A 1153433-nucleotide genomic window follows, 5' to 3' on the forward strand; every position below is an offset into this window, starting at 1 on the left:
AATGAGTCAAAGAGTTTTTCCAGAGTTACATGCATGCGTTGAGAGCGTTTTGTTTTCGTGAATATTCTATTCGTTGCAGTCTAGACGGTTCACGAGCTGCTGATAATCGAGAGCAAGCGAAAATAATGAAATTATAAATTTCTTGATAAGATAATGCGAAACTTCAGCAAAAACAAACAAATAATCATTCCTATCGTCACACATAATATATGGCCTTAATTGAATTGTAAGAACGAAATGCGATGTACACAAGTTTTCTCCACTTCTGCGAACTTCCCGAGGGAATATTCGTTGTTCCGCGGAACAAGGTTCATCTATGCATGATTTTAATAAATGTGTCTATTTTGGTTCAACAACATTTTACGCTGCTTTTGAAATAATTTAAAGCAGCGCGTGGAAAGTGTAAAGTTTATTGTTTCGAACAAGGGAAAGCATGGCGTGTGGGGTCATTGACAAAGTCATGCATTTAAGTCAGTTCAAGTTATTTTCTGATACAAGAATCTAAAATTCAGTAGAATTATTGGATAGGAAAATGATCAATGGCTTGTAATACTGCTATGGAAACCAAGTAATTACAACCAACAAATGAAGTCAAAGATGGCGTTTGAAGAGAGAAGGAGAAGCCAAAACCAACACCTACCAGGCTAAGAAAAAACTACCCCAAAAGAAAAACAGCAAATTATTAAAAAGTAGCATCCATAAAACATCTAAAAGTAGAGCATCTTCCCGGTACATACATTACTTGACACAATTCCATTTCTTATCGTATCTGACCTACTAGATGCTAGGCAAATTATTGCCTTACGAAGTTAGCTTCGTATCAGGCTTTTGCCCCGTAGTAATATCAAACGGTTTATTTTTTGAGAAAAAAGACAGATATTTAGATGAAATTATGCATATTCTCATAACGTTAAAGTTTTAGAAAATGATTTATGAAATTTTCCAAGCTGGTTTTTGTTTGCTACAATTTTTTTAATAAAATGTCAAAAATTGACGTCTTGGGTGATTTCCGGTCATTGAGACTTGAAAGCCGCTATTTGCGTTTCAAGTGGTTATTAGTAATGCCACTTGAATTAGTTCCGCAGCTTACATTCATAAAAATTGAATTTAATATAGGAAGGTGCATGCACAAGTTGCATAAACTTGAAGATTATGTGCAATGACGTGATTTTGTGCACAGAAAATCAACTTGCGTGCATATTTTACGTTATGAAAATCATACAATTAAATGTCATTAAGAGTGCACATACCTGCCGCTTGTTTTTATTGCATAACATTAATTTTTGGGCCTTTCTTCTACATAGAAAATAACAAAAATTGATCAAATCTTAAATCTAGACAAGTCGGAATTTCGGAAGCTGGCGCTTCGGGTATAAAGGTTTTGTGTTTTTCTTATGTGAGAAATTTTCTACGCACATTTTTCCATTTGTATTTGTCTAAAAACCCCAAAATGTTCCTTCATATTTTTTTTTCAAACTACAAGAAATACGCACATATTACAGATGTAGATATTATGCTCACACTAAACAAACAAACACTGCCTATTACCAAATACTGTATTTTATATGCATCTTCTTTTTCTTCAGCCTTTGTCCCTTTCACAACCGGGGTCGGCTCGTCGTGATTGGTTTCGCCATTTGGCTCTATCGAATGCGAATGATCTGGATGCAATCTCGACGCTTTTAAATCCCCATCCAGCGTATCAAGCCACTGTTGTTGAGGCCTGCCTTTTGGTTGTTTACCACCGACTTCGATGTTCAGACCAATCTTGGCAAGTGAATTGCCGTTAGCGCCAATTGCACGACCATACCATCGAAGACACACCTCTCTTGCAACTTTTCCACGATCGGTGCAACCCCATAACGATCGCGGATATCTTCATTTCGGATGTGATCAAAACGTGTCACACCACTAGTCCAACGTAACATCTTCGTCTCCATTACCCCAAGACGTCGTTCATTGTCTTTTATAGTTGACCAACACTCAGAACCATAGAGAACGACAGGACGGATGACATTGCGGTAAATTTTAAATTTGAGATTTCGTTGATTCATCCACGTTCATCCACGTTGCGTTAATGCGTGAAGCAATTTCATAACGCAGTTCTCCATTAGCTGATAGCGTTGACCTGAGGTATTTAAATCGCTCAGTTTTGGGTAGATCACTGCCGCTGACAGTGATTGTGCCTGTTTCATGGGGATCGGTCGTCAAAAATTCATTCCATTTTTCGACAAGTTGCTAGAGATCATTTTTGCTATGAGATGCTAGGAAAACATCCTCTGCATAAAGCAGTGTGCAAGGCGCTGGACGTTGGATATCCCCCGTGGCGGTGTCCATAACAAGAAGAAAGAGGAGTAATGAGAGGGCGCTTCCTTGATGAATACTAACAGAGACACGAAGCGGTTTTGATACACCCGACATACATCGAACTTTACTTTTTGAATCGTGGTAGAGCAATTAAACCCAGCGCACGAGTTCTTCTGGCACGAAGTGTTGTCGTAAAGCATACCAGATGAGTTCGTGTGGTACACGGTCAAACGCTTTCTCTAGATCCAGAAAGGCAATGTAAAGAGGGCGATGCTTCTCACGGTGTTTCTCCATGAGTAACCGCACAGCGTGTATTGCGTCAGTAGTTCCGCAGTTCTTGACAAATCCGGCTTGATTCACGGTTATTTCAACGATTTCGCGAATACGGTTGTCAAGAATGCGTTCAAAAATCTTCATGGTATGGGAAAGTAACCGGATCGGACGGTAATTTGAACATTCTGCTGGGCTACCTTTCTTTTTCCATATTGGAACGGTGGTACTTTCTTGCCAGTCAGATGGTGTTCTTCCTTCCTGAATAACCCGGTTACAGAATTCACTGAGTCACAGTGTTGGGTCCCAGCTCTTCGCTTTCCAGAGCTCAGATGCGATGTCGTCAGGTCCTGTTGCTTTCCCCGATTTCATTTGTTTTATTGCCGCCTCGATTTCAGTTGCGCTGACTGGTGGAACTGCTCCAAATGTCGGCAATGATTGTGGAAGTGGAGGATGAGCAAATTCTTCAGTTGAAATCTGCTCGAAGTATTGTCGCCATCTATCCGTTGCGGCTCGACGGTTGGTAAGCAAAGTACCGTTCTTGTCATTAACACAACAGAAGTGTTCGATATCCTGTGTGCGTTCATCACGGCTTTTAGCAAGTCGATACAGATCTCTCTCGTCATCCCGAGTGTCCAGTTTATCGTAAAGATTTTTGAAATGGTTCGCTCGGGTGACAGCGACCGCTTTCTTTGCTTCCCGGTTGGCATTCTTATAAATCTGCCAATTAGCAGGCGTTTTATCGTCGAGAAATTTGTGGTAGAGGCGTTCATTTCAACATCATCATTCCAAAGCCAAGTATCTCGGTTGATATACCACTTACCCGGCTTGGTGACCCCGAGGGTTGCAGAGGCCGCTTTGTGGATCGTGTCTTTCATTTGGTTCCATGATTCTTCCACATTCGTAAGGGTTGGCAATCGTATGAGTGAGACCGTTTCTTCTTTCTTCTCACCAAATCGCCACCATTTAAAGCGCGGCGGGCCAGTGCGTTCCTCACGCTGTTTTATCGGTGGCTTAATTCGCAGGACGGCAATCAACGGCCGATGTTGAGGTGCGATGGTCTCATAGGGAACGACTTTGCAATCAGTGACAGTGGTAAAATGTTGGCGTCTTATGAGAATATAGTCGATTTGCGTTTTACTGTTCCCACTATAAAATGTGGGAAGATGAGACAATCGTTTGATGAAATGTGGGAAGATGAGACAATCGTTTGATGTAGATTTTCTCGTTATGTAGGCTACGAAATCGTCCATCCTCATGTAGGGGGCCAAAAATTCCTGGGAGGATTCTTCTCTCGAACGCGGCCAAGAGTTCAGAAAAGAAGTAATAGCGTTTTTTAATTCGCTTACGTCTTCAAATTGCTTTCTGAGGAATACATGAGGACTGGCAAGATCATAGTCTCGTACAGTAAGAGCTTTGACCCTATGGTGAGACGTTTCGAATGGAACAGTTTTTGTAAGCTGAAATAGGCTCTATTGGGTGCCAACAACCGTGCGTGGATTTCATCATCGTAGCTGTTATCGGTTGTGATTTTCGACCCTAGGTAGGAGAAATTATCAACGGTTTCGAAGTTGTAGTCTTCTATCCTTATTGTCGTCGATATCGTCAGCATAGGCCAGTAGTTGGGTGGACTTAAAGAGGGTTGTACTCGTTGCATTTACCTCCGCATCACGGATCACTTTCTCCAGGGCGAGGTTAAAGAGGACGTATGATAGGGCATCCCATTGTCGTAGACCGTTGTTGATGTCGAATGGTCTTGAGAGGGATCCTGCTGCTTTTATCCGGCCTCGCACATTGCTCAGGGTCAGCCTAGTCAGTCTTATTAATTTCGTCGGTATACCGGATTCTCTCATGGCCGTGTACAGTTTTACCATGGCTATGCTATCATAGGCGGTTTTAAAGTCGATGAATAGATGGTCCAACTGTTGTCCATATTCCAACAGTTTTTTCATCGCTTTCCCCAGAAAGAAAATCTGATCTGTTGCTGATTTGCCTGGAGTGAAGCCTCCTTGGCATGGGCAATGATGTTGTGGGCGTATGGGGCTATCCGGCCTAGCAAGATAGCGGAGAATATCTTATAGATGGTATTCAGCAACGTGATACCTCTATAATTGCTGCACTGTGTCTCCCTTTTTAAGTATGACACAGATAATACCTCCTTGGCAGTCGTCAGGCATTGATTCCGTGTCCCACACCTTGAGCACAAGTTGATGAACCACTTGGTGCAATTGGTCACTTCTATGTTTAACCAGTTCGGCTGTAATTCCAACTGCTTCTGGCGACTTATGATTTTTAAGGCGATGAATTGCACGGACTGTTTCTCCTATACTTGGTGGTGGCAGTATTTGTCCGCCGTCTTCAGTTGGCGGGACCTCAAACTCGCCGATGTTCTGGTTGTTCAGTAGTTCATCAATGCACACAACCCATCGCTCCAATATGCCTATTTTGTCGGAAATCAGATTTCCCTCTTTGACTCGGCAGGATGAACACCGAGGTGTGTAAGGCTTGATCCTGCTAACTTGTTGGTAAAACTTGCGCGCCTGCTGCGGTTGCTCTCTGTACTTTTTAAGTTCACAGACCTGTTGATTCTCCGAGGCTTCCTTTTTCCGTCTGTGAAGTCGCTTCACCGCTCGTCGGAGTTCGTGATAAGTCTCCGCGCGTGCCCGCGTCCTTTGAGAATGTAGCATTACTCGGTATGCCTCATTCTTCCGTTCAGTTGCTAGCTTACATTCATCATCAAACCAGCCATTCCGACTCCTTTTGCGGCTGGTGCCAAGTATGTTTGTGGCCGTATTTATGATAACATTCTTCAGGTGATTGTGAAGATCATTTGTTGATGCTTCATCTATAGAGTCTCTGTTGACTGCGGTTATTGCGGTATCCATTTCCTTCTTATAAGTGTTGCGGAGGGCTGTGTTGTGGATGGCTTCGGTGTTAACTCTCATCTGGTTGTCAGAGGGGATTCTGGGTGGTGTGGTTATTCTAGCTTGGAGCACCATGCCAACGAGATAGTGATCCGGGTCTATATTGGCCCCCCTATATGTTCTGACATTCATCAAGGCTAAGAGGTGGCGGTGTTGTCAATTTGGTTGAAAGTGGTCCCGTCTGGAGAGGCCCACGTATATTTGTGGACCGCTTTCCGCGAAAACTAGGTACTTTCAACAACCATTTCGTGTGACACTACTAATTGAATAATCCGCGGTCCATTATTATTTGTATTTTGATGTAAGTTATAGGAGCCAACGTATCGCCTGAATACGGGCTCCTTCCCTACCTGGCTGTTAATATCCCCAAGTATGATTGTGATACCATATCTGGGGTAGGCTTCGAGGGTTCATTCTACTGCCTCGTATAAGGTATCCTTCTCCGAATCTGCAGTCTCCTCTGTAGTGGCGTGAATGTTAATAAGGCTTACATTTCTAAATTTGCCTTGCAAGCGCAGAGTAGCTTTTTTGGCTGACTAAGAAACCTGCTCCGAGCACATGTTTACTGGATGGCCACTATAATATATGGTGTAGCAACTCTTCTCCAGGAAAGCGATCCCTGTCCAACGCATCTCCTGTAACGCTGTTACATCAGCCCTATATTGCTGCTCAGCAGCTTCATGTCTGTACAGAGAGCGCACGTTTTATGAGAAAACGCGTAAATCGTTATTCCTTTGTCGTTGTCGGGTTCGTGGTTGTGTTATCCGTTCAGTCCGAGGCTCCTGTTGTGGCTTCGCAACAAGTTGTTTTCCGTGTAGGGTTAGCAGCCTTACCCAACCCCCAACCTGGAGGACCAGTTGATACAATTTGTCCCGTTTTAGGCGAGGGAGATTCGCCTTCATCCTTCTCCGTCTGCAGCTTTTCGTTAAGAAAGAGCTCCCAGCGATCACCACGTGGAGGTGGAATTAGGGGTTTGGTAGTAGGGCTGTTGGTGTTGGTTCAGCAGGCGTTTCCCAGGTTTTATGTTCCATCGTGGGTACCAATCCACGTTTCGCTCTGGGACCTATACTACCCTTTGACCGCCTCTGCTGGCAATGCTCTTAATTTTTTTAACGTTTACTAGGCGATGAAGGCGATCCATTGCATTCAAGAAGAATCTAATTGTCCCTAGCTCTTTTTTAAATTTGATGTAGGTTAAATTCTTGGCATTTGCTAATAATATTAAACTCAGAGTGTGAAGCGTATGAGGTTGACTATTATCAATACAGGGCTTTCCATCAAATGATTTACTTATTTATTTAAATCGCTTTCTAGAAACTAGAGGGTAATGGAATTTTTTTTTTTGGTCGGCTTTTTGGTTGCTTACCATTGACTTCGATGTTCAGACCAATATTGGTAAGTGAATTCTCGTTAGCGTGAATTACGTGACCACACCATCGAAAACGCCTCACTCGCAGTTTTTCGACGATCGGTGCAACCCCATATCGATCGCGGATATTCTCATTTCGGATGTGATCAAAACGTGTCACGGTACCAGTGCAATGCAACATCTTCGTCTCCATTTCCGCGAAACGCCGTTCATTGTCTTTTATAGTCGACCAACACTCAGAACTATAGAAAGTGGCAGACGGACGACATTGCAGTAAATTTTAGATTTGAGCCGTGCGCTTATACGTCGATCACAAAGAACACCAGTTGTGGGATGCCACTACATCCAGGTTGCGTTATTAACGGGTATAAGGAATTTATTATGCCTGTGCATATTTGAATTTTAACTTGCTGTGATGTTCCCAATACAGTCGGTTGTGAAACATTAGTCCTAAATATTTGGTGCTTGTTTTCCATTCGATTTGTTGATTGTTGATTTTGATGTTTGCCGGTTTCTGGTTTCTTTTCCTGGTGATGAAGAGTCTTCTCTGGGTTGATTTTTATTTTCCATTTCTTGATATAGTTGATAGTTATGTTGGTCGCTTTCTAAAGATTGTCGGTGATGAAGTGAGTTTGCTTCGAGGTGTGGAATATACACATGTCGTCCAACAACAAAGAGATCCCTGTTAGGCGGTTGAATTTTCTTGGTATGTCCGCCGTGTATAATGTGTATAGCAGGAGAAAGGGGTGATCCTTGTGGTACTCTTGCTTCTATCCTTTTTTTCGTTTGATAGGTGCTGCTCGATTTTGATCCTAAAGCTCCGTTCTGTAAGAAAAGATTTGATTAGATTAAGATTAAGATCAGTAGTAGCTAAGCACTGAAAAAGGAATATGGAGCTCCCGAAATAAGTACTTATTTTATCAATAAAATCTGCTAGGAAAAAGGAAAAGCTGTGGGTTTAAGTTCTACCGTGTTAAACTCACATTGAACCTCCAGGACCTTCATCACATGCCGCAGAGAAAATCTGATCTGCTGCTTCCTGGCGTCAAGCCTCTTTTCTTATGTCCGATGATATTCTGCACGTAAGGGTCTGTTGGCTTAGCAAGACAGCGGAAAATCTTATAGATGGTACTTAGCAGCCTTTTTATATAGCAAATAATGTTTTTTTGGTTCGCTGCCCCAGACCTTGAGTATAAGTTGGTGAACCACTTGGTGAAGTTGGTCGCTTCCATATAGAACCAGTTCGGTTATAATTCCATCGGCTCCTAGCCTGGGAGTGCTCCCAAAACTCTGAAAAGAGCAAACTTATACTGTGTAGCGCCTAAACGTAGCTACAAGGGAATAATGTGATGCCAAGAAAGGTTCAATCCTTGCTCAGCACTCAGAAGGCTCCTGATTCCAACCTTAGTACGGGAAAAATCTTCTAACAACTGCCAAAATATGCTATAATCCAACTGATACATTTATTCAATAGTGTCTTATGATGTTGCTATTTTGCAAATGCTGAAAATTGTCGCAAATAACAATGATCCCAAAGGAAAATAAACATCTAACGCCTTCCACATCCTGTAGACCGATAAGCCTGCTCCTTCCTCTATTAAAGTTAATCGAGAAAGTGCTGCTATTTAAATTGCGAATGGCAAAACCAAAATTATTACTTTTAATCAGTTCTGGCTCAATATAAAATATGGAACTGACGAAGAAGTTCATCGACTAAATTCCGGCATATAAGGATCTTAGCGATCAAGGAAGGATTAGTTACAAATGGTAATTCTTGGCTTTTATACAAACCCTAGTTCTGGTCACTTCTGGTTGTTTTTAAGCAAATATGCATGTGAAATGAATTTGCTATTTATCGTTGAAACAAAGCAAAACAAGAAATGTGCCTTGTTCCATGGGCAATATTAGTCAAATATTATTATAAATTGTTTCATTTATTTTACATTTAAACAATTTGTCAGTAATTCAACGAATATCAAATGCAACACGTGTGCTGAAAGCAGATAATTAGGTCATTCAACATGCGGAGAATGGGTCCGAAGTTTTCACAGAAGTTAAATAGGAAATTTCGTATGGTTCACGAAACAAATCAACTAACTTAGTAAATAAATCTTATTCCAAACAGGAAAATATTTCTAGCAGCTTTTAATATTTTGTAATGTCGAAATCAAAAGAAAAATGATACCAAAAGTCAGTGGATGAGAACGATAGTTATGGGGAAGCAATAGGAACCCTCTTTATTTGGACCGGATTTACGTGGTAAATGAGGTCATGTAAAGTTACCATTTTCCATGACACGTATAGCCAACATATTAAAAAATAACTTCAATACCAATATTTCAATACTGTTTTAATAATTATTTAATAAAACTATTAAAAACTTCCGATTACAACTAAGGAAACAATAACAGCAGAGTTGCGGTTTGAAATACCTCATAATCATGAATAGAAATTTATTTGAATTGTAATGAAATCTATGGGGAAATTTCTCTTAAATCTAATTTTAGTGGATGAAATAATATCAGGGTGGAAGTTAATTATTAAATGGTAAAAACTTTTGAGTAACTCCAATAATTATTCAATAATTATATGGAATGAAAATCTAAATGTCGACTGCCCTTCTTCGCGATTCTCATGAGTTGATGCTCTTTTGGTAGATTTAAGCTACCAGACATTGTCAAACTGCCTAATTTGTGCTTACGTTTTGAGAGTTTATCTAGTATTCGAACCTATTCGCTATGGCAGAAGAATCAGCACCAGTCGCCGCTGCAGCCGCAGCCAGCCCGAAGAAAGGAAAGAAAGCAGCAGGTGGACCGAAGAAGCCGAAGTCAAAACCGACTCATCCCCCAACTTCTTCAATGGTAAACGCCGCTATCAAGTCTTTGAAAGAACGTGGAGGTTCATCCCTTCCTGCCATCAAGAAATACTTGGCCGCCAATTACAAAGTTGATGTCCAGAAACTGGCTCCTTTCATCAAGAAGTACCTGAAGAGCGCTGTTACCTCTGGAAAATTGGTGCAAACTAAGGGAAGTGGTGCCTCAGGTTCATTCAAACTCCCAGCTAAGGAGAAGACGGAAAAGGCGGCTAAACCAAAGAAGGCAGCAACAAAGAAACCTAAAGCCGCCGCTAAACCGAAGAAGGCGGGAGAGAAGAAAGCAGCTAAACCGAAGAAGCCAGCCGCAGCTAAGAAAGCAGCATCTGGTGCCGCAAAAGCAGCAAAGAAATCTGGAACTGTAAAGGCCAAGGCACCAAAAGAAAAGAAAGCGAGAGCCCCAAAAGTAGCTAAAAAGGCACCAAAGCCCAAGAAGGCAGCAGGAGCAACAAAGAAAGCCGCTCCCAAAAAGGCAGCAGCCAAGAAGTAAATTGTGAATAGAGTTGATTTCTATTTCATTGAGGATTCTTCACAAACCACAACAGTCCTTTTCAGGGCTACCATAAATTTATACAAAGAGTGAAATTCCACATCTGCTTTGATTCCATTGTTATAAAGAAGCAAATTCGCGCCCTATTTGCTCGGGTGATGATTTTTTTTTCGCTGCTCAAATCGTGAGTAGATGCAACTCCCAACTACTGTAGATCGCACGAGTTTCCTACTGAGGAAAAAAAGTAAACGAAGACGACTGACTAAATGAAATTGAAATGCCATTAAGCAACAGCGAAGTGATCAATAGTTTGGCTCTCCCGACATGATTTTCATCCTCCTCTAGCCCTCCAGCGTCTCATAGGGCAGGGAGCGGTTTTTAGATAATCCTCCAATATCCGCAAGAGATAGCTTGCCATGTGAAATGAATTTTCTAATGTACCTAGCATCTATCCACCTTACGGAATTGAAGACATTTCTGACATCAAGCATTATGAGGAGCATTATCCGTCGAGATCGGCGGCTGTATGCCTCGGCTCGATGAACCGCATCCACGACCTCCATAACAGCATCTACTGTGGATCTTCCTGTTCTGAACCCGAACTGCCTTGCGGATAAGTCCCCGGCAGCGCGGATCGCTTCAGCAAGTCTACTCCTGAAGAGCTTCTCGAGCACTTTCCCGGCCGTGTCAAGCATACACAGCGGTCAGTATGCAGACGGGAACTCCGGGTCTCCTTTAATCTTGCTGATCAGTGTGAGTCTGGCCACTTTCCAGCGACAAGGGAAAATGTCCTTCAAGCAAGCATTGAACGCTTCCAGCAGCAATTTAGTTTGTAAACTTCCGCCGGGATGACATCAGGACCTGGCGCTTTCCCATTTTTCATAGTGAGGATCGCTTCTTTGAAGTCTCTCATTGTGAAAAGGGGCTATCCTCGACGCTTTCCGCGCTATTGACATCAACTCGTACAGGATGTCTGAGGAACAATGCAGTCCATCTGGTCGATACTTATTATGCAGGCCGCGAGCTTTACTTTTGTTTATAGCGCTGTGGAGTTTCCTTTTTGTTGATCTGTACTGTGCTTCTATAGCGCATGCCTCCTCGTTGGCGTGTAAATGTTGTTCCAAAAGGACGGAGCTTATGACATTTCCTCCGTAGGTCGGCAATTTCTGCCGTCCACCAGTACATAGATGGCTTGTCGCTTTTCCGGGGCCCCTCTGGGGCATGGAAGCCTCACACGCCGTCGTTATCAGGTTCATCTTTGAATTTACGACGGTGTGACACTATCACCCAACGACGAACTTCCTGATATTCACCCTCGCGACATTCCACAGGCAGGGGGAGCGTCGCTTTGGTGCTCGCCGGCAAGGAGCGTCAACTACTTCGAACGCGCTCTACTGGTCGTCACTTGCCGAGAAGTCTTCAAGGACTCACCAACCGTCCGCCGTGGATGACAGAAATTCCGACGCAAAAGTGACGTCAGGAATGCTTCCTTCACAGCCTGGGCGCCGAAACGTTGGCGTGGAACCCATGTTTAAAACTACGAGCACGGCTTTCGCCGCCATTTGCAAAATTCGTTTCCCTCTGGAGTCTGGCTGAGGCATGCCCCATTGAAGTGCCCTCGCATTAAAACCACTGTCTACCAGGATTCGTTCCTCCGTGCTCAAAACGGCGTAATCCAGAGCATCAAGCCGCCGTCGAAATTCCGGGAAGTCTCATTTGGCGTCAGGTAAACGCTAAAAAAAACTTTATCCCTAAACACCGAATCCAGACAAACTTATTCCCTCGGCCTTGGACAAGAACACGGAGTCTAATGTCGTCCCGAACCCAGATAGCGGCGGTGCCCGATAAGTCGAGATGCCATGAAGCTGGGCCCCTGTTTCGGTATTGCTCGCTTATTGGTACTAGATTAGCATTTACCTTCGCAGCGAACTGTGCTAGCAATTGGTGAGCGGTTGCACTCCGGTGCAAGTTAATTTGTAAAATGTGGATCATGTCATTCGCGCCCTAGCCCTTTCCAGTACCGCTATAAAAAAGATTGACCGTCCCGAACCAGCAGTGTTAATAACATCCCCACCCCCGCCTGCCTCCTAGACATTCAGAAGGCCTTCGATTCCGTATGGCACGAAGTCCTTGTTTTCAAACTTTCTTTTATGTTCAAATTTCATCCCCACCTTTGTCGACTTATACTTAGCTTCCTCTCCAACCGCCATTCCCAAGTTAGAGTCCTCGACTCCTTATCCGATTTCTACAGTCCCCCCGCAGGCATCCCACAAGGCTCGGTCCTCTCGGCAACCCTCTTCTCTCTCTACACTGCAGCTATCCCTCTTCATCATTCCACCACATCTCCCTACACAGTTAAAGCTCTTCAATATGCCGATGACCTAATTCTCTATACCCTATCCAGAAATATCGGTGCTGCCCAATCCCGTGTAAACCACTCCATCCAATCCCTCAACTCCTACCTCATCTCCTGGAAACTCCTACTCAATCCGTCCAAATGCCATGCCATCGTCTTCCGAGGCAGGATAAAACTCACCTTCAAGATGCGCTGCGATATTTCCGATCTCCTCCGCCAAGATCCAATCCTCACCGCCACCTCCACAAAATACCTCGGCATCCATTTAAATTCCCGTCTTTCTCCCATTCCTCACGTTAATTCGATCCTCACCAACACTTCAACCGGTCTTAAATCCTTATGGCCCATCCTCAACTACAAGTCCCCCGTCCGTCCTGACGTTAAGCTCTACTGCTACAAGCTGCTAATACGTCCATTAATGACGTACGGCTTTGTAGCCTGGTGCGATCTAACCTCCCACCAAATGGAGCGCCTACGAGCTAACGAAAGGAAGTTCCTCCGAATATCCCTAGGCTCTTCCCATCCCCGTTCCAACCAAGCCGTCTACAACCGGACCAACTCCACCCCTTTAGACGTGTTTCTCATCAAATCCTTAATAAAATTCCTTTACCAAGCCCTAAACCATGACAATAACCTAGTCCGAGATTCCGTCTTCTCACACATCAGTCCTACTGATCGCCCATTTCGATCCCATGTCCCTCCTTCTGACATCCTTAACCTACATTCCCTAGGCCGCGATTTCCGCAACGGCAGGTTACTATATTACCATCGATCATATAACGAACATCGCACTGACACTGTTTACTCCATATCCCAATAGTTTTAATCCTCCCCTTACGCATCCTTCTCCCATCCTTTTACCGGTAATTTATATTTCTCATACAATCTTTATTTTATGGGGGGTTTTTCCTGACTTTCCCTCCACTAGCTTGTAAGCTTAGGTTAAGTGAATCTGTAAATTACTTTTATTATTAAGCTTTAGGTTAATTTCTAGGTAAGACTAATGTCGTTAGAAATAAGTTCTAGTGTTAAGAAATAGCCTTAAGCTCAACATTGTAAATATTAAGTTAAATAAAATGAATGTGTCAAAAAGAACCCGCAGTGTTTGCGATGCTCTCAGCAGACGCACCACGATCCCTGCAAAGAACGCAACTTTCGCTTTCATTGCAGGTCTTCGCTTGGTGATCTACCTGGCCGCATCTCCGGCATGCTGTTCTCCTGTCCGGTTCTTTGTAAGCTGCTGATGTGGTCCATAGTCCAAAAATCTGTAGCACTTGGTGGGGACTAACCGCATTCATACTCTCCATACTATCCATCAAATTTTGATTTTGCCGCAGTTTCCCCGCATATTGCTCGGGGATTTTCATCACGTCGAGTTTTTGGCCTCGAGAATTTACATAGGTGATACCGGACACTGGATACCTCTGGACATTCACGCTTTATCGCCTCCACTTCGACCTTTTCTGGGAGGCAGCCAAGATCCCGGAAGTTTAGAGAGCACATGGGCTCTAGGCTAGAAACAAGAGCCTTCTCCCCCTATAATCCCTTGACCGCTTCGCAGAACGTACTCTTGCTAGTCATCTTCGGGCCCAGTTCGATGGGGACTCCGCCACTCCTCGTTTTTCGTATCGAAGATACCTCTGCTCTGTTGTTTTCGGGTTTCATCCTGTGGTGCATTTCACTAAGGACTTCCGTCGGCTTAATGAGCAGAGCCGACGGTCTAGTCCTTCTTTGTTTCCTAATATTTTCTGGCTTTTGGTTTGCAGCCGCCTTGTCTTTGGACAGACGGGTCTCTGGCGGTGTAGTCAGTTGTTTCCGTTTATCCTTATTCGCCTTCTTTTCTGGGCCCTGGAAACTACTTTCATAAAGTCTTCTTCAGGTACGTCGTCCTCTTTCCGTTTTTTCCCCAGTTCGGTTTGAAGTGGACTATCTGCGGCTTGTTTGGCGCCTGTGGTGTTCTCGGCAGGGAGTGCGGCTGTTTCTGATTTCCAATCGTCTTCCGCTGCTCTCACCGTTCGCCTGAAGAAGGAGATGCGATCCAATAGTTCTTCCAATTCCATCAGCCCGTTTTTGATGTCTTTGCTGACGTTACTCTGGAGGAACGTTGCCGATCGCATACACTTCACCACTGCCGCACATTTCCTGATGAGCGCCTCCTTTCGGGCTCTAGCTAGGAAGATCGACGGCACTTCCACTTGGTTCATGTCCGAATCCACTTGCTCAGTACTAGCGATTCTGACTGAGCTTTTTTCGAGAACAGGGGCACTGCAGGGTATTGAAGTTGCTGTCCCCGCACCGTCGGTTGCGCCACTTGGTAAGGCTTCCTCTTTATTTGGGCGTACCGTTGTCACGTCGGGTATGTCAGTCCCCCCTGTCTCTTTCGCTTATCGCTGCGGTGAACGACACATTTTTGTGCTCCGCCCAAACGCACTTAGCTCTTCCTCCTTGCTTGATATTTCGTAATTTTTTTTTCTTGGTTTTGGTTTATTCTCCATGGAAAACTCACCAGCACATTGTATGAAAGGGAGCGGGGTGCAGTAGTCAGGAACAGGTGTACCCCCGGGGACACAGCTCCTACCCCAGTTCCCTGGGACCTGACCTACGCTTAGCTGATCCCGGAATTCACGGACGAATCAACGCTCGCTCGGGGTAACGCAGTCTACTAAGTCCGGTTCAATGCACATTACTTGACCAGGGTCCCGAAGGGGCTGGCCCCTGATACACGTTCGCTATTGACGTACTACCAGGCTAAAGAGCAGGGAGTGGAGACGCTTTCCTTATTTTGGTCCTGATTCATTGAAAACTATGTTTCAGTTCATTTTTTTTCCACTTTGCCATCATTATTTCTTGTTGCGGTTTCTAGCAAACGAACTAGATCTTTCGAATTTTGTTTGACATTGAAAGCGTGTGAAGACTTACAGTGGATAAGGACGGATTAGTTACAAATGGTCATTTTTAGTTTTTTTAAAGTCCTAGCTCTGGTCATCTCTCACTGTCCTCATCTAAATATGTGATATGAATTTGTAATTCATTGTTGGAAACAAAGCAAAACAATGTACACAAAAAGATAAATGCGACCATGGGACAAGTTAGCCGGAGGTCCTTATAACAAAAAAAATTTCATCGATATCTACATTTAATGATTTTGAAGATAATTCAATGCACCAAATGTAGTGAATGCAAACCATTTGGTCTTTCAAGGAAGGAATTTTTTATACAACTAACTTAGTAAATAAATCTTATTCTAAAAATGTAAATATTTCTAATAAATTTTGATAGTTCAAAATGTTTAAATCAAAAACTAACTCATGTCGAATGTTGGCAGATGCAAACAATAATAGTGGGGACACGATAGGAACCCTCCACATTTGAAAGGAATTTACGTTTTAAAGTAAGTACATAAGGTCGCCATTTTCTGTAATGCGTAAAGCTAACATATTAAATAATAACTTGAATACCAATATTTCATTGTTGTTTTAATAATAAAAAATAGTGTCCGGATAGCTGAGTGGTTAGAGCACAAGGCTGTCGTACGGAAGGTCGCGGTTCAAATCTCGCTGGTGGCAGAGGGATTTGTATCGTGATTTGACGTCGGATACCAGTCGACTCAGCTGTGAATGAGTACCTGAGTCAAATCAGGGTAATAATCTCGGGCGAGCGCAATGCTGACCACATTGTCTCCTACAGTCTACTGTAGTGTACCGTTACGGTCTTGAATGAAGTACTCTAACACACTTCAAGGCCCTGATCCAATATGGATTGTTGTGCCAACGATTATTATTATTATTTAATAATTATTTAATAAAACCCTTAAAAACTTCGGACTACAACCAAGGAAAGCAGAGAAGCAGAGTTGCCGTTTGAAATACCTGATAATCATATACAGAAATTGATTTGAATTGCCATAAAATCTACGGAGAAATTACTGTCAAATGTAATTTTAGTGGATGAAATAATATCAGGGTGGAAGTTAATTATTAAATGGTAAAAACTTTTGAGTAACTCCAATAATGATTCAATAATTATATGGAATGAAAATCTAAATGTCGACTACCGCTCTTCGCGGTTCTCATGAGTTGATGCTCGTTTGGTAGTTTTGGTTATCAGACATTGTCAAACTGTGAAGTTTGAGTTTACATTTTGAGAGTTTATCCAGTATTCGAACCTATTCGCTATGGCAGAAGAATCAGCACCAGTCGCCGCCCAAGTCGCAGGTAGCCCGAAGAAAGGAAAGAAAGCAGCAGGTGGACCAAAGAAGCCGAAGTCAAAACCAACTCATCCCCCAACTTCTTCGATGGTGAACGCCGCTATCAAGTCTTTGAAAGAACGTGGAGGTTCATCCCTGCCTGCCATCAAGAAGTACTTGGCAGCCAACTACAAAGTTGATGTCCAGAAACTGGCTCCTTTCATCAAGAAGTACCTGAAGAGCGCTGTTACCTCTGGAAAATTGGTGCAAACTAAGGGAAGTGGTGCCTCTGGTTCATTCAAACTCCCAGCTAAGGAGAAGAAAGAAAAGGCGGCTAAACCAAAGAAGGCAGCAGTGAAGAAACCTAAAGCCGCCGCTAAACCAAAGAAGGCGGGTGAGAAGAAAGCAGCTAAACCGAAGAAGCCTGCCGTGGCTAAGAAAGCAGCATCTGGTGCCGCTAAAGCAGCAAAGAAATCCGGAAGTGTAAAATCCAAGGCACCAAAGGAGAAAAAGGCGAAAGCCCCAAAAGTAGCTAAAAAGGCACCAAAGCCCAAGAAGGCAGCAGGAGCAACGAAGAAAGCGGCTCCCAAAAAGGCAGCAGCCAAGAAGTAAATTGTGAATAGAGTTGATTTCTATTTCATTGAGGATTCCTCATAAAACCCAAAAGTCCTTTTCAGGGCTACCATATATCTTTACAAAGAGTAAAACCCCACATCTGCACGAACAAATTCGAGCCCTATTTGCCTGCACGGTAATTTTCAAACTCTGCGGCCTGTTGCAGTAGGGACATGCAAGTATCAAATGAGTCCGAGGCCGTAAGCCGTGTTTTTTTGTGACGCACGTTAAGATAATAAATCTACTGTAGATGGCGAGCTCAGGACTATTCTATCCCGAAATAAAAATTGTGGGTATCTAAGCTGGAATCAACCAAGTGTGCGAATTTGACGGCTTAGATGAATTTAATTTATACCATTGGCAAGATACAAAGGAGCAAGGGAGCCTCTGATGAAATCGCCCAGCCAAAAAACTTCTTCATACCCCCCATTGTCACTTTAATCAGTAGGTTTTCGACTTGTTTTTTCGTTTTAAAATCATTTATTGAAAGAAACACAGAAGACTTACATTTAATACATAGCGTTTGTTTCTTATTTCTAGCCTAAATGTAGCTTAGGTATCATAATTAAATATTAACAAGTCCAGAAACCCAAAGCTGGGCGTTTCAGGTATGAAAGGTTTTGTTGGCTTCCTCTGTGAGTATATTTGAGGGTAGAACTATCCCATTTGTACGTAGCCCGTTATGTATATGCATTTAGCATATCTGATTACTCACTTTAGTGTGGTATTGATATTCAGTTGCAGTAAATTTACACGGTAAAGTCAACTTTAAGCTACTAATTTGAACGGATATCGATATGGAGAGTACTTTGAGGCCTGGGCACCATATAGAGGCAGCTCCATGATTTTTTTCAGATTTTTTGGTTGGGTAGTTTCTGAGAATGGGTTCCTTAAAGAAATCATCACTGTCCATCCCTCCCACTCTTCGCCTTTCTAGCAGATCTCAAAACCAAGACTGGCTTCGAAAAGTACTAATCGAGACCTTTCATTTGATACCCTTCATGACTATATTCGGTGAAAAAAATTGTACACCCCCTTTTACATGAACTCTCGAAGAAGTTTAACTTTTGCTCGCCTGTACACTTCGGCTTTGCGGCCGCACTTCTTGGTTTTCCGCAGTTGGTGTCGTTCCGGATAATGTTATAACCGGTAAAATTAACATTGTGCCTGTTTATAATCGTGTCTTTAAAACACAGTAGAAGTCCACTTTTAGAGAATCTACCAGCTCTTGTGCGGTGTCACGGTGGGCATGTGAGACCAAGGACGTGGAGTTAAATGTGATAATTTTTAATTCCATAGACTCATTATCAGTTGGATAGCAGCGAATTGTCGCTGTTCGTTAGTTTGGGCCAAAGCGAGCGTTTCGACCAAATTTCTGAAGGTCAACTAGTTATAGGAAGAATATTCCTAGCTGCTTGACCGAAAGATGCGCTTGGCTGGGCCAAGTTTTGCGAAGCTCGGGGGGCTGCAGCTCTAGGAAGAGTATTCCTGGCTGTTTAAGCGTAAGATACGCATGGTTGGGCCAAGCTTTGTGACATCTGAGTTACCACCTGTTTGGCTATCATAGCATCAGCTTTTTTTCGCTCTGCCAGTTTCTCTTCTGGCCATCATGTCTTTGTATGCCGGGCATCCGGGGTAGTTGATGGGATGTCCAGTTTGGCCGCCAATGCAGCAGGTCGGTGTGTCTGCCGCGGGTCTTTGGCATTCCCCTTCCATATGGGTTTTTGTGCACTTCACGCAGCTCACGATCGAGCAATTGAGGATCGCCCCAAGTTTCGGCAGTTCTAGCACTGCACTTCCTGGATGGGCTTGATTTTCTCAAGCGAATTTTTTTGGTGGTGTATATACTTCACCTTGAATGCTTTATTGAGCTCTTGAGCAGGCTTGAAGGTAGCCATGAACAGCTCCTATTGCGACTTCAACGGGAGCATTGAGTTCTGGTTATGGAGGAGCTTATCGGTTCGGATGAGGTCCGACACGTTTTTGACCTTCAAGTGCAGATACTTTTCATTGAGCTCTCGCGTTATTTCGCGTGTCTGTCTCTCTGTGAACACCGCGGATTACTAAGGACTGGGTCTTCGCAGAACACAAAGGAGCAAAGGACCCCCCCGCACACATATTCCCCAGCCTGACTAGCACAGTCGCGTGCAAGAAGGTGTCAACCGACCACTTCGATGGAGTTTCAGTATTTGCGGGTCGATCTTTACGGTCAATTTCGCCAACTTTTTAGGTTTCTGGGATAGCTTTTCCCTCTAGGTTGTCTTCGGCCACTCAGGATGGTCGTTTGATCATCCTATTTCCCCTAAGTTCGTTACAAACGCTTATTGACTTTTCTAAGAGCGTGAAGATTTTGCATGATTGAAGCTTGTGGAATGTCGAGTCTAGCGGAAAATCTACAAGTGCTGGTTGAGGAATTTGTTGCAATGGCTTCACGGATTGCTTCAAAATTCACAGTCGACGGTCGGCCTGAGCGTGTTTTGTCTCCGAGGTCAGTTTCGCACAGTACGATTCGAGACCACGTTTTCACTTTCACCTTCGCATAACTTTTTTGTTGCTGCGCTGCATGAAGCCTTGCTTTCATTAATGGCGAAAAAAGATTTGAATTGCAGATTTTTTCATTACTTTTCAATGAATTAAAAAAAAATAATTATGAATGAATTAAAAAAACAATTATGAATATTACTGTACACTATGATGGAGCAGTTCAAGACCTTTACAATAGTATATAACAGATGAATATCTTTTGTTTAGTAAAAAACAATAAGACAAAAAGACGTAACAAAGTGGAAAAAATTTTGGTTCACCCCTGTAGTACCATAGAACCGGGATGACCCTTCATATGCTGTAGGGAATTCCTGTCTATTCTCAGCCCGATTATTTGCGGTTAGCTCCATTGTGGGAGTTATATCGCGCTCCTTGTGAGCTATAAACCGACAAGCCGGCGCCTTTTGCTACCGAAGTTATTAGAGAAACTGTTGTTATTTAAGTTACAGGATCACTTTTCCGAAAAAAAATATTCCCTTCATCAATTCGGGTTCAAGATAAAATATCGAACTAACGAACAAGCTCATCTATTGGCGAACTTAGTGTGACCAAGCAAGGACTAGTTAGAAGTGGTAATTCCTAGTTTTTTTAAAAGCCTTAGCTCTGGTCACCTTTGGCTCTCCACGTAAAATAAAGTTGCAATTTAGACAAAGCAAAACAAAGTAAACAAAACAATATGTTACCATGAAATATGTCAGTCGAGGATTATTATAAATTATTCAATTTATAATTGCATTTAATCAATTTGTTAACATTTCAACAATTATCAAATGCAACATTGCACATGCAGCAAATAATTGGGTCATTCAACATGAGAAGAATGTGTCGGACGTTTCCATAGAAGTTAAATTGCTTTCGTATTCGTATACATAGATACAAATGACGAGAATAAACTTATTTGATTGATACATAAATCTTGTACTAAAGATCTAAATATTTTTGGAAAATTTTGGTAGTTTGAAATTTGTAAATCAAAAAATAATGCACACTGAAAGTGACCGGATCCCAGAAATAGCTTTGGAAAAATGATACCCTCGGAACGGAACCCTCTATGTTTGGAATAGATTTACGTGGTGAAGTAAGTTACATAAAGTTTCCATTTTCCGTGAAGCATAAAGCCGATATATTAAAATATTGCTTGAATACCAACATTTCACTGCTATTTTTATAATTATTCAATAAAACATTTAAAAACTTCGGACTACAATTAAGGACAGCATTGAAGCAGAGTTACAGTTTGAAATACCTAATAATCATGAATAGTGAGCTATTTGAATTGCCATAAAATAAATGGAGCAATTTCTCTCAAATCTAATTTTAGTGGATTAAATAATATTAGGGCAGGAGATAATTGTTAAATGTTAAAAACTTTTGAGTAACTCCAATAATTATTCAATAATTTTATGGAATGAAATCCAAAATGTCAACTGCCCTTCTTCGCGATTCTCATAAGTTGATGCCTTTCTGGTAAATTTCAAACACCAGACATTGTCAAACTGTTAAGCTTGTGTCTACATTTTGAAGATTTGTCTAGTACTCAAACCTATTCGCTATGGCAGAAGAATCAGCACCAGTCGCCGCTGCAGCCGCAGCCAGCCCGAAGAAAGGAAAGAAAGCAGCAGGTGGACCAAAGAAGCCCAAGTCAAAACCAACTCATCCCCCAACTTCTTCGATGGTGAACGCTGCTATCAAGTCTTTGAAAGAACGTGGAGGTTCATCGCTTCCAGCCATCAAGAAGTATTTGGCCGCCAACTACAAAGTTGATGTCCAGAAACTGGCTCCTTTCATCAAGAAGTACCTGAAGAGCGCTGTTACCTCTGGAAAATTGGTGCAAACTAAGGGAAGTGGTGCCTCTGGTTCATTCAAACTCCCAGCTAAGGAGAAGAAAGAAAAGGCGACTAAGCCAAAGAAGGCAGCAGCGAAGAAACCTAAAGCCGCCGCTAAACCAAAGAAGGCAGGTGAGAAGAAAGCAGCTAAACCCAAGAAACCTGCAGCAGCCAAAAAGGCAGCATCTGGTGCCGCTAAAGCAGCAAAGAAATCTGGAAGTGTAAAGGCCAAGGCACCAAAAGAAAAGAAAGCGAAAGCCCCAAAAGTAGCTAAAAAGGCACCAAAACCCAAGAAGGCAGCAGGAGCAACAAAGAAAGCCGCTCCCAAAAAAGCAGCAGCCAAGAAGTAAATTGTGAATAGAGTCGATCTCTATTTCATTGAGGATTCCTCACAAACTACAACAGTCCTTTTTAGGACTACCATAAATCTTTACAAAGAGTATAAATGCATATCTGCTTTGCTTACATTGTTGGGAGCAAGCAAATTCAAGCCGTATTTGTCAGGGCGATAATTTCCACGCTCTCTGTTCTCTCTTAACCCTATTCTCGTTATATGTTGGGAATGTTAAACGGTCTATAATGTGTGTAAATACGTTATTCCGGGAGCAACTGCCCCCTTCTTCAGTGTTGTATCTTCTGAAAATTTAGCCTTTTTTCAGGGGGAATTGACTCGCAGGAGTCTAGTTTCCTAACGTCGTTCACTTTCTCCAAAATGTTGGCATTGCCCAACACAAATGATGTCCCTGCTCTATTATATGCCTAGCAACCGCCGACTTTATGCGTGGGTTATTCTTATTTTTAGCGGATTCAGCCTCCGTTATACGTTCTAACACCCTGGTGTGGACTAACCGTTTTGCTTGCCCTATGTAAATCTCGTCGCAGTCTGGGCAGGAAATCTCATAAATGCCGCTTTTTTCCGTAGACTTTTGTCGTTGACTGATTGTATCCCGGTCCTAAGTAGGTATCGTCTGCTGGACAAAGTGAAACGAAATCCACGTTTGTGTACCCGCCTTTTGATGTTCTGTGTCCGACCTGAGTATGTTAAGGTTATTCATTGCCTAGGTTCTGTATTTACCGTCTTCACGCCTGGCGTATTTTCTTTTTAATCCAATTTTCGATGAGGTTCCTGTTGTATCCGTTTTTCTTGGCTGTTTCCAGGATGTAGTTCATTTCTTTATTTCTTCCCTCCCCATTGCGCGGTGTTGTGACCATACTGTGCATCATAAAGTTGCATGCCGTCATCTTATGATGGAAATCGGGGTTTGAGGTGTATGTGATGGTTCGTTGTGTCTGGGTCGATTTCCTGTAGATGTCGAATTCAAAATCCCCTCTTTCCCGGATTATTTTTAAGTCTAGAAACGGTATTTCCCCTTCCTTTTCGATCTCCATGGTGAATTCGATCTTCCTGTATGCCCGGTTAAGTTTCTCGAGGATTGCTCCTGCTTTTTCTCTTTTCATGATTGCTAATACATCGTGCACGTATCTTATCCAGAATCTCGGGAGTGCCCCAGCATCCTCGAGTTCATTCTCCAGGTTCTTCATAAATGCCTCGCATAGTACCGGTGAGAGAGGTTTACCCATTGTTACCCCGGAGGTTGTTTCATAAAATTTATACCTGAATTTGAAATAAAATTCACTCATGGACGTGAAGGCCAGTTTCTTGTACAGTTGAACCTTCTTCCTCCATTCGGATGAGTTTTCATGTGTCGTGATCCATTCTTCGAACAAGTATAGGGCTTCCTTCATCGGTACGCTTGGGAACATCGCTTGTATGTCGAAGGATACTAGAATTTCATCACTTTGTATCCCCCCGACCTTTTGACTTCTTCCAAGAGCCACTTCACAATATTTTGGGTCGGTGAATTCGTTGCAGCTATTATTTCTCTGGCCTCGTTGCCTTTTTTATGTAATATAAAAATAGTAGCTAAAAAGGCACCAAAGCCCGAGAAGGCGGCTGGAGTAGCAAAGAAAGCGGTTTTCAAAAAGCAGCAGCCAAGAAGTAAATTGAGAATAGAGTCAATCTCTATTTGAATGGGGATTCGCCACGAAACCCAAAAGTCCTTTTCAGGACTACCATAAATCTTTACAAAGAGTAAAATTCCATATCTGCTTTGATTACATTGTTGTGAGCAAGCAAATTCGAGCCCTATTTGCCCCGGGCGTTAATTTCCACGCTCTGTTGTTCCCCTGCGGACAGATGCAATAGGTAATTCCTAAATCTACTGCAGATCGCATGAGTTTCCAAATGACGAAGAAAAATGCAAACGAAAATGAATTAAATTTTGTAAAATTACTACGAATATCATTTATGAATAGACCATAATTCATTTTCGTACATTTCATAATGTTTGACACCATTTCATTTTCCTGAGGCGGATTAAATATCTGAATCCGAATGACCAATTAAACATGGACGGATCATACAAGAACGGAGAAAAAAGGAGTTTTAGTTTATAAAACTAAGAATGGCAGTTGATTTAAAGAAAATAATCGCTTCGTCGCCTGTAATGCTGGTAAAACTGCGCTCACCGGGTGGAAACTTAAACTTCTTTAAAGGCCGTGATGAAGTGGAGGGAACCAACTTGAATCTTTCCCTAGCCGAACGGAGTGAAATTGGATGAATTTGCTGCCCAAATTTCCTAGAAACGCTCGAAAACAAATTAAAACACTTAATATAGACATATTGTTTTATTAAAAAAAAAATATCGAAGGCTGAGTGTTGGACATCACCCCACAAAAAGTGTTGCACATTAGCCCAATGATACTATTTTGCGCGGTTCGGCGTCACGCTAACACTGTGTGAGATAATTACAAACCCTCTTTGGATTTTATATTGTAATATAAACTTATTTACCTATCAGATAAGTGGAAAGAACTCAAAAAATAACAAAAAACGTGACACACAATAAAAACTTTTAACTTGGAAAAATTTACTTGATTCACTTCATTGAAACAGGCTGCGTCTTATCGAGTGTGTTTTCTATTAAAAACAAGGTACTGCCAACAGAAACAGAAAGCAGCATGCGGCTCTGTTAAATTTCAATGTACATACCAGATATCAACAGTGTTACACATCATCCCACTTTACCCTAATCAGCTAGCTCACTGGCATGCTAGTGGGGCCATGAAATGAAACCCGGTACAGATCGGGAAGAATTGCCCGAAGAATATTTTTTATTTTTAAATTTTTTCTAAATTTTTTAATTTTTCCTTTTACAAAGAGTAAAATTCCGTATTTCAAACTATACAGAATAATTATCAACGAGGTATGCATTTTCGGGCGAGAAAACATTTTGGAATTAGATATTACAACCATCACATTTGCAAAGTCACAAAAAATTCATGTGACCAGACTGAACTAGATATTAGAGAAGATTAGGCAGATGGTGGTTAAGCTTATCTATTCTATTCTAAGTAGTATGAAGGCATTTTCCTTCCACTTAAAGGATAATTTCACTTGTTTTCCAGGTATTTACTTCTATGACGCGACCTCCACAGTATATAGACTATAGAATCGTTCATCTTCATGTAGGGGCCGATTCTTTTCTTGAACACGGTTAACAGTCCTTAATTGTTCTTGCTCAAACTGAAGTCTCCGAGGAATAAAAGAAGACTGCCTAGCACAGAGCTTCGACCAAGGATTTATGGGTGGTCCTACTGTTTTTATCTAGTCTCGCACATTGGCCAGAGCCAGTCTAACTGAAGACTGCCTGCCAATTTGGTCGTGTACAGATTTACCCCTATTATAGGCGGTTTTGAAGTTGATGACAAGGTGGTGCGACTGATGGCCATATTCCAAAAGTTTTGACATCGCTTGCCCCAGTTAAGCTGCCGGGGAGTGTCATCCCCATCCACTCCAGGAGCGCAATCAGAAGCGAGTCGCAATGAAACTCATCTGAAGTGGTTCTTGCCATGAAACCTCATCGTAGGTTGGGTGAAACAAAAAATTTTTCCGGTTTTTTATTAAAAATTTAAACAAAATCTCACAACAAACGAAAAAGACTTAAATTTCTAAGTAAAGATCATGGCTCGAATCCATCTATCAGCAAGTTGTTCAATCCTACTGCGGAACCATTCGTTGTTTTTAGAGGCGAAAAACTCCCGGCATCCGCTGTCGACGTCATCCAGATTGTTGAAATTGCGGCCACCAACAAAGTGCGCCATGGAACGAAAAAGGTGATATTCAGATGTCACAAGGGCCGAATTCGAGTTAATTTTTTTTTAATTCGAGGACTTCCTCTCTTTCTCTTCCTGTTGATCCTGAAAAACCTTATTAGGGACATCCTCAAAATAATGGACTGAGGATGGCAAAGATGGGAAGGAACGTCAGGGGCCACGCCTCAATAACCATCTGAGGCAGAGGAGCAACGATCGGGACTATGATCCTTCCCGCTCGATCGCGGGACTCGGCTCCGGAGATTTACGGCTACATGCGCGCGGTTGGGCCGTTTTTTTATTTTATCTCACGTTCTGGCTTATTCGTTAGCCCTTCGCGGATTTCTTTATTCGTCGTCTCATTTTTAAATCCGGTTCGACCCACCCATCGGTATAGACACGTTAATTTTGTACCAATGGCACGTGAGGGATCAAAGCGCTCAAAGGGCCCCCACATTTCCGAGCCTGGTTAGCACAGAGGCGTGCAAGAACGTGTCAACCGAGCACTTTGATGAAGCTTCAGTATTTGCGGGCGGACCTTTACGGTCAATTTCGCCAACTTTCTAGGTTTCTGGGATAGCTCTTTCCTCTAGGTCATCTTCGACCACTCAGGATGGTCGTTTGATCATCTTATTTCCCCTATGTTCGTTAAAAACGCTTATTTACTTTTCCAAGAGCGTGAAGATGCCGCACGATCGAAGCTTGTGAAATGTCCAGTCTAGTGGACAATCTACAAGTGCTGGCGGATGGTTTTGTTGCAATGGCTTCTCGGATTGCTTCAAAATTCACAGTTGAAGGTCAGCCTGAACGTGTCTTGTCTCCGAGGTCAGTGTCGCCGTCGCTGAACTTTCTGAACCAGGTTCGCATAGTACGATCCGAGACCACGTTCTCACCTTCGCTTCGCATAACTTTTTTGATGCTGCCGCTGCATGAAGCCTTGCTTTCAGTAATGGCGAAAAAAGATTTGAATTGCAGATTTGTTCATTATTTTTCAATGAATTAAAAAAATCAACGATCAATTATGAATATTACTGTACACTATGATGGAGCAGTTCAAGACCTTTACAATAGTATATAACAGATGAATATCTTTTGTTTAGTAAAAAACAATGAGACAAAAAGACGTAACAAAGTGGAAAAAATTTTGGTTCACCCCTGTAGTACCATAGAACCGGGATGACCCTTCATATGCTGCAGGGAATTCCTGTCTATTCTCAGCCCGATTATTTGCGGTTAGCTCCATTGTGGGAGTTATACCGCGCTCCTTGTGAGCTATAAACCGACAAGCCGGCTCCTTTTGCTATCGAAGTTACCAGAGAAACTGTTGTTATTTAAGCTACAGGATCACTTTTCCGAAAAAAATATTCCCTTCATCAATTCGGGTTCAAGATAAAATATCGAATTAACGATCAAGCTCATCGATTGGCGAACTTATTGTGACCAAGCAAGGATTAGTTAGAAGTGGTAATTCCTAGTTTTTTTAAAAGCCTTAGCTCTGGTCACCTTTGGCTCTCCACGTAAAATAAAGTTGCAATTTAGACAAAGCAAAACAAAGTAAACAAAACAATATGTTACCATGAAATATGTCAGTCGAGGATTATTATAAATTATTCAATTTATAATTGCATTTAATCAATTTGTTAACTTTTCAACAATTATCAAATGCAACATTGCACATGCAGTAAATAATTGGATCATTCAATATGAGAAGAATGTGTCCGACATTTCCATAGAAGTTAATTTGCAAATTTCGTATTCGTATTTTGTATCTATAACGAGAATAAACTTATTTGAGTGATAAATAAATCTTGTGCTAAACATGTAAATATTTTTAGAAGATTTTGGTAGTTTGAAACGTCTAAATAAAAAAATAATTCATACCGAAAGAAACCAAATGCCAGCAATAGCTTTGCGAAAACGTTAGGAACCCTCTATGTTTGGAATGGATTTACGTGGTAAAGTAAGTTACATAAAGTTTCCATTTTCCGTGAAGCGTAAAGCCGATATATTAAAATATTGCTTGAATACCAACATTTCACTGCTATTTTTATAATTATTCAATAAAACATTTAAAAACTTCGGACTTAAATTAAGGACAGCATTGAAGTAGAGCTACAGTTTGAAATACCTGATAATCATGAATAGTGAGTTATTTGAATTGCCATAAAATAAATGGAGAAATTTCTCTCAAATCTAATTTTAGTGGATTAAGTAATATTAGGACAGGAGATAATTGTTAAATGTTAAAAACTTTTGAGTAACTCCAATAATTATTCAATAATTTGATGAAATGAAAATCTAAATGTCGACTACCGCTCTTCGCGGTTCTCATGAGTTGATGCTCTTTTGGTAGTTTTGGTTATCAGACATTGTCAAACTGTGAAGTTTGTGTTTACATTTTGAGAGTTTATCCAGCATTCGAACATTCGGTATGGCAGAAGAATCAGCACCAGTCGCCGCTGCAGCCGCAGCCAGCCCGAAGAAAGGAAAGAAAGCAGCAGGTGGACCGAAGAAACCCAAGTCAAAACCAACTCATCCCCCAACTTCTTCGATGGTGAACGCCGCTATCAAGTCTTTGAAAGAACGTGGAGGTTCATCCCTTCCTGCCATCAAGAAATACTTGGCAGCCAACTACAAAGTTGATGTCACCAAATTGGCTCCTTTCATCAAGAAGTATGTGAAGAGCGCTGTTGCCTCTGGAAAATTGGTGCAAACCAAGGGAAGTGGTGCCTCAGGTTCATTCAAACTCCCAGCTAAGGAGAAGACGGAAAAGGCGGCTAAACCGAAGAAGGCAGCAGCAAAGAAACCTAAAACCGCTGCTAAACCCAAAAAGGCGGGAGAAAAGAAAGCAGCTAAACCGAAGAAACCTGCAGCAGCGAAAAAGGCAGCATCAGGTGCCGCTAAAGCAGCAAAGAAATCTGGAACTGTAAAGGCCAAGGCACCAAAGGAGAAGAAAGCGAAAGCCCCAAAAGTAGCTAAAAAGGCACCAAAACCAAAGAAGGCATCTGGAGCAACAAAGAAAGCGGCTCCCAAAAAGACAGCCGCCAAGAAGTAGAGTTGATTTCTATTTCATTGAGGATTCTTCACAAACCACAACAGTCCTTTTCAGGGCTACCATAAATTTTTACAAAGAGTAAAATTCCATAATCGCTTTGATTACATTGTTGTGAACAAGCAAATTCAGGTCCTATTTGCCCGGGCGGTATTTCCCACGCTTTGTGCCCTCGCAGTAGAGCGTGTGCCAGGTGATGCCTTTCGAGGCCGATGTAGACCGCTTTTCTCGTTACACACGCTCCTAAATCTATTGCAGATAGCACGAGTTCCCAACTGATAAAAAAAAGCAAAACAAAATAGATTAAATTCTGTAAAATGGCTGACTACGAGTTACGAATACCTCGTTGATACGTCCACAACCAACCACAATGTCTTACCAGCCTCGGAACCTGCCCCTTGTCTTTATGCAAATATATACTAATGACAATGGACTACGGATTATCCAACAAGTGGTGTTGCACGAAATGGTTGTTGGAATTACCTAGTTTACGCTAAAGCAGCAAAGAAATGCGGAAGTGTAAAATCCAAGGCACCAAAGGAGAAGCTCCAAAAGTAGCTAAAAGGCAGCTGAAGCGACAAAGAAAGCGGCTCCCAAATAGGCAGCAGCCAAGAAGTAAATTGTCGATCTCTATTTGAGTGGGAATTCCTCACAAAACCCAAAAGTCCTTTTCAGGACCTACCATACCACTTTACAAAGAATAAAATTCCATATCCGCTTTGATTACATTGTGAGCAGGGAAATTCGAGCCCTATTTGCCCGGGCGGTCATTTCGACGCCGTTGTTCCCCTGCAGGCAGATGCCGTAGGTAATTCCTAAATCTACAGATCGCACACAATGGCAAAGAAAAATGCAAACGAAAATGAATTAAATTTTGTAAAATTACTTAACTACATTCCCCTATTCTCTCTATATTCTAGGAATAAATATTAAAAACTGGACCATTCACTCTACTTAAATTTCATTGAATTCTCCTTTGCAAGCATGGCTCCTTCTTATTTTTATAAACCATTTATTTACTCAGTGATTAACGTTGAATACAGAGCATTTTTTTCTTATTTCTAGGAAAAATGGTTCTTATCTATCTTTAAATTATTTATTAAAAAAGGGTGGCTATTTCAAATGTTTGGCCTGCCCAACGTTCTCTACCTGACTTTTTATGGTGTATTTACTTTACACATTGATCTTGTCAATTTTTGTCTAATGCTTATATCTAATGTTTAAAACAGCTCTTACAATTCTGCACTTAACCTCTATCCACCCCTATCAGGCAAGGAGTGTTAAAGAGGGAGACAATGGCAGTTTTAATTCTGTGCTCACAATTTGGAAAGGCCTTAAGAATGTGGCCAATGGGGTGGAGTTACCCTCCAGATAAAGTTGGCTCATGAGTAGATAGGGATGATTCTCCGTTCTTTCGAATAATCTTTCTATCAGGTTGAGAGTGAACTCTTGAAGAGGTTTGACTTTTGCTCGGCTGTAAACTTCGGCGTTGCGGCCGCATTTCTTTGTTTTCCAATTGTACCACAAACCGGCGTAGTGTCTTAAAATTCTGCGCTCGAAGGACTCACATTTCTTCATAGCTCTGATCGAGCAAGTGATCCATGTAGGGGCTCCGTAACAAAGAATGGGTCTTATAAGGAGTTTAGATAGAGTCAGCTTAGTTTCAGTGCAAAATCTTACTTTTTACGAAGAAAAGAGTAGATACTACTTAATGCACCGTGTGCTTTGGTGAAAGCAAGCTTAATGGGGGATCCAATCTTAAGTGTTCATGAAATAGCATTCCCAAGTATTTCATTTTTTGCGAACTGTTCATTACAGTATTCCCGATGCGTAGTTTTAAGCGTTTAGCTTTTCTGTGGATAGATCTAGATCCCAAGTATCTGGATTTTCTCCGAAGAAAGATGGCCTGTGTTTTTGCCTCATTGATTTTTTTGCCCCAGCTCTGGTAGGACATGCAGAGATCTGATAAATACTTCTCTATAGGATTAGCTGCCTTATCGGGTCGGAGACGCGACGAGAAGATGAACATGTCGTCAGTAAACTGTAACAGTTCTGTATCGCTCTCTGGGATTGGAGCGTGGGCCGTGAAAACCTTACAGAGTGTAGGTCCTGAAATGGATCCTAGCGGTACTCCGAAAGTGGCCGGTAAGAGATCGGAATAGTCATTTCTTACGCTGATGTAAAAATGCCTATCTTCTAAGAAACTTATTATAAGTCTGATCACCGGGATAGGGAATTCAAGATTGATTAATTTGAAAATGAGTCCGTTAACCCACACGATATCAAAAGCCTTTTCAAGATCTAACGCACACACTATTGTGGGTTTGTTGTTGACGTTAAGTCTGCTGCTCACTGTGCCGTGAAGGTAGCTTATTGTTGAGTCCCGTGCCTGGCCCGGAACCCAAACTGGTGGTTCGGAATAATGGTTTTCTGATCGCAGTGTTGGACTAACCCCGTTGTTAATGTTTTCTGGAAAAACTTGCTCTAGTTAGAAAGGAGAGAGACGGGCCTGAAGTTTTGTGGTTCATGAGAGCCGCCTTTTTTTGTTAATGGCAATTACCTTCACTACTTTCAAAGTAGTGGGAAAATAACCATTATTGATGAAGTTGTTGAAGACTCTAAGAAGAAACTTCATGGATGCCCTGGGGAGGTTTTTAATGAGGATATTTGCTGTCATCTGGCACGGTTGATGTTTTGCCATTGAGATTTTTGTGATAGCTGCTAAGTGTCATAAGCTCAAAACGATTTAAGGTTCCTTGATTTGCAGGATAAGTTGGAGGCGGAGAAGGTGGTCAATTCAAGTGAATGCTCATGAAGGAAGTCTTTGATTACCGAGTCTACAATGGAAGTGTCCGCGAGTACTTGAGCCTTCCTAGCGTCGCTGCAGATGTTTTTGATGTTCTTGGTGAGAACGAATTTTCTAGATCTGTTACGACCTGTCAACTAATTTATGTGTCCAAACATATTAGGTCTGGGCTTCATATTTGCTAGCTTGCGGGTGAGTTATGTGTTACGGAATAGTTCCACCATTTGACGGATTAATGTGCTAAGGCAGTTAATCCGAGAAATGAACTCTTTATATTCGATGTTAGTTCTGTTGCCATTTTTATGGAAGTTTCGCTTGAGATTTCTGCGCCAAATCTGCCTGACTTTCAGATGTTTTATTATTTCGTGCCGCAGTTTATTAAACTGAATCTCATCGACGTTGTGGAGCTTTATGTTTCTGGGTGTTGCAGAGTTGATGACATCAGTAACGAAGGAGATGGTCTCATCGGTTTCTGTGTCCGTTAGATCTTGAGAGATCGTGATTTTTTTTTTCAGGTTGTGCTGTGGTGCTAATTCTGCCTTGAACTTATCCCAGCTAGTGTGGGCGAAGGATCTAATTTTGTTGGGTACTTGATTCTGCAGTTGAGAGCTGAAGGAAAGTTTGAGCTCAACTACAAGGTAATATGAGTGCAGCTTCTGCGGACATTAGGAAATAGTCAGGTAAAGATTGACTTGTAGGCCTTGTGGGTGTGTCGGGCAAGATAATCTCAAGCTGGTTCAATGTGCCTCGGTTGTGGATCCATTTTTCGAGGGTAACCCCATTTCGACTTTTCACCAAATCACCCCAGAAAGTGCGCCTCGAGCCGAAGTCGTCAACAAAAATTAGATACTTAGGTCGTGACTGGAGATCGCTCAGGATTTGTAAGTCTTGGCCCAGTTGCTCAGATCGTGAGTTGCATTTGATATAGACTGCAACTATTAAGACGCGTCTACTGTCGGTGGTTTTAACTAAAGCTGCTGCCGCGGAACAGGTTTGCAGGTTTCTGATGGTAACTTCCTTAAATTCATAGTTTTTTTGACTACCAGGGCGGTACAGCAGTTGGTGTCGTTCCGGATAATGTTATAATCGGTAAAATTTACATTGTGCCTGCCTGTGTCTCTGAAGAACAGTAGAAGTTCGCTTTCTGAGAATCTACCAACTCTTGTGCGGTGTCACGTTGGGCGTGTGAGACCAAGGACGCGGAGTTAAATGTGATAATTTTTCACTCCACAGACTCATTATCAGTTGGATAGCAGCAAATTGTCGCTGTTCGTTAGTTTCGGCCAAAGCGAGCGTTTCGACCAAATTTCTGAAGGTCAGCTAGTTCTAGGAAGAGTATTCCTGGCTGTTTGAGCATAAGATATGCTTGGTTGAGCCAAGCTTTGTGACATCTGAGTTACCACCTGTTTGGCTCTCATAAAATCAATTTTTCGTTGCTATGCCAGCTTCCCTTCTGGCTACCATGTCCTTTTATGCCGGGCATCCGCGGTAGTTGATGGGATGTCCGATCTGGCCGCCATTGCAGCAGGTTGTTGCGTCTGCCGCGGGTCTTTGGCATTCCCCCTCGATATGGGTTTTTGTGCGCTTCACGCACCACAATAGAGCAATTGAGGATCGCGCGAAGTTTCGGCAGTTGTAGCACTGCACTTCCTGGATGGGCTTGATTTTCTCAAGCGAAATATTTTGGTGGAGTATATTCTCCACCTTGAATGCTTTATTGAGCTCTTGAGGGGGCTCGAAGGTAACCATGAACAGCCTCGATTGCGACTTCAGCGGGAGAGTTGGGTTCTAGCTATGGAGAAGCTTATCGGCTCGGGTGATCAGGTCTGACACCATTTTGACCTTCAAGTGCAGATACTCTCCATTGAGCTCTTGCGTTACGTCGGCGGGTCTGTCTCTCTCTCGATACCGAGGATTACTAAGGACTGACTCTTCGCAGAACACAAACGAGCAAAGGACACATTTGCATTTAATCAATTTGTCACCATTTCAACAATTATCAAATGCAACATTGCACATGCAGCAAATAGTTGGGTCATTCAACATGAGAAGAATGTGTCGGACGTTTCCATAGAAGTTAAATTGCAAATTTCGTATTCGTATCTTTTATCTATGGGAATAAACTTAGTTGATTGATAAATATATCTCGTGCTAAACATGTAAATATTTTTAGATGATTTTGGTAGTTTGAAACGTCTAAATCAAAAAATAATTCATACCGAAAGTAATCGAATGCCAGCTATAGCTTTGGAAAAACGATAGGGACCCTATATGTTTGGAGTGGATTTACGTGGTAAAGTAAGTCACATAAACTTCCCATTTTCCGTGAAGTATATAGTTGACATATTAAAATATTGATTGAATATCAACATTTTTCTGCTATTTTTATAATTATTCAATAAATCTCTTAAAAACTTCGGACTGCAACTAGGGAAAGCATAGGTGCAGAGTTGGGGTTTGAAATATCTCGCAATCATGAATAGAAAATTACTTGAATTACCCTGAAATCTATGGAGAAATTTCTCTCAAATTCAATTTTAGTAGATAAAATAATATCAGGGCAGAAGATAATTATTAAATGATAAAAACTTTCAAGTAACTCCAACTATTATTCATTAAATATCTGAAATGAAAACCAAAATGTTGACTGCCCTTCTTCCCGGTTCTCATGAGTTGATGCGCCTTTGGTAGATTTCCGTTATCAGACATTGTCAAACTGCTAAGTTTGTGTTTACATTTTGAGGATTTATCTAGTATTCCAACCTATTCGCTATGGCAGAAGGATCAGCACCAGTCGCCGCCCCAGCCGCAGCCAGCCCGAAGAAAGGAAAGAAAGCAGCAGGTGGACCGAAGAAACCGAAGTCAAAGCCAACTCATCCCCCAACTTCTTCAATGGTGAACGCCGCTATCAAGTCTCTGAAGGAACGTGGAGGCTCATCGCTACCTGCCATCAAAAAATACTTGGCAGCCAACTACAAAGTTGATGTCCAGAAACTGGCTCCTTTCATCAAGAAGTACCTGAAGAGCGCTGTTACTTCTGGAAAATTGGTGCAAACTAAGGGAAGTGGTGCCTCAGGTTCATTCAAACTCCCAGCTAAGGAGAAGACTGAAAAGGCGGCTAAACCAAAGAAGGCAGCAGCAAAGAAACCTAAAGCTGCCGCTAAACCAAAGAAGACTGGAGAAAAGAAAGCTGTTAAACCCAAGAAGCCTGCAGCAGCCAAAAAGGCAGCATCTGGTGCCGCTAAAGCAGCAAAGAAATCCGGAAGTGTAAAATCCAAGGCACCAAAGGAGAAGAAGGCGAAAGCCCCAAAGGTAGCTAAAAAGGCACCAAAACCTAAGAAGGCAGCAGGAGCAACAAAGAAAGCAGCTCCCAAAAAGACAGCAGCCAAGAAGTAAATTGAGAATAGAGTCGATCTCTATTTAAGCGAGGATTCCTCACAAAACCCAAAAGTCCTTTTCAGGGCTGCCATACATTTTCACAAAGAGTAAAATTCCATATCTGCAGAAGCAAATTCGAGCCCTGCTTGCCTGGACGGTAATTTTCAAATTCCTCTGTTCCCCTGCGGACACGCAACGACTATCAAATGATAAGTTGGAGACCGTAAGCCGCTTCTTCTAAATCTGCGGCAGATCGCTGAACGCAAGCTGACAACTGAGGGAAGAAGAGCAAGCGAAAGTTGATTTAATAACATTCTGTAAAAACCACTTTTTTCTGGGGAAGTGTTCAATATTATGGGTGATCGATTTCGATGCACTGTAGAGGTGATCTCACTAGACCTGTGGATTGGCGTGACCGAACGCGGCTACGGATCTCTAATTCTAGCACAGCAACGAAGAAGTAAGTTGCTCTCCAGGCAGTACGGTTCGTTATTAAGTGGATGGCGGCCTCAGGACTACTCTATCCCGAAATAAAAATTTTGGGTATCTAACCTAGAACCAACCAAAGTTACAGATCTGACGGCTTTCATGAAAATATCCTTGTCAAGAGATAAAGGAGCGAGGTAGCCTCTAGTGAAACTGCCAAGCCAATGCTTACTCTATTTTAGCAATTGCGGTTGAAAGCTGTTCTTTTATGTCCCCCATTGATGAGTAAGGATCCTAGGTAGACGAATTTGTCTATCCCCTCGAAATTATATTTGTTCATTGTGATTCTCTCTCGTCGGGGTAGCTTTTCGCGCTTGGGTTATGGATTTAGTTTTCGACTTATTGACCCGGAGTCCTACTTCTGCTAACTCCGAGTCACGAATAGTTTCTTGATGCGCCCATCACCATTTTACAAGCAGCGTACATTTGGTGTCCACTGAGTTCTTAATCCAGACGATGCACTACCAGGCTAAAGAACAGGGGGTTGAGACTACATCCTTATTTGGGTCCTAATGCATTGAAAAACCTCGTGTTAGTTGATTTTGAATTTTATTTCCATTGTTACCTGATTATTTCTTCTTGTGACTTCACCAAATGAAAGATTTACAGTGGATAAGGATTAGGTCCAAGTGGTAATTCCTAGTTTTTTTTTAGAAGCTCTAGCTCTGGTCATTTGTGGTTTTCTTTATGCAAATATATACCAATGACAGCGGACTGCGTATTATCCAACAAGCAGTGCTGCACGACATGGTTGTTGGAAGTACCTGGTTTTGCACGGAAAGTGGTCCACGAAGCCAATATAGACTCAAACCACTATCCCGTTGGTATGGTGGTCTGAGCTCGAATAATAATAATTGTTGGCGAATGAAGAGAATGAAGTCTGTTGGAGCACTTTATTCAAGACCGTAACGGTACACTACAGTACACCGTAAGATCTAGGCTCGCCCGAGATTATTACCCTGATTTGACTCAGGTCCTTCCGGACGATAGCCCAGCGTTCTAACACAAATAATATGATAATACCATTCAGAATCCCCTCTTTCAATCAGATGAAAGTGAACATGAAGTCATCCATAACACCTATAAGGGAGAAATGAATGCCCCAATAACTGCAGCTAGCAGAGGCCCTGGAAATGAAGTATCAACAAACGATTAAACCAAATGATCAGTTGCCAAAAAGGTCAGGACAAAAAGGGAAATCTGATTTCTGTACCGATGGGTTGAGCAGTTTGATGACCAATGTACCAGGCCAGATAAAATCAGCGGGATCATTCTTGAGGCCATTCAACATCAACAACACTCTACTCTAACGGGGATGCCCTATCTGCCTTCTCTCTAACTTGACCCTGGAAAAAGTGATTCATGATGCAGACGCAAATGCGAGAGGCACCATCCTCTTTAAGTCCATTCAATTACTGGCCTATGCTGACGATATCGGCATCATGGGGAGAACCACTCGACACGTACAAACTGCCTTCATTCAGATCGAGCAGGCGGCAATTGGTGCGAGATCTTGGACTGCACATCAATGAAAGCAAGACAAAACATATGGTGGCAACGTCATCACCGAAAATCAACCAACCAACAACATCAAGCTGCACTTCTCCCATCTAAAGTCGAAAATCACAACCGATTACAGCTATGACGATGAAATCCGCGCACGGTTGTTGGCAGCCAACAAAAACTATTTCAACTTACAAAAACTGCTCCGCTCGAAACCATAGGGCCAAACATCTTACTGTACAAGACAATGATCTTGCCACTCCTCATGTATTCCTTGGAGACTTGGGTTCTTAGCAAAAAAAAACTGCGAATACTTGGCCGGGTTCGAGAGAAGAGTCCTCCAAAGAATTTTTGGTAGATTTTTGGACAGATTTTGGGGATATCAAATTGGTGGCCTCGGCGCAAAACCGCGATGTCTGGAGTTCCTTACGTTGCGTTGTTGCGCCGTTGATGATGATGAAAAGTCGATGGAGCCAGGGGCGGTCGCATCAACAGAACCACGCCACACTACTGGCAACAGTTTTAGTACTCATAAAAGCACCATTCTTCACTGTCGGGGTGGTGTCAGCTCTGGGATTTGGAACGAATTCATAGAAGCTTGTATAGACCAGCCTATCGTGGAAATGATCCCCTGTATCTTTTAGCGGATGAGGCGTATTATTTCTTCCAGAGAAGGGGAGTGAATTCGTCTGAAATGGTGCGAACTTCCGCAGAACGACTAGGAAGAAACTCCATAGGAATTCGAAAGGGTCGTTGGACTCATACATTGATCCTGTGTGTTGAGAAATGGCCCGATCTAGGGCATGATGAATTGTCACCTGATGCATTTCTTTACTTGGTACGGTAATTATAGGAAGCATTTGCATTGCTTCCGATTGGTAGAGTCGAATGTGCCAGTTCATGTAGTAGAAAAAAAGGTCGAATCATGCCCTCAACGTAGAAATCGGACTCGACAACTTTGTAGAGAAGACACTGAGGTTAAAGATGAATAGGATCGCAGTAAAGGCCTCGACTGCCAATCTAAAAGACACTCACAGAACTGAAAGGAGTCGAAAAAGCGTGACAGACGCATAAAATTAACATGTTGGTGTATTCTATAGTTCCCGCTTCGAAATAAACAGAATTCAGCTGAAGATAAACACCAACAAAACCGATGCTGTCAGCTGGTCTACCCACTCGAAATCATATTTGTCCATCATAATTTTGTCTCATGGGGGCTAGTGTTTCGCGTTTTGTGTCATGTATATAGTTAGTTTTCGACTTGTTATTCATGAGTCCAAGTTCAATTTCCGCTGACTATGTAAATGTGCAAATATTCCGAGCGCCATACATATTCTATTAAGGGAAAGTTGCGTCCTTAAAGAACTATTGTGGCCGAGCCCCATACATATGGTTTCCACGGAGTTTACCATCCTGAGGAGGTACTACTCGGCTGAAGAGCATTTTAAACTGACTTGGCTCTCATTACTTTGTATTATGGTTTTTACCAAGCGAAGTAGACCTTTCTAATTTCCTCTTACTTTGAAGTTGGCTGAGGATTTGCAGTGGCCAAGGAAGGATTAGTTTCAAATGTTTTTTAGAAGCTTTAGCTCTGGTCACCACATTGTCTCAGTCGCCTTCACGTAAATATGTAAATATATAATATGAAATTGTAATTCATTATTGAAAACAAATCAAAAGAATGTAAACACATTAATAAAGGTGGTCATGAGACAAGTTAATCAGAGATACTTATAACAGCAAATTATTCTATTTATAATCACAGTTTATCAATTTGTCAGCAATTCAATGATAATCAAATGCTCTATGTTCTGAATGCAAATCATTCAGTCGTTCAACTATGCCGTTTTCATAAAAGCTATCTGGGAAAATTCGTCTGGTTCAGGAAGGAAATGTACATACTTGATTCATATATAAATCTTACTTCTAAAAGAAATTGGTAATTTGAAATGTCAAAATCAAGAAACAATTCGCATGGAAAGTAAGCCGATACCAAAAATACCTTCGGGGGACGATGGGAACCCTTTACATTTGGGCGGGATTTGCATGATAAAGTAACTCAGATAATGTTGTCATTTTCCGTGATTCATAGAGTCAACATATTACCAGATAGCTTGAATATCAACATTCCATTACTGTTTTAATAATTATTTAATAAAACTTTTAAAAACTTCGGACTACAACTAAGGAAACCATAGCAGCAGAATTGCGGTTTGAAATACCTGATAATCATGAATAGAGAGTTATTTGAATTCCCATAAAATAAATGGAGAAATTTCTCTCAAATCTAATTTTAGTGGATTAAACAATATTAGGGCAGAAGATAATTATTAAATGATGAAAACTGTTGAGTAACTCCAATAATTCTTCAATAATTATGTGGAATGAAAACCGAAATGTCGATTGCCCTTCTTCGCGGTTCTCATGAGTTGATGCCCTTTTGGTAGATTTCGGTTATCAGACATTGTCAAACTGTGAAGTTTGTGTTTATACTTTGAGGATTTATCTTGTACTCGAACCTATTCGCTATGGCAGAAGGATCAGCACCAGTCGCCGCCCCAGCCGCAGCCAGCCCGAAGAAAGGAAAGAAAGCAGCAGGTGGACCAAAGAAGCCGAAGTCAAAGCCAACTCATCCCCCAACTTCTTCAATGGTGAACGCTGCTATTAAGTCTCTGAAGGAACGTGGAGGTTCATCGCTTCCAGCCATCAAGAAGTACTTGGCCGCCAACTACAAAGTCGATGTCCAGAAACTGGCTCCTTTCATCAAGAAGTACCTGAAGAGCGCTGTTGCCTCTGGAAAATTGGTGCAAACTAAGGGAAGTGGTGCCTCCGGTTCATTCAAGCTCCCAGCGAAGGAAAAGACTGAAAAGGCGGCTAAACCGAAGAAGGCAGCAGCAAAGAAACCTAAAGCCGCAGCTAAACCAAAGAAGACTGGAGAGAAGAAAGCAGCTAAACCCAAGAAGCCTGCCGCAGCTAAGAAAGCAGCATCTGGTGCCGCTAAAGCAGCCAAGAAATCTGGAACTGTAAAATCCAAGGCACCAAAGGAGAAGAAGGCGAAAGCCCCAAAAGTAGCTAAAAAGGCACCAAAGCCAAAGAAGGCAGCAGGAGCAACAAAGAAAGCGGCTCCGAAAAAGGCAGCAGCGAAGAAGTAAATTGTGAATAGAATCGATTTCTATTTCATTGAGGATTCCTCACAAAACCCAAAAGTCCTTTTCAGGACTACCATAAATCTTCCCAAAGAGTAAAATTCCATTTCTGCTTCAGTTATACTGTTGTAATACGGAAGCGACTATCAAATGATGACATCCACGCCGATGTAAGCCGCTTTTTTGGTTATGCACATTCAGAAGAGAATTCCTAAATTTATTGCACGAGTTCTCAACTGAAGAAAAAAAAACGAAACTGCATTAAATTTTGCAAAATGGCTTACTTGAAATTGGAATGCCATTAAGCAACATTTTCTGGAAGATTTTCTTTTGCAATGAACTTTACGTTGCAAGAATATTATGTTGCAATACAGATTCTATTCGGGGCTAAGGTGAATAACGTCCCTTCTTACCTTTCTGATCAGGACTTCTTATCAAATCTGAAGCAAATGTTGGCCAAATGTATCGCCTTACTTAATGGTGGGACCACTCTCTTCCCTGGGAAAGAGTCCAATACTTTGGCAGATTGATTTCGATCACACGGCAGTGGCAATCTCACCAGACACCCTGCCCGCCTGCTCTGCGGATCATCATCACTGAAAGCGGTTACGGATCTTGTCGCAATACAGCGAAGGAGTAAGTTGGTTCTCAAATCAGTCCGGTTCGCCTTCAAGTAGATGACGAGCTCAAGACCACTTTATCCTAAACTAAAAATTGTGGGTATCTAAGCTGGAACTAAGATTGCAAATCTGGGTTTTATTGAATATAATTCATACCCTTACTAAGAGACAAAGGAGCGCGGCAACCTCTGATGAAACCGTTCAGCCAAACAATGTTTTTGAGATGCTTACTTTGTTTTAGCATTGCCTGATTTTTTTTGGAACCCCGAGCTCTGGTCACCTTTGATTGTCTTTATGCAATGACAACGGGCTGCGGATTATCCAACTGGCAGTATCGGACGAAATGTTGGAGGATGGAGGAGCTTTGAGGGACCAAGGTCAGTTAGAACTAAAAATTAGCAGATTGTAGGAAGATATCTGTGCTCTATTGCAAGAACAATCAGACCCTAGTCATATAGGATAAAGTGTCATAAAAAGGTTTAGCAAGACCAACGGTGGGACACAGGCTGCGCAATGCGGACCATACCGTAATTCGTGGGGCATGTGGAACAAGTGATGCAAGAAACAATGAACAATGAAACAATTAATCTTGAGCTACCACGTCCCAGCTGGTACCACAATAGCACAGTACGGCGAGATGTTAGCCAGTATTCAGTTGAACGCTCGAGATTATAGCTCTAACATAGTTTCCGGCGATCTCAATGCGGGGGGAAGCTGAATGACGACGGGTAATATTTTCATCTAAAGCTTTGAAACTAACGGGCCATTTTTATTGTCATTGAAAAAGAAGGAAGTGAAGCGAAATCTATTTTTTTCATTGGCTTAAAAAATACTACTGAAGAATATGAGGCAATAAGTGAAATTAAAAAAAAACAACATTTTTTCGATCGAAGTTCGATTTTTTGTGGGATCAATTGTATCTAGATATAGTATAGAATATATTTGTAAAGTGATCTTTTGATATTCGGAAATTATACTGTTAAACACGTAATAAGTCACATACCAGATTTATGACGATCGTCCTAACAAATCGCGTATTTATCGGTCCGAATGACGTGCGAATGGCTTTGCTAAAAGGACAAGAAATGAAGCCAAGGCTGTACATGTATTTATTGAAGAAACTTAAAGTTTATGGCCTAGGTATAGCAGATTAGTTAAGATTTTATGGCTAAAAATCACATTCTACTTTTTAAATGCGTTTTTCTCGAAACTAATAATAATAATCGTTGGCGCAACAATCCGTATTGGATCAGGGCCTTGAAGTGTGTTAGAGCACTTCATTCAAGACCGTAACGGTACACTACAATACACTGTAGGAGGCAATGTGGTCAGCATTGCGCTCGCCTAAGATTATTACCCCGATTTGGCTCAGGTACTCATTCACAGCTGAGTCGACTGGTATCCGACGTTAAATCACGATACAAATTCCACTGCCACCAGTGAGATTTGAATCGCGACCTCCCGTACGACAGCCTTGTGCTCTAACCACCCAGCTATCCGGACATAACTGCATATTGAAAATCTGCTGCCACCATAGCCAAAAATCCATCCAACGAAATTCTTTGAAATGTTCACAACTTATTCAGAACATATTTGTACGGTCCGCAAACTAGGATAATTCGGATCCATTCGGTAATTTTTTTAGTCATTCAAGAAGCCCTAAAAAAATACCAAAATTAAAAAAAAAAGCTTAACACGACATCAAAAATTTAGTTTTTAATATTTTTTAATAATCCTAGTTTGCTTCTTTAAGATTTTCGCAGCACCCTCTAGCGCGGAAGCAGAAAAAAATTGAAATAATAAAAACTTGTTGTTTCTTTTTCGTTGGTGTGGGTATTTATTCTTGCAAATACCGATATTTCGGGAACCACTTGTTCCCTTCATCAGTGCAAACAAATGCTCTGTATTTCAATAATGGGCTGGGAAAATTATTACGCATGCTCAAGATATTAATAAATATATGGAGAAAAATTCGTATATTCCCATAACTGCGAAGGGGGGGAGCGAAATTGCTTTTTTTCATGGAAAATGGTCATTGGGGTACCAAGTGAAACATGGGGGAAATAGAACTCAAAATGTCTGCCCCAAAAAGTAAATGAGCGAGTCACTGACGTTAGACATACTTTACGAGAAAATCATTGCAATGCACAAATCCAGATAGGAATTTGCCCTTGGCCAGGTTAGACCCTCTGACCTATTCGCATTTATACTCTATCTGGTATTGCTCTATCCAAGATTTGACGAATACCCCTCTGGGATTGTTTGTGGCGTTTAGCCACGAGGTATGCTTAGCATTTGTAGTTGTACCTGGTTAGGTAAAGCCACACATCACTTTGAGCGTCTTCATTCGAAATAAATTTCGAATGTTGTTGACCCCGCTGCGCCACACATTCAAGTCGGCAGCTAAAATATAATAATTATGCAGCTTGTTCAGTTCGAGTACCGTAAACAGAGAATGGAATTCCTTCTTGAACTTGCCTCGATTATTTTCCACTGCAGAGACTGACAGAATGTATAAATTCCCTCCTCTAGGTAGTGAAAACAGAATACAAGAGACTTCGATCCATTCAAAGGTTTCAAATTCAGGCCTATTGATATGCCTGAAACGATAATGGCGACCCACAAGTATTCCTGTACTACCTCCCCCATCATAATTTCATCTATCGTTCCTCACGAATTCAAAATCCTTGAATGTTATCGAATGCCTCGGACTGAGGTGGGTTTCTGAAATTAAGACAATGTCAGGCTGTTGTCTGGCGGCGAAATCGAGGAGCTCCGTTTTTCGGTGGATTCCTACAATGGAATTCACATTAATCGCGAAGATTCGGAGACCATCCAGTGGTACCGCTGTGACTGCAGACCTAGCAACGGGCATACTGTTTGTGTAAATATTCTGTTATACTGTTTATTTTTGTATTGTGTACCTGTAGCGTATGTTACATTTTTTTACATATGGTTAATATTTGATTGAGGATGGTGTTTATCCCGCCACTTGCTTCTTGTAGGGGCTTCTTAGCTCCCACTTGTCGAACTACTTCTGCAAACTGGATCCCCAAGACGATTGGTGTCGAGGGGACGGTACCGTTCAACGCCGCAGACACCTTCGTCCTTTAGGCCGATCTTGACGCCTGCTGTCTAGTGACCTTAACATTGCGGTATGCGGGACATCCACGGTATGAAGCTGGATGCCCTCGGCTTTCGCAGTTGACGCAGAAGGTTTTTTCCTTGCCGTCTGCTTCAGTCAGCGAACATTCGGCTGCGGTGTGGCCGTTCCCGCACTTTACACATCGCAAGGTCATCTGACAATTTACTGCCGAGTGACCATAGCGCTGGTATCTTCGACACTGGGCTATTTCGCCCCTCAGCAGGAGCTCAAAAGGAATGGCCTGGTAATTAAGCGACCTGATGCCGATCAGATCGCTTCCCCGGCTCTCCGGACTTATCTGGTCCGCCACCCGTCGGTCTTTTTATTAATAATATTAATTTGTAGACAAGTCCGTTCTTTACAAATGCCAGCCTACTTCTTACTAGCACACACAGCAGCTGGGTTTAAAGATCGATGGTAAATTGAGTTTCAAAAGTGTTAGGATTATACGCGATATGAAGCTAGATTATCTGCAGTGATGATGATGCCTGATATCGGAATTACAAGATAGCACATAGATGAGCTAGTTTTTGCTATCTTGGAAATGATCCCCTGTATTTTTTAGCGTATAAGGCGTACTATCTCTTCCAGAGAAAAAGGGTCAATCCAACCGAAGTGGTTGCGAACTTCCGAAGAGCCACTAGGAAGAAACTGCACAGGAAATCGCGGTAACAAAAGGATGATTCCGGAAAGGGCATACACTGACCCCGTGTATTGGAAAAGGCATGTGGAGTAGAATTACCACTCGACACATTTCTTTACTTGGCACGATAATTATAGGAAGTATTTGCATTGCTTCCGATTCGTCGAGTTGAATGTGCCGGTTCATGTAGGAGAGAAAAAGGCTGAATGATGCTCTCACCGTGTAAATCCATAACTTTGTGTAGAGGTCAAAGAAATGAAAGGAATCCAAAAAGCTTGACACAGGCATAAAATTAACATGTTGGTGCAGTTTAGAGCCCCTCGCGAAATTAGCAGGACTAGACTGAAAATAAAAACGAATCCTTCGGACCTTCAACTATGTCAAGGGTGAGTCAAGGAAGTTAACTGGGAAATTTCCTCTCGTTTCCCAGGGAAATAAAATTAATTGATAAATATATAAATCATAGGCCAAACATCTAAATATTCCTAAAATATGTTGATTGTTTGAAATGTCAAAATCAAAAAAATAATTCATACCGAAAGTAAGCAGATACCAAAAATACTTGTGGGGGATCGGTAGGAACTCTCTACACTTGGGATGGATTTGCATGGTAAAGTAAGTCAGATAATGTTGCCATTTTTCGTGATTCACAAAGCCAAGATATTAAAAGATAGCTTGAATATTAACATTCCATTACACTTCTGATAGTTATTTGATAAAACTCTTAAAAACTTCGGACTACAACTAAGGAAATCATAGAAGTAGAGTGGCGATTTGAAATACCTGATAATCATGAATAGAAAGTTATTTGAATTATCATAAAATAAATGTAGAAATTTCTCTCAAATCTAATTTTAGGGGATTAAATAATATCAGGGCAACAGATAATTGTTGAATCTTAAAAATTTTTGAGGAACTCCAATAATTATTCAATAATTTTGTAGAATGAAAACCAAAATGTCGACTACCCTTCTTCGTGATTCTCATGAGTTGGTGCTCTCTTGGTAGATTTCGGTAATCAGCCATTGTCAAACTGTTAAGTTTGTGTTTACATTTGGAGGATTTATCTAGTATTCGAACCTATTCGCTATGGCAGAAGGATCAGCACCAGTCGCCGCCCCAGCCGCAGCCAGCCCGAAGAAAGGAAAGAAAGCAGCAGGTGGACCGAAGAAGCCGAAGTCAAAACCGACTCATCCCCCAACTTCTTCAATGGTGAACGCCGCTATCAAGGCTCTGAAGGAACGTGGAGGCTCATCGCTGCCTGCCATCAAGAAATACTTGGCTGCCAACTACAAAGTTGATGTCACCAAATTGGCTCCTTTCATCAAGAAGTATCTGAAGAGCGCGGTTACCTCTGGAAAATTGGTTCAAACTAAGGGAAGTGGTGCCTCCGGTTCATTCAAGCTCCCAGCTAAGGAGAAGACGGAAAAGGCGGCTAAACCAAAGAAGGCAGCAGCAAAGAAACCTAAAGCTGCCGCTAAACCAAAGAAGACGGGTGAGAAGAAAGCAGCTAAACCAAAGAAGCCTGCCGCAGCTAAGAAAGCAGCATCTGGTGCCGCTAAAGCAGCAAAGAAATCTGGAACTGTAAAATCCAAGGCACCAAAAGAGAAGAAAGCGAAAGCCCCAAAAGTAGCTAAAAAGGCACCAAAACCCAAGAAGGCAGCAGGAGCGACAAAGAAAGCGGCTCCCAAAAAGGCACCAGCGAAGAAGTAAATTGTGAATAGAGTCGATCTCAATTTCATTGAGGATTCCTCACACAACCCAAAAGTCCTTTTCAGGGCTACCATACATCTTTCCAAAGAGTAAAATTCCATATCCGCTTTGATTACATTGTTGCGAACAAGCAAATTCAGGTCCTATTTGCTCGGACGATAATTTCTTTACCCTGTGTGATGGTAGTCCCTTTCGGGGTCGCTGGAAGCCGCTTTTTTTGTTACGCACATTCAATTTGATAGAAATTGAAATGCCATTGAGTAACAGCGAAGTGGCCAATACTTTGACTGATCGATTTCAATCGCACGCTATCGCTATCCCGTGTGTCTGTCCTGCGGATGAGCGTGACCGAACGCGGTTACGGATTTTGCTTATTCGAGCGCTACAACGAAAGAGTAAGTTGATCCTCAAATCAGTGCGGCCACCATTAAGTAGATGGCGAGGCCAGGACTACTCTATTCTGAAATAAAAATTGTGGGTATCTAAGCTGAAATCAACCAAGGTTGCAAATCTGACGATGATGAATATAATTCATAAGAAGGGAGGCAGTCTCTGATGAAACCATTCAGCCGAACAATGTTTTTGAAAAGCTTATACTTTCTTAGCAACAGCGGTTTAAAGTTGTTTTTTATGCCTCTCATTGCCACCTTAATGAGTAGGGATTCTTGCTAAGCCACTTGAAAATATATACGTTCGCTTTCCGACTTGTCGACGCGTACTTCCGTCGTACGTGGTACTTCCGCTAACTCCGAGTTTCGAATACCTCCTTTGATGCGTTCACAATCATTTTATGGGCAGCGTACATTTGGTGTCCACTGAGTTGATAATCCAGAAAATGTCCTACCAGGCTCCTACCTGCCCTCATTGTTTCTTTTTGTGATTTTACTAAACGAACTGGATCTTTCAAAGTTTCTTTAACATTGAAGGTGTGTAGAGATTTAGAGTGGATAAAGAAGGATTAGTTACAATTGGTAATTCATTGCTTTTTAAAAAGCCCTACTTCTGGCCACCTCTGGTTGTCTTTATGCAAATATATATAAATGACAACGGACTACGGATTAATCAACAAGCGGTGTTGCACGAAACGGTTGTTGGAAGTACCTATTTTGCGCAGAAATTGGTCCACAAACGTATAGGGAGGCCAATATAGACTCAAACCACTATCTCGTTGGCATGGTGGTCCACGCTTGAATAATAATACCATCCAAAATCCCCTCTGACAATCAAGTGGAAGTTAGCATTGAAGTCATCCGTAACACCTGTCAACGACAAATAGAATTGCTACAAGAGGTCTTGAAGAAGAACTATCAACAAACGATCAAATCAAATGATCAGTCGCAAAAGAAGTGGGGACGACGAACGGGCAAATACTGCATAGCGGGGAATGCTGCACGTTTAAAGAACGCTGGCATGCATAGAGACCTACCAGGAGCTTAATAAAGTGGAGAAACGACCTCGCAAACAGAAGAAGGAAGTCTGGGAGAACGAACAGATCTGTGAACTGGAAAAGTACAGGTAACAACCGCACCAGAGGCTTTACCAATAAGTCAGCAGAATGAAGCTTTATACACCTCCATGCCCACTCTACCGAGACAAAGAGGGATATCTGATTTCTGGAGCGATGGATTGAGTAGTTTGATGAACTACTCAACAACCAAAATATCGGCGCGTCGGAGCTCCCGCCAACCGAAGACGATGAAGAAATGCTGCCACCACCAAACATGGAAGAAACAGGCCGTGCAATTAAAAACCATAAATCGCCAGGAGCCGATGGAATAACACCCGAATCGAATAAATATGGAGGGAACCAACTATATCAAGCGGTTCATCAACGTACACTCAAGATGTGGGACAGTGAATCAATGCCTGACGGCAGGAAACATCCCATACTTCAAAAAGGAGGATATCACGCAGTGCAACAATTATAGAGGTATCACGGTGCTGAGTACTATCTATAGGATATTCTCCTCTATCTTATTAGACCGGATGGTCCCATACACCCAGAACATCATAGGCCCTTATCAAAGAGGCTTCACTCCAAGCAAATCAGCAACAGATTAGATTTCCACTTGACGACAAGCGACAGAAAACTGTTAGAATATGGCCGTCAGTTGCAGAATCTATTCATCGACTTCAAGGTCGGTAAAACAGTATACGGCCATGAAGGAATTCGGTATTCCGACGAAATTAATAAGACTGACGGGCTGACTCTGACCAATGTGTGAGGAAAGATAAAATCAGCAGGATGACTCATCAACAACGGTCTGAAACAAGGGGATGCTCTATCTGCCTCCTCTTTAACCTGGCCCTGAAAAAGTGATTCGTGATATAAATGCAAGAGGCACCATCCTCTTTAAGTTCACCCAACTACTGGCCTATGCTGACGATATTGACATCATGGGAAGAACAACCCGAGATGTAGTCTAGTTTCATCCAGATCGATTAGGTGGCGCGAGATCTTGGCCTGCATATTAATGAAGGCAAGACGAGGTACATGATGGCAACGTCAGTTCCAAAAACCAAAGAATGAACAACATCGAATCGCACTGGTCAAACGAAAACAATAAAGATAGGATACTATTGCTTTGAGACCTTTGACAACTTCTCCTATCTAGGGTCGAGAATCACAACCGATAACAGCTACGATGATGAAATTCGTGTACAATTATTGACAACCTATTTCAGCTTATAAAAACTGTTTCGTTCGAAACGTCTCACTGTAGGGTCAAAGCTCTTACTGTACAAGACAATAATCTTGTCAGTCGTGATGTATTCCTCGGAGACTAAGTTCTTAGCAAGAAAAAGTGCCAATTCTTGGCCGCGTTCGAGAGAAAAAAAAACTCCAATGAATATTTAGCCCCCAAAATGAGAATGGAAGATCCGTATTCTACATAACGACGAAATCTATGATAAATACACGATCGTCAGGTTGCGCTAGGCACCCATGTCACTTAATCGGTATGCATGAGGATGATCCAACCCGAAAAGCCCATAAGGGCAATATCTATGGTAGAAAAAGAAGACGAAGCAGACCCTGCCTGAGATGGAGCGATGGTGTAGATTAGGACGCCAAATAGCTTTCAGGGATATATATATATTTTTTTTTTTATATGGATGGAGGTGGAAATCTTAGACAGACGCTGCTGCGCCAGGTTGCAGCAGTGTGTGGGATTCACACCCACTAAAGCCACCCCCACTCTTCCGCCCCTCCCCGCGGGACCACCGTGAAGTATTACTTCGCGGGGGAGGCTCTGGTTCGCTATACCAGCTCGTCCATGTCACGTCTCCGTCGCGCCGCCTTCCGAGCTCGATCCAACTCCAGGAGTTTTGTCTGCACCACGGCTACTGCCTCATTTACCGCCATCCAGTTTTCCTCCGACTTCAACATCTCTTCCACCAGGTTGGAGGGCTCGATGTCCGCCCCTAAGATGCTGTTCAACCTCCTTTTCTGCTGCAGAAATCTGGGACAATAGAACATAACGTGCTCCGGGTCCTCGAGTGTAGCACCGCATTCAGGACAGTTGGGAGACTCGTCCAACTCGAAGCGATGCAAGTACTTCCTATAGCCACCGTGTCCCGTAAGGAACTGTGTCAGGTGGTAATTCAATTCTCCGTGCTTTCGGTTGACCCATTTCTCGATGCACGGGATCAATGTATGGGTCCACCTGCCCTTGTCAGAGTTATCCCATCGTTGTTGCCACTTGCCACACAACTCTCTCCTGATGGCTTTTCGGAAATCCGCATTCACCTCGGCTGGATTTGCCTTCCGTTTTTCGTAGAGCCAGTGTGCCTCGCTCGCTAGAAGATCTATAGGGATCATTCCTGCGATAACACACACTGCCTCCGTCGACGCCGTCCTAAATGCGCTGCACACCCTTAGCGCAATTGGCCGGTATGCCGAACATATCTTCCTCCGGTTGACAGCGTGGTTCAACGCTCCCGCCCAGACAGCGGCCGCAGGATCGACCTCACCACTCCCGCGATGAAGCTTTTAGGGATATGGAATTGATACAACACTGGAATGTCTGGAGTTCCTTACTAAGGCAGGCCTAGACTGGATACCGGTTGTTGCACTGTCGATGATGATGAATTAATAATATGATAAATAACCAAACACTAAAGTAGAAACTTCCTGTCATATCCAGTCGACTACGAAGGTATGGTGAAAGTCATTCCAGACGTGTTCAGAATGCTAGGATCCAGCGGAGTCTCTATGAGCCATTATCGTACAGTGAGGATCCTCAGAGGGAGTGTTTGGTATCGAAGTGAAAGTGAATGAATAGCGGTTTGTTCGGCATAAAGATGTGAATGCAACGGGATAATTAATAATAAACAAAAAAATTAATTAAATTGTAAAGCGGACTTAAGAGGGAAATCGGTGAAACGTTAGGCTAGTGTTGTGATCGGGCATACAATGCAAATGCGTTTGAAAATAGAACAGAAAATGTCTTAATTAAGGCTAGTTGTAGCGAAGGAAAGGATCTATTTAAATACATTTTTCATATTTGTATATGAAATCGTTTACTTTCTTAAAAACATCTGAGTTGTTTGCATCTCAATCGTTCATAAGATGTGAAGATCTTGTCGTGTCGAGCTGAACCATCATTCAGCTGTATTTTAAACGAAAGATCCTGAGCATCAGTTCAAATCATTGATATGAGTAACATTTTGAGGAGTTGCAGTAGCGGTGAGGAAGACTATTGAAATAATGGCCTGAGAATGTCAAGGAAGGCTGGGAACCCAGAGGCCGTACCTCACAGAATATCTGTGCCAGAAGGAACATTGATCGAGGTGGTGATCCGTCGCGGATCCTCCCTTTCGCTCGCGGCATTCGGGTCAGGAGTTTTACGGCTCCACGCGCGCGGTCGGGCCGTCTTTTTTAAAATTTTTATTTGCAGGTTTAGCTCGCGTGTGTTATTTCGTTAGGTGCACACGACCCCCCGCTTTTGTTTAAGTACTTTTTCGAATTCGGTGGGGACCCACGCACCGGCATGGACACGTGAAATTTTGTATAATAACATGTGCGGGATCGAAGTGTTCGAAGGACCTCCCTTCACATTCCCGAGCCTGATTAGCAGAGAGGCGTGCAAACACGTGTCGACGCACCACTTCAATGGAGCATCAAAATTGCGGGTGGACCTTTACGGTCAATTTAGTCAATTTTTTTAAGATTTTTGGGGTAGCTCTTCCCTCTAGGTGGTCTCCTCTACTAAGAATGGCCCTTTCACCATCGTCAACTGTTTGAATCATTACAGTTACGAAACGAATGTAGGGCCGAAAGAGTGTATTGTGATATCAGATGCATCTCCAGGTTCCTTATGGGGAGCGATACACGATGAAGTGCTAGGTCTTTGCGTACCAGATGAGGCAAGGTTGATTAATTTTTCAGACGATGTAGCGCTGATTGTGATTCTGAAGCATTCCGAGGACCTGAAACCGTTCCTGCGATCAAATCGTGGTTGCGGATGGGAAAACTGTACTTGACGGAAGGAAAGGCGGAGCCGGTCTTCCAATAGCAGGAAAGACGATACTATTAACACCCGAGTTGGTGATCGACGGGGAGGTCGTTTCAAAATTGATTATCAAATACCTGGGGTTAAGGATCGTTCCCAAATTGACTTTCAAAGGTATTAGGACTATACTGGATATAGAGCCAGATCATTAGCAGTGATGAAGAAGACTAATATCGGAACTGCAGGATAGCACATAGATGAGGTAGCGTTTGTTATCTCCGAAATGATCCTCTTTATCTTCGAGCGGTCTTCCGGAGAAGGAGGGTGAATTCGTCCGAAGTGATTGAGAATTTTCAAAAAGCCACTAGGAAGCAACTGCATAGGAAATCGTGGTAACAAAGAGATAATTCCGGAAAGGGTCGTTGGACATTGAGAAATGGGCCGAGCTAAGGCATGGAGAGTTGGATTAGAACCTGACACATTTCTTTACTTGGCACGATAATTAAAGGCAGTATTTGCATCGCTTTCAATTGACCAAGTCGAATGTGCTGGGTCGTGTAGAAGAGAAAAAGGTTGATTGATGCCTTCTATGTAGAAATTCACAACTTTGTAAAAGACACTCCCAGAACTAGATGGGAGTTCAAAAAGCGTGATAGACGAATGAAATAAACATGTTGGTGCCGTGTAGAGCAGCGGATGCGAAATAAACAGAATTGGTATGAAGATAAATAACAACAAAACGAAGGTTGGCACACAACAAACAAAACAATGTAAAGACAACACCAAAAGTGGCCATGAGACAATTTGTCAGCAATTCAATGATTATCAAATGCTCTGAATTTATTATCAATGTTCTGAAAGCAAATCATTCAGTCGTTCAACTATGCCATGGATGGGTCGGACGTTTTCATAAAAGCTATCTGGGAGAATTCGTCTGGTTTAGGACGGAAATGTACATACTTGATTCATATATAAATCTTCGGCTAAACATCTAAATATTTCTAAAAGAAATTGGTAATTTGAAATGACAAAATCAAGAAACAATTCATATCGAAAGTAAGCCGATACCACAAATACCTGCCGGGGACGCAGGGAACTCTCTACATTTAGGCAGGATTTGCATGGTAAAGTAAGTCAGATTATGTTGCCATTTTCCGTGATTCATAAAGCCAACATATTAGAAAATAGCTTAAATATCAACATTCCATTAATGTTTTAATAATTATTTAATAAAACTATTAAAAACTTCGGACTACAACTAAGTAAAGTATAAATGCGGAGTTGCGGTTTGAAGTATCTGTTAATCATGAATAGAAAGTTATTTGAGTTGCTATAAAATAAATGGATAAATTTCTCTCAAATCTAATTTTAGTAGATTAAATAATATCAGGGCAGGAGAAAATCGTTAAATATTAAAAACTTTTGAGTAACTCCAATAATTATTCAAAAATTTTCTAGAATGAAAACCAAAATGTCGACTACCGCCCTTCGCGGTTCTCATGAGTTGATGCTCTTTCAGCAGATTTCGGTTTTCAGACATTGTCAAACTGTTAAGTTTGTGTTTATATTTCGGGAATTTATCTAGTATTCCAGCCTATTCGCTATGGCAGAAGGATCAGCACCAGTCGCCGCCCCAGCCGCAGCCAGCCCGAAGAAAGGAAAGAAAGCAGCAGGTGCACCGAAGAAGCCGAAGTCCAAACCAACTCATCCCCCAACTTCTTCGATGGTAAACGCCGCTATCAAATCTCTGAAGGAACGTGGAGGCTCATCGCTGCCTGCTATCAAGAAATACTTGGCCGCCAACTACAAAGTGGATGTTGTCAAATTGGCTCCTTTCATCAAGAAGTACCTGAAGAGCGCTGTTACCTCTGGAAAATTGGTGCAAACTAAAGGAAGTGGTGCCTCCGGTTCATTCAAGCTCCCAGCGAAGGAGAAGACGGAAAAGGCGGCTAAACCGAAGAAGGCAGCAGCAAAGAAACCTAAAGCCGCCGCTAAACCAAAGAAGGCGGGTGAGAAGAAAACAGCTAAACCGAAGAAGCCAGCCGCAGCTAAGAAAGCAGCATCTGGTGCCGCTAAAGCAGCCAAGAAATCTGGAACTGTAAAGGCCAAGGCACCAAAGGAGAAAAAAGCGAAAGCCCCAAAAGTAGCTAAAAAGGCACCAAAGCCTAAGAAGGCAGGAGGAGCAACAAAGAAAGCGGCTCCCAAAAAGGCAGCAGCCAAGAAGTAAATTGTGAATAGAGTCGATCTCTATTTATGTGAGGATTCCTCACAAAACCCAAAAGTCCTTTTCAGGGCTGCCATACATTTTTACAAAGAGTAAAATTCCATTTCTGCTTTAATTATACTGTTGTACCGCTTTTCGCCCGCGATAATTCCCAGGCTTTTCCACTACGGGCAGATGAAGTAGGGACTCGGAAGCGACTATCAAATGATGACTTCCAGGTCGACGTGAGCCGCTTTTTTGGTTACGCACATTCAGAAGAGTATTCCTAAATCTATTGCAGGTGAGGCAGATATTCACGTTGAACTCGCAGGACCTTGAAACCTTATTACTGCCTCGTTGATTTACTGTCCTAGACCTTGAGCATTCGTTGGTGTAACTAGCCTGTAGCTTCCATATTTAGTTTGGCTGTAATTCCATCGGCTGCTGGCATGGGTTGTTTCTTCCGTCTTTGGTAGCGGCAGTCACGGTTGGTGCGATAGTCCAGAGGGTACAGCTTCAGCCTCTACATTTCGTTGCACTGAGTTCGAATCCCAGTCGTCAAGGATGTCCGTGCTTGTCTTGCATATGTCTCGTTACTGTGTACTTATCACCTGCACAGCATGAATTGCGATGCTAATGAAACTGAAGCATGTTCAGAGTCTTTGTGGATGCCCTACATTCCCCTGAGGAGCTAACAGAAATTGCTACGAGAATTTGTGCGTCGTTGTCAGGTGTCGAGATCTATAGTTCGCCCCTATACTGGTTGCAGAGCAGTTAATATTTAACTCGTCGATCTAATATGCCCATACGGTTGGAAATCAGATTTCCCTCTTTGCCTCGGCAGGATGAGTATCGCTTTTTTCAGCCGACTTGTTGGTAATACTTCTACAGCTAGTGCGGTTGCTCCGTGTAGTTTACTGACTTGATGGTTCTCTCAGGCTTCCTATTTCTGTCTGTGAAGTTGCCTCCATACTCGGCCGATTTCTTGATAGGTCACTCCGCGTGCCAAGGTTCTTTGAGTTTACCGCATTGGCAGGTATGTGAAATCTTCCGTTCCGTTGCTAGTTTGAATTCATTTTCCAATTATCATTAATGATAACGCTCTTGAGGTAGTTGTCAAGATAATTTTTCGCTCCTTCATCTCTAGGACGTCTGTTAGCTACTGGTATTGCACTTCGCCTTATAGGTGTTACGGAGGACTGTGCTATTGATTGCTTGAGTATTCAGTGTCGCCTAATTGTCGAAGGGGATTCTCGGTGGTCTTGCTATTTGGGCTCGGAACTTCATGCCAACGAGGGTGATTAGAGTTTATATTGCCCCCCCCCCATATGTTGTGACATTAATCAAGGTTGAGAGGTATTGGCTATCAATTAACACGGAGTTAATTTGGTTGACAGTGGTCCCGTCATTTGAAACCATGTTTGTTTGTAGACTTCTTTCCACGCAAACCGGTTACTTTCCACAACCATTTCATGCGAAACTGCTAGTTGAATAATCCGCAATCCTCCTCACTCGGCAGCCAAAAGCATGATTTTGTCGTTGGGTCGGGTCGTCTGGTAGCGTAGACCCCTTCATATTTGTATCGCAAGCGCAGATTACATAGCCGCTTGCTTATGTTTGCAAAGTTGATAACAACCGGTTTCATTTTTGGCTGACTGCGAAATTTTCTGTCACCCAGTTCATAGTGAACGGTTTTGATTCTTTCAATGGCTCTCGTTTCTTACATTTCATATAGGAAATCCACGTAACTTGGTATATACTGCATTAGACACTTGACCCAAAGTTATTAAGCTTTAGGTTAATTTCTGGATAAGACTAAGTCGTTGGAGATAAGTTCTAGTATTAGGTTACATAGGGTTAATAAATTAAATGTGTCAAAACAGCATTCTTGTCTTTATAAATCAAAATCTATTGTCCAGTTTGACATTGTGCTGTCGTGTTTGAAGAACAGCTTACCCAGTACATCTCTGATCTGAAATTTTCTAGGTAAAGATGGCAATCCGTAACTCATCTCCTGAACTTTTCTTGCTTGCAGGATATGCCTCTGAACTTATGACGTGAGGAGAGCAAGCTTATACTTTAAACATGCGGCTGGCCCGTTTCCTGCAAGGTTGGTGTGTACTGGCTCAAAAGTACGTTAAAAGCCACGGACTTACACTGCACACCGTTGTCAGATATTATTGGCTCAGGGATTCTAAATAAATGAAAGATTCTTTTCTTTAAATATTCTACTTAAAAATGTGGTAACTACGAAATGAGTACTCGTTCTTCCCAACTACCAACCAGAAAACCCGTAATAGACTTTTGAAACCCAACAACTGTTTCTAACGCTCAGGACAGGCTTGTGCCTACTAAAATTCACTCAACTTTGTCGGTGAAATTCAAATAGCTCGAATTAACACAGCGTGCTGAACCCACAAGTTATTTAGACTCTATACTCTATTTAGACTCTCTGTAATCCGATTATCATGCCGCAGTTGCGAGGTGTGATGCCGTGAAGGGTTCAATCCTTGCGCGGGACTAAAAAGGCTCTTGGTTTTGACCTTATCGCGGACAAAATGATCCAAGAACTACCAATGTGTACCATCATCAACTGACACTCTGACATTCACTAGCTCAAAAGACACCAAAACCCAAGAAGGCAGCATGAGCAACAAAGAAAGCGGCTCCGCAAAAGGCAGCAGCCAAGAAGTAAATTGTGAATGGAGTTGATTTCTATTTCATTGAGGAATCCTCACAAAGCACAAAAGTCCTTTTCAGGACTGCCATACAGTGTTACAAAGAGTAAAATTTCATATATGCTTTGTTTACATTGTTGGGAACAAACAAATTCGAACCCTATTTGCCCGAGCGATAATTTTCAATCTTTCTTGTTCCCCTGCGGACAGATCCAGTATGGACACGCAAGCGATTATCAAATGATGAGTTCGAGGCTATAAGCCGCTTCTTTTGTGACGCACATTAAGATAATTCCTAAATCTACTGCAGATCACTGAGTGCAAGTACCCAACTGAGAAAAAAAACAAGCGAAGGTAGATTGACATACATTATGTAAAAGCCACTGTCTTTCCTGGGAAAGAGCCCAATACTATGGCTGATCGATTTCAATGCACGGTAGAGCTGGTCTCACCAGACGCTACCTTGCGGATCAGCGTGACCTAAAGCGGCTACGGATCTTGCTTATTCGAGCACTACAACGAAGGAGTAAGTTGCTCTCCCGTCATTAAGTAGATGCGGGCTCAGAGCTACTCTATCCTGAAATAAAAATTTTGGGTATCTAAACTGGAACCAACCAAGGTTGCAAATCTGACGGCTTTGATGAAAATAATTCATACCCTCGCCAACAGGCAAAGGAGCAAGGTAGCTTCTGATGAAACCGTTCAGCCAAACAATGTTTTTAAGGTGCTTACTCTGTTTAAGCAACTGCAGTTTAAAGTTGTTTTTCATGTCCCCCATTGTCATCTTAATGAGGTAGGCGAGCTTGTCGACCCATTCGAAATGATATCCGTTCATTGTGATTCTCTCTCATTGAGGTAGCTTTTCGCGTTTGGGTTATGTATTTAGTTTTCGACTTGTTGACCCAGAGTCTAAGACAAGGGGATGCTCTATCTGCCTCCTCTTTAACCTGGTCCTGGAAAAAGTGATTCGTGATGCTGAGATGAATGCGGGAGGCGCCATCCTCTTTAAGTCCACCCAAATACTGGTCTATATTGACGATATTGACATCATGGGAAGAACAACCCGAAATGTACAGTCTACTTTCATCCAGATCGAGCAGGCGGCGCGAGTTCTTGGGCTGTATATTAATGAAAGTAAGACGAAGTACAGTATGGTGACAGCGTCAACTCCAAAAATCAAAGAACGAACAACATCGAATCGCACTGGTCAAACGAAAACAATATAGACAGGATGCTACAACTTTGAGCCCGGTGACAGCTTCTCCTATCTAGAGTTGAAAATCACAACCGATAACAACTACGACGATGAAATTCGCGCACGGCTATTAGCAGCCAAGTAGACTCTCTTGTTAGCAGCCAAGAGAGTCTATTTTAGCTTACAAAAACTGTTTCGGATCGAACCTCTTACTGTATAAGACTACCACTTCTCATTTGTTTCTCCGAGACTTGAGTTCTTAGCAGGAAAAACTGCGAATTCTTGGCCGCGTTTGAGAGAAGAATCTCCCAAAGAATTTTTGGACCCCTACATGAGAATGAACGATTCCGTAGCCTACATAACGACGACACGTGGTCGTCTGGTTGGGGATAAAAACCGGCTCAATAGGTTGCGGTGGGTGGGTCACTTAATGCGTATGAACGAGGATGATCCAACCCGGAAAGTCTATAAGGGCCATATCTATGGTCGAGAAAGAAGATGGGACTGACCCTGCCTGAGATGGAGCGATGACGTAGGCCAGACAGATTTTTGGAATTTCGAATTGGTGGACTTCGGCGCAAAATCGGGATGTCTATCAAAACCAATTTAAAAGACTCCCGGAACTGGGAGGAGTCTGAAAAGCGTGACAGACGCATAAAATTAACATGTTGGGTGTTGGTATAGTCTAGATCCAGCGCTGCGTAATAAGCAGAATTGGGCTGAACATAAACATAAACAAAACCGATGTTGGCAACTTGTCTATCCGCTCGAAATATTATTTTTCCATCATAATTCTGCCTCATGGGAACTAGTGTTTCGCGTTTGCGACATGAATGTAGTCAGTTTTCGACTTGTTGACCATGAGTCTCAGCTCAGTTTCCATTGATTATATAGATGTGTAGATATTGCGAGGTCATACATATGGTGCCCACTGAGTTTGCAATCCTCACGACGTACTGCTGGGTTGAATTATTTCGCATTGTGGTTTTTACCAAATGAAGTAGACCTTTCTGATTTCCTCCTACGTTATAGATGTCTGACGATTTGGAGTGGCCAAGGAAGAATTAGTTTCAAGTGTTCTTTAGAAGCTTCGGTCGTTCAACTATGCCAAGGATGAGTTGGACGTTTTCTTAGAAGTTAATTGGGAAATTTCGTATCGTTTGCGAGGTTTACGATTAATTTATAAAGCATACTCCAAACATCTAAATATTTCTAAAATATTTCGATTATTTGAGATGTCAAAATCAAAAGATAATTCATATCGAAAGTGAGCCAATGCCAAAAATAATGTGGACAGACGGTAGAAACTATCTACATTTGGGAGGGATTTGCATACTAAAGTAAGTCACATGAAGTTGCCATTTTCCGTAATTCGTAAAGTCAACATATTAAAAGATAGCTTGAATATCAACATTCCATTAATGTTTTAATAATTATTTAATAAAACTATTAAAAACTTCGGACTACAACTAAGTAAAGTATAGATGCGGAGTTGCGGTTTGAAATATCTGTTAATCATGAATAGAAAGTTATTTGAGTTGCTATAAAATAAATGGAGAAATTTCTCTCAAATCTAATTTTAGTGGATTAAATAATATCAGGTTAGGAGATAATTGTTAAATGATAAAAACTCTTGAGTTACTCCAATAATTATTCAATAATTTTGTGAAATGAAAACCAAAATGTCAACTATCGCTCTTCGCGGTTCTCATGAGTTGATGCTCTTTCAGCAGATTTCGGTTATCAGACATTGTCAAACTGTTAAGTTTGTGTTTACATTTCGAGAATTTACCTAGTATTCCAACCTATTCGCTATGGCAGAAGGATCAGCACCAGTCGTCGCCCCAGCCGCAGCCAGCCCGAAGAAAGGAAAGAAAGCAGCAGGTGGACCGAAGAAGCCGAAGTCAAAACCAACTCATCCCCCAACTTCTTCAATGGTGAACGCCGCTATCAAGGCTTTGAAGGAACGTGGAGGTTCATCGCTGCCTGCCATCAAGAAGTACTTGGCCGCCAACTACAAAGTTGATGTCCAGAAACTGGCTCCTTTCATCAAGAAGTACCTGAAGAGCGCTGTTACCGCCGGAAAATTGGTGCAAACTAAGGGAAGTGGCGCCTCAGGTTCATTCAAACTCCCAGCTAAGGAGAAGACGGAAAAGGCGGCTAAACCAAAGAAGGCAGCGGCAAAGAAACCTAAAGCCGCCGCTAAACCAAAGAAGGCGGGTGAGAAGAAAACAGCTAAACCGAAAAAGCCTGCAGCAGCCAAAAAGGCAGCCACTGGTGCCGCTAAAGCAGCAAAGAAATCTGGAACTGTAAAATCCAAGGCACCAAAGGAGAAGAAGGCGAAAGCCCCAAAAGTAGCTAAAAAGGCACCAAAGCCAAAGAAGGCAGCAGGTGCAACAAAGAAAGCGGCTCCCAAAAAGGCAGCTGCGAAGAAGTAAATTGTGAATAGAATCGATTTCTATTTCATTGAGGATTCCTCACAAACTAAAACAGTCCTTTTCAGGACTACCATAAACCTTTACAAAGAGTAAAATTCGATTTCTGCTTCAATTACAGTGTTGTGCCGCTTTTCGTCCTCGCTGTTTCCCTACGGACAGTAGGGACCCGGAAGCGACTATCAAATGAGTTTGAGGCGGATGTGAGCCGCTTTTTTGGTTACGAACATTCAGAAGAGAATTCCTAAATCTATTACAGATCGAACGAGTTCTCAACTGAGGAAAAAAATCAAACGAAATTAAATTAAATTTTGTAAAATGGCTTACTTGAAATTGAAATGCCATTAAGCAACATATTCTGGGCGATTTTGTTTTGCAATGAACTTTACGTTGTAAAAATATCATGCTGCAACACAGATTCTATTCTAGGCTAAGGCGAGTCAACCCCTTCCCTACCTCCATCAGGACTTCTTAAATGCTTAAATCTGAAGCTAATGCTGGTCAAATGTCCCACCATTCAGTGGGACCACTCTCCTTCCTGGGACATTGCAAAATTCTTATGCTGATCGATTTCGATCACAGGGTAGAGGCAATCTCACCAAACACCCGGCCCGGCTTCTCTGCGGATCATAATGACCCAAAGCGATTACGGATCTTGTCGCCCTACAACGAAGGAGTTGGTTCTTAATTCAGTCCGGTTCGCCATCAAGTAGATAGAGCTCAAGAACACTATCCTAAAATAAAAATCGTGGGTATCTAAGCAAGAACCAACCGAGGTTGCAAATCTGACGAAAAACAATAATTTTCGAAAAACAATTTTTATTACACCTATAACAATACAAGTCTAAATTAACCTAACTTATGGCTTAAACTAACTTATCACTAAAGAATAAATTTGGAAATTCATGAAATTTTATCTGGAGGAAAAGTCAAAAAAAACCTCCACTCGTTAAATTTTTTTATAAAAGCAGGCGGGCGGGGAAGGAACTAGGATGTGGGTTGGGATCGGGGGGTTGCAAATCAGACGGCTTTGATGAATATAATTCATACCCTTGCCAAGAGGCAAAGAAGGAAGGCAGTCTCTGATGAAACCATTCAGCCAAACAATGTTTTTGAAAAGCTTACACTTTCTTAGCAACTGCGATTTAAAGTTGTTTTTTGTGCTCTCCATTGTCACTTTAATGAGTAGGGATTCTTGGTAAACCGGAAACTCATTCGTTCGTTCATTGTGATTTTCTCTATTTTATTTAGTTTTCAACTTGTTGACCCGGAGTCCCACTGCTGCTAACTTGTACCTCCTGGATACAAAGTACTAGCCGGATCATTACATCCATGTTGTTTGCGTCCACCACAATTTCAAGTGCTATCAGGGGGTTGAGACTATCTCATTAGTTGTGTCAGTTCATTCTGGGTGTTCTTTCGACTTTGCCTTCATTACTTATTTTTGTGGTTTTACCAAACGAACTAGACCTTTCGAATTTGCTTTGATATTGAAAACATGTAGAAACTTACAGTGGATAAGGAAGCATTAGTTGCAAGTGGTAGTTGTCGATTTTTTTAGAAGCCCTACCTTTGGTCACTTCAGATTGCCTTTATGCAAATATTTACCAATGACAACGGACTACAGATTATCCAACCAGCAGTGTCGCACGAAATTGTTGTTGGAAGTACCCGGTTTGCGGTGAAAGTGGTCCGCAAACATATAGGGAGGTCAATATAGACTCAAACTCGTTGGCACAATCAGGTGCAAGTGAATATTGAAGTCCTCCGTAACACCAATAAGGGATGGCATAATAGCCGCAGCTAGTAACGAAATGGACAAATGCTTCGTACCTGGTAATGCTGCACTTTCAAAGAACGCGGGCACGCGCGGAGACCTATCACAAACTCCACGAAGTGGAGAAACAACTTCACAGACAGAAAAAGGAAGCCTGGGAGATCCAAAACGTCTTTGAACATCAAAAATATAGGGAGCAACCACATCAGGGGCAAAATTTTTACCAACAAGTTGGTAAGACGAATCCTTGTACACCTCGATGCTCATCCTGCCGAGATAAAAAGGGAAATTTGGTTTTCGACTTTTGGGCATATTGGAGCGACGGATTGAGTACTTTGATCAACTGCTCATTCACCAAAATATCCAAATAGGTTGGAGCCCGCTATATAAAGACGACGGACATAAGTCGCTAAGGAACCGAACTGGTTAAAAATGGTGGCGACGAAATACATCAAGCGGTTCATCAGCTGATGCTCAAGGTGTGGGATATCGAATCGTTATATGTCTCATATATAAAACAGGAGATATCACGCGGTGTAGCAATTATAGAGGTAACACTTTGGTGAGTACCATTTATAAGATATTCCCCGCTATCTTGCTAGACGGCATAACCCCATAGGAGGGGAGGCGGGGGGGGGGGGGGGTTCTCTATTCTTTCGAAGAACTTTGCCAGTCGACTAATTATGTCGGGATTTTATTAGAGCCTTGAACAGAGTCATTTTGGTTTTGGTGTTGAGACCTACTGTCTTGCGAAGAAGAAACTAACTGCATGGCGTGCCTTGCTGGTGCAGGGTCTGATTTGAATTTGTCCCAGTCAGTGTTGGCGAAGGCCCTTACGGTGGTCATCACTCGCTTTTGCAGATGGGAGGGCGAGGAAAGTTTAAGTTGTACCGCAAAATGATCAGACATGCCTAGTAGCAAGATATTACTTGAAAGTTCGGGAAAGTTTCCTCCGTTAGATGGAAGTAGTCAATTGCAGATTTCGAGATTTGCATTTGATGTAGACGGAAACTGTCAAAATCAGCCTACCATCAGTGGTTTTTACTATTGACGCCGCGATGGATGAGGTCAGCAGAAAAAAAAATTTTTTTTAAGAATCGAGAGATTCCACGTTATGATTGCTATTGGAGTGAGTTTTCGAAATCCTGTCTGCTTGCACGTGGCACGTTGGGCATGTGAGATCAGTTACGTGGTGGAGGCTGACGTGAGGGATTACACCAATTTGTGGAAAATGTTTGGAGGGGAGATGGGAGCAGGGGGGCTGTCACGCTTGGCAGGGAGTTTTTGGCAGTTTGTGGTATTATACGCTAGAACTGGTCCAGGTTTGTGACAGTTGCGTCACTGATAGCTCGGAAGATTTCGATCACTATCCTCAATTTGGCCGCTTCCTTCTTAGCTACCATTTTTTTGTAAGCTCGGCACCTATGATAAGTCGCTGGGTGGCGAGCTTGGCTGTAGTTCCAGCACAGCGCCCCTCGGTTGACGGTCCCGCGCATTCTCCGCGGGGATGGGTTTTTCTGCACCTGAGACACTTGTACACAAGCCAAAATTTTGCCAGTTAAAACACTGCACTTCTTCAAAACTTCTAACTTTTTTCAAGGTTATCTTTTTATGAAAGATGTATTTTACCTTCATCATCTCGCTGAGCTCTTGAGATATGATTATATGGACCAAATGTAGTCCAAATCATTTCGTCGTTTAACTATGCCAAGCATTTCTTTTGCATTAACAAATAAACTTACTTAATTAGTAGTAGATAAACCTTACCCCAAACATGTAAATATTTCTAAAAGATTTGGATACTTGAAAATGTTAAAATAAAAAAATAACTGCGAAGATAAGCAAATGCAAGCAATAATGGTGGGGTCAGACAGAAACCCTTTACATTTGTTAGCTATTTACGCGGTAAAGTAAGTCACACGCGGTTGAGATTTTCAATGATACCTAAAGTCAACATATTGAAAGATAGCTTGAGAATCAACATTTCATTATTGCTTTTATAATTATTTGATAAAACTCTTAAAAACTTCGGACTAGAAGTAAGGAAAGCATAGCTGCAGAGTTACGACTCGATATATCTGATAGTCATGAATAAAAGCTGTTTGAATTGCCATAAAATACAGGGGGGAATTTCTCTCCAATCTAATTCAAGTGGATGAAACAATAATAATAAATAAGATAATTGTTAGATGATAAAAACTTTTGAGTTACTCCAATAATTATTCAATAGTTATATTGAATGAAAACAAAAATTTCGACTGCCCTTCTTCGCGATTCTCATGAGTTGATGCTCATTTTGTAGGTTTCGATGGTCAGACATTGTCAAACTGTGAAGTTTGTGTTTATATCTTGACGATTTATCTAGTACTCGAACCGATTTGCCATGGCAGAAGAATCAGCAGCAGTCGCCGCTCAAGCCGCAGCTAGCCCGAAGAAAGGAAAGAAAACAGCAGGTGGACCAAAGAAGCCCAAGTCAAAACCAACTCATCCCCCAACTTCTTCGATGGTGAACGCCGCCATCAAGTCTCTGAAGGAACGTGGAGGTTCATCCCTGCCTGCTATCAAGAAATACTTGGCCGCCAACTACAAAGTTGATGTCACCAAATTGGCTCCTTTCATCAAGAAGTACTTGAAGAGCGCTGTTGTCTCTGGGAAATTGGTGCAAACTAAAGGAAGTGGTGCCTCCGGTTCATTCAAGCTCCCAGCGAAGGAGAAGAAGGAAGCAGCGGCTAAACCAAAGAAAGCAGCAGCAGCAAAGAAACCTAAAGCCGCCGCTAAGCCAAAGAAGACTGGAGAGAAGAAAGCAGCTAAACCGAAGAAGCCAGCCGCGGCTAAGAAAGCAGCATCTGGTGCCGCAAAAGCAGCAAAGAAATCTGGAAGTGTGAAATCAAAGGCACCCAAAGAGAAGAAAGCAAAAGCTCCAAAAGTAGCTAAAAAGACAGCTGGAACAGCGAAGAAAGCAGCCCCAAAAAAGGCGGCAGCCAAGAAGTAAAGTAGAGTTGACCTCTATTTTCCTGGTGAATTTCTCACAAAGCACAACAGTCCTTTTCAGGACTACCATGAATCTTTATAAAGAGTAAAATTTCATTATTGTAAACAAGGAACCAGAAGTGGTATTTCACAGGGAGTGAATTCACAAGCTCTAGGGTCACTCAAGACTCAGATACGGTTTCCAAGCCGGTATGAACTAAGGAAACTTAGAGCAAAGGCATGACTGATTCCATTACAGTTGTGCATTCAATTGTATTGAAATGGAAGTGCTTTTTAAACAAGACCGAATGGCATAAGTTAAAAAAATATCGCCTTGCAATGAGCTTTAGGTTGCAAAAATATTGTGTTGCTACACATTAGGCTATATTCCAACCTCTCATCAGGTCCGCCCACATTTGATCAAATCTATGTTTTTGGGTGATCAGTCTCGATCGCTCTGCGGATCAGTGTGCCCGAAAGCAGCCATGGATCATGTTCGCGCACTGAAACGAAAGAGTAAGTTGCTACTCAAATCAGCAGTCTCAGGACCACTTTATCCCAAAACAAATTTTGAGATGCTTACTTTGTTTTGATGTTGACCCTTTAATGACAGTGGGAAAGTACCTTGCGGTTTAAGGTTATCTTTTATGTCTCTCATTGCTACTTTAATGAGTAGGGATCTTGGGTAGGCGAACTAGTCTACCTATTTGAAATTATATAAACTCATTGTGAATTTCTCTCAGCGGGGTAGCTTTGTGCGTTTGAGCCATACTTACTACTTTTGCTAACTTCCATTTCACGAATTCCTACTTGATACGAAGTAGTCACTGAATCATTACACCCATGTCGTTTGCCTGGACCACCATTTCATGAAAAAGTAGATTTGGTTTTCACTGAGTTCGTAATCCAGAACATGTTCTACCAGGCTATCTCATTAGTTTGGTCTGGATCAATTGCAATACTTTGTGTCAGTTCATTTTGAACTTTCTTTCTTCTTTGTCTTCATTATTTCCCGTCGTGGTTTTACCAAATGAACTGAACCTTTCGAATTTTCTTTGACTTTGAAAGTGTGTAGAGACTTACCGTGGATAAGGAAGGATTATTTACTGGCGCTCTTCAAGCGGTAATTGGTTTTCTGGTGTTTTCCAAACGCGGTGTATTTTGGAACCAAACTCATATCCAGACTACCACCATTTTTCGCAAACTTCAGCACGTTTATAATCCTACAATCCAACAGTCTACATTTCTCTTTCTTCCGCGTACCTTTCCACATTTTTAACAAATTAATAATAACAATAAGTGAAGGTGTTCGGAATTTGCGCTTGGACTACTCAAATTGTCTTCAATTTACACTTAGAGTCTAACAATGGCTTAAATAAGATATTCCTATTTAGTGGATCTCGAATAACTTAAATATATTTTGCTTCGCCTTGAAACATAAAAATAAAACAATGAACCAAATTTAACTTAAAAGGATATAAGGAGCTGTGAAACCTTCACGCGTGTAAGAGATAAGGTGTATAATATTGGGTTGGGGAAAAAGAAATGTTGTATTTTGTCAATAGATGGGGACACTTAAACATATCTTGTGTTGTACTTATCGCATCGGGTCATACTATACGACAATCTGTGCTACAAGTGTGTCTTTGACAGTGTTGTGATCGTACGTTTCAGTCTCAAGTTATAGCGCGTCAAAGATAGAGTCCATCAAGCAAGAAATTCGTCATATTTTACGTTTTTACTACCTGAGAGGTAAACATGCAACGAAGGCGGCTGAAAAAAATTGTGAAGTTTATGGGCACGATACTGTAACGATTTGCACAGCACAGCGTTGGTTCGATCGATTTCGTTCTGGTGTAGTGGATGTCGGAGGAACACCCCGTACTAGTAGGCCAATCGTCGTAGAAACCGATAAAATCGTCGAAATCATCCAAGTAGATCGGCATGTGAGCATTCGCTCGATTGGCCGGGAACTGAGTATAGACCATAAAACCGTTTGGAACCATTTGCAGAAGATTGGATGTTTGGGTGCCACACGAGTTGACGCAAAAAGATCCCTTGAACCGAACCAACGCCTGTGATGCACTGCTGAAATGGAACGAGTTTGACCGATTTTCGAAGCGGATGGTGACTGGTGGATCACGTACGACAACCTCAAGCGAAAAAGATCGTGGTCGAAGCGCGACGAGACGGCCCAAACCATCGCCAAGCCCGGATTGACGGCCAGGAAGGTTTTGCTGTGTGTTTGGTGGGATTGGAAGGGGATCATCAACTCAACTATAGCCAGACCCTCAATTCGGTCCTTTACTGTGAGCAACTCGAACGTTTGAAGCAGGCGATTGAGCAGAAGTGGCCAGAATGGTGTTGTGTTCCACCAGGACAACACTCGGCGTCACACATCTTTGATGATCCGCCAGAAGTTACGGGGGCTCGGATGGGATGTCCTATCGCACTCACCGTATAGTCCGGACCCGGCACCAAGTGATTACCATCTTTTCCGGTCCATTCAAAACGCTCTTGGTGCTACTAAGTTGGCCTCAAAAAAGGCTGGCGAAAACTGGCTGCCTGACTTTCTTGCAAATAAGGGGGGACAATGAAGCTGCCTTCTAACTGGCAACAAGTTTGCGAACAAAACGGCGCATATTTGACTTAAATCGGATAATTGTAAGTATAAATAAAGCGTCAAATTTCGATCACAAATATGATATTTCTTTTCCCCCAACCCAATATTAACTAACAAATCATTTCATCATCAAACATTTTTTTCAAAAAGACCTGATCTATGCCCCAAAGAGAACAAAATTAATAATAACGATAAGGTGTGTGATATTTTCGAATATTAAAAGACAAAAAAAAAATAGACGAGAATAGCGAATTGAATCGCATGAATTGAGTGAAATCTGAAGGTAGAATTTTCCCTACTACTAAATTGTATTTCCCGAGGGAAAAAATCTTGAAAATGTTTTTAGACAATTTCTAAGAAATTGAATACGGAATTCCTTTTAGTATTTATTTGGACTAATTTGTGAATTAAGTTTCAAAATTAGATCTGTGTGAATACCGATACCTTTGGAGTGAATTTCTAGAGATCATTTGCTGAAAAAAAGATAGATTGGATGAATTGTATACAATCTTAATTATTAATTTTCAGCTTTAGCGTATATAGTAATAAGAACCCTATTTGTTAAGTTTAAGGCCGCGGTTGCCAAATAATCGTTCGTTTTCTAGGTTGCTGCTGCCAATGTTGAAAGGTGGTCGCGCTCGTTGAACTTCTGATGCGTCGGCTCTACGAGTGGTTCTGGATACGTGGCAAATGATGGGTTCGCTGCCGCGAGTCAGAATTGCAACAACGGGGGCGGAGTCTTCTGACAGCCGACACTTTCAATTTTCGCATTCGCCACTTGTTGAGCGGCCTCAGTCGCTGCAAACGAATTGCTCTCAGTTACACAAGTAATGGGATATGAGAATTATGTTTTCCTTCATGGACAAATTCTTGCATAGCAACTAATGTGAATTTCTTTTCCTGGATCAATCCAGAGAATGTCAACATAATCCAACTAGGAGTCACAAAACAGTCAAACAACATCGAATTCTCGGCAATGGTTTTTTGAATTTTTAGATTCGTTACTCAAACTTTTTGTTACGGGTCACCAATTTAACTAAAACAAATTAAAATTCAATTAAAACAAATTACAACAATGATTCGCGGCTGCGGCGGCGATGGTGACGACAACTGCGGTGTTGATGGTGAAGGCGGCGGCGGCGTCGATGCTGGAGACGGCGAGCGTGGCTACGGCGGCGTCTCTGGTGGCTGCGGCGGCGTCTCTGGTGGAAGAAATTTTCTCTCCGCTCGAGAACGCGGTACGGGCCCTCATATGGAGGCTGCAGTGGCTTCCGGACGGCATCCGTCCTGACCAGAACGTGCGAGCACGTGTCCAGTTCCTTGGGCGAACAGGCAGGTGTGGACGAGTGTCGGGTGGGTGGCGTGGGTTTTATGCGTCGAAGATTGTCCTTCAGCAGACGCACCCCGATTCTGTGAGACCCGATCTCTTGTCGAAGACCGGATCACTTGGAAGTCTCGGGTTCTTCCCGTATACCAGCTCCGCGGGGCCGGCAGCAAATTCCTCCCGCATAAACACATACGGGTATAGGTAAGTGGACATGAGTCTTGGCTTGCGTAGGACGTTTACGTGGCGTTTCATCCTGGCGGATGTCAGCTTCCCCATATTAGGCGCAGACTTCTCGTGTCACTATGGGTTGCTGGTGGACTTGCAAAATAAGTCCCTTATAGACCCTACGACCAACCTTAATTCGTCGGGACAAATGGTATCTCACCCAGGCAATAATCTTTCCGTTCTTTTAGAAGACATTACAGACTCTCGTGTTCGGGCACTTCTCCAAAAGTTCAGCCAGATTACTACCGAGTGTAGTCTCTCCAAACCAGTGAAGCACAATGTTCAGCACCACATTATTATTACTGGTTCCCCGATCTTCTCGAAGGTGCGTCCTCTACCATCCCAGAAACTGGCTATTGCACGGAAAGAGTTTGAACAACTCGGTATCTGCAGGCCCTCAAACAGCTGTTGGTCTTCCCCACTGCATATGGTCACTAAGCCAAACGGCGAATGGCGCCCATGTGGGGACTACAGAAGGCTAAATGCACAGACTGTTCCTGACCGATATCCAATTCCACTCATCCACGACTTTGCGCATCACCTCACGAATTGCCGCATCTTTTCGACCTTGGACTTAATCAAGGCTTATCACCAAATCCCAGTAGCTCCTGGAGACATTCCAAAGACGGCAATATGCACACCCTTTGGACTCTTCGAGTTCACCCGGATGACTTTCGGATTGTGCAATGCGGCGCAAACCTTTCATAGGTTCATCCACTCGGTCCTGCGAAACCTCGACTTCTGTTTCGTATATTTGGATGATGTTTTGGTCGCTTCTTCCACTGAGTCTGAGCACTTAGCCTATCTCGAGTGCATTTTTCAACGTCTCCTTGAGGCCGGTTTAGTCCTAAACGTTGAGAAATGCAAATTTCTCCAAAAACAGGTGAGATTCCTCGGCCATTTCATTTCCCCTGAAGGAATACAGCCCGACCCAGACAAGGTGTGATAACAAGCTTCCCGCGTCCAAAGACAGTGAAGGAGTTGAGGAGGTGCTTGGGCATGCTAAACTTCTACCGTCGTTTTCTGCCCAAGGCCGCCCATCACCAGTCCATTTTGAACGCGTACTTGTCTGGCACCAAAACTAAGGACACACGATAGATCGCGTGGTCTGAAGAGGCTATCCGCGCGTTTGAAAAATCACGTCGGCGTCACCAATTTAACTAAAATAGTCCATTTCTTGCAAACTACAATTTTTAGGTACGCCGGAGCATAAACTAACAGTTTTTACAATCAATACTCGATAGATGTAATAATTAGACTTTATTAATTTTATTGAATGAGTTTAAATTAATTAAAAACTGCACCGCGTGATAACCGACTATTTAAACGTTAGAGGCAGAAGAGAATCATCTCCCTTCATGTGTTTCTTTCTGCCCCTAACTCATGGCACACTTTCCTCGCTAGTCCTCTACTCCCGTGGCGAGCTCTACAAAGTGAAAAGTTCCGCGCCATCTATTTGTTCGCATTCGCAACAGTCGAAATAAATGCTGCGAATCCTGCTGCGCCACAAGTTTTTTGAAGAAGTGTAATTAATTACTCAATAATTACTCTTCGACCTCCCATATGTGTACGGTTTCCTCCATTATGCTTGAAGCGGCAGGGGTGAACAATTAGGATGAATTGGGCCGCCGTAGGGCCACCATGTCATCGGGCCCCCATGCAAAGGAAATGGAAACGGCGGCCACTCGTCGCGAGGGTGAATGATTGAACTCAAGGTTAATCTCTTCTCGTCGTTCAATCTGCGCGTTATTTTTCTTTTATTTAGTCCCCTCCATTGTGAGGCCTTTAAGGAGTCTCCTTTGGGAAGACATTTTCGGTGGCTTCAACCCACCTCAAGGATCTACGTCTCCAGTAGAGTAGCTTACCTCGGGTAGTTTGAGAAAATTTCTGTAAGGAGATAATATTATTCGACCAAGAACCCTGAGCTTTATCTCGCCGTACTGGTAGCATTCGGGTTAGCTCTAGCACATGCCATCCGATTCAAAATAAGATCTCGCGCAGTCAGTGTTCACGACTGACAAACCTGTTAGGGGAGTTTAGTTGGTTATCAGCCTTGATGACCGTGTTGGTGCTAAGGTGTGCAACAGTCGTACTCTCATCTTAATGGATTCTGGTCAATGTGAAATGTGCTGATGAAAGTACGAGAGGGACCATATTCTTCAAGTCCAACCAACTACTAATCAATGCTGACAATATTGGCATTACGGGAAGAACAAACCGGGATGATCAATTGTTGTGAGGTCTTGAGCTGCACATTGATAATGGCAAGACGAAGTACATGGTGGCGACGTCAGCACTAATAAACAAAGAACCAACAACATATAATATAATAATCGTTGGCGCAACAATCCATATTGGATCTAGGCCTTGAAGTGTGTTAGAGCACTTCATTCAAGACCATAACGGTACACTACAGTAGACTGTAGGAGGCAATGTGGTCAGCATTGCGCTCGCCCGAGATTATTACCCTGATTTGACTCAGGTACTCATTCACAGCTGAGTCGACTGGTATCCGACGTCAAATCACGATACAAATTCCACTGTCACCAGTGAGATTTGAACCGCGACCTTCCGTACGGTAGCCTAGTGCTCTAACCACTCAGCTACCCGGACACACAACATATAGGAGACTATAATGTAAATATAAAAAATCAATATGGGTGCGGATGTTCTAGCCCGGAAAGTGGCAGACTCTACTTCAGATGGAGCGATGGCATAGGGCAGGATACCAGACAGCTCTTAGGGATATGGAACTGGTGGATTCAAAACCGGAATTGCTGGAGTTCCTTACTAAGGCAGGCCTACACCAGATACCAGGTGTTGCGCCGTTGATGATTATGATGATGATAGGACAAGTCAGCTGCAGATATTTATAACAGCAAACTATTTCATTTAGAATTACATTTAATAAATTTGTCAATAATTCAATGATTATATGCAGCAAATGTTGAGCATATCATTCGGTCGTTCAACTGTGACAAGAATTTTTAATGGAAGACAAAGGGGAAATTTCGTACCTTTTACGAAACAAAAGAACTTACTTCATTAGCAATAAATCTTATTCGAAACATGTAAATGCTAAAAGATTTTACTAGTTCGAAATAAATAAAAAAATAGGTCATGCCGAATGTATGTTAAGCAAATGGCAGCAATAATAGTGGGGACACGAGAGGAACCCTCTGTATTTGGAAGCTGTTTGGGTTGCAAAGTAAACCACATAAGGTTGCCATTTTTTATGATGCATAAAGCCAACATATTACCAGATAGCTTGGATATCAACATTCCATTACTATTTTAATAATTATTTAATAAAACTCTTAAAAACTTCGGACTACATCTAAGGAAAACGTAGCAGTAATGTTGCGGTTTGAAATATCTCATAATCTTCAATACAAATTTATTTGAATTGTCATAAAGTATATGGAGAAATTTCTCTCAAATCTGATTTTAACGCAGCAAATAATATCAGTGGAGGGTATAATTATTAAATGATAAAAACTTTTGAGTAACTCCAACTATTATTCAATAATTGTTTGAAATGAAATAGAAAATGTCGACAGCCGTTCATCGCGATTCTCATGAGTTGAAGCCTTTGGTTAAATTTGGGTTACCAGACATTGTCAAACTGTGAAGTTTGTGTTTATACCCTCAGGATCTATCTAGTACTCAAACCGATTTGCCATGGCAGAAGAATCAGCAACAGTCGCCGCCCCAGCCGCAGCCAGCCCGAAGAAAGGAAAGAAAGCAGCAGGTGGACCGAAGAAGCCGAAATCAAAACCAACTCATCCCCCAACTTCTTCGATGGTGAACGCCGCTATCAAGTCTCTGAAGGAACGTGGAGGTTCATCGCTACCTGCCATCAAGAAATACTTGGCCGCCAACTACAAAGTTGATGTACAGAAACTGGCTCCTTTCATCAAGAAGTACCTGAAGAGCGCTGTTGCCTCTGGAAAATTGGTGCAAACTAAGGGAAGTGGTGCCTCCGGTTCATTCAAACTCCCAGCTAAGGAGAAGACGGAAAAGGCGGCTAAGCCAAAGAAGGCAGCAGCAAAGAAACCTAAAGCCGCCGCTAAACCAAAGAAGGCGGGTGAGAAGAAAGCAGCTAAACCCAAGAAACCTGCAGCAGCGAAAAAGGCAGCATCTGGTGCCGCTAAAGCAGCCAAGAAATCTGGAACTGTAAAGGCCAAGGCACCAAAAGAGAAGAAAGCGAAAGCCCCTAAAGTAGCTAAAAAGGCACCAAAGCCCAAGAAGGCAGCAGGAGCACCAAAGAAAGCGGCTCCGAAAAAGGCGGCAGCCAAGAAGTAAATTGTGAATAGGGTCGATCTCTATTTCATTGAGGATTCCTCACAAAACCCAAAGGTCCTTTTCAGGACTACCATACATCTTTCCAAAGAGTAAAATTTCATAGCCAGTTTTCCTCTATGAGTCGATAGTCAATCGACAAAGATCAATTTTGAAAGGGGAGAGCAATGGAATTGTAGCTTCTGTGAAATAGTTATCCAGGGTACGTGCAATTTTTGGCAAATACGATATCCTTTAATGGGGAGGTAGTCCAACAATTCTTTCTCCGTTAAATGATTCGTTGCGGCTGTTGATTGATCGTCTTCTTTCAGTTCTGAACAGGAATTTGTTTTATTGTCTTTAATCGCTTCTTTTTGGAGTGGATGTCTGTCTGATAAGGTCAACTTAGAAAGTTTACCACATAAATATCTTTCTTCAAGCCTTCTCTTTCGAATTAATATTTGCCTAATTTCAATAGCCAGCGTTGTGTTGCGATACGTCTTTCCCTCGATATTTGACGTGTGCAAATTTAATTGGTTATTGATCTGTATAGATCCTAAAGTTGTTGCCATAGAGGTAACTTCTAAAATAACAGATTGCTCACATTATGGGAAGGATAATGTGGGGTGCCGTATCCCTTGGTTCAGGGAGACTTTTTAGATGGACCTCGCATCCTCATACCAATCGATGTGAGCCTGCAATATGTATAAAGCAATACCGTCGCGGAGGAACTCTGTAGTCCCTCCCTCACGCCCTCTCCCCTCGACTACCCCCCGCCCCGCTGGTCGTCCTATCACGAACCCAGCCTTCATCCGTCCGTCCGTGTCCTTCGCCGACGCCGCACGAAGCGGAACCTCTCCCCGGGCACCCAACAACGTTGCCCAACCCACCACCATCTCCAACCCAGACTTCCTTGAGTTCGCCAGGAAATCGCAAGAATTCTTGCAAATGTTCAACTCAATGGTCGGTATCTTGACATCCATTAATGGACGTTAAGATACTTGAGTTGAACATCAACTCAATCATCGGCCGTGCCCGCAGACATGAGTTCGAGCTGTTCCTTGGCGAGCACAAACCCGATACACAACTATAGATACAATCCTTCCTTTCCCAACTTCAACCTCTTCCGGACTGACCGTCCTCAGTCCAACCCTCAAGGCCGCGACACCTGTGGCGGAACTGCCGTCCTTATTTCCGACAAATTCCTGGTCACCCAAATCCACCCACTTCTCAACAACTTCAAATCCATCGAAATCTCGCTGGGCTCCTTCGAATCCCAATCAACCCCGGTCTTCGTAGCCTCTGTATACTGCCCCAACCAATCCCTCGACACCCAAGACTTTCTCCGCATCAAATCCTTCTGCGCGTCCCAATACCGCTCTCCCGGTAAACAATTTTCCCTGATTATAGGTGAAGACCTCAACGTCAGACACCCGTCCTGGTTCGATGCACGGTCGAACCACAACGGGGATCAGCTCCACCTGTTCCTCACAACCTCAAATCCCAACATCAACCTAGCCCATTTCAGTCCGGCACTCCCGACCTTCAACAAACCACACTACCATTCCTACCTAGACCACTTCCTGATCAGCAGTAACCTGACTGTCATTCCCAACCCGAACACCTTCCCCTTCCTCGAAACGGTCCCCGGCATCAGCGATCACGATGCCGTTATCCTCAACATAAGACTCCCGGACAGAGTCGTTCGGTCCACCCCACCCTCAGTTCCCGACTTCCAGCGTGCAAACTGGAAACATATCAACCTTGCCCTCAAAACCAAACTTCAGCCTCTCCTACTCCCATCCAACCGTACAGTTCCTAACGAATCCATCGACCTCACAGTTCGTCAATACACCGAAGCATTTCGGCAAGTATGCGACGAATTGATCCCTTCTCGTCCCCTAAATTACCGCAACCTAATCACCCTTCCCGACGATATCCTATCCGACATCCAATACAAAAAGACCCTCAGGCGGAGATTATTTAGGAATAGATACTCTCCGCAATCCTCTCACCTCCTCACTGAAATCCGCGAACTGGACAAGTCCATTCGCAAAAAAACAACAATTTCGCAAAAACAACAGGACTGGGATAGGATGGGTGAGGTGCGGGGGAGGGATGGTAATTAAAAGCTGGGAGCGGTGCTAGTGATGGGAAGGTTTAAAAAATTGGGAGTCGGAGAAGTTGCCGGTGTAGAAGACTACTCTGCCTAGGGAATCGAACAGACGGTTCTGTGACTGGCGGGAAAGGAGGATCTGGGGAAACAGATGAGTCCGGAGAAGGTTATCTTCCACGATCTCAATCTGCATGGCATTGGCGACAAGAGGATTGGGATGGGATTGGCACTTGGTCAGGAAGTTGAGGGCAAGACGGGCAAGGAAGGCATCGATGCGTGGGGTTTGGCAGGATTCATAGAGGATCTGGTTGGAAATGTACTTGGAGCGGTCCTCGTTCTTGAAGATGTTGGCGCAGTGGCGAAAGATCCTGCGCTCTCTGAGGCGGAGTCGCTCCATTTGGGATGGGGAGCAATCGGACCAGAAGATGAAGCCGAAGATGAGGAGTGGGCGGATGAGCTGTTTATAGCAAAACAGCTTAACCTTTTTGGGAGTTGGGATGTTGTATTTAAGGATAGGATACATGGACCGGAGGGCACCAGTTGCACGGCCTAGTGCCCTGGTTATTTGTGGTACGTGGGAGAGGCGGGAGTTCATTGTCACCCCGAGGTAGGTGACTACTTTAACAGTGGGAATGGGCTCGTCGTGGATTGTGAGTGACAGTGATTTGGTGTCACTCCACATCTTCGGCGTCATCCTCATGTCTCCATGGAAGACGATGATCTCACACTTGTCGGGATTTAGGGAAAGTTAGTAGTAAAGTTCGTCCAAATAAGCATTCAGACGCGCTTCACCACGGGAGATGTCTTTGGACGTGGATGTGGATGGACACGGGTGTGGAGGTGGTTTGGGGATGTCTGCGGTGAACAGAGAGAAAAGGGTTGCAGACAGGAACCCTGAACCCTGAGGAATGCCGGCGGAGCAAGTATAGGACGAGGAAAGGTGTTGCTGGATGTTGACTGAGGATTTCCGCCCATCTAGAAAGCTAAGAATTAGCTTACAGAGGTGCGGATGGAAATTGAGGATTTCGGAAAGCTTGCACGTGAGTCCGTATTGCCATACGGAGTCGAAAGCTTTCCTTAGGTCAAGGAGACAGGCTATGGTGGGTGTCCTCCGATTGATGCCCAGGAGGATATAAGTCTTGAGGACAAGCAGTGTGTGCTCAACCGAGTGTTTAGTTCGGTTGGCGAATTGGAACTCGGGTAGAGTATTGTTGGAAATGCAATGCTCGTCTATGAGGGATTTGATAATCCGCTCGAAGATTTTGGTGGAGGAAGAAAGGATGGAGATAGGCCTGTAACTATCAGGATTTAGTGGGTTAAGGTTCTTTTTTGGGACGGGGACTATGCGAGCATTTTTGGAGAGTGTGGTGGAAATGTTGGGGGCGCACTTTTTTAAAACTATGGAAGGGATTTTGTTGAAACCCACTGATTTTTTGTTCTTGGAGGCTGCAATTGCAGCTTCCACTGAACTTGGGCTGACAAAGTGGATGGGAGAAACATCATTATGTTCATCGGAATGGGTAAGGGGTTGAGAGAAAAGGTTTAGGTTGGGACTGGGTAGGTAAAAAGTTGGTGTGGATTGGAGTTTTTCGATTGTTTCGCTCACAACACTTTCGAAGTCTTGATCGCGAATGTGGAGGGTGTAATGGTGCGCTTGGAGGAAGTGGTTGGCTAGGGTGTTCACCTTTTCGGGAGTTGAGATATTCTGTGGGAGGATGGTGGTTTGTTGGGAGGACTTGCCTAGACGAGGACAAGTTCTTCTGAGTTCCCTGAAGGTATCAGGGTTCAGCTCTATATTGGAGAGACGTTTGTGGAGGTGGTTGGTGTAGAGGTTTAAAATTCTATTGCGGATTGACCTGTCAAGGGAAAGGATTTCGTTACGGAGAGGAAAGGATTGCGGAGAGTATCTATTCCTAAATAGCTTCCGCCTTAGGGTACGCTTGTATTTGATATCCACGAGGATATCGTCTGGGAGAGACATAAGGTTGCGGTAGTTAACGGACCGAGAAGGTATCAGTTCGTCACATACTTGCTGAATTGCTTCAGTGTACTGACGAACTGTCCAATCTATAGTGTCGTTGGAAACTGTTTCGTTGGTAGGGAGGAGGAGAGGTTCAAGTCTGGATTTAAGGGTGCGGTTGATAAGTTTCCAGTTCGCCTTCTGGAAATCAGGGACTAACATTTGAGACATCATGTTTTCAAACATGGACTGAAATTGTGTTTGCATTTCAGTCATAATGTTCTCCATTTTAATGGGTGGAGATTTTGCAGAAGGTTGAGTGGGTGGTGGTGTGGATACCGTTTGAGTTTTCGCAACTTGAGCGAAAGATTTTTTTAAATTCTTCGGGTTGTGTGAACAACCTCCATAGTTACCCGGGTGTTCCCCTCCACAGTTAGAGCATTTCGCTTTTTCCTCCGGCTTTTTGTGACATTGGGAGAAGTGGTGATTACCTTCGCATTTCACACATTTAGGGTGTGCGAAAAAATTGTTGGACGCGTGTCCGAATTGCTGGCAGTTATGACACTGCGCTTTATTTGTTTTAGGTTTTTGGCTCTCTATTTTGACCAAAAGATGGCATACTGCCTTCAAATTGTATATTTCGGTTTCGGTTTTCGGAACCTGCACCTTCAATAGATTTGAAAATCCATTTCTGGATTTCAAGAAAAAACACTCTATCGGGTGGAATCCTTGGTCTTCCAAGTCTTCCTTGATATAGTTAGGATCAATTCCGTGGAGGCCTTTAATTATAATATTCAGGTTCTTTTCTTCTGGAAGAAGAAAAGTGTGGAATTCGATATTTCTATCCTTCAAGAATTTTGTTAATCTCCGGTGATCAGCCGGTTCTTCTGGTGTGATTCGGATTCCTAAGTGGATCCTTCTCGCCTCTGAAATTTTTATTTTCAGTTTTTTCAACTCCCTTTTCACTTGGGGCCAGATCTCAGGTTGCCTCAAAATTACTGGGACTGTGCAGTCCTTTTTCTTCTCCGCGTTGGGGACTACTTTAGAAATAACTGGGTGTACCTTTGTTGTTGGTTTGGGGGGCGGTGGAAGCTGCACCACTGGTTTCGGCGGTGGCAATGGCGGAAAGTCGTCAGTCTTGTCGTCTTGTACGTCTGTTTCGTCTTCGTCTATTGAAGACGCCTCTTCGGAGTGGCTGTCCGCAAAAGGCTCTTCTTCAGCCGGTGACTCGTTGTCGTCTTCGCTAGCCGACGGGATCTCCAGTCGAATCCTCTTGTTGTTTTCCGTTTTTACTGGCATCTCTTTCTCTTCCAGCCTCTTCTTCAAGTTGTCAATAAGCGCCGAAAGTTTTTCGTTCAGAGCACGCGCTGCGCGAAGCTCTGCCATTACTTCTGTCAAAGTGTGCTCCAACTTGGCAATCTTAATCTGATCGGCAGTCATCTGCTCGTATTCATTTTCCTCACTTGTTTTCACTAGCACGTTTGTGTTAACTCCGTTTTTGTATATTGAAACTTCACTCTTTTTGTTTTGTCTGTTGATCATACTACTCTTGGCGCCGCTGGGGGAGAGTGTCTCTTGGCCGCTTGTATTTTAACTGCGTTTGGCTATCTGCCTCCTTTAGGACGCTTCTTTTTAAACTTTTTAGCACTTCACTGTTCTCAAATTATCTCATCACTCCACTTCATTATTCTCGATTATTCTCGATGTTTACGCGTTCACTGTCAGCACTCGACTCTGTGTCCTGTCTGTTCTCGGAGTAAACTGTGATTTTGGTGTCCATTGGGTACCTAATCGAAACCGTATGGCACCCAATACTTGCCCGACACGAATAGGTTTTATCAGTTTTGAGTACGATTCGAATGTGTGTACAGCGAACAAAAAGCAATGAAGGCGCACACGAACCGTTCAGTTTCGACTTTGAGCTCACAGCGAGTGGATCTTAACGATGAGTTGTTAAAAGTTGTCGGATTTTTGTTTTGTTTTTTTTTTTTGGGTAAAATGAACTGTTTACCGGATATCGATGTGGATCGGCTGATTTGTGCTGTGAAATCTAAACCGGTGCTATGGGACAGAACATGTGAAAAGTACAAGGATAAATTGAAGACGCAAGAAGCGTGGAAAGACGTTTGTATTGAAATTGTGGCCAATTTTGTCGAATTTGACGATATTAAAAAAACCGAAGTGGGTGAGTATTTGAAAAAGTATTTTTGCCAAACATTTTTTATTAATAAATATGGACATCACAATTTGAAAAAGAGTTAACGTCACTGGAACCTTAATAGCAAACGTAATCCAATGTTAAAACTATTAAACTAATCCTAATAAAATTTCATTATATTGTCGATGGTAGGTAGATGAGTACCTGGAGGAAAGTTAATAAAAACCTTCAATCTTTACTGCCGACAATTTTTGGAATTTAGGCAGAGATGGGAGGAAAAGGATCGACAAGGGATTAGGAAGGCATCGTGGGTTATGTACGTTGTGAGTTGTTTTGTTTAGGTGGAGCAAGGTATTGGGCTTGGGAGTGGCGACCTGTGTAGAGGACTGCTCTACCTTTCCTATCAAAAAGGCAGTTACCCTTGTTGTAAGTAGTAGTAAGTAGTAGTACAATGGCGGACGAATTGCTTTTTCTTCAGACCCAGCCTCCTCATTTGATAAGGAGAAGGAGAAATGAAGCCGAAAGTGATTAGGAGTTCGGATTATAGCAGAACATTTTCACTTTTAGCAAAGTGGAATATGGGGTATCGTATAATGATCTGAAGGCGATATTTACACAGTTTAAAACCCTTTTGATATCAGGAATGTTAGATAGGACCCCAAGGTATATGACTTGGTTCACTTTGAGGACGGGTTTTTAAGGACTTCAATACAATTGTTTGGCATTTCTGTAGGTTGGTGGATGCAGCTTTCGGGGTATCAGCAATAAAGAGTGAGAAAAGGATTGCGCAGAAGGCTGAGTCTTATGAGGTTCCAGCTGGATTGGAGTAAAGAGATGATAGTTCCTGCTGAACTTTTACCTGGCATTACCACCCTTCGAGAAAGCTTACAGTTTACTTTACAGAGGTGCGGATGGAAGTGCAGTATATTGTTCAGCTTATAAATGAGTCCATATTGCCATACGGTTTCCAGAGCAAGGAGGGCATCTTCAACCGGATGATGATGAAGTCGGGAGTCGACTTCATCATCGTCGGGGAATAGACTTATTTCTATCGCAATGTTTATCTATCATTAACTTGATAGTCCGCTTGAATAATTTCGCGGAGGTTGAAAGGATAGAGATAGGTCTGTAGCTAACCGGGAGGAGAAAATTTTCGTTTTTCTTTGGGATGGGTGTGATCTGAGCACGCTTCCAGCCCGAAGGGAAATTAGCCTTCAGTAAGCAATGGTTGAATAATGTTGACAGGAAAGGGTTGACGGAGACAGAGCGTTTTTAAGGAGTATGGAAGGAATTTTGTCAAACCCAGTTGACCTATGAGCTCTGTCTCATGAACATTGCGACTATCTTGAGCTTAATGAAGTTGATACGCAAGATTGAACCAGTAAGTGTGCTTGGGAAGAGTGCATATTGGAATAGTCCGGCCTGGTTTATCTACTGTTTGCGTGTTGGACTGTGAGGATTGAAAGGAGTTATCCGGTGCTTCTAAGCTTTAGCGAAGCATGTAAAGAGAAGAGATTTCGCTTTCACGAAATGGTTAGCAAGGACATTTGCTTTTTCGGGAGGAGATATGTTGTTACGGCAGGCAGTTTTGCAAAGTGGCGGAGAGATCTGCCTGAGCTCCCTGTACGTGTTTGAATTTACCTCAATATTAGAAAGGCGGTTGTGGAGGTAGTTAGTATCCAGGGTGAAGATGCTTTCACGGATTGAGGTTTCGAGATCATGGATCTCGTTCTTATGGAAGGAGTGGTTGCTGCAAATATCTAGTTTTAAATAATCTCCGTCCTAGGTTTTTTTGTAGTGGAGGCCTTGAAAGGTGTCATCCGGGAGGGAGGTAGGGTTACAGATGTTGAGGGAGCGTGTTGTTACGAATTCGTCACATAAGGTCTGAACTATTTCAGTATATTGACGAATCGCACTGTCAATGGTATCGTTAGGAATTTTCTGATTCAGAGGGAGTTGGAATTGGTAGAGCCGGGCTTTCAGGGATTGGTTTATGAGCCACCAGTTGGCGTTATTGACTTCCGGATTTGTTAGCGCGGTGGGCGATTGAAGCGATTGGAAAATTGGACATAGAGGGTGATGATATCGTGGGAAAATCCAATTTTATCAAATAAAAGAGCAGCAATCAATAAAACCAAAATTTTTGAATCAATACCACAACATTTCGTTTGAAGAATGTATTTCAAAATAATTTCTCGAATCAAAAGGAAAAACAAAATTGGTTCTTTTTTTAAAATTAAATCACTGAAACAATCTTCTCGGAATGAAACAACTTCTGAAGTCTAATCCAAAAGTTCTTCTAGGTCAAGTTTAAATAATCCTTTGCGCGCCTGGATTCGTATTCCCCATATGCACCCTAGACTTTTTCATCTCTGGTAGGTTTGCCCAGTATAGTTTCCTCAGACGTTCCTCTTCATTTCTTAATGTCATAACCGCGAACCTGTTTCCGATTCCACAGAGGTGACGAATGTTTCCATCTGGAATATTTTAGTGCGCTTACCCCAGCATTTCGTACAGAAATGAAATCTTAGTATCAGTAGCAGCAATTCGATTTACCGTCTAGAAAGAGGAACAATTTTTCTTCCACATAGGTACCCTCTGTTTCTCGTTTCACCGCTATGCCCTATAACCAAGTGGCTTTCACATATTTTCTCCTGCATATTAATACCATCTCGTCAGCGCAACCCTGGACTTGCATTCCAGAATTCGTTAGCTCTCCTAGGAGTTCATCCGCTACCATACTTCATATAAGCGGTGATATTATCTGGCTCTGGTGGCAACCTTGAATAGTATTCATGACAAGAACACTCTGCTCATCCAGAAAGTTAAGGTGTTGCCACTCCCTTGCGGATCAGGGTATCTCGTATCGATGCCATGTGTTGTTGAATCCTTCTTCGATGTCCAAAAGCGCACTCAGCACCTTCCTTCCTTCTTCAGGCAGACAGAAAATATGAACTGGCTTTGGCTGTACCCTTGTAAAGCATGGTTGCTTCTGTTCTTCGTTCGATCATTGAAGTTGTTTTGCTTCCCTGATAGCGTTGTGTTGTTATTCCATGAAGGTACATCCTTTGATAACTTAACTGTCTCAGCTGTGTCAACGACCACTTAGTTGAGGTCTTCCACAACTATTGCCAAATCCAGTTCGCTCGTGATATCACGTCCCAATCGGTTCTCCTGAAATTCCTTATTGTTTCTTTTTTATTTCGGAGTTGCGCTCAATGTCGAATCTGATTATCCTGTGATCCAATATAGATGGCTCATCCAACATCCTTCAATTCTTGACCAACCTGTTCATCAGAGCATTCCTTAGAGTTACAAGAAGTGAGTCTGGTGTCATGAATGTCGGAGTGTTCCCTATATTATATATTTCTAACTTATTACTAAGAATAAGGTATTACCTCTTCGATTAGTGTCGCTGCCTGGTAGCGCCCTCTTCCCACAAATCTTTACCAGTTTAGCGACTAGTTCTGGTGGGATCCGGATGTTGTCTCCTGGGAAGTAGCCCGATGCTACAACTGCCTCTCAAGTTCTCCCGACGGGCTTCAAGTGTGACTTGGACAGCCATAAGGTCTCCGCTCAGCAAACTCTGAGAGGCATATGTATGTATTTTAAAAAATCTTTAAGAATGATGCAAGCTCTTGGTTTTCCGCAAGTAGAGTCTCAAATTACCTGCATAATTCTTCCTTGCAGACCACGAATCTGTCCCCGGTACACCAAAAGTGATTGAGCTAGCACTCTTCCAATGTTGTCATTGGAGATTGCTCTTGAAACGGCTCTTGCGTGGTGGAGGTTTACCTGAGCTATCTTAGTGCTGAGCTGCTTAGTGCTCCGTTAGTGTTTAGAGCTCTTCTCCATTGTCGGATCATTATCGTCCTTCGACATGGCGCATTCCTGCAAGTCGCTACTCACCCTAAACACTAGAAAATGCAGGTCTAGGTCGACTAGCTCCTCCTCCTCACTGGGCAACAGGTCTACTCCGTTGCCTGATCTGGGCCTCCGAGATTTCTTCGAGGACCTTAGTAGGTATTCCACTCGGTATTTCTTCAAAAGTATCTTTTCTTGGTTTTTTCCTTTTGGGCGTGCATACATATATTACCGAATTTATAATTGATAAGGTTTGATTGCCCCCAGACGGTAGTCATCTACCCCGATCGTGAGGAGTCTACCTTTGTCCTCCACCTTCCTCCTAAGGATTCTCCATAATCGCGTATAGAGATCATTATTCTGAGCAATTAGGAGGTCCGTAATATCCTCCGTCTCCAGCAATATGGCTTGAGAAAGCAACACCGTCAGCCTGTGTACCCCTGTTGTATCATCCCCAGCACATGTTGAAGATTCAGCTCCTTCCCAGCTTGGCAATTTAGGGACTGTAGTCCTAAACAATTCCATAGTGCCCTTCGCCGCATAGTCCACCGATAGATGACCTGCTCGAAGGTGTATCCCGGTGAACACAAGCTTTGCACTCCATCCCTTGAACATCCACTTGATGACAAGGTTTTCGATAATTTTCTGTTCCCTACGAGTAGGTATTTCCTTCAGAAGCATTTTCGGCGGTATGGCTAGTCGAATGCCCTTGGCCGCACTAGCATAGCTAATGGCTGACTCCTGCTTTCATCCCTGACCTACCCGGCTTTCCGCCCTCTTGAGTTCAGGTTTGGATTTTTGGAAGCCTTCCCCTCACCGCTCCTAGCTTTTTGGCTCCGATAATGATGGCTTAGGTTTGTCTTGAGTCTGGGGGTACCCTCAAGTTTTAAGTCTTCCTTTAGATCACGCACGTACTACTACTACATGCTATTTGACACCTGTGCGTCCCTCCTGATTATATACTGATCTCAAACGTGCTTTTATTTACTACTGCTTTTTGAGGTAGTGGCTGTTGGTGGCAGTAGGCCAATGTTGACTTTGGCCCCACTGCTTGACGCCCCCTTTATGAGTGGAATCACTCGGCTCTCAGTGTTTAGGAGATCTGCCTCCGTCTGATGAGCCAATTTGTGTGCGGTACGGGGTCCCGGTTGTTTGCTTTCAATTTTCTTAATATTCAGTGGGGTATTTCATTGGTTCTCACGAGTATGGGGGTAGGAAGTCCGCCGTTTCATAGCCCCACGATCAGTGTGAAGTTCGAAAAATCAGAGAAATTAATGAAATAAATCTTTTCTTTTAGGTAAACACGTTCTGAAGAAGTGGACGCAAGTGCGGCATTCATACCAAAAGTCGATTGCTAAAAGTAAGGTAAAATCAGGAGGAAGAGCATCAAAAGCGAAAGCCTACATTTATGCATCTCAGTTGCAGTTCCTGGACAAGATATTTGAAGAAAGAGAAACAGAGGAAACTCCCTCAGAAAATTTTGATGATGTGGAACATGTTACTGTTAAAAATGAGAACATACAGTCATTTCCAAACATACCACATTATGCTACAGCAGCCAAAAATCCTGAATCATCCCTCAACAAACCTGCATCAAAAAGAAATAAAATGGATCCTCTTGAATTAGAAATCATAGCAGCTCTGAAGGAAAAACCAAATAGGCACCTTTCATTTTTCAAAGGATTACTCCCTTCTCTTGAAGATTTCGACGAGTGTGATACACTTGATTTTCAAATGGAGGTGCTGAAAATAGTGAAAAGAATCAGGCAGCGGAAGCATCCTCCACCTTCTGTATCGGATATACCAGATGCCCCTCCATCCAGTACTCTACCAACGGACTCTCCATCTGCTACTCCATCATTGGTCGCTAATCGGTAAACGCACATTCCTTCCCTGAATTCTCACCACAGTTCTTCCAATGAGAGCTCAGAAAATCCGTTTCATATTTTGTAGAATAATATTTGTTTTCATTTTGCTTACCACTTACTCTTCATTATAATTTGTTTAACTAAATCTATTTAATAAAGAGACTCTTTTAAAAAATTGTGTTGATTATATTGTCTCACCTCAAAGTTACGGCCAATATCTGGATCGAGGGGGGATGTATTCAGTGTCATCAAATAATTTCGTTGGCTAAATTTCTAAAATATGCTAATATACTATTATTAACTTTATTTGCTCAGATATCGGAATGGGATGTACTTTGAGGGCTAGATTTCGTTAAGATACATCTCGTGATATTTTTCAGATTTTTCGGTTGGATAAGCTCTGAGAAAGAAACCTTGTTGGAGGTCCTGGGCGGCTGAAAAATTTTTGAGATTTCGATGAATCTTGGGAAAAACTTTAAACGCTTATATCTCCGTTAATATTGAGAATTTTGCACAAAGGATCTTGACTATTTTCTTGTGGGATGCCGGCCGGACTTAAGTGGGGAGAGGAAAGGTGTTGTTGGAGTTGAGCTTAGGAATTCCGCCCGTCAATAACGCTAAGAATTATGATAGCTTGCAAATTTGCGGATAGAAAAGAAGACTTTCGGGAAGCTTCTAAATGAGTCCGTATTGCCATAGGGAGTCTAAAGCTTTCTTTATGTCGAAAAGGCAGGCTATGGTCGTCATCTTCCGGGTGGAGCCCAGTAGAACGTCCGATTTGATCACGAGGGGTGCATGCTCAACCGAGTGTTTAGGATGGTCGGTGAAGTGAAAGTCGAGTCACAGTGCTCGTCAATGATTGCATTTATAATCTGCTCAAAGATCTTGGCGGAAGATGATAAGACCGAGATAGGATTGTAACTATCCGGATTTAGAGGATTCTGGTTCTTTTTTGGCATGGGAACTGTCCAAGCACTCTTCCAATCTGTTGCGAAGTGGGCGAAGATAAGGCAGTGGTTGATCATTGAGGACATGATGGGAGCAATGGTAGGAGCGCATTTCTTTAGGATGATGGAGGGGATTTTGTCAAGTCCAATCGATTATTATAATTTTGGTGGTGGCGATGGACGCCATGATGGACTCTGGACTGAGAAAGTGGATAGAGAAGGTGTTTTCACACTGGCTTGGGTCGGCGAGTGTTTGGTTAAACGAATTTCGGGTAAGTTGAGAGAAGGGAAGGAAACAAAGAGAATGAAGTTGGGAGATGTTTCCATTAACTTCGTTGTCAAAACTTGATTCGCGGAAGTGGAAGGTGCAGTGGTGTGCTTTAACGAAGTGTGAGGCAGGTTCTCCTGAGTTTCCTGTATGTAGGAAGGTTCAGCTCAGTATTGGAAAGGCGGTTGTGGACGTATTTGGTGTAGAGGGTCAGGACTCTTTCGTGGATCGAGTTGTCCGATTCACCAATTTCGGCAAGAAGATGATGGGATTGCGGAGAGTATCTATTTTGAAATAGTCGCCGCCTGAACTAGTAGGGGAAAGTTAGAAAAAAGACCCCATATAATGAAGACTGCTTGAGAAAATTAGACGGGTGAAGGGATGGAAGGTGGCTGCACAAGGGGAGGATAAAAGTTACTGAGAGGTAGAGAAAACAAGGTCTGGGCGATGTTCATTGTATGGATGATGGTAATGCAGTAGTCTTCCGTTACGGCCTTGGGAGTGTAGGTTTAGGTTTAGGTTCTAAATGGGAGGTCGGATGAGCTAATGTGGAATGAAATGGATTCTCGTATAAGGCTATTGTCATGGTTCAGGGATTGTGAAAGGAACTTTATGAGGGATTTGGTGAGGAATACGCCTAAACGAATCATGCTGGCTTCGTTGTAGGCGGCTTGGTTGGAGCGAGGATGGTATGAGGCTAAGAATATTCAGAGGAATTTCCTTCCGTTAGCTCGTAGGCGCTACAAATTACATCAACGGGCAGATGAGTTGTATACAACAATAGAGTTTCAGGTTAGGACGAACTGAGAAGTTGGATTTTAGAATGGGCCATAGAGATTTGAGTCCAATTAATGTATTGTTGAGAATGGAATTAACAGGGGGAAAATTTACTACTTTTAGGATGAACTTAAGGGGTGCTTTTCAGTCAATTTCCAAAAGTTGGCAATATACTATTAGTAAGTTTATTTGAGCAGATATTGGAATGGGACATCTCTCGAGGCTTAGATTTCACATAAGTTTTTTACACAAAACCTAAAAAAGGACTGAGGAGAAGTAGATTGTTCATAAATGCGACTTCAATATTTCACGCGCCAGAATGGCTAATGATGACGTCAGCATCTTGTTTATATGGCTTTGGAAGCAGTAAATTCCCGCGAAGTTGCCAAGTTTGACCCGCTTTAACTTTGGCGTTAATGGCCAGATTTCTTTAAAATTTTACATGTGTATGCGAAATGTGGTCCTCTATGAATTTGGTAGTTCTTGGATGAATTTAAGGGGGCTTTTTCAGTAAATTTCTAAAAATTGGTAATATTTTTTATTTTATTTATTTGAGCAGATATCGGAACGGGACATATTTTGAGACCTAGATTTTATCTAAGCGATTTTTTTCGAATTTTTGGGTTTGGTCGTTTCCAAAAATGAGTCCTATCTCACTTTAAGTGCGTGCATTTTGACTCTTTACTCACGTACTTTGCAATTCACGCCAAAACTAATGCCAGTTTCGGAAAGTACAAATTGAGACTCTTCAGCAACGTGATACCTCTATAATTGCTGCACTGTGTGATATCTCCCTTTTTATCTATGAGAGAAATAATGCCTTTTTGCCAGTCGCCTGGCATTGATTCGTTGTTCCATACCTTGAGCACAAGTTGATGAACCATATTTAACCAATTCGACTGTAATTCCATCGGCTCCTGGCGACTCATGATTTTTGAGCCGATAAATTCCACCGATTGTTTCTCCTACACTTGGTGGTGGCAGTATTTTTCCGTCGTCTTCAGTGGGCAGGACCTCCAGCTCGCCGATATTCTGGTTGTTCAGTAGTTCATTAAAGTACTCAACCCATTGCTCCAATATGCCCATTCTGTCGGAAATGAGATTTCCTTCTTTGTCTCGGCGGGATGAGCATCGAAGTATGTAAGGCTTCATCCTGCTGACTTGTTGGTAAAACTTGCGCGACTGGTGCGGTTTCCCCCTGTACTTCTCGAGTTCACAGACCTATTGGTTCTCCCAGCCTTCATTTTTCCGTCCGTCGCTTCTCCGCTCGACGGAGTTCATGATAAGTCTGCGCGCGGGTCCGCGCCCTTTGAGAATGCAACATTACTCGGTATGCAGCCTTCTTCCGTTCCGTTATTAGCTTACATTTATCGTCAAACGAGCAGTTCCAATTTTTTTTGCGGCTGGGGCCAAGTATGTTTGTGGCCGTATTTCTGATAACGTTTTTCAGGTGATCGTGAAGATCATTGGTTGATGCTTCATCTCCAGGATCTCTGTTGACTGCGTTTATTGCGGCATCGATTTCCCTCTTATCGGAGCCCCATGCCAGTGATCCGAGTCTATGTTGGCCCCCCTATATATTCTGGCATTCATCAAGGCTGAGAGGTGGCGGTGTTCGATCAACACGTGGTCAATTTGGTTGAAAGTGGTTCCATCTGGAGAGGCCCACGTATGTTTGTGGACCGCTTTCCGCGCAGACCAGGTACTTCCAACAACCATTTCATGTGACACTGCTAATTGAATTGCGATTATCCGTTATCATTTGATGTAAGCTACGGGAGCCAACGTATCACCTGAATACGGGCTCCGTCCCTGCTTGACTGTTAAAATCCTCAAGTATGATTTTCATATCATATCCGGGACGGACTTCGAGGGTTCTTCTCCGAATCTGCAGTCTTCTCTGTAGCCGCGTGAACGTTAATGAGGCTTATAGTTCTAAATTTGCCTCGCAAGCGCAGAGTGACTAAGAAACCTATTACGAGCACATGGTTAACTGGATGACCGCTATAATATATAGTGTAGCAACTCTTCTCCAGGAAACTGGTCCTTGTCCAACGCATCTCCTGTAACGATGTTATATCAGCATTATATTGGGACAGGGTATCGGCTAGCTGCTTGGCATCTCCATCTCTGTACACGAAGCGACGTTCCATGGGAGAATGCGCAAATCGTTATTCCTTTGTCGTTGCCGAGTTCGTCGTTGTATTATCCGTCCAATCCGAGGCTCCTGTTGTGGCTTCGTAACTTCGGTTTTCCGTGTAGGGTTGTCAACCTCAACCTGGAGGACCAGTTGATTCAATTTGTACCGTTTTCAGCCGTGGGAGACTCGCCTTCATCCTTTTCCAACTGCAGCTTTTCGTGAAGAAAGAGAGCTCCCAGTAGTCATGACGGGGAGTTGGAGACAGGGTTAGGCATTAGAGCTGTTGGTGTTGGTTCAGCAGGCGTTTCCCAGGTTTTATGCTCCATCGTGGATACCAATCCACGTTTCGCCCTAAGACCCATACTACCCTTTGACCGCATGTCGCGTAGGCATAATCGCGCGCTCCTGTTCAGATACGGAATGATTTGGAGACCACAATCGAAATCCCGTCGAGATTGGCACAGCGGTACTGATTTACACCGAGTGCATGAACTGCCTATTTAATACCTCTGGCGGAACTTCGAAACGGAACGTCGGCGGAACGTCGAACATTGTGCAGTTATTAAATTCTTTCTAAAAAAAATTTTAGGTCCATTTTTTACCGAAATGATAAATGTGTTAGATGAATCTGATCTTTCGAAAGCAATGGTTTACAACAAGATTGAGAATTTGAAAGCTGTTCCACAAGCATTAAAGACGATACGCTTGTAGGCCGCGTAAAAAGTGCTTCAAAAAATATAAAACAATACAGGTTTCGGAAAATCGTTGAGTGAGACAGGAAGTGGTTCATCAACTTGTGCTCAAGGTGTGGGACAACGGATCAATGCCTGACGACTGGCTAAGAGGCATTATCTGTCTCATACATAAAAGGGGAGATATCACACAGTACAGCAATTATAGAGGTATCACGTTGCTGAGTACCATCTATATGACATTCTCCGCTATCTTGCTAGGCCGGATAGCCCCATACGCCCAGGCAAATCAGCAACAAATCAGATTTTCTCTGTGCGGCAGGCGAGCGATGGAAACTGGAAACTGTTGGAATGTGGCCATCAGTTGCACCACCTCTTCATCGACTTTAAAGCCGCCTATGATAGCATAGCCAGGGTAAAACTGTACACGGCCATGAGAGAATTCGATATGCCGACGAAATTGATAAGATTGACTAGGCTGACCCTGACCAATGTGCAAGGCCAGATAAAAGCAGCAGGATCACTCTCAAGACCATTCGACATCAACAACGGTCTACGACAAAGGGCTACCCTATCATTCGTCCTCTTTAACCTGGCCCTCGAGAAAGTGATCCGTGATGCTGAGGTAAATGCAAGAGGTAAGATCCTCTTTAAGTCCACTCAACTACTGGCCTATGCTGACGATATCGACATCATGGGAAGAACGACCTGAGACATACAAACTGGCTTCATCCAGATCGAGCAGGCGGCACGAGATCTTGGGCTGCACATCAATGAAGACAAGACAAAATATATGGTGGCAACGTCAGCACCGAAAACCAACCAACCAACAACATCAAACCGCACTGGTCAAACGGGAAGAATAAAGATAGCAGACTACAACTTTGAGACCGTTGATAATTTCTCTTATCTAGAGTCAAAAATTATAACCGATAACAGCTACGATGATGAAATCCGCGTACGGTTGTTGGCTCCCAACAGGGCCTCTTTCAGCTTACAAAAACTGTTCCGCTCGAAACGTCTCACCATAGGGTCAAAGCTCTTATTGTACAAGACAATGATCTTACCAGTCCTCATATATTCCTCGGAAACTTGGGTTCTCAGCAAGAAAAATTGCAAACTGTTGGCCGCGTTCGAGAGAAGAGTCCTCCGAAGAACTTTTGGCCCCCTACATGAGGATGGACGATTCCGTAGACTACATAACGACGAAATCTATGAGCGATACCATGACCGTCAGGTTGTGGATAAAATCCGGCTCAATAGATTATGGTGGGCGGGTCATTTAATCCGTATGGATGAGGACAGTCCAGCCCGGAAAGTCTATAAGGGCAATATCTACGGTAGAAAAAGAAGACGGGGCAGGCAGGGCTTGAGATGGAGCGATGGCGATGGCGAATTGGTGGACCTCGGCGCAATACCGGTATATCTGGAGTTCCTTATTAAGACAGACCTAAACCGGATACCGGTTATTGCACCGTTGATGACGATGATGAGACAGGAAGAATTAGTGGAGGCCATAGACATCCCAGCGAACAGTGCAAGCAATATCTTAAGTGAAATTTTGAGTTTCTGAAAATTGTGCGAATTTCTTAACAATGGAGCAAAAACGCTTCCGAATGTGACTTTCTCAACAACATTTGGAGCGTATAAGGGAAAATAAAAAAGATTTTGTGCGTCCATTCATCACTATGGATGAGACTTGAATGCGTCATCATGATCCTGAATTGAAAGCTGAATTGAAAGCTGAGGACTGCTGCTCTTTTGAATCTTCGGCATCGAAACGGGCTCATGCGCAGAAAAAGGTGTAGGGTTAGTGCTTTGGGTTGGTAAGGGAACTTTTTTAGTGGATTACCTCCAAACTGGTTAAACAATAAACCAAGACTATTACTGCAACCTTTTGGACTAGCTGCATATCAAAACTGTGCAAAAGACTGGTTTGCAGAAGAGAAATGTGATGTTGCAACAACACAAAGCATGTGCAGCTCATAAAACCATAGCTAAAATCATGGAATTAACAATTGTTGCAACATCCACCCTATTCGCCAGATTCACCTTCCTCTTGCTTCTGCCTGTTCTCACACCTAAAGAAACTTATTATTTCATCAAATGAAGAGGTAATAGCTGCCGCAAACGAGGTATTTTGCAATTTTCCAGAAAACCACAACAGGGATGGGGTCCCTGAATTAGAGAAAAATAAAGTAATTTTTACAATTATAAATCTGCTTTTTCATTTCCATTCCGCGAACTTTCTAATATATTTAGTTAAACTAATAGATCATATCTAATTTAGTTTGACTGTTAATGTAGTCAGCAAGTGAGTTGTAAGTTTAATGTTATGATCAAATGAAAAATGTTGGTTCTGGAAAAAATGTTAACATACTAAGCGAAAGTCATGGATAAAAGTCATTGGAAGATCAGATTGCAACATTGCATTAATTTATCTAGAAATAGAGTAAAGAAGCGGATGGAACCGATGAAGCATGTTGGCGATATACAGGGTATGGCAGCATAACTTCCTTTTTTCAAAACTCAATCAAAACTATTGTATGCATCGGAAAATATTTATTTATTTTTTATAATGTAGGTACATGTCTAAAGTTTTTATTTACATTGTTTTGAAGATCAAATCTGTTAGGTGACGTCCCCCATTCTCCATACATTGCGTAAACCGATTTCTGGCGTTTGTCATGACTCTTGTTAGCATAGCAGGTGTTATGTTGGCAATTTCTTCTTGGATGTTGGTCTTCAAATCTTGTAGGGCTCTTGGACGGTTCATATAAACACGGGATTTCAAAAAAACCCCATAGAAAAAAATCACAAGGGGACAGATCGGGAGAGCGTGCCGGCCATTCCAAATCGCCTCTATTTGAGATAGGGCGCTCTGGAAAATGTTCCCTCAAAACAGTCATCGATGCTCTTGAAGTGTGTGCTGTTGCACCGTCTTGTTGGAACTAAGTGTCCCCCAAAATCCAAATTTTCTAGCCGTGGGAAAAAAAAAATCTGTAGCATGTTTACATACCGGTCCGAATTCACTGTCACTGTAACCTCATTTTCCTCAAAAAAACCAGGGACCAATAATTCCAGCTGAGGAAATTGCACACCACACTGTGACTTTGGGTGAATGCAAAGGCTTTTGATGCAATTCTCGAGGGTTGGTGTCAGCCCAGTAGCGCATGTTTTGTTTGTTAACCGACCCACACAAATGAAAATGGGCTTCATCGCTAAAAAAAAAACAATAGCACTCTCGGGAACGACATCAAGAAGAAGCTCACACGCGTCCATCCGAGAATTGAAATCACGTTCTGAAAGTTCCTGCACTATCGCCATCTTATAGGGATGAAAATCAAGATCATCACGAAGAATTCTTCTCACAGAACGATCGGATAGTCCAAGGGCAGATGCGTGTTTGCGCGCAGAACGCCGTGGCGATCGCAACATTGACGCTCTCACTGCTTCAATGTTCTCAGGTGATCTAACGGGCCGAGGGACTCCAGTTGTTCCTTTGGTCGCACTTGTAGTTGGTCTGAATGTAGTGACCCATGTAACAATTGATTTGCGGTCTGGGACGGGAACCAACGGGGCTAAATTAAAGCGATTCCGAAATGCACGCTGTGTTGCAATAACCGATCATCCGCTTGAAAAGTAAACCTCAACGGCAAAGGCACGCTCCTCACTATTCCAACGCGTGATGGCGACTGAACCGTGTCGAGACAAAACTTTACAGTATCCCCTCTTGAACGAGCCCACTAGCGCTCCGCTATGACATCAACTAACTGAGTGGCGCGCATTTTAAAAAAGGAAGTTATGCTGCCGCGCCCTGTATTTCCAATTTTACTAAAAGGTACTTCGGAAGAACCGACGATTATTCAATCCCATTATTAGACGAACGTACCAGCAGAATAAAATATCTCAATTGACAGCTTTCCTTAGATCCTACCAAATAGTGCAAATAAGCTCCAAACCTTATTCTCTCCTTTTGGTAGATAGTTTCTGGCGCAGTTGCTTTTACATCACGTATCCATTTGCATGTGTCGTGAAATACATTCCTACGAAACCATTCCCAGCGAGTGGAAGGAATAATATATATTTGTCAGAATTAAGGCCTGAAAACTATTTGGAGCTCCCTATATCCATGAAGCATTAAATAAGATTTAATATTAAATAAAAAGATCTCCCTTTAATATCGCTTGCAACCTATCTTTATTATTCTTCCGCAGGTAATTTTCGTTCATTTCGTTTGTGAATTTGCTTACCAATTTCATCCTTCAATAAGTACAAAACTAGAGAACAAGGATCGACACTATTATAATCCTTTAAATTCGGTAATTTGTAATAAAACACAGAAATACAGCAGGATCAGCGCAACCTCGATATATCTAACTTTGCTTCCGGAAAGGCGTTTTGCGTACATATGCAGGTCGCACGAAAATTTCTGAATAGAAAATGGTGAATCGAAGCTCTTTTGTGGGGGGATGGGTTTTTGGGCTGGTTTGGATATAACACTTTATATTTTGTCAAAAATTATAGATAATTTGGTATTTTGAAATGAAATAAAGTGGAGGAAACTAGCGAAGAAACTGAACGGAGTGAGAGTCAGTTCGTAGTGATCTGCCGACGATGTATTGAGAACATGCAATATTTCATTGCGCTTCGCGCGAACACGTGGTCGTTTCATATTTGTAACTATCATGCTAAGTGTAGCTAAGGTGCAGTAGAATACTCCAGATTTACTCATTTCAGGGAGAGATCTTTAATTAATCAAATAAACTTTAAAAAACATGACCCTTCAAGTTGCGAACGCCAGATAACCGACATAATGCATACAATATCTCAAAGCCATTAATGAAAGATTAATTGAAAATGGTCAAACTAGAAAACGCAATTTATCTAGACTTTAATTTTATTTACTCTAGTGCCATTAGTAATGCAGCCAATGGATAATTTGCGGAATGTTGGAAGCAAGTCTAAATATTTTTCAATATGAACTTGAAATAGAAAATTCGCAAATTCGGTGCCGCTCTTCCAGATTCTCATGAAATGAGGCAACTTCTACACAGTGGGCACGCAGTTATTGTCAAACTGTGAGTTTGTGTTTTCATTTCGAGGTTTAATCGTACGTTCGGTAGTTTTCGCTATGGCAGAAGAATCAGCACCAGTCGCCGCTCCAGCAGCAGCAGCTAGCCCGAAGAAGGGAAAGAAAGCGGCAGGTGGACCAAAGAAGCCGAAGTCCAAGCCAACGCATCCCCCAACTTCTTCAATGGTGAACGCTGCAATTAAATCGTTGAAAGAACGTGGAGGCTCGTCGCTCCCGGCCATCAAAAAGTACTTGGCATCCAACTACAAAGTCGATGTCGACAAGTTGGCACCTTTCATTAAGAAGTACCTGAAGGGCGCTGTTGCCTCCGGGAAATTAGTGCAAACCAAGGGCACAGGTGCCTCTGGTTCATTCAAACTTCCAGCTAAGGAAAAGAAAGAAAAGTCGGCGAAACCAAAGAAGGCAGCGGCAAAGAAACCTAAAGCTGCTGCGAAACCAAAGAAGGCGGGGGAGAAGAAAGCAGCGAAGCCCAAGAAGCCTGCAGCAGCTAAAAAGGCAGCATCGGGCGCCGCGAAAGCAGCAAAGAAGTCCGGAAGTGTAAAAGCCAAGGCGCCAAAGGAGAAGAAACCGAAAGCTCCTAAAGTAGCGAAGAAGGCACCAAAACCAAAGGCGGCCGGAGCAGCAAAAAAAGCCGCTCCTAAGAAGGCAGCAGCCAAGAAGTAAATTGGAAGTGGCGCAGGCCTATGCATCCATGGCATTTCCCTACAAAACCCAACAGTCCTTTTCAGGACTACCAACTATTGTACAGAGAGTAAAATTCCATATAGGTTTAGGATCCTAGTTTGCTGAGTGGTCCCGTCTTCTGCTTCCTTTTTTTTGAGCAGCACCGTGCCCTGAAGGGAGTGCAATTGAATTTGAGGAAGAATTAGGAGAGTGTGTCTTAGAGCTTCCAAATGTGGCTTGTTCCTTTTGGAACAAGAGAGACGACCCAATGGTTTCGTCGATATTTTATTGCATGAGTGGTCCATTGCGTCACTAATAAACACGAGAAAACTTAAGCTACGCTCGATGCAGGCGGTCGGTTCGGTTCGACTCATCGAATTTTTTTCGTCCCCATTTCAGCCACTCATTGCGTAGCTGTACTAACATCTTTGTAGAAGTTGGCTAAATGAGTTTTCCTTACAGAAATATAGTATCCTAAATAACACGGGGAGATCCACACAGGTCTCTCAACAAACCTCTGTTACGTGTTGCTAGCATAAAAGTTGGTCAAAGTTAGGAAGACTCTCCATCACGAAACATCCAAACATACGGAGGAACTAACAAAACGTCGGTAAATTAGTCTTGCTGAAAATGGGGACAATAAAGCGCAATTCCACGAGTTCCGCCTCATACAACAGGAAAATTGATGTGCTAATCTGAACGGGTTTTGGTGGCAGCTGAAGTTCCTGCAAATTTTGTGCGGTGCGTGGTATCTGGGAAATGAGTGAGGATTGGATGTCATATTTCTGTAAGGAAAACTTTTATTTAGCCAATCTCTAGAAGATGGATGTTCGTGAAGCTATTTAATAATTAGGCTACAGAAGTGGGGACGACAGTAATTTGATCGAACTGAGTCGATCGCCCCGCAGCGCCTGCCTGAGGCATCGGCACCGCATCAAATGTAACTTAATCGATCAGTCATGATTTTCAGTAATCGCAATATCTGAACGGGCCACTAATAGAACAAAATATAGACGAAACCGCTGGGTCGCCTCAACGCGCTATCAATGAACCCGAGCGCGTCACTAGGTACCATAAGGAACAGCCGCATTTGGAAGTGGCTCTAGCGAGGGGCACTGCACAGACATTTGCATTCTGCTGTACTCGAAAAAGCAAGCAGAGGCCAGAAGCCCTCAGCAAACTAAGGACGCTAGCTAAACGTATATGAAGCCCCACTCTTTGTATAATTATATTTATTAAGCTTTTCAATCGGTCGAATGTGAAAGAGGTTCCACCTCATTTATGCAAATCACGAAATCCAGTTTCCATCTTCATTCTTAAGAGGCTCTAGGGATACAAAATGCTCCCATTATTAAGTTGCATTTTCAATACACTTTCTTCTGGGCACCGCATAGGCATTGGGACCATGCTGTACTCAGAAAACCAGAACCACCTAACTTAATTAGCTGAAGTGGGGATGAAACAAATTTGATCAATCGAATAGAGTCGCGTGCATTGACCAAAGCTTAGGCCTTCTCGTGTTTATCAGTAACGCAATGGACCACTCATTCAATAAAGTATCGATGAAACCATTGGATCGTCTCATGGCGAAACCAATAAACCGAGCGCGACACTAGGTTCCAAAAGAAACAAGCCTCATTTGGAAGCTCTAGAGCACAGCAGAAAGTTATTCTCATTAATTCTTCTTCAAATTCAATTGCACTCCCTTCAGGGCACGGTGCTGCTCAAAAAAAAGGAAGCAGAAGACGGGACCACTCAGCAAACTAGGTTCCTAAACCTATATGGAATTTTACTCTCTGTACAATAGTTGGTAGTCCTGAAAAGGACTGTTGGGTTTTGTAGGGAAATGCTATGGATGCATAGGCCTGCGCCACTTCCAATTTACTTCTTGGCTGCTGCCTTCTTAGGAGCGGCTTTTTTTGCTGCTCCGGCCGCCTTTGGTTTTGGTGCCTTCTTCGCTACTTTAGGAGCTTTCGGTTTCTTCTCCTTTGGCGCCTTGGCTTTTACACTTCCGGACTTCTTTGCTGCTTTCGCGGCGCCCGATGCTGCCTTTTTAGCTGCTGCAGGCTTCTTGGGCTTCGCTGCTTTCTTCTCCCCCGCCTTCTTTGGTTTCGCAGCAGCTTTAGGTTTCTTTGCCGCTGCCTTCTTTGGTTTCGCCGACTTTTCTTTCTTTTCCTTAGCTGGAAGTTTGAATGAACCAGAGGCACCTGTGCCCTTGGTTTGCACTAATTTCCCGGAGGCAACAGCGCCCTTCAGGTACTTCTTAATGAAAGGTGCCAACTTGTCGACATCGACTTTGTAGTTGGATGCCAAGTACTTTTTGATGGCCGGGAGCGACGAGCCTCCACGTTCTTTCAACGATTTAATTGCAGCGTTCACCATTGAAGAAGTTGGGGGATGCGTTGGCTTGGACTTCGGCTTCTTTGGTCCACCTGCCGCTTTCTTTCCCTTCTTCGGGCTAGCTGCTGCTGCTGGAGCGGCGACTGGTGCTGATTCTTCTGCCATAGCGAAAACTACCGAACGTACGATTAAACCTCGAAATGAAAACACAAACTCACAGTTTGACAATAACTGCGTGCCCACTGTGTAGAAGTTGCCTCATTTCATGAGAATCTGGAAGAGCGGCACCGAATTTGCGAATTTTCTATTTCAAGTTCATATTGAAAAATATTTAGACTTGCTTCCAACATTCCGCAAATTATCCATTGGCTGCATTACTAATGGCACTAGAGTAAATAAAATTAAAGTCTAGATAAATTGCGTTTTCTAGTTTGACCATTTTCAATTAATCTTTCATTAATGGCTTTGAGATATTGTATGCATTATGTCGGTTATCTGGCGTTCGCAACTTGAAGGGTCATGTTTTTTAAAGTTTATTTGATTAATTAAAGATCTCTCCCTGAAATGAGTAAATCTGGAGTATTCTACTGCACCTTAGCTACACTTAGCATGATAGTTACAAATATGAAACGACCACGTGTTCGCGCGAAGCGCAATGAAATATTGCATGTTCTCAATACATCGTCGGCAGATCACTACGAACTGACTCTCACTCCGTTCAGTTTCTTCGCTAGTTTCCTCCACTTTATTTCATTTCAAAATACCAAATTATCTATAATTTTTGACAAAATATAAAGTGTTATATCCAAACCAGCCCAAAAACCCATCCCCCCACAAAAGAGCTTCGATTCACCATTTTCTATTCAGAAATTTTCGTGCGACCTGCATATGTACGCAAAACGCCTTTCCGGAAGCAAAGTTAGATATATCGAGGTTGCGCTGATCCTGCTGTATTTCTGTGTTTTATTACAAATTACCGAATTTAAAGGGATTATAATAGTTTGGATCCTTGTTCTGTAGTTTCGTACTTATTGAAGGATGAAAGTGGAAAGCAAATTCACAAACGAAATGAACGAAAATGACCTGCGGAAGAATAATAAAGATAGGTTGCAAGCGATATTAAAGGGAGATCTTTTTATTTAATATTAAATCTTATTTAATGCTTCATGGATATAGGGAGCTCCAAATAGTTTTCAGGCCTTAATTCTGACAAATATATATTATTCCTTCCACTCGCTGGGAATGGTTTCGTAGGAATGCATTTGACGACACATGCAAATGGATACGTAGGATCTAAGGAAAGTTGTCAATTGAGATATTTTATTCTGCTGGTACGTTCGTCTAATAATGGGATTGAATAATCGTCGGTTCTTCCGAAGTAGCTTTTAGTAAAATTCGAATGGATTTAACTTTTGTTCGCCAACATGCTTCATCGGTTCCACCCGCTTCTTTACTCCACTTCTAGATAAATTAATGCAATGTTGCAATCTGATCTTCCAATGACTTTTATCCATGATTTTCGCTTAGTATGTTATGCTACATTTTTTCGAGAATCAACATTTTTCATTTTATATCATGTCGTAACATTAAACTTACAACTCACTTGCTGACTACATTGACAGTCAAACTAAATTAGATATGATCTATTAGTTTAACTAAATATATTAGAAAGTTCGCGGAATGGTAATGAAAAAGCAGATTTATAGTTGTAAAAATTACTTTATTTTTCTCTAATTTAGGGACCCCATCCCTGTAGTGGTTTTCTGGAAAATTGCAAAATACCTCGTTTGCGGCAGCTATTACCTCTTCATTTGATGAAATAATAAGTTTTTCTAGGTGTGAGAGCAGACAGAAGCAAGAGGAAGGTGAATCTGGCGAATAGGGTGCATGTTGCAACAATTGTTAATTCCATGATTTTAGCTATGGTTTTATGAGCTGCACATGCTTTGTCTTGTTGCAACATCACATTTTTCTTCTGCAAATCAGTCTTTTGCACATGAGTTTTGATATGCAGCTAGTCCAAAAGGTTGCAGTAATAGTCTTGGTTTATTGTTTAACCAGTTTGGAGGTAATCCACTAAAATAATTCCCTTACCAACCCAAAGCACTGACCCTACACCTTTTTCTGCGCATGAGCCCGCTTCGATGCCGAAGATTCAAAAGAGCAGCAGTCCTCAGCTTCTCGTTTCAATTCAGGATCATGATGACGCATTCAAGTCTCATCCATAGTGATGAATGGACGCACAAAATCTTTTTTATTTTTCCTTATACGCTCCAAATGTTGTTGAGAAAGTCACATTCGGAAGCGTTTTTGCTCCATTGTTAAGAAATGGGCACAGTTTTCAGAAACTCAAAATTTCACTTAAGATATTGCTTGCACTGTTCGCTGGGATGTCTATGGCCTCCACTAATTCTTCCTGTCTCATCATCGTCATTAACGGTGCAACAACCGGTATCCGGTTTAGGCCTGTCTTAATAAGGAACTCCAGATATACCGGTTTTGCGCCGAGGTCCACCAATTCGCCATCGCCATCGCTCCATCTCAAGCCCTGCCTGCCCCGTCCATAGATATTGTCCTTATAGACTTTCCGGACTGGACTGTCCTCATCCATACGGATTAAATGACCCGCCCACCGTAACCTATTGAGCCGGATTTTATCCACAACCTGACGGTCATGGTATCGCTAATAGATTCCGTCGTTATGTAGTCTACGGAATCGTCCATCCTCATGTAGGGGGCCAAAAGTTCTTCGGAGGATTCTTCTCTCGAACGCGGCCAACAGTTTGCAATTTTTCTTGCTGAGAACCCAAGTTTCCGAGGAATACGTGAGGACTGGTAAGATCATTGTCTTGTACAATAAGAGCTTTGACCCTATGGTGAGACGTTTCGAGCTGAACAGTTTTTGTAAGCTGAAAGAGGCCCTGTTGGGAGCCAACAACCGTACGCGGATTTCATCATCGTAGCTGTTATCGGTTATGATTTTCGATTCTAGATAGGAGAAATTATCAGCGGTCTCAAAGTTGTAGTCTGCTATCTTTATTCTTCCCGTTTGACCAGTGCGGTTTGATGTTGTTGGTTGGTTGGTTTTCGGTGCTGACGTTGCCACCATATATTTTGTCTTGTCTTCATTGATGTGCAGTCCAAGATCTCGTGCCGCCTGCTCGATCTGGATGAAGCCAGTTTGTACGTCTCAGGTCGTTCTTCCCATGATGTCGATATCGTCAGCATAGGCCAGTAGTTGAGTGGACTTAAAGAGGATCTTACCTCTTGCATTTACCTCAGCATCAGGGATCACTTTCTCGAGGGCCAGGTTAAAGAGGACGCATGATAGGGTATCCCTTTGTCGTAGACCGTTGTTGATGTCGAATGGTCTTCAGAGTGATCCTGCTGCTTTTATCTGGCCTTGCACATTGGTCAGGGTCAGCCTAGTCAATCTTATCAATTTCGTCGGCATATCGAATTCTCTCATGGCCGTGTACAGTTTTACCCTGGCTTTGCTATCATAGGCGGCTTTAAAGTCGATGAAGAGGTGGTGCAACTGATGGCCATATTCCAACAGTTTCCAGTTTCCATCGCTCGCTTGCCGCACAGAGAAAATCTGATCTGTTGCTGATTTGCCTGGGCGTATGGGGCTATCCGGCCTAGCAAGATAGCGGAGAATGTTTTATAGATGGTACTCAGCAAAGCGATACCTCTATAATTGCTGTACTGTGTGATATCTCCCTTTTTATGTATGAGACAGATAATGCCTCTTTGCCAGTCGTCAGGCATTGATTCGTTGTCCCACACCTTGAGCACAAGTTGATGAACCACTTCCTGTCTCACTCAACGATTTTCCGAAACCTGTATTGTTTTATATTTTCTGAAGCACTTTTTGCGCGGCCTGCAAGCGTATCGTCCTCAATGCTTGTGGGACAGCTTTTAAATTCTCAATCTTGTTGTAAACCATTGCTTTCGAAAGATCAGATTTATCATTTCGGTAAAAAATGGACCTCAAATTTTTTTTAGAAACGATTTAATAATTGCACAATGTTCGACGTTTTCCATTGTTGCAAAATGCACTGACATGCCAACTTAGAATGGCACAATGATAGACGTAATGTTAAAATGTGATCTAAACTCTAGTTCTAAAATCGATGGACAGATAGCGTTCCGCGAACTTTTTGATATACCTAGTAATTATTAACAAAAATATACAGAAAAGAAGATATAGACACGTATCATTTTGGAGATGTCGAAAACACCTCTATCCATTGAAGACAAAGGATAGAAAAATAATCGGGAGTAGGATGGGTTGCGTCAGATAGAAGGCGGAATCGGAAGATAAGGGAGTACTAATCATAGGAAGGTTCAAAAATTGGCAATGAGGGCAACTGTCGCTGTAGAAGGTCACTTTACTTTGGGCATCAGGTAAACAATTTAGGGGGGGGGATTGAAATGTGACTGACACTTAATCAAAAAAGCATGAAAGGCAAGAATGACGTCTATCCACGAGACTTGGAGACGATTGCAAATATATTTGGAACTGCCTTCGTTTTGAAACGGGAAGTGATCGGACTAGAAAATAAAAACGAAAATGAGGAATATTTCGGGATATCTGCTTCAAAATATAGGGTATGTGGAAAGACGAGTGTTTATTGTCACTTCGAGGTAGTGGACTCGACATTTTTGACATTCTTATTTTCATTTTCCCTATATCTAGAAGGCAGGTCATGATGGGTTTTCTCCAATTGATACTCAGAAGTCTTGAGGGCAAGAAGTGCTGAACTGAGTATTTAGCTTAGCCACTGAATTAAAATTCGGGAAGAGTACTATTGGAGTCACACTGCTCGTCGATAAGGGATTTATTGGCGGAGGAATATACAATAGAAATAGGCCTCCAGCTGTCCAGGTTAAGTGGATTCAGGTTCTTGTTTGAAATAGAAGTTATGCTAGCACTCTTCCAATCGATAAGTGGGCATTGGGGGAGAAGAGATTTTTTCTCTATGGTTGAAAGGTTTAGATGTTGGGTGAAAAGGATGTGACTGAACTGTGGGTCAAATTCAAGTTAGATTATAGATTCCCCGACTTCCTTTGAAGATGCGGTATTGTGTGTTACCAAGAATGTTCACCTTTTCTGGAAGCGAGGTGGTTTGTGGCATTATTGTGGGTGTTGTGTATTTTTACCTAGATGAGGCAGAGTTTTATTGATTTCCCTAAATGTGTCAAGGTTTAGTTCATTATGATAGAGGCGTATAGGGCGGTGGTTGGTATTAGGGGTTTCAGTTCTACGGAGAGTATCTATTTCTAAATAGCTTTCGCCCTATGAAGGAGGAAGCTAGGGTGAATCGAGTTTGGATTTGAGGATTCCATTAGTTATTTTCCAGTTTACCTTTTGGAGTTTAGGGATTATGGGTGGATATTGAAAATCATAACATTAAAGTCACTGATGCCTGAGATTGTTTCTTTGAGCGGATAAACAAAAGCATTACGTTTGACAGTTATATTGCTGCCGATGAGAAGAGCCACTGAAGTGCAATAATTTGATGCTGACATGAGAGCTGGTGAGTGTTTTCAGTTTTTGTTCGCGCATCAAACCACGACGGATGCCCGTCGTTAAGGGAAGAGACCACATTAGGAGGTTTTCAAAATCGACTTTTTTTATCGCTTAGATCGTTGGCTCAACTGTCGATTTCAAAGCGAAACTTTAGATTTACTGGGCGTAGAAACGAGTGAATATCGGATACATTTTGTTTGTAATTAGGAGTGAGAAATGTCTTCATATTCTAGAGGCCGTTTTTAAAATAATTTTTTTACTGCGTTTTTCTCAGATGACGTTTTTCACACTTGCTGGAATTCTAACTCAAAAACTAATAAACAGATCATTACCAAATAATAAATTATTCAAACAAATTTTAAAAAAATGATTAAAATATGACTAATATGTTATAATGTCTAAATTTGAATGAACTGCAATTAATCCTTCTCACTAAAAAAAACCCAAAAAAGTACGTGGAAATAAGTCTTCTAATGTGGTTACCTTCCTTACGTGAATTCTGGTTCTTTTTGTAAACGGTAGGATAGTGGGAATTAAGGAGGCAGTGGTTAATAATTGAAGCTCGAGGGTTTTCTCATTTCCTTAGCACCAGTAGCCGCCGAAAATGATAGAAGTCCAATTATTGTCAACGGCTTCAACTAGCAAAACAGCAGGTTTCCAATGACGACTTTCCCAATGTTATAGGATATTCTGGCTTAAAGTTTGGCGCCTGTGTCGGAGTCATTCAAGATAGTGAAGGGGGTTGGAAGGAGCATTCTCCCGGGCCTGGAAATTTCTCGGTGGCGCGGAATAAAAAACTGTAACGTTCAAGTTCTCGCCGTATTTTACTGAGGGCACAAAATTTCTTACAACATTTGAATACTCTCTGAGAGAAAACTTGTTAGTCCTGAAAAGGACTATTGATTGCAGGAGTTAAATTGTAGTTTTCTCATTTTTCTAGAGTTCGGTCTTTGCATTGGGGTTGCTTTTGGAGAATTTTGCGTCCTCCTGGGGGACTGTTTAGATGAATTAGAGGTATCCTTCTTCCTGGCTTGTATCGGCTTTTTTATCTTCAGCATTTTTACAGCCCGTTGCATACTGCCATATGATAAACCCGCTTCTTGCCTTACTCTGTCAATTGGTTCATTAGGCGTGGTTTGTAATAAAGTTGAAACCTCTTTGACTTTTTCCTCTGTAAGTACCGTGCGTCGCCGATTATGTGGCTGATTTGCTACACTTCCTGTTGATTTGAATTTTGCATACAATCTCGATATAGCGCTTTTATTCGGAGGATTTACGCCTGGATTTTCCTCTTTGAATATAGTCTGAACCTGTTCGTATGATTTGGTTTTAATATAAGTCTCTAAAATTAAAACTCGCTGGCTTTGACTAAATGGCATATTGGGAGAAGTATAGATATTATCAAGCAGTAGCTATCTTTTATCTTCTATTTATATTACTTATTTGATAAACTCGTTAATTACCAGTGAAAAAAATTAAACTTTAACAGAAAATAGACACGTTCAAACAACTTAGAGCAACGACTTCGCATTCGTCAATCTGATTCATGAGAAACTGAAAGAGTGACACATCCTCCTTCTACGTCAATGCGCGATAACCAGTTTTAAAAAAATCGATTGTGAGTCCAGATGGAGTGAGTGAGATCCGATTCCGATTAACTCCTCAATGTTGCTAATGCGCTAATGGGGTAACCACTATCTTAGCAAATACAATTGGCTTCTTTTTGTATTTAGTTCTCTGCGAAACTTCGATGTACGTCAGCGTGAGGGGTTAGATATCTAGGAAGAGCGGATCTGGACACATTAGATTAACCAAACATTAGGGCATGGAAATTCCTAAATAAGATTGGAGGGAAGCACAATCAGCAGATCGTAATAGAAGTAAACAATTTTGCATACAAGGAGGGTTTAGATATAATCGTCATATCTTTATGAGATATCAGTAGCTTCTTATCTCTATATTTTTATTGGAGCCGCCACTGGCAAAGAGGTTTTTTATCATGAGAGTCCTGAATACTTTAAGCTTAAAGGATGATGGACCCTTCAGAACAGCAGAAGTGAAGAGATGGGGTAAGCACTACCTTTGGAAGAATGGGTTAGGAGCAGTGTGCACCGTTTTGCTTTGGTAGTTAAACGCCTTAGATATAGGGGAGGTGACCAATATACTCCTCTCTATGGAAAATGCAATTATCCCTGCTTCTTATAAGGAGGTATAGGGAAACTGACTTAAGTGGAGGAAGTTCTCCTCTCTGATCTTATTTCAGGGTATCTAGCTAAGAACTTCGCAGGATTTGGTTGGATTAGTACCTCGTATTCTTGATTATACCGGAAAAATTCTTGATTATCTGTTTTCCTTCGAGGCGCAATCTTTTCACTTATTGTGGCAAGGCATCGTTCGAAGATGAAGCTAACAGACATATCATAGTGGAAAACCTAATCAGCGCCGTGACTTTAGCATGCAGTGATTAAAGTTGTCCCCTTAATGGCGTTGTATAGAATAGTCTAGATAGAAAAATCATCACGACGCTAGTATGGCCTGGTTAGAGTTCCTCGTTAATTGTTTTGCCTAATAACTAAACATTTCAATTGAAATAGTTGCTCTGGTTTCGAACCCGATAGTAATAGAAAATCGGAGCCGGGGTGAGAGTCATACAGGCCGGGATGTTGTTCTAGGACGCCTCTCTCGTCAGCCATCCTAACATAGTGGATTCTCGCAATAGAGTTATTGTCCTTCTTTAATTTTTGACCCACTGTTACTTCCGTTTCCAGATCAACACATCCACGGCCCACCAAGTTCCTTGTTCAGAACGTCCGTCAAGTTTTTGTTAGTTATTGTCTTGAGTCAAAATACTCCGATAGCACAAGGCAGACACGAACTGACGAAAGCTTGGAGCTTTTGAGTAAGAGTGGTGGTCACTTTCTATGTGCTACCCCTGTCTCCTCCTACTGTCTCCTTTTCCAAACAAAGAGCGATTTGGTCAATGTCTATGACTCGGTTAGAGAGCAAACAGATGCCATCATCGTGGTCGAGGTGTCATCATATCGGATCTTGTCTGTGACTTCAAATTCCTCAGAGATTTTATCCCGATGCAGCGCGTGATATTTAGGACCATCATATGTCGCTCTGATTGTAACTATTAGTTTCTCAGAATGCCCCGTCCACTGAACGACAGTCGAATCGCGGAGACAATTTCGGGATCAGATCCAATAGCCCCACGCAGGCGAAAGTAAAGGACCATCGTTTAATTTCGAAGCTAATGTCAGCACCTTTTTTGTTACAAATTTTCAGAAAACAACTCTCGACCGTACCAAGCTGAACAACTTGCTGACAGGTTTAAGACTTGACGACTGCACACCCACCCGGCTGCCTCGGGAAATGAAGTAACTGGGTGAGGACAAGATCGGTGCGGAACTCCTAAAGTCCTTGTGGCTTCAGTGACTATTGGAGGACACATAAGCCATGTTAGCGTGCGCAGACGACGACTCTCTTGGGGTGTTGACCGCGACTGCGGATAAGATACAGGAGGTGCACGCGCGCCCAGTGATTGCGGAGGTGTCCCGCGAATCCGCCGTGACGGCAGAGGCAATTGGCCGCGCTTGCGAACAATGTAGCTGCCGTGGATGCTTTGCGTTCGAGAGAGCAATCTCGAACCCTTTCAACGGCCGCCTCGAGAAATGGGCATTTGGGTAGCCGCGCGACGCGTTGGACATCGAGCTCCGGCATGCACTGGTATAAACATAAGATTGTGGATTAAGATATGAAATATACCACCCCTTACAATTTTAACGATACTCCAAAAAACCTCCTCTACCATTTAGCACATCTCGAGTGAATTTTTCAACACTTCGTTCCCAACGATGACAAATGCAAATTTCTCCAGCAGCATCTGAAATTTCTTGGCCCTAACCGCAGTCAACATGCAGGCGGTCGAGAGCTTTCCACTGTCAAAGACCTAAGAAGGTTCTTGGGGATAGTAAACTTCTATCATCGTTTCCTACTCAAAGCCGCTCCCCCCCAGATATTACTTAACGGCTTCCTGTCTGGCCCTAAGATTAAGGATTTGCGAGTTGTTGTGTGGTTTCCAGAAACCGTTTAAGCAGCAGCTGGTAGACGCTACTCTTTTGGAATTTCCTCAATGAAGTGCACCTCTAGCCGTGTTCGTCGATGCCTCAGGCATAGCAGTGGGTGCTGCTCTTCAGTAAAGGTCGAATCAAAGCTAGCAGTAGTTGGGTTTCTTCTCAAAACAGTTGAATCCCACTCAATGGAATTACAGCGCCTATGATCATAAATTATTAACCGCGTATCTAAGTATTAAGCACTTCCGGTATTCCCTAGAAGACCTCCCGTTCACTTTTTTTACGGTTGAATTGCTGGTCGTCTGATTTTCTTGATTCGGCTACTTCGTTATCGAATCCTAGTCCTGCTAATGTTTCCTCTCACCAGATGGCGATTTCGGAGGGCGATATGGGCGATGTGACACTCGAGATCGCTTCAGCTGCGCGCTTTGAATTTCACGCGTTTCTGTGGTACTTCTCCCTTCACAAACAAACTATGGAAGTCCGCCGCTGCTGCCGGCAACGAAACGAAATCAATTGAGCCGGCAAGACGTACTTCACACGACAACGATTACTTCGTGTGAAGTAGTCACCCGTTTCCAATCGGCCTAGTGATAGGCTGTGCCCTCTCCCGGTGCCCCCGGTATCACTCCGCCACAATCTTTTCCTGCCCAAGGCCGACCACTGTCAATCGATACTTAACGCCTACTTGCCTGGTCTGAAGACTAAAGACTCTCACCTGATTGCCTGGTCCTCAGAGACTGTCCAGGCATTTGAGACCACAAGCAATAGCTGGTGGATGTTACGCTTCTGGCATTCCCTCAGCAAGATGTCGTACCCGTTGACGCTTTAGACATAGTCGTAGGTGCTGCTCTTCACCAAAAAGTAAACCGAATCTGGCAGTCCTTGAGCTCCTTTCCATCGTGAGATATTGGCCGCGTACCTCCCATTGAAATGCTCCTAGTATGAATTCTATGTTTGTCGGAAAATAATTGCTGATATATGATTATAAAATCACCGACCAGGGAAGGCAGTTCGAGTCCTCCTTTTTCTCGGAGTTAGGTAAACTGTAATGAAACTAGGGGAAATAGGATGATCAATTTATCATCCTGAGTGGCCGAAGACGTCCTAGAGGCTATCCGGGAAACAAAAAAAATGGTGAAATTGACCGTGAAGCTCCATCAAAGTGCTCGGTTGACACGTTCTTCCACGCCCCTGTACTAGCCAGGCTCGGGAATGTGGGGGGTCCTTTGAGCACTTTGCTCCCTCACGTGTCATTAGTACAAATTTAACGTGTCTATACCGATGCGTGGATTCGCACCGGATCTCAAAATAGACAGCAAACAAAGAAATTCGCGACGGGCTAACGAAAAAAAAACCAGAACGTGAGCTAAACCTGGAAAATAGAAAAAACAGCTCGACCGCGCGTATGGAGCCGTAAGTCTCCGGATCCGAGTGCCTCGATCGAGAGGGGAGATCCACGACGGATCACAGTCCCCATCATTGCGTCTTCTGCCTCAGATAGTTATTAAAGCGTGGCCCCTGAGATTCCCTCCAATCCTTGACATTAGGCCATTGCTTAGAGGATGTCCCTACTAAGGTTTTGCGGGGTCAAAAAGGAAGAGAGAGGAAGGAAGGCCTCAAATAAAAAAAAATTAGCTCAAATTCATGGTATATTCATGGGAAATGCAATCAAATAAAAATATAAAAGAAAAATCAAATCAAATCAAAGCAAAAAAAAATATATAAAAGAAAAATGAAATTAAAGCAAAAAAAACTTACACGTTGATTACACTCCGAGGTTGGTGTGGCGTGTATCTGATGTTGTTTTGCTTTTTTCTGTTTAATACGGAAATTGTTTGACACAAAAGAAGGAAGTAAAAACTTATGTATACGGAAATACTACTGAATTTAATGCAAAAAAATATATCGAAGGTCTTTGAGATTTTCTTTTCTTAATTTTCTTTCCAGAAGTCCTCCCAGCGACGGCACGCGAAGAGGAAAATGTGCGCACACTCAGACCAGAAATTCTTAGAGGCGATCTTCTATGAATGTCGCACACTCAATGGGGAAGGTGTCCCGCAGCCCGAAACTGAAACTTCAGCACAAAGTCACTACACGATTGTGCCCGCGATAAACTGAGGAAATTCACATTACCGGCCGTAAAGCAAGCTCCTCATTGGTAACCGTTTTGTCGTTCGTTAATTACGTTCTCTTGGCAGACTATGTTTTCTGTGGCTTTTTATCCTGCCGCCTCACGCCCATGCACAAATTTAACAAAACTTAACGTCGTTATAGCATCCAGAACTTTCCACCGCTGTCTCAGAAAACCAATTCCCTGACCATCGGACTACGCCTCCACGACAATGATTCCTTTTGTCCGCTCACTTTGTTTCTCATTCCCAGCGTTATCCAATTCTCGTCTTATATAAATTACCTATAACGAGAATGAAATCATTCCTCAAGGCAGTATATTACCTCTTCGAATTTTGAAGAAGGAAATTTACCTTCCTTCTTGCCCAAAACTGAAATTCAGCAGATCACTAAATTACCTCTAACTCTACTCTATACGGCTCCGGCCGTTAATCAGCTGTCTACTCACGAACCGGTCTCCATGCCGCTACGCTCGCCCTGAACTCCAAGAGTTCATGTTGCAGCAACATGCGCGTGCGCCTACGGATGAGGCAAATGTTTCCCCTCTGCCATGATCAATTCGCCTGAATGCATTCAATAATGTGCAATTTGCAACTTTAGGGTAATTGCATGTTATAGAATGCATTATTTGAACAAATTAATTCAGCAAAAGGGGAATCAGATTCCGCGCTCGTCGCGAAGCTGCGGTCACTACAAAACTCTACGGCTTCAAACGCCACCAGAATGGGATGCTTGAAATTGGGCACAGGACGCTGAAAGCGGCTGTAATAGTTCTTCTTGATAGTAAATTTCGGGATTCGTCCTACTTGGACTCCGGGCAACAATTCGCGAGGAGTCCCGTAGAGCTGGTATACGGGGGAGACTCGAAGACGCAGTGCGGAAGCTGAAGTCGCCACCACCCGCCAACCACGCAAAAAATGTGACTTAATTGCTTAGAGATCTCGACGTCTAACTCGAAAATATAAAGTAACATTTGCATAATGAGAATAACTGCCGTTTGTTATAGTTTTCCTCCTGAAAGTGCTTGAAAATTGCAAAATATAAGATTAGCGCCACCCAACATCAATATTAATTTATGGGACAACTTTTTCTGAGGTTTGGGTTTGTGTCTTAACTCATAGCTTGTCCCTTGTACATTCACTATGAAAAGTACAAACTTTCTGTATACGATAGAACCTACTCAAAACATGTTACAGTTTGGGAGCCACTCTACTAGTGCTTCTACGATCCTATGCGTTCTCCCGGTAATCGCAGCTTTTGTTTACATTTTGCAATGTAAATTTTTTTCTTTCTTAATTAAAAGCTCCTAATTTTGATACCCTGGTACATTAGTAACTGTTGATGATTTTAGACATATTTTAAGCCAACATTTCTTGAGCAGAATGAAAGAGTGTAAATGACGTCATAATATTTTGTAAGAAGAAAATCCATCACTTAATAGTGACGTAATTAGCCGGAAACGGTGAAAGATTACATAAAAGATGATACTTTCTCCGAAAACCAAGAATTTTCTTTGCATTATTCCTGTAATAAACTAAAAACTGAAATTGTAAATCAATAACTATTCATTGAGAACGAATGAAGGTCAAGGCCATATTGCACTCAATGTTGTTTGTAAGCTTTGGATGGAATTAATTTTTCATATTTGTCGACCAATATGGGAATATCTTCCGAAACTAATTCATACTGATTGTTATAAGTTATAAGATAAGTTTATCTTAAGAGAAAGTAGAATAAAATCGACCTTATTCCTGCGGCCATGAAAAACATTTGGATACTTGGATAACTGCAGCTCTATGCCTAGCTTGGTATATTTACTAATGACAGTAGATACGATTTTTTATTATAAGCTTGTTAATAATTCTAGGATTGGATTGAATTATTAAATTTCATATAAAATTGCAGAATCTTTACCAAAATATCTTGTCCTCTCATCTGCTCCTTGAATTGCGACGAATTGTTTCCCTTTGAATGTAGTGCTGGTGCCCCTAATTGCTGATGCTAATTTTATTATAGAAAATTATGATGAAAATGCCAATTTCTGCTTGTAAAATGTAAATTTCGGACTATTTATGTCAGTTTAAATCATTATTTTACTTAGATGAATAAAAGTAACAAGATTATTTGGGTGGAGGTATTACCGAGTTAGATGCCGTGTTGAATCAACTTTGACAAATTATTACCAATTACTGTGATCAATAAGTAACAAGGTTTATACCTCATGCGAAAGCTAACAAACTCAAGTTTCAGTAACAATAAGATTTTAATTCTTTTTGTCTTGCGAATAAGTATTATTTACAGTTAAATACAGAAGACAGCACTTCATGATACTGAACCTGTGAATTTCATCCTATTTATTTTGTACACTAAACATAATAACTAGTACTCCTTTCGAGAAAAGTATAGTCTGGTTTCCATATATCTTGGAAATATCAATAACTTTTTAAATTACTCTTTAGTTCAAGCTAAAAAATGGAAAATAGCTAGGAAAGTCAAATATTAAATCAATGGAGAAAAGTAAATGAAATCTTTCTACCGGGAAAGCCGTTCTTTCAGCTTCTCATAATTTGCGGTTCCCCTGTGTTACAAGCGAGCATTTCGTATCAAAGTGATATATCGAAGTTAGTTGTGAGACGTTAATTTCTCAGTGAATAATTTTGTTCTTCAAGATCAGTGATTTATTGAAAGTGTTTTAAAATGGCAGATTCAGTTCAAGTTGCTCCTGCACCAACAACCCCGAAGAAAGCAGCCAAGAAGGTCGCTGGAGGTCCGAAAAAACCAAAGGCTAAACCGACTCATCCACCAACCTCATCAATGGTTAATGCCGCTATCAAGTCTTTGAAGGAACGTGGAGGATCTTCACTCCCAGCCATCAAGAAGTACTTGGCATCTAACTACAAGGTTGATGTAGAGAAGCTGGCCCCATTCATCAGGAAGTACCTCAAAAGTGCTGTTGCTGGTGGAAAATTAATTCAAACCAAAGGCAAAGGTGCGTCCGGTTCGTTCAAGCTCGCTGCAAAGGATAAGACCAAATCTGACAAACCCAAGGCGGCTGCCAAGAAATCTAAGACTACCAAACCTAAGAAAGCAGCTGGAGAAAAAGTTGCTAAAAAGAAGGCGGCTTCCGGTGCCGCAAAGGCTGCGAAGAAATCTGGCAGTGTGAAGACGAAGGCGCCGAAGGAGAAGAAAGCAAAGACGTCTAAAGTCATCAAGACGAAAGCACCCAAACCAAAGAAGGCTGCCAAGTCTGCTTAAATTGGAAGATTGTGTGAAGTAGAAGGCGCGAGGAAGTCGATACTTAACATCAGCCCTTTTCAGGGCTACCACGAGTTTTAACAAAGAGTAAAAGTTCACATTTTCAGGTTTTTTTAGGATGATGGCTGAGCCCTTGTTTGCGATTTTCTGACGTTCCAAATGGAGTACTTTTTGGTTGATTTCTCTTCCCTTTGTGAAGACCATTTTAGGATTTATCTTTAGTTTAGGCTTGTTTGGTGATCGACCATCTTAATTCATGTAACTTAAATGATGCTCAAGGGTTTCGTTTCTTTTCATCATTCGGTAAACAGTAAGGAAGTGTAAGTCAAACCGCCAAAGGAGAAGAAACTGAAATCCCCGACGTCGAAACCACGGAAGGCCCCGGGAGCAATAAAAGTGCCTTTCAGAAAGACCATAGAAAACGAAGTGCAATTGGTTTGTATATACCTGGGAGATTTTTCCCACAAGTCCTTTTCAGGACTATCAGATATATATTCTGAAAGATAGGTAGGTAGTTAGAAGTGACCCCTCCAAGGAGCCCAATTAGCGCTGCGGTGCGCTGTCTTAAGACTGTGACTGCTGTTATGAGAGCAAGAAGCCAGAATCCATCCGGTTCAGACCTTCAAAACCAGCCCCTAACATTGACGAAGGAAAGCAGCTCCAGTCAGAAATCTCTCTGAGGTCCTCAAAGTGAGGTTTACCTAGTGTCGGTAGCCTGACTCTAGCTATCGCAAAGTAAGCGCCTAAGGGTTTCGCAGTCTTCTCCCCAACTCTGGCAATGCGAACTGTGGGGTATGCCAAGTCTGACGGTATGGTCGCCCGCAGGTCAGTAGCCCGCGTAGACTGCCATACTCTTGTATGCATTTGCATGCGTCTGGTGCTAGGGCGCTCTTGATCGAGCTCGGTTATAAGCGGGCAAAATCCTCTATGACTTGGCGGTGCGCATTCGCCACAGAAAAACATTTTTCGAAAAAAATTTTTTTTATTCATCATCATCAACGGCGCAACAACCTGTATCCGGCCTAGGCCTGCCTTAATAAGGAACTCCAGACATCCCGGTTTTGCGCCCCTAAAGCTGTCTGGCGTCCTGACCTACGTCATCGCTCCATCTTAGGCAGGGTCTGCCTCGTCTTCATTTTCTACCGTAGACATTGACCTTATAGACTTTCCGGGCTGGAACCTATTGAGCCGGATTTTATCCACAACCGGACGGTGATGGTATCGATCATAGATTTCGTCGTTATGCAGGCTACGGAATCGTTCATCCTCATGTAGGGGGCCAAAACTTCTTCGGAGGATTCTTCTCTCGAGCGCGGCCAAGAGTTCGCAATACTTCTTGCTAAGAACCCAAGTCTCCGAGGAATACATGAGGACTTATTACTCCTATAAAACTACATAGCTAAATTAACCTAACTTATGGACTACCTTAACAGCCTATGGTCCGGATAGCTGAGTGGTTAGAGCGCAAAGCTGTCGTACGGAAGGTCGCGGTTCAAATCTCACTGGTGGCAGTGGAATTTGTATCGTGATTTGACGTCGGATACCAGTTGACTCAGCTGTGAATGAGTACCTGAGTCAAATAATCTCGGGCGAGCGCAATGCTGACCACATTGCCTCCTAGTGTACCGTTACGGTCTTGAATGAAGTGCTCTAACACACTTCAAGGCCCTGATCCAACATGGATTGTTGCGCCAACGATTATTATTATTATTATTAACAGCCTAGCTTAATCTAAGGTAAAAACTATGGCTTAAACTAACTTATCACTAGAGAAAAAATTAGAAAAAATTGTTAAAGTGATCTGGAGGAAAAGTCGAAAAAAACCTCCACTCGTTAATGTGGGTTGGGATGGGGGCATGCGGGAGGGGTTTGGGAAAGCTAGGAGTGGCGCTAAGGATGGGTGGGTTTTGAAAACTGGGATGAGGACTAAATGCCGTTGTAGAAGATTACTCTACCGCCGGGGTCGAAAAGGAAGTTACGGGACTAGAGAGATAGGAGGATTTGAGGGAACAGATGAATTCGTTGAAGATTCTCTTCGACGATCTCGATCTCCATGGCCTGGGAGATAAGTGGATTTGGATGGAATATGCATCTGTCGAGGAATTTGAGGGCATGAAGGGCTAGGACGGCGTCGACAGGAGTCGTAGAGGATCTGGTTGGAGATGTATTAGGAGCGGTCTTCGTTCTTGTAGATATTGAAACAGTAACGTAGGATTCTGCGCTCTTTCAGACGGAGTCGTTCGATTTGGTGGGGGGAAGTGTCGGACCAGAAGATGAAGCCGAAAATAAGGAGGGGAGATAAGCTGTTTGTAGCAAAACAGCTTGACTTTCTGAGGCGTTGGGCTTCTGTATTTTAGGATTGGATAAAGGGATTTGAAGGCACCAGTTGCACGGTTCAGTGCCTTCGTGATATGTAGAAGGTGTGATAGCTGGAAATTCATTGTCACCCCAAGGTAGGTGACTTCCTCAACGATTGGGATGGTGTTATTGTGTATCTTCAGGAATAGGGTTTATATGTCGTTCCTCATTTTCGGCGCCATTTTAGCGGTTCCGCAGAATACGATGGTCTCGCATTTTTGTGGGTTTAGGGATAGTTTCCAGCGGGTGAAATACCGGCAGAGCTCGTCCAAATAGGAATTCAGGTGGGCTTCACATGCTGGGATGTTTCTGGTGGAAGTGTAGAGGATGAGATCATCCGCGTATTGGAGAATTCGGATTGGATTTGGGTGTAGCGTTGGTTTGGGAAGGTATGTGGTGAACAGGGAGAAGAGGGTAGCGGAGAGGACTGATCCTTGAGGGATTTCAGCTGGGCTAGAATATGGGGAAGAGAGGTGTTCACGGAGTTGAACTTGGGATTTCCGCCCATCAAGAAAGCTAAGAAATAGCTTGCAGAGGTGCGGATGGAACTGGAGGACTTCTGAAAGCTTGTATGCGAGTCCGTATTGTCATACGGAGTCGAAAGCCTTCTTTATGTCGAGGAGACAGGCTATGGTCGGAGCGTTCTGGTTGAGACCGAGGAGGACGTCCGATTTGAGCACGAGCAGCGGATGCTCAACTGAGTGTTTGGGACGGTTGGCGAATTGAAATTGTGGGATTGAATGATTGGAGTCACTCTTCCAATCTGTTGGGAAGTGGGCGTTGATAAAGCAGTGCTTGATGATGGTGGACATAATTGGGGCGATGCTTGGGGCGCATTTCTTGAGGACGATGGAGCGGATTTTGTCAAGTCCAACCGATTTTTTGTTTTTGGAGGCGGCAATGGCCGCCCTGACGGAGTCTGGGCTGACAAAGTGAATGGGGAGGATATTTTCTCGCTGACTTGGGATGACGAGGGCATGGGTGAAGGGATTTTGTGCGGGTTGGGGAATGAGGTAGGAAGGGTGGGCTAGGAGTCGGCAGATCTTTCCGCTTACCTCATTATCGAAACTTGGTTCACGGAAGTGGAGTGTGCAGTAGTGGGCTTGTAGGAAGTGGTGAGCGAGGACTTTCACTTTTTCTGTGGGTGGGATGTTTTGGGGTAGGATCGCGTTTTGTTTGACTGATTTGCCTAAACGCGGGCAGGTTTTCCTGAGTTCCCTCTATGTACCAGGGTTCAGTTCGGTGTTGGAGAGGCGGTTGTGGAGATATTGGGTGTACAGGGTGAGGAACTTGTCCAGTTCGTGGATTTCGGCGAGAAGGTGAGAGGATTGCGGATAGTATCTATTCCTAAATAATCTCCGCCTGAGGGTCTCTTTATATTGGATATCGGTTAGGATGTCGTCGGGAAGGGTAATTAGGTTGCGGTTGTTCAAGAGACGGGATGGCATCAGTTCGTCTCATACTTGCCGAACTGCTTCGGTGTATTGACGAACTGTCAGGTCAATGGAGTCGTTGGGAACTGTACAGTTGGATGGGAATAGGCGAGGTTGAAGTTTGGTTTTGAGGGCCAGGTTGATGTGTTTCCAGTTTGCATGCTGGAAGTCGAGAACTGAAGGTGGGGTGGACCGAACGACTCTGTCCGGGAGTTTTATGCTGAGGATTATGGCGTCATGATCGCTAATGCCGGGGACCGTTTCGAGGAAGGAGAATAATGGTCAGGTTACTGGTAATCAGGAAGTGGTCTAGGTAGGAATGGTAGTGTGATCTGTTGTAGGTCGGAAGGGCCGGATTGAAATGGGCTAGGTTGATGGTGGGATTTGAGGTTGTGGGGAACAGGTGGAGCTGATCCCCGTACTGGTTCGACCGTGCATCGAACCAGGACGGGTGTCTGGCATTGAGATCTCCACCGATAATCAGGGACCATTGTTTACCGGGAGAGGGGTATTGGGATGCGCAGAGGGACTTGATACGGAGGAAGTCTTGGGTGTAGAGGGATTGGTTGGGGCAGTAGACAGAGGCAACGAAGACCGAGGTTGATTGGGATTCGAAGGAGATTAGGGTGGTAGCCTTCGCCACCTGCCGTCCGCGGCTATTAAGTAGTGCGAGAAGATTCTATTCTTGACAGTCGCCAGCGGGACACAGACTGCACCCGCCGAAGGAACGCCGAAAGCAGTACCCTCCTGGCTAGTCCGTAGGAAATGCCCAGATTTCACGAGGTACTTCGTCTAGGATGTTTCCATGGGCGTAGCACTTCGCTGTACAGCATCCGGACTCAAGTACTCTGATGGCACTCCATGCTATACAGACCTCCTTAACCCGCATTTTGTAGGCTCAATCTCCAATTTAGCTTCGGATCCAATGTTGCAATCTTTGTCAATTCAGCCGCGGTAGGTAGAATGTGGGTACCCTAGTCATCTTGGAGAATAGCATCAGTTCCATTTTGGTTGGGTTTATCCGAAGGCAGTAGATCATCATACCGTAGGCTGCCATTTTATGCTGGCAACTATGGAACGAAGTGATCGGGATTGTTCACTGGGTGCTGGTGGGTTTTATGTAAATAGAAAAAGAAAGTTCGCCGCCGATTTCTTTATCTGACAAGTTACCGGTGGCTGTGAGTTCCTTCAAGTTCAGCGTTGGTGCTAAGTTTGACTTGATTTTATCCCAGTTTGTCTGGGCGAGACATCTAACAGTTGTCATAACTCGCTTTTGCAGTGTAGAGGTCGAGGGCAGTTTGAGTTGCACTGCATAGTGGTCGGGCATATCTGATAGAGTTTTACAGGAGACTACTTGAAAGTGTTGTTCTGTTTACTCAGACAGCAGGAAATACTCAAGGGAGGATTGACTAGAATCGTAATCGTACCGTTTCAGCCGATGTATCCGAAGTTCTGGTAGTTAAAGCACTGCACTTGTTTAACTGGCTCTATCTTTTCAAAAGCCACCTTATGACCAAGGATGTATCTAATTTCTTTTAGCTTCAATCAGCTTTTCAGGGAGCTCGAAGGTGGCCACGAACAGCCCCGATTGGGATTTAATCTGGACCATAAAGCTCTCCAAGTGGAGAGTTTTATCCCCTCTGGTCACAAGGTTTACAACCGAACGTATTTTAAGCTGAGGATATTCAGCTTTGATATCCGACAGAGTATCGGCTGGGTCTATTTCCCGGTGGGGGCTTCGAATAATTAAGGACTGTGTCCTTAATGAAGAAGGGGCTACTTGTGGCGTTCAGCCGTAGCTCTTTAAGAAGAGTGGAAATCTTTCCATGGTCCTCGACGGAGTTTTATCTGCCGTCGTGATTTTGAGGGTTACTTTTAATCCCTTTTCGTTCAAAACCGGAAACAGTTGCGATAGACTCAAATTATACCCGATGATGGGAGGGATCTTTTTTTTTTGTTTTTTGTTTTTCAGGACAGTGGGCTATTTCGAATTGGATTGGGAGGGAATGCGTGTGGAGAACTTATATGCTTAGCACTAATATACTTATTAATTCTCTTTCTGAGAACTGCTACAAAGTTCAATGGGTCTTCATTCGTTGTTTCATCCTCGTCTACGACTTCTTCCAGGGATTGCTTCCGTTGCTGCTTTTTCTATGTTGATGTTAGATGACGATGCTTGCTGCTAATACTGCTGTCGTTCTGGTCACTGATGCTCTTCATGTTGATGGCCCTGTTGCTGTCGTTGAACCCCCTCTTCTGTGATGATTCCAACTGTTCTGTGTGTCCGAAATCTCCTCCTTGGACGATGACGTCCCCAGGGGCTTCATTTTTTGTCTCTGGGCAAACATCCTGTCCGCAAGCCCGTTTGAGGTGTTACCAGATAGCCGCTAACTCCTTGTAGTCTATGACTATAATTTATCTTGAAACTATAAACAAATTTTTAGGAAAGAAAATTGCTTTTTCTCAAAATACAGTGTTGCAATAATTTTTAGGCGCTTTGTGAAACAGAGTTGGAACGATATTTCTTTCTGTGATGTTTCCATTTTACTTTTCACTTTTTTTCACTTCCACTTAGAATTTTTCTTTGAGACGTAGTGGATTGCTCCATACGTTGTTCAATGTGATTTATATCAATCAACACAATTATGCTCGCTTCGACTGCTCGGAGCGAACTGCTTTGAGAAGTAAAAGCGAAGAGAAAGCCGAAAAATTGAAAAGGACAGTTAAGTGGGAAACATTATGGTGTGCAGAGAAATTAGGTATTGTCAAATATTTAAGATATACCGAGACAGTAATCCGAAAAATAAAGCGTTAAAAATACGCATGCGGTAGTGTCTAATTGAACGAAGCTTTTTTGTTGAGGTTGAACGAAGCTACTCAAAAACTTTCCACAATCCTCGGACTGCACTATTATTGAGAGCTTCGGGATCATGTCGACGATAGGCTTCGCGAAGAATCCATTTCGAGAAAAAAATTGTTGATGGAATGTCCATCAATGGAATGTCCTCCAATAATGGAGACAAATTCCAGCCGAATATGTCCAACGTTTGGTCGAAACCATGCCACTGGCCAGTGAAGGATGTATAGATGGTAAAAGTCTCCATACAGAAAAGTAACTATTTTTTTTCGAGATTTTAATGTCAATTTTTCGATTTTTCTGTCGTTTGTCCGAATTTTCATTTTTCCTACGTAAATAGAGTTTCATTTGTAATTCGCTCTCAGTAATGGTTCATTTATCCCTTTTCGTTCTTGCAAGAAAAAAACACATGCAAATTCCTTTTACCCCCTTTCTGAACGCTTATGTATTTTGTACGTCGGCGTCCGAATTTCAATTTTGCTCACTGTATGTATTTTGTTCAATTCTCGCAGCTACAAACACACGTTTTGTTAGGCTCGTTTGACACGGATACGGTTCTATTGGACAAGTGTGAAACGATGTTTCGATTTCATTTCGGCGTCTGTTCGGCCACCTAATTGAAACCGTATGGTACCGAATACTTACACGACACGACTCGGTTTTATCAGGTTTCAATACGATTCGAATTCGTGTGCAGCGAACGAAAAGCACTGAAGGCACACACGCACGGTTCAGTTTCGACTTTGAGCTCACAGCGAGTGGATGTTAACGATAAGTTGTTAAAAGTTGTTGGTTTTTTTTTTGGGTAAAATGAACTGTTTACCGGATATCGATGTGGACCGGCTGATCTGTGCTGTGCAATCTAAACCGGTACTGTGGGACAGAACGTGTGAAAAGTACAAAGACAAATTCAAGACGCAAGAAGCGTGGAAAGACGTTTGTATTGAAATTGTGACCAATTTTGTCGAATTTGACGACATTAAAAAAGCCGAAATGGGTGAGCATAGAAAAACTCATATTTGTGGAAAAACATTTTCATTAATAAATTTGGACCCCACAATTTAAAAAATACTTAACCTAACAACCTTAGAAGCTAAGCTAATCTAGGGTTAAAACGATGGAACTTTACCTAATAAAAGTCCATTATATTGTTGATTGTAGATAAATGGATACCCGGAAGAAAGTTAACAAAAACCTTCAGTTGTTATTGCCGGTAATTCCAAAATAGGGATAAGGATGAAAAAGGGATTAGGAAGGGAAGGTGGGCAATGAGCGGTGTAAGCCGTTTTGTTTGGATGGAGGAACGTATCGCTGAAAGTTTCCTTATGTCAAGGAGACAGGCTACTGCAGGTGTTTTGTGACTAATCCCAAGCAAGGCGTCGGTTTTCAGGACAAGAAGGACATGTTCAACTGAATGATCTATGTGGCTGGTGAACTGGAAGTCCGTATTAAAGTAGTTTTTATCGCAATCCTCTATCATTAACTTAATAGTCCGCTCGAAGATTTTGGCAGAGGTTGAAAGGACAGAGATAGGTCTGTAGTTATGTGGGAGGAGATAACTTTCGTTTTTTTTGGGATGGATGAGAACTGAGCACACTTCCAGCTCGAGGGGAAATTAGCATTCAGTAAGCAATGGTCGAATAATGTTGGAGGGGGGGGGGGTTGATAGAGACAGAGCATTTTTTCAAGCTTATGGAAGGGGTTTTATTAAACTCGGTCGACCTTTCTTTGCTCTGCTTTATGAACATTGTTATCATCTTGGGCTTAATGACGTTCATAGGTGGGATTCAACCAGCAAGTGGATATTGGAATAGTCCAGCCTGGTTTACTCTTTGAGTATAGGGATGATAGGGGATGATGGTACCCTGGAAAATCTATTTTTGTCAAATATAAGAGTCCGTTGGCACCAAAACGACAAAACAAAATCAAAAACAAAAGTACTTTCGATACAAATACAACAAGTATTGGAAAAAATCAACTCCTCCAAAAACATTTCGTTTGGAGAACTTATCTGCATAACGCATAACGCAAAATATTTTCCCAAATCGAAAGGTAAAAGAAAATCAGCCCTGTTTTAAGAAATCAAATCATTGAAACATTATCCTCGGAATGAAACGTCTTTAGAGCAGTTGATCCTAAAAGGAAGCTTGCCGAATTTATATAGAAAGAGCTTTAAGACGCCTCAAGAAATAGAACATTATATGTATTATTCTATTAAGGGAAAGAATGATTGTGTCCCTTTTACTGGTTATAGTCTACTTACTAACTATAGTATGTCAAACTGTGGTATCCGGTGTGTCCGGATAGCTGAGTGGTTAGAGCACAAGCCCTTCATATGCAAGGTGGCGGTGGAATTTGTATCGTGATTTGACGTCGGATACCTGCCGACTCAGCTGTGAATGAGTACCTGAGTTAAATCAGGGTAATAATCTCGAACGAGTGCAATGCTGACCACATTGCCTTCTATAGGGTACTGTAATCCTGTGGTATACCGTTACGGTCTTGAATGAAGTGCTCTAACACACAAGACCTTGATCCAATTGGATTGTTGTGCTAACGATTATTATTATGCCAAGCAACCCTATAACCGACAGGGATTTTAATATATAGTCCCTACTTCCAAGTATTTCAACTTACGATCAAGTATTAAGTATTCACCCAGGTGCCTCGACCTACTTTACACAAGTGCCGGACACTATCCCAGAAGGCGTAAGGAGGTTTTGTCACCCTCCTCACAAAAAAAAAAACCTGCAGGCAGTGTCCGTAGGTATTCCCAGCTTCGCCAGGTGATAGTTTAGGCGGTAGTGACTAGTGAGTATTCCCATTGTAATCTGGAGGTTAGGCCTGAGTTCGTATTCCCTCATAAACACTCTGGACTGCTCCATTCCTGATAGGTTCGTCTAACATATTTCCCTCAGACGCTTCTCTTCATTTTTTAATGTCATAGCCACAAACCCGATTTTGATTCTATAGAAGGGTTCTGATCCGTTGCCTCATTGCATTCCTACCCAACATGACTTGGAATCCAGAGCATCCAGACCTTATTGTAGGAACTGGTCGTGTTCAATTTCACAAGACAGTTCCACACCTGAGTTCACCTAGTTGAACCTTTGCGCCTTGATCGCCGATTGGCTGTCTGTCAGAATAGCGATGATCTGCCCCTTATAGTTCCTTCCGTTGTGAGGGATCCGTCAGTGTAAGAGTATATCACAGCCCTGAACTCTACCAGTTTGCTCTGCTACTCCAACGTGTTGAGATTCTTTATTATTCTTTTTATTTCGGAGTTCTCGAATCTGATTATACTGTGATCTGACATTGATGGCTCATCTGGCACCCTCCAATTTTTGATCAACCCGTTCGTCGGAGAATTCCTTAAAGTTATGTCTGTCACTTCTTGTCTGGTGTTACAAATGTCGGGGTGTTCAATATATTTTATACTTCGAACCTATTGCTAAGAATAAATTCAAGAAGATACTACCTCTTCGATTAGTGTCGCTGGGTCCCCAGACTTCGTGGTGGGCGTTGGCATCGCGGCGAAGGAAAAGCGGTAGCGCCCTCCTCTCACAGAACTTCACCAATCTGACGACTAGTTCTTGTTGAATCCGGATATCGTCTCCTGGGAATTAGCCCGATGCCATAACTGCCTCTCGAGTTCTCCATCTGGCTTCAAGTGGGACTTGCACAGCCATAAGGTCTCCGATCAAGAACTCTGAAAGATATATGTGTGTATTTCAAATTACGTTTAAGACTTACGCAAGCTCTTGGTTTTTCACAAGAGGAGTTCCAAATTACCTGCATAATTCTTCCTTGCAGACCACGAATCTACTCCCGGTGCACCAAGGATCATTGAGCCAGACTACTCCAATTCGGTCCTTGAGGGATTGCTCTTGAAACTGCTCTTTCATGGTGGAATTTTACATGAGCTACCTTATCTATCTGTTTGTAGATCTTCTACACTGTCGGAGTATCACTATCTTCCTCCGACATGGCGCATTCATGCAAGTCGGTGTGCACTCTAAACACTAGAAGAATCAGGTCCACCTCGATCAGCTTCTCCTCCTCACTGGGCAGCATGCCTACTTCCTTGCTTGATCGTGTCTTTTCAGCCTCTATGACCTCCGAGATCCCTTCGAGGTCCTCAGTAGGTTTTTCACGCGATATTTCTTCTGAAGTATCTTTTCTTTGCTTTTTCCTGTGGACGTGCATGTATATGATAAAGCAATCTTGGCATTTGATTGCCTCCAGGCATTGGTCATCTACCACGATCGTGAGGAGTCTACCCTTCCCTCCACCTTGCTTCTGAAGACTCTCCATAATCGCGTATGGTTGTCCTCACTCTGAGCGATTAGGAGGTCCTTGAGATCTTTCGTTTCTATTGTTGCGCTTTCGGGAGAAACACCGTCACCATGTGTGCTCCTGGTATATAATCCCCAGCACATGTTGACAGTTCTGCTCCTTCCCAGCCTGGCAATTTAGGAACTATGGTGCCAAGCCACTCTGCAGTGTCTTCTGTCGCATAGTCCACCAGTACGTGACCTGGTCGGAAGCGTATCCCGGTGAATACAAGCTTCGCATTCCATCCCTTGTACATCTACTTGACGACAAGGTCTTCGATAGCTTCCTGCTCCTCACAAGTGAGTATTTGCTCGGGAAACGTTGGCTAGTAGTATGGCCAGTCGAATGCCCTTGGCGGCGCCTGCATAGCTAATGGTGGACTTCCTGAGCTCTGCCTTCATCTACCTGGGATCTCCCCTCTCGTCGGTTCAGACTTGGGTTTTTGGGTGCATTCACCTCATTGGGTTAATTTCCGCAGCTTCTCGCTTTTGGCTTCGTTAATGATGGCCTAGGTTTGTCTTGAGTCTCCTTAAGGGCATCTTATGGTTTCAGGTCTTCCTTCAGATCACGCAGGTACTATTTGGCATGTCCACCGTAGGGTTTGATGTGATGATTATGGAAACCATCTCCTATGGATAGAAAGCTATTTTGGGGTTCTGTGTTTCTGAAAGGCACTTATCTTCAGGTATACCCGATTATGCTAGCTCCACAATTGACAGTTTTGCAGCTCTGTCATAAGAACTGTAGACGAATATCCTTTATAGTTGATGTGCATCGAGTTGAAGGATGGACGATCCTTATAGGTTTTCCGCCAAAACAATTTAGAAAATTTGCGATACTTTCGCTCTGATCGCAACACCGTCCAAAATTACATAACAAACGTCTCGGTCAATCTTACTTATAGTCGAAATCCCGATATAAGTGCAACGCAAAACCTGAGAAATTACAAGCATTTGCCAAATAGAGATAGTATAAATATCTATATTAGAAGGAGTTTCAAATTTAAAATAGTTGATAGATATTTTGTATAACGAAATAATTTTTTTTCAGGTAAACAGGTTCTAAAGAAATGGACGCAAGTGAGGGATTCATATCGAAAATCAATTGCTAAAACTAAGGCAAAATCAGGAGCAAGGGCATCAAAAGCGAAAGCCTACATTTATGCATCTCAGTTGCAGTTCCTGGACAAGATATTTGAAGAAAGAGAAACAGAGGAAACTCTCTCTGAAAATTTCGATGATAATAGTGCTGGTGTTGCGCATATTACTGTTAAAAATGAGAATATACAGTCATTTCCAAACATACTACATTATGCTGATGCAACCAACAATCCTGAATCATCCTTCAAGAAGCCTACATCAAAAAGAAAGAAGATGGATCCTGTTGAATTAGAAATCATTGCAGCTCTGAAGGAAAAACCAAATAGGCACCTTTTATTTTTCAAAGGATTGCTCCCTTCTCTTGAAGATTTCGACGAGGGTGATACACTTGATTTTCAAATGGAAGTGCTAAAAATCGTGAAAAAAATCAGGCAGCGGAAGCATTCTCTTCCTTTTGTGTCGGATATACCAGACGCTCCACCAACAGATGCTTCATCTGCTACTCCACCGATGGTCGCTAATCGGCACACGCACAATCCTCACCTGAATGCTCCCCACAGTTCTTCTTCCAATGAGAGCTCCGAAAATCCGTTTCATATTTTATAGAATAATATTTATTTTCAATTTTCCTGACTACTTTCTGTTAATTATAATTTGTTTAATTAAATATATTTAATAAATAGACTCTTTCAAAAAATTGTATTGATTATATTGCCTTAGAAAGTTACGCTAACATTTGGATCTATTGAATATATTCCTTAATGTATGTAGTTTGACGTTGAAAATGGTTCTTTAGCTTCATCAAATTTTGTTGCCGAGTGCGCCCAATTTGAATTTTATTTCGTTCTACCGGTCACTGAATATAGTAGTGACTACCCGGAGTAACATTTTCCATCTGTGATTAAGTGTATTCATTCTCATATCCCTTATGGCGATTTCTTCGCCTATCGATGGCATACTCTGTGCTATTTGCAAGGGGCCGGAATCGATTTGCTCAAAATTTCTGGACTGCGGTGGGTACTGTGGTATGCCTGTGAACACCAAATGTCTGGAGATTTTCTCTGCTTTCCTAGACATCCGAGCAACATTTTCTTCGAACATTTCTTAGCCATGTAGCGCTTGCGGTAGTACCACTTTATCTGATGCTATTTAACTGCTGCATCAACACACGGCGACTTTAGCGTCGATTCAAAATGCAGTTTCAAAGATACCATCTAATTTGGTTCGATAACTTGCTGTTTCTGAGACGCTTCTGCCTAGTTCTACATATAGCCTGCCGTCGACTGGGGCCATCAATACTGGTGCTATACCTAAGTTGAGACTATCCCCCCCTCCACCTCTTCTTTGTCTGCACGCACTATTCCAGTGTCTTCTATACGAGGAACGCGTTCGGAATCGGCTGCGCTACGCAGCCTTGATGATCGTCCTACTGTCGCTGCATTGGCGCCTTCGTGTACTCCCTCCTGCGCCCCGTCGACCACCGCTGAACCACAGGCCTTACCTACTGTTATCCCGAATATCGCTCCTCCGACCCACTGCTGAACGTTGCCTCGCCACCGAAACAATTATCCTTGACGAGGCTAGCATACTCCACCACTTCCGATGATATACTTGCCTACATCAAACTGAGTGATAGCATCTTTTAAAGTGACATATTTCCATGACTTCGATGTTATCGCCCATTCTTCTTTTTGGCTGCGAGCCTTATCAGAGGACTAAGCTACGAGAAGATTTTCAGCCCGTTCACCTTTCTCGCCGAATTTGAATGAGTTTCATAATTTTAGACTTTTTTATCAAAATGTTAGGGGCTTATGGATCAAGCTGTTGGATTTTAAGTTATGTGCCCTAGGATTCCAACAACACGTCATATGTATTACTAAACCCTGGTTAGATGGCAGGATTTTAGATTCCGTGCTTCTTGAAGGTTACTCTGTCTTACGTTGTAACAGAGACTGTGGTGCTCTTGGCAAGATAACCGGCGGAGGAGTCCTAATAGCTGTTAAATCCTCTCTTCGCGGCGAAACCATCTTTCCTTTCCGCCTCTATCTATGATTCTGTCACGGAATGTATATTTTCCCTGCCTCAGCCCTCTTTCTCTTTACGAAAATTTCTTCAAGAGATATCTAAAATCCTAACCGGTTTGCTCTTGTTTTCTCCAACCTTCCTGTGCGTTGCCTTTCCCAATCCCCTCATATCCCCTCTCACGTTGCACCTGATGCCAATCATTCAGCCCCTTGAGTTTGATGTTCAGATCCCCCGACTCCCTGTCATGCTCAAGCCTGCCAAGTTTAACTTTGGTAAGGCAAACTTGGTGGTCAAAGGGTAGTAGAACTGTTTGCGCATTTTCTCATATGTCGTGCGTTCCGTGTACACAGAAACAGCTAACCGATACCCTATCCCTATATACGGCTGATATAGCAGCGTTGCAGGAGATGCGCTGGACATGGGCCGGCTTCCTGGAGAAGAGTCACTACCAGTCAATCAGGTGTTCGGAGTAAATTTTTAGTCAGCCAAAAAATGAAACCTGCTATTATCGGCTTTGTAAACAGAAGTGAACGGCTATGCACTCTGAGTTTGCGAGGCGAATTTAGAAATATATTATAAACCTCATTATCGTTCTCGCCCCTACAGAGGAGACTGCAGAGTCGAAGAAGGATACCTTCTACGAGGCAGTAGAACGAACCCTCGAAGCCTGCCCCCGGTATGTAATGAAATTCATACTTGGGGACTTTAACAGTCAAGTAGGGACGGAGCCCGTATTCAGGCGATAGGTTAGTTCCCATAGCTTACATCAAAATACAAATGATAACGTACTGCGGATTATTCAATTAGCAGTGTACCATGAAATGGTTGTTGGAAGTACCTGGTTTACACAGAAAGCGGACCACAAACATACGTGGGCCTCTCCAGACGGGACCACTTTCAACTAAATTGACCAAGTGGTGATCGAACGCCTTCACAATCCAGCCTTGATGAATGTCAGAGCATATAGGGTGGCCAATATAGACTCGGATCATTATCTCGTTGGCATGGTGCTCCACAACATAGCCTTCTACAACACCTAGAAGAGATCCTGGAGATGAAGCATAAATAAATGATCTTCACAATCACCTGAAGAACGTTATCGTAAATACGGCTACAAACATACTTGGCCCCAGCCGCAAAAAGAGTCGAAACAGCTGGTTTGACGATGAATGTAAAGCTAGTAATGGAACGAAAGAAAGCGGCACCCCGAGTAATGTTGCATTCTCAAACAACGCGGGCCCGCGCGGAGACTTATCATGAACTCCATCGAGCGGAGAAGCGACTTCACAGACAGGAAGCCTGGGAGTACCACCAGGTTTAATGAACAAGTCAGCAGGAAGCGGTCTATCGAAGATTGTTTACTTGACTTGTGACGTCACATACTAGGATACGGGTTTTTCGGCTCATTTGAACTTAATTGAAATTTAAAATGCTGAAAACTTGGCAAAAAAAAGCGAGTGTTTTTTCAAAAGCGTTTCCTTAGATTGCACTATAGAAATGATTTTCGTCATAAGCGAAAATAAGGCAGGGAGTCTATTGGTCACAGATAGCACGATTATATTGAAAATCACCTTTAATAAGTAGAGTGTCCGGATAGCTGAGTGGTTAGAGCGTTTCAAATCTCACTGGTGGCAGTGGGATTTGACGTCGGATACCAGTCGGTTCAGTTGTAAATGAGTACCTGAGGCAAATCAGGGTAATAACCTCCGGCGAGCGCAATGCTGAACGCATTGCTTCCTATAGGGTATTGTAATGCACTAGTGAACCGTTATGGTCTTGAATGAAGTGCTTCCTCTGATCCTGATCCAATATGTTGCGCCAACGATTATTATTATTATTATTTAAGAAGTAGCACTGCTCAATTGTGATCCTCGTTAATCTGGATCAGGATCGTGCCGGCTCCCGAATTAGGAGATTGAGAGTGTACTTTGCCATGCATTGCCTGTATTTAATTAGAAAAAGGACATATAAAAATTGATTATAAATCATAGGAAAGAAGGTCAACTTCGCTCCTTTAGGCCATGAAAACAATTTGAAGGTATCAACTCATAGAACACATAGCCCTCGAAAGAATTGAAGTCAATTGGATGGCGTATTCTGGATGAAAGGATCACACTACACGATGTATCCTCCCCCTTTATCCTTCAGTGCCAAATGTAAATTTGTTACTTGAACTGAAGTTTTCAAATTTTAAGTTGTTTTATTTTTTCTTGTATTTGAATAAAGGACGATGCTGACGCCAGCCCCATATGATGTCCTTGCGTCTGTTGAGAGGGTCATACAAAGCATAGGACTCACTTTGAAGTTCAAATATTTGCTTGCGTTTATTTTCTTCAAATATTACATTTTCAATTCGCAGAAAAATTTGCTACGTAGGAACGAAGGGTAAGAAGGGCACATAAAGAATGTCCCAGAAAAACTTCAAAATTTTTCCAAGTAGTCCAATGGATCTATTTTTTTCTAGTGAATTTTGCTGGATAATTCTATAAAACAGGATTAAATTTGTAAATGCATCCGAAAGAGAACATATGGAAGTTGATATAATGATATGCGATCAGCAGAAATTTTAGTTAATAGTATTAATTAATGGGATGCAAACTTAAGGTTCGAGTGCATCAGATTGGAGGTTGGTGAATATGCGTGGATTAAAGGTGTTCATGAATAGAGACAGTCTTAACAATGAGAAGGGCTTTCCATCGATATGTATAGAGCTATACGGATTAAAGTCTATAGTAATGTGATTGATGAATAAATTGAAATTAAGGAAAATTTCAAATAAACTCCGAAATAAATTCTTCATCTAGTGGAAAGAGAAACTGAAATTTTCAACTACCGCTCTACCAGGTTCTCACAACTTGCAATATCAATGGAAAATTCTGCTTACAGATATTGTCAAACTTTCTGGCTTGTTATTTTGTGCCCAATAGTTTGTGAAGGATATTGAATTGATTCGAGATGGCAGAAGAATCCGCTCCAGTCGCCGCTCCCCCAGCAACCAGCCCGAAGAAAGGAAAGAAAGCAGCAGGTGGGCCGAAGAAACCCAAGTCGAAACCAACTCATCCACCGACGTCCTTGATGGTGAACGCTGCTATCAAGTCTTTGAAGGAACGTGGAGGCTCTTCACTTCTTGCGATCAAGAAGTACTTGGCAGCTAACTACAAGGTGGATGCCAACAAGTTAGCTCCCTTCATCAAGAAGTATCTGAAGAGCGCTGTTGCCTCTGGAAAGTTGGTCCAAGCTAAAGGTACAGGTGCTTCTGGTTCATTCAAACTTCCAGCTAAGGAGAAGAAGGAAAAGGCTGCTAAACCGAAAACGGCGGCAGCAAAGAAACTCAAAGCGGCTGCGAAACCAAAGAAGACGGGAGAGAAGAAAGCGGCGAAGGCCAAGAAGCCTGGAGCAGCTAAGAAGGCAGCATCTGGGACCGCTAAAGCCGCAAAGAAATCCGGGAGTGTGAAAGCTAAAGCACCCAAGGAGAAAAAACCAAAAGCTGCTAAAGTAGCAAAGAAGGCCCCTAAACCGAAGGCTACAGGAGGAGCGAAAAAAGCAGCACCGAAAAAGGCAGCAGCTAAGAAGTAAACATCGCCAAAAGGATCTTGACCTGTGAAGATCAACAAATTTAACCCAACAGTCCTTGTCAGGACTACCACGTTTATTTTCGAAGAGTAGAAATTTAGAATATGCTTCTGAAGATTTGGTTGAAGTAGTTCCGGGATTCAGGAATTGGGAGTGGGTGGGATCATCCATGGGGTTTTCAAAGATTGTGAATGCTAATTGTTGGTTTAGGCAAGATGAATTTGAAGCATGTCAACAAAATTTGGGAAATCAATTTGATCTCCAGTTAATGATGAGAAGGTTTTAAAAATTGGAAATAATTGTCGGTGTAGAGAACTAAACTGGTAAAACAGCTTTTCTGAGAGTGCTTAAAATATGCTTCCGAAGATTTGATTAAAGAAGTAATTGGGGTTTCAGAAATTGGAGTGGGTGGTACCACCAATGGGATTTTCCAAGGTTGGGAATACTCATCTTGTTCAAGAGAGTTGCTGTTTAGTGTTTAGTGGTTTATATCTAGGCAATGCTTATTTGAACAATCGGTGGAACTCTAAAGAGAGCTAGAACTAATCTAAAAGTGAGTGGCTATTATATTATTATACTTTGGCCAGCACGGCTTGTCATTTACTCGCTGGTATATTTCGGCGTCCCGGCTGCACTTTCTGGCCTTGCAATTGTAAAACAGTGCAATGTTTTTATATCCGGCATTCGAATGCTATACATTTTCATGTGGTGGGTTATAATTAAACGAAGATAATAATACACGATTTATTTAGAAGAACTAATTATGCGACCACACTTCCTTTTTTTAGGTTACACAGCCAAGTAGGAAGTGGCAACAAAATTAGTAGTAGACTAGTTAAAAAATTGTACTGTAAAAAAATATTTAGAACTGTTTGGTTTACAATGAAGACCTTACATTATTATAATACATGGCTTTATACAGAGTCAGTTTGGTTTTGGGGCTGAGACCCTACAGCGAATTATGAACACTGCTGATTTCAATGGAACTATGAAATTTAGTGCAAGTACTTTTATGATATGTTTATTGTTTTAATACGCATCAGCTTCTTATTATTTGCTAACCCTGGTACTCTCTGCTGACACTAAAAAAAGTACCGTTGTGTTTTGCTTTGCGGTGAAATTTACTGCTGAATAGAAACGTAATAGAGCATCGTTGCGTGTCGTTGTTTGTAGTACTCGTATTATCATATATTGGCCAAACAGGCTGTTTGGTATTATTGCAAAACGTTTGATATCCTTAATTTGTAACAGTTTTAAAGATAAAGGGCTTAAAAAATGTGCGTTTCATTGAAGTTGTAGTAAAGTCGTGTAATTGACAATATAGACAGAAAAGCTAATATTATAGCAATGAAAAAGGAAGCCATTTTTGCTTTCGATGTTAATTTTTGTTTGTCTCCTGGGACCCGGCAGGCTAAAAGTTCAAAAAAGGAACCTAATACCACCCGCGAAGACACCAACAGGACTAAAGGCTGGTACTTAGCCTATGTTGTCAGAAACACACTATCGTTCTTGGCCAAGGCCAAACACGTATTTATTATGTTCGATTTTTTATTATCAAATCGACAAATTTACAAACACTTTAGTGTCAGAGCCAATCCGAACAGGGTGGGCAAGTGTTGTAAGACAAATTTTTGTCGTTAATATTTTAGGTTCTGAAGGTTAAGTCGTTATTGAGTTGGTGACCTCCCTTCCCATTTTGTGACTGTTTCGGTTAATTTTCCTCCGTGTTGGAGGTACTGGGACGGTTGTTGGGAGGCTCACGACTTTTTGTGAAAAATATAACAATGCTGTTATCGCGACTTGGGTAACTACCTCAGCAATAGATATCTAGAGGCTGCGATCTACAATTCCTTATTTATCATCCTTAATAATGGTATGCCCACTTTTAACAACTCACGGTCAATGTCAAACCAATTGGGCTCGGTTCTGGACACTGCTCTTGCTCTGCCAGAATGTTGGCATTGGAATCCGATTACTGAAAATATATCGAATAGCCACCATACTTCCATCTGCATCTCTACGCAGATGCTCAACCTCTCTCCTAAATTCAAGATTGAATTGAGTTGGTTAAAGGCGCGGGTCAGCAACCTAGCGCCACAGGATATTTCCACTCTAACGAACCTTTTGGAAACGGAAATTACTGATAAAACTAGGCTTTGCACTAACCACACTGGCCAGTCAAAGATGTTGTGGTTCTAGAGATTAAGTTCTATTTGAAAAGAAAGTTAATAGCGTGTAGGCGATTTAGGACTAAGTCCAACACTACAAATGTTCTCCTTTTTGAGGAGGCCAAACGGCGGTGGAGGATATTAGTTGTGAACGCGAAGCAGAAGCATTGACCTGAAATTTGGCCTGATTTATCTGAGACAAAAGATGTTATGCCCTTCTGGAAATCCATGAAAGGAGTGACAGGCCCCCAACTTGTGATCCTAGGAAGACTTTAGAATATCTTGATTATCTAGCTGGGCAGTACAGCCCTCCCTCTCCCCCTCTTCTTGATGTCCTCAAATATCCTAAAGTGTCTCTGCCTTTCTGTCAAGAAGAGCTTACTGCCGTTTTGCTTAAGCACAACATCATTTATCAGTATGTACGCTGGTTGGTGCCTGAAGTCCTTTCCGCTTGTGGTGGTACCCATCCCTAAAGCTCTTAAAGGCCCTGAAGTTTTGACGAGTTACCACTCTATCCCGCTCATTAATGTGTTTGCCAAACTATTAAATTTGATGGTTAAGGTTCATATCAATAATTTCATTGGAATACAAAATCCTGTCGGCAACTATTACGCCTGATCTCCAGGTAAGTCTACGTCTGCTTGCATTAATGATGTTCTGTTGTACATCTCGATAACTAAGGGAAGGGGTCAGCAGATTTTGGCTGTGGTGCTAGATGTAAAGAATACCTACGAGAAGGTGGATCTTCCGACTCTGTGTGACATAAAGTCACGTTTCCGTTTTCTTTCTGAAATCGTTCTGTGGGTGTCAAGGGTAATATCCAATCGACGCCATCAACTAGGGCTGGACAGCATTTAAGCTGGCAATGGTCTCCCCGAAGGATGCGTTTTAGGTCCGATGTTGTTCAACCTTTATGCGGCATTCCTACCCAATAAATGTTCTGATAGTATTGAAATCTTCCTATATATGGACGTCTGGGGATGACCAGCCGTTCCGTTTCAGAACGCCCCTCTTGGTGGCCAAAGAACTTCTTAAACTCAAGGAAAAAATTCGAAAACCTATAATTTGGTGGTACAAAACCCGGATGGTAACAATGGTCTGTCCTCAATCTGTAGATCGTTCCGGAACCTGTTTCACATTGTAGTTCCCAATGAAGTTCCCGTGATTTCAAATAAGGTTCAGGTCATGTTATCTTATGATTTGGGAGGAACCTGTGGGCGGGTCCACGTGGCGGCTGCTTATGGTAGGTTAACCGATGGCCTTAAATCTAGGTGTTTTCTAGTTCTGGCGTCAGATGCTGCCATCAGATGTGATGGTTTGGTCTGTGCGATGATTGGTCCCGACGGGTCTTCCATGAAAACATGAGAATGGCCCCGAAAAGTTGGAGTGCCATCAGAACGATGTCACTCAAAATCCACGATGATCCTATCCCCTATCCCCGGTGAAAGAAGTCACACACCTCGGAGTGACAATGAGTTCCCGCCCTCATATAACGGAGGTACTAGGCCGTGCAACTGGTGCCTTCAGCTCCTTGTATACTATCTTAAAATACAATATCCCGACTTCCAAAAGGATTAAGCTGTTTCATTACATTGAAGATATTATTTCCCGTGCCCTCCCTGACAATTACCTGATTAAAAATCAGATTAGGTACTAGCACTGAGGAAGGAGGCACGAGGTCTCTTAAACAATTGTATGCGGTGGAAAAAATGAAAATATTTACAGGATAAGGAAAACATCTTAGTTCTTTTCTCAACTTAATTCTCATCAAATTCTAACAAAGACGCCTGAAGATTACTCTACGTCTAAAAAATCCTGGTGGAAAACAAGAACAAGTTCTCCACCTATATCCTCCCCTCCGAGAAAACAACAAGCATAATCCTCAGAGGCCTTGACGCTTCCTTCTCACCTGCTGAGATCATAGAAGAATTGAAGGCACCAAGAATCTCCAGCGTGATCAGCGTCAAACGTTTCGTCACAACTTGGGCGAAGACCATGAACATCCAGCTAGATCTATGGCCGGTCACCTTTGACTTCTCGTTCCCCGAAGAGCATATTTCAGGCATCAAGGCTATATAACAAACCTTGGTGCGATTCGAAATAATTCGGAAAAAACAGGTGTTGCAGTGTAGAAACCTTTCTTACCGCTGCGTGAAGTTTCACCAGAGTCATGATCCGGGAGAATGCTCCAAAACACCTGAGCAATAATGGACGTTAAGATCATTGAGTTGAACATCAACTCGATCATCGGCCGAACCCGTAGGCACGAGCTCGAGCTATTTCTTGGTGAGAATAATCGTTACATAGTGACCCTGTGTGAAACCAGGCTGCACTATCAGCATAGGCCCATTTTCCCAAATTTCAACCTTTCCAGAACCAATCCCCAAGACCGAAACAACTGTGGTGGAACGGCCATCCTTATTTCCTTGCCAAATAATTGTTCCCTCCACCCAATAACTTTAAATCGGCTGAGGTTACCCTTGTTTCCTTAGAAACCCAATTGTCCCTGACCTTCGTTGCTGCTCTCTACTGTCGGGATCAATCCTTTGATACCCATGACATCCGTTATATCCTATCCTACTACGCCACTCAATCGAGGGCAGACAAATCCTGGTTCGCAATTATAGGTGGAGATCTCAATGCCAGGCATCCTGGTTCGATGTACGGTCGAACAAGAACAGGGAAACTCTCCAGAATTTCCTAACCAGCTCTCATACTAATATCAACCTATCCCACTTCAGCCCTGCCCTTCTCACATTTAAGGTTACTACCATTCCTACCTCGACCACTAATCAGCAGTAATCTAACCCTCAGACCCAATTCTAATACTTATTCCTATCTAGAAACAGTCCCCGGTATCAATGACCACGATTCCGTGATCTTAGAAATTTCACTCCCCAAGAGAGCAATCGGGCCCTCTCCAACCTTAGTCCCTGACTTCTAGAAGGAGAATTGGAAACTCATCAATCGATCCCTCAAATTCAAACTTAAACCGCTCTTCCTCCCTTCCAACGAAACAGTTTCCAACGATACCATAGATTGGACGATTTGTCAATACATTGAAGTAATTGAGCAAGTATGTGACGAACTGATACCAATTCGTTCGCTAACCAACCGCAACCAAATTTCTCTCCCAAGCGATATCCTCGAAGATATCAAATATAAACCTACCTTAAGGCGGAAGTTATTCAGAAATAGATACTCTCTACAATTCTCTCGATATCTTTTCCCTTGGCAAATCAATTCGAGCTAAAATTTTAACCCTTTATACCAATATTATACCTCCCAAACGCCTCTTCAACATAGAACTGAACCCTGATACTTTCAGCGAACTCAGGTAAACTTGCAAATCCACCCAACAAACCACGATCCTTCCACAAAATATTTCCACTCCCGAAAAAGGTTCTAGTGAACCACTTCTTTCAAGCGCACCATTGCCCCCTCCACGTTCGGGATCAACACTTCGAAAGTGTTGTGAGCGAATGTATAGACCAACTCCAATCCTTACCAACGTTTTACCGCCCTAATCCTAGTCTTAACCTTTTCTCCCAACCTCTTATCCATTCCGATGAACATGATGATGATCCTTCCATCCACTTTGTTAGCCCAAGTTCAGTAGAAGCTGTAATTGCAACCTCCAAGAACAAAAAATCAGTGGATCTCGACAAAAACCCTTCCTGTTTTGAAAAAATGCGTTCCCAACATTTCCACCACACTTTCCTCTATAGTAAATCACTGCCTCCTCAATGTCCACTTCCCCACCGATTGGAAAAGTACTTGCGTTGTCCCCATTTTAAAAAATAACCTTAACCCACTTAATCCTGATAGCTGCAGGCCTATCTCAATCCTATCTTCCTCCATCAAAATTTTCGAGTGGACCATTAAATCCCTCATAGACGAGCACTATGATTCCAACAACTCTCTATCCGAGTTCCAAATCGCCAAACGAACTATACACTCGGCTGAGCACGCATTTCTTGTCCTCAAGACTGATATCCTTCTAGGTACCAATTGGAGGACACCCACCATAGCCTGTCTCCTTCACCCAAGTAAATCCTTCGACGCCGGCGTGTATAAGCTTTCCGAGATCCTCAATTTACATCCGCACCTCTTTAAGCTAATTTATAGTTTTCTAGGTGGGTGAAAACCCTTAGTCAACATTCAACAGCACCTTTCCTCGTCTAATACTTGCCCCGCCGATATTCCTCAGGGTTCAGTTCTTTTTGTAACCCTTTCCTTCCTGCTCACCGCAGGCATCCCAAAACCAACTCCACACCCGTGTCCTATCCGAATCCTTCAATAAGAGGATGACCTAATCCTTTACACTTCCACCAAAGGCATCTCCCACGCTGAAGCTCGTCTGAACTCTTATTTTTTTTATATATTTCTTATTTATTTCACCCGTTGGAAACATTCCTCAAATCCCGACATATGCGAGACCATCGTCTGCCATCGAAACATGAGAATGGCCTCGAAAATGTGAAGTAACATCAGAACGTTGTCACTCAAAATTCACGACGATCCTTTCCCTACTGTGAAAGAAGTCACATACCTCGGAGTGACAATGAATTCCCGCCTCTCCCACGTCCCTCATCTAACAAAAGCACTATCCTTGTATACTATCCTAAAATACAACGTCCCTACTTCCGAAAGGGTTAAGTTGTTTCGTTATAAGCAGCTTATCCGATCACTCCTCATTGTCGGCTTCATTTGCTGGTCCGGTTCCTCATCATCCCAAATGGAACGACTCCGCCTTAAAGAGAGCAGAGTCTTTCGCCACTGCGCCAACATTTTTAAAAACGAGGACCGCTCCAAACACATTTCCAGACTGATCCTCTAAGAGCCCTACCAAACCCCACGTATCGACGTCTTCCTTGCTCGTCATGCCCTTAACCTCCTGGTCAAATGTCAACGCCATTCCAGTCCTTTTGTTTCCAAGGCCGTGCAGATTGATGCTCAACGAGTGGAGGTTTTTTCGACTTTTCCTCCAAAATGACCTGTACATATTTTAGTGATAAGTTAGACTAGACTTTATGATAGAGCTTAGATTAAGTTTAACTGTTAAGGTAGTCCCTAAGTTGGCTATAAGTTAATATCAATTTATCTAGAGAATAAAAAAATGGTTGTTTTTCGCAGCCCGAAATTATGTCCTTGCGTCCATTAAAACTGTCACACAAAACTTAGAACTCGCTTTGAAGTTCAAATATTTATTTGCATTTATTTTCTTCAAATATTTCATTTTCAATTCGCAAAAAATTTGCTACGTAGGAACGTAGTGTAAGAAGGACACATAAAGAATGTCGCAGTAAAAATTCAAAATTTTTCCAAGTGGTCCAATGGATCTATTTCTTTCTAGTGGATTTTGCTGGATAATTCTATAAAACAGGATTAAATTTGTAAATGGATCCCAAAGAGAACATATGGAAGTTTATATAATGATATGCGATCAGCAGAAATTTTAGTTAATAGTATTAATTAATGGGATGCAAACTGAAGGTTCGAGTGTATCAGATCGGAGGTTGGTGAATATGCCTGGATTAGAAGGTGTTCATGAACAGAGACAGTTTCAACAATGAGACGGACTTTCAATTGATATGTATAGAGCTGTATGGATTAAAGTCTATGGTAATGTGATTGATGAATAAATTGAAATTAAGGAAATTTTCAAATAAACTCCTAAACAAATTCTTGACCGAATGGAAAGAGAAACTGAAATTTTCAACTACCGTTCTACCAGCTTCTCATAACTTGCAATATCAATGGAAAATTCTCCTTATAGATATTGTCAAACTTTCTGGCTTGTTATTTTGTGCCCAATAGTTTGTGAAGGATATTGAATTGATTCGAGATGGCAGAAGAATCCGCTCCAGTCGCCGCTCCCCCAGCAACCAGCCCGAAGAAAGGAAAGAAAGCAGCAGGTGGGCCGAAGAAACCCAAGTCGAAACCAACTCATCCACCGACGTCCTTGATGGTGAACGCTGCTATCAAGTCTTTGAAGGAACGTGGAGGCTCTTCACTTCTTGCGATCAAGAAGTACTTGGCAGCTAACTACAAGGTGGATGCCAACAAGTTAGCTCCCTTCATCAAGAAGTATCTGAAGAGCGCTGTTGCCTCTGGAAAGTTGGTCCAAGCTAAAGGTACAGGTGCTTCTGGTTCATTCAAACTTCCAGCCAAGGAGAAGAAGGAAAAGGCTGCTAAACCGAAAACGGCGGCGGCAGCAAAGAAACCCAAAGCGGCTGCGAAACCAAAGAAAACGGGAGAGAAGAAAGCAGCGAAGGCCAAGAAGCCTGCAGCAGCTAAGAAGGCAGCATCTGGGACCGCTAAAGCTGCAAAGAAATCCGGGAGTGTGAAGGCCAAAGCACCAAAGGAGAAAAAACCAAAAGCTGCTAAAGTAGCAAAGAAGGCACCTAAACCGAAAGCTACAGGAGGAGCGAAGAAAGCCGCACCCAAAAAGGCAGCTGCTAAGAAGTAAACATCGCCAAAAGGATCTACACCTACGTAGGTCAATATATTTAACCCAACAGTCCTTGTCAGGACTACCATGTTTATTTCCAAAGAGTAGAAATTACTATGCTTCTGAAGATTTGATTGAAAGAGTAGTTGGGGGTTTTAGAAATTGGGAGTGAGTGATACCACCAATGGGGTTTTCGAAGAGTGAATGGTAACCGCGGGTTTAGGCAAACAAAATTTGAAGCGAATCAGCAAAATTAAGGAAATCAATATGATCCCGAGCTAATGGTGAGGTTTTAAAAATTGGGAATAATTTTCGGTGTAGAAAACTACCTTGTGTCAAAACAGCTTAATTTTCTGAGAGTTGAGATTATTTATGTTTGAGGACATGAATCAGGGGATTGAAGGCATAGTTTGCAAAGTTTGGCCCCTTCGAAATATGGGTTATGTGGGAAGTGAAGGAGTGTATTGTCAATTGAAGTGACTTCTTTAACTTTTGGGATAGAAGTGTGGTTTTCAAGTGACAGGGTCCTAACATTTTCAGTGTCATTTCCATGTCTCCCTGGAATATGGGTTCATATTTATATTGGTTTTGTGAAAATGCAGTAATAGAATTCAGACAACAGTTGGCTTCTGGTGTATTAAAGGATTTGGATGAGACCAGGATGAAAAGCTGATTTGCGAATGTCAGCGGTGAACAGGGAGAATAACCCTCTTCTAAAAAGAATTGAACGTTGAGGAATATCAACCGGGTATGCATAGGAAGCTAAAAGGTGTTGTTGAATACTCACTAGGGATTTACGGTCGTCCAGAAAGCTAAAAATTTACTTACTGGAAGACTGACTGTGAGGGTGTCTTCCGATTGATACCAAGAACGACACTAGTCTTGAGGACAAGAAGTGCGTGCTCAACCGAGTGTTTAACACCTTTCGTGAATTAAATCTCAGGAAGTTTCGATGGAGTCACAATGTCGATGAGCTATTTAATGGTCTACTAAAGATAGATAAGGTAGGACTGAAGTTTAAGTGGATTCGATTGACCTGTTAAGGAAATGGATTTCATTACGGAGGAGAGCATCTATTTTTAAATAGTCTTCGGCTTGTGGTTGTACTTGACATAAAAGATATCATTGTGAAGTGAAATTAGTTTGCCAAAGTGAAGGGAACGTAGCTGGATCAGTTCGTCGCATACTTGTTGAATTGCTTCAGGGTATGGACGAACTATCGGGCCTATGGTATTGTCGTAAACTGCATTATTGGAAGGGAGAAGGATTGGCTCAATTTTTGATTGTTAGGGAGTGAATAGGGTAGATATTACGATTAGATTTGACATTTAAATTGATGCTGATTAGAAATTATCAAGGTAGGAGTGATAGAATGTTTTATTAAATATGGGATGGACAATATTGAATTGGGAATTATTCCGTTAAGAGTGTTTCCCCGTTCTTCCGGACTTGAGTAAGGATGGGTATTTGGCCTAGTGTTATTATACTAGGCTTAACCATGCGCTCTTGATTAAGATGCGTAGAATGAGAAGATTTATGGAGGTCAACAGTATCAAACCATTGTTCAGGAGAGTCAACTACAATAACGAAGTCCAAGGGTAGGGATTGGCTGGTGGGCGGCTTTGGAACGAGATAAAGGTGTCTTCTAGGCTTGGACGTTTCGAGTGGTGGGAACAGTTGGTTGAATAAAAATTTGTCAGAAATGTTTATGGCCTCAGTGCCATAGGTGGCATGACCTGGAGGATTGGACTGTAGTTGGTCAGTTCGAACTAAGGTTGTAGTTTGGACAATTGGGTTTACGTTTATAGTGCAGTCTGGTTTCGACTACGCGTACTGTGTCAAGCTCGAATTCGTATCTGTGGGCTCGGTTTATGATGGATTGCAATTGTCATCCCTCTTTAAAGTGTGACCTATCCACTGCCACTTCAATCTTCGCGTACGATTGCCAGGCCTGGGCGCCGACCAAGTTCTTTGTCTGAGATAGTGTCAGGCCAGCGCACTCGGATGATACGATGCAGACAGGTATTGACGTAAGTTTGGAGTTTTTGGGTAACAGTGGAGATTGTTTCGATATAGTAACACGGAAAAAACACTCCGACAGAACAGTCTCAACTTATGAAGATAACTGCATTTTCAGATTTTAGACAGGGCTGCGAAAGTGGAACTAATACTGTTACTACTCGGGCAGCATCCAGTTCGATGCCACCGTCGGCAGAAACCACGCTTATATCTAATAAGCGTAGTTTCTGATCGACGCTTTCGATGCTTTGGCCATTGATGCAGATATCGAGGGCAATTACCCATCAGACTGAGAACCTTGGTTTTGTTGGTGTTTATCTTCAGTCCAATTCGACTTGCCTCTCCTTCCAAATCTAGAGCCATCTACCTAACTCTTTTTTGTTGAGGATGCCGGGAGTCCTGAGTCCGTATCCGATTACGGAACGGACCACTTGGAAAGCAACTTACTTCCTCCCTTATGGTCCACGAACTCCTCTTTTTCGGCTAAAAGCCCAAATTCAAAAAGAAGAACTGACGATTTCGTTCAGAGCAGAAGCAACTCATCAGACGCTGTCTCACCTTCGCCCTCTGTCTTGGGAGCAGCATGGCCCACGGACTCCCAGCATCCTCAACAAAAAAAATTACTTCGGCCTGGTGTAGGTTTGAACTTGGGACGGATTTTCATGTCGTGTTTGCGATTATATATAAATGGAACGATTACCACCTCTCGCCACTTTCGGTCACGCTGCTCCCAGGACGGAGGTAAGGCAGCCTTTGATGAGTTGCCTCTGCCTTGGACAAAACGCTCGGTTAAGATTTTTTTCTTCATCTAGCTAACGTTTCTGACTTGGTGATAGTCCATTGATCGTCATCCTATGTCCCTCTGATAATGGCTACCAGTTTCTCTGGAATGCTCCTCCTGCGTAGAGTTCTCCCGGTGCACTGCTTGTTCATGTTATCGAGAGCTTTCTCGAAATCGATGAGGAGATCTAAACTCCGGGCACTGTTCCAAAATGATACGTAGGGTGTTGATGTGATCAATGCACTTCACGATAATTCCTTTCTTCCTTTCTCTGGAAAAGGTCTCGGATTCCAAGATTTTCATACGAGTAAAAGTAGTAAATGTACAGTAACTTGGGGTGCAGCGATAGGTAACGCCGTGAAACCGTCGAGCCCAGCAACTTTACTTCATTTGAGTGCATTGATAGTTGGAATGATTTCTTTCCTGCTTGGAAGAACAGTCCGTATGTGCATTCTACGACACAATAAGAGGAGGAATCTCACCGAATGCGATACGGTTAAGATCCGTGGTGAGTGTTTTTTTTTTCTTCCTCTTCAATTCGTCGTGGATGAGACACAGCGCACACTACGGTGAACTTCTCGGGATTTCAATCGGTATCGGAGTTCGAGCGCGTCAAGCTCGCATCGCTAGTAGCGGTCAGTAGAGCTTTCAACCCTTTCCTTTCATCCATCTACTTCCAGTATCGATATTCTCAGGCGGATTATGCAGTATATTTGTTGTGCGTTCAGCAAGATAGCTCTCCCACTGCCAAGCGGGTTCCACGCTCGAACAATGTGCCACCAATGACGAGCATCAGTTTGGTTTTCGTTCGCCAAGACCATGTTTCCCCATCACATGTCCGAGCAAGGTGTTTTTAGATCCCACCTTGGCATTTAAATCACCTACCTTAATGATATTGCCACCTTTAGGAAGCCTGAACTGCGGGCGTTTGCTTGTAGAAAGCACACTCCACTATAACAGAAGTCTCCATTGGTGCATAGCATTGGACAATTATGGTGTTCCTTAACCTGGACCAGAATCTTGCAGTCAAAAGTCTGTCAGACCAAGGCTCCTTGCTCAAGAGATCGCGTTTTGCAGTAGCCTTTAGAAAAAAAACCCGACACCTGCTTTGCGTCTGCTTCCACTCAGTACTACTCGGCTTTTCACAGTACATTACCTTAGGTGTGGTAAGAGGAAGAAGAGTACTTTGCAGAGTCTCACAATCTTACTTCGCTTAGAACCAGAATGTTAAGCTTATATTGATGGAATTCCCGCGCGGGTTTTTCTCGTATACTCTTCGGCAACACCCAATGCCAGAAGAATTCGTGCGCTGGGTAAAATTGCTGTACCATAATCCTAAAAGTAAAGTTCAAAGTGTTGTGGGCATATTAAAGACGCTTCGGGTCACTGCCGGTGTTCATCAGGGAAGAGTCGCGCAACTTGTCCAAAAGTGAAATGATCGCCTCATGCAACACGGTCGGGAACTGAACCTGAATAAATGAATAAATGATTTTGTGAAGTGTTCAATTCAATCGAGATGGCAGAAGAATCCGCTCCAGTTGCCGCTTCTGCAGCAGCCAGCCCCAAGAAAGGAAAGAAAGCAGCAGGTGGCCCGAAGAAGCCGAAGTCGAAACCAACTCATCCGCCGACGTCCTCAATGGTGAACGCTGCTATCAAATCTTTGAAGGAACGTGGCGGCTCTTCACTTCCGGCCATCAAGAAATACCTGGCAGCCAACTACAAGGTGGATGCTGGCAAGCTAGCTCCCTTCATTAAGAAGTATTTGAAGAGCGCCGTTGCCTCTGGAAAGTTGGTCCAAACTAAAGGTACAGGCGCTTCTGGCTCGTTCAAACTTCCAGCAAAGGAGAAGAAGGAAAAAGCCACTAAACCAAAGGCGGCTGCAGCAAAGAAACCTAAAGCGGCTGCGAAACCAAAGAAGGCTGGAGAGAAGAAAGCAGCCAAGCCAAAGAAGCCTGCAGCGGCTAAGAAAGCAGCATCAGGAACCGCTAAAGCAGCAAAGAAATCCGGGAGTGTGAAAGCTAAAGCACCAAAGGAAAAGAAGCCGAAAGCTGCGAAAGTAGCCAAGAAAGCACCTAAACCGAAGGCTGCAGGAGCAAAAAAAGCTGCTCCCAAGAAGGCAGCAGCGAAGAAGTAAATGTCTTCATTGAGTTTTATTATCAAATCCAACAGTCCTTTTCAGGACTACCATGTTAATTGACAAAGAGTTAAAATATTTGGTCGCGAGGATCGCAGATATTGGATAAATTTCGGGGGCAGGTCTCGTTACATTGACATTGAGGATACGTGAAAGAAAGGAGCGCTTGCTTCAATGTCAGGAGGGAAATCAAATGGTCAGTGATACTGACGGGGAAGGACAAAAATATCCGCTTGTGAGACAAGTATGGAAATGATTGAGTTCCGAAAAGTTTTAAGGGAGGCAGTTACTGTTTCAATGAAATATTATATTCTAATATTTTTTTAATCCTTTCTAACTTGTTAGCTCTTCAATTGGGATATCATTTGGCGGAGAGGCAGGTGGATGGACATATTGGGCATCGGAGTTGCGACCTGTGTAGAGGATTGCTCTACCTTTCCTGTCGGAATAGGTGATCGTGAAGTTTTCCCTGCCGATTTCAGTCCCCATAGACTCGGCTATTAAGGGATTGGGGTATGACGGAGATATTTCTAGGAATTCCACAGCGTATCTATGGTAGCATCCATGCGCAGCCTTTGGGCGGAATCATAGAAGATCTGGTTGGATACTATCGGCGACCCAGCATCTTGATTGTTGTTAAGAGTGGGCGTAGGGATGTTCCGCGTAAATGAAAAAAAGGTCGCGGAAAGGATAGAGCCTTGTAGGGTACCAGCAACACTTTATTATGATGAGATTGCCGCACTTTTAGGGAGCTAATTGCTAGTTTACAGAAGTGCGGGTGAAAATCAAAAATTTTTTTATTTGTAAGTGAGCTTGTATTAACATACGGAATCGAAATTTTCCTCGGATCGAGGAGACAGACTATTTTTGGTGCGGTTAACTCTAAATAAGACATCGGTTTTAAAGATAAGGGCGAGCCAACGGTTGGCCAACTTGAAGTCTGTGAAGAGGCGGGGTTGAAGGGATGGAGGTAGTCCTCGGGGCGGGGAGGGTTTCCATTCGCTTTTGCTCAACATTGCGTTCCTCAACCAAACCCACATATACCAGAGGAAGAATTATCACTTTCGATTCTCAAAGGTGCACGCCAACCGATTCATTTCAAAGTTTCCGAAGTCTTCAGATTCTCGCAAGACCACATTAATCTAAAAAAGGCTCCTGGTTTCGACCTTATTGCGGGCAAAATGATTCAAGAACTGCCGAGATTTGCATTCACTCAACTGACACACATATTTGATGGTGTCATACACATTGGCTACTTTCCGAAATTCTGAAAATTGTCACAAATAACGATGATCCCGAAGGAAGGTAAAGATGCTATGCTCGTCACGTCATATAGACCGATAAGCCTGTTTCACTCACTATCGGAGCTACTCGAGAAATTTCTACTATCTAAGCAGCAATGACAGTTTTACGAAAAAGGGGTTATTCCTTCTCACCAGTTCGGATTCAGAATGAAAGATAGAACTGTTGAACAAGTTCATCGACTAGCCTCGGAAATAAGCTGTGCTTTGGAAGTTAGAAAGTACTGCTCGGACGTATTTCTTGGAGTTGCACAAGCATTTGACAAGGTCTACTATGAGGGTCTTATCTTCAAAATCAAGGAAAAGCTACCTACGAATACCCATAAAATTCTCGAGTCCTGACTCCTGACTGGCAGGAGATGTGTTATTAAACAAAAAGCTTTCACATCACGGGAATATAACATCAAAGGGGGAGTACCCCAAGCTAGTGTCCTTAGCCCGAGTGAAACATATTTTTTATTTTCGTAGTAAACCTTGTACAATAGTTGATTATGTCTAACAGGGGAATCTTAACAGTAAGTTACTTAATTTAAGGTAAAGCAAGTAATTACGATGATGTTGCGCTGGATGTTTGAAACTGGAGGAAAACATGCAAAGAAAACGTAAACTTTATGATGGTTGTAGATGGGGAGACGGGGGAAGAGGTGGAGAAAACAATTAGAAAAAATAAAGGGGAGATAGAGAGAAAAGGTGCCAGAAAGTGGGAACAGGTGACAAAGGAGGAGGGGAAGGGGTATGTTATTGACGTATATTGGTTGTTGCGGGTTTCACATATTGTGAAGGGGAGTAAAGGCCTGTGTAGAGGGTGACTCTGCCTTCTTCATCGAAGACATCGCCGCGTTCAAGGAGATGGAGGATAATTTATGGGAAGTTGCTGTGGGTTAGGAGATTTGTTTTGAACGCAGCTTTTGTTCATGGTGCATTTATTAAGGGGTTCGGGTGATCTCTGCAATTGCGGAGGAATTTAATAGCCTGATTAGTGAGGATAGCGTTGATGCGTGCGATTTCGCACTCGCAGAGAGTGGTATTTGAAATCTATTTGGAGTGGTCTTCATTGCCGTAGATTCGGGTAGCATGCCGGAGGTATTTTCTCCCCCTGTGGCACAGTCCTCGCGTCCAGGATGAGTTGCACCAAAAAATGGAGCAGTAGGTGATGATTGATCTTATGAGCTGTTTGTATCATATAAGTTTCATTATGCTTGGGTTTGGGCTCCTGAAGAGTAGGATTGAGCGAAGAGCGTAGAATGCCGAGTTGGCTTTGGATAGGGCTTCTGTGATGTTTGGAACATTGGAGAGCCTCGAGTTCATGATGATACCAAGATATGTTACATTGTTAGTGTTTGGGACTGTAGAGTGGTTTATCTGGAGTGATAAATTCTTGATATTTTGCAGTATGTGTTTGGATAGTTGGAGGTGGCCTCCGTTTTTCAGTTGGAGATTTTGCATGGAGTTTCATCGTGATCGACTTTCACCAGTGTCAGTCTCGAACTAGATGACTGTGATTGTTGGTGTCCTTATCACTCTGCTTTATTTGATATATACTGAAAATTTGCCCATAAGCTTGCGCCTATTTGCTTTTACTTACGCTGACGATACGGCGATACTCTGCACGCAATCCAATCCTAGTCTTGCATCGCGGGACCTCAAGAGTCACATGAAAGAGGTTGAGCGATGGTTGACCCGCTGGAGAATCAAAGTAAATGAAACAAAATGTAGTCATGTCCCTTTCACATTGTAGACACGAACATGTCTCCAGTTAAGTTTAACGGCGTCTCCATTCTTCAGTCTAAGGAGGTAAAATACCTAGGAATACACCCAGACAGAAAGCTTACTTGAAAAAAAAAACATGTTGAGGTCAAAAAACTCAGGTCAACCTAAGATTTCTAACAAAGAAAAACGTGTACACATCCCGCGGGTCGAGGCAGAAGAGAGCCGGTCGATTTTTTTAGAGACCCGTTTCTACAAACCAACAGAACTTTCAGCGCTGGCCTTCCCCTCTTGTGGCGAGTTCGAATAAGTCACGGAGAGCGCCGGCGACGATATCTATCCGCTCGCATGAACAACAACGAAATAAATCTCGAATGTTGTTAACCCTGCTGCGCCACAGACTCACTTGGTATGCTTTTGTTCCGTATAATAGTGGGGTCGGCTTCTCTAAATCGAATCAAGCCATCTTTGCTACGCTTGGAATTTTATTCGTTTCCTATCGACTTGGATTTTGACAAGTTGTTCAAGATCAGCATTACTATGAGCCGATATGCAGATATTATCTGCATAGAGTAGTGTGTAGGGCACTGGATGGTGGATGCTTCGCGTCCCGCATATGTACAGTCTATTATTGCATTACGTGCTGTAATCGACTTATAAGCCCGGACTGTACCAGGGGCGAATGATAAGTTCGCAACCTAAAGTAATTAACGATGGCTAATCATCTTGGTACTGATAAGACTAACTCAGACTCATTATCAGTATCACCCTTTTTTTATTTCGTTCACAACCGTTTATCCCTGAGACAAACAAAAATATTTTGTCAATGGAAACTGGAAAATTAGAAAAATTTGGAACACGGCACTATAATGAAGTTCCTTGTTAAAATAGAAAATATTTGATGAAATGGTATCATGTACTATTGTATAAGCGGTAGAAAAGTGGGTTCGATTGTTTCAACAAGGAACAGAGACTAGTGAATACGACCTCTGCCAGAGGCGTCCAGTGACGGTAATGACCGAAGAAAATCTTCACCAAGTTAAAACATTGGTATTGGCCACTACAGATGCGTGAATATAGAATTGGGGAGATTTTAACTGAACAGGAGAAATGAATCTCTCACTCCTGAATATAGAGTATCCACACGGCCGTGTTGCGATAGATGCCATAAAAGCTGTGTGATTCACAGAAATTAGCCGAGCATCCTAAAACCCGAACCTGGTTACCATTATCTTTCTCCTTTTCTTCTTTTGGTTTTTAAACCAGTTAGATTGAGAATTTTAATTTCGTTGGTGTTCAGTTGGAGTCTGCTTGCCTCTATCTTCAAATCTGGTCATAATTCGTTGAGAGAGCAAGTAGCAGCGTACTCGAGGTATTTGGGAAGAGATGATATCGTACCGAGGCAGCTTGGAGCCTCCGATACGGAGAATATTGTTTTGCGCCGTCATATGTCTTGCTGATAATAGCTATTAGTTGCTCCGGAATCTCCCCTGGGTAGAGCATTCCAGATACAATGCTTGGTAACACTATCAAAAGTCTTCTCGAAATTTAGTAAAAGCAGGTGGAGTGGGAATCTAAATCCTGAACACTGTTCCACAAAAATCCGAAGCGAATTAATGTAATCGGGGCAGTAGGATCCAAAGCGAAACACATCCTGTCGATCACACTTTCGAAGTATTCTTTCCTTTTAGAGGAATCTTGACATTCATCCCCTTTTTCCATTCAATGAGAAGTAATAACTTTGCAGAGACCGCAGGAGCTGCATTGAACAGTTCCGCGGGGAGACCATCAAGGTCAGCTTACATCGATTGAGTACATTTAAAGTGAAGATACAATATATTCACTTCTATTTGGGAGAGCAATCCGCATCCGCCTATTACGATGGGCTGGAATTTCATTCACAAGAGGTGGAATTTCATCGGATGTTATACGATTAATAATTCCGGTGAAGTGCTTCTTCTACCTCTTCAGTTGCAGGGAAGCCTCGCGCACACGCCTCATGAAATACATCCACCTGCAAGTTATTTCGTGATGCAGTATATGTTTGCGAACTTGTTATTATTTCTGGCAATTCTTACTTCCCTCACCTATGCAATGATGGAATTCCTGTTCCCCATTCAATTCAATTCAATTTTATTCAATAGTGACTTATAACTAGACAATGGTTACTTAATGCTAGCTTAAATAATGGCTAATTGATCTTAACTCTATCAAACGGATGACTATTACATTGTTTGGCCAACCCGACCTTCTCTGTAATTTACTTTACTTAGTATATTATTCTTTATATACATGGATCTTGACAATTGTAGTTTAATCTTGACTTTTCAGGGCCTTAAGAATGTGGCCAATGGGGAGGTTCTACCCTGTTGGTAGAGATGCCGAATTAATGGATTGGGGTGGTCCTCCGTTCTTTCGAAGAACCTTTCCATTAGTGTGAGAACGTATTCTCGAACTGGTTTGACTTTGGCTCGCCTATACACTTTGGCGTTTTTGCCGATCTTTTTAGTTTTCCACTTGTATGACAAGCCTGTGCAGTGTCTGACGATTCGGCGTTCGAATGACTTGCATTTTGCCATGGCATGGTTGGAGCATGAGATTCAAGTTGGTGCTCCGTAACAGATAACGGGTCTAATCAGGGTCTTATACAGTGTCAGTTTGGTTTTGGTGCTGAGACCTACTGTCTCGCGAAGAAGAGAGTAGATGCCACTGACTGCACCGCGTGCCTTGCTGATAGCGAGCTGGAGGTGGGGTTTGAACTTGAAGAGTTCATGCAGTGTTACTCCCAAGTATTTGATCGAACTAAATCTGCTCACTGTGGTGTTCCCGATTCTCATTTTCAAACGTTTAGCTTTCCTATGGATGCCTCTAAAACCTAAGTATCTAGATTTTCTCCTAAAAGTGCAGATTTGCGTTTTTCCCTCGTTTAACTTGATTCCCCAACTGCGGTAGTATCTGCAGAGGACTACAATGTAGTTCTCAACCGCTTTGGTTGCCCGGTTGGGGTGCAGGTTTGAAGCGAAGATAAGCGTATCATCGGCGAATTGGATGAGGTCAACGCCATCATCGGGGATCGGAATGTCAGCCGTGAAGATGTTATAGAAGGTTGGCCCAGAAATGGATCCTTGCGGTACACTCGACGTTACCGGCAAGAGATCGGAGAATTCATTCCCCACGCTGACATAAAAGTGCCTATTTTCGAAAAAACTTAACGCAAGTCTAATTATCGGGACTTTATCTATTAATTTGCATATGAGTCCGTTTACCCACACGGAGTAGAAGGCCTTTTGTAAATCTAATGCACATGCTACTGTGGGTTTGCTGTTGACGTTAAATCTTGAGACAACAGTGTCGTGAAGGTAGCTCAGTGCGTGCTGGGTTCCGTGTTTGGAGCGGAATCCGAACTGATGGTCAGGGATAATTTTGTTGAGGTTGCAGTGCTGGACTAGCCCAATTGCCCACGCTTTCTCAAACAGTTTGCCAAGGTTGGATAATACAGAAATGGGCCTGAACCTTTTCTCATCTCCGCCCGCACCATCAACAGAACAATTAGAAAAGTATTGTGGGGGACATGACTGTCTATTTCATCCGTGTCAGGGGGGGGGGGGCGAAATTATATTCCACTACGAGTAGAGTAGTAGCGACACTCAAGTGAAGGCAAACGACTATCAGAGGATAATCCGTTCCAAGGGCGATGTAAGCAAAGCTTTCGTTACGCACATTCAGAAGACAACTAGATCTGCCGATGATCGTTATGTGGTCGATTTGATTAGACATACATTGTCGGTGAGTCTAGACCCAAGTGAATTTGAGGTAAGCCCTACTTTAGAACATTATGCCAGTAATACCTAGGCGGTGAAAGTTGTGGAATATGCACCAAAATCACGTCTGACCATCACATGCCCATGAGACGCACTGCCAGAGCTCACCTAGGTATCCAGATTATCCATTACTATCGCAATGTCACTTTTATGAAGTCTCTCCTGAGCTGCGTATAATACGTGCTTATAAAAAGCTTCTTTTTCTCCTAGATCGGAAATCGCAAATGCGTAAATCTTATTGTAAACCGTTCGATAGCCAAAGATGGTAGTCGTGACGGTGTTGACATTTCCAGGACCTTAACTCACGTATTTCTGCTCCTTATGTAAAGAAAAAGGAAATTAAAATTAATTAATTAAAAATTAGGTAAAAGTAATTAAGTACTGATGAAATTCAAAAAGAAAAACTAAAAAGTAACACCGCTATGAAATAAGATTGGTGATAAATAGCCTTTGGGGAGAAAACCACGCTCGTATTTTGTTAATCAATCATATTTACGTAGCATGCGAATATCAAACAAGATCCTCACAGAAATACTAATATTTCTCAGAAGTAAGATACTTTTTATGAATAAAAGATAGATGCATATATGGAATAAATTGAGGGGAGAAAGTGGAAAATTTCCTTGAATTACCCGAAACTACACCTACTTTCCATGCTCCTAAAGTAAACTAACCGTGGTTGGACTATTTAATTCTTATTCTGTGGAGAAAGAACATATTAGTGAAAATGCTGGCTATAATTATTTAATTGATACTTATTTTTTAATATAAATAAATCAAAAATAAAAATTGAGGTTGAGCTATAGAAGATGGTACTGCAACATTCGTTACAAATGCTCTACAAATATGAAACGGAGAGTAGTGAAAGTGTTGATAGGAACATTTTAGATTTTATGTAGAATTCGGTTCAATTCATTATGACAAAATTAACAAAGCAGACGAAGAATAATAAACAGAATTATTTGGCCATCTCCTATTGCAATTCAATATTATCTATAAATGAAAAAAGGAAATATCTACGGCCGTTCTTCCAAATTCTCATCATTTGTGGCGATACTTGCCGAATTGATGTTCAGACATTGTCAAACTGTCGAGTTTGCGTTCAAGTTTTCGTTGATCGCATAGTTGGAGAAGTATTTGCCATGGCAGTTGAATCAGCCCCAATCGCCGCAGCGGGTAGCCCGAAGAAAGCGAAAAAAGGAGCAGGTGGACCAAAGAAGCCAAAGTCGAAGCCCACTCATCCGCCAACCTCTTCTATGGTGGATGCTGCAATCAAGGCTTTAAAGGAGCGTGGAGGTTCGTCGCTCCCTGCTATTAAGAAGTACTTGGCAGTCAACTACATGGTAGATGTTGAAAAATTGGCTCCTTTCATCAAAAAGTACCTGAAGGGTGCGGTTGCCAGCGGGAAATTAATCCAACCAAAAGGCACGGGTGCTTCCGGTTCATTCAAATTGCCCGCGAAAGAAAAGAAAGAAAAATCAACTAAAAAACCAGCAGCAAAGAAACCTAAAGCTGCGGCTAAGCCAAAGAAGACAGGCGAAAAGGAAGCAGCAAAACCTAAGAAGATTGCATCACCCAAGAAGAAGGCAGTTGGCGCCGCGAAAGCAGCGAAAAAATCTGGAAGTGTGAAAGCGAAGGCACCCAAGGAGAAAAAACCAAAGGCTGCGAAAGTAGCAAAGAAGGCACCAAAGCCAAAGACGGCAGCAAAGAAAGCCGCTCCCAAGAAGACAGCGGCTAAGAAGTAAATTTTTCAAAGCTTGGCCTACGCATGTGGAGATCAATAATTTAACCCAACAGTCCTTATCAGGACTACCAACTTGGTTTTCAAAGAGTGAAGTTATTAGGATATCTTAACCCTAGCTTAGTTTTCTGTAGTCGTCAGCTGACTTCAACTTCTATCCTACGGGGATTTGTTGCCCATCTTTATTTTCTAAACGATATTGAGTCATAAAATCAATGTTGATCCGAGCCGAGTCGAAACTCGAGCAGATTTGACTTACTGTGGTTTTATTGGTTCAATTTCGGTTGAAATTCTGGAAGGTCCTGCAGTTGCCGTAGTTTGCAGGATGCTCAATTGATGTAGCTTGGCTTTCTTTCAATGGGTTTAGCGCATTTACCGGGTGCATGTGTGCCGAAGCGATTGAATGCAGCGTGGCACTGCATTGTACCCTTGTTGCGTCTCGGTGGAAAAGATACCAACAAGAGGCTCAATTTCCTGTTTTTCTCCAAGTGAGCCGAAGTAATCTCCGGGATGTCTTTCCTCCTCCATGATGATGATCGGAGGGACCGGTGTTAACGCGACGATGTCCGCCGTGTTTACTCTCCATCTGCTCGATTTTCCTCCTAAGTTTGATGATTGTCAGATTTTGCTGATTTGTTATACTGTTGAGGTTGGCTATCCGGTTCGCAGAATTATTCCGCCGGCGGTTATAAACTCTTCCTCAGCTGCTGAGTGGAACGAGGACTCCGATAGAACCTCGTCATCCGGCTATGGTGAAGGTGGAGATCTAGTAGGCGCCTGTGGAGATAAAATAAATTTAAAGATTGTGTTATGTAGGCAACAGGCGTTGGGCTTAATTTTAGTTTTGTGAAAAGTCCTCAGACCGAGGGGACAATGCCGATCGATATGACCGGTCAGCGTAGGTGTAGAAAGAGGGAGATTTACGTCTGGTTATTACGAAAACAACAATTTTGCGAAAAACAACAATTTTTATTACACCTATAAAATTACAAGTCTAAATTAACCTAACTTATGTACTACCTTAACAGCATAGCTTAATCTAAGGTACAAACTATGGCTTAAACTAACTTATCACTAAAGAATAAATTTTACAATACATGAAATTTTATCTGGAGGAAAAGTTGACAAAAACCTCCACTCGTTAAATGTTGGTACAGTGGCGGCGGATTCTGCGTTCTTTACAGAGGATTCGCTTGATTTGGTGAGGGGAAGCGTCGGACCAGAAGATGAAGCCGAAAACGAGGAGGGGACCGATAAGCTGTTTGTAGCAAAACAGCTTGACTTTCTGAGGTGTTGGGCTAGTGTATTTCAGGATTGGGTAGAGTGATTTGAAGGTCCCTGTTGCACGGTTCAGTGCCTTCGTGATATGTGTGACGTGGGACAGGCGGGAATTGATTGTCACCCCAAGGACTTCTTTGACGGTTGGGATGGTGTCGTTGTGGATCTTCAGGGATAGGGTTGAAATGTCGTTCCTCATTTTCGGCGTCATCTTAGCGGTACCACGGAATACGATGGTTTTGCTTTTTTTGTGGATTTAGGGACAGTTTCAAGCGGGTGAAATACCGGTAGAGCTCGTCCAAATAGGAATTCAGGCGGGCTTCACCGGCAGGGATGTTTGTGGTGGAGGTGTAGAGGATGAGATCATCCGCGTATTGAAGGATTCGGATTGGATTTGGGTGTGGAGTTGGTTTAGGAAGGTCTGCGGTAAACAGGGAAAAGAGGGTAGCGGAGAGGACTGACCCTGAGGGATGCCAGCCGGGCTAGAATATGGGGAGGAGAGGTGTTCACGGAGTTGGATTTGCGATTTCCGCCCATCAAGAAAGCTAAGAATTAGCTTGCAGAAGTGCGGATGGAACTGGGGGACTTCAGAAAGCTTGTATGCGAGTCCGTATTGCCATACGGTGTCGAAAGCCTTCTTTATGTCGAGGAGACAGGCTATGGTCGGAGCGTTCCGGTTGAGGCCGAGGAGGACGTCCGATTTGAGCACGAGTAGTGCATGTTCGACTGAGTGTTTGGGGCGGTTGGCGAATTGGAATTGTGGGATTGAATAATTGGAGTCACAGTGCCCGTAGATAGTGACTTTGATGATCCGCTCGAAAATCTTGGCGGAGGATGAGAGGATTGAGATAGGCCTGTAGCTATCGGGATTTAGTGGGTTTTGGTTTTTCTTGGGGATAGGAACAATTCGAGCACTCTTCCAATCTGTTGGGAAGTGGGCGTTGATAAGGCAGTGGTTGATGATGGAGGACATAATGGGGGCAATGCTTGGGGCGCATTTCTTAAGGACGATGGAGGGGATTTTGTCAAGCCCAACCGATTTCTTGTTTTTGAAGGCGGCGGTGGCCGCTCTGACGGAGTCTGGACTGACAAAGTGGATGGGGAGGATATTCTCTCGCTGACTTGGGTCGGCGAGGGCATGGGTGAAGGGATTTTGTGCGGGTTGGCGAATGAGGTAGGAAGGGTGGGTTAGAAGTTGGGAGATCTTTCCGTTTACCTCGTTATCGAAACTTGGTTCACGGAAGTGGAGGGTGCAGTGGTAAGCTTGCAGGAAGTGGTCAGCGAGAACTTTTACTTTTTCTGTGGGTGGGATGTTTTGGGGAAGGAACGCGTTTTGTTGGACTGATTTGCCCAAACGCGGGCAGGTCTTTCTGAGTTCCCTGTATTTACCAGGGTTCAGCTCAGTGTTGGAGAGGTGGTTGTGGAGATATTGGGTGTATAGGGTGAGGATTCTTTCGCGGATGGACTTGTCCAGTTCGCGGATTTCGGTAAGGAGGTGGGAGGATTGCGGAGAGTATCTATTCCTAAATAATCTCCGCCTGAGGGTCTTTTTATATTGGATGTCGGATAGGATATCGTCGGGAAGGGTGATTAGGTTGCGGTAATTTAAGGGACGGGAAGGATCAATTCGTCGCATACTTGCCGAACTGCTTCGGTGTATTGACGAACTGTCAGGTCGATGGACTCGTTAGGAACTGTACGGTTGGATGGGAGTAGGAGAGGTTGAAGTTTGGTTTTGAGGGCCAGGTTGATGTTTTTCCAGTTTGCACGCTGGAAGTCGGAAACTGAGGGTGGGGTGGACCGAACGACTCTGTCCGGGAGTTTTATGTTGAGGATTACGGCATCGTGATCGCTGATGCCGGGGACCGTTTCGAGGAAGGGGAAGGTGTTAGGGTTGGAAATGACAGCCAGGTTGCTGCTAATCAGGAAGTGGTCTAGGTAGGAGTGGTAGTGTGGTTTGTTGAAGGTCGGGAGTGCCGGACTGAAATGGGCTAGGTTGATGTTGGGATTTGAGGTTGTGAGGAACAGGTGGAGCTGATTCTTGTTGTGGTTCGACCGTGCATCGAACCAGGACGGGTGTCTGGGGTTGAGGTCCCCTTGACCTATGATCAGGGAAAATTGTTTACCGGGAGAGCGGTGTAGGGACGCGCAGAAGGATTTGATGCGGAGAAAGTCTTGGGTGTCGAGGGATTGGTTGGGGCAGTATACAGAGGCAACGAAGACCGAGGTTGATTGGGATTCAAAAGAGATCAGTGATATTTCGATGGATTTGAAGGTGTTCAGAGGTGGGTGGATTTGGCTGATTAGGAATTTGTCGGAGATAAGGACGACTCCCTGAACTTTCAATTCATCGACGATCTCCTGAGGGGAGAACGTCGAATCGAGGTCTCGTAGGATGAGGCTGGTCGTCTTATCCGAGGGAAGGGTGTACGTGAAGAACTTATTATTGTTCTCCACGAGGACCTTCTTGGCGGTAGCGTAATCCTCCGGTGTTTTGGTGAGGATTTGGTGGGAACTACCTGATTTTCTTTGATGTTTTTAAAGGCAGCCGAGTTTTCGACTACCACAAGCGGAGGAATCTTTCGACTTACCTCCTTTTTTCCGGGGGCTGCAGTGGCTAGCCTTGGTTGTTGTTGCTGCTGTTGCGGCTTAGGTGGTGGCTGTTTCGTTCCGACGGCGGGCTGCCGCTTCTTCGTCTCGCCGAGGGTCGGGAAGGCTTCCGGGCGTGACCCGGATGGTAGGGCGAGTGATGCCGGTGTTGCTTCCTCGGTGTGGACGGTGGTGTCCATCACTTCGTTAGACGCTGTTGGTACAGTAGGCGCCGGAGGGGGGTTGGGTGTCCCGAAGGTTCGGGCGATGGTCGCTTCGAGCGACTTGATGACGGTCGCAAGATGCCGGTTCTCTTCCTGAGCTTGCCGTAGTTGCCTCAGCAGCAGCTTATTCTGCTTGCGCAGAGCTTCGCGGATCGCGCCGACGGAAACAGAGCTCTTAACCGTCCCGTCTGAGCTTGTCTGCGAGTCGGACTCGCAGTCGCTGGAGAGCGTTACCTCTGACGCAGTCTCCATTCCGTCGTCAGAGTTTGCGTTTTTCGGCTCGCCAGTCGGGCGCCTTCTTGCGCTTCTTCCGGGTCACCTTCGTGAACCCGGTTGCGTCCGTCTCACTCATTGTCTTTTCCACTTTTCTTGTTTATCACTGGTAGTCATTTTCTTCACTAACTTGATAGTTTTTCCACACTTGAATTTTAGTTTTTGAATGTCACACACTGACGCACTTACTAACACCGCGATAGAAACTGCTTGTTCCGTACACTCGACCGTCTCGGTTGATGGTTGGCAGTGAACTTGTCTGGTTATTACGATTCACGTTCGTGCGCTTTTATAGCTCAACAGACTGTATTTCATTACCAAAAAATAATTTAACGTCTATAATTTAGGTACCTCAACAGTCAAATTTAACCTAAAGCATAATCTAAGGACATAATGGACACACTATTGATAATTTTAGGATGTATGTATACAGCAGGATCCCGATAATTCGTATAGTTAAGGGTCTGATGTTTGGGTACGAATTAGGTTGGATGAACTTACAACCACTTGTCACCGCGTTTCTCAATTGGTTCTCCTTATGGAGAGGCCAACTTTTTTCAGAGAGATAGTAATGTGTCAACGGTAAATCGTAGAAAGGAAGAGAATTTTCTTTTTCAATTTCTACAGATATTACCTAACTTCCTAAAAAAATACCTTGTAACCTTCACTGTCTTCTCTCTTCCTCTTGAAACAGTATGAATTAAAGGGACTTTTGAGCTGGAAATACGAATTATAAGACGTTTTAAGTGACCTCGAATAAAAAATTAATATGGATTACCGAGGAGTCGGAATATATTACTTTCATACCACTTATTGGGTTTTTTTCTGGGGACCCTAAAAATTTCTGCAGATTAGCAGAAATTACGAATAATACGCCAAAATATTTGCACGCGCCAAACTGCGCTGAATGACCATCTTACAAACTGCCGGAATTGCCCAAGTTTCGTTGGAGCCGCGGCAAGAAGAAACACTTACAAGCGAGCAGCGCCTGTCCCACTCCACCCAAGCTTCAGGCTGTTCTCATCAGAAATCCAGTTTTCACATGGCTATCCTTCTCTTTTGTTGACCCGATACTGAGCGGCACCACACCATCTGTGCAGGCCCACCCAGCAAACCAATTTCAATTCCAATTTCCTCGAATTCGCTTAGATATTGGAAGATTTTTTTCAGATATTCAATGCGATGGTTAGTATCCTGACTTCCATTCATGCATAATAGAATCAAAGAGTTGATCATTAACTCTATCAGATACGACGATATCTACGATTTCTAACGGATTAACTTCTTCCATGCCCCAACGAAGAGCCTAGTACTTGGTCCCCACCTTCAATAAAGGTTATTATCACCCCTTCATCATGAGCAGTAGTATTATTGCTAACACTTGGTGGGGTATAACGCGATTACCTGAAATGCCCTGTAGCTTTCCCCACGACTTCACGAAACGCCCGCACTTCTCTCCACTTTTCTGCACCAAGTGCCCTTGGGACGACCCATTCGTCGGCCATCTTGGGAGAGTGAATTCTACTGCATGATGTGGTCCGCAATGCAATTGTCACCCCTTCTTAATGTGTGACCACTTCCGACTTCCGATCACATTGCGTACGAGTGCAAGGTCTATGCGCCGATCAAGTTTTTCCTTTGTAATAGTATTAAGGCAACGTATCCCGATGATACGTGGTAGACAACTTGATCTTGGTGTTGAGATAACTACCTTTCTAGATTTTAGACAAGACAACGAAAGGGGATCTAGCTCTGTTAATGCGTCGGGTAACATTCAGTTCGGTTCCACTATCAGCAGAAACCACGCTTCCTAGATATACAAATTGATCGACCACCTTCAATGCTCTGCTCATTAATATAGATGCGGAGACTGTGTTGACCCGTCGGACTGAGAACCTCCGTTTTGTTGGTGTTTATCTTCATCTTCTATCTACTTGCCTCTTTTTTCAAATTCAGAGCCATTTGACCAAAGTCCATGGTCCGGTAAGAGAGCAAAAAGATGTCATCAGCGTAGTCGAGGTGATGTCATGGTCCATTGAACTCTTCCATTTACTGGGAACAAGGTAGCATGAAAGATGTCGCCGATAACAAACAGAAATAATATCATTAACAAGATGCAGCCCTGGTGGACTCAGCTTTGGATCTCCCGAAATTTACGTATGAATAGAGGTAGCAGTTCTACAGGTACAGCGATAAATTATCTGTAGGGAAACCGTCAAATCCGGCGGTGTTACTCCGTTTGAATGCATTGAATGGCGAAATGATTTCTCTTCTGCTCGGAGAAACAGTCTGTATCCGCATGTTACGGTCAGTTACTTCATTCATAAGAGGGGAAACCTCACCGAATGTGATACGGTTAAGAATTTTGGTGAAATGCTCTTTCCACCTCTTCACTTGCTTGACGTCGTGGATGAGAACTCGACTGTTAAAGTCCTTCATCAAACTATAGAAAGATTTGTGTCTTTCGTGCTGCGGTATACACTCCTCAAATTATTACGCTCTGCGCCATCTTCCGCTTACCTAGCCACTGGGGGACTAGACTCCTAATTATTATTATTATTAAGCCGGCGGAAAGCAAGCCCAGGAAAATCTGCTATAGGATCAAGGCCGGATCAGAAATGTTTTCCATTCGGAAGATGAAGGGCGATGGAGTCCTCGTCGAATTATGCCCGAAGAAATTAACAAAGATATGTTTCGTGAAGCGTGAAGACGCTACTGGGAGAGAAGGCTTTGGTTTCTAGCCTAGAATCCGCATTATCTTTGGAGATCAGAGATCTTGACTGCCTTACAGAAAATAACGAAGAGCCCATCTAACGCGATTGTTCGGATTGTACTCACCTCTCCCAACTTTCGATTCCAAAAACTTGCAGTGGTGGAAGATGCAAAGCAATATGCGATGAAATTTCTTAACAGCGGGAAAATTAGAATTGGCTGGGTAATATCTTGGATAAAAATTCAGGCCGAACCCATCAAATATTTAGGTTATGGCACACGTCTGAAACGTGTCTCCAATGACGGCAACATTCCGCAGATACATCCACGTTGACCATGAAGTGAACACTTGCAATGAAAAGAGAATTGTGTTCCATGCAGTAATTGTGGCGGGTCTGATGAGAGCATCGAACATACGCGGGTTTGGTGCGGTGTCCAGTCTTCAGAAGAGAAGAGCAAGAACGTGTCAAATGACAGACCACTTGAATGGAGCATACCTTACTTAGACTGAAGAGGGAAATGAATTTTCCAAGTGGCAACAAGAAAAAGGCCCAAAGTACAGTAAGTTCCGGCGCCCAGGCTGCGAAGGAAGCATTCCCGGCATAATCTTGAGTCGGAATCATTGGTGTCGCTGGGTGGAGCTTTGGAAGACTTCTCGACAGGCAACTTATCAATACATCTGGGCGCTCTTCTTGTGCGTGAAACGTGACGAAGATGAACACCGGGGATTTGCCGAGTCTCTTGAAGCAGATGGTTCTGCGTGTGAGGGCACTTCGCGGGCTGATGGCGCTGCAGCTGACACTACCGTAATTCAATTATGAGCCTGATAATGACAGCCTGCTGAGCTTGAATGCCCTGCAGGGCACCGAGGCATCGACCTTCTTAGTATTGGTATACTGCAGAAATTGCAGAGATTCGGAAGGAGGGTCATAAACTCCACCGCTTGACAAAACGCCTAAACTACAGAGAGGAGGCAAGTAACACAACGGCAGAGTACAGGTCAGCCAAAAGGAGACTTCATGACACTATAAATAGAAGCTCGCTGCTGGCAGGACCTAGTCGACGCGGTGAATTGGGATCCGTAGGGAGTCGGTTATAAGCTGATAACACGGGCTCTGCGGAAACCCTGTTCACTTAAGATTAAGCAGAAAGACTGTATTGTGTGAGCACTATTTCCTGTATATCCCTTACGAGTTGATGACAGTTTCGTAGAAGGCGCCCAGGATTGCGCCAGGACCCGATGATATCCCGGCAGAAGCATACAAATTGGTGTTCCAACATCGACCAGACTTACTGCTTGGCGCATTCAACGCTTGCGTGAAAAAGGACATTTTCCCTACATGTGCTGATCAGCAAAGGGAAAAGCGAGCCTAAGTTACCATCTGCAAATCGACCACTTTCTATACCTGACACGGCCGAGAAAGTACTCGAAAAGTTAATAATAAACAGAATCGCTGAGGCGATACGTGCTGGCGGAGACTTACCCCCACGGCTGTTCAGTTTTAGATCGAGACAATCCACAGTAGATGCTGTCATGCAAGTTACGGATGCACTCCAGCAAGCGAAGGCAGACAGCCGTCGAGCTGGATGGGTGGTGTTTCTCGTAACGTTTGATGTTAGAAATGGCTTTAATTCCGTAAAATAGAAAGACATTCTAGGCACACTAGACAATATTCCATGTATTGAGCTGTCTCTTACGGATATTGAGGGATTATTTGAAAAATGAGGACGGCGGTCACTTCGAGGTTAGCGCAGGTATCCATCATACGCCCGGCCCTTTGGAACGCTTTTTACGATGGTCTGCCAAGACTCGATATGCCAGAAGAGTCGAGCCTGGACGGATATGTACATACATTTATTTCCGGATGCACCGTTGAACAGGTAACTTGGTATATTGATGGGTGAATTGACGGGTGAACGCCTTACGCTGGAAAAAAACCGAAGTAGTCATCCTAACTAAAAATAGAATCCCGACCCTGCGTCCCATATCGAACAGCGAATCGGTAATCGAGTCAAAATTTAGAGATGAGCTAGTTCGAGCAAATCAAATCAGCTGCGGGCAAGGTTGCGGATGGAGTTTTGGCCTTAAGTCTAATGATAAATAATGGGGGTCCTACATCTAGTAGGCGACGTCTTCTAATACAAAGTAGTTTATTCAGCTCTACGGCGCGGTTGTATGGGCTGATGATCTGGCCAGAGAGGTATATGGTAAGCGCTTTATGTAAGTACAGAGATAGATAGCTTTGCGGGCGGCGTTTGCCTGTTGCCCTTTTTGTTAAGGAATGTAAAGCCATGCACAAGCACAAGGGTGGTTTGCTCGTGTAGAACGGTAACGTACACTAAATGGGTGGCAACTCACTTGGTAAAACAAGACAATAGGCAGATGGACTGCGCGGCTCATTGGCAACTTAGGTTCATTTTGAGACCGACTATTTCCTTACACACGGAGCTTTTTAGTCTTACCTGCAAGATTAGGAGGAAACGATCTCCTTGTTTTGTAATGGGGTTGGGGACGAAGCCTATCACAACTTTTTTTTCTTGTGGAAGGTGGGATTGTATCGTCAACAGTTTTATTTAAATACAACGGAGTTCTCCCCAGACAATATTGGTGGCAGATGCGGAGTACCGCTGACAGGTGCAACCGTGTTGTGCATTACGTTTGGGTTCTTGTTGTTGCAAAGTAAGTAGAGCTCGACCGGTGGAGGGTCTGTCGCCTGCGGTTCGGAGACATATCTTAAGAAAAGGCATATTGTCCAATTCTCCAAATATAATGCCATTCGGAATGACAACAGTACCGATACTGCCTTTTAAGTCAGAAAAGGCTGTCAGCATGGTCCATTTTGATTCTATTTCTTCGACGGTCGTCGACCTCATCTTCAGCCATAACGCATAGATTTTGGATTTGGAAAGAGTGGTAGGGAGGTTCGGACTCAAAACATATATCAAAAAACTTGGAAGTACTCAGTACACTCTTTTATCAGAAATAATACATTGGTAGCATTTTTTTCCAATGACAGCAGGATTATTAGCTTCTTCATGTCATCGGTCTCAATCAGATCGGTCGGCAAGCTATACCTTATTAGGATTGTCTTCAACCTATTTCTTTTCCCTTCCCTAAGTTCCACCTAGTTCAAATAGTGTCAGACTTATCTGATTCAAACTGAAAAGGGAGATAGCCACACTATAAACTATAATTTCTCGCAATTAATATTACATTTTATGGAGACACGTGTTTCTGCTTTGAAAGTTTAACCCTAAGCACTTGGTAATGTTCTACCACTTTGCGAAAATCATGTTCCTAATAACAAGTTATATTTTCCGCTCTTGTCCACTTAAATGATATAGGATGCTTCCCCCTTGGAAGGGAGTCGAATGTTGCTATTTGCTGTGTGATCTCAATCTTGTCCATCAAACGTAAATTACTATTTACGCTACTTTCCTGCTCTTTTGCATTCGATTCGCACAAGGATTAAGCCACTTTCGTGCTAAGCTGCAATTTGTAAAAATTACTGACATTGAAAGTTAACGTTAAGGGCTCGAGGACATCAGACAGTCTACAAATGGACAGCAATAGAATTTCTGGAGTATCCTTTAATCCTATTCCAGTGTTCCAGTAAATTGAAGTTGATAATGAATAGCGTTACAAAACCAAAACGGCTTTATGGGTTCACTATTACAGGTCGGAATAACGACAGGATACGAGGTAGAAACAGATGTAGTTAGGAAAGTATTTTGATTGTGTTTTAATTGCATTTCAATCACCTTAGAGGTCAAGCCTTCTTCTTTAGCCGAGACCCGAGAAAAAGCATCTTCTGCAGAAATTTTTAAACGACAAACTACCAGGTTGAAGGATATATGTCTGAAATTCCTTCGGACCACCTCCTTGCACGCACTCAAATTTATTGCAGATAACGAAATAACGAGTGGTGAAAAGTGAGTTCTGAACTTTGAAGGTCTCAAGTTCACAGGCTTAGCGATAAGATTGAATTCCGAGTCTCAGTGCGCGTAGCAAGTATCACATCTTTTTCAGATACTTCTTTTCAATCGCGTTTCTACTCGCTGTGGTCACGTCGTCTTACTATATAACAGCTATTTACTACAACTGGATGGAATCTCCTATAATAACTGCTACAAGTTCCATGCCATCATCTATCTCTACTATTCCGTTTCCTGCAATTACCATATGCAATTTAAATCAGGCAAGGAAAAGTGTTGTAAAAGGATTTAAGAAGTAAGTATTTCAGTTAACGTTTTTTTGAATCAAAATTCTGAAAATATCAGTCTCTACCCTTTTTGAAATGTTGGGTTAAATTGTTAATTGAAGCAGTATTGTATAATTTCCAAGAGTTCTTAGCTTTTTTGAGAATAGAGTTCGGCTTGTTTTTACATACATGGCTTACATGGCCTTTCCATGATCTGCCAGAGGCATGGCAGGTAATTATTAAGCATCTAGACTGATTTTTAACACCGGTTAGAAATTAGCCATTTACAATTTGTAACTTGGTGGTATATCCTGTAATGCCTGGAATGCGTGTGTACTTTTTGATCAGGGCGTTGAAAAAGCGAAGAATGCTTGGGTCGCTAGTTAATTTGAAGGCTGCAACACTAATCTTCATCATAAGCAAGATACGGCTCTAGAGAACAATTTCTTTTTTGAATGGTACTATGCTTTCGTCCGTGGCTAACTCTCCATTGTTCGGTCGGTTTTTGGGTTGTTTGATGTTCTAGGTCTACCTCAGCTGTGTGCAATTCAAATGGGTATTGAGAATTACGTCTAAGGATTCCGATTATGAAAGTCTCGGGGTTCCGTGTATAAGGGGCTTTGGAAGTCTCAGATTCTTACAGAACTATGACCAGTTCAAGTACGAAAGTCTCATCGTTCATGTAAAAAATGTATCCTTTATGAACTGATCTATGAATCAATCCAACCCTTTTAGGAGAAGATCAGGCTGGTCGGTAAGTAACTTTTTACATCTTATAGTATTCGTGGCTCTGTAGTATGCAGACAGATCATTTCCTTCGCCTTTGTCCTACGACGAATTGACGCGCAGATCCATTTGTTTGCATGTTGCACTTTTTTTTATCCGATCCACCAAGCATTCTTTAATGCTTCACTCGCCTCCCCCGTTTAACGGAATATTCCGGATTCGTTAACGTATCGCAGGATTTCCGTTAGTGGATGTGATGCTACCCGTCGCAATTGGAGGACATCGGCACCAAAGATCTGATGCCTGATGCGTCCATAGGCGGGGCATTCACATAGGAAATGCTCCGTGGATTCCGCTTCCTCATTACAGGAGGGACACGTATCATCTTCGGTAATTCCTATTCTGAACATATGCCCAGCTAATGAATTATGGCCTGTCAGAATGCCCACAATACACCCGCAAGTCCTCCTGCTTTTCGACAGGATAAACTTTGCGGTACGTATGTTGGGTTCTGGCAGGAAAAGTTTGGTGTGTCGAGCAGCATTTAAGCTCTGCCACCTGTCGTTATGGGAAACTTGTTCCCAGTTTTTGAAAACAGATTTAGCCAATGCTTCTGATACCCCAATTGCTGGCTCCGGTCCCGGCATAGGGGAGATTGACTCCTTTTTCGCTAAAGCGTCCGAGATTTCATTTCCCTCTATGCCACAGTGACCAGGTACCCAGAGTAGTTCCACCGTATTGAATCTAGACATAGAGTTCAAACGGTTTCTGCATTCCTGAACGATTTTCGAGGTGATCAAAGGACTGCTCAATGCCCTCAGTGCAGCTTGACTGTCACTGCAGATTGCGATGCGCCTGCCCTTCAACCGCTCGTCAATCACCCAGTTTGCCACCCTTAGGATCGCATAAACTTCGGCTTGAAAGACCGTTGCATATTGTCCCAAAGGAAAAGCCCGCTTCTCGTTTTTATTCGAGAGGTAGACTCCGGCTCCAAAACCCTCTTCTGTTTTTGAGCCATCGGTGTAGAAGACTTCCGTATATCCCGCCACGCATTCCTCTGGGTCTTCCCAGTCCTCTCTACGCTCCAGGGTAACTACATATCTTCTACCAAACAGATGTATGGGGACACGAGAATCGGAAGGCATTGTAAGAACTGGATTTAGTCCTCCCAGTAACTCTTCCAATGCTCTGTGCCCCCACATCCGTTGTTTTCGCATAGATCTAATCGAATTAGCCTATGAGCTGCTCTCATTGCAGTGCTTTGAATAAATATATCCAGGGACTGCAAATTGAGTAGTGCATTCAGAGCTGCGCCGGATGTCGTGCTCATGGCACCAGTGATACCCAGACAAACAGTTCTTTGCAGTGCATCTAGTTTACGGTGAAAACCTTTTTGTCTCACCTTAACCCACCATACTACGGATGCATATACGAACATCGGCCTAATGATGGCAACGTATATCCGCATTACCACATGAGGCCTGAGTCCCCATGTCGAGGCAAAGGTCCGTCTGCACAGCCCATAAGCTGTGAGAGCTCGTTTCATCTTTACCTCTACATGTTTGTTCCAAAGAAGTTTTTTTATCTAGAGTGACCCCCAGATATTTCACTTCTTCGGAGAGTTGAAGGGTAGTACCCCTCATCTCAGGGAGACAAAGTTCATCCAGTTTTCTCCTTTTTGTGAATAAAACCATTGTGGTTTTATTTGGATTAACTGGCAGACCATGTCTAAGGCACCAGCTGTCTATCAAATCAACGGCACGTTGCATATTCCTACACACCGTTCCAAGATCCCGATCAACAGCAAGTACAGCCACGTCATCAGCATAAGCTTGAGCGTGTATTGGCAAATTTTGCAGTTCGCATAGCAGTGAGTCGATCAGCATATTCCACAGAAGCGGCGAAAGCACACCTCCTTGGGGGCAGCCCTTCGTCGCTTCCGTAGTCAGGTAGCGATCGACCCCTACCTCAGCGCACAATAATCTTTGCTTTAGCATAGCATGGATCCACTTAATTAAAGCATCATCAACACCATGCGCTCTGGCGGCATCACAAAGTTTTTGAAAAGGCGCACAGTCAAAAGCCCCTTCAATGTCCACGAACACCCGCATCGCGTACTCACCATTCAAAGTTGCATCCTCTATCTTTGTGACCAGAGAATGAAGAGCAGACTCACAGGACTTTCCACGTTGGTAAGCATGTTGGTTTTCACTAAGTGGGTGTGACCTAAGTGCGTTTCCACGAATGTGACGCTCCACCAGTCTCTCCAAACCTTTCAGCAAGAATGAAGTCAAGCTGATCTGTCTGAAGTTCTTTGGATTAGAATAGTCATCTTTCCCAGGTTTCGGTATGAAAACTACCTTGACCTGTTGCCAAGAAGAAGGCGCGCAGCCCAGAGCAAGATATCCTCGAAAAATATTTCTTAGAGGTCGCTCTAAATGCTCCATACCCTCCTTTAGCATTGCCGGATAGATGCCATCCATGCCAGGTGCTTTGAAATGTTCAAAGGACAGTATGGCAGCTCGCCCCTTTTCATGGGTAACAACCGCTTTCGCAGTGTTCCAGTTCCCCTTGCAACGCTTGCGTGTTGAAGGGGTTGCAAGAACCGTTAACTCTCCCCCTACCAATTCTCTCACCCGTTCTCCCGGGTGGTGTACTTCCAGGAGCGTCTGCACTGAGTCCAGTCTGGAGCTCGTGAAAGTACCGTCGGGTTTTCTAAGAGAATCCAACTTGGCCGACTCATCCCTTTTGAGGTGTACTTCCAGGAGCGTCTGCACTGAGTCCAGTCTGGAGCTCGTGAAAGTACCGTCGGGTTTTCTAAGAGAATCCAACTTGGCCGACTCATCCCTTTTGAGGACTCTGCACAGCCTTGAAGTCTCCCTTTCGCCTTCCAGTTCCTCACAGTACGCTCTAAAGGAGTCTCGTTTCGAGCACTTCACGAGCCTCTTATATTCACGTTGTGAGTTCCTGAAAATTAACCAGTCTTCGTCCTTGTTACTTTTGCAAGCACGATTTAGAAGTCGCCTGGTTGATTTCCTGAGTTTTTGCAGTTCTCGGTTCCACCAAGGAAGCCCCGGTAAGCTACTAATCAACCTGACGGGATCAATGGTTGATTTGGTTTAACGGAGTTGACACTGACCTCTTTTACTCTCAACAATCGGTAGATTATTATAGATGACCCTCTCTAGCATTTTTCCATAGTGTCTGGAAGACATATGGACCTATAGGAAGATGACGTTTACCTACCTTAGGCAAGAGTACCAACTTCTGCTGCTTCTACGTTGTAGGGAATATCCCTTTGTATTGTGTCATTTGCAGAGTTTTTTTCGGTTGCATCGCCACTCTTAGTTTCCTTACCATGTGGCTGTATTCATAGCTCAAAAATAATTGCATATTGATCGCTGTGGGTGCAGTCCTCGCTAACGTGCCAGGACATACAAAACATCAGTGCAGGGCTAACAAAGGCTAGGATCTACGATTCGAACGGATCCTCCCTCCAAAAGGTATTTACGTTACCTTCGTTGGCCAGAACTATATCTAACTGGGCAAAACCTTTAGTAGACTTCGGCCCCTTTTATTACTTTGCCTATTTCCCTATTCGAGGTTCCACCCATTAAAACCACTAGTAATTACCTTCAGACTTCATCCTCTCGAGACTTGAAGAATGTTGTCCAACATGTCTTCAAACTCGGAAAATTTCAGACTAGGTGGGGCGTAGCAGCTGCATACGTACATTCCGCTTATTTTTGCCCACACAAAGTTACTAGCTGACTGACCCGGTGCATTGAATAGCTCACCTACTGTAAGCCCATATCGCCCCCCACCCGTTCAATCGTTACCTATACACGCTCGGGGTGGTTCCTGTCTGGTTTAGTTACAAATGGCAACATCCATTTCAGATTCGTTGGTGGCCTACTTAAGTAAATTTTAAGCGTCCCTGCAATGATTGAGGTCTACTTGAACAAACCCCAATTATTAAAGAAATACACAAAACCTTTCATACCTGAAGCGCCCAGAATTCGTCATTCCAACTTGTTTTTCTTTAAAGAGCGAAACTGCTGTTCCAGCACTTTTTAAACCTTTGACAGGGTAATTATAATATCTTCTCTACAATGGAAGGGAGCCGCAAGCCGGCCAATAATATTCAACGATAGCAGTGCCTGAGTAGTGGGAATCTTGGCAAGTGTGGCTTCGAAAGGTTACAAACGCGCAGAAGGAACCAGACCAGGTTCAACCGGTGGATCCGTCAAAAAGAAGTTCGATTTTTAGTAGATGCACCCCTATACATATAAAAAACCTTCTATTAAAAGTGCTTCTCCTAGTGGAGAAAGTACAGCGCAAGGAAACCGTAGAACTTTCTGACGTTTGACCACCCGAGTGAATTAAGATGCAACGACTAACTGGGAGTATCAGACGATTCCAGAATGAAGATCTTATATTGAAACTCAAAAAATTCAAAGTTGTAACCGCGAAGAAATTGTTGAATCAAATTGAAAAGGGCTAGCAGAACAGTGCTAAACGGTAAAGAGGAGGATCGGGAGGCCTTGGAGAAGGAATTCGACCTTATTATCAGTCAAACACAGGAGGTAGTATTGAAACTATTATTAGCTGAGAGAGTAAAAATAGGCTGGATTATGAGTCGGCTTAGGAAGCAGGTACTCCTAAAGATGTCTTGACTTCGATAATATAGAGAAGGTGCGAATGATAGGTCCAAGCAATGCAGACTATCCGCGGAATTATGCTTGCCGAAATTGGGTTAAAGACCAAACGGTCCAAGAAGCACAATGGGCTTGCGGAGATCAGGCGGTTCAGGACAGAATGTTTGCCTCTTAACCGACTATAAAATACCTGGCAGTGATGATTGAAACTAATCCCTAGGGGTCCCATAGTGTACGCGTGCCAAAAGACAGACGGTACCTAGAGATTGCTTCCAACTGGAGTGGCGCTCGACATATTCTGCTATACGTGTTGCCTGCGAGGGCTACTTATTTTTAGTTCAATTTTATCTGAAAAAGTATAATTGAACAAATGTCCAAGTCTCCTTCGACTTGGCTTAGACTTAACCTCGTAATTGTAAAAATATAGGACAACCTGTTGTAGGTACTAGGAACGAATAAAGAGTTAGAGTCATGAGGGCTTCCTGGGGGGTCGGTACTGGGTAGACCGGAGATGGATGCGAATTACATATCCTCCGCTTCGAAGCGGCGGCTGCACTGCCACAGACTTGTGTTTTTAAGACTATTACACCTTTGTGGACGAACAAGAAAAATACTCTCATTTAGAGCGAACATTCACGACCGGTGTTGAATATTCCAACAAGTCTTCACATGGCACCTGAAGGTAATTACAATCCGGGATTGGGGTCATACTGATTTTTTTGTCGAATTTTAATCTGATGGGTTATAGGTTATGGATGATTTTTAGAAGTAGACAAAGCGGTTAAGTTCCTAAAAGGTCGGGATTGCCAAAGCAATCATGGCCATAGAAGTGAGTTGATTGGCGCAATAAGGACTATAGTTCATTGTAAAATTTTGTTATTTATCTGGTGTTTAGTAAACTCCTATTTGAAAGTCCCATTGGCAATTGGCATACCTTGATTGAACTGTCATCATGATCTTTAACTGATCCAGCAAAAACGAGATTTCATATTTGCATATGTTATTTTTATTGGAATCATAGAAACAGCTTGAACTATTGGCGCTTGCAAAGTTTATGTAAGACTAGTATTGGTGAAGCTCCACCTCAAATTCTAGAAATAAATGACGAAGGTACAGAATATCGGGACTTCATACTCAATGTACGTAATATATTCGAGTTCGCCAACGCGATAGTTTTTCTTACGAATTTCTTGCTTATATTTTTGAATGAAGGTCTCCCAACCTTGTGACGACATGCTAATATCATGTAAGTTTGGATCGGAAATACAAAGGTGTAAGTCTCTTTTTCAATCAGTGCTTACCGATGAAGGACAATGTTGTACATTCAACGCGGTTGATGTTAAGTATATGTTTTTTCGAGGAAGGTACTTGTATATTCAGAAGATTCTATAAATATCGAAGGCGCTCTGTTTTGCAAAACTTATCATTTCAGCGATGAAATCACTTTGTCCAACTGGACGGCCGAGGGTGAAGCTGTTGATTGGACGCCCGAGAAGGGGTACGGACAGAAAAAATCTTTTCAAGACTATGCGAAAAAGGTATTTCCAAGGCCAGCGCTAGGTACGTATGAACAATTTGAAAGTGGGAGGAAAATATCATAAACCTCCTATGGTGTTGAATCTCTTTCAATAGGAACTGGTGCTCATTTGGGTCTATCTTTGGTCCTTAATGCTTCGTTGGAAGAATATTTTTGCTCTTCAGGAAGTAGTGCTGGTTTTAAGGTAGTCATCGATTTTTCAGATTCGCATTGCCAGAGAAACTACACATTTTGATACTCTTAGGGAGCTAACGTAACTTGAAATTTATTTTTCTCCATGTAGATGATGATGCATAGTCCAATCGAAACTCCGAAAATCACCAACTATGGGTACCTCCTCTCAGCTGGTATGGAAAGCCGTATTGCAATAAATCTCGAAGTTCAATCAGCGGAGCCGTCCATTCGTTCTGTCGAAATGAAATACCGGAATTGCTTGTTCGCCAGCGAATCTCAATTGAAATTTTATCGCACCTACTCCAAATCTAATTGTGAGCTGGAATGTGAATTGCAGCGGGTTTTGGCAATTTGCGGATGCATCCCATATTATTTGCCAAGGATGTCTGACAATGTGACAATTTGTGGTTTGAAGGATCTAAATTGCACCAAAAATGTCCAGATTGCAAGCGACAATCTCATGAATATGGACGTGAAATGTAGTTTATGCCCTCAAGCATGTTGCTCAGTGAATTACTTACCAGTGGTTACGACCAATCCTTTGATATATGGTAATTCTTATTTGGAGGATGGGGTGCATGTGCAGCAGAGATCGGAATTAGAAGAGTTGGCCGTTGTGCATTTCTTTTTTGAGGTGAACTCTTTCCGGGCGAAAACCAAAGAGGAATTGTCCACTTTCACCGATTTTTTAGGTCAGTATGATGCATTGCTAGTGACTATGTTATAGCCTCCCCAAATGGTACCCAAATTTGACTGTATATAGTGTTTTGGAAATTTTAATCCTTTGATTAATGACTTTCACTTCAACTTGTTAAATGTTTCTTTTCTAAAGTAGCAAACAGTGGCGGCATTTTGGGGTTGTTTATGGGGTTTAGCATTTTAGCGGTTATTGAATTTTTATACTTCGTGTTTCTGGCCCCATATTGTGCTCTCAAGAAACTTATCATGTACCGGCTTGAAGTGAGGATGGTTAAGGCAAATAAGGTAATTTAAAGGAGTATGGAACATATTCAATTGGATAACGAACATTCACCATTCCAGGCTCCCCAGGAAAAGGAAGAAAATGTAAGAGCCATTATACGTCCCAGCCATTTCACATACTCTGATAACAATGTGGACTACGCAATTGCACGGAAGAATTTGAAATCTCGTCCATTATATTCATATTACGAATAATTGGTTACCATGGTTAGTCTTGCAATTTAATATCTTTTAAAATCAAAGTTTTGTGGCTCATTGAATTTGTGTGGAAATATAAATATATTGAAATTTATAAAAGCCTATCATTTTGCGGTGGAACCTGGAACCTGGAAAGTAGGTTTCGAAAGTTTCTATTTCCCTAAAAAAAGATAGAGAGTCATGTGCCGAAAGTTGCCTATCTTACACGAGTCGCGTACATATTAGGGAAATCAGAGGCGAGAGGGAATTCAGGATGGACAGGTTGCTTATTGTAAAATTCACTAAAACAAATGGTGGCATACAGAAGGCAACCATAGGGATACTAGTAGGAAAATAGAATGAAATATAGAAAAAAAGTATGAATCCGATTGGATGGGTCAATAGTGTTAAAGAGCAGACCACTTCGAAGAGAAGCATCAAGTGGAATTCATATTGTTAAGAATCCAACAAAGAATCGAATGACATGCTATACAATGGAAAGAATGGTCTGAATAGGAGACACTCTGTCGGACCGGCAAGTTTCCTGGAATCAAGCAGGCGTTATTTTCGAACCAAAATTATTCAAAATAGTGCTAACTCGGAACCGGTTGACACAGGTCAGGTCAGTGTAGGAGGAAAATCTCTAGTCTCTCCTCCCCTTGTTGACAAGCTCTTTGCAGTAAATTCAGTCGGACGATTTCGCTTTCTATATGTGTATCCGCAGAGGTTAGGATCAGATAATCACCTCATCGTGCTTTCAACTGAACCATGGCTGAATGCTTTTTATGGGATGCGCGGTCATGCGTTGAGAGTGCAGGTCCTTTCTTCATAAGCGGCGGCTACCTTATTTCCCTCTCCTTTTCTGAGGTACGTAGACCACCGCCCTCCAGCAACGAGAGCGATCACAGTAACTTCTGCTATCACTACTGTTGATTCTGAGAAGGTGCGATTGGCGGACCAAATTAGCAAAGCCCTTCGTTTTCTGAATAAGGTATTTTCGATATTGACCATTTGCCAGAAAATTACATACTCCGGCTGTAGCCTTGCCTGTGCTGTTGCGAATCTGCTCGAAGAGCTCATCTTCATGTCAATCATGGTGCCTGAGTATTTCATCATGACTTCTTCAACCTGAAAATGGAGGACTATGGGAACCATCTTCTTGGTCAGGGTGATCACATCGATTTTCTCTAGACCTAAAGAGAGTCCATGCTCAGCCAGTCATCTGGTGCCTCGCCGCAGTACCATTCTCAGTGTGCGTCGAGCTTGTTCGACAGTACGCGTCCAACACCATCCGCGTATCTGACTAGATGTAATTCACCATCGTATAAGGTGTTCCAACGGTCGCGACCAACGATCAATCACTGAATCGCTGTAGAGCATGACGCGGAACTTTAAATGGTCCCTCAATATCTGCAAAATGTAGCCTGGAATATGGAAACAATTTTCCAGCCTTTTGAGCATGTCGGACTTCGCAGATTTCAAGCCGTTTCTACACATTTAGTGTCACAAGAAACACAACTTACCGACAGTGGCAAATGCTGCTTAATGGCATCACTTGTTGATCTCTCCTCTCTAAAACCATATTATTTTGGCGAAAAGTCTCTTCAGTGTGCATTGCTTCAGTCAGAGTTGGGTTGAGGAGCTCCTCAAGAAGATTTCCCGATGTGTCCAACAAACTGATAGAACGGCACACTAACGTGCTTCGGGCCAGTGAGAGCGAAAAATACCGGCTGCGTGAATGCATTGAATGCACTCCGCTGGGAATAGCACCTGGTCAAGGTGCTTATCTACAGCGTCAACTCGGATGGAGTGGACAGGAAAAGTGCTTACGCGATTCCTTCTTCTGTTTCAATGGAACAGAGTGTTTGATGGACATCGAGTTTTTTGGTAACCACCTTATACCCGAGGTTCTATAGCGCCTTGCTAATGCCGCTGACTAGCTTCTGGAGCAGTAGGTTTTTCCTGTTGATTTCGTAGTGGACTCCCTTTTTCGCTGTCTTGAATTCTGCGGATCTAAACATTATTTCATCATCATCTTCCCATTGCAGAGTCTCCCTTGAGGGCCGATGTATCACAAACTGGCGTGATAAGGTTCATTAATGGGTTCATAAACGATTCAGCCAGAATTCTTTTATTCGTGTCCGAGTTTTGTGGCTCATTTACTCTTCTTCAGAAAGCTTCGCCAAATTTGTCAACATCGTAGGTATCTGCGGTAAGCCAAAACATTTGGCTTAGTCGTTTTTCATTCTGAAGGAAATGGATTGGTGATCGCTGGCCGTGAAATCTTTCGTCTGCAACAGATGTATCGGCATCCCACGATACTGAACTCCTATCATGGTACGGCTCGTTGAGGAGCTACAAGTCAGGAACCAGAAACATGAGCCACGCCTTCTTTCTGCAAAGAACACAGCATTTTTCAACGCTCAAGTCTTCGCTTTCTGTCCGATTTCGACACATTCTAACACAGACTGCCTCTGTCCTGCCCTTTGCTATGCGTCTAGCGCTCAAACCAGGAAATGGTCCTTGTCCTTATCATGCAAATGATCCATTTTATCTAGCAGCCAAACAGCTTTCCAGGACATCAAATTGGTAGACCTCGGTACAAAATTGGGATGTCTGGAGCTTTTTCCTAAGGCAGGCCTAAACCGATTGTTGCACCGTTTTATGATGATGAAGAAATGGGGTCACAGTAGTTAAAATATGGCTACGAAGGACGAATTTCAGGTACAAGCTTCCACGTTTTCGCTGTTAACTTAAATGTCGAAAGTTCTTTTGTTCTTGTTGTTCTTTTGTTGTCAAGGCTAGGGATGGGTCTTATATGATGAAGTTATGGTAATAATACAGGGCTATGAAAGCAGCCAAATGGAAAATTAATTTTATCTCTAAAGCCTGCGTCATTACCAAATATTAATCCTTGCTCAAAGTCGTAAGATATTATAGCTTTCCTTTGCTGGGGAGGCCATAAGCGAGTGATAAGTGGCTTTGAGAGTACTGCTACATATGAAGGTTGCATTATTCTACCATGTTCCTTGGTTACTATGGCACATAACTTCTAGGATCAGTTTTTTTACAGACGGTTTACTTATTAATGGGAAATCGGTTGGGGTCGATCTGTTTTTAAGGTTTTGTGTAAAGCTAAAACTTATTAAAATGGGTTCAAAGAAAGAAGGTGGAAATCTTGAAAAAACACTGATCTAGAAACGCCAATTTGTGGAATTTTTACGCCGTGGAATCACCTTTAGGTATAACATCACGAGGCGGAGTTAGCTTACTTTAGCTAGGTCTACCTACTTTGGATTGTTGATCGTCGGTCATGGAGTTGATCGTATCGCAATCCTTCTGGCAAGCTACCATTTTCATGACAAAATTTTCCGGTGATAGCATTTCACCTAGATTTTTCTCTAAGTTCCTCCTTTCTTTCACGAGCCTCGAGCATTGGAAGAGGGCGTGCGCTGGGTCTTCCGGGACCACATCGCAATTTCGACAGTCAGGTAAAGGGTTCAATTTAAATCTATATTAAACTTTATACTCCATGGCTGGTGAGAAACTGGATGAGATTATAATTGATTTCCCTATTTTTTTCTCCAGCCACTCCCTAACGTTAGTGTTTTTTGAGTGGTTGGTATCGCCATCTAGTTCTAGATCTCTCCCTTTTGGTTTCCGATAAAGGAGAGATGGGCTCGATGTTATTTACGCATATGTTTGTCATCTCATCTGCCAAGATGTCAATTGGCACCATTCTTCTGTAGACGGCACTCAGTTTATGTGCGCTAGATAAGATATGCAGCGCTAGTCTCCAAACTGAGACTGCCTACTGCAAAATGGGCTTAGTAAGTCCTGGATGATTTTAAATAGTTGAGTAGGACACGTGATCTGAGAAAATAACCGGCCTCTCAATCATCCCATTATGATTTTATAGACGCTCCCCCACGGGTTTACATCCGCCTTAGAGCAGAGCTCCTAAAAATATTCCCTTTTGCTCCGCTAGGTGCTTAATTTGAGATTTTGGTCCGGAGACACATTCACAAAGGGCTGCGCATTTAGCGTTTTTGTGGACCAGCCTGATTTCTTTCTCGACATTGGGTATGTTATTTGCCAACCTTAGTTCGAAGATAATTGCCTGGCGATCGCTGTGTGTATAGTCCTCATAGTCACTGCAAGATAACAAAAGTCAGGTCTACAATTGAAGCAGGCCCTCCTTTCCGAAAGGTACTTACATTATCTTCGCTGGCTAGAACAACATCTAACTGGACATCTTCGAAGTGTGGATTTCACTGCATGGCGGCACCTGTAATGCAATTGTTACCCCTTCTTAATGTGTAACCTATCCACTACCACTTCCGTTTTCCGATCACAGTGCGTAGGAGTGGCGCCGAACAAGTTTTCATTTAAGATAGTGTCATACCAGCGCACTCCGATTATACGGTGCAGGCAGGTATTGGTGAAACCCTGGAGATTTTGAGTAACAATGGAGTCCGCTTTCCATGTGCTACTCCCATATAGTAGCACGGAAAGAACACTAGCATAGGACTATTTCAACTTGATATTGGGGTTGATTAACAGCACAGGGCTAAAATCCAGTTCAGTGTCACTATAGGCAGAAACTACGCTTCCGTGATATACAAACTGATCGATGCTTTCGATGCTCTGCCCATTAACACAAATAGGAGAATGCTATTACCCGTCAGATTGAGAACCTTGGTTTTGTTGGTGTTTATCTTCAGTCCAACTCTACTTGCCTCTCTTTCCAAATCCAGAGCCATTTGGCCAAGGAGGTCCATGAGTCGGTGAGAGAGCTAACAGATGTCATCAGGGTGGTCGATGTATTTGAAGAAAAATGTCATCCTCTATTGAACTCCTCTACGTCCTCCAGACAAGGCAGCGTGAAGAATATCATCGATAACAAGAAGAAATAATATCGGTTATAAGATGCAGCCTGGAGGACTGCGCATTGGAATTCAAAATTCTCTGAAATTCAAACTCGGTGCAACATGTAACAGTTTCCGCCGTTATATGTCGCTCTGATAGTGCATATACTACTATTCCACATACTCTCCCTGTTCACCCTATCGGAAGCTTTCTCGAAATCGATGAAGAGCAGGTGCAGCAAAGATCTTAACTCTGCGCACTGTTCGAAAATGATCCGTGGGGTGTTGATGTGACGAATGCAGGAGGATCCGGAGCTGAAGCCAGCCTGCTTTCTGTCAATCAAGCTTTCGAGATGTTCTTTGATACGTTCTAGGGTTGTTTTAGCTATTATCTCTGCGACAGTAGGGAGCACCCCTCTAATTGTCACACCTAAAACTTAAAACTTTCTAATCTGGACGATCATCCCCTTCTTCCACTCTCGGATGCCCAAGATTTCCGTACGGCTGGAAGTAGCATCTTTGTATTAACTGCAGGGGTAGTGACAAATAACTCTGCGGTGAAATCGTCAAGTCCAGTGGCTTTACTTCGTTTGAGTACATTGATGGCCGAAATGATTTCTCTTCTGCTTGGAAGACTAGTCCGTTGGTGGTTCCTTCCGCCGATGAAGGAAATCGGTGATCACGATGTGATCGATTTGATTGCTCGTACGGCGTCGGGCAGTTGAAGTCTAACTGACCCTATTGCAAGCTTTGTGCTGGAACAATGTGCCACCAATGACGAGTGGGTGAAAGCTGCAGAAATCCAAGAACCTTCCATCATTACGCCACGGTCGCCAAGACCGTGTCTCCCTTCCACATGCCCGAGCAAGGTATTGTCAGAGTTCACCTTCACATTCAGATTACAGTGATGATCACAATGACATCTCTACGAAGCCTCTCCTGAATTGTGTGTAATTGCTTGCAGAAAGCATACTCCACTCCACTCCCATACTCCACTAGTTCCAATATAGTAACTACCATTTTGATGCTCCTTAACCTGGGCCGCTAAACTTGCGGTCAGAAGTCTGCCAGGAACCGGCTCCCAGGTTAAGCTTGTGGTAGCCGTCAGCAGTAACCCGATACCGGATTCGCGTCTACTACGACTTGGCTTTCTAGAGTATAAAAATATATTGCCCCGAGTGTGACAAGAGAGAGAGGAGTACTCCACAGAGTCCGGCCATCTTATAGGCCCAGAATGTCCACTCCATATCGTAAGAATTCACACGCAAATTGGAGAAAGCGGGCATTCCGGGAACCCTTTGCTACCGTTTTCGAGGAGCATCCGCACATTAAGTGTTTCGCTCGAAACGTCTCACCATGGGGTCAAAGCTTTTACTGTTCAAGACTACGATCTTGCCTTATGTATTCCTCGGAGACCTGTGTTCTTAGCAATAAAAACTGTGAACTCTTGGCCGCGTTCGAGAGAAGAATCCTCAGAAGAACTTTTGACCCCCTACATGAGGACAAACGACTCAGTAGCCATAACATACAAGTACATAACGACGAAATCTATGAGTGATACCACGGATAAAATCTGGTTGTGCTGGCGGATCACCTAATCCGCATAGATGAGGATGATCCAGTCCGGAAAGTCTATATGGGCAATATCTCTGGTAGGAAAGGAAGACGTGGCAGACGCCGCCCGAGATGCAGTGGTGGCGTAGGTCAGAGCAGGATATCGAATTGGTGGACCTCGGCGGAAAACTGGGGTGTTTGGAGTTCCTTATTAAAGCGGGTCTAGAACGGATTCCAGTTTTTTTGGTTGAGGGTGCTGGGAGTCCTGAGTCCGCGCCCACTTAGTGACGGACTGGACCACTTGGGAGCAGCTTACTTCCTCTTTTGTATTCCACGGACTCCTCTTTTTTAAGTTAAACACCTAAGTTTCCAAAAAAGAACGAAAAAGTTGATTGACGGTTTCGTCCAGGGAGTGGTTGATGATGGTTTGTTAGGATTTCCGCGAGTGGCTTGGGCATACGATACGCCCGCGCTGATCCGGGCCGAGTTGAAGCTTGGACGGGACTGGTCCTGTGCTGATTTCGGAGAATTTCTGTTGAAATTCTGAAAGGTCCTACAGTTGCGGTAGTTTGCAGGATGTTCGTTCGAACCGCAGTTGATGCAACTAGGCTTGTCTTCGATGTTTTTGGCACATTTACCGGTTGCATGTGTTTCTACACATTTTACACACCGGTATGGCATGAAGCAATTGGCTGCAGCGGGGCTGAGGCGCTGGCAGTTTTTACACTGCATTGTACGCTTGTTGCGTACTGCTTCAAAACGTACTACTGTGTTCAGTAGGGTTTTGGTTTTCGCGAGTTTCGCGGTGTTAAACCCGGGTTGAAATGACTCCAGCCAGAGGTTGAGATTCCTATTCTTCTGGTGGGTTCTGAGAGGCCTGCTTGGGCGAGGGCGGTCATCACCTCCGTCCTCGAGTGGAAGCTGTGAAGACCACGGAGGATCATGTTCACTGGCTTCTCGCACTTCGGCGTATACGAATACAATTTCCTGGCGTTCGCCGACAAGAAATGCTTGGTGTCGTCGAACTCTTTGATAGAGTTAACGAGAACTTTGGTACACTTTGCACCCTTTTTCATAGTGAATTTGTTGGGCAGCTTCTCCAGGTGCGCCGAGATGATTTCCGGGTTGGCCGAATCTTCCTCCATGATAATTATTGGAGGGATCTTTCACTGGTGCGTTTGTGACGTCGTTCGGTGCGCTTTGTGACGTTAAAGGGTGCGTCGCTGGTGTTGAGGCGACGGGCGGTTGTTGAGTTGCGGCTTGCTCGTCCCCATCCGCTGGATCTTTCTTCTGAGTTCGAGGATCGTGATGTTCTGCCGGTGAATAATATTATTCAAACTGGCAATCTTGTCGGCTGGGTTGTTCCGGCGGAGCTCTGTAGCGATTTCTTCCTCTTCTGCAGCGGAGTCAAATGACGACTCGGACAGCGTTTCGTCAGGTAATGGAGCGGGTGCTGCGCCGCGCTTCTGGCGTTTGACTTTCACCCATTCGACCATGGTGAAACTGAGGATATCGAGGTGCCCGTGGAAACAGAATTAAAAATTAGTAGCGAAAGTTTGGCCAAGGCCGTGGTCCAGATTATTCGTTCAGCGAAAAGTCTCCAGGCCGAGGAGACAAGGGAAGTGCTAGCTAAGTGAACGCCGACCGAGATAACCAGCCGGCGTAGATGTGGCAGGAAGCAGGTTTCACGTCTTTCGGCTTTAAATAATTCACGTCTGGTCGTGACTGGACCGTGGCACTGACTAAAAGTAACGACAGATGGTAATTGTGCCACTTAAATATAATCGCAACAACGTAATGAGTACGAATTATATTCTAGTGAAATCCGTCGTAAGTCCAGACCTAAACCAGGCTGAAGTAAATATTTTTTTGTTGAGGATGCTAGGAGTCAGTCTTCACCCACTTAGTGACGGACTGGACCACTTGGGAAGCAACTTACTTCCTCTTTTGTAGTCCACGGACTCCTCTTTTTCGAGTTAAACACCCAAGTTTTCAAAAAAGAACGAGAAAGTTGACTGACGGTTTCGGATTCCAGTTGTTGCGCCGTTGATGATGATGATGCGCACATTATAGAAATTAATGATAGTCCATTTTGTGGCGTTGTTGACGCTCGGTAGCAGTAGAGTTTCAGGATATGCAAGTTGCTGGCCCACAAATTTCTTGGCCTTTAGTCGCTTTTTACGATAAGTAGGGAAGACTTTGAGTGTGTTCTTAAGCTCCAACTCAGAGGACACACGGGTATGCATATTATACAATATATTGTCTAAGGCATACGACTGGTTTATGGAAGGAAAGTAGTAATCTTATTTGTTACAGACGTGGATCCCCATAATTTTCGGGAATTTTATAATGCTTAGTTCAATTGTTTCTGAGTAAATGCATGAAATGAATAGGTTGATAAGGGGTCAACTTTAAAGCAATAACAGTTCGAGAAATAGAAGTTCTCTTAATCTCACAAATAATTATGCACTTTACTGGAAATCCTTCAATATTATTTTCGCTTTCTATCTCTCCATTTCAACCTATTATTTCTATCCAGGATAAATGATTAGAGATACAAAGTTTCAAGCTGATAAACATTTCCTTTAGTAAGCATGTGAAAGTAAATATTCGTGTCCAAATGATGGCACGTGTTAGCCGCGATTAGCAACTGCAGCCGTAATGAATGGTTTAGTTTTAATTGAAGTCTTGGCGAAGGGTTTTTACATATTTGGCTAGCCAAAGGGTTCGTTGTGAAGTTATTCAGAAGGATACGGTAGACCTTGTGACTTCAGTGTCGGTGAAATTTAAAAAAAAATGGAAGGCGCATCTAAAGGTGACTTATCTACATTTTAAACAAATCGTAATTTTCCAAAAATATTACTGGCAGTTTGCCATTTAGGGTGTTTATTCAGTTCTTAGAATAATCCTTAGTTGTTCTGGAGGTACTGCTTTTAAAAGATTTAATTTTTAAAATTATAGGATCCAACGAAATCGTAACAGATAGTAAACATCTGGATCTCACCTTCAAATCATTTTCTAACAAGTTCTTGAAAACGACATCCCTGCATGTACTGGACAATATTTGCTCCAATAGTTCACCTAAGGTTGGTCGGTAGGTTATCTATCAGATTTAAAGTGGTAGAACCGCCGTCCTTACTATTGTACATTTCCATTTCTAGATTCGTCTATTTGATCATTTTGATCCTACTCATATTATTATCCTCGTACTACACCGCAGAAATCTACACGAAATGGTGTAACTCTCCAGTCTTACTTGCAGAGAGCACTGTAGGAATACCTATAACTGCAGTCGCTTTTCCGGCAATCACTATATGTAACCTGAACCAGGCTAAGCGGAGTGTTGCGGAGAAAATTGAGAGGTAAGTGGCCGGAATTTAGTATACAAGCGACAATCTTTTATTTTTCATAATTAACTCCTAGACACACCTGGGATTATATTCGTTTGAAAGTTCTATGCAAATTCAACACTGATGTCAGTTTTCTGAACGAAACCAAAGCAACCCAATGGACAGCTTTTCGTGAATTCATCCTGAATACCATACAGACTTGCGAAGAGATGATTCTGGTCTGCCGTTATGGCTCTGTCTCGTTAAACTGCAATGATATCTTCGAAATGATTCTTACCGATCAAGGAGTTTGCTGCAGCTTTAACGCACTTCATCCTGATTTTGTTTATACAGGAAATAGGTAGGATGGGTGAATGAAAATTATAGATACAATCAAAATAATTACAACATTTATCTTATTTTCTGGTCTATCGTAGTATGGAAAAGGTACTAGATAAGGACAAAAATTATAGTATTCGAACTCCTGTTCGCTTCACGGCCGAACACGGATATCAGCCTAACTTGCCGGAAGAGTTCTATCCGAGAAGGATCCTTGGTGAGTGTATTCTGAAATTGTTTACTTCAGGAATTATGGGAAATATTCCTATCTCCGCTCCAATAAGAGTAAGACAGTTACATCAATAATCGAAATCTGTCTCTTTTCTCGCTTCTGAAAATATTGTTCTTAACAGGCACAGGCGTTGCAATGGGGTTTAGTGTAGTCATAAATGCATCCTTAAATGAGTATTATTGTTCTTCTTCACGGAATTCGGGTTTCAAGGTGAGTTTATTCGAAAATTTATCGCCCTTCAAATAGATACATCTTACATTTTCAAGATCCTTTTACACGCTTCATCGGAAGTTCCGCGCGTAGCTGACTATGCACTTTTAATACCCACGAAATACGAAAGCAGAGTTGAAATCAAACCTGTATATCGCACCACAGCAGAAGATGTCCGTAAACTGCCAGTAAGGGATCGTAATTGCCTCTACAATTCAGAATCCAATCTGAAGTATTTCCAAGTGTATTCATCGGTTAATTGTGAACTGGAATGCACCGCGAATATCATGGAGGAAGAGTGTGGATGCGTCCAAATTTATTTGCCGAAAAGGTCAAACGAAACGCTAATATGTGGATTGAGAGATATTCAATGTGCACAAAGAGTCGAGAGGGAAGTCATCAATCTTGTCAAGCCAAAAGGGAAGTGCGCCGAGTGCCGTTGGAGTTGCTCATATTTTGACTTTCCGGGAAGTGCATCGCGAAGTAGACTCCTTCCAAAGGATCCAATGCTTGATGAGCTGTTCCCCGCAGGATACAATATAAATGAATTGTCCGTAGTTCATTTTTATCATAGTCACAGGAGGATGAGCGTTACAAGAATGGAAGCCTATTTGGGATTTCTTAACTTTTTCTGTAAGTATTGAAATGGGGTATTCTGATGATGTCTTCGGTTTAACTTTATGATATGTAGGCGGTTTGATTGGGATACCCTAAAACAGAGCATCACACCTCTGTTGTGGTTCTTGGTTTTGTTAGTGATGTAGGAGTATTTGCATGTGAATATGCAGCACGATTGTTGCGATGATTGATTGTTCTGTAGATTTGAATCTTGGTTTCGTCATGGATATTGGTATTGGTCATTGTGCTTAGCGTCTTGCTGTAGGCTTATCACTTAAATGTGATGATCTCTTATTTAAAATGAAATAAAGTCCTGGAAAATAGCAATAAGGAAGAAAAGATTGTAAGATTCTCTATTCTTTATGTATTTTTTTGTGGTAAGAAGGTGCAAAAATCCAGAAAGATATATTTAAGTATTATTTAGTTAGTTGGGCTTGCCATTAGGATCTCATGATTCGGCCTTTTTCAGCTCGGATCCGTCTTGGCTAGTTCATCCTGAATTTTTATTATAGTGGCGGTAGCTGCAAGCCAGTTTCCTTTTGACTTCAGTAGCTTACCAGCTAAATTTCCAAGGTATATGTTTACCGTTAGTACATCAATCAGCCTCCCTTGCTCAGTGTTGCTTCTGGGACAATGAAAGACCTTATTCATTCCGGTATTGTAGAAATCCTGTGTCCTGAAGAGGATGAAGTTTTTCGGAGACAATATAGCCTGTCGCATTTTTTTGCACGAAAATGCGGGATATTTAAAAAATGATAGTCAATAGGCGAAGGTTCTGTTGGGTATTATGGATGAGTGAGAATTCCGTAGCTCAACTTGAATCAATGATCAATGCCGGACACGTATGATGAAGTTATTGATGTAATAGGTTAATCTGCTGGCAATGATCGTAATAATTTCGTCAGGATTCAAGAAGTTGTAACGGCCGTTAGCAGACCACCAAACTGTCAATTTAAGGAACTCTTTTATTTGTCGAGCTTCTTTGGTTTTAGCAAATATACTATAAGCACCCTTTTTATACTCTGACTCACACAAGAGTCTTCCCCGAAAAGTTTTTGCGTTTCGTTTATTCCGACAAGCTCGTCCACCTTCGCGGGTGCTTTGAAAAGGAAATATTTCTTGACATTCATCTATAGCCTCCTTTATTAAACCCCTAATTTCTCATATTTATTGGTTGTGGTGAAGTAAATGTAAATTCCTCATTTTCACCCTTAGGAATCCAGCTTAAGGATGTTTTACGATTTACTAAAAGATATTTTCTCCGTATATCCATAACGCCGTGCGACCTGTTTAGGCCAATCCACTACGTTGGGATATGGTTTGTTCAGTATGGCCACATCTATGTTTTTTGTGATGATCTGCCAGAGCAGGTCTTGTTCACCCAAGCAGTGATTAAGATTGATCTGTATCAATCTCAGCTTAATAATATGGCTGATTACCCACACCCCCTTGTCATTTGCATAGCCTGCAATTTGGTGCAATCATCTCTATTATGACCATTAACTTTGCTTTTCTTACACCCCTTGGATCTATCGTTTGCACTTTGCACGTTGCGGAACTTATTTTCATTCTCTCTGTCGCTACCAGTTTGATTCGTTCTTTCGCTAGTAAGCTGATGTGGTGTGGATTCTCGGCAGGTGCCGGATTTTACCTAACATTGGCACTAGCATTTAGGCGCGGACGATCCTCATTACTAAAAAGATAAAGGCGCTGGTGGTGGTGGCCGGAGGTAGGTCAGTGAGAGAATCCGTCGAGAACTTCTCGTAACATCGAGCACGTATGCAGAATGGTGCACTTCTGCATGGTTCGAATCAGACTGTGTGAGAGTCCCAGGATATCAAGGCCAGTCGCGAGGGATTTAGGTACTCATAGTTCGCTTTCTTCTCTACATATTTCCGATCAATGTTACTATTATGGGAGATAGCAACATCAATAATATACAGCACGTCAGGCTTGTTATGCAATACATGCTGTAAGAAGAACTATCAACTACTACTTCCAGCTCATACCGGTAAACCGGACATGTTCCCGTGATAAGCCCATGCTTGTATGGAAGGTTTTGATGAATTACCTTACATACAGCATTATGGCTGTTTGGGCGTTGCACCGTTGTCAGTACAGTACAGCCTTGAGATGGTCCAACGTCTCTAACGCTGACCCATACATTCCGCACATGCAGTTCTCCACCCGGTTTTTCATTATGAGCTTTTTATACGCTCGGGTAGCGGCCTCAGCAAAAAGCTTCCCACCACGCAGCCACATGTTCGACAAATGCAAATCAACAAATGGCTGCCAAAGACAATTCACGTGTTTACCGTGCATTGCTTTCGACTTCCATTCATCGATTCGCTCTTGGCCTGGCTTCAACCTACTCAGTTATGTGGAGTCAGACCACAGTCTTACAAAGAACCGAATGCAAGGGACTCGCTTGCTCTTTGCTGCAGTGAGTCGACTTGGCGGTAATGTTGCGCCGCACCGTCAGCCACACCCCTGCCTCCGATGTAACGAGCTGCTCCACGGCAGAGTTTAGGTGATGCATTCGAAATTTGAACATAGTAGTCCCTATCCGCCGCTGGACGTTTTCCAATATAATAAATATTCCGAATGCATAAGCCAGTGAAGGGATGACGAATATGTTCAGTGCGCCTATTATTTTATTCTTCCCCGAGAGATGCGATTTCAGTACCAGCTTTACACGCCGTAGGAATTCGCACAACAAAACATCCTTCAGATCCCCAACTCGAGCAAGGGTTCCTTGCAGAATTCCTAAGTATTTGTAGAAGTCTATCTCGGTAATAGCTTCGATGTGGAGGTCCCCAATGCTATGTCCGATATGGAGCCCTTCCATGACAGTTATTAGTTTGCGATCAATGCGATGCAGACGTAGGACATTGATTAGTCAGGTATGCGGGACGCTGTCGAAAGCCTTGGCATTATCGATATAGCAACTGAAGAGGTTCCTTAGGCCTCTAGTTGCTTGTCCTACAACTACCGAGCTGATAATGAGTTGCTCTTTGATCTAACTCGGCAGCCCTTCTGCTCTTCGGACAGAGTGTTGTTGGTCTCGAGGTGTGTATTGATCTTTCCACTAATAATGGACGTTATGCATTTATTAAGGGTTGCTAAGCAAGTAATCGGTCTTGAGTCCGCGGGGTCCTGGGATCTTCAAACTGTTTATGGCTCGTCGAATCTCCTCTTCGGTAACATCCGAAAAATTCATGCTAGGCGCCGAACCGCCCCACGATTAACGGTTGCGACGCTGTTCTGTTCGTTACAGGAGCCCCACCTAGTTACCAAGTCAGACGACTCCCGCTGGTTATCCCGTATCCTTCCGGCTACGACGGAGTTTATTGTTCTTATAACTTTTTAATTTTATTGTTCTTATAATTCTTACATCTGATCGAATTGTTTTTTCTATTTTTATATTTTAACGATCTTATCGAAGATCCAATCGAGGCTTCGATGGCCTAAGGCAGGTCTATTTTTTTATAACGGCATTGAAGGGTAACATAGTAGTGTGAGCAACTTCGTCCATTTTGCTAAGGTAATGTGTTGTGACAGAGATTTCCTTCGAGCAGCATTTTGGTGCTAAAAAGTAACAAGTAGTTTACGTAATGTAGGGAATAGTTTCGCTTTTATGGTTGATAGGTATTAAATCTTGGAAATTGTCTGACCCTCTATGCTTCTAGATCGTTACACATTGTGAAACCAAGTCTACAATTATATCGGCAAGTGAAGATCTTTGTGAAAGAACCCGAGTCGCTAGGACGTCGTTTTCATTGCCCGTGAAGAAAAAAGTTACGAAAACCCGATTAGGGTTTTCGACGAGGCATTGCTCCCAAAAATTTTAAACTAAAAATCTGCGAATTCTCTTCTTGGGGAGATGTTTCGAAATTCGTAAAAACTTCGAGCAGCATAGGGAGAGAGTGCCTATTTTCAAGGTTGAACACAGGACGTCTTAGTGCATGGAGTTTAACTTCCTACGCTAGGTTAACGTAACTGTTTCTGTAGAAAATGGAATTATGATACAACTTGAAAAACCAAAACAATATACAAATTTATTCGAATAGTCAGCAATATCTTAGTTACCAATCTAATAATAAGTCACATACAAGGTGCTACAAGGAGTAATTTAAGTCTCTATAAAGATGTTTCTTAATCCCCCTTGAATAAATTCAATTTTCGATTATTTCTTTTAGCAAACAGTGGAGGAATTTACAGTTTATTCTTGGGATTCAGCATACTCTCGCTCATTGAACTTGGATATTTTGCAGTGCTATTATTGGTGAAAGTTATCAAATGGCAACGAGAAAGAAAGCAAACTGAAACCGCTATGAAGTCACTGCCCAAAATTATTTACTGCGTTACTCAAGAAGATATTCTTGCACAAAAGGTTATCAATGGACACACTGCAAGCAAATATATGCATTTATAAGAGTAAAAACAAGCACGAGAAACATTTTTCATTAAATTTTGGGTGCTTCATATGTATATACATAGTTTTAAATAAATATACTAACATCCAATGGATACCATTCTTTTTATGGGTGGAGGTGAAAATCCTTAAAAGACGCTACTGCGCCAGGTTACGGCAGTGTGTGGGCTTCTCTCCCGCTAAAACCACCCCAACTTCTTCGCCTATATCTCCGCGGGACACCGTAAAGTATTATTACTACACGACTAAGTCACGCGTCCATCACACTTTCCGGGCTCGATCCAGTTCCTGTCACTATTACATTTATCGCACTCAAATTTGCTTGGGTCCGATAATTATGTCGAAGGTGTCGTTTAGTCTCCCCCCTTTCAATCGAGAATCTCGGATAATGGAACATAACATGTTCCACGTCGTTTGGTGAAATGGCGCATTCGGGACAGTCTGGGGACTCATCGAATCCAAAGCGATGCAAGACTTCCTTTATCCACCATGTCTTGTAAGGAACTGTGTTAGGTCATAATTTAATTCTTCGTGTTTTCGCTCGACCCATCCTCAATACATGGGATCAGCATATGTCCAGCGCCCTTTTTCGGAAATATCCCACCGTTACTGGCATCTCCTCTGCAGCTCCTTTGTAGTGGCTTTTCGGAAGCCCGCAGTCGCTTCGGCCGGATTCACTCTCCTTGTCCGATAGAGACAGTGAACCTCATTAGTTAGAAGTGGCAAGTGAATGATCCCCGCGATAACACACGCTGCCTCACCGGATACTGTGCTATATGCACTGCACACCCTCAGCGCGATTAGGCGGTATATCGAACTCACCCTTCTCTGGTTCATCATGCTGTTCAGTGCTCCCGCGCAGACAGGAGTCACGTATAGCAGGATGGATTTCACTACTCTTCCGATGAGCAGCCGGCGACTAGATTTTTCAACATTAGGCATCATCCTTGCTAGAGATGAATTAGCCTTTACTGCCATTTCGCGCGTATAGTCCACGTGCCCCTTGAAATTCAACTTGGCACAACCGATTTTGAAACGATCTCGTGATTACCAACCAAATTTTGATAGTATTGTTTTTTCCCGCGAATGGTAATAAAGATTACATCCGTCTTGTCGTCCGCCAGGTTCAGTTTCACCATTTATCATGAATGGTTTCACTTCCATACAGTTCCACGTCTTCGGGGTTTTCGCAACTACTACCACGGCCAGGTTGTCTGTAAAACCAATCAACGTTTCCCCCTTTGCCACACGAAGGCCCAGTACTCCGTCATACATTACATTATGACTTCAATATGGAGCCTTGGGGAACACCTGTTGCCACAACATATTCCTTCGGCCCGTCGTCCGAAGTTTCTCCGAAGGGTAACTTTTGATTATCCGAGTTAAGTTACCAGGACGTCTGGATAACTCAGTGGTAAGCGCACTTGGCTGTCATACGGAAAGTGGTGGTTCAAATCTCGCTGGTGGCTGTGGGAGTTGTATCGTGACTGGATGTCGAATGCCAGTTAACTCAGCTGTGAATGAGTACCTGAATCAAATCAGAGTAATAATCACGGGCTGACTACATTGCCTCCTACAGCGTGTTATAATCTAGTCTACTGTTACGATCTTGGTAGAAATGCTCTAACACACTTCAAGGCCCTGATCCAACTGGATTGTTGGATTAAGTAACTAGCACACCCAGTTTAGCCAGGATGTTTTTAATCCAACCCCAGTTGGCCGAGTTAAAGGCATTGCAGACATCCAGCGTCACCACCGCACGGCACTTACTACTAGTCCTGAGCCAGGTCCACGTCCATTGCTATTGCATCGACCGTAGACCACGCTCTCCGAGACCCATACTATCGTTCCGATAGACTACCGGCTTGCTCGACGAATAGAAGCAGTCTGTGGTATATCACCCTCTCCACCATCTTCGTCATAGTTTCCAGAAGACAAATAGGATGATATGAAGAAGGAGCGTCAGCTGGTTTTTGGGGCTTCGGTAGCAGAACCAATCTTTGCCTTTTCCACTGGGTTCGAAAAACTCCTTCCACCATGCATGATTCAAATGTATTTAGGAACATGCGGGCCTGATTTTAGCAGGCAATATCAGGGGTTTGTTCTGAAACCGTTACAAATTCCGGAGCCTTATTATCTTTACTTCGTCCACAGATCTTTCGGAGTTTCTCTTCGGTCTATCCGGGGATTGCGAAGACAACCTGTTGAACCGTTGGCTGAGTCCACTTTCTTCAAGGGCTGCGGGTACCTCACTTGGGGGGATTTTTGGTCTGGATCTTGTTTACTGGAACCTTGTAAGCTGCGCCCTACGGACTCGTATTTGCTTCAAGGCACAACTGCTTGTAGCAATTTCGCTTACTTTCCCATATAGCTTTGTTAAGGCTACTTCGAAGATCGTGGTATTCTTTTTCCGACGACCGATGTTCTGGCTTTCCTCTTTTCCTGCCTCCTCGCTCGCAGGCTGGAGGATTTTAACAGCGAAATTTCCTGGTTTCACCAGTAGTGTAGTTTCCTACTGTCGTTGAGCTTCCGTCGCAAGTATCTAGATTGTCTCTTGAAAGTACATAATTGGGTTTTTGCTTCATTTTTTTTATGCCCCAGTAGCGGAAGTATTTGCAGAGAAGTACCAGGCATTTTTCTATTGCTTTGACGACCTTGTTGGGGCGGAGGTTTCACGCGAAGATAAGGGTGTCATCGGCATACTGGATAATGTCAGTGTCGGTCTCAGGAGTAGGAACGTCAGTTGTGAAAACGTTATATAAGCTGAGCCATGAAATGGATTTTTGCGGTACTCCAGATGTTACTGGAAAGAGATCGGAAAATTCGTTTCGCACATTGACATAGAACTGACTATCTTCGAAAAAGCTGATGGCAATTCTGATAATCGGAATAGGGAAGTTGTTTTGGATTAATTTGTATATGAGTCCCATACGAAGTCAAAGACCTTTCCTTATCCACTACACAAAATACGGTTGAATTATTGTTGATGTTGATGTTGAGCAAGTCATGGCCCTGTTGCTCAGTTTCTGAATTAGATTTGATGTAGGTGGAGGAGGAGGAGGTAATTTTAACTATTGCCGCCGCAATAGTCATTTCGGACTAGAAGGGTAGTGCCTGAATTGTTATCGTTCCGAATGTAATATCCGGAGAAGTTTACGTTATGCATGCTTTTAAGGTGAGTCTCCGAAATGTAGGGGAAATCTGCCTTCAGAATGTCGATTGACAATTAGCCGGCGGCACGTTGGGCGCGTGAGATCAGGGACTCGGAGTTGAATGTAATAATGCTCAATTGCATAAGTTAAGGATAAGTTTAATCGCAGTGCATTGATGCTGCTTGTTGCTGGGCGTAGAAGCGAGAGCTTCAACCAATTCTCGGAAACCCTTGTTTGGTAGCTTGACGTTTGCTTGATTCGCTGCTTTGGGAAGAGATGTATTAGTAGCTTGCTCGTATAATACGCCTGGGTTGGTCAAATTCTGTAAAAATTGAGTCAACCTTTGGTTGACTGAAGATTTCTCAGTTGCTTTCTGGGGTTTGGCAGCTTTCCGTCTAGCTACCATTTCTTTATAAGCTGGAGACCCACGATAGCTTGCAGGATGCCCAGTTTGGCCGCAGCTGCAACAGTGCAGAGCTTTCGTCGTGGGTCTTGAGCATTCCCCACGCGGATGGCTCTTTGGACATTTAACGCATCTGCGCACTATCGAGCAATTTTAGGCGATATGGCCGAAGTTTCGGCAGATGTACTGCACTTCCTGCACTGGTTTGACTTTTTCAAAGGTACTGTTTTGATAAAGCATGTGCTTTACTTTGAAAACTTTACTTAGCTTTTGGGAGGGCTGAAAGTTTGCTATAAAAAGACCAGGTTGAGATTTGAAAGGGAGCGAAGGAGTCTCCCTGTGGCTTTGGTCACAAAATCTGCAACCAAGCGAATTTTCTGAAGTGGGTACTCTGAAGTGAGTTCGGCAATAATTTGTTCAGTGTCAGTTTCCCTGTGGAGACCGCAGATAATTATGGATTGAGTTCCAAAGGATGTTGGGGTTCTCGTGGTGGCACTAAGCCCTTGCTCTTTAATGAGTTTTGGCATGGTTCCATGTCGACTCCGCAAAAATGAGGAATCTATTTCCTCTCGTGTTTTTCAGTGTCGCCTTTAGACCTTTGCCCTCTAGTGATTTCGGTAGCTGCGAGATATTAATAATAATAATATTAGCCGTAATTGGAGGAATTTTCTCCTTTTTGAGCTTTAAGGTACTAGCAGATAGTTGGCAATTGGGGAGCACTTACACTTTTTGCACCCACCGGTTGCTTTCTGAGTTTTTCTGCCGACAGACGAAGTTGGGGAGGTCTTCTTATCGCTTCTTGTCGATGACTTCAAGGCACATATTTTCTGGTTCGGGTTTGTGTTGCCCGCGTTGGACAGACTGACGAAGTCGCTGCTTGACTTGGCTCGCGCGATGGAGGATAGTCAACTAATACTTCTGTTGGCTTGATCAGGGCAACAGATTGGTGGCAGTCCACTTTCTTTGAGCCAGGAAAACAAGCATTTGCTGTCCACTGCAGTCAGATGAAGAGTGATCCTGTCGCTACCAGTGCCTCGCCTTACAAAGGAGGCGTGGCTCTCAATATACAATACACACAAAACTCACTACCCTTTCTAAGTGTGGATTTGGAGGATTTGTAAACCATATTTAACACATTAATGTTAAGTACATTAAATATCACAGTGTAAACTTCTATTCGTGAAGAAAATCTTTATTTAAATAATTAGTAGCAATTCAACTAAAAGTTAACCAAAAATTAACTGAACTGAACCTAAATTGCTTAATTAAGCAGAAAGTTGATGCAATTGCAATAACTGGCTTAGTTTTTTCGATGTCATTACCTTATCTTACCCAATCTACGTCCGAGTTGGAAGCTGTTCTTAACTCACGAAATAAATGTTCGACGTCTCCAGCTCGGTTATTGTATTAGCCTCTGTTTGCCTCTTCTTACTGGAGTATTTTATAACTTTCGACAGAAGTAAGACTATAAAGTAGCAAAGTTCAATAAGTGACAGAAAGCTGAGTCCTAAGAATAAGCTATAGATTCCACCGCTGTTCGCTGTTAAGTTTCAAAGGTATATGAATACAACTTCTAAGAACGTATTCCAAAATACTCACAGAAGAAGTTAATAAAGCCTAAATAAGCCTCCATTCTGGTTACACGTATTCTCCTTTGATTATGGTAGAAATGGACTATGGCCAATTCACTTACGTTATATCCGGCCGGAAGGATTTCATCGAGTTGAGGATCCTTTGCCAGAAGACGGCTTCGAGTGACAGTCACTTTATATTCAATATATTCGCAACTACTGAAGCAGTTATTACATTTACCGCCTGGCTTCAGCCGACTATCGACTTCATTCTCTACTCGATTCGCACAAAGAATGTCACCCATGCCGCAAATCTGAGAGTCATTTCTCCGGGGCAGATAAATTTGAATGCATCCGCACTCTCTCTCCATGATGTCCGCAATACACTCTAATCGACAGTTCCCTGATGTATACAATCGGAAATTCTTCAAAGTTGATTCTGAATTATAGAGGCATTTTCGATCCTTAATGGGAAGTGAACGAACGTTTTTGGCCGTATTCCGGAATGAAGGGTTGATTTGGATTCTTGTTTCGTACTTTGTTGGTACAAGGGTTGCAGAGTTAGCTATGCGTGGAAGTTCCGATGCATCGTGTACAAGGATCTTAAAAATTAGAAGTATACTAAGCTGAGGGGGACGAATTTCTACAAACAATATACCTTAAAGCCTGCATTCCGTGAAGAGGAGCAAAAGTATTCATTTAAAGATGCATTCAAGACAACAGTAAACCCCATTTTGACGCCCGTGCCTGTCGAGGGATTAATTTTTGTAAATGAGAGATAATTAAGATAATATCCTATTAAGTTATATTTTGAAAGGGTGAAATGAAGCCCAATTCTCACCTAGAACTCTCCTAGGATAAAAATCATCCGGTAAGCCTTCTGGGTACCCACTTTCTACGGAATATCTGATTGGAGTTCGAAAATTGTAATTTCTTTCTTTGTCAAGAATCCTTTCCTTACTGTAATAAAAACAAAGAAATTATCATTGTTAGCTGACGCATAAACTTGCTTTTTTGTGGAAAACCTACCTGTCTCCCGTGTAAATGAAATCAGGGTGCATCATATTAAAACTGCAACAAGCTCCTTGATCGGTGGCAAGCGCTTGGAAAATATCGCTACAGTTTTCCAAAACAAAACCGTACTGACAAATTAACAGCATTTCATGACATGGTTGAATTGTGTTGAAAATAAATTGACGAAATGCTGGCCATTGAGTAGCATTGGTTGTATTGAGCCATCCAAAGTCATTCATCTTGCATAAGGTTTCCAAACGGATGAAATCCCAGGAGTAACTAGGATCCATTGTTATATTCATAGCTAATATTTCTGCTTTTTGGAAAGTGAATTTACCGATCTATTTTCTCTGCCACACTACGCTTGGCCTGGTTCAGGTTGCAGATAGTAATTGCTGGGAAGGCGAATGTTGCGATGGATACCCCTTCAGAACCATCTGTCAGAAGTACTGGAGAATTGCACCATTTTGTGTACATCTCCACGGTGTAATATGAGGATAATGCGATTAGTAAAATGTAAATAATTAAGTAGAATAATCTGGGAATATTTAAGGACATGGATTAGAATCATGGAAATAAGTTGAAGTATTTTTTATGGCTTACCGTCCAGCTTTCGCCGTGTCAGTGGAGCAAATATAGTCAAGCACTTGAATCGATGTAGTTTTTAGGAATTTACTCGAAAACGACCTGAATGTGTTTTCTAGGTCTGCTCCTTTTTCTGCCTTTTGACCTGTATCTTCTGTATACAAATAAGTTAATGATATATTGTAAAAAATGTTGGTGGTTTCGATACGTATATCTTTACCTCTGCCTATCGTTCTCATTTTATAGAATTCACTGCATGAATTTCACCATATGACAAGATGCGTAATTAAGGAATATTTCAAACTTGGTTGAATTTAATTCTGCAGCGGCTGGCTTACTGAAAGTTAGATACCTTCTCCTAAGGGCTTTAAATGCATACACGCAAACCACTCATTATGTTGTTCAAAGGAAGTAATAACGTGTCAACGATTTACCACGAATGTTTGCTTTTATTTGAATATGAACAAAGTATCTATTAGTTGTTCTTAGCAGTGCGTTGTGTGGAATCATTTGTTCCGGAAACTAACATTGCAGGAATATGTTGCTGCAAAGAGGCTTGCATAAAAATTTAGAATGTATATATCTCTATGCATAAACTATACATATTTCTAGAATTGTCCCTCTTCTTCGGACCTGAGGAGATTTCAGCAGGGATCACTGCGCATGCTTCCTACTGCCTTGGTGAAGATGGTCCTAATAAAATTAAAACTTTGCTTTGCAATGTAATACATAAGTTTCATGTGTAAAATTTTCTTTGAAGAGGCTTTCAAGGCCGTGATTATAAATATTGATTCAGGATAATACGACATCCTTCGTATAAGATCAACGTAATATTATATTAACCGCTCAAAGTTCGTAAAATGGTTAATGTCATAACAGACCCGAATCGACTATTGATGTAAAGAAGCAAAAAAGGCGCACAGGCTGTAAAGAACAGTACAGAAGATGGAGAAAGATGCTTCACAGTCTGGGCATTCTTCACCTCATAGTGAGGTGGTCCTGACCGAGATATCTCATAGGAATTAGTGCCTGACCCATTTAGGAGAAGTTCGACGATCCTGCGGACTTGCCCCAAGTCAACACTCTGAAGGATGGAAGCTCCCGGAAAGCTTATACGTATGGAAGTGTCTAAGGGAAGAACCAATCAGACAGTGTCCGAATATGGACGAATTATCGGTCGCCTTACTCAGAAGGAAAGTAAAAGAAGAACTCGTGCACTGGGTTCAATTGCTCTACCACGATCCGAAAAGTAAAGTTCGAAGTATGGCGGATGAATTAAAACCGCTTCGTGTCTCTGTTGGTGTTCATCAAGGAAGTGCCCTCTCACCACTCCTCTTTGTTCTTGTTATGGACACCGTCACAGGGGGCATCCAACGTCCTGCGCCCTATACACTGCTTTATGCAGATGATGTTTTCCTAGCATCTGATAGCAAAAATGATCTCGAGCAACTTGTCCAAAAATGGAATGATCACCTCATGCAACACGGTCCCTGATTGAATCTAAACAAAACTGAATTTTTGACGACCGATCCCCATGAAACAGGCACAATCACTAACAGCGGCAGTGATCTGCCCAGAACTGAGCGATTTAAATACTTCGGGTCAACGCTATCAGGCAATGGAGAACTGCTTTATGATATTACTTCACGCATTAATGCAACCTGGATGAAGTGGCGTTCCAACTGGTGTTCTTTGTGATCGACGTATCAACGAACGTCTCAAATCTAAAATTTCCTGCAATGTCGTCCGTCCTGTCGTTTTCTATGGTTCTGAGTGTTGGCCGACTATAAAGACAATGAACGACGTCTTGCGGTAATGGAGACGAAGATGTTGCGTTGGACTAGTGGCGTGACAGGGTGTGATCACATCCGAAATGAGTATATCCGCGATCGTTATGGGGTTGCACCGATTGTGGAAAAATTGCAAGAGAGGCACCTTCGATGGTATGGTCATCTAGTTCGTACTAACGAGAATTCGCTTGCCAAGATTGGTCTGAACATCGAAGTCAATGGTAAACGACCAAAAGGCAGGCTGAAACAATGATAGCTGGATACGCAGGCATTCGATAGAGCTAAATGGCGAAACCCATCACGACGAGCCGACCCCGCTTGTGAACGGAACAAAGGCTGAAGAAAAAGAAGAACATTAAGGATGCAATATGCGCCGGTCTATTAAAAACGAGGCCAGAGCCAATCGTGTTATGTATAATAGTACCATGAACGATAAAAATGGTTCAAAGAAAGCAATAATCACTCAGGAAACATAAGGGACGGCCTCAAAATCAAAGGGCGGCAAACTTGAATAAAGGAGTAAAGAAAGAGCGAATAATTCTTTTGAATCCTCGCAGGACGCGAAAAGGCAACCGATTTGCCGAAAAAAGAAAAGGCCAAAAAGGTGACCAAAATCGTGGAAACAGCGGCGCCGATGAATTATCCTAACAAAGGTAAAGCTCCAAAAAGGAACCGGGAAAGCATGGACCAACCTTGACGGAAAGAGGGAGCAAAGCCCGACAGCAAAAGATGAATACGGCCCAACTGATCATTACCTCTAAAGAAGTCGGGAAACCGGAAGATGGAAGTTTCAGGTACGAAAGGTTTTGAGTATTTCTTAGTACGTAGCGAGTAATATATGCATATATTATATGAGAGTATCCACTTTCGGGTGATATTGACATTCATAGTCTTGAATTTGCAAAGAAGCAACAACATTGATCTATTATAACTTTGTTAGTAATAGGACGATTTTCACCAAACTTGGTAAGATCATGCTCTATATTAGCCTACATCACTGCGAAATTTCGTAGTGGTGGTGAGGATGAACTTAAGGAGGGTTTTGCAGCCAATTACTAAAAAATATAGTAATATACTACTATTAACTTTATTTGAACTGATACCGGTATGGAAGGTATTTCACCATATAGTGGCAGCCTCCGGATTTTTTTCAGATTTTTCGGTTGGGTAATTTCTGAAAATGGCCTCCTTAAAAAAAAAGATCACTTTCAACCCCTCGCATTCCCCACCTACCCAACAAATATCAAAACTAAGACCGGTTTCGAAAAATACTAACCGAGAGCTTTAATTTGATACCCCACATGACTACGTTTGATGAAAATGACGCTCTCCTTTTGTATGTATGGGGACCCTCTTAAATTCGACGTAAAAGGATGTAACACACTGTATGCGTGTGCGTTCACAGTTCCCACCTTTCTACCAAATTTGGTGTCAATCGCTATAACCGTCTCCGAGAAAAATGCGTGTGATGGACAGACAGACAGTTAAGTCCTTGAGGGTTTAATGTGAGAACCTGTCTGGACGACTTAATCCCACGGTCTTCTTAAGACACAGATTGATTTTGTGACCACAATCAGAGCCCCGTTGAGACAAGCAATAACGGGACGAGTCTATACTAAGTGCATGGCTTAGCATTCATACTCGTGGATGCAAGAGATACCTAAATCTTTACCGAACTAAGGAGTACAGCACCCGTCTTGAAATGCAACACCACGCCGAGGGTCTCTTTTTGCTTGAGCATAACCACAACCAGCATGAAACTCCTCCTAGGAGGCCAATCGCAAACAACCGAACTGTACTCACATACAACCCGAAGTCTGACAGTCCAGGGGCTATCCCGGTTCCCATGGCACCAGTATACCCCTGGTAAGGTTTCGTGACCAAATGGCCACTTCAGATGAGTCCCCGTGCAGACTCGGGTCTGATCGCCTTGATTAGGCCTTTGGAGCATTCGCCTACTGCATCACGGTCGGCAAGCGAAAGTGAGTACAGCGTCTCCTGGTGCCACCACTATGGAGGTTCTCCTCGGCCACTTGGTTTTGGTTTGGCCGACAGGATTCCTGCCCCGTCTTCCTTACGACCAACTCTGAGACAGAGAGTAAACCGATTTTAATAAGGTTTTGTTTTATACTGAAAATTTCATCGACGAGGTGGAAAAGTCTTTAGGGGAAGAGGCACAAGTATAGGCTAAAATCAGAAGATTGTGATACAATGTAAAGAGATCGATGAACTCGCTATCAAGGAGGACAGCCGGGAGGTGCTCGAAAAACAGCTCGAAACACTCGATTTGCAAGAGTTCGCAATCAGGGGACTTAGAAAGGCATACGCAAACGGTGGCATTAGAACTGCTGGCGGCTGATGAAGTAAAAATAGGTTGGGTCGTTTGCTGATTTAGAGAGTAGGTGTCCCTCAAACACTACTTTATATGCCTTGGATTTGACTATATAGTAGCGAAATGCATTGGTGACTGCGATAGGTCCAAAAGGTGCAGAAAATTTGGAGGACAGGGTCAAGAAGTACTAAGCTGACCCTGAATACTTTGCAAGGGGAAAGGGGTTCGCAGACAGCAGTAGATAATGATAATCGTTGGCGCAATAATCCATATTGGATCAGGGCATTGAAATATATTAGAGCACTTCATTCAATATAGTAACGGTACACTACAGGATAGCCTGCACGAGGCAATGGAGTCAGCATTGCTCATTCACAGCTGAGTCGACTGGTATCCTTGGATGCAGGGAAGAAATAAGGGTGATACCAATGCGAGCCAGCGTAATACCTACTCTCGCAGACCTTAGAAGAAGGGGGACGAAGTGGCCATAATTGGCAAGTCTTGTCGAAACAATAAGAGTTGTGCCTGTGCTACAAATGTAATCGTCATGGCGGCAATATTAGCACTTGAAAATCAAGCCATCCCAGAAATGATGGAGTGTTGGAAAGTTGGATTCGTCAGGGCAAAAATAGCTGATATTTACATACATAGTTGCTGTGCCCCACTAAGCGTGATTATCATACAACACCAGGAAATCATAAGGATGCTAGTTTCGAATGCAAGTAGTCGAAACCTCAAAATTATAGCTGGTTATTTCAGTGCGTGGGTTATGGATTGGAGCAGTCGAATTACGAAAACCACGGGCCGTATTTTGCTCTAGGCTTTGGTGCTTCCAAACACAGTTGCGAAGATTTGCCAAAAAGTCAGTTATAATGAACTTCTAGTTTGGGTGCTATTCCCAATAAAGCCCTTAAATTCGCTGTTAAAACCAGACTCGATTAGTTGAACAGCGTATTTGAAACATGCCTGGTAGAAGGAGTTTTCCACGCTCGGTGGAAGAGGCAAAAATAAGTTTTGCTTTCGAAGCCCAATAAGCAACCGGAACATTCATTATCGTACCGCCCGATTTGCCTTATAAACACGATAGGAAATATGCTAGAAAGGGTCATCTGCAATAGACTCATCAGTATCATAGAATATAGGGATAGCCTATTGGAGAGGCTGTTTGATTTTAGTCAGGTAAATTTAATGATCGACGCTGTAGACATGGTTTTGAAGCTCGAGGCGCGATAGCCTCCAATAAATATTGCGCCGTGATAACATTAGACGTCAAAAAAATACGTCCAGTTCAACTGGAACTGGATAAAAGCTCATTGGTTAAAACGGGTGTTCTAAATTATTTGCACAGTACACCATCAAAATTGGAGTACCACAAGGCTCAGTGTTGGGACATGATGTAGAACGGGGTTCTTGTCTATCCCAAGCCAAAGGAGGGCACGATAATCGGTTTTGCGGATGATCTAGCCATGTTGTAGTTGCGAAACAACCTGAAGATATGAAAATTTACGATACCGAAACCATTAATGGTATGAAAGCGTATCTGGAGATGCCTCAGTTTGTGGAACAAAAGACTGAGGTAGTTTTGATTGCGAATCGTAGGAGAAGGAAAACGATTAGTACTGGTGTTGGGGGTTACATCATCACTTCAGAGCCGCTCATCAAATACCTGGTGGTGATGACTGACGTGGCGATCAAGGGGACACCTGGACTATGCCTGTCAGAAATCGTATCGTTAGCATGGATGACGGATAACATTGCAAATATAGCCGCAAATTACTTGTGGCCGGACTGGTTCGTTCTGCCTTGTTATACGGTGCATTGATTTAGTAGCACTATTGTGTGAGAGCAATCGGAGGAAGGTAAATACGACTTACCGCTGAGATACGCTGTCTGTATATGAGAAGGGGAATGAATCTACCTGAAAAGGATACAAAATACCGAAATACAGCAAGGGGGAGTCGCTTGAAAACTGGCAACAACGGTGTGTCAAAAGTATCCGTACTAATTCAGGTTGAATGATTCTCCCTTTTGACCGAATGTACTTGCATACCTGAGGACCCTGAGAGCTGGAGCCCTGGAGAACTTTCTGCAAATCAATATAATATAAACTATCGAAAGTTTCTTGGGGAAATGCTGAAGTGGGAGGCAAACTAGTGCGCGGTGAATTTCGCAATCAAAAGGATACAGGCGAAACTTGTAGAAGTGGAGCGCGACTTTTTTCAACGCCTCCCTGTTTTTCTAATAAGCTGTTTTTTGGCAATATCTTAGTGTCGATTAGTTAGATGACTAGATATTTCTGCCCATAACAGCTAGTAGGTTAGTATGATTTGTCCAGTAGCGGTGTCAATAGAGAGAGGAGTTCGGAAGCCAGCTAGGATATCAAAAAGGATTCGAAGTGAAAAGCCTCTAAAATATGTACTATATTTATTAGTTGTGATTAATACTTTTTACTTAGGCTTGGCAAATTCCACTCTGCTCCCTCTTATTCTGCATCTGCATTGCTTATAAAGTAGGCCCCAATTTTCCTCCGAATGATCGATTCTTCTCTATTCATGGAATAAATGCTGGCACATTTTGGCGCGGCCTTTACTGTACGTTGTGCCTTTGTTCGTATGTATTTGATAGCTTTCGGCAGAAACAATACCGTGAAGTAACACAGCTCAATAAGTGATAGGAAACTGAACCCCAAGAATAAACTGTAGATACCACCGCTGTTCGCTGCAAAATTTCGTAGGAATATGAAAGTATGTAGGTTCAAGGCGCATATTTTGTGAAATGTTCGGAAATACTTACAAAAGAAATTAAGAAAGCCCAAATAAGCTTCCATTCTGGTTACACGGATTCTCCTTTGATTATGATAAAAGTGGACTACGGCCAACTCATTGACATCATACCCGGACTGAAGAATTGCATCCAGTTGAGGATCTTTCGCCAGAAGACGACTGCGCGTTACAGTCACTTTATATTCGATATAATCACAACTGCAAGGACAGCTATTACACTTGCCGTTCGGATTCAATAAATTATTGACCTCCCTTTCAACTTGATTCGCACAACGAATGTCACTCAATCCGCAAATTAGGGTGTCATTTGATCGTCGGGGCAGATAAATTTGGATGCATCCACACTCTCTCTCCATAATGTCTGCAGTACATTCCATTCGACAATTTCCTGACGTATATATTCGGAAACTCTTCAAAGTTAATTCAGAATTGTAGAGGCACTTTCGATCCTTAATAGGAAGCGAACGAACATTCTTGGCTGTATCCCGATATGAAGGGTTGATTTGGATTCTTGTCTCATATTTTGTTGGTACAAGAGTTGCTGAATCCGCTATGCGGGGAACTTCAGATGAACCATGGACAAGGATCTTAAAAATTAGAAGTATACTAAGCTGAGGGGGACGAATTTCTACAAACATTATACCTTAAAGCCTGCATTCCGTGAAGAGGAGCAAAAGTATTCATTTAAAGATGCATTCAAGACAACAGTAAATCCCATTTTTACGCCTGTACCTGCAGAAGGATTGATTCTTGTAAATGGGAGATAGTTTCAACTGTTGTTTATTAAATTATATAATTGACTGTCCAGGTTGAAAAGTTTACCATAACTAGCAATGAAAATTCGAGTTTACTACGTAGTTCAACTAACCGAGAACTCTTCTAGGATAAAAATCTTCTGGCAGGTCTTCCGGGTACCCACTTTCAGTGGAATAATTAATAGGAGTTCGATAATTATAATTTTTTCCTCTATCCAGTATCTTTTCTTTACTGTAATAAAGAAAAATGAATATCACGTCAGTTTATTTCTTAATCATTTTTTCCATAAACTCCACCTTTCTCCAGTGTAAATGAAATCAGGATGCAAAACATTGAAACTGCAGCAAGCTCCTTGATCTGTTGCAATTGTTTCGAAGATATTACTGCATTTTTCCAGAACAGAACCATATTGACAAATCAATAGCATTTCATTACATGGTTGAATTGTGTTTAGTATAAAATCACGATAACCTGACCATTTGGTAGCGTTGGTTGCAACCAGTCTTTCAACTCCTTGCATTTTGCACAAGGTTTCCAGCCGGATGAAATCCCATGAATAACTAAGATACATTTTTAATTAATACCTAATTTTATTACGACGTTTTGCACAGATGATTTACCGATCGATTTTCTCCGCAATACTGCGTTTGGCTTGGTTCAGATTACATATAGTAATGGCCGGGAAAGCGAACGCTGTAATAGAGATCCCTTCAGAACCATCCGTTAAAAGGACTGGAGAATTGCGCCATTTAGTATACATCTCCAAGGTATAATATGAGGATAATGCAATTAACAGAATGAAAACAATTAAGTAGAAAAATCTGGGAATATGAAAGGACATGGATTAGAATCGCTGAAATAATGTAAAGTATTTTAAAATGGCGTACCGACTAGCCCTTGGGGATTCGGTGGAACAAATATTATCAAGCACTTGAATTGACGTAGTTTTTAAAAATTTCGTCGAAAATTTCCTTACAGTGTTTTCTAGAGTTGTCTCTTCCACTGAAGATTGTCTGTCATCTATTATTTTAAAATAAGTTCACAATAAATTGATATTTGAGATTTCCACTTTAATGAGATATCTTTACCTTTACAGATGGTCCTCATTGTGTGGAAACGACTGTTACCTCACCACAAACGTTTGATACAAATTGAAACCGCTCTAGCAGTCAATGATTCATTACTGAAGTGTTTAACTCCTGGACATTAAAAAAATTTACCCTATCTGTTTCAAACAAGCCTAACCCATTCATTACACGTATGTCTGCCATTGTTAAACGCAAACAACACGTGTCAACGTGGACGTTTGTTATTATTTGGTCATGAACAAAGTATCTGTAAGAATTCCTTTAATTTAGACAGTGTAGGGATGTGTGTAGGGATATATGCAATATATGATATAAATGTTTATATTGCAGTTTTAGTCATTTAATATTTTAAAAGTAGCAATGGCTGCTGTGTATCGATTTCAACCGCAAGTTTTTTTTTAGTTATGGATAAATTCTGGTCGGGCTTCCATGGTAAGTTTACGAGGTCTCTTATTCTTCGGAGTTCGCCAGTTAAGCCGGACGCATTGCATAGTCGTAAAGCCGGGGACCGTCCTCACTGTACTATGCAAAGTGGTGATACATACACCGGGGGTTTTATGACCAAGGGGAAGCTTAATCTCTAATACTCGGACTCTGAATTTCTTGGGCACCGCCGGTTTGAATCAATATCCTTACCCTTGTAGCCGGCTAGCTAGAATAGACATTTTTTCCTTATTCCTCGTAGGACCGAGACATTAACTGAAATTTTAAAGAACGGACAGCGGCAGAAGGGAAGGCAAGCAATTGTTGCAGATGGTGACAAAGCAATAGCCAACGTACAGGCTACATAGCTATTCAGTGATGTAGCCATGAGTCACTTACGGCTAGGGCTGGCGGTTGGCGAATGCGCCAGCGGGAGAGGTGTACTGGAAGTGTGGGTCAGCCTTAAGCCCCAGTTATCTGAGCTGGTTACTGAGCATCTTCTGGGCACCAAAGCGGAGAGGGGCGTTATGCCCCTCTGGACCTGAGCTTCAGTGTCCTAATGGTGGTTAAATTCGAGCAGACATGCTGGTCGCAAGTCCAGCAAGTCGTACTTTCTAGCATTTTCAGTAAAACAAACATAAACTGCTGAGATCATGGAAAGTCATAAATGAAGTATAGTTGGAGTTATGCCACTGTGGCGCGGCAGGATTCGCAGCATTTGAAATTTATTTCGAATGTTGCGAGTGCGAGCGAATAGATGGCGCGGATCTATCCACTTTGCGTAGCACGCCACGGGAGTGGAAGATCGGAGTAAAGTGTGCCATGAGTTTGAAAAAAACGAATTAAAAAAATATTCCTGATGTCAATTAAGAAATTTTGTGAAGAGAGTTGAAAAATAGAATTAGAAAGTTTTGTTATAAATAAATAAAATGAAAAGTTAAAATGTAATAACCAAAATATAAATGTTGTTGAAACTATAAGTTAAATATACTAATTTTGAACAACTAAAAATAATAAAACTAATCCAGTTTTGTCAACTTAATTGGTGACCCCGATATGTAAAAAAACGACAAATTATCCGCCATCGCCGCCATTAGTGAAGTTCTATTGACGACAAAATTCGTCCGAGCAACACGGCAGTAATAGAACTTCCAAACACCGAGAAGTCTATCAAGAACATCAGTAGACCGTACGGCAAGTGATTTTCACGCGTTCGCATCTACAGTTGAGTGTGGAGTGCCGTTGTAAACATCACGAAAACGTGTCGCATCTCCACATCCCGAGTCGGAGCAGAGGCAAGAAAAAACGCGAGAAAACCTTCTCTACACAGTGTACTGTGCGACACACGTCGGACCCTCTCCAGAAGTAGATTTTCACGCGACTTCCCGTACGCACGCCCTCCTGCACAACACCTTTCACGCACCGGACTAGTCATCATTGTCACAACGATCAACAACAGCAGCAAACGGCTGTCCCCGTCGCCGCCACCGCTGCCGTCCACAGTCGCCGCAACCAGCATCACCGCTATCAGGCAGACACCGAAGACCCCGCCACCGTCGCTGCAGCAGAAGCCGCCACCACCGCCGCCGCCTTCACATCAACGCCGTCTTCAACAAACGAACGGCCCCGGCACCGCCAACGCCGCAGCTATAACCGACAAACTCGACCAGCACCGCCGTCGAGGAAGTGAAATTATTATTCATTTATATATAATATTTATTTATTTATTCAGTTAAAAAAAAAAATAGTAATAAAAAAAAAAAAATTGAAAGCGCTGCAAGAGACGGCGTGCAGGTGTTTACCATCGCGAGTCCTCCATTCTTATTGGTGGTGTTTTTGGTCTGCGCTGGATAGCGTCCGCTTCGTTTTTTCTCGTTTCGTGCGTGCATTTGTGGGTGCGGCCTGCTGTGTCGGTGTAAAGTTCACCGCGTTTCAGTATAAACTCACCGCGTTTGCATCTCAATCTCGTACTTTTCGTGAAACAAGATGTCTTTTGACAATAAAGACACGGCAGGCCCATCGGACCCGCAAGTGACCGCCCTCGCCGTACGCGTTCCTCCGTTTTGGCGGCGGAACCCCGAACTGTGGTTCGTGCATTTGGAAGCACAGTTCCAAATGTCCGGCATCACATCGGACGCTACCCGTTTCAACTACGCGGTGGTCGGCCTGGACGAAGAGTCCATACTTCTGGTGTCCGACGTGGTGAAGTCGACATCGTATGTGCAGCTCAAGAGCGAGTTGATCAGGCGCCTGTCGGCAAGCGAGTCGGCAAAATTAGACCACTTGCTGGCAGGTTTAACCTTAGGTGATCGAACTCCCAGCCAATTGCTTCGTGAAATGAGGCAATTGGGTGGGAGTAAGATCGGCGAAGACCTGATCAAGTCGCTCTGGCTGCGTCGGCTCCCGGAGGGCACCCAGGCGATCCTCGCTTGCGTCTCCGGTTCCTTGGAGGAACTGGCAGCGACGGCCGACCAGGTTCAGGAGGTGTACGTACGCCCAACCTTGGCGGCCGTTCAACCACCGTCGGATGAGGTGGGTGAATTGAGGCGCGAGATTGCTGCATTAACAGCCAGTATGGCCGAGATGCGGGCGACGTTGGACGCTCAGCGTTCGGGCGCCAGATCGCGAGCACGCTCGCGGTCTGCCATCCGAAAAGGGCGATCAGGTAGCAGGTCGTCAAGACAGTCCACGGACCCAGGGATTTGCTGGTACCACCGCAGATTCGGGGATAAAGCGACAAGATGTACGCTACCGTGTAGATTCTCTCCTACCGCAAAAAACTAGGTCCGCGGGGGGTCTTGGCGGCGGCCACCCAGAACGCAGCACCACGTCGCCTAACTATTTTCGACCCCCTCAGCAGGCGCAACTACCTCGTCGACACGGGTGCGGAGGTTTCGGTTCTTCCCGTACCCCAGCATCATCAACTTTTCCCTCAACCGCTCAAACTTGCGGCAGCAAATTCCTCCCGCATCAATACTTACGGATATAGGCAAGTGGACGTGAGTCTTGGCTTGCGTAGGACGTTTTCGTGGCGTTTCATCCTGGCGGATGTCAGCTTCCCCATACTAGGCGCAGACTTCCTGTGTCACTATGGATTGCTGGTGGACTTGCAAAACAAGTCTCTTATAGATTCCACGACCAACCTTAATACGTCGGGACATATGGTATCTCACCCAGGCAATAATCTTTCCGTTCTTTTAGAAGACATTACCGACTCTCGTGTTCGGGCACTTCTCCAAAAGTTCAGCCAGATTACTACCAACTGTAGTCTCTCCAAACCAGTGAAGCACAATGTGCAGCACCACATTATCACTACTGGTTCCCCGATCTTCTCGAAGGTGCGTCCTCTTCCTTCTCAGAAACTGGCAATTGCACGGAAAGAGTTTGAACAACTCGTTCAACAGGGTATCTGCAGGCCCTCAAACAGCTGTTGGTCTTCCCCACTGCATATGGTCCCTAAGCCAAACGGCGAATGGCGCCCATGTGGGGATTACAGAAGGCTAAATGCACAGACTGTTCCTGACCGATATCCAATTCCACTCATCCACGACTTTGCGCATCACCTCGCAAATTGCCGCATCTTTTCGACCTTGGACTTAACCAAGGCTTATCACCAAATTCCAGTAGCTCCTGAAGACATTCCAAAGACGGCAATATGCACACCCTTTGGACTCTTCGAGTTCACCCGAATGACTTTCGGATTGTGCAATGCGGCGCAAACCTTTCAAAGGTTCATTCACTCAGTCCTGCGAAACCTCGAATTCTGTTTCGTATATTTGGATGATGTTTTGGTCGCTTCTTCCACTGAGTCTGAGCACTTAGCCCATCTCGAGTGCATTTTTCAACGTCTCCTTGAGGCCGGTTTAGTCCTAAACGTTGAGAAATGCAAATTCCTTCAACAACAGGTGAGATTCCTCGGCCATTTTATTTCCCCTGAAGGAATACAGCCCGACCCAGACAAGGTGCAAGCGATAACTAGCTTCCCGCGTCCAAAGACAGTGAGGGAGTTGAGGAGGTTCTTGGGCATGCTAAACTTCTACCGTCGTTTCCTGCCCAAGGCCGCCCATTTCCAGTCCATTTTGAACGCGTACTTGTCTGGCCCCAAAACTAAGGACACACGAGAGATCGTGTGGTCTGAAGAGGCTATCTGCGCGTTTGACAAATCTCGTCAACAACTGGCTGACGCTACACTCTTGGCATTCCCTCTGCAAGATGCACCCCTAGCCGTTTTTGTTGATGCCTCTGACATCGCAGTAGGTGCTGCCCTTCACCAAAAGGTGGACCAAGTTTGGCAGCCGTTGAGCTTCTTCTCGAAGCAGTTGAATCCCGCTCAACGGAACTACAGCACCTACGATCGCGAACTGCTCGCCGCATACCTGTCCATCAAATACTTCCGTTTCTCCCTAGAAGGCAGGCCATTCACAGTGTTCACGGACCATAAGCCTCTCACGTTCGCTTTGAAACAGAAGCCCGACAAAGCGTCCCCTCGTCAGCTTCGACACCTGAGCTTCATAAGCCAGTTTACGTCGGACATCCAGCACGTGTCCGGGAAGGACAACATTGTTGCTGACGCTTTGTCTCGTGTCTCCGAAGTTAACATCCCCGCCTCACTCGATTTCTCGGCTATTGCCAAGGCGCAAGTGGATGACGCAGCACTTCAGAGCCTCATGTCCAACTCCAAATACAAATTTCGGGAGTTGCCCATCTTCGGCTCAAACCTCTCGCTCTGCTGCGAAGACTCGGAAAAGGGACCTCGGCCATACATTCCGGCCACATTTCGCAAGGAAGTGTTCCACGCAGTTCACGACTTGGCGCACCCCGGCATCAGGACAACAAACCGGTTAGTCACCGGAAAATACTTCTGGCCCTCCATGAACAAGGATATTAATTCCTGGGCCAGAGAGTGCATCGCATGCCAAAAGTGTAAAGTCTCCAGGCATGTTAGGAAAGAAGTGGGCTCATTCCCCCGCACTACCAAGCGTTTCCACACCATACACCTCGACATAATAGGGCCTTTGCGAGACTCGCACAGTTATAAGTATTGCCTCACAATCATCGACAGGTTCACGCGGTGGCCTGAGGCAATACCTCTGAAAGACATCACGGCGCAATCATGTGCTGAAGCCCTCTGTCGAGAGTGGATACCTCGCTTTGGAGTCCCTGCAGTGGTCATCACTGACCAGGGAATGCAATTTGAGTCCACCCTTTTCTCCGAGTTAGGCAAACTCCTTGGTTTTAAACGCCAGCGGACTACGGCATACCACCCACAATCCAATGGGATGTTGGAACGTTGGCACCGGACGCTGAAAGCCGCCATTATGGCACGCGACGACCCGTCCTGGACGCAAGTCTTGCCTCTCGTCCTACTCGGCCTTCGTACAACCCGCCGAGAGGAATTTGCTGCCAGCCCCGCGGAGCTGGTTTACGGGGAGAACCCAAGACTCCCAAGCGATCCGGTCTTCGACAAGAGATCGGGTCTCACGGAGTCGGGGTTGGTGCGTCTGCTGAGGGACAATCTCCGGCGCATCAAGGCGCCACCACCCACTCGACACTCGTCCATACCTGCTTGTTCGCCCAAGGAACTGGACACATGCACGCATGTGCTGATCAGAACGGATGCCGTCCGGAAGCCGCTGCAGCCTCCATATGAGGGCCCGTACCGCGTTCTCGAGCGGGGAGAACATTTCTTCCAGCTCGAGATCGGTGGTCACAAAAAGGCGGTCTCTTTGTCCAGGCTGAAACCCGCGTGCGCCCCGAAGCAACGTCGTGTCCGCTTTGCAGATTAACGGCGAACGAAGTTCGGGGATCAGTCGCTGAAACCCCTAGGTTTCATCTGGGGGCGGAGTGATGTGGCGCGGCAGGATTCGCAGCATTTGAAATTTATTTCGAATGTTGCGAGTGCGAGCGAATAGATGGCGCGGATCTATCCACTTTGCGTAGCACGCCACGGGAGTGGAAGATCGGAGTAAAGTGTGCCATGAGTTTGAAAAAAACGAATTAAAAAAATATTCCTGATGTCAATTAAGAAATTTTGTGAAGAGAGTTGAAAAATAGAATTAGAAAGTTTTGTTATAAATAAATAAAATGAAAAGTTAAAATGTAATAACCAAAATATAAATGTTGTTGAAACTATAAGTTAAATATACTAATTTTGAACAACTAAAAATAATAAAACTAATCCAGTTTTGTCAACTTAACCACCATACTAAATCCTACCTAATCTCTTTTGGTGACAGGTCCCGCGACAGGCTGACCAAGAAAATGAATCCAATGTCGTTAAAAACAAAATGATCGGATTGAGTAGCAGGTTTCGGAGAAATGCTAGGGTGTCAACGCTGCAAGACGGGCCTCGGTTTTGTCGAAAAACAGGGAAGAGTTCTTGACGCATGGACGGCGTCAGGACGTAAGTAAGTTGGTCCGAGCAAAATAAATACGTATCACTAAATATTGGCACCTTGACTGGAAAAACCGATGAGCTCGTAAGAGCTCTTCGGAAAGGTGCCAAAAGCTGCGACACAGAAAGCGAACGTGGTAAAAATGGATACAAACTTCTCTATTTTGGTTACCCACCACTTTCACACTTCAGGACCGCAGAGGAAAACAGAGTGAATGACATTCATTAGCAAACGGAGCCTACCCGATGCGGCATATCTCACACTAACTCCCACTATTCTAGTCGTAAGCGATCCAGCTGCGGTGTTTCAAATCAAAGAAGCTCATCATTGAACCATTTTAATTCATTTCTCTGCATGGAAGGACTATGTCCTCTTTTTGGTCAAGACAATCATTATGGTTTCTTCCAGAGCGCGGATGAATTCTTGCTCAATCATCCGTCTTCTGACTCAGGCCATTTCCTGTGTGTATTGGATCTATTTGACCGGGCGTGCGAGGATTAGTACGCAACGGCATCCGTGCATCTGACCAAGAGGGATTTACCGGGTACCGCGAATCCTTGCAGATCATTATATAAAATATTCCAAAAATTCTGACTTTCATTTCATTCTGGTAGAGTAGAGACCGGTCTTTAGATAGTCACTCCCCATTCGTAAGAGGTCGGCTGGAGCGTGAAAATTATTTTCCAACGTTTCAATCTTGGCAGTCTTTTAACCGAAGTCAAAAATCAGTGCCCGTCAACAGCGAAGGCTGTATACCTCAGCTTGTCTTATCATTTCGACCACTGCCTCAATTGTAGGTCGTTCCGTTTTAAAACTACACTCTTTTAGCGATAGGTTTTTAGTGGCATGCGTGAGTTAGCCACCCTTGGCTTGATGAGCTTCTCAAGCATTTTCTTTTGCTGTTTCTAAAATGCTTAGAGAAGGGTACATTTGTAGCAATTTGGAGTCTCCTTTAACTTTGCTTATTACCACGAGTCTCCAAACTTTCCAGTGGAAGGGAAAGACATCAGCTGGCAAATATGCATTGAACGTTCTGAGTAGCAATACAAGTGCTTAAACAGGCGGCGTTCTCGATACTTTTTTAAAGTTTTGTTTGCAAAACAAAACCTTATTCGGTTCAACGTCTGTCCGCCTGTCTATCTATCACATGCACTTTTCTCAGAAACGGCTGTACCGATTGGCACGAAATTTGGTGAGACGGTGGAAACTGTAAACTCCCAGACATGTAGTGAGTGATATCCTTCTACGTTGAGATTAAGGGGGGGGTCCCACACATGCAGAAGGGGGGTGTGAATTTTTTTTCACTGAATATATGATAGTCATGTTGAATATCAAATTGAGACCTTAATTAGTACTTTTTGATGCCGCTCTTAATTTTAACATTTGTTAGAAAGGCGGGGACTAGGAGGGGCGGAAAGTGATGATTTTTTTAACGGATCCATTCTCAGAAACTACTCAACCCAAAAATCTGAAAAAAATCATGAAGCAATGAAGAAGATATGGTATCCAGGCCTCAAAATTCTCTCCATATCGATATCTGATCAAATTAAGTTAATGATAGTATATCACCATATTTTTGGGGAAAGTAAGTGAAAACCCCCTTTAAGTTCATCCTAGAGTTATAAAAGTTTGTAATAGTATAGATCATAATATGAACCATATTATCCCCAAGTTTGATCAAAATCATACTATTACTAAAAAAGTTATAGTAGCTCAAAATTGACTTTACCGTGTACATTTACTGCAACTTAATATCAATATCAATAAAATGAGTAGGCTGACATGCTAAATGCATATACATAACGCACTACGTACAAATGGGATAGTTCCGCACTCAAATATACTTACAGAAGAAGCAAGTAAAACCTTTCATTCCTGAAGCGCCGAGCATCCGGTTTCCCGACTTGTTTAAAGCTTTATGTGAATCAAAACCTCATTAGAGTCGATTCAATGTCTGCCTTTCCGTCTGTCTATCTTTTATTTTCCGGAGGTGGAAAATTTCCAGTGGTACACAAGTGTCTGCGTGTGGAATTTTTGTTCACTAAAACCACTCCCTGACTTCTGTCCTCTTTCCCGTGGATTCACAGCAAAGTACTATATTTCGTCGTGGGAAATGCCTCTAGACTCTCCCTTCTCTCATCGATTCCATTAACGACCGCGTCTTTCCCGCCTCCTCTGTCTTTCTCAACCTGCACTGAATCCGCCCTACCATGTCGTTCACTGCATTCCAGTTCTCCTGAACTCAAGCATTTTCCCAATTATATTTTTCGGTGCTACTGTTCCTTCCCATGTCTCTTCGAGACTTTTCCTTTCATCTACGAATCTAGAACAATAGTAGAAAACATGCTCCGGGCCCTCCGGAATACCGTCGCAGCGGGGACATTTGAGTGAGCTGTCCAGTTTAAGTGGGAATCAATCTGTGGGTCCATCGGCACTTTGCCGCTCGTTCCTACCGTTGTTGCCACCTCCTCCTTTTCGGCATTTTTCACGGGCCGATCAGAGAACGAAATGGGTCCAACATAGATGTGCACCACCTCATCGTCCAAAATCTCGATTGTCATTATTCCGGCCACAGCCTAGGCTGCTTCATCTGAGATGGTTCTAAAATCGCAGCACACCCTTAAGGCGGTCGTGCTATAAATCGCGCTCATATTTTGATCATTGCGTGTGGTATGCAATGCAGTTGCCTACATTGGTGCTGCAGCACTAGATAGCTAACCACTCCAACTATAAGCAGTCTACGAGTGTATCGCGGGCCCCCAATATTTGGCATCATCCTGCCAAGAGCCATGTTGAACGCCTTGGTGCAAGTCTGCTGTAGGTGCTGCTTAAAATTCAGCCTCACATCTATTGAAGATCATCACTCCAATATGTTTAATTGCTGATTTTGAAGTGATGATATGCTTCCTCATTCTGATATGGGCAGTGGTTTCCTTATGCGGCTTCGTGATAAGCACCGCCTCTGTTCTATACTTCGCGAAGATTTGCATTAAGTAGCCGTTTCTTTATAGCAATGTTTGCTTCGTATGAATACAATTTCACATCCGCAGATTTTTTGCAAGACCAATCACTGCCGTAAGCCACTATTGTGGCCTCGCTAGCAACTGGGATGTTGAGGACATCATTATACATGATGTTCCACAATAGCGATCGCACAATGGAATACCCGCGGAGATAGTGTATTCTTTAGTTTCATTGTCTGTGTCATACCAGAGCCCTCTATCTGTTAAACAGCTGTCGACTAGCGCAGTTAAGTAACTCGCTACACCATTGACCTCCTTATAAGGTTCCAACTGGCCGAATTGAACGTATTTTAAATCCTCTAAATCCCAATAGTTACAGGCCTATATCGATTTTATCATCCTCCGCCAAGATATTCGAGCGGATCATAAAAGTCATTAGCGACGAGCACTGTGACTCCAATTTTTCACTCCCACAATTTCAATTCGCCAACCGACACAAATATTCGGTTGAGCATGCACTCATCGTGCTCAACTTCGGCGTTCTCGTCGGCCTCAACCAGAACGCGCGACCATAGCCTGTCTTCTCGGCATAAAGAAGGTTTTCGACTCCGTATGGCAATACGGACTCGCATATAAGCTTTCCGAAGACTCCATTTCAATCCGCACTTCTGCAAGCTAATTCTTAGCTTTCTTGACGGGCGGAAATCCCAAGTTCAATTCCATGAACACCTCTCTTCTCCATATTCTAGTCCGGCTGGCGTCCCTCAGGGAGCAGTCATCCCCGCTATCCTCTTCTCCCTGTTCACCGCAGATCTACCCAAACCAATTCCACACCCAAATCCAATCCGAACCCTCCAAAACGCGGATAACCTCATCCTCTACACCTCCACTAGAAACATCCGGTGAAGCCCACCTGAATTATTATTTGGACGAGCTCTACTGGTATTTCACCCGCTGGAAACTATCCCTAAATCCGCAAAAGTGCGAGACCATCATATTCTGCGATAAGGCTAAGATGATGCCGAAAATAAGAAACGACATATAAACCATATCCCTGAAAATCCACAATGCCGCAATCTTAACTGTAAAGGAAGTCCTCTACCTCGGGGTGACAATGAATCGACGTCTATTCCACCTCCCACATATCACGAAGGCACTAAACCGTGCAACTGGTGCCTTTAAATCCCTTTATCCAATCCTGAAATACAGCAGCCCAACACCTCAGAAAATCAAGCTGTTTTGCTACAAGCAGCTTATCCGTCCGCTCCTCATTTTCGGCTTCATCTTCTAGTGCGACACTTCCCCTTACCAAATCGACTCCGTCTCAAAGAGCGCAAAATCCTAGGCCACTGTTCCAACATCTATAAAAACGAAGATCACTCCAAATATATCTCCAACCAGATCCTCTATGACTCCTGCCAAACGCCCTGTATCAACGCCGTCCTAGCCCGTCATGCCCTCAACTTTCTCAATAAATTCCTATCCTACCCTAATCCCCTTATCTCCCTGGCAGAAAGAAAGAAAATTTTCTACGAACTCATCTGTTCCCCCACATCCTCTCATCTCTCCAGACCCGAAACCTCCTTTTCGATCCCGACGGTAGAGTAATCTTCTACTCCTCATCCCGATTTTCAAAACCCACTCGTCTTCAGCGCCACTCCTAGTTCCTTTCCCAAACCCCTCCCGCATGCTCCCCATCTCATCCCACATTCTAGCTCCTTCCCCGCCCGCCCATTTTTATATAAAATTAACGTGGAGGTTTTTTTCGACTTTTTCTCCAAAATATATTATCAAATTCTTCAAGGAAGGAAGGGGTGGCACTACCCCTTCCTCGCATTGCATTTTCAGCTAAGTTCCACCAGTTTGATGGTGTTGGAGGTTAATCTGACCGTACGAAAGCCGAATTGTCGGTCTGATAAACCTCCGAAACTCTCTACATTCGGGAGCAATCTGTTGTAGATTATTCACCCCAACATTTTTTCCATAGTGTTAAATCAAACTTTAATAGACCAGTACATGAGACTTTCTTTATTTATACATTTTTGAAATAACATTATCAACGATGGTCTCCATTTATATTAATGTTTCCTTAATAAGAATGAATTGACTTTCTCCCAGTGATTTCATTCCGACTGGTACAGTAAATTATTTTCGGTAAGTTGCTCATATTATACTCCATTTTCCTATTTTGACGCCGCCATCTTATTATCTTCATCACGAAAAGGGTTGCAAAGTAAAATAGCTCTATAAGGGAAAGTATGCTGAATCCTAGAAATAAGCTGTAGATTCCTCCACTGTTTGCTGTACATTGTAAATAATACAATCAAGCGATAGATTGTTGGCATCTTGAAACTTAGTCCGTTTAGTAATTAAATAGATATTTTTTTATATAAAAAAGGAAATAAATGATAGAAGAATAAATAATAAAAGAAAACTATACTTAACGGCTCAGTAACCAAATATTTTCCAACCATACTTACAGAAAAAGTCCAGAAATCCTAAATATGCTTCCATTCGCGTTACTCTCATTGTTTTACGATTATAATAAAAGTGTACCACCGCCAGTTCACTTACATTATACCCTCCGGGAAGGACTTCATTCAGCATAGGAGCATTTTCCATAAGACGACTCCGTGAAATAGTTTCATCGAAGTCAATGAAAGAACAACTCCATAAACAATCTTTACATTTCCGCCGCGGATTGACTAAACCGCTGAGTTCCTTTTCAACCCTCTGTGAACAAATGAAATCCTTCAGGCCGCAGGTGATCGTTTTATTTGAGCTTCGAGGTAAATAGGTTTGCACGCATCCGCATTCCTCTTCCATTATCTTTGAAGTGCATTCTAATTCGCAGTTGTTCGATGAGTATATTTGAAAGTATTCCAAATCTGATTCGGAGTTGTATAGACAATTCCGGGCGGTGACAGGAAGAGAACGAACGGCCTGTGCTGTGTCCCGATAAGATGGTGTGATAAGAACTCTGGTTTCGTATTTTGTCGGTATCAGCTTTGCATAGTCAGCAACTCGTGGTGTATCGGATGGAATATGTAGTCTTATCTGAAGTTAATAAATTTGTTGTTTTAAAGAAATATTAGAACTTTAAGGCACGTTTACCTTGAAACCGAAACTGCGGGATGATGAGCAATAATATTCGTTTAAGGATGCATTTAGAACAAGTGTCAACCCCATGGGAACGCCCATACCTGTTAATAAATTAAAGGACTCTGAAATTTCAGTTTTTTGCTAGATTCAGATACGAAACTGCTATTAACCAAAAACGAAAACAAAATACTACTGAATTAAGTATTTACAAATTTAAGTACTAATTTATTTATTTATTTATTCAGGGTAATTAGTGCAGGTGAGATTATTTTTGAAATTTAGAAATTGAGTGGATTTCTTTCGAACTAATTCAATTTCGAGGCACTCGCAGTCCAGAATTTTACAGGCGAAGGAATTATATATAAATGTAGACTGAATCAAAGTTTGCTATCAAACTTTACAGCAAGATTCTTATACAGGGTGCGGCAGCATAACTTCCTTTTTTAAAATGCGCGCCACTCAGTTAGTTGATGTCATAGCGGAGCGCTAGTGGTCTCGTTCAAGAGGGGATACTGTAAAGTTTTGTCCCGACACGGTTCAGTCGCCATTATGCGTTGGAATAGTGAGGAGCGTGCCTTTGCCGTTGAGGTTTACTTTTCAAGCGGATGTTCGGTTATTGCAACACAGCGTGCATTTCGGAATCGCTTTAATTTAGCCCCGTTGGCTCCCGTCCCAGACCGCAAATCAATTGTTACATGGGTCACTGCATTCAGACAAACTGCAAGTGCGTCAAAAGGAAGAACTGGAGTCCCTCGGCCCGTTAGATCACCTGAGAACATTGAAGCAGTGAGAGCGTCAATGTTGCGATCGCCACGGCGTTCTGCGCGCAAACACGCATCTGCCCTTGGACTATCCGATCGTTCTGTGAGAAGAATTCTTTGTGATGATCTTCATTTTCATCCCTATAAGATGGCGATAGTGCAGGAACTTTCAGAACGTGACTTCAATTCTCGGATGAACGCGTGTGAGCTTCTTATTGATGTCGTTCCCGAGGGTGCTATTGTTTTTTAGCGATGAAGCCCATTTTCATTTGTGTGGGTCGGTTAACAAACACAACATGCGCTACTGGGCTGACACCAACCCTCGAGAATTGCATCAAAAGCCTTTGCATTCACCCAAAGTCACAGTGTGGTGTGCAATTTCCTCAGCTGGAATTATTGGTCTCTGGTTTTTTGAGGAAAATGAGGTTACAGTGACAGTGAATTCGGACCGGTATGTAAACATGCTACAGAATTTTTTTTTCCCACGGCTAGAAAATTTGGATTTGGGGGACACTTGGTTCCAACAAGACGGTGCAACAGCACACACTTCAAGAGAATCGATGGCTGTTTTGAGGGAACACTTTCCAGAGCGCCTTATCTCAATTAGAGGCGATTTCGAATGGCCGGCACGCTCTCCCGATCTGTCCCCTCGTGATTTTTTTCTATGGGGTTTTTTGAAATCCCGTGTTTATGTGAACCGTCCAAGAACCCTACAAGATTTGAAGACCAACATCCAAGAAGATATTGCCAACATAACACCTGCTATGCTAACAAGAGTCATGACAAATGCCAGAAATCGGTTTACGCAATGTATGGAGAATGGGGGACGTCACCTAACAGATTTGATCTTCAAAACAATGTAAATAAAAACTTTAGACATGTACCTACATTATAAAAAATAAATAAATATTTTCCGATGCACACAATAGTTTTTATTGAGTTTTGAAAAAAGGAAGTTATGCTGCCGCACCCTGTATGAGCTAATCTGAACTAATTTAACCGATTATCCAAGCTAATAGTTGACTATAACGATGCTAGGTATCTTGACATCAAAAAATGGACATTAGGATTATCGAGTTGAATATTGATTCCATCATAGGGTGATTTTCTTGATAAACACAAACCATACATAGTCCTTCTGGGTAATCAAGGGTGTAATAAAAATATAGTCAAGTTTTCCCTACTTTTAACCTCTTCCAAAATAATCACAGACCAGTCTTTAGTTGAAACGGTACGAATTTTCCGCCACCAATAGTTTTAAGTCAACTGAAGTTCAAAAGGGGGACGAAGACGGTTTCGTACCTAGGATGGCGGTTGGGGTGGGGAGCATGCGGGATGGGTGGGTTTTGAAAATTGGGATGAGGAGTGGTTGCCGGTGTAGAAAATCACTCTGCCGTCGGGGTCGAAAAGGAGGTTTCGGGTCTGGAGAGATGAGAGGATTTGGGGGAACAGATAAGTTCGTAGAAGATTTTCTTTCTTTCTGCCTGGGAGATAAGGGGATTAGGGTGGGGTAGACATTTATTGAGGAAGTTGAGGGCATGACGGGCTAGGACGGCGTTGATGCAGGGCGTTTGGCAGGAATCGTAGAGAACCTGGTTGGAGATGTATTTGGAACGGTCTTCATTTTTATAGGTATTGGAACAGTGGCGTAGGATTCTCCGCTCTTTGAGTTGGAGTCGTTCGATTTGGGGAGCTGTCGGATCAGAAGATGAAGCCAAAAATGACAAGGGGACGGATAAGCTGTTTTCTGCCTACCTCGTTGTCGAAATCTGGTTCCCGGAAGTGGATGGTGCAGTGGTGTGCTTGGAGGAAGTGGCCACCGAGGATGTTCACCTTTTCTCTGTGGGGGGGGGGGGGGGGATGTTTTGCGGTAAGATCTCGTTTCGCTGGACAGATTTGCCTAAACGCAGGCAGGTTTTCCTGAGTTCCCTGTATGTACCAGGGTTCAGTTCGGTGTTGGAGAGACAGTTGTAGAGATATTGGGCGTTGAGGGTGAGGACTCTTACGCGGATGGACCTGTCTAGTTCACGGATTTCGGAAAGAAGGGGAGAGGATTGCGGAGAGTATCCATTTCTAAATAGTCTCCTCCTGAGGATCTTTTTGTATTGGATATCGTTTTGGACATCATCAGGGAGGGAAATGAAGTTGCGGCAGATTAAGGGACGGGATAGAATCAGTTCATCACAAACCTTCCGAATTGCTTCGATGCATCTGTTTTGCCGATAGTGTCGTTGGAAACTGTATAACTGGAGTAGGAGGGTTTAAAATTTACTTTTGAGGGCCAGGTTGATGTATTTCCATTTAGCGCACTGGAAGTCGGGAACTGTGGGCGGGGTGGAATGAATGACTCTGTTTAAGAGCTTGATGTTTAGGAGTATGGCATCATGGTCACTTATGCCAGGGACTGTTTCGAGGAAAGGAAAGGTGTTTGGGTTAGGAGTAACAGTTAGGTTACTGCTAGTGGCTAGGTTGATGGCGGGATTACCGATTGTGAGGAAACGGTGGAGTTGCTCCCCCGTTCTGGTTCGCGACACGATCGCGGTAGTCAGTTCTTTGATCTGATCTTCTTGCGTCGGTTGTTCTCGAGGACTTCCTCGAGTTTTTTTCATTAGCTTTTTATTTTCCTTTCGAAGACGCGCCGATGTCGAGTTTCTGACCATGTGGTCAGATTCGGACTACGAATCGGACTCACAGCCGCTTGAGAGCGTCTTCTCGGACGACGTTTCTCCGCCGTCGTCTGGATGAAGTTCAGCGGTTGGGCTGTCAATCGCCTTGCGATGCTTTTTCCGTGTCACTTTCGTGAACCTGTAGGGCTGTAGAGTGCTCATTCTGCTCTAAATTTCACAAATTTCACTTCTTTATAAAAATGTTTTATTTCGTTCTATCGCTTTAAAAATAAACTTGCTTCAAAAATAAATTTTCGCACTAAAAATCGTCGATGAATTGCACGGGGTGTTTCTTCCATGCTTGGTGGTGGTAGCATTTGTCCATTGTCTTCAGTTGGTGGGATCATCAGCTCGCCGAGATTTTGGTTGTTGAAGTATTGATTTAAATACTCAACCCATCGGTCCAATATGTCCATTCTACTGGAAATTAGATTTCTCTCTTTGTCTCGGCAGGATGAGTATCGAGGTGTGTAAGGCTTCATTCTGCTGACTTATTGGTAAAACTTCCGCACCTAGTGCGGTTGCTCCCTGCACTTTTGGAGTTCATAGACCTGTTGGTTCTCCCAAGCTTCTTTCTTCCATCCAGCCGCTTCTCTGCTTGACAGAGTTCTCAATAGGTCTGCGCGCGTGCCTGCGTTCTTTGAGAGTGCAGCATTGCTCGGTATGCAGCATTCTTCCCTTCTGTTGCTAACTTTCATTCATCATCAAATCAGTCTTTTTTTGCGCTGCTGAATCCAAGGATGCTTGCGGCCTTATCAATGAAAACGTCCTTCAAGTGGTTGTGAAGATCATTTGTTGATGCTTTATCTCCAGGTCCTCTGTTGATTGCGGTTATTGCGGCATCCATTTACCCTTATAGGTATTGCGGAGGGCTTTGTTGTGAATGGCTTCACTATTTAGTCTCACCTGATTGTCAGAGTCGATTCTACGCCGTGTTTTGATTCGAGCCCGGAACATTATGCCAATGAGATAGTAATCCGGGCCTATATTGGTCTCCCATATTTTCTGACATTAATCAATGCTGAGAGGAGGCGGCGGTAAATCAAAATGTGGTCAATTTGGTTGAAAGTAGGTTTTTTAGGCGCTTGACGTATCGCTTCATCCTCCTCCGTCTCCAGTTTTTCATTATGAGGTTGAGATAGGGTTTGGTGGTAGAACTGTTGGTGTTGGTTCAGTAGGCGTTTCCCGGGTTTTATGTTCCAACATGGGTACTAATACACGTGATTGCATGCTACATAATTTTCCACTTTGTTCGCATAACCTACAGTGAATGCAGATGTTGGGGATGACTAGGTTAACAATCCGGGTTGTCTGGGGTTAATCACGACGACAGAACTATTCGAAAATCAAATTCGGAAAGAAGCAAAAGTTGAGGTTACAGCAACTAAATGCTGCTTTGCTGAAGTGTTCCGTTGAAACATGCTTGCACATCTCTATGCTTGCTAGGTTCGACATGGTGGGGAGGAACCTTATGCAATTTTCAGTCTCTTTCACGTCTTGTACAAAAATTACTGGTTTGAGGGTCTGGTGTGTGGGGTTCGCACCAGGATGAACCCAGAATATTAAAGTGCAGGGGGAAATCACAAATAAATCTACGGTTGGATCATGAGCGGAGAGCCGGACACTCGTGGACCTAGTGCTGAAAACAAAAGAGGGAAACCCATGGCGGATTGTATCCTCTACCTTATGCCTTTGAAGGTCTCAGGTGTGTATGAGGCGCAGCTTACGGGGCTTTTCTCCAACTTTGACACCCTCCTCTGCCGCAATACGATGAAATGCCCTAATGATAAATACAAGAAACAAAACCGGAAAACGTGGAAAGTCTTTATTTACGGATCCTCTCGTCTCCAGACTTCAATATGTAAATTCGCCCTTCAGTTCTTGATTGCTGCTCCGTTTTCTTTGCCGTGTGGTGTATCTGTATTTCCGATGTGAGTTTTTTATTTGTCGCTAGGGAATTTTGCTCCTCCAGCACTTTTATGAACGTAAATTTGATGCCGTTTACCACGGAAGTTTTCTTAAATGTTCTTCGTGTTATTTATGAAATCATAGTTCATTCCCAAGCACGAAAAACACGGTCCCTGTGTAGTCCCTCCTTCCTGTGACCCGCTGAGTGGATTAGTGTTTGTTCGAGGGCTATTTTTGGAACCAGTTTCGTTCGGCTGAAAGCACCACCCTCATGGATAGAGACGTTATAAGCCGGGAGTCGGTTCATGGTTGTCAAATCTCTCATTGAGCGCTTCCGCTGGCGCAGATTTTTTGCGGTGTATGATTTCGAAATCCAAGTAACAGCAGTTTTCGGCAGAGGAGAAGACTGACTGACTGACTGTGACTATTGCATCTAGTGCTATAAGAAATATTTTCGAAACGGAAGTTAGATCTATCTACATGGGTTTCTTTTTGGAGGATCACAGTTGAGATAAGCCTCGGAATTCGGAAAAAAACATGGATAGATATTTTGTGCAAATCGCGACTGTAGAAGGGAGCCAATCGGAACAGTGCTCTTTCACTTGAGGAACGAATAAATGGTTTGTGTGAGCTCATCAAGGAGATTGACATCATACGTTCCAACGAGACTGTCTCTACGCTTCTCGTTTGGTTTTCGTAAAGGGTGTTAAATTAACTTACGTTAGGACACTGAAGTAAAAAAACGCTTAAGCATTTGTTAGGAACATCACGTGGAGCCACTCAAAATAGTGACCCCTGAGGACCTACCTCTCGATTCACTTTCCTAAGAATGCTACCATGCGCAGAGAGTTCGGACTTTTTCTTCACAAGCGACAGCTTCTTTATTTCCCTCGCCTTTTCTGAGGTTTATAAGTCTTCGCTCGGCAGCATGGTGAGCGGTCTAAATAATTTCCGCTATCATCATTATTGCCGGGTCCGAGACCGTACAATAGGCGGACAAAACTCGCAGAGCCTCTCGTCAATGTACTTGCGTTAGGAGTTTGCGGTACATTTCATTACTGGGGGAATCAGCCCATAACATACTTCGAAACCGTAAAGGAGGGCAGACTGAACCGCACTCACCAGCAAGCGACATCTGCTAGATAAGGGATCTCCAACATTGGACATCAGCCGGCCAATCGCAAACATTCTAGCGCCTTGCCAGCTTCGACAAGAATATGGTTTCACTAATCTGAATAGGGAGGACAGTGGGAACCCTCTTCTTGGTTAGCACAACGACTTCGGTTTTGTCCAAACATAAGGTGAATGCATGTTCAGTCACCCATTTGCTTACTCGTGCATCACTATTCCCAATGTGCGTTGAGTTTGCTCAACCGTGCGTGTGGTAACCATTTCCGCAACATCATCTACGTATCCGACCAGATGCGATTCATCAGGCATCTCGGGTTATATAGTAGAAGACTATAAGACGTTCCACAGGTCCGGACCAAGGATGGATTCCTGAGCTGCCTTCAATGCTACCTTCATTCTGCGCGGCCCTTCCTGGGCCTCGTAGAGTAGGGCACAGTTCTTTAAATAGTCCCTCAACATCCGCAATAGGTAGCCTGGAGTATGAAAACGATTTTCATGTGGCTGCATCTCGCAGAATTAAAGGCGCTTCTTGCGCCTAGAGTCACAAGGAGCACCACTCGCCGACATTGACGATTGTATTTACATATGAGTTTCAACACTTCGTTTAGAATACCATCCGGTCCTGGTGCTTTTTTGCCCTTCATGGACAGGACTGGTTCCCCCCATTTCCTTTACAGTGAAGAGTGAGCATTCCTTAATACTCACTCCTTCATCGACAGCTTCAGTTGGGATGGGGTGGAGAGGAAAAAGGGCCTTTACGATTTCTTTCCTCTTTGCTGCTTGCATAGAACAGGGTGATCGATGGGCACCGAGTTTATTGGTAATCACCTGCTATTGCTTTGGTTTCAGCTAGTTAGTAGTAACATGCATCAGCCACCATGATGGGTTGAAAAACGTGCAGAACATGCTTAGAGATGGTTTACCTCACCTAGGATTGTTCTGGAAACCAACGGTATATGAAGTCCAAGGGGAAAGGGCATGTCCAGGACTAGCACATTGAAGATGATGGCTGATGTCCATCATATAGGAACGATCTGCACTGCACACTTGAAGGAGATTGACACTAATCAATTTTAACTACTGTGATGCAGCGTAGGGCTTTTTCTCAAAAACCAGGTAGACTTGACATTAATTTATACATAGGCGAGGGATACACACTCAATATAGGGAGATATTAGACAGGTTGCTTTTGGTTGCTAGAAATCACAGCTCTAAAATAATTGCTTGCGGTTTCTAAGCGTGGGCCTCAGAGCGCGGAAGCCAGGTGCGGACGCTAGTTGAAACCCCTGTGGATCTAGAAATTATACAAGCCTTTTTGAATTTGTGCCGATTTTCCGAAGCAAAGGATTAACCCTCGATTTCGCATACGTTAATTGCTAGTTAGTCCTAGAATAATGGTCTGGGCGATGAGTAAGCACTACAGGAGGTCAGTCTTGACGTTGAAAACTCTGAAGGCAGAAAAACTTCTAACTTCCTGTTGGCTTTAGAAGGAGTTAACGGCTCAAAAGAGTGATGAAAGTGGTGGGCCAGCTGTGTCAATGCGTAACTGAGTCATGCGATGCTGCGCTGCGACGGCATTTGTATTACAGCAGAAAATCGAACTACTGGTTAAGCCAGGAAATCTCGAGTAAAAAAGCACAAGCTTGAAAAATAACACTCGGATTTCCGCAATAGCCATAAAAACGACCTTACAAAAAAGCAGATTTCTACAGGAAGGCTTCGAACTATTATATTAGGAACACATGGGACACTGCTAACAAACTTCCGACCAGTGGAAGAGTCAGGTTTTACTGAGCCCCAGCTAAGAACCAGGATAATCCAGTCAGACCTTGCTCGGACTTATGATGGAGAAACACGGTTTTGACGACCGCAACGAAAATTTTGGGGGGTTTGTGGATTTCTGTAGCTTCCAGCGCCTTGTCATTGGTGGCACATTGTTGGAGCACAGAGCTTGCCATAAGGTCAGTTAGGTGTTAACTGGCCGACACCGTACAAGCAATCAGGTAGACCATTGTGCGATCAAAAGAAGATTTAGGAGTTATCTTATGAATGCGCTTAACAAGGGAGGCGCTGATATTGGTCTCGAAAGGGATCACCATCTGATGGTCGTCCGTCATTTTTCGCAGTGTTGGAGTGCTGCGATCCCCAAAGTTCCACGTCGACTACTTACTTGATCCAACTATCACTCGACAGTGGTGATACCCTGAGTCACCAACCCTAGAATATCGATTAGCATTGGGCCGCCATTAATAATATTATTTTCTCGCGTGCTACGCAGGTCACCCCGTTCTGAAAAGGCGTCACAATTCCACGATGACCTCTACGTTGCCCCATGTGATGCTATGTCTCTTCTCAATGATGTACTGTGCTATCATTGATATCAGCATTGTGCCCTTCTTCGATTACATCGCGACAGGGGCAACGTACAATCGAAGCTTCTGAGAGAGGGGGAAAATGAGACACCAGGCACCGTTAGTAACACCGCGAGGCCAATTAAGTTATCTATTATAGGAATTAAAAGACCCCCATGTTAAATTTAATATTTATAGACCAGAATGGACAGAATGTCTTAGCTGATCAGACAATGAGAAAGGGCAGAACTTACGCCCGAAATACGTATATGTTTTTTATTTGGAATCTATTAAAAAGCATGGACAGAAGCAACAAAATTGAAATTGATGCTAAAATAATCCTCGTCGAGATAGTTGAGGTCGAGCCACGGTTTCATTACCTCAGGTTCGGTGTTTGCGAATCGCCCACGATTCTTGGGAAGTTTGATTTCAGCGGACCGTTCACGGTGGCGTGTAGGGGTGATTGGCGGGCTATGCCCATTAAGAGGTAAATGGCGACCATATATATAGTTGCCGCTTCTGTCGCGATGAGGTCTTTGATGATATAGTTCTCTTTTGCGCGCAGATAGATGATAAGCTACTTCAGAAACCAAACTCTCGATATTATCATACAAAGAATCGCCGATATCGATTATTTGGTATAGCCGGTTATGGGCTATCCACTCGGGAACCTTGCTTATTGTACTTTGAAGATAGCTATTTCTATATGATATTGGTACCTAGCTTTAGAATCAGCACAGTCTTTTGTATGCCCTCTTTGGGGGAAAAACCGCTTCTTTGCAGACATAATTGGTACTATCAGAGACTTAATCAATACCGGGGGCTGCGTTATCTCTTTGGCTAATGGAAGGATTCCCGTGGCACTTATTGCTACCTTTGAAGTTGCTTCCTGATGTTGGGGAAACAATGTAACTATTTCTAGCAGCAATCTAAGGCACCCGATAGGCGGAGACATTTTTCTATTTATAGTCGACATTACCGGCTTTTGCGCTTTTCCCCTTTGGTCGGAGTTTATTTCTTCACAATGCCGCACGAGGTTTCTATTTTCAAATTTTGAATAAAACAGCGAAATTGGATGCAGAGCTGAGCTGTGGAGCGACATTAAGTTCGGTGGCAGTGTCGGCAGAAATGACACTTCCTTAATATGCAAATTGGCCGGAGCCCTCGATAGATCTGTCCATTAAATCATCCGTTCGGGAGTTCCGTCCTCACGTACTCGAGAAGGGCCATCAGACCCGAGTCTGCAAGGGACTCATCTGAAGTAGCTTTGGCCACGAAGCCTCACCGGAGGTTATCTGTTACAATGGGAACCGGGACGGCCCTCTGAGAGCATATGCTCCAAGAGGTTGGCCCCCTAGTGGGAGTTTCATGGTGGTTGTGGTTATGCCTACATAGCGGGCAGAGCTCCTCGGAACTCAAGCGTGGAGTTGAGCTGTACAACTCGGGTGCCGTACCCCTTAGTTGGAGCAGAGGTGTTAGATAGGCCTCGCATCCACTGGTATGAATGCTGAGCCTGCACTCAGTATAAACCAGTAACGCTGTGCCAGTCATGGGGGGCTCTGATTGTGGTCATAAAATCAATCCGTGTCCGAAGAGGACCGTGAAATTATGCCTACACGGCAGGTACTCACGTTAAGCCCCCAGGGCTTTCATGTTCATTAAATCAAATAGATGTACCTCTGGCGGATATCGCTTAAAACTTCGAATTTCTCAGAGGTTTCTTCGGAATCTTAACGTTCATCCACTTCCTTTATTTATTGAAAAACATCTCAATTCTGCATTCACGAATGAGTGGAAGTAACAAGCCTCAGGATCTACATGAAAAAGTTGTGCAGGGAGACCGTCGAGACCGGCGGCTTTATTTCATTTGCGTTCATTAATGGTAAAGATAATTTCGTGCTGTATAGGAGTTCGATACTTTTTCACGGTAACGGAGCTCTAACGCGTCGTGCTCATCCCCGCCTCCAGATGTCGACAGAGCTGCTAGTTTCTTGCGTTTATCTTGCTATCGATCTATGTCTCCGCAGCCAACCAAGCCTTGTAACGCCTTTTTAGACATGGCCGCAACAGAGATAAGGCGCTTTTGATAGGGGTTCAGTGACCATTTATATTCTCGTGCGGGTTGTTTGAAGTTTGGCTCAAATCCGCAGTCAAAAAGTCTTTCCATCGCTAGTCGATGGCTCGTATCAAATTTGTGTTGCGACACGTAAGAGAATGTAAGCGACAATCAGATGATGATTCCTTTTGAAGCCGATGTCAGCACCTTTTGTATTACACATGTTCGTAAGACAACTCTACTGTTGACCGCGATGTGGTCAATTTAATTAGATGCTAGAAACCGAACTGAGCTTGTGGCTTGTATTAGGCCGTATGCTCAGGCAGAGTAGCGTCGGAAACTACGGGGTGAAAAATGCAGAAGTCTGTACACATTTCAAAGTTGGTGTTACGGCTATCAAGCCGATGCGACTCTATAACATGCCCAACATGGTATTATTAGAGCCAACTTTGACATTCAGGTCACCTATCAACAAAAATGTTGCCTTTAATAATCCTCTCCTGAACTTGTAAGTATCCTTCCTCACTATATTGAATATCTCTATTGGTGCGTAGGATGCTGTGATCTCTTCATATACATATGTCTTTCCGACTCTATGGGTAGTTTTATATGCCGTATATAAGCTGGGGTTGGAGGCACATATTCAATAAACTAGTACAAGATCTGTTACAACTAAAATAATCAGTGCTTCCCCTAATGTCTCCCTCAAGAAAACCAGTATTCACTCCACACATGTGCTCGTCTCGAACCAAACGGAGTTCGAAACCACGAAAGCACTACTGAAAGAAGGGAATCATCCCTTCTTCACTTTCACACCAGCACATCAAAAGCCGGTAAATCTAGTTCTCCGGGGACTAGATTTCACCTACACATCTGATGAAGTTCTCGGCGAACTCCACCGGCTCGGTGTTTCAGACGCAGTTAGTGTTCGACCGTATGAGACGAGCTCATCGAGGCGAAACAGCAAATCCCTCCACCTTTTCCTGGTTTCATTCAAACCAGGCTTCCAACAATCCGTCTTATCCAAGGCCAGGGCGATGTTCCATTGCCTTGTTAATTTTGAACCCGTTCAATTCCACGAAATAGCCCAATGTCGCAATTGTCAGAGACTTGGACACGCCGCATCTAACTGCAATCTACCTTACCGTTGCGTTAAATGCAACACTCCCCACGGTCCCCGACAATGCCCCAAGACCCCCAATCAAAATCCTATGTGTATAAATTGCGGCTCCAATACGCATCCGGCGAGTTATCGCAACTGCCCGATGTTCGTACAAGCCCGTGCACGCCAAAACACACCCCCTCAACCAAACAAGCCCTCTCCAACCCCTGCTTCCAAGACTTCTTCCTTGCACAACCCTAGTCAGTTTACCAATTCTCTCCCACTACAAAACCAGCCACTCTCCTATGCTTCCATAGCCAGAAACGCCGCTCATCCTAGCAACTCCTTCAATTTGGATAGTGAAATCCTCTCACTATTCAATATGCCGACTCCGCAACTCGCCTCCCAACTCAACTCCTTCATTCCCACTTACCATTCCCTTTCCTCCCCTATGGAAAAACGCCTCGCCCTACTTTCCTTCTTGTGCCAAGTCTCTCCCAGCAATGTCCACTAAAGTGGTATTGCTCAACCCAAATTCCATTGTGAGCAGGCAAAAGAGACATGAACTCCTTAACTTCCATAACACCCATAATCCACACTTCCTCCTCCTCACCGAAACAAGGCTTAACTCGACCCACAGACTCTCCTTTCCCAACATCACTTCCTTCCGAACCGATCGCATAAACCGCCCGGGCGGAGGTACAGCTATCCTAGTGTCCAATCACATAGACTCCATCCATATTTTTGTCCCATCATCCATCATTCCTTCCCTTGAGACTACGGTTATCGCGGTCATTTCCCGTTCCTCTATCACTTTTCTCGGCAGCCTCTACTGCCCAAAACAGATCCTTGACCCAGCTGACCTCACCCGACTCATACATTTCCTCAGAGGCCTCCCAGAATCCCAAAATAAACAAGTCTTCCTCATACTAGGCGGCGACCTGAATGCCAAACACAGTATGTGGTTCAATTCCATTCCCAACCCTAATGGCAACAGGCTAGCCAACTGGTATACCCAGAATTCTCTCCCCCTACAGTTAACCCTTCTCCCACCCAATCAACCTACCCACCACTCATCCAATTCCCATTCTTATCTTGACCTGTTCCTCATTAGTAATAATCTCCTCACCCAATCCCACTTCCCTATGGTTCCCTCCGATCTCCCAACTGTTCCCGGCCTAAGTGACCATGACGGTGTAGTCCTAGAACTCTACATTAACGACCAACTCCCTAGAACCCAACCTAAATTCCTTCCCGATTATTCCAAAGCCAACTGGAATCTAGTCAACTACAGACTTGCTGACAGACTTTCAGCCATCTCTCTTCCACCTTCTCCTTCTCCGGAGATACTAGACAATTCAATAGCCCAGATTTCCGAAATCACCCAAGAGGTGTGCAACCAAACCATCCCTCTTCGTCCCTTAAACTATAACAACTTAATCACACTCCCCACCCACATCCTTAACCTAATAAAACTCAAAACCACTCTCCGCCGCCAACTCCACCGAAACAGATATAATCCACTTTTCAACTCCCTTAAAATCCGCATCGACTCCCTAACTCGATCCATTCGATCCGAAATCCAATCCCTCTACGCCGAACACCACACCGTCAAACTCTCAGGCATCTCAATAAACAACCAAACCTGTAACCAACTCCGCCACACTTGTCCCCACCTCGCCAAATCCAAAACTCCCACCATCCTTCCCCACAACACGTCACCTAAAGATCATGCTGACCAATTGGCAAAAGCGTTTCTCGCAGCTCATCACACCACCCTTCACCTTTCAGACCCTGCTACCGAATCTTCGGTTTCTCAACACCTCTCCGACCTTACGTCCAACTTCCCAGTTTACACCAGCCTACCAATTCCACCCCCAGGTCCCGCTCCCCATTTTTGCACCCCAATCCCATCCCTTTCCCAAGAATCCATCGAATCCATAATCCTTTCCCGTAAAAACAAAAAATCCACAGGTCCTGACAAAATCCCTACCATTATCCTTAAGAGGTGCGCCAAAACCTTAAGTCCTCTCCTTTCACAACTCCTAAATCACTGCTTCATCCTAGCACATTTCCCCACGCCGTGGAAACAAGCGCACATCGTCCCCATTCGGAAAAAACAAGAACCCGCATCCAATCCCAATAGCTACCGCCCAATCTCCTTACTCAACTCCCTTTCCAAGATTTTTGAAGTTGCCATCCATGACCTTTTATTTTCCCACATCTCCGACCACGATACCATCCCTAGCTTCCAGTTCGCCAACAAGAAAGGACATGGCACATCACACGCCCTCCTCGTCCTCAAATCCGACCTTTACAAAAACCTAAACAACAACATCCCCACCACCGCCTGCCTCCTAGATATTCAGAAGGCCTTCGATTCCGTATGGCACGAAGGCCTTATTTTCAAACTTTCCTTCATTTTTAAATTTCATCCCCACCTTTGTCGACTTATCCTTAGCTTCCTCTCCAACCGCTATTCCCAAGTTAGAGTCCTCGACTCCTTATCCGATTCCTACAGTCCCCCCGCAGGCATCCCACAAGGCTCGGTCCTCTCGGCAACCCTCTTCTCACTCTACACTGCAGATATCCCTCTTCACCATTCCACCACAACTCCCTACACAGTTAAAACCCTTCAATATGCCGATGACCTAATTCTCTATACCCCATCCAGAAATATCCGTGCCGCCCAATCTCGTATAAACCACTCCATCCGATCCCTCAACTCCTACCTCATCTCCTGGAAACTCCTACTCAATCCGTCCAAATGTCATGCCATCGTCTTTCGAGGCAGAATCAAAATCACCTTCAAGATGCGCTGCGACATTTCCGATCTCCTTATTAAAATTGGCCAAGACCCAATCCTCACCGTCACATCCACAAAATACCTAGGCATCCATCTAAACTCCCGTCTCTCTCCCATTCCTCACGTTAATTCGATCCTCTCCAACACTACAAGTGGTCTGAAACCCTTATGGCCCATCCTCAACTACAAGTCCTCTGTCCGTCCTAACGTTAAGCTCTACTGCTACAAGCTGCTAATACGTCCATTAATGACGTCCATTAATGACGTACGGCTTCGTAGCATGGTGCGATCTAACCTCACACCAAATGGAGCGCCTAAGAGCTAACGAAAGGAAGTTCCTCCGAATATCCCTAGGCCCTTCCCATCCCCGTTCCAACCAAGCCGTCTACAACCGAGTCAACTCGACCCGCTTAGACGTGTTCCTCATCAAATCCCTAATAAAGTTCCTCTACCAAGCCCTGAATCATGACAATAGCCTAGTCCGAGAGTCCATCTGTTCATACATCAGTCCTATAGACCGCCCATTTAGAACCCATGTCCTCCCCTCCGACATCCTAAACCTTCATTCCTTAGGTCGCGTTTTTCGCAACGGTAGATTAATGTATTACCATCGGCCCTACAATGTACATCGCTCTGACACTGTCTACTCCATCTCCCAATAGTTTTAACCCTCCCCTTACGCATCCTTCTCCCATCCCTTTAACGGTTCCGTTTTTTTTCTCAAACACTCTCTATTTTATGGGGGGTTTTTCCTGACTTTCCCCCCACTAGCTTGTAAGCTTAGGTTAAGTTGTACTGTAAATTACCTTTATTATTAAGCTGTAGGTTAATTTCTAGATAAGACTAATGTCGTTAGAAATAAGTTCTAGTATTAAGTAATAGCCTTAAGCTGATCTTTTTAAATATGAAATGAATAAATTGAATGTGTTAAAAAAAAAAAAACATATTCAATAAAAAGATAAGATAGATACAACCAGCTACGTATTAGATAACACATTCACAAAGAATTGAAAAGGGGTTTCTGTAGTAAATCTGACTTGCAATTGCAATTTACCTGATTTCCTATTGTATATGGTGGCCAGAGGCCTTAATCAGTTCTGGAAAACGAACGACGGTATCGCAAAAAACTTCAAAACTCAAATTATAAAAAAAATCCTTAGGTAATAGGTGGCCAATGCAAGCTATTATTGCTTAGAAATGTGTAAACATGCAGAATTTCGCAAAGTATAATATTGCTCCACGTTACCTTGTACTTTTCTTGGGTAGTAATCTTCGGGAAGGATGTCTTCATAGCCAGTCTCAGGTATAAAACGCACGGGAGTGTGTAAGGATAAGTTCCTATACGTTATTTGATCACTCCTGTAATATAATAATGATACTAGGAAAAGCGCAGACATAGCCTCTTCGCACCACTTACCGGTTATTTTGAAAAATGAAATCAGGATGAAGACTATTGAACTTGCAGCATACCCCCTGATCGGTGATGACAGTTTCAAAGATCTCACTGCAGTTTTGAAAAGTCGAACCATAACGACAAGTCAATATCATCTCGTCACAGGGTTGTGTTACTCGATTGATAAATTCGCGGAAAGCCTCCCATTCAGTAGCATTTGTTGCGTTTGCCCAGCTCAGATCGATTTGCTCCTTGCAAATGGTTTTCAAACGGACAAAATCCCAGGTATATCTAGTACAAAGGACTCGTGAGGTATGAAAAGGCAACGATATAAAACAACTTCATACCGTTCTATTTTTTCTGCTATGCTTCGTTTTGCAAGGTTGAGGTTGCAGATAGTAACCGCTGGGAAAGGTAGGGATGTTATGGACATTTCCTTAGAGCTGTCTGTAAGTAGTATCGGCCTGTTGGTCCATTTGGTGTAAAGTTCAACCGTGTAATACGAGGACAGCGAAATCAACAAAACCAGGACCAATAAATAAAAAACCCTGAGATTGACGAAAGGACGTTTAAAACCTGATATTGTTCTCAACTCGGATCTAAAACCACATACCGACTAGCTCCTCGAGAATCCTTGGAGCAAATATTGTCAAGAAACTGAATTGATGTTTTCTTTAAAAATCTATTGGAAAATGTTCTGAATGTGCTTTCCAAGCTTGTGCTATTTTGCTTTGTTGGTGGACCAAGTTGCAAGGCTGGAAATTGAGAGCATAAATAATGGTATTTAATTTTCAGGAATTAATTGTAGAGAATAATGATGATATACTAAAATATGCCTTCCGGATTTACTTACACGCCATTTTTATCCTACAAATGTTCTTAAGTGTTTTCCTAAACTTCCTTAAAAACAATTGAAAAACTTGAAACTTCTTTAAAAATTCCAAAGAGCCTAAGTTAACCACAATTGAAGCGTATCCTCTCAAGAATCATTTTATACTAGAGTGTTGGGTCGTTGCATCCGTAAGCATCCCCCCAAGAGGGTAACAAGTAGACCTGGACAACGAACGCGTGCTTCAGTTGAAAGCAAACCATTCATTATGTTGATGGTCGGTTATAGCAAATAGCACGTGTCAACGGCCAGGCACGAATATTTGTTTAACATACTATTACTATGTGTTTGCATGCTAATTCTGAAATTAGAAAATCAAAAAGGACATTTATGTGCGCTGTGTTTTTTTGCGTAACTTCCAAGTTGGAGTACTATACTGTTTGTGCTCTGAGTTGTAAGGGACAAAGTTATGAATGGAGCTTCCAGACCGCATAGGATATCAGTAATAGAAAATGGATGACTCGGGATAGTTTGAATCGGCTGGATGGAAGTAAAGGAGGATTTCATGTTTATGTGCCATCATTCATGCTCCAACTCTTTCCAGGACTCGAGAACTTCTAGAGGTGCCTATTTGTCAGGGTTAGAAAGTAGTTTGTAATTCGATTTTATTTTTGTCATTGGCTGGCATTCTGCTTCCTAATGATCCCCTTTACAGGTTATTTATTTTAATACCGACGTTATTCTCAATTTGAATTTGTGTTGGGCTAGGGCGATGACGTGAGGAATAGACGAAAGCTTCAAGCTTTCTGCAATTTTGGGATGGTTTGGGAGTCAGTAGTTTAAGTGATGAATTCAAGAAGATGTTCCTATTTTGCAAACACCGTATTTCGGGAATCAGCTGCTCCCTTCCTTAGTATTTCCTCCTAACCTTACCCACCCACCGCGGCCTGTTGAGACTGATATTATCTATGGATATGCAGTCATGATCGCCAAAAGATTCCGTCGTTATACAGATCCCAGAATCATCCGTACTAAGAGGTAGAGTCTGGAAGATGTATAACCTGGCCAAATAATATCAGTGAGATGTCGAACTCGGACGAAAATTGGTGGGTAGTGAGTTCTGTAACAGCGAGGATTCAACCTTTTGCAGAGAAAGGAAAAGGTTGAGAGTGGTTTTCATCATCATCATCAACGGCGCAACAACCGCTATCCGGTTTAGGCCTGCCTTAATAAGGAACTCCAGACATACTGATTTTGCGTCGAGGTCCACCAATTCGATATCCCTAAAAGTTGCCTGGCGTCCTGGCCTACGCCATCGCTCCATCTTAGGCAGGGTCTGCCTCGTCTTCTTTTTCTACTATAGATATTGCCCTTATAGACTTTTCGGGCTGGATTCATCCATACGGATTAAGTGACCTGCCCACCGTAACCTATTGAGCCGAATTTTATCTACAACCTGATGGTCATGGTATCGCTCATAAATTTCGTCGTTATGTACGCTACGGAATCGTCCATCCTCATGTAGGGGGCCAAAAATTCTTCGGAGGATTTTCTGTCGAATGCGGCCAAGAGTTCGCAATTCTTCTTGCTAAGAACCCAAGTCTCCGAGGAATACATGAGGATTGGTAAGATCATTGTATAAGAGCTTTGACCCTATGGTGAGACGCTTCGAGCGGAACAGTTTTTGTAAGCTGAAATAGGCTCTGTTGGCAGCTAACAACCGTGCTGTTCTCGGTTGTGATTTTCGATCCCTAGATAGGAGAAATTTTCAACGGTCTCAAAGTTTCCTATCTTTATTCTTCCTGTTCGACCAGTGCGGTTTGATGTTGTTGGTTGTTTGATTTTTGGTGCTGACGTTGCCACCACATACTTTGTCTTGCCTTCATTGATGTGCAGCCTAAGATCTCGTGCCGCCTGCTCGATCTGGATGAAAGCAGTTTGTACGTCTCGGGTGGTTCTTGCCATGATGTCGATATCGTCAGCATAGGCCAGTAGTTGGGTGGACTTAAAGAGGAGCGTACCTCTTGCATTTACCTCAGCATCACGGATCACTTTCTGGAGGGCCAGGTTAAAGAGGACGCATGATAGGGCATCCCCTTGTCGTAGACCGTTGTTGATGTTAAATGGTCTTGAGAGTGATCTTGCTGCTTTTATCTGGCCTCGCACATTGGTCAGGGTCAGCCTAGTCAGCCTTATTAATTTCGTCGAGATACCGAATTCTCTCATGGCCGTGTAGAGTTTTACCCTGGCTATACTATTATAGGTGGCTTTAAAGTCGATGAATAGATGGTGCAACTGGTGTCCATATTCCAGATGGTGCAACTAGTGTCCATATTCCAGAGAGTGGTTTTGGTGGGTGCGAATCCACACAATGCTGCGATCTAGCGCATTAGGTTTCCTTAAGATTTCCAGCTTCAGCTATAATAAAAATATATATTGACGAATTTTCCTTACCATCTGGTATATTTCTGTAACATAATCTGAGTTAATGCTTTCCAAAGATTGAAGGTTAAATTAGTTATTTATTCAGAACAAGCTACTCAGTAAATCAATATCTCCTATAATAATTGAATAGTAAATTTCTCAATGAAAGAAGATTCATCTTTGTGCGAATGCATTGGGTGCTAGGAAGACCACGTCTACTCATGAGTATAAAACAACAGTTTGAATTGAAAATCTTTAAAAAATCTATAAAATTTTGACGATTTGATTCAAATGTAAATATCAGTTTCTTTTCTCGCTGTGCCCCAATTCTCACCCGAATTTACTAGGATGTCTCATCGAGCATTATTAGGTGGGCTTTCCTAGATGATTTCTGATAATTCATTCTATTTTTGTTAAATAAAAAATGCAATCTTCTCAAATTTTTTCATATGTACGTAGGTAGGGAGGTATCGGTGCCTCCGAGTAGCCCAATTAGCGCTGTGGTGCGTTGTTCGACGCCACAAATTCCTAAGTCTATGACTGCTGTGGTTAGAGCCAGGAAAGGCAAAGACAGCAGCTCTTCCATCTTGCAACTAGAGAGGCTGTTTGCAGTCCTCAAAGAATAGGCGTAGCAACTCATCTACAGTACCGGAGCTTGCATCGTTCTTAAACATGATTTAAAATACATTTGTCTCTCAGAATTCCGGACCTTGTGGCTGTACAAGTCAAGAAATAGTCGTGGCACTGGACTACTTCCCAGGAGACGGCATCCGGATCCCACCGGAGCTAGTCGCTAGACTGGTGAAATTCTGCGAGAGAAGGGAGTTATCACTTCTCCTCGGCTGCGATGCTAACGCCCATCGCGAAGTCGGGGGAAGCAGCGACACTAGTCGAAGAGGTGACTACGTTTTTGAATTTATTTATTTATTTGCGAGTTAGAGATATATAAATTAGGGAATACTCCAACATTCGTGATTAGCGCCAGACAAGAGGTACTAGACGTAACTTTAGGGTATACTCTGATGGACGCGCTGGTCAGAAATTAGACAGGGTCAGATGGGCACTCCACCTCAGATCAAAGAATAATCAGAGTCGGCAATGATAGCAACTCCGAAAGAAAAAGAATAATAAGGAATCTCAGGAGAACGGATTGGGGCTCCTATGCAACGCACATGAGCAATATCACGACTCACCTATAAAGAGGCGGTGATATCAGGAGCGAACTCAAAGTGGAGGCAATGGTGGAAGCCCTAAACAAAGTCGTCATTGACGCATATGAGACCAGCTGTCCAACTATGACAGTTAAGTCATCAAGGGATCGACCCTGGTGGAACAGGAACCTAGTCAGAATAAGAACTGAGGTGCGAAAACTCTTCAACCGAGCAAAATGAACAGGATTCTGGCCGAGGTACAAAAATGCACTGACCGCGTATAGCAATGCGATCAGTGAAGGAAAACGGAACAGCTTCAGGAAATTCTGTGAAGAGATCGAACAAACCACAACAGTAACCAAACTATTCAAAACTATAGGCAAAAACAGGGCAACATCTTCAGTCTGTCTGAAGAAGGAACATGGGACATTTACCGAGAATGAGGAGGACAGGATACATTTGCTTCTCAGAACTCATTTTCCGCGGTCCTACTACACGGCAGAAGGCGACTACATTTTGCCCAACAAGCCAACAACTAGCAAAGAGGGATGAAAGGAGAACTGGAAACAAGCAAAAGAGGTATGCTCGGAAACTGGGCAGTGGGAACTTTTAAACCAGTGAAATCATCCGGAATAGTGGCATCTTCCCTGCACTATTCCAGAAAAGCCCTAGAAGTCATCTTAAAGCCTCTTCTAAGAGTGACAAGGGGCAGCATAGCCTTGGGATTTATACCAAGGGCATAGAGGCGGCAAAAAGTGGTCTTTATTCTGAAAGCGGATAAAAACGATCCTTTTCACCACAAATTTGTCAAACCAATTTCCTTTACATCATTCGTACTGAAAACGATGCACGATTATAGACAACTATATTAGAACTAATGTTCTAATGCTTAATCCGCTAAATCGGTGTCAACACGCTTACCGGACAGAACGGTCAACTGAAATTGCTCTGTTGCCATAGAAGCAGAAGAAATTGCACTACTTACGTTTTTGGATATCGAAAGACCATTCGATAACACATCATACACAGAGATACAAGATGTCCTAATCCGCAATGGCGTGGGAAACACTCTTGCTTTCTGGAGAATGTTAGAAAGTAGACAAATAGAAGTACCGACAGGCGCAAATTCGATTTCTATGAATACTACTGAAGGTTGCACAGAGAGCGGGGTACTGTAGAGGTCAAACACAGGTCAATTATTTGGGATTTACACTAGCCCAAAAATTACTCAGGAAGACGCATGTTGGAAACACTTGTCGGAAAGCTGACTTGATGACTTCCAGGTCCATATCAAGAAAAAATGGAGTTGCAACACGAAGATACTACTTTGGATATACACTGCAATATTAAGGCCTATAATTACCTATGGGGCGGTAATCTGGGTAGAAAGAACTGAGCTCACCACCCCAGCTAGGGAATTATAAAACTCACAAGACAGGCTTGTGTGTGTGACGCCATGAGGATATGCCCAACGGCATGCCTGGTCCTTCTAGGATTGGACAGGAGCTCCAACTGCATATACAGATGCAGGCAAGGAGGGCGATCTTCGCGGGGGAAAGCTACCTCCCTTGCGGTATCCCAACCGGCGTGCGTTACCAAGGGATAACATGACAACGAGGTTTCATTTCGATAAGAAGTTTAAAACATGTTGGCGTAACAGGGCAAACTGGGAGAGCGTGGCTGTGAGTACAGTTTACACTCACGGATCCCTCAGAGCATAGGCAGCGGCTGTCGGGGTCATTGGTCCAACGAAAAACTATTTCGAACCAATGTGTAAGCACAGTTGCATATTTCAAGTGGAAATATATGCCATAGACAGATGTGCTTCCTTCAACGTCCAAAGGAACTTTAGAGGCCGAACATTACTATTCTGATGGACAGCGATGGATCAACGCACTTAGCTTCAAGCAGAGAAACTCCAAACTGGTATTGGAATGCGTTGAGAGACTGAACACGCTCAGATTATATTGGGAATATTCATTGGTCGCTGCCGACTAAACTATCACCTCGGGAAGCTAGGCATATCTACAGACACTGTCTGTAGGTTATGTGCGGAGTGCAATGAAACCTCTATACACGTTCTGGGACAGTGTCTGGCATTTGTGCAAAGTAGGTCCAGGCACCTGGCACTTATCCTAAACAATTAACCTGGGAGAATACTTAATACTAGATACCAAGTTGAAATACTTAGAAGTGGGGAATATATTAAAATTCCTGACGGTTATAAGCTTGCTTCACATACTATAGGTAATAGGTACACTATAACTAATAAAACAGGCATTATAGTTCTTTTCGGATGCAGTGAAACTGAAGCAGAATAATAATAATATCTGACAAGCTCGAATAAATATTGGTTTGGAGAGCTGCACCACCCAATAGATAGTACCAATGCTAAAAGCCATGATGAATGTGACGATGTTGAGGAATTGTCGGCTAATTAAAAAAGTCAGCAGAGTAATGCCTAAAGGCGAAACCAGAAATTGGCAGTGTACACTAATGCAAAAACATCTTCCCATAGAGCTGGATATAAACCCTAACTGAACAAAAAAAAAAACACTGAACTGTAGATCAAGGAAGTTTATAATGCCTGCAAAACTACTTTCAAAAGAAAAGGGAGGCTGCCATCCAAGAGGGTTCTCTTGAAGTACACAGCCATAGTATATCTCGCAACCATTATTAACTCTGTTGTGTAGTGGCCTACGCTGAGAAGCGCCTATAAGCTTGACAGAGTGTAGAGAGCAGCATTTGCCGGCATTCGAAGTAGGGGTTTATTTAGTCGTTTAACTTCTAACTGATGTCAGCGTTTCTCAGAAAAAGCTGTTAGTAATATGGGAAGTGCCTCAGTTGTCAAAACAGTCAGTTGTTGACTGTAAATTGCTAAACCAGCCAAACCTCCAACAAAATGTAGGTGGTTATAAAATCACTCGCTAAATTTCATTACGCCATCATCTGAAATTTTGTCCTGGTGTTGCACTGCCAGGCCTAGGCCAGCAATGATTGAGCCGAGGAGTTATCGTGCTTTTTTTCACTTTATACCAACAGGTTTGGCTATCTGCATACCCCAAGAAAGGAAGGTTATCTTACCACTTATCAAAAAAAACGAAAGATTTGCTGCACCTAATACGAAAGGATGTATTAGCCCTATCTCTAACAAGATTCAAACAATCGACAAGATCTTAGAATCCTTAGCTTATTTGAAAGCCAGAGCCATGATGAAAAAAGGGAGTGCATATCGAGTCATCACATGGTGCTATACATAGCTGTATAATGTTTTTACAGGTGTCGCCGCTCAAGCCAACTCACCTGCTAAGGCCACTCTGCCCAAAGAAGAAGTTCAAAATCTTTCTTCATCTTTCTTAAATTCTAAGAAATTCAATTGTTTAAATCCATATTCGAGCGCTGACCATGATTAGATAAAGAACTGCGAACTTGGTAGGCAACTGACTGTAATTTTCATAATTGCAAGTGTGAATTCAAACATTGGTTCCTAAGCCACTTCTAAAGACCAATTTTCAAAAATAACAAAAGATAAAATTACCGCTCAGTCATTTTATTCAATTTATAACAAAAATACAAAATCGATTTCTGATATTCACAGATCCGAATTTTTCTTAAAAGCTATATTGCACGTTCCCTCACACAGGATTGGAAGTTTAGTTTATATCATCCCTTTCCACTTCATTTTGATCAAGCATCTAGCGCATTTCCATAGTCTTGTTCATATTTGTTCTTTTATTTTTACCGTGTCGAGACTATGCTTCAATTCTAATTCCTTATTTTGTATTTAACGCTAAGCACGTGAAAGGATAACAGTGGTTTGTAATGGTTAATTTTTATGAAATACTTTTCCAACATTTGTAGATATTTTGATTGATTTACGAATTATGTGTCATTAGCACCACACGTCTGACCATTCTATAATATTAAAATGCTCCTTTCTAAACTTCCATTCTATTTCCGTGTAGATCTCAACAAAACGTTACAATGAAATTCTCAACATTTGATCACGAAATCAGGGCAAAATAATAATTGATGTGCTTTGGCATCACAGTAGATATAATTGTCGTAGTTTTCCGTGTTTATCATCTGCGATATTCAACAATTCAACGAGTTTCTCTAATTTCCTCTACAAATTCGTACAAAATATATTGATCACACACATTGACACTATGCACGCTAGTCCTGTTTGTTTTCAACAACAAAACGCACTCTGCTAGTCGTCTTAAGTACAATTTCTCGATAAAATTACAATAAACAAAGTGAAAAATCAATCAAACTCTTAGTCAACTAGTTTTCAAGGCGCGTAAACCTACAACAACGTAATTATGGTACAAAAATTAGATCTCAAAGGGACAATAGGTTACAGTTTAATACGTGTAAAAACTTAACTCTAAAATCGATGATAATTGTTCGATATTGTTGGCTTATTGACGAAGGGTGCGATCAACGCTCGCAATCACAAAAAGGGCTGTTAGGTTCGAGGCGACTACCAGTCGTCATCAACCCATTCCGATAGTTCGATCCGGAAGTTGACTTTGGCATTCTTCAATCGCATGTAACATGATCGGGTGAGAGGATTGTTGCGCATGTCCACTACTTCTAAGCTGTTTGATGTGATCATTTGATCTGTATCGATTTCTGGAAAATAAAATAAAATGGAAGTTAACAAAAGCTCTATAATGTTAAGCTTAAAAAATTAGACGATATTTTCTTTTTGCAATTTAGACAAATTTTTGCTTTGAAATATACCCGATTTGGCAGGGAGAGTTCGCCAGAGCAATGTACAAAAGAGAGAGGTATCAGAATTGATCCTTCTGATTTGGGGGGATCGACCAAGGTGTCACGTTGGAGAGGGAATATATATGTGTTTATCATGGTGTATGATTCTAATAGTCATTGTGATGTTTTTGATCCATAAGGACCAATTCAATACGAGGGGGATACAGGTCGAGAAACAAGTAGGCCATAATCTGAAATGCTTAGGGACAGAAACACTGAATTGGAGCTTCGTTCTAAACTATGGGTGAAATTCTGTGAAAGCATTTGGGCGGAACTTATATATAGTGTGGTATATCTTCGAAGCAGAGTGACGAATAAGCACGACTCCAAGAAGAATCCTTGTGTGAGAGACTTTGGAGAGATAGGTTGTGATGCTCTTGTTCACATGCCGGAGCTGAAATGCTATTTCAGAATAAATCCTAGAGCAGAAAAGCGGAGTTTATTGTTCATGCTCTGCACGGATGTGGATAGAGTCTGGTTGTCAGAGGCACACGTTCAAGAACCAAGAGATGGTGCTATCCAATAAAAGTCCTTTAGTGAAAGCCTGAATCAGGCGAGCTTGTCGAAGAGTAATTCAAAAATATCTGATGATGGCATTGATAGCCTCGTTGTTGATAAAGAGGAATTTGAATTGCAGTAATCGAGATACCACTAGATTAGAAGGTTCAGTTTATGTAAGACTGGAGAATACAATTTTTTGGTGAAGCATAGTTCTTTGGACTTGATAGAATAACCATTTGGTGTAAAACCAATAAAGTAGAAGTACAAAGGTACTGAAGAAGCTGAGCGATCTAACGCAATCTAGGGATCAGTGTCTAATTTCAAGACAATGAGACAGCTTGTAACTGCGGGAGTTGAAAGGGTTGTTTAATGTGAAGAGTGCTTCCTTCACATCGGTTTAAACAAAGAGATAACATTGAGTGCTTGGAGCCTTCGTATCGGAAGGAAAAGGAAATCTATTTGTCAGATTATGAGGTTTAGAATAAAGTGGGAGATATTAGAGGAAGTAATTAAATGAAATTCTTTCATGGATTTCCTATAAAGTAAAGTAAATACATGTGTCTACCAATTAATCAAAAACAAGGAAAAGTTATCCTGATTGCATATGCGGACGGTATAGGTACTATAGTAGGAAACAAAAAGAAAATTAATCAATCGTTTAGTCGGTTGATCGCATTTGAATTAACAAAGAATTCGAAAGTTGTCTAGGATCTTCAAGACAACAGCAATTTCTGACGCAGATTGGGCGACTCCTTGAACGAAAAAGTATCAACGGTAACGTGGTGATTTTAGCCGACCCCGTCTATTTTGGAGAAGTATGAAGCAGAGGTCCTGCACAACTGCATTAGTTGAATGTACAAAAGTAGCGTGGATGAAAGAATTGCTGAAATTAATAGATCTTATTTATGATCCAAAACTGATTTGGTAATCAAGCTGCTATCGCACATGCTAGTAATGGCTCAGCACCACGCAATTAAACCACTATAGTCGAGGTTTATGGAACTATTTAATTGTAGTAACTTACAACGTGTGAGATCTAGCAAAACCACTTGAAAAGAAATTAAAAAGTAGCTGATAGTTTCGTACAAAGGTAGAGGCAACTCTTTACATGCTGCATCACCTCTGCCCTGAGGGGGAGCGTCACCGAAAGGGGCTAGAATTGGTATTTGATTCGATTGTACTGATTCATAAACACAACTTAAGTATAATGCTCTTCCAGTTCCTAAGGATAAACAATGCATCTTTCATATTTTTGCTTCCATGGAGGGCTTTATCATTTTAGTCGTTCTCTACTGTTTGTTTTTCTCTCTATTATCGTCGATGCTTTGAGTTCCTGTTCATGTGTGTACTGGTTCAAATTTTAGAAGTTCGATCCAACCGCTTTCGCACTTTCATTTTTAAATTTTAGATGAAATAGTCTTGTTGAAGATACATTTATTGTCATGGACGTGCCCTTAAACACTGGGCATTTTAGAAGTTGTTCTCGATTTGGGGCAGGTATGAATTAAGATGTGAGTGCCATCCTGACAGAAGCTTGGCAACAGTAGCTCTTGATAATTATGGAAGAGTTTTTTCATCTGGCGATATTGGTTAGATGTTATTCCTTTAAGAACTGATCAAGACAAAGTATCCATAATTCATTTTAAAAACTTTTCAATGTATAGCTGAGCAATGGTATGTTTGTGGGCTATACCACCGAGAGTTTCCTTCTTGAATTTTTGGATATCCCTTTCAAGGTCTTTCGTGTTGCGTCAGATCTTACGGGGAAATGTTGTTTTGTTTAGGTGGTGGTTATTTCGTTATAATCCTAGCTAATTCTGTTTAGTGAGCAGGCTATTGCGGTTTATCAGAGGCAGGGTTATGTTCTCCTAGTTCAGGCGGTGTTGAGAGGATATCCGGAGGCGGGCTAACACTGTGTAAAAGACGGTATTCTGATTGGTCTAAGTTTTTGCCTATTAGGTATCAGTTAGTCAGAGAACGATAGCTTCAAATGGTTACTATCCTTACCTATGATTTCATTATTATTTGCTCGTAACTCCTCAAGTTTTGGCATTTTGAATACAACGGGTGGTAAAACGATGAACGAATTATGTGAAATGTCGAGGCGTTTCAGAGATCCCAGGTCAGCTAATTCGTCGGGCAGTTTGGACATTTGATTGTGTGACAAGTTCAAGTCTGAAATGAAACGTTAATTGGTAAAGTGTCCCGTGAAAATCTGCTAAGAAATTTTGAGGTCGTAGCCGACAACTCACCTGTGATTAAACTAAACTTAACGGCGAATTTTGGTGGAATCTTTTTGATAACGTTTGAGCTGAGATCACAGGTTTTCAGTTCTGTGTGTCGCATTAAATGATAGACAGCATCTGGAATTTGCATTAGTTCGCATTCCGAAAGATCTGAAATGAGAGGAAAAATGGTTGATGGTTAGATAAGATTTTCAGAAACTTAATTTTGGAAATTAGATAGTAGATGTGAGCTTTTATGTGAGTTGAAGAGGCGAGTTGATGTATATTTTTTTTAAAAAGAGATAAAATCCACTATAGCCTCAGAGATTTCGAATCCACACGCGACTCTGAGAAATCAGGTCGTGGTTGAGGCACGGATTTTGGAGGCCTCACCTAATTCATGTTCTCCCACGGAGAAATCTGTGAAATACTGGCTCTCCACTTCAGTGGAAAACGTACACCCGGTGTTTACGGCGCGGTCAGCCAAAAAGGAAAGTACAGTAACTCCCTTAATGAGAGGAGCTGGAGATCTGACTACGGCCTGCCGGTGACACCCCTACCTAACTTTTCTAAAATACGGGGAACGCTCGGCAGAAGAAAAGTTTAGCCGCAAATTAGAAGGGACTACAAGCTCGCCTGTCAGAACCTTCTCCTCCGTCTGTACCCAGAAAAACGGAAGAAATGGAAGCTGGTAATGTGGATGTAACTGGTCTAACGCCGGTATTTGAAAAGAGATCCATGCAGCCCGGACTCCGTGAACCTGGGAGGGCTTCTAGCCGACGCCAACGGAAGGCACTGCAAAAGAAGGCGAAGTTTCTTGGGAATGAGGTCATAGGCGTTGCTACACAACCAAGTGTGGCGATATCCAGAGAAATCGGACGCAAGAAACCAGAACTTTCGGCGGTCGGTGAGGACAAGCTGGTAACCCCGGTGAGATTCATACTGAACGCAGCAGAATACAAAGACGAAATCCGAGGAAAACGGATTGGACGAAGTTTAATGAACTTCTTGGCAACAAAGTTGAGCTTCCTAGGCGACTAAAGACTCCTTCGGCGATAGAAGACCAATTGAAAACTCTGAATCGCACACTTTTAGAGCGCTTTGAAGAGGATTATCCTATTTCCTGAGGCCAACGTGGTAAAACGGTTCCATAGTGGAACCGAGAAATGGAGAGACTCAGACGACTTCTAAATCGTGCTTGCAAAAGCAATAAAGATGAAAACTGGCTAAACTTCCGGAACTCACAACGTGAATATAAGAGGCTCGTAAAATGTTCGAAACGAGACTCTTTTTTTTGAGCATACTGTGCCGAACTGGATGGTGAAAGGGAAACTTCCAGGTTGTGCAGAGTCCTTAATAAGGATGAGTCGGCCAATTTGGACTCTCTTAAAAAACCGAACTAGAGAGTTGACTCTATATAGACTCTCTTAGAAGTTCACCACCCGGGAGAACAGGTCTCAGAAGTGAGAAGAAGTAAATTGGCGGTTTCTGCAAACCTTTCAACACGAAGGTGTTGCAAGGGGAATTGGGACACTGCGAGAGCGGTTGTTACCAATGAAAAGGCGAGAGCTACTATACTATCATTTGGACACTTCAAAGCACCTGGCATGGATAGCATGCGATGCTAAAGGAGGGTATAGAGCACTTAGAGCAACTTCTAAGAAATATTTTTCACGGATGTCTTGCTCTGGGCTACGTTCCTTCCTCTTGGGAGAAGGTGAAGGTAGTCTTCATACTAAAGACTGGGAAAGATGACTATTCAAATCCAAAGAATTCCAGGCAAATCAGCCTAACATCATTTTCGCTGAAATGTCTAGAGAGACTAGTTGAGCGTCACATTCGCAAGAAGGCGCTAAAGTTGCCCTCCCTAAATGAAAACCGAAATGTTTACCAACGTGGAAAGTCCCGTGAGTCTACTCTTCATTCTTTGGTTTTAAAGATAGAGGATGGAACTCTGAAGGGTGAATACGCGATGGGGTTGTTCGTGGACATCGAAGAGGCTTTTGACTGTGCGCCGTTCCAAAAGCTCTGTGATGCCGCCAGGGAGCATGGTGTTGACGAAACTCTAATAAACTGGATCTACGCTATGCTAACGCAGAGATTGTTGTATGCTGAAGTGGGTGTTGATTGCTATGGAAGCGACGAAAGGCTGCCCTCAAGAAGGTGTGCTATCGCCACTTCTGTGGAGTATGCTGATCAATTCACTACTATGCGAACTGCAAAATCTGCCAATACATGTTCAAGCTTATGCGGATGACGTGGCTGTGCTAGCTGTTGGTCGAGATCTTGGAAGGGTGTGTAGAAATACACGACGTGCCGTTGATTTGACAGACAGTTGGTGTCTCAGGCATGGACTTTCAGTAAATCTAAATAAGACCACAATGGTATTATTTACAAAAGGAGGAAACTGAATGGTCTTTGGCTTCCAGAGATGAGGGGTACAACCCTTCAACTCTCCGAAGAAGTGAATTATCTGGGAGTTATTCTGGACAAGAAACTTCTTTGGAACAAACATGTAGAGGTAAAGATGAAACGAGCTCTCACAGCTTATGGGCTGTGTAGGCGGACATTTGCCTCGACATGGGGACTTAGGCCTCAAGTAGCAAATATAGATATAGGTTGCTATCATTAGGCCGATGTTCGCTTAAGCATCCGTAGTGTGGTGGGTTAAGGTGAAACAGAAGAATTTTCACTATAAACTAGCCACATTGCAAAGAACTGTGTGTCTGGGTATCACCAGTGCCATGAGCACCACATCCGGCGCAGCTCTGAATGCATTTCCTAATTTGCAGTCCTTCGATTTGTTTATTCACAGCACTGCAATGAGAGCAGCTCATAGACTAATTCGATTAGATCTATGGGAAAATAATGCACTTGGGAGCACAGAGCATTGGAAGAACTGGATCTAGTTTTCGCAATGCTTTCCGATTCTCAGATCCCCATACATCTGTTGGGTAGAAGACATGATGTTATCTTAAAGCGGAGAGAAAACTAGGACGAACCAGAAGAATGCGTGTCAGGGTATACTGATGTCTTCTACACCGATAACTCAAAGACAGAAAATTGTCCTGGAGCAGGAGTCTACCTCTGGAATAAAAACGAGAAGTGGGTTTTTCCTTTGGGACAATACACAACGGTCTTTCAGGCTGAAGTGTATGCGATCCTAAGGGCGGCAACCTGGATGATTGACGAGCGGTTGAAGGGCAGGCGCATTGCAATCTGTAGCGATAGTCAAGCTGCATGATAGTGTTGAGTAGTACTTTGATCCCTTCAAAAATCGTTCAGGAATGTAGAAATTGATTGAATTCTGTTTCTAGATTCAAAACGGTGAATTTACTCTGGGTACTTGGTCATTGTGGTGTAGAGGGAAATGAGATGTCGGATGCCTTGGCAAAAGAAGCCTCAACTTTCCCCATGCCCGGACCGGCACCAGCAATTGGGGTGTGGGTAGCATTGATTGATGCTGCTATCGAAAACTGGGAACAAGCTTCTCATAGTGACAGGTGGTGAAGCCTTAATGCTGCTAGACAGACTGCACTCTTCCTGTCAGAACCAAACACACATACTGCAAAGTTTATCCTGTCAAAAAGTAGGAAGATTTGCAGAAGTATTTTGGGCATTCTGACTGGCCATAATTCACTAGCTGGGCATATGTTCAGAATAGGAATTATCCAAGATGAACAGGTAAGAAAGGCATTAGTAGAGAAATTTTCATTGGGGCCTATGGAAGAACACGGCCGGTGTAAGATTCTCGCAAATTGTACCAACTGTTGGTTAATGCTATTCAAATAATTTTCTGTGCTGATCGCGGATATCAAAGGACGTCTCTAAAGGCATGCATACTTCTCATCGAAGGCTTTTCCGACGTATTTTCGTCTTAAATTCGAGAAGGCCGGACAGCTGCATATTAAAAGCAGGGCAGACTCCCATATTTTACTCAAAGTTTGCCCGGTCTATAGTGTGGAATGAGTCATAGACCGGTGGGAGCTCAATTCGAGGGCACCTGAGCTCTGTACATTCTTTATAGCAATACCTTAGTCATCACAGAGCAGTCGTGGCAGTCTTAAAAATGAATTTTGAGCTGGTTTACTAAAGAACAATTGAAGCAGAGTGATCTCCACGTTTTGACCTTCGTGCGAATTATTTTTGGCATAGATTTATACCCGATCAACTAGAAAAATACACAAATTCTCACCTAAATGCTGGGTTTCTGCTGCTTCATCGCAACGACCAATTACTCGAACGACTTCATGCGCCATTCCCTTCACAAGTTCACCGAAGGCTGTTGCAAACATCCAGAAAGATCAAAGGAACACAAAGTACTTCGCAGGTTGTTCTTAATATTACGCAAATTTTCCACACTTCACTAGGATCGCTCCCACTCAGAATACTCGAACTGAAACCAATTCCCTGATCGCAGTAGGCGCAAAAATAGCAACATGAGCTGATGTTTACGTACAATTGGCAAAACGTCAAGGCGCACAGCAACAGTTGTGTCTGGCGTTGCTTATCAACATGTTGCTTGTATAGCAGCATGGCGCTCGGGGACGCATCTGTTGGAAATGACTATGATCAGAAAGCCTCAGTTGGAAAATCCCCAAATTGCATCGCAAGAAGTTTGGCTTGCGGAGATCGGAGGCGTCTCGGAAAAACAATTCATTTTTGTAGTAAATTAACATCGTTCGCTCAGTTTCCCGGATTGAATAAATGCTTCGAGTGCATTGCAACAGATGCCGATTTGCACATAAGTTTCTTGTTTTTCGGAAATGATTTAACGAATATGTTTAATTACGGTAACCACCAAGCTTATTTCGTGTGAAGCAACTGCCATGGCAATAATCTGGAAGCTGGTAAGTTTTTTTCGAGTCCAATTAATGTAGGATTTGTTAAATTTATTCGAATTTATGAACATTTATTTGTTTTTTTGTTCCTATTTAATTTTGAAAAGACGCAAAATTGTGATATTTTGCAACATGAAAACAATATAAAATTGGCTTCCGCATATTTCACAGGATCTCTGATTCAGAGAAAATAATTTCTCTAACTCGGTTTGATGAAATTACGGTGCGCATCTGTAGGAAGCAATCTATCGTCTAACTCCAGCTAAGTTTTCTATATATATACTTAGTCACAGGCGTAACTATCTCACTTGGTTGGCTTTCGGGAAAGCATCTTTGTTTGCACACCAAAGGCCAAAGTGGCCGAAAGAGTACCTTCTTGTGGTTTGACCGGAAAGCACTTTTTCAGGCGGTATCCTGGGCAGGACTAGTAGTTGAGAACTTTGGGATAGGGTTGAATATTTGAGTTCCATCCTCGGAGAGGGTGCACATTTTATGGAGGGAGAATGGAAGGTGTTCCCTCTTAAAACAATAAAAATTCGTGGTGGTCATGCTTTTTTTTATATCATGGCAATGTTTGAATGTTTAACCCTAACTCTAGAGAGGATGGGGGAGATATGTAGAAGAAAGAGGAAGTTGCTCCTCTTTTAGTCTCATTAAAGAATGGCCTCTCAAAATGTAGCTATTTTCATGTAACAATGGGAAGGTTTTAACTTTTAACCCAATCCCTTTATGGGTGCAGGAAGGCACATAGGGATTATCGGGTGATCCTCTCTATCAACTCCCTTTGAAAAATCGCAGTGGCCACTTCCCCTTAAACAGTTAAGACGCCGAAAATGGGGATTTTTTAGAAATCATCATGGTAAAGTTCGATTTGCCAAACCCACCCTCGGAGGGAGAGGGAGTAAAGCGAGTCTGTAGGAAGAAGAAAGAGCTCTAGCTTTCTGTCCCCGCCAAAATAGCGGTTACTACTCCTTAAAAAGTTATGGTGCCTTGAAAAGGGGATTATTACAGAGAGGCGTTACCCCCTTGCACCTCCATACACTCCGCGTCCAAGTTGGTGCAGGGGGGTTTCCCATGCACATTGGGACGGTGACTCCCTTATCAATAAACTGTGACACGAAAATAGTTCCTCTTCGGGGCGCCATAGCTTTTTAGCGGTGGAATCTTTACCAATCCTTCAACGGTCCTAGGAAGGGGGTCACTATCCGCAAATATCGTTAGCATATCCATATACGCACACATGCCTGTCTCCAGTAATGGATACAGATATTCAAATAACTAAAAAAAAGCTAAAAAAGAAAAGCGAAAGTATCTCCAGGGACCCGGCCAGTCATATAAGTTCACTTTATACATATGATGATGACGTCATACATGCCCTAGAATGCAATAAATTTACGTGAAATGCAATACTTTGACTTTCAATAACTTTGTTAACAATAGTTAGGTTGCGCTCAAACTTCCCAGAGTTATGTGCTATATTATCGCCTGCTGCTACCAAATTTTGTATTCCTAGGACAAACCCGAAAACCAAAGGGAGTTTTCCAAAATATGGTTATATACTAGTATTAACTTTATTTATAGAGATATCGGAACGGGATGTATTTTGATGCCTAGATTTTGTAGAGATGCATCGCTGTGATTTTTTTTACAGATTTTTCGGTTGGGTAGGTTCTGAGAACGAGACCTATTTCCGTTTTTGGGGCACACATTTTGAGCGCTCACTTCCTTATGTTTCATCCAATGTCAGAAAGGCGATCTGTTTCAAAAAGTACTGAATCGAGCCCTTTTATTTGATAACTCACATGACCATATTCTGTGAAAAAAAAAATTGCATCCCTCTTTCGGATGTATGAGGAGCCCCCTTTGAACTCAGCAAAAAATGGTGCCACTCACTGCATGTAAAGGGACAAACAGACGACATGTCTTCACCAAGTTTCGTAACAATCGGTCGAGCAGTTTCAGAGTAAATCAGGTGTGACAGACAGACAGACGGACAAACAGACTTAATGTCGATTTTAGTAAGGTTTTGTTTCACACAAAATTTGAAGCGTCGCGATTCTTCTTCGAGTATCTTTTCCTTTCCCCTCTACACCCTTAGGATGGGATTCAAGCCCAAACCCTACCATTTAGATATGAAAATAGTCTGATTTTGAGGCGCCATAATTTTATTAAGACTAGATGGCTGCCGCAAATTTCAAGACAAGAGTGAGGGGACTTTCTCCTGTATACCTTTTTCATCATCTCTCTTTAATGAAGTAAGAGGCCATAACTTTTAAATTTTCATCGGGGTTGAAAAGGGAGCCCTCACTATCCCTCTCCATAAACTGATCATTCCCTCCGGGGATAGGATTGAAAATTTAACCTTTACCACTTTGGGTTGTAAGCCCACCACAGAACTGCCGCCTTCATTTTGGAATGCTGCATTATGCTAAGCATAGTATTGACACTATATACATTGCGTATGATTTCAGATTTTAAAAAAAATGAATGATAACCGTTACGGGCAAGTTCTACATTGATATGCAGCGCAGGTTTCAGTAAATTCTTAACACACCAGAGTAATATTCACGTTCCTGAACCGGTGGGCCATGAGACTCTAGCGTGTAGGAACAACTCTTATCTAGTTGAAGCCGTGACCTTAACGAGAGAGGATAAATACAACCATGGTTTATCAGGAGTTTCGACGTCGAGGGTGTGGCTGGTATGTAAGCGAACAAATGGGCGTTGTTATCATAACGTGGCTTGACGTTTAGATAAGCTTCGGTCCGTTGGGGCGAGGATCTTTGTCTCAAAAAATGATGACTATCTGGTCAAATGTCCTGTATCTGTGTCTATGCACTTTTTACTAAAATTAATGAAATTTTCAGGGAATTATTTTATGTGTATGTATCATGTTTGTCGGTTTTAGACTATGAACTTAAATTCCGGTTTAGATATTTCCTTGCTTGATCTACACCATGAGCTTTCTGGACTATCTATTTCTCCGAATCGATATGGAAATAGAGAGTTTCATTGCAAAATACAGTCAGAAGTCGAACTATCGCCCTTTCTTTATGTGTGGCTGCTATTTGATCCGCGTTTTGATTGATGTACATGATTGTATCGAACGAGGTTTTAATGTTTCGGCCTAGGTTTTAGCTAATCGCAGCAAAAGCCTCCGTCAGGTTTCTTTTCTTTATTCTTGAATTGTTCTTTCTTCTCCCAGAGACTCAAAAGTACATTCGCTTGAAGCATACAGTGAGAAGGTTTTGTTTTCCGTTTCTGTTCATTTCTTCTGTGAAGGCTCGGGGAGTTACTTTCTTATCTTTACTCCTTTTCATAAAAACGGAAACCATACTTGTGCTTCTCTTCTTCCAAAATTATTTAAAGATACACATGGCGTCGTCGCTCCATCTCTTCTTTTTCTACCATAGATATTGCCCTTATAGACTTTCCGGGCTGGATCATCCTCATCCATATGGATTAAGTGACCCGCCCACCATAACCTATTGAGCCGGATTTTATCCACAACCTGACGGTCATGGTATCCCTCATAGATTTCGTCGTTATGTAGGCTATGGAATCGTCCATCTTCATGTAGGGGGCCAAAAATTCTTCGGAGGATTCTTCTCTCAAACGCAGCCAAGAGTTCGCAATTCTTCCTGCTAAGAATCCAAGTCTTTGAGGAATACATGAGGACTGGCAAGATCATTGTCTTGTACAGTAAGAGCTTTGACCCTATAGTGAGGCTCTGTTGGCTGACAACAACCGTGCGCAGATTTCATCATCGTAGCTGTTATCAGTTGTGATTTTCGACCCTAGATAGGAGAAATTAACAACGGTCCCAAAGTTGTAGTCTCCTGTCTTTATTCTCCCCGTTCGACCAGTGCGGTTTGATGTTGTTGGTTGGTTGGTTTTTGGTGCTGACGTTGCCATCATATACTATGTCTTGCCTTCATTGATGTGTAGCCCAAGATCTCGCACCAATCGCCGCCTGCTCGATCTGGATGAAGGCAGTTTGTACGTCTCGGGTCGTTTTTCCCATGATGTCGATATAGGCCAGTAGTTGGGTGAACTTGAATAGGAACGTACTTTTTGCATTTACCTCAGCATCACAGATCACTTTTTCCAGGGTCAGGATAAAGAGGACACATGATAGGGCATTCCCTTGTCGTAGACCGTTGTTGATGTCGAATGGTCTTGAGAGTGATACTACTGCTTTTGTCTGCCCTGGCACACTGGTCAGGATCAGCCTAGTCAGTCTTACCAATTTCGACGGGATACCGAATTATCTCATGGCAGTATACAGTTTTACCCTGGTTATGCTATCATAGGTGGCTTTAAAGTCGATGAAAAGATGATGCAACTGATGAGAGAAAATCTGATCTGTTGCTGGTTTGCGTGGAGTGAAGCCTCTTTGGTGTATATTTAATATTTTTCCCATAATACTTTAAAATTATATGGGGTCGTAAGGGGGTGACTTATCTGAAGCCTTTGACGCCAGTACTGGCTTCTATAGCTTTCATTTTTGATGTGCAAGCTCCGAATAGGTCAGCATCTCAGTCTAAGGGCTGTTGTCTAAACAACGAGCTTTGATTCTAATGCAAATTTCAACTTTACCACCATGTCTAGACGCTACGGTGGATCAAATAGTTGGAAGTGATGATAGACGCAAAGTTCAGTTTTATGCAGCACGAATGCAGTTTTAGCAAGAATGATGCTGAATTTAAGAGGACTGTAGGCTGCTTATAGCCACTCAGATAAATTGAGTACAAAAATGATATTAAGGATGTGTTCCGACTTTAGGATCGTCTTGCTACATCTGAGACGCCATCTTCGGAATGATGCCATGGGGGGATAAATTATAATCAGTTTCTCATGAGGCATTGAGGATGCTACCAGTATCTCTACAGGTTTAAATTGGACGCTTAATTTTCCAAATTGGGTGGAGTTGTGAAAGGTCTGGCGCACATATTCTTGCATTCTTCGATATTCCAAGAGGGACAACCTAAAGCAAATTCTAGGTAAAATGCTGGTACTGGAAAATTTGGTGGGGAGACTGCTAGCATGCCAAGAGGATTGGTATATGATCAACTTCATGATCCTACATAAATTGAGATAGGCAGAGCAAATCAGAAGATAGCATTTGACAACGCTGCTTACAAGAGAAGGGAGATGTACTTAGACTGAGCTAACTCCGCTCGATAATGTAATACCTTATTGTATAAGGTGATACCTCCTTGAATACAATAAATAGGTGCTCTGGGGCTACATCCCTTCTATGCTGTGAGAATTAATCCTGAATGATATCCAATAGTACTTAGTAGTGTAGCTATACATGAAACACCGCAACGGTGCGTTAGGAGGCGGTATGGTTAGCATTACCTTCGCCTGGAATTATTATTAGCCGGGTCAACTGGGCCACCTTTACTTTTAAATCATCCCTAATAAATGCATTCATCATAGGGTCTAACATCTAATTTATTTTCAATGGTTGGTGCACCGTAAATTCTTTTTTTTCAGCCCCAAAATCATTTTGAACTGTTTCAATGTCGTAGGGCTTAACAGGAATTATGTGTGTTCCAGATGCACTTTTTTTAAATAAAGTAAGTGCAGTAAAATTCCCCAGAAATGTTCTTTTCTTGGCATGAAATTTGACACATTCAATTAAAATCGCATGCAAGATCTTTTCAGTTCAGTGCTACAGCATACACTGAATGTCAATGTTCTAGTATTTCCCTAAAGATGCGTTAACACCTTTAAATTTCTTCTTGAAATCAGCAGTATGTAACTAGTATTCCAGATTTTGATGTAAATAATATTTTTTTAAGAAATAAATTTTAATGTTTCTGAAGAATACACATATTTCCATGTACAACCCCACAGGTGGAATATACCACATTAATTTTGCTTAATAACTTCCTCATTTCGTAGTGGGTGTTATTCCCATTTTTCCTTTCACCATGAAAATTCAGAGTTCGCAATATACTTGAAGAAATGCGCAGCAAAAAGTTGAGTAGCCTCATTCCGCCGCATGTAGCTTTTGGCAGAAAAACAGCATCCAAATTTGAAATCCCAGTCATTATTTAGATACACTCTACATACATATATCCTATACACTCCCGGGTGGATATTTTTCAGAATATGGCTCTACCCGACTGAACATGAATCTGCAAATTCGTGTTCAAAACATTTCCAGTGAAAATTTGCGTTTTAAAATTCATCCCAGATAATCATCATCGCCCAGGAGCTGTCGTAGGAAAAATGTTCTTTGTGTCGAAATTCAGCTTGCAATTTTCACCAAGGAAAATTAGGCGTTTTGTTTGTATTTAGGAAAAAGTAGTGATTTTCCGGTCGAATTTTGGCAAGCAAGGCCGGTTTTGAATCTATATATTTACGTACATATGTAAATTCAGATACATATACTTGATGTTTGTTGGAATACTATATATAAATGAGAAGTTCTCGATGAACCAAACAGATTTTCCGGGAGCAACCGGGTGAACTTATTTTCAAAAGAAAAGCGTGCCGTCAGCTCTTCTTCCTTGGCCAGAGTCCAAACATGTGATGATATTCGTCGCTGCTTTTAGCCTATTAACTCAAACGTGTGCTTTGTGCGATTTCTTGGGTAAATAAATAAATTAATAAGTGTTTTTCCCAGTCGGTCATTACCTGCATTATATCTGTAGACGGATTTTAGTTTGTATATAAGTATATCTGTTCGTCTGTTTGTATCATGGAACATTTTTAATGGCAGTGATGACCCTTGAAAGTAAGTAAAGCTGGGAAAAGCTCTTCCTTCTTTCTGCGTTCAAGTTGGAAAATTTTACGTAGAATGAAAAACGGAAGACGCAATGGGGTCAGTGTCGCTGATGATGGAGAAAAATGTATCACACACGGGTGGAAGCAACGTGTTTGTCGACGATAAAGTTTATTTGATTTGTGAAAAAAAGATAAAGTTCTTTGTTCGTCTAGAGGAGACAAGTACATAATTTTTTTATTTGAATCGATGACATTGAACAGATTGGGTGATAATTGCAGGAAATGGGGGTGAGACTGGAATGACTATTTATTTTCATAAACGATTTGTTATATATATGGGCTTATGTAATTTTGTCAGCCTTCTCCATCAGTATTGATTTCACAGAATTTCATATAATCTATGACAGAATATATTGCACTGTACAAAACTGCAGCCGGATTGCCCTCACTTCAATTCTATTTAAGATATCACTACCATGGATAGTTAATCCAATGATATATAATGAAATATCTGCAGGAACACCACCTCATCAGTGATTCTTTGGGGCTTTCTAGTCCCACCGCCTTTAGATATTGGATGTAGGCATTTTAGAATTCAAAAAAAGCAGAGACTAATCTTCCCTAGAAATGTTGATAGCGACTAAAAAGCCGTAAGAAAGTCGCGAAATTTCATCAGGGTATATAGTGCAGAATGATCGGCTCTTACTTCGGCCAAGATGACCTTTACTTCCAATTAACTTTGAATGATATTTTGAAATTAACAAAATATATGATGGCATTCCATATGCTCTCTTTCTCTGTGGTATTGCGAATAGCAGGACTGTAGCAAAGCAATCGACGAATCGCGTTTGATTTATACAATTAGCGGAATATATAATATTACAAGAACATTTTTACGATTGTGGGTGATATTTACTGAGAACCAGCACGAATGGTGATCAAATCTGAGTCTGCTAGAATTCATCTGAAGTGGCTCTTGCCACGAAGTACCACGGGAGGTTATTTGATACTATGGGAACTGGGAGGACCTTTTGAGAACATATGCGCTAGGAGAATTCCTGAAGGATGTGCTCTCGGCTCTGTTATTTGCGGTTGGCCTCCTTGTGGAAGTTTCATGGTGGTTATGATTGCACCCATATCGCGGGCAGAGCACCTTGTGGACTCAAACGTGAAGTTGCACCATACAATTCGAGCGTTGGACTTTTTAGTTACGACAAAGGTGTTAGATACGCCTTGTATCTACTAGCGTGAATACTGAATCTGCACTCTGTATTTATCAGTACTGCGGGGCTTGAGAGATCGAATTTCGTCCCAAGAATACGGACAGAGAAGCCTTCGGATTCCCCGATTGATACAGAGAAATCGAAGGTATTATAAAGGGAATTCCAATTCAATACAAAAGAGGCTATGCAACTTGCATTCGATCATAGATGACCAAGGGTTGTTAAGAATAGGGGGTACACTGTGAAATGCTGATGTCACAAATTACCACAAGCACTTGGATCTGTTGCCTCGAAATCATCACGTCACATTCAGGATAATGCGATACCCGCGTAAGAATACTTTGCATGGGGGCGTAACGACTGTCCGGAATTATTTTAGGATGCGTTATTAGATCCTGAACTATCAAAAGGTAATTCGGAGTGAACTTCATCGTTGTTTGACATGTGTTCGATATGCAAACCGATGAATTCAACAACGGATGTGGGATATTTCTGCGGTTCGCGTTATCCCCAACCCACGGTTTTTACATTGCTGCGGTCTACTGCCGTCCTAAAGGGATATGTTTGTGTAGTCATATGCATGGTGACCAAGGCTATGCATTTGGAATTAGTAAGCGACTTGTCGACTGAAACATTGCTGGTAGCTTTCAAAGGATTTAATGCAAGAAGAGGCCTTTGATCTACAGCGACTACGGAGCTCATTTCGTGGGAGCAAGCGACCAGTTAGACAAGGAAATGCAGCAAGCGATGGAAGTGGCATCAAAGAAGGTTGCAGCTATATCCGGACGGTATCACTTGGAAATTTGTTCTGGTGGCTACGCCAGCTAAGCAACATCTAAAGTGTTTTTTTGGTACAACGACCATTAATAGCGGTTCCTGAGGTTGATAGGACTTAACGAAGTCTGTACGAGCGGTAGCAGCAATTGAAAGCGATATATCAGACGTTTTGGCAGAGGTGGACCCGTGAATATCTACATCATTTGCAGATGAGAACAAAATGGATTGACGATGCTCCGAATGTAAAGATTAGACAGCTGATTCTTCTCCGAGAACGCGATACTCCGCCGACAAATTGTCTTTGGCACGAATCTTGAAGATCCGTCCAGGACTTGTAAATCTCTGTCCCTTGCCGATCGAGCTTGCAAATGACCCGGAGATCATTCTGCCATCGAAGGGAACGGGTCATCTGAAACGGAAAAGGCGATTGCCGGTGCCGACAAACAAAAGAAAACTCATCATGAAAGAACTTGCAGATGGTCGTAAATCCGTTGATACTCATGACGATTTAGTTTCTCCTCTGGTGGATGAAATTACTAGCCATCGAACGAACTGCTCCTCCAAATAGAAGTAAAATCATCTTTGGCATAAATGCGCTGAAACGGAGTCACTTCGCTTGGTTTGATGGTCTCTCCGCGGAGCTATTTTTCGTAGCCCCTGCAGGGCTGTTACCTTCATTTATCCGGAAATCCTGGGAATTTGGGATCTTTCTTAGGGAGTCGAAGATTGAATGAATTGTTTATTTACATGGAGACGGCTATTTGATGAGTCCCCTCTATCGAGTCTTTGCTGTCAATAAGCCATTGCCTGGAACTATGTATTTCAATTCGTCTAGTAGCTGAGTCTTTTCTAACATCAGTTAATTTTAGGACCGTTAAAACTCTTAATTAATCATCTGTTTCAGAAATCCTTCATAGTGAATACTATGTAAGTGATAAGCACAGAGACGAACAAAAAGATTCATAACACAGCCAGAATTCGAACCTGGTGCCTGGTGAACCGCGACTATAGTACCCATAATGTCAAAATGCCATGTATACGGCATATTCAATTCACTTTAGTTACTTTTTGCTTCGTTTGTTATTCTTTAAGATAGATCGAATTAATAAGATTTAAAAATAAAATCAATTATTTGAAAATAGTTTTTTTCGAAGTTGTCTGTTTACCTTCAAATTACTTTTTTTTAACTTTTGTACACAACTGTATCTTGAAAACTTTACATAGTAGGTTATTGCCCATTATATATTTTCCAATCTAAATACGTAAAATGGTTGTCAAATTTTGTTTATATGTTCATTCACATAAGTTGCATTTAGATAGGGGCCTTATCTCGGCGGCAGATAGTAGATAGTGGCTCACATGTTTATTACCAGCTGATTCCATGTGCTATCAATGTTTTGTTTATACTTTCTTTTTGCGCATTTACTATGTCTTTGTCCATCCCAGTCGATCAAGTGCTTGCGCATGTCATATAGATATTACTAGGAACAACTAATGCAATTCTTTCATCGGATAAATTTATTGTGTTGTTTATAGTTTTGTCTATTGTTGTTCGTTGGGAATAGAATGTTTTTATGAACGAGTACTGAGTCTATATCAATTTTATGCCCGACCGTACAAATCAAGGAGAAGGAGCATTTTTCGGTTTTGGTATTTGAACTCCTCATTTGGGCAAAAGGTTTCTTATACAAGACGCACGTAACTTATCAAATGCCGCCTCACCTTGGTCCTGAGAGCAGTGTTATCAACAATGGTAACTACGTTGTTTCCAGAGTTGAGGCAGCAACTGCAAAATTGCCACTACCTTGAACGACAGCGTAGCACTTTTTTTTTTTCGAAAAAAAGAATAAATTGGAAAGTGATATAAAAATTTAGGGATTCGAGTCTTCAAATAATCATAACCAATAATATTTGGGAAGATAATTGCGTTGTAACGTTTTATGTAAAATGGTGTTTCCATATATCTATTCGTATGTCGGTCCACTGATGGTCTGTTTGTTTGCCTATAGGTTTGGCTGCTAATTGTAATTTATTCGAAGGGTTGTAGTTAGCGCAACGAAATTTTGTAAGAACACTGAAACTGTAAACTTCCACGTATGCAACGAATGGGACCATTTCACCTGGAAGGGTGGATTACTTTTTCGTTAAATATGATATAATCATGAGGGGTATCAAATGAAAGGTCTCGATTAGCATTTTGTTGACAATTTTTTTCGATATATGCTACAAAAACACAGAACGATATTGAAAAGTTTGATGGAATTCCAACCAATATTAACAAAGTTACTGCAGGTCAATTATGTTATCTTTTGTATGAATTGTTGCACCCTGCCTGCCCACACAGTTTTCTGAAGGACAGTTGAACCTATTGGCACGAAATCTTATAAAGATATGGAAACCTATGTATACAATGAATGGCACAATTTGATGTCGTATACAAGGGGGGGGGTGGTTTCAAATATGGCCATATGGGATATCAAGTGCAAGGCTCTGATGAGTACTTTCTGCGAAAGGTTTTAGTTTTGATATTGATTGGAAAGTAGTTGAGTGGAGGCCTAAAATGAGGCAGGACTTACATTCAGAAATTGCCTAACTAAGGTTGAAACTGCATAATTGAACGGTCTGGTTTGTCCGAACATTGTAATTTCGCGGACCGTTTACTACGTTGATGATCGAAAGGTAATTGAAAAGGTTGGAATATCTAATTTTCATTTTCCTTCAGCTCTTGTGAACGGTATGTTAGGAAAAACCTTCTAAATCGCCTGTCGGTCCGAGTGTCTGTCTATTAAAGGCACTTTTTTCAGGAAGGCTGCACACAATTTAGTTTAATTTTGGAGGGAGGGGAAGGGGGCTAGTTTGCACAGAGGCGTGCAAGTGCTGGTCGACGTGTAGTCTAGCTGCATATATGCACTTAGCTACTTTTCTTGTGATATTTCTGTCCTCGTGATTGGCCATAGTCAATCCGGATGGACACCCTTACTTCAGCGATTATTACACGATAACTTTGGCAATTTTTTTCAAGCTTTTTAAACAGATTCATCTATAAGAGAATAGATAGAAGTAAACATTTTAAAATAATAAAGCAGCTGAAACTCAATTTATATTTTCGAGATTTCGAGTAAAATGCCGAGAAATGAGCAAAGGATATTGACGCATGGACGGCGTGAGGACCCAAGTAAATTAATACGGGCAAAACAAATACGTGTCTCCACGCTAAATGCTGGTGCCTTCACTGGACAGACGGAGGAATTCGCAAGTGCCCTTCGGAAAAGGCGTATTTGCGTTCTACAAGAAGCTTGATGGTCTAGTGCCAAAAGCTACGACAATGGCTATCAACTTCTCTATTGTGACAGCCCACACATTCAATATGGTGTTGGGATTGCCATTTCTGAGGGTTGTCGTGATGCCATTAAGGAAGTTAAGGGATTTGATGACCGGTTAATGAAGCTCACCATTATATCAGCTGATTCACTTTTTCACCGCATACGCATCACAGACAGGTCGGCCTCAGAAGGATGCCTTCTGGCAACTTCTTAATGTTTGCGGTGAGATCATTATTGTGGGTAACCTTAATGGTCACGTGACAGACGGCAACAGACGGAAAAGGATTTGGTGTACCAAATGAGGGTGGTAAGTGTATATTTGATTTTGTACGCAAAACCTACCTTGTACTTGTGAATATATGGTCCATCAAACGATTGTCTTATCTCCATACGAAACATTTTCCAGAGGGAATAGTAAACCAAAAATCGACTATATCCTCATAAGACGCCGACTGCAAATGATAATTGCACCTCGACATTGGCTGTTGATTGCTATGTCGCGAATCAAGTTACAGATAAAACTGCGTGAGGAATTCACTGGCCCGCCGTGTCTTAAATGGTGGAGATTTCGTTAGAAGAAATGATTTCACTTACACGATTACCAACCATTACGAATGTGGAACAGTCGTGGTATCACGTTAAAGACGCGAACCACAAAGCGACCTATGGAAGCCTCGGGGCCCAAGCCAGATAAGTGGTTTATCAACCGAGATATTTGGCTTCGGAATGACGAAATCTAAATGAAGGTCGGTGAAAAGAAAAGTCCCTTTCCATAAGTTTCTCGACGTAAAGCACTGGCAAGTTTACAAGAATGCCAATCGGGAGCAAAGAAGCAGATCCATTATAAAGATCTGGACGATAAAATGGACACTCGGGATATATGTATCGACTTGTCAAAAGCCAACGCCAGCGTATATAGGATATCGAACACTTCTGTTGCGTTAATGTCAAGAACGGTATTTTGCTTACTAATCGACGAACTACGAAGAATGGAGGGCGGGAATATTTCGAAGAAATTTAAACACATCCACAAGCACTGTTGATTTTTGCAGTAATTCCATTCATCAGTGCGATCACAATGATGGAAGCAGTAAAACGAATGAAATCGGGAAAAACAACAGGACCTGACGACATCCATCTGATCTCTGGAAAGCGAAAAGCCGGGGTCCAACACTGGTTTATTGAGCTCTTCAATCGAGTTATTAAAGAAGGCAGAACACCATCTGACTGGTAAGAACGCACTACCGTTTCAATGTGGAAAAAGCAATGTATGATAGTTCTGTAGAATGTTCAAATTACCGTCCGATCCAGTTGCTGTCCCATACCATGAAGACTTTTGAACGCATTCTTCACAAGCGTATTCACGATATCTTTTAAAGAACCGTGAACCAAGCGGGGTTTGTGGAACTACTGACGCAATACATGCTGTTCACTTACTCATGAAGTGGCAGCGTGAGAGACATCGCCCACTTTAAATTTCATTTTGCTAGAGAAGGTGTTTGATCATGTACCACATCAATCTGGTCTGGGACAACACTTAGTACCAGTAGAACTTGTGCGCTCCGTTAAATTGCTCTACCATGGACCCAAAAGTATGGTTCGAAAGCGGGCATGTCAAACCCGTTTCGCGTCACTGTCGGGGTTCATCAAGGAAGCATCCTCTCACTACTCTTCTTTGTTCTTGTCACAGGCGATATCCAACGGCTAGCCCCCTATTCATTGCTTTATGCAGGTGATATTCTCACGGCGCCTCATATTCAAGCTGATCTCGAGCAACTTTTCAAAAATGCATTTTCCCGATCTCAAGGCCTGCCCAGAACTGAGCGATTTAAATTTCTCGGATAAGCACTACTAGTCAATGGTGAACTGCGTTGTGACATTACTTCACGCATTAGCGCAAGTGGATGAAGGGTCGTGCCACAACTGGTATTCTTTATGACCGACGTATCAACGAACGTTTCAAATATAAAATTTACGGAAGTATCGTCCGACATGCCGCCTATGGTTTTGTGTGTTGGTCCACTATAAAACACAATGAACGGCGCCTCGTTGTAATGGAGACGAAACATTTTGCGTTGGACTAGTGGCGTAACGCGCCATGATTACATTCGAAATGAGGAAATCCGCGGACGATATGGGATTGCACCGATCGTGGAAAAATTACGAGAGAAGCGTCTTCGATGGTATGGTCTTGTAATTCACGCTAAGGAAAATTCACTTGCCAAGATTGGTGTCAATATTGAAGAGGATGGGAAACGATCAGAACGCCGACCGAAGCAACGGTGGCTTAATACTTTGGATGGTGATTTGACAGAGCAAAATAGCGCAATTGTTTCTAATCAATAAACAAGTCGGAATACCGGAAGCTCGCGCTTCGAGTATAAAGGTTTTGTGTTCATCTTATGTGAGAAACTTCAACGCACATTTTTCTGTCCGTATATAGCTACAAATCTAACATAGTCCGTCATATTTTTCCAAACTACAAGACATACGTACCCTAAACAAACAAACTGCCTATTACCGAATACTGTACACATATATGCACGTATATAAATTGATCGTACCCATATTTCCAATTTACTTCTTATATCTATTTGAATTAGGCACTACCCGCAAAGTTCATTAGCACGCATATATTATATACCTACATACGCACATGTCTGGTTGACAAATAACTAAAAAACTAAAACAAAATAATTCTCTGGGACCCAATTCATAAGAACTCATTTCGTTGTGGTATTGAATTGATATGTCATGATGACGTCATGCAGGTTAAAGAGTACACGAAATTCACAAAAAATTGTGAAGTTTCAACCCCTATAACTTTGTTAATAATAATTGGATTTTCTTCAAACTTGACCAAACTGTGCATTATGTTCTTCATTACACGCATGGCCAATTTTGTACTTCTGGGATGAACATAAGGGGGGTACCAGGTAAATTTCTAAAATGTGGAAATATACTATTATTAACTTTATTTGTGCAGATATCTGAACCGGATATATTTTGAGGCCTAGATTTCGTAGAGATGCATCACTGTGATTTTTTTCAGATTTTTCGGTTGGATAGGTTCTGAGAACGAGACCTGTTACACTTTTTGATGGTCATATTTGGAGCCCTCACTCCCCTATATTTCACCCAATATCATATATTGAACCAGTTTCGAAAAGTACTAATTGAGACCTTTCATTTGATACCCCACATGGCTACATTCTGTGAAAAAAAATTTTGCAGCCTCCTTTCACATGTATGGGGAGCCCTCCCTTAAACTTAACACAAAATGGCGCAAATTGCTGCATGTAAAGGGAACGGCAGATCACATACTCCTACCAATTTTCGTGACAATCGGTCTAGCCGTTTTCGAATAAATCGGCTGTGACAGACAGACAGACAGACAGACAGACAGACAGACGGACAGACAGACAGACAGACAGACAGACAGACAGACAGACAGACAGACAGACAGACAGACAGACAGACAGACGGACAGACAGACATCGAATCGATTCTAATAAGGTTTTGTTTCACACAAAACCTTAAAAAAGTATACAAAATGATGATTTTAAATTTCAATCACATCTCGATGAGCTCCAATCAATTAAATTTATATTAAATGCATAGTCCGCCTCAATTGTATTTATAAATAAAACAAATGTTAGTGGAAGATTTGGATAAACTCTAAGACATCAGCTACGCTGAGGGTTATCGTCAACAATTTCTATGAAAATATGTATCCATAACAAAGAAATATTATCAAAAGAAAATTTTAAATTTAAATATTAACAAAATCGTCACAAAAAGTGGTGGAATTCTGTGCAAATATTTACATATTACACATAAATAACCCGAAGGCCACTCAACTAGTGCCACCGGCTTGACTTTTGGATAAATATTATTCTTAGGTTTTTCTTTAAATATTTCCGTTTCCATCACATGTGAGTACTTATCAATCTTTTAAATTGGATGTGTTTTATCTAAACAATTTTGAAAAAATGCTTTCAGGGTCATGCAGACGTGATAAGTGGTCGAAAAAGAGGTGTTTTAAAGTGGAATATGTTTTTATATTTTGCAATGGAAGTAAACGTGGGTGTCTGTCGGATTGTTGAACACTTCCAGGTCTTAAGTTTTGCAAAATTTTAATCTTAAATGTTATGAAATTGCGTAGAATAATGGGAAGCGTGTAGTATACGTCGTTTATTCCACTACCGGTAACAAAGTTTAGGATTTCGGATGATGTGAGACAGACAGTAAAAATTATTTAATTTTTCATCATCTTTAAAACCAAAACTTAGGATTGGTCTTTCTATCGATCTACCAAATCGATCTATCTTTCAAATGACAGTTGCCGATGAAAATTGTATCTATTCAAATTATATTAGAGGTTGGAGTCAGTTCCATCAATGCCAAAGTAAATCTAAATCTAAAAGAATAGATCCTACTACGACCTGCATTTGGCAGAACTCAAAGAGATGGTTTTGTGATTGCGGAATTGGTCGACCGACAGCCTGTCAACCAGTCGTTGAAGTATCTTTCGAGGATTTTGGAGCAAGAGGAGAGAAGGGAAATGGGGCGGTAGTTCACAGGGAGAGAAGGGTCTCCGCTCTTGAGGATAGGGATGATAAGGGCCTCTTTCCAGAGACGGAGAATGTAGCATCCATCTAGACTTTTGTTGTAGATTATACTCAAGGGGAGGGAAATGTGTTTTCTACAGGAGGAAGAGGTTAGGGAGTGCATCGGCGCCAGGTCCGACATTGAGGTCAAGAACCCAGCCAATGAGGAACTCAACCAAAGAAGACGTAAGGAGAGGAATGTTCAGAGATTCGGAGCAATCTGCAGTTATAAGAGGTGTAGAGGGTAGAGGGCTCGATGGAGAGAACACTGAAGAGAAGTAGGTGCAGAGAAGGTCGCAGGATTGTTGTGGGGAGTTGGCAGTGGAGTCGGCGAAACTAATAGAAGAAGGGAGAGATTCGAGTGGGATTACGAGAATTGCAAGCGTGAGACCAAAAGAGTTTTAAGTTACCGCGGGCAAGGGCGGCTTCGACGTTCAATAAGTACCTTTTATGTGCTTTTCTGACCATTGACTTCACAGTAGAGCGTATAGCCTTGAGGTCAGCAATTTCGGCATCATTCTTAGAAGCTCGAAACTTCTTCCGCAGTGTATGTTTCAAGGGGATGTTAATAAAAATTTCCGTTGTGAACCAAGTTGGGTACGAAGGTAGGCAGGGAGGGGATATATGTACCCAGTTGAAAGACGATAAAGCTGAGTTCAAACCGTCAAAACTGGCTTTGAGGAAGTTGAACTTAGTGGATTTACGCTTGGTTTTGGGTTTTGAACGAGGTAGCCCCGCTTCAAATTCAACCGTGGGGTGGTGAACGTCAGTTTTGGAACAGAAGAAGATCAAAATTTGAATGATAGATGAATGCAGTGCATCACACGTACTAAGGCATTGCATCGCTTCTTAATTCTATTTTTGCAAACAACCAAATCATTTGATGTTATCGTGAAAACATAACCGCTTTGAATACCCTTCATTTGATGATGATTTTCAGTCCATTTTTAAGATTTTGTGTAAAACAAAATCTTATTAAAATTGATTCAATGTTTGTCTGTCTGTATGTCACACGCATTTTTCTCCAAAACGGCTAAACCGATCCGAACGAAATTTGGTGGACAGATGGGAACTATGAAATCCCACGCATACAGCGAGTGGCATAAATTTAGGTGGAGTTCGAAGGCCAAATGGGGGATTCAAAAATTTTTTTCACCGGATATAGTCGTGTAGGGTATCAGATGAAAGGTGTACTTTTCGAAACTGACATTAGTTTTGGCATGAATTGCAAAGTGCGTGAGTAAGGAGTCAAAATGTACGCACTTAAAGTGAGACAGGACTCATTTTCGGAAACTACCCAACCTAAAAATCCGAAAAAAATCAGGTGTTCATCCTAGGTGTACTAAATTTTGCACCGACATAGAGGACAGTCTCGTGCATACACATGCCCAGTTCCATGAAAATCCAACTATTAGTGTCAAAGTTATAGAAGTACTGGTTATTGAATTCTCGTTAGCGTGAATTACGTGACCACACCATCGAAAACGCCTCTCTCGCAGTTTTTCTACGATCGGTGCAAACCCATATCGATCGCGGATATTCTCATTTCAGACGTGATCAAAACGTGTCACGCCGCCAGTGCAATGCAACATCTTCGTCCCCATTACCGCAAAACGTCGTTCATTGTCCTTTATAAGCGGCCAACACTTAGAACTATAGAGAGCGGCAGACGGACGACATTGCAGTAAATTTTAGATTTGGAACGTGCGCTGATACGTCGATCACAAAGAAATGTAAATTTTGGTGTTGTTTCATCATCATCATCAACGGCGCAACAACCGGTATCCGGTCTAGGCCTGCCTTAATAGGGAACTCCAGACATCCCGATTTTGCGCCGAGGTCCACCAATTCGATATCCCTAAAAGCTGTCTGGCGTCCTGACCTACGCCATCGCTCCACCTTAGTCAGTGTCTGCCTCGTCTTCTCTTTCTACCATAGATATTGCCCTTATAGACTTTTCGGGTGGGATCATCCTCATCCATACAGATTAAGTGACTCGCCCACCGTAACCTATTGAGCTGGATTTTATTCACAACCGGTCATGGTATCGCTCATAGATTTCGTCATTGTGTAGGCTACGGAATCGTCCATCCTCATGTAGGGGGCCAAAAATTCTTCGGAGGATTCTTCTCTCGAACGCGGCCAAGAGTTCGCAATTTTTTTTGTTAAGAACCCAAGTTTCCGAGGAATACATAAGGACTGGCAAGATCATAGTCTTGTATAGTAAGAGCTTTGATTCTATGGTGAGACGTTTCGAGCGGAACAGTCTTTGTAAGCTGAAATAGGCTCTGTTGGCTAACAACAACCGTGCGTGGATTTCATCATCATAGCTGTTATCGGTTGTGATTTTCGACCCTAGATAGGAGAAATTGTCAACGGTCTCAAAGTTGTATTCTCCTATCTTTATTCTTCCTGTTTGACCAGTGCGGTTTGATGTTGTTTGTTGATTCGTCTTCGATGCTGACGTTGTGTTGTTTCAAGGCTCCTTTAATGAATAAAAAAAAACTACAGAATGGATCGCAATTATTCTGGTTTGCGGACCGTAGAAATATGTTCTGAATAAGTCGTGAAAATTTCAAAAAATTTTGTTGGATATATGGTGGCAGCAGACTATCAACTTGCAGGTTCGGGAAAAACGCATTTAAAAAGTAGAATGCAATCTGCTATACCTAGTCCATAAACCTTAGGTTTCTTGAAGAAACACATATAAGGCCTTGACTTTAATTCTTACGATTTTAGTGAAGTCATTCGAACGTCATTCGGACCGATAAATACGGGCTTTATTGCGGCGATCGATGTAAACCTGGCATGCAACATTTTACCTGTTTAACGCTCTAATTTCCGAACGACTCCGAATATCAACAAACCATTCTACACTATATCTAGATACAATTGATGCCAAAAAAATTAGATCCCTCCGAACCGTCACACGGGATGACCCCCTTAAAAAACTAAAAATTAGGATTGGTCTTTCTATCAATCTACTAAATCGATCTATCTATCAAATGGCAGTTGCCGATGAAAATTGTATCTATTCAAATTACATTCAAGGTTGGAACCACTTTCATCAGTGCCAAAGTAAATTATTCTTTTAGATACTACTACGTCCTGCATTTGGAGAACCTCAAGAAAATGATTTTGTTATTACTGAATTGGTCGACCTAAACCCTTTCAATCACATGATCAGGGTTGAATTCCTGTTACAGAACAACATAATTTGAATCATAATTGAATGGAGCGTGTCACACGTACTCAGTTATTGCAAGTTTGTTTCTTAATACAATTCTTGCAAACAAACTTCATAAATTATTTAATTATTTGATCCTCAAAACATAATGGTGTTGAATATACTTCATTTGATGAAGATTTTCAATCCATTTTTGATAATTGAAGAATATTGAATCTAAGGAGCTAGTATAAGGTGCTCTGCAAGAGTCATCCAACAATTTTAATTACAATCTGCTTCTTTGGTGATAACTACTTCCCAGAAATACATTTCCATGTGAACTACTCGAAGATATCACCTCAACTTTTCAACGTTCGATGACTTTTGAAAATCTACATAAAAAGATTAATTTCCACACAAAACATGTCCGGAAAAACAAGCTCAACAAGTACGCAATCAGTCAAGGTCGACTTCAGATAAAACTATTCCATCTTAAATTAATTGCATTACATAAATTTATCATCATTTTACACAACTCATCCGAAACTGGACCAAAAGTGAGCAAGACACCCCATAAATTTTATAACCAAAAATTAACCGCATAATTCAAACGTAAATTGAAAGAGTGTTTAATGGCTTGCATCTCTTCCAAACTAATAATTACTCAATAATTTATTCAGAAGCTATTAAGCCATTGCAAAATGGAGAATTGATTTTTTGTTCCCCTGGAGACGCTCAAACAATGAACCTTAACCATGAATCAATTCATTCCATTCAAATGCGGTTATAGAGTGAATTCGTGGCGAAAAACACGTTTTGGGGAAGGCATTGGGTCCGCACGGGAGTGCTATTTCAAAAAATTCAGACGCGAAAAAAAGCAGAAATAACAGATCTGACTCTAAGATTGTTTCGACTTTGGCTAGTTGATATCGGGGCTACTATTATTAAACATTTATACATACATTAACGCGGTCATGTGGGAACTTTTTAAGCCATTGATTGTGAAGTAGGTGAGCAATTTGTATGTGGAACAGATACTTCATGCAAGTCATTTTAGATGAATCTTATTTCTAATTCGCGGAAATTTGAAGGAAATTTTAATTTTTGGTTTGGAACTGCTTTTGCGCAACGGACGAACCTAAGCTCTGAAGATGATCGAATCAAGCTACTATTAAGGAGGGAATAAATATTCTGCACACAAATTTCAGTCCTTAAACGTTTATGTTCTTTATTCTTCGAAAAGTTCCATAAAAATTGATAATATATTCGTACTAGCAGTTGCATACGCATATCAAGTGAATTGGAGCCATCAGTCGTCTTTATGCAGTTGAAATCAAGGCAATGTGATAGGCGGCCTATGTGTTAATAAGCAAATTTTTTGAAAAAGTTTGGTTTTCATTTTGGAGGGAAGGGAGGGGGAATTTGATTCATCACAAAATGTAATCATTGCGTGACGGAGTGAGTATATTGAGGCAAAGTCTACACTGGTGTTATTATTTTGATTATTGTACTCGTAAGAGTGGTTAACCTTTGTGATAACATTACCGCCGGTTGTGCTATTATAATTTGATTAATGTTGTTGGAGATGTAGTATTATGTTCCAACTTACTGTATTGACCCACTTTTGGTTATGTTTGATTTTCATACGTTAGTGACTAACGCTCATGCTTATATGAAGTTAGATATACACATGTGAATGTGAATTAGTTGAAAATATAATCGAAATTTCTGTTGCAATACGTTAGTAGGAGCAGTTTTGATAATTTAATTTTCTTTAATGCAATGCAATTATTCCCAAGCATTGGGTAATGTTCTCTCATGGAATATGTACCCGCTTTTATGAAACCAAGTAATGTAGTATTGTGGCACCTACTAAAGTGGAAGATTGTCTACTCGCCCTTCATTAAAGGCGTTCTCTTGCTACTACGATATGAATGGGTTCAATTTCTTCCATGGCAGTATAGGAACCAGCAATAGTAGGATTATCAAATGTTGCTACAAAAAAACTGGGAACAGGCTATCTGACTTTCTTATGAAAAGGTACCGAAGTATACTGTCTCAGTAACAAAAATGGCAAGAAATAGAGGAACTGGAAGTGAGAAAGATAATAGCACTATTGAAAGTAATATATCTAGCAGCCAAAGATGAGAGACACAATTGGAGCGGAGATTAGAGATCATGAAGCTGTCAACCAGTTGACGGCGCAGGTCATTCTACTGGAGAGGATGACTGTCACCCGGAAGACGAGAGCATAGAAAGTGAGGTTGCTCACTATTTCTTAAAGAAAACGATGTATACAACTATCGTTCAGCGAAAAAATTTCACTATGAACGCTAAAAATGGAATAAATTTCACTATGAACGTTAAAAATGGAATAGTATAGATGGACCCATCCTGAACCTAGGAAGCCGGAGCTGCAGAAAAACAAGCCGCCAGTGCAGCCCTTTTTCTGCGCTAAATGCATCGCCCTCAGCCCGCCGTAGACGAAAAGGATAATTGATTTACGAATACGAAGAGAGGCGAAGAGGATCTGCTGTTAATAATCGAGCAACAACGTAAGCTAGATAATGACTGTAATGATTTCATCATAGCAAAAGTTGAAACTGCATCAATGAAAAGAGAATCGGCAAAAACATCAAGCCAAACGATGGGAGATCTATCTATCTTTCGAGAAATAAGCGACAGCACAACGTCAGAATGCCCTTCAAATTTACCTGGCGGACTTGAATTGGCGGTGTTTTGCCGAACTTGGGTCGAGGATTTCCAAGAGTATGCGCTTAACCAAGCGATGCAGAACATCCTGTTTATCAAAGCCTCGAACTCACGTCTTACCTTAAAATAAGGGCTCTGGATTGCTTTGTGGACAAGGAAGAGATAGAGGAAGCGGTGCGTCACATTTGTCAACTACGAAGGAAAAACTAATCGTTGTCGATATTTTCGACAAGATAGGGAAGCGACTTCTTGATACATGGAAAATTAAGATTAGATGGATCATTTGCAGGATACAAAGAAGCGCGGTTCTGTGCTGCCCTTCAAGTCATGGATAAATGGACAATTTACTGGGGTGTGCAAAAGGCAGGACCGACGCACTTTGTGTTACAAGTGTGATGAGCTGGGACATAATGTCAAGACTAGTGCGTCGTAAGAATAATGTTTCCTCTGCAAGAACCGCAGTATGCGAAAGGAAGATAAGCTGTAGAAAGTATTAGATAATAAGATTCATATCCCAGAAGCGAATATGAAAAAAGTGCAATTGATTTCAAACTGGCGAGGCATGATACAAGCAGTAATATCTGAATTGCTGCTCCTCAGCGAGCAGGACTATGAAAAGACCTCAGCATCATGGTATTCCCAAATAATCTGCTGCCGTTGGCATTTGGTTTTAAGATCCTGTGAACTTGATAGTGCAAGTGAAGACTAGATAGATGATAGGCTATTAACATTTTCTAGCATTTGTTTTGCTCCGAAGCTATGTCCGCTTTTCGGGAGAAGCTTTTCTTGTGGGTAAGATACGAAATGCGGATAGGAAAGCTTCACTTGGAGGAGATTATAATTCCAGAACCCTGAATTGAAACACTGCACGACTCAATTTTCGGAGAATGCGACTTTTAGATTTGGTTGTTAGGACGAGACCCATTGTCCTAACAATGTGTAGCATTCCGTTATCCTGACGTCCCCCCTTGACTTTTGCTACGGTGTCCTTAGCACCAGCAATACAACGATAGAGAATACTGGTAAATTGTATGTCCAATGATCACCAACATATTTCGCTCAAAATGATAAATAGTACCTCTCAATTTTTTGCCATCCGTCGAATATCTACGTTACTAAAATTCCTTTGTATTTATAGATAGATGAAATTATCAGTTTACAAAAGACCTTTCTCACATTTTGGCAAGCTGTATAGTGCTTAAGAGATCATGAAACGGTTGCTCTTAGATTCGCAGAGTACAAAATTGCGAAGAAAGAACTCACTGGATTCAAGGCGTGTATTTACGTGGTCAATGTCGCCATTGGAAAGGGGTTTGTATCACAGAACTGTCCTTTCAGTATTTTGGACACAGTTCGTCAAACAAAGATTGGCTGGCGCGTTACGATCTGTGTGGGTCCTGCTACCAAAATGCGTTTAGAGAAGCTGCACTTCAACACACAGTCGTCATTAAGGAAGAGTGGAGCTTCTTGTAACGCTGGACGCCAGTAACGTTTTCAATTTAGCGAGACAAGCCGACATAGTTGAAATACTGGAAAGTCGTTTTTACATTTCAGAAAACCTTAGAACATGAAGCTCTTCGAGCAGAAGGCTATAATTGGAATGTATGTCGTTTATTCAGCGCCAAATTGGGGGGACCGCATCTGGTAGGAGTTATTGCGATTGTTCTACATGTTACGGAATGGAAGTCTCCAGAAAAAATGTAGAAAAAAAAATGGGCGCTTTTGTGAGAAGTGTGATCGTTGTTCAGTTGAAGGTACGGCATCGCGATTCTACTCGTAAATATTTAGATGGGATAGTTCATTAACGGCATGCTCCTTACCGATTAGCTTACAAGGCGAAAGGAGCATTTCTTCACAGTTGGCAACAGAAATGACATAAAGGAGCTAGTGTTAGTCAAAAAACTACCTTAAATGGCCGGAGACGACCAAGAGGGGAAAGCTATCCCGAAACTCTGAAAAGAAGGCGAAATTGACAATGAAGGGCAGCCGGCAAATATTGAAGCTACATCCGAGGGAACTCCCTACATTGCCCAGCCTGGTTAGCATACAGGCAAACAAAACAAAAGCATAGATCGGAACGAGATTTGGGCTATAAGGTGGGTGAGCCAAAACTTCCAAACCTATTTCCCAGGAAGTTTTTAACCCAAACAGCAATATGAAGCCGAGTTTTATCAGGGTGAAATATTATGGCCTCGTGTCTGGTTATATATTTTGGACGTCTTTTGGTTATAGCTTCCATTAAATGGATCAAATGTTGCTGCTCCTCGTGATGGTTTGACAACGCTTTAGAAGTTCATATGTTAGTAGGTCACACCCTTTTGATCCCACCAAATACAGAGCATTACATTGGTATTATGGATATTCAGTTTTGGCGTTGATGTTCCCGGTTGGGCGGATTTACATACGACTTCTAGCATTTCGGGTTGTCTTTCCGGAACAATTTTTCGCCTCCGCTTATGATTCAGTGTAGAAATGATTTTCTGTGTTACAGTTGAAGCAAAATTTTTGACATGCAAAATCGTCGTTTGATGTCTCTCGGGTTCAATTCGTGCGGTACCCAACTTCCCTGCTCTTGAATGTATCCCGCGGCTTTGAGCGTGTTTTGAAACTGATTGTTGAGTAATTTTCAAGGTTTTTATGAGTTATTTTTGGGTTCGGTAAAAATCTTGGTCGAGTAATGTTTCTACTTCTTCGTCTTCGCACTTTTTAAATTGGCTCGGACACTCGTGGCCTTTCGCTTAAAACTACCACTTTTGAATCGTCGAAACGATTCCCTGTAAGATTCATCCGACGTTGCAGATTTACTATAAATTTCCACAAGCATTCGATCCGATTCAGCTGCACTTTTCTTCCAATTGAAACAGAAAATCGAAACTTTCCGCAAATGGTGCTTATTTGGAGACTCGATATATTCAATGCAATAAAAAATAAACTTATTGTATAAAAATCAAAGGTTTCTAATCGATATTTGGTTGACAGATGTTGATATTTTACGATACAATGGAAGTCAGCTATCGCCGTTATCTATAGTTCTAGTTCTTCTAGAACCATCGTTTGGAAACGAATTAAGTACACCCAATAACACGAACAGATCTTATCGGAGCGACCTATGACGGCACGAAATTCCACGATCAATTTGCAGTCGGATGCGGAGTTCTTTGGGACTGAGAATACAATCGTTTCTTATTTTCGAAAACGTTCTTTTTCTACGTTACCTTTTCCAGAAAATCAGATCCTTAAATTCCTTGAACATTTCGACTAAGTTCGTGGCACTTACTTCCTTTCACATAGGCTTTGGATTTGGGGAAGAAGACCATGAAAGTTTTCCGATGTGGGAGCAGCACATGGAAACTCCTGCTCAGTACATTTTTTCTCCGCCCTAATACTCTAGCTCAACATCCTATGTCTGCTGTGAGCTGTATATCCGTATATATTTTGATTAGAAGATTGAAGTGGCAGTAAATAGGTCACATTAAATATTCCCGAATTGCCAACTAGCTGGTCATCCTTGAAATAGTTTACGATTAGGGTCGTAGGGTAGAAAATTGGGATTGCATGGTTGATTGAATTTTATTAAAGTTTGTATATCCTAGGCCTTCGGGGGAACTCTTAGCCAAGGGAGAATCTTCCCTTCCTGCTTACCTCTAAACGGAGTTGCTTATAATTAAAGATAAAGGATTTGTCGGGTAGTCCTGAAAGAAGTTAAACCCTGCCAGAAAGTGAAAGTGACAAATACAGGGTTGCCGCGCTATGCTCCACATAGAGGTTAATACCAACTGTACATTCCTTAAAGCCGAGTTCTAGAATCTCTTACACTAATTATCATCTTTTTCCTTTATCCTTCTTGGTTCACTTGGTTGGTTCTCATCTCCCTAAGGTACAAAGGAATAACGCACGGATCACCTTTTATTCTAATTCAAGTAAAATCTGCTTGCATTAATAAGGGTATTTCCGGGTTGGGTAGCAATATACTTTCGCTTAACATCCGTCAATTGCCTTAATTAAATGAAGATGAGCAAACAGCTCAATTACTAAATTCCAAAATCATTTCCTATAAAATATAATAAAAAATGCAACTACGAAATGCGGATAATGCAACAAATGCATGTCCGAGGAAAAAACCAATGTGCGTCATTGTTAAGCCATTACTAGTCCAAAAAACGGAATAATCAGTCACGAAAACCAGTTGGTGTGTCTGATGGAAACAAACCCAGTTTGCTTCTGGCCCACTAGTTTTTCTTATATATTTCTATTAAAGAATCATTCATTTCACTTTTTAATCATTCCAAATTAAATTCTCCGATTAGCTCCGCTCTAAATAACGATAGTCGCAATGGAGTTAAACAAGACTCGCTTTTGTTTCCTGCACATACTTAACTACTTCCCCAAAGCCATTAATAACAAATTGCACAAATGAAATGCTCATAATATTAACTGCATTAATAAAATCCAACGTGATTCATCTAATGCGTAAAATTGCAATTCGGTTCCAGTGCATTTCGTAACGATCAATCAATTGCAAATCAGTGGCCATATTTGTCGGACAAGCGAAGTGATTAGAAGGATAATGGAGACCTACTAACCTTCCATTATTGCCCATATTTAGTCTACAGGCAGCATGTGATTTATGGGGATATGTTGATTGCCAGGCACAATAGCATGATCATAAACTTATAAACTTTCCTCGCCGCACAAATTGAGAAAAGTCAGGAAGTAAAGTATCTTAAGATAACGTCATGCTTTCGATGACGATGACTTGAACAAAACGGTCATATCTCTACTTTGTACCGAGCAGATTGTTCACTTTCTTGTTACTGAATGTAGCCCGGTTGCAAGATCAGGTAAATAACGGGTGAGCATTTGTTTTTGACGTAATTTCGTACGTACAGGTACAGTATCTAGGAAGTCAACAGGTAATCCAGTATATTATGTATCTACTCGTACCAGAGCTAGCTAAACACTTGTATCTTTGTTTGTTATGTCTCTGCTGGTATTTAGTGCTGTGCTGGAGTATGAGGAAGGGATGCAGTAATAGAAATGTTCACATGAACGAAGCAGTTTTTAAGCGGATCAGTGGGATTTTGAAATACGGGCTTAAACTTGCTGCTATTTTCACGCACCTCAAATAATATTTGTATCTTACTCCCTGCAGAGTAAATTGGATACTTTCCTCCAAGCCTAATTCACGGCTAACTCGAAAATAACAGCTCGTTTTTCTCTGCTGGAATCTAGCCGGGCTGAATGGCAGACGTACTAGGCTTTGATGGGCAATAAGTTCAATTCGTAGACCTCCAGTATAATTGCGTCTTGCAAGTGCGAGTGTTATTACCGTTGAAAGTGAAAATTTTCTTTTCTTTTGTTATGACTGCGATAATGTTGCTTGCTCTCTATTTACAAACACTGATGGTTGGTTTGGCGGCGGAACAATGAAAAATGATTATACGAGCATCCAAGTCTGCATGCAAGAGTGGAGTGTGTAGAATGAGCATAATCTGTTTAAGCTTACATTGAACAAATGCTCTTCAATCTTATTACAATGATTCAAAATTGGTGATTACAGACAAGGAACTGCTTGGGAAATTTCAAGGGAAGGTTTACCAAATTGGCAATACTTCTTTGATGGTCACCTTCGGGATTCACAGGGTATGCATAAGGATGCTTATCTATAGAAAATAATGTTTGGGTTGAACCATTCCACCTAAACTCCAAAGGTCCACCTAAATAAGCAAAACATCCCGAAACAACACAGTATCCCAAGGTAGAATGCAACGTGCGGTGGCTGATAGCTTTTGAACAGATTGGGCTTACAAGGAGCAAAAGGGTTTCACCTCATGACCTACAGTAACTGAAGCGGAATAAAACTTGACTTATCAGGTAAAAAGCCCGGCAAGGAGGTAAAATATGATGAATGAAAGGTATGTATAAACAGGAAACTGCGACTGATGCTTTCCTCCAGGGCAGAACTAATTTGCTAGACACTGCCTCGCCTCTATCTTGGCGACAGAATCACGCAAAGTGGTTGTCAAGCATTAGGTTCTTCTGTATATTCATTGTCAAACACGAAATGAGCAGCCGAATCTATTAGAATGATTGAAAAGCATCTTTTTCCTAGATCTGGGGTATGGGCCATGGACGTTTTCTTTCGTTCGTAATCCTTTCTATCACCAAGAGGACAGGAACCCATCAATTCCAAACAAAGAATGAAACCTTTGAAACCGCTAGTCGCTTATTTCAGTAAATCGGTTGCTAACTTAAAACTGTGGCGTACGTAGACCGTTATGAAGTGGACTCAGGACTCTTTTAATTTCTAAATAAAATGTTAACTAGATCTTCTCCAAATATGAAAATGGTTTGAACTATAATACTTTGTAAAGAATCAACTCAGACGGATGGGTAAATAACTTATGGAGAATCGGGTTATGTGCCCCTAAATTGTAGCCCATTGCCTTATAGTATATCCTACCAAAGTTCGTTCAAGTGAATTGTCCTGTCTTTCTCGCAGGCTCATGATATATTTGACAAGGTGCACATGGTGCAGCCCGATTTTAGAGTGTGTTATAATAATAATAATCATTTGGCGTGACGATCCAATTAGAGCACTTCACTCAAGACCGTAACGGTACACTACAGGATAGCCCGAGATTATTATTCTGATTTGACTCAAGTACTCATTCACAGCTGACTCGACTGGTATTCGACGTCAAATCACGATGCAAATACCACTGCCGCCAGTGAGATTTGAACCGTGACTTTCTGTACGACAGCCTTGTGGTCTCACCACTCAGCTATCCGGACATAGTGTATTATCCTCAGGTGTTAACCTCTTCCTCGCAACCGTGGGACAATCTAATATGATATGAGAAGTCATCTCACCCACCTCATTTAAGGATTAGCACGTTGGGTTTCAAGTATAGGCATCTGTGACGCGCACATGCTTCTCTAGAGGACAATGTAATGACTTTGACAAAGTAGAATGGGCAGTGGTCAAAAGTTTGCCCTGCTTTGCCGGAGTCGATTTAGAGGGAAGAGCTATCCCAATTTGACGAAATTGATGATCTGTCCGAAAATATTGATATGTTCCATTGTCACGTGCCTCTTTGTTGGCCAGGCTCGGGGCTCCCCTCTAGATCGACTTCGATAAACCGAGATGTTATTTTAACCCTATCCCAGTTTCTCAAAGTCATCATAAATAGCACTAACTTATTAGATTGTTGGGATAGCTCTTCCTTTCTAATTCCAAGTGCAGGTTCTGGTTCTATAAATGCTGATTAGTATCGCTTTCTTGCAAGTGCATCCACTTTTTCATTGCCGTTATAAGCACGGTCATGCTTCTCTTCTGGGCGAAACCGTCAGTCGCTTCAATGCAAGACTTGGTGTGCACTACTTAAAATGAGGGTCCGTAGACTTAAAAGGTTCAGAGAAAATAAAATAATATCAGAAAACTAGAATCAAAATAAAAAATTATTCCTAAAACGGAATATGTTAATTTTATTCGTAAATACGGCCACAAGTTGTGCCCTTTTTCAGTACCTGATCTACTAAGTTGGTTACGGTTTGGCCTTTTTCCTCATGAGACTTTCACTAATCGATTTTACAATTTTTAAAAGTGAGGGGCACGGTAAACAACCTGCGGATTATTGCATGGAAAGAGGCCATTTTCTGTGAATGGGAGTGGTTCACATTTTCCGGAATTCTCTCTAATGATCCTTAAATCTAGAAATGGGAGTTCTCCATTGTGAGTCTTAAGTTTTGATGTACCTTCAGGACCTCCAGCATCTCTTTCGCTTTGCTTTTATGGACAGTGGTGAAAATATCATCTGCCTTGTTCAGATTTTTGGGAACAGGCCTTTGGAATGTAGATCATTCTCAATCTTGCCTTTGAATATGTCACTCAAATAGGGGAATAAGGGGCTCCCTCTTAATGTCAGGTAGCTTTCCGTCATGCATATCCTCGCAAGTTTCATGAGCATCCCTGATCCTCCTTATCACGCCAAGAATGTGTAATTTTTACTTAGTAGTCACCCTCGGAATTGCTTTCAAGGTTTGTGGATCTTAGGTAAACCCTTTACTCTTGGTTGTGAGGGGTTGGTCATCCTGAGTTTGGCTGGATTTTCGATTATGTAGCGGCATTTTCTTAATAATTTTTCTACTCGTTTGATAGAATCCAGCAAATGGTCTTTCCTCAATTCAAAATCTCCTCCTGCGCGAAGTTTTTCCAACAACGCTATTCTATCTGGGGAAGGGAGTCGCTATATATGTAGAGAGGGAGGACACACTTTTTTGCAGCGAATATAGTCTTGTGCGCGTATCACAAGACTCGGTTGGTACTTTTCCCTGCAGATTTTAGTTTTGACATTGGTGGTTAACTCTTAAATCGAACACCGATTCTTAGAAACTGTTTAACCGCAAAATAAAAATAACGAAAAGACAATAAAGCTGCCTCGATTTGATATCTAGGCGTTAAAATGTCCGTATTAATATCTGAGTGGAATTTTTTTTATCACAAAATTTCAATAATATAGGTCATGACATTGAAAAATTTGGTGGAAATGCGACTATTGTTGACAAAGTTGTAAGTAGATCAGAATTGTCTCCTTCAGGTAATTTTACTGTTCTCCAAGAAATAGGAGTGTGATACACTAAAGTGACGTATTTACGATACAATTAGAATGGTCGTACACCGAAACATGGTATTTTTACATATGTAAGAAATATACAAAACCTATCATAAAGGAAGCGACGAGCTTCCAGTTTTCAATTCGTTTCTTAAATCAAATTCTCCTATTCAACAATGGTTTGAATGGAGATGGCTGTTGCGAGTTCCAAAATATATCTATATATCCAAGAACCTTGTAGAATTCTTTCCATTCGTTTTACGACCTGTGTGGCATAGATGATTGGAAGATAATGGTCTGGCTAGTCCCCTCATAATATCTTTCGAAATACTGGCAAACGCGGATGCTTTATTTAATATAGCGGGTACCCTGGCTTGGCTGGCGTCATAAAATTCAGCATAACTCACTGTGAGTGTTATGAAGGCCAAGTTATAACCCATATTCAGTTTTTGTTTTCCGGGATGGGAGGGAAGAAAATGAATTACTCGTCCCGTTGCAGATACTTCTGTAACCGATTTAGTTCCATGGTTTCGCGGCACCGCATTGTAAGTGTGTCTAAATATGCAAGTTTGTGATTGGGTTCGGCTTCTAACGGGGGCTACACCTTTTTGTGGTACGCATTGTATTTTGGAGAGTATTGTTCATTCTCACCAAGGTTCAGGAACAGATCGCCGACCTATTTACCAGGCTTTTTGGATGACATTTAGTCGTCTAAGATATTTTTCCAGTAGGTCTTCAACTACCACTTTTCGGTGATGGTTTTTTAGTAGCGGCTTGATGAAAAAATACTATGGTCCCTTAATTGTCATTTTTTATTCACTCTCAAAATTTACCGGAGGTCGTGATGCTTGCTATGAGTTTTCAAAGTCAGCATGCGAGACTGTTCTATGCTCGATGCAATTGGCCTTATCGGAGAGTCTGTCTTATGAACCTCCGGAAGTCCGTGACAGCTCTATATGATGTAAACTTCACTCTGTCACACTCTTCTATATCTCATAATATCTCAAATTTTATTGAGCCGATTTATTTGAAATTTTGCACATAGCTTATTGTATATTTGAAGTAAGTTTAACGAGCGGTTTTTTGAAATATTTTGCTTACTTCTTTCAAAGGATCCTCATAACTAGAAAAACATGGGGAAATAAATGACTGCTTTTTTAACCTGGCTGCGATTTTTAATTTTTTTTAAAATCCCTAGCGTCAAACGAAAATGGCATTCTTACTCATTAAGAATTCACCAAATTTTTTTGTTTTAGATCCCTGGAAAGATTGGAATCATTCTTCTTGAGTCTCTACTTCAGCTGACACTACCTTCTTCAATTTTGGAAATTTAGGTGTGAGTGCAAATGACCTCTAAAAGCTGGCTGACTTTTCGGCCATCCTGGAGTAGTGGGTTCCATTGGAATAAGCCGCAAGTCATTTTCCTTGTCATGGTCGGAGCAGCCTTAATTTGGTGTTCGTCTTGAGATCGCGAAAGCGGATTGAGTGCTGTTTATATGTCCAGTGACATCAAGTTTAGTGTCACCGTCGCCAGAGACAAATATCTAGATAGGAAGAATGTAATAATCAGTCACCCGCGAACTTTGCTTTTGTTGGTATTTTATTCCCACTCTGTTTGCTCCCTCTTCAAATCCAGAGTCAGTTGGTCATGGTCCATGAAGGAAATAGAAACCAAGCCAGGCTCAAATGTGCATTTGTGGGGATGTGCATGAGGTATGGGCGCGATTACAGCTTATCTATTCACGCCATCCAGTCCTGCAAGCAAGGGTTATCTGCTATGGGACGTGAATTTATCCCCTTTCTTCTTGCAAATGACAAATACGTATTTCATAAACCGAAGCGTTTGATTTTCATCAATATTTGGCGAAGAAATAGGTGACCAGAATTTCATAAATAATGACATGAATTAATCAATGGTACGCAACACCTTCATGCGCCGCTTGTTGCACGTCTGAATATATCTTTTCAAAATTAGCTTTAATTGAGAATCTACCACGTAATTTCATTCAATTGGAGTCCTGCCAACAGGGAAACGTACTAGCGGACACTGCCACATCTGTTAGAATTTAATGTTCAATTAAAACAAGAAAAATAGCACATTCAGTACTATTTCTGATCTGGGCAACTTTCGGCATAACTTTGGTACATACCCAACGTGTTCACAGCGTGATTAGAATAATTGATAATATCATTAATATATTTAAAACCACACTTCCTATTGATATTGCTGCTGTACGTTTAGATGCAAATATGCGTGCGAACCTTTTATAACAAATTATGCGTTACGATAATTTGTTATTTATACAAATTATCATTTTCACAAATTATTGCGCGTAGTATTTTATTTTGATTCTTATTGTTGATACGCAATTAGGAGTATTATAAGATACAAAATTTTGTTAACGTAACACGGCGTTGTCTATATATTTGGGTTGGAAAAAGTTTTGCGTTCTAATTTTTATGTACAAGCATTTGCACGGAATGCCATTTCAGCTATGGCTTGTGAAATTTCGGTATGAATTTGCTTATATAATTGTAATTATTATGAACGTGATATGAATTTGTTTCTAAAGTTTTATGAGCATGAAATTTATGTCTATCCATATGTGCTTTGTGTAAGAAAGCTCATCGTGTTAAATTTTTATGAAATGTTTCACTAGTGAACAATAATGGTTAGTATGTAAGGCGCCACTGATACGTCCTAAAAAATTCGAAGATAATATCTTTAGGGTTCCGGACCGGATATATAAGTATATATGTAAAGAATTCTAAATGGCTGAACTTAGATCCACATTGGGCGCCATTTGCAATGAGCTTGATCGTCTGGTCACCCCAACAACTTCATTACACGATCTCCAGCAACAAATATAGGACATAATCTATTCTTTTTAACAGAAGTATTTGAAAGAAAAGTTAGTTGAGAATAAAAGGTGAACTCAATTGGGCCACATATTAAAATAGAGCAGATGATTTCTTTTCTTTCATTGACTCAAATGCTGGGATATCTAATATGGAAGCAATGAGTGGTTAGAAAAAGCAGAGTTGCCTGAATCTCTGTCCGGAAATAGTGTGCTAGGTGGAGGATACTAATGCTATGGTTTCTTCTTAGTGAGCTAGAAGAGAGATACTCATGAAGCCATGGAGTTGTAAATGGAGTTATACAGCATACAGCCCATAAACTTCATTCTGGCGATCTTTAAAATACACTGCGTCAACATGGAAATGAAAGGCATGAGGACATGGATATGAACTATAGGTAGGCAGGTATCCCAGAAAAAGTTAAACATTTGTAAAAGGATGAACCTCAGAATAATAACAAAGCAAACTTAAAGGGAGGTACCAAGTATGAGTTCTTATAGTTTCTGAATTGCAATAAGCTGGTCATATCCAAAAAATGCACTAGTGCTTCAATACCCAAAGAGTATTTGATAATAAAATCAAACGAGAGACCCATGGTGGTTAGAATTGACTAGAGGGGATAGTCGAAGGATTCAGAATCATATTGAAGGAAAGAGGCTTTCAGTTGTAAATTTCAAGATAAATTATGGTACCACAGGGCGGCAGAGACGACATTAATAATGAATTTAAACCCTTTAACTATTTCTCAGATATTCACCGTCACATGGAACATCCAACGTCCAGCGCCCTACACATTGCTTTATGCAGATGATGTTTTCCTAGCATCTGACAGCAAAAATGATCTCGAACAACTTGTCCAAAAATGGAATGATCACCTCATGCAACACGGTCCCAGATTGAATCTAAACAAAACTGAATTTTTGACGACCGATCCCCATGAAACAGGCACAATTACTGTCAGCGACAGTGGTCTGCCCAGAACAGCGATTTAAATTCCTCGGGTCAACGCTATCAGCCAAGGGAGAACTGCGTTATGAAATTGCTTCACGCATTAACACAACCTGAATGAAGTGGCGTTCCACAACTGGTGTTCTTTGTGATCGACGTATCAACGAACGTCTCAAATCTAAAATTTCCCGCAATGTCGTTCGTCCCGTCGCCCTCTATGGTTCTGAGTGTTGGCCAACTATAAAAGACAATGAATGGCGTCTTCCGGTAATGGAGACGAAGATGTTGCATTGGACTAGTGGCGTGACATGTTTTGATCACATCCGAAATGAGAATATCCGCGATCGTTATGGGGTTGCACCGATCGTGGAAAAATTGCGAGAGAGGCGTCTTCAATGGTATAGTCACGAAATTCGTGCTAACGAGAATTCACTTGCCAAGATTGGTCTGAACATCGAAGTCGATAGCAAACGACCAAAAGGCAGGCCAAAACAATGGTGGCCTGATACGCTGGCTGGGGATTTAAAAACCTCGAGATTGCATCGTGACGAGCCGATCCCGTTTGTGAACGGGACAAAGGCTGTAGAAAAAGAAGAAGATGAACTATTTCTCAGATACTGATTTTTTTCGGTAATGCTCGTTTAAGTATTCAATAACAAATATTGCTACAAATGACATCCACAATTGGCAAACTCAATTTTTGTTTCCCAAGAGTCAGTTGAAGACATAAGAACACGAAATTTCTGAAACGCAAGTGACAAGAAAAAGTAAAATATGAGCGAAGCCCTTGGAACAGTTATGGGAGAAACGCTGAAGAGGGATCGTGAGGTAAAACAGATAAAATGAAGAATTGTATGCAGGGTCGTAGGGAGAGAAAACTGGGCCTGTGAAAATTATGCGGCCTCACTGACCGAAATTGCATAACTGAAAACTATGGGCCTGGAAGGAATCCTCTTCTCTCGACGCACTTGATTGTGCGAAGTATTTGAGTCAAAGGTTTTTAAGGTGCGATGATTGCAATTGTAATTGATTGATAATATACAATTGGTGGGCTAGTCCTATAAGACCATTTAGAAGGAAATTCAAAAGGCTAATTGCTCCTCAAATTTACAGACGGGAAAATGCCAATTCAAAAGTTGACACTATTGAAGACAACGTAAGGGATTTACATTAGCTGCGAAGTCTAAGCAGAGTCCATTATTGAAGATCTCCCCTTAGATAGTTTAAAGATGGCAAAATTGTTTTAGCTTTCTTCTCTTCCTTTCACAGATTGGAATGTTTTTTCGAATGAAGAACTCGCTGCTGCTGTTTTATTGATAGACCGAGTCGTAATTAAAGGGTAAGTTAATCTGGTTTCTTCTACTATTATAGTTTACATGATACTGAGCATGCTCCCTTCAGCGAAAGTTGAGTAAGTGATAGTGAATGGGATAAATTTCTGCTATTCAACATTTATGTAATATGGTAGAACTTTTTTGAAATATCTTTCCTTTTATCCGAAAATAAAACCTAAAAAGCGTGGGTATCAACCAGCCTTATCGACTGAATCTTTTTAAAAAATTTTACTAAATAAGAATTTGGAAGGAAACTAGTTTTAAACATTTCGGAAAACCAGTAGTTGGACGCTTCAGGTATGAGAGCTTTTATGTATTTTTTACTTAAAAACGTTTTAGTGGACATTTCTTCCATTAGTATATGCATGTATTATGTCAGAATATTCATTTTTGCGTGTTATCGACATTCAAAGCTTTCGAATTTGCACTGAAGCAACAACTTTGACCTATTATAACTTTGCCTGTAATAGTTCGATTTCCATCAATTTTGCCGGAATAATGCTTTATATTATAACCTATAATATTGCAATTCATAATTCTAGGATAAACTTAAGGGGGGATTTAACTTTATTTGAACAGATATTGGTATAGAGGGTATTTCGGAGTCTAGGCACCATATAGTGGCAGCTTCGCAAATTTTTTGAGATTTTTCGGTTGGGTAGATTCTGAGAATGGGTTCGTGAAATAAATGGCCATTTTTCAGCCCCCACCCTATCTCATCGTGCATTAAATGTCAGAACTGAGACCAGCTTTGAAAATTACTATTACTGTCGTACAAATGGTAATTCCACGTTTGGTAATGTAACTCACTGTACGCGTGGGCGTACCACCAAATTTGTTGTCAATCGGTATAACCGTTTCTGAAAAAAGTGCGTTTGACAGACTGACGGGCAGACAGTAAACCGATTTTAATAAGCTTTTGTTTTACAAAAAATCAGAGAAGCAGAAAAAGACCCATACAAAACTCATATAGTTTGTACAAAAATATTAAAGATTAGGCTAAGACAATAGAAAATTGGGGTAGTTAGAAAATTCGAGGGTTGACAAATTAGAATCTGTCGGAAATCGATTTTATATTTATGTGCATGGCTCTTTGCAAAAATACTTAGTAATCACTTAGTGGATTGTAAGATGAGCAAAAGACTACTCGGATTGGCTGAAGTCAATTAAGACAGCGGCACTAGTCTTAAAATCTAGAGATATGTCAATATTGACCGTGAAGGTCCCCCTGAAAATAATGCAATTTCACTTAAGGCTAGTTATGCTCGGGACTGTGTTGGAATTTTGGAAAATAATCAATTAGAAGTTCGAAATTTTCGGTCGTATTTAGCTTGTTCTATCGACTGCGTTCTTGTTGTTTTTGACGTTGACTGTAACACTGTACAAAAGCAACAGTCACTTTTTAAGGAAAAAACATGACGAGCGTCACATATGCATCGTTGGAATCTTCGAATGGAAGGCGTATTATACATTCCACTAGAATGGAAATTATCCTCGTTCAAAGATTGTTAAAAGCTCGAATGCAGTTTAATGAATAAGAGGAGGTCGGACGAGCCATTCTTGTTTGGTGTGGAAATTATTAAAACAGTGTCGAACTATGTTTTTGCATATTATCGTGTTTTCTGGTGATCGTAATGTGAACTACAAGCAATCAATCTGACCAATTCGAGGCAGTACCGGATCGGAAAGGTCCTGAGTACCTTGATCCTATTGTTGGAGCTCCAATTATATCCTACCTTTTCGTTCAGTGCCTGAATCGTTAAAATTCGGACGGTTCCAGCTCGCCTGTACGAAACAACAACACAATCCAAGCTTGATGGACCCAGTAGGACTGGGTATCTTCCACTTAGATAGTCCTAGAGATGCCAGGTAGGAAGACAGTCTGTAGTGTCCGTTCGGCTCACTCATCATGGAAGATTCACTGATCCATTTGCTTTCTTCAGAATAGACCAGAAAATCATCTCTCGGAGGTAGACTGAGGGTATTATTGGCATTTTTGGTCAGAAAAAAGCCCAAGTTTTTGGACAAAGTTGGGCGAATGAATTGAGAAGAATGATTTTTGGTGGAGTGTTTTTCATCTGTAGTAAGAAATCTGTTGTTTTGACTTTGGTAGTAATTTGCACACTATTTCAGCTAAGTTTAGTTTAGTCTAGAGCAAGGCAAAACATGTTTTCTTTTCTTGGCAAATTTGTAATTTGGAGCCGAGGCGGAATTTTCAAAACTAATTTCTGGTCTCTTGCTGTCAGGGTCGTACGGGGAAATTCGCGTCCGGCAGGGAAAGGTGAGGGGGGGGGGGGGGGGCGGTGGTTAAATTATGCGGAGCCCGCTGCTACCCCTTTAGATATTTCGTTGTGGCTCTGAATAAATTCCACGACTGAGGTAAATTGCCCACTACTTCCCTCGATTCCTCAGTCCTAAATCACCTATAAATATATCTCACATCTCCAGCGTTCGACATCATCTCCTCCTGGGTCATACTATCGAATGTTTTGCAACGAGTAGAGCCGCTGGAAATTCACATGAGTACAATTCGACATCCTTAAAACGTTTCGTCTCCATGCAGCTTGTTAATAAGTCGAATAAGTTGACGTATATGATATTTCGTAATTCATAATACTGGGGGATACTCGCGGAGATAATATACTCTTTAGGCTCTTCATCAGTGCACGTGAGCTAGTGGGTAGTTGGCGACAAAAGCCACGAAATAAATTGAAGTGTCCGCTGTCGCTGGCTCCAATAGCCTGGATTGAATGCGTTCCCCACATTAGCACATTTTCAGTCAAGCAGGTAACCAATAGTGAGATCGTTTCAGCTTTCAGGTATTCAGTTTTCCATAACAGCCATTACACCAGCCCAGGAGGAATCACCTCTTTTCGACAGCTCACTGTCTTATATGAGGACGCAATCTTTGGTGGATGTCCTCCCTCAACCGATGCATTTAGGCCAACGAGTGTACACCTTATGTAATCGGTTGAGTTGTAGATTTAATTTCTAACTCCATATCCATGGATAGTAGATTCATTTTGATGTAAACCTAAAATGTACCGCATATAGAGACATGTGATTTTGTATACGATATGTGGGGGATAACATGGAATCACAGTCCCAAATCCTGGTTACCGAAGAGGTAAACAATTAAGAATGGATTTGAACTTAAGTGCTGATGGGGTGTATGATTTCTTTTTTTGATTGGAGGAGGCCTCTCATAGGCCACCTCTAAATCTACTAAGCCTCAAGGCTGTAAACATTTGACTAAATACTTCATTGCGTTGAGTAAACAAGTTTCACTCTCCTCAAGTGTATTTCCGAGTCTATTGTCTCCCAAGTTATTTAATTAATTATTCGTGCATTTATTAAATATACAACGTTTAGTAAAAACCAGCCTCCTATGTGATCCTGGGGGTGGTTGCTTAATTTCCGTGTTTAAAGAGTTTCAAAGAAGCGCCGCTGTAGCACAGTACAGTTTGCATTTAAGGTATTAAGAAGGTATCAAGTTATCATATTTGCATTTAAGATATTAAGAAGGTATCAAACGAAACGTCTTGTTTTTTCCCTGTTTGATTGCGTTATCTTTGCTGCGAATAACTCAGTTTCACTCCGGGGGACCAGCTGGTTATGTTTTTCTATTTCTTTCGTAGTTTTACCGAAGATAATTTCGCCGTAGTTCTGCGTTTTAAAGTCGATCCAGTGCCGATTCAATATACATCTGAATTTTTGTTGCAATAACGGTGACGGGTAGGAGTATCAAAGGCCCCACTAAGTTGAGATGGCGGCATTAAACCACGCGCAGAGGATATTTCTACGAAATTGCGTTTAAGTGTGAGCGAACCAGGATGGTTTCTATTTTCCAATTCCTGCAGTGAAATTTAACTCCACTCTCTTAGGTTCATGACAGTGTGGAAAATTAGTACAGCAAACTGTTCGATACTAAGGCCTTTCGTTTAGCTATTGTTACTAGTGAGTGATCGGACGCTTGCTCCTTCTAGAAGTAGGAAATTTTGCGATAATACATAACACATGATACCGGAAAGTTTAGTGGAAATCTTACTACCATTGGCACAGTTATAATAGGTCAAAGTAAATTTGAAAATCAAGGCATCTTAGAATCCCAGAATCAAACCAAAATGAATAGTCCAATATATTAAATACAAGTACATTGCTAGTTTTGGATAAATGGAACAGTCGTGGACTTCAAATATTATTACATAAGAAATGCACAGAACCTTTCACACCTGAAGCACCGACTTGTTGTTTCCTAAATATTTGTTTTATGTCTGTGCTTCCTGCATGGAAAATATTTTAAGACTATGGTTTCCTCCACTCTTCAGGTCGTATTTTGATCATATGAGACAAGTTTATCATTTCTGTTAATATTCACAGTGGAAAATCCCACTTAATATATCTTAAGTTTTTAATTACATACCGAGATTATTATTTTCTTTGGCATCCTCACAGCGACCAACTACTCGAATAACTCCATTGCCTGCAATCCTTGATATAAGCAAGGTTCCACCCATTCTGGCAATATGTGGTGGAATACCATTTGAATCGTCTCCATTCCCGTTGTTATTGTTATTATTATTGGCATTATTATCATTGGCTCTGTTGGTAATATCATTACCGAATGATGAATGTGGTGGCCTCATTTTGATTTCACTATGTTACGTAGCTTCAGTATCTAGATCTATTTATGTTGTAGTATCTTTTTATTTTATTCACTTAGAGTTCACGTTTACGATAATTGCAATGTACGGGACACAAAGCAATTTTCTTTGTTATCCAGAATTGTTTGTTCTCACTCACTTTTAAAAGTGTTAAACACAGAAATCTCTTTGTTAACAAAGGCACTATCTGACGCACTTTGATTAACAGTTATCAGGTTTTTATATTTCAACTTTTAAAACTTTTCGTGCAATTTCTTGTGTTATTTTCTTGAAAACCAACAATATTTCACTATCCGTGTATAAAATCAACTAGGACCCGCGATTGTTGCTTGAACAAGCAGAAACGCAGGGTTACGTTCAAGCTACTTTTCAGCCCCGACTTAGTCAAACAAATGTTTTAAAACGATCGAAAACAGCTGATTTTATACCAGGAGCTAAGAAAGAGACGCAACGAAAACAAAAACAATCTTTTTCTGTAAATAAGATACATTAAACTTTAAGTTGTTGACCACGAGCGCAAGACCTAGTGAATGTATTCAGTTACGAGTAATAACAGATATACTCCGCTATATACTCAATGAGAGGCTTTTACATAGCGGAACTCAGTGGTGTTAGTAAGCTTGAACGGATACTCTCTGTCTACTAGACTTACAGTTAGAAAAACAAGTTCCTCAAGCAGCTGATCAGCCAACAGCTGTTTAAATTACGCACATGGATGAAACCGCGGAAAATCTCCCGATAAAGCTTTTCGACTACTTGCATGCACTTTGCTATCTATTATACATGAAAACCAGTTCCATGTGCAATAAAATGTTCATGTGCTTGCTCCTATGTACATTTTATATTCAATCCACAAGGTAAAGACTTAGTTCTCTTAAAATGTTAAAACATAAAATTACTCATTCCCCTTTCGTATATAATATTTTAGTCCAGATTTGTCTGCGCATTTACGTTTCTCTATTTTAAATGCGTTGAAATTGAAGAGCTGCCAGGCGAGATCACTGCTAAACTTAGTGTAAAATCAACGCAAAAGATACTCTAAAATCAGGATATAAAGATTTATATTGATATTAATTTTGTGCGCACGAACTTACACATAATCTTTACAGAAGAAGCAAAATCGAGACGTATTTGTTATTAATAACTTAAGTTTTACATATACAGATATCCAAATATTCATTCCGTGGAACCTTCTTTATCTCGTCAAAATAAAAAGATTTAGTGGAAATCTTTTTGCAAGTTTCAATGTCCCGATTGCGGAAATATTGACCCTATTTTGAGGATTATTTTTAGATTGGTAAACTTGGATAAATAAATTGGTTCGCTGTTATAATATTTGTCTTGTTTAAACAATTTCTTTGTACTCCATATTCACTGTATCTTCTGTAGACGTTCTAAGTATGTATATAATGTTATGTTACTTCAATTAAAAATTTTAGAATGTAAAATTCATCCATTTGGAAGTTTTCTGTTAACAATGAAAAATAAAACACTAAATTTGTAAATCATTTCCTGAAAAACATTCCGATCCAGAGAGAGTATTCAGGTTTCCTTGGACGGCACGCATGACCCTTGTGTATGAATCATGACATTTCTTAGCATTTATATAAGAAGAATCACTTCTTTTCTGCTCATCTGTATGAATCAGATTTAAATAAAAAGTAAAAAAGTTTGTTTCAGAGAAATGAATATCTGAAACCGGTCAATGCTAGGTACCCAGTCTTTTACCTTTCTTTGTTTTCAAATTCTATGAGAACTATTTTCAGTGGCTTCAGAATTAGAAATGTGTATTTTTTTAAATCTTTTGACCTCATTACGCGTTGGATAATCCCAACTTTGAAAGTGCACAACTTTCGAATGTTTTCTGTTCTATCTTTTGTGAAATGTGAGGGTAAAAAATCTGTGAATTTGCGAATGCGGGTGAATGTCCCTCTGTGGAAGGTTCATTGCTTGTACGCTGAAAACACTGAAAGCTAAGGGTAAACATGATAAAAAGACGGTGGAACTATTTTCGTTGTAAGAATAATCTGGCGCCCAACGTGGGAGGAGGTGTTTTGTAAATTGAGACTATCCGGAACATACGTATTCTGGTGTGATTCTTTTCTGATGTTGTTGAGAGGTTTATTATGATGGCAGAATATAATCTTCATTGGAGGGAGGCTTTGGGAGTACTATAGTGCTCACAAAATCCCTTGTCTTTTTTGGTCATATAGTTAAGAATCAGCAAAAAAAATCGGTAAGGCTTTCGAGAAATTCAACATCTCACCAAGCATGTGCCAGGAATTGCTTGGTCACGGTCTTGTCTTTACCTCAATTGCTTTGAGTTTCGTTCATTAGATATGTTTTTAAGATATAGATAGGTCGGTAGGTAGGTATCAGTGGCCGCTCAGAGTAGCGCAATTGGCGCTGTGGTGCGCCGTTTTGATGCCACATACGTCTAAGACCATGAATAAATAATGGTTTACAGTGTCCGTAGCCTGATTCTAGCTAGAGCTGGGCAATCGCAGAGAAAGCGCCTGAGGATTCCCCCCTTCGCTTCGGCAATGAGAATTGTAGAGTAGGCGCAGCTTGGCGGCATGGTCCCCTATGGGCCAGTGCCCCTTGCAAACGGCCGTAATCTCGAATGCATTTTCACGCGTCTGGCACAAGAGCTCTAATGATCGGGCTATGTTATAAGCGGGCTAAATTCTCCTTGACTTGGCATAGGTGGTAAGCCTTCACTATCTAAAGCCCGCGGCTGCTAAGTGGTGCGAGTAGATTTCACCCTTCAAAGTCGCCAGCGAGACACCAATTGCACCCGTCGAGGGACAGCCAAGAGCAGAGCTCCACCTGGCTAATCTGTCAGCCCGCTCATTCTCCTGTATGTTCCTATGCCCGGGGACCCAGAGGAGGGTGACCGTGAGCGTGCCGCCCAGATCAGCGCGTTTCTATACTGCCTGGAGGATGTCGTCGCTGAGTATAAGGCCTTAATGGCTGCTTGACTGTCGGTCAGAATGGCTATGCTACGCTTGGGGCTCGGATCATGCTCCAGTCATCGACTGACTTACTGTGTCGCTAGTGCTTCTACTTGGAATACAGTGGCGAAACCTGGGAGACCATACGACTTGGATACATTGTGTGTATTCGAGAACACCCCTGCACCGACTCCACAGACCATTGGTGAAGAATACTATGTCATAACCTTGCAACACGCCGCCGGTCTTCCATTCTGCCCTGGTTGGAAAGTCCACAGCAAAGTTTCTTGTGAAATTCAGCTTGCGTGTGGCATAGTCCGTGGGGAATGCCCAGATTTAAGAATGCCTGTATAGCCTTCAGTTTTATGATCAATCTCCAATTTAATTTTGGATTCAGCATTACGCCCAGACACTTTACATTGGAGAAAAGAACCAATCTTTGTTCATTCAGCCGTGGTAGGTGGAATTCAAGTACTCCTGTCTTGGTGGTCAATAGCATCAGTTCCGTTTTGGTTGGGTTTATGCCGAGTCCGCATCTTTAGCAACGCTCATTCCATGATGTCACTCACAATGGAGGGAAACATTCCTGACACTAATATCACAAAATCGTCGAAATACGCCACCACCTTCACTCTGCTCGTGTCCAACATTCGTAAAATTTCGTCCCTACTATTAACCAGAGCACCGGAGAGATGGCGCCCCTTTGAACGTATCTCTGTTCACAGCTCTGGTCAAGTGTTTGCCTCCCAGATTCGACTGGATGATTCTGGTACTTAGGACGGCTATAATCTAATGCGTAAAATACCCCTACAATCCAATATTGGTCAAGGCTTCCTTGATGGCTTTGGTACTAACGTTGTTGAATGCTCCCTCTATATCCAAGAAGGCAGGTAGGGTATACTACTTGTACTGCAGTGACCGCTCAACCGTGCCAATTACCTCGTGGAGAGCGGTTTCTGTGGATTTTTCTTTAAGGTAGGAATGGTGGGGTTTAGAGAATGGCATTCTCTCCATAATCGTCCTTAAGTGGATGTCCCGGACGCGCTCTAGGGTCTCCAACTCGAAAGAGGTGAGACTGATTGGTCGAAAGTCCTTCGCGAACTATTGACCGCACCTGCCCGCTTTCGGTATGAAAACCACTCGTGTGCGTCTCCAGGACTATGGTACATATCCTAATGAAATACAGCTCAGGTAAATCTCAACAAGTTATAGGACCCACACCTCCTTCACATTTATGATTAAATGTAAAGTTATTTTATTCGCTGTAATCTTGGGAGGTCATATTTCTCACGTTTTGCATATGTTATAAGTTGATGTCCGTAGGTCCAACGGTTTTCAAATAACTTTTCTTTACTAGTCGAAGGAGCATACTGTTTGGGAAATAAAGGTTTTGTTTTATATGCACCGATTACGCTCAACGTATCGCCGTGCCAGTCGTATAAGGTGATACGAGGAAATAAAAATTTGTGGGCTGGTAACCTGTAAATCTTGAAAGTATTTCGCTACCCAAAAGTCAATTGCGGTTCGGGTGGGAATCGACTTCATGGCTATGACCTGTAACTATTGAAAACGGTTTGATGGTTTCTGGAATGTTTATGAGCTCTTTGCCAACGCTATGGATGGCGCCTGGAATGTTTCCTTTCAACGAATAAAGCTAGTATTCCGGCAATATCCGCAGGACGTTTTACGACTAAGGGTGAGTTTAGAGTCTGGAGAGTACTTCTATGGTTAACTAACCAATTGAATTTAATATATTCATCAATTAAAATTAGTTAAACATATGATAATTGAATTTCAAATATATATATTTTATATATATATATCTCATTCTGATACCGACAAGTAGGCGCTCCAGGCTCGAGTTGCTCAGTTGTGGCGAGTTGTGCTGCGATTTTGGTGTGGAGCTCGGGTGAATCTCTTCTAAACCGCTCCCATTCTGCTGCGCCTCGACACTACCCCAATTCCAGCTGATACTGGGTTTCAGCGACAAAACCCGACTTCAGTCTCACCAGTTCTAGTGGCGCAAATCACGCGCTATGCATCTCTCTTCCCCGAGACCTCCGGCCCGGGGTCACAAGGCTTCAGTCTGGACACCGGGACGTTCTTGGGCCTGCCGTCGACCTTAAGCCTAAAGAAGTGCTCGCTTTTGTTTAAAACTTCACATGGGCCCTCATATGGTGGTTGCGGCGGGTTCCGAGATGCATCCATGCGCACCAAGACGTGTGTGCAGACGTTCGGGTCCTCGGGGAGATTAGCCTTCGTCGATGAATGACAAGATTGCGGGGGTGATTTTAGCTGGGCCACGGAGTGCCGGGCCAAGCGCAAACGACCAGTGGTGGAAAGGGCTGACCCAGTACCAAGCATAGGGTTGCTAGGGAGTCTCAAATTTTTTCCGTATACAGTTCGGCGAAACTATTGTCAAACTCTTCATGGTGGGCTGTTGCAGGCCAAGTAGGACAAAGGCAGGACTTGCGACCACGAAGAATTATCATGTGTCATTATAACGGCCTTCATCGACCTACGCCAGCGCTCCAGCATTCCATTGGATTGTAGGTGGTATGCATTCGTTTGATGGCGTTTGAAGCCTTGGAGTTTGCCGAGGTACAGACTCGAACTGCATTCACTGATTAGTAATTATTTCGGCTGGAACTGCAAAGCGTGGTATCAATTCCCGACAAAGGGCCACTGTATGTACATCGTTGTGCGGAAATGTCGGTCAGAGCTATTGCCTCAGGCCCCCGCGTGAACTATTGATGATTGTGAGGGAACAGTTGAAGCCATATGAGTCTCACAAGAAGCCAATAATGCCGATGTGGATCGTATGAAAATTCTTGGTAGGCCGAGGCAATAAGCCTACTTTTTTCTATATGGGTTGGTGACTTTATACTTCTAGCACGTGATGTACTTTCTGGCTAAGGAGGTTAACATCCTTATTCATTGAGGGCCAGAAATATTTGCTTGTGATCAGGCGATTCGTTGTCTGGGTGTTCTAGATCGTGTATTGCATGGAATATTTCCTTGTGAAATCTCGTGGAAATATATGGTCTAGATCCTTTTTCAGAGGTCTCGCAGAGTATTTCGGAGGTTGAGTCGAAGAGGGGAAACTGCCGAAAATTGTATTTGGGGTTATCTCTGAGGCTCTGAAAGTCTAAGTCATCTTTCTGTACCTTGGCGATTGCCGAAAAATCAACCGTGGCAGGGATTTCGATTTCTGGAACGGGTGGCCAAGTGTCTGCAACTACATTGTCCTTGTTGGACACGTGTTTGATCTCTGAAGTAAACTGGCTCATGAAACTTAGGTGCCAGAGTTGGCGAGGGGCTGCTTTGTCGGGCTTTTGCTTAACAGCGAAGGTAACAGACTTGTAGTCCGTGAACACTGGAATATTCTATGCTGTAGTGAATCCCACTTCACTGTTTTGTGCAAAATTTTGAACTGCTGATATCTGAATTCCAAGCGTTAGTTGAGATGGTTCGTTCCAATTTTGCTCTCTTACTGCATACACATGTACATTCAGTATAATGAGACGTTTCGAGCGAAATAGTTTTTGTAAGCTGAAATAGGCGCTGTTAGCAGCCAGCAACCGTACGCAGATTTCATCATCATAACTATTATCTGTTGTGATTTTCAACCCTAGATAAGAAAAATTGTTTGTTGTTCTCGGTTGACTATAGACGATTTGATGTTGGTTCTTTCGTTTCCGGCGCTGACGTTGCCGCCAGGTATTTTGTCTTGCCTTCATTAATATGTAGCCCAAGATCTCGCGTCGGTTCCTCAATCTGGATGAAGGTAGACTGTACATCGCGGGTTGTTCTTCCTATGACGTGAACATCGTCAGCATAGGCCAGTAGTTGGGTGGACTTGAAGATGATGGTGCATCTCGCATTAACCTCTGCATCGCGGATCACTTTTTCCAGGGTCGCATGATAGGGCATCCTCTTGTTTTATACCGCTGTTGATGTTGAATGGTCTCGAGAGTAATCCAGCTACTTTTATTTGGCCTCGCACATTGGTCAAGGTCAGGGAAGTCAATCGGGATACTAAATTTTCTCTGGCGGTGCACAGTTTTACCTGGCTATGCTATCATAGGCGGCCTTGAAGTCGATGAAACGATCATGCAACAGTTTTGTTGTTCAAATATTTATGTCGTCATATCACCGTGCTTGACGAACGGTCCAAAAAACAGTAGTGAGGACTGACCAGGAGGCTGAAAAAGGTGACTACCTCACAAAGAAGCTAGTTGCAACGTACAGCAAAAGTACCTTCAGATAACTCTTTCCTGCAGCGAATATATATACGAGTATATATATATAAAGTTGGCTGTCAGGAGGTACTTCCAGATGCTCTTGAGGCGGTAGGAATACCTGCAGTAATGAAAAAACTGTTGGTGATTTATTGCTCGATCTGAAACAACAAAACACCGAGCTTCGACCGTATAATCAGTGCAATCCCTAACTTGATTGTAAAGTCGAGACTGGACATGCTTTTGAAGTTACTTGAGGTATGTCTAGAGAAGGTTATCCTCTTCGTCATAGAAATGTCAGAAGCTAGTGCTTTTCGCAAAAATTGAAAATCACATGGTGAATCATCATCTTACAGATCCCATATGTCTTCTGGACCCTGTGTGGAGAACGCTGGAGCATGTGGTTTATATTGTTTACAACCTGTTAGGCTTATCAGATCGATATTTTGGCCTTCACTGAACTAGATCAATCATTGATATCATCAAATTGGTTTGACCGAAAATGCAACGTGAAAAGTGATCAACTATTATCCGTCTTCTTGGTGTAAAATGAATTTAATGATTTCCTTCGGCGATCGGTGTACCCAGCTACATCAACACGAACGACAGATCCAAGAAGAGTGTTATCTCCACGGAGGCCCGCGGATCCTGTGTCCATAAAGTGTTGAGGAGGGTCCGGGATTGGGTTACAATGATAAAATAGCAGTGATTGTAGGTAGGTATCGGTGGCTGTTCCGAAGAGTCCAATTAGCGATATGATGCACCATTTTGATGTCACAAACTGCTAAGACCATGACTGCTGTGTACAGAGCCCTGCCGGCTCAGATCATACAGCCAAAAGCCTGAGGTTTAAGGGGAGTTGGAGGAGTACATTGAGAGTAGTTGCCGCGCAAGGTTGCAGAACCTCGGTAGCACTTGCACACGCGGTGCTTTGGAGCCTATTAAGTTCCGTTCTATTGTACTTTTTATTCAGCGCCTGTCACTACAGAATAGAATCGTACGTTAGGATGGGACATACCACGGTTATGTACATGCAAAGAACCATCCTCGGTCGGAGACCCCATTTCCTTGCAAAGGTCTTCTTGCAGGCATAGAAGGCTATACAAGCCTTCTTAACACCTAGTTCTATGTAATCTCTAATTTAGCTTTAGATCCAGGATATCAGATGTTTTACATTGGAGGAACAATGTACATTTAGCGCCGGGAGGTAGAATTCAGGTTGGATTTATGCCGAGGCCGCATTTCCCATCTTTCCCAACGCTTCTTCCATGATGTCACTCATAATGGACGGAAACATCCCTGACAACAATATTATCAAGTCGTCGGCATACACCATTATTTTCACTCCGCTCTTGTTCAATATCCGTAGAATTATCTGTCACTATCAAACAGAGCACCGGAGAGATGGCTCCACCCTGAGGCGTACTTCTACTCATACTGGTCAAATGACTACCTGTCAGATCCGATTCGATTATCCTACTTTTTGGGATGGAAATTATCCAATGTGTAAGATAACCCTCCAATACGATACTGATTAAGGCTTTCTTGATGGGTTTGGTAATAACGTTGTAGAATGCTCCATCTATGTATATCCGGGAAGGCAGGTAGACTGTACTGCCTGTACTACAGTGATCGCTCAACCGTGCAAATTATCTCGTGGAGAGCGGTTTCTGTGCAATTGCTTTTGAGGGAGGCGTGCTGGGACTTAGAAAAAGGCGTTCTTTCCATAATCGTCCAGGACGCGCTCTGGAGATTTCAACACGAAAGAGGCCGAAGATCCTTCGCGGACTCACAGCCGCGCCTGACCGCGTTTGTCTCCAAGAGTGTGGTCCAAACATATGCAGTTGTGGTAAATCTTGACAAGCTACGGCACAACCCGTTCTTGCTGCTTCTGTAGCATGACAGATATTATGCCATCTGTACCCGGAGATTTATATGCGATGATCGGCAGTTTGGTTCATTGGCCTCCCCCAGCTGCGAAGGAAGACCCGGAGCGCTTTTTTCCATTCCGCTAGGTTTGTAAACGAAACGAGAGATCTGGAAGAGGAATTAGGTAGGGCAGTAATACTGGAAGACCTATTTGGAGAGATGGTTACATGCCAGGAAAGCTGGGATGCAATTTACCACATGGTAGAGCACAACAAAGGTATATGGAGGAAGGCAGAAGAGACGATGGAGGTGCGGTTGCGGGGAGAGCTACCTTCGAGGTTTTCACTTCCGGAAAAAAATGACAGGCATAAAAACAGACTGACAAACAGAGACTCATCCCATTTCAGTAAGGTTTTGTTTCCACCAAATGTTAATAGGCCATCTCCCGTGATTCTCTTTGGCTAGTGGGGTCAGCTCGTCTGTTGTTTTAAGACCCAGCAAACAAAAGTTACATTTCGATTATGGAAATGAGAGTAAACTTTTTTGCCAATATATTACGATTGTGTATTTTGTGTTAGAGATCCTGAAAATTAGTCGCATCAACTAGTGGACGCAGAAAGGTCTCCAGAGTTCTTTATTGATGTTTCTGCATTCGCTAATACGAGTAATTGCCTTTGTACATATTTCCTTGTTTTGGAAAAGTTGTGTGAGTACACATAGTGCAAAACATCCTTGGTTGACTAGGTTGGCATGTTCGTTCACTTACAATAGAATCCTTTCTTTGATGTTTATTGAAACTGTTGGTCAGACAACAAATGTTCCAAGGAAAAGAAAGCAGACGGCACTTAAAGTGTGTTCATACAAATACAAAGTTCAATGCATTCCCGACGTTTTCTTTCATTCTTCCCAAATTGAAATCGACGTCAATTTCCCTGTTCCACATGCGAAATCTGGCTAGTTTCCAACATTGCAGCAGATTTTCAGCAGCGCTAGTTTGCGCACGACGCATACATTCACCTTCAATCCACATACTTTGCTAATTGCCCATGTGAGCACACTTCAAACTACACATGGACGAATAAATCTTTCTGCGAAAAAGTCGTAAATATATGGTCAAATTTTGCTAAAGCTCAACGAGAAAACCATGTGACTTAATATTATTATTTCTTTCTTTGTTCAATGCATGTCCGTTGTGTTTTCCTGAGGCGTAATTACCTTGAGCAGGAACAAAGAATCGATTCGAAAAGTGAAAAACCTGACGAGAATGTGGGGGATTTTTTCAATACAGAAGATACATAAGTGACGTGTCTGATTCAAGGTTCAAAAACCTAATCACATTTTTTTCTCTCGGGAAAACGCATATAATCCAGACGTAGTAGTTCAAAAACACCGTTCTTAATCGTTTGAAATACCGGATCAGTGGAAATTTTATAAAACAGTTATACTTCTTAGATACAAACTCCACCGGAAAACGCAAAATTTGTCAAAATTTTACGTAATTGCAAAACAGCTAGAATATTTTTGGGGAACATATTTTCAAAACAAAATATTCGAGGAAAACACGATTGGAACGTATTATTCCAAAATCTGCGTTTTGGCAGCTAGACCGCACGGCACGTTTTGATTTTTTGGGAAAATCCTAGTATACGATGTCCATTATATGGGCACGCTTCTAGCTGTCGCCATAATGAACGGGAAAACGCAATAGAGGAAACAGAATTCCATTACAAAAGCCCGAGATATCGAAAAATATTTTTAAAAATATTCAGATGAACATGCGTCTATTATTTCGATTATAAACATTATAAAAATAAAAACAACTATTTTAAGTGGGACTTTCCAATACATTGGAAATATACCGGGATTTATTTCGAAAACTGTTTTTTCTTTACTCCGTTTTAATTCAAAATCTGATGACTTCACTGTCATAAATAAAAGATTCATAAGTGGGATTTATATGCGTCTTGGTAGAGTGCCAACTGAGTGTGCATTTACTATGTCATTTCCATTCAGATTTTTCGTTCAGGATACTTAATTTGAATGTAGTCTTTGGCTTCTGTAATATTGACGTGCAATAGTCATGTTGAAACTTTATTAGACTTCTGGAGGTGACGTGGCTATTACTTTATCGTTCAGATCTGCACGTTAAGATCTTATCAAAGATTCTCCTTAAGATTTGCTTGAGTACTCAAGGTCACATGGCTCACACAGCTGTTGTTTAGCTGATTCCGAGTACAGTCTTCGGTCTCATAAATACATAGTGTTTGAGATCCTTTTCTTGCAAGTTCATTCGTCTTCTCATTGTCATCAATAACTGTGTGCGCCGTCCATATTATCCATTAAATTATCCGTAAAATTATTTTTAGTCGGCAGGGCTCACTCTGGTTCGAGATGATGTGATAGCCTTTAATGCTGATGATTTCAGCGTGTTCGTAATTCCTTCGCAGATTCTCCCCATACACAGAATTATCGAATACACCTCGGTTTGAAAAACGGTGTTATGATTGCTTAGGGGTTGACATGTCGCGGTTATGATTACTTCATGATTTTGTTATGCTCGTATGCCACAGGCATGCCTATCAGTTGCAGTCTATACGCTGCAAACCTCTCCTCAGCCTCTATACCATACCCATTGGTGGCAGTTACAGCAGTGTCTACAGGGAAACAATAGGCTCTTCATGGCACTCAAACGGCGAAAACGGGCGAATCTTTGAAAAGGGGACAGTTTCTTGATAACTTGCCTCTGCGAAAGGATGTGCACCGTACAGAGCCTCTCCACATAGAAGTGATTGAATCAGGAACGATTGTCAACATATAATATATTGCTTTCTATACCGTGCTTCGTGGGCTAATACCGCCCGCTATATTCATCAAAAGTACGGTGCTGTGGTCTCAATCTTCGATACCAGTTGATGTAGTGCCATTTTCAATTTTCCTGGTTTGTAACCATGCATATTGCGATGGAAGTTAGAGGATGCTAGCACAATATTAGGAGATGTTAGACAGTCTGGTGTTGGACGCTAGAGACCGCAGCCCTAAAATCATTGCGGGCGATTTCAACGCGTGGAGTGGGGAAGCCGATCGACGAACACCAGAGGTCAAATTCTGTTGGAGTCATTTGCGGAGCTGGACATCGTGCTGGCCAACGTTGGATGCGTGCCCACCTTTCGAGGAAGAGGGTCGGGTTCGATCGTTGACCTGACATTTGTTAGCACTTCACTGGTGAGGGAGATGGCTTGGCAAGTGAGTGAGCACTACACCCACAGTGACCACCAGGCCATCTTCTTCCGGGAACCAGTCAACGACGCTCGGGAGGTGGAAAGGCTAAGGCGGTTGGCTGGTCTATCGGAGCTTTCGACGAGGAGACATTCCTGGCCGCATTGGAGGGAGCCCATGATCCGAATGGAACAGCGGTGGAAAGGGTCACACAGCTGTCTCAGTGTGTAACCGAAGCATGCGACGCTACGATTCCACGACGACGTTTGCACCATGGCAAGAGGCCAAACTACTGGTGGAACATGGAGATCGCTGCCTTGAGATCCTCTTGTCTCCGAGCGAGAAGACTTTCCCACAGGACAAGCGGAAGGCCGGAGCATCAGGAGCGTGACGAGGAATACAGGGATCTGCGAAGCAACCTTAAGAAGGCCATTCGGAGAAGCAAGCGGGAATGCTACCAGAAGCTCTGCATGGAGGCTAATACGAATCCGTGGGGTACAGCCTACCAAGTTGTAATGAAGAAATCCGCGGGCGAAAATCACCTCAAGTGACATGCCCACGGCTCTTGTTCCAAATAATTACAACTCTTTTCCCGCAGCAGGAGCAGGACGAAAGAGAACCCCAACTGGCAGCTCAGCAGGACGTTTTCTATTGGGGACAGTAAGGCTCCGGGATTTAACGGAATTCCGAACAAGGCTCTGAAGGTGGCGGTCAAGGCCAGACCAAGGTGGTTCGCAAGCACATTCGAATCGTGCATGGCGGAAGGAGTGTTTCCCGCCCAGTGGAAGAGGCAGAAGCTGGTGTTGCTAGCGAAGCCCCGAAAACCACCCGGCGTGCCCTCTTCATATCGCCCTATTTGTCTCTTAGACACCATGGGGAAGATGTTGGAGGGGGTGATATACAACAGGCTGCACCCGTTCATCGAGCTTGCGGGTGGTCTTTCGGAGCGGCAATATGTGGTCCGGATAGCTGAGTGGTTAGAGCGCAAGGCTATCGTATGGAAGGTCGCGGTTCAAATCTCACTGGTCGCAGTGGAATTTGTATCGTGATTTGACGTCGGATGCCAGTCGACTCAGCTGTGAATGAGTACCTGAGTCAAATCAGGGTAATAATCTCGGGCGAGCGCAATGCTGACCACATTGCCTCCTAGTGTACCGTTACGGTCTTGAATGAAGTGCTCTAACACACTTCAAGGCCCTGATCCAACATGGATTGTTGCGCCAACGATTATTATTATATCATAATATGGGTTTCGGCGAGCCCGACCTACGGTCGAGGCAGTAGCAAAGGTCGTGGAATTGGCTCGAAATGCAATGGTCATGGGCAAATGCTGTGCTCTGGTGACGCTGGACGTCAAAAATGCTTTTAACTCAGCCAACTGGGGCTGGATTAAGGGCGCTTTGGCCAAACTGGGTGTTCCTAGCTACTTGGCTCGGCTCATCGAGAGTTACTTTTCGGACAGACTTCTCTGGTACGAGACGGACGACGGGCCGAAGGAGTACATTGTGACAGCAGGTGTGCCTCAAGGTTCTGTATTGGGACCGCTGCTGTGGAACATAATGTACGACGGAGTGCTTGGCCTTCGCGTGCCGGAGGAGACAACGCTGATTGGTTTTGTGGACGACCTGGCGGTAGTTGCAATTGCAAAGTATCCCGAGGACGTGGAGCTTTATGCAAATGAAGCCATTCACACCGTCAAGTCATGGTTACGAATGGCCAAGCTGGACCTGGCGGACGAAAAGACGGAGGCGGTCCTCATTAGCAACCGTAGGAAGAACAACACGGTTACCATCCAGGTTGGTAATCGTGAGGTCGTCTCAAAATCGATTGTCAAATACCTGGGCGTGATGATCGATGCCAAGCTGAGTTTCAAGGGACACTTGGATTATGCGCGAGAGAAGGCAGCAAATGCCAGCTCATCCCTTGCAAGGATGATGCCTAACGTGGGAGGGCCGAAGTATAGTCGCAGGTTACTCATCGCGGGAGTGGTGAGGTCGATCCTGCTATACGCGGCCCCTGTCTGGGCGGGAGCGTTGATCCACGCTGTCAACCGGAGGAAGATAAGTTCGGCATACCGGCCAATTACGCTAAGGGTGTGCAGCGCATTTAGGACGGCGTCGACGGAGGCAGTGTGTGTCATCGCAGGAATGATCCCTATAGATCTTCTAGCGGGTGAGGGACACTGGCTCTACGAAAAACGGAAGGCAAATCCAGCCGAGGTGAATGGGGATTTCCGAAAAGCCATCAGGAGAGAGTTGTGTGGCAAGTGGCAACAACGATGGGATAACTCCGACAAGGGCCGGTGGACCCATACATTGATCCCGTGTATCGAGAAATGGGTCAACCGAAAGCACGGAGAATTGAATTACCACCTGACACAGTTTCTTACGGGACACGGTGGCTATAGGAAGTCCTTGCATCGCTTCGAGTTGGACGAGTCTCCCAACTGTCCTGAATGCGGTGCTACACCCGAGGACCCGGAGCATGTTATGTTCCATTGTCCCAGATTTCTGCAGCAGAAAAGAAGGTTGATTAGCATCTTAGGGGCGGACATCGAGCCCTCGAACCTGGTGGAAGAGATGCTGAAGTCGGAGGAAAACTGGATGGCGGTAAATGAGGCAGTAGCCGTGGTGCAGACAAAACTCCTGGAGTTGGATCAAGCTCGGAAGGCGGCGCGACGGAGACGTGACATGGACGAGCTGGTATAGCGAACCAGAGCCTCCCCCGCGAAGTAATACTTCACGGTGGTCCCGCGGGGAGGGGCGGAAGAGGGAGGGTGGTTTTAGTGGGTGCGAATCCCACACACTGCTGCAACCTGGCGCAGCAGCGTCTTTCTAAGATTTCCACCTCCATCCATAAAAAAAAAAACAAAAAAAAAAGAGGGTGCTAGTCTCTCCCTGCATCTCTCAACTAGCTTTTCAAGTGTATTGAAAAAGAGGAAAGTTCGACATAGTTGGGTTTGTGCTTTATTTTAGGTTTGGACTGATCTTGGTTTTGCCACCCAAATCTGTATTCATGCTGTCGGTATACAGCCCAGTGTAACACTGGCTCTATAGGTTTCGATGATTGATTGCATCATTATCGACTTTTTTAGCGATAGGTTTCTGTGCTGCATCCCACAAAATTCCGTCCTCGACTCATTCTTGTGGGTAATTAGTTTAGCAGAGGACTGACGCTAGATCCCTCGCTGGTGTGACTACCATTGGTTTCGCAGATGACATTGGGATGATAGTTGCTGCACGATTCCTTGAAAGATCGAAATTTACGCCAATGAAGCCATTTACTATATTAAGTTTTGGTTGGAGAACGGTTGTCTATCGCTCGCAGAACCTAGGACAGATCTAGTAAATACTACGTTAAATGGAGGAAGCAAACACAAGCCATAAATGATGCTCGATCAGGGGCTAAACTTCAAATTACATGCTAAATATGCAATGCAATGCAATCAACTTGTATGATCCACGACGGATCGTAGCCTCAATCCTTGTTTCCTCTGCCTCAGATTTTCAAAGAGGCGCGGCCCCTGAGATTCCCTCCCTTCCTCGACATCCTTAGGCCATTATTTGGAGGATGACCCTAATGTGTTCGAGTTTGGAGGAAGTCCTCAAATTAAAGAAATTACCTAAAATGTATGCTATATATATGTATGCAACCACTGATAATGCAGATAAAATATTATATATATATAAATTCAGAGAAGCAACAAGTAGAGAAAACTGGAAAACTCGCCAATTTTTAAAAGGATAAAGAAAAAATTAAAAGAATAAATGAATTTAAATAATAAACTTAAAAATGTATAATAACTAATAATTTAAAAATGATAACTTAAAAAGGAATAATAAATAATAAAATTGAAAGAATAAATAAACTAAAATATGAAAATTAAAAACGTCCGAAATCTGAGCTAAAAAATGATCTCCTCTGCCCATCAGCGCCTCTCGATCAGCCGGTCCCGCTAAACTTAGCCTTGAACATCTCGAGTTCATGTTGCCAGCAACATGCGCAGCAGCGTTGGCGGATGCAGCAGATCATTCCCCTCTATCACGATCAATTCGCCCCAATGCATTCAATAATGTGCATTATGCGGCGATATTTAAGGTAATAGCACACTATAGAATGCATTATTGGATCAAGTTAATCCCGAAAAAGGCGAATAAAATGCCGCTCCCGTCGTGAAGCCGCGACTACTACAACCATTCAAATCAGTTTAATGTGCATTTCATATTATTTAAGGTTACAATCAAGCTTGCGACTTTCAAATCGTGTTTACTCTTGCTTTGCTTCTTCCAAGTGAACCTCACCACCCATTCTTATTTCAGAAGTTGGAAAGTGGGTTTCTAGAAGAATTTTTAGGGTATTATTTTCAGTTTTTGCGGCGCCACCAGGTTCCTTCACTGCCCCTTCTGGTACTTTAACTTTGTACCTTGGTTGGATATTTGGTTACATTCCTCTCTCAGGACTATTCTTTTTGCTGCTGAATATTCGGGGTGTCATTTGCCGTAGTTTTGCAGGACTGTGATTCCACCGACTACAGGTTGTGTGCTGGTGTTTCTTTGTAAGCCCACAGCTATTCTTATAGGAAGTGGTTATTTAATTAACTCATCTACGGCCACCTCGATGCCGTATATTGTTTTGACCACCTTCTATCTCCATTGCCACATTTCGCTTATGGTGTCCTCAGCTTGTGCCATGTGGGTTGCGATATAAATATTCTGAATTATCAACATTATAGATGTGATATACATGTATCTGCATGCAACTAACAATTATATATCCTTATTGTCTTGTGATGAAGGTCGGTTCCTTTTATGTACTATCTGACTATTGTGGGCGAACAGTCTGCAGTACAAAGACGGAACCCTAGGAAAACGGATTGGGCAAAGTTCAATGAACTTCTTGGCAATAAAGTATAGTTCCCTAGGCGACTAAGGACTCCTTTGGTGCTGGAAGATGAATTGAAAACTCTGAACTGCACACTTTTAGAGTGCTATGAAGAGGCTTGTCCTATTTTCCAAGGCCAAAGCGGTAAAACGGTTCCTTGGTGGAACCGAGAACTGCAAAAACTCAGGAAATTAACCAGGCGACTTCTAAATCGTGCTTGTAAAAGTAACAAGAACGAAGACTGGTTAAATTTCAGGAACTCACAACGTGAATATAAGAGGCTCGTTAGGGGTTCGAAACGAGACTCCTTTAGAGCGTACTGTGAGGAACTGGAAGACGAAAGAGAGACTTCAAAGCTGTGCAGAGTCCTCAAAAGGTATGAGTCAGCCAAGTTAGATTCTCTTAGAAAACCCGACGGTACTTTCACGAGCTCCAGACTGGACTCAGTACAGACCCTCCTGGAAGTACACCACCCGGGAGAACGGGTGAGAGAAATGGTAGGGGGAGAGTCGACGGTTCTTGCAACCCCTTCAACACGCAAGCGTTGCAAGGGGAACTGGAGCACTGCGAAAGCAGTTGCTACCCATGAAAAAGTGAGAGCTGTCATATTGTCCTTTGAACATTTCAAAGCACCTGGCATGGATGGCATCTATCCGGCAATGCTAAAGGAGGGTATGGAGCATTTAGAGCGATCTCTAAGAAATATTTTTCGAGGATGTCTTGCTCTGGGCTACGTGCCTTCTTCTTGGCAACAGGTTAAGGTAGTTTTCATACCGAAACCTGGGAAAGATGACTATTCTAATCCAAAGAACTTCAGACAGATCAGCTTGACTTCATTCTTGCTGAAAGGTTTGGAGAGACTGGTGGAGCATCACATTCGTGAAAACGCACTTAGGTCACACCCATTTAGTGAAAACCAACATGCTTACCAACGTGGAAAGTCCTGTGAGTCTGCTCTTCATTCTTTGGTCACAAAGATAGAGGATGCAACTTTGAATGGTGAGTACGCGATGGGGGTGTTCGTGGACATTGAAAGGGCTGCTGACTGTGCGCCTTTTCAAAAACTTTGTGATGCCGCCAGAGGGCATGGTGTTGATGATGCTTTAATTAAGTGGATCCATGCTATGCTAACGCAAAGATTGCTGTGCGCTGAGGTGGGGGTCGATCGCTACCTGACTACGGAAGCAACGAAGGGCTGCCCCCAAGGAGGTGTGCTTTCGCCACTTCTGTGGAGTATGCTGATCTACTCACTGCTATGTCAACTGCAAAATTTGCCAAAACACGCTCAAGCTTATGCTGATGACGTGGCCGTACTTGCTGTTGATCGGGATCTTGGAACGGTGTGTAGGAATATGCAACGTGCCGTTGATTTGATAGACAGCTGGTGCCTTAGACATGGTCTGCCGGTTAATCCAAATAAAACCACAATGGTTTTATTCACAAAAAGGAGAAAACTGGATGGACTTTGCCTCCTTGAAATGAGGGGTACTACCCTTCAACTCTCCGAAGAAGTAAAATATCTGGGAGTCACTTTAGATAAAAAACTTCTTTGGAACAAACATGTAGATGAACAAGATGTAGATGAAACGAGCTCTCACAGCTTATGGGCTGTGCAGACGGACCTTTGCCTCGACATGGGGACTCAGGCCTCATGTGGTAATGTGGGTATACGTTGCCATCATTAGGCCGATGTTCGCATATGCATCCGTAGTGTGGTGGATTAAGGTGAGACAAAAAAGTTTTCACCGTAAACTAGCCGCACTGCAAAGAACTGTTTGTCTGGGTATCACTGGTGCCATGAGCACGACATCCGGCGCAGCTCTGAATGCACTACTTAATTTGCAGCCCCTGGATATATTTATTCAAAGCACTGTAATGAGAGCAGCTCATAGGCTAATTCGATTAGATCTATGGGAAAACAACGGATGTGGGGGACACAGAGCATTGGAAGAGTTACTGGGAGGACTGAATCCAGTTCTTACAATGCCTTCCGATTCTCGTGTTCCCATACATCTGTATGGTAGAAGATATGAAGTTACCCTGAAGCGTAGAGAGGACTGGGAAGACCCAGAGGAATGCGTGGCGGGATATATGGAAGTCTTCTACACCGATGGCTCAAAAACAGAAGAGGGTTCTGGAGCCGGAGTCTACCTCTCGAATAAAAACGAGAAGTGGGCTTTTCCTTTGGGACAATATGCAACGGTTTTTCAAGCCGAAGTTTATGCGATCCTAAGGGTGGCAAACTGGGTGATTGACGAGGGCAGGCGCATCGCAATCTGCAGTGACAGTCAAACTGCGCTGAGGGCATTGAGCAGTCCTTTGATCACCTCGAAAATCGTTCAGGAATGCAGAAACCGTTTGAACTCTATGTCTAGATTCAATACGGTGGAACTACTCTGGGTACCTGGTCACTGTGGCATAGGGGGAAATGAAATCTCGGATGCTTTAGCGAAAGGGGTGTCAATCTCCCCTATGCCGGGACCGGAGCCAGCAATTGGAGTATCAGTAGCATTGGCTAAATTTGTTTTCAAATACTGGGAACAAGTTTCCCATAATGACAGGTGGCAGAGCCTAAATACTGCTCGACACACCAAACTTTTCCTGCCAGAACCGAACATACGTACCGCAAAGTTAATGCTGTCGAAAAGCAGGAGGAATTGTAGGTGTATTGTGGGCATTCTGACAGGCCATAATTCACTAGCTGGGCATATGTTCAGAATAGGAATTACTCAAGATCATACGTGTCCCTTCTGTAATGAGGAGGCGGAATCCACGGAGCATTTCCTATGTGAGCCTATGGACGCATCAGGCATCAGATCTTTGGTGCTGTTGTTCTCCAATTGCGACGGGTAGCATCATATCCACTAACGGAAATCCTGCGATACGTTAACGACTCCGGAATATTCCGTTAGACAGGGGAGGCGAGTACAATGGGCCAACACGGTCTGAGTGCTCAGAAGCTCTAGCTTCTCCCCCACCATATACATACATACATGTACTATTAAATTGGATTTTATAATATACTCATTAATGTACTCACCAAGTTTCATGGTGCGCATTTTCCTCGGTATCAGCAATTACCTGAGATTCACTACCTGCCATTAGTTGACCAGGTCTTTCAATTTCTTTGCGGGCGATGCTACTTAGGGGGGGGGGGGCGAAGCTACTAAGAATGTAGTCCTGTCCATTCCTATCTTCCCGTGTTGTTTTGATATATGTTGCCGCTAACCCATTGGAGATAAAATTATTTAGGTCTCGGTCTCGGGCTTGCAAGAGGGCATGTCATACATCAGCTTGTACATTCGCTAGTCCGGCCATTCTTCCATTTGCTAAGCAGAATTTATAGACGATACTAAAATGTGATGGCAACTTTTAGCCCTGTGATTTGCGCACTGCAGCTTAGACAGAATATCACTTTACATCGTCTTGCGCTCAGCTTTTCTTTTGAATACCTATTTTCTATTACCACGGCCATTTTCAGAGAGGCTATCGCTTTTCTATACGCACCACCATTTACCCCGGTGTTATCCACCAATTAGATGGAACGCAAAACACCTTAGCTTGGAGTTTTCAATTACCGCTTGGTTAGCTCCTGTTTTCTCCATATTCTAATGGATATGATGTATTAAGGATTATTAAAAAATTACTTCTAAAATATCACCCAATGTGGGAGTAGAAAACTTATTACATCATTATTAACAGCGCGATAAAAGTTTTCCTATCTGGGCCTGTTGCAATTGAAAGTTACAGACTCCTCGGTATCGCATCATGGAATTTGAGTTCATTATTCCCAATGAATTCTCGACTTACAGGCATATGCCATTGTTTCATCGTTGTCTTTTATCACATATACTGCCCTTATAGAGGCCATTTGCACCAACCGTGATGCACCATCATGCGCCGTTTAAACATATACTGACGAAGTTTTGGAATCGAAAATTCAGACCCTTATATTTTGCCTTCCGCACTGGGATTATCATTGCAGTTTTGATAGCGTTTGTTTGGGATTATGATAATGTATCCAAACGGTTAATCATCAATTAAACAAAGATCATGTAACGCAGCCCACTTGACTTGAGAGTTGAAACCAGTTAAGCCTTGAAGGCCGAAAACTTTTGAGTTGCGATTGTGATAGAGGTGTCAAAAAATGCCTCACTGCTTTTGCTTCACAGCTTTGAGGTACCTTCCATTTGCTGTCATCTGTACTTAATATTGCTTAATATTGAAGATGTCCCTTTCGCATCAACTCTAGGGGAATCCGAAAAAGTTGTTTTTGAACAAATTTCTGGACTTCATCCTGATATAAAAACGTTTTTCAATAAGAAACCTCATCTTGTCCTGGCAAAGCGCAGTTTGGCCTAAACCGACTAGCTTTCCATGGTAACGAAAAAAAATTGATGATGAATCGCCGAGGGAGGAACAATCTTTAGCTCAACGGTCAAGATTTCAGTCAAGATATCACCATTTGGGTGTCGTTAACAGCAGGCTAGGAGAAGCAGTTGATGAAGTGAAAGCTTTTCTGACTATGGCTGTTCCTCAGCTGCTCGTAAGGAAAGGTTGTGGATAACCAAGTTGTCAGTTTTTTTCGAGTTGGGGATCGTCACGTCAGGGGAATGCGAACCCACTATCGGCCTTCTGTAGTATAGTAATTCTCCTCACAGAGTGGCGGTTATCGAACTATGTTACACTAGGCATGGAACCAATTCCAGCGGGTAAAATTAGGTGCTGGAATCGAGAAATTACTTAGACAATTAATAACAACACGAGAGAAGCTTCCAATGAAAACTGCCTTCCCAGTACGTAAAAGAAGCAGAGGATACTACTATTGACCCCGGATTTGGCAAAATAGAGTGTATGACAAAAGCATTCCTCAATTGAACTCTGAAGACTACGTTAACCGGAGATTGGATTTGGCACATGGGGGCTCACGGAACTTCCAAGAAGAGCGTAAGGTTAGACAAACAACCATCGTGAAGACGCTTGTTTCGAACTGATTGACTTCAAGAAGCTTCCTAGGTAAAGGGGATTCTTGTCAAAAACGGCGAGTAACAGTGCAACTTGCGTTTAGGAAGTATGAGTGAAGTGATAAAAAAATGGCAAACTATCTATGCGAATTGTAGCTTTGAGGTAGAAAAAGGAGCTAGAGTCCCCTTCTCCCTGGACAACGGACTTTTATATGGAGCCAAAATTGTGATGGTTGTGAATTGGGTTTCCAACTTTTCAAAGATTAATCTTGCTCGGGAATGCAGGAATTTTTGGATAATAGTGGGGTAGTGGCTGCCGTAGAAGCGCTTTTTCAAGAATGAGGCAGTATTTTCAAGTTTGCACTGTGCTCCAAATTTTCTCCATGTCTAAGATTTTTGGGATTATTTTTCAATCTTTAGTGCACCGTTTAATGCCCATTGCAGCACTTCTCATTCTTTCGGCTGGCCATCCTAAAAATCCCAAAAATTCATCGCTCTGCGAAGCACCCAGCGGAGAAAATATTAAGGGTTGAAACATTTTACGCGACTCCAACGTGTCTGCGGTCAAATACAAAAAAAAAGTCTCGAAAAGTGATACGGATAATGGTGCGGAAGAGGAGACTCTAGCACTCTGCAGTTTTCTTACTCCGGAAAGAAGTCCAGAGAAGATTGTTGAAACTAGATAGATAGCTTTTCGTTTAGGCTGTGTGGGACCCCGTGAACTGCCAGTCTGACCTTTTTCTGCGGGAGATTCATCGGAGTTCATGGAACAACCAGAGCTACACTAGAGGATACTTCGGGCGGTGGAGGGATTCAACCGGACACTGTCGTCAAGTGAGTTAAGAATATGATAACGGCGGCAGGAGAGTACCAGGCCAGACCAGCCTTCTATTTATTGGTGGACGATCAAAATTGCCCAACAACAGTAGTGTGAAATGACCGGTTGGAGGCATGCACAAAGAATGACTAAATACAGATTAGATAAAAGGAGACTTCAGTGCGATGAACAAAAGCAAATCTCTGCTGGCAACAGTTAGTCAACGAGCTGTATGGCATTCCTTGGGGGCTTGGTTATTAACTAGTCACCAGAAAAATCACTGTTTTACGGATACCCAATTCACTTACTGCCGAATTGATGAGCTGCGTTGTATAGGCATTATTTCCTGCGCATCCCATTCATGTTGAGGTAAACAGTTTGGAGGGCACTGATGATTGCTCACTTTTTACCATGAAAGAGCTGGAAGGGGCAACATTCTCTATGAAAAATGAATTTCGACACCATTCTGGCAGGGTTACACAAATCAGTGTTTCACCATCGTCCAAACCGACTGCTCAGCGCATTCAACGAAGGATGGTATTTTTGTCATTGGAAGACGCCGCGCCAGTAAAGCCATTTGCATACCAACCACTCTGTATGTTTGTCACAGTCGGGAAGGTGGAGTGGTTTTGTCCCTAAGGCAGTTCAGTTTTACAGGGGTGAAATCCGCTGATTGTATTTTGGTAGAAGAGGTGGATGCGAATCACCTTTTAGCAATGAGGTGCATTCTAACGTCTTATGCAAGCGCAAAACTCCGGAATTTGCGGATAGCGCTTACCTACTATATTATCCATACGCCCTTTTTGTTAAGAAGCGCAAGAGAGGTGATTGCTTATGAAGAATGGCGACATTCACTGAATGAGCAGCTCTTTTGGGAAAATGAGTCAAGAGGCAAATTTTTGCAGGTGGGACGGGAATCGTTACCAAATCTATGCATGTTCTTCAGGTAACACTGTTAGAGAGATGCTGACGGCGCTGACAAATGGAGCCATATTGCACATTAAGTTCGGATTTTTTTTTCTTGCAAAGAAGATTGAGCTTGACAGATGGGAGGATCGGTTGAACTAACAATTTCCTTTCCTCAGTTCGCTCTCATTGGTGAAAGGGATTTACTGACTTGAAGGTACCTTGCGGTGAGAGAGTGGAATGACTAGCCCGAAGTCATATGATAATCGGTTCCAGGGTAGTTCTTTGATGACAGGAGTTTGTTTAGTTGGCAGTTTAATGGTTTACCGTTGTGGGAGTTCAACACTTAGTGCGTAAACTACCTGACCAAAAAAAATGTCCACTTTCAAGTAATATTTATATTCATAGTCTTGAATTTGCAGAGAAGCGACAGTTTTGACCTAGTATAACTTTGTTAGTAATAGTGTGATTTTCACTAAATTTGGTAGAATCATGCTCTATACTGTGGCCTACATTGCTGCAATTCGTGATTCTAGAGTGAACTTAAGGGGGTTTTCCTGTCAATTACTAAAAAATCTAGTAATGCACTATTATTAACTTTATTTTAACAGGTATCGGTATGGAGGGTATTTCGGAGCCTAGGCACCATATAGTGGTAGACCCCTGATTTTTTTCAGATTTTTCGGTTGAGTAGTTTCTGAGAATGGGTTCGTTTAAAAAATAACCACTTTCAACCCCCCGCACTCCCCACCTTTTCAACAAATGTCAAAACTAAGACCGGCTTCGAAAAGTACTAACCGAGACCTTTAATTTGATACCCCTATATTTGACTATATTTGATGAAAAAAAATTTACACCCCCCTTTTGAATGTATGGGGACCCCCCCCCCCTTAAATTCGACGTAAACGGATGTAACTCACTATATCCGTGAGCGTTCACAGTTCCCACCTTTCAACCAAATTTGGTGCCAATCGCTTTAACCGTCTCCGAGAAAAATGCGTGTGACGGACAGACAGACAGTAAACCGATTTTAATAAGGTTTTGTGCTTACACAAAACCTTAAAAAACAGTGCAGCGGCTTATGATGCTGTCATTTAGTTGAAATTTGATTAGTTTTTCAGTAGAAGGATGATTAGGTGTTCGTGTTCGATAATATTTTCTGCTAGCTAAGAATATACTATATACCTTGAATGCTAATAAAAAAATTGTCAGTATATTCTCTGATTTTGTATATTTTGTCTTCTGTCTCATAATAATATTATATCTTATTATGGAATGGAACATTCAGTACTTCTTCACATTATGCTTTATTTAAATATTTTAAAATTTTCTTTGTATTTAAAATTTCATTGTATCATTTTCTTTATGCTTTTTTTGTGAATTGAAATTCAAACTATCTGAATTACTAAAATAGTTATATAATCGGCACAAATAATTGATATGAAAAGGCAACATTTTATCAAACAATTACATATCTTTTCATTTAGATAAAAATTTCCCATGTATTATAGTAGTTAAAATGTGATATTCTCTCTAAAATTTCAAATGTCCGTTACAAGTGGAACGTTATATCTTTTTCCTTTTGGTGTTTGCCATTCAAAACAAAACGTAGATAGTTCTATTGGAAAAATAGATAGAAAGATCTGTTTGTCTTTAAGTTAAGGTGCGAGGCCATGAAAATATCTACCTCAAGCGAAAAATTTAGATTTGCGTGATTATGAAACTGATCAGTTTTGTAACGGAGAATCACTAGACTACTGCTTCCTTAGGATAAAATACGATTAGACTCACTTTCTCGAAGAATATGTAGTTGTAACCTATCAGTTTTAGTGAAGGAATTACCATTTTGTCGTTAAATAACTTTAAATTTTTCTATCAATTCCGATACGTGCTTCTGAAACATCTTACTGGCTTGCTACACCTTGCGCGTGCTGTAATCCGGTGCACAGATACAGCATGATTACGCTCAAAGCATGAACGCGCTCCTCAGATTGTGCGATGAGAATAGCTCGACGTGCCATCTCGTGTTCAACTTCTTTTAGGCTTTTCTTCCGGTTTGGATCTTCGTCTTGTGTTGAATTTGCCGATGGTGGTGGCTTGGTCTGTAGAAAGATATTCACTTCACTCGACGTTTTAGGTGCTTCATTCCTGGGTGACGATGTTTCAGTGGTTTTCGATGTGCTGCTGATTTCTGGCCCAGCTACAAGATTTGAGTGGGCATGCGTTTCACTATCTAGTGCTAGACGGAGTTTAGTAAGCTGTGGAATGAATTTAGTAAATTTAGAAACATATTGGATGAAATTACTTTTTGGTTTATCTTCGGTTGGAACAAAGGAAATTATTAAATTGTTTTATAATAATATTAATTATCGTTGGCGCAACAATCTAATTGGATCAGGGCCTTAAAGTATGTTAGAGCACTTCATTGAAAACCACAACGGTGCACTGCAGGGTTACAGTACCTTATAGGAGGCAATATGGTCAGCATTGCCTTCGCCCAAGCTTATTACCCTGATTTGACTCAGGTACTCATTCCCAGCTGAGTCGACTGGTATCCGACGTCAAATCACGATACAAATTCCAATGCCACCAATGAGATTTGAACCGCGACATTTTGTACGACAGCCTTGTGTTCTAACCACTTAGCTATTTGGACACAGACAAATTGTTTTGGTCAGATCAAAGTGATTTAGTGTGGACAAATTTATGAAACGATTTTTCTAAGGAATCAGAAGGCCCTATGAGGTTAACTTTTGTTAAACACGAGAGCAGAGTTTTATCTCCTAGCCTGCGAACTTTTCAGCCCATCTGGTAAGTAACTTTTTTTGCCATAAGTACTGCATCCTGTTTGGAAAGATTATCCTAACCTAACAGAAGTTTCTTGCATTTTTGTGTCAATCAAACTGTGGAAGCTAGACTCCATAGTGCTACCTAGGGAAAGGCTAAAGGATACTATGCATAAGTAAGGCAAGGAGGGTATTGGTTGCGTCGGGAGAATCATGATTCAAAGGCATATTTATTTGTCAAAATCGAGCACGGAGCGTCAGCCACACCCATGTACCTTCATTACCGCTTCCTGGGCAATGTGCTTCAACTACCTCCACTATTTTTCGAGAAAATGGCTCCTAAATTTACTTGAAAAGCTTTGAGGAACCATTACGTTGTTAATGATAGTAAGATTCTCATCAAACTTTCCAGTATTGTGCTCTATGTTATAGCTAATATTACCGGAGATCTAGAGTATTAGAATTAACATAAGGGAGGTTTTCTAGCAAAATTGCAGGTTTAGGAAAATGCGATTATTAAATTTTCACAGAATGTATAGCTCAGTACTTTCTGAGAATTAGTAGTAGATGCATACTTTTCCGCTATCACTTACTTCCTTGTGACGATTGTCAAAACTAACGTTTGCAATGGAAGGTCTGGTCGAGTCCTTTCATATATCATCAGGCTCTCAGTTTCAAACCTGGAGACTGATGACATTCAACAGTTCAAAGGGTTGCACTTTTGTGAGACTTGCCAGACGACTTTTTATAAATGATCCCTTATAGTTGTTGTATTTGTGTGTACAAGGAAATGCGGTTCAATCGCACAGGTGGAGTTGAACATATCAAATTTTAAGTTGCCAGATGCCAAAGAAAATGCCTAAGACTACGCCTAGATTTCAACTTATTCTCTTTTATTCAGTTTCATGTGTTCGGTCAAGTGATGTTTTTTTTTTTGGTTTTCGAAACTAGTTGACAACTTTTCTGGGTTACGGAGCAGGAAGATTTGAACGATCGACAATATCTATCTATTTTTGCCACGAGGCTAGGTTATTTAAAAGCCAACTCGGGATTATAGTGTCATTCCCCTCTAAAAAATATATCTAGTATAACACGTGTTCATTTATCGCTTAGTCAATACTCATTGATTTGGGGTAGCGGGAGCGCTAACATTTTAAAAAGACACATTCGCTCTAGTTTAGCTGCCACAATTTAGATATTAATTCGCTGAGAGAGTTTAGTTTTAGCTCCGTTTGCTTTTGCCCTCCTCAGCTTCCCCCCTTCTTGCTTCTTCTATTTTTACAATAACGAAGACAATTGTAAGTTATTTCTTGTTGTGAATCTCGATGTGTACTTTCTTCCAAATATATTTTCCGTGCTCATGGTCATCTTCAGCGCTTCGTCTAGGTTCCTCCTGTGAGAAGCTTGGTAATGTGCTTTTTCCGATGAAGCGATTCACCGGTGTCTGCCGACCATTCGAGGACTCGCCCCTTTTTGCGTTGCTAGAGCTCCACGTTGTTACATTCCTGCTTTCTGCGCAAAGATCTATACCTAGCACAGCATATTCATTTGTTGCGTCACAATGTTGATTGGGGTTATGTCCATCAACATTGGCGTTATCTTATCGGATGTGATTCTAAAAGCGCCGCAGGTTCTTAGAGCTATCAGATGGTAAATCAAGCTTACTTCCTTTGGTTTCTGTTGCACTCTAGCTATAAGCAATCTCGCGGTGTATTTTGGCCAAGCAACATTCTTGGACTAGGTGCGCATGTATTTGAAAGTCGGCGTTAGGATTGGCTATTGCTGTTTTCGACAATCGGTAGCGATTTGTTGTAGATGACTCGCTCTACCATTATACCCATTGCATCACATTGGGTGATGTGATGCCCAATCTCCTGATGGGTTTTCGGGTTTAGGGAGCAACTCCAATTTTTCTTCTTTCCACTGGACAGAGAATTCTACCCCCTTTAGGCATCCCTCGTAAGTATTAGTGAATAGGCCGGGACTAGATGTCATCCAAACCTGGGACCCTATTGCATATTTCCCCAAAGTTCTTTTATAATTAAAGGATATGGAACGCAGAAATATATCGGATTTGAGCGTCACGTGAAACATGTAAAACCCTTCGTCGTTTACCCGAAAAGTCCAGCGTACATCTTGAGAGAATTCCCTTACGAGCTCGATTTTCCTTTGAGTTTTATTCAGATCGTCTGGTGGCCGCAGTGTACTTACCAACATGCCAAAATAATAAAAATGTCAGCTCGAAGGTGCGCGTGGAGCCGTGGAACTCAAGACGTTAGCGCGGTGATTAAGAGGGAAGATTCACGATGCATTTTTTGCCTCAGATAATAATGAGGCACTGCCTCTGCATTTTCATCTCCAATCCAGATTCAGTAGAGTAGTCATACAATTGGTTAGAGTGCCTGCTCGAGAGAGACGCTTCTCTAAATCTTCGCTTGTCTTGGCCGAAAACTAGAGACCCTGTCGTTGAATGTTGGCTTTTCACGATGTAGCGACACTATCAACGCCTTTTTTAATTAAGGATTTTTTTAGCTGATCAATTAGTGAACTCACAACTTTAAAGTAGCTGTTGAAATCTTTGCGTGTACCTTGAGTACGGCCTCACATCGGTTTGAGGATATCCCAGAACTGCCGGTGAAAAAACGCACGAAAAAAGGTCCACTCGATTTGTCTGATAAACTGATGGTAATCCCGATAACTATCTGCTTCTCTACCAATGAACAGGATGTGAACATGTACACAACAGGTAGGGTAGAGTTGAGTAAGTCGGTGCTGCGATGTCGAACAGAAACGGGTTAATGGGCAAAGATATCGATGTGCCATCAAAAGCCAGATCTCATGATGCGATAATAGTGCAGACATGAGGTAGTATTAAATGGTGGAGACTGACATCATAGAAACAAGTTATCATCGTTATATTTGGTCAGGTCCACATCTGTCCTTAAGTCCGTACAAATGATCAGATCTGAACCTATCGCTAAGTCCCTAAAAGTTACAAGTACTATGTCCATCGTCATGTCTGTCTGCTACAGGCGCGGCGCGATAAAAGGGAAAACCATGTATAATCCTGATTTGAGGACAGAAAACGGGTAAAGCTTGCGGACTATTCTTTTCGTATTTTTCTTTTTAATTCCACAAACAATCCGCGAAACTCACAGACGGCCAAAATGCTATTTCAACCTATAAATTTGTTAATAACCTGTGCACAGCAAAAACTCCCCCACATAGGTTATTATTAGTCGGGAAAAAACATCAACCGAGTTGCAACTGGCAACTGGCCTGGAGGGGGCTACCTTACATTGGTTCACTTATCCGGAACCTTACGAACGTAGCGCTCCACGTTTTGCACCATTAGTAATAACACGGAGACGTGGAAGCACATGTCAACGGAACACTTCAATGGAGTTTCAATAAGGTAAGTTTTGGAATTTTTTTAGGATTTTGAGATAGATCTCCCTTTGAGGTCAACTCCACCAACTGGGATACTGTCATGACAGAGTGCATGGCTATTCAAACACAGAACGTGGTGGTCAGGTCTACTAGTAACCCGTTGTGGACTAAGCGAAACCCCCATTACCCGCTTCTTTGCTAGCTTCGTAAAGGAGGGTCCAGTTTTTGATATTTTTTTCCCTCACATGTTATTTCCAAAAGCATGCATCTTCCGTACGGATCATCTGGGTTTTCACTGGGAGGGTCTTAAAACTTGTACAATGAGGGGGGAAAATCTTTGATGGATTGCCTCCTCATCTGATACTGGTGTATGGGTACTTCCTCTAAATGCATTATTCAAATTGGAACCCCTGAATACATTTATTCAAAGCGCTGCAATGAAAGCAGCTCATAGACAATTCGATTAGATCTATTGGGAAACAGCGGACGTGGGGGGGGGGGGGGGGGCATAGAACATTTGAAGAGTTACTGGGAGTACTGAATCTAGTTCTTACAATGCCTTCTAATCCTCGGGTACCTTGAAACGTATAGAGAGCTGGGAAGTCCCAGAGGAATGCGTCGCGCCTTATACGGAAGTCTACACCGATGGATCAAAAACAAAACAGGGCTCTGGAGTCGGAGTCTACCCCTCGAATAAAAACGAGAAGTGGGCTTTTCCTTTGGGAAAATATGCCTAAGGGCGGCAAACTAGATGATTGACTGTTGAAAGGCTGTCTTCAAATACTGGGAACAAGTTTCTCGCAATGACAGGTGGCAGAGCTAAATGCTGCTAGACACACAAAACTTTTCCTGTCAGAACCAAACATGCATACCGCAAAAGCAGGAGGACTTGCAGGAGTATTGTAGGCATTCTGACAGACCATAAAACACCAGTCGTAGACCGTGTCCCTCCTGTAATGAGGAAGCGGAATCCACGGAGCATTTTCTATGTGAATGCCCCCATGGACACATCAGACATCAGATCTTCGGTGCCGATGTGCTCAAGTTACAACGAGTAGTATCATATCCACTAACAGAAATACTGCGATACATTAACGAATCGGATATTCCGTTAGATGGAGGCGTCGAGTACAATGGGCCACCACGGCCGGAGTGCTAAGAAGCTATAGCTATAAGATGCCAATACTATGAACTCCTAAAATGTGATGCAATAGAGCTCACTAGTCGAATTTGTAGACAGTATAGAGAATAGTGATCGAAGGAAGAATTCTAGCAAAACTACCCCGGTATGAGAAATCACTATGGAGAACAATGAGAACTAAGTGAAAGTCCAAAATAAATTGACACAAAATGCCCCCGAATGAAATCAGAAATCAAACACGAAAGTAGTCTTGCTCCCACGATTTTCAATCTGGTGCTTGATTTCGTCATGGGGAAGGTACCCCATTTGATTGCGGGTCAGATTGCAAAATTGGTGGGGTACGTAGACCATCTGAATATTATGGTCTTATCAGAACCCCGGAGAAAAGGAAAATGGAAAGTTGGAGAGTCAATATTTATTGGACAAAAAGTCCAAAAAGAAATGAATGAGGCAGAACGGAGCAATGGGCAAACACAATTTCGAAGAAGTAGGCCGCTTTACCTATCCACGCAATAGAAACACTGACTGAGGAGGGCAATGAGCATTATGAAGTCAATGACGAATCACGGCTATCGTCCCTGTACTAAAGTCAAGGAAGGTCCAAAGAGAAAAAAAGCTGAGCATCTATCATATACTAATACGGACTGTACTTTTATATATGCGGATGTGAAATCAGGACATTGACGCAGATGTCGAAAGAAAAGATTCATATCTTCCTTGAAAATCTACTATTGGGGAAAGGTATGGAAAAGGTGGGAGTATTTAATTGTCGATGGGCAAGGTTGCCAGATTAAGATAGCTGGAGGAGAGATAACAGGAAGGTTAAGGATCGATCTGACTTGTCATCATCAATATACCGTCTTAGGTCTAAGAAGTCCAGGAACTGCACATTAAATGTAGGACCGTGTCTGCCCTTCATGCATTCTATTACCTACCGAGAGCGAGCCTATCGATCCGATTTTTTCACCATAGTTTAGGAAGCAATGGTTAGCAACTCTACTTGGAGTCTCTTGTCTATTTTATTGAAAGGCAGTAAGAATTCCACGGCCTTATATTTTCTTGTACAGGTTTGCGTTTACCAGGAGAAGGTCAATTTGTCTCCTTAAGTTGCATAAATCTTTCCGATTTCGTCATTCTGATGGGTCAAACGCAGGCTTTGGTTCTCCGTTCTAAAACTTTGCCCAACTAATTTATCGGTCTCTTCATTTTCAATGATGCTCGGATAACCTGGCACTCATATTAGGATCGTACATTAATCACCACATTATGTGTGTGTAGAGAAAAGGATATCATATTGGCTTTTCCTCGTTTTCTATGAATTTCTGTGGACTACTATCGAATTCCCATTTTCTACAGAAGGTATGACCGTCTTTTCGAGAGATAAGGTAGAGTAGTCCTCCACACAGGTAGTCACTCTCTTATCTAGTGGGTCCTTTCAATTGAGCCAAGCGGCCAATGCCATTTTTAACCGCCCTTCAAATTTCTAATACGTGTCTCAACCTCTCAAGATATGTATTATAGCTTTATTAATTAATAAAAATTAAAGAAAAAATTAAACTTACCAATTTGTTTATCCTTTCGACTCGTTCGTTTGGCTCCAAATCGGCATACAATCCTTTACTCGAACTCTTCGCTAAGCTCATCATATCCTCCGCCTTTGAATATTCAATTAAGGATTCCGTTATGCTAGCTATTTGCTCCTTTGTTAGATCCAACACGTCGTCTGGTATCATTTCTAATCTTTGCGTAACCGTCACAAAGGGGTTCGTGCTTTGATTAACAAGAGATTGTTTTCTAATTTCGCACGGAATCCAATTTAAGGTCATATTTTTTTTTTTTTTTGATTTTTCGATACATTTCGACAACGAGCGAACGAATCAACGAACGAGCAATAATCGAACGAATGAATAAGCCAAAAGAAAAAACAATTTTTGGATACAATTCAATGTAAGTAATTCGTTTACGTATAGAAAAGAATTCTTGAAAAGAAAGTTTAATTAGAATAACTGGAAAGCATGTGCGTGTTCTTATGTTGACGCTAAATAAAATGAATTCAAGCACGGAAATAAATTTTTGCGCAACTGTTAAAAAGCAGTTCAGTTACTTTATATTATGTGGAATAGAAAGCATGGCCTTTACCTGGGGGTGTGTTGTGGACTGGGTGGCAGGCTGCGACTGTTTTGACTCAGCGACGAGACTATCCCTGGAATAGCTAAGTTGTTGGCAGAATTAACTCGCTTCAGACCTTGTGCTAGGAGATCACTAAAGCTTTGTCGATGTCCTTCCAGTTTCGGTTGCACCTTTCAAAATATTTGTAAAATAATGGTCTTAATCGGAACGGAACTAGAAAGGTACCTCATCTCCATCTTCAGATTCTGCATCGTCACTGTGAGGCGCCTGGGTCACTCGGAACTCTGGCTGAGAAGTGGATATTGTGGATCCAGTACCTGAACCTGATGATGTATTGCTGGAACAATCAACAGGGCCACAGACGGTAGAATTTTGGCATTTTGTTATGCATTTTTTGTGACAGCACATCGAACAGTCTCGACACTGAACAGCGTCCTTTAGCCAAATCTTCTTTCCACAATAGTCGCATTGGGTGGTTCGGTGAAAGTGGGTTCGAATAAAATTATGCGATTTAGGACCGCTTGGCTCAGCACGATCTGATTCTTCGAGTTTGTCAGTTGAACTTCTGAAAAGGTGAAATTGTAGAGTTGTAACCATGTTATACCTTAAGATTGCAAGTATTTACGATATTTTTTGACATTTGATGTACCAGAAGGAGAGGACCTACTTACGTCGATAATATCTATAATAATATTCAGCAATTAGGAATCACTAGCTTACAGAAAAATCAGAAGCCATCATCAGCCTACCAGTGGAGAACGCACTCAAACTGTTAGCAGCAGGGAGAGTGAGAATAGGCTGGGTTATGTGTCGCCTTAGGGAACAGATGGCGTTAAAACGGTGTTTTAGATGCCTTGGCTTTGGTCACATTGCGAAGTCATGCACTAACCCAAATGACAGGTCAAAGCAATGCAGGAGATGTGGAGTGGAAGGCCATATCAGCAAGGACTGCGGAGCTGACCCAAATTGTCTACTGTGCAAAGGAAAGGAGGGTGTGGACCATCGGCACATTGCGGGCAGCAGCAGGTGCCCGGAATACAGGAGAGCCCTTAGCACAAATCGCAGATGAGGTTGATACAAATCAACCTCAACCACTGCGAGGCGGCGCAGGATCTACTCGCGCAAACCATCCGCGAGAAAAACATCGATGTGGCCATACTAAGTGAACCATACCGAAACCGCGGTGGTAGCGTTTGGGTCAAAGACCAAATGGGCCAAGCAGCGTTGTGGACTTGTGGAGAACAAGCCTTCCAGGAAATAATGGAGCACCCGGAGGAGGGCTCCATCAGAGCGAAGGTGAAGGGTATCCACATCTACAGCTGCTATGCTCCACCCAGCGCTACACTCGTCGAGTATGAGCGGATGCTTGCTGCTCTTGTTTTGGATGCAAGAGGACGTTAGCCGATCATAATAGGAGGCGATTTCAATGCGTGGGCGCTTGAATGGGGCAGCTGGATAACTAATGTCAGGGGACGTGTCCTCCTCGAAGCATTCGCGGAGCTGGACGTGGTACTGGCGAATGTTGGGTCTCCGTACATTTTCCGGGGAAGGGGCCTGGGGTCTATAGTGGACCTGACATACGTGAGTGCCACTTTAGCCAGTAGAATCGCTTGGCATGTCAGTGAGGACTATACTCACAGCGACCATCAGGCAATCTGCATAGAGATCAAGGGCGGATCGAGCTCGAAAAATAGATTTCGCAGAATGCCGGGTAGTACGCTTGGCTGGACAGTGAAAGCTTTCGAGGGGGACACGTTTTCCGCGGTGCTCAAATCCGACATATCCCTGAATGGTACGGCTGGAGAGAAAGCCACCCAGATCACTCGATGGGTGACGGAAGCATGCGATGCTACTATGCCCAGAAGGCGATTGCTCCCCAGTAGGCAACCCAACTACTGGTGGAACAACGAAATCGCAAGTTTGCGAGCCGCATGTTTTCGGGCAAGGGGGCTTTGCCAGAGGCTCAGGGGAAAACCCGGTGGCGACGGTCGCCTAAAGGAAGCCATTCGGAGAAGCAAAAAGAACTGCTTCAAACAGCTGTGCGACCATGCCGACATAAACCCTTGGGGCGAGGCTTACAGAGTGGTGATGAAAAGGCTGCGGAAATCACCCTAGGTGACCTGTCCGCGCCTCCTGAAACAGATTGTTACCACTCTGTTCCCTCACCACGAAAATAGGGGAAGGCAAATTTTTGTCCAGCTAAATGACGGCATAATACCGCCTGTAACTGTGGAGGAGCTGCGGGAAATATGTGGTATGTTCGGTGACAACAAGGCCCCAGGTTTGGATGACATCCCCAACCGAGCTTTGAAACTGGCAGTGAGGACTAGGCCCGAACTTTTTGCCAACACCTTCGAGGCGTGCTTAAAAGAAGGAATATTCCCTGCCCAGTGGAAAAAGCAAAAGTCTGTGTTGCTTCCGAAGCCTGGCAAGCCACCTGGAAACCCAGCGTCTTATCGTCCTATCTGCCTGTTGGATACAATGGGGAAGATGATGGAGAGAGTCATCTACAACAGACTCCTGCCCATCGTCGAAGCCAGTAATGGTTTGTCGGAACGCCAGTTTGGTTTCCGACGCGCCCACTCTACGGTGGACGCAATTGGCATGGTGGTAAACCTGGCAAAAGGTGCACTGATTTCTGGCGGTTGTTGTGCCGTGGTGGCGTTGGATGTCAAAAACGCATTCAACTCGGCCAACTGGAATAGAATTAAAGCGGCATTGGCTGACATAGGTGTCCCCGGATACTTATGGAATTTGATGGAAAACTACCTCTCAGAGAGGACTCTCTGGTATGGGACCGATGAGGGCCCCAAAGAGTACATTGTCACAGCCGGGGTACCACAAGGATCGGTACTTGGTCCTCTGTTGTGGAATATCATGGGGTGCTTGCTCTTCCCGTCCCAGAGGGGACTACGATTGTCGGCTTTGCTGATGACCTAGCTGTCGTTGTTGCAGCAAAACACGCAAAAGATGTGGAGGTTTACGCAACAGAAACAGTGAGAGCGGTAAAGTCCTGGCTAGAAAAGACCAGGCTGATCTTGGCGGACGCGACAACGGAAGCGGTCTTAATAACGAAACGCAGGAAAAATAACACTGTAAAAGTGGAGGTCGGTGGACATACGGTCGTATCAAAGCCGGCTATCAAATACCTGGGGGTAATAATTGACACCAAATTGAATTTTAGGGAACACCTAGAGTATGCATGCCAAAAGGCAGCCACTGCCACCACGGCACTTGCAAAAATGTTGCCAAATATTGGTGGGCCGAAACATTGACAGAGGTTGGTGCTAGCCGGAGTGGTGGGCTCCATCCTGCTCTACTCGTCGTCTGTGTGGGCAGAGGCGCTTGCAAACTCTCAGAGACGGAAGCAGGTGAACTCGGTTTACCGGCGGATGGCTTTGAGGGTTATGAGACATAATCTCTCCATGCAATTAGTAATTTAATTGTAGAATGCTGTATTATGCAAAGTATAGTGTTAACATTACCCTAGAGTAAGAGCAATGGTGCACCTTCAGACTAGTTTTCTAGCTAATCTGCACCTGGGGCGATATGAAGTTTTACGCAGTGTCTGCACGCTCACTGTTGGCATTCTAATTGGAAAGACCAAGGAACTCGCAAGAATCCTTCGGAAAAGGCGCTTTGGTGTCTGCGCACTGCAAGAAACCTGATGGTCTGGTGCCAAAAACTGCGACATAGAACGCGAACGCGGTAAAAATGGCTATAAATTTCTCTATTTTGGTAGCCCACACACTCAATACGGTGTTGGCATTGCCATCTCAGAGGGTGCCGCTGATGCCATTAAAGAAGTCGAACAATTTGATGATCGGGTGATGAAGCTCACCATTGTATCAGCTGATCGCACTATTCACAGACAGGTCGACCTGATTCCGAGAAAGATGCCTTCTGGCCACTTCTCGATGAAAAGACTTGTAACGTGCCTGCTGATGACTATATCATTATTGCGGGCGACCTTAATAGTCATGTGGGTGAAAAGGCAGATGGTAATAAGTGCCATGGGGGCAAAGGATTTGGATAGCGACTTTCCCTTAACAGAGGGTGACGAGCGTATAATCGATTTTGCAGACACCCATGACCTTGTATGGAAAAAGCGAAAAGAGTGAAATACCGCCGAGGCAGGATATGTACTTATTGGTTTTTAGGGGAAAGAGGTTAGGAAGAGCATTCGGATGGGAGATACTCAACTGAAAAGAAATAAGGAGGGTTGCTGCCTAAGTTAAGGGGAAATTGCAAAGAGACGGGGACAGAGGAAGATAGGAAGAGGATGTATTGCCCGAGAAAAGTTATTATAGAGTATGCTATGGCAACGAGCTTTCAAGCTAAAGTGAAGCCACCAAAAAAAATAACGATGAGCTGGGTAACTAACAAATTCGATGAAGAAATGTTCAAGGAGGTACTTCTAGATGACACATTATTATCGGGAAGCGCACAAGAAAAAGCTTTACAGGTCGCGGAAAAATTGCAGCAGGCATGCGATGCCTCTATGCCACGGCGAAGCGCTTTACGAAAACGAAATCCCAATTTCTGGTGGAATTCAGAAATTGAGGAATGTCGGAAAAACTGCCTCAGAGCTAGGAGATGCTCCCAGCGCAGGAGAAATCAACCTGAATTCGTTGAGCTACACATGCAATACAAGAACGCGAGGAAAAAATTGCAAGTAGCTATCACGAAGAGCAAATCCGAACATTTCAAGCGGATGTGTACCGAAGCTGATTCTGATCCATGGGGTGGCGCCTACAGGTCTGTAATGTCATCACTGAAAGGCAAGCGCTCCCCACCGATTACCTGTCCAAAATTACTACAAAACATAGTGGACGCTCTCTTCCCAGAGGATGTGAACTACACAAATCTGCCTCAAGTTCATGTAAACCCCGACGAAATTCCTGAAGTGGTAGAAGAGGAAATTTTTGATGCAGCAAGGAAGTTCGCTGAAAATAAGACTCCAGGGCCAGATGGAATCCCGAATATCGCCCTGAAAGTGGCAGCCAGGTCAGCACCAGGTATGTTTGCCAAAGTTTTTACGGCATGCCTTAGAGAAGGAGAATTCCCCGAGAAATGGAAGCTGCAAAAGTTGATACTTATTTCGAAGCCAGGTAAACCATTGGGAGACCCCTCCTCATATCGACCGATATGTTTGGTCAATACCATGGATAAACTATTTGAACGAGTATTATACAACAGGTTGCTCGCTGTTGCGGAAAAGGAAGGAGGCCTATCTGATAAGCAATTCGGGTTTCGTAAGGGGAGATCAACCATCGATGCAATCAACATGGTGACTGGCCTGGCACGCGCTGTAATACCAGATGACAAATGCTGCGCAGTGGTGACATTCGATGTAAAAAATGCATTCAACACTGCAAAGTGGACGAAAATCGTAGAGGCTCTTACCAAACTACAGGCTCCAAAGTACATTGTACGCATCGTTGTTGCATTTCTTCGTGGAAGAAGATTATATTGCGACTCGGACGATGGAGAGAAATTATTCCCAATGACGTGCGGCGTATCACAGGGGTCTGTCTTAGGTCCCTTGCTGTGGTTAATTATGTACAATGGAGTGCTGACGCTACGCCTTCCTAACGGCATGACAACTATTGGCTTTGCGGACGATATCGGGGTAACAATAGTGGCAAAACGTTTAGACGAGATCGAAATCTATGCAAATGAAGCGATATGGGAGATCAATTCCTGGTTGAAAAAGTCCGGTCTATCATTTGCTGAACATAAAACGGAACTAGTGCTAATTAGCAAAAGAAGGAAAGACACGATCGTGAAAATTAAAGTTGATGAAAAAACAATTTACTCCCAAGAGTCGCTTAAATATTTGGGAGTAATGATTGACAAAAGACTCAACTTTAAAAAACACATTGAGTGCGCTGCAACTAAAGCATCTTCCATCGCTGTAACGATCTCGAGGATACTACCGAACATTGGTGGACCAAGACAAAGTCGACGTCGTCTTATTTCAAGGGTAGTTAGTTCCGTGCTACTCTACGCAGCTCCAGTTTGGGCAACCGTTCTGGAAAACAAATCAAACTGCGGAAAACTAGGAATGGCGTATCGACTAAGTGCACTCCGGGTATGCAGTGCTTATCGAACCACATCAGGAGAAGCAGCATATGTACTGGCAGGGACAATCCCCATAGACATCTTGGCGGATGAAGGTCGGTGTCTCTACGACAAAATGTATGCAATCGGGGAGTCCATTGTACTTCGGCGGCAACTAGCACGGCGGGAATCCATCGCAAACTGGCAAAAGAGATGGAATGAGGCACAAACTGGCCGTTGGACCTATCGTATCATTCCACACATTCGAAGATGGATGGAAAGGAATCACGGGGAACTAAGCTACGAGCTAACACAGTTTTTAAGTGGATATGGAGGTTATCGGGCTTATCTTTATCGATTTGGACACGACGAGTCACCATGGTGCCCAAGATGTGGTAACGTGGCTGAGAATGCGGAGCATGTTGTATTTGAGTGCCCAAGGTTTACAGCATCCCGAACTAGGCTGGAGGCGATCGCAGACAGGCGCTTGACACCTGGAAATATAGCGGAGTTTATGTTGGAATCAACGGAGGCTTGGAATCAAGTGGTAATTGAGCTGAAAATGATTCATGAACAGCTAAGGCATGAAGAACTGCGAAGAAAGCAAGAAAGGGAGCGAACAATAATGCGCCGCAGTTAAGAACTGATCCAGCCCCAAGATGCAATGCTTATAGCAGTCCCGTGGGGAGAGTGGAAGAAGAAGGAGGTGGTTTTAGTGAGTAGAAATCTCACATAACTGTATGGCAGGAGCCAGCAGTAGGTTTTGAACCTTTCCACCTTCCAACGATAAAAAAAAAGAAGCTAAAGTGTATGGGATCTTGAGGGTGACAGCCTAGGTGATTGTCGGGCGGTTGAAAAGTAGGCGCATCGCAAGTTGCGCAGAGGACTTTGAGTAGTTCATTGATTACCTTTTTACTCGTCCAGGAAAGTAGAAACCGATTTTACCCTATTGCTAGATTCAATATGGTGGAACTAGTCTGGTTACCTAGCTACTATGGTGTAGAGGGAAATGCTTTAGCCTCCGCAATGCCGAAACCGGAACCAGTAATTGGAGTGTCAGTAGCGTTGGCTAATGCTAAAATTGCGAATAAGCTTTCCATTATGACAGCTGGCAAAGCTAAATTGTTCCTGCGAGAACCAAACAAACATACTGGAAAGTTTATCCTGTCAAAAACCAGGAGCACTTGCAGAAGAATTGATGGCATTTTGACTGACCGTAATTCACTAGCAGGGCAAACGTTCAGAAAAAGAATTTCACAAGATCATACATGTCCATCAGATATCAGATCTGCATTGCTGATGTGCTCTAGTTGCATTAACGAAAATCCTGCGATGCGAAGGCGGATGAGTTGAATACAATGGCGAAGAATCCATAAAGGAGCCTGGGAAATTCAAAAGGTGTGACTGGTTTGGCATGAATTACACGTGAGATCATAGGAATTTAAAGACATGACAAGGGAGCAGGTTGATGAGTGAAGATAGTAGCCAACTTAAAGGTCGACAGGGTTGCGTGCAGATTGAATTGACTTTTCAAAAGTTGAATTTAGTTTTCTTGTGCGCAGCATGGAATAAGGGACGACCGATTTTAGCAGCGAATTGAAAAGCAGGACCGGAATGGAATGACGTAAGAAAGACTATGTAAAAATTGAGTAAAGCAACGCTTAGGGGATACGGTGGAAAGTGCAGTTTTAATGATTCCTGGTGAGGTTTAACTAAAAGCGACATAGAACACTTTTGTCACTTTTTAGTTTAACTTCCCACCAAGATGCATAAAACAAGAGAATGAGGCAGGAAAAGGTCAGGTGAACATTGGATACCACGAACAATAAAAGGAAGAGGTGGGAAATCGCACAAATGAGAGAGGCTAACATAGGGGAATGTAGACAGAATATACTACCTGTATAAATAAAAGGACTCCAATTGTGTAGATAAATACAATAATCGTCTATGAACGAGAAGAAGAGAAACGACATCAATCGTTTATGAAAGAGGTTCAGTATAGAAGCGAGATCAGCCTAAAACTGTATGTCCATTCTGATCCTGCGAAAGACAGAGCGCAAAATTCAAAATTTGTCATCAAGCCAGATTTTAGAAATGCAGATGAAGTGGTATTGGAAAACCAGGGACATAGAGTGAAGTCAATAGTTTGATTTTTGGACCTGTCACATTCTGGTAAGAATTAGTGAAAGATGGAGAATGTAGGTCTGCGAGGTACCTGGATTGCGCGAAAATTTGTCTACAGATTGTTTATTTGGTAACCTGTAATAAAAGCCCCTGTATACCCAAAAGGAAGGTTGGTCCACAGCGTCATGGGAATAAGTCACGATAGTGGGCTATTTGGAGTGCGCTGAGCACATGACGCCGTCGACATGTGAACAATGGTCATTCTCCTACAATCTCGTTCTCTTTTCCCTAGATGTGCACGATGGTTCTGGAAAATTGTGAGATGAAGTATAGTTGCCGAGCTTATGTAGGTAACGTTTTGTCCAACTCTTGGAAGGGAGCGTGAATAAAGGGCTTCTGTACTCACTTCCTTGTTTTTAAGCAAGTGGGAAGAATTTCAAGAAGTTCGTGGTTATACTCGTAGTTTGCTACAATTTGCCTTGATTCGATATGAGAGCGACAGGTGCCTTGGGATAAATATGACTTGTTATCGTTTATGAAGCCAATTGCTTTCTGCAATGCCCGAGTTTCTTGCGTACAATTTGTTGTTCTTCCTTGGGCTTCTTAGATATTCATCGAGCAGTGCTTGTTTCTAGCCAGCGTTTCTAATACATGAGCGATAGTAGTTTATCTTGCTTAGGAATCGTTTGACTCTTGATTTCCGGCGCCATTTATTCGGAAATGACCCCAATTCTTTGGAGACTTGGTCTATGCCCTGTCTCATTTACAATGTAGTTTCGGAAAGTCATCTCGGATTTAATGGTTGCGCATTTGGTAGGGATAGGTAGCCAAACCATTTTGTTGGAGCCTTTCAAATAGCGAGTGGAAACGTTGGTTGTGGTCATTTTCTGCCCGTTGCATTACCAGAAAGTAATTTGGAAACAAAAAGGCAAATCAAGATCATGACAAGTTGCTTCCATGAGTTTTTTTTTTGTCGCCTTCAGAGAGGCCAGTTAGAATCATTCTAAATTTAAACAAGCTAAAAGGCGTCTTGCGTTTTTTGATATTTCCTATTTTTCCATTACATGACGAAAAGATGCTGGGATTTTTTCATCGAACTTGGAAATAACCTCTGGGCTGAGGGTGCTTGATACTGGTGTGGTACTGCACAGGCATTACCCTTGTGTGTGTGTGTGTGGGGAGGGGGGGGGGGGAGAGAAGCTATAGTCTTTAAGCACATAGACCGTGGGTGCCGTCTAACGGAATATCCTGAATTCGTTTCTGTATCGGAGTGTTTCCGTTAATGGATGTGAACCGGAGCACATCAGATAGGAAATGCTCCGTGGTTTTCGCGGACACGGATCATCTGGAATAATTTCTATTCTGAATATATGTCCTGCCTGCATTTTGACAGGATAAACTTTGCGCATTTTTGGTTCTGACAGGAAAAGTTTGGTGTGTCCAGCAGTATTAACGCTCTTCCAACTGTCATTAAGGGAAGGGTGTTCCCAGTTTATGAAGACAGCCTTAGCCAATACTACTGAAATTCCAATTGCTGGTTCCGGGTCCGGCTTGGGGGGGACTGAATCTACTTTTGTCAAGGCATTCGAGATTTATTTTCCTCTACACCACAGTGACCAGGTACCCAGGGTAAGTCCACCGCATTGAATCTATTTTATATTTCTCCTTTTTAAGGTGACCAAAGGACTAATCAATGCTCTCAATGCAGCCTGGATATCACTGCAAATTACAATGCGGATGCCCTTCAACCGCTCGTCAATTACCCAGTTTGCCGCCCGACCGTATTCTCTGTCACCTCCCCCCCTCCCTAGTTTGCCCTACGTTTCAGGGTAACTTCATGTCTTCTATCAAATAGTGTTTGGGGACCCTAGAATCACAAGGCATTGTAAGAACTGGATTCAGTTCTGCCAGTAACTCTTGCAATGTTCTGCGCCATCAAGTCCGTTGTTTCCCCATCGATCTAAGCGAATTAGTCTATGAGCTGCTCTCATTGTAGTGCATTGAATAAATATATCCAGTGGTTGCAAATTGAGTAATGGATTTAAAACTGCGCGGCATGTCGTGTTCATGGAACTGGTAATACCCAGAAACACAGTTCAGTTGCAACGCGGCTAGTTTACGGTGAACACTTTCTTGTCTCACTTTAACCCACCACACTACGGGTGCATAAGCGAGCAACAGCCTTATGATAGCTGCGAATATCGGCATTACCGCATGAGGCCTGAGTCCCCATGACGAGGCAAAGGTCCGTCTGCACAGCCTACAAGTTGGGGGAGCATGTTTCAACTTTTCCTCTACATGTTTGTTCCAAAGAAGCTCTTTGTCTAAAGTGACTCCCAGATATGTCAAGTTGTAAACCGATGACATGCTGTATATTTCTACACACCGGTCCGATATCCCGACCGATAGCAAGCCACGTTATCAGCACAAGCTTCAGTGTGTATTGGAAATATGGCATTTCGCATAGTAGTGAGTCGACCAGCATACTCCACAGAAATGACGATAGCACACTTCCTTGAGGACAGCCTTTCGTTGCTTCTGCTGTTAGGTAATGATCTACATGCACACATAATACAGCAATCTCTGCGTTATAGTATAGTATAAATCCACTTAATTCAAGTATCAACACCATGCGTTCTGGCCGCATCACAAAGTTTTTGGAAAGGCGCACAATGAAACGCCCCTTCATGTCCACGAACACTGATATCGCGTACTCACCCTCCAGAGTTTCTTCCGCTATCCTTGAAACCAAAGAATGGAGAACACACTCACAGGATTTTTTTCGCTGGTAAGCGTGTTGGTTTTCATTTAGTGGGTGCGACCTAAGCGCCTTTCCACGAATGTCACGCTCAAGCAGTCTCTCCAAACCGCTCCAAGAATGATATCAAGCTCTTTGAATTAGAATAGTCATCTTCCCCAGGCTTCGCAATGAAGACTACCTTAATCCACTGCCAAGAGAAAAATTACATTACCCTTTCTGTAGTCTGCGAAACTAACAGTGTGGAATAGATTAGGTCTCTGCTTCTTAGAGAGTCTGAGAATGCCTTGATCGAACCTAGCTGGAGTCTCGAGTTTGATCTTCCTAGTTTGTCCCAAACTACTTTATGAGGAATGTGAGGGTTCGTCTTCGGCCAGGTTTCCCATCCATTGGTGTAAATGCTAAACCTGCACCCAGGATGAACCAGTAATGCTGTGCTACTTACGGAGGGGCTTTGATGCAGTATCTGAACTAATTCGTGTTCAAACGGAACCGTAAGATTATGCATACATGGCAGGCATTCGTGTCAAACTCCTAGGCCATTGAGACCCATACTGTTAACGAGCCCCATGATAATGTTACAACATTCTGCCTGTTCGTGTAAGAGTACATATATATTTCTTAATCAAGAACTCACCTCATTGATTTGCTCCTTTTTGGTACCGTCTCACTTGGGTTAACCATCACAGTTGGATTCCCATTCCATACGAATGAAAGTAAAATATCGCCATAGCATAAAGTGGGGTCGAAACCAGATTGTGCCGAGAGGATGTGATTTTGCCTGTAAAGGAATTTCTCACTGTTTTTCCAGGAAAGAAATAGTTTTCTCTGAATCAACTTACAAATCCGGAGTCGTTGGTGGGGTGAATGAATATGACTTGACGTAATGTCCTAAGCTAGTCTCACTGCATTCTGCTATGATATTCCGAACAGGTATATTCACATAACCCAGAAGCTCGTTGAAATCCTTGGATCTTCCATAGACACACAAGTTAATATAGTTTGAGGTCTCACTCAAATTGAACGTGCATAAATCTCCGACTTTCACATAGCTCCCGACTGGGAAGTCGATTGTGGAATGTTGTTGTATTACTTCTATTTCGTTGGGTACTTCGTTCGGTGTTTGATTAGTTTTGCGATTCCCTGCAGCGCTTTGACGACTGAGCGATCCTTGCTCGTCAGGTGCCGCACTTTCACTATTTTCTCGGCTCAAACTTACTGAGGATGATTTTATGTTTCCTTTTGACTTGCGTGGTGAGTTGGTTGGCGTATTGGCTACGCTGGATTCACTAGAGGTTCCACCGCGATCTGTGGAGTTTTTTCGGGTTTGCTTCGTTCCGATAAGTTGCACTGATTCCGTTGATCGTGAGAAACTCACATTTGAATTACCCAAGTCTTCATATGCTTCGTTGTCTTCATATATAGCGTCATTTTTTATGACCCCTGAAAGGACGCGTTCGATTCTGAGAGTTAGGACGGGTCTGTTGAGACTTTTTACAATTTTTGCTACTTGATTGATATTGTTCACGCGCTTCCCTTCGATGGAAATCAGGACGTCTCCTCTTCTCAGTCCTGCTTTTAGAGCCGGGGTATTTGGCAAAACGGCCTCAATCGAAACGATGTTATCGGCCTGCTTGAAAACAATTCCAATCTGTTGGTTCTTAGCCTTGTGGATTTCTTTGTCGGTTGATATGATAACGTTTTTGTCGTCTCGTTGTCTGGCTTCAACCCATGGCAATGAGGATAGCGTTAAGGTGCAATAAAGGAGTTCAGTGTTTGATGGAATCATAAGACGCGACAGTTGAGAAACGTTCACCTCTAGTTTTCCATTGGGAATAAACTCACAATCAACATCGTCCTCTGTCTTATGGAAAAATGGTTTATAGCGCAATTTGTAGTTTGGAAGGGTATGTTTTCGACGAACAGCTTTACGAATTTGATTCATAATTAGGTTTGTAACATTCGATTGCATTTGCCTGCCCTGAAATTGAGATTCGATTCCAAGCTCCAATTGTGGATCTCCCAAGAAACTTAGTGACCAGTGCGTGTAGGGTTTGCGAGTAAACTGTAGACGAGCAAGGCCCGATAGATACTTCACTGAAATAAAATTTTCATTGGAAGTAATTTATGAAACGGAAGGACGGGAAATGATTTTTGTACCTTTTAGTGTTAGTGAACCTTTTTTACCGAGCACCATGTCTGCATCGATGGATAGTCGAAAATTGCCGCGATATTGTAAATCTAAAAGTAGATCTAAATTTTCAATATGACCTTCTGTGTCATGTAGATCAGCGTTGTGAACTCGAAGGTTTTTTATTTCAGGAAATTGACCTCCCAAATCTAAATCACGAATCTGTAATGGAGAAGGTACTACTGATGTAAAATTACTGAATAATATTATATTTTAGATGAGGAGAAGATTTGAATTTCTATTACCGGTTGATTTGATCCCTCAGGATTGTACCAGGCATTTCGCAAATACTGGTCAATCAGCTTTAGAAACAGTTTAAGAATTCAACTCGAATTTATTGCTGTGATACTGTTAAGATAAAGGTAGTTTGGAGATAACTCAAAAATTTAATAGATAAACTTATCTAGATAGCAGGCAGCAAGAAAAGTTTCATTGTTTTAGGACTTATGGCTATAAATTGTTGTACTATACTAACCATATTGGCCCCTTCCTAGATTTAGGTCTGACATTTAGAACAAGTTGGTGTTGTTAACAAGGGAAATCAGAATAGAGCCCTTAAACTGGTAAAAATAATGATATAAATACCTGCTGCGATTGAATACAAATATCATCGTTTATTACAGGATGAAATGGAGGCATCCGATTTCAAAAAGAAGAAGAAAAAATCTTGACTGACGGTTTCGTCCAGGGTAGAGGCAACTTGTCAGATGCTGCCTCATCTTTGCCTTGGGAGCAGCGTGACCGCAAGTCAAGATTTTTTCTCCTTCTTTTTGAACTTGGGTGTTTAACCTAAAAAGAAGAATCCCTGGACCACAAGAGAGGAAGTAAGCTGCTTCCCAAGTGGTCCGGTCCGTCATCAAATGGATGCGGACTCAGCACTCCCAGCATTCTCAACAAAAAAATTCACTTCGGCGTGGTCTAGGTTTGAACTTGGGAAGAATTTCACTTAACAATAATAATAATCCACACTCATGTCGTGTTTGCGATTTTATATAATGAAGCGATTACCATCTGTCTCCACTTGCGGTCATGCTGTTCCCAGGGCAGAGGTGAGGCAGCGTTTGATGAGTTGCCTCTGCCCTGCACGAAATCGTCAGTCAAGATTTTTTCTTCTTCTTTTTTTAGCTAGGGTCTTTCGGTCAAAAATACCTTGAACCTGCTCCTTGAAAATGAGAGCTATGGGCATTGCCGCATGGACGTAAGAAAGCGGGAGATTTCGGCGTAGAGTTGGAATAAGCTGGTAAACCCTATGAGATCCACACTGAACGAAGCCGACTTTTCAGTTAGTGCCGGTTTTTCATCATATATAACGGTGAAATTATGATTAAAACATAAATATTGGTCAAATTACCTTAAAGCATGACGAAGCCTCTTTTTTCTACTGGCAGCAAGGCTAGTAAACTTATAAACCTATAAGGGCAGGTTTGACATATCCTACCTGAGATGGAGTGATTGCGTAGGCCAGGACAGCTTTTAGGGATATCGAATTGGTGGAATTCGGCGCAATACTGGTACGTCTGGAGTTACTTCTTAAGGAAGGCCTAGACTGCATGGAGTGAATATATGAGACTTTTAAGAAATTCGGAATTCTTTGGATCATACTATGGGGAACGAAAGACAAAAGAGAGTTTAATGCTATGTATAGCCTTTAGACATGATGAGTCGCTCAAGCTACGCTCTCCTAGTAATTTTACAGTTTTCAGATTTGAGCCAGTTTAGACTACTCTCTTTGAAGTATGTCATTCAGAGTAATTGAACTGGGCGGGAGAGAATTAGAGGTTTCTTCAAAGTGTTCAAATAGGAAAGTGTTGCTATCGCCACATCTATGACTGTGAAATCTGTTGATCGAAATTTAGGAACCGTGTCTAGAAATATACAAGGCGGCGTTGGTTTGTCTGACAGTTTGTGCCTCATACAGGGGTTTTAAGTAAATCCAAGTAAAACCACGATGGTATTATTTACAAAACGAGGAAAATGAGCAGTCTTTTCCTTTGAAGGATAAGGGAAATGCTCCTTGAACTTTGCGAAGAATAGCTGGGAGTTACTTCGGATAAGAAACGTCAGGTATAGGCAAAGATGAAACGAACTCTTGCAGCCTGTGGACTATGCAGGCTAACCATTGCCCCGACATGAGTTGAACCGCATATGCATTCGTAGTTTAGTGAGTTAATTTGCAGCTTTAGATGTAATGTTTAATTCGATGCCTTTGGATTCATATGTATATTCACAGTGCTGCTATGAGAAAGAGAGGACGTAATTGGCGTAGAGCATTGGCGAAGATATTGGAAGAACTGAATCCAAAAACAAAACCTAGAACTAGGATAAAAACGAAAAGTGAGTTATTTTTGTTGCAATATATCATACAACGTTCTATTAAGGTGAAGCAACCCACTTGGATAGCTAGAATCACCTCAAAAACTGTTCGGATGAATTCGTTTGAATTCTATAACTAAATTCAATTTGATGCAACTACTCTGGGTACCTGGACACAGTGGAGTATGTAGAAATGAGTTTTCTCATGCCCCAGCCAAAGAGGGTTAAATTTAACAGTGTATCCTTTGGCCATTGAAGGTGTATTATGTAGACGAAAGTAACATTCTCTGGATCACAGGGGGATAATGGAAGGGTTATGCCGACAATAACTGAATTTTTTTATGATTCCCGAAACAGAGTTTATTGTCTTTTTTTAGATTCATGTACATCTTATTTTCGCACATAAATTCTTCGGTATAAATTTATCAGGGCAGATAATCTTGTCCTCGGGAGCTTATGAAGTTTGGCCGCTTTGCTATATCTATATGTCCTTTGTGTATCCTTGACGTGAGTTCTAAGGAAGGTACTATTATATTTCCTGCTACCTTGATGTGCAACATCCAATATGATATTCAGTATCTCTTTGCAAATCCCATTCTAAATTTTTATCTGGCGGAGGTACTTTGTGATGAAGTAGCCACTTGCAGGATACCTTCCTTTCATCGGAAAATCTTGTTTCCACTTGAAAGGAATTTGTTCTTGCATTGATTGGTATGAACGCTTTGATATTGTTCGCGAAATTGTTATGAACGACAAAAGTTATATTGCTTTTCAGGTACTTATGTTTTACAGATTTACATTGCCTAATAATTCCATTTTCTGAATTGCCTAGGCTTTGACATTTTCGATCAATGATTCCTTTCAAAGCTGCCATCGAGATTGGTTCCGTGATTTTCTTCAATCAAAGGCTTGATCTGGATGTAGTCGCGAGGCTTTCAGATCCCATCCAACGTATCAGGCCACCTTTGTTTCGGCCGGCCTTTTGGTCGCTTACCATCGACTTCGATGTTCAGACCAATCTTGACAAGCGAATTCGCTTTAGCGCGAATTACATGATGATTCGTGCAATCCAATATCGATCGCGGATATTTTTATTTCGGATCACGTGGCAATTTTGCTTTAATAATAATCGTTGGCGCAACAATCCAATTGGATCAGGGCCCTGAAGTGTGTTAGAGCACTTTATTCAAGACCGTAACGACACACTATAGGACTATAGTACCATATAGGAGGCAATGTGGTCAGCATTGCACTCGCCCGAGATTATTACCCTGATTGCATCACTAATTTTTATTTATTGCAGATATGCATATTTCAGAAACTATTTGCCGCCTTCAGTGCTTGGGTTCGCACACGGCCTAGTGTTGGAGTATATTGACGGCAATGGTGATTTCGTTTCTGTTTGGTGGAGCGCTTCTTATCTGCATATTGCGTTGACTAACCATTTCAACAAGAGGAGCTGGATCTTCGGATGTTATGGTTGGTTGAGAATGGTAGTGAAATGTTCCTTCTACCTATTATGGTGCTGGCGATTGTGGATGAGGAGTCGAGGAATCTAGCTTTAACATTCCTGACCAGACTCTCTGCAAATGTTTTCCTGATGGGGCATACCGTAGCGAGGTTGTTGCTCTTTGTGGCAATATCTGCCTCCATCGTCAGTCCAAATCTAAATTTCTTATTGTTATGGCCTTTGCTATGCTGCTCCTCCATTCATTACTTGCATTACGTGTGGTCTCAAAGCTGCTACAAAAGTCCTTAGATCGTTACGCTTCTAAGTTTCCTAGATATTATGGCGCCTTTTCAGGACGTGATCAACAACTTGACTTGCACCAGAGGAAAAAGTACTTGTGACTCCGGTCCAATACTTAACAATATTCTATGGTAAGCTGGTCTAGATTCCTGCGGGAAAATCTTTTTCCAATACGGAAAGAGAGTCGGGTTCGGAAGCTGGATCATGTTGAGCTTCGGGGATCAAAGGTCTTCTCCTCCGCTTGAGCTTCACAATACGAAAGCGAAAGTAAGCGGCTATCAAATTATGGGCAATGTCAGCGTCTATCTTGTATCATACATCCAAAAACCAACTTATAAATCTACTGATAATTACGGTGTGGTCAATTTGGTTTGGTCTGGTGAAATCTAATTGACGTTATAGTATTATAGATTGTGCTTGAATAGCGGGTTGCCAATGATGAGGCGGTGTAAGTTTTGTAAGTGGTAGAATGTACCTCATTATTGATCGGAACCTCTCTGTTAACGATTCTTATGTCTGACACTGGTTCCCAGGACTTGAGAAGATGCAGGCCTAATAGAATACAAAATCTTAATACTCGCTAATAAATTCAATTCGATTGAACGTTGAAGGACCTTGTCAGTGTATTGCTAAATATCAAAGGATTTTCCTTTCACAGAGAGTGGAAGAAGAGGATGATCGTTAAGATTCTCGTTTGAGTGTGATAGTTGCAAAGGTATCTGCATCTCTCCTGCCGTTGTAAAGATAATAGCTAAAATAATTCTTGAGCGTACCAAAGAACATCACGAAAGCTTGATCGACAGAGGGCAGGCTGGTTTTCACTTTGGATCCTCCCGTATCCCCCACATCTACACCTTACGGATCATTCAGGAATAGTGCGAGGAGTTTACATCTTCGGTTTACCTATTTCCCATCGATTTCGAGAAAACTTTCGATAGTGTGAACTGGGAATATATCCGGCATTTTCTACGCATTCTGGAAATAGCTATTCTGAGAGCGACATCTGATGGGGCAAAATGTCACGTGCTGAAACAAGGTAAAATTTCAGAGGAACTTGAAGCCCAAAACGATGTCCTCCAGGGTTGAATCTTGCCACCGACGTTATTTATTTCTTTTGTTGAAGACATTCTTCATACTGCTTTGCCCGGTGGGCGTGGCGGAGTTCAATGGACTATGGCATCTTTTCTCAAACACCTCTACCACGCTGATAACATGTGTTTGTTCTCTCACCGGGTCATTTATCTTGTGGTACTGAAGATAAAAAAAACAAAACCAAGGTTCTCAGCGTGACGAGTCATCGTACTCTCCTTATTTGCATTAACGGAGAAAGCATCGAAAGTGTTGATCAATTTATATATCTAGCGCGGTTTTTGTCGACGGTGGCATTGAATTCGATGTTGCTCTACGCATTAACAGCACTAAATCCGCTTTGGTTGTCTTGTCTAAAATCTGGAATTCAGTTATCTCAACACCAAGATGAAGTTGAGGCTGTTCTGTGCTAGCATCCTTTCTGTCTGCCTCTGAGAGTAGCACATGGAAAGTGATTGCCACTGTTACTCAAAAACTCCAATCCTTCGTCAACACCTGTGTGCGTTGTATAATATAATCGGAGTACGCTAGCCTTATACTATTATAAACGAAGAACTTGGTCGGCGCACCGGCCTGGCATCCGTGGATACGTCCTACAATTGCTTTGCTGGCTACTCTATGCAGTGGAAACCACTCTCCCAAGATGGCCGACGGTCATCCCCCGATGGCTGCCCCAAGGGCACTTGGCGCAAAACAGTAGAGGAGGAGTGCAGGCGTCTCGGCAAATCCTGGTGGAGCTGAAGCGCATTTCAGATAACTTCGAACAATGGGGCGTAGGTGTGGTTGATGCGCTATACCCCACGATAAGAGACCATTAGAACTATTTGGAAGAAGCAAAGTAAATAAGAAAAAAGATCTCTCAGATTGTACTTTGTAAAATAATTTAAAGGCACCTCTCGAAGCTATATTATCCTTATTTAGCAGTGACTGAGATAATTCAAATAAAAGTTGCAGGGAAACAGCAAAGTAGCACAAACAAAACCACTGACTATTCACAGCTTCGTCCAGATACCCTATACCAGCTACAGTTTTTCTCTGCCTGTGTTTTGTATGAAAAATGATATAGAAAAGCCATTAGTTTTGATACCCCTTGCACTCTCCTTTCCTCCTTTAATGTATTTTTTTCACATAATAAAAGTATCTTACTAAAGGCATCTTTTGATTGAATGCCTTGGAAAGAAATTTGTGCAACAATTGATGTAGATAGTCAAAGGCAGGTCCCAATAGCACAAGTTTTTATAGGACAATGCCCAGGGTGGAGTGCAACTTTTCGCAAAGAACTTCGGTTTCAGTACACATAAATGCAAATGAAGCACAAATTGCTGCAATTCAATAAATGTAATTATGAATCTACAGACAAGCATTTTCCAAAGGAGTTTATCAACGAAATAAATAAAAGTTAGAGACTCTGTAATATGTCTAGTACGTAACTCTGCCAGTGACTCGTTTTAGGTTCTTATACACATGTATATACATATTCTCACAAAAAAGGATAATCATATGTTAGCAGCGATTGGGCGAAAAGTTTTCCCCAAATGTAGCGTGCTTGGAATATGGATGAGAGACGCAAATCAATAAATTACGCTTCGTCATTTTTGTGAATGATTAATTTGATTAAACCTTCGCATATTGAATAATCGATCTGTACCTACCTTATGAGCCTATTGTTAAGGTTTTGTGTGAAATAAAAATCGATTCAATGTCTGTCTGTCTGCCTGTCTATCTGTCTGCCACATCAGATTTACTTGGAAATGGTTAAAGCTATTGCCACGACAACATGTGGTCTGCTAGTCCCTTTACATCCAACGAGGGACAGTATTTTGCGTTCGGTTTATGGGAAGATTGCCTATACATGCGAAAGGGGGGCGGGGTGTACATTTTTTTTCACAGAATATGGTCACCTGTGGTGTCAAATGAAAGGTCTCGCTTAGTACTTTTCGAAACCGACTTTATTTTTGGCAGTGGGTGAAACAGGGGAGTGAGGGTTTAAAATGTGGGTCCCGGAAAATGTAGCAGATTTCGTTCTCAGAATCTATCCAATCGAAAAATTTGAAAAAATCGCAAAGGGTAGGGGAAATCTAGGTATCAAAATGAATCACATTCAAATATTTCCTTAAATAAAGTTAACAATAGCGTATTACCGTATTTTAGAAATTTTCCGAAAAACCCAATTGTGGAAAATTTGAAGGAAATCCAACTATTATTAACAAAGTTATAGCAAAAATTTATATGACGCCAACATCATATAAAGTGAATTTATATAAGCGACCGAGTTGAAGTTTGGAACACATATATCAAGGAATATTTTGAACTTGTACGAATGGAAAAACGTGCATGGGAAATTTCTAACACAAGATGAATACAAAACCCTGATGCCCAAAGCGTGCAGCTTCTGGTATTCCGTCTTGTTAAAATAATTGAATATGTATAGCAACATAAAAAACTGAGTCGAAGGAGGACCTATATGTATACATATGTACATGTGTTATATACTATTTTCGCAAAAAATGTTTGTGAAATTCAACTCCTACAGTTGTTCCTAATTGCTAAATACACATGCGAGCATGTTACTATCGAATCAAGATGGAATTTATCTCATGGGACTAACATTTAAACTTGGAAATGCCCAACATGTTGTTCCTTTATTAACTCGTGCCAAGAATCCCTTTTTATTCTGCTTTTCAAGAATGTTTGGATAGCACTTTTGACGATGAAAACAAAGATTGCAATCTAAGAATAGTCTCAAGGATTCTCAAGGATTGAAATCTATTGACTTGAATGACTTGCTTCAGTAGTTTCAGATTGAGCGGGAGGAAATTTTAATCAATAAATACAAACAACCTTGACTTCTGAAGGAGGTATTATATATTCTTCTTCTTCTTATCTTCGATTTATAGTAAGAATAGCTTGGGAAGTATGATAACGACTATAATGCGGTTGAATGGGTAATTGTCACTTAGTCCTTGATGTGTGGAGAGTCCTCTTAGTGTCGTCTAACTAGTGCCTTTAATATAGTTTTAACTGTATGTCAAGCTATTACGTCAACCTTTTTTAGATAACATAAATGACATTTGGAATATGGTATATATCGGTATTTTTTTTTCACAATTAACAAAAGTTTAAACATGACTCAATCGATTTTCGTCTTTGAGCAAAATAAATCCATTATTAACCAGTGAAGTTCTTCTTCTTGTGAATGAAGTGGCTATTCGCCGGGGAATATGTGTATATGTCGGCCATGAATGCTCACACATCAATCGACTCAAAGTCAATATCAAACCAATATATTTCCGTCTACCCAGACGGACTGGCGATCAAGCTAAGGACGGCTGAAAGGAGAGATATCTTGATCTTAAAAAGAAGACAGTGAGTGTGAGAACCAAGACTAGAGCTCACTAGGTTAGACTGTTATCGGACAGGATTCTTCCTATTGTGGCACAGATTGTAAGGATGACCGCCTTCTGCACCTCCACGTATAGTCCGGCCCTAAAATCGAGCGTTTATGTATAATCTTTTCTGGCTGACCGTACGGCAGATATTAAGTGCTGGTTTTTTCCCCGAAATAGAGAGTATGTCATCCACAGATTTCATCAACACGAAGCTGATGACCGTCACTAATTTTAAAGTCGTCTTCTTCTCTCAATATCGGCGTTGCTTGCCGTCCTCCGAATCAAGTCAACAATAAAACAGCGTGAAAAACGCATTGGTCCGTCGGGCGCAAAGCTGCCTCTGCAATCCTCGGGGTCACCAACCCAGGTAAACAGCACATCGACCGAGTTACCTGGGTTTGGAATGAGCATGTCCAAATGAAGATCCGTGAAAAGAAATGCCTTTACCACTAGTTTGCCGGCGATAAAACGCTCGCAAATTGGCAAATTTATAAGAATACCAATCGAGAAGCAAAAACCGAAATGAAAGCACACAGAATATCAACCACTTCTGTTGTTTTAATGACAAAAACGGTACTTTGCTTACCTACCGTCGAGCCGCGACGGGTAGATGGCGAGAGTATTTCGAGCAGATTTAAACTGAAGAATTTGTTCATCTTCCACTTCCACAATCATTGCCGACATTTGGAGCAGTTCCACCTGTCAGTGCAGCTGGTGCTCAGAGGTCGCGGCGAGGAAAACGAGGCGGCCACCCTGTCGGCCGAACCAAAACCAATGGCCGAGGAGAACCTCCATAGTGGTGGCACCGGGAGACACTGTATTAAATTGTTTGCCGGCCGCGATGCAGTAGGCGAATGCTCCAAAGGCCTAATTATGGCATTCAGACCCGAGTCTGCACGGGGACTGATCTGAAATGGTAATAGTCACAAAACCTTACCGGGGGTATATTGGTACCATGGGAATCGGGATAGCCGCTGAATTCACATATTTCAGGTGAACTCCTGCTCTATGCGCGTTCAGCTTGATTGGCCCCCTAGTGGGAGCTTCATGGAGGTTGTGCTTTCGTTCAAGGAAGCAGAGACCTCCGCGTCTCAGCGAGGTGTATCGTTTTAACACGGGTGCCGTACTCCTTAGTTCGGTAGAGATTTAGGTAGGTCTTGCATCCACCAGTATGAATGCTGAGCCATGCACTGGGTATAGACTGGTACCGTCGTAGTTTGTTGCGGCGGGGCTCTGATTGTGGTCATAAAATCAATCAGTGTCTTAAGAAGACCGTGGGATTAAGTCTGCGAGACAGGTGTTCACGTTAAGCCCGGTGACGTAACTGTCAGCGCAACAGAAGTCGAGAAGGCAATAAAACCAATGAAATCGGGGAAAGCATCCGAACTCTGGAAAGCGAAGAGCTGGGACCTAACACTGTGGCTCAGTGAATTCTTTAATCGGTTTTTTCAGGAAGGTAGAACACCATCTGACTGGCAGAAAGTACAATATGGAAAAAGAAAGGTAGTCCAGCAGAATGTTCAAATTACCGTCCGATCCGGTTACTTTCTCATACCATTAACATTTTTGAATGCATTCTTGACATCCGTATTTGCGAAATCGTTAAAATAACCGTGATTCAAGCCGACTCTGTCAAGAATTGCGGAACTATTGACGCAATACATGCTGCGCGGTTACTCATGGAGAAACACTGTGAGAAACATCGCTCTTTTTACGTTGCATTTCTGGATCTAGAGAAAGGGTTTGAACGTGTGCCGCACGAACTCATTTGGTTTGCTCAACGACAACCAGAAGAACTAGTGCACTGAGTTTAATTGCTCTACCACAATCCGAAAAATAAAGTTCAAAGTGTGGTGGGTGTATCAAAATCGCTACATGTCTTTGTTGCTGTTCATCAAGGTAGCGCCCCCTCACCACTCTTCTTTGTTCTTGTTATGGACACTCTCAAACGGGACATCCAACGTCCAACGCTCTATACACTACTCTATGCAGGTGATGTTTTCCTAGCTATTAGATCCAAAACGATCTCAGGCAACTTGACAACTTGGCAACTGAAATGATCGCCTCATGAAATACGGTCTCAGATTGAATCTGAATAAAACCGAGCACAATCACTATCAGCGGCGGTGACCTGCCCAGATCAAAGCTATCAGCTAATGGAGAACTGCGTTATGAAATTGCTTTACGTTCTATCGCTCTCTATGGTTGAAGCGGAACTCCCTCGTTCAAAACCCAAAACCAAGCATAAATTCACTAAGTTCAACTTCTGCAAAGCCAATTTCGACGGTCTGAACTCAGCTTTAGTGTCTTTCAACTGGGTACATATATTAAGCAACTCATCGTGTGATCAAGCTCTAGGCACCTTTTACAATATCCTGTCCGATCTCCTTCTCTCCCTGCCTACGTTCGTACCCAACTTCGTTCACAACGGAAATTCTTATTAACATTCGCTTGAAACATAGACTGCGGAAGAAGTTTCGGGCTTCTAAGAATGACGCCGACCTTGCTGACTTTAAGGTTATATGCTCTACTGGGAAGTCAATGGTTAGAAAAGCGCGTAAAAGGTGCTTATTGAGCATCGTAGCCGCCCTTGGCCGCGGTACCTTAAAACTCTTTTGGTCTCACACTCGCAATTCTCGCAATCCCACTCAATCTCTCCTTACTTCTATCAGTTTCGCTGACTTAGCTGCCAACTCCCCACAACAATCCTGCGACCTCCTCTGCACCTACCTCTCTTCAGTGTTTTCTCCCTCGAGCCCTCCACCCTCTACACCTCTCATAACTGCAGACTGCCACGAATCTCTGGCAATTCCTCTCCTTACGCCTTCTTTGGTTGAGTTCCTCATTGGTAATCTTGACCTCAATGTCGGACCTGGCCCCAATGCGCTTCCTAGCCTCTTCCTCCTTAACTGTAGAAAACAGATTTCCTTCCCCCTGAGTATAATCTAAAACAAAAGTCTAGATGAATGCTACTCTCCCCTTCGCTGGAAAGAGGCCCTTATCATCCCTATCTCCAAGAGCGGTGACCCTTCTCTTGCTGTGAACTACCGCCCCATTTCTGTTCTCTCCTTTTGCTCCAAAATCCTGAAAGATACGTCAACGTCAACCTTCTGGTCTTTACCAAATTTGTTGCTAAATCTTTGAATTCACGACAGGAGGTACATGCTATTTATACCGATTTCTCCAAAGCCTTTGATACCGTTGACCATAACATTCTCCTTTCTAAACTTTCATTACTAGACTTCCCTCCCTCAGTCATCTCCTGACTTTCCTACTATCTCTCATACCGTTCCTGCAAAGTTTCTTTGCATGGTTACTTACCTCATTCCTTTTCTCCTTCCTCTGGTGTTCCCCAAGGCTCTATACTTGGCCCTCTACTCTTCCTGTTTTTTATCCAGTTCAGTCGTAGCAGCGGCCGCGTGCAAACGTGGCTCTCCGATCCTGAGAGTTGAATTATCAAGGACTGAACACTGAGGAACTAGAGCCGACTCCGGTCGGCAGGAAGCCGCAAGCAACATTTGGACTTCTACGGAGTCCATCATTATCGGCCGACGTTAGTCGCACAGGTAACTATTCGCTAATTATTTTTTTCCCCAGGATGTCGACCTGGGTGAAGGTGAAGCGGAAGAAGCGCGCTACCACGCCGCTCGAAGACGACGCCACGGAGGACATCGACACCGTGGAGAACGAAAAACAAACAACAGCAACCTCTACGGACCGGAATGACCCAGCAGTGAGGATACAGTTCCTGATGGCGCACATTCAGCGCCTGAATATGACGATCCTTGAACTTCGGAAAAAGGTGAACGAGGCGGAGTGTGCACGGACTACTCCATCCACTTCTCAGCCCGTCTCCAACGAACCGTGCACTTCGAAGGCTATGTCAGCGAGCACCGCCGCCGCGAGTACCGCCGACATCAGCACCGCCACTTCGAAGCCAGCAACAGGAAAGTGCGAATTCCGCCGATCATCCTATGCGAGGACGAGGCAGCACTGCCCACCATCATTTCGGAGCACCTCGAATCGCTCCCAGACAAGTACACTTTAAAAAAGAATGGCGGTAAAACCAAAGTGCTCTTGAATTCACTGAGTGACTTCAACGAGACACGGGATTACCTTGCAAGGAAGGAGAAGAGCTTCTTCTCCTACACCCCGAAGAATTTGAAACCGGTTAACATGGTTATCCGGGGCTTGCATCGGTTCCATCCGAGAACCGACGTCGTGACCGCCGTCGCGCAGGCCGGCTTATCTGAGGCCACAGACGTTAGGGAGTATACGACGAGACGCTCCTACGAGACCTCTGGCTCATAACTTTCTCGCCAGGGTTCAACACGGCGAAGCTCGCCGGTGTGAAAACGCTTCTTAACACGTTCGTTAAATTCGAGCCTGTTAGGAACAAAGAGGTAATGCAGTGTAAAAACTGCCAGCGGATCGGCAACGCTGCGATCAATTGCAGCATGCCCTGCAGGTGTGTGAATTGCGTCACTTCGCAAATGCCTTAAAGCGCAGGAGGAGAAACCCGCCTGCATCAATTGTGGTTCGACCATCAATCCGCTAAAATAAGCTCTGGCGTCTCCTACGCCCAGGCTATCCAAGGCATCCCGTTGAGGAAAAGCCAGCAGACACCTGCTCAGACACCAGCGTCTAATGCACATGAGGTCATTAGCAGCAAGGCGCAGGAGCTGTTTAAATGCCGCCTGCCGGAACTAAGTCGCCAACTAAAGGCTTTTTTACCAGCCCTGCACAGTTCCAAGGACATCTGGGAACAAAGGCTCCAAATGATTGCTTTTGTGGCGTCAATCTGCAAAGATTGAAGCTCCATTAGCAGTCCACTGACGGCTCCTGAAATGGAATTTTATTGCCTGGCCTTACCCTGGTAAGTCCAGCAAGTAGTTTTTAAGTACTTTTAGTCGTAAGAGGTTTTTAATTATCTTTCCTCTTTTTTCTTTCCTTTCATGTTTTAGGTAATATGTTCGCTTAATTAGTTAGTGTAGTCTGTAAACTTTTCTTCTTTAGGTTATGATTTAGATAAGAGTTAGCTCGTTAAGTCTTTTTCATGTTTTAGTTAATCACCCTCTGTGTCTGTAATTTCTGTTAGGCTAAGGTTTATATAAATAAAAAATTGTGTTTCTGCAAATTGTGTTTTTCCTGTTTTTTATCAATGACCTCGCCTCAAGCGTATTTGCTTTACGCAGACGACCTTAAATTGTTTTCCTCTGTTTCGTCTCCGTTGAGCTATGCTCTCTTACAGTCCAACCTTAATAATTTAGTCCCCCCCCCAATATATTCGACAACGAACTTCGTTTCAATTCCCACTTTGTTGACATTCATCAATAGAGCTTCCAAAATGTCTGGTCTTATCCTACGTTCCTCCTCCGACATTACCTCAATTCAGCTCTCCTTAACACTCTTCAATTCCCTTGTCAGAAACATCCTTGAATATTGCTGTGTAATCTAGTCCCCCTTTCGCATTCGGGATTGCCGCGCTCTTGAAGTTATACAACACAAATTCTCCGGGACCCTCTTTTACAAAAAGAACCTTCCACGGATTGATTATCCGTCACGACTCCGCACCCTCAATTTCCCCTCCCTACAGCAACGCGGTATCTTCCTTGATATGTGTACTCTTTTCAAACTCTGCAATTGTCTGATGGACTGCTCCGTCAATTCGGATATTACTTTCAGTATCGTCTCGTTTCATAACACACGTAGTGCGGACATTTTTGATATATCCTTCGCGGAGCTCGAGATTTACTTCCACTCTCCGGTCCCGAGGCTATGCCGGTCCTACAACGCCCTACTGCTTGGGTCCTTTGACTCTATTTCCTTTTCTAGTTTTAAACATGAAATAAGCCATTCACTGCTCCTCCCTCTGAGGACAATATGTAATAAGGAATTTGTTTTCTGTGTATTGTCCTCATTAAATAAATAAATAAATAAGTGTTGGCCGACTATAAAAGACAATGAACCGCGTCTTGCGGTAATGGAGACGAAGATGTTGCCTTGAATTAGTGGTGTGACACGTTTTGATCACATCCGGAATGAGGATATCCGCGATCGATATGATGTTGCACCGATTGTGGAAAAACTGCGAAAGGGGCGTCTTCGATCGTATGGCCACTTAATTCGCGCTAACGAGTATTCATTTGTCAAGGTCTGAACGTCGAAGTCGATGGTAAACGATCATACAGCTGCCGAAGCAACGGTGGCTTCTTACGTTGGATGGGAATTTAAAAGCCTCTGCGACTTTAAATATCCATCTACCTATTTAGTTGTTCTTGGTCTAGGAGATGTAGACGAAGACCGTTATGTATGTGCTTATGAAGGATAGTATTGAGGATTTTTAACAGACAAAAAGTACAGCCGTTGGTGATTTAGATAGTAACTAATTTTCATTGTAATGCGTAAATACTGCGAGCCTTTTTTCTCAATGTTTAACTAATCAAGCGGGAACATGTTATATTTAGGTCATACTCACGGTTAGTTTATCAAACAACTTCCCAGTTGTTGTTTTTGAAATCAGTTCGTCCAACTCCAATGACAGCTTCCGATAAAACCATTTCCGCACTTTATTCGAGTTCTTCAACTCATGAAAGAGAAACTGCATAACCAGGTTGATGGCCACAATAGGTGACTTACTCTCCGTTTCCGTTGATTTTATGTTGTTTAGTATATTCTGTAAAAATCGATCTCGATTGATAACAATCCATCTCCAATATAGTGATTGATTCGCTTACGTCCGGTAGGCTGTATCTTTCATTAATATCCCGCTGTTCCATAGACTCCTCCGGTAGGTTACCATATTTGATGAAGAAGTAGTATTGGAGCAGGATCATGAGAACGGCTCCAATAACAAGCGACATCAGCCCGAACAATAGAAATGTTGTGAGATTCATTTTACGATATTATGTTACGAATAATGCAACGCACAATCGAATCGCCTCAGACACTGCACATGTAAATACTATGCCAACGGTTGACTGAACAGACACTAACCACCCACTGACCGCACACCACACTGCACTAGTTCCAGCTTCTATGCCATTATCTAATTATTGTGGTTTACACTTTCACTATTCACTCTTTGCGGTAATTTAATGCTAATCCCAATTTATTTCAATCAATTAGAAGAGGATTTCACTCCCTGACCGGCAGGAGCTACCTTTGTCGTGTCAACCATTGAAAGTTTGCAGAGTTTTTCCGCGGACTGGAAATTCTATGTCTTGAAATCAAGAACCAGCCTTCAATCTAAGGCGGGTCGGCCTTCCACAGGGTTGAGTGGGTGGGAATAGGTATCAAAGGTTGAGTTTGATGAGGCCTTTTACCGTAAGCCCTACATAACATTGAAAAGGGATGGGCTTCGTTATTAATTATCTGTTGTAATCGTCGCATCTTTTCTTTCATTTGGATTTAACAAAGTTCTTAAGAGATAAGTATCTGTGCCTTTAAGCTAAATACTTTTTTGACACCATCATCAAACTTAGCAAACAGTTCACTATTAGTGTCTTTTATCTAATTGCTTCACGTTAAATGGTATCGCAAGTTCCAACCCTGCCATCGAACTTAGTCGTTGGAAAATCGATGGAAATTTTCACACATGCGCCGCTCTCAAGTCTGCCATTGACTGGGAGAAGCAAATTGACAAACATTAAGGTTTAAGATTGTTTAGCCGGCAACGGAGCTGGTGCTGGAAACACACTGACCGTCATTAGCCTGGCCGACTCCTTGCTTTCTATCTCACTATATAACCCTCGCATCCTCACGGGGTTGCTCAAAGACAAGGGACGGAAGTCATTTGGTGTTGGAAATTACTGCATCCGGGGCAGTGCAGCTTTCGAATGATTGTTCGTTAATAACAAGATGAAATATTGTCATGGGTGCCGCTGGGGTGTTCGAAGCGTTTAATTACGATTAAAGGGCTTCGGAGCTGCAGAAATTATTGATAAAATAGAAATATATGAGCTCTGAGCTTGTGCCTATTAGAGTGATTAGTTACGAAGGGTCGAAAGCTTGGCAATATTACGACACGAATAATGATGAATTGTGAGAATAATAACTTTAAATGGGAAAGTAGGAAAAGATGGATATGCAAGTGGAACATCTAAAGGAGTGAATAAATTCCATTATGTTCATTAAAAGATATGTTAAGAAATTTGGTTGAAAGTAGTTTAAAGCAAAAAATTAATCTGAATATTTAACATCCCCAACAAAAGGGGTAAATTAAATTGAACCTAAAACTTTTACCTGGAAGGCTTCGGTGAACGCAACAAAGCCACTCGTAGGCATTCTAATTGCTGCGTGGCGCTAATAAATAAATAATTGGGAAAAGTTTTGTGAATGGATTACATTGAAGAGGGTTCTGATATTATTCATGGTAATGAATCACGTCGAAAAGCGACAATACAGAATAAGAGTAGGGTCGGCCCTTTTAGTGAAATTCACTAAAATTCTTGGTTCTGATTAATGGTTTTTCCTAAGCACAAATTATCTTGAAATGACAAATTGCGGCACAATATTTTGCTTTAGTTTTTTTATGTGAAAAAATCGTTTGGGTAATAGCTTTTGATGGAAATGTTGTAATTCTATTATCTTCCTCTTTTTCTTCAGTCAGTGTACCGTTCACAGGTGGTCGGCTCGGTTTTAATTCTATTATAAACTAGTTCGACGTTTACGTGCGTAATCTCTTTTTTCAGTTTTTATTTTTAAGAATTAGCTAACAATAATATATAGATTGGAAAAATGAACAAAAAAAAAACAATCTTTTAAAATAACAAAAATAACTTAAATTGAATGGCCACTGAAGGCTTTCAAAATTTTTGAATAACGATTTACAGACCGAGAAGAGAAATAGTAAGAAATAAAATCTAATTTTCCAATAAGTTGTCGGGAAATGGTCAAAAACCCCACAGAATTCACTTGGCCTTAGTGGCAAATAAAGAAATATAAAAGTAATAATAAATGTTTAATCGCTTCAAAAGATACTTTCAACTTAAATTATTGTACTTAAAACTATCATAATTAACAAGTCGGGAAACCGGAAGCTGGGCGCGTATGAAAGGTTTTGTTTGCTTCTTCTGTAAGTATATTTGAGTGTAGAACTAGCCCATTCGTACGTAGCCCGTTTATGTATATGCATTTAGCATGTCGGAATTAGTACTTCGGGTTGTAAATTAACACGATAAAAACAACTTTGAGCTACTGTAACTTTGTTACTAAAAGTATGATTTTGATCAAACTTGGGGATAATATGCTGCTTATATGTTATACTACTACCAAGTTCTATAACTCTGGGATAAACCTAAGCCTCCTTAGGTCAATTTTCGCAAAAATATGGTAATATACTATTATTAATTTAATTTGAACAGATATCGATATGGAGAGTACACTCCCCGCCTTTCTAACAAATCTCAAAACTAAGACCGGCTTCGACAAGTACTATTCGAGACCTTTCATTTGATACCCCACATGACTACATTCGGTGAAAAAATTTTTTACACCCCTCTTCTACATGTATGGGGACCTACATGGAGGCCAATAAATCTTGCGCGGTTATTACTCTCGACATGAAGAATGGCAAAATGGAGTAAAATAATTGCGGCTTTAGCCAAATTAGGCGCTCCTAAATATCTGGTGCACATAGTCATGGAATTTCTCCGGGAGATAATATTGTTTTATGATTCGGACGATGGACCTAAGACGTATACAATAACCTGTGGGGTTCCACAAGGATCAGTCCTCGTTCCTCTCCTGTGGATAATAATGTATGACGGAATTTTATTGTTGCAACTACCCAAAGGAGTGACAATCATTGGCTTCGCAGACGATATCGGAGCAACTATCGTGGCAGAAGACATTGATGAGATCGAGGTACTCACAAACGAGGCAATTTTTAAAATCAGGTTTTGGTTAGAGGTAGCTGGTGTGACACTCGCGGAGCATGAAACCGAGGTAGTCTTGATTACCAAGCGAAGGAAGCAGACGTCGATAAAGATCAGTATTGGTGAACACATTATACAATCGCAGCCAACGCTTAAATAACTAGGAGTCATGGTTGACTAAAGACTGAAATTCAAGTCCCATCTAAGTGGCTACATTCTTGGCAAGAATGTTACCAAATATAGGTAGTCGTAGGCAAAGCCGTCAGCTCCTGGTCTCGAGTGTTGTTAGTTCCATCTGGCTTTATGCAGCTCCAATCTGAGCCCCGTCTTTGAAGGTGGAAGCAAACTGAAGAAAAATCGCAGCCCCATACCGATTGAGTGCATTACGAACGTCATACGCTTACCGTACAACTTCAGATGAAGCAGCTTGTGTGATAGCAGACATGATCCCCGTTCGACATCTTGGCGAACGAGGGTCGACGCCTCTATGACTCATCATATGCAATCGGCGAGTCTTATACCAATCGTCGGCAATTGGCACGAAGCGAATCTATTTTGGAATGGCAAAAAAGATGGGATAACTCACCTAAAGGACGCTGGACACACAGGATTATTCTAGATGTCTCTAAATGGATCAAGCGAAGGCACGATGAGGTTAGTTACCACCTAACTCAATTCCTAAGTGGACACGGAGGGTACCGTGTATACCTTGATTGCTTCGGGCGTGATGACTATTGCTGGACACGCGTAATCATTCCGGAGGATGCGGAGCATTTTGTTTTTAACTGCCCGCGGTTCGTCGCACACAGGGTGGATGCGGAAATTGACGCCGAGGCACGGTTGACACCCGAGAATATCGTGGACCTCTGAAACATCTTGGAGGGCGGTGGAAAAATTAATGAAGGCGATCCACAATCTGCTGAGTAGGGAGAAGCTTCGGAGGAAAGTTACAAATAACGACAGAAGCCGCAGTTCATAACTCATCCTGCCTCGCGTTGTAATATCGAAATGGCAGTCCCGCGGGGAAGGCGAAGGGAGGTGGTTTTAGTGAAAAAAAGTCGCACAAAACCGTATGGCAGGAGCCAGCGGTAGGTTTTGAACTTTTTCACCTTCCAACGTATAAAAAAAGAAAGAAAAAAACAGACAGACAGACATTGAACCGATTTTAATAAGGTTTTGTTTTGCAAAAATAATAAAGTAAAAAATAACAAAAGTAATAATAACAGTTATAATATTTACAAAGAAACAAAGAATAATAACATATGTCTGTATAAGTTACAACTAATCGGCATCCCGCAGCTACCAGTACCAAGATTTCTCTTTTTCATCCCGCTTAATATCAATTACTCTGGCTCCGGAGTATCTTCAGTTGAATTCCGGAGCCCCACAGTCAAGTTCGGGGGATATTCTATCCTTTTGTCCGTGACCCGCCTATGTATATGGTACCTAACCGGATCACCGGCAGAATCAAGAATTAGACCATTCCTTTCAAGATACACGAACGCTTCGGGAGGAATGAAGCCTGTCGTGAGAGTTTTCTCAAAATACCCATCTAGATCGCACTATATGATTCCGAATCAATCTGATGATAATTTTGTCGATTCTCGGCACAGCAGCAGCTGAATACATCACTTCGTTAGTTACATAGTGCTCATAGTTTAACGACGCAGTCTTATTAAGCCCCGTGCAAGGACGCAGACATTTCCTTTCAAAAATCCTTATTTTCTCCATTTAGCTAGCACTCAAATTAAACCAGATAGGATACCCGTAGGTGAGCATCGATATAACCAAACTAAGATAGCAAGGCTAAGGTGTGGAGCATAAAAGAGTCTACACCCAGGTATCTAACGCACTTCTTATGAGGAATGCGCTCAGAACTATCTTCGTTTGCGACAATGTGGAAATCCCTCCAATTCCTTTTCAAGTTCCTACTGGCGTACGCCAAGGAATTTCAAAACAGAATCATTTCACACTTTTGCGCATTGATTTTCATCCGCCAGCTGTTCGTGAAGAACTTAATATTATTGAACATTTTCTCAAGTTCACCTACTTTCACCTCAGTTAGCTTCTTGTGTGCCGTGTAAGCTATCAGATCGTCAGCAAAGGCAACCAACGACCTTTTAGAAGATTTATTAAACTCAAACGAGTTGAGTAACTCGCCAGCAAATACTGCGAAAAGTGTAGGCGCAGTCACTGTTCCTTGCTGTAATGTAGTGAGATTTCCGTCCGTAATGACAAAGCACTTGCCATACAGTATATTACACATCATCGCTGCGAGGTGGCTGGGAAACTCGTTCTTCAGGAGCCTGAAAATCAGCCCATCCAACCAGAGGGTATCAAAGGCCTTTTCCATGGCTATAATGCAAGCGCCCACGCACTCACCATTGTTAATCCGCCAGCAAATATCAGACGTTACCTTCGTTATTGCATATATTGTCGAATGTCCAAATCGAAATCCGAATTGCGCATTCGACAATAATTCGTTCCTCTTGATATGCCCGTTCAAGGCTTTCAATCCAAAACCTCAAACACCTTGCTGATGTTAGGCAGCAAACTGATTGGGGGGTAGCTCTTAGTACTGGATGAATCCTTTCCTCTCTTTTAGATCGGGGACACTCGGGCTTTCTTCAATTGTCCTGGGAAGAAAGAATTGTTTAATAAATTATTGAACAAGATGCAATACTTACGAATGGCAATGTCTGGTAAATGCCTGAGGACCACGTTGGGAATGCCATCCATACCGGATGATCTCTTATTGTTTACCCTTCTAAATATGGAAGTTAACTCCACACATGAGACAAAGTAATCAAGCAGATTATCACTCGGTATGGGATCGACCGCAATGCAGAACTAAGCTGTTCAGGCCATATTTGAAATTATGGACATCTCGTTCTACAATTTCTTTGGTGCTGCATGTTTTCACACATGGTTAATATTTTATTGAGGATGGTGTTCATCCCGTCACTTGCATCTTGTTGGGGCTTCTTAGCTTCCCCTTGTCGGACTGCTTCTGCACACGGGACCCCCGGGACGATTGGTGCCGAAGGGACGGTACCGTTCGATGCCGCTGACACCTTCGTCCCTTGGGTCGATTTTGATGCCTGCTGCCTTGTGACTTTAACATTGCGGTATGCAGGACATCCACGATCCGAAGCCGGATGCCCTCCGCTTCCGCAGTTGACACAGAAGGTTTTTTCCTTGCCCTCTGTTCAGTCAGCGAACATTCGGCTGTGGTATGGCCTTTCCCGCACTTTACACATCGTAAGGTCATTTGACAGTTCACTGCCGAGTGACCATAGCGCTGGAATCTTCGGTACTGGACTATTTCGCCCATAAGCAGGCGCTCAAAACGAATCGCTTGGCAATTAAGCGACCTGATGCCGATCAGATCACTTCTCCGGCTCTCAGGGCTTATCTGCACGAGGAAGTGCGGCAGGATTCGTTTTTCCAAAACGGATCGCCTCGTACTAAAGCGTGATACTGAGAGGAACTTGACCTCGGTTCCCGTCTCCCAGAGCATTTTGAGCACCTCATCGGGCTCTTCCTCCGCATCTAAGCCTTTGAGAAGGAAGGTTTGCACCTTCTCTTCCTTTGGAGTGTAGGTAAAGTGAGGAGCCTTGACTCGCTCGCGGAGCCTCCGTGCTTGTAATTCGCTATTTTTTTTTACATTTGGACTCTTTTTATTTGGACTCTCTCGGCTCCCGTCTTTTGATGATAAAATTTGAAAGCCCCGCGCTCCCATTAAGTAGAGCGGCTAAATCTCTATCCACCCAATTCATACACATTAATGGAGACACCCTTTCCCCCTTTTCTTTATTTCGGATGCTACTTGTGGCCCCGGTCAGACCATTTTTTAAATTTTCAATCCTACTTATGTTATTTTTAACATCAGTTGACATTTTTTCTTCATTTTTGTTTTTGTTTTTTAATTTTTTTGAAATATAGAGCAAAAACTCACCCAGTTTTCCCTCTTCAGGACTATCATTGCCGCACTTATCACCGCTATAACTAGCCTGACATTTGGCTCGGAATGAAGTATTCCTTCATTTAGTAGCTAGCTTCCAACCATCATTAAACTTTTTCCTGTTCGGACTCTCGGTTATTATTCCGATTGGTGCCAAGGTGTTCATATTGTACGAGTGAAAGATGATTTTATGGTCTTTGTTTCCTGTAGTTTTAGCACTATGGCAATTTGCTGTATTTAATATGTTAACGTTGCACTTTTTCTATGGTTTTACGTTCATGAGATTTAAGAGGTGGTGGACTTCGTTAAACACATGGTGAGTTCGATTCGGAATGATCCAATCGGGAGATTCCAGGTAGTCTTGTAGATATTCGTGAGTGCTATTTGTCGCGAAACTATTAATTGGGTATGCCAATACCACTTTCTGGGCGTTTCAGTTTCTGAACGAGTTACGACTTCTTCGTAAGATCATCTTGGATGTTTCCATCACTCAGTTCGAACAAATTTTCCTCGGTGGGAAAATATTCAGGTGTTAAAGCGTTTAGGTGGTTCGGACAGTACTTAGAGGAGCCACCATCTTAAGTTTAAGTAGACCTCGATCTGGGCCAATAAAATGTATATTTCCTCAACATTGAGTAGGTGTGATTCGATTACTTTCGCCAAATGTTGTTTTGTAGATTTAATAGCAGACTCCCAGATCTTCTTTGTTATTAAAAGCAAGCGTTGCATGTGTCTACCCCCTTTTTTGCGGTAGAGGTGTTAGATAGTCCACACATCCACTTGCATGATTGCTGAACCTGCACTTAGTGGAAACTCGTACCGGTGTGCTAGTCAAAGCGGCTATTTGATTATGGACACCAAATCACACCGTGACCGAAGAAGGCCGTGAGTTTATGCCTCCTCACCAGGTATTCATGATAAATCCTGGATCTTCTACGCTCCTGTTTTTTTTACTTTCATCGAGAGTAAACCTAAGGACAGCGCGCGCCTCAAACTTACTTCTTATCAACTTATTTCACGCAAATGGACACTATGAGGAAAGGCAAGGTCCTAAAAGCAAACCAAACGAGGAGATAGTGGTAGTGAGCTGATTGTGTTTATTCGCAGTACGAAAATGCGCCGTTCGTCCCACCGCCCAGCGAAGGATGCAACAAGGGCTGAAATACCCGACTAGACATCGTGACGCGCAGATGGAGAGAAGGACTCGCAAAGTGATGCTTCACCTGCAACGGTGTCAGGAACCCAGACCATACCACGCAGTGCTATAATTGTGGAAGGAGGCATAGTGGAAACTGCCGAAACTAATCCAATGGTCCAATGCGATCTGCGACGTTCCTCCAGAAAAACGTCGACAATGGGGTGAAAAACGGGCTAATGGAACTGGAGGAGCTCCTGGACAGGATTTCATACTATAGGCGAACATGAAAAGTAAGAGAAAATCTTCAGGAAGCAGAAATAATCGCGCTTCCCGACGAGAACACTATGAGTACCAAACGGATCGCAGACAGCCAATTGCAGAATGAAGTGGGGAAAAAACGAAAGGAGGAAGGGACATCTGAAGGAGACTTCGTTCAGGTACTCTCCAGGGCTCAAAAGAAGAAGTCGAAGAAGAACAAAAGACAACAACACGTCGCGCCGTCAGAAAAACCTCTGCCTAAAATCAAGGCGGACACGAAGAACTGAGCACCAAAAGAAAACGTGGGGAGGCGAAGGAGGACTACACGGCCAGCTTTTCTTATTAAGCCGACGAAAGGCAAGACTTGCGGAAGCTCTCAGCGAAATCCGTTGCAAGATTAAATCCGAAGATAACGGAGCGGAAGTGTCTTCCATTCATAAAACGAACGGTGGTGGAGTTCTAGTCGAACTAGTCCCGAAGACAATAAATAAAGCTACGTTCTGTGATGCAGAAAAAGCTTTGGTTTCCAGCCTGGAACCCACGTGTTTTTTGGAAATCTGAGGCCTTCACTGTCTCACAGAAAAGGTAGGAGAGGCCATCAAACGCGAATGTCCGGAGGTAAGCAATGTCCGGATTGGTATCACTTCTACGAACTCCCGAGGCCAAAAATTCGCTGTGGTGGAAGTTGTCGAGCAATCCGCGAGGAAGCAGAACAGCGGGAAAATAAGAATTAGTTGCGTAGTGTGTAGGATACGAATCCGGGCCACCCCTACCAAATGTTATAGATGTTTGGATTATGGGTACACATCTGCAAACTGTCGGGGACCTGACAGAAGGGCAACATGCCGTAAATGCGGTCAGGCAGGCCATGAAGCGAACACCTGCAATGAAAACGAAAGCTGCATCCTATGCAGGGACCGTGACGTGACTGATGAGAACGTTGCGTACCCTGCGTCCTTGGGACGGTGTCCAGTTTTCAGAGCAGAATTGGAAAGAGCTAGGACACGGTTAACATGATTAGCATCCTATAAATCAATATGCACCGGAGTACAACCGCTCACGAGTTGCTAGTGCAGTTCGCTGCGGAGACCAAAGCTGATTAAGTGCTGATCAGTGAGCAGTATCAAAACAAGGGCCCAATTTCAATGCACCCTTACATATCAGGTACCGCTGTCATCTGGGTTCGGGACGGCGCTCTCCTTAGGGTTCTTACCCAACGCCGAGGGGACGGTTTTGTCTGGATTCGGTGTTCAGGGATAACGTTTCTTACGCCGAATGAGACGATGTCGGACTTTCGACTAAGGCTTGATGCTTTGGAGGACACTATCTTAGGCACAGATGGGCCGATCCTGGTCGGGGGTGATTTCAATGCCAGTGTACTTGAATGGGGCATGCCTCGCACAAACTCCAGAGGGAAGCGAATTCTGGAAATGGCGGCGAGAACAGGACTTGTAGTTCTAAACACCGGATCCACCCTAACGTTCCGGCGCGCGGGCTGCGAAGGAAGCATTCCAGACGTTACTTTTTCGTCGGAATCACTGGTGCCGCTGGTGGACGGATGGCGAGTTCTGGAAGACTTCCCGGTAAGCGACCACCAAGACAATGACTTCGAAGTGGTGGACACAAACCCTCGGTGTGTACTACCTCGGCGATCTTTCTGTGCATGGAACGTCGCGAAGGTGACCAACGGGAAATTTGTCGAATCTCTTGGAACAGGTGGGGCCGCGCTAGAAGTTATTCCTTGGAGTGGTGGCGCTGCAGCCAACACTGTCGTAAATTCTGTTATGAACCTGATAATGACGGCCTGTGGAGCCTCCATGCTCAGGAGGGCATCGAGGCGTGGTAAACCTTCCAACCAGTGGAAATCGCAGGGCTCCGAAAGGAGTGTCACAGGCTCCACCGCTTAACACAACGTCTAAGCGATCGGGAGGAGGCGTGTGCCATAATGACGGAGTACAAATCAGCCAAAAGGAGCGCAGCGCAATAAACAAAAGGAAAGCTCGCTGCTGGCAAAATCTGATTGAGGAGGTGAATGGGGACCCGGGGGTCTCGGTTATAAACTGGTAACCCGAAAAATCGGGTCTCTGCGGAAACCCTGTTTACTTAAGGCCGAGGAGATGGACCGCATTGTGAGGGCACTCTTCCCTGCACACCCCGTATGGGATGGTGACGTCGGCGCGGAGAACGCAGAGGACTGTCCACTTTTCTCTGTAAGAGTTGGAACAGGCAGTCCTCTCTATGAAAAGCAAGAAGGCGCCAGGCCTCGATGATATTCCAGCTGAAGTATACAAACTTGTATTCCAACACCAACCAGACCTACTGCTCGGTGCATTCAACGCTTGCTTGAAAGAAGGCACTTTCCCTACTCGTTGGTAGGTAACGAGGCTTGCGCTAATCCATAAAGGGAAAGGCGACCCTGAGTTGCCGTCTTCATGCCGCCCAGTATGTATGCTTGGCGCTGCTGGGAAAGTGCTCGAAAAGTTCATCAGAAGTAGACTCGCTGAAGCGATACGCGCTGCCGGAGATTTATCTCCCCGGCAGTTTGGTTTTAGAGTAGGGAGATCCACAATTGATGCTGTCACGCAAGTCGTGGACGCCGTTCGACGAGCGTAGGCACATAGCCGCCTAACTCGACGAGTGGTGCTTCTCGTAACGCTTGACGTCAGAAACGCCTTTAATTCCGTAAGATGGAAAGACATTCTAGGTACACTAGACAATACTTTCAACGTGCCGAACTATCTTTTATGGATATTGAGGGATTATCTGAGGAACCGCTCCCTGCTTTATGAAACACTAGAGTGTCAAAGGAGGATGGAGGTCACGTTGGGGGTAGCAAAGGGATCCATCCTAGGCCCGAACCTATGATAGTCTACTTAAATTCGACATGCAGAAGATTCGCGCCTGGTCGGCTACGCAGATGATGTCGTGTTGCTGCAGTGTCGAATAGGTGCAGAGCAGACTTGGGATATTAATGCGACGGGTAAGCGGATGGATGACTACTCATTGTTTGAACCTTGCACTGGAAAAAACCGAAGTAGTTATGCCACTAGACGAGTTTCAGCTCTCTTGGCAAAATGAAACTAGAGGCAGAGGGACTGCGCTGCTCATCGGAAGTATGGTGAGACTGACTATTTCCTTAATAATAATAATAATCGTTGGCGCAACAATCCATATTGGATCAGGGCCTTGAAGTGTGTTAGAGCACTTCATTCAAGACCGTAACGGTACACTACAGTAGACTGTAGGAGACAATGTGGTCAGCATTGCGCTCGCCCGAGATTATTACCCTGATTTGACTCAGGTACTCATTCACAGCTGAGTCGACTGGTATCCGACGTCAAATCACGATACAAATCCCTCTGCCACCAGCGAGATTTGAACCGCGACCTTCCGTACGACAGCCTTGTGCTCTAACCACTCAGCTATCCGGACTATTTCCTTACCCAATTTTTAAGTGGGCATGGAAGTTTCAAGTCTTACCTGCACAAGATTGGAAAGGCGCGAATTCCGGATTGTGTGTTTTGCAATGGAATTGTGGACGACGCCCACAACACTTTTTTTCTTGTGGAAGGTGGGATGGGGTTCGTCAACAGTTCTATGTAAACACGGGGGATCTCTCTCCAGGCAACATTGCCGAAGAAATGCTGAGGAGTGCTGATAGGTGGAGCCATGTTGCCCATTACGTTCGGGTCCTTTTCGTTGCTAAGAAGATAGAACTCGACCGGTGGAGGAGTCGGATGGCAGGGGGTTCCTTGAACTGACGGTTCCCTTCCTCTTCTCCCCTCTCGTTGGTGAAAGGAATTCCATGATTTCAAGGCTCCGCAAGGCGGGAGGGTTCGGGGATTAGCCCGAAGTAATGTGACAAACGGTTTCAGGCTAGCTCTCTGACGATGGGGAGGTGTTTAGTTGGTAGTCCGACGACGTACCGAACCGAGAGTCCAACACTGTGTGCGCAACTGCATTCACCAACCTTACCCCCCAAAAAAAGGTCCTGTCTGAGCTTAGAGCAAGCCGCACTACTACACAGTGTTGCCATTCTTCAGAAAAATTCTCTCATCAAGAGAGGGTAACTTGTGCTCTTACTTTCAGGACGTACTTCATATTATTCAATTCAGTTTCTGTTCTGATGCTTCACCAATGACAGGCGCGATGGATCTGGAAATATGGGAGACATGATTAATTGAATTAAACGAAAACATTTTATTTTTTTTTCGATTTTATATTATGAATTCAATATTTTGAAAATTTTTCCACATTTTTTTCATGTTTGAAAAAAATTAATATAAACAATGATTAAAAATTATTATTTCAAAGCACAAAACGAATGTTTGTATTTGTTTTTTTTCTTTTCATTTTTTCTTTGTTTCTTCGGAGTTGGTTGTTTTGTATGTTGTGTTATTTTTTTCCTATCTTTTTTTTCCATTTCATTACTTTTCTACTTCACATACTTCGGCTTATCTTTTTTTAGTATCGATATTTCATGTTCTTTCTTCTGTTGGATTTTTCAGATTCAAATGTTTTACTTTTCCATTGTTTATGCAAGGTTTTATGCCTGCCTTTGTTTTTATTCCAGTTTCAACACTGATTTACACAAATGTGAGCTTCCTTTAACTTGTCTATGATTTAATCATATGCTTTAGTCTTTTTTGTTTTTCCTTTTCTTGGATTGTAGGAGAGAAGCGGGCAAACTGGCATGTTGCCCGGCTTCTTTCTCTTGTGTTCTGTTTTGTTTAATGTTATATAGAGGATTGGCTTGTAGTGTTTTTGATGTAGGTATAGCTAAGTTGCACGCAGTTTTGTTCAATCTGTCTCAGTTTTCGTATCGTTTTGCTTTATATTGATTAGTAACGAATTAAATGATTGACATGAACGAAATTTTCTTGTTTATTCTTAATACCGGCGTTTTTATTAGTTTTATTATATGAAAAACTGTTTTATTTATAGTATTTTGTGAATATTACTTCTGCATTGGTTTTAAATATTGTTTGGGTTTTTGTAGATTTTTATTAATTTATCATATTTTATTTATATATATATAAGTTCTTTATTTCAAATCTTTATTTACTTTATTCTTTTATACATATTATAATATTCATATCACAGAAAAATGTATTTACATTTTCGCTAAATGTGTATGTGTCATCTTTTTAGTTGTTATTTAAATTTTTACTTGTTTAATGCTTTTATTTGTGTGTATTTTGTCGGTTGATTTTTGTAGGGAATAATCAAAGTTTTGTTATTTCTGGCTTGGTTCGGTAAATTAGATGTATTTGATTCAGATTTTGAGAAAAAACTATGAATATGCTCTTCATTGGATGAAAACCAAAGTGATTGCCTATCTTATGGCTGATTGGCCAGGGGATTTCTCAGTATTACTGATCTCTCAACGAGAGGAATTACGCTTGAACTTTTGGAATATAACTCAACAGAAAATATTTAGAATATTGTTTGTGATGTTCCAGAGTTGGCCCAGATTTAATTTAATTGTTCAATGTCGTCCTATTTAGATTGAATTACGTGAACCAAGTTTACAAATGGTTTGGTTTCAATACGGCTTTGATTACGGGTTTACCAAATAACTAATGGGGTTCCTAATATCATTTTATAATCGATGGTCTCCTTCAAACTAGCTTGAAAATCTTATAACGTTTATGCGAAAGAATGGAAATCAGAGATCTAAAGGATTTATAAATTTATCATCCTAAATTGGTTTCAATGGGTATTAATAGCTATTATTTCTTTATTTTTTATCTATCGAAATATATTACAGCTTGGAATACAAATTTTTAAGGTTTGCTTTAAATTTAGGTGTTTTTTTTTGTTAATTTTTTATCATTATTTTTTTTCATCTGAATAAAAAAATCGTAGACTGGCAGTTATATATTTTATCTGTTCTCCATTTTCCCTTCTTATATTTGAATATGCTCATCATTTCTCATGCTTCACCAATACAAAGACAAAACTATTAAATGTATGTATATGAAAAAAACTTGGAAATTTTACTTTGGGTAAATAATTAATTGTATAAAATCGTATTCACGCTTGCTTTGAAGTATGAAATCTGAATTCAAACTTCAAGTAAGTTTCGATTTGTGCAACGACAGAATACTCGTCGAATGTAAGGATTCGAGAACGAAAGCAAAGTTATTTATGTTTGTTCGTTTATTTACATCTGTAATATGTATGTGTGTGATCTTAGAGTGATGGCGTAGGTTCACCTGCGAAATCTGTTATCTATCTTTGCACAAATTTCAAGAATTCATGCCGGCACTGAGTCTTTCAGTGTCCTTTTAAATTATACAAGACCTGCGTAAGTATTTTTTGTTCGTGTGACGTGAACGTGGCACGTTTCTACAAAAACACATCCGAATTTTGTATTACACCAATCATTATTTATATCTTACTTTGTAACATATAGCATTCATGTTTCTGAAGATTATATTTTTTTTATGATTTTTTAAGTACGTTTTTCTGTTTTTATGTAGATTTTTTTCTTCGGTTATAAATTTTCTTTATCAATTTTACTGTCCTTTTATCCATATTAACTTATTAAAGCGTGAAGTCGATGAACCATATATCCGAAAATTTATTTATGAAAAAAATGCATTTAGTCAGTTAGTTACTTTAATGTTACGGTATATAGTTATGTTTAACGTATGAATTAATCTTTTTACAATTTGCCTATAGAATTTATCGTCCTGTCATTAGATACTTGTAATTTTGTATAAATGTTCGCTGAATCTAGGGTTCATGGAGTTCAATGGTTTTTCTTTTTAGTTCTGCTGCTCACGTCGCGGTAATTGGGGGGAAGTTCAAGTAGCAAGTGAATTAAATACTTTAAGTATGAGTAATTTCATAGAGTTTATACAGACATGCAATATGTATGTTACTTTCTTCGGCTTATGAAATTGTTTGAATTCATTTTATTTATATCTAAATGTCCGCGTTTTTCATATTTACATAATACAGGATCGGCACAGATCCGTACTCTTCATTTAAAAACGTTTTCACTTACTTATCAATAATTTCATTTTTAGATGATGCTTTTTATAAGACTTTTTCTGTTTTTCTTCTTTCTCATATCAAGTTTCAATTTAGTCAAATATATATGTATATTTACGAAGGCAGGTGTTAAATTATCTTTACGTCTAAGAATAGTATTTATGTATAATAATGTACAGTAATAAATACGCCGATTTCTAGAGATTTATCTATGAATTCGTTATAGTTAATTTCCTTATCCTAGTACTAAATATACATACCATTTTAGTTTATTAAAAATTGTAAGTATGAAATCTTTTTTTTTTGCCATTTTTTCAGTTTATAATTTATCAAGTTTTAATATTGGTTTCGGTATTTTTAGTAAGAAATAATAGATTCATTATATTCGGCTAGTCTGGAGCTTTTTTTTCTCTTCGTTTTACAATAGTGTTATGCTTTCATTCGTGTGGTATCTAACAAGTTTTTGAACTAGTTTCGCTAAGTTTTATCTACGTCATTGCAGCAATGAATTCAAACACTTCCCAAATCAATTACAAAGTTCCTTTATTCTCCTATTCCATTTAAAACAATTTTAAAAAATGAATTCTAATTCTTCATAATTCCAGAAATGTTTGAATTGCATTCACTGTTTACTTCTATCTTTTTTCCGATTGCTGAAATTTATTCTGTTTCTTGGATTGTAAGTGGGGATTTAAATACTTTTAAGCTTGCTTCATTACATTCATTTACTACACCATTTCATTTAATTATTAAAGAACAGATCTTTGCTTTAAATTTTAACGAAAATTTAAGCCCTTTTGTTGTGAATAATCCGATGCATACGGCCATTAAAGTAAATATTTATATGAATATATATAATTTGCCAGCGACAGATATTTGCCCATGGTTTTCATCTAATCCTTCCCTTTTAATATGTTATATTGATTTGGGTAACTTAAAAATGCCTCTTTCAGGAAGGCATAATGAGATGGGGCCAAGCTATAGTGGGACCCAAAGTACATCTTGCAACATTTGTTTATATTATACATTTATTAGCCCAACCGTCTAATGAATCTAAAGTATCATTTTTATCTCTTTTCATCAGAATCCAGAAAAAACGAACGTTTATATCCATTTAAACCAAATAATTTGGAAAAGAGCCTTACCGCTCGAAAAGCTCAAATAATCGTTGGCGCGACAATCCAATGTGGTCAGCAGCAGATTATTATCCTGATTTGTCTCAGGTACTCAGTTACAGCTGAGTCGACTTGAATCCGTCGTCAAGTTACGACACCAACTGTACTGCCACCAGTGCAGTTCACAATGAGAGAGCTCGAAGAAGCGGTTCTCACTATGAAAAACAGGAAGGCCAGGGGCCAGACCCTGATGGCATCGCGGCGGAAGTTTACAAACTGGTTTTCCGCCAACGGCCAGAATTGCTGCTTAAAGTGTTCAACACTTCTTTGAAGGAGGGCATTTTTCCTTGTCGCTGGAAAGTGGCCAGACTCGCGTTGATCAGTAAGGGTAAAGGAGACCCGGAGCTCCCGTCTGCGTACCGACCGCTGTTTATGCTTGACACGGCCGGAAAAGTGCTCGAGAAGCTCATCAGGGGTAGACTCGCTGAAGCGATCCGCGCTGCCGGGGACATATTCGCAAGGCAGCTCGGGTTCAGAACAGGAAGCTCCACAGTGGATGCTGTTATGGAGGTCGTAGATGCGGTTCATCGAGCCGAGGCTCGCTTATCGCACTGTCTCAGAACCGGCCGTGATGGTGATCGTGGGAGTGATCCACGTTGCTCTGCTTGCCAAGGAGCGTAAAGCTATCTACCGCCGTAAGGCGAAAACTTAAGAGAAGTGCCCGTGAAGAATGTCAACGCACCCTTATCGAGTGGCAACTCTCTTGGCAAAATGAGCCAAGGGGCAGATGGACTTCGGGGGTCATCGACAATTTAGACCCGTGGCTGAACCGGAACGCAAGGTGAGATTGATTACTTCCTTATCCAACTTCTAAGCGGGCATGGAGTTTTTCAGTCTTACCTGCACCGGATTGGGAAGGCACGTTTTCCTGATTGTGTTTTCTGCAATGAAATGACGGACGATGCTGAACACACTTTTTTCTCTTGCGAGAGGTGGGACGGCTTTCGTCAGCAGCTTTATGCAGACATAGGGGAGTTCTCTTCAGACAACATTATCAGAGAGATGCTGAAGAGCGCTGGCAGCTGGAATCGTATTGCGCATTATGTTCGGGCTGTTCTTATTGCGAAGAAGTTCGAACTCGACCGGCGAAGGGATCGGACGATAAGGAGTTCCCTGAGCTAACAATAACTCCCTTCCTTCCCTCCCCTCCCGTTGGTGAAAGTAATTCCCTGACTTGAAGGCTCCCAAAGGCGGGAGAGCGGGAGGGCTAGCCCGAAGTAATGTGTCAAACGGTTCCAGGCTAGTTCTCTGATGACAGGGAGGTGTTTAGTTGGTAGTCCGACAGCGTACTGTTGCGGGAGTCCAACACTCTGTGCGTAAACGCATTCACCTAACCTACTCCCAAAAGAAAAAGAAAACAGGGATATTTGAACCGCAACCTTCCGTACAATAGTCTAGTACTCTAAGCACCGAGCTATCCGGGCTTGAAAATCCCAAAGGAACCATTAAATGCAGTGGAACGACCACTTACTACCGCTTAGTTCGGTGGTGAAAAAGCTGTTTATTACAATTATACAAGTAAATGGTCATACCGGCCGAGTAGGTCAAAACCCAACGAAGTAACAGAAGCCAGCTTGACATTTAGTGCATGTCATTGCGTCGAAGTGAAAGCATACGCTAGTTTATTAAAAAAAGAAAAAAACTGGCATCCAAACCATGCTAACTTTTTGGTAAAGTTTATGACCCCACGCTTCATTAAAAATCCTTGTAAGGTTCTGTTTAGATGCAGATGCAGATGATATCTGCCCTTATGTGGGTGTCACTATCTTATGTGAATGTATCTTTGGATTGATTGAAACCGGATCAACCGTAAGTTGTTTGTCTTGGGATCTCACCCTTAAAATCATTAACGACGATCGGTACAAATCGAAGAGGTTTCGCATCGATGTTGGACTAGCCACTCGACAGTAGGCAGATTCTCGGCTGAATCAATGTCGTTCTTCTTTATCCCGTCGTTAATGAAAAGTTTATACCTTGGTCCTGATTTTGTACGTAAGTTCAGACTCGCACAGGACTTATTTGCACCTTCAGTTTATTCAGTAGATAATGTCGAGGACTGCAACCAACAGCAATTGACGACATACCAGCAAGCAAGGCTCGATGTTTTGGACGTACAAGTCTAAAGGCAGACGCTATTGATATCGGATATAATAAACCGATTAAGAGACACTTCTCAGTCTCTCCTATCATTGGGAAGCTTCTCGGAAGAGATCGATCGGATGTTGGCTTTGTAAGTCATCTAGTCTTCGTCGTTAACTCTTGTGGTGAAACCGGGTAAAGTGTATTTTTTCCTTCATGCACGTAGGGTGAAGAACGCTTATCCTTTACCTCTCATCGAGGGAATATTCAACCGTCTCCCGAAGGCTAGATTTATTACAAGTATAGGATGCGGTCTGACAAATTCCACTGAGTGAGGCGCCCGGGGATAAAATTGCCTTTATAATTCCAGGCCGACCACTCCTGCATCTCACACCATGCAGCGATCGATGGACAAAGTCACCCCTGCTCACGATTCGATTTCGACAAGGTGCATCCCATCAAACATTTTTTGCGGCCGAGAACCGTCAAACAGCCATGGCGGTTCCTTGGAATGTGTGGATGGTATCAGCGATTTGTTCCAAATGACGGTTGGCTGACTGCACCGTTGACAGACATGCTTCAGAAGAAACGTCAGTGTTCTTGGTCTGAGGAAGCTATTCGGGCCTTCGACGCTCTGAAAATGAATCTCTTTTCGGCTCCAGTCTTGTATAGCCCCGACTTTTCGAAATCTTTCACCATTCATTGTGACGCAAGTCAATATGGCATATAAGTGGTGCTGATGCAGAAGACAAAGATGGGAAGTGAAGTTCTAATAGCGTACATGGCGAAGAAGCTTATTTAGCTTCAGCAGAACTACACGGTCACTGAACAGAAAGATTTGACAGTGGTGGAGACAGGGCGTAACTTTCGAAGTGATAAATGTCCACGCTTCGCTTAAATGGTGGTTGGGTTGGTAAGACCTTAGGTAAACTGCGGTTGTTGTTCTATTGGCCTAAAGTGGTTTCACTTCGGTACTAGAGAATTGTAATATTGCCAAAAAAAATGAATAACGATGGACGAACAACTATCAGTATGGTCGCACTTAGTGAACTATGTTGTAATCATGGAAGTATAATCTAGATGGCTTACCAAATTGATTGGGTAACGTTTTAATTGTATGTGGAAGCTGCATTGGTAGTAATTAATTGTACATTGGTACAAAACTATACAGCCCAATTCGCACCGGCAAATGCCAGAGAAACCCATATTTACAGCTGCTGTACTCTTAGCAACGCAACACTGCTTGAGCGATGTTGAGTGTTTTAGCTATCGCTGAGTCGGGATGGTACTTTCGACGGCAAATGCTTTCGAATAGAGCGTGTAGTGCTGTGATTCAGACAGAGACCAAACGAGAGATCGCGCACTAGGACTTATGAGTAACCTAGAAGAAGTAATATTAAGAGGTAAACAAATTATTTCAATTATGTAAGGAAGCCTTAACAAACCCTTAGCGTACAGCTCATCGGGTGATAACGAAGAGGGTTGCAGTTCAAAGTGCACTCTAAGTACTTCTTCAGCATATTTCGAAAAAAATAAGAGCCATTTGTTTATCAAAATTGCGGAAACCGAATGTTGTGTTCGACACTCACGACACTGTGGACGAGCGGCGTGAAATATTTTGAAGGACCAGTGACAACGTATCGAAGGCCCGTATTTGGATAACATTCTTAACAAAGTTTTACAGCTTGTAATTTATTTATTCGCGCAAACCTTCAAGACCCGCTTAGAAGAAGGTATATTCCTTTTCCAGTGCAAGAAGCAGAAGCTAATATCGCTGCCTAAGCTTAGTAGGCCTCCAGCGTGATCCAGTTTTATTTTTCTCGCGGATACAATGGGGGAAGATGATGAAAAACGTCATCCACAAGATTGGCTTGTCCGAATGACAGTATTGACTTTTTATGTTTACACTCTGAAATGGATGTGATAAGCCTGGTGGTGAACCAAGCATGAGGTTTAATTAGCTTTGGTAGCTATTGCACTGCTAGGTTTGAAAAATGTGTTCGGCTTCGTCACTTTCAGCGATTTGAAGACCCATTGTTTAAAACTAGTGCTGTTGAGTACATGGAGAGGCTGTTCGAGAATTACCTTTGGGAGAAGACCTCTAGGAATGGAATGGACAAATGGGTCCAGACAATATATTGTCAAGACAGGGGCGACAATGTCGGTACTGGGTTCTCTGCTTTGGCAAGTGATGTACAATAGGGTTCTGGTGTTTCTTGCTCTAGAACAGGTCACAATTCTCCGTTTTCTGGATGATCGTGGTCCGTCTTCTGGATGATGGTGCGGAGCTGTATGCAACGTGCACAGCAAGGCCCATAAAGCTCTGGTGGGAAAGAACTCGCTTGATCTTGGCGGGGAAGGTGTTGGTGATGGACATCTTACAAAGCTTTAAGAATATGTTTGTAGAAATATGGCCAATGTGACTAAAACCAGAGGAGTTGAATCTCTTTAGGATATGAGTCGAGGCATCGTTGTTTGTAGCGCGGAGCGTCCCATTCGAAGTACTTAAGTGGAAAATGTGCATATTTGCTACACAAGAAAAACGGATGGACCTATCGGTTACAGGTGCACAATGCAAACGTTCGCAAAGGCGTGGAATGGGTTGAACAAAGTCATGGTGTACCAAGCCACTCCTTGACTGCTCTCACAGGATGCGCACGCTAAAGGCGAACATTTGTAGAATGTAGTGCAGGAAATGCCGAAGTCAGCCGAAAACTGACTCATATTTACTTCGGCAATTGAAAGTGAAGAAAATTAGAATAGTTAGAATTGAGGAATAATATTCGATGAGTAAAAGGCAAGGATATCGTCGTGGTAGGTAAAAAGCGTCTGTCATCGGAGAGAACTTTTAAAATCTTTAAATCCATTCAATAAATCCATAATCCGGGATTGCATTTCAACGTCTCCCGGCTAGATACCTTGAGGTAATCCTGGGCTACTACAATATTGGGGCTCTTTTGTAGGGTTCCTACTTGTTGTAGAAAAAATTGAGATTTTCATTCAAATGCGTTTAGTCAGACTCATAGAGCCGAAGGCAGCACTCAATATGGTTGAAGAAATCAAGGTGGCTATTCGCGCCTGGACGTTTTGGCGTGATCGCAGATATACGGTTCAGACTAACCAAGTTAATGAATTTATAGTCCGCGCTTATTACCTTATCACCAGCCTAGGTTGGAATCTCGTATGATTTCGGAATCGATTCCATGAGTATTCACCATCTTCTGCTAAGGAACACCTATTCCACGATACACAACTTGAGCTCAGTATAAAGTCATTACCCAACTGGAGATACCAAAATGATTTGAGTTATCCATCAGTTAGGCATTTCATGATGCCAATAGTCGTTAATGTGGTTGTCATAATATAGTCCTCTATGTGGAGCATAGCGCGTCAACTTCACCTACGTGTCGTGGTTTCAGGCAATGTGCTTCCACGATTGATTGAGAACCTTTGGTTTCTTGTTGAAGTGTTTATTGTCGCTGATTGAGTTGTCTGCAATCGTTTGACTAGGTTACTGCGCCAGAGAGTTATAACATGATCTAACGTACGTTAGATCATAAGAGAAAGCAGATTGATTGACCGCATCACGCAAGTAAATCTTGGAAATTCGTCATTAATGAAATCTTGTCCACAGAGGAGTGATCGTTGGAATCTCCGAGGAGCTCTTCTAATTGGAGTTGTAGGTGTCAAAAAAGCTTTCAGTCAGGGACAGATAAAGCCTTTTCAAACCCATCTGCGTATGTTTGGAATTGGCTCACAAGTAATTTATAAGCGGCATCGTTTCTCTCCTTGAAACGGGATAAAATGACTGTTAAGTGCAACAAGCGGCTACGAACTGTCAACAGCTTTACCAATCCGGCCACACAAGGTTAGGTATACTGAGAGTCATTTCAACTCACTATAGGTATACAAAATTCACACATTTGGAAGTCCTGGAAAACCAATACCTTATTTAAAAAGTAAAAAATGCCGATGGACATGCCGATTTGATTACTATTATACTTCCTTTAACGTTAACAGATTTGCTGCATCCCCTAGAAGCCGTCAGGAAGTGGAACGAGGTGATAGCTGTCAGATGGTCAAATAACCATGATTAAAACTTAGCGGCGATTTTTCTGGTGGATTTTTCTGGTCTATTAAATATAATATTTTTTAGATTTCAGCTATGCAATGTGCGGCATTTAGATTCTCATATCGCACTGTTGACTTTATAAGGGCATTACCGACTTTGGAAATTTTTTGAAAATTAGCAGAAATGCGTTCAGAAAAGTTAACACTGACTGAAAGCAGATGTGGTATAAACCACTATGCAGGACATAAGTTGCGAACTGCACCTATACGCCTTCGCTGTCTGACAAAGTACCTCAACTCCCTCTACGATTTTCCGAGAAGCTTGCACTCCTTAATTATTCTATTTCGGTTATCCTGAGAGTCCCATGATTGGCTAGATTAAGAGCGGTTTTCTCGGTGTTTATTTTCAGATAGACTTTTTTCGTCTTCTTTTCTCAATCAAGAGCAATTTTACCAAAGTTCATTTATATTGTTATTTGATAGTTCCAATGGGAAGAACAGGAGTGACAAGCTGGTCGGTTTTACTAATCGTTGTCTGATTCTCGACTTGACCAAAAGAATGAAGATGAAAATTTCAGGAGGTCAAGGATCAATGTCAATTAGCAAGTTTCTCAGTGAATCTATAAACATGGAGAAAATTGACGATCATCCGTCAATTATCTAGGAAAGGACCCTCTCCAACCGATGTAATAGCATGGGTGCATACATCAAACCATAAAAAAAGAACAGTCGATATAATGGGCCAAAGAGAGAGAGAATCGACTCCAAAGGAGAAGATAATTTCTGGTGGCAAAGTGATTTCCTTAGTTTTTTTGATAGGCTCCTGGAGTAACACAAATTGATTAGTGACGAGTATTTTTGGAAACCATTGCAACTTTTGAAGACTAAAATTACCAAAATACGGCTGCATTTATTGGAAAGGAAGGGCCGGCTCTATTAAGACAATTTACCAATTGACATATCTGTTATTGCGGTGACCAAAATCTTAAGGGCGTCTATTCGCCAGATTTAGCCCTCGAATGGCGGTCAATTCAATTTCAGTGATGCCGTTTATAGCGAACATGTAAGTGTCCTTCTCATTGTAGGCAACATGTATCCACGGAGACTGAACTCCAGAGCTACAAACCGATTTCGCCGTATGAGAATCGAAGGTGCCTTCAAGTATGCTTCGATGGCAGAAATTCATAACCCGGATGAAGTTGGGGATCAATTTGCCCAGTTTCAACAAAAAGAGGTTGCTGCTTAGTTGGGTTCCAGGTACGTGGGGCGGAGCAAGGTCCATATGGGGACCAGGAAGCAGTCGACTGAAGAAAGTGGTTATAGGAATTGCAATGGAAGGGCTTCTCTTCCTTATTATTACATGAGGGCTATTTTGAAGCAGACCTACAGTTGTTCCCTCTGAAATAGATTTACGGTGAACATTAAGAAGGTTGGATTTGTTATGTTCATTGAAAATTTTAAGGGGCAGGTGGACATTATTAATTTTAATGGGGGCGGAAGTCTAAATAGCCCAGATGGTCAGATATTTAAAAGTGCACTTCGACTCCAAATTATCCTGGAAAATTCTGCTCCAGGAATAATATATGAAAAGTATTGTACATGCCTTAGCACTGTAAAATGCCGGTACCAAAATCAGGGAATTTTCATTACAATGGGCTTACTGGATGCATGAATGCAGGCATAATAACGGCACTGGGCTTTGCTAACAGCAGAAAGCTGCTAACTCGCAAACGCGCTCAAAGCTATCCTTGATCGACTCCATATTCACTTGGAGGTGAAATAGAAAGCAGCCAATGACACACCATTCGAATCTATTCCGATAATCAGAGTGGCAATATTATCACTAAATCCTAACATCATGGAGTTGTCATCGGACGCTCCATAAAATCGGGTGATTGGAGGGAACACCCTTGATACGGGTGCCAGGGCAATCGAGCATCGAGCAGGTTGGTAGATTGGCTCGTCGAAGCTAAGATGCCATAATGGTGCGAACAGAGCCAGATTTTGGTACTCAAATATTCATTGTTAGGTCTATTGTAAAGGAAATGAGACGAAAATCCTTACGAAGGCTTTGCGGCAATCAGATCGTCACTTTGTTTGTCCTTTAAAAAGAAGGTACATGGAAATCCTCTATACTCTAAATTATCACTTGGGGTGGTGACCATTCTGCACTCTGTCTTTTGCTATCCGGCTTTCTCAGACTTAAGATGTACATAACACTTTGCCTCAACGAATTGTCTGCACTCTCCACATTTTTAGGAGATGCCTTAAGATGTGTACAGGACTGTAAGCGGAATGTAGGAAACCGTCAGAATAGACTCGACAGGGAATTGTACAAGGTGTGGGACCTGAATGCTTGCAGTTGCTGTTCCCTATGTTTGTCAATCTTTTCGCCTTCCAAACTCCTCGCATGAATCTTAACTCATGAACAACAAATCATTCTCTGAGTTTTGAAAGAGGATCCCGTAGTGTTCTTGCTATAAAAAGGGTATATAAGGCATTAAATGTTGTAGGGAAAGAAGACATTAAGTTGAAAAATACAGATAAGTATTCCTATGTTTTTTACTTTTTTTTTAAGCCGGTTACCTCTGGGAATCCAAGTAGTATTCATTATCTCTCGTTCATGGAACATGATTTACTTAATAAAAACCATGACGGAAGATATAAAGTGTTGGCCTGAATTAAGCTTTGGAATTTAGCCCTGGAAGAAGCGCAACCCATCTGGACATAGGGAGCTCGTCGGTAATACCATATGCATAACCAGTAGCATATGCGGGCCATGTTTAATTCGTGGCTGTATCTTTATTATATGATAAGATAAGGTTCCTAGAATTGGAGTTGTTTTCCAAGGAAGTTACGGCGAAGGTCAGTGAGTTGAAAAAAGGGATTAGCCCCAACAGGCAATATTCGACGATTTCAATTCGTACACAGTTCTACCAAGGCTGATCTAACCAAATAAATTAAGCACCTATAAAATTTTAAGGCGGAATGTACTGCCTTATGGAGGGGAAACGTTGACTCTGTTATTGGTGCGTAGAACTTTTTGATTGGGTAGTCCTTCAAAAGATTTTTGGGGCAGTTAAAAAGTGAAATGCACGGCAATTTGATATAATCATGATTTATTTGATGGTTGCCGAACATAGAAACACAGGCAGCTCTGAACGTTGCAATGGGCTGGTCTTGCCAAAAGAATGCTGGATAGTAGAATTAGGAAATCTGGGCTACAAGGTGTGTACAAGAACCTCGTATACGATGGAAAACAAAGACTGCAAAATCCTTGCATGTTTTCCAAACTTTAGGATACGATCGCTTGATCGAGTACCTCCATTGAAGAAGAGAAGGCGTACACTGAAGTCGCTCAGTATTCAGCATAAGAACTTACTCCAAATATTTATGAATGAAGTGTTTCGATGAATTTCTTCTCGCTTATAAAGGAATCGGCCTCCCTCCACTTCTCTTTGTTCTTTTTATAGACACTATCACATGGGACATCCATTGTTCCATGTAGATGATGTTTTGCTAGCACCTCATAACAAAGCTGATATCAAACAAGTTGTCCAAAAGTGAAAGGATTGCCTCATGTGGCACAGTTTGAGACTGATTGGGAACAAAAGAAAATTTTTGATGACCAAATCATATAAAACAAGCACTATTACTGTTAGGAGCAGTGATTTGTCCGTGATTTAAATATTTCGGATCAGTCAATGTCGAATTGCGCTGTGAAATTGCTTCAAGTACTAGCACGACTTGAATAAAGGGGCGTATCACAACTGGCTTTCTTTGTGATCGACACATCAGTCAACGCCTTAAATTTAAAATTCACTGCTGTATTCTTCGTTGTATCGACCTATATGTTTCTGAGTCATTAAAGTCAATGAACGACGCCTCGCAGTAATATAACAAAGATGCTGCTTTGGATTAGTGGCTTCAGACGCTATGATCACGTCTGCGATCCATATTGAGTTGTACTGATCATGGGAAAATTGCAAGAGAGGCATCTTCGATGGTTTGGATATGTAATTCACACTGACTAGAATTCATTTGCTAAGATTTATCTAACTATCGAGGCTGATGGAAAACGACTTACGGCCGACTGAAAAAACGATAACATGGTATGCCAGATAGTGATTTGAGAGTCTTTCGACTTCATCTAGATTAGGTCTTCAATCGACCAAAATCCTGCGATCTGTCAAAATGAGCCGGCCCCGTTCCTGACTGGACAAAGGCCCCAAAGCAGAAGAGGATAGAGGTAACTTCTGATTCTCTGGAATATCTCGATGGGTCACTCTCTTATAGCTTTGCGTACATATTTTTTAGAGATGCACTCGCCTGGTGCAAAGATGGAATTTTAGGCATTCAAATATGGAGATGCCATCAAAGGCTCTGGCGCAATTAAAGTAGGTGTCAAACATTTTTATTTCTTTTTGCTTGCCCTGCAACTGCTGTGTAGATAATTATATCTTTGCAATTCTTCGATCTAATTAGGCAGGTTCCCCATCCATTTGAATTTACATTTGTTGCAACTGATTAGATTTTTCCACTAATAATAGACAAAGTAGACGTAAGGAAGGTTAACAAGCTGATCACTGGCTTCTTGTCTATGCGCCAATAGGGGGGGGGGGGGATAAGTAATATTAGTTGCAGTATGCAAAGGTGAAAGTTTTTGCCATGGTAGCCAGATTTTATTTGTTCCCTTATATTTGCTTTTATGAATACTTTATGGTAACTGATTTTAGTTAGGTTAGGTAGATAGCTCGCCAAAATTCGCCCTTAAACTGTTTCGCATCCATTGATTTGAAATTTTTCAATGTTTTGCTGAAACTCATTCCGTTATCCGAAAGAATTTCGTTGTTTTATCGTATGGGTTATATTTTGGTTGGAATATGGCAATAAGGATTTGCTAGAGGGTAAATAGGATTCAAACTACAGATGCGTTGTTGGGGGCGACATACTTTCCAGAATGTGGCTTGAGTGAATTTCTTGCACTTGTTTACTCACTTGCTTTTATTAAATTCACTTAGCTTGGCAATTGTCCTATTTGATTTTCGCCCTAATTTTCTATCTGTATCCTTTTCTCCACTTTTGTTAGGAAAAAATTATCCGAAACATTTTAAAATGAACAATACGTTTTAATATACACTTTCTTTTCCAGATTGTTCGATCCAAGTCGATGGAATGAAATGATAAGGTACGTTCTGCTATTATACTTAAAGACTCTCACACTCTGGTTCAGGAATGTTGGAATCGAGTATTTATAGTGAAAAGCGCATTCAAAAATGATGAAGGTTAAACTGGTGGAAATATTCTGCCAAATATTCGGAAAAGTCACAAACAGGAAAATAGAAAACTCTTAAAATATTTTCTAACACAGTCCAACGAGAGAATAAATCTATTATAATCAATATTGTAACAAATAGATAGAGATCTATATCAAATAGGTGGGAAAAAATCTATTTCCAATCATTTAATAACTTCAATAAATTTAAATTCATAATTCTGTCAATTTAGCGAAATATACCCACTTTGCATTAAACTAAATTCAATTTTAATTTTCAATTTAAATTCAATGTTAAACAAGATTAATTACTAAACGTTTATAATAATGCTTTTGAAGCATATTTTCTCTAAAAGTTTTAATTTAAAATACATTTCTAGATAAAAGATTCATTTAAAAAGTATCTTTAAGGATAAAACAGGCTAATTTACGTGTTAGTTTTACATATTTAGCGTATCTAAACAAATCCAATATAATTCCCTTGATAAAATCTTTCAATAAGCGAATTGCGTTCCCTAATTTTTGGTAGTTTAATTTGAACTAGACCTTCTTTAGTGTCGCGAACATGTTGAATCTTAAATTTGTAAATTTGGAATAATCGGGATTGGGAGAGGAGATTTATTGCATTCGTTTTTTCTTTTCAATGCGCATTTTAAGTTTGGGGTGAATTCAAGTGATTTAATTTTTGTTTTCTTCTATTGGCATTGTTAGTTTTGGTCATTTATACGCTTTGGAAGAAAACAAATCTTTTAGATAAATCACTTCGCATCGGAACGAATTGAAAGCTCTATCGATGATCTACTAAGGTTTTAGCCTACATATATTTGAGAGAAATGGCTGTTTTATAAAAGGTTCTTACAGGCAAGAAGGAATTCTACTGAAAAAATATAGGGGGCAACTAGAAACTATGTTTAAATGTATATATGGGGTTTCAGGTGGTTTTAGAAAGCATTTTTCAAAAGATAAGGGATTCCATTTGTTTTGTTGATAGTTCTTTCTCAAGCGCAATTTTTAAATCGACAAGTTTTCTTACAGTTTCATAGCTAATTACAAAGCTAGATAAAATTCATTAAAATTCTAAAATATGCTATTGAATTCATAAGTGTTGCTTTCAAAATATTCCTTTTTAAAAATTCCACTTGTCATAGAAATCATCAACACTTCCATAAAACATTAACTAACAAATATGCACAGAATTGTCCTTGCTTACAACAAATAAAATTTTTAAAGTATTTTATCAAAACTATTAATGACTGCTTAAATATTGCTTCAACTAACGAATCATACATAATACGAAATTGAAAATTGAATATTTCAAATTAAAGCTTGTGTACTCTCCGTTCTACGTAGATGATGTCGTCCATATCGATTTGTTATTATTGTTTCTCGTCGAAATAAATCCAGATAGTGTTCACACCCAGATCTGTTCCCTACGATCCCGTCGTAGTCAAAGCCTTTGCTAGCACCAGTCTTCTTCGTCGGAGTCTGAGTGTCTTGTATAAAGTCCACCCTTTGGCTTATAGCCATTCAGAACAGGTGATGGAAGTACTCGACCTGTTCGGCCCATAGCAAGCGCCTGTTCGAACGACAGTGGTGCTATGTATTCCAGTCTTTATGGTTTGTATTTTTTTTTTTTTTTTTGATTTTTTTTTTGGTTAAGTGGAGAAAAAACATAAAAAAATTAAGTGTTAGGCAAGTGTATAAATTTTGAAAATAAAGGAAAATTAAATTTGCAGTACATTGTACTTAACATTGTTTGAAAGCAGAGATTTTAGTTGATCAATTTGGTCATTTGACCATCTATATTAGTGAAAGTATTTCTAAATACAGTAGATAAAAAACAAAACCTTTTTCTGTTCACTTCTTCGATATGCCTTCGTGTTATGAATTGTATCATGCATTGAACTTAAACGTATCTAAATATCACCACCACCACCACCTTAACAATTCCATACCTAGCACGGTCTCCATCTCCTATCTATTTTTTCAATTATCTCGAACTCATTGAAAATACCATAACTAGATTTTATAACCGGACGGCCTTTTTATTCGAAGTAGTTATTTCCTACTCCATCCAAATTTCGATTTCTAAGGATCCTGATTTCTGCTTCTAAGGATTGTGACTTGGTCGAAGGGTAGTATAGGTCCCAGGGCGAAACGTGGATTGGTACCTACGATGGAAAATAAAACCTAAGAAACGCCTGCTGAACCAACACCAACAGCTCTCCTACCAAACCCTACCTACACCTCCACGTGGTGACCGCTGGGAGCTCTTTCTTAACGAACAGCTGCAGATGGAGAACGATGAAGGCGAGTCTCCCGCCCCTAAAAACGGGACAAATTGTACCAACTGGTCCTTCAGGTTGGGGGTTGGGTAGGGCTGACAACCTTACACAGAAAACCAAAGTTACGAAGCCACAACAGGAGCCTCGGACTGGACGGATAATACAACGATGAACTCGGCAAAGACAAAGGAATAACGATTTGTGCATTTTCTCATGGAACATGCGCTCCCTGTACAGAGATGAAGCTGCCAAGCCGCTAGCCGATACGCTGTTCCAATATAGGCCTGATGTAAAAGCGTTACAGGAGATACATTGGACAGGACCGGTTTCGTGGAGAAGAATCACTACAAATATATTATAGCGACCATCCAGTAAACCATGTGCTCGGAGTAGGTTTCTTAGTCAGCCAAAAAATGAAACCTGCTGTTATCGGCTTTGAAAACATAAGCAAACGGCTACGCACTCTGCGCTTGCGAGGCAAATTTAGAAATATAAGCCTCATTAACGTTCGCGCCCCTACAGAGGAGACTGCAGAGTCGACAAGGATACCTTCTACCAGGCAGTAGAACGAACCCTCGAAGCCTGATATCAAAATCATACTTGGGGATTTTAACAGCCAAATAGGGAAGGAGCCCGTATTCAGGCGATACGTTGGCTTCCATAGCTTACACGAAAAAACAAATGATAACGGACTGCGGACTATTCAATTAGCAGGGTCACACGAAATGGTTGTTGGAAGTACCTGGTTTGCGCGGAAAGCGGTCCACAAACATACGTGGGCCTCTCCAGACGGGACTACTTTCAACCAAATTGACCACGTGTTGATCGAACACCGCCACCTCTCAGCCTTGATGAATGTCAGAACATATAGGGGGGGCAATATAGACTCGGATCTCGTTGGCATGGTGCTCCGAGCTCGAATAACAATACCACCAAGAATCCCCTCTGACAATCAGGTGAGAGTGAACACTGAAGCAATCCACAACACAGCTCTCCGCAACACCTATAAGAGGGAAATGGATGCCACAATAACCGCAGTCAACAAAGATCCTGCAGATGAATCATCAACAAATGATCTTCACAATCACCTGAAGCACGTTATCACAAAGATGATTGGCCCTAGCCGCGAAGTCGGACGGCTGGTTTGACGATGAATGTAATCTAGGAACAGAACGGAAGAATGCTACATACCGAGTAGTGCTGCATTTTCAAAAGACGCCGCCACGCGCGGAGACTTATCACAAACTCGGCTGAGCGGAGAAGCGACTTTACAGACAGAAAAAGGAAGCCTGGGAGAACCAACAGGTCTATGAACTCGAAAAGTACAGGGAGCAACCGCACTAGGCGCGCAAGTTTTACCAACAAGTCAGCAGGATGAAGCCTTACACCTCGATGTTTATCCTGCCGAGACAAAGAGGGAAAACTGATTTCCGACAGGATGGGCATATTAGAGCGATGGGTTGAGTACATTGATGAGCTACTGAACAACCAGAACATCGGCGAGTTGGAGGTCCCGCCAACTGAAGACGACGGACAATTACTGCCACCACCAAGTATGGAAGAAACAGTCCGTGCAATTTATCGGCTTAAAAATCATAAGTCACCAGGAGCCGATGGAATTACAGCCGAATTGATTAAATATGGAGGCGACAAATTACACCAAGTGGTTCTTCAACTTGTGCTCAAAGTATGGGACAGCGAATCAACGCCTGACGACTGGCAAGAGGCATTATCTTTCTCATACATAAAAAGGGTGATATCACACAGTGCAGCAATTATAGAGGTATCACGTTGCTGAGTACCAGCTATAAGATAGTCTCCACTATCTTGCTAGGCCGGATAGCCCCATACGCCCAGAACATTATTGGCCCATACCAAAGAGGCTTCACTCCAGGCAAATCAGCAACAGATCAGATTTTCTCTCTGCGGCAAGCGATGGAAAAACTGTTGGAATATGGACAACAGTTGCACCATCTGTACATCGACTTTAAAGCCGCCTATGATAGCATAGCCAGGGTAAAACTGTACACGGCCATGAGAGAATTCGGTATCCCGACGAAATTGACAAGACTCACTAGGCTGACCCTGACCAATGTGCGAAGCCAGATAAAAGCAGCAGGATCACTCTCAAGACCATTCGACATCAACAACGGTCTACGACAAGGGGATGCGCTATCATGCGTCCTCTTTAACCTGACCCTCGAGAAAGTGATCCGTGATGCTGAGGTAAATGTAAAAGAGGTACGATCCTCTTCAAGTCCACACAACTACTGGCCTATGCTGACGATATCGACATCATGGGAAGAACCACTCGAGACGTACAAACTGCCTTCATCCAGATCGAGCAGGCGGTGCGAGATCTTGGACTGCACATCAATGAAGGCAAAATATATGGTGGTACCGCAGCAAAAGCCAACCAACCCACAACATCAAACCGGACTGGTCAAAGGGGAAGAATAAAGATAGGAGGCTACAACTTTGAGACCGTTTATAATTTCTCCTATCTAGGGTCGAAAATCACAACTGATAACAGCTAAGATGACGAAATCCGCGCAGGGTTGTTGTGGGCCAACAGAGTCTATTTCAGTTTACAGAGAGTGATCCACTGGAAATGTCTCACCATAGGGTCAAACCTCTTACTATACAAGATTATGATCTTGCCAATCCTCATGTATTCTTCTGAGACTTGGGCCCCTACATGAGGATGGACGATTCCGTAGCGTACATAACGACGAAATCTAAGAGCTATACCTTGACCGTGAAGTTGTGGATAAAATCCGGCTCAATAGGTTACGGTGGGCGAGTCACTTAATTCGTATGGGTGAAAATAATCTCACCCGGAAAGTCTATAAGGGCCGAAAAAGAAGACGAGGCAGACCCGGCCTGAGATGAAGCGATGGACGCCAGACAGCCTTTAGGGATATCGAATTGGTGGACCTCGGCGCAAAACCGGGATATCTGGCAAGGCAAATGACCGCGAGAAAGGTCTGTAGAAGGAGTGATATAAGCTCAGGCGTTTGGCACAATGTTTAAACGCCCGGGAGGAGATATGCATCGCAGTGACATAGTACAGATTATTTAAAAGGCCCTTTTCGCAGTGCGATAAGTGGAAGCAAAGCTCACTGTTAGCTGGACCTAGTTGACGAAGTGCATGGAGATTCATGGAGACTTGGTTGTAAAATGGTTATCCGGAAAAGTAGGGATCTACGGAAGTGCTATTCACTTAATGCTGAGCAGATGGACCACATGGTACGGGTATTATTTCCTTAACATTCCGTACGGGTGGATTACAATATCGTGGACGGTGCTGGGGGTTGCCCACTTTTCTCCATCAAAGAGTTGGCAGAGGAGGTCCTCTGTATCAGAAACAACTACTGTCATGCAGTTCGTGGATACAGATCCCCGAGCTCAGGTACACAGCTGCCGATCTTGGCGAGTAGCGCTCCTCATAACGTTTGATGAAATACCATTAATTTCGTAAGATGACAAGATATGTTATGCACACTAAAAAAATCATTTCATTTATCGATCCTCCTCCCGCCTTAGAGCTAGAGGCCCAAAGAAGGGCGAGGAATATATCAGTAGCACAGGTATTCATCCTAGGGCTGTACCTCAGGAACGTTTTTTTATATTAGTCTGCTAAGAGTCGGTGTTTCAAAAGACTCGCGCCGTGTCGGTTGGCATCACGGAAATTTTGCCGGACGTATTGTTGAACAGGTACAGAGCAGGTTTGATATATTGTTGCGACGGGTGGTTTCAGCCTTCCGCTGGAAAAGACCGAAGCAGTCATCCTGACTAAATAGAGATTCTCGACGTTCCAACAAACGGCTAAATACCTTGAATTAATGTTCGACTAGGGGATGATCTTTTTTTGAGGAAAGTTAAGGTAGCAGCAAACAAGACTGCAGCTAGGGTTTCGGCCTTAATTCGAGCAATGATTGGGTGTCGTACATCTACCAGAAGATGTCTTCTAATGAGTGCAGCGCAATTTGTCCTGTTCTACGGCGGGGAGATATTGGCTGATGCTCTTGCTAAGCATATGGATAGTAAGCACCTTGCGAAAGTGAAGAGGTGGGGAGCTTAGTCGATGGCGTCCGCCTATCGTACTGCCCAAGAACCGCTGTGATGGTAATGGCAAGAGGTCACTTGGTCTCTTTGCCAAGGAGCGTAGACAGTATGTAGAAGAAGAAAAGTAAGTAGCAGCTGCTTATGAAAAACGGCTGCACACACTAAACGAATGCCAACTCTTTCGGTAAAATGAGTCTTAATGAAGATGAACTGCCCGACCCATCGGCAATTTAGATACGGTGCTTCTAAGCAGTATTGGAGATTTTCAATCTTATTTGCAAAAGATTGGGAAGGCCTGATCCCTTGACTGTATTCTGCAATGGAGTTGTGTATGTTACCGATCATACCTTTTTTCCTACGGAAAGAGGTGTGGGATTTGTCAATAACTGTATGCATACACAGGGTTGCTCTTTGGACAACACTGTTAGAGAGATACTAAAGAGCGCTAACAGATACAGCGTATTATTTTCGGGTTCTTCTTCTTGCGAATGACGTAGCGCTCGGCCGGTGGAGGGATCGGATAGCAGGGGGTTCGTTGAACTGTCAATTCCCTGACCCCCTCCTCCAGTCGATGGAATAAATTCTATGATTTGTTGGCTCCCTTAGGTATAAGAGCGGGAGGGCTAGTTAGAAGTAATGTGCCAAATGGTTCCTGGCTAACATATTGTCAGGTGTTTATTAGGTGGTATGGCGTACCATTGTGGCAGTCCAACATTCTGTATGTAACCGCAAATCTTCCTTAGTCATTGCTATACGAATGGATATATTCTGCATAACTAGCTAATCACCCCACCTCTAAACCTAAGTTTAATATACTATCGTTAGTTATTACATCATGACAATCCACATTCTCAATGTACGAAAGCAGTTTAGAAAAGGAGGTAATAAGTCAGTCCGTGGAACATAGGCACCAAAGGTGCAAAAAGATGCGCTATGGGAAGACAACTGGGCAATATAAGTTGTGACGCAAAACGCTGCTAGGTCGACTGGGTTGGAGGACTTGGATCAACTTAGGAGAAGTTCATCGATTTTGAGATTTTCTTTAAAGTAAAGGATAATGACCAATTCAGGTCAGAGAATTGTGTTCAGTATTTGAACCAAGGGTATCAAACATAGTGAGTGATAGATAAAGAACCGCAATAACTGGTGAAAACTGATCGTTCTCATGTGCATGACGGTTGGACTAGCCAAATAACAAGGCTAAGAAAAACGGAAGGGAACTTCCCCTAAGGTAATTCTTTTTTAAAGAACAGGCGGTATATCTTAAGCAATCGTATTAAGAAGGGAGCTACGCTGATCCCAATCTGAAACCTTTGGAGTAAAACTTGCATACAACCTGTCTCCTATGCAAGGATCATTATAGGATCTCATGCACATTGACGGTGTTCGAAGGTATGCTAGACAAGAGGATGTAGACTCAAGTAATTATCATTGGGACACAGAATCGAGCAGTCTGAGTATGCAAGAAGCCGTCGCCTTGAATATTTGCGCAATCTAGTGTTACATTAAAGTAACACAGTACACAGTAAACAGTAAGTAAATACTCATTGGAAAACAGGTTTGCGTTTGATCATAGAGCTAACTTTCAGTAAACCTAGCTTTGTTAGCTTGAGGTATCGTGAAGTGCATATTACATTGACAGTGGTCAAGTAATGGTCTTTGATCCGAGAAGCAAATGAGGAGCTGGGGACCTGCTCGGAAAAAAATAAGTAAGACCCCAGGGTGAGCTGCGGAAGCAAAACGATGTGCTTTTAAGGCACTATGAGCCACATACTTAAGCAAGTAATCTGTAAAAAATCTCTTTATTCCTAAGGGCCTGGGTGAGTTATTAGATAAAGAACCATTGAATCATGTACAGTAGGGAATATCACTTACAAAGTGTCATTTATGTTTCGAGTGCTGAGGGAGCCGCATAATCACATGCAAATCGGCTACGAAATTCTTTAGAGCAGGAGTACAGCACAGGTACATTAGGGTATGGATGAGTCATTGAATTGGACGTAAACAGCGGAAAATCTAGTTGAAAATGTTGGTTATTAGGAAAATTGGAATGCACTTAGCCATATGCAGGAGACACTCAATGTATCCTAAGGACTGCGGAAATGGCGATGAAAGCGCGGATACCAGCGCAACCGCCCAGTGAGTCGGGGCCTATTTTTGGAAGTGTGGTTCAGCTGCTTTAAATTTTTCCGTGACAGCCAAGCCAGTGACGGATTGCCATCCTTTCTTAATGTGTTCCACTTCCACCTATTCTTCCGTTTTCCGAACAGAAAATCTATAGATCAGGCCTTAACTTAAACGCAGTTCTTTTTTCATGATTATTCCGTTGACAAGGCGTAGGTAGGTGTTGACAGAGAGAACATTGTCGCGGAATAATCTTAGTTGTTGATGTTGAGGTACCTATATTTTTAGATTTCCAACAAGCTGGCGAAGGTGCATTTCAGGTGTTTAGACGCATTGAGTAGGGTGCAGCTATCGGCAAAAATGAGATCTAGATATGATCGACGCCTGCAAAGACCAGTGACTAGTCTGACTAGAAACTTTGGTGTTGATGGTATTTACATCCGATTCGGCTCTCTTTGCCTATTTCTCCAAATTTAAATCCATTCTGGCTTATCCCTATGAGTGGTTCATAGAGTAAGTAGATTACGGCACCGTGTTCAAGGTTCTTGAGGCTCATGAATCATAGTTTCATCATCATCATCCACGGCGCAACAACCGGTATCCGGTCTAGGCCTGCTTTAATAAGGAACTCCAGACATCCCGGTTTCGCGCCGAGGTCCACCAATTCGATATCCCTAAAAGCTGTCTGGCGTCCTGACCTACGCCATTGCGATGGAATTATAGTTTAGTGAAGCCTTTAACTTCCTCCGGTTAAAATAAGACGGTATTGATAACAAGAGCAAATCGATCAGTCGGACAAGATTCAACTTCGGAGCAGGACATGATATTGAAAACTGAGATAATAAGTTATGACTTTCTCTGGAATTAATTTCATCGCGAAAGGCCGGATGAAGCTATGGAAAGTTTCCACATAGTATAGGGAAAGTGGAAAAATTGAGTATCTAAACCATCTGTAATGTTCCTAAGGCTTTCGATGTGGTTAGTACAAGATGATCAAAAGTAAAAGCCAGGCTAATTCCTGTTGATTGGGGGTGTTTTTTGACGTGTGGCAGAACGATATTAGTTACCATCTTTGTGACAGTACGAAAGGCAAAGAAGTGCCGCTTTAATTATTGCATTTACTTCAGCATTTTACCGATCATCTCCCGTTTCGGACAGATTTTAGGTTCATAGCACTTTACAATAGGTAGAGTCTTGAATACATTGATATCAGAGATGATTCCTTTTTCATATGGAGGAGCTGCATGCTGCCATCACTAATCGTTTCCTTCTTTGTATTGAAATTATTTATCGGTGCCTAACTGGACTGGAACTCACAGCCAATATCAATCCTGATTGTAGTTTTCAGTTTATGAGAGCACTTTGCGCATGCCGCTAGCATTATTTCGACACCGGGTTCGCGCTTGGTACCCGTATGATTCCCAGAGTATAATAGCACAGTGGCGTAGAAAGGAGAGGAGAAATTCTGTGATCCTCTTTCGGTTAACTTTATAATGTTCCGTCTGTAGCAGTGGAATTCTTGTTAAAGTTGAAAAAAAGGGAACTTTCGATACAGTTTTTTCGTTGCCCAATGTCGTAACCGCCAGATCGGCCCTTACTTTTGCAAACGGCCTTGGGTGAGAAGGCTATTGAAGCCAAGCTCCTGTAAATGCACAGGGGTGGCACACACCGAGAGTTCTTGTCCACCTATTCGAAGGCAATGTATTCATGGTTGTTTGCCGGGAAGTCTTCCAGAACTCGCCACCAGTCCATCAGCAACACCAGTGACTCCGACGCGAAAGTTACATTTGGAATGCTTCCCTCACAGATCCCCGCAATAACTGGCTACAATATGAACGTACCAAACTTGTTAAAAATGATAAAGACTAAAGGATTAAAAGCATTCCTTAAAAACACATTGGCGGATTGGACCTTCATATTCACGAAGACAGCGGAACAACACGCCAAGGTCGTCGGGCTCATCAAAGGGACCCCGAGTTCCAATTGAAAACGGTCACGAATCTGATCACGCGCAGATATAAAGCTCTGCACTGTGAAACTCCAAACCTTGCGATGAAATCGCAATTGGAACTATCCATAGCGACGTTCGAACCTTCTCAAGGAAACAGCGAGGTGATGAAGGTAATGTATCCTTCATAAAAAGGTAAAGTTGGAAATTGTTAGAAGTTTTGAAAAGGTGCAGTGTTTTAACTGCCAAAATTTTGGCCGACATTACTCAAAATTGTACTTATGCACAGGTGTGTCAAGTGCACAAAAACCCAATTATGCACAGGTGTGTCAAGTGTACAAAAACCCATCCTTGCAGGGAATACGCAAGACCGTCAGCCGAAGGGGTCCTTTGCTGCAACTGCGGCAAAGATGGCCACCCAGTAAGCTATCGCGGGAGGAAGCTGCCAAATTGAGGAGAGTGAACAAAATCTTCGGAGTTAAGCGCACAGTGACGCAGTTGTCACAAAGCTTGGCTAGTCCTGGCGTATCATGAGCACAAGCTGCCAAAAACTCCTTCCCAAAAGTGGTTGCTCAACCTGTCCCCATCTCCCACCAAACGCATTCCACGAATTGGTCCAATCTCAATCTTCGGCATCGACATATAAGCAGCGGCAATTCGCTGCAATTAAATTAATTATGAATCTATGGAATTAAATATTGTCACTTTTAACTCCAATTGTCCAAAGTTTTACACTATACAGGGCGTTTGAAATAAAGCCACATTCTTGATTAAAATGTTGCCGGACTTATGTAGTACGGTGTAGCTGCTGTTGACCCGATTAAAAAGGTCGCCACATCTCTTGCTTCGATAGTTTTGAGGGTGACGCGGTGTTGAGTATATTTGACCGTGCGTACGTTTTTTTTTACAAATTTAAAAGTGGAATTCGCAACGGCGAGTTTATATTAAACTTTGCGAAGCGGTGGCATGACCTCTGCTGTTGGATCATCAAACGGGTCATTGTTGGACAAAAGCCGTGTCTTTATTCAGGTGTATGGGTGCTAAATAACGAATAAACTAAACCCGAAAAGTCAGTTCAGTCCAGCAGAGACGAAACAGAGGCAAACAATTTAAGGTCATCTGCTTAAAGCAAATACGGGCATGTGAGGCTGGAGGCTAGGTCATTGATAAAAAACAGGAAGAGTAGCAGGCCAAATATAGAGCCTTGGGGAACACTAGAGAAAAGGAACTTTGCAGGAACGGTATGAGAGATAGGAGGAACGCCAGGAGATGACTGAGGGAGGGAAGTCTATTGATGAAAATTTAGAGAGAAGAATGTTATGGTCAACGGTATCAAAATCTTTGGAGAAATCGGTATAAATAGCATGTACCTCCTGTCGTGAATTAAAGCACTTAGCAACAAAGTTGATAAAGACCAGAAATTTTGAAGCCGTAGATCTATGCTTCACGAAAACATGCTGCTCTTTGACAATGAGGTGACCGAAGTGTGCGGCCAACCAGTCGTTGACGTATCTTTCGAGGATTTTGGAGCAAGATGAGAGAAGAGAAATAGGGCGGTAGTTCACAGTAAGCGAAGGGTCTCCCCGCTTGAGGATAGGGATGATAAGGGCCTCTTTCCAGAGACGGGGAAAGTAGCATTCATCTAGAGTTTTGTTCTAGATTATACTCAGGGGGAGGAAAATGCGTTTTCTACAGTTAAGGGGGAAGAGGTTAGGAAGCGCATCGGGGGCAAAGTCCGACATTGGGGTGAAGATTACCAAATGAGGAACTCAACCAAGGAAGGCGTTAGGAGAGGAATGGCCAGAGATTCGGAGCAGTCTGCAGTTATGAGAGGTGTAGAGGGTGGAGGGCTGGAGGAAGAAAACATTGAAGAGAAGTAGGTCCAAAGGAGGTCGCAGGATTGTTGTGGGGAGTTAGCAGTGGACTCAGTAAAACTGATAGAAGAAAGAAGAGATTGAGTGGGATTACGAGAATTGCGCCTGTGAGACCAAAAGGATTTTAAGTTACCGCAGGCAAGAGCGGCTTCGACGCTCAATAAGTGCCTTTTACGTGCTTCTCTAACCATTGACTTCATATTAGGGCGTATAGCCTTAAAGTGAACAAGGTCGGCGTCATTCTTAGAACCTGAAACCGAAAAGTGTTTAGAGTTTGATCACACGATGAGTTGCTTAATATATGTACCCAGTTTAAAGACGCTAAAGCTGAGTTCAGACCGTCAAAATCGGCTTTGCAAAAGTTGAACTTAGTGGATTTAGACTTGGTTTTGGGTTTTGAATGAGGGAATTCAACCGCGGGGATGTGATTCAACCGGAGAATGTTTGTTGAATTCGTGCCACCTCTAGTTATGGTGATTTCTTCACAATATGTTAGCTCGGTCCCTCTTTTATAAAACTAAATTTGTATTTTTTTCTCATCATTTCCATTGTTTTTTTTAAGAGCGAAGATTTTGATCTTTCCTTGAATATTGGGAGGTAAAACAATCCTTCCCCTCCGCGCTGCTGGATCATTCGAACCATTTTTGAAAAAGGAGGGCATCTTCAATAAATGGGGACATTGACGTATCAAATATTATTTTTTAATTTAATTGGCTAGGTGATAAGGTGATAATATTCAAAATTAAGAAAACATGCATTAACGTGGAAGTGAAGTGACCTTTCTTGTAGCATTTAGGTCGAATTCGGAAAATATCTATTGTGCAGTCGCAATTTTAGAAGGTCGAAAAAAATAGAAATCGAAATTATGTTTTATTAAACAATGGAACTTGATTTACTGATACCAGATACAATTGACTACTCTTCGAAAAACAGGTATGAATACGTGTACTACTTTACTCTATTGGAAAACTTCGAATATCGAACCGGTAAATTAGAGACCTTCATCTCATTGAAAGTTTTGTCGAAACTGCCCTTAAAAATCTCTGCTTTCAAAATCAAATCAAAACATATCAAAGTTCAATTCCAAAAGTGGGATATTAATACAATTAATACACATTTTTTTTGTACGAATTTCACAATACACACCTTTCTCTTTCATATTCTCTATCACGATCGCGTTCACGCTCATAGAATTCACGTTCACGATCACGATAATCGTAACGCAAATCATAATCACGCATTCGATCTCTATATCGTTCACGATCCCGTTCACGATCTCTACTACTATAGTACAAATCTCTTTGATCCCGTAGGAAATCACGATGATGTGGCAACGAGTGAACACTATGAGGTGTTGAGTGATGTGTCTATATTTGAAAAGAAGTAAAAAAGGATATAAAATATAGAAAAATCATTTTCGTTTTGTTTAAATTAATAAAATGTGTGTTGAGTTTCTCTTATTGGTAATTTTATTATTAATATTTACATTCCTAGCAAAATTTCTAAAAACGCTCAACTGGATCAGAATTAAATTTTTTTAACTTTTAAATTTATACTCAAGGATCTTCTGCTATGCACCACTTTTCTCATGCTATAAAAAAATTGTTTTGCTATGACTATTTGTGGTTCTTTTAATAGTTAGTTTAGTAAGGTCAATTGACAGTTTCCGAGACCTAACCGAGACCTTTAATTTGATACCCCACATAACTATATGTGAGAAAAATGCGTGTGACGGACAGACAGAGAAGGTTTTGTGTTTACATCAAGGTAGTGGCTCTCGAAGCGAAGCTTATCGTCGAAGGTTGCATCCAAGTCTTGAATGGAGTTTCGATGGTAAAGCAACTAAGAACAAGTGAGAAGGTTAGTCATTAATGGTAAATAAAGTAGGCTAATGGAGCCTTGGAGGAAGGAAAGGAAAAACGGAATAGGTAATTACTGAAAGAGATATTGGAGAACCGCCCAGGAAAGTAAGCGGTGGCTAATACAATGCATAACAGGGGCATATGGAGAGGAGCTTAGACAGAAGTAAGTGTCATTTACAGCGTCAAAGGCTTTAAAACTGCAAAGTTACGAAGTCTTGTAGGATCGACGTTTTTCAAAATCGTGCTCCTCTTTATTTATAAAGCAGAAAAGATGAGTGAATCAGTCATTGACATTTCTCCTGTGTTTTTCAGCAAGATTATGATGATCATTTTGTGTATGGGGATAATGACGACCACTTTCTACAGGCTAGGCGAATGATAACCTTTGAAGCTCTTGTTAAAAATTATGCCGAGGGGAAGAGAAATGTACTACGCATAAATGCACCGGGACCAGCTCCAATATTGGTGGCAAAATTGCTACTTTATACTCTACCAAAGAAGGAGTGAGGTATTTCAGAAAATACGGGGCAGGCCATCCTCCTATTGAGAGGAAGAATGGGGGAGGGGGGTGGGGTGTTATAAGCCTAGGGAATTTAACTGCCTACTAAGTAATACGATGATGGAGGCGCAGCCGAAGAGGAGCCTGCGAACTTGATAAAAGTCTCTTTTACTTTCATCAAAGGATCCAGGGGAGATTGCGGGTGTTGCTGATGATCGATCCTGTTTAGAAGATATTCCTTTACAAATTTAAATATTAGAAGCTTTGACGAGCACGGCAGAGTGGAAATTGGCATAATGGCTGGCGGATATCATAAGGAAGTAGAGTGGATAGAGTGTTGTGAAAAGTGTTGAGGGCTTGTCGCATGTTAGGAGAGTGAGAATGAATCCCAGTTTATAGCCGCTAGCTCTCAACACAAATTTTCGGGAATAGGCGTTCGAAAGTTACATTTTGCAAATTCGTGCACTACATACGAACGAGATACCGGATGCTATCATCGTCTGGGTGTTTATGAGCATGCGCTAAAGAAGAAAAAGGGGATGGAGTTATTAGACGTCGATGATAGGATATCCGGGAATGTTAGTGAAATTAAAAGCGGGGGGATAGGATAAATTTCAAATATTAAGTACTATAAACGCATATCGTAACACAGTTGTCTAAGGAAGAGGAAGATCAATAGATAGGTTCGCTACTAGAGGGAGACTTAATAAAGATCAGGATGCTTCCACCAGTCCCTACCCATATCCGCATGATATCTGATACAGCTGAAGGCTGAATAACTTCTGAGGAGTGGTTTAATCAGACCCCAGAAATGCGAATGATATGGCGGTGAAAAACCAGGGTAGCTAGATTGGTTTCTTAGACTGCTGAAAAACTAGTAGAAAAGTTTTCAGATAATAAAAGATTCATTTGTACAGGTCGGCAAAGTAGACAGCCACGGAAATTCTGTCGTACTTTATTTAAACAAAGGTTTTAAAGAATCCCCTGTGACCAAAAAGAAACTTGGTTCATGTAGTCGAGGTCGTACAAATACGACACTCTGAAGGAAGTTATTACACGACCGGTAGAGTCATTTTTCTTCAGCTTGACTGACAAGAGAAGCATTCGAGATGGCCTGGCTTTGCTTCTGACAAAATCGAGTATCGGTTAAAAGAGGTATAATAAATAAGTATATCAAAGAAATGTAAAACACCATGGTGGCACTCGGATTTGGCGCCATGGTGGAATTCGGATTTGCTAAAACGGATGATAATGACAAGGGTGCTTCTGAATTGAGTTTTGAAGCCTGATTCAGCTTTTGGACTACCAGAATCCAGCATAAAGTTGGCTATACGGAGACGCTTTTGCGAAGAGACTAGCTCACTTGAGGTATCGTTTCAGTTGAAGCGGATTTTTGCCAAAGAAGTTAACCTGCAGCTAGGTGACCTACTTGCACAAAGCGGGGGAGAAACATCAAATCATTCAACTTCAAAGGCACTTACCAGGCACCATCCAAAACTTCAGCTCTGAGCCAATAGGAAAATATAGTTCCCAACCAAGAAACTGGACTGTGGCATGCAAAGTTATACCATTTGAGCGAGTGAAAGTCAGAGAAAGTCATTTAACTCGTTCCTTAGATACAAGTCTGCGGGTCGTGGGATTGGGTACCCTAGGTCAATATATTCGGAATATATACTGTGCATGCCTAGCATCAACAACAATCAACGGGCGTAATTTGAAGGTGATATTTGTTTCAAAACTAGGAAAACTCACTTACACGAACGCAAAAAGGTTTTGACCAATCAATCTACATAAAACCACTGGAAAGAATAGTAAATCGGCGCATCGGGGATACCTACATTTATTGTAGGCAATATGCCTACCAGCGACATACCATTAAAGTTAAGAAGGCAATATTCGGAAAATAATACGCGCTTTCATGGCTATCAAAAATGCCTTTTGTCACACGCGCGGCGATTTGTGATGTCCCAAGGCTTGAAAAATGAATCCGTTGTTAATGGAATGAATCCTTCACATGTTGGAATGAACTATTTGTCGGACGGAAGTCTATTGAGGCTTCCACGCCGCCAAAAGGGGGATATCTCTCCCCTATGTTATGGTCCCTGATAACTTTGACCTTGCTCCTAGAGGGCACAAAAGTCTTTGCTTATCTGCTCATGGTCTAGCCATAACACGTTTCCGAACACAATGTGCGATTGCTTGAATGCGACTTTACAGGTAATCTGCAATTACCTCCATGGCGAACGCTAGTCTTCCTAGCGTTCAGGGTAACTTATGGTAACTATAATAGGAATGTTAGTTTTGGCTATTATAAGATATCCATTTCATCAAGGGTGAATATTTAACTGGTACAAACAGTCAGATATTTTGAAGTATATCTCGATTCTAAACTAACGTGGAAGCATCATATCCAGGAAGAATGGCAGAAATCGTGCAGTTTATTCTGGGGTTGAAGGATTGCAATAACGCACATGCACGTCCATAATAGAATCCATTTTGATGTAGCAATACATACTATGGTGATTGAGACTGAACAAGCAGTGTCATCAGCACTAAACAGCAAACAACATTTCAAGCCAGCTTGTGTGGAGTTGTCATCAGTTGTTGTTGAAACTTCGCCGAATGAACGAAATATTCAAAATCCAAGGCACTGGAACAGGTAGTCAGCAGACTAGCTCGCCAAGGCTCTGAATTTGCAAAGGCTCTGGCCCTTCTCCAGCGTTTGACATCTGGCAAACCACTGTATAAGTAGTCTACTCTGTCCGACAACATTACAGGGATTTACATAGCCGAATTGAGAAATTCTAATTCCTGCCTACAGGAAAGTAAGAGTATGAGAACCTGGGGTCGCTAGAACAGCATTTCTGTTGTTCGTTAAGAAGTGGAATATGAAAATCCTAGTAGGGTTTTCAACGGGAAACTGCTCCTTAAACTACCACATGTCAGAAATTGTAGTAGTGATCTCAGCTATATGTATCCAATGTGAGGAAGAGGAGGAGACAACCCTGGACTTTCTCAGCTCTCAGGCGAAGATATCCCGTTAAGGCTTTCTTCAAAGAAGGATCAATGCATTCTCTACCTTTAGAGGATGTTCTCAGATTGGTAGGCTATTGAGAAGGGGATAGTAGAATGGCTCTAACAAAAGACATAAGTGCGCGGAGCTGCGCCCCCACTGTATTAAACTAACAAAGCCTTGATATGTGGAACTGTTGGAATGGTGAAACAACTTGCAGCATTTACTATCGATGGAGTAAATAGACGAGAAATTCAGAATTACGACAGGTGTACCTAGCGGTATTACGGTAGTAAATATCGGCGAGATATTGAGGAGAAATTCTATTCGAGCTATCAACGTCAATAAGGTGGTCCAGTGTAGCGTTATTGTCCTCGGTGAAAGTTGCGCCTCTCTGATGAAGAGGTGTAAAGCTGGACGCTCGAGGCAACTTAGGTGTAGTGCCAATATTAACAGAAATTTTTGCTGGATAGAGAGGAAGATTAATTTGGTTCATTATCCGTTGAATGTTGAGAGAATTGACTGTGCTACACAAAAAATTAAGTGTCATATATCATTCGATGCTAAACAACGTGCAATGAAAGCCGAGGATTGAAAGCGTTATGGTTCAGACAGATGATCTTTATATGAAGCAGAGGGAAGAATGGCTGCCTAGGATGCGTAAAACCATAAGAAATATCTTTGTCATAGCAAGATGGCTATTTCGATTTGTGGGACTAAAAAGATCAAACTATGAAATGAATTCAAAGAAGACAACTATCAGCCAGGATCTCCGCGGAGTCAAGTTGCACTGAGACAATGAGCCCAACCAAGATGGATGGTTAAGTCATTATGCAAATTTTGAAGTAGGTCCTTTTCAGTATCTGTGGTCCGCTCCGGACCTACTATATACTCTTCGAAACAAACTGCAGAGAAAATAACCACCGCAGTGCTACCGTTTTTGCGCTCAATATTGATATATTTCGCGGTGTAACTTTTGACACTGATGGGGACCTAGAAAGCTAGTTTACTAACGTGGTTTAGGGCCGGGACTTAAGACCTAGCATCATCAATTAATTGCTCGACAGTGAGAGTCTAAATGTCAGTAATAGTGAAATATTTAATTTGTTGTAACAATTCGTAACCAGATGGGTTATTATTTGAGTTAATGTTACAGCGGTGTGCGGAAAAGTTTTACTTAATTTCTGCGAAATTATCTTACCTATGACGGCGGTGAGAGCGAATTATTGTTTTCAATAAAATTTAAAAATATGGTTCACCATGGGACGGAATTTATGATACAACTATTGTTGCCTTAACTCTGTATTTTAGGAATATTTTTAACAAAATAATGTTTTTTCTTCACTTTAGTCCAGTATTCATTTTAATATTTTTTTCAATGCGCCACCAACGAATTTAATTCTGATCCAGTTAAACAATTAATAATTTTACGCTTAAAAATAAAAGATACTTACATGTGTTGGACTAGCATTTAGTTTTGGGAAATTAATATTAGTTGGCTTTAATTGTAATGTCGAAGGTTTACAAGGCGTTGGAGGTAATCTTCGGCCAGCACCCCCACGTCTTGACGCTAAGACGGGATAGCTATGCTGAACGTGAGAACTACCTGTTAGTCGTAGAAATTTAGTAAGAATCAGTCGTTGTTCGTTACAAATCGCACAAACATGGTGAATATTTTAACAAACTTTTACATATATCTAGCTTAATGTGTAACTGTATATTGTTAGTTTACCTATTTCAAAAAATACTTCTTTAATGAATAATAGAGTGCAAAACGTGCAGAATGTACAAAAAAAGGATAAATTAATCGAAATAAGGACGAAGTATGTGTAACATAACAGATAAAAAATACAATAGTCATGATTACATACTTATTTATGTTTAAGTAATTAATATAATATATGTAGAAATGAAAGATATGATACATGTTACAGTTATTATTTTACGTGCACATACCAACATGTACACCAATTTAATGAATTGAATATTTTAAATTATATTTTGCGTTATTTAGAATGCCCTTAAAATAAATAATCAACGGTTGGTAGTAGTAAGTAACTATGAAGCGTTAAAAATGAAGTAGTGACACAGTAAAATCAACGTAATGTAATGTACTCTCATTTTCACTCAAATTTTTTTTTTTTTTTGAAAAATTAAAAAAAGAATAATGTACCCATTTCATTAATCCCAAGTCTATCTCTTTCACGCATCTCCTGAAGTCGAGCGGGACTTGGCGATCGTGATCTTTGACATAGACTTGTTGTCCCATATGTGGGATAAGGCAGGTGATTTCGCCTACATCGTGGATAATGGCCACCATAACGAGCTGGCGATGGCGATCGTGCCGGACTTGTCGATGCTGACCATGAACCTATATTAGAGTGGAAAAAATATAAAATTGGGGGAAAAACCAAAACCAGACCAAATCCAAAACAAAAACTTGAGATTATTACAAAAATTTACTAGAAGAGAATTTCAACTCTGGAACAAGACACAGATGGGTCGTAGGTACAGGTGAAACTGCTTTCTTGGAAACTTCTGCTCAAAGAATGATTTTGGTTTCATTTAGGGGTAGATTTTGTGGCATGGAGTTTTAGGTCCTTCTTCAGGGCCCTCTAATAGTATCACTATCTTGGATGAATGGTTGAAGCACAGATACAATAGGAAATGGATGTGATTGACACAGAACTGTGTGAAAAAAAGCGTTCACGACTGTATTCTCATGAGGTACAGACCCATAGCCCCCAGTTTTAGGCTTTTTTTTAGCAGTTTTACATAATTCAGAACACTGGTAGATCTCCAAGCTCTCAAATTACGAGAAGGTTCTTCAACTAGCAATAAGGTATTGCTTTAAGAGTGATTAACTAAGCAAGTCAATTTTCCCTCAAAATGAATTAGGTTAGTCTATTACCAGCTTTGGTCTTCTCTTGGGGAGTAAAGAAACTTGCACTTGGAATTCCCAAAGATTCAATTTACTAAATTCGTGTGTTGTTAAGTCGTCGAGTGGTATCGAGTTCAGTGCTCCTGTCGGTAAAAACAAAGCTATTCAGATTGATAAATCATTCAACGCCTTCAATATTCTGTCTATTGATGTATATAGGAATAACGCGATAATCTATTTTCAAATTTAAAACCATCCACAGTTGTTGATTTGGTGAAATTCACAGCAAAAATTAGCAGCATGATCGAAGTATTTAGACAAAGATGTTATGGATCATTCTGGCGCCTATCGCATCTTCCATCCGAGGGCAACGTGGAGGACGTTACCAACAGCAAGAAGCTGTAGATTGGAATCGCTAGTTTTGGAATGATTTTCGTGAATACATCTTCCTATATACACTTCTTGTCAAAGCTGTTGAGAACTTGCTATGATGGAAGTGAAAGAAAAGCAAGCGGACGTAGCGGGTAGTTAAACCGCAAACTGTTTCATAATAATCCACAGGGTGCTGACATGATCAGTGCAGAAGGATCTAGAATTGAAACCAGCTTGACCTTTGACTATCTCTTCAGACACAAAATGAACATTCCGTTCTTTCTTTTCCATATGCTGGCGAAGAACTCAAATTTTCGAAGTTCAAGTAGAGTATAAAATGCAGATTCTGCAAGAAATGTTTACTTAGGGAGGTCGGAGGTTTGTTCCGCTATATCTATTTGGAAGAGCAGTCCATATCCTTGTGACAAGTGTTCATATCTACAGAAATGGAACTTTATCAGATGCTGTCTCCAAGACCATGATGGGATTATCGCCAATATACCCTTCTGGAAAGTACATTCAGCTTCTCATAGAATCTATTGTATCTGACGACAAAACTGCTCAATCAGGAAGTGAAGAAGGGGCGTGGTGATTCTCTTGTATGATCGAAACGGAAGACGGCAGCATTCGTGGGTAGAGCTGCTGCTTGTATGGTTCAGCATTTTTTTTTTAAGAAAATTATGGTTTCAATAATGAATAAGTATTAAGTTTCACAAGGGCAATGGAAAAAGATTGCGAATTCTTGAAGAGTCTATGACAGGATTTGAGAATTCAAAGATAGATTCGATTTAGTGAAGGAAGAAACTTTCTTTAGAGGAGTTTAGGCAAACTTTATCCTTTGAAAAAGACAGGAGAATAACTACATTATTGGCAGAAAACTGTCGAGAAGTGACATATGCTTCTGGGGAAATCTTGAATGTTGCGATGATCCGTAAGCGTGGTTGATAGAATATCTCCCTCATGGGGTACGTGGTACACAAATATTTGTTTCTTTGTGTTAAAAAGGCCAATTGATGAAGGTTCAAAAATCTGAATGTCAAAACGTTAGCCTTGTCTCCTTCAAAGTTGAAATGAGATTGACTTACATATATAAGATTAGTGTTTTTAAAATCATATAAAATTTTTTAAAACAGTTGTCTCTGTTAAGAGTTTATTCTGTAGACAATTATTTTTTAGCAGTAAGTTCCAGATATTTTATAAGCCGTATGGTGATGCTAAAGATGAGGCCATTTGCGTAATGGTGTCTTTGAGAGGTTGGCATTTGAAAGATACGTCGATGGCTACATTGTTTACCTACGCTATGCCCCTTGGGTTTGCATACATGAGACAAGTTTATTTTGGAAAAGGATTCGGAATGTTCGTCATCTCCTAGGCATGGACGCATCCCATGGTTTGACGATGGATTGTGCCAGATGGAGAGGTTTTTCTGTCGAGGCGCCTGTTTTATTAGGTTGGTCTAACCACTCCCCTATGAAAGACTGCTCATCTAAAAATTTTGCAAAGCAGCCTGATATCTTTTTTGGTTTCTGGCATGATTTTTGTCTGCCATGTGGCTTCCCCATAATTCAAAGAAGATTGCCTGGTGATCGCCTTGGAGGCACCAGGACTTACCATGTACCGGTGCAGGGTGGCAAAGGTCAGGTCTATGATTGAAACCAACCCTCCCTTCGAAAAAGTGTTTACATCACCTTCGTTGGCCAGGTCTCGACTTGGCATCGAGAACAAGATTGTTAAGCATTTCCTCAAATTCAGACAGTGTTAGGTTTGATGGGGTGTTGCAGCTATAAACAAATACACCACCTATTTTCGCTCACAGAAAGCCACAGGTTGCTTGATTCATAGTATTTTGAATTGTTTGTCGGCTGCTATAACTCAAATCCCATAGTGACAGTTTAACTTATAATGGCAGTTTACATCTCTGAATCGTAGGTGATCTGCTGAAGTAAATCCTGAGCGACTCTGCAATAACCGAGTTTTATTTGAACAAACTTCATTTTCTCATTGCAGTCAACGCCGTCTAAAATTCCGGGCATTTACAACTTCCGATAATATGCTATCCTGTCCATTCTTTCCTTCGCTTAACAGGCTTTTGGCGTCCCCATTGCACTCTCTGGCAATATGGTCTTTCCCCACACCTTCTGCATTTATCTACAATTTGGTGGGAACTCTGAACCCTCGGTGCATTAGATTACTGCACGTTGAACTTAAAAGATAATTACAATTTTTTTTTCATGGAATATGACCATATGAAGTATCAAATGAAAGGCTTTGACTAGTACTATCCGAAGCAAATAATAGTGTTGAGGACTGTTGGGATCCGAAAGAGGTCAATTACTTCAATGAGCCGTTCTCAGAAACTACCCAACCGAAAAATTTACTGCAAACCCTCTTTAAGTTCATCCTAGATCCATAAATTTCTAGTAAGATAAATTTTAATAGGAAGCATCACCCTGGAAAGTTTGAAAATCCTATAATACTATCATTAATCAAGTTATAGTAGGTCAAAGTCACCCCTTTCGTGCCCCATTACAATATTGCAGTATCCATTGCCTCCTCGTAAGTGTTACAAAAGACTTTAGTATTAACCGCTTCACTATTTATACTAACTTGGTTGTCAGAGGGGATTTGACATGTTGTTTTTATTGGATCCTGGGGCACCATTCCAACCGGATAATGATCCAAGTCTATTTTGACCCCCAATATATGCCTGTGGGATGATGGCGTCCAATCGGCATGTGATAAATTCGCTTGAAAGTTGTCCCGCTTGGAGGCCAACGTTTCTTTGTAGATTTCTTTGCACGTAAACCAGACGCTTCTAATGACTATTTCTTGTAATAGTGCCAGATGATAATTCGCACTCTGTTGTCTTTGTCAATTTTATGCAGGCATAGGAGCAGGCACGGGCATCGGCTCTGCTTGGCTACTGAAATCTCCAAGTATGATTCTGATATCATACCTGAGGCAGACTTCGAGGGTTGGTTTCACTGCCTCCTTCTTCTCTTTAGAGGCACCAACGTTAATGAATCTGTTATTTCGAAACGCAAGAACATAGTTCATAGCCATTCGCTTACATTTTCAAAGCCGATAACGCTAGGTCTAAGTTTTTGACTAACTAGGACACTTACTAGGAACACACGATTTACTGAATAACAGCTATAGCATATGGCGTAGTTACTCTCCTCCAAAAAATCGCACCCTGTTCAGCGTATTTCTTTCAATGTGGTGACATCAGCCTATACAGGGAGTGTATAGCCTTCTTCTTCGCTCCTTTCGTAATAAGTAGATTTTCCGGTCAGAGTTGTCATTCCTAGCCTAGAGAACCAGTGGGCATAGTTTGCTTCGCACTTAAGGTCTGAAGACTTGCCTTCATCCTTCCTTATTTCGAAATTTTCGTTAAGAAAGAACTCCCAGAGATCACTATGTGGAGGTATAGATAAGTTTTGGTAGCAGAGGTTTTCGCTGTGGATCAAAAAGCGTTTCGCAGTCTTTGAACCCCATAATCAGTGTATAGTAACTACTGCTTCCATACGCTATTATTTCTCTTTCAAACTCTTCGCTCCTATGAGATCCGCTTTGCAGTTTTCCCAGTTGCTGATTTGCTGAGCTAAGTCACCAAGTGGCTTTAGAGTTAAGGATGCTGAAAACGATACTACTTTCCTGGAATTTCGACGTCAATGTAAGTTTAGATTCGTCATTTCCATTTCTACCCATTCATCAACCTTCACAAAGTAGTTAAAAATAATTCCACGTACATAAATGATGACATTGGAGTAAATATTTCACGAATGTTTCTCTTATGATAAATCGACCGAGCGTCGTTAAAACTTCCTTTATATTGCCACGTTAGCATCCTTGAAATGAATTTTGAATGCTACGCACCCTCAATTTGCGATATAAACGATCGTAAGGAATCAACCTGCATTACTCCAATGAGCCCGCGATTCTCACATTCAGCAGCAGGTTATCATGCTATCAAAATATTTACACTTACATACAGAGACTCTGAAGTGAATCCTTGAAAAACGTTAACATCAGGAAACCCTTCGCATCGATACCATCGCACTCTTCTGAACAGCGATCTGAAGTGTTCGTACAAATAAAAACAGCTATCTGAGTAGAATATTATCTAAAATAGTTTAGTTAGCTCATATGGCTAAGTTAACCATAATATTGGGTCTAGACAGGCGCAAGCCTGTAATTTTTTTTGGTGCTAGCAAAACTCTACCTTGCCTCTTTATTGGTGATGTTTTGAATACTCTAGATGAGGTCTGGTCTCCTAATATAGTCGAGATATATGTGTATGTAAGAATATTCGGCTACACGATGCTTCCAGTTATATATAGCTCGTAGTGTATATCTCTTGAATATAACCGATATTCAATTCAATGTGGAGGAAGTTTGACCTACTATAACTTTGTTAAAAATTGTAGGATTTTCACTTAACTTTCCAGTGTGATGCTTCCGGCTAATCGATTATCTTATTGCAAAATTTTACGCATCTAAAATGGACTTAAGGGGGGCTGTAGTAAATTTTTAAATTACAAAAATATGCTATTATTAAATTTTTTGAACTGATTTTTTCAAATTTTTCGGGTCGGTTGTTTCTGAGAACGTGTCCTTGAACTAATTGTCCCCTTTTAGACCCCCCCCCCCCGCACTGCTCTTCTTTGCAACTTATGTCAAAACTTTGCTTGTGCAGATTGATTACATTGACTTCTTTAGCACGGGCTTATACATAATTGATTTATAATGTTTTTTTTTTGTCAAAACGCCTGGGAACTAACCTTAAGAGCTCCCATGGCCGTTAATATCCATGGATTTTTTAGTTTTACTTTAGTTTCATATTTTGCTGCTATTGGCTTCCTTTTTTTTCAATTTTACGGAGTTTTACAGCTTTATTCGTTCGAGCCGTTGTTTTTATTTTCATTTCCAAATTTTGCTCGCTATGTTCTAGGTTTTCAGGTTCCGATTGAAACTCATGTATCGGTGAAACGTGAAGTTAATAAAAAATAAAATGTAAAATGAGACGTAAATGGTCAATGTGTCCCAAGGAAGCACCCACATTTGGGAGCCTAGTTAGCATAGAGGCGTGTCAACAGAACATTTCGATTGAGCTTCAGTATTTATCGGCGAACCTTCACGGTCAATTTCCCCAACTTTCTTTTTCAGGTTTCGAGATAACTCTCCTTTGTTGGCCGTCTCCGGCCAATTTAATTCTGCCATTACAAATGCACCTCTAAGAAAGTATCAGCTTTTCTTTCCGATAAACGTGTTAATAATTGTAGAATACGAACTCATCAGGGCCAGGCGTTTTTAGATTTTTACGTCAATTACGTCCATTCTTCCTTCTAGGACATGTAAATGTTAGTTAAGCATCTGCACTGATACTGTTATTTCGATTGTACTGTGCAGAATTGGAGCCATCAGTAACATTTTTAAACATTCTCACTCTGTTTTAGTCATTGTTGTTCATCTTCTGCACCATTGGCCAAGATGGCGACACGCTACCATCCTGCCAATCATTCATTACGAAAACTTTTGTGTTTTTCTAAGTTTGCAATTTACCTATCACTGCCGCATAGAACGACTAATGTCACTAGTTGCATTTTGAATAAGCTTTACAATATTGCAAGATAATAGAAGTTCTTCAAAAAGATTAATTTCCCTAAAACTCAACTTTTAAATGGATATTTATAACCCTCACTAGTTTCACTTAATTTTTCCCGTATGCGATGTTCAGATGGTAGATTACGTTATAGAGAAGGTATTTGTAGTTATTTCTACAGTTCAGCTTAGATACTTAATCCTTTATATCGTGGGTTGGCCACCGCGGTCATTGTGACTAAGGGTTATGAAAAAGACTATATACAGGAAATTCGTCTCCCAGCACATATTTTGAAATTGTATGGTGAAAGGAAAACATTGCGCATATTCGAGGACATCCTATGTATCATGAGGAAACAAACATACACAAGAAAACCATCTGGGTGTCATTGACACACGGGTCAGTTAGCTGCAATGACATTTCGTGTCGCCTAGAAACTTGATTTCTTTCTTCTGTATGTAGTCTTCTTGAGGGTTATATACTTCAATGCTAGACATCATCTTCCTTTTGGTAATCAATTATCAGCGATGTATATGTACAGCAATTAAGGTACAGTCTGATAATAGGAGTTAGTATTTGGAGACATGGGCATGGGCTTTTTTCTCTTGGCTCACTCTCAGTTGGAATATAGGATCTCTCTTAAGTCTATTATGTGCTATCCTGCAGAATTCTAGGCGATTTTTGCCACTCATATTTACTTTTTTCAACCCTGTTTGTTTATATAATACGCGGCCTGCCCATATTACTTGCCCCTCTGCATACCAATTTAGGAACTCAACTGTGAATGAGTACTTGGATCAAATAAGTGTAATAATCCCAGGCTAACGCGGCGCTGACCACATCGTCTGCTAGTATATTTCGAGGCCTAGATCTAAATTGCACTATTGCGCCATCGATTATTAATAAAAATTTTGTTAAAAATGTAAGGTCTCCTAAAACCTATTTTTTTTTCAGCGAGCAAAGAGAACGTATGCGAAAAATGTCAATTTGCGCCTAAGCAGAATTATCTGTCTGTTGTGGTTTTGATCTTTTTTCCCCTCCTGCTCGTTTCTCTTCTCTCGAAGTGCCGTCACCTCGGTTAGAAGCTTTAGATACAAATCTTTATATATTTGGTAATTTTGTGGGTCGTCCGCTTTTGTTAAGGAGGAACCGTCAATGTAGGGCTTAAGAAATGGTGCGTAAATCGAGGTTTTCTGAAATTTTCTGCAGTTGCTTCTGATAACCTGGATTATCAGGTTTGGCTTTAATGGTTAAGTACATACGTACCCAATAACTTTTTCTTCAGCTTGAGACGTATTCTAATCTGCATTCTTGTAATGATGATCAAATTTCAACTTTGCGTTGGAGCATTTCATTGGATAGTTGCCACTTTTTTCTACGAATTTTTGAATTAGTTTCTCTCGCATCAATTCAATTATTCGCGACTCTTGGTCATTTCTCATTTTAACTAATCTAATCTGTGGGCAATTCAAATGAGTGTTTTTTCCAATGCTGCTGTTGTAATCATGACAGGTTTCAACAAGTTTGAATCATCATCATCAACGGCGCAACAATCGGTACCCGGTCTAGGCCTGCCTTAATAAAGAACTCCAGACATCCCGTTTTTGCACCAAGGTCCACCAATTCGATATACCTAAAAGCTGTCTGGCGTCCCCTCTGACGCCATCGCTCCATCTCCGGCGGGGTTGGTCTCGTCCCCTTTTTCTACTATAGATATTGCCCTTTTATATATATGACCCGTCCACCGCAACCTATTCAGACAGATTTTATCCACAATCTGACGGTCATGGTATTGCTCATAGATTTCGTCATTATGTAGGCTACGGACTCGTCCATCCTCATGTAGAGGGCCAAACATTTTTCGGAGAATTCTTCTCTCGAACGCGGCCAAGAGTTCGTAATTGTTCTTCCTAAGAACCCAAGATCATTGTCTTGTACAGTAAGAGCTTTGACCCTATGGTGAGACGTTTCGAGCGGAACAGTTTTTGTAAGCTGCAATAGCCTCTGTTGGCTGTTAACAACCGTACATGGATTTCATCGTCGTAGCTGTTATCGGTTGTGCTTTTCGACCCTAGATAGGAGAAATTATTATCTCTGTTGATCCCCCCTCCGAAAGAGTTTTACTTATTTTTTCTATCGTCAAGATTGAGCTTGTGGAAGAAGTAATCGCGACGTTTGAGATAGCTCCTTGTGAACGCAAAAAGTGCCTCCTCGGAATCTCGAAGCATCTCAACAAATTCGACTGACTTTTCGTGGGAATCAATGATGTGAAACATTGAATACTTTTGACCTCATGCATATAAACAGAGAATTCGTCATCGTCTTTGTCTCTGTAATTAGAACATTTTCCTTGATACCAGCAGAGGGATTACCAGGATTAACTGAATTGTAATTTTTTGGGAGCTCGCTCAGTTTTGGTAGTCTCATGTTGAATTCTGACGTGGCCGTGGCTTTGAAGTTTTTCTCTAATCTCTCTCAGACTACCAGATTCGCACAACATGAATTTGCTCCCCGTGTCGTCAGCAATATAATCGATGTTGTAGCGATTTGTCTTCGATAGGTGTCTCTGTTCGGCAATTAATTCATTACCAGGAAGTACTCCTAGAGGAACTTGTACTTTCTTTTATATCATTTTGATAGTGATTTATGAATTTCAGTACAATTGATCTGTGTCTTCAATTTCCCGTTTTCTATGTGTGCGAAAGATTTTTTCTTAATTTTCCATTAGGATCGCGATGAAAAGACCGTAAAAAACCTTCTGCACCCTTGAAGGGATCGCGATTCTACAATCGTTGGTTTCTTTCTACTAAGGGCTATTCTTTGAGGTTGATCCCGTTTTCATCAGAGCTGCTGGGATCGAGGAGTTTACCTTCATTTTTCGAATGCGGCTGTTAAATACTTTTAGGGTGCTATATTAATTTCACTTTGGTCCTGCTTGAAAAAAAAGCATTATGAACTACAGTCCTTATGGAATAGAGAAATTTATAAAAGAAAAATATGAATTTCGAATATCTAGTCCGATATTTCTGATAAGAAGAAGGGTGCAACTAATCCCCGATGTATGGTGTCCAATAACTTCGATAAAAGTTTAGTTGTATTCCTCAATTTAAAGCAATTATATCAGTTTGATATTGGTAATAGATAACATAAAAGGAGCAAATGTTACGTTTATATGAAAATCAGATAAGAGTAGAGAAAAGTTTTTATTAGTGAATAAGAATCTGGTGAGATTGTTTAAGAACTCGTAGGCAGTTTCAACCCCCATTTCGCGACGTAAGGCTTTTGGCTTTAATAATACGTACACCATACTGTATAAACTGTGCAAAAAGCACCTGATGATTGATTGTGGTCATGGGGTCCTCTGGAAGATAGTACCTGAAGAGTTCACTCTTTTTGCTATACGAAACTGCCAATTATAATAGAATATTTTTCACTCAATAATTTCTTGAGATTGCTCATTAACCTCTAGGTAAAGCCCAACTTACCGTAAATAATTGTAAATTTACAGTAATCAGAAATTTCAAAGTACTTATAAAAGAAATTTTTAGCTCAGAACGAATTGGCCTTAATAGAAATTCGGTTCTACCGCGAGCTGAAATATTAAGTTCTAGTACTGGTTTTTTAAATTGTCAGAGCAGGTTCTCATTTTGAGTCAACATTTGAATACTTACGAAAGAAAAAAGGAAAGTATGTACATTAAGGGCATCCAGCGCACTTAAAAGGTATGAATTCAAATGTTAGAAAAAAGATAAAAAATTGGGCCTGCACTTTGTACCTCGCATAACCACCACGTGCCAGGTTCCAGTATTGTAAATCATTCTTTCAAAATTATTATCTAATATTTGGTCTTGTTTTCATTTCTTTTACTTCTTTTTTGTCTTAAACTGCATATGAAAGTATCAAGAAAAATTACAGATATTATCACTGCGTTTGAAAAAATTTTTATAGAAATTTTGAAAAATTATCTTAAAGTGGCCATAAAAAATGTACGTGATTGAAGATAAAGCTTTTGAAAATTCGATGTTGTAAAAAAAGCTAACACTAGATCCGATCACAATGCATATAAAAGATGTTTTGTTGTTTATTAAACCGAAAAGATAATTGAAATTTTGAAAAGAAAACTTAAACAATTTGGACATATGAAAATATCCTAAATTTTTTGCCACAATTGCACATTGAAATCACACATGTTCACTATCAAATGATTTTCACTGCTTTCTTAAAGAACACAATTAAAACAATAAACAATTATTGAAATCTGACAGATATGAATATATGTATATAATTATTTATTATAAACACCACAGTAGATAACTCTATTGTTGAACTCGGTAGTAAAGCTAAAGAATATGATTTGTTGGTTTGCTTTGATAACTTTTAGTAAGTAACGAAATGATGTTTTATGTTGGCGAAAAATATATACGTTCGCTGAAAATTATGTTTGCTATGAATTTAATTGAAATTAATAAACTATAAGGTATGATGTAATGGTGACAGCATATTGTTGGCTGCTTCGTTGATTCATGTTTGCTATAATAACTTCCAAACTATAAGGTTACTCATAAAATGGTATGTAGAAAGACTTCTATAAATGAAATGGGCACTATATTTTGTGCATTGAATGGAAATTAATATGAAAGACTGTAAAATAAATTAAATTTCAAATTATTCAAAAACTAGGCTACGAGACAGACGAGATGTTACGAAAAATTAAGATCCAATTATGAGTGTTACTACTTGAGAACTTTTGTACGTTTTATTTCAAATTGCTTTAATGGGCAGATATTAGCATTCTATAAGTAGCAAAATAACTAGCACATACTATCAAGCAAGCTTCCAGTTATTGAGTTATAAGCATAAAGCAATTGTGACTTCCGGCACCTAAATAGCTGAAATATTATATACCAGAAAAAAGGTATTGGTTTGCAAGTGCGAAAATTTTTAATAGATAAACTTAAGTCAAACCCAAGGTTAACTGGCAGCCAGGACAACAAAAATTGCTGCAGATCGCTTTTAATTAGGTGTACCAAAATTTTTCAAGCATATAACATTTTGACAGTCCCAAACAGAGACCATTTAAGTTTGCCTGACACCAGACACCATTTAAGTTTGCCTGAAAACGGTGAAATACTTGTCCTCGATACATTATTTGCCAATCAGCTATTCCCATCCGTAAACTCTTTCAAGTTACTCCTGACTGTCATTGTCTCAACCGAAATTACCGCCGCTGGATAGAGAGCAGGCTGGTTTCCGCTTCCAGTACTCCTGCATTGGCCCCATCATTTTGAACCAGTGCGTGGAGTTTAGATCTTCGATTGACGTGTTCTTCATCAATTTCGGACAAGCTTTCAATAGTGTGGACAGTAAGTGTATCTGGCGTCGCCTACGTAGGAGGACACATGATGGCGCAAAATGTCACGTGCTGTACCAAGGTAAAATCTCAAAGGATTTTGAGGTCGAAAGCGGAGTCTGCTAGGGTTGCATCTTGTCATCAGCGCTTGTTATCGGGGACGTTCTTTATGCTACCTTGCCCGGAAGGCATGGAGGAGTTAAATTGATTATGACACCTTTCTTCGAACATCTTGCCTAAACTGATAACATCTGTTTGCTTTCTCACCGGGTCATGGACCTTGGTAATATGGCACTTGATTTGGAAAGGGAGGTAGGTAGAGTTGGACTGAAAATAAACAGTCTTATCGCTCATCGCACAAACCTTATCTGCATTGATGGGCAGCATATCGAAAGCATTGATCAATTTATCTATCTAGGAAGCGTGCTTTCCGCCTACGGTGGCACCAAACTGCATGTTGCCCAAAGAGTTAATAACGCTAGATCCGCTTTCGTTACCTTGTCTAAAATCTGGAAAGATCAAGTTAAGGCTGTTCTGCGCTAATGTTCTTTCTAAGTTGCTATATGGGAGTAGCCCTCACTCTAAGCCTTCGTGAACATGTCTCTGCGGCGTATTATCGGAGTACATTGACCTGATACTGTTACAAACGAAGAACTTGATTGGCACTCAGGCCTGGCACTCATACATAATTTGATCAGATGGCGGATGTGGCAGTGGGTAGGAGGTCACAAATAAAAAACGGGTGACAATTGCATTGCCGCCTCATGAACAATTGGCGTAGAATTGTAGAGAAGGAGTGCAGGCATCTCGGGGAGCCGTGGTCCAAAGTTGTGGTTGACACGCTATATCCCACCAATGGGTAAATGACAAATATATATATTTATATGCTTCATATATATTTATATGCTTCATGTAAATTCGCGGGTTATTAGCAAATTCTTCAAGTTTAAGTCATCAGAACCAGCAGTTACTGGATAATACCATCATTGTTGGTTGATTGTTTCCATAAAAAGTACGCAACGAGTTGATGCCGATAAGCACTTTCTTCAAGGGCGTAATCACCTTCAAAGATGATATCCTCTAAGATCTTTGCAGTGGTGCCTATGTAGGAATAGGGGTTTTACCTAGGGCTTCCCCTTGAAGATCGAAAACTTTCAACTAAGCAGCATCTGAGCAATGATGTTAACTTTGTAGGTACACCGTCTTCAAAATCACCTATCCAATATTAATCATTGCTCGAATATGTACAGGGAGCTTGCAACACCTCTGGTAACTAACTAATCTTTGGCTTCAGTTTTGTTGAGTGGGGGAGCCGCAGCTCCAAGCACTTAACCCTTTTGTTAGGCCCAATGAACTATCCCCGGAGATTGTCTATAAATTGACTACTGTGCTCACAAACTTGCCGATAATTATTAGGGCTAGATCGACCGCAAATGCTTGTGGGAAGAACTTTGTGTCCTCCAGGAGCCATAGCATGATGTCCATAACCACGAGCCATAACAGAAAAGAGTAAACCGCTCCCTGTACGCAATATCTTAGACATCTTGCCTCATTAGACTTCTGTCCAACCAGTATGTGGATCTGCTTCCACTCTCTCTCTTTCTTCGATATCTTTGGCTGTATTAGCAGGCAACTATCCCAAGCAGTTTAGAAAGGACTCTCCTTTCGATACAACAAAAATCAGTATTCAGTTTTCGCAATGAATATTCTTAAGCCTGTTCAAAGAAAGATGTCAATGGTATCCCCCCTCAGTTGGAAGTGTTTGGAAATTGTGATCAAGGAAAAAGCCTTATATTTCAGCCCCCATTGGACTTCCCGTGAAGCCTGGATTCTCCTTCCACTCATCCACGGCTATTCTGTCGACACCATACAATGGAGTTATCACCCTTTTTTCATATATAATTCACCCACTGCAACTTTCGGTGGTTGGAAGTGTTTGGAAATTGTGATCAAGGAAAAAGCCTTATATTTCAGCCCCCATTGGACTTCCCATGAGGCCTGTATTCTCCTTCCACTCATCCACGGCTATTCTGTCGACACCATGCAATGGAGTTATCACACTTTTTTGATATATAATTCACCCACTGCAACTTTCGGTGGTTCTGTTGCTATATATTTTCAGTCTAGCAGTCTAGATGCAACCCTGCGGGCCTGGTCTTGGCTTTTCTTTTTTTCTATCTTTCTTTTGAGATTTTAGCTGCATCATCGGAACCTTGTGCCGTTATGGTGGCATCTTGAAGTCAATGAAAAAACAGGCGGAGTCGTGAATTGGGGATCTTGGTGATTATACTTTTCTCCTCCTCACTGAGAAAAATCTCGCATTCACTGGATTTACGAATAAGTGAAAATACCGGCTTAGTGAAGACTGCGCGAGCAGTAAGACACAGTTCCGCGGCAACTTGGCTTCTACATAATTATCCACATGTTAAGGAGACAGATGCAGATTTTGGGGAAAAGAATGAGCGCTTAGAAAAGATGCATTCACAAGGATGGTGCGATCGGAGGTGATCATTATCTCGAAACGAACGGAGGGAATATGTGTTGACATTTTCCAATAAAGATATAGGGTTTGTTATGAGCTCGTCAATCTGAGAAGAAGAGTCACCGCTATGAAGAAACGAAACTAGGGAAATCTATGTTTACAACTGTTAGTAAAGTTTAAGGTCAAACAAGAATTCCTTAGGTATACGTCGAAAATAAACGTTAATAACCAGGAAATTATCTTGGTATGGGTTTTGCGAAGACTTGGAAAGAGAACTGGGGCCAATCGAATTGTACGAGCCGGTAATAAAAGGGCTGTAGAATGTTTACGGTAGCACTCAAACTACATCCGTCAGTCCAACGACTGACACTAAAGACTGCGCCTGAATTGGCGACAACGAAAACATTGAAAAAAGCTTGAGCTATGTAACGATTGGGGATGAAGGTAGCACTAAAGTGATTTTATAGATGCCTTTGTTTTGTTTTTATCATATTACGAAGGGTAGTCTGGAATATAGGAGAATGGACGACGAACTCTTCAAGATCAATTGCGGGAAAACTAACTATGCGTCGATAGTTAGTAAATCAAATGTAACCTGGGTGGGAGATTAAATGAGGAAGATAGCTTTTAGGAAGTCAGAGTGCTTATCTGAGGTTGGATTTATACGGACGAAGTTGAAAGGAATTGACATCTAAAGTGGTTATTCTTATCCCAGCCTAACACTCTATGACTGTGATGAAATCCTGGACACCCTAGTGGTGGAAGTTAGATGACATTGTACAAAAATTCTATTCAGGGATTGTAATGTGTGAGTTCTTGAATGGAACAACTGACCGATGAATGTTAGGATACGTCGTCTGCTGGAACCGTTAGTTTAGGCGGCTCTTAAATGCAAAAGAAGCACTTTCCCAGGAAAAAGTTTAGTGTTTATAATGGACTAGACATATCAGAATTCCATATTAGAGGGGAGAGTCGGGTGGCATAGTAAGAAGCACTAATCTTGGCAAGTAATCCGAATGCATGCTATTGATGAGTTAGAGGGGGGAAAGTGAGTGCTTACGGAATGGCAAGTGAATTGGAAGCTTAGGTCACGGGGGCTTTGAGAAAACACCAAGGCCCTCGCGGGTGCCCTGACAAGTGACCCCGGCGCATGCCATCCTACTATACTTAGAAGACGATTACTGTGCGCCGGGTACTTTTTCCACCCCAAGAAAACTGTGTAACTAGACCAAGTGGCAATCAAGTGAGTTCGCGTTACTTCGAGCCACCGCGAAAAAACGGAATGAAGAAAGTATTTAGGAGAACCAGTGTGGGTTTGTAATGGCACTCCCTATCAAGTTTTGTAGCTAATTGGTGAATTATTATATTTAACTTTACTTCGAGGAGTATCGAAGGATGGGCTTATTTATACAGTCTTTTACTAATGAAATGGTCTATTGGCGAGCTACAATAGCTCCAAAAACCGTGATTTTGGACCGATCAACAGGCGCAGTCAGTTTTGTTAGGCTGTGTATCTTGTGAATGCTGAACAGTTCTGCCAATTCGCAAACTCCCTATTAAATAAAGACGTGTTGATTGAAAAGTTGAAGAAATGTGAATTGGATATAACTGATAGTAGTGTCAGATTAGAACCATATTCATTGTGTATAAGAAGTCTTTAATGATTATAATCAGTCGATGAGGTCCTTTACAGAGTTCAACAATCTTCTGAAATTTTAGCGGGATATGGGAAGTGATAGTGAATTTTTTAAGGGACGCATTAAACTCAAACGGACAATTAAAAGCTTTAGTGTAAACTTGCCGCAAGATAAATTGGAAGCATAACTGGACATTAATTATTATCAGCATGAGGCTGGAAATTACTTGAATTTAAAACAAGTAATCCGTTGAGGAGGACATGAGCAAAATATTTAAGAGAACACTTATAACAAAAACTCGTCTATTGGAAATTGAGGACTATAACAATAAGAAAATGAAGTCTTAGCTCCGTTAAGGGAGAGTAAATTATCATGTTTTTGGAGTAGGTCATAGGAAACAAAGAGCGCAAAGGACCTGGTGGAATGCTGATATCGAAGAACTTCGTAAAGTATGCCTTAAAGCCAGAAGACACAGCCAACGTAGCAGAAACCGGCCTGAGTCTGAAGAGTTGCACGACCGATATAAGAAGGCGAGGAGAGAATTGCGAACAGCTATCTCTAAAAGTAAAACTGAACACTTCAAGAGGTTATGCAAGGAAGCGGACTTCGACCCATGGGAAGGCAGTTATAGCATCAATCAAGGGAAAGCGCTCACCGCCGATCACCAACCCTGATTTGCTGCGGGATAGCATTAACACTCTTTTCCCATAAGTTTCAAGTGAATCGAAACTACCCGCTGTCCAGATAGATTCCGGTTAAATTCCTGAGGTTGCCGAAAATAAAGTTCAAGGTTTAGACGGCATTCCGAATAAAGCACTGACAGTGGCCATCGAAATAATTCCAAGATGGGTCGCTGAAACATTTACGAGTTGGCTCATAGATGGGATTTTCCCGGAAGAGTGGAGGAAACAGAAGCTTGTGCTAATCTCGAAGCCAAATAAACCTTTGGGTGCTTTTTCGTCTGATAGACCTATATGCCTGCTAAACGGCGTCGGTAAACTTTATGAGCGGGGCATCTTCAATAGGCTTGTATCAATCACAGAAAAGGAGGGTGGTCTCTCAGACAGGCAGTTTGGATTCCGAAAGGCAAGATCTACTGTCAATGCCATCAGCACGGTGGCGGAAATTGCGGAAGAAGCAATGGAGGCCAATAAATCTTGCGCAGTAGTTACTCTTGACGTGAAGAATGCCTTTAATACAGCAAAAAGGAGCAAAATAATTGCGGCTTTAGCCAATTTGGTCGCTCCTAAATACCTGGTGCATATAGTCATGCAATTTCTGCGGGAAAGGATACTGTATTGCGACTCGAATGATGGACCTAAGACGTATACAACAGCCTGCGGGGTTTCACAAGAATCAGTTCTCGGTCCTCTTCTGTCGATAATAACGTATGACGGAATTTTAAAGTTGCAACTACCTAAAGAAGTGACATTGGATTCCCAGACGATATCGGAGTGAGTATCGTGGCACAAGATACTAATGAGATCGAGATACTCACAAACGAGGTAATTTTTAAAATCAGATCTTGGCTAGACGAAGTTGGTCTGACACTCGTGGAGCATAAAACCGAGGTAGTCTTGATTATCAAGCGAACGAAGCAAACGTCGATAAAGATCAGGAATGATGAACACATCATACAGTCGCAGCCAACGCTTAAATACCTGGGAGTCATGGTTGACCAAAGACGAAATTCAAGTTCCACCATGAAAATTTAGCAACCAAGGCTTCCGGAGTGGCTAAATTCTTGGCAAGAATGTTATCAAATATAGGTGGTCCTAGGCAAAGCCGTCGGCTCCTGATCTCGAGAGTTGCAGCTCCATCTTGCTTTATGCAGATCCAGTCCGGGCACCGTCTTTGAAACTGGAAGCAAATAGAAGAAAAATCGCAGCCCCATACCGATTGAGTGCATTGCGAACGTTGCGCGCTTACCGTACAACATCAGCTGTGTGATAGCAGGCATGATCCCCATCGAAATCTTGCGAGGCTTGATGCCTCTATGACCCATCATATGCAATTGGCGAGTCCTACACCTATCGTCGGCAATTGGCACGAAGTGAATCTATTTTGGAAAGAGATGGGATGATTCACTTAAAGGAAGCTGGACACACAGGATGATTCCGGATGTCCTTAAATGGATAAATCAAACGCACGGTAAGGTTATTTACCACCTAACTCAATTACGAAATGGACACCGAGGGTACCCTGGATACCTTGCTCGCTTCGGGCGTGACGACCTCTGGAGAATGCGGAGCATGTTGGTTTCAACTGCCCGCACACAGAGCGGAGGCGGAAATTGACGCCGGGGCACAGTTGACACCCGAGAATATCGTGAACCACATGCTAGCCTCTAAAACATCTTGGAGGGCGGTGCAAAAATTAATGAAGACGATCCAGAATCTGCTGAGGAGGGAGAAGCTTCGGAGCGGCAGTTCATAACTGATCCTGCCCCGCGACATAATATTGAAATGGCAGTCCCGCGGGGTAAGCGGCAGGAACCGCAGTTCATAACTGATCCTGCCCCGCGACGTAATATCGAAATCGCAGTCCCGCGGAGTAAGCGAAGGAGGTAGTTTTAGTGAGTGAGTAAGTCTTACATAACCGTATGGCAGGAGCCTGCGGTAGGTTTTGAACCTTTCCATCTTCCCACGTAAAAAAAAAGACAGACAAACAGGCAGACATCGAATCGATTCCAATAAGGTTCTTTTTTCACACAAAACCTTAAAAATTTATGGCTTGGTACGCTATGGTGATTTGAGAGCCCACTAAATGGGAAAAAGGCTAGAAAAGGAATTTAGAAAACAATCTCGTAGAAGATGGCATGTCTCTGAAGTGCGCTTTACGAAATTAAGGGACGCTTAGAACACCTTCGACCTGGGAAAATGACAAATATGGAAATAGGTAAAAACACATTCTGGACACCCTAGCATTGATTGATTGATTCTTTTTGTCGAGAAAAACTATAGGGAAGGGACAAGGAGCTGCAGAATTCTTATAAATAGCTAGAGCTTTCACTCTAGAAAGTAAATGCCATTGTACGTGAGGCATAACTTTTACTAAGCTTCAGAAGAATGATACAATTTGAAATAAACAACAAACATTTATGTGGGCAACACTTTTAAGGTCTGATTGTATATGTATGTTCAAATTTGCGGAGTTAACTGCAACAATACTTCTAAGAAGACTAGACCACTATGCTATGTTGTAGATAATTTGGATATAGGTCCTTACGGAGCGCGGTGTTGTGTCAGTATAAAAGGGAGGCGCATTATGAATCGTTAACTTGAATTAAAATTAAAATTTCAGTTTCGTACAAAAATTCTCTTCAACTCTACTTCGAAATAAAGAGCGTATGAACGCAAGTAATATCCTTTTTACTTAACTTAAAATAAATTATTTGTATGAGGATGAGAAACACATATGAAAAATGCATGCATTGCACTACATCTTAAACACTTAATTATGCATATGTACTCGTATGTGGTAAAAACACATTCACATATTGATGTCCTAGAATTTCTTATATAGTTCATATGTCAACAAAAATATATTCAGGCCAAAACAAAAATATATGTGTGAAGGATGCAGTTTTTTGTTTTAATCATAATTATCATTAATATTTGCTATTTTTATCTAAGCATAAATACCTCGGGCGAATCGTGTACCATGTGGTCCGAAATGTCTTGAAGGATGATGTCGATTCTCCTTAACCATTTCGACTACATTTGATACTGTATCGGAAAAACCGATATCGTGGTGGTGCATATAGTGACCGCGTCGTCTAGGACTAGGCGATCTAGCGAGTGGTGATCCGTTACGTCTGAAAAGTAATATGGAAGAAAAGTATATATATATTTGGGGGAAAAAATATTCCTTCACAGGATTTTCTAAATAATAAGTTTTCCAATGACTGAATAATATTTTTTCCTTAACGAGTTATCATATCATATCTTCGCCTGCTATAATTTCTTTAATAATGATGCGATCACCACTGAATTTTTTAGTTTATTTCCCGTACTACTAAAGACTGTTGTACACCCATTGTGTTGCCATTTGCTTTTGCGGTATTATAAAAGCGAAAAATCTCGATATAGTAAACAAGGCTTCGTATGCAGTTGCCTGAGGATTACCCCCTTAAGTTTTACAGTAAGTCACTTCAATTTTACTTCAAATGCGAAACGATTATCCATCTTGAAGAGCCGAAAACGAGTACTCGTTAAAAATTTTACGAATTGTCAATAAAGGAAACTCCACGCCAAAGTGGTTCAATCAGGATCTGTAAAATGGAATAATAAGGGCGTTTCGTAGTTGCAAATGACAATGTGCTTCATGGTCAACAGTTCCAAAAAGTATGTGACGTTTTAAAAACAGACCACACTGGCACAATCAACTGATGTAAAAGGCTAATCCAGCAAGATAATATAGCAGCACGTCCTCCTTGATTGGTGGAAATAAAACTCTAAGCGTTAGCAAGCATTAAAGTTCTTTTTAACCTTGTTTATAACCCAGATATGATACGATCTAATTATGACCTTTTGTGGTTTATGGTTTTTTTTAGGAAGGAAGACATTTCTGTATCGCCTTGTAAGCGTACTTCCCACTCAGCGAAAGAGAGGTCACTTCTCCGTCGATAGGCCGTCCGAAACGGGTCAACCGCAATTTAGTGGAGGTAGCACGCCCTAAACTAGAGGAAACATCTGGGCTAGTCCAGCTTTCGCGGCTGTCTACTGTTTGGTAGGTGGGCAGTTCAAAGAGGCGAAAGGACAGCTGAATGAATAGCACTTCCTATGGAGCACAGTGGTAGCGGCAAGTAGAAAACTTACGATTGGAACGAGTATGGCTCGTGAACGCGAGCCTGTGCCTGAATTTGGGGCAAATACTCGACCAAAAATATGGAAGGAAGAAACGAAATACCGCTAATGTTGAATAACCAAGAGCATATTGACGCAATTCTTGTTGAGTATGGGACAAGCAGATACTGCACAAATGATCAGGAGGAAGTAAAGAACCTGTATCTATTCAAGTGAAGTGGTGAAATGTTAGGTTCTTCACTAAGGTCCATGAACGACCAGGTATTGATAGTGGCAAAGGCTGTACCGGGCCCAGTAAGGAAGAAGCGGCGCATGCCAACGACGAACGAATTGATGCGATGCTAGCAAAAGTATTCAGGGTGAAAAATTGCCTGAAGTAGATTGGTAGCACCGTAAATACACTCTACGAATACGTGGGCCGAAGCGTAATGTTCACTGGTATATTAAGGTGGCTGTTCAAAACCATAAAAACACTTGCGAAAACGCCATGGGTGGGTCGGCAGGTACCGCATGCGGCGAATATAGGACAGTTACAATTTCCTACTGTGACCTCATTGCGGCAGCTACCTATTACTATCAGAAGGATGGAATGAGCCGCTCAAACAAGTCCAAAGTGAAAAATTGTAGAGGGCGTAAAGAGGAGAAGAAAAGAGATGGAGGATACTGGTGTAAAGTTTCTAATACCGAAGAAAAGTCGAGGGTCCAAAAAACCAGTAACGGGATGAGTGTAACTTTTGGACGTCAAATCGCTTCACAAATGAAATTCCAGAAGATGGGAGCAAATGTTTTGACAACTGGAAATCCAAGCAGGTGAAACGAAGGAAGGCCCGTCCGGATGCAATTGTTATTAAAAGCAGAAGTGACCTCTCTTTCGCTGAGATTATGCGGAAGGTCAAGGAAGATCCAATGCTAAGCGGCCTGTGAGGCAATGTCACACGGATCAGAAAAACGCAGAAGCGAGAACTGCTCCTGGAACTTCGGAAGGTGCAAGACGAAAGGACGCTTAACTACCAGAATTTGAGGAGGTTACGCTGAGGCAATTAACCCACGAGATAAATGTGGAGTGCAGAGATCTTGACGAGATGACGACCAAGGAGGATGTATGGAGAGAAATGGTGCTGCAATTTCAAATTTCAGATGGTAATGTCGGCGTAATAAAGTACTTGCGGAAAGTTTACGGTGGCACGTAAACGGCTTGCCAGCTGTTTAGGCAAACAAATTCCTGGAAGCTGGTAAAGTCAAGATTGGATGGTTTGTCTTTATAATTCAGGAGAAAATGTCTGCTGATTTAAATGTATACAGTACGTTCATATAGCTTAATTTTGCACAGGCAAGCACGACAGCTCTGACCGATGCAGGCGGTGTGCGGAAAAAGGACACTTACCACGAAATCGTGAGAAAGACCCTGAGTGCATGTTGTGTAAAGATGCAGGTTTTTGGTGATAAGGGTCACACCCCAGGAAGCAAAAAGTGCCCGTTGTATAGGAGGGAACCAAAAGCAAAGAGTAAAGGAGCTTTATTAATCTGTGAGCGCACACCCGATCTTTTGAGCCAGTCAGTCCAAGAGCCTGATGTGGACTTGGCGGTTATTAGTGAACCATACAGAGGAAAAAATAACGCGGTATAGGCCACCGGCAAAAGTGGCTGATAGGACGATATCCATCCAAAAAAATAACCTTAACATCTGGTAATTGATTCGTAAGAGCTAAAATTAAAGGTTTTCATATAGGCTATATTTGCAACGGTCTGCAAAGTGGAACAAGCAGTGCATTGATGAGGGACATTACTTGGCGAGTTAGTGAACACTATATGCATAGCGACTATCAAGCTTTACTGTTTAGTGTTATTGAGAACAGAGAATGGGGCATCCGAGAGATATAAAGTCATGCCGGACGAAGCAGTGGAGTTCAATGATATTTGATGTGGAAATATTTAAGGATAGTTCTGGACAACGGAGGATTCATCAAAGTAAATTGAATTCCTTTAAAGAATTCTGTGAAAAGGCCCACATTAACCCGTGAGGAGGAGCCTATAGAGCGGTAATGACCAAATCAAAAAGAAAGTAGAGCCCCGCTGATCAAGAGTTTATAAAACTGGACTGGAATAATGAGCACTCTATTTTTACAGCAAAGAAAATTCACTATTAGGGTCGAAAGTGAACACACCCCAGAGGATATTGCAAATATAACAGAGGACGGGCTTACAATTATCTGTGAAAAGTTGGGGGCTAAGAAAGCACCCAGGCTGGATGGAATACCGAACGTGGTTTTGAAGGCGACGATAAAAGCAAGATGGGTGTAGTTCATTGCCACTTTTAATATCTGTTTGGAAGAGGACACGTTCCGGACTCTTTGGCAAAAGAAAATGCTGGTGCTGCTACCAAAGAGTGCTGGAGCGGATTATATGCAATAGGGTGCTCCTAAGTAAAGAGGAAGCAGGAGTCATTTCCGCACAGTAAAACGATTTTCAAGCTCCACGGTGGATGCTATAAACACAGTGGTAAAAAAATACTGTGTCACCCTCGACGTGAGGAATGCTTTAAACTCGGCGCAATGGAAGCATATAATAACATCCTTAAGCCAGCAGTGTGTTCGGAGAGCTCAGTAATTAGAACACGAAGTTGGCGTACGGAAGGTCGCGATTCAAATCTGAATGATGGCAGTGGGATTTGTAGCTGTGAATGAGTTAAATCAGGGTAATAATCTTGAGTGAGCGCAATGCTGGCCACATTGTCTTCTACAGTGTACTGTAGTGTACCGTTACGGTCTTAAAGACCCTGATCCAATTGGATTGTTGCGCCAACGATTATTATTATCGCTTATCAACAGGAATTATTTCCTCGATAGAAAGCTCCTCAATGACACCGACGTAGGCCCAGTTGAATATTTGGCAACTGGCGGAGTACCTCAAGGATCGGTGCTGGGCCCACTGCGCTGAAACGTGGTGTATGACCATGTGCTGTGCATTAAACTCCCGTGAAAAGCTACCCTTATCGACTATGTGGACAACACCGCAATTGTTGTAGTAGATAAACAGCTGAAGTATGTTATCTGGGCATGTAAGGCATCAAATACCTCGGCATTATATTGGATCATCGACTGACCTTCAAGGAACAGGTCAAGTCTTCCGGGTTAGAAAGCAGAGAAAGTTGTAGCTGCATTAACTGGCATGATTTCCAATATTGGAGGAGGCTGTTGGTAGCTAGAGTGTGTTCATCCATTTTAGTGTATGCAGCACCAGTTTGCACAAAGGCCCATAATATTCATTTTCAGTATATTGCCTGAGTGCGTTAAGGGTCGCTGGCGCATTTCGAATAACATGAAGCAGTTTTCGTAGTCGCCCATTGATATTTTAGCTGAGGAGATGCGATGATGATACAACTGGAAAGCACGCACTTAGGAGGGTGTGGCAGAAACGTTGGGATAATTTTCACAATGGGAGGGGGCGCACAGGCTGACTTCAAATATCCAGCTTTGGATTAGCCATGGTCCACTACCGCTTAGCTGAGTTTCTGGGTGGCCATGGTGGATACCCTTCCAAGGTTACAGCGCTTAGGAAAAAGCGGCAGGGAGAGAACAATTCTCATCATAGGAGGAAGCCGGTAGGGCTATAACCCCCCGTTCCACACTGGGGCTTTCGATGCTTTTCACCTCCTTAAAAAACAGACAGACAGTAAACCGGTTTTAATAGGGTTTTATTCTACACAAAACTTTTAAAAAAATAACATATTTGGAATCCTATTGAAATAATTTTGGTTTTGAGTACAATTGAAAAGTTAAGAATAATCTGCGAAAATGACCTCTTTTTGGCAACACATCCCTATTTATTTTCTCAACGGGCTAGTATACTTGAGCATAAATATTGATATCAATAAAGGATAACCAGATAAGTCGACTTTCATTCGAAATTGTTTTAATTAGTCTGGAAGGGAAGGAAGGGTTATATTTATGGAATTTATGGATTTACAATAAGAGAGCTTTTATTCCTTGCAGAACACCGCAGTTGTGATCATTACTTTCTGAGTTCATTCAAAAAAACTTACCTTAAACTAGGTGACCTTCGATGGCCATTTGTGTACGGGTGGCCTGGATGTAAATGTCCATCTCCTGCCAATGATTCGGTTGAAGGATGTCTAGACGGTACATCCTGCAGATCTAACATCTGTTCAAAATTCAATTAATCCAAGGAAAAAGCACAAATTGATTAATGAGTTCCACAAAACAATGAAAATCGTTAACGAAGAAAATCACAGGTAATAAGATCAGAGACATTATAAAGCCAATTTAAAAGTCTATAGTACTTTTAATCATCTTACAGCTATATATAGTATACCAAATATACTCTAATAAATTTCAACCATTTTATAGGTATATTCCGAATTTTTTCTATATTTTGTGTAATAACAACAAGTCGTTCACTTGTTTTGTCCTATATTTAGTTTTTGCACATCTAGCAATAGGTGTTGCTATTTTGAGATTGTCTTTTGCATTTTACGACTATCTCGTGTTGAAGAACTATCGCTAATTTGAAATATAGGGAAGCGAGTGTGCAAACTGTAGAGTATTTCTTTTGAGAAAAGGAAAAGAATTAAAAGAAAAGCATAAAAATTATGACCAAACTAAAAACATTCTGAAGACGTCTAATTGAATTTGTAAAAGATGAGAATATAATATATACACGATACTTTCAATGAATGCAATATCTAGAAATATTAGATAATTGAAATGTAAAAAATCTGATCTACATGCTCTTACATGCTAAGAATTAGTAAATGAGTGCTAGAAAAAGATTAATCTACCTATTCTTCGTTTCTAGCTAAATTACTTGAATGTATGACACGTACCAAGAGATAAAATATTGAGTAAAAAATGGAATGCATTAAAGTTGCAATTATAGTAATTCATTGCGCAATTAGCTGAAATTCCACAGATGATTGCTCAAATTTATGAAAATATTTTAGTTAACTATCTAAGAATATTGAAAAAGTTCTAAAAATATTTTTAGGATGAAAGTTATGAAAACATGCTGAATAGAAATTGTTGGTTTTTTTTAGATAACATTTTTATTTATGATTGTTTTAATTTATGTACTTTCTTTGTTCGTTCATACTCACCGTTGCAGTAACTAAAAGTGTTTCTTTTTTATTTTCAACTACGAAGGCCCACTGTAGTTAATTTTTTATTTCTTTTGTGATTTAAGTCGTCTAATTTTTTGAAATTTTGTTATTCATTTGATTAGACACTATGCTATTCTAGGCCTACTACTGTATTTCGACTATTTTGAAATAACATTATTATTTTACTGGAAAAGTGACAATACAAAAAATACTACAGTTATCGACTGCCATTTCCATTTTGAGTCCCTTTGAAGGATCTTTTACCAGTTTGTGATATGTTATTGAGGAACATGTTCCGAAATATCCATATCTATACCAGAAACCACCTCAAAAAAGCAATGACATTACATTTACTATTCTTTAAGCCTATTTATCATTTTACTCAAAAAGGGGATAATATTACGATTCCCATCAAACATATCGTAATTCTATTCAATTTACATTTTACAAATCGAAGTAATATCTGAAAATTCATATATTATATTTTCGCACTTTATTGCGCTAAGAAATTTTTGGAATTTAGAACGATCTAACTTTTCTATTGATTTCCTTAAAAATGTTGAACCTACCCAAACCTACGACTTGAATCGCCTATTAATTATCCTAACAAACAAAGCGAAGACACAGAACGAACTAGATAAGAAAATAATATCCAAAAATATACGAGTAATTCGCACATGTAGATATTACAGAATCAGAGAAAATAACTTAAAACATTTAACTTAGACACACATATTTTACAGAAAAATCCAATTTTGATAATTCAACAAATTAATAAGACGTAAAAAAACGTAGTGTTTCCAAAATACTGAACAACACATATTACCGACATGAAATATCACCTTTTTGCTCCTGAAATTTGAAATAAAAGGAAATTTGTGTTAGGATGAATATGTTATTGCTAATTTTCCATATAGCGTGTTGCGGGGAAAATTAAGATTAGTGAAGGGAACACTGAAGTGAAAAATAAAATTTAAAAGAAATAAAAAAAATTGTCGAAAAGTCAAATTAATGAACTGGGAAGTTTTTTTTTCTCCCAAAAAAAAGACAACAAAAGCTGAAGAACCATATTACCAAAACTTATGTCTCTAGTAAGTTGGAGAAGAGAAGAGTCTGGGTTTCGATCTGGGCATTAAGTTTGAGAGATTGATTGATCTTAATAAGGTTGCGAGGACGATGACTACAAAACCACTTAACATCCTGTTGACATACATAGATTGGTTAACTAGGGCAAACATTATATGCACCAATCAATGTATTTTACGATGGACTCAGCTGGATTTGCCCGCCCTTATTCGATCAAAATGATCAACTCGCTACTTTACAGGAGAAGCCACTTCAAACGCTGCTAAAAACATAGCTCTCAGTCTGGACTATGTAGTTGAATAAGACAGTGATAAAATGGATTAGTCATAGACTTCGGAGTATCTCATAAAAATTCGTCGGCTCTTGATACCGTGGGCAGGTTTCCAATTTATTTGATGGGCCACTGTTATAGGTAAAAAAGGATTGTGACCCAATAAAAAGAAAATAATTTGAAGGGTATTTTGTAATCAAACATCCAGAATCGACCCTTCTGGCGACCAAAGCAAGAAAGTATTTCTTTGTAACAGGAGCTTCCGCCGAAAGATGGGCAAGAGGATATGAAGCGACAGATAATGCAGATGAAGAGGCAGAAGCGGCTGACCGTCAAATTACCCTTGAAAAATAATAGGATGAGATTAAGGACAGCCGCAAATACTCTGACCGAGGCCCTGATGGACTGGAATAGAATTGCACTGTATCCAGGTTACTTTCACAGATTATTTGCCTTTCCTTCTTTGTCTGTCCACAGCGATAGAATGTTTGTAGTCTTATGAAGGTGGAAAATTCCTCCATAGGACAGTTGAATATCCTATGAAGGTCCCTTCTTTTATATTTTTAAGCGCAAGTTTTGTTTAGTTCATCTATTATAACAGAATCTTGGACTGGGTACTCTAAGAAAACAATGAATCCAAACATTCGAACTGACTGCATATTGGAAACGAAAGTATCGAGTCATATGGATTAGATCCTTCAGGGAAGTGTATGCGTGATTGAATTTAAAAAAATGCTGTAAACCAGCTTGCTGTAACGTGCATCGGAATAGATAGAGTTACATTGTGAAAGAGAGTTTCAGGTTGTTTGGATATGAAGATCAGGGACAAGTCAATAAGGTTGATAAATTAAAGCCAGAATGGAGGAAGGGTAGAGCTTGCGGGACTTCCTGTAAAGAGAACAAGTCGAGAAACCGGAAGCTGGACACTTCAGGTGCGAAAAGTTTTGTGTATTTCTTAGTAAGTAGCACGTAATATATGCATATATTGCGTGAGAATATCCACTTTCGGATGATATTGACATTCATAGTCTTGAATTTGCAAAGAAATCACAACTTTGACGTATTATAACTTTGTTAGTAATAGTGCGATTTCCACCAAACTTGGTGAGATCGTTCTCTATGTTATACCCTAGATTGTTGAGATTTCGTGGTGCTACGATGAACTTAGGGTTGGTTTGCAGCCAATTACTAAAAATTATAGTAAAATACTATTATTAACTTTATTTGTACAGATATCAGTATGGAAGGTATTTCGGAGCCCAGGCACCATATAGTGGCAGCCTCCTGATTTTTCTCAGATTTTTCGGTTAGGTAGTTTCTGAGAATGGCCCCCTTAAGGGAATGATCACTTTCAACCCCTCGCACTCCCAACAAATATCAAAACTAAAACCGGCTTCGAAAAGTACTAACCGAGACCTTTAATTTGACATCCCACATGACTATATTTGATGAAAAAAAAATTTACACCCCCTTTGCATATATGGGGACCTCCCTTAAATTCATCGTAAAATGATGTAACTCACTGTATGCGTGAGTGTTCACAGTTCCCATCTTTCTACCAAATTTGGTGTCGATCGCTGTAACCGTCTCTGAGAAAAATGCGTGTGACGGACAGACAGACAGATAGGCGGACAGACGGACAGACAGTAAACCGATTTTAATTTTGTGTTTACACAAAACCTTAAAAAGGGATAAATATAACCATTGAAAAACTCGCCGATTTAAACTTTGTTATACAGATAATACCTAAATTAGAAGAGAACGGACGCAATAAAATATCGTTGGAATTTGGAGATGAGCAAGTGGTAGTGATAGTAATGGAACGCTTCGGAGAAGATGGATTTTATGGACGCCCATCCCGATAAAGCTCATGATCTACATCAAGGTGGTGACAGCTGAAGGTTCAGGTTAATACTATGAAAAAATGTGTCCATTTAATTCGTAAGAAGATTTCAGCTTATCACGGTCGCTTAGCACCTGAAAATACTGGGTTGCTCATGCCGGAGCAAACGGAGGCTTGAAAATACATATAAAGTCGAACAGGCGTTGCAATCATGAACAGCTGAAGCAGGAATAATTTAGAATAAAACAATAAAGGAAAAAAAATCACAATTAGCCGCAAGTAAGAAATCGTCGAGTCCCGTGACCTAATGCTTGATAGTAGTTCCGTGGGGAGAGTATAAGGAGAAGGACTTGGTTTTACTAAGTGAAAGTCTCACCTAACTGTGTGGGAGGAGCTAGTGGTAGATTTGTACTTTTCTATCTTTTAACAATGAAAAACAAAAGATGACAAAGGCAAACTGATTTTAATAAGTTTTATTTTTAAACAAGGGGTCGATTCTCAGGAATATTAGACAAGACTAAATTCAGGATGCGATTTCTGTGATTCCGTCCAATGTCGTATTGGGAGTCGGAGTAGGAATTCATCTCAATTTGCTCAATATGAGTTAAATAAACTAGCAGATCTTAGCCATTCAATAAAGAAGAAGGAACGAAGGAAGGAAAATTGAAGATGAGTTGATCCATTGCAATTGCAGCCAAAAGTTGAAGAGCAAACAGCTTGGTCCTGGGACGCTTCGCATTTTGATTACATAGAACATTTATTAGTTTTAGTTTAGTTAAATGGGGGGAGCCGCAGCTCCGTGCACTCAGGCCATTATTAGGCCCATTGTACTATCCCCGTAAGTTGCCTATTCAATGGCTTCCCGCCTACGGTGTTCGCAGGCTTTAGCGAATCTGAGAACATTCTCAACAGGCAGAGAGTGTGCAGATTCTTCATTGAAGAAAACCTTGCCAAGGTGTCTTCGTCTGAGATCTGAGGATGCCGGGCAGCTGCATAAAAAGTGCAGGGCAGTTTCCTCCTCCTCCTCACATTGGCTGCACACAGCCGAAACCACTACCCCAATCTTTTCCATATGGTAGTTTAAGGGGCAGTGTCCCGTCAAAAGCCCTACTAGGGTTTTTATGTCCCACTTCTTAAGGGACAACAAAAATGCCGCTCTAGTGGCCCTAGGCTCCTTCACAAGGATTTTCGCTTGCCGGCAAGAGTCCAAATTTCTCCACTCGGTTGCGTGAATCCTTGCAATTTCACCTTTCAGAGTAGACTTGACAGTAGATGGTCGGATTCCAAGAGCTTGTTCTGGGCCCACCATTGTGGATCCAGACCCTCGGCGAGCCAGTCTATCAGCCCCCTCATTACCGGCGATGTTAGAGTGCCCCGGCACCCACATTAGGAATGTTTCGTTCAGTCGACCAAGTTTCAGCAGCACCTGATGACAACTCCACACCAACTGGCTTGATATGTTGTTGCCATCTAGCGCTGATAATGCCGCCCGACTGTCGGAACAGATTCGAATGGTGCGACCCCTCCATTTTTGTCGCAGACATTCTTCTGCTGCCAATGAAATGGCATATATCTCCGCCTGGAATATGGTCGTCACTTTTCCGAGGGGTCGGGCCAGTTCTATAATCGGATTCTCCGAGAACACGCCTGCACCCGATCCATCCTCCGTGACCCGTCGGTGAAGATTATTAGGTCTGTAATCTGAAAAGACTCATGGCCACTTGTCGACCATTCTTCTCTTTCGGTGATTACGACAGTGTATGTCTTTTCAAAGACGAATCTGGAAACCATATGATCGGTCGGCATCAGGGCTACCGGATGTTTTTCAAGGAATTTCCATATAGACGCATGCCCGTTGGATTGGCCGCCTTTCCACGCCCCAATGGTATCGAGCCTATATGCGTCGTTGGCTGCTTTCCGTTTCACCTCCAAGTGGATGGGGGGTAAATTTAGGATGGCTTCAAGTGCCGCAGTCGGCGTAGTACTCATTGCTCCAGTAATACTTAGGCAACCAAGTCTCTGAATCTGCGTTAGCAGCTTCCTGCTGTTAGCAAAGTTCAGTCTTGGCCACCAGACGATGCATGCATACATCAAAATGGGTTTTATTATGGATGTATACATCCAATATATCCGTTTAGGTGAAAGTCCCCAGGTCTTACCTATCGCATTCCTACAGCACCAGAGCAATCTGCAGGATTTCTGGTATTGTTCCTGGATATGATGCTTCCACGTTAACTTGGAGTCGAAATGTACTCCTAAGTACTTGACTGTTTGTGCCAGCTGGATTTCCGCCCCTGCTAAAGTGGGTAGCGTATAGCTGCCACACCTGGCGTTCTTAGTGAACATAACTAGTTCAGTCTTTCTAGCGTTCACCGTGAGTCCATTGCGGAGGCACCAGCTGTGGATTACATGCAGAGTTGCATTCAAGCGGTCACATACTGTGTCCGCAAACTTGCCGGTAATTATTACGGCTAGGTCGTCCGCAAATGCTTGCGCGAAGACTTTTTTGTCCTCCAGGAGCCACAGCAGGGTATCCATCACCAAGAGCCATAACAGTGGAGAGAGAACCCCTCCCTGTGGGCAGCTCCTGAGAGAGTGTGATAGTGAAATTGATGAAATTGATGAAATTCAACCTCATTCAAATCATGTCGATATGTAACTTAGAAGGAAGGAACTATACGCTTCGGATTATTCTCCTTCGTCAGCTTAAGCATGAAAGAGGAGTAGGCTGAAATATGCACATATATATGAAGATATGCCCTGGTGCCCAGGGGCTCCCTAGTCTCTTCCTTCTTATTAGTATTTTTAGTAATTTATGATTATGTTTCATTATCATTGCTCTTAATTCTGTAAAAGCAGTAAGCCTCAAGTAGTGGGCTCACCGTTTGGTCGAAGGGGGCCATTATTCATGGTAACAATGTAAACTTGTATTAAAAATGTGGGCAATTCTGAAGGTTTTCCTAAAAACTAACTCAAAGAATACCACTAGCCTAAACCTGGACTTTAAGCAATACTTGTTTAAAGAACTTCAATTGAAGCCTCATAATCAGATTAGAACTTTCCGTATAGATATGAATAAGGAGCATAGAACCTCAGAAAGGCATATCTAGATTAAATCACTAAGGGCTCAAATTTGGAACATTAATTCCAGGGTATTAAAAAATCCAGCGGTCAAATCACAGTCGATAGCAGCTATGATGACGAAATCTGCACTTGGCAGCCAACTGAGCCTAATTTACAAAAACTGTTCCGCTCGAAATGTCCGAAATGGTTCACCATAGCCGTATTTTATTTAGCGTTTTTTGATTCACACTTCAATGGAATGGAATGATATGGAATGGCACTGTGGGCTGAACTGAATTTTAATTCAACAGTCTTTAAGGTTTTGGGTAAAACAAAACCTTATTGAAATCGGCTCACTGTCTGTCTGTCCGTCACACGCATTTTTCTCGATGGAAATGTGGGAACTGTGAACGCTCACGCATACGGTGAGTTACATCTTTTTACGTCGAATTTAAGCAGTGGTCCCCGTAAATGTAAACGGGGTATGTTCATTTTATGTTCACCAAATTTAGTCATGTGGAGTATCAAATGAAAGGTCTCGGGTATTACTTTCCGAAGCCGGTGTTAGTTTTGACATTTGTTGGAAAAGGGAAAAGTGGGGGGTGTCGAAGGTCGAAGGTGATCACCTCTTTAACAGATCCATTCTCAGAAACTACCCAACGGAAAAATCTGAAAAAAAACAGGAAGCTGCCACTATTTGGAGCCTAGGTTCCGAAATACCCTCCATAACGATACCTTTTCAATTAAAAAAACCGCCCAGCCTGAAAGTCTATAGGGCCAATATCTTGGAGGAAAAGAAGACGTGGCAGATCCTGTATGAGATGCAGCGATTGAAAAAACCAGGAAGGCAGAGAGCTTTTAAGAGTATCGACCAGGTGCGCACCGGTCCGAAACCGGGAAGTTTGTAGTCTCTTAATAAGGCAGATCTTATATCTACCGAATATCGATTGTTGCGTCGTTGATGAGGATCATGATGAGGACTCTTAAATCGATATTTGCCAATCCTCCCAAACAAGTAACAAGGACAGGCAATTGTTAATTTTTTTCAAATGTTTATATAAAATCAAAATATCGGCATTATTCTATATAGCTTATGTACTTGAATAGCACAGTCCCCTGCCGACTGTTACATAACCCCAAAGACTGGCTTGCGTGTGTATCAGTGAAACAATGAGGAGATGCCCAACGGCATCACTAGAGGTCCTTCTGGGATTAATTCCTCTCCCTCTGCACAGGCAGATGCAGGCAAGGAGGGCGATCCCCAGGATAGCCGTGAGTATCAGTGAGACGGGGAGGCGGAAATATACGCCTTAGACAGGTGTGTTCTATTTAAATTTGGGGGGGGGGGGGGGTTCAATACGATCGATTATGCGGTTACTGAAAGGAAAATTCATCAGGCTTAGAACGCAAGAAGGTTTGGATTCACACGATTGCTTGCTTTTTGGCGTACTCAATGCGTAAGAACTTCAAAATCGTGTCAAAGTTCTAGAAGTAACTTATAGTGTTTGCGGTTCTGAAAGGAAACTTACTACTGGTCTGATCAAGAATTGAGTCTTTGGAGAGTGCCGCCCTTGTGTGAAGGTAATCACACCTAAGTTTGCAAGGAACTCATCTGAAGTGGCGCCCTCTAGGAAGCTTCATTGGGGGTTACCTGTTGCCGTGGAAACCGGGATGGCTTTCCAGTTAAATTCCCGGAGGATGTATTTTTGGCACGATTATTTGTAGTTGGTCTTCTTGTGGAAGTTTCATGATGATTGTGGTTGAGCCCACATCGTGGGCGGAGCTTCTCTATTGTTTAATATCTGGAGTTGTGCTTTACAATTCGGGCACCGTAGCCCTTAATTGTGGCAAGGGTGTTAAATTGGCCCGCTATGAGCAGAAGGAGAGGGAGAGGAGTTTTTGAATCGGCAGAAGGTATTGCAAGCCACAAGAGTAGACCATTTGAAAGGTTTCAAAATGGTAGGAAGAGGCCCTTTAGGAACCGTAAACTGGCAAAGGAAATCGCTGACACGTCGTGAGTAGGGTATTTGAGGCATTGCAAAACCTTGCAAATTTGGGAAGAAGAAGCAAAGGGACATTATGAGAGTTCGACGAAGAGAGGAATAAATTTGTAGTAAGCATGAACGGAATAAAAAATAACTCGGAAATACAGGGACAATTAAACTTGAGTGTACGGAAACAACATTGGTACTAGCGGCAAAGATATGACCCTCTGGGTTGACAATGATTAATGATAACGAGAGCGGAGCTATCTCAAAAACCGGAAGAAAAATTTATCAAAGGTGAAGGGGTTCCTTTGGACAGTCAGTCTCTCACACTTCATGGATAACTGGAGATCTCTTATGAATGATGTTTTGGCATCATATTGTAATCTGAAAAACTAAAAGATAGGTGGGAAAAATTTCGTTAAGTTCCTGCAAGGCTTGATTCAAATTTTAGGTCCATGAGAGTTTAGTTGCATGTGCACGGTAGAGTTACATTTTTTTTTGTTGTTTTATGTTTCAAGTCCCTTCATTGCTAAGTTACATAATCCGCTCCCGTTGAGGTTTGTTGAAAATTAATAGAAGTGCGAGAAAATATTGGCTAGATATGGACTGGTATCAGTTGAACTAATGACTTTCTTTGGATCACCATAGGGCCAAATGAAGCGCCTACTTTGCATACTTCGAGTGATAAGGGCTGCAAAAAGGAAACAACCAATTTAAGACTGGTACTTGGGGCTGTAAAGGAGAAATACCACCTATAGGCTTCCATCGACATTGCTCATCTAGTTTAAACTTCTGATAAAAGTAAAAAACAAAAAAGATAGCGCGGCTTCTGCGCATCCAGTCCTATATTAATCGGTTGTAGACACCGATTCTAATTTCTATAACTGGAAACTAAGGATTTTTCATGCGGCAACTTTCTTTACTTTCATAATTAAAAAAATTACGAAAATCGTTTTGGAAAACGTGTGAGGTTGACTGAAATTCGCAGTATTAATAATTAGCAAAGATACAAATAATTGTGGGAGAGTAGGGTAGCCTGCATACTACATTTAGTTAAAAACAGTCGATCGTCTAGAAAAATATTCACTCTCGTTTCTAGAATATCATCAAGGAAAAGGGCCTGAGGTTCGTACTTAGAGTCGGTACAGTTATACGATCAGAGCGATAAGCGTCGTTTATTAATACGAGTCAAATATAATTAAATATTATTTAATTAAATCTAAATATACGTTTTATAATAGTTGTGGAACGGACTTCTATTATTTTGCTATACAGTTCGTTGATATGGTTCCACGGAATATTTTAACGAATATTTAGGCTTCATGTGAAAGTTCCGAGTTTCGCGTAGAAGGAGCTTAGGAAGTTTTTACATAACCACAACCAGTGTGAGTACTGAAGGCTTCGTATATGTAATTATATGTTAACATAAAATAGTGCTATTTACAGTCATACTGCTCCCGAAGCATCAGTAACCTCTACGTTGGAACGAAATCGTAAATCCATTTCAAACCCCTTAATTTGAATAAATCTGGGAGTTAAATCTGTCTTTCTCAAGGGTCAAATTTGGAAACCAAATGGGGAATATAATGCTGTGTTGAAAATGGATATTAAGAAATACTGTACATGCTTTTACAAAAAAATAGTCTCTCAACGGGGCATCCAAGGTAGTTCCAACCTCATTTTGTATTCTTTTCGGAATTCGGACTGCAGACCCCAAGTTGAATCTTCCTTCAGTATAATAAACCTTCTAACATTTTGCCTGAATGAAAATTTCATCAGCGAGGATACGACAAAGCCTTCAACGGAAGTAAATCTTTATAGACATAAGTATTTAAAGGTCTTTCTCGATCCCTATGATATAGGGTAACATTTACGCTTCTAACACTTCAGCTGAGGGTCGTGTAGACCAATATATAATTGCCCATATTAGGTAGATCATTAGACGAATAGAAATACTTTTTTTCAGAGGAAAGCTGGAGGGGAAAATTATTTCCTACCCATATTGACGAATTTAAGGAAATAAAAGAAAGAATTGCAAATAGTCAACAGAAAATATTGAAATATTTAAATAAATAAAATGGATTACAAACAAATAGAAATATTGTTGCATTTATAATAATTAAAGAACACATTACCTAACAGAACGTTTGCGTACTGTTGATCGTCGTGCCAGTGCTGCCAAGCTCGAATGCTCATTATCACCATTGCCATTTTGTTGGTTGTGCAGTAAATGTGTTTGTGCATTAACACCATCATTGTTTGGTTCCAAACTCAAAGAACCAGTTCGCGAACCACCACCTTTCTCCATAGCTGCCATATCGAGCAGACAATTGAAGAACGATTGTTTCTATTCATGGTTATTGAATCATTCAATCATAAATTATCGGTTCCAGTGATTGGTTTTTAAATTAGTTGCATTTTATAGATATTTCCCAGATTAGATTCCATCATGTATTTAGAATAAATTTCAAATAGTTTGCACGATGTCGTAGTTATTTATGTTTTATTTTTGAGTTTTTGGTTAGCATGTGATTTGTTTGTTTTTATTATTTAGTTTTATTTGATTTAGTTTTTAGTTTTTGGTTTCGAGAATGATGCAGAGAAAGCGCAAGAGAAGATCGAAAAGAAAAATCAAGCAAAGAATATTAAAATGCAATATAATAAGATGTATATATTCAATATAATATGTAATGTAATTGATATGATCAAAATGTGGTATTGCAAGTAATATTTTATTGCGATGATGAACTTCAAGTGAATCCATCATCTTCTTATTTAATTTGATATGAAATTGTTTTATTTATTTTCTTAATTATTCAATAAAATATGTAAAATCCATGCAATTATTCCATACGAATATTAATCTACGAAAAATTCAGTGCACTATGGAGAGGAGGATTTGCAATTATTTTTGTACAAATATCTAAAAATTTTTAGAAAGGACAAATAATTAGATGAGTTTAAAAGTGTTATTGTCAGCTTGTTGGGTCCAGTCTGGCTTAGTATCACATCTCATATGTAGATTCGAAGCACGGCTCGTACATTGCTAGCTATGTAAGACTTTCAGGAACACATTTAAAAAAAAAACCTGATGGATTGCTGGATTAACACCGAGTCGGTCAAGCTGACAATTTTGAGAGAATTTGCACGTTTGTTGCTAAGTGTGCTTAAATTGTATATAAATAATTACTTTATAGAAATTTTCTATGTAACAATTAACCATTTGGCAAAAATAACCGCAATTTATCGTAGACTTTTACTCTCAAAGCTTCTTAACAAGACAATCAAAATTCGCCAAAAACGCGCTCCCTTTCTCTTAGTCATACACAAATTCTAGTAAAAGACATGCACCTAAGATTGAACAACAATCACATTGGGCATTTTTTTAATAAAAGTCTCAACAATAATAGAAAATTTCTGAGAAAATGCATTGGAATTTTTTCGTGCAAGGAATAAAATTTAAAAGTTATATTGAAACTATTTTTTCTGTGAAGGATCGATCAATGGAGGAATTTTGAGTATTAAAATTCAAATAAATGAATTGATACTGACAAAAATGAGTTTTAATTTAATTTCTATTCTAACTAAAGATAGATTGATTGTGTAAAATGTGTTGAAGTTAAATGGTATGGAAAAATGCACTTTGAAACTAATTTGTTCAACTATCAATACAAGAGAATGAAAATAGAGAAAAGTCGTGTTCTAAATACTATTTCATCTAAACGAGAGTATGTTTATCTAAGATTGTTTTAAATATAGGACAATATATTTAACTTGTAATACTGTTACTCATTAAACATTTAAATCTATTGACTATACTGTTCCTCACGATTTCTGAACGTTTCCTAACAACTGATTTGGGTATCTAAAATATATTTTTTTAAGGGGTAAATACTAACTGTGATTTCTTATTTTGATTTTGTTATTATTTAAATACTAAATTATCTTAAATCTAGGAGAAATAATACAGGTAAAGATTGAATAGTAGTAAATTAATAGAGAATCGCTAGGGACAATAATATTCTCTGGATGACCGCAGGCAATACTAACATCTATTTAGAGTCTAGCGTAAATGTATGTATTATGACTAGAACTATTGTGTTTTCGGCTAATAACATTATCTCATGAGCATGTTTAGTTTTGACTATCATTGTTCATTTCATCTTATATTTTCAAAGTGGTCTTCTTCTTGTTGACCTATACCCTGAAATTATATAACAAATAAAGGGGACAAAGGGGACCTGTTAGCACTGAGGAAAGAAACAAGTGGTTCCCGAAATATCGGTATTTGCAAGTATAAATATCTACACCAACGACAAAGCACCAAGTTTTTTATTATTTCAAATCGCAAATATGATGCTTATGTTGACCGGTTGATGACCGAAACTAAACTTTGCTAGCACGTATAATCGACTGGCACACATCTAAACGGTCGTTTCCTTAAGAATTATTGGAACGATGGCATTCATATCATCCGTGATATTGGAAACTGTCCTAAAACTACTTCCCATTAACTTGGAGGTGAAATGCTAAGGAATGCAGACAGACAGATGCCTCGGATGTACACGTATTTTATGATTTTTAGATTAGTCTTCGAGAAGATATATTTGTTTGCGAAAAGCGCAAGGAAGACCGGATGCCAAAGGAGTGCTGGTCATTTGAGATCTCAGACAATAATCTTAACTGACGAGCTGTGGAAAAGAGGTCGGGCGATGGGGTATGTTCGGAAAATCCAAGGATAGAAGTGTCACGTCCCTTCGGAAAAATGCCGTTCGTATTGCGGGCAGGGGTTATGTCGGTAGGCGATCTTTTTGAACGAATCCAGGCCACTGCAGTGGCATCGTTATTTATACGTTATACTATAGTAGGGCTTCTAATGAGGTTCTGTAGTGTAAGCAATTATCAGGAGAAGATCTGTGTGTTTCGGCTGGGGGAGAATATAGTCAATGTGAGTAAGATGAACTTATCAGGAAATATTAACACAGACTTATTTTGGTTTAAATATTTGAAGCCACATTTTCCTATTCCAATCAAATCTGAGTCTAATTTACTTTTTCTAACACTGGAAACCATAATTTGTGGTTGGAAGGCTTTGATGATGGTATCTAATTCTTTTCTGGGCATTATTTCATAAAAGTTTTGTCGTCCCTGTGAGTCTGTTTGGTGTTGTTTTGAGGTTGACGTATGGTTTTCATAAGGGAAATCTTCTAGATGCGTCTTGAAATGCATCTAAACATTTGGAATGATTTTACCCTGAGATCATTCGTTTGGGCATCTAGGTTTTGTTTTGAGTCCTTGAAATAGGGGCTTTGTCAGCTGGAGGCTGATACTTGCACAGTCTGGGCGTTTGTTGACTGTTTTTTTTACATTTGTATTAATGGGAATTGTTTTCCTATCTTGCGTCATGCATCTGATCTTTTCTGGCGTGGAAAAAGTCGATTGTCTGAGAGTGTAGGGTTTGAAAAGGAGGATTGTAGGAAGATGCTATGCCTGGCCGTTCCGATTCCATTGGTTCTCTGAGCACAAATAAGGAAGAAGGGCGAAAGATGAAACAATTATTTTTTTTACGTCACATCAAACAAACAAAGAAGGCGAGTGTTAGTTCGAACCCGTGATCTAAAATTATGATCGTTTTCATTTGCGCAAGTCTTGAGAGATATTCGCATTTCGTTGATGATGATATACTGAGGTTGGTTAGTGTCGAGTGTTCGGATGGAAGCAGGGGTATGTAGTGTGAGGCTGCGGCTGCCTGCCTCTGTCGTTTCTGGTAAATCCTATCATCTGTAGGGAAGAGAGATGGAGAGATGAGTGTGTGACATTTGGTTGGATAACGAAGAGCCCCGTTAGGTGCCGGGGGAGTTTCTCATTTGATATTTCCTTTCTAAAATGTATAGTGTGAAGTGCACATTTTGTGCTACCAATGAGCATTACTGGTCGAGTAACGAACGGAGCAGAAAACAAGTCGGAATATCGGAAGCTCGTGCTTCGGGTATAAAGGTTTTGTGTTCATCTTATCTAAGAAATTTCAACGCACATTTTTCTACCCCTATACAGCTACAAAACTACGAGACATACGTACATATTGCAGCCGTAGATGTTACGCTCACCCTAAACAAACAAACTGCCTATTTTCGAATACTGTACACATATAGGCACGTATATAAATTGATCTTACCCATATTTCCGATTCACTTCTTATATCTATCTGAATTAGGCTCTACCCGCAAAGTTCATTAGCACGCCTATACTATATACCTACATACACACATGTCTCGTTGGAATAATTGATATTTATATACAAATGATTAAAGAGCTAAAACAAAATAATTCTTTTCCACCCAATTTATACGAACTTACTTCGTGGGGTATGGACGAATTGATATGTGATGATGACGTCGTGCAGGTTGTAGAGTGCACGAAATTCACAAAAAATTGTAAAGTTTTACCCTCTATAACTTTGGTAATAATAGTAGGATTTTCTTCAAACTTGACCAAATTGTACATTATGTTCTTCATTATATGCATGCCAAATTTTGTACTTCTGGGATGAACATAAGGGGGGTGCCGGGTAAATTTCTAAAATGTGGAAATATACTATTATTAACTTTATTTGTGCAGATATCGGAACCGGATATATTTTGAGGCCTAGATTTCATAGAGATTCACTGAGATTTTTTTCAGATTTTTCGGTTGGATAGGTTCTGAGAACGAGACCTGTTACACTTTTTGTGGGTCATATTTTGAGCCCTCACTCCCCTATGTTTCACCCAATATCAAATATTGAACCAGTTTCGAAAAGTACTAATTGAGACCTTTTATTTGATACCCCACATGGCCACATTTTATGAAAAAAAATTTTGCACCCTCCTTTTACATGTATGGGGAGCCCCCCGTTAAACTTAACGCAAAATGGCGCCAGTTGCTGCATGTAAAGGGAACGGCAGATCACATACTCCTACTAATTTTCGTGACAATCGGTTCAGCCGTTTCCAAATAAATCGGCTGTGACAGACAGACAGACAGACAGACAGACAGACAGACAGACAGACAGACGGACAGACAGACATCGAATCGATTCTAATAAGGTTTTGTTTCACACAAAACCTTAAAAATGGAAGAGGGGGAGCCCTCAAATTCTGTATTCTTAATTCTTTTTCTTTTGTTGTTTGGAATTTCAGGCTCGACTAGATTCTATTCTCTTTCCTTTTGGAACCAATGTTTTCATTTTTTCGGTTTCAGAACTCGAGTTCTCCTTCCTCGATTTCAGAAGGCAGATTATATTCTCTGAATCTATTTTTCAAGGTTAATTTGGCAGGTTTGCCTAGTCTCTTTCATTTCATGAGTATACTTCTCTGTTTTAGAGGAGTACCTGAAGTTTGATGAACTAAGATGAAATTACCATAAGCACCAATTAATCGGAGGTATCGCATATTGCGAAGTTCCATGCTAACACGTTTTTCACAAGTCCTGCGCGTGAATACCGAATCTAGCGCAAAATGGAAGGCATCAAGTAGGATCTCATCGAACAAGTTTCTGGACACAGCGCTAAAAAGACACAATGTGTAAGGCCAAACATACGAGCCTCCTTACTTTTATGTAACGATTGGGCACAAGCACCTGCTATTTCGCCATGACCTAAAGAATTCTCTATATAGGGTCTTACCAGATTTTTGATGGTATCCTTCAAAATCGTATTCGCGATTTCCTTCAAAAAACCGTGAAACCGTTTGTCAAGAACTGCGGAATTACTGATACAATACACGCCGCGTATTACTCTTGGAGAAATACAATGAGAGCATTGCATTTATGGATCTAGAGAAGGTATTTGACCATGTACCACGCGAGCTTATCTGGTATGCTCTGCGGCAATGCGTAGTATCAGAAGAGCTCGTAAACTGGGCTTAATAGCTCTACAACGATCTGAAAAGTAAAGTTCAAAGTATGGCATATATATCATAACCGCTTCGTGTCGGTGTTCATCAAGGAAGCGCCCTATGACCACTATTCTTTTCTGTTATTATGGACACTGTTACAAGGAACATCCAGCGTCCAGCACCATATAAACTGTTTGATGCAGATTATGTTTTTCTGGGGTCTAATAGCAAAGCTAATCTAAAGCAACTTTCTCAAAAATGGAATGATCGCCTTATGCAACAAAGTCTCAGACTGAATTTAAACAAAGCAGATTCTCCTCGTACACCATTTCTGCGGGGCTGGCGGTGAACTCCTCTCGTTGGGTTGTGCGGTGGTCGAAGAGGGCGAAAGGCAAGGACCGCGACCACGACGGATCGTAGCGAGCCATTAAGGCGGCATTTAACATCCGGTGCCATTGTTCCAGCATTCTATTAGATTGTGGCTGGTATACAGTCTATCAGTCTACAGTCTATCTATGTCGTTCGAAGCCAAGGAGCTAGCCTAACTCCGCGAAGAGAGTAGACTCGAATTGCATTCCCTTGACCTGTTTAGTCAACCACGGCGGGGACTGTGGGGACTCCGAGATTCGAGACAAAGTGTCTGCAACAATCACGTATTGGATATCAGAAGTAAACTGGCTGATATAACTCAAGTGCTGAAGTTGGTGAGGGGAGGCTTTGTCGGGCTCTTACTTAAACGCGAAAGTAAGGGGCTTGTGGTCCGCGAACACGGCGAACGGCCTGCCCTCAACGGAGAAACGGAAGTATTTTATAGCAAGGTAGGCGGCGAGTAGCTCACGATCATAGGCGCTGTAGTTGCGTGGAGCTAGGTTGAGCTGTTTTGAAACGAAGCTGAATGGCTCCTAGATTTAATTCACCCATTGGTGAAGAGAAGCAGCTACCGCTGTATCTGAGGCATAGACGAAAACAGCTACGGGTGCATCTGGTTGAGGAAATGCCAGTAGTTTGGCATCAACAATCTGCTATTTGACTATCTCAAACGCATAGACGGCCTCAGCAGACCACGCAACCTCGGGAGGAGTCTTGGACTTGAAACGACGATAGAAGTTTAACATGCTCGAGAACCTTCGTAGGACCTTCACTGTGATTGGCAAAGCTCAAAATCACCTCAATCGTGTCTGGGTCAGGTTGGATATCTTCATATCTTCTGGGGTTATTAAGTAGCCATTAAATTTTACCTGCTTCTGGAGGAATCTGCAATTTTCAATAATTAGGACAAGTGCGGCCTCAAGGAGACGTTGAAAAGTGCACCCGAGATGTTCCAATTGCTCAGATTCTGAAGAGGAAGCTACCAAAACATCATCCCGATAAACGAAACAAAAGTACAAGTTTCATAAAATAGAGTGGATGAACCTCTGGAAAGTGTGCACAGCGTTGCATAAGCTGAAAGTCATCCTGGTGAACTCGAAAAATCCGAAAGGTGTGCAGGTAGCCATCTTCGGAATGTCTTCGGGAGCTATAGGGATTTAGTGGTACGCTGTGACTAGATCCAAGGTCGTAAAAACACGACAATTCGTTAGAAAGCCCGCAAAATCATGGTTGGAAATTAGTGGAATGGGATAACGTTTTGGAACTGTCTGAGCATTCAGACGCCTATAATCTCCACATGTTCGCCATTCACCGTTTGACTTAGGGGCCAAATGAAGTGGAGAGGACCAACAGCTATTGGAAGGTCGCCAGATAACAGCAAGTTTCTAAGGTGAAATTGAACGCACTTTTGAGAAGATTGGAGACCTGCTACTGTTGACGTGATGTTGCATATCGTGCTTAACTAACTGAGAGAAACAACTTTCCGTATAATGTTACAATATTTTCTGAGGAGTGCGCGAATGCGGTGGTCGGCAACGTCCTAAAAAATAATAGAAAGAGTGTTATCTTTGCAGGTAGGAATTTTCCCCGACGTCTGTAATGAGGTTGTGGGGTCTATCAAGGCCTTGTTCAGCAGGTCTACCAACAGCCCATGGCGACACAGGAGGTCTGCGTCTAATATGGGGATGCTAATGTCCGCCAGAACGAAACGTCACGAAAACGTTCGGCGTAGTCGAAGACTCACGCCCACCTGCCTATAGCCATAGGTGCGGATGGGGGGAAGGGTCCTAGTTTTTGCGGGATTAAAGTGCTCGGACCGCCGGTGTCGACCAGGAAGCAACGTCTGCTTAGGGGATTGAAGATGTTGGGCAACGTGGTGGCCAGAGGTAATGCGTCTGTCGGAAATTAGGACCCAGTCATACCCCGAGGCCCTCTGTCGAGAGTGGATTTCGCGGTTTGGTGTGTCCTCCTCCTCCCAGTGTCCTCCCTAGCAAAAACAGTATCTAGGTTTTTATCTGTACTTTCTTGTTTGGGTCTTAAAAACTCAGTTTCCTTGTGGTGTTCGTTGGTTTCGTGAAACGCAAATTATTTTCACCCTTACATTGTTTTGACGCGGACTCTCAAGAACAATCCACCACAATCTTTCCTTTTTAGGCTGCCTCATGTATCCTTTCCTGAATTTACAATATCTATGATAAATTAACAGCACATCGTTCTCATCATTTATTTCGCAACTTCTCCCAATTTTTCTGGGATTCATAGATCCTTAGGATCTTATGCAAGCTCTAAATATAGCTGGTCCCAAATGTGAAAGTTGTGCGTAAAAGGAGTCCCCAGGAAGACCCGGGTTTCCAAGTCTGGTTAACACGATATGCAGCGTGTGTCTCGAATGCTTTACAGGGGTTAGTTTGCCACTTTTCGGATTTTGGGATTATAGTCAACCTGCAAGTGCATTCTGGCCACTTCCCAGTAGTGGCTCATATTATCCAAGATGCATCTTTTGTAATGGAGGCCAATTCTGACTTCCTTTTAAGTTATAAGACTTACCTCGGTGAAAGTCCGGAATACTTCAGGTTTCTTTCAATATATGGCTAATATTCGAACAATCGCTTGCAAATGGGTACTTTGAAGGAGTTACACTTAGATGCGGACTCACCAAAATTTACTAATTTGTTGAAATATGGTATAGTTCTGTTTTCGTATGCCTCGTCACATAGTAAGCTGTTGCATTGAGTTAAATTTTCAAAGGAAAAAAGGGTACCAACTCGGTAAAGGTTTAATTTTCAAGCTGATCTCTCGAAGTGCTTCGTTTTTTTAACTCCAATGAACTCGGGGCTGTTACTCCTCTTTTCCGCCTTTGAAAAGTTATGGCGCCTCAAAATGATTGATTGTCTCCTAATCGCCGTATTCGTTATATGCCTTTAAGTGACTTCGATATGAGGAAAGGTCTAAACGGCCTTAACGGCTTGACTATTATTTCTACCGATGAGATATTTTGGGGAATCAATTTTCCCACAAGGAATGTTGTAGAGTCCCGAAAAATTGATAGTGTTACAAATTGGGAATGTTCCTGCTTCTCCGTAATATCCAACCAAATTCTTGCAATGATGAGGATGACAGGGAAGACCAAAGAATATCTGGATCTCACTATAAACAGAGTTTCGCATACAGTTGTATATTTAAACCACTTTGAAAATATCTTGTAAATTTTAAACCAATTTTCTTGCTCTGGATGTTAATTTGATTAGTTGTAAAGGTAGCATGCATTAGCAATGATTTACTATTATGGTAAATTTCTAGATGTTTCAGGGAGGATCAGAGTAAATAAGTAATATTTTACCGCTAATAATCAAAGTGCAAGATAATAGTTGATTCATATCATATGCCCAGTATGGAAACAATCTAGTATATAGGTTAAATCAGCTCTAGTTGAAAATCATTGGAATCTGAAACTTTGATAATCTTCTGTGTTTTTCTCGTAAATTTGATCTACAAAATTTAGTGTGCCGAATAATGTTGACTAACATACTCCAAAGATTTTTTATATTTATTAGTAATAGCGGCAGTTGAAGCACCTTTTTCAAAAAAAGAAAAACACACCAAAGCTCGCCAGTTTTGGTCTTGAATATTCATTTGTCAAATCACAAAATTGCAGCAAGTAAAAACCGTTCTCAAAATTCAAGGAAAATCCAAGTTCAAATAAATCATTCTATATTCGATTAATAAGAAACGAAAATTAAAGGAAAAACAGACGCTCCACATTCCCACAAATTGAAGACTTTGCACAAAAACCGGAAATTTAAACATGAATGATATTTAGTTAAGTTAGGTATATAAGAAAATTAGCAATAAAAGGAAACGAAACAACTAAGTTTGAAGCATTTGAAAGAAACAAACAATCAAACAAACGTCCAAACAAACAGGAAACACAAAAGATAAAACTCGCATAGTATTATTTGCATATTTGGTAAGACAATCCGACAAAGTAAAAGATAAATGAAGAGTCAAGTACAGTATGCTTCATACAAATCGATAAATATTATGTAAAAAATATAAATTACTATTTGAAATTAAAAATAAAAAAAATGTACCGGTTGTGTGGCAGAAGGACTATTTTTCGATTCGTCATCTTTTTTACCCTGTGCAATTGGAATATGTGTGTTTACAGGATAACGCCCCGACCACGCGTTTGTTCAACGCCATGTTTTTTGATATTGTGGCGTATTTTTTTGCGCAACACGTAACATATTATTTTGTTATGTTTTTTTAGTTGCAAGCATAGAGTGAAAAAAAAGAATATGAAATGATTAAGTTGAGTATTAATTAGTTCTGAACAAGATAATCTAAAAATTGTTCGGATATTTGGGCAAAATTGTTTTTGTTAATTATCGGTAACTTTGGAATATACTTTGCTATTGTGCATTGCTGATATCCTTACATGTAATATGCTACCTTTAACTAGTAAACCTAGGAAACCTAGTTATTTCAATATGTGTATATCGCTCAAAGGAATATTTTAAAGTTGAGTACTTAAATAACTGATATACGAGTACGATTCACCAATTGTTAACAATGCGGTCTGATCCTATGTTTAATTTTTTTTAAAAGTATAGAAGAATGTCTCAATTTACATAAAACATAAATCAGTTGCAAAATTAGATCAACTAAAAGTATCTAGTCAATTTTGAGAGGCATAGGGAAGGGGGAACTTAATAGTAAACGAATTTTTTAACATCAACACATATCATTGCCCATTAAATTAACTGATACGGTTAGGGTCCAAAAACATCTATACGATTATTTTACTTTCGTTAACAACTCTATCTTAACAGGGGATTGGGGGCAGCTACACATTTAATTTTAATTTTATGAATCCTCCAAAATACGTGTAATATGGAATTTCATTTAGTTCTATACGTAAAATTTATATTTTTTCATTTTTCTAATATTCTAAAAATTTATTTATGTATACGTCATTTTCGATTTTATTAGAGAAAAGATACATAAACAAATTTTTCAATCTATTTTATTGAAGCGGATTTTTTCTTTTTTTTTCAGTAAACAATATTGTATCTTTTTAAATATTTATAATTAAATTTATGTCATCATAAATTAAAATTAGATTTATCTGTCAAATAAGAAATGTAGGAATAATTAAAATATGCATACGTACCGGCAATCCAGATTCAATCTGTCCAAAGCGGGTATTACGCCAGGATTCCAATATCAGAATACCAGCGTAAATTTTTCCCACTGTTAGTTTTCCTCGGTTCAGTTGGTCGTTGCGTGGTACTAGCAAATCTAACATTTTCTTTGCTTGCAATGGCCATATATGCTGTATTGTTTCGCGTAGCTCTTCGTCCGCTTGATCCATTTCTTCCGCTATAATGTATGTGATTCGATTAATTTGTAAAAGCCAATCTATATTTCTAGTCTAATTTTATTAATTTGGGTACAGCCTAATGGTAATTTTTGTTTGTATTGATTGTGGAATATTTTTTCGGAATGTACATGGACCTCTAGGATATCCTGCGCACATCTGACGGTGATTTGTAAGGTCTAGTGAACCAATGGTTATATTACATGAGAAAGAGTTCGGTTTTCGTATCCTTTTATTTATTCTAAGGGTGGAAGTTGGGATTTTTTGCATGTGACCACTGAAGTCAAAACTAGCCAAAAAGCCCTATGCCAGCTAGCTCAAATGACCAGGGAGATTATATGTGATTTTGCTCAGTAAATTTTATGACTCTGTATATGATAGGATTAAGGTGAACCTTGATTTAGCAAGAGCGAAAGTGGGGAAAATTCGAAATTTTTTATTCCTTGATATTCTTATCTTTCTGCATTTGAATCACAAATCTTTCAATTTACGCGTCGAATTTGCAACAGAATAACTTAAAACCGAACTCTTGGTACATGGAAAATCTAGTGGTGATTTATACTTATCCAATGAATATTATCTAGTCAACATAGTTACTATTGGGGTGTGGATTAATTTCAAATGGTTTTAGGATGGTGCAAAGCTATCATCGCATTACTTTTGCTTGTATTATTAGTTTGGCCGCTACTGTCTTTTACATTTAGAATATCCTAAACTTCGTGGCAGCAATATAAAATATCTAGAAAGCTTGATTCTTTCACTACTACTCTTTCATTACTATTTGAAGGAGCAGGAAAAGTCAACATATTTTTGGAGGCTTATGATGGTAACAAAGGCGCGGAAGGAGACAATTAAGGAGGAGCTCATCGATTTTGAAAACCAGTAAGAGGTATAGGCCAGAGGTGCTCCTTGGGGACGTTAAACATTGAGGCGTAGGGAAGCAGTGGAGAAAATGATCCCAGTGCAAATATTTAAAAAAACGGTGGACGCCTTTAAGATTCTATTAGATTGAGTAAAACATGGTTGTGTTTTTTTTGCAACAGATGGTGTAGGAATAACTTTGGCACTACTAGGGTCCTTCGTATATATGTTTGCCATATGTCGTTTGTCAGCTGACGGTTTGAGTTTCATTCTTCAGAAAAAATTGACCGATTTGGTTGAGTTTTTCAGAATTTGAAACAAGGTAAAAATGGAAGACCAAATTTTCTTTAAGAATTGAGGGATTCTAAGTCCGCAATTAATGGCGGACCGGACCAAGACCAAGCTGTGCATTTTTGCCATATTTTCCGTAAAAGGAAGAATTCCAGTGAAGCCTGTCAAAAATTTTGTAAAGCTTTCGGTGATGATGGTCAAAAAACGTGTGTCAAAACCGGTTCTAGAAAGTCTGCTCTTTGAATTTTGATATTAAATATGCTCCTCGGTCAGAACAATCCTTCGAAATTGATGACTCTCATTACACGACGGGAAACACGGCAGAAACATGAAAGGTTAGTCAAAGAAGTGTTCACCTAAGAAGCTTGGACACTTAAAAAAGTTCGATATTTCAATTCTTCCTGAACTGAAAGAAATTCCTTTGAGGGCGTGTACTAATATCTATGACATGCTGCTGAAACGTCAGGACACGGCCCTTTGTTGGAAAAGACTGAGAATGTGCCATGCAAACGGTCTTAGTTCCGACGCAAAAATCCACCTGAAGCGACTTCAAAGGAAAATTATGCTTCAGTGCGGTGGGGTTGGAAGGATTTGGTGTTTTTGAGCTCCTACAAAGGAACTGATACACTCTGAATGCTATTTTCGGCAGTTGGATAGTTGGATCGGCAATCCAGAAATGCTCATAGCTCGTTGTCAATAAAGAAGTTGTATTCCATCACTACAATATGGGGTCACATACATCTTTGGTGACCTGTCAAGAATTATTAAAGTTTGGATGGAATGTGCGGGCGTTTGCCCCGTCAGATACTTGTTTTGTTCTTTTAAAACTTACTGAATGAAGTAACAGTCGTAAATTAGCACCTTATTCGGCCAATAAAGAAAAGTCTTTTTACGAGGGGAAAATTATGACACTTATCGAGAGATTGCAGCAGGTTATCGAACAAAACCGAAAATATATCATTCATTGACATTTGCTATTTATAGAAATTAATGACTCTAAAAAATTTGCAAAAAAACCCAACGATTTTTTACTAAACCCGATATGTATTAAGTGAAGCGAGGAGAAAGGGGAGCCAAACCGTCGGTAATGCCATGAATACAGTCGGAAAAGAGACTAAGAAAAGCAGAGGACCGTCTAGATCGCTAGAAAATGTCTTAGAAACATTCGCCGCTACCGTGAAAAATTAGCTTAAACCTCGGTAGCTGGTAACAGTGATCAAAATCCAATACCAGTGAGATATTCATACTAAGAATGAGGTCAAGATTGAAAACTTTCGCACCTAAGTAAAAACAAAAATGGAGTAGAATCTACATTTAGAGCGACGACCTAGAAGAGGTGACATAAAAGTTTCTATTGCCTCAGTAATCATGTCAGATCCATCTGGAAAACCTATTGTCAGTTTCAAGTGGCATACAGATCTGGAGTTACATGCTCCTTCGAGCCACACGTTGGAGCAGTTTAAGGAGGTGCTAAACAGCCTGGTCCCGAATATAAGTGGACGGAAACCAAAAGTCAACGCCGCTAACCTTAATGTTTGTGCCATAGAATGGGGAAATTTGCTGCTGAATACAAGATGATATTGTATTTTGGAGACTTTTGTGTATCTGGACAGTATATACATTATAAAAATAGCGGGGAAAGAGAGTCCAGTTCGGTTATAGACTTGACTATTATTAGACTTTCGTTAACACTCTATATACTTTGGAACGTCCGTGGAGGGAAAACTCATAGCGATCATTTTCTATCTAAGGAACAACCCTAGGTATAGTTTGACTGTATCTTCAAAAGTGACCGCACCAAAACAGCCTACCGCAGGACGCACTCTTATGGGCACTTCTTCATAGTGAAGTGCATCTCATGTCAGCATACTAGATAGCACAAGTAGTACCTGTAGTAGACTGATGAGGAAGTGAAAGAGTGTAGGTCCGAGAAAGCTAGTAGAAACTTTAAATTAGCTATATAGCGAAGCATGAGTGATTGTTTTGGATGCTTCCGTGGAGAGTCGATATTAATCCATTGGTAGGAGTCCACTTGGTTGCGATGGCATTATATTTTCTAATATTTATCTGGAGAGTTTTTAGGACTAGGTGCAGGCACTGCTATATGAGGAAGTCATTCCCCAATAAAGAGAGGAGAACTGTTAAAAATTCCGAATAGTATGTACGACTGTAAACTGGTCTGCCTCAGTATTATACGCAGTAAAGCCTATTAGCTGACTCTTAACAAAATCGAACATATTAGGGCAGTTTTTTCAGATGTGCTTTATGACTGGCACATTTCTTACATTATAGGCTATTACTGGTGCATGTGGGAAACCTCAAGGCGAGCTATTTTCGTGTAAACCCAGACGCCTCTTAGACACTATGGAGAAAACGCCAGGACAATTAATCTATAAGATATTGTTCAGCGTTGAGGTGTCGATACGTGTAGTTGCCATAGGTAAAATCTGGATACTTTCCCCATAACAGTTTCATTGGAGGTATACGAGTACATCTATAAGAAAATCTATTCTCACGTATGCAGGCATCAACCTCCCATGATGAAACGTGAAACAGCTAACGATGCATTTAGATTTGATACCATTGGCACGTGAAAGCGCGGCAAATCATATATGATATAGGACGACAGTCAAGCATTATGGGCATTAAGTACCGACACCATATCAAGCCACTTGCTGTAGAGTTGGCACTAGTTGCTGCTAAAACTTGGCAGATTAAACGAAAGATACTTGATAAGGAAAATCGCTGGTAATATGCCATGGGTCTAGCTCCACAATAAGCAAGCATTTGCAAGCAGCCCATCCACTGTCAAGTCTATTTTTAAATGAGAAGGTGCTAGGGTTCATGCATCCGAATGGAGAAGTCTGAATTCCTGCTGGTAATTAAAAGTCTCAGTGAAAGAATTCAAGACCCCTGAAAGTCAAACAGTAAGGAGGGGCGACAATTGCATTGCGGGCTACGCCATACAGAGGAATCCACTCTCTCAAAGAGGCAAAAAGTGGGACGTCGCAAAGGCACTTGGTGCAGAAGAGTAGAGGGGTACTGTGGGTGTCTCCGGAAGGCGTGGGGGGGGAGTTGAAGTGCGCTTCCGGTAACCACGAGAGGTGTCGCGTAGGTGTGGTTGACGTACTTTACATTATCAAGGGGTAAATGGTAATCATATACATATACAAAGAAGCAGAATATAAAAACTCCTGGTGTGGCTTTTAGCGGGGCACTGCTGCTTAAACTATCACATAGAGAAAATTGGGGTGATAGTCTCGGTTACATATAGTCATTGTGAGGAAAAGGAGGAGACGTTCTTGCTCTCTATAGGCAGATGGTCGGGCCCTATTCTCCGACTTTTAGCATTATAAGGTGGCACCTTGCCATGTTGACTATGCCCAGTAACCTGGTCACTTATCAGAAGCTATTTGAAAGAAAGGGAGTTCAGTTGTAACACGGCTGGAGAATATAAGGAATGTTTTGTATCTTGCATATTAGAGAGGACCATTGAGTGCCGGTCTCGTTGTTGTGGAATATGATGTTCTTAGAAATCCAGTTATTAAACAGGTCAGGTGGGTTGCATTAACATATTGCAGGGAGCGTAATTGTAACACACCTGGAGGTTATCAATATTTCAAAGGTGTAGCTAGAAAAAATGCACTAGAACTCGTGAAGCGTAAAGTGGAAGAGGAGCTCATTGCAACAGGTCGAAGTTAGATGAATAGATATGGGTAAGGTGCCCAATTATCACTTGAGAACCAGTAACCTTCCTTCTAAAGCATCAAGTACCAGTATAAAACTGCCATAATATCAAATATATGCAAATTCGTGTAGATTTGCAGGCTGCCGACTTATGATTTACAGGAATACCGTATGAAAGTCGCAGTGTGCTGTCAGAAGCGTCTAAAATCATGTGATGCATGCCACTGTAGAAAGGATGCTGTGAAGGGTTTGGCTTTAGTTCGTAGAAATCTCACGCATCTATAACATATGGGCCAGTATATTTTTAAGAATGTCCCCTCCTAAAAAAGGCAGAAGGAAAACTGGTCCAAAATAGGAGAAAATTACCCAGAATACATAAACAAAATTGGAGGCAGGAAAAGGAGATGAAACTGACAGTGCATTGGCATTGGTGGCGAATTACTTAGCCACCATGGAAGCTAACGCTGTAAGTAATTTTGGGAGAGGAGCTTTTATGAACGTCAATCCAGAGAACTCCTATCTCAATAATAATCCGCGCTTTCAAGTTTGGGAGACAAGTGACAAACAGACCAAACAGAAAAGGAAGAAATGTAAAGTCAGATATCGACTTTCATACCACTGTCAAGGAAAATAATTGGGCAAGTATTAGGGAAATTCACAGAAATGACGCAAATATACTTCCTTCAGGGTTCAAGGGCGCAAAAACTGACGAGTGGAGAAAAAAAATAAAGGAATTCTTGGGTATAATGCAGTACGCTAAAGTAAAAAATTTCTTCAGACTAAAGGAAGCAGGGGAGTCAAAGAAAGTGGCAAAAGTTATGGGAATGACAAAGCCTCTAGAATTTTTTATTTGTTAATTTATTGACGCTTTCGCTTGTCTGAGCACAGGTAAACTCAACAGATACTGCCTCGGCTCATCTTTCACGCGATAGCAGATATTGATGGTGATATTGGGTATGAATTATATCCATCGAAAAGCGGTTTAAGACCTTAGTCAGTCTGAGTAGAAAAGAACGATGCTCTATCCTCAAGTGATCAATTTCTCTTAAGAGGCAAAGCTTCAAGAAGAAGCGCACAGATAGAGGATCAAAAATGCAGGCATTAAATTACGATCGATAAAAGGAGCATACGATTTAAAGTGATCATGATGGAGGGAATGGGCAACATTACTTAATATTGCCGGGAAAGTCGAATCCTATCCGGAGTTGAAGGGCTCTCGAAAAAATGGCAGTCGAATCAAATGTTCTAAAAAGGGAGTTTAATGATAGGGCGGGAAAATTTGTTTAATTTGCAGCAAGATGAAAGAGGCCTTACGACAGTAAGCTGAAGTTAGAGCTAAAAGACATTCCCGTGCAATTCAAAGGCATTGCCGAAATCAAGACGAAGAAGGGCACCGTCTGAGAAGAGTGTATCGACATGACTATAATTTGGCAGGCATTTTGACAGGTACTCCACGACAGGTATTCGATGCAATACATACACTTTCCGAGAGAGAGACTCAGTTTCAATAGTTGGTCTGAAAAAGAATCAGTGAGGACTAAAACCAAGGTAAAGATCGAATAATGGTTATGCCACGGAAGGCACTTGACGGTGGAAGCCTATGAAAGAACTTGAGGGGATACATTTATGAAAGTGTAGTCAGTACAAATCTGGAAGGTATCGTTTGAGAGGGCGTACGACGTTATTATGCCGAAGTGATGCTTGTTATTCGCCTATTGTGACATGTGAAAGATGGCGTTTTCGAAGCATTTTAACTTGCGAGTTATTCGCAAGAAAGCCAAGGAAAACAAAGCTCAGGAATTAAATGTTACTTCTAACCGAACCCGAGGTCCTAAATGTGTTCAATTACGCCAACTGCGGGTTTGTTAAAAGCTAATTGGCTACAATTTGATATAGTGATCGCAAGATACTCTGGATACGATACGGTAAGAGAAACTGAAGAGTCCTCCATAATGCCGGAGTTTGGTGTTGCGTTCTCCCTTGTGAAATTTAACCTAGCGTGAGGAGACTAAAGATTAGACAGACACATGAGACTACAGATGACTTGGCTGTCAGTAACGTGAAGATTACCAGTGCTATAGAAATTTGAATGGAGATTTTTGAGTTTGAGGGGTCGAGACGAGTCGAGGGGGGGGGGGGGGACGGCATTCCTCAACGGGTTGACTGGAACTCAGAAAGGTTGAGTTTTGAAGACGCTCTGAAAATTTGTTTAATCTCCTAATAAATCAAAATAATATATATGCGATGGTAGCACCGTATATACGTTGTTTCTAAATTGGTCCTTCTTTCTGTCACTATGTATCGATTAATTACGGCCTGTCCGAAGAGCTTTTCAATATCTGACATAGAAAATTGATCTATTCGTGGATTATTTCAAAAGATGTGGTGTCTATCTTTCAAGATGAAATTTATTTACTTTTCTTTCAATCAGGTGGGAAAGAGTATGAGCTCCTGATGGGAATGGTTCGAAACCATTATTTATGCTTTCCATTTTACAATAAAAATATAGTTTTCACCAAAAAACCTTTTAAATTAATACACACACCCATTTTTTGATATTTTTGAATTTTCATTTCCATAGATTTTCACTAAAATTTAAAAGGAAATCTTGATGACCTTTGACCGCCTGCAAATTTTTAAGTCCCTTCTGAAGGAATAGGTAGGCGAAAAATTCAACAATGTCGCCATCTATTGCAAGTAAAGCTTAAATGCGGGAAATACTGTCCCGCAACGTCATTTAAAATTTATTGACGCAATTTGCTGTCTTTTCCACTCAACGATGGATTATGCTGAAATAAAGTCATCTGGTTTGCGTGCTTTAGCTAAGCGATACCGAGTTTCGGGCAATATCAACCAATTCTATTTTTTCATCGAATATTATTGGAAGAATATTTTAGAATTTAGGAGTGCCCTTAATGAGTATAATATGCATTTGCTTGCAAAAGGCAAATATTTTTGCGTTATAAGAAAAATGTGCAATATTAAGTGCTTTATAAAAGTTTAACCCAACCAGGCAAACGTGTATAAAACTTTGCATAGAAGTAAAACTTAAATCTGAGTTTCTTCATAGTGACAAGGGTTCACATATTTGAGTTTGAATCTGAATCAAAAAATATATTTGGTTTTTTATTTCCTGTCCACGTATACTGTAGACGAGAAGAACTCAACTAAAAAAGAAAGTATCTTCTCTATTTGACACTTAAAAATCTGTAATTTTTCCCTCAGTTGCCACACCGGATTTAACGTAATATTAGTACAAGTGTCAAGCATTTAGGCTCGGACAATCCTACTTTCTTAAAAATAAATATAAAGGGGTTCTGGTGGTGATGGTCGATGGTAAGTTAATGGGAGGATCCGTCGAAAACTTCCCGCAACAGCAAGCGTACATGCAGAATGGCGTACTTCTACATGATTTGAACCAGACTGTGAAAGAGTCTCAGGACATCGAGGGAAACCGTGAGGGATTTGGGTACAATAACTGATTACGGGAACCACAATCACCCTCTCGAGATGCCAAATTTTTTTCATTTCCGGAACCAGTGGCTCATAGTTCACCTTCTTCTCCACAGATTTCCATTCAATGTTGCTGTTATAGGGGATAGCAATATCAATCATCTACGCAGAGCGACCAGTCTTGTCAACTAACAGCACGTCAGGTTTGTTGTGTGGTATTTGGCGACCAGTTACAACTTGCCTGTACCAATAAATGCTGTAAGCAGAACTATCAAGTATTATCTGCGACTCATATCGGTAAACCGGACACGTTTGCATGATCAGCCCATGCTTGCGCCATTAGAATGTAGCCAGAAATGAGATGGTCCAAAGTCTCTAATGCCAAACCCCACATACTGCACTGGTCTTTTTCCCCCGTTCTTTCATTATGAGCTTTTTATAAGCTCGGGTGGAGACCACGCCGTCTTGGCTGGCATATATAAATCCCTCCGTTTGAGCAAAGAACTCTTCAAAGATCGTTCCTTCAAGTTAAGTGGATTCGGCCCTCCTGACATCAGCCTTACAAATGTCGGGTATCGAACATATCCAGTACGCCTATTTTATTCTTCCACGAGAGTTTCAATTTCAATATCAGCTTCTCACGTCGTAGGAATTCGGACGGCCGAGAATCCGTCAGATTACCAACTTGAACGTTGGTTTCTTAGGAAATTCCTAGGTACTTGTAGAAGTCTGTCACGGCTATAGATTGGATGTGGAGATCAACAGTGCTATGTCCGGCATGCGACTGGTTTGCGGATAGCTTGAATTCGTCATTTGTCTAAACCAAATCCCATCCGAATATCACGACTAAACATGTATATTATCCCCAACATAATTCTAAGGTGGTTATCAGTTTCAATTTGATGTCATCTAAGTACATGAAGTGCCGTATTTGAATGGAAGGCCATGCCCTCTAGGGTTATTCAGTAGCCATGAAAAAGGTTCAGTGCTATACAGAACCAAAGAGGACTTAACGAATCTTGAAGATGCCTCTCTGTTTACGAAAGGGCTCTGAGGTGGTATCCTGAGATGGATGTACTAGGCAAACAAGGCGGTATACCAATTTTCCATAACTGCTGCCAAAATCTTCCTTAACTTAACATAATGCATAGATATTAGTATATTCTAGAATCTTTTCAATCTTTGCATATCCTTAAAAATGCACGATACTTCTCGGAAGAAATAGGTAGAGTCAATGAATACTAGGATAGTTTTCAATGAGGAAAGCCAATTAATTGTTGACAAAATGTAGTTCGTTGAAGGACCCGGAGCGAAAATTCTTCGGACTCTTCGAAACTGATCAATCAACTTTAGTATGTTATATTCCCGGTCTGGGAGGCGACCCCGTTTTCTCATTTGATAAATAGGATCGCTTAGTCTCAACGACTGCCTTGTAGAGAAGGAAGATTTTGGCTGTAGGATTTCAGTTCAGGTTCAGGAAGATTGTAGCAGATAGAAGGGTATAGATTGAACGAAAAGGAAGGTAGGGAAGTGTCGCGTTCTAAACTAAAATTGGGGCTGTGATGGGGAGTTTATATTATGCGGTGTCTCTGATTGTGTTCTGCTGAAGCAGGTTGTAGTTTCCAGCGGCTCTCGCCATCTTCTGGTACATTGTGTGAACACAAAGCCCGCCACAAGCAGTGATTCAACTGACTGATACGTAGCCGCTAATCAAATGGATCATACTCTAATCAAATTGTGAAACAATATTTGATAGTATTCATGCCAAGAATCAGGAAAATCCAATCTGAACGGACGTTGCAGCTTAACGTAACTGGAGGTAGAATACAGTGACTCCTTAAGATGGCACCATGCCTCAGTGCTCCGGTTGACAGTGATGAATAAAATTGTATGAATACGAGATAGCATGGGAGTTAAGGTGGTGGCGTATGCTAACGATTTGATAATATTGGTGTCAGGAATGTTTCCTTCTATTATGAGTCAGATTCTGGCGCGTTGGGAAGGGTGTGTCTGCTGATGCTGCTTACCACGAAAGCAAGAGTACTCGAATTCTATAAACATTCTAAAGGGTTAAGAAGACCGATAGAGCCTTCTGCGCGTGCGTAAGGACCTTTCTAAGGACGTGGAATCTCCAACCAAAGATGATTTTTTGCATGTACGCAGCAGTGGTCTGTCCCATCCTGACATACGGCTCTATCGTATGGTGGCCGGCGCTGACCCCAACCCCCATGAAACTCCCAACCGCAACAATCGATCTGAACGCTGATGAGCCAGGAGCTCTCCTGAGACATGTGAATTCAGGTCCTATCCCGGTTTAGTTGGTACCAGTATACCCCTGGGTTTCGTGACCAATTGCCACTTCAAATAAGTCCCTGTGCAGATTCGGCTCTGATCACCCTATTAGGCCTTTGGAGCATTCGCCTATTGCATTACGGCCAACAAACCAAAGTGAATCCTGCGTTTCCTGCTGCCAGTACTATGAAGGTTCCTCTCGACCACTTGGATTTGGTTTGATCGCAGGATTCGCCTTCCTCACCGCCACTTCAGAGTACCAAACCGCATGTGCCGGAAACACTGGGTCTTTGCAGTTTTGAGGCATGATCTAGACCACTAAGGTTTTTTACTCAATGACGGCGGTATTGTTATTACGCGTGGAACAGTTTGGGCGCCATGCTAAAAGTCATGGACGGGTTGACGGCCATAGGAACAACAACAACAATTGTGCTAAGTCAAGAGGAAGAAATCCTCAGGCACTTCTTCTTCCTGTAGCTAGAGGGAAGCTGCTGACACAATTATTTGGCGAACTCAAAACAGTCTTCGGTTGCAGGATGGGAGCGCTGCTACCTTTCAGTTCTGAAAAAGAGGCCAAGTCGTGGTGACCCAGATTTCCAGAATACAACAGAGGAAAAAAGGTACTCCTTCACGAAACCAACTGCCAGAAGCCGCGCTGTTGACAGGAGCTAATCAACGACGTTCACAGAAAGCCAAGCTGGTTACCAAAAAACTTGGTGCCTATCCATCACCCTGTTCCACGGAAGTAACAAAGATTGAAGAAATCGTACAGGTTCCTTTTTCTGCGAATCCATGTGACCTGATGCAGCCGATGAAGGAATGAGTACTGAGAATGCTCACTCTTCACTTGTAAAGGAACTAAGGATGGCGGTCTTGTCCAGAAAGACAAAAGAACACCAGGATCGGATGGTATTTCCAGCGTAGTGTTGAAATACAAGTCGAATTTGCTACCGTTAGCGCATCGCCCTTTCAGCAAGAGAAGTTCCTCAAGCCAAGACGGACTGACGCAATACGTGCTGTAGCAGACTACAGACTACTTACCAATATAATATGGCTTTTCAGCGGGGCCATCCACAATTGATGCGATTGAGGGGGTGGTTTAAGTGGTAAGGCACACTGGCAAGTAAGAAACGCTTTCAATTCTACGAGATGAACCCACAGACTTGAGTCACTGGAAAATGGTTTTTATTCTCTAGGCTACCTATTGCGGACATTGAGGAATTACTTAATGGGCTGTGCTCGACTCGAGAAGGACAGCGCAAAATAAAGGTCGCATCAGGGTGGCACTAGGGATCTGTCCTTGGTCCAGACCTCTGAAATGCCTTATACGATAGTTTCTGTAACTCGAGATGCCTGGTGAATCACATCTTGTCGTTGATATTGCGGCATTTGTTACCGCATGGTTGAGGACGCTTAACGCATACTGGGAATGGTGATGCGCAGATTATCCTATTGTCTTAAATATCTGTAGCTCTGGAGAAAATTGAAAAGGTTCCCACATTCCCCCCTATTCAGCTTTAGGGAAACCATGGTCTTGTCAGAGCCGGCAGTGATAGACACGAAGATGAGCTTCTTCGAGCAGATTCGCAATATCGAAGACAAGGTAGCGACTAGGATACTGACGATTTGCCGCCTGATGTCCAATGTGAGAGGTCCTTTATCCAGTAGGCGTTTTTTGCGGATGAGTGCGGTTCAGTCGAAAGTACAGGCAGATTCACTCAGTAAAGAGGCGTACTAAAAGCGCCTAGCACAAATATAAAGATGAGGAGCTTTGCGAGGTGTGTTCACCTATCTTACCATTTCGGAGTCAGCAGTAACAGTATTTATTCGGATCGCTCCCTACGTTACCGAGCGAAGGTTTATATATCTCAGAATTAAGGAAGAGAGAGCCCGTACTCTCTGCGCATGGTAGCAATCTTGGGAAAGAGAGTGGAGGGTAGACGGACTGCATAACTCACGTGGAGTGCGACATATTACATTCATTTCTTAAGGCGAAAAAGAAGGAGATGGATAGATGAGACGCTAGGCTCCTCAAACCACGAGGTTTTGCTCCTATACTGCCTGGCCTGTGGTAATGTTTTAAACGAATCCAGTAGTCTGTCTGTCTGCATTTCACCTCCCCTCTAAAGGATTTAGCCTAAGAATCAATTTTAACATTCTGGCTGAATGCCTTTCTCTCTTTTGGGATGCGCGATGGAGAAAGTCGTTGATCATTTTCCAAAGTGTAGGTTCAACGTTATCGATTCCTCTCGCCAGTTTAGATCGCTTGTTGCATATCCAACTCCTATGGTGTTAAGGGCATTTAGGCGTTTTATTAGGTCTTGAGGTATCGTGGAAGGAACGCTGTTGCGCGCTGAAACAAAAGCTGAGCCTAAAGGGAGAATCTGTTTTCCGATCGAGCTGTTGGAAATGATCGTGGTTTCGCTTTCTAGATTCATGCCTATGTAAAGTCCGATGTGTGAAATTTTTGCAAGAACATCAGCACCAGTGATGGCGACCCTGCCCTCATTTCCCAAGTAGCTAGCGTAATGGCATACAAGCGGGCACTTTTTTGGTGCAGGGTGGAAGGTTTTTGGTGTTGAAATTTATTTTTGATATGCTGCTTACTTCCAACCACGTATCATTACAAAGGCATGGAGAGGTATATAACGAACAATTAACATCGCTGCTTCAAAGGCATGGTTGACGCAATATGGTCCAATCAAGGATAACAGCAATCTAATATAATTATCACTGCTTTGCGGAATATGGGATGTATATACTTAGATGCAAATGGCCATAAAAAGTGGACCTTCCGTTGTTATAGTCATCGGTGTTTGATAATTTTTAGTAGACTCCAAGAAATGTTTTTCTTCGTTGGGCATGGAGTCGGTTTTGCTGGCTAATTTTTTAAAATCTGAGTCAAGAAAAGATTTTTTTTATTGTATTACTGTGTATGTGATACTTTGGAGGCGAATTGTCTGTAAACAAATGGCTCCCGAAATACTGTAGATAGTGCAATACAATAAACAAAACTTTTGTCTAAAAAGGAAACTTCCTCGATTCCCACTTTACTGTGCTTTCGTTTTGAAAAGAAATGCATCTTAACAAAGCTCTGAATACCATGAATAAGGTCCAACTAGTGACTACAATCAACCAGCAAAATTGTTAATGCTGGCAGAGTAATAAGAAGCTAGTAAGATAGTAAGTGCTAACTGAGTATATTATATAAAAATGTGCAATGCTAAAACCAACTTACGTGACTGCATTTAATGCAAACATAGAAGAAAATTGAAACTACTTACCCGATCTCATTTTTATACTAAGATTTTCCCGAATCAATGCAAACAACGTCGTTGTAAAATTCACTTTTCCATCTTCATCCAAAGGCATATTCATACGTATTAACTTCTTATAGGCGAGGCGATTAGGACATTTGTTACCGAACCCCAATGGTGGATCCATATTTTTTAACATATCATACATTTCGGTATAATGTATTTTACCCCTATAAGAGATGTGTTTTCGAGAAAAAAAAAATATTGAAGGGTTATCAGTGTTGGCGGCTCTCTTTTCAATTTTGGGTATCGTTTTGACAACGTGTTTTCAATTCAAGTGCATTCACAACATAACTGCTAGCACACGATGTTTTATTTGCATGTAATTGACAACGAACAAGTACAGAACACGTAGCAGTGAAAGTACAGAGAGGGAGAGATACGAAAGAAAGCGATTATACAATTTATGCTACCAAAATACAACGCTCTTCCTGCGTGCTACGGATATGTGTGAAAAGTTGAAGCAATATTACATCAAATTTACTTGTTGTGAGACTAAATACGCAATTTTGAAAGTCATGCCAATTAAAAAAAAAATCTGTGATGAGTTTCCTGTTTGTCTTCCAAAATGATAAGTGTACCAGGACTTTACGACATTTACTAGCCACTCAGCCCTCTCTCAAGTAGGTGGCAGGATTGCTTACAACGAACTAGCAATATGAAACAAATACGAACAAATAATAATCAAATCAATAATCTTGCACATCTGAATGACGGTATAGTGACACATGAACCAATTTGATACTTTCAAACTATAGTCGGCCCCCATGCGAATGTTGGAAATCAGCCACGCAACATAGGCATGAGATCCCTGACTGTAAAGATGCTGGTTAAACCCGTGGTAAGTTTGCTGGAGGACTTAAGATACTTCAAATTTGATGGTAAACTTAATTTTTGACGTCTTCATCCAGCACACTTACCTCGCAAGCCTTCAACGAAAAAACATTTACACATATCTGAACTGAAAACACAACTCGAATCACAATACCAAAAAAAATTTAAATTTTGTAGAAAAAAACAAGAGATAGATCGATAAACACAGAATGTTTCTTGCGCAACACATAAATTTAGTAGAAGTTATTATTAAATTTGATAATTACGTCGCATTTGGATCATATTCGGCCCATATCCGAACGAATTCGTCTAAATGATGGGCACCCAATATACTCGAGTCACGCGTTAAATAATCGAAATTATCCATAATGACGGCGACGAACAAGTTTAACATTAGAAACGAACAGAAAAATATGAATGAAACGAAATACGCGTATGCCAGTGTTGAACCGCATGTTTCGTGTGGACCCTTATTAGCGCGAGGATCGCATGGTTTCCCCTTGAGGCACGCCAGCATAATGTTCGGCCACGCCTCGCCTGTGGCGCATCTGTTGTTCCAAAACGATCGCAGTCAGTTAATGTTGGTGGAATCCAGATTCGACGATGAGCGACGAAGAAATTTGGTTGAGGATAGATAAAATAGAGTAAAAAAAGATTATTTAGTTTAATTTTCTTGTCGCAATCTTAAATTCTAAATATTTCAAAATTTGTTCCGTTGAGATAGCAGAAATTGAGATATTTCAAAGATTTTTCCTAAAAGATATATTTTAAAAAGCTTAGTAAATTTAGAGTTCAAATATAATTTTTTCATTCACTCCGTAAATATAAATTCGGGACTCGCGGAAAGATGTCTGCAACCAGAAACGTTGGTCAACACAAGCCGCTGGACAAATTCCATACCTCAAAATATCTACAATAAGTTCGAGTAGTCCGTGCTGTATATTTCAGCTTACAAAGACTGTTCCACTCGAAACGTCTCACCATAGGGTCAAAGCTCTTACTGTACCAGACAATGATCTTGCCAGTCCTCATGTATTCCTCGGAAACTTGGGTCCTTAGCAAGAAAAATTGCGAACTCTTGGGCGCGTTCGAGAGAAGAATCCTCCGAAGAATTTTTGACCCCCCCCCCCATGAGGATGGACGATTCCGTAACTTACATAACGACGAAATCTATGAGCGATATCATGACCATCCGGTTGTGGATAAAATCCGGCTCAAGAGGTTCCGGTGGGCGGGTCACTTAATCCGTTTGGATGAGGATGATCCAGCCCGGAAAGTCTATAAGGACAATATCTATGGTAGAAAAAGTAGACGAGGCAGACCCTGCTGAGGTGGAGCGATGGCGTAGGTTTAGGACGCCAGACAGCTTTTAGGGATATCGAATTGGTGGACTTCGGCGCAAAACCGGGATGTCTGAGGTTCCTTATTAAGGCAGGCTCAGACCGGATATCGGTTGTTGCGCCGTTGATGATGATGATGAAACCAGCGGCAATAAAACGCTATTGCAATAGGTGGAATATGGAATATGGTGGAATATAAATTCAATATCAGAAATGATGTGTTCAGATTGAGAAATTGTGAATGTGAAATCGCATACCGTTTTAAAAGGGGGAAAAGGAAACACAATCCCCAAATATAGCCTTCAGATGATCGAATAAACACTAATTTCTTCAAGGTCCGTCTTATCAATGCTCATGCTCCAATGGACGTCGCAATGAAGGAGGGGCTTGGTGATTTGCTGTCGCAGCATGATACTAAAATATTGCTGGAGTTCTATTACTGGTCTTAACGCTAAAGTCGGTAATGAGGTAATATATGGCTATAGTGATACACAAATGTGTAAAGAATTGGTTTGACAATGAAGGCATCACCTTACTAGACGAAAGACCATGAACGTGGTGACCTAAGGGTGAAACCCAGTTGATTGCTTATACGTAAGAAAAAAACAAAACATTTTGACGAGACTCTTCAGAGCATTGACAAAAGCTTTGTGACAACTACCATCAGGAGCGCATTTAAAGTAACGACAAGGCTTAAAAATGGGTTTCAAGCAAAAACGAGTCTCTGCAGAGGGAAGGATGAGAGTGTAATCAACGGGTGTGATTTGATAAAGCAAATGTCGACGTTCTACTTTTCGGAACTCCTGAGCCCTCCTAGACTGGTAGATGGACTACCACCAGCAACGGAGGAATTTTCTTTGCAACGTGAGCACTCCATCTCTGCCATGGATACCCTAACGATAGAAGAGGTAGATGTTGTCATCAAAAGGTTGAAAGATAACGTACCACCAGAACCCCTGAAAGGTGATGGTTCCTTCGTGTTACGAAGATAGATTACCAGATGACTGGTTTCATACCTTAATTTATTCTATCCACAAAGAGGTGACAACCTGGTACGAGAAAACTACAAGGGCATCTCTCTACTGTACATTTCGCACAAAGTATTCATCAAAATTTTGGAAACGAGACTCAAACTGGGACTGGGCAATGTATTGACATCCTTGAGACGAAGAATCAACAAATAATCTTTACCACAAACAGACTTGGCCCTAACCGCAAAAAAGTCAGAACGACTGGTACGACGATCAATATAAGCTAGCACCGGAACAGAAGAATATCGGGTAATGTGCACTCTCAAAGAATATAGGCTTGCGGAGAGATCCATCACGAATTTGATTGAGCGGAGAAACAACTAGACAGAAAGAAAAGGAAACCCGGGAGAACCAAGCCTGTGAACTCGAGAAGTACAAGGGGCAACCGCACCAGGCACGGAACTTTTGCCAACAAATCGACAGGAAGCCTTATACACCTTCATGCTCATCCTGTAGAGACAAAAAAGAAAATCTCACTTCCAACCGTATGGACATATTGGAGCGATTGGCTGAGTACTTTAATGAACTGCCCAACAACCAAAATATCGACGAGTTAAAAGTCCCGCCAACTAACAGCATCCCCTGGAAAGTGACATTAGATAAGCGCTGCAGTAGAATTTCTCGTCGATGCGGAACCATTTCAAGTACTACGTCCTCCTGAAAGAATTCTCCGATATCAACTGCGAAACCAAGTTACAGGGAGCCCACCCGTTGCATAATGCGAAAGGAAACCCCTTTCCACGAACAGGGTTTCTTAATCGCATAATGAAATTGTAGAGTTTCAAAGAGACCTTGGACTATTTCACCTGATATCCAAGAATGGTGACGAACAGTGACTGTTTAGAGACTATTGTCAACTCCATTTTTTGACCATTCTTATCAAGTACCAGATAGCACACATCTATATTTCCGCGTCTCCTTAGTGGATTCATGTTTTTAACTAAGCATTTACTACACCGCAAAGAAGTTTTCCTGTGCATAGTTCACCTGAGCTACAAAGTTGCCAAATTTCTATTTGGCGCACTTGAAGTGAAGGGAAGTGTGACCTGGCTTTTGGATTCAATGGCACAAGAGCACTGCCAGAGAAAGTTGAAACCATACAGAATTATCGTAGGTCAGGAAATTGTAGCAAGCTCAGGAGATCCTTGCTTATCACTAAATTCAATCGGAAAATTCGAGGGCGTTAGGCGCAATTCTAAGAATCTCAAATAATGTAGGAGCGGGCCAACAATGAGAGCTACAGTCGGAAACACAAAACTGTCTAGGTTTCTTCAGATACCTTGCTAGCTAGTCATTTGTACAAATCACAAACCGATCTTCCAGCACCGCACAAGAATCAAGGAGGACGATTGGAATCCATAAATTAATTCGTGACTAAAATCTAAGGCCTTATCACGCATACAAAGTTTGGACATACCTATCACTGTTATTGCAGAAGAACTGGCAGGCAACCAAGGGACTGGGAGTCAACTACCGACACTATGACCTAGGAATCACTAACTAAACTAGGCCTTAATGGAACAATATACGGATAAGATTGGCGCCGACTGTTCGTTTGCAAAGAATTGATAGATAGAAGTCTCATTTCCAGTCAGATATTAAGAAAATTCTTTTCTCTTACTATCAAAACCTGTTAATACTCATAGTGGGCCTAAGTCCAGAAGAATAGTAACCTCCTTGATCCCCCCCCCAAAAAAAAAAACAATTAAGACAGTAGAAGTGATGAGAGACCTTATTGAGGCTGGGGTGGAGAAAAGGGTAACACAAGAAAATCAGCCCTGTTATGTGATTTAAAATCAACTAACCTTGAAAAATTCAAATGAGCTTGGTAGGAAATGCAGCTTTCAGCATGGATACCAAATTAAAAAAAATATGGTTTTAGAATCACAAAATGACAAGGTTCGAAATTTTTAGATTTACCAGAATAGAAAGAGTTCCTATTAAGTAGAGTAGTCCGAAGCTTGACAGGCTAGTGGCGTTTTGAGAGCCTTTCAACTCCATGCAAATCAGTCATCGAGCAAAGTGGTGCAATCGATTATGACAAGTCGATCCTGCTTCAGAATGGGATAAAGGATGAAGAAGAAGACCTAAAGGCTCGAAATTCAGATGCTTCAACACCAACATCAGGTTGAGGTTGTTCGGAGCCAACATTTTGTCTGCATGAGAAATGACCGTCACTATTATTCAAGATCTCCAGGCTTTCGTTAACACCTATCTTCGTCGTGATATCGGGGTAGCGTGACTCGACAATACCTCAAATGAAGAACAGGCATAAGTGGACGTGTTGATTAGAAGACAAAAATAGCAGTGGGTCGGTCACACTTTAAGTAACCATTCCGTTGTTATCTATGCATGAGATAGAATTTACTACCTCAGAATCGCCAAGAAGTGGGTTGCTCTAGAAACACGTGGCGCAGAGCTTGAAGAATGTAACATTTTGAGATGCATATCCTGAAGTTTGGCATCATTATTAATAGAACTCCAATGTCTGAGCCGCAGCTATCAAAAAACGAATATTAAGGAAGTGTTACTACTGGACGGGTCCCGCCTCTCAGTCAGTTGACAATAACACGATTTCACTTCTCGAGGTGGTGGAGCTGAAGTAGTCCATAAGAATCCTTAAAAGAGTGGTACATAGCCTCAAACAACCAGAAAAAGACATTTGAACGTCCTATGTGATGTAAGTTTAGAGACGATCTATATTCCGGAAATAAGGTGCAATTTTCTGTCAGTAAAAATGAATTGAATATGAGAAGGTTAACAATTACATACTTTCAAGGACGGAGAAGCATAAATGTGGCTACATGGTTAAAGCTTGGTCATAGCACCTCGCGCCGATTCAGAATTGTACCCATTGAGATCCAGGAGGAACCTATCCGAGACCAACTTTTGCTTGATTGTTCAAATATTGATCCATGCCAAAGACGTCTAGGAGACTTGAATTATGAGACCCTACCAAAATTTCAGATGATAAGATCAAAGAATGGAACACGTACTATTGGGATGTGTGCTTCGAGCCTAAATAGATGCAGCTATCTCACCACCAGCAGAGACATAGGTCAATTTTAGCTGGTTCATAGTAGTTTTGACTAAATATATTGGCGTTTTACGATGGGAGAGTGCACCTTGGTACGTTGCGTCCTTTCTCAGTTGGATACGGAATGGATTCCAGGCCCGAAATATTAAATATTCCCAAGGGATATGCGGTCATGACAGATGCCCATTTTAGTTTGAAACTGAGTTGCTTTCTTTACGATAATCGGAGGTTCCAGAAGAAATGAAATAATTTTTTGAAATAAAAGCAGTTCGATTCGAATTTACCATAAAGAGAGAGAGAGAGTAAGGTGGGCAGTAAGAACTTTTAAACCACTGAAATTACCTGGAGTAGGTGGCTTGTTCCTAGCATTAATCCAGAGAGGCTTAGAAATCATCTTCTGAGGGTGGTAAGCGGCAGCATAGCCCTGGGATATATACCAATAGCAGCGAGGCGGGCGTAGGCTTTATCCCGAAAGCGGGTGCGGGTGTGCGTTTTTGGACACGCAGAGATACAAGATGCCCTGATCCCCAAGACAGTGGGGCTCTCCGCATTGGTAAAATGCTAGAGAGTAGGCAAATAGAAGTATCGACAGGTACAAATTCTGTTGTCATGAATATTACTCGGGGTTATTCACAGGGCTTGTGTGGAGTATAGTGGGACGAACTCCTGGACGGGCTAACACATATTGCAATATAGGTAGAGGGTTACGCGTATGACATTATATTAATCTGTAGGGGCAAATCTAAGATACCCAATGTGATAGAATCCAAACTGGATTAAGGGTTACTAGTGTCTGGTGCTGGAAGGTGGGACTGCGTATCAATCCAGCCAAAACCACTATAGTACCATTCACTAGGAAACTTAAGCTTGATCACCTAAGAGCGATAAGATTACATGACATGGAGGTGAAACGAGAAACAGAGGTCAAATATTTGGGAATTACGCTAGACCAAAAATGACTCTGGAAGGCACATGTCGGAAGCGTTCTCCAGAAGGCTATACGGGCTCTAATAACTTGTAGGTTCATAGTCGGAAAAAAATGGTGTTGCACCCCGAAGATACTATTTTGTTTACAACGATTATCTATGGGACGGTAATCTGGGTAGAAAGAACTGAATTCAGCACACAAGCTAGGGAGTTACACAAACTCCAAAGACTGGCTTGCGTGTGTGTCAGTGGGGCAATAAGGACATGCCAAACGGCATTCCTGGAGGTCCTTCTGGGATTAACCTCTTTCCGTCTATAATCTTCAGAATGGCCAGGAGTATCAGTAAGGCGGGGAGCTGCCTAAATCGATGGAAGATTGATATTCTTTCTAGGCGATACTCCGAATTAGTGATACCAAGGAATATCATGGCAACCAGATTTCACTTCAATAAAAAGTCTGAAACACGTTGGGGTAACAAAGCAGACTGGGAGAGCGTGGCTGTGACATACGGCTTAAACCAGCAACTGATTACTTGGTGCACGGACGGATCTCTCAGAGCAAAGGGAGCGGGTACGGGGGTCATTGGTCCAAGGAAAATTTACTTAGAGTCAATGGGTAACCACACTAGCATTTTCCAGGCGGAAATATACGCCATAGACAGACGCGCCTTCTTTAATTTACTACAGAGTGCAGAACATTGCTATTCTGACTGACAGCCAAGCAGTGATCAAGGCACTTAGTTCCAACTTGGTCAATTCTAAACTGGTGTGGGAATGCCTTGAGAGACTGAATACGTTCGACTCGTTCAATAAAGTCTGGATACTCTGGGTTCCAGGCCATGTTGGATTGGAAGGCAATGTGACAGCGGACGAACTATGAATGAAAGCGAATAAGGCAATGCCTTAGAAAAATGACAAATGAAAAGGCCAGAAACCCTATCAAAGACTAGTGGAATGTCCCACTTAAGTAACGACAACAACACGAGGAGATTTGACTGCAGCAATTAACCTTTTCTTTTGTCATTTTTCGCAAAGACTAATATTTGCAATCAAAATATACAATCAGTGCTGGACGCAAAGCATAACACATAAAATACATTCATCATCGATGTTCTGCTGACATTGTGATCGATGGAATGCCAGGATTACGGGGTTCTATGGTATGGAAGGAAGGATGACGTCTGAAGATCCTTCCCCTTTTGGTTTTGTTGAATTACTAAACTAGGAAGTAGGGCAATTCCGCAAATTCTTTTTATGTTCGAAGCTGTCGTCAGAGTTTCCTTTGAACCTCTTTGAACACAAACGAATTTTTTTATTTTTCCCAATTTTGACAATTGACTTTAATTAAGTATAAACCTTCACACGACTTTTAATATTTGCAATCAATAACAAAAAATAATTTTGGATCATCTGCGCATTAAAGATAGGAACATATTTGGTAAACTGGAGAGGAAGACAATTTAATATGACGTTTAAAAAAGAATGGACCTAGGATGGAGGGCTCAGAGACCCTTGGCGAGGGAAAAAGGGTGAAGAAGCGTCCACTGAAATGACTCCACTCTCTCTGCCATTCAAGAAATGGTAATTGATGGAAAGGCACGCAACTGGAGTTTGAAGAGGGAAGTGGTGAATGGAGCCAAAAATGTTGGAAAAGTCGCAGTGAAGCTGGTGAACTCTAATGAGATGGTGACAGTCACGCGCTTACTCTAAGACTTACGTTGCTCTTTCCTTGTCGGGAATTTGGGAAATGAAGGTAAAGATGCATAGTAAGCAATCGGTTCTGGCCAGTATAGGGCCAAAGTCTGGCTGAAAACGATATGAGACCTTGTTTTTAATGAAGGGGAATCGCAGACCATTTAAACTGCAACCGCCGTTATGGTCGTGGGATAGAGAGGAAATTAGACTACGGAAAGATTTAGAAGCAGAGTGGGGGTTAAAAAGATTAAAGTTGAAACTGACACAAATGATCACCTTAAAGACTTACATTAGAAAGGGAATGAGAAATTTAAGACATTTAGGTTCAGCGAAATTTATATTAGTAATGGGACGAGTAAGGACCGAGAATTTCAGATATTGTGACAAAAGGAGTTGAACCTCAAATGGGTCTTCTATGGTCATAAAATATTAAATGCCTGTGTTTGGTCCAAGTTTTCATAAATTAGCTTATTGTTGTGAAGTTAGCCAGATTTATAGCGTTACTATAAAGTAACGCGTGATGCCCGGATTTTTATCAGGAATATCATAGAGAGCATTGTTTATATTCAGCCCGTCAGTTTAGTACTTCGGAAAAAGGAGCAATTTTTATTATTTATTGATGTATAGATATTGATTTTTTATAGATATAAGATAATGAATTTCATTTCTGCTATCTCTTATTATTGGATATAATTCATGACCAAATTTGTTGGATAAAAATATGGTTATGAGTCTTTGGACACTTTGAATTTATTCAAAATGTGATAGCGATCTTATAAAACTCAAAAAGAAAAAACGAAATTGTATCCAACAATCTTGGTTTTGATAGGAATTATCAAAATTAACAACGGATACAACAAAATCTGCGCATCTTTCACATGGATTGCCACGCCTGACTTGTTTTTCTTTTTAAATTAGGAACCATAAATTCCTCTTTTGGTCATTTGAGTTTAAATTGTCTAGATGGTGGCAGTTTTTGTTGCATTCAAAAATATACTAATGAAATTTTAGTTTCACATTTACGTGAAAGAACAGAGTTTCGTTCGCTAAAGGTTATATCAATCTTTATTGTGTATTATTTGTAAATATCGAGAAGCAAATAAAAAAGCACTACTCGTATTTGTTACGACTAAAGGGAGTTCTATATTCACTAAATCTAGGAGATTACAGATTAGTTTAAATTTGCTTTTATCGGGTTTTTGTTAGATACAAAATGCCTAGTGCAATATGTGATATATATTTTTCAGATGTTATCTTTCTCAATAACTTGAAATGTTAACCTTAGAATGGGGCTATCAATGAAGATGAAATCAACTAATATCAACAACTTTCAATGCAATTTAGGGATTTATTTCTCCAAACATATTTATATAGAAAGTAATGGTTCTAAACAAAATTCAAAAAGATAAATAATTTATCTAATTTTCACACAACCCAGAATCTTGTTCCACCTGGAACAAGTACTGTAAGTTTTCATGTTAGGAAATTAGACGAACTCATGAAATCTCTATCTACAGTAATTGAACGGTAACAATGTTGCTCAAACTAATATTTATATATAGTTCAATAGCTACTTCTACGATAGTGTCGTTTGTAGCTACGTAAAACTATCCAAGTTTCACTAACTACTTTTCTAAGTAGACTTGAAGTGTTTCGGTTTATTGTTTGGTCGTGTGGATAAGATAGTTTGTGTTGTGCCTATTCAAAAATAAAGGATAAAACTAAAAATTACTAAAATAGAACTTGATCAACATTAAAAATAGTGTTTTCAGTTCTAGTTATAGTTTGATTTATTTATGGCAGTATTCTTATACTGGAGGCAAAAAAGCCGAAGTTTATAAAAATTATTATCGTTAAAAATGGAGCTATTCGAACTGATGAAACGCTAATGTTACATATAATCTATTTTACAACCCGAGACTCGGAGATAATAGTTCCCATATCCTCGATTGTAGGATTTGCAAAGTCTCAAGTTAGAGGTATAGGTCAGAATAGGTGATTTTATAGGTTAAGACTTTATATTTGGTTTTTAGTAGCTTATTGAGAGGACACAGTTTTGAGTTTAAGATTGATTTGATTGCATCCAGATCAGGCTTTTGATGAAACCAAATGGTGCAACCAATGACGACGAGCCGATCCAGCTTATGAATGGGATCAAGGTCGAGGGAAAAGAGGAACTCAGCACCGTCCCCGTCGCCAGTAGTATATTTGCTTAATGAAAAACTGCTACTAGCGACGGAGACGGTATAGTGTTTGCCGGAAATACCGCGAACACGCATTGATTATAAAATGAAAAAGTTTAAGACTGATTTGAAGCGTTTTCGTTTCTTATTATTTTAAGATTTGAGTTCAAGAAGGCACATGCCTCTCCGTTCTGCTTGAAGTAAATTTTTGATGCGAAGATCTGTCGTATAAAATTGTTACTACACCGAAAATTCGTACCTTGAGGTACATTACTTGACAGGCACTACTTGAGTTGGCGAAGACTCACCACCTGCGCTAAGCCAAGGACGATCTAGCCCTTCTACAACAAGAATCGATCGGGAGAACTTTTGGATCAAACGTACACAAATATATACAGGATTATGGCGATTTGCACAGGCACTGTCCTATAGGGAGCCAAACTGTCAGAACCCTCTGACAATTTCTTTGCTATTGCCCAGTTTTAACTAGCGTCAGGCTGCGGACCTTAGGTAAACAATTCTTTGGGAATCTCAAAGAGATCTCTTGTTGTAAGGCGGCGGAGCTGCTATCCCTCGTAAACGCTACGAGTGTGGCTTTGAAAATCTTAACTCTCCCTGTTCTCTCCCACGGTAGTCATAGAGTGCTAATTGTACTTTTTTGAGAGTCCGTAGCGGCAGTTTGAGGTACTTCAGCTTTTATTTGGGTTTCATGCCAAGTGAAAACACCGTGTGTAATAATAAATCTTTTTACATACCGAAGGTAAAAATCCAGGACTTTCTGAATGTTCGCATGCATCGATTATTCAATTTCAGTAGAATTTGTGACACTTCTGCGCGACATCTCGGAACTGTCGAAAATTGTGCTTTCGAAGGTACATTTTTTTTTAACTTCAAGATAGATTTACTCTGACTCTCGTGCTTTTCCTTCAACTCAAATTGGTGAGGTGGAATGATTTAAATTGCGGCTAAATTTGTTGAAACTTTGATAGTGAACGTTTTTGGAAGAGTTTTCAGAAAATGGGAAATCGACTTATGGCTCTGTACGAGGTCACAATGGTGGCATCCTTGCCCTTCTTCGAGATCATTGTTGTTTGGATGGATTTATAACTGGAAAAGAATCATGGTAGTGCACTTTTATATATATGCATATCGTCATGTATCAATCAAGCTTTACGAAGAGTAATATCGTGTAGCTACTGCCAAAAAAAGTAGAGGTAGCCTTACCAAATGCTCCACCACGAATATTTCAACTAGAAAGATGTCGACAAACGGTGAAGTTTTACTAAAGTCGATTATTGTTGTCGTTGCTGACGGAACCTAAACGGATTGCAGAATAGGAGCAGAGGTCTACTTAGATTCGCATGTCATTCGTTCAGTGTCGCTCCTATTCAGGTTTCCAGTCATAGGAATATAAGCTGGCCAAATAGGGTTTATCGCCCAAAGCTTGACTTTTGCGTTGTTCCAAACGCCATAAATTCCTTAAAGAGTATGGTTTTTTCCTATTTTCTTGCGGTACTAGGCGGCAAGGACCGACCATCGGGGCTACAACGAGGAAAATGTGGCCATCATGTGAGGATTAGGTAGTGACCATTTGACACGGCTTTCTCGGAGGATCTTTAAGATTTAAGAATAAACTCACGGACTTCTTATTTACAAGATACTAATTAAGTTTGAAAGTCAGAGGCAAAGGAATGCATCTTATAGGTTAAGAGTCAACACATCGTAATATGTACTTGGGTCGCTCGAGTCTGTGGTTTCAAAACGGCGCAACTGCCTTAATTGAGCTTGGGCTATGTAAACCAACCAATCCCTGTGAATCATCCTGCCTCTAATCAGCTTATAACTAGGCGAATTGTTGGGGTTGATGTATTTTTTTCTCATTTTACACTCGTGGGAAATTGTAAGAGCCTCTCGACGTAGGCATTCTTCAGAAAATACGTCGGTAAGTAATAAGTTAATTTTAGGCTGAAAGAAGCTTCATAAGAGCCGAGCTTAGATAGGCCACCTGTTGATATCACTTCGACTACAGTTACCACTCAGCATACTGGGGGCTGGCCTGTTTAGTGATTTTATTCAGGAAATAATTTAAGAGGCCAATGGGAGATGCATTTTCTGAAAAATATTTAAGACTTTCTCCACTTCTTGTCTCCAGACCGATAAATTTGCTTTCCATTGCTTTTTTAGAGACGATGGCTCATACTATGGCCCTTCATGCCCCGGATTTCATTGTAACAGGTTTTCTAATTACATTGTATATTTGGTAAGTTTTCGACTTTTCTAGTGGCCCATTGTGGAACATTTAAAAGTGTTGAGAAAGGAATTCATTGTTATCTTCACTTTAGCTTGATATCAAGAGCAAATTGGTCGTGATGTGAATACAAAGATACTGTTGCATTGTCGATTAGGTCAATATAAGGCCGCGCAGATAGTCGACCACACAGTTTGTTTTTTTGTTGTTTGTTTTTTGTGACCAAAGCGGATGAGATTTTGTCAATCAGTCATTTGAATTGAAATTGAACTCACGAAGTTTTTCCAATATGATTTGTTTTTCACTTTTCTAATCGTTTGCTGATGTCCTTCGCATCGACAGTCTTAACTCGTCACCACAAATAGCAATTAATGCGGAGTTCCTAGAGTCTGATGAATATTCTCGGTAGTTTACTCAGATAGATTAATCAACCGTTGATATTGGAATCATCACGCTAATTATCAATCCCATAGGTTGCCATACTTGTAGGTAGAAGATGAACTCTTGCCATGCCTTGTTTGAAGTTCGGTTGTATTGCCATCAAAGGCCTCCAAACCCTCAAAGGTTATCATTGGGTTCATCGTAAACATCTTCGGCTTCGTATACGTTGGTGGTGGAACAATAATTCCTACCTACCTTCTACCGATAATTTGTTGAACAATGTACCAATTCATTAATAACAACCCCGAACATTTTCTCATTTTTGGAAACCATTGTTGACAACACCAACCCTAATGCCATAATCCTAGACGTCCAACCCTCAGACCGAACATTTATAAGACCAATCACTATGAGTCACATCAGATTTTAGAAATGGCAACATCAGCTAAGAAATGCTATTTGATAACTAAACTTTGCCAATCCCAAAACGGCTGGGGAGCCAGGCCTTCGGTTGAGCATGATCTTATCACTCTACAAATTTGTGTCGTGCTGGGCATTAAAACCAACATTTTCGGAATGCTTTAAAGACATATTTCATTTTCATATGACAGAGGCAGTAAAGTGTCAACCCCTGAATTTTGTTCTTCTAGGTCTGAACTCAGTCTCGTAGCTATGAGCTTGTTACTTGCATGGAATTAAGTGTGGTGATGGTGACGTTAAAGCACAGTCTCAGTGAAAACGAGAAAAAAGAAAACAACGAAAGTAAAAAGAGACTATGTGGGTGCCTTGTACTCCACAAAGGAGTGAACTGGAGACACATGGCAGTAAGAAACGCACTGCAATCAGAACCTGTATATAATTTTAACATACCAAAAGGCGCATTTCAAATGAAAGTTCAGCAATAGCCGGATTTCTTCAAAGCTTTCAATATCCACGTCCCAAACAAAGATTCAGCCTAATATAAGTGCTGCAATATGTAATAAATAATTACCATTTCATCGGTAAAATTTCTGTGGGCCTCGCAGTTAGTACCTCAATAGTAAAGTGTTGCCTCAAAAAAATAAGGTTGACTCACTAATTTATCTCCAATGTCGAGAAACTACTTCGGAATTTCAACTAGTCTTCCACTCTCCCGGTAAAACAAGTTGTCTTTCTAGGCGTCACTTTCATGTTTCTGTGCTTCCTCTTGTCGTGCAGCAAGTTTACTTCATTAGAGGTAACTTCCACAAGGAGCATATCATAGAGGAATTTTCCTGGAGCATATCCCCTCAAAGGACTATTCCGATTCCCATGGAACTAGATAATCCCAGTGAGGCTTGTGGCAGGACAACTTAAGAGTCTCTTGGAGACCCGAGTTTGGTCACCCTCCTCGACTACCTGAGGACGGGACTTCCTGCAAGAAAGGCAGATTCGTTGGTATCAAGTATATTTGAATTAAGTTCCTCTAACGCCAGGTATCAAAAAAGTATTAGCTGATGATATGAAGTAAAATACTTTGAAAGGTGACGATTATATTTCAAGCCTTTAGTTGTGGTATGTTTCAAAATTATAAACGAATAGAATAGAATTTCCCACGATTCCCTTCCGTATCCTTTACAATAGTGATAATCGTCTTTTTGACAGTAGACTATTCTCCTGCATCTGTCACCACTTTTTCGCTAAATAGTTCTCATCCTTCAAACAAAATGGTGTAAGATAATCCTAATTTCTCCTCCACCCTGTCCTGTCCTTCACCCTTCTCTTCCATTCTAGTCCATTTCTTAACTTATCAATTATTCCTTCGATTATGGTTTATTATAATAGCGCCCAATGTGGGCTACGGACGCTTTAGTGATTCTGCGAGTCTTCTGCTGATTTTTACAGAAAAAATTTGATGAAGAATTTATACTCCTAAACCGTCCAAATTAGAATACTGCCTTAATTCGACTAATTTTCTGATTCCATTCATTTCCATTGTAAATTACATTTTTTCTTAATTTTTCTTCTTTCTTCCTCAAAAGGAGATATTCTGCATAGAACAATTTTAAATTTGCGTTGATCAAGTTAGTAAATTAAAATAAAATTAATAAAATATCTTTTTAAACTCGACGATTGCGTAGATAATTAATCTATATTAGATTCAAAAGATGATTCTATGCATTCTTTCATAGTTGAACAATAGGAGATAGTTCGTTCTAATTGTTTACTATAAAACTGGTTCTCCTGGTCTAGTTTGTTTTGAACCGAATTTAGATAAGAATGTCAGATGTTCTATGACCACATCTCGGATTCGTTAGTTCGGTTTCAAAGCAAATTTTTGTCCTTCGTTCTAATCTATTTATTGAAAATTTCACTAATATAAAGACAAATGCGGTCTAAGACCAATCAATGTTGTTCGTAATTAAGTAGAAAATATCTAGGGAAAGTAGTAATATCTTCCACAAGTTTCCATTATTATTTTTTATATCTAAAGAATTTCTAGGAGTTTCTTCTATGGTTTATAATAATCTATTATTGATTTCTCTCGCAAAAGGAAATTTAAAATTATTTTCTTAGTAATAAGAGAAATTGATAACTGAAGAAATAATGATAGTCGCCAGAAATATGTTTGTAGATTGGAAAAAAATCTTATTGCGCGGCGATACCTACCTGAATAGTAACATTAATCCTTGGACAAAGGAACGGAAGTTGTTGTGTCTGGTTATCGCATTATCCGATGTAAGTGCAATATTCCCGAATACCTAATTTTTTGATTTGGATTGATTTGGAGTTTTGTTCAATTTTGGTTTAGTATAAATATTTCTTTTGTGGTGAATAGAGTTTATGAAATTAACACATCCACATTAAAGAATTAACAGAAAAACATAAGTTTAATAAGTGAAAATAAGGATTCAAACGAATATGAAAATAAAATCTTTCCTTTTGAAGTATCTTGAAAATCCTATTCTGTTTGTTGACTGTATGTGACCGTGTACATTTAGTTTTCATATATACTTTGTAGTTTTCTTTACGATTATACATTTGTAATGTCTTCAAAGCAAAATATACATTACATTACTTAGGTACAATACAGAACTCAGATACAAACAACTTGCTTTATATTATGAGTTACATATGAGATTAATGATAATGGTAACTGCTAAAAGGGTCAACTTTACATTTAACTAAACTGGATAGGAGTAAAAATGTTCGTCTTATTATGCTATTATGCTAATTAATCAATTAATTTTCATATGAAGCTTCCTTAAAATTTTTGGAATATGTGGTGACAACAGATATTTAAAGCCTAGTTTAGGGAAGAGCATGGGATCTCTCTCTGCCAACTTGACGGAATATAAGTTTAAATCGATTAATTGCATTTGGTGACTCTTCTTGCGTCGTTGTTGAATTTGCTGGCCTTTAATTATGAGTTTTATTAGGATAAGTGCGTTGTATCAAAATATAATTGAAAGTAAAAAAAATTTCTGAATTTTTGCTACATAATCCCACATTTTCTTCCAAATTCGCTATAAAACTTCATAACAATTACTTAGTTCTTGTTATAGTGGCCACAAAGGGAAAATGAGAAAAAAATCTACGAATCCGATTTTAGAAAGCACTCCGAATAGGTGCAGCAGCCACGACGCAAGCTTTCTACAGAACAAATGTATCTTGTGCATGTTATGATATAATAAATTATGTAGGTTGAGGTAGTAAGCACTAATGAAAGCAATTTTCCCTAAGTAAAGAAATTTTAAGTCCAAACTGGTCTTACAGAAGCATCCGAAAGGGTGTCAGGATGCAAACATTAGAGGGTTATACCATAAAACTTGTCATTTGAACATATTATAAGGAAAATGAAGTAACCGCGCAAATTGACAGCATGAAATAATGGTGTTATGAATGCTATATACTAAGTTGACGTTTGCACATAGATAACATGTGCAAAGTCTAATCAAAAGAAGACCCCGATTCTTGGGAACCTTGATGAAGATAATACAATTGTGAAGCTTAAACAATCTGTATATTTCGCATGGATAGGTGTTACAATTTCCAGTCACGCATTAACGGGTGTCCAATGAAAACAACCTAGAAAAACATCACCTAAAACCGGAGAACTCAATTGACGGAGTCGATGTTTGCATACTTGAGGGCTGTGGAGTATCATGTATTGACAAATTTCGCTTTAGCTGACTTGATTTTGAACAAATTACTAAGGAAAGAAGAGTATTGTTCAATGAGAAGTAACCTTTCTCTTATTGCATGAAATCACAGGCTCAGTGGAGGCAAAAATTAGGTGAGATTCTGAGCCTTTCAAAGTATATGCTTTAGCAATCTATTGTCATGTTGTCAGGGGCAGAATTACTCAGCGTCACTGGAGTTACTGGCAGTAATTTGGAAAATTTCAAGCTTCATCTCCATTCAAGAATTTTTGCGGAATTTTCCTAATTAAAACTACATAAAAACTAACGCCACTTAGAAACATTCTATAAAGTTTTATGGAACCAAAGAATAAGTTTCCGTCGAATTATCAGCCAAAAGCGGCGTCCAATATCTATAAGAAAAGTTTGTCACACGGAGGAAAACCAGTGCCTCCACAGAATGGTGAAATGAATCATTATCGCTTGCATATGCTGTAGCCAGTGGATTGAATGATTCCGTTTCGCTTTGCAAAAATCAACGAAAAATTAAAAGTTAGCGGAATAACCTCTACCATTACCTTGGGAGTTTTCGCCTCGAAAAATATTGCGTAACTTGGTCCTAGTTGCCAAAACATTTTGCCACTGAATATTTTTGGATACCCGCTCATCGTTGTTTTCTGAATTGAAACTACTGATCCTAATGATTAATAATGGAGATTACACAAGTCATATTTATACCGAATCCGTTTTAAGGTTTTATTTTCGAGCATATCAATTCTTCCATTCCATTCTTCCCAGCCGTACTATTGTTCGTTACTCATAACGCAGAGTACCAAGGCCTTATTAAGTTAATTACGTAGGCCATAGAAGGGGGCAGCTAAATGCAAATACTAGGGTCCCTATCCTGTTATAAGCTGTATCGTGACTAAACATAGTGGTTGCCGACAACTGAAGTGTATCCACTATTTGAGGGAGGAACTTCATCTGCGAATATCTATGTATCTTGCTGTGAAAAGGGGCCTCAGTAAGGAAATAGGAAGGAAGGGCCTGAAGGTATGCGGCAGTTAAACATCAACCTAAAATATGACTGAGTACCTCCCAGCCTCAATCATTACTATCTCGGCAGGAAAACGGTTATAAGTCAATTTATTGGGAAGCGATAGGCTCCCTTCGTATGTAATGGCTTTGAAAGACCTCCAGGGTATCCTGTTAGCGATCCATGTGTTAGTTGCACCATACTAATGTTCTATTCTTTTCCCCTATTCAGTTATAAGTAGAATATTTATTAGATGTACCGAATATACCAAGAATAAGGACATGCCGTAACTGGGCGACCTGCGATCACAGTATCTTTTTAAAGGGGTCCGCTTTCAGTATAGATTAACAGGGAATCACCACTTCCAAGAACAATACCGGAAGTCCTGTAAATATCACCCGGGAATTCATATCTATAATAAGGCCCCTTTTGATATATCCATGCATCGTTTCCTGAATGAGATAAAACTCGGCTAGGGACGCAAGCCACAAATGCAAAAGAAAAGGCTCGGCTGCCTAAGTACTACTGGGGTGATGAAAACTTTTCTATCTCGGGTGCTCTGTTCATTTGTTGTTGAAACAGAAAGTTGCGAATAACGCATACAGGCTTGATATTAAAAGTATTCCTTCCTTACTGAGAGAGGCAGAATCCGCGCGAAAGTCAAGACACTATCGGATATTGCAACACGAAGCCGCTGACTGTTGATCGCAAGGGTTTCAATGGTTTTGCAGGGGATGTTATCGGTAGGATTTTCACTCACGATGATAAGCCGCTGAAGGGGTTGAACGAAGTACTTCCCTATAACTTTCAAACATATAAAATTGTGGCTTTCTAAACTTTTATGGTTAATATGATGAGCTACCCTTGCTCTTCTGAACAGAATTAAAGCTACTTTTGCCATTAATACGTTTAAACGGAGCATGCGGAATCGTTTCTGCAGCAGCCGTTTCAATTTACGGAAAGTTGATGCTTTTACTTATTCGTAAAACCTGAGGTTTAACAGAAAAGGTGGCCATCCAGTGAACCATTGGCTCGGAATATTGGTTTTTTCGTCTTTCTCAATACTTTCTGTTCTACAGTCGATAACATCCATGTAGCTAGTGAAGGTTATTCAGGTTGCAAAGTCTACTGGATTGGGAGTTTTCTTCAAATGTTGGGAATTGAATCAACATTTGTTCTTTTGTGTCAAAAGAAAATCAATCTATAGAGTGTTCTCACTTTGCAATCACCTTTTTGCTGTTAGAAAAGAGTTGAGTCAGCCGGGTTTATAACGGATAACACAACATGTCATAACCAGAACCAGAAGGAAATGTCTCAATTTACAATATAATTCTGAGGATACAATGTTGTTAATTTCTTATATAGCAATGGAGATAAACTATTCGTAAGAACTACCAATTTAAATGCAGGAAAGCTAAGTTACCTATAGCTCGCTTCCTCCCAATTCACGAAACTGTTATATACAATATTTTTTTGAGAATTGTGGGGTCCTAAGTCCGCATCAGCTTAATGCTGGGCCGGACCAAATGGGAGCAACTTACTCCTTCTTTTTTTGGTCCACGGACCTCTCGTTTAGGGCTTAGTACCCAAACTTTAAAAAAAATGTCAGGCGATGATGGCTTTACGGTTTCTTACCAGGGCAGAGGAAAGTCGTCAGACGCTGCCTCACCTCTGCCCTGGGAGAGGTGAGGCAGCGTATGAATGTAAATATGTAATGGCGCAAATAAGATTTTGTAATCACATCCATTACGCTGTTCCCAGGCCACGGATGAGGCAGTGTTCGTTGAGTTGCCTCTGCTTGGAAGTAATTGATTTTCAAAATTGGCGGTTATTCCAAAAACGGAATGGTCCCCCATGGTCCGCCATGAAGTGGATGACTAACTGATGACTCTTTAAATGTCAAAATAAACAACCTAAATAGGTAACATGTATTAAACAGTGACGTTGTTTTAAAAAAAATTTCACAGAGGCAGATTTGAATTCCCGGGAGACGTTGAGGGGGAGAGGGGAAGAAGAAGTTGAGGACGGGCTCCAAAGCTGATCACTTCTACTTAAATTATGCTAAATCTACTGTAGTGGGATTGAATTGAGGTTAAGAAGCGATGGACTCTGGCAAATGTCGCATTGTCACGATGTTGAATGCCAAATAATCGTTCAACTCGACGAAATATGGGCAAGTTAAGATATCATTTGCTAGAACATGCATCCTTTGTTATTCGACCAAACTGACTGTAGGAACAGGGCACTATGTAACAATATAGATAAGGGGCCTACGGCGTTTACTGTCAGGGCAGAGTTTTTACAGGGGTTGTTGTTGGGCTTCCTTCCTTCCTGCAGTGTAATTAAATGAGACGCCTTGTCTTTCTCATGGTAAAACAGGTTGTTTTTCCAAATCAATCTGATGATGTTGAGGGTGTAACCCGATAAAACCATTAGCGCCATAAAAAATAACTGGAAATGGCAGTGACCTGGCGAAATTAAAGACGAAGCCGGTATGGAGATGAATCTGCTTCTTATTTGGGTTCGAGACTGTGTTTCAAAGCCTGACATCATGTGAAGCGAACTTTAGTTGATATCTGGATTATAGTCGAGAGAAGGTGTCAATCACGAACGCATCCCTATTGCAAACAGTGTCCAAAATTGTGAGTGTTTTTGTCTAAATGTGGTAGTGCTCCTGATGTTACAGAGCGTACCATATTCCCCTGTCCACAATTTGAGCCAAACAAGAGAGGTTGACGCTTAATATAATTCAGCAAATTATTATTAAAGGACAACCGGGGAGCGGAAAACTTCATAGCAGGGAATATGCAGGTGTAATGTGCAAAGAAAACACGAGAAGCAGAAGATATGATCATCTTTAATTCAGGTGGTGAAATGAAATGAAACTCGGCATGGTTTGCCATCATGCGGCATATAGAAAAAGTGCTTGTAAGCTCGCGGTAAGAGATATACAGGACATGTTTACATGTTTACCGAATTGTTCGAAATGTACATGCCATACGGAATATTTTATTCACTATGAAAGTGGTGATCTCTTCAAAACTTTTGGGAAAACTTTAAGAAGGGTAATTTGTTATAGGTTTCCCAATTGCAATTCCCTTGAAGTATGGCTTCTCAGGCTTCTGAAATTCCAGCAAATCTATAAAAATCGATCTAGCCTCAGAAGCTGAAGCGGAGGAAAACATATATCATCTCTTGGGTCTATTCACAAGGAGAGGTTTCTTCTAGCAAATGATTCTTTGCTATGCCCTTAGAGGAGAATGGTGTATAAATTTATGGAGAAACTGGCTGTTGTAACTATCCGAAAGTATGCGGATACGATATGTAAACATATTAGTACAACCCTGTACTCCGCTTAGATCAGTTGTCTTCACAAAGAACCTTCAATGAGCAGTTCCCCGCTATATATTTTATATCGGTAGGAATGCAGTTAGATTATCTAAATTTCATGATTCATGTTGACAATCTAGCACCACATCCAGAAATAATATAAAATATCCTGCAGATTGCGATATGTAAGACTACAGGTTCATCACCATGGGCTTATTGGTAATACGCACCGTAAATAAGGTCTATTTGGGGGCATGCATCCACTCCCTGGTGGCCGAATCTAGACTATCCTACCAGCGCAAAGCTGCCGACACAAACCGAAAAGCGTTACCGGCATTACGTTGAAGCCTTTATCGTTGTCTTCTTTGGGGCTAGAAGCATAATAATCTTCACAGACGAGCCAGCTGTGGAACAGATAGTTAGCTCATGGTTATTTTCTGAGGACTCTGTTATGGAACTGAGCCAGCTTCTTGGAAAAATGACGACAACGATCTACCATTCTACTGGCAGCAGCAAAATATAAAATGTGCCAAGTAGTGTAGAGCTGCCGCACAGTGCTCCTTCAATTTAATCGAATGAAGAAAACGTTCTTAATAAGGTTCCGGACTATTGGAATATCGTTTATAATATGAAGATGATATGATAGAGCGATTCGCCAGGGGTCTAATTCAAGAGTTGTCAAGTACTACTATCTTTAGGATTCATCCTGCCGGATCAGTTATTTTGAATTTCTGTCGGGAGATGAACATATTTGTAAGAAAAATGGTTTTTGGTTTGGTTGGTTGGAGTTTTATTGGAGTGAAATTTTTATTGCTATCAAATTAGGGGTAAGAAACAGTCATGAAAACCAACACTTAAAACAAACCGGCACTACGGATGGGCTATCCCCAAATAATGTGGTGCAGCCCTGTACTTCACACATAGCTGTACGACTAAACCAGGCTTTAGATGAAAATACCTCGGAAAGGAGGAATTCCAACGTTTCCTGCCTTCTAGATATATCCTCAGCCGCCACCAGGACGGCATCTAAATATATATACCAGGGGATAGTACAATGGTCCCTGATTTCCGAATCTAATTAATGCATGCTGGGGGAGTCGCACATATTCTAGCCTACGTTCTTGCTTTGAAATGTCCTTTTTTAATAAACTAACATTGAGATAATCCTAGTCAACGTGGCTGGTAGGGGGGGAAAACGTGAATGAATTCGATCAGTTCTAGGTTGTTGAGCTGAAACGAACCAACGCCTCTATTTTGTGAATACCGCGGATTGGACATTTTAGAGATACTATTATAAAGATATGTAATATTCAACTATTCGATTTAGTTAGATTTTTCTTCGTTAGTTCGTAATGGAAAATTGTGAAAATAAAAACGGGCATTAGAACCCCCGTTCGAGTATACCTTTCTGAATTCATCTTGAAAAGCACTAAATCAAATATCTGCAGAAACTTGTATCACCACGGAAATGTTTGGAATTGATATTGTTTAATCGATGAAATACTATAAAATTCATAGGACCATTGACTAAAATTAAATTGATTATAGTAACATAATTTTGGAGAAAGTAGAATAAAGATTGAGAGTTTTTCATTAACAATCATTTATAACGAACATTTTCATCTTATCCTATTGGTTTCATCTTTCAAATTTACTCGTAGTAATTCTAACAAATTTACAACTAAGTTAAAACGCAAAATTCAAAACCTACCATGAAATCAAGAATATTTGAAAGTAAAGTAAGTAAGTAAGTAATTATAACAATTGATACATGCTTATCAGAACTGATAATTATTTACACGAGAGTAGAACGTATAAAAGTAATCAATGAAATAATTAACCTCGAGAAAATCTCATCAAAGGTGCCATTCAATTCAAAACCTGAACTTTAAAAGTGACAAACGTAGGAAAGTTTAATTACAAACACACATATCTAGAACTCAGAAGGATCTAGAACTCAAGAATCTGAATGTGTGTATGATAGAAATCATAAACTGTAAACCAGCTAACAATTTATAGAACTACTTTTTATTATTATTATATATTGGCAACTTTTATTTCAACTACTTGTATTTATTTATTGGAAAAGCATCAAGTTATTGGAGCTGTTTTTAGAAGAGTCCTTGCGTAAAGGAACTTTTTACGTAATTTGACTTTATGCCAACCAATTTAGTTTGGATTGTATCGTAATCAATTGTTATTATGTAATTTATGTACACTAACAATACACTGAAGCTGAATGCAAATGCATCTAAATATTTGTGTTGGACCTGCTTGAAATGGTTATAACTGTATTTGGGTTTTGTGTAACTCGCAATTAGACGGATTAGCAAGTGCTTAGTTGCAAACATCACCTTTGTCTTACACTTTGTTCCTAGGAATATATGCAAAAATACCAAAATTTTACCCAAATCTTTCTACCAAAGTCAACACTATATTTACAAACAAACGCAGTGAACATTTTGGGTTCTCATAGCTTTTAGTTACGCAAAATTATATAAAAACGCCAAATATGATTTGAGCAATTATTAAGGATATACCAATTGAGAAAAACAAATACGTTTCAAGCTCCGTGGGAAATTGGTTTCTTTGTTTAAAATGAACATTATCAAAATTTTTAGATCTGTATTTATATTACGTGTGGGTATATGTACTTTCCTATATTATTATAGTAATTAATTGAAATTAATTAACAATTTTTACCGAAAAAGCAGCAGCAGCCCTCCAAAGAATGTTTGGAAATTATTATGCCGGTTAAGCTGAGCATCCGGATCATACTTTATATTGCCAAAAACCTTAATTTTTTATATATATTTATGTATTTTATATTAAAAATAAAATTTGAATAATATTGATGTAAATTAAAAATCAAAAATTGTTAAATGAAAGTAAGAGAAATACTCAAAAATTTCTATCAAGTATATGAGAAAATTTGACTATATATTGTATATATAACTATATGGATATATATTCCAAAGTAAATTTTATTATAAATAAAATAAACAATAAAAAAAAATTGAAATATTTCTCTAAGAGACTAGTCTAAAATTTTTAGCTCTTAATTTATTTAGAAAAAGTCTCCGTTAGTTTCTAATCTAGGAAACGTAAAATACGGAGCCTTCGACACCAATTTGGTATTTGCTCTACATTTGAAAAATTTGACCCTTTTAATATGAATTGAGTTACATCTTAAGTACCTGATTATTTTTCGAATTTATTTTGAATATCCTAAAATTGATTTATTGAAATAATTCTTTCCTTTCAAGGACGACGATCGTAAAAATAATTAATAACTGACAATTACTCAATACAAATACAACATAACATTTAAACAAAATAAATACAGTTGATAAACATATTCGATTTTTATTGTAAATAAAATAAAATAAAATTTGTTTTGAAAAATTTCTTATGAATGATTACAAGAAAGATACATACCTGCATGCCGATAATGGCATAAATAAAAAATAACATTGCTATCAGCAAACAAACGTATGGGAGCGCTTTAAATGATTGTACAAAAGTCCAAAGTAATATTCGTATCGTGTATCCTTGACGAAGTAACTTTATAAGACGGGCAGCACGAAATAATCGCAAGAATCCGACATTTATTGAATTCGACTGAAAAATAGACACGAGAAGAAAACAAATTTTGTTGAATTCACTGGAGTCTACAGTGGTAGCGAAAATAATAGTTAATTGAAAGCAAATACGCAAACGAACTAGTCACGCAATTAAGGGACGTTGGTTATATGCGTCCCCTAAAATTTTAGCACTAGGTTAATTTAAATAGTAAATTTCTTGTATATGATTATTGTATAAAGTTTGATTACATATGTAACATTTTTATTATCTAAGAAAGTAAATTAATGTAACTAAACTGATTTGAAACAAATGCGTTATCTTACAATGTTATAAAGAAATAGCTCTAAGATTCAGAAAATCTGGTTTTGTCGAATAGAATGGTAGGTCTTTCAGGAAATATAACACCAACCAAATAATAGTGTTTATTATGCATCATCTGGTGATAAGAAATGTTATTTTTGAGGCGAGAATGAAAGCTAACAGCTCCATGTATGGAAGACTATGTTCTTTATGTACTGTTCTCTATACACACTAAATGGGTTTTTATTGGTTTCACCGTCTATGAAGCGACACTCGCATTTTGCGATATTTTGGGTAAAAGTATTTTCCATTTTTGAGTTGTAATTATATTAACAATCATAGAATTTGCATCAAATTTTCCCTGTTAGATTCATAACATAGCGTTTCATATATGGAAGAAAAAATCTGGTTCCTCGAAACAGAAATTAAGACCCTATTTTCCGAGTTTTTGAAGATTTTGGCATTAACTTAATTTGAAATGTAATTGAATATTTTTTTCTTCATATCTCTCAATTCCATGTTTCTTAGGGCGGCTGTTAAAATCAAAAACATTTATAAAGACTTTCTATTCTACCAAACTGGTAGACTGGTATAAGGTTCAGAAGCTTTAGCCTCCTTAGCAGTAATCTTCCAAATATTTACGTCCTGACTGGAAGAGGCTCCAGAAAGAAGAGCGGTGATCCCTGTTAGAAAGCTTCTCAATAGCTCGAATATATTGTGTCTGGTGTGTGGATAGCTGAGTGGTTAGAGCACAAGGCTGTCGTAAGGAAGGTCGCAGTTCAAATCTCACTGGTGACAGTGAAGCTTATATCATGATTTGACGTCGGATACCAGTCGCCTCAGCTGTGAATGAATACCTGAGTCAAATCAGGGTGATAGTCTCGGGCGAACGCAATGCTGACCACATTGCCTCCTGCAGGGTAATGTAATCCTGTAGTGGACCGTTACGATTTTGAATGAAGTGCTCTAACACACTTCACGGCCCTGATCCAATTGGAATGTTGCGCCAACGATTAATATTATTTTGCGACGTAATGGGAGGGAATAATCTCTTGGAGTTTCTTGCAGTTTCCCACAAACATATCCTTTGTTCGACATCCCTTTGATATCCACTACTTTAGGCTGTCGTACGTAAATTTTGGCAACGATTCCGAGATCTACGCTATTGTATCACAAATTTTATCGCTATGCTATCAGTAGCTTCTTTCTGTAGCCTGCGAACACCAAGCGTGCTCTTTCAGGCAGCTACTTCCATTTTCTTTGTCAATAATTTAAGGTTTCTAGCTGATGCATAAGTTTGATAAGATTTTAATTTGTCAGAATTGGTGGCGGATCCCGACCAGTCGACTTTTCGAAAATTATTATATGGTACAGAGACAGGTCTAGCACTAAGTTTTCATTCTTCTCTACGAGCATGTATTTGTTTAAAATTTCCCCCTAAAATATAAAGATTGATAACCCTTTGAGACATCTTCAAGTGTACAGGTTAGTACCTTCGTTGCCCATACAGTGAAAATCATGTTGTTTTGTACAATCGCCCACTTCTGGACGGAGTGTGCCATGATCCCCAAAATATAATTTTTACGTTGAACCCTCTACTTGAAACTAAGTAGGTGCTGAGAAACTTCAATAGTCTATCGCAGTATTCGGCGGAATAAACTCATTCTCCTGCCTCTTCTAGGTGTGAGTTGGGGCTTAAGAATACACTCGAAGCCTTTCCTGGGTGTCATAAGAGACGACTAAAAAGGATAGAAACTTTATTACTACCGGAACCTGAGCAACGCTGTAGATGGGGACTGACCTCGGGGCAACGATCTTTGGCTATCGAAAACGAACTATACATGTTTTCTGAAATGTGCACACGCTCCTCGATAACAGTAGCGAGGGTCCTCAGAATGTTCACTTTCCCCAACTTGAGTGAGAATTCCAGCTATATAAGATGGACATTCTGGGTCTAAGCGAGGTAAGATGGTAGGTCTTTAAAGAGCACCTTTCTCTCTCTTGCCTCACTAATGGCAATGTGCTTTTGTACTCAGGAAACCCAAGTGAGTCCGAATCCGGTATAGGGTTGCTTCTGACGGCTACGTCAAGGCACGCTCTCTTGACCTGGGAGCTAATTTCTGACAGACTTCTAACTGCTAGGTTTCCGGCCTGGTTAAACAGCATCACAATCCTACGCTCCAGCAGAGAATTCCGATGTAGTGAAGAAGAATGCTTTCTACGAACAATTAAAGGCGGTTCAGGGAAGCTTACTAAAGGTGACATTGTGATGGGTGATCTGAATGGGAAGTTAGGATCTGACAACACTTCGCTCGGACATGTAACACGATCTTGGTGATCATAACGGTAATTGTGGGAGGCTTGTGGATTTCTGAAACTTCCACCGCCTCATGTTTGGTGGAACATTGTTCGAAGACAGAGCCATAAGGTCAGTTGGGTTTCAACTAACCAATGCCGGACGAGCAATCAGATCGATCTTTTCGCGATCAGTACTAGATTTAGGAGTTGTCATCTGGATGTGCGTAACAAGAGAGGCGCTGATATCGGCCTCGAAAGGAATCACCATTTCATAGTCACTTACGTTTGCTTGCATTTTGCGTCCGCTACTTCTTGCAGGGTTGGGAGTTGCGATCCCCCAAGTTCAACATCGACCACCGACCCAGCTGTCGTTCGACAGTAGGAGAGCTATCTTGCTGATCGAGCGGCAGATCTACTGAGTAGCGCGCCTGAGAATATCGATTAGCATCGGGCCGCCATAAAAAAATCTGTTTTCTCGGGTACTAAACATCCGAGAATCCGAGACTTTTCCCAGAGAGGGGAAGAAGGGGATGAACGTTAATATTCCAAAAAAGGGCATGCGTTATCAATATGACAATTCGAGGGGTATTTGCATGCTCACTGCTCCTGAAGCTCCTAACAGTACTATTGAACAGCAAATCTTACAATACGTTAGGTAAAAATTCATAGGGTTCTGCTTCACAATTACCCTCTATATCTATGAAGAAAGGACTTTTCTTCAATTCCCAAATACTCCCTCCCATGAAGAAGGCTGCTTTAACGCGCTTTAAATTTTCGGTAGTCCATGAGGAGTCAATGCCGGGTTGGTTGATCATCGTCCTATCGATTCGATGGTATTGGTTCGAATTCTGATTGCGCCGTGTACCTCCTTTGTGCTTGCGCGGACGCAATAAATTTGACATTTGCACAGTATCAAGTTTGATAATAAGAAAACCGAAGTACAGTTTAAGCAGAAGTAAAACGACGAAAAAAAAATGTATAATAGTTAAAAAAGAAGATGAATTTAATGCGGTATTCATACAGGTTACCCAGCATTGACGATTTATTTCACACTGCGAAGAGAGTGAACTACTGTGGGTTTATGGACTGGTTATCACCAAGCAAACTTCGGATATGATAAAAATGCATGTTTCGTGGAAGTCATAGGTACCAAGTTCTCGTTGGCTCCTGAATTTCAAGGTGGTTTAAATCACGCTATGGAGGCTGTGATCCTTTCGTATCTTCTCACAAGCAAAATCAAGCGATGAAAGCGTATCATCAGCACCATAGTCCGGCATAATGGAGCTGAGTGCAAGCATTAGCGCATAGCTAAGAGACTTCATTTTATTGGGAGGCAACGGAAGGGAAGTGAGAGGATTTTTTTCGATGATTTTTTCCAGAAGGACAACTAGTAAATGGCCAAAGTATTAAAGATGTGAAGTAAGCAATCAAACGCTTTCCTTAATTAACGTTTCGGGTTTCTACCCATTGAATAGTTTGGGCTATTTGAATCAAACGGAAAGAGGTGGATTCTCATCATCAAAGATACTTCCACCATTGAGCTACTGCAGAAAGGTATAACATCCGGCTGATCAAAGAGACTGCCTTGTCTAAAAAAATCATTTTTGATGACGGTGTCCAACTTGCTTCTACCGTTCTGCCAAGTTTCATCGAATATGGTTGAGACGGGGAATCGTGATCTCACGTCGAGCTTACCGATTTTGCGTGATCTTAGTCTGAGCTGTGAAGTCCATATGATGTGAAACTGCTGATCGTCTTAACTTTTGCAACAAATATATATAAAAGCTTGGTGCTTTAAATGGCGTCTGTAGCAAGTTCGGCGTTATTGTGTAGAGTAAGAATAGCTTTCCCGTGATAACCCCATATCTCATATGAAAAATAACAACACCGTCAGAAGCCTTATGTCGCTGACAAAGAGAAACTTACATATGAATTGGAAATTTCGTGAATCGGTATGAGTTACGGCACATCCTGCGTCTCTTATTAAATAGCTGATCCAAAAGCTCAAAATGTGCCTCTTGGAATATATCACGTGAGGATCAATAAGACGCCGTTTTTCCTTGGGACAAATTTGAGGAAAGGAGAGGGGGCTGTAACAAGCCTAAAAATACCACACCAAATATACACTCGATAATCGTCGCCAAGAGGAGATACTGAAAGAGAAAGGGAGGACGTTGGAACAAAAGGAAACAGTAGGAAAAGGAGGAAGAAGGAATCTGAGCTCACGTGTGACTCATGAAGAAGTGGATACTACAAATGTCAGGTAGGAAAGGAGTTCCAAGGTCGTGATTGATGACATCTAAGACGATAGATGCATCATATAATTATATTAGGCATTATATTTTAGCGCTGACGTTCGATCGCTTTGTCTGCATTTAGAAATGCTCTGACTTCATGCACAGTGTCGAGCGGTTTTTTCCATTTTGTTGATAATGTCTTCCCAGAGGGTTTTTTAATGGAGGAAATAAGGAAATGTTATTTTCTAAATACCGAGTGCTAGTACTCACAAACTTTTGTACTAGTTTTTTTAAGGTAGATAGTGTGGAGGTTTTTTTTTGCCTCAAGTCGGAGAAATACAGGCCCCCATTCGAAGACAACTGAGGCCACTCAATGGATTTTTGAATTTGATATTTTTAAGTCTCCTCTGACAGCTAATAAAAATGTATCTTCACTAGCATAAGGTTAAGTTACTTCACAAAAAATTTCGGTCACTGGTAGAAGTTCAAATTATTTACTACAGATAAATAAATCTTGGCGAACACTCTTTAAAGCCATTGATGAGAGGGGATGGAATCAGTTTCCTTTTCGAATTTCTTTCTTTATGCATGACTGACTCCTCAGAGACGATTATTATTATCTAAAGATGTGTCGTCGTTTGTTGATACTTCTCTTTTGCAGGTGGTTAAACGGAGTTTTAATTCTTGAATGCATATTTAAAAAGCTTCTTGATATTTTCCAAAAGAATTCTAAATGAAGAGATTGGGGCATGATTGATCGCCTCTAAAATCCACTATCCACATTTATTTCGGGCTGTTAGTTACGCGTGATTTGACCGGCGGCCGTAACGTGGATGATATGCAGTTAGTTTGTCAGTTTTGACTGTTCAGGCGGTCGGTGATCTGATGAGAAATGATTCAGTCAACCGATGTTTGTATAGGATGTAAGCGAGGATTTCTTGTTTGTTTATGCTATGAGCGAGAATTTTATGGACATCTTTATCGCTAATGACCATTTCTGATAAGTGCTCACAGACAAAAATTTCTTAAGTTCTCGTCTTCAGGCCTTTCACGCCCAAAGTTGAACTAATGGTTTTCCGGCTAGTACGTGAATGGTGATTTCAGTTCGACTGGCGGCGTAAATGACAAGCCAAAATGAACGTGAATGGCGGGTTTAATTTTGCGCTGGCACTCAGTCTGTGTATGTCGCTAGGTATTTCGCTAAATTATAGCAGTGTGCAAAATTGGCACTCACCCTCCTTGGCCTTTCGCTGTAGATCTGCTGCGAAGCTTTGCATCGGGAGGAATCCTGCATTTCAAATTGTCATATTTTCCGTTCGTTCTACTTTTTATTTTTATTGCGCGTTCTGCCTTTACACGCCCCTACGAAATCCTATCTGTTCTTCATTGAATCAAATTAAGGACAGTAGAAAATGGCATTTTTTGACTTTTTCGCTATACTATAACATTCGATTGCATAATAAGGCAAAACATCCAACTCGAACGGGTACAATTGGTGGTTTATTTCATCGTATCGCATTTGAATCCACTACTAAACACAGGGAATCATCCCATAGTTATTGCATCATGTTATGATTTTTCCTTGTCGCCTTTAAGTCAAGTTAATCTCGATTACTCGCGTGCGCTAATGTTCGTGCTCTTTCAGGCAGCTACTTCCATTTTCTTTGTCAATAATTTAAGGTTTCTAGCTGATGCATAAGTTTGATAAGATTTTAATTTGTCAGAATTGGTGGCGGATCCCGACCAGTCGACTTTTCGAAAATTATTATATGGTACAGAGACAGGTCTAGCACTAAGTTTTCATTCTTCTCTACGAGCATGTATTTGTTTAAAATTTCCCCCTAAAATATAAAGATTGATAACCCTTTGAGACATCTTCAAGTGTACAGGTTAGTACCTTCGTTGCCCATACAGTGAAAATCATGTTGTTTTGTACAATCGCCCACTTCTGGACGGAGTGTGCCATGATCCCCAAAATATAATTTTTACGTTGAACCCTCTACTTGAAACTAAGTAGGTGCTGAGAAACTTCAATAGTCTATCGCAGTATTCGGCGGAATAAACTCATTCTCCTGCCTCTTCTAGGTGTGAGTTGGGGCTTAAGAATACACTCGAAGCCTTTCCTGGGTGTCATAAGAGACGACTAAAAAGGATAGAAACTTTATTACTACCGGAACCTGAGCAACGCTGTAGATGGGGACTGACCTCGGGGCAACGATCTTTGGCTATCGAAAACGAACTATACATGTTTTCTGAAATGTGCACACGCTCCTCGATAACAGTAGCGAGGGTCCTCAGAATGTTCACTTTCCCCAACTTGAGTGAGAATTCCAGCTATATAAGATGGACATTCTGGGTCTAAGCGAGGTAAGATGGTAGGTCTTTAAAGAGCACCTTTCTCTCTCTTGCCTCACTAATGGCAATGTGCTTTTGTACTCAGGAAACCCAAGTGAGTCCGAATCCGGTATAGGGTTGCTTCTGACGGCTACGTCAAGGCACGCTCTCTTGACCTGGGAGCTAATTTCTGACAGACTTCTAACTGCTAGGTTTCCGGCCTGGTTAAACAGCATCACAATCCTACGCTCCAGCAGAGAATTCCGATGTAGTGAAGAAGAATGCTTTCTACGAACAATTAAAGGCGGTTCAGGGAAGCTTACTAAAGGTGACATTGTGATGGGTGATCTGAATGGGAAGTTAGGATCTGACAACACTTCGCTCGGACATGTAACACGATCTTGGTGATCATAACGGTAATTGTGGGAGGCTTGTGGATTTCTGAAACTTCCACCGCCTCATGTTTGGTGGAACATTGTTCGAAGACAGAGCCATAAGGTCAGTTGGGTTTCAACTAACCAATGCCGGACGAGCAATCAGATCGATCTTTTCGCGATCAGTACTAGATTTAGGAGTTGTCATCTGGATGTGCGTAACAAGAGAGGCGCTGATATCGGCCTCGAAAGGAATCACCATTTCATAGTCACTTACGTTTGCTTGCATTTTGCGTCCGCTACTTCTTGCAGGGTTGGGAGTTGCGATCCCCCAAGTTCAACATCGACCACCGACCCAGCTGTCGTTCGACAGTAGGAGAGCTATCTTGCTGATCGAGCGGCAGATCTACTGAGTAGCGCGCCTGAGAATATCGATTAGCATCGGGCCGCCATAAAAAAATCTGTTTTCTCGGGTACTAAACATCCGAGAATCCGAGACTTTTCCCAGAGAGGGGAAGAAGGGGATGAACGTTAATATTCCAAAAAAGGGCATGCGTTATCAATATGACAATTCGAGGGGTATTTGCATGCTCACTGCTCCTGAAGCTCCTAACAGTACTATTGAACAGCAAATCTTACAATACGTTAGGTAAAAATTCATAGGGTTCTGCTTCACAATTACCCTCTATATCTATGAAGAAAGGACTTTTCTTCAATTCCCAAATACTCCCTCCCATGAAGAAGGCTGCTTTAACGCGCTTTAAATTTTCGGTAGTCCATGAGGAGTCAATGCCGGGTTGGTTGATCATCGTCCTATCGATTCGATGGTATTGGTTCGAATTCTGATTGCGCCGTGTACCTCCTTTGTGCTTGCGCGGACGCAATAAATTTGACATTTGCACAGTATCAAGTTTGATAATAAGAAAACCGAAGTACAGTTTAAGCAGAAGTAAAACGACGAAAAAAAAATGTATAATAGTTAAAAAAGAAGATGAATTTAATGCGGTATTCATACAGGTTACCCAGCATTGACGATTTATTTCACACTGCGAAGAGAGTGAACTACTGTGGGTTTATGGACTGGTTATCACCAAGCAAACTTCGGATATGATAAAAATGCATGTTTCGTGGAAGTCATAGGTACCAAGTTCTCGTTGGCTCCTGAATTTCAAGGTGGTTTAAATCACGCTATGGAGGCTGTGATCCTTTCGTATCTTCTCACAAGCAAAATCAAGCGATGAAAGCGTATCATCAGCACCATAGTCCGGCATAATGGAGCTGAGTGCAAGCATTAGCGCATAGCTAAGAGACTTCATTTTATTGGGAGGCAACGGAAGGGAAGTGAGAGGATTTTTTTCGATGATTTTTTCCAGAAGGACAACTAGTAAATGGCCAAAGTATTAAAGATGTGAAGTAAGCAATCAAACGCTTTCCTTAATTAACGTTTCGGGTTTCTACCCATTGAATAGTTTGGGCTATTTGAATCAAACGGAAAGAGGTGGATTCTCATCATCAAAGATACTTCCACCATTGAGCTACTGCAGAAAGGTATAACATCCGGCTGATCAAAGAGACTGCCTTGTCTAAAAAAATCATTTTTGATGACGGTGTCCAACTTGCTTCTACCGTTCTGCCAAGTTTCATCGAATATGGTTGAGACGGGGAATCGTGATCTCACGTCGAGCTTACCGATTTTGCGTGATCTTAGTCTGAGCTGTGAAGTCCATATGATGTGAAACTGCTGATCGTCTTAACTTTTGCAACAAATATATATAAAAGCTTGGTGCTTTAAATGGCGTCTGTAGCAAGTTCGGCGTTATTGTGTAGAGTAAGAATAGCTTTCCCGTGATAACCCCATATCTCATATGAAAAATAACAACACCGTCAGAAGCCTTATGTCGCTGACAAAGAGAAACTTACATATGAATTGGAAATTTCGTGAATCGGTATGAGTTACGGCACATCCTGCGTCTCTTATTAAATAGCTGATCCAAAAGCTCAAAATGTGCCTCTTGGAATATATCACGTGAGGATCAATAAGACGCCGTTTTTCCTTGGGACAAATTTGAGGAAAGGAGAGGGGGCTGTAACAAGCCTAAAAATACCACACCAAATATACACTCGATAATCGTCGCCAAGAGGAGATACTGAAAGAGAAAGGGAGGACGTTGGAACAAAAGGAAACAGTAGGAAAAGGAGGAAGAAGGAATCTGAGCTCACGTGTGACTCATGAAGAAGTGGATACTACAAATGTCAGGTAGGAAAGGAGTTCCAAGGTCGTGATTGATGACATCTAAGACGATAGATGCATCATATAATTATATTAGGCATTATATTTTAGCGCTGACGTTCGATCGCTTTGTCTGCATTTAGAAATGCTCTGACTTCATGCACAGTGTCGAGCGGTTTTTTCCATTTTGTTGATAATGTCTTCCCAGAGGGTTTTTTAATGGAGGAAATAAGGAAATGTTATTTTCTAAATACCGAGTGCTAGTACTCACAAACTTTTGTACTAGTTTTTTTAAGGTAGATAGTGTGGAGGTTTTTTTTTGCCTCAAGTCGGAGAAATACAGGCCCCCATTCGAAGACAACTGAGGCCACTCAATGGATTTTTGAATTTGATATTTTTAAGTCTCCTCTGACAGCTAATAAAAATGTATCTTCACTAGCATAAGGTTAAGTTACTTCACAAAAAATTTCGGTCACTGGTAGAAGTTCAAATTATTTACTACAGATAAATAAATCTTGGCGAACACTCTTTAAAGCCATTGATGAGAGGGGATGGAATCAGTTTCCTTTTCGAATTTCTTTCTTTATGCATGACTGACTCCTCAGAGACGATTATTATTATCTAAAGATGTGTCGTCGTTTGTTGATACTTCTCTTTTGCAGGTGGTTAAACGGAGTTTTAATTCTTGAATGCATATTTAAAAAGCTTCTTGATATTTTCCAAAAGAATTCTAAATGAAGAGATTGGGGCATGATTGATCGCCTCTAAAATCCACTATCCACATTTATTTCGGGCTGTTAGTTACGCGTGATTTGACCGGCGGCCGTAACGTGGATGATATGCAGTTAGTTTGTCAGTTTTGACTGTTCAGGCGGTCGGTGATCTGATGAGAAATGATTCAGTCAACCGATGTTTGTATAGGATGTAAGCGAGGATTTCTTGTTTGTTTATGCTATGAGCGAGAATTTTATGGACATCTTTATCGCTAATGACCATTTCTGATAAGTGCTCACAGACAAAAATTTCTTAAGTTCTCGTCTTCAGGCCTTTCACGCCCAAAGTTGAACTAATGGTTTTCCGGCTAGTACGTGAATGGTGATTTCAGTTCGACTGGCGGCGTAAATGACAAGCCAAAATGAACGTGAATGGCGGGTTTAATTTTGCGCTGGCACTCAGTCTGTGTATGTCGCTAGGTATTTCGCTAAATTATAGCAGTGTGCAAAATTGGCACTCACCCTCCTTGGCCTTTCGCTGTAGATCTGCTGCGAAGCTTTGCATCGGGAGGAATCCTGCATTTCAAATTGTCATATTTTCCGTTCGTTCTACTTTTTATTTTTATTGCGCGTTCTGCCTTTACACGCCCCTACGAAATCCTATCTGTTCTTCATTGAATCAAATTAAGGACAGTAGAAAATGGCATTTTTTGACTTTTTCGCTATACTATAACATTCGATTGCATAATAAGGCAAAACATCCAACTCGAACGGGTACAATTGGTGGTTTATTTCATCGTATCGCATTTGAATCCACTACTAAACACAGGGAATCATCCCATAGTTATTGCATCATGTTATGATTTTTCCTTGTCGCCTTTAAGTCAAGTTAATCTCGATTACTCGCGTGCGCTAATGTTCCTTCTAGACCGGTGCTGCGGAAAAGGATGAAAGCAAACTACTCCAGCCACTAAACTTTTACATTGACCCAGATGTTTTTGAGATTGCGTCTGGCGTTCTCCATTGTCCCCCCGGGTATTATAATATATAATATGGGGAGTGGGCCTTCGTCTTTACATCCGGTTAAGTTCGACCATATCTAACTACGTTTTTACGACATTGATTGCCTCATTGTTAAGCGCTCAATGTCTTCAGGTTGGCGACAACCGTAATTATCTGCAAAACCGATTATTGTAAGTTCCTCCAGCCTGAACACATATGAGAGAGGGATAAAGAGGGATAAAGTTGCAGCGTGGGGAAGTCTAAACCGAAGAGCATCCCAGCAGGGTTTGTTTTATTTTTTTGGGTCTTTTGAAAAGTATGTTTTCTGACGCCTTTTCTGCAGATCTTAGAGCTATTTCGCTGAAATTTATATTAAATGGTTTGATTGAAATTAAAAAAATAAGTGGAAATTTATATATTTACAACTATCGACATTCAATTTAAAACAATAAATTTAATACCTTAAACTAGTTTCAAAACGAAAAATTAATGCAAAATTGTATAAAGTATTTTCGAATTTTAGATTAGTGAAAGCCAATATTTGATTTTGTTCCAAAATGTCACTCAGAGTTAACATTTTAGAGTAGCAAATTTAAGTTAAAATCATGAAATCTTCAAAAGATCTAGTAGCATTTCTAATAAATATTGAGTATTCTTAAAAATATTGTAGAAAACAGATTTTCTAATTAAAATCGTCCACACAGAATACTATTCGAGTATTCCGTGTAAATGAACAAAGCGTATTCTCAAAAATTTACGAAATCAAACAAATCAAAAGATGAATCTAATTAAACCAAATATGCAGACAGAGTCAGCAGCTAGGCTAGATTTTTATATTATAGAAGAATACAAATATTTAGAATTAAAAACGCAACATTTTATGTTCAACTGGTTAAAATTAGCGGATACTAGTCTATTCACAGAGAGAAGAACGGGGAGCGTAAAAACACAACCTAAACAGCCTCTCTTCGGGTCAGGGACAGTACAAAGTCTATTCAGACGCAAGTGGATAGAACATGAAAAGGACAATACTCGTATTTACAATTACCATGTCAACTGTTCAATTGAAGTAAGGTTTGCAGTAACTAGTCACCTACTCTAGATTCAATTTCAAATTTACAGTAACAAATGCACACACTTTCTAGCATTATTTCACTCTCAACACGAGTATGTATCTTATTTGTACGAGTATGTGTTTCTGAGAATCCAACTTCTAATTTTGTACACCTAAGTCATACCCAAATTGCGTAAGGAAATTTTGGTAAAAATTTCGTAGGATTCGTTCCTTGTACTTACATCCTCCTGCAGAATTTTTGATTTTGTTTGGTTTTTGATAATATTTTTTTTTTATTTTTGGTTCGGTCGATTTTTGATTTTTTGTTTGAATGCAATTATGTTTGTTGTTTGTTGGTTTTATTTTTCAAAATGATGATTTTTTATGGTCGTGATGTTGTGTTGTTGGCATCAATCATTGCACATTCAATAAAATTAGGAAACAATTTCGGTTATATTGCGATCAGGGTGGGTGGTGAACCGGAGAAACAGGCAAACGACATTCACAATTCGAAATACGTTTGAATTTGGTATTTGTGTGGGGAACAGGCCATCACCATTTTATAAAAATGTATAAGAAAACGATAAATGCAAATTAGAATTTTATAAATTTATTATTTATTCAGGATTTTATAAGAAGTTTACTGGAGTTCATGATTTGCTACTGGGGGGATCGAATGGAAATATCAAACTGCGAACTACTGGGATTATTTAACGTTTTTTTTTTTTATTTACCACTAACGTGTAATTTCCTACATTTCCAACTCCCTAATATCTACCCAAAATTGGTTTAATGTTAAAAAATAGATACTTTAAAAATCGATTCCTTTGCGGAACTGGGTACTATTTTCATTGCAATGAGTACAATTTTCTGCACAGTTTGAACGTATTTTGTTTTATCATATTTTTGGCTGGAAACATGTGAATATAAAACAACTAATAACACAATATAAATATATACGTATATATATCGATACTGATGAGCACATGATGAATATGATGATGTTTTCATTCCTACACTAATAACGACATTCTAACATTTTCTACTGATGTGTTGTGACTTTCTTGTTATGATTCTTCTAGACATTTATGTAACATGTATGTTTGTAGATACAACGATCATTCATACTCTTTATACGATAATTAATTAATCAGATTAACGGTAAATCTGGATCAGGTTTCGTCATTAAGAAACAATTGAGGCGCTTCCAGTTATATCCTTTTTCAGATATTCCCAGCTTCAATATCTGCCTGTCAGATTATGTTATTGCAGAATTGGCTAACGTCTGTCAATATTCAACAAAGTATTATAGAAAACCTTTCCACAGGACAGCGCTTAATCTGGCAAAATGAGGGATCAGTCACCTTCTGCAATATTTTTCTAAGGACAGCAGATCTTTTAATTCCATATTACTCCTAAAAGTTTTTTAAATGTTTTATTCATAGAAATGGATCTGAGAGTAAACAGACAAAAAACACAAAAAACCACTCACAACATTATTAAGGGCACACGAAAAGTAACGATATCGTTCCCAGTCCGTTTTATAAAAAGTCGCCTTACATTGGTATTCCTAAATGAAAACAAAGTAACAAGAGAAGCATGGACAAAGCACCATTAATAGGAAATATTCCCCACCATAGTATTCAAAATGTTAGGTTTTTCCATTTTCTGATAGACGAAACTTTGACGTTCAGTGAAACCGCGATATTCCTAAGCTTTCACAAGGAAAACTCGAGTTGAAGAATTCATTCCCTAAAAAACTGGTTTAAAGCAGGCAACCAGTTTTTTTTTTGTATCGTAGGCATAGGGATCAAGGTATATGTTTTAAAGATTGGGCTAGAAAGCGTATTTCAAGATTCGTAGTTGCATACATATCCAAAAGCAGTTGAGTCACTTTGGGAAGCCCATATTTTAGGGGTGACAATTGGAACGATGTTTGAACTCCATGGATAAGGGGGTTTCCCCATACGAGCCAAAGCCAAACTCAAAGTCTGAAGGGTATGTGAAATAAGATTCGCAGTAAATACTAGGTCGAAAATGTTCGTTAAGTTATTTGAACCGTATATGTCGGAGGGGTTCTTCGTTCCATTAAGGAAGTAGCAGAGCTGTTGTTGGTGTCTAAGATTGATTCAGAACTATATAATTTTGTATGTCTTCTGGATGCTATGCAAAATATGCTGGAGTGAGGAACTTGTAATAAATTGCCGTCAAATCGGTTACCTCAATCGCAGACGACATAAAATTTGTCGAAAGGGCAACCTGTGGAGAGGGCAATATCAGCAAAAATCGGATGGAAGCTACTTTAAATATAAGGACTTTATTGTTGGCAATTGATATTTCCAACGAGTCCGCTAATACTGGTTGAAGGTACTAAGGTTTGAAGGAAGGAAGACTCGAATGTAATACTGACGATGGAACTAGAGAGTAGGCTGGCCTTGGGAGTGTCTCACAGAGTTAAGTACTAGGACCATTGATTGGAACATATATCTTGAATTATCCAGTTCGAAAACAAACCAAGATAAGGGTTATTTTAGCAATATAGCGTTGGTTGTGGTTCTGAGACATTTCGAGTACAATCAATCACATAACATTGTCAAATGTGTGAGTGGTGATTAACAAAAATTCAGGCTTTACAATTTACAAAATTGGCGCGGTTAAGTGGAGGATATCCCCACATGTATTCTGTCTTCGTTTGCATTGTATAGCATAGCAGTCATTGCGGAAGTAGTGCCGTTTGTCATGTCGACAATGAAATTGGGGAGATGTGGGGAATGCTCACCATCTCTGAAATAAAGAGCAAAATGGATAACTCGCTTAGTTATTCAAGTTGTTTCCATATCCTGTACAAACTGAAGCACAATTCAACTGATAGGCATTTGTGATCCTAAACGAAACTGAATTTGTGGTGAAAATACTCATACTACAGGAGGATTTGGATGTAACAAGAATTGAATGCATGAGACAGTATCAATTCAGCAAAAGCTATGAGAAACAAAGAAACGCAGGCTCGCTCAATTACAAGTTCCGGCTGTGGAAAAAAGGACACTTGGCTCGAATGCACTAGAGCCTTTTCTGGATGTAATACTTTATGGTAGTTCTCCGGGGAAGGATCCTTGTTTTTAGTTTGCTTGTAAATGTAAGGGTATTTTATGTTAGCGATGAGAAACGGAGTGGTGCTGAGGTGTTGTATTAACTTGGTGTCAATACCAATGGTAATGTTACTTTAGTTGGCAGTATAACGGGATAGGCTAGTTTTGTTTTTTGTCAATCGGCATTCTCGAAATCGATATTAAGGAACTTCGGACTGTTAGCTCTTCTACAGAAAATTTTTCCTGGTTAGTTCGAAGAACTTCCTAGAGTATCTAGCAGCAAAAGAATTGCGCAACTTCGAGCGCAACACCAGCTTTTGTTAATGCAGCTAATCGGCAAGTTCTCGATATCATGATATTCATTCCCTAGAGTAGCGTTTTTCATTAGGGTGTGGTAGATATTAAATTTTATCACAGTCTTGGACTACAGGCGCTTAAATTTCATAATGGGCAAACAACCACTTTACGCTGCTTTATTTCTAAATTCCCAAAAGATCGACTGGACTATGTATAGACTTTTATTGACCTATCAAGTTGCGATCTCTTGCAAAGAAAAATGTGTGTGCTATATTCCAATTCCAGCCAGGTCGAGATTGTAATCTTAAAAATTAGGACTAATCAGTCTATCTTCCTTTTCCCTAGAAAAGATTGGGGAGACCAGTAAATCCATTGGTAAAGAATATAATCTTCTTTTTCTTCAGCCTTTGTCCCGTTCACAAGCGGGATCGGCTCGTCGTGATCGGTTTCGCCATTTGGCTCTATCGAATGCCTGATCTGGGTGCAATCTCGAAGCTTTTAAATCCCCTTTCAGCGTATCAAGCCACCGTTGTTTAGGCCTGCCTTTTGGTCGTTTACCATCGACTTCGATCTTGGCCAGTGAATTCTCGTTAACACGAATTGCGTGGTAAAGGATATAATAATAATCGTTAACACCCCTTTTTTGACACTATAGCATTTACAATGGTCGCAGCACATATTGGGGATGGCTAATCAAAAAAATGGTGATCAATAGATGAAAAAATAAATTTTAGAAACATTTGTGGTATCTTTACTTCAACGATGGTCCTGACAACGATAATACCATACGCAAAAGGTCCATAGTGTATTTAGAGGCTGCTAATATATAGTGTAACGAATTTTATCTTGTTCAACACAGTGACGAATTGAGAAAGATACTGCATGGTACACATATGGAATGTCCAAGCATTTACTACGATTTACTAGAGGGCTCCCTTAAACGTGCGCTCTGTCGTTAAGATTTTTTGGGCTATTGCAGCAGTCGTCACGAGAATGATGCCGATTGACATCTTGGTAGGGGAACTTACTGGCATGTGTAATGGGAAGGTCCTTAGTATCGCAAATAAAAAACATCAAAATGTAGAGATATATTCGTAAATGGAAAGTAATTCCAAGGATAATTAAAAAAACCAAAAAATTACTGACGGTTTCGTCCAGAACAGATGCAACTCATCAGACGCTGCCTCACCTCTGCCCTGGGAGCAGCGTGACCGAAAGTGCCAACAGGTGGAAAAACGCTCCCTTTTATTATCGCAAAAACACGACAAGGGCAGAGGTGAGGCAGCGTCTGATGAGTTGCCTCTGCCCTGGACGAAACCGTCAGTAATTTTTTGGTTTTTTTAATTTTTAATGCTTGGGGTGCTATGCTCCAAACTAGGGATCCATGGACTATAAAACGTGGGAGTAAGTTGCTCCTCATTTGGTCCGGTCCACCATCATGTGGATGTGGACTTGGGATCCCGCATATCCAAGGATAATACAAATACATCGGTAGATTCAAATTGACCACGTCTATGGTTGTTCAAGCTGCGCTTGTCTTGACAGATCTGCAGAATGTTTTCTTCCGTTGCCTGAAATGGTCGAGGGGCAAGAGCGTCAGTATATTAATCTTCACTGCACTGAGTACGAATCCCATGGGTGTCTCTGTTCGCCTTGTGTTTGTCTCACTGCTGTGAGCATATCATTTAAACAGCATTAAGGGTGATGATAGTGAAATTGAAGCAGAATCTGACTGTGTGAATGCTCTATATTATACCAAGGAATGAATAGGAAACGCTACTGCTAAGTGAGGAGAATGCCCACATGCCGGAATAATTACAAGTCAATCAACTTTATGATCCATTCTGCTCTGTTCTGAGCACCGCAAATGGAAAGGCAACTCAATTTGAATGCACTAGATCCGCTCTTACTTTGTGGTGGCTCCACGGGGAATGAAGAATCATTGGGTTTAACATCATTTTGGTGAAACTCAAAGAGGAGAACGACCTTTCTCTGTCCAGCTGTGGCGAGTGAATATTGAAGGCAGCATGAACAGGCTCTGAAGAAAATGATAAGATCAGCTAGACCCTCATAATGAAAACACTTTAGTACGGAATTTGCTCAAGGATACACCGAAGAAGCTGCACTAACAGCAGATTATCTGTTTGGAGTGCATTTGGTAGGCTTTATCGAGAACAAACTCTGGGCCATTTTGGTGGATTACATGGGCATTTACTTATTCCATGGAAAGAAATGTGAATGCCAGATCACTTCCTAGCGATATAGGGAATGAGGCAAATGGATCTTGTGGGTCTGTGTATTGAGAATGCACTGGGCAAATTTGATGCACGCTTATACTTTAATAAGCTAAGGCTATATTTATTCCCAAACTGGGAAATTTATGCAACCTTATGATGCAAAAAGTTTCGAAGTAGCAAATCGGTTTATATGAGATATACATAACCAAGGGATCCCTTCAGTGGAAGCAACATTCCTACCGAAAAGATAAATCCAGAGAGATAGTATGCTATGAATTAACAATGTAGAAGGCACACCAAACATCAAAAAATTGTAGGGATTAACCGAGAAGCTCAGTTGCTTAATCATTCTGTCGAAGCAACAAAAAGCATAAAATTGGCAGAAAATAAATCACGGCGCCAGCAACCATTTAAAAATCCCTTAGCGAAAATCCCTTTTGTTGATTGCCCCTATGGCAATCAACAAAAGAGAAGAATGAAAGCTAAACAGCCACCAAATTATGGGCATAATAATCATCACCGTTGGGTCAGTTGTGTAAGTAGAATTGGGTCGAAGGATGTTTTCAGAAAACGATTATGGAACTATCCTAGGATCTCCAAAAAATTACGACTATATTTTATACAAAGATATCAACAACTTTCAGTATTAAAGGGGATCGTCATATTTTTTGAGTAGGGGTGAGCTCATGTCGGTAGATGAAAATTTTGGCAAAAAACCTACCACTTTCAAGGTAAGTTAGCGGGCCTTCTACCGGAGTGCTAATTCTTAAAATACCGCCTAGAAGAAATTGAGGGGCGAGTTAGTTTTTTGCAGCCAATGCGATGAACATTATGAAATGGTACTGGGATTCATTTGCGGCTCTTCGGTCTCATCAGACTCAAAAGAACTTCTCTTCGGCAATAGGAAATGTGTCTGTTCTCTGCATTCAGGAAATGTCACAAAAGTCAGCAACTGTTGCAAATTAAAAACCGACTGAACAAAAGTCTCAGAATATATTACAAGGAGTACAATATGAATCTAATATTCGGGGTTGGAGTTCTTGTTGCCAAATTTCACCAACTTAACTTGGACCTAGAGAGGTGTTTTATTAGGTTGAGCAAGCATTGAAGCAGTTATTTTAGAATTTGCTTGAATGAAGAGAACGAACAATTTTTATTCCATTTTTCATTTAGGTATCTACCTCTTTCGTAAAGGCGTAGTTCATATTTTGCGAATGTTCGTCAACCTAAACTACAAGTGTGAGATTTCATTTTGGAATAATATAAATTCGAACACGTGTCATTGCCGGTGCGTGGGTTCGCACCAGATCCTAAAAAATATTCAAACATGGGGGTCCGTGCCTCACTAAATATCTGAGGCAGGAGGAGCAAGATCGAGGATATGATCCCTCGTGGATCCTCTCTTTCGATCGTGACACTCGGGTCCGAAATTTTACGGCTCCACGTGATCCACGTGATCAATAGAAGTATTCGTAGAACACTCCTACTTGTTAAATGTGAAGCTTTTGCTAGAGAAGTTCGGTGTATTCGAATACCTTGCTGAGAATACCTTGGCTTTTATTAGTCATTGGGCTTGGCTTCGAACTATACTGAACTAGAACAACCTGAAAACAGGCATAAAATGCCAATGTATATATACGGAAAAGGAAAATTTCAATCAATGGGATGCCATGTGAATGGTTAAAGGGCTAATTCACAGTGGTCAATAAATAGTTTCCAGTGGTTTCTTTTTGGAGAATAACCGTGGCAAGTGGATGCAAATTATCCTATTAGTCACTAACTTGGCATACGGCGTTATATCAATTTATTCAATGGGATATATAAAAACCTACCTCCAAATGGAGTATATAGATTTGTTCTGATATGATCATACGATACACTCAAATATTACAATTTAAATTTTCATTTGCTATAAATACACTCTATTCTATGATCCTATAATGAATGCATATGGCACCTAGCACTGACATCTGATGAAAATATAACTGCAAACTCAATTCTAGGCTCTCATCCAAAAACAATATCCAATAGCAATGAATGACTAAACAAAGTTTCGTGCAAATTCGTTCTCTATTTCACACCAACTATAATTTTGACACACACTAATATCATCCAGTAGATCTGATGTAATGAAATGATCTAGTTTATGATGCATAAATGGAAAAAAAAAAGCAAAAGATGAAATACTTCGCACGGAAACCAGGTCTAATAAAATTCATCAAAGGAAATACAACTATATGGGAAAAACAGGCAATAATAAAACTACAAATTCACATGTTCCGATAAATGCATTGCAATGACCTTGGTAACTTCAAAAATTATCAAATAGTCGTATCTTTGCTTCAAAAATTGATATCAGGATAATTATGCAATTCTAGTATTTGGGCTCGCTAAATGTAAAACAACTCGTTTCCAGGGAAAAGATGATGCTGTTTTCTTGTTATCGAAATGAGCAAAACTAGTAGTTGGACTAGCTTCCAAAAAAATCAAGGCTCTAGGCTAGAGAGGATTCTGGCTCCTACTAAAACAAAATATCTAATCTCATTCTCTAGAAGGACTTTTTGTCGACTGAATTAAGCTTTGCGCGATTCGTTTGTTGGAAGAGGTTAAGATGTGATTCCTTTGGACTCAGAGAGAAAACTTAATTTTCCTTTGGCGTTTAATTGAGAATTTCAGAATCTTAAGCATATTCCACGCGCGGACATGCATGAACATTAAGCCGGCATCTGCAGCAAAACGGTAATCGCTATCCGATCTATCTTATCTAAATTAATTCAAGCTTAATTCAATTAACAAACTTTAAACTCGCAGCATAAAACAGGTTGAATATGTATCAAATTGTAGGGTTAATTTCATATATTTGATATGGGAGAATAGGGGATAAATCGTACTTACTTCCGGCTGTGTTGCGTTGATTGAGGTGGAATTTGAATAAGTTTTTGAGACGATTCGCGAGTTGGAAAGTTGCAATTTTTTATGTAAAAAAATGAATTTACACGGATTAAGTACTTCTGGTTAAATCATCGTAAACAGTGTTGTAATATATTAATGAAAATAAAACTTTTATTTTTAAGGATTAAATAAAAAAAAAAATATATTAAAATTATTATGGAAAGATAAAATAAGATAAAGATAAAATAAAAATAGGAAATACTCAATCGCATAATTCACATGAGTTTATACATATTTCCTAGACGTATTCAGTTTTCGAAATATGTACATAGGAGTCCTTTTGAGGCACTTTGAGTCTTTTAAGCATTTATAGGCATTTGTTGAGTAAACACTTTTCAGTTGATAATAACACCAGAAACGACGATTTCCAACAGTTTGTTAATTAGAGCATGCTAAGGCTTATTTATTTGGGCCACAAAGACAGTACAGGTCACAGGCTTAGTGAATATCACGGTTGGAATTACTTTTGTTAGGCGAGAAATATTTAAATTGTTATGCAAGGATACAGAGAGTTAGATTGACCATCTAAGACTTGGATAGTTGAAGAAGCAGACACTACATTTATTGCTGGAAAGAACAATGTTTGGTAATATACATGAAATATATTTATGTGTACATTTTGATGGATATGTGGATGCATGTATTTACGATTACGTGTATATTTACTATGTTATGTATTTATGACTGTGTGACATATCGTGTAGTATTTTGAATTGATTTTGGTACTTACTTCTCCCTGCTGTGTGACGAAATCGTGTTGGATTGTTGAGTTTTTGTGATGTGTGTTGAAGGTTTCAAAGATCGATATATAGTGTTATTATTACAGGACATTTGTTGTGTGTTTAGTTATTGCCAATTTTGTACATATTGAAATAGTAAAAGATATTAGTGTTGTTGGTACTGATAAAAGGAAATTCAGCGGATCGCAGATAGGGTCGAAAAAGTATGATATGCTGTCACTTCCTACAATTATCGGGGCGACATCAGTATATAGTGAAATAACCTTAACCATCCTTTAAGCATCCTTTTCTATTGCGTTGCTAACCAAATCAATATAGCAATCCGAGCTGAGTATTTAGAGTATTTGATAAAAATTTTAAATTTTCATACATTTTGAGAATATCATAAATGACATATTTAATGATATATTTAATAAATAATAAAAACTGGTACAAAAACCAAACCAGACAAATTATAGCACATTACAAATATTTCTTTCTCCTTTTACATTGATTTGATTAGCAAATATTCATAAATCTTAGATCTGACCATCCGTCACATCCTAGATTCCTTTAATGGTTGGCTGCATATTTTTGTCTATTTTATTCATGTAAGTATAACGAAGTGTCAAAATCAACGTAGAATTCAAAATATAAAATTTAGAACAAGGAGTCAAAAAAAAAATATAGCTATCAAATACAAAATTAAACTATTAGCAATCCCTTTGTTGATTCCTTTTTTTGGTTCATAACTTATAGGCGGACTTATATTACCGCATATTTTTATATACATATTTAAAAGAAGTTCAACGCACACGATAATTTCACCGTCATTATTTGCAAATAAATGCTTCGTCCTAATATTTAACTTGTGTATAGATATTTGGGTCAAATATTCAGTTCTACACTTTCACTACTCTTACAGTTTGTTATTTCATGTCTATCGTCCTTACACACATATCGGTCATAATTTCAAACATATATACATACACTCTATTATTTTATTGAATGAATTATTGTGCCTCCATCAAAATAAATTTATTTTTCAGGTGCTAATATGACATAATATCTAGAAAATTAGATTTTTTTCGAAAAAGATGGTATTTGTAAATTGAATGTTACACAAAAAATAGACAATAAATTAAAATTGTGATTTTGTGATGAATAAAAGGAAAAATATAATTTAATAAATAAAAATTGCTTTTTTATATTTACCCCAAATTCCATCCATAAGGCGTCTACTATACTGCCGACAACCGTAATAAGATCGAAAATATTCCACGGGTCTTTGAAAAAATTCTAAAAGTATATAAATATGTTAATATTAGAATTTTGAGCGGCATTGTCGTTTGTTTTTGTTTTTTTTTTTCATTAGTAGCTGAAATATGATGTATGTGTGATTTGTGGTTGCGTGGTTTGTACATTATTGCATAAAAATAGTTTTTTTCGATTCACTCCGTTTGTAGACAGTGAATCGTATTATTAAGGCAAGAGATCGAAAAACGAAAACTTGGAAACTCTCAACAGTATTGGACTATTGAAGGTAAACATGGGGATAAGAAGGCAGCAGAAGTGTCCGCTACAGTTCATTATTGAACTCAAAAAACAGATTTAATATTCCAGTTTAAAACAAGAATATAAAGCTGGGAATAATCAAGTTACTGATAAAATTGTTTCCTGCAATTAGCACCTTACCCTAACCCAGATAAAATAAAAGATAACCTGAACCTGCTTGAAGAAAGAAACCGCTTATAAACAACGTCGCCTTTGTCAATCTTCTTCTTTTTCGGCCTTTGTCTCACTTGTGGTCAGGTCGTCCAGATTAAGTTCGCCACTTTTCTTGGCCATGAGTTTCTTCCAGCTGGATTCTGTTGCTTCTTAGTTCCCATGCCATTATTGTTTCGGTCGGCCTTTGGTTCCTTTCGACTAGATTTCAATGTTTAGGTCATTATTCACCAGTGAACTCTCATTAGTTTGGATTACATGATCATACTACAATTGAAGAGGCGCTTTTCGGAACTTCTTCACAATAGGACTGATCCCATATAGACCGTGGATGCGCTTATTTCGAACGTGATTAAAACGTATTATCGTCGCGAGGCGGCATTCATTGTCTTTGTTATTCGGCTGCATTCACAACTGTGCAGGTTGACTGGGTAGACGACTCTACGGCAGATTTTGAATTTGAAATGTTCAGTGATGTACTGATCACAAAGCACGCAAATTGTAGTGCGCGGCGTCATCCACGCTGCGCTGATGCGTGAAACCATTAATTTCAGATACTTAAATTGTTCAAATCCTGGCAGGCCGGTGCTATTTCCTGTGAGAGTCTCTCGACGAGAGCAAGCTTCCTAAATGAATACCTACAAAAATACAGTGCGTTTCACATTTCGAACTTCGCTCTTCGGATCGCGGTAGAGCAATTCCAGTGCATAAATTCATCTAATACTGGGTGTGACAGCGATCACATATTAGGAGAAATGTCATTGACGAGGATGATAATGATATTTTTATGGAATTTTTGTTTTGATCTGAGTGAATACAATCATCCCAGTCGCTTAGTAAACCGCCTATGTAGAAACTACAGTTTGATCAGGATTGTGTATTTATTTTTTATTGATAAGTACCTACTCAAACGAACACCTGCATTGCTGCCATAAGCGCTGCCTAGAGTCAATTAACTTGTCTAGGCTATTGAAAGAACAGGCACTAAAGAGCGAATACGGATGCAGATATAGGGGAGGAATGATTCATTATAGTTGATCTTCTTGATGCTATGTCAGAAGTCAAGCGGTCCAGAAATATCTACTAAATTTTTGTAAACTTATGAACATGTCACCTAAAAGCATCGGTACAGGGCTCGCTTTCTGCCAGAAAGTGAACCAGAAATAAGGAATGAATGAGTTGGGGGAGAGGCAAAGCCTCTGAGCGCTCAGACTCTAGTGATCTATTGTACTCGATTCCCCCGTCTAACGAAATATCCCAGATTCGTTTATGTGTCGCAGGATTTTCCCTTATGGATGTGATGCTAATATTGGAACTGGAGCACATCAGCACCAACAATCTGATGTCTTACATAGAAAATGTAGTGAGTCATTTTAGCCTGTATGTCTTGTGCTGGGTTAGCGGAACTGGAGAAGTGGGAGCCTTTTGTGATAGAAAGCAGGGGGGGGGGGGGGAGTCGAAAAGGGACACAGTGATATTCGCTTGGTACGATTCCTTCAAGTGTGCGCTTTAGAAGACAAAAGGAAAAAGCATTTGGGAGAACTCGAGCGAAAATCTGTAAAACAGTGAAAAAATAGACAGTCTTGTCGCTCCAGTTGGAAATGGAGCGTTTTAGTTGGAATCAGGTTTGTTGGTGTTTCATGAGAGTTTTACTTTTACTGAATTGTTTTGGAATTTCCCTTCCTTTTTTGCAAATGTTTCGAAAAGTCATGAGTCATGTCGCATACGTCTTCAATGATGTTGCTGACATTTATATAAGGACCTGAATTATTCTCAGGGGGATCCTCTTGCACACAATCTTTCTGCAAAAAACTTCCTTGAAATGTCGGTGGTACCCCATGTTTGTGGCAGAGGACATAATGCAATCCTGTTCATATAACTGATTATGAATATAATCCGCAGCATCGAGAAAAGACGAGTTTTCGGTCAGACAACACATTCATTTAAAAGGTCAGTAGATCTCCGAACAACTTTAGGAGATTTGGATAGTTTATCTGAAAAAGCATATGAAGCCGACGGGGAGAGTTTATAGAAGAAAAGCTAGCTCGATAAAGTGCATCCCATGCAGCAGCGCTGACGTTTTTAGACTTAAGGATTTCATAACATAATATCCGGGAACGATTAAAAGTGTCACAACCTCTACCCCCACTATTATTCTTATTGGTTGTGGACAATTCGGCTCTTGGTTATTTTAAGAGAAATGTAAGCATTCAGATCAATATTAACAAAGGAGTTCTCAATGCTTATTAGCTTTGAAGGGAAAAATTTCGTCTCTTTTATTTGGTTACTTTTTTTAATTTTTATTTTTTTGCTTTTTGCTCCTTCCCCTTTTACTTCTATTTTTCTATGGCTATTCGGATTATCTTTTGTTGTGAGAATTACTTTGAACTTTACTAAAACGAACAGTAATAATCAGATTTACAGAATTCTAAATAAAACTGGAAAACAGATACACATTCATTCGAGGATACCTCCTATTCCCACTAGCTCTCTATAAAGAGAAGGATATCCTGGCCCTCCGAGCCCGGGACTTTCTCAGGGATCCCGACAAAAGCATTTTTAAAACCATTAGGTTGATTATCTAATTTCAGGGAGTGCCCGCATAATTTGTTTCCCCCTACGGCTCTAGTTATATAAATTTCGGATACTTCACAGATCGTGCCTCACCGAAATCTGAGGCAATATTGAGTGAGTATACGATCCATCATATTTCCTTCTCCATTGTCGCTCTCAGTTCAACTTAGTTTTCCCATTTGTAACTTCAAACAAATTTCCGCCAATTTTGTTTTGATTTCAACTCCTAGTAGAGTGAGCGAGCCTGGCTAGCATAGGGAAGCACTTTTGAAGTTACTAAGCTTGATTGCAGAACGGCGATGTCCTGATAAAGAACTTTGAAAGGAAGTGCATTCACCACATATCGCACATCTAAAGGATTATCCAAGTTGAAGTAAGGGAAGTGATTGTGGTTACTGGAGTAGGCGACGTCAAGCAGTCTTAAGGCAGAGTTTTCACCCCTATAAGCGAGTGGTATCTGTACTGACTACTTAAAAGCTAGCACCAACGCGCTCATGACAAAGGATAGTTGTTGCTATGTTTACAACAAAAGTTAACAAGCAAACCACAACGGACAAATAGGCGACATTCCTCATATCTATATCCACGGATAAAACTTCTCATCCATTACTTCCGCAAGCACCTTTTGGTGCTGATGGTACATGGCTGGATAAAGTCCAAATCAAAGCCTAAGTTTAAATCGATGGATAACAGCCCAAACGGTATCTGAAATAAGGATGGCCTCACATACTAAGCAATTACGAAAGAACCCTTAACTCCGCCCTGACCAATCGGAAGAAATGGTAAACCTGACACATCGCTGCCTGGCTGGTAAGTGTCCCTGGATGTGGATAAGGATAGGTTATTTTATTTAGCGGTCCTAAAAGAGTAAATCCTGAAAGCTACTGCATACTCCGGGAACCTAAAACTGAGTTTTTGTATATGCTTTTCGGAATATACGACAAATTTGAATCAGCTGAAATAAAAGTAGCAGAGATTCTGTACACAGGCGAAGGGAGTTTTAATTCATAAGACAGTCAGAATGTACCTGCCATAAAAAAAAAGAGAATAACTATTATATATTTGAATAGCCAGGTGATAATGAAGGTAGACAGAACGTAACTGTTTGCTATGTAGCTTTCCAAAAACTAATTCAAGGAAGGTGAAATTGCGATAGATTCCTAAATACTGTATTAGCTAATAATGAAAGCGCAAATCGACTAGCAAAATAGCATGCTACCTTCAAACACTAGACGGCTTCAAAACTGCCAAAGTCGCTATGTACTAAAAAACTGCATGAACGAATGATGTAATTAGCGATTATTAACTATCTAGAATAGTGACAGTAATTCCAACAAAAATGTTATCGGGGGGCGAGCCACTCATCGGTCGTTTTGAAATAGGACGTCTCATTGCATGACATGATGCAGTTTTTCCGTTTCTTGACCTATTCACTGCCATATTTGCTTCTTTTGTTTGTTGCCGTACGGGCGCTCAAGAATGCCTCCACCTCCACTTGATGTGGTCATTCTGATTAGAAGTATATGGCCAGTCAGGTCAAACTCAATTCACCTTGTGGCGAGCTCTTTGCTCGAGCAATGTTCCGAAGGTGATAAGGCCGTAGAAGTTACAGGAATCCACAGCTCAAGACCATGTGTCAGAATGCACCTGGCGTTCGGATCGCCCATCATGATTGCAATATTATTTGCATGAAGCCTCTCCTGGGCTGGCTGGGTATTGAGTTGCTCATACGCATCCCTTTTCTAGAGGCTTCGAGCCTTCGTTGGTACGTAGCACTGGACTGTTTGGATGTTTCTAATTTTGGACCAAAATGTCGTAGTTAAAATTCTCTCAAGTAAAAGTTCCCGTGACATATGCGCACACCGAGACCGGATTCATGCTTATGACACTACAGCAATACAGTGCGAAGTCAACCGTACCTTGCATTAACGCTGCTGGCCAGATAATATACTTTCGAACTGACCATGTCCCTAGAAAATTCCAGGATCGATCGACCAATAGGTGCTCACTATCGTTGATGTTATACGTTCACTCTTTGGCTTATTTTGCAGTTGTTGTGTATGTTGTAACCAGGACTAACACCTTAAGATAATAATTGGTTTAGCTTTCAGAAATATTCAATACTAAACAAGTCGGAAAACCGAAAGCTAGAGGCTTCAGGTATGAAAAGTTTTGTGTATTTCTTTTATAAATATATTTGAGTGGACATTTGTCCCATTAGAACCTAGCATGTAATATATGCATATATTATGTGAGAATAGCGACTTTCACGTGATACTGATATTCAAAGTCTTGAATTTGCACAGACCCATTATAACTTTGTTCATAATAGTGCGATTTCCACACACGCTTATATAGCAGTGTGGTTCTAAGATAAACTTAAGGGTGGGTTTTACAGTCAATTACTAAAAAATATAGAAATACACTATTATTAACTTTATTTGTACAGATATCGGTATGGAGGGTATTTCGGAGCCTAGGCACCATGTCTGTTTGGTCTGTTTGGCCGTCTCTTAATTTTTCAGATTTTCCAGTTGGGTAGTTTCTGAGAATGGGTCCGTGGAAGAAATGATCACTTTCAACCCTACGCACTCCCCGCTTTTCCAACAAATATCAAAACTAAGACCGGCTTCGGAAAGTACTATCAGAGACAGACCTTTCATTTGATACCCCAGATGATTATATTTGGTGAAAAACAAATTTGAACCCCTCCTTTTGCATGTTTGGGGAGCCCGGGCAAAAAAGGAGAATTCGAACACCAGTATATTTCAAGTGAAGAGGGCATTGAAGTCGCAAATGAACCAGCAGCAAAGGCATTGCTTAATGAACTAAAACGCACCAAAGCCATGACACTCAAGTAAAAAGAGAAACTATTATACTGAGCAAATTCACCAACTGTACTGAGCGAACTTACCAGGAATGAAACAGTCTAAGATTCTTCTGGGTAGATTCAAACAAATGGGAGAACTCTTCTCCCAAGATTGTCGAACAAGGATACTTGCAGGCAATTGCAGGCTAAATTACCAAGATGGAAGCGGAGGATTTTTGCCGATATTGCATGGTTATAATGCACCTGGAAAAATACCTAATTCCAGGCGTAAGACCTGCCGAAGACAGCGAGGTTGCAAGCGAGGACTGGTCAAATTCGAAGTAGTTGCCTTGATTCAAGTCGGCTGCGAGCGTGCTGACGTCGAATTGAGGCACCAGATACCGGCCCCCGCCTATGGCCCGAGGGGTGGCTGTTACGTGTAGCAGATCGCATTCGTATTTGGCGATTATGCAAAAATACTTGAATACTCGAATTTGTTCTTTTTGTAACGACACTCGTTCTTGTGGATTCATACAACGGGCCAATCTTAGTCAGGACACCCGTGATCGCGGTTGTCAGTGCATCTCTGTCTACGAGACCCAATAAATCACCGTGACCGTAGAATGCGGACACGATTCGACTATATTTCTTCTCTAACTCGTCGAAGTAGCCCACGACTGTCATCTGCACATTCCAGATTGCCAGCATCCGTTTTGGCAAACCAGCGGTTCATTTTGTTCACTGATTCGATGACCATGTTCAGTTTATGGTTGAACACTCTCAATCGATGAGATACTGTGGTGTTGTAAGCTTCTACCTGCGTGTTTATCAAAACGTTCTGCTGGGTCATTGATTGCAACATGGTAAGTTGTCTTTGGCGGAGGTCCACGATGTCATTGTAAACCTCCTCGTTAAGGGGGTCATCCCGTGTGTCGGATCTGCAGAATCGATTTTTTTTTGGCTTCAATTGTATCTAGATATAATGCAAAGTAATTTTTTGATATTCGGAGTAGTTCCGAAATTATAGTGTTAAACACGTGATAAGTCACATGCCTGATTTATGTTGATCACCTTAATAAAGTGCGTATTTATCGGGCCGAATGACGTTTGAATGACTTCGCTAAAAGGATAAGAATTGAAGCCAAGGCTGTAGATGTGTTCCTTGAAGAAACCTAAGGTTTATGGACTAGGTATAGCAGATTAATGGTCAGTTAAGATTATATGGCTAAAAATCGCATTCTACGTTTTAAATGCGTTTTTCTCGAAACCGCATGTTGAAAATCGGCTACCAGCATAGCTTGTCTACGGTCCGTAAACTAGGATAATCGCGATTCATTCATTAGTTTTTTTATTCATTGAAGAAACCGTGAAAAACAAAAAAGAAAGAAACCCAAAAAAAAACGACCTTCAGACGAGAGGACCCCCTTAACTCCAAAAACTGCGGTTAATACCTTGCCTAGTCGACCTCTCTTTCTTCTTTTTTGGGGGCTGGGAGTTCGAGCAACTCATCGATCTTGTGGGTGGTATCCTTGCATTTAAAATTTAGATGCCTTATCAGCACGTTACAATGGGCCGTGGATTCTACCTCCGTGGCTTTCCTGCACATTGCATTCGACTGGCTGAGGACGCAATTCATATTCTGACGATCCCTTATGATTTCTCCAATCGGAAAGTGCACCTCGATTCTAAACTCTCCTCGAATGAGCCGAGAGCGTGCTGATTTCTCGACGTGGTATCCAGCGTCCGGCTTCCATATCTCATAGTCATCGGCCGAAATGTTATTTGCGAACAGCACCCCGAATGATAGGAATAATATCGTTAAGTTGAGTAATGACCGAATTGGTGGACCTCTGCGCAAAACCGGGATGTCTGGAGTTCCTTATTAAGGCAGACCTAGACCGGATACCGGTTGTTGCGCCGTTGATGATGATGATGTGAGTAATGACCGTGCTCAGGTACATGGTGCCACTCGTCGTTTTTTGGTATGCTTTACCACTTCTGGACGTACGCCATTGTCGCAGTTTTTTGGCCTTACGGGGTGTTAAGATAAATCTTAACAGTTGAAAATTTTACAAGTAATTGCCAGGAAGCATCCATTCAAGATACAATTAACACAGAATTTAAAATAGCAACACTTAGAAACTAATTGCAAAAAATGACGGATAGGTTTCCCAATTTCGACAATATCCTTTTTTCAGATATTACCCATTTTCACCATAGGAACCAAAGTCAGTTCCTGTCTTTCTGATATTTATCAGTCGAAATATGCAGACGTACAACCACATCCTTTCAATGCAACCCTTTGTTTTACTGTGTATCCTTGTTGAATTCAAATAAATAAAAGTCAACCAAATTGTCAAATCTGAAAAATCATTTAAGATTTTACCCTACATTTTTACTTTTTATACTTATCTTTTCGCAGCCATAATCCACTAGTTAATCACTTGCACCACACAATATATTAAAACTTTTCTACCAACCTTAATTCCAAATGCCAAAAGTTTCATGACAGTTTCCAGTAGGAAGAAGAACGTGAAAACCAAGTTCATGTATGTCAGGATGTCGATTAGTAATGGCGGTGCATCGTGGAACTAAAAAAACGAAATTTTCATAGTATCCGAACTAGGGCTAAATCTGATAAATTTCTTAAATGTAAATTTCATCCATAGAGGCAACGTTAAATTTTGATTGGATCTGAACAGTCAATTTATTATACATCTGGACACTAACAAACATAAATTTCCAATGGTACCGATAAGTTTGAAATTTATTTTAAAGAAATTATGGAGGAAAAAATTTAGGTTAGATAGTCATGAACATTTTGGCCATTGTTGTTCTCTTAATTTATATACACGAAAAATAAGGGTAAAATTGTGTCCGTGTTCTTTGTACTTAAAACCACTTATAGTTTCTGGAAAAATAAAGGAGTTATGTATAATATATCAGCGTTACAGAAGAAAGTTATGAAATTAGACATGCTTTTCACATGCAATATACACATTTCAACGAGGACAGTTTGAAAGTTTCAGATATTATTTGCACACATTTTTAATAAATAATTAACAGACAGCATGCCATGCATTCGTTTTTCGTCTTTATAAAGGACATCCACGGATTTTAACTTGTACATGCACTAGACTAAACAAACATGAATTTATCTAAATTGCTCGTTTTATCTTTTATTGTTTCCCTTTAAACCAATTTACAGAATGTTTGTTTCGTTTTGTTCATCTCGAAGGGAGTCATGCCGATGGGAAGAGAAAGTAAAAAGGACCTAAAAATCTAAACTAAAATTTACGAAGAAGAGAAGTAAACTAAGGTAGAAAATCGACTTGAAATGGAAATTAATGGAGGAATAAAAATAAAAAATAAAAAATTTAATAGAAGAAAATTATCTACTTTCTAGAGACTATACTAAAACATTTATGGTTTAACTTACCAGACCGCAAAATTTAGTAGTTGCTCACAGATTTTACTGCAACACAGACTTTGATATTATGCTAACACTCAATGTTTTTTACAGAAATGTTACGCATAAGAAAATGAACTCTTTTGAAACTTAGATTTCTAAAATGTTAGATAGTTTCTGGTAGATGAAAGTGATATGACTACTCAAAAAAGTGTCGATAGACTAAAATAGTATTTAAATAATTTTGTGTATTTCAGCTACTAATCAGTTGTTCCCAATATTTTGTTTTTGTAAATTTAGATACTCTTAAATGTGCCACTTATTTGGTTGACATATTTTAACCCACCTTTACACCAAATCCAATAATTTTCAGTACAGTTTCTACACTGAACATTCCAGTGAATCCCATGTTGAGATACATTAACGATTTTTCATACATCTTGCTTTGTTGATGATACTGTATAAATTCAATCACATAGTTTTTGTTTTAAAAAGGAATTGATTATTTATGAGTGTATTTAAATCGCTAAATGCTAATGAAAAAACAAAATATCTAAATTTTGTTCTCGCTAAGTGTCTAGAGTGACTAAAAAATGAAGATTTTAAGGATAAATAGTTGTTGTTTTTCTTTAATTAAATTTTTAGTTTATCATAATTTTAGGTCTTATCTCCACGCCAAAGATAAGCTATGTTGTATGTATGCTTTGAAAACATCCAGTAAAAATGGAATTGAAATAAACATAGATTAATGATGAAAGATACTACTTTTCTAAAAATCAAATTTGTCAGATTGTTTCATGATTATAACAAATATGTTGTCGCATTTGGATATTTGCGTTTGCTTTAGAGTCTTTCTCGGTATTGTATTCTCTGATAGACACATGTTAAGATATCTATACTAACTATGACGAATCTAAATCAAAGAAAAAACACACTAAAACACAGGATAAAAATATGATCTACCAGTATACGTGCAGCTTGTTAAGGACCTATCCATTGAAACGTTAGCGTAGATAGAGGCCTTTCAGAAATAGTTTCATGACGTTAAGGCACTAGCAAATGATATACCAATATGACAGACTTTAAACCTTAGCCTTGAAAATGTGTTTCCTCGATCACAAATCTCCTGGATTCATTCACCACGAATGGAAACTGAAGCACACATTATTTTTCTCTCTTTGATTTCACCATGTGGTGCCATTTTAAATTGTATACCATTTTGAGACTGTCCATATACACCTGACTATCTGTCCTCAGCAAGTAAGACCTAGGGGTTTTTTACACGAGATCCAAACATCTATTTCCATTCTCCGATTCCAAGACCCGATGAAATTGATAAGACTGACTAGGCTGACCCAGACTAATGTGCAAGGTCAGATAAAAGCAGCAGGATCACTCTCGAGACCATTCGACATCAACAACGGTCTACCACAAGGTGATGCCGCATCATGCCTCCTCTTTAACCTGGCCCTCGAGAAAGTGATCTGTAATGCTGCGGTAAATGCAAGAGGTACGATCCACGCGCACGTTTGATGTCAGCCAACAGAGCCTATTTCAGCTTACAAAAATTGTTCCGCTCGAAGCGTCTCACCATAGGGTCAAAGTTCTTACTGTACAAGACTATGATCTTGCCAGTCCTTATGTATTCCTCGGAGACTTGGGTTCTTCGCAAGAAAAATTCCGAACTCTTGGCCGCGTTCGAGAGAAGAATCCTCTGAAGAATTTTTGGTCCCCTACATGAGGATGGACGATTCTGTAGCCTACATGACGACGAAATATATGAGCGATACCATGACCGTCCGGTTGTGGATAAAATCCGGCTCAATTGGTTACGGTGGGGGGGGATCACTTAATCCATGATCCAGCCCGAAAAGTCTATAAGGGCAATATCTATGGTAGGAAAAGAAGACGAGGCAGACCCTGCCTGAGATGGAGCGATGGCGTAGATCAGGGCGCCAGACAGCTTTTAGGGATATCGAATTTGTGGACCTCGGCGCAAAACTGGGATGTCTGGAGTTCCTTATTAAGGCAGGCCTAAACCGGATACCAGTTGTTGACCGTTGATGATAATTCCAAGACCATGTCGATGTTATAACGCACTAGAGCTTGCTACCTTAAACTCTTCTTCTTACGGTAATTTTGAGCATAAGTTAAGGTTTTTGTTTTCTCCTCCTTCTGAGGACAGTGTGTAATTGGAGTTTACTCTGTTTACTGTCCTGTTAAATAAATGCTGGGGGCAGTGGAAATCTTCCTGCGCAGGTGTTGGGAATACTTACATCCCTGATGAATTAATAAAGGGGAGGCTTCGACCAAATATGCCGAAAATATTCCTAGAGTTTTTTTCCGGTGGGGTTGTGATTGAGCAAAATACATCTGCAAATTCCGCGATCTCGAAAGTAACAATAGTGAAAAACTTCCTTTTAACTTTAAATTAACCGCTGGGATAAAAGTAACGCTGATTAGTAGACGAACTACTGCTATGCAGTTCTTAACAAATAGCTTCAAGAATTTCTCGTACGTACGATTTCCCAAAATGGAGACTTCAATCGGGTCTTGAGTTCGTATGATTTATCATTAATAGGCTTTCTTTTCTTGGCGCCACCAGGAAATCTTCTTGTAGCTCAAAAACAGTCATGCAACAGAAGTTGTATTCGAATTAGAAATACTCGTAGGCTATACATTCTGCGCTTGAGAGGCAAATCTCAAGATACCATATTCGAAGCAGTGCAATGAATCCTTAAAGACTATCCGAAGTATAGTATCAAAATCGTCCTTGGGGATTTTGATAGCCAAGTGGAGATGGAGCGCGGATTCAGGCTCCTATGGCTTGCATAAACACATCAATGAAAACGGACTGCGGATTTTTTAAGTAGCAGTGTCACACGAAATGCTGTTGGAAGAATCTGATTTGCGCGGAATGAGATCCATAATCAAACGTGGTCTGGACAAACTTCACCACCTATCAAACTTCATGAGTTTCAGAACATATAGCGGGCGAGTTTAGACTCCTATTACTATCGCGTTGGCATGGTGCTCGAATAGCAACGCCAACTCTGATCCCTTCTGACAACTAGATGAGGAGGAACGTTGTCATTGGTACAGATAAAAATATATTTGGCCCCACTACCGGGCGCAGAAGTTTTACCAATAAGGTAGCAGGGTAAAACATATGCTCATTCTGTCATGACAAAGAAGGAAATCTGATTTCCGAGCGAATGGGTATATTAGAGCGACGGGTTGAATATTTTGATGAACTTCTCAACAACCAGAATATCGACGAATTCCAAGTACGTCAACTGAAGAGAATTGATAAATACTGCCATAACCAACCTTGGAAGAATCAGTTTTTGGAATTCATTGGCTTAAGAACGATAGGTCCTCAGGGGTCGATAGAATGACAACCGAACTGGCTAACTATGGAGGTGACTAACCACACCAAGTGGTTCAGCAACTTGCGGGGCTATACATAAATGAAAGCAAGACGAAAAATATTGCGGGAACGTCAAAAACGAAAGAATGAACAACAGATAGCACTGATCAACTAAAACCAATTAAGATAGGAGACTACAATTTAGAGACCGTTGATAATTTCCGATATTTACGGTCGAAAATCACAACTGGTAACAGCTATGATGAAGAAATCCGCGCACGGTTGTTAGCATCCAACAGAGCGTATTTCAGCTTGCAAAAACTGTTCTGTTCGAAACATTTCACATACGGTCAAAACCCCCACTGTATAAAACAATGATCTTGCCAGTCCTAAAGTATTTTTCGGAGACTTGGATTCATAGCAAAAAATTACAAACTCTATCCGTGGTAGAGACTGAAATCCTTCGAAGTATTTTTGGCACCCTACAGGAGAATGGACGATTTCTTAGCCTATATAACGACGAAATTTTTGGAAAGATAGCAGCACCATCTGATTGTGAATAAAATCCAGCTCAGGAGGTAGCGATGAGCGGGTTATCATCACCGTTACTATCCGTATGGGTGGGGATGATACAACCTGAAAAGTCTATAAATGCAATATCTACGGCAGAAAAAGAAGATCTGGCAGACGGAGCGATGGAGATGGAGTGGTGGTGTAGGCCAACCGTGAAACAGCTTTTAGAAATATCAAATTAGTGGACTCCGGCCCGAAACCAAGATGTCTGGGAGTCCATATGATGGGAGATCTAGACCGCATAACGATATTACAGATACGTATGTGAAGCATATAATGCTTTTATTTCAAGACGGTAAATATTTGCCAAGAGATGAAGACGGGACAGTGTCGGGTTTCAAATTCCTTCAAGAAATAACAATGGACATAAAACTGTGGAGAATATTTAAACCGGCCATATACACTGGACAGGATTAGTAAGAAGTTCTTTCTGAACAGGCAAATTTAAATCCCTGTGAGCATTGTTGCACTAGTACGCGCTGACCTATGTGCGTAGAAGTTACGTTACGTTAAGTACACTTCAGTGTCCATATCTCCAAACGTCAGAGGACTCGGGTTTTCAAAAAAAGTCTCACCTGAAAAAAAGATTGAAAATGAAGTATAGAACCAGCAGATATCACTCTACCATATAACAGGCAGAGGATGCAATCTAAACCTGGACGTGGTTGGGAGTAGGGCAACGGTTTACCCTGCTAACCAGTCGACTAGCATCTCCTGTAATCTAGCAAGTGAATATAGTATTGAAACCGACATGTGTGTACTTTTCAAATCAGTTGAATATGTAACAAGATTAATAACAATGGGTGAAGTACAAAGCTTGAAAAACGCCTGTTGAACCAAAATGAGCAACCCTGCTACCAAATGCGATATCCCCTTATACGTGGTGATCGTTATCAGCTTTTCCTTAATATAAAATTGCAGATAGAAAAGGACGTGCTGGAAAACGATGCTTCAAGTTGGAGGTTGGGTAAGGTTGGCAATTCTATACAGAGAGCGAACTGTTACACAGGTGCCTACAAAAAGAGCCTCGGACTGACTTGACAACACAACGGCGGAACTGGCAAAGGAAAATAACTAAGAATTTACGAATCTTCCCATGGAAGGTGCGATTGTCGATAGTTGCTCAGCAGCTAGCCAATACCCTGCCAGAAAATAAAGTTGATATCACTGCGTTGCAAGAGATTTGGTGGATAGAGACCGACTTTCTGGAGAAGAGCAATTATACTATATATATTATAGCTGCAATCCAGTAAGTTAGTTAGCCGAACGTAAAGCCAGCTGTCATCCGTTTTTAAAATAAACACACACTTTGCACTTGCGAAGAAAATTTCGAAACGCAAAAAATAAACGTAAGTCTCTCTAGATTCACGACGTACTAATCGAATATCGTCGACTCTTCTCCTTAAGGAGTGTCAGAGTATATAGGACATATAGACTTGGAAACATAAAGAGCAGCCGTATCAGGCAGGAAAAACTTTACCAACAGGTTGAAGCCATATACACTTCCATGCTCATCTTGCCGGGAGAAAGGGAAATCTGATTTCCAACCATATTAGCATATTGCAGTCAGGGGTTCAATGTCTTAATGAATTGCTCAACAACCAGAATATTGGCTAGATGCAGACCTGGTAATTGAAGACGACGGGCAAATATATCCACTACCAAGCGCGGAAGATACAGTCCTTAGTCCTAGATCTCTATTTGCGGAGCGGAAAAGCTGCTTTGTTTCGTACATGCTACGGAGATTTGCTTGCTCTGTAATTAGAGCAAGCTATGATTCTAGGAGGAGTTTGGAACATTAAAACGGCGGACAATAACGCTAATTTGTCTCCTCGGAGAAAACACTGATACTTACCTACCCCATATTCTATTCCGAACTTTCGCTAAACTGGACATTGCATTTGTAAATACCGGAAATACGACCACTATCTGAAAAGGGTACTGAACCTCAATACTTCATGTAATATATCCTCGGGTTAGTGGACATTACTATCCCAGTGACCACCAGGTAATCTACTTTCAGGTTAATAATCGGTCATGCGGCGAAGTGTTTTCATAAAAGGGGTGGTGCAGCGCCGACTTGACCTGTGGAAGCATCTGAGGGGCATGTATTCGCAGAGCAGCTGTTTGGAAGCCGCGACACCAAAGACATAGCTCTGTTGTTGTGAAAGGCCAAATAAATAACAAGTATTATAATGGCGAAATGCAGCGTCGTGTGCCGAAGCGACATGGACCAAAAAAACAATTTGCAAAGTATTCGAGTTGGAAGATAACAATGGCACTTTAAACCGGTTTTTAAATGACTGCAGCTAAGTTTCAGCGACGAATTATATTTTTTAGAAGACCCTAACTGCTCGTGTGTCCTTAGAACGGACTGGACGTGGACATGGGCTAAGAAAACCTTAATTGTTTGTATATATTTGCAAGGACTTTAGACACAGTCCGTGCGCCATCGGAGTATCAAAATACAACGCCTCGTAGCCGGAGCATTTCACTCCATCCTTTTACACATGACCCTGAACCTGGGAAGAACTGCTTACATATGAGAGTAATTATGATAATGATAAATCGGCCTAATGCTAATACGGCAAAGACAACCCCGAAGGAGACATCATGTGTTATTGCAGGAATGGTACCGATGAATCTTCTGGTAAATCGCGTGTCCTACCTTTACAAGAAATAGACAATGAATCTAATTTAAAAGACAGAATAGTGAAGAAGAAGATGAGGAAGGGTCATTAAAAAAGTAGTAACAATAATAGAACGATTTGGATAAGGCTCCTTGGAACTTCAAACCGAATCCAGCAAAGTTATGGCGAAATTAGCTACCGAGTAGCGTAATTTCTGGTAAGGCACGGGGTTATACGGTGTATAACTACATTGTATGCCGATTCAGATTAGATACATCTCTTTTGCTTGTGGCAGATCGCCTGCTGGCCCATTATGCCATGTTTTCTTGTTCGCCATTTCAATTAGAAAGGCTGGGCTTAACAAATATTTTGGAAAGTCATTCACAACATCGGTAGTATCGAGGTTATGCTGAAATCATAACCGTCCGTGGTCTTCATTGTGAAGTAAAATTTTGCTGTAGTTCCGTGGGGAAAGAGGAAGGAGATATTGGGGGCGTTTGTAGCGGACAATGGAATCCCATTAACTTCTGTACTCTTCGTGGAACAGTACCTCTCTAAGGTTTTTACGCTGAAGGCATTTAAATTAAAGAAGAAACGGTTGACTGCAGATTTCTAGCCAAATATCATACAATCTGTCCTTCCTTGCAAATGAGAGCAAAAAAGTTTTTCTTTAGAATTCCTTGGCCAACACATTAGGATAAAGCTTGAAAGACTTCCAAAAGAACAACTTATATCTGAGGACTTTGAAACTTTTTAGCGCCATGATAGAGCATCACACCTTCTGCATATTGATATAGTTCCATAAAAAGATAAATTCGGTGATCGGCTTTAATCAGAAATGATATTACATATTTTGAGAAGAGAAGTAGACATCCCATCAAGAGGAATTCTGGCAAAGTAATGGCACTTGTTTTTTCCTAGCTTAGTTCTCAGAAGAAGTCGCGCCGAACTAGTAGTCCTCCTAGCTACACTTTTTTCTATCTTTAGTCTAATCCAGACGCCATAATGGAGCCTTTTTCCTATTTGCGTTTGCGTGTTGATGTTTGTGTTGCTATTTTTGCGCTGATTTTATATTTTAGTGAATATCAAAAACGACAGGAGTAGAATAAGTTTCATAGTTCGGGAGAGTTTTTGTCTTTTACTAAACAAAACTATTTAAAAGAAAACATCTATGGATGGGACAACTACTAAACACAAAATTGTCACTTATTCCATTATGTACTGAATTCGTCCGCATCTCAGGATTTACTAAACTACGAGAACACATACTACAACTAAAACATTAAATAAATCAATCTAAGATTATAGAAAGATAAAATAAATGAGTTGATAGATAGAAAGATGGACTGACAGATAGATAGATACCAAATAAAAAAGTGAAAGGAAGATAAATCACTTTAAATTTATTTTAAAGAGTTTTGAAATAATTTCTGCTCTTTCATTATAACTGTTTAGGAGTATTTTTTTTTCTCTGGTTCTGAAATTGTTTAGTGTTTCTTTATGGTTTTATTTATAGACAGTCTTTAAGTCTGTAAATGAACGTCACCTTGCGTTTTTTATTAACACACACGTGATTGGAACAGTGCAACTAAAAATCAGTTAAGAGACAGACAACAGAAAGTGCAATAGAGTGCAAATCACAGTTTGCTGCAGAGAAGAGTATCACACTTTTAGACGATAGCTCCACAAAACCAATTACAATTAGATGTTTTATGAGAAGCAAAAATTAAATTGATAACATGCCAATTTTTCTTTGAAGCACAATGTTTCGAACAAACATTATTGCAATTTTCTTTTATTTAGCGGAACTTTGATGAAACTGATATTTTTATGCCAATGGCAGAATGGTTTTTTCAAACTCTAAATTCCTGGTTGGTTGGCTCGATTATGAGCTGCATTTTATGGATAAAAATTAACAATATTTGATAATTTCTCTAAACACTCAAAAAAGGATCTTTTGAACTTTTGAGTCCCAATTTTTATTCTTACTTTTATTTTTAAATTTTATTATTAGGTACTCACTCTCTCCCAAACCAGATGCCATTAACACAAAAATCAGATTCAATCTTTTAAATTGCAGGCCAAGCAATACTATTAGCTCCCAATTGAAAATTTCAATGATGATAGACATACATACATACAACAGACAGCAACATATTTTCTTTAACATTTTTTTCTCGTTTAATTAGACTTTAAGCAACATAGGTCGGAAATTAAAAGAGTAAAAATGACAGTGTAGTGTAGTATTGTGCGGAAATTATTAAATTTATTTCTACAAAAATTCTTGAAATATATTTTCATTTTAAAAGAAAAAGATGTTCATTGGTCGACAATACATTTATGTGAGATTATTCGCAAGGATTTTGCCAAATAGTAAGTTAAATTCCCGACTACAATCGTCGGGAAAAACGTACTTCGTGCATTGCATTTTAACACTGCGAAAGATTCACAAACTTTCAGGAGATGAAAATGCAATCCAAAAATATCAATGGTAATAATTTGAGGTCAATCTTTCGCCGCAGGTAAAAGACTTCTACTGATAACACAGTATCTATTTATCTCCTCAAAAGAGGGATTCAAGATATTCAAAAGCTAACTTCCTATTCATTAGACACCCAAATCATGAACTACATAAATCGTGTTAACTATCTCTTTAAGTGGATATGGGAGCAAAATTTGGATGAAGAGGTCATCAGGTGACAGGTACTTGGGGCTGATTTCAGTGACCTTTGTAAAGAAAATAACTCTTAATACTAAGATTAACTAACAAACAAACAACATAACTTCTATTCAATAATGATGTAATGAACATGGTAGAGGAGCTGCTCAAAATTGACATCTAAGATTGCTATTTTCCCGAAGACACATAAAGAACTCTTTGCTACCTGGGAAAAAGGTGAACATTGCTATTCATCAGACGCACTAATATGCAATAATTCACCTCGGACACCACCTTAATGTGGTGAGGTAGTCTGTAGTAGATCACCATTCCACTCAGAATCCCCAAACATATGGACATGGAACCACTTAACTCATGTTTCCCTACGGAGGAGTCTGTGGAAGCCATACTCTCTACATCGATCGAAAGTCTGCATTTATTAAAAAATATAGACAACTTGCGGTTTCGTCCAAGCCAGATGCAACTCACCACACGTTGCCTCCCCTTTACCCTGAGAGCAACGTGACCGAATTGGTTACTGGGTGATGTTTCTCCTCTTATATGCGACTCACAAGGGTCAAAGCGTAGTAGAGGTTCCAGGGCGAAACGTGGATCGGTACCCACGATGGAGCATAATACCTGGGAAACGCCGGTGATACGTTGGCTCCCATAGCTTACATAAAAATACAAATGATAACGGACTGCGGATTATTCAATTAGCAATGTCACACGAAATGGTTGTTGGAAGTACCTGGTTTGCGCGGAAAGCGGTCCACAAACATAGAAGTCCCGTCTGGCTTCTTTCAACCAAATTGACCACGTGTTGATCGAACGCCGCAACGTCTAAGCCTTGATGAATATCAGAATATATAGGGGGGCCAATATAGACTCGGAACACTATCTCGTTGACATGTTGCCCTCCCCTCTGACAATCAGGTGAGATTTAATAATGAACCGATCCATAACACAGCCCTCCGCAATACCTATAAGAGGGAAATTCATGCCGCAATAACCGCAGCCAACAGAGATCCTGAAGAAGAAGCATCAACGAAAGATCTTCCCAATCACCTGAAGAACGTTATCATAAATACGCCCACAAAAAGCCCAAAACGAGTCGGAACGACTGGTTTGACGATGAATGTAAGCTAGCTACGCAACGGAAGAATGCTGCATACCGAGTAATGTTGCATTCTTAAAGAACGCGGGCACGCGCGGAGACTTATCACGAACTCCGTCAAGCGGAGAAGCGATTTCATAGACAGAAAAATGAAGCCTGGGAGAAGCAACTGGTCTGTGAACTTGAAAAGTACAGGGATCAACCGCAACAGGGCCGCAAGTTTTACTAACAAGTCGGTAGGATGAAGCCTTATACATCTTGATGTTCATCCTGCCGAGACAAAGAGGGAAATCTGATTTCCGACAGAATGGGCATATTGGAGCGATGGGTTGAGTACTTTGGTGAACTACGGAACAACCAGAACATCGGCGAACTGGAGGTGCCGCCTTCTGAAGATGACGGGCAAATACTGCCACCACGACGTATGTAAGAAACAGTCCGTGCAATTCATCGGCTTAAAAATCATAAGTCGCCAGGAGCTGAAGGAATTACAGCCGAATTGGTTAAATATGGAGGCGACCAATTGCACCAAGTGGTTCATCAACTTGTGCTCAAGGTGTGGGACAGCTAACCAATGCCTGACGACTAGCAAAAAGACATTATCTGCCTCATACATAAAAAGGGAGATATCACACAGTGCAGTAATTATAGAGATATCACGTTGCTGAGTACCATCTATAAGACATTCTCCGCTATCTTGCAAGGTCGGATAGCCCCGTACGCTCACAACATCATTGGCCCATACCAAGGAGGTGTCACTCCAGGAAAATCAGCAACAGATCAGATTTTCTCTGTGCGGCAAGCGATGGAAAAATTGTTGGAGTATGAGCATCAGTTGCACCATCTATTCATCGACTTCAAAGCCGCCTATGATAGCATAGCCAGGGTAAAACTGTATACAGCCATGAGAGGATTCGGTATTTCGGCGAAATTGATAAAACTGACTAGGCTGACCCTGGCCCGAGGCCAGATAAAAGCAGCAGGATCTCAAGACCATCCATCGTCAACAACGGTCTATGACAAGGGGATGCCCTATCATGCGTCCTGTTTAACATGGCCCTCGAGAAAGTGATCCGTGATGCTGAGGTAAATGCGAGGAGTACAATCCTCTTTAAGTCCACCCAACTACTGGCCTATGCTGACGATATCGACATCATCCAACAATTGCAAACCGCACTGGTCAAACGGGAAGAATAAAGATAGGAGACTACAACTTTGATACCGTTGATAATTTCTCCTATCTGGGGTCGAAAATCAAAACCGGTAACAGCTACGATGATGAAATCCGCGCACGGTTGTTGGCAGTCAACAGAGCCTATTTCAGCTTACAAAAACTGTTTCGCTCGAAGTGTCCACAATAGGGTCAAAGCTGTTACAGGGACAAAGACAAAGACAAAGACAATAATCTTGCCGCGTTCGAGAGAAGAATCCTCCGAAGAATTTTTGGCCCCCTACATGAGGTTGGACGATTCCGTAGCCTACATAACGACGAAACCGATGAGCGATACCATGACCGTCTGGTTGTGGATAAAATCCGGCTCAATAGGTTACGGTGGGCGGGTCACTAAATCCTATGGATGAGGATGATCCCACCCGGAAAGTCAATAAGGGCGATATCTATGGTAGAAAAAGAAGACGAGGCAGACCTAAGATGGAGCGGATACCGAATTGGTGGACTTCGGCGTAAAATCGGGATGTCTGGAGTTCCTTATTAAGGCAGGCCTAGACCGGATACCGGTTGTTGCGCCGTTGATGATGATGATGATATGCAACTCACAAATACTACATGAGTACGGATTACCCAAAGTAAATTCATGCATTAAGTACAGTGGTTGGGATCCACGCAGCCGACTTTTCATTCAGTAATAGGTCAAAAAGCCTAAAATCAACATGTTAGTGGCGAATGACGTTTTGAAGTGCATTACATCTTACCACCCTTTAACGATTTCCGTGGGAGTTGGAAATAATGTGTTAGAAGGTGGTCAAACAAGCGAGGTCCCTCCCACAGGAGCAGTGATCTGAATGTGAAACAAGTCGAAAACCGGAAGCTTGTCACTTCAGGTATGAACGGTTTTGTTCGTTTCTTATAAAAGTGTATTTGAGTGCAGAACTATCTCATTTGCTCCTAGCGTGTAATGTATTTTAGTGTAATGTTGAAATTTAGTATTTTGGGTTCCAATAAATTTACACGGAAAAGACAACTTTGAGCTACTGTAACTTGATCAGTAATAGTACGATTGCGATCTAACTTAGAGATATCATGCTTCATACTATGGTCAATATCACCGCAAAATCTTATAATTCTGATATAAACTTAAGGGGATTCTAGCCAATTTTCCAAAAATGTATAATAGTAATAAGGTATTACTAACCTAACACGAGTAAACATATATATGAGGAGTTTTTTGAGGCTTGGACTCTGTATAGAGGAAGCCTCATGTTTTTTTTTCAGATTTTCCGGTTTGGTATGTCCTGAGAATGGGTTTGTTAAAGAAATTATCACTTTCCAACAAATATCAAAACTAACACTGGCTTCGAAAAGGACCAATTGAGACCTTCCATTTGGTACCCCACATGGCTATATTCGGTGAAAAGAAAAAATTGCACCCACGTTTGCATATATGAGGATTCCCCCCCCTTAAATTCGACACAGAAAGATGTAACTTACTGCATGTGGGGGCGCTTACCATTCCCACCTTCTCGCAAAATTTCGTATCAATCGGTATATCCGTTTTTTAAAAGAAATGTCTGTGACCGCCGGAAAAATTCCGAAAATTACATCAAAGGCTAAGAGTGACGGAGTGTTTAAAAAAGGTTTTTCCGTCGGGACCAATCGAGAACAGAGCCCTTACATGGAGGAATCACCCTTCATGGAGCTTGGAGCAAAAATAGTTTAGCTGCCTGAGTTCATCAAGGACAAGCACAATGTGCACTAAATTATTAACATGGTGAGATCCATCCACCAGACGTAGTGTCATCCCCCTGTTACCAAAAAAGAGCGCGGGGAAAGATGGTGATCTTTTCGTGAATCAGAAGGCGCCTAAAAGGAAAAAAGTCACACTAATAGTTTCGAAGAACGGAGCTAAAAGTTCGGAAAGGAGGAAGGCTAAGCTAAGAGAGCTGAAAATGGTAGATGAAGCAAATTCACTCAGAAAAAGGCGAAAAAGGAATCGAAGGTGCGAATACGACCTAAAAGATCACGGCAAGCAAAATCCGCAGGACCTAAAAAGGCATCTCATATTTGAGCTGAAAAAATCAAGCTTGGGCAAAACTTGAGAGCTTCATATCCAAGTTAAAAGCTCACTTGCGGAGAACGTTACGATGCGGGCCCAAAAACATGGGATCTATATACAGCGCAAGGATCATCTAGAGGAGAAATTTATGATTCTGAGGAAAGCCTATGGTAGCACTTAAAGGACCACAATGCTACTATCATTGGAGGCAGCGCAGAGTTCTCAGCAACAGGAAAAGTACGAATCAAACAGATTGTCTGCCGTCTGAGAAAACATATTGCCAGATATAACAAATGCCCAGAATTCAGGAGGGCATTGACTGCAATGAAAAAATGAGTTTCATGTAGATAAACCTCAATTATTGCAGGGTCATCGTAAGTGAATCATAAAGGAACCGTCACGAGGGCGCAAGCTATACAATGCAGCATGAGTCAGGCGGCCAGTGGCTTTGTGTGGGCAAAAACAGGCGGGGTATACGTATATAGCTGCTACTACCCAACCAGTCTTACATTGTCATCTTATCAGTAAACTTATTACTGTTACGGAAATAGCTCTTTTTTTTGAGCGCCATTACCTTTTAACGGGGATGACTGCCATAAATCTTCGACGATCTTAAAAAAGGGACCTTCTTCTTTCTACTGTGTGCCCTCTTTATCCCCTTCCTCTCCGGAGTGGCGCTGACAAATCAAACTTTACATTTGAAGTGTCAATATTTTTTAAGGAGAGAGAGGAGAGTTTTCTCGCTTCTCCTTTCATCGTCTCCTTCCGTACAAAGTCAAACCTGGCGTTTTGATATGAAACTAGCCTCAATTCGGGGCTCCATAATTTTTAAGCAAGGATCGCGGGTATCACTCTGCCATACCGGACTTACTTAGAAAGGTCAAATGTATTTTGACAAATTGCCAAAACTAAGTCCGTGCAGACTCTTTTAGAGTACGTCAACATGAAAGCTCATAATGGAATTAGTGAATCAGCGATTTCTGCACTCATTTCAGCAAGAAAATGCTTCAAGAGGAACTGAAGCTTTCCAAGGGGTGGCTTTCAGTGAAGCAGAAAGACCTTCTATACTATCTTTTCATTTCAGAGCACCTGACAACATTGGTATCTCCGTTAATGTTGAAAAGAGGAGCAAAATTGGTAATCATTAGTTTAGAGGAGAAGAAAGCTGAGAAAAAATTCAAAAGATGGAAGTTTCAAAAGTTTGAATTTTCGTTAATATTAAGAATTCGGAGAAAAGGAGCAGTCACTCACTATCTGGATATATGGTCAGAATAGCGGTATTAAAGGATTATTCGTGTCTATCCTAAAATGAGAAAACGGAAGTCACGGAACACTACCTAGGTGAATCATTCGGAAGAATCGCGCGATCCAGTGCCTACCCACGCATGGGACACGTGAGGGTGGCTACCATAATGGTGGGCGAGCACGTGTCGAGGGAGTGCTTTTATGGAGCTTCAATATTGCGCTATCTTTTTAGGTTTTTGGGATAGCTATTTCCTCTTGGTCGTCCCTCGCTACTCAGGATGGTTTCTTTACTGTTATCCTGCTCCCCTTGAAAGCCTATCTTCTGCTGGGTAAAAACACCGTCTATTTACAAAACCCGCATGTAAATGTTGGATAAGAAATTTGGGGTTACTTTTCGGATCAATCAATTCGGTCTACATCTTTGACATAACTAAATTTATAAAGATCATGGCTTGGTTTTTTTCAAAATGTCTTTTTCTAAATATAATAATAATGTATAAAGGGAAGTGTGTTAAGAATAGCAATGGCCTTATATCTTAGAATATTTGAAGCTTTTTATGTATGACTTGAATAAAATAATAGTAGCTTCGGGCTGAAGTATGGGCGCGTTTACGTTCAACATAGAAAAAGGAGGGTTCAACACTTACAAACCGGTTCGAACACGCTGGTTCCAGTTCCAGGTTAGAGCTAAGACAGCGTTTCATGAGTGGCCTCTGCCTTGGTACCAGGCCACAACCCTTCTTCGTGGTCTATTGATTTACAAATAATAAAAGTTCATTAAAAAAAAAAACCAGGAAATATGTTACCTGTTTACCCCGGTACTCTTTTCAAATTACTTTGCCTTCCGATAATCCTCCTAATTCAAGGCTATTATTAGAATAATTAGGGTTTTCACTAGAGGCATTTTGATTTATTTCTTTGTTAAAATTCAATTAAATTATCCACTTAAAATCAGAGAATGCCCAGGTTATTTTAAACCCCTAAAAGGGTATAGATAGGCCTTAAAACCTCTTTTAGTCAATTATGTTGACTTTATGGCATAAACCTACTTCGCTCCTAATTATATCCTACCTGGAAATTGATAGAATATTTTCACCTATAAATACCCCAACTCCTGGTTGAATATTCTATTGTGATTTGTGACGTCCCCAAGTTAACAGTTGAGTTTTACCCAGGATAAAACAATGGATTCAAACTATCAAGAAGTCGTGCTATTGGTACTTTGCATAATTTGGGTTTATCTGGGGGTCAATTACATTTTGCGGTGCAAGAATATAATCAACAGGCTTGTACTTTAGCTCCTTTTTTAAGGAGAAAAATTCTTTGAAAGAGTTAGTACAATAAGTTAAAATATTGTTAAAATTGTATTGAATCGGATTCTAAATAAATTATTTGAATTCCAGAATAAAATTCGCCTTATTATTTATGTGTATACATGCGTAGTCTTCTATCGAGATATTTTCTTCTTTAAAGGGTTAGTTCTTTCGATGGAACCAGACTACTGTATGAACAGAAATTCTTTCGACCTTGACCCTTTTAATGTCTTGATTTCTTTAGGCCAGATTTGTAACAGAGTTCTCTCTGGGCTCAGAATTCATCAGAGCCAACGTAAGTGGGTTGGCTTTTTGAAGATACCACTTTTTTGCTTCAGCAACAGTTTCTCGATCTAATCTCATCTCCTAATTAAGTAGGAGGACATTGAAACTATAGTCGCGTCTAATGAAGGTCCTGGGTATTTAACGTGAGTACGTGGTGTGTAGGCATAATCCCACGGTCCTCTTCGGACACAGGGATCCAACAACTATTTAAGAATGACTCTGAAATGCTGCCGTGGTGAGGGAGCTTAGTAAGGAGGATCCTTCGAGAAACCAGAGGGGACACCTAAAGCTAAGCGGTAATCAAAACCCCAAGCCAAGTATGACTACCGTTTCGAAGGCTGATTGGTCACACGCGGCCCACAGTTCCAACTAGCTTTATCTCCAGGTCTCAAATCTACGAATTTCGGTCGTTATAATTCATACCCATGTCAGGGTCTTAAATTTTGGGTAAACCGCTCTCTGCCGAGATCGACTTATTTTCCCCGGAAAAACAAAGACCATGGTTGCCAAGTATGAAGAAACGAAAAACTTAATCAATAAAAGTATTCAACACCACTTTGATCATGAGGATCCAATCCTGAATGAAGGGGCAACCCTGAACTCTTCGATGAAGAGCCTGAGTCTAGATCACCCAGATTCGCCACTTATTCAAGTAGGAGCCAACCCTATTGGGACCCAGTCCTTAACAGATAAGCCGAAGCAGGCTCCATCTGGCAGGATCCCTGAGTCCGGGCTTCAATCGGCGCCACCTGCTGAGGCTAAAGTCTTACCTATGGGTAAGCATATGTCTACAGGCAAACAGCCTTCGGGCAAAATAATAGCTGTAAGGATTGCATCCTTCCAAGGGATTACACTACGTTTCGAATCGGTAGGTGAATACCGTAGAATATTACGGCTCTACTACTTGGGACCGTCACATTACAAATGTTGGCTCCTAGAACTATCGAGAGGGACGTGCAGCCCACGGCGTGAACCGTAGAAGAGGTGTCACATCTCTCTGATAAATTTACAGCACACATGGCATGTATATACCTCATACGAGAACCCTGGGTTGTTGTTGGTCAGACGAAGATATTTTGGTAAGGCTTTCTTCAGCGAAGAGCCGGCACACTCTCTGTCTCTGGAGAGATTCGCGAAAGACTGCGAACAACGTCGGCGAGAGGCCGATGAATAGGCGATTTCCGGGAATAATACAATGAGCCTAACAAAGGTCTGAGTGCTTGGGGCTGCGGTTCCCCCACTAAACCAACTAGCTCACAAGAAAGACAGCTTTTTTTACTATCGGCAAAAGCACAAATTTAGGGATATGTCGATAATAATTTTCAAGAAAGTAAGCCACAGGAATTACAAATGTTGGCTCCTAGAACTATCGAGAGGGACGTGCAGCCCACGGCGTGAACCGTAGATGAGGTGTCATATCTCTCTGATAAATTTACAGCACACATGGCATGTATATACCTCATACGAGAACCCTGGGTTGTTGGTGGGGAAATTAGCGGCTTAAACATCGGTATGCTGATTTCCTGTATGCCAATGGAATTGATAGACCCCGCTCTTGCAAGGTGGTTTCAAAAGACCACCAAGCTACTTTGGTTAACGGCCTATGTGATAGCGGCACCACAATAACCGAATTGACCATAGAAAGCCAAACGGGAAATAAGGAGATGCTATAGTGCTCTGCTTATTTCCCTTGCGACGTAGTGGAAGTTTCCAGTGGAACATGAATCAGAGCTGACCAATATGCCAAAAGTAAAGGCGTGGGAATGATAGCAGGATGTGAAAATCTTATCTCGGGGCCGAAATAGACATACAGCTCTCAACCGGAAGATTGGACTCTGGCTTGCAAAGTAGTTTCACGGTAGCGAGTGAAATGGGCACTTAACTTATTCCATAGATACAAGTCTGCAGGTCCAGATGGCATTACTCTACTCTACTACTCTACTCTACTACTACTACTCTAGTAATAGAGAGAATGGTTATTCTGGCCTTACACATTCGGAATGTAGACCACGCGTGCCTTACACACGCTTATATTCCAACCATCTGGCGTGATGTGAAGGTGGTTCTGATGACCTCCGATCATATGGTTTCCAGATACGTATCCGCAAAGACATATCCCGTCGTAATCACCAAAAGAGAAGAATGCTCGATAAATGGCCACGAATCTTTTGGGATTACATATTTAATAATCCTCACCGACGGTTCAGTCATGGAAAACGCATCGAGTGCAGGAATGTTATCGAGAAGTCTAAATATGGAACTGGATCGACCTCTCGGAAAAATGACGACCGTATTCCAGGCGGTGATATATGACATTTTATTGGCAGCAGAAAAATGGTTGCAACAAAAATGGAGCGGGGCTGAGAGTCGGGAAGGATTATCAGCGCTAACTAGCAACGATATATCAGTTGGTGTGAAGTTGTCATCAGATGATGGTGAAACTGGGCCAACTGAACGAAACATTCCTGATGTGGGTGCCAGGACACGCAAACATTGTTGGTAATGAGGAAGCTGGCTCGCCAAGGTTCCCCCATCTACTGTCAAAGTCTACTCTGAAGGGGAAAATGCCGCAGTCGAATGGAGAAATTTTGTTGTCCCTCAAGAAGTGAACCTTAGCAGGGCTGTTAACGGAACATTGCCCCTTAAACTGACACATGGAAAAACTTGGAATGGTCGTCTAGGCCATATGCAGCCAATGCAAGGAGGGAGAAGAGACGGCTCTGCACTTCGTAAGCAGCTGCCCTGCCTCCTCAGACGTCAGACGAAGATACTTTGGTAAGGTTTTCTTCAGCGAAGAGCCGGCACACTCTCTGTCTCTGGAGAGATTCGCGAAAGACTGGGAACACCGTCGGCGAGAGGCCGATGAATAGGCGATTTCCGGGAATAACACAATGGGCCTAACAAAGGTCTGAGTGCTTGGGGCTGCGGTTCCCCCACTAAACTAACTAACTATTCCTCACAAGAAAGACAGCTTTTTTACTATCGGCAAAAGCACAAATTTAGAGACATGTCGATCATAATTTTCAAAAAAGTAAGCCACATGAATACGAAAATCTTGCTGATATTTAGAGCAAGGTGCTATTCCTTGGTAGCATCTTCATTAGTTGCACTTACCACAGCCAGGGTAATAAAGGCACTGTCCGATTATTTTCAATGGATTTAAGTCTCTTTTAAGACGAGTTTTGGCTTTCGCTTTCTTCCTGGTAGCAATCCTTTTCAAAATGGGCCATAAATGTAAGTGCTAATGAAAGTACGTGGAAGCCACTTCGCCAATTACTGCCTTACTTTTGGGTAGTAGTGGACTTTACGATTATCAAGTGTCTCTGGGAATCTCGACCTCTAAAATAACTTAAAATCAGTCCTAATTATGTTGATATAAAAGGGCATCTTGGAAGCAGGCTTGTCATTTTTTTATGCATCAATTGCAATTTTCTTTTATGTGAATTTTCTTCTAATATTTTCAACTTTTTGCTGATTTCTTTTCCATAATAAAGGTATGAATGCCCTAGAAATAGCAAGTAACCCAGGCCAAAGAATATAATATAATATATTTAGGATGGGGTAAAAAATGTAGTTTCTGACGAAGAATCTATTGGACGTTGGTAAAGAGTTTCCCCTGTTACCCTATCAATCTAATCTAATAGATCTGATCCCATAAATCATTTGCCCTCTCTTAATATTACAGACCGTTATGGTATTAGGAGCACTTAAAGTTCATTGGAAAAGAAGCTTCAAAGTCTTCACAGGTTTCCACGAACGTTTCATGTTTTCATTATTAGAACAAATCGGAAACCGGAAGCTCGCCGCTTCAGGTATCAACGGTTTTTTTTGTTTTAAACTACTAACTACTACTACTAACTTTAATATAATATCGACATTTAGTACTTTGGGTTGCAGTAAATTTACATGGAAGAGACAAATTTGAGCTACTGTAATTTTATCAGTAATTAATGCAAACTTTTATAACTAAGATAAACTTATATATAGCAATATATTGTTGTTATTGATTGAATTTGAGCAAATATTGATATGGAGAATATTTTTAGGCCATATAGAGGTAGCCTCATGACTTTTTTTCAGATTTTTCATTTGGGTAGTTCCTGAGAATGGGTCCCTTAAAGAAATCATCACTTTCGACCCCCGCACACAATGCTCTTCCAAAAAATGCCAAAACTAACTTTAGCATCGAAAAATACTAATCGAAGTCTTTCATTTGATACCCAACATGATAATATTCAGTGAAAAAAAATGTTCACCTCGTTTTTACATGTAGGATCTCTCTCTCCTCAAACTCAACATAGAAAGATGTAACTTACTGCAGGTGTGAACGTTAAAAGTTCCCAGCGGTATAACCCTTTCTGAGAAAAGTGCGTGTGACAGGCAGACAGCCAAACATTGGACCGATTTTAACAAGGCTTTGTTTTATAATACAAACGAAACCTTAAAAAAGTACGACCGGCTATAGCTCGTTCATAACTTATTGGTTTTTGACTATTAATATGGTTAGACTTTTAGTTAAGGAGAAATCGATATTTTTATATAAAAAATTTATAATTCTAACAATATTCATCTTCTAATTGAGTTACTGATTATACCCCAATCTGAGGTGTTTCGGCTGGTAAGCAACTTCTAAAACATGGGGCCTAAATTCTTTAGCCCAAATATCCGACCAAACCATGTAAAAGTGAAGCTTAACGTGTTTTGTCGACCAATGAAACCTTTCCATTATTATATACATATTGATTATATATAATGAATATATGTATAGTATTAGCAAATATGTCAATATATTATATTAATTAAAAATTTTAAGAAATATCTCAAGAACTTATGAAGTATTTGGCCAATTTTTCACTCAGAATAATTGAAGAAATAAAAAGGTTCATGGAATTTCGAAGCAATCGTGCTAAGCGTATTATTAATTTCATAAGATTAGCAGAATATAGCTTTTAAATTTTTTTCATTGAATCTGCTTATAATTTGGTTTACAATGCCTTCAGCCAGAGCAACATATGGGGTAGCAAAACATAATTTCCGGCATTTACAAAATTCCATGAAAAATGTGTAATTATAACGAAAAAAAACTATGACGGAATGATATCTTCATTAGAATTCCAATTTTCAATAGCAAACTTTCATAGATTTAGGATATTTACTGCATTCTATCTTTACTTGGCTACTAAGATGCTATTGAAAATGGACCCTTACGCAAGAGAGTTATTTCTACTATGTTTGATACATACCTTCATCATTAGTAAAAGAGTATTAAATACAATTAACATCATTATAAAATATTCGAACGGTGTTGATACAACAATTCTCCATACTTTATATTTAAAACTATTACGATCTTTCGGCATATATCGCTCTAATGGTCGTGCACCTATTGTAAAATCTATACATGATTTCTGTAAAAGAATAATATTCGCATTTAGATAGTAGTAATCAAATTAAAGATACATAGTAAGATATATTAAATATTAACAAATTCATACTTGATTTTTATCGATTTCACCGTCTTGTAATTCGGCTTCGCCCTGTTCTTGAAATGTAATGATAATCAAGGCCACGAAAATGTTAACGAAGAAGAATGGAAACACTACGAAGTAGACAATATAAAATAAGGACATTTCAATACGGAAATTCTGTATTGGACCCTTATTCTCATATGTGGCGGCCATTGAATTTTGAAGGACTCTGTTTGGGGAAGAAAGAGAATAAAATTGGATTAGATGCGTTTACTGATTATATTTGGTAAATAAATAAAATTACGGAAATTACAATTCAATTTGAACTTTACTAATTTGAATGAGAAGATGTTAAGAATGCATGATGTTGAGCCTTTCCTAAATTTTAAATGTTTAATAGTTTTCATTTTTTGTTGATTCTAGGTAATCTTTTTTGCGAACCTAAACCAATTGGGCAGCATAGTTTATATAAACGAGCTTTTCATAGGAACATTTAGGGATGAACCTAGACGATGCATTTCCTGATTGGAAGACGAACTTTCAAGAATCACTTTTTTAAATTTCAGGAGTGTTTGCAGATCAGGAAAATATTTTTCCATTTCTCGTTAGTTATTGTATTGAGTGTTCCTAGACCCATAGTCATGGCGCGTCCTTTCGTGCGGTTAAGGGGACGCTCAACGGATGCGAAGCGCATCAGGAGATGTGCTCGCCTTGGCATGCACATGCGCAGGTCAGATCGATGGGAGCAAACACCTACCCAAGGATTAAGGTATCCTTCCCAGGATACTGAGAAATCGGACTAAATATGGAGGACAAGAAAAGAATTTTGTTTATGGTGAAGGGCTTCGGAAACCCAATGCCAACCCAATGTGCTTCTGGGAGTGGACAAACGGGCTTTTGGCCGAGTATATCCATCGACCGCAGTGCCTCAGTAGTGGGAAACTTGGCTTCTTTGCCATCTAATGTTGCAAGAGATAATAATGGAATGGAAATGCAACCGGATCCTTACTACCGAGGGCAGCGTAAGCTCTCAGGAATCAATATTCGTTAAGGGGCTCGGAAATAAATACAGATAGTCCGTAAATCGACATGAATGCTGCTGTTATAAAAGAAGAATGTATGATAAATGACTTCTATAAGTACATCACCAATATATAGGCTATGGTACGGAGCGCCAAAATGGCTTATATTCGCGCAGAAGAGGAGAAAAACGTCCATACTGCAAAGTCACACGAAAAACGCAGATGACACCTCCTCAATAGAAGGTAGACGAGGACCCTGGAAAACGGATTAGGGATCCCTTGGTACCCAGCAAGCAGCCAAGAAGAAGAAGGCTTCTTCGCCGGGGAAAGCTGGTAGTTCCTGAATTAACGCCTTAACATTAGCGAAAGGGAAAAAATCGGTAATTCGTAAAGCTGAGCAAAGTTGGGCAGTAAGAAACGGCAAAAGGAGGGCGCTATTATTAGCTTATCGTTGGATTCAGCAGTTAAACTGATTACCACAGGCAAAGTAAGAATAGATTGAGCCGTGAGCCGACTTAGGAAGCAAGTATCTCTCAAGAGATGCTTCAAATACCTCGATTTTGATCACTTTGCAGCAACATCTACTAGTCAGGACGACAAGTCTAAAAGGTGCAGGAAATGTGGATAAGGCCATTTCATTAAAGATTGCACTGGATATCCACAAATCAAGTTGTGCAAAGGGAAAGAAGCAGGGCCAAATCCGCGAAAGTTTCAAGCACCTTCGCAGATCTCGATGTTGTACTAGTCAAAGTTGAATCCGAGCCCACTCTCTGAGGTAGAGGCTCGATTGTTGATCTGACTTGCCTCGTTGGCGAGTGGGATGGAAAGGTGAGTCAGCTATACGACCGGATGAGCCTGCGACTCTACGATTCTCCGACGGCGTAGACTACAGTAGGAAACCAAACTACTGGTGTATGCAGGAAATCTCGTGATTGAAATCATCTAACCTTCGAGTGAACAAATTTTTTCCAAAGGACAAGAGGGAGGTTAGAACATCGGCAGATGTAGAAAGAATACCGCGATCTTCGAAATTGCGTCGTGGGCAAAAGTCACCCCAAGTGACGTGCTCGCGATTCTTATTGAAAATAGTTGCAATTCTTTTCTCACAATACGCACAAAGTGGACTTAGCCAATCGTTCAACAGGACGTCTTCGCGATCTCCAGTGTGACCAAGGAGGAATTACAAGAGATCTGTGGATGAATTGGGAATAATGAGGTGCCGAGATTGGACGGGATTCCGAAAAAAGCCCTGTTACAGTTAAGTTCGCATTGTTGATAAGCACATTTGAATTGTGCATGGCGGAGTCCCGTCCAGTGTAAGAGGAAATGAAACTGTTCATGCTATCAAATCATCGTTGCAAATAGTTCAATTAAACCTGGCGGACGAAAAGGTGAAGGCGATCTTCATTACCAATGCAGCAAAACAATATTGTTAAAATCCGGGTTGGTAATGTGGAGGCCATCTAAAAATCGATCATTAGATACCTGGGTGTAATAATCGATGCTTAGCTGACCTGGGGCGCTTGCATTATGCGCGAGAAAAAGTAGCAAAGGGTGGTTCAGCTTTAGTAATGATAATGACTAATATGAAAATCCATCTGCTATACACGGCTCCAGTCCAGACAGGAGTATTGCACAACGCGGTGAACCGTAGAAGGGTGGATTCGGCATACCAGCCAATCGTATTGAAGGTGTGCAGCGCCTATAAGAAATATCGGGTAAGGTAGTATGTGTCAACCCGGGACTGATCCCCTTCGATCTTCTGACGAATGAGGAACACCTTATCCACCAGAGAAGGAAGGCGAATCCGGCCAATGTGACTGCGTAGTTCTGAAAGGCCACTATGAAGGAGCTGATGGGCAGCAACGGTGGGGTAATTCCGAAAAAGGCCTCTGGACTCATACACTGATCCCTTGATAACGACGAAATTTATGAGGGATACCTCGACCACCTGGTTGAAGATAAAGACGTGGCCGTCTCTGCCTCAGATCGAGCGATGGCGTATGCTAGCTTTTAGGGATATCGAATTGGTGAACCTCGCGCAAAGCCGGGATGTCTGGAGTTCTTTACTAAAGCAGGTCTAGACTAGATATCGGTGGTTGCGCTGTTGATGATGATGATGATAATGAATCATCATCAACTAATCGAATGAATACAGATAGCGGTGCGCTTTTAATTGAGGATGCTATCGCTGGATCATATCTGGGCATATTTAGGCCGAGAGAGGTCATCTGCGTTGCAAATTTAACCCACTCGAATAAAATCATTTCGTGCTAAGGAGCAGATTCTAATTCGAAACTGATCTTCAAATGAGGGCACAAAGATATGGTTTTGGATGTTGGCAGACTAATGCTTTAACGGGTGTATCATGTATTTTGGCACTAACTTCAGGCGTTTATTTGATTGCATAAACAAACACAAATGTAAACCAATGCACTTGTCACACTTAACTGTACTCCTACTGAACTGTCAAACTCAAATTGTACAGTTAGATCCATTCAAAATGTCGTACAAGCTCGATTTACGGAAATCTGTCGCCAACATGTTTGGCGGACTAAGTTCTAGTGAAATTCTTGAAATGTTCAAAGACAAGCCAATCTCTCGCAGAACAATTTTCCGTGTTCTGAAGGATTGTCGCGATGGTAAAGAGCCCGAAAACAAAAAGCAATGCGGTGGTCCATTCAAATTAGGTGCCAGAACAGTCATAAGTCTGCTATCAAGTGCGAAAAACAAGGTTGGTCAATCAACACGCAAATTGGGACGAACATTTGGTATTTCGAAAGATACAGTCCATCGTATTTTGAAGAAAAACAACGTAATTTATCGTAAACGTCGACGAGCACCAAAATATACACAACAACATCTCGAAAAAATACCAAAATGCTGCCGTGCACTTCGTGACAAACACTTTGCGAATGGAAAATCCATAATTTTGGATGATGAATCGTACTTCACATTCTCGCATCATGAATTGAGTGGCAACGACGGCTTTTATACTGACAACATTGAAGCAACACCAGATGATGTTAAATATGCCGGCAAATCAAAATTTGAACCAAAGGTGTTGGTGTGGGCAGCCATTTCATCGAAGGGTGTTTCAGAGCCTTTGATTCGATCAAACAAATCAGAAGCGATCAATGCTGACATTTATATCGGCCAATGCTTGCCGAAATTGAAGCAATTCATCGAAAAACATCATGGTCGTGACGAAATAATGTTTTGGCCGGACCTTGCAAGCTCTCATTATGCAAAAAAAACATTGAATTGACTGACTGAGCAAAATATACCATTTGTACCGAAAAAGGACAATCCCCCAAACGTACCTCAGGCACGTCCAATCGAAAATTTTTGGCCAGTTCTCACGCGAATGGTCTACGACGGTGGCTGGGAGGCTCGAAACGAGCAACATTTGATTGATCGAATCAAGAGAAAGTTGAAGGAAATCGATCCATCGGTCCGCCAAAACCTGATTCGGAACATTCGCTCCACACTACGAAAAATCGAGGACCATGGTCCATTAAGTGTACTGTAAATGTATTTTTCGACGACTCATGAACAGAATAAAGTACGATTAAAAGGATTTTTCAAATCGATTGTTTGTTTCCGAATGACATGCTTTTGAAGTTAGTGCCAAGATAAATGATACACCCGTTATCTCTTCACGAAAGCATTTTCATGATGATTATCTCACGTCCTCTTTGTGCTGATTCCAGCGTTCAGTTAACCTCCGCGTCGAGGAAAAGATTCAGAATTGCCTGACCGTCTTATAAACCTTAGCCAAATTTGAATTCCTCCGCTCCACCTATCATCATAATGATGACCATCTGGGTCCCCTTGAAGCTTTTTATGTAACTCAATGCAGATCTTTGAAGCCGTCCTAAATGAGAGATTATCTGAATGACAAGGGTCCTGAGAAACATCTTACGCGAACATGTAATGAAGGGAAATGGTCTTCATGGTCGTAACAAAACCGACATTCTACATCTGGGTACAGGACTTGCTAAAAAGTTAGTTGAATTTTCACAGACTGACTGCGAACATCCGTAACAAAAGAAGTACTGACGTCGGTATGGAAATACACCATTATCTAATGGTTGCTCGGTCGCTCCAATATGGACACAAACTCTAAACGAAAGAGCTTCCTAATGATGGGACACTTCAGTGCTATTCTGAATCCTATAACATCCTGGGAAGTACCATCTCTTGTTGATGATATGACAAGCCACTGTAACATACGGATAGCAAATGCTCCTCGAAACAAAAGAATAATTATTTTTGCCATCAGCCTACTCGAATAGAGCAAATCAACGGATTTTGACGGTTTATTTTTGAAATTACTCGCTGCAATCTCTGCGAGAGACCACTTCCGTTCATTCGCAAATTTTGAACTGCAGGGGTATTTGCGTTTTTCCCGCTGTCGCAAAGATACTAGCTGAAGTCAACATGATACGCAGCACAAGACTCTTTTATGGACTGTGAGTAGGCTGGTTTCCATTTTGGACCATGTTTGACCCATCATATTTACACCTTTCGGATCCTTTTGGAGGAATGTGCAGTGGTTTGATTTCCATTTCATCTGCTCTTGATGGATTTGGAAAAGCTTTTGAATAGCGAATGCAAGGAGTGCATTTTTAATGCTCTAAGTTGGAAGGGCATTTTAGCTAAGCCAGTAGGTATTACCAGAGCTATGTATGATGGCGTAAAATGTCAGTTGCTGCACCGGAGTAAAATCTGGGTGGAATGTGAAGTCGAAGGCGAAGTTCGACAAGTCGCATTTTTTCCGATATTACTCTCTCTTGTTACCGGTGACGTTTTTCATCCCGATGGTGGACAATATTATTTTTCCGCAAACAGCTCAACTACGATGTTAACATACTTATGTTTGCTCTTTTGTCAAGTCAGGAAATTTAATCACATGGTTCTAGATCTGGTAAAGGAAGCAAGCCGAGTCGATCTGAAGATAAATATCGAGAAAACAATGATTCTTAGTCAGACGAGTCATCGCAGTTTTCCTATTTGCATCAATGAGCATCCGGATATCAAAGGCATTAGATGGTAAGGCCATGTTTGCGGCAGTTTGCGGGATTCTTTGTATAACAGCCTCTGTAGTGTACTGTTTGAGCATTGCCACAGCTGCTTTATTTTTTTACGGAGAGGACCTCTTTATTTAGTTCGCACTTAAAATTGGGATGGGTCGGTGGGAAGAGTCTACAAATGGCAGCAACTCTTGATGTGACAGTTCAGACATTAGGTAGGATCTTTCCGCGTGTGGTGTTTCTTAACAACAATTTCTCCATGCAGTAAGACTGTAAATTGTATAAAGGTTTGTTTCCTTTTTCTGAGGTTCTTCGGCCTAAACTTTAACTTTATTTCGAAAAGAAGCTGTTTCATCGTGCCTCGGTTTCTCATATTAGTGATTGCCTTTACCTTGACACACAATTAAGAGCAAGGAATGAGCAGTCTCAATCTCAATTGGCACTAATAGCTAATTAATACTACGGTTCAAGACAATTAGAAAAGAAGTATTTAATAGGGCTAGGTCAAAATTAAACGGTAGCACCGCTGACGATAATGAATTTCCAAAAAAATCGGCGAGTCTTAAAGCGATATGGCTCAAAATCATTAAACACTCCTACTTGGCTTAAACCTCAGTGGTTCCCGGAATAGTTACAAGAAAAGGATAAAATGCGAACTATTTCAGGACTTTTTGTACTAACCAAGAATAAAATTAGAGAGGGTTCTCCTAGAGATTTACTACAAATTTATACTTACTGTGGCCAGCCTTCACCAGTCTGTACAGCGAATAACGTAAGCATAGCCGTCGCTACGTTATCATAGTGAAAACTTTGTGTTCTCCACACCCGTGCCTCCTTTTTCGGCAGTAAAGTTCCCTCTTCGAATTTAAAATAAGAACCCCTGAAAGAAAGGAAGTGTTTAGTGCTAAGAACAAGAACTTGTTTGAATATAAAGAAAAGCTAATCTGAAGTGTTCAGAGGATGTGTGTGGTTAATCTAGGATATACTCACTGGCACTCTTCGGCAGTATGTTTACTGTCGTCCGTACAATAGAAAAATTTTCCATTGAACAATTGTACAGCAATTACAGCGAAAATAAATTGGAATAGTATATACACGATTAAAATATTTATAACGTTTTTTAATGAGTTCACCACGCAATCGAATACGGCTTTTAATTTTGGAACACGTTTTATTGTTTTCAATGGACGCAATACACGAAGCACCCGTAACGATTTGATTGTTGATAAATTTTGTCCTGCGCTGCTCCCACTGTAATTCAATAAGAGAAGATGTGAGGGTACCTTCAAGGATCGGTGCTAATTGCAGTCTTACCTCATATCGAAACCAAAACTAACAGCAGCGCATATTACAACAACTGCATCCATTATATTCCAGAATTCTCTTAAATAGCTGCCCGGATGTAAAATTATACCTAAATCTACAATTTTTAGTAACATTTCAATGGTAAAGACACCAGTAAATGCGTAATCGAAATAGTTTAGCACTCGGTTACGGCTGGATTCTTCTTCGACAGGATCTTCGGCTGCCAAAGCGATTGATGATAATGAAATTACGACCATTATAAAAAAATCAAAGTATCGTAAATTAACGACCCAATGTGCACCACGACGAACTCTGCAAAGTTAAAGATTTCAATGTATCTTTTCCATGTCCAAATTGTATCTTTTTATTATAGGACAGGGTTTATGGTTTGTAGGTGACAGCATTTAGATATCAGGCGTTTGGATTTCATCTACTTACGGATTTGTTGGCGATAGAATGAACATTGATGAGTATGGCAACATGGGTTTCGGTCCATCGGGAATATCGTCATCATCTTCCTTTTTCTCTTCTTCTTTTGATTTACTTTTGCCACCACGTGATGGCGATGGTGGGGAGACTTCGACACGTGGCGGGGATCCATCTGAAACCTGTAACGCTTCCATTTCTTTTTCAAGCTCCTGCAGTTGCTTTTCTTTGTCCTCCTCGACCTGTTCTTCTTCGGCCGCAGTCAATTCCTGAGCGTTCGCCAAATTATCGACGGCGATAGCCAAGAATACGTTTAGCAGTGTATAGTTACCAAATAGCACCAATACGATGAAATATCTGCGTGATGGTGTTTGTATTTGAAAAATGTTGTCAATTAGTGGATATTTTTTTGTTTAGTTTGTGAGAAATTAGCAAAAATCTTTTTTTGGAAATTTCTGTGTTATTCAAATTTTTGGAAAAATTTCGGTCAGGAACAATGACGACAGTTTTCAAATGACTAGTGGATGTGATAAGAAAAATTTCACAGCACATTCTTTCCTAGAAAAAGTTATGTTAGACAATTTTATGGGGGAATAAAAAACACAGACAGATTTGAATTTATATTATTTCAAACTTCAAGCAAAATATATAAAAAGGAAGCCTTAAAACGAGAAGGAAAGCCATATATAAAACTTTGAAGAAATTTAAGGTGTTACAGCTGTGCATATAACCAGCATTCAATATATACTATTGTTAATACCAAAATGGGCCATCTAGTATTTCGAAAATCGAAGCAAATCAAAACTAACCAAACAAAATAACTTGAAAATAAAAACGTCAGGCCTCGGAGCGCTAAACCTCGGTCTGAGAGGTGCTTTTTTGATAATTGTTAGTAAATTGTAGCCATTTTGAAGTGTACAGTTACATAAACTGTCAAAAAAGGGCACCTTATGTATGTTACAAAGGGGAACAACTGGTTCCCGAAATATATGATTTGTGAAAATCAAAAACTTTCCGCCGTAAAAGGAAATGGCTCATACTAATACCCGAAATTCAAAAAAGGAACTGAAAATAGAACAGCTAGGATCAATTGAGGACAATCAGGCGTTAAATTTAATTTAGGATCTACAAAAGAGTTTGTGATCTTCAAATGACACAAAGTTGGTGCAAATGGGGTAGTGCTCTGTCATCAATAGAGTGGGTTCGACTCTATAAGGCTTGAATAGCAGAATGATGAACAGTATCAGGACCAGATTCCTATGTTCTTGTAAATTTCTAACAATTGTATTTTCGTTAGGTATGTTGTTTTATGTTGTATCCTCTTAAGAGGTAGGGCAGGTTCGTTTGATCCTCCGCCATTATATTGGTATATTAAAAAATAAAAAAGGTAAACTAGACCGTTTGTAATTCTAAATCGATTTCTTGAGGTTTTCAATTTTAAAGGTATGGCTCTCCAAAAGTTGCGACGTCCCTTAACAGCTCTTCCCCATCCCTAACGCAACCTTGAAATAAGTTTCTGCAATAATTTCTCAATCGACTAATAATGGGGGCTAATGAGGTTTTCACAATTTTTACGCAGTTTCTTCTAAAAGCTGCTTTGGAAGGACATCAGCAAAATTTTATGATTTTATGATGAACTTAAGGGGAGTTTTATAGTCAATAAATGAACATTATTCTAATATGTTATTGACTTTATTTGAATAGATATCGGTATGGAAGGTATTTCGGAACCTAGGCACTATATAGTGGCAGCTTCTTGATTTTCTTTCGGATTTTTCGGTTAGGTAGTTTCTGAGAGTAGGTCCGTGAAAGAAATGATAAATTTCGATCCTCCACACTCCCCACCTTTCCAGCAAATGTCAAAGCGTCGGAAAGTACTAACCGAGGCCTTTCGTTTGATATCCCACTTGAGTATATTTGATGAAAAAATGTACACCCTCCATTAGAATGGATTTGGGACCCCCCTTAATTTCCACGTAGAATGATGTTACTCACTGTATGCGTCAGCGTTCACAGTTCTCATCCTTCTCTAAATTAAGATTCAATCGCAATACCCGTTTCCGAGAAAAATGCGTGTGACAGACAGACAATAAACTGATTTTAATAAGGTTTTGTGTAAAACAAAACCTTCAAAATGAATGGATTCCACATAACAGTAGAGGAGTTTAAAATCCTTGAGGAGTCTGTTGATGGTTGAAAAATATATCTAAAAAGTAGTAGTAATAACGAGATGTTAAGGATGACTCCTTGATTAGTAGATTTCTGTATGTACTAAATGTTCTATCAGTTGAGTCTCTTCGTGCTGATAAGGGAACGCCCGACGAACTTGCTATAAATATTCACATGCGCAGATCTGGAGGTTTATAAATACGGGCACAGTACCTGCGGCTCTTACGCGACGAAATCACGGCTGCCCTTATAAAAAAACTGCTGAATTTCGGTAGGCAGTAGGGAGCAGTCAGAAGAACAAAAAGAGGAGCTGTTTTGGTTAAAATAGATATGCCATCAAGTTGCTAAGAAAACAAAGAATCTCCACCGATGGACGTTGAGGAGCAACCAGCGATTGGGACCTCTAGAAATTTGCAGGAAGATCTTTGCGGAAGTAATAATCACTGCCATCAAAAGGGATATGTCTTGTGCCGATATACTTCAAAAAGTGAAATCGAATCTGGAATTGACGTGCTTTGTAAACAGTATGTGACGAACATAGAAGGAGAATTCGATACTGGAATTAGATATATTCAGTGTTGTCTGCGGATGGTGTTCGCAGCCAGGGAAGAAAAGGAGCATGCTTAGGTTAAACACCGGAAGCAGAAGACAATAATTGAATGCGAGGATGTAGATGAGGCTACTTCGAGGGAAGATATCTATGTCTCGCTAAAAGACCACTTTAATTTTCGCGGTGAAGAATGCCATAAAAGGATAAGGAAGGCATATGATGATCCTGGTTAGAGGAGCGGTTTAACTGATTACCGCGGGTGAAGTAAGAATAGGTTGCATTACGTGTAGACTCAGGGGGCAACTATTTCTGAAGATTGAGTGAGATAATTCAAGTTTGACCATTTCGAAGCAGTTTGTACCAGTTAACACTGATAACTTGAAAAATTACAGAAAGTTCGACAGTTTGATTTTTAATGGCAAAAATTAACGGTGCTCATATCTACAGTAGCTACCCTTCTTCTAAAGTAAGAATAGTGCAATACAGGACGTGATATTTTTGACAACACGGATTGAGGAAGCCGAATGTCGAACACCAATTAAATAGATAAATCGCATTAGATAATGTTGGATATGCGCTCAGTTTCTGGAGTGAAGAATTAGACTCGATTGTCCACCTGATATATCTTACTTCCTTATTAGTGAGAGGGGATGGGCTGATATGTGGGTGAAAACTACACCCAAATGACAATCAAATAACGACGTTGGAAACGGTGGAAGTAGAAACCGAAAGCTTAGTGAAAACGAATGTATTATTATGATTGACTGGTCTACTGGAAGTTTTGAGGAGGGGACATTTCTGACTGGATTTAGAAGGATGTTACAAACGGAAAGAGAGGATATCTACATCAGCGCCTGAAAGAGGCATGTAAAGTTACAATTCCCCTATATTGCGAGATTCCTATAGAGGCTTTACTTTGGGGCTAAAATGAACCCGTGAGTCTTCATATGGTTGTGATAAAAAAAAGACATGGGCAAAAATCGTTTCAAGCGATATACCCGTGGATCTCTTTGCAAATAACTGTAGCTTTTCTTCCCCAGTAGGAGAAGATTATGAACAATGCTTGGTTTTTTTTTGTTGAAAATGCTGGTAGTTCTGATTCCACATCCACTTGAAGACGGACCGGACCACTTGGGGAGCAACTTAGTTCCTCTCTTGTGGTCCACGGACCCCTTTTTTTGGGTTAAATACCCAAGTAATTCAAAAAAGTTGACTGACGATTTCACTTCAATGTAATTCGCACTCATGTCGTATTTGCCATTATATATAAATGGAGCGATTACCACCTGTCGCTACTTTCGGTCACACTGCTCCCAGGGTAGAGGTGGGGCTGCGACCGATGAGTTGCCTCTGCCCTGAACGAAACCGTCAACTTTTTTGAAAACTTGGAAGTTGGCCGCTAAGGCCAGGCTCGAGTGGTTTATAAGCACATTTGAATCAGTGGAAGGAGGGGCATTTTCATTGTTTTACATTTAGGTACTGAGGAAGAAGAGCATCAAAGCAAGGATGAGGAAAGTACAAAGGAGAAACATATCCAAGCTACAAAGTGGATATCGCATGGGAAAACTAGGTTGCAATTCTCCAAAAAAAAAGGGGAAGTAGTGTGAAGCGAATGAATCCTGCCGATCTCAGTATCATAAATTTGGAAGTGCAGATATCGAACAGTAAACCTCATATCAAGTAAAAGGAAATTCGGACTTCGACATAAGATGGTCGGTTCAGAGTTGATGGATATAATGAAAAGTGTGACCCACATAAGGCAAATATAGAATGATGACTTGATGTTCCAATTAAACGAATCCTGTGAAAGGCCGACTTACGTGACAAACGCTTTGGGTCAGCGTACTGAGAAAAGAAATGAATATAAAATGAAAAAAACCGAGGTTATTCGCGCGGCTCTTTAAGAACAGGTTTGCTCTGCCAACATTGCTATTAGCCTGCCGACAAACGGTGCGTTCAGTCAAAAGGTAAGATGAAGATAGGTTAGGATATGCGAAAGGCTCAGGAAGCAAGTGTCCGTTAAGAAATATTGTATTTTAAAAATTGAAGAACACGCATTTGGTAACTCATCGGATGTATTGGCGATCAGAATAATTTTAAAGGGCCTTCAAGAACATTTAGATATTAGGTATAAGTCCTCTTTATATGCGCTTGAGAGGTGGATTTGACTGCTACATTCTCTTTGGTTAAACAACACCACAATATCTTAGACATTTTGGTATTGGACGATAAGACGTAGCTTTGTTAGTGGTTATTAGGGATTTCAATACATGGGTTGAACAGAATATGGTAATGTCTGACATTGGAGATCTACCTATCTCCGTAACAACTAGATGGTCTGGCGGGTCAACTTACAGTGAATATAATAGGCCATTTTTCTCAGCAATGAAGACGGCGGTGATGGTAATGCAATGGAACCAGTATGCTAGCCAGAAACTTTTAGGAGGCGATCGTATGGCGAAGTAGTTGACTTGATAAATGAATTAGGCAATCTCCGTTGCTATGGCAAGATAACTTTTGATTCCCAGTAGATAAGCAAATTATTAACAGAAAATATAATTTGAAATGTTTCGGTTATTGGGCCTTTTCGTGAAAAAAAAACGTTGACGAAGGGAAGAAGAAGGATGAGAGGAAAGTGAACCAAAACTGTTGGGATTTTAAAGTATTCTGAAGCAAGCTATAAGAATGAATATTCTATGTTTACCCTGAAGATATCCCTCAAAGATATGTCCAACGAAGCCAACTTAGGTTGAGTTAATGAGTGCTAGCTGGTTGACGGGTAAAGTCAAGCCACTGCTTGCCTAATTTGTAGTACGGAAAGGCTTCTGTAGAGGGGATACAATTTCGTCAAAATTCGAAGATGGCCTGAGGTCGGCCGGAAGTCTGTAGTAAAATACGGGTAGGCAACAATTGTGAACCAGGTGGCCTTTAAGGAGTATCTACTCATAGAGTCAGACCAATTACACCACATATATATATCTGACTCCTGTTTTTATGGTTAGTGGCATTAGATAGTGCTCTGGACGAGAGAATTTAAGCGTAATTCTAGCGTAATGTGTTGTGGATTTAGGATAATATTGGGTGAGGTAATCTGTATAATCGTCAAAATGATTTATTTATAGCTTCAATTGATATGAGTACCACCTGTATGAGAAAGTAGTGGATATGTATTTCAGATGGAGCGGTAATCTACCTAAGAGTCGCCTGTATTTTATTTCCACCTCTATCTATGAAGGAAAATACTGCATTTAGCAGCTAGGAATCTCAAAGAAAGTTGATCAATTTTATTCCACTCCAGCGATTAAGCAGATATATATATAATATAATCCATCGCAGTAAGTGTCGAAATATTTACAGATAAAACGTGTAGCCAATGTTAGGGGTGCAAGTTTCTAAATTGCTGAGCAGTATATATTGTGGTTTGTGAGAAAAAATTGATGAAAAGATAAGAGAAATAATAGAATTGTGATAAATGCAAAGGTTGCGTTCATGAACTGTACCAGTGTGGCGGATATTGGCGTCAGTCTTATACATTATTTTTTGTTGGGGAGTCCTTCCGGCCACATAAGGAGCTACATACACCTCCTTAAGAAGCTTATATAATGAAAAGTATAGTGCATTATGGCTTGTTAGATGTCAAAAAAGATTTACATTTTAACTCAATTTTGGAAAGAACAGGAAGGATAGAAGCACATTTATGCTATAAGCCTTTCTAACTCTGTAATTTAAGTACAAAAACAAGATAAATTGCATCTAAATTATTGTTAAAGAAAGAGATAGATTCAAATATGGAACTGTAATATAGTATCACATGCTTTAGATGTGTATTTGGTGAGAATTGATTGAACCTATGGTATGAAGTGTGAAATATTCTAGTTTAAAATATTAGAATTGCCTAATGCAACTTCAATTTAAACTATTTAAGTTTACTATGAAAACGCTATTAGCTCTAATCTCTACAAAAAATAAATCGGCGCCGAATGTCCAGAATTTGTAAATTTCAGTAGTTTTAATGAATCCTTCTAAATGAAACTACACTACCTTCACTAGTGCTACAAATCAACTACAAGGGCTCCTAAGCCATTTTTAACCATTTTAAGAAATTGGAGTTTCTTAAATGTTAAAATTGGTCAGGAGTCCATTTCCATTTCTATTTAATGGAATTTTATTTACTTCCCTTTTTGTATGTTTGGATTCTAGCGATTGTGGCATTGATGGTTCGACGTTCAATTGAACTAAACACACATACCTACTTTAAGTGGACTAGCGAGATTTGATCAGATCAAAATGAGATCCTAAAATCTATTGTAGTTGTATGAATATAGATATACTCTTACATTGTCTAGCTATAGTAATTTCTCTGGAAATACGTAGCTAACACTTAGTAGAAGTATGTAAGTGATCCCACTGAAGTGAATCGAAACAACACTTGGACATATATGGATACGTATCTAAGTTACAGATAAAAGTGAAAGAGTTATATAAAAACCCTCTTTAAAATGTGACACAGAACACTTCATATTCCCAAATATTTAGGAAAGGTACATTATATATATTTCCTGCTATAAAATAAGAAAATCAGAGATTGGAATACAACACATCATCAAGCTTGAATATAATAATATCTTAGGCAAAATCACACAACACTTATGTAGCCACACATTTATGCACACATGATTTGATTCTCTAATCTACAAGTTCGCTGACCAAAATTAGAATTTTTAAACATTTTTTTTTAGATTAACAACAATACAAAGAGGATTAAGAATGAATTGCAGATGGGTTGATAGATCTTTTTTATGAATCTGAATTGAATAAATAAGAATATAAGTTATGGACCCTATTAGATTAGCTTTAAGAACTTCCTAAATTATTTTCAAAATGATAATGAAGATTCCAACGTTTTTCAGCTTATATTTACTTTATTTTGTTAAAAAAATACGTCCTTGGGTGTCTCGAATCCTACCCACCGGAAGTTCAGTATCTCTTCTGTTATTAAGGCAAATAACTTTGCTTCCCATTGCTCCGTTTGGTATTAATCACATCTTTTTCAGTGTCAAAATATACATATGTATCTGCACAAATCTAGCCTATTATACTTTTTATTTATTTGTTGAAATTTGAAAAAATAGAAAAAAATTGATTTTTGAAGGTGAAATTATTGGCCTCTATGACTAGTGCTACGTCAACAATTCCTTTGGTGTACGTGTTACCTGTTATCAATAGATGACAGGAAATAGTCTTTTTTTGGTCCTTGCTGTTTCAAGTTGATTTCACTCTTCCGTAGATTATGTTCTTCTATACTTTTTTGATACATTTGTTACAAATTCTTACATGTCTATAAGTTATAATCAACCAACTGATTTTATTTCATCTATCTGATTTTATGGTCATTTAATACTGACTATTTTGGTGGGAGCTATCCAGCTAAGACACACCACACAGAAGGATTCAATTTAGTGGGTATCCCATTACCATCGATTCACTAAATGGAAGCGATATCCAAATTGATGAGTTCGAAGATACTGGCATGCTACTTCTATGAGATAGCGACACCTTTAGTAAACACCCCGGCTTCAGCCTAGATTTTTACACTGACGACAACCAAAGTGACACTCTAAGTGAAAATTTAAAAGGCTTCCAGGTTCTTAGTGATAAACGATGGAAACTGAAAACGATCTAGGTCATAACAATGATTATAATATGCAACACATTGAACATGACTTAATTGGATTTGCAGATGGCCAAGCGATCATCCTAAGTGGCCGGAGACGACAAAAAAATTAAAACGATGGCCACCGGAAAATATTAAACCTACATCGAAGTGCGCCGTCGACACGTGCTTGCACGCCTCTGTGCTAGTTAGGCTCGAGAAAGTGGGGGTGGGGGATCCTTTGAGCAATTCGATTCCTCAAGTGCCATTGCACAAAATTCACGTGTCCTTTCCAGTGTGTGGGTCCGCACCGGATCCTAAAAAATAAATACAAACACGAGGATTCGCGTCCACCTAGCGAAACTTAGCGATTGAAAGGAAGGATCAACGACGTTTCACGTCCTCCATCAATGTTTCCCTTGCCTCAGATGTTTTGTGAGGTGCGGCCTCAGAGGTTCCCGCCTTACCTTGACATCGTTAGGCCATGATTTTGGAGGATGCCCTTTTGACCGGCCATGCATTATTCGAACATTGTTATATACAAATTGACAATCTGTTTATAAATATATAAAGGAGTTTATGAATTTTTAAGGAGAGGTAACAGGTGGTAGATTTTGATAAGTAAAATGAAATGATAGATTTTTAAAATTTTAAATGGTGGATATAATTGAATATTATGGAAGGGAAAAAGGAAATTGGGAGAAGCATATTGCGAAAAGTAAGGGTTTTAAAATGGAAGAAAAGGGGTGAATATTGCATATTAGTCGATGCATTCCCTTTCTAGATTCTCTCTGGAAAAGGTGAATGAAAGACTGCTCCTGTCGCAAAGACGTGGACACTACAACATTCTCGGTAAATACAACCAAATGGGGAGTAAACATTATAATTCGAAATAAAGTACGACGTTATGGGCCCAGAAGAGAAACTCCATTGTGATTTTTTTTGCCAACATTTCATTCTGAAAGTTAGATTCAAGGTGAAGTGTGTGCAGCAAATATTCAGGCAAAATCAGTAAAGAAGACAATAAATTAGGTATGATCTGCAATGGAAGACTTATCAAAGATAAATTTTCTTCAGCAGAATTGCAAATTGGCAAGGATGTTCATGTCAGCATCATAGACGAGAAGCTGGCTTCACCTGACAATTGTTGCATACAGTAAGAGGGGTAGTTGGAAGACTAATGCATGGGCGGGGTGCCAAACCTGTCAAACTTTCGTCAAAGAAGCTGTCTGCTTGCATGGCTGAATTTTTGTGTAGACATCTATACAAAAAGCAAAAGTTGCAAAGGGTTAGAATTGCAAAAACACATAAAATTCGCATTTATATCCTTGACGGATTGAATAAATTACCTGCAAAATATAATATTAGAGGGCAAATGTGAACAGCTCCTCGTCCCCCATTCAGGAGTGTTGAAAGTGTCGAAAGGCAAAGTGGAAGTATCATGAGAATTCGAGGGTCCAAAGCGCTGGACCGCCTTTAGGTACGCGGCGCAACGCTAGACGACCCGTTGCACTTTTCTCATCCTACATTTCTTTCTTAAATATCCTGGTGATCTATAGAAACTGTTATTGAATTGTCAGGAAGCAACTCAGAAGATATGCATTTTTAAAAGATGATACAATATGATTATTTTATATATGACAAAATAATAAAATGAAAACTAACAATTAATTTTTTCGTGCGCATTAGTAGTACGCTGCTCGAAACCCAGATCGAATTGTCCAAGAAAACTACCAACGAAAGAAAGATGAATCTTTATCTTTGCAGTCTACATATCAAAGTTTCGAGACAATTCCACTTGCCCCAGAAGTTAATAGGACACTAGTTGCTGTGCAATGTTACTACTATGTGATAGCTACCCACAAAGAGTAACTACTTATATTCTTCAATCGAGTTTTCGTTTGTATGACCTTATTGAATGTTTTAAAGGTTAAACGTATTTCTCATTTTGTGACACTTCAGGTTTGACAATGAGTTGATATAAGAAGAAAGAATTACCAGTATAGAAAAAGCAACGAACGATGGTACTACCTAGCTCCAAATGTTTGTATATGCGGTTAGAAATGCCCTGCAGTATGTTGACGACATCGCATCTGAGCTAGCTCTGCAAAGTGATGAGCTGGGACCCCTGTGGCTCAGTGAAATCTTTAATTGGGTTATTCATGAAGGGAGAAGACCATCTGGCTGGCAAGAGAGTACCACTGTTCCAATATGGAAAAAGAAAGGTAGCCCAGCAGACTTTCAAATTACCGACCGATTCGGTTACTTTCCCATACCATGAAGATTTTGGAACGCATTCTTGACAACCGTATTCACAAAATCGTTGAAATAACCGTGAATCAAGCTGGATTTGTCAAGAATTGCGGAACTACTGATGTAATACATGTTGTGTGGTTACTCATGGATAAACATCTTGAGAAGCATCGCCCTTTTCACATTGCATTTATGGATCTTGAGAAAGCGTTTAACCGTCTGCCACACGAACTCGTCTAGTATGCTCTACGGCAACACTTAGTGACAGAAGAACTCGTGTGCTGGGTTCAATTGCTCTACCACGATCCGAAAAATAAAGTTCGAAGTATGGTGGGTGTATCAAAACCACTTCGTGTCTCCGTTGGCGTTCATCAAGGAAGCGTCCTCCCATCACTCCTCTTTCTTCTTGTTGTGGACACCGTCACACGGGACATCCAAAGTCTAGCGCCCTATATACTATTTTATGGAGATAATGTTTTCCTAGCGTCTAATAGAAAAAACGAACTTGAGCAACTTGTCCAAAAATGGAACTATCGCCTCATTCGACACGACAATTAAATTTTTGACAACCGATCTCCATAAAACAGTCAAAATTACTGTCAGCGGCGGTGACATGCCCAGAACGATTTAAATATCTCGGGTTAATGCTATCAGCCAATGGAGAACTGTGTTATGAAATTGTTTCACGCATTAACGCAACGTGGATGAAGTGGCGTTCCACAACTGGTGTTCTTTGTGATCGATGCAATGTCTTTCGTCGTGTCGCTCTCTATTGTTCTGAGTGTTGGCCGATTATAAAAGACAAGGAATGGCATCTTGCGGAAATGGAGACGAAGGGGTTGCGTCGCCTTTGATGGAATGGGCACGTAATTCACGCTAAAGAGTATTCACTTGCTAAGATGGGTCTGAACATCGAAGTCAGTGGTAAGCAACCAAAAGGCCGGCCGAAACAACGGTGGCTTGATACGCTGAATGGTGATTTGAACGCCTCACGATTGCATCCAGATCAGGTATTTGATAAAATCAAATGGCGAAAACGATCACGACGAGCCGACCCCGCTTGTGAACGGACAAAGGCGGAAGAAAAATAAGAAGAGGACATTTTTGGACTACCGATGCTTCCAACGATACCGAGCCCAATATCTGTCTTGGAATTTCCGGGGAGAGAATCAGGTAAAATGTAATAGGTTTTGGTGGGATTTAGCAACTGCATATAATTTACACATTTACAATACCCGCTCTAACCATTGTGGAAACTCAACGGGTCAATTAAATCTAAAAGATTTCTGTCTATCTATTCCAAATGTAGTTCTCCTCTTTACTCTTAAAGTGTAGGGCTTCCATTCAGTCTTAGGTATCAATAAGACTGAGCTTCAGTTTCATTATCATCACATTTAATGTTGTGCAAGTAATAAGCCTAGTGCAGCGGGACAGTACGAATACGAATACAAACATCCAAGACGACTAAGATTCGATCGTGGGGTAAGGAAATCGAGGGGTTGGCGCTCAATACGCCTGACCACCATAACCGTTGAGCATGTTCCAAGGATGGAATTCATCAGTGAACTACATTGCTGGATTATTATCAAAAAACACAATTGATTATTCGATGCTTGACTGATCATACATGAATCTGAGAGAATTTACCTACTGTGAGAAAAGTAGAAGGTTAACATAAAGCAACTGGATTTCTTTTATGAGTATTTTCTTTTAACCTAATAATGGAAGGTACTTCCACGCTTCTTCTTCAACTTGAAATTTGAAACGTGCTTCCATTCCATTCTATTTCAATCGTTTTCGTTATTAAGAAGAGGTAAGAGTCATCGTAGTCTGAGTGACCATGTAAGAACCGCATAGGTATCCAAAAGGTTAGGAGGGGTGAACTACAATCGATTTTTAACTTTCCACAACAAACACGAATTCGATTCTGGAATGCATAAATGCTTCTCGATGGCGTTTTGAGGCCTTCCAGAAGGCTCGTTTACTTCCAACTGGAAACAGAGGTAAAATTGTGGGACACTTTTCTTACTCTATTGCGCTCCGGACAAATGTTTTCGGCAACTGCAAAACGCGTTCTCATTACTTAGGAATTAGTTTCGGAATTTCCGTCCAGAATGTGGGAAATGTGATTCTTTCGATACAAAGAACATGGAAACTTTTTATGAGCAACTCAATGGCGTAGGATTAGTTGCGTTTCAATTCACGACGATCATCTAATCAGACCAAGGAATTTAGGAGATTTCTTCTGAACAAGGAAGATTCTGGGGTCGGCCTCGAGCGAAATCATTATTTGACACTCTTGCCTTCGTGCACATTGCATTTGCATCTTCATACAGAAATAGAGAGACTCGTCCCCAAATTTAACACATCCTGTTGTCGTTCAGCAGTACGAAAACTACCTCTTTTGACGGGACGAAACGCTCGCCAGAAAATATCGTTAAGTATTGGGCCGCGGTCAAAAGTGTTATTTTTTCTAACGCAGTTAAGTTATCAGTCATGTCTAGAAACGGCGTCATAAATTTGGCTAACTGCGGAAACGTGATAGCGAATTGATGTTTGTTGGGAATCGAAGGCTTTAACAGCTGCTGCAATTGAGGGCGAATAAGATGCACTTGAGGTCCATACCGTCGTGACGTGCGATACGATGTGACAAAAATAGCAAGAGTTTATTATTGCGCAGGTTGGAGAAGACGCCGCAAATGGTATTGACTTTGGTACCATGTGCCGTTTTACGAAAGGACTTTCCATGAGTCTGTGGGGAACTATAACGGTAGGCTTCTTATTTACGACGATGAGCAGGAGAAAGCAACACTTTACTACGGTTCTTGCGGTATAACACCCGGTGAAGTTCTAGATGTCAAGCCACCGTAAGAAAAGTTAATTCATCTCCGCCATCAAGGATAGTAAAACCACGCGGTTTGACGCTCTCTACAAATTTGCTATTTCTATTTATCTTTAATTTTTGTTTTCAATTAGTAGAAGGGGTAAAAAGCGCCTCAGCTCTATGTACTTTCTGCTGTGGCAAAAAAAGACAACATGCGGACTACTCTGGTTCAATGCAATCTCAAATAAAGAATTACGTTGGCGTTCGGGCTAGGTACCAGTAGGCGTCACTCCATTTCTGACTGTGCGATGCAATGTAGTTCACTATTCCAGTCTCACGAAGGGGGTGGGGGAAATACCTGGACGGATCAATGGCTCGTTCGTGCGGTTGACATTCAATGCCTTATTTAGTGAAAATGGTAACCAATTTATAGGTAGCTTTAAGCACCATATTTTGCTTTTAACACTGAATGTCACTCAGATGAAATGGAGGCAGCTATGCTTTGCATTTAAAAGGAGGTCTTCCTATATTATGAAAAAGAAGATTCTATACATCCTTCTCCAAATATCGATGAAAAACTTATAGTAGCCAAAAGAGAAAAAATGAATCAAGTTCTAGTTAATTGAAATTTGTAGAAGCGACAAGGGGATAACATGATTTTAGTTCTATCTAATTCTGTTTTTTACAACAGTCATAATAAATAAGAATAAAACCAATCTAATTTTTTCTTAGAATCAGAATGAATATGAACTTTTCTTCGAATGGTCGATTTTTTTTTATGTTGGTAGCGAAAAGGGTATTGGGTACCTTTCCGAGGTGAAGGACCAACCCAAAGAAGGAAAGGCCAGTTTAGGCGAGCATGACGGATCCCTGAGACGCACAACATCTTTGATAAATTTGGGAAAACAAATTAAGAGATACCTTCAGAGAGATATGTTTGGTTCCAAATGGCACGAGTACTCAAAGTGGGGTGGACAACGAGGAGGTACAAGAGCTGCTGAAGTAGTTTCTAGGCAGTTACTTGTGATCATGAAGTAATGTTCGGGCTCCTATTGGCAATACTACATTGCGCGTTACATATGACGACCCTGTCATGATGAACACCAGCAAAGTAAAAGTAACACTATCGATTTACGATCCAAAATTTATTATCTGAAACCGAATGTTACATCAAGAGGGGACGAGATGGATAATAGAGAATGTGGATGTTTACAGGATTTGTAGAGATCGTGAGGAGGCCTGAACAATGTGAGGGATTCACTCATCACATTCACGCTGTAGGAGGAAAAATGTTCAGAACTCGCTCGTAATTTTATAGTCACCCCCCAACAGAAGAAGGTGACATATCTGGGCGTTGACAGATAGCTCATTCTGTGAAAGAACACTGAGGCGTAAATACAACAAATAAGAGTGAAAATGAGAAATATACATTTAGAACTACTGCTTGAATAGAAAAACCCTTTTATAGGGCCAATGTAATTCCAATGTCGGCATATAAGAGACAACTCTTGGTCGGACCTAACATCGAGCTGCTATAAAGGGTCCAATTAAGCTTCGTAAAAACCATTCTTGGTGCATGAAAAATCCAAACGATTCCAACGAAAGAGACTGTATCCATACAAGAAACCTTTCTTTAGGTTAATTTTGAATTAAAGTTTGTATTAGGTTGTTGCACATGAAATGACCGATTTGGCAATCAAGTGAAGTTAGTTGCGATTTTGCTGTAACAAACCACCACCAGTTGGCGCTGTCGGATAATGAATTATAAATACTCCTACATTTAATCAAGGAGTCATTTCAGTTTTGATCATCGTTGTGATAACAGTACATAAAAAGGAAAAAAAAAGGTTGGAAAAGAGCCAAGAACGTATACTTTTCCTGTATGAGTTCAAACTCGGTCATAAAGCGGCGGAGGCGACCAAGAACATTAACAGCGTATTTGGAGCTGATACGGTAAGCAAACGAACCACACGGCGGTGGTTCGAAAGATTCCGGTCAGGCGACGTAAACCTTCAAAGTGAGACACGTGTACATCCAGGACCATCGATTGACAACGACGAGCTGCGTTTGCTGGTCGAATCCGACACACGTCAGTCTGTGAGAGACATTGCATAGAAACTGGGCGTACACTATTCGACAGTTTGCCGGCACTTGCAACAACTTGGAAAGGATGCATGCCCTTACGGAGCAAAACATGGCGCTTCGAATGGAAATTTGCAGTTCTTTACTCACCCGCAACAGAGCGAGCACAGAATGGTGACATGTGATGAAAAGTGGATATTATACGACAATTGTCGCCGATCAGCACAATGGCTAGATGCTGATGAGCATATACCGAAACCGAGCCTCCATCCGAAGAAGGTAATGGTGACTGTTTGGTGGTCTACAGCTGGAGTTATCCACTATATTTTTTTGGACCCTGGAGAAACGATAAATGCAAATAAATACTGTGCCCAACTCGAGCAGATGCACCAAAAATTGGGTATTCAACGGCCGAGATTGGTCAAAAACGATGGTGTGATACTCCTTCACCACAATGAACAACCTTATGCATCCAGAACAATGGTTCAAAAGTTGAACGAATTGCAGTATGAGACTCTGCCTCATCCACCATATTCACCGAACCTTTCGCCAACTGACTACCACTTTTTCAAGCATTTGGATCATTTTTTGGCGGAAAAACAATTTAGGAACGAAGAGGCTGTCAAAATTGCCTTCGGCGAATTTATTAACACCCGACAGTTGGCCTTCTGCGAAACTGGCATACATGCTCTTGACTCTCGCTGGGAGAAGTGTTATGAATCGACTGGCACTTATTTTGATTAAATAAATAAATTTTTGGGAGCTTTACAGTCGTTTCAAATTTTACTACTAAAACGACCATTTCATTTGCAACAACCTAATAAGTTTGGACACAACTAGGTAAAATAGTTGTGGCAGCAACATTCCTAGACTGAGAATGCCAATTCAATAATATCTATTATCTAACTCTCTTTTGAAAATTAAAATGAAATTAAATTGTCCATTCTAATTATTAAGTTTATGACTTACGAATGCATTGCCTTTAAAGTGAAATATTTCAAGAAATTATCAGACCCATCTACAATTCTATCGTATACCTTGATCAATTCGGTGTATTGTTGTTAAAGATTTCCACACAGAAAAAAATAAATAAAAATAAAAAGAGAAACTTACAGTGAATAAATCATTCCTCCTTTAAGACCGCCTTGCGATTCAATACCCTGATACATCACTTCATTCCAATCTTCGCCCGTAAGTATTTGAAAAACCGTTAATAAAGCAATTGGAAAAGTATTAAAATTTGTTTCGGGCGTTCCTTCGGGAAAATTAAATTGTCCGCCAAACAGTTGCATGCCAAGCAATGCAAAAATGAGTATGAACAAGAATAATAGGAACAACAATGAAATGATCGATCTCATTGAGTTCAGTAACGATATAACAAGATTGCGTAACGACGACCAATACTTGGTCACTTTGAATATACGTAAAAGACGTAAGGCTCGTAAAACGGATAGACCGAACGAGCCACCTTTCACAGCGGACCATATAACTTCGAATATCGAACCACTAATGACGACACAATCGAAACGATTGAATGATGATTCGAAATAAATTCGAGGACCTAGGGCGTACATTTTAATCCACATTTCCATCATAAATAGACCGAGAAATGCGAATTCAGCATAATCTGCAAGAATAAGAGTAACCATTAGTAGAAACTGTTGTCAAATATCTTTTACATTACTGGAGGAAACACGAAATATTTCGAGTATAGTATTAAACATTTTGTGTTTCCAACCATCCGTTTATAGTAACCATTCACTCCGACTTACATAAAAACTGTGTCAGCCATTCGGGCTGTCCGTAATGTTCTACTGCTACGCATACTGTATTTAAAAAAACCAAAACTATGACGAACCAATAAAACCACTGCTGCTTAACGGTGTGTCGTATCCAAAACCGAAATCGTTTTTCGGCATGCCAGAATCCTTTGCACTTGCCCTGGGCTCCGACTTTTGACTTTAGATACCCTGAAATTAATGGACAGATTTCCGAATTAGTACCAATTAAGCTTGGATTATGTGGCACAGGAATAGACCATCAAGGATTACGGAATCTCATTTTAAACAAAAGTCTGAATGAGCATTTGCTTAATTTGAGCCTGTATTCAAGACGGTCTATTGCTGGACTGCCACGCTATGGGTCAAATCTAGAAATTCAAGCGATATCTTCAAATATTTCTAGAAATAATAAAGTTTTGTTTATGCCTCTCAAGTATTAAGCGCGCAATACATGCTTAATAATATTCTATCAGAATTCATCTTTAGTAATATTTGTTTAGCCACATCTATCCACTTTCACTTCTTCTAAGAAATTTCTATTTCGGCTCATTTCTAGGATTAGTTCCACCTTGAGCTTCAAAATTCATCGTAAAAGTGGATAAGATGCCAAATGTTAAAACAACCTTCGCAGTTCACTATTCGTATTGATCTGGAGTGTTTTGCTAAAAATTAGTTTTTAATCAAATTAATATCTACTTTCGCTAGACTATCTGTAAGTCAACTCAAGCTCTTTCTTAAATTATTACAATATTTTACACGTATTTTTACGTAGGGTCATTCTATTTTAGTCAATCTAGATCTAAGGTGTGCACGTCTTTGTGTTTAGTCTGTAGAACTAAGAAATAATTTTCAAAAAGAAAAAAAAACCAAAAGATATGAAAGCTAAACAAGCATAAAATAATAGCTAAAACATAATTCATTGTCTTGGTTTATTTTTACTTTGAATTGATTGAGAAGAGCCGTAGAAATGTGTCTTTTAAAATTTGTAATTTGCTCCAAATTCGAATAAATTTATTTAATTTTAGTAGATGTAAATGTTTTGACATTAAGATTTTAACAAAGCAAAAAATCCTTGATTGAAAAATTTTCGAGTAGCTCCCACCATTATCATCATCATCAACGGCGCAACAACCAATATTCAGCCTAGACCTGCCTTAGTAAGGAACTCCATTCACCCCCGATACCTCTAAAAGCTGTCTGGCGTTCTGACCTACGCCATCGTTTCATCTCAGGCAGGGTCTGCCCCGTCTTCTTTTTCTACCATAGATATTGCCCTTATAAACTTTTCGAGTCGGATCATCCTCATGTAGGGGGCCAACAATTCTTCGGAGGATTCTTCTCTCGAACGCGGCCAAGAGTTTGCAATTTTTTGCTAAGAACCCCAGGTCTCAAAGTTGTATTCGCTTATCTTTATTGCTTTCCTTTGGTCAGTGCGATTCGATATTGGCCGTTCTTTGGTTTTTGGTGCTCACGTTGCCACCATGTACTTCGTTTTACGTTCATTAATGTGCAGCCCGAGATCTCACGCCACCTGCTCGATCTGGATGAAGGTAGACTGTACAGCTCGGGATATTCTTCCCATAATGTGAATATCGTCAGTGTAGACCAGTAATTAGGTGGACTTGAGGAGGGTGGTACTATTCGCATTTACATCCGCATTGCGAATCAGTTTCTCCAGGGCCAGGTTAAAGAGAACGCATGATAGGGCATCCCCTTGTCGTAGAACTTTGTTGAATAGTCTCGAGACTGATCCTGCTGCTCTTATCTGGCCTCACAACTGATGCTCAGAGGTGGCGGGGAGGAAGCCCTGTCGGCTGAAACAAAACCAAGTGGCCAAGGAGAACCTCCATAGTGGTGGCACCGGGAGACGCTGTACTCACCTTGGCTTGCTGGTCGTGATGCAGTAAGCGAATGCACCAAAGGCCTAATCAGGGCGATTTGACCCGAGTCTGCACGGGGACTCATCTGAAGTGACAATTGGTTAGGAAACATTACCAGGGGTATACTGGTATCATGGGAACCGGGATAGCCCCTGGACTCTCATACTTCGGGTGAACTCCCGTTGTATGTGAATACAGCTCGGTTAGTTGCTTCATAGGGGTTGTTGGTTATGCTCAAGCGAGAAGAGACCTTCGGGGCTCGGCGTGGTGTTGCGTTTCAACACGGGTGCCGTACTCCTTAGTTCGGCAGAGATTTAGGCAGGTCTTGCATCCACCAGTATGAATGCTAAGCCATGCACTTGGTATAGACTGGTACCCTTGTTGCTTGTCGCAGTGGGGCTCTGATTGTGGTCAGAAATTCAATCCGTGTCTTAAGAAGACCGTTGGATTAAGTCTTCCAGACAGGTACTCACGTTAAACCCTCAAGGACTTAACTGGCCTCACAACTTCGTCAAGGTCAGCCTTATCAGTCTTATCAATTTTGTCGGGATACCGAAATCTCTAACGGCCGTGTACAGTTTTACCCTGGCTATGCTATCATAGCCGGCTTTAAAGTCGATGAAAAGATGGTGCAACTGATGCTTATATTCCAACAGTTTATCTATCGCTTGCGGCAGAGAAAAAATCTGATCGGTTGCTGATTTGCCTGGAATGAAGTCTCTTTGGCATGGACGAATGATGTCCCGGGTGTATAGGGCTATCCGACCTAGCCAGATAGCGGAGAATATCTTATAGATGGTACTCAGCAACGTAATATCTGTATAATTGCTGCACTGTATGACATCCCTCTTTTTGTGTATGGGACAGATAATGCCTCGTTGGTGTCGTTGGTCGCTTCTATAATTAAACAATTCGAATGTAGTTCCATCGGCTCCTGGCGACTTAAAGTTTTTAAGCCGGTGGATTGCACAGAGTGTTTCTTCTATGCTTGGTGGTGACAGCATTTGTCCGTTGTCTTCAGTTGGCGGACCTCCAACTCGCCGATATTTTGGTTGTTGAGCACCTCATCAAAGTACTCAACCCATCGCCCCAATATGTCCATTCTGTGGGAAAACAGATGAACATCGAGGTGTATAAGGCTTCATTCTGCTGACTTGTTGGTAAAATTTAAACGTTAAGTTTGAGTCGGCTCTTAAAAGTACATAGAAAATCAGAAAAGTCTTGAAGTTGTCATGTTTCCATCTGCTTGCTCCGGAGGTGGCTAGAAAAGGCAGCCAATTTTCTTTAGCCAATTCTTATCCCGTAAGATAGCATTTTTTTGATTTTTCAATTTTGCGTTTTGCAACTTCGTTTCTAAATCCACAATTATAAAAGTTTACTTCCTTTTCAACATTTGGTTTCAAAATGAAAGAATGCTTGTTTATTTTTCACAATTAATTCTTTCAATTAACTTTTTCCCTCATTTGATTTATTTTTCATGCACTATTTGGTACCATTGCTTTCCCTATATTGACACTGATTGCCTATGTTCAGAATTTCAATTTGATCTAGTAATCTTCTGTCTCAATAACCTGTTGACCGCGAATTTTTATAATTTTCGTAAATTGCACAAATACTTTTTGGAGTCCGTTCTAAAGCTCGCCCTCTATGCTTCTGAATGTTGTCCGGCTATAAAGGACAATGAACTGCGTCTCGCAGTAATTAAGACTAAGCTGATGCTTTGGACCCGTCGTGTAACACGCCTTGATTACATCAGAAATGAGGACATCCGCGATCGATGTGGGGTTACACCGACTGTGGAAAAATTGTGAGAGAGGCGTCTTCGATGGTAACGTCATGCAATTCGTGCTAATAAGAATTTACTCGCCAAACTTGTTCTGAACATTGAAGTGAATGGGAAAAGACCAAAAGCCGGTCGATACAACGATAGCTTGATACGCTGGATAGTGATTTGGTAGCCTCACGACTCCATCTATATCAGGCTTGACAGAGTAAAATGACTCAACCGATCAAGAGGAGCCGACCCGTTTTTGAATGGGACAATGACTGAAGAAGCGGAGGAAGAAGAAATTATGAATTTCAGCAGAAACTTAAGCTTGACGGTGAAAAGGATTTCTTCGATGAATACAGAACTTTTTGCCCACAATACAGTGCGGTATTTTTGATGCGTCTGTCGACTTTTTGGCAATGGACTCCGTGTTGATCTGAAGTCGCACACATACCGAGTGCCGTCTGGGGTTGTGATGCTGTGAATAAAGTGTAACTCATGGCGCAGTCGCCGGTGCGAATTCCGGGAAAAGCGCTCAATAAATCTTTGTTGCGGCATGGTTGATATAATGTTTTACCTGCCTACACCCTTATGATTTTGAAGTAAAATCCGATGCCTATGTTAGCTTGCTGGGGGGGGGGTTACCATGGATTTCGGTGCAGTAGTTGCAACAAGCGGATGCCGTGTTATCCGTTATCCGAGGCTTGTTCAGTCACATTTTCTTCGTCCGGTTCTCAGTAAAGTAAATCTTTTTTTTTCCCCTCTATTTGGTGAGGAACTTTATACGGGATTACTAGGTGTCTGGTGGTAGCCTCCTTAGTGAGTAATTTAGAAGAAAAGGAACTCCTTGCTCTCTCTTTAACTTCTCTTTGGGACAGTACGGTGGTCTTCCCCCATTCCCTTCTTATCTGGGTGGGGAAACACATATTTCTTCACTATTATTATTTCCGAAGAACAATTACAGCGACACAACCAGCAAAAGCTAATATTTTTAGGAGAAGCGGCAATCAACCGCGGTCACTGAAACAGAGGGTTCCACTATAGATTCCTTTGCAAGAAGTGTGAAATTACAGCAGTCATCTACCCGGACCTTTTCTAAAAAGAAGATGAGGCCCACCCACGCACCAGTGGGACTAAGAGTGAGAGTAGAAATAGCACTGCGGAAAGTGATAGCTCTGGCAGAAAAAAGAAAGAAAGAGGATTGTGAGAAAAGATTTGAAAGTATCGCATTCCCTTATAGGGAAGAAACCCTGATGAAATCTTCAACTAGTAAGTGTCAAAAACTGTCTCTTCGGAAATAGTGTCCTCATCTGAAAGTATAGGAAAAGAGGTTGTGTTAAAGAAAATGAAGAGGATTTCAAATCTATCCATTAGAATGAAACTGCAGGTATACCTTTGCTTGGGACGAAAACAGGTTCTGCTAGGCAGCCAGAATGTTCTAAGTAATATATTTATTTACCGGTATACACTTCAAACTTTATTGAACTGCACAGCACGCAAGAGACCAAAAACAAATAGCTCTATGATTCACAGAATACAAGGCTATACAGAAGCTGCTCCGTTACCTAATTATTAGGTAAAAGTTCGCTACTAGGAGGAGCTATAACAGTGATGTTGGCAGCAGTATATGGAGGCTCGTCTGGGTGGCTCCCCCTGACTCGAAATGAACTAATCGCTTATTCCCTGGCAGCAGGTAAAAGAGAAGAAATAGTTCACATTTCGGCACATTTTCTGTTCACATTATCCGAGGCGACACTGCCAATGAGAAGGGATAAAGTGACACGTCCAGATGGATGGTGTTCATATCGTAGTAGTGAAGCTTGCATTTAGGTATAAACTAGGCTTACTGGTCACCGCTTCTAAAGCCAAGATTAGCTAAGAGGCCGCCTGCTTTGGGAGTTCTTTAGCAGCAATGTTTTAGAGCGGAGAAGCGATTCAAACGGTCAAGTGAGCTGAGGTGCACAGTTGTAACGTTCAATAAACACAAGTGGTGCTAAATGTTAGCAACCCCTGAAATTTTGCTCTATAGATTCAGGGCAACGAAGAATGAAGCTCGTATCGGGGACTCAAGGATGCTTGAACCATGTGTCTGGAATACTTAGAATTATGTTTTGATGAATCGCTCCTGGCCAAACGTGCAGGCGATGATGCAGCACTAGTCGCCTACGCTCTATCGAAAAAGGCCAAAGCACACTGGAATGTGTGACTCGCTGAGTGAATATTTGAACTACTTTACATTTTTGAACTTTGGGTGTTAACCTAAAAAGAGGATTCCGTAGACCATAAAGAGTGGGAGCAAGTTGCTCTCCATTTGGTTCGCTCCGACATTAAATGGATACGGACTTAGGACTCCTCAATCCCTAAAAATAAATTGTCTAACTCCGACCAAGTTTTGGTCCGAACTATGGATGTACCCTTGTTATATTTTATGAATTATAAAAGGTAGCGTACAACACCTACGAGCCGCTTTGGTCACGCTGCTCCCAGGGCACAGGTGTGGCAGCGTCTGAGGATTATCTCTGCCCTGGTAAGAAACCGTAGCCGTCTTGGTCCCTCTTTTCACTCAATTGAGGCTATATTGTAAAGTGGGGAAAGTAGGTACTAGGTGGCACCTTGCATTCAAAATGATAACAACGGATATGATAGGAGTCACAGTAACTGTAGTTTCATGAACCATAGGTTGTGTGATACTAAACTGAATAGCCCTAGCTGCAGGTAATGTGTTAAATGTTTCTAGATTGGAACCCTCGCTATCAGTTTGTTCCGGAATAGAAGTTGTGCGCCTGTGCGCCAATATAAAGCATTTTTATACTCAAACAATGTTATATCTTTCCAGTTCCTTTGTTTGCCTGTATCATTCAATTATTTTTAAATCTTGTTATTATGTATTCTAGTACATGTCATTTCACTATTTGAAGATTAGCATTATGATTGATGCATTGCTGCATTTATAGAATATAGATATAACTGTAAAAGATAAATTGAAGACCTTTCTTTCTATCTTTTCCTAACTCTCAGTAGGACTAAATAGCCCATGGGATGTCATGACAGAACAGTGAACCTATAGGTAGTGTCTCAATAACATCTGAGGCAGAAAACAGTATCAGGTGAGAATACAACCGGTTGAGGACATTCCCACCTTCGACTGCAGCATCCGAGTAGCATAGCATTCAAGCCCAGTCGCGCGGTAGAACTGCTTCTTCCTCTCGTTTAGTCTCTAATCTCTCTAATTTAATCGGTTTCGACGTTGCTAACGATTATTGAGTTTTGGTAATAACTTGGCAGGCAAGTGGTTAGCAAAGAGGCAAGCAGGTATATAGAGAGGGGTACTTGGTAAAGCAACATCTAAGTTCCGATGGTGGTGAATAATAAAAACTCGCTACTTTTTAAGGTTTTGTGTGAAACAAAACCTTATTAGAATGGTGACGGTGTCTGTCTGTCCGTCTGTCCGTCTGTCTGTCTGTCTGTCTGTCTGTCTGTCTGTCTGTCTGTCTGTCTGTCTGTCACACCCGATTTATTCGGAAACGGCTAGACCGATTGTCACGAAAATTGGTGAGAGTATGTAATCTGGTGATCCCTTTACATGCAGCAAGTGGCGCCATCTTGCGTTAAGTTTAAGGGGGGGCTCTCCGTACATGTGAATGGAGGGTGCAAATTTTTTTTTCACAGAATGTAGCCAAGTAGGGTATCAAATGAAAGGTCTCAATTAGTACTTTTCGAATCTGGTTCAATATTTGATATTAGATGAAACATAGGGGAGTAAGGGTTGAAAATATGACCCACAAAAAGTGTAACAGGTCTCGTTCTCAGAACCTATCCAACCGAAAAATCTGGAAAAAATCACAGTGGTGCATCTCTACGAAATCTAGGCCTCAAAATATATCCGGTTCCGATATCTGCACAAATAAAGTCAATAATAGTATATTTCCACATTTTAGAAATTTACCCGGCACCCCCCCTTATGTTCATCCCAGAAATACAAAATTTGGCATGAGTGTAACGAAGAATATAATGCACAGTTTGGTCAAGTTTGAAGAAAATCCAACTATTATTAACAAAGTTATTGGGGGTGAAACTTTACAATTTTTTGTGAATTTCGTGCACTCTACAACCCGCATGACGTCATCATCACATATCAATTCGTCAATACCACAACGAAATGAATTCTTATGAATTGGGTCGCAGACAATTATTTTGTTTTAGTTTTTTAGTGATTTGTCAACCAGACATGTGTATATGTAGGTATATAATATATGCGTGCTAATGAACTTTGCGGCTAGTGCCTAATTCAGATAGATATAAGACGTAAATCGGAAATATGGGTACGATAAATTTAGATACGTGCATATATGTGTACAGCAGGTAATAGGCAGTTAGTTTGTTTAGGGTGAGCGTGATATCTATGGCTCTAATATGTACGTATGTCTCGTAGTTTGGAAAAATATGAAGGATTATGTTGGATTTGTAGCTATATACGGACAGAGAAATGTGCGTCTCTTACATAAGATGAACACAAAACCTTTATACCCGAAGCGCGAGCTTCCGGTATTCCGACTTGTTTCAGTTTCATTCTGCTTTTGTGGCGCGATTTATTATGTCTCCATACCTCCCGGGAATTGTTGAAACTTTTCCGTCAATAAAGTGGGGACGATTGCTATAACCCCTAACCTTCAAGGAGGGAAAATATAAATTAACTAATTTTTTCAAGAAGAACCATTTCAAAGGAATGAGTTACTCCACCTATTATACAGAGTCGTCTCTAAAGCATACATATAGGTATGAAACTATGATTATGCCATTGATTTAATAATTTATCAAATCACAGAGCTTTAACATTTTCTTGCGGCGGATCAGACTGCATTAGTGGAGTCTTTTTGGTCAATTTTATTTGTCCCCGAAAGAAATGCACAAAGAAATAAATCTACATTCTTTTTGCATTTATCACACCTGATTTAAACCGGCATTGCTGCAAGGTTTTGCTATCATGACCGTATCAGGTATTTGTCGTCAACAATCATTTAGGGCTATAAACTATCCACACTTCTTTTCAAAAGAACAAACTCTTAAATCTTCAACACGCTCACAATAACTTTTTAGAGACGTTGATCTCACCAGATAGACCTTTGCTTTTCAAGAACATTATATTTGCTAAAAACTAATAGCAATATTGAAAAATTTACTAACTAGAACTATCACTTATAGAAATATAGCTATGTTAACTAGCCACGAGCCAACTAAGATTTGATAATTCATATTGGCTAATGTAAATACGATGCGTCGCTAATCGATGTCTAATAAAATATTACTTTCAAATAAAATTCTACATAAAAACTGAAGCGACATACTGACAAAATATGAGTACTGGTATATTGTCGTGTTTAGATTCCTAACCGATTATAGGAAAAATATTTCAGATATTGCAATCTCATATAAATGTTACGCCAACCAACATAGTTTCTAGTTCCTAACCTTTGCCGCGCCTAGTGTAAGCTGATTTTACCTCAGCTCCGATTTTCACCTTTAACAATGTTAACCATCACTCTTTTCTGGACCACTTTTCCTTCGCTTATAGCAACGCTGTTATTTCCATCCCGAAAACCGTTTCCTTCACAGCAACACTTGATATTCCAACCGAAACTAGTCAGCTTTCTTAGTTCGCAAAAGGGGATGTTGCTAATAATTAATACCGGTCTGATCCTTAAGAGGAAAGAAGCCCTAGTCTATCCTTATTGGAAAAGATACTCTGTTTTTTTCACTTTTCCAACTAACAACCGGTCGAACGTTCTGAAATTTCAATCCTTTATCACGAATGTAAGGCAGTAAGGTAGCCATTTTTAAGGTTTTGTGTAAACACAAAACCTTATTAAAATCGGTTTACTGTCTGTCTGTCTGTCTGTCCGTCACACGCATTTTTCTCGGAGACGGTTATAGCGATTGAGACCAAATTTGGTAGAAAGGTGGGAACTGTGAACGCTCACGCATACAGTGAATTACATCCTTTTACGTCGAATTTAAGGAGGGGTCCCCCCCCCCATGCAAAAGGGGGGTGTAAAATTTTTTTTCATCGAATATAGTCATGTGGGGTATCAAATTAAAGGTCTCGATTAGTACTTTTCAAAGCCGATCTTAGTTTTGACATTCATTGGAAGGGTGGGGAGCGCGGGGGGTTGAAAGTGATCACTTCTTTAAGGGGGCCATTCTCAGAAACTACCAAGCCGAAAAATCTGAAAAAAATCAGGAGGCTGCCACTATATGGTGCCTGGGCTCCGAAATACCTTCCATGCCGATATCTGTTTAAATAAAGTAAATAATAGTATGTTACTAAAATTTTTTGTAATTGGTTAGGAACCCCCCTTAAGTTTATCCTAGTACCATGAAATTTTGCAGTGATATAGGCTATAATCTGGAGCATTATCTTACCAAGTTTGGTGGAAATCACACTATTACTAACAAAGTTATAATACCTCAAATGTGTTGCTTCTTTGAAAATTGAAGACTATGAATGTCAATATCACCCGAAGGTGGATACTCTCACATAATATATGGATATATTACGTGCTACGTAGTAAGAAATACACAAAACCTTTCGTACCTGAAGCGTCCAGCTTCCGGTTTCCCGACTTGTTTTATTAATAGTGATAGTATAAATTGGCAGTAAGTTGGAAATTCAGGACAATTAACTTTAAGAAAAAAACATAAAAAATTTATTGATCCAGCTGGTTCCCAGAAAGGTTTGCTTTCTTATCAGGACAAGGCAAAAACTACAGGAGTCATATTCCCCGCCTGTTGTGAACATTGAGGGACATAGAGCACAGTATAGATAGAAGAAAAGTTAGAGGGAAATTCGGTTTTGTATATTTCGTTTTCTGCTATCTTCTGAAAGTGGGAAGCTAGTAAAATATTGACCCTTCGTTAAATTGAATTTCATGTATTTTCACACATGAGATAAAGATACGAGGCTAGCTGATGTGGGATTGGCAGTTCAATCAGCCATCACCATTAATAATGGATAAGACCACACAACTACTGTCCAGCATTGAATTAGACCTCCAGTGCACGTTACGAAGAGTGCAACACAATGCATTAATGGCCAAGTATTTCAGCATACATATTGCGGCGACTATATAACCAACTACAGAAGATGCCCTGTTTATGTGGATACAGCGGTACAGCGTCTCAATTTGAAAAAAAAATGCAAAAAAGGACCAGATTTCACTAGCCGAGTCCAGAAATTTAAATGTGTACCTTAGGGGAAGCGCACATGTTGAACCATCAAACCCAAATATATCAGCGACGATTATAACCATAAAGGACTGCCTATCTTGAATTATGACAGCAACTCAAAACATGCTGCAAGAGGTAATTTGTAATCAAAATGAACTGATAAAAGTTTTGCTTAAAATTAGCCAGGGTAGAAACTAACATAAATTAGAAATTCAATAGTTCCTAGCCAGAAACATGATCGATATCAAAATGCCAGAATATCATTTGTACCCTACTACACACCCAGACGGCAAAGTTCATGGAGGCATAGGAATCCATCAAGTAGCATATCAAGCACTAAGTGCAAGTGACATTACTATGCCTAGAAATCTGCAGAGAAATTTATTGTGGTTCAGCATCAGCAGGTTTGGCAATAAACCCCTAGCTGCTGGAGATTGGAATGCTGCATTGGGAACCAGGGCAGCATTAACGGTTTAGGTTTTGTATCCACCAGGCAAACAACTAACTTAGGTAATTGAAGAGTCGTAAATTCCAGATCGACATTACTAAAAACCTATATCACGATCAGATAAAAACGGATTCCTAATTGGATCAGACTCCGATTATCGTCTAATCTAATATGTAATATGAGAAAGGTCCCAGCAAACTCCGCTATGTTATTTTCATAGCATGCTGACCCCAAGCCCAGGTAAACGAGGAGGGTTTGAGGCAACGTACTTTGCACTACCTCATCATCATCATCAACGGCGCAGTAATCGGTATCCAGTCTGGGCCTGCCTTAATAAGGAACACCAAACACCCCGGTTTTGCGTCGAGCTCCACCAATTCGGTACTATCCTCAATCAAACAGTCGACTGAGCAGGACCTGTCGAGAAATGGAGAAGGGTTCTTTACGCATAGACGGGGTCAGGAAGTAAGTAAGTTAGTCGGAGTAAAACAAATATGTGTCTCCATTGGCACTCGGACTGGAAAGATCGAGATACTCGCAGGAGTCCTTCGGAAAAGGCGCATTGATATCTGCATTCTACAAGAAACCCGATGGTCTGATGCCAAAAGTTGCGACGTAGAACGCGAACGTCTTAAATATGGCTATAAACTTCTCTATTTTGGTAGTCCACATCTTCAATACGTTGTTGGCATTACAATCTCAGAGGATTTCCGTGATGCTATTAAAGAAGTCGAATGACTTGATGACCGGCGGATGAAGCTCACCACTATATCCGCTGATCGCACTATTCACTTCTTCATCGCGTATACATCACAGACAACCTGATACCGAGGGAGATGCTTTCTGGCAACTTCTCGATGCAAACACCTGCAACGTGCATGCTGATGACTATATCATCATTGCAGGCGACCTTAATGGATATGTGGGTGAAATGGCAGACGGTAACAGGTGCCATGGGAGAAAAGGGTTTAGAACGCACAGTGAGGATGGCGAGAGTATAGTCGAAGTATATAGTGCTTGTGAATACATTGTTCATCAAACGATTGTTCCATCTTCCTACATATAGTGGGAACAGTAAAACGCAAATCGACTATATTCTCATAAGACGCCACAATTTTATCACCGTCATGACTGGAACGTCGTTCCCTCTGAATAGAACATGGAGGCTTTGGAATGACGATGTTGAAATGAAGGTCCGTGAAAAGAAACGCCTCTACTACAAGTTTGTCGACTATAAAACGCTGGCCAATAAGCAAATTTATAAGAATCCCAACCAACAAGCAAAAAAAGCGGTCGCTGTCATACGAGCGGTTCATTACAAAGACCATTACTCTAAATTGGACAGTCGGGATGGCGAGAGAGATCTGCGTCGACTTGTGAAAATGCACACCGGATATTGAACGCTTCTGTTGCGTTAATGACAGGTATGATACTGTGGTACCGATCGACTAGCTGCGACGGATAGATGACGATAATATTTCGAACAGGTTTGAACGGAAGAATTTGTTCATCCACCACTTCCATAAGCATTGCTGGTATTTCGAGCAATTTCACTTGTCAACGCCACTGAAATTGAGGAGGCGATAAAACGAATGAAATCGGGGAAAGTAAGATATTGTTCAAATAATCGTGAATCAAGCCGGGCTTGTCAAGAACGCAATACACGCTGCTCGGTTACTCATGAAGAAACACGGCGACGAGCATCGCCCTCTTTACATTATATTTTTGAATTTGAAAGTAAAGTTCGAAGTGTTGCGGGTGTATCAAAATCGCATCGTGTTTCTGTCGGTGTTTATCACTGTCAATGACAGTGCCGATGAGCGATTTAAATATTTCGGTTCAGCAGCCAATGGAGAACTGCGTTATGAAATTGCTGCAGGCATTAGCACAGCCTGGATGAAGTAGATTTTCCCAAATGGCATTCTTTGTGATCGGCGTATCAACGAACCTCTCAAAACCAAAATTTACCGCATTGTCGTCCGTCCTGTCGCCCTTTATGGTTGTGAGTGTTGGGCGACTATAAAGGACAATGAGACGAAGATGTTGCGTTGGACTAGTTGCGAAATGAGCATATCCGTGATTGACATAGGTTTGCATCAATCGTGGAAAATTGCAAGAGAGGTGTTTTCGATGGTGGTATGGTCATGTAATTCTCGCTAACGAAGATTCACTTTTCAAGATTGATCTGAACATTGAAGTCGATGGTAAACGACCAAAAACTTGATGCACTAGATGGGGAGTGGAAATCCTCGTGATTGCATCCAGAACAGGCATTCGATGGTACCAAATGGGGAAACTGATCACGATGAGCCGACTCGCTTGTGAATGGGACAAAGACAGGTCCCAGCAATCTTACATCGAAGAAGATCCTTTGGCTGCAATACCGCAAATGCTCAAATTTCAGAATAGATTCCGCATAAAAACGGAAAAAATCAAGAGGAGGCCATCCAAGCATTTAGCATACTTTTGAAAGAAGGGACAATTTGCGCGACTCCTTCATTTCATTTTGAAGCTGACTTAACATGAAATGTTCCTAGCGAGGGAAAATAAAAAGCTCAAAAGTGGAAAGCAGAACTCTAATGTCCGTCCCTCAAATCAAAATTATCCGCTGCAATAAAAGCATTTAGGGAAGCTCGAAAACACACAATGGGCTTACAAATGAGGATCGGAAGAAACAATTAGGATACGCACTGTGGAAAGTCTTTAAAAACGCTCTAAGATAATCTAACCCCCATTCGATTGCTAAATGAAGATTGGAGAAGAAAAGAGAAAGACTGAACTATTGTCTTCGCTCAGCATTGGGAAGTGTCTTCCAGCCCAATTCTTCAGATGGGGGTGCCTGACAAATGTCTACCTCAGCCGAGTGTATGTTACAGATAATGTATGAGACAAATGTCTGCCTCGGCCCCAGATATCAGACAGGCAGAGGTCTGTGTTTGAATCATACATACGTTTCCATCTGAGTTGAACTTCTTTAGCCACACAGAACATATTTTCATTAACCAGATACGAATATTCATATAAATATCGCAATTCACCATTTCAACTTGCATGATGAAGAAGAAATGCCTCAGATGCCTCGATTTTTACCACTTTGCATTAGCACTTGTTAGAACGATAGATCCAATAGACGCACGAAGTGTAGAGATGATGTCTATCTCAAAGATTGTACTGAAATTCCATGTTTTCAAACGCGAGAAAGGGGGTGTCTGGCTCGCATGCTTCAGATAGTGAAATGTATCGGGCATGTAACCGGGAGACGAGTTCTAATAAATTTTGACTGATACAAGACCTGCTCTTATAAACTATTCAAGAGACGAATGTGAATGTGGCGGCAATCCATGAACCATATCGAAACCAGGATAGCGCTAAGTGGATCATGGCCATATCTGCCAACACCACGATCTGGGCATATGGAAGACAAGCCATGCAAGGAGCAATGGCTTTCCCGGGAGCATACATATAGTTATTGCGCTACTCTTTGTACAACAATACGAGTGTGAGGAGATGCTGGACAGCCCGGTCCATAACTCAGTGCCTTGTTAACAAGAAGGATCGTTTAACGTGTGCGTGGTCCCTACACCTATAGGCATCACTACGTCGGATTTCTCGAGACTGGAACAGTGGAAGCCATAGTCGCTTTATCCACTAGAGATCTTGAAGATGAATTAATTTTGGTGCCTCTAGAAGGAAGTCACGATTTGAAGAGAAAGGTGTTGTGTCTACGTATAGTTAAGGCAAATGCGGCATTTCCACCACAGTAGGAGTTCAAACTGTTGATGAAATTGGGAAATCTAGACGCTTATATAATTTTTTCTGCGAGCGAGGAGTCCTTGCTGTGAATCGGCTGCGACTTAAGAAAAACCATTACGAAGGAGCTGTACAGGGGATGTCTGGAGCGGCGGAATAATACCGGGAAAAGCCGCCGGGTTTATATTTCGTGTATTGAGAGATGCGTTGAGCGAATGGTGTAATACTTCACGCCTTTCCTGGGTGGATATGACCGAAGAAGTAGGGTTGTTTTAAATGGGTGAAATTCCCACATATTTCAGGAAGCTCCAAACAAATTCAATTTAAATTTAATGCATGGAAGCAAAAGAAAAGATAAAGATTTTGAATAATGAGGCATATAGAAATCCAAGACCATTCCCATAGGGTTGAATTCATTTGACGGAAGCGAACTTTTGAGAGTTTTACTTACTTTCAATCTAGGCAATTGAAGGACCCTTTGAAGTTAAGCAAAATCGGGCCCCACGCTGGGCGCCATTTGAAATGTGAAACAGATACGAAATTTCGACTGCAGGTATTGTGAGTACAAAAACTTGCCGAGATTTTTGGAATTCATAGCCATTTTTTAAGCTGGCTGTGACATTATATGCTTCACTAGGTTTGAAAAAATACGACCAATAACTGTCAAATGACTCCTATGAAAACAATCAATTGCTGTCTGAGATCCTTAGGGTTTGTTACTATTAATTTAGAGCATTTTTTGGCGTTATATACTAATATACTTTGAATTCTCTATCAATTTTGGCAGTAAAACGTAAAGATAAGGTTCCCTGCAACATACTATGGTAATTTAGGAGTTGATAGATGGGAGACAGCACTAATTTACTAAATATGAATAACAATAGATACTAAATTTTAATTCTAAATTCAACCTAGAATTCCTACAACGTATCTATAAGCTTCCTAGAAATCTGCAATATAGTTGACTGTTAAAAACGGTAGAGTCTAAACACGATTTTCATATACGAGTACATATCTTAAAAGCAACTTAATTGATAAATATAACAATAAGCCTTGTTATTATCAAAAAATACTAAAAAACATAATAGAAAAGATAATAAATCATTTCAAACTAAATAAATACTTGAATATGTGTATCTATTTTTAAAGTGTTACCTTTCTTTGATTTTATAACTGGAAATAAATGAGTAGTTTTAATGAAATTGGAATATATAAAACGGACACAAGAATAGGAAAGATAGAGAGTATGCAGATCATCAAATAACCTTTTGTAAAATATAATGTATAGATATAGGTATATACGAGTATATAAATATATGATGCTTTCAATTGGATAATAATTCATTTAACTTGAAATATTCAAACATGACCATGATTGGATAGTTCTAAACTAATTATCATTCTATCTGGATGTACACATGTGATATCAATTGTTTATTAATTTCTGGTTACAACAAACTCTGTGCAATGGAACGAATTTAAGAGAATTTCAACAGTAAATTTTTAAAACAGTGATTTCCAGAACAACATTGGAATTTTTGGGTTTGATTTGATTCTTTTTTTTTCAAGTACATATAATCCCTCTGGGCATAAGGATTTATAAAATGGTACTTACCATCGTCACCATAATCTTCTTCGCCCTCTTCCTCTTCTGTGTCTGTTGATTTCGACTTTCCCAGACTTTTCAGTTTTTTCCGTTTGGCTGCATTTCTTCTTCTCGCTAAAAAAGATATTAATATTTTAAGGATGAAAAAGGATACATATTTCTAAACAATTATCTATCTTTCTAGCAACTATTAATTTGTAATGAATTAGCATTGTAGATAGTGGAAATTATAGTTTTTCAAAGTAGGCTTCACTCATTAATGCTCCTCCAGGAATTGCTTGCTGGCGTTTTGTAATACTCGATACGGTCTTAGCTTTCAAGTGTGATGAGGGTTTCTTTTTTCTATTCAGGCCAAATTTCATTTTAATCAAAAGTGAGGTAGTTTTTCTCTGTTACTAGGTCCGTGAAGAGGGAGGTATCTTCGGGTCCCGGAGGAGGGAAACTTCAAGAGAACTTGATTATAGAATTTCGGAGCGTCTGACTTTTCCTTCCAACGACCCTGCATGTTACTTATTTATGTATAATTGTACTACGAGGCACGACTAGAAGATAAGTATACTCAATTTGTTGAATCGTTATTCATTTTAATGTAGGCGCGGGATCACTTTATGACATCTTCTCGAAGAAGCTTTTCGCCAACTCCTTGACTTAGGTACTTCTTCACCTCCTCCTTAAAGTTTTATCCAAACGAGTATAGAAGCTGCTTCGTGGCGGAATTGTCGCGCAATGGGCAGACTGTCTTTGTTGTCTTGTTGTCTCCCCCCACTCTTTTATTCTGAATCGGCTTTTACAATTTTTTGTAAGTCTCACAGTATCTTACCGTGTTAATGGGCCTTATGAAGTCAAAACACGGATCTTACGACCTTTTTGGCTGAAATCGTAGCTTTGATTTTTTTGGTGGTAAGTGAAAAGATGTGACGCTAGTGTTGAGATGGTTTTTTGGTTTCAGATATTTCATGCGTATTGTGGCCCATAAACAGTTGTAACCTCGCCAAAAAACGGAAGCGAGATAACCGATGACGGCTCGATTTTCGTACTTGGTTTCGATGATTTTAGGTCAAAGGTTTTAAATGTACAAACTTCAAACTGGTCTTATTTTGAAGGCAATGAGTCAGGCTACATAACCATTTCCTACGGCCGTGAAAGCCCTAGTATACTTACTTTCTGGATATGTCTCGTATTTTGCCTAAAATGCTGTAGGTAAGTGGGTATGTCATTCTTTTAGTCAACATAATCAGTTTTACCCAAGGACTCTAATTGAGTTCAGGTATAGTTTTATCAATGATAATTGAATTAACAGGGACTATGGAATTTTTCTACACTCATCGAAAAGAGACGAAGTAATGGAAACATTTGTTGGATGAACCCAGTTGGCGAGTTGCCAAATCTCACTGTTATCTGATATTTATACAATATTTAGCATAACGTCGTGGTATTACTAAATGTAATCTCCTATGATAAGTAGGTCGGGAAAGTGAGAGATTGAAATGATGGGAGTTCCTTCGTACCTCCGTGATCATACGCAGATGTCTCGGCTTTCCTTCTTGCCAACAAGGAGACTGAAAAAAAAGCTAAGCATTCTGTACAAGTCTGGTTCATTCTGGAATACTGAAATGACTAGTTGCATCCAGATGTTCAAAATGACAATTCCAGTAGACTATTGTCAGTTATGAAGGTACAACTATCAGCTAATCTAAAACGATCAACAATATTTGACTGCTCAAGTCTGCTTGAAGCTATGAGCAGTTGAACAGTATTCGTGCTTGAATGCATGCAGGAGTGTGAATTAAGTCCTTTCGAGGTACACCCCCTCTGCCATTATGAAAAACCCATGTGTCGTTAGAATGGGTCTTAAAATCCATAAACACATCGAAATTGAGCGACTACATCATGACAAACGCAAAAATGAAAGAAAAGTAAGGCTTGGCCAGGCGTGTGGAAATAAACTTGTTGCCTAGTTTCAGCGATCGAGTGAGGGAAATCCATGATCGATTCTTCCTATACCCCATTTGCTGGTAAAGCGAGGCATATCTAAGTGATATGCTTCGCTTCAAAAATTTTGTATGAGGGGCTAGGAAAAAGGAAAACTTTTTTGAAAAATCTTATAAGTTTTATTAGCGATAGTTTCAGGAAAAGTGTTGTGAAGTGAAAAAATTAACCCTTCTCCCGAGAAAAAAAATGTTTTTTTGTAGGCAAAACGAATTCAACGGTAAAAAGCAGCATTTTAAATAATAGAACATCAATGCACGTCGGAATCCATTTTCATGAATAAGCGACGAAACCAGGGAACCCTTTTTGTGTGATGCTGCATTCACCAAAAAGACAGCAACGAAGAATGAATAGATATTTTGATACTTTGTATGCTATTATTTAAGGCAACATCAAAACGTCCTATTGAATAAGAGAGGAAAAGATTCAGAAGCGCTTGCAAACTCAGTAGTGTACTGGTATTGTGAATGAAGCTAGATCTATTTGTCAACAAAACTGGGTTCTTACACTTGCCTTCAATGGTAAATTGCGACATAGAAAAATAAAAAGGACGCATATTTTTTATGAGTAATTCTTGAGTTCGATGTTTATTATTAAATGCATGCGGCCCTTCAAATGACCCCATCCCGTGTCGTTGTCATTATAGGCTGCACTCAATACCGCCGTTATTCTCCTTTCGTCTTTTTTCATAGTTAGTCCCCGCTTCCTTTCCGACGGTGTGTTTTTGTACTGACATTGATTGTGGGTATATCTTCTTGCCAAGTCAGCAGGATGAAGTCTTATACACCTCGATGATCATCCTGCCGAAACAAAGAGGGAAATCTGATTTCCGACTTAATGGGCATATTGGAGTGAAGGGTTGAGTATTTTGATGAACCGCCCAACAACTTAAATATCACCGAGTTGGTGGCCTCGCCAACTGAAGACGGCGGACAATTGCTGCCACCACCAAGCATAGATGAAACAGTCCGTGCAATCCATCGGCTTAAAAGCCATAAGTCGCCAGGAGTCGATGGAATTACAGCTGAATTGGTTAAATATGGAGATGACCAACTATAGCAAGCAGTTCATCAACAGGGTCGAAAATCACAACCGATAACAGCTATGACGATAAAATCCGCGGACGGTTGTCGGCAGCTCACACAGCCTATTTCAGTTTACAAAAACTGAACTTGCCAGTTCTTATGTATTCCTCGGAGACTTGAGTTCTTAGCAAGAAAAATTGCGAACTCTTGGCTGCGTTTGAGAGAAGAGTCTTCCGAAGAATTTTTGACCCCCTACATGAGGATGGACGATTCCGTTGACCACATTGTGATGAAATTTATGAGCGATAGCATGACCGTCTAGTCGTGGATAAAATCCTGCTCAATAGGTAAAATTCTGCTCAATGGTGGGCGGGTCACCTAATCCGCACGGATGGGTATGATCCAGCCCGGAAAGTCTATAAGGGCAACATCTATGCTAGAAAAAGAAGACGGGGCAGACTCTGCCTGAGATGGAGCGATGGCATAGGCCAAGACGCCAGACAGCGTTTAGGGATATCGAATTGGTAAACCTCGTCGTAAAACCGGGATGTCTGGAGTTCCTTAATTAGGCAGGCCTAGACCGGATATCGGTTGTTGCGACGTTGATGATGATGATACCTCTTCGATCGTGGCTGTTTCTTTCTTTTTAAGGTTTTGTGTTAAATAAAACATTATTAAAATCGGTTTACTGTCTGTATGTCTGTCTGTCCCCCACACGCATTTTTCTCAGAGACTGTTGCAGCGATTGACACTCCAATTTGGTGGAAAGGTGGGAACTCACGAATACAATGAGTTACATCCTGTTACATCCAATTTAAGAGGAGGTCCCCATGCATGCAAAAGAGAGTGTAAATTTTGTTTTCACCAAATATAGTCATGTGGCGTATCAAATGAAAGTCTCGGTTTGTACTTTCCGAAGCCGGTCTTAGTTTTGACATTTGTTGGAAAGGCGGGGTGTTCGGGTGGTCGAAAGTGATCATTTATTTAACGGGACTATTCCTAAAAACTGCTCAACCGAAAAATCAGAAAAAAATCAAGAGCCTGCCACTATATGGCGGCTTGGCTCGGAAATACCTTCCATACATACATACATACATTCCATTCAAATAAAGTTAATAATATTATATGACTATAATTTTCAATGATTGGCTGCAGAACCCCCCTTAAGTTCATCCTAGCATCACGAAATGATGACAAATGATGACGCTATCTCATTTTGTCCTTCGTAAAAGTTTAGTTTGGTGATTATAACAAAAGTCTAATAGTGTGCGCTCTAAGCGCAGATTGCTCAGCCTGTGCCACTGATCCATCTTTCATCTTCTTAAACATACGTGGGTGAGCATCTTTCTTTCGTTTCCGTTCGCTCGCTACATAAGGATTGTCAATTTAGATATGAGTTTTGTTTCTGGTGTCTTCCGCTGGTGATTGGCACGTGGTATGCCCTAGTGAATAGCCTTTTTTTCAATAAAATCAATGCTCCCAACCAAATTCTGTTTTTTCAAGGCAGTTTCGTAATTGAATGCTGGATGCGGCGTGTTACTATCGACAAATATACATTTTTTCGATATGTCAGTGGTATACTGATGCAGATAGAAAGGGTGAAAATCTTCATATTATTTGGTCAAGGATTAAAATTTGGTGCGAGCGAAAGCAGGTGACATCAGCATAGTCCACATATTTGAGCGATGGGAGCCATAAACCGTCTCTGACCTCCGGGCAAGGCGGTATTAACGACATCGCCGAGTGCTAGAAAAAATGCTATCAGTGATAGAATACGACCTTGATGAAATTCGCGTTGAACTTTAAATTCCTCCAAGACTTTACGTTGATGCAACACATGTCGTTTGAACTGTTAAAGAATGCCTTTCATCTTATCTTTTTATGATGTCGAAAGCTTTTTGATAATCGATGAAGAACAGGCGACATGGAGATGAGAGCTCCTCGTACTGTTGTACAATGATCCAAAGCGTATTGATGTGGCCAGTACAGCAAAATCAGCTGCTTTCTGTCGACCTATTTTCGAGATATTTTTGGATTATTGTAATTATTAAATTTGGGTGGGAGCATGCGAACACACTTCCATTTATCATGCTCGAGGCGTGCTCATATTCGAAACTTTTGCGACCAATTTCGCTTCCCACTCTCTAGAAAGATCTAAGGTTCCTAAAAATGGAGAAGAGGGGTAGTGGGAAGTACAAAGACTACAGGGCCTATCAGGGACAGTTCCGTGAAAAGATCGTCAAACCCGATACTGTAAATGCGTTGATGGCTAAAATAATTTCACATATGTTTGAAGGAGCCATCTTTATCTGCTGATTATGGTCGCTCAATTTCATTCGAGAAGTAGAACTTTCTCACATGTTTTTTTTTGTTTGGGAATGAGTTGTTCTGAGCCCGCCATTCACTTAATGGCGGGCCGCACTTGTTCGAGAAGCAATTTACTCCTTCTATTAAGTGCACGGACTGCTCTTTTCTTGGCCGAGCCCCCAGTACTTTAAAAAAATTATGTATTTTGTAGTGAAGGGCTTTTCCACTGGGAAAGCTGCTCGCATCTTAAATGATAGATATACCGAAAGATGGCAAATAAAAAAAAGTGGCGCGCAGTAGTAAAATCCTTATGGTTTGTGGCAGCTCTGCTTCTTTGGTTATTGCAATGGTGACTTATGTTAGAGCTTTCAACTCCTACGTCGCTGCGTTTGCATATATGTATGTATCTGCAGTCAACCAAGTCATATGGAGCGTGGCCATCAAGTTAACTAGCACTTGAACAGGAGCAGACCTAGATATGCTAGTCAAGGAAGCAAATATCCAGTGATGATCTCCTTCAAGTTCAATGGCCTTCTTGTAGCGCACACTCAGAAAAAAAGTTCTAAATTTACCATTCTTCAAAATATAGTAAATCTAATTTTCCGTACGCGTCTGATCTGCTGAAACCTAACTAACCTTCTGCCACGCATAGTAAGCAAACAATGTCCCACTAATATTCGAACCAGAGGAAATCCGTAAACCTCTCACCGTTATGGTTTCCCGCATCGTGATGCTCCATTAAACCTCTACCTAGGTGCTATTAGAGCCCATAATGTGGCCTTTATTATGATTCTTCTGGATTGCATTCACCTATTTCGAAGTTCTTTTTGGTGCGCCTTTAACTGATGATGCATTCATTTTGGAAAGAAAGTTCACAGTAAATAGCCGATTCGGCCATAAGTTTTAGGTTTAGGATATGGAAGCTTGGTGTTTTTTGAGGTTTTGGGGACATTTAAACATTGTAAGCAATATCGTCCTTGTCAAAAGCATTTTCAGTGAATCATTTTTCACCGAAAATAGTGAAAGTTCGTCGCGGTCAGATTAATTTTTTGGCGTCACCTTGCATCTGATTAAACGATCTTTTATTCTCTGGAATGCCGGATGTTTCATGTAAGTCTTACATTTAAATGTGTGGGGCATAATTTCTTCAAGCTGTAATTTAAAATTCCTGAATAGATTTGGAAGATACCGGTAGGTAAACAACTTTGAGGACTTCATGGCTTAAATAAGCCAACGTTTTAACAAATTTTTCGCCTTCCATTTGGTTGGGGTTTAGGGGTTCGAGGAAGAGTGAACAGATAAAAGAAAATCTATAGAAATATTTGAAATTGGTATTAGCAAGGCTAGAGTTTTTGAATGTCCTTATTTTACATTGCTGCGTTTTCTTGCCTTTTGAATGTGTAGAAATAATTGCAATGGAAAATAAATCTTACAAGCCCATTTGAAACACTAATGGGTAAAAGCTCTACTTTTTCCACTCTGTTATTAATTTTGTGATTATTGTAAATTTATAATAGATTAGTTTATAATTCGAGCAATACCCACCTTCCATTATGTGCATTTTTTCTTCTTCCGTTGTTCTCTCTTCGGCTAATATAACTTCCTCTGGAATGGTATTCATTTATTACATGTAAAAATCCAAAAAATACGTTTCCAGCAAACAGAGCGTAGTAGACACAAAAAGGATGAATTGCAACTCATACTTGGGAAAAATGGGAGAATTTTATGATCAAAGGACAAATAGGAAGAATTCAACACCACAACAACAATCAATAATCGTAAAGCAATCAAAAGGATACCAAAAGTCGGTTAGTGATGGGAGAATATCAACACAGGATGGAGGAAGAACATAGCACATCGAAATCAGGAGAAAATATGCAAATACTGTGACGAATATCCAAAATAAAACCAATACTCTACCGGCTTTACATATCCATTCAACATAGCCGTTTAGTTCTCTTTCTAGCTGTTGTTGTCTTCTAAGCTTTAGAAATTCTTGTCTATTTTCTACTTTTTCTCGTTCTTTTGCGAATTCACTACAAAAGATAAAAGAAGAAATAGAGGGGACGTAACGACATTCAAGCTCTTAATTATTTCATTCGAAATGCATTCAAATGTTTGTTTTTAAATTTAGTAAATAGAAAGTGTTGAATTTTTGATTTTGTTATATGTTTGATCTAAGGCTGAGCAACTATAAAGTAGTTCGCTATTTTCAATTACGAAAAAATCACAATATTTTTTTTAGGAATATTTAAATTTAGAAAAAAAAATGTTGATAAGGCTAAGTCTAAGTTTTGGATACATACAGTGTAACTTTGCTCAAAGGGTAGAAGTAAAATATTCTATATACGACGTGTTTCACTAACTCTCGTGGTGTCTCCCCAAGGGAGTACTTCCGTAAAGGTACGCATACTATTTCCGCGGAATGTATTTTATATAACGCTGTACACATTTTCTGGAGTATATTTCTTGCGGTTGTGTAGAGTTGCCAAGTCTCCCATCAAGCGCGTCCCTTCGTGCGGATGCGTATGGGCATGCACATGCACGCATCAGGAGATGTGCGTGCATGGGCATGCCTATGCACAGGCCGATAGGTGGGAAGTAAACGCCCACCCGTGGACAAAAATTGGCTATGAGAAGGACACCCAGAAATCAGGGAGTAATCATTATATTCAACAAGAAGCTCTGTCCTACGCCGACATTTTTCGCAAAGTCAAAGCCGATTCGGAACTGACAGACCTGGGTGGCAGTGTGAGCCGTGTCTGGCGTACGCAAAAGGCGGATATCTTTCTGGAACTGAACAAATTTAGCGAGAAGATAGGAATAGCTTTCGCGGCCAGGTGGAGAAGGGGCTAGGTAAGCAAGATGACATGAAAGCTCGGAAGCAACAAATAGTGATCGAGTGCAAAGACCTAGACGAGGCCACATCACCAGAGAATATCTGTGCTGCGCTATGAGAACAATTCAACCTTAACGACCTAGAAGACAATGCCATCAAAAGGATGAAGAAGGCATATGGAGGTACACATACCGCTATTATTAGCTAGCCGGTGGAATCAGAAATTGAAGTGATAATCGCGGGCAAGATAAGAATTTCTGAAGAGATGCTAAAGATGCGTCGATTTCGGTTACTTTGCAACGGCGTGTACTAGCGAGTACGATAGGTCGAGAAGGTGCAGGAAGTGTGGTATAGACGGCCACCTTTTCAAAGACTGCACTGGAGATCCACGATGCATGTTGTGCAAAGGGAGAACGGGAGTAGATGACCGGCACGTTGCAGGTGGTGGGTGGTGCCCGGCATATGGGAGGTAGGAGGTAGGAATCATAAGGCCAAATGAGGTTGATACAAATTAACCTCAACCATTGCGAGGCAGCTCAAGACTTGCTCTCGCAAACCATTCGAGAGTTGAAAGTAGATGTGGCGGTAATATATGAACCGTAGCGAAATTACGTTAGTGGTACGTGGGTGAAAGACTCATCGAGAAACGCGGCATGTAGTCGGCAAACCATTCAAGAAACAATGGCATTTCGAGAGCCGGCTCTGTACGGGCGAAGGCGTCCATATCTACAGCTGGTATGCTCACCCAAGTGCAACATTAGCGGAAAAAGAAGAGATGTGACGAGAAGGCTTGGTGTCGGACGCTAGAGACCACGGCCCCAAAACCATTGCCGGCGATTTCAACGGGGGGTTTTAGACTGGGGAAGTCGAGTGACGAACGCAAGGGGCCAAATTTTGTTTGAAACTTTCGCGGAGCGGATAACACAGCGAACCGGAGAGGGGTAGTTCGGCATACCGACCACTCGCGCTGAGGGTGTTGAGTGCATATAGAACGGTATCAGGTGAGCCTGTGCGTGTCATCGCGGGAATTCCCTTGGATCTTCTGGGGAATGAGGCACACTGTCTCTACCGGAGAATGAGGGTGAATCCGGCTGAAATGACTGCGGCCTTCCTAAAAGCCACTAGGAAGGAGCTGCACAGGAGATGGCAGCAACGGTAGGATAATTCCGAAAAGGTCGCTGGATCCATACATTGATCCCGCGTATTGAGAGATGGGTCGAGCGCAAGCATGGAGAATTAAATTACCACCTAACGCAGTTCCTTACGGGACAGGATGGATACAGGAAGTACTTGCATCGCTTCAGATTGGGTGATTCTGCACACCATCCCGAATGCGTCGCTACACCCGAGGACCCGAAGCAGGTTAAACGATGCCCTCAACGCAGTTATCGGACCCTATAATTTCGTGCAGGAGATGCTGAGATCCGCAGCCAACTGGAGTGCGATAAGCGGAACAGTAACTCCGATACAGTAGAATCTGAAGGAATCGGAGGGAGCTCGGAAAGCGCGCTGGACGCGTGACTTAGTTGCGCTGGTGTAAACCAGAGCTCTCCTCGCGAAGTAATACTTCACGATGGTACCGTGAGGATATGGGCGAAAATGTGGGGGTGGTTTCAGTGGGTGAGAATTCCACACACTACTTAAGATTTTCTTCTCTAGCCATTAAAAAAAAAGTATATTAGTATATATTACTTCCTTTTCTCAAAAATATTCCTTACAAAAAATGATGGAATGCAGATACAGTTATTACATGCAACATGACCTATTGGTTTAGTTCCAATTCTACCCCAAAGCAATAAGTGGAAGCTGACAGACGGCTGCTGTCCAAAAAAGCAGTCAAATAGATTAAGCCTTCCAATAAGGCTCGGAGAGTATACCGACATAACAAGAACACAGCAAGGTTCATTACAGGGTCATCTACTATGGAATGTAATGAATAACAGAGCTCTCGGTTTTCCTCTAAGTTGCATTCGCACACTCGACGGAGACAGAAAGAGTGATTAAGTCCCGCCTGTAAAGGAATAACTTCACGATGGAGAAGATGAAGATCATAATCGCAAAAAATGGGAGAAGGTCAACATGTGGTTATCTCGAATCCAACTATAAAATATATAGGATGATGACTAATGCGAAATTGAGCTTAATGGGTTCTGTCAAAAAGTAGTCGACGCTGCGAGGTTTTTAAAGAAGAATTTTGCCAAATATGGATGCAGTCAGGCAGAACATGTATTCTTCCGTTGTCTGACATTCGAGATCGAGAAAAGTACCTTGAATAAAAGTGGACTGGAGAGACTAATTTAATTTATTTTTTTTTTCATAATTACAAAAAGTATTAACTTTTGGGGGAGGCAAGAGCAAGGAAATCTGAAAGAGCATTAACCTTGAGGTCCCAAAGACAACTCAGTTCCAGGAAAAAAAATTATATGGCAGGCCTTTTAATAGCGACCCAGAGTAGAAAGTGTTTTTTCAATAGGCGCAAATACCTCACGGGTCTGCTCTAATGGTGGACGTGCCACAGTTTACAATGTATTGGCAAAGATGGATGGCTCAGACGCTTCTCTCTCCTAAATGTCGCCAACTTAGAAGCTGGTATTATTTGTACCATGAAAATCTAATTGGGGAATCTCCCACGATGGCAAAGCCTAATTGGATAGAATTTGGTGCATTGATGCATCTCGAAAGAGTTTTCTCATGTGTTCGTTTTTGTAGAGGGACGGCATTCGAAAACAAAATACGTTCATCGACAAAATGTTGAACAAATTCGAATACGAACTTATTGGCCTAGTATTCGTATTAAAACAGAACATTCGCTAAAATCTTGCCTTTACTATTCTCCCAGTTTAAATGTATATAAACAAGTTTGAATTGTGCAGCATAGTGGATCATGCTGGTTGTACCTCGTGCTCTTGTTGCGTTTAAGAAAAAGAAGGTTTTTGTGTTTAGAGTCATCACGTTCAGTAAAGGACCTGCTAGGCTTATTTATATCTTCCTCCAGAAACGTCAAACAGTCTTAGCCCTACAATCGACATCTGGATTCTACACTTGTAAAGTCAGTCCCAGAGCCATATAATTTAGGCCAAATAATTGTCATTAAACAACTGGGAAAGCTTGCAAGTGCTTCAGACTGTTTCCAATTTTGAACGAATTTCATGCGATAGCTAATTCGCTATTGCAAGGACAAAACCGTATCTCTCAAAGAAAGGCCAAAAGGCCAAAGTCAACTGTGAAGATCCAATGTTTGGAAGCGACCTATATATTAGACATTTTGCGAAGATGTGGCCATGCTTTCATATTAATCAAAAACCATAAATAGGATTGTCAAAGATCGTCTATTCTGGTTCTAAACTTCATTTTTGGATTTGCGGATGGAGATGCCTTTAGTATATCAAAGCATTATGCCAGGCTAGGTTCCACCTGCATTTATTTATATTTAAAACAATATTTTAAGCTATTGACAGACATAAAGAGAATTTTTATGCTTTTATAAAAGTGGGCATGCTTTGTATTCCGTTCTGCTTTATCGACTAGAGTTTCCATTCCTTTACTTATAGCATATCATAAAATTATATCTGCTTTTGTGTTCTGTCTTCTCTGGAGTAAGGGTAAAGAAAAAAGATATGATTTGGAGGTACGTACACTCGTGAAAGAAGCTTTTCTGAAGCTCAATTGTCAAATTTTTCAACACTTACGGTGCCCTTCGAAGTTTTCATCCAGCGAGTACCGTTTATTCCCTCCCTCGACGATTACCTACCTTGTCGTGGTGGCGGAGCTCAGTAAGGTGGATCCTCCGCGAAACCAGAGGTGACACTTGAAGTTAAGCGGTAATCCTCAAGCTAAGGTGTGAATACTGTGCCGAGGGTTAAAGGGTCACAGGGGTTAAGATGTGGCTGTGAACGGTGAAGTCCGGGTAAAGAGCGACCTCTTGTTTCAATTTGCCGTTTCTCGGCAAAAAGGAGCTCTGCAGAGATCGACTTATTTTCCTCGGTAAAACAAAGGCCATGGCAGACAACTATGAAGTAACTAAAAACCTAAAAAATGAAGAAGTCGTAGAACAACTTCGAGCTCAGAATAGCCTATAACCCTGACACCTACACCTGGATGCTACTAGATAGTAAAGCAAGCGCAAGAGCGGATAAGCCGGGAGCTTGCTTCACTATCAGCGTTCCTAAACCGGATATTAAAAAGGCTCGGGAACACACGGGCTACCGGCTCTACTGCAGGCTTTGGGCAGTCACATTACAAGTGTCGGCTCCTGGAACCATTGAAGGGAACATGTAGTCCGCGGTATCTTCATCTGAACGGTGGATGAGGTGCCGTATCTCTCAGATAAATTTTCAGCACTATAAAACGGCGACTCCATTTATCAGTCGCCGGATCAATAGCTTCAAGACATGTATATACCTCATACAAGAACCATGTGATGGCGACACCACACCAATCAAATTGGCCATACAAAGACAACGGGGACATAAGGACATTCTATGGTGCTCTGCTTACTTCCATTATGACGTAGACGCAGTTCCTAGTGGAACATTAATCACAGCTAGTCAATATGCCAACAATAAAACCATAGGAATAATATCAGGATGTGATGTTAACGCCCACCATTACTGCTGAGAGGAATGAGACTACTCAAGTATCTGGTAGGAAGCAAATTGCATATCCTGAATTTAAATATTGAACCCACTTTCTTCAACGTGGTCAGGCAATGAGTCATCGATATCACGGTGGCATCCCCTGACATTGCGGCTCTTATCGGAGAGTGGAGTGTGTCAAAAGGTGGGACGCTCTCGAATCATAGGCGCATTGATTTCGTAATGCGCATGGTTCCATCTCCACTCACTTCATTTTGAAATACACGTTAGGCAGATTAGAACTGAGAATTGAGCGCCTTATCCCTAGGAGAGATATCAAATCCATTGCTGGAATTGAGAAAACAACCTAGAGGATCACAACCACCATGAGAGAAGCTTTCCGCGAGAGCTGGCCACTCATGATGCCAAAGAAGGGTAAAACACCATTGTGGAACTCGGATTTGGCGAAACAGTGGATAACGACAAGAGTGCTCCTCAACCGAGCTCTAAAGTCTGATTCAGCCTCTGACTGGTTTTGGTACAAAGATGCTCAAAAAGCTTTAAAGAAGAAGAAGAGGTCGGTCAAACGATCATTATGGAGACGCTTTTGCCCGGGGACCAACTTTCTTGAGACAACCTCAAAGCAAAAGCAGATCCTTGTCAAAGAACGTAGCCAGCAATTGCGTTATCTACGTTTGTAGAGCGGGAGGTACACAAAAAGCAATGAGTGAATTATGCTCCGGGTTCTAGACTAAATCATAGGTGCAGATGAGGCTTCATCTAGCAAAATTGATAGTGAAGTTGTACCCAATGTAGAAGTTTCACTGTATGTAGTGTTTATATACTAATATTTAGCACGATTAAAATATTTCACTTTGGATAAACTTTCTGATTTATAAAAATATTTATGAAACACTTATCTTTCTATTTACTATAACAAATTCAGAAAATTGTTCGCAATCAACTCGCTGAATATGCAATACTTAAGGCTAAGATTGTTGTGATCTTTAGTGTGCTATTATTTATTCTATAATTGCTGCTTTATGCCTTTTATGTTTAATTCTAGCTTCTTATTCTACTTAAAGTTAAATTATTTTATGGAATGTAGCAGTTTATTTACTAGCAACAAGGCTTTATTCGAGATGGGGATTATCTGGAATCTAAGAATTAGCAATCACTTTTAACTCTCATCCTTTTCAAACATTGCTAGGTGGAATGACATCTGAATCAAATTCGGGAGAAGGAAGATACTCTTTCTATCAACGCACTCCAAAACGTGGATGGTTTCCAGCATGGATTGATTTAATACTGTATCTAGCAATAGATTTAAGGGGGGTGATAGGTAAATTCTTCAAGATCAAGAATGCGGAGAAAGTGGTCATAAAAAATCCAAACAAATTTATAAAATAATTTTATAGAAACCTGCTTGGGTAATCCAATCTAAATACGCTGTCATTGCGTCCTGAAATAACTGTCGAGTACGGCATTTTTGAAATTGGACACGACGCTCGACACGATTACGTTCATTAGAGAATTCTCTGTATTATTAAATTTTATTAATATTTTCTTTGCATAAAATTAGTTTAATGGGATCATGAACGATGTAGAGGCGATCAGATGGTGGTTGAAATGATTTCATGATGTAAATCAAATGAGTGACAATTGGAGTCTTGATTCATATGAGAGTAATGAAAGAGTGACTAACTTTATTAGTGATTTTAAGGCATATTATTTAGAATCTTAGATACTTCTTATTCTATATGATTAACTGATTTAATTTAATGATAATTTTAAGGAAAATAAAAGAATATTTAACACTTACCCGCTAAGAACACCAAGAACTAGATTGAGCATAAAGAATGAGCCCAAAACTATTAGAGGCACAAAATAGATCCAGTTGTAATTTGAACCCAACGCGTCGTTGGTCTGAAAGTAATCATGATTTTGTTAATGTTTATGCTTTCACACAGTACAACAACACTTTTAGGAAGAATACACATATACATACATAGATTGAAATGTGATCGAAACATTTATAAATCTTTTAAATTGTTTGGTTAGTAATAACTAGCTTTAAGCGGTTTTATAATATATCTTAATATTATTTATGCTTTGTAATATTAAATTTGAGCCTATTCTATATAATACAGCAACGATTCGTCACAATCGTTACAACGTGATTATGTTGAGAAGTGTCTAATTCAGCTAAATTATTATTTCAGATATATTTAAATCAATCGTTACTAAATACATATATTATAAATCATTATTCTACCCCTAAGCTTTTATCTATTCTATATTATCTAACTTCATCATAAAAGCTAAGTAATAGGTATATTAGGAACTGAGCTTGATGATTAGTTACACAGTGATGGTAGAATAAAAACTATTTAATTGATCAGTTAATTAAGTATTATTGATAACTATAAGAAAGTCTACTCTCTCAGTCGAGTCCCTGAGGAATTTGCTGAATAAGATCTCTTAGAAACAATCTAGACAGGAAGAAAGGTTTTATCTCTTATATTATATGAGATTACTTAATGTGTCATAAAAAAAAAATAGGGAGATTATCTATAGTCCTGCTCGGGTTACGTATAGTCTATAGGGGAGAAGCGAATTGAATAAGGATAACTTCAGCCATCTTTTTCTTCTGTTTTAGCGTCTGTCCCGGGGGGTCAGCTCAATGACTTTAGGTATATGTACATATGTATAATCATATTCTTTTTAAGGAATCATCAAGGTGTATTCACTCGCATTTTTGGAGCATGTGGGTATAATCACACCATGTTTACGAGAAATAAGAAAGACGCTGCCATCGGCCTCAAATGAGGTCATTAATTGATAGTTTCTTACCCTTCTTTGCATATTGTACTCAAGTTTTCTCGCAAGGGACGGTAGACATCTTGAACAGCTCGCCAGAGGATACTGATGGGCACTGGGTGGCGCGGGTGAAGTTGTTGGTACGACCCGAAAGGGCTGGGTGTCCTCTAAAACTTGGAAGTGAGTCGACTCGCGTACCGAACTCAAGGTCGCTTATTGTCGCTACGAGTGTGAGTGAGCGTGATCCGCTTGAGTTTTGGTATGGAGACAGATGGTCATAAGGTCATGGTCCATGATAACACGACAAGTGAAAATATCTCGGCCATAATTGCGTTCAAACGGAGCTGGACCGCTGAGTTTGACGGTCTCTTCCGGAACTACTACTACTACTGCTGAGATATTTCCGTGCTCCCTGCTATCGCAAAGATAACATCTAAAATTATCCAATAACGCTTTAAGGAATATCTTGAAAGTTTGTTCAATACAGAGCATGTTAGGTTTCGATCTGAATCCATCTGCACTGACCATATCAAAGCCAATATTTTGGAACAGTATGCAGAGTTCAGATATGTGCTTCGTCAAAAGGGAGTGTATCTGAAATGGTTTACGTAGGAGAAGCATTCTAAAGAAACTAATAGCTTTTATCAGAACAATATTTAATGGCGCAAAGTGTCACGTGATGTGTCGAGGTAAAATTTTGGAGTAACTTGAAGTCGAAGTTATCAGAGGAAGTGGAGGACTTCAATGCACAATGACAACTTTCCTCAAACATTTCCATTTCACTGATGACATTTGTTAACACTCTCATCGAGTCATGGATTTTGACTGAATGGCTGTAAAGTTAAAAAAGGAAGTAAGAACTGTCGGACCGAAAGTTAACACTACTAAAACCAAGGTATTTAGTGTAACTGGTCATCGCACTCTTTGGAAGAACATTGAGGGCGTCAATGATTTTTTTTTCTCTTGGTCTTGTTCCTTCTGTCAACGTTGGTATCGAGCTTAACAGATTAACAGCGCTAGGTTCGGTTTCTTTGTTTTGTCCAAAATAATTGGGTTGGGGTTGTTCCGCGCCGATGTTTTCCCTGTGTTGTTATATGCACACATAAAAAGTAATCATCACTGTTACTCAAAAGCTCCAACCCTTAGATAAGAAGTTCATATGACGACACGTAATAACATCGGTAATATGCTGCTAAAACTTCAAAATGATTGGAAGGAATGAAAAGGATGATAAGTAGTGATAAAACGAGGATCGCTTACAAACATGTGGAATGCAACCGGTGTTGGTCGCGACGTGAAGATCCGCCAAAATCCGATATAACTTGCCATATTAGGTCTATTTACACCTAAATTAAAAATCTAGAATGTGCTAATTTCCATGTATCTGACTGTCGTCAAAAAGGCAAATATAGCTTTTGTTTTTGAGGTAATGAAGCCTCGCCTTTGTTATAAGGCTAACTGTTTCTCTGTTGCTCTTGGGAAAGAAATTAAGAACATTGTGACCTCAGAGGCAAGCAGTTTCTCCTAACATGATTAAGGTTCGCTCATCAAAGTAGAGGTGGCTTTTTGCCGGTTATGTTCCCGAATTGAATGTCATCAATCAATACAGAGCGAGAGTGAAAAATAATAAAATCTCTCTTGCTACTGAACCATCAATGTTCAAGGAGAATCATTTGAGCGTGGTATGAACCCGATGTGGATGATGTCAGATATCAATCCGCTCAGCTGTGAGTGAGTGCCTATGTCAACTGGTAAGATTAGCACGACTGACGAAGTCAATGGTCGGAGCCCTGCCATCGTGGTGGAATGAAAGTGAAATGAAAGTCTCAGAAAGTTGACAAAGAGAACATTTGCTACGGGTACAAATTTGGACATCATACAAGAACTGCCTGAAAAAGTACAAGTCGGCTATCAAGACTGCCCAGAGGCGGTCCTGGTTGGACTAATGTTACGACATTGAAAGCACCATCGAATCTGCGAGGTTCAATAAGATTCAGTCCAAAGCATATAGGTGCCCATCCTTTCTTAAGAAGTCGAAAAGCTCCTGGATTGAATCTTCTGGTAAAACCTTGGAGCTCCTGGTTTCGACGCATTTCTTTGCCAGGGAGGAAGTTTGTGAGTCAGAGCCTTGCTTGGACGGTGTGCAGCCGTCCCGAGCCGTGTGAGATTATCAAATCAGTAACTACCGAGGATAAGATCGGCTGGGCAATAAACAACTTCTCTTCTCAACGCTGAGGAAAAGAGAGGAAGCCTTCAGGCACTTTTTTTGCGATTGCCCAGCTCTAGCTATCATTAGGCTGCGGACACTAGGTAAACGATTCTTTGCGGACCCCAGAGAAATTTCTGGCGGGGGGTGGGAGAGTTGTTTTCCTTCGGGAATGGTATGGGCTGACTCTGAAGATCTGAGCCGGCTGTACTCTGCCTTCTTGTTTTTATAACATGAGTCATGGGTCTTGGGAGTTTGCGGCATCAAACTGGTGCACTACAGTGCTAATTGGGCTCCTCGGAGTGGCAATTGAGATGTTTTGTCAACAGATGTTCCTCTTATTTGAATCAGCAAGAGCTGGATGAACAATATCGGGATTTCTGAAGTAGTCTTGAGCGGGATAATATTCGGAAAAGAAACTAAAAGTTTTTCATGTTTAGTTTATGGTTCACTAGCTATTTCATTTGTGCACGGTGAAACAACACGTAAAAAGACCGGAGGTTAGTTTTGCTATCAAAATTCCCGGCTAAACAACAAAAAAAAAACGATTATTTTGGGCGTATAGTCTAGGATAAGGGAATTTTGGCAAATTTGCTGATACGGAATGATAGCTGGACGGCTGAAGGAATATATTGTTACGACAGGAGTTTATGAAGGTTCGCATTCCAAAAAAGGGAAGTCTTATATTGTTGGTACGTCCGAACACAGTTTCGCACATACAGCGTTATACTGACATTTACTAATCGTTGATCGCAGGTCGTAATATCTGCGACAACCATTTCTCCAGCTAGTTCCGAAGTGTGGTTCATCAACTGACTCAAAACTTGCGAACCAATTAGTATTCTGGTTGATGAATTTCTGCATATTTCAGGAACCTTCATCTACAGCATTATCACAGAGTAGCTAGGATATCGCTAATTATGTACAAAGTTGGAACCCTCCAGAAAAGTGCTCCTTGATTACCATAAAGAGTAAAGAATATGCAATGAAAAACAGTTTCTCAATCGCTAACGACAGGATAGAGGTTATTTGTTTTCCCACATTGTTACGGGCGACGAAATGTGGATATTGTACTTTAGGGTAGGATCATAACAACAGTTAATGCAGTGGTCCTTTTCTAGTCCACCTAAACCAAAAGTTCAGGCGATTCCCTCGGTAATCAGTCTCAACTGAGACTCACTCATAGTGGGTTCCATTAAATGGCATAGCTGGCAATGGAGTTATTGCCCTGCCTTCATGTGTATGCTATCACTGTCATTTCTGTTCTCTGATAAACATGTCCACGAAAATCGGGCTCCCTGCCGACCAAAGTCTTCGTTAACTATTGGTGTTTGGAGCCTTTAAGTAATAATGAAGGTAACTTTAATTGTATTGTTCCCATATTACAGCACAGAGAGAACACTGGCGTGCAAAAGCCTCAACTTGATGCTAGTGTTGAGTTGGCTGCAATTCCAAATTTGAAAATGAACCCCACCACGTCCAACACCCAACACAGCATGAAGAATGTTAGCGATTACGAACGTTATCAAATGATATTGTGATAGTAGCTATTAGTTTCCTAAAAATGTTGCTTCTGGGCAGAACATTTGAAATGTACTTCTGTTCAGGTAATCAGTCGAAAAACTCTATGAGGTGCAGCATCTATTGACTTGTAATTTAAACTTGCCATACTTTTCCAAAAAGGTCCATAGGATATTGATGTGGTCGATGCAGGAAGACCAGGGTAAAAATCAGTCTGTCCTCAGCCTGCAAAGGTTTCGAGGTGATTTTCCAGGATTATTTTGGATAATATTTTCGCGATAGCAGCAACCAAAGAAATGCTCCTCCGGTTGTCGCACTCAAGATGGGTGCCCTTTTCCGGAATCTTAACTTCGATCCCAATCTTCCACTCTCTAGGAAAGGTCTTATTGTCAGCAGCATACAAATAAGTGGAAGTAATTCGGCAGAGACTGTAGCAACTGTACTGAAACGTTCTGGAGGGAGACGTTAACCCGCGTCTTTGCTTTGTTTAAGTTATTTGATGTGATAATTTCTCTTTTACACGATGGGGAGTTTCACTGGGTATTACGAAATCTCGCTCTGTTCCCTGTGAGCGGATGCAATGGCAACCGTGGCGTCCTTTTCTAGGCCGATGTCAGCATCTCTCTTACTACGTACATTCAGAAGACAAATCGCTGATTGCGATATGGTCAATTTGATAAGATGTTCGCTACAGGTCGGCGGAAACAATTGATCCTTTGAAAGGCCTTATGCTTTTATGCCACCGATGATGAGGGGCAGTGAAACTTGTTAATTTGGTCACCAAAACTATGCCTCTCCACTACATGTGCGAGCAAGGTGCTGTCAGAGCCTACTTTGACCTTCACATCACCCATTACGATCACTAACCTCTCCTGTTCTCCGCGTAATTATAGAAAACACCCTTCTCCATTATATGGGAAATCCTCATTGGTTCACAGCACTCTACAATCATTATGCTCCTTAACCTGGAACGGAATTTTGCAGTGAAGAACTTGGTAGAGACCCAGGTTAAGAGGTTACACCTTGCGGTAGCGGTCAGGCCGAGACTGGATTCGTGTTTGCTACTGCCATCCGCAGTACAAAAGCGCAGTTCCATAAGAGGGAGGGTAGTATCCTTCAAGATCTCATCATATCACTATGGTTGGATCCAGAATGCCGATCTTACATCGCTGGAACTTTCGTTCGACTTGGAGGAAGTGAACTTTCTTGAGGCTCTCGATATCCATGTCGAGGAGCGTGCATACAATCCAGAAATGAAATGATTCGTTTTTGATAGCCAGGGGTCATAGTCGTGAAACCAGTTCCTATCCGAGGCGTTATTGATGTTTCGGTACCGGCAAAATTTCGAAATTTGTTGGTTGCTAGCCCACAAATTTCTACTTCTCTTAGCGATGAATGCTTTGAGTGCATTCTTAAACCTCCGCTCACGGAGATCATATGGCTGCAGTCTTTTGGGGCGCAAAGAATGTCATTTTGATTGATTCCATTGAACGGTAACGTGTGAAACTGTTGTCCGGTGTAATATTCTTTTGCAACACGAGCGCTCATATCTTTGCCAGAACCAAGGGGAAGAGTTGCGATTTCAGTTCGGAACTTCTAGATCAAGCTCAATACAGGCGCGACCTTGTACCCAACGAGTGCTTTCTCCTCTTGCAAGCGGTTTGATGGACAATGGTTTGAAAATGGCGAGGTCGTCATTATTGCGGTTGCCAACTGGTCTAATTCTCAGGCGACAAAATTCTATGCGGAAGATTTAAGGAAGCTGAAGTGTTTAGAACTTGATAGCGATCACGTGTAAAAGTAAAAAGAAAATTGACGAGCTTTATTTTTTTTAACAAAGGGCCATCATTTTTGGAATACGCTTCATATAATGGAATACCCCGATTTTACGTTAATGAAGAGGTAACGGTTATCGGTTTTGCAGATGACCACAGCGATGGCTGTATTCAAGAAGAAAGGTGAGACGTGGAGTTATGTGCGATGTGAATCGTTCAGTATTTATTTTCATTCATTTAAAAAAATAAAACGATTGGAAATTGCGGACATAAGAAAATTAATTGTGAAAATTAGGAGATTTAATACGTCTTCAGTAGTGCTCTATATACAATCGATGAATCTATGGTGAAGGTATGCAATATTGGTCAAGTATTTGGGAATACAGGTAGGAATTCCAAAATCTTGTTATCATACGTAAAAGGTGCGTCGAAAGTCTTAGGCTTTAACGTAATGGAAATCAGTCAGAGTATGAAAGCCTTCGCATTTTGCATGTAATAACAGATATATTATACTGTGTTTGAGAGAGTCGCGACTACATCCAGACCAGGCTTTTGACCGAGTAAAATGGAGCAACCGATCAAGACAAGCCGACCACCCTTCTTAACGGGACAAAAACTGAAGAAAAAGAAACAGACATAATTATGGAGTCAAAATCATAATTTTATACTAGTATCCTGAGGAGGAGAAAAGAAAGAGGCTGGTATATTCCTTCAATGTATCTTTCAGAAATAGGTTGAATATGGCAACACAGTAGCTAGTTTATGGCCATATCTAAATTGTATAATAGCATGATCCGTTTCTGAGTTGTTGAATACCGTTGGGGAACAGTTTGCCTACACTTTCACTAATTGTAGATAGGATTATTTCTTAAATAAAAACCCTAAAATCTCTATAAATCACGATTAATCTACTCAGCTATGACCTTAAGTTACTATTAATTGAATATAATTTTTTTCCAAACTTATGTATACAGACACATTTACAAACACATACACATATTATGTATATACATTTAATCTAGAATTCAGTAAAAGTTTGTAGAAAATTGCGGTGAAAAAGGCAATTCTGTATTAGGCAAATCACGAAGAATATAGTAGATACTTCACAACATCGACCAAAATAATTTTTTTCTTGGATTCATTGCAATACGCCCAAATATTCGATAGTCATACTTTGAATTCGAGATTTATAGCATAAACCTCCAGTTCAAAATATGTTAAGGCATCTTTAGTTTTGAAGAAAATAAAATCAACGATTAATATTTTTATAAAGTTTGGAACACCACATCTAGATAATAGCATAAAGAGTGAATAATATTTTATGACACAGAAGTAATGTGTAAAAATTTTGAATACAGCTAAAAGCTTGTTGTAGAGTATAGCAGATGGGCATATGTATCTTACCTATCGAGTTCGTAATGTCAATAACATCCCAAAAAGATACTTTCATTAATCGATCATCAATATTAATATTTCGTCCATATATGAATATTAGACGTTTTGGAATATTATGATTTTTTTCAAAGGGTTAAATTTTAGTCAAAATTTTTTCTATTTATTTGGATGGTTTTATACCAACTCAAAAATAATACCGACAATAAAATTGGAATTATTTGCTACATCCTTTCTCTTACTCTGCTATACTCTCCATGAGAAGCCAATTGTTGTTGATTTTATTCTAAGGACAAAACTAACAAGTAGATTCTGTACACAGTGAAAAGTATCTCACACACCTTCGATTAATAATAATCACATAGAATTATTATTTACTAAAAGACATTTAGAGTGCTCATCCATTCAAACAGATATTTTGCTTAAGCATTTTTGTTTTAATTTACCCAATACAGTATTGCAGTCCAGCCTTCCATTGTAATACACTGGAATACAGTCAACATGGCAAAACCAATATTGTCGAAACTAGTTATCCCGAAATTTGGTCCTCCCCATTGTTCTAAACACAGGCTCTCATTATAATTACAAATATACGCTCCAGATGACGCTGCAGCCGTTTCATTATCCGCGTAACACGGCGTTTCCATATCGCCTTCCTTAACAATTTTTTCTGCAGGAGAGAAAAGGATTAGATAGTATTGAATTGCTCTTATTTTATGGAATTAGATTTATTCCATGGAAATTTGATATACTTATGTCTTCTAAACTATAACAACTCTTGTGCAGTGCTCCCGAATAGAACTCGAGGCCAATGATTGCAAATATAACGATCGCAAACAGGACCAATAGTCCGATTTGAAGTAATGGTGCCATTGCTTTGATAATTGATTTTAAAACTACTTGTAAACCTGAAATACAAGAAAAATATATTAGTTTTCAGGTGAGCGTTTATTTATTAAAAATTATGAAAGGAATGCAGTCGGGTTGTAACATGAAATCTGTGTCAAATATGCACCCAAACAATATACTTTTCTATTGCCATAAATGATCAACTTTAAGGACACAACAAATGCATTCTTGTTCTGGCTTTATCAATTTTTTTATTTTTAATTTTCACTTTGCTAAAATATTGCTTAAAAATTCAAAATTCTTTAATGGGATTTTATTTTCGAAAAAAAGAAAAATTATTTCTCCATTTTTATCTAATCAAGTAAAAATACGAGTAAATATAATTTTATTATTTTGAAGTATCTTTTCTACTTATTCGTCAGATTTTCGTGTTACATCCATTCTTCACTGTGTAAGATGGAATGCAATTTTCAAACTATTCACGCTTTCTGGAATTGCATCCCCCTTTTAACTAGCATCTAATATCTATTAACAAATAAACTAGAAATTGATTTTTGGAAGAAGCTAAACATCGAATTTTATGTACCCATAAATCACTAATCACAAATAAACCAAAACTCTAAGTAAGCCTTTTTGAAATGAATTTACTTCCGGGGAAAAAAACTAGGGGCGAAGGAAAAAAAAATATAAACTACTCACTAGGAATTCCAGATACTAATTTTAAGGGCCGTAACACACGTATGGCCCTTAATGTTCTGAGATCTACATCGATCACTTTTTGTGGGAACATTGTGATGAACCTACGATGAATAATATACGAGAAAATAGTACAAATTTATTTATATATGATAAATGATATAAAACTGCAATTGGATATGTATTAATCTAAGGAAGTTTAGGATATTCGTGGGAACTAATACTAACATTTAATGTAATATATGAACTAGGATCTAATAACTAATGAATGTATTCTAGCATCTATGGTTAATTCGCTAGAAATTAATGACTATTTATGAAAGTTGAAATAAGAATAATCAAAGCTTATATAGATTTGATATTAGTTGCTAAATTGCTATACTTTTGATGGTCTGGTCTTCCTTTCAAATCTACTAATCTAGAATTCGGTTAAATTGAAAATTACCATCTGAAGCCAGCATCTAACTGCGGATCCTAGATATTAGTTTTTATTTTTGGATATACAAATATTTTCTGCTGTATCTAAAATATTATAGAATATCGAACCGAAATAGCATTCAAACCAACGCAGTAATGCACAACATTTACTCACAATCGGAACAGAATTTCAATCAGTCGTAGGGGAGGTTTTTGATAAGGTATCCTGAGGTTGAAATTATCATTTATTTTTTATCGAAAATGATATTAATTGGATTTTCTAAGAAAGAATATGTGACGAAGAATTGGAAATACGAATATCAATGAATTTGAGAGTCACAGACGGCAAGAAGTCTAAGAAAACAACTTTATCCTGGATGGGATACTACCTGAAACAATTACAACCAATTTAAGTAGAAAACCCTGAGAAAGGGAAGAAAATTCTTTGTAGATGAAGCCAGAGAGCCGTTTTATCATAAGTTGTTAAAATATCTCATAAATTGCAGACAGAAAATCGAATCCTTTGATAAAAAGAGAACAAGAATTAGTAACTCCTGCTAGATGCTCGTGATTCTTCCGACTGATACTACCCCTGAGAAAACCACAGTATCCCGATTACAGAAGATGATCTTGGAACTTTATAAAACCGAGATTTAAAAACCTAAAATTCTTCGGCCGGCTTATCAGGATGTTCACACTTAAACCAAAGAATGTCAACTGTTAGATTACACATTCAGCATGGCCAAAGAAAAATTTGCAAATAAAGTACACCAAACGATTATCGAAGGTAGATGTCTGGTGGTAATTGTAATGACTTAGTGCGAAGGAGGATCCAAAACTTGACGTATCACGATGCGTGGATCCGGACGAATCTTAAACATCAACAAACATGGGAATTTGCACGAACCTACCGAAAGATTCACACACGAGCTGTCATTGTCATTCGAGAATCGAAGCGCAGGCAGCGTCTCTCGAACCAATCCTTCAACCTGTGAAGCGGCATACACGTCCGTTTTCCTTGCATCCTGCATGGAAGATTCAACCGAAATCACAGGTCTTGTGCTGCATTCAATCATCGCGATGCGCTGAACGGTCAAGCTCAGCAGAGCACCATTGACTTGGAGGAATAGGAGGGTGGCGACATTGATCGCAGGACCAGTGATCTAATATCACACATTATAAATCGCTGTATCGTAGTAATAGCGATCGAAATGCAAAAACAGAAACTAGAGGAAAACAAAACCAACATTTCAATGCAGAAACAAAAAAGTTAAAATAACGCGACAAACGTAAAAAGAGATAAAAAAATTGGAAAGAAATTGGAAGAAGTAATAGACGCCAAAACGAATATATAAACAAAGAATAATCCAAATTAACTAACCAGAAAACTATTCTGAATGGATGTACGGCACTGCAGACTAATTTGCTGTCTTGCAGATTAACCACTGAGGAAGCTATCACCACACCTGGCAATTCGGTATAAAATGCAAATATATTAAATAAGAAGAAGGCGAAACCTAAGGTCTGGTACGGATGGCCGGGAGAGGTCGTCTGGCTTGGTGATTGGGTCAGGCTGTAATGGACAGCACGGAGTCTAGGCGCAACGATGACCAGGAGCATAGCTCCCCTTGATGCAGCTGTTTCGCCACAATCTGTGGCGGCCACCTGGTTCACGCAGCCAGCGGATGAAGTTTGCTGAGGAAATGAACCTTTTCTACTACAAAATGATGGTGGCGGTGGGTACAACATCTTACTGCCCCTTGTTGCACCAGAGATTTTACAATACACGCACGTGACTGCGCAACGGATCGCAGACCAGTACCGCTTCATTACTTGCAGCGACACAATTCCAGCCGTCATCAGGGAACGGGTTCGATTTGATGTCATCGGGGAAGCTGGTGACTGATAGTCGATAGGGGCACAGGTGGCGGCATCAACAACACCACGCCGTATTGCAGGCAACAGTTTCAGTACTCGCCGAAGCACTCTTCTTTACCGTCCAGGTGAAGCCTCCGCTGACGTTCCAAAAAGCATGTATACAATGCTTGGAAATAGATCCTTTGCATAGACCAGGTATTCCTAGACACTATATGTCTTCAGCAACTCCAAGAATTCTATCTCAAATCAATGTTGATATGCCATACCTGTGTGCTGATATGTCGCTTCTGCAACTATAATAATTTGGGTATTGTGGTACAGTTGCGGCTGTAGATTGCGTGGTCAGAAAATTTGCTTTTGCGTTTTTGCTTTGAGTGAACGAAGAGATCCACCACGGAAAAGTCGTCTGGAACGTCGGCGTGATTCACAAAGGCAAGACATTGCTGGGCTGTCTAAAATCAGCACTGCCAAACAGTATACCGGAAGTATGCGATTCTCAGCGCCCAGTAAGACACCTGTAGTTGAAATTCTGGACGCACTAAAGCAGCAAATTTCTGTCATTTGCAGTCGATTTCGATGGAACGACGAAAGTATCCCAGATGGCCCAAAATGCAACGTACGCGAGTTTATAAAAAGCTTATAATGAGAGAGCGGTTGGAGAACGACCAGTGCAGAGTGTGTGGTTCGACGTTAGAGACACTAAACCATCTCATTTCTGGCTGTACTATTTCGTCGCCGGTGCAATACACGAACAGGCATAATGCTGTATGTACGGTGATCCATCAAAACCTTGCATACAAGCATGGGCTGATCACGGGAACATGTCCGTCTTATCGCCCTTACATTCCACACAACAGCGTGATGTACTGTTAGTTGACAAGACGGTCGCTGCACGTGTATTATTGATACCCTTGATACCCTGGGACTTTCACACAGTCTGATTCAAACCATGCAGAAGTACACCGCTGCTCTATGGGTGGGGAGTTCTTAACGGATTCTCCCACTAACCAACCACCGGCCACCACCGCCAGCGCCCTTTTAACTTTTAAGTAGGTAGGATCCTTCAAGCCTAAATGCTTGGTACTTAGTGCTAGTATTAGGTAAAATCCGGCATCTGCCGAAATTGTGATAAATCAAAATAAACCAAATAATTACCATTCATTCCAAACAAGCCTTCAGAACTTCTCTTCATTCCCTAAATGTTCACAGCTCCATTTCAATCACCGTCAAGCTCACGGATATTCAAAATACCATCGCTGGAAAACTCCCGCATAAAGTGCATTATCAACGGAGAAACATCCTTCGAATTGTCCCCTGGGGTATTCCTAGAATTTAAGTTTCTTCGTTTGGCATCTGAGAACAAAATGAGGATGAAACATTGAGGGCGGAACAGCAACAATAGCCAACTGTCTCCATATTCTATCAATATTTTAGATCACCCACCGCTTCATTTCTCCGATGAAAATTATTAGATTTTTCAAATAAATGAACGGACAGATTGCTGTTTCACAAAAACGTAAAAAAGGACATTCCTCAGAAGCTTGGAGGGTAATACTTTTCAGTATATAGCCCGTAGATCCAGAGACTCTTGGAAAACAATCACCTACGAGATGCTAAGTCTCAAAGGCAAGCACCAAAAACGACAGGCTTTCCGCTGTACAAGTTGGGATGGGAAAGCAAGACTTAGGAACACTTGCTTCTTGGGAAAAAGCGTGTAACCTAAAATTTGAAGGACGAAGTGCACGAGGAGCCTAGCCGGGAACAAAGAGAAAATATTGTACCCCTTTTCGATACACCAAAACGAAGTTGGGAGCTAGAAAAGGCTATTTTCTATTTTATTGGAACCAAACAAATGTTGGACTATGAATATAAGAAATGCAGGACCTTGTGTTGGGAGCCATTTATAAAGGCATAATGCGATTGTTGCGCAACGTGCAATAAATAAACCTGTGGAAGGTAGCGTTGGAAGCCATTTTTAGTAACAATTTGGGATTGGTTGAATGAGTCAAAGCCTCCACGTGAAAAAAATTTAGTTGACAGACAGGAGTGCCATAAAAAACCAGCCCAAATGACGGCTCACCTTTGTTGTGCCAGGCATGACCGCTTAATATTATCTCATCGGATAGTGCCTACACTATTACCGCTTCCTGCGAGCTGGGTTTTGATAGCATACAAAACTACTCACAAACAACTTCCATTTTCGGCTGAAGGCTTTGACTCAATCAACTAATCCCAAATTATCAATATATCATTCAGGCAACTTTATGGTTTTTTTTTTGATTTTTGATTTGATTTTTGATTTTTGATTATTTGTGATATTATATTTTTGACGCAGGCTGGATATTTTTAGCTGAAATAATAAGATAGGAGCCGTATCCTGTGAACAGTTAATAGTGAATTCAGATAAGTAAAATGTCGTTTTCGCTGAATAATAATCGTTGGCGCGACAATCCAATTGGGTCTATTTTTTGAAGTGCGCTAGAGCACTTCATTCAAGGTCATAACGATACACTACCGGAGCTACACTGTAGGAGGCAATATGGTGAGCACTGCGCTCGCCCGTGATTGTCACTCGGTACGACTCAGGTTCACATTCATAGCTGGGTCGACTGGTATCCGATATCCAGCCTGCATACAAAACAATTTTGCCACCAGTGAGATTTGACCTGAAACCCTCCGCTGTGACAGCATTGCCCTCTAAACACCGGGTTATCGGGAGACTGCTGAAAACAAAAGATTAGCTATCTAGTCCAAATTAAGCTGGTAAAAACCTTAAACCCCACTGATGCGCAAAGGGTAACGATTCAGTTGAATAAAACAACTCCACCAAATGTAGTTCTAACTCCGTTAAATACGGCTTCAACCCCGTTAATAGGTGATAAGTCTACATAGCCTGTATGACTTAACATCTAATCATCTAAGAAAGTAAATTGTGTAAATTTCACGTACTATGGATAATAGTTACAATTGATTTTAGGCCATATCACCATGTTACAAAGTTGGGGTAGTGATATCCCTTAAAAGTGGGAAAATGAAGGCTTAGTCAAAATATTCTCATTTTGCCGTAAAATTCCTCAAATGTTAATGCAATGCTATTCACCTCTCGGATAAGGACATCTCCATAGAGAAGAAAGAAGGAATAAGAATTTGTGTTGTATGTCCAAATTCTTAAGCCTATTTGGAACTGACATCCGTCGAGTGACATTGAAGGGAACTTTGTATGAGAAAAAGAGTCAGTTTCACTTTGGTTTGCAGCAAAACGATTCTGTCAACTTTTACCGGCTGTCGCGGTTTTTATGAGTCCTTATAATTGTCAGTCAAATATCTGTTGCATTTTTAATTTTTCAGTTGAGATTTCCGTGGACATTTGCATGATGTTTACCTGCGACAACACATCCGACGCCATATTTTTACTGCGGGATACGTGGATTAAGTCGGTGATAAATTGATTTAGTTGCCGCGGGGAAGCTTTACCTCTTTTTTGGTTAAATTCATAAGTTGGGGATTTATGGTTTGTAAAGACTCCAATGCGACAACCCGTCATCGGGAAACGAAAATGCTTGAGGTCCTTGTAGATAGAGAAAAGTTTGCTGTCTCTCTGCTGCTCCTGAGGAGAGCGAGAGTATTTTCTTGGAAGTCGAAAGTGGAGTATTTCGGTTCTTTTTACTATTACAAAGATAACCTCAGAACCACAGTGAGCATTAGAACTAGCTAGTTTGCATGGGTTAAAATAATTTATACTCCTCAGGAGTTGGAGCCTGAAGGAAAGTTTACGGGCTTTGGCTCCTGAAGTACTAAAAAAATGCAAATTTTGAGAGTGAGGCGGAAACTGAGACGTCTGACTCTAGCATGACCCGCAGACATCCATACTAATTTATCGCGATAAATAACAGCCAAGGCAGGACTTTTGAGGTAGAAGTAAACATCAATGGAAATATAAGAAACCATAAAGGACGACTTCAATTATGTGAGTCAAATCCACCTTTTTGGTAACAAGATTATCAGATGCACTGTGGTGACTTTAATGAAAGCATCAACAACAAGGTGATACTATCCCTATATCGTTCCATTCCCTGTTTCGTGTCGTGGGAACATTCGGTACTATATGGTTTCAATTATGTACCGAATAGACACCGAGTTAGAACCGAAACACCGTTTTATTCTTGTCGGCAGTGATCGAAACTGACCTAACAATGAATTGAACTGAATAGAACCGTATACGTGTGAAACAAACCAAAGGATCATACCTACATTCTACAGAGGAGCTGTTTGTGTTATATTGCTAGTTCTTCATCCTTCACTAGCGATTTTATGTAGATATCATATATGAAAATTTCACAGGCCCATCTGCTTTCTGCTACCTTCGATAGAAAGTTGTACAAAAATGGGAACCATTTACTCAGACCTTAGCGATTGTTTTCAATTTAGAACTGACAACAAAGGAATGGAAGGGAGACAATCTATTTTTCGATATGCTAAGAAACTGTAGATGATATTTTGACGAATTCGCAATGAAAGCCGGCAGATATGCGGCTCTTTTCGTCAGTGGTAGTACAGATGAATAAAAGAGCTAGTGCAGAGAAATTAACCATTAGAAGCAGAGGAGTTGGAAGACCTTTTCCTAGGTGGTTCTATACATGGATACAAACGTATTTCTCTCATGAAGCTCTCTTTTGGTATTACAGAAGCGCGGGTATTTTTGAAACTGGATGAGATAATGGTCTGATTTTATGAAATCTTTTGAAGAGGAACTTTATTATCTAACTCTTGACAACCCAGGTTGGCTGTGCTATTGTTAGAGTTGCCATAACAAACCAAACAACGTAGCTTTACATAGGAGGGAACTCGTTTTGCAAAACGAATCACCATTATTCGACGGATGCTGTGAATCTCTGATCGAGCTCCGTTCAAAATGGTGGCGATTGCACGCAAATGATCCGAAGAAAAGTTGGTAAAGAGAAGCTGCAGTTACCCAATTCATCACACACCGTACCACAGAGATACGGATGTTCCTTTGCACAATATCATGGGAATTCTGAAGGTATAGGCTGTTTTGGCTGGGGTTAATGAACACACCTAAGTCAATTTAAATATAGTTTAGGCACTACTGGTCTAAAAGGTTACTCAGCTAGTTTACTTCGCACATTATATCTAGCACTTCATACCGCCTACAGCGGCTACTAGATAAATTATATATTTTGAAGCGGAAGGACACATATTAGCTAGCACACATCCTATTTAAAATCCGACTGAGCCGACTGGCACGAGTTAGCCTTATCTAGTGCCTAGATTGCTAGAAACGAAATATCTATGGACGTAAAACACAAATATCTGTGTATGTATTAATATTTATAATTTGATAAAAAAAATCTTTCTCTGCTTCTGCGAACAAGTCCTACTTAATTGCACTCCTTGCTGAGCACTCGGTCGTCTTACTTGGTATCCTAGAAACGAGCTTAAGCGGCCTTAAAACACGAAATGACCGCAACATGCGTAGGTCGACATCAACATTTGCCTCAGCGAAGATCGTCATAGAGCTAAGGTATTGGTTAGATGTTTATAAAACTGTTATTGTGTAAAATTAAATAAATTTAAATAGATGGAAGAATGTATTGTTATTTCTTATAGTCTAGAAATATAGTTGAATGTAAAAGGCATGCATGTGAAGTAGGAATTGCGGATGTACTTACCCCGTCACTACAACGAAAAAATCCATTATGTTCCATATATTCCTGAGGTAGGAGTGTTTATGCAGAACGAACCCTAAGGCAAGGATCTTGAGCGATGCTTCCACACAGAATATGCCTAAAAAATAGGCTTCTGTTTTCTCCTAAAATATAAAAAAAAATGTTGGTCAGTAGTGAATAGTCTTTGCTTGCTATGTATCGAAATTATTAAAATTTTCGGGACTATACTTAGAAGGCTAGGAAAACTGTAATAGGAAAATCCTCGGTAATAAAGAAATTACTTATCTTTTTAAGGTTTTTTTTATTAAAATCGGTTTACTGTCTGTCCGTCTGTCTGTCTGTCTGTCCGTCACACGCATTTTTCTCGGAGACGGTTATAGCGATTGGCACCAAATTTGGTAGAAAGGTGGCAACTGTGAACGCTCAGGCATATAGTCCCCATACATGCAAAAGGGGGTGTACATTTTTTTTTCATCAAATATAGTCATGTGGGGTACCAAATTAAAGGTCTCGGTTAGTACTTTTAGAAGCCGGTCTTAGTTTTGACATTTGTTTGAAAAGGTGGGCAGTGCGGGGGGTTGAAAGTGGTCATTTCTTTAACGAACCCATTCTCAGAAACTAACCAACCGAAAAATCTGAAAAAAATCAGGGAGCTGCCACTATATGGTGCCTGGGCTCCGAAATACCCTCTATACCGATACCTGTTCAAATAAAGTTAACAATAGTACATTACTAGAATTTTTAGCAATTGACAGGAAAACCCCCCTTAAGTTCACTCTAGAAACACAAAATTTTACGTGCTACGTACTAGTGGAACAAACGCGCACTCAAATGTGTCTCTATAATAAATACACAAAACCTTTCATACCTGAAGCGCTGAGCTTTCGGTTTCCCGACTTGTTTTTAGGTTTTATTGCTAAAAATTCAATTACAATTAGAATGGGGAAATCTTTGGTCCAGGGAATGCTGTGATCCTCATTACCACATTGACAGAATGTTTCTTGAGCGGCTACAACCTTATATAAATCTTTAGATAACCTTATGAGGTGCATATATGTGCACCCAGAAACCTGTATATTCTCATCCTAAGCAAAAGGCTATTAATCTTGTTCGATGATGATGTTTATTATTATGAACGGGTGCCCAGATGAATTTGTTGAAACCTTGAGAATCTAATAACAAGTCGGGAAATCGGAAGCTGGACGCTTCAGTTATGAAAGGTTTTGTGCATTTCTCATAGAGACACATTTGAGTGCGCGTTTGCTCCACTAGTACGTAGCACGTAATATATGCATTATTATTAAGGATACCGCTATGGAGGGTATTTCGGAGCCTAGGGACCACAGAGTGGGATCTCCTTGATTGCTTGCAGATTTTGCGGTTTGGTAGTCAGAACTAGGACCGGGTTTCGAAAGTGCTAATCGAGACCTTTCATTAGATACCCGACATGACTATATTTGGTGAGAAAAACATTTACACCTCCCTTTTGCATGTATGAAGACCACCAAGTGTGGCATCAGAAAACTCTTCGAACGGGTCATCGGCAATAGGCCTGTACCAATCACAGAAAAGGATGGTAGTCTCCCAGACAAGCGGTTCGGATTCCGAAAGGCAAGATCTACTGTCAACGCCATCAGTACTGTGGCGGAAGTTGCGGAAAAAGCAATGGAGGACAATAAATCTTGCGTGGTAGTTACTCTGGAGCAAAATAATTGCGGCTTTAACCAAACTGGGCGCTTCTAACTCCCTGGTGCACATAGTTATGGAATTTCTCCGGAAAAGGATATTGTGATACGATTCGGACGATGGACCTAAGATGTAAAAAAAACTTGCCGGACTGAAGGATCAGTCCTCTCCAAAAGAGTAAAAATCATTGGTTTCTCAGACGACATCGGAGTGACTATCGTGGCAGATATTGATAAGATCGAGGTACTCACAAACGAGGCAATTTTTGTAATCAGGTCTTGGCTAGAGGAAGCGCAAGCGCGTCTGACGCTCGCAGAGCATTAAACCGAAGTAGTTGTGATCATCAAGCGAAGGAAGCAAACGTGGATAAAGGTCAGGATTGGTGAACACAACATACAGTCTCAGCCAACGCTTAAATACCTAGGAGTCATGGTTGACCAAAGACTGAAATTCAAGTCCCATTTTAAAAATTCAGCAACCAAACTTCCGGGGTGGGTACATTGTTGGTAAGAATGTTACCAAATAAAGGTAGACATAGGTAAAGCCGTCGGTTCCTGATCTCGAGAGTTGTCAGCTCCATATTGCTGTATGCAGCTCCAGTCTGGGCACCGTCTTTGAAGTTGGAAGCAAATAGAAGTAAAATCGCAGCTCCATACCGATTGAGTGCATTGTGAACGTCGTGCGCTTACCGTACAACATCAGACGAAGCTGCTTTTGTGATAGCAGGCATGGTCCCCATCGACATCTTGGCGAACGAGGGTTGACACCTCTAAGACCCATCAGATGCAGATTTATGGCGGAGGCACATATTCTGGGATAACTCTTTTCCATCCTGATAGATGATGATTGGGGGCGTTTTCATTTTCTTTGCAGCAGCGGGAGAATTAGTGCAAAGATAGGCGTTAATTACGGTTGCGATTTTCAAGGGGTGCGACGAACCGATTCATGTGACAAGGTTTCTTTCAGACGTTCGATTTTCGCCCAAAGATCGGTAATTATGGGATTCTGTTACCGGATGTCCCATGAACGGCTTACTGCGGTTATGGAGACGAAGTTGCTGCGTTTTACTAATGGCACGACACGCCTTGTCATATCCGAAATGAGGATACCCGCGATTGAGATGGGGTTGCACCGATCGAAAAAAAATTGCGAAAGGTGCGTCCGCGATGGTATGGTCACGTAATTCGTGTTTACGAGAATTCTCTAGCCAAGATTGGTTTGAACATCGAAGTCGATGGTAAGCGACCAAAAGGTTGGCCGAAACAACGGTGGCTTGATACGCTAGATGGTCACGATGAGTCGACGCCGTTTATGATCAAGACAAAGGCTAAAGAAAAAGAAGAATATTTGAGGGAGAAATCGCCCACAGTATTTGTTGCGCAGCATTCGAACTAGTTAAAGGTAGATTTGATAAAAACTAAAAGTAGTGACTACTTATGTAAGAGCAAAAAATAATGCTTCTTACACTGAACATTCATCTCCCAAGGATATAAAATCGAAGGGGATTGATGGATTGATTAACTGCATTACAAGCAGAAGGAGCCCAATCTGGATTACATTATCTTATGGAAGATGGACAAAAAGACTTCATGGTTGGAGGAAAGCTCATTAAACCCTTCATCAATTTCGTCTTTCAACCAATGACTTCAACTTTTGGAAAAGTGTCACTAGACGTGGGAGTTATTAAAAATATTCTCACTCGCATTTCATACCTTCTATTATCGTCGATAATACTGTTCAACCTCAATCTTCACCTTGTAACAATTTTAATTTTTCTCTGATATAAAGGAGCTGAGGTGAATGCAAGAGGTACGATCCTCTTCAAGTCCACCCAACTACTGGCCTATGCTGACGATATCGACATCATGGGAAGAACCACCCGAGACGTACAAACTGCCTTCATCCAGATCGAGCAGGCGGCGATTTGTGCGAGATCTTGGGCTGCACATCAATGAAGGCAAGACAAAATATATGGTGGCAACGTCAGCACCGAAGACGAATCAACCAACAACATCAAACCGCACTGGTCAAACACAAACACGAACAAGAATAAGGATAGGAGAATACAACTTTGAGATCGTTGACAATTTCTCCTATCTAGGGTCGAAAATCACAACCGATAACAACTACGATGATGAAATCCGCGCACGGTTGTTGTCTGCCAACAGAGCCTATTTCAGCTTACAAAGACTGTTCCGCTCGAAACGTCTCACCATAGGGTCAAAGCTCTTACTGTACAAGACTATGATCTTGACAGTCCTCATATATTCCTCGGAGACCTGGGTTTTTAGCAAGAAAAATTGCGAACTCTTGGCCGCGTTCGAGAGAAGAATCCTCTGAAGAATTTTTGGCCCCCTACATGAGGATGGACGATTCCGTAGCCTACACAATGACGAAATCTATGAGCGATACCATGACCGTCCGGTTGTGGATAAAATCCGGCTCAATAGGTTACGGTGGACGGGTCACTTAATCCGTATGGATGAAGATGATCCCACCCGGAAAGTCTATAAGGGCAATATCTATGGTAGGAAAAGAAGACGAGGCAGACCCTGCCTAAGATGGAGCGATGGCGTGGGCCAGGACGTCAGACAGCTTTTAGGGATATCGAATTGGTGGACCTCGGCGCAAAACCGGGGTGTCTGGAGTTCCTTATTAAGGCAGGCCTAGACCGGATACCGGTTGTTGCGCCGTTGATGATGATGATAAAGGAAAGAAAAGATAAATACACCACAAATACGAGGCCACTAACAGCTCGCCGAAGCAAGGATTCTAAGTTACCGTCACTAGCAACCTGATTACTGTGCCATCGAAAGTATTGAGCTGAAATATTGACCTCTTGCTACAGCAGATATCGCCCCTTCTGTCGTCGCTACCTGTTTCTACGGTACCTACTGGATTAGGTCGATAGGGATGATGAACAGTAATCTCTTACTTTTACATCAAAGGTCAACAGTGGCTAAATCTCACTACGAGAGCACTACTCTGGAACCACCAGCTAATTCCAAGATTCGTGATCGACTGACAATCTTATCCAATGGTATGACGCAAATTTTACTCTTTTCCAGTTGTTTACGCGTACGAGTGTTGGACTCCCAGAACAATACGCCGGCGGACTACCAATTAAACACCACCCCGTCTTTAAAGAACCGTTCACCCGGTGTAGGGAGCCTTCAAGCGAGGGAATTCCTTCCATATTTGGATACTGCCATATGAAGTCCTTGTGAATCACACATTCAAAAATATCCTCGACTATCGCACTTAAGGTGGTATTATACTTAATAGAATCTTCAAAATCTACCTTTCCTTTCAATTCCCGAGAAAAATCTTAGTTCTTTAGTATCAAGCGAATGAAGTATACCTCAGTGCTATGACCATTTAATCATCCGGACCAATTTGAGATTGCACTTCAGTTTTGCTAATAACGAACTTAATACTAGGTAAATAATGATTTCAAGTGCGCAAACTGACCAAAAAAGAAATTACAAACTCCCATCACCGGAATCCGGATTTAAACCAATAGTACGAGAATCTAGACTTTGGCGCTCAACCTGTTGACTCTTTTATGGAGTATAGAGCGACCCCATGTTTGTTGTTTTCTTCCCTCTCTATGTTCAGTGAGTGTTCTCTGTACTTCAGTTTAATTTTCATAACAAGCAACAAGTGCAAGTAATAAGCTCACCGCAGCGAAACAAACGCAATATGAACACAAACATCTATGATGACTGACACTCCAGGCGACGAGGTGAACGGCGGGGGCTTTATCCCCTCAGTCAAGCCACTGTCAATGGTACCGAATTTATTTTTATTTGGGACAACTTTCACTCCTCTGATCAAGGTAAAGGTAAACTACCTTTTTTCATATTGCCCGTCACCGAAATTGTAATGGTTTCGAATTTCCTTTCCATATGCAGCAAACATTACAGGGGATAAAGAAGCCTTACGCTCACCAGCCTACCTCCGCTTTCCCGTAGTTAGCCAGTTCGAAGTTCGCCATTAAAGTAAGTAAACATGGATGCAACAGCCAATCGAAAGCACATGATCACCAAGAAGGTGCTCAGAAGTGATGAGCAGGCAAATGGGCAGCAGCCATGTCAGCGGAGTCAACACCAAGTAACTAAGGAGAACCTCCAAGTGGTGGCACCGGGAAATGTTGTGTTCCCATTGAATTGGTGAATACTTCGCGGCCTAATTAGCACGATTAGAGCCGAGTCTGGACAGGACTCATCTGGAGTCTGACCACGAAGCCTCATCGGAAGTTATCTGGTACCATGGGACCCGGGATAGTCCCCCGACACCATTCATTATAAACCAGTGCCGTTATGCCAGTCACAGTGGGGTCCTGATTGTGGTCTCCAAGTCAATTTGTGTTCGAAGACGACCATCAATCAATCAGGACTTAACTGATCAGCGAGGAGTATGCTCTTTAAAGGCCAATATAAGCGTTCCGCTTTTTGCGTAGATTTATGTCTAGTATAGCCTAGTGGTGATGCGATTTGATAAAATATTCACTTCAGATCATTTGAAACTTTGAAGCTTGATTTAACATCAACAAATGTAATGTTGTCAGACCCCATCTTCTCATTTAGAGCTGTTATCATAATTAAGATGTGACTTGTACGAAGGCTCTCATAGACAGCATCTTCCTTCATTTGACAGTGTTATTTTTCCCAATATAATAAGTCATGGTTGAATCATAGCTGAGCAATCTGTACAGAAATTCGATAGTGAATATGTCATGAAACTGGTTCTTGCGTAGATAGAGTATCTTCAGGATGTGATTAATGTGAGTTTGACACAGGATTACGGTTACAATAGTATCAAAATGTTATTCTGTACGATACAGTGCAACATTAGAGAGAGAGAGTGCTTTACCGAAGCCCTCCATTTCACTTGACCCCTTCGCTGCGTCCATTTCTATTCAATATAGAAATAATATTTCCTTGGCTAAAAGATAATTTTGGAATTTGAAGGTTTTGCATCTTTTGCAAGAAGTAGGGAATAATTTTAGTGGATTTTTAATCTTCCACTTATGTGTGAACCACTGGAAATCTGCATAGGACCTAGAATTTTTGCTATTTACTATCTGAGACGAATAAATCCCTTTCGCCTATTTAGACTAGTGACTCCATCGTTTGTCCAAAGTCGACTCATCTAGTTCGAGCTCGTCACTTCTCTCATACGTAAGGATGGTGCTGGTGGATGTTAAATCATTATCTAGCGTGCCTAATTATTGCTTGTTAATTTGACAGTTTAGCCATCCAGGCGCTCGAAGTCACAAAAGGCAACGCTACGATCGACTTATGGCATTTACTTATGTATTATTCAGCCAGGCTGTAGTAATGTATGAAGTAACTTCATGGCATAGTTTATCACAACCATACTTAAGGATCTATGTCACTTTTTAGGGATTGGCCTTGAAAAAATCGGTTTTTTTCAGATTTAGTTGTAGATCATAGATTGCTTTGTGAGCACCAGTCAGAGGAGCGGTCTTGACATACTTGCAACACGCCTAATTTCGCTCTTTGGTAAAATAGCAGATGAGTTCCTTTGTCACTAGATGTGTTGATGTAAATTTCGGATGAGCTTACATAATACTCGAGCGAACCCTAAAGAAAGTATAAAAATGGTGGTTATTTCTCACGACGTTTTCCCATGAGCAACCATACAGCATGTATTGTGTCGACTATACCAGAATTCTTGGCAAATCCCTGCTTGACAGTTACTCAAGGAATTTGCAAATACAGCAGCCGAATTGGAGGGTAATTTAAATATTCCATGGGACTGCCTCGCTTTTCTTTCGGTTCTTCTCAACAATGTAATTGAAGAAGCTACTGAATCACAAGGTCAGATTCCAGCTCTTTACTCTCCAGAGTTCAACTGCAATAGCTTGGTGCTGTTGGTTCTACAGATTTCACTCGCTTGATTCCTTCCTCTTTCAGTCATGACAGGTGAAATTGCCCCGCATCTCAGTAGTGACTCTGGAAGTGGTGATTGACAAAATCCTCCTGCTGGAAATACCTCTATGTCTCCATTATAACCCAAATTATAGTTTGGCCATTCAGATATCATAAGTCCTGCGCATCCTGAGCGCGTTAGTGTCGATTTCTTGTAAGTCAGTAGAAAGCCGGGTCGCCGTCGGATCTGTTGATTTTATGGTGGAAGTCTTTAAAGCAGGCTGTACAGCCACTAGTCACAGTTGACAGACCAACCACAATTCTGGGAGGAAATCAATCTTCGGTCACTTTGACCGACTGTGTTCATCTAATCCCCCTTCCACTCATCCAAGGAAAGTTCCCACCTTTTATGAATTATATTCAAGCTGAAAGTTTCGTTGTCCTTTTTAAGTTACTTCAGATCACCTTTGTGATACTAGGATTATCTGCTACTTCTAAAATCTTTGGGGTTGAAAGGTTTTGTGTTTGAGCAAGCGAAGGTTGTCATAACAGAGGATCGCAGTTCAAATCTTAATGTCAGAGAGATTTGCATCGTTCTTGGATCGGATTGGATATCGGCCGATTTAGTTGAGAATGAGTACCTGAGTCAAACCAGGGTAATAGCTCCGGGCAAGCACAATGTTGACCACATTGTCTCTTAGTGTGCTGTTACGGTCTCGGAATGGTCAAGATCCAAATTGTGGTTATCGAGGCAAAAATGTTATCCCTTTTCGAAGGAAAATTACTACTTTTCCTTTACTTTTTTTCTCAAAAAGTTACCCGACGGAGTTACGAACTATTTGATATGATGATACTAATAGCTAATGGCCTTATTCTTTCAGAAGTAAAATTGAGCAGTTATTATTCCCGAAGACGACTGTCAGGGATAACTTCCCTGATTACGTTGCTTACAGACGTTCAACTCTGAAAGCCCCAAATTCTAATGTGTACAATAAAATTATCAAAACATGCAACCAAATATATTTTCAATGAAAGGACCCAACACTATAATTTAAATCAATTACTTACCAGTTTCTGAGCCAATACTGTTTTATCACCTTCAGGCAAATGTTCTTCTAATGCCAACACTACACAATTAGCAATGATTGTCAATAACACAGCGTACTCGAAGGGCGGCCATTCGATTATAAATCGTGTATATTTCCTAATGGGGTTATCCTCGGTGAGGATAAACAGTGATGTTGGCCCACCGCCGGGTGGCGATTGGCCTTGACTACTCGGGCCGCCCATTCTATCAGCTAAGCGATGGGCTCCCCTTCGACCCGAGTGCCCCCCGCTTGTGGAGCCCTGTTGCTGTCCTGCAAGCGCCGCTTCCTGAGCCGCTGCCAACCTAAAAAGTAAAGAACGAAAATATTACGTTAGTTTTAATCCAACTGCACTGTTTCACCATGTGACACTACTATCTAAAAATTAAAAAAGGAACTCATGGAGATATCCCAGATACGCATTGTCATCACATTTTTCAATAAAATGGAAGTTTAGCTAAAGGATAAAATTTGGATCAGTACCAAGTAGCACACCAAGGCGAGGATAGCGACTATTTATGTAGGGTATTCATTTTCCGGTTTTCCCCTCTCTCTGCCTTTTTTACTTTTAGCCCCCTTAACCTCGTTGCTTTTCTGCTTTCCTACCCTTTGGATGTCTTCGGCTGAAATGAACCTGAAACCGACTCTGATTTATTCTTTCGATCCTAATATAGGACAACATACATTCGATGCAAGGATGCTTTTGGAAAAGTGTTCTCTTTCGCTATATGGGACCAAAGCGAAATGAGAGAGAAATCATTTGACACAGAAAAGTTACTTTTAATGGATTTTATGGGCTTTTCATAGTTGCATAGTTTTCTAGCTCTAGTTTTGCGTTACAGTTTCAGTTGGATCAATGCCCATTTGTTCCGCTCATAAGTCTGCCTTTTCGCTAGGGTAAACGTTTGCTGTAATGGACGTGGTGTTAGACTCTCGCGAGAAGTGTTTCGGAAAGTTGGCCGTCGCGAGAAGAATGATTCGGACTAGAATATTTAATTAAAACAAATGAGATTTATAAGACGTACTGCCTTGAAATGCCAGTGTAGGTGGCTGGATTTTGGCTAACTAGTCGCAATATTGTCATCTAATGGGGTCTTCCATGAGAAGTGCCGTCAAGAGATGAAAAAGGGTCGCTGTTTTTTGAGTTGATTTGACTTAGACTTTGCGGGTTATGAATGAGTCTGATTTGAATAGCGGGTGCCGCTCGGAGTTGTTGTCATTTTTTGACAATTTTCTTCCTTTTTTCTACCGTTAGTAATACTTAGTAGATTCACAATTGGAAAATAATTCTCTGTCACATAAAAGCGAGAACCCTGTAATGAACTTAATGAAAACAGGATGATCAGAGGATCATTCTAAGTGGCCGAGAACGACTTAGAGGTAAGAGCTATCCCAGAAACCTAAGAAGCTGGCTAAATTGACCGTGCAGGTCCCCCCGCAAAGATTGACGTTGGCATGAGCCTGCGAGGAGGGATCCTGTGGGTTGGGTTGATCCTTCCATGCGGGATGCTAGGGCGACGGACGCATATATCGCTTCACCGATTGAAAGATTGGTTCGAGAGCAATTTTCTGCGGTTCGAGACTCGGACCCGAACATGCACTCAGTACATCAAGCAGCTCAATATCAGCCTGCTTCAACTCGTGCAGTACATTTTGAGGACAGACGTCGCGATGGGCTAAATAGTGGAAATTTTTACGGACTTGACGACAAGATCGTGTTTGCACAATTTTGGCATCCTGGGACTTGGTTTTGATGGAACATCAAAAACTTTGCCTATCAACTAGTGCCTCTACTGCGTGGAGGCCTTGACCAACACAGCCCTACAGGGGATTTCAGCCTGCTGTGTACTAATGTACACACTCTTTTCAGAGACAGAGCAGCAGATTAGTACTGGAACTACCACCAGTCTGTCGGACCAATCGAGTAGACTTCTTTTAGTGAGGCTTTTCGCCAATGAACTGATGCGAGACCGCATGCTAGGTCCATCCGAAGATTTCGCCAGTTACTATAAAGCTGTGCATTGGTTAGCCAATAGGCTAGAAAATTCCTTAACCAAAGACAAGTTTTGGCAGAGTTGCTACGTCGTGGGCTGGGACCCCATGTTCAGAGGTAACTTCTCTACTTTCCGGCTAGTACGGTTTGCGAGCTGTGTAAGTTAGTGCAATAGAGCGAAATTTTTAGCGCCTCTCAAGGAGAGAGTGTCGACATAAAGAACATCTCAGGAAATCCTTAGTCGAAGATTCAAGATCGTCATTTAGACTTAGTCTGCTGGAATTGTCGGCAGATTGGACATTTGTTTGAAGACTGTTGGGAGGATCCTAAAGTCTTTTGTTTCAGTTGCGGGTGCACTCCTAAGCCCGTATGTTCAAAATTTCAAATTTTAGAGCCCAACCCCAGGGGCACAAGTGGGAGAGATTACGCATCGATATCAGGGCTGCCGACGGGACTAGCTACTCAATATAGGCAGAGTGTCGGGTGACATCACGTTTCGTGATCGGGCAGAATTGATGTCGTTCCTCCTTATTCCGTTGTTTCATTACTAATCTTTACCTTGGAGCTGATTTTGTGCGGAAGTTCTGACTCGCACAAGACCTACCCCCCACATTCCTGAGCCTGGCTAGCACAGAGGCGTGCGAGAACGTGTCAACCGAGTTTCAGTCTTTGCGGGCGGACCTTCACGATCAATTTCGCCAACTTTTTAGGTTTCTGGGATAGCTCTTCCCTCTAGGTTGTTTTCGGCCACTTAGGATTTTTTTTGACACATTCATTTTATTTAACTTAATATTTACAATGTTGAGCTTAAGGCTATTTCTTAACACTAGAACTTATTTCTAACGACATTAGTCTTATCTAGAAATTAACCTAAAGCTTAATAATAAAAGTAATATACAGATTCACTTAACCTAAGCTTACAAGCTAGTGGAGGGAAAGTCAGGAAAAACCCCCGATAAAATAAAGATTGTGTGAGAAATATAAATTACCGGTAAAAGGATGGGAGAAGGATGCGTAAGGGGAGGATTAAAACTATTGGGATATGGAGTAAACAGTGTCAGTGCGATGTTCGTTATATGGTCGATGGTAATATAGTAACCTGCCGTTGCGGAAATCGCGGCCTAGGGAATGTAGGCTAAGGATGTCGGAAGGAGGGACATGGGATCGAAATGGGCGATCAGTAGGACTGATGTGTGAGAAGACGGAATCTCGGACTAGGTTATTGTCATGGATTAGGGCTTGGTAAAGGAATTTTATTAAGGATTTGATGAGAAACACGTCTAAACGGGTCGAGTTGGTCCGGTTGTAGACGGCTTGGTTGGAACGGGGATGGGAAGGGCCTAGGGATATTCGGAGGAACTTCCTTTCGTTAGCTCGTAGGCGCTCCATTTGGTGTGAGGTTAGATCACACCAAGCTACAAAGCCGTACGTCATTAATGGACGTATTAGTAGCTTGTAGCAGTAGAGCTTAACGTCAGGACGGACGGGGGACTTGTAGTTGAGGATGGGCCATAAGGATTTAAGACCGGTTGAAGTGTTGGTGAGGATCGAATTAACGTGAGGAATGGGAGAGAGACGGGAATTTAAATGGATGCCGAGGTATTTTGTGGAGGTGACGGTGAGGATTGGATCTTGGCCAATTTTAAGGAGGAGATCGGAAATATCGCAGCGCATCTTGAAAGTGAGTTTTATCCTGCCTCGGAAGACGATGGCATGGCATTTGGACGGATTGAGTAGAAGTTTCCAGGAGATGAGGTAGGAGTTGAGGGATTGGATGGAGTGGTTTACACGGGATTGGGCGGCACGAATATTTCTGGATGGGGTATAGAGAATTAGGTCATCGGCATATTGGAGAGCTTTAACTGTGTAGGGAGATGTGGTGGAATGGTGAAGAGGGATATCTGCAGTGTAGAGAGAGAAGAGGGTTGCCGAGAGGACCGAGCCTTGTGGGATGCCTGCGGGGGGACTGTAGGAATCGGATAAGGAGTCGAGGACTTTAACTTGGGAATGGCGGTTGGAGAGGAAGCTAAGTATAAGTCGACAAAGGTGTGGATGAAATTTGAACATAAAAGAAAGTTTGAAAATAAGGCCTCCGTGCCATACGGAATCGAAGGCCTTCTGAATGTCTAGGAGGCAGGCGGTGGTGGGGATGTTATTATTTAAGTTTTTGTATAGGTCGGATTTGAGGACGAGGAGGGCGTGTGATGTGCCATGACCTTTCTTGTTGGCGAATTGGAAGCTGGGGATTGTATCGTGATCGGAGATGTGGGAAAGTAAAAGGTCATGGATGGCGACTTCAAAAATCTTGGAAAGGGAGTTGAGTAAGGAGATTGGGCGGTAGCTATTGGGATTGGATGAGGGTTCTTGTTTTTTCCGGATGGGGACGATGTGTGCTTGTTTCCAAGGGGCGGGGAAGTGAGCTAAAATGAAGCAATGGTTGAGAAGTTGTGAAAGGAGAGGACTTAGAGTTTTGGCGCACCTTTTAAGAATAATGGTAGGAATTTTGTCAGGACCTGTGGATTTTTTGTTTTTACGGGAAAGGATTATGGATTCGATGGATTCTTTGGAAAGGGATGGGATTGGGTCGCAAAAGTGAGGAGCAGGACCTGGGGGTGGAATTGGTAAGTTGGTATAAATTGGAAAGTTGGACGTAAGATCGGAGAGGTGTTGGGAAACTGAAGATTCGGTAGCAGGGTCTGAAAGGTGAAGGGTGGTGCGATGAGCTGCGAGAAAGGCTTTCGCCAATTGGTCGGCATGGTCTTTAGGAGAAGTGTTGTGTGGAAGGGTGGTAGGAGCTTTAGATTTGGCGAGGTGGGGACAGGTGTGGCGGAGTTTGTTGCATGTTTGATTGTTTATGGAGATACCTGAGAGTTTGACGGTGTGGTGTTCGGCGTAGAGGGATTGGATTTCGGATCGGATGGTTTGTGTTAGGGAGTCAATGCGGGTTTTAAGGTAGTTGAAACGGGGATTATATCTGTTACGGTGGAGTTGGCGGCGGAGGGTGGTTTTGAGTTTGATTAGGTCGAGGATGTGGGTGGGGAGGGTGATTAAGTTATTATAGGTTAAGGGACGTAGAGGGATGGTTTGGTTGCATACCTCTTGGGTGATTTGGGAAATCTGGGCTATTGAGTTGTCTATTATCTCCGGAGAAGGAAAAGGTGGAAGAGAGATGGTTGAAAGTCTGTCAGCTAGTCTGTAGTTGACTAGATTCCAGTTGGCTTTGGAATAATCCGGAAGGAATTTAGGTTGTGCTCTAGGGAGTTGATCATTTATGGAGAGTTCTAGAACCACACCGTCATGATCACTGAGGCCGGGAACAGTTGGGAGATCAGAGGGAACTACAGGGAAGTGGGATTGGGTGAGGAGATTATTACTTACGAGGAATAGGTCAAGGAAGGAATGGGAATTGGATGAGTGGTGGGTGGGTTGGTTGGGCGGGAGAAAGGTTAACTGTAGAGGGAGGGAGTTCTGGGAATACCAGTTGGCTAACCTGTTGCCGTTCGGGTTGGGGATGGAGTTGAACCACATACTGTGTTTGGCATTCAGGTCGCCGCCTAGTATGAGGAAGACTTGTTTATTTTGGGATTCTGGGAGGGTTCTGAGGAAATGTACAAGTCGGGTGAGGTCAGCTGGGTCAAGGATTTGTCTTGGGCAGTAGAGGCTGCCGAGAAAAGTGATAGAGGAACGGGAAATAACCGAGATAACCGTGGTCTCAAGGGAAGGGGTGATGGATGATGGGACAAAAATTTGGTTGGAGTCTATGTGATTGGATACTAGGATAGCTGTACCTCCGCCCGGGCGGTTTATACGGTCGGTTCGGAAGGAAGTGATGTTAGGAAAGGAGAGCCTGTGGGTCGAGTTGAGCCTTGTTTCAGTGAGTAGGAGGAAGTGGGGATTATGGGTGTTATGGAAGTTGAGGAGTTCATGTCTTTTTTGCCTACTCACAATGGAATTGGGGTTGAGCAATACCACTTTAGTGGACATTGCTAGGAGAGACTTGGCATAGGAAGGAAAGAAGGGCAAGCCTTTTTTCCATAGGAGAGGAGAGGGAATGATAGGTGGGAATGAAGGAGTTGAGTTGGGAGGCGAGCTGTGGAGTCGCCATATTGAATAGTGAATGGATTTCACTATCCAAATTGAAGGAAGTGTTGGGATAAACGGCGTTTCGGGCATGAATGCATAGGAGAGTGGTTGGTTTTGTAGTGGGTTAGGGTTTGTAAATTGACTAGTGTTGTGGGGGGAAGGCTTGGGAGCTGGGATTGGAGTCGGTTTATTTGGTTGGGGAGCCAGGTTTTGGCGTGCACGGGCTTGCACGAACATCGGGCAGTTGCGATAACTCGCCGGATGCGTGTTAGAGCCACAATTAATGCATGTGGGATTTTGATTGGGAGTCTTGGGGCATTGTCGGGGACCGTGGGGAGTGTTGCATTTAACGCAACGGTAAGGCAGGTTACAATTAGATGCGGCGTGTCCAAGTCTCTGGCAATTGCGACATTGGGCTATTTCATGAAATTGTACTGGTTCAAATTTAATAAGGCAGTGGAACATCGCCCTGGCCTTGGATAGGATGGATTGCTGGAAGCCTGGTTTGAATGTCACCAGGAAAAGGTGAAGGGATTTGGTATTACGTCTTGATGAGCTCGTCTCATACGGGCGAACGCTAATCGCATTTGTGACACCGAGCCGGTGGAGTTCTGCGAGGATTTCATCAGAGGAATAGTGAAATCTAGTCCCCGGAGAACTAGATTTATCAGTTTTTGGTGGGACGGTGTGAAAGTGAAGAAGGGATGATTCCCTTCTTTGAGTATTGTTTTGGTGGTCTCGAAATCAGCTTCGTTCGAGACGAGCACATGAGTGGAATGAATACTGGTTTTCTTGAGGGAGATGTTAGGGGAAGCATTAATTATTTTTGATGTAATGGCTTTGGTATTGGTCGGATCGGCGCGGATTATTATGGGGGGAAATTTTTCCTGACTTACCTTAGAAGCAGGTGTACTATTCTTAACGCGGATTACTGTATTTGGATGAACTTGTTGTTGAGATGGATTGATTGTGTTAGTATTGGTAATCGGTTGTTGAGTTCTGGAGAGATCAATGTTGGGAGTAGTTGCTGGATGTAGAGTTATTCGTTGTATGGTTGAAGTGTTGAAGGTTGGTTCTTGCTGGATCGGTGTGTGTGTCATTAGTTGTTGGCTTGATTGCTGTTCGTTTATTGCATTGATGTGTGGTTGAGATGGTGAGTCGGAGAGGATTTGAGTTTCTGTTTCTTCTAATGATGGTGGTAGTGGTGTTAGCTGATGCGAGCGGGTCATTGTCTCCGCTTCGTTGTGTGTGTGTATGAGTTGGTTGCCGTATTTGCCGGCACAAAAATTTCGGTAGTCGGCCATTTTGCTGGCCAGGTTGGTGAATGTTTCCTCGCTATCGAGGATCTCGGGCCCGTCAATTCCAAGAAGAGACATGAGCCGGATGTTGTGGCTCATTAGTCTCTTGTTGGTTTCTGAGATTTGGGACAGCCGGCGCTCGAGGTCGGCCATTTTCAATTCAGAATCGCTGTCCGACTCAAAGGCCACTTAGGATGATCATCTGTTCTTCTTACATATTACCTTAAGTTCAATACAACCATACACAAAAAAATAGTAGTACAATAATTATAACCTTATATCCACTGCTCTTATCACATTTCAATATCGTATTGATTAATTATTTGCAAATCTTGAATAAATGCGAAATTTCTGGGTGATCTGGCGACTTTCTCAGAGCGAAGATTATTACCCAAGGGGAAAGAGTCAAGTCCACACAACAGTACGGTTTTCGCGCTGCCTAACAACGGTGGATGCTATCAACGCAGTGGTCAATCTGGCAGAGGAAGTAATTGTAGATATAAGGTGACAGGGCGATACCAAAAAATCCTGTGCAATCATCACCTTCGATGTGAAGAATGCTTTCAACTCCGCATAATGGAAACATGTGATAAGATCCTTAAGCCAGCTGAACGTGCCCACGTATATTCAGTTAATCATCAGGAATTATTTCGTGGAGATAAAGCCCCTCTATGACACCGACGCTGGGCTAGCTAAATATTTCGTAACCGGCAAAGTGCCTCAAGGATCGGGGCTGGACTCACTGGTCCGGAACGTAATGTATGACCATGTACTGTGCATCAAACATCCGTGACAATCTATCCTTATCGGCTACGCAAACGCAATTGTTGTAGTTGACAAATACCAGCAAACCTATGTGATGCATTGGTTAGGCTAATCAAGGATTGGTTGGTATCACATGGATCAGAGTTGAACGAAATTTTATGATTTCGTGTGAGACAGGATTTGATAGAGACTTTCAGTCTTTTATCTAATACCTCGGCGTTATGCGGGATCGATTGACCATCAAGGCACACTTGAGCTACGCGGGCGAGAAAGCAGGGAAAGCTGTAGGTGCGTTAACTGGTATGATTTCCAATATTGAGGACTCAAACCACCGAGGAGGGGTATTGCTAGCCAGAGTGTGTTCGTCCATTTTTCTGTACGCAGCACCAGTTTGGACAAACGTCTTTAATGTTCAGCAGTGTAGGAGTATACCGTCTGAACGCGTTAAGAGTCGCTAGCGCATTCCGAACAACGTCAGACGAAATAGACTTCGTAGTCAACGAATAGCGCCTATTGATATTTTGGCTGAGGAGATGCGAAGATTATACAACTAGAAAGCACGCAGTGACCATAATGCCGCAGATCGATCAGATTGGGATGAGAGAACGCGTGCAATCCGGGTGTGACAAGAACGTTGGGATAATTCCCACAAGGGGAAGTGGATGCACAGGCTGATTCCAAATATCCTGCTTTGATTTATGCGCAGCCATGAAGCTATCCACACAATTACTGACTAGTCGTGTTGGAAACCGTAGGTATTTACATCGTTTTGGACATGGCGATTCTTCCTTCTGTCCGGAATGTCTAAACAAATACGAGGACCCGGAGCATATACTCTTCGTTTGCCCGAACAGCTTCAACTTCTCTTGATGAGTCCCTTACAAGTGGAGACGATCATTCCACAAATGCTGTAATCCCAAGAACTGTGGAATGCTGTAAGTGGCACCATAAGCTGTATTGAAGAGGAGCTTCGAAGGTTAGACCGCTTACGAAAAAAGGGCACTGAGGGAACAATGCTCACCTTAGGAGTAAGTCGGTAGGGCTCTAAGTCAGAATAGCAGGAGACTTCAACGCTTGGCGGTAGAGTGGGGAAGTCGGGAAACAAATCGAATGGGAAGAATTCTACTCCAGGTGTTCTCCTGCCTAAACATCACCCTGGCCAATGTCGGAAACGTAAACACCTTTAGACGTTGGAGAACTAAGCATCATCGTGGATCTCACTATCTTAAGCGATTTGCTGGTCAATCATGATTGTTAGTAAAAAATATACGCACAAGGCAATATATATTACCATTTATAAGCGACCCAGAATAATAAATCCTCATACGAAGAAACAGGTTGGTCATCAAGATTACTGAGGATACACGTCTGACGATGCGATGGAACACCTAGTTTACTGGGACGGCCATAGGAAAGCGTCAACGCTCTCCCAACAGATATATCGAGAATGTGACGCTTCCATACCAAGGCGTGCATACTCTCGGGAGTGCAACCCTATCAACTTGTAGAGCGTTGAAATAGCGAAATGCTGTACGGAATGCATGAAGGCCAGAAGGCGGAATGAGCGCAGAGAAAAACACGCCAGAGTATGAACAAAGATCTTTGCATATAAAATGTGGGAGATAGTTTTGAACTACCTTCTTTATGATAGCAATGAGCGCCAAAGGCACCCCTTTAGTAACTGAAGACGAAATTGTGGACGCAGTGAAAAAAGTCCGGGAAACCGCAGCCCAAGGTATTGATTGAATTTCTAACAAGGCGCAGAAACTGGCAATTAGAATGACACCAAACTTCTTCGCACACGTGTTTACGGACTGCCTAAAAGCACGGTCTTTTCTCGCAGAGTGGAAATTACAAAAGCTTGTATTGATCCTGAAGTCAGGTAAGATCCTTGAGCGGATATTATATAACCGGCTATATTCAAAAATTGATGGTTGTTATTTATCAAATAAGGAGTTTGACTTCCAGTAGCTCGGGCAGCAGTTGAGGCTATCAAAGTAGTTTTTGATCTAGACTGGAAAGCGTTTGACGAAGGAAAATGCTGCGCACCAGTGACTCTCGACATCAAAAAGCATTGAATCCTTCCGGAAGAAACCGTATTATCGAAACATTCATTACAATAAATATAATTTTCGATTACTTCGGACAGGGGAAGCTAATTTACGATTCGGACAAAGGGTCGGAGACGTACGATATAACGGCAGGAGTTTTGCAGGGTTCTGATCTGCGTCCTTTGCTATGGAATTTAATATATGATGACGTTCTACGGCTCCCAGTACCAAAGCAAGCTGTTGTTGATGATGACGATCATAACATCCAATCACTCCGACGAAGTAGAGATCTAAGTGAACGAGACTGGACGGAGTATCGAGTCTAGGCTTGAAGATTTCGGTCTGAAGCTTGCCGAAGGCGAAGTTGGTACTCTTTACAAAGCGGCGGAAACGAGAAACTGTTGAAATTTGCATCGGTGTACATGTTATTCGTTCCCAGTCATCACTGAAATACCTGGGAATAACTTTCGACTCCAACCCGAGATTTAAACCCCACTTGAAGCTTACTGGGCAGAAATTGACGACTATCTGCTCAACACTAGTAAGGATGCTTCCAAATATAGGTGACCCGAAACACAGCCAATCAATTTTACTGCGAGCCGTAAGCGCTGTTCGTTTATGCGCGGTATCAGGGTGGACATCAGTGATAAAAGTCGTCGAAAATTGCAGACAGCTTCAAGCTACATATCGACTAACCGCTCTTCAAGCATGCTGCGCCTGCAAGATAACATCTTATGATCCAGCAGGCGTAATTGAGAGGATAATTCTTATGGACATTTTAGCCTGTTTTTATTGAAGCAGGAAGCGAGTCTAAGCGAGCAAAGTGAGCGAATAAGGTCATTGGCTGTGTGACAAATAATCTTGATGATGATGATGTTATGATCTGACTCAGTTCTTAACTGGACTCGGCAGATGCAGGGAGTCCTTTGCTTTCAGTTTCGGATAAATCACCCTATTATCCTACGTATGAAGGTGCAGCCGAGAATGCAGAACACATTTGCTTCATCTGCCCAAGATTTAAAAGCTGAAGGAGAAACCGGGAAACAGCTAAATACTCGTTCAACCGTAAATCTGGTAAGGTACATGGTGCAATCAAATAGTTGTAATTGTGAAACGGATTTGCCAGTAACCAAAAGAAACAAAGACGTAGGGGAAACATAGAAGGGGCTACTCCAATTAACACCATGCAAACAGCCCCCCAAAGCAATACCAGAACGGTGATCTCGTGGGGAAAAAATGGGAGGGGATATGGGACGTTTTAGTTGCTAATAGTTCGGCATGTATGTTCTAGATTCCAAATGTGTATCCATGATGGATTTCCCGCAGCCAAAAAAGGTGGACAGGCGGGCAGACAGACAGTGAATCCACTTCAAAAAAGTTTTGTTTCCAACAAAGCATTAATAAAAATTGCAGCATCTTATTTGAGGGGAAGACAGAATTTCGTGACAGGCGCGTAAAGTACGATACGAAGCTGATGGAGTTTGGCTTAAGGAAGAAATGGGTCCTATGGTTTGGTGGTTTGGTGAGAGCCAGTGCGGACTCCACTACAGCCGTTACAAGATCAGAATGTGAGGAAACCTCGGGAAGCTCGGAAATCATATTAATGTCGTCAAACTGCTTAAGAACTGGGTAGTACTGGGGTACTACTTGACAAAATCAGGTAATGCTAACAAATGAATCATGGTTGAAAGCCCATTTTTGAACCTCGCCCTAGGAAAGCGAAACTGATATTTTGAAAGAAACAATGCCATTGGAAATTGAAATGTAAGTCCTCAATAAGACGTTATTAACAAAAAAGGAGCCCTAACTTTTTAGAATAATAATCGAGCCTATGCTTCTAGCTCAATTAAAATGTTCAACATCGAAAGTAGGAAGCGTTTGGAATATGCTGAGCAAGCAGGTGGCACATGTCAAAAGTCCTATGCAGAGTATGCTTAAACTTCTAATGGCGATTACAAATTTGATACTGCTTTATGACACGGGAATAAGAAGTCATTCACTTCAGATGCAGTGTAAATACAGAGCTGTCATTCTCAATGATCTGCTGGTCTAAAAGCGAGAGCGAGAGATTTTTCTAAGTGAAATAGGAAGAGATGTAACGGACAGATAATGGAAAAAAATCGGCAGGATACTGATTTCCTCAAAGGGGATTTCGGTAAGGTAAGTTACTACCTAACGCAGATCGAACGTGGATATTTTACCCTATTATTTCTTGTGCATAGCAGACTATTAAGGATATATAATATTTTCGATGATGCAGAAATAGATGCTTGTCGGTTTTCTAAAATAGAGGCCGCGGTCGCTAGAAGAGTAGAGACGAAAGCCAGGGGAGGCTGTCGATCGACAGCGATTGCTGCAGTCTCATAGAAGAGGAAATCGAGCGGATCAACTGTCTTTAATTGCAAAAGAGGGCGAAATAATTGAATAACTCGGAAGCCGATTTGGCGAAATAACATTAGCCTCGTAGTTCTGAAGATGATCCGTTTTGCTAAATGTCATCCTCAACAAATTTGATATTTTAGTGGAACATAATAGTGTCCAGATAGCTGAGTGGTTAGAGCACAAGGCTGTCGTACGGAAGGTCGCGGTTCAAATCTCGCTGGCGGCAGAGGGATTTGTATCGTGATTTGACGTCGGATACCAGTCGACTCAGCTGTGAATGAGTACCTGAGTCAAATCAGGGTAATAATCTCGGGCAAGCGTAATGCTGACCACATTGCCTCTTACAGTGTTCTGTAGTGTACCCTTACGGTCTTGAATGAAGTGCTCTAACACACTTCAAGGCCCTGATCCAATATGTATTGTTGTGCAAACGATTATTATTATTATAATAGCCCACGAAAATATCAAGATTTAGCAAAAGGGAACAGGGGCTGACAATGTTGACCATGAGAACTTTGAGTCTTCCTCGATGAAACTTTGAATTCGAAAAGTTCAGATGGAGACAGGATATCCGGACGTAGGTTAGATGAGAAGGCAAATATGGTTTACCTTAAAAATGGAGCCATTTCGAAATAAAGTGGAAGTGGTTTAGTCGGACAAGGAGGCATTTTATATGGTAACCTTACGGAAGGAGTCAATAACATCCTGCATTTTCATTCACCTTGTATATACATCTTATTTTCTTTCCCTACTACTACTAATTTTCTTCTGAATTCTAACTCGAGATTTCACTACTTCCACTTCATATAGATAGAGAAGCCAGTGGAGATGGGCACTATCAACCCCAATTTGGGGTATCAACCACAATAAGCACATTCCAGAAAAGAGGTCAGACATAGACAACCAGGATGGCAAGGGACTTTCAAAAAAGGCCGTCGCCAGAGCTACCACGACCTCCAGTCGGGTACCAGCTTAACTCTTTGCAACTGAGTATCAGCGATCGTCATATTTTATATGTACTTGGTCGACTTAGACTAACTATCTTGAATTTGGAATGCCAGTGAACATCGAAGTCGATGGTAAGCGACCAAAAGGCCGGCCAATACAACTGTGGCTTGCTACGCTGGATAGGGATTTGAAGCCCTCGCAATTGCATCCAGATCAGGCTTTTGATAGAACCAAATTGCGAAACCGATCACGACGAGAAACCTCGCTTGTGAACGGGAAAAAGCTGAAGAAAAAGTGGTGGCTTCAATATAGATCGCAAGTTGCGACTGCCTCCTACATTGACACCGATGGTTGATATCGAAAGGAATGTACATGTTTTGAATTATAAATATTTAAGGGGAGACAACGGCCCACTTGGCCAGTCGTGGCATTGAAGTAGAAAAAGGAATTGCTTTGCTAACCTCACTGAGTAACGTCAATAAAATTGAAGTTCGGACTACTTCCCCTTTCTATAATTTTATCAGGAATAATTAGGCTTGAAAATAACTTCTCCTTATTTTCAATGGTTCATAATTACGTTGGCATTCCCCATAATATTTCCATTGGTTTGGGTTAACTTTAAAAAAATCTTTTGTATCTTTCACTTTCACTTTCTTCTGTAACCTTGCAATGGTAATGGTTTCAACTCGTCCTTTTGTTCAAATTGGAGAAATTAATCAGTTAAGCGGGAACCAAGCTTGGTGGTTGAGGACTCTCATGGGTAACTATGTCCTTTCAGAGCTGTTGGGAGTATCTTTTGTTTTACAAACAGTTTATAACTTTCAAATGGCACTAGATATAATTGTATTTGATTCAAACAGCAGTGAACAAAATGGGTATAAAAATCCTTCTCACCCACTTATTGGAGTCTCCCTCCAAATAAGCGAACCATTTATACAAGTATCTAATGTCTTGTTTTACTGCCTCCTTATCAGTAAAAAAGGTATAGTAAAATCCTTACGTTAACAATCATGGAAAGCTTCGTTTCTTAGGGATCCTCTGTGTGGCGGAATGTATCCTTAAAATAGAAATTCGAGAGGGAAACAACCTGAATACTTGGTCCTAAAATAACCACATTTTTATTGGTATTGTTTTTTAATTGCAAGAAATTAACCACGCACTCATTCTGTTTCAAACAAAGCATCTATTTTTGGGCGATTTTTGTGAGGAAATATTGCTTTTACTATTCAGATAACGAGAAATTTTATGAGTGGGTGGTAAAAAATGTAGGCTGCCTTCCATACAAAGGAAATTTCGATATTTTAAAAAGGAATTTATGGTTTTGTTTTGTTTGTTCAGTCTATTGTGAAATATGTCGATGTTTGATGGCGCAAATTGCAGATTGGACTTTTTAAAGTTCGTGAATATGAAATAGATAGAACAAAGCCTAACGAAAAAGGAGACTTTTTTTCTGTTGTTTAGTAAAACCAGCAAAGGAGCCATGCAGTCTTCATAGTTTAAATAATAGTCACAGCTTTGCAGGGATAGAGCTAGTGACGTATTTAATGCTATTCTCAGTAAATAAAATCTAGGGGAGATAGTACTAAATCTTGGAGACAGTTCCGATGACAGATCAATCAATAGCATCGGCAAGATGTGATTATCCCATTTAATAGTCTCTGAGACAATACGTCTTAGCAACGTTAAAGAGCATGACAAAAAATGGGCCATGGTCAAGGAGTCATCAGAACGTAAGTCAATTAGTTGAAATCATGAGAGCTAAATATGTATATCTACGCTTCCGCACTCAATAGCTGCACGTTTGGCAGTAGGACTTCAGAATCAGTGAGAGCCCTCATAAGAGGGCAAGAGAGTGGTACCAAATGGGAAGTAGCGTATCTCTTGATCCTCTATTTCTTTCTATTTTAAGCACCACTTGACAACTATTTGACAGAAAGACCTGCCATTTGTCTACCGATGATAATATTAGAATTGAGACTGAACTCACTGGCCGTGTCGTTGAATAGGCAGATGGTAGCCGATACCGTCGGGTAATCAGTTCGACATTCTTGATTGGAATGGCATGTGTATCGTACCTCAGCATCAAGTGCTGATGAGTTCCAGCCAAGCAAGACGAGATTATTTTTCTCTAAATAGCCCGTGGTGTCCACAATGCGGGGAACACAACTTTCGACATTAGCCAGTCTGACAAGCGCTTTATTAGTGATGAGACTCTTTAGCAAAACGTTGTTCATATTGTCAATCTATAAGAATGTGAAGATATTCAGGGAAGCAAACGAGTTGATATAGTAGCTCAGGATATACAACACATCTAACTTTTTTAACGAACTGAATAAACAGATTTCCTCATTCGCCAATGCCTCAAGAATTGGTAACATTTTGACCAAAATTACAGAAACTAATCCGGGAAAAGCAGCAGGCCCTTTCCTTCCTTTCCCCGATGAAGTAAAGCTCCATAACTCGTATTCTATATGATCAGCAAACTACGTAAATTCAAACTTTACAAAGGCATAGTTTGCCTTGTTGCTCTTTACTCTAAGTGCATACCACAGACAATGAATCTAGACTCGCGGTTATGGAGGTGAAGATATTACGCTAGATTAGTGGCATAACTTGACACGATCATTTCTGAAACGTTGCGTTGTCAGCCTCGTTGTCGAAAAGTTACGTCATCAATTGTATGTTTCGGTTATTCACATTGATAATAAATTGATAGCTAGACTTGGTTTGAACAGTCACACCTACATCAAGCCTACTACCAAGCTCGACTACACTTGGATCAAGCCTAAGACCAAGAAAAGTATTGAAATCGATCTAGATGGATTAATAAGCTACTGGACGGGACAAAGGGTTCAGGAAGAAAGGATTACCTCCAAATTGATGAACAAGTCGACACGTAGAAAGTGGAATGTGTCAGCAAACTTTTTTCTGTACTTCACTAATTAGTATTATATGAAGGCCGTCCATTTTTTTTCTTCAGCCTTTGTCCCGTTCACGAGCCGTGATCGGTTTTGCCATTTGGTTCTATCATATGAAGGCTGTCCTTCGTCTCTCCCATTCTTTTTATATCAATCTGATGTATGTGATACTAGTTTTGTGAAGTTCTGATGAAGTGCTTAGCATGTAGATTCAATCGCTGATATTAGAATGCAAAAGTACGCTATCCGATCAGTTTAACCTGGCGGGAGCTACTTTAAGTTTGCCATGCTATCGTTCAGCTTTGATAATGGCTTGTGTCGAGCCCGAGCCTCCGGCAAGTGTGCTTCTCTTTCGGTGAGTATTTGTAGTGAACTTTTAACTATCTTTTCTCTCGGGGGCAAGAAATAGGTTGATGTCGCCATCCCGGGTTCGGATTTTAAAAGCAAAGGAATGGGTTTTTACGTTGTTATTGTTGGTTTTTACTTTGCTTCAGAGCCTGAAGGCCAACTCCAAATACAAATTCAAGGAGTTTCCTATTTTCGGCTCAAATTTCTATTTACTCTGCAAGACCTCAGATAAGGGACCCAGGCCATTCATTCCGGTCGATTTTCACGGGGAAGTAATTCACGCAATACAAGATCTTGCGCACCTGAGTATCAGGACGGGGAACCAGTTAGTCACTGAAAAATACTTCTGGCTGTCCATGAACAAGAACATAAACTGCATCTCGTATGAGAAGTGCAAGGTTAACAAGGACGTACGAAAGGAAGTAGGCTGATTCCCTAGGTCGACCAAGTGCTTCCACACCATCCATCTCGACATCATCGGCCCTTTGAGAGACACGCATGCGGTGGTCCGAAGTAATACCTCTGTCTGACATTACCGCACAATAATATGCCGAGTCCCTCTGTCGAGAATGGATTCCGTGCTTTGGTATACCAGCCGTTATCATAACGGACCAGGCAATGCAATTCAAATCTACTCTTTTCGCAGAGTTAGGGAAGCTCCTTGGCTTCAAACGGCATAGGACTATGCATACCACCCGCAGTGCAATGGTATGCTGGAACGTTGGTACCGGACGATCAAGGCCACCTTAATGTCTCGCGATGATATGTCGTGGTCGCGGCTCTTGTCTTTCATCATGCTCGGCCTCCGCACAGCCTAACGAGAGGGGCTAGCCCCGCCGAAACAGTGTACGGAAAGAATCTGCACCTCCCCGTCGACCCTGTGCTGGATATCAGAGCAGGGTTAAGCAACTTAGGAATGGGAAAAGGCCGATGCGACTTACGGCCGTGTGTCGAACCAAACTGAGTGCTTGGCGTTGAGGTTTCCGCATGCTATTACTTACCAGACTATGCACTGTGCTCATGGATAATAACAAGGGTTGAGAGTAGTTAAACATATATGTTTTGTTTCAAATTTCACTGCAAACATCCGTTCAACATTATATTGGATCCACACACCACGAGGAGATTTGTACGATTCTATACTTCAATGTTGGAAGTCTTGATATCAGACGATGTAAGAAATATTTGAAAGACCCCTAATTGAAAAATCTGGTCTATCTTTCTGGGCATGTTGTGTTAAAAATTACTGAATATACTTGAAAATTGAATCCTTGTTATGAAATCAATTTCCAATGCCAATCAATTTCGTCTAAACTAGGTATGAACATTTTTTCGCAAACTCGAAGCTTCCAAATTGCGTTGGGAGCACAAAGGATATACCCAAAAGACTTCCGATCAGTGTCAACTAGAAAGAAAATTAGTCGTTAAATTTGAACCTTCATTATAGTAGCAGTTTCTAGGCTAGCATTTGAGCTCGAACTGTGTGAAAACAATTCGAACTGACCAGTATTGAGCTACATGTATGACTAAAGTATACTTTTGTCGAAGTAGATGCTACTCTTATTTCGTGTGGGGTTGCCAAATCTCCCACCTGGCGCCTCCCTTTCATCCGAATACGGGAAGACTCGGCGGATGCGTTTTGGGCGTGCACATGTACGCATCAGGAGATGTGCACCCATGGGTATGCTCACGCGTAGGCCGGGTAGGGTAAACCGGCAGAAGTGGGTGGCAAAAAGCAGCAGAAGGAGAAAAGGAAAATTCATACAGAAATAATTATTATTTCCAAAAAGAGGAGATAGGTTTTACATCGATATCCTTTGGAAAGTCAAAGTCAATCCATATCACGTGTATGCAGAAGGGGGATCTGATGTTGGAGTTAAACAAATCCAGTGAGAAAACAGCAGATAGCTTTCGCGGCCAAGGGAAAAAGGTGCTAGGTGCACAAGCAGAAGTGAAGCTCGAAAGCTGGAGATAGTGATCGAGTGTAAAGACCTAGACTAGGTCACATCACGGGCAGGTATCTGTGCTGCGCTAAGGGAATAATTCAACCTTGGCGAAATAGAAGAGAGCGCAATAAAGAGGATGCAGAAGGCGTATACAGGCGTATACGGCGTACACAGATCGCTGTTATTACCTTTCAGCTGAAATCGGGTGTTAAACTGATTACCGCGGGCAAGGTAAGAATAGGTTGAGTCGTGTGTCGACTTAGAAAGCAAGTATCTCTCAAGAGATGCTTAAGATGCCTAGATTGCGGGCACTTTACAGTAGCATGTACTTGTCCACGCGATGGGTCGAAAAGGCGAAGGAAATGTCGAGAAGAGGGCGATCTTATCAAAGATTGCACTGGAGATCCACGATGCATGCTCTGCAAAAGGAAAGAGTTAGTGGAGGACCGGTATGTTGCAAATGGTGGCAGGTGTCTGGCATATGGGAGGGAGTTGATTGCATACCAAGCCCCCCGATTCAGCCCAATCACTGAATTCCGCCGAAAACGTGAACCGCAACACTGGTGCAGTGCCAAAAATGCAGCGATCGACGTCGTCATCTGCATGTTCCCGACGGCTCAGGAATCCGTTAGACGAGACTGTGGCTTCCGAAAAGGCGCTTTCTACTGTGCATAACAATGTGGCCTCAACATCGTCTCAGGAGTCTATGCACCAGGCCTCTCATACTGTATTGAATTCGCCTGCAATGCCCTCCTACATCAGGGTTGCTTCCGCTGGCTCTACACCCCTAATCCAGCGGCCCCCATGCGACGAGTTACGGTCCACCGAGCCTCCGATCCTGTCTCGCTCCATCGCGCCTACGAGGGGACAATATCCGCAGCCTCCTCAGCAAGTTTTGAATCGGAACGCAGCCGCCCCACTTTCTGACATCGCTCCAGTCGCCAACGAAGCTCCGCTTCCCGCTACCGCCATATATCCTGGCACTTCAACCAGCCATACCAGTGGCCCCAAGTTAAAGGTGGCGTCCCCACCTAAACAGCTCTTCCTCTCTAGGCTAGCGTTCACAACGTCTACGGACGATGTTCTGGAGTATATAAGGAGCAAAGTTGGTTTACTTTCTCCTCTGTCCTGCATTAAACTCACAAAAGACGACAACACCGACCGGGTCATTGCATCTTTCAAGGTTACATACCCACACGAAGTTGATGTCCTCGGCAACCCTTCTTTCTGGCCTGAAGGTGTATTCATAAAGCCGTATAAGCGCCCCAATTCGCGGGTAAATTTCAGGGCAACCCGCCTGCCTCGCCAAGCTATATAACTGGATCCATGTTCACTGTCCGTATGTTTTATCAGAACTTCAGGGGTTTAAGAACCAAGCTGGGGGCCTTCAATTTATCCGCGCTGGCTCAGCAACACCATGCCATCTGTATCTCCGAAACCTGGCTAGACGATGCCATATTATACTCCGAGCTCCCCGAAGGGTACTCCACTTTCCGTTGTGACAGGGACCGGGATGCTTCTCGTAAGTCCACTGGCGGTGGAGTCCTAATTGCTATAAAAGATTCACTCCCGGCTGAACTCGTCTTCTCCTCCTCTGGCTTTCCTTTTGATTGTGTTGCTCTTCGTGTCTCCCCGCCCAACTTCCTCCCGTTCATTGTTTCTTGTGTTTATGTCCCCTGTGCTAGCCCTTCTCACCTGTATGAAGAATTGTTTGACAGTTTGTCTGAACTCCTTACCGTCAGATTCCCTTCCCTCCCTTTCTTCCTTTGTGGAGATTTCAACCTCCCCATGCTCAACTGGCCTAATCATCCTAGTCTTCCAATTCCTTCCAACAACCTCTCCCACTTTCTTCCTTTATGTATACTTGCTCTGCCCTGAATTTCAACACCACCAAAAACTCCTTGGGCCGCACTCTCGATCTCTTCCTTTCCAACCTCCCCGAGCGCCACCTCTCCTTATTTCCTGGCACATCCCCGTATGTAAAAACCGACGCTCACCATCCCGCGGTTGAATTTGAAGCAGAGCTCCCTCGTTCAAAACCCAAAACCAAGCGTAAACCCACTAAGTTCAACTTCCGCAAAGCCAATTTTGACGGTCTGAACTCAGCTTTAGCGTCTTTCAACTGGGTTCATTTATTAAGTAATTCATCGTGTGATCAAGCTCTTAACACCTTCTACAATATCCTCTCTGATCTCCTCTCCTGTTATGTCCCTTCTTCCCCTCCCTGCCTACGTTCGTACCCAACTTGGTTCACAACGGAACTTCATATTAACATGCGGTTGAAACATACACTGAGGAAGAAGTTTCGGGCTTCTAAAAATGACGCCGACCTTGCTCACTTTAAAGCTATACGATCTACTGTGAAGTCAATGGTCAGAAAGGCGCGTAAAAGGTACCTATTGAGCGTCGAAGCCGCCCTTGCCCGCGGTAACTTAAAACTCTTTTGGTCTCACGCTCGCAACTCTCGTAATCCAACTCATTCTGTCTCTTCTTCTATCAGCTTCGCTGACTCCACTGCCAACTCCCCACAACAATCCTGCGACCTTCTCTGCACCTACTTCTCTTCAGTGTTTTCTCCCTCGAGCCCTTCACCCTCTACATCTTTCATAACCACAGACTCCTCCGAATCACTAGCCATTCCTCTCCTTACGCCTTCCTTGGTTGAGTTCCTCATTGGTAACCTTGACCCCAATGTCGGACCTGGCCCCGATGGGCTTCCTAATCTCTTCCTCCTTAACTGTAGAAAACACATTTCCCTCCCCCTGTGTATAATCTACAACAAAAGTCTAGACGAATGCTACTTTCCCCGTCTCTGGAAAGAGGCCCTTATCATTCCTATCCTCAAGAGCGGAGACCCTTCCCTTGCTGTGAACTACCGCCCCATTTCCCTTCTCTCCTCTTGTTCCAAAATCCTAGAAAGATACGTCAACGACTGGTTGACCGCGCACTTCGGTCACCTCATTGTCAAAGAGCAGCATGGTTTCGTGAAACATAGATCAACGGCTTCAAATCTTCTGGTCTTTACCAACTTTGTTGCTAAACGCTTGCATTCACATGCTGTTTATACTGATTTCTCCAAAGCCTTTGACACCGTTGACCATAACATTCTCCTCTCTAAACTTTCTTCGCTAGAGTTCCCTCCCTCAGTCATCTCCTGGCTTTCCTCCTATCTCTCATACCGTTCCTACAAAGTTTCTTTTCATGGTCACTCATCTCGTTCCTTCTCTCCTTCCTCTGGTGTTCCCCAAGGCTCTATACTTGGCCCGCTACTCTTCCTGTTTTTTATCAATGACCTCGCCTCCATCCTCACCTGTCCGTATTTGCTTTACGCAGACGACCTTAAATTGTTTGCCTCTGTTTCTTCTCCATTAGACTGTGCTCTCTTACAATCCAACCTTGATAATTTAGCCCTTTGGTGTTCGGTCAACAAGCTAACACTGGATGTCAACAAATGCCACTGGATGCGCTATTTCCTGAAACCCTCCCCATCATCCTTTTCCTATTCTCTCAGTGGTCATCCCCTTTCACTAGTGACCTCCTTTAAAGACCTGGGTGTAATATTCGACGATAAACTTCGTTTCAATTCCCACTTCGTTGACATCATCAATAGAGTTTCCAAAATATCTGGTTTTATCCTACGTTCCTCGTCCGACTTTACCTCAATCCAGCCCTCCTTAACACTCTTTAATTCCCTTGTCAAAAACATCCTTGAATACTGCTCTGTAGTCTGGTCCCCCTACCGCATCCGTGACGGCCGCGCTCTTGAAGCTGTACAACGCAAATTCACCCGGACCCTCTTTTACAAAAAGAACCTTCCACGGATTGATTATCCGTCACGACTCCGCACCCTCAATCTCCCCTCCCTACAGCAACGCCGTATTTTCCTTGATATGTGTACTCTTTTCAAACTCTGCAATGGTCTGATGGACTGCTCCGCCAACTCGGATATTACTCTCCGTATCGCCTCGTCTCATGACACACGTAATGCGGACATTTTTGATGTGCTCTTCGCCGAGCTCGAGATTTACTTTCACTCTCCGATCCCGAGGTTTTGCCGGTCGTACAATCCCCTACAGTTTGGTTCATTTGACTCTATGTCCCTCTCTAGCTTTAAGCGCAAAATATGTCATTTACTTGCTCCTCCCTCTGAGGGCAATATGTAATAAGAAATTTGCTTTCTGTGTATTGTCCTCATTAAATAAATAAAATAAAAATAAAATAAAAATGAAGAGCCATAGGTTGATTTTCCTACCGGAGCTCCAAAACCCCCACCCGGCATAGCCTCTTCATATCGTCCTATTTTTCTTTTAGACAATATAGGGAAGACGTTTGAGAGAGTGATATACAACAGGCTGCTTCCGTTCGTCGAGCTAGTGGGTGGTTTATCGGAGCGATAAGGCACTTCCCGAAAAGCGCGGTCTATGGTTGACGCAATAGTAACGGTTGTGAGGCTCGGCCGCTGGTAAGTGTTGCGCGGTATTGACGCTAGAGTGAGGAATACTTTGATACCTTCGGACGATAAGACGGAAGCGGCCCTTATTACCAACCGCAGGAAGAACAATTCTGTTAAAACCCGGAATGGTAATCACGAGGTCGTTCAAAATAAATCATCATATACCTGGGGGTAATGATCAATGACAAATTGAGCTCCAAGGGCTGCTTGGACTATTCGCGCCAGTAAAGGTTACTTCATCTCTAGCAAGGATAATGCTTACTATTTATTACAGGACCAAAATCTAGTCGCCGGCTGCTTATCGTAGAGGTGGTGTAATTTATCCTGCTATACGCGGCTCTTGTCTGAGCGGGAGCACTGCACAAGATGGTGAATAAGAGAAGGGTGAGTTCGCCATACCGCTGAGGGTGTGCAGCGCATATCGGACAGCAACGGGTGAAGCAGTTTATGTCATGCGGACCTTAACGCTGATTCCGTGTATTAAGAGATGGGTCGAGCGAAAACACGGAGAATTGAAGTACCGCATAACATAACACAGTTTCTTACTGGACACTGTGGATGCAAGAATTAGGTGCATCGCTTCTGATGGAGGAGTCTCAAGCCTGTCCCGAATGCGCCGCTTTATCCGAGGACCCAGAGCATGTTATATTTCATTGTCCGATATTGGAGGAGATGTGTGTGGTCAGAAGCAAACTGGAGCATGGGAAGCGCAATAGTAACTCCGATATACGAAAAGCTGCAGGAACTGGATCGAGCCCAGAAAGTGCGACGGACGCGTGACTTAATCTTGCTCGTGTAAGCCAGAGCCCTCCTTACGAAGTAGTACTTCACGGTGGTCCCGAGGGAGAAGTGCGTGTGTTTTTGTTTTTTTATGGATGGAGGCGCAAAACTTAGAAAGACACTACTGTGGCAAGTAACAGCAATGTGTGGGATGTGGGTGAGAATTCCATATATTGCTGCAGCCTGACGCAGCAGCGTCTTTTTAAGATTTCCAGCCCCATCCACAAAAAACAAAAAGATGAGACTCGTATACATACCAGCAATATTGTAGGTTCTATTATTGGAGGGCGAATGAAGAACTAGCTTGCTTCCTATTGCAAAGCGGTTCGAAAGAGTGAGGATGTGATTCACGCTCTAAATAGTGGCGATTGAAAAGAGGAATAAGTAGTAAAAAAGTTTCAGTTCGAATTGATAACGAAATGACTTTTATTTTGCATAGTGCATCCTCTGTAGCTACCCGTTCTGCAGACATCAGATAAATTCCCTTCAGTTTTACTACTTTTCATGACTGAAATGTACTGAATGTGCTTATTACAATGCAAACACTCAACATGAGCTTTGGCTTGAAAATTTCCATGAATTAATTTAATGATTTTCTATGAAAGAGAGAAGGCAAACCACCTAACAAGAGTCATTTGTGGAAGTTTTCCCGCATCAGCTTTGACATATTTCACAACGTTAAACACGCCAATGCACCAACTACTTTAATTAATGACTTTCCTTCGAGTTTTTTCTCACATTTTCTGGGGTTGGGGTTTTTTTCCTATACTCAGTGTGTACGGCTTTTGAGTTATACGATCAAATTCACAATTTTCGTCCTGATTTTGGTTTGAAATGGTGAAACTGAGTGTGTCCGAATCATTTGGGAGTAATTTGGTTGCTATACAGATGAAAATGGGCGTGAATAAAAGCCGAGGTAAATGGGAAAGTATGAAATTGCAAATGATCGATTAAACACAGAGTTTGGATGAATTTAAGAGGGGGACATTATTTTGAACTTCGAATTGTAGTTGCTGCTTTTTTTCTTAGAAACCTGCTCCAGCAAAATCCTACCTTTCCTTGCTTCTTCTAAAAAAAACTAGGAAAGCAAACATGCACACGTATTTCCCATTTACATTTCAAAGTGCAAGAAAATTAATTTGAGGTGGCGAACTTCTTCAGAATTATATGTGTTAATGAAAATTCGTGATCCCTCCCTCCTTCTTGAATCATTCCCGTGATGACGAACGCGCCCAGAACTAGGAAAATTTCAAGAAAATCATTCCGTATGCTTGCTCACACACACCCCTTCCATTGTTTACCGTTAGATTTTGTTGATGTTGTTGCTGCCTTTGCTATCGATAGCGAAAACTATTTGCAAGGACATGTTGGCGTCGTTGCCTTTATTTAAAGGCGCTCAAAAGGAGTCGCCATTCATGAAAGTTCGCTTTGTCGTCATCGACCGAAAACTACCCATTATCAAGGATTTCTTTTTCTGGAACCCAGAATTCTAGGAAATGCGTGGGCGTTTGGTGACGAAGTGATATTAACTCTATTCGGCGAATGTATGTATACAAGGATATTCATATGTGGGGTTGTTGAAACTTATGTCTTTTTGTTGGACACGAAGGCGCTATGTAAGTTGATGTATGGGAATATGAATGAAGCTGCTTTCGGTGAATGATTTAGAAAAGTGTTTGATGAGAAAAAACTATGGGGAAAGCAGAATGTATGTATATGGTGTGCTTCCAATAAGTAGATTTGTTGGGGAAGTGGACGGGGCAGCCTTTTGAACAAACAAGGAAACTCGTTCAAGTTTATCTAAGATTCATCGACGAATATATGTATATAATATGCAGGGAATCAGTATTACATTCTACGGCATGCCAAGATTTATAGCTCTAGGCCAAGTCGCACCCTTCTTTTGGTGTTGATTGGAGATTCGATTTGCGGGCTCCTAAACGAATTAGTTGAAGTATTCTCAACGAACTGGCTGACTTTTGTCGCCATATGGAATCAAACTAAAAATTTAGCTTAAAATCACAATTGCTTAACTCTTGCATAAAAAGGCTAGTGGTAGACAATGTAAGTCTACTAATGTGAGTTCTGGGATGGTTTGAGTTTAGAGTTCACACTCAGGAAAATCGAAATTCAGTGGCAGATCATAGAGTACAGGAGAGGCAGGAATAGTGACATATCCAGCTAAATAAATAGTTCATAAAACGGACTAATTTGGAATAATAATCCACACCGGAAAAGAAGGTATCCGTGATGGATCTTTTATGGACAATATGAATAAATGAAGTAGATTCAAATCAGCCTAAATAATTGCGAGGAGTTTTATCACCTGCTCTAGCTCTTCATTTCAGACAATAAAGGGCGAATCATGCTTCATTGATAGAAAATTTACTTGGATAAAGCATAACAATTTAGCATACTTATTTTGAAGACAGCATATCCCACTCGGGGTCGATTTTGTAAGAGCCGACTTCAATGGTTAAATCTCTACCACTGCTAGATGCATCCCCAACTAACAGAGACATCAATCCGCAGATCATAGTGTAAGATAGCCTCATGAAAAACTAGACAAAATCATACCTACAGTTATGACCAAACTGAACAGGTGACAACCCGAGGCTGAAAGCTTCTTCATTTTTAGGTAGAGGTGTTCCCTTCAATCGAAGATGATAGCATGGTACGTGGGAAACTGACAGTGATTACTTGGTCAGTCAACCATTTCGAGTATGCTAGCTGGCTGGTCTACTGGGCTGTTTTGAGGTATCGATTTGAAGGAATTGCAGCTTGAAGACAAAATTGTCGCCCTGATACGCGGTGGATATCAATCTGAGTGATGTTGCCCACAAATTTGATATAAGCAGGCCAGACATCCTTGTCGAAGCAAAAATAGAAGAAAAGGAAACCATTATTGATCCAAAGGGGTATCCTTTAATGCCATACAATCTGGAGATTGTATTGTATTGATTAGGAGGCCGTTCCTAAGGCTAATGATGTAATTTATGATCAATTCCACGACCGCCTAGTTGTAGATAAAATTCAGTTCAATAGGTTGCGGTGGATGGTTCACCTAATCCACATGGATGAGGTTGATCCAGTCCAGAATGTCTATAAGGGTAGAATAGAAGACGTGCAGGGCTGAGATGGAGCGATGGTGTAGCCCAGGACACCAGACAGCTTTTGGAAATATCGAATTGGTGGACTTCGGTGCAAAATACAGAACTCCGGATACTGGTTGTTGTGCCGTTGAAAAGGCAGAGCAGGGGAAGCGGTGGGGTGAATTTGAACGATTCAAATCCGCTTACGAGTAGTTATCTCGGAAAAATGAATTTGTTTCTGGGTATTTCAGTCCCTCCAACGTTATTACGTTATCCAAGATAACCGGTGATAAGGTGCCATTTTGTCATCTTAAAATTCCTAGAGACTGAATTCAGTCGTCGTAGATATTCATCTTTTTTTACATTTTCGTTTAAAAAATATCGTAATTAATTCAAGGTTACCGAAAAATCTTTTTATTTTAGAATTAAATATGTTCAAAGGAGAGTAACTTGTCAACTTCTCCAGTTCTTTTTAGATTTTATCGACACTATTAACGGCCATTTTGAATACTTAGCGTGCTTCCCTTTAATGGATACGTATTTTGTTTTTTGATGTTTTGTCCCCATAAATCTTACTTAAAAGCTGGGTGCTGCGAATATGGACATGTGAAAGGGGCAAATGAAAGGTCTGAATTAGTATTTCTCCACGCAAATATTAGTTTTAACAATGGTTACAAAAGCGAGAGGTGCAGGGGCCCGAAAGAGCCATTTGCTAGGACGAGCCAATTAACATGCACCGGAGTGCAACCGCTCACCAGCTGCTAGCGCAGGTCGCCGAGACCCGGCTTAATGGTATCTCGACTTTTCGGGTACCGCTGCAATCTGGGTTTGGGACGATGTTCGTGCTCTTGCCTAAGGCCGAGCGAATGGGTTTCTCTGGATTCGAAGTTTAGGTATAACGTTTTTTAGCGTTTACCTGACGCCAAATGAGACGATGCCGGACTTTTGGCGCCGGATCGACGTTCTGGAAGACGCGGTTTCGGGCACGGAGCGGCGAATCTTAGTAAGCGGTGATTTTAATGCTCCGAAGGAAACGGATCCTGGAAATGGCGGCGAGAACCGGGCTCGTAATTTTAAACTCCAGATCCACGCCAACGTTTCCGCACGAAAGTTACGAAGGAAGTACCCCTGACATCACTTTTGCGTCGGAATCTCTGGCACTATTGGGGGACGGCGAGTGATCAGCACTAGTACAACGCGTTGGAAGTGTTTGAAGCTACTTGCCGGCGTGCATCAACCTGGCGCGAATGTCGCGAGGGTGAACACCGGGAAGTTCGTCGAAGCACTTGGAACAGGCAGAGCGGCGCTGAATGGCGCTTCAGGACGGGTGATAGCGTTGTAGTTAACACTGTTCTAAACTTAGTGATGAACTTGATAGCGGCTGTGTGTGAGGCTTCCATGCCCGGGAGTATAGGTCAGCAAAAAGGAAACTCGGCAGGGCGATAAACTTAGGGCAAGGGAAAAGAGAAGACCCTGAGTTGCCGTCTGCATACCGACCGCTGTGTAGCCTTGACACGGCCGGGAAAGTGCTAAAAAATCTGATCAGGAGTAGACTTCCTGAAGCGATCCGCGCTGTCGGTGACTTATCCCCAAGATAGTTCGGGTTCAGAATTGGGAGATCCGCTGTTATGGAAGTTATGAATGCGATTCATCGAGCCGAGGCACGCAGCCGCGGATCTCGACGGGTAGTGCTCCTCAAAACGCTTGATGTCAGAAATGCCTTCTTTTCCGTAAGATGGATGGATGGATGCTAGGCGCATTAAAAAACTCATCACATGTGTCAAGCTATCTCTTGTGGATATTGAGGGATTATTAGAGGGGAATGAAGAATTAGGATTAGGATTTGAAGGATGAAGATCACGTCGGGGGTAGCACAGGGACCCATCCTAAACTTCTAAAATGCTTTCTACGATAGTCTGCTGGGACTCGATATGCCAGAAATAGGTCGCTAAGATGACGTTGCGGCACTTGTTGTCGGACTCTCTGTTGAACAGGTACAAAGTAGACTTGGCATATTGATGCGATGGGTACGCGGATGGATGACGCTCACGGTTTCAGCCTTCCACTGGAAAAAACACCGAAGTAGTTATTTTAACCAAAAAGATAATCTTAATCTTGCGTCCCATATCGTCCCACATATAGTCAAAACCACTGGAAAAATATCAGTTTGATGCCCGACTCGAAGATGAGCTTCTTCGAGCAAATCAGAGCAGCAGCGAGCAAGGCTGCAGCTGGCGTCTCGGCCTTGAGTCAGTTAATAGGAAATGTTGGGGCCCCTAAATCTACCAGGAGATGCCTTCTTATAGGATCAACGCAATGCATTCTTCTCTACGGTTCAGTGGTATAGGATGATGTCCTCAACTAGGAGGTGCATATTGAGCACTGTAATGGGGATCGCGAGAGCCATCCCCGTTGCCCTCCTTGCCAAGGAGCGTAAAGCTATCTACCGCCGTAAAGGTGAAAACTTAAAAGAGGTGGTTGCTCGCGAAGAACGTCAACGCGCCCTTATCGAGTGACAACACTCTTGGCAAAATGAGTTAAGAGGCAGATGGACTACGCCCCTCATCTGCAATTTAGATCCGTAGCTGAACCGAACGCATATTGAGATTGATTACTTCTTTACCCAACTTCTAAGAGGGTAGGACATTTTTAGCCTTACCTATGCAAGACTCGGAAGACACGATCTCCTGATTGTGTGTTCTGCAATGAAATGATGGACGACGTCGAACACACCTTTTGCTCTTGTGAAAGTTGAGACAGCTTTCGTCAGTAGCTTTATGTAGATAAAGGGAAGTTCCCTCCAGATAAGATTGTCAGAGAGATGCTGAGGACCATTGGAAGATGGAGTCGTATTGTGCATTATGTTCGGGCCCTTCTTGTTGCGAAGAAGATTGAGTTCGACCGGCGGAGGGACCGGATGGCAAGGGGTTCCCTGAACTAGCAGCTCTCTACCTCTTCTCCCTTCCCGTTGATGAAAAGAATTCTCTGAGTTGAGACTCCCTAAGCAGAAAGAGCGGTTGGGCTAACCCGAAGTAATATGTCAAACGGTTCCAGGCTAGTTCTCTGATGGCATGTAGGTGTTTAGTTGGTAGTCCGAGGGGGTATTGTTGCGGGAGTCCAACACTCTGTGCGTAAAGGCATTCACCTACCTTACTCTCAAAAAAAAAACTGATTTCAGCGAAGATCAAACATTAATTGCTGGACTGAGTCCTTTGTGGTAAACTATTTTCGGACTTTGGGTTATTTACCATCAAGTTAGATGGTCAAGCCAGTTTTAATTAATGCAGATTAAATAACCACACGATGGATATGCCCCTCTCACAACTTTTCCACGATCGGTGCGCGCCATAACGATCGCTTTAGATATGCGCCTTATGCCACTAATCCAGGGCAATATCTTCGTTCGAGGCGATGTCTATTGTGGTTGGTCACTGGCAAATGAACCTATTCTATGAGAAGGTGACATCAGGCTAAGTTTCTTCTTGGTACCTTTCAACCTGTCATTGCACAAATTCTGAGAATATATTATTACTACTCAATCCAATTTTTATGAAGAAAGAAAAATTCCTTTTTTTCGCCAATGCCACAATCTAGCAATCTTATCCTTTAAATTGGTTCAATAGTCTTTTTTTGTTGCAGGCAAAAACGCGAGGAAGCATCGCACTTTTGTTCCGGAATGGTTTTCTTTTCGCTGGTTTACCAGCGCGTGCATCTACATGCCATTGTTTAGTAATTTCAGAGCTATGTAGAGAATATATACAGTCTAGTTCATATATACCATACCTAGCATGGCGTGGATACATGTACTGCAAAATACATGATCTGTCACCTTAAAGATGTCACTCTATACTCGTTTATGTTTTGATGAGCAACTTCGGAAATTGTGGTCGATTGCCTTTTATCCCTTTTCAATTCCCCCTCGATTTAAATCAGCCCCCAAAAGTTGGCACTAATCTTGTTTGGCAGACTATGCAAACTGGAAGCCACCACTGTGTTGACCATGGGCATGAGTGCAGTGTCAATCGCGAAATCCCACATCGGATAACAAAAGAGGGAACGTTCATTACAAAACTGGAAGTTGACCACAAACGCACTTTTGATGATCTTTCAGATATTACCAAAAGTGACCCTTTAGGTAAGGAACTCCCACCGTCACGAAAGAGGCCACGAACTCGACCAAGCCTGTGGATAACCACGGTGTCAGTATTAGGGATGTGTTCCTGAGTCTCATTCATGCGAGTGAAGGTATTTAGCTAGGGAAGATAGGTTGAGGGTGACTCTAAGAATGTTAGTCCAAGAAAATGATGTTGCCAGTCTCATATATCCCTCGGCGACTTGCGTTCTTAGCAAGTACTATTGCAAACTCTTGGCCGCGGGGGCAGAATCCTTTGAAATTTTTTGGACTCCCACATGAGGGTGTACGATTCCGTAGCCTACATAACGACGAAATCTATGAAGGTTATCATGACCGTCAGACCGTAAGACATCAACTTAGCTTTAGCCGCTGTTGAGTCTCTCTTTCATATTTTCGTAGAATCCCTTTGTGGAATATATGGCGTCTACCAAAGCTTGACTCTTTCACTAATGTATGGAAAGCCTTTATTTTTTAGTTTGATGGAGTATTGTTGATTATTAGATTAGATTGTGCCTTTCCTGCCATTACCTTCACAAAACAACATTTTCTGGCTTATAACTGCTTTAAGTCTTAGAATTCCAGCCCATGTGTATCTTTAGAATAATTAATTAATATCAGTAAAAGTTGACAAGAAAATGTTTCCGAGATACTGTAAATGAAAAACTCCAACAGCATAAAATATTTTCCTATGACTCACTCAGGCACAATCGAATTTCATTCTTTCGTAATTCAATGGAATTGATATATATATTCTGTGGACAAAATATCGAAATATAAAAAAAATCCGTTTTAACAGAAATCCGGCACATAACCTTGCTCGGGGCAGTAGAAACTATGAATGGTGACTACGGCCACAGAAAAACGGCGACAGTCCAATGTTAAAGAGACGGGGATCCTTTGAGAGGAGTCTAGTTGTCTGAGCTCACACCACTGTATCCAATAATGTTGGCACTCATGTTATTCCGACCGTGGACCAAGGCTTCCATTTCAACTTCTCTCCACTTGCCATTTCAACTATATATGCTTATGTATATTCTCATTATCATCCCTTCAATATGATTACAGTACAGTCAATTTCCATGCTTAGAAACAGAACGGGAGATTGGTCCGCGTTCTCTAATTCTAGAAAGTATATTTCCTTCTGTGACATCCATACGATGCCTCCTAATCTTCATTGAAGGGCCGGGATGCTGCATGGTCTCCAATCGACGCCAATGAGGCAAAAAGAATATAAAATGCGTAGAATGATATATGATAGAGCGTTCATTCTAGCCGCTCGTCCTTAGAGAGCTGCTCCTCTACAATTCAGCTGGCCTGGCTTTTCTGGCAATGGTAGGATTGGATTCCGGCCTACTCCTATGTCGGGCAAGTGGGGCCATGAATATATGATTTCATTCCAGAGAGATGCTTTGATACGCGTTTGGGGAGTTTTCAATGGCGTCGTCTTTGCATTTTGGGAGGAAGTTTTATATCCACCACTCTAATGAAACTTCAAATCAAGATGATATTTTTAGATTTAAGTGGATCAACAGAGGTTAGGACGTCGAGCATAAGATGTATATCTTTTAGCTAACAAGATGGTGTTGAGGAAAGGAAAATTAGTAGTGTTTGCGTTAGAGTCTGGGGAGTTAGACTCACGGAGAATGCATGGGTAAGGATGTGTCGTGGGCTGACATTCAGTTGAACCTATTATTTGAAATCAAGCGTGTCAAAACTGCGTTTTAAACTTATGGGAATTTTTTGATTTGTTTAATAAGGATGGTACGAGGAAGTTTCGCAGTACTTTTGAGAAGGAATGGAAATACTAAAACCCCTGAATCGGCAACGTAAGAAGAAGAAACTACGATCAATGCAATCGACAAGTTTACCAAACGAATGTTTACGTAAGCACCCGGAGAAATGCACCAACGACCCCACTTGGATTAAGGTAGAGAGAAGGCTGCCAAAGGGATCGCAATCTGATGTACCGGTCACTACCACAACAAGCGAGCTCACATACCCGGTCCAGACCTGGGCAAACGCGTGAACTGAATCCAACGATTTGGATCATAGATGGGCTTATACTCGGTAGATGAGTCTAATGTGATAGGATTAAAAATTGCATTTGGTAGTACTCAGACTGCCACAAAAACACTTCCAACTGAAAGGGCTGAAGAGGGAGGTCGTAAAACAAACCAACCAAACCAACCCAAAGCATTTTGAGACCAGAACTAGTTATGAGAAATATTAGCAAATTAGTACCTTCGGATACGGATTATGGGTTCGGCAATAGACCTCATATTTGATGTTTGTTAGCGACACTTTACCGAAGGACCTCAAAGGCAGGTTCGCGAGGTATATGATTGCAAGACCATTATCTTCCAGATAAAGCGAAGGACAAGAGCGAAACATACCAAAAAGTTGCAATAGTGCATATTATTGCAGGAGACGATACCTATGGGAAACGTAAAAGAAAAGATGCAACAAATTGTTGAAAAATTGCAGAAAGCATACAACCCTTCTACGTCCCATTGTATTCAAAAAAGGAATCCCCAAATTCTTGAAGTCTGCCTTACAGACAGAAGAGGCAGCCAATGCTGCTGGAACCCACCTAACGTTGAACAGTTGCACAACTAATATAACAAGGCATGGAAACAACTGGAAGCAGCCATTTCGAGAAGGAAAATTGGGTACTTCAAAAACTTATGTAAGGAAATGTGCTCTGAACCATAAGGAAGGTGGATGCAAGACGGCCGCGTTACCAATCAAGGGTAAATGCTCAGCGCCGATCTATAACCCTGATTTGCTGCGGGATATTATTGGTATTTCTTTCTCATATCTCATATTCTCAACATATTTGCATTTGAACACTTCCAAATTTTATTTCAATATCCCAAATAGTGCAAGCCAATATTGAGCGGTGAAAACACACCTCAATTGTTTGTGCCTACAGAATTTTAGAACGTTGTTGTTGTTTTCGCACGTAACGTTCCAACATAACGAAGGGATGACCGTGTTGTTGGGTGCATGTTCTACCCGTTCTTTTGCTTCTGAACAAGGCATGTTGTCGCTGAGGGGGCATGAACTTCTAAGTTCAAGGCTAGGTTTACTGGGACCGAGAGCGGCTGATGGAGGGACAGCTGATTAGCTGGACCGAGGAGTTCATTGGGTGTCTTGGAGATAGGTAGATGTTTGTAGCTTTGCGGATCGAGGATTGTTCGGGTCGGGTGTAGAGGTTGAATTTTGGTGCTAGAGGTCAAAAGGGGACACAAAGCAGATGTGTGGAGGCATTACGTGAAAATTTCTTGTGCGTAAGATTTAATTTTTGTTGTGCGGTTCGCCCTTTCCAGTAGTTTTTCCAAAGAGACTTTGGGAATTTGGTGCCCTGAAATCAGTGCTTGGTTTTTCTGCGATTTTCCGTCTCCATCAGTGAGAATTGAACTAAAGATTGTAGCTCTTAGGATTTCCCGGAGTTAATTGTTTCGTGCAGTTTTTCTAAATTTGGTGTACTTCATAGCTTGAAAACTACCAAACTCAGCAACGAAAAGTGGTGAAATTGACTGGGAAGTTGAGCGCTGAAGAATTAATTGACTTAATTAAATGCCCACAAATAGAATTGCAGGACATTACAATTGGCTAGAGGATCATCAGCGCGACAGAGAAAAGTACGCATTTTCCGGCTGCTGTTGGAAATTTTTCTGTGTAAGGTAAGTTGAAGTAGGTAATGAGGAATACGAATCTGGTAAGACATAATAAACGGTGGATTCTGGAACTGAGATTGCGGTTTTAAGGAGCTACGAGTGACTGTAATGCAAGTAATGCGTAAGGATTTAATTAGACTTTCTTTTTTAAAGCCGGTTCTTTAACTGCTAACGGATAGAAAAAGAAACAAGTATTCGAAGGACCGAGTGCGGATAGCTGAGTGGTTAGAGCACAAGGCTGTCGTACGGAAGGTCGCGGTTCAAATCTCGCTGGCGACAGTGGGATTTGTATCGTTATTTGACGTCGGATACCAGTCGATTCAGCTGAATGAGTACCTGAGCCAAATCAGGGTTATAATCTCGGGAGAGCGTAATGCTGACCACATTGCCTCCTACAGTGTACTGTAGTGTACCGTTACGGTCTTGAATGAAGTGCTCTAACACACTTCAAGGCCCTGATCTAATATGGATTATTGTGCGAACGATTATTATTATTATTATTCGGAGGACCGATGTTAGTTCGATTAGACTTTATGCAGTTTCTATCTGCGCCTCAGCATTGGGCGAGAGAGCAAGTAGGAAAAAACTTGTAAGCCCATACCAATTAAGTTAATTGCGAACATCATGCGCTTACCATACAACATCAGACGAAGCAACATATGGGAAGCTCAGCATGCGAGATAATTGCCGAGGATGTGGAACATGTTGGTTTTAATTGCCTGGGATCTGTCAAGCGCAAGGCAAAGATGGAAATTGTCAGGACGTTACTACTGTCAACCGGTAGAGAAATTAATAAAGGTGATCTGCACATGCAGAGAAAGGAAGAGCTTCGGAGAAGATAATAAATAACAACATGAGCCGCAATTCCAGCGGCATCATACCGAAAAGGCAGCCCCAAGTAAAAGTAAAGGAGGTCGCCACGTAATCATACATGGCAGGTGCCGACGTTAAAATTTTAACCTTTCCATCGGCGAAAATAAGACCTACAGACAGACAAACAGCCGGTCTAAAAGTAGCCAAATGATTAGTGAACAGCAGCAAAAAGGTGACTAACAGGTATGGCAATGTTGGAGGAATACAAGATCATGAAGTAACAGTCTGTTTCGAGATAAGAGCACGGTCCGTGTGCATATCAACAGCCTGCGGGAGGGGGGGGGAGGGGGTTCCAGAAGTTGGGCGATGTGATCTGGATCGCTACCTCTATCTCGCATCACTTCAATGGGCACTGCTATTTTATTTGGATTTGAGGCCTTTGTAATGAACGTTGAATGGATAGCTGTCCATAGTCAATGGTCAATCGCAACGGCAAAGCTATCCAGAAAATTGAAATAATGGCGAACCACAACCGCGTACGTCTGTCAACTCGTACGTACAGCTGGTGGTTTTCAGGCCAACCCGCTTCCATGGGGACCTGCGCGGTGAACTTCCACCACTTTTTAGGTTTATGGAATAGTGTCGCCTTGGTGATGGGCCACAGTTAATCCCGAGGGTCATTTTGGTCGTTATCCACTTCTATCGTCATTACAGTATATCTAAGTCGAATCTCTGAACGTTTTAAATTGATCCTTGGCCGGTGTTCTGACTTGCGAATAATTCACTGGGTCCCCGCACTGTATGGCATTTGTCTCTCAAATTTTCAGGTTGGTGGTATGTCTGTATGTCAAACTTTCTTCTGCTACCAAATTCCCCGCTTAATGGTGGTTGGGAATTCTTGCTCCGACCTTCGCCCGAAACATGTCTGGACCCAGGTTTTTCCTTCTGTATTCAGTTTTAGGTACTTTTTTAGCAGTCACTCATACACTTAGGTAAGGCATCGGTGGCAGTTTCTAATAGTGCTTGACTTGACGAGCCTAAGAATAATATTTCCTTTTTCCACTTCCACTCTCTCGTACAGTAGTAATACATATTAAAAGAAATTACCCTCGCCATGGGAGCGTTTAACATTATTTGCTAGCCTTAGCTAGTTTTCCAAATAATTCCTGCAACAATATCTGAGTTTTCAACGGCGGCACAATCGAAGCACCTAATTTAGCTAGAAATGGCGCCCAATGTAAGCTCCGCAAACTTTACGTCTGTAGATTTCGAGATCGAAGAAATACATAGCTTGTTCTGCTTCCAAACTTCGTTTTTGAGCGGCAGATGGAAACAGCATAGACGTTTCCAACCAGATATTCAATCTTGCTAAGTGAAGTAGTCTGTATTTTTTTCGATAACAAATGATAAAGGCTCATTCCGACACTTTGATACTAGAAAGCCAAAATATTCTAAAATAGGGGCTGAAAGGTTTCCCGTCTGAGCTACTTCAAATGTATTTCTTGCCTTAGTGTTGAATAGTAGCTTTTAGTTTTTGATTTTCCTCATTAATAAGGATGTCCTACATATTGTAGCTTATTTGATGAATCTGCAACCGAAGCGAATGTGCAGTACATCTCAGGAAGTCAATGATTTGGATATCAGTTTTCTTATATAATCGAATGTCGACCCCTATCGACCCTTTCGAGCTACCTATTACCCATAGGCTCTAGAGCTCAAAATTTCTATAGCCTAATACCAGCCATCAGGGCTTTTCAGTTTTTCACACTAGTGGCTACGTTCACACCTAAGCAGAATCTTCTACGCTAACTCGAAAAATTACCGTGTTCAAGCGATTATTATGGATGACCGATGTTTCAACCCTAAAATCTTGAAAACATTGCCTGTAAAACTGCAATAATAGCAAACAACAAGAAAATGAATCTTTACGCCAATAACGCCCCCGATGGGAAAACCCAACACCCAGATTCACTGCATACCATAAAATAATCGATTTGCCATCCCAAATCGATTGACATTGGTGAAAATCTGTTCATGTTATTTATCATAAATGGGTAATTGAATTATTTTCAATATCAACGTAATCCAATTGAAGAAAAGGCCAGTGTCACAGTCGGACAAACGGAAATGTATTTTAATCTCCTTCACTTTGAATCGGGATGGATGGAAATATGGAAAAGTTAAAATCGATTTTGGATTCAATATTAACTAATAATTTCTTTTTCTGTAATATCACTGGCGTCATGCATTTAAAATAATGTCAGTTGGCCCTAAAAATAGTACCAACCAAGAAGGGTTTGTTTTTCTGTTGTCACGAATTATTTTTAATCATGATAATGTTATTATTGTAAATCATTATTTCTGGAAATTTTCAATAATGGCTAATGGAGAGAACGAAAAGAGATTTAAGTAGAGATATTATTTGGGAAGACAATAAGATAACAAATAATTGTAATGTTGTACAATTCTTGAAAAACTTTAGGTGCCGCCTCGCTGCAAGATTGTAAAACACGAGATCTTATTCTTATGCCTGGACCAAGATTAGTATAGCGACTCGAAGCAATTTGCTAACCTTGACCTCATCAACTTTGGAAGGGGGATCTGAATGGATCTGAGTGCTGCGGAAACGTCGCTTTCTTATATTTTTTAGTGCCAAATTAATAACATATGTATATTCCTGGTTGAGATGTAGTCGTAAATTTTCTGATAGATTTGCAAATACCATTTTTCAATTTTCAAAAACATCCTTGAGTTTGAGTCTCCATCTCTAATTTATCCGCCAGCACAGCAAAGACTGTAACATGCGCATCACGAGAAGATTGGTTATGAAGTACTTTCTAAAACCATATAGTTAGAGGGGTTATGGCTTCCTACTGACCGGCTAATGACTCATTTATATGAAAGGTAGGATATACTTCTCAGCAGGATAACTCTATGGTTTCCTTCAACCGAAAATATTTTCAAAAATCGCAATTTTACCCAAACGTTATGCAAACGAAAAAGGCACGACTAGTTAAGATGTAATAGCGGTGGTATTATAGGATGCAAAGTGACGTAATAATAAAAGGCAATTACACATTGATTCGAATTGGATAAAATCGAAAAAAAGGTTTGCGGAAATTTTCAGTCATGTTTTGGTACTTGGCTTCGAATTTCACTAAAAAGTCTTCCGTGGATTCACTAATCCTCTACGCAGCAATTATTTACCTACAATCCATTTCCCTTAGTAGCTGCTATGCTATTGCTGGCAATATGATAAGTTAGGTGTACGGTTTCGCTATAGGGCGACTATTTGCGACTAGGCGGGAGACAGTTGCCGTGGATTATAGTCAATAGCAGATCGGAAGAAAACGAAAAAGCTTGTTTCTCTCTTTAAATTATAAATTATGGTAAATTAACGATGGTTTCATTGTTAGAAAAAAGGTTGAGATATATAATAAGGAAATTTGCGGAATCCATAGATTGAAAGATATTAAAGAAAGCGATGCTGAAGCTGATTCCATAACGGATGTAGTGCTCTAGGAAGTATTGAAAGTTTACCGGTGTGTGACCGTAAATAGAACTATATGTATATAAGTGGAATTATTAGTGAATCGAGGTAGCCATTTAAATCACGAAACGATTTTTGAAGTTTTTTGCAAGTTCAAGCTGATTGGTTTGGAGGCAAAACGGTATCCCGCGAATATACCTATTTAGAAGGAGCATAAGGCGGCGGAAAGCTTTTCCTCCGTATGATAATTATTCCAATAAAATCACTGAGTAATATTCGAGCGGAAGCAAAACGAAGCTGTACGCCATTATGTTTAATAGATTTCGAAAAGTTCACCGAAATGCTATCAACAGAGTGCTTAATCAGCCATTACTATAAATGGAGATTATTCAGATAGAATGCTTTGCATGTTCTTATAGTTCAGACTAATATCCATTGACTATAAATGTGAAATTTATAGCAGAGGTCATATGAGTTAGCATATTGCTTGCTGTATTACAGAATCCCACTATATTTCCTTCCACCCAAGCAAACTGAAATGATCCTCTCTAGTGCTTTTGACTAAGGAAGCGCTGAAAGTACAATTAAAACTACTTGATGACGCACCTTCGTTTTGCTTTGATAAACGATGTTAGATCCGGCCTATGAAGATCGATTTTATGGTCGGTGACAATGCTATGGACCCATAATAGTTTGACTCAATCATTCTCCAAGAGTCTTAGCAGAGTATACTTGTAATATAGATGGTAGTTTGTTGAGTTATACTAAGCAAACGTTGAAAAAGGTTAAGTTTTGATAGAAAAAGTTGTAGTTCTTTAAGTCCACCCAACTACTGGCCTATGCTGACGATATCGATATCATGGGGAGAACCACCTGAGACGTACAAACTGCCTTCATCCAGATCGAGCAAGCGGCGTGAGATCTTGGGCTGCACATCAATGAAGGCAAGACAAAATATATGGTGGCAACGACAGCACCGAAGACGAACCAACCAACAACATCAAACCGCACTGGTCAAACAGGAAGAATAAGGATAGCAGAATACAACTTCGAAACCGTTGACAATTTCTCCTATCTAGGGTCGAATTTTCGATTTTTGTTTAGGGATTGAGAGAGGACCTAGCTGTTGTCGGAGCAGACTAATTGGGGAACTTGCCCCACTTTTTTTGGTCCATCGACCCCTCTTTTTAGTATTCAAAGCGAGACTAAGATAATTTAGGGTTTTCCTTGGGAGCAGAATGCTATAAACGATTCCAATTGATCCGGTCCGAAATGATGTGGATCCGGACTGCGGTTCGCTCGATATCTAAACAAAAATTTAACTTCGTTGAGTTGTGCCTGTCCTGGACGAAACCGTAAGTGGTTTTCATCTTGGAACGCCTCTGGTTCTTAAAACACGTACATTTTGAAGTAAGCTTGATATAATTGGCTTGGGCATTGGATGTAATTGGCACAGAAAGATTGGTAAAGACAATCGCACATTAAACACTCCCCTCCCCCTTGGTGATGCGATGTAGTGACCCCAACTCAAATCCGTATCTAAATCTACAATACTTGATTACATTACACCGACAAAGGCTAAAGAAAAAGAAAAGGAAAGCGTATAGGAGGATCAGAACCTTGAAAGGATCTTGGCAATAAGATCCTCTTTTTTCCGAAGTACGAAGTTTTGAGAATAGGAGAAAAATGGGCGTTGAAATTTTTCCTGTAATGACTAGGTTGGAACAGAACACCCATCCTTTGGTAAAAATTGGCTATGGAAGAGATATGCAGAAAAATCAACGAAATTTTGGAGGATTACATTACAAGCGGGTTTTGAGGAAAGTTCCAAGCTTAAGGGGCAGCCCCGACCACAAAATAATTTCATGCAAAACGCGAAAAGGGAGGAACCTGCAGTATTTGTAATTTCCGACTGCTGCGTCGACCCCTGCCAACTGGAATAATTCAATACTTGGAACCTGGCACAATGAATAAGTAAAAGCGAAAAAGGCCGAAAGGATGATTGCCTAAATATTATCAGGAAAAGTTGATATTTTTGTGCTAACATCCTTTGAAAGGTCAATGCTTGGGTAATAGTGTGAGTAATATCAGGTAAAAACAGAAAAGAGATGTGATGCTGGCTTGGAATATACGGGAAAAGGGGTTACCCGAGGAAGCTGAGATTAAAGCAGGAGATAACAATCGGTTATTTTGTGGGATGATATTTGTGTTGCATTAAGAGAGCAATTCAAGGGAGCAAGTATTTATAACGTTTTAGATGTGCTGCCTTCGGCCGCTTGGCAGTAGCATGCGCAAGTGAATGTAATATGTCAAAGCAGATTATACTGGCGAGACCACGAAATAGATACATTTTGCAATCGGGAAATATGTAGACATGACGGGCAAGCAGCAAGTGGTCCCAGATGGTTTCCATATAGGAAAAAGATAAATCCATCGGCTAAAATAGGTTAATAAAAATTAATCTCAACCACCGCGAGGCTGCTCGATAATTATTCACAAGACACACGTGCTAATAATCTGCAAACTGTACCGAAATTTTGGCAGTGCTACTTTGGTGGAAGATGCGTCAGGCAACGCCGCGAAATGATCATGCGGAGGACATGCAATACAGGAAGTAAAATCATTCTCGAGAGCCTTTCTTTTAGAATAAAAATCTGTAGCTGCTGTGCTTCTTCTACTGCAACAATCGTTCAATGTGAGGAAATGTTAATTAGGTTGATGTTGCGAGGTTTCAATCTGTGTCCCTCTCAGATTCTCACGATTCTCTCACGCTACATGTGTGATCATCTTCCAAGTAAAGCATTTGGTTAGAGAGATGGGCTGGCAGGTGAGTGGACACTATATCTACAGTGAGTATCAGGCCCTCTTTCTCGATATTTGAAATGGAAGGGGCAGTCGAATATGGGAGCAAGAAATTAGCTTGGTTCACTGGTCAACTAGGACTTTTGGAAAGGAGACACTCTCAAGGAAATTGAGGCCCGAAGGGTATAACGTTGGAAATGATGGTTTAGCTGTATCAAGCTATTGACACTATTATGCCTCAACCGCACTTCCATCAGTATATAGCGGAATAGCTGGTGAAACTAGAAAATTTGGACGGTAAATGCATCACGCCTGCCAGAACCCAGAACACCAGGAGCTGGAGGAAGAATATTGAAATTCTAACAAGCCAAACTAAAATCCAAACAAGATTGGAGGAAACTGTGCCTCCAGGCTAATACGAAGCCTTGGGGTTACTCTTAACGATATTATAATGACCAAGATACATGCCCAAAAATTATTTGGATTATTTTATAAGAGGAGGAGTGGACTTCCGCTAGGAGTAGAGCAGGACAACTTCTCGTCACTTGAGGTGATCAACGAGGAATTACTACGGCTCTGCGGAGATATTTGGGGATACGAAAGCTGGATGGATTTTCGAGCACAGCCCTTCAGCTGGTCAATAAGACCAGGCCCGAGTGGCTCATAAGCATATTTTGATCATGCATAGTGAGGTGAAGGGTTTCTCGCCCTGGAGAAAAGATAAAAGAGAAAGTTGGTTGGTTCTTCTGCTGAAACTCCAAATCCCTAAAAACCAGCTTGGGTGCCCTTTTTATTTTGCCTTTATTGTTTTCTAGACACAACAGATGCTAAAGAGGAAGATGTACAGAAGAGAGCTTCTTCATTACGCTAGCGAGTAACCTATCATGGCGAGTAACCTATCAGGGGTTTCGGTGAGCGCGGTTTACTTCGATGTGATAGCAATGTTGGTGGGTTTGATGGTGGTGTTAGACGTGAGAAGTGCCTTTAATTATTTTAGCTAGGGTTGGATTAAGGACACTTTCGCTAAACTTTTTAATTAGCGGGGTTGATCGACAGTTACCTATCGGGAGGTTTCTTAGGTAAAAGGTGGACGACGGGTCGAGAGAGTACATTGTGGCATCAGGCAATTTTAGAAGTTTGGCAGTAAGGCACCTGCTATACGGCGCCCTGTACGATGGAGCTCTTGGTTTTCACGTGGTAGTGGGAGCAATTTTGATTGGTTTTTGTAGAACACCTGCCAGTAGTTGTAGTTGCGAACCAGACCCAGGGCGAGGAAATGAAGTGATTCGAGTCATACAATCAGAGTATGATTGGATGCCTTGGTGGACGAAAAGGCAGAAGCAGTTCTTTTTATCCATCATAGGAAAAACAAAACGATACAATACAATACATCATAAGGAGTTTATTCATAGCTTCGAATCGAGTAGATTTGCTACATCGCTACATCCAAAGACTCCAAGATCATTTTCTTCCATCGTCCGAGATTCATGGAGTCCAGAAGCGGGTTGGGAGATGCTTTCATATTACACATTGTACTCCCGACCTCACGAAGGAAATGACGAGGTTACAGGAAAATTGGATAGTAGTAAACACCACAATAGAATTATAAACAAGTCAGGTATGAAAGGTTTTGTGTATTTCTTTTATAAAGAGATTTGGATGTGCATTTGTCCCATTAGCATGTAGCACGTAAAATATGCATATAGTATGCGAAAGTAGCCACTTTCAAGTGATATTGACATTCATAGTCTTGAATTTGCAGAGGAGCGACAGATTTGCCCTAGTATAACTTTGTTAGTAATAGTGCGACTTTCACCAAATTTGGCAAAAGATCATGCTCTATACTGTAGCCTATATTGCTGCAAAATTTTGAGATTTTTGGGTGAACTTAAGGGGTTTTTCTGTCAATTACTGAAAAGTATAGTAATATACTATTATTAACTTTATATGAACAGGAATCGATATGGAGGGTATTTCGAAGCCTAGACACCATATAGTGGCAGCCCCCTGATTTTTTTCCAGATTTTTCGGTTTGGCAGTTCCTGAGAATGGGTTCGTTAAAAAAATGACCAATTTCAACCCCCCGCACTACCTACCTTTTCAACAAAAGTCAAAACTAAGAGCGGCTTCGAAAAGTACTAACTGAGACCTTTAATTTGATACCCCACATGACTATATTTGATGAAAAAAAATTTGCACCCCCCTTTTGCATGTATGCGGACCCCCCCCCCTTAAATTCATCGTAAAAGGATGTAACGCACTATATGCGTGAGCGTTCACAGTTCCCACCTTTCTGCCGAATTCGGTGTCAATCGCTATAACCGTCTCCGAGAAAAATGCGTGTGACAGACAGACAGACTGACAGTAAACCGATTTTAATAAGGTTTTGTGTTTACACAAAACCTTAAAAACGAGCCGGAAAACCGGAAGCTGAACGCATCAAGTATGAAAGGTTTAGGGTATTTTTTTCATCACACCGACGTTCAAAGTTTTAGATTGTAGTAAATTTATATAGAAACGACATCTGATTTTCAAAATCAAAGGCAAACGCATGCCTTAAGGAGTGAGCTTTTTTTTAGCTAAAGCCGCTCTCGAAGAGGACAAGTGATGCGCATTGATAACACATGACGTGAAGAATTCCGCGAAATTGAGTAAAATACTAGAGGCCTTAATTAAATTCGACGGGCCGAAGTACCTGGTACATTTACGACTTTTTAATCGATAGGCTCAGAAGAAGGACACAAATCATTCATACAATACGCGGGGTTTCACAAGGGTCCATCCTAGGACCATTCTTTTGGATAACTATGTACATATAAGGGAGTGCTAACGTCAGATTTCCCTACCGGCGAAGGCGCCATCAGCTTCGCGGACGACATTGAGCTGATGATTGTTGCACAGTTGCTTGATTTGGTTGAGATTTATGTATTTAGGCGTAATGATCGAGTAGAGGCAAAATTTCAAATAACATGTAGAGAGTGCACCAATTAGAGCCGACGTGGTTGGGGGAGGGGATGATCCTAATTGGTATTGTGGCGAGAGGGCCATTATGATCAAACGTATCTATTCGGAGAACCTTTACATCGTCCGCGGCAGTTCGAATGGAGTGAAACGGTCGCAGAGCGGCAGGGAAAATGGTATTCGGAGATGTATCGAGCGGTTTCGACTTAACCAGTTTTGAGCGGACGCGGAGTTTATTAAGCATACCTCTATCGATTTAGGCATGGCGATTCGGCATATTGTCTAAAGTGTCCGAACATTGAATGAGGATTCAGAACACACATTATTTCAATGCCCATGGTTCGAGCCGCATTAGAGGCTACAACTGCGCAACACTTCACTTCAAAAAAACATAATGAATATGTTAAAATCGAAGGAGATATTGACTACAGTCGAAAAGGTGATCAAAGCTACCTATGATAACCTTTTTTTTGGGGTAGGGTTGGTGAATGTATTTACCCACACATTGTTGGACTACCGGTTCGGTACGTCATCAGACTACCAACTTAACAACTCCCCATCGTCAGAGAGCTAGCCTGGAACCATTTGTCACATTACTTCGGGCTAGTCCCCGAGCTCTCCCGCCGTGCGGAGCCTCCAATTCCTTTCACCAACGGGAGAGGAGAGGAGGAAGGCAACTGTCAGTTGAAGGAATCCCCTGCAATCCGGCTAATCCACCGTTGGAGCTCCATCTTCTTAGCAACGAAAAGGACCTGAAAGTAATGGGGAACACGGCTCCTCCTGCCAGCACTCCTCAGCATCTCTTCGACAATGTTGTCTGGAGAGATATTCACTGTGTTTAAAGAGAGTTACTGACGAACCCTATCGCACTTTCCACAAGAATGACAAGTGTGATGGTCATCGTGCACAACTCCATTGCAAAACACACAATCCGAAGATCGCGCCTTTTCAATCAAAAATTTCCATGCCCACTTCAGAACTGGGTTAGGAAACACTCAGTCTCACCATGCTTCCGATTCAGCCACGCATCTTAGTTGCCGGTGATCCGCGCAGTCTCTAGTTTCATTTTGCCAAGAGAGCTGCCACTCGTATGGTGGACATTGCCGTTCTTCACGATTAACAACTTCCCTGGGCTCACCTCCTTTTCGCTTGTATATGGTTTGACGCTCTTTAGCAAGATGGGCAACGGGGATCACTCCCGCAGAGCAGGACTGACTGCGTTGAACTCATCTGGCGACGTCGCCTGATAGACGTAGGACCCTCAATGTTTGCCATTAGTACTTAACGCGGAAACTCCCGCTGAAGCCTTGTTCGCTGCTGCTTTGATTTCCTCAAAAAAGTCCATCTTTGAGTCAAGAGTCAACCCGAGATCGTAAACCATTCGTAGTGTTCTCGTCGGGAGGCGCGGTTGTTTCTACTTCGTGCGGATTTTCTCTTACTTTCCATGTCTGTCTATAATATGAAATCTTGTCCAGGAGCTCCTCCAGTTCCATTAGCCGGTTTTTCACCCTTCGCTGAGGTTTTTCTGGAGGAACGTCGCAGATCGCGTGCACTTCACATTTGCCGCGCATATCTTAATAAGCCTTTCCTCTTCAGCTTGCACCAGAGTAGTCGACAGCCCTCCCACGCGGCTTATATTCGAAAGCATATGGTTAGTTTCGACAGTTTCCACTGTGCCTCTTTCCGCAATTATAACATTGCGTGGAATCGTCTGAGTTCAAAGCATTTCCGTGCTGTGGATAAACGCAGCTAGCTCACTCTCCACTTCCAGTATCTCCTGGTTTGATTTGTTTTTGTTCGTCATTCAAGTTGTTTACCAGCGCATCGTGTGCAAATGAGCGGGCCGCAATAGTCAGGAACGGGTATATCCTCGGGAACAAAGGCCCTACCCCAGTTCGCTGAGGCCTAACCTACGATTAGCTGATCCCGAAACTCACGGACGGATCAGCGCTCGCTCGGGGCAACGCGGTTTACTAATACCGGTTCAATACACACTACCCGACCGGGGTCCCAAAGGGGCTGGCTCCTGATACACGCCACAACTACCACCTTGGCAGAGCTGGGCTCACATCACCCCATCGACGTTGACATGGAGTTGTCGACGGCTCCGAGGACTCTTAGTGTGTCCCACCGTGTATTGGCCATTAGCAGTTCGCTCTTCACCGAGAAACCTTCCCGAGGCTACTACCTAGGACGTAGCTATTATGCCAGCTTGGGGGTCAGAACTACTTGCTCGAGCACCTCGGGGGCGCCACTTTTCGTATCGTAAGTGTTAAGGATCGTTGACGACCCGTGAGGAGACAGAAGGAAACGAACATGAACGCGACGTAATACCATATGGGAGTCCCACGAGGGGAGCGGAAGGAAAAAGAGATGGTTTTAGTGGGTTAGGGTCCAATATAATCGTCTAGCTGGAGCCAACGGTAGCTTTTGAAGCTTGCAACGAAAAAAAGACGACAAACAGATAGTAAACCGAGGTTTTGTTTTATATGAAAATCGGAATTGGGACGAGTCTAAAAAGCACATTGGATGCGTCACCTAATCGGAGTCGTTCTGCAGAATCGAAGATTTCTGTGTGGGTTGTGCATTTTAAAGGCTGGATTATTTTCACGACCGGGTTTTAAACTGCAATTACCTCTGACCATTCGCAATCGCTTACTACGGATATCTGGGGTTTTGCCTTTTTCGTTCAACAATTCAGTGACATTGCACAGCTCAAGTCGGCTTATCTCTGTTAGCACCTCCTTTGTTACGCAAATTCAAAAAATAGCTCGAGCGTCTATTAACGACTATTAATGTTCATTACCTTTCCACCGTCATAAGGTTCAATATCAGGAAATGATAATAATAAAAGTGCATTAATAAATAAATATATGACGGACTTCCGTTCGACAGTATTCTGAAATAGTATCGATTCGAACTTTCGTCCTAATAATAACCACAATTGACAATTATTCATGGGCATTTTAAACTACTTCTGGTCCCATCAATCGTGAGGTAAATACCACAACGGTATATCCAGCAGACACCTGGAATATTCTATGAGTCTTCTTGGACGTACATATACGGTTTGACCCTTCATATCTAACATCACTTTTCCTTCCCTAACAGACAAGTTATTGAATAAACCAACATTTCAGTGAATGAACCTATACCGTCTGCATTCAGAAGAGAATTCGTGTTGATAGAAAACGTAATGTGTTTCAACATAATTAAGCCATAACTCTTCAGATACTCTGCATCTAATATGCACCCCAACAACTACCGATGCGTACTAATAAACTAGCTCAAGTCTAGATAGATATCAACGTGGCTTTTTCTAGTAAAGTAGGACATTGGGAACGTATCGGAGTGCCAACCCAAGCACTTATTCCGTCATGTAAACATTGAATTTCTATGCCATTGCGTGCAAGTGAGAGGTTTCGTATTCACATTCGAAATGTATCTACATACGAAAAGGATTAGAAATGTTATCCACGACTTTGTGGTAGAAGTGCATATTGCAATGGGGGTTGCCAGTAGTTTTCTGGAGATTTTTTTGAGATACAGTAGAAAGTCTGGTATCATAAATTTGATTAAGAACTTGATGATTTTTTATGTCGCCTTTATCGTTCCATTTAATTTTGCCTTTCATATTCACAATCGTCACCAGCTAGCGAAAGTCTAGGGGTTGGCAGAATCTACAAGTACTATAGATACTTCCGGCATAATTTGGGCTTATCTGAAAGTTATAAAAGCTATGAACAACTGCATCTGAATATTGTGTACACCTTAAAGTACGGGACTACTTTATTAGGTTGCGACATTAGTAGGGTAGTACGGATTGGAAAATCAGTAAGACAAATCGAGATCTGGATATGACAGTCTTAAATTCTCCGTTACTGGAATATCACAGAACTGCCTGGCTTAGACAATTTCCAATTTGTTCTATGTACATTTCAATGCATCTAAATATACATAGGTAACCCCAACCACCATTAAATTATCCTCGCAACAAACGCTCCTGCATAGCCAAAGAACAATGTCAACCAGTTGGTCTTGCAACTTTGGGGAAACCCCAAGAACGGGCTACATTACCTTTAAATATCCCGACTCATGCGCTGGCCACATCTGTTATTTGCATAGGATAGTAATTAAGAAATTAACAGGGCCAAAGTTTGTAGATATGTTCAACCCCTGTGACTTTTCTTCTTTACATGGACGAAGGTATGGCATCTTCACGTTTACATGCTCGGCCATATGTCTGTGTTTCCACTTCGATAGCAAGTTTCATATTACAGTACATGGAGAGATTAATTCAAATATTTGTATGCTGCAGTACAGGATTATAGCCTGTCTAACAGTCTGACTTTGCATATGTTCAAGGGAAAAAGTTTCAACCGGGGAAAAACTTTAGTGGGTCAGTGCATTCTAATGTGGAAATATGAAAATTTCATAGGGTGTGGGAAAAACTCATTTTTTTCGAAAGGAATATCGTAAAATTCATTTAATCTTCTGGGGATATGATATGCAAACTTTATCAACGATCAAATTGGATTTTTCTTCCAATTTATAGCTTTTAAGTGACCATATCTTTTTAAGGATAACCACTGAAGAGAATGTTATGTAAATTAATCTTTCCTCTTACATTTTCTGTCATGTAATACTCTCCAAGTAATAGAATCGCGATACCAAAGGGAACTTAAGCAATTATGAAAATGAAGCTGGAATGGCGAAGAAGCTCCTGAATCGCTACATTGGCTGCGGGGCGCTATTCCTGTATGTATGTACCATGAATGGCGGGATTAATCACAGCTATCAAAATGTCTATCCTGACAATGTCTAGCTCAGTTATGAAAGGAAATGGGGCGGAGATATATTGGTCGCTAGCCTGGTTGCAAAAAAGGTTGAGTTGAATAACTTTAACTTGAACGGCTGAGCAGCGTTATGGGTAGTAGAAAAGGTGCAACAAGTTAGACCTCTACTGATTCCTTCCCCGGACAACACTAAAAGTGACCAAAATTTGAATGTGGAATTGAATTTGAATGGATTTGGAAGTCTTACTAAAATTATGTTCTTCAACGGGAAAATCTGTGCTGCTATGCTTTCTATTTTAACGAGAATTCTGCATTTGTGCCTCCACCTCAGTCAGCCAGAATGGGTAGTGCAGCGAGCCCCACGATGAGACAAATTGCAATCGCGTCCGTGCTCCCTAAATCGTCCAGAAACTGAAAGAGAAGGAGGTGGCCGGATGAAATTTCAGCCACTGTGGTAAGTGGGGTAACAATAGACTAAACCCTGCCTGTGAGAAACTTCTCCTCTCTTCCTATCAGGAAAAGCGGAAGAGTGAGAAGCTGGTAAAGTGGATGCACTTGGTTAGATACCACTATATGAAAAAATATTTTCATGGACCGGACATTGTGAACCTGAAAAAGCTTTCGGCTGACTACAGAATATGGCACTGCGAAAGAAGGCAAAACTCCTTGGGGATGCAGGTAGGGGCGTTGGTAACTTTGATAAGACAGACATTGGACCCTTTGGTTAAAATTAATCCCCGCAAGAAGGATATATTGATCGAACGCCGCCACCTCCCAGCCTTGATGAATGTCAGAACATATAGGGGGCCAATATAGACTCGGATCACTATCTCCTTGGCATGGTGCTCCGAGCTCGAATAACACCACCACCCAGAATACCCTCTGACAATCAGGTGAGAGTAAACACTGAAGCCATCCACAACACAGCCCTCCGCGATAGCTATAAGAGAGAAATGGATGCCGCAATAACCGCAGTCAACAGAGGACCTGAAGATGAAGCATCAAAAAATGATCATCACAAATACTTGAAGAACGTTATCATTGATACAGCCACAAACATACTTGGCCCCAGCCGCAAAAGGAGTCGGAACAGCTGGTTTGACAATGAATGTAAGCTAGCAACGGAGCGGAAAATCACAACCGATAACAACTACGATGATGAAATCTGCGCACGGTTGTTATCAGCTAACAGAGCCTATTTCAACTTATAAAAACCGTTCCGCTCGAAACGTCTCACCATAGGGTCAAACCTCTTACTGTACAAGACAATGATTTTGCTAGTCCTCATGTATTCCTCGGAGACTTGGGTTCTTAGCAAGAAGAATTGTGAACTCTTGGCCGCATTCAAGAGAAGAATCCTCGGAAGAATTTTGGCCCCCTACATGAGGATGGATGATTCCGTAGCCTACATAACGATGAAATCTATAAGCGATACCATAACCGTCAGGTTGTGGATAAAATCCGGCTCAATAGGTTACGGTGGGCGGGTCACTTAATCCGTATGGATGAGGATGATGCAGCCCGGAAAGTCTATAAGGGCAATATCTATGGTAGAAAAAAAAGACGAGGCAGACCCTGCCTAAGATGGAGCGATGGCGTAGGTCAGGACGCCAGACAGCTTTTAGGGATATCGAATTGGTGGACCTTGGCGCTAAACCGGGATGTCTAGAGTTGCTTATTAAAGCAGGCCTAAACCGGATACCAGTTGTTGCACCGATGATGATGATGAAGAAGAAGGATAACACTAACACATCTGTAATGTGCTTCGCCTTAGGGCCCGTAAGTCTCTTGAGATAAAGAGGATAGCTTGTACACACCAGATGGCCCGTAAATCGACTGATGAAAGATAATTGGCTTCCAGCGCGGAAGAGTGCGCCAGCAAATGGAGGTGAAATCCGTCGTTACCAAAAAGAGCACAGAAATTTTGGTCCGCAGATTCCCCTTCCAACGGCTAATTTACGGAATCGCTCAAAACTGATTCACATTTCCAGAGCTCAGCGGTCATGGCTTTTCAAGAAGTCGCCGATTATCGTTCTGTTCGAAGATACCAACTTGTACGCCATTATTATGCTAAAGGATATTCGACTGGCCCGTCGTATTCGTGGTGAACACGCTAGAGTTCGATATTTTAGAATTACATTTTTTCAATAACACATTATCTGAGGGAGCTAGGACTGGTGCATTAGTAGACAATCAGTAGCGGCTTTATTTCTGACCTCATCTAAGGATGAAAATTGTCAGAAGTACAATATTTAATCCTGCACGAGCGTCTATGGAAAAAAATGCTAGAGGTGTTTGGATAGTCACCATGTTGTTCCAACTGGGCCAAAACAGCCTGTAGTGCTTAGGAGAAGTCTTTATATGATACTTCATTTTTGTTGGAAAGATGAAAGTTCCGTTATGTCAGGGAACTATAGGATCTAATTTTTTTTGTTTTGGAAAGTGAAGTACTTCGGCAGCTTCCCTGTGAAACTGTAAACTGCAAAGCTTATACTCCCACTTATTCCCAAATTCTGTGAATTTGAAATCCTTCTCAATGAATATAAGATGATTATCGTTAGAGGCTCCTGGGTTGAGTTAAATATTTAGAGTGGTATTTTCATCAAGTTCAAGCTGTTCTGCCCCAGTTTTCTCTCTATCCTGCTACAAAGGAATAGCATATGGAAAATTACCGCCAGTTGGACTCGAAGTTAAACTGAACAGTGGAAGAAAAATGCAAGTTTCCTTGGGATTTGTGGAGACGAGTGGAGGCACATTTCCGGAAACGGTCAGTGATGACGCGTAGGTTTGCTCACCATAGGAGTTTAAAGCAACGATTGGGTAGATCCATATATTCTTTCGTTCTTTTGTTAATAGTGTAATTTATTTCCAGCATCTCCGATTGTGATTGCCTAATGGGGAATTAAAATTCATATGTTTTGGAAGTGGTGAAGACCAATTGTTTTCGCTAATCAAATATCGTTTCATTGGCATTAGTTTCATTTGATACCCAACAAGACTATATTTGGTGAAAAAAAATGTACATCCCCTTTTTGCATGTATGGAGACCTACCGTTAAATTCAACGTAAAAGGATGTAACTCACTGTATGCGTGAGCATGCACAGTTCCCACCTGTCCACCAAATTTGGTGTCAATCGTTGCTACAGTCTCCGAGAAAAATGCGTGTGACAGACAGACAGATACTTCTCGTGGGACAGGGTCGGGCTCAATAGTCGATCTGACATATGTGAGTACCACATTGGCGAGGTGAATAGCATGGTTTGTCAGTGAGCATTACACTCACAGCGGCCACCAGGTAATTTTCCTCCAGATCGAATTTGCGCGGCGATGTGCGTTCCCGCGGAGCTGGAAACCAGGGCTGATCCGTGAAAAAGTGTTAAGAGGATTCATCATAGAGATGCTATTGGGAGACCAAAATCACGGTGGTACGGCTACAGGAAAGGTAGAGCACGCCGAGATGCTCAAAAAATAGGTGGAATGAAGAGATCGCGGAGTTACTGGATGCATGTTTTGGAGCTAGAAGGATCTGCCAACGATTTAGAGGAAGACCGGACTTCGACGAGAAATGGCAAGTGTATTTGAGCCTTCGAGGTAGATTTAAGCAGGCTATATGGACCAGCAAGCGAGAATGCTTCGAGGAACTTTGCGCAGAGACAGACCAAAGCCCCTGGGAGCAGCGTACAGGAAGATGAGAGGCGAACACTACAACTGACCTGCCCGCATCTTCTGCTCGATTTCGTGATAAAGGGGATAAAGGTGAGCGCAAACAACGCAAGCAAGCATTGGACCTCTACACCATACCTGGGGTAACTGAGGAAGAACTTGCGCAAATTTGCCGGAGAATTGGTGATAACACCCGGTCTGGATGCTGTTTCCAATAGAGCCCTTAAACTCGCTGTTAAGACCAGACCCGTCTGGTTTATCAGCATTTTTGAAACATGCATGGTGGAAGGAGTTTTCCTCGACTGGTGGAGGAGGCAGTTACCTTTCGGAAAGGACACTTTGGTACGACACAGATGAGGGATCCAAGCAGTACACCGTCACCGCAGGAGTACCACAGTGCTCAGTGTTGGGTCCTCTCCTGTGGAACGTCATGTACAATGGGGCCCTTGTCCTTTCCGTGTCAAAGGAGGCGACGAAAATCGGTGTCGCAGATGATCTAGCTGCGGTTATCGTCGCGAAACAACCTGAAGATGTTGAAGTGTACGCTAACGGAACCATTAGCGCCATAAGCTTGACCTTGCGGAACAAAAGACGCGGGCGGTCTTGATTGGCAACCATAGGAAGAGGAATACAGTTAATATTCGTGTTGGTGGTCATATCATCACTTCGAAACCGGTTAACAAGTACCTAGGGATGATGATTAACGCAAAAACAATTTCAAGGGAGACCTGGACTATGCTTGTGAGAAAGCAGCAAATACCAGCGTATTATTAACGCGGATGATGCCTAACATTGGAGGCCCAAGATACAGTCGCAGATTACTTGTGGCCGGAGTGGTTCGCTCCACACTATTATACGCGACACCAGTGTGGGAGGAGGCACTAGCGTGTGATAGTAAACGGAGGAAGGTAAATATGACTTATCGCTTAATGGTGCTGAGGGTGGCAGCGCCTTCAGAACAATATCAGGCGACGCAGCGTGTGTTATTGCGGGAATGATGCCGATAGACATTCTGGCAAGTAAGACATGCTGCCTGTACGAGAAAAGGAAAATGAATCCACCTGAAAAGGATGCATAATACCGAAAGATGGCAAGACGAGAGACGCTGGGGAAGTGGCAGCACCCACACTTTGATTCCCCGTATTGAGGAGTGGATCCAGCGGCGACACGGTGAGATTAACTACCATCTGACGCAATTTCTGTCAGGAGATGGTGGTTACAGGAAGTATCTGCACCAATTCAGGCTGGATGATTCTCTCTTTTGTCCTGAATGTGGTTGCACACCTGAGGACCCGGAGCATGTTATGTTCCACTGCCCACGATTTTTCTCAGAGAGGAGGAGTCTGGAAGACTCCCTCAAAGCCAACCTAAGCCGCAGAACATCTTTGGAGAAATGTCGCAGTCGGAGGGAAACTGGTGTACGGTGAACTCCGCAATCAAAAGAATACAGGAGGAACTTGGAAGAGCGGGGCAAGGTGGACGTGCAAAACGGAAAGCTTGGTCGCTTAAAGGGCAGTCCACCCGCGAAGTAATGCTTTGCGGCGGTTCCGCGCGGAAGGAAGAAGGAGAAAGTGGGGGTGGTTTTAAGGGGTAAGAATCCTACACGCTGCTGCAACCTGGGGCGTCAGTGTATTTGAAAGATTTCCAGCTCCGTCCATAAAAAAAAGACAGACAGACATATGGACAGACAGTGAACTAATTTTAATCAGGTTTTGTTTTTCACAAAGCCTTAAAACAGGGGGGCAGTTTAAAGCAATATTGCCTTAAAAATATGTTGAAGACCTCGAACGACGTGGTACACTATACTCGATATTGATAGCATATCGAGCGGACCCTGGAAGAGAATTTACAATATCATGCGTTTGAACTCTCGGAAAAATCAATTGACATCTCTCCCATTTTCTCAAGGGCTGACGAAAAATTTAGGGGAGGAGGATACAGAAACCCTGGAATCCAGTTAACGAACTGGCAGTTGCAGCCGATTGACGAGAGGAAGTAGCTAGCGGAATTATAGAAGTCTACCCTTAGGTAAGATACTTTATCGGAAGTCAATGGAGAATAGAGCAGGGCGGGTTGTTTCCCTTGGAAGAAAATCCAATACGTTAATCAAATTTGAGCCTGCGAGGACACGAATCCGCCTGGAAAAAAGAAAACAAATGTTTCCAAACTACGGGTGCATTGAAAGCGTGCAATATGGATGGCTATAACTTGAATCACTTCCTTTCCTGATAAATATGGGTTTAAGTGTTTGGTTGAGGTTTAGTTATCTTTAAGTGTTGGTCGACGTGGCATCTTTCATGAGTGGCATCAATCCAGTAGAAATCATATTAATGTTTTTCTTTTGTGTATTTCACCATCCCTGATGATTTCTTTGAGTCAGAAGAGAATGGGGAAAATTTGAAGCTCCTGCAGTTTTTTTTCAAGGCTCGGATTTCAGGCGCCAATTACCAGTAACAATAATTCTCTTGTGAATATGCTTTTCACTGTAGAAAGTTTCCTTTTATTCAATAACATATAACACTTATATTATCAGAACAGATTGCACGAGATTGTTCATTTCATCAGAAGCCGGAAGAGTCGACATACCACCTACTTCCTCGTCATACCTTCGATGTCCATTAAACAAACAAAACATCGTGAAATCATATAAATAGACTAGAAGAGAGTAAAAGCACAGACTACTTCAGAGGTACCATGCTTCGCTCGACTTTTCACGCAGATATAGTCGATTTCTAGAACACGGTATTGATTAATTCAGGATGTACTCCATTACGTATGCATGAAACACATTTCAATTAGATTTCCGCACCGAAAAACAAGTACTTGCTTTTAGTCATGTAATATCATAAAACATCCAATTACAAAACTGTTGGTCTTTCCGGATGCTGCTTACCTCCCACACTGCACCACCGAACGCATAAACATACGAGCATGTACGGAAGGGAATTATATCAACAAGGAACTTGGTGCCTTTGAAAGGGACTAAGTTTCTGCTTCACTTTAGTGTCACTCTCAGTGATGTGAAGACTGTGCTTCTGAGGGAACCGTCTCCATAAACGCTCCCATTGTCACCTAGTTACGATAATTCTATGCGCATAAAATTAATTTGGAAAAGTAAATACTGTGGTGTTTCCGATGTCGTACGTCCCACAATGGAAGCGATATATCTGGAGCGAAGGGACATTTTGCAACTGACACCTATCACATGTTTGACTGGGATGCCGAAGAGCTGTACGAGGGGAAGCGGGGCGTTCATGAATCCCTTATAGCAATGACAATTGAAGCCAAGACGTTCTCATTTTAGGAGTTCAAGATATTCTGACTGTACAGTTTTAATTAAGCTCCAGCGCTTTCAATTATAATTTCAAGTAAAACTATTTTGCACAAATGAATATGAATTAGAGTACTTCGAAGTAGCTACATTTTCCGCACCTCGTTTATACAAGTAACTGCATTATGGTGACGAAAGTAGTTTTTAAGTCCTTCAAAAGACAACTGCTTTCCGGACTAGCTGCCTTATCCGCTCCACTAGCTTATGAGCTGCTCAGCACTGCGTTAGATGCAGTAAACAGTTCCGGCTTAGCCCCTCAAACCGTAATAACGTATTCTACCACGTAGCCCTCGAGAAATCTTTTTCAATATGTCAACACCGGAATGATAAATGCACTCGGACAAGATGAGATGATAAAACCCCATCATACATGTCAGCAGTGTTGGCGAGGGATCTAGGCTTCCTGTTCTCGAGCACAGCAAGCAGAATGAATAGGGTGGATGTCGGTGGAACCGCAGAATGCATGCTAAAAGGCAGCAGGGGCGACAGATTTCATGATGCACTCGGTAGAGGTTGTAAGCACATGGAATAAAGGACACATACAGGATGTGGGTGAGAATATGCTTCGTGGAGAGTGTATGAGTCGTGGCGTTCAGCGACTCTTCTCCAATAAAATGCCGTAACGCGATGCAGAATGAAAAAAATCTTATCCGTTCTTGTGGGGTTCAGCATCTTTCTTGGTTTTCAAGACGGTACCGACTTAAGAAATGTGCGCTTATGAAGAGCTTTCAATAAGGTTTCCATTGTGAGTTTTTCGTTATTGCACATTGTGTTCCTTTGAAAGGAAAATGGGATGCAATATGAACCGCTTTTTGCTTCTGTGACACACAAAGTTGTATACGTAAACGAAGGAGGCAATCCAGAAATTTCTTCCGGTTGAAACTTGCTTATCACTAGCACAGTCTCACTATTCCTCCATTTAGACGGATTGCTTGTTTCAAGCAATGAATAATTTAAGGACTATGGCACTCAGGGAAGTTCCGTCTTTGAATATGGAGTACCAAGTGCATTTTCGTTGATTTGAGAATGAGTTTAAACAGTTCAAGCAACAGCAACGAGGGTACTATAATCGTCTGCGTAGATCCAATTTCTCCTTAGGATGCTATGCAGAAGTTGCCTTGATGAAGTTTAATTAGGGAGAAATAAATTATGTGTCAAATCACTTGATGTCTGCCTCTTTGGAATACATAAGAATTGGGATTATCCAAGGAATTATCCTCAAAACAATTCATATAAAGTTTCCAAAGCCTTCGATGTCACTATATGAACTGCCAGAATCGACGCAATGCAGTTACGATTCCCACATTGGTAGAAACCAGCAAACCATTCAATCCAATACAGGATAAGTGTCAAAGGGTTAACTAACCTTAAATCCTTAGTATGTACATTCTGTCTCGCCATATTCGAGGACAATACGTGTACGATGAGCAAAGAGCATGCCAAGGGTTGGGATATGACCCTCTTCGTGCCGTACACGCTTCATGGCTGTGTATCTTCCTACACCATATGTCCTTGTGTGCGGTGGCTTTCAATCGTTTCCTTTTCATGCATAAAATCAATTATTGAACTTTCAAGTGACCGAATGATGATAGAGACAGGCTAAATAAAAAACGTTGTGGGTGGTGTGGGGTTACGTGGCTATTGATGTGCCCAGTTTCTAGACAATATCGTTGGTCGTTGGTTGACTGGCTGCCTGGTTAGCTGACTGGAGGTTAGTATCTACCCTCAGGTTGGGGGATATTTAGCGGTCACATGATATTTTTAGAATGCCCTATACGATTCGGAGAAGGCAATGACGAGACTTGATTATATAACAGAAATAAATGGGTTAGGCAACAAGGCAACAGCACCTTATGGTTGAAAAATACATTTTCAATATTTGCTCAAGCGTTGATGGGTTTGGAGGAAGACGCTTTTAATAAGTCAAGTCTTCGTTATCACTTATCTGTCAGCGACTGTGACGTCATTAAAAGAGTAAGTGGTCTACTTTAATTTTGCCCTTTATTTCATATTTGGAAGTGACATTCAATTTGAACTGCTCCTGGTCTGTTTACATCCGCGCCACTTCCATGCAAAATGGAAAATAATTTAAGATCTTTTTTCTCAAATTTTTAACTTTTAGACAACTGAAAAGAATATGGAAGAAAGTAAAAATACTGGGATCAAACAGGAAGAAATAAGGGTCACTGGTATCTAGGATATTTGGGTTATAATACCAGTCTCCATTTATGCCATTAACTGGTGAATACTCCTGTGTCCTTGGGAGCAGGAGCGTGATATTGGATAGAAACTACTTTGAATCACAAAGGGGACGAACCTCGAATTGCTGATTCATTGATCCTTTTGCAAAAAGAATTCTGAGTATATGATTCCATCAGTGTTTAAAAAGCAGATAGACATAGTCGTCACGTTAAATTCCACTCGATAAACTTCCGCGGTCAAAAAGTGGATTGGTACCAACGATGGAGCATAAAACCTAGGAAACGCCTGCTGAACCAATACCAACAGCTCCACTACCAAACCCTATCTCCATTCATATTCTCCACGTAGTGATCGTTGGGTGATCTTCCTTAATGACTCCAGACGGTGAAAGATTAAGTTAAGTCTCCCGTGTCTAAAAATGGAATAAATTGTACCAGCTGGTCCTCCAGGTTGGAGATTAGGCGAGATTGGCAACTCTATACAGAAAATTACTTGTGACGGAACCAGGAAAATGGCCTTGGATTAGCGATTTTAAAACGGCGGACCTGCCAAAAAAAGGGACCAATGATTTGCTAATTTTCTCATGAAGCCATGCACAGAAGGATACCTGCTAAGTAGCTAACCAAAAGAATGGCTGGAAATAGGGCTGATATCAAAGCTTTACAATAGAGCCGTTGTACAGGTATTGGTTTCTTGGAGAAGAGACCATGAGTTCCGAATAGGTTTCTTAATCATTTAATAAAAGAAATTATATAAAAGCCGATAACAGCTTTGAAAATATAACAAGCGAATGGCGGTTGGGCTCAAAAGTTCGTAGGCTAACACACAAATGGCGCTACTAGTATTAACTCCATATGATGCTCAGTTAACAGTACCTTTCAAAAGGCACGCGTACAAATTTGACAGCTTTGTACTACGAAAGTTAACTGTTGAGAAGTGGTTTGCAAAGGTTAAATGAGGAGAAATGAGCACTATGGACGATGCACGCAGTGGAAGCCCCAAAGTGGCTGTTATCGACGAAAATACCAAAAAAGTCCACAAAATAATTTTGGATGACCGCAAACTAAAGCTGATAGAAATACCTAAGGCTCTAAAGATATCAAAGGAAAGTGTTGGACATATCGTGCATGAACGTTTGGGTATGCGAAAGCTCTGTTCAAAGTGGGTACCGCGCGAGCTCACAATCGACCAAAAACAACAACGAGTTAACGATTCTGAGCAGTGTTTGAGGCTCTTCTTCCATAAAAAGCCCGAATTTATGCGCCAATATGTGACAATGAACGAAACATGGCTCCATTTTTTGACACCAGAATCGTCATGTGAGTTAAGAGTTAAACACGCAACAATCGGCTGACAAGGCTATGGCATCAGACCGTTTGAAGGATAGAATCGCGGAAAAACGGTCCCTTTTGAAGCAAAAGAAAGTGCTGTTTCATCAAGACAATGCACCCTGTCACAAATTGAGCTTACAATTGCTTCCACATCCACGCAGTGTCACGCGAAATTGTCTTTCAAAGGAACTGGTTTGTGCTGGAAGAACTGTACAAACAAACATGGACCCCTTCATACGGGACCACTTCTTACCAAATTGACCAAGTGTTAATCGAATACCGCCATCTCTTAACCTTGACTAATGTCAGAACTATATGTTTTGGCGGATGGAGCAATATGCTTCGCTTTGAGCTCGAACACCAACACCTCCCTGAATCCACTTTGACAATAAGGTGAGAGCAAACACTAAACCCATAAAATAAACTTCACAATAGACGCAACTAATAAAGGTCTTGGAGATGAAGCATATTTTAAAGAACGTTATTATTTGTACGGGTAGTTGATTAGATTGCGGATTATGGGAAGGCTCTTAAACGACGGAACCTAGATTTTCCAAGATTATTCGTTTCAGCGCAATTCCAGTGAAACAGAATTGATATTCTGGGGTTAAGCAAAGTCAGATGATGAGGCTCTGGAAAACACTCCTCTCCCTGTTCTGGGACTGTATTATTGTACCTTGAAAAGGTGAACAGAAGTTTGAATGCTTACAGCATCTATCAGGCGGGTTCCATCTTCTGAGAACTGGTTACAAATAAAATAGCGATTGTGAAATTCGAGTTCAAAATGAGGAAAAGCTCAATAGTTTAGTGATATGCAACAACGGCGATTTTTGGTACAAAGAAGAAAAAGTCCCTCTATTAGGAACTAAATATGTGCGCTTTCTAAAACTGGCATAGCATTCGTGCTGGGTATCTACTTGACGACTATAATGACAATGGTGAGAGGTGGCTTTCGTCAGAAAGGTGGTCATTGATGTCACAATGTTGGAGCACACACAGCGGAAGACGTGCCGAAATCACCCTCCAAGGTAATCAGCATTTGATGGTTGCTGGCCTTGCAGAGGTGAAGAACTTCGACTCTTTAAGCTCGTCACGGCTGACACTTTAAAGTGGCACAACTACTTTTCTGACCGGATGACTGACATCTTGAACAGCTTGTCAGAGAATATTGATAACAATTACACTGCATACCGTATGAGTTGGGCTGAAGAATGCAGGCAAAGGCTTCCCTGCTTGCCCTGACATTGTGATCGTAATGGGTGATCTGAATACCAAGGTGGATTCTGATAACAAATTGCTCGGATATGTGACGTTGTTGTCATTCTAGATACATTGTTCGCTCACAAAGACTGCCATAAAGCCGAATAGATTTCAACTGATCGAAAACGTAACAGCGTTCAGATTGGCCACCTTGCGATCATCAGTAGATTAAGGAGTGGTCTCCAGGATGTGGGTAACAAGAGAGGCGCTGAGAGCGGCCTCAAAGGAGACCACCATCTAACGGTCGTTTACATTCGCTTGCGTCATGCATTCGCTACTTCTTCGCAGGAATGGAGAGCTTTTCTTGGGTACTACGCAGGTCGTCAGCTACGTGCCCAAGGGCTTCGTATGATTGACTGTGGGCACCGATCAATGAAAGGAAAAGGTTGAAACATTAATTAACCGCTGCGAGTGAAGGCGGACATGGAGCGCCCGAACTTCGATCATCATCATCAACAGCGCAATAACCGGTATCCCGTCTAGGCCTGTCTTAATCAGGAACTCCAGACATCCCGGTTTTGCGCCGAGGTCTACCAATTCGATATCCCTAAAAGCTGTCTGGTGTCCTGACCTACGCCATCGCTCCATCTTAGGCTCGATACTGAGCGAAATTCCGGGTAGTTCTGTATAGTGTGCGCCGTGATTAAAGGGAATTTGCTATTGGTCAGGGAAGTGGAAGATGCCGCAGAACGCAATTATTTCAGAATACCGCGGTTCGTTGAAACGACTGCGTAAATTGTTAGTTAAATCGGTTTTCAAGAGAATACGTATCTATATATATGAAAGAGGTTGCTTAAATGGAGGCTGTGGCCCATCAGAAAGGTAAATTCATAGGGACACGACCTTAGTACAGAAATTAATTTATCTATCCCAAACATTTAAATATTTAGGTCTAAATTTCGACGCTGACTTAGCATGGGAGCACCATTTCGATTGGAAGTGGTTATAGCGTTGTAGAATTGTAATAGAAAAAACATGGCGGCTTTCACTACAAAGGATTTACCGAATGAACATATTCATAATAAAGCATATTTTGATCTGTACATTCATTATGTGATGGTCCAGGCAAGACTTTTGTAGCAGCAATAAATTGCGAGCAAAAGTTTTACATGAACATCTAACATTCACTAACTTGGAAGGGAAAGAAGCAAGTGACACTGGATACCATGATGATACCATGACCGGTTAGAAAGACTTGGAAATCACTTTGTAAACATCCTGGTGCCCACGGGCCATACTAATTAGAGATCCACCTTAGAAAATTCAGCGGGGGTTCAACATATATCCCATTCAACAAGCGGTAAAAGAAAGTGTGTAGCAAAAGCCGCCGAATTGCTATTATAATTATCAAAAGATAAGAATGATCGACAAATGATCATTGATTTTTTGTGATTATAGGCGTAGCAATTTCCAACGAACGAAGAACTTAACCAATGAAGCGCGGATGTCCTTCTTTTGGCAGCAGAAGAATGTATGTCATTGTTTATAATCAACAGCCCAAGTTGGTTTGACAAGGAACGCCGGATTTTCGGGATCATATAATCATATAATGCCGGTTTGATGAAATGCGTTTCAATTCTCTCTATGTCTTCTCGAGGAGCCTGCATTCCTCCAGCGCTGTTCTACACCATGTATGTCTACGGTTTAAGGATATCAGCAATAGAGATGCTGTCGTTTCTTAAAGTGTGTTCTACACACGCCTTCCAATTAATATTTCTAGCGATACCTGGTTTGTACGTCGGGGTAGCTGCTCCTTCGAGATTTTTTTGATCCTGGCAGGGCTCAGACATAATATTTGTCAAAACTATAGATCACAAACTAGGTTCCTATGATCACAATATTTCCCCAATTTCCTGGATAAGGTGCGTTTACAGCTGTCATACCCAAGGACATGAATATATAACGAATCAAGATAGGAGTTATCGAAACCAGTCCGGAACAACATCTAGCAAATTCTTTCTCTTAGTACTGACGAACGAATGACGGAAGGAACAATACCAGACATTGAGCTTCTTAAAGTTAGAAAGTTGGAATCTTGTCGGCTCAATATTGGCCATGATTTTACAAACTCCATCTATGAGGAACCCACTCATTGTTGTAATTCAGCTTTAAAACTTTGGGCTACTCCCACCTTTTGAATTTCCTTTTAAAAAGATTCCAAGCCTATAATTGTTACATGCTGCTACCTTTCAAAGACCCTTTTCTCCCCATTCCTTTAGAAGGATGAATTTATCGCAACTATGTGACATGATATCCCCTTGAAAGTTTTTCAAGCCCTATTCATTGTAATCCACGCCAGCATAGCCTCAAATTCATAGCTTTATTACTACCAATAGTTCCGAATTCAATTCCTGAGTGCAATCAAAGTTTCCTCCTCCAAACCGAACGAATTCGACTAAATTCACAATTCCCAATTTCTACTGAAAATATCTAAAACGAGGCCTCATGAAATCGTTGAAAATATGACCGCCGCGACATAGTATCCTAAAAAGCTTCGATGGAAATTATAGAGGAAGTAGAAACGGAAGGAACCTAGGCTTTTTTCTCATTTCCACCCATTTATAATGTAAAACTGACCTAATTTCTCCCGGGGGTAGAGGTCTCGTCCTAGCGCTAGGCACTACCACCGTTCCTATTACCCAATGTGTAGAAATGTCTGATATGTTTGTTGAAACAAAACCTCTTCCGAAATAAAAGAAAAGACTTTGTCATGGCGATGCACTTTTTCAATATATAGTAAAAAATAGTTGAAGTGAAATGACAGAAAGGGTTGGGGCCCGGTGGAGGCAACGTTTGGCGGGAAAAAGATAATTTTGGCTATGGACAAGCTGAAAAAGATTTGTTCTCATTTTCCCATAGAGAGAAGGATAATGCATAAAAGTTATGGTTGCACTAAAGTGCAGCAACATTGCCATGTTTTCATTCGATATTATCCATAGGGCGAAACATTTATGACATGAATGTCCGTATGGGAGATGAAAATTGTTTAAAAGCACGAGGAAATGAGGTGACTTATTTTCTAGGCTGAATGGAGTTGCTCGTTTAAAGCGAGAATAGGATACTGTTTAATGGGCACTTCGCCGAAGCTGAAGAGCTGAAACAGCTTTATTAGGGCAGTGAGTTTTTTCATATTTTTAAGTACATATTCCAGAAGGAAAGCGGTGAAAATTCAGAGGGTAAGGAGGTCAGTGATGAAGAATGTAATGCGCTGCTGGGGAGAAGTTCTGAATAGTAACTGAGTTGGAATTCACAGCTTGTTATAAGCAAGTACGTATTGTTAGTTTCTGTGTGGAAGGGACACTCGAAAAGTACGCCAGTCTGGCTCGCTTTGGAGGACGGAAATCTTTTTTGTGCTGTAGATGAGAGGGTATTCCAGCGGGCATCTTACTTTTGCAGTAGTAGGCTGGATTGAATACGAGGTATATTGCTGACAAATTTCTTTTTGAATTTTAATTTCTGCTCCTTCTATTACACTACTGAAAGAACTGTGACGTGAACACCTAGCTTAACAAATTAAACTTATAAGATAGTATTGTAGTTAATCGTTGAAGTATATATCTTTTAAGGAGGCGTTCTGCGATTGGACAGTTGAGTTCTGTGGGTACATAAGATTTAATTTTTTCGGCATCAAAGCTAAGGAACTGAATAAAAGAAGGCATCTCGAAGAAACAAGCTAGAGGTCACTCAAATACCGTCAGGTGTGATGGCAGGGGAGAAAAAGAAGAAGAGGGACTTCATCAAGTTTTCCCGAGGTCCCAGAAAGAGACTTTAATAAAATTAGAAAATTAAATATTTTGATAATATAATGGAACTCCTATTCAGCCTAGGCCCGCAATTCTTCCCTATAGTTTTGGGGTAAAAGGGCACATTGCCAAGCAGTACCATGTTTTCGAAAGAAAGGAAGGTTTACATTATTGGCAGGGCTGAATTTTAATAGCACTATGCAGGCATGTCAAATGCATTGGCGCACAATGTAAGCAATTTTCTATCTAAGCAATCTAGGGAAGGAGCCTATAAAAAATCTGCAAGACCCAAAATGGAAAAAATCGGTAACCTTTTTAAACGTGTCGTTAAATCAGCTATCTACAGGGTGAAATGATTATTTCTCAGCAGAAAGTCCAACTATTGGAATAGTGAACTGCCTAACCTTCGCTTGAGTTATAAACTGAACAACTGTCAAGAAAGTGGTAGGTAAGACCGATTAACTTCAAGCTAATTCTGCAGCGAAGTGAGGGAGACTCAGATATACACAAGTTCGTGCTGGATCACCGGGAGGTTGTGATTGGAATTGGGTGCACTCATTTAATCATCATTTGGGAATTATTCCTTCAGTAACGGACGGATAAAAGACTGTAGAGATAATAGTAGTAACCGGAGTAATCAGAGAAGAGCCAGTTGAAGTTTTAAGCAGCACATGGACGAGCTAAAATTCAGGCTCGGAGAGTGAACTTAATGATTTAGTAAAACCTTGGAGCTCGCGGTAAATACACATGTTGACCAAGCTGAACGGAACGTGAATTGACTAGGAGATCGTCCCAGCATTTTTGGAGTAGGATTAGCTTGTGTTGGTGCCTCAGGCCGGTAAACCTTCAGGTGAGCCATCCTCTTACTGTCCCACACATATTTAACCGCTATCGGAAAAGTGTTGAAGCATTGGTCTGGACATCGAAGTCGATGGTAAACGACCAAAAAGCCGGCCAAAACAAGAGTGGCTTGATACGCTGGATGAAGATTTAAAAGCCTCGAGATTGCATCCAGATAGAGCCAAATGGCGAAACCGATCACAACAAGCCGACCCCGCTTGTAAACGGGACAAAGACTGAAGAAAAAGAAGAAGATCGGAAAAGTGCTGAAGCGGATTATAACTGCTCTGAGTAGGTGGTAGTTAGAAGTTTTTCAGATTGTCTGATTTTCGTGATTTTGATCATATAATTGGTTATCGACTTGGTCAACTGGTACGAAGCCGCGAGCTTCTTAGCAATGATTGACATTTGTAGTTATCTGGTTGCTTTTACGTATAGGTACCTAGAGGAGGGGCGCCTCTGATGATGGCCTCGATGAGTACAATATATTTGTGGTGTTAAACATGGCTTTATAATATGTCCACAATCGTGGAACATCATACGGAACGATGATCCCATCCTTTACGATAGCTACGGATAATGTCAAAAATAGCATTGGTTCTACTTCCGAATGCCGAGTGGTGCTCATGTTAGGAGAAACTCAAAAGGAAGAAAACGGAAAACACACTGATCACAAAGCGTCAGAAAGGAGATTGTGTTTTCAATAACATTTGGACTTACATCGTCACATTGAAGCTGGCTGATATGTGGTAGTGTTTCTAGACAAAACTTTGAATTTTTCACAGATAAGGTATTTTCTTTGGGACTGAAATAGAGACAACTTTCGATATAGGTGAAGCTAAGAAAATAAAAGGGGGGCTGGTATAGTTTTCATCCCCAACCGAATTTGTTCTTCACTGTCTTCTCTTCTCTTACTACAATTGAAGCTTCTATGAATTTCCCAGTTCTTCCACTTCGTACCTTAATTAAGAATTGAAATTTATTTATTTTCATAAATTAATTCTAACATTTTTCAGTTCATTAAACTTTAAATTCATTAACTCCGATCTACATGAAGAAGGAATACTATATTTACTAACATTTCATTTCGCCTGGTATTTTGTAATGCTATTGCAGCTCCTGTGGGCAACTGGATGGACAGCGAGGGCATGGAGACATACTATAACCGCGCAACAGATAGGAGAGCTCTCCAGATGCCAGTTGGTTTAGAATGTTTTGACAGAAAGAGAATTATCTGTGGGTTTAAGTGGAATTGCTATAGAGTTGAGAATATAAATATAGCGGAATTTCACAAATTCTGTGAAAGAAAGGTGAAGGTGATAGAAGAATAGATAGATAGAAGGTGATAGGTAGTTATGAGCAAAGGTAGAAACTAAAACAAAATTATAGAAAAAGCTTCGTTAAGCACTGAAGTCGTGCTGCCAGCGTTGAGAAACTCGGCTTCGAGTGTGATTTCGAGCAGATTATGCAGTATTATAAAGAAGAAACTAAGACGCCAACCAGAATTGTTACTATTTAATCTGCAAATACTGATGTGGTAATAGAAGAAAAGTGTAAGATGGATAGAGGGAAAAATGAAAAAAGTAGCGATATGACAGGAAGATGAAGTAAAAAAAACTGACAGGGGAACAATAGAGCTGCGAAACAATATGAAGAAAGGATAGGGGAATTGGTATAAACTGTGCAAAGTATCAGGGAACCGACAGGACTGTTAAGACGGCTGGAGCAGATTGTTTTTTGGCAGCTTCATGGAAATGCAAAGCGCCACAAAAGACACGATCATTACCACTTCCTTCATTACCACACTTCCTCCTTTTTCTCCTCATTGGAATCGGTTCACAATCTGTTTGCCTGGTGCTCTGAGATGGAGGAAGGAAGATAGAAAAGGAAGACAGGGCCGCAAATCTGCCGGCCGAAGCAGAACCAAGTGGCAAGGAGAACCGTCACGAAGGAGCACCGGGAAACACTCTATTCATTTTGGCTTGCTGACCGTGATGCAGTAAGTGAATGCTCCGAGGCCTATATATGCGATCAAATCCGAGCCTGCACGAAGGCCCATCTGCGAACCGAGATAGCCCTCTGAATTTACAAGCCTCAGGAGAATACCTGGTTCATGTTCTTTCAGCCCGGTTAATTGCGGTTAGCCCCTAGTGGAAGTTTTATTAAGGTTGTTATTATGTCTATATCGCAGGCAAAGTTCCTTGGAGCTCAAGCATTGAGGTGCGCTGCACAACTCAGGTGCCGTATTCCTTGGTTCGCTAGAGGCTTTAGGTAGGTCTTCCTTCCATCGGTATGAATTCTGAGCCCGCATTCAATATAAATTGGTTATGTTGTTGCTTATCACAGCGCGGTTTTGATTTTGATTACCAAATTGATGCGCGTCTTAAGAAGACAGTAGGGTTAGGCTAACATGGCCAGTACTTACGTAAAACCACCAGGGCGTAACTATCTGTTTGCCTGTCGCATGCAGTTTTCCCAGAAGTGGTTACAACTATTGTCATGAAATTTTATAGAAAGATTGAAACTGTGAACTTCGACAAATGCGGTGAATTGCATTGTTCCACGTTGAACTTAAGCGGAGATCCCTATACACGTAAGAGAGGGATGCACAATTTTTTTTACTGAATATAGTTAGGGGTCCAGAGAGGGATCAATTACTTTAAGGACCCATTCTCAGAAACCACCCATCCAAAAAGTCTGAAGAAAATATGGTGGCCCATGCACATGGTATTTGGGCCTCAAAATATTATTCATTGGGATATCTGCTCAAATAAAATACAATTGTTATAATATAGGTTTTAGTATGAAGCATTATACTGGCAAGTTTGGTGAAAATTCCAGTATTATTAACAAAGTTTTAGTAGGTCGAATTTGCCTCTTTCATGTCAAATTACTACTCTCTCACATCGAATCAGTTCTCTACACTACAAGCTATGCATAAATGGTGCTTTTCCTAGCGCAACTAGTACTAAATATCTAGGGTCATTAAAATTTATATTTATGGATAAACAAGATAGAATTGAAAAATCATAGTTAAAGATTTTAATGCATACGCCTGACGTCAGGGGACATGTCCTGTTGGAAACATTTGCACTGGATGCGAATACCAGTCACGTAAACTCTTTCTGAGGAAGGAGCCAATTTAGTGGATCTTACCGAAACAAATAAGCAGGTAAAAAAGTGGTTGCTGTCATTTTGCTGATTATCTGATGGAACTCCTCAAAGGATGTGAGGTTCGCGTGATCGACATGCAATTAGGTGGCTCTACCTTGGAGAAATATGACACTCTATTCACTCATTTTTGCAGCATAAGATGATGCATGGATGTTCTTTTTTTGCGCAGCTTCATTTTTTGACTGTGTTCCAACTTCATCAAGCATTTCACAATGAGCAAGTGATAAGCCTACAACGCGACAAGCAGAAAGGCTAACATATGACTCTGCCCGGGTTTGAACTAAGTATATGAAATTGGGAGACTGAAGATAAATTAACTCGGGCAACGGTACCCAGAAATGTACACACGTTATAAAAGAATGGTGCTATTCTCGCAACTAGAAAACTAGCCAAACATATTTGGAATATATCCAATCACCGAACAGGAGCTGCTGGAAAGTTTGAGTGACATATCGAACAAATATGTTTACAGTAAAGGCTAGACTTCACCTACAAAAACCTTCAAAGCTTTTTGGGAAAAAAGGAAAACTTTAAATGCCATCATTAACCCACAATCATCATATTATTCTATCTGGCAGTTTTGTACATTGACAAAGACAATCCAAAGAGCTTTCCACAAAAGGCTCTACAATTCGTGGGAAATGGGAGTGAGGTGTGGGTGGGTGTGGACTTACATCCTCTACCGTGGATATACACATTTAGTATGATCATGAATTGGCAGAAGGTAAGGACAGTTCTAGCAACTGCGTTGTCTTTTTACACTCGTCGCGCAAAATGCATTAAACCTCACAATTTGACAGCAAATTAAATACCCTTTAGCTACCCCGAGGAACTGATTCCAGAATTCCTTGTTGGGGATGATCCGCTGCTATGGAAAAAGACCTACAATGAATTTATATTGTTCCTTGTTCCAGAATAAGGTACAATTGTCGAAAGAAGAATCAAAATGGGCAAAAGTGCAGATACGTATGGATCAAGGAATAAAAGAAGGAAGTAGGTTAGATAAAACTATATTGAAGGAGCCGATGTCAATGTTAAGGGTGTGAGGATCCCAGTTGATAGTCGTCAGGGATCACCCCTGATTACAAGTATCAGGACCGACATGGGCACAGGCAGTTTGAGGAGGATATAAGATCAAGGGTGTCATTTGAGTGAACTGATAAAGTATGTAGCTTTTCACGAAGGTCCATAAAGGAAGAGAAGGGTGGAAAGTTGTTGGACTATGAACATTAGACTAGGTGAGCACAAGGAGGTTGAAGTCCTTATGAACAATAAAATGAAGAGCGGGAAAAGTGCAGATGGAATATCTGACAATCTCCCGAAAAGTTTCGTTGTTTACTGCTGAGGACTCAATTTCTGCTTCTACGTTGATGGTTGATGATGGTTTCCCTTTCATACCTTCCTATTAGTAAATTTAGTTCATTGTTTTATGGTCGCTATTTTTACAAGAGGTGAACTTGTTTCTAGGAATTTTTGTGGCCCTTTATGTCGAGAAGACTGCATGTTACCACTTGCTTAATATTCCTGGAAAAACTATATCATTTCGGCCACAGTGCCTCATCCCCAGCTTTTTCGGGTTCCAAACAGGTGGATGATTTTTTTTCTTCCACAGGGACAAAGAACCATCCGTGATGATCTATTTTATATTATGAATTTTATTTAGTTAGTTGCAATTTGGCATTCATTATACATGAAATGGTCTGGTGATGGGAAACCGAAAGTTCCAGTTTTTGACCTTAAAACAATGAGAACGATTTCTTAGCGTAAACCGATGCGATCTTTTGCACTCAATGCTAGTGGTAAGATTGTGATTTCGGAGCCTCTCGAACCTATACCTGTCTGAGCCTATGACGGAGAAAAAATACGAATCCGTTCTAGATGGAGATTATTTACAGATATATCAATGTTTACGCTTAACCATTCGATTTCTAAAGTTTCCCTCGCCGACTTTATTCTGTCACGCACATTTTTCTCGCAAAACGGTTATTGAGATTGAGACCAAATTTGGTGGAAAGGTGGGAACTGTTTAAGGGTACATGTAAAAGGGAGGTGTAAATTTTTTTTTTCACTAAATATAGTCATGCGAGGTATCAAATGAAAGGTCTTGGTTAATATTTTCCGGTCTTAGTTTTGCCATTTGTTGAAGAGGTGGTGAGTGCGGAGAGTCCAAAGTGATCATTTCTTTCACCAATCCATTCTCAGAAAGTACCCAAACGAAAAACCTTAAATTCATCCTATAATTGCACATTGCGGCAATGTAGGCTATAACATAGAGCTTATCAAGTTTGGTGGAAATGGCACTATTACTGACAAAGTTATAATAGGTCAAAATTATCGCTTCTGTCCAAATTCAAGACTTTGAATGTCAATGTCACGCTAAAGTGGATATTCTCACATAATATATGCATATATGTGCTATATGTGCTAGGTACTAATGGGAGTGCCCGGATAGCTAAGTGGTTAGAGCACAAGGCTGTCGTAACTTGCAGTTCAAATCTCACTGGCGGCATTGGGATTTGTATCGTGATTTGACGTCGGGTACCAGTCGACTCAGCTGAAAATGAGTACCTGAGTCAAATAGGAGTAAAAATCTCGGGGGAGCGCAAATATGACCACATTACCTCCTATAGGGTACTGTAATCCTGTAGTGCTACGGTCTTGAATGAAGTCCTCTAACACACTTCAAGGCCCTGATCCAATTGGATTGTTGCACGAATGATTATTATTATGACTAATAGAACAAATGTCTACTCGGATGGTTTCATGAAAGAAATACAAAACCAGCGTCTAGCTTCTGGTTTCCCGACTTGTTTAGGCTACATACGAAATATCATATACCCAATTTCGTAGACCGTAACTTTCTCACTATCCCAAAATTATTCTCATTTCCGAAAATATCGTCTTGTAGACTTTCCCAATCTTGATTACTTTTCCTAACTACAGGATGAGCCAATTGAACTGCAACTTTTGAAAACGCTATAATTATTTCATTTTTTAATAAATTTTACTGTGCTAAAGCGAAAAATGTTCAGAATTACTTGAAATTTGACAATGTATTAGTAATTATCGATATGTCCACCTTTGACGCGAATAATGGCCTTGAGGCGGCACATGTAAGCATCACATGCTGCCCGCAAGTGATTCAATGGTATTTTGCCCCACTCCCGACGAAGCCCTTGCTTGAGATGATCGACGCTTGTGTATCTTGTAGTACCAGCCTTCTCCTTCAAAATACCCCAGACAGAAAAGTCCAACGGAGAATTTCTCTATGATTCTTTGCCGGAAATTAAATGTGGAATGTTGTTTTTTAACCATTCATACTTGACGCGGGCTTTGTGAGTCCTGTTGAAATGTTCACGATCTACGACCGAAATGTGGTCTTGAATACTGCCACCAAGACAGTTTCGCGATAGATTGTTGCATTTATCTTGACGCCATGGTCCAAAAATACGAGCGGAGAGCGTCCATCGGAGGTTATGACAGCCCACACCAGAACCATCGGTGCTGCTTACTTTCTGGTGGCCGTTCAAAGGTGTAAATTTTCGAAAGATCTCTCTGGCAAGTAAACTTGGTCATTTCGTTTGTTCATCGGAAAAAACCGAATTCGGCAATTCGGTCCGACGAAGCACCTTTTCTCGTTGGATTCTTACTTTTTTCTGTTGCGGTGTAAGATCGTGTGCTTTTTGGAATTTCAAAGGCTTTAGTTTAAGCTCCTTTTACAATATTCTTTGCACACTTTGAGGGGATATGGTAAGCTCAGTAGCCATTTTTCTGCCACTCCGACGGGAATTTCGTTCAATTCGCTTCTTCACTTTCCGAGCCATTTCTGACGATGGTGCTGTTTTTTTCCGACTACCTCCATAGCAAAGCGGCCAGTATCTCTGTAACGGGCTATGGTTCGAGATACAAATGATTTATTAACATTGACGTGTTGTAGGGCTCAAACAATAGCTACTTGTGAATTTAGAGCCAAATATAAAGCAATAATACTATCGCGTTTGAATTCCATCATGGAAATTTTTTCTTCTCACTAAGCTCACTCACTAAATGCAAATCGCTTGACAGATTTGTAAACAATAAAATCATCTGTCATGAGGAAAAATTTGAGCGCGCTGTCATGAACAGTTTGCAAATCATAGCAGTCTGAAGTTGGTTGCAGTTCAATTGCCTGACCCTGTACTTACCACCATTTTCCATTGAGCGGGAGTCTAAGGTTCATTCTTCTCTTACTGTTATTACTTTGAAAAAGAGCTGTCTACAGGTTACTTGAAATTACTTTCACTTTGTTCATAGCAACATTTTAAGCACTCCCCATGGATTGGTGCTCGATTTCCTATTTAGGGTCTTCACAGCCCCCGATTCTCTGGCTCCAATAATCAAACCGCCTGTTCTTTGTCAAAACCCAATGGCTCAAAGGAAAGGTGGCCTCAGTATCAAAATTTCTTAGTTCCATCACCGGCGAATTTTATCCAGATCGACCGATATATTGTACAATAAGCTATTTGCTTTTGTTAAGAAACCCGGAGATCTTTCAGAGCGGTAATAAAGATTTCGGTGAACTGCTTTCTCGATTCATGTGACAGCGAGGGTCGTGGATTTAGCTTAGAATGCCATTCCGAGGATACAAAGCTAAAAGCTAAGAATGCATTTATTTTAGCCAACTGTATTAGATTAAGGACACTCATGTGACTATGATATACGATAAAGTTCTAGGCCTTTTGGTACCGGAGGAAGCAACAGTAACTGCTTCTGCAGATGATCTGTGATAGTGGTAATCGTGTAGTACAACGGCGAAAACCTCTCCTACCATTAAGTTATAGTTATAATTGGCCAAACTGGACATAGTGGGGAAAAAATGGGGGAATTCCTTACCAACCACCATAGAAAAACAAAACAATATATCCAACATCCGGAGTAATACTTCATAATGATCGGCGTAGTATTTGAGTCCTTGGAATAGTACGTAGGAAAATTCAAAGGAGTAAAAGAATTGCATTTTCATTCCAACTGCGGGTATTTTTTGCTTTTCTCTTGTATACTAACTTCAGAATATAATGGAAATATCTCTCACAGCCCAGAAATTATATGAAGCAATTCAATCCCAGGGTGAAGTAGGGTTGAATTGGATTAGTGGAAGTGTCTACGAAACACATCATAAAGTACACTCCCACCTGGGGAGACACAACTCTATTGAATCCATTTACTCGTTCCAATTCATCCCTTCACTACCATTGAATCAATTACTAAAACCAACTCCGGATACTGCACCCATCGTCTTAAGAAAACTCAATCAGGCGCAATTTTCACTGTTCGCTATTTACGTCATAATGGTCAAGCGGACGGACATGCCTTTATTTAGCGATTATTTAGCCATTTACTAAATAAATGCTCTATACACATACACACATTCATCCAGTCCTTTCCACTGATTAGAAGAAACGCAACTTGAACAGGAAAAACCAAACGAGGGGAAAATAAATTAGTGACCACTTGCCGAAACGGGTTAATTGTCTTTCTAAGCGACAAGAAATACCGCAACTCCGACAAACCCCTAAAGTACTTTCGAAAGTAATTAAGTCCAAGTCGCCGAAAAAAACTACCCCCTACTTCACTATTGAGAAGAAAGGCATTCAATTGTCGGCACATCGATCAGACGCCATGGGGTGGGTAAGTATTCACGTACAATACACATTACTTGAATGAGGGCAAACGAACTTTCTGCGCTGATGGCAATTTGAGAGAGGGTTCCGCCGAAAAAATTGCAAAATTATGGAGACAAAATGTGATGAGTGGTTGATACGCTTTTCACAGGAAGTTTAGGAGAATAACCTCCGCCTGTTCAAGCTTTTCTTTCCTTCGAATAAGGAGCGCTACAGAGCAGTGATGACCATTAGAGTAACGCTCTGCAATGAACTTTAAGGTAGACTGAAGGGGGTACCTCCACTCCTAGTGAAGGCATTCAGTACGTACGTATACGAAATAATGGTCAACGTATCGGAATTAAGGACCTCCGTAAAACTCAATGCTCACCCTCAAACGCCTTCAGTTGAATAAACACGCAAAGTCCCATCAAGAATTTCCCATGTCCGGCTGTCCACGGGGTGAAGATAAAAATCCAGATTCCTGGCATGGTGTCCATTAGACAGACATGAAATCCTGGTTCCGTTTTCGTAGCCGATTCTAATTCGAAATATGTGCTTCCGTGTCATCTCACCCCCACCGTTGCCGATATTCTCCGGCCGGAATCTACCCAATACACATGGGCAGGGTGGTTAGTTTTTGCTTCCATGATTGCGGTGTTTGAAATAATCTGATTCTGCAATCGATATTCGTTCCGTTATGTCCAATTATTCAGAATTCGGTATAGAAACGAGAGAAGGAAATTAGAGCGGTCCCTGGAGCAGAGTGGCGGTCGGCTAACTGAACCAACTCCTACGCGAAATTGTGCTTGCATATAACACAAATATGAGAATTTCGAAGGATATTGAAGGGAGGAAATGTATCTGTTGTTAGTTGTGATTGGGGACCTTCCGCGTTTTTGTGGTCAAATGAAGAGGAATCTTTTGGGAGACAAGGAAGCAATTATTTTTTTTCATTACTTGTAGTTGCCAATTCATTCAAAGTTTCTTATATGAAGATTCCGTTCTTGGATTCCATCGTCTTTTTGTTGTAAGTTCAAAGAAAATTTAAATTAGTTTTTGACGAAAAGTGTAATAATTTTAGTTACCGACTCTTTTCGAATCGAAATTAGCTTTAATACTAAAGCAATGCTTGTGAAACAGGGAGTGTTCATAGATGACAATATTGTAAGCATTTTGGACATCTGGTCTGTGATGAGCAGGGCAAGACTGTGCCGAGCTTGTTCCCCTCCATTTTTTTACTGAAGCGTTCACTTTTCGCCTTAACTTCTTCTTTTTCTTTTTCTTCAGCCTTTGTCCCGTTCACAAGCGTGGTCGGCTCGTCGTGATCGGCTTCGCCATTTGGCTCTATCGAATGCCTGATCTGGGTGCAATCTCAAGGCTTTCAAATCCCCATCCAGCGTATCAAGCCACCGTTGCTTAGGTCTGCCTTTTGGTCGTTTACCATCGACTTCGATGTTCAGACCAATCTTTGCAAGTGAATTCTCGTTTGCACGAATTGCGTGACCATACCATCAAAGACGCCTCTCTCGCAACTTTTCCACGATCGGTGCAACCCCATAACGATCGCGGATATCCTCATTTCGGATGTGATCTAAACGTGTGACGCCACTAGTCCAACGTAGCATCTTCGTCTCCATTACCACGAGACGCCGTTCATTGTCTTTTATGGTCGGCCAACACTCAGAACCATAGAGAGCGACTGGACGGATGACATTGCGGTAAATTTTAGATTTAGATCAAAATTTTATCGGGGGAATACGCAAAGCCGTCGATTTCTGGAAATGTACCCCTACCTTCCGCAGTTTTTATGGGAAGCCTAAACTCCGCTTGTAGCGCAATTTCGGACTAGGTAGCTACGGTGCCGTTTTTAATGTGGGACCTCATGACTGCTACTTCCGCTTTCTGGTCAGCACATGCCAGTTGACCACTTGACGTGTATACGTGCCAAGGTGCAAACTGCGGTAATGACCGCTATATTCTATTGTCAAATCCAGAATTTCCAGACAGTTTCTGAAAGGAACAATATAAATAGTGTCATGATCACTTGGCAAGCCGCGAAAAAGGACTCGATCGACAAAGCCAATTAACAGCTGCAAGACCGTGATAAATGGATACGAATCTCCTGGGTGACCAAAAACTGAAATCTTAAATGGTACAAGATCACTGGACGGCTTTCGAGTGGCATACTTCGTAACACGCGGTAGCCTGCCATTGTGTATTTGCGATGTAGGTAACTGACTCGTGGCTCCTGTGTTGTTCATGTTTTTGAGTGTTGGTGTATCGATGGCGCCTAGATGATTTGCTTGTGTGTGTTTCCCCATCCGATGTGGCAAGCCATAAACACCAGAGTTAATCAGCGAACTTTTCACGCGCAAATGATCAACGAGCGTCGAATATGTGCAGTGCTTTTCTTCACCATACAATTGCAAATAATCCGACGGGAGACGGACCCCCTGTGAGTAGCCTCCTTACTACCTTGGTTCGATGGAACGCCCTCCGTCCAGTTGTTGTGGACAAAATAAACAAATAAGACATTATGCTGTAGATTTCTACAAGGAGAATAAAACTAGTATGATGCAGCAAGTGCTAATGCTACTTTAAACCTTTTTTATTTTAGGTACAGTGGTTTGATTACAGATTTACAGATTTTGGCGACTCAAAGATACTGATTCAATAGAGAAGGCAATCAAAAAGGATACAAAGCTAATCATGGGCATGATGACATGCGTTAATATTGAAGAACATTGAAGAGACTACTGTTGTCTGAAAAAACTTACTGCCAGACAATACACTGAAAAGCACGAAACGGCGCCTAACCTAGATTCAAAACAATTTCGCCAGCACGCCATGAAATATCCAATCCAGGCTCGTCTTGGGTTGCCTTTCAAGAAAGTGTTTTAAGCGTTTTAAATGGCTTTAGCAATATTGGAAAATCACAAGAAAGTTTCGCCACTAACTATAACATATTAAGAAAAAGCTTTGCGAAAAACTCGTACTCCCGTATTTTCATAAGAAGTTAGTGTTGAAACACACAAAAGTTTGATTTGGCAGCAGAGTGACCGCAAACATTTTAAATATTCACACCATGACCCCGAATTATTTTGATTAAAATCACTAGGTGGACCACCCTAAATTGGCCAAAGCAGCATATGGAACTGCTGTTATTTTTTACTCCCTCAGTTCTAAGAAAATTTACGTAAGTCTTGATTAATGTCTAGTTAGTTAGTTAGTTTAGAGGAGGAAGCCGAAGCCCCAAGCACTCACACTTTTGTTAGGCGCATTGTACTATTCTCGGAGATCGCTCATTCATCGGCTTCTCGCCTACGGCGTTCGCAGGCTTTCGCAAATCTGAGAACATTCTCGAAAGACATGAATACGCAGAATTTCGTTGAGCCGTTTGAGGTCTGAGGAGGTCGGGCAGATGCATACTGCTGCTGGCCTAGATCACCAGCAGTGTCCCGTTAAAAGCCCTACTAGGGTTTTCATGACCCACTTCCTAAGGGACAACAAAAATGCGGCTCTAGTGGTCCCAGAAGTGCAAATTTCTCCACCATCCGGCTGAGTGAATCCTAGCTACTTCCCTCCTCAGGTTAGACTAGACAGTAGATGGTCAGATGCCTGCTAGTGTTGGCCCCACCATTATGGATCCAGAACCTTGAAATCTTGATTAACGCCTATATACCAATTAAGTTTATAAGCGATACCGTGGCTGAAGGGTCACTACCGGCTCCCGATGACGCTAGGAAGACGCTGCTTGTGCCATTGAGAAATTTAGGTAGGGCAACTAGACTCTATTCACTTAATTAAGGATGGAAATCCAGCGGATACAAACAGACAAGTAGTCGTTTCCAAGCAAACGTAGAGCATTATATCCACGAACAATATCAGAAATCCTGCAGATTGTTCTGGTACTGTGAGACTGCGATTGGTAGGACCTGGCTACTTTTACCATAAGAGGCTCATTAGATTTACAGATCCATAATTAAATAAATTATCTTCACCTGAGGAACGTTATCATCGATGCGGCAACAAACATACTTAGTCCCACGTCGGAACGGCTGATTGGACGATGAATCTATGCTAGAAACGGAATGGAAGTATGCTCCATACTGGCCCATGCTGCACTCTCAAAGAACGGGGGAACGCGCACAGACCTATCCCGAACTTCGTCGAGTGCAGAAGCGATTTCACAGGCAGAAAAAGGAAGCCTGGCAGTGTCAACAAATCTGTGAACTCGGGAAGTACATTGAGGCGCTGAAGTTTTACCAACAAGTCACGAGGATGAATACACCTCGATATTCGTCCTGCTGAAACGAACAGAGAAATCTGATTTCCGAGAGAATGGGCACATTGACGAGATGGGTTGAGTACTTTGATTCGCTGCTGGAACAACAGAATATCGGCGAGTTGGAAGTCCCGCCAACTGAAGACGCCGGACAAATTCTGTCAACATCAGGCATGGAAAAAACAGTCCGTGGAATTCGTCGGAATAAAAATCGTGAGTTACAAGGAGCTGATCCAATTTCACCCGAATTCGTTAAATGTGAAGGTGATCAACTACACCAAGCGGTTCATCAACTTAAGCCCAAGGTGTGGGAAAGCGAATCAGTGGCTGATAACTGGCAAAGAGGCATTATCTGTCCCATACATAGCAGGACAGATATCATGCAGTGCAAACATTACAAGGGTATCACGTTGCTAAGTGCTATCTATAAGATATTCTTCACCATCTTGCAAGGTCAGATAGCCCCATACGCGCAGAGCATCATCAGCCTATACGAAAGAGACTCTAGGCAAATCAACAACACATCTCATTTTCTCTCTACGACAAGTGATAGAAAAACTAGATGGAAATATGGACATCAGTAGCACCATCTTTCATCATAATATAGCCAGAGTAAAACTATAGACGGCCATGAGAAAATTCGATATCCCCACGAAATTGATAAGACTAACCACACTCACCCTGACTAATGCGCGATATCAGATAAAAACAGCAGATTTAAAATCAACAAAAGTCTAAGACAAGGGGATGCCGAGTCTACCTTCATCCAGATCGAGTAGGCGGCACGAGTTCCTGGCCTGCACATTAATGAAGGCAAGTCGAAGTATAGGCGGCAACGTCAGCACCAAAAACTAAACAAACAACAACATTAAATCACATTGGCCAGGCGAGACCAATAAAGATGGAGAATAAAACTTTGACGCCGTTGATATTTTCTCCTATCTAAGGTCGAAAATCACGACCCATAACAGCTACGAGGGTTGTTGATAGAGCCTATTTCAGCATACAAAAGCTGGTTCACTCGAAACGTCTCACCATAGGGTCAATGCTTTTACTGTACAAAACAGGAATCTTGCCATTCGTCAGGTATTCTTCCGAGATTTGGATTAATGAAAAAAATTAGGAACTCTTAGGCGCGTTCGAGAGATGAATTTTCTGAAGAATTGCCTAAATACCGATATATTCTACAAGCGGTACTACGACCGTCTGATTGTGGATAAAATTCAATTCAATAGGTTGTGGTGGGCGAGTTTCTTAATCCATAAGGGTGACGATGAACCAGCCCGAAGAGTCTATAAGAGCAATCTATCTATGGTAGAAAAAGAAGATGTAGTAGACAACTTTTAGATATATCGAATTAGTGGGCCCCGGGGAAAAACCGGGATGTCAGGAGTTTCCTATTAAGTCAGACCTAGACCGCATACCGGTTTTTACGTCGTTGATAATGAACTCTCTTTGTCTTTAGTGACTATCTAGCACTCGCAACCGAAGGAGCGAAGGAGGTTTATGTAGATTTTGAATTTGAACCCGTAGTCATTTGCAAAAGGCACCAATTGTGAACGATTACTTTATCCAGGCTGGGATAATAGGTAAAGTAATCTAATTACATAGTTTAGTATTGAGCAAGAGCACCCCTGTAGGTGCCAGTAATCATAGTTATTTTACTAGAGTCGACCGTTAAAAATTCGGTTGTGTTCTGCAACCGTTCCAAGTTTTGGCTATTTACTTGGGATCAGCTTTGTGCCAGGAAAACATGGTTTGTACAGAACAGTACTTTTGGCACTGGGCGTTAGATATTCAGTGTGACAGCTTTTAGGAGAAGAATAAAAATAAGTGGCGAAAAAGCTTCCTTAAAGAATGCCAATGCATCACACTACCTTAATCTAATAGGACACTTGCTCCGGGACCTGACGCTATTGTAGTTCATGCTAGGAAATTTTCTGTGGGCCACAACCTATGGTTTCAGATAGAGCGTTGTTTCTAGCGATTTTCAATCTTACATTGTAGTGTTCTTGATTCAGGAGGAGGGAAAGGTAGTGCCATGCTAAAAGGGATTATTGCCAGAAAAGCAGAAGTTGTCGTAAATAACGAATTCGCTATTCTATACCGCATCACAAAATAACTTTAAGGTAGTTGTTAGCCTTTCGATGGTCCCATGACCGAAGTCAGAGATAGGCTCCTCATCCACGACGATCAATAGAAGACATAGAAGAAGCATTTTATCACGATTCTCAGTCCTATATCCCCCTGTGAAGTTCCGCTCCTTGTGCATGATATGGTCAACTACCATGACTTACAGGTGGGGACTACTCCTTCAGAACTGCGGGTCTTGGCACTTTTCCCCTGGCAGACGCTGCAGTCTCTGTAGAGTTGTTAATTCTGCTCATTCAAAAATCTTGGGGATATGAGCATTTGTCCAAAAAGTGGTAGAGGGAGATTACCGTTGAGATTCTGAAAAACGGCGCCAGTTTTGAGTGCGACAACTTCAGGGTTATTTGTTTGCTTCCTGTTGACGCGAAGATGCTAGTTAAAATTATTCAGATATGCATTAAGGAACGTTTCCTAAATTTGCTATACCGAGAGCAGGGTGGGAGATCAAATCAACATTCCTCGGATAATTGTGGAGCAGTGGGCGTAGTTTAGGTTTAGATTTTGATGGCACGAAGAGCCGAAATAATCACGATAGACCTATGGTATTGAATGAATGAAATTTCAAACAGATTTCTTAAAGTTACAACGTATAAGTCGGATTCTGAATCGCACGTAATAAGACGGGTGTTTCCCACCAACTTCAATAGTCAGAATTTGGTACTGCTACCTACTCCTATTGTTATTTTTGTGTTTTTAATAACGTGGAAATGATAAGGAAAGATCGACGCTCCCTTTTATCGACAAAAGGATGATTTATCAGGAAGGTAATACGGATATCCTCCTATCTCTACGTAGTGCAAACAATGGTATGACGGTAAACCGGCCTCGAGGTGCAATGGCCTTTTCTTCACATAACTGCATCTGTTCCTTAACTGAGACTCCATCGGGAACTCGGAGGGAGTTCTTTTAAGGGAAAAGTACAACCTTTTTTGGTCGTGAAAAATACATATTTGGCATAAACATCTTCGGGGTGCCCTACATATGAAGAGCCTCAATTTAACTTTTGATTTTCAAGCTTTTTCAAAAATAAGCAAGAACTTTCGCACCCACCCAATGATTATTATGGAACCGAAAGCCTTGATATCTGATTTGGTGACGTAATTCAGATTTTTCAAATAGTGATAATAATTAATGTTGGAGTAAAACATAATGGAGTAATATAATTAACTCTTTCGATTTTCTGATGCTTCTCCGTTCGTAATCAATGAAGAAATCATTACGTCATTTCCAAAAAAAACCTCACTTTCGGGGTTCGTTGTGTCATAGTCATTTTCCTACGAATAAAGGCAACGTCCATAAAAATCTAGACCACTTTTCTGACCAATTCTTCACCACTTTTCCTAGCAATTATTGTAGACCAGCTCAACCCTCCATTCTTATTGTATTCGCATGCATATTTTCGTACCGTCATTATGTATCCTGCTGCAGTACAGGCTACGGTTCGAGTACACTTGAATGTTTGTCTCAACCACAATTCCCACGTATACTCGCAAATACGGTACCTACGTGGATTTATCTAAAATATTCACATACAAATCCTGATCGTTATCATCACCATGAAAGGATTGAAGAAGCCTCAATTCAGACCAATGTCCTTTTCTCATTTTCACGATGACCCGGATGAGAGTTTTCATAATATATTCATATATACATACGTAAGTATGTACGCTATACGGGCAGAATCCTGCGCCTGACCTCTCTGCACGATATGAACCATATTTACTTCTCGACGTTACGTTTACCACAAATCTTATTCTCCACATTCTTTGCTCATATATGTTTTCAGGATAAATATGCCGGAGAGATAGGAGAATGGAGGGTACTCCTCGTAAACGTGTTGTGGGTTTAATTTCGATGAATTTTGCAGTGCGATTTTTTAATATAGGTAGAATTTGATGGGGTTGAGTCAAGAAAGGACAACGGGGGTCGGCGGGATAGATACAATCAATATAATTTCAGTAGGAATAGAGAAAGAATTTGGTAATCCTTGTACATATTTGAATCCTAAACTTACAAACTCAGTGATTATCAAAAGCAAGGGGGATGATAAAGGCTAAAATAACTCTCTGTACTTCGAGAGATATAAAAGTAACTTCTTAGTGGAATCCGTAGAAACCAAGTAAACTAAAATCCTTGGCATTCCTACTTTGATTTTGGTTTGAGATGCTTCTTTTCTTGACTGCACGATTTGGTTTGAAATCAGTCCAGATTGTCCGCAACCCTCCAACCATTGTCCCAGCAGACTGCATAACATTATGGTAGTTGTCCCTTAATCAGACAACCGCTGGGCTTTAGCATGTACTCAGCGGAACGCATATCCGCCCAGAAGGCCAAAAGTGCATGCGGCAATGCCATTTAGTGCAGGTGTACCCACGTTCGGTAGGGAATCCTACAATGCATTACATAAACTAACCCACACACGAGAGGGCGCAAAGTTAAATGGTATATGTAGGGGTGGCTGGCATGCTCGTGCGGGGTGTTTGTGTGAAATATAACTGAATAAAATTCTGTTTTATTCGATGTGGTTGAAAGGGAGCTTTTCGTGTGAAATATTCTGCAACGTTGCCACATACACGAAATCCGCTGCCTCGCAACGGAAAGGTGCACAAGGTGGTTGGACGTACGTTCGTACTAGTAAAAGGTGTGTTACTGGGCCAGCATGAAGTATATTTTGAAGGGATTTTTTTACTGTAAGGTTGCCAGTTTACTCAATTATTGACTGAAAATAAATTTCCTTCGTCGTTCGAAAGTGAAAACAAAGCTAATTAAGCTCTTGAGGGACACGAAGCTGGTACAGAGTAGCAGCGCCTAGGGAGGGGGTATGTGTATAGACAACAACAAGTTCGTTTAATTGTAAATTTTCTAATGAGAGCAGTCGATTTGCTGAAAATTTTGAATTAACTAGTTGACATGAGATCAACAAACCAGAGTTTAATTTATCGTACATATGTACCTTGGAATGGTTGGAATACTATAACATTTCGCAAACCCTATAGGACAAGACGAATATATGTAAAAAAAGCGAATAGTGCAATTGTGGACAAACTAGTGAATTCTAGTGGAAAATACGATATGGGAATTGGTTAATCGCAGTTTTCCTTGCTATATAAAGCTGGTTTGACCAGAGTGGGTTCCTTTTCTGGACATATTTGTTAGATCCTAGGTGAATTCATAAAACAGTAGGGTTTTAGAGCAAGAAGATCCACGGTGGATGTTGGTGGTGGTACACGACACAGCTATGTATGAACCCCTTGACGGCCTTATGTTTGTCTTATGGTCTGACCTATCAAAGCGTTCTCGCCATGTAAGGTTAGCTTATGCGGGTGTTCCATAACAAGAGTTGTCAACAGACTCTTATAGGGAATGATGATAGGTTGCTTCGGATCAAAACTTCAGTCATTCAGGCATTCTCTAGTCGTCCTGTTACCCAAATCAGATCATCGACTGGTAGACTTGAATTTACCTGATTCAATTGTTTTAGCTCCTCCTCGAAGTGTCCCTGCTGTATGTGCTTTATCATTATCAGAATCTCTTGTCTCTCTCTTCTGCAATTTCTCAACTTCTCCAAGTATTACTGCTGGTGGAGGTCTCAAAGGTAAAAACTGGTGCCTTAATCATTGCAATCACAAACTATTGCCTCCCAACGCGTACGGCCGCTCCCTCAGGCTAGCCATATCTGTTGGGTTTCCTCCGATTTGAAGTAGAACCATCGCATGGTTTAGTCAAGGACTAGATTTCGGATACCATGTTAGCGACGAATGACATAAACTTCTCCCGTTGCTTCTGTAGGCACCCATGCACGAATCTGTCAACGAATAATAGTCAATGCCCCTAATATCATCGCTTTCATCGCTTCACTTAAAAGATTCAACAGTAACGTAACCCTACATAACTCCAGCTCCGGAAAAGTTTGGGTTTTCCTTAGCGGTGATACCTTTGTTTTGGCCACCAAGAATTTCATTCAGATTTAATCACCTAGAACCATTCTCTCGTACATGAGAGAATCCACGTAACTCACATTGGCCTTGCTTATGGTGACCTATCCACCTTGGAATTTCAATTTCGTTTGTAAGAGGAAAGCTCTTATCGAATTCCTATCCATCTGTTTGTCAGTTTATCTGGCAACATTAACATTTTTATGCTAACAACAACTGGTGCGGGAAAACACAAAGGATTAAATATCCTGGCTGCATCTGAGACTATATTGCTCCTTTTATCTGGAGCCGATCACGTGATGTAATATTCACTCGAAACTTAAACACATCTTTGACAGGATTCCACCATACCCCTTCCATATATTGTTCTTTTTGTTTTATTTTATTCTCCGAAAGTTTATGCAATCTAAAATCGTGTTGGATGCTACGGTAGTCCCCCAAAATTGCCACGTTAATCGAAGATGTAAGAAGCCAGCATTACGCAACCTGAACTCTCAAGATACCGGAAGCTTGGGTTCGGCGGGCGATCCAGAGGTACCCACCGAGGATCAGGGCGGCTGAGAGTAACAAACCAAGCTAGCAATCGATTTATTACAATGGAGACTCTAGGGAAGTGGTCCATGTATTCCGAAGACCAACACACTGCGATTTTCCTCTTAAGGGACGCTATATAAGATTGTGATCTCGACTGAGAGCTGGCCACTTTAAGGTTCGAATACGGGCCTCATGAAGGTATTCCCTGACAACAATGGCGACGTGTGACCGGATATTGTCGAGAAAATTAAGGACTATAAGCGGCGCTAAAGTGACCACAAATTCTTCGAGGACATCTTCCCGCATCGAGGGACGGTCTTCACATGGAGGTCTGTTTCGCTTCTAAATACGCCACACCATCACTGATCCTCTTTCGAACTATACTGTATACACAACATTGCAATAGTATAGCATTCTTTCCCAGACTCTAGCTCGACCATTTAAAGCATAAAGGTCAATTCTACATTCCATTGAGAAGGGAAAGGAGACTCATTCAGTCTCAGTCCAGACAGAATACTCTCGAGCAAAGCGGACTCAAGTTGCTCTACGCAGGAGCATTCGAGTTTCAGACAGTCGTCTACATATTGTATACATGCAAAAATATACATCTCGAGCAACACGAAGTCGTCATCACAGATATCTGGAACCGGTTCCTTAGAGTTTCCATGGTAATAAATCGATCACCAGCTTGGTTAGTTGCTCTCGGCCGCCCTGATCCTGGTCTCGCAAGTAGTCGCCCGTTTCCTTGTACTTTTGGATTGCCTGTTGAACCGCAGTTTCTGGTATACCGAGAGTTCTTTTCGCGTAATGCTGGCTTCTTTCAACTTCGAATCAAAGTAGCGATCTTGGCTAAAAAGAGAATCCTGGATTGATATTCCACTATAACGATTTTTTTTTTTGGAGCCAATCAAATCAGCAAGGGGCAAGACTGCAGATGGAGTTTCCGCCTTGACGTGACTAATAGCAAACGCTAGGTTCCTAACTCTAGCACAGGACTTCTTCTCATGAGGGAGATGTCATCCTTCTAGATATGAGCTGATGCTCTTTGTAAAGAGGTATATCGTAAGCACCTTGCGCAAGTACAGAGACATAGAGCTTTGTGGGTGGCGTCTGTATACCGTAGCGCTTTAGAACCGGCAGTGGTGGGAAGACGGCAGTGATTGTCGAATAAATGCCGATATGCATGTTGAGGCTTTACTCTCGTTACTCTCGATATGAGGAATGCCTTTAATTCAGCAAGACGGAACAAAATAGTTGAAGTTTTAAGTGAATTAGGGGCTGCCAAATACTTTGTGCGGATCGTCATATAATTTATTCAGGAGATGTTGCTGTGCTATGATTCTGACTATGAACCTTAAACGTATCGGACAATCTGTGAGGTTCTCAGGGATCAGTCTTTAACCCTCTTCTGTAGATAATAATATACGACGAAATGTTGACATTACAGTTGCCCAGGGAAATTATCGCTATTGGCTTCGCGGATGTAATTGGAATGACCAACGAGGGACAAGACAGTAAACAGATCAAGATTCTCACAAACGAGACAATTTAAAAATCTCGCATTCGCGAATCATATAACCGAGTCAGTTCTACACGTTCAAATACCTGGGAATCATGACTGACAAAAAAAAATAAACTTCAACCCACATATTAAAAGTTTGGCAGCAATGGCAATTGGCTCCTTTTCTTCAGAATTGTTAGCTCGATTTTGCTTTAAACAGTTCCTTTACATTGGAGCATTAAACAAATAGGAGAAATTGCAGGTCCATAATAATTGAATGCATTGCCGACGACGTGCGCCTACTGCACAATATCATAAGAAATAGGCATGTGTGATAGCAGGTGTGATTCCCAGCCACATCGACATCATCAGCATATGTAATTGGCGAATTCTATACCTATCAAAGTGAATTCAGATTTCAGATTTCTTTAAGTGGATTAAAAAACGTAATGGAGAGGTCAGCTTGACCTAACCTGATTCCTAATCGGACGCAGAGTGTATCGCATGTACTTTAACCGCTTTGGGGGTGATGACTCCCAAGATTGCTAGACTGACGATGTGATTTCGGGGGATGTGGAGCATGTGGTTTTGTACTCTTCGACATTTTTTCCCTTATCATCCATATCATCAAGAGCGGAGACCCTTCTCTTGCTGTGAACTACCACCTCATCTCTCTTCTCTCCTCTTGCTCCAAAATCCTGGAAAGATATTTCAACGACTGGTTGACCGCGCACTTCGGTCACCTCATTATGAAAAAACAGAATGGTTTCGTGAAACATGGCTTAAAACCGGCTGGTCTTTACCAACTTTAATTCATGACAGGAGATACATACTATTTACACTGATTTCTCCAAAGCCTTTGATATCGTTGGCCATAATATTCTTCTCTCCAAACTCTCATTACTCAACTTCCCATCTCCTGGCATTTCTCTCATACGGTTTCTTCAAAGTTTCTTTTAATGATTACTCATCTCGTTCTCTCCTTCCTCTGGCGTTTCCCAAGGCTCTATAGATGATAATTTAGTCCGTTGATGTTCGGTCAACAAGCTAACACTGAATGTCAGCAAATACCACTGGATGTGCTATTCGGTTAAACCCTTCCATCCTTTTCCTATTCTCTTAGTGGACAATCCCTTTCACTACTGACCTCCTTCCAAGACCTGGGTGTAATATTCGACGACAAACTTCGTTTCAATTTCTACTTCGTTGACATCATCAATAGAGCTTCCAAAATATCTGGTTTTATCCTACGTTCCTCATCCGCCTTTAACTCAATTCAGTCCTCCTCTACACTCTTCAACTCTCTTGTCGGAAACATCCTTTAATATTGCTGTGTAGTCTGGTCTCCCTTCCGCATCCGTAACTGTCGCGCTCTTGAAGTTGTACAAGACAAATTCACCCGGACTCACTTTTACAAAAAGAACCTTCTAGGGATTGACTATCCGTCACGATTCCGCACCCTCAATCTCCCCTCGCTGTAGCAACGTCGTATCTTCCTTGATATGTGTACTCTATTCAAAATCTGTAATTGCCTGATGGACTGCTGCCAACTAGGAGATTACTTTTCGCACCGCCTCTTATAATACACGTAGTGCGGACATTTTTGAAGTACCCTTCGCCGAGCTCGAGATCTACTTCCACTCCCCGATCCCGAGGTTATGCAGGTCCTACAACGCCCTACAGTTTGGGTCCTTTGACTCTGTCTCCTTCACTAGTTTTAAGGGTAAGGTAAGCCATTCACTTGCTCCTCCCTCTGAGGATAAAATGTAATAAGGAATTTGTTTTCTGTATATTATCTTCATTAAATAAATAAATAAAAGAAGGTGCTTTTTTTAAGTAAAAGTCAGTATGACAGGAGCAAACGATAGCTTTTGAACGTTTCCACCTTCCAATGAACTACAATTTAGGACGGAACCCTCGCCCCTTTTCAATAGCGCAAGGAGAGCAGTAGTAAAGAGGTCCTCAAAGCGAGGAGCGTGAGGAAATGGAGACATTGTCAAAAGGAATCCATCTTTAGAGAATCTCACCTAAAGATTTGATCACAATGGGACGCACCATAACCGCATGGAACCTTCACAACAATTGTTAACAAATTTTGGAAATCTTTTACGAAACGCACGGTGAATAGGTTGGTCTTTTATAGCGAGGCAAATACCGATGACTGGAAATGAGCGAACTCGATCAAAATGGGCGGAAAATTGATTGGAATCCTGAAAATTGCGTGTTGCGGACAGAATCTACTCTGTGGTTCTCCAGCAGGGGAACCTTATCATGAAATAGCAACTAGGAAACAGAAAGATACAGAAGCCGTGTCGCATTCTGCTATTTACCAATGACCTGAAGGCAGGTTCGTTAAACTTCCTAGCAAAAAGCCATGAAAGGATGAACGCTACTCTCTGGCTCATAAACTTAATTAAAATGGTTAGGGAACATATGAAGAAAAAGCTGATGATATCAGTATTCCTGTTAAGGGAAGATTCCTACGTACGTTTTTAGCACATTCTCAGCGAAAATCTTGCGGTAAATCTTCACTAGAAAGTTAGACTTCTACAAACTTAAGTTGCCATCTGCTCTTGGAGAATGGCTTCAGCTCTTTAGGAGTTATACTATCTATAAAAATCTTAAGAAACAAAACTCTCAAATATGTAATAAACAAAAAGGAGCATATTGGTCACGAAAAAAGCCGTAAGTAAGATGTGCAGATTAAAGCCCTATATGGTTCACTGGAAGCATCACTGAAAGTGCAACCACTTTTGACTTGAGGGGTTGTTGCAACCGCTATCCTTTGGCTTCATAATAAAATTCCTGGAGGTAAATAAAATTAAAATAGGGTTACTGGTAGGTCTACTAACCGATTACACTACGGAAGCATCTAGCAATATGCAGACTTTGGAATGAGGAGGACGACAAGGTATCATAATAGATGGACCTTTACTTGAGTGAAAGTGGTAGCTCTGTAGGCACCTCGGACCGAAATATTTTTGTATTATGTGGGTTATTTCGGGATATGTAGTATTGGAATTATAAAAAGGGCTAGGGAGATCAGTGGGGACCATACCCGCACTGAGGTTGGAAATGTAACTGGGAGGGTGAGTGCGCTGGTCTTAATATGGTGTAAGTGCTGAATAGTCTCATTGGTTCTCTGACCTGCTTAATAAAAGGTTAAGCTAGGTGGGGTCTCAGCTAAATATTGATCCCAATATGCGATATAACATCGTATCGTGATTCCGCGGGGAGAGTGGAAGGGAAAGGGAGGTTGCAGTTGACACTATATAAAATCATGAAAGGATTTATCTTTCTTGAAAACGCAATTGCTAAATTTGTGTTTTTTTCATTGCGTTTTATTTTTTTTATTGCGTATTCATCCAATCGCTGTGTCTAGATTTTTTTATCGTTTTTGAAGAACCTTCTCACTGATAATAACAAGCACCCTAATAAATTGAAGTCGATATTGATAGTATTTACTAACAACGATTGTTTATCGAACAGGGCTAACATGTTTTTGCATGTTTGAGAGAGAATCCAGAGTAATATTTCGATGATTTTGATTCTGTCTGTGATCTTGTTTGAATTCGAGATAGCTTCTTACTCAATTTGCATCATCAAAACTGCTTTCTAAACTCATCATTCCTAATTAGTTCTTTAGGCATTCTGTTTGTAATAATTTATCTCCATTAAGGATATTCAACATCAACTAATTCCGAATGGAAACATGCGATTTATGGATATACTCAATTTGAATACATGAAAAATCCTTATCTCGACATCGAAGCTCCTTAGTGTTGTTCATTGATACGGCAACATAATCGATTCAAGCTCTGAGCTCTGCTTCTCTAAATAACTTTGGATGCCGGAACATACCACATACATAATGTATGTGAGCTGGTGACCACATACATATAGTTCTGCACAATCCATTGCCCTCAATTGCATGGGTGCCAATACGCCAGAGATGCCGTAGCAGAGAAAGGACGAAAAGAGGCTGCAGAAATCTTAAGTGCACTCACTATACAATGTGTACACATCGTGGGCATGAAGGATAAAAGGAATGCAAAGTTGCGATTTATTTAAATGATACAATTTGAATTTTCTAAGTAGATGACATACATGTATGCATGTCTTTAAAAAAAGAGCTGATTTGAATAGAATCTAGAGAGCATCATGGCTTTTATTACAGAAAAATTGGGGCTTTTTGAACAAGGAAATTATAAATATTTTGATTTAAATAATAAATGGAAAATTTCCCTTGGGAAATTAGCTTTTCCCGGGCATCGGAATCTATTTTACAATTAATTAAGTAAAGTCAAAAAAATTAGATCCCTCTTAGTGGTCCCCTATCTTAGTGATAGCTACTTCTTGCGACGCTTAACTTTGGTTATCGATGCCGGTTTTAACTTTCGTTCAGTTGGTCAAATTTATTTGTTTCTTACCATTCTTAATGCAGTTGTTTGTTTTGAAACAATTAGGTAAATGTTTTTTGAATACAAAATAAAATTCAACTTAAAAGTAAATCATCCCAATCGTGCTTAATTTTGATAATGCAACGAAAACCGCTATTTGCTTCAATCCCGTCAAGTAGACTAGAAGTCTAGCTATCCGTCTGGGATCGTGCCTGTGAAAAGTTGCTTTCGCATTGAAAGCAGCAGCACTAAATTTGGAACGGTGGGGGGGAGAATACGTTATGGGCAGACGGCACAAAAGTGGCGCTTTACAAGACGCGGAGCTGAAGGTCTGCCTCAAAGAGATGATATTGATACCCTAACTATACCCTTTGAGTTTGTTGACTTTTCTACCGTCAACAGTTTTAATAAGAAAACGGTGCTACAACACAAAAATTCAAATAAATAGATCCTGGTTGAACTGTTCAACATCAAAATATAGAGCGACTTTTTTACTAAAAGTGTGTAGTGAGCAACATAACAACAAGGCAAAGGGTGCTAAGGCAATTAGGTTGGATTTGAAAAACATGAAGGCTACTAACATAAGCAAGACTTGCAACGCCGGAAAATTGCAGGAGCGTCAGAAAAGTGAAATCACCCTATATATCTATCTGAATGGCTACAAATTCAGACACGATTTCCTGCACAAAGTTTAAGAATAAAGAAGGAGTTAGGTGGAGAAAGCATGCCTAGACAGCTCTTGCAACTGCCTTGCCTGCGTTTAACTTCTTATATAAGTACAGCTGCATATATGAGGTTTTCTGATTCAAAAGAAAACCCTTAATTTGTTGAGTCAAAGGAACAACTTAAGAATGGGACAACCTAATTATTTTCAAAAATCTGATTATTAGAAAGATCTAGTAGTATGGCTGGTATCATGGATTTCTTCAACATTTCAAGTTACGGTGAGGAGCGACGCCAAAAGTGGCCCTATCTAGTCCGGCTCAAAGTGATTCTGACAACAAGAACTTGCCGTACTAGTACTTCTCTAGTTAGCTTGAGGGATCTTCATCAGCACATGATCTTTATAAATATGATGAGCAGCTTCCTACCGTCTGAGTGTAATTATTACTTTAAATTACTTGAAATTATTAAAACTTGCTTTTTATATTCGCTCATACTATTTATTGGTTTTGCAAACACCGATATTGCGGGAACCACTTGGACCCCTCATCAGTCACGGACTTGTTAGCACTGATGAAGGGAACAAGTGGTTCCTGAAATATAGGTATTTGCAAAACAAATAAATGTCACAAGCGAATAGAAAAAGAAAGTTTTAATTATTTCAAATTCCTACCATCTTCCATAGATATTAGGTTTGTTAGGTTAAGTCTTAACTCATTGCCTCAATCAAAACCGTTTAGCAGAGGGGCAACTACTCAGAAGTTACCACACTTCTGCTTTGAGAAAAATGTGACCGAAGGTAATTACCGGTGTTTATCTCTTCCTGATATGAGTGCGTAACGCAACTAGTACGAAAATCAACTTGTTTAGCAAAACAAAACAATTTGAGAAAGTTCACAGCTCCACTGATGCTGATGTTCACTGTATTACTCCCAAAGAGTCAGTGGGACGGAATTACCCCAAGACTCTCTCTTGGCAAACAGATTCATAGATTCATTTCTGCAAGTCAATTTTGTTAAAGCTAGAATAGTCTCAATCTTCATTAAAAGAGGCATGAACAAAAACTAGACCAGGTATGACCGAATCGAAGGATAATCGAACCCTTTCTCTCCACTTATGTCAACTATTCCTTGTTGAACACTGACCACTCCTCAAACTCGAAATGTCTTCAGGACACATCCAAACCAGAGAAAAACTCAAATCTTCTCTTCTAACTACTATCCTCTCAACTTCCGGCGGAAATTTCGAGAGGAACATCTCTATCTGGAGCTTCCAGTACACCAAATAAGCGGGTCACTTGGTTGAGTATAGCTCCTTATCTCGAACATCCATGTCTTGCTCTGGATTAATCTCAAGACACCTGGAATAGCCTGCTTCCCCCCTCATATCAGGCTTTTGACTGCATATGACATTACGGACTAGCTTATAATTTGAACTCCTATCATCTCAATTAACGAACCTCACTAGAAACTGAAACCTATCCCTCACAACATACTAACTTTCCGCTAAATTGTAAACTGGAAATTCGCGGGAAGCATTCGCGGTTTCTCCTCCTCAACAACAATCATCGGTTATCGGTAACTGGTGAAGGCTGATGTTTAGAATGCGGTGCGTAATATTGCCTCAACGTTCTGAGGAGCAGGGAAACAACTCATCTCTTTCCAAATTGCCAGAAGCCTTTTGTGACAGCTTTTGCAAGATCAGGGTTCTATGGCCTCAAGCTAGAAACACGTAAGGGCGCAAGAGGGGCAAGCAGAGCAGAATCTAGCCAACCCAACAGCTTGCCAGTGAGCTCCACAAAGAATTGCTTGTTAGAGCCTGGCAGTCTCAGAGAAGGTGGCTGAGAGTTTCTCCCTCTTCCCCGCAACGCTTGATTGCCTCAAGGCCAATGCCACGTGTAAACTGCAGTAATCTTGTCCTTATATGCGCCCGTCTGGCCTAAAAGCTCTCAAAAACGGGTCTTGTTTTAGGAGTGCCAAATCCTCCTCGACCTGGGGATCAGGTGGTGAGTATTCTCCATCTAAATTCAGCGGCTTTTAACTAGCGTAGTTGGATTCCACCAGTTTCGGTAGCACCTGCATACACGGTTCTATTGAATTTCTTGCTCACACGATAGAATCGTTCATTAGGATGTCAAGAACCACCGCTGGGTATGTACCAGAGAACCATCTTTGGCAGAAGACCTGCGTTTCTTCTGAAGGTCACCTTGCGTACCAATAAAGAGTTTCGTAATTATTCGTGACTCAAACCCTGAAATTGTGATAGAAACATGACCTCGGTTATCGCAACAACAGTCGTGTCCGCAGACTCTCACTGCTTCTTTCTTGATGGAGCATTATTCGAGACAGAGCCGAGAGAATCGATTGGCCAACGAACATCTAATCAGGTGAGACAAATCGTAGTTAGCAGTACGAGGAGTATATATCGGCGGTGAGAAATACCATTGTTTACTTCAGTTTGCGTATGGTAGCCGCATCTTTGGGAGAAGAGGAAAAATGTTGAGAAGCTTATTAGGTGGAAGAAGTAGTCTAACGCGATTTTCAGTCAAATACTGACAAGCCACCACAATATGTTAATAGGGACTGATCCTCTAGAGAGAAAAAAGAATCACTTCTGCCATGAATGCGGACGGCTTTCCTGTGGAACTATCCTTTGTAGCCCCTGCAGTTTCAGCTAAGCTACTTCACTAACTTGTGTTGAAATTATGTCAACCCGAGGATTCCATCAAAGCTGTTAAAGCAAGACGTAATCATTAACATTCCGAAGAATGAAGCATCCTAAATAGGATAGTCGAAGGGACATTTCTGCTTTACCTGCTGTCACATAGTTAATAGTTAAAGTAATTCCAAGGCGTATAAAAAAGGAAGAAACACTCGAAAATCTCGGGGGATGAAACAAGCTGGCTCCGCCCCTATCTTCCTGTGGTAACACCTTCCAAATAAATCTATGGTAATGTGTGGAGTATAGATCCCCTCATACACCAGCTTTTCAACGATTTTGAGAAGCCTCACCAAAGCGACAATAGAAAGTCTGTCTAGACTGCTCTGAATAGGAGGTTGTTCCAGAGAAATTAGCTATTATTAATCAATCTACAGAATTTGTAGTGTAAAGTACGCCTTCCTGTCTAGCCTTTCTTTTTGTTACTAATAACCTCCTTCTTGGTGCTTTTCAACAGACTCTGACATCCTTCCTCAAACACCTCGGACTCCGCCGAGGATATCTACTAGTTCTTTCACCAAGCTATGGAGCTTATCTAAATGGTTTGGACTTATAGAAGGAGGTAAGCTAATGTGCCATCTTTCATAAACCATGAAGTGGAATTCTTCCGGGATGGTCAACGTAGAACTACTTGACACCTAGCAGTGGAGGATGTGTGCAAGCTTTTCGGAAAGTCTAGGAAGAATACATCGGTGGTCAGAGCGCTAAGCTCAATGATGTTTTACAGTAGCTAAATAAAGTTATAACAACATTTTTCGCAGACGGGACCAGATTTCTACCTCATTTATTCAGCGAATTAGCCCATATCATTTGAATGTGAACCTGTGTCTTTCTACAGTTTTGAATGGCTAGCCTTCCTGTTGATCTAAATTATTTTAGGAATCTGCTGTCCTCTTAAATCTTCCTTACAGTATTTCATTGACCGCTCTAAGATACTTTATTAAATTACATAAAGTGAATATGAAAATATATTATCCACGCCATCTTAGGTACAACAGAAGAATATGGTCCAGCTTACTTCCAAGCCATTTCTCTTCTGCAAAGGACATGCACCACACACCAACGATAAAAAGTATGCCAAACAAAAGTTGTTCTCGATATCGCTGAAGTGCTTGCCTCTCAACGCTATCTAGGATTGTGTGCTGCATGAATCCATCGAAACTAGCAGATGTTAAGTCCGCATCGAATGCATTCGCTCTCGACTGTCGAGGTGTGTTTAAGGACGTAATTGTTTCTCACACGTACCCTACAAACCTGAAAGCTCCAAACAATAATATCAACATTTTTGCCGAAACCAAGAAACACTAAAACATCACCCGGCGAAGATTTTTTTCTTCAGCCTCTCACTTCCCACGTTTCCCGGTGAACCGACATATGAAAAACTCGATAGCCGTTTCCTGACGAGCTTTCTTGGTCCTTTTTTTCGAAAAGTGTGACGTATCGCGCCGCCGCCACTCTATGCTAAGACGTGGAAAGAAAACCGGAATGCAGAAATGGGAAAGGACTCGATGATACTCATACAGAGAAATACGTTATGTACGGGACAGCTGGGGATCTAGTAAGAAGGACTCGAAGCCATTCGCTTCTTGCTCTTTGCGAGCCTAGAAACCGACGAAGCCAAGATGGTGGCAAGAGAACACGTGTAAGCTTTTTGTTTACGCCAACGTTGCCATATTTCCGAGCGCCATTATGTCCTATAGGACCTGAACATGTGTTCTGGTCCTGGTTAATATACTCGACGAGTACGCTGCGAGGAGCAATGTGCACGAGCGAGAGGAAGGACCTTTCTGCGGCAGATGATAGGGCTACCCGTACCCTTGGCGCCCTACCTCCCACCGTTTCGTGAGTCAGTGTTCATCTACTCGTGTATCTATTCATCTATCTAGACTGTAGATAATACGGTAAACTTGATAAACTATGGAGACTGAATGGCGGCAAAATGAAATTAAATTCGTCCTTTTCAAGAACGTTATGGACGCATAATGTACGATACAATTTCACAGAAAATTGAAGGAGCTGAGCAAGTGATGGTGAACAAATTTCTCTTTCTCTCTCTCTGAGCCGTTGATGGATGTGGAGAGCAAAAGAAAAACGAGGAAGAGAGGAGACTCATTTGAACGAACAACTGAACTGACGAAACAACTTGCCGACCAACAAACGAAAGGACGAACTGGATCCTAGCATGACGACGACGACGATATTTTAGTCAGTTTTCTTTAGAGCGAAAACTCAAGGATGAAAATATTGATGCTGTCTATTAGAGCGTAGCTATTTATCTTGTAATGGAGGACACATCGATTTACCAAAGCTCGGTATCGCTTGTGTATAGATGAGATAGCTTATTGGTGCTTAAATGCGATATAGTTGCCAGGGATACCGAGCATACCTCTATCTGCTGCTTTCCACTTTCTAGTCTTCAGTGACAAATAGTAGGAGGAAATATGATCAAATTAATGGAATTAGTTGAAATTAGCTGGGCTTTCATATGAATGCCGTGTAGTCGAGATTTTTTGGACAAATTATTGAATTTAGCGGGCTGAAGTTGACTAGTTTAACTGGCTTTGGGTATGGCTGTTCAAGATTTTGGTGGGATTCCTAGACAAAAGATATGGAAGCCTTTCAGACAAATTTTTGAGAAGCACCGGATATAATGTCATGACTCTGGCATATGGGCAAGTACCTTCAACATGACAGATATATTGAAAATGTGCGGAAAGAATACTGTAAGGATAACCATTGTTTTCTCTACTGAGAAAACATTATCTAGCAATAATCCTCTTTTCTGATTATCTAACATAACGTTTTACTTGGCTTTCCAGTTTAATCCCGACCTGAGTTAAAAGCGCAGAACTGCATGTGACCAGACGCGTGTCGTAGGTTGCGGATAATTACATGACCCACCTGAGCTGTGAATATCTCAGGCTTATCCTAGCAACAAACAAGCAGATCGTTTCTCTTCGTGTGTGTTTTGCTTATCTCTACCTCTTTTTTGGGGGAGTAAATCTCCTTAACAAATCCGGAGTGAAGAAATCGAGGAACCTGCTGGTTGAATTGTAGTGACATTACAATGTATTTCAGTGGCTCCCCTCTAAACACCTTCTCTACCTTTGGAAGTAACGTAACACGATTGAGAGTCACTCAACAATATCAGACGGGGCTCTTCCCCTTGGATGTTCTGGTGGGTTTGACGTGAATCACCAGGAATGGAAGACCTGAACGTCGTATAATTTTGACGTACAAACTAAATGAATATGCCGTCCGTGCCTATTGCTATGTCAAGGATTTGGAACAGAATCCAGGAGATACAGACATCGACTCCATGACGCGTTCATAACCCGCTTTCAAAGTTATATATAAAGAGAACATAGTCAATCAATACCGGGTGGTGATACAAAATAAAAGGCGCCAGTCCAAAGACCAAAAGTTGCGTGACATTAATTGTAGGTGATAATAATATATAACAATAAGAAATAGTAAATAGTTATCCACTGGAAAACCTATATCCAGGTAACCAAATTATGCAAAGCCGGACCGGAAGCGTTTATGACCGAAGGAGGGCATACCTGGTATCTTGCATTGGAAAATGACGACTGTCAAATGATATATCCGACCACATCCATTTCGCAATAGACATAAAAAGACCTCAAGTTGTTTCAGTCTAGGTTCCGCATAAGGTGCACGATATACAAACATGTGCTGAGTTCCTCTGTCATGATCTCTAAGGATTTTTTAAATTTTTGTTGGAATAGATAAAATGAAGTCCTCTCAGTTTCCCATAGAAGGGTGAGACACCCCGGTGGAATTCAAAATTGACCAAGCAGTGGAGAATCGGAAGGGTACCTCAACCGCCAAATTCGAAGAAAGTCCCGAGGATTAAGTCAACCGAAGAAGCTTGGCTTTTGTGTAGAGATGGACTTATTTACTTCTGTCGGCCTCGAAATTAAAGCGGCTCAACTGGCATAGCCAGTAACTAGGTAATCTACGTAGGCAAAGTAGACGATGAGGAAACGGTAAAATATCCTTCCGATGTTCACATCCCTCGAAGGATACAAAGTCTAAGCCTTGGCTGGTATCCAAAAGTTGCGCTCAACCTAAAGACTGGGCCTTGTGTGATTTGAGTGGGTTAAATAGATAGCAATTGGATGGATTGGTTTCCTAGGCCTACATGTTAAAAATATGTGCCGATTGCCTAATTTAGGCTTATATTTCAACAGTCTAATGAGATTTGGAGTCTAAAACTTTGAAATATAATACATCGGCGTCAATGGTTTCCGTCCGGTTAGCCTAAGCTCATACCAAGGCCAGAAAATATGACTGTCTCATTTCCTGAAGAATTGGTTAATTCATTGCAGACAGCAGACCAACTAAAAAGGAAATTCCTTGAAGAGAGTACTCCCCGAGCTGATTGCAAAAGTTGAGAAGATAAAATCCGAGAAATCATTGAGTTTGATCTTATTTGTGTATGCTGAAAGAGGTTGCATCCAATCGAGCCACCGCTGATAAGGAAGGTGATATGGCTTTCTATAATGGATACATTTTACAACTTTTGGGAGGAGAGAAAGTCTACGCCTTCGATTTGGTCTTTATAAAATATTTCAATCCATTGTTGCATTATGTATGGTCACATATGATATATGATTGTAATTCTGTAATTAATTCACAGATGGTAGAAAATCAAAGCGTTCATTGTGAGCCCATTTTTTGGCTATAAATCTCCACATATTTGGGGCGTAGCCCGTCATCCTAGCCTAGGGACAATCTCTGTCGGCTGTTGGTACCAATTTCTGAGCCTGCATTCCTCCTTTGCGGTTCTACGACACGTGCATCTAAGACGATTCACTCGTCTGCCATTCTGGGATAGTAGGTTTCATTACATGACATAATCCGCAATGAATTTTTCACCCTTCCCCAATGTCGTAATATAGGTAGAACATATGGTTCGCCCCCAAGGAAAGAGGATGGTCACCAGATAGCCATTCGTTCTTTGAAACTGCCAACCATATCAACGAATTAGTTACAGAGGAAGGATTGGGATCAAAAGGGGTTTAACGTGAAGCATTTAGGTAGAATCCCACGGTTAGGATTGATTTAGAGCCACAATCAGAGCCTCGTCATGAGGTACTTTCATGTACTCGGGAAAAATCACAAGCAGCCCCTCACCCTCCTTTCGCTGCGAAAAAATAACATCCATATTTCAGGACATTTTGGTGATAGTACGAAGATATCTTCGATAAGGAAGAACCACCTCACCAAGCTTGTAGGTATGGGATTGCCATCAGGAGCCGTTGAATTCGATTAACTGAAACGAGCCTTACGTGGGTGTTGGGCTACTGAATTATCACACCAAGCGAAGGGGCCGATAAATTAGCTCGCCTATGGCCTGAGGAATAGATTTAATAATGGAATTAGAGCCTTTTCCGCTTTCTAGACTGCTCCTAAGGGCAGTATAGTTAACCAGAGATAGAACAGCTAAATTGATTAATTCAAACTTCCCTCGACAAGCGAAAATTTTAGCATATAATGAATGAATCTAGAGCTGCTACTACATTCTTACTGTACCTTAGAATGTAGGAGTCTATTTGCTTCTAGTAGGGTTTCTGATTGAGCAGTATTCCTTTGGGTAAGTAGGTAGGTGTTCGCTCCGTGGAGTCCAATTAACGCTAATGTTCGCCGTTGTGATGTCATAAGCTTCGAAGGTCATGAATGCTGTGCTAAAATCAATGGGGTAGGATCCAGCCGGTTTAGATCTTCAAAGCCAATCTTAAGCATTCACTTAGGAAAGCAATATCCGCACTCTGCAACTAGAGATCTCCCTGGAGTCCTCAAATATTGGTTTACCTTGTGTCCGTAGCATGACTCTAGCTAGAGCTGGACAATCACAAAGGAAATGCCTGAAGGTTTCTCCTCTTCCGGATAGCTGAGTGGTTAGAGCGCAAGGCCGCCGTACGGAAGGTCGCGGTTCAAATCTCACTGGTGACAGTGGAATTTGTATCGTGATTTGACGTCGGATACCAGTCGACCCAGCTGTGAATGAGTACTTGAGTCAAATCAGGGTAATAATCTCGGGCGAGCGCAAAGCTGACCACATTGCCTCCTGCAGTGTACCGTTGCGGTCTTGAATGAAGTGCTCTAACACACTTCGAGGCCCTGATCCAATATGGATGGTTGCGCCAACGATTATTATTATTATTTCTCCTCTTTTCGGCCGCTTCGGCGAATAGTGGGGTAGCCGAATCTGGTAGCATGATCCCTTATAGGTCAGTGTTCTATGCAGACCGCGGTAATATTGTGTGTATTGGCGCAGGTGGTGAGGCTTCGTCATCTGCTCTTTCAGTTATCACTTTTGAAAAATCGTGTTTGTAGACTGTGGTATCTGTAGTCAATCTAAGCACGTAGAGCGATACTACAGTCCTATCCGAAGTAGACTATAACGACCCTGTGCCTTTAGAATATGACATTACATTCACAAAAGTATACAAGCATTTCAGGTAACGAATCCAAAGCAAATAATGTGGCACAAATGCTTGGAATTGGGATTCCCTCCACTCATACGTCCATACCATTAAATATTCATACACTATAGTTCCCAACTGCCCAAAAATACATGACTAAGTTTTTTGAAGAATTACAAATTTAAATTGAAAGAATACATTGGCGTTGAGCTTCCTGTAAGACGAAGGTTGTCACACTTTGTTCTTCCCCATCAGTGGCATTACCACGAGCATCGTAACAATTACATAATATCGAAAGATGATAAGAAGAATCCTATACTGACTACACATGCAACATGTCACAAATCAGCTAGTTCTCAAGTTGGTACTATAGCAAGATCCATGAAATATGACTTGGTCTTTCCTTAAAAGTTACATATCCTATTAGTTTTAAAAACATGATATGAAATAAAAATGAGCACCTCAATTTTCCGACCATTCCCGAAACTCTGTCAAACAGAAGTAGTACATTTTAGGTGACCAAAAAACAATTTTTCACCTCATGTGCAATTCTAACCACTCTTCCTTGGCACCCCGGGCTTAAAACTATTGAGATGTTCGGTTTTTTTTTGGAGGTTTATTGGGTTAACACACAGGAATGTATGGTATCTCCATAGGCCTGGAAGTGTCAAGACGGGCAGGAAATAAATAGTAAGTATATAATCCATATTTTCCCTCCCTGAATCATGGCATCTGAGTCCAGGAGAAATTCGGCTCCATGGATGCGAAAGAAGACGAAACCCAAAAGGAACTAGCTCCTATTTTGAACGATCAATAAAAAAAAACTGTGCAGTACTAGACTATGGTCTTGCCAGTTCTTATGTATTCCTCGGAGACCTGGGCTCTTAGAAAAATCGCGGACCCTTGGCCACATTCGAGAGAAGAATCCTCCACCCAACATGAGGATGGACGATCCCGTAGCCTACGTAACGATGAAATTTATGAGCTATACCATGATCATTTGGTTGTGGATAAAATCCGACTCAACAGGTTTCGGCGGGCGGGGCACTTAATCCGTATGGGTGAGAATGATCCAACTCGGAAAGTTTATAGGCGCAATATCTATGGCAGGAAAAAAAACGAGGCAGACCTGCCTGAGATGGAGCGATGGCATAGGTCAGGGAGCCTGATAACTGTTATAGATATTGAATTAACACCACTTCCTTACTAAGGCATACCTAGACCGGATACCGATCGTTGCGCCGTTGATGATGATGATTGCATAGCTCTAACCGCGTATTTGATAAGAATTAACTCAGTCGTCCACTTTATACAACTCTGTTAAACTAAATGGCGCCCAATGTGGGGCTTCTTAATGTAGGTTAGGCGAAGGCGATTCTGTTGGATTTTGGATTGAATTCATTGATTAACCGGGTTAGGCGTTCCGTATACTAGATTTCATCATCAAGTTTTGTTGGTTTTCTCTAAGGAGCAAGTACTTTTATATCTCATTTCTTTTCTTCCTTGCAGAGCAGACTCTCATAATCCTCTGGGCGCTTCCCATCTTTTCTAGAAGTACTACAATGGTGACAACTTGGGTAATACAAGGGTTGAATTTTTGACACGCTTCACTGATGTTGTATATTCCAGAAACTCACCTTTAGTAGGCGTTTTATCGCCTTTGTTGAAAAGGGATTTGATTATTATAATACGATGCCTATTCTGGAGGTGCACCCGCGTATAACTAATGGTTAAAATAACTGAATGTGTGGCGAGTTTTTTCTTATTATTATTAAGTTGTGTGAACGTATTTAAAAATAGCTCTTCATTGATTTCAGCATGATAAAAAAGCAATAAATCATTTGAAGATCAATCTCCTGTATAAATATTTTGAGCAGTTGCCTAAATTTCCGAAGGGGTAAAGGCGGTGAGGCTTAGCCGTCACCTGCTACACTGTCGAAAACAAATGTTCGGAAATGCCCACCAACAACACTGCCACCAAATTATCCTGCGACCTTCATTTAGTGTGAAACAGGATGAATGTCAGTCTTTTGTTCTCCACGATGGAAATCAAATGTGTCCTCCAGATCACATTTTGTTCAAGCTCCTCACAGTGTCTCTCAAGCCAAACAATTGTCCAACTGTCAACGGCCACAATTTCGACCACGGAAATTGGTCCATGCTTTTGCATATTGGCATATTCGATTTTTATCCAACGGATGCGCTACGAGGACTCTTCCAGGAGTTTCCCATAACACCATCGACATCTTTGCACTACAAGGCATAAATTGCGGAGATAATAACTGCAGATCAAATTCTATCCGCTGAAAACAGTGACGAAGTACTAAAATGTTTGCATTCAAAAGACTTGTGAGAGCCGAAAATATTTTCATAAATTTGGGACGGAGACAATAAAATGATTACCTCAGTGAATTTTCCCTGATACTAGTTGACGGGCGAACATGATCCTGATAAGGCAATTATCAAGAGCTTGGAAGATACACTAAGCAAGTCGGTAAATATTAGCAGCAAAAAGTAAAAACTTGTTAAGAAGAAAATATTCCTAGCGAACGAACAGGGGACAGGGGTACGACGAAATCTAAACAAACGTGGGACGGGTTCAAAACTACTAAAAATTTACAAAACTGAGAAAGCCAGTTGCCAGATCATATACCCACAACCCCACATTAGGATGAAGTAGAGGCGAAACCAAATAAGCCCTAACAACCAATCACCGCTGCCTGTAAAGCATTTTGTACACTTCTAATGTCAAAAAACAAACAAACTAGGTATCCATCAAGGATGTTAACGAAGTTATTGAAAAAGCCGGTTAATTATTCGACTATGCACTCACCTCTTTTACACAAACTAAGCTAAATAAATGGACGACCCAATGCATTGTTATTTAGATGTATAGCTTTTTTAGCGTTGTTCTTTTGCATTAGCTAGCGCGGCTCACGGATCATACTAATAGGAGTGAAAAATTAGTTACTAGACGTTGATAGTTCACCGAGGGAAGAAGCTCACGAAATGGAATCTACAGCATCCAATCGATCCTCCGACAGTACCCTTAATACTAATGTTCTTCTCGCTAGACTTATTACTTGCGTGCGTGAAAGCACACAGTTTCGCTCGAGTGACAAAAAAATGACCAGGAGGTTGGAAGTCTCTTTTGCTAAGCTGAACTTAACCCCAGAACCTTAAGTTCACATTGCCTTCCTCTCCTGTTTTTCACTCAATGCAGCTCCCCTTAACACTCTTCAACTATACCATAGGAAGCTTCCAAGGATATTGTTCCCTGATTTAGTCTCTCCAGTGATTGTTGTTACCTTGCTCTCCATTGCTAATTCAGTCAGGAATAAGTTGCTCATGAAATAAAATGTACTATTAACGACAGAGACTGTGTTGCGTTTCAATTTTCTAACTTTTTTGCTAACGTGAACACATTTTGACTATGCTGTACCAGCTTAATGGATTGCTTTGTCCCTACTGACATCATCTACTGCACTAGTGCGTACAGCATGCATAATGTAGACATTTTCAATGTGGGTATTAAACACTACAATGTGGGTATTAAACACTACAGCTTGGTCTCTTACACTAAATCTGTAACCTGGTAGCCTGTAAATCACCAAGTAAACCCATAGATTTACACTATGCTAGAAGGATCTCTCTAAGTATCTCGAAATGTGAGGAAGCAAGGAATTCACATACCTCTAATTTCTGATATGAAAGAGCCATGATTGGACCCAAGGTTAAGTCAAAATAGGACCAAGTAAAAGCAGTTCAGATAAAGATTTAATTCAAGCCAATTTGGTGAGTAGTGATCTTCAATGGTTAACTCCGGTCTAACAAGCCTTTGAGAAAATATTAACAAAATCTTGAGTAACAAAAAGGAACAACTCTTCTTGGAGATGAAAAAGTTCGATGATAGCAAGAACTAAGTACCCGCTCAAAAGCATTACATCTTCATAAACTGCGAAAACCTAGACGAGGTTACATCTGAGCTCAGTTATTTAATTATCTGTAGGGCGCATCTACTTTCAGCCTCGATACCAGCTTGGTTAAAACTGCAATTTAAGGAACGGGCTATCAAGTGTTGAGTAATGACTTTTCAGAAATCATAGTAAGGAACTACTTTCGGTATACCCAGTTACGTTGCTGAACATACTGACAGATATGTGTTAGAAATAAAGCTGCTTTTACCGGAAAGAAGCTACCCCTATACAGGTGACCGGCTCCCAATGTCCAAATTTAGACACAGAGAATATAAGATCAGAATTCCACCCAGTTTCTCATAGTGTTTGGGGGTTGGTTGGTTCTTCAGTTGCGATGGTGTTCCAAGGGGCCGGAAGATTTATGGATGAGAAGAAAGGTAGAAGAGGCATTTCATAGCAAGTTAGCACTGGCAAATATACCGAACGCAGTCGACAATATAGAAAAACGTAAAAAGAAGAGAAGGCTAGGAGAGTACAGTGTGCAGAGCAGTCACTAGGCAAGGGGAAATTTAATTCTAGTGTACTGTGCCTCGTAATATATGCTCGAGGATAATTCCATTGAGAAAAAGAAGAAGAGTGCTCTAAAGATGTCTACAATTGGATAGCGGTGTGATTCATATGTATCTGCACTAAACTGCGTTAAGTTGAAACTTGCGTTCTGCTTTATTCTGGTGATAACTTGTCCATAAATTTTTAAATGATCAAATAATGAATTGTAAATATTTTATCTCCAACATTGATGAAAAGATTGTGAATATCTTGCGATTGCTAGGAAGGAAAGGAAAAGCGATTTGTCTATAAATTTGTCTATAAATTCAAATACAATGAGTATCAGCACATTGTTATTCTTAAACCCTAAAACTAAAGTAAACTAGAAAACTCTGGAAGCATATCAATTTGAACACTACCCCGTAGAGATTTTCTGTTATTTCTAACAAAAAGAAAATTGTTTAAAAGCACAAAACCAAAAGGAAGAGAGAACTCCTCGATAAAAAGCCTAGAGATATACAAAGGGAACAGAAGCCGGGTACAGTACCTGGACCTTAACAAAAGAAACTGCTGAACAACAGACAAAACCTGGCCCCCGAAAGTTAAGCAGACTTCCCACTAATCATCACCACATAAAATCCGGAATCAATGTATATCTCCGATATTGACGAGCACTACAGAAAGAACGAATCGTGACTAAAAGGGATGCAAGGCATACAAAATTGGTAAAATTTGAAAAACAGCTACATGTTGGACAAGAAAATAGTACGGAACCTAGAAAGACAGCGGAAAGCGGAAAAGGCAATGCACGGCTAAAATTCATAAAAAAGGTAGACGAAGTCATCATGGAATGCCAGCTAACTTTATGAAAAAACCAAGTGGAAGTCTCTATCCCAGTATTACCAAGGACTCCCAAAGTCCACAACGAGCCAAGAAGATGGAAAAAGTCGTTTCCGCGGGAGTTCTATGAGGACGGAGCCTTGGTGTCCTTAGACGTCAAAACTATCTTTTGGAGTATCCTAAAAAACGAGCAATGGAACAATGAAAAGGTAAGGCTTCTACCTTTAAAGGCGAATATTATAATCATTAGAAAAGAGTTTCGATGGTCAATCACTACGCGGATCAGAGAAATCTTCATAGCTAAACTAAAAATAGAGTTGGCTTCGGCAGGCCTGAAGCCAAGAGAGTACCCTTATTACAAGATACGATGTCAAAAATACCCACAATTCCCTCAACCCTCTTTTGATACAGGAACTGAGAAAAACCACTGAGGAAACAGAAAATATGTAAGAAACGGAAAATATTGGAACCACAGGTCTACAGCAAATCGATGGATACCAAATGGGGCATCACCAAAGTATCCAACTGCGTCCATTGGCAAAAGGTCACCTTTTTCAACCATCTGAAGCATCGCATGCTATCCCTCCCAGTATTCTCGAAGCGGTTGTTAAAAGGGACCACACCAGCAAACGCCAAACATAGTGGGGACACTAATCACACTATCAACACTTTAATTGGCAAGCCTAAGATGACTTGGCTTTGACCAAAGATTGGTCGAATTTACGCTCAATATAATTTGCAGTCATGTCGTGTTGTGCGAATTTTATAGGATGGCATTCAATATCTGCGCGCCCCTTCGATCACGCTGCTCCGAGGGCAGAGGTGACGATTTGCTTCTGCCTCGTAAGAAACCGCAAAGCGATTTTCTCCTAATATTGAAGATGACTATTCAACGGCAAGCACTACCCAAGCTTACTACAAATCAATAGCCCAAAGGGGGAACAGCACTGAAGTGTAACCAAATTCCGTTTTCACTAAAGCAACACCACGAAAAAGTGGTTTGGATAGAATTCTAAGTAGTTGGAAAACCCAACTTGGAGCTCTTCTGGAACCAACCAAGAATCGAATCGACCAACTGACTAAGTCTTGAGTAGTTACATAAAATTTGTTTTACACTTTGTAACAAAGTACCAACTAGAAGGAATGCCAACACATGCCTGGTCGAACACTTGAAGGAGGTAGGGTTGGCGGATAAAACGGATCGACAAATTTCAGATTAAATGTTGCGTAATACACTGGCTTACGGAACCACGTCACTTCCAATGTAGATCCAAAATTAGTAAAGTAATTGAGGGATTTAAGACAATTAGACCCCTCCGAAAATATGGAGACTCATAAAATTCATAACAGCTCACTTCCCAGCGAAGATCAAGGCAATGAATATTCCTGGATTTTTTAATTTATCAGAAAACATACCCAAGATACCAATTACACCTCTGTTGATTATTATAATATTTACCGACAATTTTTCAGATTTTCATGATTCTTAAACATGGGAAAGACAAATTACCGGTACCTTCCTATAGACCAGTAAGTTTTCTTCCAATTGCCCCTTACGAAAATATTGTTGTTCGAGACCCAGTTTGGATTTCGCGGAAAACATGGTGACAAATCCACAGAATTGTCTCTGAAATTGGATCTGCTTTGGAAGAGAGGAGGCTCTGCATAGCTATGTTCCCCGACACTGCGCAGGAATTCGACAAAGTATGGTACCAAGGTCTTATATATAGGTTAAAAAAAAATTTGCTGAGGAAATGCTTGATTTAGAAATCTTTCCCTGGTCAACATTAGTTCCGTGTGAAGTACACAACCTTTGTTTCTCTGAGCCATTGTAGACAAGAAGGAATCCCCAAGGTAGTGCACTGAGTCCCGAACTGTATTTTATTTTGACTTCGCACTTACTTGACCTCAGATAATACACCGGCAACTTTGACACATCGAAGTGAAAAACATATGCAGCAGTTACATAATAGATAATATCAGATTACAGTTATATTCGCAACTCCAAGCTATCTCCTCTTTTCATAAAATTCTCTGACCTCTTTACTAATTCCCCCCAATTATCTTGTGATTTAGTCTGCCGCTACTTTTTCTCATTCTATGTTTTCTCTTCTTCCTCTACTTCTCTCCTACCATTCTTCTTTTTACCCTTCCCCTTATCGAGCTTCCCATTGACAAGCTCAATGCCAATCTTGGCCCTGGTCACGACGTCTTCCTAATATCATTTTGCTAAAAACTGGTCAGTCCATTTCTTTCCACTTTCCATAATCTTTCCTCGCCTGTGGAAAATGGCTCCCATCGTCCCCTTTTACGAAAATGGCGATCACCCCTTGCTGAGATTTGCCGTCCCACTTCGTTCCTCACCTATTGTTCCAACCTTTTGGAAAGGTATGTTAGCGACTGATTGTCGCCCACTTTGTCCACCTCATAGTGAAAGAGCAACACGGCTTTGTTAAGCATTGGTCTATTGCCACCAACCTGCTCGACTTCACGGACTCCATGGTCAAATGCCTAAATTCACAACAGGAAGCACATACTATCCACACTCACTTGGCCAAATCCTTCGAAACTATAAACCACAAGATACTTCCGTTTAAAATCACCTCACTTGGCGTTCCCATATCATATCTTACCTCTTACCTTTCCAACCGATTCTGCCGCGTCTTTTTTAATGGCCACATATTCCGCTCCTTATCCTCTCCTCAGGCATATCATTGAGCTCTATTCTAGACTCTTTATTATTTTTATTCTTTATCAACGAGCTTCCCGCTCTCTCCCCTCCTCGTTTGTCCCTGTTTACTCTATGCTGTCGACCTTAAGATGTTTTCCGCTATATCGCTGTCTATGGCCTGTGTTTTCCTTCAATCAAACCTAGACACTCTAGTTCGCTGGTGCTCTGCTAATGGGTTAACATTAAACGTCAGAAAGTGTCACTCTACGTGCTTCCCGCTCAAATCATCTCCCTATCAAGTCGAAACTATACTGAATACCCTTTCGACAATAAACTTTGTTCGGCACCCACTGCAGTGGGCACGTTGGACTGCCTAATTGCTGAGCTTGATACTTCTCTCATTCTCTGATTTTGACTTCATCCAACCATGCTTAACTCTCTTCTACTCCCTCGTGAGAATTATCCATGAGTACTGCTCCGTGATCTGGTCATACTTCCGTAACTGTGATTGACCTGCCTTTCAAAAGGTGCGTCTCTTTTTTTTATAAAAAAATGTCCATCTCTCCAACCTCTGCTTTTTGAACTTCATCTTCCTGCTGTCCCGCCTCTAACGACATCAACTGCCGTCCTGCGTCTTATAACACACGCAACGCGGGCATTTTCAATATGTCCTTCCCGAAACTCAAAAAGTCTTTCCATTCCCCTATTCCAGAAGATTGTTGACACAACAACTTAGTCCCTTTAACTTTTCTTCACTTGTTTTAAGGATAATTTAAGGTTCTTGCTCATTCCACCTTCTGATGACAATAAGTAACTGGAGTTTACTCTTTTCATTTTCCGTTACTGAACAAATAAATAAATAAACATCTCTGGACATATCTCAATTTACGACTGACATGGAAGGATCATATCAAATGAAACTAAATCCCAAAGCATGAAGTTTGTATTAGCCTCAAAAAAGATCTAAACTGCAACTAGAGTGTAAACTTTTACTCTGAAAAGCTATTTTGATCTCCGCCTGGAGTTATGTAGTTCAACTCTGGATATCGGCGAGTATGTTAAGCATTGAGCTACCACAACGACCTCAATAAAATAGTTTCTGGATGTCTACGTTAAGTTTAGGTTTGTCAGGAAGACCTAGAGGCAGCTGAAGTACATTTTGGAGAACCGGCAAAGATGACGCATTTAGGTGATTCAGTACGCAATGTCTCGCAGATTAGTCTTGGGTTTTTTAATAGTAGCTTTTCGCGGCCTACCAGGGATGTTTCTTTCTCAACTATTTTCATCGGTATTTTCTGCCCAGACAAGGTATGTTCTATCAGTTGGATCACTATCGACAACATTCAGCCCCTCAACGGTCTACTGCAGGAAGCGCAGTAGTGGATTCCTTTAACATGGTATTGGAAAAAGTTATCCGAATTTAGGAGTGAACTTAAGGTGGTCATCCCATTAAGTTCACCCGATTGCCAGTCTATGATGATAGCATTGACATTCCATGTACAAAAAACATGCCTTAAAAGCAGCTTTCGGCCAGATTGAGCACGCGGTAGGAAAGATAAAAGCCCTTCCTGAAAAATCTATCTATATCTTCGATGGAATAATGAAATGCACGAAGTTGGTGTGAGGCCGAAATTTAGAGATTTCGTTTGCTGCAGGCCAGACCACATTCGAGCTGATTATGATGATCATTATTGCTTGTCGTGGCAGTTATGTCTTTGTCGTTCCTTTCAGCAGCTCCTGTATTGCACTTTTTTCTCTGGCATGGTAGGGTTCACACATAATATGGAAAACTAACTCAAACTGGCCAAACAGATTTGAAAAACTGTTAATATCTATGACGCCAATTGGGTTGATATTAGAGAAGGGAAAAATGGGGTTACAAACTGTCTACTTCCTTGTAAGCTTGCTCCAACTCCCATGACTCATAATGTTTACAATACGAGTATCTATGTACCAATCACACCCTGCTCGACGCGTGCTTGCAATTTCTTCACAAATCCCCCGTTGAACAACATGCATGATGGTATTAAAACGTCCCTACATGTGTCCATCTTAGATCCTCCTCACACCCCGCGACTTTTCCGTTTAATATCAAATCAATGTCCTAAAAATTTCATCATTTCCAGATCCATTGACGTGATTGAATACAAACAATAAACTTCAACTGTTCCCACTCGAAACGCTTACAATCTGGGGTAGTAATAAAATTCTTCCCACTATTGTGTCATCGTAGGTTATTCCGCCACATAACAAACTCTACTCGAAGTCTACCCCCAACCCCGGCGGCTCTTGTAATCCATACGCGACTAGTAGTGCAAGGCGAGTTTGAGGGCGAAAATACACATCGATGTGCGGGGGTGCATATGGTGACACTTGCAAATTACTTGACGGGACTTAATTAATGCATGCTTTGTCTTCCATGTTGGCTCCGCGACGGTGATGGAGGTAGTCAAGCCGTTCGATGGTAAGGTTACTGGATGGTTGGATGGATGGATGGATTGTTGACTGGTTTGTTGTCCTACCCACTTTCGGGACTACTTCTGACAAGCTCGCCCCCCATCCTCCATCTCCACTTCCGATTGCTGATGTTGAGTCACATTATTAGATGACTTTTATGCATTATTCTCCCCGAAGGAAGGGCGGAAAGCGTAAAATATAGGTTATAGACATTTATAATGGAGACATTAGATTCATGAGGACGTGCTCACAGTGTTTTACAGGAAAACATAAAAGGCGTACATCCTGTATAAGTATAATGTCGATGGAGAGATTTTATTAAAGTTGAAACAAAGAAGTGAAATGATGTAGATGATTTGCATTGTTTCTGGGTTGGAACAATAGGCTGAATCATAATAGGTTTATTTACAAGCTTGGAAGAACCCTTTTATCAAGAACTGCACATATGAGGGATGTGGGACATAATGTCGTGGAGGAAGTGACCTTCTTAACCGTTAGAAGTGCTTGTTGGAGCAAAAGTTAACTTTTTTTGAATTGAAAGTCTTCCTTTGTTTAAGATTCAAAAGTCAGATTTGGAAGAAGTTATTATATTCGTTCATAAATCTAAATTCTTTGTGAGAATTCAGCTGGAAATTATTCGATACTTTTATTAAAAATGTGAGGTAAATGTAAATACCAAGCATCGTGAGAAGGAAGAGCTAAACTGTGGTTGTCTTCCCGATCTTATAAGAATCTTCTCTATTATCGAATGGAGAAAAAGGCTAATGAAGAATATCATGTTACTTATGATATTCAAGATTGAAGCATCTGTGGCGCGGCAGGATTCGCAGCATTCGAAATTTATTTCGAATGTTGCGAGTGCGAGCGAATAGATGGCGCGGATCTATCCACTTTGCGTAGCACGCCAAGGGAGTGGAAGATCGCAGTAATTATGTTTTTCAGACATGTCACTGATTTTTAATATTAAGTTTGGAATTGAAAAAAGAACACTGAAGTCTTTTTGATTTGGAAAATAGAATTGGAGTTGAGTTCGCTGACTAGAATTGGAGTTGAGTTCGCTGACTAGAATTAGGACTAATAATATGTAAAACCGTTAATATTAAATGTTCACTTAATTATTTTAATAAAAATATAAGTAATGTTAATTACTTAACATCTTTTCTGTCAATTACAATTGCCCTTAAAATATTATATAATGGATGCGGTCAGTTGAAAATAAAGTAAATAGTCATTTTCACAGAACATGAAAAGTTTGATCGAAGGATCATGGTTGTAAGACCCACGTTGGGCGCCAATTTATTAATTGCAAACATACTTGTCTCTCCCCAAAGGGTAAAGAATGTTTTCCCCATTTTATTTTCCTTTAATTTAATCCTAGAAAAGTGAAGGTGGGTCACCATATTAGTAGTGCTGACAAATTTAATTTTATTTTGATAACCGTTTGTAGTTTGTTGACAATATACTATTCAAAACTGCTCCAAATTTGATTTATATACATAAGATTAGTGTTGCATACTTCCGAGTTTTCTTGCTTCATAGGAGCTCATTGCCTTTTAAAGAGTTAAATCAACTGACTAGGATCATCTTTGAAGTAGTTTGCATAACATATTTATATTAGAATTATAGTATTTTTTCGTTCAAGCCTCACTGAAATTTCGTCATAAAAAATATCGCATTACTCTTTGTTGATGGATTCGCTTACAGACACAGCAGCTTCTGCCTTTTTATCCCTATCATACCAGAGCAAAACCATGTGTACATATGAATGGGATGGAACTGAGACTCCAAAACTTGGTCCTCTATTGAAAACTGTTGGCCAAATTCTATCATAAATATGCCTGCAAGAAGGCCTTTTCAAGGAAATGGGGGTCCGGCCGACGATGGTTCTCTGGATGTACCCAGCCGTGGTACGTCCTAGCGTACGGTTCTATTGTGTGGTGGCAGGCACCGAGCAAACCATGCAATAGAATGAAATTTAATAGGATTAAAAAAACCCAGATGCTACTAGGGCTCTGCAATTCTGCATGGTAGATACTCTTAATGTAGGCCTACATCTCCGTCACTAATGTTGCCTTAGACTAGTGGTGTGACACATGGTCACATCCGGAATGAGGATGTCCGCCATCGAAATGGAGTTGCACCGGTCGCGGAAAAACTGCGAGAATCCAGATCAGGTATTTGCTAAAATAAAATGGCGAAACCGATCACGCCGAGCCTACCCCGCTTGTGAACGGGACAAAGGCTGAGGAAAGGGAAGAAGTGGGCAGTGCAGTCAGGCTATGTGTGTGTGGATGTTGGATAGCGAAACCCTACGGTGATTGTGACATCCTAGATGAAATACCTCGGGAACTCTGGGCATTCCCCATGGACTACACCACACAGTACACAAGCTGAACTTCATAATAAACTTTGCTGTGGACTTTCCAAGGAAGAATGGAAAACCGAAGACGTGCTGCAAGGCTATGGCACAGCATTCTTCACCGATGGATCAAAGACGGAATGTAGAGTCGGTGCGGGCTTTTTCTTGGGTAGCCGTACGCCAAGCAGAAGTAATGGTTATACTAGAAGCCAGTCGATGGATGGGGGCATAATCTGAGCACCAAGCGTAACATAGCTTTTCTGATCGACAGCCAAACGACCATTAAGAGCCTGTACTCAGTGGCGACATTGTACTCTGGATTTCCCCTTGCTCCGCTTGCCGCATCAAGCTCTGAGGAGTTTGTGGCATCAAAATGGTGCAGCACACCACTAGTTAGGCTCTTCGGAGCGACCACAGATAACTTCAATCTGTCTAGTGAAGTTGATCTGAAGGAACGGTGAAATAGAAATGAATGGGAAGAGTTTTTAGAAAGAAGTGTAGGGCCAGTATCATTAGTCAGGATAGGTAGGTCAGCTTAGGATGCCGAAAATAAAATAACTTTAAGCAATGAAAGAAAACAGTATTTCAGATCATCTATCTTCGTGTAAATGGGAAGGCTTTAAGCATAGGAAATAAACATAGGGTAGGTAGTGGAAAAAACGGTTTAGATCGGAAGAAACTAACTAGAATCATTCAGGCCACCAATGTCAATATTTTGATTCACTGAATGCAGCTGAGACTTGATCGTTGCAAAAAAAAAGCAAAAAGCGTTTTGTTTTTGCATATTGCATATGACATAATTAAGTATACTAGCTCTTATATCTATGTTACCTCCTAAATGGAGCACAGTGCATCCACTACGCCATTGTTCCAGGCTTCCAAGTCTTCTCGACAACCCTAGACTCGTCCTCTACTGTTCGGTACCATATATTTTCGGGGTGAACAAAACCTCCAACAAGTCTGCAAACGTGGGTTTCACTGCATAGCATAGCCACCAATGTATGCATCGCCCTTCTTAGAGTGTAAGCTGGCTACTGCCACTTCTGTCGTCTAATTAATACATCTACCAGTTCCTAGCCCGAATACGTACCCAGCTCATAGTTCGAGATTTTCTGAGGCCAGTGTAGACCGACAATACAGCAGAGACGGGTCTTAACGGAGGCTTGGACCATTGGAGTAACAACGGTGGTCACTTTTCACACTACCAAGAATGACAAACTGACCGGGTCCTCGACGTTCTGCCTGTTCACGCAGATAGGAAAGAATGCGATGACTGGCTGAGAACTTTGGCGTTGTTGGTGTTTATCTTTAGTCCGACTCTGTATGCTTTCGTTCCAACTCCATAGTCATTTGGCCAAGGTTGATGACTCGGTGAGAGAGAAAATAGTTCGCACTTGCATAATTTAGGTGTTTAGAAAAGGTGCCATTGCCTTTTGAAGCCTTCCACGCCCTCCAAGCCAGGATTCCTCGGTTTCTTCGAAGTTAACTTTTTCTATGAAACACTCGGATTCTTCTTGTAATGGGCAGTTATCGACTGTTAATTTCACATAGCAGGAGCGGGTGAACTTAATATGGTGAGGTGATGGCAGCAAACATTCATGCTCATAGCGATTAATGTTTAAATTTGTGGTGAATCAAACACTTTGATTATAGTTGCTCTGAAAGGAAGATTTTAGTCAGAAGGTTGACTCCATAGAGAACTCCTTAAGTTTCGTCAATAATTTACCAACAGATTTGTCATACATTTGACAGTTTGAAATTATATGGTCAAAATCCAACTGGAGTGTCATTTGTCAGTTCCAAATACCGGCGACTGACAATTTGGTTCAAATTGAGTCAACCCATCAGACGATGCCTTACTTCTACCCTGGGAACAGAATGAATGAAAGTGGTTGTACAGTGTCTATAAACCGCCTTGTTCTGGCCTAAGGTTAGTCCAAGGAGCTTTTTATGAGTTCACGCTACTCTGTACGATTCGTTTAGTTATCCTTATCCTTTGTATAATGGCGCCAACAAAATGAAGTCCGCGAAGCAAAAAAATGGGAGAAAATCTCTCCTCAATTGGTCAGTTCAATTGGATGCGGACTCAGGATCCTCTCAACCCTTAAACAATAACTACGGCAATGCATTAGTAATATAATATTAGTACTGTCACTAATGTCAGAAGAGGAAAGGAGAGATTTTGTATCAATCAATAATCGCAGCGTAAAGTATTCGGCTATGAACAATAATGAGTGATACCTTTCCTCTCTTTGTATAGAAATTTTATCTTCCGTTTCAAAACGTATTTATTCCACTCAAATCAAATTCAAATCTGTTATACCTGGCATCATTTATGCCATTTTAAACGTTTCCATTGTGCAGGAGCGATTGCTAACCAACATTATTCACTGTTAGCTGAGGTACCGATTTTCAGCTGTCACCCTTGTGTTGTTTCTTAGTGGGTCTGGTTGGTATTTAAGTGGAAATCAGAATAGTTTGCGAAATTTAGCGATCGTCAGCTAGGTGGGTATCTACTAATATGAATGCTAATTCTGCACTGCACACCTTAACGAAAAATACCTCATCCTTGCCAGGTAATAATCAACGCATCGGATTATTTAATTATTAATTTTTGTTGTCCTTATATAATTTATTTTTAATATCTTTAACATATATCTCATTTAGTTTGTCACTACCCTCTTATTATTCTTACATATATGGTTGCCATTTATTCCTTGGTGAGGTATAGTGCGTCAACACCGCCTACGCATCATCCTTCGCGGTTTACTGAAATGTGCTTCAGCTCCCTCCAGGACATACCGAGATGCCAAGTTCTCTTGGGGTATCCCACTCGTCTACGATCTTGGGCGAGTGGGTTCCACTGCATGGGGCAACCGGCAATACAATTGGCGTTCCTCCTTAATGTCTGATCTATACACTGCTCTTCGATCACACAACCAAGTTCATCGTTTGAATAAAAACGTTACTTTAGCAAGGGCGCTGCGAGTTGATTGATTGTCAACCTTTCGATCACGTTGCTTCGGAAGTAGAGTTGGGTCCAGCCATTGAAGCCCTAAATCCTTGGAGAAACAATTTGTCTGCTTTCTCCTGGTCCATCAGGAAGGTTTCAACTAGTTGACCAAGGTTAAGTAGTAAGGGAAGACAGTTCTCTCTTGACTAATTTCATATCGGAAGCCACAGTAAGGGAAGCAAATCCTTTACTATGATCAGCTTTAAAGATATCTTGCCTGAATCAGCAATCAGCAAATCTGTTCAAAACGAATTCTTTTTTGTGCTTCCGCTGCTGTATATATTGAAAATTTGTAGGCCTAGGGCAAAGATTCCCTGTATTCCTAGGAGAGCATTAATGTCATCTGGGCCGCAGGTTTGTTTTTATGGAACAAATTAAATACCCGTTTCCAGTGAAACTATTTGCAACCAAAGTTCAGTTTCTGGGTTGAAGGCTATGTGGTACTACTGGTCCAGAGTTGTGATTTCGAATGCTACCTGGGAAATGCTTTTCAAGCAGATTATGTGGAGTTTCTTAAGCTTTTTCCATATCCATCCCACTTTGTAAGTACATGTTGACCAAGAGCTACCTGCACTCTTAGACTAGGATCGGCTTCAACTTTGAGATTGCCTGTGTAGAACTGCCGAATTTACCATCTGGCGCGTCTCATTTTGTTGATAAAGGAACACCCAGCGCTATGAACATACACATGTACATGCTCTGGAGCAAGCATGCAAAGCGAGGATTAATATTGACTGTGAATGCGATTACCAAAAAAATAAACCAAATATGGGGGTGAAGTGGGGAAAAGTTTTTATGATGCCGGGCTTCCTAAACCTAGGTTCTCTGGGTGACTATAATATCTCAGTAGTAGGAACTTTACTACTGTCGCCTATAGTCAATGCTACAAAAAATAATAGTGCAGCGAAAATTAGATCCACACAAATTCTTTCAAGCTTGGCAGGACGACGGACAAGATTCGTCTTATAGCCCGGAAACGAGGTTGAATTGTTCCCAAACTGAAACAACTGGTTTTAATAAGCAGTGCAGATGTAAAAATGCAGGAGATATTCCCTCAAGAAAGGACCACTAAGAAAAGCCGCCTAAAAATTACAGATGATGCTGATGAAAAGGGAAAAGGACAAAAGGAACCTCCGTCTGTCAGAAAATGAATGCCCCGAAAAGCAAAAGCCGACCAGGATAATAATCGGAAGTGGAACATCGATAATGATACTTCGTAGAAAGAGAACAAAACCCGAATAGAACCGAGTACCATAAAAAGGATGAAAGAAGAGTATGGATTTTCGCAAACCGATATTAGCTTTCGGTGGGATCAGTGGTTAAATTGATTACCCCGAAAAATGTAAGAATAGGCTGGATGTTGTGCGGGCTCAGAAAGCAAGTATCTCAAAAGAGATGCTTCAGATGCCTTGATTTTAGCCAGCTAATATGTTGATAAGATGCAAGATGTTGAGAAGAGACTCCTCCTCATTAAGAAGTGTGGATGATCGACAGGTTTCAGGTGATGCCTGGCATGTGGAATTTTAAATGAGGTTGAAATAAATCAATTTCAACCATTGTAAGCAGTTCATGATCTGACCTCAAGAACCATTAAAAAATCGAATATAGATATGGCCCCGATCTGCGTTTCGAATAAATGATGAAACGAATATTGCATGTCATGCCCTGAAGTTGTCGTGTGGAAGATATACTAGACAGGAAACAAAGGCATTCCCAGAAACCAGACAGGTGAAAACTGACGTTGTCTATATTCAGAACTGCAACGCGTCCTTTAATCCAACAGTAGCACAATATAAGAAGATACTAGACCGCCAACTTTGTATGCACTTCAACTCTCTAAGGTATAAAATTAAGCACAATCGTCGTGCTGGCATACCTCTTTATCGCGGTGTTGAAGGAAAGAGTTTGGTACGCGAGAAACTATCGCACCCACAATGACTATGAGGCCATCTAACTGACAGTGGGAACCGTGGAGGCTACCAACAAAGGTACTCTAAAAGTAAGTAAACTAAAAAAGTTGGTTGGTTTACCGAGATTTTTAGCAGGGAAATATTCCCGGTAGCTTTATGAGGAGATTATGACCTGAAAGGAACCGAGATACTGTGGGGATATTAACTACTTCCAAACATTTGTCTGGCATTAAACCTTTTAATTTTCTTTCTCTTCTACCGAAGTGATGTACACCCTGGACATCGGCGCAAAACCGGGATGGCTGGAGTTCCTTATTAAGGCAGGCCTAGACCGGATACTGGTTGTTGATGATGATGATGATGTACACGCTAAAAGTTAGCTAATTGCTAGAGGGTTAATTAAAGCAGTCACTCGGCAGAAGAGGCACAGCTCTCACTTTGTGAATACCACTATGACAAGCAGGGTCGATATTGGATTTAAATAAATAAATCAAATATACAAACATGCCTTTCAGTCAAATTCCGCTTTCAAAATACAAACGTTGCGTCAGAAGTTCCAGAGTGTTACTGAAGCATGCAACGATTAACTGCGTTGACAGCGTTCGCGTTATAGAAGAAAACTGAGTTATTAGTTGAACCAGGTGATCTAAATAGTGGGATCACCGGGAACAAAGAAACTTACCTTACTTACCTTAAAAGGCCTTGCGAATAAGTAAACAAGACTGCACAAGAGGCTGTCTTAATGCTATCCCATGGGTGAATGCTTACAAAGCTGTTACGAACAACATACTTCACTTATTGTAAATATTATAAATACAATTCTTTCTCGCAGCAGAAGGATAGTCGATTTCAGTCAATGTTAAAACAGGACGTTTCCATTAACGCTGGGATAAGCGAGGAAGAGATATAGGATACCCCCGGATGTATTGAAGGTAACAAAAGTTCGGGACTGGAAGGAAAACCGGATAATCCGTTCAAGTTGGTCGCTAACATCAAGTCCAACTGATTCATACGGACATGTGAATCGTATATGGCGGAATAAGTATATCACTTTCAGTGGGACATGCAGAAATTGATCTTGTTACTAGAGCCCCAAAAACAACCCTTTTTCCTTGAATCTATCCATCTTCCTTGAAAACTCCCTGAGAAAGACGTTGGAGAGGAATTTACAACGAACTGCTCTCATTTGTGGAGCTCATGTGAGGCTTCGGCAAGCCTGGCCTTGAATCCGATGACCGTCTATAAGCGCTGCACAGTGAGCGCCAGATGTTATGAGCGGTATTTGGCAACTGGAGTTGTACTAAGAGCACTTTCGTTCTGATCCCTCAGACTACTTGTCGGAGACGCTCGTTTTGTACGAAATTGACGATGGACCGAAAGAATTTTTTATGATAGCTAGTGTTTGTTAAGGCTCTTTCTCATGTATTGTGCCTTCGTGTGCGCTCTGCAGACGACGTAAGATGATTGTAATTGTAACGTACATGATCCCTTGGAGGAATAGATGAAGGCGGAACTTATAATAGTAAAAGAAAGCCACTATTGTCAATATCCACTTAGACTATGTGCCAGGAAATGCAGCGAAGACAACTTAAAAGCAAGAGTGATGCCTTATATCGGAGGATGAAAATATTTATTGGTGCTCTCATCTGGCCGGGAGCAGTGAACCACCTTCTAAATTGAAAAAGGGTGAATTTAGCAACTGTATTGAGAATGTGTAGAGCATTCCGTTCAACGTCGGGTGAGCGAGGCTAATTATCACTACCAGAGGAGAAGGCAGTTCCTTTAAATGTAGACTTTGAATTAGACCACCGTAGACGCCGCAATAACTGCGATTTAAGAGTTGTACCCATTGCTGCAAGCTAGCGCAGCGTTTCAACACATGTCCACCTCTATAATAAACAAAAAAGGCTTTTTTCATGAAAATAGACTTTTGGCTTACGTTCTTCCTGAAGTGTAGTTGCCGACAAAATATTGGATGAAGGGAGTAGTGAACACTTTCAATGTCGGCAGAATCACCAATGGTACGACAAAGAGCTACTTTCTCCGGGTGAGAGTTATGCTGTTTAGATGAAGCACAGTTATTGATCGAGCTGGCATAGAAGAACTGATGAGCTTTTAGGGTTGCCCTGTAAATTCAGGCATAATAACACACTTGAAATCAGCAGCAAATTTCAAAACTACTATTGAAACGTCAGTAGTGCCTCAGATAAGGACCGGCCTCACGTCTAAGACCATTGGCTATCGAAAACGGACTATGATTCATTTCTGGAATGTACGCACGCTCCTCAACAATGGTATTTAGGGTCCCTAGAATGCTCACTTTTCCAAAATCGACCGAAAATTTCAACGATATAAGCTGGACATTCTGGGATTAAACGAAGTAAGATTGTGAGACTCTGAAGAGTGCTCCTCTCACTTTTAACTCACTATTGGCTTTTGTGCTCTGAAAAGACGAGTGCTACGAGATGCAAATATGGTGTCAGATTGTTACTGACAACTACAGAAAGGTATGCCCTCTTGACGTGGGAGCCGGTTTCTGACAGAATTCTGATTGCTAGATTCCAGTCGAGGTTAAGGAGCATTCAAGTTTTTTAGTGTAATGCACCAAAGGAGACTTCCGATATAGTGGAGAAGGATGATTTCTATAAATACTGGGTAACTCGTTGAGAATAGGGATGAGCATTGGGTCACCATTAAAAATGCCCTTTTTTCAAATCCAGCGCAGGTCATCGATCATATCTCGAAGGGGCGTTGCAAGATCTGGCTGACTGTGGGATCGTGGAAACAGATCAATGAACCGAAAGTATTACAGAAGAAGATACCAAAGAATGCAATCAATTCAGAAGTTAATACCGCATCATGGAAGAACTTGTCTGTGATCGAAAATCTTCCGCCCTATTCCTCATCGATGATGACCAGCAGTTGTAGAGGTGGAAAGGACACTTCACCATGGTTCTTAACACATCTAGTGAAGAAACGGATAGTGACCGTAACATGCGGATACTGATTGTTCATTCCGATAGAAGAGAAATCATGCCGGTCATCAACGCATTCAAACATAGTATTATTTAACGCTGCATTTGCAGTTTCCGAAGATCTGCTATTTCACTTATACGGAAGTCTTAGGAATCCGAGACCTTCCCCGGAGAGTGCAGGAGGTCTTAGGTATGACAGTTGGAGGGCTATCTGTATGTTCCTTTCTGTCGCAAAGATAATAGCTAAAATGATCCTGAAGTGGATCAAAGAACATCTCGCAAGCTTGATCAACAGAGAACAGGTTAGTTTCCGCTCCGGATCATCCTGCATTGACGCAATCAACTGCTTAGGGATCATTTCGGAACTATGCGCTGGGTTTAGACCTTCGTTTCATCTGCCCGTCATCGATTTCGAGAAAGCTAGTGCGAAGAGGAAATGTATCTGGCTGACTGTAGGCAGGGGGGTCATTCCAGGGAAAGTGATAGTTATTATTAAAGAGACGTATTTGGCCGCAGAATATCATTGGCTGCACCGAGGTAAAATCTCGGAGGATTTGTAGGTCCAAAGAGTACGTCAAGATTGCATTTTGTCACCGATGCTATTTCCTCTTGCTATCGGTGACGTTCTTCATGTTGCTTTGTGCCGATGACGTGGGCTATGACATCTTTCCTCAAACATTTCGACTACGTTGATGACGGTCAGTTGCCCTTTCACCAGGTCATGGAATCAGGACAAATCGCTCTGTATTTTGAAAGAGAGGTCGCTTAAGTCGTTAACACCGCTATATCTGTTTTTGCCGCTGGACATGTAGGTACGTCAACACGAAGATTAGTTGAGATTGCTCCGCGCTAGCGCTTTTTCTGTGTTGCTATATGGGACTAGCACATGGATACGCTGGCCTGATACTATTTCGTGCAAAGAACTTGGACGGTATATAGGCCTGTCACTTAGGAGGGGCGACAATTGCTGGCTGGGCCATGCAGTGGAACACACTCTCACAAGATAGCCTACTAGTGGGTCATTCAGAAAGTACTTGGCACAGAGGAGTAGAGGAGGAGTGCAGGCGTCTCGGGAAGTCCCGGAGGTAGCTGTATTTCAGCAAACCGCGAACTTCACACGGGGTAAATAGGAACCATATACTTATCAAGCATATTGTTTTGTTTATGTACGTATCTAAAATTTCCGATGGATTACATTACGTTTAGGCTTTCATTGGCTTACAAACCATTTCAGATTTGTATTAGAGTAGTAACACAATATACACAAGAGTGAGCCGATAATGGTGACAATAGGCTTATGCTCATATACTACCACTTAAGGAAGCGAAGTTGTATATAAATTGATAGTATAGATATTTTATTTATCTTCAGGCATGATTGTCAACTACCAATTCTTACTAAAAATTTAACGAGTTTTTCCAATCAATTTCCGGAGTTTATCTTTCCACATTTAACTTTACAGATCGATAATTTCCTGAAACCCAATCATTTCCGACTATTGTGCTGTCAAGTTGATGTAGAGAAACGTTTTTCTTGTCCCATTGAATGGAAATGGATACTACCTAGGCCAGATATTATGAAGTCGATTTTCTGGATAAGGCTTCAAACCCTAGCATAATGTGCAAAAGTAGGCGAAATTATGATAGATTCAGAAGTTGTAGTTTGGTAAATTTTGCTTTCTAGTTTAGAAATTGTCAGGACCTTTCTTATGACGGAATCTAAATGTAAAATGTTCAAATGGTTGGCGTTGGCTGCAGATAAACATTATTCATTTTTCAAATTTTGCTTGGGCTTGCTTATTCTTCGAGTATATGTCTTCTCAGGAAAATTGGCAAAGGCATTCAATTCAGCATTTAGTCCACTATCTTGAATTTTTAAAGGAGTTTGTGAGAGTCCCTGCAACACCATCGATTCGAGCCCCCAAATAAGTACACAATCAGTCTTTATGTAGTCAAGACTATATAAAATCAGTCCCTCCTTCATAAAATCAATAGCATTAACAATAGAAAAATACACAAAATATATAATTCAGGACTTAATTAACTATTGCCACTATACGAGTCAGTCTAAGTGTATAGTACGCCAGGCACTTGCAAAGGATATCCAGTTTTTAGTTTTGTTTATTCTTTCCTAACCCGCACGGAGTGGAGGAGAACGAAGTCAATAGCCAGGCACTAGCCATAGTTCATTCGTGAAGCTGTTGCGAGATCAAGGGGAAGAATTCCTTCGAGCAAGCGAGAGAGGAAAAGGATATTTTTATCCTTTCGATGTAGTTGTGAGCAGTTTTTTGAAGTTGCCCACATTTCCTTGATGTCGAACAGAATATTGGCCTGATGGGATTGCGAATTGGGGCTACTTAATATCTAAAGTAAAATTTGCTACAATGAATCATAATCAGGTTTGTATCCATACCGTCAGTAATTCCGATTTTGAATGATTACTAGACGACCCCTCGGCCATATTGGGTTACACCAAATAAACGGCAACACTCATTTGTCCCGATTTGTAGTTGATCCGCATCTAAACGTAGTAACGTTGTTGCATACGTCGAAGCACGGATACAAATTTCACTTTTCGTCAGCCAGACGATGCAAAGAAATCGTCGAGGATTTCCTTCTTTGCTGCCTATCTGAACTCTCCGCGAATTAAATTTATCTTATGGTCGAACACAAAGATTTTTTTATTATATTAATTTATCTTTATTTATATTTTAGAATGAATCAGCGTTAAGTTACAGAAAAGCAAGTAAAAAATTAAATGGTGGGGTTTGCACTTGGTTAGTATATTATTATCTTAATATTTTACAAACAATGTATCCTTTACGCGACTGAGGAATGCCTCGAAGGAAATTTACAATACTAGAAGTACGCGTAGATCACTGCACTAGGAGTAATTACTTTCGAATAAATTAAATTTTGTTTCTGTACATTTTATTTACAAAGTTTCGCGTGTTTGTTGCTTGCGCACTGTCCCCCTTGCAGTCATGGGAAAGGACAATTTTTCTTTGAATATTTTTGGCAAAAATTTTATGCTAAATTTTTTTCGGTGTTTTATTTTTACATTCACGAACACGACAATATTCTAGGCGCTACAGCGAAAAGTGGAAATTAGTTTCGATTAAATGTAACACTAATTCATTTATTTACAAGAAATTTTCAGAAAAATTTGTTCGATTTGTTCGGGGAAATTCAGGGAAAACATCGAGTCGGCTTGGTAATTGCTTCCTAAGCTCTTGCTTTTGCTTGCCGTCGACCTCTCCGTAAGTGCTTCCGAGCACAGGTTCAGCACAAAATAATAACCGTAACGAGATTAGAACGGAATCTATTAGGACTATCTTTCACTAATGAGATGTTAAATTAATTGGAAATTCTGTTTGCTTTAGATCTAATCGAACTCAGGAATTATTATTCGCATTTTGTAACTTGTGTTCCAGACCTGAGCCCATGCGAAAACTGGTCACGAACGAAATACAGGACTCGCAGCAGAGATTTTCCAACGTGTTCGAGCGGAGCCAGCCTTTTCCACTCGATGGCACTCGAACTGATTACGAAATTTGCGAATTTTTGGAACTATCTGCACAGTGTTCGCGTAGGTTAGTCATTCTCTAGATTATTTACTTTATGCTAATAATGTGCTCCTACGAATTTTCTACTTTATTTCAAGTGTATTAAGTGAATGTATACATGTAAAAAAATCGCGATTCCCGTCTATATCCGTCTCGACTCAGCAATGTCTACCGTATCGCGGAAAATGACGATGAAAATGTTAATATTAAATACACAAACACTTTGATAAGGGAGAAATTTTTTTTCGAAGCTACGTTCCACATATATTGGCGGGGTGGAAAATGGTGGGGCGCGAGTGGGGATAATCGTCTAGAGTGGGGAAATTTGTCGGCAGCAAAACGTTAACCGACAACGCTGATGACAAACGGAAAATTCAGTAGTGAAACTAGATTCCACTCAAATATGTGTTAATGAGCGACCTACAGATTGTAATGAGGGGAAGTTGTGGAAAAAATTTTGTTATGCACTTTTTAATGATTTTTTTTTCTCCCAACTTTCCACTTATGCCGCAGACCCGACTATACTTTCCGCTGTCGTCGATGCTCACAGAGAATTTTTACATAGAACTAACTACACTTAAGTATCTAGTCGTAACCGAGATCATTTCGAAGAACTTTATTCATTGGACATGACATTAAACCACTTTTCCGATAGGATGAAGTCGTCCCCGATAGAAACCCACACTCCGTTTCACTCCTTGGCAGGAAGAAAAAAAATCTGCTTTTCACTCCCAATGAAATCTTTTCACTTTTCTAATCCTCGTTTCTAGTGCTTTCATGTCGAATTCACCATCCATGAAACAGCACGACTTGATGAAAATTCAATTTTAATGAATTTTTCACGAAGACGACGACGAGAAGGAGGTTTTTCCAATCAGACCTATACCATAGACGTGTATGTATCTGCCTGCTCGACCCCCGATTTTCTTAACGATTTTTAGCCCTTTTTCTTACGAATTTTTCACAGAACTTTATCAAATTCACGAAATACCACCGCACACGACACTTTTCCACGCAAATTCGACAATTTTCCACCGATTTCTATCCGTGAAAATTCGAAAAATTCGAAGGGCGACTCATCGGCACGATTCCTCACAAAACTTGAGTCGAACCATTACACATAGCGGATGAAAAACGTGAAACTCTCCAAATTTTCTCCGCTTTTCATGACGGGGAATACTGTCAAAACTGGAGGGTCGGCTCGGAAGGATTAGCTGGCCAAAGTTAATTGGGCTCCTTCAACTACTTAGCGCAGTTCAAGATATTTAGCACTAAAATGCAAACCAGCTTGAACTCCGTATCTTCTGTTTGCTTTTGATGATTCCGCAGTGAAAATAGTATCTTCGAAACAAATGTCATTTCCCATTAGCTGGCACACATCAACATCAGGGGTAGATTCAGCATAGCCTCCCACATTTTTCGAGGAAAAATGCTTCCAAACACCCCTAAGCGGCTCATAACAGGTTAGAAAAGCTCTCCTTATCTCACACGAACTACCCCGACGGTTAGCCTATTGTGGACTACATCCCTATTCATCGGCAGTCGAAAACCGTTTCCCTGGATGTGTATTCAATACTTTTTAGGCTAGCGGAACTGTTTTCGTGGAATTCCAGTATGTTACCGACGCAGAGGGAAATTCCGTTGCTAAGGAAAAGCTTTCGGTTGTGCACTGCTATACGTTGTGTTTGTACGACTCTCCGTATGCCGTATTTACATACGCACGTTACGCTTCATGTGGTACTCAGTTACTATGAAAATTGGAAAATCGTGCGCTGCCCGTTGCATGGGAACTGAACAGGGAGCAGTGAAAATACTATGCCGTTTCGTTGGTTTCCTCCTATTACACGGCCGATCGGCGCGGGATATGTTTTGCAAACGAATTAGATGCTGGAAAAGATTGCTCTAAAAAATGTGTGTTGATCACTAAACTCTCAATTTATAGGGAATCCGGTCTTTTGCAGTCCTTGGCTTTAATATTTAAGAACAGTGATTAGTTGCATGGAAATCCGCAGCATTTATAATAGAGGCTAGACATTTGAAAAATGAAGAAAGGCAATTCATTTACGCACAGAATATTGCACTTCCGCAACGATAAGCCGTTGGAGAGTTAGCCTGGAACCGTTTGTCACATTACCTCGGATTAGCCTCTGAGATCTCCCGCCAATGAGCTGCGCAGTCCATCTGCCTCTAGTCTCATCGTGCCAAGAGAGTTTCCACTCATCTAGTGTACGTTGCCGTTTTTCACGAGCAACCACCCCTCTTGAATCTCCTCCCTTGCGTTTCTATATGGCCTTACGCTCCTTGACAAGAAGGGCAACGGGGATCACCCCCCGGATAATCCTCACGACCGGTCCAAAGGTAGTGCAGTAAGCAGACGCTACTCGCAAAGCTCCTCGTCTCTGTATTTGCGCGAGACGCTCACAAAATATCTCCTTGCCAAGAGCGTCGGCTCATACTCCTACGACCACCGAAATCATTAGGAGGCATCGCCTGATAGACGTTGGATTCCCAATATTTGACAGTAGTCCACTTAACGCCGAAACTCCAGCTGCTGCTTTGATTTGCTCGAAATAGCTCATCTTCAGTCAAGAGTCAGTTCAAGGTTTTGACTCCATTATCGACCAGCCGATTAATATTAGGCGCAGGGTCGGGATTCCGTTTTAATCAAAATGACTACTTCTGTTTTTCCCAAATGCATGGCATCATTATGCCAAGTCTGCTTTGCGCCTATTCGACAGTGCCTCTAGCAACAAGCGTCGCGACATCTTCGGCTCGAAGCGCACTATCATAGGAAGCGTTCCAAAAGTATGGCCCTAGGGTGGATATCTGCGCTACTCCTGCCATGATCTTTATCCTCTTCTGACCCTCTAGCACTTCATGGAGAAGGGAGTGGTTCCTCAGATAATTCCTCAATATTCATAAGAGATAATTCGCCTCGTAGAAAGTAGTGTGCCTAGCATGTCTTTCCATCTCCATCGGAATTAAAGGCATTTCCGTCGAGCTCGGCGGCTGTTTGCATCTGTTCGACAAATGGCATCCACGATTTACGTGACGGTATCAACCGTGGATTTCCCTACTTTAAAGCCCTCGGAATAAGTCTCCCGTATCGCGTATCCCTTCAACAAGTCTCCTTCTGATGAGCTTTTCGAGCATTTTCTCCGCATTGTTCAGCATACAAAGTGGGTATTATGAAGAAGGCAACTCAGGATTGCCTTTTCCTTTTCTGATCAGCGTAAGCTTCCCCACCTTCCAACTAGAAGGGAAAAGGCCCTCTGGCAAGCGTTGACTGCGCCGACCAGTAGTTCTGGCCGATGTTGGATCACCAGTTTGTATACCTCTACTGAGATACCATCAGGTCCTGGTGCCTTTTCGTTTTTCATAGAGAGGAACGCCTCTTCCACTTCTTTTAAAAATAAAAGTGGGTAGTAATTGGCGTTCTCCGCGCCGCAGTCATCATTCCGTACGGGGTGCGCAGGGAGTAATGCCCGTACAATGCGGTCCATCTGCTGGGGCTTAAGTGAACAGGGTTGCCGCAGAGCCCCGATTTTTTTGGTTATCAGTTTGTAACCCAGTTTGTCGATCAGATCCTTCCAACAGTGACCTTTGATCCTATCTATTGCGCTGCGGAGTCTTATTTTGACAGATCTGTACTCTGTCATTATGGTACATGCCTTCTCCCGGTCGTCTAGACGTTATGTCAAGCAGCGCAGTTTGTGACACTCCAGCAGCGTCACATACAGGTTTTTGACAAGCATCGTAATTGCAGAGTAGACTGAAGCTAACATACTTTTTCATGAGCCCTATCCTCCCGCCTGCCATGACGATTAGTGCCTGGTAACAACCCATACATTGAACGAAGTAATTCTATTCCAGCAGAACGCTGGGCGCCCAATGAGTTGTTAAACAAAATCCTATTCCAATTCAGAATGATATCAAAACCGTGATCATAGGACAGTATGAAATCCTATTTGAACGGAGTCTCGTTGAAACCTGGCCTGGTCGTACCACGGACTTATGACACTGCAAGCTTGACATACTACTGAAAACAAATTGCCAACGATTATGAAAGTAACAAACGAACGTCAAAATACCTACCAAATTCGGGAAAAGGGCGCCACATCTCGACAGAACTGGTAGTCAACGCTAAAGAAAAAGGAAACTGTCCACTTAGGCAGTGGAGTAAGCATGAATACCAACGAAGATCAATAAAAACACGCCTGAATTAAGGATAGCAGATGTCAGAAAGAAAACAGGAGTAGCCTTCGGTAGCAAAGAGAACAAAAATTAGGGGTAAAGAAGATCTGATCGCAAAAGAGGAATAGAGCAAACAAAATTTCGCTTGAAATCTCGGGTAACTCTATAGGAAAAGTCGGATCAAAAATGGATGGTATGGATGGTAGTTAAAATAAATTAATTAACATTCTAACAAAAAGGTATGCAAAGTAAATCGGAGCCCTTAATGTTCGACAGCATAACCTTTCAATCAGGGTTAACGCTGGCGGATTATATGGCAAAGGGCACAGCAAAATTGCTGAGCGTTTCATTCGTAAAGTATCAATGAGGGCTAGGCTGAACTGTTAACCTAGAAGGAATCATCTGGCTAATGAAATCAAAAGGAGCAGAAGCCAATATGAATATAATAAGGAAGCTAGATAATTTTGATGTGGTCATCCTATGGCTGAAGTTGAACAACATGATAGAGACAAGTTAGAAGAGGAGGACAACATTGTAGCAACGAAAGGTATCTATTTAGGATACATCTTCTGGGCAGCCCAAGGCTTACATAATCCTAAACACCAATCTAAATTTGGATCACAATTGGATACCTTTTAACCTGTGACGAATCTTGTGATAGGCGCTTCCGAACTCGAACTCGAAGATCTGATTGGAGAGACGAATTACAATCAAAATTTGAGCTTTTAAAGGAAGGAGTGGATGTCGATTTAATTTTTCATGCCCTTACTAGTGAAAAGAAGGTCTACCTTTCTACAATAAGATTGCTAGGGGAGACTGTAAAGAGGCAGTCCTGGGGGAACTATTGACAAAATTTTGAAAGCATCAACAAATTTCCGAGGTTTAGTAGGAATTAAGGCAATGGAAATAGGAAACCTTAAAAATCGAATTGTACCTAGTCGCAATCTTCTAGTAAGAGTCTGAGAAAACCAGTTTAGATACTCTTTCCAACAAGTGAGAATGATTGGGGACTAGAGCCGCCTTTGGAAATTATGCAGTCCCGGACGCCAGGATACATCGGAAGCAGTTTCTCACCATATGCTTTTGAAAGAGTAGAATAAGTTTATTCCATGACAAAAATAAATCAGCCGGATTTGTATTTTTCACTTCAGCAAGCACTATATACCTGGAGACTTGTACCCATCAGTTTCATCCGAAAAGCAGCCGCGCGCTTACAATTTCGTGCCATATTTTGGGTTAGTCACTCTTAATTCTTTTGTGTTCATGTATGCTAGAACATTGCCTAGAGGTCCGTTCAGGCTATTATGGGAATGTCCTCTTTTTCCGAATCTCGGCATATCTTCCTCAAACGAGATTGCGACATCATACTGCAAGCTGCTGCCTACAGCACATAGATAGGCCATTCGGCGATACAATTACCGAAGCCTTCAAAGCAACAATATCCTCGTTAGTCAGGGTTCGAGGGGTGTATTGCTGAGAAGTAGGATAATATGATAAGGTCTGTGAGGCAGCGACTTACAAGTCCCATGAGCGGTGAAATGCTTCAGAGGAGTGGTATCTTCCCAATATTTTCGTTAACAGTCAAGGATGAAGTCACAAAGAAGCTCGAGAAGGGCGAAATGAAGCGGACGCGTAGTTACAGTGGCGTCAGGTATATCTCCTATTGTTAACAGCGAGATTGTTGAAGTGCTACGGGAAATGAGTTTGTGTGCCGCTAGATAAGGACTTGGCATAAATTTAAGCAAAATTGAAATGACGATATCCACACTGGGATCAACAGCTTCAACTCTAGCGATTAAGCGTCACTTGGTATGGACTTTGATACGAAGTTTGATTGGAGACTAAACATCCAATTGCGAGTTAAAAAATGCAACATGGCTTTCTGGACTTACGAATCGTCACTCGAAGAATAAATGGAAGCTTCAGCCAAAGGTTGTGCGCTCTTTACCTTCGGTACTACTGTACGGTGGGTTGAACTGAACAGAGAATGCAAGAGGACTAAATTTCTGTGAATCTATGGAACTGCCGTTTAGGACATTACTGAAGCTCGGTGATCTAGCCTAACGGATACACATAGAATATCTGAATTGTAGTTTTTCTGGGGTATGGCAGTAATCTCCAGGTGAAGATATTGTTGGTACCTGACATTGTCTAAGCCGTGAGGCCGTTCAGAGATGAACTAAATAGTTGGGGGGAGCTTTCGGAAAGTTTTTGCTCTAGGTTTCCGGACATATGGGGCATATGAATATAGATCGGAAGTAGCGGGTCAACAAGCTTGTCTAAAAGAGTTTCGCTATTGATATCCCGCTGGTAGACTCATAAGAAGTGAAATGCGCTTCCACTACTGACCCCAGATAACGCACGCTCACTATCAATGCATCGGAAAAGGCCTGGCCTATAAAATCCAGATATGTGTAATGTTTTCAGGATCACAGCGAAAGAGGCAGAAAAAAGAATGTGCCGTCAAATCCGACGTAAGAAGTCTCTCACTGCGGCGTAAAAGAATTGATGAAAACTCAACGGACTGGCTTTAAGGTTTAGAGTCTGCCAGATTATAATTCCTTTCATTCATGACGATCACAAGCAGCGCAGTTCTAACCGACCGGCCACTTTGATCTATCTACTTATAATTGATACATTGTTGAAGAAGTACGGAAGAAGGGTATTACCACGTTTGATCGGCTGTGATGCCAATGTATAGGATGATGTTTGAGGAAGTAACGACATAAGTCATCAATCAAAAAGGAGGCATCATTCATAAGTACATAGTTCTCGCTCGCGGCTGTGAAACAAAAGCAGAGACTTAATATTTAGAGATCACTTTAGAACATTACAAAAGCCATAACGATTTTTAGGTGCATTGCTGGCAAAAAGTGAGGATCCATGGACGTATATGGTAGAAATACATATATCGTGGTGGCACTATGAATAATTTCTTGTAGGTCGGTAATTTGGGCTTGTGGATCTAATCATCACAGCAAAGAGGTTATATAAAATCTAAAAGCTGGCTCATGTTAGTATTACTATGGCCAAAAAAGATGCCCAATAGCACCCAAAGATTGACACTCTTGATATCCACATATAGATGCTGGCGAAGAGGGCCATACCCAGAATTTCTGAAGATAACAATAGGTCAGAATGCTGCTTAATCCTCAGCAAGCTCGGCAATTATTCTAGGTAATCTTCGAAATCCTGAAACCGAGAAATAACATGGGAACACAGTTTACCTTCAACATAAACATTTTTAATAGTTTTAGAACAAAAGTAGTTTGAGTGTATTTTATAGACAAGTGCGCTTAAGCGGCCATAGAGGTAGATTCTATAAGGTGTATTCGTATAAGGAAGAGCTAGGAAGATGCATATCTTTGTCTTCTGCACAAGCAGGGTACAGATATCTAACTCCACCACCACGAATTTCTTCAGCTGGTGGATTAAAAAGCAACTGTTCTTCTTTTCCAGTAATTAAAGCATAGTAGGTCACAGAGGATCCTTGACAATACTATTGGTCGCAATTCCAAGACAAACATAATTTAGCTATGTGCATCGTAAGCTACTTTTTAAGCCACCTTAAAATGAGAAGATTGATTTATAATACCTTCCAGATTCGCATTACCACTTACCACGAAAAAGGAAGGTTTTCAAAAAAACATTAGTCTGAGTAAAGGCAGCGATGGAATTATAATCAGCAGCAGTGATATAATGAACAAAAGATGAACATCCTACCCTGAGGAATACATGAACTTCTTCATCTCACACTATATTAGCGGCAATAGACAAATCATTTGTAAAACATGATAACGCTATTCTTTCAATTACTCCATGTCCTTAAAAGCGGTAAATGTCAGTACCAAAAGCCAGAAATCAAAGTAAGACAAGGCGTTCAAATATACCTATAAAGACACATCGACTTAAATACTAAGCGATCTGGAAGATATCAACTACTTAAGATCGGAGGAGGGTTAGAGAAAAAGATGATTGAAATAAACCTCTATGCGATAAAAAGCACTTTCATCATACCCTTTCGCCACCGCTTTTAATTCCCGGTAAAATATTTCAACAGTCTGCAGTTTCCACTTCTGCTCTCCTCTACTATGCCACGTACTGTTAGGGAATTTTGGGCTACAGTGGCAGCCACTTTCCATGAACTACTAATTATAGTAGCACAGAAGGAACATTGACGTGGAACGGCCTCAACTGTGCTTGTGTTGAGGTGATACCATTTACAAATTTTGAGCAAAGCAGAGAAGGCGGATTTAGAATTTTTGATTCGCCAAGCGACATCATGTTCGGTGTCACCGCCGACAGAAACAATGCTTTCTAGATATACTGATAAACGCCTGTACTGTCCTGTGTGCATTAATGCCGGTGGTGGTGATGGTGGTGTTTACCTCCAGTCAAACTCTGCTCGCTTACTTTTCTAGACCTGGAGCCATTTGGCGAATGTCAATAACTTGGTGAGAGAGTAAGCAGATATCGAGGTGTTTGGGGAGAACCCATTGAACCCTTCCATGTCCTCCAGCCAAGGTAGCATGTAGAACGTGACGGTACGAAAAGAAGAAAAAGATCTTGGTGATAAGATGGAACTCTGCTTGACCTTGCTTTCGACTTCAACTTCCTATGAGATTCTATCTCGATGCAACACCATTACGTGCCACTCTGAAAATATTATAGTTATTAGTTTCTCTTGAATGCCATTTCGCGTAGATCATTCCGAATCCACTCTTTGTGATCTAATCTCTACACATTGCTACATAATGATCCAAAGGTGTCAACATGCCCGGTATGGGAAATCCAATATGGAAACCAAGATGCTCTTTGCCGATTAAGTAATAGTTGGAAGCACGCAAATACCTCTATAGTTGTGGCAATCTTAACGATCATCTTCTTCTTTCAATCATTGAGAAAAATCTAAGACTCCCAGCATTTACAAATGAGTGGAATTACTAACTCTGTAGAGGCGGCAGGGACTGCACAGAAAAGATTCCAAGGAGATTATGAAGATCGGTTGTTACGGCTTTACTCCTATTGAGTATGTTTAGAATTTCACTTTTATATGAAGGAACAGCCCGTATCCACATCTTACGGTAGCTTGCTACATATCCACGAGAAACGTCGTGAAATGGTTTCTCCACATCTTCACTTCCTCATCATCGTGGATTAGTCTCTCATAGGGCCATCGAAAGACTTATCCAGGCCTTTTCCTGATACTGGATATGATGACGAAGTCAATGTTGGGTCAGCTTCTGAATTTCTGGCCAACGCAATAACGGAACTCCTTTTTTCACTACACTAAACTTGTCCTACTTTCCAATTCTAACGGAGCTCGAGCTCTCTGCCCAGCTTGCAGCCATTAACACAGCTCTCAGCTTCTTATGATCATCGAGTCGCCTCCATGTTTTCGCAATTAGCCAAGCCATGCAACATCCCTTTGCGATGGATGATGGTCGGACGATGGAGACGGTCAGAATCCACTTTGCGGGAGACACGCCCACGAAGGTAAGCAAAAATTAGACGATGGTCACTTTCAAGGTTAATGTCAACACCTTTTTGTTACGCGTGACTACCTCCTTTACACAACCCATAATATATATTGCATCAATACTAATCTTTCTCCAATCCAGCATTCGAAAAATTCAACACCAAAGAGATTTCATGCCGGACTTTCTTGCGACAGTTTCGGGCTAGCTGAAAGCTTCTTGGATGTCCTTAAAAATCGGTCTCCGTCGTTATTCTCAAAATTTTTATTTAGGAAATGTTTACTATAGCAGAGCTCGTTTCTGTGGTTTCAAAGCCTGCGATGAAATGTAGTTTTATCTAGGGCTCGACATAGGCAGGACCATACAGCCTTTTTTCAGTGCGAAGTCTTGACAAAATAACCTAGAATCAGTGGGGCTGTTTTCACGCTCCGCATGTACTACATCACATGTTCAATTTATAATAGTTGTAGTCTAATTAATTTTTATGCACTAAACTGCACTAAAGTATTTACCCAGTTATTCGCCTTTCAATGAGCCCCCGTTTTTTGACGTTTCACGGTTGTCGAAAAGCGGGATGCTGCGCCGATTATATTTGATTTGTTTTGTGAAATGCGTCTCTCTAGCAATAGCAGTTCCATTTTGTTGTTTTGTATTGTAGTTTTTGCTGGAGATAGAAATAACTTTGCCTCAACCACCTACAACTATGTCCGTAAATAAAGCGATTACATGGGAATATAATTGTCCCTTGAAAGCCGATCTTATTTTCCAGTCCTTCAGAGGAAGTGAGTTTGGCGATCAAATTCAGGTAGGCTTCCAAGGTTTATGTCTGACAAGGTTATTGAAACACAAGCATGTGTCGCGGATCCGGAAAGCAAAATCTATGACGGATGCCATCAACTTGGTGACAAATTTGGCGAAATCGGCTATTGAAACAAATGTTGTGCGATGGTCACCCTCGGCGTAAAAAACGCCTTTAACTTGGCGAGGTGGAAAGAGAATATTGAGGAAGTTGCTAGGCTCAGAGTCTTATACGTATTATTCTCAAGTTTCTAATAGAAAGGCGGCTTTGCTGCGACTCAGATGAGGGTCCTAGGGAATACCGAATAACCTGCGGTTTACCATAAGGTCCTTTATTGTGGAACATGATGTATAACGGAGTGGTAACATTGCGTTTCCCTCGCAGTGTCACTTCCACTTCATTCGCAGATGACATCGGAATTACAATCCTAGCAAGCCACGTTGACGACGTCGAAGTACACGCCAACGAAGCAATATGGCAGGTAAAGTCGTGGTTGCAAAATGCTTGACTAGCACTTGCAGAGCACAAAAAAGTATTAGTTCTGGTCACTAAGCGTAGAAAGAATACGTCCATAAAGATTAAAGCCGGAGATTTTCGATGTCGAACTTGAAGCAACTTCTGTAATATGCAGGGGTCGAAGACAAAGCCATCAACAAGTCATTTCAAGAGTAGTTACTTCGGTGTTATTGTACGCAACACCTATGTGGGCAACCGTATTGGTAATGTTAACAATAGAAGAAAAATAGCAGCGGCTTCTCGACCTAGTCTCCTCCAAGCATGTTGCGCTTACCGAACGACATTCAACCACGTAGCATTTATAATAGCTGAGATGATACCTATCAATATCTTGTTGATTGAAGTCCTTCGGTTTCGCGAAGCTGGGGAACTTAACGCGGCCCGACAACAGCCGGCAAAGGATCTATCATTGGTAGAATGACAGAAACAATGCAACGAGAGCAAGAGTGGACACTGGCCTCATAAGTTGGTAACAAACGTCGTAAGCTAGATTAAACGCAGGCTAGTAACATGTGCTATGACTTGACAGAGTTTCTAGGCGGACATGGTAGTTATCGAGGGTACCTCCATTGATTTTGTCATGATGATTCTCCTAACTGCCCGATTTGCGAATATGTAACGGAGGATGCGGAGCATGTACTCTTCCACTGTCCAAGGTTTGCATCATACAGAACGGAAATGGAAGCGGTAGCCAATATCCACTTATCAGTGGAAAACATAGCGGACAATATGTTGAGTTCAGGTGTGGAAAGCGATGGAACAGGCAATAAAGAATACCTATGAAATACTATGCTAGGAGGAGTTTAGAAGGAAGAAAAGGAGGGGGGATGACCATCAAGTGATGTAATACGATATGGCATTCCCGCGGGAAGAGTAGATGGAGAAGGATGAAGTTTTAATGGTTAAATGTCCCACATAGCCGCATAACAGACGTCTGCGGTAGTTTCTGAAGTTTTCCGCCTACCATGAAAAAAAGAAAGCATGTGTTACGAGCACGTATGCGTTATTTATACTCTTAGTATGAATTCCAGGACTGTCTTTTCTATCCCAATATACAATCTGTTACATAAGAGCGTGGTCACCGTTAAATAATAACAACAATTGATTTTTCGAAAATTCGAAAATTTATTGATAATTTGGTCGTCAATACTGAATGCAAATACCTCAGTAGCAAGTCTAATCTCCTGCATTGTCAATTATGGCCTGGCACCGTCGGGGCATACTTTCCACTAGTTTTTCTGCATATTCTACCGGAAAAAAACCTCCAAATTTTCCGAATTTGTCGAGAAAGTTGATGTAAATTACATGGCTTGCGTCTGCGAAGCTGCATTTTCATCAGAGCCCACACATTTTCTATGGGATTTGCATCCGGTGACTGAGATGGCCAATCTAAATTGACAACTCCGTTTTGCACCTTCTACTCACTACACACTCGACTTCGATGTTTCGGATCGCTGTCCTCTTGAAGGATCCATCTTTCATTTTTCTTGATATACCATTGCTTAGCAGATGGTAACAAAGCCTTTTGATATATTTTATTCATTTTTTCGGCATTTAAATTCTCGGTAAATAAGACCAAAGTACCGAAACCTTTGTTTGAGAAGCACCCCCAAACATGGACCTTGACGGGGTGTTTAACAGTCCGTTGAAGCATCCTACTGGTGGAGGTTGTCCAGGCGTGTTTGATGCTCGGAAATGCCCAGAAGGAGGATTCATCAGAAAAAATTACGTTGCTCCAATCGCGGTCCAAGTTTTCCTTCGCCCATTCCACTCGTTTTTCAACGTGTTTTGCACTCAACATTGGTTTTTCCAAAGTACTGCGATATTTCAGTTTATTGGCAAGCAAGTGCCTGCGAATCGTTCCGTAAGATATATCAACACCTTTTGCTTTCAATTTCACAGCAGCTCCACGTAAAGTCAAAGTTGGATCTTTCGAGAATAATGCGAGAATCTTTTTTTCGTCTTTTTTTGAGACTTTGCTTGCACTTCCGCGATCAGGAAAATCATCACCGTTACCGACCTTTTTATAGCGATTTATCCACTTGCTAATGAACTGCTTCGACTTTCCCATATATTTCGTAGCACCAGTTTGCGTTAATTTGGGTCCTTTTTCATACAAACATAGAAAAATTGCCTCAAAGCGAGAGGCAGAGAGAACAGCGCTCATTTCTAAAAACCACTCAATTGAAGACTCAATTTGACAGAGAGCTGACTTTTTACAAAAAGCATGAAGAACTGAGGTGCCCTCTATGTCATAGAAAAAGAAACAGGACGCTCTGATTTTTTATCTACGTGTAACAGTGACCACGCTCTTATGTAACAGACTGTATATATGTTCACGTTGAGCACATCGCGCAAAATCACCGTGGGAGAGCGGATTTCTGCCTTAATATTCAGGTCAATTTTCAATAAGTAGTCTTTAGAACGAAGTAATTCGTCACAGCCAAAGATGATAAACATACTCTGAACGCCATGACTGAATAGTCGAATGCAGTAAGGTCTCACGATAGCAGGCTGACTTCCGACAGTATGTAGTCTGTAAGCACTTGGATTTCGGGATGAGATGGCGGGAGTTATAGCTTGCATTGAAACATCCTGGCATCGGGTACGCCATCCGTGTTGATCATCATCATGTTTCATCTCAATTTTATTCACAAAAGAGAGTTTACTTACTACAGCCATAGTAAACTCCGCAAAAGGAGAGAAGAATTCGCGGACGTCACCGTCCACAGAAAAATACAATCAGTTAATCAGGGGATCCCGCCTACCATCACATTCGAATGGAGATTTCATCCGTAGCGGAGCTGCTACACAAGCTTGAGAAATTGACTGAACAAAACTGCCTTTCAGTTCATGTTTGGTGAGGAAGTTCCTTGTTTTTCAGGTAAGCCTTGGATGAGCCTTCTACATTCAACTCCGGGGGCAAACAAAGAAGGGCATCATTATGGACAGTGTTGAAAGCTGTCTCAATATTGGACCAGTGAATGTTTATTTCTATTTCTATTCATTACTGAAGGTGTGGGCAAAGCATGTCAGAATAACAATTTAACTTACAGAATCGTATCTTACTCGACCTACGACCTCTAAAATGGATAGTATTCAGACTACGATGTAACACCATACTTTCACCCAGACGCTTTGACATTCTCTATACTCTACTCTATGACTTCTCTAACTTTTGCAAACAAATCACCAAGAAAATGTTTATCGGTTTGTTTGACTTACAATGTCAAACTAGAATAAATAGGTGCGATTGATGCACAGGTTGACTAGAAGCCGTTCCATTGCGTTCCATTGAAAAGTACTAATCGAGACCTTTAATTCGATACCCCACGTGACTATATTTGATGAGAAAAAGTCTTACACCCCCTTTTGCATGTATGGAGACCCCCCCTTAAATTGGACGTAAAAGGATGTAATTCACTGTATATGTAAGCGTTCACAGTTCCCACCTTTCTACCAAATTTGGTGTCAATCGCTATAACCGTCTCCGAGAAAAATGCGTGTGACGGACAGACAGACAGACAGACAGATGGACAGACAGACAGTAAACCGATTTTAATAAGGTTTTGTGTTTACACAAAACCTTAAAAAGTAGACCTAAATCTCTTTTTTCGGCAAACCTACACGGCTAGCAACGGACAATGGCTGTGGTATCTTTCACTTGGATTCGGCCGCCGTTTGGAAAGTTGATAAGATGGCACAGATCGCCAAGCGCATTGGTCATATGCCACAACATGCAAGAGAAATAAAGTGTACCCCAACACTATTCTGTTTGGAATACGACTAGCAATCAACAGTCTTACGAACAGTCTTACGAATATTGAGTAAATTATTCACGCACCACTATGCATAACTAGTTATGAAGCCTTTTATCCAGAAGGTGCAAAAGTATATGAGAATCTTTCGCCAAACTCTAGTGGTTTATCATAGGGAAACTAACATATTAGCATTCAACAACCTTTCAAACAGGGTTGCAGCGGCGTGGTGACGTAAGGGCTCGACCTGCAGCGAGTGCTTGCCTTTTCTTCCCAAATTGTATCGGAGGAGTTGGAGTTAAGCATGATTTCTGCGCGTATGGCATGGCTAGTTTCATGCTTCCTTTAGCCTATGCTTCGGACGGAAGGGACCTTGAAACCTGAGGCTTCCAAGATATCTGCATTCGCACGCTACAAATCAAAATACCCTTCATCCGCTTATAGTATGGGACCTACTAGGTACCTCAAGAAAAACTTCAAGCTTATGCTTTGTTAAATAATGTTTGACGATAAAACATGACCAGAGAAATATCCATTAATTTTAATCATCAACCTGCTTTAGTAAGGAACTGCGGACGTCCGGGTGTTGTGTCGGGATCCACCAATTCGATATCCCTAAAAGGTGTCTGGCGCCTGACGTACGCCATCGCTCCATTTCAGGCAAGGTCAGCCACGTCTTCTTTTTCTACCATAGATATTGCCCTTATAGATTCTCCGGGCGGGATCATCCTCACTCATACGGAATAGGTGACCCACCCGTCACAACCAGACGGTTGTGGTATCGCTCATAGATTTCCTCATTATAGAGGCTGCGGATCGTGCATCCTTATATAGGGGACAAAAATTCTTCGGAGGATTCTTCTCCCGACCGTGCCCAAGAGTTCGCAATTTTTTCTGCTAAGATCCCAAGTCTCCAAGAAATACATAGGGGCTGGTATGACCATTGCCTTGAACAGTAAGAGCTTTGACCCTATGGTGAGACGTTTCGGACGAAGCAGTTTTTGTAAGCTGAAATAGGCTCTGTTGGCTGCAAAAAACAGTGGGCGGATTTCATCGTCATAGCTGTTATCGATTGTAATTTTCGATCCTAAATAGGAGAAATTTTCAACGGTCTCAAAGTTGTAGTGTCCTATCCTTATACTTTTCGTTTGGCCAGTACGATTCGATGTTATTCGTACTTTGTTTTTGGCGCTGACGTTCGCACCATGTACTTCGTTTTGCATTTATTAATGTGCATCCCAAGATCTCGCACCGCCTGTTCGATCTGGGTGAAGGTAGACTGTACATCTTGAGTTTTCCTTCCCATAATCTCAATATCACAGCATAGGCCAGTAGTTGGGTGGATTTGAAGAGAATTGTGCCTCATGCATTAACATCTGCATCGCAAATTACTCTTTCCAGGGCCAGGTTAAAAAGGATGAATAATAGGGCATCCCCTTAGACGTCTTACACCTTTGTTTTTGTTGAATTGTCTCGGAAGTGATCCTGCTGCTTTTATCTGGCCTCGCACATTGGTCAGGGTCAGCCTAACCATTCTTATTAATTTTGTCGAGATACCGAATTCTCTCATGGCCGCGCACAGATTTTACCCTGATGGCACTGATGGCAACTGATGGCGATATTCCATCAGCTTGTTCATCGCTTGTCGCAGAGATTGCTGATTTGGCAGGAATGAAGCCTCGTTGGTATGGGCAGATGATTATCTGGGCGTATGGGGCTATTCGACCTAGCAAGATAGCGGAGAATATCTTATAGATATTCTACTACTCAGCAACACGATACGTCTATAATTGCTGCATTGTGTGATATCTCCCTTTTTATGTATGGGACTGATAATGCCTCGTTGTCAGTCGTCAGGCATTGATTCCTTTTCCCACACCTTGAGCTCAGTTGGTGAACCGCTTGGTGTAATTAGTCGCTTTCATATTTAACCAGTTCGGATGTAATTCAATCGGCTCCTGGCGACTTATGATTTTTAAGCCAATGAATTGCACGGACGGAGTTCGTGATAGGTTCTCTGCTCGTGCCCACGTTTTTGAGGGTGCAATATTGCCCAGTATGCAGCATTCTTCCATTCCGTTGTTAGCTTACATTTCTTGTCAAACCACATTAATAACGCTCTTCTCTCTTCGTTCTTTTACCCTGTCATTATAGACACTGAGCCGGTTGAGCTAGCACTGAGATCACCACTAAATGGTAGGTATTCCCACTATGGTTCTTGCTCCCATAGTGGTGATTATTGTGAGCTCATTTTTAGCGCAGGAGGGTTGAGAAAACCCTTGTGGATAACGTCTAAAGTGGTAACAGTATATTACTTAGTTCTTCCATCCGTTCCCTATAACAATGTCCTTTCGAAATTGTCACTTTTTATCAGTTGATGGAATTGAAAGCATATTTGACGCCCAACATCAGGATGATTCAATATATGACGGCTAGAATGAGCTTTGTAAAGATTAATTTACCACTGATATGGATCACCCATCTATTGAATGAAAGTGGAAGTAATATATATTGTAAGGGGCATATCTTGGGGTTGCACCTATCGTGGAAAAGTTGCGAGAGAGGCGTCTTCGATGGTATGGTCACGCAATTCGTGCAAACGAGAATTCACTTGCAAAGATTGGTCTGAACATGATGGTAAACGACCAATAGGCAGACTTAAGCAACGGTGGCTTGATACGCTGGATGGGGATTTGAAAGCCTCGAGATTGCACCCGGATCAGGCATTCGATAGAGCCAAATGGCGAAGCCGATCACGACGAGCCGACCCCGCTTGTGAATGGGACAAAGGCTGAAGAAAAAGAAGATTGTAAGGGGCATATCTCAATGATTTTCCTCATTGCGTTTGTAAGGCAAATCAGCCGATTTTATTGCTTCTCCCTAGCTATTTTTCTTCTATCTCCGAATTAAACCGGAAGCGTTGTAATTCCCGATTTTCCTTCAACTGTTTAAAAGTTTTTCTAGTCGTTACCAGTGTCCTCTTCTGCGGTATGAAGTGCAACGTCGCTCTATTGAAAGGGAAGGTTAGCTGTGGTGTTCCCTCATTTTATTCTTTTATAATTTTAAAATTTCTCTTTCCCTAAATATTGTTCAATAAGGACTCCGATCGGTCCCGCACAGAGCTTCTTAACGCACTTCCCTTGCTGGTGTTTATAGCCAACTTAATCTATTGAGCCAGAATCTCACCCTATAAAGTGAGTGCGTTTTGTTTCGTATTCTGCCATCGTCGGGCTAAAAAGGGTGTAAAATGTAATAGGCAGCCGCTTTTGACATGATGAATTCTATTTCTGAGGACACCATTTCTCTGTCGGTAATGCCCTCCTTCGCCAAGGTTGATTATAGTTATCATACCATACAGTCCTTAATGGGGTATAACCCGCCAATCACACTTACGTCATGGTTCAATGTGAAATGTGCTTCACCTCCCTCGAGGAGTTCCCTCAAAAATTGAGACTGATTCAAATCAAAGTAGTTTCTTCATTCTGTTCAGGGCTCCAGTATGTCGTGGGTTGATAACTATTTTCTCTTTGTCAATCATACATTCTTTCTCTCTCTTTGTTAAGCATAGGTACATTGACTTATTCTTGGATGTCAAATTTCCTGCATCTTTTCCTACTTTTATTTGGCTTGAACCCGGTCAACCGCCGACTGTTATTTGCAACCTTTCACATGTCTTCCTGAGTTGGTTGATTTCCGACTCTTGGCATCCGAGGGATCCTTCTATTCCTCTAGGATCTACAGTATGTCCTTTAATGTTTTGCTTGAAACAAAACCTTATTAGAATCGAGTCGATGTCTGTCCGTCAGTCTGTCTATCTGTCACATCCGATTTATTCGGAAACGGCTAAACATATTGTCACGAAAATTGGTAGGAGTGTGTGATCTGTTGTTCCCTTTAGATCCAGCAAGTCGCACCGTTTTGTGTTAAGTTTACCGAGGACATGTGAATGGAGGGTGCAAATTTTTTTTTCGTAAAATGTGGCCATGTGGGGTATCAAATGGAAGGGCTCAATTAGTAAACTGGTTCGATGTTTGATATCGGGTGAAACATACGGTAGTGAGGGCTAAAATATGACCATCAAAAAATGTAATAGGTCTCGTTCCTATCCAACTGATAAATCTGAATCTCTAGGCAGTTTATTTGTTTAGGGTGAGGATAATATCTATGGCTGTAATATTTACGTAGTTTGGAAAAATATGAAGGAATATGTTGGATTTGTAGCTATATACGGATAGACAAATGTGCGTTGAAGTTTCTTACCTTTATACCCGAAGCGCGAGCTTCCGGTATTCCGACTTTTTTAATTGTGATTTCGCTATTGTCTTCACATTGACGAAAAATTTCGTTTACCTTAGCCGCTGCTAGGTCTAGCGATTCTGCCAATTTGCAGAGAAAGTTTTTCGCCATTTTCGCAGCGGAGTTCTTCAGCCCTAATGTTAAATTTCCATTCTGAGGGCATTTGATTCGATTGACGGTCTCGGTCTTTCATAGGATGTCGATTTATATCATTTCACCTTGTCTAAGGTCGATTGTCGACTTTTCGTCGGTCACCTTTTGCTTTGGCCCAACTTTTGTCCATAGTGCCGCGTTTCCTTTTCGTGTTTTCCCCTGTTAGGCATTGAGGCTTTGAAAATGCATAAGAAAGTCCTTACTATCGTGGCTACAAGCCCGAAAAACGGAGGGAGGAGGAAATGTCACGGCCGACCAACTCAAGCTATATTTTACCGACACCGCAGAAAGGATCCCACCTTCCATAGTCTTTAGGCAAGCGCCAACTCTAGCTCAACTTGTAATTTTCTAGACGTTTGGGGCTACCTGGTTGCCAGGGTTCCGTCACATGGAAGGTACAAAAAGCGCAATGAACCCCTGAGATCCAGATGAAAAGCATATCCTAGATAAAGTCTTTTGTGTTTAGCTTGATGGTCAGTAGTAATCCCATAGTGGTTTGATCCGAAAAGGATGGCAATTTTTGCGAAGTTTTACTTCAAAGCAAGATTTCTAACAAGAATCTAGGAAGGACTATAACAAACAGTGCACAGGGTACACGTTTAACGTTCTGCACACAGATATTTAGTGCTAGATGGTCTCCTCTTCATAGTTACATGCAGCATCTGCCATGATGGTAGCCTGAAGTAATTGGATGGAGGTGTTTTCGTAGAAACACTTGCATATCAAGCCGCACACTTCTTCCCTGATGATCTGTAGTAGTGATTCCCAGATTTTCGGTGGCTCTTTTGTTCTTGGTATTGATCCCCTATATCACACCGAAAGTTTTGAGAAGGACGCGAATGTCCAAGGTGTTTATTACCACCACTTTATTTATCCCAAACAACTTAGTAACAAAGCGAAAATAGCTACCGTAGGTTGACGTAACTAGTTGACGAATGAAGTTTCATTTGGATGCTTGCCCATCTGAATAATGCAGTCATTAACTTTATCGTGTACTTCAACCTCATAATCATAACCAAGTCATGTATCTGGAAAATTGTTTAAAATTAAATATTTTAGGTCGTACAACGTATGGCCTAAAAATATTACCGCTATTCACATAATGCATACTGAAAAATTTCAGCAGTTTTCATTGAATGTTACTCTCAGTGGAGAACGCTCTTTTATTCTGAAATCCCAAGTCAAGTCTAGTACATGCGCTTATCACCCTTTACATTCCCTTATCCACTAAAAAGGCATTTAGGTATTATATTATTTAAAAGCCATATTTCAGCACGGTGACACACTAGGCCCTGAAATCATGCTCCCTAACAATAAGCCCATTGTCTAGGCTCAACGGCATGGACACAATAACAATCCTAACAATGCATATCGTTTCTGCATATACTATACTTTGGAATGTAGCGTGAAAACGACAGCTACTGGGTGTAGAGGGGGTGAAAAGTCCGAAATGCATTATTTTGCAGCAGAAAGCTTAGCAACTCTCCGGTGTGTTATTTTTCATTAGAAGTCAGTGTACAGATGAAGAAAACTCCTAAAACCCAGCAATAAATTATTGTTTCGCAACAAAACTTGGTAGCATGAAAGCAACACTATGCGTATATGCCCCAGTTCCCCCACCGGGCCCTTCTCGTCCTCGTTTCATCGGAAAAAGGATATCAGCAATATTGCCAAGAGGAACTGGGCAAAAATCTCGGTGTCCCACATTTGAATTGCTCCACGTCTCAATATGGTACAGGAGTCATGCGCGCTCCCATCTCGGCCCAGCACGAATAGTATTTTGGTGTTTTTGCAGGTCTAGCAACTTGAAAGATGCTTGGACTGCCGCTGGAGGGGCTGTTGTAGAATTTAGTGTGCGCATGGTGGATTCTAGATTGAAGGAAGGATTTCTTCGTAAAAGGAGGCGATGCTGGTGTGTAGGTAGCATATGAAGTTTGGCGCGTTTTCTGTCTTATGGAGACAAGTCACATTGGGATACTAAGTACTGAGTAATTTGAGGTTAAATGTGATGTAGAGTTTAAGAATCTTTTGAATTGATTACGTGTGTTGAAAGGCATTCATAAATAAAATTAGCTTTCATTGAAACTGAAAAAAGGAGCTGATATATAAATATTGTATCTATTAGTCATTTGCTTTGATTCATGTAGATACTATGTAAGTGTCCTACGTGTGAAAACCAAGTCCATATTCCAAGAAAATTCAGATTCAGATCACAAACAGATAATTTTTAAAATATAAATTAAAATGAGTGTAATTGCAGCTCAGATGACAATTATTAAAACAAATCAAAAATGTTGGAAGTTGGCGATTTGGGCATGAAAAAGTGCATCGTTTTCTTATTTAAAAAACTGTGGATCTTCTGTTCTGTTTATACATATCTAGAAATTTAGTTATTTACTAATTTTCAAGAGCTGTTTACACCATGAGCTGAGGAGAGTTTTATATATCGGAAATGTCCTGTATAGTCAATTTGCGTTACGGCTTGCCTTAATGGCGACAGTTGTGTGTAACTTGACTAATGCAGGAAAGTGATGGATAAAAACAACTAGTTCATTTTATTGTTGCACTTTTATCTATTCTGGAAAAACTGATTCTATCATACTCTACAATAAAGAAAAAACTGAATAGTTCAGACGAAAATCTTCGTAATCGGTCCCCTATCTAGGTACGCATAACTTTTACAAACGCTTAACTTGGCCGGCTTCTCTGTCAATTGCACATAGATGCCAGTTTAGTAAACTTTTTCAGGTAATGTTAAAATAAAGATGTATTATAAGTTGCCAGCGTTAACACTGATTAATAAATAAAATAAATAAACCAAAAAAAAAAAAAATTATGAAAATGGAACTAACAACAAATAATAAAAACTATTTTTTTTCCTAAAAATTTATTTATTGGTTGATTGATTATATAATTTTGTTGGAGTACATTGTAAACTGGTTTTGCAGCAGTTGACAACTAGCAACACTACTTTCACCGGGTATGTCGGGCTTCAATATGTAAAACAACCCACTAAAGTTTTGAAATACCGCAAAAAGCAGAACTTTCGTTTGCTATTGTTTTATGTAAATAATAGTAGGATTTCCATTAAACATTTCATCACTGAGCACTATATCGTTATTTGTATGACTAAAAAGGGTTGTATTCCTAGAAAAAAGGAACACGCAGGAATGGTCTGTATTTTCAGTCACGAATTTCAAAGAAAGGCATCATATTGCATTTTTGTGGATTTTGTTGTATGATTGCTTCTGGGAATGGATCTCATTTCATTTCAAATTTGTTCTTGTTACCCCATCACTTGTGTAGAAAACAATTAGATTGCCATTGTATATGGGTTGGGGGGTCTAGGTGCAGGAAAAATGGCCTGAAAGTGGAGGAATCTTTTGAGAAACTTTAAACGCCCATATCTCCGTTGATATTGAGAATTTCAAGAAATGAAGCTTAATTGGTGATCAGTCGTGTAGAGGAGAATTAGATCTTTGAAATAGCGTATGAGTTTGGCGGTCTAGGTGCTGGGAAGTCGAGATGATCCTTCTAAAAATGTCTCCTTTATCACAGGTGAATGGACGATTTCTTAGCGGTATCATGACTGTCTGGTTGTGGATAAAATCGGGCGGTGGCTTATGTTAATTCAGCCCGGAAAGCTAAATTTGGGAAAAAAAGACATAGCGGGATTTGCTTCTGATCTCGGATTGGTAAAACTTGTCGTGAAACCAGGGTGTTTGGAGTTCTTTACTAAGGCATGCTGGTTATTGAACCATAATGATAAACATAACCTACCGAGAGAGGACGGGACAATTACTCTTGCTTTGGAGAGTTTCTGATGCTTTTCTTTGTGTTTGTTCCAACGACAATTCTGTTTTTCACATGCCGGCTTAGGTGAAAATGAAGATGGCGTTAAATAGTGAGAACTACTCAGTTATTTGGTTTTATTTTTTACCCAATTAATTCTCACGGAAACTATGGTGTAGGTATCATGCGTGCTAATGTGGAATTAACTACACATACGTGCCATTACTACCGCAGCGTCTATCAGCTCCCCACACAGCTTTCCGAGTAGCTTACACGTTTCCTCTACTCTGCCACATAGTTCTAAGGCTATTTACTCGTCGGCTACTTTAGGATAGTGGGTACCATTAAATGGTATAACTTGGGATGGACCTTTCGCTCTTTCTTAATATGTGATCAAGACTTAATGCCGTCCTTCATTTGTAAGATTTTCTTTTACCACGACCGCGTGACCTGAATACTCTGATGGAACGTAACAGACATTTCATCAGACTTTCATCAAGTTGTTTAAAGCTTTTCGCTTCGAGGTAACTCTATGCCTCTATGCGCATATTCAGGCGTGGGGTAGCCTCAACATAATATTAGTGTTGAGATAGTTGTAGTTTTAGATGGTCCCAAATATTCAAAAAAATCAGCTAAATATTACACTTGAGATTCAAAGAAAAGTTAATTCTGCCTCAATCCCTTCCACAGATGCGGGGAGAGCGGAAAAATACTCTTCAACTCCTATAGACGAGACTATTAACTAATTGATAACAATATTTTAACGAGGAAAGCTGGAATAGGAATAAAGCATCATTTGCGCCAATACTATCTGTAAAAATTTGTTAATGGACATTTAATACAAAGTTACGAATATATAGATACCGAGGGACAACATGACAACGAGGTTTCACTTCGATAAGAAGTTTGAAACACGTTGGAGTAACAAGGCAAACTGGGAGAGCGTGGCTGCGACATACGGCTTAAACCAGCAACTGATTACTTGGTACACTGACGGATACCTCACAGCAGAGGGAGCGGGTGCCGGTATCATTGGTTCAAGGAAAATGTACTTTGAGCCAATGGGCAGGTACACTAGCATATTCCAGGCGGAAATATACGCCATAGACAAATGTGCCTCCTTTAATCTACAAAGGAACTACAGGGGGCAGAACATAACTATTCTCACCGATAGCCAAGCAGCGATCAAGGCACTTAGGTCCAACCAGGTGAACTCTAAACTGGTATGGGAATGCCTTGAGAGTGTATTCACACTCGGCTCGTCCAACAAGGTCTGGATACTTCGGGTTCCAGGCCATACTGGGTTGGAAGGCCACGAGGCAGCGGATGAACTAGCCAAGAAGGGAGCAGGTATACCTTTACACGGGCTAGAACCCTTCTGTGGAATGGAAAGCGGTTTCATGGGTATGAATCTAAGAAACGAAGAGAAACGGTTGAGGGAACTATATTGCGCGGGCCTACCAGGGATGGAGCAGTCCAGGGTGCTTATTGGGGAATACAAACCCATGCATACAAGGGATTGCTTAAACCTCACCAAAAAGAACCTCCGAATCATAGTGGGAATTCTCACTAGTCATTGTCGGCCGAACTATCACCTACGGAAGCTAGGGATATCTACAGACACTGCCTGCAGGTTTTGTGAGGAGGAGGACGAAACCTCTATACACGTCCTGGGACAGTTTCCGGCACTTGTGCAAAGTAGGTCGATACATCTGGGAGAACACTTAATACCAGATGCAAAGCTGAAACATCTGGAAGTGGGGAAAATACTAAAGTTCCTAACGGTTACAGGCCTGCTTGAGATACTATGATCAATAGGTACACTATAACCAGTAAAAGGGGCACAATAGTTCTTCAAGGACGCGGTGCGACTTTCCCTTAACAGAATAATAATAATACGAATATAGTTTTCAAAGTTCTTCATTGGAAATCATGAAACATTACTGAAAGGTTTTATTAAGATATCTCTAAGTTGAAGTTAATGTCCATGTTTTTGTTTTTTACAGTTGGTATATAAGTTGAGAAAAAAACTAGGTGTCTTTCCTTATCCTGTAAATATTTTTATTTTTCCCCCGGATATAACTGTTTCGGGAAGGAGGTACGTGGTCTCCGAAACAAGGTCAAGGGCAACCATATTACGAGTAAGGCTTCGCTATCAAGGCAAATTAATAAAAAAATTTAGAGACGCAAATAAAAAAGTAACAGTTTGATGAGCCCGGGCTAATCCCCTCTATGACCAAGAAAAGGGAAGTGAATTCGATCTAGATGAGCCGATCCCGACGCTGAACTGGACAGAGGCTAAAGAAGAAGATTTCATTATGGCATCGGATTGTAATGATCTAAACTCAGTTAAGGAAAATGCTAAACTACAGTCTGGAAGGCTTTCTCTAAAAGCTAGCTGATGATAGATTCAAAAGTGACTTCTGAAGGTAAACTATGTATATCCGATAATCTCGACGGAGGCGACGATCTGTTGCCTGAAGCATTAACAGCGCTAGATCTAATTCAATTATCTCAACACCGAGTCCAAGTTGAGACTGTTCTACGATAGTGTTCTTTCTGTATCGCTACATGACAGTGGCACAAGAAAAATGATCATCACTGTTGTTCAAAGATTGAAGCCTTCGTTAACACCTGCCTGCGTGATACTATTTCAAACAAAAAACTTGCGCGATACATGGGCCTATCACCCATATGCGATGTGATCGGAAAGCGGAAGTAGCTATGGATATGTCACACATTAGAGAGGGACGATAATTCCCTTGCTGCTTACGCCATGCAGGGTCGCCCCAAGAACGCTTGGCACAGGATAGTAGAGGAGGAGTACGGGAATTTTGGGAAGTCCTGGGGGGAGCTGCAACGCATTTCACGAACGATGGGGCGTAGCTGTGGTTGACATGTTATACCCCACCAAGGGATAAATGGCAACCATATTGATGAGCTTAAATCAAACATCACGATCTGATTTTAATCCCCAGTCATCTAGTTTCTCTCTAGGATGTAGATGAGGCGGTAGTGACGATTAAATTAGGCTGTTTAGGTGTGATCCGCGCAAAAATAAGGGTGACATTTGTTACTTCCTGGATTTTAAATAGCAAAGAGCCTATTTTTCTGTATTCAGGCGATACAAAATCTTCCAAAAATATATTCCGTGAAAACATGAGTCCCACTCTAATATTTGGAAGCCACTAGAGTGCAGAAAAGAATTTAGATTTTACGTTTACATGCCCGTTCCTGGCCGAAACCCGAGGGACGCGAAATGGGTTAAAGAATGGATCCATCTATTCAATTTACTCTAGACAATTGTTAAGGGTATATTGACTTGTCAAAAGCTAAGAGTTTCTCCTTTATAAATATAATAAAAATGTGATTCAGCGTCCTGAGATTTTCTCTTGCCGACGAGAGTAAACACGGAGTTGATGAGGAATTGGTTTTAAACGAGATTTTCACTGCAAGACCGCGGTCCAGTGTGGAGAGCATCATAGTTGTATAGTGCTACGAACCAACTGAGACCTCCGAGATTTTTTTTCGAGCAGTCTTCCTGCAAAATCTAAACTCTTTCTTCTGTGGTGGATATTTCAGGACGACGATTGTCATTGTGTCTTTGGATTAGTTCCCCGGCGAAAACTTTGAAATCACGGGTTGTGCTGGGAAAATAGACACTCATGAAACCACGCGTAGATTTAGGGATTAGAATTAAAATCGGGAAGAAAAATAAACTTACGAAGTAGGGGTTCAAAAGACATGGTGTGGTGACTTTTGAGAAGCAAGAGAGCCCACAGCAGTCGAGGTTTTCAACTACAGGCAAATGGGGGGTGGAAGTGGCACCATGGCACCAAATGTCAAAACAATATACTGAAAGTGACGAAGGAAGCAACAAAGGCAGATCGCTTGTCGACTAAAGTGAAAGGTTGACCTCACACCGTCGAGTGAGCAGGTTCCCCTGATACCAAGGACATCGAAATATAAGTCTTGGGGAAATTAAACATACCGTGAAAGGTGATGAAATATGTACAAGGATCAATCCAAGGTTCATGAAAGACAAAGCCCCAATACGGAGGAAATATCCTCCTAGCTGAGCTATACAAGATTTTCGAGGAGCTATACAAGATTTATAAAGTGATAAAAAGAGAGAGAGAGAGAGAGTATGTTATACGCTCAAAGGGTAGTATAGGTCCCAGGGCGAAACGTGGATTTGTGCTCACGATGGAGCATAAAACCTGGGAAACGCCTGCTGAACCAACACCAACAGTATGTATTCCTCGGAGACCTGGGTTCTTAGCAAGAAAAATTACGAACTCTTGGCCGCGTTCGAGAAAAGAATCCTCCAAAGAATTTTTGGCCCCCTAAGGATGGACGATTTCATAGTCCACATAACGACAGAATCTATGAGCGATACGATGACCGTCAAGTTATGGATAAAGTCCAGCTCAATAGGTTGCGGTGGGCGGATGACTTAATTCGTATGGAAGAGGATGATCCAGCCCGGAAAGTCTATGAGGGTAATATCAACGGTAGGAGAAGAAAAGAAGGCAGGCTCTACCTGAGATGGAGCAATGGTGTAGGCCAGGACGACAGGCAGCTTTCAGGGATATGAAATTGGTGGACTTCGGCGCAAAATAATATGGCGGATAGAAAAAAACTAACCCAGCAATCTTAATTATTTTAGTTCAACTTGAAATTACATATGTACTCAAGATGCTGTATGCCCCTTATGCCACCTCTCCGCGGGGTTGTGGCTGATAAATCAAACTTTTTTAACCTTAACTTTTTAAGAGGAAGTGACCGTTATAATTTTTCAACTGGCTTTGAGAGAGAAGGTGTCCTGCATCTCCATTTATACTCTCTTTTCTAACTGGGAGAATGAGATTCAAAGTTAAAACCTACTATTTTGTCGTGGCGGGGATGGCTATCGCAATTTTTTTACGGAGTTAGAGAGGGGAACTTCCCCTTCCCCTTTCATATTCCTCCATCCTTTCTCCTTAACGCAATAGAGTTGAAAATTAAAACATTACCATGACGACATAACAAGAACTCGCCTTAAAGGCCCATGGCTTTTTAGGAAGAGGGGGTGATCACCATGAGCTTTTATCAGGACTGAAGGGCAAGCGCCCCTCCCCCTCTGCATAAGCTTCTTGCCCGTACTAGAATGGAGTTAACAATTTTACCTTTATTAATTTTCATTTCGAACAAGCGAACGGTGTGAAGTTGATCTGTCGCTGCGTTATCTACTCTCGAACTGCAACAACGTGGATGCTATGCATATACAGGGTGCAGCAGCATAACTTCCTTTTTTCAAAACTCAATAAAAACTATTGTATGCATCGCAAAATATTTATTTATTTTTTATAATGTAGGTACATGTCTAAAGTTTTTATTTACATTGTTTTGAAGATCAAATCTGTTAGGTGACGTCCCCCATTCTCCATACATTGCGTAAACCGATTTCTGGCGTTTGTCATGACTCTTGTTAGCATAGCAGGTGTTATGTTGGCAATTTCTTCTTGGATGTTGGTCTTCAAATCTTGTAGGGTTCTTGGACGGTTCACATAAACACGGGATTTCAAAAAACCCCATAGAAAAAAATCACAAGGGGACAGATCGGGAGAGCGTGCCGACCATTCCAAATCGCCTCTAATTGAGATAAGGCGCTCTGGAAAGTGTTCCCTCAAAACAGCCATCGATGCTCTTGAAGTCTGTGCTGTTGCACCATCTTGTTGGAACCAAATCCAAATTTTCTAGCCATGGGAAAAAAAATTCTGTAGCATGTTTACATACCGGTCCGAATTCACTGTCACTGTAACCTCATTTTCCTCAAAAAACCAGGGACCAATAATTCCAGCTGAGGAAATTGCACACCACACTGTGACTTTGGGTGAATGCAAAGGCTTTTGATGCAATTCTCGAGGGTTGGTGTCAGCCCAGTAGCGCATGTTTTGTTTGTTAACCGACTCACACAAATGAAAATGGGCTTCATCGCTAAAAAAAACAAGAATCTCAGACGCGATCATCCGAAAATTGAAGTCACGTTCTGAAAGTTCCTGCACTATCGCCATCTTGTAGGGATGAAAATGAAGATCATCACGAAGAATTCTTCTCACAGAACGATCGGATAGTCCAAGGGCAGATGCGTGTTTGCGCGCAGAACGCCGTGGCGATCGCAACATTGACGCTTTCACTGCCTCAATGTTCTCAGGTGATCTAACGGGCCGAGGGACTCCAATTCTTCCTTTTGTCGTACTTGAAGTTTGTCTGAATGTAGTGACCCATGTAACAATTGATTTGTGGCCTGGGACGGGAGCCAACGGAGCTCAATTAAAGCGATTCCGAAATGCACGCTGTGTTGCAATAACCGAACATCCGCTTGAAAAGTAAACCTCAACGGCAAAGACACGCTCCTCACTATTCCAACGCATGATAGCGACTGAACCGTGTCGGGACAAAACTCCGCTATGACATCAACTAACTGAGTGGCGTGCATTTTAAAAAAGGAAGTTATGCTGCCGCACCCTGTACATATTAATTTTCATGTTGATCGATTGAACGGCTTCGAACTCCATCTATTACAAACGAATATGCATTCCAACCACTTCCATTTTTATATCATAGAAGAAGAAGATTACGCATTTTGATGGCCCGGTGATATCCTTCAGATCGGCAAAATGGTTTCACCAAAGTAAGATAAACCATTGATCACTTTGGCGACCGTAAATAGTACATTAAATGTAGCACATTTACCCCTAATTGATTAGACTGCGTGAATTTCAGCCAAAACAAATTTTGAAATTCAAATTTGAAAATTCATTTAATGTGAGTGTTATGCGATTTTACTGAAGTGCAACTAAATACAGTTAAGCAATCTATTTAATTAGGAGAAATGGAACCTAATTACAAAGTTCCTAGCAGCAATTGGTTTTCGCTCGCTGCTGTTGTCAATATTTTTTGGAGAGAACAACACTTGGACAAATCGTCTCTCTCGCTGTAATGTACCGAATCTTACGGTCCTAAAGGGGTGGTTTTCCCCGAAGATATAGCCCTAGTTGTAACTACAAAGCATCAAGTGGGTTGTAAGTTACCCTTATGCAAAATAATCCGTGCTGTAAAAGTGTGGCTAGAGTGTGGTTAACTGACACTTCCATTCCGTTTGGAAAATGGCACTAACTAGCGTAAGCAACGCGCAAAACCACTCTCCGGTCTATGAAGAATAGCCCACCAGGACTCTCGTATTATGGTGGTTAACACTTCGATAGCTGAAATTACGAAGATATATAATAGAAAGCCACTATCTAAAAAGAGAGATATATGAGGTTAACCGCTGCCATCAAAAACGAGGAAAAAACATTTCACAGGACATAAAAGTCATCGTGTGCACATTCGCAAGCTTAAATTGAACCCTGATGATCTAAACAGCGTCCCGAAAAACTAGAAGCACCTAGTCTGGTGTCCAAAGAAAAAATTTGATAACAATTGGGCAACTGTTGTAAGACCCAGTCCATGAAAAGAACTCAGCATCTCAACCAAGAGCGAAGGGAACGCCAAGATGCCGTACAAAAAAGGATGTTTAAGTCGATAAGATTCAGAAATAATATCTGCAAGGCACTTTGTGTTTATGGAATTATCATAGCTAATATCTGCGAAATACTAACAACTGACATAGCTGTATTCGGTGGAATAAGCGGTCAACTCTAATATCAGGAATATATTCAAAATTCATTCAATTCAAAATTCATTGTCCTTCTAGCTTTTCACCATTGGTAGAATACTTTGTCGTCTTGTTATTTCTCATGGAGCTTGATGTGTCCACGATTTAGAAGCGTTTACACCAGGAAGAGAGTCTGAAATATTGGGTTGTGAAAGTTTGATAAAAGTTCAAGCTCCCTTGTCGTAAAAGCAACGATGATTGGGGTTGATATTCAATAAAAGCTTATCCAACTTGATTCCGGCGCTTACTATGTTCCCAGGGTGAAAAACTTAAAGATTTCAGTGGGTATGGAAGCTATCCTCAGAGCTTAATTCTACATCTAAACCAAAAATTATTCAATTTATAGGAGGGAACTTTATGGTATATCAAACAAACTTTATTACTTACATAATATCTCCTAGTTTCAGTCTCGTTTGTATAAGGGCACAGCTTTTATGGTCACTTGTTGTAACGGCCCGCCGTCTTCGGGGCGGAATTTTTGGAGCAACTAGTCCACCACCTCCTTCACCATCTGGTCCACCGGCCATTGTGCTACCTGTAAGCCGTACCATAGGTGAAGATCCTCTTCGACGGTTCGACATGTGTCGACCAGCTACGCCCCCCAGCATTCTGAAACAAATAAAAGGATTCATTGACAATTAAAGTAGGAACAGAATTAAAAAGAGTTTTTATGGAAAATTGGAAGGATTTTAATTATCTTTTAATTGCAGTCAGAAAGGAGAAAGCTCTACAGGCATTATTATTAGCGAACATGATTGAAAATTTAATGGGAATATTGATATTTTAATACATACATGAATGATGTTTGATAGCGAACTGGATATTGGAACCAAATGATATTAAATTTTCAGTGAAATCACCAATAACTGATGGCTCTATTCATTGTTATTTATTGGTACTGCACACGAGCTCATGTAATATTTTGTGCAATTGGAGGGTTATGTTTTATAGAATGGCAACGAATGCATTTGAAATTGATGATTAAAATACTGGCTTCCCAGTTTTGAATAGCTAATAAAATCGAAAACAGTTCACAGCAAAAATAAATAAGTATATGTCATTGCTAAGAAGTAATGTTAATGGGTGAGGTGGGTTAAGCCTTACATAATGTTAGTTATTACGGTTTCCTCTATATGGTTATTATGATGTCACTTAAAAAAGTTTCGGATGTATTCATCATATTTAGTGATTCAGATTTCATCATCATCATCAACGGCGCAACAACCGGTATCCGGTCTAGGCCTGCCTTAATAAAGAACTCCAGACATCCCGGCTTTACGCCGAGGTTCACCAATTCGATATCCCTAAAAGCTGTCTGGAATCCTAGCCTACGCCATCGCTCCATCTTAGGCAGGGTCTGCCTCGTCTTCTTTTACTACCATAGATATTGTCCTTCTAGACTTTCCGGGTAGGATCATCCTCATCCATACGGACTAAGTGAGTATTGAGCCGGATTATATCCACACCCGGGCGGTCATGGTATCGCTCATAGATTTCGTCGTTGTGTAGGCTACGGAATCGTCCATCCTCATGTGGGGGGCCAATACTACCCCTGATGAGCTTCTCGAGCACTTTTCCGGCCGTGTCAAGCATACACAGCGGTCGGTATGCAGACGGGAGCTCCGGGTCTCCTTTACCCTTACTGATCAACGCGAGTCTGGCCACTTTCCAGCGACAAGGAAAAATGCTCTCCTTCAAGAACGCGTTGAACGCTTCGAGCAGCAATTCTGGCCGTTGGCGGAACACCAGTTTGTAAACTTCCGCCGGGATGCCATCAGGACCTGGCGCCTTCCTGTTTTTCATAGTGAGAACCGCCTCTTCGAGTTCTCCCATTGTGGAAAGGGGGCAATCCACGACGCTTTCCGCGCTGTTTACATCAACCCGTACAGGGTGTCTGGGGAACAATGCCCGCACAATGCGGTCCATCTGGTCGGTGCTCAATATGCAGGGCTTCCGCAGAGCCCCGATTTTCCGAGTGACAAGCTTATAGCCAAGTCCCCACGGGTTATCATTCACCTCATTAACAAGATTTTGCCAGCTGCGAGCTTTGCTTTTATTTATAGCGCTGCGGAGTCTCCTTTTTGCTGATCTATATTGTGCCTTTATGGCACATGCTTCCCCGTTGGCGTACAAACGTTGTGCCAAACGGCGGAGCTTATGACACTCCTTCCGTAGGTCGACAATTTCCGCCGTCCACCAGTACATAGAAGGCTTGTCGCGCGTGGGGCCTCTCCAGGGCATGGAAGCCTCACACGCCGTCGTTATCAGATTCATCACTGAATTTACGACGGTGTCAACTGCGACACCATCACCCCCCGGAGTGCCCCCAGCGCGGCCCTACCTGCTCCAAGAGCTTCGACGAACCTTCCGATGTTCACCTTCGCGACATTCCACACGCAGGGGGAACGTCGTGTTGGTGCTCGCCGGCAAGTAGCGTCAAACACTTCGAACGCAATGTACTGATGATCAGTTGCCGAGAAGTCTTCTAGGACTCGCCACCCATCCACCGATGATGCCAGAGATTCCGACGCAAAAGTGATGTCGGGAATGCTTCCTTCACAACCTGGGCGCCGAAACGTTGGCGTGGATCCGGTGTTTAAAATTACGAACCCGGTTCTCGCCGCCATTTCCAGAATCCGTTTCCCTCTGGAGTCTGATTGAGGCATGCTCCATTCAAGAGCCCTGGCATTAAAATCACCGCCAACCAGGATTCGTCCCTCCGTGCTCGAAACGGCGTCCTCCAGAGTATCAAGCCGGCGCTGAAAGTCCGGAATCGACTCATTCGGCGTCAGGTAAACGCTAAAAAACGTTATCCCTAAACACCGGATCCAGACAAGTCCGTCCTCCCGGCCTTCGGAAAGAACACGAAGTCGAACGTCGTCCCGAACCCAGATGGCAGCGGTGCCCGATAAGTCGAGATACCATGAGGACGGGTCCTTGTTTCGGTATTGCTCGCTAATCAGCACTAGATCAGCATTTACTTCCGCAGCGAACTGTGCTAGCAACTGGTGAGCGGTTGCACTCCGGTGCATGTTAATTTGCAAAATGCGGATCATGGCGTTCGCACCCTAGTCCTCTCCAATTCCGCCCTGAAGATTGGACACCGTCCCGAGCCCGCAGTGTGTGCGACGCTTTCGCCAGACGCGCCACGATCCCTGCAGAGAACACAACTCTCGCTTTCCTTGCAAGTCTTCGCTTGATGACCCGCTTGGCTGCATCTCCGGCATGCTGTCCTCCTGTCCGGACCCTTGCAAACTGCTGACGTGTGTCCATAGTCCAGACACCTGTAGCACTTGGTGGGGACTATCCGCATTCGTACCCTGCATACTACCCATCCGATTTTGATTCTCCAGCTGTTAAGGAGTTTCCTCGCATATTGCTCGGGGACATCCACCACGGCAAGTTTTTGGCCTCGAGCATTTACAGAGGTAATACCTACCCGGGCATTGGTTACCTCTGGGCATTCACGCTTTAGCGCCTCCTCTGCTTCGACCTTTTCTGTGAGGCAGTCAAGATCCCGTATTTCTAGAGAGCACATGGGTTCTAGGCTGGAAACAAGAGCCTTTTCCCCCAATAGCCCCTTGACCGCTTCGCAGAACGTGCTTTTGCTGGTCGTCTTTGGGCCGAGTTCGACGAGAACTCCACCACTCCTCGTTTTCCGTATCGAAGACACCTCTGCTCCGTTCTCCTCGGGTTTCATCCTGTAGCGGATTTCACTAAGGACGTCCGCAAATGTCTTGCCTTCCGTCGGCTTAATGAGCAGAGCCGACGGTCTAGTCCTTCTTCGTTTCCTCGTTTTTTCCGCTACTGGCTTTGGGTTGGCAGCCTCCTTGTTTTGGACAGACGTGTCTGTGGCGACGGAGTCCGTTGTTTCTTTTTATCCTTTTTCGCCTTCTTTTTTTGGGCCTTGGAGACTACTTCGATAAAGTCTCCTTCAGGCACGTCGTCCTCTTTCCGCCTTTTCCCCTGTTCACTTTGCAGAGGGCTATCTGCGGTCCGTTTGACGCAAGCAGCATTCTCAGCGGGGAGTGCGACTGTTTCTGCTCTACAATCGTCTTCCGCTGCTCTCCACGTGCGTCTATAAAAGGAAATGCGATCCCGTAGTTCCTCCAGTTCCATCAGCCCGTTTTTGGCGCCTTTGTTGACGTTTCTCTGAAGGAACGTTGCCGACCGCATACGTTTCACCACTGCTGCGCACTTTCTGATGAGCCTTTCCTCTTCGGTTCTAGCGAGGACGGTCGAATGCACTACCACTCGATTTGTGTCCAAATCCATCTGCTCAGGACTAGCGTTTCTCACTGAGCTTACTTCCAAAACAGGGGCACTGCAAGGTAATGGAGTTGCCATCTCCGCACGGTCAGTCGCGCCACTTGATGAGGCTTCTTCTTTATTTGGGCGCCCCGGTGTCTCATCCGGTATATCAGCCCTCGTTGCCTCTTTCACTGATCGCTGCGGTGAATGACGCATTTTTGTGCTCCCAAACGCACCCAGTTCTTCCTCCTTGTCTGTTGTTTCGTCGTTCTTTTTATAATTTTCTGAATATTCTCCATGAAAAGGGTACCAGGTATCAAATGCTGCTGGACTACAGATAATAGAAGTAAGTTACTTCTAAACTGGTTCGGTCCCGATGGTCGACTCAAGCCTCTTTGAATTTTCTAAACGTGATAAGTTCCGCCAAACTCCGATCATTAGGAAAACCCTGCCTTTCGTTGGTAGATTATACACTGGTGATTACCAGAAGATTTTGATGAGGTGAAGGATCCTCGAAGTCCACGCGGCCGCGAATATTGTGCAGGAATGATGAACTTCCTAGTAAACTAATAGGACACACTGACCGTCCCGATCGTAATGGTAGGATCACAGATTTCGACGCAAGTAATTAAAGAATTGTCGCTTCTACCCCGATATGTCCTAGCTCCAAAAGTGGTTGAAGTTTATGGGAAGCCATGTCATAGCTTGGTCTCGAATACAATATGGCAGTCAGGATTTACCAACCAAGCTGCGGTCTTAAGAGTAGTGTGCAGGAGAATAGAGCGGTTGTGTCCCCGGGTTCTTCACAGAAGTGAAGAGTCTATTTTAATTAGGCCACAATGAACCCCTCCGTCTAACCATTTTTTCAGAACGAAACGATTGTTAACAAAAGTAGGTAATAATCAGCGCGAGTTAGAGATTCGGTCGCCTATGGATGGGACTTCCGCTACAACTACTTAGGTCCCGGATAACTTTCCATGGGGTACCTTTCGGGTAGTTATAAAAAATAAAAAACAACACGCCATGCTTTGCTGTATCCCGTCCACAATGATACAGTAGAGCTCAGTACACTGGCCTGACTCGACAACGAAATGTTATAGGAGTAATTAAAGAGATCGACATAAGAGAGACATTTCTAAAGAACACGCGGATATAATATAAGTTTATTTAAAATAACCCACAACCACCTAGCTAAAGGGGTCCCACCCAAGCCACAATCCTGCAACTTAGTCGTGTATTTACCTTAACCATTTTACAAAGTCCCCAAGTACAGTTCAGTACATTTTCGAGGTGTTGAATACCCGTTATTCAATGTTTTGCACTCATTAGTAATAGATAAAATGTACTTAAATAATTTCACCTAATAATACTGCAGAGTAACTCCTCGAATACGCTTCCAGGATGCCTCCAGTAGCCTTTGGTTTCTTACCTAATGCAGCGTTACCTGCGTTTGGCAACTATGGCGTGTATCCTTGGGTTGTAGCTGAGGATCTCACTCTATGATTGGTTCCGTGATTTCTGCTGCGGAGCACTTGGGCCGAGGCGATTATGATACGCGTTAGCGCCGTCACGTTCTCGTGTTCCTTCGTTTGGTATAGTACACTACCGCTACACTCTCTCCATATTAAGTTGGTGGATGAAATGGTTTTCTCATCTATCACTTCGCAGTTCCCGGAAACGCTAATCGACAGATCTCAGTAGTTTTATGTACAAGGACCTTATTTAGCGGATTTAACCTTCGGAGCATCAGCACGAATCGACACTTTCCTCGAAATGGATGCCTGGGAAAACAGTTTTCTCGCCAGAAACGTGGTGAACACTTCACATGATACATAGGTTCTGTTAATTCGTTTTTTCGTAGGGTGGTCCCTGAATACCTTGTTGCAGTTGTCACTTTCGGCTGCAAGAAATAAATTTCCGAATTCGGCTTTCTGTAGGACAACCTTCACTTCTTCGTGGACATGCATTTAGGATGGCAGCTTAATCGCTCAGATACCATCCGGGCCCAGGACCCGACATTGGGCGGGTGAGCTGATGAGACGCAGATAAGACTTATAAAGCAGCTTCCTCTGCTGATAATTATTCTATGCTCGACGCTGTTCACGCGCTTTCACGATCATCATCGACCATTTAGCATTTTCTCTCGCGGACGCCTTTTGTATGCTATGGATCAATTTCCAGATAGCGCTCTACTATCTACAGAGTTTCGTTTTCAACCTAAAACCGTGTATGACGGATCACACGTGGAAGCTCCTTGTCCTCATTTCCTGAGCGGGTTCGCATTACAGGGAATCGTCAGAAAATGCCGCCAATTGTGGCAATGGTGACAATCTTCCTTAATAGCAGGGCCGATTTAGCTCATGACACGCCTGGCAACTTTCTGTAGAGAATGCAATAGCTTTGTCAGCAAAAGTAAATCAAGTTCAAATTGACGAGGACACGGTCCTCGGGACGATAACTAGTATTTTCTATTCGCATCGCCGCGTACTGATTTGTTGACAAGACCGGAATCTCTCTTTGATTGCTTTAGGCACTTTTAGTGCTTCGTGGAAGCGGTGGTTCCTCTTCGACACTGGGCACCTTCCACTAGTACTGGATGAACCCTTTGATCAAGCACTCCGTGTAGAGCAAGACAAAATGTTTACATTGCAATTAATGGCTCTCTCTTGTAAAGCCCTATCAGAGCAAATTCATTTTTGCCTCTAAAGGTACATCAGGATAATCATAGTTCATTTTCTATCCGAAGAAGATTTTAAAAAGGCAAACTGTTGCATCAACATCGCTTCTTGATCATTTGTCAAAATCAAACACCTTGTTCACTAGGCTTATCTTTCTTGGAGGTAGCCACATGGAGGCGGTTAGTTTTCATTTGTCGTTACCTTTGGATATAAGCACTTTTTTTTTAAAAAAGCTGAACGAAATAGAGGCTTAGTGCGAGGATTCTCTCTAATAACAGAAGAAGAATTATTTTATCAAGGCTCACATAATTGCATCGCTTGAAAGTGCTAAATAACGCGACAGTAACTGGTCTACCATTTTTTCCTCCTTTTTTGTGTACCTCCTACTCTAAAAAGGGGTTGGCCGATTGCGCTGGCTCAGCAGCGACTATGATAGTGATTTCAGGAGTAACCCCCGTCCGCCCTCTCCTTTACCGAGAAACGTAAAACCAGATATGTACATGCGGAAGGCAGAAGACTCAAGAGAGCTGGTTGCTTGTGTAGGACGGCCACGTACGCTAACTGAGTGGCAGTAATCTTGGATAAATGAGTCAAGAGGCAGAAGCACTGCGCTGATCATCAGCAATTTAAGTCCGTGGTTAAGTGGAGATTGATTATTTCTTTAGTCAACTTCTAAGTGGGCATAGAGATTTTTAGTCTTAACTGCAAAAAATTGGGAAGGCACGATCCCCTGACCGTTTGTTCTGACGTCGATAACATTTTCTTCTCTTATGGAAAGTGGGATGGGATTCGTCAATAACTTTTAGTAGACATAAGGGAGTTCCTTATCAGAGAGATATTGAGAAACGCAGGCAGATTGTGTCATGTTGCACATTACGTTCGTTCTCAACTGGTTGCAAAGAAGATAGAGCTCGTCAGGTGGAGGGATTCGATGGCAAAAGATTCCTTGAACTATTAACTCCTTTCCTGCTCTTTCCTCTCGTTGCTGAAAGGAATTCCATGAGTTGAAGGCCTCTAAGCCGGAAGAACAGGAGAACTTGCCCGAAGTAATGTGTGAAACGGTTGTTGGGTAGTCGTTGGGTAGTTGGGTCGACGCGTCATTCGACCTGTCGTCATCAATGGTTCTATGTGCTGGCTGCCTACTAAAGGCAATGAACGGAAGCTACACGTAATGGAGTCGAAGACGTTGCTTAAGATCAGTGGTTAACACGTTATGATCACGACCGAGACGAGGACGTCTGCGGTCGATAAGGATTTGCATCCATCGTGGAGAAATAGAGAGGGAGACACATCTTCAATAGTATGACCATGTAATCCATGCTGATGAAAACTCACTATCTAAGACTGTCTTGAACTTCGACGTCGATGGGTTTGCTGCGTTGGTTCGCGATTTGAGATCTCCTACATTATGTCCGGATAGCTGAGTGGTTAGAACACAATGCTATCATACGGAAGGTCGCGGTTTAAATCTCACTGGTGGCAGTGGGATTTGTATCGTGATTTGACGTCGGATACCAGCCGACTCAGCTGAGTACCTGAGTCAAATCAAGGTAATAATCTCGGGCGAGCGCAATGCTCATTGCCTCCTACAGTGTACTGTAGCACACCATTACGGTCTTGAATGAAGTGCTCCAACATACTTCAAGGCCCTGATCCAACATGGATTGTTACGCCAACGATTGTTATTATTACATTGTAACTCCCTTAAATTTAGAACAAAAGAAAACGAAAAACTATTCGAGATCGGTTCGGTTGATAGGTTTAATGGAGAAGAAGCGCTCGCTCGAAGGGTGATAGATATATTCAAAAAAAATGCAGGTTAACAAGCGAAAACAAGTCGGAAGCTGGCGCTTGGTATTGACACACTGATATGTTAGAATGCACGAAATTTACATAAAATGTAAAAGTGTCAACTTCTATAACTTTGTTATTAATACAGATTTCGTTCAAATTTCACAGAGTTAGGCCTTATAGTATCCGTTATACCACTGTCTCTCCTACGGTGGAAGATGCGCTTAGAAGGGATAATCTGACTAACTACAACGTGCATCAACCTATTAAAAACATGGTGAGAGCAATTAAGCCTCTCTATAGTAGGTCGCAGAAGAAGGAAAGAGATTATAAGGAAACCTGCCACTCCAGGAAGTCCGGGAGAAAGACGGTGATCTTCTAGGGAAACAGTAGGCGCGTAAAAGGAAAAAAAGTATGCAAGCAGTTGTGGAGAATGGAACTAAAAGCACGGAAGTAAAAAGCCTGTGCCCCAAGTTCAATCCTCAGCAATCAAACGGAAATCTAAGGGGAACGAAAATGGTGGATGGCCGAAGTTCGTTAATAAAAAGGCGAAGAACAAAGCAAAAGCGCGAATTCACCCAGAAGCAATCGTTATCTCCAGTAAAGGCAATTTGCCTTACGTGAAGATGTAAAAAAGGCGAAATCTGACCCCGACCGAAAAGATCTGGGTGGAAATATCAGCAAGAACCGAAGGACTCAGGAAAGCGACCTCATGTTTCATGTTTCAGGGAAACCTTTCAGATCGGCAGTATGGGTTCCATAAAACCAGGTCAATCATTGATGCCGTTAAATGTTTACTGGTTTGGCCAAAAATGCATTTTAAAGAAGGGTTAGCACCAGCAAATATTTCGTGGTGGTGACCCTGGGACGTGAAGAATGCATTTAATTCGGCCAATTTGAACCATATGTGCCATATGGTTGGTGTTCCCATCTATCGCGTAGCTATTGTCGATAGCCACCTGCAAGAACGGACGCTCTGGTGTGACACCCAAGGATTACCTTGAAAAAATGGAAGCGGTCCTCATTACAAAGCGGCGGAAGCGAAATTACGCCCGAATTAGAATCGGCGATCACATCGTCATTTCCAACCCAACCATTAAATACTTAGGAGTGATGATAGATACGAAATTAAGTTTAAGCAAGGGATCTACGACGAGCATGGCCTGGCAAGAAGAATGCCGAACGTGGAAGTACCATTACCAGGATGGTGAGCTCGGTCTTGCTTTATGGCATCCCTATTGGGAAAAGGCATTTCGCATATCATGTAAAGTTCATAAACTGAGTGCCGTCTACAGGAAGACAACCCTAAGGGTGTGTTCTGCCTTCAGAAACATCCCAGATGAGGCTGCAGGGGCATTCCAACCACTCGGAAAGGGGCTGGTGGACACGCAGGCTGATCCCTACCATGAAAGAATGGCGGGGAGATAACATGGGGAGATTAAATATAATCTCACCCAGTTTGTACGGGGCATGGAGGATATTGCCAGTACCTCTACAGGTTCAATTTGAAAAATCCGCCCAATTGTCCAAACAGCGAGGGAGTCCCCAGACCCAGAACACATATTGTTTCACTGTCCGAGATTCAGGGAGGAGAGGATAAACCTAGAGGAAACTTTAGGTGAAACACTGAAACCTTAAAATGTGGTGAAAAGAATACTAACATCGCAGGAGCATTGGGATGTCATCAACTCAATGATCGCATCAATCTAGGGCAAGCTGCGAAAAGCGGAAGAGGTGAGGAAGGCGTAGTTATGAACGTCGCACATAAAAGGTAGGAGAAATAGCTGAAGTGAGCTAACTCTGCCCTGTGACATAATACTTTATGGTGGTTTCACCATGCCGGGGGGAGTCGAAAGTGATTTTATTGGGTAAAAATTCCACACTCTGGCGTGTCTAGGTCTGAATTTTTTGAAGGTTTCCACTTCCTTCCTCCAAGTTGGGGCACTTCACGATACATTATAGAACAACAATATGCTGTAGGAGACAATGTGGTTAGCATTGCGCTCGCCCGTAATCATTACTCCTGAGGTGCTCATTCGTAGATAAGTCGACTGATATCTGGCATCCAGTCATACTACAATTCCCTCTGTCAATTTTGAAAGCCGAGGTAGGATAGCCTAGTGCTCCAAACACTGCAACTTAATCAAACTAAAAATAAGATACATATACTCGATGAGAAACAAACGCAGAAACGACAAACGTGGCATCCTAATGTGATTGCCAACTCGTCGTGGCTAACTCAACCATCGAAGACCAAGGAAATCACAAGGTCGGGGGTTGCTGGTACGTCAAACGGTTGACACGAAACTTGCTTAGCTTTATAAATCCAGCGAAATCATAGGACACCGTGTTGACCCTTCTCCTCTACAAATGAAACTTTTTCAAATGTCAACAAAGTTGTAAACAAACTTCGTTTATTGATGAAGGAGATCAAAATGAAAATTATGACATATGAAAAGATCGATGGGTTCTGAACGGAAAAACTGACTAGCAATAATAAGATTCAGGATTTCCGGCAATAACTCCAATTTTCCGGGTCGTCTTTTTGCCATATAAAACGAATAATGAAATAAGGTTTAATTTCCACACAAAATTCAAGGGAATTTAAGCCCAAAGGTAATAGATTATAAGCCCTCCATCCTCAAAACCTCATGAATGTCAATAAAATATATTATACGACCTTCATATTAAAGGAATATCATCTTACCAACACCTTGCTGACTCCACATTCAAATCCATCTCAAGTTACACAATATGACAGAAAAAAGGTCTCCCAATGCCCGAACATCATTTTCAGCCAGCAGAAAAAAGGTATAATAAACAGGACTCATGAGAGTATAACTTTTCCAGTTGTTCCGCAGTATCTTGTCCTATCAAGTATAATCCGTTCAGTGAATCCTTGCGCCTTGGAAATTTTGTCAGTTTGATTGATGGATTGATATAGGGAGTAGCGCAGAGAATGGAGCTCCTCGTGTCGTGATATTTTTTCCCGACACATTCATAACTTTAAATAATACTTTGAATACATTTACCCTATTCCTTTCTGGAGTGAGGGATTGGCTTGGATAGAATTTGGATCTGGCTGCCTAGGATATGAATAATGAATCAGGATCAGAAGGCAGATGTCAGTGTTTCAGTATTTTTAGGTCTGAGTTTTGAAGAGGCTTTGATATGTGAAATACACCCAAAGTAATATTTTTAGTAACTTAGTTAGCAGTGAAAGACAATATATCTCCCAACCATAATAGGTTTTGAGGAATAGAGTGTTCACTTGGATTACGGTTTCATTTTAGAAGCATAAAAATGGTTAGACGTCGTCGTACCTCTTATCTTCGGAGCCCTTTACATCCTCTTGGGAAATATTTGTAAAAAGCTTCAACTTTAGACATAATTGATTATGGCTTGTAAATGCATCATCGTTCTTTTTTTTTCTGTAGGATGAGAGCTGAATATGTTAATGGAAAGTTGTTCCTTGTATAGATGCTAAGAGCTCTTCAGATTGACTTTGAATTTTAAATATTAAGTCCTAATTCCAATGTCAGTGGAGATCTGTACCCCACTCCATTGTAGATTCACCACAATCCATATCAAATACTCTTGTCGCTTCAAAGACCAATCTAAACAACAACAGACACGACATACTAGGAAGCCTACATGCGAAAATCCCTAATCCACCGGGCTAAATCATAATCCGAAAAAATCCCTTAAATGCATCAATGAAACACGGAAAAAATCAACAAGTAAATCTCAACAATTTTCGCACAGCATCCAAACTAGGACGAGAACAATTTCCAGCTCCTACCGTGCTTCTATTCGCACTTTGTATTCTCTTGCTTTTCCCATTCACTGCACCAAATTGAAACACATTTCCTGGTTACATCCTTTTTCCTTTGGTGCTATCAATGTAGTGAGTGAAAGCACTGCCGTAGTGCAAGCTACCCTAATATCATCCACGGTTCCGAAGCAAATCCCCAAATGTTCAAATATCGAACGTAGGGATCTTTTTCCTTTCTGATTCGCTTCGATTTCGAAGGCTACTGGATAGGAGAGAACCGTGTTATAAATAGCCGTAGGCATTGAAGCTGAAAGGAATACAGTTAATGAATTTGATAGGTTTGAAGATGCTTTTGTTTGGACTTTGACATCTGAGTTGTAAAGTAACAGGTGCTACTTTTCTCTATCCATTGATACTCCCAATACGGAGATACTCGGTGGCAATATATTTTGTTTAATCGAGCTCTTTTACGTTTGGAACGTGTACAATACTGCGTACGCATTCGTTATCCAGCCCACGGTATCTGAAGACATTATTTTTTTAACATTTCCGTACGGAACATATTTTGTTCCATTATAAGTTATAAGGGGTCAAGCAGTGTACTGCAGGATAGACTGACGCGTAAAGTTCCCTGGGGCCAACCTATTTCTTGTTGGTGCTAAATCGTACCTGCGCTATCTAAAGAAAAGCCTGCAACCTTTTTTGATTGCCCTTAAGAAGGCTTAGGACAGACCTCAGCCATCTTTTTCGGAGCTAAAAAAGCGGGGAGCAACGGAAATTAGCCCGCATAAAGCTTCCAAAAAATTTGAATTTGAACCCAAGCGGGGAGAAAACCCAGGCAGGATTGACATTTTTCTAGGCGGTATTCCGAATTGCTGATACCAAGGGATAACATGATAACGAGGTTTCACTTTGATAAGAAGTTTGAAAAACGTTGGAGTAACAAGGCAAATTGGAAGAGCGTGGCGAAGACATACGGCTTAAACGAGCAACTGATTACTTGGTACAGTGACGGACCTCTCACAGCAAAAAGAGGAGGTAATGGTTTCATTGGTTCAAGAAAAATGTACTTGGAGCCAATTGGTAGGCACACTAGCATATTCCAGGGGGAAATATACGCCACAGACAGATGTGCCTCCTTTAATCTACAAAGGAACTACCGGGGCACAATATTGCTATTCCCACCGACAGTCAAGCAGCGATCAAGGTTCTTAGGTCCAACCAGGTGAACTCTAAACAGGTATGGGAATGCTTTGACAGACTGAAGTAGCTGGGCTCGTTCGACATGGTCTGGATACTCCGGGTTCCACACCATATTGGGTTGGAAGGCAATGAGGCAGCGGAGGAACTAGCCAAGATGGGAGTTTTACATGGGCCAGAACCCTTCTGTGGAATCGGAAATGGGTTCATGACTCTGGCATTAAAAAATGAAGAGGAACGGTTGAGGGAACTATACCGGACGGGTCTAATAGGAATGGAGCAGTATAGGGTGCTTATTTAGGGATACGATCCCAAGCGCACAAAGGGTTGCTTAAAACTTATCAAAAAAAACCTCGGAATCATAGTGGGGATTCTTACTGGTCGCTGTCGGCTAAACTATCACCTAGAGAAGCTAGGGATGTCTAAGGACACTGCCTGCAGGTTCTGTGCGGAGTGTGATGAAACCGACATGTTGCGACTTCCAAAGTTGTTCTTTAAATTGATGACAAATAGCTAAATAATTATATATAGTTGCTATGCCCTGGTATAGCGCTTGCACCACAACTACGCGCCATCGTTAATTTATGACCTATCCACTTCCAATTACGCCTTCCGATCACATTGCGTATGGATGCCAGGACTGTGCGCCGGTCAAATTCTTCGTTTGAAATAATATCAGACCAACGCACCCTGGAGGTTTCATCTGGGAATGCTGGCCACTTTCGATGTGCTGCGCTCATATAGCAACACAGTAAGAACACTAGCACGGTAAGGTCTCAACTTAATCTTGTCGCCGAGATAATTTTCCCGGATTTTAGACAGGGCAGCGAAAGTGGATCCTACATAGGGAGAGTGCGAGGACTCCTCAGACTGAGAACCTTGGTTTTGTTGGTGTTTATTTTCAGTTCAACTCTACTTGCCTCTCTTTCCGAATCCAGAGCCATTTAGTCAAGGTCCATGACCCGATGAGAGAGCAAACAAATGTCATCAGTGTAGTCGAGGTGATTGAGGAAAGGTATTATCTTCCAATGAACTCCTCTACGCCTTCCGGGGAAGGTAGCATGAAGATCGTCACCGATAACAAGAAGAAATAATATGGCTGAAAAGACGCAACCCTGGCGGACGCAGCTTTGAACCTCAAAATCTACTGAGAATTTACTTCGGTGTAGCACGTGACATTTTATGGCATCATCTGATACTAGCGTGAAGAAATCCAGATACGCTCCCCCTGTCGAAAACTTTTTCAAAATCGATAAAAAACAGGTGATACGAAGATCTCATCTTCGTCAACTATTCCAGGTGGATCCGTAGGGTGGATTACGCAGGAAGGATGCAGGAGGATCCAGATCAGAAACCAGCCTGCTTTATATCTATCAAGCCGCGTTCCTAGATAATTTTAGCTATAATCTTTACGACGACAAGAAAAACGCAGATACCCCTCCAATTGTCAAACTCAAAACGGATGCCTCTTTTGAAATCCTATCAATCATATCCTTGTTCCATTATCTGGGAAAGTTCTCCGATTGTCTAGATTTCCGTACGAGTGGAAGAAGCAGATTTGACCTCCAAGAATAATTGTGGCTACTGAGTTGAGCCTGTATTTCGTAAGGACTTTTCGCGACTCAAATTAATTAGTCCTTTACTGTATTTGATGGATCTTTATGCAATGATTTGTAATAAACCCTTTATGATGGGAAATTGTAAGTGGCATTATTGACAATGACATTCTAGGTCTTTGCGAAGAGCGCAAAAAAAATCCAACCCTTAAATGGGCCTACAAAGTGGGTATCAAACTGGTGAATTCAACGAATGCGAAGATGGAGTTCACGGGAGCGTCCTTTACAGCATCACGCGAACAAAACTTTTACCCCAACACCATGGCACAACCAACTTACAAATCTAGATAAAGCCACCTGCCCCAGAGGCATTGAGGAACACCAGGAACAAATTGACTATTGCAATGCTATCCAACACAACATTTTCCAGTTCAAAAACATCTGGAATAAAGTACTGAGGTACAGAAACTGTTAACGAGTAAGACACTACACTGGAATGAGGACGTGGGCGTTGCTACACCACCAAGTGTGGCGATGTCCAGAGAAATCGCACAGGGAAGCGGAACTTTCGGCGAAAGTTGAGAATAAGCTGGTAACCCCGGTGAGATCCACACTGAACGCAGCACACTTTTCAGTTAGCCGCGGTATTCATATTAGGATATATTTATGTCTGTAAACATAAGAGCTAGTCAAATTAAACTGCAGCATGCTAGAGCCTGTTCGTATTTACAGGCAGCAAGGCCAGTCTGTGGTATTGGATCAAAAAAGAGGACTAGGATCTTCGTCGTTGAGAGATCCTCGAGACCGAGGGCCTGCGTTCTGATATCCAAATTGTTAGTAGCAACAATACTGAGACGATTCGGTTCCCAGAGCCTTGTTGCCTTGTTCGAAGTTGTTAGAGTTGATTGGAGACTGGCGTGTGGTAGAGGAAGCATCAATCTCGGATCACCGTTACTTAGAATTCAGTCTGACTATTGCAGCTGAACAGTCTGTAATACAAAGACGGAATCCTGGGAAAATGGATTGGACAAAATTCAACGAACTTCTTGGCGACAAAGTGGAGCTCTCGAGGCCTTAGTCGCCTAGGCTCCTGTGGCGATAGAAAATCAATTGGAAACTCTGTATCACATACTTGCTTTGAAGAGGCTCGTCCTACTTCCCGAGGACAACGGGATAAAACGAATCAATTGTGGAAGCGAGAATTGCAAAGACTCAGGAAATCAACCAGACAATTTCAAAATTGTGCTTGCGAAAGCAATAACAATGAAGAATGTAAAAATTAGGCGATGACCGCTTTACGGTTTCTTACCAGGCAAATCGTCAGACGCTGCCTCACCTCCACCAAAGCGGCTCGCAGATGTTAAGTGCTCCTACGAATTATATTGAGCGCAAATCTGCCTTATTGACCAGAGCTTGGCCAGAGTTGAAAATATTTTTTTGAGAATTGTGGGGTCCTAGGTCCGCATCAAGTTAATGCTAGACCGGACCAAATGGAGAGCAACTTGCTCACCCCTTTTTTTGGTCAGCGGACCCCTTGTTTAGGGCTTAGCACCCAAATATTCAAAAATTAGAAAATGACGGCTTTACGGTTTCTTACTAGGGCAGAGGCAAATCGTCAGACGGTGCCTGACCTCTGCCCTGGAGGCAACGTGACCGAAGCGGCTAGCAGATGTTGAGTGCTTCAGGCGTGGACTTTCAGTAAACCCAAATAAAGCCACAATAGTATTATTTACAAAAAAAAGAAACTGCATTTTCCTTGCCTTCCAGAGATGAGGGGTATAATTCTTGAGCTCTCCGAAGAAAATATCTGGGAGTTATTCTAAACAAGAAGCTTCTTTGAACCAAATATGTAGAGATAAGGATGAGACGAACTCTCTCAGCTTATGGGCTGTGTAGGCGGACCTTTGGCTCAACAAGGAGACTTAAACCTCAGATAGTAATATAGATATACCATATGTCGCTATCATTAGGACCATGTTCGCCTATGCATCCGTAATGTAGTGATCTAACGCGAAACAAAAGAGTTTTTGCTGTAAACTAGCTACACATGCAGAGAACTGTGTATTTGGGTATCAACATGAGGATAACATCCCGCAGTTCAATTTACAGGCCTGAATTTGTTTAAACTAATTCAATTAGGTTTATGGGGAAACAATAGACGTGGGGGGCACAGAGTATTGGAATAGTTATTTGGAGAACTGAATCCAATTTTTGCAATGCTTTCTGACTCTTGGATCACCATACATCTATTTGGTAGAAGATATTCTTTTCCCTTGGGACAATATACAACGGCCGGCAGATTGAATATTTGACGAGCGATTGAAGGGCAGGTGCATGGCAATTTGTAGCGATAGTAAAGCTGCATTGTGCAGTGTTTTGATCACTTCAAAAATCAATTAAAGTTTGTTACTGGATCCAGTACGGTGGAACTACTCTCTACTCTACCTGTGTAGAAGGAAATGGAATCTCGAATGTCTTAGCAAAAGAAGGTTCAATTTAATCCGTACCTGGACCGGAACCAGCAGTTGGGAAATCAGTAGTATTGGGTAATGCTGGATCAAAACAAGGAACAAGCTTCCCAGGTTGACAGGTAGTTGAGCCTTAATGCTGATAAACACACCAAACTTTTCTCGTCAGAATCAAACACGCATACTGCAAAGTTTATTATGTCGAAAAGCCGGAAGACTTGCAGAAGAATTATGGGCATTCTGAGTGGTCATAATGCACTATATGCACTATGTTCAGAATAGCAGTTCTCCAAGATGATACAAGCCCATTCTGAGATGAGGAAGCTAAATCCACAGAACATTTTCTATGGAAGTGTCCCGCCTATGTGCACATCAGACGTCAGAATTATGGTGTTGAAGTGCTACAATTACACCGAGTAGAATCACAGCCATAAAGGGAAATCCTGCGCGATACATGAACCCATCGGGAATTTTCCGTTAGAGGCAGGGATCGGGTTCAATGAACCACTAGGATCTGAGTGACAGAAGTAAACTGAAAATGGATCAACCAAATCTTAAAAACCAAACTCGAATCATCTTCCCTCTCATATTCATATCAAATATCCAATGTCATCATTGATCGAACGTTTGATAAATTTACTGTCTCAAGTAAGAATATTCATCAAACAACGCTATTAAGATAGACAAAGTTGATCGGCTCCCTCGATTTTCTGCCTGTCAATGTAAATAAGAAGAGAGCGATGACCAGTCAGACTGAGAACTTTGTTTTGTTGGTGTTTATCATCATTCATTTCAAGCAGCTTTGCGGGAAAGCTGACTCTGACTCTAGGGGTGGTGCATACAAAACAGTTATCGCATCAATCAACGGGAAGCGTTGCCCACCGATTACATGTCTTAAGTCGCTGAACGACATAATGAACGTCATATTCCCTCAGAATATTACCGACGTCCTTCCGAGGTATTGGAAGCGGTCAGAGTCAACAAGATGGCATATTGAACATAGTTGTCAAATTTCCAGTAGGGATAGCATCAAAGACTTTCGCACAAGTATTTATGCATGCTTGAAAGAAGGTGTTTTCCCTGCACAGTGGAAGAACCAAAAATTGATACTTATCCCGAAGCCAAACAAGCCACTAGGCGAGCCATCGTCATATAGGCCAATATGTCTCTTAAGTACTATCGACAAACTTTTCCAGCGAGTAATCTATAATAGTAATCTATAATAGATTACTCCTAATAGCGGAAAGGGAACGCACTCTATCAGGGAGGCAGTTTGAATTCCGGAAAGCAAAATCAATGATCGATGCGGTTAATTTGGTAAGAAATCGTAAAAAACGTCTTTAACTCGCCGAGGTGGAAAGAAATAATTGAGGCACTTGCCAGGTTTGGTACCGCGACGTACCTTATATGTATTGTTCTTGCGTTTCTAATAGAAAGGCGGCTTTGTTGCGACTCAGATGAGGGTCCTACAGAATACCGAACAACCCGTGATATACCACAAGGATCAGTCCTAGGCCCTTTATTGTGGAACATGATGTATAACGCAGTGCTGACGTTGCATCCGAATTACAATCGTAGCAGACCACGTTGACGATATCGAAGTATATGCCAACAAAGCAATGTGGCAGATGAAGTCATGGCTGGAAAACGCTGGACTATCACTCACAGAATAGAAAACAGAATTAGTACTGATCCCTAAGCGCCAGAAGAATACATCTATAGAGAGTAAAGTTAGGGACGAAATTATACAATCCCAACCTGCTATCAAATATCTGGGGGTGATTTTCGCTCGGAGGTTGAAATTTAAGCAACATTTGCAATATGTAGTCAGGGAGGCATATTCACATGGGCTATGATTTGACAGTGTCTGGATAGCTGAGTGGTTAGAGCACAACGCTGTCGTATGGAAGGTCGCGGTTCAAATCTCACTGGTGGCAGTGGAATTTGTATTGTGATTTGACGTCGGATGCTCGTCGACTCAGCTGTGAATGAATGTCTGAGTCAAATCAGGGTAATAATATTGGACGAGCGCAATGCTGATTACATTGCCTCCTACAGGGCACTGTAATCCTATAGTGTGCCGTTGCGGTCTTGAATGAAGTGCTCTAAAACACTTCAAGGTCCTGATCCAATATCCACTTGGAGCGGAGAATATGTTGAATTCGATTGAGATATGGAACGCGGTGGAACAATAAATAAAGAATATCCTTGGAATACTACGCCAGGAGGAGTTTAGAAGGAAGAAAGAGTGGGAGAGGATCACCATCACGAATAACAATTAAATAATGATCCAGCCTCGCGACTTAATATTATAAGGCACTCCCGCGGGGAGAGTGGATAGAGAGGAGGTGGTTTTAGTGGGTAAAAAGTGACAGACTGACACACATTGAATCGATTTGAATAACGTTCTATTTTGTTTATGCTGCCACACCCACTATTACTCTTCTTGCATTTTCTGTCCCACATTGGGCGCCATTTATTAAAAGTTTGCGGTATGGATATGTTCAATGTTGAGATGACGTTTTGTAACCACGAGTAATCCTAGCGAGATTCAGGAGTATCAACAGTGCTGTCTGCCTTTCTGAAATGTGCGAGTTAACGACACGCATAGGCATATGGGTGCTGGCGAACCAGCACTTTTAACCATTCGAACAAAGGATCCTTTTATAACACATGGTTGAAAACAATGGAGTATGGTGATATTGAAAGTGTGATACATAAGTGCATTATGGATGGAGTATGTTGTTTGTTAATAAACGCAACAGTATTTTGTATTTAATCTTTCTTCTAGAATAATTTCCATTTGAAACAGCGATAAAAAAGCTCTTAAAGATTTCAGCTGTTTAATTTCATTTTCGCTACCACATTTTCAAATTATTATTTTTATCGCTTAAAGGTTGTGGCCCATAAAGGATGATGCGGACGTAAAGTTCATAATAAACTTTCTCAGACACAACCGGTGTGATGCCGTTTTAAGTAGAAGCTACCAGATGCTTTTAATTGTCTCCCACCCCTCAAGTCAGACATGAATCATTGTGTCCCAAAAACACATTCTTACAGCCATTAAAGTTTTCTTGGGTAATTATCGGGCGTTCGATAAGTTTAATTATTAGATCTCCTTTTCACTGAAAACTAAACGTTGATTTAATTCTCACTAGAAGTCCTATCTATTTGAAAACGATCCGCTTCCACGCTCATCCTCGAGGGACCCCCGTGTCACTTTCAAAGGGGATGATTTATTTGGTAGAAAATGGAAACAAATTGATTTTGCACTCAAGCTTTGTAGTTCATCGATAGCTCGTTATCGACTCGAAATCGCGAGGCATTCAGATAATGCCGCAAAGCGAACAACAATTTGTGTCGAAATGTTTATTTATTGATCCTGTCGCCAGGCACCTGCTTTCCCAATGTGCCTTTCATAGCTTTATCCAAGCACGTTCAACTGTTGAAAGTATTTTGTATTCTACGATTATTTGACGATTTTTTTTTGTTTATTTGATTTGGAAACTTTTTTTAGAAGGTAAATTGAAAATGTTTAGAGGAACTCGAAAACGGAAGCTCAGTTTGACGTTAATTAAAAGTACTCGTGTCGATTCGAGAGCAATATAGAAAATACACAAACGGACACATGCTGTACAAACATTTAATACCATTTAATATCCGTCGTTTTCATGAACTTTTGAGGATATTTTGCATAAAATTCGTCGATCAACGAGACAGGAAGGATAGAATATCACTTTTGTCAGATAATACTACTGCCGATTGCTCAATGAATGTTAAGTCGCTTAATATCCCGCATAACAAATTTCATTAGCTGTGGATATGGTTGCTAAAAATCAACCCACAGTATGAGGCGGTTGATACACATGTATCTCGCTAAATATTTCATCTGCTGTAAAGTTTTAGCTTAGTTTGGTGGGGGAGTCTGCAGCTCCAGGCATTGAGGCTTTTGCTAGGCCAATTACTACTATCCCCTAAAATCGCCTATCCAATGACTTCCTACCAGCAGCGCTCGCAAGTGTTACGAACCTGACAACATCTTCAAGAGGCAGAGACTGCGCAGATTCTACGTTAAAAAAAAATTACCGAGGTGTATTCGTCTGGGGTCCATGGGGGCTGAGCAGCTAGTAGTTTAATGAGCAGTATTCTGCTAAAGGCCCCTTAAAGACTCTCTCAGGATTTTGATGACCCCACCGTTTAAATGAAACCTGACACTCGTTGCCTGGGTGCCAAATGATCCGGGTACTTGGCGAGTCAGTCGTAGTGCCCTGGCATCTATATCGGGAATGTTTCGTTTGGTCACAAAAGTTTCAACATCAACTGGTGGCAACTCTATACCAACGGGTTTCATATGTCGCTGTTATTTGTACTGATAACGCTGCCCGAATTTCGGAACAGATTCTAATGGTGCCATTTTTGTCGCAAATATTCTTTTGCTGCGAATAAAATGGCATAGATATCCGCTTGGAATATGGTCAAAATTTTTCTGACAGATTGAGCGAATTCCTAGGTCGTTTCGGAAGCATTAACTGGAGATTATCTACCGGGTTGCGTTAAAATATTCACATACGGTGCCCGCTAACTTGCCGGTAATTATTAATTCCGTGCAGATCGTCTAAAAATGTTTCCACAATAACCCTTTTGACTACCGGAACCCATAGCAGGATTTTCATTAATAGGAGCCATAACAGAGAAGAGAGAACTCCTTCTTATGAACAGCCCCTAAGATATCCTGCTTCAATAGACTTTGGTCCTAACTAATTAACAGGAGTTGATTTCATATTGTCCTGCCGCATCATAAATTAAGTCCAAATTGAAGGCAACTTCGATATCCATGAATGCGCCGAATATGTACTCCTTTCGAATATTGCTTCTCAATTTTTGATTGAAGTTCAGTTGCGCTGTCACCGTGGGTTTGCCTTTTTGGTATAGCTGACAGCTGCATGGTTAGAGCACAAGGTTTTCGTACGGGAGGTCGTGGTTCAAATCTCGATGGTGGCAGTGGGATTCGTATCGTGATTTGACGTCGGATACTAGTCGACTCAGCTGTGAATGAGTACCTGAGTCAAATCAGGGTAATAATCTCGGGCGAGTGCACTGCTGACCCCATTGCCTCCTATAAGGTACTATAATCCTGTAGTGTACCGTTACGATCTTCAATGAAGTGCGCTAATACACTTCAAGGCCCTGATCCAATATGGATTGTTGGGCCAACAATTATTATTGTTATTATTTTGTCTAAAGTGGAGCGGTCACCTGCATTGGCATCTATGTATCCCTTATGAACCGACCAACTAGTCTTCCCAGTTGTACAACGGAAGTTGGACTGATCGAGCTGAAGTATTCTGTATCGTTGTTTGTGGGCCCCCCTGGTTTAGAGGGACAGGTATCACCTTCACATCGCGCTAGGTGATTGGAATATAAGCGTAAGTCAGTTACGTGCAGCATATATTGCGATTATGTAGACACAGTGCATCCGCCTGCGAACTTACCTCCGTAGAATAATTTAAATACCTATTTTGCTGGCAATCATCCGCTTTAACTTTACCTAGAGCGAGTAAGTCTCTTCAATAATCCGTCTTAATAACGACCGCGTCCGTGAACCTATGCTCTTCTCTAGAACTTTCTTAGCCACATTGTACAGTTGTACGTACTTGTCGGTCTTCTCTGTTTTGATTTACCCTTCTTTGGCATGTTGAGTGGACAACTTTCATTTGAGTTATGATTATCTGGGTCGTTTGAGAAAACATTCATGTTGATTGCTGGGGGTTTAAGGTGTTGTCTTTAGTTCCGAGTAGGCTTCCTTGATAATGTGTAACTTTTCTTCAGGCATCCTTTTGAAATTCTATAGAAAATTAGGACCAAAAAGTAGACCACTAAGTATTATTACCGAATATCGCATTTTTATCAATGACAATCATCAACTTTACAAGAGGACTTCTTCTTAATAGACGAATAATGATGGATTTTAAAAATCTGAAACATGGAGTCAAGGCAGCTTTAAGAGAACTAATACAGGGGACCTGCGGCTTTGTGCAGGGTAGAAGCAACCTTTCAGATGACGCCTCTGGCCCGGAAGCAGCGTGGCCAAAGTGGTTACTGGGTGTTGGTTGGTCCCTGATATATAATTAATAAAACGCCATGCGCATGAACTATATTCATGCTGAAGACCACCGATAAGTTCAGATCTAAGCCGGCCGAATCAGATCTATCTTTTTTTAAAAATATGACTAGCTCCTGAGTTCGCCATCCACAGGGTGGCGGGCCGGACCAATTGGAAAAAATCCTTTTTTTTTGTTTTCTAGTGTACGGAGAAACCGTAGGTGATTTACTTTTTTAAATTTTGGTTCCAGCCAAGAACAGAGGAGTCTGCGGAGCAGGAAACTAAACGAGAAAGAAAGCTTCTCCCGGATTGATCTGGTTCATTTATCAGGTTATATTTAAATTAGGCTGACCCTGACCAATGTTCGAGGCCAGATAAAAACAGCTGGATCAATCTCAAGACCATTCAACACTAACAACTGTCTATGACAAGGGGATGCGCTATCATTCGTCCTCTTTAACCTGGCCCTCGAGAAAGTGATCCGTGATGCTGAGGTAAATGCAAGCGGTACGATCCTCTTTAAGTCCACCCAACTACTGGCCTATGCTGAAGATATCGACATCATGGGAATAACGACCCGAGACATACAAACTCGCTTCATCCAGATCGAACAGGCAGTGATTGGCGCGTGATCTTGGGCTCAACAATGAAGGCAAGACAAAATATATGATGGCAACATCAGCACGGAAAACCAACCAACCAAAAACATCAAACTGCACTGGTCAGACGGGAAGAATAAAGATAGGAGAATACAACTTTGAGACCATTGATAATTTCTCCTATCTAGGGTCGAAAATCACAACCGATAACAGCTATGACGATGAAATCCGCGCACGGTTGTTGGCAGCCAACAGAGCCTATTTCGGCTTACAAAAACTGTTCCGTTCGAAACGTCTCACCATAGGGTCAAAGCTCTTACTGTACAAGACAGTGATCTTGCCAGTCCTCATGTTTTCCTCGGGGGCTTGGGTTCTTAAAAAGAAAAGTTGCGAACTCTTGGCCGCGTTCGAGGGAAGAATCCTCCGAAGAATTTTTGGCCCCCCACATAAGGATGGACGATTCCGTAACCTACACAATGACGAAGTCTATGAGCGATACCATGACCGTCCGGTTGTGGATAAAATCCGGCTCAATAGGTTACAGTGGGCGGGTCACTTAATCCGTATGGATGAGGATGATCCCACCCGGAAAGTCTATAAGGGCAATATCTATGGTAGAAAAAGAAGATAAGGCAGACCCTGCATGAGATGGAGCGATGACATAGGTCAAGACCCCAGACAGCTCGTAGGAGAAAGTGTTTTGTAGGTGACCTTAAAGTAGAACGTTTAGTAATGAGAGATATTGCACACAAACTTGAAGGCTTCGTGGAGCAGATAAACTCTTTGCCTAAGAGGATAAAGTTCGCTACAGTTGCAGAAAAGGGCCAACAATTTCTCCTCCTTGACCCGCTATCTTTAATAACCGCGGCACATTAGAATTTGATATCTAGAAAACACCACCATCAGGATAAACATGCATGAAACGCAGGAAATTTTAAAATTAGCTGAATATAAAACCTTGGAAAGGAATTATCCAAAGTATTGTTATCCTAAATCAACTTCTAAATTTTTTTTTTTTTTTTCAGTAGCTTTGTACTGATGAAGGGAGTTCGTTGCTCCCGAAATATATATATACATAATAAAATAAAATTGTAGTTTGGAGTAAGCTACTGGTCTATCAATTTTAGACTTAACTACAAATAGAAGACAATATCTAACCTCTTAGAATAAGTTCCACCTACAGTGTATCTAAATAAGCCGTTCTGACAATATGTAGGATGTATGTAGATTATTCATTAGCCTGATGATATCGTGTACAAGGATAGAAATAATCCCCAATTCTCTGCGACATACACAGCTGCCTCGTGCGGTATTCTTTCAGTGGACAATGCGGTCTTTCAAAAGCAAAAAATCGAGGATTTCGAATAAAATCCACTTTTAAACCCATCACCTGATCCTTTTCCCTTAAATTTCATTAGCATACTTATCACTTTGTTGACTTTTCACTGAATCCACCTTTCACAACTGAACACCTTACTTTTCTACGGCTCTACATGCATGCCACATACGCTCAGGTGTGTCCCGACATCATTGTTATCTCAAACTTGCTCTTCATCGCCTTTCAATGTGATAAACCGATTAAAAAACTTCCTTTCGTTCGATAACACAGTGCGGATGGTATTTGTGAAAAGTTCTAGAACAATGTTCGGAACTTTTTCATGACTCAATGGAAACCATTCAGGGAAAAGGTAAACTCAAAAGGTGACAATTACTAACGTGGCATACAGAACCGTGGAGAACAAATGGGTGATTATAAACTTCTAGGTCGCGCAAGTAACCAACGGTAATGGTGTCGGTAATTTATCATGTTGGCAGGTGGAATACGTTGGGAAATATAAGTGGAAGCTAGTTACAGGAATTGCTAGATCAGATACCGATAAATTGAAAACTTTTCGTCTTTTATGTGGTGTTGTAGCCTTAAGTACTTTAAATTCTTTGTTACCAGGTGTAATGAACACAACAGTGGGGGTACTTAAAATGAATGGTCATCTAACAAAACCTATATAGAACGTTTAAACAAAACGAGGATGATTGATATAAGAATCTGGAACCTTTTCCTGTCGTTCACAAAATCACCGGTACTAACCCAGTTACTATTCTGAGAAGGGCAACCTCGGGTTAACTATAAAGGTCTCCATCCGCCGGGGTGAGGCGATCGGAATACGCTGCAACGAACAGCGCCTTTACAGTGAAATTACTTCACATTTTACATTAGCAAGCTTACTAAATACTAGATGTGAGTTGATTTGAAAACACCGAATCCTAAGGTCCTAACCTTAAACAACATTGACCCATCATAGGCTAGGTTCAAATAGCCCCTGTTAAGTAAATCCGCAATCTTGAACCATTGTATATATTCTTGCCATTTACCCGCAAAATATGATAGCGATTGCTAAAATGCCTTTCAGCTTCTTCCAGGACTTCGTTCAATGTTCGACGTCAAATGCTTCTTGGGCTACCCAATTGTGGCAGTGGAAATACCATTCCTGCTTAATGTGTAACCTACCTTCCACATATTCAGCTTTCTTATCAGCACATAAGCGGGTATCTGGTCGGTATACGAGCGAGGATCTTCCTTCGATACTACACATTACATTTAAAAATTTTGTAAAAAACAGCGTAAGGATATCAAGCGATGTTAATACACCGAGTGATATCAAGCTCGGTGGCCACATCGACAAATGCCGAAGAATCGGGGAAGCAAATTGAAAACACGACCCATAAACGGCCTATGCAACCCTCGGGGTTAGCAAACCAAGTGAGCGATTCATCAACCGATATACTTGGCTTTGAAATGACGATATCAAAATGAAGGTCTGTGAAAAGATGTGTAGCGAATTTATAAGAATGCCAATCGGGAAGCACAGGATATCGAATACTTCTGTTGCGTTAATGACAAAAATGGTACCATTCTACCGACCGACGAGCAGCGACGGACAGATGGCAAGAATATTTCGAGGAAATTTCAACTGGAGAAGTTGTTCATCTTCCACTTCCACATTCCCGACATTTGGAGCAATTCCACCTGTCAGCGCCACTGAAGTTACAGAACAAACAAAATAAATTAAATCGAGGAAAGCAAAAGGATCTGACAACATCATATCTGAACTCTCGAAAGGAAAGAGCTGGAACCAGACACTGTGACTCAGTGAGTTCTTCAATCGGGTTATTGAGGAAGGTCGAACATCATCTGACTGGAAAGAAAGTATCATAGTTCCAATATGGAAAAAAAGAACAGACGATCAGGATGTTCAAACTACCGTCCAATTTGGTTGCTGTTCCTTGCCATCGAAACGTCTCACCATAGGGCCAAAGCTCTTACTGTAACAATGATCTTGCCAGTCCTTATGTATTCCTCGGAGACTTGGGTTCTTAGCAAGAAGAATTGCGAACTCTTGGCGGATTCGAGAGAACAATCCTCCGAAGAATTTTTGGCCCCCTACATGAGGATGGACGATTTCGTAGCCTACATAACGACGAAATGTATGAGCGATACCATGACCGTCAGGTTGTGGATTAAATACGGCTCAATAGGTTACGGTGGGCGGGTAATTTAATCCGTATGGATGAAGATGATCCAGCCCGGAAAGTCTATAAGGGCAATATCTATGGTAGAAAAAGAAGATGAGACAGACCCTGCCTAAGATGGAGCGATGGCGCAGGTCAGGACGCCTGACAGCTTTGAATTGGTGAACCTCGGCGCAAAACCGGGATGTCTGGAGTTCCTTATTAAGGCAGGCCTAGACAGAATACTGGTTGTTGCGCCGTTGATGATGATGATGAAGATCATTGTCTTGTACAGAAAGAACTTTGACCCTATGGTGAGACGATATATAGGCGAAATTATCAACGGTTTCAAAGCAGTAGTCTCCTATCTTTATTGTTTTCGTTAGACCAATGCGATTTGACATTGTTCGTTCTTTGATTCTTGGCGTTCACGTTGTCATCATGCACTTATTCTTGCCTTCATCAATGCGTAGCCCGAGAACTCGCGCCGCCTGCTCGATCTAGTTGAAGGTAGACTGTACATCTCGGGTTGTTCTTTCCATGATGTAAATATCGTCAGCGTAGGCCAGTAGTACGTCTGTATCGCGAATCACTTTCCCCAGGGCCAGGTTGAAGAGGACGCATGATAGGGCATTCCCTTGTCCTAGACTGTTATTGATGTCGGATGGCCTTGAGACTGATCCTGCTGCTATTATCTGGCCTTGCACATTGGTCAGGGTTAGCCTAATCAGTCTTATCAATTTCGTTGGGATATCGAATTCTCTCATGGCCGTGTACAGTTTTACCCTGGCTATGCTATCACCGGCGGCCTTGAAGTCGATCAAAAGATGGTGCAATTGATGGCCATATTCCAACAGTTTTTCCATCGCTTGCCGCAGAGTGAAAATCTGACCTGTGCTGATTTGCCTGGAGTAAAGCCTATTTGGTATGGGCCAATTATGTTCTGGACATATGGGGCTGTCCGACCTAGCAAGATAGCGGAGAATATCTTATAGATGGTACTCAGCAACGGGATACCTCTATAATTGCTGCACTGCGTGATATCTCCCTTTTGCTTTGCAAACAAAACCTTATTAAAATCGGTTTAATGTCTGTCTGTCTGTCAAAAACGGCTATATCGATTGACACGAAATTTGGCGAGAAGATGGGAACTGTAGACGCCCAGACATGCAATCAGTGATATCCTTCTATCCATACATTTAAAAGGAGGGTGTAAAATTTTTTCCACCGAATATAGTCATGTTGGGTATCAAATGAAAGGCCTCGATTAGTACTTTTCGAAACTGGTCTTAGTTTTGAGATTTGTTAGAAAGGCGGGGAGTGGTAGGGGTGGAAAGTGATGATTTCTGAATCTGAAAAAAATCATGAAGCCGGCCCTATATGGTGCCCAGGCCTCAAAATGCTCTCCATATCGATATCCTTTCAAACTAAGTTAATAATAGTATATTACCATATTTTGGGGAAAATTGAGTGGAACCCCCCTTAAGTTTATCCCAGAGTTATAAAAGTTAGCAGTAATATAAAATATGATATTAAGCATATTCTCCCCAAGTTTGATCAAAATCATACTATCAGTAACAATGTTACAATAGCTCAAAATTGACTTTACCGTGTAAATTTACTGCAACTAGATATCAACATACTAAAGTGGGTAGTCAGACGTACTAAATGCATATATATAACGGGCCACGTACAAATGGGATAGTTCTACACTTAAATATATTCACAGAAGAGGCAAACAAAACCTTTCATACCTGAAGCGCCTAGTTTCCTGTTTCCTGACTTGTTGTATATGGGACAGATAATGCCTCGTTTCCAGTCATCAGGCATTGATTCGCTGTCCCATACCTTGAAATAAGTTGATGAACCACTCCAGTCTAGTTGGTCACCTCAATATTTAACCAATGTGGCTATAATTCTATGGGCTCCTGGCGAGTTATAATTTTAAGCCAGTGGATTGCACAGGCTGTTTCTTCTATGCTTGGTGCTAACAGCATTTGTATGTCGTCTTCAGTTGGCGGGACCTCCAATTCGCCGATGTTCTGGTTATTCAGTAGCTCATCAAAGTACTCCACCCGTCGCTCCAATATGCCCATTTCATTGGAAATCAGATTTCCCTCTCTGTCTCGGCAGGATGAGCATCGAGGTGTATAAGGCTTCATCGTGCTGACTTGCTGGTAAAACTTCCGCGGCTGGTGCGGTTGCTCCCTGCACTTTTCGAGCTCCCAGACCTCCGTTCAACGGAGTTCTTGTGGCCGCATCAATGATAACGCTCTTCAGGTGGTTGTGAAGATCATTTGTTGATGCTTGATCTCGAGGACATAGCTGCGGTTATTGCAGCATCCATTTCCATCCTATAGATGTTACGGAGCGCTATGTTGTCAATGGCTTCAATATTCACTCTCACCTGATTGTCAGAGAGGATTGTAGTTGGTATTGTAATTCGAGCCCGAAGCACATTCACTGAAGCTGGGAGGTAGCGGCGTTCAATCAGCACGTGGTCCATTTGGTTAAAAGTGGTCCCGCCTGGAGAAGCCCACATATGTTTCTCGACCGCTTTCCGTGCAACCCAGGTACTTCCAACAATTATTTCGTGCGATACTGTTAACTGAATAATCCGTAGCCCATTATCATTGGCATCCCTATGTAAGGTGTGAGAGCCGATGTATTGCATCAATCCCTACTTCACTGTTGAAATTTTAAAGCATGATTTTTGTGTCATACTTGGGACGCAAACGCAGAGTGCATAGCTTTTCACTTATATTTGCAAAGCCGATAACAGCATATTTCAGTTTTTGGGTGACTAAGAAACCTATTCCGAGCACATGGCTTACTGGATGACCACTATAATATATGGTGTAGTGGCTTTTCTCTAGGAAACCGGTCCCTGTCCGCGTATCTGTTGCAAGGAGCGCACGTTCCTTGAGAAAATGCCAATCGTTATTTCGTTGACGTTGCCGGAATCGTCGTTTTAAATTCGATCCTGTCCGAGACTCCTTCCGTGGTTTCGTAACTTGGGTTTTCCGTGTAGGGTTGTCAGCCCTCAACCCTCAACCCTCAACCTGGAGGACCAGTTGGTACAATTTGTCCCGTTTTTATCCGTGGGGGACTCACTCGCCTTTATTTCTCCGTCTGTAGTTTTTCATTAAGAAAGGATTCCCGGCGATCACCAAGTGGAAGTGAAGATAGGGTTTAGTAGTAGAGCTGTTGGCGTTGGTTTAGCAGGTGTTTACCAGGTTTTATGCTCCATTATGGGTGTCAATCCAGTTTCTGCCAGGAGCAGTGCAGGGAATGATCCTTATAATTTGCTCGAATTGTAATCATATGATGTGTGCTTGGGATTAAAGTTGCGTATACACTTAAGATATACTAAAGCGGTTGGGAGCAGAGCTTAAGGGAATTTTTCGGGAAAATTTAGGGAATATTACATTTAGTGAAGTTTTTTTCTGTGCCAAGGATTGATTAAAAACTAGATGAGGATTGAAGCCGACAAGAAAGTGTTGGATGGTTTCATTCAAACATTGTTGTGATCAAAAGTAAACATAGTCAAAGAGCTCACGAAATTCAGGAAACTGGATTAGTTGGTCATCACAAGTAATAATTCTTCCTCAGAAAGTTAAATTAGATTTAGGATCAGGGAGAGTACGGATGTTTTAATGCCAAAAGAAGTGATAATAAAAACGGATATTCTAATTATCAATATATTAAAAACAGAAACTTTTCTCTGCACAATAAGTATAAAAGTTGGATTGGAAGTGCAATTGGAAACATTCACGAACCAAATTTCACGGCAGTTAAAATTATCAGTTGAAGACAAAATGGAAGCGACTTCAGGAGAACCGATGTCATCTCGCAACGAGATCTACAAAATTGAGAACCTTTCACCGATAACTCCTATGTTAGACACTGAGGACTATCCTTCCGGACCATCATCGTGCTTCGAACTCAGTTTCATGAGCTCAACCCAAGGGATTGTACCCATTGACCAGTGTGTGGTGGTTTTGCAGGAATATGAAAATTGCGATATTCAATTCCCATATTTGGGGTTATACTGTATGCGGCATGTGTATATGTCAGTGCGCGAAAGCCTATCTGCGGACAATCAAAATTTAGTACCAATGACCTGGTTTCCTCTCAATTTCCAGCAAACGTTGCATCTCGAATCTACACAATGCCAGATAGTGAGTAGCCCTGTTAGAGTACCTAGGACTCCTTCAGATTTCCCGCCAAGCGAGGTCATTATGTCAATTAGAGAATTTATAATTTCATCTGGTGCCTTATCACGGGAAGATGGTAGTCCGATCCGAAGACCTGGAACACCGCCGGGTTCACCTCCAAGCAAAACAAATAACTTAATTACATCAATAACATCCCCAAGCCAATTGTGTGAAGAACCACTTCTGGATTCTTCTGAATGGAGTGGATCGGGCAGAATCTGGACTCATGCATTGAATAATTCCGACGCAGAGCCGTCGGAGAGTTCCCAAGGAGAGTATAGGCAGCCATATGAACCTTTTGTGCGATCGGAAGCGAAAATAATTCCTTATCAGTCAGGACCACGGTATCCACTAAGATACCGTTCAATTTTCCATACACGTGTTAATGTTGAAGGACTGGAGTATTCGGCAACACCGCTGACAGGAAGAACTTGCAATCAGCTTAATTATATTCGCAAACGCATTGATTTTGACATGGAGGAACACTAGTTCAGAATAAGTATTTATTGATGTTCATTATATGAGATGAGAGTAAAGGGTGATTTTTTAAAATAAGGTAATAAAAGGACAATCCAAATTAAATTTTGCGCAATGGTTTTTTTAATTCTCTAGGTGCCCGAGGGGTTTGCCATAAATTTTGGTCACTGCAATTTCCTCTCTTTTTAGTAATACGTTTTAAAATAAACATACAGAACACCGCTTAAATAATTTTTTTAATATAAAGTTAAGGAATAGTTAGGAAGGCTCTCTCAGTCGAAAAGACAGCCTTTTTGTGTCTTCCGATCTCGAGGGGGAGAGTGTTTCTTCTAGCTCGAGTACGGTACAGGCCTTCGTATGGAGGCATCCATCCTAACCAGGACGTGCGTGCACGTAACCAGCTCCTTGGAAGCACAGGCAGGTGTGGATGTTTGTCGGGTGGGAGGTGTGGTTTTCATGCGGTGTAGGTTGTCCTTCAGCAAGCGCAGCAATACCGAATCTGTCAGACCCGATCTCTTGTCGAAGACCGGATCACTTGGGAGCCTTGGATTGTCCCTGTATACCAGGTCCGCGGGGCCAACGCTCTAGCATACCATTGGATTGCGGGTGGTATGCCGTAGTCCGCTGGCGTTTGAATCTCAGGAGTTTGTCTAACTCAGAGAAAACGGTGAACTCAAATTGCATTCCCTGGTCAGTAATGATCACTGCAGGGACACCAAAGTGAGGGATCCACTCTCGACATAGCCGAGAAGTCGACTATAAAAGGCAATGAATGGCGCCTCGCGATAATGAAGACGAAAATGTTGCGTTGGACTGGTGGTGTGACATGCCTTCATCACATCCGAAATGAGGATATCCGCGGTCGATATGGTGTTGCGTAGATCATGGAAAAATTGCGAAACAAGCGTCGTCGATGGTATGTCCATGTGATTCGCACTAACGGGAATTCAATTGCCAAGGTTGGTGCAAACATTGAAGTCAATGGGAAACAACCAGAAGGCCGGCATAAACTAAGGTGGCTTCCTTGGCAGCCTCGCGACTGCATCCAGATCAGACGTTTGACAGAGCTTTTGCTATTTTTGTACAACTGATCACGATAAGTCGACCCCGTTTCTGAATAGGATAAATACTAAAGAATAAGAGGGTCGAGTAATGATTGGTAATAATGCCGATGAGGTTAGGCATTTTACAGCGATTAGTTGGCTAGTAGGTTGGATGGCTGTTCGATACCACACTGAATTCACAGTTCGTCGATATGGGGAGCCCCAATATGTGTGTTTGGTCTTCAGCTACAATCTATCTTCTACGAAGCGTTTTGAGAAAGCTTGCAAACTGCTCTGCGCAGTTGGTGAATCTCAAGCGCACCAGAAATTGTGATAGGATCTCCCGATACTAATATGTATACAAAAGCTAAGCGTAATTTTCCGTGACAAAGGGCTAACATATATACGACCCTTCGAAGTACGTTGTACAATTCCGTCCGTGCAAACTCTTGACAGTTAAAATATTTTATTGGTCCTTTTTGGGAAGAAAATAGAGTAAGTTGTAAAATAGCTGCGTTTCACCTTGGCTCAATTTCTTTGCTTCTGGTTTTAGCTCTACTTTAAATAAAGGCTGCGATACTTTTAATCGGTTTTGAATTTGCGAGTGCGTAATGGAGGATGCGGAGCATGTATTCATTCTATTGCACAAGGTTCGCATCACACGGAACGGAAATGGAATCAGTAGCCAATATCCACTTATCAGCGGAAAACATAGTGGAGAATATGTTGACTGAGTTGAGTTGACTGAGTCATGGAAAGCGGTAGAACGAACAATAAATAAAGACTATTCACGGAGTGTTACGCCAGGAGGAGTTTAGGAGGAAGAAAGAGAGGGAGCAGATTACCATCTCGAATAATAGTTGAATACTGATCCAGCCCCCGACGTAATACCATAAGGTACTCTCGCGGGGAGAGTGAATGGAGAAGGAGGTAGTTTTAGTGAGTAGAAGTCCCGCATAATCGTATAGCAGAAATCAGCAGTAGCTTTTGAAGCTTTCCACCTACCATTAAAAAAAAGACGGACAGACAGACAGGCAGACAGTAAACCGATTTTAATAAGGTTTTCTTTTACACAACACCTCAAAAGTAAAAGCATCCAAGGAAAGAGGCCGCTTCAGCAAAGCATATTTCATTATTGTTTCTAATAAACTCAAAACCGTATCACTGTGGAGGGTTTCTGTTTAAGTCGAATAAATTATGTTAGTCATCAAAGGCAGACGAACAGAAACTCAGTTTGTTTTCAAAACGGATTTATCTTTTATTAGTACAAAACCTTAAAGTAATTCCATTTTCAATTTCGCATAACTCTAGAACGCACACGCCGCTAGAACTAAACTCAGGTGATGTCGTCAGCAGCGGAGCAGTCAATTGGACCCGAGGAATGTTGACAAAATGTGCATAGATCCAGATAGGATCTACGCTGTTGTAGGAAGGGAAGATTCAGAAAGCGGAGGCGGGAGGAGTAGTCCACACGAGGGAATCTTTTCTTAAAGAAGAGGCCAGAGATGAATTCACGTTGCAAATTTTCAAGGGCAAGACGATCACAGTTACGGGAGGGTGACCAGATCTCGAGGGTATTCCTCATGAGGGAATTGAAGAGAGGTAAGGAGGGTTGGATGGAGTCAAAGTCAGAGGAGGACCGAAGTATAAAGCTTGGAAATTTTGCTACTCGATTGGTGACTTCGAGGCAATGGGTGTCAAAGCGGGGCTTATTGCCGAAAGTGACTCCGAGGTCTTGAGTGGAATGTGTTCGGATAACTGAGTGGTTAGAGCACAAGGCTGTCGTGCGGAAGGTCCCGGTTCAAATCTCGCTGGTGGCAGTGGAATTTGTATCGTGATTTGATGTCGGATACCAGTCGACTCAGCTGTGAATGAGTACCTGAGTCAAATCAGGGTAATAATCTCGGGCAAGTGCAATGCTGACCACATTGCCTCCGACAGTGTACTACTGTAGTGTACCGTTACGGTCTTGAATGAAGTGCTCTAACACACTTCAAGGCCCTGATCCAATATGGATTGTTGCGTCAACGATTATTATTATTATTATCAAGGAATGTCTGTTAAGAGATTAGGAGAAAGAATTGGGGGTGGATTTTTGGGAGTAGCGAATAGAGTGACACTGTCTGACGTCTAGCGCTAAACCAATAGTCGAACACCAACGAACCAGAGTGTCTAGGTTAGATTGGAGGGAAACACAGTCCATGGGCGACGATATAGCGGAAAGCAGCTTAAGGTCGTTTGCATAGAACAAACAGGGACAAGTAAGGAGGGGAGAAAGGTCTTTAATAAAATATAAAAATAACAAAGGACCCAAAATAGATCTCTATGGGATGCCGGAGGAGGAGGAGAAGGAGCGGAAAGTACAGCCGCCAAAAGAGACGCGGCAGGATCGGTTGGAAAGGTAAGAGGCAAGCCATAAAGCAAGTGGTATAGGAACGTTTAGAGACGAGAGCTTGGATAGAATTATCTTGTGATTTACAGTTACAGCTTTAGCGAAGGCTGTGTAAATGATATGCACTTCTTGCCGTGAATTTAGACATTTGGCATAGAAGTTGGTAAGACTGGACCTACGCTTAACGAAGCCGTGTAGCTCTTTCACTATGTGGTCGCCAAAGTGGGCGGACAACCAATCACTGACATATCTTTCCAGGATTTCGGAACAGGAGAAGAGGAGGGGAATGGGACGGTAATTCTTGCAAAGCGTACGATCGCCACTTTTGTGTATGGGGATAATTGAGGCTTCTTTCGGCCGGGAAAATGATGCTCTTCGAGACTTTTGTTGAAAATAAGAGATATGGGAAGAGAGATGGACTTACCAGTTTGAACAAAAAGAGGTTTGGAAGACCATCGTAGCCGGATCTGACATTGGCATCAAGTTTGCGATAAGTAGGGGTAAGTAGGGGAATGGTAGGCAATGCGGGGCAGGCTAGATCTACTATTGGGGAGGATTCGGAGAAAGGAGAGGGAACATAGACTGTTCCTGGAGTGATAGTTCCCTAAATTTGCATATGCTATTATACATCCAATCGACATAGGAAAATATACTAAATTACCATTCGTTGGACTATCTCAATATTCATTGAGTTTCATAGTTTGAATTTATTCGAATTGCGAACCATGTAAAATAGATATATCCTCGGACTGTGTACTCAAAGTAAAATATTCATCACTTCAAATATTTATGGGAGCAATTAAAGCATCCAAATGCAGTCCTCAGACACATAAAAAACATGGACGATACTTCAATATTGTAAAATAAACTTCAACGTTTTCATGCTTAAAAAACTTCCATTTTACTTTGAATAACTTTCATCATTCGAGCTATTCAATTCTATGAAAAAAAACTGCTTGAAAATGAGATAAAAATAAATTTGAATGAGTTGAGTGAATGGAAGGATATGAATAAACGGAAAAAAATCAACTTTTTCCATTTCAGTGAAAGGATTCCCGTCAATTTTACAGCATAGATCACTGCACTTATTAGGATGGAGGAAACTAGACTGTTTTTTGCAGAGAGCTCCAGACACTTTCATCCCTCGCAGTTGCCCCTAACTACGGATCAACAGCAGACACCATTCATTAAATATTGAAATTGTAATCCATCCTAACTCGATTGGCAGAACCAAGCAAGTTTACCCAATTTATGTTTTGATTTATATTCCATTTGCCTGCGGCTCCCAGTCATTCATTTATTTGATTACGACCCCTGCAGCAAACAGTGCCAAATTGAACACTTCTCACCTCCAGAAGTGATGACGGGATACCTGTTTGAAGATTGATGCATACTCGTACCTTGAAAGGTTTCCTGCATCCTTTTCAAAGTCAAGTTGGTCTCATTAAAGTTTATTGCTGAGTTTTCCGATCGATATCTGGTTCCGGCCCAATACTCTCGGTAGTCATGGCCATTAAATTTTTAATGTAAATTCGCAATCATGGAAATACCAGAAGAAGAATTTCCAGATAACGTCCCAACATGGTTGAGTATATACCACCGGTGAGTTCGGGTATTTTTACGGACACTTAATTATACATTGACTCTGTCCAGCAAATTCTTATTTTTGGAGTAGAAAGTTCCAGTTGTCTAGTTCCTTCCTTCCGTCTTTCGCACGATTGTCCTTGTTAGTACGCCTTCTATACACACGCAGAGCAACCTAATCCAATAAAATGTTTTTTCCAAGTTTTCTTAAACAAAGTCACGGAAATCCTTTTTCCCTGTTCAATGCCGGCAGATTTGCCTGTCATTTCGGCCGAAATTCAAAAGCTCCTGCCATGGCTGCAAGGAATTTCTGTCCATTCGGAAGGAACACTGAAGGGAGATGGTGATTTCTCGGTGAATTCTTTCTGATATTTTGCCAATATTTGAAATTGTATTTTCATTACTTTAAGAGTTGCCAAGGCGAAACGCATTTGTCGTTTTGAGACGTTTGTTATTTGTGAGTATGGATTGTCTGCTTACGTACCGGAGCCGGATTGTCTGTCGTCTTACACGCACTGAGGAAATTCTGAGGATTTTTGTACTTTCATTTTTTTCAACCGTTGAGCAGAAACATTACGTAATTCTTTGGGCTGTGAGGGCGACTGACTCCAATATGTCTATCTGAAGTTTCTAGATTTGATCAGGGGAAGGATTAGTTTGTTTCAAAATGAATTTTTGGACTATTGTTGACAATAAGTCGCCCAATGTTGGCTTATTGCTAGGAATTTTTCTCGTAGGAGGATAGCATCATTAAATGAAGAAAATAAGATTGGATAAGTCACGTAGGCGTTTGCAGAAAATTCGGTTAGTCTCCAAAGCTCCTAATAAATAAGACAATCATCAATAATTCCTACATGCATCCCACGGAAGCCATACACATTTCAATTTACATGAATTGAAATATATCAAGTTCTAACTTAGTGGGCTGGGTTTCATATGAGCAAGAATTGAAATATAAAGAAATGTGTACTATCTCGCCGAATCCTGTGCTAAATATAAAGTGTTGCAGGATCAGAAGGCCTCTAAAAAGTTGTAAGATCTTAAAGCTGGGCGAATTTAGCTAACAGTGAGATAGTAGGTCTAACTCTACCAACCTCCACCTCCACGTTTATTACGAATGAGTGAGTCCAAGGTTGGGTCAGCTTGGTTGGAAAACATGGGACCCTTAATGATGAAATCAAAGTTGTAAAGCTCAGGTTGAGCGCCACCCCTAACTATCTATGTCCACCACAATTCCTAAACATAATGTATCTTCCGTATGAACGTAAGTTTAAGGGAGCCGTGTAACCTAGACACGAGAGTTGAGATCTGAAAATTTATTTAAAGCAGTCCCTGCTTCTCGTGAAAAAAGATTAAAAAGAAAAGATTTTTATTAGCTAGCAACTTCTAAATCTGGCATTATGTATACAATACAAGCGGAAACCATAGAATGATTTATCTAATGTAACCTTTCGTCATCGTTAACAGATAAAAATTGGATTCTGGAATGAAGACGTTATGGATGTCCTAAAGAACGCTTGCTTTCTCCGTACTGAGCTGGAGTTCAATTGGTACGGTTTGGACCTTCTGGGATTAAACAATAAGCAAGCGCTCCTCTCCTTATTGGGTGCATTTTTTGTTATATTTTGGAGAATCTGCCGGTAGAAAGTGCGAGGCGGGCAAAAGATTAATATGGGCTCTATCTGCATATCGCTCCTTAATATACTAATATCCGATTTTAGATATTACATACTTCATCCAGGAAAGATTTCTTACATATGCTATTGTGGCCGTGATAGGTGATCTAAATGCCAAAGTCAGCTCTGGTAACTTACTCGGATATATAATATTATGGGAAAACACAGTGAGGGGTCTGTCGATATCTACAGCTTCTAGCGTTCCGTCAGTAGTGACGTATTGGTTAAGCATGAAACTTTGGGTTACAACTGACCTTCAACAAATATCCAATCAGATTACATTGCGATTAGCGGTAGATTTAGAACCTCTCTCACAGATGCACATAACATGAGAAGCGCCACAATCGGCTTCAAAGTAAATCATTACTTAATGGACAATTGAAAACGAGACGTTTATATAAGCCAGCAGTCGTTTGACAGAGAGTAGATTATCTTGTTGATCAGATGGCAGTTGTTCTAAAGGTCCATTTACAAATGCTGATGAAAGATGGACTGTCGTTTAAAATTCTCTTTCCTCTGGCACTACTGAATTTTCAAAAGGGCGTCATAAAACTTGGCAGCTTTGAAGAATGTAACATTCGCTGCGGGTAGGGGTGAATTGAATGCGTTTGACTTCTGAACCCAGGATAATTTCTACTAGACGGAGAAATTCGGCTCCTTTAAATAAAAGCGAAACCATCTTGGCCATCAGGGGAAAAAGTTTATTCCGAACGTTCGTTTTCAGAACGACATATGATGGCACGAAATGTCAGCTGCTGAAGGAGGCAAAGTGTTGGACGGATTTTAAGTCCAAAGCGAAGTCTGACCTGCTGCCTTGGTGAGGGGTATGTTTGGGGGCTCCAACTGATTGTAATATCTCTTCTCAAACAACTCATCTGTACTAATTATATCTACTGTGTCCCTCATCGTGTCATGGACCTTGGCCAAATAGTTCTAGATTTGGAAAAGGTAGAGCTGAACTAAAAGTAATCACTAAACAAAACCAAGTTTCCCAGCCTGACTGAATTCTACTCCTCCTATTTGCATTAATGAGGGTCAATGTCGGTGTGGTATGTACATACATAAAATGTTTCCTATTCTATCTTTAGTGGAGTATAGGGCATCCACACAGTATTTGATGAGACTGTGTTTCAGTTTCATTATCATCACACTTAATGATGTGCAAGTGATAAATTCGCAGCTGCGAGGTAAACACACAACGAAACACATATCCATGATGGCTCGGACTCGGGCACAGAGGAAGAAGATTGAGGGGGCTTAGGCTCAACTCCATCAACTATAGCACCGTCAAGAAGTATCTACATATAAGCACGGAAGTGTGCCTGATGTGAATATATCTGACGAAAGACCAGCTGTTGGAAGACGTTTTTTTATGCTACTCGTCTGTAACTAATGACCTATGAACAGGCAGCAAAAAGTGTTTCTTCAAACGATCGAAAGATCTAACCAAAACAAATTCCATAGAAAGGATTCAATGTTCTACATTGTTCCTAAAAGCTGAAGCTAATGAAATTAGTATATAATTTCCAAGCTGAATTGGGGGTTAGTATGTCAAATGCGGTTTTTTTCCATCAGGACTAATAGGATCAGTGACATCTCTCCTGACGGGCAATATAGTTAACACACTTATGGCAGATTCTAGTTAATGTGTTCCAAGCGCCAACTGCAGGCTGAAAGCATGTTTTTAAAAGTTTTGTCCTTTCCTTTGGCAGGGAACTTTAAAATGATACTGATGATCTATTCTGTGTGTACTACAGTAAATTCATTAAATGTATATGAACGGTGACTAGACCGTACTGAATGGCGCAAATGAGGCTTTCAACAAGCAGATTGACGACCAGTTGATAGAGAAAATTCACATGTTACATTTGCACTCCGTTCGACTTTTGACTTGACAGTAGGTACTTTCTTAGCTCTCTCAGTACCTTGTAATAACTCCGGGCACAAGTGCCGCGATCCGAAAAGAGGATCCACGACGGATTACATCTTCTGTCTTCTGTCTCACACGTATTGTGAGTCGCGGTCTCTGGGGTTCCTACATTGAATCGGTTTCATCAGGCCATGATATTAGAGGATGTCCCCCCCCCACGTTGGGCGCCGTTTGTAATGACTAAATTAGCATTGACCATTGACAATACATCATGAACTGAGAATCTCGGTTGACTTTGAAATACAAAAATCAATACTGACTTTTGAACTAAAATTTTGAACTGTACCTGGAATATAGATTGTTCATCCAAAAAAACATCATAGGTTTTCATTTTCAGGATTCTGCTTTGGAGCTCTTCGTACTTGTCAAGGTTTAAATACTGCTAACAATACAATTTAAAATATCAGCAACAGAAACATGCTTAACACAGCGGTCATACCAACCTGTAGAGCTGCGAAAGAAGTTATAATTAGTTAAACAGGATGCCTACTCTGCAAATTCATTCGGGCGGAAATCGGGCCTGATTATGATCAATATCAATATCCTGATGCCAAAGCCAGATTAAACATTGGTATCACAAAGTGTTTAAGTGTGAAGTCACTAAATATACGAAAACATGTAACTGGACTTTGTAAAATGCCAAAGGGGGTCTACAATATCGGCAAAAATACGATGCTATGGTTCATAAAAGACGCAAAGGTCCACACGTTTATCTGCACTACGAAATCCAAAGACCATACAAAAACACACGATTCAGGCAGCTTACTAGACACCGACCTCGGCTTTCAACGGAATTTCGCTTTCAGATTCAAAATAGCAACTCATACTTAGAGGAGATTTCTTAGCTCACTACTGCCTTCTTCGAGATTTTTAAGACGATTATGTCCAGATTCAATAGCTCAGCTCATTTACCAAGTGGAAGCGGCAGAGTCGCACAGCACAGACCATTAGAAGAATTACTGGAGAAACTCTGAATCATGGCACCTAGCTGGAGTTTCTGGAAACGATTCGCATCGGGAAGAACAGAAGACTATGCTACTGAACTAAACCAAAAAAGGTCACATCACCAGAACCATCAATTGTCAGAAATTTATACCCAAACTCTGGACATGTTTTGCATGAAGAGAGAATTCAATGGCGTTATTCAGTTCCTGAAACACCCTTTGGGCTGCATCGTTGGAGACAGTGGTGCCTAAAAAATCAAATAAATTGAGTCTGTGTGGAAATTATCCTTGGCTTAATAGTCTCGCAGGGTTTGACAAGTTTCCAGTTTTATATAACCAATATTTCGCACAAGGTTTAAGGTAAACAGCTTCGTCTAAATAAAGTAGGCAACAACAACAAGACCCCGGTACCTGAAGAAAATGTACCAAAAACTACCAACACTCGGCCTGTACGAGCTCTCATTTAGCCCCACGAAATGCAGCGTAAACATTTCAGTGATTTATCGATGAAACTTTGAGAGGGTTGAACATGGGCGGCGCCTACATATCGTACAAATTACACGGTCCATTGTCACTTGAAGAGCTCACCAGCCACTTAAGAACCCTGCTCTAACGACTGTCACGATGGTGAAACCAAGAAATGCTTTTTAGGATTTCTCTTCCCCAAGAAAGGGTCTATTCCAGAAGAAGTTAAAGTCAACGTCCTTCATTTATCTATATGTTACTAAAAACCATATTAGTTAGTATATTAGCTGGAATGTACTTCAGCTTCCTCAAAGTTATCACAAAAATGTTGTACTTTTGCTTCTAAGTCGACCTACTGATGGGCTCCTCGGGGTGGTCGATGGCATAACCAATTATGGAGCCACTGCCCTTTGTTAAACTGTGACTTATTCAATACGACTTTCGCCTTTAAACCAGCATTTCTGATTATACCTGGGCCATACCTCGAAGTAGCTCAACGTTCGAAATTGTGTCAATCCAAAATACTTGATGACGCAGCGGAGGCAGTTGTTATTGAAGGTTTGAAGCTGTCGAGGAACAGTTTCCATGACTTTTACCTTCAATGGAAGGAGAAACTCTGTAGAAACTGCGGGGACTGCCAGATAGGGTTCCGTATTAAGACCGTTAAGTATAACAGCTTTGCCATGGTTAAGTGTTCTTATGGTTGAGATGCTTTTACCTTTATCTAGAAGGAGCATCATCTAAAAAAGTTGGAATTTCATCGAGTTGATTACCGAAGTAAAATGTGCATTCTACCTCTTATTATGTGAACATTCCTGAAAGGACCATTAAAAGTCTTATGATAAAGTTGTTTCTTGAAGCAATAGGCATTACTGAAATCTATTATCACTTGGGGCAGCTCTACCTTTCAAACCAGCGCAATGATAAATTCCAACGCAACTTATCAATAAATAGGCTACTCCTTTGGACATACAATACTTGACTAACTTTTAACCATCTTCTGCGATATATCTGGCTTCGGTGTTGGAGCAGCTCTTCAACAAGGGATCAGCTCCAGTTGAAAATCATGAGCCTTCTTCTCAAAACGCTCGATCCGAAAGCACTTTCGACATATGATTAAAGCATGAAAATTCATTTTCCTTACAAATTATAAGCCAATTCATCGGTTTGTGACCCATCTTCTCTCCGATTACAGAAATCAAAAACGAGATTACAGAAATTTTCAGAAAATTGTAGTGACTGATGTACATACATAATTACGTCTGTTGAGATCTCCGTGTCACCATCATTCAGACCCCAGCAAGTCAATTCCGGGGAAAATCATTACTTCGGGTTCATAGTGTTTGGATGGATCGTTTGCCAATTGGCCCCTGGAAGCACCACTTCTCCTGGCCACAACAGCCGTCGAAGTGTTCCTTCACGTAAGGATTTCCAAATTTGGCATATCACTTCGGATGATCTTAGATCAAGGAATGCAGTTCGAATCGCGATTACATCAAGACCCCATCCCACCGACTGCGCCAGGGGGTCAAAGGGTAGTATAGGGCCCAGGGCGAAACGTGGATTGGTACCCACGATGGAGCATAAAACCTGGGAAACGCCTGTTGAACCAATACTGACAGCTCTACTACTAAACCCCATCTCGACCTCCACGTGTGGATCGCTGGGAGTTCTTTCTTTATGAAAAACTGCAGACGGAGAAGGCTGAAGACGAGTCTCCCACGCCTAAAAACGGGACAAAATGTACCAACTGGTCCTCCAGATTTGGGGGTTGGGTAAGGCTGACAACCCTACACGGAAAACCGATATTACGAACCCACGGAAGGAGCCTCGGAGAGGATGGATTTTACACTAACCAACCCAGCAACGACAACGGATTAACGATTTGCGCATTTTCACATGGAACGTGCGCTCCCTGTACAGACCGAATGCCGCTGAGCAGCTACCCGATACCCTGTCCCAATATAAGGCTGATGTAACAGCGTTGCAAGAGGTACAATTGACAGGGACCGGTTTCCTGGAGAAGAGCCGCTACACCATATATTATAGTGGCCATCCAGAAAACCATGCGCTCGGAGTAGGTTTCTTAGTCAGTCAAAAAATGAAACCTGCTATTATCGGCTTTGAAAACATAAGCGAACGGCTATGCACTCTGCGCTTGCGAGGCAAGTTTAGAAATATAAGCCTCATAAACGTTCACGCCCCTACAGAGGAGACTGCAGAGTCGGAGAAGGATACCTTCTACGAGGCAGTAGACCGTACCCTTGACGCCTGTCTCAGATATGATATCAAAATCATACTTGGGGATTTTAACAGCCAAGTAGGGAAGGAGCCCGTATTCAGGCGATACGTTGGCTCCCATAGCTTACACGAAAATACAAATGATAACGGACTGCGGACCTGGTTTGCGCGGAAAGCGGTCCACAAACATACATGGGCCTCTCCAGACGGGACCACTTTCAACCAAATTGACCACGTGTTGATCGAACGCCGCCACCTCTCAGCCTTGATGAATGTCAGAACATATAGGGGGGCCAATATAGACTCGGATCACTATCTCGTTGGCATGGTGCTCCGAGCTCGAATAACAATACCACCTAGAATCCCCCCTGACAATCAAGTGAGAGTGAACACTGAAGCCATCCACAACACAACCCTCCGCGACACCTATAAGACGGAAATGGATGCCGCAATAACCGCAATCAACGGAGGAACTGGAGATTAAGCATCAACAAATGATCTTCACAATCGCCTGAAGAACGTTATCATGGATACGGCCACAAATATACTTGGCCCCAGCCGCAAAAGGAGTCGGAACGGCTGGTTTGACGATGAATGTAAGCTAGCAACGGAACGGAAGAATGCCGCATACCGAGTAATGTTGCATTCTCAAAGAACGCGGGCACGCGCAGAGACTTATCACGAACTCCGACGAATGGAGAAGCGACTTCACAGACGGAAAAAGGAAGCCTGGGAGAACCAACAGGTCTGTGAACTAGAAAAGTACAGGGAGCAACCGCACCAGGCGCCGAAGTTTTACCAACAAGTCAGCAGGATGAAGCCTTATACACCTCGATGCTCATCCTGCCGAGACAAAGAGGGAAATCTGATTTCCGACAGAATGCGGTGGAGCGATGGGTTGAGTACTTTGATGAACTACTGAAGAACCAGAACATCGGCGAGTTGGAGGTCCCGCTAACTGAAGACGACGGACAAATACTGCCACCACCAAGTTTAGGAGAAACAGTCCGTGCAATTCATCGGCTAAAAAATCATAAGTCGCCAGGAGCCGATGGAATTACAGCCGAATTGGTTAAATATGGAGGCGACCAGTTACACCAAGTGGTTCATCAACTTGTGCTCAAGGTATGGGACAGCGAATCAATGCCTGACCATTGGCAACGAGGCATTATCTGTCTCATACATAAAAAGGGAGATATCTCACGATGCAGCAATTATAGAGGTATCACGTTGCTGAGTACCATCTATAAGATATTCTCCACTATCTTACTAGGCCGGATAGCCCCATACGCCCAGAACATCATTGGCCCATACCAAAGAGGCTTCACTCCAGGCAAATCAGCAACAGATCAGATTTTCTCTCTGCGGCAAGCGATGGAAAAACTGTTGGAATATGGACAACAGTTACACCATCTGTTCATCGACTTTAAAGCCGCCTATGATAGCATAGCCTGGGTAAAACTGTACACGGCTATGAGAGAATTCGGTATCCCGACAAAACTAATAAGACTGACTAGGCTGACCCTGACCAATGTGCGAGGCCAGATAAAAGCAGCAGGATCATTCTCAAGACCATTCGACATCAACAACGGTCTACGGTAAAGGGATGCCCTATTATGCATCCTCTTTAACCTGGCCCTCGAGAAAGTGATCCGTGATGCTGATGTAAATGCAACAGGTACGATCCTCTTTAAGTCCACCAAACTACTGGCCTATGCTGACGATATCGACACATAGGAAGAACCACCCGAGACGTACAAACTGCCTTCATCCATATCGAGCAGGCGGCGCGAGATCTTGGGCTGCACATCAATGAAAGCAAGAAAAATTATATGGTGGTAACGTAAGCACCGAAAACCAACCAACCAACAACGTCAGACCACACTGGACAAACGGGAAGAATAAAGATATGTGACTACAACTTTGAGACCATTGATAATTTCTCCTATCTCGGGTCGAAAATCACAACCGATTACAGCTACGATGATGAAATCCGCACACGGTTGCTGGTAGCCACCAGCGCCTATTTCGGCTTACAAAAATTGTTCCGCTCGAAACGTCTCACCATAGGGTCAAAGCTCTTACGGGACAAGACAATGACCTTGCCAGTCCTTCGAGAGAAGAATCCTCCGAAGAATTTTCGGCCCCCTACATGAGGATGGACAATTCCGTAGCCTACATAACGACGAAATTTATGAGCGACACCATGACCGTCAGATTGTGAATAAAATCTAGCTCAAGATGTTACGGTGGGCGAGTCACTTAATCCGTATGGATGAGGATGATACAGAGCGAAAATGTCTCCGGGCAATATCTTTGGTAGAAAAAGAAGACGAGGCAGACCCTGTCTGAAATGGAGCAATGGCGTAGGTCAGGACGCCAGACAGCCTTTAGGGATATCGAATTGGTGGACCTCGGCGGATGACTTCACATTAAGGAATATAATTTGAATGGAGTTTATTGGAGTCGAGATTATTTGAAGCCCCATGTAGCCCGGGTGAAGACTGCGGCGGCAGACACAAGATGGAAAAATTACATGTCATTCTACTTAGCATTCCCACAGCTTGGAAAGAGTATGTGGGCGAACCTGTACGGATATAGTATATGGTTAACCTCTTCAATGGTTAAGGCAAGGTTTCCGAATATGACGAATTTATATGGAGGGGAATTTTGCGTTGGATCTGTAACGTAACATGATGAGAGCATCTATGATCCATATCGGGTTGTGCCCATCGCGAAAATATTACGAGGTCGACACCTTCGATGTAATTGTTAGTGGAAAGAGCTCACTAGTTAAGATGGACGTATATACCCAAGTCAATAGCAAACGGATCACTGAAAGAGCGAAGTCTGGATACCTCTCAACTCTACTCGGACCAAGCCTATGACTGAGAAAAGTGGTGAGCTGAATCTAAATGAATTGAACCAGGCATCAAATGGGGCAAATTTAATTTAAAATTAAGTCTGCAGTCAATGGAGGTCGACACAACTGCTAACGAGTCTTCATATTCGAGGCCTTGTCAATCACCATTCATTCAAATTTTTTGCAATGATAGTCCAAAGAAATCACTCCAAGAGCTATACTAGGGAGAATCTCGGGTGAAGAATACAATAGAAAGATATTTTAAAATAACTGTTATCAGACGACCCATCATAGGGGTAATACCTTAAATCCACCATCGCGAAAGCAGAAGACTTCAAAGTGAACTGGATTCCGGGTCAACCTCAAGACACCGTCATCATGATAAACGCCCCAGGGGTGATATTGCAAGCACCAGTCAACCTTCCTTTAGCAACTTGTAAATCAAAGGAAACCTGGTAGATGGATTAGATTTGATCATCACCAGGCAAGACTTGAGTAATCAGTTTGACTACCGATTAAGCGTTTCAAGCAATTCATATGCTACAGTCGCTCATTGCCAAAAAAATTAAGGAGACGTCCCAGTCTTGACAAGGAAAAACATTTTAAAAGTTGAACTAGTTTCCCCAAATTGAACCAAAAGAAAACAACACTAGTTACATAAGTGATTCGAATGTGGAACTATGGAAACTGAGTGGCAAGGATCAACTCCACTCGTACAGCAGATTTGAGTTCTGGATTAATGTTGAGGAAATTTGGTGTGATATTGCCTTTGTTCTGTTTACTTTAACTCTTCCACCTATAGCTCCTATTTCGAAGTTTCCTTTATTCTGTGTATAATAACAAAAATACTGGTTTGTTTGTTTAAATTGAGGCGACATGTCAGTCATGGTATTAATTTTAACACACTCAAAGCAATTAATCCGGTTTTGTCTGCATATTACAATATTCTGCGAATCATTTCATTATCCCAGTAGATTTAAGGTATTAATTTTTAATGTAAACCGATTTTAAAGCGGAACTGCTCGAAGGGTGTTTATATTCGGCAATTTCTCGTCCTTACTTCCGGATGGATCTTTTGCCACCTACCTAACTAAAAATTCACTCCATAAGCCCCAGGCGTTCCTAGTGAATATATCAGCACAGCGGTGCGCTCCCTCTATAATTCGCATCCGCTATGCAAATATGGGGGATGAAAGGTATTAAATAATAAATTTCCATTTCACGTCTGTTCATACATGCAACCAGGACTTGTTGCACGTCTAAATGTTTAAGCGAAAATGTCAATATGGAGCAGCCAAGGGAGGCATTGTGTCCCTCACAAAAGACAGTTTACCGGAGATAGGCTCGCTGCCAACATTACAATGCTGTCCATCTCCCACCAGTAACATGTTGACGGGCTGTCGTCCTCACATGTTTTTATCTTTATAGAATGGATGTGTCCCGTCGACATTTCCAACAGTTGATATCCTGTTTAACTCGAAATTTTCGCTATACGAGCGTATGAATTGAATTTTAGTTGAGATGTCACAGCGAGATTTCTATTATTCTCACAGTCAAACCATCAGTTTGTTTGCATGTTCCATACTGTGCCGGAAGTTAGTCTCTGAACAAGGCAAAGATTGAAAATATTCCAAGTATCAAACACGATATTTCATTTCAATTTTTTTTGGTAAGTACGAGGATCTCTCCTGTAGGGTGATTTTTACAAAAGTCAGATCGAAACTATGATCAGGTATCAATTGAATTCCAGGCAACTAGGAACCTATTGAATATGCGGTGAAGCAAACTATTGATGGAACTGCACAAGCGGTCTGGTAACCAATTCTGCTACAACTTTTGGAAAAGGAGGAAATCATCAATGTAGGTTGAATCAGTGAGTGATATCCAAGCACTTCGTGGAGTAATCTGAGTATCTCACCATAGATATTTGTGGACTGTTCATTCACGATTCTCGGCTTTGATTGATGATAGCAGGACGAAATGTATGGTGGCAAAGTCAACATCAAAAGCAAAAGAAACAACATCAAATAACACTAGTCAACTGAGATCGATAAAGATAGAAGAACACAATTTTAAAACGTGAAGAAACACCGTGATATGCATCGCCCTCTTTACATGACATTTCGCGGCGACTTGTTCAAAAATGGAATGATCGTCTCATGCAACACGATCTCAGATTGAATCGGAATAAAATAGAATGAATGACGACCGATTCTAAGGAATAGACTACAAAAGACATTCAAAGGTGCCTCACGGAAATGGAGATGAAGATGTTACGTTGGACCAGTGGTGAAACACGCCAGGATCACATTCAAAGTGAGGATATTCGCGATCAATATCAGGTTGCACAGGTTGCGAGAGAGGAGCCCTCAATGGTATGGCCAAGTAATTCGCGTTAATGGCAAGTTTGGCCTGAACATCGAAGCCGATGGGAAACAAGCAAAAGGCCGGCCGAAGCAATGGTGGCTTGATGTGTTGGACGATGATTTAAAATCTTCGTGACCATATGCATATCAGGTCTTTGAGAGTGGAAAATGGGCAACCGTTGAAAATGAGCCAACGTCGCGGAGATTTGGCTTCTTAGAAAGTAAAATTGCACTTTTGAGAGCAGAATCCTTCGAAGAACTTTTAGCTCTCTACAGGGGGATGGGCATAACCTATATAATGATGAAATCTATGACTGATACCGTTACCGATGGGTTGTGTATAAAATTCGGTTGCATACATTGAGGTTGGCGGGTCACTTAAACCGCATGGGGGGAGATGATCCAGCCAGGAAAGCCTATAAGAGCAATATCTATGGTAGAAAAAGATTTGGCAGACCCTACCTCAGATGTAGCGATGGCGTAAACCAGACTACGAGACAGCTTTTAAGGATGTCGGAGGTGGACCTCGGAGAAAATTCACTACGGTGTGAAAGGCAATGTGAAGCGGTAAAGATCACTTGGGTTGATGCTATTCTATATTATGTCAAGAAGTAGATACGCCATAGCGGTGGTGACCTCGTTGGAAGGTGAGAATTGACTCAAATTAATCGCTGCTTGTAGTAAAAAGTGATTTAAAAGGAAAGAATTTTGTCTACATTAGATTAAACTACGAAAACTTTAACGGCACCTGAAAGATGACCCTTGACTATTGAAAAGAGTTCATGATTCGTTTTTGGGATGTCTAGGAATTTGTCAAAGAGGGAAGCTCCTTTAAATTTGGCCCAAAAGTGTCATATTAAAAAATTGGCTTTCGATGCCGCTTCTTGTGTACTTGCACCCGGAGAGAACATTTTCTTCGCAAATCGTCGATAGAGTGTTCTGGAGACATTGTCAGTCATTGAGATAAAAAGAATTAGTTAAAATTTGACATCGGGCAACAAGGAGGAGGTCGATCACTATAAAAAAAATCAATTCCAAATAAATTCTTGCACGACCGAAGGGTATTCTATTTTTCTGTGTAGCAAACTGTTAGCATACCTAGTGCATGAGAGAGAGAGAGAGATTATTTTTAAATTATTAGTCATAAGAAAATAGACAAACCAACTAAAACATCACAAGATTAAAATACCAAAAACAAAATAAAAAACAAATAAAAGAAATTATGTACTAAACAACGGTCTTTTAAGTTAAGATGTTGCAGATGTTGTATTGAAAACAAAACCTCATGAAAATCCATTCACTATCCGTCTGTACATCTGTCTGTCTGTCACACGTATGGGAACTAATTTGGTACGAAGGTTGGAACTGAAAAGTCCTATACATGCTGTGAATTACATTACAGACAGACAAAAGGAGCAACAGCAAGTGGTTAGTCGTCCAGAAAATCCAAAGATTCGAAGGACACAATGCTGATAGGAGATACTACCATATCACACCGCATTGTATCTAAGAAACAAACTTCCAATTGGAATTGAATTTGGAATTCCGCAAAGTCGGTCTTAAAGCCAGGAGACGAGACGCATCCAACGTAGGACGAGGATGAGGACGACGACGAACTGAAACCAGTCTCTTTTTAATGGATAGGGTCGGTGAATGCATTTATGCACAGAATGTTGGACTCCCGTGGCGGAACGCTCATTGTCAGACAACTAGTCTGGAACTGTTTTTCCCATTTGGGTTAGCTCCCAGTTAGGGAGCCCTTAAGCCTGGAAATTCCTTTCGCCAACGAGAGAGGAAATGAGAAGAGGGAACAGTTAATTTAAGAAAACCCCACCAGTCCAGTTTACCTTCGTTACAACAAGAAGAAGCCGAATGTGATGCACAACACAGCTCCATCTTTCAGTGCTCCTCAGTATTTCTCTGATAATGTTATCTGGAGAGGGATGAACTGTATTTGTTGTAACCAGCCATTTGAAGAAGTAAAACTGGTCGCTGGAGGAGATCATGTAGGGAAGTCCCCCCTCTATAAATAAGAGGGGGGGCGTGTCTAGAGCAGTCAACCCTAGCACCCGTCACGTGCCTATGTTTATTTGCTGCGGGATATTATTTACATTCCCTTCCCTGAAGCGCAAAATGAGGAAAATCTACCGAATGTTCAGGCATCTATAATGAGACATGTGCAATCGTCGAGTTTCATAACTATCGTCGGCAATTATTACAGATTAAATTTATTCAGGAGAGGCAAAAAATGATGATTCACTAAAGGAACACTGAGCTTTTAGAATTAGCAAAGATACTTCGAAGTAGAGTGAGTGACGACTTGGAGAAGTCAATTACTATCTAACACATTTTCTATGCATATACGGAGGGTATCGTGCTTATCCTTATCGCTTCGGGCGTGGAGACTCTTCAAATTACACCATATACGTGATTGAGTAGGAAACACGTTGTAGACGGATGGGGAAATCGTTACACCTGAAAATATCGTGAAGCATATGTTGGCCTTAGATAGGAAGGTTTCTGAACTTTCCAGCTTTCCACGATTAATAAAAAAGCAAGTTGAAAACGGGAAGTTGGACGCTTCACGTATGAAAGGTTTTGTTTATTTATCGAGTAAGTATAATTGTGTGCAAAGCTGTTCAATTTTTATTATACGTAGCTCGTAATGCATTATATGTATATGCGTTTAGCGTGTCACACAATTCACTTCGGTATGATATTGATATTCATTATTCGGTTGCAGTCAATTTACAGAGCAGAGACAATTTTAAGCTATTATAAGTTTGTCACGATTCTCACCAAATTTGAAGATATATTACTTCCAATTTTTATGACTCAAGAAGAAATGGTTTCTCGGCAATTTCTCAGAAACAAAATAATATGCTATTATGAACTTAATTTGAGCAGATATAGGTATGGGGCTTATTTTAAGGCCTGGACAATGTATAGAGGCAGTTTCATGTTTTGTTCCAGATTTTTTGGTTAGCTAGATTCTGAGAATGGCTCCGTGGAGGAAATTACCACTTTCGAATCTCCTTGCCTTTTCAACAAATGTCAAGATTAGGAAATTTGGAAAGTTCTAATCCAGACCTTTCATTTGATTCTCCACACGACTATATTTGGTGAAAAAAAATTGCTTACACGGGAAGAACCCACCCCCCCCCTTAAACTCAACATAGAACTATGCTATTCACTACATGTGTGGACTTTCACGGTTTCCACACCGGTTTCTCGTCAAATTTCGTGTCAACCGGAATGGTAGTTTCAGAGAAAAGTGCATTCGACAGACAGATATTGCCTTTGCAAGCGCTCTCCACCAATTTTCTGCTTGCCTGCCTTCTGCTTAATGAAGCAGTAACAAATCATTCTCTACAAAATGTAGGTACTGTTAACCCTCCATCTGCCCCATGGTAAATGAGAAGGAGGTCCTAGAAACTATGAAAAAATAGTGGGGAATAAAGCACCTAGTTAGGTTAGTATCCCCAACAAACCTCTCAAGGCAGCAGTTAAAAAAAACGTTTGGCGAGGCAGGGGCATTCCTTATACAATGGAAGAAGCCGAAACTGATCCTACTCCCCAAGCCAAACAAACCTTCGGGTGAAGCTTCATCCCACCGGCCGATGTACCTTTTAAATAATACTGGCAAACTATTTGAACGAATAATTTATACCAGATTAATTCCAATTACCGACAAGAAATACGGTCTCACCGCGAATGGGTTACATTTTTGAAAGGAGAGGTCAACAATCGATGCAGCTAGCCTGGTGACTAACACAGCTAAGCTCGTACTTGGCGAGGATTAACGCTGTGCAGTGATCACACTTCATGTGGAGAATGCCTTCAATTCCACGAAATCGAGTAAAATATAATACTTGAGTTGCCAATCAACTTATTCGGACCAAAGTAGCTGATACGTATCGTTACAGATTACTTAATCGATAGGCTTCTATGCGACGACTCAGATGAAGGAATGAAAACGCATCGAACGACATGCGGAGTCCCACAAGGGTAAGTCACAGATCCCCTCTTGTGAATTATGATCTATAATGGAATGACGGTTATTGCACACCTCCTCGAAGAAATCGACCTTTCAACGAATGAAACAGTTTATGACAGAACATAAGGCAGAAGTAGTACTTATTATAAGCGGAGAAAGTGCACCTCTGAAAGCTGGATGAACAATACACTCCAAACCTGCGCTCAAGTACTTAGATTTAACGATTGACCAGAAACGAAACTTCAAATCACTACGAAGTGTTCAGTTATGAAGGAATCTAACACCAGACCACTGATCGCGAAAATGGTACCAAATATAGATAGCCCAAGGCCGAGCCATCAACTCTTTATTTCGATGATAGTCAGTTCGATCCTACTATATGCAGCCCCATTGTGAGCAGATGCACTGAAAAATAAAACAAATAAGAGAAGAATTGGAACTTTATACCGCATAAGACCCAATATGTTGCGCTTACAGAGGAAACAGAATACATAATCTGACGAGGGAAGGACGTCTTTATGATCGAGCATATCTCACTGGAGAATCTCTTGCCCGTGGGCTATTCGCATGAACTTAAACTATCAATGAATGGCGGGAGAAATGAGACCAGTTGGAAAAGGCCGCCTTCTCATAGAATCATAAGGAATATTTGGGAGTGGACCGAGCGACCACATGGCGACGTAGATTTCCACGGGGGAGCATTTAAAGGCCGCCAACATCATGCATTACATACATATTGGTGATAGCAACGATCTATAAGAAGCTTAAGCAGGAAGAATTTATGTGGAAGAATAAACGAGGGAGGAACACGACTATCATTTCCAAAAAGATAGACAGACAGACAGAAATTGAATCGATTTTAGTAGGTTTTGATTTACACAAAGTAAGGTTTTCTGCTTCTTTTTCTTCACCCTTTGTCCCGTTCACAAGCCAGCGTATCAAATCACACAAAATAAGGATTTATTTTATAAAAAACCTTAAAAAGGAATAAACTAAAGGGAGGTTTGCATACCCTATGGTGAGCAAAAAGTTTGCACGCTCAATGGTGAAGTTAAATAGCGAAAACCACAGGTGCGGAAAGCATGAGGAAAATTTTTTTCAGGTGTTCGACAGAGGGAACTTTCCCCGTCTAACTATTGGTAGATAATAAAGCTTCGACTAATTAGGTTTGTTTTCTGTTAAATGGTGAAGGTGTTGCTGTAGTGAGGAAGGTATAGTGGCTATTTTAAAGAAATTGGAGGAAATTTGCAAGATTTTTGGACGATAATAAAACATTAAACCTAAATTGTCAACCGCATTCGTATTCAATTCGATAAAGTAATGTTTAACTAAAGGGGACGGTGTTGACTATTTCACTGCTCATATTGTCAGCTAATCGTTACAAAGCCAACCAAAGAATGGTTTGGATTCCAGACCAACTTTAGTCGACTGGTAAGGGGTCTATGCACAGGGAGCTACGAATCACAGCCATCATTAAGGCTCAATGGAAATTTAGACAGACAAAGCAGGAAATATGGAAGCGAGAACAACGCGAGTGCAAAGTTGTTAACACTAATAACAGCTGGTTTTCTAGGAATAAATAATAGAACATCATTTTTCAAGAAATAAATCCACCCCTAATTCAGAAGAATTTGATCTCCCCACCTATCATTTAATTATTTATATCTGTCACGTACTGCCTAATGCGATACTTTCACTTACCACTGTAGATCTCCCATAAGCTCAACACATTTTTCAACCACCCACGCGCCAATTGATGTCAGATTCTATTGACGCCTACAGCTTTGATAGATATGAGGGAGCTGATAGAATACTGTCATAATGAAGGTGTGCTATTGAAATTGCCATTAAAAATCAAGGTGAAAAATTTCACGCGGCGAAGAGAAGAGATGGGGCTCATCCTCTTCCGGTAGGGAGTATGTTGCATACATAGGTAAGCACATGCGAGTAGGCAACAGCTCCCTTGCACGGAAGATTCAATCAAGCCAGGTACTGCTCGAAGTGTTACATCCTGTTAAAAAAATCAATTTGTTGTTTGTGAATTTTTTCCTCCGTTTTTTCTTTTTTGTAAGGGATGAAAGAAAGTACAGGGGTAAAATTTACTTTTGAGAGTATAATTTTAAGCCTTGAAATCTGAGCTTTAGTTTGTAGTAAGGATGGAAATTGTTCGATAATGATTGAATATTGGATCGAAAAATGTCTTAATCTTAGGTTGCTTTTCATAAGCTTTTCATTTTTCAAGAAAAGAAAGATGTATTACGAACCGTGCTTAGACTATATCTGGCTTGTTGCTTTATGAAATAAGATGTCAATTCAGCTTCCGGGCTAATAACTTGAGTTAAGAAAAGGAAACAAAAAGCACAACTTTAAATTGCTGCAATTCTGTTTATTATGGTAGAACTTCTACCAAATCCCTTATCAGTTGGATGGTCCCGAAATATTGTATGTATTATACTTAATGATCTTAAGCGGAGTTTTCAGTAAATTTTGCTTCATTCCACCTAAAACAACAGCATTTATGTGATAGTTCCCATATCGCAAAAAAAAATAAAAGCAACAAATCGGACCTCCAGGAAAGATATAGGCATTGATCATAGTTTGATCCCCTGTATATGCGCAGCCTCATGATTTTTTTTTTCAGATTTTTCGGTTGGGTAGTTTCTGAAAGTAAGTCCTTGGTTTATAACTCAACGATTCCATTCATCATATACCTGGGGATTTTCCTCTCCAAATTTTCTATGAATAGGTACAATCGTTTCAGAATAAATCAGATGTGATTAACAGACAGACAGATGGACAGACAGATAGCCCCCGGTACTGCAATTAGAACGGTAGCAAGTATTTATATTCGTACAGGTGTTTACGGATTGGCTAAAAGAAAGGGTTTCCCCGCATATTAAAAGTGGCAAAAGCTTATGCGGGTCTTGAAATAGGGTAGTCGATAGGTGAGCCATCATCCTATAGATCCATCTTTCTTTCTTCTGAATACAGTTGGCGAGATTCTTGAGCAGGTAATCTATAACACACTCTCGCCGGTAATTGATAGCGGTGAATATTTATCAAATTGGCACTTTGATTTCCGAAAGACGCGGTCAGCGGTTAATGCGAATAAGATTGCATATGTCGCGCACTGGCGAATCTAGACATTAAGGGGGTCATCCCGTGTGTCGGGCTGGAGAAATCGATTTTTTTTGCATGAATTGTATCTATATATAGTGGAGAATATGTGGGCAAAGGGATTTTCCGATATTCCGAGTCGTTCAGAAATTACAGTGTTAAACAGGTAAGGAGTTTGCAGTCCTGGCGAGAGTACTGGATGAGAAAGAGCATCGAATCTTTTCTTGCCTGTTAGTTTTTTATCTGAGCCTTATAAATTCAAACACAGGTATAAATATCAAAAGATGGAAAACCAATCAATTGCCTAAACTTATTTGCTGTTTGGAATAAAAAGGATGATCCAGTCTAGAGTGAGCACTGAAAGGCTTTCAAGCTATACTCAGTTATATTTTGTTGTAAGTATTGTGCTGTTTGTGTGTTCAGTGAATTTTTTAAATGGATCGTATGAAGGGAGATCGCTTTAACGTTCAACGTCATGCTCGCACCAAAAAAACGAGTATTTCATGGGAATCGATAGCTATCAGAGAAGAAAAAGGACTTCGCATCAACATCAGCAAAGAAACTTTTAGCAAGCATGAACATGGATGTTCCAATTGCGACAAGTTTTGGATATTGTATATTGGATTTTTCTGGAGTTTTCTCCGTTATTTCTGCAATTAATAAAATATACGTGGTAGTAAAAAAGGAATGCGTAGGACATATCGAGAAAAGAATGGGAACTCGGCTTAGAAATTCAAAGAAGAATCACGAAGACATTGGTGGAAAAGGGGCCGGAAAACTTACTGATAAGGTTATTAACGACCTCAATACATTTTTTGGGCTAGCTATTCGTCGACACGCAAATTTGGTAGAAGGAATGAAGCAAGAAATTTGGGCAACTTTCTTCCATAAATGTTCTAGAGACGAAAATCCTCAGTATCAAAATTGTCCAGCAGGCGAGGACAGTTGGTGCAAATGGCGCAAAGCGGAAGCTAAAGGAGAACTGGATAGTTTCCACGACGAGAAGGCAGCTTTGACTGAAGAAGTTCAAACAGTCATCAAACCAATCTACGAAGATTTATCACGAGATGATCTCTTGAACAGATGTTTAGGAGCAGAGACCCAGAATAACAGTGAGTCGTTAAATGCATTGATCTGGACTTTCGCTCCTAAACACCTTCATTCTGGGGTCAAGGTCGTAGAAATAGCCACTTTTCTGGCTGTAATTATTTTCAATGAAGGAGTCATTGGCATTCTCAAAATCCTAGTGACAATGGAATGTCAAGTTGGTCACATAAGTCAGGTTTAATGAAGCGTAATGAAGCGCGAATTTGGTGGTCCGAACGACGATCGACTGACCTCGCTAAAAGAGCCAGAATTGAAACCAGAGAGCAACAATCGGCCTTGCAAGACTTTTTTGGAAAAACGGAGGGTGCTCTGTATGGACCAGGTATAGCAGATTAATGGTGAGTTAAAATTTTACTGTTGATAATCACATTTAAATTTTCAAATGCGTTTTTCTCGAAACTGCATCTTGAAAATCCGCTGCCACCATAGCTCAAAATCTATTCAACGAAATTCTTTGAAACATTCACGACTTCTTTAATACATATTTTTACGGTCCGCAAACTAGGATAATTGCAATCCGCTGCCACCATAGCTCAAAATCTATTCAACGAAATTTTTTGAAACATTCACGACTTCTTTAATACATATTTTTACGGTCCGCAAACTAGGATAATTGCAATCGGACAGGTGATTTTTTTTTATTCATAAAAAAAGCCGTAAAAAAACACCAAAATCCAAAAAATTAAGTTTAAAAGCCCACCAAAAATTTACCTTTTAATATTTTCTAATTCTTCTAGTTTGCGAACCGTGGAATATTGTCCACATTAAAATGCCGTTTAGTTTTTTTTCATCAGATGAACACAGCGCCCTCCAGCGTGGCAGCAGAAAAACACCTTTTTTTGAAGATGGGTGAATTAATTGACACGTAATCCGAAAACTAGCCATAGTATCAAGCTGAAAAAATTATCACATATACTAAAGATATCAGTAAATATATGGTGAAAAAATCACGTTTCTATCTTTATCCAGTCCTCCAAAATATTTTTTCAAAGAAAGGCAAAAAAAAAGCCCTTCACACGGGATGACCCCCTTAAGAACACGTTCAATTCGACTACTTGCGACGGCGAAAGATGTCCTACGATTGAAACGAAGGGTCGAAGGCATTCAATAAATACACAGGGGTCTATTTGCTACTCCCAGTATCTAAGAAACCCATTGTCATGGGATTCCTAGCTGATGTCCTAGTAGTTGAAATACCCCGTCACTTCGAGCAGTAGAAATCTATCCATTTGAGACTATCTGGACGATAAAGTCTTTATTTGAAGATTCCAAGGTGGAACTTGCTGAACATAAAACTGAGTTGGCAATTGATTGCGTGACTTGATTGTCCAAAATGTTAACGATAGGCCCAGCATGTGGAACCTGTTTTAAAAACCTGCTGAAAATTTTAAAGCCGACGAAAAAACCACAAAATTGAGCTAGGGTTCCATTAGCAGTGGTATGTGGTAAGCGACATGGGGAGATCCGATGAAGGGTGGATCGTGGTAATTGCAGCGGTGAAACACTTTCACCAGCGGCTAAAAAAGCAAAAGTTGAATGGAAGCGCAGCAGGATAGTTACTATAAAGAACAAAATAAATAATCTAGCCATGGTTCATAGAGGACAGAGCCCTGACACGAAGGAACTGTTTTTCAAGCAGCGAAAATAGTTGAGATATCCGAGTTTCACAAAGACAAGCATAACGTGCATCAAACTATCGAAAACATCGTGAAAGCCATTAGGTTCCTCTAAAATAGGTGGCAGGAGGAGGAAAGCAACCCAAAACCTGGTGGCTCAAATGGCGCCCAACCGTAATGTTGCCGGCCTGCCACGAAACAAAAGAGTGCATGAAAAAGATAGGGATCTGTTATGCTATCAGCAGGCACCTAACAAAAAAAGCGCACTAGCAATTCCGAAGAACGAAACTAAAACGATCGAAAGGATTAAGCCGGTCCCCAAGTGCGAACGTCTGTTAACGAAGCGAAACACAAGAGAAACAAAAACGGTAGACCTTAAGTAAAAGGCGAAGAACGAAGTGAAGGTGCAGTTTGGCCCAGAGGCAATTGTCTTCTTCAGCAAAGGCATTTTGCCGTACATAAAGGTACCATAAAGGTCAAAAGTAACCCGGACTCAGGAGACTTATACAGAAATGTCAGCAATATTCGAGGGATCCACAAAATAATCTCATGTTTGAGTTGGGAAAATATAACGTGGGAAAACTGATCGTTTCCTTAACCAAGTTATAAGCTGAAGAGAATGCGGCTGTATTTCCCCACTAGAATAAGATGACATCCAGAGAAAAGCTCTGCATTGTTTTGATATGACAATTTAAATTGAAGAAATTTGAGGAAGAATTCATCATGGGTCTAGGAAAAGACTATGAAAAAATACATGAAGTGGCGTTCCACAAGTGGTGATGGTGGACCGACATATCAACGAACTTCTTAAATCTAAAATTTACCACAGTATCGTTCGTCCTGTCACCCTCTACGGTTCTGCGTGCTTGCCGACTATGAAAGACAACAAACGATGTCCTACGGTAAGGGAGACAAACATGTTGTGTTGGACTAGTGGCGTGACATTTTTTGATCACAGCCGAAATGAGAATATCCGCGATCGATGTGGCGATGCACCGATCGTGGAAAAACTGCGAGAGAGGCGTCTTCGATGGTCATGTAATTCGCGTTAAGGAGAATTCACTTACCAAGTTTGGTCTGACAATTGAAGTCGATGGTGAACGACTAAAAAGTCCGCCGAAACAAGGCTAGCTTGATACTTTGGGTGGGGATTTGGAGAAGGTCTTTGACTGAACAAAATGGTGCAACTGATCATGACAAGCCGACCCCGCTTGTAAACGAGACAAAAGGTAAAGAAAAAGAAGAAACTAGAGGTGCCTCAAATACCTCATGTTCACCCACAATGATCGGCCCGATCACTGCAGAAGGTGTGGGTAAAAAGCACATATTGCCAAGGAGTATAACAGGGATCCCAAGTGCATTTTATGCGAAGAAAAGGAGCGACCATATAACTGACTTATTGCGGAAGTGGTAAATGCTCAGAATTTAGGAAGGCGTTAACGACCATGAGAAAATTAAGTTAATTCAAATAAACCTCAGTCGTTGCAGGATTTGCTTACGCAGGACACTTATGAATCCGAAGTGAAGATTGCTATCATACATAAACCATACAGAAACCTTGACGTTGAGGTGTGGGTCACAGATTCGATTGGTGGAACGGTGGTATGGGCATGCGGCCATTGAGTCATACAATATTCCATAAGCCTGTGCACTCAAAAATAAGCGGTGTATCCTTGTGCAGCTGCTATGCCCCACCAAGGTCTACATTACCTGAATTTGAAAAGTTGTTGTACTCTACGTAAGAGGATGAAGACTTAAGATTATGATTGGTGACTTTGTTATGCAAAGAGACTGATGCAAGGGGGCTTCAATTTATTAGAACCTTTTCCCCTATAACTGATTATATTTTTATTTATTTAGTAAAATAATCACTATTACTTGAATTACTTAAATCATTTTGAATTTTTTGAAATTTAAATAATGACCGGAGTGTGAATGTCCACTCGTTTGAATTATTTTCTTAACTTGTTTCACATCAACCGTCAAATCTACTTTAGTTTAGTTTGAAGTCATGACCAGTCGACTCTTTACAAAAAGTGGAGTGTGGACACAAATAGCTCGGTCCACCACAGTAATCCAACTCCCAAAGAGGTTTCAATAAGAAAGCAGACGCATGGCTCCTCCAGCTCGACTGCCGTGAGCTCAAATAGCCCCGTCGCATGCCCTTCTTCCTGGCTAAGCTTTCTTTCTGGAATCAGAGCTAGGGAGATCTTTTTGAGTGTACCTCCGATATTGAGACTAAAATCGTGTGGGCCTCACTGTAGGACCTCGACGGGGCCGTCCGGAAAAAATCCAAACTAGTTAGGACGTGCGTGCAAGAGTCCAGATCCCTAAACACGCCGGCAACTTCTTTCTCGTTGTTGTTGGATGGTAATGGCTTTAGGTTTTGCATTGCGTCCTTGAGCAGGTATGAAAATCCGGTGGTGGTAAGGCCCGACTTAATGTTAAGTAGAGGGTGGCTGGGGAGTCTCTTTTAGCTTCTCTCCATATACCAGCCCGATTTTCTACAAATTACTCGATGCTCATCTCCACCTTTCAAACATCCTATTGAACTGCGGGGGGTATGTGGTTGTCAGGTGGCTTTTGAGGGCGAGGAGTCTGCCTAACTTGGAGGAAAGGGAGGATTTTAACTACATTTCTTGGTCGGTGATTATAACTACCGGCACAACCAAGCATTGAATCCACTCTCGGCAGAGGCCCCGATGCAAGCTACCATTTCATGCTATTGGCAATGATGAGACAATGTCAGAAACGGTGCGTGATTTGTGTGGAATCGCTTGGTGGACAGAGGAAACACGTCTACCTCTTTCCTCCATGTTTTGTGGTTGTGATTCCTTGTCCGGCCCTTTGTTCATGGACGGTCAGGAATATTTTGCGGTTACTAACAATTCATTGTCCGGATGCGTAGGTGTTCTAAACAGCGAATAGCGTGCAATATCTCCTTGCAGAAATCGGTCGGAATATATGGCACTGTTCCCTTGGTTCAGGTTTTGCAGATTATCCTGGGCGTTGAATCGAAAATAAACTCCGCCATCCTATTAACATAGTATGCTGGTCCCAAGCCCAGGTAAAGGATGAGGGTTTGAGGCAACGTACTTTGTACTATCCTCAATAATAGAAAAATAAAATGCTGAGCTGGAGTACTGCGTTATGAAATTGCTTCACGCATTAACGCAACCTGAATTGGCGTTCTACAACTGGTGTTCTTTGTGATGGACTTATCAGCGAAAATTTACCGCAATATCGTCCGCGCTGTCGCCCTCTATGGTTCTGAGTGTTGGCTGACTATAAAAGACAATAAATGGCGTCTTGCGGTTATGGGGACGAAGGTGTGGCGTTGGACTATTGGCGTGACACGTTTTGATTACATCCTAAATGAGGATATCCACGATCGATATGGGGTTGCACAGATCGTGGAAAAATTTCAAGAGAGGCGTCTTTGATAGAATGGTCACGTAATTCGTGCTAACGAGAATTCACTTACCAAGATTGGTCTGAACATTGAAGTCGATGGTAAACCACTAAAAGGCAGGCCGGAACAATGGTGGCTTGATACGCCGGATGTTGATTTAAAAACCTTAAGATTGCACCCAGATCAAAGATTTGATAGAGCCAAATAGCGAAACCGATCACGACGAGCCGACCCCGCTTGTGAACGGGACAACTGCTGAAGAAATAGAAGTTGAGTCGAAAATAGAAAACTACTTAAATGTGTATTTGAAGTTGGTCCTGGAGGTCTGAAAAATTGCGTCGTCTCTCTCCGTCTCCACGATTGCCGGCAAATTGACGGTGGCAGATATCTTGACCACTGCAATACTTGAGAAAGCATCGCAACTGTGGCATCTTTTCCAGGCACGTGCTGAATGTCGGAAGTGTACTGGCTGATAAATATCAAGTGGTTTATAGTCTATGAACATTGTGAACGGTCTGCCTTTAAGTTAACAACAATAGCATTTAATTATTGGGAAGCGTCAACGATCCTTTGGCAGCATAGAAAAAAAGCAGGATCTAGCGAATAACGTTTAGCGTTTGTAATAAGATATACATAAACGCCAGATAACGACTAGATTTAATGAACACATCAAGGAAGCGGTAAGTAGTTTTCGGAAACAAAAGTCATGCATAAGATCAGTTGCAGCGCATATAAGCTATACCATTCAACAGGAAAATCTTGAGCTCTTACGTCATGCAAACCTAACGACAACCTTGGACCCTTGGGAAAGTTTAGAAATTTTGAGAGAAGATGGGACGCGGTTATTAAACGCGGTTATTAAACACAGGAAACTGCTCCTCGAAATTAATAAAACTCGCCGCCAGAATTGGCAGGTAATTACGTTATATATTTATATTTAAAATTAAAAATTGTAGTTTGGATGAAGCTACCTTTGATCTTTCAATTTTAGGCTAGACTACAAGGAGCAGACAAATATCTAATCTCTTAGTAGCATTTAATTGCTATATATGCAGTTAATAAATCACGATCGTATGTGCTGTAGTTAAGTTAAGCGGGGTTCAGCTGTTTCGAGAGTTCGAGAGTTCAACGTCCGCCAGATTTAGTTCACCTTTTGATGAAGGGTATGATGATGTTTGTGGCATCGAGAAACGCGGCAGGGGGGGGGGGGGTGCATTTTGCTGTGTGTAGCTTCCACCAGCTGTTGCTTGATAGTCTCAAACACAGGGACAGCCGGCGAGGTTTTTTGCCTTCGCCCCAGGTAGATAGCCGTTAAGGTTCGACCTATGGCGGGTGGGCTTAGGCAAAAAACGGCCGTGAAGTTTAACATGCCCAAGAACCCTCTCAGATGCTCAACTGTTATCGCAAACGGCAATCTCGAAATCGCCTTAATTTTAACTGCGTCTGGCTGGATGCCTTCAAGGGTAACCATTTAGCCCTGGAATCTCTCCTGTGTTGCAGGAATTTGCATGTCTCAACATTGAGTACTTGACCGGCCTCGGGGACTACAAGGATTTGATGATACACCTTGACTAAATGCAAGGTCGAAAAATATGCCAATCTATGATAGAGTTCGTAAACTCGCGGATGAATGAAATGGGGTATCGATCCTCCATAATCATCATCCATAATGAAAGTCTGGAAATGCCCTGCTTAAGAAGTTCTTCGAACTATTTCCGCACAACTGCGGTGGTAGGAGAACTAATAGTGTTGATGTGGTGCTGAACATCATGCTTAATGGCCTCGAAGGGACGCCCGGTGGTGATGTTGTGGTATATTTCAAAAAGTGTGCGAATACATGGGTCGGTAACGTCTTCAAAAACAAAGAAAAGAGTTTTGGGTGCGCAATTTGAGATTCTTCCTGATCACCTCAAGCAGCTTGGGGGGTCAATGTTACTTAAACTACTTACATTATTTTGAACCTTTTAAAATTTACATAATGAGCAAGGAGCAGACGTCTGAATCTTTTTCTTCGTTGTCTTCACTTCAACTGGTAAAGCCATTTTGGTGGCCTACCAAATCTTTATGGAGCATTTACAACAGAGGGCGTTTGCCATATAAATTACTCGCTCCACCAAAGCGCAGCAAGATATGTTCTAGAATTTCACGCATAGCGATCACCAGGTAATAACTTTTGAATTATGCAAGTGGCGAGAGGGCAGGTTGATCCACACGACCAAATTCAAAGCGAAAGGAACTTAACCAGCAATAAATGAGCAAACATTTACGGAGGTGACTACCCCAGATGTGTACTAGATACTATGGGGAAAATATTGGGTTCGTTAATCTACAATTGATTGGCCCCAATTGTTGAAAGTCAAAAAACTCTTCCAAATCATTAGACGGTTTCCATTAAGCCAGATAAATCACTGAAGCCATCAATTTCATGAAGAGGTTAACACCCTGGAGATGCGAAAAACATTTGATTTGGTCAATTGGAGTCTAATTCGTTACAAATACTACATGTCAGGACGATTGAAATGGAATCAACTCCATTACCGAATTTATCCAGAGTATATTGTGATATGCAAAGGAGACCAGGGAAGGGCAATTAAGAACCCCGCGTATACAGGAAACGAGACCTAGTAGAGTGAGTTAGTTCCGCCCCGTGATATAGTACCTTACTTTGGTTCTATGTGGCAGGGAGATGATGATCGTTTTAGTGGTTGAGGCAGACAGACGGTCAGCGGATTTTATTAAGACTTCGTTTTACACAACGCGTCAAATCCTGGCACAAGTGAGGACACATATAGACTCCGAAAAGAAGGAGGTGTAAACTTTCCTTCTTACCGTAAGAAATCACGGACTTTATCTCGTTTCTAACTTTAAAACTAGAAAGTTTGCAGATGAGCCGGGAAAATAAAGAGATGACTTTGATGTACTTTAAGAATTATGGCTTCACATGCTTTTATAAACATCTCGTACAGAATATGAAAACACACCGAATGGTTTTCTAGCAAACACTCTTACCAAAGTCCTCTCGCTAATCTAATCAGGTATATAAAAATATGGTGAATCATGTTTCATTTTGCCTGGCAGCAACATTGTTTTGGTTAAATTTTAGATTTAAGACGACTCCAATCATAATATTTAAGTAACTTTTGCTTCCTATTGGCAATTTCCTTGATTAAAATTTGTTGCAAGGATCAACCCTAATCAACTCCTCAGTGTGGGTTGTCATCCGATATCTGCAATCCCTACTGATGACTGTCCCTCCTTCTTTTAAGACCATGCAAATCTAGGTTAAGTAATTGCTACAATTAAAAAGTGACTAATGATAAGTCATCAATATTCAGGAAGGAAATTTATCAGAGCATAAGATTCTTGAACATGTTCTTCTGCTATACATCAGCTTCATGTCATTCGACATCAGGCCAAATCAACAAATTGCTATTAGCATGATGTACCTTCCTTGCCTGCTAATGTCCATCAGTTGAATAGCGATGCATCCGTATAACAACCATTCGTAGCTAGGTACTCCTTGGCTGCATATAGCTAAGTGCAAGTCATGCAAATGCAACATCCAAGCAAGTCGTCCATTACAGAGAAATGCAAAGTATCTTCTCCAAATCTAAAATAGATATTGATTGCTTCCGTTCTGAATTTCGCAAGTTTTCCAGTTAAAGGGTTGGTGGCCATTAAGCATTTAATGAAAACTGAAATTATGCAACAAGCTCGGAAACGTTGTCAAAACTGCTAATTTTGATAAAGAAGGTAAGAATTGGTCCTTAGCCATTTCATGCAATAGTTTGTAATCCTTTTCTATTGTCTAAATCTAACAAAAGCAGCTTTTCCCTGAAGAGTACTTCTTCTGTACAAAATTGAAAAGCTTTCGATTGGTAGCAATTTAAACAATCTCGTTCCGGACTTTCATTAATTTCAAGTAGTTTTCATGTCATATTTATCAAGTATTTCAGTAATAAGTTGTAGTTTGCACAACTCTGTACCTTTTATCCTTCCAAACTTTTACACTTTGGAGAAGATAAATCATTTTGAATACTGCATCCGACCCGGAATTCTTCTGACGGTGCAATATGCAATTTTAAGCACTTTGAATCGACTTAATTGATTGCAGTTCGAAAACATAAAATAATTGGAATTGGTTGGGTTGCATTTTTCCATTTTATTGCTGAAAGTAATTTCTCCGTGACTAAATTTTCAATCAGTCAAAGTTATTTATAGTTTGCTGTGATGGAAAGTCTTTTCAGAGTTTTAAAATTTCAGCAAAAGTTTGTCAGAAACTGAACGTACCAATTAATTTGAGTAACGAATTACTTTGATGTAGCTACAACCTATAGCCAGATCAAAATCATTTTTCGGATGTGATCCGGGGGAAAATTCGCCGCATATTACTGGAAAATTTCCCAAAATGGAGTGGTCAGGCATCGATATACATATAATATATGAAATGATGGTTTTATTCTGAATGATGAAAATTAAAGACTCCTTAGCAATTCTATAGAGGAGAAATTCTATAATAAATGTGGCGAATAATGTGGCTGGTTGAGCTCTATTTTTCGAGCCCTGTGCCGATACTTTAGATTTATGTTTACAATATTTCCATCCATTTACATAGCATTCCATTGTTGTCAAATAATGAGGGTCAAGTACAATCTCATTATCAGTAAAATATGTACTAATAAAATCAATTTTCTGGGTGCCCTATACTTGAGAAAGGAGCGACTGGGAGACATTTCTACGGAAAGTAACCTTCGAATACCACTGGATTATGCTTTAAAAGATTTCAGGGTTTATTTGTAAAAAATCAATACCAAAATAAAAAAAAAACTACTTGGTCACCCATCCCAGCTATCGCGCAGGATGGGCTCCGATCCTGCTGAACAATAAGCCAGGGCGCACAGTCAGCGACTTGACGTAAGCACACTATTTGGGCTACATAAATCCGTGTCTGTACGCTAAATATTACTACTATTATATATATTATATATGAGCAGTTGATGATCCGTGAGGAAAAACATCTATTGTAAGTTCACCGTTGATAAAACCCTGTTACCCGAGTTGCTCATTTCAAATTTTTACAACAAACTGGATACTCGGCGCGTCGTGAGAGATCTGCATCCATTATTTAATAGCTCCGATCAGCGAACATAATATTGGATATTTCTATTCCGTTCTTTGGCAAGACCATCCATTGAGCTGCGAAGGACAGAATTTTCTCATTCTCTACTTCTGCAAACACTACTGCTATTTATGCCACTCTCATCCCCCAGCAAAACAGAGGTTGAAAGGATATTCATGCAAACCATGCAAAGAAACGGAACCTAATAACATCTGAACTCTAGAAAGCGACCTTTACTCAGTAAGTCATCAAACAAGGTTATGGAGGCAAGAGCACCATTTCCAAGGACATCCACCATTCCGCGCTCATAAGCTGCTCTACGGATGTAATGTTCTCTTAGCGCTCCATGACAAAACTGTTCTTGAGCAACTTTGGGGGAAAATGTAACAGTCGTCTCATGGAACTGATTCTGTATGAAGTAGAGTTTATGGCCGACCCCAGTGAAACTATGAACTTTAATTCTGAGTGACAGTGAACTGTAGAGAACTAGTGGAACTACGCCATCAAATTACACCACGTAGCAATGCAACCCGGATGAAGTGACGCTTCACTACTAGTAGTACTAGTATCTTTTGCGATCGGTCTACTAACAACCGTCTCGTAGTAAACCATAAGTTGAGAATAATCACCCAAGTCAAATCGGGGTAATAAACCCCGCAAATACAAGGCTGAACACATTATATTCTAGAGAACCATCGTGGTTTAAAACTGAAGGTTCTGAGGTTTAGTGGAAGTACTTGCGATGTAGCCATAATTTCATGTTAGCAAGTGAATTATAGCCAGTCAGAATACCTACAATACTCCTGCATATCCTCCTGCTTTTCGGCAGGATAAACTTTACGGTATGTATTTTAGGTTCTGACCGGGAAAATTTGGTATGTCTAGGCTCTGTCATCTGTCGTTATGGGAGGCTTGTTCCCAATTTATGAATCCCTAGCCCATGATACTGATATTTCAATTGTTGGTTCCAGTCCCGGCATGGGAGAGATTGAACCTTGTTTTGCTAAAGCGAGATTTCATTTCCCCCATCACCGCAGTGACCAGGTATCCAGAGTAGTTCCACCGTATTGAATCTAGGAATAGAGATCAAACAGTTTCTGCATTCCTGAACGCTTTTCGAGGTGATCAAAGGACGACTCAATGCGCTCAGTATAGACTGGCTGTGTTGCAGATTGCGATACGCCTGCCTTTCAACCGCTCGTCAACCACTCAGGCTTTCCGCCCTGCGGAGCGCATATATTTCAACATGAAAAACCTTTGCACTTTGTCCTAAAGGAAAACCCACTTCCCGTTTTTATTCGAGAGGTAGACTCCTGCTCCAGAACTCTAAATGAGTCTCGTTTCGAACACTTAACGAGCGTATTATATTCACAGCGCTTTTACAAGCACGGTTCAGAAGTCATCTGGTTGATTTCCTGGATTTTGCAATTCGCGTTTTCACCAAGGAACCATTTTACCACTATGGCGTGCAATTTATAGTTTTCTATTCATCTTCAAGCGCCAAAGGAGTCATTAGTTGACTAGAGAATTGCAGTATATTGCCAAAAAGTTCATTAAACTTTGTCCAATCCGTTTTCCTAGGGTTTCGCTTTGTATTACAGACTGTTCGCCCGCAATAGCCAAACTGAATTCTAGGTATCGGTTATCTAACAGCGAGACTTTTTTTCAAGTACAAATTTTTAGGTCAATTACTTTACTTCTTCTCGGTCCCACGAATATAGCAGCGGACCTTACGTTTACAGTCATGAAACCAGCAGCAGTGGTGAAATAAAATAGCTTCTCTCTTCTGCATTTGCTACTGCTCCAACAAAATGTTGAGTATTCGGAACAAAGCATATTAAGAGTTCGAGACCACTTGATTCTGCGTAGACTACCAGCTCCTTTAGCTCTTGCGTCGGTGGAGGATACAAAGAATCATAGGGTAAATAAGCAACTACGATGTTTTTCCTTTCGCCATTAATCTGGTATTGTATGATGATGTTATCTAGGTCCTGGGAACAGAACTGTTTCAGCATGGTTGCGTCTAACCGTCTTGACATCAGGAAACAAACTCTTGGACTTAAGGATCCTTCATCCCAAAAAATCCAAGCAAAATTTATTGATCCATTGCCACTGAATCTATTAAATCGAACCCATGGGTCTTGCACCAGAAAAATTTAGGAGTAGACCTGCAGCTTTGCCAGTTTCGTTGCCAATAGATAGGAGGAGGCTCTGGCATTCTGCAGGTTAATTCGACCAATTTTTATGCTTTTCGACATAAACTTAGTCCAATATGTAATGGAAGTTAGAAGCGTATGCCACGGTTAACGTGTGACTAGGTTTCACTCACACCATACCGTCAGAGACGCGATCCCCTCGTGCACTTACATAGCCGCACTTGGAGGTACAGCAGTTCCCGTGTCCTCATCCACGGAAGGTCTCATCTCATCACGAATTCCTCTGCTTTCCACTTAACACTTTTTGGTGGTTTGCGATGTTCGATTTACATAAATCCAATTACACAAACTGGAATCAAGTTTCCTTAATGTCTCCCGTTTCCATTTCTTCTGCCTGTTCTGTAGATTGTATAGGAGAAGTTACTAGCAGGTTGCGCCACTATCCGCCGCACGAAGTTTCTTTGTAGGAAAGCACACCGAAGTCGGTGAATTTGCTCTATTTTGGGTGGGTCGAAGACCATCATTGTTCTTCGCTCTGTGGAGATGATGCTCTGCAGTTTCCTGATATGATTGAATTGCAATCTCTGTAGAAAAAAGAAGTTGAGCACCATATAGTGATTGTGCCTAAACAGCTTCATTTGCCCATGCTGGTATTTATGAACTTTACCCTAAAGTTCCCGAAATCGATGCCCTGTTCTGTTCACCCAACATGCGGATGATATCCTCTGCTTTCCTTCGAGGGCCAGGTTACCAACATCCGACATGCTTCTGTCCTGCGCAGCTCAGTGTCCACAATAAGAAACTTGGGACGACTGTCAGAACTCAACCTCCTGATGCCACTTTACGCCAGCCTCATCAGCGCACTCTTAATGGAGGAGCCAATAGCGAAAACCTTGATTGTTAAACCTGGACTACGTTCCTGGCTCCAGCATATTTTCCTACAGGCATTCTCGGAGGATGGTAAATTGTCCCTCTGACACTTCGCCATCATCCCTGGTGCGGAGTACAATAAAGCACTGCTCACCACAGATGTGTTATTCTTACACTTCTTGTGCGCATTACCGCTGGCAAAGCAGTCTGGTGCATCCAGTGTGGGTCTCACTGGAGTTACCACTTTGTCCTAACTTTCCGTCGAAGCTTCCGCTTCCTTGCGCCGGATTTCTCTGGATATTATTCCACCTAGTGGTGCTATCACGTCCATGTCCTCATTGGCAAGGTAGTTCAACTTCTTTCACAGTGTCTTCCACTGCCGCTGGCTTCCCACATACAGGCGTTAAACCAGTAGCGTGCACGTCAGCAGCTCCCCTTTCTTCCGCTCTTCTTGGTAAGGATTCTAACAGACAGGATTCAGTGTGTACTCCCCGTTCCTTAGTAGCTGAAGTTCTTTTCTGCCGAGCCTTTCTCTTCCACTTATAGGTAGATTTAAGATAAATACAGGTTTAGGACCGCAAGCTGAGTCGGAAGCATGCCTTCTACAGATTTCTCCGTAGGGGAACATGATGTTGGTGCGGCATCCAAAATCCACAACTCGTTCGCGACCTGATTACTCATGATCGTGGTGGATTAGAAGTACTAGTAAACCACTACAGACTCCCTCTCCAGAGCACAATTCCTCCTATTGGGGATGCAACCACAATCACCATGAAACCCCCATAATCAGCGATTCCTTCGGTTCCAAATAACCTCCGATGAGGTTTCGTGGCAAGAGCTAGTTTAAATTAATTATTTTCAGACTTGAGTTAAAGTATCAACTGGAATTAGAAAAAATCCAGAAAGGAGAACAACAAGCAAGTCTTCCCACCAGTCGCATTCCATCCGATGTGCAATACAACACATTAGACATCACAGGACGGCCCCATTTCTGGGATAATCAACCATTTGTATAGACCTATGTTTGCCACTGATAGACATTCCTCAGAAAAAAACATAAGTTTTGTTCGACTTAGGAGGCTACCGTGATCTTTGACGAACAACTGAACCGTAACATGCGGATACGGACTGTTCGTCCAAGCAGAAGAGAAATCATTTCGACCATCAATACTCTGACGGTCTCCCCCAAGAGTTATTTATCGCTGTATCTAAAGTTACTGTACATCTAACGTTAAGGTTCTCAGTCTGATGAGTCTTGGCACTCTCCCTATTTGTATTAATGGGCAGAACATCGAAGTGCGCCGATCAATTTGTATATATAGGAAGAGTGGTTTCTGCTGATGGTGCATCCAATTGTTGTCCGAAGCATTAACAGCACTAGATCCGATTTCACTCTCTTGTCTAAAATCTGCAGTTATCTCAACACCAAGCTTAAATTGAGACTAGTAGTGAATCTAGTTTTTTTGTGTGGCTATATGGGAGTACCACATTGAAAGTGATCCTTATTGTCACTCAAAACTCCAAGCCTTCGTGAACACCTACCTCCGTCCAATCATCGGAGTACGCTGGCCTACTGCTATCTCAAACGAAGAACGTGTGTGGCGCGCAGGTCTTCCACCCGTAGGCACTGTGCTAGGAAGACGAAAGTGGCAGTGGGAAGGTCACACATTAAGGAGAGGGGACAATTACATTGCTGGTTACGCCATGAAGTGGAATTCACTCTCACAAGGTGGCCGACGAGAGGGTCGTTCAAAGGGCACTTGGCGCAGACCAGTAGAGGAGGAATGCATGCGTCTCAGGAAATCGTGTGATTCCGCCGAGTTCAGAATTTTGGTGTGGTTGTATCATGTATGGATCACAAATAAGTCTGGTGGTGTCACAGCAGGAGCATCCGACGGTCAATGGGGTTTACAAGAAACAGTTAATTGTTGCGCTCTTCCAAGCCCTCTTTTTACGAATTTTAAAAGCATGTTTCGGCAGTCTGCTGTTCAACACCCCTGATTGTTAATGATTAAGGAAAAACTCAAGGAAGCGCACTTCATTGTTAGATTTTACGCGTTGGGACATGGTATCATACTTGCCAACGTACAGAAGGGAGGTTTTTCTTCAATTATGCGACTGACATACATTGCCGTTACGCTGGTGCGTAACATGCCATAGCGCTTTAATGAGGATTATCCCAGCTAGGGGACCTGTAAAGACTCTGCAAGGCCAAAAGGAGAAAGCTGACCTGTGAATGCAATGACTACGGAAGAGTGGCTAAAAAAAGCTTTCTGTAGAACAAAATGCGACTCAATGCTGATGCTCAATGATGCACAGTTCCTAGTAAAGACAACCTAACTTCTGATAAAGTAGTGAATTGCCTAAACTACCTAAGCCGTCGCCGAATCGAACGATTGCCCAGAGGACAGTAGATAAATTTTATTAAGGACGTAGAAAGTCGGAAACTGGAACCTCGACGATTCAGGTATGAAAGCTTTTGTTGATTTCTTATGCAACATTTAATATTCAATTCATGTAGTACTAACATTTTAGCGCGTAGGTGGTAGTAATTTGTCGCGAAAGAGGCAATTTTGATCTATTATAACTTTGTTAATTATGGTAGGATTTTCTCCAAACTTTCAACTATGCCGTTTCATATTAGAGTCTATATTACTGCAAGTGAACTTCAGGGGGGTTCGCAGTAAATTTTCAAGATACAATAATGCACTTTTGTTAATTTATTTGAGTAGATACTGCATACGACAGACAGGTGGACAGGCAGTAAACCGATTTTAATGAGGTTTTGTATTCAAGAAAACCTTAAAAAGATTAAAGAAACGTCAAGTTAGCTGTCAAGTGAAGAGTAGACTCTGCTAAGAGATGAATATAGGTGGTGATCTCTAGAGAGTTTCATTCAAAAGCCATATGAAGGGATGAGGGGGCCACGTTTCGATCCCTGTAGGGAAATCATCCGGAAATGGCGAGGATGGACACAATGCGGAGCATGCATTACAGAGCATTTAAAGAGCGGTTTGCGTTGACAAGGGAACTGTCTGGTGTATTTTTTTAAAAAAAATCGATTCTCTAAAAACACTTTCGTCATATAGTATGTACCTATAGAAAAAACATACAAAATATTATGCACGTTGGCGAGCTCAGCGAATAAGCCCTCATGGTCATCCTTTCAGTGTCCCATATAACTTTAAAGCCCTATGTGGCAAGTGCTGAAGCCGGTAATATCGTGAAGCGAACTTATTATTGGAGATGTGAGGAATGTATCGAATTGGGCAACCGAAACCGAATTGGTAAGTCCTTAGAGTGATTATTTTGTCCCTTTGGTCGACAGATATCCAAGACGTCTCTGATACCACACTGATGATCGGACTGAAGAAGTGCATTGTCTTCGTTGGTATTCTGGAACGCTTACCATCGTAAAATGTCATCATTATTATCAGCGACGCAATAACCGGTGTTCGCTTTATTAAAGAAGGCCAAAAATCCCGTTTTTCCAACCTAGTCTAGTAAAAATCACATACAACGATACAAATTTCAACAAGTGAAAATATTACGAAACCCCGAAAAGAACATTAATTGCAGCTCATCATCACCGAGAAATGATTTTTTCATTAACATTCCGGATCGTTTTGCCTACTTTTAAGTTGACCAATATGTGAAAGAGATGGTAGGTACAACGTTCATTTTTAAGCAGATCCTGCAGTTACAAAACATCCAGCAACTATGTGACTCAGGCGAGAATGATACCGAACAAAGGAGACCTAAGGAAAAGCTGGGGAAAAGGAAGTGATCCTTTTCAGGCTTGGTAGACAAAAATAAACGAATGAGGTATAAAGTACACTTTTAGGTTACGCAGATGTGACGAGAGAAAAAAGGAAATGATCTTCTTGAGGTCGGAATAGAGAGCAACAAAATAGCTGAAGCTAGAGAAATAAAAGGGGGCCTGCATAATTATCACCCTTGGCCGGATTGTCTACCCACACGCTAGAGTAGTCAGCCCCAAAGTAAAAAAAACATCCCCAAAAATAAATTTCTCCATCAAAGCAACTAGAAAAGGAGGTAACGATGCAATCGTGCTCCAAACTAAATCAATGAAAGGCACCGTCTTCCTGTTTTCGAAAACAACTCTTCAAGTTTCTGGCACTCAGGATAATCATCAGGTCTACAGCAAGAAAACCACCAGCACATGACTTAACTTCTACAACTTACTTTCAAACTGTGGCCAGATTATCAACTTTCATCCAATTAAGACCTCCACAAATACTTTTTAATTAGACGAACAGTTCCCGAGTGGCATTGCTCCAAGTTTCCTGAAACCAACGATTCACCGCAACCATGCACAAGTCCATCGCCCGGGCGAAGATCCCATCAAAATTCTATTAAAACATAATGGAGGACGAGGACTATTTCTATCATTGTCCTGCTTTGGGAAATGAAATAAATTGAACGAGCGGACTAGCCGCGTGACTTACAAGTGAAGGAGCGAAAACTTTGTCTTTATTGTGGGCTTAGATGCTATCTACGTTTGTTACTTGATTCTTATTGCTGCCATTCCGTTAATTTATGGACTATGAACTAGCACTCGCTTTAGTGAACCCGTAGGGGAGGAGATGACTTGGTACCTTCAAAGTTTTTCTACAGGAAATGGACGAATTAAATACTAAAAAATTTAATGAACATACGTGCGAAGTAAGTTCAGTTGGTGTCGTAGCAGAGAAATAACAAAATGATACCTTTGGACCGTTTCAGGGATAAATCCGCTTTTTCAACCATTGACATCTGAGCTCATATAAACCAAACAGATACCCTCTCTGCCAATTTTCAAGCCAGGATCCATCCCCCATGGACCCTTTTTCCGGTACGAAGTACATTTGAAAAAAGTTTGTCAATAGAGGTACACTGCAAGGACTGCAAAACCTCCAGGCAGCTATAAGGGTTTCATGGTTGGGGATAATAAATTGTCTTTTGGAGTATCTTGAGCTTGAAATAGATACACGTACATTCAGTGGTTGCCATTTGATAATTCTTTTATCTATGACTCGTTAAATGTCGAATCACAGCAAAACGACGAGAATATTTATTTCCTTTGTTACGATATTGAGGTGAGTATCTATTTCATTAGAGAGAATGGATAAATGTGTTTTTCGTCATTATGCAAAGTACGTGGAACTTTTGAAGGGAGTCCGTGCTGGAGAATCTAGAAAATTCCAGCACGTTTTTATGCCAAAATGATATTTTTCAAGGTAAGGGCTTTTGATTTGATAGCCCATGTACACGGATTTAGGAGTCCTGACAGGCTCTTAACCATCGCTGAATAACATGTTCCTTCCGATTGTACTGAGCGAAGAGTAAGACAATGAAGACTTTTCCAGAAAAAAATCCCATAGAGCGCAGAATATTAGTTAATGTTTTGGAGACTTTATCTCCGGTATTCTAAGCATATTGAAAACTCGTAAGTGAATTCTGCAATTCTGGGCAGATTTCTTTCAAGGCAAAATTCTAGTTGATTAAAGTCCTTCATGTAACAAAAGGATTATCCACTTTATGGATCATTAATGCGCGGTCCCTTGAAGTCGATAGCGCGGATTCCATGGGGAAGACCATCGTGATGTTGCTCAAAGACAATTTTCGTCGTTCGCTACTCTTCAAATTGTTGTATATGATGAGGCGTTTCATGAAGTGTAACTAGGGTCCAGGCGGAAGAGTCGCTAGATCCATATATGTGAACTCTTTGTTGCATGTTCTACATACGTTCTACGAGTCTCTCTGTGGTATGATTTTGTGGTGACTGTAAAGTGCAAGGAACTTCCCTACACTTGTCAGCGAGTGGCGTTATTAGCATGTGTTTCTATATGTCGGACGGTTTCGACCGACGCCATGGAGGTATTGTTGGGTGTTCCTCTTCTTGATCTACAAATCATGGCCTACAGGATAAGGAAAGATCTCAGCTGCAAACGGATTTAATTAGTGTTGATCATGCCCCTTGTGTCTGTCCAGCGCCCTGTGCCTGTACCCACAATGCCGTCTAGCACGGGACGCCCATATTGTGTAGCAACAGTATCTTTAATTTTAGCCAGTGCTCTGCTGGCTTCGCTTCGATGCACTAATGATTTATTATATGCTGTTTTGTACGAATAGCGATAGATGACTGGTGGAAAGGTTTCGCTGGGGTTTTTCGCATTCGGGTAATTCCAGTCAAGTTGATGGGGGCGTTCAGACTCGGATCATCTGCAAGGGACTCATCTGAAAAGGATGTTGCTGCACAACTCGAGTGCTGTGCTGTAATTTCGGCAGAGTTGTTAGGACGTCCGCAAATTTCCTGTATTTAGTAACCAATACCGCTGTGGGAGTCACGGTGATCTCCAAATCAATTCGTTTCCGAAAAGCATAGTGGGATTATGTCTACAAGGCAGGTGAAGCCTTCAGAGCCTTTACCCCTTCGTCAAAACTCTAAAGAAACCATGTGAGAAAGCTGCTATTTTCCGCCTGCATCGTAACCAGCATGATTATAATCAGAGACTGATGAGACTGCTTTCGTAATTCTTCTTTTTGATCAATGGTGCCAGTCGTCAAAAAGTGCAGTATCGAATCCAATATTGATATATAGACTTTTTCAATCGTTGCTGGAAGCTAGCAGGACTCAAGTGAAAGTGATGCAATATTTTACGGCGAAAAAGCTAGTTAAATACAACTTATATCTGCTTTTAGTCAACGGCTTCAACAACCAAATTAATTGCAATTTGAAAGTGATTTGAGAGTAATTCTAGATCCGAAACAAACTGGAGAAAACATTTTGAAGAAAAGCAGCGGCCATTTTTCGCCGCGAACCACGCATGACCTACTGGAACTGCTCTCCATCCAAAGGCCCGCCAGCCTTTAAAGAGCAAGCGGCATTAAATGTCCCATCCAACCTTGCCCTGCAGACATTGTTGGAATTGTGGTAGTCGAAGTAAAAGACGAGACGTGGGCGTACAAGCTTCAAATAAACATTAAGTGGGCATGTGTAGCATCTGAGCATATCAAAGTCACCAATGTAATCATATAGTGGTCATCCAGTAAACCATGTGCTCGGAGTAGGTTTCTTAGTCAGCCAAAAAATGAAACCTGCTGTTATCGGCTTTGAAAACATAAGCGAACGGCTATGCACTCTGCGCTTGCGAGGCAAGTTTAGAAATATAAGCCTCATTAACGTTCACGCCCCTACAGAGGAGACTGCAAAGTCGGAGAAGGATACCTTCTACGAGGCAGTAGAACGAACCCTCGAAGCCTGTCCAGATATGACATTAAAATCAAACTTGGGGATGTTAACAGCCAAGTAAGGAAGGAGCCCGTATTCAATCGATATGTTGGCTCCTATAGCTTACACGAAAAAACAAATGATAACGGATTGCGGATTATTCAATTAGCAGGGTCACACGAAATGGTTGTTGGAAGTACCTGGTTTGCGCGAAAAGCGGTCCACAAATGTACGTGGACCTCTCCAGACGGAACCACTTTCAATCAAATTGACCACGTGTTGATCGAACGCCGCCACCTCTCAGCCTTGATGATGGTGCTCCGAGCTCGAATAACAATACCATCTGGAATCCCCTCTGACAATCAGGTGAGAGTGAACACTGAAGCCATCCACAACACAGTCCTCCGCGACACCTATAAGAGGGAAATGGATTCCGCAATAACGGCAGTCAACAGAGATCCTGGAGATGAAGCATCAACAAATGATCTTCACAATCACCTGAAGAACGCTATCATTGATGTGGCCACAAACATACTTGGCCCCAGTCGCAAAAGGAGTCGGAACGGAGCTGCCGCCAACTGAAGACGACGGACAAATACTGCCACCACCAAATTTAGGAGAAACCGTCCGTGCAATTCATCGGCTAAAAAATCATAAGTCGCCAGGAGCCGATGGAATTACAGTCGAATTGGTTAAATATGGAGCCGACCAGTTACGCCAAGTGGTTCATCAACTTGTGAGGAGAGATATCACACAGTGCAGCAATTAAAGAGGTATCACGTTGCTGAATACCATCTATAAGATATTCTCCACTAACTTGCTAGGCCGGATAGCCCCATACGCCCAGAACATCATTGGCCCATACCAAGGAGGCTTCACTCCAGGCAAATCAGCAACAGATCAGATTTTCTCTCTGCGGCAAGCGATGGAAAAACTGTTGGAATATGGACAACAGTTGCACCATCTATTCATCGACTTTAAAGCCGCCTATGATAGCATAGCCAGGGTAAAACTGATTAGGCTGATCCTGACCAATGTGCGAGGACAGATAAGAGCGGCGGACTCTCGAGACCATTCAAAATAAACAACGGTCTTCAAGTCCACCCAACTACTGGCCTATGCTGACCATATTGACATCATGGGACGGCATACACGGCATGAGAGAATTCGGTATACCGACGAAATTAATAAGACTGACTAGGCTGACCCTGACCAATGTGCGAGGCCAGATAAAAGCAGCAGGATCACTCTCAAGACCATTCGACATCAACAACAGTGTACGACAAGGGGATGCCCTATCATGTGTCCTCTTCAACCTGGCCCTCGAGAAAGTGATCCATGATGCTGAGCTAAATGCAAGAGGTACGATCCTCTTTAAGTCGACGCAACTACTGGTCTATGCTAACGATATCGACATCATGGGAAGAACCACCCGAAACGTACAAACTGGCTTCATCCAGATCGAGCAGATGGCGCAAAATCTTGGGCTGCACATCAATGAGGGCAAGACAAAGTATATGGTGGCAACAACCAACAATCGCACTGGTCAAACGGGGGGAATAACACAGGGGGTCGGAAATCACAACCGATAATAGCTACGATGATGAAATCCGCACACGGTTGTTGTCAGCCAACAGAGCCTATTTCAGCTTACAAAGACTGTTCCGCTCGAAACGTCTCACCATAGAGTCAAAGCTCTTACTGTACAAGACTATGATCTTGCCAGTCCTCATGTATTCTTCAGAAACTTGGGTTCTTAGCAAGAAAAATTGCTAACTCTTGGCCGCGTTCGAGAGAAAAATCTTTCGAAGAATTCTTGGCCCCCTACATGAAGATGGACATAAGCTTACATAACGACGAAATCTATGAGCGATACCGTGACCATCACGTTGTGGATTAAATTCGGCTCAATAGGTTACGACGGCCTCGAGATTGCACCCAGTTCAGGCATTCGATAGAGCCAAATGGCGAAGCCGATCACGACGTGTCGACCCCGCTCGTGAACGGGACAAAGGCTGAAGAAAAAGAAGAAGAAGGTTACGACCGGGTGGTCACTTAATTCGTATGGATGAGGATTATCCAGCCCAGAAAGTCTATAAGGGAAAGATCTGATAGCCTGGGATGGAGCGATGGCGTAGGTCAGGACGCCAGACAGCTTTTAGAGATATCGAATTGGTGGACCTCGGCGGAAAACCGGGATGTCTGGAGTTCCCTGTTAAGCCAGGTCTAGACCAGCACCGGTTGTTGCGCCGTTGATTATGATGATGAAATTCTCATCAATACATTCACGGGTATTTCGCCAGTACGCTTCATTAGCCTCCATTAAGTTAACCCTCATTAGCTTATAAACCAAATATCAAGGCTTGATCTGGAATAAAGCGATAAGTTAGCCAATTCGGACTTATAGCATCCAGTTATGGAAAAGTGCCAAAATGTCAAGACCGACCATTTGCATCGAGTATAATCGATGATAACGAATGCATTATGATATGAATGATATGAATGATATGAATGATGATAAAAATATCCTTGCTGGAGGACGAAATACTCGATTCAAAAAAAAAAAAAAAATTTATAAAACAGGAGTTAAACAAACAAAAATATAAATATAGGCATAAAAAAGTACAAAATTCTATGGTGTCCTCGAATAGAATTATAAGATCTTGTAACTCGTCAGGTCATTTAAAAATATTAGAAATAATTTACCAAAAAAAACAATACAATGAAAGTCCTTTGAAATAATTATTCATTACTGTGGCATAATAAAATCCAATTCTGTTACGATGGAAGATATTGAGGTTGCACCTCTTACTTTATGCGTTACAAACCTACTATATTTCCGTTCTCAGTACAGAAACTAATCCATAGCTCTATCTAAAGTAAGCTCTTTTTCTCAGAATACATAAAAAATATTTATGACGAAGGAGCTTCCTGGCAGAATGTCCACTCGCCTTCTCCAAAAAGCAATTTCATCAACAGGCTAAGTAAGTAGCACTAACTTCCAATTTCACCTCCAAAAAGGTGCTAAAATTGCCAGCAAAAATTGAAATAAAAGCTTCATTTTACGTCACAGTAAATAATTCAAAGAATCAATCCGTGTCATTTCAACCTTGCATGGGCACTGGCTAGTGTCCTTGATTATGATCAGCGCATCCACGGTGTCATTAAAACGACCCCGTTTGCTAATGGTTTGTATAACCAACGGAGATAATAATCACGTTCCGATGTCGTCGTGTCAAAGCATGGCGTGCCTAGGAAATCGGCCCGTCCATCTGTTTATTGGGAGCTTTTATTTGCCATTTGCAATGGTAATCAGATCGAATGTGTAATGATTACAACTACATTATTCAAATATAAAACAAGGCTCTACTGGCTGGCAGCATTGCGTTTTGCCGGTCAGTGTTGACGTAAAGGAAAAAGGAATAGGGGCTTATAATTAAAGTTCCAGTCGAATTGATTAATTAAAGTTAATTACGAGAGCTCTGGAAAAAAGAAGTGCTATGACATGGGGAAACCGAACTATCTGCCTCAGTAGAAGAAGAATGGGCTGGAAATCATTTCGAAAGAAAGTTCGATTTTTATTTCCACTTTGACATTTTATCTATAGTCGCATTCGTACCTACTCTACATTTCATCGATGTACAAATTAGGTAATAATAGTAGCTCGACTAAACTATTGACAGAGCTACATTTTGTTTAGTAATTGAGGGAGCCATCCACTGGCAGACCGAACCAGCAGCGAAGAAAATTTCTTCAACTATTTGTGGTTCTTGTGTTTACTTCGAATTGAGGCCAGTGGACCAGAAACAGCCTGAGCAGAGCACGGTGAAGCAGCGCCTGTTGAGTTGACTCCGTCCTGGATGAAATTGTCAGTGGTCCATTCTAGCATAGTAGTAGGCTATTTGTGCTTTTTGTCCTAGCTATCTCATAGAGGACTTTGGCAAAAAGGCGCTCAGATTCATTCCTATGTTGTTTTACATGAAAATACAATCAAAGAGCTCGGCATTACTAACTGCACTATACAATATTCTTCGTTACCGAAAATCGCATCAATCAGTACCCTTCTAAAACGAACCACCATAGTTGTCCAATGTGCCAAAAGAATTGGTGGAGTGGTCCTATTCTCTGCTCCCAGGTAGAGCACGTACAGAATTGGTTTCGCTGTTTTAAAGTAGATACCTTCAAAATGACATTATTCTCCTCTTGTCCCCCTTCCTTCTAAGGGGGACAGGTAATACAGATTTTCGTATTTCTGTTCCACCATACCAGCTTCTCTATGGATATTTTTGACTTTTGCATAGATGTATTGGTGGGACAAGTGACACTTTTCCGAGAGTAAATTCTTATTTTCGGATATAGGTTGTGCACCAAGACGGACTATTATTTTCTGCCAAACTCGGATAATTCAGTAAAGAAACTGAGTCGTCCGCCGATATCTAGGTTTTTTGAAGATTCAGGGGAATCATAGTTCTAAACGTTCATGCTTCTGAACTCACCAGCATGCAGATTCAACGAGAGTAGTTATCTTCGTATCAAATCCCAGATATCTTCATATTAAGTTTGAGGAAGTTGAGCGTCTCCATTTGAAATCGCAGTGGTTGCCTATATTTGAGCCTGCTGTCCCCATTTTCTTCAGTGATCAGATTAAATTGGTAGAAGCCTCCCAATGTCGCCCATCAAGGCAAATTTAATATTGGATGGTTTGATGCCCAAAAGCTGACTTGCCACCGTGTTACCAAATATTTTTGATAATAACAAAAAACTATAATGCAAATATATTCATTACCAAACAAAGAGCAGCAAAATCCAACTCCACAATCAGACCGAATATATTGAGTTGCACCTGAGAAAATTAGATCACTGTTCAATAAAACGTAGTAAAGGTAATCGGTTGGGTCTAACCGCCCTTACGTACTCTCTTACAGTCGCAACAAAATATCTCATTGTTCTGGTCACAGGTTCAACACTCATGGTTGACCATAGTCTCCAAACCAGGATTAGTGACCTGTTCTCCAAACATACCCACACAAGAAAAAGAGTTCGGTTAGGTTTTCCTGAGGCGGTACTAGATAGCAAAGACCATTTATGAACTTCTTCGGGAAAACATTGTTGGGTCTGGGGCAGCTGTCAATGCAGATTAATTTCTTCTGTATATGTACATGTAAAATGTGCTGCAAGTTGGCGTCTCAACGCGTTCGAAAAAAGAATCCTCCAGAAAATTGTTGGCCCCTACGCGAGGATATATAACCTACAAAATGGCAAAATTAATGAGCGGAGCCACCACTTTTATGGATAAAATTTGACTCAATAGGCTGTGGTGATTGGGTCACTGAATCCGTAAGGGTGAGGGTGATCTAACCCTATCTCAGATGGAGCGATGGCGCAGGCCAGGACGAAAGACAGCTATTAGGCATGTCGAATTGGTGGGCCTCGGTCTAAAACCCGAATGTCAGGAACTCCCTACTAAAACAGACCTAGATCGGATATCGGTTGTTGCGCCGTTGAAAATAGTAAACCCGTGTAGTGCCAAAGTTTGGCAAGGTAATGTACTAACGATATTCTTTCAGAGACCTTTGAAGGTATAATGAGATCTACACCTCGGGTCAGTGCAAGGTCTTTCAATTGCTGGCCCTAAGCATTGTGGAGTACGCAGAAAAGTAGTATATGATGTAAGCCGAATTTCAGTCTCGCTAACACTTAGACATTTTAGTTAAACAAACAAATGCCAAACAAAAGTGAAAATGCCGAGTACGCGCTATTTTCATCTGAATCCAAGGAAGTATCATACGAGAAAAAGATCATCAAGGTATCCGGATTGAAAAGAACTGAAATGGATTGATAATTACCGTGAAATGAAGTATTTTTAAAAAAATTTCACCGAAATACCATACAAAACCAGCAATTGAAACAACTCTTGGCTATTTTTTGTCATCTGAAGAAACCAAAAAACTTTCAGATTGAACATATTATTAGTTTATTAGTTAAAGTTATATCTTTCTACATACTGGCGGCTGGTGGAGGAAGACGACATGAGATTGATTTGTTGGGAGTGGGTCAAACCATGGCAACAAGTTTACCGGCGGAAGCTCAGAGGAGAGCGCTCTAAGTGGTCGGCTTGCAACTGCGAACCTCAGAAATCCGCGCTTGACAAGAACATTTTAGGGAGAGGGAGCTTCCTCACTACGACCGCCATGCTCATACTGCAATCAGAAGTCTCCTCTACCATTATTTGTCAGTGCAAGCCTCTCATCCTTTGAGCGGGAGGAAAAACACTCCAGCTCCTTTCCAAATTGACAACAGCGGGCGCTCCGAGCAGCCCAATTAGCGCTGTAGCGCCCCGCTTTGTTGCAACAAATTCCTAACATCATGAGAGCAGGGAGCCAGAGTCTAGTCGGCTCAGATCTTCAGAGTCAGCCCGTACCATTCACGAAGGAAAGCAGCTCTCCCACCCTGCAGCTAGAGATCTCTCTAAGGTCTTCTGCTCCGCAGTTTCGGCAGTGCGAATTGTAGAGTGTGCACCTGCCTAGTCCGTCAGCCTGCTCATTCCCCTCTATCTTCCTACAACCGAGAACCTAGCGGAAGGTGACCTTGAGCATGCCGCCCAAACTGTCTAGCAGCACTGCCCAACCAGCCTGGAAAATGTCGCCGATGAGAACAATGGGCGGTGAAGAATACCTTGTCATAGCCTTGCAACACGCCGCGGTCTTCCACTCTATCCTGGTCGGAAAGTTGCTTGTCGCGTAGTCCGTGGAGAATGCCCAGATTTCTCGAGATACACCGTCCAGGATGTTACTATGGGTAGGATTCACGTAGTCTGACAGCACTGCACTCTACAACATATTAAATGTGGAGCTCTAGGAGCAGAAGGTGCAGGAATACATTGAGAGCATCTGTCGGGCAGGATTGCAGAGCCCTCGTCGTACTTGCGCACGCGGTTCTTTGAATCCTATTAAGTTTTGTTCTATTGTACTTTTTGCTAAAGGCCTGCTATCATACAATAGAGCGTTAGGATGAGATGAACAACTTATCGAGCCAGTAACTCGAACCCTGATAAAAGTAGGGCCAGACAAATAATAGGATGGTGCACTATACTGCTCGCGAAAAGGTAACAAATCAGTTCTTCTCGTTCATATCATCTGCCAATCAATTCGTAAGTTGTTGCACGCCTATACATGTAGGCCATCTGTTTGGCCTTTATTTTTTGCGGCTCTTCATTGAAAACCAAACATCATTCTGATCCAAGAAGATAAGTCACGTTCCGAATCCCACATTCCTTGCAGTTTTGCGGCGCATGTCTTGCGTTTATCTCCAGCCTCATGATACTTAACATGCATGCTAACATAGTGCTCTTATCCTACCTTTTGCAAACTCTGGTAATGTGGGCATCACTACCCGAGTACTTTCCCTATATCTTCCTTACCCACAAGACAGTCCAGATTCATCATTATTTCAAGACCGTTCATTTGAGACTGGAAAGGGACACTTTTGTCCCTAGGATACTATGGACTGCCTCCCAGAATGTGTTCCTTTTTCATTCTTTAACGTAACGTCGTAGCGTCAACTAGATGTAGATTTGATAATTACCCGAGCTTATAATCATCCAACTTGACGAGAAAGACCTCGGCCATGGTTCGTTCCTTCTATTTATATCTGGTGTCGCGGGGAATATCACTGGTGGCAGATTCTTCTCGTTGAAAATTGATTCCATTCGATGAAATGACTTCCGCCGCTAACTAGTTGATTCTTCACCGTTTTTTTTTGTGTAACAAGGACCATGTGGTTCAGATATAGCAGTCTTTTGTGGCAGTCCAGTTTTCGATTTAGGCGTCCCTCTTCAATATCAGACCCATTATTTCCTACCCCTTTTACAACGGTGGTATACTAACTTTTTGGAAGAGACATGGACGCGGCATACGGTCGCTTTTTCTAAAAATTTCTCTTATTGACAATGGAGTTGTTGTTATTATCATTGCTAGTATTGTTGGTATCGTTGCGGTAGGTCTCAGCTGCAAATCACTATCTCTAGAATAAGCTGCCTCCGAAGATTCCTGTGATTATCTTTGTAAGCAGGCAGGTAACACAAGGCTTAAACCAAATCTTTGTAACGGGAGATCTTGTCCTCCATTGGTTTGGCGCGGAATGTACGCACATTCCAGAAATCAACCCTGAGTTTAGTCAATAACCGAAGGACTTAACTTATAAGCCCGAGATATGGATAACGCTTTGTTAACATGTTTAAGATTGAAATTTAAGAAGTTACCAAATAAATAGCAGCGTCAAATTTTATGATAAGCAGCGAAAACATTGAGTGAGTTCTTAATTCCCCACCGCTACCGCTGTCTCCTGCCGCACGGTTATGTGGGACTCATACATACTTACTTTAACTTCTTATCGGTGGCTGCCATCACCCTTTCGACTTTGATTTCAACATATGTTCCACTATATTTTCAAGTGCTCCCCGGTTATAGCTTCCAATGCAAATCTCGGGCAATGAAATAAAATGTGTTCTGGGTCCTCTGCAATATTCGGGCACTTTGGGCAATATGACGAATCATCATGCTCAAATCGATAAAGATGTGCTCGATAACCTACACACGCGCTCAAGAACTGGGTTAGGTCGAAACCTACTTCGCCATGGGGTCGCTCGATCCATTTTCCAATATCCCATGTGATTCTGTGGGTTCAGAGGGATTTCTCAGACTCGTCCCACTTCTCCTGAAGCAGGAGATTCTCCTGTGAGATACGCTCGATCGTAAAGTCTTTTTCCTTCTTTTTCCAGAATCTCAATGTGTCATTCCTCCTATCATACAGGCTGGTTCATCGGGTATTGTTCTGTAAGCGCAACATTTCCCTAGTGCACTTACGCGACACTCTTATTCGCTGTATTTTTCACGGCATTTGCTCTCACGGAGGGTGCATACCGTTGAATCAAACTGACCACCCTCGAAATAAAGAGTCGGTGGATCGGCCTTGGGCCACCTATATTTGGTAGCATTCTCGCAGTCAATCCTTCAATGATATATGCCTTGGTTGCTGCACACTCCACATATGACTTGAATTTTAGCTTCTGGTCCATCATTACGCCTATGTACTTGAGTGCAGGCTTGGAATGAATGATTCGACTTCTTTCTTTCTCCACTTGGTAATAAGTACTACTTCCGTCTTATGTTCTGCGACTGGCCTACGCCAGCATTCTCCAACCAGAAATGTCATAGAGTGCTTCATTAGCATAAGGCCATACTTCTTCGAGGACCAGTGCAACAACCGTCACCGCGAAACCAATGGAGGCGACACCAGTAGGGAAGTGTAGCGTCAGTACTCCATTACACATAATAATCCACAAGAGTGGTCCTAGTATGGATATAACTTCATTCCTTCGTCTAATTCATAGCATAGCCTATCAATTAGGAAGTCGGTAACGATACGCCCTAGGTGTTTCGGCCCGGCTAATTTGATTAGGGACTTAACTGGAATTGAAGGCGTTCTTCACATCGAGTGTGATCACGGCACAACGTTTGTCTTCGTCAAGTGCGGCCTTAGCTGTGTTAGCCACCAGGCTAACTGCATCCATCGTAAACCTTCCCTTTCGAAAACCGAACTGATTCTCAAGGACCGTCTTCCTTTTCGGCAATTGGAAGTACTCTGTTGCAGATTATACGTTCAAATAATTTGCCAGTATTATTTAGGAGGCATATTGGCCTGTATGATGAAGGTTCACCCAGTGGTTTGTCGGACTTAGGTGTGCGAATCAGCTTCGGTTTTTTCCACTCTGTGGAAAATGCTCCTGCCTTAAGACACACAGTGAATACCTTGAAGCGTTTGCCTTTGATTTTGGATATCACTGTTTTGTAGGCGCTCGGAGGACTGCCGAATCAGCTTCCTTACACAGTCGCTTGCAGTGTTCACTTTTACTACTTACTATAGCCAGATGTAATTTTTTAAGCACCTTTTTGTATTGTTCACGTAGCTGTTCGTATCCAGATCGGTATTTGTTGACTGCGTCTTCTGGACTTGAGGAAGGTCTTGTGGCATTCTTCGATTTCAATATTCCACCTGAAGTTCGGTGCTCGTTTGTGGGAATCAGTACACCTTGGCATGGACGCCTCGCATGCTCGTCGTAACTTTTCGCCAATCTAGGAAGCCTTATTGTTTGCGTTTCCTTCTTGCATGGTGGGGGGGGACCTCTTTGAAAGTTTCCTCGTCAAACCTGCTGACTGCCCATTTTACAGCTGTCTTTCAAAGCCAATTTATTTTTGTAAGTTGCTTGACTTTGAAAGTTATGGCCTGATGATCATTGTATGTGTAACGTTCGCTATCGTGCCACTGGAGATCCTTCGATAAACTGTCATTTATAAATGCGACATCTATCACCGACCCTATTTAATATCGAAAAGTGTTGACGCATCCAGTGTTTGCTAGAACAAGATTCAGACCAGAGAGAGCTTCGAATAATACACGCTCTCTTTCGATCGTTTCTCGGTTGCCCCATTCTTCAGGCCATGCGTTAAAGTCGCCAGCTATGATGGTTATGGTCTCCACATTGATTGGAACTCCTCTCTTGTAAGACTAAGTGTCACATAACAGCTGTAGATGGATGTACCACCTATTTTCGCTTATGTGAGACCACTTTCAAGGATCCTCATTGTTCCTTGTATAGCACAATTTCCGTATGATCATATCGAAGTTTTTACGCTCTTATCCGCAACCTCAAATTCCATTGTGTCGGTCTTTCTACTATTCGCAGACAAGGGCGATGTCAATTTTACTTACTTCTGGAAAAGCAGGTCTTGAACTGCTTTACAATGGTTAAATTTTAGTCGTAAGAACCTCATTTGCGCATAGTGTTGATCGTTTTTTTAAACACCGAACATGTGCTGTTGCCTGTGATGCACTATTGATGTCATTCATTTGCCTGCAGAAAATACAATTGGGCCTTTTATCACAATCCCAGTGTAACCCTTTTTCTTTTGACCTTGTGCTCAAAGTCGAGGCACCTAAAGCATAATTTTAGTGAAATCTACTCTCGTAGCAGGCAGACGACTTAACTGATCCGGACTTTACTAGCGGTGATAGCTCTTGTTGCTGCTTCAAGTGGTAAACTTATGGGGGCAGTTTGCGTGTCGCCATACGCCTTTTCTAGGAATTGACAACAAATCTGGTAAAAAGGTGGGAACTGTGAACGTTGCATACAGTGACTTACATCATTATACGTTGAATTTAATGGGGGAGGGGGAGTGGTTCCCATACATGCAAAAGGGGGGTGTAAATTCTTTTTTCACCAAATATGGTCATATAAGGTATCAAATGAAAGGTCTCGGTTAGTACTTTCCGAATCCGGTTTTAGTTTTGACATTTGTTAGTACGGTGGGGATTGCGTGGGGTCGAAATTGATCACTTCTTTAACGGGCCCATCTTCAGAAACTACCCAACCGAAAAATCTGAAAAGAAATCAAAAGGTTTCCACTATATGGTGGCAAGGCTTCGGCATTCCGATATCTGTTCAAATAAAGTTAATACTGGTATATTACTTTAATTTTTACTAATCGACTGGAAACCCCCTTAACTTCGCCCTAGCAGCATAGACCATGTTCCAAACAAGTTTGGGGGAAATCGCAATATCACTAACAAGTTATCACAGGTCAAAGTTGTCACTTCTGTGCAAATTCAAGCCTTTGAATGTCAGTATCACGCGAAAGTGGATACTCTCACATAATATACGCATATACTACGTGCTAGGTTCTAAGAGGGCAAATGTCCACTGAAATATGTTTATAATAGGAATAGACAAAACCTTACATACCTGAAGCGTCCAGCTTCCGGTTTCCCGACTTGTTTCTTACTGAGATCGAAAAGGACCCGATGAGAAACGCATGTTAATGGTTCCGAATTCTAACAAAACTTGGAGTTCCATGTCACATTGACAAGAAATGTTAACGCCTTATTTCAATAATATTTCAAGCTTTCATAAAAGTGGTATCCTTCATGTTTAAAAGAGAATATCTGAGGATACATTTCTACTCGTAGCTATATTCAATTTTTTAATCCCTTTTCCCTTATGATAAGTAAAGTGCTATAGCAACAAGAAATATTGTCCCATTTCGCTCATCATTCCAGCAGAGACTGCAAATTTACAGGGTGAGGACCAAAAGTCTCTGTATAGTTGAACGAATAAGTATTCATAAAGGAGAAAAGCTAATAAAGTCTTCCAACTCGTTAAGTATATCTACGGAACTCATCTATTATGCATTCAAGTTGCAGAAAGGAACAACTCAATAATATTACTTTTCATTTACCTCCTTTTATGGCAAGTCCCTCTCAACCCCAATGAGCTTCAAGGAAAGACATATTTGTCCTTTGTTTCTATTACTTTCAACTACAATAATTTAACATAACTCAACTTCGCCACCATCCATTATGCAAGGAGCTAGAAGATATTTGCATTGTCTGGTACTTGATCAAATGCACAAACTATTGTCGTTGTGCCAGAGGATAAATCCAACTATAACACTGGATAGAATTTTAAAGCAGATCCTGAACAAACTACGATACACAATTCCGAATCCTTGAGATACTTTGCATGCTATATGCACACGGTACAGATTACCATATTTGCTTTCCTCATTTTTCCACTGGCACTTGCCCTGGTGTTCTTTCCATCAATATTCTTGTCGCCGGGCAACATTCCGATAACCTTACCAAGGACACACTTTTCACTGGAATGCTGGTCAGACAGCATACACTATGAGAGAAGATAAATCTTGTTGTCTGCTGGAGATTGTGTTGAACAGATGAGAACAGTGAGGACACAATACAGGATTCTACTTAAAAATACACGCAGTCCTGTTCAAATCTCACAGGGAAATATTTTTAATCCTATGTCCTTTGGCTTTCTTACGAATACCAAGCAATCCAATAGAAATCCCCTTAGGTCGTATCTTCGTGATTGAATTACAACTGTCCCGAAACGTGGACGATCATGAAAATGGTGAAATTTATCAGGGATTTCGGGGAAATGTCCCGGGAATCATATTTGACTTAGGGTTACCGGCGGATTTGTTGTGGTTTGCTTTTTGGTGACCAAATGGAATTTTCAGACAGGGCACACTATTCCAACTGAAATGTCTTTGAAAAGGGTTGTTTGAATATACATATGTGCAGAGTTCATTGATTTTGGTATGAGAGCTTGGAAGCATTCAAGATGTGATGGAACCGATTCCGACCTCCAATTAACCTCGACCATCTACCATACTCCCCTCATAGTGTGTTCCTTCTCAGTCAAAGACATGTCGCGTACAGTGAAAATCGTTACTTTCCTAAATGATGATTTCACGATTGCAATATATATGAAAGTGCAAAAGGACCAAAAGAGCTTTTTGGTGGACTCAGTCAAACGACGTAATTTCATTTAACGTAATTTTACTAATAGTTTTTCAAGTAGACTTTCTTTTGAGCGGATGACGTCCTCCACATTGTCCTGTGTTTATTCAGTTTGTTTGCTGTCTAGAGAGGTTCTGTACAATCAAGATAAGTGTATTTAAGTTCGTCGACGCGCACACACTCAGCAAATATTGCTCCTCGAATTTGGGAAAACTGACGTCTATGCATTTAATGCATATCCCAGTTTTCTAGTACCTTGTGATATTGACGTTCAATTAATAGAATCTTGAGCTTTAGCTTTTTATTAACGGAAAGAGAGACATAGAAGATAAACGTGAGAAACGCTATTCCTGGTTTCTCACGCTTTGAGCCATCCAGACCTCAAGGACTATTGTATGAGATATATCTGAAAAACGTAGAGATCAGAAAAATATAGAGAAAAGGACGGAATTATCCTCCTATATTTCAAAAAGGAGTGAACAAGGGACACATGTTTCCAGGCGTTCGAATCTATGGCCATTCTAGAGTGGAATGTTAACATTGACGTAATTGACGTAGCTAGAGTTATTTTTTTGGGGGTTTAAATACTTTTGACAAAAGCTGCTGTTGCTTATGTTGTAAGGAGGTCAAGACACTTCCAGGTACCGGTCTCTTAAAAATTAAATTAATAGTGTTCATCTCCTCAGGTTTCATCCTTTCCCCACTGAAACTAAAGCGAAAGGCGTGGACATACCGGAAATTTGTGTTGAATGGTATAGATCACACCCCTAAATAATTCTTGGCGATTTCAGCTTGTATGCCGACGAATGGCGTACCTAGTTAATCAATACCAGAAAGGTAAGTTCTACTCAAAGTTTGTGCGGAGTAGACATGGTGCTAGTGAACTGTGGAAGCATGAGCATCTTTTGGGGAAGAAGGTTGAACTCAATTATCGTAGGTTAGCATCTCCTCAATGTGAGGGATCATCTGGCGGGTTAATTAACGCTACACACATAGCTATTATCAGACCATCTTTTCCGGCATTATGGTCGAAAGAATTGATAACGAGAGAAATTGCCACTGCTTCATCGGTCTATCGGGGCATTTAAGAAGGATATACTGTCACCAACGTTGAAAGGAGGTAACGACTACAAAGAAAGAACGATGGAAAAAGTAGAATAATTGCTTCAGCCTATAAACGATGAGAGCAGCGCTACCATTTCGAGACGAATTTTCCCTCCAGTGGGAAACTGAATTTCTAGTGGAATGGGGTTATTGAGACGTTGAAATCGTCGTATCTCCATATGAAAAGACTATGTCAAGATATCCAGATTTCCGATGAAGACTTAGATGGCTTATATGCAACAGATTATAGTGTCTTGAAGCGAAGACAAGCCTATAACGCGCAGCTCAAAATCATTCTATGAACAAAAAAACACCCAAATCTTTCCGCGTACCCTCTTCATATCACTCTACCTACCCTTTAGATACTATAAGGTGAAACAGAGTGACCCAGAAAATCGGAAATTGAAATCAGCGCGCGAAAGTTGAGACCCAAGTTTTATCGCCGCAGTTTGCTTGAGGCACGGCCTCGGTATGTCGAAAGCATATGGCATTACTGTTTCTTCAATCTTTCAGGATTCAAATCATGTCGAGAACAAATTATTGCAGGAAAATTTTGAAATTTGCTGACACAATATTTTAAATCGTCCTACAATGACTCCCGGAGGGCAGGGGGGAGGGGAGGGATTCGGTGAATACCTAACATCCACCCGTCAACCTTCTTGCATAGGTACCTCAGTAACTTGTTAAAACTGCGGTATGAACACTTACCATCGCAGCTCACGGACGCTCTCTACTACGTTACGTCACCCTGCGTGAGAACATTCAATTGTACCAGCTGAAAAGGCGAACACACAGGCGCTCCTTGTGTTAAATCCAGATTATTATTAGTTAACCTTAACCTTCAAGCAGTAGTGCCCTGCAAGATAGACTGACGTGGAATATAGCTGCCTGGGGTCAACCTATCTCTCTCTGAGAGTGAGTTGTCTCTCTTCTAGGGTGATGTGTGGCTTTCCAGGGGCCAAGCCCCTCGTCTACCAAGACTGTTAGTGAGTGGTGATAGCCACACCCCATACGAGGTGGCCCTACTATTAACAATGCGCTACGGATCTAGACGGGGGAGTCGAAAAACGCCTCCCCCAATCCAGGGTGTCATGCGAACCATGCCCATTGGATAGTTTACAGTCCGGGGCAACTGATTGTATTGAAACGGAGCCTACGGGGAGGTATGGCATGGCGCATTTCCTAACCCCCATACTCGTGGGAATCAAACGAAAAAATTATAAAAATAAAGAAAACTACAACAATACAAGCGGGACCCTGTACCGCACCCAAACTGACCAACCAGGCGGAGGCTCTTCTCCGAAATACTGAGAGAAAGGTGGTTCCACTCACGAAGGGACATATGCTTGCCTGAGATACTATAGTTAATAATCGCATTATCACCAGTAAAAGGGGCGAAATAGTTCTTTAAGGACGCAGTGCAGCTTCCCCTTAACAGAATAATAGTAATAACCTTCAGAGGACACGTGTACAAATTTGACAGCTCTCTGACTATAAGTTGGGATAGAGCATTTTGGGTAAAGTGACTTTTATTAGCTTGAAGAAAATGTATAAAAGGGAATTTCCTGCGTTAATAAAGCAACGCTTCGCTTGATAAACAATAGTCGGACTTTCCACCAGAAAAATTCACCGTTCAGGAGTGCTTTGCTAAGCTTCAACGAGGCTAAATAAATACCGAGAACAATGCACGCAAGGGAGGCCCTAAAGAGGCTGTTACTGAAAAAGACCTCAAAAAGTTCACAAAATAGTTCAGTATTTCAATGAACGAAACATGACTCCATTATTTCAAAAAACGATCGTCATCTGAGACTGCACGTAATGAACCGACTCCAGAGCGTGCAAAGAGCATCAGTATCATTATCATTGACTATCTTCAGAAAGGAAAAACCATCAACAGCATCCATTACATACCATTATTGCAACGTTTGAAGGATGAAATCGCGGAAAAACAAGAGCGTTAGCACTATATTGTCATTGTCAGTAGTTCCTCAACTACTCGAATTAGAATCTTTTCAATGGGAGGATGATGGAGTGCCCAATTTTGCAGAACTACTATCGGTTTTATGGATGATCTCATCGTGGTTGAAGTTGGTGTGTTTTCCAACTGCAGGTGCCCTTATTACCAATCCCACTGAAAATAAGATTGCCTATTGCCAACATCTGTATCAGTGACCACGGGGTTATCCTAAAATCAATGACAATTACTCATTAGTGAGACCAATACGTCTTCGACTTTCCGAGGCACTTTTATTATGCTCATAAGAAAGCGGAAGGGCATGTTGAGCAATGATGATGCCCATATCGAAAGACTGAAAAGCAGCCTTAGGCTGCTTAAGCCCGAAGCGTTCTGTTCTGTAATAGATGGCTGTTGGCTGACTAGGGGCATTAACCAGCCCGCGGAGTAAAGAAGAGCTAGTTCGCTATACTATCTAATTACCCTGAGACGGCAAGAGAGGGCACCGGGTGAGAAAGTGAGGGGCATTTTGGGAACGATCTCTAAAAACTGTTTGGCGAGTGGATCGCATCCGCTACTTGACAGAAGCTAGCAAATCAACGCGTGATTGCAAATATCTAAAGAACTATGTACTTGGGGGGAATATTCATAGGACCTGAAAAGGAGCAAGGAGCTCGTAACCCTCCATTGTTAAAAATTCGAAATGAACAATTATAGGCTCCTCTGTGAAAATTTTGACTTCCTATCAAGTGGGATACTTGTCCGCACTACACATTGGCAATAAAGGTAGTGGCTAGTGCCTTTGCTGGTGCATTTTAAGTATACAAGCTGGGAAAGTTCTCATCGAATTGGACAGTTGTGAAAAGAAGCCAGTGCAGAAGTGCATGAAAGGTTACTATACTATGTTTGCATGATGTGTACCAGTTCATATTCTCCATGCTGCTGTAGAATTCTAAGGGCATTTTGCCTCCAATATTTTTTCTTCTTGCTAATAACGTCTGGTTGCTCTATCACAGAGAGCAGTAAGTCTGGATGGCACTAGATTAGAGAATGGTAACAACAGAGTTAGACTCAAATTGTGCTGCAATATGGGAGTAGTATGTGGAGTGTCCGGATAGCTGAGTGGTTAGAGCGCAAGGCTGTCGTACGGAAGGTCGCGGTTCAAATCTCACTGGTGGCAGTGGAATTTGTATCGTGATTTGACGTCGGACACCAGTCGACTCAGCTGTGAATGAGTACCTGAGTCAAATCAGGGTAATAATCTCGGGCGAGCGCAATGCTGACCACATTGCCTCCTAGTGTACCGTTACGGTCTTGAATGAAGTGCTCTAACACACTTCAAGGCCCTGATCCAACATGGATTGTTGCGCCAACGATTATTATTATTATTATGTGGAAAATGACCACCACTGTTACTCAAAATCTCCAATCCTTCGTCAACAGTTTTCTACAACATACCATCGTAGTAGACTGACCTGATACAATTCCGAATAAAGGACTCATCGGTGCAGGGACTAGTTATCCTTGGCTAGTTACCCCGGGATTGATAAAAACGCGGCCACATCTTAAAGAAGAACGACAGTTCTATTGCTGACTAAGCTAAGTGGAATCCACTCCCTCAAGATGTTAGATGAGTACTCTGCCCCAAAAGCACATGGGACAAAACAGTGGAGGAGGAGTGAAAACGTCTCAGAAAGTCCTTGAAGGGGCGGAAGCGCAATTCAGAAAACCACGAACGATGGTACGTATGCTGCGTGGTTAACGCGCTTTGCCCCATTAAAGTGGGAATGACAACCGTACGAGTAGAGCTTTGGAGAAAATTGGCGCCTCAACACGCCAAAGAAAAGTGGTCATTTCTATTAAATCCAGAAAATATCGGCGTAGAGGCAGACTCATTCTGACAGTACTTTCCGAGTTTATTGCTAAACTTACAAATGCGCTATCTCTGAAGTAACAAGTGACGTTAGCTATATCAAGCCAGAATCTGTTTGTTCGAAATTACTATCAAGTGCTGCATACATTTAGTTGACTGAACTCTCTCGTTGTGAGTGGCAGGCTTCTTGAAAACTATAGGAAAGGAAGAGGCTTGATTTGATCAGGCTTTTTTTACAAAAGCAAGTACAGTCCCGACTTTTAAACCCATCCTGTCCATTATCAGGACTATTCTGAACGGTAGGTTGTGAAGAGTTTAGATCAGGTTAGGCTAAGGAAATGAGAGAAACCTTAGCTAGAAGGCTTATGCAAACAAACTCATTGTGCAAATCCCTAAATGTCCATTTAGACAGCTCCTTGCCTATGACATCGCAGACTTCTGTCCATCTATTGATATGTAAATATCCTGTCATGCACTTTCTTTTCAGAACGTGCATTGGCACGTATCAACTCATTTCGGGTGCGTGGGCCCAAATAGCTAAGAGAGGGATACTCAGGGCATAAAACTAAAATGAAAAACAAGAGAAAAGGGAAACTAACGGTTACTGATTCGGAACGTAAGCACTGGTGGCTTTTAATTAATAGCACGCGTGCTCCTGGCGGGATCACAGGAGACCCAATGACACCCGACCCTACTGAATAATAAACCGAAGTTGCGGATTTGTCTAGTGAAGACAAGTGAAAAATGTGGCCCTCCAAAAGACCCATATGGAAATTGTTGCAGGTAAACCGCCAAACCGATTTTACCTTGTCATTTCCTCCCATTCTTTGCGATGACGTAATGACGTGTGGTAGATTCAAGCACAAATGACTTGACCCACCTTCTTGAACTAGCTAACAAATAAAAGCGTGACCACGCTTATTTCGACGAAACTACAGGTAGAGCTAAACGTCTAAAAAGCGGTCGCTAGTTTCATCCAGCGTAAAGGCATCGCTTCAAGCGCCGCCTTTCTCCTACCTAAGAAGCAGCGTGACCGAAAGTGGAAGTGAACGTTGCTTGCTCCCTTCTATAGAAAATGCCTATGATTTTATCACAACCTTCAAGTTGTGATTTAGACTGGTCTTAGCAGGGATCACTATCTTTGTTTGAGTGAACCAAACGAGACCTATCAAAGGTCTCTGCATAAAAATTTATCGCAACCAAAATATTGATTGAAAATTAGATATTAGGAGACATTACTTGGGAATAACCGGTAATATATGTATAGTGTATAATGAGGTATTCACAGGAATAGAGACGTGTTTCTGAGAAACACGAAAAATGAGGTAAAATAAAATACATTTTCTTGATGATTCCCTAGTGGACGTCAATCCGGATATGTTCAATTTAACATGAATGTGAAAAGCAGTGTTTTAGACGTCTTCGAGATAGTAACATCGACGAGAGGTCATAGCGAATACACGTCGAATCAACTTTTGCGAAGTCTTCGAAATCTATCGAATAGGTTACTTCAGAAACCTTGGCTTTTAATACGATTCTATCAATATCTGATATTGTATTCTTGCGATCGAAATCACGAAAATCCATGGGTTAAACTACTGGGGACCACATTGTAGCCCGAACTAACTAGCTAACTTCTTAAGAAAGAATGAGCGTAGCCGTTCCTTTGCACCGGAAAAGTGTCGAAAAACAGCGAGAGAAAAACCAATATTTCGGCTCGTTGGCGGATGATATGAAGCAGATATGGAGAGTAAAAAATATCCAAGTAGTCCAGTTGAGATTTCTACAACGGAATTCGAGCCATAAAGTTACATGCAATGTTGAAGATGCTTGGCGGAAATATATATCGAGTTGCAAGAAACTGCCATCCTTGCAGTCTGTGCTATTGTCCGAAATGCACCTACGCACCATTGGCATCGGTTCTGACAATCTGCTTCAACTGCCTCCACGATTTACTGAAGAACTTCCCTCCACTGTTTCATGCCAACTAGTTCTAGCTAGACCCACTCATTCGTCAACCTTAGATAGCGGGTTTCATTGCATGGCATAACCGATAATGAATGCATCTGCGGCTATTTGGTCCGTATGTTAACCAATTTCCTCATTAGATACTGTTTTAAGCAGAACGCCCGATGATACGACACAGACATAGACTGATGAAAACTTGGACCTTTCGGGTAACAGCCGCGACCACTTTAGATGTGGTACATCTCTTTGGCAACACAGAGACAAACCACTGTCGCTGCATTTCCCAGTTTTTGACAAAGCAGACAGATTTTTCGTTCAACACAAGGCAAGGTTTTCTAGATATTCAGATTAATCAGTGCCCTCGATGTCCTCCTCATTGATATAAATAGGAAGAATACGACCGCCAGTTAGACTGAAAATCTTGGTTTTCAGGTGCTTTCCTTCCATTTCATGGTTTTCTGGTGCTTTCCTTCCATCTCACACTGCCTGCCTCCTCCAAATTCAGATCCATTTGATGAAGGTTCACGATTCGATGAGAGTATAGTCCATTGAACTCATTCACGTTCTTTAGCCAAGGTATCATGAAGAACTTCGCCGATAGAAGAACCAAATGTATCGTGGAGAGGATGCAGCTCTGACGGACTCCGTTTTGCACTTCAAATTCTTCTGAGATCCTGGCTCGATATACAAAGGTCATTTCGCCTCTTTCGGTGTCCCTGGTGGCATTCCATATTATCCACAAGGGTTGGAACTTTTCCTCATGTTATTCAAGTCTCTATGAGGACCATGGAGAGCTCTACAAGCTCTTTCGTAATGTAATATGGTATCCGGTGACAAAATCATTGCTACTTGCTCCACTTTCCTCAACTCACCAGTACAATGGCGGAATTTATTTCATCACGGTACACACTCCGTTGCACTTCTCGTATTTTTCACCGTCGCGAAGCTGTATCGCGTCGCCACACCTCCGCTTATAGACATCAACAGAGCTCTCAGTTTCTTACATTCAAAGGCCCAAAGGCACTTTTAATGTCAGCCTTGTGCTCATCATGTTCTCGGGCGGGTTATTTAAAATGTTTAATCTAGTTCTCCCAATCCTAGACGACAGTCAGATCAGGGAGTCGGCTGGTATTGAATTTGACGGACCGACGTTCTGGACGGATTGTGGTCCTTTCGGGTCACTTTTACTTGAGTAACAGAAGAAAACTCGTACTTCTAGTGCTGATCGATTGAATAAGATGTTCGTAGCCGATCAGTTGAAACCCAACTGACTTTGGGGCAGGCTTTGTGCTCGAACTCAAGCGATCCAAGTTGCGGAAATCTGCAAATATGATACCCTTCTTGTTTCGGTCACCAAGACCATCTCATCCATAAATAAATATCGCTAAATATTGTCATAGTCCAACTTGATGTTTAGGTCACTCTATAATATCAGAATATGACTTTTAGGAAATGTCTTTTTTATAGTTTTTATAGTTGCCTTTTATGACAAATAGGAAATACTTTGAGTGTAGTCACAAGACGGGCTCCCATAGACATATATTGAACCTCAGTAGAGACTTCTTGCTAATGGTGACAAAGAGTATATAAACCAGTATTGTATCTATTGCGGTAGCAAGTGGCGGCTACGAATTGGAAGTTTCTAGGGCGAGTCCAAATGAAAGACGCTGACTTACGCGACCGAGTTATAAAGCAGTTCTGATTTGAAACTCCTTGCGCAGTCACCTGCACCCTCTTTAATATGATTATCATTGAGGAACCAAGGAGATACTATAATTTAAACAGCAGAGAAATGATCTTTTGGTGTGTGCCCCGTTGAATAGAGTTAAAAGAAAATCTTAAAATCAAGGGTGAATGTACAGAGCTCCTAAGACAATCGCTCCTTCTAGAGAGGGTATAATGTTCATCACCTCAAATATAGTAGGACTTAGAACTGGGGCCTTATTAGACGTTCAGGTATCATCTCCAGTGGTCAGTGGCATTTATTTGTGGAATAATGACATCAATACAGTTCAACATTCAGCAGAACTTCTACTGTTTGCAATGGGTCAGCTTCACAATATGCCTTCCTTCGTACGAAAGCAGCAACCCCTTGTAAATATTTCGCTACAAAATAACATCACATTTCGGCATATCTTCAAAGTTTTTCAGCTTTGATATCGGAAATACCATTTGTAACTTGTACTCTACGAAAAAAATATAAATCAACATTAACCCGGACATGGAGACCGGCTGTTTTGAATGAAAACCTTTTTTATCTATGAAACTCCGAGACAAAGAGGAGTTTCTCAGGACATCCGAATAAAATTTTAATTAATTTTCCTGTTGTTTTTGCAGAATAAAGTCGACAGAGAAAACCCCAAATCCTTCAAGGCACAAAGTGAGAACAGATCAGAGGTTGCGACTCAAAGGAATCCTTATTGGGTTTGGGTATAGTGAAGAGACCCTTGAGAGTAGGAAAATTGTTTATAGCGCATCGCGTACGAGAAGTCTAAAAAGGGATTCTGTTTTTTTTTCGTTCGTCAGTTCATAGCGGAGAAAGTATGTTGAACAGGGTGGCAGCTGAGAGCGTTTCATTGGAATGAAGTTACCTGGGAATGGAGTCCGGGACGGTAATTTGATTTGGGAAGCTATCAATGAACCTAAATGCTTTTTTCTTGCAAGTGGGTATTATCCACACAATTCTCTGAAAGGTAGTACGTACGCGGAGCTTCATTGAGATTCAACCTTTAGTTTATGTAGAGTAGCAGGAATGAAGTTGCTTGAAGATGTAGGGAAAAGTTGAATATTCACAACCATTTTGTTGACATACTGGGAATACTGGGAAGTAAATGTTGGATTCTGTTTATTCAAAATGCAGATGATGGTAAACACCGCATGATTGGAATTGGAGCTCTTAATAAAAAATGCAGATATATTCGAAATTTGTTTCCGCTTGTTAACGCTCGAAGTTCATTTACCTCCTGGCTTTGTATCAGCAAACCTTTAGTATCTATAGTAATCCTACGTACGTGGGACCACGTTAATCAAGGGAATCAACCGAACTGTCTGTAAACATCGGGTATAAGTACCCAATGACGTACTTTGCCTTAATAAACGTTGGGTCGAGTACCAGATTGAGTCGTTAGCAAATAACCAAGTAAATACTGAGCAGAATGAGGCTCTTACGACAAAAAAACATACAATAGGCAACGAAAGCGCGTGGTGGTATAAAGTATTTTTGAGACGAGTGGAAAAATGAAATCAAAAGAGTGCTGTTCTTCGAAAAGGTCTGATTGCAGCGATTCACAACATATACAGATATTTAAAAACTCCTCGATAGCCTGGAAAATACGGATTACAGCGACTTCCTCCTACTTTCTAAAGAAATGAAGTTCAATCAGCAAAGACCTACTTTTGAACAATAATATCATGCAGCTATAATTCGTTAGTATCCCCCCGAACTTTTCTGTCGCGGAACACCGGGGGCTTATCACTTTATCAATAAGGGACCTAAAATGGTCATGAACACTAGTCGAGGGCATTTTAAAATTTAAGGTGGACTTTAATGGTCCCACGAAGGTCACCTTCATGAGTTTAAGGTTCTAATCATGAAGAAAGTCGTGCGGAGTACAGACGCGCAAAACATTACCTTAGTAAGCCTTTCGAGAAAAGTTATATTACAAAATAATATAGAAGGTGATATCGCGTTTAAAGTGTAGTATAATATAAATCCCAGAGCGAAAGGGAGATTAGTACCCACGATGGAGCATAAGACCTGGGAAACTTCAGCTGAAGCTACAACAATTTCTCTATTACCAAATTCTATCTCCATCTCCATGTGACAATTACTGGGAGCCCTTTTTTAATGAAAAACCGCAGATGGAGAAGGATCAAGGCGAGTCTTCCGTGCCTGAAAACGCGGCAAATTGTACCAACTGGTCCCCCAGGTTGCGGGTTAGTTACAGACTGAATGCTTCCCAGCAGTTAGCCGATACCCTGTCCCAAATAAGGATGATGTAATAGCGTTGCAAGAGATGCTCTAGACAACGACCGGTTTCCTGAAAAAGAGTCACTACACTATATATTATTGCGGCCATCTAACTCCGCTAGTCGGTCTTAATAATAATAATAATAATCGTTGGCGCAACAATCCACATTGGATCAGGGCCTTGAAGTGTGTTAGAGCACTTCATTCAAAATCGTAACGGTACACTACAGTATACTGTAGGAGGCAATGCAGTCAGCATTGCGCTTGCCGAGATTATTATCTTGATTTGACTCAGGTACTCATTCACAGCTGAGTCGACTGGTATCCGACGTCAAATCACGATACAAATTCCACTGTCACCAGTGAGATTTGAACTGCGACCTTCTGTACGACAGCCTTGTGCTCTAACCACTCAGCTATCCGGACACTAGTCGGTCTTGTCGGCCAAAAAATGAAACCTGTTGTTATCGGCGTTGAAAACACAAGTGAAAGCCTAGGCAATCTGCATTTAGTGGCAAATTTCTCACAAAAGCCGCAGAGTTAACATTAATAACTGTGTAAGTTGGGGCTTAAAATTACACTCAAAGCCTTCCCTGCTTGTTGTTTGTGGGGATTAGTAGGCTAGCAACCAGCAAATTTTGAAACTTTATTGCAACGTCAACAACGCCTCAGATAGAGGCTGACTTCACGGCAACGATCTTTGGCTATCGAAAACGAAATATGATTGGTTTCTGGATAGCGAGGGTCCTCAGAACATTCGTGCTTTCTTCAGCTTGCGCAACAATCCCAGCAATATAAGCTGGATATTCTGAGCTTAAGCAAAATAAGATGGTAAGACTCAGGAGTGTAGTTCTCTCCTTCCTGTCCCATTAATAGCAATGCGCTTTCGTTTTTTTGGAAAGCCAAATGGTAGCAGACGCTGCCAGATCGATCACTTCACGATCAGCAGTAAATTTAGGAGCCGCATGTTGGATGTGCGAAACAGAAGCGCTGACATCGACCTCAAAAGAGATCACCATCGTAGGGCTGGGGAGCTACGACCAACTAAATTCAACATCGATCGCTTATAAGATGCAGATATACTGAGTAGCCCGCCTGAGAATATCGATGAGCATTGGACCGCCATAAAAATCCCATTTTTCGCCACGTTCCGATCGATGAACGGAATCGGTTGAAGGGCCTATTGACTGCTGGGAGTGATGACGGGTGATGGAAGATGCCGCAGATCTCAACGATTCCATAAATGTATACCGCATCATGAAAGAGCTTGCATATAGTCGCAAATCTTTCGATGGTCCTTTGAATGACGTCAACAGTCGATTTCTCTTCCACGATGATGAACAACTGAAGAGGTGGAAAGAACGCTTCACCATGGTTCTTAGCCGTATCACATCCTCTTGTGGGTGAAATGGCTAGTCACCGTAACATACGGATACGGGCTGTTTCTCGAAATAGAGTAGAAATTATTTCGGCCATCAGTGCGCTCAAACGAAGTAAAACCGCTGGGCTTGACGGTCTGCTCACAAAGTCATTTATCACTGCTCCTTCAGTTACAGCAGATAGATATACTACTTTCACTCAAACGGATTGATTAGGGATCAGAGACCTTTCCCAGGGCGTGCAAGAAGGGGATGATCGTCAAGATCCGAAAGAAAGGGACCCGTTTTGGGTGTGACAATTGGAGGGGGATCCGCGTACCGCTTCCTGTTACAACGATAAACGTTCAAATAATACTGCAAATCATCAAAGAATATCTCGAAATTTTGATCGACAAAGAACAGGCTGGCTTCCACTCCGGATCCTCCTGCATTGACTACATCAACATCCTACGGATCATTTTGCAACAGTGCGCGGAGTTTGGATCTTCGCTTCACCTGCTATTCATCGATTCCGATGACATCTAGAAAGCGTGTTTTCTGCTGACTGTGGCATCGACCTGGATATTAACGGACGCATTAATAGCGCTGCATCCCCTTTTGTTTCCGTAGACTACATAACGACGAAATCCATGAGTGATACCACGTCCGTCTGGTTGTATATAAAATCTGGTTCAACCGGTTGCGGTGTGCGGGTCATCTAATCCGTATGGGTAAGGATGATTCAGCTCGGAGAGCCTATAAGGGAAGAAAAAAGAAGACGACGCAGACCCTGCCTGAGATGGAGCGATCGCCGCGTTTGAGAGAAGAATCTTCCGGAGAATTTTTGCCCCTAGGCGAGGATGGACGGTTCTGTAACCTATAACTTACATAGTGACAAAACTAATTAATGGAATCCGACTCAAGCTGTGGTTTGCAGTGAGTGGGTCACTGAATCCGTAAGGGAAAGGATGAAAAAACCCTGTCTCAGATGGAGCGAAGGCGTAGGCCACGACGCCAGACGGCTTTTAGGGATGTCGAATTGGTGGACTTCGGCGCAAAACCGGGGTGTCTGCAGTCCCTTACTAAGGCAGGCCTTTACCGGATACCGGTTGTTGCGCCGTTAATAATAATGATGATGACTAAAATCTGGAAGATCAGGTTGAGATTGTTCTGTGCTAGTGTTCTTTCTGTGTTACAAGATGGGGGTAACATATGGAAAGTGAACTCCCCTTGCTATGCAGTGGAATCCACTCTACCAAGATGGGCGACGAGTGGGTCGCTCCAAGGACACTTGGCGGAGGACAGTGAGGTACAGTGTGAGCGATTCGGGAAGTCGTCGGGTGCTGAAGGGCATTTCACGAACGATGTCGCATTGGTGTGGGGGTTCACAGTTCCCATCTTTTCACCAAATTTCGTGTTAATAGGTGCAGCGGTTTCTGAGAGAAGTGGGTATGACAGGAACACAGACAGATAGGCGGACAGACAGACAAATAAACAGTAAACCAATTTTAATAAGGTTTTGTATTACACGAATCTTGAAAAGGGATAATAAGCTGGCCAGCATCACTTTCCCGCCCCGTTTTTTGCTAAATTTTCTTTCAGAATTTTCGACTGATAATTCTACTCTACAATCTATATCAATAAACAGAAGATCAACTACGTCGAATAATTAATATAACTGCTAAGTACTGTTTCCATTAAGGATAGCACAAGTTTGATTTCACTAAACGCAATAATAACTTTGAATACATTAATATAAGCATCTGGTTGTGTAGAATCCGCGGCTGTCCTGTGACGACCTGGGACCATGGGATTTACGATTACGAGAAGAAAGAAGAAATGAAACTGAAATAATTGGCTTTCGAATGACGATGTTAAAATGAAGGTCCGTGAAAAGAACAATTGGCAAAATTATAAAAATGCCAACCGGAAAGCAAAGAAAGCGGTCGCTGTCACCCGAGTCGACCATTATAAAAATCTTTACGATAAACATGACACCCGGGATGGCGGGAGAGATCTGTATCGACTTGCTAAAAGCCGTAATGAACGCACACAGGATATCGAACACTTCTGTTGCGTTAATGACAAGAACGGTACTTTGCTTACCAACCGTCGAGCCGCAACGGATATATGGCGACAATACTTCCAGCCGATTTCAACTGAGGAATTCGTTCATCCTCCACTTTCACAACCATAGCCGACGTTTGCAGCAGTTCCACGTGTCAGAGCAATTGAGGGAGGCAATAAAACGAATGAAATTGGGGAAAGCCGCAGGACCTCACGACATCGCATCTGAACTCTGGAAAGCGAAGAGCTGGGACCCAATACTGTGGCTTAGTGAATTCTTTAATCAGATTATACAGGAAGGAAGAACACCATCTGATTGGCAAGAAAGTACCACTGTTGCAATATGGAAAAAAAAATAGTCCAGCAGAATGTTCAAATTATCGTCCGATCCGGTTACTTTCCCATACCATCAAGGTTTTTGAACGCATTCTTCACAACCGTATTTGCGAAATCGTTGAAATAACCGTCAATCAAGCCGGATTTGTCAAAAACTGCTGAACTGCTGACGCAATACACGCTGCGCGGTTACTCATGCAGAAACACCGTGAGAAGCATCACCATCTTTACATTGCATTTCTGGATCTAGAGAAAGCGTTTGACCGTATGCCGCACGAACTCATCCGGTATGCTCTAGAACAACACTTAGTGCCAGAAGAACTCGTGCGCTGGGTACAATTGCTACTAATTCTACCACAATCCGAAAAGTAAATTTCGGAGTGTGGCGGATTTATTAAAACCGCTTCGTGTCTCTGTTGGTGTTCATCGAGGAAGCGCCCTCTCACCACTCCTCTTTGTTCTTGTTATGGACACCGTCACATGGGACATCCAACGTCCAGCGCCCTATACACTGCTTTATCGTGATGATATTTTCCTAGCAGCTAATAGCAAAATGATCTCGAGCAACTTGTCCAAAAGTGGAATGATCGCCTCATGCAACATGGTCTCAGATTCCCATGAAACAGACACAATCACTGTCAGCGGCAGTAATCTGCTCAGAACTGAGCGATTTAAATACCTCGGATCAACGCAAGCAGCGGATGGAGAACTTCGTTATGCAATTATCCATCCAGAGTATCAAGCCACCGTTGTTTCGGCCTGCCTTTGGCAAGTGAATTCTCATTAGCGCGAATTACGTGACCATACCATCGAAGACGCCTCTCTCGCAGTTTTTCCACGATCGGTGCAACCCCATATCGATCGTAGATATCCTCATTTCAGATGTGATCAATACGCAACATCTTCGCCTCCATTATGCAAGACGCTGTTCATTGTTTTCTATAGTCGGCCTACACTCAGAACTATAGAGAGTGACAGGACGGACGACATTCCGGTAAATTTTAGATTTGAAACGTTTGTTGATACGTCGATCATAAAGAACACCAGTTGTGGAATGCCACTTCATCCAGGTTGCGTTAATGCGTGAAGCAATTTCATTACACAGTTCCCTATTGGCTGATTGCATTGACCCGAGATAGTTAAATCGCTCAGTTCTGGGTAGGTTACTGCCGTTAACAGAACTGAGCGATTTAAATATCTCAAGTCAATGCTATCAGCCAATGGAGAACTGCATGATGCTCCTCACATAGGGAGACACAATCTTTTATACCTGAAGCATCAAGCTTCCGGTTTCCTATTTGGTCATTATAAATTTTTGAAGAAATTCTTGAAGAAGAGCTAAGGAAACGACATCCTTCTCAAGCTCAGGAAATTAGACTGGGTTGGATAATATCCAGAAAAACTATGAGTCCCGAGCAAGCTCAATTAACGAAGATAACATCCATGATGTCGATGACAGAGTTCCATATTTTTGCTCCTTGGGGCGAACGAAGTAAATAGTTCCCAAAATGCTGGATCCTGACAACAAAATAACCATTCTTCATTACATCAGAGAAAAGTATTCTAACGCTACCACATTCTTTCCCACGTTGGGCGCCATTTATGAAAATCAATGCAAAAACTGATTACAATAGAAAACTACCCTCCGAGGTTAGCTTAGCTTGGAAAAAGCTTACTCATGAATGCTATTCTGGATATTGCCATGCGCCAAGTTCTTTATAAGATACCTAATGCTTTTAGATGTCAGCTTTTGGTTCCAACAAAGCCTAACTCCACGTCAAGCCCAAAAAGTTATCCTTTACGAAGGGCAGTTTCGGCTTTAGCCAAAGCGAAACTCCTTCAAGAGATTAACCTATGAGCTAAGAACAACAAGCCTCCAGTTAGTTAATAAGTTAATAAGAGTGAACTTTTGATATCCTAATGTTACTAGAGAGAGTTACCTAAGGGTTTTGTTAAAGACATAACAAAATTGCATTAAAGATGCATTAAAGGTAACGCTGAACGATAACATATATCATTTTCTCTGAAACACGGTTTAAACTTCATATGTACCAGACTTAACGATAGCATTTCGGTTATCAGTAATGGAAATATTGGGAGAAGGACTAATTGGCCACATTCCCGTTAAACATTAACTAATTCCTATAAATTACACTTTCTGCGTTCGAATTAACGTTGATCGTATCTCGCCCAATGACTACTTAAAGCTAATTTCAGCGTCATCCTGCACTCCTCAGAAAGAACATAAACAACATATTAGAAAGACATAAGTACTTAAGCACTACATCCATCGATATTGGCTGCAATTTCCATCACACATCACGTTCTCTGAATAGCTTCTCGCACAAGAATCCCCATCCCAGCATTCAGGAAGTCACTGCAGCATCGTCCTGCCAAGCACGACTGGATATTGTGTTCATGGAGTCGCACTACCTACCACCTGTTGCGAACAAAATTAACAAACCCCTATACCATCTTTAATTTAATCACAAAGTGACTTTTGATTGTGTGTCCTGCGATGTTGTCGCAGTGCTTTTCACAGTCTACTAGCGTTTAAGTTGATGTGAAATGAGTCCTTTATAGGAACGCCATAACTTCTTATACCTTCGTTGTTTGATGGTGTGATATTAAAATTTCTATTTTAGGATCGAGATGTTTGCCATCTTGTCGCTACAAGTGTAGAAGTGGTAGCTTGGAAGACGATGTCGGAATAATTCATTTGCCTCGATAGTGTCGCCGCTATTGTTGTCAACATGTCTCCCATAAGAGTGACTACAAATGGAGGCAGTGTTGCCTGAAGTGAGATTGCTTTATCGCCTTAAACTTATAAACCATACTCTGTTGCGTAGTGGCTTTTGGGATATTAAAGCTTTTCGTGAGCGTAAGACCACTCAAGCATGTGACAAGAATAATCCGGGCAAGGATACACAATAAGAAGATAAATTTAGGTTCTCAGTTTGGAAGAAAGTCGATTCTCTTCTTTAGGCTTCTATTCTTCTAATGCAAATATCATTGGGATTTGCAAAAATAGATCTTTTATTGTCACAGATGCTGATGTTCCGTTTTGTTGGAATCTCTGAAAAATCCGAAATGTACCTCGCATTTACATCTAACTACCCTCGATGAATGCAGAGCATCTATTTTCTATTTCAATTTATGCATACATTTCTATTTATACTTTTGAAAAGTCACAGTCCATCTTGTCAACACAGCCGTCATCCCCATCGATACATGCTAGGCTCCAGCTCCTACTTCATAATGAAATATTGACGGCACATTTTGCATTTTATGGCCAGGAAATATTCAGGCGACTTTCCACAGAGATTGAAATCTAATTATATAAAAGATGCAAATGACACTTATCGTGAAATCATAGGCATACCAGAATGCCAGCAACCAAATAGCGGAAACTCAGCGAAAACTTCATTTATTCGGTTATTGTCTGGAAATTGTGGCTTTACGTGTTTTGCGGGAAGCAAATTTCAACGAAAATGAAGGAATTTCTGTTGAATTTCTAGAATTTTCAATTTAGCTGAGAGGAAATGAATTACAATTTATGATGTTGCTTTCAATAGTGCTATTTTAAATGAAGTCATGACCTGTAGACAATATGACTAGAAATTTCATTTTTTCGTCCTTTTCACTGAAATTGTATCACAAGCTAACAGAAAATCTAGAGAAAAAAAGCAAAAGAAAAAAAAACGAGAGGATAGGGCAAATATGCCGGCTTGAATACGCGATTACATACTGGTCTCTCCAAGTCGGGTATAGCAACTAAATTCCCGGTCTTTAGGGGCTGATTGTTTGTATAAAATAACCGGCCACACACTCAAATGCTTTGAGTCAGGGCAATAGTGAGAAACCTTAACACAGTTTATAGGTCCCCTTCGAAAAGTGTTGACACATTCCAATTTTAGCGCACCATGACTCTCCATAGAATTTACATGTTTCGGTGGACCTTTTGGTCGTTTCCCGCCAATGCCTCCCCGATGTTCAGAGCAATCTTCGCAAGTGAGCCCTCATCAGCTTGAGTTACATATCTATATCGTCGAAGGCCCCCCTTTCTTGCAATTTTTTATCTATCGCAGATGTGCTCATTTTGTATATGATCATGGCATATTACGCTACGGGTCCAATGCAACATCTCTCTCACCATTACCGCGTGACACTATTCATTGTCTTTAATAGTCGACTAGCGCTCAGAACCATTGTGGAGAACAGAACAGGCAACACTACAGTAAATTTTGGATTTGAGATATTCGTTGATGGATTGATCACAGAGAACGTCACTTCATCTAGGCATGCAATTCTTTGTTGGCCGAGAGTGTTGATCCGAGATATTTAAATTGATTTTTATATTAGATTTACTCTTAGATCGTATTGCAGCAGACGATCATTCCATCTATCTACATCTATGACTAGAACAAAAGAGTGTGGCGAGAGGGTGGTTTTTGAAGATCACCAACAGAGACACGAAGCGGTTTTGATATACCAGAATCAACTCGAACTTTACCTTGGGATCACGGTAGAACAATTTAACTCAACACATAGTCTATCTCACATTAGGCGTTGTTGATGTTTATGTGACATGCGGTCACACACTTTTTTTACTATACATTCAGGAATGAAATGTAGAGAGGCCGACACTTCACGCGGTGTTTTTTTCATGAATAACCATACATCATGTGTTGCATCAGCAATTCCACAATTCTTGATAAACCTGGCTTGGTTAGGAAGTCGCGAATACTGTTGTCAAGAATACGTTCAAAAATCTTAATGGTATAGGATCAAAATGGAATGGTATTTTGAACATTCTACTGGACTGCCTGTTTTCATCAATATTGAAATGGTTGTTATTTCTTGCTAGTCAGATAGTGCTCTACTCTAATGAATAACCCTATTGAAAAACACACTATCATCAGGGTCTGTTGCTTTCCAGGATTTCTTCAATTTCACTTGCTTGATTGCTTCGTTTGGTTCTGCGGAACTGCTCCAAATGCCAGCAGTGTCTGTCAAGGTCAGGATGAGCAAATTTTACCTATAAAATCTGCTCAACGTATTCCGGCCATCTTTTCTCCGTGGGTCGTGTGTAGGTGAGCGAAGTACCGTTCTTATCATTAACACAACAAAATTTTCTATATTATGTGTGTGTTGATGCCAATTTTGACAACACCCTATCATCGTCCCGACACTCAGGACTCACTCATTAATTATAGTGATCTCTGTAACAGAACACTTTTGTTAAAACATGACGTTCATTTCAACATTTATGGTGCGATAGATGGAGAGAGCTCTGTAGAGGTATTTTCTCTGTCTGTTATGTTTTAATTCGTTTTTTAGAAGTCAGTGTAAAGTAGGCCATTGCGGTAAATGAAACCTCGGTGCTGATGTTTCCTTACTCCTACCTTTGGCTGCAAGGTAAGGTAAGGTAAGTCCAAAGTAACGTCTTCGACTCCATTGCTGTGAAATGCCGCTCATTGTTTTTTATAGTCGGCCAATACTCAGAACCATAGAGACCAAAAGGGGGGATGATACTGGTCTAAATTTTGAGTTTGAGATGTTCGTTGATACGTCGATCTCAAAGAACGCCAACGTTGCATTAACGTGTGATTAACGTGTCATAACTCAGTTCGCCATGCTAGTTGATATCATTGATCTAAGATATTTAAATCACTCAGTTCTCGGTGCCCTTGACAGTAACAGAACCTGTATCATTGGGGTCGGTCATTAAAAATTTACTTTTATTCAAATTCAGACTGAGACCGTGTTGTATGAGGCGATCATTCCACTTTTGCACAAATTACTCGAGTTCACCTTTGCTACAAGACGCAAGGAAATCATCGTCTGCCTAAAGCAATGTATACGGAGCTGGATGTTGGATGTCCCATGTGGCAGTGACTAGAATAAAAACAGACAGAAGTGTTGACGAACACCGGCAGAGACACGAAGTGGTTTTAATATGCCCGCCACACTTTCGGATCGTGGGAGAGCAAGTTAACCCAATGGAGGAGTTCTTTTGGTATCAGGTGTTACCACAGAGCATACCAAATGAGTTCGTGTAACATACGGTCCAACGCCTTTTCTAGATCGAAAAGTGTAAGTGTAATGTAAAGAGGGTGATGCTCTTTATGAGTAAGTACACATCGTGTATTGCGTCAGTAGTTAGCAACGAGCAACGAGGCATTGTCTTTCCCATACATAAAAAGGGGGATATCACGCAGTGCAGAAATTATAGAGGTATCACGTTGCTGAGTACCATCTATAAGATATTCTCCGCTATCTTGCTAAGTTGGATAGCCCCATACTCCCAGAACATCATTGGCCCATATCACAGAGGCTTCTCTCCAGGCAAATCAACAACAGATCAGATTTTCTCTCTGCGGTGAGCGATGGAAAAACTGTTGGAACGACCCAAGACGTACAAATTGCCTTTATCCAGGTCGAACAGGCGGCGCGAGATCTAGGAGCTGCACATCAATGAAGGCAAGACAAAATATATGGTGGCAACCTCAGCACCAAAAATCAACCAACCAACAACCTTAAACCAGGCTGGTCAAACGGGAAGAATAAAGATACGAGACTACAACTTTGAGACCGTTGATATTTTCTCCTACCTAGGGTCGGAAATTGCAACCAATAACAGCTACGATGATGAAATCTGCACATGGTTATTGGCAGTCAACAAAGCCTATTTCAGCTTACAAAGACTGTTCCGCTCGAAACGTCTTACCATAGGGTCAAAGCTCTTACTGTACAAGACAATGATCTTACCAATCCTCATGTATTCCACAGAGAGTTGGATTCTTAGCAAGAAAAATTGCGAACCCTTGCCGCGTTCGAGAGAAAAATCCTCCGAAAAATTTTTGGCCCCCTACATGAGGCTGGACGATTCCGTAGCCTACATAACGACGAAATCTATGAACGATACCACGACCGTCAGGTTGTGGATAAAATCCGGCTCAGCAGGTTACAGTGGGCGGGTTACTTAATCCATATGCATAAGGATGACTCAGCCCGGAAAGTCTGTAAGGGCAATATGTATGATAGAAAGAGAAGATGAGGCTTACCTACCTGAGATGGAGCGACGGCGTAGGTCAGGACGCCAGCGTCATGAGGATTAACTGATCTTTTTGATTTTCACGGGAAAGCTTTCCGTAATCTAAGGGCCTCCTCCAATATAATGACCTGAGGATGCGAAGCTACAATGGGAACCCCAAAGGTCCCGCCCCATGAATACCTAATTCAAAAGTAGATCCGTTGAGAGTCGTGGTCGTGGATCTTCCCCCTACAAGTTATGCCTGAGACGGTAAGATTTTTATTAGGAACATGTTCACTTCTATCCTTTAGTGAGCTAACTAATTCGCCAATACCCCACAGTCATGTGAACAAAGCTATTTTTCATTTGCATTCTTCTTTTCGGTCGGATACCAGTCGACTCAGCTGTTAATGAGTACCTAAGTCGAATCAAATAATAATCAAGTGGAATGCTTATCACATTGCCTCCTATAGGGTACTGTAATCCTGTATGAATGAAGTGCTCTAAGACATTTGAAGGCCATCCAATTAATGAATCCAATTAAATTGTCGAGCCAACGATTATTATTCTAATTCTGAATGAACTATTCCAGCTCGTTTGTCCACTTGTCTAGTATGACATTTCTCGTCATAATTTGAAGGAATCCTCGGAAAGAATGGCAGATTCTCTGTCAGTGTTCCGGGGCTCATGTGGAAAGGGAGACGGTCGATGCCGGTTTCTCCAATTCGGGCCTCAAGAAACACGTTGTCTCCGAGGGTGTTCTGCTAAGAAAACTATTTTAATTTGTTTGGTAAAATCTTGGGACTGATCTCCCAGCTATTAAAGAGATGACAGTAATGAGTAATACAGTTCACTAGTTCACTACTTGTGACTGAAATATCTTTCGAATTTATTGTCACCTTTTTCATTCTAAGCCTTTGTCCTGTTACCGAATAGGCGGGGGTCGGATCGGCTAGATCGAATTAATTTTTCTCGGTCACAGGAATGGTGTAGTATAGAACGCCCAAATCTGCATTTAGTGTGTCAGGCTATCGTTATTTCGATTCACTTCTTGTCCGGTATTAAAACATGCTAGTGCTCAAGGGGCCCGAATCAACACGACCGGAGGAGAAAAGTGGCGCACCTTTTATAGCATCTTAAGAGAAATTCTGCTCGCATTGCAATTGGGGAGCACATCATCACCCCCAGGTCTCCTGTAAATCCTTGTAGTGATGATGGATGCAAAGTTCAATTTTAAGCCACAATTGTAGTTAGCTCAAAATGAACTATTCAGCGAAGATATGGTCGTAGCAAGGCAGTGGCTTATAGCCGGGGTGGTGAGCTTCATATTAGTCTATATGAGGCTAGTGTGCCGAAAGGTACATTAAGTCAGTGCGGTCTGCAGTAAGACATGCCCTGACAGTGTATTCTACCTTGAGGACCGTTTCCCCACTCTCGCAAATTTATAACTTGCTGACAACAACGATAGAAATGTTCAATAAATGGTCTGTCAGTCAGTGGATATGTGGAAAACAATAATAATCTCAAAAATTTTGTTTAAGAATCGAGGGATTCCTAAGTCCGACATCGGCGGACTGGACCAGTTGGAAAGAAACATGCTTTCTCAGTTGTGGTTCACGGAACCTTCATCCTTGGGCAAGCACCCAAGTTGCAAAATATATGACTCGCGGTTTCGTCCAGGGCAGAGGCAACTCATCAGATGCTGCCTCACGTCTGCCCTGGTAGCTAATTCAAAAACACGACATGTGAATTAATATAAGAGTGCAAATACTACCTTGCACTCACTTCGGTCACTCTGCTCTCAGGGCAGAGGTGAGGCAGCGTCTGATGAGTTGCCTCTGCTCCGAACGAAACCGCAAGTCAAATAATAATCTCGCCCAGGATTTCTTATGTGACATGAAGGATACCCTGGCGGGTATTAAAATTGAACACTTTACCCGCTTTCTTAAACTGTGTTCGAGTCCCAGAAGGCCTGGAGCAAACATTCTTTTATCGTTCAAGATTTATGCATAAAAGGAGAAACGGATGGATAACCTTAGGTGAATTGATGATATTCAGAAACTTGGTGCTGAGAATACTCGCTTGCCAGCAAAATTGGGAAGCGTGTCCAATGTAAACTTAGTAAATCTGAAGAAGCCAGGAAGGTGTGGCTACAAGTGTCGCGAATGAAAGACAGAAGGTAGCTCCGCAAGTAAGCGAATGCTTCAGTTGATAAGAATCACATATACTGGCATATCTGAAGCTAGTGTCTGCTAAAGATCTCCACCTCTACCTATATACACTGGATTAACATTTTAGATTGCCCGTGGAAAGTCTCGTTTCAATTCCTGCTATATTTCATTTTTCTTGCTCCTTCCAAAGGTTTACCACACTATGTTTTGCGAATACAACCACGCATCCATCATTTCCCATTTTTAGCTCCATTTAGCTCCTACTTAGTAGGAATTAATTGAACTAAGGCGGGAATATTATTACAGCATCTAACTTTGTGAGAAACTTCCTAGTTGCTAGGAACCTGTCAGGCAATTATTTCTACTTTAAAGGAGGAAAGCTCGCTTACTGTCTGAGTTTCCTTAAGGCTTTGCTTACTAATTCAAGGGTACCCCATCTCACCACATAATTTCGTTCTTTCATGAACCGTAAATACTTTTTACTTCTTTCGGGCTCTACACCTGTGCCTGATATTTCAAGAGCTCAAGTTAATAGGGAACAGTTTCTCGCACTAACTATGAAAACCACTTCCTGTATTTTGGCAAATTAATTAGAGTTTGCTACTATTATAAATTTGGACTTAATTTCGATTAAATTGATATTATAGTGATTTTCAAAACAGGGTGGGATTGTTTGCAGGATTGTTAGTGAGTTACTATCGCATGTTTGGCCTCCAACATTCTCTGCCTCTGCCCCTTAACTAGGGTGAGTACACAAATTAAAACTGCTTTTCTTAAAGTGTGATTTCACTTATATTTTATAATAACTTTAAACCTTAAATAAAACATGAAAATTTCACCCTTCGAATCAGGCAAACATTCATGGCGGCTTAGGTGATTAAAAGTCACAAGAAACCGCCGTTTTCTCTTTCAAGTCCTTACATGCCACTGAACCTCCAAACTTAATAATTTATGAGCTCCTCCACTCACATCCGCCGCCTTCTCCTTGCCACCCGCTAACAAACTTAATAAATTGTTTATCAAGCGAAGTACGGCTTCCCACAATCTCTTTTGGTGCTTGCACTTCAGACGATTTACGTGGAAAGTGCTTCGTAAACTTTCTATTCAACTCTTGCTCTGTGTACGCTAGCTTTCGTCGTCTAGTTTTAATTCGAGCATGATTTTTTTCTCTGGGAAAAAGGAGCAAGGAATACAAACACCACTTTCACTTATTGTACTATTTGTACATATCTAGGATACAGAGCTGCACTTTGGAAATGCTCTTATGGGGGAATGGTCCCATGCTTGGCATTTTGCAGGCAGGTAAACTTTCACTTCAGCGATTGGGACGTGGGGCTGCGGATTCAATGATTGTTCTGTCTGCGCTAATTAGCGCTAGCAGCCCTTAAACTCCGTGCTGTGTATTTGGAATTAGTTACAACTTTAGCGCTAATTCGAAACAATTGCTCAAGTTCGTTGGCGGGGGTGTAGCGTTCTGTTAGGTACTATTAAGTGCATCTAGGATAGGAGTTGCTACCTTAATTCTAAATTCATCTTAGAGTGATATTTCATGGACGCAGGAACTTCCTCGTAAAAACAATAGAGCTAGCTGGTCAATTGTGTGATTATGCGAGAACGAATCAGAGATCTCGGTACAATTAATCTTACTTAATACTAGATTCGGCTACTAGATCCCTTTGGTGCTAAGTAAGATTGGATAGCCTGTAGTTCACTATAGCATGTCAAGATCAGGAGACTAAAAAGTACTTACCTGTGGAAATAATGGAGAGTACTTATCCATGCATTAATATTGAGCAGGGCTAATAGTCGGAGCCGCAAAACGCTTCTAGAATGGAAACATTTTCTTCAGTTCTGGAACACTGCACCCTTTAGTTTTGGTTTAGTTTGTTGCGGAAGTGATAGTTCTAAAGACTCAGGCCTTTTATTAGGCGCCTTGTACTATGCGAATCCGGCCACATTATCCAAATGCAGTGAATGCACAGATTCTTTGTTGAGGAAGAACTTACCGTGGTAGCTTACCGGGATCTTGCAGAGCCATTTCCTCTTCTTACTCAAATTGATTACAATAAGTCGAGACCGCTACCCCTAATTCTTCGAGGTGGTACTGTAGGCAGCAATGTTTTGTTAGAGGCCCTACCAATGTTTGCATGTCTGGCTCTAGAAAGCCCAGGTTCTCTTAGCCTGCCGTTTTCAAATTTGTTCATTCGGCTGCGGGAATCCTTGCAAATTTATCATTCAGAGTAAAGTTAACAGCAGATGCCCGGATGCCAGATGCTGGCTTTGGTCCCACTATTGTGCATCCAGTCCAGTCCCCTTCTATATCAGAATGTTACATTCAGTCGGTCAATTTCCAGTAGCAACTTCACACCATCTAACTTGATATGTTGTTGCTATTTAGTGCTGCTCGCCCCGCCCGACCGTTGACAAAGATTCACCCGGCAATTTGTGTAGCAACCACTCTCCTGCTATTAATAAGAAAGCGCTGCACTGTTTCTTGGTATTGAATTAATACTAAACCTCGTGTGATTCTGGCCACGATTAAAGCAGTTGACTTCCTTAGTCTACTGTCACAATGCTGTACGCCATTCCCAAGTAAAAGGGGATTTTATTATATACGATTGGTGCGGTATGGCCCGTCAGTCACAATTACGAGGCATCTTTCGCGTTTACCTAATACTCTCCAGGTCCTCTCACGACTTCCTGAGACGCTCGCACTCCTCCTCTACTGATCTGCGCTAATCCCTTTGGAGAGACCCACTCGTCGGTCATCTTGGGAGAGTGGGTTCCACTGCATTGCATAGCTGCTATGCGCCAACAAAGTTCCTCGTTTGAGATAGTATCCCGCCAGCGTACTCAGATGATACTAGGCAGACAGATGTTCATGAAGGTTTGGAGCTTTCAAGGATAGTGGAGGTCACTTTCCATGTGCTAGCAACACATAAAGAACATTAGCACAGAACACCTCGATTCAGGTGTTGAGATAACTGCGTTTCCAAGCGGGGGAGTGAAAGCGGATCTAACACTATTACTGCATCGGGCAACAATTCGATGTCACCATCGGCAGAAACCACGCTTCTTAGATATAAAAATTGATCGACGTCTTCGATGCTCTCTCCTTATTAATACAAATAGAGAGAGTGCGAAGACCTGACAGACTGAGGACCTTGGTTTTGTTGGCGTTTATCTTCAGTCCAACTTGACTTATATATCTTTCAAAATCCTGAACCATTTGGCCAAGGTCCATGACCCGATGAGAGAGCAAACAGATGTCACCAGTGTAGTCGCGGTAATTAAAAGAAGTCGCCATAGTCTACCACATTCGTCCACGTGCTCCGGAGAAGGCAGTATGAAGAACATCACCAATAATAATAAGAAATACTATCGGTGAGATGGCGGATTCCGTTTGGGATATCAAAATCCTGAGATTTTACCTCGGGACAGTAGGTGACATTTTTCGCCATCATATGTCGCTCTGATAGAGCTTGTCCTGGATGAACCTTCTGCATAGAGCACTGAAGATATACTCCCTGTTTACGCTATTGAAAGCTTTCTCGAAAACAATGAAGAACGATAGCAACGGAGACCTAAACTGCGCACACGACTGAGATGAGATGTTAAGATCAATGAAGGAGAATCCCTAGCGGAAACCTGCATGCTCTCTATCGATCAAGCTTTCGAGATGCTTTTTGATGCGTTTCAAAATTATTTTAGTTATTATCTTTGCGACGGCAGGGGGCACGCAGCTACGCCTCCAATTGTCACGCTCAAAATGGTTGCCCTTCTTTGCAATCTTGGCGGTTATCCTCTTTTCTCTCTCTAGGAAATGTCTTCGATTCTGAAGATTTCCAAGCGAGTGGCAGCAGCCGATCCGCGGTAATTGTGGGTGCACCGATAAGTAATTTTTTGGGGAGACCGTCAAACACAGCGGCTTATCTCCGTTTGAGTGGGCTAATCGCCGAAACGATTTCTCTTCTGCTTGGAGGAACAATCCGTATCTGCATGTTACGGTGACTAGTTATTTCCTCCACAGAGTAGGAATTTCACCGGAAGTGATACTCTGCAACCTCTTTCGTAATGTGCTCCCCTGAACTTCTTCGGATTTCGTGGAGTATAGCCGGAAACAACCCGACACTGGGTTTGCGTCTGCTAAGACTTGGCTTTCCAGAGTGCACAAGCACATTACCGCAAGGGGGAGAAGAGTAACTTTCAGCGTGTAACCATCTTATTTCACTTAAGTCCAAAATGTCCAGTTTATTTCGCTGGAATTGCCGTTCGAGTTGGAGAACACGATTATTCTTTAAATCCTCACTACCGTTGTCAAGGAGCCTGCGCACATTCCAGAAACATAGTCCGTTTTTTGATAGCAAAAGGTTGCAGTCGCGGAGTCAGTCCCTATCCAAGGTGGTGTTGACGTTTCGATAGCAATAAAATTTCAAAATTTGCAGGTTGCCGGCCCACAAATTTTTATTAGTTTTAGTCGCCGCTTACGATAAACAGCGAAGACTTTGAGTATATTCGTAAGCCCCAAATCACAGAAAATGGAGTTTATTAGATACACAGATATTAGATACAATGAAATGATGCAAATTAGTGCGTGTTGCGGATTAGCCAATGTCAAACATAGCTTTGTGGGCACTCCTCCCATGTATTAAAAGTAAACTTTTCCCAGTGGGTAAAGTGTGGCCTCAACATGAAACGGAATACTTAGCTACTTTTACAGGAAACTTAACTTATGAGGCATTTAGAGGTTCAAAATTCTGGAGAAGAAAAACAGAACTTTACCACAATTCCATGTTAATGAGGGCGGGGCGATAAAGTTGCTTTTCGTTAGTCGCGACTATTCATAAGAAGCTGAAAAGAGCATAGATGGATACATTGGGGCATTCGATATAAGTACATAGCTTTTTTCGCTTGACAAGCGGAATAATGAACTGAGTTCATAAAGGATAAGGATGACATCTACATCTACACCAATTTAAGGCACTGGAAAATCAAGGTACGTAAGTGGTAAGTGGGAAAGTCAAATCAGAATCTCAGCTGACTGAGGAGAGGCAGGAAAGCAGAGAAACCTGGTGCAAGAAACATGGAGCGACTAAATGAGAGTCAGAAATATAAGCTAACCATCAAAGAATAAAAGGTCTCTCTTGTAAAGCATCTGATTGGACCAAAATACCAAAAGAAATGCAGTAGATTGACTAAAAGTTCAATATCAACAAGAACAAAAGAATCAAGCAATCGAAAGTCTGCACGCTGATCAAGGTCAATAAGGAAAACAAGTCGGGAAACCAAAAGTTAAACGCTTCATTAATGAGAGGTTTTGTGTATCGCTTAAATAAGCATATTTAAAGGGTCAGTTGCCCCAGACTATTCACTTTAGTATGGCACTGGCATTGAAACTCTTAGAATGCAAGAAATTTGCACTAAAGTGACAATTTTGACTTATTTTAACTCTGCTATTAATAGTGTCAATTGCACCAAATGTGGCAGCATTATAGTCCATAGTAGAGCCTATATTACTGCAAATTTCGATGATTCTAGGATAAACTTAAAAGGGCTCTCAGGCAATTTCTAAAAAATATACATACAATAAATATGTTAATATACTATTATGTGCTTTATTTAAACAGGTATCGGTATGGAGGGTATCTTGAGGCCTAGATACCACGGGCATCGACCACCATATTTTTTTTCAGATATTTGGGTTTGGTAATTTCTGAGAACGGAGTAAGTGACCCTTTTCGGTCCCCCGTATTTCTCCTCTTTGCAAATAATGTTAGAATTAATACCGGCTTCGGAAAGTACTAGTCGAAGCCTTTTGATACCCACGCGACTATATTCATTGAAAAATATGTACACTCCCCTTTTGCATGGCAACCCCCCCTTAAACTCGACGTGGAACTATATTACCCACTACATGCAAAGGGATTCACAGGTCCCAACTTTCTACCAAATTTCGAATCAATATCCGAGGTAATAGGTTTGACAGTTGGACAGACAAATAGACGGATGGACAGACAGACAAAAAGACAGTAAACCGATTTGAATAAGGTTTTGTTTTACACAAAACTTTAAAAAGAAGCTGAAAAAGGAGAAAATGGTAATCGTTTCCGAAAGGGGAATATGTATTCTCCCTTCTACATGGGACTGTAAACTTGGGCAATAGTATAAACTTTATCAGAAGCAGATATGATCCTGGAAATAAATATGTTCAGCGAGAGGACAGTTCATAGTCTTCGCCGTAAACTAAAGAAACTATTGAGTCAGCAATCTAAGATGAAAGTCGGCAAGTGGAAAGTAACGTTAGAATGCAAGAAGCCAGGGAGGAAAAGGTGATGATGAAGATCTGAAGAGTAATTAGCCAATAGAACTCTGAAGCGAAGCGTGTAATGAACACTTACCGATGGCAAATATTTATAAAGAATTGCTTTAAATACCCTAGAACTCAGCTACTTTGTAAAATCACACATACATCAGCAGTTAGGATAATTCAAAAAGCTATAGAAAGAGGTCGGGATAGCTCAGTGGTTAGAGCACTAGAGTGTCGAGATGTAGGGGTACGGAAGGTGGCGGTATAATTCACACTGCGGCAGTGGGATTGGTATTGTGATTTCACGAGGAATACCATTTGACAAGGCAGTGAAGGAGTACCTCAGTCAAATCAGGCTATATCTTGCTAAGCCGGATAGTCCCATACGCCCAGAACATCCTTCACTCCATGCAAATGAGCAACAGATCAGATTTTCTCTCTGCGGCAGTCGATGGAAAAACTGTTGGAATATGTACAACAGTTGCACCATCTATTCATCGACTTTAAAGCCGATGATATGATAGCATAGCCAGGGTAAAACTGTACACGGCCTTGAGAGAATTCGGTATTCCGACGAAATTGATAAGACTAAGTAGGCTGACCCTGATCAATGTGCTAGGCCAAATAAAATCAGCAGGGATGCCCTATCATGCGTCCTCTTTAACATGGCCCTCGAGAAAGTGATCCGTGATGCTGAGGTAAATGCAAGAGGTACGATCCTCTTTAAGTCCACCCAACTACTGGCCTATGTTGACGATATCGACATCATGGGAAGAACCACCCGAGATGTACAAACTGCCTTCATCCAGATCGAGAAGGCGGTGCGGATGCGAGAACCAACATCAAACCGCACTGGTCAAACGAGAAGAATAAAGATAGGGGCTACAAATTTGAGACCGTTGATAATTTCTCCTATCTAGGGTCGAAAATCACAACCGATAACAGCTACGATGATGAAATGCGCGCACGGCTGTTGTCAGCCAACAGAATCTATTTCAGTTTACAAAAACTGTTCTGCTTGAAATGTCGCACCATAGGGTCAAAGCTCTTACCTTACAAGACAATGATCTTGCCAGTTCTCATGTATTCCTCGGAGACTTGGGTTCTTGGCAAGAAGAATTGTGAACTCTTGGCCACGTTTGAGAGAAGAATCCTCCGAAGAATTTTTGGCCCCCTACATGAGGATGGGGTATTCCGCAGCCTACATAACGACGAAATCTGTGAGCGATACCATGACCGTCAAGTTGTGGATAAAATCCGGCTCAATAGGTTACGGTGGGCGAGTCACTTAATCCTTATGGATGAGGCTGATCCAGCCCAGGAAGTCTATAAGGGCAATATCTATGGTAGAAAAAGAAGATGAGGCAGACCCTGCCTGAGATGGAGCGATGGCGTAGGTCAAGACGCCAGATAGCTTTTAGAGATATGGAATTGGTAGACCACGGCACAAAACCGGGATGTCTAAAGTTCCTTATTAAGGCAGGCCTAAACCGGATACCGGTTGTTGCGCCGTTGATAGTAATGATAGATAAATTGATCGTTCAGCCACAAAGTCGCTCATTACGTTTCGACAATGACAATGGTAAGGAAGTTTCAAGGACATAACAAAGCCGATGGGTATTTTTCAAAAATGTTTTTGAAAATTCCAAACAGTTGCAAATTAAATAAGAAAATCATTAGAATATCTTTAGTGGTTGCTTTGCGATAAATTATCAAAAGTAGGTCTGAAATGTACGCTTGACGATAGAAGATCGCCTGAAAATTTTGATGCAGCTAAACAGAAGGCAGAAATGGAAACCAACTCAAACAAGTTTTCAAATCCAACTTTTTCAATTCATTTCTCTTATAGGAAGAAGTCACGAAAAATTATTAATTTAAAATTAATTAATAATTTAAAAATAATTCGTGATACAAATTTCTATCAACTGTATGTATAATGTAGTTTTTCCCCAGTCTTCTAGCAATTTAATTACGCTCTTATACTCCATAGGGACTTAATAAAATCCTCCACGTAAGGACATTATCATTTCACTCAATATCTAATAATCAATATGAGGCTTATCTCACATTATCACGAAACTTGATAACACATAATCAAATTTTCTGTATTATTTTTTTTTCCATCAACATGTACAATCAAAAAGATCCAAGGGCTCAATTTACCTTTACAATTAGTGGTGGTAGCCGTTGAAAGACTAGATAACCGTCACCTGCACTCATAACATTGTTGCCAAAATCGATACAAAATAATCCACATATTCGTCAGTAGAACGGGAATCAGTTGAAACTGATGGCATTACTTCGATAGTGTTGTTATCCATTATACATTTCCCTTTAGTTACGCACGCACAAACACTCACATATACACATAAGCACAAATTGATTAGGACATAAGCGGGCCAACCCCTTTATAAGATATAATCGGAAAATTTCTCGGGTGGTAATTTCACATCAATCAAAAAGACACCAATTTATTTTAACTTATTAACATAGAATTTATGCCTTAGATTACTCTGGATTGCACTATTTTAGATATTGGAGTTAAACACTTATCGATCATTATAAAAAATTACGAAATATTTGAATAGGAAGAGATAGCCACAGACACATCAGACACCGGCCACTGTACGTTATACATTGTGGTGTTTCTTGAAGAATTTAAATTGGGTATGAAACAGCAAAAAATGAAATTAAAAGAAACCTCAAGCTATCTAAAATCAACTGGCAATACGCAAATATCTTAAAATTATAATTAAACTCTTCTGAAGAGGTTGGAAAGTGGGCCATATACACTTTTTCATTTCCAGAGTATCGGAATTTTTTGGCAATAAAAGGCGTATTATGAGAAGGAAAAATATAAATTTCCGATATTTTTCATATATACATATATATAGTAGACCCACTAATATTATTTGTAAAAATTATTCTTAAAATCCATAAAAAATCAGAATAATTCTTGAAGTAACAGAAAGAAGTAGAAAGTAAATAAAATAACGAAAATTACCCCTTTATCATATTCCAAAGTAGATAGCCAGTTTCGCGTCCAATCAGATCGATCCGAAATATTCACAAAACATTTCCGTTTTCAAATAATCAACAGAAATACCTACAACAACACGAAACGGAAGTCGATCAACAACCAATCGAAAGTGAACTAAGAGAGCGCGTTAGAAAAAAAAAATAACGAAAACTTATCCGTCTAAAAAATCGGCCAGACAAAACTTAAATGAAGTCTGGAATCAACAAGTTCCTTGCATATATCCAACAGGTGTCGTTACAAAAATATACCACCTCCCACCCTCCCCGGGCCGCCTCCAAATAAAAAAAAAATCGAACAGCGCCTGCAAAAAGCAAATTTATGCCAGGAGCATTGCTCCAAATCGTTGCAAGTGTAGATATCAGTTGCCGAGTTTGCGCCCTAGCCTAATACAAAGCGCAACAGCTGTTTCATCGCTAAGCTACCTGTTGCTATAACAACCCTCTGATTTTTTCACCAACGCTCGTTGTGTGCCTGCGCTAAGCTTGATTTATCTACTCAAAATCACCAATGAACGTCGTAGGTTGAGGTAAAAACTATTTTTAACCAACATTACCAGCATACAGACTTCACCAACACTTTACACCAACACTTTACACCAACACCAATGATTTACACTAAGCACTAAGCTTGGAATAACCGAGCATATATTTTTTTCGCTTGATGGAAAATAATCGCTTGAATATCACCAGCGCGATCAAAACGGACACTTTTCACGAAACCGTTAGATGGAAAATAGGAATAGACGTAGAAAAATTACACCAACGAGACGTTTGCGTTACAACATTGAACTACTAATGGAATATTCAAATTTTTCTTGGCTCTGGAATAAGCTAAATTTTCTTATTATACGGAGAAACATTCAATTCCTTTGCACCAGTTTTACTAAAATCTTTTCAAACGTTCAACGATTATCTACAATACTCTGTTTTTAAAAAAACCGTTCGCTATACGTGTTTCATCTACTACCGACGTTCGGATGAGACTGATAATTCATCGTATTGGATACCATCTCCACACCAACGCCGATAACAATACATTTACCCATTTCAATGTGTTTATTGTGGAAGCTTCTCCGTAAAGGATGAAAACATTTCCCCAACAATACAACCCCTGAAGTATCTACGGCGAATTCACCCCCCATAGTGTAGATATCGTATCTATAAGCTCCCTTTGCTGAGCGTTCATGGGCACGAATGCAAGCAAGACATTTATTTGCAGATGATCCTTGTTGTTCAAACAGTTTTCCGAGGAGTTTTCCAAGGGCAGCGTGGCAACTGTTGATTCTGTGAACATTTGGTACGTGCGTGTTGGTTGAAAAGGTTGATTGCACAGGATTGATAAAAATGGTGACACTGATTTCTGCAATATCTAACTCTTGCTGTTTTGAATTGACTTTTGACTGACTATACCACTGAGAATATGTTTCAAAGTGAATCTTTATCTACGAGAATATGTACTAAATACTCGGAAAAATGAATGTTATTTAGCGGATAAGGCTTTGTCACTCATAGATTTCAGTAAACAGTTTTAGCATTTTCCAAAATGACTAAGTAGTAGTACGTTAGCTCCTCAGGAACTTCAACTAAAACTTATTTCTAGTGGATTTAGGAGGCGAATTCATCGGGACCAAGTATTTGAGTGCCCCTCTCCTGGCTAATCGCTCCGAGCTCAATGGCTGTCTGTTGCATTGTGGTTTAGTGATCGATACGTGCCGCATGGTTATCACTTGATTGATGCTATGCAATTCTAACATTAATGAGACTCACGCTTCGTCAAACAATTCTAACATACTATATGTAGTACATATGCATAGCTATGTGCCATATGATATCGACGTGGCCATTATTAGTGAGCCATATCGAAATAACGATGGTGGCATTTGGGTGAAGAATTAGACAAGCTAAGCAGCGCTATGGGATTGCCGAGAAAAAATCTTCCAGGAAATAATAGGATACCCAGAGGAAAGCTTCATCAGAGCGAAGGTGGAAGGAGTTCACATATAAGATTGCTGTGCTCCACCCAGCGCTACACTAGACGAGTATAAGCAAATACTAAGCACTTTACTTTTGAATCCAAGAGGACGATAATTATAGCAGGTGATTTTAATGCGTGCTCCTGAATGGGGCAGACGGGGAAAGCAAGTAAGAGGGCGTATTCTGCTCGAAGCACTCACAGAACTGGATGTGGTACTCGCGAATGTTGGGACCTCATATACTTTCAGAGCAAACGCCCTAAGGTCTATAGTGGACCTGTAATACGTGAGCACCGGTATAGTTAGAAAAGTTGCTTAGCAAATTAGTGAAGGCTATTCTCGCAGTGATCACCAGACAATTTGCATGGAGACCAAGGGCGAATCGAGTTCGAAAAAGGACTCGCACAGGTTGCAGGATGGATTGACGAGTTGCATGGTAAAAACTTCCGAGGAGGGCACGTTCTCTGCGGTGGCGGAGCCTGATATATCCCTGCGTGGTATGACCACCCAAAGGGTGACGAAAGCATGGGATACCACTAAGTTCATAAGACTGTTCCCAGTAGGCAACCTAACTGCTGGTGGAACAACAAAATAGTAAATTTGCGAGCAGCATTTTTCCAGGCAACAAGGCTTTGTCAGAGGTTCAGAGGAAAACTTGATGGCAACAATTAAGAAGAGATCCACAGACAAAAGTGCAAAAGTAAAGGAACTCGTTTTGAGAATGGAGAGGGGTCCTAAGTCCGCATCAACTTAATGCAGGACCGGACCAATTGAGGAGCAACTTACTCCTTCTTTTCTGGTCCCCGGACCCCTCGCTGGGCCTGCACCCAAACTTTTTTAAAAAAAGTGAAGTGACGGCGGCTTTACGGTTTCTTACCAGGACAGAGGCAAATCGTCAGACGCTGCCTCACCTCTGCCCTGGGAGCAGCGTGACCGTAGCGGCTCGCAGATGTTGAATGCTCATTTATATAATTCGTAAAACACGACATGCCTACGAATTATATTGAGCGCAAATCCGCCTTGCTGACCAAAGCTGGCCATGGCTGAAATATTCGTTTTGAGAATGGAGAGGGGTCCTAAGTCCGCATCAACTTAATGCAGGACCGGACCAATTGAGGAGCAACTTACTCCTTCTTTTCTGGTCCCCGGACCCCTCGCTGGGCCTGCACCCAAACTTTTTTAAAAAAAGTGAAGTGACGGCGGCTTTACGGTTTCTTACCAGGACAGAGGCAAATCGTCAGACGCTGCCTCACCTCTGCCCTGGGAGCAGCGTGGCCATTTCAGCCATGGCCAGCTTTGGTCAGCAAGGCGGATTTGCGCTCAATATAATTCGTAGGCATGTCGTGTTTTACGAGTTATATAAATGAGCATTCAACATCTGCGAGCCGCTACGGTCACGCTGCTCCCAGGGCAGAGGTGAGGCAGCGTCTGACGATTTGCCTCTGTCCTGGTAAGAAACCGTAAAGCCGCCGTCACTTCACTTTTTTTAGTAAAGGAACTGTTTGAAATAGTTGTGCGAGGATGCCGATACAAATCCTTGGGGCGGGTCCTACAAGGTGGTAAGGAAAAGGCTGCTAGGATCACCCAAGGTGACCTCCTGAAAGAAATTGTAACCACTCTGTTTCCTCACAACGAAAATAGCGGAAGACAAACGGTGGTCCAGATCAATGAGTTCGTGATACTTCGAGTTACCAAGGAGGAGCTACGGGAAGTAAATGGTAGGATCGGTTACAATAGGGCCTCAGGTTTGGACTGCATCCGTAAGTGAACTTCGAAGTTGAAACTGAAGACTAGGTCCAATCGAGGCGTCGCTTAAAGAAGGAATATTCCCTTCCTGGAGGAAAAAGCAAAAGTTGATGTTGCTTCCCAAACGCAATAAGCCACCTGAAGATCCAGTATCGTTTCGTTCGATTTGCCCTGTTGGATACAATGGAGAAGATAATGAAGAGGTCATATATAACAGACTTTTACCCATCATCGGAAGCCACAATGGCCTATCGCAGTGGCAGTATGGATTTTGACGCGCCCACTTTAAGGTGCATACCATAATTATAGTGATAAATCTGGCAAAAAACACACTGAATTCTGATTGTTGCTGTTTCAAGTTGACAATGGATGACACAAACGCTAATGTTGGTGATCCTGGATATTTAGTGAGTCTGGTAGAGAATTATATCTCAGAGAGAACTCTCTGGTATGGAACGGATAAGGGTCCCAAAGAGTAAATCGTCACAGTGGGGGTACCGCAGGGCTCGGTACTAGATCCCTTACTGCGAAATGTCATATATAATCGAGCACCTATGCTTCCCGTCCCAGCGTGGTTGCGATTGAACGTTTTGGTGATGAGCTGGCTGTAGTTATTGTAGAAGATGAGGAGTTATTGTAGCAAAACACCCAGGGGATGTGGAGTTTAACGCGACGGAGACGATGATAGCAGTAAAGATCTGGGCTAGGAGTATAATGGAAGCGAAACAGAAACGTAGTAGTGAACCGTAGAAAAAAAAATCAGCGTAAAAGTGGAAGTCCATGGACATATGATCGCCTCTAAGCCGGCCGTCAAATACCTGGAGGTGATAATAGACGCCAAATTGAACTTTAGGAAACACCATGGCACTTGCAAGAATGTTGTTGAATGTTGGTAGACCGAAACACAGTAGAAGATTGTTTTTAGCCGGAGTTTTACGATCCATTGTCCTCTACGCATCATCTGTGTAGGCGGAGGCACTCGCAAATTCTCAAAGACAAAAGGAAGTGAGTTCGGTTTCCTGGCTTATGCCTTTCACGGTTTGCAGTGCTTTTAAAACCACAACGGATGAGACAGTATTGGTGGTGCAGGCATGTTTCCAGTCGGCATTCAGGCGAATGAAATGAGTGTAAGCCGTATCTGGGAGCACACGGAACGTTGGAATGCTGCAAAGTCAGAGATGCATGATCTTTGACAACACAGAGACTTCGAACTGCTGGTAGACATACATTCTCATTCTAAAAAATATTGTTTAGCTTGAGCGGAAGCACGGAGAAACTTACTACCACATTAGCCAGTTTCTCACTGGCACTCTTGTTACAGGCAGTATCTACACCGTTTTGGGCTGAATGATTCGCCGAAATGTCCTGCATGCAATATCACGCCGCGAATGCAGAGCACGTGATGTTTCACGGTATCGGTTCGCGATGAAAAGAAGGAGCCTGTGCTTGCTGAGAAGGAACGTGGGCCCGAAGAGTATAGTTGCGGGGATGTTACAGTCAAAGCAATTGTGAGAATACAGAATGAGGTGAGGAAGGATGGAAGAAGGAGGAAAGCTTCGAGGACGAGAATCGTGGGTGCCCAAAGGTAAACCATACCCGCGGGGGTGGGGCTAGAGAGACCGGGGGTAGTTTCTAGTGGGTGTGAATCCCATGCGCGCCCACGCTAATTTCGTCGCTTGTGCGGCAGAACTGGAGCGGATGTGTTTTTCTAAGATTTTCCACCTCCGTGTACGAACAACAAAAAAACAATATGTATGTAGTTTTCATTGGAGAGACACATTGCATATCTCACTTATACAAGTATATACATGCATCCATCTATACAATATGTAGGGGATTTGGTCATTCTTTGAGTCTAGACTTCATGGAAAGCAATTTTAAACGGAAAGTGGCGATTTCATCCTGGTCAGCGGCACCCCTGCATGGTAACTGAGCTTGGCCGAAAACAATGTTGTCGGAAGCGAGAAAATTATGGTACTAACAAATGTGTCACAAAGGTGCTAAAAGGCACATTAATAGAGCGTATCTAGGTTCAAGCAAAAAGAAATTTTCAACTCCTCCATTTACTTTGGTCGCTTTGAAGCGCCGACTTATTCCCCCACAATGCTTAAGAGTAAGTCGCGAGTTTTAAGCTCCGTACCAAACCCAAGCAGGATGTATTTACTTTCGCCAGACACCAGAACTGAACTGTGAAAGAGTGTATTATCAAGGCCGGCAGGAAAACGTTACCGAAAAGTACCTATTTATCAAAAAAGTTCTGAGGTGCTGATGAACTTTAAAACGTCCTATATAAATTTAATACCTTTGGTACACTGGTCGAGATGTTTTAGGTTTTAGGCTTTTGTTTTCCCATAGTGGCTAAACCGGGTTGCTCTGTACTTACAATTAGCTAAAACCTATTTCTATTAGTAGCCACAATGACAATGCGGTCGGTTTCTATCGATTCTTTTTTCAAGTTCACCCTTGGTGTTAAGTCTATCTGGCATGAGATACTTTCTTACAGTGATAAACTGTGTAGACAAAGTATCTAATGGTTGCCATTACTCGCTTTTGAATCGTGAAGGAAGACGACAGTGTGAGCTGTACTGTAATATGATTGGACATGCTGACAGAATTTCCGAAATCACGGGAAACACTTTTGGATTGGTTGGCATAAGTTTTACAAGGAATTGAAGAAGAATTTCAAATCTTGTGCCAGTTCCTCGGAGTAATTGCATCCGATATAGATTTAGACTACCAGAGTGCGCTTATCATCGGTAATTTTGACAATTGCCGCTGCCGCAGAGTAGTTGAACAGGTCCTTAATAACGACTTCTTCAAAATAATTGTCTTTTTCCTAGTCAAAAGGCAGCGTTGGCGTTGTTGTCTCCAATATAGCATCAATGAACACTTGCAGCAAAATTTCTTGACTTATTGGTGTCGGCTGAAGTTAGCTTTTCAATGAATTTGCAAAATGTCTATTTTCAACTGCGGGTGCTCAGTTTTCAGATATACTTAAATATCAGCAAAGCCTGTTTTCCGGTCCTCGAATTACAAGTGATTAGGCCCTTAGTGTAGGAGCTCGGTGAATGTGAGGTGTGCCTTCACCATCATTTCTTTTAACGTTCTGAGCAGGCAAGGCACATTAATTTGGTATCCTGGGGGGGAGGTATTGACAAGTTTACCACTAACCTTGCTTTTCATTCCCTTCTTTCGGCTCGATACAAAGCTAAAACAATCACTATTGACTGTTTTGTCGTTTTGAACTATCACTTCCAAACAAATGCCTTCGGCTGTGAGTGCCGATGAATTTGCTACTGTTGATATTGCCGTTGAGGTCGAATGTCCTCTTGTTAACTTTCCTGCAAAAAGAAAATTTTTTTAGTACTTTTTGTTACTTGTAATTTTCAGTTTTATTTCATTTTCAAAATACAGTGTCTCAATAGTTTTTGGGACGAACTGTGCAATTATTCTGGATCTTCGCTTCAATATTTTCCGGGTTTTAATTAAATTTTATACCCTCCTAGTGGCTTCTCTTTACTGCTGGACAGGGAATTTTTTCGCCTATTCATACGATCGATCTTTAAGACTGTTCGAAATTACCTCTGTTGACAAGTCTTATTCGTTTTCCACATATCCATATTCGCAACTACGGCATGGGTACGAATTTCAGGACGAAACCCGCCTTCAGGTGCAGCCCTAAGCTCTTCAAAACATAATTAATTTTGTTTTAGAACCGAGAAAATTCTCAGTGCACGTCTGTCGTTCATAATGTTTTCGATTGTACTCCCTTTTGAAGGCCGATAGTCGATATCCTTGCATTTTCCCAAAATTGAAAGCCGTTTGTCCAGATTGGTTACATAGGGAAGAGCCCCACACTGCAGACTGAGGTCTGCCCTTTAGTTTATAAGCCAGTAAAGGTTTTTGGCCCCTATCATCATTTTTTTTGGTTAGAGCACTAGGCTGTCGTACGGAAGGTCGCGGTTCAAATCTCGCTGGTGGCAGTGGAATTTGCATCGTGATTTGACGTCGGATACCAGTCGACTCAGCTGTGAATGAGTACCTGAGTCAAATCAGGGTAATAATCTCGGGCGAGCGCAATGCTGACCACATTGCCTCCTAGTGTACCGTTACGGTCTTGAATGAAGTGCTCTAACACACTTCAAGGCCCTGATCCAATATGGATTGTTGCGCCAACGATTATTATTATTATCATCATTTTTTTGGTGGTCAAAGTGTAGTATAGGTCCCAGGGCGGATTGGTACCCACGATGGAGCATAAAACCTGGGAAACGATTGCTGAACCAACACCAACAGCTCCACTACCAAACCCCTATCTCCACCTTCACGTGGTGACCGCTGGGAGCTCTTTCTTAACGAAAAGTTGCAGACGGAGAATGATAAAGGCGAGTCTCCCGCGACTAAAAATGGGACAAATTGCACCAACTGGTCCTCCAGGTTGGGGATTGGGTAGGGCTGACAACCCTACACGGAAAACAATTTGTTACGAAGCCACAACAGGAGCCTCGGACTGGACGGATAACACAGTAACGAAACCGGCAAAGATGAAGGAATAACGATTTGCGCATTTTCTCATGGAATGTGCACTCCTTGTACAGAGATGAAGCTGCTGAGCAACTAGCCGATACCCTGTCCCAATATAGGGCTGATATAACAGTGTTACAGGAGATGCGTTGGACAGGGACCGGTTTCCTGGAGTAGACTCGCTACACCATATATTATAGTGGCCATCCAGTAAACCATGTGCTCGGAGTAGGTTTCGTAGTCAACCAAAAAATGAAACCTGTTGTTATCGGCTTTGAAAACATAAGCGAAGGGCTATGCACTCTGCGCTTACGACGCAAATTTAGAAATATAAGCCTCATTAACGTTCACGCCCCTACAGAGGAGACTGAAGAGTCGGAGAAGCATACCTCTACGAAGCAGTAGATCGAACCCACGAAACCGTTCCCAGATATGATATCATAATCATACTTAGGGATTTTAACAGCCAAGTAGGGACGGAGCCCGTAATCAGGCGATATGTTGGCTCCCATAGGTTACATCAAAATACAAATGATAACGGACTGCGGATCATTCAATTAGCAGTGTCACACGAAATGGTTGTTGGAAGTACCTGGTTTGCGCGAAAAGCGGTCCACAAACATACGTGGGCCTCTCCAGACGGGACCACTTTCAACCAAATTGACCACGTGTTGACAGAACGCCGCCACCTTTCAGCATTGATGAATGTCAGAACATATAGGGGGGGGAGGGGGGGGGGGAATATAGGCTCGAATCACTATCTCGTTGGCATAATGTTCCGATCTCGAATAAAAACCCCACCCAGAATCCCCGCTGATAATCAGGTAAGAGTTAACACTGAAGCCATCATCAACACAGCCCTCGACGACACCTATAAGAGGGAAATGGATGCCGCAATAACCGCAGTCAACAGAGATCCTGGAGATGAAGCATCAACAAATGATCTTCACAATCTCCTGAAGAACGTTTCCAAAAATACGACCACAAACATACTGGGCCCCACCCGCAAGAAAAGTAGAAACGGCTACTTTCGACGATCAATGTAAGCTAACAATGGAACGGAAGAATGCTGCATGCAGAGTAATGTTGCATTCTCAAAGAAAGCGGGCACGCGCGGAGACGAACTCCGTCGAGCGGAAAAGCGATTTCACAGACGGAAAAAGGAAGCCTGGGAGAACCAACAGGTTTGTGAACTAGAAAAGTACAGGGAGCAACTGCACCAGGCGCGGAAGTTTTACCAACAAGTCAGCAGGATGAAGCCTTATACACCACAATGCTTATCCTGCTGTGATAAAGAGGGAAATCTGATTTCCGACAGAATGCGGTGGAGCGATGGGTTGAGTACTTTGATGAACTACTGAAGAACCAGAAAATTGGCGAGTTGGAGGTTCCGCCAACTAAAGACAATGGACAAATACTGCCACGACCAAGTATAGAAGAAACAGTCCGTGCAATTCATCGGCTTAAAAATCATCAGACGCCAGAAGCCGATGGAATTACAGCCGAATTAGTTAAATATGGAGGCGACCACTTACACCAAGTGGTTCATCAACTTGTGCTCAGGGTGTGGGACAGCGAATCAATGCCTGGCGACTGGCAACGAGACATTATCTGTCTCATACATAAAGAGGGAGATATCACACAGTGTAGCAGTTATAGACGTATCGCCTTGCTGAATGCCATCTATAAGATATTCTCATATATCTTGCTAGGCCGATAGTCCCATACGTCCAGAACATCATTGGCTCATACCAAAGACTAGGCTGGATCTGACCAATGTGCGAGGTCAGATAGAAGCAGCAGAATCACTCTCAAGACCATTCGACATCAACAACGGTCTACGACAAGGGGATGCGCTATCATGCGTCCTCTTTAACCTGGCCCTCGAAAAAGTGATTCGTGATGCCGTTGTAAATGCGAGAGGCACCATCCTCTTCAAGTCTACCCAACTATTTGCCTCCACTCACGATATTGCCATCATGGAAAGAACAACCCGAGATGTACAGTCTACCATCGTATCCTTGCAATGCTGCTACATCAGCTCTATATGGGGACAGGGTATCGGCTAGCTGCTGAGCAGCATTCGTCCTGTACAGGGAGCGCACCTTCTATGAGAAAATGCGCAAATCTTTATTATGTTTTCGCTGCCGGGATCGTCGTTGTAAAGTCCATCCTGTCCGAAGCTTCTTCTCTGGCTTCGTAACGTTAGTTTTCGGTGTAGGGTTGTCAGCCTTACCCAACCCCCAACCTGGAGGAGAGGTGGAGGTAGGGTTTGGTAATCGAGCTGTTGGTCTTGGTTCAGCAGGCATTTCCCAGGTTTTATGCTCCGTCGTGGGTGCCGATCCACGTTTCCTATACTACTTTTAGGCCGCCATAGGGTTAAGCAAAACAAGTTAGTTCAAAACTAGCATTGTAGAAGGATACATGTTTTATCCGAAACACTTGTCTGAATTTTTCAAAATCCACAATAAATCTATAGTAAAACTGCAAACTTTTGTTTGAGTTGCTTGAGGAATTCGAGGTAGGAAAAAGAGCCTTGATCTTTACCTAGAATCAAAGAAACGGCTGGCATGATTTGAACGTCGTCTTCGGTAGTAGGAATACCCAGCTCAAAATTCGTCAGGCATCAACCATGGACCCAATAGACCTAATAGGCAAATCTGGAATACACAAAATCTCCTGCACTCATTGCAACAGAGTGTACATCAGACGGACGTGAAAGAAAGTGGAAACACGTCTCAGAAGGTATCTGGTAATGACATAAAAAAAGTGATACCTTCAGATGGAATACGGCGAATCACGTGATCTTGGAAAACCACATAATTTTCAATTTATAACATCCCTCCCATTGTCGGGGCAAGTAACCAGAGGGGAAAGTGTTAATGACGATTCAAATGCCCACCTGATTCGTGATGTGAGAAATGTAAATGGGACGATTTTAGATTTCTTCAATTATTTGAATCCTAACACTGAGGAAAAACACAAGTAGTTGCCGAAATATGCATATTCGTCGAAAAAATAAATTTCTAGTGAAGCAAAAGGATTCTTTTTTTCCAAATTTTTAATTTTAATTATCACCGCTTTAGTCGCTGAATGCAGATATTACCAAGCTTTGTAATATATGATCAGGAAAAGGATATGGATATGTCGTTCTCTATGATGGTAGGTTATTAACAATTCATTCCACTCAATGCTTCGCCAAATAATAAATTGTAACGCATACCATTTCATCATAATCCTCCTCAACTTAATACAGACATAATTAAATTTAATCTATTAAAAATTTTCACTTTAACTTTCCTTTCATGTTGTTATCTGCTACGAGCTTTCATTGCTTCTCAGCTTCGTGCGGTTTTATTCGACCGAGAACTTGTAGGGTGTGCACAAACCATGACATGTAGCTGAAAAGGGACCTCCAGGACCAACTAGGCACTTCATGCATATTTGGCTCCGGCATCACGAAAGCCGCATACGGTAACCATGTGGTTGAGTATCTCAGGATGCAGATGTATCCATTCACTGTTAAGAGATGATTACCGAAAACTTTCCGCTAAGATGTGTTCGCAAAAGGGATGCAGATGCTTGTATATCTATCGGCACATATGGAAATAGGATAGTCATGCAGGATTACAGCGAAAGGTGCAAGGTGTTCGTGCAAACGTGATACACGTGTAGATATAACTCAGTCAAGTGATTTTGAAATTTATGGTGTTCTATGCGATGGTTCCGGTGCAGCTTCCTTCCCGGTCAATCCAACTTTCCCTAGCTGTTTTGTACTTGGAATATCTTCTGAAGTCTGGCACTTCTGAGATAGTGTATGATAGTTGATATATTTTGAACGACCCATGACGTAGCACATTTCTAAAAAGTTTTGACAGCAACACTTCATAGCTTTTAAAAAAGACGAGGAACGCCATTAAACAGATACCAGATAAAATCTTTTCCCCCGAGAATTCTAAAGCAGTGAAATGAGAAATGATACTTGAATGGAGATGAGGGAACATACTGATATGTATTTCGATGCTTTCAAATTATTATTATATAACAAATCCAACAAAGAGCACAATCAAACTCGATCTATGTAATAGGATCAAATTAGTGCTCTACACAAACTTAAACTATTTCAATCCCACAACTGGGGTAATTCCCTTGTCTCCTCATAATTTTGGTTGTATTCATTGTCTTTTAAATGGATTTAATCGGCCACCTATCAACTCGACAAATTTGATGCTAAGTGAGTAATTTAAATCTGATGAAAACTAATGAAGTGGAAAATTGGACATATCCAGGCTATCGTGTTCGCTTTGGGGAATTTATTGCCAATCAGCAACTCCCTATCCCAATCAAACTGTGGGTGCATTGCAAAGTTCGGGGGTTTAAATTGGCGAAATGGCCAGTTAATATGACCGCATATCGACTCTTCCCTCTACGTGGCGCAATTTTATTGATAAATATTTACCTATGCAATTATTACCTTTGATTGGTGATGCAAAAGTAAGTGGTTTGCTACCGAAAGTCAATAAAATCATCACTAAACGATTGACTATTCAAATGTTAAATAATTAAATAATTTTAGATGGAAATGGAATTCAAAAAGTGACTTAATGCATATTTAATGCAGTTCATGAACTTTTGCATTAGATCTAATTGAAACTTTGCACGGTTCATTCTATGTACATACGTATGTCGGAAAACTAACAAGGACTCGAAGAACTTTCTCATGTAAGTCAAATATAACGCTTGGGTAGATACTTCAGTGAAAGCTGAACTGCTTATTATTTCTTGAAACTTTCAATATGAAGTTATGCTTTCACTAGTTAACTTCATTACGTTAGAACTTCGTTGATATAACAGCTATCTGCTTCCATGCTTTCATGGAGTGGAATCTGAGTGTTGAATTAATGCTACTGGAAATAATTGATGTTTTCCTACATAACAATAAACCCTTAACTAGATACGAGTACTATTGCGAAATTATATCGGAGAAATTTCTCAAATATGGAGCAGTGGCCTAGAAAATAAATTTTGGGTATGATCAAGTTATAAAATGCAAAATAAAATTAATAATGCGCTATTGCGAAAATCAGGTATATGTATGTAGTATAAAGGGGGACAACTTAAGATGAAGTAAGTTGACAACGGAAATGCTGTACATAAGGATGACTTAACCACGAGGAACAGGGCCATAGAGAAAAATTTTGATCTGAGTTTTTATTGCTATGAAATGGCTATTCCGAATCTCGACAAAATTACAGGCTTTGGTGAATTCCCCCCTCTTCCTGCACTACCGGCTGAATCCTGCTTTTCAGAACCTTCTCCCTCATCCTTACCGGAAGGTGCTGAAGAGAGGGAAGCTGGTGACGTGAACGCTACTGGTTTAACGCCGGTACATATGTGCAAATGGATCCAAGTGGTCCGGACACCGTGAACCTGGAAAGCCAAGCCAAGGCTTTATTGTGATCCGCATCAGGACTTACATCCACGCGTCTGGCGGGAATTAGGACCGATGTTCCGGGAGGTGATCATATCAGCGAGAGAGATCTCAATGAAGCCGATCCCTCCCATAGGAATACGGACACGAAGACAGGAAGGAAGAGGACGTATGCGCAGGCAGCAGCCTCTGGCAAAATGTCAGAGGGACAATTTACCATCCTCGGGGAATGCCTGTGGAAAAACATGCTGAAGTCTAGAACGAAGACAAGATTTAACAATCAAGGTTTTCGCGATGGACTTCCCCATTTGGAGTGCAATGATGAGGCTGCCTTAAAGTGGTTCCATCCGGTAATCCCGGCTTTGAGGTTTTGCGGTCGGCACAACACACTATTGTGAACACTGAGCACAGGGCAGCACATGTGAACACGGAGCAGCAGGGCAGAACATGTCGGATGTAGATTACTGAGCCCTCGAAAGAAGGCAGAGGACATCACTCGCATATTGAGTGAACACAACAAGTCAGCAGGATGAAGCTTTATACACCTCGATGCTCATCCTGCTGAGACAAAGAGGGAACTCTGATTTCCGACAGAATGGGCATATTGGAGCGATGGGTTGAGCACTTTGATGAGCTACTGAACAACTAGAACATCGGCGAGTTGGAGGTCCAGCCAACTGAAGACGACGGACAAATACTGCCTCCACCAAGTTTAGGAGAAACAGTCCGTGCAATTCATCGGCTAAAAAATCATAAGTCCCCAGGAGCCGCTGGAATTACAGCCGAATTGGTTAAATATGAAGGCGACCAGTTACACCAAGTGGTTCATCAATTTGTGCTCAAGGCAACGAGACATTATCTGTCTCATACATAAAAAGGGAGATATCACACAGTGCAGCAATTATAGAGGTTTCACGTTGCTGAGTACCATCTATAAGATATTCTCCTCTATGTTGCTAGGCCGGATAGCCCCATACGCCCAGAACATAATTGGCCCATACCAAAGAGGCTTCACTCTAGGCAAATCAGCAACAGAACAGATTTTCTCTATGATAGCATAGCCAGGGTAAAACTGTACACGGCCATGAGAGAATTCGGTTTTCTGACGAAATTAATAAGGCTGACTGGGCTGACCCTGACCAATGTGCGAGGCCAGATAAAAGCGGCAGGATCACTCTGAAGACCATTCGACATCAACAACGGTCTACGACAAGGGGATGCCCTATCATATGTCCTCTTTAACCTGGCCCTTAGGAAAGTGATCCGTGATGCTGAGGTGAATGCAAGAGGTACGATCCTGTTTAAGTCCACTCAACTACTGGCCTATGCTGACGATATCGACATCATGGGAAGAACCACCTGAGGCTGCATATCAATGAAGGCAAGACAAAGTATATGGTGGCAACGTCAGCACCCAAAAACCAACCAACCAACAACATCAAATCCCGCTGGTCAAGAATAACGATAGGAGAATACAACTTTGAGACCGTTGATAATTTCTCCTATCTAAGGTCGAAAATCACAATCGGTAACAGCTACGATGATGAAATTCGCGCACGGTTATTGTCAGCGAACAGAGCCTATTTCAGCTTACAAAAACTGTTCCGCTTGAAACGTCTCACCATAGAGTCAAAGCTCTTACTGTACAAGACAATGATCTTGCCAGTCTTCATGTGTTCCTCGGAGACTTGGGTTCTAAGCAAGAAGAATTGCAAACTCTTGGCCGCGTTCGAGAGAAGAATCCTCCGAAGAATTTTTGGCCCCCTACATGAGGATGAACGATTCCGTAGCCTACATAACGACGAAATCTATGGGCGATACATGACCGTCAGGTTGTGGATAAAATCCGACTCAATAGGTTACGGTGGGCGGGCCACTTAATCCGTATGGATGAGGAAGATCCAGCCCGGAAAGTCTATAAGGGCAATATCTATGGTAGAGAAAGGAGACGAGGCAGACCCTGCCTAAGATGGAGCGATGACGTAGACCAAAATGTCAGACAGCTTTTATATATATCGAATTGGTGGACCTCGGCGCAAAACTGGGATGTCTGGAGTTCCTTATTAAGGCGAACCCAGACCGGATACCGGTTGTTGCGTCGTTGATGATGATTGGAACTGAATCAAAGTGAGTCTGAATGTGTTCAGAGAAAGTTAGCATATGGTGCTCCACCTTTTCCTAGATAGAGGGAAACTCAATCATATCAGGAAACTGTAGAGCATCATCTCCATTTTGAGAGCGAAGAATAAAGATAGTCTTCGACTCACAGAATATAAAAAATTGCGGCATCTGCAGTGCGCTCTGCCACAATGACTTAATGCCAGTTCGAGCGATCGAATCTATGCAAACCGGACATCGCAAACCAGTAAAGGCGCAAAGTGGAAAATAGACGAATGCTCTCGGGGATGAGATGAGATTTTTCATGGATGAAGACATGGGAACGGCGGCACCTCCAAGTACGGCTTTTCTCGGAGAAATCAAACACGAGGCGATCAAGTCTCTGGCGGTACGGTGTGGAGGAAACACGCGGACTGCGGCATACACTTCTAACTGCTTTCCAATACACATTAGACTAAGTTTATGTCGGACATAAACATTGGTCAAATTAACATGCAGCATGCCAAAGCCTCCTCCTATCTGCAAGCAGCGAGGCTGAGAAAGCTGCAGAACTGCCCTGTATTTTTCTGGTGCAAGTGCCATGGGTTCAATTTAATAGAATCTGTGGTATTTGATCAGTAAATGGAGCTACGATGAAAGATCCATAAGACCGAGAGATTGTGTCCTGATCTCAAGACGGCTAGGGGCGACCATGCTAAAACAGTTCTGTTCCCAGGACTTAATTACGATCATCGTACAAAACCAGATTAATGGGGAGAGGAAAAACATCATAGTTGCCCCCGCTTATTTACCCTATGATTCTTTGTATCCTCCACCGACGCAAGAGCTAAAGGAACTGATAGCGTATGCAGAATGAAGTGGTCTCGAACTCTTAATAGATTGCGATGCGAATGCTCAACACATTTGTTGGGGCAGTAGCAAATGCAATCCAAGAGGAGAGAAGCTGTTTGATTTCATTACTTCAGCTGGTCTCATGATTGAAAATGTAATCTGCACTCCTACGTTCGTGGGACCGAGAAGAACTGAAGTAATTAACATCTGTACTTAAAAAGTGTTAGAGTTGATTACACAGGCGGGTGCTAGAAAAAGTCTCATTGTCAGATTACCGATACCTAGAATTCAATCTAGGCGAACAGTCTGTAATACAAAGACGAACTCAAGCAACACGCATTGGACGAGGTTCACTAAACTTCCTGGCAATAAAGAACAGCCCCCTAAGCGAATTTGGGATATGAAGATGAAACAGAAACTGTGAACTTTACACTTTTGAAGTGCTATGAAGAGGCTTGTCCTATTTTCCGTGGCCAAAGCGGTAAAACGGTTCCTTGGTGTACCAAGAACTGCAATAACACAGGAAATCAACCAGGCAACTTCAGAACCGTGCTTGCAAAAGCTGTAAGAACGAAGACTAGCTAAACTTCCGAAACTCACAACGCAAATATAAGAGGCTCGTTAGTCGTTCGATACAAGACTCCGTTAGAGCGTATTATGAGGAACTGGAAGGCGAGAGAGAGACTTCATGGCTCTGCAAAGTCCTTAAACGAGATGAGTCGGCGAAGTTGGACTCTCTTAGAGAAGCCGATGGTAATTTCACGAGCTCCAGACTGGAATCAGTACAGACTCTCCTGGAAGTACACCACCCAGGGGAACGGATGAGAGAAGTAGGAGGGGGGGAGTTGACGGTTCTTGCAACCCCTTCAACACGCAAATACTGCAAGGGTAACTGAACCACTGCGAAAGGGGTTGTTACCTATGAAAAGATGAGAGCTACCATACTGTCTTTTCAACATTTCAAAGCACCTAGAATGGATGGCATCTATCTAGCAATGCTAAAGGAGTGTATGGTGCACTTAGAGCGGTTTCTAGCAAATATTTTTCTAGCAAGTCTTGCTTTGGGCGGATGGTTAAGGTAGTCTTCATACCGAAGCCTGGGAAAGATGACTATTATAATACAAAGAACTTCAGACAAATCAGCTTGACTTCATTTTTACTGAAAGTTTTGGAGAGACTGGGTGGGCACCATATTCCTGGAAAGGCACTTAGGTCACACCCACTGAAAACCAACATGCTTACCAACGTGGAAAGTCCTCTGAGTCTGCTCTTCATTCTTTGGCTACAAAGATAGAAGATTCAACTCTGAAAGGTGAGTACGCGGTGGAGGTGTTCGTGAACATTGAAGGGGCGTTTGAGTGTGCGCATTTTCAAAAACTTTGTGATGCCGCCAGAGCGAATAGTGCTGATGATGCTTTAATTAAGCGGGTCTATGCTATGCACAGAAGTGCTGTCGCCACTTCTATGGAGTATGTTGACTGCCTCACTAAGCGAACTGCAAAATTTGCGAATACCCGCTCAAGCTTAAGCTGATGACATGGCTATGCTTTTTGTTGATCGCATCTTAGAACGGTGTGTAGAAATACACAACGTGCCGTTGATTTGATAGTCAGTTGGTGCCGCAGGTATGGTCTTTCACTTAATCCAAATAAAACCACGGTGGTATTATTCACAAAAGGGAAAAAACTGGATGGACTTTGCCTCCCTGAGATGAGTGGTACTACCGTTCAACTCTCCGAAGAAGTGAAATATCACGGAGTCACTCTAGATTAGATAAAAAGCGTGTTTGGAACAAACATGTAGAGGTAAAGTTGAAACCAGCTCTCACAGCTTATGGGCTTATGGGCTGCCTCGACATGGAGATTCAGGTCTCATGTGGTAATGTGGATAAACGTTTCTATCATTAGGCCGATATTCGCTTGTGCATCCGTAGGTGGGTTAAGTTGAAACAAAAAGGGTTTCGCCGAAAACTGTGCGTCTGGGTATCACCGGTACCATGAGCACGACATCCGGCGCAGTTCTAAATGCATTACTCAATTTGCATCCGCAGGATGTATTTATTCAAAGCACTGCAATGAGAGCAGCTCGTAGACTAATTCAATTAGATCTATGGGGAAACAACGAATGTAAGACGCACAGAGCATTGGAAGAGTTGCTGGGAGTACTGAATCCAGTTCTCATAATGCCTTCCGATTCTCGTGTCCAGCTACATCTGTTTGGTAGAAGATATGAACTGGGAAGTCCCAGAGGAATGCGTGGCAGGATATACGGAAGTCTTCTATACCGACGGCGCAAAAACAGAAGAGGGTTCTGGAGCTGGAGTCTACCTCTCAAATGAGAACGAGAAGTGGGCTTTTTCTTTGGAACAATATGCAACGGTTTTTCAAGCCGAAGTATATGTGATCCTAAGGGTGATAAACTGAGTGATTGGCGAGCGGTTGAAGGGCGGGTGCACCACAATCTGCAGTGATAGCCAGACTGCATTGAGGACGTTTTGAGTAGTCCTTTCATCATCTCGAAAATCGTCCAGGAATGCAGGAACCGTTTGAACTCTACCTCTAGAACTACTCTAGTTAGCTGGTCACTGTGACGTAGAGGGAAATGAAATCTCGGATGATTTATCGAAATTGGGGACAATTTTCCCCATGCCGGGACCGGAACCAGCAATTAGCTGTGGCTGTAGCATTGACTAAAGCTGTCTTCAGAAACTGGGAACAAGCTTCCCACAATGATAGGTCGCAGAGCCTCAATGCTGTTAGATGCACCAAACTTTCCCCACCAAAACCAAACATGCATAATGCAAAGCTTATCCTCTCGAAAAGCAGAAGGACTTGCAGGAGTATTGTGGCATTTCGACAGGCCATCATTCACTAGCTGGACATATGTTCAAAATAGGAATTATTCAATATGATACGTGTCCCTCCTGTAATGCGGAAACGGAATCCACGGAGCATTTCCTATGTGAATGCCCCGCCTTTGGACGCATCAGCCATCAGATGTTTGGTACCGATGTTGCCCAGCTGCGACGGGTAGCATCGCATCTACTAACGGAAATCCTGCAATACGTTTACCGATCCTGGATATTCCGTTAGATGGGGGCATCGAGTACAATGGGCCAAGACGACCTGAGTGCTCAGAAGCTAAAGCTTTTCTCCCACCACACACGCACACACACGCCCTTTTCCTCTTTCTTTCGCCAAGTCTGCTTTCACAAGAACCTTGGGATGTGAAAATTGCATTGAACCTCTAGTCCACTTATTTTTGGAGATCAGAAGCTTGAACTACTTTTTTGATATTTAATGCGTCCATAGATACATAGAAAATATTCCGTGGACCCTGATTCCTCATTACATGATGGAGACGTATCATTTTGAAGAATGCCCATAATTCCCATGCAAGTCTTATCACTTTTCGACAGGATAAAGGTTGCAGTATGTTTGTTTGGTTCTGACAGGAAAGTTTGGTGTGTTTAGCAACATTAAGGTTCTGTTACCTGTCATTATGGCAAGCTTGCTCACCGTTTTTGATAGCAGTATAAGCCAGTGCTACCGACATTCCAATCGCTAGTTTCACTTCAGGCAAAGGGGAAATTGAACCCTCTTTTGCTAAGGCATCTGAAATTTCAATTGCCTCTATAGCACAATCACCGGGTCCAGAGTAGTTGCACGGTCCTGAATCTAGAAGCAAACTTTGATCGATTTTTGAAGTGATCAAAGGACTGCTCAACTCCTTCAATGTAGCTTGACTGACTTGAGATTGCGATGCGCCTGCCCTTCAATCGCTCGTCAATCACCCAGGTTGCCATCCTAAGGATCGCATACACTTTGGCCTGAAGGCTGTTTCATATTTTCCAATAGGAAAAGCCCGCTTCTTGTTTTTATTCGAAAGGGGGAACCCTGTTCAGTTTTCTAATCGAATTAGTCTATTAGCTGCTCTCATTGCAGTGCTCTGAATAAACATAATAAACTCCAGTGGCTACAAATCGAGTAATGCAATTAGAGCTACGCCGGATGTCGTGCTTATGGCACCGGTAATACTCAGACACACAGGCTTTTGCAGTGTGGCTGGTTTACAGTGAAAACTGAAAACAACATTCCTGACCTCTAAGTCCCCACGTCGAGGCAAAAGGCCGCGTACACAATTCATAAGCTGTGACAGATCATTTCATCTTTACCTCTATACGTTTGTTCCAAAGAAGCTTCCTGTCTAGAATAACTCCTGGATGTTCCATACACACCACTCCGTGCTCTCGATTACCAACTAGCACAACCACATTATCCGCACAAACTTGAGTGTGTATTGAAACATTTTGCAGTTCGCACTATATTTAGTCGATCAACATACGTACTCCATGGACCGCCGATAGTGTATTTCCTTAGGGGCAAACATTCGTCGCTTCTGCTGTTAGGTAGTGGTCAGCACCCACTTCAGTACACATCAATCCCCGCGTTAGCATATATCTTCTTAATTAAAGTTTCATCAGCACGATATTGGCTAGCGGCGCTACAAGCTGTTGGGAAGTAGCACAATCAAACACCCCTTCAATCTCCATCGCGTACTCGCCATTCAGTTGCGTCCTCTATCATTGAAACCAAAGAATGGGAGATAGACCCACATGACTTTCTACATTGGCAAATGTATTGGCTTTTATTTCATTCCCCCCCAGGACTGAGATGATAACCCCAGTACCATGCAGAGGAGAAAGAGGCATAGACAAAACAAACTTCCAGAAAAATGTTAGCAAAGACTTCAAAAACGAGCCGCTAAAGTTGGAGGAACTCCTGGATTTCCTTCTGCAGGCGGACATAGAGAGCGACAGAAGTCGCGCGAAAAGCGGGAGTAACTGTGCCCCTGCTAGGAGGACCGTAAGGGCCAAACAGACCGCGGTTAGTCCGTTGCAGAGCGAACTGGGGAAAAAGTAAAAGGAAGAAGGCACATCTGCAGGAAACTTCCCCCCTCCCTACACGTCATCGTTCGCTATTATCCGAAATGCATTTCATCTCCCTACGACTTCCGGAAAAGCCAGCACTCTTACTTTACTGTTCTACGTCAAGTGGCCTTGGCGCTCTGTTAGAAGAGTGGATTCCAATTCAAGACGTAGCCCGTAATACATTTGACGCGCCTCCTTAATGTGTGACCCATCCACGTTCTCCGATCGCAGTGCGTACGGTTTTCAAGTCTTCGTTCTTCAAGATCTTTTCGGAAGTCCTCAGCGACATCTGTTATAGGATCAAGCTCGAAGACAGCGGAATAGAAGAATCTTCCATTCGAAAAATGAAAGGCGATAGAGTCCTCGTCCAATTAGGTCCGAAGCCAAACCAACACTACATCCTGCCCAGTGGTCAAGTGACTACTGGGAAAGAAGACTTTAGTTTCTAACCTAAAATCGACGTGCTCTCTGGAAATTCGAGATCTCGACTGCCTCATAAAAAAGAATTAGAAGAGGGCATCAGACTCAAATGTCCGGATTGATATCAGCTCTGTGAACTCTCATGATCAAAACTTACTGTGGTGGAATTTGCCGAGCAATATGAAAGGAAACTTCTTAAGAAGGGAAATCAGAATTGGCTATGTAGTATATAGGATACGAGGGGGGAGGTCTTCAATGATGTCCAGTCTCCAGAGTAGAACTGGAAAGTGCTAGGAAGCGGTTAACATGATCCGCATCATACAGATCAATGTGCACCGGATTACAACCGATCATGAGTTGCTAGCGCAGTTCGCTGCGGTGATAAAGACTGATCTCTCATCTCGCCTCAGGATTCCTGCCCCAGGCGAGGGGATGGCTTCGCCTGGATTCAATGTTTGGGAGTAACGTTTTTCAGTATCTATATTATACCGAATGAGACGGTGCCAGACTTTCGTCGCAGACTTAATGCCCTGGAGGACGCTGTCTTGGGCACGAAGGGGTGTATTTTGGTTAGACGTGACTTCATTTCCATCCAAAGGAAAATGGAATCTTGAAAAGGCGGTGGGAACTGAGCTCGATTTTTTAAATACCAGTTCCACTCCAAAGTTCAGCACCTAGGCTGCGAAACGAGCATTGCCGATGTAACCTTTGGGTCAGAATCACTGGTGTCTCGATGGGAGGCGAGTTCTGACCGGCTTTTCTCCCAATGAGCACCAGTACATCACGCTCAAAGTGACGGACGCGAACTCTCGGTATGCACAAGTCCAGTAATCTTCTTTTGCTTGAAACGTCGCTAAAGTGAATACTGGGTGATTTATCGAAACTACTGGAACAGGTGGAACCTCCCTGGAGAGCACTCTGAAGGATGGTAGTACTGTCGGTTACGTTGTGCTAACTGAAGACAAAGGATAAATGATGCCACTACCAAGAATGGTAATCCACTGTCCATCAATTCGTCGGCCTAAGATTCATAAGTTGTTAGAAGTCGATTGACATACACCTAAATTGGTTTCATATAGAAGTGACTAACTAGACTAAGCAGTCTATCAATTATGCTCAAGATTTTGGAATGCACATCAAAGTCTGAAGACTCAACAATTATAGAGGTATTATTACGTCGTTGAACATCTATGAGATGTTTTTCGCTATCTTGCGCATCCAACAGTACAAGAGAAGAGGATGCCTAATCCCATGAGATTTGTCGGCGCTAGATCTTGAGCTCCACATAAATGAGGGCAAGAGGAAGGATCGAAAACCACAACCTGCTATGGTGACGAAATCTGCGCAGCCGATAGAGCCTATTTCAGTTTAGTGTACAATACAAGACAATAATTTTCCAGTCCTCATGTATTCCGCGGCAACTTGGGTTTTTTCTTTAGAAAAATTGTCTACCACCCCGTTCGAGAGAAACTATCCGAAACGTTCGCCCCCCTACCAGAGGATGCATAGGAGCCAGGTGACTTAATCCGTGTGGGAGGGGATGATCCCGAAAAAGAATACGTGGCAGACTCTGTCTCAGATGGAACGTTGGTGTAGGCCAGGACGCCAGGCAGCTACTAGAGATATCGAATTGATGGGCCTTGACACAAAACCGCGATGATTGCAGTTTCTTTTTATAACAGGCCTTAATCGAGGTCTCATTGCTGTTGCTGTTGATAATAATAATATTTACAACAGTGTGGATTTTCTAGGTACCCTGAGGTGGCGAGGAAGTAGACGTGGCAGCATTCATGTCGACTAAAACAATATCCAGTGATCAAGTAGACCCTCCACATGGGGAATCAGGAAATGATGTATTCACTTGCTGATCGTGATGCAGTAGGAGAATGCTCCAAGGCTATGGGGGATCAGGCCCGAGTCTGCACGGGGCCTCATCTGAAGTGGATTCGGTCACGAAGCCTCACTGGAGGTTATCTGGTACCAAGGGAACCGAAATAACCCTTCGAATTCTTATGCCTCAGGCGAATTTCTGGCGCATGTATTCTTGGCCCGGTTTTTTCGTGATAAGCCCCTGGTGGGAGTTTCGTGGGAGTTGTGGTTACGTCCACATCGCAGAGAAAGTGCTTCTGGTTTCAAGCGTGCTGTTGTGCTGTACAGCTCGGCTGCCTCACTCCTAACTTTAGGGGATTCAAGTACGTATTGCATCCACCAGTATGAATGCTGAATCTGTACCCAATATAAATTAGTACCGTTGGTTTTGGTTTTAATTGTGTCCATAAATCAATCCGTGGGCGACATTTCGGATACCCAGCTTAAACCTAAGAATATAATAGTACATTTTCTAGAATTTTCTTCTATTCATTCCTCCTCCGATTTGTCTAAGTTATCTAGAAAAAGTCAAAGGGTAGTCTTGTGTTGTCAATTGAAAACTTCGACATTATTCAACGTTGGAATTGAATGACTTTGTGTTGCTGTAGCTGGTACTGTAGAAATTTCGTTTACGAGCAATAATTGTGAAAATAATCAAGTTGAAGTGGACATTTTCCAAAGGCGAAAGAATTGTTGTAGTCCCAAAGGACTAAACAGGATGAATATTTTCAAACATTGGATGGAGGAGTATCCAAGACTTACAGTATACAAAATTAGGACACATCAAGTAGCAACTTAATGTCATGAAACACTAAAACATTGAAAATAAAACCTAATCCCAATAGCCAAAAATAATTCTATTTACTGAGAGATTCCCTACCAAATTCCACGTTCCCTTCATTTCCTCTACTTGAAATTCAAGCTCCGCATCCAGGGCCTTCACTCCATCCTACAGTCGAATATGTGTGTAAATTAATTGATCCTGAACGTGATATTCTCCCCGGGGACCATGTTATCCTCGTCATCATCCCTGTCACCCACCACCGATATCACCGACTATATTTTGAAAAACAACTCCCAGCAACCATGAAAGCCAGGGTATGCCGGTTTTCACCACGAAACGTTATTTTGGTTGCTGTTTTCTCGCTTAGCTTTTTTCTCGAAATTTTCCCTAAAATTCAATAGCAGAGATGAAAGTGTATTGTTAGCGGAATGAAGCTGTTGATAGAGTTCGTTGTTTGTTCAGTCTATCCTATTAAAGGCTGAAGGGGATAGGTGCAGGTAGGATTAGAATTAAAGGCACATACGGGTATACATATTAATCTCTACAAGCATGAGAATGATGTGTGTTTAGAGTGAAGCGGATTCGGTCCTTTGTTTTCTCACGTCTCACACTACTTCTGCCTTGGGAATTAAGGGAATGCAGTGCGGTAGAGTAAACTAGTTTTAGATTTTTTACCCTTGGTTAAGATTGTAATTGGATTTGTAGAAGGATCAACCTTGGTTTGGTTCGGCACTTAAATATGGTTTATATGAAATACACGCATATTATATTATACTTCCTAGATACATATCGAAATATCTTCAATATAATCGTTAAATAATTTTCAGTTTGCAAATTTCACATGAAGATATTTTCACTTCATGAAAATTTGCAATTTGCAAACTCAGTTTCAGCTGAAGAAGAAATTGACTTTCCATTGTAGTTTTCATTCCTTCGAAACGATAATTCCTGCTTAAAATAATCGTTGTATGAAATTACCCCTAGTCCAATAATAGCGTCCAAGCAACTGACCATAATTCCATTTAAGACCGGCTGTTCCAGTGCTACATTGCCAATTTCTTTAATCGAAAGGCTAAGCTCCTTGAGAAATTAACGCCATTCCAGAGAAAAAATGCAGATACCCTGTTAATGTCCAAACGCCATAGCTCTTATCCAGAGCGGCCTACTTACAAAGCAATCAACTAATCCCCGAGCGTAATCCAATTATCGCACTTAAGGAAATCCTGGCGGCGTGTGAATAGATCATCGACCGTTATCCGTTATCGACTCATCATCATTATCTGGGAGGGTTGATTGTTTTTCTCAGTGAAGTATTTATCACATTTATCTATGATTCGCGATAGAGAGGATGGAGGATGTCTACGTGGCCAGAGGAAGGATTAGCTACAAGTTCCCCCTGAATAAATTCTATGACTGTGAATACTTTAGAAGAGAGGTAAATACTCTTGGTTTCGGTCTAACACCCATCCTGTTCCTTTTCCTAGCAACCAAGTTTCCGGCTTGTGATGAATCTACTTCCGAAAGTTTGACAACGAGAAAACGGATGCTTCCCGACTTCGGACATCACTACAGAAGAGCACAATACTCCCTTTTGCTGTAAAGTTATCTTGGGTGATTAAATTTAAATAATTATGCCTGCAAGAAATTAGGAGAACCCAATTAGAACCCAAATTAGAATTTAATAGGGTGGCAAGAAATGGGGGCCGACCCGTGCTGTAATTTCATCATCTCAATAAGCGTTTAAGTTAATTATTGGACTATCTGTTTTTCCCTAGTCATCTGGTCATCAGCAGAAGCAAGTTGAGTTGCCGGGATGAGGTTTTTGTGAGAAGGGAAAATTCAAGTTCAAATGGTTATAAAAGTTTGCAGAACCTGTTACTGCTATTTCAGTTTTTGCCGGCGTACCAATTGGCTGTAATTTACATGATGAAACTTTTTTGGGCAAGGATAGTTCCTTCTTTTAAGATCTTGTGAAAAACAATCATAGTAAAGATGATTCACTGAAAATTTTCTGCCATAGAATTGGGTGGAAGTGTGGAATGTATGAAACCCCTCCCATGCAGGGAGTCAAATGATAGATACAATCATTTTTACCAGAGGTTAGCTTTTAACACCTGTGGAAAGGAGGTGTACATTATGGTCGTATGAGGTGTAGAGTGAATGCTGCTAATTGGCCAATTTTTTCAGAAACTAGCCTGACATGTCACAATATTGCATCCTACCTGATCACAACACTTTATTAAGGGGGTATAATGCAATTCGCCTAGTCTTCCAAGTTGTGTATGCGGAGTGATGGGTTTACAACCTGTCATTCGCCAAAAAGCAAACATCATACACAGAAACAGGATGAACAGGATCGGACATCTTCAATCCTGGAATGCTAGATCGCTAAACAAATCTGGTGATGTCAAGGACCTACTCCAACAGGCCAGCAAGTACAAGGATAATGTTCTGGCAGTCCAGGAAACGAACTGGAATGGTCGCACAATGTCTTCAAAAATGGGAAACTATCGGAAAATTGTAAGTTTGGAGTCGCCTTCATCGTGGATAACAGTTTAAAATAAATCTTATCGACTTTAAACCGATACACGATACACGAAAGATGGTAAGCGGTTCGCATAAAAGCAAAGTTTCTGTTTTGCAAACAAAACCTTATTAAAATCGGTTTACTCTCTGTATGTCCGTCACACGCATTTTTCTCGGAGACGGTTATAGCGATTGACGCCAAATTTGGTACAAAGGTTATATCCTTTTACGTTGAATTTAAGGGTGGTCCCCATACATGCAAAAGGGGTGTACATTTTTTTTTTCATCAGATATAGTCATGTGTGTTATCAAATTAAAGATCTCGGTTAGTACTTTTAAAAGTTAGTTAGTTTTGATATTTGTTAGAAAGGTGGGGAGTGCGGGGGGTTGAAAGTGATCATTTGTTTAAGGAGGCCATTCTCAGAAACTACCAAACCGAAAAATTTGAAAAAAATCAAGATGCTGCCACTATATGCTGCCTGGGCTCTGAAATACCTTCCATACCGATATCTCTTCAAATAAAGTTAATAATAGTATATTACTATTTTTTTTGTAATTGGCTAGAAACCCCCCTTAAGTTCATCCTAGCACCACAAAGTTTTACAGTAATATACTATAATGTAGAAAATGATACAAGTTTGGTGGAAATCGCACTATTACTAACAAAGTTATAATACTTCAAAGTTGTTGCTTCTTGGAAAATTGAAGACTATGAATGTCAATATCACCCGAAAGTGGAAGCTCTCACATAATATATGGATATATTATGTGCTGCGTACTAAGAAGTGCACAAAACCTTTTCGTACCTGAAACGTCCAGCTTCCGGTTGCCCGACTTGTTTTTGTGAGGAGGTGGAAATCTTCAACAGACACTGGCCTAGACACGTCAGCGTGTGAGATTCTTATCCACTGAAATCACCCCCGACTACCCCCAGGCCCCGTGAAGCTCATTTTAGCTTGGTCCCCTTTCGTCTCTACGGGGCGTACGTACCACACTTTTCCAGTCTCCTCTACCTTTCGCAGTTTGCTCTGGATATATGTGCCCATGAAGTTGATCGCATCCCAACCTTCCTGACATGCTCATATTCTTCGCACCAGATTTTCAGGTACGAGTACCTCTCCTGGAGTCTCCTCTAGGTTCTTCCTTTCCTCCACAAACCTTGGACAGGGGCAAAATACATGCTCTGGGTCCCCTGGGACTCCATTGCAGTTTGGACAATCGGGTGAAGTATCTAGTTTGAACCTGAACAGGTACTGGCGATATCCTTCATGCCCTGTGAAAAACTGGGTAAGATTATAATTAATCTCATCGTGCCATCTCTCCAACCACTCCTTGATGGCAGGGATGAGCCTGTGTGTCCACCGACCATTTTCTGAGCGTTCCCAATGCTTTTGACATATATTTTGAGATCTCTCTTGTCGGTGTTCTTCATCTGCGATAAAGGAGAGATAGACTTCGCACTGTATATATTCGTCATGTCATCTGCCAAGATGTCAATGGGCATCATTCCAGATATGACGAATCTTTTGAGACAGTTCTGAATACAGAGCACACTCTTAGGGCTGTTCTTCTGTAGACTGAACGCAGTTTGTTAGCGTTACATGTAACCTACAATGCCTTTCCCCAAACTGGAGCTGCATAAAACAGGATCGAACTCACTACCCTAGCTGTAAGCAACTTGGAAGAATGCCCTCCCACGATCGGCATCACTCTTGCCAGGGCCACACCTGCAGTGAATGCTTTTTTTGGAGCTTATATAACTCTTTATCAATTATATACACTAATCGCAGGTAAAATCACATTTTATTAATTGCAGCAGTATGCACGTATTCCTTATAGCTAAGCTTCCCGTCTATCTTCATTCCCAAGTATTTGATGGCAGGCTTAGAAGTAATGATGCGATTCCCAATTTGAATACTGGCAAAATTTCTTTTACGGCGCTTGCTGATGAGGACCGCTTGCGTTTTTTTCTCCGGAAGTGTCAGACCAGAACTTTCTAGCCAACCTTTAATACAACTGATCGCTTAGCATGAGTATAACTCAGCATTTTCGAGATGCTTTGAGACAACAACCATCGCTATATCGTCAGTGTAGGCCACCACCGGGGCTTCCTCCGGAAGAGGAAGATTAAGTACATCGTTGTACATGATGTTCCACAGCAGTGGGTCCAGTACGGAGCCCTGTGGGACACGCGCAGAAATAACGTACTCCTGGGGTCCGTCATCGATGTCATACTAAAGCCTCCGTTCTTGTAAATAACTGTTGTCAATAACTGCAAGATAAGCGGGAATACCAATTTTCGCCAGAGATTCCCGTATTGGGTTCAAATTGGCTGAATTGAATGAATTTCTCACATCCAGGGTCACCACCACGCAATATTTGTTAGTACTGCCCTTTCCGTGTCCTCACTGTCGATCTAAAAGGCATCCCTGGCTCTCAACAACCGGGAGTAATCAATTACAGATTACTCGCTCTAGCATTTTCCCCACGGTGTCCAAAAGACAAATAGGTCTGTAGAAGGTTGGTTCACCTGGGGGTTTACGAGCCTTAAGCAGAAGTACCTACTTCTGTCGCTGCCATGATACTGGAAATATCCCCTCGGGCATGCACGCGACCATGGCCGGTGTAGATTTCACGCCAAGCTTGAGGGCCCTATCCGGCACGCCATCCAGACCCGGAGCTTTATTATCTCCTATTCTAGCGCAGATCTCCAGAAGCACGTCACTGGTGACGCTGGAAGCTGTCTGTGCCCTCCTCTTACTGGGGGAATAACCCCTAGATTATTTTTGACAAGAGTGAAGGGCACGTGATATGCGGAGGTGATTGGCCTCTGAATCACCCCATCACGATTCTATAGGCGCTCCCACACGGATTTACGTCCGCTCCCGAACAGAGCTCCTTAAAGCACTTCCTCTTACTCCGTTGGATGGCGAGCTTGATGGTTTTGCGGGCTTTCTTAGAGGTGCGCTCTTTTTGCCCTTGTCGATTCTGCCTACTGCCCTCTGAGTCGCTCTTCTGGCTCGGTGACAGGCTTCTAGGCATGGGCGCGTCACACGCTCTCGCGATGCATTGGGCCACATGGACAGCTCTTTCCGTAGAGGCGCCTGCTTTATAAGGTTGATCTAACCACACCTCTATGAAGGTCTGCTCATCCAGAGCTTTAGCAGACCAGCCTGACATCTTTGTCGGTTTTAGGCATGATGGTCTTCTGACCATAACCCAAAGAAGATTGCCTGGTGACCGTTGTGGGTGTAATCTTTGCTGACGCAGGACCTACTACTTGCCTGTGCAGGGCTGGCAAAATTTAGGTCTACGAGTAAGGAAGAACCCCCTTTCCCGAAGGTGTTTCATAACCTTCGTTGACCAGAATTATATCCAACTGTACGTCTAATAGACTGTGGCCCCTTGAATTTGTCTCTCTGCTACTTCAGTCACGGGCCCAAGCATTGAAGTCATCAGCAATCACCCTTGGACTACGAACTCTTGCACCGAGAACAAGACTGTCAAGCATTTCCTCGAATTCGGACAGGGTCAGACTTGGTGGGGCGTAACAGCTGTAGACATATACCCCGTTTATTTTCGCTCGCACAAAGCAGCTGTATGTCTGACTCCCAGTGCATTCTATGGCTTGTCGCTCCTCCACCAGTCGAATCTTTAACTCATACACCACCGTAACGGTTTCCATCGGGTTCACTAATGATGGCAATTTCCATCTCGGATTCGTAGGTAGTTTACTAGAGTAAATATCAAACGACCCTGCAATTTGTATTTTGAATAAACCTCATTTTTTTATTGAAGTTAGCGTCTTCCTAGATTCCGGGCAATTAGCACTTCCGGCAAATTGCCGGTAATCCCATCCCTCGCTTCCTTCGCACAAGAACCATTTGGGGCCCTCATTGCACGATTTGGCAATATGTTCTCTTTCCCCACACCTTTTGCATCGATCGGACTGATCAATGCCGCTAGTGGATGCCTTCGCGCTCAAACATGAGGTCGCCCTTCTAGGTCATTTGAATTTTGCTGATATTTCCACCAAGATCTTTTAGGTTGGGGGTCAGCTTTGATCTTTTTCAATATCTCCGCGTAGGATAAACTTCCATTGCTGGAGATCACAATTGCTTTTGGACGAATTCGCAGTTTCGCCTTTTTCTTCTCCTTTTTATTAACTACCTTCGTCCATCCACCGTTTTCATCCCCCTTGGATTTTGGCGAATCGATTGCCGGAGCTCTCACTTGGGGGACCTCCTTTCTCTCTTCTGTGTTTTTAGTTTCGTTTCCGGAACTATTTGTATGGCCTTTTTCCTCTTAGGTCTGGATACTCTGGGTTCCATTCCATGTTGGGATGAAAGGCTCCTTTCCACGGTCCAGAACCATTCTGTGGAACCGGAAACGGGTTCATGGCTATGACGTTAAAAAATGAAGAGAAACAGTTAAGGGAACTATACTGGGCGGGACTACCACGAATGGAGCAGTCCAAGGTGCTTATTGGGGGATACGAACCCGAGCGAGCAAAGCATTGCTTAAAGCTCACCAAAAAGAACCTCCGACTCATAGTGGGATCACTGGGTCACTGTCCGCTAAACTATCACCTAGGAAAGCTAGGGATACCTATGGACAGTGCATGCAGGTTCTGTGCGGTATGTGATGAAACTTCTATACAAGTTCTGTAGACAGTGTCTTGCATTTGTGCAAAGTAGGTCGGAGCTTCTGGGAGAACACTTAATACCGGATGCAAAATTGAAAGATCTGGAAGTAGGGAATATACTGGAATTCCTAACGGTTATAGACTTACTTGAGACACTATGATTAATATGTACTTTATAACCAGAAAAAGGGGCACAATAGTTCTCCAAGGACGCGGTGCGACTTCTGCTTAACAGAATAATAACAATAAGGGTAAAAAAAAAAGTCAACACCAACGCAACAAAACACGACAATAGGAGAATCCAACTTCGAAAATACTGACAGTTTCGCCTGAAAAAGGATGACAAAGAAGAGGTCGAAATTCGGATGCGAATAAGTCTGGAAATGTAGTTTCTTTAACAAATAAAATCCACTTTTCGTCTGAATCTCCCAGGAACGCGAGAACGAAATTCAAGTAATGTCTTCTATTGAAAGAAAGCAACCACGAACCCTTTCTTCAGATATTGCAGACAGAAACAGCTAAGAAGATAACACCCGACATTCTGTCTGTGTCTGAAGTGGGCCAGTGATGCATTTACTTGAGTGAACCGCGGATACTATAGAGAACTTGATTATTGGAGTTTCTAGATTTGATCAGGAAATCTTTTTGTTACATAATTTATGGTTATATTCTGTATAGCGTTGGAAGTTTGGCGCAATAACAATGTTAGCATCCATTTTGGCACTCCACTACTTTTGGTAACCTGTTCCCTTCAAGGAATGAATTGTATTTGTTTACCTTTGGATGTGACGGGGTTTTGGTTTCCGCTGGATATGGTTTCAGTTGCAACTATGAGTTCCACTTTTAACATCATTGGTTGCAGTTGTAGCCACTGTACAAGCAGGTTGCCAGTCCTTTTCGCGTAGGATCCCTTGAATGTTTTGTAAATAGTAACCCTTGGAAGAACAATTGAAAACTATACTCTATGGACTAATTCAGAAGAGGTTATAATTTATTTTTCAAAACTACGATTTCTTAGATATCACTGACTTCAGTGTATTCGATCATTTTAACTTGTCTAGCGTGTCAAAGATTTGGATGCAACATTTAGATTGATTTTTATCATTCTAGTTGATGGTGCAAATACATAGTTAGAGATGAATTCAAACCCTATAGCTAGGCACGTTTAGTCAAGTTTGAAAGTAAAACTCTGTTATCAATGCTTGGGAATATAGAGATTTCTAAAAGTCCAAATTGGAAATAACAAGGAGAATATATTATTAAATGAAGGCACCTCAAAACTGCAACTACAATGAACATGACAAGATAGTTTCACCTTCCATCTTTTGAAGTCATAGATCCAAACCTTGTAATGTCTGCAAATACTAAGTTTCCAAGAACCCTTGCAGACAACTTTCTTTGAGAATAAAGCAAACCAGATATTTCTAATTACGCCACACACGACAAACTTTCCAAATTTCTTGACACCATCATCAACACTTTTCATATTACCTTCAAAGTTACTTTCTCTAATAAACGTCAAATATTCAAAACTTTTCAAATTCCGTAACTCACATTGCTTTTCCTATTCGACATATTAAGCTCTTTGGCAACTTCTCACATCCTTTCAGCTGTACTTCTTCATCCCAGTACATTTCAATACCAGTCAGAGAATGGTTCTTTGGCACATTCAGTTTGTGTAGTCTAGCATTTAAGGGCTCACATGAATGTTTTCCACGCTGGCATACCTGCACACATGAGGCGTAGGTAGGTTTTTGAGCTCTTGGTCCTTTTCGTGAAATATACGAGAACACAAAATAATTGCATGAAATGAAAATGGAAAATGCCTGGAACCACAAAAGTTTTTCATACGAACATTAGACCAGACATGCAATCACACATATCCATAGAAAGTGTTTGAGTTTAAGGAAAATGTAAAGCTTCAGGGAGAATGCTATAAAACACCGGATAAATTCCTTGCGAGGCTAAAGGACTTGCAGAGTAATCTTTTGAATTCGGGCATATAGAGTGTTGCCAATTAGAAAAAGGAAAGCTTCGCTCTCTTTTGAGTCCATGGCCCTTACAGAAAGGTTGAAATTAATTAATTTAATTGAATTTAGGGAAATATTCCATGTCAGCCCTATCTACCTCTTTCAAAAAAGTCAGTAACTTCCTTAAAAATTGAATGAATTTTTAAAAGTATAAATGTATGGTTGGGTTGCATTGATTGAGGTCTATTCACCAGTCATTGATTTAATTGATATATGGAAAATTTGGACCTAAACCTTGCTAAAGAAGGACAAATCCTGGCATTCCAAGCAGCTCAATTGTAAACCTAATTCAATCAAGTTCGCGGAAAGTTCCGTAACCTTGTGTTCTGTAAATCCTTCTAAAATATTCACGAAGAGTTTACAATGGCTCCACAGCTAAACAAGGTACCAGTGCACACACACTTTTTCACACACATTTATGGTTTTATAATATTATCATCCTTGAAGAAACTTAGGGAAATGAAAGTCTCGTTTCCAGGTAACAGGTGCTAATGAAAATCCAGAAGTGCAAACTTCCCTAAGTAAATTATTCTTAAATAAAGCAATCCAGAGTAAAACCCTGAACACCGAGTCCTTTTTCTGACAAGTGATAAGATTGATGTTGATTATGAGCGTAATTGTTACAGTGGATTGGTTGAATTAAATAATGATAAGACGAGGTTGCTTTAAATAAGTTGAGCTCAATTACAAGACGGAAGTATTTCGGGAGCGTGCTTGGAGGCTTAACTCAATAAAGGGGGTTGGAAGGACAAGAATCCGACTTGTCACGTGCTGACTGTCTTCATGGAATTCTATCTGTGATAGATGCGAAAACAGGATTAATGGCATTTAAACATTTTCGAAAATGTAAGCCGGGCGTGTTGTGTCCCTTTCTGTGGTACTTAGTGAAAATGCCCGATTCAAGTCATTAAAAGTTTTATGAGACTTTGAATTGACGGCATACCCAGTGGTAGAATTTTGATGGAAATAGGATTCGCTACACTACGGCAAAAGTTTGTCCAATTAGCTATGGTATATACATACATATTCGTATGGATATATATACATTTAAACTTGAACTGTGGAGAAATTTCAAAAGTTCGATATTTGTAAGAAAAGTGTCGTTCAGTGTAAAATAAACTAATTTTTAAATGTAATTCGTAGAACGTGCGCTTCCTAGTTTGAAAATAAAATTGAAATCTTGGGAGAATGTTATGGTCTGCCTTGTTAATGCAGGTGTTAGAAAAGAAGCCATTCTGAGTAGTGTGTCTGGTGGAGATATTAGACCCGTCATACATGTTTTGTCGTTGTAAGATCCATCCTGTCCGAGGCTCCTTTCGTGGCTCCAGGCAAGTGAGCAACAGATAAGATTTTCTCTCTGCGGCAAGCGATGGAAAAACTGTTGGAATATAGACAATAGTTGCGTCCGTGGACCAGGAAAAAGGGAGTTAGTTGCTCCCCATTTGGACCGGTCCAGCATTAAGTTGATGCGGACTAAGGACCCCATCATCCTCAAAAAATTATCTTCAGCTCTGGGCAAGCTCTGGTCATTAAGGCGGATTTGTGCTCAATTTATTTCGTAGTCATGTCGCCTTCTACGAATTATATAAAGGAGCACTCAACATCTGCGAGCCACTACGGTTACGCTGCTCCCAGAGCAGAGGTGACGATTTGCCTTTGCCCTGGTAAGAAACCGTAAAGCCGTCATCGCTTGACATTTTTGCATAGTTTTTTGTTAAGCTGTTCTACATGAAATAATATGACAATTTATCTAAACCGAATTGCTGAAAATATTTTATATATGTACATCTGCTGCTCATGAAGCATCCACGAAGTCTTTCTTCCTCACTTGGACAACACTTCAGTTTTATTGTCAAGGTCTTTAATGAGACATATTTGATAAACCAGAAGCGGGACAAGCACAAAGAGGATCACAAACACCCGTGACTCAAAGCAAGATTTGAACCTGAAGCTCGCCTTGGCCAACGTGCCATCGATAATACCTTAAGAATTAAGGTTTTACAGGCAGGGGGAATATTCATGGACTCATTTAGAAGAGCGATTGCTACTGCTTCTCATGACAGTATGATACTGAACTTGAAAGCAGTTAACAGAAGTGAAGACTGCCCACCCTATGCCTATGCTTTGTATTGCCTATTGAAGAATCTGTTTTCCTATCTGTATCTCGGAGCAGAATATGAATCCGAAAGTAGAAGTGGTAGGCTACATAAGACATACACGCTACATATTTGTAGGGTAGACTTGATAAAACCGAGAATTAAAAGTATAACCTTGATATATTTGCGTGCACGACTCAATTTTTGGTTTATTTGGAGGACGTTAAGGTATCCTTGCCACATCAAAATTCATAACTCGGATTTTAGGTTAGGTGATCGGGCTTTACCCCCCTTTAACTCCGGCTAGGGGAAGGAGGAGGGTTTAATGCAACGTACTTACCACTATTCTCACAAATAGCGGCGATCGTGGAAAGTGAGAAAAAAAATCGAGATATCGTAATAACTCCGGAATACAGCACTCTTCCTAATTATACTGTTCAGTCAAGGGGATCTAAAGCAATTGACCAGGAGCTCCAGGTTAAAAGCTCGAACCGATAAGCTTCCAACCCGTCATCCACTAGGAAAACCAAACATCATGTACAGAGACTGAATGAACAATCCTGGGCAGGCTCAATGTGGCGAAAACCACTGCACAAACGAAAGAATGAATACGCTCTTAGATCCTAGCATATTGTTGCTAACGACCTACTCCAATAGGCCAGCAAGTGGAAGTTTAGGGTTTTAGCAGTCCAAAAAACCAATTGAGATGGCTACGAAATAACCGACGTGACATCACAAGCATTCCTCAAAACTGAAAAGGATATTAGCGTCCTCAGATGGTATTACTTTCAACCAGATAAACCAAGCTGTCGTTAGCAAATATGGTGATTCCTCCATGGGAGATCATGTCGAAGAACACACTCCAACTACATAGTAAAAAGCGTTTACAGGTGCCGAATTTCAAAGACTCACGTAAAATGATTCAATAGTAAAATAGAAGAAATTCATTCAATAGTAAAATAGAAGAAAGCAAAATTCAAACAACGTTTAGGACCTGGGAAAATTACAAAGGGATTTTACCATTTTGCACATTCTATAAAATCCTTATGAAACTATCAGAGGAAAAAAACTAGCTGCACGCCGATAAAATGATTGGGGAGTACTAAAGAAGCTTTCGACTAGAAGATCGACAATTGACCAGCTATTTACAGTCAAACAGAAGCTCAAAAAATGAAAAGGATCCTTCTGATCGGTCTTGCCGATTTTAGAAGCCTGCAGCATACACAGGAAAGCAAAGTTTTGAGTATACAAGTCGATAATAAGACTTGTGTTATCCTATGGATATGAAACATGGATCTTAACATAAACTTCCGAGAAATTGGTCAATACCTGCGAGAGGAGGGTCCCGGAGGAAATAATGGGTTCTAAACGAGAGGACGATTAATGTCGATAGTTAGAGGAAGGACATCATGAAGCTCAAGACCCCGAAATAAGCTGCAGAGCCTCGACGACGATGTTACCCCTTTAGCAGAGTTGTAAAGAATGAGATCGTCTGTGGTGTGAATAGAATTGAATAAGAAAGAGCCAGTGTTTAGGGGAACTGAAATTTGAAAATGACTAATAAAAATTAAAGAATATGAAGGAATTTTTCAAAAAAAGTCAATCCCTATTGCCACCCGGGAATCTTCAAAAGAAGCTGGCACGTATATTACTAGCGTTGCGGATGTCCAATAGTTCAAGTTACCTCCTTCTTCGCCTATCGATTCTGTTCAAGGCAGGTCTCTACTCGCCTCGTCTACCTTTCTGAGCCTAAAGTGGATCGGTTCCACAATGTGGAGTTTCCTGACACGCAAAAATTTCCTCAATTAAACTCTAATTTCCACCGCCTGTTTCAATGCCTCCGCCAGATGTTTCCTTCTCTCCCTCTATCTAGGAGTATGAAAGAAGACATACTCCTGGTCCTCCGGGATGCCATCGTAGTTCCAATAGTTAGATGGACTGTCGCACGCCTTGCCCGTGAACATTATGCGTGTTTTTCATTCTCTGTCTACCCGACGTGCCGATCAGAGAAATGCTGATCGAAGTCGTTTCAACTATCTCATGCTTTTTGAACTGCATGTGGTATGAAAGTCAGAGCCCAAACCTACACTATCTAAAGCAGTATAGAGACCATCATTTCAATTATAAAAAGCCTGCTGGTATTTCGCGGACCGCTTATATTACGCATCACACTTCTCAAGACCATCCAGATATTGGATGCCTTAATGTAAATTTGTTGATTTTGAGTTGATAAAGTGGTTCTTCACCCTGATGCAAGCCGTCGTTTTCTCAAGAGACCTTAATAAGCGTCGCTTTCACAAGCACTAGGCTTGTATTTTTCAGCAACTCATCTATAGCACTCAATATCTACGACATATGTTACAACTACAATCACCGCTATATTACCGACATAACAGACTATCTTGGTCCCCCAGCAACTGAAATACTGAAAATATTGATATAACACACTAGTGATTCCAATACAGAGCCCTGTAGAACACCCAAAGAGACAATGTGCTCCCTGGGCCCATCTACCGTGTCCTATGAAAGCCTTCTTCATGTTAAGTACTTATCGATAAGAGCATCCAGGTAACTACGTACACCAGTCGCCACCAAAGACCTCTTAATTAAGTTTCAGAGACTATCGGGGAAAGAAGCGTGACTCAAACAACTCCAGAAATATGTCCGGCCTTGACTTAACAACTAACTTAAAGACATTCTTTGGTATATCGTCAAGGTCCGGTGCTTTGTTATTCCCCAACTTACTTCAACTCTGAAACTATCCTTTTCTCGTTACTGCGAGTATTACCACTGCGTTTATAGGTCTTTTGAGGTTGCTTTCTTGCCTTCCTTCCGGACAAAAAAACCCTGAATAATTTTCAGGAATCTCTACGTATACAAACAGCTATATTTGGATGGAAGGTGTCGGTTGTGTACTTTACGAAGTAGCAGCTTTGATGTCGGTTGTGAAGAGAGGGAGAGGAAGGGTTACAATGATGAGGTCCTAAAAATCATCTACTCAAATATTATTATATTTAGAAAACTTATTGTTACCCCCTCTTAGGTTCATCCCAGCAAAGTTATTGTAGGTCAAAGTCATTCCTTTACTGAACCCTAAGATAGAGCCCATATATAGAATGTATTGTATGATATTTAAATCTGTCTTTCTAGTGGTTGAAATGAGCAATGCAGGCCGGATTTGTCAAGAACTGCCAAACTATTATTGCAGTAATCGCTACGTAGTTACTAATGGAGAAGCACCGTAAAAAGTATCGCCCTTTTTAAGTTGCATTTTCTGGTCTATAGAAGGCATCTGCCGTACACTAAACAAATTTATTTTTCATCCTCTTTGTACCAGATGAACTTCTACAATCAGTTCAAGTTCGAAATGTGGCTGACATATCAAAAACACTTAGTGTCTCTGTTAGCATTCATCAAGGAATCTCCTTCTCGCCACTCCTATTTGTTCACGTTATGCACAATGTCACATACAGGACTTATAACGTCCGAGATTGGATCTAAATCTGGATAAAAGAGAATCTTGCCGACGGACCAGGCAACGGTAACTGTTAGTGGCAGTGACCTACCCAGCGATTAAAAAAAATTTCTCGGATCAATGCTGTTGGCGAATGTGCAAGTTAAGTGAACTGGCCTTTTACAGCTAACCTTCTTTGCGGTCGACGCATCAACGAACATCTGAAATCCATGTATGGTCCTAAGTGCTGGCAGACTATAAAAGACAATTAAGGGTGCCTCGCGGTAATGGATTGGGATATTAGCGTGACGCGCCATGATTACACTTGAGACCATCCACAATTGATATCGGGTTACATCGATTGCGAAAGAGGCGTTTTGGATGGCTTGGATATGTCATTCGCGCTAGCGATAACTCTCTTATCATCATTGGTCCGAACGTCGAAGACCAGGGAAAACAGCCAGAAGGCCGGCTGAAACAGCGACAGTTTTTACACTAGATGGTGACTTAAGAGCCTCCCGACTCCATCTAGATCAGGCCTTTAACCAAGCAAATTGCGAAACCGAACACGACCAGCTGACCCTGCTTCCGAAAAATACCTTCTTATTTCCCCGTAATTATTAGAAAGATTAATACACTACTTAGCTATTATCCTAATAGTTAAATTAAATCTGAGGTATAATGTTAAGACTGAAAAAAATTGGGAGCCATTTTGGATAAAAATTTTGAAAAAGCCCCACCTGCTGAGAGTTTTGAAAATTGTGGGGACCAAGGAGGAATGAAGAAGCGAAGTAGGATATGAGCAAAGGTTAGTAGTTAAATCTAACATGAGTGCTTCTCCCCCAATAAATTAAAAGAATGTTTCCTTTATTTTCAAGTTGGTACAATTTCATTTTATTTTATTACACTATTTATGAAAGTTTTTATTAAATCTGTTAGGATCACAAAACTTTTACTGCTCTATGGGTCGGACTGTCACTGGCCGGCAAACGAGAGTGCTTATTCCATTGTTGACATTTGTCACCCTAGTCTTATGTGTGTCCGTCATCCGTTTCTACGGCCACTGAATGCAGCGGCGGAGGCGAATTCATAACGGCCCTAGATTCGCTCCTCCGATGTGTCATGTGCCGCCACATCACTCCGCCCCAGCTGAAACCGCGCGGAATCAGCGGAGAAAACCGACCACGTGATCTCGCCAATGAGGTTTACTTGGCGAATCTGATGCTTCGCGAGCGCTTTTCAGAAGCGGCCGCCGGCTCTCGAACACGTTCAGCCTCGGCAAAGAGACCCACTTGGGCCCGCCTCGGACATCGGCCTTGAACGAGTGTCCGGCTCATTCGAGAACTCAAAAGGGGCCCGTATGGTGGTTATGGCAGCCTACAAGAAGCGTCCACCTTAATGAGGACCTGCCTACAGGTTTCAGGGTTCCTAGGGGTGTTAACCTCCGATATCGCGTGTCGGGACAGTGGAGTTCAAAACCGCGTCCTTAGCAGACGCAGCATTCCTGTTTCACTTAACCCTTCTCTGGTGTCCAGCACAGGGTCGGGGCAGAATCGTAGTTTCTCCGCGTACACCATTTCGGCGGAGCTGGCCGTGAATTCTTCTCGTTAGGCTGTACGGAGGCCGAGGAGGACGAAAGTCAAAGACCGAAACCACGACAGATCGTCCCGAGCCATTAAGTTGGCCTTCAGTGTCCGATGCCAACGTTACAGCATACCATTGAATTGTGGATGGTATGCAGTAATCGTACGCCATTTGAAGCCAAGCAGCTTTCCTAACCCCGTGAAAAGAGTAGATTCGAATTACATTCCCTGATACGCGAAAATTACGGCTGGAACGCGAAGGCACGGAATCCACTTTCAACAGAGGGCCTCGCAATGTCAGACAGATGTGTTGCTTCAGGCCACCATGTAAACCTATCGATGATTGTGAGGCAATACTTGCATCCGTGCGAGTCTCACAAAGGGCCGATGATGTCGAGATGGACGGATGATTGATCTGTGGGATACACCTACATCCTTCCGTATGTGCTTGTTGATCTTGCACTTCTGGCACGAGATGCACTATCTGGCCCAAGAGTTTACGTCCTTGTTCATGGACGGCCAGCAGTTTTTTTTTGGTAACTAGCCGGTTCTTCGTCCTGATGCCTGGGTGCGCAATATCGTGTTTTGCGTGAAATACTTCCCTGCGGAAATCGAGGTCTCGCAGAATAAATAAGAATTTAACTCGAAAATAGGAAACTCCTTGACCTTGTATTTGGAGTTTACCTTTAGGCTCTGAAACTCTACGTCGTCGTTTTGTTTCCCGACGATTGTCGTATAATCGACCGCGGCGGCCTCCGAGATTTGATTTGAAAGTGTCTCCAATAACATTGTTTCCAGACACGTGCTAAATATCAGAAGCGCTGATTGATTTAACTCAACTCCCGAAGTTGACAAGCCGAATAACTGTATGGCAAATTGGGGCTATTGTTGCTGTTTCCTTTGAATTTCGGAATTACAAAGATAGAAGGATCTGAAGGAACTGATCAGTCCAAAGCGATCTCGATCTATATGATCTTGGCTATAAGAAACTATGACGACCCACGATCGTGTGAAATTGCATGAATTGTAGAGGATTTGATTGGAAATGTATTCGAAGCGGCCTTCATTTTTAAAAACATGGAAGCATTAGCAAAGGTTTTATAGTTTTTGAACCGGAGCCGACCTTCATATTCAGGACTGAGAGCTGTCGGACCAACAAGCTGGAAATTATGAGGGATCTGCTTACCTGATAAGAGTTGAATTTCATTTGAACTCCGCCATGCTATTAACATAGTACGCTGGTCCCAAGCCCAGGTAATGGAGGAGGGTTTGAGGCAACGTACTCTGTACTATCCTCAGTAAAACAAAAATAAAATGCTGAGATCAGGGAAAGAGATAAATTGAGTATAGTTGGAGTTATTCTACTATGCTAAATCCTACCTGATCTCTCTTGGTGACAGGCCCCGCGACAGGTCGACCAAGAAAATGCATAGAATGTCGTTACAAACATGATGATCGGATTAAGTCACAGGCCTCGGAGAAATGCTAGGGCGTCCACCTCAGTCGACGCGGCAGGACGGGCCCCGGTCCTGTCGAGAAATGGGCAAGGGTTCTTGACGCATGGACGGCGTCAAGACGTAAGCAAGTTAGTCCGCACACAACGAACAAAACAAATACGTGTCTGCACGCTAAATGTTGGTACCCTAACTGGAAAGACCGAGAAACTCGCAAGAGCCCTTCGGAAAAGGTGCATTGACATCTGCGCTCTGCAAGAAACCCGATGGTCTGGTTCCAAAAGCTGCGACATTGAACGCGAACGCGGTAAAAATGGCTACAAACTTCTCTATTTTGGTAACCCACACACTCAATATGGTGTTGGCATTGCCATCTCAGAGGGTTTCCGTGATTCCATTAAAGAAGTCGAACGATTTGATGATCGGCTGATGAAGCTCACCATTATATCAGCTGATCGCACTATTCACTTCTTCACCGCGTATGCACCACAGACAGGCCGACCTGATGCCGAGAAAGATGCCTTCTGGCAACTTCTCGATGAAAAGACTCGTCACGTGCCTGCTGACGATTACATAATCATTGCCGGCGACCTTAATGGTCATGTGGGTGAAAAGGCAGATGATAGCAGGTGCCATGGGGGAAAGGGGTTCGGAGCGCGCAATGAAGGTGGCGAGCGTATAATCGATTTTGCGGACACCCATGACCTTGTACTTACGAATACATGGTTCATCAAACGATTGTCTCATCTTCCCACATTTTACAGTGGGAACAATAAAACGCAAATCGATTATATTCTCATAAGACGCCAACATTTTACCACTGTCACTGATTGCAAAGTCGTTCCCTATGAGACCATCACACCTCAGCATCGGCCGTTGATTGCTGTCTTGCGAATTAAGCCACCGATAAAACAGCGTGAGGAACGCACTGGCCCGCCGCGCATTAAATGGTGGCGATTTGGTGAGAAGAAAGAAGAAACGGTCTCACTCATACGATTGCCAACCATTACGAATGTGGAAGAATCATGGAACGAAATGAAAGACACGATCCACAAAGCGGCCTCTGCAACCCTCGGGGTCACCAAGCCGGGTAAGCGGTACATCAACCGAGATACTTGGCTTTGGAATGATGATGTTGAAATGAAGGTCCGTGAAAAGAAACGCCTCTACCACAAATTTCTCGAAGATAAAACGCCTGCTAATTGGCAAATTTATAAGAATGCCAACCGGGAAGCAAAGAAAGCGGTCGCTGTCACCCGAGCGAACCATTTCAAAAATCTTTACCATAAACTGGACACTCGGAATGGCGAGAGACATCTGTATCGACTTGCTAAAAGCCGTAATGAATGCACACAGGATATTGAACACTTCTGTTGCGTTAATGACAAGAACGGTACTTTGCTTTCCAACCGTCGAGCCGCAACGGATAGATGGCGAGAATACTTCGAGCAGATTTCAACTGAATAATTTGCTCATCCTCCACTTCCACAATCATTGCCGACATTTGGATCAGTTCCACCAGTCAACGCAACTGAAGTCGAGGAGGCAATAAAACAAATGAAATCGGGGAAAGCAAAAGGACTTGACAACATCGCATCTGAGCTCTGGAAAGCGAAGAGCTGGGACCCAACACTGTGGCTCAGCGAATTCTTTAACCGGGTTATCCAGGAAGGAAGAACACCATCTGACTGGCAAGAAAGTACCACTGTTCTAATATGGAAAAAGAAAGGTAGCCCGGCAGAATGTTCAAATTACCGTCCGATCCGGTTACTTTCCCATACCATGAAGATTTTTGAACGCATTCTTGACAACCGTATTCGTGAAATCGTTGAAATAACCGTGAATCAAGCCGGATTTGTCAAGAACTGCGGAACTACTGACGCAATACACGCTGCGCGGTTACTCATGGAGAAACACCGTGAGAAGCATCGCCCTCTTTACATTGCCTTTCTGGATCTAGAGAAAGCGTTTGACCGTGTACCACACGAACTCATCTGGTATGCTTTACGACAACACTTCGTGTCAGAAGAACTCGTGCGCTGGGTTCAATTGCTCTACCACGATCCGAAAAGTAAAGTTCGAAGTATGGCGGGTGTATCAAAACCGCTACGTGTCTCTGTTGGAGTCCATCAAGGAAGTGCCCTCTCACCACTCCTCTTTGTCCTTGTTATGGACACTGTCACACGGGATATCCAACGTCCAGCGCCCTACACACTGCTTTATGCAGATGATGTTTTCCTAGCATCTGATAGCAAAAATGATCTCGAGCAACTTGTTCAAAAATGGAATGATCGCCTCATACAACACGGTCTCAGATTGAATTTAAGCAAAACTGAATTTTTGACGACCGATCCCCATGAAACAGGCACAATCACTGTCAGCGGCAGTGATCTGCCCAGAACTGAGCGATTTAAATACCTCGGATTAACGCTATCAGCCAATGGAGAGCTGCGTTATGAAATTGCTTCACGCATTAACGCATCCTGGATGAAGTGGCGTTCCACAACTGGTGTCCTTTGTGATCGACGTATCAACGAACGTCTCAAATCTAAAATTTACCGCAATGTCGTCCGTCCAGTCGCTCTCTATGGTTCTGAGTGTTGGCCCACGATAAAATACAATGAACGGCGTCTTGCGGTAATGGAGACGAAGATGCTACGTTGGACTAGTGGCGTCACATGTTTAGATCACGTCCGAAATGAGGATATCCGCGATCGTTATGGGGTTGCACCGATCTTGGAAAAGTTGCGTGAGAGGCGTCTTCGATGGTATGGTCACGCAATTCGTGCAAACGAGAATTCACTTGCAAAGATTGGTCTGAACATCGAAGTCGATGGTAAACGACCAAAAGGCAGACCTAAGCAACGGTGGCTTGATACGCTAGATGGGGATTTGAAAGCCTCGAGATTGCACCCAGATCAGGCATTCGATAGAGCCAAATGGCGAAGCCGATCACGACGAGCCGACCCCGCTTGTGAACGGGACAAAGGCTGAAGAAAAAGAAGAAGTTGAATTTCATTTGAATCGAATCATATCTTTGAGGACCATGGTTGCAATTTTGCCCAGCGCGAAAAATATTTGTTTTCCCGTTTGGGTGAACCGAGGAAAAAAATTCTGACTGGACTGTGAATGGTATAAAGTTAGAAAGATTGAAGTTGGGTTATCCACTGGCTCGTAACAAATAAGTTCTACGAGCAACATCGTTCTACATGGATCTTAAGGGGATCCTGTACATACAATGTTATTTTTTTGCCAAATACAGTCACGTGAGGTATCAAATGAAAAATATCAGGTAGAACTTTCCAAAGCTGGCTTCAATTCTATCATTTGATAAAAAATTCGGGAATATTGGGGCTCACAAATGAACATTTTTGCATGGATTTTCAGAAACTGCACACCCAAGAAATCTGAAAAAAAAAAGTACACACAGATAGCTCTTTAATTAAGGTTAAAAATAGTATACTACTATATATTTTTAAAAAAATACTGCAAGCCCTCTTAGCTTCATCCTAGAATCAAAAAATTGTTCACCCCAGAATCATAAAATTTTCCTACTTTTTAGAGGAAGCAATAAGATTTGTGCTTGCATTAGCATTTTGTCAAGTCAAGCTTACTAACTTCCATATATTTGACTTTGATTCTATTTGGTTGGAGTTACTTTTACCAGCCACCACTATTTCTTGATATCATTTTGTCTGAATACTTCACGGTAAACCTCTACTACACGACTAAATATTCCCAGATTTTTCCATGGAAGAAAAGCGGATAATTCATATTCATGTTTCCCACAATATGTGTGGAATCAACAAATCTCTTTAAGACCATTAATTCTGCATCATGTTTTTCCCAATGTAACGTAAATCCAGTATTCAATTTAAGGACAGCATCCAACGTATCTGAATAGCATTCACCACCGACCAACCAATGCAAAGTTCCAAGAGAAAATATAGTCTGCAATGCAAATTATGGCACTCAGTACGATGAAAATGTTTTTCTCGTTAAACCGTGGCTTCCATGGAGCTGAAAGCGAGCTCTTGAAAATGAAATGCGACAGCTTTAGAAGGGAATACAATCTGCCAGATAGCAAGGAAAAATTCAGAAGAGCCTTTGAGTGGAGGGTATACCGTTTAGTGGTAAGTTAATGAGGAAAATATTCGCAATTGCGAGAGATTACTACAACTGGATGAAGTGAAGTTAATACAATGGGATCAGCGTAGCCACAAGCGGATACGTCTCCTCGAGAGTTGCTCAGATCTGTTTACGGGCGGTACGGATTTAAGTGGAAACTAAAGTAGGAAAGTCGATTTCAGCTGCGACTCTATTTTCGTCAGACGCTTGAAAAACACAACAGATCAATAATGGGTTGGTAGGGATATTTGCCTAAAAATTAAAGCGGGAGTACCAACCCCAGTGAAGTCAGCTGGGACTCTTTCTTTCAATGTCCAAGAATTTAGACAAAAGTGTAAAGTGGAGATAGACTACAGAAAGACAAGAAGGATAAATACAACATGAAACATGCTCTTCGGGTAGTATGTCGTAAGAATTTAAGAAGACAAGGAACTTATAATTTGAACACTTGACGGGATCACCAGTTATTGTGCCGTTGATAATGATGACGGAATTTAACCTATCTGTGATTGTGTATCCCACCAGCTAATTACCAAATTGGATTTACGCACTGAGAAAACATTATATAAGTCTACAATATATTTGCCGCCATTATATCGAGCCTTTGATCCAAGAAGAATCAGACAGTGTATTGACAACGTTTTAACTAATGCTGTCTAATTGGTACAGGAATGAAGTAAGTTTGATACATAGAAAAGATTTTAATACAACTTTTGTTGAATCTATCATCATCAACGCAACAAACCGTATCCTATCTAGACCTTCCTTAATAAGGAACTCCAGACATCCCGGTTTTGGGCCGAGGTCCACCAATTTGATATCTTTAGAAACTGTCTACCATTAAACACCATCGCCCCATCTCAGGCAGGATCTGCCTCGTCTTTTCCTTCTACCATAGATATTGCCCTTATAGACTTTCCGAGCTGGATCATCTTCATCCATGCCAATTAAATGACTTGCCCCCCGCAACCTATTTTATCCACAGCCAAATAGGCATGGTATCGTTTACAGACTACGGAATCGTCCATTCTTTTACATGGACCCACAAATTTTTCGAAGGATTCTTCCTCGGAACACGACCAAAATTTCATAATTTTTCTTGCTACGAACCCAAATCCCCGAGGAATACACGAGGACTGGCAAGACCATTGCCTTGTACTGTAAGCCTTTTGACCCTATGGTGAGCAGAATAATTTTGTAAGCTGAAATAGGCTTTATGGGGATGCCAACAAAGATGCGTGGATTTCATCGTCGTAGCTATTTTCGGTTGTGATTTTCGACTCTAGACAGACGTAATTATCAAAGGGCTCAATGTTGTAGTCTCCTATCTTTACTGTTCTGACTTGACCGATTGATGTTTTTTGGTGCTGCCGTTGCCACGATGTGCTTCATCTTGCTTCACTAATGTGCACCCTAAGATCTCGCGCCGCCTGCTCGATCTGGACGAAGGTAGTTTGTGCATCTTGGGTTGTCCATACTGCAATGTCAGTATCGCCAACAGAGGGAAGTAGTTGGGTAGACATGAAAAGCAGGGTTCCTCTCGCACTGACATCAACATCGTAAAATACCTTTTCCAGGTCCAGTTTAAAAGGGTACATGATAGGGCATCCCGTTGTCTTCCAATGATATGGATTGATCTCAAGAATGATATTGATATTTTTATCTGGCTTCGCACATTCATCAAAGTCAGCCTAGTCAGACTTATCAATTTGCTTTATATACCCAATACTCTCATATTCGTGTGTAGTTATACCTTAAATGTACTACAGGGTGCGACAGCATAACTTCCTTTTTTAAAATGCGCGCCATAGTTGATGTCATAGCGGAGCGCTAGTGGTCTCGTTTAAGAGGGGATAATGTAAAGTTTTGTCCCGACATGGTTCAGGCGCCATCATGCGTTGGAATAGTGAGGAGCGTGCCTTTGCCGTTGAGGTTTACTTTTCAAGCGGATGTTCGGTTATTGCAACACAGCGTGCATTTCGGAATCGCTTTAATTTAGCCCCGTTGGCTCCCGTCCCAGACCGCAAATCAATTGTTACATGGGTCACTACATTCAAACAAACTGCAAGAGCGACAAAAGGAAGAACTCGAGTCCCTCGGCTCGTTAGATCACCTGAGAACATTGAAGCAATGAGAGCGTCAATGTGGCGATCGCCACGGCGTTCTGCGCGCAAACACGCATCTGCCCTTGGACTATCCGATCGTTCTGTGAGAAGAATTCTTCGTGATGATCTTCATTTTCATCCCTATAAGATGGCGATAGTGCAGGAACTTTCAGAACGTGACTTCAATTCTCGGATGAACGCGTGTGAGCTTCTTCTTGATGTCGTTCCCGAGGGTGCTATTGTTTTTAGCGATGAAGCCCATTTTCATTTGTGTGGGTCGGTTAACAAACAAAACATGCACTACTGGGCTGACACCAACCCTCGAGAATTGCATCAAAAGCCTTTGCATTCACCCAAAGTCACAGTGTGGTGTGCAATTTCCTCAGCTGGAATTATTGGTCCCTGGTTTTGTTAGGAAAGTGAGGTTACAGTGACAGTGAATTCGGACCGGTATGTAAACATGCTACAGAATTTTTTTTTCCCACGGCTAGAAAATTTGGATTTGGGGGACACTTGGTTCCAACAAGACGGTGCAACAGCACACACTTCAAGAGCATCGATGGCTGTTTTTAGGGAACACTTTCCAGAGCGCCTTATCTCAATTAGAGGCGATTTGGAATGGCCGGCACGCTCTCCCGATCTGTCCCCTTGTGATTTTTTTCAATGGGGTTTTTTGAAATCCCGTGTTTATGTGAACCGTCCAAGAACCCTACAAGATTTGAAGACCAACATCCAAGAAGAAATTGCCAACATAACACCTGCTATGCTAACAAGAGTCATGACAAACGCCAGAAATCGGTTTACGCAATGTATGGAGAATGGGGGACGTCACCTAACAGATTTGATCTTCAAAACAATGTAAATAATAACTTTAGACATGTACCTACATTATAAAAAATAAATAAATATTTTCCGATGCATACAATAGTTTTTATTGAGTTTTAAAAAAAGGAAGTTATTCTGCCGCACCCTGTACAACAGGCGGTCTTGAAGTTATCCTAAAGACGATGTCACTGATGGTCATATTCCACCAGTTTTTCCATCGCTTGCCGCAGAGAGAAAATCTGACCTGCTGCTTATTTGCCTGGACTGAAGCTCATTGAAATCTACTTGAAATATTCTCGCCATCTATCCGACGTAGGTCGTCGGTCGATAAACAAACTACCGTTCTTGTCGTTAATGTGACAGAAGTGTTTGATGTACTGTATGCGTTGGTGTCGGCTTTTGACGATTCGATTCAGATTTCTCTCGCCAGCGCGAGTGTGAACAGAGATGCTGAAGATGAAGAATCAAGAAAAGATCTTCACAATTACCTAAAGAACGTTATCATTATTACGGCGACAATCGTTCTTGGCCCCAATCGCAAAAAAAGTCGGAACGGCTGGTTCGACGATGAATCTAAGCTAGCAACGAAACGAATGTATGCTAGGAACGGAATGAAAGAAGGCTGCATTTCACGAACTCCGGCGAGCAGAGAAACAACTTCACAGACAGAAAAGGGAAGCCAGGGAGAATTAACAAATCTATGAACTCGAAAAGTACAGGGAGCGACCGCATCAGGCGACAAGTGAGCTGGAAGAAACTTTATACATCTCGATGTTCATCCTGCCGAGACAAAGAGGGAAATCTGATCTCCGACAGAATGGGCACATTGGAACGATGGGTTGGGTATTTTCATGAACTGCTCAACAAACAGTACATCGGCTAGTTGGAGCTCCAGCCCACTGAAGACGACGAACAAATCCTGCCACCACCAAGTATAGAAGAAACAGTCCATGCAATTCACCGGCTTAAAAATCATAAGTCGTCAGGAGCCGATGGAATTACAGCCGAATTGGTTAAATATGGAGGTGACCAATTCCACCAAACGGTTCATCAACTTATGCTCAAGGTGTGGGACCGTGAATCAATGTTTGACGACTGACAACGATACATTATTTGTCTCATACATAAAAAGGTTGCAATTATAGAGATATCACCGTGCTATAGGGCCTACAAATAAGTTCTGTCGGTTTTTTGTTAAATTTGAAGCTTTATTGTGAAAAATTGGTTATACATTCATTGTTCAAAGTATTGCCCATCGCTAGCCACAACTTTCTTCCATCTTTCAGGCAATTCATAGATACCATCGCGCCAAAAATTGGCCGGCTTGGCCGCTATCCACTCATCGAGCCATTTTTTGAGTTCCTCGTAATTGGAGAAGTGCTGGTAGCCAGGCAGAACAAATAGTAATCAGAAGGAGCAATGTCTGGGGAGTACGGCGGGTGGGGTTGGACTTCCTATTTCAACGTTTCTAGATATGTTTTAACGGGCTGTGCAACATGTGGACGACCATTGTCATGTTGCAAAATAACTTTATCATGTCTTTGCTGGTATTGCGGCCCTTTTTTCTTGAGTTCGCGGCTCAAACGCATCATTTGACGTCGGTAGAGGTTGCTCGTGACCGTTTCGTTCGGTTTTAGCAGCTCATAGTATACCACACCCAGCTGGTCCCACCATATACACAGCATGATCTTCTCACCATGAATATTTGCTTTGGCCGATGATGATGAGGCATGGCCGGGGTATCCCCACGTTGCCCGACGCTTGGGATTATCGTAATGGATCCACTTTTCATCGCCAGTAACTATTCGATGCAGAAAACCCTTCCTTTCTTGTCGTTGGAGCAGTTGCTCGCACGTGAAAAAACGGCGTTCGACGTCTTTTGGCTTCAGTTCCTACGGAACCCAATTTCCGACCTTTCGGATCATTCCCATTGCTTTTAAACGGTGGGAAATGGCTTGCTGAGTGACTCCAAGTGTTTTTCCAAGTTCTTCTTGCGTTTGCGATGGATCTTGGTCGAGCAATGCCTCTAATTCTTCATCTTCAAAAATTGTTGGCCGTCCGGCGCGCTCTTCGTTTTCCAAGTCAAAATCGCCACTTTTAAACCGTCCAAACCACCTCTGACACGTTCGCTCAGATAGAGCATGGTCACCATAAACTTCCACCAAAATGTGATGACTTGCGGTTGCTTTTTTCTTCATGAAGTAGAACTCCCCGCAAAAACACATTATTTGGTACAAAATTGGCCATTTTCGTTGATGAAAAAAGTATTGTTGTTTACACTTCAATTAAATAATTTATACTGACGTTTGTGCCTATTGACAGTAGCTTTCCGATGAATGTTTGGAAATGTGGTTCAATGAAATAAAAAACAAGCTACGCCATCTATTGTGAAAACCGACAGAACTTATTTGTAGACCCTATACCATCTAAAAGATATTCTTCACTTTCTTGCTAGCTCGGATAGCCCCATACGACCAGAATATCATTAGTCCACATCAAGGAGGCTTCACCCCAGGTAAATGATAGCCAGGGTGAAATTGTACACGGCCATAAGAGAATTCGGTATCCTAACGAAATTTATAAGGCTGGCTAGGCTCACCCTAGACAATGTGCGAGGCCAGATAAAAGCAGCAGTGCCACTCTAGACACCATTCAACATTAACAACAGTCTACGGCAAGGAGATGCCCTATCATATTTCCTCTTTAACCTGGCCCTGGAAAAAGTGATCCGCAATACTGAGGTTAATGCAAGAAGCACCATCCTCTTAAAGTTAATCCAACTACTAGTCTATGCTGACAATATCGACATCATGGGAAGGACCACCGGAAGGAGACGTACGAACTGCCTTCATCCAAATGGGGCAAACGGCGCGAGATCCTGGGATGCAGATTAACGAAGACGAGACGAAGTTTATGATGGTAACGTCAGCGCCAAAGAACAAAAAACGAACAACATCGAATCCCACGAAAACAACGAAGATAGGAGACTTCAACTTTGAGAACGTTGAAAATTTTTCCTATCTAGGGTTGAAAATCACAACTGATAACAGCTATGACGATGAAATCCGCGCACGTTTGTTGGCTGCCAATAGAGCCTTTTTTCAGCTTACAAAAACTGTTTCCCCCGAAACGTCTCAAAGCGCTTACTGAACAATGATCTTGCCAGTCCTTATGTATTCCTCGGAGACATGGGTTCCCAGCAACAAAAGTAGCGAACTCTTGGCTGCGTTCGAGGGAGGAATCCTCCGAAAAACCCTTTGATCCCCTACATGGGGATGGAGGATTCCGTAGGTTGGGGTTGATGAGGATGATCCAGCGAAATCTATAAGGGCAAAATCTGTGAAAGAGACGAGACTGACCGCCTGAGATGGAGCGATAGTCTAGGTCAGAACCCCAGACAGCTTTTCGAAATATCGAATTGTTTTATCCTTGAGAAACTTGTGGTATATTCGTTTACTCGGCCTTCATTTGGATATCGTCATTCCAAAGCCAAGTATCTCTGTCGATCAACCGCTTGACTGGCTTGGTAACCCCGAGATTTGCTTAGCTGCTTTGTGAGTTATATTTTTAACTTGGTTCTACGATTCTCTCACATTCGTAATGGTTGGTAATCGCGTAAGTGAAGAAGAAGAAGTGAAGAAGTGAATAGTGCGATCAGCTGATATAATGGTGAGCTCCATCAGCCGATCATTAAATTATTCGAACACCGTATTGAGTGCGTGGGCTAGCAAAATAAACAAGCAGTTTTACCATCGCAGCTTTTGGCATCAGAACATCCAGGTCCTTGTAGAGCGCCAACATCAATGCACCTTTTCCTTTTGCGAGTTCCTCTGTCTTTCCAGTGAGGGTCCCAATATTTAGTGTGCTCACAAGTATTTCTTTTGCTTGGACTAATCTAATCCATGCATGAAGAACCCGAGGCTTAGGAACTCTCAACACGATGATTTTACTTTTCAACGACATTGGATGCATTATTATGGTCGGTTTGTTTCGTGGCATCTCACCAAAAGAGATCAGGTAGGATTTAGCATAGTGGAATAGCTCTTCCTTCAGCATTTTATTTGTGTTTTACTGGAGACAGTACAAAGTACGTTGGCTCATACACGTCTCCTTTATCTGGGCTTGTGATATTACTTCGCAGATATTTCTTAGGCGGAGAGGAATTGCAAATAGTATTAAGGAGGTCTACTTGCGTGAAAAGACTGTTTTACAAGCAATCGAGTTTTGAGAGGCATGGAATACTATAAACGACGCCCACGTCTAGAACCAACTTCGAAGGATACAACGCCTACGATAGCAACATGGAGAAACATATTCTCGACAAGTGAATGAATTCAAAGTGTTATAAAGTTAATGGTGAATTGTTTATACATAGCTCCGTTAAGCACAATAAATAAAGAGAGATAGTTTTTGATCAGAAAAAGGCCAAGTCGCACCCATGAGTTTCATGCATAGATATTATGACAATGAGCCGATTAGCAATCAAGTGCGATATTTTCTTATTCGCAGGGAAGCAATTCTCATTGAACCAAGAAAAATTTTCACAGGAGTGGATAATGCTGACACCCTTGCGAATTTTACCTCCTACTTTTTCGAGCATATAGCATTCAGTAAATTATCGAGAATCAGGAAATTGTGAATGCATTCTAGTAAGTTTCAATATTTTTCAAATAGGATAATAATTAAAGCAGGCCTTTCTGTGAATAATCAGTGAGTAAGCTTACCATATTGTGAAAGGGTTTGCTTTGAAATAATTTGATTTTGTGAAAGGTCCTTAAGAAATTTTCATTGAATTGATAGCCAGTTGTAACCTACAAAACTCAGTAGTCAGATGTGATAAAAATTACTGACTTTATCTATCGGTTGAGGTACCTATACTTCCGTATTAGTTCACTACTGGAACATGCTGAAGACTTTCACCTCATCTTTCCCTTAGGAGTAGTACCATTGTAAAGGCCTAAAAAAGGAGCTTTTTTGAAAATTTTTTGGGGTGGAAAAAAAACCGTAGAGAAATACAAGTGGGGGCGATTATTACGCATATATTTAAGTATATTGAATTACATTTTTATAAATATGTATGTGAAGATGGCGTCACTATGACAATTCTCCTGAAGGCTGTCGAATTTGAAGTGATGTGGCACCCAGTATAACTAGTCTCAATTGAAAGTGAGACAAAAGAAAAAAAAATATTTTAATCTATATCAGTATAGCTAGAAAATGAGTGGAGGAATTTTAGATACATATATTGATTTTTACGGAATTGGCGAGTATTTAAAGTTGAGTTAAGTTTGACATTTCATTAAAAAAGTTGCAATGAACTCATCAAAAATTTCCAACGCCATTCTCTTCGAAATTTTGTTGCGAATATGTGGTAAAATTTTCAAGTTAAAAAATTGAAAATTGTTCCAGTTATGCTGCGTGCCATTTTATAAAATAAAATTACGTGAAAAATGCCTTCAAAGTCATGGAAAAAACCCTCGGGGCGTTAAAGGAGGAACTGGAAATTCATCCAATAATTATTTTTTTTCGAAATTTCACTTATTGCCCCATTTTCTTCACAGTTCAAAGTATTTTTTTAGCCAATCAAATAAAACATTCCTGGAAAATTCTACAATGGTGTTACCCCTAAACGGGACTTTAGAATAAAATTTTCTGTTATTAACAAATTCAAGTGAAAATAAAATTTAGAAAATCACTTAATAGAAAGTATTAGCTCCCTAGACAGATTTCATCATAAAGCGACTGAACTCTTATTCGACCTTTTATTGTAGTATAAATTGAACCTCCCAGATGGTTCCAATCCCAATGCCAGGAATTTTGGGAAACGTCTGCTTCAAAACTCAATGTTAAGTTGATTTAAAACATCCAGATCTTAGATTAATAAAGTGACATTGTTGCATCCCCAGTGCACTAGTGCACATACTTCTCTATTATTTACGCACAAAGTCAACCTTAATTAAAATGCAATAAAGTCTATGAATAAGAGAGTCCAATGGGCGAATGCATGTCCTTCATGTTGACGACAATTTGCTCTGGCAACAAATTAATTCTTCACTTCAATAACCACACGTAATCACAACACTATCAATACACAAATATATCCATTCGTACGTATATAGGTCGCATATATTTGCAATTGCTTTCTCAGAATAGATCTCAAATCAGATTCATTAAAGCCGACTAAATTCAGATGGACAGGTCACCACCATCCAATCATGATTTCAGCCTACATGCATACATGCATAATCCAAGCTGCATCCCTCATGCAACAATAATGTGTAAATCTTATATGCAAGACACCTAACCACCCACCGGATTACATCCCACCACATTTTCATAGTATTTCAGCTCACGCACTTATGGTCCTGAATGCATTCTATTATATTTGCATATTCAATCTTGAATTATCTGAATATTGACCAGTACCGCCTGCAAACTGTTGATTTGCTTCCATTGAGATAAATTTTCAATAACATTGATAACCTCAAAATATTCGTATCAGTGTTGATTTTCAATAAGGAATATAGTGAAAAGTGAAGAGAGAGAGTGGAAAGTGTCGCAGTGTCGAAAATCTTGCCCGAATTCCGGAATGATAGTGGCGAGTAATACATGCTTGTTGATTTGAAAGTCAAAATAATTAATGAGGTCCTGAAATGCGTTTAGTAATAGGAGTTGGTATAGCTCTTAAAACGCCTACATCTAAAGGCGGTGCTAAAAATATTTGGAAAGTCAAAAGCTACCGTAGGCCCCTGCTAAACGGTTATATGGGACTCCCACCCATTAAAACCAGCTGACCGGCTGACTTCTTTCTGTCTAAGCTTCCTGTGGATGGCTTCGATCACTTTTTCGACTGCAGTCTATATCTCCATCAATTTCAACATATGATTCAACATGTTTGCCGAAGTGTAGTGCTCCCCAATTTTAGCTTCTAATGGGAATATTTTAACTACGAACCTTGGGCATTGAAATGACACGTGTTCTGCGTCCTCTGGGGTCCACGCACATTGGACAAAATGGAGATCTAAGTCCGATCAAAACTTGCATTAGGTTGATACGTACTTCGTCGTGGGGTCGTTCGATCCATAATCAGACCCATTTCCGAATATTCAATATGATTCTGTGTGTCCATTGACCTTTCTCTGATTTCTTCCACCTATTTCGTGCCGTCGATAGTTTTTTTTGGATATTCCTCGCAAGAGAACTGAGGAAATATCCATTCGGTCCGTTGGATGGATTTCATTGTATTCAATACACAAAGGGGTTTACAAAATTGCCGCTGGCTCATCGGAAGGCTTTAGTCTCGACAAGGAGACCCATTTGAGCCCGCTCTGAACGTCGAGCTTGAAGGAGTGCACCCCTCACTCCAGAACTCTAAAGAGGCCTTTGTATGGTGGCAGCGGCCTCCCAGAAGCGTCCATCCTAATGAATACCTATGAGCACGTCTTGAGGTTCCTGGGGGTGTCAACTTTCGTTGTCGTGTGTGTGGAAGGCGGAGTTGACCGCAGTTTCAAAACCGCGTCTCTGAGCAGACGCAGCATGCCGGAGTCGTTTATCCCTACTCTGATGTACTGCACAGGTTCGGTGAGGAGGCGAAGATTCTATCCCTACACCATCTCCGGGGGGCTGGCCATGGACTCCTCTCGGTGGGCTATGCGAAGTCCGAGGAGAACGAATGGCAAGAACCATGACCACTAAAGCGGGCTTTATCATCCGGTGCCAACGTTCCAGCATCCCATTGGACTGTAGAGGGTTTTCAGTAGTCTTGTGATGTTTGAAACCGAGGAGCTTGCCTAACTGCAAGAAAAGAGTACTCTCAAACTGCATTCCCTGGTCCGTGATGATTACGGCTGGTACACCAAAGCGCGGGATCCATTCTTGACAGAGGGCCTCGGCACGGCTTGTGCCATAATATCGGCTACCGCGTAAACCTGTCGATGATTGTGAGGCAATATTTATATCCATGCGAGTCTCACAAAGGACCGATGATGTCGATATGGATGATGTGAAAGCAATTGGTTGAATGGGAGGATACGCCTACTTACTTTCTTACGTGCTTGTTGATTTTGCACTTTTGGCACGCAATGCACTATCGGGCCCAAGAGTTTACGTCCTTGTGCATGGACCGCCAGAAGCATTTTCCAGTGACTAAGCCTGTTCATCGTCCTGATGCCTAGGTGCGCGAAATCGTGTATTGCGTGAAATACTTCCCTGCGAAAATCGGCCTGAATGAATGGCCTGGGTTCCTTATTTGAGATGAAAACAGGAAACTCCTTGGACTTGCATTGGAGTTTACTTTCATGCTCTGAAGCTATGCGTCGTCTTTTTGAGCCCCGGCGATTGCCATATAATCGACCGCGACGGAGGCTGTGACCTCTGAGCTTCGAGACAAAGCGTCAGCAACGACGTTACCTTTTCGAGACACGTGTTGCATATCAGTAATGAACTGGCGGATAAAGCTCAAGTGTCGCATTTCGCGAAGGCCCTATTTGTCGGCCTTTTGTTTCAAATCAAAAGTGAGTGGCTTATGGTCCTTGAACAATGCGAACGGACTGCCCTCAAGGGAGAAACGGAAGTATTCGATGGAGAGATACGCGGCGAGTTACTCACGATCGTAGGCGCAGTTGTTACGTTCAACTGAGTTAAATTGCTTCGAAAATAAGCTCAATAGATGCCAGGTTTGATTGATTGATTGGTGAAGAGCTGCGTTACCGCTTTGCCTAAAGCATGGACGAACACAGCCAGGGGTCGAGGAAATGCCAGTAGTCTTGCATCAACAAGCTGTTGTTTTACCGACTCAAACGCATGAACAGCCTCAGCAGGCCACGCAACCTCGTGGTAGTTTTTGGTTTTGTTCCCAGACAAATAGGCGTTGAGGACCGCTTGGTAATGAGTGGCCTTGGACAAGAAACGACGGTAGAAGTTTAACATTCCCAAGAACCTTCGCAGAATCTTCACTGTGATTGGCCGGGGAAAGTTTTTAATCGCTTCAACCTTGTCTAGGTCAGGTTGGATTCCGTGGCCAAGAAATGTCACCTACTTCGGTAGGTATTTGCATTATTCAACGTTTAGAACGAGTCCGGCCTCATGAAGACGTTGAAAAATGCACTCGAGATAGTCCAAGAGATTCGGAAGAAGAAGCGACCAAAACATCATCCATGTATACGAACCAAAAGTTTAAGTTTCACAAGACAGAATGGATGAATCATCATCTGAGTGAACTCGAAGAGTTTATGAAGGGTGTGCAGGTAGCCGTTTTCGGTATGCCTTCAAGAGCGACAGGGATTTGATGGTACGGTTTGCCTAGATTCAGTAGAGTGAAAATACGGCAGTTTGTAAGTTATTAGGCGAAATTATATATGAGTGGAATAGCGTAGCGGTTCGGAATTGTCTGAGCGTTCAGACGCCTGTAATCTCCGCATGGCCTCCATTCACTGTTTGGCTTAGGGACCAAATGAAGTAAAGAGTACCAAAAGCCTGTTTCATTAAATCATTGAACTCATTCTTTGCAACAACAAGCTTCTAAGGTGAAAGAAGGAGCACCTTTGAGAAGATTGGGGAGCCGGTAGTGTTGATGTGGTGCTGCGGTATTGTCTGAGGTTGTTTTGTAGCACAAGCTACGGTTGGTTTGTAGTTGACGTTAAATCTTATGACCACTGTTTCGTGGAAATACCTCAGTGCGTGTTGTGTTCTGTTCTGTTCGAAGCGGAATCCGAAATAATTATCAAAGACTATGGTCTTGAGACTGCATAATGGACCAACCCAATTGTTCGTACTTTCTCAAACAGTTTGCCTAAATTGGATAGTAATGAAATGCTCCTCAAATTGCCTTGAAGCATGTTAGGGTATTGCATTCAAGACTGTCACGGTACATTGCAGGACTACGATACCATGGAGGAGCCAATGTGCCCAGCATCGCATTCGCCCGTGATTATTACCCTGATTTTGCTCAGGTACTCATTCAAAGCTGAGTCGACTGATCACCGACATACTTCCACCCATCCGAACACAGCTTAAAATCGCTAGAATCAATAAAAGAGCCTTTTCCCGAACCAATAATTTTTACTGTTCTTCGGATATTATTGAAGACTTCAAAAAAATGAAGGGCTACGACGATTATTACAAAGTTTGGAATCTTGTCAGTCGCCTTTTAATCGTTCAGGTTAAAGTAGTAAGGAGAGTTTGGGTTCAACTGCAAAACCGTTTGACATATCTGAGGTCTGGGTATATCACCTGAAAGTGTTGGGGTGTCCTCAGACAGCAAGTCTTGCGGGTGAATGTCGTAAGACGATTTCAAAGATAATTGGCGAGTAAGAGTTTTGGATCCATTTGAGTGTGAGGTCTCTCCATTTTGCTTTAGTTGTTTGAAGTTGTACCTAGAGTTAAAGTGGCCACCGCAATGCTTTGATCTATGTTAGAGATTGCCCAAAACTTTTAAGTTTTGCCCAGCTGTTTAGCTGAAGTGTTGCATCTGATATAGATAGAAATTCGTCTACCATCCATAGCTTTCGCATGCGATGCAGCTGAAGAGGCAAGCAAGTTCTGGATGGTGGGTGAATTTCTGAAGGGTTGCTATTTTTTTTGCGAGGTTAGGTTCGCTTAAATCAATCTTAATGGCATTTGCGCCACCGTCCTTTTGACTGGCTCCCTTCTGTACTCCGGAGGCAGGATGTAAAGTTTGGCCACAGTTACTGTGCGTAGTTCACGCATATGTGCTCCATGGAGCAGTATCAGACAATTGCCCGTCATGCAGGCACTTGTTCCACTGATCTGGCTCTCTCGAGTGTCTCGGATCAATGCGGTACAAATATGAGACATCGATTAGGTGTGCGGGACACACTCAAAAGCTTTGGCATAATCGAAACAGCGACTAAAGAGATTTCTTTGGCCTCTAGTACCCTGTCTTACAACTACCGAGTAGATAACTGCCATTTACTCAACAACTCCTCTGCTGGGCGGACAGAATATTAATGATCTCGATGTGCTCATTGATCCTTCCACTAATAATGGAGGTAACTTTCGCAAAGTGCATGCCCCGCATCGTGGCATTGAGGTTGTCTTCTGCAGTAATCCACTCAGCATTCTGGGCGGGAAACCTCTAAAGCCCATTCTAATATTCAATTGTTTTTGTTACCGAAAACTTCACTGTCTGAAAGCGTCTGGATTAGTTGAATGATCTGAGAAAGCTCCGCTGGCTCCGCGCGTTTGTTGCATTCTGAACATGTCTGGAGTGATTTTCGCCATACGGTCGTAACCGACTGCAAAAGATAGAAAGTATCTGGTTTAGTATATCCAGAATTTCAACTATGGGTATCCCACTGAGAATGGCAGAGTTCTGGCGAACCCTATACCATTTATTTTTCTCCTCCTTACTGGCATTGCCAATTCTGATTTGAGTTAGCATAGCAATATCCAACCCATATAAGTCATGCCGATGCTCTAGACAAATTTAGCATCTCGTCGGTCATTCAAATCAATAACGCGAAAGCAAGTCTACTGTCCGTGTGGTTTGACAGCCGTAACTGCACCGCAATACACAAATGATTGTAGTTGCAGTAGCGACACATCAACGCACAGTGCAGGTATTCTCGGAATTGCTAGAGACGCATAAAGCCTGGGAAGATCTGGCTTACGCAAAGGATCCATTTCCGGAAATTCTATACAAGCTCTTTGGAATTCATCCCGAACTTTAGCAGGGACTTCCGCCGGAAGATGAAGAAGAGTGTTTCAAACTGCTGCCTGCAGTGCGGGTTGATGTTATTGATATCTGATGATGACCGGGATTGGGACATTGCGTGTAATAAACTGGTATTAGCCAGCGACCCGCTTCATAGTAACGCGCGTGTATTATGGGTAGCCCTGAAAGAATCTCTAGTGCTACAGGGGTCAATAAGATGTTGTCCCTGGATGGATGATAAAGAGGTTCATATCTTAAGTCCACTTCATCCATGGTCATCATGGCGCCTAAACGTTGAACCGCCCCACGATTAGCAGTTTTAACGCCAGCCTGTCCATTACGGGAGCTCGACCCAATTACCAAAACGGAGGACTCTTGCCGATTATCTTTTAGATCTATACTCTTCTCGACAGATGAAGAGATTCCGCTTCAAGGAAATGCCCACCACTATGTGGGTATATAGAAAAATGATTTTGGGAGGAAATAGATATTCATTCTGAAACGTCCCAAATACCGCGTGAAGCGTCCTGAAAGGCGCCAGTCGCACAACACCTTATAAATTGCCAACTAAGAGGTTAGATGTTGTCTTCTATTTGTAGTTAAGTCTAAAATTGATAGACCAGTAGCTTACTCCAAACTACAATTTTTTTTACAGTGTATATGTATTTCGGGAGCAACTTTCCCCCTTCTTCAGTACAAAGCTACCTTTGCCAAGTTGCCAACTGTTTGATCACTCTGATCAGCGAAGAAATTCCTTATACCAGTGGTAGCCGTTTGTTTATCAAAGGAAGAAGAGGTAGATCGCCAGTCCCATGCACAATTTGTTTAAACTATTATCCTTACTCCATACTTTTGTAAACGGTCATCCTTTTATTCTAGTTCCACTTAAGAAAAAATGGAAAGAACTTAATTACGTTTCCATGTACCACTCAGCGCACTCAAATCAAATTTCATAGTGTTAACCTTAGATCAAGGTAACTAATAAGCTCTTTATTTGTGAATAAAATAAGAGCTGAGTGCATCCTTTTATTGCCATAATCAAAGAATAATAGTGAAAAGAGGTGCCTCTGATAAAAAGCTTTTTTCTAAGCACTTCCATTTGAAGGCGACAGGGAAATAATTGCAAATGGAAAATTTACAAATGGAAAATAATCGAATCTTTTATTAATTTATTCCAGGATGTTCACAATAACCATTGCTCCTCCAGCGACCCAATTGATTCTCACCTTCCCAAGCACTTAACCATTCTCCTTATCACCAGCTATCGACCGGCTCTGCAAGTTCTCCACGCAATTTATTGCTTATAAATCATCTTTCCTTGTTATTGATAAAATTATGTCGAAACGAAGCCATATGCATCATCGGGAGAGAGAAGAATAAATGCTTCGACCCATTTCTAATCAACAATGAACTCACCGCTATTATCTGCCTTTCTCCGCATTTTATTTATTTCGCAGCTTTGTCAGCTTCTTTTCATACACAAGTTTCCACGCTACGAGCAGCTGGGAATCGATATTAGGGAAATTATTACGTGAGAACCTGCTATGCGTATGGAGAAAGTGACTACGTAGGCTTTTGTAATGCCATGTTTACGGGATACCTGAAGAAAATTTATGGGATGAATGGGTGAGTAGGTGAAATGATGTTGGTATTTTATTATCACGATGATGACCATAAATTGCTTTAATTGTTGCAATGAAGATTATTTTTTATTCATCAGAACAATCATGCATGGAGGAAATTATCATATGTTGCAGGGGCAGGGCAACAATCGCACTTTAATAATAAATCCGTTTATTATTTTGTGAGAGATAAGATTATGATTATGTATTGATATAAAAGCTTTTCAATTTTAAAGGCAGACTTTCTCGATTTGTCACGAATCTTCTGATAGGTATCTACGGACAACTAAATAATTTTCTGACTAGACCCCTGTCCACTGTTTTGTTACTAAAATCAGTTCACTGTCTGTTTGTCTGTCTCCCACACGCTCGTTTCTCAAAAACGGCTTTATCGATTGACATGAATTTTGGTAATGGGAACTATAAACCCTTTCGCTTGCGGGGATTGGGGAAAGGAGGGAGGTCCTAAATATCTAAAAGAAGGGTGCAATTTTTTTTCCACCGTATATAGTCGTATAGGGTATCAAATGAAAAGTCCTGACTAGTACTCTTTGAAGCAGACATGGGCATCGGTTGCATATGGGTGGAGTGCAGCGGTCCGAAAGGGAACAATTACTCCAATGATCCATTCTCACAAACTACCCAACGTAAAAATCTCAAAGAAATTATAGTGATCCGTGCTCATGATATTTAGGCCTCAAAATACTCTCTGTTACAGTATCATCTCAAATGAAAAAAATAATAGTATAGATATTTTATATTTTGAAAATTTACTGCGAACCGCCTACAAGTTCATCCTAGATCCGTAGGATAGGCTTTAATAGGAAGCATAATATTGGAAAGTTTGGTGGAAATCCTGCTATTATTAACAAAGTTATAGTAGGTCAAAGTTGCTCTTCTCATGTCAAATAATAATTACTCACTAACAGATAAAATGACAGTATCGCGTCGAATTGAATATTGGACATATTCAGGAGGTATACACTACGAACTACACAGTTATCGTCACAAAATGCCCATAACAATCACTTAAACAGTAAAAAGCACAAGGAGAACCTGGAGTGATTCAACAAGAAGAACGTGGACGGTAATTAACTGACCATCAAGAGCGTTGTGCAGCCCAAGCCCGTGGCAATGCAACAAGATGAAGATGTGAAAGATGTTGACAAGGATAATTGGGAGGAGATGGGCGAAAACCAGATCTCGTTGAATGGTTGCATTTTCTGCGATCAGATCAGTGAGAGTTTTGTGGACAACATGAAGCACATGTCCCTAGCACATTCCTTTTTCGTTCCCGATGTTGAGAACTGCGTTGACCTCGAGGGGCTGATGTTCTACTTGGGGGACAGCTGATCAACGGTCGGTGGGATTGGGAACTTTGCCAGCAAGCCGGTGGATGACGGGAGTCTCCCAAGAACTAGTGGCTCGAAAATACAGTGATCACCGTGAATTTTGTAATAATTTGAGCATATTTTTTTCAAATAAATTGATGTTGTCCCAAAAATATCATAATACACCAATATTTCAATTCGAATGAATTTTGGATAGAAAAAGGTGAATACCGGCATTTCAAAATTTCGTCGTTTTTACTAGAACCGTTTATCGTGGAATTCGTCAAATCGTTTACGTTTAAAGTAGTTTCTTTGTCTCCCGAGTTTCCGCTTCGTGCATTTGTTTGTTACCAGGTGGACCCCAGTGGATTTTTTTGGTAAGCAGAAAGTTGAAAAACGTTGGGATTCTGGAAGGAAGTTGGCGAACGAGGATATGGATATCGTGGAGGCGTGGAGGCGTAATCGGAAAGTCGTTGACTTAGTTTTATGCGCTAGCGGTGCATGGTTTTCGATGTTGTCACGATGGGCGATCTTTTCTACTTTATAGTTATCAATGTTCTAAAATAAACACATGAAATGGCAACAGTATGAAAAGCGAAAGAAAACAGAGTCCGCCAAAAGGACATGATTAACGAAGGGCAAAACGTTTGTCAAAGAGGAGTTTGCTCTGTTCCCGCTTATATGAATTTCTTCGGTTTTTCGTTGTATTATTTGTTAAGGGAAAGTCGCACCGCGTCCTTGAAGAACTATTGTGCCCGTTGTAAAAATCCTGTAGTGATTTTGTGGTGAAGTTTTAGTTTCGTGTAGCTACGGAGCACCTTCCCCATTGAGTCTGCGACATACAGAGAATATCACATTTTTAGCCGCGCTTTGTATAGCTCGCGTTCTGGTTTATTTCATTAGGCCGACGCGAATTCCTTTGTTCGCTACCTCATTTGTAGAATCGGTGCGGACCCAAAGATCGGTATAGTTAATTTTGTACAAATGACACTTGAGGGATCAAGGCGCTGAAAGGAAGTACCTGGTTTGCGCGGAAAGCGGTCCACAAACATACGTGTGTCTCTCCACACGGGACCACTTTCAACCAAATTGACCACGTGCTGATCGAATGCCGCCACCTCTCAGCCTTGATGAATATCAGAACATATAGGGGGACCAATATAGACTCGAATCACTATCTCGTTGGCATGGTGCTCCGAGCTCGAATAACAACACCATCAAGAATCCCCTATGGCAATGAGGTGAGAGTTAACCCTCAAAGCATCCACAACAAAGCCCCCCCCCCCATCCCTATCAACCCTGGAGATGGAGCATCAACAAATGATCTTCACAATCACCTGAAGAGCGTATCATAAATACGGTTACCAACATACTTGCTTCAGCCGCAAAAGGAGTCGGAACGGCTGGTTTGACGATAAATGTAAGCTACCAACGGAATGGAAGAATGCCGCATATCGAGTAATGCTGCATTCTCAAACAACCCAGGGACGCGCGAAGACTTATCACGAACTCCGGCGAGCGGAGAAACGACTTCACACACGGAAAAAAGAAGCCTGGGAGAACCAACAGGTCTGTAAACTCAAAAAGTACCGGGAGCAACCGCATCAGTCGCAGAAGTTTTACAAACAAGTCAGCAGAATGAAGACTTACATACCTCAATGCTCATCCTGCCCAGACAAAGAGGAAAATTTGATTTGCAACAGAATAGGCATATTGGAGCAATGGATTGAGTACTTTGATGAACTACTGAACAACCAGAACATCGGCGAGTTGGAGGTTCCGCCTACCGAAGGCCTAGTTTAGAAGACACAGTCCGTGCAATTCATCGGCTTGAAAATCATAAGTCCCCAGGATCCGATGGAATTACAGTCGAATTCGTTAAGGAGGCGCCCAATTACACCAGGTGGTATATCAACTTGGCCGCAAGGTGTGCGACAGCGTATCAATGCCTGACGACGGGCAAAGAGGCATTATCTGTTCCATAATGTAAAAAGGAGATATCACACAATGCAGCAATTATAAAGATATCACATTGCTGAGTCCCACTATAATATATAATATATAATTTTGCTAGGCCGGATAGCCCCATATGCTCAGAGCATCATTGGCCCATACCACAGCGGGTTCACTCCAGGCAAATCAGCAACAAATCAGATTTTCTCTCTGCGGCAAGCGATGGAAAAACTGTTGGAATATGCACATCAGTTGCACCATCTTTTCATCGACTTTAAAGCCGCCTACGATAGCATAGCCAGGGTAAAACTGTAGAGGGCCATGGGAAAATGCTAGGAGTACGATCCTCTTTAAGTCCACCCAACTACTGGCCTATGCTGACGATATCAACACCATGGGAAAAACCTTCACACAGATCGAGCAGGCGGCGCGAGATATTGGGCTACACATCAATGGAGGCAAGACAAAATATATGGTGGCAACGTCAGCACCGGAAACCAACCAACCAAAAAGGCAGATCCTGCCTGAGATGGAACGATGGCATAGATCAGGACGCCAGACAGCTTTTAGGGATATCGAATTGGTGGACCTCGGCGCAAAACCGGGGTGTCTGGAGTTCCTTATTAAGGCAGGCCTAGACCGGATACTGGTTGTTGCGCCGTTGATTGTGATGATGATGACATAAAAGAAAACGTTCTGATGACGAAAATCTGTTTGTGGGGGGGAAGTACTATGATTTTGGGAGTATTGTCAGCATTTGGGAAAGCAACTCATTGCTTTGTTTCGCCAAACGTTAATTTTATTGTGTACAACAAAATACTCGAAGGCACTCCTAATAATTTCATGGCGGAGAAAAAGAGGTAAAACCACCAAGGCATTAATTTTAGGGTTGAAAGAATACAAAATGTCAATATTACAGTTGTCAGCGTGCAATCCGGATCTGAATCTTATGGAAAGTCAGTGAGTTTACATGCAACTCATTACTTATAAAAATAAAACGGAAAAGTATATTTTCCATACTTTCATGCGACCGGGACTGGAAAATATTGGATCAAACAGATCTCAGTTTTTCCCAAACTTTAGCGAAATCTATAACATACCGAATATTTGAAGTTATCTGAAATTGTTTAGCTCAGTCAATGTTAATATCTTTATTTTAACAGGTTTTCGTAAGTGTGTTTAAAGGTATTTGTCGCCTTATTTGATACAAAAATTTACTCTCCTGTCCTAGAATCTGCTGTTCTATAAATAACTGGGAATCACCAGCGACTTTCATCTTATTTTTTAAGATTGCATGTGCACACTAGAGATGGATATGTACATTGAATTCGAAACAATTTGAAGTTGAATGGTAATTGTAAAAAGTAACTCCGAAAGAAGACATTGAATAGATTTTTTAAAAAAGGTATCTTCTTTCTACTATTCAAATCGAAAAGCATCGATAGTCTCGTTTCACTTTACTGGCTCCAGGCATCCTCATGTATTGAGTATGATCTCACGCGAACACAAAGGTTTCTTTGTTACGAAGTTTTCCATCCATTATGAATTTTCTACAAAGATTGAATGAACTTTCATCAAATCATTCTTCAGCAAAAAAACTATTTCTCTGTAATATATTATTCAGGATACTCCAGGAATTACCAAGTTTCCCAATTACGATAGAATTGTGAACACGTGTCACATATTCCATTCACTCGTCTGAGGGGAGACTTTATTAGCTGCCAAAGTTGGAAACAAAAACGAAAAAATAACAACCATCGTAGGCATAACTAATCACTCCATTGGCATCGTCTTGGCATTCAGACAGACATGCTGAAGCCCGAACGGTCGATAAGCTTTTCCGAAACTCATAAAAGTAATTGAATATTCGTCCTGAATTCAGCCCAATAGATAGATGACTCTAATAAATTTGCCATAGAAATGATGGAAATGCTTGGGTGACAATAGGTTGCGTGTTTCTGTAATTAATTACATGAACCCATCGAATTATCAGAATAGATGGAAAGTGACCGATGGGGAGGCAACGCGATTTTCAGAGAACTTCATTTCGCATCGAATATGCTTTCGGGAATTGTAAATCATCAAACTCTGAGGAATATGCATCGTTTTATTTAGTTCGCTGTTTTAATATAGTGATAATGACTAGCGGAAGATTGTACTACCCCTTTTTCCTTAATTCTTCCTTTCTACTGAGCCTTTATTGAGTCTTAAATTTATTGATCCTTACTGTTCGTTTTTTCCTAACCGAATTTAGTCAGACTTGAATGAAGAAACTGTTGAATACCCTGGAACTGAATACATTAGTGCAGATAGTCTTGGAGAATGTGGTATGAGGAATTTAAGTAACCTTTGGAATACCATGCCCGGTATTAACGTTTAGTGGGCTCTCTTTTTGCGATGCTGGATGAAATTTTGTAAAAAGCTGACCATCTCCCAATATTGGACACTAGCGTACAGCTAACCCAACCTTACATCAATGTTTTTGAAAGTAGCTAACTAGAAGCTCAATTGCATTGGGGATTAAAGTTGCCTACTTATTCTCTTAACGAGTTGTTTTGCCAAGTAAATCTGTATGAAAATACAACAGCAAATGTAGTTCGCTTCAACCTAGAGGCCTAACAATTTTCAACAGCCATACTCAATGTCAGAGAAGAGGGGCTGCTTAATAGGCCTCAACACCCCATACTTTAGTACTTTCATCATTATGGGAGTCGTAACATCGTAGCTTCCGTGGAGAATGAGCGGACGTACTAACCAGTTGAAGTGGAAGTAATTCGATCGTGAAGGACTGCCTTTCGTCAAAATGATACAATCGGGCTGTCATGATCACAATTTGACCAAAAGATCCTTGATTACTGCTAGAGTACTACAATTGCTTCCTTACAGTTAAGATTAACCGGCCTTACTTACTGTACTGAATATAAAATGGAGACGAATATGCACACACAAGTATCCAGTGATCTTTCTGAACTCTCGTTCAAGTTCGATAGCAGTAACATTATTCGAGGCTTTCATGCCCAGGAGAGTACCCAGCCGAGTGCCTTTTACGCAATGGTGGGTTGCAGTATTGCAACGACCGAAAGGAGCTAGTTTATATTGAGGTATCCGTGGACTCAGTTCTACACTGGCCAAAAATAAGAGCTGCATAGAAGGCAGATGGAGATGGGGAGCATTTATGGTCATGAATTCTTGAGCATCCCGTTCTGATTAATGACATCAGCGTGGAAGGTGCCGAAAGTTGCCTTCTCTTCAAAAGAAAGGGGAGTCTTCCCTATAAGACTAACTCAAAAATCGGGAACGCGGCGCTTATTCTCTTCCAAGTTTCTTTCAAGTTCGGTTTCCAACAATTCACATCAGCCACAGCCAAAGCGATGTTCCATTGGTTACTGAAATTCGAACTGGAACAGTTTCACGAAATCGCTCATTGCCGAAATTGTCAAAGACTGTTCGACGAATCGTAACCTTCCATACCAGTGCGTTAAATGTAACACTCCCCATATTCCTCGTGAATATTTCAAAACCCAGCAGCCAAATCATACCTGTGTCAATTGCAGCTCAAACACGCATCCAGCAAGTTATCGTAACTGCTTGATGTTTGTGCAGGCCTAGGTGTGCCAAAACCAAGCCCTACAACCAATTAAACCCAGCCCAGTCCCAGCTTTCACGCCTCTACCCCGACATAAACCCTCCCAAGTCACCAACCCCAGCCATAACCCACAACAAACACTTTTATATAGATCCATAGCTCGAAACGCCACTTGCCCCAACACTTCCTTCGATTTGGATAGTAAAATTCATTGACAATTCAATATACCTACCCCCACGGTTAGCCGAGTAATTTAATACTTTCCTTTCAACCTATCAATCCTTTTCTCGGCAATGGAAAAGAGACTTGCACTTTTATTCACTCTATCCTTTATGTTTCAAGTCTCTCCAAGCAAAGTCTACAAAAGTGGTATTGCTCAATGTCAACTCTATTGCTAGCCGACAAAAAAGATACGAGCTTTTTAACACCCACAAAACCTGCAATCCCATCTCCCTCCTGCTCACAGAAACCAAATTGAAGGCGGAGGTGCAGCTACCACATAGATGAAAAATTCTTGTCCCAGCCATTACATCCCCTTCTGTTTAACAATTGCTGCAATCTCAACCCGTTCGTCCATCACTTTCCTTTGCAGGCTTTACTGTACACGTCAATCGTCAGCTGACTTCACACAACCATTTCAACACGTCAATACTTTCGCAGAAAATCGGAATAAACACACCTTCCTCATACTAGTTGGCGACCTGAATGCCAAACACAATTTGTGGTACGACGCGGTAGTATTCCCAATACTCACTCCCTCTACAATTAACCCATCTTCCCCCAATCAGCTAACCTTCCATGGGTCCAATTCCGATTCTTACCTTGAACTTTTCCTCATTAGCATTAATCTTCTTATTCAGTCCCACTTCACAGCTGTACCAACAAACCTGCCAACAATCCTAGGCTGGACCATTCCGGTGTAGTTCTGCAGCTCTTCACCAACGAACAACTCCCCAATATTCAACCGAAACTTCTGTCAGACTACATCTTAACCAACTGGAATTTAATAGACGATTCAATAACACCAATTATTGGAATCATCCAAGAGGTGTATCGACAAATCATCCCGCTTCCACTGATGAAGGCAACAAGTGGTTCCCGAAAAATCGGTTTTTGCAAGACCAAAAAATTAACATTTGTGAATAGAAAAAGAAAAGAAAGCTCTGACAAAGCTTCGCGGCAAGGACCACTTCAAATGAGACTCCTCGCAGGGTCGGGTTTGATCGCCCCCCAACGAGGCCGATAGAATTACTACTGCTTGACGAATTTAATGCTTGCCAGCAGGAGGGGGCGCGCTTTTTTCTGCCGCTGGAAGAAGTTATACTGTAGGAGATAAGCTACTATGAAAGTGACCCTGGGGTGCTGTCTGGATTCCGACTAATCTGTATAGGGCATTAAAGGATCGTCAGGAGTTGAATTACTAAAGGGATACGTTTAGCTGTGAACGTTCCCCCAAGATAGTTCCTTTCTGGAGCTGGGAGAACTACGGTGGATGCTACCATGGAGTTCATGGAAGGGATGCAATAGCTGAGGCACACAGCCACCAATTTTGACGAGTAGCGCTGTTAATAACGCCAGAAATGCCTTCAATTCCGTAAAATATGCACCCACGGCATCACGTTGGGGGTTATACAATCATCCTTCCTATGGTTGGACCTCTGGAACTCTTCTCTCTGCTATTGGAACTTGACATGCCAAAAGAGTCGTGTCTGGTTAGTTATGCTAATGATGTTACGCCACTTGTTTCCTGACGCACTATATGCAAAAAATACTTGGCGTATTGAACCAACAAGTAAGCGGATGGACGCCTCCTCATGGCTTCAGCCTTGCGTTTGAAAAACTGAAGAAGTCATTCTGACTAAGAAGGCAATTCCGACCTTGCATTCCGTATTGATCGACGACTGGAGTATAGAGTCAAAGCACACAGCTAATTAGCTTGAATCGACGCCCATTTTGAAGCAAAGCTTTTTGAAGGATACAAAAGCAGCAGCGCACAAGGCTGCGGCCGAAGTTTTAAGTATCAAACGTTAGGAGACTTACCTCTAGCAGGAGATGTCTTTTCATGAGGGCGATACAATTCTCCTGGCAAAAAGGTGTATCCTAAGTGGATTGCGCAAGTACAAAGAAGAATAGCTTTGCGGTAAAATGGTTGTCCATGGAGAACGGGTCAAGAAGCAGATGACCTGGGCTACTCATTAGAAATAAAGACTCATGATTGAACCAAAAGTATGATGCGATTGGTTATTGAATTAGCCAGCCTCTAAGTGGACATGGAGGTTTTCAGTCTTACCTGCACAAGATTATTAAGGCACCATCCCCAGAGTGTGTATTTGGCCATGGGGGCGATGATTGACGGTTACTACACTTGTTTTCTTTGTGGGAAGTTGGATGCGGTTTGTTTGCTACTATATGAAGATATGGACAACATTCTCAGAGAGATGCTAAAGAGCACAGGCAGTTGGACACATGTTTAGCATTACATTCAACTTCCTTATGCTGTGAAGAAAGTTGAGCTCAACCGGATAGTACAGGGTTCTTTCAATTAACATGTTTCATGCTTTCCCCTACTGTTGATGAAGGCAATTCCCTGACTAGAAGCCTCCCCTTCCGATCGAGAGGGCTAGCGCGAAGTGATATAAAAAACGGCTCCTGATGAAGGGTATGTGTTTATCTGGTACCCCGATCACTCACTATTGCTGAAGTCTACCTAATGCGCAAATCTAGTCACCCACCCTTCCCAAATAAACATCCTTCTCTGACGAAAAAGGAAGTGAATGATTATTATTTAATTCACAATTCAATTCGTTCGTCGAGTATTTTTTATCCCATCTTTAAACTTATTCATATTCTTTCCATTTGTTAACATATAACAGAAGACTTAGAGGATTTATATTTTCGGGGTAGTAACACGAGAGTTCATTCATTTTCGTTCTGTATCATATTCTCTTTACTCAATATTTGTTGGTTCGTCTTTTATGCTGAAGATGAAATCCAATCCAATTACTGTGCTCTACACGCTCCTTGTGGATTGCTTTAATCTTCTGCAAAGACGTAATGCACGCGTATGTATTGTTCGGTATGGTCATAACCTTCACAATAGCATGACTAAAATTTAATGCTCTCAACTTCTGAATTCAATTGAGAAAGTACCAGACATGAAAATATAAGACGTGGATATATGGTACTTATGACGAGATTTGTTGAGTATTTTGTTTGATGATTCTTGACGACGAACCCAATCCTTAACGAGGAACATACCCTAATTGGATTACTCCTAAAGCTCATTACACTGGTAATTTCAATTATCACTCATTCTTGCAACAATAGGATAAAACCAAAGTTAGAAACAAAACCAGATGAATATGTATCCCCTTGTCAGTGACTATATTCGTAATCACACTTAACGTTCTGCCCTTTCCAGTATTTTAGCTGCCTACTTTGGATTAAATAGCGGAGCTTAGTCAATTGGGTGACCTGCTTTACAGAAATCTGCAGAGCTAAATAAGACAGATTTCATTTCTTTTGAAAAATAGGGCATGAACAATAAGGCAGAGCTGAAATCTGCGAAATTGACTGTGAAGGTCCACCCACAAATACTGTAGCTCCACTCAGCCGTAAAACTCGGGACCCGGGTACCGCGATCGAGGGAGGACCATGGTAGATCCTCAATCAGCGCTTCTTTTGCTTTCGATATTTAGGAGATGCGGAAAATCCGAAATGGTACCTTGGCAGGATCGGTCTAAACCATCCCATTTCCGATGATGTGCTCCAAGGCTCGAACCCCTTTCTTAAAAAAATTATATTTCGAATATTCAAAGTCAAGTAAGCGTATCCTGCTAAGGGAGCCATTTCATTTAAGATCAGGGAGTGCTGGTTGAAGGTCTCTCTGATGAGTAGTAAGTCATCCAAATATACGAATACTTTATGATGTAAGCGAGTAGGGATGACTATTCCCATTAGCTTTTGGCGTGCATTGCATGAGAAATCGATCGGAACTATTAGGGCGATTTTATCGTTTTACACCTCATCCAGTGGAATTTAACAGAAAGCGTTCTTCAGGTCTAGGCTTGTGATAAATGCAGGCAGTGTGCCAGTTGGAAATGATGAAAGGTAAAAAATAAGCATCCTCCACGGTGATACTATTCACCTTACGTACATCAAAGTGACGCACTTTGCCAGGTTGCACCTCAAGGATAACCGGTGAAGATTAGTGACTTCGCGATTCAATCCGAGGGCACAAAATCAAAGCGAGATGCGAATTCTGTATTACTGCTGGGACGAGGAAGAATGACATGGAATCCGTCCGATCACGAAACACACTGTCCACCCTCGGTTTCCTTGAGATCGTTACGCAATCTCTTCCATTTGTATTGACCGGCGTTAATTATTCTTTGTGTGAAATACCCAACAATCCTGAGACTATGGATGGATGTCCTCATTGGTTTACCTGCTTTGTAACGGAAGGGCGACGGTTTCGCATTACTTCCTGTCAAAACTGCTCTACTACTACCCACCTCCACGGAATGGCCGCTGGGAGCACTTTCTTAGCAAAAAGCAGCGGACGGAGAAGAGTGAAGGCGAGTCTCCCGCGCCTAAAAACGGGTAGGGCTTATAACCATACACGGAAAACATTCTGTTATGAAGCCCCAAAAGAAGCCTCAGACTGGACTAACAACACAACGACGAAACCGGGAACGACAACAGAGTAACGATTTGCGCATTTCCTCATAGAACGTGTATTCCCTGTACAGAAATGGAGCTGCCAAGCAACTAACCGATACCCTGTCCCTATATAGGCCTGATGTAACAGCGTTACAGGAGATGCGTTAGACATGGACCGGTTGCCTGGAGAAGAGTCACAACACCATCTGTTATAGTGACCATCCAGTAAACCATGTCCTCGGAGTAGGTTTCTTAGTCAGCCAAAAAATGAAACCTGCTATTATCGGCTTTGAAAACATAAGCGAACAGCTATGCACTCTACGCTTGCGAGGCTAATTTGGAAATATAAGTAGGGAAGGAGCCCGTATCCAGGCGATACGTTGGCTCTCATAGGTTACATCAAAATACAAATGATAACGCACTGTGAATTATTCAATTAGCAGTACCACAAGAAATGGTTGTTGGAAATACCTGATTTGCGTGGAAAGCGGTACACACACACGCGGATCTCTCCAGATGGGACCACTTTCAATCAAATCGACCACGTTCTGATTAAACGCCGCCACCCCTCAGCTTTAATGAATGTCAGAACATATAGGGGGGCCAATACATACTTTAATCACGAACTCGTAGGCATGGTGTTCCAGACTCGAATAACAACACTACCTAGAATCCCTTCTGACAATCAGGTTAGATTTATCACAGAAGCCATCCGCAGCACAGCCCTCCGCAACACTTACAATGGGAAAATGGATGCGACAATAACCGCAGCAAACAAAGATCCTGGAAATGAAGCATCAACAAATGATATCCACAATAACCTGAAGAACGTTCTCACAAACACGGCCATAAACATATTTGGCCCCAGCCACAAAAGGAGTCAAAATGGCTGGTTCGACTGGCTGGTTGGCTCAAAGGACAACCGCACCAGGCGCGAAAGTTTTACCAACAAGTCAGCAGGATGAATCCTTATACACCTCGAAGCTCATCCTGCCGAGACAAAGAGGGAAAATCTATTATAATTTCCGACAGAATGGGCATATTGGAGCTATGGGTTGAGTACTTTGATGAACTACTGAAAAATCAGAATAGTCCGTGCAATTCATTGGCTTCAAAATCATAAGTCGCCTGGAGCCGATGGAATTACAGTCGAATTGGTCAAATATGGAGGCGATCAATTACACCAAGCGGTTCATCAAGTGATGCTCAAGGTGTGGGACAGCGAATCAATGCCTGACGATTGGCAACGAGGCATTATCTGCCTCATGCATCAAAAAGGGGATATCAAGCAGTGCAGCAATTATAGAGGTATCACGTTGCTCACACAAAAGCAGAAAGTTTCTATCATATGGAGTCGGTTACGACGGTATGGCGAAAGTCACACTAGGCGTGTGCAGAAGGCAACAAACGCGTGAAATCAGCACAGCTTTTTCAGATCACTCGGAAACGGGAAAATATTGGGGTGGACTTTGGGGACTACCTGTCCAGCACCCGCTCTGCCACTATGCTAACATAAATTTTGGGGATGTTACCGAAAAAGAAGTTCGACGAGCCATAAACAGCTAGAAAAACTGGTAGGGCCAACCAGTGTACACAGTCGGTTGGTACATAGCATAAATCAAGTCATTAGTTGGTCAAAGGAATTTCCGCCCTTCTTCACTGCGGGAATTACCTACCTTATCGCTAAAATGGACACGATGCAGGGTCCCGCAGACATATGACCGATTGCTAGCTTACCAACCCTCTACATATTTATAACGTCCATTATTAGTGGAAGGGTCAATGCGTACCTCGAGACCAACAACATTTTGTCCGCATGGGATGTCTGTGCATAGCACTGAACCCTCTTCTATGGCTGTTTACGGGAACATGTCCTGTTTACATCAATGAAGTTAAGACAAAGTATATGGTCGCAACGTCAGCGCCGAAAACTAAACAATCAACAGCATCAAACCGCACTGGTCAAATAGAAAGAATAAGGATAGGAGAATACAACTTTGAGACCGTTGATAATTTCTCCTATATAGGGTCGAAAATTACAACCGATAACAGCTACCATGATGAAATCCGCGCACGGTTATTGTCAGCCAACAGAGTCTACTTCAGCTTACACGTCTCACCATAGGGTCAAAGCTTTTACTGTACAAGACTATGATCTTGCCAGTTCTCATGTATTGCTCGGAGACTTAGGTTCTTGGCAAGAGGAATTGCAAACTCTTGACCGCTTTCGAGAGAAGAATCCTCAGAAGAATTTTTGGCCCACTACAGGAGGATGGACGATTCCGTAGCCTACATAACGACGAAATCTATGAGCGATACCATGACCTTCACGTTGCGGATAAAATGCGGCTCAATAGGTTTAGGTGGGCGAGTCACTTAATTCGTACGGTTAAGGATGATCCCACCCGGAAAGTCTAAAGGCAATATCTATGGTAGAAAAAGAAGGCAGACCCTACCTAAGAAGGAGCAATGGTGTAAGTCAGAACGCTGGACAGCTTTTAGGGATATCGAATTGGTGGACCCCGGCGCAAAACCGGGGTGCCTAGAGTTCCTTATTAAGGCAGGCCTAGACCGGATACCGGTTGTTGCGCCGTTGATGATGATGATAGGTATTGTATCTAAGTTCCTCACGGCTTCCCTTGATGTCCTGGGACTCTTACACAGTCTAGTTCAAACTATGCAGAAGTACAACATTCTGCATACCTGCTCGATGTTGCGGAGAGTTCTTATTGGATTCTCCCACTAATATACCAATGGCCACTACGACCAGCGCTGCTTTACCTTTTAAGTAGATAGGATCCTCCGAAACTAAATGCTTGGCATTCGGTAGAATCCAGCATCAGCCGACATTGTTACAGCTGACAATTAAAGCCCTTCAGATTGGGGTTGTTTCATGTTTAAATCTAAAATTTGGTTCCAAAACTAATTTTATTGAATAATTGTAGCTACCGAACCCATTAAATTGTGGTAATATAAACAATTTCAAATTTTTGGATATTTTCATTGTTACAATACTTAAATTACTGGGGTAATGCAGACAGTTAAAAACTTAAATTCGGACACAAATATCGATCTCCTAATTTCTGTCCAAATTTAGATTAACATCACATGACCCGACATTGTAGGGCGGATTCCGGTGAAAAACTTTTCGTCCCATTAATTATTACAAGTCAAACTTTAGGTCATGTCCACCCCTCATGGTCACTTAGTAGTAACCAATTTGTCCAACGATCCATAGAATAAAGAGTGCATCATTCTTTCGTATCCCCCGGGGAGAACTAAGAAAACATCATGACTTGTGAACTTCCCCCATTTCCTTTAGCCCGCAACATTTCGTGGCGAACGTAATTAAATTTACTTAGAAAGTTTATTAATTTCTCGAGGAACCAAAGACAAATAAAATCTTCCACCGATGAGAGATGGTGGAAGACACCAGACCGGAGAACTTAGTCAAGCACATAGAAAAGGATAAATTCTTGCTTGTCCGTCTGCTCGGTTCTAGGGATTGATATGGTTCAGGTAACAGGGGGCGAGTGGGGTTGCATGTTTATGGTGGATATCCCAGATAGATAGCTGATGATGCCATAGAGGAAACTATAATATGAGTTATGCTTCATGACGTGTCCATCATCGTAGCTTATAATTTCCAATGTTAGCTTGGTTCAGTGCTAGTCAACTTAATGGCAGGAACTTTATTTTAGATAAATATTTATTTTGTTTAGTTTGAACTAATTATTACCTGCAAGAAATATTGAAGGGGTGAAGTTTTTTTTCTATTTGGTATATAAGTGAAGCTAATGACCCTCTCCAGGAAGACGCTCTGGCATAAAGTCATTGGTACAAGTCGATGAGGCATACCCCAAATAGGTCAATCGAGCAAGTTGATTGATTGCGAAAGTATTACAAAAAGGAATCCCTCCTGCTTAATTGTACTGTTAAGTCCTTAATTACAGTTTTATATAAAGTTTTTGTATCTTCTTGCATTAGATAGTTTTGCAAAAATTGTTTAGGTTTCCGTACATGATGATGAAGTGGCCACTACCTGTTCTCATACAGTACTAAGCTGTAGATAAGAAGGCTAATTTCCCATGAAAATTTCGTTGGGATCGAGCGTTGTTGCACTGATAAATGTTATTCGCGAAACCTTCTGCTTAGTGTTATATATATGTATATGCAGTAGCTGGATTTCAGTGAACAAAACTATTGCCAAATAATTTAAGCATTTTCTCCTTCCCAACAATCACTATTATTAGGACAAAAATTTTGAAATTGCATTACTACCCCATTAGAAAAAACATTACAACCCCTTTAAGAAGCAACAATTTCTGATCTGTCCTTTATAGTTAATTTTTTTAGTAATACTTTGCCTTTATCCAACCCTGTGTTAACGTCGAATTCATTTCAATATCAGAATAGTTCGTGAAGTAAATTTTAGATTTATTCAAAATAGCGCCCAACGTGGGATCAGGAGAAAATAGTCATCATGTTGATGGCGAGATGAGAATTAGTCTGGAAAGTGTCCTTTTCCAAAGTTAATCCCCTAGAATACTTGTATTCAAATCAAGTAAACAGCTCTAAGAATGCATTAAATATTGCCTGTTTGGTTAATTTTTTTCAATATGAAGCCAAGTAACATAACTGCCTTGACCTCATCGGCACCTATGAACTAATATTTTTTTATCTTTTCAGGCAGTTTCAAACAAAAAAAGAGGCCTCGGTACTTTCTTGTCTGTGGCATCTCTACTACTGCTTCATTTGGAAGACGTGGAGAGATTCATGGTTGGTTACGACTCATGCACTTTGGCCAAAGTTTAGAGAAGGAATTGAAGATAAACCCCAACAAAACAGGTTGGCGGCAGCTTGGAACCTAGCTTTGCTAGACGCATCTAAAGTCCAGAAATGCTTTTGCTCCTTTGTTTAAAGTGTTGAAATGCCACTATCACTAATATCAAGTTAAAAATGATCTTTGCCAGTGTCCTTTCTGTGCACAGCACGATTTCAAACGAGAATCTTGTTAGAGTGTTGGCTAGTTGCCGTAGATATGTCGATTAGATAGGGAAAGCGCCGGTGACGAGATCATTAATTGAGAAGGGACGGCTTCCTGACGCGAGGAAGGAACTAGAATGGTGGTCGGATTATCCTTGGCAAGTATTTATATTGCAAAATAAGACAAAAAAATTGTCGTATTCCGTTACGGGGGTGTAATTTCCAAATGCGGATTTTTTGCAAAAACACACCATCACTTCTATAAACTGCTAAGAAAGAGTTTTATCCAAAGTATTGCAGTGTCCGCGGCTTAGCGATATGAGCGCCTTTTCTGGAGCCACTTTGACCAAATAATGCATTCAATCATGTGTAATATCCTCACATTTTTTTCTACCCCTTAGGTTTTCCAATTTCTTCTTCTAGAATAGCAATTTCCATCCCGTTCTTCATTTAAAAACAATACTTAATACTTGAACTAATTAACTTTTCTTCTATTTAAAACAACTCAACCAGTTGGTTGCTTTCCCTTAAATTCCATACTCCAATTTCACTTACACCATTTCAAATTCATTTTTTTATAAACTTGATCATACTGCACATTATTGGGAGCAGGCAGGCAATTACTCGTGGCTAAGGGAAATAGTCTGTCCCACACTTTAGCAACAGTGTATTGCTATAGACGCTGAGCCGGCATGGAATTTTAAATTCAAGGCCATGGATCGGGAATGAGATTAGCAAAACCGAGACCAGCTGACCGATTGACAGCGGAACGGCTGGGCCGAAGTCTTCAATTCGAAAATGAATCTCGGACAGATACAACTTCAATCTTCAGAGTGAGTAAAGCAAATCGTAAATTCCGGAATCGAGAATTTGTGCTGTAGGAATGAAAAATAATTCTCATTTCAAAATTAATAGACCATTAGCTTAATCCCAACTACAATTTTATTTTATTATGTATATATATATTTCGGGAGCAACTTACTCCCTTCATCAGTACAAAGCTAATGAAAACAATTACGATTCTATGGTTCTATTTATACTAAAAACACTAATTACCTAAATTACTTTTACCAAGAAAGAAAATAGAAAAAACATTAAATTATTAACTTAATTATCTATTAATTACCGCGGCAAGTCTTATTAGTTTTGAGGGGCAATTACCGGAATCTGTATTTAATAACCGCGTCGCGTCTTCTCTTAGAATTTCCAGACTTTCCCAAGGGTCCAGGGTTGTCGTTCGGTTTGTATGCCTCAAGAGCTCAAGGTTATCGCGTTGAATGCTGTGGGCTTCTTCGACTATGTGCGCTGCCACTGATGACCTTATGGACGATTTTTGTTTCCGAACACAATTTACCGCTTCCCTAATATGCTCGTCAAATCTCGTCGTTATCAGGCGTTTCGTTTGTCCTATGTATATTTTGTTGCAGTCGCTGCACGTTATTCGGTAAATCCCACTTTTCTCGTTCGCTCCCAAGGGATCCTTAACGCTGCCCAGTAAACTCCGCAAGGTGGATGATCGACTGGAACCTACGATTTCCAGTTGGTACTTTTTTGCCCAATTCTTGATGTTGTTGAATAGGTAGGAGTATGGGATACTTATTCGTCTAGTGGTTGCCTCCTTCTGCTGCGAAAATAGCGTTGTATAGGCATGCCTATTGTGTTGCCTAACTTTCCTTCCAATCAATTTCTCAATGGTCTGGGAATTATACCCATTTTTAACAGCGGTGTCAATAATGTACTCTCGTTCTTTATTGAAACCGCTTATTGAAAGAGGGTATGTGATCAGCCGGTGAATCATGCAATTATAGGCAGCCATTTTTTGTGAAAACGTGTGATGTGAAGTTACCGGTATCGTTCTCTGCGTTGCTGTAGGCTTACGGTATATCTCGAACTTAAGCATTCCGTTAGAGTTGACGACATTTAGATCCAGGAACGGTAGAGCCCCATCCTTTTCTACCTCTAGTGTAAACTCGATTTTATTATGAATCTTGTTTATAGAGGAGATGACCATGTCTATGTCGTCCCTACTAACGATCGCAAATACGTCGTCTACATACCTAAACCATACTTTAGGCATTATTCCCCTCGATTCAATTTCTTCTTCGATTGATGACATAAACCTTTCAGTGAGTAATGGCGAGAGGGGGTTCCCCATCGCTACACCCGAAGTAGTTTTGTAAAATTTGTCCCGAAATGTAAAATAGTTTTCGTTCATGCAGAGCCTGGCAAGGTTAGCATAGATACGAACTTTCCTTCTCCATTCCGGGCCAGATCCAAACTGGTTCAGCCATCTTTCGAGTTCGAAAATTGACTCTTTTACTGGTGTGTTGGGAAACAATGCCTTTACATCAAACGACACCATCACCTCGTCATCACCCATCCTCTCAATGCGTTGCAGCTTCTCTATTAATTCATGGGAGTTAGCAACTGAGTACTTGCTATTCGTCGTCCCCAGGTTCTGGCACTCATTAATCAACCACTTGGCTATGTTGTACGTCGGTGAGTTCGAGTCAGCAATAATTTCTCGCATCTCATCACCTTCCTTGTGGATCTTCGGCTGACATCTGATTCTTGGAAGCGCAGGATTAGACATTCGGAGTCGTCCAATATTCGGGAACACCGCACTAGCTTCCTTCAATGCTCGATCAACCCTTCTGATGGATTCGGGCAGTGGATTGTTCCTCAGTTCGAAGAAATTTCCACTCTCCAGTTTTCGAAAAACAGCCTGGTCATACTTCGTTTTTTCCATGACAACGACGTTGTTCCCCTTGTCCGCCTTGAGAAAATATAGCGGCTTCTCACGAAGTTCACGTATTATTTTTAATTCGCGTTTACAAATCTTTAACGGCGCGTTATTCCGAATGGAGAAGGAAAGTTCGTATCTATGCTAACCTTGCCAGGCTCTGCATGAACGAAAACTATTTTACATTTCGGGACAAATTTTACAAAACTACTTCGGGTGTAGCGATGGGGAACCCCCTCTCGCCATTACTCACTGAAAGGTTTATGTCATCAATCGAAGAAGAAATTGAATCGAGGGGAATAATGCCTAAAGTATGGTTTAGGTATGTAGACGACGTATTTGCGATCGTTAGTAGGGACGACATAGACATGGTCATCTCCTCTATAAACAAGATTCATAATAAAATCGAGTTTACACTAGAGGTAGAAAAGGATGGGGCTCTACCGTTCCTGGATCTAAATGTCGTCAACTCTAACGGAATGCTTAAGTTCGAGATATACCGTAAGCCTACAGCAACGCAGAGAACGATACCGGTAACTTCACATCACACGTTTTCACAAAAAATGGCTGCCTATAATTGCATGATTCACCGGCTGATCACATACCCTCTTTCAATAAGCGGTTTCAATAAAGAACGAGAGTACATTATTGACACCGCTGTTAAAAATGGGTATAATTCCCAGACCATTGAGAAATTGATTGGAAGGAAAGTTAGGCAACACAATAGGCATGCCTATACAACGCTATTTTCGCAGCAGAAGGAGGCAACCACTAGACGAATAAGTATCCCATACTCCTACCTATTCAACAACATCAAGAATTCCTCCCTTGGGAGCGAACGAGAAAAGTGGGATTTACCGAATAACGTGCAGCGACTGCAACAAAATATACATAGGACAAACGAAACGCCTGATAACGACGAGATTTGACGAGCATATTAGGGAAGCGGTAAATTGTGTTCGGAAACAAAAATCGTCCATAAGGTCATCAGTGGCAGCGCACATAGTCGAAGAAGCCCATAGCATTCAACGCGATAACCTTGAGCTCTTGAGGCATACAAACCGAACGACAACCCTGGACCCTTGGGAAAGTCTGGAAATTCTAAGATAATACAACTGCGTTACTAGTTAGACTACGTCGCGTCCGCTATGACCAGGATTACACACTTTATCCTGACAGTCACTGAAAATATGTTTCTTTTATTAACGTGTTTTGCACTGAATTCACATGTCGAAGGAATTTGAAGAAATATTGAAGCATCCTCTTAGAGTGCAACCACAGCTATTCAGATTAAAATATCCAAGATGGAGAATTAATAAATTTAATTGTTTTCCTGTAATATTTATTATAGTCAACAGCAAAGTCTAAAAGTAACCACCAAGAAATTCTGAGCACCTTAGAAGTCCTTGGTCGCGTAGTAGTAGAAGGAAGTAACGTTTTTTCACAACTGATCACAAATGGTTTTTTGCAGCCCTCGTGTGCTTTGAAGTTGACAAAACTCAAAATATTTCGGGTATAAATTGGGAAAATATTTATGTTATAAAGGTCAAATTTTTCCTTTTTGTTGTTTATTGTACATAAAATTTGAAGGGAATTCTTGATGTTTTTTGAAGCAAAGTTTTCACTGGCTTTTATTATTTATCCGCACGTTTCAATCCTTTGTTTTAGTATCACTTTAAGCTAATGATTAAAAAAAAAGTGTAAGGAAAACAAGGATCGAGGATGTGATCCGCCGTGGATCCCCCCTTTCAATCGCGACACTCGTGACCGAAGTTCGACCGCTCCACACGCGTGATCGAGCCGTCTGTTTTTTTATATTTCATTTCCAGATTTAGCTGGCGTGTTGTTCACTTCGATAGGTGTACGCGAATCCCCGTGTTCCAAGATCCGGATTCCGGAAAGGACCCCCACATTTCCGACCCTGGCTAGCACAGAGGTGTGGAACCACGTGGGAACGGAGCACTTTGATGGAGATTAAATATTTGCGGGCGGACCTTCACTTTGAATTTCGTCAAGTTTTTACGATTTTGAGTTGAGCTCGCCTCTGTTTGCTGTCTCTAGCCACTGAAAATGGTCCAGCGGCTATCGCAAAATCGATGTTTGTCATTACAGTATGTTTAATTGCTAATTACTTACCTAATTGGACATAACGCCAAGGACCTAAGTCTGGTGAGTAAGCCACATAGGGTAGTATTTCCCAGCTGGAAGCTTCCAACGTTCCGTGAACCGGTTTTGCTGTATGTGATGGAACATTGCCATGAAGGAAGAAGACCTTGTGCTGCCTTTTGACCTCTTGGCATTCTGAACGCTTTTACAGTAACAGGTGAGATGAGTCAACCAATTTTTGTTGGTAGCGACTAACATTAACGGTCATAGTCCGCTTAAGAGGTGTTTAGCCACACTTTTCTGGTTCTACCAAACGCAAAGCATCGTCTATCAACCAAAACGATTTGGTCTCCTGGTCGAACAGGACGGTGTGGCTCGACCTACCCTTACACCCTTCATCCCTAGTAACAATGCGATGCAAAAGGAACTTTCTTTTGTATTGCGCATGCAAAATTTGACAAGTAATTTTGCATCTCTCCACCGCCGGGAGACAGGCGGTCAAAAAGTAATATAGGCCCCAGGAGGAAAGTAGTACCCGCAATGAAGCCCAAAGCCTGGGAAACACCTAGTGAACCAAAGCCAATAGCTCTGCTAACCCTATCTCCACTTGCAAGTGGCGGACGCTAAGAGTTATTTCTTAACGAAAAACTGCAGACGAACGCCCCTGACAGCGGGACAAATGCTACTAACTAGTCTATATGTTGGGAGCTGACAACCTTACGCGAATCTGTTACAAAGCCACCGAAAGACTGGGCTGACAACACGAAGACAGATCCATCAAAGGAAAATCCACCAGCCGATACTCTATACCAACCCAAGGCTTAATTCACTGCTTTACAAAAGACGCGTTGGATGGGGACCGGTTTCCAGGAGAAGACCTAGGGTACCATATATTACAGCAGTCATGTAGTAAACGATATAGTTGGAAAATATAAGAGAATCACCATGCCCTCCGCCCATCGATGCAAATTAAGAATATATTCTTAATGCAATAATCTCAAAGAATGCGAACGCGCACATAGACCTATCGCGAACTCCACCCATTGGAGAAGCGACTTCACAAATAAAAAAAAGGAATCCCTGGGAGAACCAAAAGGTCCGCGAACTCAAGGCGCACAGGGAACAAACGTACCAGGCGCGCAAGTTTTATAAGCATTCTGTTCATCCTGTGGAGACGGAGAAATCTCGTTACTGACAGCGTGGACATATTTTAGCAATACATTAGGCATTCCGAGAACGGCTCAACAAACAGAATTTCGGCCAATTGGATGTTTTCCAACTGAAGACGACGGACAAATGTTGCCACAATCAAGGGTTGAAGGAACAGTCCCTGCAATTTATCGGCTTAAGGGGGTCATCCCGTGTGTCGGGTTGGAGAAATCGATTTTTTTTTGCATGAATTGTATCTATATATAGTGGAGAATATGTAGGCAAAGGGATTTTCCGATATTCCGAGTCGTTTAGAAATTACAGTGTTAAACAAGTAAGGAGTTTGCAGCCGCGGCTAGAGTACTCGATGAGAAAGAGCATCGAATCTTTTTTTACCTGTTAGTTTTTTACCTGAGCCTTATGAATTCGAACACAGATATAAATATAAAAAGATGGAAAACAAATCAATTGTCTAAACTTATTTGCTGTTTGGAATAAAAAGGATAATCCAGTCTAGAGTGAGCACTGGAAGGCTTTCAAGCTATACTCAGTTATATTTTGTTGTAAGTATTGTGCTGTTTGTGTGTTCAGTGATTTTTTTTTAAATGGATCGTACGAAGGGAGATCGCTTTAACGTTCAACGTCATGCTCGCACTAAAAAACTAGTATTTCATGGGAATCGATACTTATCAGAGAAGAAAAAGGACTTCGCATCGACATCAGCAAAGAAACTTTTAGCAAGCATGAACATGGATGTTCCAATGCGACAAGTTTTGTATATTGTATATTAGATTTTGCTGGAGTTTTCTCCGGTATTCCAGCAAATTTCTGCAAATAATAAAATATACGTAGTAGTAAAAAAGGAATGCGTAGGACATGTCGAGAAAAGAATGGGAACGCGGCATAGAAAAGCAAAGAAGAATCACAAAGCCATTGGTGGAAAAGGCGTTGGAAAACTTACTGATAAGGTTATTAACGACCTCACTACATTTTTTGGGTTAGCTATTCGTCGACACGCAAATTCGATAGAAGGAATGAAGTAAGAAATTTGGACAACTTTCTTCCAGAAATGTTCAACAGACGAAAATCCTCAGCATTAAAATTGTCCAGCAGGCGAGGACAGTTGGTGCAAATGGCGCAAACCGGAAGCTAAAGGAGAACTGGATATTTTCCACCACGAGAAGGCACCTTTAATTGAAGAAGTTCAAACAGTCATCAAACCAATCTACGAAGATTTGTCACGAGATGATCTCTTGAACAGATATTTAGGAGCAGAGACCCAGAATAACAATGAGTCGTTAAATGCATTGATCTGGACTTTCGCTCCTAAACACCCTCATTCTGAGGCCAAGGATGTAGAAGCAGATACTTTTCTGGCTGTAATTATTTTCAATGAAGGATTCAATGGCATTCTCAAAATCCTAGTGACAATGGGATGTCAAGTTGGTCACATATGTCCGGTTTATGCCGACCGCCGTAATGAAGCGCGAATTTGGCGGTCCGAACGACGATCGACTGACCTCACTAAAAGAGCCAGAATTGAAACCAGAGAGCAACAATCGGCCTTACAAGACTTTTTTGAAGAAACGGAGGGTGCTCTCTACGGAACAGTTATAGCAGATTAATGCTGAGTTAAAATTTTACTGTTGATAATGACATTTAAATTTTCGTATGCGTTTTTCTTGAAACTGCATCTTGAAAAACGGCTGCCACCATAGCTCAAAATCTATCCAACCAAATTCTTTGAAATTTTCACGACTTCTTTAGTACGTATTTCTACGGTCCGCAAACTAGGATAATTGCAATCGGACAGGTGGTTTTTTTTTTATTCAAAAAAAAAACCGTAAAAAACACCAAAATCCAAAAAATTAAGTTTAAAAGCCCACCAAAAATTTACCTTTTAATATTTTCTAATTATCCTAGTTTGCGGACCGTAGAATATTGTCCACATTAAAATGCCGTTTAGTTTTTTTTCTTCAGATGAACACAGCGCTCTCGAGCGTGGCAGCAGAAAAACACCTTTTTTGGAGATGGGTGCATAAATTGACACGTATATATTAGAGATATCAGTAAACATATGGTGAAAAAATCACGTTTCTATCTTTATCCAGTCCTCCAAAATAATTTTTAAAAAAAAGGCAAAAAAACGGCCTTCACACGGGATGACCCCCTTAAGAATTATACGTGTGCCTAAATGGAAGAAAGGAAGGCGACGAACTACACCAGCAACGATCAGGACAGCGAATCATGCCAGTTGATTGGCAACGAGGCATTCATATGGTACGTATACAGAAAGGGGCATATTATAGCAGTGATTAGAGAAATAAGGAGAAGAAAGAAAAAAAAGATAATCTATAATATACCAAGTTGTTCAATAAATTTTGCGGTTCGATAAGAGAAGGCTACACGCGTCATAGAACGTATCTGATGTTTGATTTCAATCTGTCAATGCATTCTTTGCTTACAAGGCATTAAGTATCGACGTGCCAGTGATTTTTTACAATAGAAAAAATTAAGAATTGTGCAGTGATTGAATTTTCATTTTTTAAAGGTTTAAAAGCAATGGGAATTTATGAACGTTTGTTGAAAGTTTATAAGGACATTGCTCCTTCAATTAGTACAGTAAAAAGATGAGTTGCTGAATTTGAACGTGGTCGTACAAGTCATGAAGACGATCCTTGTCAAGGACATCCAAAAACAGCAACGATACCAAAAATAATAAAAAAAATACAGTCCATCGTATTGGAAAATCGTCGAGTGACTGAAGGAGATTTAGTAGAAGCCCTAGGCATCTCATTGGGCAAAGTAAGCCATATTTTAGCTGAAGTATTAGGTTTCAGAAAGCTGTGTGCAGAGACTAAAGAGTGGTGTGAACCTGGTTCTTCGGCTCCGAAACGAGTGCCCAGAAATCGGCCAAGAAGGTATTGGAATCGGTTTTATTGAAATGCGAAAGGAATTTTGTTTGTGGATGGTTTGCAGAAAAAAAAAATGTTTTATCATCAGGACAATGCACCGTGTCACAAGAACATTTTGACAATGGCTAAAATCCATAAATTCTAGTTCGAATTGTTGGAGCATCCACCGTATTCACCATATTTGGCCCCTAACGACATCCAGACCTACAAAAATGCACGCGTAGAAAGCTTTTTCATCAAATGATGAGGTCATAATATCTGTGGAAGCGTATTTTGCAGCCCTTCCAGATTGTCTCTCTCTTCAGGGATGGAATTCATAAATTAGAATCTCGTTGGGGCAAGTGTATTGATGTTCACGGAGACTATACTGAATAATAAAGTGTATTCCATACCATAAAATTGCGTTTTTCTTATCGAACCAATATTGCCACCTATTTCGTTAGATTAGATAGCCCTATATGTTCAGAATATAATCGGCTCATACCAAAGTAGCTTCACTTTAAGCAAATCAGTAACAGATTATGTTTTCTCTATGCGGCAACCGATGGAAAATCTATTGGAATATACACATACGCGACTCGAAGCCTTTCTAAGGCAGGAGAACGGGCTGTTATTTGACGATGAAGAAGTCCTTATTTGATAATTTGTCTCATAGCGTTGTGGAAGTTTAAGATCCTGTGCCTAAATGCATTCACCTACCGTTCCCAAAAAAAAGTATGACCACCTTAAATTCTGAATCAATTTTTCCAAACAGCTCATCCGATTCCAAATGCAACATCTATACGCAGAGCACTACATGGTCAAACCTGCAGGCATATCCCTCAATCAACATACCGCAACCAACGACGGCACGCATATCTCCGCCTTACCACATCCTCAATAACCAGCTTCTTCTCACATAACACTTGGCCCAAAGAACATTTCGATCACACCGTGGAGCGCCTCCTAACTCCTCGCTGCATCGCGCTCCATATATCCATCGCAGCAACCGATGTAGCCGTCCGCCAGCATGATCACATTCTGATAATCACCCAGTCTCTCCTCCCGCTTCCCGTAACAACAAAAAAACTGAACCGTCCCCGATAAAATCCCAGGCATCTTCATGAAGAATTGTACTAAGCCCCTTAGTTTTAGAAAATGGCCGCATCATACCCATTCGAAAAAAAACAACCCTTCACATTCCCGAACAGCACTGCCCAGTTTTGCTTTACCCTAATACCACCCCTAAAATTTTTGAACACATCTTCCACGTTTTCATCCTTCGCCACATTTTCAAGAACAGAACGCCTACGATTCTTTTTCGCACAAATTACCCGATTCCTCCAAATTTCATCTCCAATTCCTTAGACCAATCCTAAACCACATCTCCAACCGGCAATCTCACATCCACATTAACGACTCACTATCTGAATTATACCTCTCCACTAGACATCCCGCAAACACAGTCTTGACAGTACCCCCCCTTCCTTATACTAGACTACTCTGCCAACAAATCGTTTCATCAACCAACCAACAGCGTCTACGCCGTTAAAGGCATACAATATTGCGAAGGACCTAATCCTTTATACCGCTTTCCGAAGCATACAAGCTGCGCAAGCTCGACTTAACCTAATCATACCATCGCTCAATAAATTCAGTAAGTGTGACGCTAACGTCTTTCCAGGTAAAACCACATTTACCAGCAAGATATTAACTGATGAATTATCAAATCCAAATCGAAATAAGTACTATCCCCAATGCCTACTATATCAAGTGCCGCGGTATCCACCTCATCGCTCGCCTAACACCACTCCCCCACGATAATGAAATTGTCTGCAAAAAAAACGAGACAAAGGTGGGTGCATCATTTAGTGGCCGCTTCTAGTGGCTGTCGCCTGTAACACTTCACTTTATTCTATTAACACTCAATTACAATATTTTGTAGAATTTAGAAAAAAAGCTTTCTATCTCTCCACAAGCCAGCCCGCTTTTTCTTCTTTTCTAAAAATAACGTGCTAATAGCCCGCAAAAATCATCCTGCTTCTAAGCGTCGTCACATATGAACAAACAATCATTTAGACCAGAATCCACACGAAAATGACTTCGACGCCTACCCCAAATGTCCCGTATCAGAACGTTTAGAAACTTTAATATAACTTTCGGCGGCTCAATGTATCGCACCAAAGGACAACCGTAGGAGTCAATGGAATGGCATACCATCTTTGTGTAGCCGCTTGCCTAATGCCTGCCACGCTCGATTTGGCTCTTAATCCAGACCCACAAAGAAAATCGTAAAATTCGAAAAAATGCTGTTACTATGACAAAGGAGCCGCTTGATTAGCGGAACTGTCACCTATCGACCGATTTAGAGAATTTAACAGGCAATTATTTAGCAGAGTTCGATGATGATGAGACACACCAGCCTTTGTGAATGCGACCACAAATTTGTTACGAAAAAAAGCTAAGTCGATGAGTCTCTGAAATCCAATTGTATCTCACTTGCTTCATGCTAATCAGGATTCTTATCGAGTCAAAAAAAGGTGTTTTGGTGGTTGATATGCCTAACTTGGGTTGACCAACCAGGCTCCTGATTGGCCTTCAAGTCGTGTTCAAATTTAGCATGTGTGGCAAAATGATTTTCGGAAGAATTCGGAAAAATGTTTGTTGCAGGATCAAAATATTCCTTTAAATTCTTGTAGAAATTGTGATCTTGTAATCTGAAAAATTTATGACTACTCAAACCATTTCCAAATTCCTGTGTATTCCCACAAATCGATCACCGAATATTATTCATGAAACGAAGTTCATGAAGCAGGTCAGCTTTTCAGTTGGTCTTTCCTCTTAAATACCTCTTAACACAACTGAATGCTTTATATTTATACATATGGAAATATTCCTACCTGAGAGCAGATCACCACTTCCGCCACATGTTGGAACTATATCATGCTAGATCGCGGTCTATTGCTCCAATCACAAAATAAGCACTTAACAAACACAATTTAACTTGATTCCGAACAAAACAGGTTTTTTTATCTTTGTATCTGAACACTTTATCTAGTTAATGCCTAGAGAAGCAAACCCAAAAATAATCCGACCAATTGTTCACTTTCACTACACTCGAGAAAACACATCCGTTTCCACCCTTATTTCACGACGCGCTATTTTGGTCCGAAATCAACTTGTCACCCCATCGGTGATTTTTTCCACTCGAATTCACCAGTCAAACTGCAGCTCACATGCACATTGAACAACAAATACCTGCTACGGCTCACAACCAAAGCAAGTTTGAGCTAACGCCGGCATTCGTTGAGCTGTTGAGAAACTGCGACATAATATCTTCACCAACTTGCACCGGCAACCGCTACAAGGAAGTTACCAAATTGAATTTAGTCACTCTCATAACTTACAGATGGATCCAGTTCTCCAACATGTTGCCCAGAATCTCGTCCTCCATGAATTGGCCAGGGAAGCCGGCAGGTTTTCATGCTATGTAAAGTACCGAGTGATATATTCTGTGCACAGTTGAGTCGACGAAATGCAGAAGTGGACTCAATGTGAACCGAAATAGTGTTTGATGAAGATAGTTCAAACTCCATGGGACATGGCAACCTTCCTATAATTTTATGTACGGTATCGGGAAAACCAGCAAAGTTTTCCTTCGGTTGCTGTGGTCACCGCCCAATCGACTTCCGCAGATTATAATTGGATATTAGATACTCCATGCCACTGGAACGACGTAATACGACACGCTCCTCCCACATTTGAATTAATAAATTTATCTGATTGTCATTAATAGAAACTCTCAAACAAACCCAATGAGATCCAGTTCCCAGAAACTCTTATGCTTACACTTACTCTTAACTCCTTTCATCCATCCAGCTGATGGCACAACTCTTCAGTCTCCTAACAAGGCTCGTATTCCGAAGACTTAATGGGAGGAAGGACTTAAAAAAAGATCCCACCTGAGACCCAAAGCGTTAAACACAATACTAGCGAAGATCTGGCGCATGAACACTTCTTCACAGGCATCTGGTAAACCTACTTTATCAACTCCACCCTTCAACGATAATAAAAAACAACGCCGAATACAGGTATGAGTAGCTTTTTATGGTGTGATACCCAGGAAATGGTAAGAAATTCTGCTTCAAAGGATATATTAGGAATGAGGGAAGAAAAACTAGCTTTATGGAGACAAGGAATACAACCCAAAACATTAAAAATAAAATCAAGTGTACGCGACGTTAGCTCCGAAATAAAGTAACCCAAATTGGACGCCATTTATAATAAGAGTTCCGTGGGCAGTTATATTGCGTCCTAGAAAAATTACAATGCCCCTTTAATAGTTAAGGTGTGCTTATCAACTATTATAAGTCGATCAAGCCTATAACCAATGAATTTTTTAAAATGTCCCTAATTTCCAGGTGTTTTAGCGTTGCATATCTTTTTGAGTATTTTTGGAAGTACCTTAACGCACTAAGCGCAAATCCTGGACATTGTCCCTGAATATTTATGAAAGTTTCATCACACTCTCTACAGAATCTGCAACCAATGTTTACGGATACTCTAGTTTCATCATTGTCATCATCAACGGCGCAACAACCGGTATCCGGTCTAGGCCTGCCGTAATAAGGAACTCCAGACATTTCGGTTTTGCGCCAAGGTCCACTAATTCCCTAGAAGGTGCTTGGCATCCTGATCTACGTCATCGCTGCATCTCAGGCAGGGTCTGCCTCGTCTTCTTTTTCTACCATTGATATTGCCCTTATAGACTTTCCGGGCCGGATCATCCTCATTCATATGGATTAAGTGACCCGCCCACCATAATCTATTGAGCCGGATTCTATTCACAACCAGACGCTCATGGTACCGCTCGTAGATTTCGTCGTTATGTACGGAATCGTCCATCCTTATGCAGGGGGACAAAAAATCCTCGGAGGATTCTTCTCTGCAAGGAATACATGAGAACTGGCAAGATCATTGTCTTGTACAGTAAGAGGGTCATATGGTAAAACATTTCGAACGGAATAGTTTTTGTTGGCTCCCAACAATTATCAACGGTCTCAAAGTTATAGTCTCCTATCTTTATTCTTCCTGTTTGACCAGCACGGTCTGATGTTGTTGGTTGGTTGGTTTTTCGTGCTGACGTTACCACCATATATGTTACTTTGTCTTGCCTTCATTGATGTGCAGCCCAAAATCTCACGCCACCTGCCCGATTTGGATTAAGGCAGTTTGTACGCCTCGGGTCGTTCTTCCATGATGTCGATATCGTCACCATAGGCCAGTAGTTGGGTGGACTTAAAGAGAATCGTACCTCTTGCATTTACCTCAGCATCACGGATCACTTTCTCGAGGGCCAGGTTAAAGAGGACGCATAATAGGACATTCCTTTGTCGAAGACCGTTGTTGATGTCGAATCGTCTTGAGAGTGATCCTGCTGCTTTTATCTGGCGTCGCACATTGGACAGGGTCAGCCTAGTCAGTTTTATCAATTTGGTCGGGATACCGAATTCTCTCATGGCCATGTACAATTTTACCCTGGCTATGTTATCATAGGCGGCTTGAAAGTCAATGAAGAGATGGTCCAACTGGTGACCATATTCCAATAGCTTTTCCATCGCTTGCCGCACAGAGAAAATCTGATCTGTTGCTGATTTGCCTCTTTGATATGGTCCAATGATGTCCTGGGCATATGGTGCTATCCGGCTTAGCAAGATAGATAACAGAGAATATCTTATAGATGGTACTCAGCAACGTGATACCTCTACAATTGCTGCACTATGTGATATTTCCCTTTTTATGTATAAGACAGTTAAGCCCTTGAGTGCTTAACATAGGTACCTGTCGTGGAGACTTAATCACACGGTCCTCTTCAGACACGGATTGATTTTGTGGCCACTATCAGAGCCCTGCTGAGACCAGCAACAACGGTACCAGTCTATACCAAGTGCATGGCTTAGCATTCATACTGGTGAATGCAAGAATTACCTAAATCTCTACCGAACTAAGGAGTACGGCACCCGTGTTGGAACGCAACACCACGCCGAGGCCCGAAGGTCTCTTCTCGTTTGAGCGCAACCACAACCCCCATGAAACTCCCACTAGGTGGCCAACCACAAACAACCGAGCTGTACTCACATACAACGGGAGTTCACCCGAAGTATGAGAGTCCAGGGGCTATCCCGGTTCCCATGGTACCAGTATACCCCTGGTAAGGTTTCGTGACCAATTTGCACTTCAGATGAGTCCCCGTGCAGACTCAGTTGGCGGACCTCCACCTCGCCGATGTTCTGGTTGTTCAGTAGCTCATCAAAGTACTCAACCCATTGCTCCAGTATGCCCATTCTGTCGGAAATCAGATTTCCCTCTTTGTCTCGGCAGGATGAGCATCGATATATATAAGACTTCATCCTGCTGACTTGTTGGTAAGACTTCCGCCATTGGTGCGGTTGCTCCCTGTACTTTTCGAGTTCACAGACTCTGTTGGTTCTCTCAGGCTTCCCTTTTCCGTCTGTGAAGTTGCTTCTTCGCTCGCCGGTGTTCGTGATAAGTCTCCGCGCGTGCCCGCATTCTTTGAGAATGCAGCATTACTCGGAATGTAGCATTCTTCCGTTCCGTTGCTAGCTTACATTTATCGTCAAACCAGCCGTTTCAAATCTTTTTGGGGCTGGGGCCAAGTATGTTTGTGGTCGTATCTATGATAAAGTTCTTGATTTGTTGATGCTTCATCTCCAGGATCTCTGTTGACTGCGGTTATTGCGGCATAAATTTCCCTCTCATAGGTGTTGCGGAGGGTTGTGTTCTGAATGGCTTCAGTTTTCACTCTCACCCAATTGTCAAAGGGGATTCTGGATGGTGTTGGTATTCGAGCTCGAAGCACCATGCCAATGAGATAGTGATCCCAGTCTATATTGGCCCCCGTATATGTTCTGACATTCATCAAGGTTGAGAGGTGATGGCGTTCGATCAGCACGTGGTCAATTTGCTTCAAAGTGTTCCCGTCAGTCCGTTATCATTTGTATTTTGATGTAAGCCATGGGAGCCAACGTATCGCCTGAATACGAGCTTGGGAAGTGCACTTCAAGCAAATGGTTTCCTTGGCGTATTGGGTGCTTAAAAAAACTTTTCTCATAGTTATTGTGATCATCTGGGTCATTTCCTCAGTTCCGGCAATGGACTTCATGCGTCTCTCAGCGATCGTAGCTCTGACAGTTGGATGTGGGTACATTAATATGTCAATGCGTCTGCGATCTGAAGCGTGATGTTGTTCTATAATGTCCATTGTTTGACAAGACTCACCATGTCAGAGGGGCCATTCTCATAGACTACCCGCCACAAAAATCTGAAAAAAATCATGATGATGCCTATATATGATATCAAGGCTCCCAAATATAATCCACACCGATATCTGCTAAAATAAAATTAATACTACTATATTAATGCACTTTTTAAATTTACTGCCAATCCCCCTTAAGTTCATCCCAGGTCCGTAAAACGAATTAATATAGACTTTAATAAGGAAATTTAATAAGCCTACTGGAAATTGTGGTGAAAATCCTACTATTAATAACAAAGTTTCAGTGGGCCAAACTTGCACCTTTTTCGTCACCATGGGGGGAAACAACCAGGCAGGAGCGAGGCCTAGCATTTTCATTAAAATACAACAGATCGGCTTGTCGGGAATTTTAGCCCATCTTTTCTTCACTGCAACCTATGTTTTTGTCCGGATAGTTGAGTGGTTAGAGCACAAGACTGTCGTACGGAAAGTCGCGGTTTAAATCTCATTGGTGGCAGTGGGAATTGTATCGTGACTTGACGTCGAATAGCAATTGACTCAGCTATGAATGAGTACCTGAGCCAAATAATCTCGGGCGAACGCAACGCACTGTAATCGTGTAGAGTACCGTTACGGTCTCGAATAAAGTGCTCTAATACACTTCAACTGCCCTGTTGCGCCAATGATTATTATTATTATTAACCCATGGTTCTTGTATAAGCTTTTGATCTGACGACTGATTAGTGCAGTGGCCGCTTTGCAATGCTGCAAGTTTATTAGGGAAACATTACAATTTGTCTACACTTCAAAAAAGATGCCAATGGCTGCACGTCCCTTTTTCTGGCCTTAAAAGCCAGCGCTTATATCGTAATGGCCTCAAGCCCGCAGTAGAATGCATTTTTGCCAACCCTCTTCTTGAAAGTTCAGAAAAGGCTAATAGTAAGGAAAGTTCCTGGCCTCTCGGATCTGTCTCCTCCTCTGTTACCTAGCAGGAACCAAACGCAGGTGGAGGTCTCAGTGCTGTTACGCTCCTAATTTGGAGTCCAAAGAAAAGACGCTTGATCGACAACAACTCAGAGACCCTCTGGAAGGTTAGTCGCGTACCCTCCCGTGCATTAAAGGAGGAATAGTACTTTCTGAGCCAATACCAGATGTACTCTTAATTAATTTCCTGTTTTTTAGTAAATAAAACATATAATTCCAAGGGAACCGTATAGTTATTTTATTCGAAATATTTTCTATCGCTTTCTACACATTTTTTCCACCTTTCTAGTAATTTGCGAATACCACGCCAGTAGAATTGACTGTCTTTGGAGGTGAACCACTCAGTGAGCCATTTCCGCAAATTTTCGTACGAGTCGAAGCGCTTCTCAAAAAGTGCGTGGCCCAACGAGGCAAAGAGGTGGTAATCCGATGGGGTCATGTCTGGTGAGTAAGCCGCATGGTTAAGCACCTCCCACTTGAGTTTTTCTAGCGTGTCGCGAACGATTTCGACTTATGCTATGGTGCATTGTCGTGCACATGTGCACAGTGGCTTTCGGATACTTTTTTTCCCAACGAAAGAAAATGGCAGGTATATGTGACCAACAACGATATTTATAAAAAACAAAAAACAGAAAATTAATTAGGAGTATACCTGGTAGTTCGTGCTTTCTTCGGCTAAGTTGGGCTGTAACATTTTATGATATATACTTGCCGACTTAAGACAAAACTTAATAGTTTCATTCTATCCTGCTCAATATTGTAACCAAATGAATTGATGTTGTCATACAAGACCCAGTCACTGCCTGCTAGGAATTCTTTGTTTCTCTTCGAGTTGAGGAGTTGGGGTCGTCAGAGGAACGCTCATGCTCCGGATTGCCTTTAGCCGCAGGTGTCCCGGATACTATTTTCATGTCAAACCTGACACAACCCGGGAAATGTGTTTTGCCCGAAGGGGATTTACCAGAAGGCGATCCAGCCCGGGAAGTCTATAATGGCAATATTTATGGTAGAAAAAGAAGACGAGGCAGACCCTGGCTGGGATAGAGTGATGGCATAGGTAAGGACTCCAGACACCTTTTAGGGATATCGAATTGCCGGACTTCGTCGTAGAATCGGGATGTCTGAAGTTCCTTATTAAGGCAGGCCTAGACTGGATACCAGTTGTTGCACCGTTGATGATGATGATGATTTGAATGGAGGCAATGTTTTGCTAAAAGACAGTTTGCCCGCAAGCTGTTCTTTTGACTGAAGACATATGCTTACTCGTAGGTAAGACTTTAGATTCTTGGGGGAAACTGCAATTCTATAAAAAAAAGTTCAGCTTTCAATTAATTAATTTTTCATGCACTTGGCTGTTAGAAAAAGCTGCTCTATATTGAAAGAGTGGATCGGAAATAACCTCATCTAATCCGTCTATTCCTGATTAGCAACTTCTGGCCGTCTTTACTGCTTTCAAACTTGAAACTATAAACTTTCTGAAATTACAAAAGATAATTGCAAGCATGAAATAATGGAATTTTTATGTGAAATCTGCTTTTTCGTTTGTTATTATACCCGGAGCTGGTTTACGATCCTAAAGCGGATGCGACTTAATAGCTTGCATATCCTTCAACAGAAACTGTTTTCCTATGAAGGAAATTTGCATGGTGGTAAATAATAAACATAAACACAAAAACGCAGAGAGGAAGATTATTGCATATAAGCAGGAAATAGTGTCTGGGAGAGAGTATATTAAAATAGAGCAAACTTTTATCTTATTGCATACAAGATAAAAGTTTGCTGAGATTGATTCTTTTAGAATGGGAAAATTTGGTGTGAATAATTTTGATTCAAAAGAAATCCATTTACTGCTTGTGGTTCGACGATTCCCACAAGTTTAAATATTTGACTAGCGAAGGGTACGCAGGACATGCTTTAAGAGCATAAATCACTCAGCCACTATCAAATTTCACGGGTAAACTAGTAAAACATCAAATCCCACATAATCCGAAACGAACCTCTCATAAATTGAAAATGATATCCGCCATTGTACGGTCACATTTCGAAACATTACATTAGAATTTCTTAAGCGCTTCCATTAAACCCGCTGTTCTGGAGCCACGTTCAAATCCAAGGGGAGAACCCACTGGGGGTGGATACAAATGAACTAAAATCAAAATACAACGACCTGTAGATTAATTCTACTCGAAACTTGATCCCAAAGGCAAATTAGATATACATGCGAGCAATAACGAATTCCCAACGTTTCCACCGATTCTTGTTGTTCAGACGAAATCCAGGATAACTTAGGAGAGAGCAAAGACAAAGGCGAAAACAATAACTACAACGACAGCGGCGGCACCAACAACAACTTGAAAGTGCCTTTATGTGCAAGTTAATGGGTCTCAAATGGGCCATTTATAATGCCATCAAGGTAGAAGATTTGAAGCCTTCAGGTGTTTTGTGTTTGTTTCGCTCAGTTTTATGAGGTCGAAATGAAATTATTGAGTCATTTTCCTTATAACTGTCACACCAGCTTATCCTTAGGCTGGAAAGTGCCACTCATAGGGATGAAGAATTGGTGCTGCCGAGCCTTGCGAAAAGATAAAAGATGATGTTTCAGGAAAGGGTATGTAAAAATGGAGGCAAATGTGTCCCTTCAGATTAGACAAAGCTCGAGACTCTTCCATCCGTTCACTTGGTTGTCTAAAAAGGATATTACATTTGAATATTTAATAGGTCCAGACGCATAAAGGAAACACGGTACTTCACCGATGTTCTTGGAGCCATACTACAATAATCATACATCCTTAACCAACATAAAGTATTTAGCTCCACTGTCAACACTAGCCAATTTCAATTTCCACCAAAGCATAATCGTCTATACCCTTGGGAAACGTATAATCTGAAAAGGACTCAAAATTTCAACGGCATTCTCAAGCGACGGCCAAAAGACGAATTATTTGCTTTGTATATTGATGCCTTCCAGTGCAGGAACTTATTTTGTTGGTATAATATTTAAAATTTCTGAAGGAAAAAGCAACAAACCTTCCTTCCCATCGTTTATTGCACCCCAAAAAGCAACGTTTTATATTAAATTTAGAAATTTCGTTTTTCTAACCCTGATGAGAATAATGAGTGGAGTTGAGTAAAGGCAATGGGCTATAAATTTCTAGATGATGACATACCTCGCCAAGAAGTTATCGAAAAGGGCTTCAAGCATTCCACCCTGGCTGCCTACACTTCTACACTCGTCATAAATATCAAAATGTTTTATGAAGTGTTAAGAATTTGGCAAGAAGGTTTATTATTTCGAATTCGAACTGATTCCAACGGTCGCTATAAATGAGGTAAGTTAATGGGTTTGGTTTCGGTTCTTCAAAGAAGTGATTTTATTACATTTTCTCCCTTGAATGTTTGCCAAATTGTATCATTAATATTTATCTTCCTTTCAGGAAAGTAGGATATCGCCTTTAAATACAGAAATAGAAATAGAAAAAGTTTAGCCCAATAAGATTAGAACTAGTACTATATTAATTTCAACACGCTGACCAGGTAGAAAAGTCAACTGCGGTTACCTTGCATCATCTGATAGATACACAGATGAAGATACAAGGTGTCTTTGATGGGGTAGGTAGGTATCAGTGGCCGCTCCGAGGAGCCCAATTAGCGCTTTGGTGCGCCGTTTTGATACCTCAAACTCCTAAGACCGTGACTGTTGTTATAGGAACAGGGAAGCAGAGTCCAGCTGGCTCAGATCTTCAGAGCCAGCCCGTAGCATTCACGAAGGAAAGCAGCTCTCCGAGCCTGTAACTAGAAATCTCACTGAGGTCCCCAAAGAATGGTTTACCCAGTGTCCGCAGCCTGACTCGAGCCAGAGCCGGGCAATCGCAGAGAAAGTGCATGAGGGTTTCCCTTCCTTCTCCGCAGCTTCGGCAATGCGAGTTGTAGGGTAAGCCGAGCCTAGCGGCATGGTCCCCTATTGGCCAGTGCCCCGTGCAGACCGCCGTAATCTTGAATGCATTTGCACGCGTCTGGCACAGGAGCTCTCGTGATCGGGCTATGTTATAAGCGGGCCAAATTCTCCTTGACTTGGCACAGCTTGTAAGCCTTCGCCATCTCAGGCCCGCGGCTGCTAGGTAGTGCGAATAGTGTCTTTGATAATATCTCATATGTGGAAATACAAAACGCCCTTATCCCAAAATAGGTTTGTGTGTGTTTGAGGTGGGGGAGAGGCAAAGCCTCTGAGCACTCAGACCTCAGTAGTCCATTGTGCTCGATTCCCCCGTCTAACGAAATATCCCGGATTCGTTTATGTATCGAAGGATTTCCGTTAGTGGATGTGAAGCTATCCCCAGCAATTGAAGCACATCAAAATATTCCGTGGATTCCGCTTCCTCATTACAGGATGCACACGTATCATCTTGGATAATTCCTATTCTGAACATATGCCCAGCTAGTGAATTATGGCCAGTCAGAATGCCCACAACAATTCTGCAACTCTTCCGGCTTTTCGGCAAGATAAACTTTGCAGTATTTTTATTTGGTTCTGACAGGAAGAGTTTGGTCTGTCTAGCAGCATTAAGACTTCGCCACCTGTCATTATAGGAATCTTCTATCAGCATCAAATGCTACCGACACCCCAATTGCTGGTTCCGATCCGGGCATGGGAAAATTGAAGCTTTTTTTACTAAGGCATCCGAGATTTCATTTTCCTCTACACCACAATGGTCAGGTACCCAGAGTAAATCCAAAGTATTGAATCTAGAAACAGAATTTAATCGGTTTCTACATTCCTGAATGATTTTTGAAGTGATCAAAGTACCACCAAACACCCTCAATGGAATTTGACTATCGCTACAGATTGCGATGCATCTGCCCTTCAACCGCTCGTCAAACATCCAGATTGCCGCCCTTAGGATCGCATACACATCAATCTGAAAGATCGTTGTGTATTGTCTCAAAGGAAAAGCCCATTTTTATTCGAGAGGTAGATTTCTGCTACAGAACCATTTTCTGTTTTTGAGCCATTGGTTCTTCTGGTTGTTCCCAGTTTTCTCTCCATTTTAAGATAACATAATATCTTCTACCAAGCAGATGTCTATGAGCTGCTCTCATTGCAGTGATCTGAATAAACAAATCCAAGGGCAGTAAATTGAGTAATGCATTCAGACCTGCGACGGATGTCGAGCTCATGGCACCGGTGATACCCAGACACACGCTTCTTTGCAGTGTGTCTAGTTTACAACGAAAATTCTTCTCTTTCACCTTAACCCACCACACTACGGATGCATAAGCGAACATCTGCCTAATGATAGCAACATTTAGCCAAATTACTACTTGAGGCCTAAGTCCCCATATCGAGGCAAAGGTCCGCCCATAAGCTGTGAAAGCCCGTTTCATCTTTACCTCTACATATTTGTACCAAAGAAGCTTCTTGTCTAGAATAACTCCCAGATATTTCACTTCTTCGGAGAGTTTAAGGGTAGTACCCCTCATCTCAGGGCGATAGAGTCCATCCAGTTTCTCCTTTTTGTGAATAGTACCATTGTGGTTTTATTTGGATTAACTGAAAGGCCATGTCTGAGGCACCAACTGTCTATCAAATCAACGGCACGTTGTATATTTCTACACATCGTTCCAAGATCCCGATCAACAGCAAGCACAGCCACGTCATCAGCATAAGCTTGAACGTGTATTAGCAAATTTTGCAGTTCATATAGTGGTGAGTTGATCAGTATAATCCACAGAAGTGGCGATATCACACCTCCTTGAGGGCAGCCTTTCGTCACTTCGGTTATTAAGTAGCGATCAACACCCACTTCAGCACACAGCAATCTCTGTGTTAGTATAGCGTATATCCACTTTATTAGAGTTTCGTCCATGCTCCTCAGGCGGCATCAAAGAGCTTTTGGAAGGGCGCACAGTCAAAAGCCCCTTCAATGCCGACGAACACCCCCATCGCGTACTCACCCTTCAGAGTTGCATCCTCCATCTTTCAAACCAAAGAATGAAGAGCAGACTCACAGGACTTTCCACGTTGGTAAGTATGTTGGTTTTCATTTAGGGGGTGCGACTTTAGCGCCTTCTCGCGAATGTGGCGCTCAACCAGTCTCGTCAGACATTTCAGCGAAAATGATGTTTCGCTGATTTGCCTGAAGTCCTTTGAATTAGAATAGTCATCTTTCCCAGGCTTTGGTATGAAGATTACCTTCACCCTGTGCCAAGAGGAAGACACGTACTCTGAGCAAGACATCCTCGAACAATATTTTTTAGAAGTTGCTCTATGTGTTTTATACCCTCCTTCCATACCAAGTGCTTTGAAGTGTTCAAATGATCGTATAGCAGCTCTGCTTTTTCATTGGTAACAACCGCTCTCGCAGTGTCCCAATTCCCCTTGCAATACATACGTGTGGAAGGGTTTGCAGAAACCACCAATTCACTTCGTCCCACTTCTGAGACCTGTTCTCCCGGGTGGTGTACTTCCAAGAGGATCTGTATAAACTCAACCCTGGAGTTCCTGAAAGAACCATCCAGTTTTCTAAGAGAGTCCAACTTAGGCAACTCATCCTTATTAAGGACTCTGCAAAACGTGGAAGTCTCCCTTTCACCTTTCAGTTCCTCACAGTATGCTCTAAAAGAATTTCGTTTCCAACATTTTACGAGTCACTTATATCCACGCTGTGAGTTCCGGAAGTTTAGCCAGTCTTCATTTTTATTGCTTTTGCATGCACGATTTAAAAGTCATCTGGTTGGTTTCCTGAGTCTCTGCAAGTTCTCAGTTCCACCATGGAACCGTTTTACTACGTTAGCCCCGGGAAATAGGACAAACCTCATCAAAGCACTCGAAAAGTGTGGGATTCAGAGTTTTCAATTGATTTTCTATCGCCAAAGGAGTCCTTAGTCTCCTAGGAAGCTCAACTTTCTCGCCAAGAAGTTCATCGAACTCCATCCAATCTGTTTTCCTAGGATTCCGTCTTTGTAGTACAGGCTGTTCGCCTGTTAGACTAAATTCTAAGTAACGGTAATATGAGAGTGAAACTTCATCTAGTACTCGCCAATTTCTAATCAACTCTAACAACTTTGAAGTGCAGATTGTTAGGTCAATTACTTCACTTCTTCTTGGCCTCGCGAACGTAGGGGCGTACCCTACGTTCGCGGTCACCAGACGAGCTGAAGTGATAAAATCGAACAGCTTCTCTCCTCTAGAATTGCATTGGCTACTGCTCCAACAAATATGCTAACCGTTCGCATCAAAACCTATTAAAAGTTCAAGGCCACTTGATTCGGCATACACTACCAGATCCCTTAGTTCTTGCGTCAGCGGAGGACACAACGAATCATAGGGTAAGTAGATAGAGGCAACTGAAACGTTTCTCCTCTTACCATTAACCTGGTATTGTAAGTTGACCGCAACAAGGTCCTGGGAACAGAATTGTCTCAGCATGGTTGCCTCTAACAATTTGGACATCAGAACGCAGGCCTAAGGGCCTCGATGATCTTTCATCGAAGAAGATCCTAGTCCCCTTGGCTGATCCAACATCACAGATTCTATTAAAACGAACTCATGGCTCTTGAAGCAGAAATATATAAGGAGAGTCCTTCAACTTTGGTGCCAGTAGATAGGAAGAAGCTTTAGCATGCTACAGGTTGATTTGACTAACTAGTACGAGTCTAGTACGAAAACCGCCGCTAACTGAAAAGTCTACTGCGTTCAGTGTGGATTTCACCGGGGTTACCAGCTTGTCCTCACCTTCCACCGAAAGTTCCGCTTTCTTTCGTCCGATTTCTATAGATATCGCCACACTTGGTGGTGTAGCAACGTCCATGTCCTCATTCCCAAGAAACTTCACTTTCTTTCGCAGTGCCTTCCATTGTCGTCGGCTAGAAGCCCTCCCAGGTTCACGGAGTCCGGGTTGTGTGGATCTATTTTCACATACCGGCGTTATACCAGTTGCGTCCACATTACTGGCTTCCCTTTCTTTCGTTTTTGCGGGTACAGGCGGAGGAGAAGGTTCTAACAGGCAAGCCTGTAGTCCCTTCTCCTTTCCAACTAAAGTTTCCTTCTGCCGAGCCTTTCTCCTCCGTATTTTAGAAGAGTTAGGTAACAGTATCACCCACTGGCCGGCCGTAAACAAATTTCCAGTTCCTCTCATTAAGGGAGTTGCTGTACTATCCTTTTTGGCCGACCACGCCGTAGACACTGGGTGTAGGTTTTCCACTGAAGTGGAGTGTCTTCCATAAATTTCTCCGTGGGGGAACATGAATTAGGTGAGGCCTCCAAAATCCGTGCCTCGGCCATGACCTGATTTCTCAAAGTCGCGGGTATATTCGAAGTCGGTGACTTCTTGCCACCTGAAGAATTACAATCCTTTGTTTCCAGAGCCCAAAATAGGTTAAGAAAACCCTCCCCTTCTCGGCGAAGTAAATGTTGTCAAATCAGCTAGATAAGGTATCAGCAAGGACCAATGCTATTATATAATCATGAAAACAACCTAAAATGGTCCACAGAGTTGCCTGCTACCACCATTAATGAGGACTATCGAGTTCTTTACCGGCACAAAAGTGGCGAACCCGATAGCTTTCCCAGTATTGAGCAACAGCTGGATCATATCGTACTGAACTTGGGACTCAAAACTCTACAACCTAGCAGCGTTCATAAACTGGGAGGCACGACAAAATACCATTAGAGAATAATTCTTTTCCATATTATTATGTAAATTCATAAAATAACTTTTACATTTACATACAAGTGTCTATATGGTAGTCTCTGCGCTCCGACAGCGTGCTGCCGGTGATTAAACCGTGAATATGGTACAATTACAAAAACCATACCTTCCTATCACATGCCTAGACAAAGTGTTGCCAGAACCCCGCTTGGCTTCGAGATCACCTATCATGATCACAATATCATCTAAAACCAATGCGATCATAATATTTACCTCGACCCTTCAGGCAGGGGAAGAATATTTCGATGTTCATGAACCCAGTAATCTGGAAAACCGTTCTCTCCTCCAAGAAACAGGGTGCTGAGGAGCAAAAAGGATGCGCAAAAGGCTCTCGGGACTATAAAGAATAGCTGATAGTCAATAGAGTAACTGTAAAGTAGGCATCAAAAGCAAAATATCTTATCAGCCTACATAGATTATAAATCTGCCTCTATTTCATGTCAGATTCACATTCCATTTCAGGTGTTCTGCTTTTACAAAATTAACCCGAATTTTATTCTCCTGAGAAGAGTGATAGAAAATTGGAGCGCCAAGCTATCTGTATCTTTATAAATATCAGGAGAGATACCAATCAGGCCTGGAATCTTCCAAGGCGATGATATCAAATACGGGTTCCAAGTTAAACATTATATACTGTCGAAATGTATATTGCGCCACTTAATGTTTATTGACGGCATCAAATTCTGTACCAAGGACAAATCCTTACTGGATCAAAACGTTTGCTATTCCCGTTCATCTATATACACGTTTGGTATGAGTGCGTGGAGTAACACTGATTTAGAATCTACCAACAGATAGGTAAGGGTAGTTCTTTCAAACACGTATAATAGAGATGTCGATAAATTGAGGATCACTATTCCACGCCATCAGGAAGGAACTGGAGTACTTGAACACTACTTGATCACATCAGGCTATTGGCACGGCAGATAATAAATTGTCTCCTTTAAACTTGAAAAGCAGAGAATAGGATCCCATCTCGAACACCGCTTCAGCCTACTAGAAGACTTGCTTGTGGAAAGAGAAACCCATTCACGAAGGTCACATCGAAAATTTGTTGTTGTCAGACATTGGCATCGATATTATTAGGAACATTATTTTTTAACTTTATAGTCACGACCTCGTTCCCGATTCCGCAGTAGGTTTCTGACCCGTATAGAGGCATCCCTGATTCCTTCCTAGCCTGTTCCGCTGCCTCATTATCTTCTACCCCAACATGGCTTAGAATCCAGAGTTTCCACAGGTTATTGTGCAAACCGATCGTATTCAACCTGTCAAGTTATTCCCATACCAGTTTAGAGTCCATCTGGTCGGTTCTGTTCCTTTAGTTCCTTTATAGGTTGAAGAAAGTACATTTTTCCATGGCGTATATTTCCGCCTGCAATATGCTAGTGTGCTTACTTATTAATTCAAAGTAATTTTTGGTTAACCCAATGATCCTCTACTGTGAGGGAGGAGATATTGCCTTGTCTTTGGCTATAGCTTTATAAAGCCGGGTTCCTTCTGTGGTTTGTTCGATCTCTTCACAGAATTCTGCTTCTCCGGACTTCGTGATGGGCGATGGCATCGCAGCCGATGAGAAGTGATAGCGCTTTAACAGTACTTCACCAGTCTAGCGACTAACACTGGCTGGATCGGATGTCGTCACTTGGGAAGTGATCGTCTTCTGGGAAGACTTATATTGAAATTACGTTTAAGAATGATGCAGACTCTTGGTTTTTTGCAAGTGGATTCCCAAATTATCTGCATGCTTTCTCCTTACATACCGCGAATCTGGCCCCGGTACACCCAAGGCTCTCGAGCCAGCACTATTCCAATGTTATTCTTGTTCAGATGCAGCATGGTGAAAGTTTACCTGGGCTATCTTAGTGCTGATTATTGGTTTTGTTAGTGTTTGTGTGGTCTCCACTGTCGGAGTATTACACTCCTCTCCCGAGATGTTCCTTTCTCACACGTCGTTGCCTACTGCAAGCCCTAGAAAATCTAGGTCTCAGTCATTCAGCTTCTCTTTTTCACTGGGCAGCAGGTCTACTTCCCTGCTTGATTTTGGTTTTTCAACCTTTGTGGCGTCCTACTGCGACTTCGGTAGGTTTTTCATCTTATGTCCATTCCGAAGTGTCTCTCTTCGGCTTTCCCTGTCAGGTATGTTGTACGTACACACAGATATGTTGCCAAATCTTTAGTTAATATGGGAACTTCGACGTTTGATCTGCTCCAGGTATCGGTTATCCACCACGATAGCGAAGAGTCTACTCTTGATCACCACCTTACTTCTTAATTCTTCATAATCGAGTATATGAGGATCCTCATTTTGAACAATTACGAATCCCATGACATCTTCTGTTGCTAGCGCTGCAGCTTTAGAAAGAAACACAGTAACCATATGCACTCCTGGTTTACCATTCCCAGCACATGTTGACAGTTCTGCTCCTTCCCAGCCTGGCAATTTAAGAGCTAGAGTTCCAAGCCCCTCCGCAGTGTCCTCGGTCGCGCAGTCCAGCAGTGTGTCACCTGGTCGAAAGCGTATCCCGGTGAACACAAGCTTTGCAGTCCATCCCTTGCACATCTTTGTTGGTCGTAGTCCTCGCAGTATGTGTTGACCCTTGCTCCAATGCTTGATGCCGCAACTTCTCCCTCTTTGGGTGTAATTACCTGGCTCTCAGTGTTTCGGAGATGTGCTTTCGCCTAATTGGCCAGTTTGTGTGCGGTTTGGGGTCCTATTTGTTCGTATTCATTTGGCTAACACGCCGTTCCATAGGCCCCGTAGCACTGTTCGAATACACTCAGTCACTTTCGACAGTAAACAAAGCAATGGGCACGATTCGCATAACACTCTGGATTGGAGGAGGTGTTTTTCGACACTCCGGTCTAGATCCGTAGCGTTTTGTTAATAGTACGGTCACATCGTGCAGGGTGTGGCTATCACCACTCATTAACGGGTGTTGGTGGACAAGAGGCTTGGCTCCTGGAGAGCCTCGAAGAAAAACATTTCACCCTCGGAGAGAGACTGGTTGGCTCCAGGGAGCTATATTTCACGTCAGTCTATCCTGCAAGGCACTGCTTGCACATCCGTCCCCCTCCTTTCTACAGGTAATAATTAATCTGAAACCTTTTAACATAAGAAGTCATCGCTGGCATAAAATTCTTCTCCGCCCCGGCAATTAAACCTTACCAAAATTATTAAATTTTATCCTGGGATTTCCTAAATCTGTTTTTTTAAACCTAACCGCAATTATTGATTTGACTAGTATTTTCCGGTGGCAGGAGAATTTGATTCTTAATCTGCCATTTCGGCTCACAAAAGTCCGCTCTACCTTAGACATGGAAACTGAATATCTGCACTATAAATAGCAGAAAAATAATCACCAGCTTTCCGTTTCTACTAGTCCTTCAATTTTATTATTCTGTTTCATTCTCAGATAACCAAAAACACTGAAATGTTTGCTGCTTAACTTTCGCCAGTATTTCCCGGATTTTTTTCACTTGGCAGCATTTGAAGACTTTTCCATGAAATATTCTAAAAATGGACATGCCTAAATTCCTATTATCCGTTGCCAATCTGAATAATTCTTTCCATGTTTAGGCAATTTTCGTTGACATTGGATTTATCTTCTTTTTTGCCTTACAATGGGCATGAAAACGGTTCTGAAGTATTTCCTTGGAAATTGTAACTTGACTTTTATGGACAAGGTGAATTCAGGATGAAATTGGATATTCCCTACTATGGGAAATTTATTGGAAAATTGATCGAAATCCCTAAAACAATTTTCTGACATGGTTTAGAAAAAATCACCCAGTGACAGCCAGCAGTCAGGTGCAAGAAATTCAAACCCTCTAACTGGCCATAAATGAATTCCAATCAAATCTTAATATTTGGTTTTTAAAAATCCCTCCCTTTGTAGTCAAAACACTTGAAGCGTCCCTAATGTTCCTTCACCCATTCCCGCTTATCGCTTGACTCGACATGGCTGGGATTTATAGAAATGTGAAAATACCTTTTCGTATCAAATTTCATATTTATGTATTTTCCCCCTCCAAATGTCATATCCTTATTGCGGTCGTCATCATCTGTGCCCAAGGAAATGACTTTTAAGAATTATTTTTCTGGCAAAAATCCGATTTAGTCCTTGACATTCCATCATTATAAGAACTTGAACGTCCTGAATCCGTTTATAAATCTTTCCTTTTTCTTCAGGAAAAAAAAAATCTTTTTAATGTTCCCGTTGATAGGCTTTTCCAATGACCTAAGGTATAAATTCAATCATGTGGAAATTTCCATCCATTATCGAATTCGGTTTTCTCTCCCATTTTTGATTTTGAAGGAAAAGGGACGCTTTTTCACAATTTCTGATCCAATTCATGTTACCTTGTGCTTCGTAGAAAGGAAACATGATTTCAAGCAGATTTCATATCCTTTGTCCTATAGATGCCCGCATCGGAAATTAACGATGAAGGATCCCACGTGGGTTTGGGAAGTGCGGGCAAGCCAATGGAGATGTTGATGTACATGTTATTTACTAACAAAGGAAAATCGAGTTCTTTGTCTAATTTTGACTTCGATTTTACAATTGTGTTTCTGAAAATAAGTGAAAATTCAAGGATTTTCGGATAAGCAAACTCCATCACTTACTTGGAAGTTCCCAATGCAAGTTAAACCGCTGATTGATTCTTAACTTTCAATGAAAAACATTTATGGAAACGTGTTTGGAGTTTCTCCATCGTTTACAGTTTACAAGAGTCTATCTCCATTTCTCGGCTCCAGGAAGTCTGAACTATCCAACCCAGCCCATGATTCCTAAATGATGATATCATAAAATGTCTATACATAAACGATCATATCAGTTTCCCATTTTCATCGCTGCATATTTTTGCTTTCAACTTCCTCACAGAGCAGAGACATCCTTCCTGTCCTCATATCCTTAGCCACGAGCAATTCCATCGATAATTTACAGACCGACAAAAGCCATCATTTTTATAAATAGTTTTATTCGGATGGTGAATTATGTCCTTCCGCCCGCTTATGGCTATTTGAAAGGACACATCGGTAAGAGCGTCCTTAAACCCTTATACCGTCCAATGCCTGTATTCGACTTTCCTGCTTTATACCGTCCTGTTCTCGACTTTCTAATGGGTCGGACTAGAACCAACCGAAATATAATAGAGAAGCTTCTCAACCCAACCAGAATGAATGGCAATCAAGAAAAGAAGTCGTAAATGAAGAAAAGATAAGAACTTGACCTCGAGGTGGACGAGGCGAAAATTACCCGGCACAAAATGACCAACAGCAAACTCACAGGACTTGTCTGTCGTCTCCTTTGAAAATGAGGCAGAAACAATTTCCATTCAATGAGAATGAAATAAACTTCATTGCGAAAAGATTCTTTTGAGAAAAGAGCAAAAGTTGTTATCTGGCGATGTTTGCTGGATGGACGGGACCATCTGACTCGTGGATAGCGATGAATTGATGGAAACCACTACAACTCAAGTTCTAATGAATCAATTCTATTTCCACATGAACACTCTTCACTTTCTTTTCTTCCCTCAATTCTGGGATGAAAATAAGATAATACTCACCACTTTATTTGAGCAATAAAAGTTTCTGAATGACTTTTATTCTACATTTCGGTTTTATGGCCTCATACTATTATAGTTGGAAGAAATTCAGATGAAAAATTTAATGTTGCGAAAAGTGAATTAAAGTAGGATAAAGTCCGCGAAAAATGGCACTTAGAATGTCAAAGGAGCGTAATTTGTTCTGTAATGGATAAGACGTGGATTAAACTAGAAAAGGTTGACTGAGCAGGATATTTAAGAAACAACAATATCAGCCGTTTGAAGACTAAGAGAAAAGCTGATTATTTTAATAAACAGAAACCCAACGCTTCTGGCGACACATATTTATCCTTATTTTTCAATAGCTTCAATTACGCTTTTAGTTTTAAATTGTCGAACTTTTGCGTCGCTCTATTCGAAAGGCTTTTTAAGGTTTGTCGAAAACAAAACCTTATTAAAACCGGTTCAATATTTGTCATGAGATGAAAATCTTATAATGACACTGCTGCGCCAGTTTGCAGCAGTGTGTGGAATCCTCACCCACTAAACTACCTTCCTTCCCCGCGGAACAGCTGGAAAGCATTACTTTGGAAGAATACACTTCAAGCTACCAAGCCTTACGTTCTGCGTGTCTTCCTTCCACGCTTAAATTTTCCACGTTCCGTCTAAATTCTTTTAATTGAAAAGGTCGCCATCCACCAGTTTGCCTCCGACTTCAGCATTTCCTCGACGAAGTTCTGCAGTCTTATCCTGCTTTTCAGAGTTTTCCAAGCAGAATCGGTACCGATACTTGCTGGTACTGCAGCCTGACAAGAGTTGGGTCAGGTGTTAGTTAATTTCGCTATGTCGACGCTGAATCCACTCTTCTATACGGGGAGTCAGAGCAGCAACCTCTCCGCGAGTCATCCCATAGTGACTACCACTTCTCCAGCGGCTCCCGCCCTATATTTACTGTCCTCCAATCTCACGCTAATCGTTTCCCCCAAACTAATGACGCGTATAATAGCGTATTGCAAACGACTCCGGCCACAAGTAATCTGCACTATATCGTGGACTTCCAATGTCTCATAAGCGTAGTCCAGGTGTCCAGGTGATGATGTGGCCACCAGCACGAATACTAATCGTACTCCTTTTCCTTAGTTAGTAACCAAGATCGCCTTCGTCTTTTGTTCCGCAAGGTTATGCTGAACCATCTGCAGCCATGCTTTTGTGGCGCTAATGGATCATCTTCGAAACCGATATTAGCACGGTAAGCACAAAGACACTATTGTGTATCACGTTTCACAGAAGAGGATCTAACACTGAGCCCTGTGGTACTCCTGCTGTCACGGTGTACTTCTTGGGTCTTCCATCCGTATCATACTTAAGTGTCCCTTCCACGAGGTAAATTTGGAGGAGCTTAGTCAAATAACTTGCCAATCAGCATTTTATACACTCCCAACTGGCTGAATTGAACTCATTTTTTACGTCCAGCATCACTGCGGCACAGCATTAGTTGCCATAAATAACATTTCGTATTGAACCAGCTTCAAAACCACATCTATGGAGTCCATCATTAAATGAGCCGTATATTCGATGATAGGGAAAAGTCTGTTGTAGTTGCCTCTTTCGAGCATGTTGCCTACATTGTCGATGAGGCAAATCAGGGTTTTTAGAATGGGTGTCCCAATTGCTTGTTGGGTTTGGGGAACAAAACTAGTTTTTGCTTGCTGCCACAGCAAATTTAACTGCATTTAAACTGAGAATTTTACTATCGCCGATTCTCCGACAAATTTCTTCAAGCTCCTCAACTCGTATGGTGTGGACGTCCAATGGTTGTTTATATGTTTTCCACTCCTATTTATCTAGTGGAAAGACCGCCATCACTAACTCGAGCAGAAGATGCGGGCAGGTCAATTCATAACCACCCTGTACGCTGTTTTCCGTTTCTCGTCGAAGACAGGTCTTCTGCTAGATCATTGGCAGATCCTTGTTCCTAGAAAACATGCAACCCGCAACTCCACGATTTCTTCAATCCACGCGCAGTTTGTGCGCTCATTTGCGAGGACTCGTCGCCTCATCATTTCCACTACCTTTTCTGTAACCGCAACGCCGAGATTATGGTATCCTATATTTAACCTGTAGGGCAATTGTCTGGTGGTCGCCATGAGTACAATGCTCACTGACAAATCAGACCATTCTCCTCGCAAATGTGATACTCACATACATATCTCAAATCGACTATTGAGTCCAATCATGTCCCTCGAAAGTGGATACATCTCCGGTATTTGCAACCAGCTAGTCTAATTCCACAAAGTTTCGAGCAGAATGTGTTAGTAGTTCGGCTTCTCGAATCCACGCGTTGAAATCACCCGCTATGATTTTAATGTTTCGACTTCTTGCATCCAAGGCCACCTATTATTGCTTTAGAGAATCCGACTTCTGTAAACTCCAGCACTTCTTGGATGGTTTGATTTCCACACGTCAATAATGCCGCCTTGCCAGTAACATCTATGGTATAGCCCAGGCCGAAGATTGGGGAAGTCGCGAAGCAAATGCTAGAGGCCGCATATTGCTCCAAGAATTTTCACTTCTGAACGTTGTTCTGACAAATACTGGCGGTGTCAATACTTTTCGGAGACGGGATATGGGATCGGTAATAGACCTTACGTTTGTTAGCGATTTATTATCTAAGGATCTCAGATGGCAGGTGAGCGAGGAATATACGCACAGTGACCATCAGGTTATCATCTTCCAGATGGAGCGTACGACAGGAGCAAAACGAATCAAGAACACTGCAGTATCGGGTTGGACCTCCAAAAAACTTGATGAAGAAATGTTCGAGGAAATACTTCTGCAGGAAGCGATGCCGGCGAGAAATGTACGAGAAAAGGTGGCGCAGGTTTTTGAAAAGTTACAAAAAGCTTGTGGCGCTTCCATGCCTCGCCGCACGGTACTGAAAAAACGAATGCCCAACTTCTGATGGAATGCCGAAATCGAAGAACTTCGTAAAGTTTGCTTAAAGTCAGAAAACACAGCCAACGTAGCAGAAATCGGTCTGGGTCTGAAGAGTTGCACAACTGAGGAACGCACCACCAGGAACGCACAACCGGCAAGGAAAGAATTACAAGCAGCCATCTCTAGAAGCAAAACTGAACACTTCAAGAGTTTATGCAAGGAAGCGGACTTCGACCCATGGGGAGGTGCATACAAGGCAGTTATGACAACAACCAAGGGAAAGCGCTCACTGCCGATCACCAACCCTGATTTGCTGCGGGAAATCATTAGCACTCTCTTCCCACAAGTTTCAAGTGAGTCGAACCTACCCACTGTTCAGGTAAATCCCAGTGAAATTCCCGAGGTAACCACGAAAGAAGTCCTGGAAGCCGCGAAGAAGATTGCCGAAAATAACGCCCCAGGTTTAGACGGCATTCCGAATAAAGCATTGACAGTAGCCGTCGAAACAGTTCCAAGGTGGTTCGCTGAAACACTTACGACGTGCCTCATAGATAGAATTTTCCCGGAAAAGTGGAGAAAGCAGAAGCTTGTGCTAATCCCGAAGCCAAATAAACCTTTGGGTGATTCTTCGTCTTATAGACCCATATGCCTGTGAACTGCATCGGAAAACTTTTCGAACGGGTGATCTTCAATAGGCTTGCACCAATCACAGACAGGGAGTGTGGTCTCTCAGACAGGCAGTTCGGATTCCGAAAGGCAAGATCTACTGTCAATGCCATCAGCACGGTGACGGAAATTGCGAAAAATAAATGGAGGCCAATAAATCTTGCGCGGTAATTACTCTCAACGTGAAGAAAGCCTTTAATACGAAACAGAGCAAAATAATTGCGGCTTTAGCCAAATTGGGCGCTCCTAAATATCTGGTACACATATTCATGGAATTTCTGCGGGAAGGGATATTGTGTTACGATTCGGACGATGGACCTAAGACGTATACAACAACCTGCGGGGTTCCATAAGGATCAATCCTCGGTGCTCTCCTGTGGATAATAATGTATGACGGAATTCTAAACTGGCAACTATCCAACGGAGTGACAATCATTGGCTTCCCAAACGATATCGGAGTAACTATCGTGGGGCAAGACATTGATTGGTTCGAGGTATTCACAAACGATGCAATTTTTGAAATCAGGTATTGGCTAGAGGAAGCTGGTCTGACATTCGCGGAGCATAAAACCGAGGTAGACTTGATTACCAAGCGAAGCAGACATCGATAAACATCAGGATTGGTGAACACATCATACAGTCGCAGCCAACGCTTAAATACCTAGGAGTCATGGTTGACCAAAGACTGAAATTCAAGTCCCATCTTGAAAATTTAGCAACAAAGGCTTCTGGAGTGGCTACATTGTTGGCAAGAATGCTACCAAATATAAGTGGTCCTAGGCAAAGCCGTCGGCTCCTGATCTCGAGTGTTGTTAGCTCCATCTTGCTTTATGCAGCTCCAGTCTGGGCATCGTCTTTGAAACTGGAAACAAATAGAAGAAAAGTCGCAGCCCCATACCGACTGAGTGCATTTCGAACGTCGTGCGCTTACCGTACAACATCAGACGAAGCAGCTTGTGAGACAGCAAGCATGATCCCCATTGACATCTTGGCGAACGAGGGTCGACGCCTCTATGACCCATCATATGCAATCGGCGAGTCCTCTACGAATCATCGGCAATTGGCACGGAGCTAATCTATTTTGGAATGGCAAAAAAGATGGGATGATTCACCTAAAGAACGCTGGATACACAGAATTATTCCAGATGTATCTAAATGGATCAACTCAATTCCTAAGTGGACACGGAGGGTACCGTGCATACCTTTATCGCTTCGGGCGTGACGACTCCCCAACATGCGTGATGATTCCGGAAGATGCGAAGCATGTTGTTTTTAACTGCCTGCGGTTCGCCGCATACAGAGCGGAGACGGGGCATCGTGGACCACATGCTAGCCTCTGAAACATCTTGGAGGGCGGCCGAAAAATTAATGAAGGCAATCCACAATCTGCTGAGGAGGGAGGAGTTTCAGAGGAAAGTTACAAATAACGACAGAAGCCGCAGTTCATAACTGATCCTGCCCCGCCATGTAATACCGAAATGGAAGTTCCGCGGGGTAAGCGAAAGAGAAGGAGGTGGTTTTAGTGAGTAAAAATCTCACATAACCGTATGGCAGGAGCCAGCGATAGGTTTTGAACCTTTCCACCTTCGAACGTATAAAAAAAAGAGAGACAGACATTGTTTTGCAGACAAAACCTTGAAAAGAGAGACAGACGGACAAACACACCGACAGATAATAGTATTGAGTACTGCAGATCCAAGACCTACTTGTAAATCTTTGTTATGCAATCCATATCCAATCCGTGAAAATCTGGTTTCAACGTTTCGATCCAAAGAAACCGGTGACCTAATACGGCATGTATCAGCACACCATCTTTTCCAAATAAATGCCAGCAATTAGCCTTCTAGTCCTAACATGCATGAAGAACAATTCCCAAAAAATAAAAACTGATAGCCTCCAGCAGCAAAGGCCTGTGTGTCAAGAATTTAAATTGAAAGAAATTAAAGACTACACAATATATTATAGAATAGAATATTTCGTGTAACTAGATATGCCTAGCTTAGTGCTAGAGGTGAAATTTTAACAATACCAAAAATCTCTCTATAGTAAATGAATGCTTTAAGTCTCATCACATATTTACATTTGCCAATTGCGGCAACTGGGGCTGTAATGCCAGATTAGGAATAATTATCTAAAATCAAGAAGGCTGCTATTGAAAGATCTGAAGATAGCAAGAGATAATTAATTTATTGACCAATTAACCACCATGTTCTTCAGGCTATACTCAACGTTATACAGCAAGGTTCTACAGCTCAACATTTTTGAACAAAACAACGTTCCACAAAGTAATCATTAAGACCTAGAGCTACCATGTTATAATTAACTACCCTGCAAGTTTTAATACCTAGCCCTCATCATTGAATATTTATCTAAACAAAGCTAAATTGCAACAGACAACCCACATGGAAACCCGGCAAAAATCAATAACCTAACAAAAATATGAGCCATCATAAAGACCCTAATTTCCCAACCACTCGAAACTCATTTCGACTTTATTACAACCAGCATCTCCCGAATACTCACCTCCTAGGATTCTCACTAGCTCCTTATTCAATATTCGCCGTATACACCCCCTCCTCCTCCCCCGGCTTATTTGATTTTCTCGACAGCAATTTTCTAATATAATGTTTGTATTCCTTCCGAAGAAGGTGTACTACAACTTGAGCATATCTCTTCGTCCCTTCGCTCTGATTTGTGTTAAGTAGCCACTGGCATCTCAAGTATTTTTATTGGTTTATTCTACCGAGAGAGCTATGCTGGAATTTTTCGTCCCGTGTCGTCCCTATTCATTCGTAAGCCAAGAAGCAAAAGCAGCCGAGCTATGTCACTTAGGAAAATGAAAGGATTTCAACAAGGTCCAGCGGACTGGCGTATTACTAACGATGATGATTAAGGAGTTTATGGAAATTAGATTATATGGTATCAAGGTACATAGCCAAATCTAATTCTTCACTGGCGAGCAACCGTTGCTAGGCCATTTCATCGGAAATATGAACGGAATATCACTCCATTAAATTGACTTTGAGGAAGGATTATAACATACCCGAGGGAATACGACAAGTATTTGGAAGGTGTCCTTCCCAGTAGCCCGGAGACGAGGATAATAAAGATCCGATTGCTTAGGAATACGATAATGGAACACATAATGATATAATAAAAGTTGAGGTTAAAATATAAGGATTGACTACCTCGTGCGCTACGTAATATTATACACACTATGTGGGTTTTTTATCTAGAAAATATCGACCAATATTGACACAATGTGCACTTACTGTAATACCATAATGCTATCAAATAGGGTAAAAGGACTCTTCCGTAATAATTTGGATTTATGTGTTGCAATTTTCGTCAATCTAAGCAGAATAAAGTTAACGAAATTTGGGTTTCATTCTGACATAAGTAAGGGATCTTCTGGCAATTTGACAGATGTATAAATTGCAGCTCAAAAGTGAGCAGAGCCCGTGGAGCAATTTATACAGCCAAAACTTAACTAACAAGCGGGGGCAATACTGCACGTAAACTGATGTATCACAAGACTCAGAACCTAAAGAACGAAGATAAGGGCCAAGAGACCCAGAGGGCTAATTAGGTACTGTATTTTTTCACTGTGTTTGTTTCCTTCTGCGTCCGATTACAGGATTTAGACTTAACATTGCAACATGACACACCACCCACCACAAAGTGAAGGCTTCGATAGTGTCACCATAAACGCATATGAAGTAATTTGCTTGAGATGACTGCCTCCTCAGGAAGTGTACACTGGTATTGTAAGAAAGTAGTAGTACTGAAAGCAAATGCCAGCCTGAAAATTCCATTCCAATTCAATGCCAGGTCATCAAAAAAACCACGGAAGCAAAAATTTCTCAAGAAAAGAACAGGAAGCTCTTATTCGTAAGAAAGTCATAAACACCCTGGCAATCTGGATGGACAAAAATGCTAAAAAACAAACTAATGGAGGAATCAACACATTCTGATTATAGTTATGAATACAATATAATACAATGTATTGCACCGTAGTAAACGATCTTTTAAAAGAGCTAGCTAATACTGGGATAAGTGTCAAGGGTTTTGCCAATGATATTTGTATGTAGTATTCATCTATAGGGGTAGAAACGGTGACCTCAAAAGGAACATGCAATTCTAATCGGCAGTGAGACAAGGCAATCAAATCCAGCCAGGTAAACAATAAACAAGCATGGGAATGAATACAGTATCTGTCACCTCTCGGATCAGGCGATGATTACAAAAATATTTTAAGCATGCTCATTGAGGAGGATCGCTCCACACCATGCAGTAGATACGGAATTGAAGGCCATATAACAAAGAACTGCTCTAAAAAGACATCATGTATTCTCTGAACAAAAGACCAAACAAAAAGTCCCGGCAGTAATAAATGTCCAATGTGCAGTCCTTGGATACTATGAAATCATCATGAAAGTAATGTTAATAAATCGCAAGCACCACGAGGAGGTCCAGGACCTCCTGATACAAACTATATGGGACAGCGAACATTGTTCTAATTAGCTTACCATATGAAGGGGTATAGAAACCTTAATAAAGCCATCTCGTCTGGTTGCAACACTGTATTGAATTCCCACACTCTAAAACCACCCCCACTTCTCCTCCCACATACCCACGGAACTAACGTGCAGAATTACTTAGCGGACTCCGGTTTACAATAGCACCGTTAAGTCGCGCTATCCAGACTTGATCCAACTTCTGAAGCTTTTCTTGTATAGCAGTTATTTTTACATTTACCGTGCTTCACCAGCGCCAGGTCGTCTACAAAACCAATCAACGCAGCCTTCATTGGAACGTGAAGGGTAAGCACTCCGTCATACATTGTGTTCCACAGCAGCGGCCTCAATACGCGCAGCCTTGAGAAGCACCTACTATTACAACGTATCCTTTTGGCTCGTTATCCATCCCGTACCGAAGAAGACTCTCCGAGAAGTAAGTATCGATTATCCAAGCTAAGTAACCAGTGCTACCGAGTTTAGCCAGAGCGACTACAATCCCTCTCCAGTTGGCTGAGTTAAAGGCGTTTCCGATATCCAACGTCACCGCCACGCAGCGCTTACCAACGGCCAACGTCTCCCAACCCAGATCAATGGCCGTTGCTATTGCATCCACCGTAGAACGGGCTCTCCAAAATTCATACTGTCCCTCCGATAGACCACCCGCTATCTTATCTTCATTCGGAACCCGTCCAATCTAGGAGCCTTATCATCCGTAACTCGTCCACAGATCTCGAGTACTTCTTCCACGGTTTCCGGGACAATCAAAAAGACGTCTTGAACCGTTAGCGGAGATCCACTTTTTTTATCTATTGGGAACAAAATTGTGATTATTTTGAACAAGAATTGGAGGTTTGACACCTGGGGCGATTTTTCCCCACAAATCTTGTTAATTACAACTTTGTAAATAGGGCGCAACGGTTTGCGTCAAGGCACAGCTACCTGTGGTAATTCCGCTTACCTTCCCGTATCGCTTTCTTAAGGTTACTTTGAAGAGACGCGGCATTCTTTCTTATCATCTCCCGATGTTCTGGCATCCCTCTTGTCGGACACGGTTATCTGAACAGCCAAATTTCCTCTTTTCACCAGTAGTTTAATTTCCTACTGTAGTAGAAATACCGTTGCGACATTGTATAGTCACATGCCTAAGTTACCCGCTAATATAGCTGACTCAATTTTTCAGGGCCGCTGCCTTCGGTTCATGAATGCCCTTCAAGGCCGCGAAGATTGTCTTCTCCTCGAAAGCTCCAATGCACCAGCAAGGTTTCCCACTTCAGCCATCTCCTCCGTTTCTAATGTCAAGAAAGATAGCCTGGTAATCACTGTGGTTGTTGTGTTCACTAACCTGTTATTCGTCGCTCAGCTTCCCCGGTCGAAGGCGCACGCGTTGAATAGGCGTTGAGTAGGCAATAATTTAAGGTCTGTGGTCTCTAGCCTAGAACACCAAGCAGTCTAGCATCTCCTAGTATTGCGTTAATATTCCGCTGGGAGGCCGTAGCAGCTGTAAATATGGACGCTGTAAACTTTTGCGTTTACTTAGCCGGCTCCCAGGAGCGCCATTACTTCTTGTATATCTTGCCTTTCCCATGCCCATATAACGATGTTCCCAAATGAGTTTTTCTCCACCCTTTTTTAAGGTTGTGGGTAAAACAAAATATTATTAAATTCGGTTTACTATCTGTCTGTCTGTCTGCCCGTCACACGCGTTTTTCTCGGAGACTGTAGGGTGTAAGGTGGGAACTGTGTGCGCATACAGTGAGTTACATTCTTTTACGTCGAATTTAACGGGAGGTTCCCATACATGCAAAAGGGGGGTGTACATTTTTTTTCCACCAAATAAGCTGGTTTTATTTTTGAAATTTTTTGAAAGGGCTGGGAGTTAGAGGGGTCAAAAGTGATCATTTATTCAACGGGACCATTCTCAGAAACTGCCCAACGGAAAAATCTGAAAAAAAAAATCAGAAGGCTCTCACTATACGGTGGCTAGTCTCCGAAATACCCATATCCCTTCAAATAAAGTTAATAATAGTATTTTACCATAATTTTCACTAATTGCAGCAATATAGAGCTTCATTCTACCCAGTTTGGTTGCAATCGCGCTATCACTACCAAAGTTGTAATAGGTCAAAGTTGTTGGAAATTCAAGATTTTGAATGTCAATATCACCCGAAAGTTGATATTCTCACATAATATATGCATATACAGGGTGCGGCAGCATAACTTCCTTTTTTTAAAACTCAATAAAAACTATTATATGCATCGGAAAATATTTATTTATTTTTTATAATGTAGGTACATGTCTAAAGTTATTATTTACATTGTTTTGAAGATCAAATCTGTTAGGTGACGTCCCCCATTCTCCATACATTGCGTAAACCAATTTCTGGCGTTTGTCATGACTCTTGTTAGCATAGCAGGTGTTATGTTGGCAATTTCTTCTTGGATGTTGGTCTTCAAATCTTGTAGGGTTCTTGAACGGTTCACATAAACACGGAATTTCAAAAAACCCCATTGAAAAAAATCACAAGGGGACAGATCGAGAGAGCGTGCCGGCCATTCCAAATCGTCTCTAATTGAGATAAGGCGCTCTGGAATGTGTTCCCTCAAAACAGCCATCGATGCTCTTGAAGTGTGTGCTGTTGCACCGTCTTGTTGGAACCAAGTGTCCCCCAAATCCAAATTTTCTAGCCGTGGGAAAAAAAATTCTGTAGCATGTTTACATACCGGTCCGAATTCACTGTCACTGTAACCTCATTTTCCTCAAAAAACCGGGGACCAATAATTCCAGCTGAGGAAATTGCACACCACACTGTGACTTTGGGTGAATGTAAAGGCTTTTGATGCAATTCTCGAGGGTTGGTGTCAGCCCAGTAGCGCATGTTTTGTTTGTTAACCGACCCACACAAATGAAAATGGGCTTCATCGCTAAAAAAACAGTAGCACCCTCGGGAACGACATCAAGAAGAAGCTCACACGCATTCATCCGAGAATTGAAGTCACGTTCTGAAAGTTCCTGCACTATAGCCATCTTATAGGGATGAAAATGAAGATCATCACGACGAATTCTTCTCACAGAACGATCGAATAGTCCAAGGGCAGATGCGTGTTTGCGCGCAGAACGCCGTGGCAATCGCAACATTGACGCTCTCACTGCTTCAATGTTCTCAGGTGATCTAACGAGCCGAGGGACTCCAGTTCTTCCTTTTGTCGCACTTGCAGTTTGTTTGAATGTAGTGACCCATGTAACAGTTGATTTGCGGTGTGGGACGGGAGCCAACGGGGCTAAATTGAAGCGATCCCGAAATGCACGCTGTGCTGCAATAACCGAACATCCGCTTGAAAAGTAAACCTCAACGGCAAGGGCACGCTCCTCACTATTCCAACGCATGATGGCGACTGAACCGTGTCGGGACAAAACTTTACAGTATCCCCTCTTGAGTGGCGCGCATTTTAAAAAAGGAAGTTATGCTGCCGCACCCTGTATAACGCGCTAGATTCTAATGAAACAAATGCATACTCAAATGGCTTTATAATAGAAATACACCAAATCTTTCATACCTGAAGCATCGGCTTCCAGTTTCCCGACTTGTTTCCCTTCGCACAACATGCATCGTGGGTCCCCAGTGAAGCTGTTCATGAGATGTTCGCGTCTTCACACTATCCGCAACTTTTCAACCTATCGTACCCAATAGTGAAAGCCGCTCCTAAGTTACCGGAATCAAAACATCTGAGGGATCTTTTGATAGGTACTTACTCCTTAAGTCGACACATGACCCAACCTATTCTTACCTTTCCCGCGGTAAGCAGTTTAATCCCTGAATCTACTGGAAAACTAATAATAGCGTTCTGTGGTCCCCCACACCTTCTTAAATTGTTTCGTCAGCGCGGCACGGTTATTGTGCCAGGATGTAATTTCGTGTAGGTCCTTGCACTCGATTACTAGCTCTTGCCTTCGAGCCTTCACAAGTGCTTCCTCAGCTGGCATCTTTTCCACCTGGCCGAAAACTATCCATTCTCGCTGGATTTGTTTAGCTGCAACATCAAATCCCCTTTCTGCATATGTCTGATACCACCCACACGGCTGCCCAAGCTTGTCGCTTCCGGATCGGTTTTGAATTTCCGTAAAATGTAGAACTAAGGCATATCTTCTTTCTTGGAAATAATGATTATTTCCAGATGAATCTTCTTCTCCTCATTTTGATGCTTCTTGCCGCCCACTTTTGTCCATTGTTCCAGTTTAGGAACAGCCGATTCTTCCCCTTTTTGTCTATGTTGACCCCGTAATCGCGGAACTAGAAAATATCCCCAAACTTTCACCAGCTCAACTTTCTTCGACAAAGATCCTTTTTTCATCTTAGCCACTTGTTGCGTACCTAGGAGTTCACTAATTCTGTTCCTACTCCGTTTTCCAGAGTTCTCAAATTCCTTATGTTAAGGAAGTGTCACCTGCGTTTCTCGCGTTGCTTTGCCACATGGCGCTTAGGCTTTTGACGATATTGTCACCACTACAGGTTTAATCATGTGGAGTTTTTCTTCTTCTTGCATTTTGCCGAGATCCCAAGGACCCTATTTAATTTAACAGATTTCTCTCCTCTCCTACCCTTGAAAAGTGTCATCCCAATTTCTCGTATAGCCCTTCCACTTACTACTGGCACATTTTGCTCTTGGTTTAGTGAAAGACACTTCTACACCTCCTATCAAGGTTTTGCTGGGGGAATATACCACTGTTGATTTAAGAACCCATTAAATTTTTTTATAAGCTTTGTCAGGTCCTTAATTGCTCAGTGTATTCTACGGAATGCTTCATTACCGATTTCGCTGCTATGCATGCTTCTTTCTGGCCCCTTAGATAGTAGAAATATTACTATTATCAGTGGTGCCCTCTTAAATGCGGCTGATGTGAACGAAATGCTACGACGAGCCGAAGATTCTGGTGAATCCAGCACCTAAAGAGCATCGAGTGTTATAAACCGTGTGAGGATATTTAAGGCAAAGGCGAATAAGAAGGGTTAACTGGCATGAAGGTTCAGCTGCAACAAACTGCATAGAAAATATAGAAGGATAAATAAAGATGATCCCTATATTAGGATGAATAGAACCAATATATCCTGGAAGCCAAAGTTGAAACTGTAGGAATGGAGTAACATGCTTCGTATTCCTGATTTGATTTGATGAAAGTTTGGCTTTAATATTGAGTCCTGATATGACTGGGCATATAGCGCCTTTAATAATAACTTACATTATTTACTGAACAAATGAAAGTTCCTTCAAATGTCTCCGCCTTAGCTAACGAGGGTATATAAGCACATTAGTCATTTATTCATCGACTATCTTTCTGTAAACCATTCTTATTTCATGTATTCACTTCGATTCTTTCTCACTTCCTTTTACATCATAACCAATATACGTTGCTTCCTATATTCATCTTTTCGTCTAATAAAATTCGTTCCATAACGGAATTGCTGAGTAAGAATCCTTTTCAGCGTATTATTTCGATTTTATGTTTCCACCGCACTCAGCACTTACTAATATCTAGCCTTGTCGTCTCTTCTTGCCTTCTTCGCCACAAAACTTTATGGAAGTCTCCTTATGAGAATGGCTGGGTTCCAGTATTCCTAGAAATTAACCGAAGTCATTCATTCGCATCCTATTAAGTGGAAATCAACAGGATGATTCTGCAGCGTCCCAAGGGGGATGGCATATATTGGTTTTCCGTTCGTTCTCTATTGACGCTGGTAATGATGTACACTCTTCGTGGTTTTTTTGAGTAAGGGAATACGTGCGAGTGTAACTTATCTTTCTTAATTTCACTTACAGGAAATTTAATCTGCGTTAAATTAAATGCACGAGTACATGGATCTATGTGGGCAGGATGGGAAATATGGGCGGTAGGTAACGTTGATATGAGTCATTGAAAATCTTTCGTGTGTATCGATAATAGCGCTTGATTCGCGGGATAAAGGGCATGCATTGATAGTCTCATTTTCAAGGATGCTCCAAATATTTGCTATCGGAGAATTCCCTATATTATTGAGGTTATGTTATATATGTATGTATATGTAATCCTTCTGCACATGTTTTTTTGTTTTATATTTTCAAGATGATATGGCCTAGTCTACTGGAAATAAGATCCCAACATTTACTCCCCCGCTCAACTTGAATCAAATAAGGCCTTTTATACAGAGAATATCTAAAAGCAAGCGATCCTGAATATTTATTTCCGCTTTAAAGGTAAGAACACAGAAAAACACTTCAATATTGCTCAAAAAGAATGGCAACCTATGTAGATAGTCCTTTCAGTATTATTTCTTGAACGATAGAAACCATTTCTTATAAACATTCTCCAGAACCACCCTTTCGCCCCTCAAAAGAACTGTCGATTACATCATCTGGCGATAACCCGAAATGCCATGTACTATATGTGTCTCAAAAGATATTTACATTTTCACCCCCTGCTGACGTTAAATTCGAGTATGTTCGTCCCATGCAACATTTTCTTAAATATATAGTGAAGATTTATACGAAATTGCTGCTAAAAGACGTTCAAGGCGAAGTGAAAATGTATTTTCAGTGGAATTGTAAACACTCCCCGTCCCATCGACACACTCGCAGAACTTACAGGCACCTTAGAAACAAAAATTCATTTTACCTGATCTGGCAATCATTCACATGGAAAACGCAACACGGGGTGGTTTGCTATAGTCGAAACCAGAAAAATAACAATATGAAGCTCAACAATGGAATCCTTCTGCCAATAGCATGAAGCGCGATGAATATGAACATTGGAGTTCTGTTGGCTCTGCGAGATTTTTTGCAGGTGACTCCGCGAAAAATAGAATGGGTACCAGGAATTCGAGCAATTGAAGTTGGTTGGAGGACGCCGTTGGAATACAGGAATTGAATTCAAGTTGATCATGAAAAGCAATCCGAATAATCTGCTTCTGTTTGATTTCCTTGAAAATATTTTGTTTAATATTTCTAACAGGAAATATTTATTTGTTGAATCCTCAATAAACTAGAGAGTTAAGGAAGAGGTAGTGGCTTGGTCTGATTATGCTTCAGATTAAGATTGCATTATTCGGCAAGTCATCACACGGCCTTCTTGGGGTGATCGCAAGAAACGTTTTCGTAACCGAAGCAACAGCCCGGAAATTGTCCTCCCTACGTCCGAAAAGATGCTAATAGAACCCCATGCAAAGGTGAAACAGCATACGCCAAGTGCTGCGTAGTCAATAAGGAGCGGACTGTGATTACGTCTGGTACCTTGATTTTCAAAGAAGACCCTTAACCCGGTGGCGGGACTAACCAGGGTGGACATTTTTTCTGAATTTCTGAACGGACGATCAAAAGTGGTAATGTGAGCTGCTGTTATCCAGCTAGGAGACAATGCCACCGAGTATAGTAAAGTCGGTGCCAACCGTAGTACCCCCTGTGCTGAAACCAATGTGAGGAACCTCCAAGAGTGAGGCAGCAGACCTACGGTGTAGGTAGGTAGGTATCAGTGGCCGCTCCGAGGAGTCCAATTAACGCTGTGATGCGCCGTTTTGATGCCACAAACTCCTAAGACCGTAACTGCTGTTATAAGAGCAGGGAGACAGAGTCTAGCCGGCTCGGATCTTCAGAGCCAGCCCGTAGCATTCACGTAGGAAAGCAGCTCTCCCACCCTCCAGCTAGGAATCTCGCTGAGGACCTCAAAGAATGGTTTACTTAGTGTCCGTAGCCTCACTCTAGTTAGAGCTGGGCAATCACAGAGAAAGTGCATGAGGGTTTCCCTTCCTTCTCCGCAGCTTCGGCAATGCGAATTGTAGGGTATACCGGGCCTGGCGGCATGGTCCCCTATAGGCCAGTGCCCCATCCAGACCGTAATCTTGAATGCATTTGCACGCATATAGCACAGGAGCTCTTGTGATTAGGCTATGTTATAAACGGGCCAAATTCTCTTTGACTTGGCACGACTCGTAAACGTTCGCCATCTTAGACCCGCGGCTGCTAGGTAGTGCGAGTAGACTCGGCCCCCATCGGCCACAAGTGGAACATCGAGTGTATTCACCGAAGGGCTGCCAAGAGCAAAGCCTCCCCTGGCCAATCCGTCAGCCTGCTCATTCCCCCTCTATGTTCCTATGCCCGGGAAACCAGAGGAGAATGATCTGTCGTCGCTGAGTACAAGGCCTTAATTGACTTTAGGTCAGAATGGCTATGTTACGCTTGGGGCTCGAATCTCGTTGCAGCCATCGATAGACTTCCAATACCGCCAGTACTTCCGCCTGGAATACACTTGCGAAACCTGGGAGACCATACGACTTGGATACACTGTGTGTATTCGAGAACACCCCCGCGTCGACTTCATATTCCATCTTTGATCCGTCGGAAAAAAATACTGAGTCATAACCTTGCAACACGGCTTCGGTCTTCCACTTTGCCCTGGTTAGAAAGTCCACAGCAAATTTTCTCGTGAAGTTCAGCTTTCGTATGGCATAGTCCGTAGGGAAGCCCAGATTTCCCGAAGTACTTAATCTAAGATGTTGCTGTGGCCGTAGGACTTCGCTGCCGAGCAGCCGGACTCACGTAGTCTGACGGCACTGCACGCTGCAATGTATTTAATGTGGGGGTCTAGGGGAGTGTCCCAGTAGCACCTTCACACGCGGTTCTTTGAATCAAATTAACCTTCATCCTGTTGTATTTTTTTCTCAAAGCCTGCCATGATACAATAGAGCCATACGTTAGGATCGGACGCATTACAGCGGTGTACATCCAGAGAAACATCCTCGGCCGGAGACCCCATTACCTTGCAAAGGTTCTCTTGCAGGCATAGCAGACGTACTAATGGTTTACAGCTTGGAACGAAAAGTAACAAATGCTGGTCATGGTACTCCTTACCTGAAACTTTTAACATCGGAAGTCCCGTCGAAAGCAAGGACTGGCAAGCAGGGGATTGATGTAACAACAAACGCCTCGGAAATCAGCAGAAGGCAAAACCCACTGCTTTCCAAAGCTATTGATCTTAAAATGAGATCGAATAGCAACGCAAACGCATCCCAGTTTGCAAAGGCTCGGGCGTCAACCAACCTCAGCAAACCAGTAAACATCAGCAACCGGCCGACAAGGCACGAATTGTGAAACCCTTCATGTTGAGAGTAACTAACATAAATCTGCTGGTTTTTTCCCTCTAGGAAAACATCGACGTCGCATTGATACAGGGCCCCTGAATCGCAATAGGCCAAACTATCAAAAAACTGTAAAGCAAACATTAAAATTTATTCTGTAGCAGAAGAAACAGTGAGCGGGAAAGACCTAGAGCAAAAAGGAGTCTGGTCTTTTTTTTGTCCAGATATGAATTCTAGCGATTTAACTACGGTCAGGATAGAGCAGGCGGCAGGGGAGAAGATTCAGGACATATCAGTTCATCAGGCAACAGAAGAACTTCAACATCTCACGTTCACCATCACAGCAGGCCAACGAGAGGCGAGAAGGTGCTTGACATCCCTACTATCCGATAATCGGATTTTGAGGGTGGAGAACTAGAGAGTGCCCAACCAAAGATCCCTAACAAATCATAGTTGGATAATTTTCAGTCTACAAATGGCAGTAGAGGTCTGAAATCATTTCAGAGGCCCCAAGAGGATCGACTGAAGAAAGTTTGATTTGGAAAAAACTGTCCAGTACGCAAATTCGCCACATTGCCACTGCTGACGAATTGGAGTCAAAGCTCAGGGCTCTGAAAAAGGCCGCTTTCAAAGTCTTCTGCCCTGTTAAATGCAGCAAGAACACATTTCCACTGCGGTAAAATGAAGAACTGTCCAGCGTTCGGAAGCTGGCTAAGGAAATCATCAACAGGCAAAAATATTTGCAGCCATCTAAGGTACAAGTTGGCCATCAGGACTTCCGAGAGACGGTCTTCGTTGGAATATTTTCAGAACATTGAAAGCGTCAGCAAATCTGGCAAACTCAGTCAAATTATAGCCAATATTAAAAGGTCAGAAGGCTTCTGCACAGAATTCCTTCTCTGCCAGAGAGCTGGACTGCTAGTCAGGGCCTTGCATGTAGAGTACGCAGCCCCAGTCGGATAAGACTATCGAATTGGTAATTACCAAGGATAAAATCTGCTGGGCTATAAACAATTTCTCCGCATATAAATCTCTTGGCCCAGATAGCATAATGCTCCAGAAACCGCAAGAAATAGTTATGCCATGGCTTGTCGGATTTCATCGGAGCTGCATTTCGTTTGAACACGAACCATACTGGTGCAGAACGGCGCGCGGTTTTCACACCGAAAGTGGACAGGCGCGGTCGTGAGTCCGCATAAGGCTTTCGACCAATCGAACCTACGTCCTTCATGATTAAGACACTAGATCGCGTCCTGAACATCCATTTAAGGACGATTATGGAGAGAACGCCCTTCTCCAAGTCTCAATACGCCTACCTCAAAGGCAAATTCACAAAAATCGCTTTTTATGAGGTAATTAGCACGGTGGACTGGTCGTTACAGTACAAGCAATATAATCTGCCATCCTGGATATAGAGGCAGCATTTAACAACAAATGCGATCAAGTAAGCCTTAACCACAATATGTTGATGCACTAAATTCTACACATATTGGACAGGAGCGAAGTGGAGGTGGTGGCATATGCCGACGACTTGATGATATTAATATCAGGGGTATTTCCCCCCGTTTTGAGTGAAATCATGAAAGTAGCGTTGGAAAGCACTTTCTCACAGTGTGAAGTATGTGGATATGTGGATGTGATCCTGGATCATAAGTTAAATTAGAAATTGAATGTAGAACTAGGACTTAAGAAAACCTACAAGAGAGTCTTTGTAAGGAAAAGGGTTCTGCGTGCGAGGATGGTTCTCTAGATTTACGTGCGTCTCTATTGTGTGCGCTGAGCTAAAACTGCAATAGAACAAAGCTTAATTGGATTCAAAGGACCGCTCTCAACTCTGCCCGGTAGATGCTCCACCTGGACCTACACATTCAATACACTGTAGCGTGCCGTGCTAACAAACTACTTAAGTTCGAATTTTGGCCAGCGAAGCTCTATGCCACAGTAACATCCTAAATGAAGTGCCTCCGGAACTTTAGACGTTTACTACGGATTACACCACACGCAAATCCAACTCCATGACGAACTTTGGTATGGACTTTTCAACCGAGTTAGAGTAGAAGACCGGCGACGTATTGTAAGGTTAGAAATGATCTGAGGAGTTGGTGCGAGAGTTTTCTTGGATACACACAGCTTAGCCGAATCGTACCGTCCCCTAGTAGTTGCCAGTATGTGTTATTTCAAGTGGAAATGCTGGCGATAGTGGAAGGCTGTCGATGGCTTGAGCTTGATTCGAACCTCAAGCATAACATAACCAATCTGACCGGCGGCAAGCGATTATTAAGACTTTGTACTATCCTTCAATCTGGCGAGACAATGCAGGAACCCGCTGAACAGTCTAGACGGCACGCTCAAATTCACTCTCCTCTGGGTTCCCGGTCACACGCTGCTGACTCAAAGAACGTAGTCAACAGCTGGATTATCTATATATATAGAGCGGGAGTTACACAGAAAGCTACGAGGAAACGGGAAACCATTTGCGTGAAGTGAACTTCCCAGCCATCAACCGGAAAATTAGTCTCTGACATGCAAAGTAAAAGAACGAGTAAAATGGGCTTTTAACTCGTTTCAAGTCTTCGGGTCCAGATGGCATTATTCCCACTCTAGTAATAGAGAGAATGAATGCTCTAGGTCTACTTATTCGGACTAAATACCATGCTTGCCTAGCACCCGCTTATACTCCAATTAACTAGCGTGAAGTGAAGGTAAAGGAAAAATCTTCCCTGCGATCCATCTAACTTTCTTTCTGATGAAAGTACTGATAAGACTAGTAGATCGGTTCATAAGGGATACATCACTTGGTGGCCACTTCATTGTAGGCAACATTCCTACCAGAAAGACAAATCGATGGAGCTAACGGTAAAAATAAAGAAAGCAATATCTGATAAACGATATGCCTTAGGCGCATTCATAGACATCGAAGGCGCCTTTAATTATACCTCAACAATTTGTATTGCGGCAAGACAGCCTTACATCGATTCGCAGTTAATTAGTTCTTCACAGGCTAGAGTGGAGAAAGACCCCCATATTGGATTGAATTTTTTGGATGTACACGTATCGTCTAGTGGTAGAGTACGAACTTTGCAGCGGCATTTAAAGCCATCCTAAATCTCCCCATATTCATTTGAGAGTGAAGCGGAAAAGGCAGCCAATCATATGGTCATGCGTCTATCAGGAAATTCCTTGGCGAACATCAGGTGGCTCTGATGCTCGTCGATCATATTGTCTCCAGATTCGTCATTGAAAAGACAAACTTTTCCGTAATTACCAAAAGAGAAAAACGGTCTGTAAATGGTCAAGTCTTTTGGGATTACAGACTTAATAATCTTCACCGATCTGAACATAATCCGCAACACGGCTCCATCTGCCAGCGCTTCTACCTGAAAATGTTGTCTGGCGGGAACTCCTCTGTGTCTGCATAAAGCTGCTGACGAAAGTCGTCCCACCTTCACAAAACAAAAATGTGTGTTAGGCGTCATCCTTCACTCCATTGCAGAACACACAATCAGAAGATCGCGCTTTCGCAATCCTGTGCAGGTAAGACTTAAAACCTCCATGCGCACTTAGAAGAAGTGTGACGAAGTAATCAATCTCACCATGCGTTCGGTTCAGCCACGGATCTAAATTGTTGATGAGCTGCACAGTCCACATGCCTCTTGGCCCATTTTGCTAAGAGAGATGCCACTCGGTAAAGGCGCGTTAACATTCTTCACGGGCGACCACCTCTCTTAAGTTTTCACCCTTGCGGCTGTCGATAGCTTTACACTCCTTATCAAGGAACTTCACCATCACGGTCAATTCTGAGACCGTGCTATAAGCAAACGCCACTTGCAAAGTTCCCCATCTCTGCACTTGAGCTCTTTGTGAAGGGCATCAGCTCATACCTTTGCACCGTAGAATAGAGCGGACAGCGTTGCTCCGATTAGAAGACATTTCCTAGTAGATATAGGGACCTCAACATTCGCCACTAGCCAACTCAAAGTCGAGAATCCAGTTGCAGCCTTGTCCGCTGCTACTTTGATTTGCTCGAAAAGTCATCTTCAAGTGGAGCATTAAATCAAGGTATTTAACCGCTACAGTCAACTGGCCAATCAATGTGGGACGCAGGGACGGGATTCTCTTTCTGGTCAAGATGACTGCTTCGGTTTTTCTTAGCGCAAAGCTGAAACTATAAGCTTACCCGTGACACCAATGTACCAAGTCAGTATGTTCGGCAACAAGTACCGCTAAGTCGTCTGCATAACCGATCAGGAGCGACTCTCCCTGCATGTCGAGTTTTAGCAAACTTTCGTAGTTTGCATTCCAGAGGCCCGGCACTAGAATGGATCTCTCTGCTATCCCTGGCGTGATTTCCATCCTCCTCTGCGGGGGCAACAAAATAGTGCTTGCGACAAAAATGGAGGGGTCGCACCATTCAAATCTGTTCTGACAGTCGGGCAGCATTAGCAACACTAACCAGCAACGACATATCAAGCCCGTTGGTGTAGAGTTTTCACCAGGTCCTACTGAAACTTGACCGACTGAATAAAATATTCCTAATATGGGTATCAGGGCACTCAAAGGAGGAAGCTGACAGACTGGCTCGTGAAGGTTGTGGTTCGACAATGGTGGTGCCAAAACCAGCTTTTCGCATCCGGCCATCCACTGTCAGATCTACTCAGAAGGGGGAAATGCCAAGAATTCACACAGTCGAATGGAGAAATTTGTACTTCTGGCGGCAGACGAAAATCTTTGAGAAGAATCTCGGGGCCACTAGTGCGGCATTTTTGTTGTCCCATAAGAAATAGGACATGAAACCCCTAGTAGGACTTTTAACGGGGCACTGCTCCCTCAGCTATCAGATGGGAAAAATTGGGGTAGTGATTTCCACTTTATACAGCCATGTTAGGAGCAGGAAAAGACCGCCCTATATATCGTACGCAGCCCGGCCTCCTCAGACCTCAGACGAAGATACCTTAGTAAGGTTTTCCTCAACGAAGATTCACCGCATTCTCCGTCTCTGTTTTCAGATTCGCGAAAGCCTGCGAATGCCGTAAGCGAGAAACCGTTGAATAGGCATCGCCGAGGATAGCACAATGGGAGTAATAAAGGTCTCAGTGCTTAGAACGGCGACTTCACCCAGTAAACTAAACCAACTAACTAATATAACACCCGAAGGTCATAATAAAATAATTTTTTGTTTCCACTACTTTGTAGAGCTTAGTCTACATAGACCGTTACGATATGTAAAAGAGACTATCTCCTCTTCTGATTTGTGTTATTCTTTGCAATCTAATATTTAACAAGTCTATCTTTCAGTCTCAATATATCCACACTCAAAAGTGTGTAGCTAATTAGCCCATAGATACGACTACATAATAAGACTTCACGCTTATCAAAAATCTGCATGACAAGTATTAAGATTCGAAGTTGGGGCGAAAGAATAAAGAAGCGACCTCTCAATCATGGTCGATTCATTCCAACTTTCCTATACGCTATGTTCTTGCTGATGGCACATGAGAAGAACAAGCTAAAATTTTAGTTCGCTGCAGAGAAGATAGCTGAGGTGGGGCAATAATCGAAGTCTTAGGAAGGAACTTTGTCTACACAAAACCTTAAAAACAACCGGAAAAACTCTCGATGAAACTCAATGAAATCAGTTCATTACGACTCAAACTCGCATCTTCACTAATGGGCAATCTAAAAGAAGTTTAAGAAGTTTTATAAGAAGAGCTCCTTGAACCCTTCAACGGCTGTCCTCCACCTACTTTATAAATTGCAATTACCTATTAAATTTTAGACAGATATAACGTTTAAATCTCAGATATAAGAAACAACTTCATTTTTATCTCAAAGGATGTCTTGGTTGCAATTACCAACCCGAGTAGAAATCAAATCAGTTCCCTCTTTGCCGGCTGCATCCTCAGTTGACTTGCTTAAAGCAGAAGCGATAAGAGAAAATCTACTTGAAAGTAGTGAAAAGCAGAGCTTCCATAACAACACTACGCTTAACGCTTCTGGTCCACTTTAATTGTATTTATTGATGTTTATTCCAGGCTGCAGGATGCACTCGTTGCAGACTCATCTTCCTTTTGTGCAGATAGTGCAAGGGGAGAGATGAATCTACAAGATTTTAACCGCAGTAGGGTGGACTGGACGCTTTATGGTTGCTTGTGGTGAACCTACATATCTTATGATTATGAAATTTCCGGTTTTTATCATGTTATCGGAGGAAGTCCTTTGCCAGTTTGACTGAAATTTCAAGCGCCTTTCCGTATAATACGTTTCGACATAGACGTCAAAGCATGCATCAGTTAGGCGGAATAATGCTTTTTTCTCGCACTGAATACTCTTCGGCAATCTTGTAACAGTTTTAAACTTTAATTTCCATTCAGATTGCAAGAGAATGTCAAAAACTATTGCGTGGTTCAAGGACCTACCGCTGGGACAACCATACATAGCACATGTATTGTTCTCCTCCGTCTGCTGGGACCGTACACAGAACTTTTTTTTGAATCCGCTTTTTCAAGTTCCTCCACCCAGTAGCTTGTAAATTAAAGGACTATATTAAGTGCAGTCCGTTTTCGCTAAGTGTCTGTAACATTTTTTGCTGAAAGTGGAAAACAATGCAGTTCCTGGGACCATTCTTTCAGGCGAACGCTGCAAATCCTGAAGGGTTATTTGTATTCAGTAGTTCTTTGTGATGAAGTGAATGGAGCTTGTCGCCTTTTGTCCGAGAATGTGGGTACTTTTCCGAGAGAGGAAAAATATTAACGGTCTGGACCGGAAACATTTAGCAAGGCAAAAATAGAATGTTTTGCTGATGTCGGTTTTGTGAATGGGTAGGATTTACGGGCATGAATTTTTTATCTTGAATTCGGGGTATCTCAAGCGTACCATAGGGTAACATCGCCCAGACTCCCAGACTGCAAAAATTAACTTGAAGAAAAGAGGCCAATTGATTTTCATGGATTTTTTGGTTTTTCAGTGTATAAATGTTGAACGCTAGTACATTCTTCAGATAAATTTGTCCGGGAACAGAACAACGACGATGTAGTTCGTCCCCCGGTGAGCGGAAAGAATTAGAATAAAAAGTCTGAGGTTATATATAGAGGTTTTTCCTTAACTTTTCGCGGAGACTTTCCGAAACAGTTCATGAGAGTTTTGAGTACAACAACTAGCATGTAACCTTAAGAGAAACCCAAGCACCTTGGCTATAAGTGTGTGATCTTTGCCCCCCAGCTGGTGCAGTCCGCCATTAAATGCATGATTGAACTAATTCAATCCTGAAACTCAAATAATGACTTAGGAAGGATCCTCCATCAGACCGCCGTAATTCCCCCCCCCCCCTCCAAATTAATTACCCCTAATAAAGAACTGCTGGGATAGTAACCCACGAAGAATGTGGGCAACATTACTTTTAGAAACAATTCCTACTAAGCCTCAAACAAAGCTGTAAATACGCAATAACCCTTTTGGAAAACGCAACAGGGGGTATTCATTCATTTAGATATCAACTAAAGCCACCATGGGAGCCGGTATTTTACGTGCAAATAAAAAAAGAATGTTTCCTATTTGGCTAGAATTTACTTTAAACCTTTAAACTAATACCATCAGCATCATGATCAACGGCGCAACAATCGGTATCCGGTCTCGGCCTGACTTAATAAGGAACTCCATCCCGGTTTTGCGCCGAGGTCCACCAATTCGACATCCCTAAAAGCTGTCTGGCGTCCTGACCTACGCCATCGCTCCATCTTAGGCTCCATCTTGGCTCCTCTTCTTTTTCTACAATAAATATTTCCCTTATAGACTTTCCGGACTGGATCATCCTCATCCATATAAATTAAGTGACCCGCCCATTATAGCCTATTGAGCCAGATTTTATCCACAACCTGACGGTCATGGTATCGCTCATAGATTTTATCGTTATGTAGGCTACGAAGTCGTCCATCCCCATGTAGGGAGTCAAAAAGTCTTCGGAGGATTCTTCTGTCGAACGCGGCCAAGAGTTCGCCATCATTCTCGCTTAGAACCCAAGTCTCCGAGGAATACATGAGGACTGGCAAGATCATTGTCTTGTCTGGTGCCTGGCTTTGACACTATGGTGAGACGTTTCGAGCGGAACAGTTTTTATAAGCTGAAATAAGCTCTGTTTGCTGCCAACTACCGTGCGTGGATTTCATCGTCGTAGCTTTTATCGGTTGCGATTTTCGACCCTAGATAGGAGAAATTGTCAACAGTTGAAACCGTTGTATTCTCCTATCCTTATCCTTCCTGTTTGACCAGTGCGGTTTGATGTTGTTGGTTGGTTCGTCTTCGGTGCTGACGTTGCCACCATATGTTTTGTCTTGCCTTCATTGATGTGCAGCCCAAGATCTCGAGCCAATTGCCGCCTGCTCGATCTGGATGAAGGCAGTTTGTACGTTTCGGGTGGTCGTCCCCATGATGTCGATATCGACAGCATAGACCAGTAGTTGAGTGGACTTAAAGAGAATCGTACCTCTTGCATTTACCTCAGCATCACGGATCACTTTCTCGAAGGTCAGGTTAAAGAGCACGCATAATATGGTATCCCCTTGTAGTAGACCGTTGTTGATGTCGAATGGTCTTGAGAGTGATCCTGCTGCTTTTATCTGGCCTCGCACTTTGGTCAATTTCGTCGGGATACCGAATTTTCTCATGGCCGTGTACGATTTTACCCTGGCTATGCTATCATAGGCGGCTTTAAAGTCAATGAATAGATGGTGCAACTAGTGTTCAAATTCCAACAGTTTTTCCATCGCTTGCCGCACAGCAAAAATCTGATCTGTTGCTGATTTGCCTAGAGTGAAGCCTCTTTGGTATGGGCCAATGATGTTTTGAGCGTATGGGGCTATCCGGCCTAGCAAGATAGCGGAGAATATCTTATAGATGGTACTCAGCAACGTGATAACTCTATAATTGCTGCACTGTGTGATATCTCCCTTTTTATATATGAGACAGATAATGCCTCGTTGCCAATAGTCAGGCATTGATTCGCTGTCCCATACCTTGAGCACAAATTGATGAACCACTTAGTGTAACTGGTCGCCTCCATATTTAACCAATTCGGCTGTAATTCCATCGTCTCCTGGCGACTTATGATTATGAATTGTACGGACAGTTCCTCCTGTACTTGGTGGTGGCGTATTTGTCTGTCGTCTTCAGTTGGTGGGAGCTCCAACTCGCCGATGTTCTGGTTGTTCAGTAGCTCATCAATGTGCTCAGCCCATCGCTCTAATATGCCCATTCTGTCGGAAATCAGATTTCCCTCTTTGTCTCGGCAGGATGAGCATCGAGGTGTATAAGACTTCATCCTGCTGACCTGTTGGTAAAATTTCCGCGCCTGGTGCGGTTGCTCCCTGTATTTTTCTAGTTCATACATTTGTTGGTTCTCCCGGGCTTCCTTTTTCCGTCTATGAAGCCGCTTCTCCGCTCGACGGAGTTCGTGATAAGTCTCTGCCCGTGCTCGCGCTCTTTGAGAATGCAACATTACTCGGTATGCGACATTCTTCCGTTCCTTTGCTGTCTTTCATTCATCGTCAAACCTTGTTCACCAAGATCAACGCACCAGGATATCTAGGCTGGATTACAAAAGAGTCCAGCAGAAAATGAAAAGGGGCAAACAATTTAAGGTCACTGCGTAAAGTAAATACGGGCAGGAGGGGATAGAAGGAATGCCATTCGTAAGAAATAGGAATAGTAGGAGACCCAATATGGAGCCTTGGAACACTCTAGAGGAAGGGGAGACGAGGGACGAGAAACCATGAAAAGAAGCTCTGCAGGAATGGTTAGGTACTGAGATAATTGGGGTGAAAATTTTGAGCGGAAAAAAGAGAGCAGAGAGAGAGGAAAATTTTGTGGTTGATGGCATAAAACGTTTTAGAGAAATCCCTGTGAATAACGTGTTCCCTCTGCCGTTAGTTAAAACACACAGCAATGAAGTTGGTAACATCGAGAAGGTTTGAAGCAGTAGATCGGTATTTCAAAAAGCCATGGTGCTCTTTCGCCACCACCAAGAGGAAAGGAATTAAATGGGGCAGTAGCTCATTGCATTTTCCCAAAGGAACTTTTGCTGAGGATTATACACAGTGGAAGGGAAACGTATTCAGTTAATAAGGAAGATGTTTGCAAACCCAATGGGGCCAAGTCCGACATTTGTAACAATTTTATCAACGAGGAATTCCAACAAGGAAGGAGTAGGGAGAGGAGTGGTGAACGCGTCGGAATCGCCTCCATCTATAAGAGGCTTTGACGGCACAAGGGTGGGAATAAAAACACGGAAGAGAAGTGAGAACAGAATAGGTCACAGGATTGTTGTAGTTATTAATTGACACTAAAATCAACAAAATTGATGGAAGTCGGAAAGTACCAAAAAAACGCATAGCTTTTTTTCTAAGCCAGAATTTCTTGAAGTATGACATAAGGGGATATGCACGGAAATATGGAAGGGTAGGTGTAGGGATAGGTTGGAAAAAAGAGATCGAGAGTGCAGTCCAAGGAGTTTTTGGTGATGTTCAATTGCAATTCGAAAAAGAAGGGAGTAGGAGGGAAGAGTAGAAGAGGTTGCTGGATGGAATGCAAAAGCTAGGATAACTAGGTCAGTTGAACATCGGCAGGTATGAATCCTAGCTGATGACAAAACGGAAGAAAGAGAACCTGACAGTCACAAACTAGTTGACACGCGAGAGGGGCAGGAACAGGAGAAGTATAAACAATATAAAATGAATGAAGCGTGGTTGTAGACGGAAACACGTTAGGCAACACAATTATAAGCGAAGCCAGTAGAGCGCACGTTTAATAAAGGGTTGGTTCTTAAGCCCATAAATCAGTGGATAGTCAAAACGGAATCAGTTACATAGATCGACGAGGCTGACGGGTAGCTCCGAAATTTACCACTGTGCAACTGTATGAACACACCTCCAGCAATAGGGGCCATTCATGAAAATAAGTTACTGCGAACGAAGCTGTAACACGGTCCGGGCTGGCGTGTGTTTATGTATTTGTATCATATCTACCTGAGAAACGCTCGATTGACGGCCTTCTAACTTTCTGTAGGAGAGAAAAACGACTGGGAGAAGCAAAGCAACGTTCATCATTCAACTGGCCTTACATTTTTTTTCTGTATTTTTCGGGAAATGTAATCTGATTTGCGATGTTGCCATAAATCACTAAAAACACGATTTCAGGATGCCAGATGAATCGAATCAAACCGAAATTGGCGCAGCTAAGTTCATTGTTTCTAGATCAATTTTTTTACGCAAATCTTTCGGAGGTCCTACTCGGATTGGAAAGGCTCTTAATTGGCTCTATCATAATAACCTTTATAGTTCGAATCCGGCGTTGCCTGGCAAACTACAAGGTCGGGCAAAATAATCACCCGATGTTCGGCCTGTAAAATTTGTTTATTTAATCCATTCTAATTTGTTCCATCAAGTCGAGAAAATTATGATGGCCAAGTGACCGCCGCCGAGTTGCTGACCATACGAGCCATATGGCATTTCCCATGAGTCCCAGAACTTCGGGCTACAGGTTCTCGCATTCCTGACGAATATTCTCCTTAAGGGCTTCAAGAGTCTGAGGCTTGATAACGTAAACCTGCGACTTCAAAAACCCCATAAAAAGAAGTCTGGAATGATTAAATCAGATAATCTAGTTGGCCAGTGTAAACCACCAAAATGAGAGATTAAGCGACCCGGAAATGCCTCCTTCAGAATATCGGCTGTGGTCCGAGCAATGTGCGCCATTGCAGGGTCCTGTTGGAACCACATGTTTTCCAGTCCCAATTCGTCCAATTCAACAAGAAAAATTCGGTAATCATGGCTCTGTAGTTCTTGATAATTTTCTCCCGCCACTTCGTTGAGATTCAGGATGGCTTGAACGTAGGTTAGACACGTTTAGAGATCAACAACTAAGAGCTAATGCACTTTGTAAGGGAACATCTTCAAGTCGCAAAGACCACCGGCTTATGCCCAATCGCATGGCACGTCATCTGATCGATATTCCAGGCTCCTCTTCGATATCTTGGGTAACAGCCTTGGGTGTTGTTCCAGTCTCTTCAAGGCGAGGAGCCAAAGGGCGAAGTGTTTGTCCAGCTGGTGTCGGATGACCGGGAAATGTGCAACAAAATTCACACTACGCCAACGTAACCGACGAATTGTTGCGCCAAAAATGGAAACAATCGTTCCGCATTCTTACGAACTCCATAGCAGAATGACAATAATTATTTGCATTAGGATGACCATTTATAAGAATGACCATGAACAATTTCAGAAACTAAAATCTATAAATGGAATTGAGCTTAATTACCCATTCTACACCTTCGCTTAAATCCTTCTAGTTTCCTCCTTTGCATGTGTTAACTCCTTATCCGCAAATTTTTATACATAGTCTCCTTTGTTTGCAGGCACGGTAAACGAATCCACAAGGATGCCCACGGACGTTCAGATATTACCTGAACCTTTCCATACTTCACCAAAACAGTTCTTTATGACCACATTTCAGAAACAATCTCAGTCCAATAATTGCATGCCCCAATTAGATACTCAATGATATCCTTTGAAACTTGAGTACTAATAAGCTCATCTCTCCATCGGAACTAGTCCCTCTCAATATCCGATGCGCATTTCAGCTGAAAATTGTTTGATAATTCAATTTTGTTGTACTCTCAACTCATATCTCTTCTAACATGCTGGCGTACTTAAAATACATTGGCCTAGCGCTGAAGTCCATCTGTATTAACCTAAGTGGTTATACCCAACGTAGAACCTCAAATCAGATCATCGCTCACCCGTAAACAATCCCACTCCGGTCACTGGCATCACCATATGACCATGTCGGCACGATTTTCCCAGGAGGAAAAATCATCTATTTCTTGCTACGGGACCAACACTTGTGCAGAAGGACGAGGAGGAACTTTGATTCTTTGTAGCCCTGCCACCTAAATGCTATTTTCAACTTCATCGCGTAGTATAGAAGGCGAATTCCTGGGGCTCGTTGCATGTACACAACTTGTTGCTTCGTTCACTTGGAACCGTTGCATGGCACTCGCAACAAGTGGTAACGAATTTTCCGAAGTAGATGTGGAAAACTTCCTTCAATGTAGTGATAACCTGTTGTTGCGTACCAACATTACTCTGTTAGGCATACTCCAAAAGTGCGCAGGCTTTCCCCTTTAGAATTATAACTTTGAATTCGCCGCGAAAGCTCTAACGGCTTGATAGCCGAAGTCCCGGCTATTTTTAAATAAAAGTCCTGGAAATTTTCGAATCGCGCCAGTTTTCTTATAAGAACTTGCATATGTATAGCGTGTAGACGACTTATAAAACTCGAACTGTTTTCGAGGGTACTTTTGGGACGTTTGGTTTCGTGTAAGAATTAAGCAAGCAAAACCACAGAATACGAGTTTGGAATAGATAATCAATCTTTAATGTGCGCTTCTAATGGTGGTGCTCTTTGATGTTGAAAAATTCCAAGAGATTAGAGGGAATTTTTAATGAAAGTTGTTTCAAGATGGGATTTTATTGTCTCAATGCCTCTGGAGTCATATTGAGCTAAGGAGTGGATTAACGAAATATGTTTGGTGTGGTGCAGTCCTTAAGGGGGTCATCCCGTGTGAAGGCCGTTTTTTTTGGCTTTTTTTAGAAATTTTTTTGTGGAGAACTGGATAAAGATACAAATACGAATTTTTCACCATAGATTTACTAATGTCTTGAGCGTGCATAGTAATTTTTCCTCCCCGATCACATAGTTGGTTATTGAAATACAGGGCAGCTTATACACCCATCTCCAAAAAAAGGTGTTTTTCTGCTGCCACGCTAGAGGGCGCTGTGATCATCTTAAAGGAAAAAAGTGAATGGCATTTTAACGTACAGACTTAACTACAGTGAGGAAACTAGGATTATTAAAAAATATTAAAAGCTAAATTTTTGATGCCGTGCTAAACTTTTTTTTGTGAATTTTGGTGTTTTCTCACGGCTTCTTCAATGAATAAAAAAAAACTACTGAACGAATCGCAATTATCCTAGTTTGCGGACCGTAGAAATATGTTCTGAATAGGTGGTGGAAATTTCACAGAATTTCTTTGCGAATGCGATTTTTAGCCATAAAACCTTAACTGGCCATTAATATGCTATACCTAATCCATAAACCTTAGGTTTCTTGAACCATTAATTCATTAAGACTACTAATTTTATTCATTATTAAGGTGTATTCTTCATGAATCTTTTCAGGTGATGCGGTTTTTTCATCCGGGAGCCTTTCCATTATACGATGAATATCGCTTTCCATTGTTTTAACCTTCTCTAATCATATTGCACTGTCAGTGGTTGGAATCTTGCTCAGAGATTCAGCGGATGGTGGCGGCAAAGTTGCACCTAAAACAATAATGGATTCTAAACTGTCATACATTCTTCGTTTCCTTGGGATTTGACCTATAATCACATCAATGAAGTGTTCAATAGAGGGGTATGTATAACTTTTCAAAATAACTTTCTCTATAGCAGTGTCGGATTGTTTTATGTTTAGTATAAATTCAGTCGGAAGAGTCTCGTAAGAAGCTTCAGCTATGATTTTATATGTTAAATCAGCCTCTACACATTTCCACATTTTCTCTTTTACTCTGGTGACCCACCGATTACTTGGATCAGGAGAATCTGTTCTGGTTAGAAAAGAATAAAGCAACGCTGTAAACTCAATTGACCCATTTTTTTTGCTTATCTCTTTGAACTGCTTTTGCGTCCAGTAAGTGAACCATGAAAGTCATCAAAGTCTAGTACAATTCCCAAAGCTATGGGATCAGCTTTAGTTATTTCTGGTAAATCACGTATTATTCTCTTCTTACCACTTTCCTCAATTGACTCGCCGAGAAATCTTTTTGCGCTCACCTTTTGCGCTGGTAATGCTACTTCTGTGATTCCCACACACCAAGTATCGTTTAGTTTACACAATCTTGGTAATATATTTCGAAAACGTGCGTGTGTATTATCAGGGTAAAAGAGCAAGGAACTATTACTTAGGAGGGAAATATAAAAGTCATTTCTTGCTATATCGACGGGCATCTTTACTACTTTATATCCTTTCCAAAACAAAATCCGGTACACTAGCGGCTCGCTCCCTTCTACGTTTCAAACGCTCACTTTGCCTTGCAGTTTTTTCACTGGAAAAGATATTTCACATAGACCAGGATCTAAACCTGAAGGTTTTAATGTAGTCTTTTTGACAACACCTTTTTGCTTCCTTTCCTCTTCTCTCTCCTCTAACTTCTCCATAGCTCTGGTAACTTCATTGGGACTTATGTCTATAGGAACTGTGTATTGAGTTACACCATGAGTTATATCATCATCATATACCATTACTCCGATCGTCACAAATCTTGCATGTGACTTAATACGTGTTTAACACTATAATTTCCGAACGACCCCGAATATCAAAAAATCACTTTGCCTATATATTCTACAATATATATAGATACAATTGATGCCAAAAAGAAAATTCGATTCCGCGGATCCGACACACGGGAAGACCTCCTTAAACATTACATACTCTGTCGATTTCTAGGGGATCGTGTCAATATTTGAATTTTTGGGTATATTTCAATCTAAATGTGATAAGTTAGGCATGTTAACGTTAAAAACTACATTGCAATGAATCTTGAGAATGTGTTCAATTATGGAAAACTGAAATTTCCTTAAACCAACCAAAAAGTGCCCTAAACTCTTCCTCACACTCCCACCCTAAACATTAATTTGTTCTCCTAACTTTAACTTTTTGATAAGGTTCCATACAACCTGAAACAGCCTTATTTTGAAAGTGAGATATAATCCTCTCGTACAAATTACTGGAACCACATCACACCATGTCCATTATGGATTCCGTAGCTCACAAACAAAATCCCATACACCATCTACTCAACCATCGTTCGTCCTTCATGCATTGGAATGAAAAACGACCGCAACTAAATCACCACCAACATCAGAAATCACTACACCAAAAAAAAACTCCAATTAAAGCAACCCTTCCGCCATGCCACACTCACATTTCATTATTTCATCAAAACTGCTGAAATGTGTCGGATTTCATTCACAGAAACTTTTCTAATTACAAGTTGAGCACGAAACTTCCTCTCCTCGTGGCTAATTCGGAATTTACAAATATAAAATACACACGAGCTCACTTGTGAGAAGCTGCCGGATGAATCAAGGATTCGCGGAACAGCAACAGATACAAGTTCCGTAATTCCCTTGATTATCATTCTTTTCTGTTTTTCCGTATTTTCTTTCCATTTTTAGTCGCTTCTCACCCACACTTTCCAATGTGGTTGAGTTGATTTTAATTCGTTTAATTTGCAGAATTCCTTTTGGAAACTTCCAGATTCTTCCTTGGAAGTAAGCGGATTTTCACAATTTGGTAATATGTTTATAAACAATTTTGAAATTTATCTTTGCAGGATTTTGCCAAGTTTTAAATTAGTATTTGTTTGAGTTGGAAAGTTTGGTTCAGGGAATTAAGTATGCATGAATGTCAGGTAGGTTTCAAAGGGATACGTTTAGCATCTCGACTCTGACCTGGCTTTGATGTCACTCCCATGTGAACGTATGTACATAAGTCTAGCTTTAGCTTTTAGCATCCTTAATGAGCTTATATAAAATGGTTACTTTCTACTATCGGTAAACAGGAACACGTCAACCTGACCTTATGATATATGAAGGATATTCGATGGGGAGAAAGGACATTACCACCAAATAACTAGTCCTTATTTCCTACCTCACACTATGCAGCTTAAGTCCCTTTAGTGAAATTGTTCTATCTCTCAAATTGGTATTCTCTAGTTCTTCTTCCTCTTCGCAATGCTATACCCCATTCCAGGCGTGAGCTTTCGTCAACATTTGCTTTCAACACTGTCGGTCCAATGACCCCGACCTGCAATTTCTTACACCAAATAGCAATCCGCCATCAGCACCAACTGCATCTTCTCATGTTTTCGTCGGCGTCCTGACACCCCACCTTAAGTCAGTTTTGCCCTTGAATGCCCTTTTCCGTACTCTTGCGTATCTTTGTAGTCATGGCCGACACTTCTGGCTCACTTTGTTTTGTACCTTATGCATCACTCATTTCCCACGCAATGTGATCCTGTGGCCTCCCTTTCAAAGGCAATTAATATCTTCAATGCTGCGATGCTCGAGAAAGTGATTCGTGATGCTGAGGTAAATGCAAGAGGTACGATCCTCTTTAAGTCCACCCAACTACTCACCTATGCTGACGATATCGACATCACCACGACCACCCGAGACGTGCAAACTGCCTTCATCCGGATCGAGCAGACGGTGCGAGATCTTGGGCTGCACATCAATGAAGGCAAGACAAAATATATGGTGGCAATGTTAGCACCGAAGACGAATCAACCAACAACATCAAACCGCACTGGTCAAACAGGAAAAATAAGGATAGGAGAATACAACTTTGATACCGTTGACAATTTCTCCTATCTAGGGTAGAAAATCACAACCGATAACAACTACGAAGATAAAATCCGCGCACGGTTGTTGTCAGCCAACAGAGCCTATCTCAACAAAGACTGTTCCGCTCGAAACGTCTCACCATAGGGTCAAAGCTCTTACTAAACAAGACAATGATCTTACTAGTCCTCATGTATTCCTCGGAGACTTGAGTTCTTAGCAAGAAGAATTGTGAACTCTTGACCGCGTTGGAGAGAAGAATCCTCCGATGAATTTTTGGCCCACTACATGAGGATGGACGATTCCGTATCCTACATAACGACGAAATCTATGAGCGATACCACGACTATCAAGTTGTGGATAAAATCCGACCCAATAGGTTACGGTGGGCGGGTCACTTAATCCGTATGGATGAGGATGATCCAGCCCGAAAAGTCTATAAGGGCAATATCTATGGTAGAAAAAGAAGACGAGGCAGACCCTGCCTGAGACGGAGCGATGGCGTAGGTCAGGACGCCAGACAGCTTTTAGGGATATCGAATTGGTGGACCTCGACGCAAAACCGGGATGTCTGGAGTTCCTTATTAGGTATCCTAGACCGGATACCGGTTGTTGCGCCGTTGATGATGATGAATGATGCGTGAGGAAAGGTCCGAGCGTCAGTGACATTCAGTGACAGGAGGCGTTCTTTTTCTGGTTTACATTGCAATTTTCGTTTAATTTTTATTCATCCAGTCCAACTTTCTTCGCTGTCATATCATGGTCCACCAGCATCTTTTTCGCAACGAGGAAAGGTCAGACGAAAATGTTAATATTGTTAGAATATGCTACTATCTGATCAGAAACAAACAGTAATGTCTCATAGACCCCTTAGGAGTATGTGTATACAAAAGTTAATCTTTAAACCATATTTGAGTAACAAATGAGCCGGAACAATCTCACTGGAATGTCAAACTGTAACTATATTTTGTACAGTAGTCAGAGATAAGTCTGCTTGAAGTCTATAAAGTATTTGGTGGAAGTCAACATTATACTCCCAGTGTTTTTTCCAAACCTACTTAACCGCAAATAGTTGATATGTTACAGACCGACTAGCTCTTGAGCTCCATTGATATTGATCAATTAGGTTTCCAGCTTAAGGTCTGAGATTTCTCTTTCGTGAATACTGTGTAGGAGGTGCATACTAGGGCGACTCCTGGGCATAGGATCAATTACCCTTTCTCAACAGTTATCTTGGATATGGATGTACTTTACAACACAGCTACCCCTGCCGTTGAGAAATTTCCACTGAATGCTATTAATGCATAATATTCTGTTTGATTCCAGGCTTTTGATGGCTATATCCACCTCTTCTATGGAAAGAGGGTAAATAATCACAGCGATGAATTTTTCAACCACTGTTATGTTATTTACATACGCAGAACTCACAAGAGTCCTTTAGAAAAAGCGCATTGATATTTGCACTCAACAGAAAACTCGATGGTGTGGTACCAAAAGCTGTGATATAAAACGCGAACGTAGTAGAAATAACTATTATATAAACTTCTCTATTTTTGTAACCCATCCACGTAATGTCGGTCAAAGGGTTGTGTAAGTCCAGGGCAAAACACTATCTCCACCTGCACGTGGTGATCACTAGGAGTTCTTTCTTAATGGAAAACTGCAGACGGAGAAAGATGGAGGCGAATCTCCCGCGCCTCAAAACAGGACAAACTATACCAACTGTTCCTCCAGGTTGGGGGTTGGGCTCACAACCCTACACGGAAAATAAACCGTTACAAAGCCACAAAAGGAGTCTCGGACAGGATGGGCTTTACAATGACGAACTCGGTAATGACAACGAAAAAAAAATTTGCGCATTTTCTCATGGAAAGATGTAATAGCGTTGCAGGAAATCCATTGGACACAGACCGGTTTCCTGGAGAAGAGTCGCCTTACCATATTTTATAGTGGCCATCTTGTAAACCATGTGCTCGGAGTAGGTTTCTTAGTTAGCCAAAAAGTGAAACCTGCTGTCATCGACTTTGAAATATTAGCCCCATTAAAGTTCACATCTCTACATAGGAGACGTACAGAGGCGGAGAAGGATTCCTTCTACGAGGCAGTTGAGCGGGCCCCCCAAGTCTGTCCCAAGTATGATATCAAAATCATACTTGAAAATTTCAACAGTCAAGCAGGGACGGAGCCTGTATTCAGGCGATATGTCGGCTCTCATAGCTTACATGGGGATACCAATGATAACGGACTGCGGAATATTCAGTTGGCAGTATCGCCCGGAATGGTTGTTCCAAATACCTGCGGTCGAAAAACATACATGGGCCAGACGGGATCACTTTCAACCAAATTGACCACGTGCCGATTAAACGCCATCACCTCACAGCCTTGATGAATGTCAGAACATATGGGGGGCCAATATATACTTGGATCACTATCTCGTTGGCATAGTGCACCAGGCTCGAATTACAACGCCATCCAGAATTCCCTTTGACAACTAGGTGAAAGTGAATACTGAAGCCATCCACAACACAGCCCTCCGCGACACCTATAAAGGGGAAATCGATGCCGCAATAACTGCAGTTAACAGATGTCCCGGAGATGAACCATCAACAAATGATCTCCACAACCACCTGAAAAACGTTATCATTGATACGGCCACAAACATACTTGACTCCAGCCGTAAGAAAAGTCAAAATGGCTGGTTTGACGATGAATGTAAGCTAGCAACGGAACGGAAAAATGCTGCATACCGAGTAGTGTTGCATTCTCAAAGAACGCGGGCACACGCAGAGATTTTCCAGGAACGCCATCTAGCGGAGAAGCGGTTTCACAGCCTGGGAGAACCAACAAGTATTTTTAATTAAGTTTTCTTTTTTAATTAAATTTACTAAAACTTACATGAAGTACTCATTAATTTCTGAATTAAGTAATAATTCATGAGGCGTTCAGTCCATACAGATTTTTTATTATTATTCTTAGATCTTTCCGATGTCATGGCCAACGCCATTCATAAAAAACAATACGTCCGTTCGCCACAGCACCCTGCCCCCAGCTAAATTGAAGGGCTTTTGAGGAGAGAACCTGCGGCAGGCCACTCGGCCGCGGTCGACTATCAGATGTCAAAGTGTACGCGGCGCTGACGCTTCTTTCCACTACCGGCTGTCCGAGGGAAAAAAGGCCACCGACGTCCAAACTGAACACGTGCTCCTGATGCTCGAACACCTTATAAGGACCCTTATGCGGTGGCAACAGCGCCTCCGAGTCTTGACTCCTCACCAGAACATGGGTGCAGACTTGACTTAAAGCTCCCCAGAGATGTGGACCCCTGCCAGGTGACGAGATGGCGGAAGCGGCTTCAATCTAAGAACAGGAGGCCCCGTCATAGACGCAATAGTCCGATCTCTCTTGTCGCGGGCTAGATCGCCGGATAATCATAGGTTCTCCCCGTATGCCAGATCAGTAGGGCACGCAGTAACCTCATCGCGAGCAGCTGTACGAAGGCCAAGCAGAACGAAAAGCAAGACCTGGACGACACGTCCCGCCTTAAAATAATGACTACTTTCAGCACCCAATGCCAACGTTCTAGCATCCTAAAACCCCTTGGATACAAACGCCAGCAGACAACCGCATACCGTTCGGCTGTGGCGCAATGAAAGTACTAGTTTAAAAATGGCGTTGACCATGATATCGGAAAAATAATTTTTTTCGATATCAGTAGGGAAAGAAAAAAATTAGCATGGACTGACCGTCTCGTTAATTATGACCTAATTAAGAAGTTGAAGTGATTATCTCCTATAGGAATCAATAAAGGTAATTAAAAAACAAGTCGGAATACCGGAAGCTCGCGCTTCGGGTATAAAGGTTTTGTGTTCATCTTACGTAAGAAATTTCAACGCACATTTTTCTATCCGTATATAGCTACAAACCCAACATATTGCTTCATATTTTTCCAAACTACGTCTACTACGAGTCATACGTACATATTACAGCCATAGATATTACGTTCACCCTAAACAAATAAACTGCCTATTTCCGAATACCGTACACATATATGCACGTATATAAATTGATCGTACCCATATTTCCGATTTACTTCTTATATCTATCTGAATAGGCACTACCCGCAAAGTTCATTAGCACGCATATACTATATACCTACATACACAGTTGATATTCATATACAAATGACTAAAAAACTAAAACAAAATAATTCTTTGGGACCCCATTCATAAGAACTCATTTGGTTGTGGTATTGACGAATTGATATGTGATGATGACGTCATGCAGTCATGCATGAAGAGTGCCCGAAATTCACAAAAAATGGTAAAGTTTTACCCCCTATAACTTTGTCAATAATAGTTGGATTTTCTTCAAACTTGACTAGCTTGTGCATTATGTTCTTTATTATACGCATGCCAAATTTTGTACTTCTGGGATGAATATAAGGGGGGTTGCCGGGTAAATTTCTAAAATGTGGAAATATACTATTATTAACTTTATTTGTGCAGATATCGGAACTGGATATATTTTGAGGCCTAGATTTCGTAGAGATGCACTATTGAGATTTTTTTCAGATTTTTCGGTTGGATAGGTTCTGAGAACGAGACCTGTTACACTTTTTGGGGGTCATATTTTGACCCCTCACTCCCCTATGTTTCACCCAATATCAAATATTGAACCAGATTCGAAAAGTACTAATTGAGACATTCATTTGATATCGCACATGGCCACATTTTATGAAAAAAAATTTTGCACCCTCCTTTCACATGTATGGGGAGCCCCCCCTTAAACTTAACACAAAATGGCGTCAGTTGCTGCATGTAAAGGGAACGGCAGATTACATACTCCTACCAATTTTCGTGACAATCGGTTCAGCCGTTTCCGAATAAATCGGGTGTGACAGACAGACAGACAGACAGACAGACAGACGGACAGACAGACATCGAATCGATTGTAATAAGGTTTTGTTTCACACAAAACCTTAAAAAACAAAAATTAATGAAACGTAGGAATATTTAATAACAAATCTAACAAACCGATCACGATCTAGCGGCGGCGTTGAAATTCATGCTGTTACTTCACAAGGATTGGCCGAGACGCGGGAAACTCAGTCTTTCACGTAACTCTCAAAAAATTTTGCAGAGAGAGGAAAGCGCAAATACACTGCCCCGTCTCGTATATTACAACTTGTCTAATTCTTCGTGTTTTTTCCGCTCTCCGATAGAGTGTTGATTCTAGCACTTAAGTTACCCCAAAACTACCACCGAAGAAATAACAAAAATTCATACACTAACTTTTTGAAACACCTTACGACCAAAAATCACAACTATTTGTCTTCGCCCAGATCCTCTCCTTGACTCTTCACATTCATTCCTGCGACTTTTTTCGCACGGATGTTGCTCCCCTCGTACCAATCAACGGAAATTTATTCAGCCACGTTTATGCGCCCTTTATGAAATTGTGAGAAATTTTAAAATCTGTGTGATGTGGTCAGATTTTAAAAGAAAACGAATACAAATATTTGGAAATAAACCAGATGAAATTATTTGTCGAAGTAAATGAGCAACAAAAACTAAACCGCTCAAATAAACAAGATTCGTCAAGCTGATCCTCCAACGACGGCTCAAGCATTCCGTTCAAGCCGTGGATCATTACGAGCTATTAAAATAAGTTCGTTAAAGTACAAATATCTATCTGTTGCTGAAAGAAGAAAACACTATTGACCGGAGAAGCATAAAGTATCAGCTGAAAAATTTGGAAACCCCTTTTTAAGGTCAATATCGATTTTAAAGGGGAAATACGCTTTTTTCTCAGCACTCTCTTGCTCTAAGGGGCTCGTCTTGCATGGTGGGCTCAAGGAATCATCTTTTTCTTCAAGTGTATCCAAATATAGTGAAGAATATCAGAGCAATGTGATTTTCCGAGCTATTCAGAAATTATAGACAAGGTGTTGCAGGACACGTCCAAACTCAATAACTTTTAAACGCCTTTTGGAATTATCTTTAGGCTCGTGTAAATTCCATTGACAAACTTTTGTTTTTGTACCAATATTTCTAGGTCCAATGGATTTATAATGAATTCGGTTAGAAAAATGCAGTATTGAATTTAAGAATGCAATCCATGGTGGTCATCTCTTGTTTCGATAGCAGGTTGCAAAATGTTCGGCTCCATGACAAAGACTATCTTATCTACCGCGAAACTTTCATATAGTATTCATTATACTTTCATGAAAAATAAGAAATAGAAACTAAATTGAATAGCACTTGCAGTAAACTGAGAGTCCGTGATAGTGGCCAGAAGACCATTTTGAGTTCATTCATCACTCACGAGAGCAGTGCTATATATAGAGTATCTCACCATGGAACTTGGAGAATAGTTGCTATTCAGATCTGATTTCAATGTTCCTCGTTACGAATTAATCAATCAGGATGTTAACATGTGGTATTTGCCAGACCTCACAGAGAACTTGGTGGAATATGTTTCAATAACTATTGTCATTTCTAAACACACTTCGATGGTGGTGATAAATCTGCATTTTCTTGCAGCAAAGTTTTTTGAATCTAGAAGAGAAATCGTCAGATAAAATACCGAACTGGAAAATAATAGTTAGTTGCTTACAGCAGAATGTTGACAATTTTTTTCAAGGGTGAGATATGCAAGTCCGGGTTGAATGTATCTTCTTAGTTTATCTGTATGCTGGTATTTTTTTAATTAATTTTGACTTTTCGATAGGAGACCCAGTCACCTGTAGAAGTAAATATGGCATTTCTTATTAAAGATACAGTTTCGTATCACCAATAGCCTCATGTTCCCATAGAAGAAAGTAGTCGCGAAATACTAAAGGCCAATAGGCGGTCCATACTTCGTGAAATGATTAAAATATCATAATAGTAAAACAAATTGCATAAAGAATTCACAGGACCTTCACCTAGTTCTGGATTCTTGGCTTACATGCATATATGTAAGGGTCGTCCCTTTATTGAATTCTGTATAAAATTAGATGAAAGTGTAAGTATAAGAACATGTTCAATCTAAAATAAGAGGAATAAGGCTGTGAGAACTTTTAAATAGACAACGGAAGCAGGAATAATGTAAGGTGATAAAACTAGTTTTTCAATACCTTACGTGGTAGTCGCACAATCCAGGAAAATTACAGACCTATAAATGGAAATACGAATCTCAATATTGCTGTACGAATCCAAATGTTTTTTTATGTAGTAGGATGCGGGTACCTTTTTTCGACCTTGATATAGAAGGTGAATCCTTCGGCAATTGAAAGTAAACAGAAATGTGTAGTGTTCATCGACCATTTCTTTGATGACCCTTCGAAGATGTTAGTAGATTGAATTAAAATAAATTGATAAGGTAGGAAAGAGGGAATTCCGCAATATTGGAATTAGAACACTTTTGTTTTTTTTTTTGGGAGGCCTGGATATATTAGAAAAATATACAAATTTTATAAGAAATAGGTATATCGTCGACCCTAGTAAAACAGAAAAGGGATAAATGTGATAATGCTTCCGGAATATTTTTTTTACGTACGATTAAAGGGATTTTGCCTAATACCGACGGTTTGTTGTTTTTATTAGCTACTATTAGCACCACAATTATTTACGTCATTACACAATTCAGGAAGAAGTTATTCTTAGTTGGGCCCCCACAGCAGAGGGAGCAGTTGGCGCAACAATCCCTATTTGATCAGGACCTTGAAGCGTGGTAAAGCACTTCATTCAGGACCGTAACGGTACACGACAGTACACTGCAGGAGGCAATGTGGTCAGCATTGCGCTCACCTGAGATTATTACCCCAAGTTGACTCAGGTACTCATTTACAGCTGAGTCGACTGGTATCCGGCGTCAAATCACGATACAAGTCCCACTGCCACCAATGAGATTTGAACCGTATGACAGCCTTGTGCTCTAACCACTCAGCTATCTGGCCGGGGTTCACAGACAGATGTGCCTCCTTTAATCTCTAAAGGAACTACAGAGGGTAGAACATTGCTATCCTGACTGACAGCGAAGTGGCGATCAAGGCACTTAGGTCTACCCAGGTACTCTAACTGGTATGTATAACTCTAGACTGGTATGTATAATCTTGAAAAACTGAATACGCTCGGCTCGCTCAATAAGTTCTGGATTCTCTGGGTTCCAGGCCATGTTGGGTTTTGAAGGCAATGACGCGGCGGACACAGAGACGCCTTTACGCGGGTCAGAAACCTTCCTATGGAATCGGAAACGGGTTTATGGCTATAAAATTAACAAATAAAGAGAAACGGTTGAGGGAACTATACTGGGCGGGTCTACCAGGAATTTAGCAGTCCAGAATGCTTTTTGGGGGATACAAACTCAACGACACAAAGGATTGCTTAAACCAAGAACCTCCGAATCATAGTGGGAATTCTCATTGATCTCTGCTGGCTAAACTATCATTTAGGGAAGCTAGGAATATCTACGGACACTGCCCGCATGTTTTTACAGAGTATGTTGAAACCTAGCATGATTTCTGATATTGTTCACCGATGTTTTAAGAAAGGGTGGCTAGCTCTATAGATTTTTCTTCTAAAGTTACGTTTGAGAGGCGTTATTAGTGCAGCTTTGATAGTGTAATTCTGTGCAACGACGCAGGTGATTTCGCAAATCTTCCTTCTTTGGCGGAGGATCCTTGTTACATATGTACCTTCAAAATAAGCTACTCTCGGTCATTATTCCATAGCCATTCATTTCAATAGCTAATAAGAAGACCTTGAATTAAAGATCCTACGACTAAATTTATCAATGAAAGTATTAAAGTGTGCAAATCTTGAATTGTTTAGCAGTTGCTCTTAAGAACTCTGCTTTTTTTATTGATAGCCTTACATAAAATTTAGAATTGCATAGTAATATAATAAAGAAGGGAAATTGGGGCACGAATATCCGGAACTCTCCGGGTGTTAAAATTCAGCTCAATTTTTTTAGATAGATTACTCATTATATCTGTCCACTATGCTATTCAACTTTCGAGGAAAGCATATGAAGCTTTCCAAACAATGAGTAGATAATAAACCTCAGATTTGAAAAAGCTCAGACAATACGAAATGAACATCAGTTAAACAACCATCTTGGAGTGATCCCGAAATTTCAAGAAATGTAGCCGGCCGTTTTAATGGCCCACCCTTGCAGTATGGGAGATACCCGAAAGCTTTCAGGCAGACCATCTGCTTGCAGTGCAGATCCGAGGGAACATACACGGTTATAAGGCTGAATTGACATCCGAATGCAAGCCCCATTCCAGAGACTGGCAATCAGTCCGCGAAACTGTGTTATTTCTGCCGATGAATTACTATCTTTAGATCAAAATCAGTGGGCATAATTATCATCATCCCGGACCCAGTAGTAACGCAATCGATGTTCTGGACCTGCGTATTTTGAAGGTATATACCACTTTGATTTCACACGAAGTGGGGACATCCTCGATCGATATGGAGTTGCACACTGGAAACTCGGAAAACTCGCGAGAAAGGCCCTAGTCAAAATGGGTCTGACTGTCAAAGTCGATCAGAAACGACCAAAAGGCCCCCGAAATAATGATGACTCCACCCGGGCCAAACCTACCCGCTACTGAGCGGGACAAAGACTAGAGAAAAAAATTCATATTTCGAGCTGACCACTTTATCGCGTGACCTAAAAAAGCAAATCAACTGAGTCGACACTCCATGAAAGGACAGCACTAAATGAAAAGCGCTAACCATGAAACAATTTAGATAAATTGAGTTTATTGATATAAAAGTAGCAAAAAATTATGATAAGGCATAGGCAAACACGTTGGAATGGAACCAATCCGGTATTCACCCGTTAAATTTATTGTCATACACACCAAAATAGAGGAGGATCAAAATCATTGTTGGAAGGAATTCGATTAGGACAAGGCCTTAGCGGCTGCCGCAACGGCTCTTGAACACTACCCCTTTATTAGGACTGGAAATGAAGCTAGCGCAGGCAATCAAACATTTTTCAAAGTATTCGATAATTTCACAACATACGAACCGTCATTGTTTCTCTATCGTCTTCAACCGACTTGGGGAAACATTCATTTGATTGTTGTGGTCTTCCCATTCCCCTACTATATAGCATCTTCTATCATTTTCATCATCTCATTTTTTTTGTATTCATTTTTTTTTTGTCCATGCTCCATGCTCAACACGTAATACTGAAAATTAATGTTCTTTAAATAACTATTTTAAAAGAATTATGTTAACTTTACTTAAAAATTCTTACCCAAAACCCATCAATCATGAAATCTTCGATAACCTTAAATTTTATTTAACAAGCATACAATAGTATTCATTTGAAAACCAAAATCTCCTCTTGTCACTACTATCTTATTGCTTAACAAGATAACACACAACTAAATACATTTCTGCCTAGCGGATCGTTGAAGACAAAGGAGAAATATTTATGTATATATATAACGGCGGTAAGTGCAGGGTGGCACTTGTTGCTACTGTACATCACTTGACTAATGGTTTTGGACGAGGGGGCGGCAATTGGGTAGGGAGGCTGGAGATTTTAGAAAGTCATAAAATCCAACTGAATTAACCTTGAGAAAGTCAGTTATATTTTTGAAAGACTTTAATTGAAATTGTGTGAAGCAGCTATAAGATGACAAATTGACTTCTGACTTGTGACACAAAACCCTGAGAGTTGGGGCTTAAGAATTCACTGAATGAAAATTTGATGGGTAACGACCCAAACCTCGGATAAAGACTGACCTCACGCTGAAAACCTTTGCCTATCAAAAACAGGCTATAATTGTCCCCTGTCCTCTCCCTCATGCCACACTTATGGCAATGTCCTTTTGTAATCTTTTCCAAGTGGTAGCAGAGACGAATCCGGTGTCGGATTGTTTCTGCCCGCTACCGCAAGGCATCCCCTCTTGGCCTGAGATCCAGTTTCTTACAGGAATCTGACTGCGAAATTCCGTTCTAGGTTAAGGATTATTACAATTGTACAGTGCTATACATCAACGGACTCTTTCGATATATTGGAAAACAATAATCTACGAGTAATTACACGCAGTTCAGAAGATTCTTACTAAAGGTGATATTGTGATCGTGATGGGTGATCTAAATGCTTGCATGGGCATGTGATGGGAAAGCATGGTCTTGGACCGTAATGATAATGGTGGGAGGTTCGGGGATTTCTGCACCTCCTCATCATTGATTATATATTTTTTTGAGCACAGATCTTATCATAAGATCATATTGACCACTTCGCAGTAGATTTAGGAATTTTCTTCTGCCTGCCCGTAACAAGAAAGGCGCTGAAATCGGCCTCGAAAAAGACTACCGCCTGACTGTTGTGTCTGCCACTATTCCCAGAGTTCGTGAGCTGCGACCTTCCAATATCAACGTTAACATCGGTCGCTTGTACGATTCAGCTGCCGCTCGACAGTGAGAAAGGTAGCTAGTTTGCTTATTGAAAGGCAGATACCTTGATGAGCACTGGGCTACCTTTCAAAAATACTCTTTCCGCGAGTGCTACGTAAGTTGTCGACCACGTCTCGAAGGAGCGGCATAAAATCTGGCTGACTGCGGAATCATGGAAACGGATCGAGGAACGGGAGGGCTCCATTGACTGAGCGTGGTGACTCGCTTGAACTCCGATTCCGTGACAAAAGGAAATGTTTTATAGTGTTGGTCAGGAAAGCGAAAGGTGCGCAGAATCAATGATTTCAAAACCGTATACCGCACCACGAAATAACTTCCATGTGGTCGCAAATCTTGTCTTAATCGAAGACGAGCAGCTAAAGAAGTGCGTAGGGGAGGGGAGGACATTTTACCTTGGTTCATAACTATATTACATCGGGTGAAGTTCCGCCTCTTGTGAGTGAAATAGTTAGGGACTGTTCGTCCAAGCAGAACAGAAATCATCTAGGTATCAATGCATTCAAACGGAATAGAGCCGCTGGGCTCGACAGTCTGACGCAGAATTGTTTATTGTTGCATCGTTGCTGCAGATCTGCTACTTCCACTGCTACGGAAATCCAGGAAATCCGATACCTTTCCCAAAGAGTGGAAGAAGGAGATGATCGTTACGATTCCAAAAAAGGCCCTTATTTTTCGTGCTTCCTAGTAATTCTAGAAAGCATTAAAAATCATCTCGAATACTTGATCGACTTCTGGTGTCCGCTTTAGATTCTCCTGCATTGATTAGATCAACTCCCTACGGGCTTAGATCTTCGTTTTACCTGATCGTCATTGAAACGGGTTTAGACAGCATGAACAGGAAGTGTATCTGGTGTACTCTACGTACGAGGGGAATTCCGGAGAAACAAATATGGGAATCAAGTCTAAGGCTACTAATGTATAAATTGTGACCAATTTAAAAATCAAAACTGTGTAGCTTCCATCACACTTTTCCTTATGAAGAGCGTCAAGACTGCCCAGTCCTCGATAGAAATATAAACACTAATTTTCCGTTTTATCTTATTAATCAAATTAGTTGCATTTGCATGAAATTCAGAACAACTTGGAAAACTTCCCAGGCCGTAACTCTCCTGATCTGCAACTATGAAGAAAAAGATTAAAAAATATCAAAACAGAATATATTGAAAATGATTGACCTACAGTCGAGGAAACCCCTCACATTTGATATAATAAAGCGCCTTACCATCAGCCACACTGTCCCTGAATTATCATGAAAGCGTACCCAACATTATTCCACTATTGTCATCAGCTTGAATGGTCACTAAGAAAGGACCGACGTTCCAAAGCAATTCTTGTCTTCTACTTGTATGCCTGACGTCGACATTCTATCGATTTTCTGCCAGGATTTTCTTGATGACTACGAAAATGTCTCAAGTCCCATGTAATGTAAATAAACATGAAAGCCTTATAATTCTGCTGCCATCGCCTCTTTTTGGATTCACTAATGTATTTTACAGAGAAAAGAAAGGTCGGGTAAACACGTACACATGTCTGTATATGCCCAAGTTCCGAAACAGAGTCCACATAGCGACGAAAATGTGCTTTACAGCGATAATGGCCTTGTAAACCTTCAAGTTAAATTAAGTTTGTCCAATATCCCTGCTGAGGTGTCTTCTGTCGCTATTTCACAGTTTTGATGAGGGTAGAATAATCGTGAAACGCCAAATGAAACGTATGTACTCTACTTGGCTTGAATGTGAAATGAGGTATTTTCCGGCTCCGAACTGGCACCAAGTGCTATTCAATTTATTTTCCGGGGTGAATAATTAGAGTTCTTTATTGAGTTTTTCTTCGGATCCCTTAGTTGAGTTTAGCCTCATGTGGCGAAACAGAATGAAAATTGAAAGTTTGAAACAGAGATACCGGGAGATTAGTCAAGATTAGGGGGATCCTCTCTGTTTTTTCGGTAGCACATTCAGGTATGTAATATTTTTGTAAATGCAAAAATGGGAAAGTAAAAAGATGGACACACATCCCCACGCAATCACATACTATATTACATTGTGGAATTTCAAAATCTGAAACTTTTTAGCTGAATCAATCGGTCCACAAAAGCATCGCCACTATTTTCTTCTTGATAATCGCACTAGAGACGACTAGACCAAATGAAAATAAATTTTCTCCCAGTTTTTTCGGTTCACGGACCCCTAGTTGGTTTCAGCCCCCAAATTTTCAACAAAAGGACGACTTGCGATTTTGTCCAGGGCAGAGGCAACTTATCAGATGCTACCCCACCTCTGCCCTGAGAGTAACGTGACCGAAATGTACATTCACAAACATGACGTGCTTGACAGATGTAAATTTTTCTTTAAGGTTTAAGGAAGTCCTTGGTGCGCAACCTCAATTTTTAAGATATCATATCTTTTAGTTTAGGTACATAACATCTCTTCGTAGGTTGAAAAACATAAAAACGACAGGACAACAAACAATTAACTAGGTTTTCGGATCCTGAAAGCAAATCCGATGCAAGAATTCCCAACAAGTAATACTTTATAGTTTAACAATCCGTCTGTCGCTGTCACTCACTTAAGGACATATTCGAGGTGTTAGTTTTATGTGCGACATATAAATCGGTCAATTTGTTTTTTTCATTTACGCCGTCATATTTTCTCATCCGATAACAACTGAGTTTCGTTTGGAGTTCACAACATTCGCGAGTCTCGCGAAGCGAGCATTATTCGTAAACGCCAGTTTTTGATCGCACTTCGCTCGCGACGACCCATGTCCGTTGGTGGGTCATTAGTTCAAAACTATTCAGATGAAATGTCAAACCAGGAATTAATTCTTTTCGATACCCAAAAAGAAGAGATTGTTGAGATAGTCGTAACATTATATTACACGACATTACGGCGTCGTTCGTGCACTCCGGGAAGATCGCGGGTGCTATACGAAACGCAGCTAACATGTAAGCTCAGATTACGTTGAACAAATGCCTTATATAAACGCCGAGGAAATTCTGGGGCTCCCGAAAACAGCTGTAACAAATTTTATAACAATCTGGACGTAGCGAATTATAGAAGGAAAGCGACAGGGACATGAATGAGAAAACTGCAGTAACTCTGATGTCCTCAAGAGCGCTCATAGACGAAACTGCTTTGCTAGAACGTTCAAACTTAAGGGAACTATTTTAATTGGGAACATTGGATCAAAACCCTTGGACAATGGTAGATAGTTGACGGTTGCAGCTGTTTCAATGAATTTCAAAGATTTTCATCAAAATTTGAAATTCATCATTAATTTATATTAACAGAAACCATACCAACTAACTTAATGAGAAGAAATAAACACATAAGTACCTAAATAACAATAATAGAAAATGACAACTCAAAAAATACCATAAAACAAACAACAAAAATAATATAAACGTGCTCGATGTTGCGGGGAGGTGCTCCCGAAAACCTATTTTAAATAGGTGTGATAAGTGGCTCTTTGATTCCCACAGTGCCTCAGTGGTGGAAACCAAAGCTACTGAGGCACCAACTGTTACAAGGGCACTATAGGGAGTAGAACTGGTTTTATCGACAGACTCGCTCAGAAGAAGCTCGATTCTTCGTTGATTCCCAGCCATACGATCAGAAAATGTTGAAATGTTGTCACCTAGCGGGTAGATAGTGGGAGAATACGCGAATAAAGAAACTCTGACAATTAATCACTCGAATGATGGAAGATGCACCGACCAATCGGGAGTTACCTTTATCGCATTGGGTAACAATATTATGGAGCTTTTGCGAATTTTTCACCGAAAGTCGGATTATTCAACAAAATATAAGGACCATTATAAGGTTAATGTAAGGCAAGACTCAGGATGAAAAGGAAGTGATGATGTCGGGCGAAATAGTGAGTCAGGCAAAACAGTTAACGCCCATTCCCCTGCCGAAATGATAGAACGAATCAACAGAGAAATAAAACCCCAAGAGGAAACAGGGCTCAGCTCCTAAGAAAGCGAAGCGAGTGAGGAAGAAGGCTAAAATTGCTGGGGAATCGCACGTAGTTGAAAATCTGGAGAAAAACGGGTCGAACATACAGTAAGATTGCGGAAGTCTCGGGAAAGGTAGCATCTCGGAAAAGGAAAGATCGAAAGAAGATACCATCATTATCTCCAAACGAGCTGAAAGGTCACACGCAGACAATCTCAAGAGAATGCACCCAAACTTGGATCTCACTTGGATCTCTCTAAAATCACCACAAAGAAGGAGATATATCCTTCGAGAAGGAGTTCGACCTTATCGAAAAACAGGAGTTAGCGATGAACACGCTAATGTTGCAACACAAACTGCGATAATCAGCTTGCCAGGGAAGGCAGCACTCAAACTGCCAACGGCAGAGATAGTAAAAATAGGCTGGGTTATGTGGCGTCTTAAAGAGCACATGAAACTGAAATGGTATTTTAGATGCCTTGGCGTCGGTTTCACCTCGAGGGGAAATACAGTTGCAAACAACATATCAAAGCAGTACAATTTGGGTTGGTGCAAATCAACCACAACCACTTTGAGGCGACGCAGGACCTATTCTTGCAAATCATCCTCGGCAAAGACGTCTGTGTGGTAATAATTTGTGAGCTATGTCGAAATCATAGCAGTGAAATTCGAGTCAAAGATCAAACGACCCAATCAATACTATTGGCTTGCAAAGAACAGGCCTTCCAAGAAATAATGAAGCACTCGTAGTAGGGATTCATCAGAGCAAATATGAGAGGTGTGCACATACTGCTGCTATACTCCCGCTGCCCATGCCGTGAATGACTAGATGCTTGGCGATCTGTAGAATAGTATAACGTGTGACAGAGGACCTGTTCTGGTCGGAACATTAGCGAAACTAGACCAGATGTGCGCAAATGTTGGAACCTCATCACTTTCGGAGATAGAATCCTGGGTTGAATCTTGCGAAGATTCTAACGTAAACCCTTGGGTTGAGACTCACAGGGTAGTAATGGAAAGTCTGCAAAGATCACTTCTGGTGACCTAACCGTGCCTTCTTAAAGAAATTATCACCACTCTGTTTCTATACTAACAAAGCAGTGGCAGACGCTGGGTGGCGCAGCTGAACTAGAGACTTCAGTAACTGAGGAGGAACTATGGAAAATATGTGGTAGAATCTGCCACATTAAGGCCCCAGGTTTAGATAGCATCTCTAATAGAGCTTTGAAGCTGACAGTAATAACTAGTCCCGATCTTATCATCAACACCATTGAGGCATGTCTAATAAAAGGAATATTCCGTACTCAATAGAAAGAGAAAAAATTGGTGTTACTTCGTAAAACTAATAAACCACCTAGAGGTGCAGCATCATGTGTCCTGTTGGATAAATGGGGAAGTTGATGGTCAAAGTCATCTGCATCAGCGATAATGGTCTCTCGGTATGCCATTGCGGATTTCCGCCTGCGGACGCTACGCTGGAGGGAGTGATAAATCAGGCAAAAGGTGCGCTGAATTCTGCCGGCTGCTGTAACGTGTTGCCATTGAATGGCAAAAACTCATTCTACCCCACCAACAGAAACCAAATTAAAGGTGCGTATAGCTGTCCCTGAATATTTAACGAATCTGATCGAGAATTACCTCTCAAAGAGGGCACTATGGTGGGAGATGGAGGAAGGCTCTAAGAAGTACATAGTCACAGTAAGATTACCACCCTGGGTCCTCAGCTGTGAAATGTCATGTATAGTGGAGTGCTTATTCTTCCCGTCCCAGAAGGGGCTATTATTGTTGGCTTTGCCGATAAGCTAACAACACCCAATGTATCCAGAGGATGTAGAAGCCTACGTCACGAAGGCAGTGAATACGATGAAGTTTTGGCTGGAAACAGCTGGTCGAGTGAAAAAACAGAACCGCTTTTAATAACGCAGGAAGAAGAGCATTGTGAAGGTGGAAGTCGATGGATATGCGGTCGTCTCTAGGCCGACTATCAAGATTGCATTCAAGTTGAGCTTTAGGGAGCACCTAGAGTATGCTTGTTAGAAGGCAGCTAGGGTCCCCGCAACAACTGCCAAAATATTACCGAATGCAGATGCGTCGAAAAACTGCCGGAGGCCGTAGTGGTGCAATCCGATGTCTTAAAATTTGGTAACGAAACTTAGAAAGAACTTCGTTAATAATAGTCGAATTTCTAAAAAATAATTTGTGTACACGTCAGGTGCTTCTAAGGTGAACATAAGAGTGGAGTATATTTCTAGTCCCAAATTTTTTATGGGCATACCACTGTGGCTTTTTCATATCTCTTGGATACGCATTTTGAACCTCTAGTCTCCCATATGCGTATATTTCAAAAAATACTAATTGAAGCCTTTCATTTGATACGCCACATGATCAGCTTATAACAACTTGATGCGACTTATTGCATGTAAAAAGGTTTACGGACCACACATTCTTACCAAATTCACCTGACAATAAGTTTATTTGTTTTCCGATAAAATCGTCTGTGATAGGCTAACATTGAATTGATTTTAATGAGAGGCTTTGCTTTACACAAACTCTTAGAAAGGCCCACCAAGAAAAGCATTTCAAAGGAAAGTCCGGATAGACATTTACTGTTTGGAAATATTTTTAATAGTTTCTTATTTGTTGAACACACTTTAATATTCGCTCATCTACAGATGTTCAGTAGCAAAAAAAAATAATATGAACCTATCATGTTGCCTTTCAAGCCAAGAAGTCGTGCTACCTTAGGACCATTCACGTTAACAATAATAATAATAATCCAAAAAACAATAAAAGTTCACCCTAGCCGGTCCCAAGCCCTGTTGTGAAAGGAGGAGGAATGGATAGCTTCAGTCTGAATGGCTGTACGCCACCGCAGCGTCTCATGGGGTAAGTGAGGAAACCTACCTGCAGATTACTCACTGTCCTCCAGATTACTCACTGAGGAAGCTATCCCCACACCTGCCGGTTAGGTATAAAATGCACATCCATCTAATGAGAAGTAAGAGAAATTTGAGGTTCGGTATGGATAACCGGCGGGAGTCGTCTGACTTGGTGACTGGGTCGGCCTCTCCTAATGGACAGCACGGCGTCGAAATGCTAGTCGTGGGGCGGTTCGACGTCTAGGCATCACGACGACCAGGAGCATAGCTCCGCCTGCTGCAGCTGTTTCGTCACAATCTGTGGCGACCACTTCAGCAGGTTCGCGTAAGCAGCGGATGAAATGAACTGAAGGAATGAACCTCTTTAACATCCGCTCCTGCTACGAAATAACGGCGGGAGCGGGGACAACATCTTACCGCGCCTTGTTACACCAGCAATTCGTCGAGCGTTTCCCGCAATTCGTGCACGGGACTGTGCAGCGAGTCGCAGACTAGTATCGCTTTATAACTCGCAGCGGCACAATCCCGGCTACCATCAGAGAGCGTGTTCGACCTGAGGTCAACTGTGCTACTGGTGACCGAGAGTGGATGGGGACACAGGCGGCGGCATTAACAACACCACGCCCCACTGCAAGCAACAGTTTCAGTACTCGCTGAAGCACTCTTCTCCACCGTCCAGCTGAAGTTTCCGCTGAGGTTCGGGACGAATTCCAAATAGCGTGTATAGAATTCTCGGAAATGGATCCTATGCATAGACCAAGTATTTCCATGTTCTATGCATCTCCAGCAACTCGGGGAATTCTATCTCAAATCAATGATGAGATTGCATCTCGGCTGTGTGCTGATATGTCGTTACTGCAACTACAATCACTTGTGTATTGTGGTGCAGTTGCGGCTATCAGATTGCACGGTCAGAAGATTCGCTTTCGTGTTATTGGTTTGAATGACCAAAGAGATCCACCATGGAAAATTCGTCTGGAACGTCGGCGGGACTCACTAAGGCAGGACATTGCTAGACTGATTCAGATCAGCACTGGCAATGCCAGCAGATGAGTGAAAAATAAAGTGCGAAGAGATTACTGGAACTATACCATCCCCAGTGAGACACCCGTAGTAGAAATTCTGGACACATTAAAGCAGAAACTTTCTGCCATATGCAGTCGGTTACGACGGTATGGCGAAAGTCATTCCAGACGTGTCCAGAATGCAATATACGCAAGGAACCAGCGGAGTTTTTCAGATATCTCAAAGAATCCCAACGGAGCGTCTAGACAGTACAGTTTTCGGTGGGGGAAGTGAAAGAGTATTGGTGTGGACTTTGGGGTTACCCGCCCAGCATGCTGAGCGGATCACCGTCAAAGGCACCCGCCATACTAAAACCCCTTGCATGAATTTTGCGGATGTTACCGAAGAGGAAGTTGGACGGGCCATAAACAGCTCGAAGAACTGGAGGGGCCCAGGTCTGGATTGGGTGCTGAATTTCTGGTATAAGAAATTTACCAGCGTACACAGTCGGTTGGCACATAGTATAAAACAGGTCATGAGTCCGCCGGAGGAATTTTCACCCTTCCTCACTGCGGAGTTCCCTAAGAAGGACATGGTGCATGATCCCGCAGACGCAAGACCGATTACTTGCTTACCAACCCTCTACAAATTCATAACGTCCGTTACTAATGGAAGGCCCAATGCGCACCTCGAGACCAACAACATTCTGTCCGATTAGCAGAAGGGCTGCCGAGTTGGTTCAAGGGGTTGAAAAGAGCAACTTATTATCGACTTGATAGTTGTAGGACAAGCAACTAGAGGCCAGAGAAACCACTTTAATTGCTATATCGATTATGCCTTTTGATAGCGTCCCTCATACCTGGCTAATCGATATCCTATATCGGTATCGCATTTATTCGAAACTAATAAAGTTTTTGCAACAGGCATGGAAGGGTGGCATACCACCTTATCAGTGCGTACATCTAAGGGTGCTAGTACCTCAGAGCCCCCTGTGCGGAGTTGCCAAATCTCCCATCAGGCGCGTCCCTTCGTGCGGATAAGGGAATGCTCGGCGAATGTGTCATGGGCATGCATATGCACGCATCCGGAGATGTGCGTGTATGGGCATGCTTATGCGCAGGCCGGGTAGGTGGGAAGTAAACGCCCACCCGTGGATAAAAATTGGCTATGGGAAGGACACCCAGAAATTAAACCAAATATGGAAGAGGAGAAAAGTAGTTTTTTTACGGTGCAGGGCTTCGGAAACCCAGTGCCGGCGGTTTTTGGGAGTGAGCAAGCGGGCTCCCGGCCGTCGATATCCAACGACCGCAGTGCCTCAGTAGTGGGAAACTTGGCTACTGTGGCATCTAATGCTACAAGAGATAATGGTGGAGTGGAAATTAGGTCCACACCGGATCCCTTTAGGAGGAGTTCGAAGCTTGGGAGATCACCACCGAGAACAATGGTTCTTTTTGGTAGTCGAGATTCATCGCGGGACTCTGAAAGAAATACGAATAGTCCCTTAATCGAGATCATTCCTTGTGGCGCAAGGCACGAAAGCAAACGGGAACATACCGGAATGGCGTTCGTTACACTTGGGGAACGAATAAATGAACTGTGTGAGTTCATCAAGGAGAGGCGGAATATCCATCAAAATATTCGAGCCTTGATAAGAGGCATTAAATTGTCTTATATCAGGGCACTCGAAGAAAAGAATTCCCAAGCGTCAGTTGGCAAGGTCACAAGGGAAACGCAGGTGACGCCTCCCCGTGATAAAGCAGGCGGGAAGACAGGAAAACGGGCTAGAGACGGTACCAGCGAGCCTCTTGGACCACAGCAAGCCCCGAAGAAGAAAAAAGCCTCTTCACCAAAGAAGGCGGAGTCGGCGAGAGTACCCGCGAAAGTCGGTAATCTCACGATTGCAGCCACAACACCTACAAAAGTGGAAGAAACCAACGCCCGGAGGCCCGAACAATGGACTAAGGTGAGCAACAAGAGGAAAAAGGACAAAAAGAAGCTCCGCCCGGAAATAATAATTATTTCCAAGAAGGGAAATATGTCCTATGCCGACATCCTCCGAAAGGTGAAGTCAGACCCGGAATTGAAGGATTTGGGGGATAATGTGAGCCGTATTAGGCGAACACAGAAAGGGGATCTGATGCTGGAGTTAAGTAAATCCGCCGACAAGTCGGCCGATAACTTCCGCGGGAAGGTGGAAAGTGTACTTGGAGAGGAAGCTGAGGTAAGAGCTCGGAAACAGGAGATAGTGGTTGAGTGCAAGGACCTAGATGAAGTCACCTCACGGGAGGACATCTGTGCTGCGCTAAAGCAGCAGTTCAACCTTGGCGATATAGACCAGAGTGCCATAAAAAGGATGAAGAAGGCATATGGTGGCACACAGACCGCTATTATTAGTTTGCCGGCGGAATCAGCTATTAAGTTGATTACCGCGGGCAAGGTAAGAGTAGGTTGGGCCGTGTGCAGGCTCAGGGAACAAATCTCTCTAAAGAGATGCTTCAGATGCCTCGATTTCGGCCATTTTGCGGCGGCATGCACTAGCCAGCATGATAGGTCGAGGAGTTGCAGGAAGTGTGGGGAAGAGGGCCACCTCATCAAAGATTGCACCGGAGATCCACGGTGTATGTTATGTAGTGGGAAAGAGGGCGTGGACGGCCGGCATATTGCGGGAAGCAGCAGATGTCCGGTATATAGGAGGGAGCTGAACCGCACAGGAAAATGAGATTGATACAAATCAATCTCAATCACTGTGAGGCAGCTCAGGACCTGCTCTCGCAAACCATTCGAGAGTCGAATGTCGATGTCGCGGTTATTTGCGAGCCATACAGAAACTACGGCGGTGCGACTTGGGCGGTGGATGCGTCTGGCAACGCCGCAATCTGGGCGTGCGGAAGACAGGCCATTCAGGAAGTCATGGCCCCCCCGGCAGCCGGTTTTATAAGGACGAAGGTCAACGGTGTCCATATTTACAGCTGCTACGCTCCTCCTAGTGCAACCTTAGCACAATATGAGGAGATGTTAGACAGTCTGGTGTTGGATGCTAGAGGCCGCAGCCCTAAAATCATTGCGGGCGATTTCAACGCGTGGGCCCTGGAGTGGGGAAGCCGATCGACGAACACCAGAGGTCAAATTCTGTTGGAGTCATTTGCGGAGCTGGACATCGTGCTGGCCAACGTTGGATGCGTGCCCACCTTTCGAGGAAGAGGGTCGGGTTCGATCGTTGACCTAACATTTGTTAGCACTTCACTGGTGAGGGGGATGGCTTGGCAAGTGAGTGAACACTACACCCACAGTGACCACCAGGCCATCTTCCTCCACATTGGGAACCGGGGAAGCAGTCAACGACGCTCTGGAGGTGGAAAGGCTAAGGCGGTTGGCTGGTCTATCGGAGCTTTCGACGAGGAGACATTCCTGGCCGCATTGGAGGGAGCCCATGATCCGGATGGAACAGCGGTGGAAAGGGTCACACAGCTGTCTCAGCGTGTAACCGAAGCATGCGACGCTACGATGCCACGACGACGTTTGCACCACGGCAAGAGGCCAAACTACTGGTGGAACTCGGAGATCGCTGCCTTGAGATCCTCTTGTCTCCGAGCGAGGAGACTTTCCCACAGGACAAGAGGAAGGCCGGAGCACCAGGAGCGTGAGGAGGAATACAGGGATCTGCGAAGCAACCTTAAGAAGGCCATTCGGAGAAGCAAGCGGGAATGCTACCAGAAGCTCTGCATGGAGGCTAATACGAATCCGTGGGGTACAGCCTACCAAGTTGTAATGAAGAAGATCCGCGGGCGAAAATCACCTCAGGTGACATGCCCACGGCTCTTGTTGCAAATAATTACAACTCTTTTCCCGCAGCAGGAGCAGGACGAAAGAGAACCCCAACTGGCAGCTCAGCAGGACGTCTTCTCGATCCCTGATGTTACTGAAGAGGAACTTTGGGAAATCTGCAGACGTATTGGGGACAGCAAGGCTCCGGGATTGGACGGAATTCCGAACAGGGCTCTGAAGGTGGCAGTCAAGGCCAGACCAAGGTGGTTCGCAAGCACATTCGAATCGTGCATGGCGGAAGGAGTGTTTCCCGCCCAGTGGAAGAGGCAGAAACTGGTCTTGCTACCGAAGCCTCGAAAACCACCCGGCGTGCCCTCTTCATATCGCCCTATTTGTCTCTTAGACACCATGGGGAAGATGTTGGAGAGGGTGATATACAACAGGCTGCTCCCGTTCTTCGAGCTTGCGGGTGGTCTTTCAGAGCGGCAATATGGGTTTCGGCGAGCCCGTTCTACGGTCGATGCAGTAGCAAAGGTCGTGGAATTGGCTCGAAATGCGATGGCCATGGGCAAATGCTGTGCTCTGGTGACGCTGGACGTCAAAAATGCTTTTAACTCAGCCAACTGGGGCTGGATTAAGGGCGTTTTGGCCAAACTGGGTGTTCCTAGCTACTTGGCTCGGCTCATCGAGAGTTACTTTTCGGATAGACTTCTCTGGTACGAGACGGACGACGGGCCGAAGGAGTACATTGTGACAGCAGGTGTGCCTCAAGGTTCTGTATTGGGACCGCTGCTGTGGAACATAATGTACGACGGAGTGCTTGGCCTTCGCGTGCCGAAGGAGACAACGCTGATTGGTTTTGCGGACGACTTGGCGGTAATTGCAATTGCAAAGCATCCCGAGGACGTGGAGCTTTATGCAAATGAAGCCATTCATACCATCAAGTCATGGTTACGAATGGCCAAGCTGGACCTGGCGGACGAAAAGACGGAGGCGGTCCTCATTACCAACCGTAGGAAGAACAACACGGTTACCATCCGGGTTGGTAATCGTGAGGTCGTCTCAAAATCGGTTGTCAAATACCTGGGGGTGATGATCGATGCCAAGCTGAGTTTCAAGGGACACTTGGATTATGCGCGAGAAAAGGCAGCAAATGCCAGCTCATCCCTTGCAAGGATGATGCCTAACGTGGGAGGGCCGAAGTATAGTCGCAGGCTACTCATCGCGGGAGTGGTGAGGTCGATCCTGCTATACGCGGCCCCTGTCTGGGCGGGAGCGTTGAACCACGCGGTCAACCGAAGGAAGATATGTTCGGCATACCGGCCAATTGCGCTAAGAGTGTGCAGCGCATTTAGGACGGCGTCGACGGAGGCAGTGTGTGTTATCGCAGGAATGATCCCTATAGATCTTCTAGCGAGCGAGGCACACTGGCTCTACGAAAAACGGAAGGCAAATCCAGCCAAGGTGAATGCGGATTTCCGAAAAGCCATCAGGAGAGAGTTGTGTGGCAAGTGGCAACAACGATGGGATAACTCCGACAAGGGCAGGTGGACCCATACATTGATCCCGTGCATCGAGAAATGGGTCAACCGAAAGCACGGAGAATTGAATTACCACCTGACACAGTTCCTTACGGGACACGGTGGCTATAGGAAGTACTTGCATCGCTTCGAGTTGGACGAGTCTCCCAACTGTCCTGAATGCGGTGCTACACTCGAGGACCCGGAGCACGTTATGTTCTATTGTCCCAGATTTCTACAGCAGAAAAGGAGGTTGAACAGCATCTTAGGGGCGGACATCGAGCCCTCCAACCTGGTGGAAGAGATGTTGAAGTCGGAGGAAAACTGGATGGCGGTAAATGAGGCAGTAGCCGTGGTGCAGACAAAACTCCTGGAGTTGGATCGAGCTCGGAAGGCGGCGCGACGGAGACGTGACATGGACGAGCTGGTATAACGAACCAGAGCCTTCCCCGCGAAGTAATACTTCACGGTGGTCCCGCGGGGAGGGGCGGAAGAGTGGGGGTGGTTTTAGTGGGTGTGAATCCCACACACTGCTGCAACCTGGCGCAGCAGCGTCTTTCTAAGATTTCCACCTCCATCCATAAAAAAAAAAAAAAAAAAAAAAAGTACCTCAGAGCCCATCCATATACGGGGAAGCATCTTCCAGGGGGATTCGTTGAGTTCCCTTTAGTTTTATATGGCACTGAACCCCCCGTCATGGCTACTGAATAAAGCTAGAGGGCATGGCTTTGCAATAAAGTATTGCCTATGTGCTAAGTGTGAACTGGCACACTTGATGTACTTAGATGACATCAAGTTGTATGCTGGTACTGACGACCATCTTAGAAGTCTGTTGCGAATAGTAGACATGTTCAGCCGTAATATTCCAATGGAGTTTGGATTAGATAAGTGTTTAATCTAAGCCATCCGCACGAGCCGTATGCCGGACATAGCATTGGTGACCTCCACATCGAAGCTATGACCGAGACAGACTTCTACAAGTATCTAGGAATTCTGCAAAGAACACATGCTCGAGTTGGTGATTTGAAGGATGCTCTGCTGTCCGAATTCCTGCGACGTGTAAAGCTGGTGCTGAAATCGCATCTCTCGGGGAAGAATAAAATAAGCGCGTTGAATGTATTCGATATCCCTTCACTGGCTTATGCATTCGGAATATCGCCGTGGACGAAGCCCGATCTGGAAAACGTCCAGCGGCGGATACGGACAACTATGTCCAAATTCCGAATGCATCATCGAAAGTCTGCCGTGGAGCGGATGAACCTGCCTCCTGACATCGGAGGTAGGGGCGTGGTTGACGTGGCGGCACAACATCATCGCCAAGTCGACTCGCTGCGCGCTTATTTTTACGGCGAGTCCCTTGGATGCCGCTGTCTGTAAGGCAGACTGTGGACTCACTCCACTTAACTTGAAGGATCGATCTTTCAATTCTCTGAGTAGGGTAAAGTTGCACCAAGAGCGGATCGATGAATGGAAGTCGAAGGCAAGCACGGTAAATACGTGAATTGTCTTTGGCAGCCATTGTGGAACAGATGGCTGTCTGCTGGAGAGATTTTTGCTGCAATGGAGGGGTTTATGTGTGCCATTCAGGACGGCGTGGTCGCCACCCGAGCATATAAAAAGCTCATCATGAAAGAGCGGGTGGAGAACGACCAATGCAGAATGTGTAGTTCGGCGTTAGAGACGTTGGAACACATCATTTCTGGCTGTACTGTTATGGCACCGGTGCAATACATCACCAGGCATAATGCTGTATGTAAGGTTATCCATCAAAACCTTGCATACAAGCATGGGCTGATCACGGGAACATGTCCGGTTTACCGATATGAGCCGCAAGCAGTACTTGATAGTTCTACTTACAGCGTACATTGGGACCGGAAAGTTCTGACTTATCACCATACTCTACATAAAAAGCCTTACGTATTGTTAGTTGACAAGACGGGTCGCTCCGCGTATATAATTGACGTTGCTATCCCCATAATAGCAACATCGGACGGAAATACGTGGAGAAGAAGGTGAACTACGAGCCACTCATCATCATCATCAACGGCTCAACAACCGGTATCGGGTCTAGGCCTGTAGCCACTGGCTCGGGAAATCAAAGAAATTTGGCATCTCGAGCGGGTGGTTGTAGTTCCCATAATATTGTGAGCTGCAGGTATTATACCTAAATCCCTGACGGCTTCCCTGGACGTCCTGGGACTTTCGCACAGTATGTTTCAAACCATGCAGAAGTACACCATTCTGCATACGTGCTCGATGTTACAGGGAGTTCTCGACGGATTCTCCCCACCGGCCACCAGCACCCCTTTAGTTTTTAAGTAGGTAGGATCGTCCGAACCTAAATGCTTGGTACTTAGTGCTGGTATTAGGTAAAATCCGACATCTACCGAGATTGTGATAACCCGGAAAATCAAAGTAATATGTTTTCTTCAGAACATATATTAGCTTTTGTAGTTGGTATACAATGTCGCAGATTGTCTATGCAATCCTTGTTCATGAACCCACTATAGGAATATATTGCGCAGTAAGGGTTTTTCAAGATTCCGAAAATAGGATTCTTGGAAAATTTCGAAAAATGCAATATGCACATCGCTCTCCTCTATATTATGGATATCAGTCGATTTATATTAATTAAAACAATCTATTTGGTATTTTCTTTTTATTTTACAATTTCAATTTCGCTATTTATCTTCTGCAGATAATCTTTGCAAAACACTTACAAACTAGACAAATTGACAATCTATTTATATAGACAATCAACAAATTTGATAAAAATTATTAGATTACAGAAATAATTTGTACAATATAATTTATATCAAAAATGCAATCGCCTCCCAGCTCTTGGCTGATAGATGCCTCTTTGATTTTTGGATTCACCATTCCCTCGGACTTCCATTAATCCCAAGGATATTAGATTCAATTTCAGTCCACACTCACTGATCGAATAATAAATTCTAGATTTGGTCTTTTTAATTTTTGGTGTTTCGATGTATTGAAGATTTGTCCATTTTGGCAGGTTACGACGAATCTTTTGGAATACATCCTTATCACTGAAACCTGTTGTTGATAAATTTGGTGTTGTTTTTGTAATCTTATGAGGATTTTTAGAGATTTTTAATTTCTTTTTGGTTTCACTCTTTTGCAAACTCTTTGACTTCCTAAAAGCTAACGCAAATATCAAAGTATTTGACATCAGTAGAAAAACAACGACAAAGAGTGTGTACATTTTGAAAATAATTTGGACTATCTTATTCGAATAAAAGTTTGAACTAAACTGACATTGAATTCGTCTGAATGCTATTTAAAGGGAATTCATTTTAGGGATGAGAACATGTGTTTTCATGAGTAATTTCCAGGTAATCACAATCTGTTTTCCATATTTTTCCTTGAGTACTAATTACTTTGTTTACCAAAACAGAGTGAGGTTCAAAGGTCAACTTTTATCCTTTTATTTCAAGAGTTATTCAGGAAAGATAATTTCTTTGTATCTTTAAATTATGGAAAATTGTTTAGGAGTTACACAAGACCATTAGTGACACCAGATTTTTATTACCGCAAATTAGTATTTAAAACACCTCCCAGGTACTGTACTGGATAACAATAGCTAGACAAACTGTATTTTTGTTTTGATAATCATATGAAAATAATTTGATTATCAAAATTTGAAGTTGTCTGCCGAGGGTAAGTTTACAATCAATATAGCTTCTACAAATACATATGTATTTTCTACTCCAGTTGAAATAAGTTGGAATACCGGAAGTTGGTGCTTCGGGTATAAAGGTTTTGTATTCGTCTCATGTGGGAAACTTTCTACGCACATGTTTCTGTTCGTATATGGCTAAAAACCCAAAATATCTCTTCTTTTGTTTTGAACTAAATAATATATGTGCTTATTACAGACGCAGATATTGTGTTCACCCTAAACAAAGAAATATTGCCCATTACCAAATGCTATACTTATACATGCACACGTACAAATTGATCTTAACCATATCCAATTTATGTCGTGCATAAAAGCATACATATGTACATATACAGTACGTATATTGAATACCGCTGGTTCAATATGCAAATATATCTATCTGAATTAGGTACTACCCGAGCTTCATTATCTTTTTTTTTTGTTCGTACATGGAGGTGGAAAATCTTAAAAAGACACATCTGCCCCAGCTCCGCCGTCGGAGCTATAGCGAGTCCGTATGGGATTCGCACCCACTAAAAAACACCGCCGGTCTCTCCAGCCCCAGCGGGACCACCATTAAGGTATTACTTCGCGGGGTAAGTTTGCTTTAGGCACTCGTCCTTCTCCTGCACTTGCATGATTGCCGAGCAAATCGTAAGCCACTTCTCCGCGGACTCCAGCATCTCCGGGGTCACGCTCCTGCCCAGCACCTGGTTTACGCTCGTCCTCCCCATTGCAAATCTTGGGCAGTGAAACATCACATGCTCTGGATGCTCCGGAATGCCATCGTATCTGGTACAATTCGCAGAATCATCTAACCTAAAGTGGTGCAAATACAGGCTGTAGCAACCACCGTGGTCTCCCCATGTTTCCGCTCAAGACGCATCCTAATGTTGAGAATGAGTAGGTGCCTCCACCGACCTTTCGTAGACTCGTCCCGTCTGCGTTACCAGATATCACGCGACTCTAACCTAGCCGCATTTGTACGCTCTGCGTGCCCCTGCATACGTCTTTCATGGTACAGCACTCTCATTTCTTTAACCAGAATGTCAACAGACATCATGCCTACCACCGCCAATACTGCCCCATATGAGGCCATCAGCCGGTAAACCGAGTTGACCTGCTTTCGTCTCTGAGAGTTTGCAAGCGCCTCTGCCCATACAAGTGACGACTAGAGCAGGATGAAGGGCAAAACTCCGGCTAGCACCAACCTCCGGCTGCGTTTCGCCCCACCAATATTTGGCAACATTTTTGCCAGTATTAGGTGTTCCCTAAAACTCAATTTTGCTGTCAATTATTATCCCCAGGTATTTGAAAGCCGACTTTGATACGACCGTATATCCACCGACCTCCACTTTCATAGTGTAATTTTTCTGCAGTTCGTAATTAAGACCGCTTCCGTTTTCGCGTCCACCAAGGTCAGCCCGGCCCTTTCTAACCAGGACTTTACCCCCACTACGGGCGCCTGTTGGGAGTGGACAAATAGGCTCCCGGTCGTCAATACCCTCGACTGTATTGTCTCGGAAGTGGAAGACCTAGCCACAAAAAGGAGCTGTTTAAACCGAACGTATTGCTCCCTAGGACACCTAAAACAAAAGCACAGAAGGATGTGCCCAAAAGAGAACAGGGGGGGGGGGGCTAACAAATTGTGATAACAACCGTATCAAGCGTAAGGAGTTAGGAGAGGTTCCTCAGAATCGTAAGCCGAATTCATTTAGGAAAAGCCCAATAATTATGTGATCTCCTGCAGTATCCAAGGGAGAAAAATATCTGAACCAAAGGAACCCAATTAATGTCGTAAGATATGCGGAAAGAAGAATGGAGACTGCGGAACAGAAATCCGACCTGGAAGATTTATCCTTCATTTTGTTTGGATCGAAAATTGTTGAGTTGTCGGATTTTATCATAAATAACCGTAACGTGCACCAAGCAATCACATGTATAACAAATAGGTATACGAGAAAATATGATAGTACCTAAAACACAAGCGCCAACAAGAGATTCGATCTCCGATCAAAAGGGACATGATGGTTAGACTAAGGTTGGGCCAAGAGAGCCTCAAAAGAAGAAGGAGAGGAAAATGATCCGTCCCGGCGCGATCATCATCAAGCGCAGTTGGTATGTCTTACGCGGACATCCTAATAAAGGTGAAACTGGACCCTGATATCAATGACTTGGGAGTGAATATAAGCAGGGTTCGGAGTAACCGAAAGGGGGATCTCATACTGGAACTGAAAAGGTCCGAAGAGAGAAAAGCCGAAGGCTTCCGCAGCCAAGTAAAAAAATTGCAAAGACATGAAATCACAATAGAGTGGACCTAGATGAGGACATTTCGAAGGCGGAAATCTGCACTACCTTAATGGAACAGTTCAAGTTGAACGGCTTGCAGGAGACATCCATTGAAAGCCTGAAAATGGCGTATGGAAGCACACATACGGCGTCCATCTGGCTGCTAGCAGAAGCAGCGCAAGCTGTCTGTATGTCGGGAAGATCCGTATTGGGTGGGTAATCTGTCGCCTTAGAGAGCAAATCTCTGTGAAGAGATACTTCAAGTGTCTCATATACAGACATTGGCAAAAACATGCACAAGTGCGTTTAATAGGATTAACCGATGCAGACGTTGTGTAATAAGAATCCTCCCCACAAAGAGTGAAATCCAGTTGATTCTGAAAGGACTCGACTTACTTTCAATTTATATGAGAAAACCAGGTTTTGATTTAATTGATTTTTATACAAAAAATTCAGATAATTACATTCTTTTGATCATAGCTTCGTTAATATTTACCCCACTTCCATCATACCTCATTTTAAAGGCCTTTTCAAACAGTTTAAAAGAGTATTAGATCAATTTGCACCAGAAGTGACTGATTTTGTGTTATTTCACCTTGAAAGTATTGATTTTGAATTTACATTTGACACTGCACACCTCTGTCCATATTGTATCTAAAAAAACAAAAACATCTTTTCCACATGAAATGTATGATTTTCGAGTTCTCTGAGAAAACCATTCAAAAACATGCATTTTTTCGATGAAAAAACGAAAGCTCGAAAACTACCACTTGTACGAAAAAATTTTCATTAAAAATTTTAGGCTCTGCTCGACCATTTAATCGATTTCTGTGGTTATTTGGAAAAAAAAAATTCCAACCAGGAGGGGAATGCCAGACCGCCAGAATCTCAATCACTTCGCAGACCACGCACGAAACAAAGATAGAAGTGGCTAGAACAAATGAACCCTATAGAAACCCCAATCAAAATGTATGGGTAGCCGACTTTGTGGACATGCAGGGATCAAACTATACAGGAATATATTAGGCAGCCCACAAGTGAGTTCATATGGTCCAAAATAGACGGTACATACGGTATGCTCCTCCAAGTCTGACGTTGACTGAATTCACGATCATGTTGGATAGGTTGGCCTTAGACACAAAAGGATGATGACCGAAAGATTTCAATGTATGGGCCACAGAATGGGGAACTTCATTGACGAATGCAAGAAGGCGCTGTTTCTTTGACACTTTCGCACAGTTAGATATCATATTGAATAACGATGTTCAGGTTAATAGTTATCGGAAAGGAGGGTTCAGTTCGGTGGTGCATCTGATTTTTCTTAGTCATGCACTAGCTCACGAAATGCCCTGCAAAGTCAGTGAACACTATACCCCAGTGATCACCAGGCAAGCGTCTTTGAATTAAAAACCAAACCAAGCGGTTGGAGACCTGCTCGCTCAAGAGCAAGAGGAGAACTTCAGGTTGGTCTACGAAAGTAATTGACAAACAGACATTCATAGATGTATGTTTGGACCAGGTTACTCTACCAGGTACACCCTCGGAAAGAGCCTTCCATATCATGAAGGGCATCGCGATAGCATGCGACTAATCGATGCCGAGGCTTTATACTTTCCCCAGTAGAAAGTCCAACTGCGGAATAGCAACTTGTCTGATCCTCAGTTGGCGTGTCATCGAGCCAAATGAGCGGCCCAGGAAGCAATGGGTAGGATTTACCTGGAGGGAAAATAGCGTGTCTACAGGGGAACTCGAAGAAATCTAAAGCTAGCTATACAGCGTAGCAAGATGGACTGCTTCAAACAAATCTGCGTTGAGGCGAATATAGACCCATGAGGAAGCTGGTCCACTGACTTAACTGAAAATACTATGCATGAAAGGAGTAGCACTAGCAAGTATTGTGCAGTAATTACACTTGATGTGCAAAATGCGTTCAACTCGGCTTCTTTGGAGCCCTATAAAGAGGTCTTTGGTGGCGGTTGCACCTACTAACTTAACTGCGCTTGTCGGCAGGTTTTTAACAGGTAGAAAACTCTAGTACGGCACAGACAATGAACCCAGAGAGCACATTGTTTCCGCGAGTAAGCCACAGGTCTCCGTTCTGGAGCCGCTATGTAGAACATCATGCATAATGATATGCTCCACATTCCAGTTGCTAGTGAGGCCACAATAGTAGGTTACACCGTTGAAATAGCGGTGATTATTGCTGAAAAACATCCGTGGATGTGGAATTGTATTCATCCGAAGCAATTACTACTATAAAGAGCTGACTGAAAGATGTATGTCTTGCATTCGCGGAGGGTGGAACAGAGGTGGTGCCTATCACGAAGCGGTGTAAAGAAACCACTGCTCATATCAGAATTTGGAAGCATATTACCACTTCAAAATTGGCAATTAGATACCTTGTAATGATGATAGATGCGAGGCTAGAGTCAGTAGCTAATGCTCTAAACAGCGCCAATTTGGGCAACTGTCTTGCATACCACATGTAATGTTGAAGAGATGAGCACAGTTTAGAGAAAGTGTGCTGTGGTTTAAGAACCATCTCAGACGAAGCGGCCTACGCGGTAGCTGGAGTGATGCCGATCGATATTTTGACCAATAAAATGGCGCACAACTATGAAGGACACGATTTTTCCTCTGATCGACACATGAAAAACGCCAGAAAGGAGGAATCGGTAGGTAGGTGGCAGCAACGGCGGAAATGGGCGGCAAAGGGTCGATGGACCTACAAATTGGTTCCCAGCATCAAAGTGTGAACGTAGAGAACGCATGGTGAAATAAACTATGATCTCACGCAGTTTCTCACGGGACATGACGGTACCGTAAATTCATCTATAGGTTTAAACTAGACAAGCCAAACGTTCCAGCTGCGACAATATTCCGGAGGACCCGGAGCGGGAGGCTAGAACCATGTCCACCCCGCGACGAAGCACTTTTCGCGGGGAAGAGGACAGCAGTTAGGAGGCGGGTTTAGTATTTAAAAATGCCACACGCTGGCACATGTGTGCAAACGGCTTTGCACGATTTCCACCCCCGAAAAATGGAAGTTTGACAGACAGTGAAACATTGAAAATAAGCAATCTCATGGGGAAATATTTTAAAAAGGCATAAAAAAATTTTAGGGTTTTTTGTGTACCGTAACATTTTATTTTTTTTTTAGGGTTCAGGGGGGTTTCTTAGGTTTCAGAACTTTCTCACACAGAAAGGTAATTATAAAATGCAAATACATTTTCTTTCAAATTATTTGCGCCCTAAATTATATAAATCCTAACCGAATATTTGGATAAATCAAGAAATTGATTGAATTTTTACACAACTGCCCTTATTTTATCTTTATTAACTTTTCTTCGGCGAACTACAATTCCAACCAATTTAAAATTTGCATAATTCCCTTATTTTTGAAAAGTTTTCAAACAAAAAATACACCTCGTCAATCAAGGTATGCTGAAAGTTATTCATTGGCTTTTATAGCTACGGTACCTGCGAACCTGTCTTATATGTATGGATACCAGTTTACCATAATATAATCCTGGGGTCACTGATGAGTGACACTCAATGCCAGTTTTACATAGTTTAGAGAAATTATTGAATTGTTTGTCAAGTAATTTGGAAGATGAGGTGAAAAGTTGAAATTTTAAGTTACCTCGGTTTTTGTAAACAAAGTCATTAGCATGAATGGAAAAATATGGAAAAGGGATTGTGATGACCATGAAATTTCTAGGGAAAATACTTGTTTTGATTTGAAGGTTTATTTTGATTATTTACTTCACACTAAAATCAGGTCCATTTAAAAAGCATTCAGAGAAATCTTACAGCAGTTTAGTTCAAGCCTTTGTTCGAGTCACGTCATTTTAAATATTTCTAAAATGTGCACACTCTTTGTCGTTGCCTTTCTATTGTCAAATACTTTGATATTTGTGTTAGTTCTTAGCAAGCCAAGGAGTCTGCAAAAAAGTGAAACGAAGAAAGAATTGAAAATCTCTAAAAGCCACCACCAAATTACGAAAACAATACAAAATCCATTAACAACAGGTTTCTGTGACAATGACAACCTCCAAAGGATTCACCGCAACCTGCCAAAATGGACAAATCTCCAATACATCGAAACGCCAAAAATTAAAAAGACGAAATCAAGGACTTATTATTCGATCAGTGAATGTGGAGTGGAATTGAATTTAATATCCTTGGGATTAATGGAAGTCCAGGGAAAACGGGACTGGTCCAGAAACCAAAAACGCACCTCCCGGCCGAAGCCTGGGAGACGATTGCATTTTTGATATAAATTATACAAATAATTTCTGTAATCTAATAATTTTTATCAAATTTGTTGATTGTCCATATAAATAGATTGTCAATTTGTCTAGTTTTTAAGTGTTTTTGCAAAGATTATCTGCAGAAGATAAGCTGGAAAATTGAAATTGTAAAATAAAAAGAAAATATCGAACTGATTTTTATCTTTGTTTTTGCTGGTAATACAAACCAATTTATATATTTATTATGTAGGAGAGAGAGGTGCCATTTCGTAAGTTTAAATTCGGATTTCATTAGATTCATACTTGAAAAATGTGTTTCTTTTTTATCCAGAACACGGCCATGCAGTCTTGCCGATGAAATAGATATTATGTACTTCAATTCCTACTTTGAGCAGTTTTGTCCAATCTGTTCTTGTCCTTAGAAGGTGGAAGATGTTTCAAGCTAGTGACTAAGATCCATGCTTATCACAAAATGAAGTGATTATCTATGAACAAGAACCTTACATGTAGCAGCAGTTGCAAAGGCTTAGATACAGGTTCACCAGGGTATGTTGTCCAAAATTTAATATGGCACGAATTGGTTTTGATATACCCACCACACTTCGAACTTTATTTTTCAGATCGTGGTAGCACAACTTAACCCAGCACATGAGTTCTTCTGGCACAAGATGTTGCTGCAGAGCATACCAGATGGGTTTATGTGGCATGCGGTCAGCTGCCTTCTCAAGATCAAAAAATGCAATGTAAAGAGAGCAATGCTCTTCACGATAGTGCTCTCTTGCCAGTCTCTATTAATAATAAAAGAGTCATCATTGTGCCGGCTAATTAAATAAAGCGAAAATAGGTAGTCAAAGCTAGTATAGGTCCCAGGGCGAAACGTGGATTGGTACCCACGATTCAGGTGATACGTTGGCTCCCATAGCTTACACGGAAATACAAACGATAACGGACTGCGGATTATTCAATTAGGAGGGTCACACGAAATGGTTGTTGGAAGTGCCTGGTTTGCGCGGAAAGCGGTCCACAAACATACGTGGGCCTCTCCAGACGGAACCACTTTCAACCAAATTGACCACGTGTTGATCGAATACCGTCACCTCTCAGCCTTGATGAATGTCAGAACATTTAGGGGGGGCAATATAGACTCGGATCACTATCTCTTTGGCATGGTGCTCCGAGCTCGAATAACAATACCACCTAGAATCCCCTCTGACAATCAAGTGAGAGTGAACACTGAAGCCATCCACAACACAGCCCTCCGCGACACCTATAAGAGGGAAATGGATGCCGCAATGACCGCAGTCAACAGAGGACCTGGAGATGAAGCATTAACAAATAATCTTCACAACCACCTGAAGAACGTTATCATTGATATGGCCACAAAGATACTTGGCCCAAGCCGCAAAAGGAGTCGGAACGACTGGTTTGATGATGAATGTAAGCTAGCAATCGAGTAATGTTGCATTCTCAAAGAACGGGGGCACGCGGAGACACTTATTACGAACTCGTCGAGCGAAGAAGCGACTTCACAGTCGGAAAAAGGAAGTCTGGGAGAACCAACAAGTCTGTGAACTAGAAAAGTACAGGGAGCAACCGCACCAGGCGCGGAAGTTTTACCCACGAGCCAGAAGGATAAAGCCCTCTACACCTCGATGCTCATCCTGCCGAGACAAAGAGGGAAATGTGATTTCCGACAGAATGGGCATATTGGAGCGATGGGTTGAGTACTTTGATGAGCTACTGAACAACCAGAACATCGGCGAGTTGGAGGTCTCGTCAACTGAAGACGACGGACAAATACTGCCACCACCAAATATAGGAGAAACAGTCCGCACAATTCATCGGCTTAAAAATCATAAGTCGCCAGGAGCCGATGAAATTACAGCAGAATTAGTTAAATATGGAGGCAACACCAAGTGGTTCATCAAATTGTGCTTAAGGTGTGGGATAGCGAATCAATGCCTGACGATTGGCAAACAAGGCATTATCTGTCTCATACATAACAAGGGAGATATCACACAGTGCAGCAATTATAGAGGTATCACGTTGCTGAGTACCATCTATAAAATATTCTTCACTATCTTGCTAGGCCTGATAGTCCCGTACGCCCAGAACATAATTGGCCCATACCAAAGAGACTTCACTCCAGGCAAATCAACAACAGATCAGATTTTCTCTCTGCGGCAAGCGATGGAAAAACTGTTGGAATATGGACAACAGTTGCACCATCTATTCATCGACTTTAAAGCCACCTATGATAGCATAGCCAGGGTAAAACTGTACACGGCCATGAGTGAATCCGGTATCCCGGCGAAATTAATAAAACTGACTAGGCTGACCCTGACCAATGTGCGAGACCAGATAAAAGCAGCAGGATCACTCTCAAGACCATTCGACATCAACAACGGTCTACAACAAGGGGATGCCCTATCATGCGTCCTCTTTAATCTGGCCCTAGAGAAAATAATCCGCGATGCTAAGGTAAATGCAAGAGGTAAGATCCTCTTTAAGTCCACACAGCTACTGGTCTATCCTGACGATATCGACATCATGGGAAGAACCACCCGAGACGTACAAGCCGCCTTCATCCAAATCGAGCAGGCGGCGCGAGATCTTGGGCTGCACATCAATGAAAGCAAAACAAAATAGATGGTGGCAACGTCAGCACCAAAAGCCAACCAACCAACAACATCAAATTGCACTGGTCAAGCGGGAAGAATAAAGATAGAAGACTACAACTTTTAGACCGTTGATAATTTCTCCTATCTAGGGTCGAAAATCACAACCGATAACAGCTACGATGATGAAATCCGCTCACGGTTGTTGTCAGCCAACAGAGCCTATTTCAGTCTACAAAAACTGTTCCGCTCGAAACGTCTCACCATAGGGTCAAAGCTTTTACTGTACGAGACTATGATCTTGCCAGTTCTCATGTATTCTTCGGGTTCTTCTTTTAGTTCCTCGCGAACTCTTGGTCGCATTTGAGAGAAGAATCCTCCGAAGAATTGTTGGCCCCCTACATGAGGATGGACGATTCCGTAGCCGAATGACGAAATCTATGAGCGATACCATGACCGCCCGGTTGTGGATAAAATCCGGCTCAATAGGTTACGGTGGACGGGTCACTTAATCCGTATGAATGAGGATGATCCCACCCGGAAAGTCTATAAAGGCAATATCTATGGTAGAAAAAAAAGACGAGGTAGACTTTATTAACTTTATTTGAGCATGTATCGGAATGAGATGTATTTTGACATCTGGATTATGTACAAATGCACCATTATGATTTTTTCAAATTTTACGGTTGGATGGGTTCTGAGAACGACACCAGTTACACTTTTTGGGCATACATTTTGAACCTTCACTCCCAATTTCAGAAAAAAGATCAGTTTCAAAAAGTATTAATCGAATCCTTACATTTGATACCCGACATGACCATCTTCTGTGGAAAAAAAATATACACGCTCCTTTCACATCTATGAGGTGCCCGCCGGCCCTTCAACTCAACACAAAATGGCGCCACTTACTATATGTAAAAGGATTCACGACCGCATACTCTCACCAAATTTCGTGACACTAGTCTCAGCTCTATTTGAATTAATCGGGTGTGACAGACCGGTAGATAGACAAACAGACTGACGGACAGACATGGAATCGATTCTACAATAGTAAGGTGTTGTCTTACACAAAACTTCAATTAAAATTTCCAGGAATTAAGTTATAAAATAAAGCTTAAACAATTCTCTCTGGGTTCGGTTTCACTACCTCCTCCTCTGGCCTTGCGGGGCGTCCCAAATCTCATATAGGGCCCATACACTATTAAACAAATTGTGCAACGCAGGCTGTTGCGCAATAATTTGCTAATGTAACATATGGGCGCGTTTGATTCATTACGCAAATGTTTGACGAATTTCAAAAATGTTTGAAATCTTTTGCGCAACGGAGACGTTTGCGCAAAGCGTTGTGCAGTGTATGGGCATATTGTGCTCTGTTGCACAATATTTGTCAGGTGACAGCTGAAATATAATTTTCGAGGAGGCAGAATTTTCCACCTCGTCCCCGGAGGAGTTGGAAAGTTTATGGAGGAGGAAGGGGATGGTGCCTTCTGTTCAAACCCGGTCAAAGCTCAATGCTCCCATCGCCCTTATAAAGTTATGACCATTCAAAGTGGGGTTCCTTTTACATCGGCATAGCCAACCTGAATTTTCAAACCTGAGGAGGACATAATGGGGAGGATAAGTAGAGGAAAGAAAAGTTCTCTTCTTCTAACCCCGTTAAAGGACAGCGACGGTCATAATCCCTTTAAAAGATAGGGTTTAATTTTAAGCCCTATTCCTGCAGTGGTAAAGGATGTCGTCTCTCTCAAATTCCCTCCGTCTAATGAGGGGTATTTTGTTATCATCAGTTGAGTCTGCTTACCATACCCGTAAGAGTATAAAGAGGATATATAGAAGGAAAAAAAATGTTCCTCCTTTCCACTTCTGTCAAAGTTATGGCACCCCGAGAGGGGCTATTTTCGAATCATAAATAAGGTCGAGTAATTATCGTCCCAATGTGGAAGGGGGGCTACAGAGCGGGTCACCTCCACCATTCTACCCCTCCCGATAACAATACAGAGAGATGGAATACTATTTTAATGGCATGTTACTTGTTCCGTTTCCAACTTGTAACTAATGTTTGAACAAAATTCCACTAAGTGTATGGGAATTACAATTGCGGAACGCAACGTTGCGCATTGCTCGTTAAGTAAATAAATATCCACTTCCCCTCGTGCACATGGGCGCACGCTGGTTCTAGACTGCAAAGGCAGGTAGATGGCAAACTCTGTACCGTCTAAGCCAGACTATCATTGGACAGAACCCTTCGGACTATATCACAAGTTTCAAAACTGTCAGCTTTTCCATCCCCGTGCACAGTCCAGCACTTATAGGGCCCATACACTGTCAAACAAATTGCCCAACGAGGAGATGCGCAACATTGCGTAGGGCAATTGCATTTCCCATACACTTAGTAAAATTTTGTTCAAACATTAGTTACAAGTTGGAAACGGTATGAGTAACATGCCATTAAAAGGGTATTGCATCTATCTGTATTGTTATCGGGAGGTTTAGGAGGGTAAGGGGTGGAGTCCTCTCTAGCCTCCCTTCCACATTGGGGCGATAATTACTCTAACAGCTTATGATTCGAAACTAGCCCTTTTTCAAGGAGCTGTAACTTTAAGAGAAATGGAAAGGAGGAGTATCTTTTTCCTTCTATTTATCCTCTTTACACTCTTATTGTCCGGTGATATGGTTGGCAAACTCAACTTTACCATGATAATATCAAAATATAATACCACCCATTAGACGGAGGGAATTTGAGAGAGAGGACATCTTTTATCACTGCAGAAATAGGGCTCAAAATTAAACCTTATCGTTTAAAGGGAAGATGGCTGCCGCTGTCCTTTAACGAGGTTAGAGAAAGAAAACCTTTCTCCCCATTCCGTCCTCCTCGCGGGTTAACCTTTAAAATTCAACTTGATCATGCTGATGTAAAAGGAACCCCATTTTGAATGGCCATAACTTTGTAAGGGCGATGGGCGCATCGAGTTCCTTTTCCTCCTTTCCACCCCCTCCGTTGCGCAAAAGATTTCAAACATGTTTGAAATCCATAAAACATTTGCACAACGCGTCAAACATTTCCGCAACGCAACAAACACGCCCATACATTAGCAAATTATTGCGCAACATTCTGCGTTGCGCAATTTCTTTGATAGTGTATGGGCCCTATTAGATTGAGCATATTCAGCACGCTATGTAAATCTTTTGGGATATTAATCTCATCCCCCATCCCTGAAGTTACATCAGGGACTACTTAGCCCTTTGGTAGTCTAAATATCCGTTTCATATCGTCCACCAAAAAATCGTAGTTTTGGATTTTTAAGGTTTTGTTTGCAAACAAAACCTTATTAAAATCGGTTCAATGTCTGCCCTTCTGTTCGACTGTCTGTCCGTCTGTCTGTCGGTCACAGGTACTCTCAGAAACGGCTATACCGAATGACATGAAATTTGGTGAAAAGGTGGGACCTGTGGACCCCCACACATGCAGGAAGCGATTCCTTCTACGTTGAGATTTACAGGGATCCCCATACATGTAAAAGGGGGTGTTAACATTTTTTTTATAATACAGATGGTATTTTGCTACTAAGTAGTACTGCATCGCTAGTTTTTGATGAATCTTGCAGCCAGGACGGAAACACTCACTACTGAGCAGCAAAAAACCTGTAGCAGGCCTCAAATCATTGATTCCCGCAGAATATTAGGAATTTGCATATGTAATGGATGCAGAAAGTAACAGCATTCGATTTTTAGGTCTCGTAAGCAATTCATTTCATTGAGCAGAACCATCTAGGACTATGAGGTCCTTCTTCCTTATGAGTCACAATGTATTGATGTTAATGTGTTTCAAAATGAATATGGTCGAACGAATTTTAAGTTAGAATTGAAAAATAGGGGAATCCATTATAATTCCCTTTCTAAAAAACGTAAAAATCTATACTCAAGCATTATATTACCTCTAATTAAAACACATTTTAGCTTTCATGCATAATTTTTTATTAAAAATAATACATTATTGAAAAGGTTATCCATTCTCTTAATCAAACATTCCGGCGATTTTGATTCCAGCTGAGACGATGGGGGCAATCTTATCGAGACCATTGACAACAGCACTTCCATAATGACCCTAAAAATTAAGGAGAGTACGTGGTTAATTAGATATATTATTCAAACAGGATTGGCTTTTATCGATTATATGCATGTCTTATATTTATTATTTTCTACTCATATTCTAGAAAGCTTATTTATATCTTTGAAAATATAACCTCTATAAAATATGTTGATAAAAGCCCCCAGTATACTTTTTAAACACACAAGAGTTTCTGACATTTTTCATAATTCGCTTCAAAATAGACGATCTACCAGAAAAATACTTACAATTTTGCCCATAACTGAGGAGAAGCTGGCTTCAACTGATTGCTCTCCAGCAATAAGGAGAAGAGCGAGGGCAATGAACAAGATAGCGGAGACGTATTTCATGGTGATAACCGTTTTCAAATGGAAACCAAAAGAAACTAATTTCAATAAACAATTCCAGTCTTTTTATAGTGCTCCTGTCTACTATGAAATTAAATCAATATCTCTGTTGTCTTGTTATTAATTTTCCGTAGAAATAGTTTACGCCTGTAATCAAGTTTTGATCGAGATAATTCAGATTGCTTATAACTTTTCGTAGATATGGAACTTATTAAAAGTAGTAGTGACATTTTCAATCTGATAAAATATTATTTTTATTGGGAATTCCAAAAAAGCAGAGCACCAAACTTTCTTAAGCTATTTTCAATTGATGACGTTCTTTCCGAGGTTCTTTTTTTGCAGACATTTCTCGCACTTAGATAGACAAGCACCCTCTGCAACCCTCTGCAAAAGTGAGCTCCTTGCCCGTGCTGGCATTGAAAATTGGACTCCAGTTCATACTTTGCAGTGATCATCCTTATACATCTGAGTTTTAGCATGGAATATATGAGAATATAATAAAATCACTAGGCATCCACTGCACTATTAATAAAACTATAATATAAACATAATATAAGCAGCAGAATATTTTGCGATAACCAAAAATGCCCCGCTTTATATAAACATAGTGACAGCAAAATATCAGGAGGCAGAAAAAAAGCTACTCGTATATGACTTTTGGGATTCAAGGACTATTCCGTTGACGATCCCAACAGCAGCTTGTTAGGCAGTTAATTCTTAGACAAAAAGCAAAACACTATCTATGTACCTTACCAACCTGTCGAGAAATAAGCAAGGGTTCTTGACGCCTGGACGGCATCAGAAGGTAAGCAAGTTAGTTCGAACAAAACAAATAAGTGTCTGCACGCTAAATGTTGGTACTCTAACTGGAAAGACCGAGGAACTCGCAACAGTTCTTCGGAAAAGGCGCATTGATATCTGCGTTTTGCGAGAAACCCGACGGTCTGGTGCCAAAAGCTGCAACATTGAACGCGAACGCGGTAAAAAAGGCTATAAACTTCTTTATTTTGGTAGCCCACACACTCAATATGGTGTTGGCATTACCATCTCAGTGGCTTCCCGTGATGCTATTAAGGAAGTCGAACGATTTGATGATCGGCTGATGAACCTCACCATTATATCAGCTGATCGCACTATTCACTTTTCCACAGCGTACGCACCACAGACAGGTCGACCTGATGCCAAGAAGGATGCCTTCTGGCAACTTCTCGATGAAAAGGCTTATCACGTGCCTGCTGATGACTATATCATCATTGCTGGCGACTTTAGTGGTCATGTCGATGAACAGGCAGTGGTTCGGAGCGCACAATGAGTCGATTTTACGGACACCCATGACCTTGTACTTATGAATACATGGTTCATCAGACGATTGTCTCATCTTCCCACATTTTATAGTGGGAGCAGTAAAACGCAAATCGACTATATTCTCATAAGACGCCAACATTTTACCACTGCCACTGATTGCAAAGCCATTCCCTATGAGACCATCGCACCGGCCATTGATTGCCGTCCTGCGAATTAAGCCACCGATAAAACAGCGTGAGGAACACACTGGCCCGCCGCGCTATAAACGGTGGCGATTTCGTGAGAAAAAAGAAGAAATTATCTCATTTACGCGATTGCCAACCATTACGAATGTGGAAGAATCGTGGAACCAAATGAAAGACACGATCCACAAAGCGGCCTCTGCAATCCTCGGGGTCACCGAGCTAGATAAGCGGTACATCAACCGAGATACTTGGCTTTGGAATGACAATATTGAAATGAAGGTCGGTTAAGCAAAACGCCACAAATTTCTCGACGATAAAACGCCCGCCAAATGGTAAATTTTTAAAAATGCCAACCGGAAAGCAAAAAAACAATCGCTGTCGCCCAAGCGGACCACTATAAAAATCTTTACAATAAACTGGGCTGGACTCGGGATGGCGAGAGAGACTTGCTAAAGGCCGAAACGAACGCTCACAGGAAATCGAGCACTTCTGTTGCATTAATGACAAGAACGGTACTTTGCTTACCAACCGTCGAGCAACAACGGACAGATGGCGCAAATAATTCGAGCAGATTTCAACTGAAGAATTTGCTCATCCTCCACTTCCACAATCATTGCCGACATTTCGAACAGTTCCACCTGTCAGCGCAACTGTCCCCACGTACAAGAGGAGGGCGATCAGACCCGAGTCTGCAAGGGACTCATTTGCAGTGGCTCTGTCACGAAGCCTCACTAGAGGTTATCTGGTACCACGGGAATCGGGATGGCCTTCTGAGAGCATATGCTCCAGGAGAATTCCTTGATAGATATAACGAAGAAATACCGATTTATCTGCCAAAAATATCTGATCATATGTTACCATCATACCCAATAACGACAGGGCTCAGTAAAACCAGCGATAGTGATACCAGCAATGTCACATTGCCTCCAAGCTAGATATTATACTTTCCTGTAAAGTCTGCATTTTCTTTGGATGCTTTTGTCAAATCCTTTATTCTACCGACAAAATTTGGATTGATCGGAATTATAAGGACAGGAAATGTTATCACAATATCACTTCTTAAAGCTTCCGTGGATGTGAACGGTAGACGAAATGCAATTTCATAAAGGTTTCTCACAGCCTAGTGTACCATCTTATGCTACTAGAGGTGAAGCAGGATTGGACCCTAAGCCTACGTTTTGATGAGCCTATCGTCGACAAGAAAGCCAAAATTCATCGCGGTTTAGTGGGAACCTTGAAGAAGGCAGGGCTTATATGTGGGTGCAATGACCGTAGATGTTGAAGATAGCTCTGATGGTAGACCGTAGACAACCCGGATGGTATAATAATTTTACCAATTCTTTCCTGACGAATGCTCAATGTCCTTCTCAACTGTTCCATACTTTTCGATAACAAATATTTTCAATTTTTTTTCGTATTATGTAAGCCTTGTGACCATCCAAAAAGTTAATAATCGGTGTCACTTCATTTGAATCAGAATCTGAGAAGCATATTTTTTACAAAGGTGAGTTGGTGTAATTCGGCAAGATTAAAGGCAACAAAAGCCTGAGCCTACGATTCGAAGTCTCAACATCGCCGGCCTTGATGGTCTTCTGATTGAAAATTTTTCCCATTGAGTGGAAGAAGGAGATGGCTGTTAAAATTCTGAAGAAGGACACCCGTAAGTGCGACAACTAAAGGAGCGTTTACATGTTCCCTACCATCTCCAATACAACAAATCAAATAATCCCGGAAATCACCAGGCAACACCTCAGAGAAGCAGAAAACGGACGGATATTCCTTCATATCACTGTGGTATGGACAGCGTAAACAGGGAGTGTGTATGCAATCTTCTACGTAGAAGAGGCATCCGAGCAAAAAGTAGTTATTATCAAAATGATTTATAGCGACACCAAGGTTTATATAGAATAGGACACAGCTAGCCGAAACCCTGTCTCAATTGAATGATGATGTCTCTGCGTTACAAGAGATGAAAGGAACCAGTTTCCTGGAGAAGAATGACTATACCACATGACTACGCCACAGATTATTATGGCAATCCAATAAGCCGCATTGGTCAAACAGCAAGAATAAAGATAGGAGAATGCAACTTTGAGACCGTTGATAATTTCTCATATCTAGGGTTGAAAATCACAACCGATAACAGCTACGATGATGAAATCCGCGCACAGTTGTTGTCAGCAACAGAGCCTATTTCAGCTTACGAAAACTGTTCCGCTCGAAACGTCTCACCATAGGGTCAAAGCTCTTACTGTGCAAGACTATGGTCTTGCCTGTCCTCATGTATTCCTCGGAAATTTGGGTTCTTAGCCCCCATTCTTGAGAGTTCAGCCGAACGCAGCAGACGTCCTTGGACAGCAGCAGAGGTAAAAGTTTTTTTGAGAATTTATAAATTACAAGATTTTTTCTTTTTTCAGCAGTGGTTATCTTTTAGGTACCCTTTAGTGATAAGCGTGGATAGTGTTAAGTTTTTGTGGGTAGAAAGTAGTTTTGTTTTTTGAAAAATTTTCAGCAGAAATCGCTATGGAGACGAGGGCCCAGAAAGCCCCAGAGGTCCGATTAATATCGGACCAATCCCAGGAGAAACTAATCGCCAGTCTGCAACGCAGTATGGATGAAATCAATAAACAGCTAGCCGCTGCGAAAATGGAGATAGAGGAACAGCGGAAGCAGAACGAGGGTCTGACAGCCCTCATTAAAAGCTTGCAGGAGTCAATAGACCTGCAGAACAGGGAAAAAAAAGAAAACGGCAAGCGTTTGAGAATCGAGAGTCCACAAGTGTCGGACTCGGAAAGCAACTCGTCATCGGAAGAGGAAATGTCCACCGACAACACGGACAACACCGCCACCGAGGAGGAGGAAGATGTAGACTTTCCAGCTCTGCCGCCACCGAAACCAGTGCCAACTCTTCCGCCCATTTTTTTTAAAAAAACTGTAGTGAAGTCGCCGGAAAAGGCAAAGCCTTCAGGACAAGAAAGTCCTAAGGCTAAAGAAGCCGAAAAGGGCACGGTACCCGTGATCTTAAGGCAGCCATCAAAATGGCCAGCCATTGAGAAGGAATTGCGGAAAAAGAAAATTAATATCCTTCACGCGAGGAGGATTCACCTGGGAGTGAGAATAACCCCAGAGCAGCCGAGCGACCATCGGAAGATCACTAAATTCTTTAGAGAAAGTGGAATTCAATTCCACACATATCTTCTCCCAGAAGAGAAGAACATAAATATTATAATCCGGGGGCTCGAGGGTATAGCGCCCGAAGATGTAAAGGAAGACCTTGAGGATCAGGGCTTCCATCCCATAGAGTGCTTCTTCATAAAAATGAAGAACGGGCCCTCCAGACTACTGAAGGTGTTAATGCCGAAAAACGAAACCGGCATATACAATGTAAAATCGATCTGCCACCTGATAGTGAAAATTGAGTCCCAAAAGCCGAGGACTTCCCAATCGCAGTGCCATAACTGTCAGCAGTCTGGACACTCTGCAAATAACTGTTTCGCAGACGCACATTGCGTTAAATGCGAGGGATCGCACCACTTTTCCAAATGCGAGAGGAAGCAGGAGCAGAAGGCAACCTGCACCAACTGCAAAGGAGATCATCCAGCCAGCTACGGCGGATGTCCCAAAAACCCTAAAAACATTAAAAAAACCTTCGCCCAGATGGCGAAATCGAATTCTTCTCCACAGGTATCACAACCAATCAATAAGCCGACAGGAAAAACTCCAACAGCACCGAAAACTCCCTCTTCCTCAGCGAACCCGAAGCCTGTGCAAATGGATCAAGTGCTGAGCAGCATGCAAGCACAGATACAAAACATGATGGAGTCAATGATGACTAAAATGATCCAAAACCTGTTTAGCTCTCAGATCCCTCTAGGCAACCCAACTAAGATCCACCATGGTAAGCATTAAGCTTAACATTATCACATGGAACGCAAATTCCGTAAAAGGAAAAATGGGAGAATTGAAAGAATTCCTTTACGAGGCAGAAGTAGATATACTACTCATCCAGGAAACGTTCCTCAAACCAACAGACCCACTTAAAGTACCCAACTACAACATATATAGAAACGACCGACTTACTGGCCGTGGAGGAGGAACCGCAGTCCTCATTAAGAGAAGCATCCAGCATCACCGCCTGGAAACACCACTCATCACTGGAATGGAAGCGACAGTCATAGAGGCAAGGACAGGACCAGCTGATATAAAAATCATATCAGCCTACCGTCCTCCATCAGCAGATAATTTTTCAGAGGACCTTCAACTGCTACTCAACGGGGACAGACCGACTTTTCTCGCCGGGGATCTGAATGCGCGTCATCGAGACTGGGGAGCAACCCGAAACAACAAAGCGGGGAGAGATCTGCTCGCTTTCCTAAACGGAAACGAAGCAACTATTCACGCACCAGAGGAACCAACACATTATGGACGCAGCACAACCGGCACCATAATCGATGTGGCTATTACAAAGAATTACAGCAACCACATCACAATCAACGTGTTGGACGACCTCTCGTCGGACCACAAACCGGTGTATTTTCAATATACAACATGTATCTTGAAAATCCACCGAAAATGATAAAAACCACCAACTGGGACACCTACCGCCATATTCTAAGACAATACACCACAACCTCAAAACTAGAAACTTCGGAGCAGGTAGAGATAGAGATTGAAAACCTAACCGCCCAACTAACTTCAGCCAAGCAGGAGAGCTCAACGGAGAGAGAAGTAAACGACCAACAATACTTCCGGCTCCCAAGAAATATTAAAGATAGAATAAGGGAGAGAAATCGCATCAGAAAAAGAGGAAGAATGACAGGAGATCCCAACCTGAAAAGAGAAGCGAATCGGCTCACTAATGTTATCAGAGATGACATTGACCGATTCAGAAACGAACAGTGGGAATACTTTCTCCAAAATCTTGAGCCGGGAAGCAACAACTTCTGGCGGCTCAGCAAATATTTTAAAAGAGGGTCGAGAAGGCAAATGCCTACAATTCATGGTCCCAATGGCCTTGAATTTTATAAAGAGGGAAAGGCCGAAGCGTTCGCGGACTCACTCGAACTCCAGTTCAGGGAGAACACCGCATCGGACGACGAATCTGAAGAAGAGTACGAGTCAGAAAGAGAGACAGAAGATGACTCAACACAAAGAGAAGACTGGGAACTGCAAACAGATCAGGCGGAAGTCCAAACCATCATCCATGGACTAAGCAGCAAAAAAACCCCAGGATGGGATATGCTTACAAACGAATGCATCAAGAATGCACCGAATAACATCGCCGAATCAATCACTGCAGTAATAAATGCAGTACTCCGTCTCAGAACATATCCAAAAGCATGGAAAAAATCCATCATCATCCTTCTGCCGAAACCGGGAAAGAACCCAACCTTCCCACAGAACTGGAGACCCATCAGCCTACTTCCAACAATTGGAAAAATTGCAGAGAGGGTAATACGGAGCAGACTGCAGGATCAACTCAACGAGCTCAACATCATCCCAGAGGAACAATACGGATTCCAACGAGATCATTCATGCGAGCTTCAACTGGCCAGAGTAGACCAGCACATTCGCAGTGGTTTGAACAAGCGGAAATCGACCGGACTATTAATGTTCGATATATCGAAAGCCTTCGATAAAGTCTGGCACGCAGGGCTCGTAGCGAAACTAAAGAAATTTAAAATTTCTGATTCTATGATAAGACTGATCCAATCCTTTATTGCAGATCGAAGTTTTAGGGTGGCACTGGAGGGGCACCAATCAACGGAAAAAAGAATTGAGGCAGGAGTACCCCAAGGATCGCCGCTTTCCCCGCTGTTATACACAGTATACACGGCGGACATTCCAAGAAAATTTAACCGCTTCACAGGGATCTCCTTATTCGCGGACGACACATGCCTCTTCCACACATCGAAACAGGCACGCCTCATCACTAGCAATCTTCAGAAGGCAACCAACACAATGTTGGAATACTTCAAAAAGTGGAAGATAAAAATAAACCCGGAGAAGACCCAGGCAATCTTCATCACAAGAAAGAGAGAACAGAAACCGGGAAAAATCCAAATCGAAAATCAGCCCATCGATTGGAAACCAACCGCGAAATATTTAGGACTGACTTTCGACAGCAGACTAAATTGGAGAAAACACATAAAGTTGAAAAGAGATGCATGCACAGGTACCCTGAAATCCCTTTACCCTTTAATTAGATCTAAGAAACTAAACATTAAGAATCGTCTTTTAATTTATAAACAATTAATTCGCCCATCTCTGCTATACGGGAGCAGTATTTTCTACCAAACATGTAAGACATATAAAAAGCAACTGCAAATATGTCAGAATATAGCTATAAGAAAAATTTTCAATGTCCCGCATTATATAAGAAACCTAGATATACATAGCGATCTAAGATTAGAAACCATAGATAAGTACATTAAAGATAAAGCCCTGAAATTATTCCAAAAAATAGATACACACAAGAATAAAACTTTAAATATCTTAAAAACAAAAAAACAGAAAAAAGAAACTTATCCTAGCTTAAGGGCATTAGTATTATAAGAATGTATAGTATTTTAAGGTAATTAGTATTATAAAGTAATATTGTTAATATTGTTAGTTAAGATAAAATTAGTTAAGTAAAAGTTAGTTAAGAAAAAATTATTATTATTATTAGTATTGTAAGTAATTTATAACTAGTATAAGATATAAGTTTTATAACGTTGTTGAAAAAAAAAAAAAAAAAAAAAAAAGAGGAACGATAACCAACCAGAGAAAAGATGGACAACAATGTCCACAGCGAAAAGGGGAGCAAAGGTGTCGAACACCAGCTCCAGATTCATCACAGTTCCAAGTGGGTTCTTAGCGAGAAAAATTGCGAACTCTTGGTCGAGTTCGAGAGAAGAATCCTCTGAAGAATTTTTGGCCTCCTACATGAGGATAGACGGTTTCGTAACCTACATGACGACCAAATCTATGAACGATACCATGACCGTCCGATTGTGGATAAAATCCGGCTCAATAGGTTACGGTGGGCGGGTCACTTAATCCGTATGGATGAGAATGATCCAGCCTGGAAAGTCTATAAGGGCGATATCTATGGTAGGAAAAGAAGACGAAGCAGACCCTGCCTAAGATGGAGCGATGGCGTAGGGCAGGACGCCAGATAGCTTTTGCGGATATCGAATTGGTGGGCCTCGGCGCAAAACCGGGTTGTCTGGAGTTCCTTATTAAGGCAGGCCTAGACCGGATACCGGTTGTTGCGCCATTGATGATGATGATGTATGCAACTTTATTAACATAACTCTTCCTTCGTAGATATGTAGATATATAGATATTTATGGAAGTCCCCGTAGAATTTTTTTTATTTGTTAATACACTATGTTGAATAATTCAAAAATTATTTTTTTAAAAAATTATTTACATTTCAAAAGCATTTGGACCATCAATTTAATTTTAACAACAAACTTTTCTTCTATCTGTCAAATGAGCAGGCATGGCCTATTTCACACGGTTACTGGACTGTAAAGTATTCCCGATTTTTAACCGGCCTTGTGGCATCGCGCTCTCCCCAGATATCTAGTATCGCTTTGCCACATCCCCGCCCATGAAGATTGGTACCCACGATGGAGCACGAAACCAAGGAAACGTCTGTTAAACCAACACCTACGACAATTCTAGTACCAAATCATTATTCCCACGATTACTAAAAGTTCTTTCTTAATGAATAATAGCAGATGGAGAAGGATGAAGGCGATTCCCCATTGCCTGAAAACAGGACAAACGATGCCAACCGGAGCTCCCGCTTCGGGGTTGATGTAGGGCTGACACTCCTATCCAGAAAAATTACCTGTTACAAAACGAGGAAAGGGGACTTGAGCTGAGGTGACTACACAACGGCGAACCATGTACGATTCGGGCCCCTTCTCATGGAACGTGTGCTACCAGTAATATCTGTGGGCTCACACCACTGACGTCACGAGAAGACCTATTTGCTTGTAAGCAGAATTTTTCCGTTGTATCCAGCATCTTTTAGCACGTCCATTATCCTCCTCTAAAAATTATAATTCTCATTCTGATTCAATCCCAATATCCCCACGTTTCATTGTCGCCTGAATCTAAGGACTAGTGGTCAACCACAACAGCGGCCCGATTTGTGGCTAGCCACCGACTTGACTATACCCATTAGACAACTGACCACACGCACTAGAAAACACTAGAAAATTTATAGTCAATATTCAATAACGGAAAACAATTTGAAATTGTGCAGCATGAGCATATATGGACAGAGATTAGTAACAGCGGCAACAGGAAGAATTAGTTGATATATTTGAAGAAGAGGGATGAAAAAGCAGGGAGAAAACTCTTGGTAAGCATTTTTTATATGGTGACGATATATGATGGCGGCGTCCAGTTTTTTTGAACCGGATGTGCACAGTCCGGGAGTCCAACCGCAAATATAGGGCTGTAGGACTTAATCGCATTAATCGCATCTTGCGATTAACTGCCGCACTTACCTATGTCTTATGGTTAGCCACTAGTGCGTATGAGCCCTTACAGTCCGTAAACAACACCCTTTGGCAACGTCGATTGTGATCCACCCCTTGAACATCATAAACACCTTCTTTGAATTGTCTAATACATCCTCTGCACGTACTGTCTTCGGGGGTATGTTCACCGTAAGCTTCAATAAGTAAACAATGACTGTCAGCTGCAATTGTCTTTAAATTATAATAAAAAAGTAATTTTTCCCGCAAATGCTGTTTTTTAATTCAATTTTTTTCATTTTTAATGCGATAAATGAAGCATTTCTATACAATTAAAAGAAAGGATTGTTTTTTGATTGAGACAACCCTATTGTTTTTATTAGCAAATATCTATATTTCAGGAGCCATTTGTTTCCTTCTTCAGTGCTACTAATTTTACAATCAAAAAGTTCAACGCTATAAACCATACTTCTATATACATTAGACTAATGTCAAATACTGCGTTTGACAGCCGGTCAAAAATACTTCCGTACACAAGTGCTGCCAAAGAATTTTTAATAAAACCACTGCTAATTATGACCTCTTGGAAAACGAGTAGAATTAATTCACACACCCAACAGGTCAGTGAACTCACGAAGTACAGGAACCGAGTGAGGAAATTTTAGTAACAGGTAAACAAGATAATGCCAAACTAAATACTCATCCTGTTGAGGCAAAAAGGGAAATCTGATTTCCGATCGTATGGGCATATTAGATGGACCGTTCAGATTTTCTCTCTCCAACAACCAATGGAAAACTGATAGATGATTGGCAACAGTTGCTCTTTTTTTCATCAGCCTTGAGGCCCCTGATTTAGAATACCTACGGTAACTTAGTATATGGTTATGAGGGAATTTGGTATTCCGACAAAGTTAATAGGATTGGCTGGGCTTACACCAAAATAATTTGCAAGACCAGACAAAAGCAGCAGGATCATTCCCTAGACCTCTTACCACCAATAATAAGCTACAACAAGGTACTCTATAATGCATCCTTTTATCCTGGTCTAGGAAATGAAAGCCGGCAACGCTGATGGTGGTCCTCTGTGCAAAACCGAGATCTTTGGAGTTCCTTATTTAGACGGACCTAAAACGCACACCGGCTATTGTGCTGTTTACGATAAGAATAAATAAAATTCAGCTGATTAAGTTTTCAGCTAATCATGTAGAAGTACTGCTAAAAAAAAGTATATTGTAGACCAGGCATGTTTGCTTATGTTCGTGATATCGAAATAAGCAAGTAAAGCTCTAATATCCACAATAAAGATACTAAATAAAATTCCAAGGAATTGAGAGGAAAACATCTGGTTAATCAGATATATCGACAGTTGGTACTAAAGTTCATACGTTCCTCCAAGTAAAATAAATAAACTACTTGCTGGCATAATCACCAAGAAGCATTCCATTGTCTTACAAAGTTGAAACTAAACCAACCAATCGGAATGATTGCAGTGTTTCCTGGTATCAACATGATTTTCAATTAATAAATGGAATTGTTAATGCAAACACTAGAAAACTTTTTTTTACATTTTGATTTTATTCACAATAAGCCCTTTTCCGTGTTTACGAGAACATTCCAGCGATTTCGACGCCAGTTTCAACGATAGGAGCAACCTTGCCAATGACATTGACAACAGCACTTCCGTAGTGACCCTGAGAATTGAAAATAGATAACAAGTTATATACATTTTTGTTTAGTTTAGCAACTACACTTTGTACAGGACAAAGTTAAGTATGAACACAGCTTTTATTACTCACCACTTTTTGCATAACAGAAGAGAAGCTAGCTTCCACTGACTGTTCTCCAGCAAGAAGGAGGAGGGCGAGTGCAACGAACAAGACGGCGGTGACGTATTTCATTTTGGAAAGTGTTTTCAGTTGGAACCCAATCGAAACTAGCTCTGCCTGACAAATCCTCGGCTTTTATAGTGCCGTTCCTTGTTTTCAAATCGAATCACAACAATAGTTTTGTAATTTTCAAGTGATGATCCCTCCCAATCAATTTTTAACTTGTTTTGATTTTATGATTAAACTTAGATCTAGATAAGCAAAATTAAGTATTGATTTGCTGCCAGACATCTATACATGTCGTTATAGTCACAGTTAATTAAAAGACACTCCTTATCACCCAATTTTTACACGTACTAGTAAAAAGCCACGTCAAAAACTATTGAGGTTTTAGATATTCTGAACACCATTAGCTTAAACCATCAGTCAATTATTTTGTGGAAGTGAGTAGTAAAGTTGGTGAAAATTACTAAGTGCTTGCAAGTAACTGAAAAAGTGTCTATCTTAGTCTACCAAAAGTGGATTGGAAACTTTTAACATAAGGTCGGAAGCCTTCAGTAAGGTCACAGTAGGGAACTTGTATGCTTTTCAGTTGGCGAAAAGTACATGCGTATATAATCATGAAAGTACTAATTTTCTTAGTAAGCCAAATTGCAGCTCATTTCATCGCAAAACTTAAGATAACAATAATAATAATAATGGGAACTTAATGCCCTATAAAGTCCGGCTGTCGCCTTTTGGGAAAGGATGAACAGAAAATATCACAACAAATGCGGCGCATTTAATCCTTAAAGAACTGCAACTGGAATTCGTAAGTAGAGTGAGAATTATGAAATTCCTTTGTGACACAATCCGAGTTTATGTGCTTCCTATTTCGGAAAGTTCAGCGCAAAGTCTTGTTCTTCTAAGCCAAACTGTTCGTTCAGATCCAGACTGATTGGATCATAGTTATTTGGTCTACCTCTCTCTTTAGCTTGGCATGCGTTTCTTTGATAATAACTATTAGTTTCTCCAGAATGTTCCTTATTCATATACTCTCCTGAATCACTATTGGGACCTACATCTACATTTATTGTATTGTTACCTGTAATTCAAATTATATTATCGATCTAATATTCTAGATGAACAATTATGTAAATTTTTTTAGGTAATATTTTGCTATATAATATCTTGCGCAAATGCATTTCTACTCTGGGTGTTTCTTCTTCACAATCTTAATAGTCAACCCTTATTCCCGATTTATCAAAACTTAAAATAAGCTTTTCCACCATCAAGAGGTGCTACTTCGAAAGAAGAAATCTGGCTTATAACAGCATGACTAAGTTGATCGTCTATGTCGCTTGTTTTACATTCTTTTTCATCAAGTTGTGAGAGCTCACTTCTATTCTCTTCTGTTTCTATTTGAGAGTAGACTCTGTTTCTGTTTGGGAGTAGTCCATGGAAAGTAACATTCAGTGTTACTCTAAAGATCCAAGTTTCCACCAACTCATATCTGCGTCTTGCCATCGGGATTCTCTGTGCAAAGATAAAACCTAATAAACAGAAAACTTCACCGTAGGGGTCAGATATTCGTGGACCACGAAGACTGTATACACGAGATTCAACTCCCAGCGCATTCTTTGAAATCTTATGTCTATGGCACACACAAAAAAAAACACCTGAACACCATCGACACACCGACACACATACATTAACCACATGAATCACAGGCTTGCTAACTACCTCCTCCCTACCCCAAAGATACACATTGACATTCCGTGCCCCGTTGCCGCTGGATTTGCTCCTCCTGTATTTTCTTGCCGTTCTAAGCTTTAGTGGAATCTACGATTGACATTTACTACTTCCAAGTTGACAAGAACCTCTCTGATACCTAATGGGCATGAAACCACCTCCAGCTACCCCCTTTCGTTATCAAACTAAACTAGGAACTAATGTTAATTATCCTGGGAATTGAGAAAACAACCCAGATTATCGGGTGTCTTAGCATTACTGGAGTAATGAGAATTACGACATTCGCGACACTTGAAGCTATCCTAAATCTATTCCCTACTCATTTTGAGGTGGAGTTAAAAATAGCAAATGACGAATATAAGCTTGATAAGCGTATAAAGGAGGCAAATCATTATTATTGAATTTCTGAATGTATCTTTTTTCGGAAGGTACAATGCAAAGTGTTATTTCGATAAGACAAACGATTATTCATATTCAGACTGATTGGAACATTGTCATTGGTAGACCCCTTTCCTTCTCGTTAGCATTTTCTTGCGTTTCTTCGATAAAAGCTATTAGTTCCCCCAGAATGTTCCTTCCTCGTATACTCCCGTACGGTCATGTACCCACCTGGAAATCCCTGGGTAAACATCAGGTGCCCTTGGCACCTGCTCATCGTGTGAGTTCTATATTTTCCTTTGGGAAGGCATACTCAATGGTGATCATCTACGCCATCTTTGGGATTAAAAACGTAAGAATCTAAAACGAAGGGCCGATCATGAAAGCAGATCGAGCTCGAATGTATTTTCATAAAACCCAACTATGGAACTAGCCCGGGCAATCGGAGCATGAAAATATATATATGTCATTTTATTGGAATCTCTACCAACAGTCACATAGCAGCATCAGCACTAAATAGCAAGGCCACAGCAAATTTATTGTTGTAGAACTTCCAACAGTTGCTGGTCGACTGAATGGAAGATTTCTGATGAGGTGTCTGAACACGCGATCCTTACTTACTTACTTACTAATAAGGCGAATGGAGAAATTTGAATTTCTACCAAGAAGAAAAGAAGCCAAGGTCTTTAAAGCGGGACATTCATTGTCCCAAAGGGGACACTCCTTAAATCACGTCAAAAAAATTAGACTTATGATCTCGGCTATACGTCCGCCCTGTATTTCATATGCAGATGCCTCACATACTCAAACTTAAGATTAAAATACCCCGGGAAGGAGGAAGGAGGAAGGAAAAATCTACGCACTTCGGAACAGGTTCTCAGATTTGCAGAGGAACGCGAACGGCGATAAATAGTCGATTTTAAGGGATAGTACACTGGGCATAATAAAATGTTGGAATGCGTGGACATGTTAAGAATTGAAGCAGGGAGACTGCCTGCTTCAATTCTTAACATGACCTAACTTCACCCTAGCTAATGAAGTAATCCCTACTATACTTTCAATAACACTTTCCCTGATCTCTGCAAGTCACACTGTCACAGACCCTCCTCCTTTATCTGGACATGAAACTAGAATGCTATATACACTATATGGCGAAGTTCTAAAAAATGATTAACGTCTTAAATCACGCCCCTTTATTCCAAAAGAAGATAATCTCACAGCATCAGTTTGGCGACCGAGAGGAGCACAGAACAAAGTTAGTCGAAAGCCTATCTATATACGGAACGGTATCTTCCAGGGGGATTCGTTGAGTCTCCTTTGGTTTTGCATAGCACTCAACCCCTTTTCATGGCTACTGAATGATGCTAGAGAGCATGGTTTTGCAATAAAGTAAGGCCTACGTGCTAAGAGCGAACTGACACACTTGATGTACTTAGATGACATCAAGTTTTATGCTGGTACTGACGACCACCGATGATAAGTCTGTCACGATAGTCGGACACTAGGATTAAACAAATTTCGAATTCAAACCATCCGCAAAGGGCATCAGGAACCGCATGCAGGACATAGCATTGGTGACCTCCACATTCAAGCTATGACCGAGACGGACTTCTACAAGTACCGAGGATTTCTGCAAAGAACCCATGCTCGAGTTGGCGATTTGAAGGAAGATGCGTTATTTTCCGAATTTCTGCGACGTGTGAAGCTGATGCTGAAATCTCATCTTTTAGGAAAAAAGGAAATCAAACGCATTGAATATATTCGCAATCCCTTCATTGGCACATACATTCGGAATATTTTCGTGGACGAAGACCGATCTGAAAAGCGTTCAGCGGCGGATACGGACTACTACGTACATATTCCGAATGCGTCACCCAACTTCTGTCGTAGAGCGAATAAACCTGCCTCGTGGAGCCACGATTTAAATTTGGCGAACAGGGCATGGCCTGATAATAGCAACATGTTCGGTTTACCGGTATGAGTTGCAAGCAGGGGTCGAGGAAAGAAAGAAAATCCGTGACAAAAAGGAGAGTCATATTAAAAGCCTTAAACGAGGATATCTCTGTTGCTATGCAAAATTTTTCAAAAGGAAATGGGATTGATAACCGCCAATTTTTAGAAGAAAAATAGCTCAAGAATGGGATCGAACGGGAAGTTGAAAAATATGGTTAAAATCAGAAAACAAACTTAAAAATTCGGCATGGCTAGAAATGAAAGCTAAAGGAATTCAGGCAAAAAAAGAATATTGTTTGCAAAGTGCAAAAGTATCTACACACTAATATCTACCTTCTACCAACGTTCATTTGCAACAGCATGTTCGAAGGCTTGTTTGCGGATATGCGCAAGCTCATTATCCCCTTACACAAAAAAGGCGATATTAAACTGATCAAAAACTACAACCTTGTATCCTTCCTTTCCCGCTTCTTCTAAAATTTTGAGAAGGGCAATTTCACCACTGCGTTCCGTTTCACTAAATAAGAGCAGTAGAATTTTAACGAAGTCGCACGACTATAATCAATTTATTAAAATCCAACAGCTTCGTTGCCTCTAAATAAAAGTAAAAATTGACCATTCCTCGCTACTTACAAAATTCTGAAACAGATGTACCCCATGTTCACACTGCCAAAAGCCTTCTCGAAATCGCTTACTGTTCCAAAATAATTCACCAATATAGGTGGATGCAAAGCGTGCTTTCTGTCGATCAAGCTTTCGAGATTTTCCTCGGCGCATTCCAGGATTATTTTTCCTATTATCTTTGTGCCGCAAGGGCACATAGATATCGCCCTAATAGTCGCATTCACGGCAGGTGTACTTCTTTGGAGTCTTAGCGATTATCCTCTTCTTCTAATTTCTAAGAAAGTTCCCGGATTTCTGGAACTTCCGGAAAAGTCGCAGATCTTCAGCCCAACGCGTTACGCTCGCCGTCACTCACAATAGTGGTTTTAGGTGAATACTCGCCATTAAGACCCAACCTCACGGTCTTCTTAAGATGCGAATTGACTTTATGACAACAATCAGAGCCAAGCTGTGGCGAGCAACAACGATACCAATCTACACTGAGTGCATTGCTCTCTACCGAACTAAAAAGTTGCAAATGCAATTACACGTTTGAGGTCAGCAGGTCTCTTGTCCGCCTAGACGTAGCTACAACCACTGTGAAACCAACCGCTAATAACCGGGCTGAAAACATATGCCCCAGGAAATCTCATGAGACACAAAAACTTAGAGGGCTATCCTAGTTCTTATAGCATCAGACAACCGTGGCTGACACCACTTTAGATGCGTCCCCGTGCAGACTCAACTCTGATCGCCCTAACTAAGTATTGGGGCATTCGCCTACTGCATCACGATCAGCAAGTCAAAGTGAGTACAGGGTTTCCCGGAGCTACCACAGGCATGTTCTCCTCGGCAATTTGGTTTTGATTCGGCCGACAAAGCTGCTGCGCACCACTGGGAACAGTCAATAGAGCCTTCAGTTCCCTCCGTTTATCAATCCACTTGCACAATTTCCTTCGGGAGACCGACAACAACGAATGAGCATTTTTGATGGCAGCCCAATCCACATATTAGCAGAGGGGTTACTCAGGGTATCCATTGTCCAATCAGCAGGACAACTTGCCCCTCCCCCCCCCCCCGCTATCCAGCCTTGCGAGAAATGGCAGGCACAACTTACAAGCGAACGTAAGCGACCATCAAAACGCCCCTTATAGTAGACTATGCGCTAGAACAACGTAGCACCAATGGCGAGGCGATGGAAGCTGCAGAAATCCACAAAAGCCCCACCATTATCAAGACCGTGTTTTCCCATCACACGAGCAAGGTGTTATCAAAGGCTAAGTTTGTATTCAGATCGACCATCATGATTGCAATGTAAACTTTAGGAAGCCTCCCCTAAACTGAATGTTATCTCTCATAGAAAGCATTCTCTACATCGGGAGTCTCCGCTGGTGCATAGCAATTTAGTCAGAAACCGGTTCTTACGTCAAGAGAGCCATGCGGTAGCTGTCAGAAACAACCCGACACCGAACTCACGTCTGCTGCCACCTTCCTTGCCAGAGTATAAAGGCATATTGCCATAAGTGCAACAAGAAGGAGAAGAGTACTCTCCAAAATTCCTCTATTTTGCTTCGTTTAAGTCCAACATTCATCGGCCCTTGATACCGTTGTCGAGGAGTATGTGCACATCCTAGAAACCGATTTTCGATAGACAAACGTAGGGGTTGACGTTTCGGTAGCAATAAAATTTGAAGATTTGCAGGTTACTAGCCCACAAATTTCAATCCGTCTCAATGGCCTTTTTTGACAAGCAGGAAAGACTTTGAGTGTATTTTTAAACCGCAATTGACAGAACTACCTTACCATAATTGTAATTGCCATGCAATTGAGTCAGTTGAAAGGTTCCCTAAAATTCAGAAGGAACGTTTCCTACTTACTAATCCCGATTCTCTAGTTTTCCTTACCTGTCTATCATCTGTACGAAATCGAAGATCTTTTATTTAAGCATGCGTCCTTTTTAAGGTTTTGTTTGTAAAACAAAACCTTATTAAAATCGGTTCAATGTCTGTCTGTCCGTCCGTCTGTCTGTCTGTCACAGGCACTTTTCTCAGAAACGGCTATACCGATTGACACGAAATTTGGAGAGAATGTGGGAACTGTAGACCCCCAGACATGCAGTGAGTAATATCCTCCTACGTTGAGATTTAGGGGGGGTCCCCATACATGTAAAAGGTAGGTGTGCAAATTTTTTTCACCAAATATAGTCATGTGGGGTATCAAATGAAAGGTCTCGATTAGTACTACCGGTCTTAGTTTTGAGATTTGTTAAAAAGGCGGAGAGTGGGAGGGGTGCGAAGTGATGATTTTTAACGGAGCCATTCTCAGAAACTACACAACCGACAAATCTGAAAAAAATCATGAAGCTGCCTCTATATGGTATCCAGGCCTCAAAATACTCTCCATATCGATATCTGTTTAAATTAAGTTAATAATAGTATGTTACCGTATTTTTGGGAAAATTAAGTAAAACCCCCTTAAGTTTATGTCAGAGTTATAAAAGTTGGTAGTAGTATAAAATAGAATATGAAGCATATTATCTCCAAGTTTGATCGAAATCATACTATTAGTAACAAAGTTACAGTAGCTCAAAGTTGCCTTACCGTGTAAATTTACAACTCGAAGTACTAAATCTGATATGCTAAATGCATATTCTTAACGGGCTACGTACAAATGGGAGAGTTCTACACTCAAATATACTCACACAAGAAGCAAACAAAACCTTTCATACCTGAAGCGCCCAGCTTCCGGTTTCCCGACTTGTTAAGTTTTATAACGGCTTCATGGGCAGATTTGTAGCCTCCAAAAACAATGTACACAATGCTCATAAGACTAATGTTTGGTGCCTCAACCTTGAAAGAGTTCTTGCGTTACTTTAACTCCCCTTGTCCGCAATGTTACTTCAATGTAATCACTTGCAGTTTGGCCCATTGGTTTTATCACTGATCACAAAAGGAGGGTGTTATTATATATATCTTTGAACTAAATCTAAATATCTTTTTTGAATATAAAATATCTTTAAAATCTAACATGAAAGACAACTCTTTAGAAATTTTAGTAATGAACTTCGACCCCTCCATCAGTCTACCTTAAAATGCTTTCATTAAATGAAAATTTAAAATTTAAGAACGTAATTAATATGCATGCAAAATGCTTCGTTCACATCTCTAAATGGATGATTTTGCAACTAAACTATGATTATCATTAATTGTATTTAATTCGATTAGAGAGATCTTCTGCTATCTCTAATTTCAATTTCAAAGCTTTATTATCAAACATTTTATTAGCTTCCTTCGAATAATATTAATCGATGCTGCAACAGTCCAATATTAATCTAAATATGGCAGGTCACATTTCGAGAGAGTGTAGAATGTGTAGAGGGACAATGATATTGCATTACACTCGCCAGTGATCAAAACCTATGTATGTAGATTTAACTTATCCACACAAAGTTGACGTCCTCGGCAACCCTTCTTTCTGGCCTGAAGGTGTATTCATCAAGCCATACAAACGCGGGCAACCCGCCAGCCTCGCCAAGCTATATAACTGGATCCATGTTTACTGTCCGTCAGTTTTATCAGAAAGTTAGGGGTTTAAGAACCAAGCTGGGGGCCTTCAAATTATCCGCACTGGCTCAGCAACACGATGCCATCTGTATCTCGGAAACCTGGCTGGACCATGCCATATTAAACTCTGAGCTCCCGAAGGGTATTCCACTTTCCGCTGTGACAGGGACCGGAATGCATTTCGTAAGTTTACCGGCGGTGGGGTCCTAATTGCAATAAAAGATACACTCCCCGCCGAACTCGTCTTCTCCCCCTCTGACTTTCCTTTGATTGTGTTCTCTTCCTCTCGTTAATTGTATCTTGTATATATGTCCCCTTTACTAACCCTTCTCACCTGTATGAAGAATTGTTTGACAGTTTGTCTGAACTCTTCATCGTCAAATTCCCTTCCCTCCCTTTCTTCCTTTGCGGAGATTTCAACCTCCCTATGCTCCACTGGCCTAATCATCCTAGCCTTCCAATTCCTTCCAATAACCTCTCCCATTCTCCCCCCCCCCCCAACTTTCTTCCTTAATGAACACCCTCTACAGCTCTCATAACTGCAGACTCCTCCGAATCTCTGGCCATTCCTCTCGTTACGCCTTCCTTGGTTGAGTTCTTCATTGGTAATCTTGACCCCAATGTCGGACCTGGCCCCGATGAGCTTCCTAATCTCTTCCTCCTTAACTGTAGAAAACACATTTCCCTCTCCTTGAGTATAACCTACAGCAAAAGTCTAGACGAATGCTATTTTCCGCGTGTCTGGAAAGACCCCTTTATCATCCCTATCCTCAAGAGCGGAGACCCTTGCCTTGCTGTGAACTACCGCCCCATTTCTTCGGTCACCTTATTGTCAAAGATCAACATGGTTTCGTAAAACATAGATCAACAGCTTCAAACCTTCTGATCTTTACCAACTTTGTTGTTAAATGCTTGAATTCACGACAGAAGGTACATGCTATTCATACCTATTTCTCCAAAGCCTTTGATACCGTTGACCATAACATTCTCCTCTCTAAACTTTCATTACTAGACTTCCCTCCCTTAGTCAACTCCTGGCTTTCCTCCTATCTCTCATACCGTTCCTGCAAAGTTTCTTTTCAGGGTTACTTATCTCGTTCTTTCTCTCCTTCCTCTGGTGTTCCCCAAGGCTCTATACTTGGCCCGCTACTCTTCCTGTTTTTTATCAATGACCTCGCCTCCATCCTCACCTGCCCGTATTTACTTTACGCAGACGACCTTAAATTATTTGCCTTTGTTTCGTCTCCGTTGGACTGTGTTCTCTTAAAGTTCAACTTTGATAATTTAGTGCGTTGGTGTTCGGTCAACAAGCTAACACTGAATGTCAACAAATGCCACTGGATGCGCTATTCCCTTGAACCCTCCCCAACATCCTTTTCCTATTATCTTAGTGGACCACCCCATTCACTACTGACCTCCTTCAAAGACCTAGGTGTAATATTCGACGACAAACTTCGCTTCAATTTACATTTCGTTGGCATAATCAATAGAGCTTCCAAAATGTCTGGTTTTATTCTACGTTCCTCCTCCGACTTTACCTCAATCCAGCCCTCCTTAACACTCTTCAATTCCCTTGTCAGAAACATCCTTCAATATTGCTATGTAGTCTGGTGCCCCTTCCACATCCATGACTGCCGCGCTCTTGAAATTGTACAACGGAAATTCACCCAGACCCTCTTTTACAAAAAGGACCTTCTATGGGTTGATTATCCGTCACGACTCCGCACCCTCAATCTCCCCAATATATCATCATCATGATCAACGGCGCAACAACCGGTATCCGGTCTAGGCCTGCCTTAATAAGGAACTCCAGACATCCCGGTTTTGCGCCGAGGTCCACCAATTCGATATCCCTAAAAGCTGTCTGGCGTCCTGGCCCACGCCATCGCTCCATCTTAGGCAGGGTCTGCCTCGTCTTCTTTTCCCACCATAGATATTGCCCTTATAGACTTTCCGGGTGGGATCATCTTCATCCATACGGATTAAGTGACCCGCCCACCGTAACCTATTGAGCCGGATTTTATCCACAACCGGACGGTCATGGTATCGCTCATAGATTTCGTCATTGTGTAGGCTACGGAATCGTCCATCCTCATGTAGGGGGCCAAAAATTCTTCGGAGGATTCTTCTCTCGAACGCGGCCAAGAGTTCGGAATTTTTCTTGCTAAGAACCCAAGTTTCCGAGGAATACATGAGGACTGGCAAGATCATAGTCTTGTACAGTAAGAGTTTTGACCCTATGGTGAGACGTTTCGAGCGGAACAGTCTTTGTAAGCTGAAGTAGGCTCTGTTGGCTGACAACAACTGTGCGCGGATTTCATCATCGTAGTTGTTATCGGTTGTGATTTTCGACCCTAGATAGGAGAAATTGTCAACGGTCTAAAAGTTGTATTCTCCTATCCTTATTCTTGTTCGTGCTTGTGTTTGACCAGTGCGGTTTGATGTTGTTGGTTGATTCGTCTTCGGTGCTGACGTTGCCACCATGTATTTTGTCTTGCCTTCATTGATGTGCAGCCCAAGATCTCGCGTCGTGATGTCGATATCGTCAGCATAGGCCAGTAGTTGGGTGGACTTGAAGAGGATCGTACCTCTTGCATTCACCTCAGCATCACGGATCACCTTCTCGAGGGCCAGGTTAAAGAGGACGCATGATAGCGCATCCCCTTGTCGTAGACCGTTGTTGATGTCGAATGGTCTTGAGAGTGATCCTGCTGCTTTTATCTGGCCTCGCACATTGGTCAGGGTCATATAGCTAATCAATTATATCGATAGCTGCTATTTGAGTCAATATATTTCCCGAACTATATAAACAGTGTTGCAACAACTTGTTGGCATAACCACGGGGAAGCACCCCCTCAGTCTTACACTAACGAATCACAACCAACATAGCAACATATTCTAGCACCACCGTGGAGAAACCCTTCATTCCACATTTGATTCTCAGTTAGTAAATGAAATGACCAAATCAAATAATGAAAAGCATTTTTTTTTTTAAATTTTCAATGTATTTTCAACAAGCCGTTTTCAGTGTTTATTAGAACAATCCAGCAATCGCAACACCAGCGCTAACGATTGGGGCAACCTTATCGATGACGTTGACAACAGCGCTTCCATAGTGACCCTGAGGATTTAATAATAGACGAAAATTAAAATAATATAAATATTAGATATTTACAACGAGAATTTCTGTAGAACATTTTAGGGATCTAAACGTCACTTTATGCCAGCAGTAATAAGATATTTTCAAAAAGACCCATACAGAGATCCAGTAAGCAGTGATTGATACTCAGAAACGTCCTTAAAGTGGCTTTTAGTTCAAATTTATCTCGAATGGATGCACTTTTTATAGAACACCCACTTAACACACCTAACTAAGAACAAAGTTTTTGTTACTCACCACTTTTTGCATAACAGAAGAGAAGCTAGCTTCCACTGACTGTTCTCCAGCAAGAAGGAGGAGGGCGAGTGCAACGAACAAGACGACGGTGACGTATTTCATTTTGGAAAGTGTTTTCAGGCGGAACCCAATTGTAACTAATTCTGCCTGAGAAATCCTCGGCTTTTATAGTGCCTTTCCTTGCTTGCAAATCAAATCACAACAATAGTTGGGTTATTTTTAATAATGATTTATCCGAATCAGGTTTTATTTTATTTAGGTTTTGTGATTAAACTTGCATCAAGATAAGCTTTATTAAATGTTGATTTGATTTCAAATACTTATGCTTGCCATTATAATCAAAGAAAACTAACGCATGATAACGAATGAACCACTTGGTAATTCCCAAACCGTAGACCTAAGGAGAAACAGAACCACTTGCGCATAAATTAATTTTGCAACTCTCAGTAGAATTGGTTCAATCCGACAGTCAATTATTGTGTGCAATCGACTTCGTGGAAAAGGATTAAGTTATCATTATTGTTATAACCGCAGAGGAAAGAAGTGATGTTAAAAAATCTCTAAAAATTTCACTCGGTTTGCAAGTAACAAGTAACCAAAAAAGTGTGCATCAGAGTTGAAAAAAATACTAATCGTTCCACTTGAAAAACCAATCCATTCTCAACCGGATTCCGGATAGCTTACATTCTAATTCTAATCCTATTCTTACTGCCTTTTGCCGGTAATTTGCTCGTTCCCATGACTAGTGGAGGAAACTGCAGCGTCCGCCCAGGGATAGGGGAGAGAATTCTTTCCGGAATTTATAGGGGACCGAAATAGACAAACTTTAACAAAATCAGAAAAACTGGGCAATTTCAGGACCAATGCTGGGATCCTGGGTTAATCTTATATTCAAGCCGGTATGTAGTGCTACGCTAAAAAACGTAGATCGTCGATTTAATTGGAAGAAAAGGGGTATCATAACAGCTACCGAGATTTGATTGAGTATGTGGACTAAAATAATTTGATAATATGCTCACAAATGTTATATTTGATGGTATATCATATACTTAATCGAAGCACCGTTTCATTTTCCGTAAAGCATCCTCAATATATATAAAATTATATAATGTTCCGAAGTGCATTGGGTTCAGATCATCTTTTTGAGAATGGTGCTGATATTGTATATACCAATTGTTGCCTCACTAGTTGTTCTTTCACGTTGCCACCTTCGCAACTGAAGAATATATTCAGCATCATCCACTTACCAGTCACCGGATGTCTTGCTCTGGGCTATGTGCCTTCCTCTTGGCAAAAGGTTAAGGTAGTCTCCATGCCGAAACCTGCGAAAGATGACTATTCTAATCCAAAGAACTTCAGGCAGATTAGCTTGACTTCATTCTTGCTGAAAGGTTTGGAGAGATTGGTGGAGCGTCACATTCATAGCAACGCACTTAGGTCACACCCACTTAGTGAAAACCTACCAGCGTGGAAAGTCCTGTGAGTCTGCTCTTCATTCTTTCGTCACAAAGATAGAGGATGCAACCTTGAATGGTGAGTACGCGATGGGGTGTACGTGGACATTGAAGGGGCGTTTGACTGTGCGCCTTTTCAAAAACTTTGCGATGCCGTCAGAGCGCATGTGTTGATGATGCTTTGATTAAGTGGATCCATGCTATGCTAACGCAGAGATTACTGTGCGCTGAGGTGGGTGTCGATCGCTACCTGACCGCAGAAGCAACGAAGGACTGCCCCAAGAAGGTGTGCTATTGCCACTTCTCTGGAGTATGCTGATCGACTCACTATTATGCGAACTGCTAAATTTACCAATATACGTTCAAGTTTATGCTAATGACGTCGCTGTGCTTGCTGTTGATCGGGATCTTGGAACGGTGCGTAGAAATATACAATGTGCCGTTGATTTAATAGGCAGCTGGTGCCTCAGACATGGTCTGTCAGTTAATCCAAATAAAACCACAATGGTTTTATTCACAAAAAGGAGAAAACTGGATGGACTTTGTCTCCCTGAGATGAGGGGTAGGACCCTTCAACTCTCCGAAGAAGTGAAATATCTGGGAGTGACTCTAGATAAAAAACTTCTTTGGAACAACATGGGGAGGTAAAGATGAAACGAACTCTCACAGCTGGGCTATACAGACGAACCTTTGCCTCGACATGGGGACTCGGGCCTCATGTGGTAATGTCGATATACGTTGCCATCATTCGGCCAATGTTCGTATATTTATCCGTAGTGTGGTGGGTTAAGGTGAGACAAAAAGGTTTTCACCGTAAACTAGACGCACTGCAAAGAACTGTGTGGCTGGATATCACTGGTGCCATGAGCACGACATCCGACGTAGCTCTGAATGCACTACTCAAAACCCTGGATATATATATTCAAAGCACTGCAAAGAGAGCAGCTTATATACTAATTCGATTAGATCTATGGGGAAACAACGGATGTGGGGGGACCAGAGCATTGGAGGAGTTACTGGGAGGACTGTATCCAGTTCTTACAATGCCTTCCGATTCTCGTGTTCCCATACATCTGTTTGATAGAAGATATGAAGTTACCCTGAAGCATAGAGAGGACTGGGAAGACCCAGAGGAATGCGTGGCGGGATATACGGAAGTCTTCTACTCCGATCGCTTAAAAACAGAAGAGGATTCTGGAGCCGGAGTCTACCTCTCGAATAAAAACAAGAAGTGGGCTTTTCCTTTGGGACAATATGCAACGGTTTTTCAAGCCGAAGTTTATGCTATCCGTATCTCCCCTATGCCAGGACCAGAGCCAACAATTGGAGTATCAGTAGCATTGGCTAAGTCTGTTTTCAAAAACTGGAAACAAGCTTCCCACAATTACAAGTGGCACAGCCTAAATGCTGCTCGACACACCAAACTTTTCCTGCCAGAACCGCGTACCGCAAAATTTATCCTGTCGAAAAGCAGGAAGACTTGCAGGTGTATTGTGGGCATTCTGACAGGTCATAATTCACTAATTGGACATATGTTCAGAATGGGAATTACTCAAGATGATACGTGACCCTCCTGTAATGAGGAAGCGGAATCCACGGAGCATTTCCTATGTGAATACCCCGCCTATGGACGCATCAGGCATCAGATCTTTGGTGCCGATGTTCTCCAGTTGCGTTGGGTAGCATCACATCCACTAACGGAAATCCTGCGATACGTTAACGAATCCGGAATATTCCGTTAGACGGGGGTGGCGAGTACAATGGGCCAACACGGCCTGAGTGCTCAGAAGCTGTAGCTTCTCCCCCACCATACACGCACACACACAGACTTGCCACTTCAGATACTATGTGATATGCTGAAACTATTCTAAGTTCGGATGTACGGTCCACTGACGGTAGAACTCTCCGTCGAATTTGTGCCTGAAGTCAATCACTCCATGTTATATTGCTAAAGAGCAGTACTGAATTTGCTATTAGGAGTTCACGACTGACCTGGAGAAGAGCTTATCTTGTTTTAGTTACCAAATATTCAGTTTACGTCCGGGGTCAGGCATTATTTTAGGTACTTCTTTATTACCCAATACTTGCATCTCAATCTCTAATGGTATGTATCGTTTCATTAGCAATTTAAGTTCATTTCTTTTTTGGCGGGGTTCAAACCGTGAACCTAGTGACGCAGTCCTTAGCGTATTGCGCAGAAATATGACGACTGCAATGTCATCGGTTATACCACTAGATAAGTCAGTGTTTATTACCACGTCCGCAGATTTATTTTGAAACTTCTGAATTACAATCTTGTTTAGATCGGGGCCACATTATTCGAATTCCGCCTTTCTACTTTTGAATATAGCCAATTTAACCTTCTCATCTGCGTGCAATTTTTGGAGTTTATCGCCGTAATAATTTTAGCTAATATTAAGGCGGAACTGACCAGCCGAACTGATCTTGGATGGCGGCCTTTACGCGAATGTTCAGTTACTTTTAACGTCACATTCATTTTTATGTACCATAAGTATTGAATTTCAAGCGAGAGTTGACTTGAGGTACCGAACCAATCAGACGAAATTAATCCACACGAATCTTGAACGACCAAACTAATGGTGACGTGTAAAGAATGTACCGGTACCTCTTGACCTGGAAGCCGGTTTCTGACAAACTTGTCACTGTAAGATTTTTGTCCAAATTAAGGAGCATCACAATCGCACAATGCTATGTACCAACGGAGACTTCCGATGTAATGAAGAAGGATGCTTTCCATGGGCAATTAAACGTGGTTCAGGGGAAGCTTCCTAAAGGTGATATTGTAATCGTGATTGGTGATCCGAATGCCGAGGTGGGATCTGACAACACCTTTTGGCGACCGTAACGGTAATGGCGGGAGGTTCGTTGATTTCTGCAACTTCCACCGCCTCGTCATTGGTGGCACATTGTTCGAGTACAGAGCCTGACATAATGTCAGTGGGGTTTCAACTGACTGACACTGTACGAGCAATCAGATCGACCACTTCGCAATCAGCAATAGATTTCGGAGTTCCTTCCTGGATGTGATTAGCAAGAAAGGTGCTGACATCGGCCTCAAAAGAGATCACCATTTGATGGTCGCTTACGTTCGCTTGCGTGTTGCGTCCACCTTCTCGCAGGGTTGGGGAGATTAGACCCCTTAATTCAACATCGACCACGAACTAGATGTCACTCGACTATTTTGCTGATCGAACGGCAGATCTATTGAGTCATGCGCCTGATAATATCGGTGAACATTGCGCTGCCAACAAACATGTTCTTTTCTTAGGTGCTGCACAGGTCGTCCGGCACATCCCGAAGGGTCGTCATAAGATCTGGCTGACTGGGGAATCGTACGGAACGAGTACGTACGGAAAGAGTTCAAGGTTCTACCGATCGATGCAAGTGATGACTCGCTCGAACTCCGATTTCGATCGAAATCCTGAGAAATTCAGCCTAGTGTACGCCGTAACAAAAGAGAATTTGCTAGTGCGCTGGTCATGGAAGCGGAAGATGCCACAGATGGCAATGATTTCAAAACTGTATACCGAATCACGAAGGAGCTTCCATGTGATGGCAAATCTTTCGATGGCCCTGTGAAGAATGTCAACGTCCCATCCAAGATAATGAGCAACTGAAGAGATAGAAAGAACACCTCACCATGGTTCTTAATCGTATCATATTCGATGAGGTTCCTCCTCTGGATGAAATTGGCAGTCATCGTAACATGTGGATACGAGCTGTTCTCGTACGGAGTGGAAAAAGAAGTCGATCGTTAAGATTTCAAAGAAAGGGAACCGCTTTGTGTATAGCAATTGGAAAGGTACCTACGTGCTCACTGTCGTCGCAAAGATAATAGCTAAAATAGTCCTCACAAGCATCAAAGAACATCTCAACGGTTTGATCGACAGAGAACATGCTGGTTTCCACTTCGGATCCTCATGCATTGACCAATTCAACACTCCATAGAACATTTTGAAACAATACGCGGAGTTTTGATCTTCGCTGCAACTGCCCCTCAACCATTTCGAGAAAGCTTTCGAGTGTATCTGGAGTACACAAAGGAGACATTCCGGAGATAGCAATACCTATTATCAGGACGACATATGATGGTGCAATATGTCACGTGCCACAGCGAGGTAAAATCCTGGAGGATTTTAGGTCCAAAGCGGAAGCCCCCAAGGTTGCATCCTGTCACCGATATTACTTCTTTTTGTTACCGGTGATACCCTTCACACTGCCTCAAAAGCATCGACTATGCTGATGACATCTGTTTACTCTATGACCAAGTCATGGATCTTGGGCAAATGGCCCTAGGGTTGAAAAGAGGAGCAAGCGGAGTTGGACTGAAGATAAAAACCAACAAAACCAAGATTCTCAGGACGGCGGAACGTATCACTCTTCCTATCTGCATTAATGGGCAGAGCATCAAAAGCGTTGACAATTTGTGTATCTAGGAAGCGTGGTTTCTGGCAAAAGTGAAATTGGATGTTGCAAACGAATGAAGAGCACTAGATCCGTTTTCTTGGCTTATCTAAAATCTGAAAATATTACATCAGAGAGTGCTGGCCTGACGCTATCTCAAACAAAAAAAAATATGATCAGCACACAGGTCTGCGACTCGTACGCTTTACTGTCCGGGGGGTAGGGAATTGGGAATGGATAGGTCACACATTAAGGAGGGGCGACAACTGCATTACTGGCTAAGTCATGCAGTGGATTCCACTCTCCCACGATGACCGACGGGTGGGTGGCCCCAAGGGAACTTGGCGCAGAACAGTAAAGCAGGAATGCGGTCGTCTCGGGAAGTCGTGGAGGAGTCTAAAGCCTATTTCAGGGAACTGTGAACAATGGCGCGTAGGTGTGGTTGACTCATTACGCCCGCCAATGAGTAAATGGCAACCATACGGAGTTTTCTAACTCCCTTTGCTGACCAAAAACTCCTCATATTGCGTTAGGCTTGTACTAGGAAAATAACGACATCAATAGACGTAGATGCAGCCGATTTTTAATTTGGAGGATTATAATTTTCTGAAAGACTTGTTCCCCACATAATTACAGTATATTACTGACATAATTGCAATAATAATCGTTAGCGCAGCAACAGGACCTTCAAGTGTATTAGAACACTTCATTCAAGATCGTGACGATACACTATCTTACACTATTAGAGGCAATGTGGCCAGCATTGCGCTCAGGTACTCATTCACAGCTGAGTCGGCTACTATCCGACATTAGTCACAATAAAAATCCTCCGCCACCAGTGAGACGACAGCCCAGTGTTCTAACCACTTAAGCCATAAGAAATTGTTGCAATACAATTCGGAAATTACCATTCATTATTTTGCTCTCTAGCGGTCTCCGAAAGTAATTCCTAAGCCACCTAGTGATGATTGAGATTAATTTGCACCAATTTAATTTGCCTGGATAATTTCCGCTCCATTCTATATAGAAGATATCTGCAATATGACGATCATATCCACATTCTTACACCTAAATAAAATAGACCGTGGTTCTCCAATGCAGTTTTTGAGATGGTTTTGTTTTTCTACACACTTCCTGAACCTTTTTAAACGGTCTTAATCATTTGTACATACCATTACAAAGTTACTGAACTCGATGTATCTAAAGTATCCAGTCTATCTTCACTTGATCTACTATAGTAAATATAAGCATTTATTTCGGTAAAACCCAATTTCTTATTCGGTTTTCGAGCAAGGTTATTTATACTGCACGTCTATGTTGCACTTTACGGGCCTTATTCTAAAAAAATCTGGCTGACGGTTTCGTCCAGGACAAAGATAACTCATCAGACGCTGCCTCACCTCTGCCCTGGGAGCAGTGTACGGTCTGTCATCGAGTGGGTGCGGATTCAGGACTCCCAGCATCCTCAATAAAGAAAAGGGCCTTATTTTCTTTAGCCTTTGTCCCGTTTAAAAACGAGGTTGGCTCATCTTGATCGGTTACGTCATTTTACTCTATCATGGTGCTGGAATTCTTTCTTGACAAGCAAACCTTCAAGGCAGTGAAAATTCAACGTGATTTTTTTTATTATGTTGGTAATTACTAAGGCAATTTTAGCTACCAGATGTTGAAGTAGCCCCATTTTAACATGATCAAACCCGTTTCAGCTGGAAAGAAAAAACAATTTGGTAACACACAATAAGGTTTTGTTTCAAACAAAACCTTACAATGGAAAGCACAATATAAGAGCACCCCTGTTCATCTTGCTTGCCATACAGATGCCAAAGAACGAACTATAGAGATACGTCAAGCACACAAATCTTGGCGACGTAATCAAACGCCGAGAAGGATAGAAAAATTCATTTTCTGCTCAAGAAAGTGATTATTTCCACAGATATGTATGTAGGGAACTTTACAGCACAAAAAAATCAAATTGATCTTACTTAAGAGAGAAAAGACCAAAACAATTCCTACCTATTAAAGAAAAAACCGAGAATTGGACTCGATCTGCAAAGGAAGTGGTAGATATTTTCATGAGACATGCAGGGTAGTCCAAACGAAAATTGTGAAAAGTGGAAATCGTGCGAAGCTAGAATACAAACAAAGAATTTAATCTTTTTCTTGAAAATGTATTTCGTCACTACTATAACAACATACAAAAATAAAAAATTTAGAAAATTAAACAACGCCTGGCTCCTGTTCGATCTTTCCTTCGCCACCGTCTCTCTTCAGTTGGTTTCGATAATTCCTTCACAGGATCCGTATAAAGTACGCTTAGATCAAAGTTCTGATTCATCACTGGCATATAGTTGACAAACCTTCCAGGAGATGTTGGTTGCTTGAATCGTGGAGCCGCAGGACACATTCTACCATAGCTCGGCTGCAGTAGGGGTTGAATCATCCCGAAAGTGAGGGCTTTAATTCGGATTTCCTCGCCTTCGTAATTGTCCCAGGAAGTATTATCTATTTTTTTCGTTCTATAGCCATTAGCATCAGCTCCACTTTTACACATCTTACTTTTAAGAGATTTCAATGTGAACATTTCTGAAATATATTCGTATGTCAAGAAATAGATTGTAAGACTCCACACGAAAACCATCGCGAAGAACAAATACTGTGCGAATAATTCGTCCATTGTAGAATAATAACAAAAACGGGGAAGCTCTTTACCTATAAAAGCAAAACAAAACATCAAATGGAAAGCTTGTCAACAAATTCTCATTTTTATAGGAAAAATGTTATTAGGTAGAAAATAAAACAGGATAAGACAAGAGATTAATTAAGATGTTTTGCCTACCTCTATCACATAAACAACGTAATTAAGGTGAGGTGCGAGGTGTCATTTAATAGTTCACACTCCAATCAATCATTCAAAAATCTTTTAGGTCATGCCAGATATTTTAAAAGGGAATCAGTAAATGAAAGGTTTCCTTTCCTATATAATTAGGCAAGCCATCTTTTAAGAGTAGATTTTAAGTTTATTCTCTCTAAATTACCTTTTCTCAAATGGACAGTTTAAAAAACCGGAGGAAAAGATCTTGAAATATCTTTTTCAGGATTTTATAATTTCTACTCTTGATTTTAATTGTAACCTTATAATCATTTTGCAACAACACTACTTACAAATACATAGAAGCTTTCGATTTGAAGAAGCTCCTCAAAATTTTGATGAATTCTGTTCGCTTTTTGCGGAGGATCATATTTACATATAATGCATGTGAAATTCCATAAATCCTTAATCAGCATTACCTTGATAACAACAAATCTTTGCGTATCAAATATATTAAGCCTTCTATTGTAATCCGTTTTGAAATTTCATTTCCATAAAATGTCTGCCTAAAAGTTGTCAGGGAGCCTTCCCCCAGCAGAATCCTATTATGCTAAGACTAATTGAGAACGTGCTTAGAGTTAGTGTCAAGAAGTAAAATTGAGGATATCCCTGTTCTTGACGAAACTTTACAAATTTTTTCTATTATTTCCTAACAAGCCTTTACTTTCTACCGAAACCAAATGAAAGCAACTAGAACGCGAGTCTAAATTTCTGAAGTTAGTGGGGATAATTCCAACAACCCGCTCTTTTCGAGTCAGGATTTCGAGCTTTCTTGCATGCGCTCCATCCTCGATAAAACTTTAGTTACAGGGTTTCAAAAAAGTACCCAGCGAGAAGCTTTGTGAATTTTTCTCTACCTTCAATATGATATTGAATTTAATAATTCGTTTTGGGACATTGATTTTTAATATTTAAATTAAATTTAATATTAACGTATTTCGTAAATCCATCTTTCAGACAACATGATCCAGCCTGTTCTGATTTATATGTAATATTTCGACGAAAAATTCCAAATGTATATCGAAATACCCTAACAGCTAGCTGACTTTATGGCTTTGTTTGAACCCCCGGATTTCGCACGGTATCAAAGCTCCAGCGCCTCACAACCGCTATCGCCCGTAGCAGTTAACAAAGCCTTCAATCTCCCTGTTCACTGATCTGCTTCCGCAGCCAGCCGTCTTGTGACGTCATCTCGGGACGTGACCGACGACCTGCATAGCATCGGTAATCTCAGGAGGTTTACTCAGCGTATCTACCGTCTCAGCAGCAGCAGCATACCCCATTATCGAACGACAGCTGGATCATAGAAGCAGTGAATGTTTGGGAGTCGTAGCTCTCCAACCCTGCGAAAATTACCGGACGCAGTACGCAAGCGAACGATCCCTATCGTTAACGTCTTTCTTGTTAAATACATCCAAAACACAACTCTTCAATATACTGCTGATCTCAAAGTACTCAATCTGGTTGCTTATAGGGTATCGGTTGTATTAACTGACTGTGGCCACCTGTATGCTCGAACAATGTACCATCAATAAAAAGGCAGTTGAAACAGCAGAACTACACACTGATCATCACCCATCATGATCATAAGATCCCTTTTAGGAACCCTTCCCTGAACCGCATACAATTCCTTGCAGAAAACATCCTTCTCCACTATGTCGGAAATTCTCGTTGGTGCATAGAGTTGTATAATTGTGATATTCCTTAACTTCGACCGGAATCTTGCAGTCAGAATCCTGTTAGAAACCAGTTCCCAGGACAAGAGAACACGCATTGCGGTAACCATCAGTAATAATCCAACACCGGATTCGCGTATGTTGGCTTCAGAGGACAAACGCACATTGCTGCAAAGGGAGGGTTTTAGTTTTTCTTAGCTTTTAAAATCTTTTTATTTTCAAGAAATAGGTAACAGTAATATACAGATTGCAAAAATTACAAAAAAAACAATCCTTTAAACTAATAAAAATAGCTTAAATCTAGTGGCCAGTGTGGGCTCTCCAATTTTTTTGATAAGGGTCTACAGACAGAGAAGAGAAACAGTAAGAAATAAAAACCTAATTTTAGAATAAGTTGTCGGGAAATGGTCAAAAGCCCGACAAAATTCTCTTAGCCTTAGTACTCTCCGAGGAGGAGCCGTATCTCCAAGCCCTCAGACCCTTGTTAGGCTCATTGCACTATCTATCTACTATAACGTTCTCCATTAAAAGCTCACAAGGGTATTCAAATCCAAATTTTAAGGGACAAAAAAATACCACTCTAGCGGCCCCAGATATTTTCACAAAGATTTTCGCCTACCGGCAAGAATTAAAATATTTCCTCTCGAAAACGTGAATCCTTAAAATTTCACCTTTCAAAATAGATTTGACAGTGGATGGCTGGATGCCAAAAGCTGGTTCTGGCCCCATTACCCCATCATTGTGCAGACCATTGGCGAACCAGTCTGTCACCTTCCTTATTACGCCATGTTTGAGCAACTGAAGACAACCCCATACCAACTGGCTTGACATGCTGTTTCAGTTCGGTGCTGTTAACGCTAATTACGACCCCTCCATTTTTGTCGCAAGTATTCTTCTGCTGCCAATAAAATCGCATATGTCTCCGCCTGGAATATGGTTGTCATTTTTGCGAGAGTTAGAGCCAGTTCCATAAACAGATTATCCGACAATACCCCTCCGCCCGAACGGTCTTCCACGACTGCCCCGTGGGTGTAGATTATCAGGTCTGTAATTCCAAAACACTGGCAGCCATTTATCGAATATTCTTCTCTTTTGGTGATTGCGACAGAGTTTGTCTTATCAAAAACGAATCTGGAAACCATATGGTCGGCCGTCATCAGAACTACCGAACGTTTATTAAGGAATTTCGAGATGGACGCATGATCGTATGAATGGCTGTCTTTCCACGCTCAAATGGTATCGAATCTATATGCGTCATTGAGTACTTTCCATTTCACATCTAAATTAACGAAACTTGCGCACGGTCCTCGATAACGGTAACTTTGTCCAATTAGAACGGGAATTTCAACGATATAACCTGGACCTAAGCGAAGTAAAATAGTGGGACTCTGAAGAGTACTTCTATCCCTCCTGGGGCAGTGAAGTATCCATTTAGGAATATGTGTATCCCATATAAACCCGATCTGCTAGTCTTTCCAGTCCTTTTAGTAGAAAGAATGTTAGACGGGTCTGAAACTTCTTGCGTAAGTGGGTTTCCTTGCTTTGAGATCAAATATCACCTTAATATTACGCCAGTTAATTGCAATATAAGTATGTGCTGGGCATGCGTCATATATATTCCGAATACTTAGACCCAGGGCACCCATTTTCTGTATTATTAGCGCAGGATTAATGCCATACTACTTTGCCTGCGAGATTCCTGATCCTTGGTTGAGGGCCACACGCACCTGTCGGTGTACTTATACTCTGTAAACTTATCTTCTCGCTAAGTTCTTTGACAAGGATTCGCGTAAGCTTTCAGGTTATCTCAGGAAAGTTAGTCTTTTCTGCAAAAGCGTTTCCACGATGATCGTTTAGTAGACCTTATGCTCTCCTTTAGAGTTTTCTGTGTCTCTTTATACCGTTTCCAGCCAGCGGCTAAATCAGACCTCAGCAGCACTGTTTCGGCTCGTTCGTTAAGGACTGGTTCCCAACCACATTGATCAACACTTAAGAAAGTGGAGAATCTGAGTCCGAATTAATTAATTAATTCCATTTTTCAACATTTTTTGTTTCTTAGTTCTTTTATAATTGACCGCCGTAATCTTAATTTTATCGGGGAAAGTAAGCTGATCTCGGCAGAACCACTTTTTACCGAGAGGAAGTTAGTGCAAACTGCGGGCCGCCTCGTATCCAGAACTCAACGTTCCCGACCACATCTCAACAAAGTAGGTAATCGTCGAGGGACTTACTTAGTTTGCTTAGACCCAAAATGTTCAGGTCACATCGTGATAATTTTCGCTCGTGTTCGGGACCCTCGATGCCGATATCGCAAAGCGTCCGCATATTCCAGAAACCAATCATTCAGTCAGTCCATATCCCCGAAGTGTTGTTAGTGCTTCAGTAGCATTGTAGTTGCAAAATTCGCAGGGTCAATTCTTGTAGTCGCCTTTGATGACAAGCAGGGCAGATTTTGACTGTATTTTTGAGGCCCAACTCACAGTGCACTCTAGGTTAAAAACACAAGCCTTCTACAAAGTATGACAAGATCTTTGAAATAAAGAAGCCTGAATAAATTATTGATGTGACAAACAATTGCAAATGAAGCTGAAACAAAAAGCATATGTTTGCTGCTAAGCAAGCTAGAAATAAAGTGCCAACACTTCCTCTGTAAGGCCGTCGAAATATCAGTCTGAATTTCTGAATTATATATATATATTCACCATTCACCCCTTGGTGGGGTATAGCGCGCCAAACACACCTAAGCGCCATCGCTCGCGATTACCTGAAATGCTCTTCAGCTCCCCCACGACATCTCGAGGCGCACTAGTCCTCTACGCCAAGTGCCCTTGGGGCGACCCACCCATCGACCATTTTAGCAAAATGGATTCCAGTGCATGGCATGTCCCGCAATACAATCGCTGCCTCTCCTTAAAGTGTGACCTATCTACTTCCACTTCCGTTTTCCGATCACATTGGGTACTTGTGCTAGGCCTGTGCGTTGACCAAGTTGTTGGTTTGTGATAATGTCAGGCCAGCCTACTCCGATAATACCACACTGACAGTTATAAACAAAAGCTTGGAGCTTCTGAGTAACAGTGAAGTTCACTTTCCCTGTGCTACTCCCACATAGCAACACAGAAAGAACACTAGCACAAAACAATCTCAACTTGATCTTAGCGTTGAGATAACTCCAGATTTTCAACAGGGTATCGAAAGCGGATTTAGTGCTGTTATTAAGTCGAGCAACATCTAGTTCGGTGTCGCCGTCAGCAGAAACCACGCTTCCTGGATATACAAATTGACCGACCGACAGCAATACTGAATTAAGTGGGAGATAACCGCTCCCTAATTGGTCCGGTCAGTTGCCATTTGAGGGCGGACTCAAATTAGGTTTGTAGATATATATGAAAAAACAACACCGGTTAACCCTGCTCCCAGGACATAAATAAAATAACATCTGGGAAGTTGCCTCTGGCCTAAACGAAACCGTCAGTGCATTTTTTGAGACAAAACCTCATGTAAATACATGTAGTGAAGGTAGGTCGTAGAACTCGACCAAAGTGACAGTTCGGATGGCTACGGCTGGTTAATCACAAGCTATTGCAAAACGTAAAGAACAGGCTTTCTTGTCAAAAATTAATATAGCCGACGACACTCCTAATATAAAATTCAAAATAGCGCCCAATGTGGGGCGGGTTTCTATTAAGTTAAGCCTCATTCCTATCCCACGTTTTAGAGTAGAGTTTAGCTTCCGTTCTTTCGATAGAATGTTTCAGGGTTTTTTGTGCCAGTATGTCTATGTTCAGCTTAAGGCTTATCATCTCAAAACTAATGACCCCGCAGAAAATTCTAGATTTATGAACCTATGCGGCTAAACACTAAAAGGTATTGCTCTCCGGGCTTCTGAGGAACGTCCTTCCCTACCAGTGTGTTAAGTGTCAGTCTCTTTGTTAGTTTGAAGATTTTTAGAAGATTTTCCTTCGCCAATACGAAGGCAGTCGGATTAGGCTACGCATATTCGATCTTGATTTTCGCATTCACATTCTCTCCTCTGATTTCAAAGGAAAAGGATTGGATTTCCGCTATCCGCATGTTAAAGCTTTGGAGTAGTCCTTTTCCCCTTTTGGCTACAATGTTCTTTATTTGAGCAATTACCACATCCCGAAAATCAGTTCCTCCCTTCCCAAGCATGTACTTCCTTCTGGCTTTTCATTTTTCGTTACTTATTTCACCCTGTTGAACAAGTTTTCCAAAGAAACAAAATAATATACTAATTTCTTTGTTTCTTTTCGTTCATTCAATAAACTTACAAGAAAATGCCAGTAACTGTAGTATCAATATTCCTTCAGTCACTTCGCTTCTTCGATAACGACTAGAGTTTAGTTTGATTTTCAATGGAGCTAATTTATTCTCTTAGCTACCATTATTCAGGTTGCGACAAAGAATTTGGGCATTGGAGTAGTGGTTGAAGCTAATAGAATTTCGAAGAAAACCTTTTCATGTTTCATATTTGACCCTTGTTGGGAATTGATGATTACCAGTCAGCAGGACCTGACTCTGTCTAGTCTCAGGAGCCAAAAAAGGCGAGACTCTGGTATCTTAATTGTAAGATTTGACAACTTCCTGTTAGTTTATACTCCTCAAGATACATCAAAATAAAGTTCGGCTCTATATACTTGCAATACTATACTCGTTGGCGGCAGTACAGAAACGTACCAAACAGTGTGGGCAACATTCTCAAAGTCACCCACTTCTGATTTCCAACTCGACTCTTGACAACTCCTCAGTGGCCGCAGTTTGCAACCCACTGGCAACTATGAAGAGATCGAATCCACTCGCTACTGACTCCAGATAGCGAAGCCCCACTACCTGTACTAAGTCAATGAAGATCTAGCTCTTCAACTGATTTAGCTTTTCAAGCTCGATCGCGAGAGTCTGGCTGCGGAGACTAGATAAAAAATTTTCAACCCTAAAAAGATCTCTAATTGTGGGAGGAAGTGCTATTCTTCGAAATCGCTATGGGCTTTGAAGATCTGAGTCAGTTTAATTCTGCTCTTCTTGTCCTTTCCCCAGTAGTCACGATCTCAGGAGATTGAGGCATCAAAACAGCTCATTATTGAGATAATAGGGCTTGGAGCGACCACTTATCCCCACTTTTAGTCGGTTAGTTAACAAACGTTAACTATTTAAGGGCATCTACGCATTTAAGATATTGTACAGCCATTCCAACAAAAATGATGTTTTGGTCTTATCTTCTTAAATATGCTTAGATTTGATTCAGGAACTGTCAAAAGCATTATAGTAATATGTAAAAGTGACGTATTATATTCTCGAAATTCTGCTATTGTCCCTTATGAAAGGTACTATGTTGTCTACTCCATTTTACGCCACCATTGACATTTATTCTGCCTTAGCTTCAACGTCTTTGCTCATTATCAATATTTTTATTTTAAAATATATGATATCAGCTTATCAACCCGGTCATATTCCGTTAAAAAGAATTCTTTACGTAGTTTATCTCTCATCCCCACGAATTATAGGTATGTTAGTTCCAATAATTGCATGCATTGGTCATAAAGTCGCAAATCATTGAAAATCTAAACACGGGTAACTATCTTTCTCCATTATGAGCTATTATGAGATCCGAAGTAAATGGAGATAACAAGACAATTCATTTTGAAAAATAATCTGATCACAGCAAACAATTATTCGGATGCCTCCTGCTATTTAAGTCGGAGATCCCGTGTGCCTAGACGCAGTTTTCGATTGTTTTCTTCCGCAACCGAAAGTACACAAAATCCACCATGAAATTCACCTTCGCTATCCTTCTCATTGCCGTAGCATTTTTGGTTATCGCTCAACCATTTGTTGCTGAAGCTGGAAAGGTTGGAGATGTTTTGCACGATATCGTAAGTATTTTTAATTTAATTAAGAGGACCTAATTATACTCATGAAAAAATTTCAATTTTGTAGTCCGTCGTTGGACATAAGGTTGTTGATGTTTTGGAGAAAGGCTTGGATGTCATCGACCATGTCTACCCCTACCTATAAGTGTACTTCTAGTTACGGCTGGAAAACGGTTTAACATCCACAAGACAATGAAAATTAAAAGTTAACACTCAAAGGACGTTAGGAATACTCATTTTTATATTAAGATTTTAAATAAAGACTGGATAACTTGGAAAGTTTTCGTTATAATTACAATACTAATACTTTCTCTTTTCCCGCATGTCTTCTGAGAAATATAGGCTCAAAATATGAACAGTTGACAAAAGAGAGAGAATTTCTACAGATCAAGCTTCTAATTCAATTTTAGGGCAGCCTATCCAGCAGTTCAATATTTTCGTTGGGCACAGAATAATTACTCCTAAAGTACCCCTTCCTGTGCCAGACAATTCCTTAGTATTCCTGAAGTGCTCTAGAATGCAGTGATTGATTTCCTAATGAATAATATAGTCGGCATATTCGGTTGTTTTAATTAACTAGTTGGACACTGTATTGGCAGTCCTCAGCTGCCTTTCATCGAAGAGGTCTCGGAAGTTCAATTGTCCTGTAATATCAACGGTTCGCAATACTACAGTTTTTTCGTTACTTTATTTTCTGCTGCTGGACCGTTTTAAAGTTTATTTGATTGCAGGCAGCATCTTCTTTTATTCCACTTCCTTTCCCAATTCCTCAAACCCCTTTTCCCTTTCACTTCAAAAATTTTACCCGAAACTCACCAACATTCAAATCTTATGAAACCCTAAATCCTATTTAGTTATGCTAACATCATATATTTTCTAAACTAGAAATGATCATCGGCCTTTTTTAAAGTTTCTAATAGGTACTATTACAATACATTGAACGCGCCTATGCCTGGGTTCAATTATTCATTTTGCTTAGCGGATCGGCTCCAGCAATGAGGAAACATTTGGGCAAGTAATGATATGAATCTCTACGGGGCAATATTGACGTTTTACTTTTTTCGCATCAAGTTGACGACCTGCACAAGTGGAAGCTACCAGTCATGCGTAACAAGGGGAATGAGGATTTTTGTTTTTGTTTTTAGGTCAGCGAACCGGCTGATCACCTAATCAAATGAGAAGGCTTTAGTGAATGTTAGTAGGGTTATTCCCATGAAGTTGTGCTATTATTCCCGCCGAATTAGTGCTGTAATCTTCCCGATTTTGCCTGCGCAAGGAAGGAAAAATACTTTATGATTTCCGGGGAGAATTTGATATCCGATAGGACTCAAAAATCCTGAATATATTCTCGCGAGTAACGAAAGAAACGAAAAAGCAAGCTGCACGTTTCGTAAAGATTTGAGTGTTGATGTTGGCGCTAGTGATGTTCTTACTGAGCTTGCACCGGAAATTTCATTTGAATTGCCATCATCACCACTCGCCGCGAAAATTGTATTTGTGTTTTTGTGAAAATATCTCCTCTGAATTGAGCCTTTTTATGCGCAACGTAATTAGGGAATTCGTGTCCGTTGTGCTGTGTTAGTTTGCATATTCATGTATCCGCTATATCAGTTAGCTTGAAAACAGCCTCCTATAAAAATTTCAATTCGGACTCTACCGCTAAATTTGGATATACTTTACACGACCTCCCAGTGTCGCCGTGCTCCAAAGCCAAAATCTATGCCAGATGTATAGGCCGTATCAAGGCTAACAGCTTTGCATTACTCAACACAAAACTTCACGATGGTGCTCAGATAACTCAGTAGTTAATTTTCGTTTTAAATGTCGTGTGTTAAAGTTCAAAAGTGCTTCCAATGCAAGACTGCTTAAAAATGCACTTAGAGTATTCCCTTCCTGTAGTAAAAGGCCGCCGAAATGGAAAGAAACTTATGAGTTAGCAACCTGTAAATTTTGATACTTTGTTACTACCGAAACGTCAACAACGCCTCTGATAGGATCAACCCCCATTTTTACAACTCTTGGATATCGAGAACGGTTCGCGATTGGTTCCTTGAATGGTCCTCGACAACGGCATCGAGTTTTCCCACAGTGCTCGCTTTTTCTAACTTGGGCGAGACATCCGACAACATAGGTTAGAAATTCTGAACCCAAACGATCTGTAATGGCCATTCACTCGAGAGTGCTCCTCCCTCTCTTGCCAAACTAATGATACTTTTTGCATTCTCTTGGACCTCTCGCACTGCTGTTCTCCCTTATAACAGATGAATAAATTTCTGACAAGATCGTCGCTGTCAATTTCCGTACCAGGTTAAGGAGCATTGCTTTGTACGGGGTTACGTATCAATGGAGATTTCCAATATAGATGAGAAGAAACAGTTCAAGGGAGGCTTCACAAAGGTGAAATTGTGATCGCGACCGGTGATCTGAATGCCAAGGTGGGCTCTGACATACGGTGAAGAGGCATTGTACTCGTAGACTTCCACAACATTGACCGTCTTGTCATCGGCGGCATAGGAGTTGCAAGAAGGCTAGTTGAATTCCGATAGACTTCCAACGAAAATAGAGTTAGGAGTTGTCTTCTGAATAAGCATAACAAAAGAGGTGATATTGACGTTGTTGAGGGCCATCATCTGATGCGTACCCCATGTAATACCGGAATGTCAACCCTATATTGAAATAGAGTGTAATCTTCCGACTGAGCACAGGCAGTGTACGTTCCATAAGCAAATGCTCAAATCGTTTGTCCTTCTGCCTTGCCAGGTCCATTGTTGTATATCCAATCCAATCCGACCCTCCTTTCGTGGCTTCGTTACAAATTGTGAGACTGTCAACCATACGCCAACTCTCAACGTTCAGAATCAGTTGGCGCAGTTTCAACCGCTTTTTGGGCAAAGCCAAAGGAGCGGTGTATCCAGATAGTTGAGTGGTTAATCTCATTGATGACAGTGGGATTTGTATGGTGATTTGACGTCGGATACCAGTTTACTCAGCTGTGAATGAATACCTGAGTCAAATCAGGGCAATAATCTCGGGCGAGCGCAATGCTGACCATATTGCTTTCGACAGGGTACTTACAGTCTTGAATGAAGTGCTCTAACACACTTCAAGGCCCTGATCCTATTTGATTGTTGCACCTGCAATTATTACTATTAAAGGAGCGATATTCAGAAGAAACGCAGCCCTTTCCTGCCGGACTCGAGATGAGTTCATAGGAGAAAGAGGGCAGCAAAGAGGAGAATGTATTTTTTGTCAATAGTTCTCTTGGTAGCCCCTCTACCCTTGAAGAATGCTATACTCCCGATCCCGTTTTATGATACCATTAACATTACCAAGCTTTAGCTCCGATTTGTGTTTCTCATTATCAACATTTTTATTATTTATAAAAACTGTGATATGGTCTTATCAACCCCACCGTATTTTGTTAGAAAAATATTCTTTTTTGTCCCCGTGCATTATATTGCAAAAATTGCATATATTCCTAACAAATGAATATTAATTCGGACACGGATAACTATCTTTTTTTTTCATTAAAAGCTACTATGAATTCCAAGCTAGATGACGATAAGCAGATAATTAATTTTAGAAAAAAGAATCAAAACAACAAAAAGTGTTTCGATGCACCGTGCTATTTAAGGCTTAGATTCCGCGGATCTAGGTTCAGTTTTCGATTGTTTTCTACCGCAACCGAAAGTACACAGAGTTTAGAATGAAGTTCACCTTGACCATCCTTCTCGTCGCCGTCGCGCTTTTGGTTATCACCCAACCATACGTTGCTGAAGCTGGAGAAATTGGAGATCTTTTGCATAAAATCGTAAGTATTTTAAATACATCTGTGGACACCTGATTATACTGATGGGTCAATTCTTCTTTTTTAGTCCGACATTGGGCACAAAGTGGTTGATGTTTTGGAAAAAGGGTTGAAGGTTATCGATAAGATCTACCCTCATTTATAAGTGTACTTTTAGTTACGGCTCGGAAACGGACTTTGCACCTAGCAAACGATTAAATATCTACAAAATAATGAAAGTCAAAGCTTCATAACTCAAAGGACATTAGGATTACTCAATTTTATATTAAGATTTAAATAAAAGAATACTGCAGAGCAATGAAAATTCTATTAATCATATTATCGCTTAAATTTCCTCTACTCACTATCGGAGACTACCTAAACAATGATATTTCCTAGGACTTTTGTCGACGGACTTGCCAAGCAATTTATGTGAGGCCAGATGTAGAAATAAAAAGGCAGACAGACTTATAGGAAGTTCGGTAAGGAAATCCCCCCAAAAGAGCTACCCAAAAGTCGACGAGAGCGTACCTGGGCACATGTTTGTTTATCTATAGTGCAACGACCCTCGACAGCCGTACCTCAGCGGTGGATAACTTCACCGAGGCATCTAATACTACAATTGATTTAGACTTGGGTAAGGATCAGCTCGGAAGAGGCACGACCATGCCAAAAACACCAGCAACGAAAGTGAAGAAAGACGAGCTGAAATATGATCACTAGCCGACGAACGCAACACCAACTGCAGTTGTTTAGGACTAATGACCGAAGGAGGCATTCCAGAACCAGAAAAATAGATATATTCAGTAGAAGCTCGTCAATTTAAAGATCACTTATAACGCTAGGATTAACAAAAGATAAAGCTTAGGGAACCTCAATGATGGCGTGGAAGTTAAGAGATTAAAGGCTCAAACTAAGAATCAAAGAGAACGGAGTCTTGCTCTGAAGGAATTACTTTTCATGCTCCTACCAAGGGCAAACACAGCGGGCGCTGATCCCTAAAAACGCAGTAGGAACCATGAGGGTCCTCTATAACAGTCCATAGGAGAAAGCAAGAACGCCAACAGTACCACTTTCAGTCAAACAGAAGAGAACGCGGAAAAAGTGTGACTTCACCCAATCGTAGATCTTAATTATACCAACACTGCATTATACCTCTCCATTTGATGTAATGGAGTGCAATTCCAAATCATATCAAGCGTCTATGCCAAGGAGATGCGCATCCACCAACAGAAAGTCCCATTACTGGGGGAAAAATGAGTTGACTAACCTTCGATCCACCTACGAACGACCTAGACACTGACCCAGGAAAGGAGAGTAAGACTAATCACGGAGGGACGAATCCTGGTTGGCGGTGATTTTAATGCCAGGGCTCTTGAATGGGGCATGCCTCAATCAAACTCCAGAGGGAAACGGATTCTGGAAATGGCGGCGAACACCGGGCTCGTACTTTTAAACACCGGATCCACGCCAACGTTTCGGCGCCCAGGTTGTGAAGGAAGCATTCCTGACATCACTTTTGCGTCGAAATCTCTGGCATCATCGGTGGACAGGTGGCGAGTCCTAGAAGACTTCTCGGCAAGTGATCATCAGTACATTGTGTTCAAAGTGTTTGACGCTACTTGCCGGCGAGCACCAACACGACGTTCCCCCTGCGTGTGGAATGTCGCGAGGGTGAACATCGGAAGGTTCGTCGAAGCTCTTGGAGCAGGTAGGGCCGCGCTGGGGGGCACTTGGCGGGGTGGTGGTGTCGCAGCTGACACCGTTGTAAATTCAGTGATGAATCTGATAACGACGGCGTGTGAGGCTTCCATGCCCCGGAGAGGCTCCAGGCGCGACAAGCCTTCTATGTACTGGTGGACGGCAGAAATTGCCGACCTACGGAAGGAGTGTCATAAGCTCCGCCGTTTGGCACAACGTTTGTACGCCAACGAGGAGGCATGTGCCATAAAGGCACAATATAAATCATCAAAAAGGAGACTCCGCAGCGCTATAAATAAAAGCAAAGCTCGCTGCTGGCAAAATCTTGTTAATGAGGTGAATGATGACCCATGGGGACTTGGCTATAAGCTTGTCACTCGGAAAATCGGGGCTGTGCGGAAGCCCTGCATATTGAGCACCGACCAGATGGACCGCATTGTGCGGGCATTGTTCCCCAAACACCCTGTACGGTTTGATGTAAATAGCGGGGAAAGCGTCATGGATTGCCACCTTTTCACAATGGGAGAACTCGAAGAAGCGGTTCTCACTATGAAAAACAGGAAGGCGCCAGGTCCTGATGGCATCCCGGCGGAAGTTTATAAACTGGTGTTCCGCCAACGGCCATAATTGCTGCTGAAAGTGTTCAACGCGTGCTTGAAAGAGGGCATTTTTCCTTGTCGCTGGAAAGTGGCCAGACTCGCGTTGATCAGTAAGGGTAAAGGAGACCCGGAGCTCCCGTCTGTATACCGACTGCTGTGTATGCTTGACACGACCGGAAAAGTGCTCGAGAAGCTCATCAGGGGTAGACTCGCTGAAGCAATCCGTGCTGCCGGGGACTTATCCGCAAGGCAGTTCGGGTTCAGAACAGGGAAATCTACAGTGGATGCTGTTATGGAGGTCGTAGATGCGTCTAATCGAGCCGGGGCACACAGCCACCGATCTCGACGGATAGTGCTCCTCATAACGCTTGATGTCAGAAATTCCTTCAATTCCGTAAAATGGACAGATATGCTAGGCACACTAAAGAACTCCTTTCACGTGCCAAGCTATCTCTTGCGGATATTGAGGGATTACCTGAAAGACCGCTCCCTGCTCTATGAGACGCTAGAGGGCCAGAGGAGGATGGAAATCACGTCGAGAGTAGCGTAAGGATCCATCCTAGGGCCGCACCTGTGGAATGCTTCCTACGATAGTCTGGTGAGACTCGATATGCCCGAAGAGTCGCGCCTGGTCGGTTATGCAGACGACGTTGCGGCACTTGTTGCCGGAAGCACTGTTGAACAGGCGCAAAGCAGACTTGGCATATTGATGCAACGGGTAAGCGGATGGATGACTGCTCACGGTTTCAACCTTGCGCTGGAAAAAACCGAAGTAGTCATCCTGACCAGAAGGAGAATCCCGACCTTGCGTCCCATATCAATCGGCGAGTTGACTATAGAGTCAAAACCAGCGATTAAATACCTTGGTTTAATGCTCGACTCGAAGATGAGCTTCTTCGAGCAAATCAAAGCAGCCGCGGACAGGACTGCAGCTAGAGTTGCAGCCTTGAGTCGGCTAATGGTGAATGTCGGCGGTCCTATATCAACTAGGAGACGTCTCCTCATGGGAGTAACGTAGTCCGTCCTTCTCTATGGTACGGAGGTATGGGCTGATGCCCTTGACAAGGAGGTGCATCGTAAACGCCTCGCTCAAGTGCAGAGGCGAGGAGCTTTGCGAGTGGCGTCTGCTTATCGCACCGTCTCCGAACCGGCTGTGATGGTGATTGCGGGAGTGATCCCCGTTGCCCTCCTTGATAAGGAGCGCTAAACTATCTATCGCCGTAAGGGCAAAAACTTAAGAGAAGTGGTTGCCCGTGAAGAACGTCAATGCACCCTTAGCGAGGGGCAACTTTCTTGGCAAAATGAGCCAAGGGGCAAGTGGACTGCGCCGCTCATCGACAAATAAGACCCATGGTTGAACAGAAAGCACGGTGAGATTGATTACTTCATTACCCAACTTCTAAGTGGGCATGGAGGTTTTCAGTCTTACCTGCACAAGGTTGGGAAGGCGCGATCTCCTGATTGTGTGTTCTGCAATAGAGTGGCGGATGACGCTGAACACACCTTTTCCTCTTGCGAGAGGTGGGACGGCCTCCGCCAGCAGCTTTATGCAGACACAGGGGAGCTCTCTCCAGACAACATTGTCAGAGAGATGCTGAAGAGCGCTGGCAGCTGGAATCGTATTGCGCATTATGTTCGGGCTCTTCTTACTACGAAGAAGATTGAACTCGACCGGCAGAGGGATCGGACGGTAAGGGGTTCCCTGAACTAACAACAACTCCCTTCCTCCCCTCCCCTCCCGTTGGTGAAAGGAATTCCCTGACTTGAAGGCTCGCAAAGCCGGGAGAGCGGGAGGGCTAGCCCGAAGTAATGTGTCAAACGGTTCCAGGCTAGTTCTCTGATGACAGAGAGGTGTTTAGTTGGTAGTCCGCCAGCGTGCTGTTGCGGGAGTCCAACACTCTGTGCGTAAACGCATTCACCTACCCTACTGCCAAAAAAAAAAAGACTAATCAATGTAAGAAAGAATATACCTGTAAGAAAGGCCGCAGTTACCGTATGGTGGCTTGCTTTATTGAAATTTCAGCAAAGACGGACATAAACTTTTGGTGAGTAACCATAAAATTTCCATGGAACTATTTCGAGATCATTCATTTCATCAGGTTACCATAAATTACGTGATTGTAACTGGCAGCGATTGGTGTTCCCGACTATCTAATTGCTGTTGTAGATAGCTACTTTCAAGAACAAAGGGTCTTAAATGGCGCCGATAATGAGCCACAGGAATGCCCTTTATTCGAGGGTGTCCGCAGCTTCGTATTGGACTCACTGCTATGAATAATCACATACACTGATATACTCAATATTTCTATTAGGAAGGAGGCCAGGAACGTGCTAGATAGATTAATCTCGGCCAAGACAAGGCTAATGAAACCAGAGGGAAGGAGAGGCACCTGGTACATAGAGCTCATCATTCGGGGCTACACCTTAATCGCTTTGACCCAGAGAATCTTCCATGCGGAGATTCCTCACCACGACTAGGAACGATATCGTCGGTGCTAACGACAGGGTGTAAACGAACTGTACTGCTTCCTCTCGTACAAGAAAACTTGGAGGGTTTTCCCAAAGAGTGGAAGAAGAGAGTCATCCTTAAGATTGCAAAAAAGACTTGAGTGTGTGATGGAATATTTACGACCAATCACCAAGGAAGGAATCTTTTCACCAATATTATTTCTTTTTGTTATCGATGACGTTTTTCACGCTGCTTAAAAGATCTGGAAGTATTAAAAGGACCATAACATTTTTCATCGCTACTATGCTGGTCGAACAATTTCATTGCCGCACAGGCCAGTTACCCCTGGATGAACTAATGTGAAGCCGGAAGTGACAGTAGATAGGTGATACATACATTAAGAAAGAGCGACAACTCCATTGCTGGATATAATCCATTACCCCAAGATGGACTGTCATTGGCTCGCCCAAGGAACGCATGCCGGAGAACAGTGGGGTAGGAATACAAGCATCTCAGGAAGTCCTGGAGACAGCAATAACCAAATTCAGCAAACTATCAACGATGGAACGTAGACTTGGTTATCACAATATTGTTCCCATTCAGGAATGAATGGCAACCATGTAACAAGCTTTTCGGAAACTCTTGGGAGAATAGCGCTGCAAGGAGTATAGGACATCCCAACCGTCTCAATTTTCTACAAGACAATGTTTCGCTATCATTTTCGTACCACTTCATCCAGTATAAGTGGCAACCCTTCAGCAGCAGGATAATACGAAGTGAAATGCAAACATCCATAGCGTTCAAGATTCGAATCCAGGTTAACGAAATTGAGAGGCTGGGGCTCAACCATTTCGATCTTCACACTTCCCAGTAGCGTAATGGCAGCTATAAAAAATATTCCTTCCTGTTGTTTCCACTTTATTTTTGTTGCTGTTACTTATATCCTTTAAATAGTATTTTAAATTAAAAAGTATTAGTTGATATTATCGGGTAGCCATCATCTGATCTGGAGTTTCCATGTCCCAAATCGAGTTTAAGCCAAGAGATCCCCAACAACTTCAATTATTGGACCAACTTTCTCAATGACGCTGACAACCTTGCCTCCAACTTCAGCCTGCAAATGAAAAATGAAATGAGTGTCATCAAATACTCAGAGCTCTTTGAAAATCAGAAAAGCATTTGTGGAGAACCATCAGAAGCATAAAATGGCATTTGAGGCTTCAATTTTCTGTTCTTACAGCACAACTGTAATAACACAACAAACTTACAATCTTCTTAAGAGTGGACAAGAAGCTAGCATCAGCTGGTCCAGCAATAAGGAGGAGAGCCAGAGCAACAAGAAGGATAAGAACAGCGTATTTCATTTTGGTGTATTCTCTCGATTGTGGAACAAACGAAAACTGATTTTCTGACACCAAACTCGGGTCTTATATACCGTTTTGGGACCATCCAAGCCACCAGCAAAATTTATTAATTGGATTAAGATTCAATTGTTTATCAACGACCGCAGCCTACCACCAGTAATAACGTTTTTTCATGTTCATCTGGAAGGGTATACACTTCTTCAAATATTTGAAATAGCCTAGATTAGATAAATCCTCACAGTTTACAAATACATATTATGCAGGTGCATATTGAAGAATGTACTCGTTTACTCTTATTTGGTTGGTGCGAGCACGCTGGTATTTTTATTTTCAGTTATTATCCTATCTTTTATTATTTGCTAAAGTTTTTGTCAAAAAGACAGATTAAAATAACAATCCGGTCTTTATCTTTATTAACAAAGGAGCTTAATCGGTAGACATCGGAAAATCTTGGACAAATCTAAAAAATAGCGCATTATTATTTTGTTTTCTCTCTGAAAGGTAGTCACCGTAACGAAAATGTATCCCCGTACGTTGAAATTTTGTAGGAAGGACTGCTTCCCTCTCCGAACACAAATAAGGCTCACGAATTTTAACAACCCCATCCAGAATACATTGTGTTTATTATTCAATCAAAAATAATTTATGAAGCAACCCAGAAGTCGAGGTGGATCCAGTGACCCCAAAACGGAGTGGAAAGACGGGGATTTGAGGCATGATTTTACAAATAGTTAGCCGATACAAAATCCAATAGCCACAAAAAATCGTCAATAAATAACCATTAAAACTTACATCCAAAATTTAAAGACTTTATATTGCTTTGAAAAATACAGAGTCGTTCTCTTTATACAGCGTCATTTTCGCGAATTGTCCCATTCATCCCCTCACTCAATAAAAGACTCGCCTTACAAATGACGGATATTGACTCGTCGATTACCTATACTCCAACTTGTTCTGCTAATGGCCCATTCAAGATATGTGTATAGCAAGGCCAAGCTTTTCCTTCAACCTTCTATATTTGGCAACATTGTCAATGTGCTAATAGCAAATGCCTTTGATGCTACGACTTGAAGTCCAGTTGCTCCTCGATCCAATGCAGTCTTCCGTTTCCAATTTAGGTCGAGATTTTCTTATGGATTGAAATGGAAATCTTAAAAAGGCACTGAGGCACTGCTGGTTCCAGCAATGTGAATTGTCACCCACTAAAACCATTTTCTATCTAGACACCTCGGGTAGAATCTTCAACTTTCTCTGGTAAAATAGCAAATCCAAAGATATCATTTTCGCGATGGTAAACAATGCCCCCCCTTTAAAGCTCAACTTGGCAACGACGATATCGAGGCTATCAACCTGGTTGGTAGCGTTAATCAGTCGAACAGGTCCAGTTTAACCATACGCTACCAAGATTTGATGTCATGAATGATTTTACTTCCAAGAAGTTCGATGTCTTCAAGGTGCAACGTCTGCAAACTCAATCAACGTTGCCTCCTCCGGCATGCGAAGGCCAAGCACTCGATCATAACATTCCACAGCTACGGATTCATCTTGAGTAACAGCTATCATTACAGTAACCTTTTCCCACCCGTCGTCATTTTCATACCGGAAATAAGGCGTACATCCTTCATATATCTTCTGATCCTTGAGCGTTTGGTGGTAAAATCAAATTCTGCATCTCCCTTGGGCGAGACATATTACTTTTATATTGCACGCTCGGTTCAGATGTGCTTATATAAACCATTGTATACCGGCCTTAATAGCCAACTTGAGAGCTTTGTTCGGGATTTCGTCCAATCTTGGAGCTTTCTCGTCTCCAGTAAGCCGCCAGTTCCTCCATAGTAAATTTAGGGATATAGAAAACAACCAACTGAACTTTAGAATAAAGTCAACTCTGTTCCGACCGCCGAAATTATTTGCAACATAATTATTTGCAACATAAGCCGCAGTCCAATTACTTGAAGTGGTCCCGCCCCCGCCGAATTTCAGTTAAAATCCCTGGTATCCCTGGTAGTCAGGTTTAGAGCGGAGTTCTTTCAGGTCACTCAACGAGTCCTAACAGAGCGTCCAGACAGTACAGTTTTCGGTGACGGAAGCGAAAGAATATTGAGGCGAATTTTGGGGGTAATCCCAGCATGTCGAGCATGCTAAGCATGCTGAGTGGATCACCGCCGAAGGCACCCGCCATGCCAATGCGCCTAGCATGAATTTTGCGAATGTTACCATAGAAAAAGTTCGGCGAGCCGTAAACAGCTCGAAAAACTAGAGGGCCCCTGGTCTGAATCGGAAGTAGAACTTCTGGTACAAAAAGTTCACCAGTATACATGATTGGTTAGCGCACAGCATAAATCAGGTCATGAGCCGGCCGGAGAAATTCCATATCCCTAAAGAGGACACGATACAAAACCCTGCGGACGCAAAAATGGTTACTTGTTTACCTAGAAATTCATAACGCCCATCATTAGTGGAAGGGTCAATGCTCAAGTCGACGCCAACAACATTCTGTCCGAGAAACAGAAGGCCTGCCGAGTTGGGTCAAGGAGTTGCAAAGAGCAACCCATTATCGACTCGATAGTTGTATGACAAGCAACTAGAGGCCAAAGAAACCACTTTAGTTGCTATATCGATTATGCCAAGGCTTTCGACAGTCTCCCGCATACCTGGCTAATCGATGTACTACATCTGTATCGTATTGATCCGAAACTAATAAAGTGTGAAGTGTGTTAGAGCACTTCATTCAAGGCCGTAACGATACACTACAAAATTACAGTACCCTATAGGAAGCAATGTGGTCAGCATTGCGCTTGCCCGAGATTATTTCCCTGATTTGACTCAGGTGCTCATTCATTAAAGGTTGATTTTGCTCGTATCTTCAAAATACAGAGGATTTAGAAATGTGGAGAATAAAAAGAGAAATAATAGGCAGGCACTTTCCACAGAAGGGAAAAGGAAGTTTTAAGCTCTGGCCGTAAATAAGCCAAGGAGCAGTCTCGCCAGACGGTGACGAAACAACTAAACACTTTCACGGAGCTGAGTAATGTGTCGAGGCCAACCATACAGGGATACATTTGATCAACAAAATGAAAACGAAAAGTATGTAAAGTACGTGGGAGGCTTTTTTTTACTTTCCGGAAAGAACTTCAGTGATCGCCTGAACTTCAACCTTTAGCTCCAAAACCTTACCTAAGCGAATGAAAGGCCGTGGTCAAGTGCAAACAACCTGTTCAACAACGATGTGCGGATGTAACTGTATCCGGTGTTCAATCGATAGAAGAGAATACTGAACGCAAGTGATTCCACCGGTCTGCTGGTAATATAGGACCAATATTCAACGAGAAAGCCTTGATAGTTGGCCGAATGAACAGTCACGATAAGAACGGACAAAGCGTCTCTTAATGAAGTAAATTATAGAAGAAAATATCCTCACAGTGTTTATACAAAGTCCACTAATTTATGGACAGAGAGGACCCGATTTTCCACAGCGCAGCCCCGCACACAAATTTAGCAAACTTACGAAGCGATTTAAGAGTACTTCTCCAAGGATACGTAAAGATTAATTTGACAGCTATTCTGACACCCTGTGTTTTATGGCTGTGATCCCGGACGTCCAGCACCACACTATCTCACATCTCCCCATATTGTACTATTGTTGCATTAGGAGGATCGGAGCAGCCATAGGCACCATTGATTTTTACCCTAAGAGTACCGGAAATGCCAACGCTTCCTGTATTGCTTATCTCGCACATACCCTTATCGTAATTTTGCCGCACGAATCCGAGATTGATTTGCATCAACTTGATTTACGGTTCAGCTCCCTCATAAATGTCAAACACCTACCACCTCTTGCAACTTGATGGCCGCCCATACTATATTTTTCTTTTGCAACATGAATTATGGGGTCCACGGAGTAATCAACACCCTCAACAGGTGTATGCTGCTGCAAAGCAGCTGAAATCAAAACAACCAAAAGTTTTTGAAAAGTTGCCCAGTGAGTCTATGACATGACCCAACCAGTCCTTGCTTTAGTAAAGGAAATCAATAAAACCGTTGTTTCTACCGACCAATTAAGAATAGTAGTATGTATACCTCCACATGTTTCAATCATTTTTTTTTGGTCGCTCTGCCCTTTATTCCTAAAGTTGAACTACTTTTTCAACGCAGTGCAGATATCTTTCCGATAAGTAACTTCACCTAAGTCCTTACATGTAATTGTTACCTCGGGGTTTATGGCTTTGAACCGCTAGCTTCTTTCCTTCACGACCTCTATGCCTTACCGATCCACATATCCACAGCCTCTTCGTGAATCTACTTAATTTTATCATCCGATGTCGCGTACCAGGTGAATGCACCTAATATAGCACCCATGTTCCTCAATTTCAGATCCGCATTCACTTTTCGATTGATATTACATTCCTGAAAATAATTATTATTCACGAACTTTCGGGCTACTCCAGGCTAGAACTACATCACCCACTTAAAATCTCCTCTGACAATCAGGTTTGAGGTTACACAGAAAAAATAAACAACACAGCCCTCCCTAACAGCTAGAATGGACAAATGGACGCCACAATAAATGCAGCTAACAGATGTCCTGGAGAAGAAGAATCAATAAATGATCTTCACAACCACTTGAAGAGCGTCATCATTAATAAGGCCACAAAGGTACTTGGCCCCATTGGGAAAAAACAATCGGAAGAGCTGGTTCGAAGGCTAATGTAAGCCAGCAACGTAGCGGAAGAATGCTTCATACCGGGCGATGCAGCACTCTCAAAGAACGCCGGCACGGGGGGGGACCCATTACGAACTCCGTCGAATGGAGAAATGACTTCACAGACAGAAAAAGGAAGCTTGGAACCAATAAGTCTATGAACTCGAGAAGCACAAGGAGCTACCGCACCAGGTGCCTTATACATCCTCGATGTTCATCCGGCCAAGGCAAAAAGGGAAATCTGATTTCAGACAGAATGAGCATATTGGAGCGAAGTGTTGAGTTCTTTGCTGAACTGCTCGACAACCAAAATATCGGAGTTGGAGCTCCCGCCAATTTAAAAATGACGGACAGATGCTGCCTCCATCAAGCGTGGAAGAAACAGTCCGTTCAATCCATCGGCTTAAAAATCATAAGTCGCCAGGAGCCGATGGAATTACAATCCAATCGATTAAATATGGAGTCGACCAATTACACCAAGCGGTTTATCAACTTATGCTCAAGGTGTGAGATAGCGAATCAATGCATGACGTCTGGCAAAGAGGCATTATCTGTCCGATACATAAAAATAGGGATATCACGCAATGCAGCAATTATAATGGTATCACGTTGCTGAGTACAATCTATAAGATATTTTCAGCTAGCTTACTAAGTCGGATAGTCCCATATACCCAGAACAATATAGGCCTAAACTAAGGAGACTTCACCCCTGGTAAATTACCTGCAGAGCAGATTTTCTTTCTGCGGCTAGCGGTGGAAAAAATTGTTCGAATATGACCATCATTTACACCATCCCTCCATCGAATTTAAGGCCGCCTAGTCAGAGTAAAACTGTACAAGACCATATGATAATTCGGTATCCCAACGAAATTGATAAGACTGACTAGGCTGACCGTGACTAGTGTGCGAGGATGCCCTATCATGCTTCCTCTGTAACCTGGCCCTGGAAAAAGTGATCCACGATACAGAAAGGAAGAGGCGCCATCCTCTTCAAGTCCACCCATTTATTGGCCTACGCTGACGATATTAACATTATGAAAAGAACAATCAGAGATGTACAGTCTACCTTCATCCAGATCGAGCAGACGGTAATTGGTGTGAGATCTCGGGCTGCACATTAATGAAGGCAAGACGAAATACATGGTGGGAAAACATCAAAACGCATTGGTCAATATGAGCAACAATGAGAGAAGACTACAATTTTGGGACCGTTGATAATTCCTCCTATTTAGGGCCGAAAATCACAACCGATAGCAACTATGACGATGAAATTCGCGAACAGTTGTTGACAGCCAAGAGAACCTTTTCTAACTTACAAAAACTGTTTCGCTCGAAACGTCTCACCATAGGGTCAGAGCAGTTACTGTACAAGATAATGACCTTGACAGTCTTTATGTATCCCTAGGAGACTTCGGTTCTTAGCAAAAAAATGCAAACTCCTGGCCGCGTTCGAGAAGAGAATCCCCCCAAGAATTTTTAACCTTGTGCATGGGGATGGTCTAGTTGAAGATAAAATCCGGCTCAACAGGTTACGCTAGGCGGGTCACCTAATCCGTACGGATGAGGATGATCCAGGACAATATATATTGTAGAAAAGGAAGGCATAGTAGACCCTGCCTCAGATGAAGCGATGGCGTGAGTCAGGATGCTAGACAGCTTTTAGGGATAAAAATTGGTGAACTTCGGTGCAAAACCGGGATATCCAGAGTTCCTTATTAAGGCATTCCTAGGCCAAGTATGATATGGTGATAATGATGTTCACGCTGCTAAGATTTTCCACTCTGCAAATGTTGAAGTTGCAGTCTACTCTCGCGGATATTCTTTTTCTTCTTGGCATCTTGTCAAGATCCTGAGGGATTGCTACCACCGTCCATCCTTAGTTTGTCCGCGCTCTTACCTTCTATAGCATTTCCGATGTGATTATGACGCTTGATATCTTGACATTATCTTCCTTCAATGCTCCAATATACATTCTTCAATTATTCTAATTCTTTTCAAAAACCAAAGGTTTTGATGGATGTTCCGCTTCTCCCTTCTCCTCAAGTGAATGAAATGCTTTTTTTATTTCCGTCCATTTACACTCCAAAAACATTTGTTTCCATGGACTTTCCGTATTCATTTCGAAGCACGAATCTTGAGTGTCAAAGGCCATTGTCGCCTCCGGCGGCGGCCTCCTAAGCTTGAAACTCTTTCTCAAAGGATTCGGTGTGGATCTAATTTGCAATTCGATCTTATTGAATTAGACCGTAGTGTGATCAAAACAGATGTAGTTCTGCTTTCCAAAGGAAAAGCAAGCATGTTTCATAATTTATGTGGTCACACAGTTAGACCGGCACACTCTTGAGAAACAGCAACAGGAAGTGCAGCCCTTGGCATACGATATGAAGTAGACATAGAAATTACTGAAAATCCAAGTAGTCCCAGTTGTGATTTCAACAACGTGGTTAGTCGAGGCAGATTTACATACAGCGCTAAAAAAGTTCGACTTAAAAGCCAGACTCTACGGTTAGGTACAGAAGACTGTCATCCGTGCATACCTCTGTGGTCAAAGTATAATTCGTCCTGCTGTATCTCTGAAGAATTGAACCATCACATTGCTGCTTAAAATATACGCAATCATCATGGTGGTCCTTGTAAGTGTAATTGTCACTCAAACCCTAGATAATCCCACTATTGAAAGAGTTACTGACATATATTAGTTCAGCAAAAGAACTCCTCGCCCTAGCCTTGGAAAGTGAACAAACAGTGCAAACCCTAACCGAAAAGAATACAATAATCAAGAAAAAATAATTTCTCGGCATTTTATATTTCATCTTATGCTGTTGAGATCCATTAAGTAGCCTTTTAAATTTCAAATGTTAGTTGAATTCATCTGCTAGCCATCATCTGATCAGGAGCTTTGAAGTTCCGAATCGAGATTAAGCCAAGATTTCTCCAACAGCGCCAACAATTGGAGCGACCTTTTCAATTACGCTGACAACTTTGCCTCCAACAGTCACCTGAAAATAAAAAGATATATACATATAATAAGCTATTGGTATATAAAAACTGAAAAATAGATCCCCAGATCAGACATTGTTCAAACAGTATTCATATATTGCAGCCGCTTTAATCTCGATAGGGGACAACTATCAATCCTCTTGCGAATATTAGATTGAAATTATATATAGATATATATATATATACGTAGATACCATATACATATTAAATCTTGTCAATGAAAGGTCAAGGTTTAAATTTCATCAACAGTAAAGCTCAACCGTTAATAAGATCTACATAATTAAAATCAGGGTAATAAAAAGCCCAATACTGACTACATGCCGCCTACTATACCTCAAGTGTAGAAATGAAATGGTTCCAATTGGATTACTGGCGCTATCAATTTTGGATGATACAACGCTTCCAACTTACAACCGCAGACATCATCGCACTGGCCTGATACTAGTTCAAACGAAAAACTTCGTCCTTGCATAGGCCTGGTACCCGTACGGGATGTGATTGGAAGACGAAAGTGGCAGTGGATAGGTCACACCTTAAGAAGGGGCGACAATTACATTGTGGGTTACACCATGCAATGGATCCCATTGTCCCAAAATGACCAACGAGTGGATCGCCCAAGATCACTTGACGCAGAACAGTAGAGGAGAAGTACGGGTGCCTCGAGATGCTCTAGATGGACCTGAAGCGCATTTCAGGGAGCTACCATACTTACAATCTTCTTAACGGTGGACAAGAAGCTTGCATCAACTGGTCCAGCAATAAGGAGGACAGCCAAGGCGATGAGAAGGATAAGAGCAGCGTATTTCATTTTGGTGTTTTCTCTCGATTGCGGAACAAACGAAAACTGATTTTCCAAAATCAATCTCGAGTTTATATACTATTTCAGGAACTATCCAAGGCACTGCCAGAAGCTATAAATTGCATTAAGATATGTAATAGTGGCATTCAATTCCTTATCAGGACAAGCTTATTTTTGCCACTGATCAAAACATCTTTTATCTTCATCTGACCGTAATGTAAGTACGTTTCTGCAAATTTTATGTACCCTGATATCGCTTAGATTAGATAAGAATAGTTCCTTAATAATACATTGTTATAATATCTGTATAACAATGCATATTAAGGAGCGTATGCTCACGTTTGGTAGGTACACGTCCATCATAAATTATTATCCGATCTTTCACTTTTTTATTAACGTTGGATTAAAATAAACATCCAGATCTTATCTTCACTAACAAAGAGATCGATTGAACTGAGATATGGAGAAATCTAGTACAGAAAATAACACTGAATATCTAGTCTCAAAACGGGTGGGATACCATACATAAAACAATGGGCTGGAAAACGTTGCTGCTATTTTCAGAACCCACCCCTTTCTCATGATAGGTACGCTGAGAATCGACAATCGTTTGCAACTTTTAGATTCTCTTTATTTTTCCTAAATTTTCTGTTTGAAAGTGTAACTCACTCATTATTGTGCATAATTACAATATCTGGGAGTGCTTCCTTGTGTAAATTCAGACTAAGGTCGGCGGAGTCAGGATGTCTTATTCAAGAAACATTATTGATTCACCAATCATGTACATATGTTAATCTAACAACACTTTTGCAATCATCCCTTTATTTCGTTTTTAAAAAAACCCCGGGCACCGGTGGGCACTTTCTTCGAAATTGTGTGAATTCAAAGTACCCTCATAACAAAGATTAATGGTACAGCACTCTACACAATTTAAGAACATTGCTCAAACCAGACACATTAATGTTTGCGTCACCACCTCATCTGAAATGCAGCGGCTTATTAGTGTTCATTTTCACTTTTGTAATGAACATTATTTCTCTTTTGAATAAAATGGCAAGAGTTTACTCTAACTGGCGCCCAGCATGTTTTAGAATCTCCATCCATAAACCACTATATTTTCGTCGTGGAAAAAATCTCCGTCTATCTATCTTAATCTGAGACTGGAGAATTCCGCCAAGTAATAGGCTGTCTCAAAGGACCGGAATTCACGACTTCCATGTCTGAAAATCATGCAATCACGAAACGTGAAATCCCATCAAAAGTAGAATTGCTGAGATCCAAATTAAAACTAGCAAAAGAAACCAAATTACAAAGGACACGCAGATCAACCGGTTCTTCCAGGGCTGAGGTTCCAGATGGAGGCATCCACATTGATGTATAAATATTTATTTATTTATTTAAGGAACAACAAACAGAGTAAACTCCAATTACCTATTGTCCTCAGGAGGAGGAGAAAACAATATTCTTATCCTGTGAACTACTTAATGTAGAGAGGTTAAAAGGACCAAGCTGTTGTGCGTTGTAATTTCGGCAAAGCCTAAGAATCGGGGAATGGAAGTAGACTTCGAGTTCTGAAAAGGTAGGTATTATAGGTATCAGTGGCCGCTCCGAGGAGCGCCGTTTTGATACCACAAACTCCTAAGACCGTGACTGTTGTTATAGGAGCAGGGAGGCAGAGTCCAGCGGGCTCGGATCTTCAGAACCAGCCCGTAGCATTCAC

General features: G+C 41.6%; 29 protein-coding genes and 1 long non-coding RNA gene across 39 annotated transcripts; 23 read left to right on the forward strand and 7 right to left on the reverse strand.

Moving 5' to 3' along the window:
• Window positions 1-9262: 9262 nt before the first annotated feature.
• On the forward strand, window positions 9263-10273 carry LOC119655206 (histone H1-like). Its single transcript, XM_038060978.1, has one exon. It carries the CDS (start codon window positions 9609-9611, stop codon window positions 10230-10232), a length of 624 nt encoding a protein of 207 aa, XP_037916906.1. The 5' UTR covers window positions 9263-9608; the 3' UTR covers window positions 10233-10273.
• A 6442-nt stretch (window positions 10274-16715) lies between these two features.
• On the forward strand, window positions 16716-17896 carry LOC119654828 (histone H1-like). Its single transcript, XM_038060396.1, has one exon. The coding sequence runs from the start codon at window positions 16763-16765 to the stop codon at window positions 17384-17386; it is 624 nt and encodes a 207-aa protein (XP_037916324.1). The 5' UTR covers window positions 16716-16762; the 3' UTR covers window positions 17387-17896.
• A 3547-nt stretch (window positions 17897-21443) lies between these two features.
• Window positions 21444-22110, forward strand: LOC119655430 (histone H1-like). Its single transcript, XM_038061320.1, has one exon. The coding sequence runs from the start codon at window positions 21486-21488 to the stop codon at window positions 22107-22109; it is 624 nt and encodes a 207-aa protein (XP_037917248.1). The 5' UTR covers window positions 21444-21485; the 3' UTR covers window position 22110.
• Window positions 22111-27315: 5205 nt separating this feature from the next.
• Window positions 27316-29022, forward strand: LOC119655298 (histone H1-like). The gene has a single exon (XM_038061123.1). The coding sequence runs from the start codon at window positions 28346-28348 to the stop codon at window positions 28967-28969; it is 624 nt and encodes a 207-aa protein (XP_037917051.1). The 5' UTR covers window positions 27316-28345; the 3' UTR covers window positions 28970-29022.
• A 5485-nt stretch (window positions 29023-34507) lies between these two features.
• LOC119655384 (histone H1-like) lies at window positions 34508-35306 on the forward strand. Its single transcript, XM_038061255.1, has one exon. The coding sequence runs from the start codon at window positions 34545-34547 to the stop codon at window positions 35166-35168; it is 624 nt and encodes a 207-aa protein (XP_037917183.1). The 5' UTR covers window positions 34508-34544; the 3' UTR covers window positions 35169-35306.
• A 4339-nt stretch (window positions 35307-39645) lies between these two features.
• Window positions 39646-40291, forward strand: LOC119655385 (histone H1-like). The gene has a single exon (XM_038061256.1). The coding sequence runs from the start codon at window positions 39668-39670 to the stop codon at window positions 40289-40291; it is 624 nt and encodes a 207-aa protein (XP_037917184.1). The 5' UTR covers window positions 39646-39667.
• Window positions 40292-45782: 5491 nt separating this feature from the next.
• On the forward strand, window positions 45783-46438 carry LOC119655352 (histone H1-like). The gene has a single exon (XM_038061204.1). The coding sequence runs from the start codon at window positions 45783-45785 to the stop codon at window positions 46404-46406; it is 624 nt and encodes a 207-aa protein (XP_037917132.1). The 3' UTR covers window positions 46407-46438.
• A 6825-nt stretch (window positions 46439-53263) lies between these two features.
• On the forward strand, window positions 53264-54158 carry LOC119655294 (histone H1-like). Its single transcript, XM_038061114.1, has one exon. It carries the CDS (start codon window positions 53463-53465, stop codon window positions 54084-54086), a length of 624 nt encoding a protein of 207 aa, XP_037917042.1. The 5' UTR covers window positions 53264-53462; the 3' UTR covers window positions 54087-54158.
• A 5548-nt stretch (window positions 54159-59706) lies between these two features.
• Window positions 59707-60970, forward strand: LOC119655289 (histone H1-like). 2 transcript variants are annotated; one of them, XM_038061105.1, is made up of 2 exons: window positions 59707-60369; window positions 60492-60970. In XM_038061105.1, the coding sequence occupies exons 1-2, from the start codon at window positions 59750-59752 to the stop codon at window positions 60616-60618; spliced, it is 747 nt and encodes a 248-aa protein (XP_037917033.1). In that variant the 5' UTR covers window positions 59707-59749; the 3' UTR covers window positions 60619-60970. The 2 variants fall into 2 exon arrangements, with proteins under 2 accessions (XP_037917033.1, XP_037917034.1); XM_038061106.1 differs by having other exon boundaries at window positions 59707-60376; window positions 60492-60557.
• A 3522-nt stretch (window positions 60971-64492) lies between these two features.
• Window positions 64493-65139, forward strand: LOC119653469 (histone H1-like). The gene has a single exon (XM_038058086.1). It carries the CDS (start codon window positions 64531-64533, stop codon window positions 65137-65139), a length of 609 nt encoding a protein of 202 aa, XP_037914014.1. The 5' UTR covers window positions 64493-64530.
• A 7718-nt stretch (window positions 65140-72857) lies between these two features.
• LOC119655334 (histone H1-like) lies at window positions 72858-73597 on the forward strand. Its single transcript, XM_038061178.1, has one exon. The coding sequence runs from the start codon at window positions 72974-72976 to the stop codon at window positions 73595-73597; it is 624 nt and encodes a 207-aa protein (XP_037917106.1). The 5' UTR covers window positions 72858-72973.
• A 5978-nt stretch (window positions 73598-79575) lies between these two features.
• LOC119655256 lies at window positions 79576-85706 on the forward strand. Of its 2 annotated transcripts, XM_038061051.1 has the most exons (3): window positions 79576-79834; window positions 84969-85036; window positions 85091-85706. In XM_038061051.1, exons 1-3 carry the CDS (start codon window positions 79648-79650, stop codon window positions 85547-85549), a joined length of 714 nt encoding a protein of 237 aa, XP_037916979.1. In that variant the 5' UTR covers window positions 79576-79647; the 3' UTR covers window positions 85550-85706. The 2 variants fall into 2 exon arrangements, with proteins under 2 accessions (XP_037916979.1, XP_037916978.1); XM_038061050.1 differs by having other exon boundaries at window positions 84969-85704.
• A 9396-nt stretch (window positions 85707-95102) lies between these two features.
• Window positions 95103-96203, forward strand: LOC119655977 (histone H1-II-like). Its single transcript, XM_038062211.1, has one exon. The coding sequence runs from the start codon at window positions 95498-95500 to the stop codon at window positions 96119-96121; it is 624 nt and encodes a 207-aa protein (XP_037918139.1). The 5' UTR covers window positions 95103-95497; the 3' UTR covers window positions 96122-96203.
• A 103-nt stretch (window positions 96204-96306) lies between these two features.
• LOC119655976 (histone H1-II-like) lies at window positions 96307-99024 on the reverse strand. The gene has a single exon (XM_038062210.1). It carries the CDS (start codon window positions 98624-98626, stop codon window positions 98003-98005), a length of 624 nt encoding a protein of 207 aa, XP_037918138.1. The 5' UTR covers window positions 98627-99024; the 3' UTR covers window positions 96307-98002.
• A 13803-nt stretch (window positions 99025-112827) lies between these two features.
• On the forward strand, window positions 112828-113607 carry LOC119655296 (histone H1, orphon-like). The gene has a single exon (XM_038061121.1). It carries the CDS (start codon window positions 112904-112906, stop codon window positions 113459-113461), a length of 558 nt encoding a protein of 185 aa, XP_037917049.1. The 5' UTR covers window positions 112828-112903; the 3' UTR covers window positions 113462-113607.
• A 7256-nt stretch (window positions 113608-120863) lies between these two features.
• LOC119653474 lies at window positions 120864-126150 on the forward strand. Its single transcript, XM_038058092.1, has 2 exons — window positions 120864-121106; window positions 125495-126150. The coding sequence occupies exons 1-2, from the start codon at window positions 120920-120922 to the stop codon at window positions 126148-126150; spliced, it is 843 nt and encodes a 280-aa protein (XP_037914020.1). The 5' UTR covers window positions 120864-120919.
• A 4333-nt stretch (window positions 126151-130483) lies between these two features.
• Window positions 130484-131189, forward strand: LOC119655427 (histone H1-II-like). Its single transcript, XM_038061318.1, has one exon. The coding sequence runs from the start codon at window positions 130525-130527 to the stop codon at window positions 131143-131145; it is 621 nt and encodes a 206-aa protein (XP_037917246.1). The 5' UTR covers window positions 130484-130524; the 3' UTR covers window positions 131146-131189.
• A 7928-nt stretch (window positions 131190-139117) lies between these two features.
• Window positions 139118-139782, forward strand: LOC119653477 (histone H1-II-like). The gene has a single exon (XM_038058099.1). The coding sequence runs from the start codon at window positions 139159-139161 to the stop codon at window positions 139780-139782; it is 624 nt and encodes a 207-aa protein (XP_037914027.1). The 5' UTR covers window positions 139118-139158.
• A 4298-nt stretch (window positions 139783-144080) lies between these two features.
• Window positions 144081-144698, forward strand: LOC119655668 (histone H1-II-like). Its single transcript, XM_038061656.1, has one exon. The coding sequence runs from the start codon at window positions 144081-144083 to the stop codon at window positions 144696-144698; it is 618 nt and encodes a 205-aa protein (XP_037917584.1).
• Window positions 144699-152438: 7740 nt separating this feature from the next.
• Window positions 152439-153311, forward strand: LOC119655484 (histone H1-like). The gene has a single exon (XM_038061386.1). The coding sequence runs from the start codon at window positions 152445-152447 to the stop codon at window positions 153270-153272; it is 828 nt and encodes a 275-aa protein (XP_037917314.1). The 5' UTR covers window positions 152439-152444; the 3' UTR covers window positions 153273-153311.
• An 11882-nt stretch (window positions 153312-165193) lies between these two features.
• On the forward strand, window positions 165194-172833 carry LOC119653479 (pickpocket protein 28-like). The gene is made up of 10 exons (XM_038058107.1): window positions 165194-165206; window positions 165282-165300; window positions 170952-171069; window positions 171143-171176; window positions 171225-171294; window positions 171363-171490; window positions 171563-171651; window positions 171751-172333; window positions 172474-172625; window positions 172683-172833. The coding sequence occupies exons 1-10, from the start codon at window positions 165194-165196 to the stop codon at window positions 172815-172817; spliced, it is 1341 nt and encodes a 446-aa protein (XP_037914035.1). The 3' UTR covers window positions 172818-172833.
• Window positions 172834-182017: 9184 nt separating this feature from the next.
• LOC119653485 (pickpocket protein 28-like) lies at window positions 182018-188384 on the forward strand. The gene is made up of 8 exons (XM_038058113.1): window positions 182018-182036; window positions 182183-182315; window positions 182383-182583; window positions 182645-182911; window positions 182988-183106; window positions 183243-183331; window positions 183388-183964; window positions 188149-188384. The coding sequence occupies exons 1-8, from the start codon at window positions 182018-182020 to the stop codon at window positions 188382-188384; spliced, it is 1641 nt and encodes a 546-aa protein (XP_037914041.1).
• A 4916-nt stretch (window positions 188385-193300) lies between these two features.
• On the reverse strand, window positions 193301-195348 carry LOC119653486 (pickpocket protein 28-like). Its single transcript, XM_038058114.1, has 8 exons — window positions 195330-195348; window positions 195128-195263; window positions 194862-195062; window positions 194540-194803; window positions 194352-194470; window positions 194169-194257; window positions 193539-194112; window positions 193301-193479 (listed from the first exon to the last, which is right to left on the reverse strand). Exons 1-8 carry the CDS (start codon window positions 195346-195348, stop codon window positions 193301-193303), a joined length of 1581 nt encoding a protein of 526 aa, XP_037914042.1.
• Window positions 195349-201713: 6365 nt separating this feature from the next.
• Window positions 201714-202960, reverse strand: LOC119653487 (pickpocket protein 28-like). Its single transcript, XM_038058115.1, has 4 exons — window positions 202883-202960; window positions 202658-202746; window positions 202025-202601; window positions 201714-201949 (listed from the first exon to the last, which is right to left on the reverse strand). The coding sequence occupies exons 2-4, from the start codon at window positions 202730-202732 to the stop codon at window positions 201714-201716; spliced, it is 888 nt and encodes a 295-aa protein (XP_037914043.1). The 5' UTR covers window positions 202733-202746; window positions 202883-202960.
• A 13127-nt stretch (window positions 202961-216087) lies between these two features.
• On the reverse strand, window positions 216088-233775 carry LOC119653488 (pickpocket protein 28-like). Its single transcript, XM_038058116.1, has 5 exons — window positions 233769-233775; window positions 233529-233670; window positions 232769-232881; window positions 216754-216842; window positions 216088-216696 (listed from the first exon to the last, which is right to left on the reverse strand). Exons 1-5 carry the CDS (start codon window positions 233773-233775, stop codon window positions 216088-216090), a joined length of 960 nt encoding a protein of 319 aa, XP_037914044.1.
• A 7078-nt stretch (window positions 233776-240853) lies between these two features.
• On the reverse strand, window positions 240854-291045 carry LOC119653697 (leucine-rich repeat-containing protein 20). 2 transcript variants are annotated; one of them, XM_038058572.1, is made up of 4 exons: window positions 290397-291045; window positions 244852-244995; window positions 244607-244774; window positions 240854-241957 (listed from the first exon to the last, which is right to left on the reverse strand). In XM_038058572.1, exons 1-4 carry the CDS (start codon window positions 290617-290619, stop codon window positions 241806-241808), a joined length of 687 nt encoding a protein of 228 aa, XP_037914500.1. In that variant the 5' UTR covers window positions 290620-291045; the 3' UTR covers window positions 240854-241805. The 2 variants fall into 2 exon arrangements, with proteins under 2 accessions (XP_037914500.1, XP_037914501.1); XM_038058573.1 differs by lacking the exon at window positions 290397-291045 and adding an exon at window positions 249020-249229.
• LOC119653700 lies at window positions 249429-381863 on the forward strand. Its single transcript, XR_005249741.1, has 3 exons — window positions 249429-249674; window positions 285909-285978; window positions 380327-381863. It is a non-coding gene; the product is annotated as an uncharacterized LOC119653700 (long non-coding RNA).
• LOC119653696 (PDZ domain-containing protein 8) lies at window positions 315708-352837 on the reverse strand. Of its 5 annotated transcripts, XR_005249739.1 has the most exons (10): window positions 352347-352837; window positions 352088-352285; window positions 337038-337230; window positions 335720-336974; window positions 335515-335658; window positions 324158-324497; window positions 323942-324102; window positions 323365-323596; window positions 316173-316743; window positions 315708-316103 (listed from the first exon to the last, which is right to left on the reverse strand). XR_005249739.1 is itself a non-coding variant. In XM_038058570.1 (9 exons), exons 1-9 carry the CDS (start codon window positions 352503-352505, stop codon window positions 316390-316392), a joined length of 3012 nt encoding a protein of 1003 aa, XP_037914498.1. In that variant the 5' UTR covers window positions 352506-352837; the 3' UTR covers window positions 315708-316389. The 5 variants fall into 5 exon arrangements, 3 of the variants coding, with proteins under 3 accessions (XP_037914498.1, XP_037914497.1, XP_037914499.1); XM_038058570.1 differs by having other exon boundaries at window positions 315708-316743; window positions 323365-323572; XM_038058569.1 differs by having other exon boundaries at window positions 315708-316743.
• A 15-nt stretch (window positions 381864-381878) lies between the features above and the next one.
• On the reverse strand, window positions 381879-781476 carry LOC119653695 (voltage-dependent calcium channel type A subunit alpha-1). 3 transcript variants are annotated; one of them, XM_038058565.1, is made up of 37 exons: window positions 781432-781476; window positions 624525-624846; window positions 615877-616016; window positions 607895-607995; window positions 607099-607254; window positions 606793-607016; window positions 598455-598558; window positions 591140-591255; window positions 590765-590824; window positions 583908-584012; window positions 583448-583465; window positions 567214-567411; window positions 566555-567068; window positions 549923-550267; window positions 549494-549796; window positions 549170-549430; window positions 548916-549059; window positions 542149-542350; window positions 541897-542061; window positions 520575-520685; window positions 510927-511010; window positions 508936-508941; window positions 500660-500665; window positions 487729-487911; window positions 478453-478544; window positions 463249-463530; window positions 462116-462318; window positions 448041-448249; window positions 446959-447006; window positions 436760-436971; window positions 427216-427225; window positions 425300-425418; window positions 420094-420266; window positions 400296-400493; window positions 399577-399728; window positions 393895-394115; window positions 381879-382059 (listed from the first exon to the last, which is right to left on the reverse strand). In XM_038058565.1, coding segments are annotated over exons 1-37 (5940 nt in total). In that variant the 5' UTR covers window positions 781434-781476; the 3' UTR covers window positions 381879-381908. The 3 variants fall into 3 exon arrangements, with proteins under 3 accessions (XP_037914493.1, XP_037914495.1, XP_037914496.1); XM_038058567.1 differs by lacking the exon at window positions 781432-781476 and adding an exon at window positions 749205-751667 and having other exon boundaries at window positions 381909-382059; XM_038058568.1 differs by lacking the exons at window positions 607895-607995; window positions 624525-624846; window positions 781432-781476 and adding an exon at window positions 615623-615751 and having other exon boundaries at window positions 381909-382059; window positions 615877-615969.
• Window positions 500103-520304, forward strand: LOC119653698. The gene is made up of 2 exons (XM_038058574.1): window positions 500103-500432; window positions 520028-520304. Exons 1-2 carry the CDS (start codon window positions 500142-500144, stop codon window positions 520103-520105), a joined length of 369 nt encoding a protein of 122 aa, XP_037914502.1. The 5' UTR covers window positions 500103-500141; the 3' UTR covers window positions 520106-520304.
• Window positions 781477-1153433: the final 371957 nt, after the last annotated feature.

Source organism: Hermetia illucens, chromosome 4, assembly GCF_905115235.1.
Source record: "Hermetia illucens chromosome 4, iHerIll2.2.curated.20191125, whole genome shotgun sequence".
In the NCBI taxonomy this organism is placed as follows: domain Eukaryota; kingdom Metazoa; phylum Arthropoda; class Insecta; order Diptera; family Stratiomyidae; genus Hermetia; species Hermetia illucens.

Excerpts from the sequence above, each read along its gene's own strand:
- LOC119655206 (XM_038060978.1), top strand. The coding sequence starts at position 9,609 with ATGGCAGAAGAATCAGCACCAGTCGCCGCTGCAGCCGCAGCCAGCCCG.
- LOC119654828 (XM_038060396.1), top strand. The coding sequence starts at position 16,763 with ATGGCAGAAGAATCAGCACCAGTCGCCGCCCAAGTCGCAGGTAGCCCG.
- LOC119655430 (XM_038061320.1), top strand. The coding sequence starts at position 21,486 with ATGGCAGAAGAATCAGCACCAGTCGCCGCTGCAGCCGCAGCCAGCCCG.
- LOC119655298 (XM_038061123.1), top strand. The coding sequence starts at position 28,346 with ATGGCAGAAGAATCAGCACCAGTCGCCGCTGCAGCCGCAGCCAGCCCG.
- LOC119655384 (XM_038061255.1), top strand. The coding sequence starts at position 34,545 with ATGGCAGAAGGATCAGCACCAGTCGCCGCCCCAGCCGCAGCCAGCCCG.
- LOC119655385 (XM_038061256.1), top strand. The coding sequence starts at position 39,668 with ATGGCAGAAGGATCAGCACCAGTCGCCGCCCCAGCCGCAGCCAGCCCG.
- LOC119655352 (XM_038061204.1), top strand. The coding sequence starts at position 45,783 with ATGGCAGAAGGATCAGCACCAGTCGCCGCCCCAGCCGCAGCCAGCCCG.
- LOC119655294 (XM_038061114.1), top strand. The coding sequence starts at position 53,463 with ATGGCAGAAGGATCAGCACCAGTCGCCGCCCCAGCCGCAGCCAGCCCG.
- LOC119655289 (XM_038061105.1), top strand. The coding sequence starts at position 59,750 with ATGGCAGAAGGATCAGCACCAGTCGTCGCCCCAGCCGCAGCCAGCCCG. Across the intron at positions 60,370-60,491 it reads AAAAAGGCAGCTGCGAAGAA|TGTTGTGCCGCTTTTCGTCC; the intron begins GTAAATTGTGAA and ends CTTCAATTACAG.
- LOC119653469 (XM_038058086.1), top strand. The coding sequence starts at position 64,531 with ATGGCAGAAGAATCAGCAGCAGTCGCCGCTCAAGCCGCAGCTAGCCCG.
- LOC119655334 (XM_038061178.1), top strand. The coding sequence starts at position 72,974 with ATGGCAGAAGAATCAGCAACAGTCGCCGCCCCAGCCGCAGCCAGCCCG.
- LOC119655256 (XM_038061050.1), top strand. The coding sequence starts at position 79,648 with ATGAACTGTTTACCGGATATCGATGTGGATCGGCTGATTTGTGCTGTG. Across the intron at positions 79,835-84,968 it reads TATTAAAAAAACCGAAGTGG|GTAAACACGTTCTGAAGAAG; the intron begins GTGAGTATTTGA and ends CTTTTCTTTTAG.
- LOC119655977 (XM_038062211.1), top strand. The coding sequence starts at position 95,498 with ATGGCAGAAGAATCAGCACCAGTCGCCGCTCCAGCAGCAGCAGCTAGC.
- LOC119655976 (XM_038062210.1), bottom strand. The coding sequence starts at position 98,626 with ATGGCAGAAGAATCAGCACCAGTCGCCGCTCCAGCAGCAGCAGCTAGC.
- LOC119655296 (XM_038061121.1), top strand. The coding sequence starts at position 112,904 with ATGGCAGATTCAGTTCAAGTTGCTCCTGCACCAACAACCCCGAAGAAA.
- LOC119653474 (XM_038058092.1), top strand. The coding sequence starts at position 120,920 with ATGAACTGTTTACCGGATATCGATGTGGACCGGCTGATCTGTGCTGTG. Across the intron at positions 121,107-125,494 it reads CATTAAAAAAGCCGAAATGG|GTAAACAGGTTCTAAAGAAA; the intron begins GTGAGCATAGAA and ends ATTTTTTTTCAG.
- LOC119655427 (XM_038061318.1), top strand. The coding sequence starts at position 130,525 with ATGGCAGAAGAATCCGCTCCAGTCGCCGCTCCCCCAGCAACCAGCCCG.
- LOC119653477 (XM_038058099.1), top strand. The coding sequence starts at position 139,159 with ATGGCAGAAGAATCCGCTCCAGTCGCCGCTCCCCCAGCAACCAGCCCG.
- LOC119655668 (XM_038061656.1), top strand. The coding sequence starts at position 144,081 with ATGGCAGAAGAATCCGCTCCAGTTGCCGCTTCTGCAGCAGCCAGCCCC.
- LOC119655484 (XM_038061386.1), top strand. The coding sequence starts at position 152,445 with ATGACAAAATTAACAAAGCAGACGAAGAATAATAAACAGAATTATTTG.
- LOC119653479 (XM_038058107.1), top strand. Across the intron at positions 171,295-171,362 it reads TATATGTTTTTTCGAGGAAG|CGATGAAATCACTTTGTCCA; the intron begins GTACTTGTATAT and ends TTATCATTTCAG. Across the intron at positions 171,491-171,562 it reads ATTTCCAAGGCCAGCGCTAG|GAACTGGTGCTCATTTGGGT; the intron begins GTACGTATGAAC and ends CTCTTTCAATAG.
- LOC119653485 (XM_038058113.1), top strand. Across the intron at positions 182,584-182,644 it reads GTTGCGGAGAAAATTGAGAG|ACACACCTGGGATTATATTC; the intron begins GTAAGTGGCCGG and ends ATTAACTCCTAG. Across the intron at positions 183,107-183,242 it reads CTATCCGAGAAGGATCCTTG|GCACAGGCGTTGCAATGGGG; the intron begins GTGAGTGTATTC and ends TGTTCTTAACAG.
- LOC119653486 (XM_038058114.1), bottom strand. Across the intron at positions 194,258-194,351 it reads TTATCCTAGGAGAGTTCTAG|GCACGGGCGTCAAAATGGGG; the intron begins GTGAGAATTGGG and ends ATCCCTCGACAG. Across the intron at positions 194,113-194,168 it reads CACGGAATGCAGGCTTTAAG|ATCCTTGTACACGATGCATC; the intron begins GTATATTGTTTG and ends CTAATTTTTAAG.
- LOC119653487 (XM_038058115.1), bottom strand. The coding sequence starts at position 202,732 with ATGGGATTTACTGTTGTCTTGAATGCATCTTTAAATGAATACTTTTGC. Across the intron at positions 202,602-202,657 it reads CACGGAATGCAGGCTTTAAG|ATCCTTGTCCATGGTTCATC; the intron begins GTATAATGTTTG and ends CTAATTTTTAAG. Across the intron at positions 201,950-202,024 it reads GGGCTTTCTTAATTTCTTTT|CGAACAGCGGTGGTATCTAC; the intron begins GTAAGTATTTCC and ends GAAATTTTGCAG.
- LOC119653488 (XM_038058116.1), bottom strand. Across the intron at positions 232,882-233,528 it reads GATTCTCGAGGAGCTAGTCG|GAGTGATCAAATAACGTATA; the intron begins GTATGTGGTTTT and ends ATTATATTACAG. Across the intron at positions 216,843-232,768 it reads CTACCCAAGAAAAGTACAAG|GTATGGGCGTTCCCATGGGG; the intron begins GTAACGTGGAGC and ends ATTTATTAACAG.
- LOC119653697 (XM_038058572.1), bottom strand. The coding sequence starts at position 290,619 with ATGAGGCCACCACATTCATCATTCGGTAATGATATTACCAACAGAGCC. Across the intron at positions 244,996-290,396 it reads CAAAGAAAATAATAATCTCG|ATCTTTCGGAATGCGAACTA; the intron begins GTATGTAATTAA and ends CTCTCATTTCAG. Across the intron at positions 244,775-244,851 it reads TAAGTTTAGTTTAATCACAG|ACTTGAACTTGTCACACAAT; the intron begins GTGAGTTGTCGG and ends GTTTCATTTCAG.
- LOC119653696 (XM_038058569.1), bottom strand. The coding sequence starts at position 352,505 with ATGAATCTCACAACATTTCTATTGTTCGGGCTGATGTCGCTTGTTATT. Across the intron at positions 324,103-324,157 it reads AATCTGAAGATGGAGATGAG|GTGCAACCGAAACTGGAAGG; the intron begins GTACCTTTCTAG and ends ATATTTTGAAAG. Across the intron at positions 323,597-323,941 it reads AGTCCACAACACACCCCCAG|AAAACAATCTCTTGTTAATC; the intron begins GTAAAGGCCATG and ends GTGCGAAATTAG.
- LOC119653698 (XM_038058574.1), top strand. The coding sequence starts at position 500,142 with ATGAATCTAATTAAACCAAATATGCAGACAGAGTCAGCAGCTAGGCTA. Across the intron at positions 500,433-520,027 it reads ATGTCAACTGTTCAATTGAA|AATGTTTGTTTCGTTTTGTT; the intron begins GTAAGGTTTGCA and ends ACCAATTTACAG.
- LOC119653695 (XM_038058565.1), bottom strand. Across the intron at positions 590,825-591,139 it reads TGAATGGATATGTAAAGCCG|AGGAAGTTATATTAGCCGAA; the intron begins GTAGAGTATTGG and ends ATACCATTCCAG. Across the intron at positions 542,351-548,915 it reads ACTGGTGAAGGCTGGCCACA|AGTCCTTCAAAATTCAATGG; the intron begins GTAAGTATAAAT and ends TTCCCCAAACAG.